This window comes from Trachypithecus francoisi, unplaced genomic scaffold, assembly GCF_009764315.1.
Source record: "Trachypithecus francoisi isolate TF-2019V2 unplaced genomic scaffold, Tfra_2.0 Lachesis_group5, whole genome shotgun sequence".
Taxonomy (NCBI): Eukaryota; Metazoa; Chordata; class Mammalia; order Primates; family Cercopithecidae; genus Trachypithecus; species Trachypithecus francoisi.
This window is the reverse complement of record NW_022681470.1, coordinates 136,286,682-137,410,943: the sequence shown is the minus strand read 5'-3', so window position 1 is coordinate 137,410,943 and position 1,124,262 is coordinate 136,286,682. Positions and strand designations below refer to the sequence as shown.

The window sequence follows — 1,124,262 nt, the reverse complement described above, 5'->3', positions numbered from 1 at the left end:
ATAATTCCTAAGAATTTAACTTAGGTGTCACCCTGGACAAGGGTGGTAGCTGCAGTGAAGATCTTGCCTATAGAGACTGTATACAAAGGCAAGGCCTTTGAGGGTCCCTGAAAGCAACCAGGTGAATTATATCATATCCCTTCAGAAGTGAAGGGAGAAATAAAAATTAATAAATAAACAAAAAAAAGTGAAGGGAGGTCAGCACCGTGGCTCACGCCTGTAACCCTAGCACTTTTGGAGGTGGTGGAGAGAGGATCACTTAAGCTCAGGAGTTGAAGACTAGCCTGGGCAACATAGTGAGATCTCGTCTCTAAAAAATAAAAAATTTATTTTATTTATTTATTTATTTATTTACTTACTTATTGAGACAGAGTCTTGCTCTGTTGCCCAGGCTAGAGTGCAGTGCCATGACCTTGGCTCACTGCAACCTCCGCCTCCTGGGTTCAAGCGATTCTCCTGCCTCAGCCTCCCAAGTAGCTGGAACTACAGGCATGCGCCACCACAACAGACTTTTTGTGTTTTTAGTAGAGACGGGGTTTCACCATGTTGGCCAGGCTGGTCTTGAACTCCTGACCTCAAGTGATCCGCCTGCCTTGGCCTCCCAAAGTGCAGGGATTACAGGCAGAAGCCACCACGACTGGCTTCTAAAAAAATAAAAGAAATTAAAAAGTAAAGATAATCATCAGGTAAGACACTGTTTAAAAGGGACTGATCAGGCCAGATGCATTGGCTCACGCCTGTAATCCCAACACTTTGGGAGGCCGAGGCAGGCGGATCACAAGGTCAGGAGATTGAGACCATCCTGGCTAATACAGTGAAACTCCGCCTCTACTAAAAATACACAAACAAAATTAGCCGGGCATGGTGGCAGGGGCCTGTAGTCCCAGCTACTCAGGAGGCTGAGGCAGGAGAATGGCATGAAACCAGGAGGCGGAGCTTGCATTGAGCTGAGATCATGCCACTGCACTCCAGCCTGGGTGACAGAGCAAGACTGCGTCTCAAAAAAAAAAAAAAAAAGGGACTGAGTATTTACCAATGCTGATTAGATGGAGCCAGTTATTGCCAGAATGTTGGAGATTGGGTACAGGGGCAGAATCACGTCATCAAGGTAGCAGTAACCCACCATGAGACACCATTTATTCTTTCCAGGTTTAAGAATAGGCCAAATTGGGCTATTAAGAAGCCCTGGGAATAATCTCTCTTCACTAAATAGGTCTTGTACAATGGGTTTCAATCCTTGAAGACTCTGTATAATTGACATTTGGTCATATTAAGGACTTTAACTGGGGAGTAGGGGGTGGTAAGGTCCCTAGCGTTCTATTTGTTAAGCCAATTTGTAACTGCCAAAGAGTTAATTTAAATTATAGGGTGTAGGCCAGGCATGGTGGCTCACACCTCTAATCCCAGTACTTTGGGAGTCTGAGGTGGGCAGATCACTTGAAGTCAGGAGTTCGAGACCAGCCTAGTCAACACAGTGACAGCCCATCTCTACTAAAAACTACAAAAAATTGCCGGGTGTGGCAGCAGGTGCCTGTAATCCCAGCTACTCAGGAGACTGACGCTTGAACTCGGTAGGCAGAGGTTGCATTGAGCTAAGATCACACCACTGCACTCCCACCTGGGTGACAGAGTGAGGGTCTGTCTTAGCACTCCCACCTGGGCAACAGAGCAAGAAGACTGTCAATCAATCAATCAATCAGTGTACCTTGCTTACATTTAGTGGGATCCCCAGATATAACTGATTCCTAGGATTGATTAATCCCATGAATGATTGTCAGTTAGTGCATTACAGAGATGTTAAAATTAATTCAGAATCAGGCTAGACCCGATGGCTTATTCCTGTAATCCCAGCACCTTGGGAGGCCAAGGCAGGAGGATTGCTGGAGCCCAGGAGTTTGAAACCAGAAATATATATGTATGATTTAAAAATAATAAAATTGATTCAGAACAAATGTCAGAGAGGCCTGAAAGCCATGCACGTGCAGTGTCCTTTTCTCTCTTTTTTGTGAGACCGAGTCTCGCTCTTGTTGTCCAGGCTGGAGTGCAAAGGCGCGATCTTGGCTCAATCACAACCTCCACCTCTCGGGTTCAAAAGATTCTCCTGCCTCAGGCTCTCTAGTAGCTGGGATTACAGCCATGCGCCACCACGCCCAGGTAATTTTGTATTTTTAGTAGAGAAGGGATTTCTCCATGTTGGTCAGGCTGGTCTCCAACTCCCGACCCGCCTGCCTTGGCCTCCCAAAGTGTTTGGATAACAGGTGTAAGCCACCACATCTGGCCCTTTATTTTTAGTTGTATTTTTTTTTTTTTTTTGAGACGGAGTCTTGCTCTGTCGCCCAGGCTGGAGTGCAGTGGCTCGATCTCGGCTCACTGCAAGCTCCGCCTCCCGGGTTCACGCCATTCTCCTGCCTCAGCCTCCCAAGTAGCTGGGACTATAGGCGCCCGCCAGCAGGCCCAGCTAATTTTCTTTGTAGTTTTAGTAGAGACAGGGTTTCACCGTGTTAGCCAGGATAGTCTCGATCTCCCGACCTCGTGATCCGCCCGCCTTGGCCTCCCAAAGTGCTGGGATTACAGGCATGAGCCACCGCGCCCGGCCATATAATTCTTTTACTATATATTGGAGTTCCAATGAGGTCAAAACCCGCAATCGAAAGGCAAATACATTCACAAAGGCCAGGTATGGTCACGCCTATAATACCAACATTTTGGGAGGCCACGGCAAGAGGATCCCTTAAAGCCAGGCGTTCAAGACTAGCATGAGGAACATAGCAAGACCCCGTATCTATAAATAAAAATTTGAAATTAGCCAGTAGTGGCAGATGCCTTTACTCCCAGCTACTCAGGAGGCTGAGGCGGGAGGATCGCTTGAGATGCAATGAGGTTCGATGGCGCTACTGCACTTCAGCCTGGGCAACATTGCGAGACCGTCTCAAAACAAACAAACAAATTCCCAAACGTGGGAGTGGTAACCCAGACAGTGGGTCAGTGCCTGGTGAAGACAGCAGGGGTATGAACGAACTCTGGGAGCTCCACGCGCCCTCCGCTCCCCCAGCTGCAAAAAAAAAAATGCTCCCTCCTCCAGGCTTCAGTTCTCACAGGTGGATTCACCTTAATGTTCTGACCCAGCTGGATTCTCAAAAGCACGAGAAGATCTTGGGAGATGCGGGGCTGCGGACGCCCTGCTGCCCGGAAAGGGTTCCGGGCCAGGACCCCAGTCGCAGAGACGGGACTAGACGCCTGAGGTCCCAGCTGCCGGCCCAGCCCCACCCTGCTGGGAGACCCTAGGGTCTCCTGGCCCCAGAGCTGCGCCAGGAGGACTCAGGTCTTCCCACAGTCGGTTCCGACAAGTCCCCTCCTCAGGTCTCGGGACTCCCGGTCCCGCAAACTCACCATTTCTCGGCCTAGGGAGGCTCCAGGAGTCCTCCCTACAGATCCCTCACTACCTGCAGGTCCCGGTGCGACAAAGCATGTGCAGAGCCCCAGACAGCCCTCAGCCCAGGGTGAGACTAGCGAACCGCTAGAATAAGGAGGCTCACGTGCGCATTCAAGGCTAGGAGCCAAGCGCCTTTTCAACACCGATGCTGATTGGACAGTTTGTGTGGCCCCGCCCCCTCACCCCTGAGTGACAGTCGTGCAGGAGAGCACGTGGCTGAGCCGAGCGAGCTTCCCAGAGTGGGTCGTCCTGGCTGGGATATTTCCATGTCGGCGGAATTTGTTCTTTGCCCGAGGTCCATTTTTAAGTGGCCTATTCAGTAGTGTTAAGTGTAGTTACATTGTGAAACCAATCTCTAGAACTGATTTAATCTTGCAAATTTGAAACTATCGATTGAATAACATCCCATTTACCGCTCCCCCTCAGTCCCTGACACCACTATTCGACTTTTTGATTGTATGAATTTCATTGGGTACCTTATATAAGTGGAATTATTCTGTATTTGTCCTTTTCCGACTGGCTTATTTCACTTAGCATAACGTCCTCAATCTTCATCATGTTGTAGCATGTGTCAGAATTTACTTCCTTTTAAGACAAAGGCCAGGCATGTTGGCTCAAGCCTGTAATCTCAGCACTTCGGGAGGATCCCTTGAGGCCAGGATTTTCACACCAGCCTGGGCAACATAGTAAGAACCTGCCTCTACAAAAATAAAATTTAAAAATTAAAAAATATAGATTCTGGTCGGGTGCGGTGGCTCACGCTTGTAATCCCGGCACTTTGGGAGGCCGAGGCAGGCGGATGACGAGGTCAGGAGATCGAGACCATCCTGGCCAACATGGTGAAACCCTGTCTCTATTAAAATTCAAAAAAATTAGCCATGTGTGGTGGCGGGCGCCTGTAGTCCCAGTTACTCCGGAGGCTGAGGCAGGAGAATGGCGTGAACCTGGGAGGTGAAGCTTGCAGTGAGCCAAGATTGCGCCACTGCACTGCAGCCTGGGCTAGAGTGAGACTCCATCTCAAAAGAAAAAAAAAGAATTGGGTTTGACATTAATAGTATACTAATGTAAAGGTGAAATTTGGCTTATTTGGTACAAAAATCATACAGGAAGCAATGTAAAATATAAAATGGGGTTTGGATTTCTTTAGACTATATCCATATATATATGTTATTGGTATGTGTTCCAAAATGAAGGAAAACTCCTGTAATTCTGATATATCTCAGTGTGTTATCAGTAATAATTATAATTGTTATGTTAAATTATTATATGCCACAGAGGTAACAGATTTCCTTGTCAAGTGTATCTTTAACTATGGCTACCCTAAAACTTTGTCATCCATAGACAATTGTTGTCTTTTCTTGGTCCTCTTTAGAAGGTGGTTTTATAATCAGCTATAAAGCTCTAACAGGTGCTCTTGAATGCAAGTTTTTGATAACTTTGGAGATTGTGACATCACAATACAGAAAAAATGTTCCGGACTCTTGTCCTAGCACTTTGGGAGGCTGAGGTGGGTGGATCACTTCAGCCCAGGAGTTCCAGACCAGCCTGGCCAACTTGACACAACCTGTCTCTCCAAAAAACACAAAGATTAGCCAGGTGTGGTGGTGCATGCCTGTAGCCCCAGCTACTTGGGAGGCTGAGGTGGGAGGATCGTCTGAGCCTGGAAGGCGGAGGCTGCAGTGAGCCAAGGCTCACAGCATTCCATTCAGGGAGACAGAGTGAGACCCTGTCTTAAAAGAAAAAAAAAAAAAAAGGCCAGGTGCAGTGGCTCACACCTGAAATGTCAGCACTTTGGGAGGCCGAGGTGGGCGGATCATGAGGTCAGGAGATCGAGACCATCCTGGTTAACACAGTGAAACCATGTCTCTACTGCAAATACAAAAAATTAGTCAGGCGTGGTGGTGGGTGCCTGTAGTCCCAGCTACTTGGGAGGCTGAGGCAGAAGAATGGCGTGAACCCAGGAGGCGGATGTTGCAGTGAGCCGATATCGCGTCACTGCACTCTAGCCTGGGCGACAGAGCAAGACTCCGTCTGAAAAAAAAAAAAGAATTGGGATCTCACTCTGTCATCCAGGCTAGCCTAGAGTGGTTAGCTCACTGCAGCCACAAACTGCCAGGCTCCAGTAATCCTCCCCCCTCAGCCACCGAGCAGCTGAGACTACAGGTGTGTGCCACAAACCTGGTTCATTTTTTTTTTTTTTTTTTTGAGACGGAGGAGTCTGGCTCTGTCGCCCAGCTGGAGTGCAGTGGCCGGATCTCAGCTCACTGCAAGCTCCGCCTCCCGGGTTCACGCCATTCTCCTGCCTCAGCCTCCCGAGTAGCTGGGACTACAGGCGCCCGCCACCTCGCCCGGCTAGTTTTTGTATTTTTAGTAGAGACGGGGTTTCACCGCGTTAGCCAGGATGGTCTCGATCTCCTGACCTCGTGATCCGCCCGTCTCGGCCTCCCAAAGTGCTGGGATTACAGGCTTGAGCCACCGCGCCCGGCCAATTTTTTTTTTTTTTATAAGATATGAGGTTGCACTATATTGCCCAGGCTGGTCTTGAACTCCAGGCCTCAAACGATCATGCCACTGTGCTCAGCCCAATTTTATTATTTTTTGTATGTCTATCCAATTGTCATAACACCAATTTATGAAAATAATATTCTTTCCTGATTCCTGGCACCATTTTTGAAACTCAGTTGACTCTCTCTCTCTATATATATATGGGCTTATTTCTGGAATTTCAATTTTATGGCATTGATCTCTACGTCTGAATTGCCTCATGCATTTGACATGAAAATTTTGCTGCTGCTGGAGTGGGTGACATAAATTGTACATCAGAAAACTTCTGGCTAGCGCAGTAGCTCCCGCCTGTAATCCCAGCACTGTGGGAGGCCGAGGCGGGAAGATTACCTGAGGTCAGGAGTTTGAGACCAGCCTGGCCAACATGGTGAAACCCCATTTCTACAAAAAAATAAAAATAATTAGCTGGGTGTGGTGGTGGGCACCTCCCAACTATGTGGGAAGCTGAGGCAGGAGAATCACTTAAACCCAGGAGACAGAGGTTGCAGTGAGCTGAAATCATGCCACTGGACTCCAACCTGGGCAATAGAGCAAGACTCTGTCTCAAAAAAAGAAAACCACTGAGGTCTTCCTAGAGGGTAATGATCATCTGCACAGTGCAGCCCATCATGTATTTTTTTTCTTTTTTTTTTTTTTTTGTCAAGACAAGGTGTCACTATGGTTACCCAGGTTGGAGTACAGCGGTGTGATCTCGGCCCGCCACAGCCTTGACCTCCCAGGCTCAGATGATTCTCTCACCTCAGCCTCCCAAGAAGCTGGGCCTATAGGTGCCTGCCACCACGCCCGGCTAGTTTTTGGTATTTTTAGTAGAGACAAGGTTTCGCCATGTTGGCCAGGCTGGTCTCGAACTCCTGGGCTCATGCAATCCACCTGCCTCAGCCTCCCAGAGTGCTGGGATTACAGGTGTGAGCCACTGCACCTGGCCCCATCATGGGTTTTTCTTATGTGCAGAGTACTTATTCAAATCCACAGTGATTTCCCAGGTGACACACAGACAAGAACTACGGATTTTTAGAGAATATCCAAGTTATGGCGGGGCATGGTGGCTCACGCCTGTAATCCCAGCACTTTAGGAGGCCGAGGCGGGTGGATCACGAGGTCAGGAGATCGAGACCATCCTGGCTAACACAGTGAAACCCTGTCTCTACTAAGAATACAAAAAATTAGCCGGACGTAGTGGCAAGTGCCTACAGTCCCAGCTACTCGGGAGGCTGAGGCAGGAGAATGGCATGAACCCAGGAGGTGGAGGTTGCAGTGAGCTGAGATTGCGCCACTGCACTCCAGCCTGGGCTACAGAGCAAGACTCCGTCTCAAAAAAAAAAAAAAAAAAAGAGAATATCCAAGTTATAATTGAGTCAAACTGCAGAGAGAGGGTATCATTTTGAGTACCACCTCCCAGTTTGGTGGAAAAGAAAGTTGTGATATTGTGAAATATATAATTTGGGTTTTATACAGGGTTCCTGGCTCCCAGTTGCTATAAACCTTGTAATTTCCCAAGTGACTAGAGCAATCGGAGTATCTTTTGTTAAAGTATTTGGCCTGCCTATAATCCCACCACGTTGGGAGGCTGAGGCAGGCAGGATGCTTGATCCCAGGAGTTCAACACCAGCCTGGGCAACACAGTGAGACCCCATCTCTACAAAAAATACAAAAATTAGCCAGGCATAGGGGTGCGTGCCTATAGTCTCAGCTACTCAAGAGGCTGAGGTGGGAGGATCACCTGAGCTCAGGGAAGTCAAGGCTGCAGTAAGCTGTGATGACACCACTGCACTCCAGCCTAGGTGACAGAGTAAGACTCTGTCTCAAAAAAATGAAAAAGGCTGGGCACTGGGGCTCACACCTATAATCCCAGTACTTTGGGAGGCCAAGGTAGGTGGATGGCTTGAGCTCAGGTGTTTGAGACCAGTGTGGGCAACATGGCGAAAATCCATCTCTACTAAAAATACAAAAAAATAGTCAGACGTGGTGGTGTGCACCTGTAGTCCCAGCTACTCAGGAGACTGAGGTGGGAGGATTGCTTGAACCCAGGGGTGGAAGCTGCACTGAGCCAAGACTGTGCCACTGCACTCCAGTCTGGGTGACAGAGTGAAGGAGACCCTATTTAAATAATAATTTTTAAAAATGGCCTTTTGTATTCAGTTCTTAAAAATAGCTCTAGAAGAGTTCCAGAGTAAAAGGTGAAAGAAATGTCTTTAGTTACAACCATCCCCTTCCCACTACAGCTAAGTTTATGTTAATGAGGTGATTTTTGGAAAGCTCCTACAAACCACAGGATGGGAGGCTAGTTACCAGGGGAACCAACCACGTGATTGGAGCTTTGAAACTTTCAGCTCTGTCCCCACCTCCAGGGAGGGAAGAGAAAACTGAAGGTTGAGTTGCTCACCAATAGTGAATGATGTGATTAATCATGTCACTATAATAAAGCCACCATAAAAACCCAAAAACAGGGCTCAGAGAGCCTTCCGGTTGGTAAATAAGAACATAACCATATGCCTGGAGGTATCTCTTCATCTGGCTGTTCATTTGTATCATTTAAAATATTCTTTGTAGGGCCAGGTGTGGTGGCTCACACCTGTAATCCCAGCACTTTGGGAGGCTGAGGCAGGTGGATTACTTGAGGTCAGGAGTTCAAGACCAGCCTGACCAACATGGTGAAACTCCATCACTACTTAAAATACAAAAATTAGGCCTGGTGCACTGGCTCATGCCTATAATCCTAGCACTTTGGGAGGACAATGTGGGCGGATCAGGAGGTCAGGAGTTCGAGACCAGCCTGGCCAGCATGGTGAAACCCCATCTCTACTAAAAATACAAAAACTAAAATAAAATTAGCTGGGCATGGTGGCGCGGGCCTGTAATCCAGCTACTTGGGAGGCTGAGGTAGGAGGATCGTTTGACCCCAGTAGGCGAGGGCTGCAGTGAGCCGAGATCGTACCACTGCACTCCAGCCTGGGCAAAAGAGACTCTATCTTAAAATAATAATAATAATAATTAGCCAGGCGTGGTGGTGGGTGCCTGTAATCCCAGCTACTTGGGAGGCTGAGGCAGGAGAATCGCTTGAACCTGGGAGGCAGAGGTTGCAGTGAGCTGAGATTGCACCATTGCACTCCAGCCTGGGTGACAAGAATGAAACTCCATCTCAAAAAATAATAATAATAATAAATAAAATAAAATATCCTTTGTAGGCTAGGCGCAGTGGTTCACACCTGTAATGCCAGCACTTTGGGAGGCCAAGGCGGACGGATCACTTGAGGTCAGGAGTTTGAGACCAGCTTGACCAACATGGTGAAACCACATCTCCACTAAAAATAAAAAAATAGCTGGGCTTGGTGGAGCATGCCTGTCATTCCAGCTACTTGGGAGGCTGAAACACAAGAATCATTTGAACCCAGGAGATGGAGGTTGCAGTGAGCCAAGATTGTGCCACTGCACTCCGGCCTGGCAACAGAATGAGACCTTCAAAATAAGAGTAAATAAATAAATAATAAAATATCCTTTGTAAGACTAGGCATGGTGACTCACTCCTATCATCTCAGTGCTTTGAGAGGAGCAAGGTGGGAGGATCTCTTGAGACCTGGAGGTTGAGACTAGCCTGGACAACAGATCGAGCCCCTAACTTTACAAAGAATAAATAATTAGTTGAGTGCAGTGGCACATGCCTGTATTCCTAGCTACTTGGACTGATGAGGGAGGATCTCTTGATCCCAAGAGTTGAAGGCTGCAATGAGCCATGATCCTGCCACTGCACTCCAGCCTGGAAGACAGAGTGAAACCCTGCTCTATTAAAAAAATAAATCCTCCCAACCGGGCTCCTGTAGTCCCAGCTTCTCGGGAGGCTGAGGCAGGAGAATGGCGTGAACCTGGGAGGTGGAGCTTGCAGTGAGCCGAGATCATGCCACTGCACTCCAGCCTGGGCGATAGAGCAAGAGACTCCGTTTCAAAAAAAAAATCCTTTGTAATAAGTGAGTAAATGTAACTAGTGTTTCTGTGAGTTCTTTAGGCTGCTATAGCAAATTAATCAAACCCAAAGAGTGGGTCATGAAAACCCTGATTTACAGCTGGTTGGTCAGAAGCATAGGTCACATCCTGGGACTTACAACTGACATTTGAAGTGAGGGACATTCTTGTGAGCTGTTAGCTTCTGGTATCGGACTCTGTCTCCAGGTAGATACTGTCACAATCAAATTGAAGTATATAGCAAACACAGCTGGTGTCTGCTTGAGAAGTGGTTATTGGTGGACCAGAAGTGAAGTATTCTGTTAAATATTTTGTTAATGGTTTTCCTATCTCTTTAAGAAAAGTGTATTTGAGACCCTCAAATAGGATTTTTTTAAATTAAATTAAATTAAATTAAATTTTTTTAGTTTTTTTGAGACAGAATTTCACTCTTGTTGCCCAAGCTGGAGTGCAATGGCACGATCTCAGCTCACCACAACCTCCACCTCCCGGGTTCAGGCAATTCTCCTGCCTCAGCCTCCCTAGTAGGTGGGATTATAGGCATGTGCCACCACGCCCGGCCAATTTTGTATTTTTAGTAAAGACAGGGTTTCTCCATGTCGGTCAGGCTGGTCTCGAACTCCCAACCTCAGGTGATCCACCTGCCTCGGCCTCCCAAAGTGCTGGGATTACGGGCATGAGCCACCACGCCTGGCCAGGAAGATTTTTATTTTAATGATCAGCAAAGGCCTAAAAGTCCATGACCATTCACAAGTGTCATTTCCATATGGTAGATTTCCAGCACATGTTAGGAAAGAAAAAAAAATGAACAGCTTTGTGTTTTACTAAAGAACAAGTAAAATCCTATTTTTATTCAATATTTCATTTTTTTTTTTTTTTTTTTTTTTTTTTTTTTTTTTTGAGACGGAGTCTCGCTCTGCCGCCCAGGCTGGAGTGCAGTGGCCGGATCTCGGCTCACTGCAAGCTCCGCCTCCCGGGTTCACGCCATTCTCCTGCCTCAGCCTCCCGAGTAGCTGGGACTACAGGTGCCCGCCACGTCGCCCGGCTAGTTTTTTGTATTTTTAGTAGAGACGGGGTTTCACCATGTTAGCCAGGATGGTCTCGATCTCCTGACCTCGTGATCCGCCCGTCTCGGCCTCCCAAAGTGCTGGGATTACAGGCTTGAGCCACCGCGCCCGGCCTATTCAATATTTCAATAGTTTATGTTTGCATATCACTGTGGTGACTAATGTGATTTCATAATCACTAGTATTTCATTTGATTAGCCCCGCCCAATCATACCTCCCATCCTGCAAATGAAAAAAGTTAAGTATGGAGAGCACAAACTCTTGTCTAAACTCATATGGCTCATAAGTAATAATGAAATTGGCCAGGTGCAGTAGCTCACGCCTATAATCCCAACACTTTGGGAGGCTGATGTGGGAGGATCACTTGAGTCCAGGAGTTCAAGATCAACCTAGGCAATATAGGGGGATCCTGTTTCTAAACTTTAAAAATTTTTAATTTTTTTTTTTTTTTTGAGATGGAGTCTCGTTCTGTCACCCAGGCTAGAGTGCAGTCGCACAATCTCGGCTCACTGCAACCTCCACCTTCCGGGTTCAAGCAATTTTCCTGTCTCAGCCTCCCCAAATAGCTGGGATTACAGATGTGCACCACCACGCCCAACTAAAAAAAAAAAAATTTTTTTTAAATTAGCCAAGCATGGTGGCGCACACCTAGTCCTAGTCCCAGCTACTAGTCCCAGCTACTAGGGAGACTGAGGCAGGGGGATTGCTTGAGCCTGTGAAGTTGAGTCTACAGTGAGCTGTGATCTTGCCACTGCACTCCAGCCTGGGCGACAGCACATAATAGTAATAGCAATACAATATAATAACAATAATAATAATAATGGAATTTCTCAGTATTAAAGTCCAAAGGCGTGCCACCACATATACTGAGAACTGTCAAAAACTGAAAACTTAGGCCAGGTGTGGTGACTCACACCTGTAATCCCTGCACTTTTGGAGGCTGAGGCAGGAGGATTGCTTGAAGCCAGGAGCTTGAGACCAGCCTGCGCAACACAGCAAGAACCCTGTGTCCAAAAAAAAAAAAAAGGAACGAACAAGAACAGGAACAGCATAGCATCTGCAGACAGAGAAGCAGCAGCAAATCAGTGGAGGCCAGGATTGAGACCTTCCCCGTTTGGGGTTTTGGTAGACAAGAAGGACGGTGACCCAGACACTGAAAAATACCAGCATGCTGAACTTAAGGATTGGATTGTTGAAAATGTTAGGCAAGCTCCTGGCCAGGAAAAGCCACACTGAAGCTCCTATGAGCCAAGGAACCCAGGATTCACAGAACGCTCAATAACCAAATGGTGGTTTTATGTGAAGATGACATATTCAGGCTCAGATTATGTATCTACATGCATGAAGGCTGTAGTCATTCCCCATGAAATTCCTCCCACTTCAGCCTCCCAAAGTGTTGGGATTACAGAGTCACTTAGATCAGGGAACTGACAGCAATGACGGAATTAGATACCCCTGATACCAACCAGTGCCTTATCTGTCTCTTGCATGGTTACCTGGAAGGTCAGAACTACAGTGATCGTTTTGTCCGAACTATGCAAACAAGTAAACATAACTCCAAATGTGTGGTTTTTGTGTTTTTTTGAGACAGGGTCTAGCTCTGTTGCCCAGGCTAGAGTGCAGTGGCACCATCACAGGTCACCGCAGTCTCAGGTTGAAGCCATCCTCCTGCCTCAGCCTCCCGAGAAGCTGGGACTATGTCACCATGTCCAGCTAATTTTTTATCTTTATTTATTTATTTATTTATTTATTTTTATTTTTATTTTATTTTTTATTTTTTTTTTTGAGACAGAGTCTCGCTCTGTCGCCCAGGCTGGAGTGCTGTGGCCGGATCTCAGCTCACTGCAAGCTCCGCCTCCCGGGTTTACGCCATTCTCCTGCCTCAGCCTCCCGAGTAGCTGGGACTACAGGCGCCAGCCACCTCGCCCGGCTAGATTTTTGTATTTTTTAGTAGAGACGGGGTTTCACCGTGTTAGCCGGGATGATCTCGATCTCCTGACCTCGTGATCCGCCCGTCTCGGCCTCCCAAAGTGCTGGGATTACAGGCTTGAGCCACCGCGCCAGGCCTATTTATTTATTTCTGAAACAGAGTTTCACTCTGTTGCCCAGGCTAGAGTACAGTGACGCAATCTCAGCTCACTGCAACCTCCTCCTCCCAGATTCAAGCGATTCTTGTGCCTCAGCCACCCAAGTAGCTGGGATTACAGGTGTGCCCCCTACCACGCCAGCTAATTTAAAAAATTTTTTTTTTTTTTTTTTTTTTTTGAGACGGAGTCTCGCTCTGTCGCCCGGGCTGGAGTGCAGTGGCCAGATCTCAGCTCACTGCAAGCTCCGCCTCCCGGGTTCCTGCCATTCTCCTGCCTCAGCCTCCCGAGTAGCTGGGACTACAGGCGCCCGCCACCTCGCCTGGCTAGTTTTTTTTGTATTTTTAGTAGAGACGGGGTTTCCCCATGTTAGCCAGGATGGTCTTGATCTCCTGACCTCGTGATCCGCCCGTCTCGGCCTCCCAAAGTGCTGGGATTACAGGCTTGAGCCAACGCGCCCGGCCTAAAAAAAATATTTTTAATAGAGATGAGGTTTCACCATGTTGGCCAGGTTAGTTTCCAACTCCTGGCCTCAAGTGATCCACCCACCTTACCTCCTAAAGTGCTGAGATTACGGGCATGAGCTACTGCACCCAGCCATTTTTTTTTTTATTTTTTGTAGAGACAGAGTCTCACTACATTGCCCACACTGGTCTCCAATTCCTGGACTCAAGCAATCCTCCCACCTCAGTCTCCCAAAGTGCCAGGATTACAGGCATGAGCCACTGCACCCAGCTCAAATGTGATATTCCAAAGGATGCAGGTGGCTGTGTTGGGATGACCAATGAAGGTAAGGGACGATGGAAGTACAGGGTGAGGGCAATGAACAGGACACACCTGAGAGCCTGGTTATTGGCCTTGACTATGGGAGTGTGTTGATGCTTCACAAAGACCCCAAAGACCCCCCACAAAGAGGTCACAGAAGCACAGGCCCAAATGGTCATTATAAACCAGGAAGGTGGCCACACTGACAGGTAGCAATCTCACTTACAGTTTGAGTCTTGATGCTTTGTCCATGGTGTTCACTGTTCTGCATCTAATTAGAAACAAGAGGATGCATTTTGTGAGTTTCAGCAATTTAGAACCAAACATCACATTTGACAACCTTGGAAGCATTGTTCCCCCTTCATCTACCTGTACACACAGAGCTACAAGAAGGGTGGATCATGAGAGTTTTCAAGATTACACTGTCTCCTCTATAATGAGAAAAAAGAAAATGTTTCTACTTTAAAAACAAATTTAGAGACAGTCTGTCTCTCTCCCAGGCTGGAATGCAGTGGCACAATCTTGGCTCACTGTAACCTCAAACTCTTAGCCTTGAGATCTTCCTGCCTCAGCCTCTGAAGCAGCTAGGACTACAGGTGAACACCATGCTTAGCTAATTTAAAAAAAATTTTTTAGGCCGGGCGCGGTGGCTCAACACTTTGGGAGGCCGAGACGGGCGGATCACGAGGTCAAGAGATCAACACCATCCTGGCTAACACGGTGAAACCCCGTCTCTACTAAAAAAAATATAAAAACTAGCCGGGCGAGGTGGCAGGCACCTGTAGTCCCAGCTCCTCGGGAGGCTGAGGCAGGAGAATGGCGTAAACCCGGGAGGCGGAGCTTGCAGTAAGCTGAGATCTGGCCACTGCACTCCAGTCCGGGCGACAGAGCAAGACTCCGCCTCAAAAAAAAAAAAATTTTTTTTTAGAAATGGGATCTCGCTATGTTGCCCAGGCTGGTCTTGGACTCTTGGCCTTTCAAAGTTCTGTAGGGACACTCTAGAAAACTTATTTGAGATAAATTTCCTTCCACTTTACAGCAACATGGATGGAACTGGAGGCCATTATCCTAAGTGCGATAACAAAAAGAGAAAGTCAAAAACTGCATCTTCTTACATATAAGTGGGAGCTAAACAATGGGTAAACATGGACATACAGAGTGGAATAATAGACACTGGAGATGCCAATAGGTTGGAGAGAGAGAGGGGATGAGGGATGAAATATTACCTATTGGATACAATATACACTCTGGGTGATGGGTGCACTAAAAGCCAGACTTCGCCACTATGAAATATATCCATGTAACACAAGTGCATTTGTAACCATAAATCTACAAAAATGAAAATGAAAAGCAATAAAAACATGCTTAAACTAAAAACAACCAACCAACCAACAAAAAGAAACCATTTCCTTCCACAGTAAAATGCAGTTTACTGAACACGTCTCATAGATCGTGATTGGTCTGAAAAGAGTCCCTGTGCCCAGGTTAGGGTTGCAATTTACCACCAGAGCCAAGTGCTCGGGTGTCCTACGGATTCTTTTTTCTTTCTTTCTTTCCTTTTTTTTTTTTTTTTTTTCTTGGGATGGGTTCTGGCCATGTTGCTCAGACTGAACTCAAACTCCTGGAGACACATGATCCACCCGCCTCAGCCCACCCACCCCCCAACTTCCCCCACCACCCCCACCACGCAGTTGCTGGGACTACAGGTGTGCGCCACCAAGCCCTGGCTTGGGGTTCCTTTTCTAAAGTGCCAAATGTGTGGAGGTGGGGAAAAGAAAGGTGGACGCCTCAACGCTGTTATAGTCAAAGATTAAAATACACCACACTTTTTATTACACATGATGGAGTAACCGTCTGTTTATAAACAAGGGTCACTATTCCACGAGAGGCCTTACAACATTATGCCAAGCCCCTGGTACCTGGAGGACATCAGACTCTCCCGTTCCTGTGAGGCCTTGACTAGACGACCACTTGCTCTGGACTTGCTCCTCGAGGGGTCGCTCCATCTGGAAACTGAGACTGGAATTCCTGCGCATCCCTGTCCCCGCATCCAGAAACACTGCAGGAAGACTTCCGTGTCCGACCCGAGATCCGGAACAATTTCTGCTTCAACACAATTGTCCACGGAGGGCACCAGTTCCGTCCCACCGGCGGAAGCGAGATCTGCCTAGCTACTAGACCAGCCGCCTAGCTGTCATTCGGACAAAAGGGGGCGGGGCTGTATTAACTGTCCAATCAGGGGCGCCGCCGGAAAGAGGGGTACGACTACCCTTCGACAATGCGTGTTACGTCACTATGCGATCGGGTTGTGCTCAGCTTTTGGTCTCCTGGCACCTTGACGCGTCAGGTTGCTGTCCCCCTGCATCGGATGCGCTGTACCGTGCGCTGGCTCCTTGAACCGTAGGGACAACACCGGGATACCCCCGAGGCCGGAAAATGGTGAGTGTGCAGGGCCGGCCTAGTTGGAACCGGCCGTGGTCGCGGGACCCGGGCCTCCCCACAGTCACCTCCGGCCGCAGTGTGGGGCTAGGCTGGCAGCTGGGACGCCAAGAGTCCGGTCTCATCCCTGCGCGGCGACTGCGGTCCCAGCCCCGGAGCCCTCTCTGGGCAGCTCCGCGCCCGCAGCCCCAAGTCTTTCCCAGATTGTGCAGGGACCACGGAAGGGTCATGGGGAGAATTCCGCCTTGTGTGTTTGGTTTGAGTGGGAGGAGCTGCAGTCTGTAGGGTCTGCAGTCCCTTCTTTATTCCCAAAGGTGGTTTCCCCCTGAGTCTTCCAAAGATGTTGGAAGCAGAGTCTCAAATCCACTACCCTGTCCCCCAGCCTAGCTCCTCCCACGGCGGGCCATTAATCCCTAGATTTCCAGATCCCTCCCCGTGTTCCCAAACGCCTACTTCTCTCTCCAGTGGAAAACATCGTCACCAACTCATTGTCCTGTGTGGTGCATTTCAAACACACGCAGTATTTTAATAATCTTTTTTCCAATTGATGCCTCTTTTAAAAGATTTCTTGTTTGTGGATATTTTACATCAGAGAAAAAAAATCAGAAAAATTATTCACTTGGAACTACTCTGCATAAAATGCTGTGCCCCTCATTCTGGTATCTTTCCAGGGCACAGACATCCTATGGGAACTCCTTTGGGTTGAGGTTCCTTTTTGTAAACTTTCCTGGGTGATCTATGTTTTCAGCACAGTTTCAGATTGGCACTGTCCTGCCTTGGGTTTATGACCTTGAAAAGATTTATTCATTTGAATGTCATTTTTCCAATAAATATAAAATATATGTTATCAGAAGAACTTGAGAGATAGTACCAGATATTTCCAAAGAGGCAAAAAGTGAATGAATCTCAGAAAACAAAAAAATCTCAGTGTTACATTTATTAAAAATTCTTTGTTCTTCCCCTGAGCACATGGAATATGTTTCTGAGGTCTGTTCTTTTAGTTTGATGATTTCAGATGGTATTCCAGGACTTAAACTTGCAACACCTAGAAGCATTCAGATATAAGTAATACTTTAGTAAACTATTTCTTGCCATGGAAATAATTGACTGATATTATCATTTTCTTTCTTTCTTTCTTTTTTAACAGATGGGGTCTGGCTGTTGCTCAGGCTGGTCTTGAACTCCTGGGCTCAAGCGATTCTCCAGCCTCAGCATCCCAAAGTGCTAGGATTCCAGGCATGAGCCACTATGCCCTGCCCGACATTCTCATTTTCTGAAAGCAGTAGTGGGTTTTCTTGTTAAATGCCTTAAATTTTCTTCCTTCCTTCCTTCCTTCCTTTATTTATTTGTTTATTTAGAGACAGAGTTTAGCTTTGTCACCAGGCTGGAGTGCAGTGACACGATCTCTGTTCACTGCAACCTCCACCTACCGGGTTCAAGTGATTCTCCTGCCTCAGCCTCCCTAGTAGCTGGGATTACAGGCACCCGCTACCACGCCCAGCTAATTTTTTTTTTTTTTTTTGTAGAGATGGCATTTCACTATGTTACCCAGGATGGTCTCGATCTTCTGACCTCATGATCCACCCGCCTCAGCCTCCCAAAGTGCTGGGATTACAGGCGTGAGCCACCACGCCTGGCCTCTTGCTTCCTTTATACATAAACACTGTGTTTAAGTAATTCTGCTGGATTTTTTTTTTTTTTAAAGCCCAAGTCTCTGTTGCCCAGGCTGGAGTGCAGTGGCACAATTTTGGCTTACTGCAACCTCTGTACTTGGAAGCTGAGGACCCACAGGCAGATGCTGTTAGGGGAAGAGGGGAGGATGTCAGAGGTTTTAATTGTGGTTTCCTTGGGTATGTTTTTAGACATTACATTTGAGTTTCACATCTGTAATGTAGGTGCACTGAGTGTAATTGGTGCATATTGACAGCGATTCTCCTGCCTCAGCCTCCCTAGTAGCTGGGATTACAGGCATATGCCACCATACCTGGCTAGTTTTTTTGTATTTTTAGTAGAGACGGGGTTTCACCATGTTGGCCAGTCTGGTCTCAAACTCCTGACCTCAGGTGATCCACCCACCTCGGCCTCCCAAAGTGCTGGGATTACAGGTGTGAGCCATTGTGCCAGGCCCTCTGCTAGATGTTTAAGGAACAATCCTTAAGAATTTAATTAAATTGTCTCATTTAAAATTACTAGTAGTGTTCCAGAGCCTTGCAACTGGGGACCAGAGGCCTGAGATAAGTGTTTCCAAGCTAAGTCCACCCTTGAGCCTGCAAAGAAAGATCATTGAAGGCCCAATTGGTTCTTCCTGGGGAGTCTCCCCTACAGGTCTGCCAGCTACTCATGCCCGCCATGGAAGGATCCCTTTGTACTGAGAGAAACTGCAGAGCACTTGGAAGTTGAGGATCCACAGGCAGATGCTGTTAGAGGAAGAGGGAAGGATGTCTGAGGTTTTAACTGTGGTTTCCTTGGGTGTGTTTTTAGACATTACGTTTGAGTTTCACATCTGTAATGTAGGTGTACTGAGTGTAATTGGTGCATATTGACAGTGTCTGTGAAGGTCAGGACTTATGTTTCTAGAGACAGGGTTAATGAATTGAGGAGCTCCTTTGCATCAGAACCTCAATCTCAATCTGGTTGAGAGTTTCCTCACTTGGGAAAATGGAAACCTGGGGAATCTAATGTTTCTTTGCTGCCATAGGAGAGAAAGAGTGATGGAGCTCCCCTAGTTCCTTGCTGATCAGGTGCTCCTATCCTCCATTATCAGGTACTGACACACTCTAGGGGTTACATTTTTCCTTTTTTTTTTTTTGAGACCGAGTCTCACTCTGTTGCCCAGGCTGGAGTGCAGTGGCACGATTTCAGCTCACTGCAACCTCTGCCTCCTGGGTTCAAGCAATTCTCCTGCTTCAGCCTCCCAAGTAGCTGGGATTACAGGTGTGTGCCACCATGCCTGGCCAATTTTTTTGTATTTTTAGTAGAGACAGGGTTTCACCATGTTGACCAGGCTGGTCTCGAACTCCTGACCTCAGGTGATCTGCCTGCCTCGGCCTCCCAAAGTGCTAGGATTACAGGTGTGAACCACCACGCCGGACCAAGGTTACATTTTTCAAGCTGGGAGAGTCTGGGTCCACGCTGGGGAATATGTTTAACTTTTTTGTTTTTTTTTTTTGAGACAGAGTTTTGCTCTTGTTGCGCAGGCTGGAATGCAGTGGCACAATCTTGGCTCACCACAACCTCTGCTTCCCGGGTTCAAGCGATTCTTCTGCCTCAGCCTCCGAGTAGCTGGGATTACAGGCATGCGCCACCACACCCAGCTAATTTTGTGTTTTTAGTAGAGATGGGGTTTCTCCATGTTGGTCAGGCCGGTCTTGAACTCCCAACCTAGGCAATCTGCCCACCTCGGCCTCCCAAAGTGCTGGGATTACAGGTGTGAGCCACTGCGCCTGGCTTTTTTTTTTTTGGATACAGTGTCTCACTCTATTGCCCAAGCTGGTCTGGAACTCCTGGCCTCAAGCCATCCTCCCACCTCAGTCTCCCATGTTTAACTTTTTTTTTTTTTGAGACAGGGTCTCACTCCATCGTCCAGGTTGGAGTGCAGTGGTGTGATCATGGCTCACTGCAACCTCCACCTCCTGGGCTCAAGTGATACTCCTGCCTCCTCTGAGTAGCTGGGACTACATGCGTGCACCACCATCCCCATCTAATTTTCATGTTTTCTGTAGAGGTGGGGTTTCGCCATAATACCCAGGCTGGTCTGGAACTCCTGGGCTCAAGCAGTTCTCCCACCCGGGCCTCCCACAATTTCTTGACATCCAAAGATACTTTTGCTGTCTTAAGGTTTTATATTTTCCTGAATGTAATATACTTGGAGTTATTCAGGATATAGCCTTCTCAGATTGGCTTCCTTCACTGAGCCATATACTTTTAAGGTTCTTCTGTGTCTTCATGGCTTGATACCTGATTTCTCTTATCAATGAACAATATTTCATCGTAAGATTGTACCAGCCAGGCGCGCTGGCTCATGCCTGTAATGCCAGCACTTTGGGAGGCCCAGGCAGGTGGATCATAAGGTAAGGAGTTTGAGACCAGCCTGGCCAACATGACGAAACCCCGTCTCTACTAAAAATACAAAAATTAGCCTGGCGTGGTGGCACACACATGTAATCTCAACTACTCAGGAGGCTGAGACAGGAGAATTGCTTGAACCTGTAAAGTGGAGGTTGCAGTGAGCCAAGATAGTGCCATTGCACTCCAGCCTGGACAACAAGAGCAAGACGCCATCTCAAAAAAAAAAAAAAAGATTGTATCACAGATTGTTTATCCATAAACCTGTTGCATGATGTCTTGGTTAAGTCTTTTTTTTTTTTTGAGATGGAGTCTCACTCTGTCACCCAGGCTGGAGTGCAGTGGCACGCTCTCAGCTCACTGCAACCTCCACCTCCCAAGTTCAAGCAATTCTCCTGCCTCAGCCTCCCAAGTAACTGGGATTACAGGCATGTGCCACCACGCCTGGCTAATTTTTTGTATTTTTAGTAGAGATGGGGTTTTACTGTGTTAGCCAGGATGGTCTCAATCTCCTGACCTCGTGATCCGCCCCCCTCAGCCTCCCAAAGTGCTGGGATTACAGGCGTGAGCCACCACGCCCAGTCGGTTAAGTCTTAAATTTGCAGTTATAAAGAAACCTCCCGTAAATATTCATGGGCAGGTTTTTGTGTGAACAATAGTTTTCAACTCACGTGAGTAAATAGCAAGGAATGTGATTGCATGGTCCACTGGTAAGAGGACGTTTTGTTAGAAACTGTCTATCTTCCAAAGTAGACATACCATTTTCCATTCCCATTGGCAAGGAATGAGGATTCCTGTTGTCTACATCTTTGCTATTCATTGCCGTTCTTAGCATTTTGAACTTTGTACATTCTAATCAGTGTAAACTGATATCTCTTCAGTTTTATTTGCAGCTCCCTAATGGCATATAATGTTGAGCATCTCTTCATATGTATATTTGCCATCTGTATATCTTTCATTGGTGAGGTGTGTGTTCAGGTCTTTTGCCCATTTTTCACTGGTTCGTTTGTCTTATTGTTGTTGAGATTTAAGAGTTGGAATTGGAGGCAGGCATGGTGGCACATGCTTGTCATCCTAGCTACTCCAGAGGCTAAAGCGGGAGGATTGCCTGCACCCAGGATTATAAGCCCAGCATGGGCAACATAATGGATCCTGTCTCAAAAAAACAAAAAGGATGCTAGGCATGGAGGCTCATGTGGGGCCACCCAGGCTACTGGGGAGCAGGGCTGAGGAGTGGTGGGGCCGAGGCTGGGGCTGGAGCTGCCATGGGATCGGGAAAATAAATTAGCCCAATGTGGTGGTACACCCCTATAGTCCCAGCTATTTGGGAGGCTGAGGCATGAGAATCCCTTGAGCCTAAGTGGTGGAGGTTGCAGTGAGCTGAGATCACACCACTGCACTCCAGCCTGGGCGACAGAGTAAGACTGTCTCGAAAAAGAAAAAAAAAGAGTTCTTTGGATATTTCAGATACTAGTCCTTAATCAGATAAGTGCTTTTGTGAAGATTTGCAAAAATCTGTCTGTGCCTTTTATTTTTATTCTTTTAACACTTTCTTTCACAGAGTAGGAGTTTTTCTTTTTTCTTTTTTTTTTTTTGGAGACAGAGTCTCGCTCTGTCACCCAGGCTGGAGTGCAGTGACGCGATCTCGGCCCACTGCACACTCCACCTCCTAAGTTCACACCATTCTCCTGCCTCAGCCTACAGAGTAGCCAGGACTATAGGCACCCAACACAACGCCCAGCTAATTTTTCTGTAATTTAGTAGAGACAGGGTTTCACCGTGTTAGCCAGGATGGTCTTGATCTCCTGACCTTGTGATCCGCCCACCTCGGCCTCCCAAAGTGCTGGGATTACAGGCATGAGCCACTGCACCCGACCAGGAGCTTTTCATTGTAATGAAGTGAAACTTATTTTTTCCTTTCATAGATTGTGCTTTTAGTGGTTTATCTAAAAATTCATCGCCAAAGCCAAGTGGATAGTTTTGCATGTTACATTTACATCTATGATTGATTTGGGCTTAATTTTTGTGAAAGGTGTAAGATTCGTGTATAAATTTTTTGTGGGTGTGTGAGAGTTTAATAGTATAAATTTCACTTAGGCACTGTTTTTGTTGCATTCCAATTTTGATAAGTTCTATTTTCATTTAATTCAAATTTAATTTTCTTTTTTCTTCTTCTTTTTTTTCTTTTTTGAGATGGAGTCTCATTGTGTCACTCAGGCTGGGGTGCAGTGGTGCAATCTCAGCTCACTGCATCCTCCTCCACCTGGGTTCAAACCATTCTCCTGCCTCGGCCTCCCAAGTAGCTGGAATTACAGGCATGTGCCACCATGCCTGGCTAATTTTTGTATTTTTAGTAGAGACGGGGTTTCACCATGTTGGCCAGGCTGGTCTCGAACTCCTGACCTTGTGATCCGCCCACTTCGGCCCCCCAAAGTGCTAGGATTACAGGCATGAGTCACTGCACCCGGCCCAAATTTAATTTTTCTTGAGACTTTTTTGATTCATGTTTAGAACTGTGTTGGGTTTTATTTCCAAATGTTTGATGGTTTTCTAACTATTTTTCTGTTATTGATTTCTAGATTAATACCATGGTGGTCTGAGAGCATGTTTTATATAATTTATATTCTTTGAAAATTGGTAAGGTGTGTTTTTGTCCACAACACGGTTTATCATGGTGAATGTTCCACATGAATTTGAGAAGAATGTGTGTTGTTCTGTTGGATGAAGCATTCCATAGATTTTAATTAAACCTAGTTGTTGCCTTTCAACTAAACTATGTCCTCTCTGACTTTCTACCTGCTGGAAGTCTTTTTTTTTTTTTTGAGACAGGGTATACCCTGTCACCCAGGCTGGAATGCAGTGGCATGATCTCAGCCTACTGCAACCACCACCTCAGCCTCCTGAATAGCTGGAACTACAGATGTGTGCCACAGGCAGGGCTGAATTCTGCCTTTTTTGTTTGTTTTTTGACACGGAGTTTCGCCCTTGTCGCCCAGGCGGGACTGCAGTGGCGAGATCTCAGCACACTGCAACCTCCACCCCCCAAGTTCAAGTGATTCTCCTGCCTTAGCTTCCCAAGTAGCTGGGATTACAGGTGCACACCACCATGCCCGGCTAATTTTTGTATTTTTAGTAGAGACGGGGTTTCACCATGTTGGCCAGGCTGGTCTCGAACTCCTGACCTTGTGATCCGCCCACTTCGGCCCCCCAAAGTGCTAGGATTACAGGCATGAGTCACTGCACCCGGCCCAAATTTAATTTTTCTTGAGACTTTTTTGATTCATGTTTAGAACTGTGTTGGGTTTTATTTCCAAATGTTTGATGGTTTTCTAACTATTTTTCTGTTATTGATTTCTAGATTAATACCATGGTGGTCTGAGAGCATGTTTTATATAATTTATATTCTTTGAAAATTGGTAAGGTGTGTTTTTGTCCACAACACGGTTTATCATGGTGAATGTTCCACATGAATTTGAGAAGAATGTGTGTTGTTCTGTTGGATGAAGCATTCCATAGATTTTAATTAAACCTAGTTGTTGCCTTTCAACTAAACTATGTCCTCTCTGACTTTCTACCTGCTGGAAGTCTTTTTTTTTTTTTGAGACAGGGTATACCCTGTCACCAGGCTGGAATGCAGTGGCATGATCTCAGCCTACTGCAACCACCACCTCAGCCTCCTGAATAGCTGGAACTACAGATGTGTGCCACAGGCAGGGCTGAATTCTGCCTTTTTTGTTTGTTTTTTGACACGGAGTTTCGCCCTTGTCGCCCAGGCGGGACTGCAGTGGCGAGATCTCAGCACACTGCAACCTCCACCCCCCAAGTTCAAGTGATTCTCCTGCCTTAGCTTCCCAAGTAGCTGGGATTACAGGTGCACACCACCATGCCCGGCTAATTTTTGTATTTTTAGTAGAGATGGGGTTTCACCGTGTTAGCCAGGATGGTCTTGATCTCCTGACCTTGTGATCCACCTGCCTTGGCCTCCCAAAGTGCTGGATTATAGGCGTGAGCCACTGTGCCTGGCCTTTTTTCTTTTTCTTTTTTTTTTTTTTGAGATGGAGTCTGCTCTGTTGCCAGGCTGGAGTGCAGGGGTGTGATCTCAGCTCACTGCCACCTCCGCCTCCCAGGTTCAAGCAATTCTCCTGCTTCAGCCTCCCAAGTAGCTGGGGCTACAGGCATGAGTCACTATGCCCAGCTAATTTTTGTATTTTTAGTAGCGACCAGGTTTCACCATGTTGATCAGGATGGTCTCAATCTCTTGACCTCGTGATCGATCCACCTAAATCTCCTAAAGTGCTGGGATTACAGGTTAAAGCCACCACGCCCAGCCACCTCTCAGTATATTTTTCACATGTTAGTATCTGAAGCTGCAAGCTACCCATTCCAAGGGTTGTGGTGTTTAGTCTTTTTCATGGTTTTGTTTTTGTTTGCTTTGTGGAAAATAATGCTCCTACTATTTTTGTTTCAGTCTCCAAGTGCAAACGTACAATAAATTCTCTGGTGGCTGGATAAAAATTACTGGATCTTGGTCAAGTTTAAATTTACAAACTTAAAAAAAGTGGTGGAGTGTATCAATTGATCCTTCATTTGTACATAATTGTTCTCTGTAGTCATCAACACTAATGTTATCTTAATCGATTAGTTTTGTCTTCCTATTCAGTTTGAAGTGGGAACTATTTGACATTTCCTAATTATCAAGGATATGATACTTTTTTTTCTGTTTTCTTTTTTATTTTTATTTTTTAGTAAAATGCTATACATGAAATCTTTAGTTATTTTTGGCTGGAGTGCAGTGGTATAGTTTTGGCTCACTGCACCCTTGACTTAGCGGGCTCAAGCAATCCTCCCACCTCAGCCTCCCAAGTAGCTGAGACCACAGGTATGCACCACCATGCCTGGCCAAGTTTTGTATATTTTGTAGAGACAGTGTTTCACCATGTTGCCCAGGCTGGTCTCAAACTCCTGGGCTCAAACGATCCGCCCACCTCAGCCTCCCAAAGTGCTGGGATTATAGACAGGAGCTATCACGCCTGGCCAAAATATTTATTTTCTATTATATGTAAATGTAAATAAACCTTACAGAGAGCACCCAGGCATGCAGATGAACTTGTCAAGAAGGGAGAGTTGCCTGGAGCCAAATTTCTTCCTGCTCAGACCCTAGTCCTGATGACTTAAGAAACCCCCTTCTAACTATGTGGATCTTTTCATGTATGGTGCACATGAGTGCATGGAAATGAAAGAACCTGGGACAACAGCCCCTAGAGTGTCTGTCTGGGAATCACTTTCTCCTGAAACTGGAGAAAGGAGATTTTATGTTCTCGTTTTTTTTGTTTTTTTTTTTTTTTTTGAGACGGAGTCTAGCTCTGTCACCCAGGCTGGAGTGCAGTGGCGCAATCTGGGCTCACTGCAAGCTCTGCCGCCCGGTTACATGCCATTCTCCTGCCTCAGCCTCCCAAGTAGCTGGGACTACAGGCATCCGCCACCACGCCCAGCTAATTTTTTGTGTGTGTGTTTTTTAGTAGAGACAGGGTTTCACCGTATAAGCCAGGATGGTCTCGATCTCCTGACCTTGTGATCTGCCCGCTTCAGCCTCCCAACGTGCTGGGATTACAGGCATGAGCCACCGTACTGAGCCCTTTTTTTTTTTTTTTGAGATGGAGTCTCGCTCTGTTGCCCAGGCTGGACTGCAGTGGTGCAATCTCAGCTCACTGCAACCTCTGCCTCCCAGGTGCAAGTGATTCTCCTGCCTCTGCCTCCCAAGTAGCTGGGATTACATGCATGCACCACCATGCCCAACTAATTTTTATATTTTTAGTAGAGACGGGGTTTCACCATGTTGATCAGGGTGGTCTCGAACTCCTGACCTCAGGTGATCCACCCGCCTCGGCCTCCCAAAGTGCTGGGATTACAGGCATGAGCCATCCCAACCCAGATTTTATGTTCCTTTGGAGGTATGAAATTACCTGTTAATTTTATATAATCATGGGCAAATTCACCATCAGACCATTGTGGATGTCAGTGAAGTCCCTTGAAAATTGATACTGTCAGCCGGGCGCAGTGGCTCAAGCCTATAATCCCAGCATTTTGGGAGGCCGAGATGGGCGGATCACGAGGTCAGGAGATCGAGACCATCCTGGCTAACCTGGTGAAACCCCGTCTCTACTAAAAAATACAAAAAACTAGCCGGGCGAGGTGGCAGGCACCTGTAGTCCCAGCTACTCAGGAGGCTGAGGCAGGAGAATGGCGTGAACCTGGGAGGCGGAGCTTGCAGTGAGCTGAAATCCAGCCACTGCACTCCAGCCTGGGCGGCAGAGCCAGACTCCGTCTCAAAAAAAAAAAAAAAAAAAAAAGAAAATTGATACTGTCAATCTATTCTTCAAAGTCAGCAAAGCCCAGATGACATGATTATGGATCTTCCAGAAAGTGATCTTCTGACATTTTATCTCCATGTGTATATGTATTTGTGCTACAAATTGGTTGGAAGCAGTTCTGAGGCTCATGGGTATAAGGATTTTGTGAAGGTCTCAGTTGTGAGGGCCCCTTCCTTGTGCCTGAGCTCTGTGTTCCCAGTAACTTCCTAGCCTCATGAAGTGGGACAGAAAGTAAAAGGAAAAACTGAGTCTATGATAAATATTACGCACACAGCCGGGCGCGGTGGCTCACGCCTGTAATGCCACCACATGGGGACATATATGTATCGGAAACAAGTTGAAATTAATATATCTCTAAAAGAGTATTTCCATTCAGTCAGCAGAATCTGAGTTCTAATGGCCTCAAATACTTCAGGACGATATGGGCAGCTAGACCTTGTTACAAGTTGGATTTCCACAAGCCTCCTGGCCTCTCATGTATAACAAAGTGGATAGAAGATTCTCAATGTGTATTTACTTATTAAAACCTCCACCTCATTTAATCCCACATCTTCAGGAACGCTGAATGATTTGGGTAATAAGAAATTACGCTGTGGGCTGGGTGTGGTTATTCATACCTGAAATCACAACACTTTGGGAGGCCGAGGCAGGAGGATCACTTGAGGCCGAGAGTTCAAGATCAACCCGGACAACATAACAAAACCCCATTTCTAACAAAAAAAAAAAAAAATTAAAAATTAGCTGGGTGTGGTGTTGCACATCTGTAGTCCTAACTACTCGTGAAGCTGAGGCAGAAGGATGTCTTGGGGGCCCAGGGATCTGAGGCTACAGTGAGTTATGATTGCTGTACTTGAGCCTGGGTGACAGAGCAAGACCCTGTCTCTTAGAAAACAACAAACACACAAGAAATAAGAATTTATCTCATAAAGTATTGAAGATCTTGCCTGTAATCCCAGCAATTTGAGAGACCAAGACTGGTGAATCGCTTAAGCTGAGGAGTTTGAGACCAGCCTGGGTAACATGGCAAAACCCCATCTCTACAAAAAATACACACAAAATACTTAGCCAGGTGTAGTGGTGTGCTCCTGTAGTCCCAGTTACTCAGGAGGCTGAGGTTGGAGGATTGCTTGAGCCTGAGAGGTCTAGGCTCCAATGAGCTGTGCTTGTACCACTGTACTCCAGCCTAGGTAGCAGAGCAAGACCATGTGTGTCTCAAAAAGGAAGGAAGAAAAAATTGATCTTAAAGTTTGTCTCATTTGTGTAGGATTTCTTTCATTTTTCCAAGTTGAACTAGATACTACCATTAGAGAGCTTATAGTGACCACAGTAAAGATGTAGCCGTAAGTTTATATGTTCAATGTGCTGTTAAATTTCTAACAATCGAGTCATACACTAAATGTCTGGAGACCACAAAATCATGTGTGAATTTCTTATGAATTGAGTATACCTCTCATCCTTATCAATCTCACCTATTCTCCTCTACTTATATTGGATGTTTCAGGACTCAGTGGCTTTTGAGGATGTGTCTGTGAGCTTCAGCCAGGAGGAGTGGGCTCTGCTGGCTCCTTCACAGAAGAAACTCTACAGAGATGTGATGCAGGAAACATTCAAGAACCTGGCATCTATAGGTAAGGATGACATCATTTTTTCTTTTTTTTTTTTTTTTTTTGAGACAGAGTTTCACTCTTGTGGCCCAGGCTGGAGAGCAATGACATTATCTCAGCTCACCACAACCTCCATCTCCCAGCTTCAGGCAATTCTCCTGTCTCAGCCTCCCAAGTAGCTGGGAACACAGGCATGTGCCACCACGCCTGGCTAATTTTTCTATTTTTAGTAGAGACGGGATTTCACCATGTTGGTCAGGCTGGTCTTGAACTCCTGACTGCAGGTAATCTGCCCGCCTCAGCCTCCCAAAGTGCTGGGATTACAGGCGTGAGCCACTGTGCCTGGCCTTTTTTTTTTTTTTTTTTTGAGATCAAGTCTCGTCCTGTTCCCCAGGGTGGAGTACAGTGGCGGGATCTTGGCTCACTGCAGCCTCTGCTTCCCGGGTTCAGGCGATTCTCCTGCCTCAGTCTCTCGAGTACCTGGGATTACAGGTGCCTACCACCATGCCCAGCTAATTTTTGTATTTTTAGTAGAGACAGGGTTTCACCGTGTTGGCCAGGCTGGTCTCTAACTGCTGACCTCAAGTGATCCTCCCACCTCAGCCTCCCAAAGTGTGGGGATTACAGTCATGAGCCACCGCACCCCAGTGACATCATTTCTTCTTTTTTTTTCTTTTTTCCGAGACAGAGCCTTGCTGTGTCACCCAGGCTGGAGTGCAGTGGCATGGTCTTGGCTCACTGCAAGCTCCACTTCCCAGGTTCACGCCATTCTCCTGCCTCAGCCTCCCAAGTAGCTGGGACTACAGGCGCCCGCCGCCAGGCCCGACTAATTTTTTGTATTTTTAGTAGAGACGGGGTTTCACTGTGTTAGCCAGGATGGTCTCAATCTCCTGACCTCGTGATCCGCCCGCCTTGGCCTCCCAAAGTGCTGGGATTACAGGCGTGAGCCACCATGCCTGGCCGACATCATTTTTTCATATAGTCAATTAGAGAACTAGCATTTCTTGCTCATAATCACTGTTACGAGATTTGGAATCTAAAAAGGGAATACTTCTGTAAATAAACAAAGCATGGTTACAGCTCATTGTGAACCTATAATAATATTTGTATCATTTTTAATACTTTATCATGATTATTCTTGATCTACATTTTAGGGGAAAAATGGGAAGACCAGAATGTTGAAGATCAACACAAAAACCAGGGGAGAAATCTAAGGTGAGTTGTACTCACAAGAAATAGCAGTGTTCCTTGAAAGAATCTTAAAAATATTATGGCCAGGCGCCGTGGCTCACACCTGTAATCTCAGCACTTTGAGAGGCTGCAGTGAGTAGATCACGAGGTCAGGAGTTCAAGACCAGCCTGGTCAACATGGTGAAACCCTGTCTCTACTAAAAATACAAAAAAGTTAGCCAGTTGTGGTGGTGGGCGCCTATAATCCCAGCTACTCGGGAGGCTGAGGCAGAGAATTACCTGAACCCAGGAGGTAGAGGTTGCAGCGAGCCGAGATCGTGCCACTGCACTCCAGCCTGGGCAACAGAGTGAGACTCCATCTCAAGGAAAAAAAAAAAGTTGTGACACTTTTAAAGCGAGAAACAAGTGCAGCTCCAAATTTATTTATTTATTTGTTTGTTTTTTTTTTTTTTAAATTTTTTTCTCAAGATGAGGTTTTGCTCTGTCACTCAGGCTGGAGTGCAGTGGCATGATCTTTGCTCACTGCAACCTCCGCCTCCCAGGATCAAGTGATTTTCCTGCCTCAGCCTCCTGAGTAGCTGGGATTACAAGCACGTGCCACCACACTCGGCTAATTTTTGTTTTTTTGTTTTGTTTTGTTTTGTTTTGTTTTGTTTGAGACAGAGTCTTGCTGTCTCCCAGGCTGGAGTGCAGTGGCGCAATTTCGGCTCACTGCAAGCTCCGCCTCCCAGGTTCACGCCATTCTCCTGCCTCAGCCTCCCAAGTAGCTGGGACTACAGGCACCCGCCACCATGCGCGGCTAATTTTTTGTATTTTTAATAGAGACAGGATTTCACCGTGTTAGCCGGGATGGTCTCAATCTCCTGACCTCATGATCCGCCCACTTCGGCCTCCCAAAGTGCTGGGATTACAGGCTTGAGCCACCGCGCCCGGCCTAATTTTTGTATTTTTAGTAGAGACAGGTTTTCACCATGTTTGCCAGGCTGGTCTCAAACTCCTGACCTCAGATGATCTACCCACCTCAGCCTTCCAAAGTGCTGGGATTACAGGCATGAGCCACTGGGCCCCAAATTTATTTATTATCAGAAAATGTTTACCAAAAATGTTTTCGCAAGTGACACAGATGTCCGCTGGTTGAAAAATATTATACTTGGGCCGGGCACTGTGCCTCACGCTTATAATCCCAGCACTTTGGGAAGCTAAGGTGGGCGGATCAGCAGAGGTGAGGAGATCAAGACCAGCCTGGCGAACATAGTGAAAATCTGTCTCTACTAGAAATACAAAAACTAGCCAGGCTTGGTGGTGCACACCTGTAATCCCAGCTACTCAGGAGGCTGAGGCAGGAGAATCACTTGAATCTGGGAGGCAGAGGTTGCAGTGAGCCCAGATCACACCACGCACTCCAGCCTGGGCAAGAGAGAGACTCCATCCTCCATCTCAAAGAAAAAAAAAAAAGAAGAAAGAAAGAAATAGGCCGGGCGCGGTGGCTCAAGCCTGTAATCCCAGCACTTTGGGAGGCCGAGACGGGCGGATCACGAGGTCAGGAGATCGAGACCATCCTGGCTAATACGGTGAAACCCCGTCTCTACTAAAAATACAAAAAAAACTAGCCGGGCGAGGTGGCGGGCGCCTGTAGTCCCAGCTACTTGGGAGGCTGAGGCAGGAGAATGGCGGAAACCCAGGAGGCGGAGCTTGCAGTGAGCTGAGATCTGGCCACTGCACTCCAGTCCGGGCGACAGAGCGAGACTCCGCCTCAAAAAAAAAAAAAAAAGAAAGAAATAAAAATATTGTACTTGGGAACAATTTTTTTTGTTTGTTTTGTGAGACAGTCTCTCACTCTGTCACCCAGGCTGGAGTGCAGTAGTATGATCTTGGCTCACTACTCCACCCCCTGGGTTCAAGCAGTTCTTCTGCCTCAGCCTCCCGAGTAGCTGGGATTATAGGCGTGTACCACCACACCGGGTGATTTTTGTATTTTTTAGTAGAGATGGGGTTTTACCGTGTTGGCCAGGCTGGTCTCAAACTCCTGACCCCAAGTGATCCACCCACCTCAGCCTCCCAAAGTGCTGGGATTACAGGCATAAGCCACCATGCCCAGCCTTGGAAACAGTATTTTATTTTATTTTATTTTATTTTATTTTATTTTATTTTTTTTTTTTGAGGCGGAGTCTCGCTCTGTCGCCCAGACTGGAGTGCAGTGGCCAGATCTCAGCTCACTGCAAGCTCCGCCTCCCGGGTTCCCGCCATTCTCCTGCCTCAGCCTCCCAAGTAGCTGGGACTACAGGCGCCGCCACCTCGCCCGGCTAGTTTTTTGTATTTTTAGTAGAGACGGGGTTTCACCGTGTTAGCCAGGATGGTCTCGATCTCCTGACCTCGTGATCCGCCCGTCTCGGCCTCCCAAAGTGCTGGGATTACAGGCTTGAGCCACCGTGCCCGCCGGAAACAGTATTTTAAAGCCTCACATATAACTTCAGGAAGCCAAGGTGAGCAGATCATTTGAACTCAGGAGTTTGAAACCAGCCTGGGCGACAAGACGAGACCCTATCTCTACAAGAAATAGAAAATTCAGTCAGTCGTGGGGGTGCACGCCTGTAGTTCCAGCTACATGGGAGGCTGAGGTGGGAGGATTGATTGAGCCCGGGAGTTCAAGGCTGCAGTAAGCCATGATTGCATTACTGTACTCCAGTCTGGGCAACAGTGAGACTCTGTCTCAAAACGAAACCAAAAAAAAAATCCCCATACATCAGTATTATTGTTCTGATAATAGCTATCAGTGACACAGGCCCTCTTGCTGAACATTGAGTATATTCATTTTTAAACAAGTCAGACAGGCAGAAAACTATTTCCCTGAAAATGATAAAAATTTAGTTCTGCTGCCAGGTGCAGTGGCTCACGCCTGTAATCCCAGCACTTTGGGAGGTCAAGGCGGGCAGATCACTTGAGGTCAGGAGTTCAAGACCAGCCTGACCAACATGGCAAAACTCTATCTCTACTAAAAATACAAAATTAGCAGGGTGTGATGGCGCATGCCTGTAATCCCAGCTACTTGGGAGGCCGAGGTAGGAGAATCGCTTAAAGCTGGGAGGTGGAGGTTGCAGTGAGCTGAGATCGCGCTATTGCACTCCAGCCTGGGGAACAAGAGCGAAACTCCATCTCAAAAAAAAAAAAAGAAATTTAGTTCTGCTACCTGATGACAAATATAAAATCATTAATACACAACCAGTATTACTGTGCTTCTAATTTTTTACAGAAGCCATATGGGAGAGAGACTCTGTGAAGGTAAAGAAGGTAGTCAACGTGCAGAAACCTTCAGTCCCAATCTCAGTGTGAGGAAGAACACTGCTGGAGTAAAACCATATGAATGTACTGTCTGTGGAAAAGTCTTCATGCGTCGTTCATCCCTTACTAGACACATGAGGTCTCACACTGGATATGAGCTATTTGAGAAGCCATATAAATGTAAGGAATGTGGGAAAGCCTTTAGTTATCTTAAATCCTTTCAAAGACATGAAAGGAGTCACACTGGAGAAAAACCCTATAAATGTAAACAATGTGGAAAAACCTTCATATATCACCAACCCTTTCAAACACATGAGCGGACGCACATTGGAGAAAAACCCTATGAATGTAAGCAATGTGGAAAAGCTCTTAGTTGTCCCAGTTCACTTCGAATTCATGAAAGGATTCACACTGGAGAAAAGCCCTATGAATGTAAAAAATGTGGGAAAGCCTTCAGTTGTCCCAGTTCTATTCGAATACACGAAAGAACTCACACTGGAGAGAAACCCTACGCGTGTAAGGAATGTGGGAAAGCCTTCATTTCCCACACAAGTGTTCTAACACACATGATAACACACAACGGCGATAGACCTTATAAATGCAAGGAATGTGGGAAGGCATTCATTTTTCCCAGTTTTTTACGAGTACACGAAAGAATTCACACTGGAGAGAAACCCTATAAATGTAAACAATGTGGTAAAGCCTTCAGATGTTCCACCTCCATTCAAATTCATGAAAGAACTCATACTGGAGAGAAGCCCTATAAATGTAAAGAATGTGGGAAGTCTTTCAGTGCACGCCCAGCCTTTCGCGTACACCTGAGAGTGCACACTGGAGAGAAACCCTATAAGTGTAAAGAATGTGGGAAAGCCTTCAGTCGGACCAGTTACTTTCGAATACATGAAAGGACTCACACTGGAGAAAAACCCTACGAATGTAAAAAATGTGGGAAAACCTTCAATTATCCTCTAGATTTGCAAATCCATGAGAGAAATCACACTGGAGAAAAACCCTATGAGTGTAAGGAATGTGCAAAAGCCTTCATTTCTCTCGAGAACTTTCGAAGACACATGATTACCCACACTGGAGACGGACCTTATAAATGTAGGGACTGTGGGAAGGCCTTCATTTTTCCTAGTGCGTTACGAACACACGAGCGGACTCACACTGGAGAGAAACCCTATGAATGTAAACAATGTGGAAAAGCCTTTAGTTGTTCTAGTTACATTCAGATACATGAAAGAACTCACACTGGGGAGAAACCTTATGAATGTAAGGAATGCGGGAAGGCCTTTATTTATCCCACAAGCTTTCAAGGACACATGAGAATGCATACTGGAGAGAAACCCTATAAATGTAAAGAATGTGGGAAGGCCTTTAGTCTTCACAGTTCCTTTCAAAGACATGAAAGAATTCACAGTTGTGAGAAACCTGTTGAATGTAAGCAATGTGGAAAAGCCTTCGGTTTGTCCACATCCTTACAAAAGCATATGAGAATGCACGCTCGATAGAAACTCTATAAATGGGAGAAATAGGGGAAAGTTTTCAATTCTAACAGATACTTTCAAAGTTGTGAAAATTCCCAGTGAAGAGAGAAATCCTACCAGTGTAATATAGAAAGCGAGATGCAAGATAATTCATGTATAGTCAGGTACCATGTAATCATGTTTCAGTGAGCAATGGACCATATACAGGTTGGTGGCCCCATAAGATTATATAATACCTAAAACATTTCTATCAACGGCAATTTAGTAGCGGTAGAAACACCATAGTGCAGCACATTATTTAAGTGTTCATGGTGCTGGTGTAAACCTATTGCACTTTCAGTTGCATAAAAGTACAACACAGCTGGGCATGTTGGCTCACACCTGTAATCCCAACACTGGGAGACTAAGGCGGTAGGATTGCTTGATGCCAGGAGTTTGTGACTGCGCTGGTCAACATAGTGAGACCCCGTCTCTACAAAAACTAAAAACATTTTCTAAGTGTGGAAGCGCACCCTGTAGTCCCATCTACTTGGGAGGCTGAGGCAGGAGGACTGCTTGAGCATGGGAGTTCAAGGCTACAGTGAACCAAGATCAAGCAATGGCAGCCCAGCATGGGTGACAGAGTGATACTCTGTATCAAAGATTAAAAAAAAGTAAATTGGCTGGGCACAGTGGCTCATACCTGTAATCCCAGCACTTTGGGAAGCTGAGGTGGGAGGATCAGTTGAGGTCAGGAGTTCAAGACCGGCCTGGTCAACATGATGAAACCCTGTCTCCATTAGAAATACAAAAATTAGCTGGGTGTGGTGGTGCACCTGTAGTCCCAACAACTTGAGAGGCTGAGACAGGAGAATCGCTTGAACCTGGGAGGTGGAGGTTGCAGTGAGCCAAGATCTGCCACTACAGTCCAGCCTGGGTGACAGAGTGAGAGACTGTCTCAAAAAAAAAAAAAAAATTACAGCACATATAATTATGTGCAATATATACTTGATAATAAATGGCTACATTACTGGTTTATATATCTACAATACTGTTTTAAAATGTATTCGTATTTATTTTTTTAACAGTAAGACAGTCTCAGGCAGGTCCTTCAGGAGATATTCCAGAAAAAAGGCACTGTTACGATAGGCGATGATGGCTCCATGTGAAGGACTGCCCCTGAACATATTCCAGCGGGACAAAACGTGAAGGCGGAAGACAATATTGATGATCCTCACCCCGGGTAGTCCTACACTAATGTGTGTTTGTGTCTTAGTCTTTAACAAAAATAATATTAAAAGTAAAAAAGAATAGAAAAAGCTTATAGAATATGGACATAAAATATTTTTGTACAGCTGTACAATGTGTTTTAAGCTAAATTATTACATCAAAGGTTTTAAAAATAAGTTTATAAAGAAAATAATGTACAGTAAGTTAAGGTTTATTATTGAGGAAAACACGTTTTTATGAATGTAGTGTAGTTAGTGTAGTCTATGTACAGTGTTTATAAATTCTCCATTAGTGTACAGTAACATCCTAGGCCTTCCCATTCACTCACCACTCGCTGACTCATCCAGGGCAACTTCTAGTCCTGCAAGCTGTGTTCATGGCAAGCGTCCTATGCAGGTGCATCTTTTTTTATCTTTTATACTGCATGTTTACTGTGTGTATTTTCTTTTCTTTTTTTTTTTTTTTTGAGACGGAGTCTTGCTCTGCCACCCAGGCTGGAGTGCAGTGGCCGGATCTCAGCTCACTGCAAGCTCCGCCTCCCGGGTTTACGCCATTCTCCTGCCTCAGCCTCCCGAGTAGCTGGGACTACAGGCGCCCGCCACCTCGCCCGGCTAGTTTTTTTGTATTTTTTAGTAGAGACGGGGTTTCACCGTGTTAGCCAGGATGGTCTCGATCTCCTGACCTCATGATCCACCCGTCTCGGCCTCCCAAAGTGCTGGGATTACAGGCTTGAGCCACCGCGCCCGGCCACTGTGTGTATTTTCTATGTTTAGACTCATAAATACTTAACATTTTGTTACAATTTTCTAAAGTGTTCAGTACAATAATACGCTGTATGGTTTATAGCCCAGTAGCAATAGACTGTACCATATAGTCTAGATGTGTTGTAGCTATACCATCTAGATTTGTGTAAGTTCACTTTGTGATGTTTGTACCATAAGGAAATCACCTAACAACACGTTTCTCAGAACATATACCCATGATTAAGCAACTTCTGACTGTATAATGCTCCAGAAAATTCACACCATGATATAAATTCATCACACATGATATAAAAGTTAAGGCTAGGCATGGTGGCTTATGCCTGTAATCCCAACACTTTGGGAGACAAGGCAGGCAGATCACCTGCGGTCAGGAGTTTGAGACCAGCCTGGCCAAGATGGTGAAACCCCATCTCTACTGAAAATACAAAAATTAGCTGGGTGTGGTGGCATGTGCCTGTAATTCCAGCTACTTGGGAGGCTGAGGCAGGAGAATGATTTGAACCTGGGAGGCGGAGACTACAGTAAGCTGAGATTGTGCCACTGCACTCCAGCCTTGGCAACAGAGCAAGACTCCATCCCACACACCAAAAACTTTAAAAAAATTTTTTTATCACTGGCTTATTCTTCAAGTACATCTCTGGACATCAATTACAACACTACTTTTCCAAGAAATCCTGGAAGTGAGATAATTCTGTAAGTACTCTTTAAGCAGTAGTCAAAAGTTTAAAAGGTTGTGTTTTCTCATTAAATCAGTTAGTAAAACTTTTCTCTTTTGATGTCTTGATTCATGAGTAAATTGAAGTTTTTTTTTTTTTTTTTTGAGACGGAGTCTTGCTCTGTCACCCAGGCTGGAGTGCAGTGGCGCGATCTCGGCTCACTGCAAGCTCCACCTCCCGGGTTCACACAATTCTCCTGCCTCAGCCTCCCATAGCTGGGACTACAGGTGCCCACCACCATGCCCGGCTTTCTTTGTATTTTTAGTAGAGACGGGGTTTCACCGTGTTAGCCAGGATGGTCTCGATCTGCTGACCTTGTGATCTGCCCGCCTCGTCCTCCCAAAGTGCTAGGACTACAGGCTTGAGCCACTGTGCGCAGCCTGAAGTGTATTTTTTTTTTCTTTTAAAGACCAGTGTTAGTAGAAGTGTATTTTTAATATACAATTAATTTTAATTTGTATATGGTTTTTCAGTTCTCTGAATAAAGAGATTGTTGAATACTGACACATTGGTAACTGTAGTACTTTTCCTACTGGCCTCATGTGGAAGGTGGTGTGTATATTACCCATTATGTATTTATTTCACCTTTCTTTTGCGAGAAACTACTTTTTAAATTTCTTGGCCAGACACGGTGGCTCACTCCTTTGTAATCCCAGCACTTTGGAAAACCAAGGCAAGCAGATCACTTGAGGTCCAGAGTTCAAGACCAGCCTGGCCAACATGGTGAAACCCCATTCTCTACTAAAAATAACCAAAGTTAGCCGGGCATGTTGGAGGGTGCCTGTAATCTCAGCTACTCGGGAGGCTGAGGCAGGAGAATTGCTTGAACCTGGAAGGCAGAGGTTGCAGTGAGCCGAGATCACGCCACTGGCCTCCAGCCTGGACAACAGAACGAGACTACATATCAAAAAAAAATAAAACATAATAAACTTCTTGCCGGACGCAGTGGCTTACGCCTGTAATCCCAGCACTTTGGGAGGCCGAGGTGAGTGGATCACGAGCTCAGGAGATTGAGACCATCCTGGCTAACACAGTGGAAACCCCATCTCAACTAAAAATACAAAAAAACTTAGCCAGGAGTGGTGGCGGGAGCCTGTAGTCCCAGCTACTCCGGAGGCTGAGGCAGGAGAATGGCGTGAACCCGGAGGCGGAGCTTGCAGTGAGCCGAGATCGCGCCGCGCCGCTGCACTCCAGTCTCGCTGCACTCCAGTCTCGGCAACAGAGCGAGACTCTGTCTCAAAAAAAAAAAAAAAAAAAAAAAGAACGAAAACTTATCCAGTGATGATGTGAACAAGCCGGCACCAGATGGGAAAGCGGCCGAGCCCAGGTTGCCCTACTCCATTCACCTGCGATGGCACCAGTAGGTCCCCAGGGGCAGAGGGGAACTTCATACACCAGTCATCTTCCACGATTCTCAAAGACCGCGGACCCCCATCCCACAGCAACCATCTCAGGAGAGTCCGTTATGCAGCACCGCATGTGGCGACCGAGAAGACCTTGCCATCTCCCTCGGTCTCCTGGAACACTGTTGGGCTCTCCGGCCGGATCTTGTCCCTCACATGCGACAACCAAGCTCAGGGGACGATATCAGAGTGATCACCAAGTGGGGCCCGACCACGGGTGCGACTGCACCGGACCTGGACCTTCCCCTACCCCACCAGATGCCACCTGATCAAGGTCTCACTCCAACCTGTATCTCGGCCCAAAGCAGTCAAAGAGGGTAGCCTGCTGGGCCCGGGCCACCCTCCACGGATTCCCTGAATGGCTAGGGCTGATTCTCAACCTCTACAGGCAGGCTTAGAAAAATTTGGGAGAGTCAGGCTGGGTGCAGTGGCTCATGCCTGTAATCCCAGCACTTTGGGAGGCTGAGGCAGGCAGATCGCCTGAGGTTGGGAGTTCGAGACCAGGCTGACCAACATGGAGAAACCCCATCTATACTACAAATACAAAATTAGCCGGGCGTGGTGGTACATGCCTGTAATCCCAGCTACTAGGAGGCTGAGGTAGGAGAATCGCTTGAAAGGCGGACGTTGCGGTGAGCTGAGATCACGCCATTGCACTCCAGCCTGGGCAATAGGAGCAAAACTCCGTCTCAAAAAAAAAAAAAAAAATTTGGGAGAGGCTGGGCATGGCAGCTCAAGCAAGTCATCCCAACACTTTGGGAGGCTGAGGCGGGAGGATCACTTTAGTCCAGGATTCTGAGGTTGCAGTGTGTTCTGATCAGGCCAGCACACTCCAGCGTGAGTGACAGAGGGAGACTCAGTCTCCAAAAAGATAACTCAGAAGAAATAAACAATTTTGAGGCCGGGCGCAGTGGCTCACACCTGTAATCCCAGCACTTTGGGAGGCTGAGGCAGGCGGATCACCTGAGATTGGGAGTTTGAGACCAGGCTGGCCAACATGGTGAAATCCCATCTCTACAAAGAAAAACAAAAGTTAGCCGAGTGTGGTGGCGGGCACCTGTAATCCCAGCTGTTCAGGTGGCTGAGGCAGGAGAATCGCTTTAACCTGGGAGGTGGAGGTTGCAGTGAGCCGAGATCGTGCCATTGCACGCTAGGTTGGGTGACACAGTGAGACTATGTCTCAAAAAATAAACAATTTTGGTTGGCACTTCCTACCACGGGGCCTCACGCAGAAGGGTAGACAGCCCTGGGGTGCTCTCCCCAGACTACCTTGGCACATTTCACTGCTTTCTCCTAGAAGACTTTATTTTTTTGTTTTTTTTGAGACAGTATCTTGCTCTGTCACCCAGGCTGGAATGCAGTGGCGCCATCTCGGCTCACTGCAACCTCCACCTCCTGGGTTCTAGTGATTCTGGTGCCTCAGCCTCCTGAGTAGCTGGGATTACACGCATGCACCATCACACCAAGTTAAATTTTTGTTTTTCGTTTTTTTTTTTTTTGTTTTTTTTTTTTTTAGTAGAGATGGGATTTCACCATGTTGCTCAAGCTTGTCTTGAACTCCTGGCCTTAAGTGATCAGCCAGCCTTGGCCTCCCAAAGCACTGAGATTACAGATGTGAGCTCTTGTGCCTGGCCCTAGAAGGAGACTTTTTTTTTTTTTTTCTAAGACAGAGTCTCGCTCTGTCGACCAGGTTGGGGTGCAGTGACACAATCTCGGCTCACTGCAACCTCCCTGTCCTGGGTTCATGCAATTCTCCTGCGTCAGCCTCCATAGTAGCTGGGACTACAGGCACCCACCACCATGCCCAGCTAATTTTTTTGTATTTTTAGTAGAGATGAGGTTTCACCATGTTAGCCAGGATAGTCTCAATCAGAAGGAGACTTTTTAAAGTTTTCAGGGGGTTCATCCTGTAGCCAGACTCTACGGAACAGGACAACTATGCCAGGGTGCCCTTCTCAGGCCTCTCTGGCTCACCTGTAATAATCCCTGTCTTTAGAGGGTGACTTAGACAAATTTTCAAGGAGCACATCCAGGAACCAGGCCCCACGTGTGACCAAAACTAGGCCTGGCGTGCTCTGTTGTAGGGTTCCTAGCTTGCCTAAGCTGTTTCCTTATCCCCACCCCATCCCCAAGGACCTACAAATATTTCCTGGAGGCACATCCCACAATCAGAGGCCTCTGCAGGATGGCAGCTCACCTGTGGTCCTTCTGCTGGCCTCTTTATTTGGCTGCGACCAGTCCCTACCACAGGCTGGGACACAGGAATCTTTGCACTCAGAGCCTCCTATGAAGAAGCCCACATGGGGCTATGGGCAAACTCAGGTCACCCTCTCCAGGTCTCTCGTGTTGACCAGTTCCAATCTCTCTTCCTGGAGGGGGACTTATAAAAGTTTGGGGCAGGAGGTCACATGTTAAAACAGGGACGCATGTGGGACCAGGGCTGAGCCTGGAAAGTACTCCACAGTCCTTACTCAACCCACGCCAGTCACTACCATAGGAGGGGGACTTAAGAAATATTTTTGGCCGGGTGCGGTGGCTCAAGCCTGTAATCCCAGCACTTTGGGAGGCCAAGACGGGCGGATCACGAGGTCAGGAGATCGAGACCATCCTGGCTAACACAGTGAAACCCCGTCTCTACTAAAAAATACAAAAAACTAGCTGGGCGAGGTGGTGGGTGCCTGTAGTCCCAGCTACTCGGGAGGCTGAGGCAGGAGAATAGTGTGAACCCGGGAGGTGGAGCTTGCAGTGAGCTGAGATCCGGCCACTGCACTCCAGCCTGGGCGACAGAGCGAGACTCCGTCTCAAGAAAAAAAAAAAAAGAAAAGAAATATTTTTGGTGGGTGTGATACCTCCAATAACAGGTCCAATATGGCAGATGGGTGCAGGGAGCCCTTTTCAGGCCTCACAAGCTGGCCCAGCCCTCCAGCAAGAAGGAAACTTGAAAAGCGCACATCTGGTGACCATGCCCCAAGTGGGACCACAGAAGAGTGTCCCCTGCCATCCCACCCTGGCATCCCTAGGTGGCCCATGCTAACTGGCCCATTGGAGGGGTTCTCAGAGGAAACATTAGAGGGCCAACATGGTACCACCCTCACTGGGCTTCCCTGTCCACCCTGGGCCAGTCCTTGTCATCAGAGGGGGCCTAAGAAACATACGCTGTTGGTGCTTGCAAACTGACCCCTAGAACACTTTTTTATAAATACAAATAAAAACTTTTTATTTGTATTTATTTATTTTTTTGAGACGGAGTCTCATTCTGTCACCAGGCTGGAGTGCAGTAGCACAATCTCGCCTCACTGCAATCTCCGCCTCCCGGATTCAAGTGATTCTCCTGCGTCAGCCTCCTAAGTAGCTGGGACTACAGGTGAGCGCCACCATGCCCAGCAAATTTTTGAATTTTTAGTAGAGAAGGGGTTTTACCATGTTGGCCAGGATGGTCTCGATCTCGACCTTGTGATCCACATGACTTGGCCTCCCAAAGTGCTGGGATACAGGTGTGAGCCACCGCACCCTGACTACTTTTTTTTTTTTTTTTCTAAAGACAGGATCCGCTCTATCACGCAGGCTGGAGTGCAGTGGAGCCATCATGGTTCACTGTAGCCTCAAACTTCTGGGCTCAAGCAATCCTTCCACCTCAGCCTCCCGAGTAGTAGCTGGGGATTATAACTGCATGCCATCCTACCTGGATAATTTTCTAATTTTTAATTTTTTTTTCAAGAGATAGGATCCAGGCTGGTCATGGTGGCTCATGCCTGTAATCCCAGCACCTTGGGAGGTCAAGGCAGGCGGATCACTTGAAGTCAGGAGTTTGAGGCCAGCCTGGCCAACATGGTGAAACCCCATCTCTACTAAAATTACAAAAATGAGCCAGGCATGGTGGGGGGCGCCTGTAGTCCCAGCTACTCGAAGGCTGAGGCAAGAGAATCACTAGAACCCGGGAGGCAGAGGTTGCAGTGAGCCAAGATCGGGCCACTGCACTCCAGCCTAGGCGACAGAGGAAGACTCCCGTCCCCCACCCCCACCACCACACACACACAAAGAGATAGGATCTGACTGTCTTCCCCAGGCTGGAGTGCAGCGGTGTGATTATCACTTACTGCAGCCTTGACCTCCTGTGCTCAAGCAATTCTCCCAAGTAGTTGGGAATACAGACACCTGTCACCACACCCGGCTAATTTTTTAAATTTTCTGTACAGACAGGGCCTCATTTTGTGGCCCAGGCTAGTCTAGATCTCCTGGGCTCAAGTGATTCTCCCTCCTCAGCCTCCAGAGTTGTTAGGATTACAGAAGCAAGCCACCACACCCAGCTGTGAGTTATAAATTCTGTCCCCCTCCAACAAGCAAATAACAAACAAACAAAAAAAACCCACACTCAGTCACAGAGTGACCTGAGTCTTAGTAGTAGCATTTTAATGGCAGCAGCCCCAAGAGGAGAGTGAGAGTCTGCTCTGCCCCCGAAGCAGGGGGCTTGGGCTTGGAGGGGCCATCCCAGCAGACCTAACCATCCACCTCCTTCCATTGAACTGAGGCCAGGAAAGTGCGGATTTCCATGGGTTCCAGCGTGATGTTGGCCGGGTCCAGCTGGTAGGGAGTTTGATGGGGTGTGGGGCCTGGAGAGGTGTAGGGGGAAGGAGGAGTGAGGGGGTGCAGACTTCCTCTGACTTACCCTACTATGCTTCCTCCCCTAGTTCTGGACACAGCTGCCCATGCCCGAATCTGTCTCCAGGGCCTCAATCCCAGACTCCTAACCTGCTTCCCCAGCCCTGAATACACTCCCAGGTCCAATGCCTGGCCACTGTCCTCATACCCTCAATCTGACCCTGGGGTGATAGACACCCTCCTAGAACTAGACACGAATGGAGATTTTCAAATCTTGTTCTAGGGACTAAACACCACCCACAAACCTCAAGACCCATTCCCGGTTTGCTGTACCCATTTCAGATCCGTTAAGCCCTAACCTGGATCTGGACTCTGCCCCCATCCCCTCATGACCTTTTTGGGTCCTGGCCAACATCCCATGCCTCACACATTGCCCCCACCTGCCGGCCCCAGGTAAGACTCCACCCTTTCCCTACCCTTGACCAGGGCCCCACCTGTGTTTGTTGTCCACTTGAGCCTGGAGGCTGCCTCACGGAGCTGGTTGGCCACCAGCGTGGTCTCCTGCAGGTAGGTGATGGTGAAGGTGGAGAACAGGTCCTGCGGGGAAGGGGATGGGCCCAGATGAGCTGGGGCAAAGCCAGGTTTCCCTTCTCTCTCTCTTTCTTGCCTCTCTCCGATCTCCTTCTCAATTCTGCCCTTCTCACCCTCAAGTTCAAGGTAACGGGGGCGCTCAGGTTACGTCCGGAATCCTCTCCCACGGCAAACTGGTGCTCCAAGCGCAGCAGCACCATCTCGGGGCCCCAGCTAGCCAGCGTGAGCAGGTGCACCGAGGGCGGCAGCTCCCTGCGCATCCCGGAGAACTGCGGGAGAGACGGCGGGGCTGATTGGAGGGGGCGGGGCCTGGCTGGAGAAGGGCGGGGCCGAGCCAGGTCAGGAGGCAGGGCTAGGTTGTAGGGGCGGGGTTTCGCCGGAGAGGGGCAGGCTCAGCTGAGAGGGGCGGCCAGGGCCGTGACAGGGAGGGCTGAGCCAATGGGGAGATGGTCCGTCCTAAGCTTAGGGTTCGAGTCCCGACGAAGTAGAACTGATGTGACTTGAGACTCTGGGAGTTATGGCGGGGCTGAAGCCGCGGGGCGGGGTGAGGCGGGACAGAGCCTGGGGCACGTGAGAAGGCGAGGACGAGGGCGGGGTTAAAGTGAAATGGGCGGGGCCGGAGGTGAGGAGGTGGTTTAGGGGCCTGAGCTACAGCTGTGCCTCTACACAGTCTAGGCGGATTGGGACTGGGCGGGCACTGGGCGGGGACTGCCCAGGGGATGGGGCTGGCCCGAGGGTTTGGGGCTAATTAGGAAAATCCGCAACCAAACCCGGCTCCCTGGTAGACTTCACTCCGGTCCTCTCTGCCCACCCTGCTGCCCCTCACCTGCGTGCGCGGAGGAGCCCCGAGATTGTAGGCGGCGCCGCCACCCGGGGCTAGCACCACCTGCGGGGCCAGGACCTCCTGCTCGACCAGGAGCCGGTGCCCGGCGGCTGCAGCCTGGGCTGTGTCCAGCAGCACCAGGTGGCGCCCTCGCACCCACGCCCCCGACCCGTTCTCCATTAGTGGCTCCGATACTCCGCGTCCATCGTCCTTCAGCAGCCTTCGGTGCACCTGGGGGGAGAGTGGCCAGGAGGGGGTGAGAGTCGTGGGTTTGTGGGTGTCCTTGGGCCAGAAACTGGGTAAGGACGTGTGGGAATGTCAAGAGAAATTAAAGGGTGGGAGGAACAGATGATGAAGGTGAGGGTCTGGTAGAGCAACCCCAGCAGAGGCAGGATCCAAGTAGGCATGGGAACCAGGCCGGAGAGAGGTAAGTGCCTAACAGGGGGCCCTGGATATGGCAAGTCAGAACCTGGAGGGAGCCTAGGTAGGAAATGGAGAAAAACGGAGAGGAAAAGTCGCACATAGAAATGGAGTCCTCGACGGGGCGCGGTGGTTCACGCCTGTAATCCCAGCACTTTGGGAAGCCGAGGTGGGTGGATCACCTGAGGTCAGGAGTTCGAGACCAGCCTGGCCAACATGGTGACACCCCATCTCTACTAAAAATACCAAAATTAGCCGGGCGTGATGGTGTGTGCCTGTAATCCCAGCTACTCAGAAGGCTGAGGCAGGAGAATCGCTTGAACCTGGGAGGCAGAGGTTGCAGTGAGCTGAGATAGCACCATTGCACTCCAGTTTGGACAACAAGAGCAAAACTCCATCTCAAAGAAAATAAAAGAAAAAAGAAAAGAAACGGAGTCCTCAGCATAGTGGGGCCTGAAAGCAGAGAGCTGGGCCAGAAACAGCCTTCAAGGTCCAGCAGGGGGCCAGGTTGGGAGGACCCTGACTTGGATGGGGCTCTGACCCACTCACCATGAGCTCCAGCGAGCCATCTCTCAGGCTGCTTCCCCCCTGGGAGCGATCAGTCAGCACAGTCAGCTGCATGTTTCCATCCTGGGGGTTGAAGGGTGAGAGTGGAGGGCTGTCAACCCCAACCCCAAGCAGCCTTGAGATGCTGCAGATAAGGGGTGATTCCCTTTCTATCGAGGTACGGAGGTGCAGGGTGGGGGAGAGCTACCGTGATGTAAATCCGGGTGTTGACTGGATAGTAGTTTCCTGCCACGGGCTCCGTCTGGTTCAGTTTCCAGGTGGGTCGATAATCCCGCCTGGGGTTGGGGGTGAGCTGGTCAGGCTTGGGGTCTGGCTCCCCCGCTCTTTTATTATTATTATTATTATTTTTGAGATGGAGTCTCGCTCTGTTGCCCAGGCTGGAGTGCAGTGGCGTGATCTCGGTTCACTGCAAGCTCTGCCTCCCGGGTTCACGCCATTCTCCTGCCTCAGCCTCCTGAGTAGCTGGGACTACAGGCACCCATCACCACACCTGGCTAACTTTTTGTATTTTTAGTAGAGATGGGGTTTCACCGTGTTAGCCAGGATGGTCTCGATCTCCTGACCTCGTGATCTGCCCACCTTAGCCTCCCAAAGTGTTGGGATTACAGGCATGAGCCACTGCACCCGGCCTGGTTCCCCCACTCTTCACTCTCCCTTCATCCTCTGTCTCCCATGTTCATGTAATCAGCAAATTCCCCCACCACCCCTGGGCCCCAACACACCACAAACGACCCCTCAGTGCTCTCAGTCACCCCCTACCTCCTCTCCAGGATCTCCCTGCCATTGCTGTCTGTGTAGAAGCGTCCCTTTGTCTCCAGCGGTGTGTCAAAACGGCTGATGACCTCCTTCCCCCAGGTGTCACTGTACCCAATGGGATGGCAAGGTTGTGAGCCTTGGATAAACCCCACTCTGCCCTTGCTTCCACACCCCTCTCCCAGTCTGTGCCACTCACCCCACAGGTATCGGCCCCACCGACCACTCCAACTCCAGGTGCTGCTGTCCTGGGTACAGGCGAACCACCTGGGAACACCAGGCTGAGAAGTTCTGGTGCACCTCCTGCACCACGGGCGTCTGCAGGCACACGGGTGAGGTGGGTGTCAGCCTGTACCTTAGCAGAGGTGAGTCCTACAAATGTCCCCTCACCCTGGCCATAAAACCCATTAAAGCCTACATCAGGGTCAACCTTTAGTCACTGCCACATAATTCTTTTTTCTTTTGAGACAGAGTTTTGCTCTGTTGCCCAGGATGGAGTGCAGTGGCACGATCTCAGCTCACTGCAACCTCCACCTCCTGGGTTCAAGCAATTCTTCCGCTTCAGCCTCCCAAGTAGAGGGATTACAGGCACTTGCCACCATCCCCGGCTAATTTTTGTATTTTTAGTAGAGATGGGGTTTCTATCCATGTTGGCCAGACTTGTCTCGAACTCCTGACCTCAGATGATCCACCTGCCTTGGCCTCACAAAGTGGTGGAATTACAGGCATGAGCCACCGCACCTGGCCTCTTTTTTTTTTTTTTTTTCTTTTTTTGAGACAGGGTATCACTATGTAGGCACCTGATCAGCAAATGCTCCCACCTGGTCTTGAACTCCTGCGCTCAAGTGATCCTCCTGCTTCAGTCTCCCAATGTGCTGGGATTACAGGCGTGAGCCACTGCACCTGGCTTGCCACATCACTCTTGAGTGTGGCATAAATGCCTCCTGTTCACCATTGCCCCATACAATAGGATTCTAGCGTGGCACATGGCTACCTAGGATAAAGACTACATTGTCCAGTCTTCCCTGAGGCTATCAGTAGCTGAGTGACCACAGTTTGCCCCATAGAAAGTGATCCAAGTGGTGTCAGCAATGTTCCTTGCCCCTGTCCCGCTGCTACTGACTCAAATACAGATGTGGCGGTTGGAGCTTTAGCAGCCATCTTGGACCATGAGGTGGAAACTGAATACTGGGGAAGGCAGAGCAATGAGATAGAAGAGGAAGTCCTGGGTGATTATGGAACTACCCCACCTTCTCTGGACTAACAGCTAGACTGTTTGTTAGAAGAAAAGTATCTTCTATCTTATTCTAGTCACAGTTAATTTGGGTAACTCTGTTAGAACAGGCACAACTGTATCATAATACAGTGACCGAGATATGCAGACATTCATCTAAAAGGGACTCACATGAAATACGAGGCTCTTGAATGTGAACAAATGTGAGTTTTGCCATCTATGAAAGTCAAACATCAATGAGAGGCCCTGGGAAACCCCTGTCCTTAGCCAGATGCACCCACCAGCATTCACCCTGAGACTCACGCAAACCCAATCAATCCAAGGGTGGACTCTCAAATATCCACTCCAGATATAAGCTCTTCTTACTACAGACTTTGGTGAATTCTTCAAGCAGTGATATTTGGCTCTCCTGATTCACAGGCCAAGTGGGAATGCCCCACCCCCAATTTCCAAAACTAAGTATGTAAATGTCCACAGCGGATGAGAATGGCTTTGTATGTGTCCTACGGGGAGACTCTCATACAACCAGCCATGAATATCCACTCTATGGGAGGACCGTCAAATATTCCCCCCGCTGATCTGTGGGTCTTAGCCCACTGATCTGAAGGAAAAGTAAATCCTCCCCTACCCTCACGCTACACATGGCCCACCACCCTCCTGGGCTCCATAACTCCCCCATTCGAACTGCCCACTCATCATTCCTAGTCCCTGACCTTCACCAGGCGGATCTGAGCCCAGCGGCTCACGGGCAGTGGTTTCTGTTGGTTGGGTCTGAAGATGTAGGCACCTGAGGCCTGGTCACTTTCGTTGTCACCTATACTGGCGTTGTACCTGGGGTTGGGGCAGGTGAGAGTCAGGTAAGGGGCCCTAGCTCCATGCGGAGCATCACCACCTCCCCCTCAGGCCTGGTGATCTTCCCTTACCAGAAGAAGGTCTGGCGAACAGGCAGTAGGAGTTGCTGATTCATGTTCATAATCTCCATCAACAGCCCTGTGTCAGGATCAAACGTTGCCCGGATGTGCTGGGCAGAAAAGGGTCCACAGATGGGTTTGTATGTGTGTGTTTGTGTATGTGTATGTTTTTTTATTTGTTTGTTTTTTGTTTTTTTTTGAGACTGAGTCTCACTCTGTCGCCCAGGCTAGAGTACAGTGGTGCAATCTTGGCTCACTGCAACCTCCACCTCCCGGGTTCAAGTGATTCTCGTGCCTCAGCTTCCTGAGGTGCCCGCCACCCTGCCTGGCTAATTTTTGGATTTTTAGCAGAGAATGGGTTTCACTATGTTGGCCAGGCTGGTCTCGAACCCCTGACCTCAAGTGATCTGCCCGCCTCGGCCTCCCAAAGTACTAGGATTACAGGCATAAGCCACCACGCCCAGCTGGAATTTTTTTTTTTTCTTTTTTAAGACAGAGACTTGCTCTGTCGCAATCTCAGCTCACTACAGCCTCTGCCCCCTGAGTTCCAGCAATTCTCCTGCCTCACCCGCCTGGGTGGCTGGCATTACAGGTGCACGCCACCACGCCTGGCTAATTTTTGTATTTTTGGTAGAGACGGGGGTCTCGCAATGTTGGTCAGGCTGGTCTCGAACTCCTGACCTCAGGTAATCCATCCGCCTTGGCCTCCCAAAGGGCTAGGGTTACAGGCATAAGCCACTGCACCCGGCCTGGGTTTGTTTTGTTTTGAGACTGAGTCTTGTTCTATCACCCAGGCTGGAGTGCAGTGGTGTGATCTTGGCTCACTGCAACCTCTGCTTCCCGGGTAGAAGCAATTCTCCTGCCTCAGCCTCCTGAATAGGTGGGACTACAAGCACATGCCACCATGCCTGGCTAATTTTTGTATTTTTACTAGAGACAGGGTTTCACCATATTGGCCAGGTTGGTCTCGAACTCCTGACCTTGTGATGCACCTGCCTCAGCCTCCCAAAGTGCTGTGATTACAGGCATGAGCCAACGCGCTGGCCCCTTTTGTTCAGTTTAAAAATTTTTGTATTTTTATTTTTATTTTTATTTTTTTTGAGACGGAGTCTTGCTCTGCCGCCCGGGCTGGAGTGCAGTGGCCGGATCTCAGCTCACTGCAAGCTCCGCCTCCCGGGTTTCCGCCATTATCCTGCCTCAGCCTCCGGAGTAGCTGGGACTACAGGCGCCCGCCACCTCGCCCAGCTAGTTTTTTTGTATTTTTAGTAGAGATGGGGTTTCACTGTGTTAGCCAGGATGGTCTCGATCTCCTGACCTCGTGATCCGCCCGTCTCGGCCTCCCAAAGTGCTGGGATTACAGGCTTGAGCCACCGCGCCCGGTGTCAGTTTAAAATTTTTTTTAGGGCCGAGCGCAGTGGTTCACTCCTGTAATCCCAGAACTTTGGGAGACCAAGTTGGGTGGATAACCTGAGGTCAGGAGTTTGATACCAGCCTGGCCAACATGGTGAAACTCCATCTCTACTAAGTTAAAAAAAAATTAAATTAAATTTGTTTTCTAGAGATGGGGTCCCACTATGTTGCCTGGGGCTAGTCTCCAAGTCCTGGGCTCAAGCAGCCCACCATACCCAGCCATTCAACCTGATTTTCTCTTTTTTGTTTGTTTTTGAGACAGAGTCTTGCTCTGTCCCCCAGGCTGGAGTGCAGTGGCATGATCTCAGCTCACTGCAACCTCCCCCTCCTGGGTTCAAGCGATTCTCCTGCCTCTCCTTCCAGAGTAGCTGGGACTAAAAACATATACCACCACGCCCAGCTAATTTTTGTATTTTTGGTAGAGACAAGGTTTCACTATGTTGGCCAGGCTGGTCTCAAACTCCTGACCTCAGGTGACCTGCCCACCTCAGCCTCCCAAAGTCCTGGGATTACAGGCATGAGCCACCATGCCCACCCCAACCTTATTTTCAATCTCACCACCTCTTACCATCTCCGTGGCCTTCCAGGGCTAGTGCAGTCAACCCCTTCCAGGTCCCTGCACTTCCATACTGGCTGCCTACAATCTGTTCCCCACAACAGCCAGAGCACACCTGTGATACCCTAAGTCCCATCAAAGCCCTCCTCTGCTGCAGACCAGGGCCAGCTTGGGCATCTGATGTGTGAACCACAATGCCAGAACTCACAAGACTTTTAGAGGCCTGTGGGAATGTTTTAACTTCTTTCCTTTTTTCTTTTTTCAGACGGGGTCTGGCTCTGTTGCCCAAGCTGTGGAGTGCAGTGGCGCGATCTCGGCTCACTGCAAGATCCGTCTCTCAGGTTCATGACATTTTCCTGCCTCAGCTTCCCGAGTAGCTGGGACTACAGGCGCCTGCCACCACGCCCAGCTAATCTTTTTGTATTTTTAGTAGAGACAGGGTTTCACCGTGTTCGCCAGGATGGTCTCGATCTCCTGACCTCGTGATCCACCCGCCTCGGCCTCCCAAAGTGTTGGGGATTACAGGCGTGAGCCACTGCGCCGGCCTCTTTTCTTTCATTTTAATAAAAATATAAAAAAGATGTTTTCTTCCTAACATGAACAGTCCAACTACAAAACTTCTTTTATTTTATTTTTTGAGACAGGGTCTCACTTTGTCACCCAGGCTGGAGTGCAGCGGCATGATCTTGGCTCACTGCAACTTCTGCCTCCTGGGCTCAAGCAATCCTCCTTCCTCAGCCCCCAAGTGGCTGGGATTACAGACATTACCACCACGCCCAGCTAATTTTTTGTATTTTTTGTAGAGAGTGGGTTTCACCATGTTGCCCAAGCTGGTCTCGAACTCCTGAGCTGAGTAGATCTACTCACCTTGGCCTCCCACGGTGCTAGAATTACAAGTATAAGCCACCATGCCCAGCCTATTTTATTATTATTCTTTACAGACAGGGTTTCGCTCTGTTGCCAGGATGGAGTACAGTGGGACAGTCACAGCTCACTGCAACCTCGAACTCCCCAGCTCAAACCTCCCATCTGGGTCTCCAAATTAGCTGGGACAACTCCTGGGCTCAAGTGATCCTCCTGCTTCAGCCTCCCAAAGAGCTAGGCTTAGACACATGAGCAACAATGACTGGCAAAAGCCAAAGTCTTCCTTTTGGTCTTCAAGGCCCTCAAGGTCTGACCTGTCACCCGTTCACCCTGCTTCAGCCACACTGGGTTCCTTGTGGCTCCTGGAATTCTCCACACTCTCCTGCCTGAGGGCTTTTGTGCCTGTTATTCTCTCCCCACCCGGATCTCTCTTCCTCCAAATAGCCACATGACTCCTTCCCTCAGGTCATATCTTAAATGTCACCTTTATCAGGAACACGTTCCCTGAAACGTGCCCACCAAAACTGCAAACCACCACCTGCCACCAGCTCTGACCTATCTGTCAAGTGTCACCCATGATCACGCTGGGTCCTCATAACAATCCCAGGAAAGGATACTGAGGCTCCGACAAAGGTCACTTGCTCAAGGACACACAAAGATTGGAGTGGTGACAGGAGGTCATGAGCCTAGGAACCTGCTGACCCAGAGTCCACACAGCTTACCATGACACTTCAAATTTGTCACAGGAGCAGGAAAGGGGATTGAAATGGGGTCTCACCTCATTTTCGATGGTTAAAGCAGGGGACCAGGATCTCCTGGGGATGGGCTGGGGTGCGCGGGCCTGGGGCTTCCAGCGAGGCACCTGGGCTACTGAATAGGTGCTGAAGCCCAGGGCAGGCAGTGAGGCTGAGAACAGCAGCTCCGGAGGGTGCGCCTGACTGTCTGAGCTGGGATATATCACCACCTCGGATAAAGGAGGAGAGAAACTGAGTCAAGAGTACCCACGGAAAGCCATACATGCATGGAAACAACAAACTCAAGGAAGGAAAAGAGTCCTGAGATGGGGAAAGGAAATGGAGGGGTGTGTGGTGGTGGGGGGACAGTCAGATTCCAAGGAAATGATTGCAGAGAAGATTCACCAGGTGGAAAAAAACCCACTGGGAGGGCGGAGAGACTATGGAGTGAAGGAGTGAAGTAGGGGAGTGAAGGAGGAAGTAGGGGAAGAAACCCTTGAGGCAGGTTCTCAGGAGAGGAAAACGTTTGGGGGAGGACGTTTTCTGGAATGAAGGAGAGGTCCATAAACAGCAATAAATTTTCCTGGGGGAGCAGGGTATTAAAATGGGGGACCAGCCAGGCACGGTGGCTCATGCCTGTAATCCCAGCACTTTGGGAGGCCGAGGCGGGTAGATCATGAGGTCAGGAGTTTGAGACCACCCTGACCAACATGGGGAAACCTCGTCTCTACTAAAAATACAAAAATTAGCCGGGCGTGGTGGCGAATGCCTGTAATCCCAGCTACTCGGGAGGCTGAGGCATGAGAATCACTTGAACCCGGGAGTCGGAGGCTGAAGTGAGACGAGATCGTGCCACTGCACTCCGGCCTGGGTGACAGAGCGAGACTCTGTCTCAAAAAAAAAAAGGGAGGACCACTCACAGGAGGCAGATGTTCCCAAGAGGAGACTGATATTAAGGGGCAGAGGGAGAAGATACAAGAGCAGGGAAGAGATATGCATGAGTGGGAGGTATTCATGGAGGCAGGAGGTATCCATGAGGGCGATGAGGAAATGCCCATGTGGGAGGGGTTCCAGCGGGGGAATATTCGTTGTCTGGACTCACATCGCTGGGCACTGTCCTGCCATTGGGGTCCTTCACAACGAAAACGCCTTCGCTGACCGGCAGCCGTACCATCCAATTCACCTTCCGCCCCAGGGGATTATAAACGATGACCTGGAACTGGGGGGGCGGTCAGAAAGGGCACGGGTCACAGCCGGCCTTCTCCAAACCCACCCACTTTGCACAGAAACGCCCCTGGGTGGTCCTGGTGCGGTCACGGCCCATCAGGCCAAGCCCCCTCGAGATGCGTTGGTCTCTGTCCTGACCCAGCGTTGCAGCCCACGTAATTTCACTCCAGTATAGTCCTCCAAAAACATTTTCCAACTACCTCCTCTAAAGCCCATCTGCCCGAGATCCACCCCTCCCGTCCCGGCTCACGCGCGCCGCCGTCTGGCTGAGCGGGCAGATGCTGATGTTTAGCTGTCGGCAGAAGGTTAAGTGATCTTTGAAGCCTCTGAGCCGCGCCAACGCGTTGCTCAGGAGAACCTGCGGAAGAGCACAAAGGGACCAGTGGGTTCTGGACGCCTGGCCTATCTGACTCCTTCCCTCTCCTCTCAGGCCCCGCCCCGTTCCGGTCTCTGTCCCGCCTCCCTCAAGACTCGCCCCACAAGCCCTTCTAGCCCAGCCCTGCTGCCCTTGGCTATGCCCCATAGCTGTCTCGACCTCCTCTTGCCCACGCCCCGCCTCCTTTTCCCCTCCAAGGCCCCGCCCCATTACTGAATCTTTTCCTGCCTCCTACAAGCCCCGCCCCCACGAGCTCTTGTAGCCGGCCACACTGCTCTCGGTTACACGTCACACCTGTCCCTGTCCCTTCTTTCCCAGGCCCCGGCCCCGCCCCCGCCCCGTCTCCACCCCCATGTCTCCCAAGTCCCGCCCCGCGCACCTCACAAGATCCCCAGCCTGCAGCAAGCTGGCGCGCGTAGTCGTCGGCCACGTGCTGGCGGGAGGTGCCGCTGACGGCGTCGTGATGCTGGAGCACGGCCATCGCCTTATCTGCTCATAGACAAGGAGTCCGGTGAGGTTCTGTGGGACTCAGCTCAGACCCCAAGGGGAAGCGAAAGGTCAGGTGCTGGCGGGCAGGGTTCTTAGAGGCTTTAAGAAGGAACTCGAGGACGGCCAGGCAAGGTGGCTCACGCCTGTAATCCCAGCACTTTGGGAGGCAGAGGTGGGCGGATCACGAGGTCAGGAGATCGAGACCATCCTGGCTAACACGGTGAAACCCCATCTCTACTGAAAATACAAAAAATTAGCCAGGCGTGGTGGCGGGCACTTGTAATCCCAGCTACTTGGGAGGCTGAGCCAGGAGAATGGCGTGAATCCGGGAGGCGGGACTTGCAGTGAGCCGAGATCGCGCCACTGCACCCCAGCCTGGGCGACAGAGCGAAACTCCATCTCAAAAAAAAAAAAAAAAGAAGAAGAAGGAACTCGAGAGGGGCGGCCTAGGGGTGGTTTCCAGCTTCAGCCGCAAACCTCTTCCTCTCTTGGGCCCGATGCTTACTGAGAGGTGCACTGTCTCCTGAGCCATAGGGTCCCACGTTGGCCGCCAGGCCCACCAGCGCCTCCAGCTGGTTGCACACCTGGAGGCAGAGGGGTATGTTGGGGCGCCCACCAGGTCGGGCCTCGGGGCTGCATGCCCCCTCTAGCCCGGCTCCTACCCACCTGCAAGAAGTTGTAGCTGAGGCGCTCATAGCGTTTGAGGGCCGGCCGACTGGAAAAGTAACCAGTCCAGAACTGGTGGGGGCCATCCGCGTAAGGGAAGAAGTCGTCATGTTTCACTGACCTACAGCGGCAAGGGCATTGAGGGCAGGGTCATGACCCACGGGGCATGCCAACCCCCCCCAAGCTCCCCAGTTTCCCCAAATACCAGGTGAGGTTGGCCTTGTTCAGCTCCCAGAGGTAACAAGCGGGGGTGGAGTAGAGAACATGGACACTGCTTCCTTTTGCCTGCTGCTGGGGGAGGCGATGGAGTGAGCCCTCGGGAGTCCGCACCTTCCCGGGGACCCACACTTCCACACATGTGTGCACATTCATGCATCCCGTAGGTTCAGTTTCTCTAAATACACATCTGGCGTGCAAGCCAATGGTCGGATGTGAAAATGGATTTTGGCTGAAGTCAAACATGACCACTAGCCTTTTTTAAAAGGATTTCAGAGATGCAAGAATAAACCTGAAATTTTACTAAACTTTTACAATAATTCCAACTTTACTATTAAAAACTTTTGTGGAAAAACTAAGTGTGACATTATAGGGCAGGAATAATCGTTTTGCAGGACCGTCAGATTGTTATCAAAAGACACAAATTTTTTTTTTTTTTTTTTTTTTGAGACGGAGTCTGGCTCTGTCGCCCAGGCTGGAGCACAGTAGCCGTATCTCAGCTCACTGCAAACTCCGCCTCCCAGGTTCACACCATTCTCCTGCCTCAGCCTCCCCAGTAGCTGGGATTACAGGCGCCCGCCACCTCGCCCGGCTAGTTTTTTGTATTTTTTAGTAGAGACGGGGTTTCACCGTGTTAGCCAGGATGGCCTCGATCTCCTGATCTCGTGATCCACCCATCTCGGCCTCCCAAAGTGCTGGGATTACAGGCTTGAGCCACCGCGCCCGGCCTTTTTTTTTTTTTTGAGACGGAGTCTGGCTCTGTCACCCAGGCTGGAGTGCAGTGGCACGATCTCAGCTCACTGCAACCTCTGCCTCCCAGGTTCCAGCGATTCTCCTGCTTCAGCCTGCCGAGTAGCTGGTCTTACAGATAAGTGCCACCACGCCCAGCTAATTTGTCATATTTTTAGTACAGACAAGGTTTCACCATGTTGGCCAGGCTGGTCTCGAACTCCTGTCCTCAAATGATCTGCCCATCTCAGATTACAATCCCAGCACTTTGGGAGACTGAGGTGGGCAGATCACTTGAGGACAGGAGTTTGAGACCAACCTGGCCAACATAGTGAAACCCTGCGTCTATTAAAAACACAAAAATTAGCCAGGGTTGGTGGCACATGCCTTTAGTCCCAACTACTTGGGAGGCTGAGGTAGGAGAATTGCTAGAACCCAGGAGGCAGAAGTTGCAGTGAGCCAAGATTGTGCCACTGCACTCCAGCCTGGGTGACAAAGCAAGACTCTGGCTCAATAAATAAATAAATAATAAATAAATAAATAAATAAATAATAAATAAATAAATAAAATTTTAAAAAGAAAAAATAAATAAAAATAAATGACATAAAAGAGCTCTTTTGGTGAAATAGCAGTGCAGGGAGTGAGTGGAAGATGGGGATGGAGATTGCACTGCAGTGAGGACAAGATTGATGGGAAGGGGTGCCTGAGATGGGAGAGGGGAGACAAGTTTCTCTGCTGATGAGAGTGACTGTGCACACAGCCACAGCCACAGGCCACTTAGTGCAAAACACTAACACATCTGTATTGGGTAAAATGATAACTGCCCAAAAGTGTCCATGTCTTGATCCCCAAAACCTATTACTACGTTAGATTACATGGCAAAAGGGGAATTAAGGTTGCAGATGAATTGAGGTTGTTCATCAGCTAAACTTAAAGTAGGGAAAGTAGGCCACACAGTGGCTCAAATCTGTAATCCCAGCACCTTGGGAGGCCAAGCAGGGTGGATCACGAGGTCAAGAGATCGAGACTGTTCTGGCCAACATGGTGAAACCCTGTCTACTAAAAATACAAAAATTAGCTATGAGTGGTGGCACGTGACTGTAGTCCCAGGTACTTGGGAGGCTGAGGCAGAAGAACCCTTGAACCCGGGAGGCAGAGGTTGCAGCGAGCTGAGAGCGTGCCACTGCACTCCAGCCTGGGCGACAGAGCAAGACTCCGCCTCTGAATAAATAAATAAATTAAAATGTGGAAGAGGGAGGCAGAAGAGGTGAGAATGAGAGAAAGGGATGTGATTACAGAAACAGGGTCAGAAAGATGCTATGTGGCTGGCTTTGAAGATGGAGCCAAGAAGAGACTTTGAATGTGGGCAACTTCTAGATGTTGGAAAAAGCAAGGAAATTATATTCTCTCCTAGAGACTGCAGAAAGAACACAGCCTTGCCAACACCTTGATTATAGCCTGGTGAGACTCAGGCTGGAATTTTTTTTTTTTTTTTTTGAGACAGAGTCTTTCTCTGTGGCCCAGGCTGGAGTGCAGGGGTGCGATCTCGGCTCACTGCAACATCCGCCTCCCGGATTCAAGCGATTCCCCTGCCTCAGGCTCCCGAGTAGCTGGGATTACATGCGTGCACCATCACAGCCGGCTAATTTTTGTATTTTTAGTAGAGACAGGGTTTCACCATGTTGGTCAGGCTGGTCTCGAACTCTTGACCTCGTGATCCGCCTGGCTCGGCCTCCCAAAGTGCTGGGATTACAGGCGTGAGCCAACGCGCCCAGCCTCATGCTGAACTTCTTACCTACAGAAAAACGATGTATTTCCGTTGTTTTGAGCTGCTAAGTGTGTGGTCATTTGTTATAGAATGACCACAATAGAACAATAGAAAACAAAGACAGCACTGAGAGCTATGCACATGACACAAGGCCCCGGATGCAAGTGCACATGTGCACAAGGGTACCACAGGGTAGGCACACTGACCTGCGCGTTTACCAGCCGGATGAGCTTGTCAAGGTTCTTGAACCACATGTTGGCATTCTCATATTGGAAGTCCGAGCCCATAGTCATCACAATGTGGTTGGTGCGGTAATGCCGGCCCTGCAGGCAAGAGGGGAGTCCTGAGGCCAGAGGATCCTGGGCCATCCCTGTGTATAGCTGTGTTTTGATGTATATGGGGTCAAGGATGTTGGGTGCACATACAGGCATGGGTGGATGTATGGCACATGGGAGCATGGGGACACAGATAAAAGTAGCCACCGGTTGTTGAGCAGCTCTCTTGGACCCACCACCTAGAAGAGGGTATCCAGGCACCATGCCATGTTATCTCTTGCCCAGCCTATGCTATCTCTTCTAATGAGGAATGCACATAAATCCAGGAGGGGGCATGGTGATGGTGAATAGAATAGCATCTTCCTCCAAGGGGCATGAGAACATAATTACAGGGGCTCACACTTGTAATCCCAGCTACTCAGGAGACTGAGGCAGGAGGATCGCTTGAGTCTAGGAATTTAAGACCAATCTGGGCCACATAGCAATACCCTGTCTCAAGAAAAAAAAAAAATCTGAAACAATTTGTTTTCTTTTTTTTGAGACAGAGTTTCACTCTGCTGCCCAAGCTAGAGTGCAGTGATGTGATCTTGGCTCACTGCAACCTCCACCTCCCAGGTTCAAGCGACTCTCTTGCCTCAGCCTCCCAAGTAGCTGAGATTACAGGCGTGTACCACCACACCTGGCTAATTTTTGTATTTTTAGTGGAGACAGGGTTTCGTCATGTTGGCTAGGCTGGTCTCGAACTCCTGACCAGATGATCTGCCCGTCTCGGCCTCCCAAAGTGCTGGGATTACAGGCATGAGCCACTGCACCTGGCCATCAATTTTTTAAAAAAGGGAAAAAAAATGTTTTAGGAGACCGTGTTATACCAGGCATGGTGGCTCACACCAATAATCCTAGCACTTTGGGAGGCCAAGGCAGGAGGATCACTTGAGCTCAGGAGTTTGAGACCAGCCTGGGCCACATGGTTAAGATGTTGTCTTCGTGAAAAAATAATTTTTTTTACTTATAAAAGTGTTAAAGGTTGGGCGCGATGGCTCATGCCTGTAATTCCAGAACTTTGGGAGGCTGAGGCAGGTGGATCACAAGGTTAGAAGTTTGAGGCCGGGCGCGGTGGCTCAAGCCTGTAATCCCAGCACTTTGGGAGGCCGAGACGGGCGGATCACGAGGTCAGGAAATTGAGACCATCCTGGCTAACACAGTGAAACCCCGTCTCTACTAAAAAAAAATACAAAAAATTAGCCGGGCGAGATGGCAGGCGCCTGTAGTCCCAGCTACTTGGGAGGCTGAGGCGAGAGAATGGCGTAAACTCGGGAGGCAGAGCTTGCAGTGAGCTGAGATCCGGCCACTGCACTCCAGCCTGGGCGACAGAGCGAGACTCCGTCTCAAAAAAAAAAAAAAGAAGAAGTTTGAGACCAGCCTGGCCAATATGGTGAAACCCCCTTTCTACTAAAAAGACATAAAACTTAGCCGGGCGTGGTGGTGGGCACCTGTAATCCCAACTACTTGGGAGGCTGAGGCAGGAGAATCGCTTGAACCCAGTAGGTGGAGGTTGCAGTGAGCTAAGATTGTGCCACTACACTCCAGCCTGGGCGACAGAGTGAGTCTCAAAAAAATAAAAAAGGAATTCTCAATAAAAATGTTAAAAATAGATTGGGCACAGTGGCTCACACCTATAATCCCAGCACTTCGGGAGGCTGAGGCGGGCAGATCACCTGAAGTCAGGAGTTCAAGACCAGCCTGGCCAACATGACGAAACCCTGTCTCTACTAAAAATACAAAAATTAGGCCGGGCGCGGTGGCTCAAGCCTGTAATCCCAGCACTTTGGGAGGCCGAGACGGGCGGATCACGAGGTCAGGAGATCGAGACCATCCTGGTTAACATGGTGAAACCTCGTCTCTACTAAAAAATACAAAAACTAGCCGGGCGAGGTGGCGGGCGCCTGTAGTCCCAGCTACTCAGGAGGCTGAGGCGAGAGAATGGCGTAAACCCGGGAGACGGAGCTTGCAGTGAGCTGAGATCCCGCCACTGCACTCCAGCCCGGGCGACAGAGCGAGACTCCGCCTCAAAAAAAAAAAAAAAAAAAAATTAGCTGGGCGTGGTGGCGGGTGCCTGTAATTCCAGCTTCTCAGGAGGCTGCGGCAGGAGAATTGCTTGAACCTGGGAGGCAGAGGTTGCAGTGAGCTGAGATCATGCCACTGCACTCCAGCCTGGGTGACAAGAGTGAGACTTTGTCTCAAAAAAATATAATAAATAATAAATAAATTAAAATGTTAAAAATAGAGGCCAGGTGTGGTGGCTCACGCCTGTAATCCCAGCACTTTGGGAGTCCGAGGCAGGCAGATCACTTGAGCTGAGGAGTTTGAGAGCCTGGACAACATGGTGAAACACTATCTCTACTAAAAATACAAAAAATTAGCTGGATGTGGTGGTGCGCGTCTGGAGTCCCAGCTACTCGGGAGGCTGAGGTGGGAGAATCGCTTGAATGTGGGAGGTGGAGGTTGCAGTGAGCCGAGATCATGCCACTGCTCTCCAGCCTGAGTGACAGAACAAGATTCCAGCTCAAAAAAAAATTAATTAATTAAAAATAAATTAAAAGTAAAGAGGCATGGTGGCTCACGCCTGTAATCCCAGCACTTTGGGAGGCCAAGGCAGGTGGATCACTTGAGGTCAGGAGTTCAAGACCAGTCTGGCCAACATGATGAGACCCCAGTGCAAAAATACAAAAATTAGCTGGATGTGCTTGTTTGAACCCAGGAGGCGGAGGTTGCAGTGAGCCGAGATCGCACCACCGCACTCCTTGAGACAGAGTAAGACTCTGTCTCAAAAAAATTAAAAATAAAGATAACGTGTTAGGGGGATGCCTATACCATGGGAAGAGCTCATTGCTTTGTATATACCGGACTCGAAGGTTCTGGACACCAGGATTACCTGGGCAGTGGCCACATTTAGGAAGTAATCGACCAGCTCCTTGGCGTTGTACTCAGGGCTGCGGGGGTCCTCTACCACTGGCTGATCGACACACAGCACATCCCAGCACAGATTCATTGGCGGGTTGTAACCATTGGGAAGCACACCTGCAGGTCACACCAGGTTCAAGGGGTGGCCCATCACCCAGACCTGCCCTGGTTTCAAAGCCTGCCATGTCCCACCCAGGATGGGCTTCAGAATTTGCATCCCGGTGCAAAAGGAAAGGCAGAGACTTTGTTCCCGGAATATAGAAATTCCAGGACAGTGACAGCAGAGCAGATATCAAGCCCAGGGCTCTTCTGAGTGTGTGGCACCATGGCTGGCCCTGCCCTCACCAAGCCCCCTCACCAGTGAAGAGGTCCGCAGTCGGGGGCTTCAGGCTGGCACTGGCCCGCCACACCTGCTCCATCTCTAGCTTCTGCATCCGTACCCACTTATCTTGATAATCGAGGCGCCCGAAGAAGAAGCCGTCAAAGCCCATCTGGGGATGGGGGAGGAAAAGGCAGTGTGAATTAGCGCCCAGCCCTCTCACCACCAAACTCCCCTGTGCTTGGGAGGGGCAGGTCAGAGCACAGGTGAAAAAGCAGAGCTAGGTCGGTGTGATGGCTCTTGCCTGTGATCCCAGCCTTCTGGGAGGCCAAAGCAGGAGGATCACTTATACCCAGGAGTTTTTGAGACCAGCCTGCACAAAAACTTAAAAATTAGCCAGGCGTGGTGGTGCGCTCTTGTAGTCTCATCTGCTAGGGAGGCTGAGACAGGAGAATCGCTTGAATCCGGAGATTGAGGCTACAGTGAGCTAGGATTGCACCACTGCACTCCAGCAGGGATGACAGAGCAAGACCCTGTATCAAAAAAACAAAACAAAACAAAAAAACAAAAAAACGTAGGGCTGAAACAGAGCGGCCACCAGCTTATTTCCAAGCCTGGGGAAGTTTCAGAACTCACCACCCTGGGCTAGCAGGGAGAGGGCGGGTCCAACATCAGAACCCAGGTTCACCTCCCCAGCGCTGTCAAAGCTCAGAGCAGGCCTGACTCCAGGAATGAGGTTCCCCCTTCCACAACCTGAGGATGGATGGGGTCTGAGCACAGGTAATGAAGCCGTTTTTAAGGCAGGCTAGGCATCCACTTGCCACCCAGTTTAGGGCGGAGCCATGATCCTAGCTAGGGGGTGGGGCCAGAACACGAAGGGGGGCCTATTAGGGAAGAGGGTGGAGTCAGCCGGAGCTGGGTCCGCCTGGGGCTAGGCTTAGCCGGCGGAGGCCAGAGCTCAAAAGTCACTGGCCTTACGGCTCACTCAAGGGGCGGGGCTTCAACAGGCCTGGGCCTGGTCCTTGTGAGATTGCAGGGAGAGGGCGGGGTTTGAGTGGGCGAGGGAGGAGCCAGAGTGAGTGAAGAGGTGGGCCCAAGAGAGGTCCCGGGGCGCACCTGTGCAAACAGCGAGGCTTGCTCCCGAGAGTGGCCGAAGGGGTCAATGTGCCAGGCCACACGGGGTCGCCCGTCACTGCCAAATGTGTCTTCCAGAAAGCGCAGCCCGAGTGTCATCTGGTCCACGATGGCACCGTAGTGGGTGGCTGCCTCATCGTTCATCACCCAGCCACCGTTGGCGAACTCCAGGCGCCCTGTGCCAGGACAGGCAAGGTCAGGGTCAGTGGTCACAGCCAGGAGTGGGACCAGGGTGGGTGATACTGGGAATGTGAAAGCCTGCCTGTGTACTCATTTCTGGCGGAAGGAGAAGAGGGGTCGCCCCCAGGCCGTAGTTCCCAGATAAAGGAAAGAGGCCCCCCTGCATGGCAGGCTTCCCAGAGGATACATGGCAGATGGGGCCTTGTGGGATGTATAAGAGTTCTCGGCCGGGCGTGGTGGCTCACGCCTGTAATCCCGGCACTTTGGGAGGCCGAGACGGGCGGATCACGAGGTCAGGAGATCGAAACCATCCTGGCCAACATGGTGAAACCCCGTCTCTACCAAAATACAAAAAATTAGCTAGGCGTGTTGGCGGGCGCCTATAGTCCCAGCTACTCGGGAGGCTGAGGCAGGAGAATGGCGTGAACCTGGGAGGCGGAGCTTGCAGTGAACGGAGATCGCACCACTGCACTCCAGCCTGGGAGACAGAGCGAGACTCCGTCTCAAAAAAAAAGAAAAAAGAGTTCTCCAAATGGAGAGTCCAGGCAGGTGGAGCGACATGCATGTTGCACAGCTTGCACATGGCATGATAAAATCTCAGAAACCAGAGATGCAGAAGCAGAAGCTGGCCTGGCTTCCTCTTTTCACTTCCTTGGGGCAGGCTCACCCTGGCGCACAAGGTCTCGCACGACTTCCTGCATGGCATTTGTCTGCTGGTGCCACCAACGGGAGAAGAAGGCAATCTCCACGTAAATGAAGCGACGGGTGGGATCTGCCAGCAAGGCAGAGATGACCGAGTCCAGGATGTACTGCACACCGGCGTGCTGGATGTCATTCTTGACTGTGGATAACAGGGATAAGGCTCTCAGGGCACAGCAGAGCCAAGGGGGTTATTCCTAGACACAGGAGCCCAAGTCTTGGATCTTAGGGTGACACTGGCCCCACCCTAATGTCCAGGACCCAGAAGGGATTACAGGGACCATGGGGATCCCAGGAACCAGTCCCCATCCTCTACTCACTTCCATAAAAGTACTGGTCCACGGTTTTGAGCCAGCCTACGTCATCGTGTGTGTGAGGCACCAGGTGCACGTTCAGCATGTTCGGCTGCACTGTGGGGCATGTCTGCACAGGGACCCCAAACACACATACCTTGTCAATAACCCCGGACGTCCGGGGCTGCAAAGTAAGTCTTGATCTAGAGGTGAGTGACTCAGAGAGGCCTGATCTCGCCTATGTGCAGAGGAGGCCAGGCCCTCCCAGGCAGGACACACACATACATAGTTGTGCTCATAGATACAACCTCCACTTTGCACAACCCCACAGGGCAGCTCTCATTCACACTCTGGGAAAATAATAATAGAAGTAGCTGATGTTTGTTCAACATTTGCCAACAGCAGACGGTCACCCTGGGAGGTGGGGTGATGTTATCCCCAGTTTCCAGATGAAAGCACTGAGGCTCAGAGAGGATAGGTGACTTGCCCAATGTCACACAGTCAGAAAGTGGAAGAACTAGGCTGGAATTTCAGGCAGACTCTAGAGTCCCAGCTCTCAGCCAGCACCTCCCCCCACACATACACTGCTCACCTCCTGCCACCTCCTGCCCCTCCAATCCCACAGTTAAGTGCAGGCAAAGTCCAGGCAAGCATCCCGGAGACACAGAGGCAGGTACAATCAGACACAGTCCCATACTCAGATGCGCACAGCCAGACCTCGCAGTGACACAAAGCATGCACTGAGACCACACTGTCATATCACCAGCCATTCACTAGACACCCACAGGACAGACCCACCCACACCTCTAGACTGTATTTGGGGTTTCACGCTGCCTCCTGGACGTTTCTGCTCGGAGGCCCCACTCACCTCATATCCCCCGGCCCGAGCACCGGGAGCCGCCAGCAACAACAAAAGGAAAAAGCAGAGAGGCGGGAGCGGTGGCTGCAGAGCGTAGGAGATGGTCCAGGGGCCTGCTGCATCCAGGCAGCCGCGAGCGCTGACCCCCGCAGTCCGCGCGTAGGCGCCCATGGCTCAGCAGCTTCCTCCTGGGGTTCCACGGCCTTGGAAAAGCCGAGCAAACGCCCCGCCCCGAGACCCGGCCGGGCCAATCGGGGGGCAGGGGCGGGGCCGGAGCGCGGTCTGGCGGCTCACGGGACAGAGGCTGTAGCACTCGGCAATCCCGGGGGTCGTTATAGGAAGGTAGGAAAATGCCACCCTCAGGGCACTGGTTGGACTAAAGGTGACTTTGACGTCTCACGGGCTATAGTCTTGGAATGCTTGGAATCCTGGAAGGACCTGCTTGCCTAAGAGGAGGATTTGATAAGAGTCCTATACTGTGGGGATTGGGACGTTGGGTAAGTACCCTTGGAGTACCGGGGATGGGATCCAGCCTGGTTGAGAAGGATCCCTGGGTATTCCGGAGAGGAAAGGGGGTCTGATAAGTGGGGAAAGACCCCGAGTCTTTCACGCCTTTCCCAATTCCTACCAGTTCATTCTCTGATAGAAAACAAAGCCCAGGCCAGGCGCAGTGGCTCAAGCCTGCAATTCCAGCACTTTGGGAGGTCCAGGCTGGTGGATCGCTTGGGCCTGGAAGTTTGAGACCAGCCTGGGCAACATGGGTTGTTTTGTAGAGACGGGTTTGAAAACACAGAATCTGTAATTTTACACAAAATGCAAAAATACAAAAATTAGCTGAGTATGGTGGCACATGCCTGTAATCCCAGCTACCTGGGAGACTGAGACAGGAGAATCGCTTGAACCTGGGAGACGGAGGTTGCAGTGAGCTGAGATCAAGATCATGCCATTGCACGCCAGCCTGGGCAACAAGAGGGAAACTCTGTCTCAAAAAAACAAAAATAACTGGGCATGGTAGCACGCATGTATGGTCCCAGTTATGTGGGAGGCTGAGATGGGAGGATTGCTTGAGCCCAGGAGTTTCAGGGTGCAGTAACCAGAGATTGTGCCACTGCACTCAGCCTGCATGGCACATCAAGGAAACCAAAGCCCAGATTATCTAGGTCATCAGGGCCATCTGGTGAGTTGCCAGAGGGCAGAAGTCATTGTCTTGTCCCTAGCACCTGACTTAAGACACAAGGTTTATAAAGTAAGCAAAAAAAAAAATAAAATAAAATAAAAAAAAAATAAAAATAAAAAAATAAAGTAAGCAAGCGAACAGCCAGAAGTCTCCAGACTGGGGCTCCACACCAGGCCTATGGAGCTAGAGCCCTTCCCCCCAGCTAGAAGGAACGCCCCAGTGAACAGAAGAGGCTGACAGCCAGAGTGAAAAACTTTATTATTAACAGGCGACAACAAGAAAGCAAATGAATACCCTTAGAACATGGACAGCATCTCCCCCAGCAGCAGGCAGGGGAAGGGAGGCAGGGGGGTAAGCCTAGGGTGTTCCCTAGGAAAGGGCCAGGTTCCCTCCATCCAGCTGGAGGCACTGATACGGCCTCATTCAGGGAAGTCCAGGATGGCAGCTGAGGGCAGCAGGTTGAGCAGCCAAAGCCCAGGCCTGGTGGATAAACAGGGTCCAAAATGTGACCTTTCTAGACTGATATCACCACGGGGGCGTCATGGGCTGAGGATTCTGCAGATAGGACATCACCACGGCAGAGATGGACAGCCTGAGACAGGAGAGAGGTGTCAGTCCAGGATGGGCAGGCTGGAGTCCCCCCACCCCTTACTCAAGAGTCACTCGTTCTCTAGGCCAAGTCTCACATGAAGCTACTCATCATTTGCTTCGTGTCCTCCGAGCTCCGAGAGTTGGCAAAGCTGATGAAAGAGCAGTAGACAGCGACCCAAGCACACCACTTCAGCTGGGGAAAGGTAGGTGGGTGGGCAGGTCAGTGAAAGGCACAACAATGAGTCCGGAAGCCACCTTTCCAGACACCAGTTCATGCCCACTGATTCCATCTGATGCAGCTGGGACCTTGCCCCCCGGAACTCCTCAGTCCCACCTGCTCATGGCATACTCCAGATACATGGTTTCTAGTCCTACTGCCTGGACTGCGTCTCTCAGGGCCAAGACTCTGACATCTCACATGCTTAAGACCCTGCCCTTTTTCCAGAGTCCCCTCCAAGTTGCTTCAAAGCCTGGCCCCACCCGCAGACAAATCTGCCACATCCCCGCCCTGACCCGAATCCTTGACTTCACCAAAGACTGGAGCTTTCTTGGCCCAGCGTCATCCCAGCCCCACTCCCGGCCGATCTCAGGTCCCGCCCCATCAGCAATGACAAGACGCCCCGCTTCATTCCAAACCCGCCCCCGGGCCTCGTTCTCAGGTCCAACTACACCCATAGAAGCTCAACCCCGCCCACCTTAAGCATGAGGCCGCACATGCTGAAGATCATGCCCAGCAGGTTCATGTAGTCCGGCGTCGGGTCGTCCAAGGCCGGGTTACATTCGCTCGGTGGGGGCTTGTACCTGCGACAGGCTCGAGGGTCAGGGGCGCTCAGGTCCTGCCTGCCCCCGGGATAGACAGACGCTTCCCAGGGCCCCGATCCACACCCGCAACCCGAACCCGTGGCCACGACGCTGGCGTCCTCACCTCAGCACTTTGTTCGGCCTCCGTGGGTCCGACATATTGTTAGTAGACATAGCGAGTCGAAGGCCAGGTCACGCCTCTTCCGCTGCAGAAATGGCAGCTTCCGGCGTGCAAGCTGAGGGCGGATTTTAGAGTAACACCCGAGGCCCTCACATTTCCGTTCCTCATGACAGAGGCTTGGACTCCTCTTACCCAGAGAACGGAGATTTAGGAGAAGCCAGAAGTCTTCCTTGCAAAGGGGAAATGAGGAAAAGAACCTGAAAGCGGGCTTCAATAGTTCCAACACGAGCACCCAAATGCCAAAATGATGAACCCGGAAGTGATAAACAGGAAGTAGGTCAGGAAGACTAATAATAAGGTTACACTCAAGCGTGGGTTTCGAAAGGCGCGGAATCTTCCATACAGACCGATTTAAGGCGGCGAGGAAGGGATCCTGGGACCATGGCTTTCCCTGAGCCAAAGCCGCGGCCTCCGGAGCTGCCGCAGAAACGGTTGAAGACGCTGGACTGCGGGCAAGGGGCGGTGCGAGCCGTACGATTTAATGGTGAGCGCCTTAGTCTTCATTCCGGGTCCTCCTCCCGCCTCCTGAGGTCGGCGGCCCAGTAACCCCCGCCTGGTGTTCCCCAGTGGATGGCAATTACTGCCTGACTTGCGGCAGTGACAAGACCCTGAAGCTGTGGAACCCGCTTCGGGGGACGCTGCTGCGGACGTACAGCGGCCACGGCTACGAGGTGCTGGATGCGGCCGGGTGAGCCGGGGGCCAGGCTGAGATGGGAGCGCTGAGGCTGGGATCCGAGGTCGATGCTGATCCTCCTCCTGTACTCCAGCTCTTTTGACAACAGCAGTCTCTGCTCTGGCGGCGGGGACAAGGCGGTGGTTCTGTGGGATGTGGCATCAGGGCAGGTCGTGCGCAAATTCCGGGGCCATGCAGGGGTGAGTGAAAGCCTGGAGACCCTCATTCGAGCGGAGGGGACTTGTATTAGCGCATAGGTGGTGATAAGGCCACCCCCATTACACTGTAAGGATCCCTTCCCCAGATGACGATCCCCCGCTCCGCATGCCAGGCTAGGCAGTCACCAACCCCTGTCCTTGCTGTTCCCCCAAAACCTTTCACCTCCCCTTCTAGCCTTTGCCCTTGCTTTAACCGACACTGGGAACCCTGCCTTTATCCCAGTCCTCCAAAGTCCAGCCTCCTCTGAGTGGCAATAACTTTCTCAGAAGGTGAACACGGTGCAGTTTAATGAAGAGGCCACAGTTATCCTGTCCGGTGAGTCTGGGGCCTCACAGGGGCTTCCAGGATACTGCCCTTCCCCTCCAAACCTGACCTCACCATCATGCTGGCCTCACAGGCTCTATTGATTCCAGTATCCGCTGTTGGGATTGCCGCTCACGGAGGCCTGAGCCAGTGCAGACGCTGGATGAGGCCAGAGATGGCGTGTCCAGTGTGAAGGTGTCAGACCACGAGGTCCTGGCAGGGTGAGTGGAGCCAGGACCTGGTCTCAGCCAAGGTGCTACTGGGAATCATAGTTGCCCCCATGCTCAGATTAAAACCTACTCTCAGCTGGGCACAGTGGCACACAGCTGTAGTCTCAGCTACTTGGGAGGCCGAGGTGGAAGGATCACTTGAGCCCAAGAGTTCGAGGGACCACTGCACTCCATGCTGGGTGAAAGTGAGACTGTCTAAAAAATAAAATAATAATCAAGCCGGGCATGGTGGCTCACACCTATAATTCCAGCACTTTGGGAGGCCGAGGAGGGCAGATCACTTGAGGTCAGGAGTTTGAGACCAGCCTGGCCAACATGGTGAAATCCCGTCTCTACTAAAAATAAAAAAATTAGCTGGGTGTGGTGATGGGAGCCTGTAATCCCAGCTACTTGGGAGACTGAGGCAGGAGAATCGCCTGAACTGGGGAGTTGGAGGTTGCAATGAGCCGAGATTGTGCCACCGCACTCCAGCCTGGGCGACAGAGTAAGACTCTGTCTCAAAAAAAAAAAAAAAAAAAAAAAAGGTAAAATGAAACGATTTTAAAAAATAAATAAAAATAGACTGGGTGCGGTGGCTCATGCCTGTAATCCCAACACTTTGGGAGGCTGAGGCGGGCGGATCCTGAGGTCAGGAGATAGAGACCATTCTGGCTAACACGGTGAAACCGTGTGTCTACTAAAAATTCAAAAAATTAGCTGGGCGTAGTGGCAGGTGCCTGTAATCCCAGCTACTTGGGAGGCTGAGGCAGGAGAATGGCGTGAACCCGGGAGGTAGAGCTTGCAGTGAGCCAAGATTGCACCACTACACTCCAGCCTGGGCATTAGAGCAAGACTTCGTCTCAAAAATAAATAAATAAATACATTAAAATAATCATAAAGAAGAATTTTTTTTTTTTTTTTTTTTTGAGATGGAGTCTCACTCTGTCGCCCAAGCTGGAGTGCAGTGGCCAGATCTCAGCTCACTGCAAGCTCCGCCTCCCGGGTTCACGCCATTCTCCTGCCTCAGCCTCCCGAGTAGCTGGGAATACAGGCGCCCGCCACCTCGCCCGGCTAGTTTTTTGTATTTTTTAGTAGAGACGGGGTTTCACTGTGTTAGCCAGGATGGTCTCGATCTCCTGACCTTGTGATACGCCCGCCTCGGCCTCCCAAAGTGCTGGGATTACAGGCTTGAGCCACTGCGCCCGGCCGAATTTTTTTTTTTTTAAAGACAGAGTCTCTGTTGCCAGGCTGGAGTGCAGCGACGTGATCTTGGCTCACTGCAACCTCCAACTCCCGGGTTCAGGCAATTCTCCTGCCTCAGCCTCCTGAGTAGCTGGGACTACAGGCATACGCCACCACACATGGCTAATTTTTGTATTTTTAGTAGAGACGGGGTTTCACCATGTTGGCCAGGAGGGTCTCCATCTCTTGACCTTGTGATCCGCCCGCCTCAGCCTCCCAAAGTGTTGGAATTACAGGCGTGAGCCACCGCGCCCGGCCGAAAAAATATATTTTCTATTCATTAAGTGGAAGTGAAGAGATCATCATAAAGATCTTCACATTGAGAAGGCGGAGGAGGAGGAAGAGGAGGGGTTGGTCTTGGTGTCTCAGGGCTGATAGAAGCAGAAGAAAATCCACATATAAGTGGACTTTCAGTTTAAACCGTGTTGTTCATGGATCAACTGTACTTTGAAAAGTACAGTGCTCCCTCTGGTGGCTGTGGGGGTGCAGGGAGACCAGAGCAGTCTAGATGGTGGTGCTGGGTAGTGGGGAAAGTGGTGGGACTCAGTACTGAGGAGGAGGAGCTGGAGAATACAGGAGAAGGGGGAATTGGGCCAGGTGGGGTGGCTCACGCCTGTAATCCCAGCACTTTGGGAGGCTAAGGCGGGTGGATCACCTGAGGTCGGGAGTTCAACACCAGCCTGACCAACATGGAGAAACCCTGTCTCTACTAAAAATACAAAATTAGCAGGGCATGGTGGCGCATGCCTGTAATCCCATCTACTCAGGAGGCTGAGGCAGGAGAATTGTTTGAACCTGGGAGACGGAGGTTGCGGTGAGCCAAGATCAGGCCATTGCACTCCAGCCTGGGCAACAAGAGTAAAACTCTCTCAAAAAAAAAAAAAAAAGAAAGAAAAGGGAGAATCGGAAGGACTCCAAGGGTTTGGAAAGGGGTTGTGGGTCTTCGAAACGATGGAGTAGGACCTGATTGGCCCTGGGCCTGAGTCTCAAGGCCAGAGCTTCAGAATTCCACTCCTGTGCACTGGAAGAGCAGGCCCAGAGGTCTGGGAAGGCACAGGGCTGCCTGGAGCCATGGAGCCTAGTCAAGGCTCCCGCTGGATCTATCCTCTCCTGCAGCTCCGTGGACGGCCGCATGAGACGCTATGACCTGAGGATGGGCCAGCTCTTCTCAGACTATGTCGGCAGTGAGTGTGGCCGGGGATGTGGGACAGGCAGGGAAGATGGGGGGCCAGCCAGGGGCACCCCAGCCTCACTCACCTATCCGTCCCTCCCCCAAGGCCCCATCACCTGCACCTGCTTCAGCCGGGACGGGCAGTGCACCCTGGTGTCCAGCCTGGACTCCACATTGCGACTCCTGGACAAAGACACAGGGGAGCTGCTGGGCGAGTGAGTCCTTGTGGTGGTGGGGATCCCTTCCCTCCTCTCCCACCTCTGGAGAGGACCAAGCCCCCCGATCCTGTCCACCCTTAGGTACAAGGGCCATAAGAACCAGGAGTACAAGCTGGACTGCTGCCTAAGCGAGCGTGACACACATGTGGTCAGCTGCTCTGAGGACGGGAAGGTGTTCTTCTGGGACCTGGTGGAGGTGAGGTGCCCCCAGCCCTACTTCATACCTAGCTTGCCCCGTCTCAGCCCTGTCCTTACCTCAGTCACTCCAGGGCCTAAAGGCTAGGATCTTCTTTTTTCTTTTTTGAGACAAGTCTTGCTCTGTCGCCCAGGCTAGAGTGCAGTGGTGCGATCTTGGCTCACTATAAACTCCGCCTCCCAAATTCAAGCGATTCTTCTGCCTCAGCCTTCTGAGTAGTTGGGATTGTAGGTGCATGCCACCATGCCCAGCTAATTTTTGCATTTTTAGTAGAGACGGGGTTTCATCGTGTTGGTCAGGCTGGTCTTGAACTCCTGATCTCATGATCCGCCCACTTTAGCCTCCCAAAGTGCTGGGATTACAGGCCTGAGCCACCACGCCTGGCCCTTTTTTCTTTTTTTGAGATGGAGTCTCATGCTGTTGCCCAGGCTGGAACATGGTGGCACCATCTCAGCTCACTGCAACCTCTGCCCCCCAGGGTTCAGGTGATTCTCATGTCTCAGCCTCCCGAGTAGCTGGGATTACAGGCCCCCACCACCACACCTGGCTAATTTTTGTATTTTTAGTACAGACAGGGTTTCACTATGTTGGCCAGGCTGGTCTCAAACTCCTGACCTCAAGTGATCCACCCGCCTTGGCCTCCCAAAGTGCTGGGATTACAGGCCTGAGCCACCGCGCCCAGCTTGGGCTAGATGAGAAGGTGAGGCAGGAAGGGCATTCCAGGCAAAGGGAACAGCGTATGTTATGGTGTAGAGGTGTGGCCAGTGCATGCGTCAGTCAGGAAACAAAGGCTTCAGGGTGGAGGCAGCTGTGGCAAGATCCAGGTCAGGCTGGGCCACAGGTGCCAGGCTGAGCAACTGGCACTGACCCCTGGGCAAGGGGGAGCCGACAGCCATGTCTAACCCTGGGTGAGATAGGGCTGTAGTCATTCAAGAAACTGGAGCGACATCTGTGCATCCCTGTGCATGTTTTCAAGCCCTGAGCCCTGTCCTTGACATGTCCCAGCCTGGTGGGGAGTTAGGCCAGAAATAGACCATCCTGGTGTAGTGGGGTCAGAACTGGGGAAATCTCGGCCAAGGAGACATCAGCGCTGGGCTTGGCCAGGGGAACTAAGGCCCATGAGGATGGAGGGAACCGGAGGCCCCTAGAGACTTGGCAGACAAGTTCTTGCTTTAGGAACTAAGATAACAAGAATGTTCCACCTATTTCTTGTGGGCCCAGTAGAACAGAAATTGCATTGGAGGGCAGGCACATCAAGGGACATTTTCAAGGTGGAAAGAGGAACCATGGCTTGCTTGAGGAACTGTTTGCATTGGTTGTGACCAGGGGAAGTGGGGATCATTGGCGCTGCCAAGTGGACAGGATGGAACCCAGCTTGTGGCAGGGAACACGCAAGCTGCGAGCAAGGCATGCTCCAAGCATGGTAGTGGCAGAACATTAGCGGTCTCTGGACACAGTCTAGAAGCAGAGCCAAGAGGAATGACTGATAGAGGAACGTGTGGTACAAGAAGAATGACTGATAGAGGAACGTGTGGTACAAGAAAAAGACTCCCGGCCAGGAGCAGTGGCTCACGCCTGTAATCCCAGCACTTTGGGAGGCCGAGGTGGGTGGATCACGAGGTCAGGAGATAGAGATCATCCTGGCTAACATGGTGAAACCCCGTCTGCACTAAAAATACAAAAACTAGCTGGGCATGGTTATGTGTGCCTGTAATCCCAGTTACTCGGGAGGCTGAGGCAGGAGAACCCCTTGAACCAGGGAGTTGGAGGTTGCAGTGAGCCAAGATCGCACCACTGCACTCCAGCCTGTCAACAGAGCGAGACTCTGTCTCAAAAAAAAAAAGAAAAGAAAAAGGCTCCCAAAGCCAGGCGTGGTGGCTCACACCTGTAATCCCAGCACTTTGGGAGGCCAAGGCAGGAGGATCCCTTGAGGCCAGGAGTTTGAGACCAGCCTGGTCAACATGGTAAGACCCCATCTCTGTTATTTTAAAAGATGAAAAGTCAATAAAAGAGGCTCCCAAGACATGCAGCCTGAACACCTGGTAGGACAGAGCTACTGAGGGGCTCAGTCTGGGGTAGGTTCATTTTGCAGTGTCCAGGAGGCAATTAGAGGCAGGTGGCTGAAGGTCAGGCGAGAGGTGACTGAGTTTCAGGCAGGACTGAGATGGGGGGGTGCCCAGGGACCTCAGGAACGAGGGGACAGCCCAGCCACAAATAACCACTCCCTACCCCTCGCTCCACAGGGTGTCCTGGCTCTGGCCCTGCCTGTGGGTCGTGGCGTGGTGCAGTCGCTGGCCTACCACCCCACGGAGCCCTGCCTGCTGACCGCCATGGGGGGCAGCATCCAGTGCTGGCGGGAAGAGGCCTATGAGGCAGAGGATGGAGCAGGCTGAAGCCAGGGGACCCACCAACAGGACCAAGGACCGAGACACGGATGCGGAAGGACTGCAGAGACCATTTTATTCTAGAGACGTGGCTGACCAAAAAGTAGGGGAGGGGCTGGGTCTGCGAATTAATAAATAGAGGAGGGGTAAGACCTTCCTGGGACAGCAGCTGCTCAGTCCTCGTTCTTCTCATGCATGAAGGCATCTATCTTCTGGGCAAAGGTTTCAGCCACGAGCAGGGGGAAGACCAGGGAAGCGTCGGCATAGACCTGGGTAGGGGGGAACCTGGGTAAGCCATGGGACCCACGCCCAAGGTCCCGAAGACCCTGTGCAGTCAGCCCTTACCTTGACAGGCTGTGCATCCACCCGGATCTTGCCCCAGGAGACAGCCTCGTCTGGTCGGGCACCCGAGTCGGAGCCATCAAACTCCTGGGCTGTGTTGATGTAGACAGCATAGTCGGCCCCGTTCCGCTGTGGGGAAAGGAGGGGCACGGCGGGCCCAGTCAGCCAGTCACAGGAGACAGACACAGAGGGAGGACACCACAGCCAAACAGGCTGAGAGGTGTGTCCCACATGAAGGAAGCCCTTTGCAGACCCTCGCTCCCAGACAGGGCCCCATCAATGTCTGGGGTCACTAGAGCTGCTGGGCAACAACGGCCCATGTTTCCCCAGACCCAGCAGCCAGGTGTCAACAACCCTGCCCCATCGGCAAGGCAGGAGCTGCCAGCAACTGTATCCTCAGAAGCCCTCCAAATCCAACCACGTTCCACCTCCACGGTGCCCATCCTGATCCCTGCATGGTCACCACCGTCCTAGACTGGAGTTCTCACTCACCTGCCACCATCTGTTCACCACATGGCCACCAGGGGGAGCATGGGAACCCGAGGCAAGTCCTCTCCCACCTCCCTCAGGGCAAAGACCTAAGCTGCGCCTCAGCCCTCAGGACCCAGCAGACTGCCTGTGGCACCTCGCTGCATCACCTCCTGGCCCTCACCACTCCACTTTCCCCTCACCAGGTTCCCAGCTGTTCCTGGATTACTTCAGGCACCCCAGAGCCTTTGCACTGGCTGTTCTCTCTCTTGGGAACTTTGCAATCCAGAAGCTCAATCCTACCACAGCAGCTGCAACTCCTGGCACAGGAGACAACTACATGGCTCCTGAGAGATGCCTCCCCAAACCCCTGCTCCCAGCTCATACTTCCAGAAGCCTCCTTCCAAAACCCCTTGTTGGACAGAACCCCTTTCTGTTATCCCATCATCTAGTATTCTCCGTAGCAATGACTGCCCTGACATGGATGCCACTTGTTTGCTATCTCCCCTACTAGAACATCAGTCCCAGGGGAGCAGGGATCCTAGTTTGTCTAGTTCATGCTGTCTCCCCAGCGCATGGCATAGGCCTAGCACACAGCACCCCCACTCACCATGAGGTTGGCATTGGCGATGTGGTGCTTGACCACGCCCCCGCCCAGAATGATCATCCCAGTGCCCTTGGCAAAGATGGCCTGCGTGTTGATGAGCCTCAGGTCTGGGGGAAGAGGGTCGAAGTCAGGCCTTGGACTCAGCCGGCCCTCCTCCCCGTCTCTGTGGCCCCAGCGCCTCACCCTCAACGATGTCCAGGACCAGGCCCGGGTTCTTGTAGGAATGGAAGAAGATCATGTCACCCAGCGAGCCGTCTGTAAGTGCGGGACTAAACACAGGGATGTGGTTCTGCAGAGAACGTGACAGGACAGTGGCTGGAGCTCAGAGCCTTGTCCCCATGCCAGCTGCATCACTATCTGACTGTGGGCGGGGTGCCTAATTTATCTAGGACTGTTTCCTCAATTATAAAATAAGTATAACAGTAACACCTCTCACAGATGAGGCCTATATGAGAAAACCCACAGAAAACACTTAGGATAGTGCCCGGCACATAAAGAACCGGCCTATTCTTAGCTTGCTGAGCTGTTTCTTTCTCTCTCTTTTTTTTTTTTTTTTTTTCCTGAGATGGAGTTTCACTCGTTGCCCTGGCTGGAGTGCAATAGCACAATCTTGGCTCACTGCAACCTCTGCCTCCTGGGTTCCAGGGATTCCCCTGCTTCAGCCTCCCGAGTAGCTCGGATTACAGGCATGTGCCACCACGCCCAGCTAATTTGCTTTTTTTTTTTTTTTTTAGTAGAGAAGGGGTTTCACCATGTTGGCCAGGCTGGTCTTGAACTCCTGACTTCAGGTGATCCATCCACTTCGGCCTCCCAAAGTACTGGGATTACAAGCATGAGCCACTGTGCCTGGCCCTCTATCTCTTTTTTAAAGAGCCAGCTTGTGGCCGGGCGCGATGACTTGCGCTTATAATCCCAGCACTTTGGGAGGCCGAGGCAGTTGGATCGCCTGAGGTTGGGAGCTCGAGACCAGCCTGACCAACATGGAGAAACCCTGTCTCTACAAAAAATACAAAATTTTCCAGGCGTGGTGGCACATGCCTGTAATCCCAGCTACTTGGGAACCTGGGAGGCTGAAGCAGGAGAATCGCTTGAACCCAGGAAGTAGAGGTTGCTGTGAGCCAAGATCGCACCATTGAACTCCAGCCTGGGTAACAAGAGTGAAACTGTCTCAAAAAAAAAAAAAAAAAAAAAAAAGAGCCAGCTTGTGCAACATGGTGAGTCCCCATCTCTACAAAAAAAATTAGCCAGGCATGGTGGCAAGCACCTGTAGTCCCAGCTACTCCAGAGGCTGAGGCAGGAGAATCAATTGAGCCCAGAAGCTCAAGACAGCAGTGAGTCATTATTGTGCCACTGCACTCCTGCCTGGGCAACAGAGTGAGACCCTGTCTCGTAAAAAAGAAAGAGTAGGGCCGGGCGCGGTGGCTCAAGCCTGTAATCCCAGCACTTTGGGAGGCCGAGACGGGCGGATCACGAGGTCAGGAGATTGAGACCATCCTGGCTAACACGGTGAAACCCCGTCTCTACTAAAAATACAAAAACTAGCCGGGCGAGGTGGCGGGCGCCTGTAGTCCCAGCTACTCGGGAGGCTGAGGCAGGAGAATGGCGTAAACCCGGGAGGCGGAGCTTGCAGTGAGCTGAGATCTGGCCACTGCACTCCAGTCCGGGCGACAGAGCAAGACTCCGCCTCAGGAAAAAAAAAAAAAAAAAAAAAGAAAGAGTAGGTAGGCTGGGTGTGGTGGCTCACACCTGTAATCCCAGCACTTTGGGAGGCCAAGGAGGGCGGATCACTTGAGGTCAGGAGTTCAAGACCAGCCTGGCCAACATGGTGAACCCCCCATCTGTACAAAAATACAAAAATTAGCTGGGCATGATGGTGGGCGCGTGTAATCCCAGCTACTCAGTAGACTGAGGTGGGAGAATCACTTGAACCTGGGAGGCGGAGGTTGCAGTGAGCTGAAATCATACCATTGCACTCCAGCTTGGGTGACAGAGTAAGACTGTCTCAAAAAAAAAAAGAGGGCTGGGCACAGTGACTCACGCCTTTAATCCCAGCACTTTGGGAGGCCGAGGTGGGCGGATCACGAGGTCAGCAGATCAAGACCAGCCTGGCTAACACAGTGAAACGCTGTCTCTACTGAAAATACAAAAGATTAGCTGGGCGTGTCGGCGGGCGCCTGTAGTCCCAGCTACTTGGGAGGCTGAGGCAGGAGAATGGCGTGAACCACGGAGGCGGAGCTTGCAGTGAGCCGAGATCGCCACTGCACTCCAGCCTGGGCAACAAAGCGAGACTCCGTCTCAAAAAAAAAAAAAGGGTAGGCAGCCTTTTTTTTTTTTTTTTTTTCCAGATTCTGATTCTGTAATTAAAGGGAGTGGGTAGCTCTTATTTTATAGCCTCTGGGAGTGTGGGACCCTGAGCCAGGCCCCAGGGGAGTTGCTAAGTCCTGCCCCTACTGTTCCAGAGATAGTCTGGGAGGAGCATAAGGATGCTGAGGCCTCACTAGTTATCTGTGTGACTTGGGACAAAATTACCTAGCCTGGCCAGGCACAGTGGCTCATGCCTCTAATCCCAGCACTTTGGGAGGCCAAGGTGGGAGGACTGCCTGAGGCCAGGAGTTCAAGACCAGCCTGGGCAACATAGGGAGACCCCCATCTCTACAAAACAATTTTAAAATTAGCTGGTCATGGTGGCATGTGCCTGTGGTCCCAGCTACTCGAGAGGCTGAGGTGGGAGGACTGCTTGGCCCCAGGTTGAGGCTACAGTGAGCTGTGATCACATCACTGCACTCCAGCCTAGGTGACAGAGCCAGATCCTGTCTCAAAAAAAAAAAAAAAAAAATTACCATGCCTATCTATGTTTGAGTCTCCTCATCTCAGCGTGAGGATGCTGAGAATAACAGTGGTGAATTTCCAGGTGGCTGGAAAGATGAAATAACACATGTCAAAGTCTGGCTACTTTGCCCCCGCTTAGGTCCTCACCTTCTGGGCCCAGTAATACACGGACTCTGGGTTGTTGATCTCCTTGCCCAGCCGGGCGATCATCTTAGAAGGCGTCCACTTTACACCCTAGGAGAGGATGTGAGCTTCAGGCCATGCCTCCCCTGACTCCCACTGGACTGGCCCCTCCAGGTTGCCCCAGCCCCACCTCTGTGTTTTGCTCCAGCACCATCTGGTCCAGAATGGGCATCAGCCAGTCCTCAAACTTGCAGTAATTGTCATTGGGCACCAGCAGGTTTCCGATCCTGAGGAAAGGAAGCATGTGGGCATCAGGCCCCAGGACCCTTGGTCCAGCTCCCCTGCCCAGCACCACTCAGGGTTCTCACCTATTGATCCCGTTCTCCCGGAGCTCCTTCCCCCTGAGGCTAAACTCGCCCAAGTATGTGGGCGCCAGGCACTTGATGAGGTCCTCCTCCACGCCGCCAGCTGTGGTCACCAATACGTCCACCTACAGCCACAGGGCAGTGAAGTTGGCCCGAGAAGGAAGCCCCAGCCCTCATTCTGGGCAGGACTTCTAACCTCATCCTTGTCCAGTGACTCCTACAAGGGAGCTCTGCTACAAAACAAAACTCGATTCTGTTCCTCTGCTTATAATAGACCCCTATCTCCCCATTTCACTTAAACGATCAATAACTGCATCGCCCATTGACCCAGGGGCCAAGGCCACGGCCCCACCAGGTCCCCACCATGTTGTGCTGCACAAGGTAGCGAATGGTCTCACGGATGCCTGAACTGATGAGGTTGGATGTATATCCCAGGAAAATAGTGCAGCCGGTAAGTGGGCGGCAGCTCTGGGTCAGGTCTGCATGCTGGTCTTCATCCTGTGACAGCGGTTCCAGCTTCTTCTCGATCTGGGAGTAAGGGCCAGGTCGAGTTAAGCACTGGCGTTAAATCCCAGACCCAGGACTCCAGGTGGGCTCCAGAAACAGATTTCACCCCAGGCCCTGCACACTCAGGGATACAGGACCAGTTCTACAGGGGACCAAGGTACATCTCCTGTGCAAACTCTGCCCCTTCCCAGACCAGATCTCAGGACACGCGTTAAGGATTTGCCCCTACCCTTTATTTTTTAGACAGAGTTTCACTCTTGTTGCCCAGGTTAGAGTGCAATGGCGCAATTTCGGCTCACCGCAACCTCCGTCTCCCAGGTTCAAGCAATTCTCCTGCCTCAGCCTCCCCAGTAGCTGAGATTACAAGTATGCACCACCATGCCCGGCTAGTTTTGTATTTTTAGTAGAGACGGGGTTTCTCCATGTTGGTCAGGCTGGTCTCGAACTCCCGACTTCAGGTGATCCGCCCGCCTCAGCCTCCCAAAATGCTGAGATTACAGGCGTGAGCCACCGTGCCTGGTCTTTTTTTTTTTTCTTTTGAGACAGAGTATCGCTCTGTCACCAGACTGGATTGCAGTGGCGCGATCTCGCTGCAACCTCCACCTCCCGGGTTCAAGCGATTCTCCTGCCTCAGCCTCAGGAGTAGCTGGGACTACAGGCGCGCATCACCATGCCCGGCTAAGTTTTTGAATTTTAGTAGAGACAGGGTTTCACTATGTTGGCCAGGCTGGTCTCGAACTCCTGATCTAGTGATCTACCCGCCTCAGCTTCCCAAAATGGGATTATAGGCATAAGCCACCGCGCTCGGCCAGCCCCCACCTTTTTAGGAATCAGAGAGCATCTCCTTTCAGATCCGGTCCCTTCCCCGCCGGGAAAAGCAAATCTAATTCAAGCACCGCCCAGACTTAGGCTCCTCCTCCCAAATCCTCCCTTAACTTGTCTAGCCCCAGGCTCCGCCTATTCCAGGAAGCTTTTTTTTTTTTTTTTTTTTTTTTTTTTTTTTTGAGGCGGAGTCTCGCTCTGCCGCCCAGGCTGGAGTGCAGTGGCCGGATCTCAGCTCACTGCAAGCTCCGCCTCCCGGGTTCACGCCATTCTCCTGCCTCAGCCTCCCAAGTAGCTGGGACTACAGGCGCCCGCCATCTCGCCCGGCTAGTTTTTTGTATTTTTTAGTAGAGACGGGGTTTCACCATGTTAGCCAGGATGGTCTCGATCTGCTGACCTCGTGATCCACCCGTCTCGGCCTCCCAAAGTGCTGGGATTACAGGCTTGAGCCACCGCGCCCGGCCCCAGGAAGCTTTAAATTTACCTGGAACCCGCTCCCACACCGAGAATCACTCCTTGCCTCCTCGGGCCACCTTACCAGCATGTAACTACTAGAGTGAAAAATCCCCTTCCCAGGACAAAAACTCCCGCCCAGAATAGGTCCCGCCTTCCTCCAACTATTGGGCCGCTCAAATAAAAGACATATCCCCTCCACTGGAAGCCCTGCCCCCGTCTAGTACCGCACTGGTTCTACAAGCCACGCCCCTCCGCGTCCCTAGAAGTCCCGCCCCCGTCCTCACCATGGCATTGACTTGCTGTACAGCGCGCCCGAAGTTGGTGGCCTGGAAGCCGGTGGTGCCGAAGGCTTTCAGCAGCGCGCGGTAATCCACACCGCGGGTGAAGTCGTAGCCCCGGACCTGGGTGCTTTCGGGCGGCAACGTCGAGCTGTGCTTTAGCACGGCGGCCAGCGCCGCCGCTGGCGCCTCCCGTTCCGGGGAACCTTCCATGCGCCTGTAGCCGGCTCTCGAGTCAGACCTGCCCCTAGGCCGGGCTTACGGCGGCCCAGAAACGCGTTAATCCCCGACGCGCGCGTCTCGCAGGAGCACAGGAAGTAGAGAAAGCGCTTTGGGAGAAAGACCGGAAGTTGGTTTATCACTTGACCATTTTTAGGTCGCCGCCATCTTTGCGCATGTGTTCCGTAATACGGAAGCCGCGAGGAGCCTTTAGGTCTTTTTTTTTCTCCCCTCCCCTCCCCTTCCCTCCTTTCTTTCCTCCTTTCCTTTCTTTCTTTTTTTTTTTTTTTTTTTTGATACAGGTTTCGCTCTTGTCGCTCTTGTGGATCTCAGCTCACCGCAACCTCCACCTTCCGGGTTCAAGCGATTCTCCTTCCTCAGCCTCCCGAGTAGCTGGGACTACAGGCAAACACCACCGCGCCCGGCTAATTTTGTATTTTTAGTAGAGACAGGGTTTCTCTTTGTTGGTCACGCTGGTCTCGAACTTCTGACCTCAGGTGATCCGTTCGCCTCGGCCTCCCAAAGTGCTGGGATTACAGACGTGAGCCACCGCGCCTGGCCTTTACGCCTTTTCATGTGTTCCCGACTTCGTATGAAGATTCTTTATTGTTTTTATTATTTAATTTATTTTTGAGACAGAGTTATGCTCTTGTTGCGCAGGCTGGAGTGCAGTGTTGCAATCTCGGCTCACTGCAAACTCTGCCCCCCTAGTTCAAGCGATTCTCCTGCCTCAGCCTCCCAAGTTGCTGGGATTATAGGCACCCACCACCACGCCTGGCTAATTTTTGTATTTTTAGTAGAGACGGCATTTCACCATGTTGGCCAGGCTGGTTCTGACCTCGCGTGATCCGCCCGCCTCGGTCTTCCAAAGTGCTGGGATTACAGGCCTGAGCCACTGCCCCCAGCCAAGATTCCTATTTTAATGCCGCCTGCTGGAGACCCACCGCTTTGCCGGCGCTCGCCCATTCGTTTCTGTTCTTTCCCCTCAGGAGGAGAGGTTGGTTTTGTTGTTACTTTTTTTTTTTTTTTTTTTTGAGATAGTCTTGCGCTGTCACCCAGGCTGGAGCGCAGTGGCATGATGTCAGCTCACTGCAACCTCTGCCTCCCGGGTTCACACCATTCTCCTGCCTCAGCCTCCCGAGTAACTGGTACTACAGGCGCCCGCCACCACGCCCGGCTAATTTTTTGTATTTTTAGTAGACACGGGGTTTCACCGTGTTAGCCAGGCTGGTCTCGATCTCCTGAACTCGTGATCCGCCCGCCTCGGCCTCCCAAAGTGCTGGGATTACAGGCGTGAGCAACCGCGCCCGGCCTGCTGTTGTTTGATAGGGTCTGTCTGTCGCCAGGCTGGAGTGCTGTGACGCGATCTCGGCCCACTGCAACCTCCGACTCCCGGACTCAGGTCATCTTCCCACCCCAGCATCCCGACAAGCTGGGACTACAGGTGTGTACCACCGTGCCCAGCTAATTTTTTTAATGAGGATCGCTTCTTAAGCGTCACCCATGGACAGGATTTCCGTCATCAGGCAGCGTTAGATACAGTTCCAGCCTTCCTCAGCCACTTTTGTCTAATGGGATAGTGAGCCCAGTTTGTGCCCTCACAAGTCTCCAAAGCCTTCACATGCTGCATAACGTTCTGTTCTTCCTTTATAGCTGCAGCTGTCACCTCCACCTCCTCTGGGAAGCCTTCCCTGAACTTCCACTGGGTCAGTGGCCTCTTCTGGGACCCAGGGCTGCCATCTCTTTCCCTCCAGCAAGACTGTGAGACCCTCAATGTCGTCTGCACCTCAAATGCACCCTCCTAACAGTGCATACGGTCAACAGGATTATTCACTCACTCTACAATTCATGTAGTCTATTCTTTATGGTGGACTCTGTGTTAGGCACTAAGGATTTAGTGGTGAACAAGACCAAGATGTGGACCCTGCCCTACTGGAGCCCACAATGTGATTGGGAAGATAGAAAGTTAACAACAATGGTGAGTACAATCAGGATTTTTTTTTTTTTTTTTTTTTTTTTTTGAGATGGAGTTTCACTCTTGTTGCCCAGGCTGGAGTGCAATGGCACGATCTCAACTCACTGTAACCTCTGCCTCCCAGTTTTTCAAGCGAATCTCTTGCCTCAGCCTCCCAAGTAGCTGGGATTACAGGCATGCACCATCACGCCCAGCTAATTCTTGTATTTTTAGTAGAGACAGGGTTTCACTATGTTGGTCAGGCTGGTCTCGAGCTCCTGACCTCAGGTGATCCACCTGCCTCGGCCTCCCAAAGTGCTAGGATTACAGGTGTGAGCCACCGCGCCCAGCGCAATCAGGATTTAAAGAGGATGATTTGAGTGTTTAGGTGGAGGAGTTGGGTATTTTAGTTGGAGTGATGGGTGAAGGACGCCAAGGAGGTGAGATTTGAGCCAAAGCCAGAAGGCTGAGAAAATCCCCGTATGTGAAGATGCAGGGAGGCCATTCCCTGCACGTGGGTAGATAGAACAGCAAAAGCCCTGAGGCTGGAATGAGCCTACCTTGTTGGAGGAGCCAGATATCCTCCTTGACATCCTCACTTGGATCTCAAAGTTGCCCCCTCAAGTTCCCTCTCTACCTATCCCTGGTCTTTCTGCATCTCAGCAAAGGGCCCCACCCTTCACTCATCCACTAGACTGAAAAATAGGGATTGGGGCTGGGCACAGTGGCTCACACCTACAATCCCAGCACTTTGGGAGGCCAAGGCGGGCGGATCACCTGAGGTCAGGAGTTAGAGACCAGCCTGGTCAACATGGCAAAACCCCGTCTCTACTAAAAAATACAAAAATTAGCCAGGTGTGGTGGCGCACACCTGTAATCCCAGCTACTCAGGAGGCTGAGGCAGGAGAATCACTTGAACCCGGGAGGTGGAGGTTGCAGTGAGTCGAGATGGTGCCACTGCACTCTAGTCTGGGTGACAGAGCAAAACTCCATCTCAAAAATAAATAAAAATTAAAAATGAGGAGTGGAGCTTGCTGTCTCCCCTTTTTGCACACCCCACATCCATCCTTCTCAGCATGTCTGCCAACCTCTACCTATAAAGTAGGTCCAAAATCCAGGTATTTTCTTTATCCCCATAGCCTACAAGCTGGCTTTGGTCTTCTTCAATCCATCTCCCACCTAACAGCTAAGATCAGAAAGCTTTTTTTTTTTTTTTTTTTTTTTTTGATGCAGGGTCTCACTCTATCACCAGTGCTAGAGTGCAATGGGACAATCACACTTCACCGCAGTTTTGACCTCCTGGCCTCAAGTCATCCTCCCACTTCAGTCTCCCCAGTAGCTGGGACTACAGGCGCATGCCACAGCTCTTTAATCATAAATCAAACACCTCAGGGTTAAAACCTCCTAATGGTAGCTTCCCCCTGGGAGTAAAATCCAAGATTTTCACAGTGGCCTTAAAGGGTGCCTCTCAACCTCCCTGCTTCCATCTCCTACCATGCTGGCCCTCTGTCCCTCTCTCCTCTCCAGCTACATTGACCTCTTTGCTGTTCCTGTAACCCACCAAGCTCTTTTTTGTCCAAGAAGTCATGTACTTCCTGCTCCCCCTGCCTAGAACACCCCATTTCTCAGTTTCTTCTCCTCCTTTGGGCCTAAGTTAAAATGTCACCTCCTCTTAGAGGCCTGCCCTGACCACTCCTCTCCCGTTTACTTTGATTTTATTCTTCTTGCATATTCTCTTTCAGATGTATACTCTTTCACTGAGTACATTTTCTGCTGTCCATCCCTGCCTGACTAGAAGGGCAGCTCCATGAGGACAGGGTTTTGTCTTGTTTCATTGCTCATTTTGGTTTTTTGCACAGTGCTGGGCACATATTAGAATCTCAGGTGGGGCAAGGCTCAGTGGCTTATGCCTATAATTCCTTTGGAAGGCCAAGGATCGTTTGAGGTCAGGAGTTCAAGACCAGCCTGGACAACATAGTAAGAACCATCTCTACAAAAAGTTAAAAACATAAATTAGCAGGGCACGGTGGCTCACGCCTATAATTCTAGCTAATCAGGAGGCTGAGGTGAGAGGATCACCTGAGCCCAGGAGTTTGAAGTTACAGTGAGCTATGATTGTACCATTGCACTCCAGCCTAGACAGAGCGAGAACCTGGGCTTAAAAAAAAAAAAAAGGCCAGGCACGATGGCTCACATCTGTAATCCCAGCACTTTGGGAGGCCAAAGCAGGTGGATCACTTGAGGTCAGGAGTTCGAGACCAGCCTGGCCAACATGGTGAAACCCCATGACTACTAAAATACAAAAATTAGCCAGGTGTGGCCGGACGCAGTGGCTCACGCCTGTAATCCCAGCACTTTGGGAGGCCAAGGCAAGCAGATCACCTGAGGTCGGGAGTTCAAGACCAGCCTGACCAACATGGTGAAACCTTGTCTCTACTAAAACTACTAAAAATCAGCCGAGCATGGTGGCACATGCCTGTAATCCCAGCTACTCGAGAGGCTGAGGCAGGAGAATCACTTGAACCCAGAAGGCGGAGGTTGCGGTGAGCCGAAATCGCACCATTGTACTCTAGCCTGGGCAACGAGCGAAATACCATCTCAAAAAAAAAAAAAAAAAAAATTAGCCGGGTGTGGTGGCACACGCCTGTAATCCCAGCTACTCAGGAGGCTGAGGCAGGAGAATCACTTGAGCCCGGGAGATGGAGGTTGAAAGTGAGCTGAGATCGCACCACTGCACTCCAGCCTGGGTAACAGAGCAAGACTCTCAAAAAAAAAAAAAAAAAAAAGAAAAAGAGAATGAAGGTATTGGAGATTTGGGCCTGAGCAGTGGTGAGAGCAGGAGAGGCAAGGCTGCATGTCGGAGATGGCAGAGTCTGACAAAGCAGATGTGTTGGGAACAGTTAGCAGGAGATCCAGCAGGTCAAGGGGAGGCCAGGGCCTCCTCACTCCCCCAGCCAAGGCACCCAGCCCACAGGGACCCAGGTGACACATGACACCAGGGCAGCCACAGGCCCTCCTGGGACAGGGACCCCCTCAGCCGAGACAGCTGCTGCTGCTGCTGCAGCTGGTGACATTTCACTCCATGAGAGTCCTGGCTTCAAAGTCTCTGCAGGGGTAGCAGAAGGAGAAAAGAGGTTTGGAGAGGATAGGCCGGATTGGGGAGGGAGCCAGAGCAGGGTGGCCGCCAGAGGACCTGGCAGCCAGAGGTGGCTTAGCCGAGGTGCATGGGCCTCACGGGTCCAGGAGCAGCCACCCTCATCCTGCAGTCCCCAAGGAACATAGGAGGAGGTGCGGGAACCCTCAGGCAGCCCTAGGCTCCCCCTAGGGGACTGAGGTTAGGCCTGCTGCCCACAGCCCTGCCCACTTTCCCCAGATGTCCAGCAAGGTGGCCATCAGTGGTGACATTGGGCAGGCCCGCCAGGCAGTGGAGCAGTTCCGGATGAAGGTGGGCATCGACCGAGTGAAGGTGAGGGTCGGGGCTAGTGCAGGAGGTGGGAAGAGGTGGAAACACATGGGCCAGGGGACAGGTACATGCCCGTGTCTGGTCTGACTGACCCAGTTGGTCTGCAGGTGTCCAAGGTGGCCGCCGATCTGCTGCAGTTCTGCACAGAGCAGGCCAAGAGCGACCCCTTCCTTGTAGGCATCCTGGCCGCCACCAACCCCTTCAAGGAAAAGAAGCCCTGTGCCATCCTATGAACCCAGGACAATGCCACCCTGTGGCCTGGGCAAACCAGGGGACCTCAATAAACATGAAGTGAATACTTCTCAGGGTATGGCTGAGCCCGGCTGAGATGGGAGACCAGAGGGACTTTGGGCTTGCAGGAGCCAGGTGCACACCTAGCCCAGCCTCCCTCCCTGGCCTGACCCTGGGGTCACAGCCACAGCAGCACACACAGACCCTAGAGCCCTAGACAGAGAACATGCCATCCCCCTTGCCCTCCCCAGCACCCATGGGATAGCCTGAGCAGTTACCCTTTCAAATGGCCAGGATTTGAGTCATAATCTACACACCACACACATCACACATCACACACACACAAGTGACATCATAGACACAGGTGACCATGATCCCCAGGAATCTCCTTCTTCAAATAAACACACAGCAACAGCTGACACGCACCCCCCAGCCCAGACTTTCTATCCCAGTCACTCGCACGAAGGCCCGCAGCCCCCCAACCCCAAGCAGGCGCAGGCAGAGCCGCAGCAGGCAAACCACACTCACACTCCAGGCCCAAGCACCAATATGTCAGGTTTATTTCTCCTTCGCTCTCACCTGAGAGCGGGGCATCCAAATCATAACAAAACCAGGGCCCAAGAGCGGGGAGTGGCCCCCTGGGTGGGCCTGAACCCCAACTTCACCCTTCCCCCAGGCATAGGACCCAGGCCAGGACCCTCACCCAAATGTGGCCAGGACTCCTTGTGCCCTAGGCCTGCGGGGCGGGGGCGGAGGCAGCACCAACATTGGGGATGGTCCCCCAAGAACAGAGGAGGAAGCCCAGCCTCCGGGAGGCAGTATCCACATCCACATCCACCTGCTCAGGCTGGCAGCCTCCAGACCTCTAGCGACACGTCCCCAGAACCAGCCACCACGAGGTTGCCCTCAGCACAGACCTGGGACCGGGGAAGGACATGAGGAGTCAGGGACGATGGCGCTCTGGCCAGCTGGGCAGGGCACATGGGGCAGGACCTTACCCTATTGAGTGTACTGTCATACTTTCGGGTGCAGATGGTCCTTGGTGGGTCTGTGGGCACGTGCACCTGGTGAGGGGCAATGGGCCAAGGTCAAGAGGTATGCCCCTGGCTGATGGAGGTCGGGGAGGGGCAGGGACTGTCCTAGGGCAGGGGCTGGGCAGGAGCCTCACCCGGATGGACTTGTCAGTGGATGTGGTGTACAAGGCTCCCACTGAGTACTGGATCCCAGTGATGGGAAAGCTGTGGCCCACGTCAAAGGACTGCGGGAAGGGGATCAGGAAACACTCAGGCGAGGCTCTCCCAAGGCCCACCCTCCCCCCCACCACCGGGGCTCAGGGGTAGGAAGGAGGCCCAGGGGGAGGAACAGGCAGGGGCAGGAGCTCCAGCAGACCCGGACAAGCTGTAAGCAGCCGTTGCGGTTGACGAAGACGTGCAGCAGGCCATGGTTGTCACCAGCCCAGAGCTGGGGTTCCTGGTAGGACATGCAGAGCAGGTAGGAGTCCAGCTATGAGAGGGACAAGGGACAGGACAGCTCAGGCCAGGCTGGGCCTGCGACAGTCCCCATCTTTCCAGGCCCCTGGGGAGGGCCCACCTGCAGGCGCTGCAGGACTCTGTTGGCTCGGCGGTCGACCACTACCAGGGTGCGGTCCTCGCTGCCTGAGATGATGTGCTGGCCATCCGCCATCAGGGCCAGCACGGGTCTGGAGTGTAGTTGCTGGCACTTCAACAGGGCTGGGCTGGCTTCATGGGTGATGGGCCGGGGAGGAGGGATATCAGAGCCCCTCGAAGGCCCCCTCTCCCAGCCCGTGGGAGCATCCCGTGTCTCCATCCTGTCTGGCAAAACCCTCGATCTGCTCATTCCCCTACCCCACAGAGTGACCCATCTCTCCTCTCCCACCTCAGCTAAACCCAGGCCTCCACAGGAGCCCCCAGGCTTCTGCCCATCCCCGTCCCCATGCCATATCCCTCCTCCGATCCCATCTATTGTTCTTAGCACAGAGCTGACCAAGGTGGTCTCAGTCTTGCATCCACCCTCAGGTTGGCATGAAACATGCCTCTATCCCGCAGCCCTGCTCCAGCTCTGCCTGGACAAGGTACACTGGCCATTCAATTAACAAAAGAAGAATGAATAAATAGGCCAGGCACAGTGGCTCACACCTGTAATCTCAGAACTTTGGGAGGCTGATACGGGCAAATCACCTGAGCTGAGGAGTTCAAGATCAGCCTGGGAAATGTGGAAAGACCCCGTCTCTATTTTAAAAAAAAGAAAAATGGCCGAGCGCAGTGGCTCACGCCTGTAATCCCTGTACTTTGGGAAGCCAAGGTGGGTGGATCACCTGAGGTCAGGAGTTCATGACCAGCCTGGCCAACATGGTGAAACCTCCTCTCTACTAAAAATTCAAAAATTAGCCAGGCATGGTGGCAGGCTCCTGTAATCCCAGCTACTCGGGAGGCTGAGGAAGGAGAGTCGCTTGAACCCAGGAGGTGGAGGTTGCGGTAAGCTGAGATCGCGCCGCTGCACTCCAGCCTGGGTGACAGTGAGACTCCGTCTCAAAAAAAAAAAAAAGAAAAGAAAAGAAAAAAAAGAAAAATGAATGGATAAATAAACAACAGAAAATACTTATATTCCAGGCAGTGTTCCTTCTAGGTGCTTATGTAAATGAATTTATTTATATATTTTTAATTACTTTTCATTTAGATATGGGGGTCTCACTATGTTGCCCAGGTTGAACTCAAATTCCTAGGCTGAAGCAATCCTCCTGCCTCAGCCTGCAGAGTAGCTGGGACTATAGGTGGGCACCACCACACCCAGCATAAAAAAACGTAGTTAATCCACCACTGTTGCTATTATCATCTTCCCACATTAACCCTATGGGGCTGGCATGGTATTATTATCTGGATTTCATAGATGGGGAAACCGAGCTTCAAGCTTGTCTGGGGGTCACACAGGTAGGAAGTGGGACAGCCAGGATTCTAACCGGCCCCCAGGGCTGCCCAAACTTCATCTGCACCCGCTGCCCAAGTTGCCTATATTGTACCAGCACAGCACAGCCACTCCGAGTGGTGAGTATGTGGTTATGTGACTATGACCCCAGCCAGGCTGTGAAGCCCCATTGTCTCCTTCCCCAACATGACATCTCCCAACCTGGGCCCCAGGACTCTTGGCCCACCTCTGGGGTCGTAGATGGCCACCTTCTTGTCATAGGTGCCAGTCACCAGGACGTCAGACAGGTAGGAGAGGCACAGCACGGCTGAGCTGGTCCTGGGGACACACAGACCACAGGGCTTTAGCTGTGGCCAGGCAGGGTCCTATCCCCCCAGATCCCCTGCCCAGGCCCCCTCACACTTTATCTCGCCGAACTGCTGCCCATCTGCTGCCAGGTCCCAGAGCTTCACTGTGCTGTCCCAGGAGCCAGAGCACACGCGGTGGTCCTGCGCTGCCAGTGACCACACCCAGCCCTGTGGGATGGGAGCAGCAGTCACACACCTGCCACAGCCCATGCGGGGTCCCAGACTGGGATTGTTGTGTTTTTGCAGGTAAGGCTCAGAGAGGTCAAGAGACTCACCCAAAGCCACACAGCTCTTCCTCCCCAATGCCCACTGTGATAGATGCTGCATTAAGTACAACACCCAACTCTGGCTCCAGGTGATCATCCCCATTGCACAGACAACAAGATCAAGGGTCAGAGGAAGGAAGGAGATAACCAAGACAAGAACCCAGAGCAAGTTCCAGTTGATTACAGATTCAAGTTTTTGCCCATGGGTCAGCCTGACTTCACACCCCACCTAGAAACTTTTTTCTTTTTTTTTTTTTTGGAGACAGAGTTTCACTGTTGTCATCCAGGCTGGAGTGCAGTGGCTTGATCTTGGCTCACTGCAACCTCCGCCTTCCGGGTTTAAGTGATTCTCCTGCCTTAGCCTCCCTAGCAGCTGGGATTACATGCTTGTGCCACCACGCCCGGCTAATTTTTGTATTATTAGTAGAGATGGGGTTTCACCATGTTGGCCAGGCTGGTCTCAAACTCCCGACCTTAGGTGATCCACCCGCCTCAGCCTCCCAAAGTGCTGGGATTACAGGTGTGAGCCACTGTGCTTGTCACAGAAACTTTTTTTTTTTTTTTTTGAGATGAGGTCTTGCTCTGTCACCCAGGCATGAATGCAGTGATGCGATCATGGCTCACTGCAGCCTCCACCTCCCAGGCTCAAGTGATCCTTGTACCACAGCTTCCCGAAGAGCTGGAACTACAGGCGCATGCCACTATGCTCTGCTAATTTTTTTTTTGTTTTGTTTTGAGACACAGTCTTGCTCTGTCTCCCAGGCTGGAGTGCAGTGACGTGATCCTGGCTCACAGCAAGCTCCGCCTCCCAGGGTCACACCGTTCTCCTGCCTCAGCCTCCCGAGTAGCTGGGACTACAGGTGCCTGCCACCACGCCCGGCTAGTTTTTTGGTACTTTTTGTAGAGTCATGTTGCCCAGGCTGGTCTCAAACTCCTGGGTTAAAGCAGTCCTCCTGCCTCGGCCTCTCAAAGTGTTAGGATTACAGGCCTGAGCAACTAACTGCACCCTGGCCCAATAACATTTCTAAGTCAAGTTCTACAGAGACTCAGCACCAGTGATGGTTTGAAGCCACATGACAAGTGTTTAAGAGTATGGCCTCTACTTTGTGACCTGGCAAACCGTATCACCTCCCTCAGTTCATTCATCAGCAAATTGGGCAGAAAACGTCCCTTCCCTCAGGAGCTGATATGCACAGGGTGGTGGATGCTGACTTACTGCCCACCAATCCCACAGAGGAGGGCACTATCATGTATCTCATTTTACAAATGGGGAAACTGGGCCCCAGAGAGGTTGAGTTTCTCACTCAAGGTCACACAGGAAGCAGCACAGTGTGAATTTGAACCCAGCAACCTGGCCCCAAGCCTGAGCTCTCAGCCACCGGCCTGACCACCTTAGCAACTGGTGGAGATGCTCCTCCACAGTCACTTCTCACGAGATGACAGTCATGCTCAGAGTCGGCTGATCTCCAAGGGCAGTCTCATAACTGCTCTGCACTGGGCCTCTCAAGGTGTACCTGACATCTATTGAGCACCTACTGTGTGTCAGAGCCTGAGCTTGGCCAGGCACCATGGCTCATGCCGGTAATCCTAGCACTCTGGGAGGCTGAGGCAGGCAGATAACTTGAGGCCAGGAGTTTGAGACCAACCTGGCCAACATGGCGAAACCTCATGTCCACTAAAGATAAAAAATATATACACACACACACACACACACACATATATATATACACACACACACACACATACAAAAAAAAAATTAGCTGGACATGGTGGCACATGCCTATAATTCCAGTTACTCAGGAGGCAAGGTTGCAGTAAGCTGAGATTGTGCCACTGCACTACAGCCTGAGCAACATAGTGAGATTCCATTAAAAAAAAAAAAATTAGCTGGGCGTGGTGGCAGGCACCTGTAATTCCAGCTACTTGGGAGGCTGAGGCAGGAGAATCACTTGAACCCTGGAGGCAGAGGTTGCAGTGGGCTGAGATCATGCCATTGCACTCCAGCTTGGATGACAGAGCGAGATTGTCTCAAAAGCTATATAAATAAAGGCCGGGTGGCTCATGCCTGTAATCCCAGCACTTTGGGAGGCTGAGGCGGGCAGATCACGAGGTCTGGAGATGGAGAACATCCTGGCCAACATGGTGAAACCCCGTCTCTACTGAAAATACAAACATTAGCTGGGCGTGATGGCGGGGCACCTGTAGTCCCAGCTACTCAGGAGGCTGAGGCAGGAGAATTGCTTGAACCTGGGAGGCGGAGGTTTCAGTGAGCCAAGATCGCACCACTACACTCCAGCCCAGCAACAAAGTGAGACTCCATCTCAAAAAAAAAAAAAAAATTAGCCAGGTGTGGTGGCATGCACCTGTAGTCCCAGCTACTTGGGAGGCTGAGGCAGGAGAATCACTTGAACCCGGGAGGCGGAGGTTGCAGTGAGCTGAGATCATACCACTGCACTCCAGCCTGGGTGACAAAGTGAGACTCCATCTCAAAAAAAAAAAAAAAAAAAAAGCCTGAGCTTAATGTATGTCCACATTAATGCATAATGCATCTCCTTCATCCTCACCCTAATCACCCACTGGACAGAAGTAGAAACTGAGGCATGGAGAAGACACACATCTCACCCAAAGTCACACCAAGGATAGAAAAGTCAGATTCAAATCTGTGTGATCCTGTACCAAAACCTGGGGCCTTAACCAAGATACCCTACTCAGGCCTCATACCTCCTATCCCCACCTGACCCCTCACCTCATGGGTACTATTCCGCTTAGTGCCCAAGGTCTTGACCAGAACCTGGCTGGGCTCCGTCCCCAGCTGCCGCAGGTCCCACAAGTTGACAGTGCGATCTCGGGAGCCCGACAGACAGAGTGACCCACCCTGGAAAGGGAGCAAGGTGATGTTGTCAGGGCCACCCTGGCTCACCCCTGCCTGGCCCCGCCCCAGACCCTGTCTCACCTGGAGCAGCAGCACTGAGTCAATGGCAGCCAGGTGCCCATTGGCCAAGCAGAAGTATTCGGCCCGGCGCCCATCCTCTGCCCAGCGGGACAGGTGCTCCTCCAGCGCAATACAGGCTGCCGGCCAGTCAAAGTTCTTCTCTGTGGGTTACCACGAGTAGGGTGCCCAGTGAGCAGGGACCCTAGCACCCACGCCAGCTGGCCAAGCCCAACCCTGGCTTCCAGGGAGCCCACCCTACACCAGACTTGGACAGAACCCCATGGAGATCCCTACTCCCGCTCCAAGCCAACCCAGGCTCAGGTCTTGGGACCAACTGCCTGCCCATTTCCCAGGCAGGTCTAGGACTACTCCTCACTCCAATTTCCAGAAATTGGGAATTGGGGTCTCAGAACTACCTCTCCAGGCTCCATCCCCCAACCCAAACTCAGGGGACAGCGGTCTCAGGATGTTGAGGTCTGACCTCAGGCTCAGCATAGAAGCTGGGGCCTCATGACTAACCCTTCCTGCCTCAGCCATCTGAACCAGACCAAGGGAGCTGTTCCTCAAAGAGTATCTGGAAACCGTCAATATGCAGAATGCAAGCCCCAGATGCAGATTCAGTGGTATGGACAGGGTCCAGGCATCTATGTTTATTAAGCTGTTTGGGAGAGTCTGACCTAGGGGGTTGAATGGCAACACCTTGAGAATCACTGATCCCGGAGTGATCCTGATTCCTCTCTAAGGTTGAGTGTTTGATTACCTTAACCTGGAAGCAGAATCAAAGCTTCCAGGTTAAGGGTATCAAACACCCAAGCTGTAATACATCTTGGCTTAAGGGCCTGAGGATCCAGCTGTATCAGGATCAACAATATCGATTCAAAGGTCACAAGCTGTTCTCCTCAGGAACCAATCAACTCAGGGCCAAGAGCCACTGTCTCACCCCTAACTGGGTCAAGGCTCTAGGGCTCAGAAGTTTTGACATCAACAGGTGCTGTCTCAGCTTCTAAGCTGGACTCAGAATCTGAGGATCCTTGCGCTCACTTTGAGCCCCAGCATAAACTCCAGAGCCTAAGGCTTCAAGTCCCTGTGTTAATCCCCAGTCAGGGGTCAGGGGCTTAGTACCACAAAATCCCAAGCCAGAGGATATTTGGATCCTGAGTCGTCCAGGGACCACAGTCTCAGGAAGCCAAGTGCCTGACTGCCTCGTGGTCCACCCAGAGGTCCTCAGGGGCTTCCGCACCACCAGTAACTACCTCAGCCTCCAGCCTGAGCCAGGACAGCCACGAAGCCTGCTCCAGGGGCTGTGTTCAGAACACCCCATGCACCTCTTCCCCGCCCCAAGCCTGACCTGGGCGGGAGCCCCCCAGTCCCGGGTGCGCGCACCTTCCACCACTGGGTAGGGCGCGCGTACGCGGTGTAGCGCGCGTAGCCTCCAGGTGACACGGTCATACACGAGGTCGCGCAGCGCGTGGCACACGCGCGACAGGACGTGGAGCACGAGGCGGGCGTCCAGGTAAGAGCAGATCTCGAGCAGCAGCTCCGGGGGAAGGCTCAGAAGGCCTGGCTCACGTACGGCCGAAACCTTGGACGCGGCCCGAGGCTCCGAAGCGCTCGGGGACGCGGCGGGCGTGGATAGCTGCGAGGGACGCGGGAACGCCAGCCCGGATTTTGGCGGACTGAGAACGCGGGCCACGTAGGCCTCGGCCTGCGCGTCTGGGTCTGTCTCTGACTCTGGGTCCGAGTCATCGTCCCAGGAGCGGGAATCATGGCACTGCCCTAGGGGAAGCTCCATGGCGACCGGGTGGGCGCTGCCGGTCTCGCGTCTTGTCTCCTAGGCAGCGCGAGGGCACTTCCGGCGCTGTCTGATGACGTTTCTGCGCCCACGGGAAGCGAGCGAGCGAAGTCGGACACTGGCTTAATACAGAACACCGGCTTAATACAGAACACCGACCGCTTACAGGGTCTTCTGCAACTGCGTTGGTCTTAGGCTGGAAAATACAGGTTCCTGTTTCTGCGCTTTTTAAACTAGCATCTCTTGTCTTGCCAATACGGAGAGCCAGCCAACTCTAGCTAAAAACGAAACTCAAGCCAGGCGGTGTGGCGCGCGCCTGTAGTTCCAGCTACTCAGGAAGGTGAGGGGGTAGGATCCCTTGAGTCCCAGGAGTTCGAGACTGCAGTGAGCCATGATTGCGCCACTGTACTCTAGCCTGCGCAACATAGTGAGACTCTGTCTCTTTAAATGAGACATAAATACTGTTCTGTAAAAAACACTGCTTTATCGAAGGCATCTGTTATATGTGACACTGAGCTCAGAAACCCAAAGGCCCCTTTCCAAGTTTAAGGAATAGCGATTGGAACTCTTGCCTCTTTTCCCACAGCCAGAAATATGCAGTTACACTGCAGAGGCCTCAGTGAAGTGACTTTTTTTTTTTTCAGAACTACCTCTCCAGACCCCATTCCCCAACCCAACCTTGGAGGACAGCAGTGCAGTCCTCCAGGTGGAGTGAGTGCTTGGCTCATTGCAACCTCCGCCTCCTGGGCACAAGTGATCCTCCGCCTCAGCCCCCCAAGTAAATGGGTCTACAGGAGCGCAACACCACACCCGGGTAATCTTTGTATACTTTTGTAAAGACAGGGTTTCACTACGTTGTCCAGGCTGGTCTCGAACTCCTGAGCTCAAGTCATCCGCCCCCTACTCGGTCTCCCAAAGTACCAGGATTACAGGCATGAACCACCGCGCCTAGTGGAAAATTACTTTTCTTTTTTTTGAGACGGAGTCTCACTCTGTCGCCCAGGCTGGAGTGCAGTGGCGCGATCTCGGCTCACCACCACCTCGGCCTTCCGAGTTCAAGCGATTCTCCTGCCCCTCAGCCTGCCGAGTAGCTGGGACTACAGGCGTATGCCACAACACGGAACTAATCTTTACGCCCTTTTTTGTCTTCTTCCTTTTTGTGGAGAACGGGGGTCTCGCTATATTGCCCAGGCAGGTCTCGAACTCCTGGGTTCAAGCTGTCCTCCCGCCTCTGCCTCCCTCAGAGCTGGGATTACAGGCTTGAGCCACCGCACCCGGCCGAACTAATTTTTGTATTTTTAGCAGGGACGGGTTTCACCATATTAGCCAGGATGGTCTCAATCTCCTGACTTCGTGATCCGCCCGCGTCGGTCTCGCAAAGTGCTGAGATTACAGGCGTGAGCCACTGCGCCCGGCAGAAAGTTACTTTTAACAGTAACATCACTTTTTTTTTTTTTTTTTTTGTAAGACAAAGTCTCACACTGTCGCTGTGGCTGGTGTGCAGTGGAACGATCTCGGCTGGCTGCAACCCCGCCTCCCAGGTTCAAGCGATTCTCCTGCCTCAGCCTCCCAAATACCTGGGATTACAGGTGCCCACTACTACACCCGGCTAATTTTTGTATTTTTTAAGTAGAGACGGGGTTTCACCATGTTGGCCAGGCTGGTCTCGAACTCCTGACCTCGTGATCCGCCCGCCTCAGCCTCCCGGTGTTGGGATTATAGGCATGAGCCACCGCGCCCAGCCTAACATCACACTTGTTAAAACAGCTGACCACACTTTTTAAAACAGCATGTTGGCTGGGAGCGGTGGCTCATGACTGTAATCCCACCACTTCAAGAGGCCAAGGTGGGTGAATCACCTGAGGTCAGGAGGTCAAGACCATCCTGGCCAACATGGTGAAACCCCATCTCTACTAAATTTACAAAGAATTGGCCGGGCGTGGTGGCAGGCACCTGTAATCTCAGCTGCTCAAGAGGCTGAGGCAGGAGAAAAACAAACAAAAACCCGCATGTCTTTATTTACTGAAAGGCTCTTTTGAGTCAGGAAGCTAACCAATCCACATAGATCATCTGAGCAGTCCCTGCTGTTTCCTCTACTTGACACTCTTCTCTACGTGGCTCTGTTCAAACATCATCTCAGTGTGGCCTTTCCAGGTCACCCTACATAAGATTTTAACCGTTTCCCCCATCATTCTCTGCCTTTCTGTTTTTCTCTATAGGACTTAGCACAGTTCCACTTTTTTTTTTTTTTTTTTTTGAGACGGAGTCTCGCCATGTCTCCCAGGCTGAAGTGCAGTGGTGCGATCTCGGCTCACTGCAAGCTCCGCCTCCCGGGTTTACGCCATTCTCCTGCCTCAGTCTCCCCAGTAGCTGGGACTACAGGCGCCCACCACCACGCCCGGCTAATTTTTTTGTATTTTTTACTAGAGACGGAGTTTCACCGTGTTAGCCAGGATGGTCTCGATCTCCTGACCTCGTGATCAGCCCGCCTCGGCCTCCCAAAGTGCTGGGATAACAGGCGTGAGCCACCGTGTCCGACCAGTGCTACTTTTTATAGTCTGTCCTCTCACTAGAATGCAGGCCTTATTTGTTGAATATTGGATGTGTGTCAGTATTTTTTAATTTTCTCACGTTGATCTTTGGGCCACACCAAGGTTGCAGTAAGATTTTATTCTGGCTGGGGGCAGTGGCCCACATCTGTAATCCCAGCACTTTGGGAGGCTAAAGCAGGTGGGTAGCTTGAGCCCAGGAGTTCAAGACCAGCCTTGGCAAGATAGCGAAAACCTCCTCTACAAAAAATACAAAAATTAGCCAGCACGGTGGCATGCGCCTGTGGTCCCAGCTACTTGAGTGGCTGAGGTGGGAGGATTGCTTGAGCCACTGCACTCCAGCCTGGGTGACACAGCAAGACCCGGTCTCAAAAAAAAAATTTTAAAGATTGTGGGGTTTTTTTTCCCCACAGCTGGAACTACTTCTCATTTGCCTGAGTAATTGTAACTAATATTAATAAATTTTCCTTAGGCCTGGGGCTGGGCTGAGCCTTGTACGAAAACCTTGACCCAGGGTTAGCTGATGATAAGAGTGCCGCAAGGCCTCACCCCTTACCACTCACTTTAGAGTACGGCAGAGGGGCGTCTTGAACCTGGGCTGTTATACTAATGGCTCACCCTTAGTGAGCTGAAGTCCCAGAGAATGAGCTGCACATTTCATATGTTACGAATTTAATCTTCCATCTTTCACATTCATCTATCTTCCCACTCTCAAGTATCCCGGGTGCCCCCCACATTTCTTTACTACCAAAGCCAAGGACACAGGAAGCCACAGACTAAGGAGTTCACAAGAAACTGATCTTTACTCAACAAAGTTCTACACAAGTGGAATCTCACGCCACCTCGGCGCCAATCCCCAGCACAGCACAGTAACAAATGGACAGACCCGGGAGCCCGCAGGGGGAAGAGGGTGAAGAGGGAAGGAGGGAAAGAGGGACTGTGGCTCAAGGCCAGTCTGGGTCCACAGCCCTGGTTAGGGGAGAAGGTTGAGAAGCTGAAACTTCATTGTGCAAAAAATAACCAAAAATAAATTAAAAAATTAAATAGTTTTTTTAAAAAAAAAAAAAAAAAAAGGAAAACGAGAAGAACCAGGCTCCCCTTCCCTGAAGGTGTTTGTATCCCCCCATCTTGAGTAGTGAGGGGTTACCAATCCCATCAGACAGCCAATCCATCCACACACCCCAAGACCCAGCAGAGGATGCTCCAAATAACTGGAATTACCAGAAAATTAAAGGTATTTTTTAAACTTTTTTTTTTTTTTTTTTTTTTTTTTTTTAAACAAATGGCTTCCAGAGACCTGCTCGAGTTTCATGGGGTGGGCGGGCAGGGACATCCAGCTAATTTATGGAATGTGTACTGAGTGCCCCTTGGAATAGAGGCAGGGCCTGACCCTGACTCTGGAAAGACACAGGGCTAGGATGGAGGGTCTGGGGCCCAGGAGGAATGGATGGAGCAGGCCCCAGGATGCCAGACTCCAGTCAAACTCCAAAACACAAGGGGCTCCCCAAAGAAGTAAAAAGCAAGGAAGGAAAAAAAAGGGAAAAAATGCTAAGGGGGTCTGCAGGGCCCAGTTTTCTGACCAACTGGGAAATAACTACACCCCCACCCTCTCTAGGGGAGCCCCTGCCACCTTGACCGTGTCCCCAGACTATTCCGGAAGGTTCTCTAGAATTGCTGACCCAGTCTAGTAGATCTCTGGGCTCACTGGGTACTATGATGAGCAGGAAGTCCCAGGGAGATGGAGTAGGGAACAGGGGACACACCACCTTTCCCTTCCGCCAAGCCTCGGTTTTCCTTCTTGCTGGCAAAGCATAAACCTGTGTCCTCTGTCATCATCAATCAAATGCCCCTGCCCTGGCCCTTGAGTTAAAACTTGGGCCTGAAATGTGAGAAGGGGGCTTTCAGAAGCACAGAGAAACGGACTGCCCCTGAAGCTGCTTACAGAGAGAGATGCTAGGGGTAGGTGCCAGAAGCTCTGGCTACACCCAGCTCTCTTCAGGAAAAAGGTCCCAGCCCAGTGTCTTCAAAAGCCACTGGAGCACACAGGAAGGAGAAAGGGTGACCTCTGGCCAGCCCCAGCCACTCCAGTGGTTCTCACCCTGCGAGCTAGGCTAGGACAAGGACGGAGACACACCAGCTGAGGCTGCAACAAAGCTGGCAGGGAGTGTGTGGAGCAGGTCCCAAGCATGTGCGTGCTGACAGGGCGACCCCCAAGGTCACCATCCTCCTCCCCCCGCCCCGAGATCCCGCCTGAGGCCCCCCACCCACCCAGCCCTCCCCAGTCACCGCCAATTCCGGCAAAACAGCAGAAGCTTCTTAAACTCTAGATGCAGGTTACACGGAAGGCCTTACGGGTTAACTCAGGGGTTCACTAATTCTACTGTCTCCATGCAGTCGGGGAAATGGTGGAGCGGCTGGCCCAGCCTCGCCGGTTATGGCACCCGCACACGCGTGTGGCCACGTGTGTCCGTGTGAGTGTACGCGTCCCTACAAGGGTCCCCTTCCTGACCTGCTCCTCCCTCACCTCATCCGAAGCTGGATTCGGTCAGCTGTGTAGATTCCTCCCTCCCATGTAGCTGGCCCAAGTGGGCTGCCAGAGATGACCCTATTAGAGCCCAGGGGCCCTTGCCCACCAGAAGTCCCCCCCACCTCCCCGTTTGTAGGATGAGCATGGTGGCCCCACCCACCTGCCAGGAGGGCAAGTGGACGGACGGACGGACGGACGGGGAAGGCATCTGGATTTGAGTCCCACTCACTCCTCCCTAACCCCCCTCAACCAGGGCACAGCGACTTCTGGATGCAGCGCACTCCCCAGTAATCCCTCTGACGACAACGCAGACAGAAACCTGCAGGGGGAGGAGGAAGGTCATGGTCTGGGACCCTTTGGCCCCCAAGACAGTGCTGGCTCACCAGCTGCAGCCTCCTCACCTGGCAGTCTCCATGATCACCTAGACCCCGTAGAAAGCCGCCAGCCTCTCCTTGAGCAGCGGCGGGAATTGCTCAGAGAACTGCTGCCAGTTATCTTCCCCAACTTGGTCTTTGAAGCCATGGAGAATCTGTGGGGAGGGTGGTGGTGAGGGGTAGGCAGGGGCAGAACAAGGGGAGTGCACCTCTTCCCCCATCCGCAGGCCCCGTTGTTACCAGATGGTCTCACCCCTGCCTGCTCCCAGAACTAGATCAGGGCCCAGAGCCTCACCTTATAAAACATGTCCCGAAGGTCATCCTTCGGGCTCACCCAGGAGGCTACAGCGTCGCAGAAGAAAATAAAGTCCTGAAACGTGACGGATCCCAGGTGAGGGGCCGCCCGAGCCCAGCGCCCGCGCCTGCCCTCAGAGCCCAGCTGCCCCAACCTGCACAACGCCCCCTGGGTTGACACCGATCATCATGCAGATGCCGCGGAAGGCTGAGTCCTTCTCCTCGTTGTCCCTGATGTTCCTGAGGGACGTGCACCTGTGGGAAGGTGAGCAGCTAGAAGTCAGAGGGCAGGCAGGGCATGCATCTGTGGAGGGCTGGGTCACTGGGGATCAGTGAGTGGGCCTGGGACATGCATCTGTGGGGGTGGGGCAGGGCAGGGAGTCAGTAGGTAGATGGGGCTGGAAGTGCACAGGCGAGGGAGGGAGTTGGGCCCGTCCCGCCCACCACACAGCAGGCTTGACACGTGGACACACACCAAGGCCGGATGAACTGCTGCAGCATGGGTGCCACCTCCTGGGGGCACACATAGCCCAAGCGGCCGATGGTGATGGCTGGAATGGCAGAGGGACTCGTCAGACGACCTGCAACCCCGAGCGGCCCCGGGACGGTACGTGGCGGGGCCTCTGGCACAAGGCACCAAGCCCCGTCCCATGAGCCCCAAGGGAATGGTTATTGCAGCCACCCTGGTCCCCCAAGCTTGGCCCAGCCAGGGGTCCTCCCCATCACACCTGAGTCTCTTCCCAGGTCTCTCTGCATCTATCTTTCTTTCTTTCCTTTCCCTTTCCTTTTCTTTCTTGTTTTTTTTTTGGTTGTTGTTTTGTTTTGTTTCTGAGATGCAGTCTTGCTCTGTTGCCCAGGCTGGAGTGCAGTGGCATGATCTTGGCTCACTACAACCTCCATTTCCCAGGTTCAAGAGATTCACCTGCCTCAGCCTCCTGAGTAGCTGGGACTGCAGGCACGCGCCACCACCCCCGGTTAATTTTTGTATTTTTTAATAGAGATGGGGTTTCACCACGTTGGCCAGGCTGGTCTTGAACTCCTGACCTCAGGTGATCTGCCTCCCAAAGTGCTGAGATTACAGGTGTGAGCCACTGCACTCAGCCTGAGGCTGCATCTTTCCTGGGGCTTCTCCCAGTGCCTCCTTCCAGTTACTTCCAGACACCCTCTTTGGTTCCTTGACAAGGCCCTTTCTGATGCCCTTCCCAGCCCAGAACCCCACCTCCAGAAGACAGATAGGGGTGCAGGCAGCAGCGGGGCCGGGTGCCCACCTGTGTTTTCCAGCAGTGTCTTGGGTGTGTTGGGTCGGTTAATGATCTCCACCAGGTTGTTGAGGACCATTTGCACATAAGGCTGCATCTCGGCCCCTGGTGGAGCACCCAATCAGAGAACTGCACAGCCCCCTTCACCCACAGGGGGCCTTGGGGCTGCCCCCGTCACTCACTCACCCCAGTTCTAACCAGAGACTGGCCAACCACTACCAGTAAGGAAACAAAAGACCTTCTCTGGCTAATCCCCACCCAGAATCCCTGGTCAACAGGGACAGACCCACACGCTCCAAACATCAGAGGCTTCTCTGGAGTCGCTAAGGTGAGAATACGCTGCCCAAGTCAAAGGAAAAGCAGCCAAAGTCACCCAATCAATTCGAGTGAGGGCCAAAGTCACCCAATCAATCCGAGTGAGTCTTTTAGCCTACACAAAACGGTCCAATCAGAACAGCCCTCCTATCGCTTCTCTTTGGCGAAGCCAATCACAAATGACCTTTCTGCTTGGCTCCACCCATGACGATCCCCCAGAGACTTCCCTTGACGGAAGCTGTCAGTCAGAGCTAGGCTCCCGCCCCCACGTTGAGAACAGCCTAATGGGGAGGGGCCTGTTGCCACTTGCAGGGCACTCACCCATCTGCATGCAGATTTCACCAATGGCCCAGGTGGCGTTGTTGCAGACCGAGATGAACTCTGGGTTCAGGTTGGTTCCCAGAATGGGCATGAACTCGGCTGGTGGGGAGAAACAGGAGTGCTGAGCACGAGGGCCAGCTGGGGTAAGCTGCAGACCTAGTCCAGCAGGCCCCATCAGACAGTACGAATACATCCCAATGTGGTCACAGTCATCCCTGGGTATTGCTCTCCATCACTTGAGGCCGGGGCTGGGGTCATGGGTTAGGGACAAGGCGCGTGTCGTACCAATACAGGGCTTGACATGGATGAAGCAGGCTTTGGTGAGGTCTCCCAGGAGGGCAAAGGAGCTCTGCCGGACCTCAGGCATCGAGTCCTGGGGATTCAAGAAATATCAGTTTGGCTAGGCTCCCCTCCTCCTAACCTAACGAGAGCTGAGGGGGCACAGTCCCTGGTGCATGTCCAGCCTCTGCCACTTTCCAGTTCTAGGGCTCCCAGCTGTTCCCTAACCTCCCTAGCCTCCAGTCCACATCTGCAAATGGGAGATGGCAGTGCCCCAACGGTCATCCCTCAGTGTCCGTGGGGGATTCTTTCCCAGGTCCCTGCAGCTATCAAAATCCACGAATGTGCAAGTCCTTGATATAAAGTGGCATAGTGTTAGGGCCGGGCGCAGTGGCTCATGCCTATAATCTCCAGGGCTTTGGGAGGCCGAGGAAGGCAGATCACTTGAGGTCAGGAGTTTGAGACCAGCCTGGCCAACATGGCAAAACCCTGTCTTTACTAAAAATACAAAAAAGTTAGCCAGGCATGGTGGGACATGCCTGTAGTCCCAGTTTCTTGAGAGGCTGAGGCAGGAGACCTGCTTGAACCCGGGAGGTGAGGTTGCAGTGAGCTGAGATCGCACCATTGCACTCCGGCCTGGGTGACAAAGTGAGACTCTGTCTCAAAAAAAAGGTAGGGGGCGGGCGGGGGGCATACTGTTTGCATATGCACCTATGCACATTCTCCTGTACACTTAGTATCATCTCTAAATCACTTATATCTAATACAATGTCAACAGTATGGGAATAGTTGTTATACTGTGTTGTTTAGGGAATAATAACAAGAACAAACGTCTGTATGTGTTCAGTACAGATATAATTTTTCCTCTGAGTTTTTTCAATCTGAGGTTGCTTGAATCTTGGGATGTAGAACCCACAGATATGGAGAGCCAACTGTGCCTTGGCAGGGACTTGGGCTTTCATGTTTTCTTTTTTTTTTTTTTTAAAGAGACAGAGGCTCACTCTATTGTCCAGTCTTGAGTGCAGTGGCATGATCTCAGCTCACTGCAACCTCTGCCTCCTGGGTTCAAGCAATTTTCCTGCCTCAGCCTCCCAAGTAGCTGGGATTAGAGGCACCCGCCACCACGCCTGGCTAATTTTTGTATGTTTAGTAGAGACAGGATTTCACCATGTTGGCCAGGCTAGTCTCAAACTCCTGACCTCAAGTGATTCACCTGCCATGGTCTCCCAAAGTGCTGGATTACAGGCTTGAGCGCCTGGCCTCATATTTTCTATTTCCAATACTGTTTGCTTTTTTAAATTTTTTTTTTTTTAATTTTAGAACTGGGGTCTCACTATGTTGCCCAGGCTGGTCTCAAACACCTGGGCTCAAGCCATCCTCCTGCCTCAGCCTCCAGGATTACTGTTTAAAATAATTAGAACAGTCCCTTTTCCCTGATTTTCTTTGCGCACAACCAAGCCCTGATTCCCCGCCAGGGGCAGCCCATGCAGGCTGCTGGGTGTCATCACTGTCCAGGTCCCCACCCACCTGCATGCACTGGAACAGCAATGTCATGATGTTGCTGCGGGCCACCAGCTGCTCCACGTGACCACCCAGGCCCTCAGCCAGGCCGCTGAGCAGATCCAGCGCTACGATCATGAAGTCCTTGTCGGGAGCCTCATACTGCTCAGGGTGCTGGGTGTACATCTAGACACAGATGGGGACAGGGGCAAGGGTGAGTGGAGAGCAGGCCCGAGGCAGGCCAATGCAGAAGCACAGGTGATGGGCGTGCGGGTGCTCACCATGGCCTGAGCCAGCGTCTTCTGCACCAGGGTGACGCAGCGCTGGTAGACAGGTTCACAGTAAGGCAGGAAGCCACTCTGCAGGGCGGTGGCCACTGATGACAGACACTGGCAGGGAGGAAAGCAGATGGAGAGAACTCAGGCGGAGTGGGCAGGATGGGCTTCGGGAGAGGGGCAGGAGCCCACTCACCTCCAGCAGGGGGAAGAGGTCCTTGTCTTCGTCCTTGAGCTCATTCCACTTCTGGATCAGTGGGGGCATCAACTTCTGGATGTATTCCTGGAGAGGGAGCATGAAATTGGCGCTCCCTGGGTCGGGGTGGCAGACTGTGACTCAGGCACCTGTTGCCCGAGTGATGAGGCCTGAGCACCTTGCTCATGGAATCCTGAAAGGCCTGCCATCTGGCCAGACCTTGAGGCCTTCATTCTTTTCACCTGTCCAAGCACTGTCCTCCCCACCCCACCCCCCTGGGAGCCTGGGTCACCGCCTCCTGGTTCCCGAAGCACAGCACTTACCATGCTGTCTCATAACTGTCTTTCTCCCCCACTAGACTGGGAGCAGGGCGAGGGCGGGGCCGGGTCTGTCTGTCTGCCTGTCGAGGTATGGCCAGGTCCCTGGCGTGCAACACGGGGTTGCCACCAGGTCACTGGATGCCCAGGGGCACAGGGATCGGGAGGCAGGAGCCGCTCTGGGGTCTCACCGGCTGGTTGAGGTGGTGGCCTACAGAGTCGGCCAGGGTGCCAATGGCATCGTAGAGGATGAGCAGGTTCTTGTGCTGGTATTTCCCAAAGGCAAAGACGAGTGTGTCCAGGATGTAGCTGAGGTAGGGCACCAGCTCCGTGCAGGCCTCTTCCTCCAGGGTGGCGAAAGCACTGGCAGAAGGGAGGATGAGGCGGGGGGCTCAGTGGACTATGGCAGGTGGCACTGGGCCATGGGCAGTGGGGGAGGACAACTCAGGATCAGCCAGTACGAATATGAGAGAAATCAGTGACACATCAACAGTCACAGGTGTCATCACTTCCCAGAGGGTGGCCAGGGGAGAGTGGGGGCTGTGGGATCAGGGGTCCAGGGTCACCTGCAGGCCGCCTCCTGCACCCTCTTGTTGCCATCCAGGATGCGCTTGAGCAGCTCTGTCATCAGGGGCTTGAGGTGCATGTCGGGCGGCTGGCTGACCACCCAGTGGGCATAGCGGCTCAGTGTCCAGCAGGCGATGGAGCGGACCAAGGCCTTCTTATCCGACAGGCACTGGATCAGGTGCGGGATCAGCTCGGGCAGGTAGGGCACCATGCCCTGCATGCAGCCTACAAGGAAAGGGAACCAGGAGGGGGCAGTTTGACTGGGCCCCAGAAGCAAGCTAGCCCCAGCCACCACCTACCCTATGGAGAGAAAGAGTCAGCCGCAAACAACATATAGGGAAACTGAGGCTTAGAGGTGAAATCACTGACCCAGAATCATTTCACAGAGCCAGGGAAAGGCAGGCGCAGGAGGGGAAACAGCAGAAGCCTCCCATCCCAAAGCCCCAGGTTATCTTTATTTTTTTTTTGAGGCAGAGTCTCACTCTGTCGCCCAGGCTGGAGTGCAGTGGTACGATCTTGACTCACCACAACCTTCACCTCATGGTTCAAACAATTCTCCTGCCTCAGCCTCCCGAGTAGCTGGGATTACAGTCCCCTGCCACCATGCCTGGGGAATTTTTTGTATTTTTAGTAGAGACGGGGTTTTACCATGTTGACCGGGATGGTCTCAGTCTCCTGACCTCGTGATCCACCCACCTTGGCCTTCCAAAGTGCTGGGATTACAGGCGTGAGCCACCAAGCCCAGCCAAAGAGCCCCGTGTTAGTTTATCTGGTCATGCATTAATTCAAAATTGGCTCCCTTACATAGTGAGTGGGGTTTTATGGGGCAGCAGTGACCCAAATGGAATAAAAGCACTTTGCATTTGAACCAGTTCTTAAGATGTTTGTGATTTTTTTTTTTTTTTTTTTGAGACGGAGTCTTGCTCTGTCGCCCAGGCTAGAGTGCAATGGCGTGATCTCGGCTCACTGCAGCCTCTGCCTCCCAAGTGATTTTCCTGCCTCAGCCTCCCAAGTAGCTGGGATTACAGGCACCTGCCACCATATCCACCTAATTTTTATATGTTTAGTAGAGACGGTTTAGTAGAGGGGATTCACTATGTTGGCCAGACTGGTCTCAAAATCCTGACCTCACGTGATCCCCCGGCCTCAGCCTCCCAGAGTGCTGTGATTATAGGTGCCCGGTCGTTTGTGATTTTTCTATTTCATGTTATTTTTGTTTAACTTTTTAATGTTTTTTTTTTTTTTTGAGACAGAGTCTTGCTCTGTTGCCCAAGCTGAAGTGTAGCTGCACAATCTTAGCTCACTGCAACCTCTGCCTCCCTCGTTCAAGCAATTCTCCTGCCTCAACCTCCCAAGTAGCTGGGACTACAGGCGCCGGCCACCATGCGTAGCTAATTTTTCGTATTTTTAGTATAGGGGTTTCACCGTGTTAGCCAGGCTGGTCTCGAACTCCTGACCTTAGTTGATTCACCCACCTTGGCCTCCCAAAGTGCTGAGATTACAAGCGTAAGCCACTGCCCAGCCCTTTTAAAAAATGTTTTGTTTTATTTGACATGGAGTCTCACTGTGTCCCCCAGGGAGGAGTGCAGTGGTGTGATCTCCACTCACTGCAACCTCTGCCTCCCAGGTTCAAGTGATTCTCGTGCCTCAGCCTCTCAATAGCTAGGACTACAGGTGTGTGCCACCACGCCTGGCTAATTTTTGTATTTTTAGTAGAGATGGGGTTTTACCATGTTGGTCATGCTGGTCTTGAAACCCTGACATCAGGTGATCCACCCACCTTGGCCTCCCAGAGTGCCAGGACTACAGGCTTGAGCCACTACACCCAGCCTTTTTTTTTTTTTTTTTTTTTAAGATCACAAACACTGCTCTTTTATTTAAAGAGAAAAAAGATAATAGCACATCCCCCAACAATCCAAGACACAACATCTATGTTTACCAGTTTGAGCTCAACTCCTATAGATCTTTTTACCATAAACATGTAATACAGGCTGGATGCAGTGGCTCACACCTGTAATCCCAGCACTCTGGGAAGCTGAGGTGGATGGATCACCTGAGATCAGGAGTTCGAAACCAGCTTGGTCAACATGGTGAAGGAAACCCTGTCTCTGTTAAAACTACAAAAAAATCAGCCGGGCATGGTGGTGGACACCTATAATTCCAACTACTCGGGAGGCTGAGGCAGGAGAATCTCTAGAACCCGGGAGGTGGAGGCTGCAGTGAGCCAAGACTGCGCCATTGCACTCCAGCCTGGACAGTAAGAGTGAAACTCTGTCTCAAAAAAAAAAAAAAAAAAAATTAGCCAGGCTTGGTAGAGGATTCCTGTAATCCCAAGCTACTCTGGAGGCGGTGGCAGGAGAACTGCTTGAACCCAGGAGCTCATGCAACACAAGGTCAGGAGTTCGATACCAGAGTGTTGTTGCAGTGAGCCGAGATCATGCCACTGCACTCCAGCCTGGGCGATAAGAGCAAGACTCTGTCTCAAAAAAGAAAAAAAAAGAGGCCAGGCACAGTGGCTGGCTGGGCAAGGTGGTTCAACCTGTAATCCCAGCACTTTGGGAGGCCAAGGCAGGTAGATCATGAGGTCAGGAGATCGAGACCATCCTGGCCAAGGTGGTGAAACCCTGTCTCTTTTTTTTTTTTTTTTTTTTTTTTTTGAGAGGGAGTCTGGCTGTTGCCCAGGCTGGAGTGCAGTGGCCGGATCTCAGCTCACTGCAAGCTCCGCCTCCCAGGTTTACGCCATTCTCCTGCCTCAGCCTCCCAAGTAGCTGGGACTACAGGTGCCCGCCACCTCGCCCGGCTAGCTTTTTTTTGTATTTTTTAGTAGAGACGGGGTTTCACCGTGTTAGCCAGGATGGTCTCGAACTCCTGACCTCGTGATCCACCCGTCTCGGCCTCCCAAAGTGCTGGGATTACAGGCTTGAGCCACCGCGCCCGGCCGTGAAACCCTGTCTCTACTAAAAATATAAAAAAAATAGCTGGGCATGGTGGCATGCACCTGTAGTCCCAGCTACTCGGGGAGGCTGAGGCAGGAGAATCACTTGAATCTGGGAGGCAGAGGTTGCAGTAAGCTGAGATCACGCGACTGAACCCCAGCCTGGCGAGAGAGCAAGACTCAGTCTCAAAAAAATAGATAGATAACACAGCTTATGTAATCTATTAACATATACAAGCGTATTGCGTGATATATTATATACCCTATTAACATGAGATATCAGATACATTAAACACATAATACATGTCGAAACATTTCCTTAGACAAATTTTTTTTTGGAGACAGGGTCTCACTCTGTTCCCCATGCTGGAATGCAGTGGCGCAATCATGGCTCACTGCAGCCTTGATCTCTCACCTCAGCCTCCCAATTGGTTGGGACTACAGGAACTTACCACCACGCTGGCTAATTTTATCAGGTTTTTTAGGGTTTTTTTTGGTAGATATGAGGTCTCACTATATATTGCCCAGGCTGGTCTTGAACACCTGGGCTCAAACGATCTGCCTGCCTCAGCCTCCCAAAGTTCTAGGATTACAGACATGAGCCACCACACCTGGCCTTTTTAAAAAAATTTTTGTAGAAAGAAGGTCTCCCTATGTTGCCCAGGCTGGTCTCAGACTCTTGGGCTAAAGCAATTGTCCTGCTTCAGCCTCCTGAGTAGCTGGGATTACAGGCGTGCACCACAGTAACTAGACAAATTTTAAACAAATGATGAAAGCTTACAAGGTTGAGGGTTTTTGCTGCCATGCGTGAAATATTTGGCACAGGTCTGGATGCTAAGGCAATGGCATATCATGCCTCCAACGGACTCACAAAGCCCTCCTGTAACAAGTTTTATGTCCCATCGGGACCATGGGAGCCTGAAAACCCCACCGATTACAGGACACCAGGTTCAATTTGATGGACACCACCTACCATGGTTTACTACTGACTCTGCAGGCCAGCCTGGCAGCCAGGAACAGGTTTAAGGCCCAGACACACCCTGGGTGACTGTAAGGAACTGGCATCAATCTTTCTGTACCTCAGTTTCCCCATCTTTGAAACTGGGATCCGGCACCCACCTCATCAGGTGGTGGTGAGGGCCAAGGATGTTTGTCTATGTAAGTGCACGGGGCAAGCATGCAGCTGTGCCTGCTGTTATTATCGTTGTTGCTGTAATTATGCTTACAACATGAAAGAACTGCCTGCCTCTGAGAATGAACAAGAGGCCTTGCGTTGTGGGGTTCCAGGGGTTCCTTTCAGGCCCAAAACCAAGGGGAGAATTGAGATCTCAGAGCTGTTTGGAGTGGGGTGAGTAGGCCTCCAGAGAGAATTGAGCCTTTGATGTGGCCAGTAATGTGGGCCAGCCCTACACAGTCTCATGCCAGCACGGGGCTCAGAGATTAGGTGCACTCACCCTCGGCAATGGCTCCCAACACCAGGATGCCCGACTCCTTGACCACCCACTCGGGGTGGAAGAGGAGGCCTTTGAGTAGCGGGAGTAGGTGGGGCAGCAGTTCCTCCCGAAAGACATTGGCGAGGACGTCCAGGGCCGCCGCTGAGCACTTCCCTGGGGAAGGGGAGACAACGGGAAGGCTCAGGGCGGCCCCTCAGGCAGGTGGTCGACCTCCTGGACTCCACTCCCAGGATCAGAAATCATGATCAGAATCTTCACGATCAGCTTCTAATCAGCTTCTGCCTCAGCTTCCAGTCACCTCCCAAGAGGGAGTACTGGGCTTGCCACCCCACCCCCACCCCCAGGTAGGGGCACACACTCAAATTCCAGTCGGAGAGAGCATCATCATCGTCGTCATCCTCCGCGTCCTCGGAGCCATCGGGCCGCTCAGCCTCGTGGGGCAGTGTCACCGTGCGTGACTTGTGGAAGCGTGGCTTGATGTCCTGCTCACTGTCAGGGACGGCCTCGTCCTCCTCCACATCCCCCTGGGGGACAGGCAGACTGTTAAGTTCTTTGGGGACCACAGCCACGACACCCATGACCATGCCCACCCATGCTGGGTGGGCCCTGCCTGACCTTGAGCAGGATGATGTCAATTTCCGAGTACTTCATCCCATTCACCAAGATGGGGATCAACCTGCACAGAGAGGGGCTGTTTATGGGGATGCAGGGGCCATGGCAAAAGTTGGGGGGAGACACAGCTTGGGGAGGAGGCAAACAGGTGCCAACAGGGTGACCAGCCCACCAATCAGCCACAGAGCAGACCCTGCAGAGCATGATGATACTGCTAGGTGCACATCGATCCATTTCCCTCTGGGGAATTATCAGAACCTAGTCTCTGTCTCTATGATTAAGACATAAATGATGCCACTCCTACCTCCACAGAAAGGCTTTTTTTTTTTTTTTTTTTTTAAAGAATTAGGGTCGGCCGGGGGCGGTGGTTCAAGCCTGTAATCCCAGCACTTTGGGAGGCTGAGATGGGTGGATCACGAGGTCAGGAGATCGAGACCATCCTGGCTAACACGGTGAAACCCCGTCTCTACTAAAAATACAAAAAACTAGCCGGGCGAGGTGGTGGGCGCCTGTAGTCCCAGCTACTCGGGAGGCTGAGGCAGGAGAATGGCGTAAACCCGGGAGGCGGAGCTTGCAGTGAGCTGAGATCCGGCCACTGCACTCCAGCCTGGGCAACAGAGCGAGACTCCGTCTCAAAAAAAAAAAAAAAAAAAAAAGAATTAGGGTCTAATCCTATCACCCAGGCTGGAGTACACTGGTGCAATCACAGCTCACCACAGCCTCACACTCCTGGGTTCATGCAATCCTCCTGCCTCGGCCTCCCAAAGTGCTAGGATTAGAGCGTGAGCCATGGCACTCAGCCTGCAGGAAAGCTCTTGACCCTGGCCTGGCCACTCAGTGAATTACAGACCCCTGAATACACTGAAAATCTTGGTGTGGTGCCCAGTCCCTAGCACAACATTAAGGCAGGGACGTGCACTCCTATTTCTGGCCACCTTCCTGAGACAGGGCAGAGACTAGCCAGGGTAGGGGAGCAAACAGACTAGGCAGCCAGCCCCTCAGCTGCAGCCCAGAGTTGGAAGTGATAGAGCCTTCATCACCTGCTGATCTAGGTCTCATCACTCCCCAGGAGCCGTCCGCCCAGCCCTAGACTGCTATCAATAATAATTTGGGGCCGGGCATGGGGGCTCATACCTGTCATTTTAGCACTTTGTGAGACCAATGCAGGAGAATTGCCTGAGACCATAAGTTTGAGACCAATCTGGGCAATATAGTGAGACCTCACCTTTAATGAATGATAAATAAATAAATAAATAAAAATACAAAAATACGCTGGGCGCAGTGACTCACGCCTGTAATCCTAGCACTGTGGGAGGCCGAAGTGGGCAGAACGCAAGGTCAGGAGTTCGAGACCAGCCTGGCCAACATAGTGAAAACCTGTCTCTACTAAAAATAAAAAAACTGGCCTGGCACAGTGACTAACGCCTGTAATCCCAGCACTTTGGGAGGCTGAGGCGGGCAAATCACAAGCTCAGGAGTTTGAGAACAGCCTGACCAACATGGTGAAACCCCATCTCTACTAAAAATACAAAAATTAGCTGAGCATGGTGGGAAGCACCTGTAATCCCAGCTACTCAGGAGGCTGAGGCAGGAGAATCGCTTAAACCTGGGAGGCGGAGGTTGCAGTGAGCCGAGATTATGCCCCTGCACTCCAGCCTGGGCAGCAGCGTAAGACTTCGTCTCAAAAACAAAAATTAAAAAATAGTAATAACAATGACTTGGGGGCTGGGTGCAGTGGCTCGCGCCTGTAATCTCAACACTTTAGGAGTTGAGACAGGATTGCTTGAGGCCAGGGGTTCGAGACCAGCCTGGGCAACTTAGCAAGACCTCATCTCTACTAAAACTTAGAAAAGATTAGCTGGGTGTGGTGGGATGTGCCTGTAATCCCAGCTACTTGGGAGGCTGAGGTAGGAGAATTGCTTCAGCTGGGAGATCAAGGCTGCAGTGAGCCATAATTATGCCACTCCACTCCAGCCTGGATGACAGAGCAAAACCTTGTCTCAAAATAAAAAGGAAAAAAAATGATTTGGAGAGAGGCAAGCAATCCAAGTTTGTCAAGGAGGGTTAGTTTTAGGACTTTTGTTGGAAACACTGGTCAAAAATTTCTTTACTCGGAAGTTCCTAAGCTGCAAGGGCACAGAAGGCTAGAGCACTACCCAGAGGGAAGGTTGTGCCTATGTGCCTAAGAATGAAGCCAACACAAGGGAAGCAGATCTGAGACCACATAGATGCCTTTCACATCCTTTGAGCTCCTGGATATAGCCACACCTGAAGACTTTGTTGATTTTTTTTTTTTTTTTTTTGAGACGGAGTCTTGCTCTATCACCCAGGCTGGAGTGCAGTGATGTGACCTTGGCTCACTGCAACCTCAGCCTCCCGAGTTCAAGCGATTCTCCTGCTTCACCCTCCTGAGTGGCTGGGACTACAGGCGCGGGCCACCACACCCAGCTAATTTTTCGTATTTTTAGTAGAAATGGCGTTTTACCATGTTAGCCAGGCTGGTCTCGATCTCCTGACCTCGTGACCTGCCTGCCTCAGCCTCCCAAAATGCTGGGATTACATGCGTCGGCCACCGTGCACGGCCATTGATTTTTCATTTCTTTCCACCTATCAGTTACCTAATTTTGAAGTCTTTAAAAAGTGGCATTCTTGCCACTTACACGTAAATATACACTGAATATAAACTGACAAGGATGTGGACTGAGAGAAGCATAGCAGGTGACCAGAAGGGAAGGCAGAGGCATAGAAAGGGGTCGAAGCTGGGGTGGGACAGTAGACAGCAGCAGTACTCACTGGACCAGATGGGAGGCCAGGACTTCCTTGCAGATGGGCTGCTCGGCCAGCGTCAGCCAGAACTCACAGGCCTCAAGGGCAACGTTCTCGTCATGGTCCTGGGTCCTCTGCAGCATGTACTGTGATAGCAGGGAGAAGCTGAGGTCTGGCCTGGCTAGGGGTGGCTCCCTGACCCCTGCCACCGGCCCCTTGCCTGCCCGCCTGGGCTGGCCTCGACCATGCACACCTGGATGATGCTGTGCATGTGGGGGATGAGCCTGTCGATCCGCACTTCCAGAAGCATCACCAGGGCGCGGCACACATTCTTCCGCACCTCGGGGTCATCATCCACGGCCAGGGCAAATAGGTGCTGCAGGGAGAAAAAGGGTCAGCTGTAGGGGCCCTTGGTCCTCACCCTGTCCACCCCCAGCCCAGCGTCCCACCTCAATGAAGGTGTCAATATTGTCCATGAGTGCCTGAGCCCGGTCCATGATGAACTGGTTCACACAGGCGATGGCGTGGGACCTGGCGGGGCGCAGACACATGGGTCACCCTGAACCTGCCCACTCCAGGTTCCCTGGAAGCCCCCAGAGAGCTGCACCCACCGGATCTTGGGACTGCAGTGCTTGAAGAACTGCAGGAACTTGGGGATCATGATGTTGAGGGGCCTGTTGAGCGCGTCACTGTCCAGAAGCTCTGATGAGTCTTCACAGATCTTCTGCAGGGCTCCAAAGGCTCCCTGAGTGCAGAGGGGCAGAGAGACAAAAGTGGGTGGTAGGTGGTGGTCCCAGCCCCCCATACCCGCTCTGGCCATCTGTGGCTTCTCGCCTACCTCACAAGTGTTGTAATCCTCCGAGTTGAGCAGGTTGCAGAGCTGGGGCAGCAGCTCGGGCCACATCTGCAGCTCACCCTTGGAAGCGATGGTGGTGATGAGAATGCCTGGGGCGGCCAGGAAAGGACGCTGCCTGAGGCCGGGCGGGGGCTGCCCAGCACCTCCCCTACCACTGGGCACCCCTAGTGCTGCCTTTTTGTCCCCTAGCCCATGTATGCCCTCCACATCCCCCCTCTTTTTTAGTTGTTGTTGTTGTTTTTTTTTAAGAGATAGAGTTTGCTCTGTTGCCCAGGCTGGATTGCTGTGGCACAATCATAGTTCCCAGCAGCCTCGAACTCCTGGCCTCAAGCCATCTTCCCGCCTCAGCCTCCTGAGTTACTGGGACTGCAGGCACATGCCACCATGCCCAACTAATTTTTTTTTTTTTTTTTTTTTTTTTGAGACGGAGTCTCGCTCTGTCGCCCAGGCTGGAATGCAGTGGCCGGATCTCAGCTCACTGCAAGCTCCGCCTCCTGGGTTTATGCCATTCTCCTGCCTCAGCCTCCCAAGTAGCTGGGACTACAGGCGCCCGCCAACTGGCCCGGCTAGTTTATTTTTGTATTTTTAGTAGAGACGGGGTTTCGCCGTGGTCTCGATCTCCTGACCTCGCGATCCACCCGTCTCGGCCTCCCAAAGTGCTGGGATTACAGGCTTGAGCCACCGCGCCCGGCCTCCCAACTAATTTTTAACATTTTTTGTAGAGATGGGATCTCACTATGTTGCCGAGGCTGGCCTAAAACTCGTGGCCTCAAGCAATCCTCCTGCCTCGGCCTCCAAAAGCACTGAGATTACAGGCGTGAGCCACCGCTCCTGGCCTTGACATAGGTAGAAGGGTACTCCTTGACTCAGTAACCACCCTGAACCTTACTGTGAGTCAACTCTGTTCCAGGCCCTAAAGCACAGCACAGAGCAAAACACAAAATCCTCACCCTTGGGAGCTGGAAGTAAGCTACGAAGTAAAGATAAATTAGCAAAAAAACTGGGAGGGGACGTGCATAGCTGGCTCATGCCTGTAATCCCAGCACTTTAGGAGACCTAGGTGGGTGGATCACTTGAGGTCAGGAGTTCGAGACCAGCCTGGCCAACATGGCAAAACCCCATCTCTACTAAAAATACAAAAATTAGCTGGCTGTGGTGGGGGGCACCAGTAATCCCAGCTACTCGGGAGGCTGAGGCAGGAGAATTGCTTGAACTTGGGAGGCGGAGGTTGCAGTGAGCGGAGATCACGCCATGGCACTCCAGCCTGGGATGGAGCAAGACTCCATTTCAAAAAAACAAAACAAAAACAAACAATTGGGAGGGGCCACATGCCAAGGACTAAGGGGAGAAATACAGCAGAAAAGATGGTGAGAAAGGGCTGTAGGTGAAGCTAGCAACTTTAAATTGGGTAGCCAGAGCAGGCCTCATTGAGGTGACATCTTGGTATCTGAGGCAAGACCTGAAGGAGGTGAAGGAGGCAAGGGAGGAATCATCCAGGTTTCTGGGAAAAGGGCATCTCAGGCAGAGGACTCTATGGTGCGAAGGCCTGGCATAAGGACAGGCATGATGTGCTAACAGATAGGTAAGAAGCCACTGGGGGCCGGGCGCGGTGGCTCAAGCCTGTAATCCCAGCACTTTGGGAGGCCGAGACGGGCGGATCACGAGGTCAGGAGATCGAGACCATCCTGGCTAACACGGTGAAACCCCGTCTCTACTAAAAATACAAAAAAAAACTAGCCGGGCGAGGTGGCGGGCGCCTGTAGTCCCAGCTACTCCGGAGGCTGAGGCAGGAGAATGGCGTAAACCCGGGAGGCAGAGCTTGCAGTGAGCTGAGATCCGGCCACTGCACTCCAGCCCGGGCGACAGAGCAAGACTCCGTCTCAAAAAAAAAGAAAAAAAAAAAAGCCACTGGGGCTGGGCAGAGAGTGGGAGGGGAGAGAGGGAAAGGAGGTAAGGGCAGGAAGGTGGCAGGGATGCTTGTACTGCCTATTAGACATCCAGGAGTCACATACAGCAGGCATCTGAGGTGCCAGGACAGTGCACGTATCTGGTGACAGAGCTGGATATGGGTTCTGTTAAGTGCAGAGATGGTTATTTACTGCCATGAGATGGCACTGTTTCCCAAGGGTGGAAAATGTCCATGAGAGAAAGGTGCTCCCTGCAGTGGGTAGGTACACAGTGAGGACTGTGGAACCTTAGCCACATCCCCTCACTCTCTGTGCCTCAGTGCTTCCAGCCCTCAGAAGAGATAAAGAAAACCAGCCTCTGCCAGGCGCGGTGGCTCACGCCTGTAATCCCAGCACTTTGGGAGGCCAAGACGGGCGGATCACAAGGTCAGGAGATCGAGACCATCCTGGCTAACACCGTGAAACCCCGTCTCTACTAAAAATACAAAAAATTAGCTGGGTGCGGTGGCGGGCACCTGTAGTCCCAGCTACTCAGGAGGTCGCGGCAGGAGAATGGCGTGAACCCGGGAGGCGGAGCTTGCAGTGAGCTGAGATCGCACCACTGCACTCCAGCCCAGGTGACAGAGCGAGACTCCGTCTCAAAAAAAAAAAAAAGAAAACCAGCCTCCTAACTAAGATTATCAGTAAGTTTATTTTTCTCTTTTTTTTTTTTGTTTTTTTTTTTTTTTGAGGCGGAGTCTCGCTCTGTCGCCCGGACTGGAGTGCAGTGGCCAGATCTCAGCTCACTGCAAGCTCCGCCTCCCGGTTTACGCCATTCTCCTGCCTCAGCCTCCCCAGTAGCTGGACTACAGGCGCCCGCCACCTCGCCCGGCTAGTTTTTGTATTTTTAGTAGAGACGGGGTTTCACCGTGTTAGCCAGGATGGTCTCGATCTCCTGACCTCGTGATCCGCCCGTCTCGGCCTCCCAAAGTGCTGGGATTACAGGCTTGAGCCACCGCGCCCGGCCTCTTTTTTTTTTTTTTTTTTTTTTTTTTTGAGATGGAGTCTCACTCTGTAGTCCAGGCTGGAGTGCAGTGGCACAATCTTAGCTCACTGCAGCCTCCACCTCCTGGGTTCATGTAATTCTCCTGCCTCAGCCTCTGAAGCAGTTGGGATTACAGGTGCCTGCTGCCACACCCAGCAAATTTTCATATTTTTAGTAGAGATAGAGTTTCGCCATGTTTGCCAGGCTGGTCCCAAACTCCTGACCTCAGGTGATCCACCTGAGGTGCTGGGATTAGAGGCGTGAGCCACCACGCTCAGCCTGGTTATCAGTAAGTTTCAATGACTTAGCGAAGAGCCTGGCATATAGAATGAGCTCAGGAAGTCCAGATCCTACTACTGGCCTGGGGGTTTTTGCGGGACTAAAAGTCACTTTTTATTTTTGAGATGGAATCTCACTCCATTGCCCAGGATAGAGTACAGTGGCGTTATCTCGGCTCACTGCAACCTCCACCTCCCGGGCTCACGCCATTCTCCTGCCTCAGCCTCCCAAGTAGCTGGGATTACGGGTACCCCACCAAGCTACAATTCCCAGCTAATTTTTTGTATTTTTAGTAGAAATGGAGTTTCACCATGTAGGCCAGGCTGGTCTCCAACTCCTGACCTCAAGTGATCCGCCTGCCTCGGCCTCCCAAAGTGCTAGGACTATAGGCGTGAATTACTGCGCCCAGCCAAAAGTCTTTTTTTTTTTTGAGACGGAGTCTCACTCTGTCGTCCAGGCTGGAGCGCAGTGGCTGGATCTCAGCTCACTGCAAGCTCCGCCTCCCAGGTTTAAGCCATTCTCCTGCCTCAGCCTCCCGAGTAGCTGGGACTACAAGCGTCCTGCACCTCGCCCAGCTAGATTTTTGTATTTTTTTTTAGTAGAGACAGGGTTTCGCCGTGTTAGCCAGGATGGTCTTGATCTCCTGACCTCGTGATCCGCCCGTCTCGGCCTCCCAAAGTGCTGGGATTACAGGCTTGAGCCACTGCGCTCGGCCTGTTTTTTTTCTGAGACGGAGTCTTGCTCCATCGCCCAGGCTGGAGTGTAGTGCCGTGATCTCGGCTCACTGCAACCTCTGCCTCCTGGGTTTAAGCGATTCTTCTGCCTCAGCCTCCTGAGTAGCTGGGATTGTAGATGCTCACCACCATGCCCAGCTAATTTTTTTTTTTTTTTTTGAGATGGAGTCTTGCTCTATTGCCAGGCGGGAGTGCAGTGGCACCATCTTGCCTCACTGTAACCTCCAACTCCTGGGTTCAAGCAATTCTCCTGCCTCAGCCTCCCGAGTAGCTGGGACTACAGGCGCCCACCACCATGCCCAGCTAATTTTTTGTATTTTTAGTAGAGACGGGGTTTCACCATCTTGGCCAGGATGGTCTCGATTTCCTGACCTCATGATCTGCCCACCTCGGCCTCCCAAAGTGCTGGGATTACAGGCGTGAGCCACTGTGCCTGGCCAGCTAATTTTTTTGTATTTTTAAGTAGAGACGGGGTTTCACCATGTTGGCCAGGCTGGTCTTGAACTCAACCTCAGGTGATTCGCCTACCCCAGCCTCCCAAAGGTGCTGGGATTACAGGCGTGAGCCACCACGCCCGTCCAGTTCTTAGTCATCTTTCTGTAACTTCCTCAGGCCACCTTCCAAGAGTCAGAAAAGGGTCTGCTGAAAACCTAGTTCACGTTGCACCTGAAACATGAATACCTGCGTGTTTTAACTGCTATACCCTTAGCACTCAGTCCAAGGCCTAATACAAAATTCTAGATGTTGCATGACTGTCTCAGAGGCAAGAAGGACTGTTTCAGGAGGGAGTGGTTCCAAAGCGTGGCCCTGCACTGCCTCAGCTGTTTCTGACTTTTGCTGCTTACTCAGACAGGTCTCTTAATAGCTCAGCGCCTCAGCTTCCTCATCTATCAAATGGCAATAGTAATAGTACTGCCACAGAGGGTGCTGGAGCATTCTGTGAAGCACTACACGTAATATGCTGAGAAGCCTCTTGTCTGAGAGTGAGAGTTCAGTGTGTTCTCAGAGGCCAACCCCCGCTGCCCCTCTCACCAATCGTGGCTCGGATGAGCGAGGAGGCGTCGCCAATGTTGTTGAGACACTCCTGTTTGATGAAGTCTGCCACAGGGGGTGGGAAGCTCTGATAGTGCGCCTTCACGTTGTTCTTGAGGATGAGGCCGCTGAGAGAGCGCGTTGGCTCATCTGGGAGGAGGAAGGCTGAGGTTCAGGGGCCCACGGGGGAGAAAGCAGGGTCCCGATCGCATGGAAGGGAGCAGAGGGCGTACCTTCTGACTTGAGTCTGGTCAGGACGAAAATCAGGTAGTTGTTGAAGTCAGGAAACTGATTGAGTTGTTTGAGTTTCTGCCAGGCTGTTAAGGGACTTGGAAGACAGAGGCCTTGCCTGGCCAGGCCCCCTCACTATGTACCTGACACTATCTCTGACCACTGGGACCAGGCTGCTAGCTCCTGGGGGATCCCGCTCCCTAATAAGCCCACAATGACACAGAGCACCTCAGACACATCAAATTCATACAAGGGGCCAGGTGCGGTGGCTCACACCTGTAATCCCAGCAGTTTCTGGGAGGCTGAGGCAGGCGGATCACAAGGTCAAGACTAGCCTGGCCAGCATGGTGAAACCCATCTCTACTAAATATACACAAAAATTAGCCGGGCATGATGTGTGCATGCCTCTATTCCCAGTTACTTGGGAGGCTGAGGCAGAAGAATCGCTTGAACCCAGCAGGGGAAGGTTGCAGTGAGCCGAGATCACGCCATTGCACTCCAGTCTGGGCGACAGAACAAGACTCCATCTCAAAAAAAAAAAAATCATACAAGGAGTTGGGTGGAAATGTCTTAGTTTCCCATCCACTCCTGAAGACCCAGCCACAGCAGGAGAGGAAAAGAGAATCCCACTCCTCTTAAAGTGGCAGCTACTAGTCAACTCTCCCCAGTAACAGGCCATGGTACCTTTTTAAAAAAAAAAAAAAAAAAAAGAGGGAATCCAAATTTTGGAATGAGTCATGCTCATGGTTTACACATTTATTTATTTATTTATTTATTTATTTATTTATTTATTTTGAGACAGAGTCTCACTCTTGTCACTTAGGCTGGAGTGCAGTGGCGCGATCTCGGCTCACTACAACCTCCGCCTCCCGGGTTCAAGCGATTCTCCTGCCTCAGCCTCCTGATTAGCTGAGATTACAGGCTTCTGCCACCACATCTGGCTTAATTTTTGTATTTTTAGTAGAGACAGGGTTTCTCCATGTTGGCCAGGCTGGTCTCAAAACTCCTGACCTCAGGCAATCCGTCCACCTCGGCCTCCCAAAGTGCTGGATTACAGGCGTGAGCCACCATGCCTGGCCTGTTATCTTTTTTTTGAGACGCGGTCCGGCTCTGTCGCCCAGGGTGGCTGGAGCACAGTGGCACAATCTCAACTCACCTCAACCTCTACCTCCTGGGCTCTAGCCATCCTCTCACTTCATCCTCCCAAGTAGCTGGGACTACATGTGCATGCCACCACACCCAGCTATTTTTTGTATTTTTTGTAGAGATGGGGGGGGTCTCCCTATATTGCCCAGGCTGGTCTCAAACTCCTGGGCTCAAGCCATCTACCTGCCTCGGCCTACCAAAGTGCTCTGATTACAGGCATGAGCCACCCTGTGAGGGCCACGGCCTACTTTAACAGTTAATGGAGTAGATGCTGGCGTTCAATGAACATTAGGAATTTTCATCATTTTCCGTAACAATCCCCGCAGCTCTGGAAATGGGACCCAGGAATTCGAATCCTTCTCTGTCCAGGGCAGATCCTCCTCACAGCAGAAAAAATCTGGGGACTGGGGGAGTCAGTCCCTCTCTTTCTCTCTCTGGCCTTTGGAAACTGCATACATCTACCCGGTTCCCCCAGCCCCAGAAGGAAGGAAGGATACATCCTGCACGATGCGCTGAGTGGCTGTGTTGGGCGACTGTGAGTCTTTGAGCAGCTGCAGGACCTGCTGCAGGCCCTGCTCGTCTGGCTGCCAGTCCATGGCGCAAGGCAAGCTGCGGGGGTAGGGGCCGGGGTCAGCGCTGGGTCTCTGGGGCTCTGTGTGAGACCCAGGTGGAGCCCCTGAGGCCGCGGTGGCCGCATGACGACGGGAACGCCCTCGACGGACAGGCGGAGGCCTCCGATCCACGCCCGCCCAAGTGCGGGGTCCCCGCCAGCTGCGCCATCCTCGGCCGCGCAGTCGCGGGCTCGGGAGCGCGGGAGGGGGGATGTGGAAGCGGGCCACAGGCGGCGGCGGCGGGGCCCGGCGGATCCTCACGGGACCCAGCGAAGAGCCCTCGTCCCAGGGTGGCCCATGCCGCCGACCCCGGCTCCGAGCCCGAAGGCTTCTACCTCCCTCGCAGCGGCTGGGCGAGGACCCAGCCGCCTCCACATCCAGGGGCCCCGCCCCAGACCGTGATAGCGCCCCGGCCCCCGTGGTCTCTTCCGTGCAGGCACAGTCCCTGAAGAGTCCCCTTCCCCCGACACTCGGCCCTTAACCTCTGCCAGATCCCAGAGGCCTCCTGCCCTAGTCCAATTTCTGAGCTTCCCCAGATGCACCGTCCCAAGACGATCGTCCTGATCTCGCCTGTCCCGTTCCTGCCCTTCAAGCTCAGCGGAAGCCAGATATCCCTCTCTGTGGCCTAGCCAAATTCTAAGAATTCCCCTTAATCAGGCCCAAAGCAGTCCCCAGATAGGTCTCTGTTGCCTCTTCAAATGAGAGCCAGCCAAGCCCGGCCAACCCACTACAGGAGCCCCCTGGACAGATCCCAGTCGCCTTCCCCAATCAGGTCTGGCCAAGGCTCTCCCTGAAATCCCCTCCGACCCAGTCAGCAGTAACCCCTGCTGACGGATCTCTGTTGCCTCTCCCAGTCAAGTTCGGCAGAGCCCCCCACCACCTCGTGTCAGTAACCCCCTGGCCCTATCCTTGCTGCCTCCCCCAGTTCGGCCTGGGTGAACACCCCCCGGGGCATTCCCCTCAACGGATCCCAGCGACGCCTCGAAGTCAGATCCAAGAAAACCCTCTAGGCCGAAGTCTGACGCCCCTCCCTGTCAGGGCCCAACAAGCTCCCCTCCCCCCTCCCCGCTCAACTTTTCAGTGCGGCCTCCCCCAATCAGACCCAACCAAGCCCCACCGAAACAGGCCCCTACACACACCCGATCCTCGCGACGTCCCCCAATCAGGCCCCAAGCAGTCCCCAGACGCTTCCCCCAATCAGATCCCCTCCAGCCCGACCCCAGCAGTCCCACTGGCCCTCTTCTTGCTGAGCCCCGACATGGCCAGGCTCCGAGGCCCCACCCCCTAAGCTCTGCTCGGTTCCCCCCTCCCCCGCCCGACCCGTTCTAGCAGCCAGGAGGATCGGGCCCAACCGGGTTCCCGGCCTTTCCCGGTCGGGCGCGGCCCCGACGCCCGGGCCGCGCGCGGCGCAGGCCCGGTGCCCGGCGGGGGTCGACGCAAGCCAGGGCCAAGAGGGTCGGGCTGAGTGAGGCCCACTTACCCGGCCCCGGGCAGCAGCGGCGGCAATTCGCGCTGCGGCTTCTCCAGAGACTCGCGCGGAAGGAGGGAGCCAAAGAGAGAGAATTTAAAAAAAAAAAAAAAAGAAAAAGAAAAAAAAGAAAAACGCGGCCGTAGGTGAGCCGCCGCGGCTCCCGTACTCCGTTTAAACTGGTCCTGCCGAGCCAATCGTAAGGTTCAACCTTCACACGTGCCCTGGCACTTGGGAAACCCGGGCTGAGACGAGGCCCGGTCACGTGACGAAAGAGTTGCCGTTTCTTTGGCCTCTCTAGCCGGCCGCTCCTCCCAGTGTCTCGTTTTCCTAGCATTTTACACTGACCTGACCGCAAGCTCTTTAGCTGCAACCAGGAGTTTGGTACCGCGTGGGGACTTTCTGTGTGTGATGGATCCAGGAACCCTTCGGCCAGAGCTAGCGACCTCCTTGTCACCTTCCTCCACTAAAAATTGAAATGTGCCTCCCTTCCCCCATCCAGAGGTACTTGGGAGGAGTACGCTGTGTGCGCGCAAGGAGAGTTGAGCATGGTCTTTACAGCCCAGAGACAAAGGAAAGAAAGCAGGACAAAGTAAGTGCCTGAGATAAGCCGGATTCCTACAGAAGCCTCCACCAATTTTTGCATTATTTTCCCGTACTGTTTTGACAGTTTTTACAAGGAGATAAAAAAGCCACAAGGATATAAATTTTTGAATAAAACGAAATGAAGTAATAAAATAAACTTTGAACCAGGCCTTATCCCTTTCCCTACCTGAAGTTGAATGAGGTGGAACAGCGCAGGAAATTCTGGCAAGAGCAGGGTCATGAAGAAAGAAATCTTCGCGATCCTTGCGACGTCTGAAGACAGTAGGGCACCGTTTTTCCTTCTCGAGAGAGGAGCAGATGGTAAAGAGCTGGAGACCCTGGAGCGTCCTGGTTTCCCCTCCCTGTCCTGCCGATAACAAAGTGGGAGACCTCCTGCCACTTGAAGCCTCAGTTTCCCCACTTGTCAAATGGGTAAAAGAGCAGTTCGCGCGATTAGAGATCATCCAAGTTAAGCATCACCTGGCCAGCTCTAACTTGTCCCTTAAAAACGTGGCTTTACCCTCCAAGGCTCAAGGCTGTTCTTTTACTGTATTCAGCCCCTCCCTAAGCCGATATTTAATGAATTCACCGGCTCTAATCCCAAATAACAACCCAGCCCTGATCTGAGGAACTTTTTGACCCTCGAGAGGCACAGGTCAATTTCTGCCCCTGCCTGAAGGAGGGGAACAGCTATCTCAACCCACTTGCCGTAGGCAAAGTCAGTCCCGGCTCCGTTCATTCATGAAAAGCAAGTACTGGGCCTCCAAGGTTAGGGAAGTGTCGGCAGGCGCCTAACTCCACTCGAAGAATCGCGGAAGACACCCTAAAGGAGCAGTTGGGATTCCGAGGTAGCTAGTTGCGCTGGACTGAAACCTGGGCTGAGAAACACGTGCAGAAAGCCGCCAAAAACGCATGCGTAAAGGCCTCCCTCTCCCCCCACCCTCCGATAAACCCTGGAACTACAAATCCCGTCCTGCCACGCGCCAGGGTCGCCGCGCTTTGGGGTTTTGGCTGAGAATCAAATTGGGAGGAGGGTCTCTAGACCAACCGAGGTGCATGGGGAACAGAAGAGTGAGACTGGGGAGCTGGGGCTGGATTGGGGGTTCCTGGGGCGGGTGTGAACGATAAGAGCTTTCTGGTCAAATCTGGGGGCTGCCCCAGATAAAGATCAGATGGGGAGCGAGTTTGGGATGCAGGAGACAATTTGTTAAGGTTCACCCCCTTCATATAATATGGCAAATTTCCAGCGGCCCTGCGCAAGCCTTGGGGCAGAAGAAAGTAGCCCCTGCTGCATGTGTGGTCCACATTGTTGGCCCTCGTGTGGTCACGGAATTTTTTCTTCCTCTCCAGCTGGTGAATTTGAGTGCTGAATCAGGACAAGGTTTTGGGTTTTTGTTTTTTTTTTTTGTTTTTGTTTTTCTGTCTCTTTTTGTTTGTTTTGTTTTGTTTTTGAGACGGAGTCTCGCTCTGTTACCAGGCTGAAGTGCAGTGGTGCGATCTCAGCTTATCGTAACCTCCGCCTCCCGGGTTCAAGCGATTCTCCTGCCTTAGCCTCCCGAGTAACTGGGATTACAGGCATGTGCCACCACGACCTGCTAATTAGCCACGCCCGGCTACTTTTTTTTTTTTTTTTTGGTATTTTTAGTAGAAATGGGCTTTCACAATGTTGACCAGGATGGTCTTGATTTCTTGACCTCACTCCGCCCGCCTCGGCCTCCCAAAGTGTTAGGATTACAAGCGGAAGCCACCGCACCTGGCGTTTTTTCTTTGAGACGGTGTCTCTTCCTCATTGTCCCCGCTGGAGTGCAGTGGCTCAATCTCGGCTCACTGCAACCTCCGCCTCCGGGTTCAAGCGATTCTTCTGCCTCAGCCTTCCGGGTAGCTGGAATTACAGGCGTCGGCCACCATGCCAGGCTAATTTTTTGCATATTTAGAAGAGAGGGGGTTTTGCTATGTTGGCCAGGCTGGTCTTGAACTCCTGACCTCCGGTGGTCCACCCGTCTCGACTCCCAAAGTGCTGGGATTACAGGTGTGAGCCACTGTGCCCAGCCCAGTGTTTTCCTATTTCTTTATTGCTGAGACAGAGTTGCGCTCTGTTGCCCAGGCTGGAGTGCAATGGTGGGATCTTAGCTCACTGCAACCTGTGCCTCTGGGGTTCAAGCTATTCTCCTGTCTCAGCCTCCCAAGTACCTGGGACTACAGGCGCCCACAACCACGCCCGGCTAATTTTTGTATTTTTAGTAGAGATACGGTTTCTCCATTTTGGTCAGGCTGGTCTCGAACTCCCGACCTCAGGTGATCCACCCGCCTTGGCCTCCCAAAGTGCTGGTATTACAGGCGTGAACCACCATGCCCGGCCTATTTTCCTATTTCTTAAGCACCTACTGCATATCAAGCAGTTTCCAAATGTTATCTCATTAACACCAGGTGCAGTGGCTCACACCTGTAATCCCAGCACTTCGAGAGGCCGAGGGCAGATCACGAGATCAGGAGATTGAGACCATCCTGGCTAACATGGTGAAACCCTGTCTCTATTAAAAATACAAAAAAATTAGCCAGGAGTGGTGGCCTGCGCTTATAATCCCAGCTACTCAGGAGGCTGAGGCAGGAGAATTGCTTGAACACGGGAGGCAGAGATTGCAGTGAGTCAAGATCATGCCACTTCACTCCAGCCTAGGCAACAGAGCGAGACTGTCTCCAAAAAAAAAAAAAAACAGAAAAAAGGCCAAATGTTATCTCATGCAAATCTCACAACAGCCCTATGCCTGGCAAACTTAGCTCAATTAGAAGCACTCCATGCCAAAAGAAACTCACAGAATTGATGTCCAACCAGCCGGGCACGGTGGCTCACACCTGTAATCCTAGCACTTTGGGAGGCCGAGGTGGGCAGATCACCAGGTCAGGAGATGGAGACCATCCTGGCTAACACGGTGAAACCCCGTCTCTACTAAAAATACAAAAAAAAATAGCCAGGCATGTGGCGGGCGCCTGTAATCCCAGCTGAGGCAAGAGAATGGCGTGAACCCTGGAGGCGCAGCTTGCAGTGAGCCGAGATCATGCCACTGCACTCCAGCCTGGGTGACAGAGCGAGACTCCATCTCAAAAAGAAAAGAAGAATTGGGGCCGGGCATGGTGGCTCACACCTGTAATCCCAGCACTTTGGGAGGCTGAAGCGGGCGGATCACGAGATCAGGAGATTGAGACCATCCTGGCGAACACGGTGAAACCCCGTCTTTACTAAAAATACAAAAAAATTAGCCGGGCGTGGTGGTGGGCGCCTGTAGTCCCAGTTTCTCGGGAGGCTGAGGCAGGAGAATGGTGTGAACCGGGGAGGCGGCAGAGCTTGCAGCGAGCCAAGATTGCGCCACTGCACTCCAGCCTGGGCGACAGAGCGAGACTCTGTCTCAAAAAAAAAAAAGAAAGAGGAATTGGTGTCCAACCACGAATCTGAAATGCGAGACAAACGCGTTCTCAATTTACAACAGCCTCCTTGCTCGAGCCTCTCATCACACTGTCCCCTGAGTTCAAATGTCAGCACTTACCTGACTTAACACAGTTACCAAACAACTTGTTCACCCTGGGAAGCACTAGCTGTTTTAAACAATGGCAGGGCAGGGTTAGATTCTATGAATATTGCCCTTACTTTAGAACTTGACTCTAGAGATGCTTCCCTATTTGATAGATGAAGAACCTGAAGTACAGAAAGTCTAAGTGACTTACCCAAGATCACACAGTCAACAGGCTCTAGAATAGTTTGAAGCCAGGGCTGTGTGACTCACCAAAACCTGGATTTCATTCTCCTCCCTCTTCAGACTTTTCTAAGGTCAAAGCGGGTAAGTACTGTAAAGGGATGTGCCTGGGCTTTCAGCCTCTCCTGCCTCTTGACACTAGAATAGAGGCTGAGATGCTGCAGGGCGACCTACTTCCCAGGCTTCTGTTGCTTTTTAAAGATCCAGTCTCTGCTGGTGGCTTTGGGGGAGGAGGAGGCAGGGATGGCTCCATTACCTTCCTGTGTTCCTTCCCCCCATAGTCCATCCCCAAGGCCAAAGTCACACCTGAGCTAGCTCCCCAAAGTAGGAGGGAGAGACCTTTCTTTTTTCTTTTTTTTTTTTTTTTTGAGACAGAATCTCTCTAGTCGCCCAGGCTGGAGTAAAGTAGCGCCATCTCAGCTCACTGCAAGCTCAGCCTCCCGGGTTCACGCCAGTCTCCTGCCTCAGCCTCCCAAGTAGCTGGGACTACAAGCGCCTGCCGCCACACCCGGCTAATTTTTTGTATTTTTATAGAGACGGGGTTTCACCATGTTAGCCAGGATGGTCTCAGATCTCCTGACCTCGTGATCTGCCCGCCTCGGCCTCCAAAAGTGCTGGGACTACAGGCGTGAGCCACAGCGCCCGGCCATGGGAGAGACCTTTCAGCCCACGTGCACTCTAAAGTAGAAAAACCTTATTGTGTGTTAGCAGGAAGTGAAATAGGAAAGGTATCCTATTCTTTTTTTTTTTTTAGACAGAGTCTCACTCTGTCGCCCAGGCTGGTATAGTCACTGTAACCTCCACGTCCCCGGTTCAAGCGATTCTCCTGCCTCAGCCTCCCAAGTAGCTGGGATTACAGGCGTGTGCCACCACCCCCAGCTAATTTTTGTATTTTTAGTAGAGATAGGGTTTCATCATGTTGGTCAGGCTTGTCTTAAACTCCTGACCTTGTGATCCGCCCACCTACCCACCTCAGCCTCCCAAAGTGCTGGGATTTTAGGTGTGAGCCACCATGACAGCTAGGTTGGTTTTTTTTTTTTTGAGACAGAATCTCACTTTGTTGCCCAGGCTGAAGTACAGTGGCACGATCCCGGCTCACTGCAAACTCTGCCTCCTGGGTTCCCGCCAGTCTCCTGCCTCAGCCTCCCGAGTAGCTGGGACTACAGGCACTCGCCACTACGCCTGGCTAATTTTTTTTTTTTTTTTTGTATTTTTAGTAGAAACGGGGTTTCACCGTGTTGGCCGGGATGGTCTGGATTTCCTGACCTCGTGATTCGCCTCCCAAAGTGCTGGGATTATAGGCGTGAGCTGCCGCGCCCTTTTTTTGTTTGTTTTTTGAGACGGAATCACTCTGTTGCCCAGGCTGAAGTACAGTAGCACGATCTTGGCTCACTGCAGCCTTTGCCTTCCCAGATTCAAGAGATTCTCCTGCCTCAGCCTCCCGAATAGCGAATAGCTGCTATTACAGGTGTGTGCCACCACACCCGGCTAATTTTTTGTAATTTTAGTAGAGACGGGGTTGTACCACGTTGGCCAGGCTGGTTTCAAACTCCTAGCCTCAAGTGATCTGCCCGCCTTGGCCTCCCAAAGTGCTGGGATTACAGGCATGAGCCACCGCGTCCAGCCAACTTTTACTTTTTCTAGCAAGAAAGTTCTTGCTATATGGCGGGGCGCGGTGGCTCAAGCCTGTAATCCCAGCACTTTGGGAGGCCGAGACGGGCGGATCACAAGGTCAGGAGATCGAGACCATCCTGGCTAATACGGCGAAACCCCGTCTCTACTAAAGAATACAAAAAACTAGCCGGGCGACGAGGTGGGCGCCTGTAGTCCCAGCTACTTGGGAGGTGGAGGCAGGAGAATGGCATGAACCTGGGAGGCGGAGCTTGCAGTGAGCTGAGATCGGGCCACCGCACTCCAGCCTGGGCGACAGAGCCAGACTCCGTCTCAAAAAAAAAAAAAAAAAGTTCTTGCTATATTGTCCAGACTGGTCTCGAACTCCTGGGCTCAAGTGATCCACCTGTGTCTCAGCCTCCCAGTCACTGGGATTACAGATGTGAGCCACCATTCTGGGCTGGGCGGATTTTTGTCTTTTTGGGTAAATGACTTCACATAACAGATGCGCATCATTTGTTACAAGAGTAAATGCCCCACCCCAACCTCCACAGACTGCATCTGGCAAATCTGAGAGCCTGTGGTGTGCCGGGATGGGCCTACCTCAGCCCACTTCCAGGACCACAGCCCTCTGCCTTCCACCCTCTACTTGCTGAGGCCGTGTTTCTCTGAGTCTTGGTCCTCTTTTGATTGAAAGTGGAAGGAGGGGCCGGGCATGGTGGCTCATACCAGTAATCCTTAAGGCGGCAGATCACTTGAAGTCAGGAAACCCTGGCTCTACCAAAAAGATAAAAATTGGTGGCTGGGCGCGGTGGCTCAAGCCTGTAATCCCAGCACTTTGGGAGGCCAAGACGGGTGGATCACAAGGTCAGGAGATCGAGACCATCCTGGTCTACACGGTGAAACCCCGTCTCTACTAAAAAATACAAAAAACTAGCCGGGCGAGGTGGCGGGCGCCTGTAGTCCCAGCTACTCAGGAGGCTGAGGGAGGAGAATGGCGGGAACCCGGGAGGCGGAGCTTGCAGTGAGCCGAGATCGCGCCACTGCACTCCAGCCTGGGCTACAGAGAGAGATTCCATCTCAAAAAAAAAAAAAAAAATTAGCCTGATGTGGTGGCACACTCACGTAGTCCCAGCTACTTGGGAAGCTGAGCCAGGAGGATTGCTTGAACCTGGGAGGCAGAGGTTGCAGTGAGCCGAAATCATGCCATTGCACTCCAGCCTGGGGGCAGAGTGAGCCTATCTCAAAAAAAAAAAAAGTGGAAGGAGGGGGCTGGGTGCAGTGGCTCACACCTGTAATCCCAGCACTTCGGGAGGCCAAGGCAGGAAGATGGTTTGAGCCCAGGAGTTCCCGACCAGCCTGAGCAACATGGCGAGACTTCGTCTCTACAAAAAAATACAAAAAAATGAGCCGTGTCTGATGGCACATGCCTGTAGACCTCACCCAGGAGGCTGAGGTGGGAGGATCACTTCGGCCCAGGAGGTTGAGGCTGCAGTGAGCTGTAATTTCACCACTGCACTCCAGCCTAGGTGACAGAGGGAGACCTTATCTCAAAAAAAGAAAAAAAAAGAAAGTGGAAAAGGGCTCAGCCCTAAGCTGGGTAGGAGTGCCAAGGCTGCTTAGCTGCTGCCATTCCTGCCTGGGAAGACTGGGGTGAACCTATAGCTAGGGGGCCCCCAGCATTGCTCCAGGTTCAGCAGGTTTGAGTTGGGAGGCAAAGGCATCTTAAAACCTGTGTGGGTTTGGAGAACAGGTGGAGCCAGGCAGCTTCTGGCTCCAACAGCATGCACAACGGAGCCAGGAGGAGGGCATGGAAGGGCTGGGAGGTCTGTGTCAATGATCATGTTCTGTAAGGTTGGACAGAGAACCCCCTCGCCCTCTTTCTCTTGAGGGTGTATGCATATGGGACAGACTCCAGCCTCCCTGGAAGGGCTTCAAGTAGCTAGAGGACTGAGTGGCCTTTCCCCCAGCAGAGCACACAGCCCCACGGAATTCAGCTCTCAGCGTTCGTCACCTCCTCTGCTACCAAGATACAGTCCCCTCCACTCCCCTCCCCAGTCTCCCAGGTTCTACCCTCAGCCCCCTTCAGTCTACTCCCCACAGGAGCCAGAAGGATCCCCTGAAGATATAAAACGTACGATGTTGCTACCTCAAATACCCGCCAAGCCTTCTCCTCACTTAAAATCCCGGGCATGACAATGGTGGCTCAGGCCTGTAATCCCAGCACTTTTGCTGAGGTGGATCACCTGAGGTCAGAAGTTCGAGACCAGCCTGGCCAACATGGTGAAACCCTGTCTCTAACAATAGAAAAATTAGCCAGGCATGGTGGCCGGCGCCTGTAATTCCAGCTACTCAGGAGGCTGAGGCAGGAGAATTGCTTGAACACAGGAGGCGGACGTTGCAGTGAGCTGAGATGGTGTCACTGCACTCCAGCCTGGGTGACAGAGACAAGACTCCGTCTCAAAAAAAAAAAAAAAAAAAGAATAAAATCCTGGGCCGAGAATGGCTCATACTGGTAATCCTTGTACTTTAGGAGGCTGAGGTGAGAGGGCTGCTTAAGCCCAGGAGTTGGAGACCAGCCTGGACAACATAGGGAGACCCCATCTCTACAAAAAAATTAAAAAACTAGCAGAGCGTGGTGGTGTGAACCTGTGGTCCCTGCTGCTTGCGGGGCTGAGGTGGGAGGAGGCCGGGAAGTCGAGGCTGCAGTGAGGCAGTGAGCTGTGATCGTTAGCACTGCACTCTAGCCTGGGCGACAGAGCAAGACCATCTCCCAAAAAAAAAAAAGAAAAAGAACAAAATCCTGAATTCTCCCCTTAGAATCCATCCGTCCTCCTCCTCACTTATGAGGCCTCCATCAGGCCCAAGCCCTCTCCGACCTGGCTATTCCTCTGCCTGGGACTCTGTCTTATCTCCCTCAGGACTCTAATCAAATGTCACCTAAAAGACATACCCCCTTCCTCCCTAGCTGCAAAAGGGCTTCCCCTTTTGGTTTGTGTCTGTCTGCTTCTGTAAGGGCAGGGAGGGTGTGGTCTGCTGTGTTCCCAGCTGTCGCCCCGGAGCCTTGCAGAACCCTGGCACATAACAGATGCTCCTAAATGTCTGCTGAATGCACAATGCAACAGCTTCGGCCCAGCCAAAATGGAACTGTGAAGAGAAAGTGAGCCTAAGGTGGCATGGTGGGGATGCAGCAGTGACGGGAGATGGGTCTTGGGGAAAGTCCAGGCCTATAGGAGGGGATGTGCCCCTGTCCTTCCTACCCCCTCCATATCCTGCTCCTTACCAGGCCAGACCCAGGCTTTGACAGGTACAATGCCAGCTACCAGGGGAAGGCTTAGGTCCAACAGCGCAAAGAAGACAAACCAAGCACACAGCTCCGGCACTAAGTCAAGTTCTTTACTTCCCAGAAGTGATGGCTAAGGGGAGGGAGGAGAGTGAGAAGAGGAAGAGAGAAAGAGCCAGAGAGAATGAGGAGGTGAGAAGGGGGACAGTAAACCACTGTTCTATGAAGTCTCACGAGGCAAGTGCTCAAGGTAAAAAAAAGAGTCCTGGAGAATCGTCCACGGCTGCGGGAAGCATCTCGGTTTGCTTCTGCTTTTAAGTCCTCTCGGGGAAGGCTGCCACCGCTGCCACTGCATTAAATAGTTATGTACATCGCAGAGAGTCCCAGGCCATGGGCAGGCGGGGGAGGGGCGTCATTTCACCAGGGGCCGAGTTTTATCATCGTCACCGCACTGGTGGGCTTTGTACTTTTTCACTTCTGCCATGTACTTGGCCCACGCGTCACCTTTACTTGTTAATACCTGTGGAGGGGATATGGGTTTGGGGGTGCCAGGAACCAGGGTCAGGACTGCCCTGAGACAGCTGACCCATTCCCAGTGTCACCCGGCGGAAGACTCTGGGTTGGAGCTCAAGATTGTAAGTCAAGTTATCTGGGGACCCTCCTATCCTGCCAGGCACACTCAGCAAAGGCCTGGATACCAGACAGGGAGGGAGAAGGCTGGGCACAAAAGCTGGAAGGGAAAGGCAATGTGGGTGGCCCTCCTGCACCCAGCCGGCTCACCTCATCCTCCGTCTTCTGCTTCTTGGCTACTATTCCCGTCTTGAGGGCTAGTTTGTTCCCGCCTCTGCGTTTGCCCACCTGGGTGAAGGGACAGAAGACTGCAACGGTTACAGGAGCCGGGACCGCCCTTGGCGGCGCTGAGGCCCACTACACCTTCCTAGCCCGGCCTGGTGGCCCGTCCTGACGCCGCGCCCAGCTCCGCCAGCCGGCCGACCTGCGCAGCAATCAGAGAGGAGCACACGCGACTCAGCGCCTGCCCTGGGCCCGCAGTGCCCTCCCAGGGAGCAAGAAGAGTGCCCACCTCAGTAGGGACCAGCTCTGTCCTCACTTTCCATGCCAAGGCCTCACCCTCCCTAGCAGGGACCACAAGAGGGGGCAATAGCTCCCTTTATTGAGCAAGTACTGTATGCCAAGCCCTGTGCCAAGTGCTGCGGATGTTATCATCTCCTTCCATTTTCACAGCTACCCTAAGATGAAAGTTAGAACCACCCCCTTTTCGACCAGGCACGGTGGCTCAGGCCTGTAATCCCAGCACTTTTGGAGGTGGAAAAGGGGGGATCACCTGAGGTCAAGAGTTTAAGACCAGCCTGGCCAACATGGTGAAACCCTATCTCTACTAAAAACACAAAAAATTAGCCAGGAGTGGTGGTAGGCGCCTGTAATCCCAGCTACTCGGGAGGCTGAGGCAGAATTGCTTGAACCCAGGAGGAGGAGGTTGCAGTGAGCCAAGGCTCCAACACTGCACTCCAGCCTGGGCAAGAGCAAGACTCTGTCTCCAAAAAAAAAAAAAAAACCACCCCCTTTTCCTAGATAAGGAAAGTCTTTCAGAAGGAGAAGTCATGCTAACAACAAACAATGCAGCTGATTCAGGGTCAGGTGGGTCAAAGCCTCTGGACAGCATCCTTAGACATCAAGCAACATTGCCTTCTCTGTGCCTAGCCTGGCATGGCCTCTTTGAGGGTGCAGCCAAAATGGACCCTCAATGAACAAATGAAACAGATGCAACAACTGCTACACCCATTCATGAAGGGATACTTAGCCTCCACTCACAGGTGTCACGCCAACCCTGGTCCTGACGTTTTTCCTTCCTTACCCTTTCCTCAAAGATAGTCTTCCTCTAGCCTTTCATCCTACATCCCACCTTCTCCCATTGATTGAGGGCTTCCTGCGCTCCAGGGGCTTCAACAGGCTTCACAGACAACCAGGCATTCAGTAACCTGTGCTGCTGGGACTATTTCCATTTCTTTTTGTTTGTTTGTTTTGTTTTGTTTGGAGACAGAGTCTCACTGTCCAGGCTGGAGTGCAGTGGCACGATCTCAGCTCACTGCAACCTCCACCTCCCAGGTTCAAGTGATTCTCCTGCCTCAGCCTCCCGAGTAGCTGGGATTACAGGTATGCACCACCATGCCTGGCTAAGTTTTGTATTTTCTTTAGTAGAGTTGGGGGGTTTCACCATGCTGGCCAGGCTGGTCTCGAACCCCTGACCTCAGGTGATCCGCCCGCCTCGGCCTCCCAAAGTGCTGGGATTACAGGCATGAGCCACAGAGCCTGTCCTGCTGGGACTATTTCACACTGATTTTTTTTTTTAAGATAGTCTCTTGTTCTGTCATCCAGGCTAGAGGGCAGTGGTGCAATCACGGCTCACTGCAGCCTGTATCTCCTAGGCTCAAGTGATCCTCCTGTCTCAGCCTCCTGGGGAGCTGGAGCTCCAGGCATTTGTGGCACCATGCCCAGCTAATTTTTAAATTTTTTTTGTAGAGATGGGTTTTTGCCATATTGTCCAGGCTGCTCTCCAACTCCTGGGCTTAAACGATCCACCCACCTCAACCTCCCAAAATGTTGGAATTACAGGTGTGAGCCACTGCACCCAATCCACGCTCATTTTTAACAAATGAAGAAACTGAGGCTTGGAGGGGTTACATCACTTGCCCAAAATCACACGCAGCATCCAGAACTAGAGCCCCCAATCTGTTAGTCTCAAGTCAACACTTTTTCCTCCAAGCTGCAGGGACTTGATCTTAACACTACAGACATGGCAAGCTCAGAGCCAAAAATCAATATATGCCCTATTAGCCCAGAGTTTCTCAACCTGGCACTAACATTTTGAGCTGGATTATTCTTTGTTTGGGGGTGGGAGGGCGCTGCCCCACGCATGGTAAGAAGTTGAGCAGCATCCCTGGCCTCTACCCATAGATGTCACTAGCACCCCCTCCCGCAGTTCTGACAACCAAAAATGTCTCCAGACTTTGCCAAATGTGGGGGTGGAGGGAACTGCCCCAATTGAGAACCACCAGTTTAGCCCTTCCTGGAAGACAGGCTCTGTGCTAACCACTTTTCCAGGATCACCTCATAAAACCCACACTACATCAAGAGATGCGATGATGTCTATTTTTGCAACTAGGGAAAATGAGGGTAGGCCAGCCCAGAGGCTCCAGGAAAGCAGCGATCTTGTCTGTAAGCTCACCACTGCATACCAGCATCTAGCACAATGCCTAGCACGAGGTAAAGTGCTCAATAAATGGAGGTTGGTCGAATAAGATACAAGGAAGTCAAGTAATTGTCCTAGGTAAGTAATTGTCCTTACACAGTACGTGGTCTGAGTCTAACGCATATAGCTCAGAGTCCAGACTCAATTTACCCCTTTTTCTCACAATTAGTGGTGGTCCCATGACCCAAGGTCCTGGTACCACTCAAACAGGAATCCCGATATCCACGTTTCCTCACTCTCCACAGTGCTGATTCCAAGGGAATTCCTCAGCTCCCAGTTCCCACGGGCAGGCTCCTGGAGTCCCCACTCCCGCCCCCAGACCCCAGCTGTCGGGAACCCAAGTTCCACATCCTCAGCGGGTGACCCAGACAGGCCCCTCATTCAGAACGGAAAGTGGACCTCGGTCCCGATCCCCCTTCACGGGCCCCTACTCCCGCTGCCAGGACAGGCCGTGGCGCCCGCCCCCACCCCCACGGCTCCTTACGAAGCTAAGTGTGGAGCCCGGACCGCCCTTCCTCTTCGGATCCCCGGGACCAGCGGCGGCGGCCGACTGGTCGGGTCGCTGCGGACCCGGGGGCGGCTCCTCCTGCCGCTGCCGCTGCTCCTCCTCCATCTTCCGCTTGAACAGCTCCAGGAAGCTGCCATCGTTGGCGAACAAGTTCACGCCGCCCGATACGGGGCTCGAACCCGCGCCCGACACCTCCTCGTCCCCGCTCTCGGGCGACGTCCCCGGTCCTGACTCAGCCCAACGGCTCCCGCCACCGCCACCGCCCGCGGGGCCCGGCGCCTCCCGGCCTGGAGGCTCCGCCCGTCTCCCTCGGGCAGCCATTTTGTCGCCAGGTGCCGCGCAAAGGACTCTGGGAAGGCGGCTCCGGCCCCGCGCTTGGCGCCCGACTCGCCTCGTCCGGAGTAATGCATGCCGGGAAGAGCGGTCCAGGCCTCTAGCGTCCGCAGCGGGGCGGGGTGAATAAGGGAATCAACCCGAAGGGGCGGGGCTAGGGGGAGGGGTCCCCTTCTCGCGGGTTTTTTTTGTTTGTTTTTTTCTTTTTTTTTGAGACGGAGTTTCGCTCTTGTTGCCCAGGCTGGAGTGCAATGGCGCCATCTCGGCTCACCCCAACCTCCACCTCCCAGGTTCAAGCGATTCTCCTGTCTCAGCCTCCCGAGTAGCTGGGATTACAGACATGCACCACCACGTCCGGCTAATTTAGTATTTTTAGTAGAGACAGGATTTCTCCATATTGGTCAGGCTGGTCTCGAACTCCGGACCTCAGGTGATCCGCCCGCCTCGGCCTCCCAAAGTGCTGGGAATACAGACGTGAGCCACCGCGCCCGGCCTTGTTTTTTAAAAATTAGAGACAGGCGCCTGGCTATATTACCCAGGCTGGTCTCGAACTCCTGGCCTCAAGCGATCCTCCTGCCTTGGCCTCCCCTCCCAAAGTGTTGGGATTACAGGCGTGAGCCATCGGGATCATCTTGATGTTTGTTTTTGTTTTTGTTTTTTTGTTTTGTTTTGTTTTGTTTTGGAGACAGAGTCACACTCCGTTTCCGAAGCCGTAGTGCAAAGGCGTGATCACGGCTCACTTCAGCCTCGACCTCTCAGGGCTGAGGTGAGCCTCCCACCAAAGCCTCCCGAGTAGCTGGGAAAACAGGCATGCGCCACTACGCCTGGCTTATTTATTTATTTACTTACTTATTTATTTTTGTGGAGACAGGGTTTTGTCATGTTGCCCAGGCTGTTCTCAAACTCCTAGGCTCCAACAATCACTCCTCTCACCTCAGCCTCCCAAAGTGCTGGGATTACAGGCGTGAGCCACCAAGCCCTGCCTCTCGGGTTCTCAAAATTCAGCGGTACTTGGGCTGGTGTTCCACAGACTGGGGCTCCGGGAGAATGAGACTGTCGTCTGAGACTGGGGCTGTAGCTTGCTCTCTGGAGTTGGTTTCACTTGGGGCTCGGAACAGATTCGTTTTCCAGGGCTAGGATCCCCAATAATAATCTCTGTGAGGGGAAGGACCTCATTGGGGTTGTGTACTCAGCTGACACCTGGGAACTTGAGTCCCTAACTAGGGAATAGAGCGCATGTCTAGCCTGGGCCCCCCAAGTAGAAATAGGGGTATCTTTGGGTTGGGTACTCATCTCTGGATAAAGCTCACATTTTGGGGGGACATAGGGGCTCTGTGGAGCTGAGGTCCCCGTCTGAGAATCAGCTTACTTTTTTTAAATTTTGTTATTGTTATTATTTTATTTTATTTTATTTTTTGAGACTGAGTCTCGCTCTGTCGCCGAGGCTGGAGTGCAGTGGTGTCATCTCAGCTCACTGCAGCTTCCGCCTCCCGAGTTCAAGCGATTCTTCTGCCTCAGCCTGGTCTTGAATTCCTGACCTCGTGATCTGCCCGCCTTGGCCTCCCAAAGTGCTGGGATTACAGGCATGAGCCAACGCGCCCGGCCTATTTTATTTATTTATTTATTTATTTATTTATTTATTTTTTTTTTTTTTTTTTTTTTTTGAGACGGAGTCTTGCTCTGCCGCCCAGGCTGGAGTGCAGTGGCCGGCTCTCAGCTCACTGCAAGCTCCGCCTCCCGGGTTCACGCCATTCTCCTGTCTCAGCCTCCCGAGTAGCTGGGACTACAGGCGCCCGCCTCGTCGCCCGGCTAGTTTTTTGTATTTTTTAGTAGAAACGGGGTTTCACCGTATTAGCCAGGATGGTCTCGATCTCCTGACCTCGTGATCCGCCCGTCTCGGCCTCCCAAAGTGCTGGGATTACAGGCTTGAGCCACCGCGCCCGGCCTTATTTATTTATTTTTAATTAATTTTTTTTTGAGACGGAGTTTCACTCTTTCACTGAGGCTGGAGTGAAATGGCGCAATCTCGGCTCGCTGCAACCTCTGCCCTCCGGATTCAAGCGATTCTCCTGCCTCAGCCTCCTGAGTAGCTGGATTACAGGCGCGTGCCACCAGGCCCGGCTAATTTTTGTATTTTCAGTAGAGACGGAGTTTCACCATCTTGGCCAGGCTGGTCCTGGACTCTTGACCTCAGGTGATCCACCCTCCTCGGCCTCCCAAAGTGGTAGGATTACAGGCGTGAGCCACTGCGCCCGGCCCGAGAATCAGATTATTTTATGAGCTGTATTATTCAGATGAAGTTGGGGTTATTTCTAGGCTCTAGTCTCCCTCTAAAGTTAAGAGTGTCATGGGCTGGGGTCTTCATCAAGGGCCTGGAACCCAGCTTGTGTTCCTGCTCCAGGACAGAGGTTCAAACATGAAATATGGTATACTGTAGTCTTCTCTTGAAATACAAGGAGGCTTTTAGGAATTAGGGTCCCTTCTACGAAACAGAGCGCAATTACAGCCATGGTGCCTGCTAGGCTTGGGAGATCAGAGCGTCCAGGACAAAACTCTGGACTCGCCCACTGTAACCCACTGTCAGCCCGGGGACCTATCGCCAGCCAACTGAGTCAATTTGTCTATGATTGGTTTGCGGCAAAAGCCAAGTGGCTCACAGCCTATTGAATAATAGAGGAGGCGGACCTGAGGCGAGGTTGGGACCTAACATGAAGAATAGAAGGAAAATGATGGACGTAAAGTTGAGCCTATGGAGGGCAAGGCGGACCGGGAATCTAACTTCACCGAAAGGGCATGGACTGGGTGTTTGGCTGGTTGCTAAGGAGAGGTTGGCGCTACCGGAGCATGAGAGTGATTGGTGGACGTAAGAAAAGATGTAACCAATGAAAGGAGAGCTGCGAGACTTAGGGCCCAATCAGTGAAGGGGAGTAGCCTGGACCGTACCGATGTGTTCATTAGGTAGGGGGAGCCCTTGGAAAATTATAGACCAGAGGTTGACATGGTGAACCCTGGAAGCAAAGAATAGTGAAAATGTAATTTGTATTTCTTCTAAAATGGAAGTAATGAGGAAATTAACTCATGCTTCTAGCTTCGATAGGAATGTGATAGAGAATTTCCCCTGTAGGTGCTTCGTATGGTGCGCTCCGCTGGATCACGTGAGCCAGTTCCAAGATGGCGGCAGGGGTGGCCGGGTGGGGGGTTGAGGCAGAGGAGTTCGAAGATGCGCCTGATGTGGAGCCGCTGGAGCCTACGCTTAGCAACATCATCGAGCAGCGCAGCCTGAAGTGGATCTTCGTCGGGGGCAAGGGTGGAGTGGGCAAGACCACCTGCAGGTAAGGAGGCTGCGGCGGGGTCCAGGAGGCGTGTAGAATATACCACTGGGCGAAGGGGAGGCCAAGGACCGGTTTTTCCACCACGACCGGGGCCAGGGGGCTGGCGGGAGTCTTTGGGTTTCACTCTCTGGAAGTTACCTGGAGCAGATGAGAAAGACCTCCTCAATGCAGCCCTAGCACCCTCTGAATTGGACCATCCATGTTGGGGCTCAAGTGCAGCGCCCGGGGGACGGGGAAGCGCTTAGATGTCCCCATCAACTGGACCGTACCTGAGTGAATCCAGAGTTGTGGGTAGGGGCGGCACCAGAACAAGCAATCCTAGTTTGGTAAACCTTGGTGTTTCATGCCCAAGGCGAGAGTGAGGGTAGAAAGCGAGGGAGAGGGCACATGATCAGACTGTCCCAGGCAGCTACAGGCAGGAGGTGTCCATGGGGCAGATTATCCTGGACAAATGGACTGAACCATCCTGTGCTTACCAGGGAGTGCAAGGGACCCCTTAGCTTATTAAAGAAGGGAGCACGGAGTCAAGCTATGCTGGCTGGACAGCTGGGCCATGCCACTGTGCCCAGCAAAGACGCAGCAGGCACTAGGCCAGACAGACTCAGTCATTTGAACCTTATTTCTCTAGTCCACATAGAAGGGTCAGTAGATAAATCAGAGAGGGTTCCTTTGTAGGGATTGAGGCTCAATGCCACCGTAACCCATACTCTCCTCTCAAGGCCCCTGCTTATCTGGGTCACCTGCTCCAGGGAAACTACCACTACCCTTGCAGACCCAGGCAACAGAGCCCAACCCCTCATCCCCTGTCTTTTGACTTTTCCTTTACCCAGCTGCAGTCTGGCAGTCCAGCTCTCCAAGGGGCGTGAGAGTGTGCTGATCATCTCCACAGACCCAGCTCACAACATCTCAGATGCTTTTGACCAGAAGTTCTCAAAGGTGCCTACTAAGGTCAAAGGCTATGACAACCTCTTTGCTATGGTGAGTGGAGCAGGGCTTAGCCCCCACTTCTGGGAAAGGCCTCTTCCAGCCTTTCTTGTGTGCACACACCAGCAGCCACCATGTCCTATCCACTCTTTATCCCGTGTTTCTCCTGTTTCACCCCTTCCTCAACATATTCACAAGGGAACCAATGAGGAATTGCAGAGCGGGAAGCACACAGAGTGCCTGAAGCTTATTGAGCCAGGGTAGGGGAAGGAGAAGTTGGAGAGACCAATCAGAGCCACATGGTGTGGTACCTTATGGGCCATGGTAAGAAGTTTGGTATTGACTCCAGGTTTAATGGGAAGCTGTTTGTTTTAAGCAGGTCAGTGTCATGGCCAAGTTCATGTTTGAAAAGTACCCTCTGACGGCCAGGTGGAGATTTAATTGTCAGTCAGCGCAGAAGCAGGGAAACTAACAAGGAGATTGGGGATGTAACCAGTTGAGAGATGACAACATCCTGGACTCTGGTGGAGGCAAAATGTTGAGGGAGAAATAGTCAGATTTGAGATTTTTTTTTTTTTTTTTTTTTGAGACGGAGTCTTGCTCTGCCACCCAGGCTGGAGTGCAGTGGCCGGATCTCAGCTCACTGCAAGCTCCGCCTCCCGGGTTTATGCCATTCTCCTGCCTCAGCCTCCCGAGTAGCTGGGACTACAGGCGCCCGCCTCGTCGCCCGGCTAGTTTTTTGTATTTTTAAGTAGAGACAGGGTTTCACCGTATTAGCCAGGATGGTCTCGATCTCCTGACCTCGTGATCCGCCCGTCTCGGCCTCCCAAAGTGCTGGGATTACAGGCTTGAGCCACCGCGCCCGGCCTTTTTTTTTTTTTTTAAACACTCAGGACTCCTGTGTCTCCCAGGCTGGAGTGCAGTGACCCGATCTAGGCTCACTGCAACCTCCACCTCCCAAGTTCAAGCAGTTCTCCTGCCTCAGCCTACCGAGTAGCTGGCATTACAGGCATGCACCACCACTGCCTGTTAGTTTTGTATTTTTAGTAAAGACAGGTTTTCACCATGTTGGCCAGGCTGGTCTCGAAGTCCTGACCTCAAGTGATCTGACCTCCTCGGCCTCCCACAGTGCTGAGATTACAGGCATGAGCCACCACATCGCACTAGGGATGTATTTTGGAAGTAAGCCAGTGAGATTACTTGGTTGTAATGGGTGAGAGAAAGAAGTGAATTGATTACATGTCTTTCTTGTCTCTCTAAGCAGCTAGGATGGGGAAAACTAGGAAAGGAGTAGGTGTAGAATGGACAAATCAAGAATTTCATTTTGTCCGCAGTGAATCGGAGGTGCCCACTGGAAATCCAAGTGGAAACATCATGACAATAACTTGTTTATGTGAGTCTGGAGCCCAGAGGAGGTTGGCATTCATTTGGAAGTCACTGTCCCAAGGTTGACATTTAAAGCTGTGTGAGGGCTGGGCATCGTGGCTCACGCCTGTAATCCTAGCACTTTGAGAAGCTAAGGTGGGCGGATCACTTGAGGTCAGGAGTTCGAGACCAGCCTGGCCAACATGGTGAAACCCTGTCTCTACTAAAAATATAAAACAGTTAGCTGGGCACGGTGGCATGTGCCTGTAATACCAGCTACCCATGAGGCTAAGGCAGGAAAATCGCTTGAACCCAGGAGACAGAGATTCTCCTGCCTCAGCCTCTAGAGTAGCTGGGATTACAAATGCCTACCACCATGCCCGGCTAATTTTTGTATTTTTGTATTTTTAGTAGAGATGAGGTTTTACCACGTCTAAAAAAAAAATATGCCAGGCATGGTGGCTCCTGTCATCCCAGCACTTTGGGAGTCCCAGGCGGGTGGATCATAAGGTCAGGATATCCAGACCATCCTGGCTAACACGGTGAAACCCTGTCTCTACTAAAAATACAAAAAAAATTACCTGGGCATGGTGGCAGGCGTCTAGAGTCCCAGCTGCTCCAGAGGCTGAGTCAGGAGAATGACATGAACCTGGGAGGCGGAGCTTGCAGTGAGCCGAAATCACGCCACTGTACTCCAGCCTGGGCGACAGAGCGAGAATCTGTCTGAAAACACAAAATAAAGACTGGACGCGGTGGCTCATGCCTGTAATCCCAGCACTTTGGGAGGCCGAGACGGGTGGATCACGAGGTCAGGAGATCAAGACCATCCTGGCTAACGCAGTGAAACCCCGTCCCTAGTAAAAATACAAAAACATAGCCGGGCGTGGTGGCAGGTGCCTGTAGTCCCAGCTACTTGGGAGGCTGAGGCAGGAGAATGGCGTGAACCCGGGAGGCAGAGCTTGCAGTGAGCCGAGATCGCACCACTGCACTCCAGCCTGGGCAGCAGAGCAAGAATCAGTCTCACACACAAAAAAAAAAAGTACAAAAATTAGCCAGGTGTTAGCCGGGCACAGTGGCAGGCACCTGTAATCCCAGCTACTTGGGAGGCTGAGGCAGGAGAATCGCTTGAACTTAGAGGGGCAGAGGTTGCAATGAGCCGAGATCGTGCCACTGCATTCCAGCCTGGGTGACAGAGTGAGACTCCATCTCAAAAAAAATAAATAAATACAGTAGCCAGGCGTGGTGGCGGGCACCTGTAGTCCCAGCTACTCGGGAGGCTGAGGCAGGAGAATGGCGTGAACCCGAGAGACAGAGCTTGCAGTGAGCTGAGATGGCACCACTGCATTACAGCCTGAACGACAGAGCAAGACTCCATCTCAAAAAAAATAAAGAAATAAAAAATAAAATAAAGAGATGCTGCAGAGTGAGGATGCTGGCAGAGGACAGTCCTCAGGTGGGATGAGCTCCATCCAGCATACAGACCCAGGACTTGGGCGCTGCCAGGGTCAGGGACTGGGAGAGAAACAGGAGGAACTGGGGCACTTCCTCAGCGGAGATGAGGGTGTTGGCAGCCAATGGCTTCTCTTTCTCACCAAGGAACGGGCAAGAGCCTCAGCAGTGAATGGGATAGAAGTTTGAGGAGGGAGAAAATGCCACATAAACACTTCTTAAGGTAGCAGAGGGAACCAGAATTCTCTGGATCACCAAGTGTCCATTGGAGATTTGTGTTCAGAAGAGAGGAGCAAGGGCCGGGTGTGGTGGCTCACGCCTGTAATCCCAGCACTTTGGGAGGCTGAGGAGGGTGGATCACGAGGTCAGGAGTTAAAGACCAGCCTGGCCAAGGTGGTGAAATTCTGTCTGTACTAAAAATACAAAAATTAGCCAGGCCTGGTGTCAGACGCTTGTAATCCCAGAAACTTGGGAGGCTGAGGCAAAGAATTGCTTGAACCCGGGAGTTGGAGGTTGCAGTGAGTTGAGATTGCGCCACTGCACTCCAGCCTGGGTGACAGAGTGAGACTCCATTTCCAAAAAAAGAAAAACAAAAGGGTGGGGAGCAAGATGGGAATACTCTTCAGGAGTGTTCAGACCCTCAAGTGCAGTGATACTAAAGAGCTAGAAAGCCACACTTATAATTTCAGTGCTTGCAGAGACTGAGACAGGATGATCACTTGAGGGAGGCCAGGAGTTAAAATTAGCTGGGCATGGTGGTATGTGCCTATAGTTCCAGTAAGTCGGTAGGTTGAGGCAGGAGGATCGTTTGAGCCTAGGAGTTTGAGGCTGCAATGAGCTATGTGTGAGATGCTATCTCTTTTTTTTTTTGAGACTGTTTCGCTCTGTCACCCAGGCTGGAGTGCAGTGGTGTGATCTCAGCTAACTGCAACTCCCACCTCCTGAGTTTAAGCGATTCTCCTGCCTCAGCCTCCCAAGTAGCTGTGATTACAGGTGCCTGCCACCACATCCAGCTAATTTTTTTATTGTTGTTGTTGTTTTGGTTTTTTTGGGGTTTTTTGTTTTGATTTTTGTTTTTTGAGACAGTCTTACTCTGTTGCCCAGGCTGCAAATGCAGTGGTGCAATCTCGGTTCACTGTAACCTCTCCCTCCTGATTTCAAGTGATTCTCCTGCCTCAGCCTCCTAAGTAGCTGGGACTACAGGCGCCCGCCACCACGCCCGGCTAATTTTTTGTATTTTTAGTAGAGACAGAGTTTCACCATGTTGGCCAAGCTGGTCTCGAACTCCCAACCTCAAGTGATCTGTCCGTCTCCACCTCCCAAAGGACTGGAATTACAGGCGTGAGCTACCATGCCTGGCCGGATTCTGCATACATGTTGACGACCTCTGTGCCAGGCACTGTTCATGTTTCACCGTATCAGCCAGGATGGTCTCGGTCTCCTGACCTCGTGATCCGCCCACCTCGGCCTCCCAAAGTGTTGGGATTACAGGCATGAACCACCGCACCTGGCCTGTATTTCTTTTTAATAGAGACAGGGTTTCACGATGTTGGCCGTGCTATTTTCAATTTCCTGACTTCAAGTGATCTGCCCAGCTTGGCCTCCTAATATGCTGGGATTACACATGTGAGCTACCACGCCCAGCCAAGACGCTATCTCTAAAAGAAAGAAAAAAAAAAAAGCTGCAAGTAACCAGAGTGGGGGATTTTGCCAACAGCAGCGGGAAAGGGAGTGTTTGCAGAGGGAACCTATGGAGGCTGGGCTGGATAAGGGTGCCAGCCAAGAGGAACACACAATTTACAGGGGCCAGGTGAGGGGATGAAGTGGCCCAAAGAGGCTTAGAATACGTGAGGCATAAGAGGAGGTTACGGTCAGAGAGTGGTACTAGGGTGTAGTGATGAGGGGGCAAGCTCCCCAAGAGGAAATGACCCCTAAGGCCAGCGAGTTGGGTACTTCCCCATGGGACCCATGAAGTCACCAAGAAGAGGTGACAAAGGAGGAGGATAAAGAGGGAGGCATTGGCCGGCCGTGGTGGCCCACACCTGTAATCCCAGCACTTTGGGAGGCTGAGGTGGGCGGATCACCTGAGGCTGGGTGTTCAAGACCAGCCTGACCAACATGGAAAAACCCCGTCTCTACTAAAAATACAAAATTAGCTGGGGTGGTGGCGCATGCCTGTAATCCCAGCTACTCAGGAGGCTGAGGCAGGAGAATTGCTTGAACCCAGAAGGCAGAGGTCGCCGTGAGCTGAGATTGTACCATTGTCCAGCCTGGACAACAAGAGCGAAACTCCATCTCAAAAAATATATATATGTACAAAAAATTAGCCAGGCATGGTGGGGCATGCCTGTAGTCTCAGCTACTTGGGAAGCTGAGGCAGGAGAATCGCTTGAATCCAGAAGGCGGAGGTTGCAGTGAGCCAAGATCATGCCACTGCACTCCAGCCTAGGCAACCAGAACAAAACTCCATCTCGGGCAAACAAAAAAACAGGGAGGCATTGAGTCTGAGACTGGCCAGGGACCCCAGCCGTGGCCATCCCTTCATAGATTCTACGTACATGTTTGTGTTTTGTTTTGTTGTTTTTTAACACAGAGTCTCACTCTGGCACCCAGGCTGGAGTGCAATGGTGTGACCTCGGCCCACTGTAACCTCCGCCTGCTGGGTTCAAGCGATTCCCCTGCCTCAACCTCCAGAGTAGCTAAGATTATAGGCATCTGCCACTATGCCTGGCTAATTTTTGTATTTTTAGTAGAGACAGGGTTTCACCATGTTGGCCAAGCTGGTCTCCAACTCCCGACCTCAGGTGATCTGCCCGTCTCCACCTCCCAAAGGACTGGAATTACAGGCGTGAGCTATCGTGCCTGGCCAGATTCTGCATATGTGTTGACGACCTCTGTGCCAGGCACTATTCATGCTAAGTGCTGAGGACACAGCAGTGAGCTAGATGGTAAAACCCTTGCCCTTGAGGGGATGCCCCTCCATCTGCTCTGGAGACAGATGATAAACATGATAAGGGAATCATGAGGGATGTGAGGAAGGGCTAATTTTTTTTTTGCAGATGTGTCTTGCTATATTGCCCAGGCTGGTGTCCAACTCCTGGGTTCAAGCGATCCTCCCATCTCATTATCCTGAGTGCCTGGGACTATAGGCGTGAGCTATCCTGCCCAGCTCCTAAGGACTAAACCTTAAGGAGAAAGGAAGGCAGGGCAGGGGATGTCGGTGGATCTGTGCTGTTATTTAGGGTGGTCAAGGAATCTCTCAGTGGAGGGATGGATGATCTGGAAGAGGTCATGGCCCATTCACGGGAGTATCTGGGGTTACAAGTGACCGGTTACTAGTGGGGAGTAGCAATGTAAATGGCCCGCAGTGGCTTTCGGCTTCCCTTTGAGGGCCCTGGCCACAGCTTGCAATTTTCCCTTTGTTTTTCACCCTTTATGCAACCATACAAAACCCTAAGTGCTACCTCAGGGTCGCCCCAGCCGTGACCTAATGAAACGCCTGTGGTCAGAGCCCGCCACAGGCTCCCTCTGGCCCTGTGCCCGGGTAGGAAGACTCCCCCAGCAGTAGCAGCAACCTCAGTCTCATCCCTTTGGCCCCCAGGAGATTGACCCCAGCCTGGGTGTGGCGGAGCTGCCTGACGAGTTCTTCGAGGAGGACAACATGCTGAGCATGGGCAAGAAGATGATGCAGGAGGCCATGAGCGCATTTCCCGGCATCGATGAGGCCATGAGCTATGCCGAGGTCATGAGGTCAGGCCCAGCCAGCAGGGGTGGGGGCTGCCTGGGGAAGGGGAAGAGTGGACACAGAGGGCCTGACCGCTGTCTCCCCTCAGGCTGGTGAAGGGCATGAACTTCTCGGTGGTGGTGTTTGACACGGCACCCACGGGCCACACACTGAGGCTGCTCAACTTCCCCACCATCGTGGAGCGGGGCCTGGGCCGGCTTATGCAGATCAAGAACCAGATCAGCCCTTTCATCTCACAGGCAGGCGGCGGGGGCCCCCACCTGCACCATCCAGGCAGCTGGGAGTGAGAATAGGCCCAGGCCCCTAGACCCTCAGACACGGACTACCAATTCCCTTTCCTTCCCACCCCTTCTCTCTCTGGAGTTCTCCCTGTAGGGCATGGGAGGGAGCTGTCTGTCCTTCCCCACAGGCAGGACTCAGTGTCCCTGCCCCTGCCCACTAAATACCCTAAACAGAGCCAGAAAGCACATTTCAGAACCAGGCAACCTGCCTTCAAACCCTCTGCACTCACCATGTGACCCAACTGCTGTGTGACCTCAAGCAAATCACTTCACCTCTCCGGGCCTCAACTTCCTTGTCTTGCAAATGGAGATCATGAGAGTGCCCCATGGGTTTTCTTGAACTCCTAGCCTCAAGCAGTACACTCACCTCGACCTCCCAAAGCGCTGGGATTACAGGCATGAGCCACTGTGCCCAGCCCCCGTGGGCTATCACGATGACAACCCCAAAGCCCCCACAGTGCTGCACACCACCAGCACCACCCACCATGGTGTATATGCATGTGTGGGGGTGTGTGTGTGCTCTGTGAGGACCTGTGCCTCAGGTGGTAACACTGGGCACTTACTGTGTGCCAGACACTGTTCTGAGCACATTATATGCATCAGCTCATCTGGTACAACAGGTCTGGGAGGTAAAGTTTAGAGATGGGAAAACTGAGGCTCCAGAAGGTCAAGCCCCTTAGCCATAGTTCCCTAGAAATGGCAAGGCTGAGGCTGGCCGCATTGGCTCACGCCTGTAATCCTAACACTTCGCAAGGCCAAGGCGGGTGGATCGCCTGTGGTCAGGAGTTCAAGACCAGCTTGGCCAAAAATTGTGAAACCCCACCTGTACTAAAAATACAAAAATTAGCCGGGCATGGTGGCGCATGCCTGTATTCCCAGCTACTTGGGAGGCTGAGGCAGGAGAATCGCTTGAACCCGGGAGGCGGAGGGTTGCAGTGAGCCAAGATCACACAACTGCACTCCAGCCTGGGCAACAGAGCGAGACTCCATTTCAAGAAAAGAAGAAAGAAATGGCAAAGCTAGTATTTGACCAACCCCAGGAATCTGCTCACGGGCCTGAGCCTTTAACCGCTGGGAGGTATCAGGAGTCATCCCTCCGGTGTTTAGTGAACCCCCAACCCAGGAGGTTTAATGAGCCCCAGGTAAGCTATGAGCCCTCCCACATCCCCCCTGCAGATGTGCAACATGCTGGGCCTGGGGGACATGAACGCAGACCAGCTGGCCTCCAAGCTAGAGGAGACTCTGCCCGTCATCCGCTCAGTCAGCGAGCAGTTCAAGGACCCTGTGAGTGGTGGTCTGGCTGGCAGTGAGAGGCCTGGGGGCTGAGGACCATGGGAGAACCAGCTCCTCACTGTCCTCTCTTGTGCCCTGTAGGAGCAGACAACTTTCATCTGTGTATGCATTGCTGAGTTCCTGTCCCTGTATGAGACAGAGAGGCTGATCCAGGAGCTGGCCAAGTGCAAGATCGACACGCACAATATCATTGTCAACCAGCTTGTCTTCCCTGATCCCGAGAAGCCCTGCAAGATGTGTGAGGCCCGCCACAAGATCCAGGCCAAGTATCTGGACCAGGTGTGCCCACCCACCCAGCACTGGCTCAGCAGAGGCACCTCTGCCCCTTTATTCTCTGACCTTTTGCTCCACCTTCTGGCCCTCTGGCCTAGCCTCCTGCCCTTTGCCCCCACATTTCAGATCCTTCACCCTTATTCCGGCCATAGAGGAGTGTGGCTGGCCTGGCCTAGGTCCCTGTGACCCTGGAGAGCAGGTGGTCTAGCCCAGTGATCTCTGGCCATACTGACCCGACTCCCACTTATGACACCTTAAGCTCCTGCCCTATATTCTCTCCCTGACCCTGGAAGTTTCCTAGCTCAACCCCTTCTATTGATCCACACTGTCTCTGCCTTCCTGCCCCCTGACCACTGCCTTCTACCCTCTGCCCTGGCTGCAGATGGAGGACCTGTATGAAGACTTCCACATCGTGAAGCTGCCGCTGTTACCCCATGAGGTGCGGGGGGCAGACAAGGTCAACACCTTCTCGGCCCTCCTCCTGGAGCCCTACAAGCCCCCCAGTGCCCAGTAGCACAGCTGCCAGCCCCAACCGCTGCCATTTCACACTCACCCTCCACCTTCCCCACCCCCTCGGGGCAGAGTTTGCACAAAGTCCCCCCCATAATACAGGGGGAGCCACTTGGGCAGGAGGCAGGGAGGGGTCCATTCCCCCTGGTGGGGCTGGTGGGGAGCTGTAGTTGCCTCCTACCTCTCCCACCTCTTGCTCTTTAATAAAATGATGTTAAACTGCTGTGTTTGTTGACACTGGGAGGTGAGGGTAAGCACCTTTATGTACAGTTGCACAGATTGTGCACTGCAAAGCAGCGTCACATCTGCAGGGGCCCATTCACAACAGACCTAAGAGAGACGCAAGTTCACTGTGGCAACTTTGGAAGGAGGGTGTCTTGGGTGAGAGATACCTTCGTCTCATTCTGTATGGGTTAAGGTATCCCTAGGTGTCCCTGCTGGGGCTGTGAAGCCTGGAATGGAAGGCAGAGGCATTTGCCCAGTTCCTTGGAGGTTCAGAGCGTGGGAACTGGGAGGCCCCTTGGCCAGCCCCAGGCTGGTGGGGAGCGGATTAGGCCGGCAGTGGGCCCGGCGCTGCCTGCTGTTTGGTTTGGGAATTAGTGGGCGCCCTGGGGAGAGGCCAGGCCTGCCAGACTGGGGATTAACAGTCTCCACCCCCCAATTCCTGCCCCCATGGGATGGCATCAGCCCCTCCCAGCAAAGGGCTGCAGCAAGGGGGCTGGTTAGTGGGCAGGATGACAGAGGACTTGGGCTGGAGGGGCTCCTGAAGTCTCATCCTGACTCCAGAGCGGTCTCAGGCTATGGACACACAAGCCTGGAAGGCACCTAGTGGACCCCCTTATCCCCTGCCCTTCGCTTCTCCCTCTGCCACTGCCTGCACTGCTATTGTCCCCACTTGGGAGACTCAGAATGGGGCATGACCTTGAGAGTTTGCAAGTTCCAAGCCAGAGCTGGCTAGGGGGGACAGAAAGGGGGTTCCTGAGGACACACACGAGTCAAAGTGGTGTTCAGGCTGGGCGCGGTGGCTCACACCTGTAATCCCAGCACTTTGGGAGGCTGAAGTGGGTGGATCACCTGACGCCAGAAGTTCAAGACCAGCCTGGCCAACATGGCGAAACTTCATCTCTACTTAAAATACAAAAATTAGTCGGGCATGATGTTCGGGTGCCTGTAGTCCCAGCTGCTCTGGATGCTGAGGTGGGAGAATCGCTTGAACCCCGGAGGCAGAGGTTGCAGTGAGCCGAGACAGAGTAAGACACTATCTCAAAAAAAAAAAGAAAGTGGTGTTCAGGTCGGGTCATGATGGCTCACGTATGTAATCCCAGCACTTTGGGAGGCCGAGGCAGGCGGATCACGAAGTCAGGAGTTGGAGGCCAGCCTCCAACTACTTTCTACTAAAAATACAAAAATTAGCCAGGCTTGGTGGTTCCCGCCTATAATCCCTGCTACTTGGGAGGCTGAGGCAAGAGAATCACTTGAACCTGGGAGGCGGAAGTTGCACTGAGCCAAGATTGCTCCATTGCACGCCGGTCTGGGCAACAGAGTGAGACTCTGTCTCAAAAAAAAACTGTTCAGACCGTGCACACCCAGAGTCTGGGTGTGCCAGGGTGTGTGTATAAGGGGAACCCCACCAGGAGCCTAGACTTGTCACTCCAACTCCCTGGGGTGTGCACAAACAGGTGTGGGCCTGTTGGGGTGGCGTGTGTAAACAAACACGATGGTACAGCCGGTTCCGCACCAAACTGCCAGGATCCAAATCCCAGCTGTGCTACGAACAAGATGAGATGTGACATCGGAGCCTCAGTTTCCCTACTTGGATAGTAAGTTCACCAACTTAGCATGCCTGTAAGGATTCCATGAGATGAAACGCACAAGGCATTTATACCAGCACCAGACAGGAAACCCCAAGAAATGTTTGTTATTTTTCGTTGTCACAATTAGTAAGCATATCAACTAGCCCAGGAAGCCTGCCCCCAGCCCCTGCGGGAATTCAGCAGTCGGAAGTGTGTGGGGATGCGGGTGAGCTGGGGGAGGGAGGATGAAAAGGAGGAGCCGGCTTCAGTGAGTGCAAGGACACTTCCTAGGGAGTGGGGGCTGCTGGTCGAGAACTGAGCTCGTCAGCACTGAGCCTGCCACCGCCTTGCCAGGTTCTGCAGCTGACGGCACCGCCCCAGCTGCCCCTCGCCCCCAATTTATGGGCTGTCCGGCAGCTGGACAGCGAAGGCATGGGTCACAGGGTGGCCAGCCCAGGCGGGTTCCTAATTACCCCGGGCAGGGTGAACATCTGCCATTCTGGGAACACAGTGTCCCAGCCTGCCGGGCTTGGAACCTCGGGCGGGGCTATGCAGAATGCACGAGGGGCTCCTGAGCCCTCTAGGATGCCCGTCCCAGGGTTTTACCCCTCCCACACCAATCTGTGTGTCTGCCCCTCCCACACCAATCTGTGTGTTAATGTCCTCCAAGCTGGACAATGGAGGGGGAGTGGGTACTGTTTGTACCAGGCTGGGAGTGTCCCCTTTACAGGTGTGTCTGTGAAGAATGAACATCTGCCCAGAATCCATGCCAAATGCAGGACAAGGTTTTGTGTCCCTAAGCTTGTGTGTCCGTGGCAACGCTGAGAGTATCTGAGACCTGTGTGTGTGGGTATGGGCATGCCGCCGGGAGGGAGCATTGGAAAGGGGGTTGCCTTCACATATTGGTGTGCAAATGGTGGTGAGTTTCAACAGCGGTGATAGCTAGGGTACCCTTGAGACAGGGGTGGCTGTTGTGTGTGTCTTTGCAAGATTGGTGAACCTAAGGCCCCTCTCTGAGCCTGGGATTGTGTGCCACCACACTGAGGAAAGGGTTTTTGCATTTGGTGTGTGATCATGGGTGTATCTTTGCACAGAGGAGATCAGGAATAAAACCTCCTTGCAGTGGTGTATGACTGTGTGTGTGAAGGCATTCTGAGGTCTGGGTGGGGTCTGTGCTTGGCTGGTTGTGTGGGTGTCTTTGTTACTCGGTATGATTATGAGGGAATCCAGACCGTTGGTAGCACTGTGTGTGTGTGAGGGGAGAGCCTAGTATGTCAGGGTCCACCTGCCTTATGTATGCATGATGGGGGCAGAGGGGTTGAGGTACGTGTACCTTGTATGACTCTGGAAGGTTCTGTGACAGTGTGTACTGCCCCTCTGGGTCACCATAGTTATGTGAGATTGTCTTTTTGTTTTTTCAATAGAGATGGGGATCTCACTATGTTGTCCAGGCTGGTCTTGAACTCCTGGCTCAAGTGATCCTCCCACCTAAGCCTCCCAAAGGGCTAAAATTACAAGCGTGAGCCATTATGCCTGGCTGAGGCTCTCTTAAGAGCAGCTGGATTTGTGTCTGGAACTATGTGTGTTTCTGCGTGCATCTCCGTGACACTGTGATTACAGGTGACTGTGGAGTGACCCAGGCTCACTAAGCAGTGTGTGTGTGTCCACCATCCCTGCCTCCTCCCCCAGCCTCTGGGTTCCAGATCCTTACGACCTGCCACTGAGTGACTGGGAGGGGAATAGGGAGGGGCAAAGGAGGACAAGGCGGATTTCTCCCCCAGTGCCAGGTAACAAACTTGTGGGACTCCAAACAAAGTTCTGAAGCTGCAGCCCAGCCGAGGGAGGAGGACCAGGAAAGGGGAGCACACCCACTCCCCAGCCCCACCCAACGCCAAAGCCACCCGCCCATTCCATCCCTGTCCCTGTGGGTCCCTGCACCGGCCATCTTCAACACAGGTGAGATGAGCCCAGGCTTGGGGAAATAGGGGGCCCTGAGGGAATAGGGAACCTGAGGGCAGGAATGCATCCGGAGTCCTCCCGGGGTGGGGAGTAGAGGGTTTGGAAGGCTGGAGGGGAATGGAGAGAGGAAAGGTCAAGGAGGATCTGGGAGGAAAAGGGAGTGGGGGGAGGAAAAGGGCCATTAAGCAGAAGGTGGACAGGCTGGGGCAGGGGAGCTAGGGGACCCGGAGGCTTAGGGACAGGGCTTCAGAGGGAGTGCAGGGAGTGGAGTGGGTCGAGACTTGGAGCTGGGGAAGTGGAGAAGGAGGAGACAGAAATAGGGGCTGAGGGAGAGAATTTGGGGGAGGTGGAGCCTTGAGAACCTAGAAACTCAGGCGCTGGGGACTCGCGGAGTGGGGGATGCTACAGGTGGCCTCTAAGTGAAGGGGATCGGGGCAAGGGTGACTCGGGAGGTGACTGCAGGGACTCAAGGGTCTTGGTGGTGAGGGACGGCAGGTACCAGAGCCTGGGGCCAGGAGTCTAGGGAAGGGGACGGCCTGAGACGGGTCAGGGAGTGGCACTGGGGGCTGGACTAGACTGAGTAAAGCTGGGAGGAGAAGGCAACTGAGGCAAGGGTCAGGACTGAAGGGGTGGCCGGCCGGAACATGGGTGGACTCCCTGTGCTCAGTTATCCCCGCACCTCTTCACCCCCACCCGCAGCCCCTACCTGGGCCACCTACTCTCCCTTGGCCACACCTGCCGGGTGCCACGATGACTGTCACCTACACAGCCCGAGTGGCGAATGCCCGCTTCGGTGGCTTCTCCCAGCTGCTGCTGCTGTGGCGTGGGAGCATCTACAAACTCCTGTGGCGAGAGCTGCTCTGTTTCCTCGGGTTCTACATGGCGCTGAGTGCTGCCTACCGGTGAGGCTGCCCTGGGGTGCTCATGTTCTAGGGGAGGGGGGCAGCTATTATATATATATTATATAGATATATACACACATATATATACACACACACATATGTATTATATACACACATATATTATATATACACACACACATATGTATTATATACACACATATATTATATATACACACATATATATACACACATATATTATATATACACACATATAATATATACATATATGTATATATCTATATATAATATATATATAATTTTTATATATTATATATACACACATACATATTTTTTAATTGAGATGGAGTCTCGCTCTGTCACCAAGGCTGGAGTGCAGTGGCATAATCTCGTCCCACTGCCACCTCCATCTCCCAGGTTCAAGCGATTCTCCTGCCTCGGCCTCCCTAGTAGCTATGATTACAGGTGCCAGCCACCACGCCTGGCTAATTTTTTTGTATTTTTGGTAGAGACGGGGTTTCACCACGTTGGCCAGGCTGGTCTCAAACTTCTGACCTCAAGTGATCCCCCTGCCTCGGCCTCCCAAAGTGCTGGAATTATAGGCGTGACCCACAGCACCCAGCCGGGGGCAGCTATTATAAAAGAAGCCAGGGCGAGGGGCACAGCAAGAGAGATCTGAAGCTGGGGATGGAGTGGCCCCTGTGACCTGTGACCCCTCATCTCTATCCCGCAGCTTTGTGCTGACCGAAGGGCAGAAGCGTTACTTCGAGAAGCTTGTCATTTACTGTGACCAGTATGCCAGCCTCATCCCTGTCTCCTTCGTGCTTGGTGCGGTCCAACCCCCAACTCCCCCGTTCCCATGTCCCTGAGAAGCCCATATCCATTCATGCCTTTTGAGGAGCCTCCATTCCTGCCCCTCTGAGACTCCTACCTCAAATCCAACCCCCACAATACCCCCCCATTTTTGGATCCATATAATGAAGATGCCAGATGTGGCCCTACACTCTGAGACCTGGGGTGTCACCTGAGGTCACAGTGCCTCCTGAGGTGCCCCCAAGAGAGCTCCATCTCACCCACAGGGCTTATTCCTGGTCACCCTGGGGATTCCCACCAGTGTCTGCTGTGTTACTAGGGGGGACAAGCCCCTAACCCTCCAGGGACCCCATAGGACTTCATCCTCTCAATTCCAGCCTGGGGGCATTTCTCTGACAAGTCCTGGGCCCCCAGGGACCACATGTGACCCGAGCCTGCCCAAGGCTCCCTGATGTAGACCCTGTCCCCAACCCCTTCAGAAGTTCCTGATTCAGGAGCTGGGTAGGGCTATTGCAACAAGCTTGACCAGGTGTCCCCGATGTACACCCCGACAAACCAGACCCCTCTCCCCTTGTTTTAGGTTCCTATGCATTCACAGCAAGCGACAGTCTGCCCATGTGCCCCTAACATGGGCTCTGTGCCTCTGTCCCCATACTGGGATCCCAATGTCACATCTGAGGTGACTCCCAAGTAGCCAGTGACCTAAAGGCTGCTCTGCCTTTCTCCCTTTTTTTTTTTTTTTTTTTTGAGATGGAGTCTCGCCCTGTTGCCCAGGCTGGAGTGCAATGGTGCGATCTCTGCTCACTGCAACCTCCACCTCCTGGGTTCAAGTGATTCTCCTGCCTCAGTCTCCCGAATAGCTGAGACTACAGGTGCGCCGCCATGCCCGGCTAATTTTTGTATTTTTAGTAGAGATGCAGTTTCACCATGCTGGCCAGGCTGGCCTCGAACTCCTGACCTTGTGATACGCCCCCCTCGGCCTCCCAAGGAGCTGGGATTACAGGCGTGAGCCACTGCACCCCGCAACTGGCCTTTCTGACCTCAGGGCTGGACCCCCAAGTTCCCAGCCCAAGCGTGGTGAGGTTGGCCAGCACGCTTGGGTTTCCCTGATGCAGACCTTATGTTGCCCCTTCTCCCACAACCTGGGCCCCCAAACCCCTGGCCCTGGTGTCCCCACTGAACCCCCATTCCGCTCCCCTGCAGGCTTCTATGTGACGCTGGTGGTGAACCGCTGGTGGAGCCAGTACCTATGCATGCCGCTGCCCGACGCGCTCATGTGCGTGGTGGCGGGCACCGTGCACGGACGCGACGACCGCGGCCGCCTCTACCGGCGCACACTCATGCGCTACGCAGGGCTCTCCGCCGTGCTCATCCTGCGCTCTGTCAGCACCGCGGTGTTCAAGCGCTTTCCCACCATAGATCACGTGGTGGAGGCTGGTGAGTACACAGCCAGAGGCAGGGCAGAGACCGGGCAAGGACCCGGTGGAGGGGGGCAAGGGGTTAGCTATCCCTGACCTCTTTCCTCCAGGGTTTATGACCCGCGAGGAGCGCAAGAAGTTCGAAAACCTGAACTCGTCCTACAACAAGTATTGGGTGCCCTGCGTCTGGTTCTCCAATCTGGCGGCGCAGGCCCGGCGCGAGGGCCGTATCCGCGACAACAGCGCCCTTAAGCTGCTGCTCGAGGTGGGCCCACCAGGAGGTCATTCATATAGAATACCAGGGAAATTGTACCCCTGGAGCTGTGTCAACGGCGGCCCGCCACGCACCCCTCACGAGACCGATTTCAAGCACCCTCACCAGGTGCACACTTACCTCCATGGGGCAGATTCCAACGCCCTTGAGGGACAACCCCTGTGTGCATGGTCCCTCATCCAGGTGCACACTCACCACCAAATACCCTCCCTGAAACCCCCAAAGCACACTCCCAATTCCCACCCACCTCCATCCCGGGTACCCCCACTTAATATCCCTGGGTGAGCTCACCATTCAGGCCTCCTCATGACCTGTCTCCACCCCCAGGAGCTGAACGTGTTTCGGGGCAAATGTGGAATGCTCTTTCACTACGACTGGATTAGCGTACCCCTCGTCTACACGCAGGTAACCCCATCGTGCCTCTGTTTATATTCGGTGTCAGTGGCCCTGATGCACGGTTTCCAAGGGGAAACCGAGAACTAGCTAAAACCCCCATCATAGCCTTGGCCCTCAATGACCCCCTTGAGCCCTGCCCTGCCCTACCAGGTGGTGACCATCGCACTGTACAGCTACTTCCTGGCTTGCCTCATTGGTCGCCAGTTCCTGGACCCGGCTCAGGGTTACAAAGACCATGACCTAGACCTGTGTGTGCCCATCTTCACCCTCTTGCAGTTCTTCTTCTACGCCGGCTGGCTCAAGGTAGGTGGGTGATCCAGGCTGGAATTTCGTGGGTGGGGCGGACATGGGGTTCTCAAGTTTCCACCTAACTCCTCCCTCTCCTCTCAGGTAGCTGAGCAGCTCATCAACCCCTTCGGAGAGGATGACGATGACTTTGAGACCAACTTTCTGATCGATCGAAACTTCCAGGTAAGACTCAGGTTCCAGGTGAGACTTCCAGGTGGCGACCATCCCGGAGTGCCCAACAGGGTTCTGGTCCCACCCCCGCCAAGTCTTGCTGGGTCTCGCCCCAAACCATACTTCTCTCTGTGGTCCTGGCGGATTGCCCTGCCCCCACTTTACCCTGTGTGTTTGCATCCGTAGGTGTCCATGCTGGCAGTGGACGAGATGTATGATGACCTGGCTGTGCTGGAGAAGGACTTGTACTGGGATGCGGCAGAGGCTCGTGCCCCCTACACAGCGGCTACTGTCTTCCAGCTGCGGCAACCTTCCTTCCAGGGCTCCACCTTCGACATCACGTGAGCCAGTTGGGTGGGCAGGGCTTATGGCCTGAAAAGGTTAAGGGGACTCAATTCTAGAGATGGGGATAAGATCGAAAGTCTCAGGACTGTGATAAGGGAAGAAGCTAAGATAGGAGTCAGGGGACAAGGTCAAGGTCTGAGACCAGGCCACTGACTGGGGACGGAGCTAAGGGCTGAGGTCAGTGAGGATCAGACAGGTCAGAGGTGATTCCAAAGGAGATGAGGGCTGAGGCCAGGAGCCACTGCTCACGCCTATAATCCCAGTACTTTGGGAGGCCGAGGCGGGAGGATCCTTTGAGCAAGCCCAGGAGTTCAGCCCAGCCTGGGCAACATAGTGAGACTCCTGTCTCTACTAAAAATAAAAAATTAGCCAAGCATGGTGGTTCATGTCTGTAGTCCCAGTTATTCAGGAGGCTGAGGTGGGAGGATCGCTTGAGTCCTGGAGTTCAAGGCTGCAGTGAGCCATAATGACACCACTGCACTCCAGCCTGGGGAACAGAGCAAGAGCTTGTCTCTAAAAAAATAAAAATAAAGGCCAGGCGTGGTGGCTAATGCCTTCAATCCCAGCACTTTGGGAGGCCAAGGCAGGTGGATCGCTTGAGGTCAGGAGTTTGAGACCAGCCTGGCCAACATGGTGAAACCCTGTCTTTACTAAAAATACAAAACTGGCCGGGCTTGGTGACTCACGCCTGTAATCCCAGCTACTCGGGAGAATGAGGCAGGAAAATCACTTGAACCCAGGAGGCAGAGGTTGCAGTGAGCCGAGATTGCACCATTGCTCTCTAGCCTGGGCAAAAAGAGTAAAACGCCATTTCAAAAAAATAAAAATAGGCTGGGTGCAGTGGCTCACGCCTCTAATCCCAGCATTTTAGAAGGCCAAGGTGGGCGGATCACGAAGTCAGGAGTTCAAGACTAGCCTGGCCAACATAGTCAAGTCCTGTCTGTACTAAAAATACAAAAATTAGCCGGTGTGGTGGCACGTGCCTGTGGTCTCAGGTACTTGGGAGGCTGAGGCAGGATCCCAGGAGGCGAAGGTTGTGGTGAGCTGAGATCTCGCCACTGCACTCCAGCCTGGGCAACAGAGCGAGACTCCATTTAAAAAAAAATTAAATTAAATTAAATTAAAATTTAAAAGGAAATGGGGCTGAGCCACAACTGAGGTTTGAGATCCAAGTTCAAGTGGCAACAGAGGGTGAGGCCAGGCTCTGGGTTTAGGAGCTAAGGTCTTTGGGGAAAAGGTCTTTGGGGATAAGTGGGACAAAAGGGTGGGTGGAGTCAGGGAAATGCCTGGGACCCCGCTCTGTCAACAAGAAGCGAGGCCGCAGCGCTGGCCCAATGTTGGTCCCGCAGGCTGGCCAAAGAAGACATGCAGTTCCAGCGGCTGGACGGCTTGGATGGGCCAATGGGCGAGGCGCCCGGCGACTTCCTGCAGCGCCTCCTGCCGGCGGGCGCGGGCATGGCCGCGGGAGGACCCCTGGGCCGTCGCCTGTCCTTTCTACTCCGCAAGAACAGCTGCGTGTCGGAGGCGTCTACCGGGGCCAGCTGCTCATGCGCGGTTGTCCCCGAAGGCGCGGCCCCAGAGTGCAGCTGCGGGGACCCGCTGCTCGATCCCGGCCTGCCGGAGCCCGAGCCCCCGCCCCCTGCGGGTCCTGAACCTCTTGCCCTCATCCCTGGGCCTGTCGACCCCTTCAGCATCGTGACCATGCCCGGACCTCGGGGTCCGGCGCCACCCTGGCTGCCCAGCCCTATTGGCGAGGAGGAGGAGAATCTGGCCTGAGATCTTAGAGCCCAGCCGCCTAAGGACAGGGAACCAGGTCCCTGCACGGCACACAGGCAGGTGTCCCGGTCTGCATAAGCCTCGTGTGCCTTTGTAAAGTCCACCTACACTTTTGACCAGCTCTCGCTGCCTGCCTGGGTTTGGCGCTGTGCTAGGGGCGAGAGTTCTTCCAGACTCTTGGACCAGCCCGCCCTTACCACCATCTTTACTTCCCAACCCCCACTGCCTGAGAGGTCTTCATCAATGTCCTGCCTGAATTCTTTCCTTCAAGTGAAGATGTGACTGACTATCTCATCGAGTTGTCATGAGGATGAAAGAATGGCATTAAAGCATTTGGTATATAGTAGGTGCTCAATAAATTGCTAGTGGTTTTTATTCAAACGTTGCTAGTCTGATTTCTCCTGCCAGGCATTATCCATTGTCCTAAGTAAAATGTGGGAGTTCTTGCAGGTTTCGTATTTATTTATTTATTATTTATTTTTATTTATTTATTTTTTTGAGACGCAGTCTCGCTCTGTCACCCGGGCTGGAGTGCGGTGGCCGGATCTCAGCTCACTGCAAGCTCCACCTCCCGAGTTTCTGCCATTCTCCTGCCTCAGCCTCCAAGTAGCTGGGACTACAGGCGCCTGCCACCTCGCCCGACTAATTTTTTTGTATTTTTTAGTAGAGAAGGGGTTTCACCGTGTTAGCCAGGATGGTCTCGATCTCCTGACCTCGTGATCTGCCCATCTCGGCCTCCCAAAGTGCTGGGATTACAGGCTTGAGCCACTGCGCCCGGCCTATTTCTTATTTTTGAGATGGAGTCTCCCTCTGTCACCCAGCCTGGAGTGCAATGGTGTGATCTCTGCTCACTGCAACCTCTGCCTCCTGGGCCCAAGCAATTCTCCTGCCTCGGCCTTCCAAGTATCTGGGATTACAGGCACGCACCACCATGCCCAGCTATTTTTTTGTATTTTTAGTAGAGAGGGGGTTTCACCATGTTGGCCAGGCTGGTCTTGAACTCTTGACATCAGGTGATCCACCCGCTTCTGCCTCCCAAAGTGCTGGGATTACAGGTGTGAGCCATCAAGCCCAGCTGCAGATTTCGTCTTCCTTCTCCTCCTTCTCCTCTTCCTCCTCCTCCTCCACCACAACCACCATGCCCAGCTTATTCCAGATTTGGTTGTTTTTTTCTTTGAGACAGAGTCTCACTTCATTACCCAGGCTGGAGTGCAGTGGCACGATCTTGGGTCAGTGCAACCTCCACCTCCCTGGTTCAAGGGAGTCTCGTGCCTCAGCCTCCCGAGTAACTGGGATTACAGGTGCACACCACCACACCTGGATAATTTTTTGTATTTTTAGTACAGACAGGGTTTCACCTCTTCCAGGTTTTATGATGGTGCCCTGCTTACTTCTTCCCAAACTCTGCTCTCTGAAATATCCACATCAGCGCCCTGGCATTACTCATTAATGAGCCAGCCACTGTCCCAGGATCATGGGTTCTTCTTCCCTCAAGCCTCTGCATTCTCAGGCCCTCTGGGCTTCAGGTTTTACTAATTTAATCACACGGACTCCTGATGAGTCCTGAATATAAAAGTCCAGCCAAGGCAGTGAGCTATGATCACGCCACTGCACTCCAGCCTGGGCAACACAGTGAGACCCTGTCTCAAAAAAAAAAAAAAAAGGCCTGGCATGGTGGGGGTCATGCCTGCACTTTCAGCTGGGAGGCAGAGGTAGGTGGATCATTTGAGGTCAGGAGCTCAAGACAGGCCTGGCCAGCATGGTAAAAGCCCGTCTCTACTAAAAACACAAAAATTAGGCCGGGCGCGGTGGCTCAAGCCTGTAATCCCAGCACTTTGGGAGGCAGAGACGGGCGGATCACGAGGTCAGAAGATCGAGACCATCCTGGCTAACACGGTGAAACCCCGTCTCTACTAAAAAATACAAAAAAATTAGTCGGGCGAGGTGGTGGGCGCCTGTAGTCCCAGCTACTCGGGAGGCTGAGGCAGGAGAATGGCGTGAACCCAGGAGGTGGAGCTTGCAGTGAGCTGAGATCCGGCCACAGCACTCCAGCCTGGGCGGCAGAGCGAGACTCCGTCTCAAAAAAAAAAAAAAAACACACAAAAATTAGCCAGGCGAGGTGGTGGGCACCAATAATCTCAGCTACTCAGAGGCTGAGGCAGGAGAATCGCTTGAACCTGAGAGACAGAGGTTGCAGTGAGATTGTGCCACTGCACTCAAGCCTGGGCGGCTACAGAGTGAGACCCCATCTAAAATAGAAAAGAAAGAAAAGGAAAGAAAAAGAAAGAAGAAAGAAAACAAGGCTGGGCGCGGTGGCGCAAGCCTGTAATCCCAGCACTTTGGGAGGCCGAGACGGGCGGATCACGAGGTCAGGAGATCGAGACCATCCTGGCTAATACGGTGAAACCCCGTCTCTACTAAAAAATACAAAAAACTAGCCGGGCGACGAGGCGGGCGCCTGTAGTCCCAGCTACTCGGGAGGCTGAGACAGGAGAATGGCGTGAATCCGGGAGGCGGAGCTTGCAGTGAGCTGAGAGCCGGCCACTGCACTCCAGCCTGGGTGGCAGAGCAAGACTCCGTCTCAAAAAAAAAAAAAAAAAAAAAAAAGAAAAGAAAACAGAAATTCAGCCAGGATCCCTTCTCTAACTGTAGACCCAGAAAGCCAACTGCCTCTCAGATGTCTCCTTGCAGAGATCTCACAGACACTTCAAACGTAACACACCTGAAATCCAGCTCCTAATCAGCCCCCCAATCTGCCCCACCCTGTGTGTTAGCTTTGTCTTTCCAGGTACTGAGGCCAAAAGAAGTCATGTGAATTCCTCTTCCCACCACAGGCCATCACACCAACCCAGCAGCAAATCTTACCAGCTTTGCCTTGATTTTTATTTTTATTTTTTGTTTTTGAGATGTAATTTCGCTCTTGTCACCAGGCTGTATTGCAATGGCACGATTTTTGCTCACTGAAACCTTCACCTCCCAGGTTCAAGTGATTCTCCTGCCTCAGCCTCCCAAGTAGCTTGGATTATAGGCGACCAGTACACTCAGCTAATTTTTGTATTTTTAGAGACAGGGTTTCACCATGTTGGCCAGCCAAAGTGCTGGGATCACAGGCGTGAGTCACCATGCCCTGCCAGCTTTGCCTGTAAATCGTATCTAGAATCTAACCATTTCTCACTCCTCCAGGGCCGCCAGCCTGGCCAGAGCCTCATTATCACCCACCCACCCGGACTACCAACCTGGTCTTCTAGCTCTGGCCCTGGCCTCCTAAGCCTGTTTCTCCCAGAGTGGCCACCAGAGGGCGCCTATGAACACCAGGGCCAGGTCACATCCCTCCTTTGCTTAGACTCTTCCATGGCTCCCACCTCACTTAGAATAAAAGTTAAAGTAGTCTCTGCAGCCCACAAGTCCCTGAATAATCTCCCCACCCTCATCTGCTTTCTTTCATTTTTACTTTTATATTTTTTTGAGACGGAGTCTTGCTTTGTCTCCCAGGCTGGAGTGCCAGTGGCGCCATCTTGGCTCACCGTGGCAAGCAAGCTCCGCCTCCGGGGTTCACGCCATTCTCCTGCCTCAGCCTCCCGAGTGGCTGGGACTACAGGCATCCGCCACCATGCCCGGCTAATTTTTTTGTATTTTTATTTTTATTTATTATTATTATTTTGAGACCTAGTTTTGCTCTTGTTGCCCAGGCTGGAGTGCAATGGCATGATCTCTGCTCACAACATCCGCCTGCCGGGTTCAAGCAATTCTCATGCCTCGGCCTCCTGAGTAGCTGGGATTACAGGCGTGTGCCACCACATCCGGCTAATTTTCTATGTTTTTTTTTTAGTAGAGACGGGGTTTCTCCATGTTGGTAAGGCTGGTCTCAAACTTCTGACCTCAGGTGATCCTCCCGTCTCAGCTTCCCAAAGTGCTGGGATTACAGGCGTGAGCCACCGCGCCCGGCCGCATTTTTTTGTATTTTTAGTAGTGACAGGGTTTCACCATGTTAGCCAGGATGGTCTCGATCTCCTGACCTCGTGATCCGCCTGCCTCGGCCTCCCAAAGTGTTGGGTGGGAGCCATCGTTCCTTGCCTTCTACTTTCTTTTTTTGTTTGAGACGGAGTCTCGCTCTGTCGCCAAGGTTGGAGTGCAGTGGCGCAATCTCCGCACTGCAAGCTCCACCTCCTGGGTTCCCGCCATTCTCCTGCCTCAGCCTCCCCAGTAGCTGGGACTATAGGTGCCCGCCACCACGCCCGACTAATTTTTTGTGTTTTTTAGAGACGGGGTTTCACTGTGTTAGCCAGGATGGTCTCGATCTCCTGACCTCATGATCCACCCACCCACCGCGTCCAGCCTTCTGCTTTCTTATTCACTCCACTCCAGCCACTCTGGTCCCCTTACTGTCCCTCCAGCACATCAAGCGAGGTGTCATCTCAGGGCCTTTGTGCGAACTGTTCTGCCTGGATCTTCCCCAGATACCTTCATGGCCTCTCCCTCACCTCCTTTAGGTCTCTGCTTCAATAATGTCACTTCCTTGGTGAGGCCTCCTTTCTGGGCCTTTTTTCTTTCTTTTCTTTTTTTTTTTTTTTGTAGATGGGATCTCACTCTGTTGCCCAGGCTGCAGCGAGCTGAGATCGTTCCACAGTGGTGGCTCACTCTGGTAACTCTGGGCACCAAGGTGAGGGAGAGAAAGTGGGCCAGGGGTTTACCCCATTGCTTTTAAGAAAAGCTTAGTGGCCATGCACGGTGGCTGACTCCTGTGACCCCAGCAGTTTAGGAGGCCAAGATGGGCAGATCATCTGAGGTCAGGAGTTCAAGAACACTCTGGCCAACATGGTGAAACCCCATCTCTACTAAAAATACAAAAATTAGCCCGGTGTGGTGGCATGTGCAAGTGGTTCCAGCTACTCAGGAGGCTGAGGCAAGAAAATCGCTTGAACCCGGGAGGCAGAGGTTGCAGTGAGCCAAGATCGTGCCACTGCACTCCAGCCTGGGCGACAGAGTGAGACTCCATCTCAAAAAAAAGAAAAAAAAAAGCAACAACCAAAAAACAAAACCACTACACATTCATAGACACACAAAGGTGATCCTCACCTACCTCTGGATGGTGCTATTCGTCACTCACACTTAGTAAGAATGCAAACCAAGCTTTTCTTTCTTTTTTTTTTTTTTTTTGAGATGGAGTCTCGCTCTGCCACCCGGGCTGGAGTGCAGTGGCCAGATCTCAGCTCACTTCAGCTCACTGCAAGCTCCGCCTCCCGGGTTCACGCCATTCTCCTGCCTCAGCCTCCCGAGTAGCTGGGACTACAGGCGCCCGTCACCACGCCCAGCTAGTTTTTTTGTATTTTTTAGTAGAGACGGGGTTTCACCGTGTTAGCCAGGATAGTCTCGATCTCCTCACCTCGTGATCCGCCCGTCTCGGCCTCCCAAAGTGCTAGGATTACAGGCTTGAGCCACCGCGCCTGGCCTTTTCTTTCTTTTCTTTTTTTTTTTTCTTTTTGAGATGGAGTCTTGCTCTGTTACCCAGGCTGGAGTGCAGTGGCTTAACCTCAGCTCACTGCAATCTCTGTTTCCCGGATTCAAGCAATCCTCCCACCTCAGCCTCCCGAGTAGCTGGGATTACAGGTATGTACTACCATGCCCTGCTAATTTTTCTATTTTTAGTAGAGGAGGGGTTTTGCCATGTTGGCCAGGCTGGTCTTGAACTCTTGACCTCGGGTGATCCACCCATCTAAACCTCCCAAAGTGCTGGGATTACAGGCATCAGCCACCATACCTGGCCACTAAGCTTTTCTTAAAAGCAATGGGCTAAACCTCTGGCCCATTTTCTCTCCCTCACCTTGGTGCCCAGAGCATAGCCAGGGCAGATTGAAAGTCTTTATTTTTCTCAAATATAAAATCAGAGTCTCCCCAGGCAGCACATGAACTCCAGAGAGAGAATCAACGATAAGAATCACATTGCTAAAAAGAACAGGCCTATACCTACCTTCCACCCTCCCTCCCCACCAATCTGGGAGAGGGAAGGGCAGAGATCATGGCCTCAAAGCTCTCGAGCAGCTGGCTGAAGCCCAATGCTGGGTGCCATGTGAGTTGGAGGAAGCCAGAGTGGGTGGAGCCCAGGCTGGCTGGATCCTGAGGTCAGTGCTTGTCAGTGGGGCGAAGGTTCAGAGATGCCAGGCGTCCCAGGGGTCCACGGCGAGCATTGGTTGCCAGCCGCTGCTGTGCCAGGAATGACTGGGCATGGGCAGGCGCCCGCTCTTCCCCAGCTCGCTGCTGCAAGGCCATGCCCTTCAGGAGGAGGTGTGGTTGGGGTCAGGTGAGCTCACAGGACCCCCTCCACCACTACTCTACCCATGATATCTTAGAGCCCAGACCCCACACTTACCATATTATACCAGGCTCTGATGAGCAGCTTTTCTTCCTGCTCCCTCTGACTTCGGCTTTTCTCAAAGTCCATCTGTCAAGAAGGCAAGTGTCAGAGGCCCAGATACGCTGGAGGCAGTGTAAAGGCATGAGGATACCCACCTCCAGGTGCTGGATGCGGACATCCCGTTCTCGGAGCTGTGTCCTTAGGGAATGGAGTTCTGGAGGTGCCCCTGCAGCTGGCCGCTGCTTGGGTTCCATGGTCTGCATGACCTACAGGTTGAGGAAGTCACAGCCAGGTGACTTTGGCCTTGAAACCCCCTGGGACATACTGAGGTGTGTGTATTCATTCATTCATTCATTATAGACTGTTGCCCAGGATGGTCTTGAACTCCTGGCATCAAGCAATTCTCCTGCCTTAGCCTCCCAAAGTGTTGAGATTATAGGCATGAGCCATTGTGCCCATCCATGCAGTACTTTTTATTTTTGTGATGGAGTCTGGCTCTATTGCCCAGGATGGAGTGAAGTGGCACAATCTCAGCTCACTTCAACTTTTGCCTCCCAGGTTCAAGTTATTCTCCTGCCTCAGCTTCCCAAATAGCTAGGATTACAGGTGTGTGCTACCACTCCCAGCTAATTTTTCTATTTTTAGTAGAGATGGGGTTTCGCCATGTTGGTCAGGCTGATCTCGAACTCCTGACCTCAGGGAATCAGCTGCCTCAGCCTCCCAAAGTGCTGGGATTACAGGCGTGAGCCACTGCGCCTGGCTGTGCAGTACTTTTTTTTTTTCAGATGGACTCTCGCCCTGTCATCTAGGCTGGGGTGCAATGACACAATCTTAGCTAACTGCAACCTCTACCTCCCAGGTTCAAACGATTCTCCTGCCTCAGCCTCCTGAGTAGCTGGGATTACAGGTGCCCACCACCATGCCCAGCTAATTTTTGTATTTTTAGTAGACACAGGGTTTCACCATGTTGACCAGGCTGATTTTGAACTCCTGACCTCGTGTTCTGCCTGCCTTGGCCTCCCAAAGTGTTGGAATTACAGGCGTGAGCCACGGCGCCCGGCCGGCTGTGCAGTACTTTAATGCAACAATCAGTAGCAGTGGGGAATCATTGCAGAAGTCTGTCACATGGTGGGGTATGACAGGTGTGAATTGGGGCACAGATGTGCAAGCAGGAGGTTTGGCTCAATAGGAGGCACAAAAAGGCAGGAGCCAGGGCAGGCAACTGGTGGGAACACCCAGTGTCCTCACCATGCGGGCCTTGTCCACGTAGCGGCGGTATCGCTCCTCCATGGCCCGCAAGTCCGCGTCCTTCTTCTGCAGGTTATGCTGCAGCTCCTCGATCCGTCGGGCTGCTGGTGGAAGAGGTGGCCCATCAGCTTCACGCTGCTGGGCTCTGGGATCTCCCCACCCCCTGGTCACCAGGTCCCACTTACTGCTGCTGTCAGTGGGTGGCTCCAGCTCCTCAATGTACTCCCGCTTCCTCTGCAACTCCAGATCTGCCTCATGAAGCTTCTGCCTGTGAGCAGGGATGAGCAGCAGTGGGCTGACCTCCGAGATGGCGTCTGTTTCATCCCAGTGGTAGCCACAGACCTCCCCGCCAGCCAGAAATGCCCCTACATGGCCACAGAGCCCTCTCTGCCTGCCCCTCATGCCTGGGGGCTGTGTGCCCTGGTCCCACCATCTCCTCAGCCATCAGTCACAACCCTTTGCACCCTTAGCAGGTATCCTGTGAAACAGCCCCCTGCTGTCCACTTCACCCATCCCAAAGCTCCCAAGTTGGTCCAGCCACCATTGTCCCTTGCTAGCTTCTTCTACTCTCAACCACTCCATCTAGCAGCCAGGGATCTTTCTAGAATACAAATCTCTTCAATAGCAGACAGGTAAAAGAAAAGAAAGAAGGCCAGGCGCAATGGCTCATGCCTGTAATCCCAGTACTTTGGGAGGCCAAAACGGGTGAATCATCTGGGGTCAGGAGTCCAAGACCAGCCTGGCCAACATGGTAAAACCCTATCTCTACTAAAAATATAAAAAATCAGCCAGGCATGGTGGCACACGCCTAAGAAACTCCCCACTAATGTCAAATCCATGCCCCCACCAAGAGTGCCCTCTTTCTGCGACTTACAAATGTTCCTCCAGCTTTCTTTTCAGCAAGATGGACTGGGGGAGAGAAGAGGCAAGGTGAGTGGAGGGTCCAGAGAGGACCTAATTCCTCCTTCCCAGGGTGAGGGTAGGTGGTGCCACCCTGGGCCCATGGTACTTACAATGGCCTGTATGGGGCATCGGGCAGCATGGGAGAGAGAGGAGGGTTACTTCGGGGCATGAGGGAGGGCCAGGCAGGGAGGTGGTGGATGACACTCACATCTTCAGTCTTGCCCCCCTGCTCTTGCAGGGCTTTCTGAAGGTCCTCCACCTGGGCCCGCAGCTCGGATAGCTGCTGCTGGTTCAGCCTGCAAGGGTGGGGGGCCGCTTAGTGCCTTCGCCCACTTTCGGCCCCCTCTGTCCCTGCTCTGCGCAGGTAGGTCCCCAGGCGCTCACCGGTGCTGCGTCTCCAACCCGTGGCGTGCGCGGTTCGCCTCCTCCAGGTGGCGCTGCAGCTCCTCCTGCCGCTCCCGGTCGGCCGCCTCCTGCCGGCACAGCCGCTTGTTCTCCAGCTGAAGCCGCAGTAGCGTCTCCCTGCAGACCCGGGAGGAGAAAGCAGGGCCAGGGTCGTCACCCCGCAGGCTCGCTGGGGCTCAGGGCGGGTGGAGCTAGGGGCGGGACAGAGCCCTGGGGAAGAGCTCAGCCAGACCGTGGGGTTGGAGCACTGAGGACCTACTAGGGGTTCAGGTTCCCGGCCCAGGGTTAAAGTGGACGGAGCTCTAAGCTGGGGTAGGGGGTGGAGCTAGGCAGGGTCGGAGCTAGGCAGAATGGATTCGAACAGCTGGGATGCGGCTGCTGGAAAGCGGGGAAGCAGAAATGGGAAGAATTAGGATGGGAGAGTTTTTTGTTTTTTGTTTTTTTGTTTGGTTAGTTTTGGTTTTTTTGTTTGTTTGAGATAGAGTTTCGCTCTGTCGCCCAGGCTGGAATACAGTGGCGCGATCTCGACTCACGGCAACCTCCACCTCCCGGGTTCAAGCAATTTTCCTGCCTCAACCTCCCGAGTAGCTGGAACTACAGGCGCATGCCAGCATGCCCGGCTATAATTTTTTGTATTTTTAGTAGAGACGAGGTTTCACCGTGTTAGCCAGGATAGTTTCGATCTCCTGACCTTGTGATCCGCCCGCCTTGGCCTCCCAAAGTGCTGGGATTACAGGCGTGAGCCACTGCGCCCGGCCGTTTTGGGGGTTTTAAAATCATTTTTATTTTGTAGAGAGGGCCACTATGTTGCCCAAGCTGCTCTCGAACTCCTGGGCTCAAGTGATCCTCCAGCTCCAGCCTTCCAAAGTGCTGGGATTTAGAGGTGTGATCCACTGTGCCTGGCCTGGGAGAGTTAACGCCGGCAGGGCACAGGGTACTGAAACTCACAAAGGCTACACTGACAGGGGTGGACCCTGGGGGAAAGGATCAATGTCGGCGGGGCTAGGGCACAGGATTTTTGTGCGGGAAGTGGAGCCAGGTGTTGGACATAATTTGTGTACTAAGGATAGACCCTGGAGAGGCAAAGTGATCTGGTAGGGTTGAACGGAGCCAAATCAGCAGTAAGTGGGCCTAGGAGCCCGGCTAGGACCTGGATCTGAGACCAAGCAACCGGTGCTAGTAGGTGGGAGGGCAGGGGTGGGGCTGACGGCCGGCCTTGGCAGGCCTGGGTGGGGCCAGAGTTTTGAGTGACCCCAGGATACCTGAGCTCCGCAGGCAGGATCTCCGCGGCTAAGTTATCCATGGGTGGGGAGGTGGGATCCAGTGAGGGGTCTGAAGAATGCAAGAAAAGTCTTCAGGTCTCTTCGCATTCCCTGTCCCCGCCCCTAGGGTCTTCTTCCCAAGGATCATCTTTTGGGGCTCAAGTTCAGCCAACAGCCTGGCTTGACACAAGCTCCATTCCCGGCTTGATAGAGAACCAGGAGGGTTGGCCTGGCTTTTTAGCCTTTGCTCCACCCTGAGACCCTGAGCCTCTCTCTTCAGTATGACTGTGTCACATCTTTCTGGTCACCTCCAGCCTGGCCTAGCTCTCTCCCCAGCCTAGACAATGCACTGGGACACAACCTGTTCTGCCCAAACAGTACACCAGGACAGGTAAGGCTCCAGGATGGGGCTTCATCTCACCGGCCTGGGTCAATCCCCGCGGCTGCAGCTGGGCGCAGCGCAGCTCCTCATTGGCCTCCCGCAAGGAGTCCCGCTCCGCCAATAGCCGCTGCAGGGACAGGGTACAAGATACCACACGGGTCAGGCTCGGCCCCCTGGGAAATGGGCTACCCCAGAATTGGCAGGGTGGGGCTTGGGCAGTGGGACCTCAGCCTCACCTCCTTCTCCTTTGTCACCGACTCATACTTTTCCTCCAGGTTGCGGCATTCAAATAGCCATTTCTCGGCCTTCATGGCCTCCTCCTGCCGCTGGCCCTGCAGTTCCTGCACCTGAACACAGAGAGGGGAAGAATAAGGACTACAGGGATGGAAGCAGGGGCAGGGGCTGATGGTTCCCAATCCAGGATGGTTTGACTTATGATTTTTTTGACTTTACTATGGTGCTTTCAGCTGTGTAGGTTTTTTGCTTGGCTTTTTAAGAGACAGGGTCTCACTGTGTTGCCCTGGCTGGTCTCAAACTCCTGGCCTCAAGAGATCCTCCCACTTCAGCCTCCCAAAGCACTGGGATTACAGGTGTGAGCCATTGCACCCAGCCAACTGTGAATGTTAATAGTAAGAACCCATATAACCATTCTGTTTTTCAATTTCAATGAAGTAGTCTTCAGTAAATTGCATGATATAGTCAATGCTTTATTATAAAATAGGCTTTATGGTAGATGATTTTGCCAAACTAGGCTAAGGAAAGCTTTCTGAGCATGATTAAGGTAGGCTAGACTAAGCTGTGATGTTCGATAGGTAAGGTATGATCAATGGATTTTCTTTCTTATTTTTTAAAAACAGATGGGATCTCGCTATGTTGACCAGACTGTTCTCGAAATGCTGGCCTCAAGCGATCTCCCATCTCAGCCTCCCAAAGTGCTGGGATTATAGGCATGAGTCACCACACCCACCCCTCTTTTTCTTTTTTCTTTTGAGACAGAGTCTCCCTTTCTCAACCAGGCTGGAGTGCAGTGAGGCGATCTTGGCTTACTGCAACTTCCACCTCCCAGGTTCAAGCGAAACTCGTGCCTCAGCTTCCTGAGTAGCTGGGATTACAGATGCGCGCCACCATGCCCGGCTAATTTTTGTATTTTTAGTAGAGACAGGGTTTCGTTATGTTGGCCAGGATGGTCTCAAACTCCTGTCTCAAGTGATGTGGGGTTACAGAAGGAGTTATGGGGTACCCGCCTTGGCCTCCCAAAGCACTGGGATTACAGGCGCGAGTCACCGCACCCAGCCTTTTTCTTTTGTTTGAGGCAGGATCTCGCCCTGTCACTCAGGCTGGAATGCAGTGATGCAGCCACAGCTCACTACAACCTCAAAATCCTGGACTCAAGTGGCCTTTAAACGCATTTTAGGATATTTTCAATTTACCACGAGTTTTGTTACATGGGTAGGTAGCCCCAAGTAAATCAAGCAGCATGGTGAAGGGGCAGGCATCAAAGAATTTAGAGGAGCGGTACTTAAGGGAAGGGCTGGGCTTACTAACCCAGACAGAGGAACAGCCTGGGTGGAGGGAAGAGGCCCGGAAGGCATGGCCTACGTGCAAGTAAGGCAGGGACTCAGGGGAGGGCGGGCCAACAGTAAGGGACCGGCTGCCAGGGGCGGGGCCCCGGCCCTAACCCCGCCCCCGCCGCACCTGCCTCCGCTGTGCCTCCAGCTGGGCGCGCAGGGAGCCAGCTCGGCGCAGCTCATCCTCCAGCTGCCGCGTGCGCTCGGCGTGGCTGGCGTTGCTTTCCTCCAGCTGCTGCACCTGCCGCTGCAGCTCCCTCAGCTCTCCCAAGCGGCGCCGGCAACTGGTCAGCGTGGCCTCCAGCTGCCCAGCACGCTCCGAGGACTGCCTAGGGGAGTGGGGAGGGAGAGGGGAGGGCTGAGAGCTCTGATCAGGGTTCAGCAGGGATGCGGAGTGGCCCTTGGAGCAGAGGAGGGTGTTGTTCAGCCTGAGGCTTTTGGGTTCAAGGTGAAGGGGTCATGAAAGTCGAGGGTCAAGGGTCAACCCGGGCCTGGTGCTGTTGAGAGTCATTACAGCAGTGGTTAGCCCAGGGTTATAATCAGGGATCCTCTGGGGTGGAATTGTGGGGACACAGAGGGTTGTGGGGTTATAGGGGGAGTGATGGGGGGCCTAGAGAGGTCTGAGCATCTGCCAAGGACACCTTGGGGTCATTGGGGGAGCTATGGGACAAGAGCACTGTGGGGTCCTTAGAAGTGCAATGGGGGGTGCACTAGTACTTTTGTATTACAGAGGGGCCATAGGGGCCCAGTGGAGCCCTTTGTGGTTACAGAAGGCACAGTAGAGTCAAAAGGGGTTGCAAAGTCCTAGAAGGTACCATGGGATCCAGGAGCATTATGAAGTCCAAAATGTGCAGTGGGATCTGCAGACCATTGTGGGGGAGGTTCTTGTGTGTTGTGGGGCCAAAGGGATCCTATGGGGTCTTGGAAGCATACTGTGGGGATACGAGGGGGCAGTGTGGGGTCCAGGGGATATGGTGGAGTTCAGGATAGCGCAGTGTGGCCTTGGGCGCTCTGTAGGGCTCAGGGTGGCACCGCGGAGTCCAGGGGCCATATTGGGGGTTCACTGGGCATATGGAAATGACAGAGTTGCTATGGCATCAGAGGGGAACTCTGGCAACAAGTTTACCCCCAGCCCCCTGTGATGGGGACCAGGAACCCACCACTCACCGCAGTTCATCCATCTCATCCTTCAGGGCCTGTGCCTCCTGGGCCAGGCTGGTCAGCGCCTGGTTCCGGTGCTGCAGCTCCGCCACCTCCCGCTCCAGCTCGGCACAGCGCAGGCGCTCATCCTCTCTGCCACTCTCCAACCTGGGGGTGGTGGGGAAAGGGCACATGAGGGGGTTGCCCTCCCCCCATCCCCTGGCTTGCCTGGCCCAGTCCTCAGATGACCGCACCTGAAGTTCTCCTCTTGCAACTGCTCCAGCTGGGATTGCAGCAGCAGCAGCTTCTTGGCAGTGAGACCTGGGGTCCCCTCGCCTTCAGGCCGGCCCACCCGCTCCCGCAGCACTGCATTCTCTTGTGCCAGGCTCTGCTTCTCCTCTGACAGGAGCATCAGCTGCAGGCAGGGTAGGAAGATGAGCTGGGGTTTGGAGAGGGGCTATTCAAATGTCCCTGCCCCACCTCGGGCCCTACCTGCCGCTCCAGGTCCAGACAGCGCTGCTTTAACTCGTCCCCCTCCTCAGCCTGCTCACTTAGGAAATAGTACCTGCGGGACTGCGGAGATGAGGGGGAAGAGGAACTCAGGAATTCAGGAGAAGGACAAGGGGAGGGAGGCTGAGATCTCTAGAGGCCAGTGGAGGGGGACAAGAAACCCTCAGGATTGAAAAGAGGGCTGGTGCTGGGTGCGGTGGCTCACGCCTGTAATCCCAGCACTTTGGGAGGCTGAGGCAAGTGGGTCACCTGAGATCAGGAGTTCCAGACCAGCCTGGCCAACGTGGCGAACCCCGTCTCTACTAAAAATACAAAAATTAGCTGGGTGTGGTGGTGCGCACCAGTAGTCCTGGCTGCTCAGGAGGCTGAGGCAGGAGAATCGCTTGAACCCAGGAGGCGGGGGTTGCAGTGAGCAGAGATTGCGCCACTGCACTCCAGCCTGGGTGACAGAGTGAGACTCCATCTCAAAAAAAAAGAAAAGAAAAGAAAAGGAAAAGAAAACAGGGCTGGGGTTGGAGACTGAAGGAAGAGCGACTCCAGAACACTGGAGACCTGGCACAGGAAGTGACTAGCACCCTGGGAGATGGGCGTGGCTTACAGGCTTAAGGACAAGCCCCTCCCCTTTAGGAAGCCCTAAGCATCTGTAATGGGGTCTGGAACTTTAACAAGGTTCAGTCCCAAGGTTAATCACAGCAAACTTATTCCCAACTCCGGGCCTTTGGATTTGCTGATCCCTGTGCCTAGAACACCTTTCCCCCAAAATCTCTTACCTGGCTATCAAAGTTGCCATATGTCTCTGGTGACAGGGAGTCAGGAGTGTCTTTGGTCATGAGCTGGGGAGTGGGAAGGGGTATTGTAATGAACTGGATATCTGAGGGCAGCCTTCAAAGCACCTACTATCCCAACTGAGAACCTCTCCATCTTCCCGTCGTCAAGGCCAGTTCTGCCCAATAACCCCAGCCCAGAAGCTGCCCTCCTGCCTCCAGCACAGAGGGAAGCCAGATCCCTTGAGCCTGATATATTGCGACTTAGAGCTGGGAGGAGCTGGCAGACACATGAGACAGAGATGTCTGGCCAGCTGAGTTCCAGGCAGAGTCCAGAGCTTACCAGGGCAGGGCCTGTGCCCAGTTGCCTCTGCCCTAGCGATGTCCCCTCTGCTGACATTTTTCAATTGCACACTGAGCACCCCCACCCACCTCCTGGATGGCTTCCATCACCACATGCTGAACCGATTCTTCCAACGTCATGATTCTCTGGATGTGCTCTGGGGATCAAGGTGGGGGAGGCTGAGACCCAGGGGTGAGGTGGGGATGAAGGAGGATTTCCTCAGGCCAGCCCCTGGGGACCCCCTAAGCTCCCCATACCCTGCTTTTTCTCGCAACTGATGGCACAGCCCAGCACCAGCTGAAGCAGCTTGCCGAGCTCTGCTGGGTCTGAGAACTCTCCAATGAGGCTCACATCTGGGAGGTGCTCTTCTGACACAGGATGTGCCAGGACCTGGGGAGAAGGGGGTGTCAGGGGCTCATGGGTCCACCTTCTCCCAACTCAACCCCCTGAATCCCTTTACAGTTACTCACATCCTGGGAGTACTCTACCAGGCTCCGTAAGACCGTCTTCAGATTGCTGACCTAGGGAGAAACAATGAGCTGTGGACAAGTTCAGAAGTCCCCGACTCTAAATCTGTACATCCCATCCTTTCTCCACCTCACTTCTCCTTTCCTGCTCATCTCATCCTATTCTATCTGCATGTGCCTTCCTCTAGGGGTGACCTGTCTGGCTGTCTGCCCCTTTTGTCTGCCTGACCATCTTTGTTTCGTTTTTATTATTTTTTTTTTTTTTGCTTTAGTTTTTTGAGACAGGGTCTTGCTCTGTCACCGAGGCTGGAGTGTAGTAGTGTAATCTTGGCTCACTGCAGCCTTGACCTCCTGGGGTCAAGCAATCCTCCTATCTCTGCCTCCCTAGTAGCTGGGACTACAGGCATATGCCACACCTGACTGCTTTTTTTTTATTTGTAGAGACGAGGTTTTGCTATGTAGCCGAGGCTGGTCTCAAGCTCCTGAGCTCAAGCAAGCCTCCCATCTCAGCCTCCAAAAGTGCTGGGAATACAGGCATGGGCCACAGTGCCCGGCCTACCTGACCGTTTTTCTTCATATGTCTCCAGAACCCAGTCACTTCTCACCACCTGCCCCACCATCCTTTAGCCCTACCCATCCATCCTCACCTCTCACCTGGATTAATGCACCAGCTGCCTCTCCTCTTCCACTTTTGCTGCCTACATTTTATTTCTCTCCATGCAGCCAGGGGGAGCTTTATAAAGCCTAAGCCAGGTTGCATCTTTGCTTTGCTAAAACCCTGCCTTGAATTTCCACAGCACTTAAACATAGAATTTACCCCCTCACCATGGCCTGCCAGGCCCCTGATGACCTCATCTCCTACAAATCTTGCCCTCTTGCTCTGTTCTGCTCTCTTTGCTATTCCTCCATCACACTAAGTTTATTCCCAACTCAGGGCCTTTGCATCTGCTATTTGCTTTGCCTGGAACACCGTTCCCCCAAATCTCACTTGGAGATTAACCCATCTGATGTAATCACCCACCCATGCCCTCATTGCTCTTTCTCAAAGCCCTGCTTTTTTCTTGTCTTCATAGAACTATTGGCATCAAAAGTTTTTTCTTTCTTTCTTTTTTATTTCTTCTTGAGACAGAGTCTAGCTCTGTTGCCCAGGCTGGAGTGCAATGGCTCGATCTCGGCTCACTGCAACCTCCACCTCCCAGGTTCAAGTGATTCTCATGTCTCAGCCTCCCAAGTAACTGGGATAACAGGTGCGCACCACCACACCCAGCTAATTTTTGTATTTTTAGTAGAGACGGGGTTTCACCATGCTGGCCAGGCTGGTCTCGAACTCCTGGCCCCAAGTGATCCACCCACTTTAGCCTCTCAAAATGTTGGGATTACAGGCACGAGCCACTGCGCCCAGCCTGGAAGTTAATTTTTATGGTTGTGTTTTATGTGTTGCTTGTCACTAGAATGATGGCTGTGTGGGGCAGGTTTTTGTCTGTGTTATTCCTTGCTGAATGCCCAGGCCTGGCACAGGATGAGTACTCAATAGATGAATGGATGAACAAATGGTTGATCACCAGACATCTGTCCCTCTTCCTGCCCATCACCCAGGACATGTGCCTAGCTGGTCCGTCCCTGGTCATCTCTTCACCAGTCTGTCCACTAATCAGAAGTCCAATTGTCACCTTCATCTTCCAGTTGGGACCTGGATCTTCTGAGATGCCCTGGAGCCATGCCTCGTTGAACCAGGAGGGGTCTCTGGGGGCGAGAAGGTGGGATGAGAAGACTGGGGGACACTTTTGGGATCCTCCCCCTCAGCTCCACTCACATCTGGTTCAGCACATAGGCTATGGCAAGGCCGCTGCTCAGGTCCTGAGGGCTGGCACAGGAAGACGGAACATGGAACGTCTGTAACTGACGGGTCAAGGAAAAGACAATGGAGAGAGTTAGGGCCTGGGAGAGCGGGACCACTCCCCTTTTGCAGACTTTGCCAGTCAGCGAACCTCATATGGTGGGGCGGGTGCTGCTCCACCACAGCAGCTCTGCGAGGGAGTGGCTTCTGCTCACCTGAGCCCAGAGGGGGCGTGGCCTCACTTCACCTCTGCCCAACAAACCCTGCGCGTCCAGGCCACGGCGGTATCACGAGTCACCTGGGCCCCACAGGCACCACGTGACCAGGCCAATTCACCTGCGCCCTCGCCCCACGTGAACCAGCCACAGAGGGGCGGGGCCTCACCTGTCCTTTCCACTCAGACTTGCCACGTGACGGGGGCGGGTGCTCGGGCCAGAGTCCAACGGTCCAGCAAGCCGACGACTCCTGCACCTCCCCGCCCCAGCACCAAGGGACTGACCGCACCAGGACCAGGGATCCCGGGCAAGAGGAGTGGGCGCTCACCTTCCCCTAGCCCCGCCCCACGACCTACCCAGGTGAGCAGAGACCCGCATAGCTCGGCCTTGTCCACGCTCATGGCTCCTGATAGGATTCAATCCAAGCCACCGAGCCCCGGGGCCGCAGCCGCCTCCGGGTCCGCCACCAGCGAGCGCCCGCAGCCCCGACCTCCCCCTCGGCCTAGAGCGCCGCCCCGCCCCGCCCCCTAGGCGCAGGCCCCGCCCCGCCCCCAAGCCCAGGCTCCACCTCGGTAACGTAATCTCCTCCCCACGCCCGCTCGTGCCTCCAGCCCCGCCATCTTGGATCCGGGCAGCGTTCGGGCGCCCACCCCGCCGCTAGGGGTCAGCCTGGCACAGCCTTGTGCATCCGAGGGTGGTCCCACCTTCCCTCCTCCCCCTGGTCCTTTTTGGGGTGGGAGGTCCTCAAGATCATTTTGAGACGAGGTGCTCCACCCTGTTACGCAAGCGCATTCATATATTTTCCCTGCAACTTAAATAAATTAATGCGTCTAACCACTTTATGATCGAAGCCTTTGTGCGGGGAGGGGCGAGCTCTGGCATTTTCTACGGACTCGGAGAGGGGATGCTAAAGGGGTTTTCCCGCCGGACGCCGTGGCTCTCGACTGTAATCCCAGTACTTTGGGAGGCCTAGGAGGGATAATTAGTTTGGCCAGAAGTTCGAGACCAGTCTCTCTTCAAAACATTTAAAAATTAGCCAGGTAGCAGTGGTTGACGCCCGTAACCCAGCACTTTGGGAGGCAGAGGCGGGCGGATCACAAAGTCAGGAATTCTAGACCAGCCTGGCCAATATGGTGAAACCCCCGTCTCTACTAAAAATACCTGGGTGTGGTGGCGCACGTCTGTAATCTCAGCTACTCCGGAGGCTGAGGCAGGAGAATCGCTTGAACCCAGGAGGCGGATGTTGCAGTCAGCCAAGCTCGTGCCACTGCACTCCAGTGGGGCAACAGTGCAAGACTCCTTCCCTCCCCCCCCCAAAAAAATTAACCAGGCATGTTGGCGTGTTTCTGTCGTCCTAGCTCTACAAAGGTTGAGGTGGGAGGATGGCTTGAGCCTAGGAGGTGGAGACTGCTGTGAGCCGTGATAGAGCCACTGCACTCCAGTCTGGATGACAGAGCAAGACCCTGTCTCAAAAATAAAAATAAAAATAAAAATAGATAAAAATTTAAAAATAGGACCAGGCGCGGTGGCTCACGCCTGTAATCCCAGCACTTTAGGAGGCCGAGGAGGGCGGATCACGAGGTCAGGAGATCGAGACCATCCTGGCAAACACGGTGAAACCCCGTCTCTACTAAAAATACAAAAAATTAGCCGGGCGTGGTGACACCTGTAGTCCCAGCTACTCGGGAGGCTGAGGCAGGAGAATAGCTTGAACCCGGGGGGCGGAACTTGCAGTGAGCCGAGATCGCGCCACTGCACTCCAGCCTGGGTGACAGAGCGAGACTTCGTCTCAAAAAAAAAAAAAAAAAAAGGCCGGGCGCGGTGGCTCACGCCTGTAATCCCAGCACTTTGGGAGGCCGAGGCGGGCGGATCACAAGGTCAGGAGATCGAGACATGGTGAAACCCCGTCTCTACTAAAAATACAAAAAATTAGCCGGGTGCGGTTGCGGGCGCCTGTAGTCCCAGCTACTCAGGAGCTGAGGCAGGAGAATGGCGTGAACCGGGAGGCGGAGCTTGCAGTGAGCCGAGATCCGGCCACAGCACTCCAGCCTGGGCGGCAGAGCGAGACTCCGCCTCAAAAAAAAAAAAAAAAAAAAAAAGGCCTGGCGCCATGGTTCACATCTGTAATCCCAGCACTTTGAGAGGTCGAGGAGGGAGGACTGCTTGAATCCAGGAGTTCGAGAATAGCCCTGGCAACACAGCAAGACTCCGTTTCTACAAAAATAAAATAAAAAATAAATGTAGCTGGGCGTGGTGGCATGCGCCTATTCCCAGCTACTCCAGAGGCTGAGGTGGGAGGATCGCTTGAGCCCGGAGGTCAACGCTGCAGTGAGCCGTGGTCGCGCCACTGCCCTCCAGCCTGGACGTCAGGAGGGGAGACTCTGTCTCGTTAAATAAATAAATGAAGGGATCCTCCCCGCATTATTGACCCCAGGAGTAGATAAGGGGACACGGGTATGGTCCTAGGTCGAGGAAAGGTCAGCTAGACACATATCCTGGCTGATGGACAGGCACCCTTGCCCAGCCTGGATCCGTCTTCCACGATATTCCCCCCACGCCTTCCCCTCCCCAGATACGCGCTCGGCATCCCCCCGCACCTCAGAACCCAGGATTTAGCTGAAGCTGCCGCGACGCCCGCGCCCACCAGGGGGCGCGGAGACCGCAGAACTAGGCCTAGGGGGAAGACTGTGTCCGCCTTGAGACCCCCGCTGGGGCGGTGGAGGGGGCTCAATGGAAAGTGATGGCAATTATAGTTAACAATAAAATTGCAGTCACCATGTATGGAGTGCTTACTGTATGCAGTCCCTGCGCTAAGCGATTTAAATACGTAGACTACTAGATGGCAAGTGCTGTTTTAAATCCCTGTTTTGCCGGCGAGAATACAGAGGTTCCGAGTGGACCCGGTTTTGAGGGGAAGGGTGAAGCCCAGGCTCGCGCCCTATGACCCCAGAGTCCCTGGGCAACCCCTTCCCCGTTGGCGGGAGGGGTAATGTGCACTAATTAGAGGTTATTAGCTGTACCCGGAGGGAGGGGCGGGCTCTGCATTGGGGGCGGGTCCAGATGAGAGGGGAGGGGCGCCGCTCCCATCCACCCAGAAGATCCTGGCGCCAGCTACCTTGCCCCGGAGCAGGGTGGGCAAAGTGACAGCTGCTCCCCGGGCGCATTGCACGAACGCAGTCACGCACCCCCAGACACCCGATTACAGCCTACTCATGCGCAGCCGTACGCACCCGGGGGCCTCGGATGCTCGTCCACGTCCCCACAACCTCCTCCCGCGTGGTTTTCCAGACTCCAGCCCCTGGGAGCGGGTGGAGAGGATAGTGGGGGATGGGGACAAGGGCCGGCAGCGCTGGCTTCCGGACTGGGCTGTCTTCCGGCGGTCGTGGGAACAGCTGCTGTTGGCTCCCCCACCTCGCATTCACCAGGGGCGAGGGTGCTGCCAATACAGGGAAACAGGGCCACCCCGTTCCCAGGTAGCAGTTGGAGGTGAGCCAGGAACCACAGCTGTTACAAGCATGGGTGACTGGACATGCTGAGATCACCACATTAGGGCTGGGGTCGCAGGGATTTTGATGTTCAGGAGAAATCTGGAAATCCAAATATTTAGGGAAATTGACTTAAATTGTCCTAATGTTGGCGTGATGTTGTGGGTGTCCCAGATGTTCCGGGAGCCAGGAGTCCCCAGACTTAAGGAAAAGTCTGGGTGTGCTCAATTTGGGGGAGGAGCACAACCCTCCATTTTGGGGCGGCAGGGAGTCCCACATTTGGGGAAAAGCAGTGAGCTTCTATGTCAGCAGGGAAGAGAGCAGCAATCTCTGTTTTGAAACACAGGGACCCTGCTGTGCGGAGATCCGGGCACCTTTAGTTCAGCAAGAGGGGCTGAAAACCTTCCACATTTTGGAAGAAGGATCCAAATCCGTTTTAGGTAAAGAGAGCCCCTAACATTTTAGGGGATGGTCTGAAGGCCGCCATTTGTAGGGACACAGAACCCTGGTGTGCAGGTCTGGGCCAGCAGCCCCCAGCTGGATTGGGAAGCCCACCCCCTCCTACTGGTTTCCAGGAACAGCTGGGCCCAGCCTGGGTTGTACTGCTGGGAAGTGGCTGACTCAACCCCTCCCTGTGGCCACAGCTGGACCCCGGCCTGCCCCCTCCAGCCTTCACATCTGGGCAGGGACCCAGTCTTCATCAGGGCTGGGAAGGGGACCCTCAGTCCCACAACTGGAGAACAGTGCCCCTCTGGCACTCCCCTGGCTGACCACAGCCACTGGGTGGACTCCATGCATCATTACCATGGAGGACTCTGGCAGGACCCCTACAGCCCAGATATTGACATCCTGCCAGGAACTCCTAGCTAGTCCCCCCTCCCTGTGTCTGTCTGCGCCTGAGTCTATGTGAAATGTGCTGGATTTTTTGTTTGTTTGTTTGTTGTTTTGGAGAGAAAGGGTTTTGCTATATTGCCCAGGATGGTCTCGACCTCCTGACTTCAAGTAATCCCTCTGCCTCTGCCTCCTAAAGTGCTGGGATTTCAGGTGTGAGCCACCGCACCTGGCCAGATGTGCTGGTCTTTGTAGGTTTGAGATGGAGGATCTGTGACTGTGTACACGGGCATGTGTCCTGCATCCATTGTGTCATAAGACCTTGGAGTTTGTGCAACAGGCTGTGCCTGATTTGATGTGGAGGGGCGGGGATTTGCTTTCAGGGACTGGGGGAGGGGAAATTTGTAACATCCTTGTCTGTAACATCCAGGTTGGGGCCTGGCTTGTTGGCTCATGGCAGTAATCCCAGCACTTTGGGAGGCCAAGGCAGGCAGATCACTTGAGGTCAGGAGTTCAAAACCAGCTTGGCCAACATAGTGAAACCCTGTCTCTACTAATAATACAATAATCAGCCAGGCGTGGTGGTGAGTGCCTGTAATCCCAGCTACTCGGGAGGCTGAGGCAAGAGAATCGCTTGAACCTGGGAGGTGGAGGTTGCAGTTAGCTGAGATCACGCCATTACACTCTAGCCTCGGTGACAAAGCAAGACTCCATTTCAAAAACAACTACTACCAGAAAAACCCATCCAGATTTTAGGGTGACTAGGGAACCTCTAGTGTGTGCCCCTGTGTTGTGTATCTCTGTCTACTGTATATGTCTATATGGGACCTCATTTTGGGTGTATATCTGTGTCATTCTTTGTGTGAGAAGTGAGGGCATTAAAATAAGACAATCAAAATAAGATAATCAGTGCCTCAACATAGCTTTACCTTGTGTGTCTGGGACCATGTCCTACTTTTGTCTTCATAGTCTGAGATAGTGTGACCCTGTCATGAGTGTCCTTGGTTTGTCCATGTCCACTTGACATTCTGAATGTCCCTGTACGTGGCCTTGTCTCTGTGACTGTATCCCATTTGGTGCCCCCTATTTGTGATAACAGGGGTCATGTGATGGCATGACCATCCTATGTGTCTATATGTATCTCTGTACCACCACAATCTCCATGGAAGAGATGTGGCCGTGTGACAAACCAACCCCCGGTGTCCAAGACTGTGTCCCTCCTTGTTCCTGTTTTTGTTTGTTTGTTTTTGAGACAGGGTCTCCTCTGTTGCCCAGGCTGGAGTGCAGTGGCACAATCATGGCTCAGTGCAGAGTTGAATTCCTGGCCTCAAGTGATCCTCTTACCTCAACCCCCACATACTTGGGACTATATACACGACTATAGGCATGCACCACCATGCCCAATTAGTTAAGAAAAAATCTTTTTGTGGAGACAGGGGTCTTGCTATGTTGCCCAGGCTGTTCTTGAACTCCTGGCCTCAAGCAATTCTCTGGCCTTGGCCTTCCAAAATGCTGAGATTACAGGCCTGAGCCACTGCACCCGTCCTACTTTGCTGGATGGGGTTGCTTTATCAGGATGTATCTGCCACCTACCTGTGTATGAATATGGCTCTGTTTGCGTCCCTATCACAAACGCTATGTGACTGACGTGCCTGCGTGATTGCCTGCGTCTCCATCCACGTGTGTCCGTGTTCGCTGAGAGGCTGGCTGGACTAGAGAGGGTTGGTGCCAAGATGTGGCAGGTGTATCCTGCGTCCGTGTGACACTGTGGGTCGGGGAGTTTGTTTGTGACCTTGTGTGTAGGGGGCGGGAAGTGGGAGTCAAAGTCACAGAGGACAGCAGGCTGCGCGGACGCAGTGATGTGCGCAGGGGGCCTCCCGCCCCACCGTTCTCCTCCGGGAGGGCGCCCTCCCCGCGTTGCGGGGGCGCGTGCGTCGTGCGTGACGTGAGACACGACAGGGGTCGCTGCGTGCGTGGAACCCGACGCGGTTGTGCGTGCGAGCACGGGGAGGGGGGAGGCTGGGAGCTCTGCACTGGCTGCGTGCGCGCGTGCGTGGGCGGTGGCGTGGGCTGGGCGAGCGGAGGCGCGCGGGGCAGCACCAGCCCCGCCCTGGCAGGGACTGTGGGGCGCCGGTGAAACTCGGGAGGCGGCCGCCGTTAACCCCTTCCTGCCCGATCCGAAACTTCTGGCCCCTCGACCAAGGGCGCGGGGGCTTCCCCAGCGCCCGACGGGAGGGCAGTCCCTGTTGGGGGAGGGACCCTTCCCATCGAGCTGAGACCCCCCCAGTTGCCATGGGAACCAGAGCTTCCCGCGCAGCCAGGCGCGTGTTTCCTCTCCCCGCCCAGCCATCCTGCTTTTCCTTCAGCTGCCTAGTCTACCGACAACTCGCTTCCCGCTCGTGATCCCGGGAGAAGGGGGCTGGGGTCAGCGTGGCCTGGGCGTGCGTGACTCAGGCCAGCCCGGGGGTCCCCTGGCCACATCTGGGCGCGCTCCCGCTTCTCCGCCCCCGTGACTCACCCCTCCCGGCTTTCCCCGTGTGTGACTCAGGCCCCTGGGGAGGGGGCTGCGGAGTCTGGGACCCCTCCAGACAGTGGGGCCAAGAACCAAGTTCTGGGGACTTCGCTCTCCGCGGGGAAGGCCTCCCCCACCAGCGATCATCCGAGTGATAGCTACTCTCTTTAGCAGGCCAGAGGCACTCCCCCCTCACCCCGCCTCTGAATTGGTAGACCCCCCACCCCCACCCCTGCAAACCTCCGGGAACCCAGCCCCCAACCCCTCCTCCCAGCCCACAGGAAGTTTTGGCAGAGCCCGTCGCGGCGATGAAACGGTTAAAAGCCGTTTTCTTATTCATTTCATCCAGGGGCCCATTTTGACTCAGAGCAAGCGGCGCCCCCCTCGAGCCTGGCCTCCTGGGGGCCTGGGTGCATACTCCACCCCACATGTACCATTTTAGAAAGGGGAGGAAGGTGCTTGGTGAGCTGGCTGGGGGTCTTGGGTAGCATATAGAGCTGGATTCAAATCCTGTCTCTGCTCTCGTTGCTGCCTGGACCTCAGTTTCCCCATCTGAAAATGAGGGATCATTATGTCCAGCTTATTGGGTTGTTGTGGGGATTAGGTGAACAATAGATGGGACACTCTGCATCCAGGGTTGGGCACGGGAGCCAGGAGAGGGCTCCTCCTGTTTCTCAGGTCTGGGTGTCAGGGTGCCCAGCAGATGCAAGTCCTTGCCGGGCAGGCCATGCCCCACCCAGGCACTCTAAGGCCATGGGGTTCATCTTGTCCACCCCCTGCCCGAGGCAGGCACCCAGGAAGTGAGAGGCGGGGCAGGAATGAGGCACAACCTGTTGGGCCCGTCACCTCCCCGCCCCCCACCCTCATTCCAGTGCCCTGACAGGGCCCCCCCACGCTGCAGCCCCACCCCTGCCGCCCTGGACGCCTGGGTCCTGACCCGCGGGTGGCCCGAGGGAGGGGACGTCGGATGGAGACTGTGTCTCGGGAACATCCTGTGGACTGCTGGCTGGACAGACGGAGGAGGGTCAGCCCCTCCCGGGGCAGGGCAGACATCGACTGGGGGCAGAGTAAACATAGCCCAGGGTTACCAGACAGGGGGCGGGTGGGGGGCTGTAGGAATGTACACAGACACAGTCACCCCGAGAGAGCCAGTCCAGACTCACAAACCCCTGTCACCTTGGCCACAGAGAGACTGCTAGCCAGGGACACACAGACAGGGTCAGACATACAGCTGGGCAAGATGATCCAGCAATGACTGTCACACACAGACACAGTGACAGACGAGACCCTCAAGCAAGAGACGCACACCGTCAAAACACGTGAACGCATCCACAGGTCAAAAATATGCAGGCAGGCCATGTGTGGTGGGGATAAATCAATCCAGCACATAAGGGTGATTGACACACACAGAGACTGACATTCAGGTGAGAGGCACACAGCAAGGCAGACACAATGGTGTGTAACACACGTGGAAACAAACACGACAGGCTAGAAACACGGGCAAGACAGGCACAGAGTGAAGTATATGTGAGACAAGCAGGCAACATGTGCATGCTGATCGGAGAGACAATCACCTTTGGCAGCAGCACCCCGAGAACCACACAAGAGAAGAATACAGACACAGGCATGCACTGTCAGATTCTGACATGCAAGAGAAAGCAACACACACACACACACACACCCCAGATCCCCAACTCAGAAGACAGAGACAAGACGAGAGACAAACAAACCTAGGGACAGAGAAGATGTGTTCGCAGTATGGCAGAGAGTCCCTGGCACCCTGGCCCACCACTGTTGCACACACATCAGAGATGCTCCTAGGGACACCAAGCCGAAGCCTTAGAGGTACACACCATCTCACCAGGAACACACACATGTGGAACCTGGCAACAGATTGGGCAGATTTGGGCAGACAGACTGACACATTCACAGACGTGGTCTGGCCAGACAGTCACACCCAGTGCAGAGAGGCACAGACAGGCCACAGTGGGACATTCATAAACACATCGGCACAGAGAGACTCTGACAAAACCTGCTTGCACACACACATGCGCACACATACGCATGGAGATCAGTAACAGACAAGATACAGATCAGCAATGGAACACACACATGGAAACAAGCCACAGACCTCACACACAGAGACCACACACGCACCAACCAAACACAAACCAACCACAGACCTCTTTTTCACACATACACACACACACATGCACATTACAGATCGTATACACACATACCAGCCATAGACATCTTTTTCACAGACACACACACACACCAGTTACAGGTCATATACACACATATATACAGACCAGCCACAGACCTCTTTTACACACACACACATACACACACTATAGATTGTATACACACAGACCAGCCACAGACCATACACACACACACACACGGACATAGGTTAGCCATAGGAACTCGGAAGCAATCTACACTTACATACATCTAGGCTACGTGCAACCCATCCCATAGCGTTCACACACACAGCAGAACAGAACTCTACACAGATAGGTCCCACATAGACCTTTGCATCCAGGGCTGGCACAGAAGTGGGCAGAGGGCTCCTCCTGTCTTTCAGGCCTGGGTGTCAAGGTTGGACCAGCACACACTCTCACACGCATCCTATAGGCCAGCCACATGCTTGCCCCCTGGACCTTGCCAAGGTTCTGTGGGGGCACTGGACACCCCAGTCTGTCTCTGCCCCACAGAGATCCTGGCACTTCCTCTCTCCAAACATCACCCCCACTTCCCTCCCTCTTTGCTTTTGCCACTTCCCCTAGGAGGCCTAGCTCAGCAGCCTCTGCTTCTGCTGGGGTGGGGGCCTGCTCTAAAGAGGTCACCCAGGGTCTTGGTGATGCCGAGGTCCCCCAGCAGTGGCAGGGACGCAAGCAGCTTCCTAGGAGACTCCCCTCATGCCCGACCATGTCAGCCTGGGAGAAAGAGAGAGAGAGAGACTCTCCTTCCTGCTTCCAAGAAAATCCAGCAGCTTCCTCTCCAGGAGAGGGGGCGAGGGAGCCCCCAAACCCCAGAGGTGGGAGAGGGAGACTGCTGGTAGGCCAGGAGTTCCTCGGGGAGGGCTCCTGCTGGGCCTCAGATCCACACCCAGGGGCAGGGACACGGGAAGGAGGCTGGGTGCTGTGTGCTGCGACTTGTGGGTTCTCGCCCTGGCCTGCCCACTGGCTGACTCACAGGCAGCCCCCAGCCCAGTTTCCTAGTGAGGGCCCTACTGGTCAGTGGGGCCAGCAGGGAGGGGGGTCACCAGGCTATTTATAAGAAGGAGAAGTCCCTCGTGCCAAGACCAAAAGCCCCGAAGACACTTGTGGGTGGGGGTGGGTGAACTTCCTCCTTATCCTGTGCCCTAGGCCCCAGGCCCTGGGGCATTGGGGAAGCCTGTGCACGGGCTTCTTAGCCAGGTGCTAGTCTGGAGCCCAGGGCCTGGGCAGTACCCAGCTGCCAGTCTGGGCGCTCAGGCCAGGCGGGGGAGGGGGCTGTCCTCCCACCCTCCTCATGGGGCCGGCCTGGCGCCAGTGGGGCGGCTTGAGGGGGTGGTGCCCAGGCCACAAGGCTGACACTGGCAGAGGTCTGGAACCGGCTGTACCAGCTTGGCTGGGCTCCCGCCCTCCTTGTCTGGTACAATCTCCACCCCCTGCTCAAACACCCATGCAGAATGCTTGGAGGGACCCTACTCCCACATGCTGGCCTGTCCACAGAGACCCATGCCCCTCTCTCTGTGCCCGACCACATTTCTCCCCCAATTAAAGGAGACCCTCAGCGGGGTGCGGTGGCTCACACCTGTAATCCCAGCACTTGGGAGGCCCAGGTGGGAGGATCCCTTGGGGCCAGGAGTTCCAGACCAGCCTAGGCAACAGAATGAGACACTGTCTCGATAAAATATATATATATATATATATATTTTTTTTTTTTTTTTTTTTTTTTGAGGCGGAGTCTCGCTCTGTCGCCCGGACTGGAGTGCAGTGGCCAGATCTCAGCTCACTGCAAGCTCCGCCTCCCGGTTTACGCCATTCTCCTGCCTCAGCCTCCCGAGGAGCTGGGACTACAGGCGCCCGCCACCTCGCCCGGCTAGTTTTTGTATTTTTAGTAGAGACGGGGTTTCACCGTGTTAGCCAGGATGGTCTCGATCTCCTGACCTCGTGATCCGCCCGTCTCGGCCTCCCAAAGTGCTGGGATTACAGGCTTGAGCCACCGCGCCCGGCCGATAAAATATATTAAAAAAAAAAAAAAAAACTTAGCCAGCTGTGGTGTGCTTGTAGTCCCAGTTACTCTGGAGGCTGAGGCAGGAGGATTGCTTTTGCCCAGGAGTTCAAGGCTGCAGTGAGCTATGATTATGTAGCTGAACTCTAGCCTGAGCAACAGAGTGAGATGGTCTTGCTTTGTTGCCTAGGCTGGAGTCCAGTGTCAAGATCGTGGCTCATGTGATCCTCCTGCCTCAGCCTTCATTCAGAATAGCTAGGACTACAGGCACACCCCACTGACCCCAGCTAATTTTTACATTTTTTTGTAGAGATGGGGGTCTTGCTGTGTTCCCCAGGCTGCTCTTAAAAATTTCTGGGCTAAGGCTGGGCGAGGTGGATCATGCCTGTAATCCTAGCACTTTGGGAGGCTGAGGTGGGCGGATAACTTCAGGTCAGGAGTTCGACACTGGCTTGGCCAACATGGTGAAACTCCATCTCTACTAAAAATACAAAATATTAGCTGGGCGTGGTGGCATGTGCCTGTAATCCCAGCTACTCTACTCAGGAGGCTGAGGCGGAAGAATCGCTTGAACCTGGGAGGTGGAAGTTGCAGTGAGCTGATATTGTGCCACTGCATTCCACCCTGGGCGACAGAGTGATATTCCGTCTCAAAAAACAAAACAAACAAGAAAAAACTCCTGGGCTCAAGTGATCCTCCAGCCTTGGCCTCCCAAAGTGCTGAGATTATAGACAAGAGCCACCGCGCTTGGCCAAAGTGACGTTCTCTTTAAAAAAAAAAAAAAAAAAGGGTCGGGCGTGGTGGCTCACACCTGTAATCTCAGCACTTTGGGAGGCTCAGGCCGGCAGATCACAAGATCAGGAGTTCGAGACCAGCCTGACTAATATGGTGAAACCCCCTCTGTATTAAAGATACAAAAATTAGCTGGGCATGGTGACATGCGCCTGTAATCCCAGCTACTCAGGAGGCTGAGGCAGGAGAATCGCTTGAACCCAGGAGGTGGAGGTTGCAGTGAGCCAAGATCACGCCATTGCACTCCCGCCTGGGTGACAGAGCAAGACTCTGTCTCAAAAAACAAACAAAACACCAAAAAAAAAAGAGACCTTTCATGAGATGGCCTGCAGCTGGTACTGCATACATGCTTCTCTTGTTGTCATTATCCACAATATAGTGGCTAATGCTCTGGAGCTAGACAGCTTGGATTGTATCTCAACTCTAGCGCTTATAGCTGTTGGACACCAGACAAGTTCCTTAATCTCCTGTGCTTCAGTTTCTCATCTGTTAAATGGGGATACAAATAACATGCATTTTGCTGGATTGTTGGAAGCAGTCGATGACTTATTTTATGTTAACCACTTAGAAGGGTGCCTAGCCCACAGTAAGAGCCTTATAAGTGTTGGCTATTAAAATAATAATTATTATTTTCAGCCTGTCTATCTTAAGTGTCTCTGAGTCTTACTGTCTGTCTGCATGACGCTAACCTTGAACCCATTTGTCTCTCTGGGCATCTCTCCCTGCCCTGACCCCCTGCCCCCATACACCCACTCTTACTTGCCCTCCTCCTGGGATGGACTCTCTCTGGGATGGCCTCACCTCTCTCTAGGACTCCCCTCTGGCATGGCCAGCCTCAGCCCTGGCCAGGGCTGAATTACCATGGCCTCCTGGCTTGTGGGACCTGCAGGTTAGCTTCCCAAGTTGCTGCCCTCTGGCCTGCCCTGCCCAACCCCCCAACGCTGCCCACTGTGCCCCCACAGGCCCAGCCAGATGTCAGCTGCAGTTATTAGCCTGGGCGGGAGACACAGGCCTGGCAGCGTGCCTGCCAGACTCACAGGCCTCCGGAATCTCCCTTGAGCCTAGGGCGGGGGAGGGGAGCCATTCAAGCAAGGGGAAGAAGGGAGGGGGCATTTAGGGGTCACAGGGACCCTCCAAGGACGGGACGCCCCCAGCTTCTGCTGGGACCTTCCTCCAGCAAGGCCACTGCACTGCTGGACTTCCCCCTGCCCCCACATAGCTCAGTTTCTTTTTCGCGTCTTTCGTTTTCCTTCTCTTTCCCACACTTGGTGAGATCTAGGCTGCCCCAGAAAGGCTGTTTAACCCCTATCCCTTAGCTTCTTTCTACCCTAAAGAAGAGACAGGCTCTTTTCATCCTCCAGAAGACAGAGGCCTGGAAGCTGAGAGAGAGAGAGACTAGGCTTCTCACCTCTTGGTCTAGTGGGTTCACACACAAACTGCTCGGAAGTCCCACCTTAAGTCTAACTGGAAGCCTCACCATCTGCACCTCGCCGCAGCCCTTCCCGGGGAAGGGGCTCTCGGTTCCCTCATATTATCCCCTTATTTTTTCAGGTCTTCTCTGACTGGGGGAGGGAAGCCCTCAGATGAAGGAGCCACTCTAGGGAAGGAGGGGGGGCTCCCTCTAGGTATTCTGGATGATGGATGGATGGGACCCACAGACTCAAACGAGAGTGGGGCCCCTGACCCACATGAGTAAGTGCGGGGTGTTGGGGAAGGAGACCCAGACCTCCGGGCAGAAGGGAAGGGCACCCCACCCGAGGGAGGAGGCAGCCGCCGTTCCAGCCCGCCCAGGCGCCGGGGGCGCCTCGAGGCATCGGCCCGCCCTCTCCGCGCCCCGTCGGGCCGGGGGCAAAGTCCGACCCAGGCCCGCGGGCAGGCGGGGACCTGCCGGGCTGGGTTGGGCCAGGCCGGGCCTGGCAGGACGCAGCCCCAGAGCGGCGAGGTGGGGCGGGGCCGGGCCAGGCGGCCGTGGGGGCCCCGGGGGCGGCGGTCGGGGCTGGTCGGGACTAGCAGTCCGGGGGCCCAGGCGCGCCCCGGGTCCTGGCAGATACTCGGACTCCTCACTTCTGGCTCTGGGCCCCAGGACAACGCTGGTCCCACCTCTTCCTGTGCCCTAATATGGGCGGCGGGGAGACACTCTGGGGGCCGCCCCGCCCTCAGTCCTGCCTGCGGACTCCCGCCTGTTGCCATGGCGACCAGGCCCCGCTCCTCGACTGCGTCCCCCGCCGTCGGGCCAATGGAACAGTCCCGTGTTGCCTGCCTCCGCGGTCCCCTGCAGGCGCCGCGGGCGGAACCATTGCTTGAGGGGAGAGGATGGTGGCTGGAGGCTTCCGCGGCTGGGCAGGCTCCATGCACCCGGGCCTCCGCGGGGGCTCGCACGCCCAGGTTCCTCTTCCGAGGCGCAGGATGCGGCGGGTCCCAGGGCGGGGCGCACGGTCCCGTAGGATCCAAGTGACGGAGACAGGGCCGGGCTCCTTCCCCCGGGGCTGTTGCCACACTTCCTGCCTCGGCGCTCTTTCCCCAGCCTGTTTCTAAGGAAGGGAGTGGGGTTGGGCGACCGCGCCCCAGCCGTCGGGCTGGGTCCAGGCTCCAGGAGCCGACACGGTGTCGGGCAAAGCCCAGGGTCAATAGGGGAGGGTTTTAGGATGGGGGACGGAGAATACAGATGCCCTAGGCGGTTACCCACGGGGGGAGCACCAGTCGTGGAAGATCCAGCAGTACTGGCGCGCGGGACCCTCAAAGCCCCCTCCTCGCTTGTCAACTGAGTACCCTCTTAGTGTCCGAACCCTTCTGACTGTCCTTCATCCGGGCTTCGCAGATGACCCCAGTGGTCCCCAGTTTCTGGCAGACATGTCTCCATCTTCTACCCTGCATATTTTACCTGCCTCAGTGTACCGCAGGACGCTTACTCGCTTTCTGCATATCTAGATTTCCCCTAATTCCTCCTTCCCAATTACGGGAGAGCCCTCAGACCCTCCCATGGGCTCCTGGACCCTACTCATTTCTTGCAATTTAATGGGTCGTGCAGCTCCGCCCACTCATCCCTTTTGATCTCTCCCCTCCTCCATCCTGTGAAAATTCCAGTCCTGCATCCTTCTGTGCCCCGGACCCCCAGTCAATTCCTGGGTCAGGTGTCTCCTTACCCCTCCCGATTTACCGTGCTTAACCCTCATTCCTGCTTTTTGGGGTCTCCCAATGAATTGTCAGTCCTCCTACCCCTCTCGTATTCTGGATACCTTAGGGGTTTCTTCGCACACCCTGAGATCCTCACCCTACTTGCTGCGTACCAGGTCCTGGTATTTGTCCCAGTGGACTTCAGTGAAATCATCCTCCTCCCTGAAACCCCTCACTCATGTGCCTGGGCCCCCCAGCACCTCCTTCCATGCGTACCCCGGGGTCCTTTGAGCCCCTCCCCCTGCAGGCCCGCCGAGCCACCCGGCCCGTGGCCGCTGTTTACAAGGACACGCGCTTCCTGACAGTGACGCCAGCCGCCTCCTCCCCTTCCCCACGCTCGAAGAGGGGGGCGCGGGGGCCCGGCTCCGGCGACGGCCAATCGGAGCGCACTTCCGTGGCTGACTAGCTCGGTATAAAGACGTGTGGCTCAGGCTGAGCGGCTGGGACCTTGAGAGCGGCCAGGCCGGACTCGGAGCCAGCAGGGAGCTGGGAGCTGGGGGAAACGACGCCAGGAAAGCTATCGCACCGGAGAGGGCGACGGGGGCTCGGGAAGCCTGACAGACCCTTTGCGCACAGCTGCCGGCTGGCTGCTCCCCGCCCGCGCCAGCCCCCGAGAACGCGCGACCAGGCACCCAGTCCGGCCACCGCAGCGGAGAGCGCGCCGCTCGCTGCAGCGAGGCCCGGGGCGGCCCCGCAGGGACCCTCCCCAGACCGCCTGGGCCGCCCGGATGTGCACTAAAATGGAACAGCCCTTCTACCACGACGACTCATACACAGCTACGGGATACGGCCGGGCCCCTGGTGGCCTCTCTCTACACGACTACAAACTCCTGAAACCGAGCCTGGCGGTCAACCTGGCCGACCCCTACCGGAGTCTCAAAGCGCCTGGGGCTCGGGGACCAGGCCCAGAGGGCGGCGGTGGCGGCAGCTACTTTTCTGGTCAGGGCTCGGACACCGGCGCGTCTCTCAAGCTCGCCTCTTCGGAGCTGGAACGCCTGATCGTCCCCAACAGCAACGGCGTGATCACAACGACGCCTACACCCCCGGGACAGTACTTTTACCCCCGCGGGGGTGGCAGCGGTGGAGGTGCGGGGGGCGCAGGGGGCGGCGTCACCGAGGAGCAGGAGGGCTTCGCTGACGGCTTTGTCAAAGCCCTGGACGATCTGCACAAGATGAACCACGTGACACCCCCCAACGTGTCCCTGGGCGCTAGCGGGGGGCCCCCGGCTGGGCCCGGGGGCGTCTACGCCGGCCCGGAGCCACCTCCCGTTTACACCAACCTCAGCAGCTACTCCCCAGCCTCTGCGTCCTCGGGAGGCGCCGGGGCTGCCGTCGGGACCGGGAGCTCATACCCGACGGCCACCATCAGCTACCTCCCACACGCGCCGCCCTTCGCCGGTGGCCACCCAGCGCAGCTGGGCTTGGGCCGCAGCGCCTCCACCTTCAAGGAGGAACCGCAGACCGTGCCGGAGGCGCGCAGCCGGGACGCCACGCCGCCGGTGTCCCCCATCAACATGGAAGACCAAGAGCGTATCAAAGTGGAGCGCAAGCGGCTGCGGAACCGGCTGGCGGCCACCAAGTGCCGGAAGCGGAAGCTGGAGCGCATCGCGCGCCTGGAGGACAAGGTGAAGACGCTCAAGGCCGAGAACGCGGGGCTGTCGAGTACCGCCGGCCTCCTCCGGGAGCAGGTGGCCCAGCTCAAACAGAAGGTCATGACCCATGTCAGCAACGGCTGTCAGCTGCTGCTTGGGGTCAAGGGACACGCCTTCTGAGCGCCCCCTGCCCCCTTACGGACACCCCCTCGCTTGGACGGCTGGGCGCATGTCTCCCACTGGGGTCCAGGGAGCAGGCGGTGGGCACCCACCCTGGGACCTGGGGGCGCCGCAAACCACACTGAACTCCGGCCCTCCCGCCCTGCGCCCAGTCCTTCCACCTCGACGTTTACAAGCCCCCCCTTCCACTTTTTTTGTATGTTTTTTTTCTGCTGGAAACAGACTCGATTCATATTGAATATAATATATTTGTGTATTTAACAGGGAGGGGAGGAGGGGGCGATCGCGGCGGAGCTGGCCCCGCCGCCCGGTACTCAAGCCCACGGGGACATTGGGAAGGGGACCCCCGCCCCCTGCCCTCCCCTCTCTGCAACGTACTGTGGAAAAGAAACACGCACTTAGTCTCTAAAGAGTTTATTTTAAGACGTGTTTGTGTTTGTGTGTGTGTTTGTTCTTTTTATTGAATCTATTTAAGTAAAAAAAAAAATTTGTTCTTTATTAATTTCTGTTGTCTTTTTTTCCAAGCTGGGAGGGCGGAGGGAAAAAAAAGCACTGGTTTGCCCCCAGCTCAGTGCTGTTGGTGGCTCGGTCCTGTATGTGTCCCCCTCGTCAGCTCTTTGCAGGCATCTTGTGGTCCCAACCCGGGAGTCCCACCCTTCCCGCGTCCCCAGATCTCCAGGGTTGGATGGTTGGGGTGCGGGACGCAGTCCAGGGACCCAGTAGCTGAAGGCAGGGTGCTCGGGGCGAGACGCGGAGCGCGCAGGCGCGGCCCCGCCCAGCAGCGCGCGCCGGGGCTTTCCCCGCTGACGCAGCGGAAGCGCTGTCCATACAAGGACCGATTCTGCCCAGTGACGCGACCGCGGTCTCTGGGCAGATTCCGGGAATCCCCTCCCCCGCTCTGCCGGGCAGGGCCGCAGCGCCGGGAAGGGGGCCGGGATTTTCCCGGGCAGGCGGCTGCCCGGGCACGGAAAGCCCCAGGCCTGGGTCCAGAGGGCCCGCGGTGGGCGGGCAGCGCTCCTGGGCCCCGGGAGCCACCTCTGTGCTACCTTCAAGACACTGGCGCCTGGGCCCCGCCGCGCCCACGCCCCCTCCGTCTGACCTGACCCGGGCGGAGGGTTGCTGCTGCTTCGGCTGCTTTGCCGACGCCGTCCCCTCTACCCCCACCCCCGCCAGGAAGGGCGGCGCCCGCCTGCCAGCTTCCCCTCCCGGGTGCCAGGCCAGGAGCGGGGCGACTGCCAGGTCTGGTCCTGCCGGGGCGGCTGCTCGGGCCGCTGGGCGCCGCCACCGCCCTCGCGCTGGGCTCCCTCCCGCGCAGCTGGGACACGTGGGGGTGGGGGTGCGGGTGCGGGTGCTGCTGGCACGCCTGGAGGGAGTCTGGCCGGCTTCGGGGCTGGAAGCCCCCAAAGCAGTGGAGAAAAACAGGTAGAGAAACCAGACAGGCAGTAGGGTGAGTGGAACAGACACTTCATCAATTCATTTGTGCAATACCTAGAACAACTAGACCCTGGAGACACAGCCTGGACCACTCCAGACAAGACAATAAATAAACAAGCAAGCATGGTTCTTCCGAGGTGGTGGTGAAGTGCTAGTAAGAGGAAAACACACACACACACCACACACACACACACACACAACACACACACAGGTCAAGGTGGCAGTGATGGGGCAGAGAGGAAAGTTGCTTTGCAAAATGGAGTGGGAACATGGACCTTTAATGGGGCAACTTTTTCTTTTTTATGTTTTAGAGACAGGTCTTGCCTTGTTGCTCAGGCTGGAGTGCAGTGGTGCAATCATAGCTAACTGCAGCCTAGACCTTCTGTGCTCAAGCAATCCTCCCACTTCAGCTTCCCAACTAGCTAGAACTACAGGCACACACCACTGTGCCTGGCTAATTTTGTTTACCTTTGTAGAGATGCAGTCTGCTATGTTGCCCTGGCTGGTCTGGAACTCCTGGGTCAAGCAGTCCTCCCGCCTTGGCCTTTCAAAGCACTGGGATTCCAGGTGTGAGCCACCGGGCTTGTCTCTCAGTGACTTTTTCTTTTTTTTTTTTTTGAGACAGATTCTTGCTGTGTCACCCAGACTGGAGTGCAGTGGTGCGATCTTGGCTTACTGCAACCTCTGCCTTTTGGGTTCAAGCGATTCTCCTGCCTTAGCCTCCCAAGTAGCTAGGATTATAGGTGCCTGCCACGACGCCCGGCTAATTTTGTATCGTTAGTAGAGATGGGTTTCAGCATGTTGGCCAGGCTGGTCTTGAAGTCTTGACCTGAGGTCATCTGCCAGCCTCGGCCTCCAAAGTGCTAGGATTACAGGTGTGAGCCATCGTGCGTGGCTGTGACTCAACAGATTTGAAGAAGTGGGGTGCTGAGAAAATCCTGGGTAACAACAGCATCAGAGGTAACAGTTTTTTTTTTTTTTTTTTTTGAGATGGAGTCTCCCTCTGTCACCCAGGCTGGAGTGCAGTGGCTCGATCTCAGTTTATTGCAACCTCCACCCACAGGATTCAAGCGATTCTCCTGCCTCAGCCTCCCAAGTAGCTGGGTCTACAGGCGTGCATCATCATGCCAGGCTAATTTTTATTTTTATATTTTTAGTAGAGAGGGTTTAATCATGTTGGCCAGGCTGGTCTCAAACTCCTGACCTCAGGTGATCTGCCTGCCTTGGCCTCCCAAAGTGCTGGGATTACAGGCGTGAGCCACCCTGCTCAGCTGAGAGCAGCTCTTAAATGGCAAAATTTTTGTAGCCAGGTGAGCCTGTGAAAGAACAGCGGGAAGCCAGCGTGTCTATAATTTGAGTGAACCACAACAGGGCAGATGTTAAGGGAGACTGAGCAGGGGCCTTGGGGAGGAGTGTAGATTAAATTCCAAGGGCGATGAGTGACCCTTAGAGGGTATTAGGTGGGTACCAGCATTAATAGTGGATCCATGGATTAAATGAGCATATTAGCCCTGTTCTGTAGGAGGAAATTGGGGCATAGAATAGCAAAACTACTTGCCTGAACGCACACAATATTAAACTGTACCCCTGGGAACCCTGCCTTGCTGCTAATACCTGCCTCCTAGCCTAACTGCCACCCTCCCACCCCACGGGCAGACAGGCAATCTTTCCAGCCTGGGGTGGGGCAGAGCTCACAGCAGGGACTCTGCACTCTGCAAGTAGCTCAGGCTTTCATTCTTGGTTCTGCTCTTAAGACTGGGTCCCCACCCTCTTCCCCATAAGACTAGACTGGGCTGGGTTCCTTCCAGCTCGAGGAAGCCATCTTAGGAACTAGGAACTGGGCCCCACAGAGGGGCCTCGGCCCCGAGCTTCACATAACTCATCACCTACAACTTTCACCACGTGCAGTGATCTGGGTTTGCAGTCCTATTTTACTGTTGAAGAGACCCAGAGACGATCACAGCTCTTAAATGGCATTTGAACCCAGGCTGGCTGGTGACAAAATGTGGGCGCTGCCTTGTATGGCCAGATTTCTGGATGTAGGGCATCCTGGAATTTGCAAGGGACAAAAGGCATGCCCTACTCCTCGGAAACCGCCTTGAGCGCAAGGAGGAAAAGAGCAGGCACTGAGCATGTGATAAGACCGCCACCGTGTGGCGAAGATGAGCAACCACAGGGTCAGTTTCCCAAGCCTGAGCCTGGAGAAGGGAGGGTGTTGCAGGGGAGGACGAAAGGAGAGAGCACACCAACACAGATTTACACCTATCCCTAATACTTTATTGGTCACCTCTAGGCCTGTGTGCGGCTAGGTGGGCTCGGGGGAGGGTGTCACTATTCAGCTCCTAGGTAGAGGCATGAGAAGGCCTTGGCCTAGCCCTCCAGGGTCCCAGACTATAGGGTTTGGAGGGGCAGGTCTGGCCTTTCCTGGGTCAGCACAGGGCACCCAGGTGGGGGCACAGGTGGACACCCAGCACAGGCACCTAGATAGAGGCACAAGCTTACTATCCGTTGGCTAGCCTAATTGTGTTTGGAGAAATATTCCTTGCTGTCATCCACGTTGGGCTTAATCGTGTCACTGCCAGGCTTCCAGCCAGCGGGACAAACTGTGGGAAGACACAAGGATGCACATGAAAGCTACAGCCCCAGGTTCAAGGTGAAGCAAACAAGGGCCTGTGTTGCAGAAGAAAATGCTGGAAGTGGTCCAAGCCCAGGAATGTGGATATTAAGAGAAGCCCTCCAGCCGGACGCTGTGGCTCATGCCTGTAATCCCAGCACTTTGGGAGGCCAAAGCAGGAGGATCGCGAGGTCAGGAGACCAAGACCATCCTAGCTAACACAGTGAAACCCTGTCTCTACTAAAAATACAAAAAAAATTAGCCGGGCGTGGCGGCGGGTGCATGTAGTCCCAGCTACTCAGGAGGCTGAGGCAGGAGAATGGCATGAACCCGGGAGACGGAGCTTGCAGTGAACCGAGGTGGTGCCACTGCACTCCAGCCCGGGCGACAGAGCAAGACTCTGTCTCAAAAAAAAAAAAAAAAAAAAAAGAGAAGCCCTCCAAGCCCAGTTTAGTATTTTTTCTTTCTCTTTTTTTTTTTTTGAGACAGAGTCTTGCTCTGTTGCCCAGGCTGAAGTACAGTGGCATGATCTCAGCTCATGCAACCTCTGCCTCCTGGGTTCAAGCGATTCTTGTGCCCCAGACTCCCAAGTAGCTGGAATTACAGGGGTGCACCACCATGCCTGGCTACTTTTTGTATTTTTGGTAGAGACGATGTTAGCCATGCTTGTCTTGAACTCCTGACCTCAAGTCATCTGCCCATCTTGGCCTCCCAAAGTGCTGGGATTACAGGTGTGAGCCACCATGCCCAGCCAAGTTCAGAATTTTATCTTTTTCTTTTTCTTTCTTTTGAGACAGAGTCCTGTTCTGTCGCCCAGGCTGGAGTGCAGTGGTGTGATCTTGGCTTACTACAACCTCTGCCTCCTGGGTTCAAGCGATTCTTCTGCCTCAGTCTCCTGAGTAGCTGGGACTACAAGTGCCCGCCACCACGCCCTGCTAATTTTTTGGTACTTTTAGTAGAGACGGGGTTTCACCATATTGGTCAGGCTGATCTCAAACTCCTGACCTCAGGTGAACCACCCCCCCTTGGCCTCCCAAAGTGCTAGGATTATAGGCGTGAGCCACTGCACCTAGCCAAGTTCAGTATTTTCTAGTTGGTGTGTTTCCTACTCTTAATTCTTCAATTTATTTTTGCCACCCACCTCTCCTTTTTCTTTTTTTTTGAGACAGAGTTTCACTTCACTCTTGTTGCCCAGGCTGGTGTACAATGGCACGATCTCGGCTCACTGCAACTTCTGCCTCTCAGCTTCAAGTGATTCTCCTGCCTCAGCCTCCCAAGTAGCTGGGATTACAGGCATGCACCACCATGCCCAGCTAATTTTGTATTTTTAGTAGAGACGGGGTTTCTCCATTTTGGTCAAGCTGGTCTCGAACTCCCAACCTCAGGTGATCCACCCTCCTAGGCCTCCCAAAGTGCTGGGATTACAGGTGTGAGCCATGACATCTGGCCTCTTTTTTCTTTTCTTTTCTTTTTTAAGAGATGGGGTATTGCTATGTTGCCTAGGCTGGACTCAAACTCCTAGGCTTAAGCAATCTTCTGCCTCACTCTCCAGAGTAGGTGGAACTACAAGCATGAGACACAGCATCTTCCTGTCTTTTCGGCCCCTTTAACCCCATCTTTGTCCCTCTGCCCCACCCCTACAGGTTTTGTTGTTGTTGTTGTTTTGGTTTTTTTTTTTCTTTGAGATGGAGTCTCACACTGGGCCTGGGCTGGAGTGCAGTGGTGCGATCTCGGCTCACTGCAACCCCCTCCCGGGTTCAAGCAATCCTCCTGCATCTGCCTCCCAAGTAGCTGGGATTACAGGCACCCACCACCACACCCAGTTAATTTTTTTGTATTTTTAGTAGAGACGGGGTTTCACTATGTTTACCAGGCTGGTCTCAAACTCCTGACCTTGAGATCCGCCCGCCTCGGCCTCCCAAAATGCTGCTGGGATTACAGGCGTGAGCCACCGTGCCCGGCCTGTTTGTTTTTTGAGACAGGGTCTTGCTGTGTCACCCAGGCTGGAGTGCAGTGGTGCAATCACAGCTCACTACAGCCTCGACCTCCCAGGCTCAAGCAATCCTCTGGCCTCAGCCTCCTGAGTAGCTGGGACTATAGGTACACTTCACAAGCCAGGCTAATTGTTGCCCAAGCTGGAGTACAATGGTACAATCTCGGCTCACTGTAACCTCCACCTCCCAGATTCAAGAGAACTCCTGCCTCAGTCTCTCAAGTAGCTGGGATTACAGGTGCATGCCACCACGCCCAGCTAATTTTTTTGTGTTTTTAGTAGAGACGGGGTTTCACCATGTTGGTCAGGCTGGTCTCGAACTCCTGACCTCAGGTGATCCACCCGTCACAGCCTCCCAAAGTGCTGGCATTACAGGCGTGAGCCAGTGAGCCCAGCTCCTTTGTCCACCTTGGTTGAATGTCAGGGGTATTTGTCTCCTACCACACTAGAAACTTCCTGCAGATAAACCCCTGAGCAGAATCTTCTTTGGGGCCCTAACACCCATCTAGACAGGTCAGAGGACAGGCAGTGAATGTTTGCATGAGTGACAGAGGCACTGAGTATGTACCCATGTGTCATGTGTGTTTCTGCTCACCTTCCCCATGCTCGTCTGTGTACTGGAAGGCCTGGACCAGCCGCAGAGCCTCATCCACGGAGCGTCCCACAGGCAAATCATTAACAGTGATCTGGCGAAGGACACCCTTGCCATCGATGATAAATAGGCCCCTGAAGACATCAGGGTTCCCAGTGAGGAGCTGGGAGCTCCCACTGCCAGAGACAAGGAAGGGACTACCAACCGCCCGCTACTAGCCACAGGGCTGGGGGCAGAGAAGACATTGTACAGGAGTGGTTCCAGCACCACAGGAATGGGGGGTCTCCATGAGCCGGGCTGAGGGCCCCACAGTACCTGTAGGCAATGCCTTCATCTGTTTTCAGCACGCCATAATCCTCAGACAAGCGTCTGGTCACGTCAGCAAGCAGAGGGATGTTCAGGGGGCCCAAGCCTCCCTCCTTCCGGGGGGTGTTGATCCTGGGAGTAGAGAAGACAGAGTTGGGGCCTCAGGATGCCTGGTACAGCCCGGTCCTCACCCTGTGGGCCCAATGTGATAAGCCCTGGAGGCCAAAGATAAGGGGCTTTAAAGTAGGCTGCTGGGAGCCTCACCCACCCCACCCTGGGTTGGGTACAAGGACTTCCCACAGATGGGAAGATTAAGCTTGAGAGGCTACGCTCCAGCTAAGTGGCTTCACATGTGCTTGTAACTTGCAGCATCACCCAGCAGAGAGCCCGTGTTAAGAGTCCCCCTCCTCCTCTAGCTGTGTCATGGGGTACAGCCCTTCACTTCGGTGAACCGGAGTTTCCATCTTTATGAAATAGGGCAGCACAGCCTCCCTCCTGGGAACTAGTAGATACAGCAGATAAAGTTGCATCTGAGTTGCATCTGCAACTCTATGTGTCAGGCAACTAGCTGCCAAATGCTAATTACTGCCATCCTTAAAAACTTGGGCGGCAATATTTCCATTATTTTCAAGATGGGGAAACGCAGGTTCCAGAGATTGAGCAATGGTCACGAAGCCACACAGCTTGGATCCGAGGGTGTGAGCTTAGCTGCAATCTCCCTCTCTGGCCTCTGCTCATACCAAGCCAGGTGGGTGAACTGAGAGTCCACCGAGACGCCCAGCACTTCGCAGCCCAGCTTGCGGAAGTCCTCGGCACGGTTGCTGAACGCGATGATCTCCGTGGGGCACACAAAAGTGAAGTCCAGAGGGTAGAAAAAGAGGACTACGTACTTCCCTGGGAAGGAGGGACAAAGAAGAGTTAGGGCCCAGCCTCTCTCATGCACGGCCCCGCTTCTGCTTCTACCTGGGTCCGCTCCGGGCTGCGCTCACCTTTGTAGTCCGACAGCTTCACCTCTTTGAAGGCGCCGTCAACCACTGCTGTGGCCTTGAAGTCAGGGGCTGGCTTTCCGATCCGCGCGTTACCGGAGGCCATGACTGAAAGCTGAGACCTCTGTCCAGTCAGTGCGCCCGGGAAGACCCTTTGTCCTCCCACCCCAAGGTCGCGCTGCGTGCTGGGCCCTGTGACTGAGTCAGCACGGCGGAGGCGACAGCACCAACCCTCACCCTCCCGGGTACCGGGTCTACGAAGCCCGGAGGCTGCCGGAGACCCGCCCTCCTGACCAGAGCACGAGTGACCCAGCCATTGCCACTAGCACCCCACGAGCGAGTCGGCCGGAGCGCGGTGTCGCAAGCCCCAAGTCCAGAAGGAGACAGTGAGGCCCCCTGGAGCTGGGGGCGGGGAACAGGGCGATCCGGCCTGCGCTGCAAGGCTGCGGCCTCGGTTTCCCCCGCAAGGACAAAGGACGCCACTACAGCGGATGGAAAATAAAGGCGGCCAGCACTGAGGTCAGGATCCGGGCAAAGCAGCTTGAAGGTGGTCCTCCCACCAGGTGCACTCCAGGTGTCCATACCTGCGTGGGCAAGGGCTAGACGCACGGACGATCACACGCGTGGACCCGCGTTCTCAGAGCCAAGTGAGCCCTGGGCCGCGAAGCCTTTTATGCCCGGCCCGAACCAAGACGTTCGCTGCGCAGGGGAGAGAGCGAACAAGCGGAGCGGTCGAGTCCACTGCACCCTCAGGTGCGGGGGAGCGTGCGGCCGGGTCCATGTGCCTGCGGGCGCCGGGGGGAGACGTGTTGCCTTCGGCCGGGACCACTGCACCGGCCCGCGGAGGTAATGCGGCCGCCGCAGACCCCGCGCACGACTCTGCCTGCGAGCGCGCTGGGTGCCGTTGGAGTCGGGGATGGCCCGGACCCCGGCGGCGCTGCTACTGGCGCCTCTGCTACTCCTGCCGCTGGCGACCCCTGCCCAGGTCTACCAGGACTATCAGTACTTCGGCCAGCAGGGCGAAGGTGACACCTGGGAGCAGCTGAGGCTGCAGCATCTAAAGGGTAACCTCAGGCGGCGGGGATGACGATGTCCATACGCTCCCCGTTGCCCTACTTCTGCTGGCTGCAAAGGGACCTTCTTCCGCGGGCTGCAAATCTCCACCCAGCTCTGCACTGGAGGCGTCCCCTTGGGCTGGTTACTGTTCTCTGAGGCTGGGTTTACTCTTGGATACGTTGAAATAGATACTGCTTTAAAGCAGCTCCCAGGGGAAGAGGGGGTGTGGGTAGGACATTGACGCTGTCACTCGGGGATAGGTGCCAGGAAGGGCAGAGGCAGAGAAAGAAGGGGGCGGGCAAGATTGGGAAGTCAGAGAGAGTCCGATTGCAGAAGACCCGTGACCAGTGCAGCGAGAACGACAAGCGAAAACCCCAAATGGAAAGATTTGGGGAAAGAATGTCCAAGAAAGAGGGAATAGCAAGTGCCAAGGTGAAAAGGCCTGAAGGAGAAATGGGAAGAGGTCGGTGAGGTGTGGTAGAGTGGGTGTGGGAGGGTAGCAGGTGTCAGACCTTGGTGAGCCGCGAGTTGGGATAAGATCGGAGTTGGAGGCCTGGCACGGTGGCTCAAGCCTGTAATCCCAGCACTTTGGGAGTCCGAGACGGGCGGATCACGAGGTCAGGAGACCGAGACCATCCTGGCTAACAGGGTGAAACCCCGTCTCTACTAAAAAACACAAAAAAACTAGCCGGGCGAGGTGGCAGGCGCCTGTAGTCCCAGCTACTCGGGAGGCTGAGGCAGGAGAATGGCGTAAACCCAGGAGGTGGAGCTTGCAGTGAGCTGAGATCCGGCCACTGCACTCCAGCCTGTGCCACAGAGCGAGACTCCGTCTCAAAAAAAAAAAAAAAAAAGATCGGAGTTGGAATAAGATCTGTCTCATAGGGGAAAGGGGCAGATTCAGTAAAGAGCCCTTTGAAGTGATCATAGTGGCCGGTGCGGTAGCTCACGCCTGTAACCCGAGCACTTTGGGAGGCTGAGGTGGGAGGATCCCTTGGTCTCAGAGACCAGACTAGCCTGGCCCACATAGCAAGACTCCATCTCCACAAAAAAGATTTTTAAATTAGCCTGATGTGATGGCCCAGCACTTTGGGAGGCCGAGGCGGAAGGACTGCTTGAGCCCAGGAGTTTAAGACCAGCCTGGGCAACATGGAGAGAGCCCCTTCTCTACAAAAATAAATAAATAAATAAAAACAAAAAATAAATTAGCCTGTCATGGTGGCATGCGCCTGTCTCAGCTACTCAAGAGGCTGATACAGGAGGACCATTTGTGCCAAGGAATTTGAGGCTGCAGTGAGCCATGATTATGCCCTTACATTCCAACCTGGGTAACAGAGCAAGATTCTGTCTCAAAAAATAAAAATGAAAATAAAAATAAAAATAAAAACCTGATCATAAAAATTTGGTTTGTATGTGCTAGCACAGCACCAGGAGATTTACTTACCTTCATTCTGTCAATTATGCCATTTATCACTTGATAGCCCTGCTGGTCAGTTGGCATTGTGCCTGCTTCAGGGCCATGGTCACACCCCTAAAGACAGAAATCAGCTTCACATGGCGGGCACCAAGGATGTTATAGGACACTCACAACTGTGCAGGCTGGCACAGCCTGAAAGTGTCAAGTTGTAGTTCCTCTGGGCCACTTACCCCGTGTATGAGCTTGGAAGGTTGGCTTGCTGTCTCTTGGTTTCCCCACCTGAGACTCATGGAAAGATTAATGAGGCGGGACATGGTGGCCAGCTCACACCTGTAATCCCAGCACTTTGGGAGGCTGAGATGGGAGTATTACTTGAGCCCAGGAGTTCCAGACCAGCCTGGGCAACATGGTGAAACACCATCTCTGCAAAAAATTAGCCAGGCATGGTGGCATGTGCCTGTAGTCCTAGCTACTTGGGAGGCTGAGGTAGGAGGACTGCTTGAGCCCAGGAAGTTGAGGCTGCAGTGAGCTGTGACTGTGCCACTGCACTCCCGCCTGGGCGACAGAGCGAGACCCTGTCTAAAAAAAAAAAAAAAATTAAATGAGATAATCTATGGCGGGATGTCTGGCATAGAGGCAGAGTCTAGCGAATATGCGCTTCTCTTATTTGTTAGTATCTTTATCTTTCTTCCTCTCTGGGGGAGGGGATTGGGAGTAGGCCCCCTCTACGTAGGTCTTCACCTCTGCCCTCCTTCTCTAGAAGTCGAGGACTCAATCCTCGGCCCTTGGGGAAAGTGGCGGTGTCTCTGCGACCTGGGCAAGCAGGAGCGCAGCCGCGAGGTAGTCGGCACAGCGCCAGGCCCAGTTTTCATGGATCCGGAGAACCTGATCCAGTTACGACCCTGCCGGCAACGGGATTGTCCATCCTGCAAGCTCTTCGACTGCGACTGGAGGCTCTGAGCCCGAGTGAGAGAGGGCCCCAGAGGACCCAGGGCCGGGGCAAGCCGTGGGTCTCAGGGTGGGCGCGGAGGGAGGACGTGCGGTGCGCGGCGGGTATGAAATGAGTTTGGGGAAGGGAGAACTGGGGCTCCAAGTCTTGAGTGACTTCAGGCTGATATGGTTAGGCGGAAGCTGAGTCAGGAGCCGAGAGCCCCGCTGATATCTAGGGAGAAAGACAAAGAAGTGGAGGGGGCGCCGGGTGCTAGGGCTCACGCCTGTAATTCCAGTATTTTAGGAGGCCGAGACAGGCGCATCTCTTGAGTCCAGGAGTTAAAGACCAGTCTGGGCAATATAGTTGAGATCATCGCTCCATAAAATTTTTTAAAATTAGACGAGCGTGGCGGCACATGCCTGTGGTCCCAGCTACTCGGTAGGATGGGGAGGGAGGATCGCTTGAGCCTGGGAGGCAAAGGTTACAGTGAGCCGAGATCGCTACACTGCTATCCAGCCTGGGCAACAGAGTAACACCCTGTCTTTAAAAAAAAAAAAAGGCCGGGCGCGGTGGCTCAAGCCTGTAATCCCAGCACTTTGGGAGGCCGAGACGGGCGGATCACGAGGTCAGGAGATCGAGACCATCCTGGCGAACACAGTGAAACCCCGTCTCTACTAAAAATACAAAAAACTAGCCGGGCGAGGTGGCGGGCGCCTGTAGTCCCAGCTACTCGGGAGGCTGAGGCAGGAGAATGGCGTGAACCCGGGAGGCGGAGCTTGCAGTGAGCTGAGATCCGGCCACTGCACTCCAGCCTGGGCGACAGAGCAAGACTCCGTCTCAACAAAAAAAAAAAAAAAAAAAAAAAAAAAAGTGGAGGGGGAGGCGCAGAGGAATAAAAGGAGATAAAAAGACAATGAACTAGGACCCTGAGGAAGGGGCATGAGCCTGGTAAGGGGCGGGAACCCACAGGCAGAGGACATGAGCCCCAGTGAGTCCAGGGAATAGAAGTGTGGAGGCCAGGCACTGTGGCTCAGGCTTGTAATCCCAACACTTTGGGAGGCGGAGGCGGCCAGATTACTTGAGCCCAGGAGTTTGAAGCCAGTTTGGTCAACATAGTGAGACTCCGTCTCTACAAAAAATACCAAAAATAGTTGGGCATGGTGGTGTGGTGTGCACCTGTAGTCCAGCTGCTTAGGAGACGGAGGTGGGAGGGTCGCGTCAGCCCAGGAGGTGGAGGTTGCAGTAAGCCAAGATCGCACCACTGCACTCCAGCCTGGGCAACAGAGAGAGACCGTATCTAAAAAAAAAAAAGGGGGGGTGTCGGGGTGGGGGTGGGAACATTCATTCTAAGTTGGGAGGAATGAGCTTCTATATAGTGGGCACAGACCCTGAGCAGGAGTCCATTGAGGTCTGTGATCTCCAATGGGGGTGGGGAAGGCTTGGCCTGAATGAGAGAGAGGGTAGGAAGCACAGATCTTGCAGGGAGTGGGGGTGGGCTGAAGGCAGCAACCAAGGGAGGGAGTTTGGGGACTCCAAATCCAAAAGCCTGAGTTTAGTGGAAGCGGAGCTACCTGGTTCAGGGGACTTAGAATGTGTGCAGAAGAAGGGACTGCGAGTACAGGGCCTGAATCCAGGTGGAAGTCGGGGACGCAGTGATGCGGGGACCCGTGTCCTGAGAGTGGGGTGATATTTGACCCTCTACTTCCCCATTAGGCTGGGTCTTCGAAGCTGCGTCTCAGTTTCCCTTTTATTTCCCCTTTTTCCCACCGGCCAACGCAGGCAGGGCCCCAGAGACCGTGAAGCAGAGCTTGCAAAGTGACCCGATCCACCGAATTCCCCACACTGAGTGTTCGGCCACAGTCCTTCGGGACTACAATTCCCAGAAGGGCGCACGGCAGCGGCGTCGGTGTCGGCTGCGTAAGCGTCCACGGCGGTGGGAGCGACAGGGGCGTGTTCTGCCCGCGGATTGGCCGGAAACAGGCGCCGTTGCAAGGCCCGCGGAAACGCGCGCCGAGACGCGCTCCAGGGGTGTTAGTTCTTGCAGCTGGTGGAGGCGGCCGAGGCAGCATGGATCTCAGCGAGCTGGAGAGAGACAATACGGGCCGCTGTCGCCTGAGTTCGCCTGTGCCCGCGGTGTGCCGCAAGGAGCCTTGCGTCCTGGGCGTCGATGAGGCGGGCAGGGGCCCCGTCCTGGGTGCGCCCCTAGGGCCAGGGAGGGGAGGGGCGTGGCACGGGGGATGCGGGAAACGGGAGTCGGGATTGCACCGCACCAGGGGACGGGATGTGGTCGTGCTGATGGCACCCAAAGAAGCAGTGATGGTAGAACAGGGATGGATGGTAACTTCCACGGGCTCGGTGAAAGTTACCATCCATCCCTGTTACCATCCGGCTTCCAGAAAACTGACACCCCTTCTCCCCAGGCCCCATGGTCTACGCCATCTGTTATTGTCCCCTGTCCCGCCTGGGAGATTTGGAGGCCCTGAAAGTGGCAGGTGAGCCCGAGGTGTGCGTCTGGGGAAGGGATTCCTGGGTATGTGCAGGGGCAGGTGAGAACTGAAAGGGGAGGGCAGGAACTGGGAAAAGCAGCTGTTCCCCTTCTCTTCCAAACCTCCTCCCAGACTCAAAGACCCTATTGGAGAGTGAGCGGGAAAGGCTCTTTGCGAAAATGGAGGAGAACAGGGACTTTGTCGGCTGGGCGCTGGACGTGCTATCTCCAAACCTCATCTCTACAAGCATGCTTGGGCGGTGAGGGGTACCCGGGAGGGGCTGTGGGAAAGGGGCAGCCAGCATGGGCTGACTGGGCTTTCTTCCTAGAATGAGATTAACTGGGCTCTGTTCCCCACCACAGAGTCAAATACAACCTGAACTCCCTGTCACATGATACAGCCACTGGGCTTATACAGTATGCATTGGACCAGGGCGTGAACGTCACCCAGGTGAGTTAAGTGTTGAGTTGTCCCCATTTGGTCATCTCAGGATAAACTGGGGACAAAACAGGAGTTCTAGACTGCAGTAAGCCATGATCATGCCATAGCACTCCATCTTGGGTGACAAAGGAAGACCCCCCAACCCAAAAATAAAAATGGAGGCCGGGCCCAGTGGCTCACGCCTATAATCGCAGCACTTTGGGAGGCCGCGGCGGGTAGTTCACCGGAGGTGAAGAGTTCGAGACCAGCCTGACCAACATGGTGAAACCCCGTCTCTACTAAAAATACAAAAATTAGCTGGACGTGGTGGCGGGCGCCTGCAATCCTAGCTACTCAGGAGGCTGAAGCAGGAGAATCGCTTGAACCCAGGAGGCAGAAGTTGCAGTGAGCCAAGATTGTGCCATTGCACTCCAACCTGGGCAACAGAGTGAGACTCTGTCTCAAAAAATAATAATAAATAAAAATAAACTAAAAATGGGAGGCCAGGCGCGGTGGCTCAAGGCTGTAATCCCAGTGCTTTGGGAGGCTGAGGTGGGCAGATCACCTAAGGTCAGGAGTTGAAGAGCATTCTGGCCAACATGATGAAACCCTGTCTCTACTGAAATCGCTTGAACCCGGGAGGCGGAGGTTGCAGTGAGCTGAGATCGCGCCATTGCACTGCAGCCTGGGGGACAGAGCAAAAAATAAAAATAAAATAAAAAGAAGTAAATGTGGGCAAAAATGTGCAGTGGGCAGATTCAGCATCAGATACGTCTGGAGTGCCTCAGGCATATTCATTGCTACTGTTGATTTCATGCTCCTGTTTCTGCCCTAAATGTGTGCCACACTGAGGACCCCAGTGTAGCCCCTAGTCCCATCTCCATCTAATCTCTCCCTCATCCTAAAGGCTCAGTCTGCAGAACAAATCCCACATGTGTCTCCCTGCCACCTCTGTCCTAGCCCAGGATACCCCCCCACACCCTAGACACCTGCTGGGCATCGTCTCTCATCCCCCACTCTCCTGTCCCCTCCAATCTGTTCCCCATGCAGCAACAGAAGGTAGTCTTTTTGAAATGCACATCTCCTGTGGCTCACACCTGTAATCCCAGCACTTTGGGAGGTCGAGGCGGGCAAATCACAAGGTCAGGAGATGGAGACCATCCTGGCTAACACGGTAAAACCCCGTCTCTACTAAGAATACAAAAAATTAGCTGGGCATGGTGGCAGGCGCCTGTAGTCCCAGCTACTTGGGAGGCTGAGGCAGGAGAATGGTGTGAACCTGGGAGGCGGAGTTTGCAGTGAGCCGAGATCGCGCCACTGCACTCCAGCCTGGGCAACAGAGCGAGGCTCCGTCTCAAAAAAAAAAAAGGCCGGGCGCGGTGGCTCAAGCCTGTAATCCCAGCACTTTGGGAGGCCGAGATGGGCGGATCACAAGGTCAGGAGATCGAGACCATCCTGGCTAACACGGTGAAACCCCGTCTCTACTAAAAAATACAAAAAACTAGCCGGGCGAGGTGGTGGGCGCCTGTAGTCCCAGCTACTCGGGAGGCTGAGGCAGGAGAATGGCGTGAATCCAGGAGGTGGAGCTTGCAGTGAGCTGAGATCCGGCCACTGCACTCTAGCCTGGGCGACAGAGCGAGACTCCGTCTCAAAAAAAAAAAAAGAAAGAAAAAAAGAAATGCACATCTCGACATTTAGTTTTCCGATCACAGTGGAAATTAAATCAGAAAAATTTACAGTCGAGTGGGGGAGAATTACATTAAATTACCAGAGAAAAACATAAATCAGCATTGCCTCGAATGCTGTCAGTGAAAGAACGGACCATTTTGAGGGAATAACAAGGCAAAATAACCTCAATGTAGGAATTGTATGCTGGCTGTGGTGGCTCATGCCTGTAATCCCAGCACTTTGGGAAGCTGAGGTGAGCAAATTGGTTGAGGCCAGGAGTTCCAGACTAGCCTGGGCAACATAGCAAGACCCCATCTCTACAAAAAGAAGAAGAAAGAAAGGAATTATAGCAAGGTAGGCCTTGCTGAGGAGGGACATGAGGATCAGGTCCAAATGCAGAGCTGGCGATGCAGTAACTGGCATAGACAGACAAGGGACCTGCCCGTGGGGGTTCAGGGCCTAGCCTGGGCAGAAAAATGTTGAGCTGGTAAACAAAAAATAAAGGTGGTTTCTGAAAACAGTATTGCTGTGGAGATACCACTTTCTCCCAGCCGCTCTTGACCCCTCTCTTCAGTGCTGTAGCCATAGACCCCCGTGCAAGGGCCCAGCATCATGGACTTGGTCCCAGCTCAGGGCCTTTGCACTGGCTGTTCTCACACCTAGAGCCCTCTTCCCCAGATCTCTGCACGGTTTAGTTCCTCACCTCCTTCAAGCCTTTATTTACCACTACACCTAGCTAATTTTTTATTTTTTGTAGAAACATGGTCTCCGTATGTTGTCCAGGTTGGTCTCGAACACCTGCCCTCAAGCGATCCGCTTTGGCTTCCTAAAGTGTTGGGATTACAGGCGTGTGCCAACACACTCTACCAATTTTTTTTTCTAGTGTTTTCTGCCACCTCAGTTCCTAGAACAGTATCTGGCATGCAGTAGGTGCTAAATAAGTGTAGAGCAGATGCAGCATGATCAGAGGAAGCCTCTTGCAGGAGGTGATTTTTTTTCTTTGTTTTATTTTATTTTATTTTACTTTATTTGAGACGGAGTCTCGCTCTGTCACCCAGGCTGGAGTGCAGTGGCCGGATCTCAGCTCACTGCAAGCTCCGCCTCCCGGGTTCACGCCATTCTCCTGCCTCAGCCTCCCAGGTAGCTGGGACTACAGGCGCCGCCACCTCGCCTGGCTAGTTTTTTTTTTTGTACTTTTTAGTAGAGACGGGGTTTCACCGTGTTAGCCAGGATGGTCTCGATCTCCTGACCTCGCGATCCGCCCGTCTCGGCCTCCCAAAGTGCTAGGATTACAGGCTTGAGCCACCGCGCCCAGCCTTTTTGTTTTATTTTATTGTATTTATTTTATGTTTTTGTAAAGATGGGGTCTCACTGTGTTGCCAAGCCTGGTCTCAAATTCCCAGGCTCAAGCGATCCTCCCGCCTCAACCTCCCAAAGTGCTGGGATCACAGGCGTGAACGACTTTGCCTGGCCTGGGGAGGAGATGTTTGAGTTGAAATCCCTGATTGTTCCAGCCTGGGGATGGGCTATGAGAAGAGGATTCTGGGTAGCAGCAAGAACGTGCCAGGGCTGTGAGGCTAGAGCATTGGTACAGTTGTTTGTTCAATTAATATGTGTCTGTTGCTGTGGCAGGTGTTCGTGGACACTGTAGGGATGCCAGAGACATACCAGGCACGGCTGCAGCAAAGTTTTCCCGGGATTGAGGTGACCGTCAAGGCCAAAGCAGATGCCCTCTACCCAGTGGTTAGTGCTGCCAGCATCTGTGCCAAGGTCAGTACCCTACTAGCCATGGCCGGCTTCCACCATCCCACTATATAGGGGCCAGGCACAGCCACCACGGGGGAGGAGGGAGATTCCAGGTGCCTGTCTTGCCCACAGGTGGCCCGGGACCAGGCCGTGAAGAAATGGAAGTTCGTGGAGAAACTGCAGGACTCAGATACTGATTATGGCTCAGGCTACCCCAATGGTGAGCAGACAGTGACCATGGTACTAATGTTGAAATGGCCAGAGCTGAGCACACTTCTGAGGTTTTCTTTTCTTCCTTTCTGTCATTTATCTTTTTATTTTGCTTATTTTTTGTTTCTTTTTTTTTTATTATTTTTTTTTTATTTTTTTTTTTGAGACGTAGTCTCGCTCTGTCGCCCAGGCTGGAGTGCAGTGGCCGGATCTCAGCTCACTGCAAGCTCCGCCTCCCGGGTTTACGCCATTCTCCTGCCTCAGCCTCCCGAGTAGCTGGGACTACAGGCGCCCGCCACCTCGCCTGGCTAGTTTTTTTTTTGTATTTTTCAGTAGAGACGGGGTTTCACCGTGTTAGCCAGGATGGTCTCGATCTCCTGACCTCGTGATCCGCCCGTCTCGGCCTCCCAAAGTGCTGGGATTACAGGCTTGAGCCACCGCGCCCGGCCTATTTTTTACTTTTTATTTTTTTTTTTATTTTTATTTTTTTTTATTTTATTTATTTTTTTTTGAGACGGAGTCTCGCTCTGCCGCCCAGGCTGGAGTGCAGTGGCCGGGTCTCAGCTCACTGCAAGCTCCGCCTCCTGGGTTTACGCCATTCTCCTGCCTCAGCCTCCCAAGCAGCTGGGACTACAGGCGCCCGCCATGTCGCCTGGCTAGTTTTTTGTATTTTTTAGTAGAGACGGGGTTTCACCATGTTAGCCAGGATGGTCTCGATCTCCTGACCTCGTGATCCGCCCGTCTCGGCCTCCCAAAGTGCTGGGATTACAGGCTTGAGCCACCGCGCCCGGCCTTATTTTTTATTTTTATTTATTTTTTGAGACAGAGTTTTGCTCTTGCTGCCCAGGCTGGAGTGCAATGGTGCGATCTCGGCTCACTGCAACCTCCACCTCCTGGCTTCAAGTGATTCTTCTGCCTCAGCCTCGCGAGTAGCTGGGATTACAGGCACGCGCCACCACACCCAGCTAATTTTGTATTTTTGGTAGAGACAAGGTTTCTCCATGTTGGTCAGGCTGGTCTTGAACTCCCAACCTCAGGTGATCTGCCCGACTCAGCCTCCCAATGTGCTGGGATTACAGGTGTGAGCCACCGCACCTGGCCTATTTTTGTTTTTATAAAGATGGGGTCTTGTCATGTTGCCCAGGCTGGTCTCAAACTCCTGGAGTCAGGCAGTCCTCCCACCTTGGTCTGTCAAAGTGCTGGGATTATAGCCATAAGCCACCACCCCTGGCCCTTTTTTCCTTATTTTTTTAAAGAGATGGGATCTCCCTATGTTGCCCAGCCTGGTCTTGAACTCCTGGGCTTAAGTGATCCTCCTGCCTTGGACTTGCAAACAGCTAGGATTACAGGTGTGAACTACTGTGCCTGGCTGGAGGTTTTCTAAATTGTTCTGGTCACCCTACTCCACAGTGAAAGAGGCCAAGTGTTAGACAGTGGTGCCATTTGTTCATGGCCACACAGCCAGTGAGTGACGAAGCTGGATTCCAGGCCATAGGATTGCTGCTGTCTTCCCCGCTTCCCACTTTACTGTCTCTCTGGAGCCGCAGTGATGGACTGAGACCCACGGTGGGCGTCTGCCCCTTTGTTAAGGGGAAGGGGACTAGGCGTGGTGGCTCATGCCTGTAATCCCAGCACTTTGGGAAACTGAGGTAGGAGAACCGCTTGAGTCCTTGAGTTCAAGACTAACCTGGGCAACACAGCAAGATCCCCATCTCTATAAAAAATTTAAAAAATTAGCCAGTTATAGTGGTGCCCACCTGCAGTCCCAGCTACGCAGGCTAAGGTGGGTGAGTTGCTTGAGCCCAGGAGTTTGAAGCTGCAGTGAGCTATGATTATGCCACTGCACTCCAGCCTGGGTGACAAGATGAGATCTTATGTCAAAAAAAAAATAATGTTAGCTGGGCGTGGTGGCTCACACCTGTAATCCCAGCACTTTGGGAGGCTGAGGCGGGTGGATCCCTTGAGTTCAGGAGTTCGAGACCAGCCTGACCAACATGGTGAAACCCCATCTCTACTAAAAATACAAAATTAGCTGGACATGGTGGCACATGCCCGTAATCCCAGCAACTCGGGAGGCTGAGGCAGGAGAATTGCTTGAACCTGAGAGGTGGAGGTTGCAGTGAGCTGAGATCACACGATTGCACTCCAACCTGGGAAACGAGTGAAACTCCGTCTCAAAATAATAACAATAATAATGTTTAATGACAGGCTGGGCGAGGTGGCTCATGCCTGTAATCCTAGCATTTTAAGAGACAGAGGCAGGTAGATCATGTGAACTCAGGAATTCAAGACCAGCCTGGGCAATATGGCAAAACCCCATCTCTACAAAAGACACAAAAATTAGCCAGGTGTGGTGGTGCACACCTGTAGTCCCAGCTACTTGGGAGGCTGAGGTGGGCGGATGGCTTGAGCCTGGGAGGCAGAGGTTGCATTGAGCTGTGATCATGCCACTACACTCCAGCCTAGGTAATAGAGCGAGACCCTATCTCAAAAAAAAATAAAAAGACTGGGCATGGTGGCTCACACCTGTAATCCGAGCACTTTGGGAGGTTGAAGTGGGTGGATCACCTGAGATCAGGAGTTTGAGACCAGCCTGACTGTCCAATACAGTGAAACCCCATCTCTACTAAAAATACAAAAATTAGCCAGGTATGGTGGTGGGTGGCTGTGGTCCCAGCTACTTGGGAGGCTGAGGCAGGAGAATCGCTAGAACCTGGGAGACGGAGGTTGCAGTGAGTCGATATCACACCACTGCACTCCAGCCTGGGCGACAGAGCAAGACTCCATCTCATACAATAAATAAATAAATAAAATAAAAATGTTTAATCACAGGCCGGGCGCGGTGGCTCAAGCCTGTAATCCCAGCACTTTGGGAGGCCGAGACGGGCGGATCACGAGGTCAGGAGATCGAGACCCTCCTGGCTAACACGGTGAAACCCCGTCTCTACTAAAAACTACAAAAAACTAGCCGGGCGACGTGGCGGCGCCTGTAGTCCCAGCTACCCAGGAGGCTCAGACAGGAGAATGGCGTGAACCCGGGAGGCGGAGCTTGCAGTGAGCTGAGATCCGGCCACAGCACTCCAGCCTGGGTGACAGAGCGAGACTCCGTCTCAAAAAAAAAAAAACAAAAGGTTAATCACTTGTTCTTGGAGGTCAAGGAGGTGTCTCAGAGGCAATCTCCCTGCACTGCCCTTTGAGCAGTTCTTGGCCAGGTAAAGGTCCTGTGGCAAGAAGGTGCCTCAGACAATAGGAGGTGCCCCAGGTACTCCGGAGGAAGCCTTAGAAGAGTGGCAAGGAGGCCGGGCGCGGTGACTCACGCCTGTGATCCCAGCACTTTGGGAGGCCGAGGTGGTTAGATCATGAGGTCAAGCGATTGAGACCATCCTGGCCAACATGGTGAAACCTCGTCACTACTAAAAATACAAAATTTTGCTGGGCACAGTGGCGTGTGCCTGTAGTCCCCAGCTACTTGGGAGGCTGAGGCAGGAGAATTGCTTGTACCCGGGAAGCAGAGGTTGCAGTGAGCTGAGATAGTGCCACTGCACTCCAGCCTGGGGACAGAGTGAGACTCCATCTCAAAGAAGAAAAAAAAAAAGAGTGGCAAGGAGCTTGAATGTTATGGACTGTCACCATTGCCCACCCTACCCCAGATCCCAAGACAAAAGCGTGGTTGAAGGAGCACGTGGAGCCTGTGTTCGGCTTCCCCCAGTTTGTCCGGTTCAGCTGGCGCACGGCTCAGACCATCCTGGAGAAAGAGGCGGAAGATGTTATATGGTGGGTGTCATGGATGTCCTGGGGGTGCTATAGGGAAGGAAGGAGGGAGGCCAGGGTTCAGCCCTGCCTGAGAGGGTTGCTCCCCATGGAAGTGGTCATTGTCATCACCTGTCTCCCACAGGGAGGACTCAGCACCCGAGGATCAGGAGGGACTCAGGAAGATCACATCCTACTTCCTCAATGAAGGGTCCCAAGCCCATCCCCGTACTTCCCACCGATACTTCCTGGAACGTGGCCTGGAGTCAGCAACCAGCCTCTAACGGCTGCCTCTACTCGCTCTACCTGCCTCCCCAACCCAGACATTAAAGTTGTTTAAGGAGAACCGCACGTAGAGGATGTACTTTTGAGACAGAGGCGAGGTGGGAGTGTGCTCTGCAGCCAGGTCCAGCTATTGCCTTTTGGAACCTTAAACAGAATGGGTGTTGGTTGATTGATTTTATTTGGTTTGATTTTTTTGTATTTTTAAATTTTATTTATTTATTTATTTTATTTATTTTTGTTTTGAGAGACGGGAGTGTCACTGTCACCAAGGCTGGAGTAGAATGGGGCAATCTTGGCTCACTGCAACCTCTGCCTTCCAGGTTCAAGCGGTTCTCCTGCCTCAGTTTCCCAAGTAGCTGGGACTACAGGGGTGTGCAATGCCCAACTAATTTCTTTTTTCTTGAGACAGAGTCTCCTGTTGCCCAGGCTGGAGTACCATGGCATGATCTCAGCTCACTGCAACCTCCACCTCCCTGGTTCAAGCAATTCCCCTGCCTCAGCCTCCCGAGTAGCTGGGATTACAGGCGCATGCCACCACACTCGGCTAATTTTCTTTTCTTTCTTTCTGTTTTTTTTTTTCAGACAGAGTCTCACTTTGTCACCAGGCTGGAGTGCAGTGATGCGATCTTGGCTCATTGCAACCTCTGCGTCCCGGGTTCAAGCAATTCTCCTCCCTCAGCCTCCCACGTAGCTGTGACCACAGGCACGTGCCACCATGCTCAGCTAATTTTTGTAGTTTTAGTAGAGACGGGATTTCACCATATTGGCCAGGATGGTCTTGATCTCTTGACCTTGTGATCCGCCCATCTCAGCCTCCCAAAGTGCTAGGATTACAGGCATGAGCCACCAAGCCCAGCCAGTTTTCTTGCATTTTTAGTAGAGACGGGGTTTCACCACGCTGGCCAGACTGGTCTTAAACTGCTGACCTCAGACAATCTGCCTTCCTCAGCCTCCCAAAGTGCTGGGATTATAGGTATGAGCCTTTGTGCCCCACCTAAATTTTGTATTTTTTAGTGGAGACAAGGTTTCACTATATGTTGGTCAGGCTGTTCTCTACCTCCTGACCTCAGGTAATCTGCCCGCCTCAGCCTCCCAAAGTGCTGGGATTACAGGCGTGAGCCACTGCACTGACTGTTTTTTAGTTATATGTTTAATTTTTTTATTGTTTTTTTATTTTTTTATTTTTAATTTATTTTTTTACATAAGAAAGCGGCAGCCTTTTATTGCAAATATGCACACACTCTTGGGCGAGGTTCCTCGGTCCTCAGATATGGGGCCAGGGAAGTTGCGCCAGTGCTCTCGGGTGAGGTTCTTCGGTCCACAAATGTGGGTGCCGAAGAAGTCACACCAGCTCCTGCCGGCAGCGGACTTTTATGCATTGGTACTGGAAGGGGGAGGGCAGTGGGTGGGATAAGGGCGTGATGGGGGGTCTCCATAGGCGTGGCCGGGTAAGTTTCGATCTCTTCCGGTTGACATCACCTGGCGCATGCTCAGTTGATCTGCATCTTCCCGGGCCCGGGCTGCATTTTCCTGCTACTTGTAGTTACCTTGGGCTCGGCAAGGGTGACCGGGGTCTCTGAGTGTGGGCACCATCAATCATCATCAAGGTGTAGGAGCTGGAAGGAGCTTTCTGACCTTTGAGGAGAGGCACCACGTTGAGGCGTGGCACCTGTCTTGATGGTGGGGCAATCAGACAGACTTCTAGTGTCCTTCCTCTAGGAGGCTTGGAGGTGTGGAAAGTAGCGTCTGGGTCCTGGTCCATCTGCGGTGTGAAAGGTGGAGGAGGCTCCCTGGACCTTGGGGGGCCCTGAGGAGGGGTCTCCTCCCGGGTTTTGGTACCACCTGTCTTAATTTAATTTAATGTAACTTAATTTAGGAGAGCTAAGTAATTAAACATGAGGCCAAAGTACATAAGAAAGCGGCAGCCCTTTATTGCAAATATGCACACACTCTCGGGTGAGGTTCCTCGGTCCTCAGGTATGGGGCCAGGGAAGTCACGCCGGCGCTCTTGGGTGAGGTTCTTCGGTCCACAAATGTGGGGGCCGAAGAAGTCACCTATATGTTTAATTTAAAATTTTTTTTTTTAATTTTCTTTCTTGAGACAGAGTCTTGGTCTGTCACCCAGGTTGCAGTGCATTGATGCAATCTTAGCTCACTGCAACCTCCGCCTCCCAGGTTCAAGTGATTGTCCTGCCTAGCCTCCCTAGTAGCTGGGACTACAGGTGCGTGCCACCATGCCTGGCTCAGTTTTTGTATTTTTAGTAGAGACAAGGTTTCACCGTGTTAGCCATGATGGTCTCAATCTTCTGACCTCGTGATCTGCCTGCTTCGGCCTCCCAAAGTGCTGGGATTACAGGTGTGAGCCACCACACATGGCCTATTTTTATGTTTTGAAAATTTTTTTGAGGAAGAATCTCACTCTGTCGCCCAAGCTGTAGTGCAGTGGTGCGATCTCAGCTCACTGCAACCTCGGCCCCCTGGGTTCAAGCAATTCTCCCACCTTAGCCTCCTGAGTAGCCCAGATTCCATGCACATGCCACAATGCCCAACTAATTTTTGTATTTTTTGTAGAGACGAGGTTTCACCATGTTGCCCAGGCTGGTCTTGTAGTCCTGGGTTCAAGTGATCTGCCTGCTGCGGCCCCTCAAGGTGTGAGCCACCATACTTGGCCGATTTATTCTAATATGTAAAATACATGATGTGACTGGTCGCAGGGGTTCATATTAGTGCCTTGGAAGGCCGAGTCAGGAGGATCTTGACCAGCCTGGACAACATAGGGTAACAAGAGTGAAACTCTGTCTCAAAAAAAAAAAAAAAAAAGAACTGGCTCGGCCGCATGGGGGAAGATAAGAAAAAATAAAGAAAGGTAACAAACCAAACAAAAATCTTGACGGGCAGGGTGGAGTATGGCTGCAGTCCCAGCTTTCCTGGAGGTTTAGGTAGGCTCCAGCATGGGCGACAGAGCAAGGCCATGTCTCAAAAAAAAAAAAAGCGTATCTGCACATAAATGTTTGAAACAAGCTGCATTCTCTCCAGAAGGACCTAGAAGGCACAGATAAGCCCACCAGTGATTTCAGGCAGGTTGAGATGGAAGCTTTTCAAATGTTCTCCTTTCTTTGGTTCTGTTTTTGTTCTGTTTTGTTTGAGACAGAGTCTCATTCTGTCACCCAGGCTGGAGTGCAGTGGCACAGTCTTAGGTCACTGCAATCCCCACCTCCCACGTTCAAGCGATTCTCCCACCTCAGCCTCCCAAACAGCTCCCGAACACCATGCCTGGCTAATTTTTGTATTTTTAGTAGTGACAGGGTTTCACCATGTTGGCCAGGCTGGTCTGAAACTCCTGACCTCAAGTGACCCGCTTGCCTCGGCCTCCCGATGTGCTGGGATTATAAGTGTAAGCCACTGCACCCAGTCTGTTTTTGTTTTCTGAGACAGGATCGCTGTCACCTAGTCCAAAGTGTTGTCATGTGATCTTGGCTCATTGAAGCCTCGAATGTCTGGGCACACACGATCTTCCCACCTCAGCCCTGTGAGTAAGTGGAACTACAGGTATGCCACCACGTGCAGCCAATTAAAAAAAAGGGCCGGGTGCGGTGGCTCACGCCTGTAATGCCAGCACTTTCGGAGGCTGAGGTGGGTGGATCACGAGGTTGGGAGGTAGAGACCATCCTGGCTAACACGGTCTCTACTAAAAATACAAAAAAATTAGCCTGGCATGGTGGCAGGTGCATGTAGTCCCAGCTACTCTGGAGGCTGAGGCAGGAGAATGGCGTGAACCCTGGAGATGGAACTTGCAGTGAGCCGAGATAGCCCCACTGCACTCCAGCCTGGGTGACCGTGCGGGACTCAGCCTCAAAAATAAATAAATAAATAAATAATTGGCAGAGACGGGATCGCCCTGTTGCCCAGACTGGTCTCAAATTCCTGGACTCAAGCGATCCTCCCATCTCAGCCTCCCAAAGTGCTTGGGATTACAGGTGTGGGCCACTGTGCCTGCCCTGCTCTCTTTTGAGACAGAGTCTTGCTTTGTTGCCCAGGATGGAGTGCAGTGTTGCAGTCTTTTTTTTTTTTTTTTTTTGAGGCGGAGTCTCGCTCTGCCGCCCAGGCTGGAGTGCAGTGGCCGGATCTCAGCTCACTGCAAGCTCCGCCTCCCGGGTTCACGCCATTCTCCTGCCTCAGCCTCCCAAGTAGCTGGGACTACAGGCGCCCGCCATCTCGCCCGGCTAGTTTTTTGTATTTTTTAGTAGAGACGGGGTTTCACCATGTTAGCCAGGATGGTCTCGATCTGCTGACCTCGTGATCCACCCGTCTCGGCCTCCCAAAGTGCTGGGATTACAGGCTTGAGCCACCGCGCCCGGCCTGCAGTCTTAACTTACTGCACCCTCAAACTCCTGAGGTCAAGTGACCCTCCTTTCTCAGCCTTCAAGTAGCTAGCACTGCAGGCATGTATCACTATGCTCAGCTAAGTTTTTTTCTTTCTTTCTTTCTTTTTTTTTTGAAACGGATTCTTACTCTGTAGCCCACGCTGGAGTGCAGTGGCGCAATCTCCACTTACTGCAAGCTCCTGGGTTCAGCCATTCTCCTGCCTCAGCCTCCCAAGTAGCTGGGACTACAGGTGCCTGCCACCATGCCCAGCTAACTTTTTTGTGTTTTTTTTAGTAGAGACGGGGTTTCTTTTTGTTTGTTTTTTTGAGATGGATTCTCACTCTGTAGCCCAGGCTGGAGTGCAGTGGCGCTATCTCGGCTCACTGTAAGCTCCGCCTCCCGGGTTCGCGCCATTCTCCTGCCTCAGCCTCCCGAGTAGCTGGGACTACAGGCGTCCACCACTGCGCCCGGCTAATTTTTTTTTTTGTATTTTCAATAGAGACGGGGTTTCACTGGGTTAACCAGGATGGTCTCGATCTCCTGGCCTCCTGATCCACCTGCCTCGGCCTCCCAAAGTGCTGGGATTACAGGCGTGAGCCACCGTGCCCGGCAGGTTTTTTATTTCGTAGAGATGGGGTCTCCCTATGTGACAGGAGGCCTAGCACTTTGGGAGGCTAACACTGTGTTGTGTTCTTTTTTTTTTTTTTTTTTTTTTTTGAGACGGAGTCTAGCTCTATCGCCCAGGCTGGAGTGCAGTGGCCAGATCTCAGCTCACTGCAAGCTCCGCCTCCGGGGTTCATGCCATTCTCCTGCCTCAGCCTCCCAGGTAGCTGGGACTACAGGCGCCGCCACCTCGCCCGGCTAGTTTTTTGTAGTTTTTAGTAGAGATGGGGTTTCACCGTGTTAGCCAGGATGGTCTCGATCTCCTGACCTCGCGATCCGCCCGTCTCGGCCTCCCAAAGTGCTAGGATTACAGGCTTGAGCCACCGCGCCCGGCCTGTGTTGTGTTCTTGAGACGGAGTCTCACTCTGTCACCCAGGCTGGAGTGCAGTGGCATGATCTTGGCTCACTGAAACATCCGCCTCCCAGGCTCTAGCGATTCTCCTGCCTCAGCCTCCCAAGTAGCTGGGATCACAGATGCGCACTTCCATGCCTGGCTAAGTTTTTGGCATTTGGCATTTTAGTAGAGATGAGGTTTCACCATGTTGCCCAGGGTGGTTTCGAACTCCTGAGCCCAGGTGTTCTGCCCACCTCGGCCTCCCAAGTGCTGGGATTATAAGCATCAGCCACACCTGGCCCCTACAGAGTTCTTTTTTTTTTTTTTTTTTTCTTGAGACGGAGGCTCACTCTGTCACCCAGGTCCCACATACTTGGGAGGCTGAGGCAGGAGAATAGCTTGAACTCGGGAGGTGGAGGTTGCAGTGAGCCAAGATCACGCCACTGCACTCCAGCCTGCACGATAGAGACTTAGTAAGAAAAAAAAAAAAAATTGGGGGGGCCGGGCATGGTGGCTCACACCTGTAATCCCAGCACTTTGGGAGGCCAAGGCAGGCAGAACATCTGAGGTCAGAAGTTTGAGATCAGCCTGGCCACCATGGCGAAACCCCATCTCTACTAAAAATAAATTAGCTGGGAGTAGTGGCAAACGCCTGTAATCCCAGCTACTCGGGAGGCTGAGGCAGAACTGCTTGAACCTGGGAGGCAGAGGTTGCAATGAGCCAAGATCGTGCCATTGCACTCCAACCTGGGCGACAGAGTGAGACTCCATCTCAAAAAAAAAATTTTTTTTTTATAGAGATGGAGGTCTTGCTCTGTTGCACAGTTTGGTCTCAAATCCGTGCTCAAAGGATCCTCCTGCCACAGCCTCCCAAAGTGTCAAATTGTTGAGATTACAGGCATGAGCCACAGTGCCCGGCCAAGTGTCCTAATTTCTTATAGTCATTGGATTAGAGCTCACAAATATGAACTCATTTTACTTTACCCCTTTCAACACGCTGTCTCCAAACAGTCACATTTTGATATCCTGGGGGTTAGGACTTGAACATATGAATTGGGGGAGACCATTCAACCCAAAACAGAGCATTTCTCCACTCCATGCAAATACTGTGTTGGACACAGAAGCCAGCACTGCCCCAGCCAGCCAGAATCCCAGAACTGCCCTTGGACGGTGGAGGCTAGAATGCCTGGGAATGCATGATGGGGGACCCAGCTCTGATCTGGGGGTCTCAGAGCCTGAGGAACCAACTGGCAGAGGTCTGCGGGGTGAATGCAGTGGAATAAGTGACTGGAGGATGGAGGGGGTTCCAGGCAGTGGGCACGTGTAGAGGCCTAGAAATGGGAGACCTAGCTTCAAGAAGGCCTAAGAGGCCAGGCGCCGTGGCTCGCGCCTGTAAAATAGCACTTTGGGAAGCTGAGGTGGGCGGATCATGAGGTCAAGAGATGGAGACTATCCTGGCCAACATGATGAAACCCCATCTCTACCAAAAATGTAAAAATTAGCTGGGTGTGGTGGTGGGCACCTGTAGTCACAGCTACTCTGGAGGCTGAGGCAGCAGGATCACTTGAACCTGGGAGGTGAAGGTTTCCGTGAGCTGAGATCGCGCCACTGCGCTCCAGCCAGCCTGGTAACAGAGCAAGACTCCGTCTCAAAAAAAAAAAAAAGAAGAAGGCCCAAGAGCAGGGCAGTGAGAGTAGGCATTCGGGAGGAGGTGTGGTCTCCACCCAAGAGACACCCTCTATCCAACCCTCATCCATCCTGTTGTTATTTTGTTATTTGACTTAAAAACTTTTTTTTTTTTTTTTTTTTTTTTTGAGACGGAGTCTTGCTCTGCCGCCCAGGCTGGAGTGCAGTGGCCGGATCTCAGCTCACTGCAAGCTCTGCCTCCCGGGTTTACGCCATTCTCCTGCCTCAGCCTCCCGAGTAGCTGGGACTATAGGCGCCCGCCTCGTCTCCCGGCTATTTTTTTTTTTTTTGTATTTTTTAGTAGAGACGGGGTTTCACCGTATTAGCCAGGATGGTCTTGATCTCCTGACCTCGTGATCCACCCGTCTCGGCCTCCCGAAGTGCTGGGATTACAGGCTTGAGCCACCGCGCCCGGCCAAAAACTTTATTTTTCTTTTGAGATAGAGACTTGCTCTGTTGCTCAGGCTGTGTTGCAGTGGCACCTCGGCTCACTGCAACCTCCGCCTCATGGGTTCAAGCGAGCACATCCGGCTAATTTTGTTTTTTTTTTTTTTTTTTTTTTTTTTTTTTGAGACGAGTCTTGCTCTGCCACCCAGGCTGGAGTGCAGTGGCCGGCTCTCAGCTCACTGCAAGCTCCGCCTCCCGGGTTCACGCCATTCTCCTGTCTCAGCCTCCCGAGTAGCTGGGACTACAGGCGCCCGCCTCGTCGCCCGGCTAGTTTTTTTTTGTATTTTTTAGTAGAGACGGGGTTTCACCGTATTAGCCAGGATGGTCTCGATCTCCTGACCTCGTGATCCGCCCATCTCGGCCTCCCAAAGTGCTGGGATTACAGGCTTGAGCCACCGCGCCCGGCTAATTTTGTATTTCTTTTCTATGTTGTTGTTTTTTTAAAAAAATTAATTATTTATTTTTTGAGACTGAGCCTTGCTCTATCGCCCAGGCTAGAGTTCAATGGCCCAATCTCGGCTCACTGCAACCTTTGCCTCCCTGGCTCAAGTGATTCTCCTGCCTCAGACTCCTGAGTAGCTGGGGTTACAGGCACCCGCCACCCTGCCCAGCTAATTTTTTTTTTTCTTTTTTTTTTGAGGCAGAATCTTGCTTTTTCTCCCAGGCTGGAGTGTGGTGGCGTGATCTTGGCTCCCTGCAACCTCTGCCTCCCGGGTTCAATAAATTCTTCTGCCGCCGGGCGCGGTGGCTCAAGCCTGTAATCCCAGCACTTTGGGAGGCCGAGACGGGCGGATCACAAGGTCAGGAGATCGAGACCATCCTGGCGAACACAGAGAAACCCCGTCTCTACTAAAAATACAAAAAACTAGCCGGGCGAGGTGGCAGGCGCCTGTAGTCCCAGCTACTCGGGAGGCTGAGGCAGGAGAATGGCGGGAACCCGGGAGGCGGAGCTTGCCGTGAGCTGAGATCTGGCCACTGCACTCCAGCCTGGGCGACAGAGCAAGACTCAGCCTCAAAAAAAAAAAAAAAAAAAAAAAAAAAAAAAAAAAAAAAAAAATTCTTCTGCCTTATCCTCCCAAGTATCTGGGACTACAGGCACGTTCCACCACGCCTGGCTAACTTTTTGTATGTTTAATAAAGACAGGGTTTCCCCGTGTTAGCCAGGATGGTCTCGATTTCCTGACCTCGTGATCCACCCGCCTTGTCCTCCCAAAGTGCTGGGTTTACAGGCGTGAGCCACTGCACTCCACCTTCTTTGACTTTTTATAGGGGGTCGGGAGAGGTGGGTCTGAAAGTCCTGAGCTCAAGTGGTCTCCTGCCTTGGCCTCCCCAAATGCTAGGATTATAGGTAAAAGCCACCAGTCACAACGTGTGGCCTGTAAATGTTATTTCTTTTCTTTTCTTTTTTTTTTTTTTCTGGAGATAGAGTCTCGCTCTGTCACCCAGGCTGGAGTGCAGTGGTATAATCTCGGCCCACTGCAACCTCTGCCTCCCAGGTTCAGGCAATTCTGCCTCAGCCTCCCGAGTAGTTGGAATTATAGGCATGTGCCACCACTCCCAGCTAATTTTTATATTTTTAGTAGAGACGAGGTTTCACCGAGTTGGCCAGGCTGGTCTTGAACTCCTGACCTCTGGTTATCCACCCACCTCAGCCTCCCAAAGTGCTGGGATTACAGGCATGAGCCACTGCGCCCAGCCTGCAAATGTTACTTCTGACAACAGTCTTTGAATTTGTGTGAACTCAGTGCTGGGTCCCCGTCCTAGCAGCATGAAGCTCATATGGGAGTTGGAGAGAGTCCAGGGTTCCACACTGACCTGCTCAAGATCCCCAGTGTCATGTTTTTGAGGGTTTTGTTAAGAAACAGGGTTGACCGGGCGCAGTGACTCACCCCTGTAATCCCAGCACTTTGGGAGGCCGAAGCAGATGGAACACCTGAGGTCAGGAGTTCTAGACCAGCCTGGCCAACATGGTAAAACCCCATCTCTACTAAAAATACAAAAATTAACTGGGCCTGGTGGCAGGCGCCTGTCATCCCAGCTACTCGAGAGGCTGAGGCACGAGAATCGCTTGAACCCGGGAGGCAGAGGTTGCAGTGAGCTGAGATCATATCTTCACACTCCAGCCTAGGGGACAAGAGTGAGACTTCGTCTCAAAACAACAAAAAAAGAGAGGGTCTTGGCCAGTCACAGTGGCTCCCGCCTGTAATTCCAGCACTTTGGGAGGCCAAGGTGGGCGGATCACGAGGTCAGGAGTTCAAGACCAGCCTGACCAAAATGGAGAAACCCCATACCTGTAATCCCAGCTACTCGGGAGGCTGAGGCAGAGGAATCGCTTGAACCCAGGAGGCAGAGGTTGCGGTGAGCCGAGATCGTGCCATTGCACTCCAGCCTGGGTAAAAAGAGCAAAAACTCCGTCTAACACACATACACATACACACAAAATGGCTGGGCGTGGTGGTGAGCCCCTATAGTCCCAGATACTTGGGGAGCTGAGGCGGGAGGATCATTTGAGCTTGGGAGGTTGAGGCTGCAGTGAGCCAAGACTGCACCACTGCACTTCAAAGCCTGAACAACAGAGTGAGACCCTGTTCAAAAAAAAAAAAAAAAAATCAAGGCTGGGCATGGTGGCTCATGCCTCTTATTCCAGCACTTTGAGAGGCTGAGGCAGGTGGATCACCTGAGGTGAGGAGTTCAAGACCAGCCTGGCCAACATAGCAAAAACCTGTCTCTACTAAAAGTACAAAAATTAGCCAGGCGTGGTGGGGGCGCCTGTAATCCCAGCTAATCAGGAGGCTGAGGCAGGAGAATCGCTTGAACCTGGGAGGCAGAGGTTGTAGTGAGCCAAGATCATGCCACCGCACTCCAGCCTGAGTGACAAGAGTGAGATTTCGTCTAAAAAAAACAAAACCTGTGGCTCTCACATGTTTCCTTTTCTAAATGAGGTCCTGAGTATCTGGGACTACAGGCACAAACTATAGCACCTCGCTAATTTTTTTGTTTGTGTGTGTGTGTTTTTTTGGTAGAGATGAGGTCTCACTATGTTGCCCAAGCTGATTTTGAACTTCTGGCTTCAAGCTATTCTCTTACTTCAGCCTCCCAAAGTCTTGGGATTACAGGTGTGAGCTATCCTGCCTAATTTTGTCCAGCCTAATTTCTTTTTGTATTTTGGAGATGAGGTCTGGCTATGGTGCCCATGCTGTTCCCGAACTCCTGGCCTCAAGCAATACTGTCACCTCAGCCTCCCAGGTAGCTGAGACTAGAACCACGAGCAGCCAAACCTTGCATCACACCTGTCGCTCTTTTTTTTTTTTTTTTTTGAGACACCGTCTCCCTCTGTTGCCCCGGCTGGAGGGCAGCAGTGCAATGACTGCTCACTGCAACCTCACCTCCTGGGCTCAAGCAATCCTCTCACCTCAGCCTCCCAAGTAGCTGGGACTACAGGTGTGTGCCACCATGCCTGGCTAATTTTTTTTTTTTTTTTTTTTTTTTTTGAGGCGGAGTCTCGCTCTGTCGCCGGACTGGAGTGCAGTGGCCAGATCTCAGCTCACTGCAAGCTCCGCCTCCCGGGTTTACGCCATTCTCCTGCCTCAGCCTCCCGAGTAGCTGGGACTACAGGCGCCCGCCACCTCGCCCGGCTAGTTTTTGTATTTTTTTTAGTAGAGACGGGGTTTCACCGTGTTAGCCAGGATGGTCTCGATCTCCTGACCTCGTGATCCGCCCGTCTCGGCCTCCCAAAGTGCTGGGATTACAGGCTTGAGCCACCGCGCCCGGCCGCCTGGCTAATTTTTTAAATTTTTAGTAGAGATGAGGTTTCACCATGTGGCCCAGGGTGGTCTGGAACTCCTGACCTCAAAGAATCCATCTGCCTCAGCCTCCCTAAATGCTAGAATTACAGATGTGAGCCACCGCCCCTGGTACATCACACTCTATCCTCAGATTCAAGTGCCTCTGCCTGGCATCCAGTGTCTTCCAGGACCAGACCCCATCTCCCATGGTCTATCCCAGGCTTCCTGTCCTCCACAGCTTGATTATCTGACGGGCAATCCTTTAAAGACTTGCTTTACTTGGGCTGGGCGCGGTGGCTCACGCCTGTAATTCCAGCACTTTGGGAGGCCGAGGTGGGTGGATCGTGAGGTCAGGAGATCGAGACCATCCTGGCTAACACGGTGAAACCCCGTCTCTACTAAAAATACAAAAAATTAGCCGGGCGTGGTGGTGGGCGCCTGTAATCCCAGCTACTCGGGAGGCTGAGCTTGCAAGTGAGCTGAGATTGCGCCACTGCACTCCAGCCTAGGCGACAGAGCGAGACTCCATCTCAAAAAAAAAAAAAAGACTTGCTTTACTTTTCTTCCTTCAATGCTTGTTCCTCCTCATTGTCACAATAACACAATATATAACATCAATAACCCAGTATGTAACATCATCCACAAGAAACAATCATAATAGACGGTGTCTACATTCATTGAGTGATAATTACGTGCCACACTTTCTAAGCATTTTATTTGACATCCCTCCTATTGGAGGTGGAGTCTATGATACCTCTCCTTGAATATGAGCTGGCTTCAGTGACTCCCTGTAGTGAATAGAAAGTGAGAGATGTCACACTGTGTTCATTCCAAGGTTAAGTCATCAAAATTGAACTCCCACTTGGCTTGCTCTCTTGAGACATTTCCCTTAGATCGTAGCTGCCATGTTGAGAGGAAGCCCAAGCCACAGAGAGGCCATGTGCAGATATTCTGGCCAATAGCCCCAGCAGAAGTTGAAGGCAACAGCCAACGCCAACTAGCAGATATGTGAGCGAGGAAGACTTCAACATGATTCCATCCCCAGCCACTGTCTGCAAGTACATGACAGAACTTCAGGAAGAACAGCCAGGCTGGACTGAGTCAAACCCCAGAACCATGAAAGACAGTGACTTTTTTTTTTTTTTTTGAGATGGAGTCTCGTTCTGTCACCCAGGAGGCTGGAGTGTTATGGTGTGATCTCGGCTCACTGCAACCTCTGCTTCCTGGGTTCAAGCAATTCTCCTGCCTCAGCCTCTTGAATATCTGGGATTACAGGCATGCACCACCACCACACCCGGCTAATTTTCTGTATTTTTAGTATAGGTGGTGTTTCACCATGTTGATCAGGCTGGTCTTGAACTCCTGACCTCGTGATTCACCTACCTCAGCCTCCCAAAGTGCTGATTTTTTTTTTTTTTTGAGACAGAGTCTGGCGCAGTTACCCAGGGTGGGGTGCAGTGGCATGATCTTGGCTCACTGCAACCTCTGCCTCCCGGGTTCAAGCGATTCTCCATCCTCAGCCTCCTGAGTAGCTGGGATTACAGGCGCACATCACCATGCCCGGCTAATTTTTGTATTTTTAGTAGAGACAGGGTTTCACCATGTTGGCCAGACTGGTCTTGAACCCCTGACCTCAGGTGATCTGCCTGCCTCGGCCTTCTAACGTATTGGGATTACAGGCATGAGCCACCGCACCCTGCCAATAATGACTTTTTTTTTTGAGATGGAGTCTCGCTTTGTCGCCCAGGCTGGCTAGAGTGCAGTAGTGTGATCTCAGCTGATTGCAAGCTCTGCCTCCCGGGTTTACTCCATTCTCCTGCCTCAGCCTCCCGAGTAGCTGGGACTACAGGCGCCCGCCACCACGCCCGGCTAATTTTTTGTATTTTTAGTAGAGATGGGGTTTCACCATGTTAACTAGGATGGTCTTGATCTCCTAGCCTTGTGATCCACCCGCCTTGGCCTCCCAAAGTGCTGGACTTACAGGCATGGCGACCGTGCCCAGGCTAGTGACTTTTTTTGTCATCACTATATTGGAGTTGCTTGGTACGCAGTGTTAGATAAGCAGAAAAACTTGCACTAACTCACTGAATTCTCCTTTCTCAATTCTGTGAAAGAACTCATTTCCATTTTATTTTATTTATTTTATTTTAATTTTTCTTTTTGAGACAAGGTCTCACTCTCTCACCCGGGCTGTAGTGCAGTGGTACTATCTCAAGTCTCCACAACCTCCATCTCCTGGGTTCAAGTGATTATCCCACCTCAGCCTCCCAAGAAACTGGGATTACAGGCATGTGCCACCACGCCTGGCTAATTTTTGTATCTTTGGTAGAGATGGAGTTTCGCTATGTTGGCCAGGCTGGTCTTGAACTCCTGACTCAAGTGAATGCACTGCCTGCCTCAGCCTCCCAAAGTGCTGGACTTACAGGCATGGCGACCGTGCCCAGGCTAGTGACTTTTTTTGTCATCACTATATTGGAGTTGCTTGGTACGCAGTGTTAGATAAGCAGAAAAACTTGCACTAACTCACTGAATTCTCCTTTCTCAATTCTGTGAAAGAACTCATTTCCATTTTATTTATTTTATTTATTTTAATTTTTCTTTTTTTTTTTTTTTTTTTTTTTTTAATTTTTTTTTTTTGAGATGGAGTCTCGCTCTGTCGCCCAGGCTGGAGTGCAGTGGCCAAATCTCAGCTCACTGCAAGCTCCGTCTCCTGGGTTACGCCATTCTCCTGCCTCAGCCTCCCGAGTAGCTGGGACTACAGGCGCCCGCCACCTCACCCGGCTAGTTTTTTGTATTTTTAGTAGAGACGGGGTTTCACCATGTTAGCCAGGATGGTCTCGATCTCCTGACCTCGTGATCCGCCCGCCTCGGCCTCCCAAAGTGCTGGGATTACAGGCTTGAGCCACCGCGCCCGGCCTAATTTTTCTTTTTGAGACAAGGTCTCACTCTCTCACCCGGGCTGTAGTGCAGTGGTACTATCTCAAGTCTCCACAACCTCCATCTCCTGGGTTCAAGTGATTATCCCACCTCAGCCTCCCAAGAAACTGGGATTACAGGCATGTGCCACCACGCCTGGCTAATTTTTGTATCTTTGGTAGAGATGGAGTTTCGCTATGTTGGCCAGGCTGGTCTTGAACTCCTGGACTCAAGTGAATGCACTGCCTGCCTCAGCCTCCCAAAGTGCTGGGATTACAGGCATGAGACACCATGCCCAGCCCACATTCCCATTTTAAAGATGAAGAAATTGAGGCTCAATCTGGGCAATGTGTGAAACTGAAGTTACAGCGTAAGTAAGTGGTAGAGCTGGGTTGTGAACACAGGTGGGCACTACACAGGGTCATTCTCACCAAACTCTCTGGTCTATATATGTATAATATGGGGTCTTGGACAGGCATGGTGACTCATGTCTGTAATCCCAGCACTTTGGGAGGCCGAGGTGGGTGGATCACCAAGGTCAGGAATTTGAGACCAGCCTGGCCAACATGGTGAAACCCCATCTGTACTAAAAATACAAAAATTAGCCATATGTGGTGGTGTGTGCCTGCAATCCCAGCTACTCTAGAGGCTGAGGTACGAGAATCACTTGAACCCAGGAGGCTGAGGTTGCAGTTTAACAAGATTGCACCACTACACTTCAGCTGGGAGACAAAGCTAGATTCTGTCTCAAAAAAAAAAAAAAAAAAAAAAAGGGCCTGGCATGGTGGCTCATGCATGTAGTCTTAGCACTTTGGGAGGCCGAGGTGGGTGGATCACCTGAAGTCAAGAGTTTGAGACCATCCTGACCAACATGGTGAAACCCGATCTCTACTAAAAATACAAAAAATTGGCCGGGCGCGGTGGCTCAAGCCTGTAATCCCAGGACTTTGGGAGGCCGAGATGGGTGGATCACGAGGTCAGGAGATCGAGACTATCCTGGCTAACACGGTGAAACCCCGTCTCTACTAAAAAATACAAAAAACTAGCCGGGCGTGGTGGCGGGCGCCTGTAGTCCCAGCTACTCGGGAGGCTGAGGCAGGAGAATGGCGTGAACCTGGGAGGCGGAGCTTGCAATGAGCTGAAGTGAGCTGAGATCCGGCCACTGCACTCCAGCCCGGGCGGCAGAGCGAGACTCCATCTCAAAAAAAAATAAAATAAAATAAAATACAAAAAATTAGCTGGGCTTGGTGGCAGGCACCTGTAATTCCAGCTACTAGAGAGGCTGAGGCAGGAGAATCACTGGAACCTGAGAGGTGGGGGTTGCAGTGAGCTGAGATCCTGCCATTCCACTCCAGCCTGGGCAACAAGAGCGAAACTCTGTCTCAAAAAAAAAAAAAAAAAAAAAAAAAAAAAAAAATTGAGGTCTGGCTTTTGCCCAGGCTGCAGTGCAGTGGCAGGATTATAGCTTACTGCAGCCTCGAATTCCTGGGATCAAGTGATCTTCTTACCTTAGCCTCCCAAGTAGTTGGGAGTTCAGCACATACTACCATGGCCAGTTTGGTATTCTGTGTCTGCATGTCTTATTATTTTTTATTTGAGACAGGCTCTCACTGTGTCACCCAGGCTGGAGTACAGTGGTGTGATCATGGCTCACTGCAGCCCTGAACTGAGCTCAAGCAATCTTCCTGCCTCAGCCTGCTGAGCAGGTAGGAATACAGGCACGCACCACTACACTGGGCCAATTTAAAATTTTATTTTTCTTTTTTTTTGTAGAGACAGGTGTTCACTGTATTGCCAAGCCTGGGCTTGAACCCCTGGGCTCAAGCAATGCAACCACCTTGGCCTGTGAAATTGCTGGGATTACAGGCACGAGCCTCTGCACCCGACCTTGAAGTGTGTCTTGAGACCTATACAAGTTAGGCAGCTTTTTGGGACCCTGGTGGCACACAGTGGGAAGGAACCCCTCCTGCCCTTGTCAGCCCCTGTTCTGACCCTCTCTCCATTTCCAACACCTGGGTGTTCCGAGTTATGTTGACTGCTCTAGGGCACAGGCTATCCATCATTTACACTGTAGTATGAATTAGTCACTACTTCTAGGATCTGAGGATTAGACGTGAGACATCTATTACTTTCTGGCAATTCTCCTTCCCACTTATTTCCCCAAGAAGCAGCCACACACATCACGTGCTCTAGCTGGCGACTTTATTCAAAGGGGAGAGGGAAAAGTGAGAGAGAGAGTTGGGTCATTTCTGGGATAACCTGGAGGGGGGTGAGTCTCTTGAGCTCCAGGGAGGAGGGACAGACATCTCAAAACTATTATAGAAGGCCCAGAGGGTGAGGGGTGGGGTTCTGGGTGTTCTGAGGGGCAGGGCTGGGGGAAGGGACCCTCCCCCAACTCAGGTCCACGCGTCCGCTAGGGGCCGCTGCCGCTTCCACTGCCACTCCCGCTGCCTGCAGCGTCCAGGATGGAGGTGCGAGGGCGGCGGGAACGCCAGGAGGGAGCTTCCCGGGCCCGCCGTCCTGGTCTGGGACGAGGTAGCGCGGAGATGGAGATATTGAAGCAGTGACGAGCTCCAGGAGCGGCCACCGGTAGGGCGTGGCCCAGAGCCGAGCGACAAAGGTCCGTCCCGTCTGCGAAGGTCTAGGAAAAAGTGGAGTTAGGGCCGTAGTGGGCGGAGTCCAGAGGGGGCATGGCTTTCTCCCAGGGGCGTGGCCGCGGGAAGGGAAAGTCTGTAAGTTCCTTTGGGAATGGGGTCAGAGGCGGAGTGTGCAGTTTGGGAGTCTGTGTGCGGGACCAGAGTGGTGGCAGGTCCTTGGGGAGTGTGAATGTTCTTACTGGGCCCTAGCGGGATGAATCAGGGTTGGGGCAGTCGGGGGGCGCGCAGAGAGGTCTGTATCAAGGCTGAGGTTTTGTAGAGGGTGACTGGGCTTCTGGGTCCTCCATGATGAACGGTGGATGGACCCAGAGCAGGGATGGTTTCTTGGGAAGGGCAAATCTGGACTTAGAGAGCTTTTGGGGTCAAAGGGCGCAACCCAATAGGAGTTTGGGCTAGGGAAGGGTTGGAGTAGGGACCTGAGGAGTGCCAATCCGGTCTCTGGGGTCTAGACACCGTAAGAAAGAACTTGGTGGGGGTCAGGGGCAGTGGCTCACGCCTGTAATCCCAGCACTTTGGGAGGCTGAGGCGGGCGGATCACCTGAGGTCAGGAGTTCGAGACCAGTATGGCCAACATGGTGAAACCCTGACTCTACTAAAAATACAAAAATTAGCTGGGCATGGTGGCAAATGCCTGTAATCCCAGCTACTCGGGAGGCTGAGGCAGGCGAATCACTTGAACCCGGGAGGCAGAGGTTGCAGCGAGCAGAGATCGTGCCACTGTACTCTAGCCTGGGCAACAAGAATGAAACTCCGTCTCAGAAAAAAAATAAAGAACTTGGTAGGGAAGATCTCAGTCTCTTCACCCTCTGCCTCACGCTCACCTGTCCATAGGTAAGGCAGCTAGGCTCACAGCCCCTTTTTTCTGAGAGTGGGAGCCAAGTCGGGCCACAGGTGATATCATCTTCGCAGTTGGTGAACCTGGAGATGGCGAGTGGAGAGGTGGGTAAAGCTTTTGTAGCTACATGCCAGCGGATTCCGGTTCTTCTAGACTGTGTTCAGTATATGTCCCCCGTTGGGATCCAGGCCCTGCCTCTTAGAACCACTCCCCTGCTAACTCCATCTCTCCAGATTTCATTCCACCCCATATTCTATCAGATCTTTCCATACTCTGGGCCACGTCACAACTGGCCTCGTCCCTGGAGACCTCAGACCATTTGTTACGGGCCAGTCCCTCATATTTTCCCACTTTTTCATTTTCCTTTTATTTATTTTTGAGACAGGGTCTTGTTCTGTGATTCAAGCTGGAGTGCAGTGGCGCAATCATGGCTTATGGCAGCTTTGACCTCCTGGGCTCGAGCAATCCTTCCACCTCAATGTCTCAAGTACCTGGTACTATAGGTACGCACCATCATGTCCGATTAATAATTTTATTTTAGGCCGGGCGCGGTGGCTCAAGCCTGTAATCCCAGCACTTTGGGAGGCCGAGACGGGCGGATCACGAGGTCAGGAGATCGAGACCATCCTGGCTAATACGGTGAAACCCCGTCTCTACTAAAAATACAAAAACTAGCCGGGCGAGGTGTCGGGCGCCTGTAGTCCCAGCTACTCGGGAGGCTGAGGCAGGAGAATGGTGGAAACCCGGGAGGCGGAGCTTGCAGTGAGCTGAGATCCGGCCACTGCACTCCAGTCCGGGCGACAGAGCGAGACTCCGCCTCAAAAAAAAAATAATAATAATTTTATTTTATTTTATTTTTTTGAGATGGAGTCCTGCTCTGTCTTCTGGGCTGGCGTGCAGTGGCCCAATCTCTGCACACTGCAACTTCTGCCTCCCAGGTTCAAACAATTCTCCTGCCTCAGCCTCCTGAGTAGCTGGGATTACAGGCCCACCACCATGCCTGGCTCTTTTTTGTGGTTTTAGTAGAGACAGTGTTTCGCCATGTTGGCCAGTCTTGTCTCAAACTCCTGACCTCAGGGGATCCACCCACCTTGGCCTCCCAAAGTGCTGGGATTACATGCATGAGCCACTGCATCTGGCCCATGTCTGATTAATTTTTAAATTTTTTGTTGAGACTGGGTCTTGCCATGTTGTCCAGGCTGATCTTGAACTCCTGGCCTCAACCAATCTCCTACCTTGACCTCTCAAATGACGGAGATTACAGGCGCCCTCCCTTTTACCTTCTCTTTTCTTTTTTTTTTTTTTTTTTTTTTTTTTTTTTTGAGACGGAGTCTCGCTCTGTCGCCCAGGCTGGAATGCAGTGGCCGGATCTCAGCTCACTGCAAACTCCGCCTCCTGGGTTTATGCCATTCTCCTGCCTCAGCCTCCCAAGTAGCTGGGACTACAGGCGCCCGCCAACTGGCCCGGCTAGTTTTTTGTATTTTTAGTAGAGACGGGGTTTCGCCGTGGTCTCGATCTCCTGACCTCGCGATCCACCCGTTTCGGCCTCCCAAAGTGCTGGGATTACAGGCTTGAGCCACCGCGCCCGGCCTACCTTCTCTTTTCAATCAGGAGGACTCACTCCTTAAGAAATCTCAGGGCCTGGCTGGGCATGGTGGCTCACCCCTGTAATCCTAGCACTTTGGGAGGCCAAGGCAGGCAGATCACCTGAGGTCAGGAGTTAGAGACCAGCTTGGCCAACATGGTGAAATACCGTCTCTACTAAAAATACAAAGCTTAGCCAGATGTGGTGACGGAAGCATGTAATCCCAGCTACTAGGGATGCTGAGGCAGGAGAATCACTTGAACCCAGGAGGCTGAGGTTGCAGTGAGCCGAGATCGTGTCACTGCACTCTAGCCTGGGCGACAAGAGCAAAACTGTATCTCAAAAAAAGAAAAAAAGGCCGGGTGAGGTGGCTCACACCTGTAATCCCAGCACTTTGGGAGGCCGAGGCGGGAGGATCACGAGGTCAGGAGTTCGAGACCAGCCTGACCAACATAGTGAAACACCGTCTCTACTAAAAATACAAAAATTAGCCAGGCGTGGTGGTGTGCGCCTGTAACCCCAGCTACTCAGGAGGCTGAGACAGGAGAATCGCTTGAACCCGGGAAGTGGAGGTTGCAGTGAGCTGAGATTGCACCACTACACTCCAGCCTAGCCTAGGGGACAGAGTGAGACTCCATCTCACAAAAAAAAGAAAAGAAAAAAAAAGAAATCTCAGGACTATGAAAAGCCACATCGCCATATGGCAGGTATCTTAAAAGCTGGGGGCTTCTACCTGGGCTCTAAACATTAAGCTGCATCTCTTAAACCTTGGCCCTGTTGGAGGCCACTCCCCTTTACACAGAAGGCCAAGCAAACTGCAGGCTCTGCCCTCTCCCCCGCCCAAGTCACAAGCCACGCCCCTTGCCCCCATGTATCCTACCAGGCCTGGCAGAGCTCCTCGCAGAGCGGCTGTGCTTGGCGTACCCCCAATAGCCGCAGGCGGAAGCGACTGCGAAGGGCACGTTGGAGGTGTTCCAGGAAGGATTCGCACCTAGACGTTGGGAGAGAGAGGACTGGATGGATTAGGACCCGACGGGAGTTCCAGGGCAATGGGCAAAGTACACGAGAAAACAGTGGAGGGTGCTGTACTCACTCGGGGCTCGGCACTCCACAGCGTTCTGGATGGTTCCCAGGGCCCGATATCTCTGTTGTGTCCATCTCTGAGGGACAACAAGTTCCCGGCAAAGGGGAACCCTGTGAGCCAGGGTCTTGGATCCTCAGATAAGGTTTGGGAACTGAGGGCTGGGGATCCCCTGGACAAGGGAGACCCCAATTACATCAATCCTCACAAACCCATAACTTAAGACCCTTCCTTTGGAATGCAAATGCAGCTTCAAGTAGTAATAATCATTTATTGTTTATTTCTTTCTTTTGAAATAGGGTCTTGCTCTGTTGCCCAGTCTGGAGTGCAGTGGCACGATCTTGGCTCACTGCAACCTCCACTTCCCAGGTTCAAGCAATTCTCATGCCTCAGCCTCCAAAGTAGCTGGGATTTCAAGTGCATGCCACCTTATCCAGCTAATTTTTGTATTGTTAGTAGAGACAGGGGTTTCACCATGTTGGCCAGGTTGGTCTCAAACTCCTGACCTCAAGTGATCTGCCCACCTCGGCCTCCCAAAGGAGGCTCACGCCTCCCTGGGATTACAGGCGTGAGCCACCGAGCCCCGCTCATATGCTCATGTTCTTAATCTTTTTTTTTTTTTTTTTTTTTTTTTTTGAGACGGAGTCTTGCTCTGTCGCCCGGGCTGGAGTGCAGTGGCCGGATCTCAGCTCACTGCAAGCTCCGCCTCCCGGGTTTACGCCATTCTCCTGCCTCAGCCTCCGGAGTAGCTGGGACTACAGGCGCCCGCCACTTCGCCCGGCTAGTTTTTTTGTATTTTTAATAGAGACGGGGTTTCTACTAAACCCATGTTAGCCAGGATGGTCTCGATCTCCTGACCTCGTGATCCGCCCGTCTCGGCCTCCCAAAGTGCTGGGATTACAGGCTTGAGCCACCGTGCCCGGCCCATGTTCTTAATCTTAACAACAGCTTTGTGAGGTATGTTTGTTATTTCTCTCTTTTTGGGGGTCCATGTGAGACCCAGAGAGGTTAGATGACTTCCTCAGGGTCACATAGTTACAAAGGGACAGAGTTGAATTTGAACCCAGGCAGTCTAATTCTTATCCACCATTCTTCAGCACTATCCCTGCCTCCCACCTTCGTGGCCCTGCTAGGCCCCTCTCATAAGGAAATTCTAACATTGCCATGGCAGGGTAGGTGTGGGTTTCTGGGTGTTGGTGGTAAGGCAGGGTCTGGGGTGCTCACCTGCCAAGTGCAGCTTGCCTTTGCCCAGATCAGCTGCCAGCCCATGGTGTCGCTGGGACCTGGCTTGGAGTGGGTGGCTCCCTCCACAGGCTTCTAGCAGGATCCATGCCAGAGTCAGTTGCAGGACCCAGGTCAGGCCGATGGGTCGCATGTGGACCCTGCAGGCCATGTCCACCTGAGATAAGAGCTAGCAGACATAGTCTGGGGTTCAGTCATTCCTTTCTGTGAGCTTAGGGTGGCACCCACCCAATGCATACCCAAGAAGCAGTGCCAGACAGAGTAGGGAAAGTGCAGCTGAGGAGGAGGCTGGGGCAGTGGCCAAGGACATTCAAATCCCAGGAGACCACCAGGGCCTGCCTCCGGCCTAGGAGCCCCCCTCCCATCAGAACCCTGTCCCCTCTGTCCCCCACCAAGTGCCACCCCCACCAAGCTTAGACCACAGTCGCCCTCCCCTATCCAGCAGGATCTCCCACCTTTTTAGTCCTCAAAGGACCCCTTTTTTTCTCAGAATGAAGGGGACCTCCCTAGCTCTTCCAATCCCCCTCTACTGTTCAGTAATTCCTCCTTCTCTTCTATGCGGCCTCCCTCCTCCCTCTCTCGCTCTCTGCCGGCCCTTCTCTGGGTCACCTTCTCTCGGCCCACAATCGGCTTAGGGGCCACCCAGAGCTGGGCCTTTGGGACCAAGCGTAGTGTGGCAGGGCTCAGGTTCTGTCACTGGGGCCCAAAGCCACAAGGCAGGGACAGCTGGAGGTCTGTGGAGAGAAGACTGTCCCCTTCCTGCCTCCCCGAGTTCAGCCCCTCACCTGTTAGCTGGATTGGGGTGTAGAGGCTGATAAGACACCTCAGGATCCACTCCAGGAAACTGGCCACTGAAAGGGGCGTGGCTTATTGCAGGGGCGGGACCTCCCACCATCCCGCCCACACTCCTGCTGACAGAAGGCTGGCCAACTTGGGGCTGGTGTGTATATATCCTTGTGTTTGCTTTTATGTTGAGCTTGTGGCTTAAGCTCTGGTATCTGTATATGTAGGGAGTGCATGTGTGTGTGTGTGAGGAAGGTGTGTTTGGCCTACAGCCTGTGTGTGTTCCTGACACCTGTGTCTTTTGTTTGTGTGACTGTGTGTGTGTTGAGCATGTATGTGTGTGTTTGTTGTGTGAGGTTATGTTTATGTGTGTTTCTTGGTGGAGTGGTTGTGTGTGTGTGTGTGTGTGTGTGTGTGTATATACGTTCGGAATTTGGGGAGGATTGTGTGTCCAAGCCATGACGTGTGTGCAGTTGAATAAAACAGGATCTTTTTTTTTTTTTTTTTTTTTTTTTTTTTGAGACGGAGTCTCGCTCTGTAGCCCAGGCTGGAGTGCAGTGGCCGGATCTCAGCTCACTGCAAGCTCCGCCTCCCGGGTTTACGCCGTTCTCCTGCCTCAGCCTCCCGAGTAGCTGGGACTACAGGCGCCCGCCACCTCGCCCGGCTAGTTTTTTGTATTTTTTAGTAGAGATGGGTTTCACAGTGTTAGCCAGGATGGTCTCGATCTCCTGACCTCGTGATCCGCCCGTCTCGGCCTCCCAAAGTGCTGGGATTACAGGCTTGAGCCACCGCGCCCGGCTAAAACAGGATCTTAATAAATGTGAGAAGGGGAAATGTAAGATCGGGCTAGTGTCCCTGCAAAAATGTTGGAAGTCAGTGGATAAAGGTTTTTGACTATGAATGTTGACCATGAATGAACGAAGAAATGCCATGTGCTGAACAGGATGTGTTTGCATGCACACATTCTATGTCCTTCTGAAGTTTCTGCGAATGTGTGTTGCTTGTGAACACTCCCTTAACTCATCCGTTCATTTGACAAACATTTATTGAGCACCTACCGTGTGCTAGATTCTGGGGATGCAGTAGTGAACAATACATGAAAATTTCAGCCAGGCATGGTGGTTCACACCTGTAATCCCAGCACATTGGGAAGCCGAAGTAGAAGGATCATTTGAGACCAGGAGTTTGAGACCAGCCTGGCCAACATGGTGAAACCCCATCTCTAGTAAAAATAATTTTAAAAAAAATTAGTTGGACATAGTGGCACATGCTTGTAATCTCAGCTGTTCAGAAGGCTGAGGTATGAAAATAGTTTGAACTTGGGAAGCAGAGGTTGCAGTGAATCAAGATTGTTCCACCACACTCAAGCCGAGGCAACACAGTGAGACTCTGTCTCAAAAAAAATACATAAACAAATAAAAATAAAAGACACACAAATTTCAACTTTCATAGAGCTGATATTCTAGGGGGAGAATCGGATGAGAAAAACATCCCTGCAGTGGGTACGGGTGTGTGTGTCTATGTGTTGTGTTGGGAGAATAATTTGCCTGTTTTAGATTATCATTTGTGTGCAACTGGACATCCCTTGGTTTTGGAACTATGTGACTGTGCTTCCACTGGTTCAGTGTTTATATGTGTTGTTTGTGTGTGTTTGCATTGGATGAGTGTGTGTCTGTCTGTGTTTCCTAAGTATGTGTTTGTATGGCTGCAGAGTGTGAGTTTGTGTGTATCTGTATTTGTGGATGTTTGCGTGTGTTTGCATTTGCTGAGTATGTGTTTGTATGTGTGTTAATTTGCAGAATGTGTGGGTCTGTGTTTGTGGAGTATATGTTTGCAGAGTGTGTTCAAATAAGTGTTTGCGTGTCTGTGTTTCCTGAATATGTGACTGTATGTAAGTGTTTGTGTGCCTCTCATCTCAGGGCAAGAGAGGCTTTTTGTCTGCCTCTTTTATTGCTCTATTCCCTCCCAGATCCCCAAATACTACGTTGCACATAGTAGGTGCTCAATATGTGGTAAGTGAACAAATCAGTAGATACCATCTCTGGGTCCCTCTGTGTGCACCCAGTGATGTGCTGGAGGCCTCAGTAAGCAAGACCTGCCGGACCTAGCCTTCTCCTGGTCCATCTTGAGGTGGTCCAGGATGCTTGTGGGTCAGATCTGTTCAGCCTCTGGGCCATGCCTCACGCCAGAGCCTCCGCACCCTTTGTCCTTCCCTAATCTCAGCCCCCGACCCTGCGCTTGGATTTCAGCACCGCGGACAGGAGCGCGCGAGACCAGCACCAAGGAGAGCTCCCGCGATCGTCGTCGTGAGCTAGGTCGCCAGGGGCGGAGTCTGGGCCATGGACGGAGAGATGTGCGAGCAAGGGACTCAACGGGACGGCGACACAAACATGCCGACAAACATATAAGAGAGACAGACAGATATAACCCAGGCAAAGGCGCGAACTTGAGGCGACAAACTCCTGGGGAAAACCCGGACCCAGCCTCGCCGTCGCCCCTGTCGTCCAGCAGGGGTCGCTCTTGCTCAGCAACCGCGCCCTCCAGGACCTTGGGGCCAGATAAAGGCCACCACCCCTTGGGAAGCCGTTCTGTCCCCCAGTGCCAAGACTTGGAGTTCGGAGGGCTCGGACACCCTCTTCTCCAACTTCGGGAAACATGGTGGATTTGGCCTCACCTGTGTGAACATGGAGGAGCGGCGAGGGAGCTGAAAAGCGCTTTAACTGCCTCCCTCTCCAACTACCAGCTAATCGCTCCTATAAATACAGACGGCCTGGCCTGGCTCCTTAATCTGGACCATGAGGGAGGGGTCGCTAGAGGGGCTGCAGGGTTCCCTGAGGAGGCTCTGATTGCGGGGGGCGGGGGGCGTAATATGCATGCACATGTTTTTCTGAGGTTGCCTCTCCTGTGAATATGGGTCTCCTCAGTGAAAATGTTTCTCTGTAAGCATGACATCTCTCCTGGGGCTGTAGAGGTCTCGTGGGTGGGGACAGTTTTCCACAGAGGATATGGCTTTTAGGGGTCTCTGATTGGAGGTATCCTCCTCAGGGTCTCCACGGGAATTGTTACTCCTGGAATCTTTCTCTTTGGGGAATGCCTCTTCCGTGGGGAGGGGGATGGCTTTTGAGACGAAAGTCACCTCTCAGGGACCATATCTCTTAGGAATGATTTTCAGGGTTGGGGGAGTTCTTGATTGGAGAGGGCGTCCATGTGGAAACTATCTCCCCCGGGAAATGTGTCTCACCAAGGGGATCTCTGGGGGATGAATGCGGGGGGAATGTATCTCAGGGAGAAGGCTTCCTTTGGGGTGTAACTTAAGTGGGGGTTCTACCCCTGAGAATGTCTCTCCCCTGGGGCGTGTCTTTTTATAGGGGTGTCTCGGCAGCTTGGCTCCCATGGGGACACCAGGAGGCTCCGCCTCCCCGGCCACCCCTTCCCCCCTAGCGCGGGCAGCGGTGGCTGAGCTCGGGCTCGGGTGCCCAGACGCAGTGACGGCGCCGGGCCCGCCCCACTTCGCTCCGCCCCCTCAACCCCCCCCCCACCAGCCGCCGCCGCCGCCGCGGTCCCCGCGGCTTCTCACTCCCTCCCTCCTCCCTCCTCCCGCCGCCGCTGCCTCCCTCCTCCCTCCCCGGGCCGAAGTCGCCGCCGCTGCCGCCATGGACGATTCGGGCCTCATCCGCCGCCGGAGGCTGCAGGTACGCGGCTGCCTGGGCCCCGGGTGGAGAGGAAGGGGTCAGCGCCCTGGGGCGGGGCCGGGCAGGAGGCGGGCGAACTTGCGCCAGGGTCGGCCGGGACGCCGCCACCCATGGGCTCGGGATGCTAACCGCAGGGAACGCTGTGGCCGCGCGTCCCGCCGCGCTGGGGACCCCGCCCCTCAGGCGCCGCCCGGCGATCCAGGGAGCTGCCGGAGGGGTGCAGCCTAGCGCTCCCCCTCGAGGATCGCCTGATGGGCGCTTGGTCCGCCCTAGGGGGAGGGGGCTGGGACCGAAGTCATCGCCCTGGCGCCTCGCCAGGCTGGGGGTGAGGGGGCGCAGAGCAAAGTTATTACCCTAGGGCTCGTGCCCCTCAGGGCCATCGGCGCCGCTGGAGGCGTAAACATGTTTGTGCAGCAGCCTCGCCCCTCACCAACCCAGGAGCCCCCTCCCGAGGCATAGGACGCCCTGCGTCCCCCACGCACCTGCCTGGCCACCAGGATTCTTCCTACTGCCCTAATTGGACAGGCACCTAGACAGCTTTCTCACTCTTCATTCCACCTCCTCCACTACAACATCCACCCCCCACCGCGATCCTCAAGTCCAGCCCAGCTTGTGGGTGGGCGGGAGCGATTTTTAGCTCCTTGCAGCCTTAGAAGATGCTGGTCTCGAGGCTGCGCAGGCGCAGGAGACGTGCGTCCACTGCACAGAGTGGGACACTGAGGATCACTGTGAAGTGTGGGGAAGGTGGGGACAAACTCAGGTGTCGGGAGCTCCTACCTCCAAGGTGGGGAGGGATTCTGTAGCCGAGAAGCGTCCTCTGCTCGTCTTCAGCTGCGTTTCTGAGGGGTTAGTAGGGAAGTTCAGGGTTAACACGGAGGTTCGGTCCCAAATATGCCAGAGGGGAAGGTGATGATATCTGTGCCCCAAGGCCCTGCCTGGGGTCTGGCCCTTCTGAGCCTCCTTGGAGCTCAGCCCCAGGCTTGGTAATCTGGAGTTTAGATAAAGCCAAGAATCGAACCAGACTCAGGTTCCATCCCCAGCCTGAATCTTGGGAAGAGAGGATTCAAACCCTCACCTAGGGCTTCGTCCATTTCTAGACTCCCCTAATCCATCATTCCCGAGGTTGAAGACCAATGGGAGTTGATCGGTCAGTGCAGCAGGAAAAATGGTGATCAGACTGCTGGAAGGACCTTCCAGGCGTCTGGATAACGCTGGAGCCAGACATGAGTTGGAAAACTAATTTGCTTTCAGAGCCCAGATGGCCCGCTCTCTGGAGCTTAGGCCTCTCTGAAGTGCTCCCCACATTCTCTCCCCCTCCCAGGGGTGGGTTAGGAGAGTGGGTTCCGGGAAAAGGGAGGCAGCTGCGGCAAAGTTAGAGCAAGTGCTGCAGCAGCCACGCTGGGTTCGCGCCGTCGGGTCTCCGAGAAAAGGGAGGAAAGAGGCGGGGCCTACACTGTGTGTCCCCGCCCTCCGGGCCGGCGTCAACTCTCATTGGCTCATCGCCACGCGGAACTTTAGACTCCCGCTCAAGACACCGCCCCCAACGCGGGATGCTTCCACTTACCCACCCACTCACTCAACCCGAGGCATGCTCTGGGTCTGGCGACCCATGTCGGAGTCCTGTCCCCACCGCTTCCCTTCTGGTGGAATTAACCACTTCGTTGCCTGGATACACTCACACACATTGGTGCAACCTCTTAGGAACTGTCGCATCACTGCTGAGCGCCCGAGGGTCCCCTGTGTGCATCTAGGCTCTAGTAGCTGGGATTACAGGCGCACGCCACCATGACCGGCTAGTTTTGTATTTTTAGTAGACAGCGAGTTTCGCCATGTTGGCCAGGCTGGTTTTGAACTTCTGACCTCAGGTGATCCGCCCGCCTCGGCCTCCCAAAGTGCTGGAATTACAGGCGTGAGCCACCACGCCCCGGGATCTTATATATAGACAGCATCCTGAGTTCGAATGCCCTGTCTGCAGTGTCAACTATTAATCCCGTGCAGGAGAAGCGGAATCCACTTGGCAGAGCGGCTCTGCAGCTGAGGTTGGAGGTGGCGTCTATCTACACTGACGTCAAAGATCCGAACTTTCGCCGCTCCAGTTTGACCCTTTCTTCGTCCCTAGAATGTTTGGGGGCGCTAGCAGATGGGGCTGGGTTCAAGGTTTTCTTCGTGTTGTGCTTAAAAGCCCTCCAGGGGCTTACCCTCCAAGGTTGGGTTATCTGGGTCTGGACCCCCTGGGCTCTGGGCCAGAAAATCCAGGTCTTGATTTCTCTTGGGCCATTGCAGACGCGCAGCCAGGTCAACTGGTACTGGCTGCGGCTCACTCACGCCGGTTGTGCAAAGACAGAGGGAAAACCTGGTTTGGATTACCGGTCACCCGTGGCTCGGGAGGGCAGGGCTGCCCTTTGGCACCGCTTATATGTTTGTCCATTGTACAAGGGGGTGGGAGGACCCTCTGGCCCATCCTCTGTCATGCAGCATGTCCCTCCTTAATAACGCCTGTTCTCCGAACTTAGTATTTATTGAGCATTTGCTATGTGCTAGGCACCATGCTAAGGGGCTAGGCATCTGCATCAACTCACAAAATCCTCAAGGAGACACGAGAGTATTGGAAGGTCATTTGCCAAGGTCATAAAAGGCAATACTGAGATTTGAACCTAGGCTTTTCTGCTTTTAGAGATCCTGGAAATAGTCTAGAACATCCCTCATTTTCCTCTTGTTGGAGGTTTTGAAACTCTCCCCCAAATCTTTCCACCTGCAGCCCCACTCAGTTTTCTTCCTTCCACCTCACCCTGTGGATAGAAAGCTGGCTGGAAGGTGCTGCCCCTTGTCCCCCATTCCTTTCCTCAGAAAAGGGCCAAGACCCCATATCTCCTGATCCCTACAGTGACTTCCTGAGAGCTTGATAAATGGAAGGCGACCTTCTTCAAATGCAGACACATAAAGTTAATACCCACTAATTATTATTATTATTGTCATTATAAAAAATGACTACGTGGCCATCACCTGAATTTCCATTTTTATTTTTTTATTTTTTAAATTTTTTGTTTTTGTTTTTCTTTTTAATTGAGACGGTGTTTCACTCCAGCAGTGGTGCAATCATAGTTCACTATAATCTCGACCTCCTGAGCTCAAGTGATTCTCCCACCTTAGCCTCCCTGGTTCCCATTTTAAATCTCAGTTGTGAGTCACTCTACTTACCTACCCCCCACCCCCTACCCCAACTCTGTGACTCTAGCTGGGAGTCAGATAGATCTGTTGAGGTGTAGATGAGTCATTCATTCTTTCAACCTTTCATTCATTCAACCTTTCATTCATTCACTGAGCACGCCAAGCTTATTCCCGCCTCCAGGCCTTTGCCCTTGAAGTTCCCTCCACCTGGAATTCTCTCTCCACAGATCCTCTCATGGCTGGCTCTTATCTTTCAGCAACCAGCTTAAAAGTCACCTCCACAGAGCAGCCCTCTCTGACAATGTGTCTCCATCCCAGCCATTGTCCATCATATCACCCTGTTTAATTTATTCATAAGACAAATTACTGTCTAAAATGATTTTGTTCACTTCTACACTAATCTTGTTTAGTGTCCCCTTTACCCTACAAATACTAGTCCCAAAAGGCCAGAAACTTTTTTTTTCTCCTTGAGACAGAGAGTCTTGCTGTGTTGCCCAGGCTGGTGTTGCCCTGGACTCAAGCGATTCTCCTGCCTCAACCTCCCAAGTATCTGGTACCAGAGGTGCACACCACCACACCGGGCTTGTAACTTATTCACTGCTGTGTCCCTGGTGCCTAGGATAGGGTCAGCATACAGTAGTGCTCAAGACAAATTTTTCAAATAAAGGTTCCTATTTCATTTGCACAAACACACACTGAGATGCCAACTCACTTGCCTTTATATGGGGCCCCGCCTGTGTATTTGGGCCTCTGTTAGTCTCTGAGGGTCAGGAGAGGAATCACCCGGGGATCCTCTCCCCCAAGAAACTTGGCCCGCAATGCACGGCCAAGGGTGAAAGTGACAATGCTGAAGAGGGGCCTGTCTTACCCTGCTTCTGCTCCTCCAGGGAGCTGAGAATGCTTGTGGGCAGCAACGGCAGGTCCACGCTGACCATCGTTTTGCTTGTTTGCCTTCCAGAAGGATTTGCCCCTGCCCCGGAAAAGCAGCAGGTGAGCCTTGGGGAGAGACGTGGCGGGGGCTGGCCGCCCCTTCTCCCGCCGGGGTGGGGGCGCCAGGCGCGTGCGCGGGCGGGGCCTGGCTCGCCCGCACACAGCAGCGCCCCCTCCCGGCCAGCTGCAGCCGCAGGGCCCTCCCCTTCCCTGCCCTCCCCTGCCCGCTGCGGCGGCTCCAGCCTCCGCCCCGCGCGCTTGCTCCCCGCGCTGCCGCCGCCGCCGCTGCCGCACCTGCCACCATGTCGCCGCCGCCGGGTCATGTCTGACTCTCTCTGGACCGCGCTTTCCAATTTCTCGATGCCCTCCTTCCCCGGCGGCAGTATGTTCCGCCGCACCAAGAGGTAGACCCCCGATCCCCTAGACACTGTCCCAGCCCTCCCCGCAAAAGCTCCGGGTGCTGCTGCAGGGCGGGGCCCGGGATGCTGCGCCCGGTACAGCTGCGCCAGAGGTGCCCGAGCTGCGCCTTCCCGCCGGGGATGGGGTTGAATGGGGGGTGGTGTGGGCCGAGTTTGGGGGGATTGCACGCTGGAGAGGACGGCCGCGGGGAGAGGGGGCTGCGCCACTGGGGGTTTGTGGCGCCTTTGTCTGCTGGCGCTGCGGGCTCCAACAGCCTGGTGGGGGTAGAGGAAGAAGGGGAGGCTGGGGGGCTTGGCACCCTCAGAACAATAGCCGCAGCCTGGCCTCCCCCCACCCCCATGCCGCGTGCTCCTGGACGCGCTAATATGCTCAGTCACTGCGGCTGTGGGTGAGGGGACGGACGGAGGGGCTTGGGGCTTCCTCTTCGGGAGTTGGGATGCTGAGGGGTAGAAAAAAGGGGGGGTTATCATAACACAACGCCCCCCCAGAACACAGCCTTACACTGAAAATAGTGACACACAGCGTCACACAGGACATGATGTCACACACACATACACACACAACAGCCCTAGTGGCCCAGATACACTGGGAGGTGCCACACATACCTAGCCTTGCAGCTGCCACAGGTCAGAACCATGCACAGACACACAGGGGCACCACATCGTGTACACCTAGTAAGACGTCACTTCCATGGTGATCCACACACAATTATGTCATCCAAGATGCACACATGTGTGGCAATATCCCATCCATGCATCCAACAATGTCACAACGCACGATGTCATATCTAGGAATCTCACATACTGTGTCACACTGATATCAGCATAAACAGATGTAGGGATCTTACAGAGAGAATCACGCAAAATCACACGTTATCACATGCAATACTCACCTAGAGAATGTCATACGTGGTGACATGTTTGGACATGGCCAGTGTCACAAGATGTTAAATTCACACAATAGATGTTAAATTCACACAATAGATGCTACATACACATGGACACACATGGTGAATGTCACACCCAGATGGAAGGACAGTATCAGACACAGACTCAGAATGCCACACAAAGACATAGATACATGTAGGGGGGATCATGCATCCTGGCCAGGCATGGCGGCAGGCGCCTATAGTCCCAGCTACTCAGGAGGGTGAGGCGGGAGGATAGCTTGAGCCCAGGAGTTTGAGGCTGCAGTGAGCCACTGCACACTGAACTCCATCCTGGGCGACAGAGTGAGACATTGACTTAAAAGAAAAAAAAAATACAGCCTCCCTGTGTTACAGCGCACATTATTATGGACAAGTGGCATTTCACACTGTGTCACATAGACACAAAAATGCTCAAATTGTGTCACACAAGATAAACCCACGTTGTGTCACACATACCACACTAGAATGCGTTCAGGGTCACACATTGTGGAATTCATACAGTGGATGCCACATGTGGATACCTACAGTGAATGTCACGCATAGACTGAAACACACTATCACCAATAGTGTCACCTAGACACAGTGACTATCACACCATGACAGACACTGCCGTACACATAATCCACACTGGGAGTTTCTCACACACATGTCACATGCAAATCCCCTGCCATACACAGTCCTGCCGAAGCCTCCACCGCCTTTTCCTTCGAGAAACCCTCCTAGGGAGCCTCCAAACACACACGGATGGGAGATAGGCGGGGATTTGAGACGGGAGGTCAGCTGGTGGGGCACAAGAACTCACTGGGCTGCGGCCCGGCCCGGCCCCCCTGCCTTGCCTTCCCCGCAGCTGCCGCACCAGTAACCGGAAAAGCCTCATCCTGACCAGCACTTCGCCCACGCTGCCGAGACCCCACTCCCCGCTGCCAGGTCACCTAGGTGAGACCAGTGGCAGAGACTTGGTGGGTGCGGAGTGGCCTACAGGAGGCGGGGCCTCAGGCGAGGAAGCGTGGTCATGCTACAGAAGGGGAGCAGTTTGAATGGAGGCGAACTGGTTTGGATAAGGGGCGGGGCCATGCTTGTGTGGGTGTGGTCAGTCGCAGAGGGACGGGCATTGGAGGGCGGAGACTCAGGTGGGACGGGACAGAAAGGAGGAGTCGTACCTGACGGGCGGGGCCATTCCAGATGAAGGCAGAATCTCCTTGGAAGGGGCCGGGCTGACTTGGCAACGAAAAAATTTAGAGAGGCTGGGCCACAGGCGAAGGGGCGTGGTCTCCCCATAATAGGCGGGACTAGACTAAAGACAGGACATGCTGCTGTTTGCACGCCGCTTTAGGGAATAAGAGGCCTGAAGGGATTTGCCCCCTCTTTCTCTCACAGGCAGCAGTCCCCTGGACAGCCCCCGAAACTTCTCCCCCAACACCCCCGCCCACTTCTCGTTTGCCTCCTCCCGAAGGTGAGTCCCTCCCCTCCAGGGCCCCAGAACCCCAGAACCCTGGGCAGACCCTCCCCACCCACCGTCTGGGCCGCCATCTGTTCTCTTCCTAATAGCACCCGTGCTAGGGCCTGAGGGGACCAGCGAGTGCCCCAAGGTCCCAGCGGGAAGGAGCGCCTAGCCTTCGGGATGGGGGCCGTAAGAAGGCGGGGCCCAATCACAGATCTGGAATGGGGAAGGGGGTGGGGCTCCCTTTGCGGCTGGTCGAAAGCGCGTGCGCCCTAGGCGCGGAGTCTGTCGCCCGGAGCCCGGCTCTCCTGGCCAGGTGTTTCCATAGCAACAGGACGGGGTAGCTAAGATGAGGTGCGCAAGCGCAGATTGCGCGATGCCTATCGAGGGCCTCTTGGTCCCCGAGGTGGGGGAGGACGACTAGGGCTGTTTCTCAAGGGGAGGAATCTCAGGTTTCTTTCCAAGAATCTCTGAGGGTTTCTGGGGTGTCCTTAAATGAATTTTCTATGGGCCTTTGGTGAAACTGGGGGAGGCAGAGAGGTTTCTCTGATGTTTTCTGGAGAAACTTTTCTGGGAGTTTAGGCCCGTCTCTTTTTCTTTGAAGTCTATTCATTCTAAAAATGGTGTCTAAACACCTGCTATGTTCTTAGGAGCTGGGCGTATGGGGTCAATGACGTTCTGTCTCTACCCTCTGAGTTGAATAGAGCAGGCAGGCCAGAGAATGGGGATCGTTGCAAAGGTTGATGAAGGCTGTGTTGTGAGAGTCAAGAGAGACTGTGGGGACAGAGGACAACTCCCTTGGGAAAGTGGGGGAAACCGCTTATTGACCATGGAATTTAGCTGAGGGCAATAGAAAGGCAGGGTAAGGCTCTGGGATTGGGTCTCACGTGTTTATCCGCAAGCGGGGAAGGCTGAGCGAGGGGACTGCTGGGAGGAAGGAGGAAGGGAGGAGTCCAATGAATGGGGTGTGCGTGTGTCCTTGTAACTGTGCAATCTGTGTGCTGGTGTACGTGTGTGATTGTGACTGTGTGAGAAATTACGTGCCTATGCAATGGCATGAGTCTCCAAATGTGAACGTGTGAACGTGTGTCTGTAGGATTGTAAGCATCTGTGAATATGCGAGGGGAGCAAGTCAGGTGTGTCTCCAGGTGAGCGTGCAATCTGTGTGTGGGTGTAAGCGTGTGTGAGTGTGTGGCTGTGAGATAGTAAATACAAAGTCACAGTGTTTACTCTCTCTCTCTCTCTCTTTTTCTTTTCTTGAGACAGAGTCTCACTCTGTTGCTCAGGCTGGAGTGCAATGGCAGGATCTCGGCTCACTGCAATCTCTGCCTCCCGGGTTCAAGCTATTCTTCTGCCTCAACTTCCCAAGTAGCTGGGATTACAGGCGCCTACCACCATACCCGGCTAATTTTTGTATTTTTAGTAGAGATGGGGTTTCACCAGTTTGGTCAGGCTGGTCTCGAACTTCTGACCTCAGGTGATCCACCTGCCTCGGCCTCCCAAAATGGTAGGATTACAGACATGAGCCACTGCTCCTGGCCAGTGTTTACAGTCTCACAGCCACACACTCACATGTGCACGTGCCAATGTGTGTTATGCACTCACATGAGCATGGGCCGATGTGTGTCCCTGTGAGTGTGCATCTGCGTGCGAGTGTGAACCAGTGTGTCACTGTGTGCAAGTTTCTTTTTTTTTTTTTTTTGAGGCGGAGTCTCGCTCTGTCGCCCGGACTGGAGTGCAGTGGCCAGATCTCAGCTCACTGCAAGCTCCGCCACCCGGGTTTACGCCATTCTCCTGCCTCAGCCTCCTGAGTAGCTGGGACTACAGGCGCCCGCCACCTCGCCCGGCTAGTTTTTGTATTTTTTTTTTTTTTTTTTTTGAGGCGGAGTCTCGCTCTGTCGCCCGGACTGGAGTGCAGTGGCCGGATCTCAGCTCACTGCAAGCTCCGCCTCCCGGGTTCACACCATTCTCCTGCCTCAGCCTCCCGAGTAGCTGGGACTACAGGCGCCCGCCACTTCGCCCGGCTAGTTTTTGTATTTTTAGTAGAGATGGGGTTTCACCGTGTTAGCCAGGATGGTCTCGATCTCCTGACCTCGTGATCCACCCGTCTCGGCCTCCCAAAGTGCTGGGATTACAGGCTTGAGCCACCGCGCCCGGCCCTAGTTTTTGTATTTTTAGTAGAGACGGGGTTTCACCGTGTTAGCCAGGATGGTCTCGATCTCCTGACCTCGTGATCCGCCCGTCTCGGCCTCCCAAAGTGCTGGGATTACAGGCTTGAGCCACCGCGCCCGGCCAACTGTGTGCAAGTTTCAATGTGTGGCAGTGAGCGCAGGTGTCTGGAACGTGAGTCTGTGTGAATGTGAAAGTGTAGAGTATGTGGGTGAGTCTGTGTGTCAGAGTGTGAGTACTGAGTCTCTGTAAGCACGTGTGTCTACAGGTGAGTGCATGTCTGGTCTTGCACGTGCGATTGTGCATTAGTGTGTGAGAGTGTGATATTTGGGTCCATGGATGGGAGAGTCAATACATGTGGCTGTCTGTGTTGAGGAGTCATGTGTGAGTGTGTGTCTTGGGGGTGTGTGAAGTGTAAATGTGTGCACTGCCAGTATGTGAACCTGACCTGATAGTCACACCAACATTAATGGGTTTGGCTACAACAGTGATTGTGTCTGTGTGCACGAGAGCATAAGGACACAAGATTCTATGTCAGTGTGTTGGGGGATGGGAGCGGTCTTTCTTCTCTAAGAAGATCCAAGGGTCCCTCTCTGAGAGCTTTCTCATGGAGTGTTCACTCGGGGAAAAATTCTAGAATCTCTCTGGAAAGACTTCTTTGGGTGGGGGCTTTTCCAATTCTCAGTGTCCACTCTGGATGATAAGAGAGGGGACTGTGGGGAGGAGAGCAGAGACGGATCTTCCCTCCAATTCCCGGTACCTGCCTGGAAGAGCCCCTCTTTACCCACTTGATTCTGAGGGCCTTGAGTAATCTTAGAGTGCAGACGTATTCCCCCAGCCCCCACCCTGGCCATGGCCAGTGGCTTCACCCACACCCTGAGGAGTAGGGGGACCTCTGGGGCCTTGTGGCCTCTGAGCACCTTGGCTGGGTTCCAGGGCGGACGGACGCCGGTGGTCTCTGGCCTCACTCCCTTCATCTGGCTATGGCACCAACACGCCCAGTTCCACCGTCTCGGTGAGTGTGGAAAGTGGGTGGGTGGGCCGGTGGGTAAGGAATTCAGGGGGCCCTCCAGCCTGAAGACCCACACCCAGGCCAGCAGTCCAGGCTGGGCTTGATGACAGTTTAGGGCCAGGCACAGTGACTCATGCCTGTAATCCCAGTACTTTGGAAGGCCAAGACAGGATTGCTTGAGCCCAGGAGTTCGAGACCAGTCTGGGCAATACAGGGAGACCCTTGTCCCTACAAAAATTAAAAATTATCTGGCCATGGTGGTGCACACCTGCGGTTCCTGCTATTTGGGAGGCTGAGATGGGAGGATCGCTTGAGTCTGGGAGGTATAGGCTACAGTGGAGCTGAGATTGCACCACTGCATTCCAGTCTGGATGACAGAGTGAGACCCTGTCTCAAAAGAAAAAAATAAAAAAAGACAGTTTGGGTTTCCCCATCCTTCAAGGGTGTTCACTTGTCCATCTATTAGAGAGTTATGAGTCTGCTCCACTCAAAGCCCTATGCTCTGCCCTCAACACATTTATGGGAGGGTCCTTCCTACTCATTTCTGACTCACTCATTTACAGCTGGTGACATAAGGCTCTGTGAGTTAAGCCATTTACCCTGATATCAGCAGCTGGGCTGGGCCAGGCCACAGCTTTCACCCAGAGCCCATTTGCTCACCCCTTGCAATACCCAAAGTCTCTCCATCTGCTCCCTTTTCTATCCATGCCCATGATTCCCTTATTGATCCATTGGCATGATGTTCAGCAGACATTTATCATGAGACTGTCATGTGGTAGGCGCGTTCTGCAAGCTGGGTCAGAGTGTAAAGATTCACACAGCCCTCATGGGGAAAGACAAGCCAGTAAGAAAGCATTCACAAAATAGAATGGTCAGAACTTTGATGCAAGCAGAACAAGGTGAGGTGATAGCAAAGGAGATGCATGTGATTCAGCTTGGGGGGTTGTCAAGGAAGGCTTCCTGGAGGAGGTGACATTGAATCCAAGACAAAGGACCAGCAGGAGTTTGGCAGGTGGAAGAGAAGGGAGAAGAGTGTTCCAGGAAGGGGAAGAGCATGTGCAAACCTATAGAGGCCACAGAACTTGCTGCATTTGAAAAGTTGAAAGTAGCTTTGTGGGGCTGAAACTTTGGGATGCGGGGGAGGAATAGAGATGATGCAGGCAGCGACCTTGATCAGACTGGAACCTTGTCAGCTGGGGCAGCAAGGGAAATTTTATTCTAAATCCAGTGGGGGAGCCATGGAATGGCTTTATTTCTTTATATTAAATTGTACTGAAATTTCAGTTTGAACCATTTGAAATTGTGATTCTGTAGGCCATAGATAATGTACACTAATTTAAAAAATAAAAGAGATGGATGGGGTGGGGAATTTTAACCAGGGGAGTGAGCAATGTGATGTTTAAAAATATCATTCTGGCCGGGCGCGGTGGCTCATACCTATAATCCCAGCATTTTGGGAGATTGAAGCACGTGAACCATTTGAGGTCAGGAGTTCAAGACCAACCTGGCCAACATGGTGAAACCCTATCTCTAGTAAAAATACAAAAATTAGCCAGGAGTGGTCATGGGTGCCTGCAATCCCAGCTACTCAGGAGGCTGAGGCAGGGAGAATTGCTTGAACCTGAGAAGTGGAGGTTGCAGTGAGCCAAGACTATACCACTGTACTCCAGCCTGGGTGACAGCTGTATGGCCGGGCACCGTGGCTCACACTTGTAATCCCAACACTACGGGAGGTTAAGGCAGGAGGATTGCTTGAGCCCAGGAGTTTGAGGCCAACCTGGGCAACATGATGAAACCCTGTTTCTGCAAAAAAAAAAAAAAAAAAAAAAAAAAAAATTAGCCAGGTGTGATGGCTTGTACCTCAAGTCCCAGCTACCCAGGAGGCTGAGATGGAAAGATTGCTTGAGCTCAGGAGGTGGAGGCTGCAGTGAGTGGAGGTTGAGCCACTGCATTCCAGCCTGGGAGACAGAGAAAAACCCTGTCTCGAAATAAAAATAAAATAAAATAAAATAAAATAAAGCAAGAGGAGGACCAGGCATAGTGGCTCATGCCTGTAATCCCAGCACTTTTTTTTTTTTTTTTTGAGACAGAGTCTCACTCTGCTGCCCAGGCCTGGAGTGCAATGGCAACGTGTCAGCTCACTGCAACCTCCCTCTCCTGAGTTCAAGCAATTCTCTTGCCTCAGCCTCCTGAGTAGCTGGGATTACGGGTGCCCACCACCATGCCTGGCTAATTTTTTTATTTTTACTTTTTTATTTTTTTATTTTATTTTATTTTATTTTATTATTTTTTTTTGAGACGGAGTCTCGCTGTGTCGCCCAGGCTGGAGTGCAGTGGCACGATCTCGGCTCACTGCAAGCTCCGCCTCCCGGGTTCCCGCCATTCTCCCGCCTCAGCCTCCGAGTAGCTGGGACTACAGGTGCCCGCCACCGCGCCTGGCTAGTTTTTTGTATTTTTAGTAGAGACGGGGTTTCACCGTGTTAGCCAGGAGGGTCTCGATCTCCTGACCTCGTGATCCGCCCTCCTCGGCCTCCCAAAGTGCTGGGATTACAGGCTTGAGCCACCGCGCCTGGCTATTTTTTTATATTTTTAGTAGAGATAGGGTTTCACCCTGTTGGCCAGGCTGGTCTGGAACTCCTGACCTCAGTTTTTCTGCCCACCTCAGCCTCCCAAAGTGCTGGGATTACAGGCGTGAGCCACCGTGCCCTGCCCTCAAGCCCAGCACTTTGAGAGGCCAAAGCAGGAGTATAGCTTGAAGCCAGGAGTTGGAAGCCAGCCTGGGCAACATAGCGAGACCCTGTCTCTACAAAAAAGAATTAGCCATACATGGTGTAGTCCCAGCTACACGGAAGGCAGAGGTGGACAGATTACTTTAGCCCAGGAGTTCAAGGCTTCTATGAGCAATGATTGCGTTACATCACTCTAGCCTGGGTAATATAACGAGACCTTGTCTCTCTCTCTCTCTCTTTTAAAAAATTTTAAGGCCGGGCGCGGTGGCTCAAGCCTGTAATCCCAGCACTTTGGGAGGCCGAGATGGGTGGATCACGAGGTCAGGAGATCGAGACCATCCTGGCTAACATGGTGAAACCCCATCTTTACTAAAAAATACAAAAAATTAGCTGGGCGAGATGGCGGGCACCTGTAGTCCCAGCTACTCGGGAGGCTGAGGTAGGAGAATGGCGTAAACCCGGCAGGTGGAGCTTGCAGAGAGCCGCGATCGCGCCACTGCACTCCAGCCTGGGTGACAGAGCGAGACTCTGTCTAAAAAAAAAAAAAAAATTTAAATAATTTTAATAAACAGAGATAAGGTTTCATTATGTTGCCAACTCCTGGGATCAAGTGATCCTCCCGCCTTCACCTCCCAAAATGCTGGGATTACAGATGTGAGTTACCATATTCAGTGGAGACCCTCTCTCTAAAATAATAATAATAAAGCAGGAGGAAACAAGATAGGGTAGGGATCGGGAAGAATGGGTGTGTGTTCAGAGGAGTCTTCCCAAGGGGTGACATTGAAGCAAAGATTTGAAGGATGAGAAGGAGGGATCCATAGTTGACGTGTTCCAAGCAGAAGGAATAGCTAGAGCGAAGGACCTGAGGAAGGATTTTGCCTGGCTTGTCCAAGGACTATCAATGAGGCCACTAGGCTGGGCATGGTGGCTTGTGCCTGTAATCCCAGCACTTTGGTGGATCACCTGAGGTCAGGAGTTCAAGACCAGCCTGGCCAACATGGTGTAACACTGTCTTTACTAAAAATACAAAAAATTAGCCGGGCGTGGTGACAGGCACCTATAATCCCAGCTACTCAGGAGGCTGAGTCAGGAGAATCGCTTAAATGCGGGAGGCGGCGGTTGCAGTAAGCTGAGATCACACTCCAACCTAGGCAACAAAAGCGAAACTGCATAAAAAAAAAAAAAAAAAAAAAAGGAGGCCACTGTAGCTGGAGCAAAGGAAGTAAACACGAGACTGATAAAAATCCATGGCAGGGACACAGGGCGGGATGAGGCAGGACCTTGTATAACTGGGGAAGGACTTGGGTGTTCACCCTGAGTAAGGTGGGAGCCTCAGAGGGTTCCGAACAGAGAAGGCTCATGAATTGACCCAAGCTTTACCAGAATCACTGTCTCCACCCCTGTCTGTCCCTGTCCACCTGTGTGTGGCCAAGAGTCCCAGTCAAGACCCTAGGATCCAAGGATGGTAAATCAGGTCCTGATCCTGGCCTTGCCCAGTGACCCCATCAGCCTTGGGAGTCCCAGCTCAAGATCCTGAGCTGTTGGGGGGCCCATGGTGGCTCTGACCCCGGCCCTGCCCCTCTCCCCAGTCCTCCTGCTCCTCCCAGGAGCGCCTGCACCAGCTGCCCTACCAGCCCACGGTGGACGAGCTCCACTTCCTCTCCAAACACTTCGGGAGCACCGAGAGCATCACAGACGAGGATGGTGGCCGTCGCTCCCCAGCCGTGCGTCCCCGCTCACGGAGCCTCAGGTGGGCAGGTCTTAGAACTTGTGCATAGAGAGACCCCTGTCCCCGCGAATAAAAGGGTTACATCTCGGGGCAAGGGCTCTCTGTGGGCTTGGAGGCAGAGGACTGGACAGAATGGGCTTCTCTCCCCGCAGCCCCGGGCGCTCCCCCTCCTCCTACGACAACGAGATCGTGATGATGAATCATGTCTACAAGGAGAGGTTCCCGAAGGTGAGGTGGGACCCGAGGCAATCGCCGGGTGACCTGGTGGCTTGCACTCTCGCTCGCCTTATCCCCGCGCGCCCCCTGGCGGCCTCGGTGCACAGCGCAGGCTCCTGGCGGCCACAGCCTCTGGGCACAGCCCCGCACCCCTCCTCCGTCCCTCCCGCAGGCCACTGCGCAGATGGAGGAGAAGCTGCGTGACTTCACCCGCGCCTACGAACCCGACAGCGTTCTGCCTCTGGCCGATGGCGTGCTCAGCTTCATCCACCACCAGATCATCGAGCTGGCCCGGGACTGCCTAACCAAGTCCCGTGACGGCCTCATCACCACGGTCTACTTCTATGAATTGCAGGAGAACCTGGAGAAGCTCCTTCAAGACGTGAGTGCACGCGGAGGCCGGGCTGATCTCAGGCTCAGCACGGCCAAGTTGTGCCCAATGCACCCCTTTCTTCACCCCACATCCATTTAGGGAGCTCCTACCAGGATCCAGGCACTGGCGTGGAGCTGAGGACTCAGGGGTGAAAGTGTCCCTTCACTAGGTCTGACTGACTGAAGAGGCAGGAATTTCACCTCGCTCATTTCCCTTAGGTCTTTACTCAAGTATCACCTTCTCAGGTGGCTTCTTAGGCAGTCCCCAGCCATTTAAAATATTAAACTTGGCTGGGTGCTGTGGCTCAGGCCTGTAATCCCAGCACTTTGGGAGGCTGAGGCAGGTGGATCACCTGAGGTCAGGAGTTCGAAACCAGCCTGGCCAACATGGCAAAACCCCGTCTCTACTAAAAATACAAAAATTAGCAGGGCGTGGTGGCTTGTACCTGTAATCCCAAGTACTTGGGAGGCAGAGGCGGGAGAATCGCTGGAACCTGGGAGTCGGAGGTTGCAGTGAGCCAAGATCATGCCATTGCACTCCAGCCTGGGCAACAAGAGTGAAACTCTGTCTCAAAAATAAATAAATAAATGAAATAAAATAAAACATCAAGCTCTACTCATATTTATCAGCCACTTTCTCTTTAGTTTCTCCTTGACACTCAGCAGTATCCATCACATTCTGTATTTTTGCTTATTTTATTTCATGTCTATCCTTCTCCAGTGTCAGTCCCATAGGTGGCAAGGATGGGGGGACGGGGTTGTCTGTTCTGTCCACTGCTGTGTCCCTGCTGTTTGGAACACTACCCAGCACACAGTAGGTACTCAATAAATGCTAGGTAAATTGATGCATGAATGTCCCTTTGCAGTGGCATGCACCTGTAGTCCCAGCTACTTAGGAAGCTGAGATGGGAGGATTGCTTGAGGTCAGGAGTTTGAGACCAGCTTGGGCAACATAGCAAGATCCCATCTCTAAAACAATAAAAAATATTTAAGCCAGGTGAGATGGCTCACAACTTTAATCCCAGCACTTTGGGAGGCTGAGGTGAGCGGATCACAAGGTCAGGAGTTTGAAACCAGCCTGGGCAATAAGGTGAAACTCTGTCTTGACTAAAAATACAAAAAAATTAGCCAGGTGTGGTGGCACGTGCCTGTAATCCCAGTTACTGGGGAGGCTGAAGCAGAAGAATCTCTTGAACCCGGGAGGCAGTGGTTGCAGTAAGCTGAGGTTGCACCACTGCACTCCAGCCTGGGCGACAGAGTGAGATTCTGTCACAAAAAAAAAAAAAAAATTGAATTAGCTAGGCATAGTGGCACACATCTGTAGTCCCAGCTACTTCAGAGGCTGAGGCAGGAGGATCACTTGATCATTCATTAAGTCCACCAATATTTATTTATTAAAATTTAAAAAAAATTTTTTGGAGACAGAGTCTCACTTTATCGCCCTGGGCTGGAGTGCAATGGTGCGATCTTGGCTCATTGCAACCTCCACCTCCCAGGTTCAAGCGATTCTCCTGCCTCAGCCCGAGTAGCTGGGATCATAGGCACCCACCATCATGCCTGGCTAATTTTTGTATTTTTAGTCCAAACAGGGTTGCACTATGTTGGCCAGGCTGGTCTCAAACGCCTGACCTTAGGTGATCCACCCGCCTCTGCCTCCCAAAGTGCTGGGATTACAGGTGTGAGCCACTATGCCCAGCCCCTACCAATATTTATGAAGCACCTACTGTGGGCCTGACACTAGCCTAGAAGCTGGGAAATCAACTGGAAATAAAACAAAAATTCTTGTCTTTGGGGAGCTGACATTCTGCTAATAGCAGGAAGAGACCGAGGATAAACAATAGGCATTAGAAGCTCACCCCTGGAATCCCAGCATTTTGGCAGCTGAGACAGGAGGCTTTCTGGAGCCCAGGAGTTGGAGACCAGCCTGGGTAACATAGCGAGACCCTGTCTCTACAGAAAAACAAGTCAAACAAACAAAAACCCAATAGACATTAAGGCTGCGACCAGGACCAAGGTGAAGCAAGTGATTATTTCTTCCCCCAGAACATTAGATTAATTTTTTTTTTTGAGACGGAGTCTTGCTCTATCGCCCAGGCTGGAGTGCAGTGGCCGGATCTCAGCTCACTGCAAGCTCTGCCTCCCGGGTTTATGCCATTCTCCTGCCTCAGCCTCCCGAGTAGCTGGGACTACAGGCGCCCACCACCTCGCCCGGCTAGTTTTTTGTATTTTTTAGTAGAGACGGGGTTTCACCATGTTAGCCAGGGTGGTCTCAATCTCCTGACCTCGTGATCTGCCCGTCTCGGTCTCCCAAAGTGCTGGGATTACAGGCGTGAGCCACCGCGCCTGGCCTGATTAATTTTTGAAAAACTTGAAAAGTAGATAAATGAAAACCCAACATTATTTTAAGTTTACATATTTTATGTATAACCAAGCCACAATCTGTTATAATCTTACTGTCCTGGTTTTAATGAAAGCAAACTCATCAATAATACTATTTTCATTGAAGCTATTAGACGTTTCCAAAGACACATTAAAACACATACAGGTTGGTGCACACTTTTTTTGGCTCAAGTTAAAATATGACTAGGCACAGCCTGTTGAATTCTGTCTTTATTTAATTTTCTTTTTCTTTCTTTCTTTCTTTCTTTTTTTTTTTTCATTTGAGATGGGGGACTCTCTATGTTGCCCAGGGTGGTCTTGAACTCCTGGGCTCAGGCAATCCTCCTGCCTTAGCCTCCTGAGTAGCTGGGATTATAGGCATGTACTACCACATCTGGCTTAAATTTTGATATTTTGCTTATGATAGATTTTTGGCATTAATTTTAGGCTTTTCAAGTATTACAATAAGATATTAGTTCTTTTTTTCTTTTTTTCTTTTCTTTTCTTTTTTTCTTTTTTGTTTTTTTTGAGACAAAGTCTCACCCTGTCACCCAGGCTGGAGTGTAGTGATGTGATCTTGGCTCACTGCAACCTCTACCTCCCAGGTTCAAGTGATTCTCCTGCTTCAGCCTCCTGAGTAGCTGGGATTACAAGTGTGTGGCACCATACCCAGCAAAGTTTTGTACTTTCAGCAGAGATGGGGTTTTGCCATGGTAGGCAGGCTGGTCTCAAATCCCTGACCTCAAGTGATTCGCCCTCCTCTGTCTCCCAAAATGCTGGGATGACAGGCATGAGCCACCGTCCCTGGCTTCTTTTTCTTTTCTTTTTTTTTTGAGACAGAGGATCTCTCTGTAACCCAGGCAGGAGTGCAGTGGTGCAATCAGCTCACTGCAGCCTTAGTCCCCCCGGGCTCAACTAATTCTCCTGTTTACTTCAGCTTCCCAGGTAGCTAGGACTACAGGCACGCACGACCACACCTGGCTAATTTTATTTTTTGTAGAGACAGGGTCTCACTATGGTTTTGTTGTTTGTTTGTTTGTTTGGTTGTTTGTTACTGCTTTTGTTTTGAGACAGAGTCTCACTCTGTCACACAGGCTGGAGTGCAGTGGCATGATCTTGGCTCACTGCAACTTCTGCCTCCCAGGTTCAAGTGATTCTCCGGCTTCAGCCTCCCAAGTAGCTGAGATTACAGGCATCTGTCACCACGCCTGGCTAATTTTGCATTTTTAGCGGAGATGGGGTTTCACCATGTTGGTCAGGCTGGTCTCAAACACTTGACCTCAAGTGATCCACCCACCTGGGCCTCCCAAAGTGCTGGGATTACAGGCCTGAGCCACTGTGCTCAGCCTCATTATTCTTACTGTGTAACTTGGGCCTCAGTCTCCTCACCTATAAGATGGAACAGTAGCAGCAGTATGTACTCCAAGGTGCTGAGAGAGGGGCCAGGATGAGGCAGGGTGCCTGTGAGCCCTGTCCCTCTGTGTCCCCTACCACAGGCCTATGAACGCTCTGAGAGCTTGGAGGTGGCCTTTGTTACTCAGCTGGTGAAGAAGTTGCTTATTATCATCTCACGTCCCGCGAGGCTGCTGGAGTGCCTGGTGAGGGGGCTGGGCATGGGTAGGGGCAGGGGGGTGGACCTGGGGAGCCTGTGGTGAGCCCACTCCTGCCCTGCCTCAGGAATTCAACCCTGAGGAGTTCTACCACCTGCTGGAGGCGGCCGAGGGACACGCCAAGGAGGGCCACCTTGTCAAGACAGACATCCCCCGCTACATCATCCGCCAGCTGGGCCTCACCCGTGACCCCTTTCCAGGTGCTGGCTGGTGGGCACAGGGGGACTGGGGGTGAGCGGGACCAGACCCCAGCTCGTGCTCACTCTCAGTCCCTCCCTAGATGTGGTGCACCTGGAGGAACAGGACAGTGGTGGCTCCAACACCCCTGAACAAGATGATCTCTCTGAGGTAAAGCTGGGTGGCCAAGCGGTCAGTACCCTGGTTCCTGGGAGGGCAGGGCTCAACTCCAGCTTCTTTGCCCTCAGGCTTTGTGGATCTCTTAGTCCTGCACTCTGAGCCTCAGTTTTCCCATCCATAAAATGGGGTTAATAATAGCTCTTTCTGGGCCTAGCGCGGTGGCTCATGCCTGTAATCCCAGCACTTTGGGAGGCCAAGGCAGGCGGATCACCTGAGGTCGGGAGTTCGAGACCAGCCTAACTAATATGGAGAAACCCCATCTCTACTAAAAACAAAAAAATACAAAAATTAGCTGGGTGTGGTGGCACATGCCTGTAATCCCAGCTACTTGGGAGGTTGAGGCAGGAGAATCACTTGAACCCAGGAGGCAGAGGTTGCTGTGAGCCGAGATCGTGCCACTGCACTCCAGCCTGGGCAACAAGAGTGAAACTCTGTCTCAAAAAATAAAATAAAATAAAATTGAATTAAATTAAATTAAATAATAGCTCTTCCCCTGTGACCTCTTTATTTGTCATGTTAAAATCCATGAAACATAAATTTTAATTTACCTTTTTAACCATTTTAAAATGAACAATTTGTGGCCAGGTGCAGTGGCTTAGGCCTGTAATACCATCACTTTGGGAGGCCGAGGCAGGAGGATTGTTCGTGCTTAGGCATTTGATACCAGCCTGGGCAGCATAAAAAATCAGCTGGGCGTGGTGGCACATGCCTGTAGTCCCAGCTACTGGGGAGGCTGAGGTGGGAGAATTGTATGAGCCCAGGAAGTCAAGGCTTCTATAAGCCATGATCACACCACTGCACTCCAGCCTGGGTAACAGTGAGACCCTGTCTCAAAAAATGAAATTAAAAATAATAAAGAATAGGCCTGGTGCAATGGCTCACGCCTGTAATCCTACTACTTTGGGAGGACAAGATGGGCGGATCACTTGAGGTCAGGAGTTCAAAACTAGCCTGGCCAACACGGTAAAACCCTGTCTCCACTAAAAATACAAAAAAATTAGCTGGGTGTGGTGGTACATGCCTGTAATCCCAGCTACTTGGGAGGCTGAGGCAGGAAAATTGCTTGAACCTGGGAGGTGGAGGTTGGTGTGAGCTGAGATCGCGCCACTGCACTCCAGCCTGGGCAACAGAGTGAGACTCCGTCTTAATAATAATAATAATAATAATAATAACTAATAGCAATAAATAAATAATTTAGCAGCATTTAGTAATTCACAATGCTGTATAGTCATTAGATCTATGTAGCTGCAGAACTTTTTTATCACCCCAAAGGGAAACCTCACACCCATTACACCCTTCCTCCTCATTCCTCCCTCCCCACAGTCCCTGGCAACCTCTAATCTATTTTCTCTCTCTGTGGAAATGCTTTTTCTGGATATTTCCTTTTTTTCTTTTCTTTTTTTTTTTTTTGAGACAGAATTTCGCTCTCGTTGCCCAGGCTGGAGTGCAATGGCATGATCTAGGCTCACCGCAACCTCCGCCTCCCGGGTTCAAGCGATTCTCCTGCCTCAGCCTCCCAAGTAACTGGGATTACAGGCACGTGACACCACACCCGGCTAATTTTGTATTTTTAGTAGAGACAGGGTTTCACCATGTTGGTCAGGCTGGTATTGAACTCCTGACCTCAGGTGATCCGCCCACCTTAGCCTCCCAAAGTGCTGGGATTACAGGCATGAGCCACATGCCTGGCCTTTTTCTGGATATTTCCTATAAATGGGATCATATGCTCTGTGGCCTCTTACGTCTGGCTTCTTTCACTTAGCATAACGTTTCTGAGGTTTATCCATGTTGCTGTAGCTTGTATCACTGCTTCATTCCTTTTTAAAGCTCAGTAATAGTCCATTGAATGGTAGATCCATTCATCCACTGGTGAACCTTGGGTTGTCCATCTTTCATCTGTTGTAAATAGTGCTCCTATGAACATGGGTGTACAAATATTTGGCTGGACAACTGTTTTGAGTTATTTAGGGTATATGTATAGAGGTGGAATTTTTGGGTCATATGGTAGCTCTATATTTAACTTATAGAGGAATCCTGCATGCGTTTTTGAGCAGGCTAACTGGCTGTATATGTTAATGGCAGCTCAGCATGGGGAAAATTGCCAATTCTATTTCCAGGCCAGCCACACTTTGGCAGATCTTCTAGATGTCTACTGGAGAATCCTACCCCAATAGCCACACATGTGTTTTCTCTGAACTGCCTAGTGTTTTTCAAAAATTTGGGCAGGATATGGTGGCTCACGGCCACCCAGCACTTTGGGAGGGTGAGGCGGGTGGATCACTTGAGGTCAGGAAGTCGAGACCAGCCTGGCTAACATGGTGAAACCCTGTTTCTACTAAGAAAATACATAAAATTAGCCAGGTGTGATGGTATCCACCCGTAATCCCAGCTACTTGGGAGGCTGAGGCAGGAGAACCGCTGGAACCAGGGAGACAAAGATTGCAGTGAGCCGATATCGAACCACCGCACTCCAACCTGGGTGAGAGAGTGAGACAGTGAGGCTCCATCTCGAAAAAAAAAAAATAAATAAAAACAAAAGAAGCAAAATATAAAATTGAAAGATTTTTGCTTCAAAATCTGGATTTGGGCCTTCTCTTGAAAAATCAAAACCTCTAGGGCTGGGTGTAGTGGCTCATGACTATAATCTCAGCACTTTCGGAAGCCAGGGTGGCAGGATTGCTTGAGCTCAGGAGTTCGAGATCAGCCCGGGCAACATAGCAAGACCCCGTCTCTACTTAAAAAAAAAAAAATAGATGAAGAAGAAGTTCTAATAAAACTGTGGTGGAACCAGCTGAGTGGGGGTGGTCCTGTGATATTGGGTACCTGCCCCTTTGTCACCCATGGCCTCCACCCTGGTCTACTGACCCCTGAAGATGCTTAAGTTTGTAATCTTTGTTTCAAATTGTATCTATACAGTCACACAAATATATACACACACCTTTCCTTCATGTATGTATTTAAAAGGAATCTCACGATACATGCCATTTGTTTAATGTTTTGAATAGGTAATGGGATGACATCACTCAAAAGTCTAAAACTCTAAAAAGGTATTTATCTCTCGTTTGTAGGATTCTGTTATTCCATTTAATCAAACTTGTTAATTGAGTGATTCAAATCTTCCGTCTCCCTATTCATTTATCTTGCCTGATTAATCTAATAGTTTCTGAGAGATATGTGAGACCTTATTTTAAGCAACTTCTCCTTGTAATTCTGTCAATTTTTATGTCAGATATTTTTAGGCTACATTCTTTGGAGCATATAAGTTCAATATTTTTATATATCATAGATCTTTTTATGTAATGTCTATGTACTATATCTCTTTGTCCCTAAGAAAAATCAAAATAATCTTCAAGAAAGATATACAGTGAAAAAATCTTACTCCTACCTTTGTTCCCCATTGCCCTATAACCCTGAAATATGATTATATAGTTTTACTTTGCCACTTGTTTTTTTGAGACAAAGTTCCACTCTTGTTGCCCAGGCTGGAGTGCAATGGTGTGATCTTGGCTCACTGCAACCTCTCTTTCCTGCGTTCCTCTCTCCTGCTTCAGCCTTCCAAGTAGCTGGGATTACAGGTGCCCACCACCACACCTGGCTAATTTTTTTGTATTTTTAGTAGAGACGGGGTTTCACCATGTTGGCCACGCTGGTCTCTAACTCCTGACCTTCAGGTGATCCACTCACCTTGGTCCCCCAAAGTACTGGGATTACAGGCGTGAGCCACCACACCCGGCCTTTGCCACATTTTTTAACACAAAAACATACAATACATATTGCCTATTGCATTTTTACACTTAATAAAATACTTTAGAGAACTTTCTAAATCCGTAGACAGTTTCCTCATTATTTTTTAACAGTGACACAATGTTTCTTTATATAACTACCCCACATGTATTTGTTTGGCTAATTTAACATATGGATTATTAGTTCCAATCTCACAATGAGCAAGATAGTAGATATACCATTTTTCACATGTGCAAGTATATCTGTAGCATAAATTCAAAAGTGAAATTGCTGAGTCAAAGGGAACATGTATTTGTAATTCTGATCTGTACCAAACAGTAATTTACACTCCCAGCAGCAAGATATGAAAGTACCTGTTCAGCCCGGCGCGGTGGCTCACGCCTGTAATCCCAGCACTTTCGGAGGCCAAGGCGGGTAGATCACGAGGTCAGGAAATCGAGACCATCCTGGCTAACATGGTGAAACCCCATCTGTACTAAAACTACAAAAAATTAGCCAGACGTAGTGGCAGGCACCTGTAGTCCCAGATACTCAGGAGGCTGAGGCAGGAAAATGGAGTGAACCCGGGAGGCGGAGCTTACAATGAGAGGAGATCGCAGCCGCTGCACTCCAGCCTGGGTGACAGAGTTAGACTCTGTCTCAAAAAAAAAAAGAAAGTACCTGTTCATCCACATATTTGCCCATAGAGGGTGTCAGGTTTTAGATTTTTTTTCTCCCAATCTACTAGGTGAAAAATGTATTTTGTGGTAGTTATAATTTGTCTTTCTGTTATTGTAAGTGAGATTGAGTTTTTTTTTTTTTTTTTTTTTTGAGATGGAATTTTGCTCTTGTTGCCCAGGCTGGAGTGCAATGCCGCGATCTCAGCTCACCACAACCTCTGCCTCCTTGGTTCAAGCAATTCTCCTGCTTCAGCTTCCCGAGTAGCTGGGATTATAGGCATGCACCACCATGCCCAGCTGATTATATATTTTTAGTGTAAACGGGGTTTCTCTATGTTGGCCAGGTTTGTCTCAAGCTCCTGACCTCAGGTGATCCACCCACCTTGGCCTCCCAAAGTGCTGGGATTACAAGTGTGAGCCACCACGCCCAGCTAAGATTCCTTTTTTATTTTTCATTTTTTTCTCTTTTGAGACGGACTCTTGTTCTGTCGCCCAGGCGGAAGTGCAGTGGTGTAATCTCTGTTCACTGCAAGCTCTGCCTCCCGGGTTCACACCATTCTCCTGCCTCAGCCTCCCGAGTAGCTGGGATTACAGGCACATGCCACCACACCCACCTGATTTTTAAAATTTTCAGTAGAGACGGGGTTTCACCATGTTAGCCAGGATGGTCTCGATCTCCTGACATCGTGATCCACCTGCCTCGGCCTCCCAAAGTGCTGGGATTACAGGCATGAGCCACTGCACCCGGCCTGAATCTTTTAATATGTTTAAGAGCTATAACTGGCTGGGTATAGTGGCTCGTGCCTATAGTCCCTACTCTTTGGGAGGCCAAGGCAGGCAGATTGCTTCAGTCTAGGAGTTCAAGAGCAGCCTGGGCAAGATGGCAAAACCAAATTACTAAAATTAGCCTGGCGTGGTGGCATGTGCCTGTTGTCCCAGCTACCTGGGAGGCTGAGGCAGGAGAATCACTTGAGACCTAGAGGTGGAGGCTGCAGTGAGCACCACTACACTCCAGCCTGAACATCAGAGTGAGAACCTATCTCAAAAAAAATAAAATAAAATAAAAGCTCTAACTGTAATTTGTAATTGATTTACCTCACCTACTTTTTTCTCTTCCATTGTTAGGCTTTTGTTATTGATTTTTGGAAACTCTTTATATATTTATATATTAGGGTGACTGTTTTGTAGGTTTCCTGCTGTCTTTTCTAAAGGAAGAAAATGAGAATATGTCTTCAGAGTTAGTCTTGGGTTCAATTCCTGACTTTCTCTTTCATTATGGCACTTGGATGACCGGCTCTCTCATCCTTTCTGTGCCTCAGTTTCCTCATGTGTAAAATGAAATTAAAAGCATCCTACTGTCATGATGATGATGATGGAGGTGTGGTCTTCATCTTTTCCCTGAAGGGCCGCAGCAGCAAAGCCAAGAAACCTCCCGGGGAGAATGACTTTGATACCATTAAGCTCATAAGCAACGGTGCCTACGGGTGAGCCACCCGGGGCTCTGGCGGGGGGAGGGTGGCGGAGGCCGGGTGTCTCGGAGGTGACGGCCGGTCCTCGCTCTCTCCCCCTGCAGGGCTGTTTACCTGGTGCGGCACCGTGACACACGGCAGCGCTTTGCCATGAAAAAGATCAACAAGCAGAACTTGATCCTCCGCAACCAGATCCAGCAGGCCTTCGTGGAGCGCGACATCCTCACCTTCGCCGAGAACCCGTTTGTGGTTGGCATGTTCTGCTCCTTCGAGACTCGGCGCCACCTCTGCATGGTCATGGAATATGTGGAAGGTGTGGCTGCCTGTGGGGCTGCAGGGAAGATGGGCCATGCTCACTGGTCAGGGCTGCCGGGTGGCCTGCCTGAGCCACATTCACCATATTGATTAGTTGGCCTGTATGTTTATCCATCTGTTTATTTCTCCAGTCATTGATTTGTCCATCCATTCTCCCTATATATTTATTCAGTCATCTATTGGTTTGTTTTTCGTGTCATTCAATATAGATACATTCAGTCTGACCCATTACCCTTCCATCTATCCTTCTATCTACTGATTTGCTAATCTATCTGTTTTTCCATCCATGCATCCATGAACCTGTTTCTTTTTATTTATTTATTTATGTATTCATGCATTTATTTATTTTTTGAGACGGAGTCTTGCTCTGTCACCCAGGCTTCAGTGCAGTGGTGCAATCTCGGTTCACTGCAACCTCCACCTCCCGGGCTCAAGCAATTCTTATGCCTCAGCCTCCCGAGTAGCTGGGATTACAGGCCTGTGCCACCATACATGGCTAATTTTTCTATTTCTAGCAGAGACAAGGTTTTGCCATGTTGGCCAGGCTGGTCTTCAACTCCTGACCTTAAGTGATCTGCCTGCCTGGGCCTCCCAGAGTGCTGAGATTACAGGCACGAGCCACTGTGTCAGGCCTTTTATTTATTTATTTATTTATTTATTTATTTATTTATGAGATGGAGTCTTGCTCTGTAGCCCAGGCTGGAGTGCAGTGGCGCAATTTCAGCTCACTGCAAGCTCCGCCTCCCTGGTTCACGCCATTTTCCTGCCTCAGCCTCCCGAGTAGCTGGGACTACAGGCGCCCTGCCACCACACCTGGCTAATTTTTTGTATTTTTAGTAGAGACGGGGTTTCACCGTGTTAGCCAGGATGATCTCAATCTCCTGACCTCGTGATCCGCCCACCTCGGCTTCCCAAAGTGCTGGGATTGCAGGCATGAGCCACCACGTCCGGCCCTATTTATTTATTTTTGAGACAAGATCTCACTCTGTTGCCTAGGCTGAATGTAGTGATGCTATCACAGCTCATTGCAGCCTCAAATGCCTGGGCTCAAGCAATCCTCCCACCTCAGCCTCCCAAATACCTGGGATTATAGGTGCAGACCACCACACTCGGCTAATTCTGGGGAGGCCAAGGCAGGCAGATCACGAGGTCAGGAGTTTGAGACCAGCCTGGCCAACATGGTGAAACCCTGACTCTACTAAAAATACAAAAATTAGCCAGATGGCACAGTCCTATAATCCCAGCTACTCGGTGGTTGAAGTGGGAGGGTTGTTTAAACATGGGAGGCAGAGGTTGCAGTGAGCCAAGATCGTGCCACTGCACTCCAGGCTAGGCTGAGATCGTGCCATTGCACTCCAGCCCTGGCGACTGAGCAAGACCCTGACCCTCAAAAAAAAAAAAAGTTTTTTGGGGTTTTTGTTTCTTTTGTTTGTTTTGTTTTTTATGCAGTCTCCCTGTATTGCCCAAGTTGGTCTCCAAGTCCTGGGCTCAGGCAACTGTCCTGCCTCAGCCTCCCAAAGTCCTGGGATTACAGGCACGAGTCACCGAACCCATCCCATATACCTGTTTATTAATCCACCTTTCTATCCATCCCTCAATTTGTCTATGTGTTTGTCCATCTGTTTATCCATCCGTATGTCTGTTTACCATTACACACTTATTTTTCTTGTTTCTTTCTTTCTTTTTTTTTTTTTTGAGACGGAGTCTTGCTCTGTCACCCAGGCTGGAGTGCAGTGGCCCAGTCTCGGCTCACTGCAAGCTCCGCCTCCCAGGTTCAAGCAATTCTCCTGCCTCAGCCTCCTGAGTCACTGGTATTACAGGTGTGTGCTACCACGCCTGGCTAACCTTTTGTATTTTTAGTAGAAAGGGGGTTTTCACCACGTTGGCCAGGCTGGTCTCGAACTCCTAACTTCAGGTGATCCTCTTGCCTCAGCCTCCCAAAGTGCTGAGATTACAGGCGTGAGCCATAGTTCTCAGCCCATATATTGTTTTTAATCCATCTGTGCATGTATTCACCCAAATGTTAATCCATCTATTGTCCAAAAACACACGCATGCTGTGGCTATTAGAACACATACATGATCCCTGGGGCCTCAGCTCTGCCTCTTCCAAGACTTCCAGTCAACTATCCAGTCACTCAACAAATGCCTCCTCATCATCTCTCTCATGTCACATGCTGTGCTAGGTGCCAGTGATACAGAGGGGGCCCAGGCAAAGACATCTCCCTCTCATGGAGGTTCCATTCTGGTCTGTATAGACAGACAATAAACAAGCAGAGCAAGCCAAAAGAGATAAGGACTATTTATTTATTTATTTATTTATTTATGGAATCTCACCCTTTCACCCAGGCTTGAGTGCCGTGGCGCGATCTTGGTGCACGGCAACCTCCATCTCCTAGGCTCAAGCGATTCTCATGCCTCAGCCTCTTGAGTAGCTGGGATACAGGTGTGCCACCACCATGTCCAGCTGGTTTTTGTAGTTTTAGTAGAGATGGGGGTTTCCCCATGTTGGCCAGGCTGGTCTTTAACTCCTGACCTCAGGTGATCAGCCCACCTTGGCCTCCCAAACTGCTGGGATTACAGGCATGAGCCGCCTCGCCCAGCCAGGACATTTCATAGTGAGGACATGAGGTCCCTGAAGCTGGAGGATGTGATGGGGAGGCAGGCAGGGAGTTTCTCAGAGGCCTAGAGTATGATGGGATAAGTGACCTGCTAGTACAAAGTCTCTTAGGTGACAATTTGGATTTGCAGGAGAGGAGGGGAGGGGAAGGGAAGGGAAGGGGGAAAAAAAAAACTACATTCCAGTGGCCTTCTCCTCCCCTCCTTCCCCTCTCCTCCCCTCCCCTCCCCTCCCCTCCTCTTCCTTCCCTTCCTTTCCCTGATGGAGTCTCGTTCTATTGCCCAGGCTGGAGTGCAGTGGTGCATCCTTGGCTCACTGCAACCTCTGCCTCCCGGGTTCAAGCGATTCTCCTGCCTCAGCCTCCTGAGTAGCTGGGACTACAGGCACGCGCCATCACACCCACCTAATTTTTGTATTTTTAGTAGAGATGGGGTTTCCCATGGGAACCTGGGAGGCGGAGCTTGCAGTGAGTCCAGATTGCACCACTGCACTCCAGCCTGAGCGAGAGAGCGAGATTCCGTATTGGAAAAAAAAAATCGCTTGAACCCGGGGGCGGTGGGTTGGGGGAGGTTGCAGTGAGCCAAGATGGAGCCACTGCATTCTAGCCTGGGTGACAAAGCCAGACTCTGACTCAAAAAAAAAAAAAAGAAAGAAAGAAAAGCAAAAGAAAAAATTAAGAAAAGGAAATCCGTTTAACTCCTGTGGACAGAGCAGGATCAGGAGAGTAGGAGGTAGGTGACTTCTGTAGTCCAGGCTCATTGCAGAGGAGGAGGAGAAAAGGGGGCTAAATCAGTATCTCTGTGGTGGGTTCTGAGTACACAATAAATGTGCTCACATGCAGATTCCTGGGCCCCACCCTCAGAGAGTTTCTGAAACCCAGCAAAATCTCGCAGAAAAAAGCATAGAAAAAAGAAAGAAATATATTAGCTTTCTTGGTCATTGGTGATTGAAAAACCAATATTACCTTCAGGAATGGCTGGATCTAGGCACTCAAAGCATTCCATCAGGAACCTCCCCATCTCTTGGCTCTGTACTCCAACATGTGGGCTTCCTTCTAGACAAGCCCTCATGTAGCAAGGTTGCCGTCTAGCAGATCTCAGCTTACATTCTATGAGTGTAGCAATTCTTTTTTTTTTTTTTTGACATGGAGTCTCGCTCTGTTGCCCAGGCTGGAGTGCAGTGGCACGATCTCGGCTCACTGCAAGCTACACCTCCCGGGTTCACGCCATTCTCCTGCCTCAGCCTCCGGAGTAGCTGGGACTACAGGTGCCTGCCACCACGCCCGGCTAAGTTTTTGTATTTTTAGTAGAGACGGGGTTTCACCGTGTTAGCCAGGATGGTCTCGATCTCCTGACCTCGTGATCCGCCCGCCTCTGCCTCCAAAAGGGCTGGGATTACAGGCGTGAGCCACTGCGCCTGGCCGAGTGTCGCCATTCTTATGGGAAAAGAGTGAAAATTCCAAGGGCTGAGTCACTGGAGCAACTTGGGTTACATACTGACCAGTTGCTGCACCTGGAAGGAAATCTAGCCTTTGTAAGAAAAAAAGGAAATAGATATTGAGAGACTGAAATAAATCTGGTGGAGGGGTGGGTGCAGTGGCCAACACTTTGGGAAGCTGAGGCAGGAGGATCCTTTGAACCCAGAAGTTGGAGACTAGCTTGGGCAACATAATGAAACTCTGTTTCCACAAAAAACTTTTTTTTTTTTTTTTGAGACGGAGTCTTGCTCTGTCACCCAGGCTGGAGTGCAGTGGCGTGATCTTGGATCCCTGCAACCTCTGCCTCCCAGGTTCAAGCGATTCTCCTGCCTCAGCCACCTGAGTAGCTGGGATTACAGTTGTCTGCCAACACACCAGGCTAACTTTAGTATTCTTTTTGTAGAGATGGAGTTTCACCATATTGACCAGGCTGGTCTTGAACTCCTGACCTCAAGTGATCCACCTGCCTTGGCCTCCCAAAGTGCTGGATTTCAGGCATGAGCTACCATACCCGGCCTTGAGCAATTTTTTTTTTTTTTTTTGAGACGGAGTCTCGCTCTCTCTCCCAGGCTGGAGTGCAGTGGCCGGATCTCAGCTCACTATAAGCTCCGACTCCCAGGTTTACGCCGTTCTCCTGCCTCAGCCTCCCGAGTAGCTGGGACTACAGGCGCCTGCCACGTCGCCCGGCTAGTTTTTTGTACTTTTTTTTAATAGAGACGGGGTTTCACCGTGTTAGCCAGGATGGTCTCGATCTCCTGACCTCGTGATCCGCCCATCTCGGCCTCCCAAAGTGCTGGGATTACAGGCTTGAGCCACCGCGCCCGGCCGACCTTGAGCAATTTTTTAAAAAATCAGCTGGGCATGGTGGCTCACATCTGTAGTCCCAGCTACTCAGGAGGCTGAAGCAGGAGGATTGCTTGAGCTAGGAGGTCGAGGACGCAGTGAGCTGTGATCTTGCCCCTGCACTCTAGCCTGGGCAATGGAGTAAGACTCTGTCTCAAAAAAATAAAAAATAAAAGATCCAATGAAGGCCAAGAATCTATCTTCATCTAAGGCTCCCAGCTCCAAGGTTCAGACACCAGGAGATAGAGGGCTGTGCTTCCAGATGCAGTTGATAAGTGGGCAGCCTTCCTTCCCCAACTAAATGTCACCTCCTCCAACAACTGCCTGTATGACCCATCCTCTCTTTGAATCTCCATCCCTTTGTGAATAAGATGAGCTGATGACATCAACTTTGGAGGACAGCTAAGAGGACAAGAAGAACCCAGTAGAGGGTCAGGTGCGGTGGCTCACACCTGTAATCCCAGCACTTTGGGAGGCCGAGGCAGGCAGATCACAAGGTCAGGATATCAAGACCATCCTGGCTAACACGGTGAAACCCCGTCTCTACTAAAAATACAAAAACTTAGCCGGGCGTGGTGGCAGGCACCTGTAGTCCCAGCTACTCCGGAGGCTGAGGCAGGAGAATGGCGTGAACCCGGGAGGTGTAGCTTGCAGTGAGCTGAGATCGCGCCTCTGCACTCCAGCCTGGGCAACAAAGAGCGAGAATCCATCTCAAAAAAAAAAAGAAAAAAAAGAAGAACCCAGTAGAGGACCTGGAGAGAGGGAGGCCCCTCTCAGAGCCTCAGTTTCCCTTATCTGTAAAATGGGTACAACATAACATGGGAAGTTGGTGCTATGGCGCATGCCCTCTTTACATGGGCCCATTTCCTGGCCTGCAGGCGGCGACTGTGCCACTCTGCTGAAGAATATCGGAGCGCTGCCGGTAGAGATGGCCCGCATGTACTTTGCCGAGACGGTGCTAGCCCTCGAGTATTTGCACAACTATGGCATCGTGCACCGCGACCTCAAGCCTGACAAGTGAGCTTTGATCTTTCCCATCACTCCCTCTCTGCCCCTTGGGAAGCCAGGAGGCAGAATGGACGGGCCTCATCCCTGAGACCCCCGCCTGTGCCTACAGCCTCCTTATCACCTCCATGGGTCACATCAAGCTCACAGATTTCGGCCTTTCCAAGATGGGGCTCATGAGCCTCACCACCAACTTATATGAAGGCCACATTGAGAAGGACGCCCGGGAGTTCCTGGACAAACAGGTGTGTGTGCGGGCATGGGGGTCGCTGCGGGTGGAGTGACCCGGCAGGACCTCGGGAACCCAGGGCCTGGTGGGGGGCACAGCTCTCCCTCGAGGGCCCTCCTGTGGCCAGGGCGTGGGCTGACAGCCTGCCCCCAGGTGTGTGGGACCCCAGAGTACATCGCACCCGAGGTCATCCTGCGTCAAGGCTACGGCAAGCCAGTGGACTGGTGGGCCATGGGGATCATCCTCTATGAGTTCCTGGTGGGCTGTGTGCCCTTCTTCGGAGACACGCCAGAGGAGCTATTTGGACAGGTCATCAGTGGTACGTGGCTTTGCAGTGCACAGGGGCAGGGCGTGGTGTGCACGGAGAGATGGACAGGCCCAGTGTTCCAGGGACTTCAAAAGTGACCCCCCAGAGGATTCCTTGTACCCAGGAGGTCAAGGCTGCAGTGAGCCATGATCGTGCCACTGCACTCCAGCTGGGTGACACAGTGAGATCCTGTCTCCAAACAACAACAACAACAACAACAACAACAAAAAACGCCCTTAAACTCCGTTTTGTTTTGCAGATGACATCCTGTGGCCCGAGGGGGATGAAGCCCTACCCACAGAGGCCCAACTCCTCATATCCAGCCTCCTGCAGACCAACCCTCTGGTCAGGCTTGGGGCAGGTAAGTCTGCCGTGCAGAGGAGCTGAGGTTCCACTGATGGAGAGCAGGACTCCAAAACCCCAGACCCAGCCTGTGCTGTGGCCCCGGGGCGGAAGACATGGGGGGCGGGGCTCGGCTGCTGGGTTGGCCATCAGCTGTGGCTGGAATTCCTTCCCTCCCAGGCGGCGCTTTTGAGGTGAAGCAGCACAGTTTCTTTAGAGACCTGGACTGGACAGGGCTGCTGAGGCAGAAGGCCGAGTTCATCCCCCACCTAGAGTCGGAAGATGACACTAGCTACTTTGACAGTGAGCTGGGACACCAGGCACGGCCTGGGTCGAGGGGTGGGATCCGGGAAGAGGGACCCTGGGGTAAGTAAAGCCTGGGATAGGGCCCGGCTAAGTACTTAGATGTGATGCCTAGGTACAAAGGTGGTATTTTGGTGGGGGCGGGCTTTATCAGGGGCGGGGCCAATGGGTCGGGGCTGACATGGGGTGGGGCTCAGGCTGAAATATAGGTAAGAACCTGAGATTGGGGTAGGTGTGGGGCGTGGACTAGGGTGAGTTGTGAGCGTGGGCCTGTAACTGAGCTAGAGAGAGGTACTAGCGCTCAGAATGGCCTGGGATGAGGCCAGGGTGCAGAGCACTGTAGGTGGAATCTGGGGGCGTGGCATCTTTGGAGGCTGGGCTAGACGATGCCACTGAGAATGGGGCAAGGACCTAGCCTGGGAGCAGAGACTAAATTAAATACACTAATGAGGCAGGGACGTGGCCTGACCTGAAGACTTGTAAACCGGGCTTGAACCAGGACGGGGCTCCTGTGGGGATGTGATATGAGGAGGAAACACGTACCCGCAGTCACAGCCCATACCCGCTCCCCAGCCCGCTCAGACAGGTATCACCACGTGAACTCCTATGACGAGGATGACACAACGGAGGAGGAGCCCGTGGAAATCCGCCAGTTCTCTTCCTGCTCTCCGCGCTTCAGCAAGGTGGGCCAAGGCTGAGTGTGGGACAGGGCGAGACCCCGGGAGGGATGGGACTTGGAGAGACAGTGAGAAACAGGTTCCCTGGTGCCCAAGGTTTCAGGAGCGGGAACCTCCTGATGGGATGGGAGTCTGGGAAGTGGTAAGACCACGCGACAGGCAGGTTCGGGAGTCTATGGGACGGGACTTTGGCATTGAGTGGAATCTAACAAGAATCAGGACAGTTGTGCAGATTGAGGCCATGGTGGGGCGGGGCTAGGTCTGGGTTGGGCGGGGTCAGGACGTGGGAATGAGGCCAGGAGCAAGGGCGGGGTAAAGCCCAACAAGGTCTTGCTTTTATTTCTTTATTTCTTTATTTATTTTCTGATAACAGGCAGAGAAGCCATAGGTTTCGCTTTGAGAAGCAACTTGTAGAGGGGTGCAGGGTCTAGCCTGGGCGAAGGAGACATAAACTAAGGGGGTTGCTGGGAAGATGGGGTGTGTAGAGAGCAGATTGGTCAGGGCATTCTAGGGACAGAGTCTAGAATAAAACGCAGGGCCTAACTTTGTGGGGTGGGGTCTGAACTGAAGAATTGTAGGTTGGCGGACCATGCACAATTGGTCGGAGCCAGGCCTCGGAGGGTGGAGTGCGCTTTGTGGGGATCCACTGCCAGGAAGATGATTAGCTCTGGAGTGAAGGTGGAACCCGGGCTGGACTTGCCTCCCACCACCTACAGGTGTATAGCAGCATGGAGCAGCTGTCGCAGCACGAGCCCAAGACCCCAGTAGCGGCTGCTGGGAGCAAGCGGGAGCCGAGCACCAAGGGCCCCGAGGAGAAGGTGGCCGGCAAGCGGGAGGGGCTGGGCGGCCTGACCCTGCGTGAGAAGACCTGGAGAGGGGGCTCTCCGGAGATGTGAGCAGGGGAATGGAGGATTTTGGGGGCGGGGTCGAAGGGGGCGTGTCTTCCCTGACCACGCCCCCTCCGTGCAGCAAGCGATTCTCTGCATCCGAGGCCAGTTTCCTGGAGGGAGAGGCCAGTCCCCCGTTGGGCGCCCGTCGCCGTTTCTCCGCGCTGCTGGAGCCCAGCCGCTTCAGCGCACCCCAAGAGGACGAGGATGAGGCCCGGCTGCGCAGGCCTCCCCGGCCCAGCTCCGACCCCCCGGGCTCCCTGGATGCACGGGCCCCCAAAGAGGAGACTCAAGGGGAAGGCACCTCCAGCACCGGGGACTCCGAGGCCAGTGAGTGCCCTATCGTGCTACCTTTCCCAATGCCCTACTGGTCATATAGTGAGCATCCCATGAGCCTGTTGCTGTTTGTGAAAGACTTCACGTACTATTCACATTCCAATTTAGGATTTTTTTTTTTTTTTTTTTTTTTTTGAGACAGAGTCTCACTCCCTCACCCAGGCTGAAGTGCAATGGCGTAATCTCGGCTCACTGCAACCTCCACCTCCTAAATTCAAGTGATTCTCGCATCTTAGCCTCCCGAGTAGCTGGGATTACAGGCGCGTGACGCCACCCCCGGCTAATTTTTGTATTTTTAGTAGAGACGGGGTTTCATCATGTTGGCCAGGCTGGTCGTGAATTCCTGACCTCAAGTTATCTGCCTTCCTTGGCCTATCAAAGTGCTGGGGTTACAGGCGTGAGCCACCGCGCCCAGCCCTATTTGAGATTCTTAACATTAGAAACACCCTAATGCCATGGTCAGTCAGTGATACAGTCTTATACAGACTATGTCTCTATATGAGCAGCAGTGCTGGATGCAGGTTACCTGCTCAGATGAAACTCACCATACATCAGGGGTAAAAAGTGGGAAGAGCATTCCAGGCAGGGAAACAGCATGTGGGAAATCCCCGGCCTTGGACTGATTCCTAACACATCTGCTTTCTGTTGCAGCTGACCGCCCACGCCCAGGTGACCTCTGCCCACCCTCGAAGGATGGGGATGCATCAGGCCCAAGGGCTACCAATGACCTGGTTCTGCGCCGGGCGCGGCACCAGCAGATGTCGGGGGACGCGGCAGTAGAGAAGAGGCCTTCTCGAACTGGGGGCAAAGTCATCAAGTCAGCCTCAGCCACTGCCTTATCTGTCATGATTCCTGCAGGTAATGCTGGGCCCCACCTGGCAGGGGAGGAGCTGCCCCCCCATCTGAGGCAGGACAGACCAATGAAAATGCTGCATATTCCCTGTCCACTGTGATTGGCTCCAGGCTGGACCAATGAGAGGCTGCTCTGCCACTTAGACTTGGGAGGAGGGAGGAGCAGATACAGGGAGATGTGTGTCTTCTTGGTTCTGATTTCTGACCACGGTTGTGTGTCTGTAGTGGACCCACATGGAAGCTCACCCCTTGCTAGTCCCATGTCTCCACGATCTCTGTCCTCCAACCCATCCTCACGGGACTCCTCACCCAGCCGGGACTACTCACCAGCTGTCAGTGGGCTCCGCTCCCCAATCACCATCCAGCGCTCGGGCAAGAAGTATGGCTTCACACTGCGTGCCATCCGTGTCTACATGGGTGACTCGGATGTCTATAGTGTCCACCACATTGTCTGGGTGAGTACTTATGGGTGGAGTCTCTATCACAGAGTGGAGGCTGGAGGGGAAAAGGCCCCTCCAGCTCAAACCAGTTAGCCTCGGTGAGACACCTCTGTGACCCTCTATGCCTCTTCCCGCTCTGAACCTGTTTATTTTTATTTTTATTTTTTATTTTAGGCGAAGTCTTGCTCTGCCACCAGGCTGGAGTGCAGTGGCACAATGTCGGCTCACTGCAACCTCCACCTCCTGGGTTCAAGCCATTCTGCCTCAATCTTCCGAGTAGCTGGGACTACAGATAGCCACGTACCACCACGCCCAGCTAATTTTTGTAATTTTAGTAGAGACGGGGTTTCACCATGTTGGCTAGGATGGTCTGGATCTCTTGACCTCGTGATCTGCCCACCTCGGCCTCCCAAAATGCTGGGATTACAGGCGTGAGCCACAGCACCTAGCCGAGTCTGTTTCTTCATCTGCAAAATGGGCAGTGTCCAGGCGCAGTGGCTCAGGCCTGTAATCCCAGCACTTTGGGAGGCTTAGGCGGGCAGATCACGAGGTCAGGAGTTCGAGACCAGCCTGACCAACATGGTGAAACCCCATCTCTACTAAAAATACAAAAACAAAACAAAACAAAAAAAAACACTAGCTGGGCGTGGTGGCAGGTGCCTATAATCCCAGCTACTCAGGAGGCTGAGATAGGAGAATCACTTGAACCCGGGAGGCAGAGATTGCAGTGAGCCGAGATTGTGCCATTGCACTCCAGCCTGGGTGACAGAGCAAGAGACTCCGTCTCAAAAAATAAAAATAAAAAAATAATTAGCCAGAGGTAGTGGCACATGCCTATAATCCCAGCTCTTGGGAGGCTGAGGCAGGAGAATCGCTTGAACCTGGGAGGTGGGTGTTGCAGTTAGCCAAGATCACACCACAGCACTCCAGCCTGGGTGACAGAGTGAGGCTCCGTCTTAAAAAAAAAATGGGTAGGAATAATTGCTATTTCACAAGGTGTTATGAGGATTCTAGTGCATGCAGAACTAAGTGTACTGCATATAAGTTTAGGAGCTTTCCTTGTTACCAATCCCACTAACCTTGCCCCTGTGGGGTGCTCTTTCCCCAGCACGTGGAGGAAGGAGGCCCAGCCCAGGAGGCAGGACTCTGTGCTGGGGACCTCATCACCCACGTGAATGGGGAGCCTGTGCATGGCATGGTGCATCCTGAGGTCGTGGAGCTGATCCTTAAGGTGAGTGCAGGGAAGGAAGCACCCTGGGTAGAGGGTGGGGGAGGCCTGAACAACCCCTAGCAGAGCATTTTCCCCTATTCTTCCCCCAGAGTGGCAACAAGGTAGCAGTGACCACAACGCCCTTCGAAAATACCTCTATCCGCATTGGTCCTGCAAGGCGCAGCAGCTACAAGGCCAAAATGGCTCGGAGGAACAAACGACCCTCCGCCAAGGAGGGCCAGGAGAGGTGGGCACAGCCGTAAACAGCTTGATCTTTGAGCAGTGGGTGGAACTCAGGCGGGAGGGGCACAGATGAGGATGGAGAAGGGAAGAGCACGGGAAAGGTGGCGGGAACAAGTGACCAACAAGCAAAGGGAAGAGGACAAACAATTAAGAAGGGCTGTGGGCTGGGCGCGGTAGCTCACACTTGTAATCTCAACACTTTGGGAGGCCGAGATGGGCAGATCACGAGATCAAGAGTTCGAGACCAGCCTGGCCAATATGGTGAAACCCTGTCCATACTAAAAATACAAAAATTAAGGCTGGGCGCGGTGGCTCACGCCTGTAATCCCAGCACTTTGGGAGGCCGAGGCGGGCGGATCATGAGGTCAGGAGATCAAGACCATCCTGGCTAACACGGTGAAACCCCGTCTCTACTAAAAATACAAAAAAATTAGCCCGGCGTGGTGGGGGGCGCCTGTAGTCCCAGCAACTCGGGAGGCTGAGGCAGGAAAATGGCATGAACCCGGGAGGTGGAGCTTGCAGTGAGCCGAGATCGGGCCAGTTTGGATGAGTGTTTGTAGCCAGGATTGGGAGTGGCCTAAAGTTGGGTGGGTCCTGAAGTAGGAGGAGCTAAAGGAAGTTCTATCTTGATAGGTGGGTTGTAGTGGAAGAGGGAGGAGCTAGAGGTGGGCGGGGCAGAATAGGTTGGTTTTGTTTGGATGCTTGTTTCTAGCTTGGACTAGGAATGGCCAAAGGGGGGGGGTGGGGACTGAAGTGGGAGGAGCCAAGCAGCACTGAGCTAAAGGAAGTTCTTTGTCTTGATAGGTGGGTTGTATCTGGAGAGGGAAGGGCCAGAAGGGGTGGGAGGTTACAGTGGTGAGACCATGAAGTGGGAGGATCCCTGAGCTCCGGCTTCCAGGTCAAGGACGCTTGGACCCCTCCTTGTCCCGCAGCAAGAAGCGCAGCTCCCTCTTCCGGAAGATCACGAAGCAGTCGAACTTGCTGCATACTAGCCGCTCGCTGTCGTCGCTGAACCGCTCGCTGTCATCCAGCGATAGTCTCCCGGGCTCGCCTACGCACGGGCTGCCGGCACGCTCGCCCACGCACAGCTACCGCTCCACGCCTGACTCCGCCTACCTAGGTATTACCTCTTGCATCTGCGCAGGGACCTGGCTGGTGCTCGGGCTGGTGCGCAGGGTGGCCTGGCTGGTGCTCGGGCTGTACTCACTTGCTTCACCTCCTGTCACCCGCAGGCGCCTCATCCCAGAGCAGCTCCCCAGCCTCGAGCACGCCCAACTCGCCTGCGTCGTCCGCGTCGCACCACATTCGGCCCAGCACGCTGCACGGACTGTCGCCAAAGCTCCACCGCCAGTACCGCTCTGCGCGATGCAAGTCGGCCGGCAACATCCCTCTGTCGCCGCTGGCACACACGCCGTCCCCCACGCAGGCGTCACCGCCGCCACTGCCGGGCCACACAGTGGGCAGCTCGCACACTACGCAGAGCTTCCCGGCCAAACTTCACTCATCGCCTCCAGTCGTGCGCCCGCGCCCCAAGAGTGCCGAGCCCCCTCGCTCGCCGCTCCTCAAGCGCGTGCAGTCGGCCGAGAAGCTGGGAGCCTCCTTGAGCGCGGACAAGAAGGGTGCACTGCGCAAACACAGCCTCGAGGTGGGCCACCCGGATTTCCGCAAGGACTTCCATGGCGAGCTGGCGCTGCATAGCCTTGCTGAGTCCGACGGCGAGACTCCCCCAGTCGAGGGCCCTGGCGCTCCCCGGCAGGTCGCCGTCCGCCGCCTGGGCCGACAGGAGTCACCTTTGAGCCTGGGCGCGGACCCATTGCTGCCCGAGGGTGCCTCCAGGCCACAAGCATCGAGCAAGGAGAAGGAATCCCCGGGGGGCGCCGAGGCGTGCACCCCGCCCCGTGCGACGACCCCTGGGGGCCGGACCCTGGAGCGGGACGTCAGCTGCACGCGGCATCAGAGCGTGCAGACAGAGGATGGCACTGGCGGGATGGCCAGGGCTGTGGCCAAGGCGGCGCTGAGCCCGGTGCAGGAACACGAGACGGGCCGGCGCAGCAGCTCTGGCGAGGCAGGCACGCCCCTGGTACCCATTGTCGTAGAGCCTGCGCGGCCCGGGGCTAAGGCTGTGGCGCCTCAGCCTCTGGGCGCGGACTCCAAGGGGCTGCAGGAACCCGCACCCCTGGCGCCTTCCGTGCCCGAGGCCCCCAGGGGCCGGGAGCGCTGGGTGTTGGAAGTGGTGGAGGAGCGCACCACGCTGAGCGGGCCTCGCTCCAAGCCTGCCTCCCCAAAGCTCTCCCCGGAGCCCCAGACACCCTCCCTAGCCCAGGCGAAGTGCAGTGCACCCAGCAGTGCAGTGACCCCAGCCCCACCGGCTTCCCTCTTGGGCTCGGGCACCAAGCCTGAAGTGGGGCTGACCTCCCGGTGCCCTGCTGAAGCTGTGCCCCCAGCAGGCCTGACCAAAAAAGGAGTGTCCAGTCCCGCACCCCCGGGACCATAGCTAAGGTGGGTGTTCGCCCCGCGCTGTACAGCTTCCTGTATACATATGTACACATATAAATAAAGTGCGTCCGTGCTGCGTGAGTTTTCTGGGGCTCACTCCAGGCAAGGCGAGACATCATCACACGACCCGACCCCACCCCACACCCAGGTGCTTTTTGGGAGGTGGGACTCCGGTTCTGGTTACCATGGAGCGTGGAGGGAATTCTGACTAGACACCTCCTGTGGCCCCACTTCTGGTCTCACCTCTGCACCAACTGTCCCCAAACCTTTAAGGGGAGAATTGATGCTGCAATGCTCTTGTGTCCCAGCGTCCACCTGAAGAAAAGGTTAACAGCCTCGTCCACCAATTTCCATTTATTTACTCCTCAACAATCCTGATGGCAGGTATCATGTTTCCATTTTGCAGACAGGTAGACTGTGTCACAGAGCAGTTAAGGCACACAATCAAGGTCATACAGCTAGGAAGGGGATGAACTGGGATTCAAAATCAAGTCCAAACTGGTTCCTGAGCACTTAGATTTTCTTTTCCTTTTTTTTTTTTTTTTGAGATGGAGTCTCATTCTGTCACCCAGGCTGAAGTGCCGTGGTGCTATCTCAGTTCATGGCAACCTCTGCCTCCTGGGTTCAAGCAATTCTCCTGCCTCAGCCTCCCGAGTAGCTGGGACCACAGACACATGCCACCATGCCTGGCTAATTTTAAAATCTTTTTAATGGATATGGGGTTTCACCATGTTGGCCAGGCTGGTCTTGAACTCCTGACCTCAAGTGATCCACCCATCTCAGCCTCCCCAAAGTGCTGGAGTTACAGATGTGAACCACTGCGCCCACCCCCTACCTTTTTTTTTTTTTTTTTGAAACAGGGTCTTGCTATGTGACCGAGGTTGGAGTAATCATAGTTCACCATGACCATGATCTCCCTGGTTCAGTCGTTCCTCTGGCTTCAGTAGCTGGGACTACAGGTGTTTATCACCATGCCCGACTAACTTTTTTTTAAGTTCTAGTAGAGTTGCAGTCTCACTCTGTTACCCAGGCTGGTCTCAAATTCCTGAGTTCAAGTGATCCTCCCTCCTTGGCTTCCCAAAGTGCTGGGATTACACGCGTGAGCCACTGCACCTGGCCATGAGGGTTAGATCTTATAATCTCTGCTGGGCTTCCTGGCCATGCCATTACAGGGCTGGTAGTTCTTCACCAGTGGCTGGAAGGCCTTCCACAGGGCTGGTAGCTGGGCACACAGCGTGCCCCCACCCCGTTGCTCCTCTCCCTGGTTCCGATTCATGTCACCCACGCAGGTCCAGGGCCCTTTTGGGGACACGCACCATTTGGAGTGGTCCTCTGTGCTGTTGAAGCTTGGACCACCTGGTCCAGGGAAAGCTATCTGGTTCACATTCAGAACCTGCCAGGTATCTGAGCAGTTAGAGGGCAGGACGCCTACAGTTTTGTGCCAGAACTGGACCTGCAGGTTGGTACCAAGGGCTGCTGCCAACCAGCCAGAGTACAGGTCTGCAAAGGATAGAGAGAGGGCACAGGTAAGATCAGGGCCACTGCTAGGGAGTCCCTAGGCTACTCACTTTCCCTCTCTCAGCTCAGTTTCCATATTTCTTTTTTCTTTTCTTTCTTTCTTTTTTTTTTTTCTTTTTTGACGTGGAGTCTTGCTCTGTCACCCAGGCTAGAGTGCATTGGTGCAATCTAGGCCCATTGCAACCTCTGCCTCCCAGGTTCCTGCCTCAGCCTCCTGAGTAGTTGGGACTACAGGCATGCACAACCACACCCGGCTAATTTTTTAATAAAGAGACAGGGGTTTCACCATGTTGTCCAGGCTGGTCTCAAACACCTGATCTCAAGCAACCTGCCCACCTCGGTCTCCCAAAGTGTTGGGACTACAGGCGTGTGTCACCGAGCCCTGCCATAGTTTCCATATTTCTGAGCTCGGCTGTCAATTCCCAGCCCTGGGAATGATGACATTAATATTAACTGCCCTTCCCACATTTTTTGAGATGGAGTCTCACTCTGTTGCCCAGGCTAGAGTGCAGTGGCGCAATCTTGGCTCACTGCAACCTCTGCCTCCTGGATTCAAGCGATTCTCCTGCCTCCAGCCTCCTCAGTAGCTGGGATTACAGGTGCCCGCCACCACGCCTGGCTAATTTTTGTATTTTTAGTAGAGATGAGATTTCACCATGTCGGCCAGGCTGCTCTCAAACTCCTGACCTCGTAATCTGCCAGCGCTTGCCACCACGCCCAGCTAATTTTTGTATTTTTAGTAGAGATGGAGTTTCACCATGTTGGCCAGACTGGTCTTGAACTCCTGAGCTCAAGTCATTCACCCGCCTCGGTCTCCCAAAATGTTGGGATTACAGGAGAGCCACTGCGTCCAGCCCTAAGTGTTTTTGATTAATTAATTAACTTATTTATTTTGAGACCAGGTCTTACTCTGACGCCCCGGCTGGAGTGCAGTGGCAGGATCACGACTCACTTGCAGCCTCGACCTCCTGGGCTCAAGCTATTCTCCCATCTCAGCCTGCTGAGTAGTAGGGACTACACATGTGTACCACTATGCCCCACTAATTAAAATTTTTCTTATAGAGATGGGGTCCCACAATGTTGCCCAGGCTAGTCTCAAACTCCTGAGCTCAAGTGATCCTCCTGCCTTGACTGGGATTACAGGTGTGAGCCACTGTGCCTAGCCTAATTATTTATTTTTATTTTATTTTTATTTTATTTTATTTTATTTTATTTTATTTTTTTTTTTGAGACGGAGTCTCGCTCTGTCGCCCAGGCTGGAGTGCAGTGGCCGGATCTCAGCTCACTGCAAGCTCCGCCTCCTGGGTTTACGCCATTCTCCTGCCTCAGCCTCCCGAGTTGCTGGGACTATAGGCGCCCGCCACCTCGCCCGGCTAGTTTTTTGTATTTTTTAGTAGAGACGGGGTTTCACCATGTTAGCCAGGATGGTCTCGATCTCCTGACCTCGTGATCCACCCGCCTCGGCCTCCCAAAGTGCTGGGATTACAGATGTGAGCCACCATGCCCAGCCTATTTATTTATTTATGTTTAAATAAAGACAGGGTCTTGCTCTGTCACCCAGGCTGGAGTGCAGTGGAGTCATCATAGCTCACTGCAGCCTGAAACTCTGAGCTCAATTTATCCTCCTGCCTCATCCTTCCAAGTTGCCTGGCTAATTTTTAATTTTGTAGAGATGGGGACTTGCTATGTCGCCCAGGCTTGTCTTGAACTCCTGTCTTCAAATGTCCCTCCTGCCTCAGCCTCCCAAGTAATGAATTGCAGGAGTGAGGCGCCGCCTCTGGTGCCAAATGTCTTATATGTACCACTTCATTCACAACAGTTTTTAAAGTAGATATCAGTATCCCCATTTTTCAGATGAGTAGACTGAGGCTCAGGTGAAATTATACATCACACAGCTAGAACCCAGGGTTTGAACCCAGGTCTGTTCACTGCTTATGTGATTATAGCTCCCAATCAGACCCGGTCTCTACCCCTTACTCGAACTCAGCCATGGCTGCACCAGTCACCCCTTGTGCAGAGAAGGAGCTCTCCAACCCTCAACCTTCAGACTCACCATCTCCAAATTTGCTGAACTTGGCAAAGCTCTGGAAAACAGTCCCGGCCTGGGATGTGAGTGTGACGCTGCTGTTCCAGGGTTCTTGGCTAACGTGGTGGCCCTTGATCACACTCTCCAAGTCGGGGAATTCCTGGGCAAAGATCCCTTTCAGGTGGTAGTCATAAACCTGGGGGTAGGTGTAGGTCAGCTGCTTGCCTGGAGGACAAGGGGAGGAGGAAATGCAAGATCATTCTAGGTTCTGGTCGGTAAACCCAGGACTCATCCTGTGTCCCTGACTCCACTCACCAATCTTCGAGAACTGAGCGAAGGGGAAAGACACACAGAGCAGGGTCTGCCCGTAGGTACAGGCGCTATGAGGCCAGCTGTATGCAGCAGAGGAGGCCAGTGGAGGGAAGTCAGGTACACTGTGGACCAGCCAGAAGCCTCCGTCGCGGTCGAGGAGCAGGACACCTGGACCAAAAGAAGGCATTAGAGGAGGTTGGGCGCGGTGGCTCATGCTTGTAATCCCAGCACTTTGGGAGACCGAGGCGGACAGATCACCTGAGGTCGGAGTTAGAAATCAGCCTGGCCAACATGGTGAAACCCCTTCTCTACTAAAAATACAAAAATTAGCTGGGCGTGGGCGGATGCCTGTAATCCCAGCTACTCAGGAGGCTGAGGCAGGAGAATTGCTTCAACCTGGGAGGCAGAGGTTGCGGTGAGCTGAGATCTGCCACTGCACTCCAGCCTAAGCGACGGAGCAAGATTTCATCTCAAAAACAAGTAAGTAAGTAAGTAAGTAAGTAATAAATAAATAAATAAATTTTTTAAAAAAGAAGGCAGGCCTTGTGCAGTGGCTCATGCCTGTAATCCCAGCACTTCAGGAAGCTGAGGCGGGTAGATCACCTGAGGTCGGGGGTTCGAGACCAGCCTGGTCAACATGAAGAAACCTCATCTCTTTTTTTTTTTTTTTGAGACGGAGTCTCACTCTGTTGCCGGGGCTGGAGTGCAGTGGCCGGATCTCAGCTCACTGCAAGCTCCGCCTCCCGGGTTCATGCCATTCTCCTGCCTCAGCCTCCGGAGTAGCTGGGACTACAGGCGCCCGCCACCTCGCCCGGCTAGTTTTTTTGTATTTTTTAGTAGAGACGGGGTTTCACAGTGTTAGCCAGGATGGTCTCGATCTCCTGACCTCGTGATCCGCCCGCCTCGGCCTCCCAAAGTGCTGGGATTACAGGCTTGAGCCACCGCGCTCGGCAAGAAACCTCATCTCTACTAAAAATACAACATTAGCTGGGCGTGGTGGCACAAGCCTGTAATCCCAGCTACTCGGGAGGCTGATGCAGGAGAATTGCTTGAACCCAGGAGGCGGAGGTTGCAGTGAGCCGAGATCGCACCATTGCCCTCTAGCCTGGGCAACAGAGCGAAACTCCTTCTCAAAAAAAAAAAAAAAAAGGCAATTAGAGGATATTGCTCCAGGCCTCCCAGCAAGGTCATCTGCAACCAGGAACACCCTCAGTTTGCAGCGGGGCTTAGAGAGGGTGCCAGCAGTGTTAGAACCATGGCTGAGCTCAGTTTTTGCAGGCGGAAACTCTTTTTTTTTTTTTGAGACGGAGTCTTGCTCTGTCGCCCGGGCTGGAGTGCAGTGGCTGGATCTCAGCTCACTGCAAGCTCCGCCTCCCGGGTTTTACACCATTCTCCTGCCTCAGCCTCCGGAGTAGCTGGGACTACAGGCGCCCGCCACCTCGCCCGGCTAGTTTTTTTGTATTTTTTAGTAGAGACGGGGTTTCACCATGTTAGCCAGGATGGTCTCGATCTCCTGACCTCGTAATCCGCCCGTCTCGGCCTCCCAAAGTGCTGGGATTACAGGCGTGAGCCACCGCACCCGGCTAGGGGTAAACTCTTACAGTCCAGAATAACGCCAAGATTAACATAAGGTAGGGAAACAAGCCAGGTATGGCGGCTCATGCCAGCAATCGCAGTACATTAAAAGGCCAAGGTGTGTGGATTGCTTGAACCAGGACTTCGAGACTAGCCTGGGCAACATGGCGAAACTCCACTCTACAAAAAATACAAAAAGTAGGCCAGGCGTGGTGGCTCACATCTGTAAATCCCAGCACTTTGGAAGGCCGAGGCAGGTGAATCACCTGAGGTCAGGAGTCCAAGACCAGCCTGGCCAACCTGGTGAAACCCCGTCTCTACTAAAAAATACAAAAATTAGCCGGCGCGGTGACGCACATCTGTAATCTCAGCTACTCCAGAGGCTGAGGCAGAAGAATCACTTGAACTGGGGAGACACAGATTGCAGTGGGCTGAGATTGCACTACCAAACTCCAGCCTGGGAGATAGAGAGTGTCGCAAAAAAAAAAAAAAAAAAAAAAAAAAAAAAAAAAAAAGCCAGGCATGGTGGTGGGTACCAGCAGGCCTGGTACTTGGGAGGCTGAGGTAGGAGGATCCCCTGAGCCCTGGGAGGTCAAGGCTGCAGTGAGCTGTGATACTGCACTCCAGCCTGGGTGACTCTAGGTGAGAACTTGTCTCAAAGAAAATAAAATGGGGGAAATAGATGCCCAAGGTCTGACAGGGGAGATCTCCCACCCCGCTATGGAGGTCAGGGGTTAGTTGGAAAAATGTATAGGAAGTCAGCTGGGCAGGGTGGCTCATTCCTGTAATCCCAGCACTTTGGGAGGCCAAGGTGGGTAGATCACTTGATGTAGATCACAGGAGTTCGAGACCAACCTGGTCAACATGAGGAAACCTCGTCTGTACCAAAAATACAAAAATTAGCCTGGTGTGACAGTGGGTGCCTTTAATCCCAGCTACTTGGGAGGCTGAGACAGGAGAATTGCTTGAACCCCAGAGGCACAGATTGCAGTGAGCCAAGATTGTGCCACTGCACCCCAGCTTGGGTGACAGAGTGAACTTCCTCCATCTTAAAAAAAAGAAAAAAAAAAATGTTGAGGGAATAGATGCCCAGGGTCTGACAGCGCAGATCTCCCCAACCACCCAGTGCAGTCAGGGGTTAGCCTGGAAAAATGTATAGGAAGTCAGCTGGGCAGGGTGGCTCATTCCTGTAATCCCAGCACTTTGGGAGGCCAAGGTGGGTAGATCACTTGATGTAGATCACAGGAGTTCGAGACCAACTGGTCAACATGAGGAAACCTCGTCTGTACCAAAAATACAAAAATTAGCCTGGTGTGACAGTGGGTGCCTTTAATCCCAGCTACTTGGGAGGCTGAGACAGGAGAATTGCTTGAACCCCAGAGGCACAGATTGCAGTGAGCCAAGATTGTGCCACTGCACCCCAGCTTGGGTGACAGAGTGAACTTCCTCCATCTTAAAAAAAAGAAAAAAAAAAATGTTGAGGGAATAGATGCCCAGGGTCTGACAGCGCAGATCTCCCCAACCACCCAGTGCAGTCAGGGGTTAGCCTGGAAAAATGTATAGGGACCCAAGTCTCTCCCCAGCCCCCAATTCAGTCCTCACCCTTCGTGTGCCCACGTTTGGAAGAGTCCTGAGCCTTGCTGGCCTGAGGCCGTTGGTCATTGTAGAGCAGGAAGGCGAGCTGGGGGCGAATAAACGGAGACAACGTGAAATTCCTCCCCGGCAGGGCGGCCCTAGAGTTTCACCCCTACTTGGCCCCGGGCCCCCTTCACCTGGCTGGTGTTGCTCCGGTACAGCGGCTGCAGGCTTCGGCCCACGGCCCCCTCCGGGCTGTCGATGAGTCCCCTGCCGTCCCGCCAGCCTCCGGAGCTCTCGTCCAGATACTTGTACTGCAGCCCTCTCTGCACCGCCTCCCCGGACCCTCTAAGAGCTGGCAGCTTGTAGACCACGAACCTGGAGGTCGCAGAATGTACAGAAATAGGGGAGAGGGAAGAGAAAGCACCCCAGTGTTCCCCGAGGAGGCAGCCATCCCGGTCGAGTGACCCCCGACGGACCCCGGGGCGATGGTAGGCCCCCCGCTGCACACTCACCAGTCTACAGGCTGCCCAGAGTCCCCGTAGCAGGTCAGGGCCCCGGCGGGGACGCACAGCAGCGCGGCCAGCAGCAGCGGGATCATCGCTGCTCTGGGGCTGAGATCCAGGAATCTCTGTCCGGGCTGCGGGGCGATGGGTTGCAACAGAGGCCAGGACTGGCACCTGGCACCTTTCATTTCCCTAAACTTGCCTGGGAACCCGGGCGGGGACATCACGAGGGTAGAGACTCCTCCCCCGAGACGCGACGCTGCGTTTTGGAGAGGCAAAAGGCAGCCCGGAGTCTGCTCAGACCACGCCCACGACGGGCCAGGCGCTCCAGCGTCTCTTGGAGCCTGGTCACCATTGCTTTTAGTGGTAGCTAATCCCAGCCCACGCACTTCTGTCCGACCCAACTCCTGCCCCGGTTTCTGGATCAGGCACAAGTTTGATTTTATTTTCAGCCCTACAACCTGGGTCCAACTCTTGTGACCTTTGTTATTATTCTTCTTTTTTGGAGATGGAGTTTCACTCTTGTCACCTAGGCTGGAGTGCAATGGCACGATCTCGGTTCACTGCAACCTTTGCCTTCCTGATTAAAGCGATTCTACTGCCTCAGCCTCCCGAGTAGCTGGGATTTCATGCTCCCGCCACCATGCCCGGCTAATTTTTGTATTTTTAGTAGAGATGGGATTTTTCCACGTTGACTAGGTTGTCTCGAACTCCTGACCTCGTAATCCAACCGCCTTGGCCCTCGAAAGTGCCAGGATTACAGGAGTGAGCCACCGTGCCCGGCCATGATCTTTGTTCTCTTAAGAAGCGTTTGTGCTCCAGTGGATCTTCCCCTTTTTCTTTCTAGTTTTTTTTTCTTCCTTCCTTCCTTCCTTACCCACCCCCCCCCCCAGACAATATCTCACTCTGTTGCCCAGGCCTGAGTGCAGTCGCGTGATCTTGGCTCACTGCAACCTCTGCCTCCCCAGCTCAAGTGATCCTCTCACCTCAGCCTCCCGAGTAGCTGGGATCACAGGCACATGCCACTATGCCCAGTTATTTTTTGTAGTTTTTTTGGAAACACGGCTTCACCATGTGGCTCAGGCTGAACTCCTGAGCTCAAGAGATCCACCTGCCTTGCCTCCTAAAGTGCTGGGATTACAGGCATGTAATCCACTCCACCCAGACTCTCCTTTTTCATTCTGCACGTTTTCCCCGGGACCCCCTGAGCTAGCAAATAGGTGACTTTATGTTTGTTTTTTGTTGTTTTGAGAAAGGATAATGGTTTCTCACCCAGGCTAGACTCCATCATGGTTCACTGCAGCCTCAACCTACTGGTCTCAAGTGATTCTCCCAGGTAGCTAGTACTACAGGCCTGTGCCACCACACCCAGATAATTGTTCATTGCAGAGATGAGGGTCTCATTATGTTGCTCAGGCTGCTCTGGAACTCCTGGGTTCAAGTGATTCTCCCACCTCAGCCTCAAGGGATTGTGGCAGGGCAAAGGGCTATGGGAATCTGAGTACTGGCTTGAAACTGCCTTTGCAAAAATTATAACAGAAAATTATGTCAGTGAAAGAGTTTTGACTTAACCAACTCCATCTTGCCTTTAATCTCCAAACTGCCCTTGCTTGGTCATTCCTGGGTGTGGAGCCAAGCTAACTTTTTTTTTTTTTTTTTTTGAGACAGAGTCTCACTCTGTCGCCCAGGCTGGAGTGCAGTGGTGTGATCTTGGATCACTGCAAACTCTGCCTTTCCGGTTCACACCATTCTCCTGCCTCAGCCTCCCGAGTAGCTGGGACTACAGGTGCCTGCTACCACGCCCGGTTAATTTTTTTGTATTTTTAGTAGAGACAGGGTTTCACCGTGTTAGCCAGGGTGGTCTCGAACTCCTGACCTTGTGATCCACCTAGCTTGGCCTCCCAAAGTGCTGGGATTACAGGCGTGAGCCACCACACCCAGCCAACATTTTTTTTTTTTTTTTGACACATTGCCTCGCTCTGTCACCCAGGCTGGAGTCCAGTGGCATGATCTCAGCTCACTGCAACATCTGCCTCCTAGGTTCAAGCAATCCTCCTGCCTCAGCTTCCTGAGTAGCTGGGATTATAGGCATGCACCACCATGCCCAGCTGATTTTTGTATTTTTGGTAGTGACTGGGTTTCACCGTTTTTGGTAGAGATGGGGTTTCGCCTCGGGGCTCAGGCTGGTGTGGAACTCCTGGGCTCGAGTGATCTGCCTGCCTTGGCCTGCCAAATTGCTGGGATTAAAGAGGGAGCCATCTATGCTCAGCCCCAAGTTAGTTTTGGGAGGAATTTACTTTATAGCTTAAATGATAATAGCCCTTCCCCAAACTAAACTGCCTTTGTAGAAATAATGATAGGGCACTAGGTTAGAAGGATGAGAAGAGCCTGAATTCCGCTAAAATGTAGTTGTAGTAGTTAAACTATGACCAGCCATTATTCTGGCCGGGTGCGGTGCCTCACGTCTGTAATCCCAGCACTTTGAGAGGCTGAGGCTGGTGGGTTATCTGAGGTCAGGATTTCAAAACCAGCCTGGCCAATATTTCGAAACCCCGTCTCTTCTAAAAATACAAAAATTAGCCAGGCGTGGTGGCATGTGCCTATAATCCCAGCTACTCAGTAGACTGACACAGGAGAATCACTTGAACCCAGGAGGCGGAGGTTGCAGTGAGTGGAGATGGCACCACTGCACTCCAGCCTGGGCGAGAGCAAGACTCCGTCTCAAAAACAAAAACAAAGATGGCCAGCCATTATTCTGGAGGTCACAAGGTTTGCAACTTCCCCAGTTATTTCTGAGTTATTTCTGCAAATAACATGACTATTGCAAAACCTTACACTGGCCTTTTTAGATGTCTTTTTAGGCTTTTTGCATATCTGACAACTGGATGACCCCACCCAGACTAGTGACTCTATGATCCCCACCCAAAAGCTGACTCAGCAACTGTTTTCCACAGTCCCATGATTGCATCAAGGCACCCATTCCCTAGCCCTTCTGCCCACCAAATTGTTCTTGAATAACCCTAGCGTCTGAATTTTCAGGAAGGCTGATTCAAATAATAAAACTCACATCTCCCATTTAGCTGGCTGTATGCAGATTAAACTCTTTCTCTATTGCAATCCGTCTGTCTGGATAAATTGGCTCTATCTGGGCAGTGGGCAAGACGAACCCCCTGGGCAGTCACAGGCTATGGATTCTCAAATGCAGGGAGATGTTTGCTGTCAATGTCCGCAGGGTTTGAGGCAGAAGACAAACATGGTGCAGCCTGAACTGGGCGGGAAAAGAGAGGACAGCAAGGCCTGCAGTGCCCAAGGAGGCTTGTTGGAGTTGAGGGGTGTCACTGTAGTTTAGGAGATGAGGTGTGTAAGGCCCTCTAATATGACCTCTAGGTTTACAGCCTCCTGCTATCTTCCAGCCTCCAAAACCCAAAAATTCAGGCCAACGCTGAAGCTTTATCTGGGAGGGGCATTTTTATAGGACCCATAACCATTGACAGTTAATATCAGCCACAATAAGGGACCTTCAGGAGCCCCTTTCTAGACCCAGGGTCTCTGGGAAGCCTCACCCCACACCCTCTCCTGCTGTCCAGGGCCATCTGGGAGCTGGTCTGAGTGTCCACTGAGTCCGTTTATTTGGTGGTCTGTCTCACTGGGTCTGCATGACAGTTTGGACATCTCTGTGTGGCTCCCTGTGGCTGAAGACTTGTCGGATTTCCGTGGGAGGCTCCCCCAGGGCTGTCTATGGGTCCGTTTTTGATATTTGGGTGGATCTTTGGGACAGCGAGTCCAGGAGAGGGTCCATTCGTGGGAACACCACCCGGCATTGTGTCACGCGCGTCTGTGTGAAGAGACCACCAAACAGGCTTCTTGTCCCATCCCCAATCCCCAGGACAGTCCAAGTGCCAGGGCAGGGCTCAAAGGTGGCGCTTCATGTGCAAAGCCAGGTGGTCTGAGCGCGAAAAAGCACGTGGGCAGAGCTGGCAGCGGAAGGGGCGTTGCCCCGTGTGTTTCCTGTAGTGGCGGGTCAGCTCGTCCGAGCGCGCGAATCTCCAGCCGCAGCCTTCCCACGTGCAGGCGTATGGCTTCTCCCCTAGGGGACGAGGAAGTCATAAGCGCTATTGTCAGCCCAGTCATGTCTCCGGGTCCCCTGCATCCGGCCACACCCCTTTACTCAGCCTGGGCTGGGACTAGGATGAACAAAGTGAGGCCCCTAGGGCACAAAATTTAAGGAGGCACTCTCAGAGCCAACCAAGTCCAAGTCCCGCCCTCTGCAACCCTTCTTTCCCCGCAACTACAGCGGGTGCCACGCCCTTTCTCATGTCCGGGTCCCGCCCCCTCACCTGTGTGCGTGCGCAGATGCGCCTTCAGGTGGGAGCTCTTGGTGTAGCTCTTGCCGCAACCCGGATGCGCGCACGTGTGCGCTGCCTGCCTCTTGCGCGCCCACGAACGTCGGCCGCGCCTGGATGGCGCGGCCTCGGCCATCACACCGGGATCCCCTGCAGTTCCCCCGAGTCCAGTGCCCACCGTCCCGGGTCCCAGGCAACTCAGGAAGGAGGGGGACGTGGCGGGACCGGGCGCAGGTCCCTGGAGCCCGCGGAAGAGCTGGAAGTGCCCTTGGTACTGAGGCGCCGGGTACACCGCGGGGTACCCGGACAGCAGCCCGTAGGGGGCGCCCGACGCCGCAGGCACTGAAAGCCCGGTCCGCTGGAAGTAGCCGCCGGAAGAGCCGGCGCCGGGCCCGGGGTACAGCGGTTGCAGCGCCATCGCCTTGGGCTCGGGGGCCGGGGCTGGAGCTAGGGCTGGGCTCACGAAGGCGTCGGGAGCCGGGGCTCGCAGGGCAGGGCGCACCCAACCCGAGTGATCCTCCGAACCCAAGAGCCCAGCCACCATCCCCGGGCCGCCCGCATAGGCGCCCAGAGTCTCGGGGGGCGGCGGGTATTGCACCCCGGGGGCCTCGCTGGGCGCCAGAGCGCAGATCTGGGGCGCGTCACCCTGCTCCGGGCCCGAGAAGTTGGTGAGGAAGAGATCCAGGTCCCAGGTGGCATCCGCGCCCCTCTCATCGTCCTCCTCCTCCCCGGGCTGGTCCTCAGACTTCACGTGGAGGGGCGGCTCCGTGGGGTCAGGAGGACCCGGACCCATGTCCTGCGTCTCTTCGGAGCGCCACCACTGCGGGAGGGAGCAGGCAGCTTGAGGTTCGGTGGACACTGGGGTGCCCTGCCCAGGGACATCGCAGGCTGGGCACTCTTACGGGGACAGGCTGGCCAGAGGCTTCCAGAGGCTTTGGAAAAGGGTCTTGTTTGCCTGTCTCTCTGTCCCACTTCCCCAACACTAGCCGCCCTCTAGCCGCCCCTCTCCCCCCTCTCCCCCAGCTCCAGGGACAGAAGCCGATCAGGTCTGGCTGGAGACCGGAGATAAGACTTCCACTATCTGGAACCACATTTGGGGATGGGGGAAGGGGTAGCAGAGCTGCTGGAGATGGAAAACTGGCGGGGGTTGGGGGAGAGGGTGCCAGCCTTGACTTAGTTTCCCCCCCAGAACGTCTCTCTCCTTCCCTGTCACCCAAAACAAGATTAATTCCGAAATTTTGGATGTCCCCCAGACACACTCATCATTTCCCTCTGATATCTGGAAGATTGTGAGCCTAGATCTTGTTCTCTTTTTTTTTTTTTTCTTGAGATAGGGTCTCACTCTTTTGCCCAGGCTGGAGTGCAGTGGTGCAGCTCACTGTATCCTTAATCTCTTGGGCTTTAATGATCCTCCTACATCAGCCTACAGAGTACCTGGGACTACAGGCACACGCCCCCACGCCTGACTAGTTTTTGGTATTTTTTGTAGAGATGGGGTTTCACCATGTTGTCCAGGCTACCTTCGTTTTCCATTACAGAAATAGATCACACCTAGAACCTCAGGCCCCTAGACCACCCTCCTCACCCTCTGCCAGACTAAGCTGAGATCCCCTCAACTGGACTGAGTGTACCTCAGTCCTGGTTAAGTCTCTTGATTGCAGGACAAGATGCAGGTCTGGACCCCAAGATCTGTGACTGTGGCCCTGGATCCCAGCCAGCCCACCTAGACCCCACCTTCTAGGCCCCACCTTGAGGAAGTCATCCTGTGTGTCCGGGAAGGGGCCCAGGGCGGTCAGTGTGCTGATGGAGGGCAAGGCGGTCTTGGCTGTGGCCATGGCTGGCTGATGCCCACCCTGGGCCTCAAGCCTCCTCTTCCTTGGCTGCCTCGTGAACTCTGAGGCTGTGATAGCCCGTTCGAGGGCTCCTCTCTGCCCTTAGCTGATTGGCTGCAGCCTCTGATAAGGGGAGGCAAGGCGGGGGGTCACTGTTTCTGGGGCACAAACTTCACATTGGCCTGTCTGGGGTTGGGACTTAAAGACTAACCCTGTGTCCAAAGCCAAGTCAAATATCAGGGATTGGGGGGTTCAGGGTTTAAGGGTCCAGGTGCTGGGTAAAAAGAGACATTGGGTCTCCAAAGAAGGAGAGACTTGGGGGTCTGCCCTCAGTTTACTCTCCTGGAAAAGGCAGAAAGGGTATTCTGGGAAGAAGCTATGGGACCCCCTGTCCCTCTGATTGAGGCTCTACAGCCCTCCCCCTCCCCAGTAAACAGCAAAAAACCGTGCCGATGGCGGGACTTGGCACAAACTCCCCGCCAAGCATTATCAGACACCCCAGACGTTGGAGGCTGCTATCAGGTGGGGGCCCAGGCCAGCTAGAGCTCTGTCCTCCAGTGAAGGGAAGGGCTGGGGGTTGGGTCTTCAAATTAGCCTGGCTTTCAATTTGCCTGGGTTGGGACCTCCCAGGGTCTGAGCCCTATAGCAGGAGGACGCCCCTGCCAACTGGCCCACCATTGTCTACTGGGGACCCTCGGGTGGCACTGCATGGGACTGCTTGGAGGCTGGTTCAGTGCCAGCTGCTTTAGTGCGACGGGGGCAGCCAAGGGAAAAGTGGCCCTGTCTCCTCCTGGGTGGGATAGGACCAAGCCATAGGCAGTATCTGACCTGCAGGAGACCAGTACCCTGGCTCTGGGCCTGGCTGCTCCTTGATTCTGCCCAAAATGAGGAGAGGATCTGAGTTGCTACAACAGGGACTTCAACTCTGGTATCCTGGGAGCCTGGGAAGGGGACATGGATACATATTACAGACACATAATTCATAGTCACTCATTGGAAGACTGAGGCAGGAGGATCACTTGATGCCAGGATTTCAAGACTAGCCTGGGCAACATAGAACCTATATTTCCAACAAAAAGTTGTGAGTGGTGGCGCATGTCCATAGTCCCAGATACTCAGGAGGCTGAGAGGGGAGGATCGCCTGAGTCCAGGAGGTTGGGGCTGCATTGAGCTATAATCACACGACTGCAATATGACCACACCACTGCAATATGACCACACCACTGCAGTCCAGCCTGGGGGACAGAGAGCAAGACTCCGTCACTGAAAAAAAAAAAAGAGAAAAGTTGGGTGGCCATCTTTATTCCTGGCAGATCAACCTGGGTGACACAAACAAAAACAAGACCAGGCGCAGTGGCTCACACTTGTAATCCCAGCACTTTGGGAAGCGGAGGTGGGGAGATTCGAGAACAGACTGGCCAACATGTTGAAGCCCTGTCTCTGCCAAAAGTACAAAAATTAGCCAGGCATGGTGGCATGTGCTTGTAATCCTAGCTACTTGGGAGGCTGAGGCTGGAGAATTGCTTGAAACTGGGAGGCAGGGGGCCAGGCACAATGACTCACACCAGTAATCCCAGTACTTTGGGAGGGCGAGGCTGGCAGATCACCTGAGGCCAGGAGTTCAAGATCAGCCTGGCCAACACAGTGAAACCCTGTCTCTACTAAAAATACAAAAATAGGCCAGAGATGGTGGCATACGCCTCTAATGCTAGGTACCTGGGAGGCTGAGGCACAAGAATCACTTAAGCCTGGGAGGTAGAGGTTGCAGTGAGCCAAGATCACAACACTGCACTCCAGCCTGGGCTACAGAGCGAGACTCTCTCTCTAAAAGACAAAAACAGAACAGACTGGGAGCAGTGGCTTATGCCTGAAGTCCCAGCAATTTGGGAGGCCAAGGTAGGAGGAATGCTTGAGCCCAGGAGTTCCAGACCAGCTTGGGCAACATAGCGAGATCCCATCTCTAAAAACAAAAACAAAAACACAGTTACTCACAGGACCATGCAATTGCATAATGACATGAGTTCCTGGTCCCTCAGTCACACTGATCAGATCATATAATTCCTGCACATATAATTGTGTGTCTGTCTGTGTATATGGACTATGCACAGACACACAATTCCCAGGCCCTAAAACACAACCCTATGTTATATTGGCTACACAATGTCATAGCCAAACAATCCCTAAAACACAGAAATCATAACCCACAGGCAGGCACACAGTTACACAATCCTACTGACACAATTTAGCTATAATTGAGCAGACACACAAGGGGAGTCAGATACATTGTCACAGAACTTTTTCTTTTTTAGACTGTGTCTCTCTCTCTCACCCATGCTGGAGTGCAGTGGCTTGATTTTGGCTCACTGCAACCTCCACCTACTGGGCTCAAGTGATTCCTCTGCCTCAGGCTCCCGAGTAGCTGGCATTACAGGTGCCTGCTACCACGCAAGGCTAATTTTTTTTTTTTTTTTTCTTGAGACAGAGTTTCACTCTTGTTGCCCAGGCTGGAGTGCAATGGCATGGTCTCGGCTCACTGCAACCTCTGCCTCCTGGGTTCAAGCGATTCTCCTGCCTCAGCCTCCCGAGTTGCTGGTATTACAGGCATCTACCACCACATCTGACTATTTTTTTTTTTTTTTTTTTTTGAGATGGAGTCTTGCTCTATCGCCTAGGCTAGAGTGCAGTGGCGCGATCTCAGCTCACTGCAAACTCCGCCTCCCGGGTTCACACCATTCTCCTGCCTCAGCCTCCTGAGTAGCTGGGACTACAAGCACGCACCACCACGCCCGGCTAATTTTTTGTATTTTTAGTAGAGACGGGGTTTCACCGTGTTAGCCAGGATGGTCTCGATCTCCTGACCTTGTGATCCACCTGGCTCAGCCTCCCAAAGTGCTGGGATTACAGGCGTGAGCCACCGCGCCTGGTGGTCTGGCTAATTTTTGTATTTTTAATAGAGATGGGGTTTCCCTATGTTGGCCAGGCTGGTGTCGAACTCCAGACCTCAGGTGATCCACCCGCCTTGGCCTCCCAAAGTGCTGGGATTACAGGCGTGAGCCACCTCACCCAGCCAAAACCTACACTTTATATAGTCACAGCACCCATCACTTTTGCAATATGTAAAGTAATTATTTAGTCACACAGTTGCATAGCCACCAGTGCCCAACCATAGGGGGTGCACCCAGGTAAACACAGACAACCACAAGGGCATGGCATCATAGGTCCAGAGAGACATACACATTTCTCAACGGATACACAATCAGAGTGGGTGCACCACAAACACACTACACAAAAGACAAAACAGGCAGAGTGCGGTGGCTCACGCCTGTAATCCCAGCACTTTGGGAGGCCAAGGCGGGTGGATCACTTGAGGTCAGGAGTTTGAGGCCAGCCTGACCAACATGGTGAAACCCTGTCTCGACTAAAAATAAGAAAAAAGGCCAGGCATCGTGGCTCACAAACCTGTAATACCAGCTACTCGGGAGGCTGAGGCAGGAGAATTGCTTGAACCTAGTAGACAGAGGTTGCAGTGAGCCAAGACTGTGCCACTGCACTCCAGCCTTGGCAACAGAGCGAGACTCTGTCTCAAAATGCATATATAAATAAATAAATTTAATTAAACAAAAAAAGAAATAACCATAAAAATGGGCAACGAGCAGCCCTTGGAGCTGTTCTGCCTATGGAGGTTGCAGTGAGAAGAGATGGCGTCACTGCACTCCAGCCTGGGCAACAGAGTGAGACTCCATCTCAAAAAAAAAAAAAAAAATTAGCCAGGCGTGAAGCCATGCTTCAGTGGTCCCAGCTACTTGGAGGCTGAGGTGGGAGAATCACTCAAGCCCAGGAAGTGGAAGCTGCAGTGAGCTATGATCGCGCCACTGCACTCCAGCCTGGGCAACAGAATGAGACCTTGTCTAAAAAGAAAAAATAAAAACGAAACAAAACAGCCCACATAGACTCACAGTATCACACAAGTTCACACACACACAGTCACAAGTATCTACGTGTGCTTCTTCTTCTTCTTTTTTTTTTTTTTTTGAGACGGAGTCTCGCTCTATTGCCCAGGCTGGAGTGCAGTGGCGCGATCTGGGCTCACTGCAAGCTCCGCCTCCTGGGTTCACGCCATTCTCCTGCCTCAGCCTCCCGAGTAGCTGGGACTACAGGCGCCCGCCACGACGCTCGGCTAATTTTTTTGTCTTTTTTTTTTTTTTTAGTATAGACGGGATTTCACTGTGTTAGCCAGGATGGTTTCGATCTCCTGACCTCGAGATCCGCCCGCCTCGGCCTCCCAAAGTGCTGGGATTACAGGCGTGAGCCACTGCGCCCGGCCTATATGTACTTCTTGGGACAGACTGGCAGACAGGTTTGCTAAGATCGCCCACTCGGAGCTCATCTTCCCCACAACCAGCCCCCAGAGAACTCGAGTCTGGCCTCCTGGATTCGGGAGAACGCCTAGTGCTCGCGCCAGAATTTCTTTGTTTAATTCTTGGCTCCCTCCGCACACACCCCCTGCAACTGACCAACCAGGAGTGGGCCGAGCACTTTTCTACGGCCAATAAGAGGAGAAACCCAGCTGGCCAATCGATTTCCCGCACTCGTCTTCCGCCCCTACCCCGTCCGCTTCTTAAAGGGGCTAACCTATCTCTGTCTGGGCCCTCCTATTTCCACAGGCAAGGCTCCTTAGTCCTTTTAAAAGGCAGAGCGCGGAGGGGGGCTGGATTCTACGAGGAACCAATGAAAAGCCCCACTCGGCCTCCGTTCCTCCCACTCGGCCTCCGTTCCTCCCACTTCTTGCTGAGGTCAAAGGCCTGCGTCAGTTGCACTGTAGCCTCGGCAGTGAGCTGGGAGGTACCTGGTAAGGAAGGTACGGTGGCCCCAGCCGTGGGTGAGAGAAGCTCCACTCTGACACCCCCGTTGCTGCAGGTCGCCGTCGTTGCTCCGCTCGCTCTGAGAGAGCATGGCCCTGAGAGGCGTCTCCGTGCGGCTGCTGAGCCGCGTTCCTGGCCTGCGCGTCTTTCGCACGTGGGTCTCGTCGGTGGCGCAGACCGGTCAGTGCGGGATCGGGAGTGTGGAGGGAAGGAGGGAGGAACTGGGGGCTTAGGGACTTTCCGGGGGTGACTTTCCCGTTCTGTGCTTGCAGAGAAAGGCGGGAGGACACAGAGCCAACTGGCCAAGTGTAAGGACCTCTGGTCGCGCCGTGTGTCTGCTGCCCCTGTTCAGCTGTCTGTCTGCCCCAGGTGGACTCTGTCCCCTAATCCGAGGGCTGCCCGAGCAGGGTGGCAGGGTCGTGGCCAGGGTCAGAGGCACTAAGGCAGTGAGTGCGCTGTGCCTGCGGGGCCGGAGAAAGCTCACCTGGTCAGTCTCGTTTGCAGCTCGCAGTAGCCGGGAGGCAACATGGGTGTGGAGCGGTAGGGCTGATGAGGGTCCGAGAAGGGAGGGCACAGTGATCAGGCGGACTGGACCGAGGCGAATTCCTGCTCCCCTTCCCAGCCTCGCGTCCCAAGTTTGACTGGCAGGACCCGCTGGTGCTGGAGGAACAGCTGACCACAGATGAGATCCTCATCAGGGACACCTTCCGCACCTACTGCCAGGAGAGACTCATGCCTCGCATCCTGTTGGCCAATCGCAACGAAGGTGGGCGGGCTGGTGGGTGCCCTGAGGCTGCTCCTCCCCCTGGAGCCACAGCCACCCCGCCTCAAGGCCCCCTTGTCCTTGGGGCTGGGGCTTCCTGTGGCCTAGGGCTGGGCCTGAATTTGGGCACTTGTCCCTTTGCAGTTTTTCATCGGGAGATCATTTCGGAGATGGGGGAGTTGGGTGTGCTGGGCCCCACCATCAAAGGTAGGAACAAGTGTCTGTCCACATACTGCAGACCCCTCTGTATTCTGAAAGCCTCTTCCTCCTTCCCTCCCTCCCGCCCTCCTGCCCTCTCTCCTCTCTCCCTCCCTCCCTTCTTTCTCTTTCCTTTCCTTTTTTTTCCTTTTTTTTTTTCCCTGGAGTCTCCCTCTGTTGCCAAGGCTGGAGTGCAGTGGCACTATCTTGGCTCACTGCAAACTCCGCCTCCCAGGCTCAAGCGATTCTCCTGCCTCAGCCCTTCTAGTAGCTGGGATTACAGGCACGTGCCACCATGCCTGGCTAATTTTTGTATTTTTAGTAGAGACAGAGTTTCACCATGTTGGCCAGGCTGGTCTCAAACTCCTGACCTCAGGTGATCTACCCACCTCAGCCTCCTAAAGTGCTGGGATTATAGACATGAGCCACCGCATTCAGCCTTTTTTTTTTGAGACAGAGTTTTGCTCTTGTTGCCCAGACTGGAGTGCAGTGGTGAGATTTTGGCTCACTGCAACCTCCGCCTCCTGAGTTTAAGTGATTCTCTTGCCTCAGGCTCCCGAGTAGCTGGGATTACAGGCGTCTGCCACGCCTGGCTAATTTTTGTTTTTTTTTTTTTGAGACTGAGTTTTGCTCTGTCGCCCAGGCTGGAGTGCAGTGGCCAGATCTCAGCTCACTGGAAGCTCTGCCTCCCGGGTTTACGCCATTCTCCTGCCTCAGCCTCCAGAGTAGCTGGGACTACAGGTACCCGCCACCTCGCCCGGCTAGTTTTTTGTATTTTTTTGTAGAGACGGGGTTTCACCGTGTTAGCCAGGATGGTCTCGATCTCCTGACCTCGTGATCCGCCCGTCTCGGCCTCCCAAAGTGCTGGGATTACAGGCTTGAGCCACCGCATCCGGCCAATTTTTGTATTTTTAGTAGAGACGAAGTTTCACCATGTTGGCCAGGCTAGTCTTGAACTCCTGACCTCAGGTGATCCACCTGCCTCGGCCTCCCAAAGTGCTGGGATTACAGGTGTGAGCCACCGTTGCCCAACCCTTCTGTTTTTCTTTTTTTTTTTTTTTTGAGACGGAGTGTCGCTGTGTCGCCCAGGCTGGAGTGCAGTGGCGCGATCTCGGCTCACTGCAAGCTCCGCCTCCCGGGTTCCCGCCATTCTCCCGTCTCAGCCTCCCGAGTAGCTGGGACTATAGGCGCCCGCAACCGCGCCCGGCTAGTTTTTTGTATTTTTAGTAGAGACGGGGTTTCACCGTGTTAGCCAGGAGGGTCTCGATCTCCTGACCTCGTGATCCGCCCGCCTCGGCCTCCCAAAGTGCTGGGATTACAGGCTTGAGCCACCGCGCCCGGCCTTTCTTTTTTTTTTTGAGATGGACTCTCGCTCTGTCACCCAGGCTGGATTACTGGATTACAGTGGTATGATCTTGGCTCACTGCAGTTTCCTCCTCCCAGGTTCAAGCACTTCTGCCACCTCAGCCTCCTAAGTAGCTGGGATTGCAGGGGCATACCCCCACGCCCAGCTAATTTTTAAATTTTTAATAGAAATGGGATTTCCCCATGTTGGCCAGGCTGGTCTTGAGCTCCTGACCTCAGGTGATCCACCCGCCTCGACCTCCCAAAGTGCTGAGATTACAGGCATGAGCCGCCGTGCCCGGCCCCTTTGTTTCTTTTTTTAGAGACAGGGTCTCACTATGTTGCCCAGGCTGGTCTCAAGCGATCCTCCTGCCTTACTGAAAGCCTCCTTCTTTCCCTAAGCCACAGTTTCCCAGTCTGTAAAGTGGGGCTGTTGTCCTACCCTCTGAAAGTGGCTATGGAGATGAAATGAATAAACCTCAGCTAGGGCCAGCTTGGTGCCTGCCTCCTTGTGTGTCCCTATCCCGCCCTGTCTCTTGGGTCCTAGCTGGGCAGGGCCATGTTCTCTATTGTCCTGCTTTCCCCTCCTACTACCACCAGGATATGGCTGTGCTGGGGTTTCATCTGTGGCCTATGGGCTCCTGGCCCGAGAGCTGGAGCGGGTGGACAGTGGCTACAGGTCGGCGTTGAGTGTCCAGTCTTCCCTCGTCATGCACCCCATCTATGCCTATGGCAGCGAGGAACAGCGTCAGAAGTACCTGCCCCGGCTGGGTGAGTGGCTCCCCATGGGGCCTGGTGGAAGGAAGATAGTCCCTGAGGTCTGGAACTCAAGGGTGGGGCTGTCCCCTGAATCTATTCTGTCCGTATCTCAAAGATAGCATAAGTGGCCACCTGGACCCCCTGCCAGACCCTGGGCTTCACCTGGAGATCTGATCCCTGGCCAGCCTGATTGTCCCCCTCTGTGACCACCATCATCTCCCTGTGCTTTCTGTGTTCCCCAGCCCAGCCCAAATTGTAAAGTCCACCAGGTCCCTGCTGGCCATGTGCAGTGGCTCACACCATAATCCCAGCACTTTGGGAGGGTGAAGTGAGAAAATCCCTTGAGCCCAAGAGTTTGAGACCAGCCTGGGCAATGTAAGGAGACCCCATGTCTATTAAAAAACAAAAAAAGGAAAGCGCCTATGTGGCCTGAGCTAAGCGGACGTTGACCCTCTTTCCCATGGCACCTCGGAGGCGTTCAGCTGCTTCATGATGAAGCTGAACATCGTCCCAGCCACTGGCTGCCAGAAACTCATTGAAGTGGACGATGAATGCAAACTTTGTACTTTTTATGAGAAGTGTATGGCCACAGAAGTTGCTGCTGACGCTCTGGGTGAAGAATGGAAGGGTTATGTGGTCCGAATCAGTGGTGGGAACAACAAAACAAGGTTTCTGCATGAAGCAGGGTGTCTTGACCCACGGCCATGTCCACCTGCTACTGAGTAAGGGGCATTCCTGTTACAGACCAAGGGGAACTGGAGAAAGAAAGAGAAAATCAGTTCGTGGTTGCATTGTGGATGCCAATCTGAGCGTTCGCAACTTGGTTATTTTAAAAAACAAAAAGGAGAGAAAGATATTCCTGGACTCATACTACAGTGCCTCATTGCCTGGGGCCCAGTAGAGCTAGCAGAATCCGTAAACTTTTCAATCTCTCTAAAGAAGATGATGTCTGCCAGTATGTTGTAAGAAAGCCTTTAAACAAAGAAGATAAGAAACCTAGGACCAAAGCACCCAAGATTCAGCGTCTCGTTACTCTACATGTCCTGCAGCACAGACAGCAGCGTATTGCTCGGAAGAAGCAGCGTACTAAGAAAAATAAAGAAGAGGCTGCAGAATATGCTAAACTTTTGGCCAAGAAGGAGGCTAAGGAGAAGCACCAGGGACAAATCGCAAAGAGACGCAGACTGTCCTCTCTGCGAGCTTCTACTTCTAAGTCTGAATCCAGTCAGAAATAAGATTTTTTGAGTAATAAATAAGATCAGATTCGCAAAAACAACAACAAAAAAAACCCACAAGGCCCTGTGTGACCAGGCCTCTGCTGACCTTCCCACCTCTTCTCTGGCCACTCATGTGCTCCTCTCAGCCAGACTTAGCTACTGGAAATTCTCAAGAAGTACCGCCAGTCCTTTACACATCTGTTCCCTCTCCTGGCACTGCTGTTCCCCACAGCCTCCTTCTGCTTAACTCCTCACGCCCTTCCAGTTTGGCCAACTCCTTCCTGACTCCCTGGGTTCCCCTCTTCATCTTGACATTGTGATCTTGACTTTGGGGTAACCTGTCTCCTGAAAGCAGGGCCAGATCTAACTTAGTTATGAGGCCTGACTCAGGGGCGAGGGTAATTTTTTTTCTTTTTTGAGACGGAGTCTTGCTCTGCCCCCCAGGCTGGAGTGCAGTAGTACCATCTTTGCTCATTGCCCCCTCCGGCTCCCCAGTTCAAGCAATTCCCATGCCTTAGCCTCCTGAGTAGCTGGGACAGGTGCTTGCTACTCATGCCTGGCTAATTTTTATATTTTTAGTAGAGATGGGGTTTCACCATGTTGGCCAGGCTGGTCTCAAACTCCTGACCTCAAGTGATCCACCCGCCTCGGCCTCCCAAATTGCTGAGGTTACGTGTGTGAGCCACCTCGCCTGGTTTAATTTTTTGTATTTTTAGTAGAGATGGGTTATCACCATGTTGGTCAGGCTGGATTTTTTTTCTTCTTTGAGATAGAGTCTTGCTCTGTTGCCCAGGCTGTAGTGCAGTGGCATGATCTTGGCTCACTGCAACCTCTCCTGCCCAGGTTCAAGTGATTCTCCTGCCTCAGTCTCCTGAATGCTGGGATTACAGGCACACGCCACCACATCTGCCTTTTTTTTTTTTTTTTGTACTTTTAGTAGAGATGGGGTTTCCCCATGGTAGCCAGGCTGGTCTCGAACTCCTGACCTCAATTGATCCACCCGCCTCGGCCTCCCAAAGTGCTGGGATTATAGGCGTGAGCCATTGCGTCCTGCCACAAGGATAATTTTTGAGTGAGGGGGTGTATTGGGGACCAGGCAGCCATGTGACCTTGTCTTGTGCCTGCAGCCAAGGGGGAGCTCCTGGGCTGCTTCGGGCTCACAGAGCCCAACAGCGGAAGTGATCCCAGCAGCATGGAGACTAGAGCCCGCTACAACTCATCCAACAAGAGCTACACCCTCAACGGGACCAAGACCTGGTAAGGGGTCTAGGCAGTGGGCAGGTGGTGAACAGGGGCAAAGGGACGCTGGTCAGACCCTTCACCAACTGTTCCATCCCCAGGATCACCAACTCGCCTGTGGCCGACCTGTTTGTAGTGTGGGCTCGGTGTGAAGATGGCTGCATTCGGGGCTTCCTGCTGGAGAAGGGGATGCGAGGTCTCTCGGCCCCCAGGATCCAGGGCAAGTTCTCGCTGCGGGCCTCAGCCACAGGCATGATCATCATGGATGGTGTGGAGGTGCCAGAGGAGAACGTGCTCCCTGGTGCATCCAGCCTGGGGGTGAGTGGCAGCCACTTTGGGAATGGGTGTTGGGTCACCTGCAGGTGCGGCTTTGTCAGGCAGGCTCCATGCTGGGGACACAGCTCCCTGTTCCTGTGGAACCCACACAGTGGTGATTCTTACTCAGCCGGACTCACTGATGTGCTGAAAACTGCCCCCGTTTGGTGACCGTCTCGCTCATCACGGCTCTGCCCGGGACACAAGGGCCTGAACCAGCTCAGTCATTTGACTCACAGTGCATCTTCTGCCATCCATCAGCCTTCTAGCTCTGAACATGGAACCTAGATCCCAGGCTGGGTGGGACTGTGTGCAAACCAAGTGAGCAGGCACCAAGCTTCGGTGCCAGGGCCGTCTGAGATGTGAACCCCCTGCGTGGGGTGGCTGGGGAGGAGGCTTTCCCTGCTTCAGAGTTGGTTCTGCATAGGCACTCTTGCTGTCTCTTGGGTGTGGCTGAGGTGCCATCTTAACTCTACAGGGTCCCTTTGGCTGCCTGAACAACGCCCGATACGGCATCGCGTGGGGTGTGCTTGGAGCTTCGGAGTTCTGCTTGCACACAGCACGGCAGTATGCCCTGGACAGGTGTGTGGGGGCTGCAGTGAGATCCCCTGGGGTTGTGGGGCGGCTTGGGTTTCATTCTCTACCCCATGTGTGACTCCCCAGCCCCCACCCACCAGGCCTGAGTTCCTTGCTCTGGAATGATCAGTGACGTCCTTCTGAGCAGCTGTGGGCTGAGTCAACAGCAGGGCCAGGGCGAGCTCCGGGGCACTGAGGCAGCCTGGGAGGCTTCCTAGAGCAGGGGGCCCCAGGACAGGGACGGGATGGGAGACGGGCCTCCCCTTGCCCTTACCCTGCTATTTGCCCCTGTAGGATGCAGTTTGGTGTCCCGCTGGCCAGGAACCAGCTGATTCAGAAGAAGCTGGCAGACATGCTCACTGAGATTACCCTGGGCCTTCACGCCTGCCTGCAGCTCGGCCGCTTAAAGGACCAGGACAAGTAGGGGTTGTGTGGCGGGGGCTGGGGGACAGCAGCTGTGGGTGGAGGACCTTGTGTCTTTCCTGGAGAGAAAGGTCCTTCCTGCCTGGTGGCCCCGGGGACCTGAACCTTCTGCTCTCCCTCTTCTCTTTGATGGGCTGGGCTGACAGCCCCACTGGTCCCTCACTGGGAGCTTGGCTGCCTCAGGGAATCCCCACCCCGGGCTAGGTTTGTTTGGGGCATCCGGATGCCAGGATCCCCAGTCCTTGTTACCCTCATGTGCCGCTCCCAGGGCTGCCCCCGAGATGGTCTCTCTGCTGAAGAGGAATAACTGTGGGAAAGCTCTGGACATCGCCCGCCAGGCCCGAGACATGCTGGGGGGAAATGGGATTTCTGACGAGTATCACGTGATCCGGCACGCCATGAACTTGGAGGCTGTGAACACCTACGAAGGTGGGAGCTGGACCTCAGAGGGCTCACTGCAGCCTCAGTGTCTGAGGAGGGGGTATAGCGAGGTGGTACGGGGACAGGCCTGAGTCTGACTCCACCTATCACTAAGTGACAGTGTGACCTGGGGCGAGCCTCACCCCCTGTCCCTCATCTGGAGTTGCTTACACGGGGACTGTGGAAGTGAAGTGCTTCATGCACCACATGGAGGCCCCATCATGCCTTGCAAGGGGCTCCCAGCTCTTTCTCCCACATGCTGGGGATGAGGAATGTTCCTAAGACAGGTAAGCTCCCAAGGCAGCCCAGGGGTGAGGCCCAACTCCTAGCAGGCTGGTTGATGTGAGCGAAGCTACCCGCAGGACTCAATGCTCCATTTATGGTTTTTTTTTTTTTTTTTTTTTTTTTTGAGACGGAGTCTTGCTCTGTCGCCCGGGCTGGAGTGCAGTGGCCAGATCTCAGCTCACTGCAAGCTCCGCCTCCCGGGTTTACGCCATTCTCCTGCCTCAGCCTCCGGAGTAGCTGGGACTACAGGCACCCGCCACCTCGCCCGGCTAGTTTTTTGTATTTTTAGTAGAGACGGGGTTTCACCATGTTAGCCAGGATGGTCTCGATCTCCTGACCTCGTGATCCGCCCGTCTCAGCCTCCCAAAGTGCTGGGATTACAGGCTTGAGCCACCGCGCCCGGCTCCATTTATGTTAAGAGACAAAAGTCATCTTCAGATGACGGTGTTTGCACCCTGCAACTGATGGTGATTTACATGGCGGCCCAGAACCCCTTGCTTGGTGGGAAGACAGATGTGGAAAAAGATACTTAAAAAAAAAAAAGTGCGGCCGGGCGCGGTGGCTCACGCCTGTAATCCCAGCACTTTGGGAGGCCGAGGTGGGCGGATCACGAGGTCAGGAGATCGAGACCATCCTGGCTAACATGGTGAAACCCCGTCTCTACTAAGAATACAAAAAAATTAGCCGGGTGAGGTGGCGGGCGCCTGTAGTCCCAGCTACTCAGGAGGCTGAGGCAGGAGAATGGCGTGAACCGGGGATGGCGGAGCTTGCAGTGAGCCGAGATCCGGCCACTGCACTCCAGCCTGGGCGACAGAGCGAGACTCCGTCTCAAAAAAAAAAAAAAAAAAGTGCAAACCCAGTGTGCACTATGCAGAAACAGAGGGAGGTATGAGGACCCCCCCAGCAGAGAGGCTTCCAGACAGAGAGGACAGCAAATGCAGGAGAGGTGCCTTCCCTGCGCCACAGCCCCAGATCTTGTCTCTATCTGGCAGCTGGCAGGTGGGGGGATCCTACAAGTGTGAGAATGACCCTGAGGACAAGCAGAGGGCGCCGTGAGACAGTTTTATGCAGAGATGGCATAAGTCAGATTTGCTGCTTTACAGGCTCGGCGCAGTGGCTCACACCTGTAATCCCAGCACTTTGGAGGCTAAGGTGGGAGGATTGCTTGAGCTCAGGAGTTAGAAGTTATAATGAGCAATGATTACTGTGCAACTGCACTCCAGCCTGGGTGACAGAGCGAGACTGTCTGAAAAAGAACAGAAACAATGGCCGGGCGCAGTGGCTCACGCCTGTAATCCCAGCACTTTGGGAGGCCGAGGCAGGCAGATCATGAGATCAGGAGATCAAGACCATCCTGGCTAACACGGTGAAACCCCGTCTGCTAAAAATACAAAAAATTAGCCGGCGTGGTGGTGGGCGCCTGTAGTCCCAGCTTCTCGGGAGGCTGAGGCAGGAGAAGGGCGTGAATCCGGGAGGCGGAGCTTGCAGTGAGCCAAGATCGCACCACTGCACTCCAGCCTGGGCAACAGAATGAGACTCCGTCTCAAAAACAAAACAAAAAAACATAGGTTTGTACTTTAGGAAGTAAACAGAATGGGCTCTAAAAAGGAGGCTACAATCTTGCCTTCTGCTCCATGGAGCTGGGGAGGAGCAAAGGATGAGACACCAGGGCGTGAGGTGTGGCAGAAGCTGCCTCTTCTCTGGGAGAGGTGGCTTCAGGTGGGCAGAGGTCAGCTGAGGCAAGTGACTGCTTTTCCGATGTGCTGTCCCTCCCAAGGGTAAGAAAGGGCCTGCTGTGTTTCCCTGGATCTCAGGGGTGCTTTTAGCCTCTGCAGCAAGGAAGCGTGGCCAGGTTGAAAATCAAACATTTAATAAACTGTGGGCCTGGGAGTGAGGAGAACTTGCCAAGGGTGGGGAGCATGAAGGCTGGGCCCGTGGCAGGGGCTGGACTTGCTACATTTTGGGAGTTCAGCACGAGGAGCTTTGGGTTTTTGTTTTTTTTTCTGCCAAGATGCATTATAGAACCATGAAAAACAATTTCTCAGTGTGGCCCAAATGGTGGCCTCACAGTCTTCTGGAGGCTGTCACTAAGGCGCGAGTCTCCCGGCAGCTGTCAGCATTCACCACCTCTGTGGGTCTGTTCTTCTGAAGCAGTGGCCTGGGGGGACATGAAAATTCATTTTAAGGCTGGGCGCGGTGGCTCAAGCCTGTAATCCCAGCACTTTGGGAGGCCGAGATGGGTGGATCACGAGGTCAGGAGATCGAGATCATCCTGGTTAACACGGTGAAACCCCGTCTCTACTAAAAAATACAAAAAACTAGCCGGGCGAGGTGGCGGGTGCCTGTACTCCCAGCTACTCGGGAGGCTGAGGCAGGAGAATGGTGTGAACTTGGGAGGCGGAGCTTGCAGTGAGCTGAGATCCGGCCACTGCACTCCAGCCTGGGCGACAGAGCGAGACTCCATCTCAAAAAAAAAAAAAAGAAAAAAAAAAAGAAAATTCATTTTAAAGGAAGTTGTGAGCCGTGAAGACTCCAAACCAACTCTGTATTAATCTTGTCCAGGTACACATGACATTCACGCCCTGATCCTAGGGAGAGCTATCACGGGAATCCAGGCATTCACGGCCAGCAAGTGAGCCTGCCCCATCAGGGGCCCAAAACTCTGAAGCCCCTTTCTGGAGAGATGCCTGGCTGGACCGCAGGAGCGCCGTGCTCTGAGCTTAGAAAGGGAGGTGGCGGATGGCGTGGGAAGTGAGAGACACTGATTTTTAAATATCAAAATTTCCCTTTGAAGTCGTTCGGATGTGTTCCTTAAAAAGAAGATGGAATTCTCTGTAGAGTGTCTCAATCCACTTTTAACCATGGATGAGAACAGACTCCATTTACCCTGAAATAGCAGCTTTTCTTGGGAGGAGAGTGACATTGAAGCAACTCCGTCTGCTCCAGCCAACCCCCTCACACCGAGTTCATAGTGTGCCCTCCGTCCCTCCCGTCTGGGGGTAGTGCCTTATGCTGGGTGTTGGAGCAGAGTGAGGGAGAGGAAAATAAAGAACTGCACATCTGACCCCACGGTGTCGGGCCGGTTTACTGGTAACCACCTGAGAAGTAGTTTCAGCCACGGAAGAAACGAACACGTCTGGGGGCTGTGAGTCGCTGGGACGTGGTGGGGACTTCCCCCTAGAGTGATCTGGCCCCCGTCTGAGTCTTAGGCTCTGGTGTGAAAAAGAAACCCAGGTTAGCAGTGACAGGCTGTGCCAGGGCTGCAGGGCTCAGGGCTGTGGGCAGAGGAGATGATTTCTGAGTGGCAGGGGTGCAGGGGACTTTGTCCTTTCTGTCACCACAGAGCTGCTCATACAACAGTGGGACATGACAAAGGTTTGGCTTCTCAGCTCAGACACACCATGTTATAGGGGACCACAAGCAAGATGGTAAGTGCACCAGGGGCTTTGCAGCGACTGTGGCCTGGTGGGGTCAGTGCTGGGTGCCTGGTTTCTGTTCACATTTACTCTTGGCTGGGCCATCCCTGTCCTCTTCCTCAGGCAGCGCCCCCCATGTGAGTTTCCTCATACCTCAGGCTGGAGATACAGGTCTTTGTACACAGTTTCCACGCTGTGGCAGACTTGTTTGAGCTCTGTCTCCAAATGGCTGATCTTTGCCATTTTCTGGGTGAACTCTTGGAGCTTTTCCTGGATGATCTTGTTGTGGTCATTATAAATCTGATAGATCCTCTCCTCTAATTTCTCTGTCAGATCCGAAACCTTTTAAAGAATAAGATGTGTTCTTAGAAAATCAAACAAGAGGTATCACAAGACATATGTGTTAAGTGGGTTTCTTAGATTTCTGTAATTTATCTTATGAAAATGGCAAAATAGGCTGGGCACGGTGGCTCACGCCTATAATCCCAGCACTTTGGGAGGCAGAGGCGGGTGGATCACTTGAGGTTAGGAGTTTAAGACCAGCCTGGCCAACATGGTGAAACCTCGTCTCTACTAAAAATACAAAAATTAGCTGGGCATGGTGGCACATGCCTGTAATCCCAGCTACTCGGGAGGCTGAGGCAGGAGAATCACTTCAACCCAGGAGGTGGAGGTTGCAGTGAGCCGAGATTCTACCACTGCACTCCAGCCTGGACGAGAGTGAAACTCCGTCTCAAAAAAAAAAAAAAGAAAGAAAATGGCAAAATAGGCCGGGCATGGTGGCTCATGCCTGTAATTCCAGCACTTTGGTAGGCCGAGGTGGGTGGATTGCTTGAGGCCAGGAGTTCAAAACCAGCCTGGCCAACATAGTGAAAACCCATCTCTATTAAAAATATAAAAACTAGGCCAGGCGCGGTGGCTCAAGCCTGTAATCCCAGCACTTTGGAAGGCCGAGACGGGCAGATCACAAGGTCAGGAGATCGAGACCATCCTGGCTAACATGGTGAAACCCCATCTCTACTAAAAATACAAAAAACTAGCCGGGTGAGGTGGTGGGCGCCTGTAGTCCCAGCTACTCAGGAGGCTGAGGCAGGAGAATGGCATAAACCCGGGAGGCGGAGCTTGCAGTGAGCTGAGATCCGGCCACTGCACTCCAGCCCGGGCGACAGAGCAAGACTCCGTCTCAAAAAAAAAATAAAAATAAAAATAAAAAAAATATAAAAACTAGTTGGGCATGGTAGCGTGACCCTGTAATTTCAGCTACTCGGGAGGCTGAGGCAGGAGAATTGCTTGAACTGGGGAGGTGGAGGTTGCAGTAAGACAAGATGATGCCATCACACTCCAACCTGGGCAACAAGAGTGAAACTCCATCTCAAAAAAAAAAAAAAATTAGCAAGGCATAGGTGACGCGCATCTGCAGTCCCAGCTACTCGGAAGGCTGAGGCAGGAGGATCAGTTGAGCCCAGGAGTTGGAGGCTACAGTGAGTCATGATCACACTAATGCACTCCAGCCTGAGTGACCCTACCTCAAAAAAAGAAAAGAAAAACACTAAAAACTAAAACCCAGTGCAGTGACTGGGGGTCAGATTGCCTATATGTTAAATTTTTTTGTTTTGTTTTGTTTTCTTGAGGCGGAGTTTTGCTCTTGTTGCCTAAGCTGGAGTTCAATGGCATGATCTCGGCTCACTGCAACCTCCGCCTCCTGGGTTCAAGCCATTCTGCTGCCTCAGCCTCCTGAGTAGCTGGGATTATAGGCAAGCGCCACCACGCCCTGTTAAGTTTTTGTATTTTTAGTAGAAATAGGGTTTCACCATGTTAGCCAGGCTGGTCTCGAACTCCTGACCTTAGGTGATCCACCCCCTCGGCCTCCCAAAGTGCTGAGATTACAGGCATGAGCCACTGCACCTGGCCTGTTAAATTTTTTTAACAGGCAAAAGTATATACAGTCGTGTGCTGCATATTGACATTTTGGTCAGTGTCAGACTGTATATACAATGATGGCCCATAAGAGTATAATGCCATATTTTTACTGTACCTTTTCTGTGATTAGATATATTTAGATACACAAATACTTACCATTGTGTTATAAGTGCCTACAGTATTCAGTATGGTAACAGGTAACATGCTGTGTGCAGGTTTGTAGCTTAGGAGCAATAGGCTCTTCCACGTAGCCTAGGTGTGTAGTAGACTATACCATCTAGGTTTGTGTAAATTCACTCTATGATGTTCAGACAATGACAGTGTCACCGAGGGATGCATGTCACAGAACTGTACAGGACAAGCTCAGCCAGGTTAGGAAGAAAGTACACAGAATAGAAGAGGCATCCAACAAAGTGGCCTCTGGGTGGTGTATCAAATAAATAAATAAATAAATAAATGTTTTTGTGTCTTTTCTACTAGAGGTCAAGGCAGCGGGCTGAGGAGTTCAAGACCAGCCTGGTAACATAGCAAGATTCCAACTCTACAAAAAATTTTTTTTTTTTTTTTTTTTTTTTTGAGACGGAGTCTCGCTCTGTCGCCCAGGCTGGAGTGCAGTGGCCGGATCTCAGCTCACTGCAAGCTCCGCCTCCCGGGTTTATGCCATTCTCCTGCCTCAGCCTCCCGAGTAGCTGGGACTACAGGCGCCCGCCACCTTGCCCGGCTAGTTTTTTTGTATTTTTTAGTAGAGACGGGGTTTCACCATGTTAGCCAGGATGGTCTCGATCTCCTGACCTCGTGATCCACCCATCTCGGCCTCCCAAAGTGCTGGGATTACAGGCTTGAGCCACCGCGCCCGGCCAAAAAAATTTTTAAAGAAAATTAGCTGGGCAAGGTGGGTGCACACCCAGCTACTTAAGAGGCAGAGATGGGAGGATCACTTGAGCCCAGGAGTTTGAGGCTCCAGTGAGCTATGATCGTGCCACTGCTCTCTAAGCCTGGGCGATAGAGTGAGACACCACCTCTAAAACTATAAATCAATACAACACAACACAACAATACAATACAACACAACACACACAACAATACAATACAATAAAACAAGTGAGCCGGGCTTGATGTTGCATGCCTATAGTCTCAAGCTACTCAAGAGGCTGAGGTGAGAGGATTGCTTGAGCCCAGGAGATCAAGATTGCAGTGACCTATGATTCCACCACTGCACTGCAGCCTGGACAACAGCAAGACTTGTCTCAAAAAAAAAAAAGAGGCCGGGCGCGGTGGCTCAAGCCTGTAATCCCAGCACTTTGGGAGGCCGAGACGGGCGGATCACGAGGTCAGGAGATCGAGACCATCCTGGCTAACACGGTGAAACCCCGTCTCTACTAAAAAATACAAAAAACTAGCCGGGCGAGGTGGCGGGCGCCTGTAGTTCCAGCTACTCGGGAGGCTGAGGCAGGAGAATGGCGTGAACCCGGGAGGCGGAGCTTGCAGTGAGCTGAGATCCGGCCACTGCACTCCAGCCCCGGGGACAGAGTGAGACTCCGTCTCAAAAAAAAAAAAAGAAAAAAGAAAATAAAGTCAATCTGTCATCAAGACACCTAGAATCAGCAAGCTCTCCCAGTCACATGACCCATTATGTATTTTTTTGTTTGTTTGCTGGAACTATAGGCATGTGCTACCATGCCTGGCTAATTTTTTTTTGAGACAGCGAGCCAAGATCGTGCCACTACTCCAGCTTGTGCAACAGAGCGAGACTGTCTCAAAAAAAAAGAAAGAGAAAACCAGAAGAAAGAAGCGGTCTCCTTTTTCTTTTCTTTTTTTTTTTTTTTTTTTGAGATGGAATCTCACTCTGTCACCAGGCTGGAGTGCAGTGGCGCAATCTCGGCTCACTTCAACCTCCACCTCCCATGTTCAAGCAATTCTCCTGCCTCATCCTCCCGAGTAGCTGGGACTACAGGCACGCACCACCAGGCCCAGCTAATTTTTGTATTTTTAGTAGAGACAGGGTTTCACCATGTTGGCCAGGATGGTCTCCATCTCCTGACCTTGTGATCCCCCCACCTCAGCTTCCCAAAGTGCTGGGATTACAGGCGTGAACCACCGTACCTGGCCCCTATTTATTTATTTTTGAGACAAAATCTTGCTCTCTGGCCCAGGCTGCAGTGCAGAGTGACTACACCGAGTCAATTTTTCTATTTTTAGTAGAGATGTGGTTTCACCATGTTGGCCAACCTGGTCTCTTAACTCCTGGCCTCAAGTAATCCACCTGCCTCGGCCTTCCAAAGTGCTGGGATTACAGTCATGAGCCACTGCGCCTGGTCCCCCCATTATTTATTCTGAAGAGGCATCAGGCGCAACCGTTCATGTAAGACCTGAACATCACACCAGCTTTTGCAAGACGTAAGCCCCAGGCATGTTAAAGAACCTCCACTCCCCCATCACAGACCATTCAATGGCTTCTGCTGGACATATGGTTGTGACAATGCAAGTTATGCCTTGACCCCCTACTCCCATGGCTGCTTGACCTTGTGTGAAGTAAGAGGGCTGGGTGTTGGAGACAGGAGGGTATCCAGTGCCCCGCTCCTTCAGCCTGGCTGTCTCATCAGGCAAATCATTCATTTCCAAGCCTTATCTATAAAATGGGTCCAATCTCTTCACTGTAGGACTATTCTAAGGGTAAACTGAGATACAGATGATCCCCAACTTACTACAGTTCAACTTACTACATTTTTCACGTATAGCATTTTCAGCTTGCAATGGGATTATTGGGATGTAGCCCCATCATATGTGGAGGAGTGCCTGTGTTGCGTATGAATGGTCTAGCACCGTGCCTGGTGTACAACAGACATTCATCGGTGGTTCATTCCCTCCCCTTTTGCATAAGGAATCCCCCCTCTCACTGGGTGAAGTCTGTCACCTTGGTCTTCAGGCTGTTCCTGAAGTTGGTCATGAGTGCATGGTCCTTTTGCCGGCTCTCATTGATGTTTTCGATCAGCTCCTGGGCTCTCTTCTGCAGGATGTCGATGCTTGAGTCCAGAGAGGAGAAGTAGAGTCCCGACTTCCCTTCCAGCACTGTCAGCTGGCAACTGGCACTGGAGATGGCGACACAAGGGCAAGAAACCTGACTTCACAGAGTACAGGATGCGGCCGGGTGTGGTCGCTCACGCCTGTAATCTCAGCACTTTGTAGGCCGAGGTGGGCGGATCACAAGGTCAGGAGTTCGAGACCAGCCTGGCAACATGGTGAAACCTCGTCTCTACTAAAAAAAAAACAACAAAAAATTAGCCAGGCACGGTGGCACATACCTGTAGTCCCAGCTACTTGGGAGGCTGAGGCAGGAGAATCGCTTGAAACCAGGAGGTGAAGTTGCAGTGAGCCAAGATCACGCCACTGCACTCCAGCCTGGGTGACAGAGTGAGACTCCATCTCAAAAAAAAAAAAAAAGTACAGGACGCTGAGATCAGCACCAAACTCTTCCAAGACCAGCTGATCTGAGAGAGCTACATGGTGGGAGAGGACCCACATTGTTGCCTTCCATGGGTGATACGAGGCATGCTTCCTAGGTTATTCCATTCACACACATGCCCTGAACGATGAGAATGGCACCGCATTTTATAGCTGAGAAAACAGATCAAGAGGCACGACTAAATATGCACAAGGTTCCAGACCAAGGAGGTCTGTCTGACTCCAAAGCCCACTGTTATTTTATGACACCAACTCGCTTCTTTCGAATACCAATAATAGTATCAATACTTTCTTTCTTTGTTTTATAGAGACAGGTCTTGCTCTGTTGCCCAGGCTGGAGTGCAGTGGCACAATCATAGCTCACTGCAGTGTCAACCTCCCAGGCTCCAGTGATCCTCCCACCTCAGCCTCCTGAATAGGTGGGACTACAAGCACGTGCTACCATGCAGAGCTAATTTTTAAAATTTTTAAATAGAGACTGGGCTTCACTATGTTGTTCAGGCTGCTTTCAAACTTCTGGCCTCCCAAAATGTTGGGATTACAGGCATGAGCCACTGTGCCTGACTGATGTAATCAGCAATCTCCTGCAACCTCCGCCTCCTGGGTTCAAGCGATTCTCCTGCCTCAGCCTCCCGAGTAGCTGGGACTACAGGTGCACACCATCACACCCAGCTAATTTTTGTACTTTTAGTAGAGACGGGGTTTCACCATGTTGGCCAGGCTGGTCTCAAACTCCTGACCTCAAGTGATCCTCCTGCCTCGGCCTCCCAAAGTGCTGGGATTACAGGCGTGAGCGACCACACCCAGCCTGATGCTTTCTTAAGTGACCTTCCTGTCACTAACCTGCTGCATCTCTTTCCCAACCTACTGGGTGATGTTCACCGCCTGGGGCTACAGTGTACCTGCACCTCCTTGCTCCCACCAGGTGAGGTAAATACCTGTTGAATTATATTTAAAGAGCATTTAAAGAAATGCTCACACATGCAAAAAGTTGTTGGTCCCATGCTGTACTTGTAACTAATGATGTAATTCAAATATTGTGTTAACCAGTGAAATAGTGGCAGAAGAGTGGCAGCTGTCTAAAAAGCTAAACAGAATGAAAAATGTTGAGTAATATGTAATGTTATGTAACTTCATAATATTCAATGTAATAAAATGGAACTTCGTTCGGTTGGGTATGGGGGAGATGACTAAAATTGAAGCAAAGATCATAAAAATCTAGAAAAATTCTGCATATAGATTGCTCTGCCAAGGTTTTGTTCTCTGCTTTAAAAACAGAACTGGGGCCAGGCGCGATGGCTCAAGCCTGTAATCCCAGCACTTTGGGAGGCCGAAGTGGGTGGATCACCATGTCAGGAGTTCGAGACCAGCCTGGCCAAATGGTAAAACCCCATCTCTACTAAAAATACAAAAAATTAGACGGGCACAGTGGTGGGCATCTGTAATCCCAGCTACTCGGGAGGCTGAGGTAGTTGAATCGCTTGAACCCTGGAGGCAGAGGCTGCCGTGAGCCAAGATCGTGCCACTGCACTCTAGCCTGGGCGACAGAGCAAGACTTCATCTCAAAAATAAATAAAATTAAATTAAAATAAATTAAAACAGAACTGAAAATTGTGGGTAATGCATTGTGAATGAAGTTTATACTGTGATCTGATAAGACAACCCATTGGTTTTTTTTTTTTTTTTTTTTTGAGACGGAGTCTCACTCTGTCGCCCAGGCTGGAGTGCAATGGCCGGATCTCAGCTCACTGCAAACTCCACCCCCCGGGTTTACACCATTCTCCTGCCTCAGCCTCCCAAGTAGCTGGGACTACAGGCGCCCGCCACCTTGCCCGGCTAGTTTTTTTGTATTTTTTAGTAGAGACGGGGTTTCACCGTGTTAGCCAGGATGGTCTCGATCTCCTGACCTCGTGATCCGCCCGCCTCGGCCTCCCAAAGTGCTGGGATTACAGGCGTGAGCCACTGCGCCCGGCCTTATTTTTATTTTTTTAATTTAATTTAATTTTTTTTTTCAGACGGAGTTTCACTCTTGTTGCCCAGGCTAGAGCGCAATGGCGCAATCTCAGCTCCCAGGTTCAAGCGATTCTCCTGCCTCAGTCTCCCAAGTAGCTGGGATTACAGGCATGCACCATCACACTCAGCTAATTTTGTATTTTTAGTGGAAATGGGGTTTCTCCATGTTGGTCAGGCTGGTCTTGAACTCCCGACCTCAGCTGATACGTCCGCCTTGGCCTCCCAAAGTGCTGGAATTACAGGCATGAATCACTGCGCCCAGACTTTTTGTTTATTTTTGAGACAGAGTCTTGCTTTGTCGCCCAGGATAGAGCGCAGTGGAGCGATCTCAGGTCACTGCAACCTCCAACTCCCGGGTTCAAGCAATTCTCCTGCCTCAGCCTCCCAAAGCGCTGAGATTACAAGCGTGAGCCGCGGGTCAGCCCCTAGTGACCTTCTACACTATAATCTGATTTCCTACTCCTGTTTGTCAGCCTAAAACTGTCCCCCTCCAGCCACAAGATCAAGTCTAAATTCCTTTGCACAGCATACAAGGCCTTCCAGGGCCCTGGCATCCACCCTCTCTTCCAGCCTTAATGGGTTTTTTTTCTTTTTCTTTCTTTCTTTCTTTCTTTTTTTTTTGAGAAGGGTCTCACTCTGTCGCTCAGGCTGGAGTGCAGTGGCATGATCTCGGCTTACTGCAGCCTCTGCCTCCTGGGTTCAAGCAATTCTCCCACCTCAGCCTCCCGTAGCTGGGATTACAGGTGCCTGACAACCATGCCTGGCTAATTTTTGCCTTTTGTTTTTTTTTTGAGACAAGTTCTTGTTCCGCTGCTCAGGCTGGAGTGCAGTGGCGGGATCTCAGCTCACTGCAACCACCATCTCCCAATTTCAAGCAGTTTTCCCATCTCAGCCTGATGAGTAGCTGGGATTACAGGCACCTGCCATCATGCCCATGGGGTTTCACCATGTTGGCCAGGCTGGTCTGGAATTCCTGACCTCAGTTGATCCGCCTGCCTTCGCTTCCCAAATTGCTGGGATTACAGGTGTGAGCCACCGTGCCCAGCACAGGCTTAGTTTTCTTTCTTTTTTTTTTCAAGACGGAGTCTTGCTCTGTCACCCAGGCTTAAGTACAGTGGCATGATCTCAGCTCACTGCAACCTCTGCCTCCTGGGTTCAAGCAATTCTCCTGCCTCAGCCTCCCAAGTAGCTAGGATTACAGGTACCTGCCGCTGCACCCGGCTAATTTTTGTATTTTTAGTAGAGACAGGGTTTCACCACGTTGGCCAGGCTGGTCTCGAACTCCTGACCTCGTGATCCGCCCGCCTTGGCCTCCCAAAGTGTTGGGATTACAGGCGTGAGCCACCAAGCACAATCTAGCCTTACTGTTTTCTACAGTCCCTCCATCTGCAGCAATTGGGGACCTTCCACAATTTCCCCAAACATGTCAGCCTTTGCCTGGAATGACTTTCCCTTCCTGCCTCCTTCAAAATGGAACATCTGGAATTTTGCTTCTCTACCCCCACTACACCTTGGCCTTGCTGGTCACAAAGCTGCCACAGTTTATGAACATCAGTCCCCTCTAGTGCATGACACCTTGAGGGTGCAGACTACACCCTACTCATTTGTTTTGCAGCACCCCAAAGGCTTCATCAGTTTGCTGAATATCTAAATGAATGCAGCACTGACACTGGGGCTCCCACACCTCCTCCTACGGAGTTTGCCTTGTTATCTCGACCTCTCCTGGATGCTCTCAACAGTTTCAGACCTTAAAATTAACATCAATGAGAGCACCAGGTGTTTATTTGTGTGTGATTGTTCACAACCTGCTTGAGCTGTTAATGGTTCAGAGCTGCTCCTTTCTAAGGCTCAAGGGATGAGGCTGGAACCGGTTTTCATGGCAGCTAAGCAAACAGTTAAAAAAAAAATCACTTGAATTCAGCTAATTCAAGTTTCATGGTAGGACAAAGGCCTGCATCAGACGTCTGCTGAGAGCTTCTTTATTTTTCCAACCTCTCCTTTGGGGATTTATCCCTTTCGATTTCATTTTTCTTAATACGCAGCAGCTGCATATTAATCAGGATGCTAATGAATCATAGGCTTCCCTGGGCCTGCATTCACCAATTAACTTTAATAAACAAAATGCGCGGTGTCCTCTCTGCTGGCTTTCCCGGTTCCTAGGCTGGCTTCTGTTGCCGAACCCTGGACCGAGGCCAGAAAATGCAAGTCAGCCCTACACAGCACGTTGGGTGTGCATGGCCTGCGCCCGCATTGGGCAGTGGGCTGGGGGCTGTGAACGCAGCGCTTCGTTCTTCTATTATGGTCTGTCCTTCTAAGAAGTCCCTAATTTGGCTGCGAGGATTAGGACATAGTTCCCAAGCAGGGCCCACGCTGGCAGGGGGCCCAGGAGCTGCGGAGGAAATGGGTCTAAGCGAAGAGACCATCTGTTCGCTCCAGGTAAAGCTGTGATTGGCAGGCGACTGAGCCAGAACCGCCCGCTGGCGGGGCCCTCCCTCCGTGGCCTCTAACAGATATACAAGTAAACAATCCGCCAGCCACTTATGACCACCGCGGGTGGCAGTCCCGGGAGAGGAGGCAAGCTAATCAAACATTCAAGGGGGAACACAACAGAATCTCTGGCGCTTAGGCAAAACAATGTTTTGCTGAAGTACAGCCAGGAAGGGGGAAGGTTTGAATGGGAGCTGATGAGCCAGTTCCTCAACCTCTCCTTTTCTCTCTGGAAACGTGTTAACATTTTAATCATGTTGCTGAGTATCTGCTGCTGGATCTATTAACTGGCCCCTGCACTGGTTTTAATCCATCTGTTTTTTGGCCCAGAGTTCCCGTGGAGCTCCTTGAAGTCTCTAAATGATTTGCAGCAGTCTGTCTTTTCACTACACAGATCCTGGTCTAAACATGCTATTCTGCAGTAAGGTATTAGCAAACAAACGACTTCAACCATTGCTTCCCTTTTTTTTGGTCTCCAATTGATAGCACACACTAGAAACCATTTCACACCCGTGGCCTGCTTTCCAGCAGAGGAATGTGCCAGGTGAGGGAAGCTGACTGCTTTCTGCCTAGAGTCCTAAGGGCCCTGTCCTGACTCTCCTCTCACTCCTTCCCCAGGTGAGCTCATTCATTCCACAGCAGCTGCTGAAACAGTGACTCCTGCAGCACCATCTCCAGCCCCTCGCCCCATCCCGAGTTCCGGGTCAGAAAGTTCAACTGTATCCTGGACAGGTGGATGTCCCTGGCCACCTAAAATGGCTCAGAAAAACAAGGACAACACGGAACTCGTGTTCTTGTCTCTGCCAGAGAAGCCACCACCTACTGGAAACCACCACAAGCTGGAAAGCAGGCAACAGTGATGTGCTGGTAAGCATTTAGCAACTGGCTGTGTGATGGGGGAAAGCCCTGATTCATAGCGTTTGCCAGTTTCCGTGGTGCAGAGCCTCCCACCATAACCAACTTCAGGCTACCAACATGAAGACAAGATGCTAAATGCCAAGTTGGGAAGAGATGTGTAGAATCGACTCTTGCAAGCCGGTAAGAGCTCGCTCCAGCACCTCATGGCCGGGAAACATCCTCCCTCATCCCCCTCCTGTGCCTCACGGTAGGAGGCACTCCCTCCACGTGCCCTGCTAAAGGCCATGCCCCCACAGAAGCCTCTCACTAGGCCTCCCTACATTCACACATTCTCCCTCCCAGCCATTCTCTACAAAGCAGCCATTTTTTAAATTAATATTATTTTTTGAGACAGAGTTTCGCTCTTGTTGCCCAGGCTGGAGTGCAGTGGCGCAATTTTGGCTCAGTGCAACCTCTGCCTCCCGGGTTCAAGTGATTCTCCTGCCTCACCCTCCCAAGCAGCTGAGATTACAGGCATGCACCACCACGCCTGGCTAATTTTGTATTTTTGGTAGAGACGGGGTTTTGCCATGTTGGCCAGGCTGGTCTTGAATTCCTGACCTCAGGTGATCCATCTACCTCGAACTCCCAAAGCGCTGGGACTACAGGTGTGAGCCACCGTGCCCGGCCTGCAGCTGTATCTTTTTATAACTGGAACCTGAGCATATCACTTCTGTGAGCCAGCAGTTCCCTTCCTAGGTATAAGTATGCCCAGGAGAAATGAAATCATCTGTCCATACGCAAACTTTTTTAAATAGATTTCATAGCAGTGCTGCTCATAACAGCCAAAAAGTGAAAACCACCTGAATGACTATCAGCAGATGAATGGATCAACAAAATGCGGTAGACTCATGTGGAATATTATTCAGCCATTGGAAAGATGGAAGTCCAGATGCAGTGGCTCATGCCTGTAATCCCAGCACTTTGGGAGGCCACCACACCCAGCCTGGAGTGATGAAGATGTTTTAAAGTTGACTATGAGAATGGTTGTCCAGCTCTGAATATACCAAAAGCAATCGAATCATACACTTCAAGGAGGTGAGTCGGGAGCGGTGGCTCATGCCTATAATCTCAGCACTTTGGGAGGCCAAGGTGGGCAGATCACGAGGTCAGGAGATTGAGACCATCCTGGCTAACATGGTGAAAGTCTGTCTCTACCAAAAAAAAAAAAAAAAAAAAAAAAGCCAGGCGTGGTGGTGCATGCCTGTAGTCCCAGCTACTCAGGAGGCTGAGGCAGAATTGCTTCAATCCAGGAGGGGGAGGTTTCAGTGAGCCAAGATCACACCACTGCACTCCAGCCTGTGCGACAGAGCAAGTCTCCGTCTCGGAAAAAAAAAAAAAAGAGGTGAACCGGATGGTATGTGAATTATATCTGAAAGCTGTTACCGAAAAACCCTCTAGGATAAAGTCTGTAGCCCACAAAATGCCTCATGACCTGGCCCCTTCTGCAGCCCTCACCTTGCCCTCACCCTTGTACCCCACTTGCTTGCCCAGCCACACTGGCCTTCCTTCAGCTCCCCGAATGCCACAAGCAGGGACTTTGCACAAGCTCTTCTCTCAACTCCTCCTTCCCCGCCCAGCCCACACCTTCTGCTTCAACATCTCTTTTACAAGGACACCTTCCCTGGCTCCACGTTCCAGTCTGGCTGCCCACAGGGGAAAGGTCTCCCAGCACCATGATCTGTTCCGTGTTGGTGCTTAGTCAGATGCAAACACCAGGAGGGTATGAGCATGTCTGTCTGGAGGACAGGGGTGTCCCTGCTGCCAATTATAATACCTGCCATATCAGCCTCTTTCCCCGAGACAGGGTCAGGCTCTGTTGCCCAGGCTACAGTGCAGTGGTGCGATCTTGGCTCACTGCAACCTCTGCCTCCCAGGTTCAAGCAATTCTCCTGCCTCAGCCTCCGGAGTAGCTGGGATTACAGGCACACGCCACCACACCCAGCTAATTTTTTGTATTTTTAGTAGAGATAGTGTTTCACCATGTTGGCCAGGCTGGTCTCAAACTCCTGACCTCGTGATCCACCCACCTCGGCATCCTAAAGTGCTGGGATTACAGGTGTGAGCCACCGCGCCCGGCCAACATCAGCCTTCTTGCTCTTTTGAGAACACATCAAGCTTATTCCTACCTTAGGGACTTCATACTTGGGGCCCCCTCTTCGTGGAAGTTTTGAGCCCAGAATGCCTCCTGGCTGGCCCCTTCTCATGTGACTTCTTCAGAGTTCTCTAACTTCTCTAAGGTTCCTGTAACTCTACTTGCTCCTTACTATATTTTGTTTCTTCATTCCACTTACTTGCCACCAGTTGAAATGACATTATTTACTTATTTATTTTTGAGACAGGGTCTTGCTTTTCCAGTGCAGTGAAGCAATCATGTCTCACTGCAGCCTTGACCTTCCAGGCTCAAGTGGTCCTCCCACCTCAGCCTTCCAAGTAGCTAGGACCACAGGTGTATGCAACCACACTGTGCTGATTTCTTTCTTTTATTTCTTTTTGGAGAGATGTGTCTCTCTCTGTTGCCCAGGTTGGTCTCAAACTCCTGGGCTCAAGGGATCCTCCTGTCTTGGCCTCCTGAGTAGCTAGGAATACATGTGTGCACCACTACGCCTGGCTGATTTTTGTATTTTCAGTAGAGACAGAATTTCACCATGTGGGTCAGGCTGGTCTCGAAATCCTGACCTCAAGTTATCTGCCAGCGCCAGCCTCCCAAAGTGCTGGGATTACAGGCATGAGCCACTGCGCCCAGCCTCTACTAAATATATATATATATATATATATATATTTTTTTTTTTTTTTTTCTTTTTTTTGAGACAAGTCTTGCTCTGTCACCCAGGCTGGAATGCAGTGGCACAATCTTGGCTCAGTGCAATCTCCGCCTCCTAGGTTAAAGCAATTCTCCTGCCTCAGCCTCCTGAGTAGCTGGGATTACAGGCATCTGTCACCATGCCTGGCTAATTTTTGTAGACACAAGGTTTCACCATATTGGCCAGGCTGGTCTTAAACTCCTGACCTCATGATCTGCCTGCCTCGGCCTCCCAAGTGCTGGGATTACAGGCATGAGCCACTGCGCCCAGCCTCTACTAAATATATATATATATATATATATATATATATATTTTTTTTTTTTTTTTTCTTTTTTTTGAGACAAGTCTTGCTCTGTCACCCAGGCTGGAATGCAGTGGCACAATCTTGGCTCAGTGCAATCTCCGCCTCCTAGGTTAAAGCAATTCTCCTGCCTCAGCCTCCTGAGTAGCTGGGATTACAGGCATCTGTCACCATGCCTGGCTAATTTTTGTAGACACAAGGTTTCACCATATTGGCCAGGCTGGTCTTAAACTCCTGACCTCATGATCTGCCTGCCTCGGCCTCCCAAGTGCTGGGATTACAGGCATGAGCCACCGTGACTGGCCTACTAAATTTTTTTTTTTTTTTTTTGAGATGAAGTCTCACTCTGTCGCCAGGCTGGAGTGCAATGGCATGATCTCGGCTCACTGCAACCTCTGCCTCCGGGATTCAAGCGATTCTCCTGCCTCAGCCTCCCGAGTAGCTGGGACTACAGGCGTGTGCCACCATACCCAGCTAATTTTTGTAGTTTTAGCAGAGGCGGGGTTTCATCATGTTGGCCAGGATGGTCTCCATCTCTTTTTTTTTTTTTTTTTTGAGATGGAGTCTCACACTGTTGCCCAGTATGGAGTGCAGTGGCACGATCTCGGCTCACTGCAACCTCTGCCTCCCGGGTTCACGCCATTCTCCTGCCTCAGTCTCCCGAGTAGCTGGGACTACAGGTGTCTGCCACCACGCCCAGCTAATTTTTCGTATTTTTAGTAGAGATGGGGTTTCACTGTGTTAGGATGGTCTCAACCACCTGACCTCTTGATCCACCCGCCTCGACCTCCCAAAATTCTGGGATTACAGGTGTGAGCCACCACTCCTGGCTTTTTTTTTTTTTTTTGAGACAGAGTTTCACTCTTTTTGTCCAGTGAGTGCAATGGCGCGATCTCAGCTCACCACAACCTCCACCTCCCAGGTTCAAGCAATTCTCCTGCCTCAGCCTTAGCTGGGATTACAGGCATGTGCCACCATGCCCGGCTAATTTTGTATTTTTAGTAGAGATGGGGTTTCTCCATGTTTGTCAGGCTGGTCTCAAACTCCTGACCTCAGGTGATCCACCCGCCTCGGCCTCCCAAATTGTCGGGATTACAGACGTGAACCACTGTGCCCAGCCAATATATTTTAATAAATTAGCCAGACATTCTGGCACGCCTCTATCACTATCTCTAGTCCCAGCTATTTCAGAGGCTGAGGTGGGAGGATCACTTGAGTCTGGGAGGTGGAGGTTGCAGTGAGCCGTGATCATGCCGCTGCACAGTGATGAAGCAAGATGCTGTGTTAGGAGGGAAAAAAAAAAAGCAGCAGACACTGGCAGAGCCTTGGGGAAGAAAATGGTGAATGAGAGGGACCCAGGGGCCCGTGTGGACCCATAGGGCTGGGATCTTCCTCACCTAGCTGGCCCTCCACCAGCTTCCTCCTTGCAGTTCTCTTCCCACTGTTGATGCTCCTTGCTCTCTCCCAAGGGCTGTGGCTCCTGGTCTTTGCACTTCACATGGGGCAGGTCCACCTGCGAGCACAGTCAGGAGGGAGGACAAGGAGGGACGATAAGGAGTGAACAGATCGTCCTCCTGCCGACCCTTCAACCCTGGGCACCTCTATGTGCCGCTACGGGATGGTGGGGACCCGCAGGAGAGACAGGCTGGGCTGGGCAGGTGCCATGAGGGCAGGGGCGTGGGGTGAAAGGACACTCTGTCCCTAGGGGACACCTGGACACCAGACCTAGAGCGGCTGGGTGAGGGCAGGGCTGTAGGAATGTAACTGGGGGACCTGGGCTCCTAACTGGTATGTGTGTTGGCTGGAGTCCTTCCAGAAAGAAGAGGTAGAAGAAAAGAAATGAGGCCGGGGGCGGTGGCTCACGCCTGTAATCCCAGCACTTTGGGAGGCCAAGGCGGGCGGATCACGAGGTCAGGAGTTCGAGAACAGCCTGGGCGATATGGTGAAACCCCGTCTCTACTAAAAATACAAAAATTAGCTGACGTGGTTGGGGCATGTCTATAATCCCAGCTACTTGGGAGAAAAGAAAGAAACGGGTGCGGTGCGTGGGTGTGTGTGCCTTTCTCTACTCCATTTCGGCCACGCGCCATGTGTGGAAATCAGACCGTCAGTGCGTCAGTCAGGGCCGGGTTCAGTCAGTCAGGAAATTTGGGGCCAGGCCTGATGAGAGGCAGCCCCAATAGCAAAGGACAAGGGGCCGGGTTCGGGTCCGCTGGAGAAGGCTGGGATCGCAGCCGTTCCCTGCCCATCTGTCCGCCCGCCCCACGCGCGCGAAGCAAACAAGCGCCGCGTACTCCCTGTCGCTCCATTACGTATTTTCCCGCCTTCCAGCTGGCACCGTGTGCGCATGCGCCGACCCGCCCCTTGTCTGCTCAGCTCCGGCGCGTGCTTGTTGTGCGACTCATGCTCCCGGCCCCGCCCCCTTTGAGAATTTGCACAGCCAATGGGGCGGGGCCGACCGTTAAGCAGCAGTTTCGTGGTCCCGGGGCTGCGCGCGCAATAGGCGCTGCTGGAGAACAGGAGGGTAAGCTCTGTGTGCGCGTGTGTGCCCCTGTGAGGCTCCAGGGTCACACGCAGCGCTCAGGTTATAGGGATTTCAAAGAGTCCTTTGTACATCTAACTTCATCCACTCTGCCTTGGAAAATATTCTCAATAACAATTTTTTTTTTTTTTGAGACAAGGTCTTGGTCTGTCGCCCAGGCTGGAGTGCAGTGCTGCGATCATAGCTCACTGCAGCCTCGACCTCCCAGGTAGCTGGGACTACCAGTGTCATCCACCACGCTCTTTTATTTATTTACTTATTTATTTTGAGACGGAGTCTCGCTCCATCACCCAGGCTGCAGTACAGTGGAGCAATCTCGGCTCACTGCAAGCTCCGCCTCCCGGGTTCACGCCATTCTCCTGCCTCAGCCTCTCAAGTAGCTGGGACCACAGGTGCCCGCCACCACGCCCGGCTAATTTTGTTTTTGTATTTTTAGTAAAGACAGGGTTAGCCAGGATGGCCTCTATCTTCTGACCTCGTGATCTGTCCGCCTTGGCCTCCCAAAGTGTTGGGATTACAGGCGTGAGCCACGGCGCCAGGCCATGCCCTTCTAATTTAAAAGTATTTTTCTGGCAGGGAGCGGTGGCTCACGTCTGTAATCCTAGTACTTTGGGAGGCTGCAGTGGGTGTATCACTTGAGGTCATGAGTTCAAGACCAGCCTGGCCAAAATGGCGAAACCCCGTCTCTACTAAAACTACAAAAATTAGCCGGGAGTGGTGGCAGGCACTCGTAGTCCTAGCTACTCGAGAGAGTGAGGCAGAATTGCTTGAATCCAGGAAGCGGACGTTGCAGTGAGCTGAGATCATGCCACTGCACTCCAGCCTGGGTGACAGAGTGAGGCTCCGTCTCAAAAATAAATAAATAAACAAAACACATATACACATAATTATATGTATTTTTTCCTGTAGAAATGAGAATTCTCTGTGCTGAGCCCAGGCTGATCTCCAACTCCTGGGCTCAACCATCTTCCTGTCTTGGTTTCCCAAAGTGCTATCTCAAAAAAATAAGAAACTATCTGACCTACCCTATTGACTGTAGGTCATAAGACCTCCATTTCAAAGAAGCTTCTGCCCCACACAAGGCCTATCTAGATTCTTCTTGGTCTCTCTGAGCATGCATTCCTGAGATTCCAAGAAGAATCTAGATAAACAGGCCTTGCTGGGTTTCCCGACGCAGCCTATTAGTATTAGACAACCCCCCACCTTTTTTTTTGAGTCTTGCTCTGTTGTCCTGGTGACACTGGAATGCAGTGGCGAGATCTCAACTCACTGCAACCTTGGCCTCCCGGGTTCAAACGATTCTCAGCCAACCGAGTAGCCGGGATTACAGATGCACCATGCCCGGCTAATTTTTGTATTTTTAGTAGAGATGGGGTTTTTCCATGTTGCCCAGGCTGGTCTCAAACTCCTGGCCTCAAGTGATCCACCTGCCTCAGCCTCCCAAAGTGTTGGGATTACAAGCGTGAACCATAACACACCCTTTTTGTCCAATTAGATTTCTACTTGGGTGTTCAAACTTTGTTGAACCTAAGCATAAGACACTTTTCATTAATCAGGCATGGTGGCAGGCATGTATAATCCCAGCTATTTAGGAAGCTGAGGCAGGAGAATCCCTTGAGGCTGCAGTGAGCCAAGATCGCCCGTACACTCCAGCCCGGGCAACAGAGCCAGACTCCATCTCAAAACAAAACAGTTTCCCCTATCTCTGGGTCTTCATTCTGAAGGCTTGTCAGGTAACACTATGATCAAATACATTCGTATTCCTTTTCTCTTATTAATCTGCCTTTTGTAATTTTTAGTGAAACTTCAGAGAGCAATAAGGAAGCTTTCTCTTCATCCCAACACAGCTGAGGTTCAGATTTGATGGAAATGGCAACAGATTTCAGGGTACTTGTGTTTATTTAGACACATAAATATGTATTTATTTAATGACAGGGTCTCACTCTGTTGCCCAGGCTGGAGTGCAGTGGTCGAGCTCATTGCAGCCTCGACCTCCAAGGCTAAAGTGATCTACCCGAGTCTCTGGAGTACCTGGGATTATAGGCATGAGCCACCATGCTGAGCTAATTTTTGTTTTTTGGAGACAGGTCTCTTTCCGGCCTACGCTGGAGTGCAGTGGTATGATCTTGGCTCCCTACAACCTCCACCTCCTGGGTTCAAGCGATTCTCCCACCTCAGCCTCCCAAGTAGCTGGGACTACAGGTGCCTGACACCATGCCTAATTTTTATTTTATTTTATTTTTGAAACAAGAGTCTTGTTCTGTCACCCAGGCTGTAGTGCAGTGGCACAATCTTGGCTCACTGCAACCTCTGCCTCTTGGTTCAAGTGATTCTCGTGCTTCAGCCTTCAGAGTAGCTGGAACTACAGGCACTCGCCACTATGCCAGCTGAGTTTTTTTTTTTTGTATTTTTAGTTGAGATGGGTTTTCACACTGTGTTGGCCAGGCTGGTCTTGAACTCCTGACCTCAAGTGATCTGCCTGCCTCGGCTTCCCCAAGTGTTGGGATTACAGGCGTGAGCCACCATGCCCGGCCTAATTTTTTTACTTTTAGTAGAGATGTGGTTTCACCTCTTTGGCCAGGGTGTTCCTGAACTTCTGACCTCAAGTGACCCACCCACCTTGGCCTCCCAAAAGTTCTGGGATTACAGAAGTGAGCCACTGTGCCTGGTCCAGTACCCAGATTTTTGACCATCAAGTGGCACACTGAGCTAGGGGGACCCAACAAGACATCTCACCCCTAAGGAAAGCCACCAGATGGGGGCAACTGCCCACTTTATTAGACAGTAGGTGGCCCACAGGTCTCCTCAGAACCCACCCTCACAGTGGACACACCACACAGGACAACAGAAGGAACCTGCTACCTGGTCCTCTGTCCCTGGGATTCTGGTTCTGGGACAGGTGGGAAAGAGGAAGGTGGGGGCTGGCCTCACAGAGGCCTCATAAATACAAGGTCACTGGCCAGGGATGCAAAGGAGTGCAGCAGCAGGGACTCGGGGAGGATGAGCTGTCCTAGACTGGCCCATGTCACGCAGCCTCCTGTGTGGGAGGGGGCCTTGGCTCAGCATCCAGGCGGCACAGGGGACTGTCGTACACCATCTGCAGGTTCACCTTGTGGCCCACCAGGTCCCGGATGTTGTTGATGCCATATTTGATCATTGTTGGGCTTGTAAGAGAGGGAACAGAGTTTACCATGAGGTCAGCACATGCACTCTTTGGCTTAGGATGGCTCCCATCTTCCTCAAGAGGAAAAGTTCAAGTTCTCCCCATGACCCATAGGGCCCTGCGCCAACTCCTCTATCACCTCTCACTCTCTGCCTTCAGCCACACCAGCCTACTCGCGCTTCTCCTAATACAAAAGGCACATTCCCACTTCTGGGCCTTTGAACTGACTGTGACCACTACCTAGAACACCCTTCCCCAGATACTCTCACAGTTTACCCCTTTATCTACCTCCAGATTTTGCTAAGATGGCACTTCTTCTTCCGTGATGCCTTCACTGACCACGTAGTTGCCTTAGCCCTCCTTATCCCACTTTACTGCCCTGGTACACACTTTTGTCTTTATTTGCTGAGTGCATTTGTGTTTTCAGAGTCTCACTCTGTAACCTAGGGTGGAGTGCGGTAGCACAATCTTGGCTCACTGCAACCTCCGCCTCCCAGGTTCAAGTGATTCTCATACCTCAGCCTCATGAGTACCTAGGACTAGGACTACAGACACACGCAACAGTGCCCGGCTAATTTTTGTAGTTTTAGTAGAGACAGGAGAGAGAGTCACACTCTGTTGCCCAGGCTAGAATAGAGTGCAGTGGCATGATCTTGGCTCACTGCAGCCTCTGCCTCCTGGGTTCAAACAATTCTCCTGCCTCAGCCTCCCAAGTAGCTGGGATTACAGGCACCTGCCACCACACCTGGCTAATTTTTATATTTTTAGTAGAGACGAGGTTTTGCCATGTTGGTCAGGCTGGCCTCAAACTCCTGACCTCAGGTATACACCTGCCTCAGCCACCCACAGTGCTGGGATTACACGCATGGGCCACCATGCCTGGCCTGTTTTTATTGTTTGTAGAGACGGAGACTTGCTCTATTGCCCAGGTTGATCTCGAACTCCTGGCTCAGGTGATCCTCCTGCCTTGGCCTCCCACAGCACTGGGAGCTACCACACCTGGCCTGATATGCTTGTTGGTCTTGCTAGTTATCATCCTTCTGGCTCCTCTGGGACCCCAGGTTCAGAGGCAGGGACATGAGCTGTCATGTTCACAGCACGGGGCCAGGCATTCAGTTTGTGCTTACTATGAAAGTTTTGTGCCGGCCGGGCGCGGTGGCTCAAGCCTGTAATCCCAGCACTTTGGGAGGCCGAGACGGGCGGATCACGAGGTCAGGAGATCGAGACCATCCTGGCTAATACGCTGAAACCCCGTCTCTACTAAAAATACAAAAACTAGCCGGGCGAGGTGGCGGGCGCCTGTAGTCCCAGCTACTCAGGAGGCTGAGGCAGGAGAATGGCGTAAACCCGGGAGGCGGAGCTTGCAGTGAGCTGAGATCTGGCCACTGCACTCCAGTCCGGGCAACAGAGCGAGACTCCGCCTCAAAAAAAAAAAAAAAAAAAAAAAAAAAAGAAAGTTTTGTCCATTGGATGAATGAATGGGTGGTGCTGAAACCACGCAGACCCCTACACCTGGAGAGTTGTTTGAGGCAGCTGGACACCCAGAGTTTCCACCTGGGCACTTACCGCTCCAGGGAGAGGCCCCAGGCAATGACCGACACATTCTCGGGAAGCCCCATGGGCAGCAGCATCTCCGGACGGAAGACCCCGGAGTTTCCGACCTCCACCCACTTCTTCAGGCCTGCAGGGGCAGGACAGAGAAGACAGGGGCAGTGCGTGTTGAGTTTCTGGGCACTGCTGGTACAGGTTCTGGGTCTGGTGGTGAGCTTGGGAGGTGGGGTACAAGTGTGGCAGTGGGAGGACCCAGGCTGAACCATGGTAGCCTGAGACCTCCCTCCCACCCCAGTACCAGGGCCCACCCTGACCTTGGTGGTAGCTGAACACCTCCATGCTGGGCTCTGTGTATGGGTTGTAGGCTGGCTTGAAGCGGAGTTGTGTGATACCTGCAGGGAGTAGGGGCGGGTAGGAGAGCAGGGGTTTGGAGGATAATGCTGGTGATCAACACACCCGCCTGCTGCCGCACCACCACCGCCCACCCCTGCCCCCCTGCTCACCCAGCTTGGTGAAGAATTCCCGCAGAACGCCCATGAGGTGGCCCAGGGTGAGGCCGTGATCCGCCACCACACCCTCGATCTGGTGGAACTCAGCCAGGTGCGTGGCATCCAGGGTCTCATTCCGGAATACACGGTCAATGGAGAAGTACTTGACTGGCGTGAAGGGCTTCTAGGGGTGACAACCGAGCCCGGCCCAAGTAAGGGTCAGAAGGTCCCTTTGACAACACCCTCTCCCCACTCTGGCCCCCACCTGGGCCAACCGCACCTTTTGGGCAAGGCGATAGAGTGCACGGGCGCTGGCTGATGTGGTGTGGGTACGCAGTAGGTTTTTCCGGGCCTCATCCAGCTTCCAGGTATACTTGTACCTTCAGGAGGGAAGGTGGGAAGTCCATGCAATGGCCCAGGGGTCCCCAGCTTCCTTCCCTTCCATACCAGGTGAGTCCTGCCTCACCCCTGTGAGCCATAGCCGCCCTGAGAGTGGGTCCGCTTGACCCGCTGGACGTAGTCCATTGGGAGCTGCAGGGCCTCAGCTGGATCTGGGCAGGACAGAGCAACATCAGGTCAGTCAACGAGCATTTCCCTTTTTTTTTTTTCAGACAGGGTCTCACTCTGTTGCCCAGGCTGGAGTGCAGTGGTGCAATCTGGGCTTACTGCAACCTCTGCCTCCCAGGTTCAAGCGATTCTCGTGCCTCAGTTTTCTCATTTGTGTGTATTTTTTTCGTTTTTTTTTTTTTTCTTTATGACCACGGAGTCTTGTTCAATCACCCCAGCTAAAGTGCAATGGCTCAATCTTGGCTCACTGCAACCTCCCAAGTAGCTGGTATTACAGGTGCCCGCCACCACACCCAGGTAACTTTTGTATTTTTAGTAGAGGTGGGGTTTCGCCATGTTGGTCAGGGTGGTCTCGAACTGCTGACCTCAGGTGATCCACACGCCTCAGCCTTCCAGAGTATTGGGATTATAGGCAAGAGCCACTGCACCTGGGCTTTATTTATGTACATATGTATGTATGCATTTATTTATTTATTTAGAGATGCAGTCTTGCTCCACCTCCCGGGTTCACGCCATTCTCCTGCCTCAGCCTCCCCAGTAGCTAGGGCTACAGGCACCCACCACCACACCCGGCTAATTTTTTGTATTTTTATAGTAGAGATGGGGTTTCATCATGTTAGCCAGGATGGTCTCGATCTCCTGACCTTGTGATCCGCCCACCTCAGCCTCCCAAAGTGCTAGGATTACAGGCATGAGCCATCACGCCTGGCCCTAAGATGGAATCTTGCTCCGCTGCCCAGGCTGGAGTGCAGTGGCACACTCTCGGCTCACTGCAACCTCCTCCTCCCAGGTTCAAGCAATTCTCCTGCCTCCGCCTCCCGAGTAGCTGGGATTACAGAAGTGTGCCACCACACCCAGCTAATTTTTTATATTTGGTAGACATGGGGTTTTACCATGTTGGCCAGGCTGGTCTCAAATTCCTGACTTCAAGTGATCTGCCTGCCTGGGCCTCCCAAAGTGCTGAGATTATGCCACTGCGCCCGGCCTTTTGTTTTCTTTTTTTTAAGGTACAGAGTTTTGCTCTGTTGCTTGGCCTGCAGTGCAGTGATGCAATCATAGCTCACTGCAGCCTCAAACTCCCAGGCTCAAGCAATCCTTCACCTCAGCCTCCTGAGTAGCTACAACTACAGGCATGCACCACCATGCCCAGCTAATTTTTTTTGTAAGATAGGGTCTTTCTATGTTGCTCAGGCTGATCTCAAACTCCTGGGCTCAAGCAATCCTCCTCCCTTGGCCTCCCAAACAGTGGGATTATACCCACTGAGCCTGGCCAAGTTTCCTTCTTTGTAAAAAGGGGTAATAGTAGTGCTTCCAGTAGTTGGCAGGAAGATTAGAATAGTGGCTAGCATGTGATGAGTGCTTAGTAAGTTTTGGGTGCTATGACAATGATGACAAGAATGATGTTGCTCCTCCTGGCCAGGTAAGCTGGCACCCAATGACCTCAACTGCCCTCTTGGTCAGGAAGGCCATCCCATTGTGGGAAGTCATTCCATTCCGGACAGTGCTAAGGGCAATGAAAGAAAGAAATGTGACAGAAGAATAAACACTAGGGGTGAAGGGCTTCTGTAGAACTGGGGGTGAACCTGGGAGTGTTAGGCTGGCCTGTCTCTGGTGATACGTGAGCAGAGGTTTGAGGCTGCAGCCTGCCTTGAAGATCTGGGAGAAAACAGCTCTCAGCTAAAGACAGAACATAAGCAAAGGCCCTGAGGTGTGCACAGCCTGGAATGCTCAAAGAAGACATGCAGGCAGGCAGGGTGTAGGGGCTCACACCTGTAATCCCAGCACTTTGGGTGGCTGAGGCAAGAGGATTGAGCTCAGGAGTTCGAGACCAGCCTGCGCAACATAGAACAAGACAAAACAATACAAAACTACACTAATTTTTAGCTAGGCGTGGTCACTCACGCCTGTAATCCTAACACTTTGGGAGGCCGAGGCAGGAGGAATACTTGAGGTCAGGAGTTCGAGACCAGCCTGGCCAACATGGCGAAACCCCGTAAAAACACAAAAATTAGCCAGGCATGGTGGTACACGCATGTAATCCCAGCTACGCAGGAGGCGGAGGCAGGAGAATCGCTTGAACCCGGGAGGCAGTTTGCAGTGAGCCAAGATCGTGCCACTGCCCTCCAGCTTGGGCGACAGAGTGAGACCCTGTCTCAAAAAAAAAAAAAAAAAAGAGGCCAGGCGCAGTGGCTCACGCCTGTAATTCCAGCACTTTGGGAGGCCGAGACAGGCAGATCACGAGGTCAGGAGATCGAGACCATCCTGGCTACCCCGTGAAACTCCATCTCTACTAAAAAATACAAAAAACTAGCTGGGCGAGGTGGCGGGCGCCTGTAGTCCCAGCTACTCGGGAGGCTGAGGCAGAAGAATGGCATAAACCCGGGAGGCGGAGCTTGCAGTGAGCTGAGATCTGGCCACTGCACTCCAGCCTGGGTGGCAGAGCGAGACTGTCTCAAAAAAAAAAAAAAAAAAGAAAAAGACTAGAGGTGACATAATGAGAACAGAGCTTGACACATTCAACAAGGATGGACTTTAATTAATTAATTAAATTTTTTTTTTTTGAGATGGAGTCTTGCTCTGTCGCCTGGGCTAGAGTGCAGTGGCCGGATCTCAGCTCACTGCAAGCTCCGCCTCCCGGATTTACGCCATTCTCCTGCCTCAGCCTCCTGAGTAGCTGGGACTACAGGCGCCTGCCACCTTGCCTGGCTAGTTTTTTTTTTTTGTATTTTTAGTAGAGACGGGGTTTCACTGTGTTAGCCAGGATGGTCTCGTTCTCCTGACCTCGTGATCCGCCCGTCTCGGCCTCCCAAAGTGCTGGGATTACAGGCTTGAGCCACCGCGCCTGGCCCTAATTAATTTTTTTTTTTTTTTTTGAGGCAGAGTCTCGCTCTGTCGCCCAGGCTGGAGTGCAGTGGCCGGATCTCAGCTCACTGCAAGCTCCACCTCCCGGGTTTACGCCATTCTCCTGCCTCAGCCTCCCGAGTAGCTGGGACTACAGGCGCCCGCCACCTCGCCCAGCTAGTTTTTGTATTTTTAGTAGAGACGGGGTTTCACCGTGTTAGCCAGGATGGTCTCGATCTCCTGACCTCGCGATCCGCCTGTCTCGGCCTCCCAAAGTGCTGGGATTACAGGCTTGAGCCACCGCGCCCGGCCTCCTAATTAATTTTTTTAGAGGTAGACTCTTCCCTAGGTTGCCTGAGCTGGATTTGAACTCTTGGGCTCAAGCAATCCTCCTGCATTGGCCTCCCAAATAGCTGCACTACAGGTGCACACCACCATGCCCAGTTCTAGACCTAATTTGATAAAATGGGATGCCCATCCTATAAAGGCTCTACCCTAGCCTGGTGTCTCTCATGTCTCAGGGAGGCCCTAGGGGCTGACCCACCTCGAAGGAAGAAGGTGTCATGTTGGTCACGGGCTGGGTGCTGCTGGGGCTGGAAGAGGGCGTCAAAGTTCCAGAAGGAGCTCTCAATGAAGTTATCGGTCGGCATCTCGGTGAACCTGGTGGGAGACGCGGCCTGACTGCCCTGCCTGTACCCAGCAGCAGCATCAGGCCCTGCCCCCAGCCCTGTGCTCACCCCATCTCCAGGAAGATCTGTCGGAACTGGGAGCGGACCTTGAGCAGGGGGTGAAGGTGGCCGCTGTCGGGGAGGACACCGTGGGCCAAGAAGTTGTAGGGCTTGAAGGGCCGGTCCCGCCAAGAGCCACTGGGGGAGGATGGAAGAGCCTTGTAAAGGCTGCCTGTCCCCGACCCCTGCCCCAGATCCCACCCACCCTGACCCTGGGGTTGCCCCCTACCTAGAGATCATCTCTGGGCTCAGCTCTGTCTCTTGCTTGGAGATGCTGGTACTAAAGGCACTGCCTTTGCTCACCCAGTAGGTCTTCAGGGTCCTGTGGCCAGGGGAACGAAGGAGATGCCACTGCTATCTCCTCCTAGAGGACTTCCTTGATCTCCCGCCTGATGAGGATCCCCACGCTACCTACCAAGTCACTCTGCTTTAGTTCCATCCTGACATTCATCACTACCTGAAATCCTCCTATGTGGCCATGTCCTATCTCCCGTATGCACTTACTTATTCATTCAAAAAATGCTTATTAAGAACCTAATGTGTGCCGTGCCAGAGTCCGTTCAAGGTGCTAAGTACACGACTGAGTGATGAAATTAGGGAAAGTCTAGCAGATTTATTTTGTGCCAGGCTCTGTTCTGCGAAAGTCTCCCCACAAGCCCCTGAAAGAGGGCAGTTTTTTTGGTTTTTTCCTTTTTATTTTTTGAGATGGAGTTTCACTCTTGTGTACTTCAATTATGCATCCCAGCTCTAGTCTCTTCAATTAGGCATCCCAGCTTTAGTCTCTTCTCTCTGCCACTCTGTGTCTGCTCAAAGGGGACATGTGTTCTGTGAGAGGACAGCCCCTAGCCCATCTAGGTTCCAGGAGCCTGTCCGGCGTGTGTTCATTAAACTTCGGACCACACTAAGGACAGTGAAAGAAATGAACAAGCACCAAAGATGAAGACTGGGGATGATGGGCTTCACGGAACTCAAGAGGAGAGGAGGGGTGGCAGGGTGGCCTCTTTAAGTGGATGCAGGATAGAGACTTGATGAGGAGCTGACCTTAAAGATCAGAGGGAAAACAGTTCTCAGCAGAAGGGTCCTCATGGACAAAGACCCCGAGGCACATAGGCTTGACAACTATGGCATTAAGTGAGCTGGGAGGAAACTGGCCACATCTGTGCCTGGTGTGGGCAAGGTGTCTCCCTCCCACCATGCCTCCACCATGCCACGCAGGTGGTGGGGACCTGAGTCTGCAGGGGGCACCCACTCACACTTCAGCCAACAGCTTCCTCTTCCTCAGCTCGCTCCTCTCCTTCTCCCCCAGCTTCTCAGCCTGTCCCCCCTGGACCAGCTGGAGCCGCCGCTGCACCTCATCCTCCATGCTGTCCACCTGCCGGGATAAGGGGTGTGAGGGCCAGGGGTCCACGTGCCCATCCACCTGCCCCCTGGCCAGCCCGCAGGAACACACCACTCGGAACACCCGGGGCCCGTCGGCTGCACTCTTGTCCACCCGGATCCACTTGTTGGACATGGCCTTGCTGAAGCCCACTTTGCCACTGGGCAGTCGCTGGAAAAGAGAGGCTGCAGTGAGTGGGGCACCAGGGCCACCTTCACCCCACCACTCACTCCCCGTTCACCCCACAGCTCCTACCATAAGCTCGCTCTGGGCCAGGCCCTCCGGGGGGATGCTTCGAAACACACGGGCCTCATGGCTGCCCTCCCGGGCAATCTCCTCACCCTCCGCAGTAAGCTCCCAGCGCTTGGTGGACCGAAGTTCAGCCTCGATGATCTAGAGGGAAATGGCGGGGCAGGCGGGGGGGTCCAGGCAGCGGTGAGGCTCAGAGTCAGGCACCCCCTTTCTGCAGCACTGGGTCCCAGGTTCAAAGCATAGCCTTTGAAGCTGGCTTCACATCCCAGCTATGCAACTTTACAGCCAAGTGGTCTCACGGGAAAGACCTTGTTGTGTCTCCATTTCCCTTATGTAACACAGGGGTAATAATAATGATAGTTTACACCTCCCTGGGTAAAGTATACCACTAAGGATGTTACCTGGTGGAGGACAAATTCTTACTGTCAGTTTTGAACCTGTGACAGATTTTAAGGTGAAAAATTAGGTGAACTGATTCATCTTCACATTTTTTTCTTTGTTTTTGTTTTCATTGAGAGGGGGCCTAACCCTGTCACTAGGCTGGGGTGCAGTCGTGTGATCACAGCTCACTGCAGCCTGGAACTCCTGGACTCAAGTGATCCTTCCGCCTCAGCCTCCTGAGTAGCTGGGACTACAGGCACGTGCCACCACACTTGGTTAATTTTTAAATTACCTTTTTTTTTTTTGAGATGGAGTCTCGCTTTGTCGCCCAGGCTGGAATGCAGTGACGCGATCTCGGCTCACTGCAACCTCCGCCTCCCGGTTCAAACAATTATCTGCCTCAGCCTCCGGAGTAGCTGGGATTGCAGGTGTGCGCCACCATGACCTGCTAATTTTTTATAGATTTCTTTTTTTTTTTTTTTTGAGACGGAGTCTTGCTCTGTCGCCCAGGCTGGAGTGCAGTGGCCGGATCTCAGCTCACTATAAGCTCCGACTCCCGGGTTTACGCCATTCTCCTGCCTCAGCCTCCCGCGTAGCTGGGACTACAGGCGCCCGCCACGTCGCCCGGCTAGTTTTTTTTTGTATTTTTTAGTAGAGACAGGGTTTCACCGTGTTAGCCAGGATGGTCTCGATCTCCGGACCTCGTGATCCGCCCGTCTCGGCCTCCCAAAGTGCTGGGATTACAGGCGTGAGCCACGCGCCCGGCCTTTTTTTTTTTTTTTTTTTTTGAGACGGAGTCTCCCTCTGCCGCCCAGGCCGGAGTGCAGTGGCGCGATCTCAGCTCACTGCAAGCTCCGCCTCCCGGGTTTACGCCATTCTCCTGCCTCAGCCTCCCGAGTAGCTGGGACTACAGGCGCCCGCCACCTCGCCCGGCTAATCTTTTGTATTTTTTAGTAGAGACGGGGTTTCACCGTGTTAGCCAGGATGGTCTCGATCTCCTGACCTCGTGATCCGCCCGTCTCGGCCTCCCAAAGTGCTGGGATTACAGGCTCCGCCTCCCGGGTTTACGCCATTCTCCTGCCTCAGCGTCCCAAGTAGCTGGGACCACAGGCGCCTGCCACCTCGCCCGGCTAGTTATTTGGTTCTTTTTAGTAGAGACGGGGTTTCACCATGTTAGCCAGGATGGTCTTGATCTCCTGACCTCGTGATCCGCCCGTCTGGGCCTCCCAAAGTGCTGGGATTACAGGCATGAGCCACCGCGCCCGGCAGACCTGCTAATTTTTGTATTTTCAGTAGAGATGGGGTTTTGCCATGTTGGCCAGGCTGATCTCAAATCCTGACCTTGTAATCCGCCAGCTCCGCCTCCCAAAGTGCTGGGATTACAGGCGTGAGCCACCGCACCCAGCCCTTTAAATTACTTTTTAAAGACAGGGTGTTGTTATGTTGTCCAGGCTGGTCTCAAACTCCTGGTCACAAGTGATTCTCCTTCCTCAGCCTCCCAAAGTGTTGGCATTATGGGCATGAGCCACCACGCCCAACCTGTCTCCATGTTTAAATGTTCACATGTCAGTGCCCAGAATGTCAGACAAGGGCCCTGGAGGTACACATTACAAACAAAAACTGAGGTTCCAGGTCCAGAGTCACGAAGAAAAGGACAAAAAGGGTAAGTAGAGTGCACAGGACCTGGCTCCCACTTCCTTCTAATCCCAACTCTGCCCTTAATTTCCTGTGTGACCTCGGGAAAGTTGCTTAACCTCTGGGCGACTCTTCTCATCCATAAGAGAAAGGTGTGATGGGTTCTACCTCCGATGATTTTAAGGAGTAGCTAAATTAATACTCAGAAAGAATATATAGTGCATACTATGTGACAACTGCTGCATAAATTCTTTTTTTTTTTTTTCGAGATGGAGTCTCGCTCTGTTGCCCAGGCTGGAGGGCAGTGGTGTGATCTTGGCTCACTGCAACCTCCACCTCCCGGGTTCAAACAATTATCTGTCTCAGCCTCCCAAGTAGCTGGGATTACAGGCGCCCACGACCATGCCTGGCTAAATTTTTTGTATTTTTAGTAGAGACGGGGTTTCACCATCTTGGCCAGGCTGGTCTTGAACTCCTGACCTTGTGATCCACCCGCCTCGGCCTCCCAAAGTGCTGGGATTACAGGGGTCAGCCACTGCACCCAGCATAAATTCTAACTACTATAATTATTTTTATGGCTATTACTGTCTGTCATTAGATTTAACCTCACCTCCTTAAATTATTTAACCCTCTGTGACGTATACAAATGTCAAATCATATTGATCAAAGCACTGTCACCCAACAGAACACAGCTGCCATCTCTCCTTTGCATTGAGGACTATGGGCTCTGCAGCCTGAGTGCCTAATTTCAAATCTGGGTTCATCGGCCTCTTCTATTCACACTGATTATGTTACTGACCATCAGTTGTCACATCTGCAAAATGGGAATAACATGGCCATCAGCCAGGATTATGGAATGAATTGGACAAACAAGCTGAGACCAAAGTGGGGGGCAGAACATGAGCTCTATGGATAAACAGCCCAGATCCTGGCCTCATGGATCTATCCTTCTGGGTGGCCCACGGGCCCCTCAGCATCCTCCTCCTGTGACTCTGTCACTGTCCACTTGCCCAAGTCACAAGGCTGGACTTCATCGGTGTGCCCCCTGCCTTGTCCTGAATCCCATGCCTTCCCCACCTCCCCCAAGCTGCCTTCCCATAGCCAGACATCATGCCATCCAGCTTGGTTAAGTGCCAGCTTCTGCTTTCATCCCTTCACCTCCTGTCCTGTCCCTGCCAGTTATTCCCAAAGGTGATGTGGATAGCACACTCATCTGACCGGGCTCTAGCTCCTGCTATCGCTCCCCAGTTCTCTCGTGAAGTAAAGACCTAAGAGGCCTCGCCGCCTGCCATCCCCGAAGATCTCGGCCACTGATCTCTAAAGTGGTATCACTTTCCTCTAAAGAGAACCGACTCAGTCATCAGCTGCACCAGGCCGCTCTCCCTGACCCCCAAGCCTGGGTCAGCTGTCACAGCTGTTCCCCCCATCACTCTAGTTATTGAAGCATCTTCCTATTAGGTCGCAACCTGCGTGAGGGCAGCAACCGCGTCCTCCTCGTCCGTTATCGTTCCCCCTACCCACGCTGACCGCGCCTCAATAAACGTTTATTGCATGAGGAACATCGGGCCCTCACTCGCCCCACTTCCCGTCCGCGCATCCTGGGGTGGACACATATACAGCTACCCCAAACTAGGCCTGAGGGAATTTGGTTTGGACGCAGAGCCCTCCTGGCAAGGGGACCGTAGGTACCAAGGGCAAGGCGGCCCGGCATCACGGGCCCGGCTTACCTCGCCCAGCGCCTGAAGGCTCTTCACGGCGCCCACCACCGCTTGGTGCTCCATGCCCAGCTCAGCCGCCAGCTCGGCGCTGTCCAGGCCGCCATCGGACGCCTCCAGCCGCCGGAGCAGCAGTTCCGCCACCGGACCATCCGCCATGGCTGCTTCCAGTGTGCTTAGCGTGTCCCGGCCGGGGCCTGAGCCACCGGAACCGGAATCCGGGGTGTGCATCGCCATCTTGAATGTGTCTAACCGCAGGGCAGGGCTCAATGTGTCGTCATCTTGAGTGTGGTGACGGAGCCTCAGAAGGTGCACTGGACTCAGTTCCCACCTCCACCCTTGCTCCATCAGTGGCATCTGGTTGACCAGAGAGGAAAATCGGTTATCTCAAGGTCAGAAGCACCGCCCTGTTTTGAGCTTTAGCCTCACTTCGAGCGGGTTGTGTGACCTTGGACTTAACCCTCTCTGGGTTACAGAAATCTCTGCCCTTCTGGTATTCTGTCTTGCCCTACGAGAGGCGGTGGGTAGTGGGCTCCAGAGATGGTCATTTTGGCGATGTCAGCTACTTTTAAAATTTCAGAGGAAGGCTGGGTAGGTACCATCCCTTTTTATAGAGGGGAAAGGGATTCATCTAGTAAGTCAAGGTGGCACCTAACCTGTGTGGACTACCTCCTATGTGGTGGTACTTAGCCCAGAACTAAGTACTTCACGTGTAGTATTTCATTTCTCCCCAAAACTTTATGATGTAGATACTGATATAACCGCATTACACAGATGAGAAAACTGAGGCTCAGAAGGTGGTATGACTTGCCCAAGGTTCTACAGAGAGTTGGTGGAAATTAAGTCATAAATTATAAACCTTCCAGATCCCCCACCCCTGTGCACTGAGAGCAACGTCGGTGCAAATACTGCATGGCCTAGATTAGCACTGTCCTATAGAAATACAGTGCAAAACATCTTTCTTTTTTGAGACAGGGTCTTGCTCTGTCACCCATGCTGGAGTGCAGTGGCGCAATTATGGCTTACTGCAGCTTTGACTTCCCAGGCTCTAATGATCCTCCAACCTTAGGCTCCTGAGTAGCTGGAACTACAGGTGCGTGCCACCACACCCAGCTTTTTCTTTTTTATCTTTTTTTTTTTTTTTTTGGTAAAGATGGGGTTTTGCCATGTTGTCCAGGCTGGTCTCAAACTCCTAGGCTCAGGTTATCCTCCTGCATCGGTCTCCCAAAGCGCTGGCATTACAGGCATGACCCACCGTGCCCAGCCAGCCAGACCCTGACTCTTAAGAAAAAAAAAAAAGATGACTAATAAAATATTTTGCACTCGGCTGGGCGCAGTGGCTCACACCTGTAATCCCAGCACTTTGGGAGGCCGAGGCGGGCGGATCACCTGAGGTTGGGAGTTTGAGACCAGCCTGACTAACATGGAGAAACCCCATCTCTACTAAAAATACAAAATTAGCAGGGCATGGTGGTGTATGCCTGTAATCTCAGCTCCTTGGGAGGCTGAGGCAGGAGAATCGCTTGAACTTGGGAGGCAGAGGTTGCGGTGAGCCGAGATCATGTCATTGCACTCCAGCCTGGACAACAAGGCGAAACTCCATCTCAAAAAAAAAAAAAATGCACTTTTTTTCATACTAAATCTTCAAAATCTGATGTGTATTTTACACGTACAATACATCTCAGTTCAGACCAACCACGTTTCAAATGGTCAGTAATCACATGTGGGCAGTGGTGATTTATGTCAGCACAGGTAGATTGGAATCCTAGATCTGCAGGCCAGGCACAGTGACTCATGCCTGTAATCCTAGCACTTTGGGAGGCTGAGGTGGGCGAATCACCTGGGTCAGGAGTTCAAGACCAGCTTGGCCAAGATGGCGAAACCCCATCTCTAAAATTACAAAAATTAGCTGGGTGCGGTGGGGATGCCTGTAATCCCAGCTACTCGGGAAGCTGAGGCAGGAGAATCACTTGAGCCTGGGAGGCGGAGCTTGCAGTGAGCAGAGATTGCACCACTGCACTCCAGCCTGGGTGACAGAGCAAGGCTCTGTCTCCAAAAAAAAAAAAAAAAAAAAAGAATTCTAGATCTGCCATTTATGTCATTCAACCAGAAGGTTTAATCTTTCTGTGCCTCAGTTTCTTGCCCACATGGAGATGATTGGAGCCCAGGTTATTGTGAGAATTAAATGCCCACACATATTCACACTGCTTACTAAATTAAGTGTGGCCCACGTTCAAACACTCTTATAAGCAGAACACATTTATTCCTTTTACATCACAATTATTACTTGAGTCTGCAAAATGGGATTACTCATATCCCCCAGTCCTGACCCTATATGAGGTTCTGTATTCAGGATACATTTCTCAAAGTCCCTTCTCTCCTCCCATTTTTTGTTGATTATTTATTTATTTATTTAGAGAGTGGGTCTCACTCTGTTGCCCAGGCTGTAGTGCAGTGGCATGATCTTGACTGACTGCAGCCTCCACCTCCTGGGCTCAAGTGATCCTCTCACCTCAGCCTCCCAAGTAGCTGGGACTACAGGTATGTGCCACCAGTCCAGGCTAATTTTTGTTTTATATATATATATATATGCCCGTTACATATATATATATGCCAGGTGTGTATATATATAAAACTATACATAACTATATATAAATATAATTAGCCAATTGTTATATGTATAATATGAGATAGGATATATATGTCATATATATCATATACAATTTATATATCATATATATTATATTTGACATATATATTACGTGTGTATATTTTTTTTTTGTAAGAACGAGGTTCCACCACGCTGCCCAGGCTGGTCTTGAACTGCTGGGCTAAAACAATCTGCCTGCCTCAGCTTCCCAAGGTGCTAGGATTACAAGTGTGAACTACCGTGTCCGGCTTATTTTTAATTATTTTTGAGACAGGGTCTTGCTCTGTCTGTCACCCAGGTTAGAGTGTGCAGTGGCAAGAACACAGCTCACGGCAGCGTCAACCTCCTGGTCTCAAGTGATCCTCCTGCCTCAGCCTTCTGAGTAGCTGGGAACACAGGCGGGCGCCACCATGCCTGGCAATTTAAAAAACTTTTTTTGGCTGGGTACGGTGGCTCATGCCTGTAATCCCAGCACTTTGGGAGGCCGAGGCGGGTGGATCACGAGGTCAGGAGATCGAGACCATCCTGGCTAACATGGTGAAACCCCGTCTCTACTAAAAATACAAAAGCAAAATTAGCTGGGCGTGGTCATGGGCGTCTGTAGTCCCAAATACTCAGGAGGCTGAGGCAGGAGAATGGCCTGAACCCGAGAGGTGGAGCTTGTAGCGAGCCGAGATCGAGATCGCGCCACTGCACTCCAGTCTAGGTGACAGAGCAAGACTCCGTCTCAAAAAAAAAAAAAAAAATTTTTTTTGATAAAGATGGCATCCTGCTCTGTTGCCCAGGCTGGTCTTGAACTCCTGGCCTCAAGCGATCCTCCCATCTTGGCCTGCCAAACTGTTGGGATTACAGGCATGAGTCACTGTGCCCAGCCTGTTTTTAGTTAATTTCTACAAGTCCTTCCTTCCTCTCTTCTGTCATGCAGCAAGTAGTTTTTAATCCTGTTCTGTGCCAGATGCTGCAGGTGACACTGGAGGATGCAAAGTGAACAAAACAGGCAGTGTTTAATCTCACGTAGGAAGTGCCAAGCCCACAGTGCCTGACACAGGAACAGGAGGAAGGGTCAGCCAGAGGCCTGGGATGGTCCTCAGGATCCTCATTGAAGGGACCAGACTAGGCAATACCGAATACTACCTAGAGGAAGGGGTAGAACCCCAACTTCCCAATTCATTCTCCCCCTTCTTTTTTTTTTTGGGATGGAGTCTTGCTCTATCACCTCGGCTGGTGGCCTGGAGTGGAGTGGTGTGATCTCGGCTCACTGCAATCTCTGGCTCCCAGGTTTCCAGTGATTCTCCCACCTCAGCCTCCTGAGTACCGGGATTACAGGCGCCCACCACCACGCCCAGCTAATTTTTTTTTTTTTTTTTTTTTAGTGGAGACAGGTTTTCACCTTGTTGGCCAGGCTGGTCTCGAACTCATGACCTCAAATGATCCACCTGCCTCGGCCTCCCCAAGTGCTGAGTTTACAGGTGTGAGCCACTGCGCCTGGCCACCATTTCTTTTTCTTTTCTTAACCAAAGACCTTTGCCAAGTCATTCCCCCACTCCACTTTGTTTTCCTTTCCATTTTTTCCTTTCTCCCTTTTCTGAGTCACAACCATTGGCCAGGAAGCACCCCCTCCCCACCCTCTTTCCTGGATACCCCTCATTCCCTCCTTCCACAGTCCACTCCCGTGTTCCCAGGTCTAGGGCTTATTTGCCCAGAGTTTGGAAAACCCCCAGCTCTCCTTCCTACAGCGTGGGGGCAGGGTACTGGTGCCAGTCACGTGCCTCTGGCTTCAGAAGACTCCAGACTTGGGTGGGGTGGGGGGGTCCTGCCCATCTCCCTAGCACCTTATCTTCCCTACCATCTGTGTCTTTTTTCCCTCCCCAAACGGAACCCCCTGCCCTCTCGCCTATAGCCGTTTAATTGCAAAAGCCAGGCCGTTTGTGGGAGACCACAGACAGCGACCTCCTTCATTTACCGGTTGAGAGGCGAGTAAAGGGGCTGCTGCAATCTGGGTAATAACCCTATCCCCACCCCAGGAGTCACAGTCACATCGTTAAGGCTTCCTCTCCTCTTGTCCCAGGACAGCTTTAAAAACCTTAACAGCATTTCTGCTGGGTAGCACCTGGCCAGGGTCGCCCCCTCTGTCTGCTCAGGAACGTTTGTCACTTCAGAGAGGTTAAGTAACTTGCCCCAGTCACACAGCAGCAGTCTGATAGGCTGTCAGGGCTCTAGGGGCAGAATGAGGGGAGGGCTGGCATTCTTCCCACTGGCCCGCGTGGCTGTAGCACCGGGGTGCAGCGAAGCCCCAGGGCCCCAACTCATGAGCTCTCTCCCATCCCGGGCGGGGGTGGGGGAGAAGCAGTGGGGTGCTGGTTCCCAAATGCAAGATAAGAACTGGCTAGGAAAGCCTTGCCCAGCCCCTCCACCTAGAGGGAATGGGAGGAAGAGAAGCTGAGGCGGGGTCCCGATCCCGCGTGGAAACACCTGCGCTCCCGCGTGTTCTTTAAACGCCCAGATGGGGAACGACGCGCACGAGCAAAGGCGGTGTTAGCGTCAGGTCTGGTCACATGACCTGGCCTGAGGTGCTCGCGGCCCCCACCCCACCAGTGGGCGTCCCCCACAACGCGTGGTCAACCATCATTGGTCAGTGGTGAGGCCAATAGAAATCGGCCATCTGGGAACCCAGCGTTCCGAGGCGCAGCCTAACCTAGTGAACCGACGAAGGTCCAATGGAAAGAGACGGCCGTGGGCACAGGCCAATGATAAAGTATCAGGGGCGGGCCCAAGGGCGGGTCAGGTTGGTTTGAGAGGCGTGTGGATATAAAAGTGCAAGGCGGGCGGCGGCGTCCGTCCGTACTGCAGAGCCGCCGCCGGAGGGTCGTTTTAAAGGGCCCGCGCGCCACCGCCCCCTCGGCCCGCCATGCTGCTATCCGTGCCGCTGCTGCTCGGCCTCCTCGGCTTGGCCACCGCCGAGCCCGCCGTCTACTTCAAGGAGCAGTTTCTGGACGGAGGTAACGCCTGGTCTCACCTCGAGGCCGTCCGAACGACGCGGCCGGCCCCCCATCCCGGATCTGCGTCGTCGGCCGTAATTACCGCTTAGAGGGCCAACGCAGTGGTCCCCGGGGACTTGAGCTGCGGGCGATCCCTCTTCTGCGTCCCTAAGGAGCGCGGAGGGCGTAGCGGCCTCCCGGGGCGGGAGTTAGGGTTCACCCGAGGATCGCCGAAGGCACCCGACGTGTCAACTAGAGGTTGGGGTGGGGAGAGTCGGGGATCTCCTTCCCTGTCCCCAGCAGCTTGTGGTTCTCCGCAGATGCTTGGTGTGGGGGGGATTAGCAGAGCCGCGCTGACCTAACTCTCTAACCCCCTATTTAGACGGGTGGACTTCCCGCTGGATCGAATCCAAACACAAGTCAGATTTTGGCAAATTCATCCTCAGTTCCGGCAAGTTCTACGGTGACGAGGAGAAAGATAAAGGTAAGAGCCTAGGAGTGGGTGCTCAGATCCGCGAGGACTTCCTGGCAGAAGTCCTTGTCCGCACACACACAGCCGGGACAGTCCCCTAGGAGCAGGGCAGGTGGAGGAAGTGGGGGAGTCGTCTGTATCGTCTAAATCGAGGGTCCTCGCGGGTCAGGACCCAACGGTGACCACACTACCGTCCCGTCTCAGGTTTGCAGACAAGCCAGGATGCACGCTTTTATGCTCTATCGGCCAGTTTCGAGCCTTTCAGCAACAAAGGCCAGACGCTGGTGGTGCAGTTCACGGTGAAACATGAGCAGAACATCGACTGTGGGGGCGGTTATGTGAAGCTGTTTCCTAATAGTTTGGACCAGACGGACATGCACGGAGACTCAGAATACAACATCATGTTTGGTGAGGGGCTGCTTCCTGGTGCTGACCTCTGTCCCATTAGTTGGAGGGAGACCCAGACCCCACTGACTTTCTTAATAGTTATGATTTTCTTTGGAAAGGGAGCTAAAAGAATAGGTCACAGCAACAATTTATTGCGTTATGATCGCAAATCTAGGCTGTTAACTTAATTCGTGTCATTGTATATAGTTATTTCCCAATCTTACAAATGAGGATGTTGAGTTCTAGAGCGCTGATTTTTTTTTTTTCTTTAAACTTAAGGCTTCACCCACAACCCATTCAGGACAGAATCAGGGTCTGAGTGTCTCTTTTCAGCCTTGACAGGCCCGAGTTTAGGAACCAGGTCTTCCTTTTGTAAAGAGGGGTGAGGGACTCGAAATGGTGGGTAGTCTCTGACTCTTAACTGGATCTGCTTCACACCTAGGTCCTGACATCTGTGGCCCTGGCACCAAGAAGGTTCATGTCATCTTCAACTACAAGGGCAAAAACGTGCTGATCAACAAGGACATCCGTTGCAAGGTGTGCCTGGGGGTGGTGGCAGATGGGTGTCATGGGGGAGGTTCAGAGGTCAGCCTGATTGAGGGGGGGTACTGCTCACCTTCTTCCTTCTTCAGGATGATGAGTTTACACACCTGTACACACTGATTGTGCGGCCAGACAACACCTATGAGGTGAAGATTGACAACAGCCAGGTGGAGTCCGGCTCCTTGGAAGATGATTGGGACTTCCTGCCACCCAAGAAGATAAAGGATCCTGATGCTTCAAAACCTGAAGACTGGGATGAGCGGGCCAAGATCGATGATCCCACAGACTCCAAGCCTGAGGTTGGTGTTTGGGCGGGGGCTCTGCTCTCCACATTGGAGGGTGTGAGGACATTTGGGCCAACTCTGACCTCTTCATCTACCCCCCAGGACTGGGACAAGCCCGAGCATATCCCTGACCCTGATGCTAAGAAACCCGAGGACTGGGATGAAGAGATGGATGGAGAGTGGGAACCCCCAGTGATTCAGAACCCTGAGTACAAGGTGAGTTTGGGGCTCTGAGCAGGGCTAGGGCTCACAGTGGAGAGTGCACCAACCTTACTCACCCTCTAGTTCCCTTCTTCCTTCTACAGGGTGAGTGGAAGCCCCGGCAGATCGACAACCCAGATTACAAGGGCACTTGGATCCACCCAGAAATTGACAATCCCGAGTACTCTCCTGATCCCAGTATCTATGCCTATGATAACTTTGGTGTGCTGGGCCTGGACCTCTGGCAGGTGAGACTTGGAGGAAAAAGGAGGATCCCTGGGGTACCTTAAGTGCATAAGATCACCCAAGGGGAAAGTGACAGGATAAGATCGCACCCCAGTCGGGTCTGACTCAAAAATGGTACTTTTTGTAAACAGTACTTCCTGGTCTATCCCTGTGGAGTCCTCAGCAACCCTTTTGAGGTTGTACTTCTTGTGAACTAAGTACTTCCCCAAGTACTTTTATGCAAATCAACTTCTTTAAATACCCCCAAAGAACTAGAAGGTGGTCAGGTAACCCAGTTAGTTAGCTGGGGCTGGGCACAGTGGCTCACCCTTATAATCACAGTACTTTGGGAGACTGAGGCAGGAGGATTGCTTGAGGCCAAGAGTTAGACAACTCAACCTTGCTTGGCAACGTAGTGAGGAGACCGTATCTCTACAATTTTTTTTTTTTTTTTTGAGACGCAGTTTCACTCTTGTTGCTGAGGCTCGAGTGTAGTGGCACGATCTCAGCTCACTGCAACCTTCACCTCCTGGGTTCAAGCGATTCACCTGCCTCAGCCTCCCGAGTAACTGGGATTACAGGCATGTGCCACTATGGATACCAGGCTAATTTTTTTGTTTGTTTTTTGTTTTTGAGATCGAGTCTTGCTCTGTCGCCCAGGCTGGAGTGCAGTGGTGCGATCTCATCTCACTGCAAGCTCCGCCTCCCAGGTTCACGGCATTCTCCTGTCTCAGCCTCCCGAGTAGCTGGGACTACAGGTGCCCGCCACCACGCCTGGCTGATTTTTTTTTAGTAGAGACGTGGTTTCGCCATGTTAGCCAGGATGGTCTCAATCTCCTGACCTCATAATCCACTGGCCTCAGCTTCCCAAAGTGCTGGGATTACAGCCATGAACCACCGTACCCAGGCTTTTTTTTGTTTGTTTTTTTTGGTAGAGTCAGGGCTTCACCATGTTGCCAAGATTGGTCTCGAACTCCTGGCTTCAGGTGATCTGGCCGCCTCGGCCTCCCAAAGTGCTGGGATTACAGGGGTTGAGCCACTGTGCCTAGCCTCTACAAAAACTTTATTTTTTTTATTTTTATTTTTTGAGACAGAGTCTTGCTCTGCCACCCAGGCTGGAGTGCAGTGGCCGGATCTCAGCTCACTGCAAGCTCCGCCTCCCGGGTTTACGCCATTCTCCTGCCTCAGCCTCCGAGTAGCTGGGACTACAGGCGCCCGCCTCGTCGCCCGGCTAGTTTTTGGTTTTTTTTTTTTTTTTTTTTTTTTTTTGAGGCGGAGTCTCGCTCTGTCGCCGGACTGGAGTGCAGTGGCCAGATCTCAGCTCACGGCAAGCTCCGCCTCCGGGTTACGCCATTCTCCTGCCTCAGCTCCCGAGTAGCTGGGGCTACAGGCGCCCGCCACGTCGCCCGCTAGTTTTTGTATTTTTAGTAGAGACGGGGTTTCACTGTGTTAGCCAGGATGGTCTCGATCTCCTGACCTCGTGATCCGCCCGTCTCGGCCTCCCAAAGTGCTGGGATTACAGCTTGAGCCACCGCGCCCGGCGTTTTTGGTATTTTTTAAGTAGAGACAGGGTTTCACCGTATTAGCCAGGATGGTCTCGATCTCCTGACCTCGTGATCCGCCCGTCTCGGCCTCCCAAAGTGCGGGATTACAGGCTTGAGCCACCGTGCCCGGCCAAAAACTTAAAAATTAGCCAGATGTCATGCATACCTGTAGTCCAAGCTACCAAGGAAGAAGGATGATACTTGAGTGTGGGGCCTCGAGGCTGCAGTGAGCCATGATCATGTCACTGCACTCCAGCCTGGGTGACAGAGTGAGACCCTGTTTCAAAAAAAGCTGGGACTGAATTTTTGTCTTTTTTGGTCACTGAAATACCTTCTGTGCCCAAGACATTTCCTGGCATTTAGTAGGTACCTGAAAAATACCTGAATAAGAGAGTGAGAAACAGGTGCAGAGAACTGAAGTCAGTAGCCCAAGGTCATGGGGCAGGAAACCACAAAGCTGGGGTTTGAACCTGCACAGTACAGCACCTGAGTCGCTCCATCTTTTTTTTTTTTTTTTTTTTTTTTTTTAAATTTAAAGAGAGTCTTGCTCTGTCACCCAGGTTGGAGTGCAGTGGCTTGATCTCGGCTTACTGCAGTCTCTGCCTTCCAGGTTCAAGTGATTCTCATACCTCAGCCTCTTGAACAGCTGGAATTACAGGCATGCGCCACAGCGCTGGGCTCTTTTTTTTTTTTTTTTGAGACGGAGTCTTGCTCTGTCGCCCGGGCTAGAGTGCAGTGGCCGATCTCAGCTCACTGCAAGCTCCGCCTCCGGGTTTACGCCATTCTCCTGCCTCAGCCTCCCGAGTAGCTGGGGCTACAGGCGCCCGCCACGTCGCCCGGCTAGTTTTTGTATTTTTAGTAGAGACGGGGTTTCACTGTGTTAGCCAGGATGGTCTCGATCTCCTGACCTCGTGATCCGCCCGTCTCGGCCTCCCAAAGTGCTGGGATTACAGGCTTGAGCCACCGCGCCCGGCGTTTTTGGTATTTTTTAAGTAGAGACAGGGTTTCACCGTATTAGCCAGGATGGTCTCGATCTCCTGACCTCGTGATCCGCCCGTCTCGGCCTCCCAAAGTGCTGGGATTACAGGCTTGAGCCACCGTGCCCGGCCAAAAACTTTAAAAATTAGCCAGATGTCATGCATACCTGTAGTCCAAGCTACCAAGGAAGAAGGATGATACTTGAGTGTGGGGCCTCGAGGCTGCAGTGAGCCATGATCATGTCACTGCACTCCAGCCTGGGTGACAGAGTGAGACCCTGTTTCAAAAAAAGCTGGGACTGATTTTTGTCTTTTTTGGTCACTGAAATACCTTCTGTGCCCAAGACATTTCCTGGCATTTAGTAGGTACCTGAAAAATACCTGAATAAGAGAGTGAGAAACAGGTGCAGAGAACTGAAGTCAGTAGCCCAAGGTCATGGGGCAGGAAACCACAAAGCTGGGGTTTGAACCTGCACAGTACAGCACCTGAGTCGCTCCATCTTTTTTTTTTTTTTTTTTTTTTTTTTTTTTTTTAAATTTAAAGAGAGTCTTGCTCTGTCACCCAGGTTGGAGTGCAGTGGCTTGATCTCGGCTTACTGCAGTCTCTGCCTTCCAGGTTCAAGTGATTCTCATACTCAGCCTCTTGAACAGCTGGAATTACAGGCATGCGCCACAGCGCTGGGCTCTTTTTTTTTTTTTTTTTGAGACGGAGTCTTGCTCTGTCGCCCGGGCTAGAGTGCAGTGGCCGGATCTCAGCTCACTGCAAGCTCCGCCTCCGGGTTTACGCCATTCTCCTGCCTCAGCCTCCGGAGTAGCTGGGATACAGGCGCCCGCCACCTTGCCCGGCTAGGTTTTTTTTTTGTATTTTTAGTAGAGACGGGGTTTCACTGTGTTAGCAGGATGGTCTCGATCTCCTGACCTCGTGATCCGCCCGTCTCGGCCCCCCAAAGTGCTGGGATTACAGGCTTGAGCCACCGCGCCCGGCCTGGGCTCTTTTTTTTTTTTTTTCCCGAGATGGAATTTCACTCTTCTTGCCCAGACCGGAGTGCAATGATGCAATCTTGACTCGCCACAACCTCCGCCTCCCAGGTTCAAGCGATTCTCCTGCCTCAGCCTCCTGAGTAGCTGGGATTACAGGCATACCAGGCATGTGTCACCACAGACACCGGGCTATTTTTTTTTGTTTTTTTTTTTAGTAGAGACAGGGTTTCACTATGTTGCCCAGGTTGGTCTTGAACTCCTGGCCTCAAGTGATCCGCTCGCCATGGCTTCCCAAAGTGCTGGGATTACAGGCGTGAGCCTGTGCCTGGCCATCTCTGCATCTGTTTTTGAGATGGAGTCTCTCTGTCGCCCAGGCTGGAGTGCAGTTGCGCGATCTCCGCTCACTGCAAACTCCGCCTCCCGGGTTCACGCCATTCTCCTCCCTCAGCCTCCCGAGTAGCTGGGACTACAGGCGCCCAGCACCACGCCCGGCTAATTTTTGTATTTTTAGTAGAGACGGGGTTTCACCGTGTTAGCCAGGATGGTCTCGATCTCCTGACCTTGTGATCCACCTGCCTCGCCCTCTGGGTGAGGATTACAGATGTGAGCCACCATGCCCAGACTCTCCATCTTTTTAACTGCAATGTCAGCAGCGTTCCTTGTCTTCTCTGCAGATGCAGGCAGCAGGGTATAGTGGTTATAGGAACACAGGTGGAAACCCTGTCCAAAGGAAGGGCTATTGGGTATCACCTCTGACCATCCTTCCCATTCATCCTCCAGGTCAAGTCTGGCACCATCTTTGACAACTTCCTTATCACCAACGATGAGGCATACGCCGAGGAGTTTGGCAACGAGACGTGGGGCGTAACAAAGGTGAGGCCTGGTCCTGGTCCTGGTCCTGATGGGGGCGGGCAGGGAAGGCAGGGTGCAAGGCCCTGAGGTGTGTGCTCTGCCTGCAGGCGGCAGAGAAACAAATGAAGGACAAACAGGACGAGGAGCAGAGGCTTAAGGAGGAGGAAGAAGACAAGAAGCGCAAAGAGGAGGAGGAGGCAGAGGACAAGGAGGATGATGAGGACAAAGATGAGGATGAGGAGGATGAGGAGGACAAGGAGGAAGATGAGGAGGAGGATGTCCCCGGCCAGGCCAAGGACGAGCTGTAGAGAGGCCTGCCTCTAGGGCTGGACTGAGGCCTGAGCGCTCCTGCCGCAGAGCTGGCCGCGCCAAATAATGTCTCTGTGAGACTCGAGAACTTTCATTTTTTTCCAGGCTGGTTCGGATTTGGGGTGGATTTTGGTTTTGTTCCCTCCTCCACTCCTCCCCCCCGCCCCCCCCGTCTTTTTTTTTTTTTTTTTTTTAACTGGTGTTTTATCTTTGATCCTCTTTCAGCCCTCACCCCTGGTTCTCATTTTTCTTGATCAACATCTTTTCTTGCCTCTGTCCTCTTCTCTCACCATATCTCTTAGCTCCCCTCCAACCTGCGGGGGGCAGTGGTGTGGAGAAGCTGCAGGCCTGAAATTTCATCTGCTCTCCTTCCTGGAGCCCAGAGGGGGGCAGGAGAAGGGGGTGGTGTCTCCAACCCCCCAGCACTGAGGAAGAATGGGGCTCTTCTCATTTCACCCCGCCCTTTCTCCCGTGCCCCCAGGACTGGGCCATTTCTGGGTGGGGCAGTGGGTCCCAGATTGGCTCACACTGAGAATGTAAGAACCACAAACAAAATTTCTATTAAATTAAGTTTTGTGTCTCCCTCCTGTGTCTCCTTTTGGGGAAAGATAGACTTCAGGAAACCCAGCAGTGGTCTTTTTGGGGGTGGGGAGGGTTTCCAGTATATCTCCTTTTTCAGCTGTTGCTAGAGAGGTTACTACTGACTTCCACAAGATTCCAGGGACCCGTATTTACCCCATAACCCTCAAAACCAACGGGGGAATGACTGTTGCTGCCGTAAATACTCCACATATTAATTTACTGAATCCTTGAACCTAACTGGTAAGTTTTGGTTCTGTTTGTTGGTTTTATTTATTTTTATTTTTATTTTATTTTTTTGAGACGGAGTCTCGCTCTCCCGCCAGGCTGGAGTGCAGTGGCCGGATCTCAGCTCACTGCAAGCTCCGCCTCCTGGGTTTAGGCCATTCTCCTGCCTCAGCCTCCCGAGTAGCTGGGACTACAGGCACCCGCCACATCGCCCGGCTAGTTTTTTGTATTTTTTAGTAGAGACGGGGTTTCACCGTGTTAGCCAGGATGGTCTCGATCTCCTGACCTCGTGATCCGCCCGTCTCGGCCTCCCAATGTGCTGGGATTACAGGCTTGAGCCACCGCGCCCGGCCGGTTTTATTTATTTTTAAGATAGACTGTTGCTCTGTTGCCCAGGCTGGCCTACAATGGCTTAATCTGGTTCACCCTGCCTCTTAAACTGGCCGCCTTCATGTTTCTATTCCTTTGGGGTCCTGTGGCTCAGCCCAACCCCCTCTGGGATGCCTCCAGAACTGGCAGATCCAAGGGAGAATTCTGTTTATAATGTCGTGAGGCTTTGAAAGTTAACATCTTTAAATACTTTGGGGGTCAGATTGGGGATAGTACAACAACGTACTCCTGGCGGGAGACCCAGGAATTAAAATAGTAGGTTCATTCCAAAAATCCAGATCCCTAAAGAATGAATGAGGCTACAAAATGGCACCTTGCCCCTGCTTCCAATTTAAGGTTTTTTTCCTCTGCTTGGTGGCCTTTCAGGTATTTCTAGTCTTGAGTAACTTCCACTTTGCCCTATCTGCCAGAATAAAACTCTGGGCTGGGTGCAGTGGCTCATGCCTGTAATCCCAGCACTTTGAGAGGCCGAGGCGGTCGGATCACCTGAAGTCAGGAGGTGGAAACCAGCCTGGCCAACATGGTGAAACCCTGACTCTACTAAGAATACAAAAATTATCAGGGCATGGTGGGGGTTCCCTGTAATCCCAGCTACTCGGGAAGCTGAGGCAGGAGAACTACACGAACCCGGGAGGCAGAGGTTGCAGTGAGCAGAAATCGCGCCATTGCACTCCCGTGACGTCACCGCTAACGGGCATGGCGTCACTTAGGAGAGCTCGTGTGCTGGCGGAATGAGAAGCCCCGTCCACGCCACGCCCACAACGCGGAGTTTAGTCTGCGCATGCCTCGCTCGACACCGCGCTCGTGCGCATGCCCATAAAGGCTAAGGAAGGTGCGCACAGGTCACATGCGCCGGCGGTCAGCGCGCGCATCGCCTGCCCCGGAAGTGGTCGGCGCGCGGCGCGGCGCGCCTGGGCGCTAAGATGGCGGCGGCGTGAGTTGCATGTTGTGTGAGGATCCAGGGGCCGCCGCGTAGCTCGGGCCCCGCCATGGCCGTCACCATCACGCTCAAAACGCTGCAGCAGCAGACCTTCAAGATCCGCATGGAGCCTGACGAGACGGTGCGGGCCGGGCCGGAGCCCGGGGGCGGGAGTGACGGGTGCCGGGGATGGGGTGGGGGCTGGGAGGCTAGGATCCCAACGGGAGGGGTAGGGAGGACGGCGCGGGTCGGCCCTGTCCAGACCCCCGACCTGCCCGACTTTCCTGGACCCCCCGATGGTCTTTAGCCCAGTCCCCAGCGGCGGGCGGCGCTCCTGGGCCGGTCTCCGGGCGACGCCCCACCCCCGGGCCTCTGGCCAGGTTCCGGCTCCAATGTCAGCGCTCTCGCGGGGCGCGGGCGTCACAGGCTCGGAGTCCTGGGCAGGCCAAGCTCTCCAGGACTGGGCTCCACGTTCTCAGCTTTGCAGGCTTCTCCTGGGGACACTGGTGGTGGAATCTAGGAGTAATGACCAGGAGATACTGAGTAGTGACGACAACAACGATGTTAATGATAATAAACGGGTCTCAGTCTTTATGATTTTGGTGGTCCGTGTTTGTTGGGCGTTTATTTTTTATCAGTCACCGAGTGTTTTAGTGTTGTTTTACTGTTCTGCATAACGGGCTTGTCATTGGGGATCTCTGACCATTTTACAGACGCGGAAACCTTGGGGTTAAGGAACTTTGTCACAGTCACACATGTAATGTCAGAGCTGGGATTCACATTCGGTTCTGCCTCGTGTGAGCGTCCACTATATAAATATTATGCTGCCTTTTTAGTCGAAAATAGAATTGGGACCTAATTCAAACATACTGAATGTCTATTGGGTACTTGTCACTTTTTGCACAGTGAGGGAGACATTGAAGTCCACTTTTCGTAGAAAAGGAAACACATTTTTTGATCAGCTCAACGGTTTGGCTTTGGGCAAGTTAACCTCTCTGTGCCTCCGTTTTCTCAAAATATCAAATGAACCTGTCGCCTGCTGGCTTCTGCCTGTAATCCCAGCACTTAGGGAGGCAGAGGCAAGAGGAGCGCTCGAGCCTGGGAATTCAAGATCATCCTGGCAACACAGTGAGATCCCATTCTCTACAAAAAGAAGAAACAAAAATAAATAAATAAAAGGAGGCCAATTAAATGTATTTCATAGGAAGCTTAAAAGGTATGCCACATACACACTTATAGTAGCACTATTGGCCAGGCATGGTGCCTCATGCCTCTGTAATCCTAATGATTTGGGAGATGGAGGCAGGAGGATTGCTTGAGGCCAGAAGTTTGAGACCAGCCAGCCTAACATAGGGAGACTCTTATCTACAAAAATGATTTTTTAAAAAATTAGCCTGGTGTGGTGGTGTGCACCTTTATTCCTAGCTACTCCCAAGGCTGGGTGAGAGTACCACTTGAGTCCAGGAGTTTGAGGCTGCAGTGAGCTATGGTCGTGCCACTTCAATCCAGTGTGGGCAGCAGTGAGATCTTGTCTTTTACAAAATATCACTATGAACTATTAGTCACTGTTATTGTCCAAGATACAGTATAGAGTGGGGGACTGTCCCCTTTATTCTGTTATCATACTTTATACCACCTGAAATTAACATTTTCTTCACATTAGTGTTTTCTCTTTGAGAGCAGGGACTTGTGTTATGTTCTGTGCTGTGGCCTCCATGTCTAAAACAGCACCTGGCATGTAACATGTGTTTAGTATAAATAAATACTGTGTTGAATGGCATGATGATTGAATTAATTCTTATCTAGCATGTTTTAGATGCTGAGAAAGCTTAAAAATTCCAGCATGCTTGCCTCTCTGCCATCAGGGCTTGCAGCTTCTCCGTCCTAAACTAGAAGGGAAGAGAGAATCTTGGGGTCTCCAGTGACTGTCTGTACTACTTTTTCTAGGTGAAGGTGCTAAAGGAGAAGATAGAAGCTGAGAAGGGTCGTGATGCTTTCCCCGTGGCTGGACAGAAACTCATCTATGCCGGCAAGATCTTGAGCGATGATGTCCCTATCAGGGACTATCGCATCGATGAGAAGAACTTTGTGGTCGTCATGGTGACCAAGGTGGGTGACGTGTGCTGGCTGGGAGGGACGAGCTAGGGAGCTGGCAAAGAGCCTGTGTGCCCAGGAGAGATTAGCCATGAACAGGGCGGGGCTGCAGCAGAGCGGGTTGTTGGGTCTGATAGGGTTGCTGATGCCAGCTCCCTTTTTCTTGCTGTTGCAGACCAAAGCCGGCCAGGGTACCTCAGCACCCCCAGAGGCCTCACCCACAGCTGCCCCAGAGTCCTCTACATCCTTCCCGCCTGCCCCCACCTCAGGCATGTCCCATCCCCAACCTGCCGCCAGAGAGGACAAGAGCCCATCAGAGGAATCCGCCCCTACGACGTCCCCAGAGTCTGTGTCAGGGTAAGGCGGGGCAGCAGTCCCAGCTTGGGCCCTGTCTTCCTAGCACATTCCAGCATCCACATAAGTGGTCCCACACACCTGGAGGGAGGGCAAGCCGCCAGAAGCCAGGGTCCGATTTCTCTCTCTTGAATTTGCAGCTCTGTTCCCTCTTCAGGTAGCAGCGGGCGAGAGGAAGACGCGGCCTCCACGCTAGGTGGGTGGGTGGTCCCCAGGGCAGAGGTGACTGGGTGCCCCAGCCATCAGCTGGGCTTTATCTGGGTGCGGGAGGCCTGGGAGCTGCCCTTTCCTCTTCCTGGTGATCCAGGCTTTTCTGCTCCCTCCACAGTGACGGGCTCTGAGTATGAGACGATGCTGACGGAGATCATGTCCATGGGCTATGAGCGGGAGCGGGTCGTGGCCGCCCTGAGAGCCAGCTACAACAACCCCCACCGAGCCGTGGAGTATCTGCTCACGGTGAGGTGGGGCTGCTGCCTCCTAGGAAGGCCTTGAGGGTGTATACGGCCTCACTGCCCTGATGGGCGGTTGGGAAGGCAAAACCTGCCCTGAAAAGCATTTGGGTAGTGATTCTAGCCACTAAAGGCTTCCCACAGGAGGCTGGATGTGAGTGGTGGGTGGGCCTCTGGAGGGCAGGGCCGAGGCCTCATCTGTGTCCTGGCCAGGGCATGGAGGAGGGTGGCAGCAGGAGGTCTGTGCTTTAGAACTAAACAGGACCCCTGACAGGGAATTCCTGGGAGCCCCGAGCCGGAACATGGTTCTGTCCAGGAGAGCCAAGTATCCGAGCAGCCGGCCACGGAAGCAGGTGGGTGTGCACGTGCTGCATCCGCTCTCCAGGTACCTGACTCACATCACACTCCACCCCGCAGTGCTCCTAGGAGCCTGGCATGGTGTCTGACTGCACCCCTTCCTACTACCAGCAGGAGAGAACCCCCTGGAGTTCCTGCGGGACCAGCCCCAGTTCCAGAACATGCGGCAGGTGATTCAGCAGAACCCTGCGCTGCTGCCCGCTCTGCTCCAGCAACTGGGCCAGGAGAACCCTCAGCTTTTGCAGGTGTGATCCCAAGGGCAGAGGGAGCCATGGCAGCCATCATTTCCGTTGCGTGTGGGCACCAGAGTCCGTAACATGTAGGAATTGTTCTAGGCCTGGAAAGTAGGACTAAGCACATGCATCCCCCACGCCCCCATGCTTCCTGTGACCTGTCGATCCCCACGGTTTCTCAGTCTTCCCAACCATCTTGTGAGGTGTGGGTGCTGTCAGCATCACCTCCCACAGAAGAAGACACCAGAAGCTTAGAGCAGCCTGTCATTCCCAGGGTCATACAATTGGTAGTGTGTGTGTCTGCCTGCTGCCTCAGGGACCTGGGCTGGGGCTCTGGCTCTGGCTTCACATACAGATGGTGCTGCGTAAATGTCTGTAAGGTGGCATGACATCACCCAGGACAGCTGTGCCCCAGTTGGCTCTGGGGTGACTCTGCTCAGTGAGGCTCCACCTTGCCCTTGAAGGTTCACAGGAAGAGTCGGGGAGTGACCCCCCGGCTGCAAGCAGGTTCCTCCGGGTCCTCGGTGAAGTGCCTACCGGTCTTGGCTCAGGACCCTGCTGTCTGCCCATTCTCCTCACTTCTCAGTCCTTTGCCGGCTCCTCCTGCTCGGTCCTGTTCTTCATCTGCACTTAGCCCTCCCTCATAGTGTCCTGGGGCCTTCAGTCTGTATGGGAACCCCCAAATCTATGTAGCCAGCCCAGGCCTCTCTGAATGCCACACTCCATGGCTGGCTTAATCTCCCCATCAAAGTGCTCTCTAGACTAGACTTCGAAGACTCAGAACAGACCTCCTCAGTCCTCCCCAATCTCTGCAAGGACTAGCCTGGGGTTGCTTCAGCCCCAGGCCCTGGGGACCTGCTGGGGTCCATCCCTCGTCCTGTCTGCTCTTCCCACTCAGCTCCTCCCTGCGCTCCAGCTCCCTGGCAGCCTCTTCCTGGGCCTCTGCCACTGCACAGTCCTGCAGTCCACTTTCCATCATGAGGCAGATAACTGAAAAGCACTTTCTTCTTTAATGCGAAAATGGTCAGATGTAGACAATAGTAGAGTTGCATGAGAGCTTCCAGATACCCAGGCAGGGCACAGTGGCTCATGCCTGTAATCCCAGCACTGTGGGAGGCTAAGGCAGGCGGACTACTTGGTCAGGAGTTTTAGATCAGCCTGGTCAACATGGCAAAAACTTGTCTCTACTATAAATACAAAAAGTAACTGAGCATCATGGCAGGCCACTGTAGTCCCAGCTACTCAGGAGGCGGAGGCACGAGACTTGCTTGAACCCAGGAGGCAGAAATTGCAGTAAACTGAGATTGCCCCACTGCACTCCAGCCTGGGTGACAGAGTGAGACTGTCTCAAAAAGAACAGAAACAGAGGCCGGGCACAGTGGCTCACGCCTGTAATCCCAGCACTTTGGGAGGCTGAGGCGGGCTGATCACGAGGTCAGGAGATTGAGACCATCCTGGCTAACATGGTAAAACCCCGTCTCTACTAAAAATACAAAAAATGAGCTGGGTGTGGTGGCGGGCGCCTGTAGTCCCAGCTACTGGAGAGGGTGAGGGAGGAGAACACCATCAACCTGGGAGGCGGAGCTTGCTGTGAGCCAAGATCGCGCCACTGCACTCCAACCTGGGCAGCAGAGCGAGACTCCGCCCAACACCCAGATGAGTTCACTTTTTTTGGTTTGGTGGCTGGTGGGTGGGAATAGAGACACGGTCTATGTTGCCCAGGCTGGTTTTGAACTCCTGGGCCCAAGCAGTCCCTCCTGCCTTGCCTCCCAAATTATTGAGGTTACAGGTGTGAGCCACCACACCCAGCCAAGTTTACCTTTCTAAAAGATGCGCAGACCATGTCTTTTCCCGTGTAACTGTCACCACCGTGGCTTCCCCCTGCTCTAGAAAATGGGTCTGACTTGGGCCTTCCTCTCTGGTGTCATTGTCTGCTTCCTCCCCCTTCCCTTGTTCGCTCTGTTTTTTTGTTGTTTGTTTTTGAGATAGAGTTTTGCTCTTGTTGCCCAGGCTGGAGTGCAGTGGCGCAGTCTCGGCTCACCGCAACCTCCGCCGCCTCGGTTCAAGAGATTCTGCTACCTCAGCCGCTGGAGTAGCTGGGATTACAGGCTTGTGGCACCACGCCCTGCTAATTTTGTATTTTTAGTAGAGATGGCGTTTCTCCATGTTGGTCAGGCTGCTCTCAAACTCCTGACCTCAGGTGATCCGCCTGCCTCAGCCTCCCAAAGTACTGGGATTGCAGGCGTGAGGCACTGTGCCCAGCCACATTCACTCTGTTCTTGCTTCTGTTTTTGAGACTTCCCAGATGCATCCACCCTGGGCCTTTGCACTTGCTGTTTGCTTTACGTGGAGGAAACCTTCTGCATCCCCTATACTGCAGGCCTGTCCTCCAGCCCTCATCTGCAGTTCCTTCCTAGCCAGACACCTACAGTTGTTTGGTTCATTTATTGGCTCACTTACTATTTTTGAGACTTTGTTGCCTAGGCTGGAGTGCAGTGGCGCTATCTCAGCTCCCTGCATCCTCTGCCTCCCAGGTTCAAGTGATTCTCCTACCTTAGCCTTCTTGAGTAGCTGGGATTACAGGCACGGGCATGTGCTATCACACCCAGCTGATTTTTGTATTTTTAGTAGAGATGGGATTTCACCATGTTGGCCAGGCTGGTCTCCAACTCCAGGCTGATCTCAAATCACCTCAAGTGATTACTGGTGTGAACTACTGCGCCCGGCCTATTTGTCTATTTATTTATTCAAGACAGGGTCTTGCTCTGTTGCCCAGGCTGGAGTTCAGTGGCTTACTGCAGCCTCCGCCTCCTGGGTTCAGTCTCATGCCTCAGCCTGCCAACTAGGTGGGATTACAGGCATCTGCCACCACACCTGGCTACTTTTTGTATTTTTAGTAGAGATGGGGGTTCACCATGTTGGCCAGACTGGTCTCGAACTCCTGACCTCAAGTGATCTTGACCTGCCCCCGCCTCTTAAAGTGCTAGGATTACAGGTGTGATCCACCACGCCTGGCTTATTTTTTGGCTCACTTAAAAGCCCATCATCAGCTCCTCCAGGGCAGGGCTTGTGTTGACTGCTATGTTGTGTTTGGCCAGAATAGGCTCCTCTGGATATTTGCCTGACTGAATGAAAAAGCAAGGGTTCTGATGACCTGGGGAGAGGAGGGGCTGTGAATTACCTTCCCTTCCCCACCCTCTCCCGCAGCAAATCAGCCGGCACCAGGAACAGTTCATCCAGATGCTGAACGAGCCCCCTGGGGAGCTGGCAGACATCTCAGATGTGGAGGGGGAGGTGGGCGCCATAGGAGAGGAGGCCCCGCAGATGAACTACATCCAGGTGACACCGCAGGAGAAAGAAGCTATAGAGAGGGTAAGAGGCCTGGCTGAGGTGTGACTGCGGGTGGGCAGGACCCCTACCCTCTGCTGCTCACACTTAACCCATCTTCCCACAGTTGAAGGCCCTGGGCTTCCCAGAGAGCCTGGTCATCCAGGCCTATTTCGCGTGTGAAAAAAATGAGAACTTGGCTGCCAACTTCCTCCTGAGTCAGAACTTTGATGATGAGTGATGCCAGGAGGCCAGGCCACCCAAGCCCTCACCCTACCCTATTCCATGAAAGTTTTATAAAAGAAAAATATATATATATTCATGTTTATTTAAGAAATGGGAAAAAAAAAATCAAAAACCTTAAAAAAAAAAAAAAGCAAACAGTCCAGCTTCCTGTCCTCCTAAAGTGGCCCCTGTTCCCATCTCGGTCTGAGAAGACCTGGGCCAGACAGCTGTCCCCCCATCCTCCTCCCCAACCCAGCCTGCTCAGAGAAGCTGGCAGGACTGGGAGGCGACAGATGGGCCCCTCTTGGCCTCTGTCCCAGCTCCCTGCAGCCAGATGGAAAGGCGGCTGCTTGCCTCTCCATCCTCCAAAGAACCCGAGGACCCCCCCCACCCCATCTTCTTCTTGGATGAGAGGAAGCTGGAGCCCCAAACTTTGATCCTCCATTGGAGTGGCCCAAATCTTTCCATCTGGGGCAAGCCCTAAAAGGCCCAAGGCCCCCTCCCGTCTGGCTTTGGCCTCCAGCCTGGAGAAGGGCTAACATCAGCTCAGTGTCAAGGCCACCCCCACCCCAGAACAGAACCGTGTCTCTGATAAAGGTTTTGAAGTGAATAAAAGTTTTAAAAACCAGCCCTATGGTCTGTACCTGCTGGGGCTCCCCGCGCCTGCCTGTCTGGGTCTGGGGGCTGGCTGGGCACAGGCAGGCATGGTGATGGGTGCCGGGAAGGGGGAGAGAGGAGTCTGTGAGTCCCTGCAGATTGAGGCTCCCAGTGTCTCCTCCCCCAGTGTGCCATTTCCAGGCAGTGGACCCCAGCCCAACCTTGCAAGGACTGCTGCTCCCCAGCCCCCACCATCATCACCACAGTCTGTTTTGGCTATACTTCCCCCCGCACCCACCGGCCCTGTAATTGGCTAATTACTGGAGATGAATGTTGGTAAACAGAAGCCGCTTTCTCTTCTGCCATCTGCTTCTCCATTATTTGCCCATTGCACCCCCCTTTTTCTCCCCTTGAAGCTCCAGTTAGTCAACAGGGCCTAGAGTCCCTGTCCCCTTTTGAGTAGAGCCAAGTGGGGGATCCCCCAGCCTTTAAGTGTTGAAGGAGGAACCAGGGCACCCAGAGAGGCACACCTTGAGAGGACACAGATCTCTTCAGGGGTACTGCCAAGTAGCAGGCTTTATTGGGAAGGGACAAAGCCTCAGGAGCTGGGTGCCCCAGAGGCTGCTGGGTCCTGAGCTGCAGCTGCAGCCAGTGCAGCAGCTCGCGCCTCCTGCTTCTGTCTTTGTTTTTCCTCCTTGAGGCGCTTGCGCTCCTTCTTCTCTAGGTCCTGGAGCACCTCCTGGAAGCGGGCACTCTTTGGGTTCACCTGGTAGCCCAGGAGCTCCTGGGCCTCAGCCTGCAGTCGGGCCCTCCTCTCCTTGTCAGCCTGGGCCTTCTCCCAGCGCTCCTGCTGCTGCTGCCGCCAGTTCGCAATCATCTGTGGCATCTTGGCCATGCACTCTGCGATATGCTGCTCCCTGCAGGGGAGGGAGAGTGGGCTGTGACACTGGCACTCAGCCAGGGCAGAGCCCACCCACCTATAGCTCACCCATAGGCCTCTGCCCACGGGCCTGCCTCCTCAACTCCCCCTGTCGATTAACTGTCAGGAAAAGCCCTTGACAAGTGAAGAACAGGAAGAGATGAGAAAGTTACTTGTGCATGAATTTGATCACAAGGGTGTGTCAAGCCCCAGTAAACCCCAGGTGCCAAAGCCAGATCAACATTTCACCGAGCTGCCTACTGAGCAAGCCAAGTGCCACTCCCATGGGTAATTTCACACCTTTATTCCACAGACATTGCTGAGCATCTCCTGTGCAGAGGCCAGGCCCAATTCTAGGCACAGGAGTGAAAGCAAGAAAGACATTTCCCACCAATCCTTGAGTTTGTAGCTACCAGTCACAGCCCCCTTTTTTTTAAGTTCAGGAGTACAAGTGCAGGTTTGTTACATAGGTAAACTTGTGCCATGGGGGTTTTTTGTACAGATTTACTTCATCACCCAGGTATTAAACCTAGTACCCAGAGGTCATTTTTCCTGATCCTCTCCCTCCACCCTCCAAAAAGCCCTAGTGTGTGGTGGTCCCTGTGTCCATGTGTTCTCATCATTTAGCTCCCACTTACAAGTGAGAACACGTTGTATTTGGTTTTCTGTTCCTGTGTTTGCTAAGGATGATAGTCTCAAGCTCCTGTCATGTCCCTACAAAGGACATGACCGTGTTCTTTTTTGTGACAGCCTCATTTAAGGATTCGAAAAGTGAAGAATTAAGCACTATAACAGTCATCTGGCTGAGGAGGGGCAGAAACAGGAGTCCCTGCTCCATGATTCCCTGCCTGGGTGATCAGACACATGGCTTCACCAAGCCTCAGTTTCCTCATCTCTAAAATTAGGGCAATCCCTTCTTCCTCTTAAGGCTGTTGGGAAAACAAGAAAGTTAAACACCGGGAACACACTCGACCTACCCCCTTCACCCTCCAGGATGTGGCATTATCTATAAGAGATGCCCCTGGCCTGATTGGATGCCGTAGCTCACGCCTGTAATCCCAGCACTTTGGGAGGCCGAGGTGGGTGGATCACCTGAGGTCAGGAGTTCAAGACCAGCCTGGCCAATATGGTGAAACCCCGTCTCTACTAAAAACACGAAAAATGAGCCGGGCGTCGTGGCAGGCGCCTGTAATCCCAGCTACTTGGGAGGCTGTAGCAGGAGAATCACTTGAGCCCGGGAGGCGGAGGTTGCAGTGAGCTGAGATGGCACTCCAGCCTGGGCAACAAGAGCAAAACTCTGCCTCAAAAAAAAAAAAAAAGATGCCCCTGGGTCCTTCAGACCTGCCTCTGTATTCGACCTCTGCCCTTGGTTCCAGGACCCATCACCTTCCTGCTGGCAACTTTTCCCCAGCCACACTGACCTCCTGGCTGTTCTTTAAGGCAATATCCTATCTCAGGGCATTTGCCCCAGCTGTTCCCTTTACCAGGAACTCTTTACCCAAGAGATCGCCCCATAGCTAAGTCTGGTTTTTCAGGGCTTTGCTTAAATACCACCTCAGAGAGGCCTGAGGCTTCCCAAACCAAAGCTGCCCTCAGGCACGCACTCTTCACTCTTTTTTTTTGTCTTTTTTTTTTTTTTTTTTTTTTTTTCCTTTTTGTGGAGAACGGGGTCTCGCTGTATTACCCAGGCAGGTCTCGAACTCCTGGGCTCAAGCTATCCTCCCGCCTCTGCCTCCCTGAGAGCTGGGATTACAGGCGTGAGCCACCGCGCCCGGCTGCACTCTTCACTCTTTTACCTTCCTAATAGTCCGCTGTCACCATCTGATATTAAAGGTCCTTTTGGGGCCTGCCTCAGCCTCCCAAATAGCTGGGATTACAGGCATGAGCCACCGCGCCCAGCCTGGGACAGGGTCTTGCACAAGGTATGCGCTGGGTAAATACTTGGTGATGATGGCCGGACGCGTTGGCTCCCACCTGTAATCCCAGCACTTTGGGAGTCTGAGGCGGGTGATCACTTGAAGTACGGAGTACGAGACCAGCCTGGCCAATACGGTGGAACCCCGTCTCTACTAAAATTACAAAAATCAGCCAGGCGTGGTGGTGCACGCCCGTAATCCTAGCTACACGGGAGGCTAAGGCTGGAGAATCGCTTGAACCTGGGAGGCGGAAGTTGCAGTGAGCCGAGATCTCGCGACTGCACTCCAGCCTGGGCAAGAGAGCGAGACAGTCTCAAAAAAAAAAAAAAAAAAAAAACTTGCTGATGAATGACTAAATAGACTGTTATTCTGAGTTTGTTTTGCGGCCAGGTGAGCGAATATATAAATCTGCAACATACAAATGCTACGACGTGACCCCGATGGGGTAGGCACGGCTTGGGGCCCAGTTCGCCCACGGGGCACAGAGGGCAGCCCCGCGCGTCTGCCTGCACGCACGCACCTCTCCCGACGCTTCTGCTCTTCGGCCAGATGCTTCACCCGCAGCGACTCCTGCATGGTCGCCAGGCTCGGGTACCATTCGCGTTCTTCGGCCTCCAGCTCCCGCAGCTGCTCCGGCGACGGCCACAACGAACCGGGAGCCACCCCGGAGGCGGCGCCGTAACGCGCGAACTGCTTAGCCGCGTAGCGCGGCCCCAGCTGCCACCGCGGAGTCAGGAGGTCCTCGGGGTCTGGCCACCAGGGTTCCGGCGCGCGGCGCGGGGGCGGCCGCGCCCGGTAGCCACGAGAACCCGGGGCCAGGGTCGCCGTCAGTCCTAGGAGGCTGCGTGCCTGTCGCACGGACGCCGCCATCTTGGCTGTGCGGGGTCCTCGCAGGCCCGCCGGGCTGTCCACGCCCGTTGCCTGAGCGCGAGGCCCGGTGTGGGCCAAGGCAGGGAGAGGGGCGTCCCGGTTGCTTCAGTTCGGGGGAGGGCGGCGAAGGGAGTAGTGTGGATTTTACATGTTTCCACGTACAGCTTTAAATTTTAGTTAAACAGTTACTTATAAGTCTTTTTTTATTTTCACTTTTTTTCTTCTCCTTTTTGCACACTGACACTTAAAAATATATATTTTTAGCTGGGCGCGGTGGCTCACGCCTGAAATCCCAGCACTGTGGGAGGCCAAGGCGGGCGGAACACCTGAGGTCGCGTGTTCGAGACCAGCCTCTTTTTTTTTTTTTTTTTTGAGACAGAGTCTCGCTCTGCCAATGGCGCGATCTCGGGTCACTGTCACCTCCGCCTCCCGGGAGGAGAGGAGAAACCCCATCCCTACTGAAAATGCAAAATTAGCCGGGTGTGGTGGCCCATGCCTGTAGTCCCAGCTACTCGGGAGGCTGAGGTTGCGGTGAGCCGAGATCACGCCATTGCATTCCAGCCTGGGTAACAGGAGCGAAACTCTGTCTAAAATAAATAATAAATAAATAAATAAATAAATATGTATATGCTCACCTGGTTGCAAATATATGCAGTGTTCAATGATGTTCTTTGGGTAAAAATCATATTTTTAATTTTACTTTTATACATTTAAACTAGCATTTATTAGGCTGGGCTCAGTGGCTCCCGCCTGTAATCCCAGCGCTTTGGGAGGCTGAGGTGGGCGGATCACTTGAGGTCAGGAGTTCAAGACCAGCCTGACCAACATGGCAAAACCTCGTCTCTACTAAAAATACAAAAGTTAGGTGGGCATGGTGGTAGACGCCTGTAATCCCAACTACTCAGGAGGCTGAGGCAGGAGAATTGCTTGAACCAGGGAGGTGGAGGTTGCAGTGAGCTGAGATCGTGCCATTGCATTCTAGCCTGGGTGACAGAGTGAGACTGTCTAAAACAAACAAACAACCCACTAGTATTTATTATTTTTTTAGTGTAAATGTACCTGGACGCGGTGGTTCACACCTGTAATCCCGGCACTTTGGGAGGCTGAGGCAGGCATCACTTGAGGTCAGAAGTTCGAGACCAGCCTGGCTATAACATGGTGAAACCCTGTCTCTACTAAAAATACAAAAATTATCTGGGCATGGTGGTGCACACCTGTAATCCCAGCTACTCGGAAGGCTGAGGCAGGAGAATTCCTTGAACCCGGGAGGCGGAGGTTGCAGTGAACTGAGATTACACCACTGCTCTCTAGCCTGGGCAACAGAGTGAGACTCTGTCTCATAATAAATAAATAAATAAATAAATAAATAAATAAATAATTCTGTCACGTGCTGTGACATGGATGAACCTTGAGGACATTAGGCTAAGTGAAAGAAGCCAGTCACAAAAGGATAAATATTGTATGATCCCACTTATATGAGGTAACTGGAGTAGTCAAATTCATAGAGACAGAAAGTAGATTAGGAGTTCCAGGGGTTGGGGGTGGAGGAGTGGGAGTTATTGCTTATAATGTATAATATATTTTATGTTGTAAAATATACAAAATAAAAAGAATTTGTGTTTTGTTTTGTTTTGAGTCAGAGTCTCGCTCTGTCTCCCACGTGAGAGTACAGTGGTGCAATGTTGGCTCACTGCAACCTCTGCCTCCCAGATTTAAGGGATTTTCGAGCCTCTGCCTGCTAAGTAGTTGGGACCACAGGCGCAAGCCACCAAGTCTGGCTGATTTTCGTATTTTACTAGAGACGAGGTTTCACCATGTTGGCCAGGCTGGTCTCAGACTCCTGACCTTAAGTGATCTGACCACTTCAGCCTCCCAAAGTGCTAGGATTACAGGTGTGAGCCACCATGCCCGGCCAAATGTTGTTATTGCTTTTGTTTTGTTTTTTTTGGAAACAGAATCTCGCTCTGTCGCCCAGGCTGGAGTGCAGTGGTGCGATCTCAGCTCACTGCAAGCTCCGCCTCCCAGGTTCACACCATTCTCCTGCCTCAGCCTCCCGAGTAGCTGGGACTACAGGCACCTGCTATCACGCCCGGCTAATTTTTTTTGTATTCTTAGTAGAGACGGGGTTTCACCGTGTTGCCAGGATGGTCTCGATCTCCTGACCTTGTGATCTGCCCGCCTTGGCCTCCGAAAGTGCTGGGATTACAGGCGTGAGCCACCACGCCCGGCCTGTTGTTGTTTTTAATCACACACATGCACACCTTCTCTGCCCCGGCAAAAAATAAATGCAATTTTCTCAAGACATGAATATTCATAACAATACCACGTATATATGTCATTCCCAAGCTGGAAATAGCTCACACCCAATGTCCATCTGAAGTAGAATAGACAGCTAAATTATGCTGTTTCAGCCAATGGAATACTACACAGGAATGAAAGAGCAGATATTACATCTCACAGCAAGATGGATGATTCTTTTTTTTGTTTCTTGTTTTGTTTTTTTTTTGAGAGGGAGTTTTGCTCTTGTTGCCCAGGCTGGAGTACAGTGGCGCAATCTCGGCTCACCGCAACCTCCGCCTACTGGGTTCTAGTGATTCTCCTGTCTCAGCCTCCTGAGTAGCTGGGATTCCAGGCGCCCAGCACTACGCCTGGCTAATTTTTGGTATTTTTAGTAGAGATGGGGTTTCACCATGTTGGCCAGGCTGGTCTCAAACCCCTGACCTCAGGTGATCCGCCTGCCTCGGCCTCCCAAAGTGCTGGGATTACAGGCGTGAGGCACCGTGCTTGGCCTGAATGATTCTCATAAGCATAATGTGCAACAAAGGGAGCAGGACCTATATGATTGCTTTTAAATTTTAATTTTATTTTTTTGAGACAGGGTCTTGCACTGTTGCCCAGGCTAGAGTGCCCTGGCTCAGTCATAGCTCACTGTAGTCTTGAATTCCTGGGCTCAAGCGATCCTCCCGCCTCAGTCTCTCAAGTAGCAAGACTACAGGCATGAAACACTACTCCCACCTACATGTTAACTTTTTTTTGTAGAGACGGGGTTTCTCTATGTTACCCAGGTTGGTCTTGAACTCCTGGGCTCCCCTCCTCTCTTCTCACCTCTCCTCCCCTCCTTTCTTGACAGGGTCTCACTGTCGTCCAGGCTGGAGTACACTGGCATGATCACTGCAGCCTCAATCTCCTGGTTATCAAGTGATCCTCCCACCTCAGGTTCCTGAGTAGCTGGAACTGCAGGCAGTCACCATCAAGCCTGGCTAATTTTTGTATTCTTTGTACAGATAGAGTCTCAATATGTTGCCCAGAGTGGTCCTGAATCCTGGGGCCCAAGTTATCCTCCCACCTTGGCCTCCCAAAGTGTTGGGATTACAGGTATGAGCTACTATGCCTGACCTCAGAATTTTTTCATCTTGCAAACCTGTAACACTGTATCCATCAAACACTCGCTCCCCAGTTTCCCTTTCGCCCAGTCCCTGGCAGTCACTATTCTCCTTTGTTTCTATGAATTTGACAACTCTAGGTGCCTCATATAAGTGGAATCATAGGTTACTTGTCCTTTTGTAACTGGCTTGTTTTTTGAGACAAGAGTCTTGCTCGTTTGCTTAGGCTGAAGTGCAGTGGCACGATCATAACTGGCTGCAGCATTGACCTCCTGGACTCAAGTGATCCTCCAACCTCAGCCTCTCAAGTAGCTGAAACTAGAGGTGCTCACCTGGCTAATTTTTTTTTTTTTTTTCCTTGAGACAGAGTACTTGCTCTGTTGCCCAGGCTGGAGTGCAGTGGCGTGATCTCAGCTCACTGCAACCTCCGCCTCCTAGGCTGAAGCAATTCTCATGCCTCAGCCACCTGACTAGCTGGTACTACAGGTGGGAGCCACCTGTGCCTGGCCTAATTTTTTTTTTTATTTTTAGTAGAGACAGGACCTTACTGTGTTGCCCAGGCTGGTCTTGAACTCCTGAGGTCAAGCGATCCACCCGCCTTTGTCTCCCAAAGTGTTGGGTAAGCCACTCCACCTGGGGCTGGCTTATTTTAGTTAGTATAGTATCCTAAAATTCCTTTCCTTCCTTCTTTCCTTCCCTCACTCCCTCCTTCCTTTTTCTTTCCTTTCTACTTTTTTTTTTTTTTTTTTTTTGAGACAGTCTGACTCTATCACCCAGGCTGGAGTGCAGTGGCGGCAGGATCTTGGCTTACTGCAAACTCCACCTCCCAGGTTCAAGCAATTCTTGTGCCTCAGCCTCCTGAGTAGCTGGGATTACAGGTGCCCGCCACCACACCTGGCTAATTTTTGTATTTTTAGTCGAGATGGGATTTCACCATGTTGGCAAGTCTGGTTGCAAACTCCTGACCTCAAGTGATCTGCATGCCTCAGCCTCCCAAAGCGCTGGGATTACAGGCGTGAGCCACCATGCCTGGCATATCCTAAAGTTTCATCCATGTTGTAGCACATGTCAAAATTTCTTTCCTAGCCTGGGCAACATTGTGAAACCCTGTGTCTCCAAAAAATACAAAAATTAGCCGGCTGTGGTGGCGCATGCCTGTAATCCCACCTACTTGGGAGGCTGAGGTGGGAGGACCACTTGAGCCTGGGGGAGGTAAAGGCTGCAGTGAGCTGTATGTCACTGCACTCTAACCTGGGTGACAGAGTGAGACTATCTCAAAAATTTTTTTCTTTCGTTTTTAAGGCTGAATGCTGTTCCATTGTATGGATGGACCACATTTTTTTTTTTTCCCCAATTGCAGATGTCAGGCTGAAAGAATGGACCACATTTTAGGCCGGGCACGATGGCTCATGGCTGTAATCCCAGCACTTTGGGAGGCCGAGGCAGGAGGATCATGAGGTCAGGAGTTCAAGACCAGCCTGATCAACATGGTGAAACCCTGTCTCGCTAAAAATACAAAAATTAGCCAAGCATGGTGGTGCCCGCCTGTAGTCCCAGCTACTCAGGAGGCTGAGGCAGCAGAATTGCCTGAACCCAGGAGGCGGAGGTTGCAGTGAGCCAAGATAGTGCTACCGCGCTCCAGCCTGGGAGACAGAGTGAGACTCCGTATCAAAAAAAAGAATGTACTGTGTTTTGTTTATCCATTCACCTGTATGTGGACATTTGGGCTGCCTCCAATTTTTGCCTATTGTGAATAATGATCCTGTGAACATGAGTGTGCAGCATTTCTTCTTCTTCTTCTTTTTTTTTTTTTTTGAGACAGAATCTCACTGTGTCATCCAGGCTGGAGTGCAGTGACATGATCTTGGCTCACAGCAACCTCTGCTAGGTTCAAGCGATTCTCCTGCCTCAGCTTCCCAAGTAACTGGGACTATGACTGGGCATGGTGGCTCACACCTGTAATCCCAGCAATTTGGGAGGCCGAGGTGGGTGGATCACCTGAGATCAGGAGTTCAAGACCAGCCTGGCCAACATGGTGAAACCCTATCTCTACTAAAAATGCAAAATAAGCCACGTGCTGTGGCGGGCGGCTGTAATCCCAGCTAATCAGGAGGCTGAGGCACAAGAATCACTTGAACCCAGGAGGCGGAGGTTGCAGTGAGCTAAGATTGTGCCCCTGCACTCCAGCCTGGGCGGATAGAGTGAGACTGTCTCAGGAAAAAAAAAAGGAAAAAGGAGGCCGGGCGCGGCGGCTCATGCCTGTAATCCCAACACTTTAGGAGACCGAGGCAGGAGGATCACAAGGTCAGGAGATCCAGACTATCCTGGCTAACACAGTGAAACCCCATCTCTACTAAAAATACAAAAAATTAGCTGGGCGTGGTGGCGGGCGCCTGTAGTCCCAGCTACTGGGGAGGCTGAGGCAGAATGGCATGAACACGGGAGGCGGAGATTGCAGTGAGATGAGATTGCGTCACTGCACTCCTGCCTGGGCGACAGAGCAAGACTCAGTCTCAAAAAAAAAAAAAAAGGAGGTGGGATTATAGGTGTGCACCACTACACCCAGCTGATTTTTTTTTTTTTTTTTTTTTTTTGTTGAGACGGAGTTTCGCTCTGTCGACCAGGCTGGAATGCAGTGGCCGGATCTCAGCTCACTGCAAGCTCCGCCTCCCGGGTTCACGCCATTCTCCTGCCTCAGCCTCCCGAGTAGCTGGGACTACAGGCGCCCACCACCTCGCCCGGCTAGTTTTCTGTATTTTTTAGTAGAGACGGGGTTTCACCGTGTTAGCCAGGGTGGTCTCGATCTCCTGACCTCGTGATCCGCCCGTCTCGGCCTCCCAAAGTGCTGGGATTACAGGCTTGAGCCACCGCGCCCGGCCTTTTTTTTTTGTATTTTTAGTAGAGATGAGATTTCACCATGTTGGCCAGGCTGGTCCCAATCTCCTGGCCTCAAGTGATCTGCCCGCCTCCACCTCCCAAGGTGCTGAGGCTTTTATTCTTTCCCCCCCCGCCCTGAGACGGAGTCTTGCTCTGACACCCAGGCTGGAGTGCAGTGGTGCGATCTCAACTCACTGCAACCTCTGCCTCCTAGGTTCAAGCAATTCTCCTGCCTCAGCCTCCCTAGTAACTGGGATTACAGGCACACCCACCATTCCCAGCTAATTTTTGTGCTGTTAGTAGAGACGGGGCTTTACCATGTTGGCTAGGCTGGTCTTGAACTCTTGACCTCGTGATCCATCCACCTCAGCCTTCTAGAGTGCTGGGATTACAGGTGTGAGCCACTGTGCCCGGCCAGGTTTTTATTTATTTCTTTTTTTTGAGACAGAGTCTCGCTCCGTCGCCCAGGCTGGAGTGCAGTGGCACAATCTCGGCTCACTGCAAGCTCCACCTCCCGGGTTCACGCCATTCTCCTGCCTCAGCCTCCCAAGTAGCTGGGACTACAGGCACCCACCACCATGACTGGCTAATTTTTGTATTTTTAGTAGAGATGGGGTTTCAGCGTGTTAGCCAGGATGGTCTCGATCTCCTGACCTTGTAATCGGCCCGCCTCAGCCTCCCAAAGTGCTGGGATTACAGGTGTGAGCCCGTGCCCGGCTAGACTAACTTTTTGTGTGTGTGTGTTTTTAGTAGAGAATGGGTTTCACCGTGTTAGCCAGGATGGTCTCGGTCTCCTGATGTCATGATCCACCCACCTCAGTCTCCCAAAGTGCTGGGATTACAGGCATGAGCCACCGCGCCTGGCCTCAGGTTTTTATTCTTAATGAAATAAAGTAGCATAGAATAAAATTACCAGATTGTTTCTGGTAATTACTATCACACTGTAGTAAGCATAAGTATTGTTTTACAAAACTTTCATTTCCGGCACGTATACATGTGTGTATATACTGGTGTTCTGGCTCCAGTTGCTGCCAACAAATGTTCCCATTTTATTAAGCCCATGGACTCCGTGGATCAGGATTTTCTGTAGGGCCCAGTGGGGATAGCTTGTCCCTGCTCACTGCTATCTGCAACCACAGCCAGGAAGATCTGAAGGTTGGGGTAACTTGACACCTGGCTGCTAGAATCATCAGGAAACATCATTCATTCATGTATAAGGACTGATGCTGGCTGGGGCCTCAGCGGGACTGTCAATTGGTGTATCTACACAGAGGTCTCTCTGCATGGGCCAGTTTAGGCTTTCTCACAGAATGGTGACTGAGTCTCAAGAAAACAAAACTGAAGTGTATAGCATCTTTTTCTTTGGTTTGTTTTCTTTTTTTTGAGATGGAGTCTGTTGCCCAGGCTGGAGTGCCTGGCCCTGAATTTTTATTTTTATTTTTAAATTAGTTAGCCATGGTGGTACATGCTTGTAATCCTAGCTACTTGGAGGCTGAGGAGGGAGGTTCACTCGAGTGTAGGAGGTCGAGGCTGCAATGAGCTATCATTGCACCACTGCATTGCAGCCTGGGCACATTTGTGTTAAAAAACAAGAGACTGGAAGAGATAAATAGATAAATATTTACAAGAAAGTAACAGTGGTTATTTCTAGGAGGACAGGGAGACTTTTTCTTAAGTTTCTTGTTGAATTGATAGTACACTGCACATAGTTAAAACAATTTAGGCCGGGCGCGGTGGCTCACGCCTGTAATCCCAGCACTTTGGGAGGCCGAGGCAGGCAGATCACAAGGTCAGGAGATCGAGACCATCCTGGCTAACACGGTGAAACCCCATCTCTACTAAAAATACAAAAATCAGCCAGGCGTGGTGGTGGGCACCTGTAGTCCCAGCTACTCGGGAGGCTGAGGCAGGAGAATGGCATGAACCTGGGAGGCGGAGCTTGCAGTGAGCCGAGATCGCACCACTGCACTCCAGCCTGGGCGACAGAGCGAGACTCCGTCTCAAAAACAAACAAACAAAAATAATCTGCTAGCCAGATGCGGTGGCTCACGCCTGTAATCCCAGAACTTTGGGAGGCCGAGGCAGGCGGATCACGAGGTCAGCAGATCGGGACCATCCTGGCTAACACGGTGAAACCCCGTCTCTACTAAAAATACAAAAAAAATTAGCTGGGAGTGGTGGCGGGCGCCTGTAGTCCCAGCTACTTGGAGGCTGAGGCAGGAGAATGGCGTAAACCCGGGAGGCGGAGCTTGCAGTGAGCTGAGATCCGGCCACTGCACTCTAGCCTGGGCAACAGAGCGAGACTCCGTCTCAAACAAAAAAAAAAAAAAGAAAGAAAGAGGCTGGGTGCAGTGGCTTATGCCTGTAATCCCAGCACTTTGGGAGGCTGAGGCGGGAGGATCACGAGGTCAGGAGATTGAGCCTATCCTGGCTAATACAGTGAAACCCGTCTCTACTAAAAATACAAAAATTAGCCGGGCGTGGTGGCACACGCCTGTAGTCCCAGCTACTCGGGAGGCTGAGGCAGGAGAATGGCATGAAGTGGGGAGGCAGAGCTTGCAGTGAGCCGAGATTGCCGAGATTTCACCACTGCACTCCAGCCTGGGCGACAGAGTGAGACTCCGTCTCAAAAAAAAAGAAAAAAAAGAAAAAAGAAAAAGAAAAAGAAAAAAAACTGCTGAGAATCATGAGATTAAAGCGTTTTTTGTTTGTTTGTTTGTTTCTCTTTTAAGATGGAGTCTTGCTATGTTGCCCAAACTGGAGTCCAGTGGCACAATCTCGGCTCACTGCAACCTCCACCTCCCGAGTTCAAGCCATCCTCCTGCCTCAGCCTCCTGAGTAGCTGAGATGGCATCTGGCTAGTTTTTTTGTATTTGTAGTAGACACGGGGTTTCACCATGTTGGCCATGCTGTTTTCCAACTCCTGACCTCAGGTGATCTGCCCACCTGGGCCTACCAAAGTACTGGGATTCTAGGCGTGAGCCACCGTGCCTGGCCTGATTAAAGCAATTGTTTTTTTTTTTTTTTTTTGGAGACGGAGTCTCACTCTGTCGCCAGGCTGGAGTGCAGTGGCATGATCTCAGCTCACTGCAACCTCCACCTCCTGGGTTCAAGCAATTCTCCTGCCTTAGTTTCCTGAGTAACTGGGACTAGATGCACGCAGCACCATGCCCAGCTAATTTTTTTTTTTTTTTTTTTTTGCGACGGAGTCTCGCTGTGTCACCCAGGTTGGAGTGCAGTGGTGTGATCTCAGCTCACTGCAAGCTCCGCCTCCCGGGTTCACGCCATTCTCTTGCCTCAGCCTCCTGCGTAGCTGGGACTACAGGTGCCCGCCACCACGCCTGGCTAATTTTTAAAATATTTTTAGTGGGACGGGGTTTCACCGTGTTAGCCAGGATGGTCTTGATCTCCTGACCTCATTATCTGCCCGCCTCGGCCTCCCAAAATGCTGGGATTACAGACGTGAGCCACCGCACCTGGCCACAATTTTTATAGTCTAGAGTGAGGCTCCCTCAGGCCATCTGTACATTTCCGTGCCCCTCCTCAGCAAGAAAACCTGGCTGCTTTTTGCAACATGCAAATACAAATAAACAATAGCTGTAAATTATTTTCTCTTTCCCCAAAAGGTTGGAATGATAGCCCGTTCTCAATGTTTTCCTTTTTACTTAAGTTTTGGGGGGATATCTTTCCACGCTGAAACTTAAAGAGCTTCTGCGTTCTTGTATAGCTGGCATAAATAGCATTATAGAGTGTGCCTGGTACGTTTGGAAAAATGGAATGAGCAAGTGTGGCTGGGGGGATAAAAGGGGGGCTTGTGGGGACAGGAGGGTGGGGAGGTGATGGAAGCACACCCTCGCGGGCCTCCTCCTGATGCTTTTTTCTGAGGGAGATGAGAGCCATGGAGGGTTTCTCATCAGAGGGACCAGTCTTGACTCAGGTGCTCACAGGCGCCCCCTGGCCGCTGTGGGCGGAATAGACTGGGGGGCACTGGTGGCCAGGGCGGGAACTGGGAGACCTGGAAGGAAGTGACTGCACTGATCCGGGTAGGAGGACAAGGAGTGGGTGAGAAGCGGGCGGATTCTGGATAGATTCTGGAGCTGACCGGAGTTACTGTCATATAAGATTGGTGGCGGGGATGGGTATTAAAGAGATTGGTCAAAGGTGCTCTCCAAAGTTTGGAGCCTTAGCACCTGGCAGGACAGAGCTGCCGTTAACTGGGTCTAGAGGACACCAGAAGGGCAGGTTGGGGGACAGTCAGGAGCTGGGATGTAGCAGAGCTAGGTGGGAAGCACTCCCGGCCCTCCAGGCTTGGCGTCTGGGAGGTGGGTGTCCTGGGCGCGGCCGCCGCTCAGTTCCGGGAGCCGCCGCCAGAGGGCGAGCACGCCGCATCACACTCGCAGCTCCTTGGAGGCGAGGGCGCGGGAAGGGCTGGCTTCGTCTCTTCCCACGACCCCCGCGGCCTCCAAGCTCCTCACCTGGGTGCGAGATAGAGGTGCCAGGATCCAGCCAGGACCCCCCAGACACCTCCGGGGCTCCAAAGCCTGGGATGCGACTCTCACCCTCTTTATCTGCTTCTAACACTCCCAACCTCCACCCCCACCCCCCCCACCAAGCTGTTCCCACCGCCTCCAGCGCCATCTCAGGTGTCTGTAAAAATGCCACCTACTTGGGGAGGCCTTCCTTGACCACCCTGGAGACAGAAGCCCCCGCCCTGACCGCTCTAAGGAACATCCCATTTTAACAGCTTTTTAATCAAGACTCTGAAATGATCTTTATTATTACTGTTATTATTAATACTAATATTTTTGAGACGGTCTCACTGTCACCCAGGCTGGAGTGCAGTGGCGTGATCTGGCTCACTGCAGCTTTCGCCTCCCGAGTTCAAGCAATTCTGGTGCCTCAGCCTCCAGAGGTAGCTGGGGTTACAGGCGCACGCTGCCACGCCCGGTTTTTCTTTTTCTTTTTTTTTTTTTTTTTGAGACTCAGTTTTACTCTTGTTGTCCAGGCTGGAGTGCAATGGTGCGATCTCGGCTCATTGCAAACTCCGCCTCCCGGGTTCAAGTGATTCTCCTGCCTCAGCCTCTGGAGTAGCTGGGATTATAGGCATGCGCCACCACGCCCGGCTAATTTTGTATTTTTAGTGCAGATGGGGTTTCTCCGTGTTGGTCAGGCTGGTCTCGAACTCCCGACATCAGGTGATCCACCCGCCTCAGCCTCCCAAAGTCCTGGGATTACAGGTGTGAGCCACCGCGCCTGGCCTTGCCCCGCTCATTTTTGTATTATTTAGTAGAGACGGGGTTTCGCCAAGTTGTCCAGGCTGGTCTCCTGGACCACAGCAATGAGCTGTGATTGTGGGACTGCATTCCAACCTGGGTGACAGCACAAGACCCTGTTAAAAAAAAAAAAAAAAAAGCCGGGTGCCGTGGCTTACACCTGTAATTCCAGCACTTTGGGAGGCCAAGACAGGCGGATTGCCTGAGCTCAGGAGTTCGAGACCACCCTGGGCAACATGGTGAAACCCCATCTCTACTAAAATACAAAAAAAAAAAAATTAGCTAGGTATGGTGGCAGGGGCCTGTAGTCCCAACTACTCAGGAGGCTGAGGCAGGAGAATTGCTTGAACCCAGAAGGCAGAGGTTGTGGTAAGCTGAGATCACGCCACTGCACTCCAGCCTGGGGGTGACAGAGGGAGACTGTCTCCAAAAAGAAAAAAGAAAAGAAAGAAAAAAGAAAAAGAGAAAAACAAATCAGGCAAGATAGCCTCCTGTGCCTGTATTCCCAGCATTTTGAGACTTGTACTTCAAGACCAGCCTGGGCAACATAGTGAGACCCTGTGTCAAATAAAACAACAACAATAATAATGAGACTCCATCTAAAAAAAAAAAAAAAGAACAAAAAACCCAGCAGCAATAATGTTATTCATAGCTGATTCATGGTGCTACTGTGTAGGAAACACTGTTTTAAGCTCCTTACATAAATTACCTCCTTGAGTCCTCAGAACAACCCAACGAGATAGGGACTGTTTTATCCTCATATTACAGAAGAAGAAGGTAAGGACCAGGATGGTTAAGGGATTTGCTCAAGGTTGCACAGCCAGGAAATTGCAATGCCTGGGCTGAACCCAAGAAACCTGGCTGCAAGGTATGCTATTTTTTTTTTTTTTGAGATGGAGTCTTGCTCTGTTGCCCAGTCTGGAGTGCAGTGGTGCGATCTTGGCTCACTGCAAGCTCTGTCTCCCAGGTTCAAGCGATTCTCCTGCCTCAGCCTCTTGAGTAGCTGGGATTACAGGCACCCGCCAACACGTCCGGCTAATTTTTTTTTGTATTTTTAGTAGAGACTGAGTTTCCCCATGTTGGTCAGGCTGGTCTCAAACTCCTGACCTCGTGGTCTGCCCACTTCGGCCTCCCAAAGTGCTGGGATTACAGGCGTGAGCCACCGCACCTGGCCAATTTTTGTAATTTTATTTTATTTTATTATTATTATTTTTTTGAGACGGAGTCTTGCTCTGCTGCCCAAACTGGAGTGCAGTGGCCGGATCTCAGCTCACTGCAAGCTCCGCCTTTCGGGATCACGCCATTCTCCTGCCTCAGCCTCCCTAGTAGCTGGGATTATAGGCGCCCACCACCTCGCCCGGCTGGTTTTTTGTATTTTTTAGTAGAGACGGGGTTTCACTGGGTTAGCCAGGATGGTCTCGATCTCCTGACCTCGTGATCTGCCCGTCTCGGCCTCCCAAAGTGCTGGGATTACAGGTTTGAGCCACCGCGCCCGGCCTCAATTTTTGTAATTTTAAAGTAGACATGAGATCTCACCATGTTGACCAGGCTGGTCTTGAATTCCTGACCTCAGGTGATCCGGCCTTCTCAGCCTCCCAAAGTGCTGGGATTACAGGTGTGAGCCATTGCGCCCAGGCAAAAGTGTGCTTTTGCTAATTGGAGAATCGGGGTCCCAGGACTGGAAAGTCAGCTGCCCAGGGGCTTCAGGCATTGTGTGTCTCGGCCCTTGGCCCCAGACCTGTCTTTCCTGGTCCCCATAGCTCGCACACAGCAGGACCAGCCCCCATGTCTCAGCAAGTTGGGAGGGAGTGTGGGAACCCAGCCGGTCTGAGTTTACTCTCCTCCCCCGCTGTGGGTCTATAGAAATGCCTCCCAGGCTATTCAGGAGGGGCCAAGATATTAAAAGGAGGTTCAGAGGGCTCAGATGCCACTCACCAGACAGCAGGGTCGACTGCTAGTGACCTTGAGCCCAGTCCTGGACGGACAGACAGACGGACGCACAGAGAAGCAGATGCTCCTTGGCCAGCTAACCACTCTTCTGTGCCTGCTTAGCGGGGCCCTGCCTACAGGCTCAGGGAGGCCTGAACCCCAGGCTCTCAGACCTCAGTCCTGGGCTGCAGCCAATCAGACCTGGGCTCTGGGCCCAGGGGCTCCGCCCCCACTGGTGCCAGCTCCTGCTCTTAGGAGCTGGAAGGCCTTCTTGGGCCTGCAGAAAGCCAGGCAGCTGGGGATGGGCAGGCTGCAGCGTGGGCAGGACGAGGTGGCTGCTGTGACTCTGCCACTGAACCCTCAGGAAGTGACCCAGGGGATGTGTAAGGCTGTGCCCTTTGTTCAGGTGAGTGTGTAGGTGTGGGGAGGAGAGGGCTGGGTCTCACCATTGGCAGAAGGCACAGGCCGTGGTCCCAGACAGATTTGGGTTCAAGTCCTGTATCCTCCACCTGAATGTCTCCGTGCCTCAGTTTCCTCCCTTATAAAATGGGACCCAAGCCTCTCCCACCTGGGCAGATGCAGTTGCCTCTATCCTGGTCTCCTTGATTCCACTATCGTGCCCCTCTCCACCCCCAAGCCTGGTTTTCCACTCAGCAGCCAGAGGGCGCCTGTGAACACCAGAGTCAGATCTGGTTCCTCCTTCGGCTAGAACCCATGGCTCCCACTTTACTCAGAACAAAAGGCCAAGTCCTTCCCACAGCCCACAAATTTCTGTACTGTCTGATCCTGTTACCTCTCTGATTTCACCTCCTCCCACTCTCTCCCTCACTTACTTTGCTTCTACACATCAGCCTCCTTTTCCTCAGACACCAACTTTCTGTTTTTTTAGACATGGGAGTCTCGCTATGTTGCGCAAGCTAGTCTTGAGCTTCTCGCCTCAAGCAATCCTTCCACCTCAGCCTCCTGAGTTCCAGGTGTGAGCCCCCGTCTCCTGCTTGATATACCAACTTTCTTTCTTTTTTTTTTCAAGACAGAGTCTCACTCTGTCACCCAGACTAGAGGGCAGTAGTATAATCTTGGCTCACTGTAACCTCCACCTCTTGGGCTCAAGTGATTCCTGTGCCTTAGCCGCCCAAGTAGCTGAGATTACAAATATGCATTACCATGTCCGGCTAATTTTTGTACTTTTAGTAGAGACGAGGTTTGGCCATGTTGGCCAGGCTAGTCTTGAACTCCTGACCTCAGGTGATCCGACTGCCTCGGCCCCCCAAAGTGCTGGGATTACAGGTGTGAGCCACCGCACGAGGCCGGTGAGAAGTCTCTTATGAGGAAGGTGGCTCAGGATTTAAGCAGAGAAGGACCAGGATTTGGGGGAGAGATGATAGATCCACTTGGAGGGGATCATAGGAGGAACTAACATGCATTGAGCACCTACTTTGTGCCAGGCAGTGGGCTAAGGGCTTTCTGTCGGATGCTTCCAGGCTCCTGTAATATTGCTGTCCCTTACACCTAGGGGTACTAGTTGGCTTCCTACTGGTACCATCACCAGGCCACCTTGTCATCATATCCTGCTTGGCTTTTCTTTACTCTTCTTTTCTTATTGTTTATTTATTTTTTTGAGATGGAGTCTCGCTCTGTTGCCCAGGCTGGAGTGCAATGGGGCGATCTTGGCTCACTGCAACCTCTGCCTCCCGTGTTCAAGTGATTCTCCTGCCTCAGCCTCCTGAGTAGCTGGTATTATAGGCACATGCCACCACGCCCAGCTAATTTCTGTATTTTTAGTAGAGATGGGGTTTCACCATGTTGGTCAGGCTGGTCTCAAACTCCTGACCTCATGATCCACCCGCCTCTGCCTCCCGAAGTGCTGGCATTACAGGCGTGAGCCACTGCACCCAGCCTTCTTTTCTTTTCATGTTTTTGTTTTTTTTGAGACAGAGTCTCACTCTGTCGCCTAGGCTGGAGTACGATGGTGCAGTCTTGGCTCACTACACCTCCATCTGCTGGATTCAAGCAATTCTCCTGCCTCGGCCTCCCGAGTAGCTGGGATCACAGGTGCCTGCCACCATGGTCAGCTAATTTCTGTATTTTTAGTAGAGGCGGGGTTTCACCATGTTGGCCAGGATGGTCTTGAATTCCTGACCTCAAATTATCCACTCACCTCGGCCTCCCAAAGTGCCAGGATTACAGGCATGAGCCACTGCACCCGGCATCTTCATGGTTTTTGTTAGAGACAGGGTCTTACTCTGTTGCCCAGGCTGGAGTACAGTGGTGTGATCATAGCTCACTGCAGACTTGAAATGCTAGGATCAAGCAATCCTGCTGCCTCAGCCTTCTGAGTAGCTAGGCCTACAGGTGCACAACATTAGCCTAGCTAATGTTTTTTTTTAATTTCCTTGTAGAGACAGGGTCTCACTATATTGCCCAGGCTGGCCTCAAGCCACTACATCCAGTCCTTGGCTTTCAAACCCCTAGGTAACTAATTCCCTGAATTAGTCCTCTTTGTTGAAAGGCCTAAAGTGATTTCTTCTTTTTCTCATTTAATTAATTTATTTGTTTATTTATTTTGGAGACAGAGTCTCGCTCTGTCACCCAAGCTAGAGTGTAATCGTGATCTCGGCTCGCTGCAACCTCCGCCTCCCAGGTTCAAGCAATTCTCCTGTCTCAGCCTCCCATGTAACTGGGATTACAGGTGTGCGCGCCCAAGCCCGGCTAAGTTTTGTATTTTCAGTAGACGGGGTTTTGCCATATTGGCCAGGCTGGTCTCAAACTCCTGGCCTGAAGTGATCCGCCCACTTCAGCTTCCCAAAATGCTGGGATTACAGGCGTGAGCCACCGCGCCTGGCTGTCCTTGTTGAATTTCAGTCATTTTACAGGTGAGGAAACAAAAGATCAGAGAGACTAAGTAATTTGCCCCTTGTCTCAGCCAAGAGATGGCAGAGTCAGGATTTGAACCCAGGCAACCTGGCTGCAGCATCCATACCTGTCAAGGTGGGGTGGAGGTGGACAGGTGATTATCCTCACCGCTCTGGCCCCAAACTCCACCCCCCTGACCGCCTCCATGCCTCCGGCCCCAGGTGTTCTCCCGGCCCGGCTGCTCAGCCACGCGCCTCCGAAATCGCTTCTGCTTTGGTCATTGCTCCTCTCTCTACATCCCTGGCTCGGACCCCACCCCACTAGTCCTGTGCAACAGCTGTATGCCTGCTCGCAAACATTCGGCACCTGTGGTGCTGTGGTGTCACACTGGCAGCTCAGCCTCCCGTCGACGGGTGAAGATAACCACCGTGCTGATTGAGGGGTGTCATTGCAGCCCGAAAGCATGAACTGAGCATCGTGGATGGCTGCACGGAGACACGCACCTTGGAGAGATGAGGGGAGACGGACCAAGAAAGACGTGGACCTGGATGATGTACTCTGGGTCAAGAGACCAGGGATGCAGGGTTAGGCAGACAGGTCCCCAGAGTCCTCACCCTGCTCCCCAGACACTAGACACCATGCCCGTCCTGGAGTTGCACCACTGATAGTCACAGCACACACTGACTGACAACTCACTTTTTTTTTTTTTTTTTTTTGAGACAGAGTCTTGCTCTGTCACCTAGGCTGGAGTGAAGTGGCTTGATCTCGGCTCACTGCAACCTCCACCTCCTGGGTTCCAGCAATTCTCCAGCCTCAGCCTCCCAAGTAGCTGGGATTAACAGGTGCTCACCATCACACCCGGCTAATTTTTGTATTTTTAGTAGAGATGGGATTTCCCCATGTTGGCCAGGCTGGTCTCAAACTCCTGACCTCAAGTGATCTGCCCCGCTTGGCCTCCCAAAGTGCTGGGATTACAGGCATAAGCCATCACGCCTGGCCAACCACTGACTGTTTACCAGGCCCCGTGCTAGGCATTTGACACATACTAACTCTTGTAATCCTTATAGCAGCTCAATGGGATAGTGGCTAACATCACCCCATTTTACAGATGAGACAACCAAGGCCCTGAGTGGCGAAGCCACTCACCCAGAGTCACACCACAGTAAGCGGCACAGCCAGGATTCAAATCCACTCTGTTTTTTTTTTTTTTTTTTTTTAGGACAGAGTCTCTCTCTGTCACCCAGGCTGGAGTGCAATGCCGCGATCTCGGCTCACTGCAACCTCCACTTCCGGGGCTCAAGCAATTTTCCTGCCTCAGCCTCCCAAGTAGCTGGGACTACAGGTACCCACCACCATGCCCAGCTAATTTTTGTATTTTTAGTAGAGACAAGGTTTCACCATATTGACCTGGCTGGTCTTAAACTCCTGGCCTCAGGTGATCTGCCTGCCTTGGCCTCCCAAAGTGCTGGGATCAAATCCACTGTTAATCACTAGGCTGAACCATCATCTCTTATACAATGAGGTCAAAGCCACTCCCAGCTGCAGGGAGGGCAGATGGCCCCGCCCAGACCAGGAGACACAGCGATGACCTTGTCCTCGGGACACCAAAAAAGAAAAACAACAAAAAACCCAAACCAAAAACGCAAACCAAAGCAGGCAGACAGCCAGCTGCTGGGGGAAATCCTGGGGTCTTTGAGACAGAGGCAGGACCCTCGTGTTCCCAGCTGCCTCTTGCCTTGATAGTGGTTGCTGTGCCCCTCTCAGACCCCCCACCTGAGTCTCCACACAGCCCCACGCCTGGCGTGGCATTCCACAGAAACCATAAAGGTTGGCTGAGTCCAGCTGTCTATATGTGCATCTGTTTGTTCCTCCAACTGGGGTTCCCTGTGAGTGGGTGGCCCCATGACAGGGTGTGGGCATCTGAGTGCTCCCTCCCCAGCTGGGGCTCAGGGTCTTCGGCGGGCGAGGGCGGCCTGGCTTTGGGCGGCTGGAACCAGGGCCCTGGCAGATGGGCCTGTCTGGCACAGACACAGGGACATGTGGCGTTGTCAGTGTTGCCTCCAAATGCCCCCCGGAGCGTGGGGCGGGGAGCCGGCCGGGCCCTTCTCAGCCCTCTTCCTGCCTCAGGAAGGAAGGCTCCAGGTGAGGGGAGCAGGAGGGGACCCGAGGAAACAGATGGACCAGTGGGGCGTGGGAGCCTGAGACCCCTGACCTCGCAGGCCTCACAGAGAGATGGGAACAGGCCAGGCAGGCAGCTCCCAAGGCCCCTTGCTTGAAGGGCCCTGTAGGGGAGGGTCATGAAGGGCTCTAAGGGGGCTGCCCCCTCCCTGTTCCCTCCAGAGTTCTGTGCCAAACCTCAGGCAGTGTCCGAGTGGGCAGCTCAGCTCTGGCACCATGGGCAAACACCCCTCCGGTGGGCATGAGGCGGTTGCCTTCCCTCCCTCTGCTGTGCCCACCTCCTGCCAGCCAGGGGAGCCAGCTGGGAACCTTGGTGCCAGGGGAGCCCCCAGAGTCCCTGCCCCCTCCCGGGCAGTGCCAGCCGGCCCCCACCCCGCCCCCCAGGCCCAGTAATGGGTGGGTAATGAGTGCTAGGGGAGCGGGGGAGGGGCAGGGGATGCAGGTGCCACAGGCGCTGGCACGGGGGCCGCTAATCAGGTTTGCCAACGCCATCTGTCACCGCACGAGCATCTGGGGCTCAAGGTGACCCTGTCACCCTCAGTTACAATTATGAGTTTGGCATCTGTATTAAAGCCCGCCAGCCGGCCAGGCGGGGGAGGGCTGGGGTGGGCATGGGGTTGTGCGTTGATCCCCATCCCTAGGGTCCCCTTCCCAGGGGCTGCGTGGCTGCCAAAGCGTGGGGCTTCTTAGGGGACTGTATCTGTGTGTGTGTGCACACCCATCCCAGTATCTACAATTCTTTAAGTGGGTCTGGGTGCAGGGCTGGAAATCATACGTTTGTGTATGTCTCCGTGGCGGCTGTGTGTCTAGTTTGGTGGGATGACTGGGGGCGGAGGACTGAGATTTTGTGGGTGCACAGATGTTCATGCATCTGCATGCTGGACAAGAATGTATGGAGGGAGGTGTGTCTGGTTGATGGTGTGTCTTTTTTTCTTTTATTGTTAGTATTAATTATTATTTGAGTCAGGGTCTTGCCCTGTCACCCAGGCTGGAGTGCAGTGGAGTGATCATGGCCCGATCCCTGCAGCCTCAAACTCCTGGGCTCAAGTGATCCTCCCTCCTCAGCCTCCCGAGTAGCTGGGGCTACAGGCTCAAGCCACCACACCCAGCTAATTTTATTTTTTTGTGGAGACAGGGTCTCACTATGTTGCCCAGGCTGGTCTCAAACTCCTGGGCTCAAGCCATCCTTCTGCTTTAGCCTCCCAAAGTGCTGCGATTATAGGCATGAGCCACCACACCCAGCCTGATGGTGTGTGAGCGTGTGTGTGTGTGTAAATACACAGGGGTAGGTTGGGAGTGGGGTATCAGCTGGGAGACGCTATGTGCGGTACTGCTGAGCTCCTCAGCTATCCCTTTGTTTCTATCTTCACAAACTCCTGCTACCTGTATGTGATCTGGAGGGCTCTGAGGACGGCTTAAGAATCTGGATTTTGGCCGGGCGAGGAGTCTCACGCCTGTAATCCCAGCACTTTGGGAGGCTGAGGCAGGTGGATTGATTGAGCTCACAGGTTCGTGACCACCCTGGCCAAAATGGCGAAACTATGTCTCCACAAAAATATATTAAAAATTAGCTGGGCTCCAGGCGCGGTGGCTCATGCCTGTAATCCCAGCACTTTGGGAGGCTGAGGTCGGTGGATGACCTGAGGTCAGGAGTTCAAGACCAGCCTGGCCAACATGGCAAAACCCCATCTCTACTAAAAATACAAAAATTAGCCAGGTGTGGTGGTGCATGCCTGTAATCCCAGCTACTTGGGAGGCTTGAACCCAGGAGGTGGAGGTTGCAGTGAGCTGAGAGTGCGACACTGCACTCCAGCCTGAGTGACAGAGAGCAAGACTCCATCTCAAAAAAAAAAAAAAAAAAAAAAATAGCTGGGCGTGGTGGTGTGTACCTGGAACCCCAGCTACTCAGGAGGCTGAGGTGGGAGAATGGCTTCAGTGTGGGAGGCAGAGGTTGCAGCGAGCCACTGCACACTCCAGCCTGCCTGGGCGATACAGCCAGATCTTGTCTCAAAGAAAAAAAAAAAAAAAAGCTCTCAAAGGCTTTTTTTGCCCCTGGGAGGAGGCAGGGATTCTGGGGGCCCCCCTGGCACCAAGGTTCCCAGCTGGCTTCCCTGGCTGGCAGGAGGTGGGCACAGAGTCTTTGGACTGTGCTTTTGGATTCTAAATTCTTGGAGCTAGATTCTGGGTCTGGTGGATTCTAGTTTTGAATAATAGAATCTAGATTTTTGGAATCTAAATCCTGGAGTATGGTTTCAGTGACACCATCATAGTTCCCTGCAGCCTCAGACATGTGCCACTACGACCAGCTAATTTTTATTTTTTTATTATTATTATTTTTTGAGACGGAGTCTTGCTCTGTCACCCAGGCTGGAGTGCAGTGGCGTGATCTCGGCTCACTGCAAGCTCCGCCTCCCGGGTTCACGCCATTCTCCTGCCTCGGCCTCCCGCGTAGCTGGGACTACAGGCGCCCGCCACCATGCCTGGCTAATTTTTTGTATTTTTAGTAGAGATGGGGTTTCACCGTGTTAGCCAGGATGGTCTCGATCTCCTGACCTCATGATCCGCCCACCTCGGCCTCCCAAAGTGCTGGGATTACAGGCATGAGCCACCACACCTGGCTTACACCCAGCTAATTTTTAAGTTTTTTGTAGAGACAAAGTCTTGCTATGTTGCCCATGGTGTCCCAAACTCCTGGCATGAAGTGCTCCTCACACCTTGGCCTCCCGAAATGCTGAGATTATAGCTGTGAGCCACCGTGCCTGGCTGAGTTCTTGGATCTGGAGTGTAGATCATGGTATGATTGGAATCTTTTTTTTTTTTTTAGATAGTCTTGCTCTTTTGCCCAAGCTGAAGGGCAGTGGTGCAATTTCAGCTCTCTGTTGCCCAGGCTGGAGAGCAGTGGCGCGATCTCAGCTCACTGCAAGCTCCACCTCCCAGGCTCAAGCGATTCTCCTGCCTCAGCCTCCTGAGTAGCTAGGATTACAGGCGCCCACTACCACACCTGGCTAATTTTTATATTTTCAGTAGAGACGGGGTTTCACCATGTTGGTCAGGCTGGTCTCGAACTCCTGACTTCAAATGATCTGCCTGCCTTCAAATGATCTCCCAAAGTGCTGGGATTACAGGCGGGAGCCACTGCGCCGGGTCTGGTATGATTGGACTCTAGATGCTGATCCTGTGTCCTGGCATCTGGATTACCAGCTCTTAGTTCTTTATCTGTGTTCCTGCTTCTGGACTCCAAGTCTCTGGGCCTGTGTGCTCTATGTCCGCTCTGTCCACAGTTTCAAGCTCAGCAACTGGGCGGCTACCTGTCGTCCCTCATGGATGGGTGCAGAGACCACCTATGGCCACCAGGGGACACCCTTGGCCTACATTTGGTCCAAGCTGCCCGACTGGAGGAGGAATCTGGGACCACTGTGGCCCAGTTGGACTCAACCTTTTCAGGGGGACCAGGGGCTGGACATCCCTTCCCTCCCCTTCCATCCCACTGGGACCTGAAATCTGTCAGCCCCCACTGACTCAAACGTGGAGAATTCGACTGAGCACCCCAACACCGTTCTGAACAGGACTGTGGGACAAGGTGCCTGCCCAGTGAGTAGGTCAGACCCAGGGTTGACGGCACGCGTGTCCATGAGGGTGACAATGAGTGTCTGAAAACATGTGTCCAGGTGTGAAGGCGAGGGGTGCACTGTTCATCAGGAGTGGCCACATATGATAGCATTGCTAAGAAGTGTGAGCCTAGGAGGCGCGGTGGCTCAGGCCTGTTGTCCTGGCACATAAGAAAGTGAGGCCCGAGGCCGGGCGCGGTGGCTCACGCCTGTAATCTCAGAACTTTGGGAGGCCAAGGCGGGCGGATCACAAGGTCAGGAGTTCGAGACCAGCCTGACCAACATGGTGAAACCCCATCTCTACTAAAAATGCAAAAATTAGCCTGTCGTGGTGGCTCGTGCCTGTAATCCCAGCTACCCGGGAGGCTGGGGTATGAGAATTGCTTGAACCCGGGAGGCAAAGGTTTCAGTGAGCCGAGATAGTGCCATTGCACTCCAGCCTGGGCAACAAGAGCAAGACTCCGTCTCAAAAAAAAAAGGCGAGACCAGGCGTTCGAGCCCTCATCTAAGGAACAACAACAAAAATGTCAACCTGTTTGTTGGATGGTGTGTGACCACCACTCATTGCATTCACGTGTCTGACAAGGTCCTCATGAGACAGTGCACCTACACGCTTGTGTCTGTAACTGGGAGATGTCACCAGGAGCCCCTGTATGAATCTGTGTCATATTCATGTATCTGCATCTATGATTGTGTCACTAGGCATCTATAGGTATCCATAGGTATGACTGGGACCATCTAGGGGAGGTGTCACTGGGTGACAGTGTCCTGGAGTGTCAGAAACAGTGTCCTGGCTGGATGCGGTTGCTCACACCTGTAATCCCAGCATTTTGGGAGGCTGAGGCGGGCAGATCACCTGAGGTCGGGGGTTCAAGACCAGCCTGGCCAACATGGTGAAACGGTGTTTCTAGTAAAAATACAAAAATTAGGCCGGGCGCGGTGGCTCAAGCCTGTAATCCCAGCACTTTGGGAGGCCGAGACGGGTGGATCACGAGGTCAGGAGATCGAGACCATCCTGGCTAACACGGTGAAACCCCGTCTCTACTAAAAATACAAAAACTAGCCGGGTGAGGTGGCGGGCGCCTGTAGTCCAGCTACTCAGGAGGCTGAGGCAGGAGAATGGCGTAAACCCGGGAGGCAGAGCTTGCAGTGAGCTGAGATCTGGCCACTGCACTCCAGTCCGGGCGACAGAGCGAGACTCCGCCTCAAAAAAAAAAAAAAAAAAAAAATTAGCCAGGTGTGGTGGTGTGTGCCTGTAATCCCAGCTACTAGGGAAGCTGAGGTGGGAGAATTGCTTGAACCTGGGAGGCAGAGGTTGCAGTGAGCTGAGATCATGCCATTGCACTCCAGCCTGGGTGACAGAGCGAGATTCTGTCTCAAAAGAAAAGAAAAGAAAAGAAAGAAGCAGTGTCCCAGTACTTTGGGAGGCCGAGGTGGGAGGATCATTTGAGCCTAGGAGTTCAAGACCAGCCTGGGCAACATAGCAAGACCTTGTCTCTACAAACAATTTTAAAAATTAGCTGGGCATGGTGGCGTGCACCTGTAGTCCCAGCTATTCAGGAGGCTGAAGTGGGAGGATCACTTGAGCCCAGGAGTTCGAGGCTGCAGCGAGCTGTGATTGTGCCACTGCACTCCAGGCTGGGTGCCAGAGAAATACTTTGTTTCAAAAATAAATAAATATGGCTGGACACGGTGGCTCATGCCTGTAATTCCAGCACTTTGGGAGGCTGAGATGGGCAGATCACCTGAGGTCAGGAGTTTGAGACCAGCCTGGCTAACATGGCAAAACCTGGTCTCTACCAAAAATACATAAATTAACCAGGTGTTGTGGCAGGTGCCTATAATTCCAGCTACTCGGGAGGCTGAGGCAGGACAATCGTTTGAACCCAGGAGGCAGAGGTTGCAGTGAGCCGAGATCACGCCACTGCACTCCAACTTGGGTGACAGAGCAAGACTCCATCTCAAAATAAATAAATAAATAAATAAATAAATAAATAAATAAAATAAAGAAGCAGCGTTCTTGAAGGCTGAGCCTCTGTGTCACTGGTGTCTTATCAGCGGCTATGTGAAGGTGTGTAGGACAGAGGGTATGTTTTCGGAGAGTATGAAACCAGGGTGAGTGGAAGGGGCAGGTGGGACCAGAGACTGTCAGAGCAGGGAGCTGGGCTTGTCTCCAAGTTTCTCTCCTTCATTCCTCACATCTGGGTATATCTCACCGTCCATCTTGCTATGTCTTTTTTTCTCCCTTGGGACAGGATCTGGCTCTGTCACCCAGGCTAGAGTGCAGTGGTGCGTTCACGTCTCACTGCAGCCTCAAACTCCTGGGCTCAAGTGATCCTCCCACTTCAGCTGTAGCTGGGGCTACAGGTGCAGGCCACCATGCTTGGCTAATTAAAAAAATTTTTTTCCCTCCCTCCCTCCCTCCCTTCCTTCCTGCCTTCTTTCCTTCCTTCCTTCCTTTCTTTTTTTGTGAGATAGCATCTCACTCTTATTGCCCTGGCTGGAGTGCAATGGTGCAATCTTGGCTCACTGCAACCTCCGACTCCAGGTTCAAGCGATTCTCCTGCCTCAGTCTTCCGAGTAGCTGGAATTACAGGCACATGCCACCACACCCGGCTAATGTTTTGTATTTTTAGTAGAGATGGGGTTTTGCCATGTTGGCCAGGCTGGTCTCGAACGCCTGACCTCAAGTGATCCACCTGCCTTGACCTCCCAAAGTGCTGGGATTACAGGCGTGAGCCACTGTGCCCAGCCCTTAGCATGTTTTTTTTTTTTTTTTTTTTTTTTTGGAGATGGAGTCTGGCTCTGTCGCCCAGGCTGGAGTGCGGTGGCCGGATCTCAGCTCACTGCAAGCTCCGCCTCCCGGGTTTACGCCATTCTCCTGCCTCCGCCTCCCAAGTAGCTGGGACTACAGGCGCCCGCCTTGTCGCCCGGCTAGTTTTTTGTATTCTTTAGTAGAGACGGGGTTTCACCGTATTAGCCAGGGTGGTCTCGATCTCCTGACCTTGTGATCCGCCCGTCTCGGCCTCCCAAAGTGCTAGGATTACAGGCTTGAGCCACCGCGCCCGGCAGTTTTTTGTATTCTTTAGTAGAGATGGGGTTTCACCGTATTAGCCAGGGTGGTCTCGATCTCCTGACCTTGTGATCCGCCCGTCTCGGCCTCCCAAAGTGCTGGGATTACAGGCTTGAGCCACCGCGCCCGGCCTTTTAGCATGTTTTTTATAGAGATGAGGTCTTACCATGTTGTCCAGGCTGGTCTTAAACTTCTAGGCTCAAGCATTCCACACATCTTGGCCTTTCAGAGTGGGGATTACAGGTGTGAGCCATCACACCTGGCTGCTATGTCTTTCTATGGCTGGGTGTCCTCCCAACTCTCAGCACTTCTTTGTCTGGGGATCCCCATTCCCCTTTTTTTTCTTTTTTTGAGACAGGGTCTCACTCTGTCGCCCAGGCTGGAGTGCAGTGATGTGATCTTAACTCACTGCAACTTTGCCTCCCAGGCTCAAACGATTCTCCTGCCTCAGCCTCCCGAGTAGCTTGGATCACAGGTGTCCACCACTACTGCCTGGCTAATTATTGCATTTTTAGTAGAGACAGGGTTTCACCATGTTGGCCAGGCTACTCTTGAACTCCTGACGTCAAATGATCCACCCGCCTCGGCCTCCCAAAGTGCTGGGATTACAGGCATCAGCCACCGTACCCTATCCCCCATCCCTTGATTTCTCCCATTGCCAGGCACAGCACACCAGGCAAGGAGGGTCCGGGGTATTGGCTGACTGGTCCTGTCCTGTCTGCCACCCAGCCCTTCCTCTCCCATCTTGCTCCCGGGCTCTGCTTCTCCATGGTCTTCTCCCTCCACCCATCCTTCCTCATTGGTGTGTTTCTCTCCACCTTTCAGGTCTCTCCCATCTGTTTCTGCCTGGATTCCCCATCTCTGTCTCTATTTCCCCACAATTTTTTTTTTTTTTTTTTTTTTTTGAGACAGAGTCTCACTCTGTCACCTAGGCTGGAGTGTAGTGGTGTGATCTTGGCTCACTGCAACCTCCACCTTCTGGGTTCAAGTGATTCTCCGGCCTCAGCGTCATGAGTAGCTGGGATTACAGGTGCGTGCCATCATGCCCATCTAATTTTTGTATTTTTAGTAGATACGGGGTTTCACCATATTGGTCAGGCTGGTCTTGAACTCCTGACCTCGTGATCCGCCTGCCTCGGCCTCCCAAAGTGCTGGGATTACAGGTGTGAGCCACCGTACCTGGCCAATCTTGTCCTGTTTATGTCTGTTTCCATCTCTCTCCTTTTCTCCCATTTTTTCCCTGTCTCTCTCATCTCCCTATCTCTCCTCCTTTTTTCTCGTTTATTTATTTATTTATTTATTTTTTGAGACGGAGTCTCATTCTGTCACCCAGGCTGGAGTGCAGTGGCGTCATCTCAGCTCACTGCAGCCTCCACCTCCCAGGTTCAAGCAATTCTCGTGCCCCAGCCTCCCGAGTACCTGGAATTACGGGCATGCACCACCACACCCAGCTAATTTTTGTATTTTTAGTAGAGATGGGGGTTTCTCCATGTTGGCCAGCCTGGTCTGAAACTCCTGACCACAAATGATCTGCCCACCTCGGCCTCCCAAAGTGCTGGGATTACAGGCATGAGCCCCCATGCTCGGCCTCCTCTCTCCCTTTGTCTTTGTCTCTTCCTGTCTTTTTTCTCTCCCAGTGTCTCTTTATCTGCCTCTCCCTGCCTAGTCTCCCTGTCTCTCTCCATCTCTCCGTCCTGGCATCTCTTCTCTCATCCTGTCTCTCCCACCTTTTTTCCCTCCATTTCTCTGTCTCTCAGTCTCTCCAGCTCTTCCCATGTCTCTGTCTCTCCCCATCTGTCTCTCCCCATCTCTGTCTCTCCCCATCTCTGTCTCTCCCCATCTCTGTCTCTCCCCATCTCTTCTCTCTCCCCATCTCTCTCATCTCTTTCTCTCTTTCTTTCCCTTCTTTCCTCTCTCTCTCTCTCTCTTTCTTTCTGACGCAGTCTCACTCTGTCACCAGGCTGGAGTGTAGTGGGGCGATGTTGGCTCACTGCAACCTCTGCCTCCCGGGTTCAACCGATTTTCCTGCTTCAGCCTCCGGAATAGTTGGGACTACAGGCGCACACCACCACCCCTGGCTAATTTTTTCTATTTTGGTAGAGACAGGGTTTCATCATGTTGGGCAGGATGGTCTCGATCTCCTGACCTCGTGATCCGCCCGTCTTGCCTTCCTAAAGTGCTGGGATTACAGTGCGCCTGGCCTCTCTCATCTGTTTTCCCATCTCTCTGTCTCTCAATCTCTCCAGCTTTCTCCGGCTCTCCCAGCGTCTTTTCATGTCTCCCCATCTCTGTCTCCCCATCAGGTCTCCCTATCTCTCTGGTTTCTCTGGGTCTCCCATCTCTGGTCTTTCCCTGTCTCTCTTTTTTCTCTCCCCATTTCTGTGTCTCTCCCCGTCTCCGTCTCTCTCATCTCTGGTCTCTCCCTGTCTCTCCTGGTTTTTTCTCTCCCCATTTCTCTGTCTCTCCCCATCCTGGTCTCCCCGTCTCTGTCGGCCCGGGTGGGTCCGGGTGGGTCCGGGACGGCCCGGGCGCCGCGGCGAACAATGCCCTATTCACGCGGGCCGCCAGCGCCATGGCAACGCGCCCGCCCCGCCCTCCCTGCGCGCGGGCCGCGCGTGCCAAGAGGATGCCATGGTTACGTCAGGCGCGTGCCCGTCGCGCGCGCCGCCATCCCGCGCGCTCTTGCAGGGAGGGGCCAGGCCAGCAGGGGGCGCGCGGCAGTAGCCTCTGCCCGGAGTCAGAAGGGGCGGTCCTCCTCGCTTCAAGGGGCCTTCAGTTGCTTAGTGCCTCAGTTTCCCCATCTGTAAAACGGGGGCGATGGTCAGAGCGATATCGGAGTGTGAAAGAGAGAGAAGGAGGAAGGGAGAAAGGGGAAGGAGAAGGCGGTGCTCCTTGGGGATGGTTGTGTGTCTGAGTTCGCGTGAGTCAGTGGGTATATGTGTGTGTGAATTTGTGGGTCCATGTTTGTGCGCTTGTGTGGGTGTTTTATGAGAAGTTGAGAAGTGGTTGGTTGTAATTTGGGGGTGACTTGGGGGCCCATGCGTTTGGAAGTGTGTGTGTATTTGCATACCTGTGTGTGATGGTGTTAGCCGGTGTCATTTGTGTGTGACAGTGTGTCCGTGTGTTTGTGGTCCTGTGATTGTGCACCCCATGTTTGCCTGTCTGGTGTGTGTTTATAGTGGGTGTCTGTGGTTTGGGTGTGGTTGTGGGTTCGGGGAACTGTGTCCCATGTTTGCATGCCTGGGGCGTCTGTGTGTATATGTGTGGTGGGTGTCTGTAATGTGAGTATGGTTGTGAGTTCATGTAACTGAGCCCCATGTTTGCATGTCTGTTGTGTGTGTGTGTGTGTGTATGATGGGTGTCTGTGGTTTGGGTGTGGTTGTATGGTTGTGAGTTCATGTGACTGTGTGTGTACCATGTTTGCATGTCTAGAGTGTGTGTGTATGTTGTGGGTGTCTATGGTTTGGATGTGGTGTGTGTGGCTGTGTTTGCATGCCTGGTGTGTGTGTGTGTATGGGTGTATGTGTGTCTGTGATGGTGGATGGTTGTGTTTTGGGTGTGATTGTAAGTTTGTGTGAATGTTGTTTGCGTGTCAGGGGGTCTGTGTTCACAAACTCACATGTGCTCGTGTGTGGAAATAGGTGTGAGTTCTGAGGACTTCGGGGGCCTGGCCGAGTCTCCCTCCCCCACCTGGGGGCCTCCTGGCATGGAAGGGGGTGACCAGCTGCCTGGGACCTCCGACTCCCCACAGGTTCAGGAGAGCCCCAGCTGATGAATATTCATGAGGTGGGGGGGCTGGCACCCACTGCCAACAGCTGCGCGTCCATTAGTCCCCCTCCCTGCTCTGCCTGTACTGACTGAAAAGGGGAGGGGGGTGTCGGCATGTGTCTGTCCCTGTTTCCAAGACTCGGGGGCGGGGGTGTCCTAGGGACAATCGTGGGGGCCCAGTCAGCATGCCTGACTGCTTGTGTGGACGGCTAAGGGGCTGTCTCAATGTTGTGACAGGCACTGGGAGAGTGACTGTTGTGTGACAGGTTGTCCTTGTAATCGTGGTGAGGCAGTCACCCACGGTTGCATTGTAGCTCCTCGGTCCGGGGACTGTGGGCGTTGTGTGGCAGTGTGAGTGAGATGTGTACCTGTCACCTGCAACAGGGAGACTGTGTGTGCTATTAGAGTGACTGTGACCAGTGGTCTGTACCTACTGGCTGCCTGCTCTGTGACACTGTGATGAGGGTGTGTTACTGTGCTATTGGAATAACTGGGTTGGTTCAAACTTTGATCAAGGGACAGCTGCAGTCTGCACCCTGGGGAGGCAGTGGTCAGTGCTGCTTTTCCTCCTTGTGACCGGGTGGGGCGGTGACTTCGTGTGGCCACGTGGCTAGCACAGCTGCAGGGACATGCGGACTGAGTATGTCAGTGTGCCTCTGCTGGCCAGTGTGACGTTAATGTGTTGTGAGGGTCAGAGTGTCAGGGTTCCTGTGAGGATGTATGAGACCGTGCAGCTGAGGTGTGTGTCACCAGAATTGTCAAGGGTGTGACCGTAGTTCTTCATGTGACAGAGTGGCCGAGGGTGTGATGGTGTTACTGTGCAGGTGACACTGTGGCAGTGACTGCATGGATCTTTGTGTGGTTGAAGGTGTGACAGTGATTGTGTTTGCTGATCTGAACCAAAGGGCTATGACTGTCGTACCCCCACTTCCAGGCTGCACAGGGAGCCGGGTGCTGGAGTGAGTGGGCTCCTAGCATGGGATTGGCAGCTGCCTCGCCAGGGGCCGCACGTCAGCCTGAGACAGGGACACCTGGAGATCCGACGCCAGCTGGGGCACAGAACCTAGTCCCTCCGTCTTCCCCTCCATAGGCTGGGTTTGGAGGAGTGGCCTCTAGATGCAGCTGGGACCAGCAGGGGCTGGGATGGGATGTGCTTCTCCGGTCTAGGGGACTCTGGCCTCTGGCTGGGTGGCCCTGGAGGCCCCAGGTTCCCAGCATACACGGCTTGGCCAGGAACTCAGTGTGGCCGACTCACCCGCTCTGATACCCACACCCCGGGACGGCTGAGCATTGCTGGCGGCCCCAGCGGCAGCGCACAGAGGCTCCATTCAGGAGCCAGGGCCAGGTTTCCAGGGCGGGTGGGTCTCTGGCTGGCCCGTTGCAAATGAAATGTTTCCCCAACTCCTTCCCTTTCGTCTCCAGATGAGCGACAGCTACAGGAGGCCCTGCCCAGGCTGTGCTGCCTGGGCAAGTGTGAGTGTGTGTCTGTGTTTCTCTGTGTGTGTGCATGATCTAGATATCTTTGTGTGACTTTTGTTTCTTTTTTCTTTTTATTCAAGATGGAGTCTCACTCTGTCACCCAGGCTGGAGTGCAGTGGTGCGATCTCGGTTCACTGCAACCTCCGCCTCCCGGGTTCAAGTGATTCTCCTGCCTCAGCCTCACGGGTAGCTGGGATTGCAGTGTATGCCACCATGCCCTGCTAGCTTTTGTATTTTTAGTAGAGATGGGGTTTTGCCATGTTGGCTAGGCTGGTCTCAAACTCCTGACCTCAGGTGATCTGCCCGTCTCAGCCTCCCAAAGTGCTGGGATTACAGGCGTGAGCCACTGCGCTCGGGCTGTTTCTTTTTTTGAAATAGGGTCTCACTCTGTTGCCCAGGCTGGAATGCTCACTGCAGCCTCAACCTCCCGGGCTCAGGTGACCCTCCCACCTGATTAGCTGGCACCACAGATGCACACTCCATGCCTGGAAAATTTATAAATTTTTTGTAGAGACAAGATCTCACTATGTTGCCCAGGCTAGTCTCAAACTCCTGGGCTCAAGCGATCCATCCGCCTCGGCCTCCCGAAGTGCTGCAATTATAGGTGTGAGCCACCGTGCCTGGCCTTTGAGTGACGTTTTGTGTGCTACATCTGTGGATGATTTTGAGAGCATCAACATGTGTGACCCATTGGGTATGTGCAGTCCTGTGTGAGATTTTTGTGAACCTGTGTGACTTAGGGTGGTCTGTGTACCTGTGGAACTGGGCTCAGCGTGAGATTCTGGGAGTCCATGTGACTGTGTGTGTCTGTGTGTGTCTTTGCAATTTGGTGTATTATCTGGGTCTCTATGGGGATCTGTGTGATGGTGAAGATCTTTGTGTGTATGACCTGGCTGTCACTCTGTGTGTGGCTATGGGAAGGTCGGAAGGTCTGTGTGGGATTGTTGGCGTGACCGTGTGTGTTTGTATGTCTGTGTGATATTCTAGACGGGTGTGTGACGGTATCTGAGTGACCCTGTGTCTGTGTGTCGTTGTGGATTTTATCTGTGGGAACAGAGGAGGAGAGGAAAAGAGGGGAGGGGAGAGGGAAGGAGAAGGGGTTGTATTTCTGTGTGTCTGAGTGTGCCTGTGTATGTTTGGGTGCCCCTGAGTGAGTGTTATAGTTAGAGTCTGGTGCCTGCATCCATGTGTGTGGTGTGGTTGTGGGTGCCCCTCGAGGTATACTTTAGGAGCAACGACCTGTAACTCCCCAGACTGAGTCCCTAATAGGGGCTTCTAGATCACCCTGGAAGGTGGACAGTGAGTTCAAGGCTAGGACCCCAGGCTCAGGGCACAGATCATGCCTACCATGCTAAGTACGGGGGCATCAGGCCCTCTTGGTGGGAGTGGAGATCCAGGTCCTACTGGGGGTGCCTAGAGCACCCTCTTCTCCCAGCTTGGCAGCACCCATGGCCTGGCTCCCTGCCTATGCTACATGCCAGATGTTTGCCCACCTCACCCAAGAGCCCTGCTCAGTTGCCAAGCAGCCCTGGAGCCTCACATTGCCCGGCCCCACCTTCTGTGCCCTGGAATGTGGCTGCCAGAGCCCAGATGTTTCAGCCCTTCCCCCACCCACACCCACACTGCCCGCAGCATCCTGGCCAGGTAGTGCCATGGGCCTGGCTCCCACTTCCCGCTCCTCCTCCTCCCCCAACGCACCTGCATGGTAGGAACACACCTGCTGCTAGCCACAGCCAGGTGGGCAGCCTGGCAGGGAGGAATGTGGGGGATTCCAGCTGTGGCACGCCAGCTGTGCCCAGCCCCCTGGCAGCACCCTCCTCCTGTGAGATTTCTTGAAGGCCAGGTGTACCCTAATACTTGGGCTCTGGGGGGGGGGGACAGGGAGGGGCAGCACTGCCCTCTCTGGCAGTCTCTCTGCTTTCCCATAAATTCTTCCCATTTGCAGTTGTGGAGGGGAGCAGAGCGAGGGAGTGTGTGTGTGTGTGTGTGTGTGTGTGTGTGTGAGTGCAGGAGGCTGCTGTCAGTGTAGAGGAGGGGTGCTGAGTGTGGGGAAAGAACTCTGAATGAGGATGTGTGTGTAAGTGAGAGAGTGAGTGTCTTGTCTGTGTGTGGATGTGGTGTGAGGGTTGTGTTTGAATACAAGAAAGAGTGTGGCGTGTACATGGGAGGGTATTATGGGAGGAGTATGTGTGTACAAATGGAAGTATGTGAGTTAAGTGTGTTTTTGTGTGAATGCAGGGATAAGTTGTGTGTGTGAATGAATAAGGAAATAGGTGTTTTGGCATGATATTGAGTGTGATAGAGTCTGTGACTGTGTGTGTGAAGGATGTGTATGTGTGCACCTTTGGAAGGCTGGTGTCCTGTGTGTATGAATGGAAGGACAAGTTTGTGTGTGTGAAGGATGAATGTTGTGTGGGTGTGAATGGTGTGTTGTGTGTGTAAAAATGAAGGAGAGATGGCCGGACGTAGTGGCTCACGCCTGTAATCCCTGTACTTTGGGAGGCTGAGGTGAGCGGATCACAAGGTCAGGAGATCGAGACCATCCTGGCTAACATGGTGAAACCCTGTCTCTACTAAAAATACAAAAACAAAATTAGCTGGGCGTGGTGGTGGGTGCCTGTAGTCCCAGCTGCTTGGGAGGCTGAGGCTGGAGAATGGCGTGAACCCAGGAGGCGGAGCTTGCAGTAAGCCAAGATCGCACCACTGCACTCCAGCCTGGGTGACAGAGCGAGACTCCGCCTCATAAAAAAAAAAAAAAAAAAAAAAAGGCCGGGCGCAGTGGCTCACGCCTGTAATCCCAGCACTTTGGGAGGCCGAGGCAGGCGGATCACGAGGTCAGTAGATTGAGACCATCCTGTCTAACATGGTGAAACCCCATCTCGGGCCAGGTGTGGTGGCTCACGCCTGTAATCCTAGCACTTTGGGAGGCCGAGTTGGGCGGATCACCTGAGGTGGGGAGCGAGACCAGCCTGACCAACATGGAGAAACCCTGTTGCTACTAAAAATACAAAATTAGCTGGGTATGGTGGTGCATCCCTGTAATCTCAGCTACTTGAAAGGCTGAGGCAGGAGAATCGTTTGAACCCAGGAGGCGGAGGTTGCGTTGAGCAGAGATCGTGCCATTGCACTCCAGTCTGGGCAACAACAGTGAAACTCTGTCTCAAAAAAAAAAAAAAAAGGAAACCCTGTCTCTACTAAAAATAAAAAAAATCAGCCAGGTGTGGTGGCACACGCCTGTAGTCCCAGCTACTCAGGAGGGTGAGATAGGAGAATAACTTGAACCCAGGAGGTGGGACTTGCAGTGAGCCAAGATCGCACCACTGCGCTCTAGCTTGGGTGACACAGTGAGACTCAGTCTCAAAAAAAAAAAAAAGTAGGAGAGATATGTGTGTGGATGAAGGCTGGGTGTTGTGTATGTGTGGATGAAGGCTGGGTGTTGTGTGTGTATGTATGGAAGGCTGGGGGTGTGTGTGTGCGTATGGAAGAATGGGTGTCATGTGTGCATATGGAAGACTGGGTGTCATGTGTATGTATGGAAGGCTGGGTGTCGTGTGTGCGCATATGGAAGGCTGGGTGTCGTGTGTGCGCGTATGGAAGGCTGGGTGTCGTGTGTGCGCGTATGGAAGGCTGGGTGTCGTGTGTGCGCGTATGGAAGGCTGGGTGTCGTGTGTGCGCGTATGGAAGGCTGGGTGTCGTGTGTGCGCGTATGGAAGGCTGGGTGTCGTGTGTGCGCGAAGGCTGGGTGTCATGTGTGTGCGTATGGAAGGCTGGGTGTTGTGTGTGTGCGTATGGAAGGCTGGGTGTCGTGTGTGCGTGATGAAGGATGGGTATTGTGTGTGTGCGTGATGAAGGATGGGTGTGTGTGTGCGTATGGAAGGATGGGTATTGTGTGTGTGTGTGAGATGAAGGATGGGTGTTGTGTGTGTGCATATGGAAGGATGGGCATTGTGTATGCATATGGAAGGCTGGGTGTTGTGTATGTGCTTATGGAAGGCTGAATGTTGCGTGTGTGGATGAAGGATGGGTGTTGTGCATGTGTGTCAGTGAAAGCTGAGTGTGTGCATGTGTGTCAATGAAGGATGTTGTGTGTGTGAAGAATGGGTGTTGTGCATACATGTCAGTGAAGGATGGGTGTTGTGCATGTGGATGAAGGATGAGTGTTGTGTATGTGAATTAAGGATAGGTGTATGTATGAACAAAGGATGGGTGCTGTGTGTGTGGATGAAGGCTGGGTGTTATTTGTGTGGGTGAAGGATAGGCATCGTGTGTGTGGATGAAGTATGAGTGTTTTGTGTGTGTGGATGAAGGCTGAGTGTTGTGTGTGTGTGAATGAAGGATGGGTGTTTTGTGTGTGGGTATGGAAGACTGAGTGTTGTGTGTGTGGATGAAGGATAGGCGTGTGGGGAGGCATGGAAGAGTGGATGTGTGTGTGGATGAAGACTGGGTGTTGTGTGTGTGAATGAAGGATAGGCGCTTTGTGTGTGGATGAAGGATGGGTGTTGTGTGTGTGTGTATGAAGGATGGGTGTTGTAGGTGTGTGTATGAAGGATGGGTGTTGTGTGTGTGTGAAGGATGGGTGTTGTGTATGTATGGAAGGCTGGGTGTTGTGTGTATGGAAGGACGGGTGTTGTGTGTGTGTATATGAAGGATGGGTGTTGTGTGTGGGGGTATGGAAGCCTGGATGTATGTGTGGATGAAGGCTTGGTGTTGTGTGTGTGAATGAATGATAAGCGCTTTGTGTGTGGATGAAAGATGGGCATTGCGCGTGTGGATGAAGGCTGGGCGTTGCGCGTATGGATGAAGGCTGGGCGTTGCGCGTGTGGATGAAGGCTGGGCATTGTGCGTGTGGATGAAGCCTGGGTGTTGTGCGTGTGGATGAAGGCTGGGCATGGTGTGTGCAGTGGGGCTGGGTTGATGGTTCAAGCAGAGCCTAGGTCTGGGTCAGGTGCAAGAACCAGGAAGGCCATGAGGGACCATCAGCCCAGGAGCCTGGGGCCTGGGGGCTGGTGGTCAGGGCTGGAGCACAGGCTGAAAGGTGGGGTAGGACAGCTGGAGTTGGGGATTTCTGAGCCGTGTGCCCCCTCACAGCCATTTGCAGGGGGTGGGCAGGGTCTGCCTAGCTCTCAAGATCCTCCAAGTCCCCAGCTCCATGAAGGGTCTCACACCTCCCTGGGCCTTTCCCACAGTTTCCCTCTCAATCCCCCCACAGACCCACATTAATCTGCTGTCCCCTTCACCCAGGCCCTCCAGATTCCCCAGACATTGCCTCTGCTCCTTTCTACAGTCACCCAAGCCCCCGCCCCGCCTCCATCCCCCATCACTCCCTGAAAGCCCACATGTCCCAACTCCTTCTCCCAGACATCCCAGCCTCTCTAGGGCCCCTCAAAGGCCCCAAGACCCTTTTCCGTTCATTCCCCCTGCCTCTTCCAGCTCCCCTACCCTCCCTACCCTTGGACCCCCAATCTGTCCTCTACCCCTTTCCAGAACCATTCATTCAGGGCCCCAGCCCCCTTGATCCCCAAATCCCTTCCTGGCCCTTCCCCCAGCCCCTTACCGCTCCCAGCCCCCCATGGGGCCCCGCCCCTTCCCCTCTGCGCCCCTGCTCCGCTTCCAACCCCTCCCCCACCCGCACCTCGGAGTCCCCTTCTCCGCCCGCCCCTCGGAGCCCCCTCCCCCTTCTGGGGCAGCGGTGGTGTGGAGGCAGGCAGCCGCAGCCGCAGCCGTCCTGAAACTTTAAACGGTGTTAAAAGTTTCTGTTTACGAGAAACCCTTGAATTTTTAAGGACGTATCGATTCCCTGCTCCACAGCCTTGCCTTGGTGGCGGTGTGGCGGCCTCAGGCACAGTGGGGAGGCCCAGACCGGTGGGAGCCCGGGGTCCCAGGCCCCCAAGCACGGAATAACAGACACACACATAGCCAACACATCCTTGGGCACACAGGGACACGATTCCTGATACACACACACACACACAGCTGGTCACACACAGACATGGCCTAACACACATATCAGGACACACAGAGACCACTCCCTGACACCGACACACACACCAGTCCCATACGCCGACACGGCCGGACATACAGACTCACATCTCTGACACAGGTTTATACTGAGCCCCCTCCCTGACACACCCACCCACACACACTCCTAGTTACACACACTGATACGGCCTCACAAAGACACACACATTGACATGGCCTGAGACCCACAGACTCCCACACATAGTTAACGCTTTGACATGGCCTGATTCACACACACACACGGACATGGTCTGATGCAGACACACAAGAGACCACCCCTGCCTGACAAATGAACACACACATCTAATCACACACACCAACATGGCCTGACAAACACAGACTCACATCTCTGACACAGGTTCACAGAGACTCCGCCTTCCCTGACACACACACATACACACACCTAGTCACATACACTAACATGGCCTCACATAGACACACATATGACCTGACACACAGACACACATATCTGGACACACAAAGACCTCCTCCTTCATACACAGACACACACACCGACATGGCCTCGCTGTCTCTCACACACAGACACACACACACGCATGGCTACACACACACTCTCTGGCATGGCCTGACACACAGGCTCACATCCTTGACACACAAAGCCCCCACGTCCTGACAGCCCTGATCGCTGACACTCCTGAGCACCTGTGTACACACCCTGGTACACAAAGATCCTCATCACTGTCCTAGACCCACACAGCAAAACACACACCTAGTGACACCCATTGCCACTTTCTGCCCCACAGACCCTGATCACGAACAGGGCTGGCTATGCCCCTTGGGCTCTAGCAAGCAGGTCCCAGACCCACTGGGACCCTTGCATGATCACTCACGTGATCACACGCCAAGACACACACACACAGAGACCCATATACACTGACACTGCACTGTCACTCAGGCTGGAGTGCAGCGGCGCGATCATGGCTCATTACAACCTCTGCTCCCTGGGCTCAAGCCATCCTCCCACCTCAGCTTTTGGAGTAGCGGAGATCACAGGCATGCACCACCACGCCTGGGTTTTTTTTTTTTTTTTTTTTTTTTGTAGTTTTAGTAGAGATGGAATCTCATCATGTTGTCCAGGCTGGTCTCGAACTCCTGACCTCAAGCAATCTGTTTTAGACTCCCAAAGTGCTGGGATTATAGGCGTGAGCTACCGCATCCAGCCTACACTGATGCTTTTTAATAAAAGCTGGCAACATACAGGGCTGGCACATACGGTTACCCAGGCACCCTGTCACCAGTGCGTTCCATCAGACCCAGACCCAGACCCTCATCGCCTGACCTCTATACCTCATACTCGCTGGGATGTCAGCCCCGAGGGTATGGTGTTTGTTTTCTTTTTCTTTCTTTCTTTCTTTCTTTTTTTTTTTTTTAAGACGGAGTCTCACTCTGTCGCCCAGGCTGGAGTGCAGTGGCTTGATCCTGGCTCATCGCAAGCTCCGCCTCCCGGGTTCACGCCATTCTCCTGCCTCAGCCTCTCAAGTAGCTGGGACTACAGGCGCCCGCCACCACGCCTGGCTAATTTTTTAATATTTTTAGTAGAGACGGGGTTTCACCGTGTTAGCCGGGATGGTCTCGATCTCCTGACCTCGTGATCCGCCCGTCTCGGCCTCCCAAAGTGCTGGGGTTACAGGCGTGAGCAACCGCGCCCAGCCTCTCTTTCTCTTTTTTTTTTTTTTTTTTTTTTTTTGAGACGGAGTCTCGCTCTGTCGCCAGGCTGGAGTGCAGTGGCCGGATCTCAGCTCACTGCAAGCTCCGCCTCCCGGGTTTATGCCATTCTCCTGCCTCAGCCTCCCGAGTAGCTGGGACTACAGGCGCCCGCCACCTCGCCCGGCTAGTTTTTTGTATTTTTTAGTAGAGACGGGGTTTCGCTGTGTTAGCCAGGATGGTCTTGATCTCCTGACCTCGCGATCCACCCGTCTCGGCCTCCCAAAGTGCTGGGATTACAGGCTTGAGCCACCGCGCCCGGCCTCTTTCTCTTTCTTTCTTTTCTTTTCTTTTCTTTTCTTTTTTTTCTTTTTCTTTTTTTTTTATGAGATGGAGCATCGCTCTGTTGCTCAGTCTGGAGTGCAGTGGTTCAATCTCAGCTCACCACAACCTCTGCCTCCTGGGTTCAAGCAATTCTGCCTCAGCCTCCTGAGTTTCTGGGATTATAGGCGCCTGCTAACACACTGAGCTAATTTTTATATTTTCAGTAGAGATGGGCATTCACCATGTTGGTCAGTCTGGTCTTGAACTCCTGACCTCAGGTGATATGCCTGCCTCAGCCTCCCAAGGTGCTGGGATTATGGGCGTGAGCCACTGCGCCTGGCCATGGTTTTTGTTTTCTTCCCCCACCATGTCTCCGGTGCTTGGTATAGGGCCAGGCAGGCACCTTCTCTGCCTCACGACACCCCAGGTACAAAGTCAGACCCAGTCTCTGCTGCACAACACACAGATCCACACAAAAAGATTCTCGCTTTTTTAAAATTTTTATTATTTATTTATTTATTTACAGACAGAGTGTCACTCTGTCGCCAGGCTGGAGTGCAGTGATGCAGTCTCGGCTCACTGCAACTTCCGCCTCCCGGGTTCAAGCAATTCTCTGGCCTCAGCCTCCTGAGTAGCTGGGACTACAGGTGCCCGCCACCACACCCAGGTAATTTTTGTATTTTTAGTAGAGATGGGGTTTCACCATGTTGGCCATGATGGTCTCGATCTCTTGACCTTGTGATCTGCCTGCCTTAGCCTCCCAAAGTGCTGTGATTACAGGTGTGAGTCACCACTCCTGGCGTTTTTTCTTTCTTTCTTTTTTTTTTTTTTTGAGACAGAGTCTTGCTCTGTTGCCCATGCTGGAGTGCAGTGGTATGGTCTTGGTTTGCTGCAGTCTCTGCCTCCTGGGTTCAAGGAATTCTCTTGCCTCGGCCTCCCTAGTAGCTGGGATTACAGGTACCCGCCACCATGCCTGGCTAAGTTTTGTATTTTTAGTAGAGACGGGGTTTCACCATGTTGGCCAGGCTGGTCTCAAACTCCTGACCTCAGGTGATCCACCCACTTCGGCCTCCCAAATTGCTGAGATCATAGGTATGAGCCACTGTGCCCGGCCAGACTCTTGGCACCTATCATGACCTGCATTTCTTTGGTGTCCCCAGAAGACACCAGACCCATCGAGACACCCACAGACACACTGCCTGCCACACAGCCTAATACAGTATTGTGACCAGGAGCATGTAATTTCTGGGACATGTACACATACTCACGCGCACATGCACACTTTTGTGCCTGCTTGCAAGAACTCAATGGGCACAGCCAACCCTGTGTGCATGTGCACCCCCTGCCCTGGGCACTGACATCCCCTTTAACAGACAATGCATAGCTGAGAATTGCCACAGCTTTTTGGCCCAAGAGAGCAAGAAGGTGCTGGTTGCTCCTGGCAGCAGGCAGGTGTTTTGTCTCAGCAGGCGCTGCCTGGGGGCTGTAGTCACTGCCTCCCCACCCACCCTGGGGGTTACCAGAGGGCTTCCTCTCCTCTTGCTCGAGGGTCCCCAGCACTACCTCTCCCCCCAGGCCTTTACGTTCTGAAAATGAGGAGTCAGGGCCTGCAAGAGGGGCTGGAACCTCACCAAAGTGTGTATGTGTGTACATGTACGGAGGCCCTCATGCCCAATTCTGTCCCTGACCGCTGAGCTGTGGGTCTCCTGCTGTATTTGCCTATGTCGATGATCAGGGCCACATTACAAGTGTGTGTGTATGTGGCATGTGAGGGACATGGGTGTATGTGTGTGATCCCTGTGTGCATGGCTAGATGATTCTCCCAGAGGGGTTGTCAGCCGCTTGGGCATCAGACAGTTGGTCAGTGTGTCCAAGGCCTGTGGGTACATCTGGGCAACCCAGTGTGGTGTGTGTGTCTGTGTGTTGTGTTGTGACAGCCAGTGTTGCTTTGTATCTGTGACACTGTGTATCTCTTTGTATTGGCATCCTTTGCATTCACTTCCAGGTGTTTGATGGTGTGTGTTTATGTGACATTGTGTGTCTTCCTTTCATTAGTGTCATTCTTATTTATTTTTTTTTCAGACAGGGTCTTGCTCTGTTACCCAGGCTGGAGTGTAATGGCATGATCATGACTCACTGCACCCTTGGCCTCCCTGGGCTCAAGGGATCCCCCGACCTCAGCCTCCTAAGTAGCTGGGACCACAGGCATCCACCACCACACCCAACTAAGTTTTGTATTTTTGGTAGAGAGGGGTTTTGCCATGTTGCCCAGGCTGGTCTCGAACTCCTGAGCTCAAGCAATCTGCTGGCCTCGGCCTCCCAATCATCAGTGTCATTCTGTACATTGGGGTGTATTGCCACAATTGCCAATATGTTCTGGCACTGCGATGTGTGTGTGTTGTGTATGTGTCTGCGTGTAGGAATTATGTGTCTGGAAGGTATCAGCGTGTGCCTGTGTGATCTTGCATGTGTCTGTGTTCTGCAGGAACATGCGTCAATGTGTGTGCATCAGTGTGCATCTCTATGTGTCATGCACTGGTGTGTCTTCGTGCATATCAGTGTGTGTCTACGTGACGCCTGCGTTGGTATATGTCTATATGCGGTTCCTTGTTGTGTGCCTGGATACCATGGTGGGATGGTACATGTCAGAGCGTGGGTCGTGGGTGTTTTCCCAGACTGGCGTGTGTGTTAGTGCCTGTGTGTAGGGGTTGTGTGTCCGTGCCTTGTGTGCATTGGTGTCCGAGTGTGCTTTGTTGTTCCAATGCGGAACGTGTGGCCAGGCTTTCTGGACGTGACATGTGTGGCGGGGTCCGAGTCCCGCTGTGTGTCAGCGTGTGTCTGCGCTGGAACGCGGGCCAGCACGTGTCGGGGCGGCCGCGTCGGTGTGCGCCCCCGCGCGCGTGTGCGTGTGTTCGTGTGTGTGTGTGCATGTGTGTGCGTGTGTGTGTGCGCCGGCCGCCGCTCCCCCGCCCTGCCCGCCCCTCCCCGCGCCCCTCCTCCCGCCCGCGCCGCCCGCCCGCTCCCTCTCCCCGGAGTGCGCCGCTTCCAAACTTTGTCTAAACTTTCACTTTCACAGCGCGGCGGCTGCGGCGGCGGCGGCGGGCGAGGGTGACCGGCCGAGCGGCGGCGGCATGGAGTAGACGCGCGGCGGCAGCGGCGGCGGCGGCGGACGCGAGAGGCAGCGGCGAGCGCGGCGGCGGCGGCGGCGGCGGCGGCCCCGGAGCCGGCGGGGCCGAGCCTGCGAGCGGCGAGCGCGGAGCGGCGCCGGGCCGAGCCGCGGGGCCGCGGGCCGGGCGGGCGCAGCGCGGCGGAGGCCGGAGGAGCCGAGCCGGAGCCCGAGCCCCAGTGCGGCCGCCGCCTGCCGGGCCTCCCCTCCCCTCGCCGCGGCCGGCCGCCGCGCTCCCGCCCGGGCGCCCAGCTATGTACTCCCCGTACTGCCTCACCCAGGTACCGGCCGCCGCCCCCGCGCGACCGGGGGAGGGGAGCGGGCGCGGGAGGCTGGCCGGCGGCGCGGGCGGGCGGAGGGGACGCGCGGCGGCCGGGAAGGCGGGGGCCGAGAGCCCGCGGGCCACCGAGGGGTGCAGGCTGTGCCGCGGTGAGCCCGGGCACGCGTGCGGGCGTCACCGTGCGCGTGCGACCCTGGCCACCGGGCGGACTCCGTTTGGGGGCTCCGGGGGTGGCCAGCTGCGTCGTGGCGCTGCCCTTGGAGCGCAGGCGGGAGTGTGTGTACGTATGTGTGTGTGTATGTGTGTGTGCGCGCTCGACTGGGGTGCGATGGGCAGCGGGACTCTGGCCGACCTGTGGGCTACTGTAGGCGCACCCGGGCAGTGTGGCCGCTGGCAGTGTTTGCGGGGGTGACAGAGTGGCAAGAGGGTGGTCCTGAGGGCGCAGAGGGGACATTGGGTCCCGCGACGCTTCCTGGGGCGGGCGCCTCGGTTCCCGAGGGTGGCAGTGGCCGGCGTGCGTGGCGGCGGCCCTTGCGTGTGGCTGGGGTGCCTGGGGCGGGCCGAGCGGCCCGGGCGTCTCCCCAAAGTCTTTGTTCAGGCCTCACATGGGAGCGGGGCTAAGAAAATGGCGGGGCTCCCAAATTTCGGAGGGGCAGGGGAGGGGAGAGAGGGGCGGGCGCGCTGCCAGCGGTGGCCGCGCCTCTCCGACCCTGGACGTCGCAGCCTCAGCCCCCCCACCCCCAAACTTTCCTCGGCGCAAACTTTCTGGCCCTAGCGACCCGCGCTGCTGCGGAGTGGACCCGGCAGGCCTGGGGAATCCCGTCCCGTCGCCTGGAGGCGGGAGGGGCGGGAGGCAGCCGTGGACACAGCCGCCAGTGCTGCGGCCACACCGTCGGGTCAGCCTTTGGCACAACAGCGCCGACCTTGGCGCGTTGCTAGAGCGCGTCCCGCCTGCAGCGAAGTTCCCTGCGCGGCGCACGGCTGCGGCAAAAGCTTCGAGGATGCCTGTCGGGCCACTCAACTCTCCCCGGGCTGTGGCCTGAGGCTCTAAGAGGGCACAGGAGCTGCCCAGAGTTCCACAGTGGCCCTGACAGCATTGCCTGCAGGGCCAGGCCACAGCTGGTAACAGTCTCTGAAGAGGGGACATCTGAGGCTGTTTAGCCCTGCTGCCACCCAGGCCTGCATGTGGGGGTTCTCTAGGCCAGGCCCTAATTGTCCCCTCTGCCCAGCCTGATCCCTGTCAGCCATGTGCCAAGTGTGTCCACAGCATACAGTGGCAATCCACATGGGTATGGCTGCTACTTTGGGTCATGCCGCGAGTGTGCAGTGGTGTCAAGGGGCAAGGGGTTTGTCGGGGTGCATGTCATTTGTGGCCACACCATGCTCCTGTATGCACAAGTGCAAGTGTATGTGAGTGTGAATCAATCTAGAGTCTGTGTGTGGCCCCTGTGGGCCGGCCGTGGGCAGGCCTGCGTGGCATGGCCGTGTATGGCCCAGGGAGCGGGTTTTCCTGTAGAAAGCAGGCCCAAGTATGTGTTGGCGAGGGCGCACGGGCATGCATACATGTTGCAGTGTGCATGCAGGTGTGAGCAGGCACCCTGAGCACCATGGCAGTGTGGGGAACCCCCACATCTGCACCTCCAGTTCCATGGCCACTCCATATTGGGTGCCCCTCACAACAACTGCCTACCCAGCGGTGTCTGAGCTGTGCCTTTTTGCTGTTACGCTTGGTTGGGCTGTGTGGCCGATGTTTGAGGCCTAGTGGGACCAAGACCCCACACTCAAGCAGCCCCTTGCCCACCAGGCTGCCAGCCCGGCCTCCCATGCCAAGCACACCAGACATCTGAGGCTGCTCCCCCGTGGCTTGGGTGAGACACCCGCCCCTCAGATTTCACAGCACCCTGGGAGAGAAAATGCCCGCAGATACGCCAGTGACACAGCTAGGAAGGGGCTGGGGCGGCTGCTAGACCCAGGGCAATGGCTGGTCCTTGGCTATGTGTGACTGAAGGCCCAGGTTACGACAGCTCCAGTGTGCCAGGATGGCTGGAGAGGGGAGTGGGCATGGTGTCACCAGGCTGCCAGCCCTTCATGGTGGGCAGGGAAACCCTTCAGCTCTAGGCAGGTGGCTGCTGTCGGCTGGTCAGTGGGGTCTGGCCTGCCCCTCCCTAACAATCACATCTCTGTTTTTACAAATCTTTCTGCTTCCATAGTTTGCCCTGCTGGTCTGTTTTTCTGACAACCTCTTTCGTTCGCTGTCTTTTTCTCGGTCTCTGTTTTTATCGGTCTCTGGTGTACTCTGCCCTTTTCCATCTCTCTTTCTCCAGCTCTGTCCTTTTGTATATCTCTGACTATCTCTGTCTCTGACTCCAGTTTTGGCCCCATCTCTGCTCCCCCCTCCACTGGCGTCTCGGACTCTCTCTCTGTCTCTCTGGCCTGCCTCTCTCTCTTTCCCTCTCTCTCTCTCTCTCCCTTTTCTTTTTTTCAAACCAGAATTGGCTTCGATTTTAAAGTCAATAAATGATTGAGCAGGAACGAGCTTGGAGCAGCGGGGCCCTGGCGGGGAAAGGTACTGTGGGCGAGGGGGAAGGGCGGGGGGGGAAATCTCCTTCTAGAAAAAGCATCGAAATTCAGGGCGGCCGGGCGGGGCGGTTGCTGGAGCTGCTGGAGTCCATGGCAGCCACAGGCCTGAGTCCCAGGCAGAGAGAGGGGTGGGAGGTGGATGGATGGACCCCCCTCCCCATCCTGACCCCGCCAAGAAACAGAGAGACACAACCAGGATGTGAACTCATGTACACCACCATCACCGCCAAGATGGAGATGTAAGTGTCCTGTTCACACCGATGTCCAGACACACGACCACTGATGAGCCTACAGACCTATGGACACAGGAAACCGAGGACTTGTGTTCACACTGTCACACACACCCATTAACACACATGCACCTCTTGAAATGGGACACGTGTATTGGTGTAGGCTTAGAGACATAGCAGTACCTCTTTGATGCACGTACAGACACAGGAAACTGTGGACTTGTGTTCACAACCACCCCCAGCGCACACATAAACACTCACAAACCCCTCGAGATGACACAGATAGCGACAAAGGCACATGGAGACCACGACACCTCCCAGACTCATGGAGCCCTCATCACAGGCTTGGATACAGGCAGACGCAAATGTGTGTTCGCCCCCACACATGCTCACATGGACCGAAGGACGGACAGGCGGATGGATGGCTACACATCTTTACACAGAGACATAATGCAGTTGGCTCACCTAGGTGTGTACACAAATACCTTTTTTTTTGAGATGGAGTCTTGCTCTGTTGCCGAGGCTGGAGTGCAGTGGCACAATCTTGGCTTACTGTAACCTCCACCTTCCTGGTTCAAGCAATTCTCTGCCTCAGCTTCCTGAGTAGCTGGGATTACAGGTGCCCGCCACCACACCTGGGTAATTTATGTATTTTTCAGTGGAGATGGGGTTTCACCATCTTGGCCAGGCTGGTCTTGAACTCCTGACCTCATGATCCACCCACCTTGGCCTCCCAAAGTGCTGGATTACAGGCATGAACCACTGCACCCGGCCACAAATACCTTTTCAGACACACACACACACACACACACACACACACACACACCAATGTGTGCTTCCCCCTCCTTGCCACAGGGATACACAGGCAAACATGCCAACATTTGCTGACACACACGAAGACATACATGGGCGCACACACGGATACACCCACTCTCAGACACGCAGCGACCTACGCCCATTTTCCTGGCCACACAAGCAGCCGAAGTTCCTGTACTTTTGTGTCTGCATAGCTCCCCTGACACTCCTTCCATGGGAGGGGGATGGCTGGGGCTTCCCTGATGCCCCCTTCCCTCAGCTTTCTCTCTGGGTCACTCTGGCCACCCCTCTGTCCCTGCAAAGCTATCGCTCTCTGTCCCTGCTCCGGCCTGGTGTCCTGTTTTCATGGCACTTGGCATTTTCTCTCCGGCTCTGGCCCTGCCCGATTCATGCCCACTGCTGGGGTGGGTGGTGTGCCCAGGTGTGGGCTGGGATGGGGTAGCTCATGAGAGGAGCTGGGGCTCTGTGAGATGTTTCAATGCTCTGCCGAGCTCAGAGCCAAGGGCTTTGCCGGGAACAGGGTGCTCCAGTCTCCCTAGGGCCTGGAATGTCTTGTATAGCCTTGAGAGCTCCCAGACGGAGGCTGTGGCAGCAGAGTCAAGGGCTAGGCTTTGCCATCAGACAGAAATGGGTTTGAGCTCCAGGTCCACATCTTCTAATCTTGTGACCTGAAGCACAGGATTCTCCTGGCCTGTAAAATGGGCGAAAACCAGTGTCTATCTCTTGGGCTGTACTTAGGCTCAGTGTGGTGCCTGAGTGTATGCTCCAGAAATGGTAATTGTTGCCAGTTGTTGGTTGTCAACCTCCCAGACCCTCCCAGCTGAGAAAGGGATGCCTCTGAGGAGTAGAAGACAGAGTCGAGCACCTGCCAACCATAGACATCCAAGTGGACTTCCTCGAGGAGGAGGAGGCAAGAAGAGAGTCTGGAAGGATGGGAGATTGCACATGGCCCAGCTCTTTTACCTTTGGATGGGGACCTGTAAGCCAAGCAGAGGGTGGCAGGACTTCAAGATAGGGGAGAGATGGTGGGGGAGGGTGGGGGGCAGGATGGGAGATACGAGACCTCCACTGTTCCATGAGGACCAGATGCCCTGGTTGGGGGCCCTGAATCCTGGTATAAGAGTATGTGTGCATGCGTTCATTCAAATATACGTGGGACAAAGAGACCTGGTGCATCTAGATGATGACTTCAGGGATGTCCCCAAGCTCTAGAACTGTTTCTGAGTCTGCACCTAGGCATTGTCACCTGGACCTGTCATGGACACAGGACACATGTGCAGGATCCTATGTGGGCAATGTGGGCACTTGGCTGGATCAGGGTGCATTGCGGGTGGGAGCAATGCTGGGCGTTTGGCCCTGGCGCCGTGGCTGTGGGCAAAATGCCCCCGTGGTCTGTGTCTTGACTGCTGGCCTCCCCATCTAACCCACAGGGAGCCTGGCCTTTTAAATCTGCTCAGATATTGTCTCCCCCACCCTCATGAAGCTGGAATCTGGGGACTTGCTGGACCAGAGAGGTAGGGGAGGCTGGGCATTTTCTCCAACGAGGTGCTGAGGATGGGCCTTCTGTCCCCTCCCTCCCAGCTGGGGTGGAGGAGAGGGGGGTGTCTTCATTTTCCTGCCCCCAAAGCCCTGGATGTGGGGGTGAGTGGGCCAGGGGGACAGCTGTGAGCCACTATCTGGGTTCTCCCAGATCAGCGTGCGTGTTAATCGGCATGTCAGGCCTCAGAGCCACCATTTTCCCGCAGATGTCTGTGTGGCAGTGTGTGCCTGCCCGGGTCCCTCTCCATGCCTCTCCATGTCTCCGAGTGTCCATCATTGGGTGCTACCTGCATGTGACTCCACGGATCATCGCACACCCTGTCTCTTGTGTATTCGGTAGCGGGGGGTCGGGAAGCATGCCACCATGCGTGTCAGTGTGCCGGATGTAGTCTTTGTGTCACGGTGGCGCTGCGCGCGTCAATGGGTATCGGTGTACCGGTCGCCATCTTTGTATCTGCGCTTTGTATCTGGGGTGACAGTGTCCCAGCGACATGCGTCACATCTACAGCAGTGTTTTACTGGGTGTCTGTGCGTCACGGCAAAGAGTGTATCCGTGTGTCTCACACACGTTGGCCTGTCCGTGTCAATTTGTGTCCACATACGTGTCAACACACGTGTCTCCAGTGTCACCACCCTCATATCACTGGGCCTCCTGGGCTTGTCCCTGGGACGATCACTGTGGGCCTCACCCCATGGGCACCTCTCCTGGGCATTCCCTTGGCCTCTGAGCACCATGTGAGATGCCTGCTATGGCGGCGGGCAAGCGGCTGGGAGCGGGCTGGCCGCTCAGTCCCTTCCCATGAGGTCGTGCGGCTGCAGTGGCCTTGCTGGGGGCCCCGCCCGTGCCCCTGGCCTGGCATGGACAGAAGCCTGTTGTGCGGCGGCGAGGTGCGGGCGTGTGTTCGGGCCGCCCACAGGCCTCCCTCTGTCTGCCCGGCGCACATTGATCTTGGCTTCTGCCTGTGTCCGTTCTAGCCTGGCCAGCTGGGTGTCCGGCTGTCTCCGTGGGCCTGAGCCCACTATCCTCGCTGCCCCCACAGCCAGGCAGGCCCTGGGCCCCACACCCCTGGGCCACCCGCCATCCCTCCGAGGCTCTGAGGGCGCGGATTTGGAAACTGAGGTCCCCCCTTCTTTCCCCCTTTCTCTCTCTCTTTCCTCCCTCTCTCCTCCCCTCCTCCCCTCCTCCCGCTCCCTCTCTCCCTCTCTCTCTCCTCCTGCCAAACGCGTCTTGGCTCCGTCTGAATATCTCTCCTCCTCGATTTTTGGCTCCAGCTCTGGGCGCGTTCACTAAAGGAAGAAGGGCTAGCTCCCAACCCCCCCTTCCTCACCGCCTCCCCCCTCCCGAGGAGCCCCTCTGAGGGCGGGAGTGGCCTCGTGCAGGGGCCTGGGCCCCCTGAGTGGGCTTGGCCAGGGGGGCACAGGCCTGGTGGGTGAGGGAGCAGGGTGGACAGGGCCTGGCAGCCGGAGGGAGGCAATGGGCAGGGTGACTGAGCTGCCCAGCGGGGCGGGCGGGCAGGGAGGGGTCGGGGGCACGGAGCTGGGGTGTCTGGCTTCTGGTGGGGCTGGCAGGCCTCTGTGAGGCGCAGCTGTGCCCAGAACTCCAAGTTGCGTTTGCCACCACTACCGATGTGGCTGCGCCAGCCAGGGAGGGGAGGCGGGTAGCGGGCACTGCGGCGCTCTGCAGCCAATCGGAAGCCGGGGTTGCACTGGGGAGCTCTCCCCCCCTGGGCCCCACCCTGAGGGGAGCTGGGGGTAGTGGCCAGCAGCAGGCAGGGGGCAGTACCCACCACCATCGCCAAGGACCCTGCCCCCTCAGCTGAAGCTCAGTGCCAGCCTTCCTGGCACAGATCGGGCAAGAGTGGGGATCTGTCTGTCCCCACCTGAATCTGTGTGAGCCAGGCTGGAGGGAGGGACAGCGTGGAGGTGCACCCGACCCCCCTGGGCCTTTTAGTCCAAGGCAGGCAGGAGCTAGGGATGGGGGCCAAATTATCCAGGTGGTTCCGTCCAAATATCGGCTTCGGTCGAATCATCTCAGGTGGGGGGGGTTTATTCTGGGTCCATCTCACACAAAGTCACACAGTCTCACTGGCACTTGCGGGCACAAAGAATCACGCTAACACACACTGGCATGCTGCACCTCCCTCAATCAAACAGACACAGGCGTCCCCATGCAAAGAAGCTTGCCCTCACTCACAGACACCTAGAGGTACCTGGACACACCTGAACACATCAATGCGGCATTACACACGCAGGGACGTGCACGTGGGTGCAGACACACGGGACACGCGCAGTCAAATGATCACATGCCATGAAGCACACAGCACAGACACAGGCTCTGCCACCATAAAACGCTCAGACCCACAGGCATAGCTAGAACCACACAGCACACGCACTCATAATGTCAGGCGCCGATACACCCGCATACACCACCAAGCACACAGGTACACGCACATGCATGCAATAACACGCTCTCAGACACACAAACACCCCACACACTCCCTAACACAGTGTCACCAGGAGTGATTTTGCCCATTTTGCCCATTGGGAAATGTCTGGAAACATTTTTTTTTTTTTTTTTTAAGAGACAGACTGTCATTTGCAGCCCAGGCTGGAGCACAGTGGTGCAATCTCGGCTCACTGCAGCCCTGACCTCCCAAGCTCAAGTGATCTACCCATCTCAGCCTCCTGAGTAGCAGGGACTACAGGCGCATGTCACCACACCTGGTTAATTTTTAAATTTTTTGTAGAGACAGTCTCGTTATGTTGCCCAGGCTGGTCTTGAACTTCTGGGCTCAAGCAGTTCTGCTTCACCCTCCCAAGTAGCTGGGACTACAGGCGAGCACCACCATACCCAGCTAATTTTTTAATTTGTAGTAAAGATGAGGTCTGGCTATGTTTTCCAGGCTGGCTTTGAATTCCTGGGCTCGGGTGATCCTCCTGCCTCGGCCTCCCAAGGTGCTGGGAGCCATGAGCCACCATGCCCGGCCTGGAATCATTTTTGGTTGTCACACTTGTAGAGGGGTGCTATTGGCATTTAGTGAGTGGAGACCCAGGACGCTGCTCAGTCCCCTACAATGGAACCTCCCAACCCTTGCCGACCACAAGGAACGATCCAGCCCCAAATGTCAGTAGTGCCAAGGTTGGAAACCCTGCCACGCGTCCCCAGATACACAGTAACACACACAGGCACAGCTAACCCTTGACACCCATTACACATGCACCCACATACACAGTCACACCCAAACAAGAAGCCAGCTGACAGTGTCACACACACACAGTCTCCCTCACCAGGACCCAGGCTTTGTCACATATATGCCCCTTTCCCCTGTCAAACCTAGGCACAATCGGCATGGCATGTACACAGTCTGGTGTTACCCCAGCACACAGGGACGAGAGTCACACTCCCACACACATTCGCACCTGGGCCACACCTGGCAGTGGTTGGAAATGGTGCCTGAGAGATGAGACCTGCTCTGGTGGCACCTCCCCTCTGTTTGTCAGCCACAACCAGCTGTCTTTGCGCAGCAGCTACAGCCACCCTGACTTCTCAGGATAGAATTGGGAGCCCCAAATCCCTGCCCTGGTTTGTAGAAACCTGGGGCAAGACAAAGCCTGGAAAACCATATGCCCACCCCTGCCCAGGATACCCGCAGTCTTCTAGACTCAGTGGCCGAGGGCTCCACCCTCACCTCCTTGCTCCTGGCAGCTACCGAGAGAAGGAACGGGGACGAAGCTAAGTTCTTTTTTTTTTTTTTTTTTTTTTTGAGACGGAGTCTCGCTCTGTCGCCCAGGCTGGAGTGCAGTGGCCGGATCTCAGCTCACTGCAAGCTCCGCCTCCTGAGTTCACGCCATTCTCCTGCCTCAGCCTCCCACATAGCTGGGACTACAGGCGCCCGCCACATCGCCCGGCTAGTTTTTTGTATTTTTTAGTAGAGACGGGGTTTCACCGTGTTAGCCAGGATGGACTCGATCTCCTGACCTCGTGATCCGCCCGTCTCGGCCTCCCAAAGTGCTGGGATTTACAGGCTTGAGCCACCGCGCTCAGCTTTTTTTTTTTTTTTTTTTTTTAAGACAGAGTCTCACTTTGTTGCCCAGGCTTGAGTACAGTGGTGCAATCTCGGCTCACTGCAACATTGGCCTCCCGGGCTCAAGCAATTCTCGTGCCTCAGCCTCCCAAGTAGCTGGGATTACAGACGTGCACTATCATGCCTGGCTAATTTTTGTATTTTTAATAGAGACAGGTTTTCTCTATGTTGGCCAGACTGGTCTCAAACTCCTGGCCTCAAATGATCTGCCTGCCTCGGCCTCCCAAAGTGCTAGGATTACAGGCATGAGCCATTGTGCCTGGCCAACAACGCTAAGTTCTGTCCTGTCCTCCATGGGGCTGTCTCACTAATCCTTTGGCCTTTGACTCCCCAGTTCTGACCCCTGAGAAAGACAGAAAAGATAGCGGTCGGCAGAATGGTAGAAGATAGGATAACAGCAAAATAAATGTTTATCCTGAAGATCGTAGCAACAGCTAATGTGAACTGTGTGCTTGTTGCATTGCGCCCTTGCTAAGTGCCTTCCCAGCTTGTCTTCTCAAATCCTGTGTTCAGCAGGTACTGTTATTAGGAGAGTGGGGCCTGCAGAGCCAGCTTCCTGGGTTTGACTCCTGGCTCTGCCACTCACTAGCTGTGTAACTTCGGGCAAGTTGCTTACCCTCTCTGGGTCTCAATTTCTGTATCTAGGAAGCAGGGTTGTGGTAAGGATCTGAGGAGCTAGTTCACAGCACACGCTTTAAAACTGTGCTTGATGTGAAAAAACTGCTTTGAACTTATGGATGAAAAACGGAGACTCAGAGTAGAGGTATCCAGTGCTAGGGTCAAGGGCAGGGAGCTCCTTCTCCAAGATCGTCATCACCCTAAATCCTGCCGATGGGACAGAATTGCGGCTTGTTCTCTGGCCTTTCCCAAATTTCAGAATGGACCTGCACACCCCCACGCTCCCATTTGAAACGTGCCCCTGTGGTTGACCCTTGAACCTTTCTTACCACTCTGACCTTCAGATCTTCTTCCATCCAGGGCTCAGAATAAAGGTGGATGGTGGTCTCATCCGCTCTGCACCCCTGCTGGCCAGGCTTGCCCTCACCCCCGCAGGTCCAAACGTCCTCTCCCACACTTTACTGGGCACCCAGCCGGAGCCCAAATGCTGGGGGTGCAGCCGGGGGCCTGTGCATTCCTTCAACAAATATTTACCAAGCACCTCCTGGGTGCCAGGCTCTGTTTTAGGCCCTGGAGGCTCGGCAGGGAGCAAAATCTGCAAAGATGCCAGCCCCAGTGGGAGGGCAGACTGTGAACCTGATAAACAAGGGAGTGTCCAGTCCTTGAGACAGCGCTAGGTGCTGTGGGGAGAACAGAGCCGGCTGGGCCCTCCGGAGTGCTGGGCAGCTGTGGTTTTAGCAGAGGTGGGCAGGGAGGCCTCATGGTGAGATGCTGATTTTGAACGCTGCCTTGCTATAGCTCAAGTGCAGCCCGCCAGGCCCCTTTCTCTCTCCAAGGGGCAGACTGGAGGTCAAGGATGTGTAGCTCAGCATGGCATGCCCATCATTTGCCCAGACCATGTTGCCTGTCGTTTCTTCAATCTGAGCTCATCTATTATCCATATTTGTGGATATGCCATACGGTGCCCGCCCAAAACCTGGGGACAAGATGGCCGAGGCCTTTCCTGTACAGAAACTGGGGCTTGATGGGCACTGGGTATTCGCAACCCTGCTGCTCTGAGCTGGGGGATGGGGCGGGGGCAGCTGGTGGCCCAGAGTGGCACTTCCACCTGGGCCCCTCAATTTAGCTCCCCCGGGGCGGGCTGGGTTTATTTTTACCCCAGCCTGTCACCCTGGCAGTACCAGGCTGCGCCATCTTTGCAGGGTCTTGGGGATCTGCCCACAGCTTGGGGGTATCTGGCTTTGTCTGTTGGGTTCCCCAACTCCCACCAGGACCCCAGACTCTCTCCACCCCCAAAGCTCCAGGCTTGAGAGCTCTGGGCTGGGGCCCGGCGGGGTCGGCACTGCAGGCTGGCAACCACCATGCCCAGCCTGGTGGCATTTGGTTTGGCGCCCTGCCTGCCTGCCACCCCCACCCCATGCCCGGGCAGAGCCGAGCGGCTGCTGCTGCCAGTCTCCATTTCGAAGCTGGGGGTGGGGGTGGGGAAGTGCTGGGTGCCTCTGGGCCCCTGCTTGTCCTGTGCCACCTGGGGATCATCCCCCATGCCTGTTCCCTGGAAGGGCCGGGCTGCCTCTTCCGCTGCCCCTTTGCAGCCTGGAGTTCAGCAAGGATGCCCGCCTGGCTTCCATCTTCCCCGTTCGCTCCCTCCCTTCCTCCCTCTCTCGCCTGCTCGCCTGTAATGGCTCACCATTTTTGGCATCTCTTCCCCCTCCCCCTCCCATAGGCGCCAACCTCACTTCCAAACCCGCCGCCATCGTTGGCTCTCCGGCCTTCTCTGCCGCCTGGGGCTGGGACCCAGGAATGGGAATTTGGGGGTGGGGGCCAGGCATGTGGACATCAGGGGCTTTCTGCGTGCTCGTGTGTATGTCTGGGGTTGGGGTGAACATGTTCTAAGCCAGCTCGCTCCATCCACCCCTTCATTTAGCCTCAAACTTGCAGAGCAGGACTGCAGCAAAAGTGGGGACCCTCCCATTTCTGATTGTCCCGCACCTGGTATTGGCATCTGGGCCACCAGGGGGCCAGGGTGGGCATCTCTGCCCAAGCCCAGGCCCTGGCATGGCAATGGCAAGGCTTCATCTGTAGTGTGCCCCAACCTCTCCCCTTCCCTAAGTTCTCCCCAAGGTTCCAAGATTCCTGCTTCTACTCCCCAGAGCTGGGGTGGGGGAACCAAGCCCTCACCTTGGGTACTTGTGTCCCTAGATGGGGTAAGGGACTTCGGAGGAACCGGTTTATTGCCCTCCCCCCCACCCCACACCCGCTGCCCGCGCCTCTCTCGGCACTAAACAAAGTTTGCTAAGTAACTTCAAATGTTATTTGAGGACGGCCTGGCCTCAACCCAAGGCGGCCCTGTGGAAACTTGTTTTTCGCTGCCGAGACTGCAAGTATCAAAGACACACTTTCGGGGGGGGGGTGCTCCAATACCGCTCCCCCCTCTGTGGCAGGGGCTGGCCCTGAACGGACACACAGACACACAGAGCAGACACACATAGGCCTGTGCCTACAGAGAGATGCAGACATCATCCTGTGGCCTAAACACCAGGGACAGCTGCAGGACAGCCCTGGAGCATGGCACACATAACATACAACAAACACACATGTTGACATGCTAAGGAGGTAGGAGGGGGTGACAGGGCACTACCCCCCAGCCCATGGAGTCCTGTGATTCTTCCAGCTGGTGGGGTTTTGCCATGTTGGGAAAAACGTACGGCTCCGATCCTTGGGGTCCTCTATTCTCATGACTCCAGGGCTTGAGGGGGTGCTGGGATGAGGCCCCCAGCCTTAGTTTCCCCGTCTGTAAAGGGCCACTATGGACTTTTCTTTTTTTTTTTTTTTTTTTTTTTTTTTTGAGACCGAGTCTCACTCTGTCGCCCAGGCTGGAGTGCAGTGGCCGGATCTCAGCTCACTGCAAGCTCCACCTCCCGGGTTTACGCCATTCTCCTGCCTCACCCTCCCGAGTAGCTGGGACTATAGGCGCCCGCCACCTCGCCCGCTAGTTTTTTGTATTTTTTAGTAGAGACGGGGTTTCACCGTGTTAGCCAGGATGGTCTCGATCTCCTGACCTCGTGATCCGCCCGTCTCGGCCTCCCAAAGTGCTGGGATTACAGGCTTGAGCCACCACGCCCGGCCCACTGTGGACTTTTCAGCCGAGCCTGGGTTTTTTCATCCCTCTGGCAGGGCTGCATCCCTAAAGGTGAGTCCCTAAAAGTAGGCTCTGAGCACAGGGCCTGGTATACAAGCAGTGCTCCAGTGTCAGCAGGCATTTCTGTCAGTCCTGACCCCATAAACCTGGTGTGTTTTCATCTTGATTGGTGGTCCTGACTCCAAGCAGCTTGGTGTTCTCCGGATCCCGGGGGGAGCCCATGCTGACGCTACTCGCTTGCTCCAATCTTCCTGTCTCTCTGATTTTCTCACTTTGTTCCTCCCTTTCTCTCCTAGCTTTTCTTGATCTTTCCCCAAGTCCCTCTGTTTTCTCCAGGTCTCTGCTGGCCCTGCCCAGGCCTGGAGCTCAGGGAAAACGTGGGAAACAGGCACAGGGTACACATTCCTCACTGAAGCCAGCCAGGCCTGCAGTCCTCCATGCTCTGAGCCCCCTGATTACCCTCCTGGGCCCCCCCAAACCCCAGCAAGAAGCTGGAGGCTGAGCACTTGAGCTGACACAATAGGTGAAGGAGAGGCTCTGTCACAGGGTCCTCTGAAACCTATCACCTCTAAGGTTTGCAGACAGGTGGAGTCCCACTGAATGTGATGGAAAAGCCAAGGCCCAGGAGGAAACTGGAGTGAGTTCCTCCTGCAGTTCCAGAGAGCCTCCCTATCCTCGCTGTAGCCAGGTCCTCACGGAGGTAGATTTGCGGGGGTCTCCCAGTCCCAGTCCCACACACCGCCTCATCCCCACTCACAGTCAACGCCCGCAACACCCCGCCACCCGCAGTCTGTCGCGCAGTGACAGCCTGTCACAAGCACTGCCGCACACCGGCACAATCTGTCGTCCACGCACAGTCTCACACACAACCTGTCACACACACGCACACACACACACACACAGCGGCACAGTCGCACACACAGCCAGCCTCACGCGATCACACCAAGCGTCACAGCTTGTCACAGCCATAGATTCCTCACAATAAAAATAACAGCTACCGACTCCAGAGCAATTATGCCTGGGCAGCGGGTGGGTGGGGGGGAAGGCGGGTGGGCATACATGACCTCCTGTGACCCTCCCAAGACGAGGCAGGTATGAGTCACCTGTTTTACAGATGAGGAAACAGAGGCCACAAGGTCAAGTGCCAAGGTCATGGGGCTAGAAGCAGGGTGGTGGGGATTACCCAGCCAGATTCCCAGGAGTGAGCAAAACTTAAACAGGTTCACTCCAGCTTTTCAACCCCCTCCTGGCCACCTGAGGCTCCTCCTTCTGGCCTTCCCATGGGAATTCCCTTCCTATTCCCCGGTTCTAAGAAGCCCAGAGCAAGAAGCAGGAGGAAGAGGCTTACTGGTTTCCTGCTTAAGGGTGTTCAAAACCGTCTGCCTTTGGCTGGGAAAACTGGGCCACACCCTCCCCACCAAATGCTACTTGGCTCCAAGTGGGGTACTGATGGGCACTGAGAAACCGCTGGGCAGTGTGGGGGCTATCAGAGGGGCAACTACAAGTACAGTGGCACTAGGCTTGAGTATCTGATGTGTGAGTGGCCATGTGGAGGACTGGAGTTGGTCCACAGTGGTGGCAGCTTGTGGTCCTTTGGGGGATTTGGTGGGTAGAATCGGGCAGAGGGTCTTCAAAGGCAGAGAAGTCTCAGGACTTCAAACCAACATCCTGACCCTGTCCACACAGGTGGAGTGACCCGCCTTGAGCCCGGGGGGCCTCCAGGAGCCCCCTGGCCCAGGCAGGCCCCAGCCTCCACCGCCCCTGGGACCCTCCGCAGTCCAGGGCGCTTCCTCCTCTGCAACCCACTTTTCCCTTGCTTTCCCCTTCTTTGTTCCTCCCCCGCCTGCTCCTGGGGCTTCCCCCATTGGAGTTGCCTCCGCCAAAACCAACAGGGCTCCAACGACATCCCGCCTTGGCCTGCCCGGCGGCCGGCCCTGCCCCATGGCCTGCTCAGGGGCCAGATCCGGGCTCGACTGGGTCCAGAGGGCAGCCCCCGCGCACGTGGCTACTCCCAAGGCGTGCGCGAGCACTCGCACACCCCCCTGCCCTGCCCTGCTCTGAAGGGCACCTAGGTGTGCTCTTGCACGTCCCTGTTTGACACCCCAGCCCAGCACTCGGACGTGTGCACGCACATAAGCATGCTCTCATACAGTTGCTCCCACCCGGGTCTGCAGCAGGCCCTTGCCCGCTGTCCCCAATCAGGAACTAAGGCATCGAAAGCTTATGTGCTCACCTAGGCCTGACATTCCCAATGATACTGGCTGGTGCACTCACACCCATAAACATGCCCCATCGGGCACCACGTGGGGGTCCTGAACGCAAGCATTCACTCCCCTGCTTTCCCTCCGATGGAGCTTCCAAGCACAGGTACTCGTGCCCAGGGCCCCCATGGGGAGCTCCAGGTGGGTCTGTGAGCCTGCTCTGATGCCCACACACGTGGCTCCAGGCCTATGCGGGTACACACCTCTCCAGCCTGGACACGCGTGTTTCACGAGTCACACACCTGCCAGGCCGCCCAGGGCATCTGGCTTCAAAGTGGCATTCAGGTTGTTGGGGGAGCTGGCAGGGAAGGGAGGCCTAATTCCCACCTCCCCCATCCCTCTCGGAACACCCGCCTCCCCGTATGTCCCTGGGGGCACAGGTGAGACATCCCAGAACTGCTGCTGCCCAGTGGCGCCCCTGCATGTGCTATATTTATATTTGAAATTTGTACCTTTATATATACTTTTTATATGTAAGAACGGCTCCCCCCTCTTCCCGCTCCACGTTTGTACTTGGATTTTACCACCCCCACTAGGCTTCGACCCAAACCTGCAAAAACCATTTCGCCAGGCAGGGATGTAGGGGGAGGCGGGAGCAGCCCTCCCCCTCTCCACTGCGGACGTCCCACGTTCTTAAAGACCGGGGACCCCCCTCCCCCAAGGGCCGGACTGCAGCGCCGAATCCCGCAGCCCCAGAAACACAATCGCGGGGGTGGGTGCTGGCGGCGAGACGTTGCTTTTTGGTGTGTGTTTGCAGTTACCGCTTAAATTAACCCTGAGTGACGACTTGCAATTCGCCACAAAGAGGCCATTTAATGCCCCCCACCACCCCACCTCGGGAGAAATTTCCACTTGCCCCCGAGTCCAGCTCGGGCGGCACGCTACCCGCCCTCCAGGCCTTCGCTCCAGGTGCGCCCGGGCAGTGGAGATGAGTTCCCTGCGTGAGCCATGGACTTCAGGAGTGAGGCTGGGTGGGTTTTAGAGGGGTGGGGGCAGAGGCAGGGGGTTGTGCCGGGACTCCCCAGACGCTCCACTGCCCAATCATAGCTCTTCGATGTCCCAGCCTGGGTGGAGAAAGTTAGATGGTACTCCAGCGTCTCCTCCGGGTCCCCCGAACAGAGAAGCTGGGCTGCACCCCATGTTGGCACGAACATCCCCTCCCCAGTGTCTCTGTGCATTAGGTCGCGTGCCAGTACGTACCCTACCTGAGATAGCCCCTCTGCCAAGTGCGCCCCTCGACGGGTGTCCCTCGTCCACGGGCTCCTTTCATTGTAGCCTTTCTGGAGGTTCTCAAGGCACGTGGCATTTCCCAGACTCGCTGCAACAGACTCAAGACTGGGGGGAGGGGGCTTATGGACGTAGAGGTGGTGGGGAGGTCTCTCCGGGGCCCAAGCAGGAGGAGGGAAGGTCGTGTGCTTTTCATGTGCCAGGCAAAATGGGTGCTGACGGTCACTGCCACTTGCACCGCACACTGCGGGGTGGGAGAGGACAGCAAGTGCCTAGACCGTGCAGAAGGCCCAGAACCTGGGCGCTAGGGGGCCGCGGGCCACTAGCGGGCTGTGCGCAAAGCCCGCCGTGCGCGTGCGCCGTGACGAAAAGGCGGGAAGCGGCGCTTCGAGGCCCCGGATGTAAGACGCGACTTGTGGCATGTACCAGGGTGGCTCCGACGACGGAACCGCCATGGGTGCTGAGTGGAGAGTGGGGACCGTGGACCCCAGGGGCAGGTGAGGGGAAACTGGGAGCCTAGGTCAGGCTTTCGACCGTTTGCACGGCCAGAGGCTCCTCAATGATCCCTCCCAGGCACCGTAGTCTCTCTAGTGGGTCCCGGTGGCGTCCTCCCGGCCCCTCGCTGCGCAAGCACGGCCCTCTCCTGCCTGGGCGCGGCCTGCCCCTCACAGTGAACTCCCCCCGGCCCACCCCCAAAAAGTGACCCTGCGCTGGTGGGCATGGAGGACTGTCCCGGTTCACCATTTGCTGCGTCAAAGGCCGCCGCCAAAAGGGGCTCCGATGTCGGCATTTTTGCCTTAAGGCTAGTTTGTACCCCAGGCGCGCGGGGTTTGGGGGCTCAGGGCCGCCTGTGCCTCAGTTTCTCTCCTCCTTCGCCCATCCTGACATCCGACGGAGGATAATGAGCGTTCGAGGGCTTTGGCTGTGAATGCGATGTTGATGATTGCTGTGATTCTTTGGGTGCTTGGGAGAGTTTGGGGTTTAACTGCCCCCAAATCCGAGGACAGCTTGGGGGCGTCCCTTCGGAGAGGGTCTCTCCGCGTCGCATAGTGAGTGACTACCCCGGTCTCTGAGGAACCTCACCTTCAATCCCCGAGCCTTCTCTTTTGGGGGAGTAAAGGCGGGGAAACGTACCAGGGGAGATTTTTGTTTGTTTCCAGGGTTGGCTGGATTTGGGGTAGTTTGGCCTCCAGCGAGCGCGGGGAAGAAATGGGACTAAGTGGCAGAAAATGCGCTTTCCCTTTCTCTCTTCTGCCTTCAGGCCGCAGGGAGTTGCGCAGCCTCTAAAAAAAATCTTTAAAAACCTAAAACCTCCCCTCCAAGTCCCTTTCGATCTACGCCACCTTCCCTCTCGGGCTGATTTCTTGAATTTGGGGCGGCGAGGCCTCCCCACCCATTGCTTCCAGCCCTTTTGCAGCACTTCCTGGGCAGGCCAGGGGAGAGGACGGAAAAGCGGAAAAAGAACGTGTGCGCCCTACGGACCCGACTTAACCTGTTGGAGGAGGAAGCTGGTGTCGGGCTGAAGTCCCCCGAGCCACCCCCGGAGCCAGAGCAGCCCCCAGGCATTCAGAGAAAGGCGCCGGTCTCCAGTCCCCTCGGAAGCCGGTCCTAAACCCGACTTCTCATCACCCGAATTACTTAAATGCGCTTTGATGGTGTTAGGTCCTTTTCCACGTGCGGATGACTCAGCCCGCTGCAGCTGCGCCGAGGGAGGTGACCCTGGGGCAGCGGCTGACCCTGCTGCGCCCTGCACCCTGGACCCAGACACGGCCCATCCCAGCAGCAACCCTGCCCCAAGCTCCCAGACCACACTTAGCTTTTTTTTTCCCCCTTACTCTTCGAGTCTTTTTCCTCTTCTCTAAAAACATTTTTTTTAATTTAAAGGAGTTTTATTACTTTATATATATATACATACATATATATAAAGCATATGAGACAGAGGCTGAATGGTAGAAACAGGCTGTTAAAAAAAGAAAACTACGTGCCGGTGGACGCTTCGTGGAGCTGGCCAGCCTCGCCTGCCCCGCCACTGAGCTTGCGGTCGCCCCGATTCTCTAGCAGACCCGGACGTGGGGCACCTGAGATCTCCGCCACTGAAAAGGCGCTATAGAAATGCAAGGAATTATTATGATTTTAATAAAATTGTCTCATTTAGGAGCGAGCTTCTGCGCTGCCTCTGTCGTCGGAGCCCGGGTTTGCCACGGCAAAGTCTGTAATCAGAGAAAAATACCAGCTTTGTTGAGGGTTAGAATATATCATTGGCTAATGTGTGTGGTTTTCTTTTTAAATAATGCTAAGCATTGGAATAATTAAAGAGTGAGAAATAACTCGTCTCTCCTCTCTCCTCTCCATTCAGCATTGTCTTATTTAAGGGCGGAAAGCGCGCTTTTCGGCAGAGCTGGTTAGTTTTTAATGCGGGCTTTTTTTTTTTCTCACCCGCCGTTCCCTCCGCTCCGGTCTGATTCGCAAATCCCCAAACTGGCACAAACCGGGAAACTTGCGGCCGGCCGTTCTTCTCCCCGAGTTGGAGACAGCCCTCTCCTCTTCCCTCCCCCGCCTCTGGGCCCTGACCCACTGCCTGGTTTGCGCTAGAGCCGTTTAAAAAAGAAAGAAAGGAAGAAAGGAGCCGGGCTCTGGTACCCCGATGCCAGCCGAGGGCGCGTTTCCCAGGCGGCGGGCTGGTGGGAGAGTCAAACCCGGGTGTGGGGAAGCAGCCTCGCTGCCTACTCTGCATCCTCTCCCCTAAAAAGAATCAAGTATTTCTAGAGATCGCCTGCTCATAGGGCTCAGATCCCTTGTCATATTTTAAATTAAATTGAATAGTTCTTTCTTTCCAGCCCTATATGCAATAGGAAGAGAAAATGCAGTCTTGGAGAGCCCGCCTTGGCAACCCTGTGCCCTTGATAGAGGAGAGAGCTGCCCACTTGGGCTGGGCCTGGCATCCAGCCCCAGAGGAGTGCTCTTGCCACTGGCCACAGGGCCTGGATTTGGGGAGGAAGAGCAGGGTCCAGGGCCAGTGGCTGGGCACGGCCTGGAGAGATGTGGGAGTTGGGGAAAGGACTTTTTTTTTTTTTTTTTTTTTTTATCAGAGCTGCAGAGGTTCTGGGCTGGTGGTAGGGGGCTGGTGGTAGGTGAGGTGGCTGCGGTGGCCCTTCCCCCAGGTGTGGGGTAGACCGCTTAGAAGGGAAAGGGGATCCTGAAGTGCCTGGGCAAGAAACAGCTCCCTGTGAGAAAGCAATGGGAAAAATGGGCAATAAATGGGCATAGGGGCTAGTGCCCACAGGCATTAGTGGCTGTGAAGTGCTTTTGAGTTGCAAAGGGAGCTTTTTATTTATTTGCTTCAGGTGTTTTTCATTACATGTGTTTCCCTTTTATTTTCCTTGTTATTTGGTCCTTAGACTTTTCAGCGATCCCTTGTATTCGTCTTTTTACATAAGCAGAAACTTTTTTTTTCCTCCTTAGAGAGATACTGTGGGAGGTATTTTGCCTTCAGTGCTTTCTCTTTCCTGCTTTTTTTAAAATTTAATTTTAAAATTATAAAGTAAATTTAGTGCTAGTGAAAGTGAGGGGGGGAACCAGCTGGGGCTGGAGCCAGGGAAGGGATAGGCAGAGGCAGGGTTCTCTGCCTCCCTTCTTGAGGCAGCCCCTCCCCAGGACCCTGGGCCCAGGCTGGTGCCGCTTGCTCACTCTCTCTGCTCTCTTCTCTTGATGCCGTTCTGCTCCCCTCACCTCCCTGCAGGGCTCTTGTGGACAGGGATGGGGACAGTGTATCCCAGTGGGTGCCCATTCTCCCTTTGGGAACCCCTGGCTCTGCAGAGTCACTTTCCCTCATGACCTACATACTGAGGTCCCCCATTCCCTGCCTGCCAGGCAAGCAGGGCGAGAGGAGGGGCCCTTGCTCCCCTCAGACACTAAGGCTGTTTGACTTTCAGCTGCGGGTCCTGTTCGTCCCCCATACATGCCCTGTTAGTCTGCTAAACCCGCTGCACAGTTGGTTGCCCTGTTGATGGGATCAGAGTTGGGCAGGCATAGAGAGAAGACACACACACACACACACACACACACACACACACACGCGCGCGCGCACGTACTCTGCAGCAGTGAGGATGAGAGGGGCTTCTATTTGCCACACATTTTTGTGGTCACATGAATAGCACACTCTGCTCTATAACACGTGTATGCACATAGGTGTTTGCATTTGACGATACTGGTGTGACAAGGAGGTATTTCTAAGCCATAGAAATTATGATAACTGTGTAGCTTAAAAATTTAAGGCCTGTTCAGCGGGCCTGAAAATGTTTATTTCTTAATCTGGGTGGGGTTACATGGGTGTGTTCACTTTGTGAAAGTGTATCAAGCGGCATAGCTTACAATGTGTGCAATTTTTATACATGCCTTGCTTCAGTTAAAAAGTTTACTTAAAAAAAAGAAGCCCCAGTCTCAAAAGTAAAGAAAAACCTGTGCATTACAAAATAATAATAAAAATTTAAATAAAAATTTATTCTAGCCTGCTTTGCTTAGTCCTTCCTGCTAGGAATGGTGGGAGGGCTTGCAAAAAATAGCGGGCTGATAAAAAAGCTAGCAGGCATGTGGTCCACGAGGCATCCTGACCGGTCCACATGTGTGGAGTGCCTGAAAACCGCCTACAGACAGGTATAGAGGTAGGATTTTAACATCTCAGGGCTAAAGGATAAGAAATGGTAAGGAGTAAGTTACGTGCCAATTACATTTTGCTGTCAACATCTGGAAAGCAAAATTGCAGCTGTTCTCTCTGCCCCTGCTCCCCTGCATTACCACCTCTTCTTTTTTTTTTTTTTTTGCACACTTACATTTTTTGTACGCTTGCCATTTATACTTCGGTTTTCTGCACTGTTAAAACAATTCCATGGCTCTGTTCAAATTGGGTTGTTGGGTTTGAGTTTTTTTTTTTTTTTTTTTATGGTTCTTGTAGTCTGACAGTATAATTTTTGGAGGGATTTATTTAAACAGGCCCAGAAGCCATTGATAATCCCCTCCCTTTTCTTTCACCCTCTCTGTCTTCCCAGAACTGCTCAGGCCAGCAGTGAGGGGGAGGACGCTCGGCAGCCCTTGCCGGGCTCCTTCCTTTCGCGTCTGCTCCTCTGGGCAGGTACTGACAGCTTCGCCCTCCATGGCCCTTCTGCGGTGTTTTTGTTTTCTCTTCGCCCCCCAAAAATATTTGAACCAAAAAGCCTCTTTTTTTTTTCCTCCACCCACAGCAAACTGAAAGGGCTAGTGAACCGTGATTCAACAGAGCGAGGGCGCCTCTTTTCTTCCTTAGCATTAATTAACTCAAGTTCGTTAGGACGTTGGGTCTGTCGCCCACAGTTTTCTCTTGTGTGTGCTGAATCGGGTCATAGAGGGAGACTTCCCGTGCAAACAGTTTGTGTTGGAGCTGAAGGACGCAGAGGGGGAGAGAGGGTGAGAAAGAAAGGGAGCCGGGGAGGGACGGAGTGTGGCCGAGGGGTGGGCATGGTCCGAGCTCCTCAAGGCACCCCCAGTGTCAGGCTCTACAGGGGCTAGACACCAGGGAAATGTGGATTTTTGGGTTTCCTGGGCAATGATCCTGATAATAAAATAGTTGGGGGAGCAATACATTTTGAGGAATTGAAAAATGACCTCTTTCTAACTCCTAAAATTGTACATTTTGGGGTTCTGGCCACTGCCTGTGGCTGAAGCAATTGCAAGAAAGAGGTTCCCTCAGGACTGAGGGTGCCAGGCCGATCTGAGGGCAGGTGGTGAGGAGAAATCCTTCCTTGCTCCTTGTCTCTCCTGTGGCAGGGGAAACAGAACTGGTAAAATGAAGGGGGGTGTCTGGACTGATCCTGATGGAGCTCTTACAGAGGGACTGGGAAGGCCCCTGCCTTTTGGGTTTTGTCACCTTGCCCTGACCCCCACTCCCCGGCTCCCACCCCAAGGAGGGGATTTGCTGTGGTGTTTGGGGGTGAGTTTTCAACATTTTGCCATTTGCTCTGGCCTTCTCTCTCGCCTTCCAGATATTTTCACAGTGTGCTGGGCCCAGACCTCATCTTCACGTGCTGGTCTCTCTTTGCCTTGCCTTTTGTCACTTTTTCAGTTCTTCAGAAAAAGTTGTGAAGCTAGCCTGTGCAGTTCTTCCCTCTTCCAGGGCCCTTGGCCACCATGAAGTGACACTTCCCAAGCCGATTAGGTATGTGAGGCTCTGCACTTCCCTTGCCCCCGGAAGCCCTTCGTTGTCATCCGTCCTTCACGCACTTTGGAGGGTTTTATCCCCATACAGCCTGCCGGCTGGAGAAGAGAGCTTCCCCAGCTTTTACTTCTATTTGGTGACACAAGGAAGTTTCAAGCTAAATAATGAATTAAAGACTACGGTTTTTGTTTCCCATTCCTTGTAGAGGATGAGATGAAAGTAAACAATTTCCAGTTGCCCTAGAGAGAATAGATTGTCTCCCCCAATATCCCCATTCCTACCCTATTTTATTCTGTGCCAAGAGGGTAAGGGAGATGTGCCTGGAGCAGAGGAGCATTTGGAGCCAGAACGAGGCTGCCTGTTGGCCCGATCCCAGGCCACCGCTCCGGGTTTGTAGTCTGGAGGAGAAAAGGAAGGGGGGGGGCGTTGGTTTACAGGAGAGAAGTGTGCGGCCTGGCTGTGAGGCAGACCCTGTCCTAGACCCAGCACCGGGGTGTGGGGTGAATCCATTCAGCCAGCATGAGGACACTAGAAAGAAACTGCGCAGAGCCGCCTTTCCTGAGCAGAGGAAAACAGGCCCAAGTCAGCCAAAAACCCGCTTTGTCCAAATTATCCGAGCTCCCTCGCAAAGTGCATTTTCCGGTTTCCATTCCTGGAGTTTCCAGACTCTTGGATGATTTTGTTCTGACTGCAGAGCCCCTTCTCGTTGGCCCCCAACCGAGGGGAGGCCCCACCCTCCTCTAGGATAAGCAGCAGGGCCCCTTCCCTGGCTGCCCGGTGCTGCCGCCGCGTCATGTCTGCAGTTCCCTTCCCATCTCTGGCCGCTGTCTGGCCACTGTCTTCTTGTGGCCTTCCACGAAGCAGCGGTAATCTTGGGACAAGGTGGGAGAGCTCAGGGTTACGAAGCCAGCTTCTTTTGGTTCAGACCAAGGCTGAATTATAAAATTCCAACCACTGGGCAAACTAATTGGGGCTCTGTTTATGGCCTTTTTAATTTTCCGTGTCCTTTCTTACCCAGGCTGCAGATATGCTTTAGTAAAATGGATATTGGAATATCTGGTCATTTCTGTGCAGTGTTGTCGGTTATTTGCTCTGATTGCCTGTAGTTACCCAGATCAACATGGGCCCAAGTGTCCAGGATCTGAAAGAATAAATCTGGGCCTTAAGGCCAGCAGGATGTGGACAAATAGGATTTTTTTTTTTTAAGATAAAGAAGCCTCCTGAAAGTGGCCCTGTCTTAAAATATACAACTTCTTATGCTTCTAGATGTTTCACTATAGGTAGATGTGGGCAGGTTGCAAAACCTATCTCAGTCTGGGAAGATTATTTTGTTTCCTTGAAGAATTTTTAACACTGTATATGTGAGTGAGGTACTGTACATATTTTCCTAAAATAATCCATAAGGCCTCAGTGGACAGGTCTGTTGTGTGGAGTTTTTGAAAACCATGCATTTCTTCTCATGGAGAAGCGGTCATTTTCCTTAACTGGTTTTTCTTTTTCTGCTGCGACGCAGAGCCCTTTTCTGTCTTATTTTTCCTCCTCTGCTGTTCTGTTTCCCTCCATCTTTGTCCTTCTTTCTTTGCAGTTGTGGGCCCAGCTTGGCACTCTCTCTCCAGGTTTGGCTTTTTTCTCTTTTTTCATTCTCCTTCTCTCTATTTCTCTTTCTCCGTGGCCCTTTCAGTCTTTTTCTGTTGGGGGCACATTTTTCCTAGTGATGGCTGAAACTGGCATGGGTATGTATTTTAGAAATGTTTCAGTGAAAACTGTTGCTTTTTTTTTTTTTTTTTTTTTTTTTTACCAAATAGTACTCAACAATAAAAGACAGAGGCTTTTCTTCCACAAAGGCAGCAAAATCCCTTTCCACAAACCAAAAGCCCATGTGAATTTTTAAAAAGTCTTATTTCTGGCGTCTCGATGATTATTCTCTCCAATGGGGGAAATACCTTTTCCCCCCAATGTTTCCTGCTTTTCCTTCCCCCCCCTTGTCTTTTTTTTTTTTTTCCTTTTCCTATTACCAGCATCACTGGCTTCCTTTCCCCGTTTCCCGCATCCTTCTACTCTGTGGCCTGCATATCCCCTCACTTCTTCCATCGCCTGAACTCTTACACTTGCCAGTGACTCAGACCTGGAGAAGCCTTGAATCATATGAGGGATTTTTTGTCTTGATTCTGGTCTTTGGTGCAGGATGTAAAGCGGTCTGATCTCCTGCCTGGGGCTGGAGGGGAGAAGGGAAGGAGTCTGGGCCAGGGACAGGTAATCTTCCAACAGGAGCCTCCACTCTCTTAACAAAAGGGGGACAGTTTCCTTTTGTCTGGGGCTCATGAGGGGCGTGTCTGGGCTGATGGCCGCCACCAGTGGCATGCAGGAGGAGGGGGCCTGCAGTGGAGGGTGCTTGAAATGTTTCTAATGGAACCTGAGCAATTCCTCTGTGTGTGCCGAAAGTAGGAGGGGAGGAAAGGAGGGAGGGAGCAGAGAGAAATAGAGAAAGAGACCTTCTCATCACCCTAAGCATCAGAATATCCTGGCCACTCCTCCAGAAAGGCCTTCCCCACTGGGAGCTAGCAGCCCATAGAGAGAAAGGGGTGAGGGGAAAGTATTTGCGTGAGAATCTTCTGCCCACCTGCAAGGTTATAGCCACTGGCAGGAGAAGGACAATTGACAATTGTTCTTCCTCCAACTTTCTGCCCTGGGAAAGGCCTGTTGCTCCTTCTGTTAAGAGAGCCTTGAGGGTGTGCTTGGGGCTCTTTGTGGGTCCCTGAGGCTCTATTGAGACACTCTTTTGCGGCCTCTCCTCTGATCTCTCCGCCATTCCATGGAGTTTTGACCCCCAACCCCTCTCCAGGAGCCAATCGTGCATCTTGTCCTGTTTCCCTAACTTATACATGGATCCTTCCATCTGTCATCTCCCAGCTGTGGGACTGTTGCTGCCCCCACCTCTATCCCTGACCCAGTTGTACCACCAGATTCAGATTCAACCCATATTAAGCACGTCTCTTCTACTGTGGCACTGTGGTCTGTGAAGCGGAACATGCCAGGATTCTCCAGGAGGCTCGTGTTGGCCATTTTCTGTTTGGTGTCTAATATTTAGTATAAATCAGAATACAAGAAAAACACCTCGATGCCAAATATAAACTCACTTGTAGTTTTTAATGACCTCACCTTGACTTTAGAAGGCAAAATTGCTTCCGCAAGTTGGAGAGGCAGGATTTGGTACCTTATGTCATGTCGCCAAGCTAACATCTTTGGCTGATTGAACTGAAGCTGGTTATTAACATGATGTGAATTACTGGACACCACCCTAAGAGGCCTGTCTCTGATAACACCTGCCTTCTGTACTCTCACTTCTAACCGTTTCTTTCAGGGGTCAGCCATGAGCTCAGTTCACTTGAGATGGATCATTCAGGGCACAGACTGGGGTCCCAGGTGTTGGGCAGCCCCTGTCCCATTGTCAGGGTTCAGCGCCAGCCCAGGGCTGGATGTTTTATTTTGGCACGCCCCAGGTGCTCTTCTGGGAACCTTTCTGCCAACATAAAGGCCACAAAGCACAGGGTTTCAGTTGGGGAAGAAAGGGGCCCGAGTGAGCAGTGACCTTTTTTCCGTTGCCAGCTGAGGACTGAGCCTCGCTGGGGGAGAGGGCGACTGTAGGGATGGAGTTCTGAGTGGAATTGGATCCCGTTCTCCCTGTCTGCAGCCACATCCTTCCTCCTCTGCTTTTCCTTTCATATCTATTTCCTTCTTACTGCATTTCAAAGGCCTCAAGCATGGCTGCTCCATAGCTCTTACTGGAGAGACCCCTTCAGAGGTGGGACTCCCCTCCCCAGTGCTCACCTTTTCTGCCTACTGTGATGAAGGTCCCAAGTGGAGGACCAGAGCAGGAACTCCCCGGTGGGTCTCTTCTCTGTGACTTGATTTCCCCCAGGTGGCCTGCTTTTGGTAGAGCCCTTTGCTGTTTTTTGTTGTGTCCTTTCTTAGCTCTTTGCTTTTCATTTGGGTTTCTCATTTTATACTTCTGCACTTTGCACTGCTAGGGTTTGGGCCCTTTAGTCTAAATTGATTTGGGAGACAGGTAAGAAAACTAATCTCAGGTCAACTGGAGAGGGCAGATCCTGAGGAAGCGAAGAATTAAATGCCTGTGCAGTGGTGAGGGGCGTTGGTCAGATTCCTTGCTTCTGCTCAGAGGTAGTGTCCGTCTTTTTGCCTTTGTCACTTCTCCCCGGGTCTGGCTGTTGTTTGTGGCTGCGTGTAGAGCTTGTCAGGCGGAGTGCTGTGACAGGAGGCTATTTTAATAAACTGTTGCAGTTTCTCGAGCCGAGCTGTGTTGCGTTGGCATCCCTCGTCACCGCTAATGGAGCGTGCGTGGCTGGGTGTGGGCCGAAGGAGGAGGCTAAGCTTGCTGGGGGCTGGGGGAGAAGAGAGGGACGTGTGGGGTGCTGGCCTACCCCTTGTCTGAGAGTGCTTTTTCAGCAGCCAGACCTGGGGGCATCACAAGGTGGCAGTACCCTGGGCACCAGATCCCTGCCCTGGAAGTACTGCTGGCATGGACACTTTCTGAGCTCTCTTTCTTCTTATTTCTATTCATAGCACCGCAGGCTCGTGTATATGTGGCCGGGGAGGAAAACTTCCACTCGCCCCTGTGTGCTCCATAGGAAGAAAAAAAGAAAGAAAGAAAGAAAGAGATAGAAACAGAAAAAGAGAGAGTATGCAGGCCCGAGAGAAAGACTGAAACCAAAACACAGAGAGAAGGCGCAGCTGCTTCCCCAAGGCCTTCTGGGGCTCCTGCCCGCCAGCCTGCCCGGAGTCAGGCCTTTATTTATTTATTTTTTCAGGCTTAAAAAAAATTTCGAGTCTTCCACAATCCCAGTACCCCCACACTGCCCCCCCCCCAGATTTGCTGGGTGGCTGCTGCCAAATGGACCCGAGTGGGAGCCTGGAATGAAAAATTCATAACTGCTGGACTTTGCTTGTTCATTAGACGTGAACTTGTCGATTGGGCAAATTGTTTTTGGTCTCCAACTGCCGGGGGCTCTCCCCACCCTCCCGGCTCGCCCGGTTCCCTCCTCCCCTTAGACGCAGCCATTGGCTGCTCGTGGATGTCTCTTTGCCAAATAGGTGGATCCTTCTCTCTCTCTCTCTCTCTCTCTCTCTGTCTCTTTCTCCCCCCCCCCCCCCTTTTTACTGGCTTGGCACAAGCAAATGGATGGGGATTGAGCCTGAAAGGAGAGAGAGAGAGAGGGAGTTTGAGAGAGAGAAAAGGAGCAAAAAAAAAAAAAAAAAAACACCCCAAAACCCAACCAGTGCGCACACACACGCGCACACTCACACACACGCCCCATCCCATCCACGTCCTCCCTCGATCCTCGATCTCTCCCTCCCCCCCTTCTTCCTTTCCTCCCTCCCTCGCTCCCTCTCTCTCTTTTGCACGCGTCTGCCAGCAACGGTCTGCAGCCGGTCAGAACTCGTCCTCTTCCCCGGGAATCTGCGAGCTCCCCCTTTTCCTCCGATCAGGCAGCTCGAAGTTTACACCCCTGTGCCGCTGCCAAAGCCGAAAGCCTTTTTCTTCAGCTGCCGCTTTTTCCCTCCTGGGTTTTGTTTTTGTTTTTGTTTTGCACGGGGGTGGGGTGGGGTGCGTTGTTGGTTGCGGGGAGATGGTGGGAGGCTGGTTTTGATTTTTAAATTTTGCATTTTTTTCTTTCTTTCTTTTTTTTTTTTTTTAACTGGAAGAGGATGCACAGGGAAGAAATTGAAAAAAAATTTGTTGGCTTTTGTTTACCTGGCGTGTGTGGCAACCGGCTCGCTCCCTCTCTCTGCTTGCTATCCCTGACCTTTCTTTCTTTTTGCTCCTTTTAAAAAAAAATATTAATTTCCCCCTTCTGTGCAATGGAGCATGGGGGGGGGAGGAGGGGGAAGGGTTTGAGAATCCACCCAAGCCCAGCCCCTATTCCCCAGAACACCAATAATAACCCCCTTTAAAACATTTACCTTCCTCCCCTGCTCCTCCTCCTCCCCCCTCCCCCCACCCGCCCCCAACTCACAACTCTGTTGAGTCCAGAATCTCAGAATCGGGCGTTGGGCTTTGCCGGGTGCTTCAGATCAATGGTAATTATTTAATTTTTTCCAGTTTTATTTTTGTAAACAGAAATCAATTATTATTTAAACTTCAAACAAGCAAACAACCAAAGAAAAAAAAAAAACAAACAAAACCGAGAGAGCCCATCCTTCTGTCACCTGACTGAGTGGGAAAGAGGGTGAAGGGGTTGTGGGAGGCTGGGGAAGGGGTCGCAGGAAGACCCATGTAGCTTTTAACCCTAATGTGGCCGAGACAAGCACCTTATTTGTGCTAACAAGAAGTGTTTTGTTCATTATTACTGTGATTAACATTAGTATTGGTGTCGATAACAAAGCTGAAATCACATATTTAGGATTTAGGTCTGATTAAAAAATGCTGGGGTGGATGTTCCAACTGGATCAGGAGAAAAGAAAATGAAAACAGCCTGGGGAGAGGGAAGCCTGATCTGTTTCCTCACTCGCTTGCTCGTGGATGTCATTTTCTCTCTTCTTGGGGGCGGCCAAAAATCGACCGGTGTCGGGGACCAGAGGCGGCCCCGCACGCCCCCGCGTGTGCGTCCACGGGCGTCTGTGCAGACGGACATTGCGCCGGGGCGAGCTGACAGGAGTTCACGGCTGCGATAGAACATGGAGATGTCATGGGCGCGACAGAGCCTGGCGGGGATACCAGCAGCGTGTGTGTGTGGACGGCAACGTTGTCTGTGCGCGTGTGTGTGAGTGAGTGAGGGAGAGAGAGAGAGAATAGGTGTGTGTACAGGCTCCCGGTGCCTCTGTCTGGCTGCTGAGGCTGAGATGGGAGCAAGTGGCTGGCGAAGCTGGTGGTGGCTTCAAACCACACTTTTGTAGAACAATTGCAAGAGAAAATTGTTGGGGGGAGGGAGGAGGAGGAGAAGGCGGTTTTCCTTGTGCCCCCCCTTCTAACGCTGCTTTTCTCCTTCTCTCTTTCCCCCTCATCCCGTCTTCCCCTCCTCCCGTCCTCCCTCGCCCCGCATGCTCCCGGCTTGCCGCCTGCAGGATGAGTTCCACCCGTTCATCGAGGCACTGCTGCCTCACGTCCGCGCTTTCTCCTACACCTGGTTCAACCTGCAGGCGCGGAAGCGCAAGTACTTCAAGAAGCATGAAAAGCGGATGTCGAAGGACGAGGAGCGGGCGGTGAAGGACGAGCTGCTGGGCGAGAAGCCCGAGATCAAGCAGAAGTGGGCATCCCGGCTGCTGGCCAAGCTGCGCAAGGACATCCGGCCCGAGTTCCGCGAGGACTTCGTGCTGACCATCACGGGCAAGAAGCCCCCCTGCTGCGTGCTCTCCAACCCCGACCAGAAGGGCAAGATTCGGCGGATTGACTGCCTGCGCCAGGCTGACAAGGTGTGGCGGCTGGACCTGGTCATGGTGATTTTGTTTAAGGGGATCCCCCTGGAAAGTACTGATGGGGAGCGGCTCTACAAGTCGCCTCAGTGCTCGAACCCCGGCCTGTGCGTCCAGCCACATCACATTGGAGTCACAATCAAAGAACTGGATCTTTATCTGGCTTACTTTGTCCACACTCCGGGTAGGTCGTTCTCAACCATTTTTCCCCCTCATTTTATTTTACTTGCTGGCATTTGTTCTGTTTATTGTTCTCTAATTTCCAAGCGATAACTCGCCGGAGGCCTAACTGGTCTATGCCCGTCCTGCCTGGCCTGCAACACGTTCTATGGGCCCTTTTCCTTTTTCCTATCTTCTGTCTCCCCCAGCCTGCTCCATTCTTCCTCCCCTGCTCCCTGGCCATGTTATTGACTTTGTGCATTTCCATCGTTGGAGGACTTATCTGATCAGAAAGATGCTGCAGGTCTTAGGATTGGGGACATGATGCCCCCAGAATTATCCATGATGGTGAGAGTTTGAGATGAACAACAATAACAGCACACCAATAGTTGCTCGTATTAAAATGAGTCAGAAGAAGTATTGAGGGGCAGGTACTAGTTTTCCTGCAGCTTCACCTCCAATCCCAGGAAAAACTGGGTTTGGTACAAGCGGGATGGGCAGGAGTTTGGTAGAGAGAAGGGGCATGTGAAACCCCGGGATATGAGACTGAATGAACAGAAAAGAGGAGAGAAGACAGTAGTGGGCAGATTCTGCAGCCTAAATACTCAGGCGGGAGCTGTTTGGCTGGGATTTGGCTGTCAGAGAGTATGAAAGTAATTTGATTTCATAGAGAGTGAAAACAAGCACGAGATTCCTTGAGCTCTTTCCCTTCTCCTTATTTCAGCTAAAGTGGCAAGGCCTCAGGATGGATGCCCACAGCCCTGGCACTCTGCTGGGGAGCAGAGAGGCTTTCTCGGGGCACAAGCATGGCAGGGAGCAGCGCTGCTGTGGAAGAGGTCTTAAGCAAACAAACAAACAAACAAACAAACAAAAAAACTCTGTAAAATCTCCTTTTCCTTTTGTGTTCCAAGTAGTTCTGCTTCTCCTCTTCGCTTTTCCAGTTTTACCCTGCATTTTGGGTTAGGGTGGTTTAGTTCTCCTCCTCTGTTCCTTTTTTTTCCCTTACCCTTTCCCTTTTTATAATTTCTTTCCGCTTTTGTTTTCTTACAAATTGAAACAGAGATGGCTGGTTAATTTTTAGCCTCCACTCAGCTACGCCCAATTTACTGCCGCCTTTGAAACCTAAACGGGCGGCACTCTGTGATTAAGCAAGGCAGAAGTGTGTTTACATTATGCCCAACCAACTTGTAATGAGAGGGCTACCAAACCTTTCTCTGTGTGTGTGTGTGTGTGTTTCCTTTCCACCATTCCAGTATTTTTTCCCCTTCATTTCCCTTTTTCCTCTCTTTATGCGAATGTGAGAGAATGTGGCTTAACTTCAACTCTCGCAAAGGTTGTTTCCCGCGAGTGTGTGTCTCTGTGTCTTCCTTCCTGTTCATTCACAAAAAAGAAAAGCAATTCACAATGGCTGTGGTCACCCCCTTGCCTGTTTGGGAAGTTGGGAGGAATGATATCACTGGATCCAGAAATAAAATTCAGGTTTGGGGGTGCTTTCAGCACTGTGTCAGGAATGTAATCTAGACTAGAGTGCCCTGAGTTTATATGTTGGAGAACTGTGGAGAGGAGAAGGTGATATTGGAATTCTTGTCCTGAGAGGTTGCTTTGGTAGCTGGTTAGAAGCAGGAGACACCACTCTCACCCCCCAAGTCCCTGCCTACTTCTGTAGATCTTTCTAGGCCTGCACCCGGCCCTGTGTGACCATCGTGACCCGTCATGCAGAAGGCCAGGTGCCAGTCATTCCACCTCCCTTCATCTTGAATTTTTTCTTTTGTCTTTTTTTTTTTTTTTGGAAAAGAGACTAAGAGGGAAAAAAAAAGTTATCCCCTCATTCTCTGTCTATACAGCAAGCCAGAGTGGGAGGGTGTGTGCCTGGTAGTATTGGAGGTGGCTGGTGGCTTGCAGAAGGCTCGGAGCCCCGAGCTTACCAGTGTGGCCATCAGATACTCCTGCACAAGGGGATTCTGCACCTTCCAATTTTAGAACCAGGGGCTCGAGAGCATCTAAGATGAAAATCAACACTCATCTTCCTCTGAGCTGGCTTCCTCCAACCCCGCTCTCTGACTGGATCCTTGTAGCCGAGTTGTTTCCCTGGCCTCTTTTATTTTAGGCCAAATTCTTGACTGCTGCCAGCGTGGGGCTAAGGTAGGATGAAAAGTATGTGAGGAAGGAGACCGTTTCCTGGCCAGAAGAAAGGCCCCCCATGCCTCCCTGCCAGCTTATGAGATCATTCGCCCAGGAATATGAGCAAATTCATACCCCATTCCATGTAGCCGAGGCCACTGCTCTGGGCTGGGGCTGAGGCCGAGTCTCCTCTCCAAAGCAGAGTAGGGAACTAAGGGTGTATTTTATATTATTCAGGCCCTAGACTCCAGATAATTTCAGTGAAGGTAGGATTTTTCTCACTGGAATTGCTTTAGTTTGAGCTTGCCTTCCTGAAGTGAGTTGGGGCGAGTTGGTGCAGCTCGAGCCACCAGTGGGCCGTTTCACTTGTTCCTCTTTGGAGTTGGGTTGGGTGGTCTTGAGATGGAGCAGAACAGGCATGACTTCCTCCTTGAGCTGGCCCACTTTGCTAGAAAATGTCTTCTGTGGCTGAGCCACCAAACAGCATCGATCTGTGGGTACCACTTTCTTCATGCCCATGCCTGCCAGACACACTCAGCAGAGCTGCCACTTGCTCCTTCCTTCCAGGATGATAAACTGGGGACAGGGGCTGGGATGGCACAGGCTTTGGACTCTGAAAGAAGTGTTTTTCCTTCTCTTAAGACAGGGCTGAAGAGCCAGATCTGGGCTGAGCTGGGGATCCTGGGTTTGATGACAGTAACATTGATGTGGTGGCAAATGTGGGGGTGTGGTTTTGCCCCCAGGTGCCATTGTCACCCATGGCCTTGCTGGGCCCTTGTTATGTCCCAGATGAAGCTTCAAGAGTTGACACATTTGAGAGGGATTAAAGGACGTGTGTTTGGCGTCAAAACTCCACTCCCAGAATACTGGGTCCAAATACAGAATACTAGGTCCAAAAGCCTGCCATGAGGCTGGCCTTCCTGCTGGGAAGAAGTCTCTCTGTGTGTTTGTCTGTGTTTAGGAAGGGAGGTTGAAGCAGGGCAGGGTCAGAAAGCACTGCCTTGGGAAGGAGGGTATCCATTTCCTGGTAATATCCTTCCATTCAAAGTGGGTATCCCAGAACAGGTGGCCGGGGACGGGTGAGCTAGAGCGGCCAGGAGAGAGACCTCTGCTTGTGTGAGAAAGGATGGCCGAGCTGGCCTAGAACTGCTGCTAGACCATTTCCAAAGTTTCTGCAGCACCCTGAAGGTGAACCAGTGCCTTCAGACCTTTCCTGACACCTAAACCTTGGTCCTAGGAAAGAAAAAAAAAATCCAAAACTAATAAAATACTTGAGCAAATGGAACTGTCAGCGTCTCCCTGTCAGATCCCTCCCGTGGGCCTGCAGCGGAATCCCCACAAAGTCCAGGTATTTGAGTGGTGGCTCTTTTCTTTATCTAAACTCTTTAATGATGGAGAGCTTCCCACACAGAAGGAACCCCTGTGCACACACCACTAGTGCCAGCAATTGCCAGATCACGGCCAATCTCAATTCAACCATCCTCCCAACTGCCCGCCCACACTGAGTTATTTAGAAGATCCAGGCATTATAGCTTTTCATCTGTAAATGTTTTTGTGCACATCTCTAAAGATAAGGACTCTTGAAAAACTGAACCACAATACCACTATTATACCCATTAAAAATTTAGCATTTTTTTTTTTTAGTATCATCAGAAACCTGGCTAATGTTCACATTTCCCTAATTATCACTTAATTATTTTTTTATAGTTTGTTTGAATCAGGATCCAGATAGGGTCGGTCCTGCATTGCGATGGGTTGATCAGTCTCTAAAGACTCATCATAATCTCTAGGTGGTCCTTCTCCTCTCCCTCTTCTTTAGTCTTTGTTTCTTTTCTGGCAGTTGTCATTGTTGTCATTGAAGGAACCAAGTTGTTTGTCCTGTGGGGTTTCCTCAGCTGGACCCTGTAGGCTGCGCTACTCCGGGTGATTCAGTGAGTGTGGTGCTCCGAGAGCAGATTCGGCCTCCCCACCCTTCCTTCAGGTCCCGGGACAGCTGAGCTTGGCCTTACCTGTCGCAGGAAATGGGTTAGACCCTGAAGATTTGTCTGAGTGAACTTTTTCACCTGTGGGGTTGCCTTCTCAGGTATCAGAGCTTCCTGGTTTTGGCACTTTAGTTTAGGGCTTGGGGCTTTGTAGCAAGCACTAATTTTCAGGTCTGAGGGAGGACTGCCCATCCACGTCCTTCCTTGGTGGTGAAAGGCATTGTTCAGCTGTGTCCATACTGCCAAAACAGGGCTGGTGCCAGCGAGGTCCCCTAAGCCTTTGCTGGATGCCCGACCCAACTGTTGGCTCTGGGGCTAGTATGTGGGAGGGTCCACAGGAGCACCCGCCACTTTCTCTGGGTCCACCCCCACCGTGGACCCTGTGCCGCCTCATCCATTGCCTCCTTTTTCGAGGCCCAGAAATGCCACTGGTCTGCATCTTTGAGGCAGCGCCATCTGGTGCCAGGGCTGACAAAGACCGTGGGGCCATGGAACTGATGCTTAAAATGAGCAGGATCTACAGATTATCTTTTAACCGAATGTAGGGTCCCCTTTAGAACATCCCGGAAGAGGTGTCACTGTCATTCAAAGGTCAGATTTGGTTGTAAAATTCTTCCATTCTTCCATGTCTAGCTTATAGGATGGTTCCAGGGATTAAACCAGCTAATATGTAAAGATACTGGCACATAGCAGGACGGCAGCTGCTGTGATTGGGAACAATTGTTATGATTTAGGGAGCCCAAGGCTGACTCTCTGTCATCTTTACTTATTGGTCTTTCTTTTCTCTTAAGGGAGGACCCAGGCGAAAGCTGATTTTTCTGTAACAGGACAGCATTTGAAATACCAAAGGCATTTATGTCTCCCTTCCACCCTTCTCCCCAGGAAGCTGTCTCCTCTCCGGCCTGAATATCACCAGTCCCTAATGCCTCCCACATTTCACATGGCTCCTAGTGCCCTTGCCATTTTGGTCACCACCTCCTGGAGGCCCTCTGGTTTGTTTTGGTCTCTCTGATTCATAAAATTTCTGAAACTGGAGTGTTCAGAATTGAACACAGAAACTCCAAGCATGATCAGATCCTAGCCAGCCATGGTGGCTACATGATTTTCAGGGCCTTCCAGCTACATACTGTGCAGGGCTCAGTGCAAAATGAAAATGTGGGGCTCCTTGTTCAAAATTTTTAGGAATTACAGCATGACATCAGAGCATTTAACCAAGCGTGGGGGGCATGCAGGTTGCACACCCGTGAAGCTGGCCCAGGCCGCCTTTGTTTCGGACATTCGTGTCTGTTAATACAACTTGGGGTGCTGGGTCTGGGTGGTGTGGAACAATGATGGGGCTCAGGCTGGCCTCAGAGGGGGGCATGACCCCAAAGAGGAGAACAGAAATGCACAGACCCAATCCTTACACTTGGGCTTGGTCTTATTCTCAGACTCCTTTGACCACCTGCTCTTGTCCCTTTTGTTCATAGTGCTGTCCAGCCAACCAGTCAAGAGCCCCCATTGCCTACAACATGCAGAGGGTGTCTCAGTAGAGCGCTTGCTCTGCTGGCTGAATTGGAGGCTGTGGCGCAGGGGAAAAAAGAGTCACCTTTGTCGGAGCTTGAGCGAGAAAGCACCGACTGTGAACGAGCCAGAGGGGACCTAGAGGCCTGATCTCATAATTATGGGCATGGTGACCAGTTGTGCTCTATTGCCGACCCAGAGGAAACAGGGCTACTCTGCAGCAGGAGGCCTGGGGTCCAGACGTGCAGAAGGACTTCCTGAGAACTTGGTTTACTTTTTGGCACTTCCAAAGCATGGTAGAATTCCCTTTATCCATGAAATGCACACTTAGTCAACTTACTGTGAGCAAGGCCCTGGCCTAGGGGTTCCTAGATCTCTAAGAATAAGACAATCTTGCATGTACCCGGCAGGCTTTGGGTAAAGGCCTGGTGATATCTTCTAGAAGGCTTCTTCCCGTAGGCATAGGCGTGAACCTGCAGTGACCCATGCTGGAGGGGAGGAAAGGCCCAAAGGACCTTATTTGTGGGATAGCTCACAGTGGGCTGTGAAGTGGGAGGCAAGGTCCTTCTTGGCCACCCTCTAGTGTTGCAGAGACCTGGGATGCCAGAGCAAGAGTGGGTTAGTAGGGGTAATGAGGTAAGCGCTACGTTCTCCCTCTGTTCTGGTGTCCTGTAGCAGCTGAGCAGAGAGGGGACAGCTGAATGTCCCCCTTTCTGCCTAGGGAAGAAGGTGACTCCCTCCTCACCCCTTTTTCTCTTTGCCCTGTCCGTCCTGCCCCCACCCCACCCCGCCCCTCTGTCTCAGGAGCTGCCACGCTTCAGTTATTTTATCCTTCAGTGTCCGATTCAGAAGTCTTTTCAAAGGCCCCAGCCGTGTCAGCGCGCGGTGCTCGCACAAAAGGCCTCTTTGATTTCTTGTTTGTTTTCATTTGCCAGTGGAGGGGGAGGAGGGCAGGAGAGAAAGAGCTTCTGGGTTTTAAAATTTTTATTTGGGTTGCTTCATTCTCAGAGGAGTTGGCTCCTTGGAACTCCTTTCTGAGTTGGGGGCTTGGAGTTGAGCGGCGGCCTTCTGAAGAGAGGGCTAGTGTAGGAGTGGGGGTTGGGTGGAGCTCCCAGGGTGATAGGAGGAGGTGTAGGGGTTTAAATATAGTTATTGATTCACCCTACAAACACTTTGGGCAGATCTTATGTGCTAGGCCTAAGCGTAGCCCTGCCTCTTGGGTAGAGGAAAGGTCTGAGGTGTCTGGCACATGACATTCCCCTGTGTGTTGCATCCTTCGAGGAGGACTCTTCACAGCTGTGGATTTGCACAGTTGTGAACTTTGACTTTGTTATTTTTCCTTTTTTGTCCCAGATTTCACCTTTGAAGGGGATTCTACTAGCATACATACTTCTTGGAGACTCAATACTTCAGAATACAGGTTGGGGTTTCCCACTCTACATCAGAGAATGGGGGAGAGGGAGTGAGAGGTTTATAGAGCAGCTAGGTGTCTTCCTGGGAATGGTGTGCAGAGGACCTGGGCCCACAGCTTGTTTTGGACTTTGAGGGCAGGTCAGTGCTGCTGAGACCCTGGTGAGTAGGGAGTTGAGGCTGAAGAGAGATGGAAGGCCACGCTTGTCCAAGGTTTGGAACAAGAGGCACCCAAACCAGTGCCTGTTGGGGTGCGTACCTTAACACATGTGGGCACGTCCCTACATCCCAGTAAGAAGAGGTGCAGCCTGCTGGTTTACATGCCCGTGTGGAGGCCTAATTGTCAGGGCTTGGGAAGAGAGCGCCACAGACCGAGACTTGGGCAGGTGGTCACGGGCATCAGCAACAGGGAAGTGTGCCCACTGGGTGAGGGGGGGCTCGCAGGGCCTGGTTGGCAGACGGGAGGAGGAGGCTGGGGGGCTGAGAGATAGATAAATATAGCTGATGGCATTTCTGATGATAGGTTTTTCTTGGCACCAAGGGCACCGTGGAAAACAGCACGACAAACGCCCGGCCCTGCAGGCCGCCGTCGCCATTTTAAACATGTTTGAGTTTAAGGGTTGTTGGCGTTAGAGTAGGGTCCCAGGAGGCGGAGGGCCTAGGGAGGGGAAGTTTGGCTGGACTGGACCTTACCCGCCAGGGGCCTGAGTTCCTTACTTTGTCTATAGTAGGTATCTCGTGCCTTGTTTCCTGGCTCTTTGGGGATTTAAAAAATATTCTGGGGCTGCCCTTTGTGGGTCTGTCTCCCAAGTGACTTGTTTCACCACCAGCTGCCATGGCCTATCAGTAGGGGCATCTCGGCTCTTCTCTCACTCCTGATGCCTTACTGATGACATGGCATGCCACCACCACCCCAGTACAGGGCACTTATTAGCTGTTATTTGGGGACACCCAGTAACTTAAGGGGCACCTGTTTGTCCAGGCTCCTAACAACTTCTTGTCCCCTGTGGGCAAGCCCTTGGTCTCTATCACCTGCTTTAATTCCATTTTTCCATTGAAGGCCCTCTTTGGCTTTACCACCAGACTAAGTCCTCTCTATGTGTTAATTGCCTGAATTCTCACCCTTATTCTAGTTTTAAACCTGTGCTCCTGGCTGGGTGTGTATGCACTCAGGTGACATGTATAATGTGTGTAGTGAGGAATCAGCAAACCAGACCTGGGGACCAGGGAGGCTTCCTAGAAGACGACCTGATTGACCTGCACCTTGAAAGACAGTGAGGAATTAGCTTGTTTTGTCAGCTGACTGAGCCTACTCAGTGTGCGTGGAGCTGATTTCCTCCTCACAATGGTTGAGTGATATAGACAGAGCAGGTATTATTATATCTACTTCACAGAGGAGGGACCCGAAATACAGAGATGTCGGGGGACTCCGGTCACATGATGGGTTTCCGGCAGAAGGGGCTGGGTTCTAGGTCACTGAGTACCTCAAGCTCATTTTGAGGGCATCGCTGCTCCTTGAATTTCATCAGGATTACTGGCTTTGGCAGAGTCTCAGAGGAGAAAACCTCATGGGTCCCCGTTGGAGCCAGTTTCATCGTTGTGGTCTCTGTCGCGCTCTAGAAGAGAGCCCAGCTTGCGGCTCAGCTCCAGGGCTCCCCCAGTGGCTGAGCACGTGGGGTGGAAACAGAGAATGGGCACCTGGCCCTGTCCTGACACTGGCCTCCCTCCCTCCTGACAGGCTATGGCTCCCTGGATTCCTGCCTCCAACCTCGAGAGGCAGCATGCTAGCATAGAGGGGCTGAGTCTAGCATAGACAGGGGCCAGGTTGGCTGAACACTCTCACCCTGCTGCAGCCAGCTTTGCTTCTTTTCATACCTCCCTGGAGCATGGGGGAGGGATCCCACCTGACCTTTGCAGGTAGAGGGGGCAGGAAGTCTAGGTGTGAGGCCAGGCAGGTTCTGCTAGACCTTGGGATTCCTGATCCTTGCACTGTCACACCCTTTCCTGGGAGTGTCCTTGGAGTCACAGTTTGAAATAAAAATGCATGTAATTATCATAATTAACCAGGTGATCGCTGGAAGTTTTACAGTAATCTGCTACTCATTGCCTTTTTCACTCCTTCACATTGACTTTCACCTTTACCCTTTTCTTAAAGTTGGAAAACTCTCAGGCTGTGTATATAAAAACTCTCCTAGCATGACTAGAGCTGGGAACAGGGAGAGGCTGGCTTACCACTCTAGATTTTCCTCTGTGTCCATGGCTAGTTAGAGGCTTACCTCTCACCGTTGATATCAGCTCCCCTCGAGCAGCATTTCCCAACTGCTGCACTATTGACATTCAAGTGAGATCATTCTGTGTCGTGGAGACTGTCCTGGACATTGTAGAGTTTTTTTTTTTTTTTTTTTTTTTTTTTTTTTTTTTGAGACGGAGTCTCGCTCTGTCGCCCGGACTGGAGTGCAGTGGCCAGATCTCAGCTCACTGCAAGCTCTGCCTCCTGGGTTTACGCCATTCTCCTGCCTCAGCCTCCCGAGTAGCTGGGACTACAGGTGCCAGCCACCTCGCCCGGCTAGTTTTTTTTGTATTTTTAGTAGAGACGGGGTTTCAGCGTATTAGCCAGGATGGTCTCGATCTCCTGACCTCGTGATCCGCCCGTCTCGGCCTCCCAAAGTGCTGGGATTACAGGCTTGAGCCACCGCGCCCGGCCCATTGTAGAGTTTTAGCAGAATCTCTGGCCTTGACCCACTAGAAATCAGTTGCACCTCCCTACCCAAGGTGTGACAACCAAAAATATCTCCAGACATTTCTAAGAGTTCCCTTGGAACAGAATCATGCACGGTTGAGGACCTCTGGTCTGGAAGAAACAGGGATTCAGACAGAATGCCACCTCCGTTCACCTCTTGCCTCACCGCCAGTTTAGGTCCTCATTTACCTTGTGTTGAATGTCGACTGAACCTCTGAGCATCATCTGCTCCTGTGTGTCCTGTGTTGTTTTCGTTTTTCCGGATAGCAGGGCTCTGGGCTGAAGCAGTTTGGGGGCTTTCCCCTTTCACTTCCCCCTGGCTGGAACTGTAAGCCTGCCTCCAAGTCCGCTACTGAGTGATTCCTCTCTGATTTTTTGCGTAGTGGTCTCTGTGTGCTGGGGCTGCTGATCTGGGGAACGGGACGGGATCTGCTACTGGGCTGAGCCAGGCATGTGCAGCAACTGGTGATCCTGTCAGGCTCATAGCGGACCCCAAAGAACAGCAGACGTTTGTTTCTACAGCATGAGACACGGAGACCAGAACTGTTGTCTGGGTCTTAGTACTACTCTTTTTAAATGATTTGATTTTTTTTTTAAATCGTAATAGTAAAACACATTCTTTGTAAAAATTTAAACAATAGAGAATGTGAGAGACAGACAAGTTCTCCAGACTATTGTCCTGTGCCTGAGACAGCTTCACTTCACAGATCCATGTCAGTTCTTCGAATTCTTTTCATCAATTCATATATCAAGTAACTTTTAAATATAGAGGTATCTATTTTAAGAGCAGATGGTATGTTTGGGCTAATTGAATTGGCTCCGTCAAGTGCCATTGTGGTCTTAACTCTTCCCACCCCCTGCCTTTTGTACCCTCGCCTGCATCATCCCAAGTGCAGAGCCAATGTCCCTGTCATCTTTTCCCTGAGGTGACAGTTTCGGTGTGTCATTCCTGGGAGGAGTGACCAGCAGGGCATGTACTGGTGTCTGAGTGGTTAGGATCCAACTCTCGGGGATTCCTGCTGGTAGTGTAACTCCGACCACAGAAGTCAGGGCCTAAGCCTCAGCCTGCCCAGAGACCCCCGCCAAGGGGGCTGCAGCTGGAGGGAGGGGCCCCTGGGAAGTATCCTGCTTGGCTGCACCTGGCTTGGCCTCTGGAGTCAACTTCCGAAGTCTTCTAGGAAGGCAAGGGCACTCCTTCGTATGGAGCAGACCCTTCGCCAACTGGCCTGGTGTCCGGGAGGCTTCCTTTCTTAAAATGAGGGGATGAAGCATCAGTCATGCTTCCAGGATTTATTTCATCATAATTGTTTGTTTCGGTCTTAACGACACAGCAGAGAGAAGAGTAGCAGAGGAAGAAGAGCGTCCTCTCCAGGCCAGGGGTGGGGCTGTGGAAATGAGAAACCGGACAAGATGGAGAAGGAATCCAGAGAGGGCTTTGTGGCTGGGTCTGTCAGTCTGGAGAAGGCTGCTCTCCAGACAGCCGAGAGTAGGGTGACACCTGGTGACTCTTCTGGACTGGGCGGAGCTGTGTGGACCGATCAGGAGATCCCCTGAGGCAACCTGCAGGAGGCCAGCCGAGTATAGCCCTTGGGGAGTGTGTCCTTATTATGCCTGCAGATTATATCCCCATTAGCGCATAATTATTATATAATGGGCGTTATTGCGTAATGGCAGTTATATAACAGGTGGCCCAGAATACAGACAGGGGGTGTAATAAGTGTATATCCTCTGGCTATAAATAGCCACCAGCCCCACACCAAATATGTGGTCACACCAGAGCCACCTTATAAATACCCGTGCTGGGCTATAAATTTCTGAGCAGTGACGTCAGCGGGCATGGTACCTAGTTAGGAGGTGGTAGGAGGGACCTGCGGCCCCACCCGGACACATGACATCATTGTTTCCTTAGTAACAGGAATGCTCCCGGGGGACCAAGTGAAGAAAGGCCTTTAAAGGGAGGAGGCAAATGGATAGGAAGCTTCAGTCGGGGGTGGGTGCTAAGCCTGGGGCTGAACAGGGTGGGGTCCCTGGGCAGAGTCCTTAATGGGTGAGACAGGCCGTCTGCCCTTGGGTATTTGACCCAACCGGAAGCAAGGCAGTAGACTCCGTTTTCTTTCATCTTTAGGGGGTCTCAAGTCCCCTTTCCTGTGTGTAGCAGATTCTGCCAGCCTTGGCTATGTGTCAGGGAGAAGAGGGGAGCTACAGGGTCTTCCCTGTCCTTCTCTCTCCCAGGTGACCTCTACAGGGCTCTGGAGCCACTTGCTTCTGTGCCTGGTCATATCCTCCCCAGGACATGACCGTTTCCTCTACCAGACATATTAGGCCAGTTTCAGCCTTAGTAATCTAAGAAATATGTGAGCAATTTGATGCGGATCTCAGAGAGCCTCGTGGAAGTAATGGCGCTGAGAGATGGCGCCTGGGGAAGAAAGAGGAGACAAGGATAGTATTCTGGCCCCAGAAGAAACTATGAGGTGGGATATAATCTTTTTAGGTGTGTGGGAGATTGCTTCATATAGGGTGGGGAAGAACTAGTCTTCAGAGCCCTGAGCATAGAGGAAATTTGCCTTTGGCAGATGAGGGGATCGGAAGAAGGCTGGATGACCAGCTCGTCCTGGTTTGCTCAGAGTTTCCCAGTCCCTCACCTTGGGAAACCCCTCAGTCTCCGGCAAACCAGGATTGTTGGTCACCCTAGAACAGTGGTTTTCAACCAAGGGCAATTTTGTCCCGCAGGGAACATTTGGCAATGTCTGTGAACACTTTTCGTTGTCACAGTTGTGGGGGGAGGGTGCTATTGGAATCTAGTGGGAAGAGTCTAGTGCATATGACAGTCCCCCAGGAACAAAGAATCATCTCGCCCCCAAACGTCACAAGTGCGGAGGTGGAGAAACCCAGCCTTAGAGGGAGAATAAGCAGACCCTGCTGTGCGTGGTCTCTCCTTAGGACGCCTCTTGCCTCTGCTAGCAGAGTGGGCTGCTTGGCTGCCTTCCTGAATTTCTTGCAGCTCTTGTTTTCTGTGCTTTGATTGGTTGCGTTTAGGGTTCTGTGGCCTGGAAACCTTTTCTAGGAAATCGTGTGGCTTCTGAGAGGGTCTTTCCCGTCTCAAAGTTCAGAGACCCTTTGAGACAGTGCCATTTCAAAGTGAGACAGTGCTGAGAGCAAGCCCTGCCAGGCAGTATGGTATTGGTGTGGATCCTTCATCTGTTATTTTAAGAAGAATGGAAAAATCATCAAATACCTATCCCTTATTGCCTACCAAAGAGTTTCTAAAAGGCAAAACCTGCCTGTTTTCCCTGCCTTTCAGGCCAACTCTTCCCATATAGACCTGAACAGGCCACTGCGGCTCCTGGGGCTTCCTGAGCGTATCAGTCCCAGGGTAAGAACTCACTTCCATAAAAGCCAGTTTCCCAGACCCAGTGATCAGGGCTGGACTCTGCCACCCAAAGAAGCTTCCCAAATGAAACAAATGAGGCAGGAGCAGAAGAGAGCCAAATCCTATTCTGGCACATGGAGTTTACAGAAATCTAGGTTCTAAGTGTTCTCATGTCATTTATAGAAGTTTCCGTTTAGCCCAACATATGTGAAATGTAATCATGAAAGCATAGCAGATACTGTTTTTCACCTGCCTTTATTGCCTGTTTAGTTTACTACCTGGCTGCAGTTGACTTGGCGCCCTCTGGCCTTGACCACATGCATAGCGTGGCCAACTGGATCATCGTTTCTGCTGGCCTCGGACAGGGCCCACAGATGAAGGCCAGGATGGTGGTGGTGGCGCAGTGGTCTGGTCTGCACCAGAGATTTGGCCAGAGAGAGGGGATCAGCTGGGCTGTGGGCTGCCCCTTGTGTGTGTCAGGCCCAACTTCTGAGTTTGGACTTGAGATTGAGGCAGTTAATAAGCATGGATGGGGAGGAAGAGCCCAAGGGTCTGCATGCAAGGTCCTGCCTGCTGTGCCAAAGGGGACTCTGTGGGGAACAGTGCTGGCTCCAAACACAAAGGCCATTGCTCCATGGAGCAATAATCCTCAGGATATTGCCAGCCCAAAAGATATGGCCAAGACAGAGGCCCCTGCCCTGAGGACAATGACCAGATTTCTCTCACTTATTTATGGTATCGTGGTTTACAAAGTGGGCCCAGCACACAGATCCCTGGGCATAGTTTCAAGTACATGCATTTCTTTTAAATTAAACACCACACACATACACACACAGACACACACATGCGTGCGTGTAGGGTCTGTTCAAGCCGTGCTGCTGCCCAGGAGTGTTCCCAGCCACGTGGGACAGTAACTGAGGATGATGGTACTGAAGCCACTGTCTAATATTAGATTTTGTAACTCAGAGATTCATTAATATAATTACTCAGATGCCAGCCTGGCTTGGCAAGGCCTCTTGAATTGTGTTCCTCTTCAACAAAGCGCTCCGGCTGCAGAAATGCCCCTGGGGAGCCTGAGCTCTGCTACCTTGCCTGTGAATGGGGCAGAAGGCATGTGTTAGCCTCCTCAGTGCACCCTGGGAGAGGCAGTGCATCCCCATGGTGGCAAGTCTTGCCTTTACGTGTCTTGTCAGGAAAACAGGGACCTTGGAGAGTCTGCTGCAGAAGGGAGCGATCTGCTGGGCGAGGCCCCGTTTCTATGCAAGTTGGCCCTGGGCTCAGCTGGGGGCCAGTTTATTTTGCTCCCCTGTGATACTTAGCATGCAGTTTTGTAGTTTCTCTTAGGTTGGAATCTTGGAGCTGGGACCGTGTTTTATCCGCCTTTGCATCTGTCTCTTGCCCAGCATATAGTTTTATAGGCTCCATAAACCCATTTTGAATACTGAATTACCTTCAGATGGGAAGCAGCCCATGGCCCATACTTGAGATGATGTAAAGGCTCACGGTGGTATAAAAATCAGAAAGGGGGGTGATGAAGGAAGAGAGCCAAGATGGAAGAGTGGCAGGTGTGTTCTCTGAGTGGGCATTATGAGGGGACAGTCCTGACAGAGGAGGGGCAGTGGAAGCTTCCAGAATGCTGGAAGGAGTGTGGCAGGCAAGTGAGAAGCTGTGGGTTAATGGGTTCAAAGAGACAGTTTTTCAAAATATTTATTTTTATTTTATGTGAATGAGCTCTCAGGAAAATGGGGAAGGAGCAGCCCTTAGCCCCTTCCTTCACCCCTGCCCCTGCTGGGTACCTTGTTACAGGGGCTACTGCTAGGTGGGCTCAGCCCAACCCCACCCTCTCATAGGCCTTTCCTTGGTCTCCTTGACTGTCCCTGCTAGACAGTCATCTTTGGGGACATCCTCCCTTTTGGCCACAAAGCATGTCCTCTCCAGACTCGGTCTGCGGAGCAGCCAAACTCACTCGTGACAGGGTCTCTTCCTGTGCCAGATCTTCCCTGCCACGCTAGCCTGGTGGATGCCCTGCGGCAGGGGTTGGCAGGGATCAGTCCTGGGCCCACTGGGATTGCTTGCCTTTTGCTCTAAGGCTCTTCCTCCCCTCCCTCCCTCCCTCTCCTCAGGAACCCTGGCCTCCAGGCTCCTTGTGTGTACAGACTCATGGCTGCTCTTCCTGCCCTCCCTCTCCTGGAGATCCCTCCAGTCTGGGCCTCTCAGGTCAGAGTTGACTGCCGTCCCCCAGCTGGTACATGTGCTTGCAGCTCTGGTGGCTGGGTTTGGTTATTAACAATGAATTATTAAAGGAATGTGAATAGGGAGAGAGGTTTGTCTCTCACACACTCGCGCACACACACAGCCACTTCTCGAAGCAGATCTTAAAGTTGATTCTGCTGCCGCTGCTGTACCTTTGCTTACCTCAGATCTTAGAACTGTTTCCAGTAGTTTTTGAGTGAATTCCCAGCTCTCCACTTTCCACCTTAAGGCTCTCTAGATAGCTCCTTCCTCCCCTCTCACCTGGTCCCAAACCTCTTTCCTCTGGCCCCATGTGCCAGTTCTTGACTTTCTCTGAGACCGGTTTTCCCCTCTGAAGTCCTCGTTCAGTGGAGGGGTAGCTAGAGGCCCACCAGGTACCCAGTCTTGGTAGTGTCACATGCCACAGCATGACAGTAACATGAGGACATCTCCCTCCTTGCCACCACTCTTTGGGCTGGAGTCCACTTGAGCATGAAAGTTCAGGAGGCCAAGCCTGCCTCTCACAAACTCTGGACGCACAGGGGCTTAGTTTCACGATCAGCTTATTATGTTGTTCTATGATTTGGAGAGTGTGCCTGGTACATACAGTCCCTCATCTGTCCACTGTTTTAAAAAGGTTATTTTTCTGATTATAAGACTCCTGCACATTCATAATAAAAATACAAAATTAGCATGAAGTCGGGGTGGAAATAAAAATTATTACAATTCTGCCACTGAAATAACTACCATTAACTTTTGTTGCATTTTCCCTTACTTATTCATGCACATATTTTATTTTTACTGGAATTTATGGTATAGACACTTAGGGATGCTGCTTTTAAAATTTAATACTGCAGGGTGCAGTGGCTCACACCTATAATCCCAGCACTTTGGGAGGCTGAGGCAGGCAGATCATGTGGTCAGGAGTTCAAGACCAACCTGACCAACATGGTGAAACCCCGTCTCTACTAAAAATACAAAATTAGCCGGGCGTGGAGGCGCACACCTGTAATCCCAGCTACTCAGGAGGCTGAAGCAGGAGAATCGCTTGAACCCAGGAGGCAGAGGTTGCAGTGAGTTGAGATTGTGCCTCTGCACTCCAGCCTGGGTGACAGAGCCAGACTCCGTCTCAAAAAAAAAAAAAAAAAAAAAAATCAGTACCATTGTGTATTCTACCACGTCACTATTTTTCAAAACCTAAGTTTTAGTGGTTTAGCATCTTTTCTTTTTGTTTTGTTTGTTTGTTTGTTTTTTGAGATGCAGTCTCACTCTGTCGCCCAGGCTGGAGTGCAGTGGCGGGCTCTCGGCTCACTGCAAGCTCCGCCTCCTGGGTTCATGCCATTCTTCTGCCTCAGCCTCCCGAGTAGCTGGGACTACAGGTGCCCACCGCCATGCCCGGCTAATTTTTTTTTTTTTTTTTGTATTTTTAGTAGAGACAAGGTTTCACCGTGTTAGCCAGGATGGTCTTGATCTCCTGACCTTATGATCTGGCTGCCTCGGCCTCCCAAAGTGCTGGGATTACAGGCGTGAGCCACCGCACCCGGCCTTAGCATCTTTTCTTATTAACTGCATTACCCCTAAATTGTCAACATTTCTAATGACTTCTGTCCCCTATTCCTTTTGAAAATAAGAAATTATCTCTTATTATAAATGTAATAGGTGCTTACTGAAAAGTCAAAAAATGCTTTTACATGCTTTTTTTTTTTTTTTTTTTTTGGGAGACAGTTGCTCTGTCACCCAGGCTGGAGTGCAGTGGCATGATCTCAGCTCACTGCAACTTCTGTCTCCAGGGTTCAAGCAATTCTTATGCCTCAGCTTCAGGAGACGCTGGGTTTACAGGTGTGCGCCACCAAGCCTGGCTAATTTTTTTGTATTTTTAGTAGAGACGGGGTTTTGCCATGTTGGCCAGGCTGGTCTCGAACTCCTGGCCTCAAGTGATCTTTCCGCCTCAGCTTTCCAAAGTGCTGATATTACAGGTGTGAGCCATCATGCCTGGCCTGAAAAAGAAAAACATGCTTTTAAACAGCTTCATGAGATTTCATCATGCCAGAGTTGATGTTAAACCCCACCCCACCCCCACTGAGGCCTTTGAGTTGTGTTGTGTTCATCCCCACTGTAAATTCTGCTAGGATGGACATCCTATTGCACCAAGCTTTTTAGCTCTATTTGTTACCTTCAGATAATGCTTCCTAGCGGTTGAATTACTAGGCAAAAGGCATGGACTCTCTTGAAGGCTCTTCGTCTATCCTGTTAAATTGCCATGTGGAAACTTGACACCCTCAGGCAGCACACAAGGATTCATCTCACTCTGTCCCTGTACCCTGTTCCTATTCCCCAGAGCCTCAGAAAGATGTTGCCGTCATTGTACATATCGTGTACATTTCACGTACATGGCATGTCAGGATGCACTTTTATGAGTCAAGTCTCCCATCCCTGTCATAGGTGTATGTCCCGTTCCCATATTTATTCTCTGCATCAGCTCACACATTCCTTGATGGACACATGGTGTTACCCACTGTAAAAGCTAGTCATGGACATCAACCCACATTCTCACACCCTCAAATCTATGTTTTTATGAATCTGAGGCGCCCCCTTCCAGGCCTCTGCAGCCACTTCCTGTTAGCACTGCTAGAAGGGGAGGGACCCTTGGGGGTCCCTGTGGCATGGCAGTTTCCTGTCAGCTCCTGGCCCTGGGACTGCAGAAGTGGCTCTTGGGGCTGTCTGGTGGTAAGCAGGTGCTGGCCATGGTATCTTAATGGCAGCAGCCCCCAGGTCCACTTCTGAGGTGCAAGCCCATGCTGGCCACCAGCACATGCCAGAGAGCTCCTGAGGAAGCAGCTGCTGCTGACACCTGAGGCCAGCCACACAGTCTGCCACCAGGCCCCTAGGGCTGCCAATGTCACACAGGTCCTCCCAGGACTTGAAGGGGGACGAGGGGAGGGCGAGCTGTTGCTGTGGGCTGTAGACTGACATCACCGGTGGACACGCCCTCTCTCACCCTTGCATCCCAGACAGTGTCCCCCACGGCCTGCAGGCAGGGACACACAGCCCCCTTGTGCCCTGCCCCAAGTCCCTGTGTGTAAGTGAGCATGTTCTCATCAGGCTTGGTCCCCACTGCCATGGCACTCTTTCGATGTGCCTGAATATGCATGCTTATTCACCTCGAAAACTGGGCCATAGGGCCAGGTGTGGTGGGTCATACCTGTAATTCTAGCACTTTGGGAGGCTGAGGTGGGAGGATCATTTGAGCCCACGAGTTCAAGCCTGGGCCACATAGCAAGACCCCCATCTCTATAAAATAAAATTTAAAAAAAAAAGAGAAAAGAGAAAATCAGGCCTTATATCATTTTCTACATCCTATTCTGCCCATGGAAGCTTAAGTGTCTGCAGCCTCTGTTGACCCTTGTCCCTCACTCTTTCTCTGTGGTATTCCATCTTACCCAGAACCTGACTGTCCTCAGGCCCTGGGTGGTGGGAGCTGCCTCAAGACTCCTGAGGCCCCAAAAAGAGGCTTTTGAATTGCAGCAGTGGAGGTGGGTAGTTGTGTAGGACAGAGAGAGGCGATAACATTGTCTCTCCCCTTTCTTCCTTCAGCTGGGGCTGTGGCATGGCAGTGTGGGCCATCCAGTGTCTGGAGGGCTTGTGGCCATGCAGTCGTGGGTGGGATGCATATGTTCATGAGGTTTGCTCTGTTCTTTCCTCTGCAGGGTGTTCAGGATGTGCTAACCTGCAGGTGTCTGTGTGGGTGTCTGAGTGTCAGGAGGTGGGTGTCTGTGTACAAGTATGGGTTGGGGTGTGTGTGTATAAATGTCAGCTTAATTCACACCCCAAGAACGTAAGAGGAAACTTCTCAGTCATGAGGTTCAAGTTCTTGTTGCTCCTATGACCTGTCGTAGGAGTGCAGTGAGTAGGGGGCACAGCAGGTATGTACCCCCTGGGCCCAACTCCGACCTGCCCCCTGTGGCCTGTAGCTTCTGAGTCAGAGGGCGTGCGTGCTTGCTGAGAAGTGTCAGGCCTTTCCCGTCCGCTCAGCAGCTAAGCAGTTCCTTTCTGGGGTTCTTTGTGAACCTGCCTCGCTATTAATCTACCTGTTAGTAAAAGAGATTACAATTGCGGTAATTACAGGGCACTGCGTCTCCATCGTCATGACTGAGCTGAGTGAGAGGCAAGGGGTGGGGGCAACCCAGCCCCCCAGGAAGCTGCTATTAAAAGCCCTCTGTTTGGATATGGTACAAGGACAACAACCATTCCTAATGATGAATTGATGGGTGCTGACGAGTTGATGGGTGCAGCACACCAACATGGCATAAGTATACATATGTAACAAACCTGCACGTTATGCACATGTACCCTAGAACTTAAAGTATAATAAAAATTTAAAAAAAAACAAAACAAAAAAAAACAACCATTCCTGGGGCCTAAGGAGATCTGGGACAAGAGGCAGGTCAGGTCCCGGGGGTGAGGAGTGGGCTAAGGTCCCACTGCAGGCTGTGGGATGACACGGGATGACTGCAGGACTGAGGATGGTGAGAACAGCGGTGGCCCCCTGGCAGCTCAGATACCTGGGAGCAGCACAGGGCTCAGCACCCTGACCACACGGGCTCCATGCTGAAGGCTGCTTTACTTCTGGACAGGCCTTCACCTGCATGGAATGGAAGAGACCTGGTGGCACATGTCAGGGTGAGACAGTGGCTCTCTTCTGAGGGAGCTCCACAGCCACCGTGGATTTAGGTGGACAAACAGAGGTATCCTGGTCTGTGCCTAGCATGGGCCCCAGAGCTGTGTGTGATGCGTGTGCTCCTGATAGCACAGGGGTTCTCAGTGAGGGTGGTTCTGCCCCCAGGGTATATTTGGTAGTGACTGAAAACAGTTTTAGTTGTCACTGCTTGGGATGGGGTTGCTACTGGCATCTCGTGGGTTGAGGCTGGGATGCTGCTAGCTGTCCTATACTGCACAAGATGACCCCCCACAGAAGACAGTATCTAGCCCCAGCATGAGGGGTAATGAGGTTGAGAAACCCTGACTAGCCAAGGAAACGAATGGCAGCAGGACAAGTCAGGCCCAAGGAGGGCTCTAAGAACTCCCTGGTGCTGAGCCTGGCGACCTTGGCCCACGGTGCTCAGCAGTCTGTTGCCAGGGAGGTAGGAGAGGGGGCAGCAGGCACACTGGGTTGACAGCTGCACTGTGTTGACCCCCATGGCGGGCATCAGAGGACCACAGGCTGTGGTTGCGCCTGTCTGTTCCCCCTCCCTTTTCTGGTAGGCTTCTTCCTCCTCCAGTGGCAAGAGCTGGACCCAGGATTGGAGAATTTGCTCTTGCCCACCTCTCCATGTCCTTGTTGCTGACTGAGGCACCTGGGAGTGAGGGGCTTGAATGTTCTTCCCCAGTTTGAGCCCCGTGGAGCCCTCCAGGTGGGAGGGGTCCAGAGGAGGGTATGCAGAAATGGGAAGGGCTGACACTCTACAGCTTCCATCCTGCAAGGACACAGTCCCCACTCTGGCTTTTCCCTAACACACATCTGGCCTGGTTTCTGCTCTGAGAAATAGAGCTGGGTGGGGCAGAGGCCTGGCAAGTAAACCCATTTGCTATTTTCTGGATGGAGTGTAGGAAGCCTCCTTCCACCATTCATTCCTGTTGACCAAAGGGGCATCCCTGCAGGCACTCCTGCCTCCTTTTCCACTTTTGTTTTCAACTTTGACTCCCATTACCAAGGTGCTCTTGGGAAAGAGGGTAGGCCTGTGGGTTAGGAGGGCACCTTGGAGGGTAGTCTGTGGGGCTGGGTGAGATGGGTGTGGGAACGCAGCCCTGTGTTTAAGGGTATGTGTGCTGCCTGCTTGCTGTGGGCAGGGCGTCTTCTGATGCCCTCCCAGCCCTCAGGCCACTATGTCTTGTGTTTTCTACAGACAAAGCATGGAGATTCTCAGCTGTTGCGAATTCTGCGTTTCACACTGAGTCCCTAATAGTGGAATCGCGTTGCCTTCCCCCCACCTTTTTTTTTGCCTTGACAGCTCCAGCCTTATAATTTTACCTTCTTTTTCCTTGCATACGCTCTTTTTCTTCCCTTTCCCGTTCCTGGGGCTTTTGCTGTTCATCGCTGGGGACCCCCTTTAGGACGGATTGCTCCTGACAAGAGGGGAGGGGCTTCCTGTCAAACATTGGGAGTTGATGTTTTGTTTGGTAAAATGTCTGTAAATAGGCTGTGAGGCAGTGATTCTGCATGGATCCCTGTGTATAATAGCGTCTTTTTGTATCTGAGCATGCCTCCAAGCATGTGAATGTCAGGAGCACAGAGAAAGGGAAGGGAAGAAGAAGGGAGGAGAGAGAAGAGGGATGGTGTTTGGGGGCATTGGGATGGCTCTCTTCCTTCTTGGCCTAAATCACAGAGCCTGATCAGGAGAGGGTCAGAGTTCCAGACTCTTGAAGAGTCAAGAAGAACATCAGAAGTGAAGCTACTGCCATCTGAGGTGGCTCTGGGTTGGCTATTTACAGAGGGCTGGAATGGGATGATGGGGCTGTACTCTCCACTAAGGCTGCCAGATCTGGAACTTGACCTTGAAGTCTAGTTATCCAGGGCTCTTAAGGCTCTGCGGGTAGGTCGTAATGGAGACTGTTTGTCCTGCCCAGCATCAACGATGAGCCTTGGATTCTCGGGATCAATATCAGTCTTCCACTATGAATGGGAAACCCATTTCTCCCTGGAGACAGATTCCTCTGCAAGACCTCTTCCTGATTCTTTTTTCTTTCTTTCTTTCTTTTTTAAAGTAGGACGCCTTGTTGCTTTAGATGGGCGCCTTTATTAAGCTTCAGGTGGCTTACCTATCCTATGATTTGATTTACAGCAGACTCATTAAAAACATTGGTCAATTTGATTTCAAAAACGTGGCCACATCTGTTTTCCTGCCGTCAGCTTTCCAGACCACAGAATGCTCTGCTTTTGAGCTGCTCCTCAGCTGACACCCTCCCTGAATCCATTTTGAGTTGCTCTTCCCTGGCCCCATTAGAAAATGTCGGCTCTGACTACACCATGCTTGCGAACAAAGGTGCAGAATGATTTTGGCTGCTTTGTCCAGGAAATAAATTCCTCTTCGGTGCCAGAAACCATTGAGTGGTGCCATGTGTTGAGCTCTAGGCCCTAGAACTGTGGGCAGGGTTATTGCTTAGGGTGAGGACTGTGGAAGCATAGGATGTGGAGGCCATTGGGAGGAGACCCTTGCTTTCCGGACATCCCCACGTACCTTGGGTCAAGAACCTGAGGACTTGCCATGTCCCCTGCTCGCTCTCTCCTGGCTTTCCATCTGCAGTTGCCTGTGGTATAGCTGGTCTGTAGACTTGGGGAAGACAGGCCTCTCTCTTTGTCCCATGGTGGCAGCATCCCACCCGGTTAATTGCATGCACCCTTCCCAGGTCCTCTTGTTCCGTCTGCTCGATGAAGTAAAAGCTGGTTTCCCTGGGGTCTGCCCATGCTCTGCTTCTCGACCTGTGTTTTCACCTGTAATCAGCAATGCCACTTGTCAGTGTCTCTGAACCCTATCTCATTTAAGTCCATAACAGTCCAGTGAACTCAGCACTTTTATAATCCTTGTGTTATGCCTAGAAGCTGGCAGATGGAAGAACCTTGCTCAAGGCCACCCGCTAGTGAGCAGCAGCCCCGGGGCCTGTCCCTGCCTTGCACATCTGCCCCTCACTGCTGATCACCCTGGCTTATCTCAGGGTCTAATTTCTCCTTGTGAACTCTAAACTCTTCTTTCCAGCTACAAGGCAGACGCCTTGTTGACAGCTTGCCCCCATATCCACAAGGTACCTCCCTGTACTCCTGGCTGCCCTCTGCTCTCTGCTCCATTCCTTGTCTTGGCTGTGGGCATCACCACCTAGCCAAGCACTTGAGCCCTCACAACCAAACTAACCACAGGCTCGGGAGAGGCCTGAAGCCTCCCTGCCTTTTCACCACCACTGTGTTTTCTGAACTCAGCGTCTTCTCCTCTCTCTTGTATTTTTTTTTTTTTAATTCCCCATCTCTTCAGGTTGGATTTGTATTTTATTAAGATATAATTCATATAATAAAATTCACTATTTTAAAGTGTACAGGGCCAGGCATGGTGGCTCATGCCTGTAATCCCAGCGTTTTGGGAAGTCGAGGCAGGAGGACTGCTTGAGGCTAGGAGTTCAAGACCAGCCTGGGCAACACAGGGAGACCTCATCTCTGCAAAAAATAAAAAATAAAAAAATTAGCAGCTAGGAGCAATGGCTCACGCCTGTAATCCCAACACTTTGGGAGGCCAAGGCAGGCGGATCACTTAAAGTCAGGAGTTCGAGACCAGCCTGGCCAGCATGGTGAAACCCCGTTTTTACTAAAAATACAAAAAAAAATGAGTCAAGTGTGGTGATGCAGCCTGTAATCCCAGCTACTCAGGAGGCTGAGGCAGGAGAATCACTTGAGCTCAGGAGTGAGAGGTTGCAGTGAGATGAGATCGCATCACTGCACCCCAGCCTGGGCAACAGAGCAAGACTCTGTCTAAAAAACAAAACAAAACAAAAATTAGCCATACATGGTGGTGGTGTGCATTTGTAGTCCTAGCTACTTGGGAGGCTGAAGCAGGAGGATTGTTTGAATCCGAGAGTTTAAGGTTGCTGCAAGCGATGATCACGCTACTGCACGCCAGCTTGGGCAGGCAACAGAGTAAGACTTGCCTCTAAAAAATATAAAAACACGGCTGGGCGCGGTGGCTCAAGCCTGTAATCCCAGCACTTTGGGAGGCCGAGACGGGCGGATCACGAGGTCAGGAGATCGAGACCATCCTGGTTAACACAGTGAAACCCCGTCTCTACTAAAAAAATACAAAAAATTAGCCGGGTGAGATGGCGGGCGCCTGTAGTCCCAGCTACTCGGGAGGCTGAGGCGAGAGAATGGCGTAAACCGGGAGGCGGAGCTTGCAGTGAGCTGAGATCCGGCCACTGCACTCCTGCCTGGGCGACAGAGTGAGACTCCGTCTCAACACAACAAAAAAAAAAAAAAAAAAAAAAAAAAATATATAAAAACACATAAAAATTAAGCATAGGATTCAGTGTCATTTAGTACCTTCACAATGTTGTATAACCATCACCACCATCTAATTCCAGAACAATTCCGTTGCCCCCAAAAGAAACCCCATACCTATTAGTAGTTAGTCCCGATTCCTCATTCCTCCTAGGCCCTGGCAACCGCTAATCTGCTTTGTTTCTATGGATTTGCCTGGTTTTGGATGTTTCATATAAATGAGATCATACACTATGTGGTCTTCATGTCGGGCTGCTTTCACAGAGCATAATGTTTTCAAGGTTCATGTATTTTGTAGCAGCAAGTATCAGTGGTTCCTTTTTTTTTTTTTTTGAGACAGAGTCTTATTCTGTTGCCCAGGCTGGAGTGCAGTGGCGCAGTCTCTGCTCACTGCAACCTCTGCCTCCCGGGTTCAAGCGATTCTTCTGCCTCAGCCTCCTAAGTAGCTGGGACTACAGGCGCCCGCCACCATGCCCGGCCAATTTTTGTGTTTTTAATAGAGGCAGGGTTTCACCATATTGGCCAGGCTGGTCTCGAACTCCTGACCTTGTGATCCGCCCACCTCAGCCTCCCAAAGTGTTGGGATTACAGGCATGAGCCACTGCACCCAGCCAGTTCCTTCTTTTTTTTTTTTTTCTCAGCTCACTGCAAGCTCCGCCTCCCGGGTTCACGCCATTCTCCCGCCTCAGCCTCCCGGGTAGCTGGGACTACAGGCGCCGCCACGTCGCCCGGCTAGTTTTTTGTAGTTTTTAGTAGAGACGGGGTTTCACCGTGTTAGCCAGGATGGTCTCGATCTCCTGACCTTGTGATCCGCCCGTCTCGGCCTCCCAAAGTGCTGGGATTACAGGCTTGAGCCACCGCGCCTGGCCCAGTTCCTTCTTTTTTAAGGCCAAATAATATTTCATCGTATGGCTGTGCCACATTTTGTTTATCCATTCATACATTGATGGACATTTGGGCTCTTTCCACTTTGTGGTGATTGTGAGTAATGTAGCAATAAACATGCATGTACAAGCATTTATGTGGATGTAGGTTTTGGATTCTCTAGGGTATATACTTAGAGAGGAATTGCCCTGTCCTAGAGTTTCGTAACTGCCTTCCTTGCCCATCTTGTGTGCCCAGCGGTGCTGTCCCCTTAGTGGACACCTAGGGTCTCTCTGGGTCAGGGCCCCTGCTGACCCTTCCATCACCACATTCCTTCACTTCCCCTATACTGCGTATTCCAGCATTTGGAGCTCTCTATAGCCCCTGAGTGTGCTGTGCTGTTCCTGCCTCTGGGCAGAATTCTGCTCTTGTGTATCTGGCGTAGCCCCTTCCCCTGTTGTCTGGCAGCCTTTTTTTACCCCCAGCCTGGCTGTCACCTCCTTGGTGCAGCCTTCTCCCATATCACTTCTCATCCTCTGAGGCCAATCCCTCCCTCTGATGGGGCCTCCATTTTGTCCATTACACACCAGCTTTCAGCTGCAGGGGGGTTTTACCCAGGCAGCTTCTCTGGCTCTGTATCTGTGTGGTACCTGGCATCTAGCAGGTAATTGGTGCTTAACAAACACATGTGGAATTAACTTTAGGCACTGCATGTGCTTTTCCAAGTGTGCATGTCACAGATCTGTGTGTGACCCACACAGATTTGTCTGCCCCTGCAGACATACAAATGAATATAGAATCAAGGTGTACCTACCATTACTCTGTGGACCCCTGGGTGTCGGTGGCCTCACAATTGCTTCTCTGTGACCCAGACAGGACTTGGAGAGCTCCAGAGTGATTCTGAGGAAACCCAGTCCCCTTTAACCCAAACAGGTGACCTACTGTTCCAGACTGCTGGGGAAGCTCTGGTCACAGGGGACATGTAACCTGTCTTTTGGCTCTTCCCCTTCACTCCTCTAAGCACGTGGCTGAGTAGTCTGCAGGCAGACAGCCTGTCCCTTCCGAGCATCCAGACCAGCTCCCTTGGAGATGGCCCTGGGCAGGGAGAAGGCAGGCCCCAAAGCAGCCTCCAGGTCCCGGGAGAAAAGCATAGTTGCTACCCTGGTGTTGTTGGTAATGACTTGGCAGTGGAGGGAAGAGGGTGCATACCTCCAGGAGGAAAGTAGCAGGGGAGCCACGAAGCAGCTGCCCCATGGCTTGGGTGCTGTGTTGCAGATCTCATCGCTGAAAGTGTGGCTAAGGCTGTCCCACCAGGTGTTTGGGATGCTGTCTGGCCCCTATACCAGCCCCACTCAGGGCCAGAGGGCTCTAAATGAGTCACTCAGCTCTGGCTTTGCCAGGTGGCCCAGGGTAGGCGGACGCCTCAGGTGGGCACATCATGGTGCTGCCAAAGACTCAAGGAGGAAGAGGGGTGTGTCTGGCCACTACCCAGGGCTCACTCAGGGTACTAGGGATGGGAGGGAAGAGGAGGGGAATGCTCTCTGACCTGATAGCATTGCACAAGTCAGCCGTCCTGCAAGGCGGCTCTTTGCTCCTTTTCTTCCCTCTGGTTCTCCCCTGTCCTTCTCTAGCTGGGATTCCAGCTGTAGTCAGCCAGTGACATCTCCTCCGCACCCAGGCCAGTGAGCCAGATTTTTTTCCAAGCCTCAAGTCAGGCAGGTTCGGGGAGGAGACAGCCTTTCAGGCAAGTGAACTCCGGAGGCCTTTCCTCGTAGAAGCCCAGCCCTCCTCCTCCTCCCTCCTTGGCCCTCTCCTCTCCCTGGGCCTCTTCCCCACGTGGCTCATTACAACTCCAGTTGTTCAGGTCTTGACCTCAAGAGCCTTCCCTATTGACCCCTGACCAGCGATACTAATCTGTGTCAACAGGCCCCAGGGGTTAAAGAAACACAACCCGCCGCTGCCGCCTTAGCAGGTGCCTGGAGGGGGCGGGGCGGTTCCCGGGAGCAGCCGGGCGGCGGCGGGAAGGCACTTCTTAGGCACCGCCTCCTCTTCACAGCGCCCGCCTTCTCTGCTCCGGCTTCGTGCTCTCCTGGTTTCTCCACTTCCTTTGCAGACCTCCCTCCTGCCGATTACCCACTCCTCTGTGCCACCATTTCCCTTCTGTCTTTCTTTCCTTTGCTGTCCACTCTGCTTGCAGGATTTGAGACCAAACACCCGCAGGCATCCAGGTGGTGCCCGGGTTGATATGCAGCTGCCTGCCCTTGCACCTCTGGGGATTTTGTTAAAACGCAGGTCCTGGGGCTTGTCCAAGTGGGTAGGTCTGGGCAGACTCATGAATCTGCATTTCCACCTAGTACCCAGCTGCTGTTGGTCGTCCAGGCTGTCCCCCAGCCTCTGCCAGCTGCTCCTTTGTCTCCAGGGATGGAGCCATCCTTAGGAGGCAGGGGCACACTGCTGGCCATCTAGGCTGGGGGTAGAGCCCAGATGGGAGCCCACCTGGATGGCACAAACCACCTGAGTGATCCCCCTGTTCTCAGAACACAGGTGGGTCACCTGAGGATGTCCTGGTGACGATGCAGGAGCTGCCAGGCAGGGCCACCGTGAGTCACTGGGGGTCATGCCAGTGAGCTTCCTGCGCCGTTGGCCCTGGCTCTGCTGAGAGCCATGTCAGGGTGAAGGGGGCACACTCCTGGCTTAGATAAGACAATCCAGATTCTCTCAGAGAAACAGTCGCATGTCAGACATGTGCCCTTTCTTGGGATGAACCTAGAGTTGTTCATAGCCTGGCCTTAACCCTGCCGATTGCATACATTGTGCTCATCTCGACCCAGCTGAGGCTGCACTTCTGTGCTTCTTGGGATGGCTCCAGGGCCATGAGGTTGGCACCCCCTGCACCCATCCACACACACAGACCAGAGGAGCGAGCATCATGGGGACAGGGACATTAATCACAGTTCCTGTTCTGCCTGGCACTGCAGCCCTAGTCCCCAGGAGTCTGTGTATTCCCATGTTCCCTTCATCCTGCTCACAGGGAGGTGGAAATCCAAACAGAAACCTGCCTTCTCCTCCATCCCCACTTGAAGCTGCTGGTACTGCTTCTGAGCATCCAGCCTTAAGATGTCCCTTCCTTCCGTGGGGCCCCACAGCCACAGGCTGGCCCTCCTGCAGAGTGCACACCTGTCTGGCAGGAGATGGCCCAGAGAAGGTGCTAAGCAGAATGCAGGGTAGGGCTCCAGCAAGGTCTGGTGTGCTGAGTGGGTTTAGACAGTGTTTTATGGGGGTCTTTCTTGTAGGTCCAGGAAACCTAGATGGCAGTCAGGCTGGCTGAGGGAGCAGCCTTGGGTGCTGCCCTCTTTCCGAGTGCTCTACTTCTCTTTGACTTTACTCTCTGTCCCTTAATCACCCCAACCCACCCCTTTTCCTTCTTCCTCTTGGCTGTAGCTCCCTCACAGGGCTGGGGAGCAATAGACAAACTCTCCAAAATTTTTTTTTTAAGTTTCCCAAACTTTTCCAGATGCCAAGAAGGGGCCAGGGAAACTGTAACTGCAGCGGGGGAAGGGGAGAGGAAATGTTCCAAGGCCTTCCCTCCCTTCCGCTTGGAGGCAAGGATAACTAGGGGAGCAGGGTGACTCTGGTGCCCTCAGACAGTCCACCTGGAAGGCAGAGAGGCCCCTAACCATCCCACTCTTGCTACCCCCCAGCCCATCCTCCATCCTTATTCCCAAAGGCCTAGCAGCATGTAGAGGTAGAGGCAGAGAAGGATGTCAGTGGGGCACCTAGGAACTTCTGGGGTTCAGAAGGGTGGATTTGGGACATATCCCCCCACCAGCCGACAGAGGTCAGGAGCTGAGCGAAGTGGGAGAACCTGTCCCCAAGGGCGCCCTCCCCTGGAGTCTGGGGCCTGATAGAAGAACCTGCCACTGCTGGGGTTGAGGTGTGGGGGAACAGACAGGAGGGGGTAGTGTGTGAAGACAGTGCAGGGATCACTGCCCTCCCCCAGTCCCACCCTCAAGGGGTGCTGCCCCCACCTCTACCGTTCTGTCCATCCACTCCCTGGACACCTCCTAAAACAAAGGCCTCTTTGTGGTCCTGGCCTACTGGCCTGCTGCCAACGGCATTCTTTGCGTGTTTCCTGAGCACGGATCCCAGCTTCGTGGTCAGCTCCTCCCCCACCCAGCCTCCTTCCCGGCCTGACTCCTGGTGGCTCAGAGCAGTCCCCTCTCCTGTCCTGCCCAGGGTCCTTCCCCAGCTCCCATCTCTACCGTGGACAGATCTGGACAGAGAAGAGAGACTCCCAGGAGCTTGGCCACTGGGCCTTCGGTGGGGTTGGGGGACAAGTGGAGGTTCAATTGCATCCCGGCTCCAGCTGACCTTGGTGGAGACCTCTGTTGATGAGATGTTCTCATCTGTAAAGATGGGGAAAATAACCACCCCTTGGGGCTATCAGGCAGATTCATTGTCTACAGAACACAGAGCTCCTGCTTACCGCAGAGTAGAAGAGGCAGTGTGTAACTCGAGCTCCCCATTTCAGCAATGCTCCTTGGGTTCCTAGGGGGCTGGAAGTGGGCTTGGTGGGCGGCTGAGGAGCTCAGAGGAGTCTCCAGAGTGTTGGGTGGGACGTTTCCCTGCACTTCTATGGGGCCCCCAAACCTATGGCCCACTCCTGGGAGTGCTGAGGCCAGTACCCCCAGGGAGTCCTACTCCACCAAGAGTTGGAGCTGGATCCCTAGCAAGTGACTTGCCTGTCCTAGGCCTGGTACTGCTCTGTGTGCCCCAGCCCGTCCTGGCATCCTTGTCAATGTAACAGCAGTGGGGTGTCCTCCCTGGGTTAGGCATAGCAGGGTGGTGCCTAGAGCCCTGAAAATAGCAGACCTGAGGAGGGCGGGGGTAGGGGGTCCAAGGAGGGATGGCCCAGCTTTTGGAGAACACTTTCAAATGTCAGCAGATGCACACCCCCTCAGTCACCAGCCACACTCACACACACAGACACACACGGTCCTAATGAAGTCCTAGATCACTGTTCTGGGGGGTTTTCCCCCCCCTTGTTAAAAAATGTTCATAATTTGGAAAGAAAAGGAGCTTTTTACAAGCTGGCGGCTCTAGGGAACTTTCCGTCGGTTCTTTCTGGCCTCGTGATGGGTGGGGCCCACTTTTCCCTTCCTTCTCTCTCTCCCCTGCTCTCCTAATAATCCCCCCTTTCCAGCCTCACCAAACACACACACCCTTTAGGAGACCTCCCGCCGGCTGTCACCCCAAGAAAACTGGAGGAAAGCCGAGGACCTGTCTGTGCCCTCCTGGGCCCCATCCAAGCACCAGGCACAACCCTCCCTCCCCCCCCCCAACTCCTCCCTCCCACTGAGAGGTTGGCCCCCACAGGCCTAGAGTCTTCAGATTGCTAAGCTTCCCAGAATCTGTGCCTGGACCCAGGCCCGGCAGCCTGCCTGCCCTTCCCCGAGGACCTGCCCCAGTCTCCCGCAGGGTGAGGGTCCCCTGAGTCCTTCTTGCATCCGGGGGCCCCGCCAGGGAGGGCGGTGCTGAGCTCACCGCCTCGGCATCTGCCCTCCCCCTGCCTCTGGTGCGAGGGCCGGCCACACTCCCGCCAGTGCCTTGCTCCCTAATAGCTTTTTAAGTCCAACCACATGTGTCTGCAGAGTGAGGAGCCGCCCCTCACGGGGCCTCGGCTCTCCTCCTCCCTCAGCCAAGACCACCCTCCACTTGGAAGAGCCTCAGGGCTGGGGGAGGGGGAGTCTGCCTCCTGAGAGCCCATCTGCTTGCCCCGGGCCCAGCTGATGAAGAAGGGGTGGGCTGAGTGCTTGGGGGTCTCTTTTGGGAGTGTTGCGTGAGGCCAGCCCTCAGGCTCTGCTGGACCCAGGTTCCCCAGCCTCTCCTCTGGGTCCTGCAGTCTAGGATCCTCACTCTGTAGGGCAGGCCAGGAGGCGCCGGCTTGTGGGTGTGGGAGCCTGGGTGAGGCGTCCTCATCTCACCTCGAGCCTCCCTGGCCGGCGACTTTGTGCCAGCAAATCTCTCCTTGCACCCAGCCCCACAGGGGTGACCCCCCAGTCGCCCCTCAACTCAATACACGTGTGGTTCCCTGTGCGTGTGAGTAGTCTGTGGGGAGGCCTGTGGGGTGCGGTTTCGCAGAAGGGGAGTGAGGGCTGAAAAGCAACGAGGAAGCAGGCTTGGGGTCCTAACGAGAAAATTGCTTCCAGCCAGGGAGTCCTGCTCTGCGGCTGAAATTGCATCCAGCCCCAGCCAACTTTGCCGCCGCAGTACCCGCCCTTCGGAAGGAGTTGGGGAAGCAGGCGGGCAGGGGGAGGAGCGGGCTTTGCACATGACTCAGGCGCCCCTGCCCCGCTCTATACGCACACACCTTGGAGAGTCTCTTCTGCCTCATGGGGAGGAGCTTGAGGGCCAGGCTTGGCTCCGGACCTGGACCCGACCGTTTGATCCTTGGGAGGCAGAGGAGGGAGTGGGGAGGGATTCCCTCTCTCTCTCTTGTTCAGTTCTGCTGCACTTACGAGGTGTTCACTGCATGCAGAGGGATTGGAGAGGTGAGCTTGCATAGGGTGGGCCCACCCACCCAGTAGCATTTACTCTTACAGTTAAAGGGCGTTAGGAGCACTTTGTTTTCATAAAGATCCTGCATGGAGTCCCACCTTCTAGGATGCTTCATTTGAAATTCGGCCTCCCTGGGGCAGGGTGGGACCCTCTTGCCTGTCCTTCCACTCAGGGGGGCCCAGGGGTGAAAAGCTGGCTTAGCTTACATTCTTTTTTCTGTTCCTCACTTTAAGGGCTCCTGAGCAGAATCAGCTGCAGAATTTGTGGGGCCCAGTGCAAAATGCAAACTTAGGGTGCCTTGTTCAAAAATTAAGACTTTCAAGACAACAACGGTGGAAGTCAAGGTTATGAAGCCAGCCCTGCTTCCAAGGAAAGTTGGTACCACCCAGCAGCCCACTGGTTCAGGGGCTGTGGCCTTTACCCTGATCTGAAACAGGAGGTTCCACCTGCTTGTTTCCTGGATCCTGGGGAATCTCTTCGCAACCTGGCACGGTCATCTCGCTGCTGCCGCATCCCTCAGAGACTCTTACTTAGAGATGTTGGTTAGGGAGGAGGGCTATGAGGGAAGGGAGCAGAATGAGAATGGATCACACCTTCAGTGCTTAAGAGAGTCTCAGGGCAAGGCCGCACTTGTCACCCTTAGGTGAACCTGACAGTGGAACCATATCCCTGGTGAGGTGGAACCTGCAGCCTGGGCCCAGCCAGTAGCGGGTCAGTGGGACCTACCCCTCCTCCGGGATGGAGCCTCCCCCACCAATGACAAGTTCTGATGGCTGTGCCTGTGCAGAGCGGGAAGCGAGCAGGAGTGCTTGGAGGGAGGGAAAAAGGCAGGAGGAAGGAAACAACCCCATTGTCATCCCCCAAATTACTGGCTGGGATGGCAGGGGAGGAGGCGGAAAGCCGACATTGTTTACTTAATTAAAAGTAAACAACAATTTGCCGCTGCCAGCCTCCCATTAGCTGTGTGAGAGGAGCCCTAGGAGCTGCAGACTCGGCTTTCGCTCCCACCAGGCCGGCTCCTGACACCACACCCCCAGCCTCGGCTCCCCAGGGCCCCGGGCCCTCCCCTGCTCCTGTCCTCTTCAGGCTGAGGAGAGGGGAACAAGCTATTAAAAGTAAATCAATACATAAAAAGAAAACCCACTAGTGTCTCAGAGTCCTGTGGGTCAGGATGAGAATGTGAGAAACTGTCATTTGGTAGGCCAGCATGGGGCCTAGAGGCCCCTGAGTGTGCACACTGAGGCCTGGTTGTGGTGGGCTGGGCAGGGCAGGGGGCACTTCTTTGTCCAGTCAGCCAGATGTTGGACTACCTGGGGAAGGCAGCCTCCCTTCCTCCCTCCCTCCCTCCCTCCCCACCGAGGCCCTAGTCTATACTACCTGGAAGCCTGGGCCTCTCTGCCCCGCCTCCCACTTTTTCCTTTTCCCTTTTAGCAGCTTATAAACATCCTTCTCCCATCTTTTTGGCTCTGCTCCCAGAAGGGGGCTGTTCAGGGATCCTGGAGGGCTGGGGAGAGAGGCAAGCTCTTTGGGGCCTAAGGGGAGAAAGACAGCTGGAACTGGCCCCACCCCCAGGACAGTACAGCTACAAGTGACCCTAGGAACAGGGGAGGGGGTTGCCCTAAGTTGGGGTGAGGTGGGAACCCTCCCAACTCCTGCTTCTCTGGAGCCTTCAATCAGGAGGGGTGGTTGGATGGCAAGAAGGGTTTTGCATGGGCTTCTGCCAGGCTCCAGGGGCTGAGCAGGACACCTTTCCAGGCATCTGTCCTCAGGAAAGCCCTCACCTCTCCTGTAGGCCCTGCCTGCAATTATGTAGAGCACAGGCTTCCATCTGGACCTTGGTAGGCATGACCTGAGGCTCATGACTTTAAAAGCTCAGGATGTGTGCTGGGCGCAGGAGCTCACACCCGTAATCAATGCCAGCACTAGAAGGCCCAGGCCAGAGGGTCGCTTGAGCCCAGGGGTTCGAGACCAGCCTGGGCAACATAGGGAGAACTTGCCTCTACTAATAATTTTTTAAAAAATTAGCCAGGGGTGGTAGCATGCAGCTGTGGTCCCAACTACTTAGCCTCCGCAGTAGCTGGGACCACAGGTGCATGCTGCCACCCTCGGCTAATTTTTTAAGAGAGCTAGGAGGATCCTTAAGCCCAGGAGATTGAGGCTGCAGTGAGCTATGATGGCACCACTGCATTCCAGCCTGGGCGACAGGAGCAAGACCCTGTCTCAAAAAAAAGCAAAAAAGAAAAGAAAAAAAAGCTCAGGGCCCGGATACTTGCAGGGAGAGAAGTACAGGAGCACGTGAAACGTACCCAGCTTTATGAAACCATTGCTGAGCCTCCTGGGGGTCAGACAGGCAAGGTGGGGAGGGGTAGGTCTGAGAAAAGAGCTAGACTGAGTGAATGAAACAGCCCCAATCCCCAGGGTGTGGGGGTTGAAAACCCTGGTCTGGAGTTTGTCCTTCCAAGGAAGATTCAGGTCCCCACTATTCCCCTGAGCCACCATCTCACCTTTCTCCTGTCCCCATCCCCCATCGTCATTTGCCTCTTCTCATCTTACTCCTCCACCATTAGGATTCACACATACACATGCACGTGCACACAAGCGCACACATCCCGGGATTCGTGCACATCAGGATTTTCACATGCACTCACACACATAGACAAATCTGGGAAGTCTGTCCCGTACTTAATTGAATTAAAGGACTGGGGTTTGGCAGGACATTGTGTATCTGAGCTGCAGCCTCTTGCAGTCGTTTCAGGGGCTGATGGTTCAGGCTCCCTGTAATTCCAGCTGCTGCCGCTCCCTGTGGGCAGGTAGCTGGGCCTGCGCCTGTCCTCTTTCCCCTTCCCCTTCTCTCTCCTTTTACTTCCCAGGCCAGAGCCCCCGGCACAAGGCCTGGGGAGGCTGGGGACACTCAATGTACTCCTCTTCTCTTTTCTCACTTGCATTTTGGAAGCTAGTGGGAGGCTAGGGCCTCCTGGGGAGGAGGTACCCCCAGCGTGAGGCCAGGGGACTGTCAGAACAGAACAGTCCAGGCAAATCCCTGCTTCCAGGTTTTCTGCTGACCATTCTTGGGTGGGAGCTGGAGGCTGCTTGCCACTGGTTGGAAAGTGGACACACTTCTTGGCCAAGCGTAAGCCACCTGGCTTTGACTGAAAGGTGGAGAGTCTGGTCTAAGGGCTTCGGGGAACCCTACTAAAGTGGCCAGGAACCATAATGGTTGGGGGAGTGGTGCCAGTGGATGGGGTGTGCTGCAGGGCAAGAGGGATGCTTTTTTTCTCTTCTTTCTAATTTGATTTAATTAGAATTCTTTTTTTTTTTGAGACGGAGTCTCACTCTGTAGCCCAAGCTGGAGTGCAGTGGTGGGATCTCGGCTCACTGTGCCCTTCCCCTCTGGGGCTCAAGCGATTCTCCTGCCTCAGACTCCCAAGTAGCTGGGACTAGAAGCATGCGCCACCACACCCAGTTAATTTTTTTTGTATTTTTAGTAGAGATGGGGTTTCACCATTGTTGCCCTGGGTGGTCTCGAACTCCTGAGCTCAGTTGATCCACCCGCCTCAGCCTCTCAAAGTGCTGGGATTACAGGCGTGAGCCACCGCACCCGGCCAAAAGGGATGTTTTTGACCTCCATTTCTTCCCTCCACTTCAGCCTCTGCTTTGGCAGGCTCTGGGGGTGGCAGTAAGTCTGTTTTCAGCTCCCCTTTACTAGGGACAGGTGATTCCACTCCGGCCGCTCCTTGGAGAACAGAGTGGTTGAGCTCAGGCCCCACCTCTCAGAGGGACCTATTACAGAGCCCAGCCCCCACTCTGAGGAAGCCTTGGATGGACCATTCCTGGTCCAGAGCCTGAGGCCATTGGAAAGGGCCTATATCCGGAACGGGTGAAGGAGAGAGCCCGGGAGCCTCACTGTGGGTGGGAGGGGCGTGGTCAACCAGCCTTGCCTCCTGGGGCATCAGCTCCCAGCCTGTGCTGCACTCTCTGACCACGCCTTTGTGGGGCACCTGCTGTGTGTAGAATTTACCCCGAAACCTATAGCTTAGGAGAAGCATGGGCAAGCTGCTAATGGCTGGTAGTATGGGTGTCCAGGGACCTGTTGGAGGAGCCCAGTCCAGCCCTACATGTGTGACCCTTGGTGCTTGGCAAGGCAGGGGGGTAGGGAGCAGTGCTCGCACAGCCAGCTAGACTGTTTTGCTCTGGGGCCTGAGGATTAGGGGGTCAGGGAAGCAACCAGGCCCAGCCCCGGGCCCTGTGAAGCGATCTGCACCGCCCAGGGTCAGAGGGATGGGGGGGGTAGGCCTCACCTCGGCTAACCTCCCAGCGGAACAAAGGGGCCTTTCTCCACGCCCGCCCGGGAGGGTGTGCCCGCCCGGCTGCTGCCGCCACTGCAGAGGGCGCTGATTTTTTTTTTTTTTCTTCCTGACTTTTCTCCATTTTTCTCTGTCTCTGGTTCCTGATCTCGGACTTTTAGTCTCAGTTTTTTCACTTTTTATGGGGGTGGGGTAGAGATCTTCCTTTTCAAGTGTTTACCAATTGCAGAGACAAGTCTGCACTGCCAAAAGGTAAGGACATCCTGGGTGCGTTAGGAATACTCCTGGGGTCACATGGCCTTAGACCCCCCCCCCCCAAATCGAGGGCAGCTCCGTTCTGAAAGAAGCAGGCAGGACTCAGAGCGGCAGCCAGGCAGGGTGGGACCGGGCCCACTGGATAACCCCCAGTCAAGCTATGTACCTGGCAGGTCCCCCGCCTTCTGTTCGCCCACACATTTCGCGGCCCCCTTTCCATCCGGCCCCCGCATCGCAAGCTGTTCCTAATCAATGCGAACGGGAAACTCGGCCCTCACATCACATCATATCACGGGATGTGTTTGGCAGCGACAGCAACAGGAGCCGCTGTCACGGGTAGCTCCTTCCTTGGTGCATAACCCAGGGTCCGAGTGGCCTGGGCCTGAGTGGGTTCTTCTCCTTCCTCTTGGGACCCCCTGGGTATGCAGAGGGGACCACATCCCCTGTAGCTCTGGGCCGGTAGCTGGCCACGCCCCGCCGCAGCCCTCGGAGGGCAGCTAGTGTTAACTCGCTGCGCCACCTAGCTACGGCATCGGGGAGAGCAGCGCTTCGCTGCCTGAACCGCGTCGCTTCCTGAGCCGCGCCTCTCCCTGAGCCCTGCTGCCCGGCAGTTTGGGGAAAGCCTCTTTTTGGTCCTTTAGGGAGTTATGAATGAGGAATTTGGCACCTGCCAGTCGGAGGATCAATGTCACTTTGTCCTTTCAGCAGCCTTTGCTGTCCTTATGCAAGCTTGATACTGTATAGTATATAAAACTGAAAGTTAAAATATGTTCAAAAGAAAAAACTCTGTAAAAATCCCCACTCACATCTCATGGTGCTGAGCAGGTCTTGGTTGTGTTGCACCAAGAAGCAGGAGAAACACACTGAAGGTCTAACAGCAGCAAGTCTAGGATTTGGAGCCTAGGCTTCTGATTCCAGGCCCAGGGCTCTATGCAGCAATCGGTGCCATCCATTCAGCCCAGCCCTGCCCAGGCTCTTAGGGCTCCAAGCTGGAAATTTGCAGTCAGAGGCCCAGATTCCTGGTATTTCCTCTGGACAGTGGCTGCTTTAGAGTCTCCAGGGCAAGGAGAGGAGCAGGCCTGCGAGAGAGTGCTCCGCTGCCTTTCCGTGCTGTGCTGTTCTCAGTAAGGCTCCAGTTCCTTCCTCTGGTCATTCCAGCCCTTGAGTATGGCGCAAATATGTCCAGTCCTGTGTCTGGAACCACCTCGGCTTTGCAGGAGGATTAGCGGCATCGGGGTTTCCACATTAATTCATTGGACATGAGTGTCGGTGGTTGGGCTGCAAGAAAGCTATTCTTTCTTCAGGAAGGGGAAGGTGTCAGCTAGTGCCTCTGTTCTCTGGGTGGTCAGTGTAGCCATGGTTTGAAGAAGGATCTAGAAGGGTCTCTTCGGAGTCTTACCATCCACTGCAGGTGTGCTTTGAGATGTGGGGGATGGCCGGGCGCGGTGGCTCAAGCCTGTAATCCCAGCACTTTGGGAGGCCGAGACGGGCGGATCACGAGGTCAGGAGATCGAGACCATCCTGGCTAATACGGTGAAACCCTGTCTCTACTTAAAAATACAAAAAACTAGCCGGGCGACGAGGCGGGCGCCTGTAGTCCCAGCTACTCGGGAGGCTGAGGCACGAGAATGGCGTAAACCCGGGAGGCGGAGCTTGCAGTGAGCTGAGATCCGGCCACTGCACTCCAGCCTGGGTGGCAGAGCAAGACTCCGTCTCAAAAAAAAAAAAAAAAAAAAGAGATGTGGGGGATGTAGCAGCAAACAAAATCAACAGAGAGGGCTTGTCCTCAAGGGGCTGATGGTCTAGTGGGGTGCTCCTGGTCAGGACCTCCTGGCCTGAGTGGCCTGGTGGCCAGGTCTCTGGGGCTGTCCTACCTTCCAGAGCAAGAGTCTCCCACTTCCCCAGCCATGGACCAGCCAGAGGTTCCCTATGTAGGTGGGATTTGGAGGAAAGGCTGTTTAGTTCCCAGCCTCCAGGTGGGAGAAGGGCCCCACTTAAACATCTGATTATGGTGGGCATTTGTGTTTGTTGCTTGTCCATGAGCCAGGCTCAGTCTCTGCCGCACCAAGGCAAGTCTCTGGGTGAAGGAGGCCCCATTGGAGTCACCAGCCTGGGTATTGAGTGCTCTCTCATAGGTCATAGGGGTTGAGGATGTTAGCACCTGAGGAGGGGAGGCAGGTGGCTTCGGCCTAACTCCCACTTCCCCACAGGGTGAATTGACGTAGGTGGGTTCTACAGTTCTAATCCCAGGCCCTGAGGCTTCCTGGATGGATTCTTCCAAGGAAAGGGAACAGTGGAGGGGAGGCAGGAGCAGAACTCTGCTTGGGGCCAGAAAGACAGCAGGGGGCAGAGAGAGGTGGTGGGAGAGGCTGATGCTCCCCAATCCTTGCCTATTCTCTGTCCCTTTTGATTTCCTCAGGCAAATAGGCAGAGAGCTTAGGGACCTTCCTCTGCCCTGGGCTAAAGTGAATTTCCTGCTCTATAGGGTCTCACTTCTTCCACCTTCCTTTTCTTGGCCACTTGTTCCTTCTCTGAGCCTCCTCCTTTTCCTTTTCCTTTTCCTCTTCCTTCCCTCCCTTCCCCAGAAGCATTCGGGGTGGGTGAGTAGGGGCTGCTTGTCCTGGGGTCTCCCCAGCTCCTCACTCTGCTGAGTGCCCACCAGACAGATGCTGGCAGCTACATGCAGCCCAGCAGTTGTGCACACAAAGCTACTCCTGAGTATCTTTAGGAAAGTTTTCCTCTTTCTGTTTTTTTTTTCTTCTCCCAAAGGAATAATTTCCTCTCTGCTCTTTTTGGTTTTGCCCTCTTTCCCTGCCTCTCTCAGAATCTTGTATTGTACTTCTCTGATTCTTTTTGCCCCAGTCTTCTTTCTTTGCTTTGACCCTGATTCTCTGCTGTGGCTCCTCCTTCTCTCTCTCCCTCTCTCTCTATCTTCTAGTTTTAGTTTTGTCCTTTGGTTGCTCTCTGGCCCTGGGGCTTCCTGCCTTCTCGCATCCCTCCTCTAAACTCCTGCTTGTCCCAGGCGCATCCCTTGAGTGGCCTGCAGAGCCTCTGCCTCCTGCTTCTTATACCAGGTTGGCATTAGGGTCTGGAGGACTCTGTCCCTTTATGAATAATTAGACCAAGGGCAAGTGTATATGGGGGTAGGAGGAGGGTGATGCCTAGCCCTGGGAGGTGGGGACACTATTAATAGCCCTAAGAGCAGCTGAGGGTGAGGGTGATTGTCTGGCCAGCCTGTCCTGTCCTGGGCAGCTCAAAGGGCCAGAAAGGGCAGTGCTGGAAACAGAGAAAGAGTGTGGGGGTGGAAGAGCAGCTCTGCTGGCCCCTAACTGGGATGGGACACCCCCTCCCCAGGGCCCCTCTCTTTTCTTGGCATGTGGGGTGTGGAGGACATTCTCCACTGTCAGTTTTTCTTCGTCAGGTTGGGCAGGGGATAGAAGCTTCAGGGACTGGGGGCCACTTGCCTGGACCCCACCATCACGTGACTCCTGGCCCCAGGCCCTCTCAGAAATGCTGGCTCCAGCTGCTGGCTGAATCGTGGCACCAGCCAGCACTGCCAGGAGAGGCGCCTGGCCTGGCTGCCCATGGGCCTGTGCCTGTGCTCCTGGTTTTCTCAGCTCTCTGTATTCTAAGGCTGGGCTGGGCTGGGCAGGCCTTGGGCCTAAGCACTCCCAGAGTCTGGGGGGACAAGCTCTATCCTCCCTGTGCCCTGTTGGCCCTCTCTCCCCCAACCCCATTTCTAGTATAGTGAGTATCTTGAGACCACTGGATGGCTACTGCACACCGATGTGGGGAGGGATATGTCTGTACGGGTGTCTGCCCAGGTTCTGCCATTATATTTACAGAGAAGCCTCCCCGTTGCTCTTTGTAGATGGTAGTAGGCCAGGCCCCAAGGGAGCCCCTCTGCTCACTGGCAGTGGTCTCTGGGGCAGGACACCAAAAACTGCAATCTAGGACACACTCACCATGTACTCAAGAGCATGAGCTCCTGGAGAGGGGAGCTGAGGGTCAGCCACAGCTTCCCCCCGAGGGTGGGAGGTGGCATTTGAATAGAGTTGAGAAGGAGGAATAAGCGTTCAGCAAATGGAGATAAAGGAAAATAGTAATCCAGGTGGAAGGACAGGCGACGTTTATGTAGCCCCAACTATGAGCCAGGCCCTGAGCTAAGCACCTTATTATACATATTTTCTCATTTATTCCTCACCCAGGAATGCTAATGGTAGATGTTATCTCCCTTTTACAGATGAGGAAACAGTTCATAACTTGGCCAAAGTCACGGGCTGGTAGGTTCTGGAGCATGGATGTGAATTTGGGGGAGCCCTGGTATGCCGTTGCTGGCCACCCACCTCCTTCCTCCTCCTACCCTCCACTTCAGCCTGCCCCCTTCGGCCCCTGTTTGCTAGGGCAAGGCCAGCTCACCCAGGACAGGGTATCTAAAGTGGTAGAGCACCGTGTTGTACCCCCTCAGTGGACACAGGCTCCAGACCAAGGGCACCTCCCTGGGTAGGCCAAGGGCAGGCTCAGAGGACAGGTGAAGCAGTGGCTCCTGCCTTTCTCCATCTCCCCAAGATGTTTTTCTTTGCCTTCTTCTTTGCCTGTTCTTTGCCTGTCATCTTCAATCTCTTCTGCTCTGATGGGAATTCCTGCCTCAGGTATCTCTGAAACACCCCAGACAGTGTTGCCGCCGTGCCCAGGGTCCACTTGTTCCCTCCATAGTCAGGTGTCTGAGGTGCCAGGTTTGGTGCTGGGTCACCTTGCCATGGGCAGACCTAGGGGGAGCCTGCAGGCCCACTCGCATGTCTCATTGCTGCTGTGACTGGGGGTCTCATTTATTAACTTGTTGGGCTGGTCCTGGAGTGGCCATTGGCAGATGGGCCTTTGTCCACCTGCTGGGTGCTCTGCTCTGCACCAGGGGCATATCCCTTCTCTCTCTCCTTTGCTAGCCACTGCCTGTCATCCCTTGGGGAAGAGCAACTGAGCATTCAGCTCCCTAGTGCCTCCTGGTTTCTCCCACTGTTCCATGCCTGGGCCCATCTCCAGGAGTTCTCCCTGGGCTGGGGACAGCTGCTAATGAACCAGAGCCGGGCAGAGAACGCTGAGCAGCTCACACCAAAAAAACTCCCTGGAGGGCTCCAGGGCCACTTGCTGGGGATGGAAGGGAGGTGGGAGTTCTGTTGTTTTCTTGGAGGAAAATTTTGAGCTTAGGAACACCTTTCTCATTTTATGAGGGAGGCAGTGATGGGCTGTGTGGCTGGAAGGCTTCTGGCTAGGAGTCCGTCTCCACATGGGGAGTGGAGGCAACCAAGGACTGTAGGAGACAGGCCTTCTTCACCTCGACACCGTGAGAGGCCTGAGGCTTTCAGATGAAGCGTGAGACTGCTCTGCTGGTCTCCTGGGTATAAGATAAGCTGACGGACTTGCTTTCTCCTCACTTCCCGAAGCCTCACTGCCGAGCCATGAGTCCTGCAGTAGTCAGGCCTGGCCCTTGCTCCAGGGGCACCCATAGAGGCCGGGTTGCATTGGAATGGAGAAAGTAGTTCTTCCTGGGGTCAGGAGATGGAGAGGGGAATGTCCCATCCAGATGCTGGCCCTTCATCTGCCAGGTTCCTGTGCCTTCCCTACCGCCCCCACCCCCACAATGGCTTTCCTTGAGCCTAGGCCCTAGCGGCAGCCAGAGCAGGCCTAGACCACATGTGAGTGTGACTCAGTTTCTTCCTCTTTCCTGTCACTTATCCCCTCTGCCATGTCCTCATCCCCCATCTCCAGCAGGTCAGTCAAATCAAAGGCGGAAGCCCCTTTGGACCTATGAGCAGGGAGGGAATGAGGAAAGGGGAGAGGACAATAATGGGGTGACATGTTCCCCTGTCCTTATCCCTACCCCCACCCACAGCTTGAGGGCTATGCTTCTTGCTGAGGCTCCTGCTTTAAACCATGTGAGACTCTAGGGATGACAGAGGAGGAAAAAACCTGCCACCTCAGGATGACTCCGGGATGTGTGTGTGCGTGTGTGTGTGTCTGTGCACATGTGTGTGTGCACATGCATGGTGGCTGGTGGGGCAGGTGAGGAATGGAGAGAAGGAGAGGAAGACCCTAGAAGCCCCGTGGGCCCAGGCCCTGGCCAAGCCTCCCCCCACCCCCTCCACCCCCCATCTGCCCTCTGGCTGCCCTGCATTCTCAAGGACTTCCTCGGTCCCCTGAGTCTCCTGTTTGCTGAGACGGGGAGAACCCCTCTGTGACCCGTCCCCTCAGCCCCCCATCTATCCACCATTCCCCTCCTCAGGGTGTCTCAGATTCTCAGACTTGGGTTTCAGGAGGCACAATAGTTACATTCTCCAGCTCTGATTGCTACAGGTGGGGCCTCTGGCTCCCCTTGAGATTGGGTTTCCCGTGCCCTGGACGCTCCGGAATCTCAGAGGAAAGGGGAGAGAAGTAGGAGGCGGGTGCAGTGCTGGGAGGGCCAGTGATTGGCCCCAGAATCACATCAGCCCTTCAGAGGATGCGGTGTTACAGCTGCCCAGAGGCACCCCAGAACAGAATGTACCCCCACTTGCTTCTGGAACGTCAGGCCTGGGAGGGCCAGGGGATAGGCAGGCACACCCCAAGGGCTGTTCTCCCCATTTCCAAAGGCCTGCGGTTCCTGCAGAGTTGAAGGGGGTTCCTCTCTGGTGGCTCCAGATGTACCATCTCACTCCACCCTTTCTTGACAGCGAGAAGTGGCTAGTGGCACCTCCGTGTGTGTGTGTGTGTGTGTGTCTGAGAATATGAGTGTGTGCATCCAAGTGTATGCACATGCCTGGGTATGCATATGTGGGTTCAGCTAAGGCCAAATCTGTGCACGCCCCTCATCCTCCCTAAAATTTGTTAGGCCAAAGTCCGTGGGGGCAATTGGCCAGCAAATTATACATGGCTCCTTTCACAGCACAAGTTTGTTTCGAGTGGGAGCTGAGGCCAGTGTTGGCTGTAGCCAGCAGGAATTCTTCCCTCACCCTAGTGGGAGCCATAACTATCTCTCCATCTGTAGCTGGAAAAATATTATACTAAAATCATGCAGTCGGGTGCAGTGGCTCACACCTGTAATCCCAGCACTTTGGGAGGCTGAGATGGGTGGATCACGAGGTCAGGAGATCGAGACCATCCTGGCTAACACAGTGAAACCCCGTCTCTTCTAAAAATACAAAAAATTAGCCGGGCCTGGTGGCGGGCGCCTGTAGTTCCCAGTACTCGGCAGGCTGAGGCAGGAGAATGGTGTGAACCCGGGAGGCGGAGCTTGCAGTGAGCTGAGATCGCACCACTGCACTCCAGCCTGGGCGACAGAGCGAGACTCCGTCTCAAAAAAAAAAAAAAAAATGCTGTCAGTTGGAGTTTATATGCAACCCCAGGCTCCTCCTGGCTGCTGGAGCTTCCCCTCCAGAACCCTACTGAAGAGGCAGAGTCCTCCTGGAAACAGGCACAAGCACACGCGCCTGCAAACAGCAGAAGGAAGAGAGGGAGGTGCTGAAGAGGTGAGGGGAAGGCAGAGGAAGGACAGAGGGAGGGGAGCCAAGGGAGACAGGGAAGTAAGATCACAAATGGGGATCCAAAGGGAAAGGCAAAGAGCTGCATAAAAGAAGTAAGGTGGCCGGGCGCGGTGGCTCAAGCCTGTAATCCCAGCACTTTGGGAGGCCGAGACGGGCGGATCACGAGGTCAGGAGATCGAGACCATCCTGGCTAACACGGTGAAACCCCGTCTCTACTAAAAATACAAAAACTAGCCGGGCGAGGTGGCGGGCGCCTGTCGTCCCAGCTACTCGGGAGCCTGAGGCAGGAGAATGGCGTAAACCCGGGAGGCGGAGCTTGCAGTGAGCTGAGATCCGGCCACTGCACTCCAGTCCGGGCGACAGAGCGAGACTCCGCCTCAAAAAAAAAAAAAAAAAAACAAAAAAAAGAAGTAAGGTGAGGACTTGTTCTGGGGGCTAAGAAGGGGAGCTGGTGTGGGTGTGAGAAGGGAAATTTTGCAGGGGAACTTTGTGGCTGTTCCAGGGGATACTGAAGGGCCCCCAAGGAAGAGAGGGGCCCAGAGTGGCCACTTGGCTGAGGCTGGCTCTGGGCTGGGCACTGCCAGAGGCCTCCAGCCCACAAGCTGTTGATGCTGGGGAATGACCCGTGGTGTGCAGATGAATACAGAGTGGCCCCAGAACCTGGAGCCAAATCCCGTTTCGAAGGCTTGTTCAACAGAGCCCACTTGGGCCCATGCGGAGACAGAGTCCAGTCTTATCGCCTGTCCCTTCATAGCCCTCCCTTCCAGATGTCTGCAAAGTGGCCAGAACCATGGGCAGGGGAAGCCTCTGCCTCAGAGACATGGATCTCATGAGTAGCGCAGGTCCCCAGAGAAGGACAACCAGCTGAGTTGCGTCTTTGTGTGACACGAGTCAGCCTGACACCCCCAAACAGCATCGAGAATGAGCTGTGGGCTCTGAGATACTCTCCCTCCCCTAGCCTGGCCCAGAAACCAGGGACTTCGAATGCTAGCCTGGCCAAGGCACCTGTCGGACACAGCGACTGGGCTCAGGTTTTAGGCAGCTGCATTTGATGGGCCGAGTGGAAAGCAGCTGAGAGCACAGAAAGATCTCTCCAGCTCCCAGCACCAGCATGGAGGGAAACTCTGAGTTGGTGTGGGGCGAGGGGAAGCAGCAGCACCCACTCTCTCCCATCTCCAACCAGTCTCTCCAGGAAGCACCGGGAGCCACAGTCCCTGAAGTGATTGGGAGGGTGGTTGGGTGGTCCTGAACTTGGAGGTATGCAGTTAATGTCCTCACTGGCTGGCAAGCAGGCTGGAGAGAAGCCTGAGGCCAGAAAGGCTTCCAGGGGACATGGCCCCAGAAGACTGAGGAATGAGAGACACAGCCCTCGGGGGCGTGGGCCGATGACAGGGGATAAAAGATAAAAGATGGAGCCCGGCACCTGCCTGCGTTGTGCCAGCCAACACTGTCCCTGCCCCTCCACTAGTCCATAGGCCACCAGCTGGCCCATTGTCCCCAGTGAGAGAGCACACTCTGGAGGGGGCTCCCTTGTGGGCAGGGGCTCACTCATGCACGCCTGCCTGGCAGGGACTGCCAGGGGAGAGCCACCCCGGGCTCAGGGGCAAGGAGGGAAGAAGGGGGGTGGCCAAGAGACGGAGCGTGGAGACTGAGTGGGAGGCCCGGCCAGAGTCTGGGAGGCCGCCCTCCACCTTCATAGTGGAGAACAGAGCCCTGCCGTGCTGCAGTCAGGTCCCCTCCTGTGTTGTTGGCAGTGGGCAGTGTGCGGGGCCTGTGAACAGGAGATAAAGAGTTCAGGCAGAGTGTTTTTCCTCACTAACCGTGGATTTGTGTATTTGTTCAGCTGGTGGCTGTGATAAGCCCCATTCTGCCAGATAAAAGCAGAGCAGCCACGAGGCAGGGCCTGGGGAGGGGCATCCTAAAGGGGCCTTCCTCCTCTCTGTCCCAAATCCCGGGGTTATCCCTTCCCCCGGGGAGCCCAGACAGGCAAGGCAGTCACGACATGGAGATGCTCTGTAGCTCCTGTCGCCCGGGGGGCTGTCCAGAGCAGGCCCAGACCTCAAGGCAAGACTCCCCAGAGAGCCCACCAGGTAAGATAGCTGGCCCACATTGCACTTCTGGTGGGCAGGACATGTCTTTGCCTCCCCAGGAGCCCTTCTACCATGGACCTAGTGGCCTCTCTGGGCCCTGCAGCCACTTGCTGGTTCTTGCCAGCCTCCTTCCTCCATCTATCCAAGGCACATCCCTGAGCTGACAGGGTGCTCAGAGACCTTCCCCTGTTACGTCCCTGGTGTCCCGAGGTACCTGCCGCCCTCTCGGGACAGGGGTCTACTCTTGTTGAGCTAGTTAAGGCCCTGGGCCTTGAGATGGCCTGTGAGGACTTCAGCCACCTTTGAGTAGAGCTGCGGTGTCCCCCGCTCCTGGCCTCAGCCTTCCCTGCTCCTTTCACTGTGCTGGCCAGAGGGGAGAAGGGGAACACCACTTGAGCAGATCAGTGGGGCCCTGGCTGCAGCTGCCCCGGCCGCAGGCCTGGCTCCTGTGCCTCTGAGCCTGGGTCCAGATTTCCCATGTCTCTGCCTTTTGTCCTGGAGCTGAGCTGAGCATGTCAGGGGCCGGCGGTGGCGGCATTGTGGGCCTCCGGCTGGGGCCGCCAGCCGTAAGATGGCTGCCAAGGTCTAAAATGGCTGCCAGCAGCGCCCGGAGCAGCGCCCGGAGGCGCGTGGCAGGGGCCTCGCTCGCACCGGATCCTCGCTCCCTCTTGTTCCTTTACACAGAGCTAATAGTAATAACAGCAATAACATTTTGGGGCTGTGTCCTGATTTAGAAGGATTTCCTGTCTGTCGCGCTCTCCTGGAGCCCCATTTGTCTCTGCCTCAGTCGCTGGCCCACCTCCATCTCTTTGTCGGGTTCCCTCTCGGCTGTCCCTGGGCTGGGTACACACGTGTGCATTCACACATGCGTGTGCACAGGCACATGGCTTACCATCTCCACTTGGCCTTTTGCAGTGGGTTGGGACCGCTCCCATGGGGTGAACTCTGAGGCTTCCTTCTTTTTCCCCTGACTCTACTGATCCATCTCTGGAGGGCTTGTTGGGGACCGAGTTGTCCCTAGGATGGGTGGGGTTCATAGCAGAGAGACCCCTGGGCAGCAGAGTGGGGACCATGTGCCCCTTGCTGACCTCTGCACGTGTTGTGAGGCTGTGCCCTTCCCAAGCCATGATTTAGAGCAGCCACAGAACTGGGGTCTGAGGAGGCCCTGGGGCGGGCTGCCTGCTCTGTAGACCCCTTGGCTGCCATTCCTGGACTGGCTGGGGCTCAAATCAGACCCAGAAACCCAGCAATGGGCCAAGGTGAGAGAGTGAGGTACTGTCAAGAAAGTTCACATTCATACCATGGTATGGCACAGAGAGGTTGCCCTTTCAGGGAACATGGGTGGGCTTCCTCCAGAGCAGAGAGTGCCACTAACAAAGAGATGGCTCAGGGTGGGAACCTCTTTTGCCAAACATATCACCAGGGCTGAGCAAAAGGGGAGGTATGGAAGGATACACCCCAAACCAGAGGTGGTGAAGTGTATCCTTCCATATTAAAAGCACTTGTTAGCACTTTCTGTATTAAAAAGAACTACTTTTTCTTGACTCGCTACAATAGGATTTATTTTTTGGAATTAAAAAATCAAAGTTAAGTGGGGATGGGGTGGGGGGGAGTGGGGCCTGAAACAGTCACCCTTTTTCACCCATTACATTAAGGCAGGTAGCCTGGAGCGTGCCAGTGCTTTCAGCCCCAGACGTGGTGGGGCCCTCATGCTGCAAGCAGGGGTGCCACCCGGGTGGGCTGCATCCTGTCATCCAGCCCCAGCACCTAGCTCTGTTCCTTGCCTCCTGAGTGACAGATGGGGTCCCTCACCCCAACCCTAGGGGTGATGTCACCTTTTGGGAACCACCTTTATGGTGGGGGCCAGCAGGTTGAATCAGGGTGGTGGCGAGACCCAGGAGGCAGGAATGCTCTTTAAAGTTGGGCAAAGCCCTGGCCAATACCAAGGCAAGGTTTTCAGATGCCACCCCCAAGTGGTCCCCCTGTGAGCAGCTGATTCTTCACCAAATGCCTGGCTTCCTCCTGCCCCACAACCTGCCTGGCCCCCCTCCACCACCCTCTCGCCAGCTGTCATGCCCAGGCAGGCATTCTGGAGGTCCCCGTTGCGCCCCTGGCACACAAAGCTTTGAGGACCAGGGGGACGGGGGTGGGGGGCTTTCCCAAGCTCAGCAAAATATTCACACACACACTCCACCCTGCCCCCAGTCCTCTGTGAGCTCCCACTGCACAATGAGCCCTTGTCTCGGGGCTCCCTCTGAGCAGCTGTGGCACCGGGGCATGAGACAGCCCAGACAGGCTGGCACAGAGCGGGCGACAGCGTCAGGGCAAACCTCCCCCCTCTGGGTTGCCAGGCACTGCCTGTGAGCATAAAGGTGAGGTGGGGGAGGCGCAGGCAGACAGGAGTGGCTTCAATTAACCAAGTTAGGGAAGGGGATGCTCCTCTGGGAGCTGGAGCTGGGTGGGGGATGGGGGACCCTTGGGTCTGTCCCCACTGTGGAGAGAGTGAGTCTCTGACTTCTCTCTTGGGACCCCTCCTTGCTCCTGACTCTTGGCCGGTGCTTCTTGCCTGAGGGTGGCTTTGCCCTTAAGGGCACAGTGGACAATGTCTCGGGACAGTTTGGGTTGTCACAACTGGGGTGCTACTGTCATCTAGTGGGTGGAGGCCAGGGATGCTGCTCAGATACCCTACAGTGTACAGGCTGTTCCCCACCACAGAGAGCAATCCAGCCCAAATGTCATCAGTGCTGAGGCTGAGAAACCTGCATTGAGCCTATCTTTCCTCCCCACTTTGGGTCTCCCTGAGCCTCCCTCGGCTGGTTTAGGGAGAGAGTGGGGTGAAGGTTTCTGTGGCCGGGGTGGGCCCTCCCTGCTCTTGCACCAGGCTGGAGGGGCCAATGCTTGGCTGGTGCTTATGGGGAACTTTGCTCCTGACACATCCTCCCCTTTGTGTCTCCTGCAGAATCCGGACAATCAGATAGTTCAAACCAGCAAGGAGATGCGGACATCAAACCACTGCCCAACGGTCAGTGCCCCCGACCTGCCCAGCTGCCCTTGTCCTTCATGCCCCTCCACTTCCTTCCCCTACCCTGGCTGCCCTGGCCACCCTCACTTCTTCCCCTTCATTCAGCTGTCCCTTGACTGAGCTTAGCCTGCTGTCCTGAGGGGATGGGGGCACACCTAGAGCATCTCAGTGTAGACCTGAAGGCCAGCCTGGAGCTGGAAACAGGACTTGGGAGGGACAGTCAACAGTGGGGAAGATCTTTGGAAATAGCCAGGCAGCCCCCTTCTGGCCTTGTCTTGACTCACTCATCCTTTCCCCTCTTCAGGGCACTTAAGTTTCCAGGACTGTTTTGTGACTTCCGGGGTCTGGAATGTGACGGAGCTGGTGAGAGTATCACAGAGTAAGTGAGTCCTTCCTTCCAGGCCAGGGATGGGGATTGAAAATGAGGAGGTGGGACCTCATGGGATGTCCTCCTAACGGGGTCTTAGGGCAGGTGGATGGGGACAGATGCTTTCTGGGACACTCTCGGCCCTACTGGTGCTGGGCTGGGTACAATAGAGTCTTCCAGAGAGGCCTGTCTCCAGTCTCCATTGCTTTGAAGGAAAAAGAAAAAGTCACAACCAAAGGCTCTTCTCCTGTGACCCCCTAGCTGGGAGGAGGTTCCTCAGCAGCCCAGATGGCCCTCTTTCTCCCATCTCCTGGCCCCACTCTGGGCTTCTGGGAAGCCGTTCATGACAACAAAACAGACCCCATCAGGCCTCCCTGCATCTCCAAACCTCATCACCCTCTCATTCTTCCTAGCTCCTGTTGCAACAGCATCAGGGCCCAACTTCTCGCTGGCGGACCTGGAGAGTCCCAGCTACTACAACATCAACCAGGTGACCCTGGGGCGGCGGTCCATCACCTCCCCTCCTTCCACCAGGTGAGCCCAGTGGCCCTGCCTTTCCATCTTCTCTCCACTTCCCCCAGGGCCAGGGCCCTCCCAGTGGCTATAGTCAGCTGTGTCACCGAGGCTGGGGTGCTTGAGAATGTCACCTCTCATTGAGGGCACTGGCTCTAACACTTTAGAGTCCACCATGCGCAGTCACCCCCTGAGCTCCTGCTTTTTGCTGTCATGAAGCACCCAGCCCTGGGGACACAAACTCGCACAAGACATAGCTCTGCCTGGAAGTGGGAGTCCGAGAAGGTCTCTGTCTTGGGAAGGTCACATTTGAGCCCAGACACAGAGGAGGTTGGGAGGTGTGGGGAAAATGTTCCAGAGAAGAGGGTAGCCTCTATCCCAGTTCAGCCCACATAGGCTGGTGGGACCACCCCGCAGAGGGCTTTGGAGGCCAGAAGAAGGCATTTAGACTTCATCCCTGGGTAGTGGGGACCCCTGAGGGGTTTTAAGCAGGGGATGCTGAGGGTGTGTGTTCCAGAAAGCTCTCTCCAGCAGCAGTGTGTGTGGGCGGGACTGATAGCCAGTTGGGAGGCCATTGGAAAGGCTGAGTGTGGGAGGGTCTGGAGGGTGGGGTGGCATGGAGAGGGAGGGAGCTGCTTTCGAGGCAGGGATGTGGGTTCTGGCCAGGGCAAGTTGTGCTGGGCATGGTCCACCCTGCCTTTTTTTTTTAAACATGGGTGTTTATATTAATTGTGAGATTTTTGGCATTCATTTTGATTTTTTAAAAATATGGGACTAGGCCAGGCACAGTGGCTCGCACCTGTAATCCCAGCACTTTGGGAGGCCGAATTGGGTGGATCACAAGGTCAGGAGATCAAGGCCATCCTGGCTAACACGGTGAAACCCCATCTCTACTAAAAAATACAAAAAATTAGCCGGGCGTGGTGGCGGGCACTTGTAGTCCCAGCTACTGGGGAGGCTGAGGCAGGAGAATGTTGTGAACCCGGGAGGTGGAGCTTGCAGTGAGCTTGCAGAGATCACACCACTGTGCTCCACTCTGGGCGACAGAGCGAGACTGCATCTCAAAAAAAAAAAAAAAAAAAAAAGGGACTAAAATATTATTTATATTGATAACTGAGTTTATGGCATTTTTGTCCCTGCAAGTACCTCATTTACCTCACCCTAGCCCTGGGGGCTGCTGGGAAATCATAGGTGGGATACAGGAGGAAGCTGAGGGTTTTGCCAACTTCTCTGATGTGGGCAGCTTGGAGGACCGTGGCATCACAGATGGGGAAGGGGCTTGAGGAAGAGGAGCAGGTTGGAGCTGATGGCTTGAGAGGCCCTAGGGCTGATCTTGGGGTTGGGCAAGCAGTGAGTGCCGAGAAATGCTGCTGTCAGCCAGCACCACTTCCCACCCAGAGGGCCATCCATGTGCAGTTCTTTAGCCTGGACAATTGGTCACTCCCTGGAGCCTCGGCCCATCCTTGGCCCATCTGGCCCTGTCTTCCTTCCCCAGCACCACCAAGCGCCCCAAGTCCATCGATGACAGCGAGATGGAGAGCCCAGTCGACGACGTGTTCTATCCCGGGACAGGCCGTTCCCCAGCAGCTGGCAGCAGCCAGTCTAGCGGGTGGCCCAACGATGTGGATGCAGGTATGGGTGCAGGGGATTCTGAGCAGAGCAAGGGAAGCCCAGAGCCTTTTTGTCCCCTTCTGAGTTTACCTGGTGAGCCTCCCACCAGTTGTCCCCCTGTCGGGGGGCATTGCCCATCTGTTTTCTTGCCTCCTGATCTTCCAGGGAGGGCAGAGCAGGCTGAAGGAAGGGAGTGGAGGCGTGGAGGGATGCTGTCAGAATCAGCAGTAGAGCCTGTGGTATGGCGGTGGGAAGCAGAGAGACTGCTAAGCCTCTGGTACCCCACAGTGGGATGGCCACAGCCCCTCCTGCTATTTCTCTAGAGAGGTTGCCCCACCCTGTGGCCTCATGGTTTAAAGCAGTTTGACACCCTGGGCACTCATGACATCTGGGGGCTCATGATTCTGTGTAGGGGGATTGTTCTGTGCATGGCAGGATGTTTAGCAGCATCCCTGGCCTCCACCTACAAGATGCCAGCAACAAAACCACCCCCAGTTTGGATGACCAAAAATGCCTGCAGACGTTGTCAAACGTCCCCTCGTGGGACAGAATCCTCCCAGGATGAGAACCACTGGTCTCAAGGGCCCAACTTTACAGAGAGAAGCTCAGAGTCTAGTGAAAAATGAGCAGAGTTCTTTTGAGGCCAGGCAGAGAAGCTAGCGAAGGGGAGAGAGTACAGAAGAAGCCAGCTCAGACCTTCCCAGTCCCCTCTAGGGCTCCTCTTCCTGTTGAACCCACCCCCCTTCACCTCTGTTCTTGACTGAGGGTGCAGACAGACCTGGAGAGGACTCTGGAAGAGAGCATGTAACACGTGCGTGTGTGTGTGCATGTGCATGAGCACACGTGTGTGAGGAGGCTGGCTGCTGGAGCCCCCCGCTGATGTGCCAGCGGTACAGCCTGTGTTTATCCTCACTGTGGGTGTGACAGGGCCTGGGAGTGCAGACTCACGCGTGTGGGTTGTGCACAGGGCATGTCTGCTCTGGACAGGCCTGGGCCCTGAGCATCATTCTTCTCCTCCAGAAGATGAGGGTCTGAGCTGGTAGTACTTTGTGTGATGGTTTCTAGATAGGCCCCTACTGGGAAGGGCCAAGTGAGCAGGCAGAGGCTGGGGTGGAGTGGGGTGGGGCTGGGAGGCACTCCTGCTTTTCTGCTGCCCCAGAGAAAATGCAAGTGCTGGCAGCTTCTCCTCCTCCTGGGAGGAGAAAAGGAGGGCTTGCCTCCAGGCCTCAGGCTGAGGGAGTAGGCTGGAGACCCTCTAGACGGCCAGCAGAGGCTGGCCTCTGTGAGAAAGCTTCCTTGTGTGACTCTGGGGTCCCTCCCAGGGTCTCCTCGTGGCAGGCAGGGACTTGGGCCAGCATGGGCCACATGCTTCCCTAGGGGAGCCTTGAGAGGCGGAGAGAGGAGTTGAGAAGGCCCGGGAGACTCTTGGGCTACATCCTGGGTCCCTGGCCAGGGCTTCAGTAGGTGATCCCTTCTGCAAGGACTGCCCCTGGGGTGCATAGATTGCTGTGTCTGCAGCTGGCTCCTGGGGCAAGGGCTCCTGGGCTCCTCTGCCCAGACCTAGTTCCTGAGGAGCCCCCCTCTTCCTGGCTCCTGCTCTCTCCTTGGCTGTTTGCTTTTGTGCCTGCCATTTCTGCATTTCTGCTCCTTCTGGCAGTCCTGCCACGCACGGCCCCCCAACATCCTTCTGCAGCACCCCCAGTTCCCTTTCCCCCTCACCCCGCTGTGTGGTGTTTCCCTGGGCTGCGACAAATCGCCAATTAAGCAGCCCAGCTGCAGGACAGGGAACAGCTGGGGAGGCACTGTGCGGCCGTGGGGACAGCTGTGCACAGCTGGTAGGATGCTCCCCCCTCCCCACCGTGCCAGCTATCAGGTGGCACACAGCTGCCGCCAGATAACACCTCTGCTGGTGGCTGGGAGTTTGCCCTTCCCCCCCCCGTCCCTTCCCTATGCAGTTAAGATGGCTCTTTATTTCTCTGTTCTGCAGCCCCTCCACCCCTCACCCAGACTGACTCAATTTGTCCCCCAAGGATGGTAGCTCTAGAGATCTGCCCCAACTCTACCTTATCCCCCCCAACCTGGGCACAACCTTAAAGCTCAGCCCAAGATGGAAGAACCTGGCCCCCTGGGGACCCTGCTTTGTCATTTGGATGCTGTGGCCACTGGGCAGAGATGAATTTCTAAAGACAGACTTCAAACAAGGTGTTCTCTGTGCCCTTGTTTCATGCTGAATGCCACCCACACCTCTGGCACCAGAAGCAGGGCAGAGCCCTGAAATTACCCATCTTGTGGTAGCTGAGTTTCTGGGTCCCCTGGCTGGGGGAGTCCTCTCCCCTCTGGCTCTGCCTTCACAGTCCGGCTAGGCCTGAGCAGCCCGAGGACTCTCCAGGTCCTCTGGCCCCTGTCCCTGCTGTCTTGTTGGGCATTGTGTCCCTCCTGAGGGCTCATGGCTGTGTGTTCCCTTCCCTAAACGGGGCCCTGGCTTCTTCCCACCAGAATCTCCCATGGCCCAGGGCACCATGGCATAGACCTCAGCCTGTCTCTCCCAAACTTACCCCTTCCCAGCTCTCAAGCTGGCACCCTGGGGTTCCTCCTGCACTCCTTTCCCGATGTCGGTCCTGCATCCCACCCTTTCACTTCATTACCTGCTTGTCAGGGCACAGGCTGGGCCCTTTGCTCACCCCCTGCCTGGCACACACCACCCCACATTACTCAGGGGCCTCGTTTTCCTCTCTGGTCAGAAGCACCCCTTGGCTGGCCTACACACAGGGCCTCGGAACCAGGCCCAGAACAAGGCCTGGGACTGGGCAAGGAGCAGCAGGAGGGAGCAGTACTGCAAGGAGCAGTAGAGGAAGGGGCGGTGGGGAGGGGCTGAGGAAAAAAGGAGTGAGCTGCTGGCTTCCCGCCTTCCCTGCGCCCACCCCAGCCCAGCTAAATCTGCCCTGTGTTGCTGCTTCCTCCCCCCAGGCCCGGCTTCTCTAAAGAAGTCAGGAAAGCTGGACTTCTGCAGTGCCCTCTCCTCTCAGGGCAGCTCCCCGCGCATGGCTTTCACCCACCACCCGCTGCCTGTGCTTGCTGGAGTCAGACCAGGTGAGAAATGGGGGGCCCCGAAGGGGGGCAGTTGGGGAGGTGACTGAGTGTCTAGGGGCAGCTGGCCAGGTGAAGGGGCCAGGGCTGACCCCGAGTGACAGCCCCAAGCTCTCCGAGTAGGATGTGGTCTGGCAGCACCATGTGGTGGGCATGGGAACCGGCCCCTACTTCACGTAGCACCCCGTGGAGGACCAGGCTGGGCCCCTGGGCTGTCCACATGGCTCCTGAGCAACCTCCCACTTCTTCTCATTCCTCGCGTGCGTGGGTGCTACATACAACACAAGCCTGTCCCAAGGCCTCCCCATCTCTGGCCCAGTTCTCCTTTTGTCCTGCCAGCTATGGGCGGGAAGTCATAGCCTTCTCCCCTGCCCTCCTGCTGGCTCCTCTCTCCTAGCTCCTGGCTGAGCCCGGGCTCTGGTTGTTTCCCAGCATGAGTCCCGGTTGGTGTGGGGCCTGGATGGAGAAGAGTACTCCTAAGGAGCCCAGGCTCCTGCGGCAAGTAGCTCCCTTGTCTGGGCCTCCCTGCCGCTTTCTAGAAAGGAAGGGCTGGGTCTAGGGAACAGGTGGTACCTGGGCTGCTCTTCAGGAAAAGGAACTGCCCACTGCCATGGGTCTGCAGTCTGACTTCAGTGTCCCAGCTGAGAAGGTGCTCAGGATGAGAACACCTAGGTCGCCCTGAGGAGATAGGATCAGGCAGGAGGCTATGGGAGCTGAGACCTCAGCCCTGTCACTCCTTCACTTTCTTCTTCCCTCTCTGGGCACCCACCTGGCAGCAAGAGGCCTGGACTTTTTCTGGACATGGCCCTGTGTCTGCCTGCCATCTCCTGGGCTTGTATGTAGGACACAGAAAACGAGGAGGTTTACCTCCTGGCTTCCTCCTTGGGGCCTCCTGGCTGGGAGCCCAGAGGCAACCGGTGCTGGGGCAGGGTGTGATGGCCGCAAGGTGGGGGCGGGGAGCCAAGGCCCTCTGCACAGGCAGCAGGAGGGCGCAGGCCTGGCTCCTCCGGCTCCAACTCAGCTTTTATGAACTCCAGAGAGAAGCCAAGTTTCCTCAGCCCCCTAATGAAACCGAGAGCAAGAGCGAGTTGATTGGAAACAGACGGGAGGGGGAAGAGCTGGGGCCTGGTCTGGGTTGGCAATTGCGCATGCAAGAACGCGTATGTGAGGACACGTGTGTGAGAGTGATGGGGCTGAGCACATGAGAACACCGCCTAGGTGGCGGTGGCTGGGTGCACACCAGCTCGCACTCAGGAGATGTGTGTGCATATGTCAGATGGCCATCCTGAGCAGACGCTGGCTTTGTCTTCATCCAGAGCCCCAGGGAACCCTCTGCCTCCTCTTATCCACCGCCCAGTTTCCCACCCAGAGCCTGAATTAGGCAGGACTAGTGAGGCACTCACCTTAGGTGCAGAGTGTCAGCAAGTATCAACTCAGTCATCAAGATAAATAATATTTTAATGGGATATGTTTTTAAAATCCAAACTTTGCAAACTTTGCAGAAAAAAGGGTATGATGAGCACATCAGTGTTTTTTGTTGTTCTTTTTGTTTTGTTTTGTTTTGTTTTGTTTAAGACAGTTTCCTGCTCTATTACTCAGGCTGAATGCAGTGGTACGATTATAGCTCACTGAAGCCTTGAACTCCCAGACTCAAGTGATCCCTCCTGTGTGCCACCTTGCCTGGCTAATTTTTCAACGTTTGTTGTAGAGACAGGGTCTTGTTATATTTCTCAGGCTGACCTCCAACTCCTGGATCAAGTGATCCTCCCACCTTGGCCTCCCAAAGCACTGGGATTACAAGTATGAGCCACAGCACTCAGCCATGTCTTTGTTTAAAATGGTTTAAAATGTTGAGGCTGGGCACAGTGGCTTATGCTTGTAATCCCTATGCTTTGGGAGGCCAAGCAGGAAGACTGCTTGAGGCCAGGAGTTCGAGGCTGCAGTGAGCTGTGATCACGCCACTGCACTCCAGCCTGGATGACAGGGCGAGATCCCGTTTCTATTTGAAAAATCTTGGCTGGGTGTGGTGGCTCACCCCTATAATCCCAGCACTTTGGGAGGCCGAGGTGGGCGGATCATGAGGCCAAGAGATCGAGACCATCCTGGCTAACACGGTGAAACCCCGTCTCTACTAAAAATACAAAAAATTAGCAGGACATAGTGGCAGGTGCCTGTAGTCCCAGCTACTCGGGAGGCTGAGGCAGGAGAATGGCATGAACCCGGGAGGTGGAGCTTGCAGTGAGCCGAGACCACGCCACTGCACTCCAGCCTGGATGACAAAGCAAGACTCCGTCTCAAAAAAAAAAAAAAAAAATTTAGACTAAGCACAGTGGCTCATGCCTGTAATCCCAGCATGTTGGTAGGCCAAGGCAGGCGAATCACTTGAGCCCAGGAGTTTGAGATTAGCCAGGGCAATATGGCAAAATCTCATCTCTAGAAAAAAAAATGCAAAAATCTGCCAGGCATGGTGGCATGCACCTGTAGTGCTGGTTACTTGGGGGGCTGAGGTGGGAGGATTGCATGAGCCCGGGAGGATCGCTTGCAGTGATCCGTGTTTGTGCCACTGTACTCCAGTCTGGATGACAGAGTGAGACCCTGTCTCAAATAATAATAATAATACTTTTTTAAAAAGCCAAATAAAATAAAGACAAGATCCTACCCTGCCTCATCTGCCTCATCCTAATCTCCCAGCGCTGGTTGTGATCAAACTTTATTTACAAAAACAAATGACTGGCCTTTGGACCCTAGTTTGCCGATTTTCTTATTTATTTATTTATATTGCATTGAAATATCATGGATTCTGATGACTGACTTTTTTTGTGCTGCCTTCACTTTTGTGCCTGTGGCGGCTGCCTCACCTGCTCAGGATCCTCAGGACCCTCAGCCCTCTGACCTGCAGCTCCCCTCCTCTCCTATCCCTCCCACTGGCTGCCTCCTTGGCCCTGACACCCTTTTTTCCCTGTCCACGTGCATGCAGGGAGCCCCCGGGCCACAGCGTCAGCCCTGCACTTCCCCTCCACGTCCATCATCCAGCAGTCGAGCCCGTATTTCACGCACCCGACCATCCGCTACCACCACCACCACGGGCAGGACTCACTGAAGGAGTTTGTGCAGTTTGTGTGCTCGGATGGCTCGGGCCAGGCCACCGGACAGGTGAGTCCAGAGGGCCCCAGGAGCCCAGCTACAGCCTCATCTCCACATCTATCTGTCTGTCTCAGGGCTCACAGGGAGAGGGCCCAAAAGCCAGGAGCCCGCCTGGGGCTGGAGCAGCAGGGAGCCAGTAATACCAAACGCCTCGATTTTCTGGGTCTGGGGGTGGGGGTCTCTGTATTATGCCAGGGCCTGTCTATCATGGTCCAGAGAGGTGGGGGCAGCATCTGGGCCCCTTTGCTCAGGCTCCTTGCCCTTCCCATGGTCCTTGCCCCCTCAGCAGGAGTGAACTCTTGATCCAACTCAGATCTGGGCTCCGACCTCCCAGCGCTCCTCTTAAACCTCGGAACTGCAATGACTTGCTAGATTCTAGACCAGGGTTTCCCCAGTATCAGCACTGTTGACATTTGGGGCTGTTTATTCACTATTGTGTGAGACCATCCTGTGCACTGTAGGATGTTGAGCAATATCCCTGGCCTCCACCTGCTAGATGCCAGGAACACCTCCTTCTCCCCAGTCTTGATAATAAAAAAAAAAAGTCTCCAGATTTCAATGTGCCCAGGAGGGCAAGACTATCCCTAGTGAGGAGCACTGTGTCAAGGGAAAGCCCCGATCCACATAGCTGCTACGGAGACCACTGTTGGCAAGACTTTTAACAAAGGTTTCCCAGGACTGTCCCGGTTCTAGAGTGAAACCCTGCTGCTCCTCAGCCCTGGGAGACACACTGGCTCCCCCCGGAGCCCTTCTCTGTCACTGAGGAGCAGAAACTCAGGGTTGCTCAGCGAAAGAATGATCCCAGGAGGTGGTGGGCCAGAGATGACCCTTCAGTGGGACAGTGGTCCCTGGTTGGAATGTGGAAGTTTCTAGACCTCTGGGAAAAGTCCAGAGCCTCAGCAGCATGCTGTAATAGGAGAAGCTCCAGCTCCTCTGTAGCCTGCCCTCCCAGCCTAGAAGCCTGCTGTGAGAGGCCAGGCAGGGAGGATGCTCAAAGGGCTGTGGTGGGGAAAGGCATCCCGGAAGTCCACACCAGTGGCTGCCTGCTGCCACCAGCCCCATGCTGCCTTGGTGTGCTCTGGCAGAGTGAGCATTTGCTAAGTGCTGGTGTATTGATTTGCGGCGGGGCTGTGGCTCCGCCTTCTCGCTCTGTCTGTAAGGGAAGCCAGTCCTCTTCCCTCACTCCTGTTCCCCTCCTGCTGCTTTCCTCCTCGTCTTCCTTCCCCCTTTGCCCATCGAGGATTTCTCTTGGCTGACCCTGCAGCTCCTTAGTGTACTGGTAGCTTCCTTCGCCCACCTCTCTGGACAAGCTCTGTCCACTTTTAGAGTCATGGAGGGAAGAGCAGACCTGACCTCTGACAGCTGCTGTGCTTGCATCAGAGATACCAGCAGAGTTCAAGGGGAGCTACCAGCCTATGCCCAGCCCCCAAGGGTCTGGGGTCTGGGATATGTGGCAGAGAGGCCTGGAACATTACCTTACCTGCTTTCTCAACTACCGAGGCAGCCAGGATTTAGAGTCAAATTGAGGCTGGCCTAGAGACCAGGTTAGGCCAAGTAGCCAAACCTAACCACAGAACCCTTGAGAAAGTGGGTCATTTAGTCCCCTGGCCATTCTGAGCCTCTGGTCCTGGGGGCTGGGTCCTGAGCCTTTCCCTTGACTTGACTGTTCAAGATTGAGGACTCTGATATAGAGTCATAGTTTTTAAAAAAGACAGAGGACTCATTTTGCCTAGAAGTTTCTCTTCCTGAGGCAGGCACTTGCCAAACACTGCAGACAGGAACTGCAAACAGGCACCTTGATTAAGCAAGGAGTGTGGCCCAGCTGGGGAGCAACCTCTGAGTTTCCTTGTGTGACCTGTCCTACTGAAGAGAGGGAGAGGGGGCTCAGCGAGGAGCCTGCTTGATGGGGCCCACCCCTGGCTTCTGGGAGGAGGCTAGAGACAGTACTGTGCTACACAAAAGGCTGATGCATAGCTGCAGAGAGCCAGAGGGCCCGGCTTCACCACTGATCCAGTGGGCAGGGAGTGGCAGTACCCAGCTGTGCTTACACTACAGCCACTGTTAAGCAGTGCTTCTCAGACTTGGCATGCGCGAGAGTCAACTAGAGCCCTGGCTAATGCACAGATGGCTGTGTCTCACCCCCAGAGCAACTGATTCAGCAGGTCTGGGGTGGGGACTGAGAATTAGCATTTTTCCCAACTTCATAGGTGATGTTGATGCTGTTTCTAACCTCCTTGAGAGTCAGAAGTCACAGATCAGTTTTGCAGGAAAATGTCTGCATGGAAGAATTTTAGGCTGGGTGTGGTGGCTCACACCTGTAATCCTAGCACTTTGGGAGGGTGAGGCAGGCAGATGATTGCCTGAGCTCAGGAGTTCGAGACCAGTCTGGGCAACATGGTAAAACCCCTCTCTACTAAAATACAAAAAATTAGCCGGATGTGACAGCGTGTGCCTGTAGTCCCAGCTACTTGGGAGGCTGAGGCAGGAGAATCGCTTGAACCCGGGAGGCGGAGATTGCAGGGAGCCAAGGTTACGCCACTGCACTCCAGCCTGGGCGACAGAGTAAGACTTCATCTCAAAAAAAAAAAAAAAAAAGTGAGGAGCTATACCAGCTTCCAGGCTCCTTCTAGCTTCTAACTCATGAGGTTTTAAGGCACTACACGGTCACAAGACCTTGAGATTTTTAAAACCTCAACCGTACCCCAATTAGAGCTGAGACGTGCCAGCCTGGTTGGAATTTACGTCTAGAAACTGAATATTGTAAATCAGCAGGTTTCAGTGTCTGGCCATATCAGGCAGGGATTAGCATTATCGGGTGGGATTAACAATTTAGATACTCCTGGGGGAGACAGGCTCTGAAGCTGAAGGAAGGCAGAGGCTGCCTTGGGGTTGCTTGGAAGGCCTCTGTGTCCCAGCCCCCCGGGGAGCCTGAGCTCAGGACACCTGGAGAGGAGGAGTGAGGCTGTGATCAGACCATCCCATTCCCTCCTTCTAGGCAGGCGTGGAGATGAGGGGAGGCGTCGCATCACCTTTCTCTGCAGAGCTGCAAACCTCCGCGCTCTGACCTGCACTGTTACCTGGAACTGAAGGTCCCTTTCCAAAACAATACCCACACAAAAGTTCTCCAGCCCAGGACACACATGGGGACCAGCAGCCACTGTTTGCTTTTGTCAGGGCCAGTGAGAGTTGTCACCCTTGGAGTGGGCAGGAATGGGTCAAAGGAACCATTTAGAGGGACAATATGTCAGACCTAGATGCTGGTCATAGTGGTAAAAAAAAACAATGGGCAGAGAAGCCAGAGTTCAGAAGGGTGCGCTGCATAGGCCAGCCTGGGCTTCCGTGACTTTAAAGTGCAACAGGAAGGACAAGTCGATCCCACGTGCTTTGTGATACTTGGGTGCTGCATGCTTCTGCCGACTCGTTCGGGAGCTGGCAGGGATTGAGGGGGTGGCCTGTTTTGAAGGTTCCAGTGAGATCAAGAATGTCCTAGAGGAACAGGGCAGAGAAAGATAGGTTGTGATTCAGGGGATCTGGCTGGTCCCCACAGAGGGGACAGGGTTCTTTGAGCAGGCCTCGAAGGGTGTGGGAAATAGTTTTTCATACAGAGAGCTCCACAGCAAGCCAGCGTGCAGTCCTGCCTGCTCGGCCTGTGTTCTGGAAACCCCGGTTAGTTTGGAATGGGAAGTGCAGAGGGGTGGTAGGGGGTGGACCGATAGAGGCATCCCCCATGGGGGCCTTGAATGCCCAACTGAGGAGATTGGACTTCATGTTGGGTGTAGCTGGGGCCGTGGAAGGTTCCAGAAGACTGGAGAAACCTGAGCTGATGTGGATTTTGGGGAGAGGATTGATGAGTCTGCTGTAAAGAATTCTAGCATCCCTGGAGTCAGACAGACATGGCTGTGAATTCCAGGTCTGGCCAGTTGCAGCTGGGTGACTTAGGATAAACCATTTAATGGCCCAGAGCCTCAGTTTCCTCAGTTGTGAAATAGGGAGAATAGAGCGTCCTTTGTGTCAAGGCTTTCCAGGGTGGGCCTATTAATGCTTGGATTGATGGTCCTTTGTTGTGGGGGCTGTCCTGTGCACCGCAGGATGTTGAGTAGCATCCTGGCCTCTACCCTGCCCCTCCAGCCTCTTTGTTGTGACAACTGAAAGTGTCTCCACACATTGCCAGTGTCTCCTTGAGGGGGACAGAATTACCCCTGGGTGAGAACGGATGCTTTCTGGGGTGGGTTGGGAGTTACACAACAGAACTAACGCACCTGGTCCAGGGCTGGACATTGAGGGTTCTGAGCTGATAACCACAGTTTCAGCACAGGGGAGCCCCACCTACCAGCTCATTGTCATCGTCCAGCTGAAATCAGTGAGGACAGAAGGAGGCACTGGCTGGAGACATCAAGGGGATGGGCTCCTCGGGGCTTGCTCACCGATAGGAGGAGGAGTACACAGGATCCTCTCTGGGTCTCGCATCTGGGTGCCCAGAAGGGCGGAACTCTATCCCACAGGAGAGTTGCCAGTTTAGGATGAAAAGCACAGGCCAGGCCTTCCTGAGCCCACGCCTCAGTGGTCATCAGGGTCCTGTTCAGAGCAGCGGGAGGTGTGTGCCCAAACCTCCAGGGAGGTCTCTCCAGGGAACCTGCCTGGGAGAGGCAGGGGCACCTCTGTCTGTCCTTTGGCACCTATGTGTCCTGAAGCCAGAAGGCCAACCCACGCAAGGCCATGCACGGGGCCTGGAGGGGAAAATCCAGTTAGAAGCAAATGAGGGCATAAAGGACAAGGAATGCATCCTGGCGGCCGGGCATCCATGGTGTCTGAGGGCGTCCTACAGGGAAGTCCTCCTGAAGAACCTCACGGGCAGTAGAGCTGGCAGCGACGGATTTTCTTCCCTGGCCATTCTTGAGAGAACAGGTCAGCGCCCTACCACCCACAGGCAGTGAGGACCCAGGCTGCTGGAGCCGAGGACGAGCTCCCCAACTTCTGGTGGCCTCCTGAGGACATGTTGTGGGGTGGGTGCTGGCAGGACTGCCGTCCTTGGTTGGGTGAACTGGCTCAGCCCGACAGCCCTCAGAGGGAGGCAGGCATGTGCTTTGGGGAACCGGGGGAGCAGGGTGAGCGCGCTCATCTTTCCTGCTGTAGGAGATGGTCTTCAGGAGTGTGAGAGTTCTAGCTGCAGCTGCACGTATTTGCTAGGTGGCATATTTTGGTACCTAAAACATTTTCCCTAAGAAGTAACAAACCACCCGTCGAACACCCCTCCCTCCCTCCCACAACTTCAAAAGAGGACCAAAAAAAAAAAAAAAAAGAGAACACCTGAGAGACCAAATAGAGGCCTTACACCCTCACCCATCCCGTGCCCTGGAGGAGAGGACCCAATTCTGGATCTTCCACCGGGAGCGCCCGCTCTCAGGAGCGAGCTGGCGCGGCCGCGCAGGGGAGCGTGTGTCTGTGTGTGATGTGCCTTCATGCGTCACTCTATTTATGTTGTTCACAGCCCAACGGTAGCGGCCAGGGCAAAGTCCCGGGGTCATTTTTGCTACCGCCGCCGCCTCCAGTGGCCAGACCTGTGCCCCTTCCTATGCCTGATTCCAAATCCACCAGCACTGCCCCAGACGGCGCCGCCTTGACTCCTCCATCACCTTGTAAGTGGACGATGAAACCGAAACCACAACGCCCAGCGTCCCCGGCCCGTCCAAACAGTCTCCACTGCAAAAAGAAAAGCCTTCCCCCTCCCCACCACCAAAGCCCCTCAACCCAGAGCACCATGGACAAGAGCAGAGCCGAGCCCCCCCAACCACAGCCTCCCTCCCGGGCCTCAGTTGCACCAGCCAGCACCCCACGAGCCCCCTGCCCGCTGCTCCCAGCCGGGGCCCCTGGCCCAGGCCCCTCTGGGGGGCGGGAGGGAGAGCACAGCGGGGGTGCGCAGGCCAGGGGTGCTGGCGGGGGTGGGAGGGGGCGGGGAGGCACAGCCATGCCATCTTCATGCCTGATTGCTGTTTTTTTTTTTTGTTTTTTGTTTTTGTTTTTTAATTTTTTTGTTGTTTCGTTGTTCCCCCCACACCAAGAAAATCAAATGTAACCACAAGGCGACGCCACCACCATCCCCTTTTTGCCTTGCCCCTCACCTCCATCCCTGGGCCCTTGGGCCTCAAAGACGCAGCAGGCCAGCCCCTGACCCCTTCCCCCTCAGTCTCACATTTGGTTTCTCGTTGTTCCTCTTTTTTTTTCCCCCCTCCCATCCCTCTGCCCTCCCTTCTCCTCAATTCCTTTCCCAGGTTAGATGTTCCAAGGACAAGGGAGGGCTGTGGGCTTTGGCTTACTTCATCTCTCTCTCTGTCTCTCTTTCTTTTCTTTTCTTTTTTTTTCCTCTTAAACCAATGACAAATTTTGTCAAAGGGAAAAGAAGAAAAATCAGTCGAGAGGTCCCAGGTAGACCCGGCGTGAAGGACAGAGGATGGGGCGGGTGCTGTCTGTGGGCCAGGGTGGGCAGCTCTGGGGGTGGGCAGGCCACAGGCCAGGGCAGTTCGGTGGCGGCGGGAGGGGTGGCCCATCTCACACTGCTCTCCGCTCGCTCTGTCTCTCCTCCTTTCTCGTGGTTTGAGTTCTTTTCCCCTCTCCATCCTCTTCATGCCATCTTCCCATCTGCATCCGCCATAAGACATGAAGTCACAGTCATTGGAGGTGGGCAGGGTGGGGGATGGGAGCTGGGCTACAGGGTTTGGGGGCCACTTCTGGAGAGAGGTGGGCAGAATCTGGTGAGCATGGAGTCCCTGGGTGTGTCTGGTGCAAGGCAGCGGTGGGCCTCCCAGGTAACCTGTGATATTCCTTGCCTCCTCTGGGGGCATCTTCCCTTCTGGGGGTACAGGGCTTGTTCCCTCTGGCAGAGCTCCATCTGGAAACCTGAGAGGAACTCAGGGCTGTTGGGATCATTTTGTCCTTGGGCCCCAGGATGGCTGCCCCCAGGCATCTGAGCCCTGGGGCTCTGCCAGGCTCTCCAGCCTCCTCCTCCTCTATTGCGTTGGTCCTGGAACCACAGACCTGTTGGACCTGGTGCATCAGTCAGAGGAGGAGAATGCCATGGGCCTGAGCCTTGCTACCCCTGGGCCCAAGCCAGGCAGCCAGCTCCTAGGCCCCTCTCTGACCCTGCCCTACCTGGCTCAGCCCTCCATTGGGTACCCTTTGGGTTCCCCAAGCCTGCCTGCCTGGTCCTTGGGCCTGCCCAGGGTGGTAAGAGGTGTAGCATCTAGCTAGGCCACCCAGGTTGGAGAGGTAGCCTGGCTGGGAAGGCCTTCCCGAAGCAGGGTGGGGCTGGGCTGCCAAAGCCTCCCCTCTCCCCTGGCCACCTCTCTTCAGTACCTGAGAGGGGCCAGTGGGAAAGCAGGGGTATCCACTGAGGGTACTTGCGGACCAGGACTATCCCCAGCCCTGCCCAGTGCCTCACTAGCAGGTGGAACTAGGTCCAAGAGACATTTGTCTCAGCCCCCAGGGCCTCTCCCTCATCCCAGCTGTGAAAAAGGATGCCTGGCTGAGACTGGCTTTGGAGTGGGGGTGTGTCGGGGGTGTAGTGTGTGTTCCTGGTCAGTGAGAAGATGACAGTATCCCTCTGTAGTCGGGGGGCAGGCTCGGAGCCTGGCCTCCAGCTTGGATGCCCCTCTGGCCCATCCTTCCCACTGCCAGCCTAAACCTGGGCAGCATGGTCTAACTCAGTCTCTCCCTCTCTCAGCAGCCCCGAGGGGCAGTGCCCAGGTGGGCCCCAAGGCCTGACAGGGTCTCTCCCTCTCTCCCCTGCTCCCCACAGCATTCGCAACGACAGGCGCCTCCTCTGCCAACCGGTTTGTCAGCATCGGACCCCGGGACGGCAACTTTCTGAACATCCCACAGCAGTCTCAGGTAGGAGACCCTGCCCACCACCTGGATGCAGGGACCAGGAGAGCAGGCAGGGTTGCAGGGCATCTTGGTATTAGGGAAGAGCCTGGAGTCCTTGGGGCTAACGGAGAGAGAGGTCTGAGGCGGGGCTGGAGGGCCCAGGCTTTTGCACGCCCAGCTGAGCCTGTCTCCCCAGGCAGCCCCCAGGCTCCCTGGCTAATCAGCTAATTGGATAATTAGCTCTGACAGCCCTGGCCCTGGGGAAGGCGGCCAAGGACCCAAGTCTAGAGACCCTCTGGGCCAGGCCTGGTGGAAGCAAAGATGGAAGCCTGAGGCCCATCAAGAGGAGAATAGAGTCTGCCTCACTGCTTTCACCCGCCCCGGCTGGAAGCCCTGGCCCCTACCCCTTCCCTTTCCCCTGGCTTTGGGTGGGCTGGGTGACGGGTAGAGGAGGGACAGAGGGGCTGGTGGGCTGCGTGCCCAGAGACTGGCACTGGGGGCAGGGCAGGGCAGGCCACTCCCCTAAAGGCCCCTCACCCAAGTCCTCAGGAGTCCTGTTAGGGAGAAGACCAGCATGCTAGAGACCCCATCCTTGCTCCTATCTCCTGCTGACACCACCCCTAGTTCTCACAAGGAGACAGATCCCTGTCACAAGCAAGAGATAAGACAACTCTTAGCTCTCCAGGTGGAGACCCTAGAGGCGAGTGCCCACAGAGCCCAGTGCCCTTGGGGGCACAGGGAAGACCCATCTCAGGAGGAGGGCAGAGGCAGCTTTAGGGGGCCTGAGGCTTTTACAGCCCAGGGTTTTGAAAAAGAACATGCAAATATCTTTCTTTTGCACATTTTACAAAAACACCTCCTTGGAGGTGTCCTCAGCCCTGGGAAATCCACCTCTGTCAAGAGCCCCTGGGGCCACCTCTCATCTCCTGCTCTGCCTCTTTCTGCTCTGGGGCCTGAGTCCAGAGAAAGTTAGTGGATGGAAGTTTTGTGTGTGGTTTGAGATTTTTTTTTTCTTTTTCTTTTTCTTTCCTTCCCTCAAAAAAAAAAAAAAAAAGCCAAAAAACTTTGTCAAACTTCAAACTTCAGAGCTCCCTAGTGGTAAGGAGGGGAGGGGAAGAGAACTTCAACCCCCTCCAGCTTCCCACCCCCTTTCCCCAGAGTCACGTCTGACCCGTCTGGTTTCCAGGAGCAACCAGACATGATGTAACACCCAGATGAACTTGAACTTGGGGGTGTTGAGAAGAAAAACAATGGCTCCGAGCAGGGGCTGGAGCCAGCCCCCTCTGCTCTGTGCCAGGGAGGCCAAGAGAGCCCTGCTGGCAGAGGCGGGAGGGGGTGCCAGAGGAAGGGACAGCAGGCGGGCCTCCCCTCCTGGCTCTGGGCTGGCACAAGGCTGCAGGGCTCCATTGCTCCCTCCCTCCTGCCGCCTGCCTGGGCTGCTCGCAGCTCTGCGGTCGGTTGTGCGCTCTGCTCCGGGGACCACTGCCATGAGCCCTCCCTGCTAACCCTGTTTCCACTGCCTCCTTTACTTTCTTTGCTCACTTTGCTTGGACGTTTGGGGGCCAAGTCAGAATTTGAGGCAAGTTTGGGAAAGTTTGTCTCCCCCGATGTTCCCTGTGTCTTGGGCTCCAGGAGGTAGGAGGAAGGAGTCGCAGCGGGGATCCAGGGCCCCTGAGCAGGCAGGTGTGTCTGGGAGTGGTGGGGGGAGCTGGAGCTGGACAAGCAGAGCTGGAGCCCTCGGGCCTGGGGGCAGGCAGGCGGCTGCAACGGGCGCAGGGGGTACAACCGGGGGTGGTTTCCACAGTAACCAGTGACTTTAGCTGATCTCTGGAGCACCAGATGGAGAGAGAACAATAGAATGAGGGAAGAAAAGAGAATTTTAGCAATTTTGTCATTCCCTGGGCAGCGCTTTTTACTTAGTTTTAATCAATTTTGGACCTGGCTCAGGAAGTAGGGAGGGGTGAGCAGAGAAAGCCACTCTGTGCTTGGCAGCAGATCCCCCATTCCTGGGACCTTTGGGGAGGTGCCGGGGAGCCCCCTTGGGGCAGCCTTTGTCCCTAACTCCAGACCTGGAACCAGAGTCTTCTCTCCCTGAGGAGGACCCCCCAGTCTGAGCATTGGCAATTGTCCTCAACTGTACAGCTCAGGAAACCCCAAAGGGGCCAGTGTGGGGCCCTGGCATGGTCTGCCAGGGGCAGATAGGGCAGGTGGGGCCCTCCCTGTCCTGTTGTCCACAAGCCTCATTTGCCTGGTGAGGAGAGGGGTGGGCTTACCACCATAGCCAGCCTCCCCCTCAACCTCGGAGCAATGGCACAGGGTTCCTCTATAGTCTCCCTTTGGGAAGGGGGTCCCAGGGAACAGGCCCAAGCCTGTGGCGGGTGGGGGTCACCCAGCCCAGGTGGTTCCCACCCCCGGGCCTGGGCCAGAAGCCCAGGAGCTGGCTGCGGGCCAGTTCTCCCTCATCCACTCTGGGGATGCCTCAGACCTGGGTTTCCGCCTTAGCCTCACCAGGCTCCAGTGAGCCTCTGTTTGGCCTGTAGTCAATTGACCGGTTGGACTCGGGGCAGGTGCTTGAGGGGCCCCGCTGAGAGAGGGCAGGTCTCTTGTGTGTACTGTCCAGCACATGCAGGAAGTTTAGCATTTCTGCCCACCCAGCAGTGCCTGGTCATTGTGGCAATCCCAAACCCCACACTTCCAGATGCTCTTGATCTGCACTGTCCATTGTGGTAGCCACGGGCCACGTGTGGCTGTTTACATTTAAATTAACTTATTAAGTAAAGAAAAATTTGGTTCCTCAGTTACAGTCGCCGCATTTCAAGTGCTTAGAAACCACTTGTGGCTAGTGGCTACTGCAATGGAAATGAGAACATTTCCATTGTCACAGAAAGTGCTAGATGATCTCCAAGGCCCTTTCTGAAACCCAGTGTCCTATCCTCAGTCCCAAACCAGAGCCTGAGAGCAGGTCTGGCCTGCAGGCAGAATGTTTGACCAAAGCAACGTTTTAAATATTGGAAATTTTCGCACGAAATTCTGTCTGGGCTTCTGGTTTCTTTTGAAAAGTTGGCAGATGAGCTGCCCTGGGCCCTCACCCTGACCTAGGCAGGGCACAGGCATTCCGGCCACCACAGAACCTGCATCCTCGTGCTCGCAGCACAGGCAGCAGTTAGGAGCACAGCCTGCACTGCCCGTTACATTTGAACCCTGGCTCTGTTGCCCGAGGGCTGTGTGGCCTCAGGCAGGTCACCCACCCCCTCTGTGCCTGGCTTCCCTGTGGGATCAGGGCAGGGGTGGAGTGAACCAGGACCTGTTGCATGCTCTGTAGTTGGCTCTGCCTGGCCTCTGCAGACCAGAGTCTGTGACAGCCTGGAAGAGGCCCCAAGATGCATTTTCAGGGACCCTCATTTTGCCCCAAGGGTACTACCAGGTGCACCTAGGCCCAGTAGACCACAGTAGACCCTGACCCACCATTTTGCCAGGAGGTGGGGCTGGAGCCTTGGATGGAGGGCACAGCCAAGCAGCTCAGTCCCTTGGGGTCTGCCCTGGGTGTGCTCTGAGCTGAGCCACCAGACACAGGCAGACAAGGCCCTGTCTGTGAGAAGGCAGCACCCCCTGCTGGCATTGTGAAGGAAGTGACACTCACCCCAGGGAGCTTCAGGTCCTTCCTCAGTGTCTAGTGTCCTGAGGGTAGAAGATCAAGCACCGTGGGCTATGTGGCCCCTCCCCTAGGCCTGGCGCTACTAGGGACTGAAGCCATGTGGTTCCTCTGCCCCCAGCTTTTCAGCCTGTGGGACCTTGGCTGGGGTATATAGATGGGAATTTCTGCTTTTAATCCAAAGAGACAGAAAGAAAACTCAGCAAGAAGCTGGGCCACCCCCACCCCATTCCTAAAACCCCTCTGGGTACAAAAGCCCCAGCCTGGCATCTTCCCCACCCTCCAGGACGCACACACAAACCTAAACAATTGGAAACATGGCCAGATCTCAGGCCTGTGCCAGCGCCAGCCATGGGGGTCCCGCCCGCTGGGCACAGTGCCCACGGGAAGGCCAGCTGGACTCTAGCACTAGGGGCAGAGTCTCTGAGGGGGCAGGGTTCTCGCAGGAGGGAGGGAGAGAATGGGGATACCCTTTCTTCTCCACCGGAACGAGGTGGGTGGTGGCTGCCCGGCACCCTGGCTCTTTGGGAGATGGGACCTGCCACAGCTGTTCTCAGTATCGCCTCTTTTTCATCCTGTTTCAGTCCTGGTTCCTCTGATAAGATCGACAAAAGAAACAACAAAATGAAAAGAAGAGGTTCCTCGAAAGGGGGGAGAAGAAATTTTGAGACATGGAAAAATCCCCCAGCCCAGCCCAGCCCCACCGAAAAGCAAAAATTACACGTCGTCAGCCACTCAGCCCTTCTCTCCTCCAGCCCGGGGACCCCTGTGGGCCCCAGAAGCAGCCCAGTTCTCGGAGAGCCCTTGGAAGGGGTCTCGGTGGAGCTGTGCACCAGCAGCCAAGCAGAAAGAAACATGCGACATGGACTCTGTCAAGTAGAGGACAGAAAGCAAGAAAGGATGCAGAACTGCCTTCCTCCCCACCACCCCGCCCCGGCCTTCTGGGGAAGGAACAAAGTCCCCAAGCAAAGCAACCAGCACAGTTCTGAAGGGGCCTGGCCTCCACCCTCACCCCTTCCTAGGGGAACCCCACCCTCCACATGGTCGGAGCTGTCCTAGGGAGCCTGGAGGACCAGCTTGTAAAGATGATGGGGTTTAGATCCCTCAGGCTCTGCCCTCCAGACTCCGCCCTTCCCTTCCTCCCTCCCTCCCTCCCTCCCTGCCAAGGCTCCAGCTTCTTCCCCCAGCTGTTCCGGACCAGGAGGGGGAGAGCAGCCTCCACTTACCCCACCCCACCCTCGGGCTAAAAGCCTCCAGGTGGGCCGGGGGTGACCCCTGGAGCTAGTTGCGTGTCCCAGAATGGAGGGTGTTCTGTCACCCCACCCTGAGCCGCAAGAGCAGTTCCTGGGGCCCTGGACCCCTCTGTACAGTCCATAGGAGAAAGTCGGAATGCTCTCGACGGCCTCATCCTAGCCTGGGACAGGCCCCTTCTCCCCTCTCTCTGCAGGCCAGGAGGGCCTCCTTCCTGCCACGAGGGAGGGGAGTCGGGCCCCAGGTCGCCCCCGCCCCCAGCCCTGCATGCAGGTGCCCTCGCTCCGCCCCATCAGTCCCTGCCCCTGCCCCTCACGCAGACTGCCCTGCTGGGGCCGGGCCGGAGGGTGGAGCAGAAAGGGGACCCCGGAGCCAAGCGAGGAGGACCAGGCAGCCGCCGCTGCCGCCGCTAAGTCACCACCTGCGCTTAGGTAGGCGTCCTGCTCGCCGACTTTCAGTTCCTTGGGAGGGTGTTGGGTGTCGTCCTTTTCAAAAGTGTTTTGGAGCTTTCTGTGCCCCCCACTTTCCCCCTGCCCCCCCGTGGCCACTTTTCTCTGGATTTTAGCTGTAATGTCTTTAATCTTTATTTAGGGGTGGGGCATTCATTGTTTGGGTCTTTTGCTGTTGGAATGGGAACTCCTCCATTTGAGCAACTTGGGAACAATTTGGTAACACACCACAGGAAGTAGCTCTCCCCCCCAGCCCCCTCCTCCCTCAAGGAGGGTTGGGGGGCCTGTCCAGAGGGTCTTCAGAAGCCCCCCTGGGAGGGAGGGGAGGATGAGCACGCCCAGCTCCCCTCCAGGGTGTGACTTGGCCCCTCTGGCTTGTCTTTCTGTGCCTTACTCCCTCCTCCTGCGTCTCCCGTCCCTGGCCCCTTCTCGAGTCCTTGTGCCTCTCTCTTTCTCTCTTTCTTCATTGTATGAAAACACAAAGCACAGGTCAGGATCCTCTGAAAGAAAATCCAACATTGCACCACGTAGGGGTGGGTTATGGGCTGTATTTATTGTGAATCTAGTTGGTGAGGCTGTGGCCCTGAGCATGCGGAGGGAGGGAAGAGAGGAGGGAGTGTCTGGGGAGGGGAGGAGGTCGGCGACCTGGGGCCGAAGGGGCAGGCAGGTGGTGCCTGCTACCCAGCTGGAAGCCACAAGGTGGCTGACCCCAGGGACAGCTTTTGTTGGAAGTTGAGTGAAGCCCTCCCCCTGTCCTCAGCGTGCAGCCCTAGAGGACCCCAGGGCTGAGGGGCAGTGGATCCTGCGGGAGTCTCCCGGGGCATGGGGAGTAAGGCCCCGGGGGGTGGGGGGCCGGGTGGGCCGGGCGTGACGCGCGGTCAAAGTGCAATGATTTTTCAGTTCGGTTGGCTAAACAGGGTCAGAGCTGAGAGCGAAGCAGAAGGGGCTCCCTGTCCGGCCGCACGCGCCCTTTCCCTCGACGACAGTCGGGGCCTCGGGCGCTGTGTGACTGTGGGAGCCAGGGTCTGCGGGGCGCCTGCCCGGGCGAGGTCGGAAGCTGCAGGCCAGCTGGGCCCGGGCCGGAGCGTGCCCGGCGGGGCTGCCCGGGCGGGCAGGGGGTGGGGGCTGCTCCTTTCCCAAGTGTTGTTGTGAGGGGCAATGAGGGCAACAGGAGATGTGGGGACGTGTTAGGAGAGAAAAAAAAAAAAAAAACAAAAATATATATGGGGGAAATGAACTTTTTTTTTTTCATTGAACCAAGTGCAATGCATCAGAGAGTTTTCCTATCTTTGTATGTTAAGAGATTAAGAAAAAAAATTCTATTTTTGTTGTAATGTCCTCGCGGCTCTGGGGACGCTAAAAGAACCGGGCCTGCCCCGCCCTGTGCGGGGATAACGAAAGCTGAGTGTTTTTCCCTTTTTTTTCGTTCGTTTTTAGTTTTTTTTTTCAAGTCGTTTTCCTGCGTTGACGAGGATGATCTGGGGTTTTTATTTGTTTCGTCGTTCGTTCTCAGTTTCGGTGGGAGGGCTGAAGGAAACGTTCACATTTTAGAGTTTAAAAAAAACACCTCGACATTTAAAAAATAACCAACACAAGATCAAAAAGGAAAAGGACGAGAGAAAAATTATTTTTAAGATAATTAAACATAAAACCCTGGTGCTTCTTACATTATAAAGTACGTTTTAAAGAACCCACAAACTATTATACATAAGTTTATGAATCAATTAAATATCCTGCACTTGTTAGGAATACGCATATCCCTTCTTTGTTGAGTTTAACGGAACGGGACAGCGGCGTGCCCCCGGCGGCTGGACTGCTCCGGTCGCGGGTCTCCCCGGGCGCCCCTCCCTGGGGCCCAGCACCCCCTCCTCGCCCCATCCCCATCTGGGTACAGGGGCGCGGCAGGGGTCCCCGGCCCCTCCCCCGCAGAGGTCAATGCCAACGAACAAACGTCCCCTCCCTCCCTCCCTCTCTGCCCCGAGCGCCCTTCTTTGAGCCAGACGCCAACTTGACCCTCACCAGCATTATCAGGAGCGCGCTCAGCAAGTTGGTAGTTTCCTCCCCACTTTCCCGGCGCCCCTCCCGCCCCCATTCAACATCTCTCATCCTATCCCTGATCCCCTCCGGGGAACACCGGGAAGGCTCGACGCTCCAGGACAGGACCAGCCACGCTGACAGGTCGATTTGCCCAGGCCCGCGCCCGCACGCACGCACGCACACGGCCCCGCACACAGCCCCGCCCCACCCCGCAACCAGCCCTGTCGACTGCCTTACACACCCGCCCCCCGCGCTGGCCGGCCGACCTAGTGCCTTGTTCTCACCCCCGTGCTGGCGGAGCGGACGCCGCGCTCTGGGTCCCAGAGGGGCCGGGTGGCTCAGACGACCCACCACTCCCCCACCCCGACCGTGCTGAACAGACCCCCCACACGAGAGAAAATAAAGGAGCAATAAAGTCACGAGAACTTTCGTCCCCCAATCGAGAGCCCGAGGGGCACCCCAGCCCCGCCTCTGCTCCCCCCCACCCCACCCACCCTCGGGGCGCCCCCCTCCCCCCCGCAAGCCAGCCTGGGCCAGCCCCGCTTCGGCCCCTCCCGGGAGATCCGTGCGCCCGACCAGCACCAGCATCGCGGACCGCAAAGGCCGCCCGTCCCGTCAAACAAGTTTCTTCTTAGGCTAAGAAACGCAGTATATACGAGTATCTATATATAGTACTAATGGATTTGGTGTGCTTCCCCTTTAGCGTCCCCCTCCCTCTGCTCCTCCTCCTTCAGCCTGGTCTCCCCCTCTTCTCTGCCCTCCACCCCCGTCTCTGCACTGAGATACATAAGAAACAAGGGTAGTTTACTGTCTGTTTTGTTTTCTGGGTTTTCAGTGTCCTAGCGGAATGCAAGTAGGCAGCCAGCCCGTCTGTTCCCTCTCCGCCCCGCCCCACCCCGCCCCCGTCACTGCGCTTCTGTTATACCATCTTTGCCTGACTCTCTCCGGCTTCTCCATTGAATGGCTAATGTGTATGTGAAATAAAGAAATAAAGAAAAACAAACGCAAGAGCACCTGACCCTTCGCTAACGCGACCGTGCGGGACTGGGTCGGGGTCGGCAGGGTGCGTCCCCAACTTGGATTCTGCGCCTCTCTCCAAGCGCCGGGAGCGCAGCAGACGGCGTCGACAAGCGTCTGTCCCTGGGTCTCCGGGAGGGGCCGACGGTGAGAAAAGCGAAGGCTCCCCAGCCCCTCCTGGCCTCCCCCCGCGACCCCAGCCCGGAAAAAAATGAGGCACCACTTGGGTTCTATGACTGCTCTGCCATGTTAGTTTGCCAACCGCGCCCCTGCGAAGGGGACCCAGGCAAGGCCACTTCCACAGGGTGCTGGGTGATTTTTTTTTAAGGGTCTGCAGGTCCCTTGGGGGGCGATGATCACCCTTCCGGACCCCCGAGACCTTGCCCCTGACGTTTTCACTGGTCCTTCTTCGGGGGAGTTCGCACCCGAAAACGCGCAGCACGTCCACTGCCCTTTCCTCGACGGCCCTGGGCCGAGTCCCTGGTGCCCTCCGGCTCAGAAATGCTGGCGCGTGCGGTCACCGCACCTCTGGGCTCAAGGCGGTTTGCTCCATCTTTATTGGCCGGGCCGCCGCACCTGGGCTGCCGTTGGGGTCGGCCGGGGGCGCGGGCTGCGAGCGCGCTGCCGCTTCGGCCCTGCGTCCGGATCCCCGGCGGGCGTCGTCGTCTGGGACCCGGTGCACCGGCCGTTTGCGGGGCCCGGGCGGGGTGGGGCCTGCGGCCAGAGCTGCCGCTTGGTCGCGCAGCAGCCGCACCAGGAAGCCAATGTACTTCATGGCTAGGCGGAGCACCTCGTTCTTGCTCAGCTTCCGGTCGGGTGGGTGCGTCGGCAGCAGCTTCCTCAGCTCGGCAAAGGCGCCGTTAACGTTCTGCTGCCGCCAGCGCTCCCGGCTGTTGGTGAACACGCGCCGGGCCACCTTCTGGGGCTGGTGCCCTGTGGACAAGGAAGGCTGGGTTGGCGCCATGGCCCAAAGGGCGGCCTCTCCTGCCCTCCTGCTAGGCACGCAGCACCCTCGTGAGAACTTAAACCCAGGCCATGGGCTGGGACTTTCTCCACCCAAAGGGTCCACGGGTAGCTCCACCCAGACAAGAATCATCACAGGCCCGGCCTACGGACAATGGCCTGCTGTGTCTGTGACTATGGGCTCCTTTATGTCAATAACTGAGATTCCCTAAGGAAAGATTTCCTTGTGGTTGTTTGGGAAGCTGTCCCTGGGGACCTCATTCAGAGCATGCCCAAGTGTGGCTGGCTGGGTGTGCTCGTGGGTCTGAGAGGTCCTCTCATTATGACTGACTGACTGTCCTGTGTCTCATAGGCTGTGTGAGACTCTTATGTCTCATGGCTGTGGTTATGTGTGATGTTGCCATGTGGCTGTTTCATGAGTGGCTGTGGTTGTGTGGCTGATTCTTGTGTGGCCATGGTCCTAAGTGGCTGTGGTCCTGTGGCTGTCTTGTGTGTGGTTGTGGTCCTGTGGCTGTCTCTTGCATGGCTGTGGTCTTGTGGCTGTCTTTTGCGTGGCTGCACATTCTAGTGGAGCTGTCATTTTGTGGCTCCTATACCTGGTGCAGCATGCTCTGTTTTGCCATGACTGCGGCTACAAGGCCTGGCCTGTTGGGTGGCGGTGGTTGTGTGGGGCTGGCTATGGGACTGCGGTTGTGCACATGGGTAGAACCTGTGTGGGCTGTTCTCTGTGTGTGCTGGAAGCACCTCTCCCCAAAGTGGGAGTAGAGGACAGACGTGAGCCCCACACAGAGACAGCCGGGCCTTCCATGCACCCACAAGTGCACACACAGGCACGCAAACCCACAAGGCACACAAACCCACACTCACCCTCAGCCAGGTCCAGCTCACAGTGGCTTGGTCTCCGCTTCAGCCGGCTGCTAGGGAAGACGCTAAAAGGTCCTGCTGGCCCAATGTAGACACTGTAAGGGGTCGTGGGTCACTAATGCCTTGTGGGCAAGGACCCTGGCCCCCAATCCCCACCCCACCCCACCCCGCCCCAGCTCCCCACTGACCTGTTGAGGAAGGGGTGAGGGTGGTAGTGCAGGGCCAAAGTGGGTGGGGCAGTTCCCAGGGTGGAGAGTTGCAGCAGCGGGGGCCGCAGGGTGCCCAGCTCTGTGGTGGGCATGGCTGCCCCTAGGGGCCTGCTGTGGCCCAGGCTGATCACTGGTACACCAGGTGGCAGCCTGGGGGGCGAGGAGCCTCCTCGGTGGCCCACCTCCTCCACCTGCGGGGGCCCAGGTGAGGCAGGCTTAGGGGGTGGGGCAGGCGCTGGGCTGGGGGCACACACCATCTCTGCCTTCTCAGTCATGGTGGGGCCCACCTCTGCCTGTGCCTGAGGCGGGCACATGGACCCCGACGTGGGGGTACTCACCTGTGGGAAAGAAGGCAGCCAGTGGGAAGGAGGACTAGGTGCCCTGCTCCCACCTTCTTAGCCCAAAAAAACCCTCAAATGGGAAGGAGGGAGGGGGAGGGGGAAAGGAGGAGGGGAGAGGTTTCAGTAGGCAAAGGCAGATGGCAGGGGCAGGCCCAGAAACTTCCAGGACATGGGAGGGGGTCCTGCGTTAGAGTAGGAGGCGCCCACCTAGGTGCTAGGCAGCGCACTGTCCCTGAGCTCTTTGTGACCCAGGAGGGGCGCTGTTGCCCAGGCTCTGAGCAAATATTCCTTCTTCCAGAATTCCCTCACCTCTGCAGCCTGGAGAGGGAACAAGGCAGGGAGCCCCTAACTGATCCTGGGATCCCCAGAAACCCCAAGATTAACCCTGTTACCCTCAGATCTGAAGATCCAATCCAGAGACTCCTCATTGACTCACTGATAACATGTGAGCTTGGAATCCCTCCAAGATGGACTCTGACCCTTCACAGATGCCCCCCACCCCCCACCCAGGCTGACCCTCTGCACCTCAGGAATGACTCTGCGGTTCTTCCCATTGCTGTCCCTGAAAGTGCTCTGTAATTGCTCTAGTGACCCCCATTCCCACTGCAAACGTCCCCCATAGGAACCCTGTGACCCCACTACTGACACTATGACCTCAAATGCTGACCCTAGACCCCCAAACACTGACCCCACTGCCCAGTTCAGTCATGTCCCAACCCTCCCTCTGGCTTGGAAGCCCCCACCCTCATCAGCATCCACACTTTTAAAAATTTGTTTATTTTTTAGATACAGGGACTCCCTCTGTTGCCCAGGCTGGAGTGCAGTGGTGCAGTCATAGCTCACTGCAGCCTCAAATTCCTGGACTCAAGCCATCCTCCTGTCTCAGCCTCCTGAGTAGCTGAGAGTATAGGCATGTGCCACCATGCCCAGCTAAATTTTTAAAAAAAATTAATTTTTCAATAGAGACAGGTTCTCACTCTGTTGTCTAGGGTGGTCTGGAACTCCTGGGCTCAAGTGATCCTCCTGCCTCAGTCTCCCAAAGTGCTGGGATTACAGGCATGCACCACCATGCCCCTCCATCATCCACACTTTTGCATAATGTTTTGACATCCCTGTTTGCTCTTGGTTCCAGAGTCCAGGATGTCCCAGCAAGGTGTGAGACTCTTGGCCCCTCTGCCCTGTCTTCCTCAGCTAGGCCCTGGGGAAGCAGGCCTGGCCCCTCACAAGTGGGTCCCTGCTGATTGATGAATGAATGAATGAATGAATGAATGAACGAACGAACAAAGGAATGCAGGCTGGGTCCCAGGCCTGGGATCCTCCACCTTTAGGCCGGTTCCCCTCTTACCCCAGCACTGTTCCTGCAGCCTGGTGAGTGCCCTGGCTCTGTCCCGTCAGGGTTGGCAGTCTGGGCCAGGGTGTGGTTTCCAGCGTCAGGCCAGGCTCTGCCGTCTCGCTCGGGTCCGGCCTCAATGCTCCAGGCTCCGGCGTTGGGCCGCGCCTCCTCGTGGGCCTCGGAGGGCCAGGATAGCCGAGGTCTCCGCTTAGGTCTCCCCCAGGGAAAGTGAGCGGCTCCCGGGCCGGCCTTCCCTCTCCCCGCCCCCGGCGGCCCGGTTTCCTCCCTCTCACCCCTGGCGGCGCAGCGGCCGGAGGATGCTGGCCCAGTGCAGATAAGGGCCGGGTTGCCTGGCCGCGCCTGATAAGGAGCCGGGCTGACCCCGGAGGAAACCAGCGGGCGGGGACCTAGTCGCGCGGGCCTCCCGGCCCCGCCCCCAGCCGGCGCTGGCAGGACTCGGTCCGCCACCCCTCAAGGCTTCGCCTTCCGCTCCCCCAGGCACTGGAGGGACCCCGGGCCTCTGGGGACCAGGGCCCGAGGGCAGCCGGGGAGGAAGGTGCCTGGATGCACACGGGGTAAACTGAGGCAAGGAAGCTGCCTCCTCTTATGTCCTCTGAGTCTGCCCTTTGGCTTTGAACACTCCCTGCCCGAATGTCTATGCTGATGGGGGTGAGGGAGAGCCCTTTCCGGCCTGTTGGGGCCGCGTGACCCTGGGCCCCCACCTTCTCCTCTCTTCACCCAGCCTGGTTCCTCTTTTTACAGAGGCCCTTCCCGCCTCTCCACCACCCCTACCCGGGAGTGGGGCACCCAAAGGGAAACAGTTCTAACAGTCTGGCCTTGGGTGTCCAGCCTGGGCAGGTGTCCCAAGCCTTCAGTACAGTATCCACACATTTCCAACCCCGGAAGGGTGAGAGGAAGTGCCATGGCTGTCAGGGGTGGGGTGGGAAGTTGGATTTCCGAGGGTGCCGAGGCTGGTGTGACCTTCCAGTAGATGCCCAACAGGTCCCCACAGTTCTAGGCCTCTTGGCTACAGCATCACATAACTCCAACTGGGTGGTCCGTGGCCCTCACCCCACAGCACCCGGCCCCTTCATGGGGGGCAGGTATCCTGGCTTGGTGGTAAACCTCAAGACCCCTCCACACAGGGAGAGCTCTGGGCACAGCCAGGCCGCAGCAGCTACAGGACTGCCGCCCACTTGTGATACTCATGTTTGGCCCGTGTGTGTGTCTGGGCAACTGCAAGAGCCCCCAGGCAGGCACCCAGCACCAGGACTACTACCACCCCCGGAAGAATGGGGGGGAGCACAGGACCTCACGATCAACACCTCCATTGCTTTCCTCCAAAGCAGCAGGAACTAAAGTTTTATGCAATAAAGGCCAGGCGTGGTGGCTCATGCCTGTCATCCCAGCACTTTGGGAGGCTGAGACTGGCGGATTGCTTGGGCTCATGAGTTTGAGACCAGCCTGGAAAACATGGGGAAACCCCATCTCTACAACAAATACAAAAATTAGCTGGTTGTGGTGGTGCGTGCCTGTAGTCCCTACTACTCTGGAGGCTGAGGTGGGAGCATGGCCTGAGCCTGGGAGGTGGAGGTTGCAGTGAGCCAATATCGTGCCACTGCACTCCAGCCTGGGCCATACATCTAGACCTTGCCTCAAAAAAAAAAAAAAAAAAAAAGTTTAACCACTGAAACTAACTCTGATATCCCTACAAAGAGGTCCTAAGATTAGCCTCATTACATATGGGGATGAAGGGTGCAGGAGCCAGAGAGGGGATCCTACCCCAGAACTCTTCCTTAACGTTACTAAAGCCCACTCTGGAGGGCAGGGAGGGAGGGGTACAGCTCCCCCTCACTGGGTGTCTGGGCAGCAGCCTGCCAGGTCCCTCTTTGTGTGCACGCCCCCTCGGGCCTCAGGGCAGGAAGCACCTGGTCTGGAGCGGATGCACAGGGCGCCTGGTTCCGGTCCAGCTTCCGCCACTGCGGCCCCTGGAGAGCTGGGCCAAAGAAACCAGGCGGCGAGGAGGCAGCGGCGCGAGGACACGTGGGGGTTACCGGGCAGGAGTGCCCCCCTATGCGCAAGCCCGCGGCCTGGAGCGCGCTGAAGGTGGGAGGGGGAAGAGGGACAGAACCCCCCGCGGGAGCCAGCGCACAGCTGCCGCACCGTGGCCGCTTCGGGAACCGCAGGCTCCGGCTCTGGGGTGGCTCAGTGACACTCGCTGCAGAGGGGCCAACCACTGTGCAGATGGTCAGCTCCTACCTCCCATACAGGCTCAACATTCCAGTCAGACAGGGGCAAACGACCCACAGAGGAACAGAGGAACAGATCCCAGTATGCAGCTGTATGGATCAATACACAAACCACAGGCAATCGAGAGAAGGTGACGTGACATCTCTTTATTGGTTCAGTCTATGCCTGGCCTAGCGACATCCCCAGGTCCACGGGGGCTCTGGTTGGAGGTCTCTGGACAGTCAGGGGCAGCCTCAGCAGAAACCCTGGGTGTCGGGGGGCTATGGGAGTAGCAGCACTGGTCCCCGCGTTGACAGGTGCCCTGGTGGGAAGATGGTGGGTGTGAACCCCTGCCTCGAGCTCAGCAGCCCCTGATGGGTTCCTTTTCTGGAATGGGAAGCCCACTCCCAAGCACTTGCCTGGCTCCAGCTCCCCCAGTTCTCTCCCTGTTGCCCAAAGGGGAGACTCACATGTCCTGCAGTGGGAGAAAGGGAGGAGGGACCTCACCTTCTTAAACCTCTTGCAAGGAAATGTCTTGAGCCGGGCAGCCCGCTGGGCCACATCTTCTGGCGGCTCCTTCCGCTTGTTCTGAAGCAGCCTGCGTCTCTCCTCCATAGCTTCGTCGGCCGCCTTGCCCCTGTGCCAGGGGAGGAGTAGGTGGGACCTCATCTGCCCTTTACCCCTGCTTTCTCTGGCTGAGCCCCACCCCCACTCTACCACCACTCACCCTGGCCGGGCACGAGGCCGGGGACCCCAGTTGGCCTCTGGGTTGGCCTGGAAGCGCTTGAGTCCTCGCTGGCGGGAGCTGGGGTTGGCATCTTCCCTGATGGTGAAGTTGGCCTGCAGCCTAGGGAAGCAGGGGTGGGGCGTCGGGGCTGGGGGCAGCTGCCACACGAGTGTGTCCCAGCTCCCCACAGGGCCTGTCTGCCTCCACCACACAGCACGAGGTGTCTGCTCATGTCAGAATTCTCTCATTCATCTAATAAACATTTTTGGTTTTTTTCAAAGAGATAGGGTCTCCGCCAGGCACGGTGGCTCATGCCTGTAACCCCAACACTTTGGGAGGCCAAGGCAGGCGGATCACCTGAGGTCAGGAGTTGGAAACCAGCCTGGCCAACATGGTGAAACCCTGTCTCCACCAAAAATACAAAAATTAGCCGGGTGTGGTGCCGGGTGCCTGTGATACCAGCGACTCGAGACGCTGAGGCAGGAGAATCACTTGAATCTGGGAGGCGGAGGTTGCAGTGAGCTGAAATCATTATCGCTGCACTCCAGCCTGGGCAAAAGAGTGAGCCTCCGTCTAAAAAAAATAATGAAATAAAGATATACGGTCTCACTCTATTGCCCAGGCTGGAGTGCAGTGGTGTGATTGCCATCAAAGCTGCAGTCTGGAACTCCTGGGCTCAGGCAATCCTCCTATCTCCTCCTCAAGCTCCTGAGTAGCTGGGACAGCAGGCAGGTACCACCATGCCCGGCTAATTTTTTGTTTTTTTGTAGAGATGGAGTCTTACTGTGTTGCCCAGGCTGGTTTCAAATTCCTAGGCTCAAGCGATCTTCCTGCCTTGGCCCCCAAAGCACTGGGATTACAGGAATGAGCCACCACGCCTGGCCCTAATAAACATTTTTATTTAACGACTGTGTGCCTGCATTGTTCTCAGTGTTGGGAATAGACAGTGAACAAAATGAACAAAAAGCTACCCCTGGTATGCTGATAATGCTAATTTTCTTTTCCCTTTTTTTTTTTTTTTTTGAGACGGAGTCTCACTCTGTCGCCCAGACTGCAATGCAGTGGTGCAATCTCGGCTCACTACAAACTGCCTCAGGTTCAAGCGATTCACCTGCCTCAGCCTCCCGAGTAGCTGGGACTACAGGCATGTGCCACCACGCCTAATTTTTTTGTATTTTTAGTAGAGACGGTTTTGCCATGTTGGCCAGGCTGGTCTTGAATTCCTGACCTCAGGTGATGTGCCTGTCTTGGCCTCCCAAAGTGCTGGGATTACAGGTGTGAGCCACTACTCCCAGCCCAGTCAGCAGATTTTGTTATTTTTATTTTTATTTATTTATTTATTTTATTTATTTTTTTGAGACAGAGTCTTGCTCTGTCGCCCAGGCTGGAGTGCAGTGGTGCGATCTTGGCTCACTGCAAGCTCCGCCCCCTGGGTTCACGCCATTCTCCTGCCTCAGCCACCCGAGTAGCTGGGACTATAGGCGCCTACCACCACACCCAGCTAATTTCTTTTTGTGTGTGTGTATTTTTAGTAGAGATGGGGTTTCACCATGTTAGCCAGGATGGTCTCAATCTCCTGACCTTGTGATCTGCCTGCCTCGGCCTCCCAAAGTGCTGGGATTACAGGCGCAAGCCACTGCGCCCGGCTATTTTTTTATTCTTTTTGAGATGGGAGTCTCGCTCTGTCACTCAAGCTGGAGTGCAATGGCGTGATCTAGACTTGCTGCAACCTCTGCCTCCCGGGTTCAAGTGATTCTCCTGTCTCAGCCTCCCGAGTAGCTGGGATTACAGGCACCCACCACCACACCACGCCCACCTAATTTTTGTATTTTTAGTAGAGATGGGGTTTCACCATGTTGGCCAGGCTGGTCTTGAACTCCTGACCTCAGGTGCCTCAGCCTCCCAAAGTGATGGGATTACAGGCGTGAGCCACCTACCCAGCCCCAGTCAGCAGATTTTGAATCTCATTTGAAGAATGGGCACAAGTCAACACAGATGGGGCAGCATCTGTGTTGTCTGCACACACGTGTGCTTCCCATGCCTATGGGCAGCCCGGGCCCCTCCCGCATGTGCTTGCCCCTACCTGGGTTCCACACTGAGAATGCGGAATGCTGGGCTGGTCTCTGATAGTCGTTCCCGTTTCACCGGACATTCCTTCTCCTGGGGGCAGAGGTCAGAGGTTAGGGAGGACTAGGCCCACGGGACCTCCAGGTGACCACCACCTGCCCTCCCACCTGCATGAGGTCAGCCCTGCCCTCACCCAGCAACGCATGATGTCCCAGAGGGCGGAGGCAGGGGCATCCGTCTTCACAGCGTTCTTACAGGCGTGGGAGAGCGAGACCCGGAAGTCAGCATGGAGGAGGGCTGACCTGGGGAACAGCAGGGATCGTGAGGGAGACGCCAGACCCCTTTACCCCAAAGCCTGAGCTGACCAGTGTGGGTCAGACTACCTTCGGCAAGGGCTCATGGCTACAGAGTTCATTTCTTTTCTTTCTTTTTCTTTTTTGAGATGGAGTCTTGTTCTGTCGCTCAGGCTGGAGTGCGATGGCGCAGTCTTGGCTCACTGCAGCCTCCCCCTCCTGGGTTTAAGCGATTCTCCTGCCTCAGCCTCCCGAGTAGCTGGGACTATAGGCACGTGCCACCACGCCCAGCTAATTTTTGTGTTTTTAGTATAGACGAGGTTTCACCACGTTGGCCAGGATGGTCTTGATCTCTTGACCTTGTGATCCGCCTGCCTCGGCCTCCCAAAGTGCTGGGATTACAGGCATGAGCCACCACGCCAGGCCTTCTTTTTCTTTACCTTTTTTTTTTTTTTGGAGGTGGAGTCTTACTCTGCCGCTCAGGCTGGAGTGCAATGGCGCAGTCTTGGCTCACTGCAGCCTCTGTCTCTCAGGTTCAAGCGATTCTCCTGCCTCAGCCTCCTGAGTAGCTGAGATTACAGGGGTGGGTCACAACACCCGGCTAATATTTTTGTATTTTTAGTAGAGACGGGGTTTCGCCATATTGGCCAGACTGGTCTCAAACTCCTGGCCTCAAGTGATTCACCGGCCTCAGCCTCCCAAAGTGCTGTGATTATAGGCATGAGCCAATAAGCCTAGCCTAATTTTTTTTTTTTTTTTAAGAGACAGGTTCTCACTCTATCACCCAGGCTAGAGTGGCACGATCACAGCTCACTTTAGCATCAAACTCCTAGCCCAAATGATCCTCCTGCCTCAGCCTCCTGAGTAGTTAGGACTATACGCATGTACCACCATGCCAGACTAATATATATATATATGTGTGTGAGTGTGTGTGTATGTGTGTATATACATATATATGTGTATATATGCATACGTATGTATATGTGTGTGTGTGTGTGTATATATATTTATTTATTTAATTTATTTTTTAGAGATAGGGACTTATTATGTTGCCCAGGTTGGTCTTGAGCACCTGGCTTCAAGTGATCTTCCTGCCTCAGCCTCCCAAGGTACTGGGATTACAGGCATGAGACACTGCACGGGGTTCTCCCTACCCCCTCACAAGTTCTATGCATGAGAATCCCTGGACTTGCCCCAGGCCACCCTGTGGTCAGGGACAGGCTCCTCCCGGCCCCAGGGGCTCTTACCGCAACTGGAGGAGGCTGGGCGTGTTGCAGTGAATGGTGCTGCTCAGCTGGTCCAGGGTGTAGTACAGAGGCACGTCCGGGAGCTCCTGCGATGGGGGACAGGATGGGCATGAGTAGAGATGGGTGGGCACAGGTGGAGCCCCCTCCCCCATCACAGCCCAGCCCTCACCTCAGTGATGACGCTCAGAACCCCTCGGATCCGCTCCGAGGTGTGGAAGCGGCCGGGGTTAGCGCTCACAGCCTCCAGGACACGGCCCACAAAATCCAGGTCATGGATGGGCTCTGCCCATACGGGGCCACCAAGCTGGGGGAGCACCGGGGACAGGTGAGCAGGTACCATGACCTCCGAGACCCTCTCGCTCCTCTGCCTCCCCTGGCCTCACCCTACCTGGTGTCGCTGCCCACAGTGCTCACACTCGGGGCTCACGGGGGGCCCACAGGCTGCAGAGAACTTGACCCTAAACAGAGAGGGGCGGTTGGTAGGGAGGGAGGAAAACCCTGGGACTCCCCTTCTCCTCCTTCCTCCCTGCTCACCGGCTGCCGGGGACTCCTGACGCTTTGCCGAGGCGCTGAAGGTGGTAGGCCCCGCAGCCCACACACTGGAACACCAGCGCCTGCTTGCTGTGGGGGGTATCAGTGGCCACGAGTTCCCAGCGTGACCACCACACCCCAATCCTCCCTTAGACTGGCTCTGTCCCTTAAAGAAGCCCCAGATCCCCCCAGGGCAAGTTCCCGTCTCCTCTCTCAATCCGCCACCTCCCCGCCCCCAGCCCCGGGGCTGACCTGGCTGAGGCCTTGACCTTGGCCTGGCCGGTGAAGACACGGACAAACACACGCACGTAGAAGTCAGCGCTGATGCTGAGCAGGGGCACCACAAAGCGCTGGTAGCAGTTGGCGCGGAGGTCCAGGCTGTGCAGGACGATTCTCAGGGCCTGGGGGTGGGGGCTGGGTGTCAGCCTCCCCTCCACTATCCACCCACCCCACCAGGAGCCCTATATGGTACTCACAAGTACAGGCTCAGGGCCAGCTCGCTGGTCTCCAACCCCACCCCCGAGAGTCCTGGCTGTGGGACCCGCAACAGGTAAGTATCCCCTCTCTGTGCATCAGTTTCCTCATCTGCAAAATCACAACAGTCCCTCTCTGTGGCACTGCTGGGAACACTAAATGACTGAGGAAAGCACAGACCCAGCCTATTCTGATTAGCATTATCGGTGTGCCCTGTAGCATTACTGAGGACCCACGTTCCCGCCCCCAAGGGCTCTGTGGGCATGAAGCAGGGATACTGGGTGCTGTAGAACTGCCAGGGCCTGGGCCAGGCACGGTGGCTCACGCCTGTAATCCCAGCACTTTGGGAGGCTGAGGCAGGTGGATCACCTGAGGTCAGGAGTTTGAGACCAGCCTGGCCAACATGACGAAACCCCCATCTCTACTAAAAATACAAAAAATTAGCCGGGTATGGTGGCGGGTGCCTGCTACTCAGGGGGCCGAGGCAGGAGAATCACTTGAACCTGTGAGGCGAAGGTTGCAGTGAGCCGAGATCTCACCAGCGCACTCCAGCCTGGGCAACAAGAGTGAAACTCCATCTCAAAAAAGAAAAAAGAAAACAGCCAGGGCCTTTCTGCTAGTGTGAGACTCTGATAGGGGAAAGGAGACAGCATTTCCCGGGCTGACTTGATGACTGGACCCTTTAGGAACAAGGATAAGAGCCCTCTCTGGCCCAGGCTGGAGTGCAGTGGCACTATCAAAGCTCACGATAACTTTGAACTCCTAGGCTCAAGTGATCCTCCTGCCTCAGTCTCCAGAGTAGCTGGGACCACAGGCATCCATCACCACACCTAGGTAATTTTTAGGGTTTTTTTTGTAGAGATGGGGTACTCACTATGTTGCCCAGGCTCCTAACCTCAAGTGATCCTCCTGCCTTGGCCTCCCAAAGTGCTAGGATTACAGGCATGAGCTGCTGCACGTGGACACTTAGTCTTCTTAAATCCTGATCGGACACTCGGCAGGGTCAGATCTTTTTTTTCTTTTTCTTTTTAGAGACGGACGGAGTTTTGCTCGTTGCCCAGGATGGAGTGCAATGATGTGAACTCGGCTCACTGCAACCTCCGCCTCCCAGGTTCAAGTGATTCTCCTACCTCAGCTTCCCAAGTAGCTGGGATTACAGGGGCCTGCCAATAAGCCCAGCTACTTTGTTTTTTTTGTACTTTTAGTAGAGACGGTATTTCACCATGTTGGCCAGGCTGGTCTTGAACACCTGACCTCAGGTGATCTGCCCACCTCGGCCTCCCAGAGTGCTGGGATTACAGGCATGAGCCACTGCGCCTGGCCTATTTCTTTTTCTTTCCTTTTTTTTTTTTTTTTTTTTTTTGAGACGTAGTCTCGCTCTGTCGCCCAGGCTGGAGTGCAGCAGTGGCGTACTTTCGGCTCACTGCAAGCTCCGCCTCCCAGGTTCAAGCCATTCTCCTGCCTCAGCCTCCGGAGTAGCTGGGATTGCAGGCGCCCGCCACCACGCCAGGCTAATTTTTTGTATTTTTAGCAGAAACTGGGTTTCACCGTGTTAGCCAGCATGGTCTCGATCTCCTGACCTCGAGATCCCCCCGCCTCAGCCTCCCAAAGTGCTGGGATTACAAGCGTGAGCCACCGCTCGTGGCCCTTTTTTTTTTTTTTTTTGAGACAGAGTCTCGCTCTGTCGCCCAGGCTGGAGTGCAGTGGCCTGATCTCCGCTCACTGCAACAAGCTCCGCCTCCCGGGTTCACGCCATTCTCCTGCCTCCGCCTCCGGAACAGCTGGGACTACAGGTGCCTGCTACCACGCCCGGCTTTTTTTTTTTTTTTTTTTTTTGAGACGGAGTCTGGCTCTGTCTCCCAGGCTGGAGTGCCGTGGCCGAATCTCAGCTCACTGCAAGCTTCACCTCCCGGGTTTACACCATTCTCCTGCCTCAGCCTCCGGAGTAGCTGGGACTACAGGCGCCCGCCACCTCACCCGGCTAGTTTTTGTATTTTTAGTAGAGACGGGGTTTCACCGTGTTAGCCAGAATGGTCTCGATCTCCTGACCTCATGATCCGCCCGTCTCGGCCTCGCAAAGTGCTGGGATTACAGGCTTGAGCCACCGCGCCCGGCCCCGGCTAATTTTTTGTGTGTTTAGTGGATACGGGGTTTCACCGTGTTAGCCAGGATCGTCTGGATCGCCCGGCCTCCTGATCCGCCCACCTCAACTTCCCAAAGTGCTGGGATTACAGGTGTGAGCCACTGCGCCCGGCCTATTTTTTTTTCTTTTCTGAGATGGGGTCTCCCTCTGCTGCCCAGGCTGGAGTGCAGTGGAGTGATCTTGACTCACTGCAACCTCCCTCTCCTGGGTTCAAGTGATTCTCCTGCCTCAGCCTCCTGAGTAGCTGGGATTACAGGTGCCTGCCACCACACCAGGCTAATTTTTCTATTTTTAGTAGAGACGGGGTTTTACCACGTTGGCCAGCTGATCTCAAACTCCTGACCTCAAGTGATCTGCCTTCCTTGGCCTCCCAAAGTGCTGGAATTACAGGCGTGAGGCACTGAGCCCGGCCTTCAGAATATCATTGTGCCCATTTTACAGATGCGAAAAAACTGAGGACCAGAAAGGTGAAGTCACTTGCCCAGAGCCACCATCAAAGCTAGGATTTAAACTCAGTCCTGGAAAAACCACCTTTAAAAAAAATATTTATTTTGAAAAGTTGTTTTAATACAGAAAACTAAAACAATGTGGCCATGCACTCTTATCCTGGCCAAAGCCACTGTCCCCAAATGACCACGATTATCAGCCCATGCTCTTAGGAACTATGTGGGTTGAAGACACGCCTGTCGTTAATAGCCTGGGATGCATCTGGCCATCTGCGTGGAGGAAGCTGAGCAGGTCTGAGGAGGGGGAAAGTGTATTGGGAAGGGACTCGGACAACCACCTGTCCCCCAGTCTCCCTGGCTGGCCGGCAGAGGGCCCCTCACCATCTCGTGGCAGGCCCGGCTCTTGAGGGCCATGGCCCCGTACTTGCTGTAGCATGTCTCCCCGCTGTTCCCTGCCAACACCGCCATGTCCGTGCAGGTCACACACAGCAACCCTGCAGAGAGGGGCTGGGCAGTGAGAACCCTCCAACACCCCAGGCCCTGCTCCCACCCCAGTGCCATCCCAGCCTCACCTCCTTCACTCACAGCCTGCACAGCTGCATCCAGGAAGGGAGTTGGGCTGCCATAGGGGTCCAGATCAATGACGTCAAACCTCTCCGACACCCTCTGGTGCTGGTACATCAGCATCCTGGGGGCAAAGAGGGCCAGGTCCTCAGCCTCCCGCGCCAGGTACCTTCTCTGTCCCCTACACATATTAACTCCTACAGCGCGGTGGTTTGGGTCTGAACTCCGGGGGCAGATTCCCAAGTTCAAGTCCTGGCTTATTTATTTATTTATTTTATTGTATATATTTTTGAGTCGGAGTCTTGCTTTGTCAGCCAGCTGGAGTGCAGTATCATGATCTCGGCTCCCTCCAACCTCCGCCTCCCCAGTTCAAGCAATTCTTGTGTCTCAGCCTCCCGAGTAGCTGGGACTACGAGCATGTGCCACCATGCCTGGCTAATTTTTCTATGTTTAGTAGAGACGGGGTTTCAACATGTTGGCCAGGCTGGTCTCAAACTCCTGACCTCATGTGATCCATCCGCCTCAGCCTCCCAAAGTGCTGAGATTACAAGTGTAAGCCACTGCACCCGGCCTTGGTCATTTATTAAACTGCACAATTTTCCTACTTAGGAAAAGAACCATGTGGACCTCAGTCCACACATCTAAAACAACAACAATACTGATATAAGACGTATCTGCCTGACACCATTTCAAGCAGTTTATAGACATATTAACACATTTTTTTTTCTTTCTTTGGAGACAGAGTCTCGCTCTGTCACCCAGGCTGGAGCGCAGTGGTGGGATCTTAGCTCACTTCAACTTCCACCTCCTGGGTTCAAGTGATTCTCCTATCTCAGCCTCCCAAGTAGCTGGGATTACAGGCACGTGCCACCATGCCTGGCTAATTTTTATATGTTTAGTAGAAACAGGGTTTTACCATGTTGGCCAGGCTGGTCTCAAACTCCCGACCTCGAGTGATCCACCCGCCTCGGTCTTCCAAATTGCTGGGATTACAGGGGTGAGCCACTGCGTCTGACCCCATTTTAAAATTTTTGTAGAGACAGGGATTTCACTGTGTTGCCTAGGCTGATCTTGAAATCCTGACCTCAAGCGATCCTCCTGCCTTGGCCTCTCAAAATGCTCGATTACAGGCATAAGTCACCATGCCCAGCTAATTAATTTTCATTGTCTGTGATTACTATTTGGATTCTAGTAGGGTCAGAAAAGTAAAAACTTTTTTCTCTGGAAAAGGTCAGATGGTATTTTAGGCTTTGTGAGTCATATATGGTACCTACTGCATATTCTTCTTTTTTAAGCTTTAAAAATGTAAAAAACATTCTTGGCTTGTGGGCCATTAATAAACCAGGCTAGGCCAGGCCAGGCGCAGTGGCTCACATCTGTAATACCAGCACTTTGGAAGGCCGAGGCGGGCAGATTACTTGAGGTCAGAAGTTCGAGACCAGCCTGGTCAACATGGTGAAACCCCATCTCTACTAAAAATATAAAAATTAGCCAGGCGTAGCCGGGTGCAGTGGCTCATGCCTGTAATCCCAGCACTTTGGGAGGCCAAGGCGGGCAGATCATGAGGTCAGGAGATCGAGACCATCCTGGCCAACATGGTGAAACTTCATCTCTACTATAAATACAAAAATTAGCCTGGTGTGGTGGCAGATGCCTATAGTTCCAGCTAGTTGGGAGGCTGAGGCAGGAGAATCACTTGAAACTGGGAGGCGGAGGTTGTGCTGAGCCAAGATCACGCCAGTGCACTCCAGCCTGGGCAACAGAACGAGACTCCATCTCAAAAAAAAAAATAAATAAATAAAAATTAGCCAGGTGTGGTGGCATGTGTCTGTAATCCCAGCTACTTGGGAGGCTGAGGCAGGGGAATCGCTTGAACCTGGGAGGCAGAAGTTGCAGTGAGCTGAGATCATGCCACTACACTCCAGCCTGGGCAACAAGGCTCAAAAAACAAACAAACAAGCAAACAAACAAACAAAAAAAAACAGGCTGTGAGCCCCATAGGCTATTGTTTGCCAACTCTTGCGAAGGTCACCAATTTTGCCTGTTTTGTTTCTTGATGCATTTCCAGCTCTGAAAACGGTGCCTGGCACATAGCAGACGCTGCATATACTGTGGCTCATTTGAATGAATAAAAGGAGTATAAGAAGTTAAAACAGAGACCAGAATGCTACTTATTTCTGGCACAGCGTATGGATCATACAATAATTATCTATTACTTACTCATCACAGCAACCCCTGGAAAACTAGTTTTCTCAGTTGACAGACAAGGAAACTGGGGGTCAAACAGGCTAAGTCACTCACTCAAGGTCATAGAGTGAGAATAGGACAGAGCCAGAATTTTGACCCCAGGCAGCCTTGTCCCATAGCTAGGCTGTGATGCCCAGAACCTACCGGGCATCGGCTTGGCTGGGCTGTACCAGGTGTGCCACGTCATTGAGCTGGACATTCCGGCGTATGAGATCCACAGCCCGGGCAGAGGCATCGTTTGCAACCACAGATCTGAGCCCAGGCACCTCTAGGGCAAATCGAATGGAACGTAGGCCTGAAGCTGCCAGGCCTTCCAGCACATGCAGGCCCTCCTGTTGGAGTAAGCAGAAAACCTCCCTCACATCTCCATCTCCTTCCTCTTCTGGGCCCCAAGGAGCCCCCACCACCCACCTCCTATAGCTCTCCCCCCTCCAGGAGCCCTCTGTCTCCCGCTAAATTCCAGGACTGCCAGCTGCTATGCTCAGGCCCCACCTCACAGATTTCCCCCACGGCCGCTGTGCGAGGTTGGTCTCCTGAGGCCAGGTTTTCATTCTCTTTCAGTTCAACCTTTTCCTCCTCTTGCTCTGACAAGTCCACGACCACCCTTTGCGTGTCCTTCTCTCCTGGCACCTTGACTGCAGCCACCCAGAGGCACAAGTCAGAGAGTAACGAAGTCCCCTCTGAGAAACCTCCCCTTAATCTCCAAAATATCTTCCCTGAAATCTCTGGGGAAAGGCTGAAGGAGCAGAACCCAGGGCCTGCTATGTGGCTGAAGCCTCTCTGGATTTGGGAGGCAGAAGGGCCCAGGCAGGGAGATAAGACTTGTGTGACCCCCGCCCGCCAGAAGCCTGGACCTCCACTCACTCTGGATTCCTTTGGCCCCAAGCTGAATGCGAGCAAACTCGGTGATCACAGCACATCTGGTGGGAGACAGAGGACTAGCTCATACCCCGCCCCCGCCATCCACACTGACCCACTAGCCTATGCCAGGTTGACCTCTGACCCCTGCTCACGTCAGGTCCCGATTGAATTCCTGCACCGGGTTATAAAAGACCTCGTTGGCGCTGGGAAAGGCGATTTTGGCAGCCCCCTCGGTGACTGTCGTCTCCTGGACTTCACGTGGGCATTCTTCTCCACAGGGCCCGGTGCCGTTCTCCATCGCTGCTTGATTCGGCAGCCCTGGGGACTGCCCCTCGAAAAACCGCGCTCTACAGAGCACACGGGTGGGGCGGAGAGTGAGGCTTAGCCACAGAACGATCCTTGCATGAGACATCCGCTGGTGCCTCTGTCCGCCAAGCCTGGTTCGGGGGGCGGGGAAAGACACAGAGAGGGTCAGAGAGCCGCATTCTGGGCCCAGGGGTGTTCTACATATCTATGAAGTAGAGACTAGGAAGATCTGCGGCCTCGGTAAGCTGATAACCCCTCGTTTTGGGGATGACTGGTCCCTGCGGAGCCGATGCCCTCGTGCAGCCCCGCCCTGAGTCCGAATCCCTTCCCGCGCTGCCCAGCCCCTCCTCACCTGGTCTCGTAGCCACAGAAAACCGAATTAGTCAAGGTGCACGTTTCTCGAATTAGGACCTGGGCGCCGCCATGTTGCCACAGTGGGTGGGGAAATCACATGATAGTGGTTGGCCAATCAATGAGGACATGGACGGTGGGCGGCCGGGATCAAAATGAATGCCATAAAGGAAGCGCGCTGATCATGCTGTTCCGGGGGTTTTAATCACAGTGGATCCCCTGGGAGAGGACACGTCACTAGTCCCATTTCACAGATGAGGAAGTTGTGGCTCAGAAAAGGGGCGGTAAGCGGAGAAACCCAACACCTGTTGGCCCTCTTCTGTGTTCTGGGTGCTATATACACATTATTTCAGAGCACTCTGCAGGGATAAATAACCTCAGGCTCTGGAGTTGGATTTACTGGGTTTGAATCTCAGTCCCACCACATGCTCTGGGCCGGTTACTCTCGGGCCTTCAGTTTTCTTATCTATTAAATAAGAATCGTGGTTTCTCAGATAGAACAAAGATTAAATGCAGATTCCTGGAAAGTGTGCAAAGAGCCACTCTGACCTTGTAAGCGCTCGGTAAAGTTCTAACCAGTGTACGAAGGCAGGACAGCGAAGTGGTTCCCGGGTACCTGGGTTCCAGTCTTAGTTCGCCCTGCGACTTGTTAACTCTGAACTTAAGTTACCGCTTTTGCAAAAGGGCAGAACTTTTTACCATTTGTTACTGGGTTGTAGTGAGAAGTAAACGAGTTAGTGCAGGTAAAATGCTAACAGAACCTAGCATCCGGTAAGCATCATAAAAGTCTTAGCTGTTATTGTCGCTTTTGAGCCTGCGTTTAAATCCTGGCACCCGCCATCACTTCCTTGCTGTGTGATGATTTTGACCAGCTTTCTTTGTGCCTCCTTTTCTTTCTTTCTTTCTTTTTTTTTTTTTTTTGAGACGGAGTCTCGCCCTGGATCATGCAGTGGCATGATCTCGGCTCACTGCAACCACCGCCTCCCGGGTGCAAGCGATTCTCCTGCCTCAGTCTCCCGAGTGGCTGGGATTACTAGCGCTTGCCATCACGCCCGGCTAAGTTTTGTATTTTTAGTAGAGACAGGGTTTCGCCATATTGGCCAGGCTGGTTTCGAACTCCTGACCTCAGGCGATCCACCCACCTCGGTCTCCCAAAGTGCTAGGAGTACAGGCGTGAGCCACCGTGCCCAGCCGCCTTTATTTTCTATAGTATGTAACAGTTCTCACTAAAAAATGTTACTGTATAGTTTAAACGAGCTAATTCCCATAAATAACCTAACACGGTGCCTGCCACAATAAACAGCAGTCATTATTGTTTTTGTTTTACAGGAAACTAAAGTTCGGAAAGGTAGAGCGACTTGCCCAAGGTCGCGGGACTAGAAGCTGGCGGGGTCGGGATTCGAACCACCGAGCTAAGCCGACGTACTGGCGAGGATTCTCCCAGGGGCATAGAGAGGAGACGGAGCCGGTTAGATGGGGCGCGCTCGGAGCTCGGCTGGCCTCGCCTGGAGGGCGGGGCCTGAGGGCGGTGCGCGGGCGGGGCCGGTGCCGCTCCTCCCTGGCCTGGCTGCGGCGGCGGCGCGGCTTGCGCTCGCTCGGCGCTCGGCTGGGGCGGCCTGGCCCACAATGAATGGCCGCCGCGGCTGCCGCTGCTGCTGAGGCGGAGGCCGCGGAGGCCGCGGAGGCGGAGGCCGAGGCCCCGGCGCAGGGGGGCGCGCCCCGGGCCCAGGCCCGGCCCCAGCCGCCGCTGCGGAGCCCGCCGGGAGCCCCCGGAGCGCGGCCACGGCGCAGGTGAGGCGGCCCGCCTCAGGCCCGGTTTCGGCCTTCTCCAGCCGGGGCGGCCCGAGGGCTGAGTGGGGAGGGCCTGGGTGCTTTCTCGGACTGAGGAGGAGCCGGGCCCGCAGCCTGTACTGTGCCCGGGCAGGCGAGTGTGTGTAGGCCCGGCTACCGCGGGCAGCCTTGAGCGTCCAGCCCGAGCCTCGGGGCTTGGGGGCGGCAGGATCGTACCTGGACCGCTCCCCCAGCTCCCAGCGAGGGAGGGGGCCAGGTCGGGCCGGGGCAGGTACCGGGGATCCAGGGAAGTTGGAGGGTCCGAAGCGGAAAAGTGAGGAGGCGCCCGTGGATGCCGGAGGGGGAGGGGGAGGGGGAGGAGGAGTCGGGCTCTGGCCAGGCCGAGTGGGGGAGGAGAGGAGAGCGGCGCGGCCGGAGGGGGGCGGGGAGGGGCCGGGCCTGCAGGTACCGCCTGGGCGCTGGAGGAGGTGGGTGGGTCAAGTTACAGGCCTGGGGGCGGCTGAGGAGAAGCCCAGGAAGTGGGGCACGGTGGGTGTGGGCGGAGTTAGTTCGGGTGGGGGCGGATAGGAGATCCCAGAGATGTTTTCCGGGGGTCACATGAGGTCAGGACTCAGATGTGGGGAGGGGGAGGCTAGATCTGGGGGCGATTAGGTAAGGTGAGGGACTGCTCTAGGAGCTTTGGGAGTCGGGGGAGCAGAGCCTTTGGGCTAGGCTGGGGGGATGTGGGGGCAGGTCAGGAAAAGCTAGTGTGACCAGCAGGTATATACTGAGATGCGCCCCCCATCGACCCCAACTCGAAGTGTTAATTCAGAGTCACATCTAAGGGGTTCCTCATTCCCACACCTCATCCCTGAAGCCTCTAGAGTCCTGACCCTACCCCTTGGGCAAGCCTCTGCCAACTGTTCAAAGGCGCTGGCCAGTGGGTGTTTGTGTGGGCAGCTGGAGACAGTCTGGAACACCTAGCTTAGGCATCTTGTTTATCACAAGGTGGCCCTCGCCCACCCCCACCTTATATATCTACAGGGAGGCAGCCCAGCAGACATTACCTGGGTATTTTAGGATCCTGCGTTCTTTCTCTACCTTTTGTGGCCAAAAGCTGGTGGTTCAAGCCTAGTGGATGGGACTTCATAGCCACCGTCATATATATTAGTACAATGGCCTTCCAGGCACCAACTCCTTGAGCCTGAGTTCTGTGTGCCACCTCCCTAGGGGTGAAGAATTAGAGGGAGTGAGCATGTAAAACTCTGCTAATGGTGGTTTGGAGGCTCCCGATGGGGGAAAGGCAGGGCACAGAGAATTAAGGGGATCAAATCAGGCACTCACACCCTGGCTCAGGGATCTGCCTCTGGGACACTAGTCCTGGCCAGGCCCTGTGCCGAGCTCGCTGGTCGGATGAGCTCATTGATGGCTCACCACCACTGGGTCAACTTAGGCCTTCCCTGTGGTCCAGACGAGGAAGCTGAGGCTCGGGTGGTGTAGCTTGTTTGAGGTCACATGAGCAGACAGTGGCTGAACTGGGATTGTCTGACCCTCAGCACAAATCCATAGTCACTCAAGTGGTCTTCCAGGAGGGTGACTGAAGGAGCTCCTCATTCTGCATTCCCTGGCGGGCATTCTCCTCCATCCAGGCCTTCCCTCCTGCCGACCTCGAGGGATGAGTCAATCCCCTTTGGGACAGACTGAGTTTCCATGGTGTCCCCGGGGACTGGAACAGTGGAGGTGGCTTTCTTGGAGGCCTGGTCACCCCTTCTTCCCCATTTCCCTCCTGGGAGCCAAGAGGTCAGGAGCCATGGAGCTGTGGGCTGGCCATGGGAAGCTGAGGAGGCCTGGCACCACCAGGGCTGGACTTGACTTTACTTGCCTAGACTGTTTTTGCCCCGCTTTGGCCCCCAGTCGGATGGCAGCAGTTTTTGTTCCTTTCTGGGCTAATTGCAAGGCTGTTACCAGGGTGTCCTCAGGACTTTGATTTGGGATCCTCAGCACCTGAGGCAGGAGCCACAAACTGCTGGGTCAAGTGGTGTCAGCCAGTTCTTCTGGGTTTAATGATGGGTTTGTCACCCTCATTCTCCCCAGTCTCCCTGTAGTTCCCAGGACACCCTCCAACCTGGGCCCTGCCCTTCCTCCCTGTCTGGCTAGCCACTTGGTTCTAGGAGGAATAGGAACTGGGCCAGCAGCCCCGCAAAAAGAGACCGAACCATCCTCCCTGCCTGGTTGGGCTAGGATCGCTGCAGGTCTGCTTCAGCACAGACTGGGTCCTCCTGGACCTAAGCTGGGTTGGATACCAGGGATAGGGGAATGGGGGTGCCATCCAGTCACTCAACTGAGACGGTTGGGAGTTGGCCCTGATGAGTGGAGGACAGGCAGCGCCTTGGGCAGCTCCGGTTTGTGCTTGGAGCTGGAGGAGAAGGCACTAATAATAACTGCTTTTCAGTGAGAACTTAGCATGCACAGACTGTGGGGGCAAGTGCAACAAGTAGGCAGCCCATTGAGACAGTTTCATTTCACTGCTGGTTGCCGACTCCCTGCTGAGGCCTGGGGAAGCATCCCGGAGTAACAGATCCGGAGCAACTAGCTCTCAAGCAACCAAACTTCCACAAGCAAAGGATCATGAGAATTTCACATACCTCTGTGTTTACAGAGATGGTGTAGCAATGTGAAGTCATCGTGAGCCATGAGGGGATGGAGAGGTTTTGATGGGTGGCCAGAGTATTCTGGGAGAGCTAAGATCTGAATAATAAAATTAGCTAAGGGGTGGGTGGTGCTGGGGTGCAAGGGAGGGGTCAGTGTTCTAGCCTCAGGGGACGACACATCCACAGCTTTTCTTGAGTATGTACCAGTCTCCTGAGTGCTCTAAACATTTTGTCTTCATGAGGGAAGGAGTGGGGGGAGGGGGTGACCCTACTGTGGAGACAGACTTTTAGTGCCATTCACAAGAAAGAGAAACCCTGTCTCTGGGTCTTCTGGATCTGCCCATTACCCCCAGATGGAAGTTCAGAACCCCTTGGCCTGCATCCAGGGTAATTAAAAAATCTGACCTCCTGCCTGGGCAACAGGGAGCCCCAGCAGGTTCTTGAGCTGGGCTTTGAGGAGATGTGAGTTTTGGTCAGCCTTACAGGATCTATCGAAGGAGTCTGCCTGGAGGCCCAGGGATTTGCAGAAAGTTGGAGGTTGACCCAACATTGACCCTAGAGTTCATCAGTGTCATTGCCAGAGCCTGTGTGGACAGAGGGATTCCCATCAGACTTAGTGGGGCACATTGCTTTTGGGATGGTGGTGAGCCACCGGGGCTGGAAAACATGAGTCAGTGTTCATGCCACTCTGCATCCTCTCTCAGGTCCTCCATGCCCCTCGTTTCTCCTCCTAGATTGCTCTCAGCACTTTTACGCACTTGAACTCATTTAAGCCCATGACTAGCAGGTCCTGCCTGTTGTCATCGTTTGACACACAAGGCAATTGAGGCACCAGAGTCCTTCCTTCACACAAGCTGCAAAGTGGTCTGGCTACCACCCCTGTGCCGCCTTCCAGCCACTTTCATGTTCCTTGTCTCTCTGCATTTGCCCCTCAGTCCCCTACGGCCGCTAATGCCTTCCCCTAGAGAACCCTCTGGGCTGCATGAGGTGGGGCTGGGGGGCGGGGGAGCTGTGGGACTGGGCCTGCTTGCACGTTAAGTGGGGTGAGGACCAGCTGAGCCGGCAGAGGTCACATGTCTGAGGTTGTGATCTCTGTGTGGTTGTGGTAATGTCTGTCCTTCCAGGCTTCTCATGTGCTGCCTCCTTGGTTCTTAGAGACCTGTGCGTTTTCTCTGAGGGCTTTGTGCCCAGTTGGTGTTTTCTAAATCTAGCAAAGGGAGAGGGTAGGTAAGGGTGAGCAGACATGGTCTAGTGGAGAGTGAAATTTCACACTTAATACCACCCGTCTCAGCCATGAGACTCTCAGCAAAGGTCTTGACTTCTGAGCCTCAGTGTCCTCCTCTGATAAGGAGTGGCAAGTGGACACGTCTACACTGCTGTGATTCGCAAACGGGGGCAGTCCTACCTCCTCCGGGGACACTTGGGGAGTGTCTGGGGACATTTTTGGTTGTCTCTGCCAGGGTGGGGATGCTGCTGGCATCTCGCGGGTCTATAGGCCAGGGATGTGGTTCAACATCAGACAGTGAGTGGTGGGCAGCCCCCACCACAAAGAATGATTGATGCAAATGCAGTGGCCAGGTGGGGAATCTCCACTGTCTAGTTACCGTGAGGTTTACGGGAGAGGTTGGCATCTGGGGTGTGATTGGACAGTGCTGTGAAGGCTCTGGGGAAAACCCCAGCGAGCACTGCCTGTTAATCCCATGAAATGTGCAAGGTCTGGGAGATGGTGAGAGGCATAAGATGTCTTCTACTCCCAGGGAGTTTGCGGCCCAGCATGGGGCCAGAGGATTCAACTAACAGCAGCTGGCATTCATGAGCACTGACTACGGGGCGAGTGCCGATCGGCCTGTGTTCTTTGGTTGTTTAATCCTTGAAATAGCCTTGTGAGGTGGTTGCTGCTGTCAGCCCATTTTCTAGATGGGAGACTGATACGGGGGGCTAGCACTATTGAGGGTAATTCTGAGTGACAAGCTCTATAAGGGATTTGAGCCTAGTACAATGGTAGGATTCAAAATCTTAGGCCCTGCGTGGTTTCCTAGCACAGCCCAGCAGGCCCCTCTCCCTGGATGATCCCCATCCCTCCAGCCCCACCAGCTTCCTTTGTGTTAGTGGCACCAGGGTCACCTCAGGGCCTTTGCACTTACTGTTGTTCCCTCCACCCTTGGTTGCCGCTGCTCTGTCTTTTGGGTATGATCTGATTGCACACAGGGAGTGGGATGTAACTCCAAAGGGTGGGCTTATGGTTAGAGTTGGTGGGGAGGGAGCGGGCAGGCTGCGAGCTCCATGAGGACGGAGGCAGAGCTTCTGCCAGGCTCTCCAAGGAGCTGGATCTGCTGCCTGCAAAGGGAGGCCAGATTGCCGAGGGTTGCGAGGAGGAGCGAGTGGGAGGAGGGAGGAGGGAGAGGCAGCACGCGGAGACTGCTCATTCCCGGAGATGGTGGTTGCAGGGAGGAAGGGCTAGAGAATAGCTGCAGATGGGAGGATTGGGAAAAGAAGAATGAAGAAGGCTTTCCTTGGGGATTAGAGAGAGGACACCCCAGACCCTGAGGTGGGGTCCTCAGACAGGCAGAAGACCCTGTTTCTGGAGAGTACACATCCAGTAGCTCAGGTAAAGAGCCCCAGCTCTGGCCTCAGCCTGTCCGGGGCTCCTGTCTGGTCTCTGTCTTGCTTCTCTGAACACCAGTTTTCCCACCTGTGAAATGGGTCTAGTCACGGCTGCCTCACAGCTTTGCCTGATTCGGGAGCCAGATGGCCTGGGTATAAACCTGTGCCTGCCATTCATCAGCCACATGGTCCCTGCCTCTGGCTTCATCTCTCTGGGCCTTGTTCCCATCCATGAAATGGCAGGCAGTCTCATTTCTTCCTCAGAAACCGTAAAGAAGAGTAAGTGAAATAAGCCTTTCTGAGCCCTGGCCAGGTATGGGCACACAGTCAATGAGGCTTGAGTTGGGGACACTGTTACTCATCCTATTGCCACCATGGATTTAACGACAGTCTTTCAGGGAAAAAACGAATTAAATCTATGCGTGTATAAGAAAAAAAATACAGGCCAGGTGTAGTGGCTCACGCCTGTAATCCCAGCACTTTGGGAGGCTGAGGTGGGCGGATCACTTGAGGCGAGGAGTTTGATACCAGCCTGACCAAGATGGAGAAACCCCGTCTCTACTAAAAATACAAAAATTAGCCAGGCGCAGTGGTGTGTGCCTGTAATCCCAGCTACTTGGGAGGCGGAGACATGAGAATTGCTTGAGCCCAGGAGGTGGAGGGTGCAGTGAGCCAAGATCACGCCACTGCACTCCAGCCTGGGTGACAGAGAAAGACTCTGTCTCAACAAAAAAGAAAAAAAATACTGATGCAAAATGAGGTCTTGCTATGTTGCTCAGGCTGGTCTCAAACTCCTGGCTTCAAGCGTCTTCCTGCCTCAGCCTCCCAAAGTTCTGGGATTACAGGTGTGAGTCACCGCCCCCCGCTGAACACTTTGTTCTTCACTAACCGTTTTCCTGGACTGCCTTCATATTCAGCCCCTACAGAGGGGTCTGCATGGTTCTGGGTCAGGCAGGCAACCTGAGCAGCTGCCAGGATCTAGCTGCATCCTGCTGAGCTGCATGAAGGACTGTGGGGCTCTCTGGGGCCTTTGTTCCTTGTTACACTTGGAGTTGCTGGTCTCCCTTAACTGGCTTATAGGTCTTAGCCCATCTGGGCTGCTGTAATAAAATACCTTAGACTGGAATCCACGCACATTGCTTATGCCTCTAACCTCAGCATTTAGGAGGCTGAGATGGAAGGATTGCTTGAGCCCAGGAGTTCGAGACCAGCCTGGGCAACATAGTGAGACCTCATCTTTACAAAAAAAAATTAATTTCAATTTGTTTTTCGCTTGTGACACAGCCCTCAGGAGATCCTGAGAACATAGGTCTCTCATCTTTACACAAAATTTTTTTAATTAGCCAGGTGTGGTGGCACGCATCCCTAGTCCCAGCTACCCAGGAGGCTGAGGTGAGAGGATAACTTGAGCCCAGGAGTTTGAGGATATAGTGATCCAAGATTGCACCACTACACTTCAGCCTGGGTGACAGAGCAAGACCCTGTCTCAAAAAAACAAAACAGACTGGGCCATTGATAAACAACAGAGATGAGCTGCTCATAGTTGTAGAGGGTGGGAAGTCCCATATCACAGTGCCAGCAGATTCCCTGTCTAGTGAGGGCCCGTCTCTCATAGAGAGCACCTTTGAGCTATCTGCATAGCGTGGCAAGGACAAACAAGCCCCACCTCTTTTATATGGGCACAGTTCCTAAGAATCACCTCCCAAAGGCCCCACTTTTTTTTTTTTCACTTTAAATTTTTATTTTGAGATGGAGTCTTGCTCTGTTGCCCAGACTAGAGTGCAGTGGTGTGATCTTGGCTTGCTGCAACTTCCACCTCCTAGGTTCAAGCAGTTGTTCTGCCTCAGCCTCCCAAATAGCTGGGATTTCAGGCATGCACCACTGCACCCAGCTAATTTTTGTATTTTTAGTAGAGATGGGGTTTCACCATACTGGCCAGGCTAGTCTCGATCTTGAACTCCTGACCTCAGGTGATGTGCCCACCTCGGCCTCCCAGAGTGTTGGGATTACAGGCGTGAACCACCATACCTGGCTGAAAGGCCTAACTTTTTTTTTTTTTAGACGATGCCTTGCTCTGTTGCCAGGCTGGAGTGCATAGGCATGATCTCGGCTCACTGCAACCTTTGCCTCCTGAGTTCAAGTGATTCTCCTGCCTCAGCCTCCCGAGTAGCTGGGATTACAGGCACGTGCCACCATGCCTGGCTGCTTTTTTGTATTTTTAGTAGAGATGGGGTTTCACCGTGTTAGCCAGGATGGTCTCCATCTCCTGACCTCGTGATCCGCCCTCTTTGGCCTCCTAAAGTGCTGGGGGTACAGGTATGAGTCACTGCGCCCAGCCAGCCCCACTTCTTAATACCACTACATTGGAGATAGGCTTCAGTGTGTGAATTTTGGGGAGATGCAAACATTCAGACCATAGCATCTGTCGACGGCCATGTCACAGCTTCCCTGGAAAGACATCAGGAAAGGACTGTGCCTTTGACAGTCTCTCATAGGCCACTGCTGGCTGGGGAATTCCGCGGCTCTCTTCCCTAAGAGCTGGCAGTTACTACTCCCAGGAATCATCCTGCCAGCGCCCTTCCCACAGATGGCAGGATCCACCGGTAGTGTGAGCAATTCGTCAGGTAACACTGAGGTCCCAATAGGCCCCTGACTGCTGGCTACCCACCTTGGCCACTGTCAGAGGAGGTCGTCTGTCTGCCCAGCCACAGATCATATTTCTGAGCCCTGTTCCTGTTTGAGCCACGTTAATGTGGAACAAAAAAAGGGAGTTAGATTAGGAGGAATGGAAATAATTCTTGTTCATTCTTTCCATAAAGGACTGTGAGCACCCACTGTGTACCTGGTCAGGTCCTAGGGGTAGAGGACACAACAGGGGTCTACACAGGCAAACTCCCTGCCCCAGGGAAACTGACATGAAGCTGAAGCCCAAAACAATGCCCAGTTTGGCGGGGGCGGTGGCTCGCATCTGTAATCCTAGCACTTTGGGAGACCAAGGCAGGAGGATCGCTTGAGCCCAGGAGTTTGAGACCAGCCTGGGCAATATTAGGGAGACCTCATCTCTATTACTAAAAAATGCACAAATAAAATAATTTTTTTTAGAAAAAGAAAAATACCCAGCTTGCTAAATCATAGGAATTCCCAAGAAGGATAAGTCAAGCAGGGAGAATCAAGCTTAGGAGTTGGTGTGGGGAAGGAGTTGGTTGGTCAGGCACAGTGGCTCATGCCTATAATCTCAGTGTTTTGTGAGGCTATGGCAGAAGGACCACTCGAGGCTGGGAGTTGGAGACCAGCCCAAGCAATATAGTGAGATCACATCTCTACCAAAAAATATATATTTTTTAAATTAACTGGATGGGTCGGGCGCCATGGCTCACACCTGTAATCCCAGCACTTTGTGGGGGGGGGGGTGGATCACTTGGGGTCAGGAGTTCGAGACCAGCCTGGCCAACATGGTGGAAGCCCATCTCTACTAAAAAATACAAAAATGAACTGGGCATGGTGGTGGTTACCTTCAATCCCAGCTACTCAGGAGACTGAGACAGGAGAATTGCTTGAACAATTCTTGCAGTGAGCTGAGATCCCACCACTGCACTCCAGCCTAGGTGACAGAGTGAGTCTCTGCCTCAAAAAGAAAAAAAAATTAGCTGGATGTAGCTTCTGTGGTCCCAGCTATTTGGGAAACTGAGGTGGAGGATTGCTTGAGCTCAGGAATTTGAGGTTGAAGTGAGCTATGATGGTGCCACTGTACTCCAGCCTGGGTGACAGAGCAAGGCCCTGTCTCCAAAAAAAAAAATGAGTAGAGAAAGGGCTTTATGTGACCCGGGGAGAGTAAGAAGAGCTATGGCTGTCCCATTCCCATTCTAGTAGGTCCAAGAGCAAGCAGGGCAGACTGCCAGGGGCCCCAATCAAGCATTGTAGGGGCCCAAGCAGTGTCACTTGGGGCCAAGGTGGTGCAAAGTGGTTTTGAAGGAGTTGAAGATGAATCCAAGGATCTGAGTGAGGATGGCCATAGCTAGTGAAGCTACGGCATTCACAGGTTTTGGGAAGGACTGGAGCCGGGTCCTGAAAGTGTTGAGTGGAGGCGTCTGGGGTGTGTGCGAGTCTGGCGTTCACAGGGAAGTCCGGGCCAAAGACTCCAGTGGGGGAGGCATCAGTGAATAGATGGTGCTTCAGGCCTGTCTTAGCTCAAGCTGCCACACAACAAAATATCATAGACTGGGTGACTTAAACAACAGACATTTATATTTCAGAGTGCTGGGGACTTTCAGTCTGAGATGAGAGTGCCAGTGTGGTTAGGTTCTGGTGAGGGCTGTCTTCGTGGCATATGGACAGCTGCCTTCTTAATACACTCTTATGACCTCAGTTAACCGTAATTAGCTCCCAAAGGTCTTATCTCCAGATACAGGCACACTGGGGCTTAGGGTTTCAATCTGTGAATTTGGAGGGACTTACTCCGTCCATAGCAGAGCCCTGAGACTGAGCCCAGTCCCCTGGAGGTGAAAACCCTTTCTGGAAGGGCCATACTCCCCATCCACTAGTGCTCTTCCTAGATCTCAGCTCCATTGTCACCGCTTCTGGGCAAGGTCAGTCACACTGATGTGCAGCACATTGATCTGTGTGACCAAGGATGAATGGCCCTGTCTCCTGCCAGACTGTGAGCTCCAGAGGCAGGGCTACTTGCCACCATTGTGGCCTGCCCAGGCAGGGACCTGGCAAATATTTATTGAGTAATTGTTGGGAAGTCATGGAAGCCGTGTGCTGTGCCCTTGGGTCTCACCAGAAGATCTGTTCACGTGCAGGGCCAGGACTAGGTACTGTCCTGGCCAGGAAGGTCCCAACTGCCCTGTGGCCTCCTGCCCTTGTCCCCCACACCCTCAGGGGTGCTGATATGCTGAATTTTAAGGAGAGATTATTCTGATAGGGTTTTCTGCCCTTGGGGAGTTTATAGTCAAGTGGGACTTAGTTTCCTCAGAGGTAAGCTTAAGGGCACTGTGGCTGGGGTAGGGCAGGAGAGGGACATCTTCTCTAGCCTGGAGAAGTGAGTAGCTGAGGGTGGAGGAAGAAGGTATTCCGGGCAGGGTGCACAGCTTGGGTAAAGGCCTCGCCGCAGTAGAGGGGGACTGGGCAGTGTGTTTGAGCCTGACCTAGGTGGGGATTTGGTGGGGACTAGAACCATTAGGTGGTTTAGAGGCCTCAATCCTCGACTCCATCCCACCCCTGCTTCAGCCAGCAGGTGACCCTGTCAGGGACCTGCCAGTGAGAGACCCGTTTCCTCTGAGAGTCCAGTCATGCTAGCTCCATTCCTGGGGCTGGCCTGGGTGAGGGCTTCTTGCAGGGCCCCACGTAGTTTTTCTCCTAAGTCCATTGGGCAGGATTGGGCCAATCACAGACGGATGGAGGGGTTCCCAGAGATGGGTCTGCTCTGGCCCACATTGCAGCTCACCCCATCCACTCTGTGCAGGGGCTACTGGGGAACCAGACGGAACAGCATTCAGGTCACTGTGGCTCACAGACCCATTGCACCACTCCGCTCGTCCCCAGCAGCATGGAGGGAGGGAGGGTTCCCGTGTGCTAATTGGCTGAGCTGTTTGGACCAATTGCTAATCAAAGGCTCCAAAGCCCTCGGTGCTGGGATGTTGGGCTCTGAAGCTGGGGTTCACAAGGTATAGGGGACCCCAGTCTGAGCATCAGGTTGGCTGTCATTCTCAGGAGGGCATCTGGGCCACCTTCCCAACCCCCCACATCTCTGTTGCCTCCTGTTATCCCCAAAACCTTTCAGTCTCCATTGCCAAATGGGGGAGTTCGAGACCAGCCTGTACAACATAGTGAGACCCTGTCTTTAAAAAAAAAAAAAAAAATTACCTGTGGCTGGTGCCGGGCGCTCGGTAAGGTCACCTTGAAGTAGTCCTTTGCCCGTTCTGCACTGTTTCTTTGGTTAGTTGGTTAGTTGGTTGGTTGGTTTTAGCGGGGTCGGGGGATGCAGTTTTTTTGTTTTTGCTTTTGTTTTTAGAGACAGGGTCTCGCTGTGTAACCCAGGCTGAAATATATGGCAAAGTCATCACTCTCTGCAGCCTCTAGCTATTTGGCTCAAGTGATCCTCCCACCTGAGCCTCCCAAGTAGCTAGGACTACAGGTGCAAGCCACCAAGCCCCAATAATTTTTAAATTTTTTGTAGAGATAGAGGTCTTGCTATGTTGCCCAGGCTGGTCTTGAACGCCTGGCTTCAAGGGATCCTCCTGCTTCTGCCTCCCAGAGTGCTATGATTACAGGTGTGAGCCACCATGCCCAGCCTCTCTGTACTGTTCTTTTTTTTTTTTTTTTGAGACGGAGTCTCGCTCTGTCACCCAAGCTGGAGTGCACTGGCCAGATCTCAGCTCACTGCAAGCTCCGCCTCCCGGGTTCACGCCATTCTCCTGCCTCAGCCTCCCGAGTAGCTGGGACTACAGGCGCCCGCCACCTCGCCCGGCTAGTTTTTTGTATTTTTTAGTAGAGACGGGGTTTCACCATGTTAGCCAGGATGGTCTCCATCTCCTGACCTTGTGATCCGCCCGCCTCGGCCTCCCAAAGTGCTGGGATTACAGGCTCGAGCCACCGCGCTCGGCCTGTACTGTTCTTTAACACATTTACAAATATTTATTGAGCATCTATTTCATTCTAAAGAACTAATGTTAAATAAAACAAGCCAGAATGTCTGCCTTCATTGAGCTGACAGTCCCCTTGGAGGGGTTAACTCTACATACAACTCTTTTTTCTTTTCTTTTCTTTTTTTTTTTTTTTTTTTTTTTGAGATGGTATTTCGCTCTGTTGCCCAGGCTGGAGTGAAGTGGCTTGATCTTGGCTCACTGCAAACTTCATCTCCCAGGTTCAAGCGATTCTCGTGCCTCAGCGTCCCAAGTTGCTGGAACTACAGATGTGCACACCACACCCAGCTAATTTTTGTATTTTTAGTAGAGATGGAGTTTCACCAAGTTGGCCAAGCTGGTCTTAACCTCCTGACCTCAGGTGATCCATCTGCCTTGGCCTCCCAATGTGCTGGGATTACAGGCGTGAGCCACCACACCTGGCCTATACATACAACTCTTAAAATGCTGCCCTGACCCTGGGACTCACTTTCAAAGATGTCCACACTCCGTCCACACTCCCTAGGCCAGGACCCCACCTGTCCCATACCCTTCCTGGCAGTCCTGTCCCTGCTGCATCGCCCTCCAGCTACACCAGCTTTCTTTGGGTCCCTGGACCACACCCGATCCCTTCCTGCCCAGGAGTGTTATCTCTGTCCTGGCTGTTGCTCAACCTTTAATGGTCCCTACCACCAAGGCCATCTGCTCAGTTGACATACCCACCCCAACTGTAATTAAATCATCCCGTGTCTCCTCACTAGACAGCTCCACATAAGCACAGCTGGTCCTTTTAGGACTGTGTCCCCAGCACCTCCCACAAAGGAGGATCTGGTTCATCAGGATGGGTTGGATGAACAGCCCATTTTACAGATGAACAAACTGGGGCACAGGGAGGTGAGGGGTTTTGGCTGCACTGCACACCTGTCCTGTCTTCATCCTCCTCCCTGGGGAATGAGCTTGGAGCACCCCTCTAGGAACTGGGATGCCAGCCTCTTCCCTTGACCATCTTGGTCCTTGTCATTTGGGCCCCAGTACCAGGGGTGGCTTTAATTTGGCTGCCTAGGGAGGTGGTTCAGGGCTGCCAGGACCCCGGAAGTAGGCTCTCTGGGCTCTGTCCTTTGCCCCCCAACATGGTGCTTGTTTCTCCTGCGTCTTCATGCAGAGGAGCCAGCTCCTGGCCCATTCAGCTCTGAGTTTGAGTTCCCAGGAGGAGATTTTTGCTGCCTTGTAACTGGGATTCCTAGATCCAGCCTCCACCCTCTGTCCTAAGGATGTTTTGGGATTTGGTTTTGTTTTGTTTTGTTTGTGTTTTTGTAGGATGGTGGCAGTGATTTTGAGGAAGGGAAGAGGAAGGAGGATACAAGCAAGGGAAGTCACAGGCTGTAGTGCCTAGACAGACCCTGGTTTGAATCTCGGCCTTACCACTTTCTGGCATGTAAGTGGTAGGGGGTAGCAGATACCTTAGGACATCTCTTGGGTTTTTTTGTTTGTTTTTGTTTTGAGACATAGTCTCACTCTGTTATCTAGGCTAGAGTGCAATGGCACGATCTTGGCTCACAACCTCCACCCTCCCAGGTTCAAGTGATTCTCCTGCCTCAGCCTCCCGAGTAGCTGGGTTTACAGGCACCTGCCACCATGCCCAGCTAATTTTTGTATTTTTAATAAAGACGGGTTTCACCGTGTTTGCCAGGCTGGTCTTGAACTCCCGACCTCAGGTCATCCGCCTGACTCGGCCTCCCAAAGTGCTGGGATTGGCCAGGTGTGGTGGCTCATGCCTGTAATCTTAGCACTTTGGGAGGCCAAGGCGGGAGGATCATTTGAGGTCAGTAGTTCAATATTAGCCTGACCTATATAGTGAAACCGCATCTCTACTAAAAGTACAAAAATTAGCCAGACGTGGTGGCACACGCCTATAGGCCCTGCTACTCAGGAGGCTGAGAATCACTTGAACACAGGAGGCAGAGGTTGCAGTGAGCCAAGATGGCACCATTGCACTCCAGTCTGGGCGACAGAGCAAGACTGTCTCAAAAAAAAAAAAAAAAGTACTGGGATTACAGGCTTGAGCCATCCCACCCTTCAGGACATATCTTTTGAATTTTGAACCTGGTGGATGAATTTTTAGATGACCTCAGGACAGTCCTTAATTTCCACATGACCTCAGTTTTTCTAGCTTTGCAAGGAGAGTATGAAACCAGCCCTGAAGTCTTGCTAAGAGGATTCAGGGAGTTCATAGAAGTTGTGAGTTGTTTCCTCCATTCGCCTGGGTGTTGCAAGGGGGCAGGGCCTGCATCTTGCCTGTGGCCTGCCGGGGTAGCAGCTCAGTGAGTGAGATGGTATCTCACTGTGGTTAGGATTCACATTTCCCTGATGACTAGTGACGTTTCCGTGTAATTTCTTGAATGATCATTCAGTAACAGTAAGTGTAGGCTGAGTTTGTAGAATCAGTTGGCCTCCTCAGCCTCGATTTCCAAATGGAGAAAGCAGAGATTTGGAGCTCCTGGTCGGAGGAGCAGGTCGGTGCTGGAGCCAGGACTCAACTTAGGTTGCACCTCTGAGCCTTTGAACACTTGCCACTTCTATTCCTCATAGCAGCCCTTTCAGACTGAACAGGTGTTACCAGATGAGAGCAGAGTGGCCACTGTATTCTCAGTGCCCAGCCCAGGGAGGCAGATCTGAGTGGAGTTGCTAATGAAACATGGAAGGTGCTTGAGAGCTAACTGGGAGGGAGGGAAGGTGTGCATTCCTGCGCCAGGGCCTTTGCACGTGACTAGTTAGTTTCTCCCACTGGCCAGCTGGAGTCTCTCTGGAAAGGTCTGTCTTAGGGAAGACTTCTCACTCGCACTCTACCCAGTTAGGACTCTAGAGACCCTATAGAATTACAGAGGAGGCTGGGCGTGATAGCTCACTCCTGGAACCCCAGCACTCCAGCCTGGGCGACAGAGTGAGACTCCATCTCAATTTAAAAAAAAAAAAAAAAGGCCAGGCGCGGTGGCTCATGCCTGTAATCCCAGCACTTTGGAAGGCCGAGGCAGGTGGGTCACCTGTGGTCAGGAGATCGAGATCATCCTGGCCAACATGGTGAAACCCCGTCTCTACTAAAAATACATAAAATTAGCCGGACGTGGTGGCGGGCTCCTGTAGTCCCAGCTACTCGGGAAGCTGAGGTAGGAGAATGGCGTGAACCTGGGAAGCGGAGCTTGCATTGAGCTGTGATTGTGCCACTGCACTCCAGCCTGGGTGACAGAGCAGGACTGCATCTCAAAAAAAAAAAACAAGAAAAGAATTCTCACTTTTACCAGTGGGGTGAGGTAGAAAGCCACACCTTCCTTTGAGGCCCTTTGATGACTGCCCCAGAGTGTGGCGGACAGCCTTCTCACGTCCCACACAGCCAGTTCTTCCTCCTGGAAGAGGCAGTACAGGGTCCGATGCAGAAGTTCACACATTGAGACTCCCACTTCTGCCACCTCCCCAAGCTGTTCAGTGTCGGGGGTGGGCTCTCTGAGCAGCATCAATTCCCATTTCCGGAGGCCAAGGTGGGGGATCACTTGAGGCCAGGAGTTCTTGACCAGCCTGGGCAACATAGAAAAACCCTGTCTCTACAGAAAGTTTAAAACTTAGCTAGGCGTGGTGATGTACACCTATAGTCTCAGCTACTCAGGAAGTTGAGGCAGGAGGATCCCCGGAGCCCAAGAGTTCAAGACCCGTAGTGAGCTATGATCTTGCCACAACACTCTAGACTGGATGGCAGAATGAGACCTTGTCTCTTAAAAAAAAAAAAAAAAAAAATTCCCATTTCTTCCTCCCCTTCCTGCCCTCGAGCACTTTTGAGCTAATTTGCTTGAATTAAATATGTATGGCATGATTTCACAGTTTTATTTCTTTTTAAATTTTATTTACTTCTGCAAATAGGCATTTCGTTCACCAGGTTTAAAATTCAAAAGACCTGAAAGTGTACTTTGCAAGTCTCCTCCCCACTTCTGCCCAGAGGAAATCAGTCTCACGGTTTCCTCCTTTCTTTCTTTTTTTAACAACTTTATTGAGATGCTCACACCATGCATTTCACCCATTTAAAGTGTACAGTTAATGGTCTTAGTATATTCACAGAGTTATGCAACCATCACCACAGTTTTAGAAGATTTTTCATTACATCAAGAATAAACCCCAGCCGGGCGTGATGGCTCATGCCTGTAATCCCAGCACTTTCGGAGGCTGAGGCAGGTGGATCACCTGAGGTCAGGAGTTCGAGACCAGTCTGGCTAACATGGTGAAACCCCATCTCTACTAAAAATACAAAAATTAGCTGGTGTGGTGGTGCGCACCTATAAGCCCAGCTACTCAGGGAGGCTGAGGCAGGATGAATCACTTGAACCTGGGAGGCAGAGGTTGCAGTGAGCCACGATCGCAGCAGTGCACTGCAGCCTGGGCAACAGAGTGAGACTCCATCTCAAAAAAAAAAAAAAAAAGAATAAACCCCACATACCTTTGCTTTCCCTCACCACACCCCCATTCTCCCTGCCTCCCAGCCCCTGGCAACCACTAATCTGCCTCCTGTCTGCATGGATTTGCCTGTCCTGGACATTTCCTATAAATGGATCATACAATCTGTGATCCTTTTGTTTGGCCTCTTTCACTTGGAATAATGTTTTCCAGGGACATCCATGTTGTAGCGTGTGTCAGAATTTCCTTCCTTTTTATAGCTGAATAATATCCCATTGTATGGACTGACCACATTTGGTTGGCCCATCCATCCGCAGATGGACGTTTGGATCGTTTCCACCTTTGGGCTATTGTGAATAATGCTGCCGTGAAAGTTTGTGTACAGGTTTTCAATGCGGGCAAATGTTTTTGTTTTTCCTGGGCATGAATTCCAGGAGTGGAATTGCTGGGTCATATGGTAACTTTCTTTAACCGTTTGAGGAACCGTCAGACTGTTCCCCATGGTGGCTGTGCCATTTGACATTCCCACAAGCAGTGGAAGAGGGTTCCGGATTTCTCATCCTCGCCAACTTTTTTGATTCTAGCCAGCCTAGTGGGTGTGAGATGGTGTCTCATTGTGGTTAGGATTTGCATTTCCCTGGTGACTAGTGATGTTTTCTTGTAATTTCCCTGATGACTAGAGATGTTTTCATGTAAGATGTTTTCATGTTTTCTTTCTTTCTTTCTTTATTTTTGAGACAGTGTCTGTCTGTTGGCCAGGCTGGAGTGTAGTGGCGCAATCACAGCTCACTGCAGCCTTGACCTCCTGGGCTCAACAGATCCACCCCCGCACACCCCCCTTAGTAGCTGGGACCACAGGTGTGCTCCACAACGCCGGGCTAATTTTTGTATTTTTCTTTTTTTTTTTTTTTTTTTTTTTTTTTGAGACGGAGTCTTGCTGTGTCGCCCAGGCTGGCCGGATCTCAGCTCACTGCAAGCTCCGCCTCCCAGGTTTATGCCATTCTCCTGCCTCAGCCTCCCGAGTAGCTGGGACTACAGGCGCCCGCCACCTCGCCCGGCTAGTTTTTTTGTATTTTTTAGTAGAGACGGGGTTTCACAGTGTTAGCCAGGATGGTCTCCATCTCCTGACCTCGTGATCCGCCCGTCTCGGCCTCCCAAAGTGCTGGGATTACAGGTTTGAGCCACCGCGCCCGGCCCTAATTTTTGTATTTTTCATAAGAGGCAGGGTTTCGCCATGTTGCCCAGGCTGGTCTCAGTCTCCTAGGCTCAAGTGATCCACATGCCTCAGTCTCCCAAAGTGCTGGGATTACAGGCATGAGCCACTGCACCCAGCCTCGTGTAATTTATTTTTCCTTTTTTTTTTTGAGACAGTCTTACTCTGTCTCCCAGGCTGGAGTACAGTGCCGTGATCTCGGCTCACTGCAACATCTGTCTCCTGGGTTCAAGCAATTCTCTGGCCTTAGCCTCCCTAGTAGCTGGGACTACAGGCCCACACCACCTCACCTGGCTAATTTTTGTATTTTTGGTAGACAGGGTTTTGCCATGTTGGCCAAGCTGCCAACTCTTGAACTCCTGGCCTCAAGTGATCTGCCTGCCTCAGCCTCCCAGAATGCTGGGATTACTTGAGTGAGCCACCACGCCCGACCTCATGTAATTTCTTGAGTGATCATTTAGTCATTCAACAAACTGATTGAGGGTCATGTGCTCAGCACTGCAGACTCTGGTGCACAGTCAGATGACCCTACCTTACTGGCATTTCCATGCCAGTACACTGCAGAGATACCATATATGTACCTGGTGCTAGCAATAGCTGGCACTCAGAGGTAGCACACTGTGTCCTAGCCACTCTTCTGAGCACTTAAGCAGATTCAATTACTCTTTAAGTACATATGGAATAAGTATGCGTTTGCCCCCTCCTCTTTGCAAGGGACAGCACGTGGCCACCCTGGTCTGCAACTAGGTTAGCAGATTTGACCACATATTGTAAAAGTGAGTCTGTACCAGGACAGATAGGGTAGAGGGCTCTGTGCGGTTTAGCATCATGGCAGATTCCATCATGTGGATGTCCCTCCAGCAGGGGAGGTCTTTGGGGCCAGGGCTAGGCCAGCACCCACATTTGCCGCCTGACCCTTTTCCTCCATCTCTGTCTCTCCATTCCTCCCTGCCCCCTGTGCAGCCGCCACCATGGCCCAGACACTGCAGATGGAGATCCCGAACTTCGGCAACAGCATCCTGGAGTGCCTCAATGAGCAGCGGCTACAGGGCCTGTACTGTGACGTGTCGGTGGTGGTCAAGGGCCATGCCTTCAAGGCCCACCGGGCCGTGCTGGCTGCCAGCAGCTCCTACTTCCGGGACCTGTTCAACAACAGCCGCAGCGCCGTGGTGGAGCTGCCGGCGGCCGTGCAACCCCAGTCTTTCCAGCAGATCCTCAGCTTCTGCTACACGGGCCGGCTGAGCATGAACGTGGGTGACCAGTTCCTGCTCATGTACACGGCTGGCTTCCTGCAGATCCAGGAGATCATGGAGAAGGGCACCGAGTTCTTCCTCAAGGTGAGCTCCCCGAGCTGCGACTCCCAGGGCCTGCACGCAGAGGAGGCCCCATCGTCGGAGCCCCAGAGCCCCGTGGCGCAGACGTCGGGCTGGCCAGCCTGTAGCACCCCACTGCCCCTCGTGTCGCGGGTGAAGACAGAGCAGCAGGAGTCGGACTCTGTGCAGTGCATGCCCGTGGCCAAGCGGCTGTGGGACAGTGGCCAGAAGGAGGCTGGGGGCAGCAGCAACGGCAGCCGCAAAATGGCCAAGTTCTCCACGCCGGACCTGGCTGCCAACCGGCCTCACCAGCCCCCGCCACCCCAACAGGCTCCGGTGGTGGCAGCAGCCCAGCCCGCCGTGGCCACGGGAGCAGGGCAGCCAGCCGGTGGGGTGGCGGCAGCAGGGGGCGTGGTCAGTGGGCCCAGCACGTCGGAGCGGACCAGCCCGGGCACCTCGAGCGCCTACACCAGCGACAGCCCTGGCTCCTACCACAATGAGGAGGACGAGGAGGAGGACGGCGGCGAGGAGGGCATGGATGAGCAGTACCGGCAGATCTGCAACATGTACACCATGTACAGCATGATGAACGTCGGCCAGACAGGTGAGGTGCTGCCCTGCCCCCCACCCCGCCAGCAACCCCTGCCTCTCCTGCCACTCGTGCTCCACTCTCTCCCTGCAGCCGAGAAGGTAGAGGCCCTCCCGGAGCAGGTGGCCCCCGAGTCCCGGAATCGCATCCGGGTTCGGCAAGACCTGGCGTCTCTCCCGGCTGAGCTTATCAACCAGATTGGGAACCGCTGCCACCCCAAGCTTTACGACGAGGGCGACCCCTCTGAGAAGCTGGAGCTGGTGACAGGTGGGCTGGCCTTGCCCCAGATCTCTCCCCTCCACAACTTTGGAGCCAGCTGGCCTGGGCTGGGCAGCTAGTTAGGAGCCCCCAGCACCTCAGTTTCCCTATCTGTGCTGTAGTGTTGGTAACAGCCACCCTCAGGGTGGGGGCGTTGGTGAGATGGAGGTGCTGATACAGCAAGCCCTGGCCTCTAGGTCTCTGACTTAAGGGTCGGGGTGAGCATGGGCAATTATTGTTTGGCCACATGGGTAGAAAAGCTACTCCTGGGCTCCTGTGAAGGTCAGTTACTACCTAGGTTAAGAATTTGGGCCGGGCGCGGTGGCTCAAGCCTGTAATCCCAGCATTTTGGGAGGCCGAGACGGGCGGATCACGAGGTCAGGAGATCGAGACCATCCTGGCTAACACGGTGAAACCCCGTCTCTACTAAAATACAAAAAACTAGCCGGGCGAGGTGGCGGGCGCCTGTAGTCTCAGCTACTCGGGAGGCTGAGGCAGGAGAATGGCGTGAACCCGGGAGGCGGAGCTTGCAGTGAGCTGAGATCCGGCCACTGCACTCTAGCCTGGGCGACAGAGTGAGACTCCGTCTCCAAAAAAAAAAAAAAAAGAATTTGGGCAAGCAGGGGTGTGAATGCCTGTAGTCCCAGCTACTCAGGAGGCTGAGATGGGAGGATCCCTTGAGCCCAGGAGGTCAAGGCTGCAGTGAGCTATGGTGGCCGCTGCACTCCAGCCTGGGCTACAGAGTGAGACTTCATCTCTTAAAAAAAAAAGAGAGGCCGGGCGTAGTGGCTTAGCACTTCGGGAGGCCAAGGCGGGCGGATCACGAGGTGAGGAGATCGAGACCATCCTGATTAACACGGTGAAACCCCGTCTCTACTAAAAATACAAACAATTAGCCGGGCGAGGTGGCGGGCGCCTGTAGTCCCAGCTCCTGGGGAGGCTGAGGCAGGAGAATGGCGTGAACCTGCGAGGCGGAGATTGCATTGAGCCAAGATCATGCCACTGCACTCCAGTCTGGGTGACAGAGCGAGACTGTCTCAAAAAAAAAAAAGAAGAAGACTGTGTTTGGCCCTTGGGTCAGAGTGCCTGGGTGTGAGCCTCCACTCCCTGTTGGTCCTGCCGAGCTTGGGCTCATCTCTAGCTGGTGACAGCCAGCGTGCCCACCTCACGCAGGCTTGTGGCATGACCGGCCACACAGCAGGCGCCCTGAGGATGGTGAAGCCACCCTTTCTGTCCTTTCCTGAGCACTGATGAGGTGGGGGGAGTCCCAAGGAGCCTCCCCTGACTGCCCTTGGTGGGTAGAGGTGTGGGGGAGAAGGTCCCTAGGTGAGTTTTTGGGACCCAGAGCCAGGGAGGGGCGGGGGTGTTCTGAGATGAGGCCTGGCATCATGGAGGCTGTGGCGGTTTGGGGGCACCCCAGGCCATCTTCTGGCTTCCCCTCACCAGGCACCAACGTATACATCACGAGGGCGCAGCTGATGAACTGCCACGTCAGCGCAGGCACACGGCACAAGGTTCTGCTGCGGCGGCTCCTGGCCTCCTTCTTTGACCGGTAAGGCCCTTGCCACAGCCACAGGGAGGGGGGGTGGGGTTGCCCCATGTCCCCACCATCACCAACTTGAGCGCTGACTCCCTCCATGTCCCCTGCCTCCAGGAACACACTGGCCAACAGCTGCGGCACCGGCATCCGATCTTCTACCAACGATCCCCGCCGGAAGCCCCTGGACAGCCGCGTGCTCCATGCCGTCAAGTGTGAGTGTCGGCCCAGCTGGACAGGGCATGGGCCCCAGGCATGCAGGTTGACGTTTTCTGTCAGCCTTGGCTCTCAGAGGGGGCTAGAGTTTGGTGTTGAGAAGCATTCCGGGACTCAGTCTAGCCTTGCTGGGAAACCAGCTGTGATTGCTTAGAGATTTATTCGTGGTTGGGGAATGCGGGTGCCGAAGGGAAGCCAGGGAGCCTGTGTCAGGCAGGAGGGTCTCGAACTCAGGGCAGTCTGGGAGGGATGAGGCAGCCAGACAGTGCTAGCCACTCCTCATGGGGGGCATCTAGATTTTCGGGTGGCCTCTCCTAGTTACTAAATTCTGGCAAATGATCCGAATTTTTCAAGAACACGGGGCCATCCCATCAAAACCCACACATCCCCATACATAGCTGAACTCAGTCCAGAGTAGGACTGGGTGCACATGGTGTGGTGTCCTGGCCACGTGGCCTCACTCATCTCCCCTTTGAAGGGGAGTCACAGATGCTGGCGGCGGGGGGGTGGCTGGTGAGTAGGCCTTGTGGGAGTCACCTGGCTCCCGTGCCAAGGCCACACCCACCCTGCCCCACAGACTACTGCCAGAACTTTGCCCCCAACTTCAAGGAGAGCGAGATGAATGCCATCGCGGCCGACATGTGCACCAATGCCCGCCGCGTCGTGCGCAAGAGCTGGATGCCCAAGGTCAAGGTGCTCAAGGCTGAGGATGACGCCTACACCACCTTCATCAGTGAAACGGGCAAGATCGAGCCGGACATGATGGGTGTGGAGCATGGCTTCGAGACCGCCAGCCACGAGGGAGAGGCGGGTCCCTCGGCCGAGGCCCTGCAGTAACCCGCCCGGCCTCCTGCGGGGCCTCACACTCCCCCTCCCAACACACACCCGCCATCTTGGTCATGAGCTACTGTCTGTCCCTCCCCAGGACCCGCGGTGGGTGCTGCATGTTCCCGGCCCTCTGCCCCTCCTGTCCCACCCCCTTCCCCCACCAAGAGCTGGGCCGGGAGAGGACTGCAGGACAGGTGGCGTGAGGTCCGTGTTGCCTTCTTTAACACACACTCGTGCAGTGGGGGAGTTCTGGCTCCCCAACCTAACCCCTAGCCGTCATCTCCACACTCACCAGGCCTGCCAGGGGAGGGGGCTGGCCTGGGGGTCTCGGGAAGGCCCCCTCCCCAGGCCCTGGGCCACCTCGCGGAAGCCTTCTTCAGCCTCCGCCCCTCACTGCAGCCCCTTGGGACTTGAGGGGGCCCCAGGGGTTCTCAGGACCCCTCCCACCACCTCCCAGTGCTTCCACGTCTCCAAAAGCGCCTTCCTGTCACCCTCGTCTGTCCCTGCGCCTGGGGGCTGGGGTAGGCGAGGCCATGGGGACTACCCATTTTACAGCTGGGGAAACTGAGGCTCCGAGAAATTGCACAACTGACCTAAGGTGGCCGGCAGTGGTGTGCCCGGTGCCCTTTCTCCTCTTTTCCACCTCTGTTGCCCCCATTGGTCCTCTGGGGCCTCAGAGAGGCAGGTCCTAAAGGAGGGGGGGTCTCTTGGGGGCAGACCAAGGGTCTCGGAGGATAGAATGAGAGGTTTCCAGGGCTGGCAGAGCGTGTGTGTGTGTGTGTGCGCGCGCAGAAGTTTTGCTTTCAAACAAATGAAGATTTACAAGAGGCAGTAGGATCTGGGTTGGAACCCAGGGGAGCAGACGGGGGGGCTGCTGCCCCTCCCTCCATCTCCCCACCCCACCCCACGGCAGGGCTCCTGGCCCCCACCCCCTGTACATAATTTTTAAAACATTTTTTTAGCGAATGAAATATTGAAGTATAAGATTCCTTTTATTTTTCAAACCAATGGGGCTGTTTCTGTTGTCCTCCTCGGTCCCCAGGGGTGGGGGGTGCCGTGGAAGGCAGGATGGTGTCGGGGGACTTGGGGGCAGCCTGAATGTGTGTGTGTGTGTGTGTGGGGTGTGTGTTTCCATGGTGGGACTCCAGTCCCAGCTGCTGCCTAGGCTCCTGTGGGTCCCACCGGGTTCCCCTCCCCTGTCCACCTTCCCCAACAGGGCTATAATTTAAGGGTGTCCCAGGCCTTGGCTGGTTGGCTGGGCCCAGCTCCTGGGGGCTGGGCTGGGCCGGGCAGGGCCGGGCCGGGCCGGGCCGGGTCCACTTCCATTGTTAGCAGTTGTTTGCAGAATTTTCTCTTTTACCATTCCTCTCTTTTTGTTCTCGCCCAGAGTGGGTGGTTTTTTGTTGTTGTTTTAGATTTTCATGTGAAGGCAGAGAGTTTTTTTTTTTTAACTTCCCATCCCCCTACATGGGGTGTCATTTCACCATCCACATCCACATCCTTGTTTGTGTTTCTGACCCTTGTCCTCCCTGCCTCTTCTCTGCCTCCCCAACCCCTGCCTACCCACTGCTCCCAGGGGTCTCTCCAGGGGCAGGGGGATTTCAGGAGATGGAGTGGGGGCCAGCCCCGACTGGACCCTTGGAATCTGATTCAGAGACCATCCCCCTGATGGGACCAGCAGCCCCGCCGGCCTACTGGGGGTCCCTCTTAACATCTGCTTGTTGCGGGGGTCAGTCATGAGTGCCAGGGTCTGGCTGGGGTCTTGGCACTGTCTTCCTGGCCGGGGCCTGGCATGTTAGCCCCCAGCCAGTCTGAGTGGGGGATGTTGACACCCCCAGCTAAAGCACAAGCACCTTAGTCGCCCCTCCTCTCCCCCCGCCTCCTGGCCTACCACCCCACCCCAGCGTTTACCCCAAAGCACAATGCCCTGGTCACTTGGCAAGCGGCTGGGCCTGACAGAGGCTGAGGGGCAGACCGGGGCTCCAGCCAGACCCCCGAAAGGAAGCAGGTGCTCCCCCACTTCCAGGCCTTAGTTGGGGTGGGGGGGCAGCTTCTGGGCCTGGGGTCTTCTCACCCCCACCCCCTTGTCCTGGGTAGGCCCCTGCCTGCCCCTCTCTGCCTTTTCCTTGGGTGTCCCTCCTCGAGCCCCTGTGGCACTGGCTTGGGTGGCAGAGCCCACTTGTTTCAGGGACCCCAGGAGGTGCCCCCTGGCTCCCGGGACTGTGTGTGGGTCTGGGGGATGTGGGGGAAGAAGGGTGGGGCAGGGGGTACAGGGGAGGAAACTCCTCACCAGGAGAGCCAAAGACAGGGTTGTGCCTTACCCCAGGAGCCACCCCTGTGCCCCCCTTGCCCTGCCGTTCACCCTCCACCCCTCCCCCCGGGCGGTCTGCTGCTTTTTCCTTCTCTTCCTCCCCTGCCCTGCCCTGAGCTGCATGGTTCCCCCACCCTGGGCAGCCAGGAAGGAATCCGAATGGAGAATCACCAACCACCAGAGAAAAAAAAAAGACTGTGGGGCCCTCCCCTGCCAACTCCCCTTCCCTGGCCGCCCACTCACCCACACCTCTTTCACGCAGGACAGGCTGCCCACCCTGTCCACGTGAAGTGCCAACGCCCTCCCCACCCTGGGCCGAGCCCCCATCCCTCCCTGGGCCCCCAAGTGAGATTGCACATTTAACTACTGTAAGGAGAGGAGCGGCGTTGGCAAATGTGAACCATGAGAATATCAGTGATACTGATGAGAATAAACTAAACGCCTTTGTAACAGCCTTGCCGCATGCTTGTTACTGGGGGACCCAGGGAGGAACACACACCCAGGTTGTGTCCAGCAGCCCCAGGTTGCTGACTGCAAACTGACAGCCTCCGATTGTAACACACATGCAAGTTACCCAAACAGATACAGATAACGCAACATATGAGCTGGCCCTGCACACTCAAGTCCCCAGCTTCAATGGGCCTCTTTAAACCTAGGAGAATCCTGGGCAACACGAGAAAAAAAAAATTTTTTTTTTTTTTTTGAGATGGAATATCACTCCGTCACCCAGGCTAGAGTGGCATGATCTTGGCTCACTGCAACCTCCACTTCCCGGGTTTAAGCCATTCTGCCTCAGTCCCCCCAGGTAGCTAGAATTATAGGCACCCACCACCATGCCCAGCTAATTTTTGTATTTTTCGTAGAGACAGGGTTTCACCATGTTGGTCAGGCTGGGCTTGAACTCCTGACCTCAGGTGATCCACCCGCCTTGGCCTTCCAAAGTGCTGGGATTATAGGCATGAGCCACAGCACCCGGCCTTTTGTTTTTTTGAGTCGGAGTTTCACTCTTTGTTACCCAGGCTGTAGTGCCATGGTGTGATCTCGGCTCACTGCAACCATCACCTCCCGGGTTCAAATGATTCTCCTGCCTCGGCCTCCTGAGTAGCTGGAATTACAGGCATGCGCCACCAGGCTCGGCTAATTTTATATTTTTAGTAGAGATGGGTTTCTCCATGTTGGTCAGGCTGCTGTCCCAAAGTGCTGGGATTACAGGTGTGAGCCACCACACCTAGCCCAAAAAAAATACTTTTCATTAGCTAGGTGTGGTGGCGTGCACCTGTACTCGCAGCTACTCGGGAGGCTGAGGCAGGAGTATCGTTTTAACTGGGAAGGTCAAGGCTGCAGTGAGCTATGATGGCACCACTGCACTCCAGCATGGGCAACAGAGAGATGCCATCTCAATAGAAAAAGGGAGCTGTGGCTCTTGTCAAGTTTACAGCATCACTGGCTCACTCAATGCCTGCCTGTGCCGTGGCTGATACCCCAAGCCCCAGAAACATCCCATACACACACACTCCACAACGCTTTCAGAAGAGCACTCATACATTGGAAGAAAGAGCATAAAAGATCCGCAGGGCGTGGTGGTTCATGCCTGTAATCCCAACACTTTGGGAGGCTGAAGCAGGTGGATCACCTGAGGTCAGGAGTTCAAGACTAGCCTGGCCAACATGGCAAAATCCCATCTCTACTAAAAATACAAAAATTATCTGGGTGTGGTGGCGGGCGCTTGTAATCCCAGCTACTCAGGAGGCTGAGACAGGAGAATCACTTGAATCCGGGAGGGGGAGGTTGCAGTGAGACAAGATTATGCCACTGCCCTCTAGCCTGGATGACAGAGCAAGACTCCATCTCTAAATAAATAAATTAATAATAACAGAAGCCAGGCACAGTGGCTCACACCTGTAATTCCAGTACACACACACACTGGGGCACTTGTGCAAGCAGTGGCTTAGAATGGGAGTCCCAATCAGGGCTCAGTCACGCATTTGCAGTCAACACACACCACACGACACAAATACGTATAAAAAAGGCTGACGTTTTATTTCCAGGTTGGCACATGTATAAGGCACAGGGGCGAATGGCTTTGGGGTCCCGGAACTGGAAATGGAGAGGGGTGTGTCTGAGGTGACCCTGCCTCCACCACCCCCTAAGTGCACTTGAGACAGGACCAGTGGTGGTGGTTTCGGCCCAGGGTCCTGAAGGGTACCACTGGCTCTGGGGGGAGCCGTGGGGACAGTTCCCCAGGCAGGAGGCTCTACTTTCCAGCTACCCAGGAGGGACCCTCTCCTCCTAGGGGGCTATGCCAGCTCCAAAGTGCTTGGTGGCTCCCCAGGCTTAACGGACCAGCCTGCAGGGGAGGGCTGGGGTCAGAGCGAGAAAAGTAAGATAAGAACGAGGAGAAGCAGCCCCGCCAGCACGGCGATGGCACACCACTGTCGGCGGTCTGGGAACAAGAAGATCAGAGGTCACAGGGGGAGAGGGTACCACCTACAACCTGCCCCCACCACGACTGACCCTGCCTCCAAGGGGACTCACCACTCGTCATGTGGGATACTTTGGCCAACTTCCTGAGGACCCCGTCCATGCGGGACTGGGTGTGGTCCATTTCTTGGGCGAAGGCATCCAGCATGCTGCCAAGAACAGGATGGCATCAGCCCCAGACGGCCCAGACACACCAGGGTGGCCAAGAGACCCTGGCCCACCCCCAGGGTCCTGGCCTCACATGCCCTGCTCATCCAGCTCTTCCCCAACGCGGCCGGACATGTGCTTCAGAACCTGGATGCTCCCAGACACCATCTCCAGCTGTTGATCCTGTTCGTCCATGATCAGCTGCAGAGCGAAGGGGTGGGAGGTGCTGTTGAAAAGGACCCCAGAAGGCCAGGCGCGGTGGCTCATGACTGTAATCCCAGCACTTTGGGAGGCCGAGGCAGGTGGATCACTTGAGGCCAGGAGTTCAAGACCAGCCTGGCCAACATGGTGAAACTCCAACTCTCCTAAAAATATAAAAATTAGCCAGGCATTGTGGTGGGCACGTGTAATCCCAGCTACTCAGGAGGCTGAGGCAGGAGAATCGCTTGAACCTGGGAGGTGGAGGTTGCAGGGAGCTGAGATCACGCCACTGCACTCCAGCCTTGGCGACAAAGCAAGACTCCATATCAACAACAACAACAACAAAAAGGGACCTCAGACCTCAGATCGGTCTGCAAGGCTCTCTCCCCTCCCAGGATCCACCCCATCGGCCCCAAAACCTGCTGTGTGGCCTGCTGCTCTTCGATGTAGCGAGACGCGGCCGAGACTGCACTGGCATCCAGCAGGTCGCTGAGTGACTTCTGGGGAGCTGGCTTGCCTGCCAGTATCTGCAGGGGCACACAACATAGGCTCAGGGAGGGACCCCAACTCACAGAGGGGCATGGGGGACAAATCCCCACAGTGGTGAGTCAGGGAGGCAGACTCTGGGGCAGGAAAGCCTGCATTCCCCACTCACCACTTCCTAGCAAGGTGACCCAGAGACCCCGTCATTTGACTTCCTTGTGCCTCAGTTTCCTCATCTGTAAACTGCAGAGAACAGGACGGGCATGGTAGCTCAGGCTTGTAATCCCAGCACTTTGGGAGGCAGAGGTGGGCAGATAACTTGAGGTCAGGAGCTTCAGACCAGCCTGGCCAACATGGGGAAACCCTGTCTCTACTAAAAGTGCAAAAATTGGGCCGGCCGCAGTGGCTCACGCCTGTAATCCCAGCTCTTTGAGAGGCCGAGGCAGATGGATTACAAAGTCAAGAGTTTGAGACTAGCCTGGCCAACATGGTGAAACCCCGTCTCTACTAAAAATAAAAAAATAGTCAGGTGTGGTGGCAGGTGCCTGTAATCCCAGCTACTCGGGAGGCTGAGGCAGGAGAATTACTTGAACCTGGGAGGCGGAGGCTGCAGTGAGCCAAGATCACACCACAACACTCCAGCCTGGGTGACAGATTAAGACCTTCTCTCAAAAAATAAAATAAAATAAAATAACATAAAATAACATAACATAACATAACATATAAAATAAAATAAAATAAAATAAAATAAATTACCAGGTGTGGTGGTGCACGCCTGTAATCCCAGCTACTTGTGAGGCTGAGGCAGAAGAATCACTTGAACCTGGAAGGCGGTAGTTGCAGTGAGCTGAGATTGTACCACCGCATTCCAGCCTGGGTGTCAGAGTGACCTTGCCTCAAAAAGAATAAATAAAATGGGAAGTTTCCTGGGTTGAAATGAGGATTTAAAGAATTAATTCAAAGGCCGGGCGCAGTGGCTCAAGCCTGTAATCCCAGCACTTTGGGAGGCCGAGGCGGGAGGATCACAAGGTCAGGAGATCGAGACCATCCTGGCTAACATGGTGAAACTCCGTCTCTACTACTAAAGAAATACAAAAAACTAGCTGGGCGAGGTGGCGGGTACCTGTAGTCCCAGCTACTTGGGAGGCTGAGGCAGGAGAAGGGCGTAAACCCGGGAGGCGGAGCTTGCAATGAGCTGAGATCTGTCCACTGCACTCCAGCCTGGGCGACAGAGCGAGACTCCGTATCAAAAAAAAAAAAGAATTAATTCATGGGGGACACTAAGAGCAGTGCCCAACACATAGTAATGCTAGCAAATGTCACATTTTACTATTTATTTATTTTGGGGGGGATTTTAGCTGGGATTACAAGCACCTGCCACCACATGTGCCTAATTTTTGTATTTTTAGTAGAGATGGGGTTTCCCCATGTTATCCAGGCTAGTCTCGAACTCCTGACCTGAAGTGATCCACCCGCCTCGGCCTCCCAAAGTGCTGGGATTATAGGCGTGAGCTACTGCACCTGGCCCAACAGATGTTTATTTCAGACACAGTCTTGCTCTGTCACCTAGGCTGGAGTGCAGTGGTGTGATCTTGGCTCACTGCAACCTCTACCTCCTGGGTTCAAGCAATTCTCCTGCCTCAGTTTCCCAAGTAACTGAGATTATGTGTGCTCACCACCACGCCTGGCTAAATTTTGTATTTTTTGTAGAGACAAGGTTTCATCATGTTGGCCAGGTTGGTCTTGAACTCCTGACCTCAGGTGATCCACCTGCCTCGGCCTCCCGAAGTGCTGAGCTTTTAGGTGTGAGCCACCGTGCCTGGCTTCAACAGATGTATTTTAGAGTGTGGACTTCAATTCCCCCAAGGCAGCACATCTGGAAGGCATGTGGGCACAGCTATGGGATGACAAACTCATAGGACCCTCCCTGACCCCATGTAGGCTTATGAGAGAGAGAGAAAGGCTGGTGGTTCTCAACATATGAAAAATATCAACAGAGAACACCAAGAGAAAAGGTAGACTGACAGAGGTGGTTGGGAGAAACACAGAAACACACACACACACACACACACACACACACGGCAGGCACATTACAGAGGAAATTGGTGGATATGAGGATATGACGGGGGGAAATGCAGATACACTCAGAGGCCAAGTGCACGCACCCAAATAAGTTAGGTGCATGCACAGATGAAAAGGTGGGGGCAGATCACCTGAGGTCGGGAATTCGAGACCAGCCTGGCCAACACGGGGAAACCCCGTCTCTACTAAAAACACAAAAATTAGCCGGGCATAGTGGCACACTCCTGTCATCCCAGCTACCCAGGAGGCTGAGGCAGGAGAACTGCTTGAACCTGGGAGGTGGAGGTTGCAGTGAGTCAAGATTGCACCACTGCACTCCAGCCTGGACAATAGGGCAAGACTCCGTTTAACAAAAAAAAAAAAAAAAGGAAGCTGGCCGGACGCAATGGCTCATGCCTGTAACCTCAGCACTTTGGGAGGCCAAAGCTGGTGGATCACAAGGTCAGGAGATCGAGACCAGCCTGGCCAAGATGTTGAAACCCCGTCTCTACTAGAAATACAAAATGTGGCCGGGCGCGGTGGCTTAAGCCTGTAATCCCAGCACTTTGGGAGGCGGAGACGGGCGGATCATGAGGTCAGGAGATCAAGACCATCCTGTCTTGTAGAGACATCCTTTAGTAGAGATGGTGAAACCCCGTCTCTACTAAACAAATACAAAAAACTAGCCGGGCGAGGTGGCGGGCACCTGTAGTCCCAGCTACTCGGGAGGCTGAGGCAGGAGAATGGCATAAACCCGGGAGGCGGAGTTTGCAGTGAGCTGAGATCCAGCCACTGCACTCCAGCCTGGGCGACAGAGCGAGACTCCATCTCAAAAAAAAAAAAAAAAAAAGAAAGAAAGAAATACAAAATTTGTCCAGGCATTCTGGTGGAAGCCTATAATCCCAGCTACTCGGGAGGCTGAGACAGAGAATGGCTTGAACCCGGGAAGCGGAGGTTGCAGTGAGCCGAGATCACATCACTGCACTCCAGCCTGGGCAACAGAGCAAGACTCCATCTCAAAAAAAAAAAAAAAATTAGCCGGGCATGGTGGCATGTGCCTGTATTCCAGCTACTCAGGAAGCTGAGGCTGGAGAATCACTTGAGCCCAGGAGGCGGAGGTTGCAGTGAGTCAAGATCGCGCCACTGCACTCCAGCCTGGCAACAGAGCGAGATTGCATCTCAGGAAAAAAAAAAAAAAAAAAAAAGGAAGCTATGCGCGATGGCTCATGTCTGTAATCCCAGCACTTTGGGAGGCTGAGGCGGGCAGATCACTTGATGTGAGATGTGAGGAGTTCGAGACCAGGCTGACCAGGATGATGAAACCCTACTAAAAATATAAAAATTACCTGGGCATGGTGATGGGCACCTCTAATCCCAACTACTAGGGAGGCTGAGGCAGTAGAATCGCTTGAACCCAGGAGGCGGAGGTTGCAGTGAGCTGAGATCGAGCCACTACACTCCAGCCTGGGCAACAGAGCAAGACTCCATCTCAAAAAAAAAAAGAGCAAAAGGCAGGCATGCATCCTGGAAACAGCTGCAAACAGGACAAATGGCATGGAAGCAGAAAGGCGATAGGCACACAGGCCCCCAGCCGTCCCCTGCAACAGGAAACCAGTATAGACCCAGAGGAGATAGTAGAGAGGAACTCAGGGACATACACACACAAAGAAGTTCAGGTGCACACACCGAGAAAGTGCAGGCAGGTAGACAGCAAGAAGACAACTGCACACAGAGAGGACGGGCACTGTCAACAGGTGAACACATGCAGAGGGATCTGGCTTGCACTCAAAGGTGCGGTCACCCCCAGGCGCTCAGGTGGACAGAGTGGGTCAGGAGGGCTTACCTCTCTGTTATTCCTCTCCAAAAATGCTACAGCTGTTGGGCTGACCATATGGTCCTTCATTTCCTGGAGGTGAGGACAGCATTAGGGAGGAAAGACACTCAGGCCGGGCGCGGTGGCTCAAACCTGTAATCCTAGCACTTTGAGAAAAAAGACACTCAAACCTTCCCCCACTCCCCGCCTGCAGGACCTTTCCTGACCTGGACTGCCTCTCGCATCCGCTCCACGAACACCTTTCTCTCCTGCAGGTCCCCGGCCGGGAGCTTGAACTTGCCTGGGTTGGCTTCCACTATACGTGGGCTGAGAGTCAAGGGTCAAGGCCAGAGCCAGATATCATCATCATCCCCCTCCCTAGGGGTCTAGCCCTCCCCAAGGGCGGGCTCCCAGGCCCCCTGCTACCGCAGTGAGCTCTCCCATGCCACCCCCCGCCACAAAGCCCCAGGATATCGATGGTCTCTTCCAGGTCCTCGAGGTCCCACTCGATGCTGCGCAGGCCATTCCGTAGCTCATTGGTCGTCCAGTCCAGCTCCTCGCGTCCGACCGCCGCGCTTTCCTGCAGGAGCTCGCACCAGCGCTGGTACAGCCCGCGGGCCGTGTTCACCGCCTTCTGCACCTCGCTGCGGGCAGGGGCACGGCGGGCGCAGCTGGGGGCAGGCGGTCCTTCCGCCTACCTCTGCCCCCGACTGCAAACCCAAACGCATGGGGGACTCAGGAGACTCCCACATACCGCTGCGTGCGCCTCCCACTTTGCACCCCGACGGCCTTGCCTAGCCCGCCGGGCACGCTGGGGCCAGCACCCGGGCACTAGCTGGATTGAGGACGGAGTACCCTCCGCCCTCCCCCGTCGTTATCACTCACCCTCGGACTACAAAAAAGGGGTCTTCGAGAGACATGTCAGTCCCCTTGCCCCCAGGCCGAAACCCACTCCCGGCCTGGGTTCGCGGGCCGGTTCTCTCCCAACCGAGGAGAACGCGCCACCACCCCCGCCCCCCGTCACGCCACCATCGAGAGCGGGACCGCCAGGGGAGAAAGAGAGGCCTCGAAGGCCGGACGTGCGGACACTTCCGTCCTCTTTGCCACCATCTTGGTTGTGGGCAGAGGCAGCTTCCGGTACGTATGCCCCGCCCCTTCGCCCTCTTGTGTCGCACCGTAGGGGGCGGTGTCGGAGTTCCGGCTGGGCCTGTTCGGGTCCGAGTTCGGAATCTCCGTTCAAGGCTCAGGTCCTCGGATTGTTCCTGCTCAACCTCAGTTTCCTTTCCAGGCACGGGCAATGTAAATAATGGTAGCCTCCCTTATCTCTGGCGGCTGGGGACTATGGCTGGGGAAGTGGCTCATTCGATTCGTTGAACGTTTTCATGGACTCCCTGAGCTGGCACCTGGGAGATCGTCCCAGTCCAGGGTCCCGAGTGTCAGGTTTGGGCAAGGTTTTGGGGAGAGGTGGTCCTTCCTTCTCCCTGCCGGGGCGGGGCGAGGAGCTGGCCTGCTCCTGCGGGGAGTTCTGCCGCATTCTCCAAATCTCTCTTTCCTGAGAAGTGGGCAAGTTGGGGGCACCTCGAGGTCGCCTTGGGGCGAGGTGGTCGTGAGTGGGGGGTCCCAGATATTCCAGGGGCCGGGGGAGGTCACCTTCGAGAGCGTGGAGGTGGGTGTCTTCAGAAGCACGGATTCTTTCTGGGTGCGAGCCTGGGGGTCGCGGGAGGTGTGGTGGCTTTGAGGATGGTCTCCAGGGGGGCCCTCTCTGTGTAGGGTCTCCGTCTGGGTACGGGCCAGGAATATCAGCGAAGGGACTCAGGGTCGTCCCTCTGTGTGACAGTGGCGCTCTGTGTGTTGGGGGGTGAGGGAAGCTTCGGGAAAGCACTTTTTTGAGTGGTAGGGGGGCCTGGTCTCCCCTGGACGGTGGGCGGGTTATCCGAGGGAGTCCTCGGAGGGTCGCCCCCTTGCGCGTCAGAGTTGCTGCTTGTGGTCTCAGAGATAGCGCCTGGGCCGGGTAAGTCATTGTGGGGTCTCCGTGGTAAGGTTAGCGGGGCGGGGACGGGGGCGTCTTCGGCAGGTCGTCGCAGTGTGGCACCATCGTTGAATGGGGACGAGTTTGGGAAGGGTCTTTTAGGGGGGAATAATTTTTTGAGTTCCCACCGTGCGGGGGGAGGGCAGGACGGGAGGGCGTCCCAAGGCCTGAGAAGATCAGTGTGGGGCAGGGGTCAGGGATAACCTGGGAGGGGGCCTTGTATGGGGGAAATAATTGGGAAGGGGAGAGATGGGATGAAGGGGGTCTCAGCGGGTCGTCTTTTGTGTATATAGGGTTGTTCTGTAGCGTCTCTGGGAGATGGCCTCCGTGGGAGCCCTCCAGTCGCCCCTACCCGCTGCGGGGTGCTTTCCTGGCGTCACGCCTTCCTGGCCCCTGGAGGGAAGGAAGTGAAACTCTTCTTCCCACCCACATAGCTGGAATGCGAGTCAGGAAGCCTGGGGCTCCAGCCTGCTCCGGCTGGCCAGACGGGGGATGGGGAGGGGCGTGTCCGGAGCGTAAAGCCCCGCCCCTCGTCCCCCCGGAAGCCCCGCCACCGCCTGGTAAGGCGATCACGGGCCCTTTCCTAATATGGGCAACCGGAAGCGGCCCGCGCGACTGTCCTACGTCACTCCGTCCAAATTTAGTTGTGGAAGTCAGCGGACGCTGGTGGCGGGAAGGCGCCGCGAGCCAGAGCGGGCGGAAACCGGAGGCGCACCACCCCTTAAAGGGCCCGCACCAGGAATGAATGGAGCCATTCGAACAAGTCTGCATCCTTGTTTTGGAGGAATTGCAGTTAGGATTTCTTGGAGAGACGGCGCGTAGCGTAGGGTAGGGCGGAGGTTTTCTATTTGCTGTGTCCCTGCATTGCTGGGTTTCCAGCTCCCAACCGAACCCCGCCTCCCGGAGCGCGGAGGCGGAACTCGGCCCCCTTGTCTGGGGGGCGGCAGCCACGTGTTCACGGGGACTGTCGTGCGCGCCGGGTTCGCAGCCGTGCGAGCTCTAAACCCACCCGTGGAGCTCCTGTCGCAGGAGACTGCGGGGGAATGGCTTGGTACGAATCACGGGAACCCGCAGCCCGGGGAGGCTCACCGCCTACAAGCAAGGGCTGTCGTACGCTAGAGACCGAAGAGCTGGAGGCCCCAGTGGCCCCCGTTCACAGCAGTAGCAAATATTGTTTACCAAATATTGGCCCGGTGACTGTGCCTTGGTTTCCCCATTTGAAAGAAGCAGATAGAACAGTATCCTCCGAGGAGTGAAGGCTGCGGTTCGGTGATAAAAGGAGAGCTCTTAACCTAGCCTGGCACGTAGTAAGCGCTGTTAGCATGATTATTGGTGCAGAAAACACTCACTAGACACACCTGGTAAATGCTAAGAACAGTGGCCACACGGGATGGTCAGGCTGGAACCCGGGTCTTTCTCTGTGTGAAGGGAAACTTGCCACCCACGACCCACTGGGGCCTCCAGACGCGAGCATGTGGGTAGGCCCTGAGCCCCACCCCCGGTCCCCCTTCCCTGGGCCAAGGCGCTGATGCATCGGCAAGGCTGAGAGAAAGAAGCCCACCCAGAGAGCTCAGCGTGGAGTGGGGGGAAGCTTCGCCAGGGTTCCCGTCCCCTTTCCCTGCTGGGTAAATCGCATTCTGTCGCTTTAAGGAGTGTTTGGCCGCGACGAGTTGGAAAGCCCGGATGCGTCCTTCGGTTGGGCGGGGTTTCTCAGTGACGTCACCGGGGGTATAAAAGGGCCTGGGTGGCGGGCGCCCGGGCAGAGCGTCCTAGCAGTGTCACTGCGTGGGTTGGTTCGTGGAGAGAGGCGTGAGCGAGCCCGTTGTCCGGAGTGCACCTGCTCCCTGTTCTGTCCGTCCCGGGAGCCCACGCCGCCGTCGCCGTCGAGTCGCCATGGAAGTGCAGAAGGAGGCACAGCGCATCATGACCCTGTCGGTGTGGAAGATGTATCACTCCCGCATGCAGCGCGGTGGCCTGCGCCTGCACCGGAGCCTGCAGCTGTCGCTGGTCATGCGCAGCGCCCGGGAGCTCTACCTCTCGGCCAAGGTAGAGGCCCTCGAGCCCGAGGTGTCCTTGCCGCCCGCCCTCCCCTCTGACCCTCGCCTGCACCCGCCCCGGGAAGCTGAGTCCACGGCCGAGACAGCGACCCCCGACGGTGAGCACCCGTCTCCGGAGCCCATGGACACGCAGGAGGCGCCGACAGCCGAGGAGACCTCCGCCTGCTGTGTCCCGCGCCCCGCCAAAGTCAGCCGCAAACGACGCAGCAGCAGCCTGAGTGACGGCGGGGACGCTGGACTGGTCCCGAGCAAGAAAGCCCGTCTGGAAGAAAAGGAGGAAGAGGAGGGGGCGTCATCCGAAGTCGCCGATCGCCTGCAACCCCCCCCGGCGCAAGCGGAGGGCGCCTTTCCCAACCTGGCCCGCGTCCTGCAGAGGCGCTTCTCCGGCCTCCTGAACTGCAGCCCCGCGGCCCCTCCGACGGCGCCGCCCGCTTGCGAGGCAAAGCCCGCCTGCCGCCCGGCGGACAGCATGCTCAACGTGCTCGTGCGGGCCGTGGTGGCCTTTTGAGGACCCCGAGCGGCGCTGCCGGAGCCCAGAGCGCGCCTCGAACCGTCGGCCGGAGGGCGCAGACCTGAGACGCGGCCACCCCTCCATCCCGGTGGGAGCGCCCGCGAAAACCGTGGAGAGAAGCCGCCGCCCGGGCTGCTGAGAGGCCCAGAGAGGGACTCTGTCCCCGGGGAGCCATCGCCTTCAGTGTGCAGCGACGGCACCGAGGAGTCTGAGCCGGGGGCGCGGGCGCCTTCCGCAGAGACCTGCGCCCACAGGTGCTGTCTTAGTGGACTGGGACGTGAACCTTTCGCTCTCCTTCTGGACTGGGAGAAGGGAGGCTTGGGTTTTTGTTTTGTATTTTTGTTTTGTTTTGTTTTTTAGATCTCCTCAGGGTCGAACTTGATTTTGTACTGGGGGCTGTGCTGGCCCTTTTCAAGGTTTTTCAAGAGTTGGTTTTGCGTTTCCAACCTCGGAGAATTCCAGGCACTCCCCTTCCCCCTCCGCTAACATACTTGTGTAAGCGGTCATCGTTGCGTCATGGGGCAGGCGTGGGGAGCTTCCTGTCGCCTTGCGTGGGTGTGGGGCCTGGGAGGAGGGTCTGGGGCGTGCACCCGCCCTGGGGAGTGGGGAGGAGAGTGGCCTGAGTCACTTCACCCCCGCGTGCTGCTGGTTAATGTCCCGCGCCTCTCCACCTTCGGGTGGGAGCGGGGGCTGATCTAGTTTCACATTGAAGTTTTTCTCATCTGTATTAGAGGTGCCCAGTAGGTTCCCAGGTTTCAGCGTGCCCCTCCCTCAAACACGGACACAATCATCCCAGAAGTTCCTGGTCTGAATCACCAGAATGTTGGAGGGGTGGGGGTGTCCGTGGAAAGGCATAAAGCTGAGCTGAGACCAGTTGCTGGTGAAACTGGGCCAATCTGGGGAGGGGAACATCCTTGCCAGGGAGTTCCTGAGGGTCCGTTTTGTTTACCTTTCGTGTGGTGAATTCTTTTTAACTCTGTCTACCTGGCGTTTTGTTAGAAATGTCAGATAGGAAAATAAAGACTATTTGAGTAAAAAAGCCGGTGCTGTCTGGTTTTCTGCTCTGGTGGGGGAGGGGCGGGGTTAAAGGGTCAGGGGCTGGCGGCGGCTCGCTGGGGCCCCAAGAACGGGTCTGACCGGTTACCACGTGGGCGGGAGAGGGCTGGGCCCTCTTTTCCATCCCCGGGCATTCCCTAACTGGAGCCCCGCCCCCTCCAGATTTGGGGGTTCCCTTGAAATTGTCCTACAACTCCGGGACAGGGAGGTCGGGGCTTTCTGAGTTGAGACGATAGTACTAAACACAGTGCCCCAAGCTGAGCTGGGGACTGATCGCCCTTTGAAGCCTTGAAAGGTGGTAGATCTCTTCCCCCGCCCCCACCCCCTAGACCAAACTGAATCAGCTGCGGCCGGGGCCCTACAGCCTCAGGTGGAGCTAAGCGGGTGAGCTTTGAAAGGCTATTTATTCCCTAATTCCCGTATCTTCCTGGAGAAATCGCTGTGTGGCTTAGGCAGGGACGTGCAGCCTCAGTTTCTTAATCTGTGAAATGGGCCTCTAAGCAGTTTCTCCACCCGGCTTTGGGGTTTTAAAAATGCCCATTAGAGCCCTAGTTACTTGCTTGGGTCACTCCCCAGCTCTAGAATAACCACCCTGAAAAGGAGAAAGCCCTTTCAATGTCCCCCACGTAGGTTTAGGAGTGGGGTTGTAGGCGTTGCCCCAGGGCGAAGGGAGGGAGCCTGTCGGGAAGACAAAGGAGTCGCAGGTGCTGGGAGTGGTGGCGGCGGGAGGCACCGGGAAAGCACTCGCCCCGCCCCCCCGACGGCTGGCTCTGGCGCCGCAGGCTTCCCATGACCCCAGGGGAACTGACCCCGTGGCCGGAGGGTAGAAGGAGGGGCAGACTGGCCTCAAAACGTCTGCTGGTGGAATCTGGGAGCTTTGGCTCCCCTTCCGCCCAACCCCACACCCCCTTTCCCCTCCTGTGTGGATTGTGAAGGAGAGCTTCTCACCGTTCTCCTCCAGCCAAGCTCGCCCCCACGGCTGCCTGATTCCTTCCTGGGAACACGTGGGGGGACTTTTAAAAGGCGCCACCTACTCCGATTCCTGACCCACCCAACTCCCCCAGGGGACGTGGGGGCATTGGAGCCCCACACCGCAGGCGGTAGCTCAATGCACCCACGTCGGAGTTACTCCCCCGCGAGCGTGGCACGGCTCGGGGAAGTCCCGGGCCCCTGGGGAGGGGGCCTCGCCGCGCATCCTGTCGCAGGAACCGCCGGGCCCTTCCTTCCGCGGGAAGCGGCTTGGCCGACCCCCGCCCCCGCCCGGGCCTTGGGGGTTTCCGGTGCCCGGCCACCGTGGGGCTGGGGACTGAAAGTGATGGGACCGAAGATGGGGCTGGAACAAACACCCTACAGACACATCCCCTTGAGACACACCCATCCCCAAGACCCCATTGGACCCATCAGAAAAGGCAGCATTGAACCTTGTCACAGCAAATGACATTGGTGAGGCCTGGACTAATTGATTGGACACTAGCTGTGAAAACTAAAAAGGTCACCCATCCTGTGACCAGCAGGTTCCAGCAGGGAACCCCAAGCCTGCAGCAGGAGACTCCAGAAAGGTGTTTGCTGCTGGCTTGTACTAAATTGGCACAAAGTGCATACAGCACAGCCTATATGCCCATCCTCCCAGATGGGTCCTCCCCAGAGGATAAAAGGCCCGAGCCAGACAGAACCACACACACAGGCCACACAGATAACTCGGAACCAGAAACATGATGCTGAGTGACAAAGGCCAGCTGCAGAAGTGGGGTAAGAAGCACCTATTCCGGGCCCCTCCGTGGCTCACACCTGTAATCTGAGCACTTTGGAAGGCTGAGGTGGGTGGATCCCCTGAGGTCAGGAGTTCGAGACCAGCCTGGTCAACGTGGTGAAACCCCATCTCTACCAAAAATTAGCCGGGCAAGGTGGCAGGCACCTGTAATCCCAGCTACTCCGGAGGCTGAGGCAGGAGAATCGTTTGAACCCGGGAAGCACAGGTTGCAGTGAGCTGAGATCACACCACTGCACTCTAGCCTGGGCTACAGAGGAAGACTGTCTCAAAAAAAAAAAAAAAAAAAGAAGAAGAAGAACATTCTGGAGGGAGACAACCAGGTCTACTTTCTTGCTATGCAGCCTTGAGCAAGTGAGCAAGTCACTTGACCGCCTCTGGGCCTGTTTCCCCAGCTAGGTATTGGGGACAGTAATAGTCCCTGCCTTTTAGGTTTGTTGTGAGGATTGAGATATTGCATGTAATCCTTACAACAAAACTAGCAGAGTGCCTAGCACATAGAAGATGCTAAATGTGCTGGATGCTGTGGTTCATGCCTGTAACCCCAAAAATTTAGGAGGCTGAGATCTGAGGATCACTTGAGGCCAAGAGTTTTCAGTGCAATCATGGCTCAAAGTAGCCGTGTAGCCTCGAACTCCCAGGCGCAAGCAATCCTCCCACCTCAGCCTCCCAAGCAGGTTGGACCACAGACTCAGGCACCATGAACAGCTAATTTTTTTTTTCTTTCTTTCTTTTTCTCTCTTCCTTCCTTCCTTTCTTTTTCTTTCTTTCCTTTCTTTTTCTTTCTTTCTCTTTCCCTCCTTCCTTCCTTTTCTCTCTCTTTCTTTCTTCCTTTCTTCCTTTTCTTCCTTTTCTTCCTTGCTTGTTTGCTTTCGACTAGAGTCGAAACTCTATCACCCAGGCTGGAGGGCAGTGGCTTGATCACAGTTCACTGCAGCCTTGAGTTCCTGGGCTCAAGCAGTGCTCCCACCTCAGCCTCCGGAGTAGCTGGGACTATGCCACCACACCCAGCTAATTTTTCTTTTTTTTCTTCTTCTCTCTCTTTTCTTCCTTCTTTCTTTTCTTCTTCTTCTTTTTTCTTTCTTTCTTTTTTTTTTTTTGATGGAGTCTCGCTCTGTTGCCAGGCTGGAGTACAGTGGCGCAATCTCCGCTCACTGCAACCCCCGCCTCCTGGATTCAAGCAATTCCCCTGCTTCAGCCTCCTGAGTAGCTGGGACTACAGGCGCATGCCACAACGCCTGGCTAATTTTTTTTTTTCCTCCAGTTGTGAAATGACCCTTTATTAAAATATTTTTCTTTGTGCTTCTTAACTGGCTGGGCATTCCACAGCACCACTGTTGATGTCATCTATGATGTCATGAGGGTGACGGCCATCAACATGACAGCCCACAGACTGGGCAGTCCGCAGGATCTCTTTGATGGTTCCAGAGAACTCTCTGGCTAAAGATCGGTGCCGCATCTGTCACGTAATGTTGATGATTTCATCAAAAGCGATATGCCCATTGTGTTTAATGTTTTTCTGTTTCTTTCTCTTGGTGGTTCCTTGAGGGCTCTGATGATCAGGGCAAAGGCAGAAGGCACCACCTGAATCTGGGCCTGTCTGTTCTGAATGGTCGGTTTCACTGTAATCCTCAGGTCCTTCCAGTCACCCGTTGCCTTGGCAATGTCATTTTTGGAGACAGACCCAGAGGACTAATCTTGGGGGCCAGTGCAGAAGTGGCACCCACTTCACCCCTGGTGTGCCTCAGGCATACAAATTTGATCTCGTTGGTGTTGAACTTTGGCAGCATGGTGGAGGTTGCTGGTGTCAGAAGAACCTGGATTCTGGATGACCGAAGAAAGTTGCACCTTGGTCTCCTCCAAGCCGAAAGCCCAGCTAATTTTTTTTTGACACGAAGTCTCACTCTGTCACCCAGGCTGGAGTGCAGTGGTGCAATCTTGGCTCACTGCAACCTCCACTTGCTGGGTTCAAGCAATTCTCCTGCCTCAGCCTCCTGAGTAGCCCGGATTACAGTCACCCGCTACCATGCCTGGCTAATTTTTGTATTTTTAGTAGAGACGAGGTTTCACCTTGTTGGCCAGGGAGGTTTCACCTTGTTGGCCAGGCTAGTTTCAAACTCCTGACTTCAGGTGATCCACCTGCCTCTGCCTCCCAAAGTCCTGGGATTACAGGCATGAGCCACTGCACCTGGCCGGAATTTTTTGTATTTTAGTAGAGACAGGGTTTCACCGTGTTGGCCAGGATGATCTCGATCTCGTCCTCATGATCTGCCCGCCTCAGCCTCCCAAAGTGTTGGGATTACAGGCATGAGCCACCGCGCCTGGCTCGCTCTTTTCTTTTTTTTTTTTTTTTTTTTTTTTTTTTTTTTGAGACGGAGTCTCGCTCTGTCACCCAGGCTGGAGTGCAGTGGCCAGATCTCAGCTCACTGCAAGCTCCGCCTCCCGGGTTCACGCCATTCTCCTGCCTCAGCCTCCCGAGTAGCTGGGACTACAGGCGCCGCCACCTCGCCCGGCTAGTTTTTTGTAGTTTTTAGTAGAGACGGGGTTTCACCGTGTTAGCCAGGATGGTCTCGATCTCCTGACCTTGTGATCCACCCGTCTCGGCCTCCCAAAGTGCTGGGATTACAGGCTTGAGCCACCGCGCCCGGCCCGCTCTTTTCTTTTAACAGGGTCTTGCTCTATTGCCTAGGCTGGGTGCAGTGGCACAATCTTGGCTCACTGCAACATCTTCCTAACATGTTCAAGAGATTCTCCCACCTCAGCCTCCTGAGTAGCTGGGAGTGCAGGTGCACACCACTGCACCTGGCTAATTTTCATATTTTTTGTAGACACAGGCTTTCACCATGTTGTCCAGGCTGGTCTGGAACTCCTGAACTCAGGTGATCTGCCTGCCTCAGCCTCCCAAAGTGCTGGGATTACAGGCATGAGCCACTGCACCTGCAGGTATTTATTTTTTACTTAGGATCTGTGCCCTAACTCAGAAGTTAATTCTGTTAATTTCACCAGTGTCCAGCCTGGGCCTGAATGAGTGAATGAGGTGGTTTTGGGTAAACAGGTGTTACATGCTTAATATTTATCATCTCATTAAATCAGTGGCTTCTACATTACTCTTAGAATTTCTCAAACCTCAGATGGTTGAGGGGTCAGGATTTTGTGATATTCTCATAACAACTGTACTATTATTATTATCATTTATAGACAGGGTCTTGCTATGTTGCCCAGGCTGGAGAACAGAGCACCATCATAGCTCACTGCAGCCTCCACCGCCTAGGCTCAAGTAGTCCTCCCACCTCAGCCTCTGGAGTAGTTGGAACTGCAGGCGTATGCCACCATGCCCAGCTAACTGTATTCATCTAATAGTTTTCTTTTCTTTTTTTTTTTTTTTGAGATGGAGTCTTGCTCTGCCACCCAGGCTGGAGTGCAGTGGCCGGATCTCAGCTCACTGCAAGCTCCGCCATTCTCCTGCCTCAGCCTCCTGAGTAGAGTAGCTGGGACTACAGGCGCCTGCCTCGTCGCCCGGCTAGTTTTTTGTATTTTTCAGTAGAGACAGGGTTTCACCGTACTAGCCAGGATGGTCTCGATCTCCTGACCTCGTGATCCGCCCGTCTCGGCCTCCCAAAGTGCTGGGATTACAGGCTTGAGCCACCGCGCCCGGCCCCTCATCTAATAGTTTTCTTTGAGTTAGCCCACTTATTAATCACTTTCCCTATTTAGAAAGTAACAGTTTTTTAAAAGGTTACAATGAAAATAAAACAATGTCAAAAGATCCTGCTGAAAGAGTAACAGGTTTAAGTTTCAAAGAGAGATTAGCCAGCCGTAAGGACACATTGTTTCCAAGGGAAGAAAACTATGCTTGGGCGGAGAAGGGGGATGCAAGTTGAAAAGGGAGAAATTTGGAGAGATTCAGTTTATGTTATTTAAATAATATTGAATTGGGCTGGGTGAAGTGGCTCATACCTGTAATCCCAGCACTTTGGGAGGCCGAGGTGGGCGGATCACCTGAGATCAGGAGTTTGAGATCAGCCTGGCCAACATGGTGAAACACCATCTCTATTCAAAATACAAAAATTAGCCAGGCACGGTGGTGAGTGCCTGTGGTCCCAGAGACTTGGGAGGCTGAGGCAGAATCGCTTGAGCCTGGGAGGCAGAGGATGCAGTGAGTCAAGATCGCACCACAGCACTCCAGCCTGCGCAACAGAGTGAGACTGTCTCAAAAAATAATAATAGGCCGGGTGCGGTGGCTCAAGCCTGTAATCCCAGCACTTTGGGAGGCCGAGACGGGCGGATCACGAGGTCAGGAGATTGAGATCATCCTGGCTAACACGGTGAAACCCCGTCTCTACTAAAAATACAAAAATCTAGCCGGGTGAGGTGGCGGGCGCCTGTAGTCCCAGCTACTTCAGAGGCTGAGGCAGGAGAATGGCGTAAACCCGGGAGTCGGAGCTTGCAGTGAGCTGCGATCCAGCCGCTGCACTCCAGCCTGGACGACAGAGCGAGACTCCGTCTCAAAAAAAAAAAATAATAATAATAATAGTAATAATAATATAAAAATAAATAAATAACCTTGAATTATTTTGCCACAGTGTCCCAGAATTTGGAAAATTCTGCTTCTGGAAGAGGGACAAACTCCTATGGTGATCCGCAAGGCCCTGCTTGATCTGGGGCCATCCCATCTCTGGCTGAATCGTGCATCACCATGATACGCCACGCCACATGGACCTGCTTTTTGTCCCTCAGACTTCCACAGTCTTCTCAGCCACATGGCCTTTGGCTATGCCTTGACCTCCTGGAGATCTTTCAGCTTCCTTGCTCACCTACTGAAGCCAGCTCAACTCAAAGGGCAAATCCTTAGGGAAGTGTTCCCTGTCTAACCCTCTTTCGGCCTAAGGATCCCTTTATTTTATTTTTATGTTTTATTTTTATTTTTTGAGATGGAGTATTTCTCTGTCACCCAGGCTGGAGTGCAGTGGCACGATCTTGTCTCACTGCAAGTTCCGCCTCTCAGGTTCAAGTGATTCTCCTGTCTCAGCCTCCCGAGTAGCTGGGATTACAGGCACCCACCACTACACCTAGCTAATTTTTGTATTTTTAGTAGAAACGGGGTTTCATCATATTGGCCAGGATGATCTCGATCTCCTGATCTCGTGATCCGCCCGCCTTGGCCTCCTAAAGTATTTTAATTAATTTATTAATTAATTATTTTATTTTTGAGACAGGGTCTTGCTTTGTCACCCAGGCTGGAGTGTAGTGGCGTGATCCAAGACTCATTGTAGCCTCAAAGTCGAGTGCTCAAGGCATCCTCCCATCTCAGCTTCCAGCATAGCTGAGACCCCAGGCACACGCCACGATGCCTGGCTAATTTTTTTTTTTTTTTTGTAGAGATGGACTTCCTATGTTGCCCAGACTGGTATTATTTTATTTATTTATTCAATCAGTCTCTGATGGGAGGCAAGACCCCTGTATTTGACACTCGGATCAAGAGCTACTTTATTTAAAACTTTTGGCCAGGCATGGTGGCTCACGCGTGTTATGCCAACACTTTGGGAGACAGAGGCAGGAGGATCACAAGGTCAGGAGTTTAAGACCAACTTGGCCAACATGGTGAAACCCCGTCTCTACTAAAAATACAAAAATTAGCTAGGCATGGTAACGCACGCCTGTAGTCCCAGATACTCCAGAGGCTGAGGCAGGAGAATCGCTGGAACCCTGGAAGTGAAGGTTTCAGTGAGCCGAGATTGCACCACTGCACTCCAGCTGGGCGACAGAGCTCTGTCTCAAAAAAAATGAGGCCAGGCGCGGTGGCTCACACCTGTAATCCCAGCACTTTGGGAGTCCAAGGTGGGCGGATCACGAGTTCAGGAGTTCGTTACCAGCCTGGCCAATATGGTGAAACCCCGTCTCTACTAAAAATACAAAAATTAGCCAGGCGTGGTGGTAGAAGCCTTTTTCCCACCTACTTGGGAGGCTGAGGCAAGAGAATTGCTTGAACCCAGGAGGCGGAGGTTGCAGTGAGCCGAGGTCACACCACTTCACTTTAGCCTGGGCAACAGAGCGAGACTTCATCTCAAAAGATAATAATAAAATAAATTTTTGCGGGGCTGGGAGCGGTGGTTCATGCCTGTAACCCCAGCATTTTTGGAGGCTGAGGCAGGCAGATCACTTGAGGTCAGGAGTTTGAGACCAGCCTGGCCAACATGGTGAAAGCCCATCTTTACTAAAAATACAAAAATTAGCCAGGCGTGATGGCGTGCACCTGTAGTTCCAGCTACTCCGGAGGCCGAGATGGGAGAATCGTTTGAATCCGGGGCTGGGGGACTGAGGTTGCAGTGAGCTGAGATTGCACCAATGCACTCCAGCCTGGGCGACAGAGCGAGACAGTCTCCAAAAATAAATAAATAAAATAAATTTTTTTTTCTTAATGCTTATCACAAGTGCAATTTTACCTTTGTAGAATTAAACCGTTGTTTCTGAGTTAGTCTCCTCTTGTAGCCTATGGCCTCCATGATGGCAGTGACCAAGTCTAGCAAATGGTTAACTAAGTGGTTTTTGTGAATGAATGATGCCTTTGCAACCTTCGTTTTGAGATCTGTCCTCTTAACGTCCACTGAGTACAGAGGAGGAAACAGGCCCAGAGTTTTGCTCTGCAAGACAGCAAATAAAGGACAGCTCTAGTCGGGTCCTCCATCCGGAAGTCTTCTCCCCACTCTGCTCTGCTCTGCCCTGCCGTGCAGGACTCATGGGAAGGGCGCTCCAGTTCAGCCTCTCTAGATCTGGGAAAGGGCCGGGCCACAGGTCGGGACCAACCCAGAAGCAGCACCTAGACCGGTTTACCCGGTTCCAGGACCTTGGGCGAAGTCCACCCGCCCGGGGGCAGGGACGACGCAGGCCACGCCGCGGCCCAGTTGCTAGCCAGGCAGGGCGGGGACTTGATCTTGCCAAGGAAATGTGAGCGGGAGGCCTAGCGTTGGAGGTGGGTAGGGCGTCACTATGCAGGGCAGAGCCGTCCTGTGTCTATCACGCCCAAGGGCGGGGAATGCAAATTGACTCCCGCCTTTGGCTTTTCCCCGGGCTTCGCCCCAGCGCGGTGCAATCCGCGACTTCCAAGAACTCCCCGCGTGGTCAGTTGCTGGGGCCACGCCCTCTTCCCGTACCCGCCCTGCCTGTCCCAAGGAGGCGGGGGCGGAGCTTGCGGCGCAGCGGGAAGGCGGAGGCGGAGGCCGCGCCCAGGGCTTGGGAGCGTCAGAGGGGTGGGGAAGTCGCGGCTTCTGCACCGCCCTCGGGGGTTCGGCTCCCAATCAGGGAAAAAGGGACGAGAGAATGAAAGAGTAATGGGACTTGTCAGAGTTTGAGTCTCACACTATTCTGTTTGGCTTGGGGGTTGCTGAAACCTCCACGTGTACTTAGGGAGCCCAGAGGACCTCAGAACCCGCTGTGCTCAGGAAAACCTACACCTTCCCCGGTTTTTTAGCGTTTAGGGGAGGCCACGACCCTCATAGCCGTGTCTAGTGGAGCTCAGATCCACACACCTGTGTTTGGGGGAGACCGGATCTTCTCCACCTGTGTCCAGATGAGTTCAGACCCCCACGTTTGTCCAGGGAAGCCCAGATCTCTTCCACCTGTGTCCAGAAGCGCTCTAGGACCTTTCCTGTTTCCTGAGGCTCAGCCTAGGGGGTCGTCCCACCTATGTCTGTGTTAAGGGCGCTTGTGTCTCCCCAAACTTGTGTCCAAGAGAGCTGAGGCCTCCCCACATCGTGCTCCCCGACTGGTCCTTTGGTGAATCCCTTTCTCAGAAGAAACCCTCAGGGGCCCCAGCCCTGCTGCCCTTCCCTGCCCTGTCTTCCAGCCTCCTGGTCCAATTGGCCCCTCCCCCAGTACATTGTTGAGTCTTAGTTAAGACATAATCCCAGCATTCACTGTCCCCCCATCCCCCAGCTCTCCCTCACCTCAGCGTCTGGCCAGGCCCCCTGCGGTGCCGTCCTCCCAGTCGGCTGGCCACCTGACTGGCACCAATTAATTTTCTCCTCGGCCTGTCCACCCAGGGCCTCGGCCTGTCTGGTTGCCAGCTGCTCACCCTCAGCCAGCCCGCCCCCATGGGCTCCCAGGGAATTGCCAACAGTTCTCCTTCCTGCAACCACCCCCACCCCATCCAGGCCACCCCACCCAGCACAGTTAATCAGAGAAAGCTGACAGTTAGGACCTGGAGGAGTGATCTGAAATCAGATGGAGGAGTGGTGGGATGTTAAACTTTCGGACCCAGGGATGCTTGGGGTGGGGTGGGGACGGGGGCATGGCTGGAGGGAGGCAGGGGATCCAGTTTTACCTAAGAACCCCAAATAAAAGGCTTTTGGCTTCCAGATGGGGACTGTAGGGAGGGCTGACCCCCTCCCACACCCAGGCGGGCAAGATGGAGCGCCCCTCCTCGGAAACTGCCCCCCGCCTAAGATGCGTCAGTGACAGCTGTGCCTCCCCAGCCCGCACCCAGCGGGTTTCCTTTTCCTGTGCACACTCTCCCGGTGGGCTGGCCTTCAGCCTAGAGAGACTCCAGGGCACTTGGAAGGGGCTCCCCGGAGGGTCTTCCTGGACGAGGGGGAGGGGACGGGCTGGAAAACAATGGGGCTTCTGTGGCTGCAGGACGCCAGACACTTCCTGTTAACCCTTTCCTGAGGTGCAGCTGCAGGGAGCACCTCCCAGGTCCCACCTTATGGGGAGGGGGAGAGGCAGCCCGAGGTGAAATCTTGTTGCGGGAATTAACTGTTGTGTTAATTGAGGCTTTTGTGAGTGTGATTAGCAGGGGTGAGGTGAATCACACCTTTTCTCACTTAATGGACTTACAGGGCTTTCTTTTCTATTGCTGAGGGCTGTGCAGTCAGGGACAGGGCAGGTCTAGCCTGGGAGAAGCGTGTGCACTGAGCTCTGAGATGTTCCAGGCTTTTCCCCAGATAGGTTACACCAGGATCTCCAGGGCATGGACAGGGATGGGGTCAGGGAACCCAGGCATCCTAGGTAAATCCAAGGAACAGCCATGTGTGCAAATCACTATTCTAGCTGCCTTGCTGGGCTTATTTAGGGGCCACGATCCCTGAACCAGTTCCCTTGGCATCCTGGGTCTCAGTTTCCCTTGGCTTGAGAAGTACTCCCAGGGGCCTACCAAGAGGACACAGGCAGTCTAGGAGCTCCCTAAGGGGCAGGAGTGAGCTGGGAGCCTTGGAAACAGTTTTTTTCCTCCTGGGAGCCCTGAGAAGTTATGTTGGGGGAATTAGCTGCTGTGTTAATTGAGGCTTCAAGCCAAATCCCCTCTGTTTACACAGAGAGTCTGAGAAATGCCCTCGGAAGATTCCGAGAGCCTCCAAAGGCCCCAGAGACTTTGCTTCTGCCCTGGAGCCTTCCGGTTTTTTACAACTAAGATAACCTCCCCCATAGTCATGAGAGAGATTCACTGATGCTTACGGCAGCCGCAGGCCCCGAAGCTATGCTGTACTTGGTCACTTCCATGCATTCACTTAACCCCCCCCATAAGCCTGGGTCAGGATAAAAAGTAGGCACTTCACTCGTTTTTTTAGGGGTCTTGCTATGTTGCCCAGGATGGTCTTTAACTCCTGAGCTCAAGTGATCCTCCCGCCTCGGCCTTCCAAAGTGCTGAGGTTCTCAGATAAGGAACCAGCTCCTTCTGGGAGCTGAGAGCCGCGCCCCAGGTCTCCTTGCCACTCCTAGGCTGCCTGTTTTTCCTCACATCCAGGGTTGATCACTCACCAGGTTACTTCATTTTCCTCTCTTCTCCCCTTTCTGCAGGATGAAAACTTCCCCAGGGGTCAATCTGTGCACCCTCAGTCCAGGGGCTGGATAAAGACAAAGTTGTTTGTTGTTCACTTGTTTATTTAAATTTATTTATTTATTTATTAATTTTTAGAGACGAAGTCTCACTCTGTCAACCAGACTAGGCACGATCTCGGCTCACTGCAACCTCCGCCTCCTGGGTTCAAGCAATTCTCTGCCTCAGCTTCCTGAGGAGTGGGATTACAAGTGCCTACCACCACGACCGGCTAATTTTTGTATTTTTAGTAGAGATGGGGTTTCACCATCTTGGCCAGGCTGATCTTGAACTTCTGACCTCGTGATCCACCTGCCTCAGCCTCCCAAAATGCTGGGATAACAGGCGTGAGCCGCCGTGCCCCACCCTGACTTATTTACTTGTTTTGTAAACATTATTTACTGAGCATGATCAAACTGCTTGACTAGAGAGGCTGCTGCAAGTCTCCCTCTGCCCCCAGCCACTCCGCACTACCCGTCCTTGCTGGTGTCTGGAATCAGCGGGGCCCTGGCCGAGTGCACAGGAAAGGAAATGGCTCATTGCTTCAGCCTTTAGACCCGAGGGCAGGGAGGGCCTGTCGGGCGGCCCGCCTAGTCAGGGGTGTGTCAGAGGCCACAGGGGCCGGGGCCCAGCAGCTGAGGCTTGGTAAGCTCTGAAGCCTGGGCTCCAGGCCAGCTTGCTGCTAACCTCCACCTGAGACCACCCCACCCCCAACCACCTTCCTTCTCTCCCCTGCTGCGGAGGCGCGCCCTTCCGGAGTGAAACTTGGTTTGGTTTCTCACGACCCAGAAGGCTTGAAGCAAACCTGCAATTACTCACCGCCTGGTCTGTGCCGGCTGCAGCTCTCAGACTCAGGACGAGGTGGCGGTAGGTGGGGTGGGGCTCCTGGGACCCTTTCACCCCTTCGTGCTGCTGGCTGGAGGAGGCCGCTGAAGTCAGCGCGCTGCCTTCCAAGCATTCTCCAGACACCTTCCAAATCCCTGCGGACACTACCTTATAAACAGATACTGGAATGTTTAAAGTGCTGTCATGCTGTTTGGGACCAGAAATTCCCTCCCATGAGGGTTAGATATGAAGCCAGTTTGGAGGGGGAAGCTGAGGGTGCATGCCCCTGGGGCTGCTTCTCTTCAGTCTGGGAGGTTTTCTTTCTTTTTCTAAGATGGAGTCTCACTCTGTCGCCCAGGCTGGAGTGCAGTGGCACAGTCTCAGCTCACTACAACCTCTGCCTCCCAGGTTTGAATGATTCTTCCTCCTCAGCCTCCCAAGTAGCTGGGACTACAGACGTGCGCCACCACACCTGGCTAATTTTTGTGTTTTTGGTAGAGACAAGGTTTCACAAAGTGCAGTGGCTCACGCCTGTAATCTCAACACTTTGGGAGGTTGAGGCAGGCAGATCACTTGAGGTCAGGAGTTCGAGACCAGCCTGGCCAACATGGTGAAATCCTGTCTCTACTAGAAATACAAAAATTAGGCTGGGCGCGGAGGCTCACGCCTGTAATCCCAGCACTTTGGGAGGCCGAGGCGGGCGGATCACGAGGTCAGGAGATCGAGACCATCCTGGCAAACACGGTGAAACCCCGTCTCTACTAAAAATACAAAAACAAAAATTAGCTGGGCGTGGTGGCAGGCACCTGTAGTCCCAGCTTCTCGGGAGGCTGAGGCAGGAGAATGGCATGAACCCAGGAGGCAGCGGAGCTTGCAGTGAGCGGAGATCGTGCCACTGCACTCTGGCCTGGGCGACAGAGCAAGACACCGTCTCAAAACAAACAAACAAAAAAAATTAGCTGGTGGTGGTGGGGTGCACCTGTAGTCCCAGCTGCTCAGGAGGCTGAATCAGGAGAATCACTGGAACCTGGGAGGATGAGGTTTCAGTGAGCCCGAGTTTGCTCCAGACTTTGAGACTCCATCTCAAAAAAAAAAAAAAAAGGCCGGGCGCCGTGGCTCACACCTGTAATCCCAGCACTTTGGGAGGCCGAGGTGGGCAGATCATGAGGGCAGGAGATCGAGACCATCCTGGCTAACACAGTGAAACCCCGTCTCTACTAAAAATACAAAAAATGAGCCAGGCATGGTGGCGGGTTCCTGTCGTCCCAGCTACTCGGGAGGCTGAGGCAGGAGAAAGGTGTGAACCGGGAGGTGGAGCTTGCAGTGAGAAAAGATCGCACCACTGCACTCCAGGCTGGGCAGCAGTGTGAGACTCTGTCTCAAAAAAAAAAAAAATTGAGCCAGGCAAAGTGGCTGATGCCTGTAATTCCAAAAGCTTTGAGTGGCCAAGGTGGGAGGATCACTTGAGGCTAGGAGATCGAGACCAACCTATGCAACATGGCGAGACCAACCCCCTCCCCTATCTCTGCAAAAAATTAGCCAGGCATGGGGGCGCACACCTGTAGTCCCAGCTACTCTAGAGGCCAAGGTGGGAGGGTGGTTTGAGCCCAGGAGTTTGAAGCTGCAGTGAGCTATGATCATGCCACTGCACTCCAGCCTGGGCAACAGAGCAAGTCCCTGTCTCAAGAAAATCGCTTATTTGTGCATGTACATGGCGTATATGAGAACATTTGTTACATGTATATAATGTAACCTCTCTCTGCTTTGCAGCTCTGGCAGGGGCAGGGTGGCAGGTGCTGTGATGAGGCCACTTGTATTGGGGGTGTTCATGGGAGGGTCTTTGTTCTCTGAGCACTGAGTGGGCACTGCTGTATCTTTGCACACAGCCTGGGATCCTCATTGGTTCTCCTCCTTTCTCCCAGGCTTGTGCCTCTTTTTCTTGACTTTTTTTTTTTTTTTTCCACCCAGGCTGCCGAGCAGTGGTGCCATCTCAGCTCACTGCAACCTCCACCTCCTGGGTTCAAGCAATTCTCCTGCCTCAGCCTCCCCAGTACAGGCATGTGTCACCACGCCTGGCTAATTTTTGTATTTTTTGTGAAGACAGGGTTTTACCATGTTGGCCAGGCTGATCTCAAACTCTTGGCCTCAAGTGATCCATTAGCCTAAGCCTCTCAAAATGCTGAGATTACAGGTGTGAGCCACTGTGCCTGGCCTTTCTTCTTTTTCTTTTTTCTTTTGTTTGTTTTTTTAGAGACAGGGTCTCACTCTGTTGCCCAAGCTGCTGTGCAGTGGCATGATCATAGCTCACTGAAGCCCTGAACTCCTATGCTCAAGTGATCCTCCCACCTCAGCCTCCCAAGTAGCTGGGCACTATAGGTGCACATCACCATGCCTGGCTAATTTTTAAATTTTTTTGCAGATACGGAGTCTTGCTATATTGCTGAGGCTGGTCTCCAATTCCTGGCTTCAAGTGAGCCTCCTGCCTCTGCCTCCCAAAGTGCTGTGAAACTCCGTCTCAAAAGAAAAAAAAAAAAAAAATTTTTTTTTTCAGAGACGGAGATCTCTCTGTGTTGCCCAGGCTGTCCTCAAGCAATCTTCCTGCCTCAGCCTCCCAAAGTGTTGGGATGACAAGCATAAGCCACTGCGTCCAGTCTGTGGTTTCTCCATGTGCGGCCAGATCATTCTTTGTGCAGGGAGTTACCCCGTGCATCTTAGATGTTGACTGGCAGCCCTGGCCTCAACCCTGTGCCAATGAAAGATGTCTCCAGATGTTGCCAAATGTTGGGGCGGGGTGGGGCACAGCCTTGCCGCCTGCTTCAACTGTTCTACCTGTCCACACTCACACCAACCTGCAAAGTAACTTGGAGCGTGTGTTTTCTTTTTCTTTTTTTTTTTTTTGAGACGGAGTCTTGCTCTGTCACCCAGGCTGGACTGCAGTGGCCGGATCTCGGCTTACTGCAAGCTCTGCCTCCTGGGTTTACGCCATTCTCCTGCCTCAGCCTCCTGAGTAGCTGGGACTACAGGCGCCCGCCACCTCACCCGGCTAGTTTTTTGTATTTTTTAGTAGAGACGGGGTTTCACCGGGTTAGCCAGGATGGTCTCGATCTCCTGACCTCGTGATCCGCCCGTCTCGGCCTCCCAAAGTGCTGGGATTACAGGCTTGAGCCACCGCGCCCGGCCAGTGTTTTATTTTTCTTTTTCTTTTTTTTTTTTTTTCTGAGACGAGGTCTTGCTTTCTCCCAGGTTAAAGTGCAGTGGCGTGATCTCGGCTCACTGCAAGCTCCGCCTCCCAGGTTCATGCCATTCTCCTACCTCAGCCTCCCAAGTAGGTGGGACTACAGGCGCCCGCCACCAGCCCCGGCTAATTTTTTGTATTTTTAGTAGAGACAGGGTTTCACCATTAGCCAGGATGGTCCCGATCTCCTGACCTCTAGATCTGCCCGCCTCGGCCTCCCGAAGTGCTGGGATTACAGGCACGAGCCATCGCGCCCGGCCAGGAACATGTGTTTTCTCATCTTGGGCCTGGATCGAGTCCTTGTGGTGGAGGTGATCTGCGGGTTCCAGAATCTTAGGAAGGGATTGGTGAGACCATAGCATGGCCCATTGCACTGTCCCTCGACCTGGAGCAAGGGGTGCCAGCCTCCCATTTCCTGTTGGGCGGGCTTGCTGGACAGCAGCCTGAGGTGGGTGGAGTCAGGCTGCCTTGTTGTATTTCCTGGTTCCCGGGGTGGGTGGTGGCAGTGGCGGCCCTGGAGCCAGAGGGCGTGGAGTGCCCTGACGCTGCCTCCGTATTTACTAGGTGGGTGCTAGGGTGTGTGCTCCAAGACCGATGGCCCCTGTGGGCGTGGAGGAGAAACTAGGGACTCAAGCGAATCTCCCTGCCTGCCTTCTGCCCTCATGTCCCACTCTGCCTTGGCTCCAGGCCAGGGGCTGCTGGAATGGTGACTCAGAGCAACTGAGAAGAGGAGAGAAACAGAATGGAGGTCCTCTTCATCCTACAATCTCTGCCATCCCAGCATCCCCATAAAGGCCAGGACCCTTCAGGCCACATCTCAAGACCGGCCACACTGCCCTCTCCTGCTTCCTCCTCCTCTACCCGCCCTCTTTCGGTGGGATTTTTTTTTCTGGTACCAAGCTAAGGGAGGAAGGCGGAACTGAGTGTGGGGCGTGGAATGTCTCTGAGGTTGGAATATATTTAGGACGGGAGGAGAGTGTGTGTGTGGTGCTGGCCAGGCCCTGGCGCCAGCCCGGCGGGCTTAAGGGGTGATGCTGGAGGGCCCTGAGCTAGTGTGGGGAGGCTCCTGACTTCTGCCTTCTCCCTTTTTTTTTTTTCTTTGAGATGGAGTCTCACTCCGTTTCCCAGGCTGGAGTGCAGTGGCACGGTCTCGGTTCACTGCAACCTCTGCCTTCTGGGTTCAAGCGATTCTCCTGCCTCAGCCTCTGGAGTAGCTGGGATTACAGGCATCTGCCACCAGGCCCAGCTAATTTTTTGTATTTTTAGTAGAGACAGGGTTTCACCATATTGGCCAAACTGGTTTCGAACTCCTGACCTCATGATCCGCCTGCCTCGGCCTCCCAAAGCACTGGGATTACAGGTGTGAGCCACTGTGCCCAGCCACCTTTTCCCTTTTAATGACAGCCTCTCAGCTTTGGGGAGGAGGAGTGGCAATCCCTAGGCCCCCACCAGGGCTGAGGCAGGGCCTGTGCGGGCCAGATACATTTAACATCTTCAAAACAAACCAGCAAGACTAACATCGGGATCACCTACAGCTGTAAACACGAGGCCCAGAGAGGTTAAGCGGCTTTCCCAAGGCTGCTCAGGAAAGAGGTGATGATGAAAGGGTTCTCTTGCTGGCCCGGCTGGCTGCCACCATTCACGCACGCAGTGTTCATTCATGCAACACCTTTGTGGGCAAAGCCTAGCCTGTGCCAGCCCCCAACAACGTGTGGGAGAACAAGAAGCCAACTAGACCCAGGTCTGCAAACCACAGCCCATAGGCGGCATTCTTCCCGTTGTTTCTGCACAGCCCTTGGGCCAAGAATAGTTTTTACATTTTTAAGTGGTTGAAAACAAAAGAAGAGTATTCCATGATACGTAACAATTATAAGAAATTGCAATTTCAGCCTTCATGAATTCAGGGTACACAGGTTACACCCATTTGAGTCCATATTATCTGTGGTTGCCTTTTTGCTGCTGTGGTAGATTGCAGCTGTTTTGACAGAGACCCTGCAAAGCTAAACAACTTTCCTATTTGTCCCCTCCTCCCCCTCACTTTTTTTTTTTTTTTTTTTGAGACGGAGTCTTGCTCTGTCGCCGGGGCTGGAGTGCAGTGGCCGGATCTCAGCTCACCGCAAGCTCCGCCTCCCGGGTTCACGCCATTCTCCTGCCTCAGCCTCCCGAGTAGCTGGGACTACAGACGCCCGCCACCTCGCCCGGCTAGTTTTTTGTATTTTTTAGTAGAGACGGGGTTTCACAGTGTTCGCCAGGATGGTCTCGATCTCCTGACCTCGTGATCCGCCCGTCTCGGCCTCCAAAGTGCTGGGATTACAGGCTTGAGCCACCGCGCCCGGCTTTTTTTTTTTTTTTTTGAGACAGAGTTTTGCTCTTGTTGCCCAGGCTGGAGTGCAGTGGCACAATCTCGGGTCACTGCAACCTCTGCCTCCTTGGATCAAGCGATTCTCCTGCCTCAGCCTCCTGAGTAGCTGGGATTACAGGCACCTGCAACTATGGCCAGCTAATTTTTATATTTTAAGTAGAGATGGGGCCGGGCGCGGTGGCTCAAGCCTGTAATCCCAGCACTTTGGGAGGCCGAGACGGGCGGATCACGAGGTCAGGAGATCGAGACCATCCTGGCTAACACGGTGAAACCCCGTCTCTACTAAAAATACAAAAAACTAGCCGGGCGAGGTGGCGGGCGCCTGTGGTCCCAGCTACTCGGGAGGCTGAGGCAGGAGAATGGCGTGAACCCGGGAGGCGGAGCTTGCAGTGAGCTGAGATCCGGCCACTGCACTCCAGACCGGGCGACAGAGCAAGACTCCGTCTCAAAAAAAAAAAAAAAAAAAAAAAAAAGTAGAGATGGGATTTCACCATGTTGGCCAGGCTAGACTGGAACTCCCGACCTGAGGTAATTGAGCCGCCTAAGCCTCCCAAAGTGCTAGGATTACAGGCATGAGCCACCACCACACCCGGCTTTTTTTTTTTTTTTTAGATGGTGTCTCACTGTTGCCCAGGCTGGAGTGCAGTGGCGCGATCTCGGCTCACTGCACCCTCTGCCTCCCAGGTTCAAGTGATTCTCCTGCCTCAGCCTCCTGAGTAGCTGGGATTATAGGCGCGTGCCACCACATCCGGCTAATTTTTTGTATTTTTAGTAGGGACAAGGTTTTGCCTTGTTGGTCACGCTGGTCTGGAACTCCCGATCTTAAGTGATCCGCCCGTCTCGGCCTCCCAAAGTGCTGGAATTACAGGTGTGCGCCACCACTCTGGGCCACACCTGGCTAATTTTTTTGTTTGTTTGAGACAGAGTTTCGCTCTTGTTGCACAGGCTGGAGTACAGCGGCATGACCTCGGCTCACTGCAACCTCCCCCTCCCAAATGTTGACAACATTTGTCCCAAATATTGACAAAGACTCTTTGTCAACATTTTTTTTTTTTTTTTTAAGGCCATGTGCAGTAGCTATTTCCAGCACTTTCGGAGGCCCAGGCATGAGGATCGCTTGAGCCCAGGAGTTTGAGACCAGCCTGGGCAACATGGAGAAACCCTGTCTCTAGAAAATATACAAAAAATTATCTGGGTGTGGTGGCAGGTGCTTGTGGTCCCAGCTACTTGGGAGGCTGAGGTGGGAGGATCTGCTGAGTCCAGGAGGTCAAGGCTACAGTGAGCTGTGATCACACCACTGCACTCCAGCTTGGGTGACAGAAGAAGACCTTGCCTCAAAAAAAAAAAAAAAAGTTTATTTTTATTTATTTATTTATTTTTGAGACGGAGTCTCACTCTGTCGCAGGCTGGAGTGCAGTGGCACAATCTCGGCTCACAGCAAGCTCCGCCTCCTGGGTTCACGTCATTCCTCTGTCTCAGCCTCCCGAGTAACTGGGACTACAGGCGCCCACCACCACGCCCGGCTAATTTTTTGTATTTTTAGTAGAGATGGGGTTTCACCATGTTAGCCAGAATGATCTCAATCTCTTGACCTTGTGATCTGCCCGCCTCGGCCTCCCAAAGTGCTGGGATTACAGGCGTGAGCCACTGCACCCGGCCTTAATTTTTAAAGATAGGGGTCTCACTATGTTGCCCAGACTGGACTCAAACTTCTGAGCTCAAGCAGTCCTCTAGTGTCAGCCTCCCAAGTAGCTGGACTCAGGTTTTTATTTTAACAATGTAAGACTCTATCATCCTTATAAGAAACTTCTTAAAAAATGGATAATCCTCCCAGACTCCCTGATATGGGAGTTGAAGGGGCAGATGTGGGGTGGAGGGAGAGAGGAGCTGGTGTTGGAACCATCTAAACCGGGGCTTGCTAAATCCAGCCTGCCACCTGTTTCTGCACAGCCTGTGAGTTAAGAATGGCTTTTTCATTTTTAAATGGTTGGGGGAAAAAAAATCAAAAGGGAAATTTCACGACATGGGGAAAAGTATATGCAATTCAAATTTTAGTGTCCATAAATAAAGTTTTATTGGCACGGAGCTGTGCTCATTCATTTACCCTGTATCCGTGGCTGCTTTTACGCTCCACCGCGGAATTGAGTCATTGAACAGACTGTCTGGCCCTCGAAGCTGAAAATATTTACTGTCTGGCTCATTGGAGAAGAAGCTTGTGGACCCCTCTTCTAAGGGGCCTGAGACCCTCATGTCAGTCTGACCCTGATTCAGGCTGTCCCAGGATCATTTCTTCATTGGCATGGCAAAGAGGTTGGTGTGATTTGGAGGCAGGAGGACTGGCTAAGGACTGATCCTTAACACTGGCTGCCCCCTGGGAAGGAGGGACATTGGGCTCTTCAAGGTGAAACAGGATTGAGGACTGAGGTGGGCAGGCTGGCTATGGGCACGGCAGGAGCAAAGGCCAGGAGGCCAGACTTCTGCCTCAACTCAAGCTCCCCCCTCTCAGTTTGAGTTCAACTTCAGCAACATAGCAAAACCCCATCTCTACAAAAAAAATTAGCCGTGCATGGTGGCACGTGCCTGTAGTCTCAGCTACTTGGGAAGCTGAGATGGGAGGAATTGTTTGAGACCAGGAGTTCCAGGCTGCAGTGAGCCATGATTGCGCCACCGCCCTCCAGACTGGGCAACAGAGTGAGACCTTGTCTCTCAAAAAAACAACAAAAAAAAAAACAAAGAGACTGGGCATGGTGGCTCACGAATGTAATCCCAGCACTTTGGGAGGCTGAGGCGGGTGGATCACAAGGTCAGGAGATCAAGACCATCCTGGCTAACACAGTGAAACCCCATCTCTACTAAAAATACAAAAAAATTGGCCGGGCGCGGTGGCTCAAGCCTGTAATCCCAGCACTTTGGGAGGCTGAGACGGGCAGATCACGAGGTCAGGAGATCGAGACCATCCTGGCTAACATGGTGAAACCCCCGTCTCTACTAAAAAATACAAAAAACTAGCCGGGCGAGGTGGCAGGCGCCTGTAGTCCCAGCTACTCGGGAGGCTGAGGCAGGAGAATGACGTAAACCCGGGAGGCGGAGCTTGCAGTGAGCAGAGATCCGGCCACTGCACTCCAGTCTGGGCGACAGAGCAAAACTCTGTCTCAAAAAAAAAAAAAAAAATACAAAAAAATTAGCCAGGCGTGGTGGCGGGTGCCTGTAGTCCCAGCTACTCAGGAGGCTGAGGAAGGAGAATGGCGTGAACCTGGGAGGCGGAGCTTGTAGTGAGCCGAGATCGTGCCACTGCACTCCAGCCTGGGCGACAGAGCGAGACTCTGTCTCAAAAAAAAAAAAAAAAGCCAGGCGCAGTGGCTCACACCTGTAATCCCAGCATTTTGGGAGGCTGGGGCAGGCAGATCACCTGAGGTCAGGAGTTCAAGACCAGCCTGGCTAACTTGGCAAAACTCTGTCTCTACTAAAAATAAAAAAATTTGCTGGGCATGGTGGCGCATGTCTATAATCCTAGCTACTCGGGAGGCTGAGGCACGAGAATCACTTGAACTCAGGAGGAGGAGGTTGCAGTGAGTCAAGATCATGCCATTGCACTCCAGCCTGGGCAACACAGGGAGACTCTGTCTCACAAAATAATTAATTAATTAATTAAAAATACATAAATGGAAAGAGAGAGAGAGAGAAAATAAAAAAGAAAGAGGCGGGGCGCAGTGACTCACGCCTGTAATCCCAGCACTTTGGGAGATCAAGGCGAGTGGATCACTTGAGGCCAGGAGTTCGAGACCAGCCTGGCCAACATGGTGAAACCGCATCTTTACTAAAAGTACCATAAAAATTAGCCGGGTGTGGTGGCGCTTGCCTGTAGTCTCAGCTGCTTGGGAGACTAAGGTAGGAGAATCACTTGAACCCAGGAGGCAGAGGTTGCAGTGGGCCGAGATCGTGCCACTGCACTCCAGCCTGGGCGACAGAGCGGGACTGTCTCAAAAAAAAAAAAAAAAGAGAAAAATCAGCAAGCAAGCTCCCCTGTCACATCTCCTGGCGGATGGGTCAGATCTATTCCATGGGTCACCTCTGCTAACCAGTCCCCCAGGCCCATCTGCTGTCTCTGTGTTTCTCTACCCCCATCTACTATCACTGTCTACACCAGGCTCCATCTCTTTCATTGTCTTGGATCTGGAGATGTGCCCTGAGCTCCCTTAGTTGGTCCCCAGCCTCTCTTATCTCCTCTTCTCAGCGCGACCAGTGCATTTTTCTTTCTTTTCCTTTTGTTTTTGTTCTTTATTTTTTGAGACGGAGTCTCGCTCTGTTGCCCAAGCTGGAGTGCAGTGGCGCAATCTCCACTCACTGCAAGCTGCACCTCCTGGGTTCAAGTGATTCTCCTGCCTCAGTCTCCTAAGTAGCTGAGACTACAGGAGCACACTACCATGCCCGGCTAATTTTTGTAGTTTTAGTAGAGACAAGGTTTCACTGTATTGACCAGGATGGTCTCGAACTCCTGACCTTGTGATCTACCCACCTCAGCCTCCCAAAGTGCTGGGATTACAGGCGTGAGCCACCGCGCTTGGCCGTTTGTTTGTTTGTTTGTTTTTTTTGAGACGGAGTCTCACTCTGTCGCCAGGCTGGAGTGCAGTGGCACAATCTTGGCTCACTGCAAACTCTGACTCCCAGATTCAAGCGATTCTCCTGCCTCAGCCTCCCGGGTATCTGGGACTACATGCGCCCACCACCACGCCCGGCTAATTTTTGTATGTTTAATAGAGATGGATTTCGCCATGTTGGCCAGGCTGGTCTCAAACTCCTGACTGCAGGTGATCATCTACCTCGACCTACCAAAGTGCTGGGATTACAGGCGTGAGCCACTGTGTTCGGCCTTTTTTTTTTTTAACTTTTTTAGAAAAACTTTTTTCGGCCAGGCGCGGTGGCTCAAGCCTGTAATCCCAGCACTTTGGGAGGCCGAGACGGGCGGATCACGAGGTCAGGAGATCGAGACCATCCTGGCTAACATGGTGAAACCCCGTCTCTACTAAAAAAATACAAAAAAAACTAGCCGGGCGAGGTGGCGGGCGCCTGTAGTCCCAGCTACTCGGGAGGCTGAGGCAGGAAAATGGCGTAAACCCGGGAGGCGGAGCTTGCAGTGAGCTGAGATCCGGCCACTGCACTCCAGCCCGGGTGACAGAGCGAGACTCCGTCTCAAAAAAAAAAAAAAAGAAAAACTTTTTTCCTCATTCCATACTTCATTTCAAAATAACCATTTTAAAGAGAACATTTCAGTGACATTTAGAACATTCACATTGTTGTGCAGCCGCCACCACCATCCATCTCCAGAACTCTTTTCGTTTTTTTTTTTTTTTTTTTTGAGACGGAGTCTCGCTCTGTCGCCCAGGCTGGAGTGCAGTGGCCGGATCTCAGCTCACTGCAAGCTCCGCCTCCCGGTTTACGCCATTCTCCTGCCTCAGCCTCCCGAGTAGCTGGGACTACAGGCGCCCGCCATCTCGCCCGGCTAATTTTTTGTATTTTTTTTTTAGTAGAGACGGGGTTTCACCGTGTTAGCCAGGATGGTCTCGATCTCCTGACCTCGTGATCCGCCCGTCTCGGCCTCCTAAAGTGCTGGGATTACAGGCTTGAGCCACCGCGCCCGGCCCAGAACTCTTTTCATCTTGGAAAACTGAAACACTGTCCTCATTAAATACTCCCCATTCCCCCTCCCAGCAGCCCCTGGCACCCACAAATCTGCTTCCTGTCTCTGTGGATTTGACTATTGTGAACATTTCATATCGATGGAATCATCTACTCTGTGGCCTTTTGTGTCTGGCTTCTTTCAGCATGATTTTTTTAAAATTTTATAATTTTTTTTTTTTTTTTTGAGACGGAGTCTCGCTCTGTCGCCCAGGCTGGAGTGCAGTGGCGCAATCTCGGCTCACTGCAAGCTCCACCTCCCGGGTTCAGGCCTTTCTCCTGCCTCAGCCTCCCGAGCAGCTGGGACTATAGGCGCCCGCCACCACGCCCGGCTAATTTTTTGTATTTTTAGTAGAGATGGGGTTTCACTGTGTTAGCCAGGATGGTATGGATCTCCTGACCTCGTGATCCGCCCGCCTCAGCCTCCCAAAGTGCTGGGATTACAGGCATGAGCCGCCAAGCCCAGCCTAAAAAATTTAGTTTTAGAAACAATCTCACTCTGTTGCCTGGGCTGGGGTGCAGTGGTGTGAAAATAGCTCAGTGCAGCCTCAACCTCCTGGGCTCAAGCAATCCTCCAGCCTCAGCCTCCTGAGTAGCTGGGACTATGGGTGTGTACCACAATGCTTGACTAATAAAACTTTTTTTTTTTTTTTTTTTTTGGCTGGGCTCGGTGGCTCATGCCTGTAATCCCAGCACTTTGGGAGGCCGAGGCAGGTGGATCACAAGGTCAGGAGTTCAAGACCAGCCTGACCAACCTGGTGAAACCCCGTCTGTACTAAAAATATGAAAATTAGTCGGGTGTGGTGGCGTGCACCTGCAATCTCAGCTCCTCAGGAGGCTGGGGAGACTCCTTCTGAAAAAAAAAAAAAAAAAATTCCGGCGCGGTAGGTCACGCCTGTAATCCCAGCACTTTGGGAGGCTGAGGCGGTGGAATCACAAGTTCAGGAGATCGAGACCATCCTGGCTAACACGGTGAAACTCTGTCTCTACTAAAAATACAAAAAATTAGTTGGCCGGGCGCAGTGGCTCGAGCCTGTAATCCCAGCACTTTGGGAGGCCAAGACGGGCGGATCACAAAGTCAGGAGATCGAGACCATCCTGGCTAACACAGTGAAACCCCGTCTCTACTAAAAATACAAAAAAAAAAAAAAACTAGCGGGCCGAGGTGGCGGGCGCCTGTAGTCCCAGCTACTCGGGAGGCTGAGGCAGGAGAATGGCGTAAACCCGGGAGGCGGAGCTTGCAGTGAGCTGAGATCCGGCCACCGCACTCCAGCCTGCGTGACAGAGCGAGACTCCGTCTCAAAAAAAAAAGACAGGGTCTTGCTTTGTTGCCCAGGCTGGTGTCGAACTGGCTTCAAGTCATTCTCCTACCTTGACTTCTCAAAGTGCTGTGATCACAGGCATGAGCCACTGTGCCCAGCCTAGCATCATTTTTTTTTTTTTTTTTTTTTTAGGTTCATGCATGTTGCAACATGGACCAGTGCTTTTTTATTATTATTATTATTATTATTATTATTATTATATATTTTTATGAGGTAGAGTTTTGTTCTATCTCCCGGGCTGGAGTGCCGTGATGCTATCTCGGCTCACTGAAACCTCTGCCTCCCGGGTTCAAGCGATGTTCGAGCCTCAGCCTCCCAAGTGGCTGGGATTACAGGCACCTACCACCATGCCTGGCTAATTTTTCTGTTTTTAGTAGAGACGAGGTTTCACCATGTTGGCCAGGATGGTCTTGAACTCCCAACCTCAGGTGATCTACCCGCCTCAGCCTTCCAAAGTGCTGGGATTACAGGTGTGAGCCACTGCACCTGGCCCAGAATACTTTCATCATCCCAAACTGAATACTCTGTCTCTGTTAAACATCAAATCAATATTCTCTACACCACCAGCCCCAGCCCCTTCTACCATTCTACTTCCTGTCTCTAAGCCAGTGAGCTTTCCTTTTTTTGTTTTGGAGACAGTTTTTCTCTGTTGTCCAGGCTGGAGTGCAGTGGTGTGGTCTTGGCTCACTCCAGCCTCTGCTTCTTGGGTTCAAGCGATTCTCCTGCCTCAGCCTCCCCAGCAGCTGGTATTACAGGCCCCTACCACCATGCCTGGTTCATTTTTGTATTTTTAGTAGAGATGGGGTTTCACCATGTTGGTCAGGCTGGTCTTGAACTCCTGACCTCAGGTGATCCACCCGCCTCGGCCTCCCAAAGTGCTGGGATTACAGATGGGAGCCACTGCGCCTGGCCTCCTTTTGGTTTGTTGATGTAGGCTGGGCTGATTGATCCTCCCGCATCTGATGGTGAGCCCTTGAGGGCTGGAACAGGATCCCTCTTCCTCAGCACTGTGCACTCCCGGCTCCCAGGCCTGTGCTTGATCCTCACCTGATGCTCAAAATGTAGTTGAAGGAACGGCAGAAAATTCCAGATGGGTGGGCAAAGGATACAGTCCGCTGCTGGGGAGGATAGATGGGCTGAGGCAGGAGATGAATGATTGTGGCACTGGGTGGGTTTAGGGAGCTCTCAGGCTGTAGGTGGGGTTGGGTACATGAGCAGAGATCTCAGGGGGCTGGCTGGGTAGGGGCTGCAGATGCCCAGAGAGAGGAAGAAGGGTCTTTGGAAGCAGAGAAGTGGGCACAGAGAGATGGGCTCCCCAGGCAGAAGTGCAGCCATGTGGCCAGGCGAAGGTGGGACCAAGGGACGGGAGGTGCGGAGGCTCCATGGTCACATTCTTAGTCATCCTCCATGTGCGTTCAAAGCCAGGGAAGGGAGTGGTGTGGTGGCTCATGCACTTTTGGAGGCTGAGGCAGGCAGATCACGTGAGGTCAGGGGTTCAAGACCAGCCTGGCCAACATGGTGAAACCCTGTCTCTACTAAAAATACAAAAATTAGCTGGGTGTGGCAGGTGCCTGTAATCCCAGCTACTTGGGAGGCTGAGGCAGCAGAATCGCTTGAACCCAGAAGGCAGAGGTTGCAGTGAGCTGAGATGGCGCCACTGTCTGTTTGGGAGACAGAAAGAGACTTAATAATAGGTCGGGCACAGTGGCTCATGCGTGTAATCCCAGCACTTTGGGAGGCCCAGGCGGGCAGATCATGAGGTCAGGAGATCGAGACCATCCTGGCTAACATGGTGAGACCCTGTCTCTACTAAAAAAAAAAAAAAAAAAAAAATACAAAAATCAGCCGGGCGTGGTGGCAGGCGCCTGTAGTCTCAGCCACTCGGGAGGCTGAGGCAGGAGAATGGCATGAACCTGGGAGGTGGAGCTTGCAGTGAGCGAGATTGCGCCACTGCACTACAGCCTGGGTCACAGAGTGAGACTCTGTCTCAAAAAAAAAAAAAAAGATAATAATAACAATAATAGGCCGGGCGCGGTGGCTCAAGCCTGTAATCCCAGCACTTTGGGAGGCCGAGACGGGCGGATCACGAGGTCAGGATATCGAGACCATCCTGGCTAACACGGTGAAACCCCGTCTCTACTAAAAACACAAAAAAAACTAGCCGGGCGAGATGGCGGGCGCCTGTAGTCCCAGCTACTCGGGAGGCTGAGGCAGGAGAATGGCGTAAACCCGGGAGGCGGAGCTTGCAGTGAGCTGAGATCCGGCCACTGCACTCCAGTCCGGGCAACAGAGCGAGACTCCGCCTCAAAAAAAAAAAAAAAAAAAAAAAAAAAAAAAACAATAATAAAATAAAAAATAACAAAACCTGGGAAGGCCCTGGGGGAGAGGACTCTAGCCCGTAATCCCAGCACTTTGGGAGGCCAAGACAGGAGGATCGCTTGATCCCAGGAGGTCGAGGCTGCAGTAAGCTATGATCGTGCCACTGCTCTCCAGCCTGGGTGACAGAGCAAGACCCTGTCTGTAAAAAAAAAAAAAAAAAAAAAAAAAAAGCCCTGAAGGCCAGTCTTGGGCTGAGTCCTGTCAAGGCCTGGCAGCCAGGGCCTGACAGTGTCCTTGTGTCCTTGCTGGGAGGTGAATTCCTAGTGTAGGCTTGACCCACTTTAGCTGAGGAAGCCACAGGATTTGCCATTTCCAGGGGCCAGCTCTGCCCGAGGAGAGAGGCCTTCCTCATAAAGTCAGGCTTGGCTTTCTCCCAGCTGGCTGGCCTCCTTCTCCCTGATTCTAAATGCGGGCTTGTCACCGTGTGTCTGCATGTAGGCGCACGAGCGCACATCTGTGTGTGTGGGGGTGTTTGCGATGCTGTGGGCAGCGTGGGGGTGGCATCTGTTAGCAAGCTGGGGGCCATTTCTACCCCACGGTTCTTTTTATATCTCACATTTACAGAAAGCCTGGACTTCTGAGCCTGGGCCTGTCAGTGGGCTGTCTGAGGCTTTGAAGGAAGGGACCGAGAGGCGGAGGCGTCTGAAACCCTGACAGGGAGGGAGGATAGTTGGGTCAGGGGCGGCTGTTAGCTTCCTTCCACTGGCACTGATGGCACGCAGCCCGGGGCCACAGCCCTGCGGTGTCAGATGGTGCAGAGCTATATTTTAAGACACTGGCACCATGGTTCACGCCTCTAATCTCAGCACTGAGGTTGGAGGAGGCTGAGGTTGGGAGGCTGAGGTGGGAGGGTCACTGGAGCTCAGGGATTTAAGACCAGCCTAGGCAACATAGTGAGACTCCATCTTTATATATATATAGCAATTATATATATATATAATCTCCTGCTTCAGCCTCCTGAGAAGCTGGGATTACAGGCTTGTGCCACCACGCCCAGCTAATTTTGTGTTTTTTTTTTTTTTTTTTGAGACGGAGTCTCGCTCTGTCGCCCAGGCTGGAGTGCAGTGGCTGGATCTCAGCTCACTGCAAGCTCCGCCTCCCGGGTTTACGCCATTCTCCTGCCTCAGCCTCCTGAGTAGCTGGGACTACAGGCACCCGCCACCTCGCCCGGCTAGTTTTTTTGTATTTTTTTAGTAGAGACGGGGTTTTACCGTATTAGCCAGGATGGTCTCGAACTCCTGACCTCGTGATCCGCCCGTCTCGGCCTCCCAAAGTGCTGGGATTACAGTCTTGAGCCACCGCGCCCGGCCGGATAATTTTGTATTTTTAGTAGAGATGGGGTTTCACCATGTTGGTCAGGCTAGTCTTGAACTCCTGACCTCAGGTGATCTGCCTGCCCTGGTCTCCCAAGGTGCTGGGATTACAGGTGGGAGCCACTGCTCCCGGCCCTATATATATATTACTTAGTTGAGTATGGTGGCTGAAACCTGTAGTCCCAGCTACTTGGGAGGCTGAGGTGGGAGAATCGCTTGAGCCCAGGAGATTGAGGCTGCAGTGAGCTATGATCGTGCCACTGCACTCCAGCCTGGGTGACAGAGATCCTGACTCAATAAATAAATAACACTGGGCATGGTGGCTCATGCTTGTAATCCCAGCACTTTGGGAGGCTGAGGAGGGCAGATCACTTGAGGTCAGGAGTTCAATATCAACCTGGCCAACATGGTGAAACCCTGTCTCTACTAAAAATACAAAAATTAGCTGGGCATGGTAGTGGGGGATCCCTGTAGTCCCAGCTACTCGGGAGGCTGAGGCAGGAGAATCACTGGAACTCGGGAGGCAGAGGTTGCAGTGAGCTAAGATCGCACCACTGCATTCCAGCCTGGGTGACAGAGTGAGACTCCACCTCCAAAAAAAAAAGTAAATATAATAAATAAAGGACACTCTCTCCGCCTCCACAGCTGGGTCCTCACCAGGATGAATGGTTCAGAGTGAGCCCTGAAGGGGTCCTCCCTGAGATGCTGGGAGTGTCTCCCTGAGAAGCCATGTTGGGCTGGTCCCTGTGTTCCCTGGGTGTCTCGTGGCCTAGGCTGCCCTCCCCGATCCCTGCCCAGCTCTGCACCCCATGAGAAGCCCTGTGGGTGGCCCCTGACTCAGGAGTTCCCATAGGGAGCTGAGGGCCAGTGATAGCCCCCTGGGCTTGTGCAGTGACCTCTGTAACAGCTGTTAACTCCTGCAGGATTCCAAGGCACCCACCTCCTCCCACAGGGGCACATTCATGGCCTTTTCCTATTTATTTATTAGAGATGGGGTCTTGCTCTGTCTCCCAGGCTGGAGGTCAGTGGCATGACTATCACTCAATACAGCCTCAAACTTCTGGGCTCAAGCAATCCTCCCACTTCAGCCTCCTGAGCAGCTGGGACTACGGGTATGCACCATGCTGGGCTAATTTATTTTTATGTGTGTTATTGTATTATTATTACTATTATTTTTAAGACAGAGTTTTGTTCTTCTTGCCCAGGCTGGAGTATGATGGCACAAGCTTGGCTCACCGCAACCTCTCCTGTGTTCAAGTGATTCTCCTGCCTCAGCCTCCAGAGTAGCTGGGATTACAGGTACCCGCCACCATGACCGGCTAATTTTTTTGTATTTTTCTAGAGACGGGGTTTCACCATGTTGTTGGTCAGACTGGTCTTGAACTCCCGACCTCAGGTGATTGGCCTGCCTCAGCCTCCCAAAGTGCTGGGATTACAGGCGTGAGCCACTGCGCTCGGCCTCGTATTAATTTTATTTTTAAAAATAAACACACTGCAGCCTTGAAATCCTGGGCTCAAGCAATTCTGACTCCACTTCCCAAAGCACTGGGACTGCAGAGGTGAGCCACTGTGTCCAGTTAATTAAAGTAAATATATATATATGTGCCAGATATGGTGGCTCACGCCTGTAATCCCAGCACTTTGGGAGGCTGAGGTGGCTGGATCACCTGAGGTCAGGAGTTTGAGACCACCCTGGCCAAAATGGCAAAACCCTGTCTCTACTAAAAATAAAAAAAAATTAGCTGGGTGTGGTGGTGGATGCCTGTAATCCCAGCTATTCGGGAGGCTGAGGCAGGAGAATTGTTTGAACCCGGGAGGCGGAGGTTGCAGTGAGCCGAGATTACGCCATTGCACTCCAGCCTGGGCAACAAGAGCGAAACTCCACCTCAGAAAAAAATATATATATATTTTTCTTTGAGACAGAGTCTTGCTCTGTTGCCCAGGCTGGAGTGCAGTGACACATCTCGGCTCTCTGCAACTTTCACTTCCTGGGTTCAAGCGATTCTCGTGCCTCAGCCTCCAGAGTAGCTGGGATTACAGGCACGTGCCACCATGCTCAGCTAATTTTTGTATTTTTAGTAGAGATGGGGTTTCGCCATATTGGCCAGGCTGGTCTCGAACTCCTGACCTCAAATGATTGGCCCGCTTTGTCCTCCCAAAGTGCTGGGATTACAGGTGTGAGCTACCACGTTTCACTATGTTGCCGAGGCTGGTCTCACTTCTGAGGGAAAGCAATTCTCTCACCTCAGCCTTCTGAGTACTTGTGATTACAGGTGGAGTCATGAAAATATTTTGAAACTAGATGGTTGTATTACACTGTGAATGTACTAAATACCTCAGAATTGTACATTTTAAACAACTAATTTTATGCTATGTAAATTTCACCTCAACTAAAAAAACTTAGTTTCACCTCTTTCTTTTCTTTCTTTCTCTTTCTTTCTTTCTCTCTCTCTCTCTCTTCTTTCTTCCCCTCCCTCCCTCTGTCCCTCCCTCCGTCCCTTCTTTCCTTCTTTCCTTCCTTTCTTCCTTCCTTCCTCTTTCTTTCTTTTCTTTCTTTTTCTTTCTTTCTTTCTGTCTTTCTTTCTGTCTTTCTGTCTTTCTTTCTCCTTCCTCCCTTCCTTCCTTCCTTCCTTCCTTCTTCCTTCCTTCCTCTTTCTTTTCTTTTCTTTTCTTTTCTTTTCTTTCTCTTTCTTTTCTTTCTTTCCCTCCTTCCTTCTTTCCCTCCCTCCCTCCCTCCCTCCCTCCTTCTTTTCTCCCCTCCCCTCCCCTCCCCTCCCCTCCCCTCCCCTCCCCTCCCTCTTTTCTTTTCTTTCTTTCCCTCCTTCCTTCTTTCCTCCCTCCCTCCCCTCCCCCCTCCCTCCTTCTTTTCTCCCCTCCCCTCCCCCCTCCCCTCCCCCCCCTCCCCTCCCCTCCCCTTTTCTCTTTTCTTTTTTTTCAGACACAGTCTCACTCTGTCGCCCAGGCTGGAAAGCAATGGCATGATCTTGGCTCACTGCAACCTCTGCCTCCCGGGTTCAAGCAATTCTCCTGCCTCAGCCTCCCAAGTAGCTGGGATTACAGGGGCCTGCCACCACACCTGGCTAATTTTTTGTATTTGCATTTATTTATTTATTTTTGAGATGGAGTCTTGCTCTGTCACCTAGGCTGGAGTGCAGTGGCACAATCTCGGCTCACTGCAACCTCCGCCTCCCAGGTTCAAGCAATTCTCCTGTCTCAGCCTCCTGAGTAGCTGGGACTGCAGGTGCCTGCCACCATGCCTGGCTAATTTTTGTATTTTTAGTAGAGAGGGGCTTTGTGCAGACTTTGTGGGAGCCGGCTCCGTTGTCCACAGCAAGTGAGGTACTTTTCTTTAGTAAAGAAACCCTTTAGTGGAGGGTTTCACCTTGTTGGTCAGGCTGGTCTTGAACTCCTGACCTCTGGTGATCCACCTGCCTCGGCCTCCCAAAGTGCTGGGATTACAGGCATGAACCAACACACAGGGCCAGGCTTTTTTTTGAGACGGAGTCTCGCTCTGTCGCCCAGGCTGGAGCGCACTGGCGCGATCTCAGCTCACTGCAAGCTCCACCTCCTGGGTTCACGCCATTCTCCTGCCTCAGCCTCCCCAGTAGCTGGGACTACAGGCGCCTGCCACTGCGCCCAGCTAATTTTTTGTATTTCTTTAGAGACAGGGTTTCACCTGTTAGCCAGGATGGTCTCAATCTCCTGACCTCATGATCCACCCGCCTCAGCCTCCCAAAGTGCTGGGATTACAGGCGTGAGCCACCGCGCCCGGCCGCTTTTTAAATTTTTTTTGAGAGGGAGTCTTGCTCTTCTCCCTGAGGCTGGAGTGCAATGGCATGATACTCGCCCACTGCAACCTCCGCCTCTCGGGTTTAAGCGACTCTCCTGCCTCAACCTCCAGCGTAGCTGGGATTACAGGCACCTGCCACCAAGCCTGGCTACTTTTTTTTTTTTTTTTTTTTTTTTGAGATGGAGTCTCCCTCTGTTGCCCAGGCTGGAGTGCAGTGGCGTGATCTCTGCTTACTGCAAGCTCCGCCCTCAGGGTTCACGCCATTCTCCTGCCTCAGCCTCCTGAGTAGCTGGGACTACAGGCGCCCGCCACCACGTCCAGCTAATTTCTTTTTGTATTTTTAGTAGAGACAGGATTTCACTGTGTTCTCCAGGATGGTCTCGATCTCCTGACCTTGTGATCCGCCCACCTTGGCCTCCGAAAGTGCTGGGATTGCAGGCGTGAGCCACCGTGCCCGGCCAATTTTCTATTTTTTACTAGAGGCGGGGTTTCACCATGTTGGCCAGGCTGGTCTCGAACTGCTGACCTCAGGTGATCTGCCTGCCTCAGCTTCCCAAAGTGCCTGGATTATAGGTGTGAGCCACTGGGCCCAGCCTCTTTTTACTTTCTTTAACATGGCTACCAGAACATTTTTGTTTGTTTATTTATTTATTTATTTAGACAGTGTCTGGCTCTGTTGCCCAGGCTAGAGTGCAGTGACACCGTCTCAGCTCACTGCAATCTCCTCCTCCCACACTCAAGCGATCCTCCCATCTCAGCCTCCTGAGAAGCTGGAACTAAAAGCACATACCACCACACCTGGCTAAATTTTGTATTTTTTGTAGAGATGAGGTTTTTTTTTTTTTTTTTTTTTTGAGATGGAGTCTCGCTCTGCCGCCCAGGCTGGAGTGCAGTGGCCGGATCTCAGCTCACTGCAAGCTCCGCCTCCTGGGTTTACACCATTCTCCTGCCTCAGCCTCCCGAGTAGCTGGGACTACAGGCGCCCGCCACGTCGCCCGGCTAGATTTTTGTATTTTTTAGTAGAGACGAGGTTTCACCGTGTTAGTCAGGATGGTCTCGATCTCCTGACCTTGTGATCCGCCCGTCTCGGCCTCCCAAAGTGCTGGGATTACAGGCTTGAGCCACCGTGCCCGGCCAGAGATGAGGTTTCTTTTTTTCCTTCTTTCTTCCTTTCCTTTCCTCCCCTTCCCTTTCCCTTCCCCTCCCCTCCCCTCCCCTCCCCTCCCCTCCCCTCCCCTCCCCTGCCCTCCCCTCCCCTCCCCTCCCCTCCCCTGCCCTCCCCTCCCCTCCCCTCCCCTCCCCTGCCCTCCCCTCCCCTCCCCTCCCCTGGGACTACAGGCGCCCGCCCCCTCGCCCGGCTAGTTTTTTGTATTTTTTAGTAGAGACGGGGTTTCACCGGTTAGCCAGGATGGTCTCAATCTCCTGACCTCGTGATCCGCCCGTCTCGGCCTCCCAAAGTGCTGGGATTACAGGCTTGAGCCACTGCGCCCGGCCTGGACTTTTCTTTTTAAGTAATTAGTTAATTATTTTTCTTTTAAATTAAATTAATTTTTTTTTTTTTTTTTTTTTTTTAAGATGGAGTTTCACTTTTGTTGTGCCGGCTGGAGTGCAGTGGTATGATCTTGGCTCACTGCAACCTCCACCTCCTGGTTTCAAGAGATTCTCCTGCCTTAGCCTCCTGAGTAGCTGGGACTACAGGCGCCTGCCACCACACTCAGCTAATTTTTGTGTATTTAGTAGAGGCGGGGTTTCACCATGTTGGCCAGGCTGGTCTTGAACTCCCGACCTCAAGTTATCCACCCACCTCGGCCTCCCAAAGTGTTGGGATTACAGGCGTGAGCCACCGTGTCTGGCCTTTATTTATTTATTTATTTATTTTAAGCCAGTCTTACTCTGTCACACAGGCTGGAATGCAGTGATGTGGTTATAGCTCACTGCAGCCTCCACCTCCTGGGCTCAAGTGATCCTCCTGCCTCAGCCTCCCAAGTAGCTGGGACTACAGGCATGAGGCACCATGCCTAGCTAATTTTGTAAAGATGGGGTCTTGCCATGTTGCCCAGGGTGGTCTTGAACTTCTGGCCTCAAGCAATCTGCCCTTCTCCGCCTCCCAAAGTGCTGGGATTACAAGCATGGGCCACTGACTGGACTTTGGATTCATGGTTTGGTTCCAGAGGTAGCAGGACCTAACTCTCCCTGGCTGGCTGGGAGGGGTAGGGGAAAGAGATAGTTTCAATATCTTGAACCACCCTAAACTTTGGACCATCTGAAGTTCAAGGACCTGGAGATTGTTGTTCTGGATCAAGATTTAGGAGGGGGCGGAGGCGGGGGTGGGATGGACGTGGCAGAAGTTAACTAGGTCTCAACCAGCAGGGGCGTGTCCTCACCTCAGGGAAATGGCAAGTGTGACTGGAGGGAAACCAGAAACCAACCGGTTACAGATTCAAGTCTCATTCTCTTTTTTTTTTTTTTAGACGGAGTCTCGCCCTGTCGCTATGCTGGAGTGCAATGGCGCGATCTCTGCTCACTGCAACCTCCACCTCCCGGGTTCAAGCAATTCTCCTGCCTCAGCCTCCTGAGGAGCTGGGACTACAGGCAAGCGCCACCACACCCAGCTAAATTTTGTACTTTTTTAGTAGAGATGGGGTTTCACCATGTTGGCCAGAATGGTCTCGATCTCTTGACCTCGTGATCCGCCCGCCTCAGCCTCCCAAAGTGCTGGGATTACAGGCATGAGCTACTGCGCCCGGCAAGTGTCATCCTTTTTATAATTGTGTGACACTGGACAAGTCATTGAGCCTTTTTGAGGCTTTCTGACTCTTTTCTTTTCTTTTGAGATGGAGTCTTGCTCTGTCGCCCAAATTGGAGTGCCAGGGTGGGATTTCGGCTCGACGCAACCTTCATCTCCTGAATTCAAGCAATTCTCCTGTCTCAGCCTCCTGAGTAAGCTGGGATTACAGGTGCACAGCACCATGTCCAGCCAATTTTTGTATTTTTAGTAGAGATGGGGTTTCACCATGTTGACCAGGCTGATCTTGAACCCATGACCTCAAGTGACCCACCTGCCTCGGCCTCCCAAAGTGCTGGGATTACAGGCATGAGCCACTGAGCCCAGCCTGACTCTTATTTTTCTGATCAGAAACTTTCTCTCTTGGGTCCTTTGAGGCCATGAGTTGAGACAAGGTTGGGCAACATAGCAAAACCCTGTCTCTCTCTTTTTTTTTTTTGAGACGGAGTTTCACTCTTGTTGCCCAGGCTGGAGTGCAATGGTGTGATCTCGGCTCACCACAACCTCCGCCTCCTGGGTTCAAGTGATTCTCCTGCCTCAGCCTCCCGAGTACCACCATGGCCGGCTAATTTTGTATGTATGTATGTATGTATGTATGTATGTACGTATTTATTTATTTATTGAGATAGTCTGGCTCTAGCCAAAACCCTGTCTCTTAAACAAACAAACAAAAAAGGTTAGGTGCAGTGGCTCACACCTGTAATCCCAGCACTTTTGGAGGCCAAGGTGGGCGGATCACTCGAGGTCAGGAGTTCAAGACCAGCCTGGCCAACTTGGTGAAACCCCCCTCTCTAGTAAAACACAAAAATTAGTGAGGCATGGTGGCAGGCGACTGTAGTCCCAGCTACTCGGGAGGCTGACACAAGAGAATTGCTTCAACCCGGGAGGTGGAGGTTGCAGTGAGGTAAGATCGTGCCACTGTACTCCCGCCTGGGCAACAGAGCAAGACTGTATCTCAAAACAAAACAAAACAGAACAAACTAAATAAATAAAGAATAAAAATTAGCTGGGCATGGTGGCATCCACCTGTAGTCCTAGCTGCTAAGTAGGCCCAGGTGGGAGATTTGCTTAGAGTCAGGACTTTAAGGCCAGCCTGGGCAACATAGTGAGATCCGTCTCTATTTTATTTATCTATTTATTTGAGAGAGGGTCTGGCTCTGTTGCCCAGGCTGGAGTACAGTAGTGTGTTCATAGCTCACTGCAGGCTCGACCTCCTGGGCTCAAGTGATCCTCCCATCCCAATGTCCCAAGTAGCTGAGACCACAGGAGTGTGGCAGGCCAGGCACGGTGGCTCATGTCTGTTATCCAGCACTTTGGGAGGCCAAGGCAGTGGATCGTTGGAGGTCAGGAGTTTGAGACCAGCCTGACCAACATGAAAAAAGCCCATCTCTACTAAAAATACAAAATTAGCCAGGCGTGGTGGCGTATGCCTGTAATCCCAGCTACCCAGGAGGCTGAGGCAGGAGAATCACTTGAATCCAGGAGGCAGAGGTTGCAGTGAGCCAAGATCACACCATTGCACAGAGCAAAACACTGTCTCAAAAAAAAAAAAAAAAGAAAGAAAAAAAGAAATGAGGTCTCACTGTGTTGCCCAGCCTCATCTCAAACTCCTGGAGTCAGGTGATCCTCCTGTCTTGGCCTCCCAAAGTGCTAGGATTAAAAACAAAGTAGCCAGGTGTGGTGGCACTCACCTGTGGTCCCAGCTACTTGGGAGGCTGAGGTGGGAGGATCAATCGAGCCTAGGAGGTCGAGGGTGCTGTGAGCTATAATGAGACCACTGCACTCCAGCCTGGGAAACAGAGTGAGATGCTGTCTCAACAACAACAGAAAAACAAAACCAAACAAAACAAGAAGAAGAAAAGAAAAAAAGAGACGGCCTCTGTCTTTCCAGTTTCGGTTTTCTTTCTTTTCTTTCTTTCCTTTCTTTTTCTTTCTTTTTTTTTTTTTTTTTGCAGATGGAGTTTCACTCTTGTTGCCCAGGCTGGAGTGCAATGGCACGATCTCAGCTCACTGCAACCTCCACCTCCTGGGTTCAAACGATTCTCCTGCCTCAGCCTCCCGAGTAGCTGGGATTACAGGCATGCACCACCACGCCTGGCTAATTTTGTATTTTTAGTAGAGACGGGGTTTTTCTATGTTGGTCAGGCTGGTCTCGAACTCCCGACCTCAGGTGATCCACCTGCCTCAGCCTCCCAAAGTGCTGGGATTACAGACGTGAGCCACCGTGCCCGGACTTCTTTCTTTCTTTCTTTTTCTTTCTTTTTTTTTTTTTTTTGCAGATGGAGTTTCACTCTTGTTGCCCAGGCTGGAGTGCAATGGCACGATCTCAGCTCACTGCAACCTCCACCTCCTGGGTTCAAACGATTCTCCTGCCTCAGCCTCCCGAGTAGCTGGGATTACAGGCATGCACCACCACGCCTGGCTAATTTTGTATTTTTAGTAGAGACGGGGTTTTTCTATGTTGGTCAGGCTGGTCTCGAACTCCCGACCTCAGGTGATCCACCTGCCTCAGCCTCCCAAAGTGCTGGGATTACAGACGTGAGCCACCGTGCCCGGACTTCTTTCTTTCTTTCTTTTCTTGTCTTTTTTTTTTTTTAAAGACAGTGTCTTGCTGTGTTGCTCAGGCTGGAGTGCAGTGGTGTGATCTTGGCTCACTGCAATCCCTGCCTCCTGGGTTCAAGCAATTCTCCTGCCTCAGTCTTCCGAGTAGCTGGGACTATAGGCATGCCCCGCCATGCCCGGCTAATTTTGTATTTTTAGTAGAAACGGGGTTTCACCATGTTGGCCAGCCTGGTCTCAAACTCCTGACCTCAAATGATCTACCTGCCTTGGCCTCAGGTGGGATTACAGGTGTGAGTCACTGTGCCTGGCCTGCCGCTTTCTGTACCTCTCCTAAGCAGCCACTCCTCTCACTGACATAAAGAAAATTGCTTCAACCCGGGAGGCAGAGGTTGCAGTGAGTTGAGATCGTGTCGCTGTACTCCAGCCTGGGCGACAGAGCAAGACTGTATCTCAAAAAACAAGCAAACAAACAAATAAGTAAATAAATACATTAGTTGGGTGCTGTGGCACCCACCTGTAGTGGCCCACGGCACCCGCTCATCCAGTTAGAATTAAGAGTGGTCTCTCCGGGCGTGGTGGCTGACGCCTGTAATCCCAGCACTTTGGGAGGCCGAGGCGGGTGGATCACCTGAGGCCGGGAGTTCGAGACCAGCCTGACCAACATGGTGAAACCCCCGTCTCCACAAAATATACAAAATTAGGCGGGCATGGTGGCGCATGTCTGTAATCCCAGCTACTCGGGAGGCTGAGGCAGGAGAATCGCTTGAATCTGGGAGGCAGAGGTTGCGGTGAGCCAAGTTCGCGGCACTGCCCTCCTGCCTGGGCAACAAGAGCAAAACTCCGTCTCAAAAAAAGAGTGGTCTCATGTTTGGCTGTTTGCCATCTGGCCTCTAGGTGGTGCTGTCGACCTGACTCCTTGGCTTGTTCAGGCTGTGCAACCGCAGGTAAACCAAGGCCCCCTGGAGCCTGGAGCTTGGGACACTACCTTGAGCAAGGCCCTGGACCTAACTTTGTGGAGTTCCGAATCTAATTTGATTGTCCAATTGATTTACTTTTTTTTTTCTTTTTTTTGAGACAGGGTCTCATTCTGTCACACAGGCTGGAGTGCAGTGGTGGTGCGATCTCGGCTCACTGCAACTTCCGCCTTCCCAGTTCAAGGAATTCTTGTTCCTCAGCGTCCCGAGTAGCTGGGGTTGCAGGCATGCACCACCACATCTGGCTAACTTTTGTATTTTTCCTACAGACAGGGTTTCACCATGTTGGCCAGGTTGGTGCTGAACTCCTGACCTCAAGTGATCCACCTGCCTCAAACTCCCAAAGTGCTGGGATTACAGGTATGAATCATGGCTCCTGGCCCTTTTTCAAAAATTTCAAAAATTATTATTTTTTTGAGACAGAGTTTCACTCTGTTGCCCAGGCTGGAGTGCAGTGGGGTGATCTCAGCTCACTGCAACCTCTGACCTGAGGGTTGAAGGGGTTCTCTAGCCTCTCAGGCTCCTAAGTAGCTGGCATTACAGGCGTCGAGCCACTGCACCTGGCCCAAGTTCTAGATTCTTTTTGTTTGTTTGTTTTGAGATGGAGTCTTGCTCTGTTGGGATCTTGGCTCACTGCAACCTCTGCCTCCCAGGTTCAAGCCATCCTGCCGCCTCAGCCTCCCAAATGGCTGGGACTACAGGCGTGCGCCACCACACCCAGTTAGTAGAGACAGGGCTTCACCATGTTGGCCAGGATGGTCTCGATCTCTTTTTTTTGTTGTTTTTTGAGACAGTGTCTTGCTCTGTGGCTCACTGCAAGCTCCGCCCAGGTTGAAGTGATTCTCCCAGTAGCTCAATTACTACAATGGTGGGGTTACTACAATGGTGGGGATTACAGGAACTCACCATTATGCTGGCTAATTTTTGTATTTTTGTAGAGACTGGGTTTCACCATTTTGGCCAGGCTGGTCGTGAACTCCTAACACCTCAAATGATCCGCCCTCCTCGGTCTCCCAAAGCGGTGGGATTACAGGCATGAGCCACCGTGCCCAGCCTCAAGTTTAAAACATTTTTCCGGCCGGGCGCGGTGGCTCACGCCTGTAATCCCAGCACTTTGGGAGGCCAAGGCGGGCGGATCACAAGGTCAGGAGATCGAGACCACAGTGAAACCCCGTCTCTACTAAAAATACAAAAAAAATCCGGGTGCCGTGGCGAGCGCCTGTAGTCCCAGCTACTCGGGAGGCTGAGGCAGGAGAATGGCGGGAACCCGGGAGGCAGAGCTTTCAGTGAGCCGAGATAGTGCCACTGCACTCCAGCCTGGTGGACAGAGCGAGACTCCGTCTCAAAAAAAAAAAAAAAAAAAACATTTTTCCAAGCTGGGCATGGTGGCATGTGCCTGTAGACCCAGCTACTTGGGAGTCTGAGGCAGGAGGATCCCTTGAGTCTACAAGTTTCAGGCCAGCCTGGGTAATATAGCAATACCCTGACTATAAAAAAAAAAAAAAAAGGTGCTTGATATAATCCCATTTGTTGATTTTTCCTTTTGTTGCCTGTGCTTTTAGGGCCTCGCACAAAAAATCTTTGCCCAGATCAGCATCTGAGCATTTTCCCAATGTTTTCTTATTTTCTTTCTTTCTTTTTTTGAAACGGAGTCTTGCTTTGTCGCCAGGCTGGAGTGCAGTGGCGTGATCTCGGCTCACTACAGCCTCTGCCTCCTGGGTTCAAGCATTTCCCCTGTTTCAGCCTCTGGAGTAGCTGGGACTACAGGTGCGTGCCACCACGCCTGGCCAATTTTTTTGTATTTTAATAGAGATGGGGTGTCACCATGTTGGCCAGGGTGGTCTCGAACTCCTGACCTCGTGACCTGCTCGCCTTGGCCTCCCAAAGTGTTGGGATTACAGGTATGAGCCACCTCGCCTGGCCTTCTTTGTTTTTTTTTGTTGTTGTTTTTTGGTTTTTTTTTGAGGCAGAGTCTCACTCTGTCACCCAGGCTGGAGTGCAGTGGCGCAATCTCGGCTCACTGCAGCCTCTGCCTCCCTGGCTCAAGCGATTCTCCTGCCTCAGCTTCCTCAGTAGCTGGAATTACAGGTACCCACCACTGTGCCTGGCTAATTTTTGTATTCTTTTTTTTTTTTTTTGAGACGTAGTTTCGCTCTTGTTGCCCAGGCTGGAGTGCAGTGGCGTGATATTGGCTCACTGCAACCTCTGCCTCCCAGGTTCAAGTAATTCTCCTGCCTCAGCCTCTCTAGTACCTGGCATGTGCCACCATGCCAGGCTAATTTTGTATTTTTAGTAGAGAAGAGGTTTCTCTATGTTTGTCAGGCTGTGCTCGAACTCCCGACTTCAGGTGATCCACCCACCTCGGCCTCCCAAAGTGCTGGGATTACTGACGTGAGCCACTGCACCCAGCCTAAATATTTATATTTAAGATGATGCATATCTCAAGTACACTGATTTGATCTTTACAAATTATATGAATGTATTAAATCATCACATGTACCCCCAAAACTGTGTACATCTATGATGCATCAATAAAAACAACTATTGAGTGTGGTGGCTCATGCTTGTAATTCCAACTACTCAGGAGGCTGAGGCGGAGGATCGTTTGAGGCCAGGAGTTGGAGACCAGCCTGGGCAACATCGCAAGATGCAATCTGCACACAAAATTGCTCGGTGTGGTCGTGTGCACCTGTAGTCCCGGCTACTCAGGAGACTGAGGAGGGAGGATTGGTTGAACCCAGGAGCTCCAGACTGTAGTGAGCCATGATTGCGCCACTGCACTGCAGCTTTGGTGACAGAGCAAGACCCTGTTCATATGTCGAGATATATATATATATATATATATCAGAGTGGGCAGGAGGGAGGTCGCCTTTTGCAGGACTGCAGGGGCAGGTATGAGAGAACCAAGGGTGGGTGAGAGGGGCTGGGCCTGATGTAAAAGTGTGCAGGGCTGGTAGGGGCCTGGGGCTGGGGGAAACTCACAGGGGGAGAGGTGGTGGGCGTGACGGGTGTGACAGGAGACTGCAGCGTGGGACCGGCCATCATTCCAGGCAGGGCAGGGGCGGCAGACACAGGAGTCCAGATGGAACGTAGGCACCCTGTATAGCGGACGTGGCTGTCATCGCCGATCCAGGATGTGGGTGGGATGACATTGGTTTCCGTGTCTGTCCCCTCTGCAGTCTTTCCTCCACGATGGCTGCCCTCATCTGCTCATCCTCACTTGGCCTTCAGCAGTGCTCAGCTGACATAGATGAGGGAATAGGAGTGACTCGTCATCACAGTCGCCGTGTACTCGAGACAAACGCTCAGGGGGATGCCAGTTCCCATAGGACTCAAAGCGGGAGACACAGCGGAGCATCCAGTGCTTCCTTGGCTAGCCGTGTCCCACGATGGCAGGTCATTTGCGGACACCGTCTGCACCTCCTTTATCAGTTGTGTTACTGCTCTGGGTTGAATAGCATCTGCCTTAATCCGTTTGGAGTGCTATAACAAAATATCCTAGACTGGGGGATTCATAAACGACAGAAACGTGTAGCTAACATTTCTGGAGGCAGGGAAGTCCAAGAATAGGACTTTTTTTTTGAGACGGAGGTTCACTCTTGTTGCCCAGGCTGGAGGGCCATGGTGTGATCTCGGCTCACTGCAGCCTCCGTCTCCCAGGTTCAAGCGTTTCTCCTGTCTCAGTCTCCTGAGTAGCTGGGACTACAGATGTCTGCCACCATGCCTGGTTATTTATTAATTTTTTTTTTTTTTTTTTGAGATGGAGTCTTGCTCTGTTGCCCGGGCTGGAGTGCAGTGGCCGGATCTCAGCTCACTGTAAGCTCTGCCTTCCGGGTTTACGCCATTCTCCTGCCTCAGCCTCCCGAGTAGCTGGGACTACAGGCGCCCGCCACCTCGCCCGGCTAGATTTTTGTATTTTTTAGTAGAGACGGGGTTTCACCGTGTTAGCCAGGATGGTCTCAATCTCCTGACCTCGTGATCCGCCTGTCTCGGCCTCCCAAAGTTCTGGGATTACAGGCTTGAGCCACCGTGCCCGGCCTTTATTTATTAATTTTTTGTATTTTTAGTGGAGAAGGGGTTTCACCATGTTGGCCAGGTTGGTCTTGAACTCCTGACCTCAGGTGATCTGTCTGCCTCGGCCTCCCAGAGTGCTGGGATAACATGTGTAAGCCACTGGGCACAGCCAAATGTTTGCTATTGTAAGGCACACAGCCTGTGATAATTTATTTTTTTATTTTATTTTATCTTTTTTTGAGATGGAGTCTCGCTCTGTCACCCAGACTGGAGTGCAGTGGCTGGATCTCAGCTCACTGCAAGCTCCGCCTCCCGGGTTCATGCCATTCTCCTGCCTCAGCCTCCCGAGTAGCTGGGACTACAGGCGCCCACCACCTCGCCCGGCTAGGTTTTTGTACTTTTTAGTAGAGATGGGGTTTCACCGTGTTAGCCAGGATGGTCTCTATCTCCTGACCTCGTGATCCGCCCGTCTCGGCCTCCCAAAATGCTGGGATTACAGGCGTGAGCCACTGCGCCTGGCCCTGGCCCAGTTTTTTAAATTTATTATTTTTTTTTGAGACAGAGCTTCTCTCCATCACCCAGGCTGGGGTGCAATGGTGTGATCTTGGCTCACTGCCACCTCCACGGTTCAAGTGATTCTCCTGCCTTGGCCTCCCGAGTAGCTGGGACTAAAGGTGCATGCCACCTCGCCTGGCTAATTTTTGTATAGTAGAGATGGGATTTTGCCATGTTGGCCAGGCTGGTCTCAAACTTCTGACCTCCAGTGATCTGCCTGCCTCAGACTTCCAAAGTGCTGGGATTACAGGCATGAGCCACCATGCCCTGCCCTGTTTTATCACTTTTATCACTGGTATCTGTAAGAAACTGGCTTTGCTGGGCTGGTGAGGCTTTTTCCAATGCACAGTAAAATAAATGTAGCTTCCTGGCTGGGTGTCCTGTCCCCATCCTCTCTGCTTCCGGGTATTTCCCTAAAGTTGGGCTTTCACCCCAGAGTTGCCCTGAGTTCCTGAGGAGCCAGCAGTCCTAGAAGCTGGGGTGCTCTGGCTGGGGCCCCCGCACAGTCCTGGCTCTCTCACAAGTCCTCCAGCCGGGTGATGTGACCCTTCCATGTCCCCACCCCAGTTCTCTGATGGCAGCTGAAGGGGATCAGGATACGTTACCCTTAAAAATATATCACTTAGAGGCCGGGCGCGGTGGCTCAAGCCTGTAATCCCAGCACTTTGGGAGGCCGAGACGAGCGGATCACGGGGTCAGGAGATCGAGACCATCCTGGCTAACACGGTGAAACCCCGTCTCTACTAAAAAAATACAAAAAATAGCCGGGCGAGATGGCGGGCGCCTGTAGTCCCAGCTACTTGGGAGGCTGAGGCAAGAGAATGGCGTAAACCCGGGAGGCGGAGCTTGCAGTGAGCTGAGATCCGCCACTGCACTCCAGCCTGGGCGACAGAGCGAGACTCTGTCTCAAAAAAAAAAAAAAAAAAAAAAAAAAAAAAAAAATATATATATATATATATCACTTAGAGACTGTGCACAGTGGCTCATGCTTGTAATCCAGCACTCTGGGAGGCCAAGGTGAGTGGATCGTTTGAGCTCAGGAGTTTGAGACCAGCCTGGGAAACGTGGCAAAACCCCATCTCTACCAAAAATACAAAAAATTCACCAGGCATATGGTGGCATCCACCTGTGGTCCCAGCTACTTGGGAGGCTGAGGTAGGAGGATGGCTTGAGGCTGCGAGGCTGAGGTTGCAGAGAACTGAGATTGCACCACTGCACTCCAGCCTGGGTGACAGAGCAAGACCCTGTCTCAAAAAAAAAAAAAAAAAATTGTATCTCTCTATCTCTCTCTCTCTCTCTCTCTCTCTCTCTCTCTCTCTCTCTCTCTATCTATCTATCATCTAGTTAGGTAGCTATCAACTTTAGCATAATAATTATTCTGAGCTGAATGCAATAGAAAGTAGATGGCCAGGCGCGGTGGCTCACACCTATAATCCAGCATTTTGGGAGGCCAAGGTGGATGGATCACCTGAGATCAGGAGTTTGAGACCAGCCTGGCCAATATGGTGAAACCTCGTCTCTACTAAAAATACAAAAGATTGGCCAGGTGTGGTGGCTCACACCTATAATCCCAGCACTTTAGGAGGCCAAGGTGGGCGGATCATGAGGTCAGGAGATCGAGACCATCCTGGCTAACACGGTGAAACTCTGTCTCTACTAAAAATACAAAAAATTAGCTGGGTGTGGTGGCGGCTGCCTGTAGTCCCAGCTACTCGGGAGGCTGAGGCAGGAGAATGGCGTGAACCCGGGAGATGGAGCTTGCGGTGAGTGGAGATTGTGCCACTGCACATTCCAGCCTGGGCGACAGAGTGAGAATCTGTCTCCAAAAAAAAAAAAAAAAAAATACAAAAACTTAGCTAGGTATGGTGGTGGGCACCTATAGTCCCAACTACTCGGGAGGCTGAGGCACAAGAATCCCTTGAACCTGGGAGGTGGAGGTTGAAGTGAGCCGAGATCCTTACACTGCAATCCAACCTGGGTGACAGAGCGAGACTCTGTTGCAAAAAAAAAAAATCAGTAGAGGCAGAAAGAATTCTCTGCTCTTTCCTTTTCTGCCTCAAAGCCAGGGAGAAAATTCTCTTTAAGAAGGTGACATAAATTTCCCTCTGTGGAGGTATCCCCCCGTCTCCTTACCAGGGAGAGCAGAGCGACTCCTCTCACTATAGATAGTCAGTCCGAAGATGAGTCTACAGAAACAACCTTTCTAAAATTCTAAAATAACTCTCTGTCTCCCTCTCTCTCTCTCTTTTTTTCTTTTTGAAACAGAGTTTTTCTCTGTCACCTAGGCTGGAGTGCAGTGGCGTGATCATAGGTCACTGCTGCCTTGATCTCCTGGGTTTATTTGATCCTCCCACCTCAGCCTCCCAAGTAGCTGAGACCACAGGCATGCACCGCAATGCCAGGCTAATTTTTATATTATGTATTTATTTATTTTTTGAGACGGAGTTTCGCTTTTGTTGCCCAGGCTGGAGTGAAATGGCATGATCTTGGCTCACTGCAACCTCCACCTCCTGGGTTCAAGTGATTCTCCTGCCTCAGCCTCCCAAGTAGCTGGGATTATAGGCATGCACCACTACACCTGGCTAATTTTTTATTTGTAGTAAAGACGGGGTTTTTCCATGTTGGTCAGGCTGGTCTCGAACTCCCAACCTCAGGTGATCTGCCCGCCTCAGCCTCCCGAAGTGCTAGGATTACAGGCATGAGCCACCACACCCAGTTAATTTTTGTATTTTTTGTAGAGATGGGGTTTCACCATGTTGCCCAGGCTAGTCTCGAACTCCTGGGCTCAAGTGATCCTCCAGCCTCAGCCTCTCCAGTAGCTGGGACCACAGGCATGTACCACCACACTCTGCTATTTTTCATTTTTAGTAGAGACAGGGTCTCGCCATGTTGCCCAGGTTGGTCTCGAACTCCTGAGCTCAAGCAATCCACCCACCTCAGCCTCCCAAAGTGCTGGGGTTACAGGCATAAGCCACCCAGCCCAGCCGATGCTTGGGCTTTTGAATCTCAGGGCATTTCTATGATAATCATGCCCTTTCAGCCTTCCAGGTGATGAGGCTCAAACAATGGCCTGAGGGGATGTGAGACCAGGGACTAGGCCAAGCTCCCCTCCTCTTCCTCATCCCCTGTGTCTCCTGTGAACCTGGGCAACTAACACTCTAGCCTGATGATGGGGACTGTGGAGGCCTTGGACCACCTCTTGGCACTTGGGCATAGACTTGGCCTTTGAGTTCAGGGCTCATGGCGGGCTTCGGTAGTGAACTTCATTCCTGGGGGGACAGATGACTGCAGCCTCATTGGCAGCTGAAGGAACTGCACAAACCCTGGCTTACTCCAGTGGCTCCTGGATACACTCAACCCCAACACCGTGGGAGGGGAACCAGAAGTCAACTCTGCCTTGGACAGGCAGCTTGTTTAGAAGCCTGTGTTGGTTGCAGGTTGCCAGGCTCCCTCCCTTCCATTAAAAAAAAATTTTTTTTTTTTTTTTTTTGAGACGGAGTCTCACTCTGTCACCCAGGCTGGAGTGCAGTGATGTAATCTCAGCTCACTACAACCTCTGCCTCCCAGGTTCAAGCGATTCTCCTGCCTCAGCCTCCCGAGTAGCTGGGAATATAGGCATGCACCACCACACTCAGCTAATTTTTGTATTTTTAGTAGAGATGGGGTTTCACTATGTTGGCCAGGCTGGTCTCAAACTCCTGACTTGGTGATTTGCCTGCCTTGGCCTGCCAAAGTGCTGGGATTACAGGTGTGAGCCACTGTGCCCAGCCTTAAAAAAAAAATCTTTTTGTTTTTAGTGACAGGGTCTTGCTATGTTGCCTCACTGGTCTTGAACTACTGGCCTCAAGCGATCCTCCCAAAGTGTTGAGATTACAAGAGTCAGCCACCGCACTCAGCCTCAAAACTTTGACTTCTTGTTGGACTGATCTTTTCCTAGATGTCATTATTTTATTTATTTATTTATTTTTACTTTTACTTTTTTTTAGAGATGGGATCTTTCTACGTCACCCAGGCTGGAGTGCAATGGTTATTCACAGGTGTGATCATAGCTGGTCTTGACCTCCGTGGGCTCAAGTGATCCTCCTGCCTCAGCCTCCTGAATAGTTGGAACTACAGGTGCGTGCCACCACACTTGGCTTACCATTATTTTAGAAGGACTTATACCTGTCTTGCAATCTGGAGTCTGCAGATTTCTTGCCTGAGGTAAGCTCAAGCAGGGCCTGTTGTCTGGAACAAGACCTGTTCAAAATGTTTGCCTTAATGCTACAGTAGTAATGGTGATAGTCAGTAGTAGCTTGCTGTGGGTCAGGTACTGTTCTGAGAACAGAAGTTCTCAAAGGAGTCTTGGACTCTGAGGATGGTTGAAACACTTTGGGGTGGGGGTGTCCACAAGACCAAATTATTATTATCTGAGACAGAGTCTTGCTCTGTCGCCCAGGTTGGAGTGCAATGGCACGATCTTGGCTCACTGCAACCTCCGCCTCTTGGGTTCAAGTGATTCTCCTGCCTCAGCCTCTCCAGTAGCTGGGATTACAGGCGCCCGCTACGCCTGGCTAATTTTTGTATTTTTAGTAGAGACGGGGTTTCACATGTTAGCCAGGCTGGTCTCTAACTCCTGGCTTCAAGCAATCTGCCCGCCTTGGACTCCCAAAGTGCTACATTACAGGCTTGAGCCACCTCGCCTGGCCCAGGATGGCTGCTCTCAGTTCAGACCTAAGCTTTGGGAGAACTGGGAACCTGTGCATGGAGGGCGGGGTGCACTGCCCTGCACCCCAGCGAGGACAGCTGCCAAGGACCTGGATAGGATCTTCGGTGTTTTACTTTCCTGAGCTTCCAACTCAGCCAGCTCATTCCACTGGGGCCCGTGACAGGAGAAGCTTGCATTGCTTTCTGTGTCATTGGGACAATTACCCAGACATTGCAAATAGCCAGGGACTGGAGAGCTACAGTTTCCTCCTTGAGCCACCGCGCCTGGCCTTTTTTTTTTTTCTTTTCTTTTTTTCTTTTTTTTAAGACAGAGTCTCACTCTGTCACTCAGGCTGGAGTGCAGTGGTGGGATCTTGGCTCACTGTTAACCTCCGCCTCTCAGGCTCAGGTGATTCTCGTGCCTCAGCCTCCAGAGTAGCTGGGATTACAGGTGTGTGCAAGCACGCGTGGCAATTTTTTTTTTTTTTCATTTTTAGTAGAGATGGGGTTTTGCCATGTTGGCCGGGCTGGTCTCGAACTCCTGACCTCAAGTGATCCATCTGCCTCGGCTTCCCAAAGTGCTGGGATTACAGGCGTGCACAACAATGCCTGGCCTCTTTGTCGCTTTTAAACACTGCTTCTAGGAGCTAACAAAGTGCCTCTTTGTATGATTCCCCAAGAGAGACCCACCCAGGCAGCACCTAGCCAAGGGATAAAGAGCACTCCCATCCAAAAACCCTTTGATTCAACTTTTTTTATTTTTTTTTTTTCTTTTTGAATGTCATGCAATAATTCACAGTCCCAAGCCCACGGTTTTCAAACAAGGTAGGAAAAAAGGAAAAAAAGAAGCAAAGGAATCGGTGGTCATGGTGGGTTTTTTTTTCTTCTTCTTTTGTTATTTCAAGCAGGACCAAATGTCAGAAAAAAATGCCTCTTTTCTCAATCATTAATTTTTTTGTCCTTTTTAAAATTGTTTATTGTTATTATTTTTTTTAAAATTGATTTCTGCAGGCAGTAATAGTAGGGTTTGGTATAACCGGCAAGCACTCCTGTGTGTGTCTGAGAACGTGTGTGGATATGAGTGTGTCTGGTGATGGGTGTTGGGCGCTGGGGTTCCGGTTCCTTCCGGCTTCTTTGCCGCACTCGGCCACCAGCTCTCGTTCATCAGGGAAAGGAAAGATTCAATTGAGATGATAAAACTCATCAATAGAAGCTATTTTTTTCTCCCCGTTTTTTCTTTTAAAAATGTTTTTTTTGTTGTTTTTTTTTGTTTTTTTTGTTTTTCCATGTTCCCCAAAGTTCTCCAAAAATGGCTGAGTTAATTCAAATCCCTTGGCTGTATGGTTTGTCTGTCCCCTGCCTCCCACCCCAGAGCCCGTCGTAGGTGGGGGGGATCAGGACTGGGTGGGGGGGCGCCGTGGCTGCCCAGGAGGGCCTCTTCTGGCCGAGGGTCTCTGCGGGACACCCTTGTGGCCCAGCCCTAGCCTCTCCAGAGTCTGGGGTCTCCTGGCTGGCCCTCTCCCGGGCCCTCTGTGCTGGGCCCCCGCGGCCTCTGCGCGGCTCCTCGGGTGGGGTGTGTGCGTGGGGTGCGTGGGGGGCCGGGCGGGCGCCACCTCGCCCGGGCTTAGCACCAATCGTCGTCGCTCTCGCTGTAGGGTTCGTGCAGGCCCTTCCTGGAGCCTGGCCCGCGGGGCCTGGCCAGTCCGTGCGCCGGGTAGTAGCCGTTGGGGAGTCGCCGGCCGTGCCGGGAAGGCGAGGCGCAGGCCGGGCCCGAGGCCCGGGGAGTCCTGGGCGAGCGCCCGGTGGCGCCCGAGGACGCGTGTCGTGCGGGGGGTGGCGCGTCGTAGGCCCCGGCCATGGCCTCCTCGCCGCCCCCGCTGCCCGGGCCATCGGCCTCGTCGTAGTCGGAGCCCCGATAGTAGCCGTGGTGCCGGGGACCCGGGGGCCCTTCGGACACGTGCGGGCCGGATGCCGGCCACCGGGCCCCACCGTGGCGACAGGCCCTGGGGGACTCGCTCCGGGCCGGGCCTGGGACCCGCCGCTCCATCCTGGGCGAGCGGCCGCTGCTGTGGCCCCCCGTGGGCGGCCGATCTCCCGCCAGAGGCTCGGCCGTGGGGCCTGGGTACCTCCGAGGGCCGCTGGTGGCCGCCCGGCCCGGCCTGGCCACCGCCTGCTGCTGCTGCTGCGGGGGACCCGAGCCGCCGGCCTTACGGATCACAGGGGAATAGGACACGTGTGGCCGGGGGGTGGAGGGGGTCTGGGGGAGCTGGCGGCGGCCCCGCCGCGGAGTGCTGGTACCAGATGTTGAGGGGGCTGGGCTTCCACTTACGGAACTACTGCCCTACACGAAAATTGAAACAAAGGAAATCAAAAAAAAAGATACAACAAAATCAAAGGAGACACAGGATTGGGAGGAAGAGAGGGGAGCCAAGGGAGGAGGAGGGGGAGGAGGAGGGGGGGAACACAGGACATTTGAATGGAAAAAAGCAACAGCCACAGGGAGGAGGGAGGGGAGGAGGGGGAGTGAGACAAGGAGGGAGGGGAGGAGTCGAAAACCAACACAACAAAGTGAAAAGAGAAATGAGAAATGGAGTTTTGTAAGTTTCGGGGTTAAAAATAGCAGAAGTTTCAAAAATTACTCACAGGCGTCCAGAAGACAAATCATAATCGAAACAAAAACGGAAGCCGGGTTAAAGGAAAGCGAAAGGTCGGGCGGCTGCGGCCCAGAACTCAAAATGTGATCCACAACCGAGGAGGAAGCAGCTGCGGGCGGCGGGGAGGGGGTGGCGGGTGGGCAGGGGTGTTGGGGGGACAGCATGGGCAGCCGATGTGGCGGGGAGCCGTGTCTGCTCCGGCCGCCGGGCACCCCTGTGGCTTGGGGGCAGGATGGGAGGTGGTCACAGCCGGGATCGGGGGACCTTTGCCCAGAGTGGCTGTCGGGTGGGGGGTACCCTTCTCTCCTCCCTGCCTCCCCGCCCGTGAGCCCAGTCTGGGGTCACTTGCAGCCGCACCCACCTGCCGGTGCGCCATGTGCTCTCGGCCCTCGCTGGGCGAGCGGGACCAGCGCTGGTCCCGGGCCCGCGCCCGGCCGTGGTCTGGCCGTTCCTGGGCATAGCGGTCCTTGTCAGGGGGCGGAGGGTGGTGGTGGTGGTGGTGGTGGTGGTGCTGTCGATGCTTCCGATCCTTGGGCCGGCCCCGCTCCTGGTCCCGCTCCTTCGACGGCAGGTCCCCGGATTGAGTGGTCATGCTCAGGTCCGTCCCCAAGCCTGGGCCGGGCGAGGGTCAGACAGACAGACAGGTGGTCGTGAGGGAGAGGTGGTGCAGATGCATACACAGGAGGCCACCGGGAGGGTGTAGGGCCCTAAGGATCCCCTAGACTGAGGCAGGTCAGTGGGTCGGGGGGAGGGGGCAGTACCTAGGTTCCTGCAGCCACTGCCTGGCCCCCTCTGTCCCCTCTGCATGGAGGACTTTCCCTTTCTTCTTCCTCAGTGTCTTCCCCGCCCTGCCTTCTCCTCCCCTCTCCTCTGTTCCGCTTGTCCCTGAGCCCCACGGGGCTGCCTATCTGTGTCCATGTCGGTGCCCACCTGTGTCCACGTCAGTGTAGCGGCCCAGGGAGCGCTCAGAGGTGCGGTGGCTGCGGTCGCGGCGCCGCTGGTGGTGCCGCTGGTTCTCCTCGGGTGGGACCCGCTCCAGTGAGTAGTCATCCAGGCGTCGGGCCTTGGGGCCCAGCACGGAGGCTGAACGCTTCATGGGGCTGGTGTCTGAGATGGTCTGGTGGGGGGGACAGGCCAGTGGGCTGGGGTCAGCAGCTAGCACCAAGTGGTCCCGGTCCTTCCTGCCCCATTGCGGCAGCCTGGCGGCAGCCTTTGGTGACTGGAGTGTGACCATCCTGGGGCAGGGGCCAGGGGGTGCCGTGGGGCCTTGGCTCCCCCGATCAATCAGGGCTCTGAGTGTGGCCAGGCCTCTGAGGGTGCAGCGTGAGGACTCCTCTGTCCCTCAGAGACAAGACTGCTCCTTTTGAGCCCATCCTGGGTTCTGACCAGAAAGATCTGACCCTCATCCTCCAGCCCCGGGGCCCAGCCAGGGTTGAGCAGCCTCAGGCTGGCCAGAGGGAAGCCCTACCCTCATACACCCAGGGTGCAAACCTGGGAGCGCCGACTGCTGCCCTCATCCCTGCCCCAGCTTTCTCTCCTGGGAAGGTGAGAAGCCTCCGACTCTGTGGCTGGCTGACCTATGGACTCAGGACCAGGTGCCTGGCAGGGCAGCTCCAGGCCCTCCTGGCTAACGGGGCTGTGCTCGCTGCCCCCACAAGTCTGAGTCCTTCTGGTGAGGCCCAAGCTAGGGAGCTCTGGGTGGGGGTGGGGGATACCCAGGCACCTGAGGCTCTGGGGGCCCACTCTTTTCCCCGGTGCTGCACCCCTGGGTCAAGCCCTGACACAGAGGTTTCTCTGCAGCAGGCAGAGGAGGGAAGGAGGGAGATGGGGCGGATGTCCGCCTCCCAAGGTCCAGCCCAGCTGAGCACTGGTGGCCCTGCTCCAGGTAGGAGCTGCAGGACCAGGGGTCGGTGGTGGTGGTGGTAGGGGAAGAAGCCCCCCAGAAAGAGGTGCAGGGTGGGCCAGGCTCTTGGAGAGCCGGTGTCCTCTGGCATGGGGGGCCCTGAAGAAAAGGGGGTAGGAGTGAGGATGGGGATGGCCCCACCCACCAGGGTGTATGGGTGGGGGGCACACACAGGACACCACACACAAGGATTGGGCTCCATGGGGGGAGAGGGTGAGATTGGCAAAGAAAGGGTGGGGTCTGGGATCGGTGAGAGATGACGGGACTCCCTGGAGGGGGGGTGGGGAGGAAGAGGGGGCCGGAGCCCTGCTGGGCGCTGGGCAGGCGCAGTACATACACTGAGGTTATTCCCACGTGGCCGGCCCCTTCTCCTCTGTCACAGCCCCATGGGATGGTGCACACAGAAAAAACAGAAAGAAGAAAATAAATATAAAAGGCAAGAGGGAGAGTGAGGAGGTGGTGCATGGAGAAGAAGCCAGGGAGGGGGGGTGGCACTGGCATCAAGAGAAATCGGAGGGAGAAGGCAGGAAGGAAAAGAAAAGTTAAAGTCCTGGCGGGTGGGTGTCCTGGGCCCCCAGGGCTGGATGTCCTCCATTCCCATGGGTACAGAGGAGACAGACAGGAGACACAGACAGATGGCAGAGGCACGGGACCGAAAGACGGGACGGTGCAGCCTCGAGCCCCTGGCCCTGGGCTCTTGCCTCATGCGATGCACACCCCAACCCCTGGCTCCAGCCGATGCTCAAAGCTTCCATGTGGTGGCTGTCAGCTGGGCTTGTCCCAACCCTCTCCTGGGGCCCAGCAGCTCGGTCCTGGGGGGGCAGCAGCATGCACACTGGGTGCTCTCCAACCCATGTTCCCAGCAGCCAGAGGCCAGGCCCTCAGGTGACCCTGGTCCAGCCAGGCACAGCACAGCCTCCTGCCCCGTGCAGACGCCGCACACAGCACACAGAAAGCTCGCCACAGCCACACATGCCACGCGCCCGGGCCAGGCTCTTGAAGCCACGCCCTGTTCTCCTCCAGAGGCGGGCTGTGTGCATGGGCCGCTGCTGCTCAGGACGGGGGGGCAGCCCTCTGTCCCATGAGTCCAGGGCAACTGGATCATCTGCAGGTAGGCCTGGCAGCTGGGTGAAGCGGCCACACACAGACACACATCAAGCACACACCCCTGTCCCCCCCAGTGACCCCCACAGAGACCAGACAGAAAATAAGAACCCAGCTGCCCCCAGACCCACCCCAGACTCTGCTACTTCATCCTAGGACCTGTCAAGTTCCTATATACAGACACGTGTGCACGTACATGTGTGCATGTGAGTACATGTGCAGTGTGTATATGCCCACGTGCACACGCATGTGTGTGTATGCAAGCATCTGAGTAGGCGCACACTGCACATGTGTGCATGCATGTTGAGCATGTGTGTGTTTGTGTAGGGGTGATCTTCGCGGCAGGTCTCACCTGGCCCTGTTGAACCCTGCTGCACCCACTAATCTTCCACAACCTCCCCTGTCTGCAACCTCCAACCAGGGCAGCCAGAGACCATTTTGCAGTGGCCACTGCCCTCTGCCCCAGGGGAGCACTTTCCTCTCTGTCCTCTGTGAGGGAGGAGGGTCTGCAGGTGCTCCAGGTGTGGCCAGGTGGTGGGTGGGGCCTGCAGACTGCTTCAGAGGCCCAAGGAGTCTCTACCCAGGCCTGAGTCCGGCAGGGAGGGGATGCACTGGGCTGCTTGTTGCGGGGGGCCTGGCCCCACCCGGTGCAGAGTTAGGGGTCCAGCCCCAGGGCAGTGGTGAAAGCCCTCACCTGGTTCTCTGCAGGGAGGCGGGGCATGGAGGCGGCCCGGCCCTGGCCTTCCATGGGGAGGTAGTGCTCGCTGTCGGAGTAGCCATCTCTGCCCATCTCTCGCATCTCCACGGACTGCGGAGCAGATGGCGAAGCTGGATGAGCCCTGGGGCCTGACCTCCAGATCCCTGGTGTCTGCAGATGGAGGGAGCTGCAGGTGTGTGTGTGGGGGGGCCCAGATCCCTTCCTCCTGAACCACCCGGGCCCTGGGAGCCATTGGGGAGTTGGGTGACAGAGGCACCTGAGAGTTAGGCTGGCTGTTGGGCATGTCGGTGGGGGGACCTCGTTCTGGGCTCCACGTGCCCGTCTTCTGGAACATCTCCTGGGCACGCTGGGTCACCCAGGACGGGCTCTCCTTGAGGCCGCTTTCGTGAGCCATCCTGCATGGGGGACAGAGGTCGGGGTAGCAGTGGGTGCTTAGGTGGCTTCCAGAATGTGGGGACCGCGACACCCCTGCACTCCACCTCCCTAGCAGGGGTGACACTCACAGGGCTCCTCCTGGGTCCAGTTGGGCAGAGGGGAGGGCGTTCTGGCCAGGTCCCCCTTCCTGCGTTGGGGACGGGGGCTCCATGCGCTGGAACATGAGGGGTGTCCGGTCCTGGGGAAGGGAGCAGAGAGTAGTGTGTGGACAAGGGCAGGGTGGTGGGATGGTGGTACACCGAAGGCATTGCGACATCCCCAATATATACACACGCGCGCGCGTGCACGCGCGCACACACGCACGCACACACACACACACACACACACGCACACTCAGGTCTCATCCATCTAGACCCTTCCTTCCAATTCCACACAGAACTGGACCACTTCTCACTCCTCCACCCAAGTCATAGTCCCAGCCTGGTCCCGCCTCCTCATCTCCCACTGCAGGCACCGTCTCCCGCTCCTACCTTCAACCCCACTGTTCCACAAGAGCCACCAGAGGGTACCCATGAGCACCTGAGTCAGGTCGGATCTTTCCTTTGCTTAGAACCCTCCATGGCTCCCACTTGGCGTAAAAGCCAGAGTCCTTCCTGCAGCTCCCATGGCCCTGAAGGATCTGCCCTGTCACCTCCTTGCCCTTGTCTCCTCCCTGCTCTTTTCCGTCACACTGGCCTCTTTGCTGTTCCCCAAACAACCCAGGCACAGTCCAGCCTTAGAGCCTTTGCACTGGCTGTTCCCTCTGCCTTGAACACCCTTCCAGGTATTGCTTAGCTCACTCTCTCTCCCCTTTTCCTTCAAGCCTTTGCTTACATTTCACCGTCTCAGGGAGGCTCCCCAACTACCCATTTCCCATTGCATCCCCTCCTCCCCTGGGTACTCCTATCTTCTGGATTCTTCTCCACTTTCCTCCATGACACTTCTTTCTCTTTGCTGGATGCTGCACGATTCAGTCATTTGCTACCATTGGCATTTCCCCCCTTGGAATGTCTGCTCCCTGAGGGCAGGGACTCTGGCCTGTTTTGCCCATGGGTGCACCCCTGAGGACTGAGAACAGCACCCTGCACACAGTAGGTATTCAGTAACTGTTGGTGGAGCAGCTGAATGAATCCATATTATGTGTCCTTGGCAAGAACTTTTTTTTTTTGAGATAGAGTCTTGCTCTATCACCTGGGCTGGAGTGCAGTGGTGTGATCTTAGCTTGCTGCAACCTCCACCTCCCACGTTCAAGTGATTCTCCTGCCTCAGCCTCCCAAGCAGCTGGGACCACAGGTGCATGCCGCCACATGCAGCTAATTTTGTTTGTTTTTTGTAGAGATATGGGTCTTTCTATGTTGCCCAGGCTGGTCTCCCACTCCTGGCCTCAAGTGATCCTCTCATCTTGGCCTCCTAAATAGCTGGGACTACAGGTGTGCACCACCATGCCTTGCTAATGTTTTATTTTGTAGAGATGGAGTCTCACTGTGTTGCCCAGAGTGGTCTCAAACTACTGGCCTCAAACGATCCCTCTGCCCTGGCCTTTCAAAGCACTGAGATTACAGGTGTGAGCCGCTGTGCCCAGCCTCTACTTTTTTTCTTTTTTTTGAGACAGAGTTTCGCTCTTGTTGCCCAGACTGGAGTGCAATGGTACGATCTTGGCTCACTGCAACCTCTGCCTCCCAGGTTCAAGCAATTCTCCTGCCTCAGCCTCCTGAGTACCTGGGATTACAGGCGCCCACTACCATTTCCGGCTAATTTTGTATTTTTAGTAGAGACAGGGTTTCTCTATGTTGAGGCTGATCTAGAACTCCTGACCTCAGGTGATCTGCCCGCCTCGGCCTCCCAAAATGCTGGGATTACAGGCCTGAGTCACCGGGCCCGGCCTAGTCCCTACTTTTCAGGGACCTGCCCTGGGGCTTTGCCACCCTCATATTCCAGTTGGTTCCCATGGTGACATGCAAGCCACTGTCCCTAGCCCATATGTCCCCAGAGCGGCGAACAGCGCACCTGCTCCTCGCGCATGGCCTGCAGCTTCTTGGCCTTGCTCTGCCGGTAGTACTCCATGATCATCATGGCCGCGTAGATCTTCCCCACGGTGAGGTCCGTGGCTGGGGGCACACACAAGGCGAGCTCACCATAGGCAGGCCTCCTTAGGGCCCTTGTCCTGAGTCCCTGTGTATACCAGCCGGGGCCGACACTCTCCCCAGGCCTCCTCTTTCCCTCCCCCTCCATCTGTCCTGATGGATCGGATCCCAGGGCTGGGCTCGGCTCTTACACTTGTGAGGTGTGACCAGCAGGTCTAGCGTCTTCTGGGACAGGTTGGGCCAAATCGCCATCATCTCCTTCCGCAGCTCAGCGTCCATTTGCTGTTTGTCGGCTCCTCCTGCAATGGGGGTGCAGACAGACCCTGACTGTCTGCCTGGGTGTCAGCTGGACTCTGGGTCAGCTGCAAAGCCAGAGGCTCCCGAGAACGAGACCCCAATCTTTCTTGTCTCTGTGGGGTCTCCAGTTCCCTGAGGGCCTGGCCCAGAGGAGGCCCTGGACAGTGCTGCTGCAATGACCTTGTGGGCTCTGGTTCTCGATGGAGCCAGGACCATGAAGCAGCTGCGCAGGAGACAGCCCAACATGGAGAACTGCTGGGCCACCTGGGTCCCAATCTTGTCTCCCAGTTATCAGCTGCATGACTTAGGTTACTCTACCACTTAGTGCCTCAGTTTCTCCATCTGTGAGATGGAGACAATAGCAAGAGTACTTGCCTCACCTAGTTTTTTTTTTTTTTTTTTGAGATGGAGTTTCACTCTTGTTGCCCAGGCTGGAGTGCAATGGCACGATCTCAGTTCACTGCAACCTCTGCCTCCTGGGTTCAAGCGATTCTCCTGCCTCAGCCTCCCGAGTAGCTGGGATTACAGGTGTGCGCCACCACGCCCGACTAATTTTGTATTTTTACTAGAGACAGGGTTTCACCATGTTGGCCAGGCTGGTCTTGAACTCCTGACCTCAGATGATCCACCCTCCTCAGCCTCCGAAAGTGCTGGGATTACAGGCATGAGCCACTGCGCCTGGTCTGTTTTTTCTTTTTCTTTTTTTTTTTTTTAAACAGAGTCTCTCTGTTAAAAAGATCACAGTGACGTGATCTCGGCTCACTGCACCCTCCGCCTCCCGGGTTCAAGAGATTATCCCGCTTCAGCCTCCCGAGTAGCTGGGACTACAGGCGCACACCACCATGCCCGGCTGTCACCTGGTTGTTTGATGATCAAAGTAATGTGCGTGCAGCCTTGGGACAGTGTCTGCTGTAGGATTATTGTTGCAGTGACCCATCTGTCCAAGGCTGGGACGGACGCCCTGGAGCATCCCCAAGAGAGGAGGTTTTGGTTTTGGTTTTGATTTTTGAGACAGGGTTTTGTTCTGTCGCCCAGGCTGAAGTGCTGTGGCACAATCATAGCTCACTGCAGTCTCGACCTCATGGGCTCAAGCGATCCTCCCACCTCAGCCTCCCAAAGTGCTGGAATTACAGATGAGAGCCACCGTGCGTGGCCCAGAGGGGGTCTTTTCCCAAGTCTCCAATGCCATGGACATGCCCTTGGCCTACAGCCAATCCCTGGTCCCTCACCCCAGTCATGGTGGTCATTAAAGCTCTCCCGGTGTTTCCTGGCCCTCCTACCTGAGTACAGGAGAGGGTTCCTCCTGTGGTTGGTAGGGCCATGTGATGAGTTCTTGCTAATGGAGTGTGCACCATGTAATGTGCCACTTTGGGGCCAGAGCATTTATTATTATTTTTGAGATGGACTCTCGCTCTATCACTCAGGCTGGAGTGCAATGGCACGATCTCGGTTCACTGCAACCTTCACCTCCCAGGTTCAAGAGATTCTCCCACCTCAGCCTCCCGAGTTGCTGGGATTACAGGCATCTTCCATCATGCCTGGCTATTTTTATATTTTTGTAGAGACAGGGTTTCACCATGTTGGCCAGGCTGGTCTCGAACTCCTGACCTCAGGTGATCTGCCTGCCTCAGCCTCCCAAAGTGCTGGGATTACAGGCATGAGCCACTGCACCCAGCTTATTATTAAAAAAAATTTTTTTTTAAATCTATCTATCTTATCTATTTATCTATCATCTATTGATCGATCGATCGATTGACAGGGTCTTGCGCTGTTGCCCAGGCTGTGGCACTATCCTTGTTCACCGAAGCCTCGAGCTCCTGGGCTCAGGCAATCCACCCACGTCAGCCTCTTGAGTAGCTGGTTCTATGGGTGCACACCACCACGCCTGGCTAATATTTTTTTGTTTTTGGTTTGTAGAGAGTGGGTCTCACTGTGTTACCCGGGGTGATCTCAAACTCCTGGACTCAAGTGATCCTCCTGCTTCAGCCTCCAAAGACACTGGGAATACAGGCGTGAGCCACTGCACCAGGGGCCAGGCTATTTAACTGTCACAGCGGGACCCTCCCAAGTTCTCTGTCTGTTGCATGGCTGGTGATGTTATGGACAGTGTCTGTCCCCTCAGGCCTGTCCCTAAGTGACTCTGAAGAAATGAGCTCCCTGTCAGTCCATGAAGGACATCTAACAAGAGTGCATGAATCTTAAATTCAGCTGAGAAAAAAAAAAGGAAATAAAAAAAAAAAAACCGAGTGGGAGAACCTTTATTGGTTTGTGCCAGCGAGATCCTGGGGCTGTTTCACAGCTCGGCCTCATCTGCCCTGATACATCAGACTGGCTCCCACTTCTACTCATGTTTCAGGGCCCCAAATCCTGGGCACAGGGGTGCTGTTCCAGACATTGGTCAGTAGGTTTGGAAGGAACATTAACCCACAGCCACGGTGGGATACATGCGGAGCATGAAGACTCTTTTGGGGCCAAACATTAACCCTGTAGTTGCTGGATTGTGAGGGGGTGTCCAGGAAGTCTGGGGAAGGGCAGGGGCTAGCTACCGGCTGCTAGAGAGGTATTTCAATAGTATTCTATTTTATTTTTATTTTTAAAATTTTATTATTTATTTATTTATTTTTTGAGACAGAGTCTCACTCTGTCACCCAGGCTGGAGTGCAACGGTGCGATCTCGGCTCACTGCAACCTCCGCCTCCCGGGTTCAAGTGATTCTCCTGCCTCAGCCTCCGGAGTAGCTGGGATTACAGGCGCCCGCCTCCATACCCGGCTAATTTTTTGTATTTTTATTAGAGATGGGGGTTTCACTATGTTGGCCAGGCTGGTCTCGAACTCCTGACCTCGTGATCCGCCCACCTCAGCCTCCCAAAGTGCTGGGATTACAAATGTGAGCCACCGCACCCGGCCTATTTTCATTTTTTTAAATAGGCTCTTACTGTGTCTCCCAGGCTGGGGTGAGGTGATGGGATCCTGGCTCACTGCAGCCTTGAACTCCTGGGCTCCAGATATCTGGCCTCAGCCTCTTTTTTTGTTTCTTTCTTTTTTTTTTTTTTTGAGACAGAGTCTTGCTCTGTCTTTCTCAGGCTGGGGTGCAGTGGCATGATCTTGGCTCACTGTAGCCTCTACCTCCCAGGTTCATGCGATTCTCCTGTGTCAGCCTCCCAAGTAGCTGGGATTACAGGCATGTGCCACCACACCCAGCTAATTTTGTATTTTTATTTATTTTTATTTATTTATTTATTTTTGAGACAGAGTCTCGCTCTGTTGCCCAGGCTGGAGTGCAGTGGCCGGATCTCAGCTCACTGCAAGCTCTGCCTCCCGGGTTCCTGCCATTCTCCTGCCTCAGCCTCCCGAGTAGCTGGGACTACAGGTGCCTGCCATCTCGCCCTGCTAATTTTTTTTTTTTTTTTTGCATTTTTAGTAGAGACAAGGTTTCACTGGGTTAGCCGGGATGGTCTCGATCTCCTGACCTCGTGATCCGCCCGTCTCGGCCTCCCAAAGTGCTGGGATTACAGGCGTGAGCCACCGCGCCCGGCCTAATTTTGTATTTTTAGTAGAGATGGGGTTTCACCATGTTGGCCAGGCTAGTCTCCAACTCCTGACCTCAGGTGATCCACCTGCCTCAGCCTTCCAAAGTTCTGGGATTACAGGAGTGATATACCACGCCTGGCCTCCTCAGCCTCTTGCATCGCTGAGACTACAAGAGTGTGCCACCACATTTGGCTAATCTTAATTTTTTTTTTTTTTTTGTCTTGCTGTGTTGCCCAAGCTGGTCTTAAATTCCTGACTTCAAATGATCCTTGTGCCTCAGCCTCCCAAACTTCTCGGATTACAGGCGTGAGCCACTGAATCTCTGTACCTGGCTCTTGACATCAACCTATAACAGTTTTTCTTCCCTCATGGGGAGCAGCTGGAATCTGTGGCTATGTTTATTGTCTACTATAGCCAAGTGAGGTGCCCTCAGTCTCTGTGGCCCCTTCTCAGAGACAGAGAAAGAAGAAAACATGACATTTCCTATTAAAAGTTACTTTATCAGCCTGAGCAACATAGGGAGACCCTGTCTTTAAGAAAAAAAAAAAAAATTAGCTGGGTGTGATGGTGTGCACCTGTAGTCCCAGCTGCTTGGGAGGCTGAGGAGGGAGGATCACTTAGTCTGGGAGGTGCAGGCTGTAGTGAGCTGTGATTGCGCCATTGTACTGTAGCCTGCGAGACAGAGTGAGACCCTGTCTCAAAAAAAAAAAGTTTCTCATGGAGAAAAAGAAAATGCCTGCTGTGGTAACTGAACTGAGTCCCACCCCAAATTCACATGTTGAAGCTTTAACCTACAGTGTGACTATATTTGGAGATAGAGCCTTGAAGGACATAATGAAGGTTAAATGAGGTCCCTAAGACCCTAATCCAATATGGCTGGTGTCTCCCCATTTTTGACAGACAGGGTTTGCTCTGTTGCCCAGGCTGGAGTGTGGTATGATCATAGCTCGCTGCAGCCTCCAACTCCTGGGCTCAAGTGATCCTCCTGCCTCAGTCTCCTGAGTAGCTGGGACTACAGGCACATACCATCATGCCTGAATAATGAAAATTAATTAATTAATTAATTAATTATTTTTGGGACAGAATCTCACTCTATTGCCCAGGCTGGAGTGCAATGGCACCATCTTGGCTCACGGCAACTTCCGCCTCCCAGGTTCAAGCGATTCTCCTGCCTCAGCCTCCCGAGTAGCTGGGATTACAGACACATGCCACTGTGCCCAGCTAATTTTTTGCATTTTTAGTAGAGATGGGGTTTCACCATGTTGGCCAGGCTAGTCTTGAACTCCTGACCTCAAGTGATCCGCCCACCTCGGCTTCCCAAAATGCTGGGATTACAGGCGTGAGCCATCCCGCCTGGCTGAAAATGTTTTTTTTTGTAGTCCTGGGGTCTCATTATGTTGCCCAGGCTGATCTCAAACTTGTGGCCTCAAGCAGTCCTCCTGCCTTGGCCTCCCAAAGCACTGGGATTACAGGTGTGAGCCACTGCACCCAGCCTCAAGTACAGAATTATTATATTAACACTGGGACTGTCAGGAATAGGAGGTGTCTCTGCAAGTGGGCAAGAGTCACCCACGAATGGTTCATGTTCCCAGGTGGGGCTGCCCAAGGCTGTCTTCCTTCCCGCTCTCATCCTCATGCCTTTGGTAAACATTCTCTGTGGCGGGGTCTGTCCTGTGAACTGTAGGGCATTCGGCACCATCCCCAACCTCCACACATAGTCTCTCTTCACCTTGCAATCCTGGAGTACTGTCCACGGATTAGTATGTGGGCCGCCCGCCCAGTGTAGAACGCCCTTGCTGTGAGCGCTCGGCAGAAGTCAGAACGTCACTGTGGGCTGCTATTTGGATATTGCTAACTGGGCTTACGTTTAGTATGCTAATTGATTCAGGCAGGTGGTTGGCTCTGCCCTCAATGCCTGGGGTCGGGGGCTTCCAAGAGGATAGGGACCAGCCTGGCCAACATGGTGACACCCTGTCTCTAGTAAAAACACAAAAATTAGCTGGGCGTGGTGGCGCATACCTGTAATCCCAACTACTCGGGAGGCTGAGGCAGGAGAATTGCTTGAACCCGGGAGGCGGAGGCTGCAGTGGTGAGCTGAGATTGAGCCACTGCACTCCAGCCTGGGAAACAGAAAGAGACTCCATCTCAAAAAACAAAAACAAAACAAAACAAAAACAAAAACAGATTCTTCTGGGCAGAGAGAACAGAGGGGTAGGTGGGAGAGAGAAACAGATGGACAGGGAAGAGAGAGAGAGAGACAGAGACAGAGAGAATGAGATGGACCTGCCCACTTTCTCCCAATCTCCAGCAATGAATGGTGGCACCACTTTCGAGAATCTGAAGAATGATTGAGGTTAATCTGTCCCCCCTTGAGGCCCCTTAACCTGCTAGAAAGGAAGCTCAGTGTGCTTAGAAAGTGAACTGAACTGTGAAAACAAAGCGTGTTATGCTCTCTTGAGACTCTCATCTGCTCAAAGGGCTGCCATTAGTACCACTCTTCCATTGTTCTCCCCACACCCTCCTGACCTTCTTTAACCCCGAGAGCCTGGCGCAGCTGTGGAATGCCAGGATGAGGCCTGGCACTCACTGAGGATAAGAGGTGGAGGGGCCCCTGGCTCAGAAACCTGGGGAATCGGCCGGGCATGGTGGCTCATGCCTGTAATCCCAGCACTTTGGGAGGCCAAGGCGGGAGGAACACGAGGTCAGGAAATTGAGACCATCCAGGCTAATACGGTGAAACCCCGTCTCTACTAAAAATACAAAAAACTAGCCGGGCGTGGTGGTGGACACCCGTAGTCCCAGCTACTCTGGCGGGTGAGGCAGGAGAATGGCGTAAACCCGGGAGGCAGAGGTTGCAGTGAGCTGAGATCGCACCACTGCACTCCAGCCTGGGCGACAGAGCGAGACTCCATCTCAAAAAAATAAAAAATAGGCCGGGCGCGGTGGCTCAAGCCTGTAATCCCAGCACTTTGGGAGGCCGAGATGGGCGGATCACGAGGTCAGGAGATCGAGACCATCCTGGCTAACACGGTGAAACCCTGTCTCGGCCCGGCGCGGTGGCTCAAGCCTGTAATCCCAGCACTTTGGGGGCCGAGACGGGCGGATCACGAGGTCAGGAGATCGAGACCATCCTGGCTAACACGGTGAAACCCCGCCTCTACTAAAAAAAAATACAAAAAAAACTAGCCGGGCGACGTGGCGGGCGCCTGTAGTCCCAGCTGCTCGGGAGGCTGAGGCAGGAGATGGCGTAAACCCGGGAGGCGGAGCTTGCAGTGAGCTGAGACCCGGCCACTGCACTCCAGCCTGGGCGGCAGAGCGAGACTCCGTCTCAAAAAAAAAAAAAAAAAAAAAAAAAAAAAAAAAAAAAAAAAAAAAAAAAAAAAAAAAAAAAAAAAAAAAAGAAACCTGTCTCTACTAAAAATACAAAAAACTAGCCGGGCGATGTGGCGGGCGCCTGTAGTCCCAGCTACGTGGGAGGCTGAGGCAGGAGAATGGCTTAAACCCGGGAGGCGGAGCTTGCAGTGAGCTGAGATCGGGCCACTGCACTCCAGCCTGGGCGACTGAGCGAGACTCCGTCTCAAAAAAAAAAATAAAAAAAAAAAATAAAAAAATAAAAAAATAAAAATAAAATAAAAAAAAGAAATCTGGGAAATCATTGTCTTCAGGGAACTCAGTGGCGTCTGGGGTATAAGTAACAACTGTGACAGCCAAACGCAGGGACATCTCCGGGAGTCTTTGAAGCCCTCAGGAAGGGAATCCAGTAGGTGTCATACAGGCTGGACTTCCTGGGGTTCTGAGCAGTAAGGACTAGCTCAGCAGACTGGTGTTGTCCAAACCCTGCACATTGCAGTGGAAGGATTGGTCCTTGACTTGCTCCTAGGAGGTGATCTTTAAGCCTTTGAAATGTCCTGCCTGAAAATAGTGTCTGTATTTAGCAAGGGGCCTGGGCCACACTGTATAGTTCATTCTTTTTTTTTTTTTTTTTTTTTTTTTTGAGTCTCGCTGTGTCTCCCAGGCTGGGGTGCAGTGGTGCGATCTTGGCTCACTGCAAGCTCCGCCTCCCGGTTCACACCATTCTCCTGCCATAGCCTCCCGAGTAACTGGGACTACAGGCGCCTGCCACCACGCCCAGCTAAGTTTTTGTATTTTTTAGTAGAGACGGGGTTTCACCGTGTTAGCCAGGATGGTCTCGATCTCCTGACCTCGTGATCCACCCACCTTGGCCTCCCAAGTGCTGGGATTACAAGCGTGAGCCACCACGCCAGCCTTTTTTTTTTTTTTTGAGACAGAGTCTCGCTGTCGCCCAGGCTGGAGTGCAGTGGCCAGATCTCAGCTCACGGCAAGCTCCGCCTCCCGGGTTTACGCCATTCTGCCTCAGCCTCCCGAGTACCTGGGACTACAGGCACCCGCCACCTCGCCCGGCTAGCTTTTTTTGTATTTTTTAGTAGAGACTGGGTTTCAACGGGTTAGCCAGGATGGTCTCGAACTCCTGACCTGGTGATCCGCTCGTCTCGGCCTCCCAAAGTGCTGGGATTACAGGCTTGAGCCACTGCGCCCGGCCATTTTTTTTTTTTTAATGGAGTCTCACTCTGTTACTCAGGCTGGACAGTGCTGTGGCGTGATCTCAGCTTACTGCAAACTGCAAGCTCTGCCTCCTGGGTTCACACCGTTCTCCTGCCTCAGCCTCCGAAGTAGCTGGGACTACAGGCTCCCACCACTACACCCAGCTAATTTTTTTTTTGTATTTTTTAGTAGAGATGGGGTTTCACCATGTTAGCCACGATGGTCTCAAGCTCCTGACCTCGTGATCCAACCGCCTTGGCCTCCCAAAGTGCTGGGGTAACAGGCGTGAGCCACCCCATGCCTGGCCTTTTTAAAAAAAAAAAAAAAAGAGATAGTGTCTCACTGTGTTGCCCAGGCTGATCTCAAACCCCTGGCCTCCTATGATTACAGGGTGAGTCACCGTACCTGGCCCATAGAGTTCATTCTATTTATTTATTTTGAGATGGAGTTTTTGCTCTGTTGCCCAAGGCTGGAGTGCAATAGTGTGATCTCGGCTCACTGCAACCTCTGCCTCCTGGGTTCAGGTGATTTTCCTGCCTCAGCTTTCTGAGTAGCTGGGATTACAGGCGCCCATCACCACGCCTGGTTAATTTTCCATACAGTTAATTCTAACAATGTGATTTATAGTTGGGGTCTTGAGCCACGTGGTATCAGTTTGACCTTTTGAGGGACTGGAGACTGAGTAACTATGGTCAGCCCTGCCTGCATGACAACCCTCAATAAAAACCCTGGGGCACCAAGGCTCAGGTGAGCTTCCCTGGTTGGCAGTACACAGTGCATGTTGTCACACATTGCAAGGAGAATTAAGTGTTGTCTGCACAACTTCACTGGGAGCAGACAACTGGAAGCTCATGCCTGGTGTCTCCTGGACCCTTCCCCAGATCCCCTTCCTTTGCACATTTTATGTTTTTGGATTTTGTTTGTTTGAGACAGAGTCTTGCTCTGTCACCCAGACTGGAGTGCAGTGGCACGATCTCGGCTTAATGTAGCTCTGTCTCCTGGGGTCAAGGATGCTCGTGCCTCAGACTCTGGAGTAGCTGGGACTACAGGCATGTGCCACCGCACCCGACTAATTTTTTTTTTTTTTTTTTTGGATACAGAGTTTTGCTCTTGTCGCCCAGGTTGGAGCGCAATGGCACGGTCTCAGCTCACTGCAACCTCCACCTCCCAGGTTCGTGTGATTCTCCTGCCTCAGCCTCCTGAGTAGCTGGGATTACAGGAGTCTGGCACCATGCCTAATTTTTGTATTTTTGGTAGAGATGGGGTTTTGCCATGTTGGCCAGGGTGGTCTCGAACTTATGACCTCAAGTGATCTGCCCAACTTGCCCTCCCAAAGTGCCGAGATTTTTTTTTTTTTTTTTTTTTTGAGACGGAGTCTCGCTCTGCCGCCCAGGCTGGAGTGCAGTGGCCGGGTCTCAGCTCACTGCAAGCTCCGCCTCCTGGTTTACGCCATTCTCCTGCCTCAGCCTCCCAAGCAGCTGGGACTACAGGCGCCCGCCATGTCGCCCGGCTAGTTTTTTGTATTTTTAGTAGAGACGGGGTTTCACCATGTTAGCCAGGATGGTCTCGATCTCCTGACCTCGTGATCCGCCCGTCTCGGCCTCCCAAAGTGCTGGGATTACAGGCTTGAGCCACCGCGCCCGGCCGAAAGTGCCGAGATTACAGGTGTGAACCACCACACCTGGCCCTTGCAGATTTTTTTTTTTTTTTTTCCTAATAGATTCTCACTCTATCCAGCTTGGAGTGCAGTGGCAGGATCTCGGCCCACTACAACCTCTGCCTCCCGGGTTCAAGTGATTCTCCTACCCTAGCCTTCCAAGTAGCTGGGATTACTGGCGCCAGCCACCACGCCTGGCTAATTTTTGTATTTTTAATAGAGACAGGGTTTCACCATGTTGGTCAGGCTGGTCTTGAACTGTGTGACCTTAAGCAATCCGCCCATTTCACCCTCTCAAAGTGCTGGGATTACAGGCGTAAGCCACCGCACCCGGCCCTTTGCAGATTTTTAATCTGTATTCTTTCACTGCAATCAACTGTGAGTATAAAAACTTTTCTTAGTTCTGAGTTCTTCCAGGAGATCACTGAACCTGTGGGTGGTTTTAGGACCCCTGAACACAGATTCTCAGAGTGCCACAGCAGCTGAGTTACGATGGCATTACATGCGAAGAGTGGGGGCATTGTTAGATGCGTTGTACAGATGAAGGAACTGTGGTAGGCAGAATTCAAACCTGCCCTTCCACCAAGATTCTGTTTATTCAAACACTAATGTAGGGATCACTGCCCAGGCTATGAAGGGACTTTGCAGATACAATTAAAATACCAGAGGCCCGGTGAGGTGGCTCATGCCTGTAATCCCAGCACTTTGGGAGGCTGAGGCAGGCAGATCATGAGGTCGGGAGATCGAGACTATCCTGCTAAAATGGTGAAACCCCGTCTCTACTAAAAATACAAAAAATTAGCCGGGCGTGGTGGCACATGCCTGTAATACCAGCGACTCGGGAGGCTGAGGCAGAAGAATCACTTGAACCTGGGAGGTGGAGGTTGCAGGGAGCCGAGATTGCACCACTGCACTCTAGCCTGGGTGACAGTATGAGATTCCGTTTCAAAAAAAAAAAAAAAAAATGCTGGGCACAGTGGCTCAAGCCTGTAATCCCAGCACTTTGGGAGGCTGAGGCGGGTGGATCACCTGAGGTCAGGAATTCAAAACCAGCCTGGCCAACCTCGTGAAACCCTGTCTCTACTACAAATACAAAATACAAAAGGAATTAGCTGGGCGTGGTGGCAGGCACTTGTAGTCTCAGCTACTCAGGAGGCTGAGGCAGGAGAATTGCTTGAACCTGGGAGGCAGAGGTTGCAGTGAACTGAGATCGTACCACTACACTCCAGCCTTGGCAACAAGAGCGAAACTCTGTCTCAAGAAAAAAAGTTAAAATATCAAGTCAGCTGACCTCAAAATACAGAGATGATCAGGGTAGGCCTGCCCCAATCAGGTGAGCCTTTGAAAAGCACAATATTCTCTCTGCTTGATGGCAGATGGGGAAGTCGGAGAGAATGGGAGCACATGGAGGATACATGCACTTCCAGGAGCAAAAAGCTAAAAAGCCAGTGATAAAACAAGACCTCAGTCCTACAGCCACAAGACTTGAATTCTGCCAACACCTGAATGAACCTGGAAGTACATTCTCCCCCAGATCCTCCAGAGAGGAGCCCAGCTTGGCTGACACCTTGACTTCAGCCTCGTGAGACCCTCAGCAGACAGCCCAGTACAGCTTCTTGGACTTCTGACCTACGGGACTGTGAACTGACAAATGGGTGTGTCTTAAGCCGCTATATCTGTGGTCATCACATAGCTCACTGCAGTCTTGACCTCCTGGTCCCCAGTGATCTTCCCACTGCAGCCTCCCAAGTAGCTGGACTACAGATGCCCATCACCACACCTGGCTCATTTTAAAATTTCTATAGAGATGGGGTCTCTCTGTGTTCGCCAGGCTGGTCTTGAACTCCTGGCCTCAAGTGATCCTCCTGCCTCGGCCTCCCAAAGTGCTGGGATTACAGGTGTGAGCCACCGTGCCCAGACTTTTTTTTTTTTTTTTTTTTTTTTTTTGAGACAGAGTCTTGCTCTGTCACCCAGGCTGAAGTGCAGTGGCGCAATCTTGCTCACTGCAACCTCCACCTCTCGGATTCAAGCAATTTCTCCTGCCTCGGCCTCCTGAGTAGTTGGGACTACCGGCATGTGCCACCATACCTGGCTAATTTTTTGTATTTTTAGTAGAGACGAGGTTTCACCATGTTAGTCAGGATGGTCTCGATCTCTTGACCTCGTGATCCGCCTGCCTTGGCTCCCAAGGTGCTTGGATTACCGGCATGAGCCACTGTGCCTGGCCTCAGCTTTTTTTTTTTTTTTTTTTTTGAGACAGAGTCTTGCTCTGTCACCCAGCTTGGAGTTCAGTGGTGCGATCTTGGCTCACTGCAACCTCTGTCTCCCGGGTTCAAGAGATTCTCCTGCCTCAGCCTCCAGAGTAGCTGGGGTTACAGGCGCCCACCATGACACCCGGAATTTTTATATTTTTGGTAGAGATGTGGTTTCACCATGTTGGCTAGGCTGGTCTTGAACTCCTGACCTCGTGATCCACCCACCTTGGCCTCCCAAAGTCCTGGGATTACAGGTGTAAGCCACCGCGCCCAGCCCCTTCTCAGCTTAAAAATTTTTTTTTTTCTTTTTCTTTTTGTTGTTTTGAGCCAGGATCTCGTTCTGTCGCCCAGGCTGGAGGGCAGTGGTGCAATCATGACTCACTGCAGCCTCAAACTCCTGGCTTCAAGCAATCCTCTCATCTCTGTCTCCTGAGTAGCTGGGACCACAGGCATATGCCACCATGTCCAGTTAATTAATTTAATTTTATTTTTAAGACAGTGTCTTGCTCTGTCTCCCAGGCTGTAGTGCAGTGGGGTGATCTCGGCTCACTGCAACCTCCACCTCCCAGGTTCAATCGATTATTCTGTCTCAGCCTCCCAAGTAGCTGGGACTACAGTACCCACCATCAGGTCTGGCTAAATTTTGTATTTTTAGTAGAGACGGGGGTTTCACCATATTGGCCAGGCTGGTGATTCTGACCTCAACTGATCCACCCACCTTGGCCTCCCAAAGTGCTGAGATTACAGGCTTGAGCCACCATGCCCGGCCTACCCCTAGTTCTAAGCTACTGTCCTGTCTCCACCCGGATGATATCAGCAGCCCCGACCCTGGCCTCCTTCCGGTCCCTCATCCCCTCAGTGGCCGGAGGGAACCTGTTCAAATGTGAGTTGGGTCAGGCTTCTCCTCTGTTCTGAACCTGCGTGGCACGCCCTTACTCAGAAGGTGAGTCAGCTCAATACCCCAGGTGTCCCCTGTTCACTCCCCTGTCAGGGCCTTTGCCAGTCCTTCTGCCTGGAGCACCTTCCCCCCAGGGATCCACCAGACACTGCCTCACCTCCTCAGTGGCGGCCTCCCCGTCCACCTAAAGTGTAAGCTGATGGGTTCCCCATGCTTGGACAGGTCTCTGGCACATTGAAGGGGTGCACTAAATATCTGCAAATGGGCCGGGTGTGGTGACTCACGCCTGTAATACCAGCATTTTAGGAGACCGAGGTGGGAGGACTGCTTGAGCCCAGGAGTTTGAGACCAGCCTGGGCAACCTGATGAAACCTCATCTTTATAAAAAATATAAAAGATTAGGCTGGGCACAGTGGCTCATGCCTGTCATCCAGCACTTTGCGAGGTCAAGACGGGTGGATCACGAGGTCAGGAGATCTAACATGGTGAAACGCTATCTCTACTAAAAATACAAAAAATTAGCCGGGCGTGGTGGCGGGCGCCTGTAGTCCCAGCTACTTGGGAGGCTGAGGCAGGAGAATGGTGTGAACCCAGGAGGCGGAGCTTGCAGTGAGCCGAGATCGCACCACTGCACTCCAGCCTGGGCAACAGAGCGAAACTCTGTCTCAAAAACAAACAAACAAACAAACAAAAAACAGGCTGGGCACAGTGGCTTACACCTGTCATCCAGCACTTTGGGAGGTCGAGGCAGGTGGATCACTTGAGGTCAGGAGTTCAAGACCAGCCTGGCCAACATGGTGAAATCCTGTCTCTACCCAAAATATAAAAAATTAGCTGGGTGTGGTGGTATGTACCTATAATTCCGGCTACTTGGGAGGCTGAGGCAGGAGAATCGCTTGAACCCAGGAGGTGGAGGTAGCAATGAGCCAAGATTGTACCATTGCACTTCAGCCTGAGTGACAGAGGGAAATCGTCACAAAAAAAAAAAAAAAAAAAAATCAGCTGAGTGTGGTGGTGTGTGCCTGTAGTCCCAGCTACTGGGGAGGCTGAGGTGGAAGGATCACTTGAGCCTGGGAGGTCAAGGTTGCAGTGACTTGCGATCATGTCACTGCATTGCAGCCTGGGCAACAGAGCAAGACTCTGTCTCAAAAACAAAACAAAAACAAAAACAAACAAACCAAAAAAAAAACCCAAACCAAAAACCCCAAAAAACGCTGTGGAACGATTGAATGGAAGCGTGAATGAAAATCCGGGTGGTGACAGCAGCTCCTCTAGTTTGGGGCAGGGAGGGAGATCTCCGGTTCTACCCTGTCCCACCTGTCTGCACCCACCCCTGTCCCTTCCTTACCCTTGGCAATCTTGATGTCCAGGGCTGTGCGGATCAGAGCCATGAGGGTGGAATTGAAGTGGACGGTGTTGTCATCTGCGACGGGCAGGTCCATCCGCAGAAGCCGCTACAGAAAACCGAAGGCAAGTCATTCCCAGGCATCTCTCCTGGGTCTCCCGTGAGCCACGCCCACCCCTACCCAGGGAGTCTCAGGAAGAACTCTGAAGGCTGCAGTGGCTGAGGTGTCCCTTACTCAGGTTACCTGTCCCAGTACTCTGTTTCTCTTGGTGGCCCGTAGGGAGGGCACAAAAGGCTCTCCCGTATTTCTGGTCCCCTGCCCTCTCCTTCTTCCCCCCACCTGCTTGACCTGAGAGCTGGCATTTCCAGGGTTAGCCTCAATCCTTGCCCCACCCCCGCCCCGCCCCAGAGTTCTTCTGGACGGCCCTGTTTCAGTCTGACCCCAAAGAAAAAGAGCACAAGCTGGATTTGAGCAGCGCGTGCAACAGCCAAGGCTGAGGGGGCCAGAACCACAGCCGCTGGTGGGGGGCGCCGCCGGCTCCCCACCCCCAACCCCTGGCTTGGCCCAGACCAGGACAGACCAGATGGGCCCAGACCACATCATTCCTCTGAGAAGCAGCAGGCAGGCAGCCCCCCACTGGTGGGGCAGGCCCCTCGCAGGCATGCAGCAAAGCTGTGACACAGAACAGCACAGACAGGGGTGCATGCAGACGGAATCTCGAGACTCATTCATAGCTCTGTGGGAAGTGTATCTCAGGGACATGTCCGGATCTTGGCTCTCTGTGCAATGGCAGGGGGAAGGGGTGAGGGGCATTCCCTTTCAGCCCAGGGAAGAAAAGATTCCCCATGTCCCAGGCAGGGGCTCTGTCCACCATGCTTGGTGGCATGGGAGAGGATGCTGGGCTGGTGTGCACCAGCCCAGGCTGAGGTGGCACAGAGAAGGGGGGGTGAGGGTGACTTGGGTGGTGATTCAGACACATGTGGGCAGGAAACACAGAGCTGAAAATGGGGAGGGGTATGGTAAATCCAGAGCAGGACCATAGATGGGACACTGGGGGCAGGGTCAGGAAGGAGGTGGGAAATAGAGAAACACACACAGACTGGGCCACTGTGCACAGTTGTGCAGGTTGTACACTGCACAAAGGGCTCCCGTCTTGGAAATGATAGATGTATGTACTTATTTATTTATTAAAATATTTTTTCTTTTTGTAGAGATGGGGTCTTGCTATGTTGCCCAGGCTAATCGCGAACTGGGCTCAAGTGACCCTCCCATCTCAGCCTCTCAAAGCACTAGGATTACAGGCATGAGCCACCACACCCAGCCCCTGATTTGTGTATTAAATATAACAGCTTCTCAGCTGATAGAAAAAAAGTGTCTTGTTCTCACCACATTGGTGAATTGCAACAATTTTCCAACAGACATGTTCTGTGGAAAGGGTGCCTTTTTCAAATTTGCACAAAGTTGTCTTATGGACCCATGGTGGCCTGCACAAAGACTGGGAGAGGAAGGGCTTTCTGTCCCTCTCTTGCACATGCGCACACATTCATCTAAGCAGAGACTGAGAGAAGTGACTTGAGGAAAACTGTGTGTTGGGGGGTGTGGGGGGCGGAGCGACAGGTGCCAGGAGAGGCTCACTGTCTGAGATGCTGGTGGGACAACCTTGTCCCTGGCTTTGATTGAGAAGTGAGGGGAGACATAGAGGTTAGGTGAGGAGGGGTACACAGAGGAAAGAAAGGAATGAGGTGGGGAGGCGGCAACATGGGGCGGGTACAAATAGCACTGATGGATGGGGACACAGGGAAGATCAAGGTGGATGGGAGAATAGGATGATGGGGTAATATTTTTTGGGCGGGGAGAATCTTTAGGGGTCATCCCTGAACTTCTTGTGGATGAGTGGAGGGAACAGAGCATCTGTCCTTGGGCGCCAAGGGAGATTCCAGGACGGGGATCTGGAGGGGTGGCCCGGCCCAGCCGCTTGGCGGCAGGACGCTTGCTCTCTCAGCCAGCATGCACCACCCCCCGTCGGCCATGGTGCCTGCCCGCCCCAGGCCCCGCCAAGGCAGCGTGCATGGCCTGCATCAGTGTGCCACCGTCCAGGGGTCCAGCTGCGGCCGCCTGCCCACTCTGGAACAATGGAGAGGCATGTTGGGGTGTCTTGGGGGTGGGATTAGGGACGGGGGCTGGGGACAAAACTCCAGGGGAGGGAAGGGAGGGGAAGAGAGGTTCTTGGTGCTTCTTGGAAGGTCTCGAATCCCCCAAGGCCCTAGGTCAGAGATCAGCTTCAGGTATGCGTGGCAGGGGCGGGGACCTGGGGGCGCGAGGCACAAAAGATGGGACCAGGACTTCCCCTGCTTTTGGGGGCTAAAGCCCCTCTCTGCAAGGCGCCTGCCCCAGCCTGGGCATGGGGGCCGCTCTGGGTGGGCAAAAGTGGGAGGCGTGGGTTTTGACTTCCCGAAGAAGCGTGTTTGTTTCCAATTTGGTACCTGGGAGACCAGGTGCAAGGGGACCTGGACGCTCCCCTCCCCCTCCCCCCAGCGTGTCGGCCATAATGGAGTCTCAAAACACGAAGACACTCATCAGAAAGGACGGACACAGTGTGCTGCTTAGAATCAAGGGATGATCATGATCAGTTTACTCGAGAAAAGAAAAAAAAGAATCAAAAACAAAAAAGAAGAGAAACGTTGGAAAAAGAGAGTCGGCCGGGTGTTTCTGGTCAGCACTAAAAAAAAAGAAGAAGAAGAAGAAAAAAAAACCCAGTGCCCGGACATCGGTGGTCGGCAAGGGTAGTCTACCTTGTAAGCCACTCTGGCCGGACACTTCTTCCCCAGACCCAGGGGCGGAGACATGTGTCTCAGCATCTGATACATGTCCAGGTAAGGCATGCGGCCCCTGGCAGCACCGAAAATGGAAAAAAAAAAAAAAAAAAAAAGGGGGAATGGGAACAGAGAACCAAAGGAAGAGGGGTGGGGAGGAACAGAAGAAAGAAAACAGAAATCCACACGAGCCGAAAAAATAGAGAGAGAAAGATGCAGAGAATGATAAAATAGATATTTCAAATCAATGGAAAAGAGGAGGAAAAAAAATGGAAGAAAAGGTCATTAAAAAAAGATTACTTCACTGCTCGGGAGCAGGGAGAGAGAGAGAAAAGAGAAAAGTCAGATTCAGCTTGGGCTCTGAGCTACAATTCTGGAGGGATGCAGAGGGGAGTGGGGGATTCTCACTTTGGAAGACTTAGAGCCATGCTTTTGTTCATTGCCTTTTTTTTTCTTTAAAGAGACAGGGTCTCTCTCTGTCGCCTGGGTTGGAGTGCAGTGATGTGATCATAGTTCACTGCAGCCTCCACTTCCTGGGCTCAAGCAATCCTTCTGCCTCAGCCTCCCAAGTAGCTGGGACTACAGGCATGTGCCACAATGCCCGGCTAATTTTTTATAGAGAAGGGGGTTCTTGCTATGTTGCCCAGGCTGGTCTCAAACTCCTGGGCTCAAGCGATCCTCCAGCTTTGGCCTCCCAAAGTGCTGAGATTACAGGCATGAGCCACCGCGCCCGGCCGTCACTGTCATTTCTAAAGTTGGATCACATTCTCTGGTTTGGCTGAGGCTGGTCTCTGAGGGGGCCTAGGTGGGGAGGAGGGGCCGGTGCCAGGGAGGGGAGGAGGGCTAGGGGCTTTGAGAGGTGAGGGGTGGAGGGGAAGAGAGTAGAGGTGATGGTTGGGGGAGAAATGCAAAGTTACAATCCCCCAGGGGATGTGTCTGATTTGGGGTGCCGTGGAGACCCCAGGATGGGCAGCTTCAGCTAAGAGCAAGCAAAGATGGCTGAAGGCTGAAGGGAAGGAGGAAATATGTTCCATGCTTTATCGAGTCTACATGACTGCATTCTGTTGGCTAAGAGAGTTTTCTAGTTTAATGCAAAAGAGAGAGATGGCTCTGTTTTTTAGAGATATATAGATTATATATATATATATATGAAATATATATATTGAAGAACCCCAAGCCACACTCATTCCATGGATGCTAGCAGGTTTTAGTGGAAGTCAAACCTTGCAAGCAACCCTATGAGGACATTTCTTGCCTAAGCCGAGAGGGGGAGATATTACTCGCAATAAACTGTACATATCCTTATAATGAATCCGACCGCTGAAAGGAGAAGAAAGGGGGTTAGTGCAGGCAGTGGGTTCACACGGGCTCCCTGGGCACACGGCGAGGTCATGATGCCCGAGGCTGGGGTCTCCCTGGCTTGAAGGAGTGGGAGAGACTTGGGACAAGTGAAGGTCTCCAGTACATTCCCCGACACTGGGGAGACCTAGGGGTGGAGGATTTCAGTCGGGGTGTGCCAGGAGTTCTGGACTGCAGGGCACCTCCCCCGGGATTCTCTCTGCATCTGCCTCCTCCACAATCTACATGGGCTACAGGGGTGGGGGGGCTTGTGGAATAGAGGACTTGGGGACAGCATCCAACTGCTGTGACCTAAAATCAAAAGAAGAAGAGTTAGGAACCAGCCAAAGCCCAGCCCCAGACCCATGGCTCTCCACAGCCTCTCGGTCTCATGGAAGACTTGTTTGAGGCTATGGGAACAGCCAAGACCACCTCCTGCCCACCTTCCTCGTGGGTGCCTCCTCTCTGGTGCCAAAGCCAGAGGAAGACGGGGCTTAGGCTGCTGAGGGCCCCCCAGTAATGCTTCTTCAGGCCCCAAGCCCAGGCTGAACTAAATCCTCAGTGGCTAGTGGGCTCCAGGTATTTGGATAAAGCCTGAGTGACCTTCAAGGCTTGGTGTTGGATGAGCACTCAAAACACATGCACAAGATGGAATCTATCCCCTGAAACCATTGCCCGTCCGTGGAGAGGGACCCCTCTGGTGTCTACCCAGTTGGGAGCACCCGCTCCCTCTGTGGCCACAAAGATTCAAGGGCCCCTGAGGTTCTATATCCTCCCCTGGCCTGTATGTCCTCTCACTCCAAGGTTCACAGGTCCCAGTGGGAGCTGAGTTCTGCTACTCTGATGTTGCTGCTAATCCTGTCCGCCAAGGGTAAGCCAGCCCTCCTCCCCACACTCTCAAGAGAACTGAGGCTGGGACGCTGTTGGTTTTCTCCCTGGAGCCTGGCTAATGCGTCCTCACCATCTGGAGACTTCACAGTGAGAGACAGGAGAGACTCGTAGGAGGAGAGGGCTCTTCAGGACACCTCATGGTTGACGTCCTCCCTCATTTCCCAGACAGTCCAGGGTCTGGGCAGGGTCGGCACCCTACACGTTTAATCTGGGGTATACAAGGGCGATGATTCTTATATCTTCTCTCCTGACTGAACCTGTGAGACTCTGCTAGGATCCCAGGAGCTCTGTGCTCCAGGGTCTGGGGCCTGACCTAGCCTGCGTTCCAGTTCCAGGGAGAGGCGAGTATTGTGGCTGGAGGATTCGGGATGAATTCTTACCAAGCTGCGGGGTCATACTCGGCCCAGACACGCACGTACTCATCCAGGTGGTGGGGACCCAGGATGGAGGAGTCTCGGGTGAGGTACTCGAAGTTGTCCATGATGACGGCGACAAAGAGATTCAGCATCTGTGGGAATCCCGGGGACCAAGAGAGAGTGGAGGCAGAGACCGAGGGAATGAAGGAGTGAGTGAGAAGGATACAGACAGACACACAGACCCAAAGACATGTACACAGAGACCCAGATGGAGAGAGGGATAGAGAGAAGATGGGGAAAGGAAATGAGACAGACAGAGATCGGGGGACAGAGAGGTGATGCTCACTCACACAAGGAAGTCCAGTGAGAGGGAGATCAAGTGGAGAGATGGGGGAGAGGAAGAGAGAGACACAGAGGGAGAGAGAGAGATACAAAGAGACAAAAACTGGCCTGGCGCAGTGGATCACACCTATAATCCCAGCACTTTGGGAGGCTGTGGTGGGCGGATCACTTAAGGTCAGGAGTTCGAGACCAGCCTGACCAACATGGTGAAACCTTGCCTCTACTACAAATACAAAAATTAGCTGGGTGTGGTGGCATGTGCACCTGTAATCCCAACTACTTGGGAGGTTGAAACTGAAGAATCACTTGAACCTGGGAGGTGGAGGCTGCAGTGAGCTGAGATCTCGCCACTGCACTTCAGCCTGGGCAACAGAGCGAGACTCCATTTCAAAGAAAAAAAAAAAAAAAAAAACAGAGACAAAGACCAAGAATGAGGGAAAGAGACAGAGTCAGTGAGAAGGAGGGGAGGCTTCTGAAATGGGGACTAACACCAAGAGAACCACCCTGATCCCAACTCCTCCCACATCTGCCCCCAACAAGGCCAAAGTGAGATATTTCTTCCCCATCCATCTTTTTTTTTTGAGACAGGATCTCATTCTGTTGCCCCGGCTGGAGTGCAGTGGTATGATCATGGCTCACTGTAGCCTCAACCTCTAGAGCTCAAGTGATCCTCCCACTTCAGCCTCCTGAGTAGCTGGGATTGCAGGTGTGCAGCACCACATGTGCAGCTAATTCAATTTTTTTTTTTTTTTAAGAGATGAGTTTCACACCACGCTGCCCAGGCTGGTCTTGTACTCCTGGGCTCAAGTGACCCTCCCACCTCAGCCTCCCAAAGTGTTGGGATTACAGGCGTCAGCCACTACACCCAGCTGAAATGTTTCAGTGGGTCTCAAATGGGGGAATTCTGTCCCCCACTCCCACTCTCACCCCTGGGGCATGTGGCAATGTCCGGAGACATTTTTGCTTGTCACAACAGGAGGAAGGGGTGGCGTGTGTTGCTAGCATCTGGTCGGGAGAGGACAGGTATGCTGCTATACACTACACTGCATGGCATGGCCCCACCCCAAAGAATCAGCCACCCCCAAATGTCAACAGTGTTGAGTGTGAGATGCTCAGGGTCACCTGATCCCAGGCTGGTTCAGAGAAGCCTTGGAGTGAACGAGCCTTCCACATAGCCACATTCTAGAGAAAGCCACTCCCCTGAAAGGAAGCCAGGCTTAGGGAGTCCAGCCAGCCCTTCACAGTGTCCACAGACTCACCAGAAATGAGCAGAGGAAGATGAAGGAAACGAAGTAAAAATAAGCGAATTCGTTGCCACACTCTCGAGACTGGATGCCAGAGTTCTTATCACACGGCTTCCCACTGAGGCAGGAAAGCATGATGTTGTGCCAAGCTTCCCCGGTGGCACTCCTGAGGACAGTGAGAAATCAGAGACTCGGGCACCCAGCCCTGACTGGGCACCAACGCCTCCCTGGGAGGTGGAGCACACACGTCAAGCACTTGGGCTCTGGAGCTGGCCAGGCAAGCCCCAGGTGGACCACCTCCTTTTACTGGGAGCTGAGGGATGCACATTCTTGGTTGTGCATTGAAGTCCACAGAGAGCTTTGAAAAAACATCAGTGCCCGTGCCCCTTTCCAGCAGACTTGGATTCAATTGGTCTATGGTGGGATTTGAGGACACTGGTATGTTTTTTTATTTTCTTTTCCTTCTCTCTCCCTCTCCCCCTCCTCCCATCCCCTGCCTGCCCCCCCTTTTGACAGGGTCTTGCTCTGTTAGCCAGGCTGGAGTGCAGTGGCACAATCACTGCTCACTGCAACCTCAACTTCCCAGGCTCAGGTGATCCTCCCCGCTCAGCCTCTTGAGTAGCTGGGACTACAGACACATGCCACCACTCCTGGCTGATTTTTAAACTTTTTTTTGTAGAGATGGGGTCTCACTGCGTTGCTCAGGCTGGTCACTGGTATGCTTTAAAAGCTCCCCTCTTGGCTGGGCATGGTGGCTCACACCTGTAATCCCAGCACTTTGGGAGGCCAAGGCAGGCGGATCACGAGGTCAGGAGATCGAGACCACCCTGGCTAACATGGTGAAAACCCCATCTCTATTAAAAATACAAAAAATTTGCTGGGCGTGGTGGCGCTCGCCTGTAGTCTCAGCTACTTGGGAGGCTGAGGCAGGAGAATCGCTTGAACCCGGGAGGCAGAGGTTGCAGTGAGCTGAGATTGCGCCACTGTGCTCCAGCCTGGGTGACAAAGAAGGAGATTCCATCTCAAAAAAAAAAAAAAAAAAAAAAAAGCTCCCCTCAGGCTGGGCGCAGTGGCTCATGCCTGTAATCCCAGCACTTTGGGAGGCTGGGGTGGGCGATTACCTGAGGTCAGGAGTTCAAGAACGGCCTGGCCAACATGGTGAAACCTCGTCTCTACTAAAAATACAAAAATTAGCCAGGTGTGGTGACGGGAACCTATAATCTCAGCTACTCAGAAGGCTGAGGCAGGAGAATCACTTGAACCCGGAAGGCACAGGTTGCGCTGAGCTGAGATCACACCACTGCACTCTAGCCTGGGCAATAAGAGTGAAACTGTCTCAGAGAAAAACGAAAACAAAAAAAGCTCCCCTCCATCCAGGTGACAGTCACCTCATACTATATTCTCCCTGGATCACTCTGTTCTAGGTATGCTGGGCTCCTCACAGTCCTCAAACATGCCAGCCACACTCCTGCCCCAGGGCCTTTACACAAGCAGTCCCCTCGGCTTGGACTGCCCTTCCCCATATACCCACTGGCTCCCTCCCTTGCCAATTTCTCTCAAATGTCACACTTTCAGAGAGGCATAACCTGCCAGCCCTCTATTCTTTCTCTGTTGTTAGATTAAAAACATTATTATTATTTATTATTAATATTTTTTACTGTGGCAAAATACACACAGCATGAAGTTTATCAACTTAACCATTTTGAAATGTACAATTCAGTGGCATTAAGTAAACTCACATTATCATGCAACTATCACCACTATAACTTTTTTTAAAAATTAAAAAGATATATTTTTGTTTTTAGAGACACAGTCTTGCTCTGTTGCCCAGGTTGGAGTGCAGTGGAACAATCATAGCTTACTGTAGCCTGGAACTCCTGGGCTCAAGCAATCCTCCCGCCTCAGCCCCCCAAGTAGCTGGGACTACAGGTGTGTGCCACTATGCCCAGTTAATTAAAAAAAATTTTTTTTGTAGATACGGGGTCTCATTATGTTGCTCAGGCTGGTCTCAAACTCCTGGGCTAAAGCGATCCTCCCACCTTGGCCTCTCAAAATGCTAGAATTGCAGGCATGAGTCACTGCACCTGGCCCTATTCCCCTTTATTCTTGAAATTTGTCTCTTCCCAGCATTCTCTATAATTTGTTTCCTGGTTATTCGTCTTCCCCATGGGGATGTTAGCTCCCAAAGTGCTTAAAATGTCTCTTTTCTCTATTTCCTGGTGATTCTCGTTTTTCAGCAGTGCCTGGCATGCTGTAGGTGCTCAATAAACCTCCACTGAACAAACGAAGGAACTTTGTGTGCAGCCAGGATGACGAACCAAATAATCAAGCCTCATGGTCTGTAAGCCTATTTTCTCATCGTCAGATAGGGGTGCCAAGAATCCCTTCCTCACAGGGTAATCAGGAAGATTCAGAGATAATGCCTGGAAAATGACCTTCATGATTGTGTCCCAGGGCCCTCCGCTTCTGCCCTGCTAGGATTCCTGGGCCCCCAAACGCCTATTTCCAGCCTCACGGGAAAAGAAGGATAAAAGCACATCTGGCCACCCCTACACCAGAAAAGGAGGGCACACCCCCTACCAGAAGAGAAGGAGGAGGGCACGCCCCCTACCAGAAAAGAAGGGTGAGGGCACGCCCCTGCCAGAAGAGAAGGAGGAGGGCACGTCTTCCATTGGAAAAGGAGGGCACATCCCCTATGGGAACAGAAGGATGAAGGACGCACCCCACCCCACGGGAACATAATTATCAGAGCAGGCCCCCTTCTTACCGGAAGAGAAGCATGAGGGCCTGGAAGAAGGTCCGGAAGTTATTGTGCTCAGTGATTTGGAACTCATCTTCATCACTGTCCTCGTCCTCCACGTCGATGCCGATGTTACCAAACACCTGCGGAATTGGAGGGTGACGACCAGGGGCTGCCATTCCTCCAGTGGCTTCTGGGAAACCCAGCTCAACCTCCATGGCTGCTTCTGTGGACCAGGCTCCTCTGACCCACCCCTTTCTAAGCGTGGCTGCCCTCCTTGGGCCTTGGGAGGCTCTGGGAACCTTAGGGGCGTGGCACTCACCTGCATCCCGATGATGGCATAGATGAAGAAGAGCATGGCGATCAGCAGACAGACATAAGGCAGGGCCTGGTGGGAAAAAAGGCAATGAAGTAGAGTGCTGGGGGTCCCTCAGCCACACTGTCTTCCTCCCTTGTGCCAGTGCTCTGCCCCACTGGGTTGGGTGGCCACATGCTGTGCCAGAGTCCTGCCAGGGCAGGTGGGCATCTCTGGAGGCTCTAGGATGAGGCCCTTACAGCTCTGAAGACACCAGGGGCAGGAAGTTAGACAAGAGCCTTGGAGATAACAGATTCTCTGCATGACTACATCACAGAGGAACTTCCAATCTGACTTCTACGTTCAGCCAGAGCAAGGGGGTCACCCCCGCAGCCCTGGGCCAGCAGTGGGGATGAGGACTCACCTTGAAGGACTGCACAAAAGTCCAGAGAAGAATGCGGATGGTGTAACCCTGACGGAGAAGTTTGATGAGCCGGGCAGCTCGGAAGAGGCGGAGAAAGCTCAGGTTGATGAAGTTATTCTGGGGAGATGGAGGAAAAGGGGTGACCATCCACCCACCCCAAAGGGCTCAGAGCTGTCACCACTCACAGAGGCCCCTACATGAAGCCAACCAACAGGAAAAAAGCAAGCCAGACCCCAAATAAGGAGGGAGAGAGAAAGCACTATTAATGCAATGATGCGGAGGAAAAACTCAAAAAAGGAATAATGTTGGGAGAGAGAGGGTGGGAGGGAGGAAAAGGCATCAACTCAAAAGCATAAGCCCTCCCTGCCAGCCCCACCCGCAACAGGGAAAAGGAACAAAAAAGGAAGGAGGAAAAAGGAACGGGGATGGGGAAGAAATAACAAAATAACAAGAAAAAGAAAATATATCCGAATCATCCAATCAGGAAAAAAATCGAGATGGTTTTTGTTTCTCCCAACAACCAAATGCACTGAGACGAAAGGACACAAGCCGGTCAAGTTGCGGAATCTATCACACGTGTACGATGCACAAACACCAGGGCGGGGGTGGGGGTGGAGGTCGCCAGCACGCTCAGGCCTGGTGGACATGTGCGGGTTCCGAGGGCATGTTACGCTCCGGGCCAGAAATGCATCTGTCACGGGACTCACCGGGCACCCTGCCCTGCCCTGCCCTGCCGAGCTGCCCACCCGCTCCTGCCCGCCCTGACCTCACCCCACGGCCAAGAGGAGCAGCGGCTCGAGCCAATTGGGAGAAGCGGAAGAGCATCTTTTCTTACCCCCTTGGCGAGCGGGAATGGGGAGGACGGGAGGGAGCTGGGACTGTTCGGCTGCAGGGTGAGTCCTCGCTGCCCGCTGAGTCGGAGAAGATGCATTTGGGGCCCTTTTCCCCCCTCTCAGGGATGGCTTCTCAGCTTCTGGGGCTGGGTGGAGTAGCACGGGACCAGGCCTGCAGGAAGCAGGAAGCACTCAGCTCCCATGGGTGGGTGAGCTCAGAAATCAGCCCGGGCCCACCAAGGGGCGGGTGCTGGGGGCTGGGAGGTGGGGCCATCCCTGCCCCCAGGACCTCCCTGGGTGGCCACTGCCTCTGCTCAAAAACCCCCTGTCTAGTCACTGCCTCTGCCTCCTCCCACCCAAGCTAGAAGAACCAGGGGGCCAGAGAGTCGGGGAGTCAGGGAGGAGACCAGCTGGAGATGGTGAACATGGACTACCAGTGTTAAGTGGCCATCGTGGGGCTTCAAGGGACCTTGGTGGGGTGGGGGTTGGAGTCTCAAAGTCACGAGTGGGTCAAATCTAGCTAGTAAAACTGTTTTGTTGGGCCTGAGCAGTGTTTTTTCATTTGTCCTCGTTTTTAATTAAAAATTATTGCCATTGTTTAAAAATCAAGAGATTTTGCCCACCAATCTGGCTTTCTGGCAACCCCAGGCCTGCTGCGATTGCTCCCTGAAAGCAGGCCACATGCTCTCCAGTTTTCTAAGGTCCGCAGGTTATAGAAATGGCACTTGCTTTCCTGGTTGACTGGTGTCTGCTTCGCCCCCAGAGGCATTTGAGTTTGAGACCCCAGCCTCAGGCAGACATGGAAACCCTCCTTCGCTGGCCAGTACCCAGCAGGGTAAAGGCAGGAGGAGCAGAGGGTCTCTCCACACTAAGGGAAGGGGCTTAATGAGACTCGTTCTATGGGATTTGTAGGATTTGCTACAGGCCACGTAGCAAGATTTAACTTGGTCTAACCTTCACCCTCCAAATGGCACAGGGTGACCATATAGTCACAGCCTCCCTCCTGGTTTCAAAAGTGTCCTAGTTTGGGTGATGAATTACATGGGCATCCTACTTGGTGGCTTCCAGAGGGCTTTCTGGCTGCCAGATCTGTGTCTTGTGCTAGCTTTGGCCTGGGAGCTGAGAGGCAAGGACTGGAGTTCCAGGAATTTCTGAGGCTGGCAAGAGGCCTCTGGGTTTGATGGCAATGTCTAGGATGCTCTCTGGGACACATCAGTGTGTCCTTAGGCCTCTAGGATGGAGAAGGGGGCGGGGGGATCCTACCCTGACCACACTGGGCTCAACTGCTGTGAGAATGTCTCCAGCGCCTCGAACAAGCCCCCAAACCCAGCTTGGCTAACAGAGTCACTCTCTGTGCCCTGCTGCCCTGACCCCCATCCCTGCCTGGCCACCCAGCTCCACCTGGGGATGGGGCCGATGGCTCAGGTATCCCCAGCCCCCTCCCTTTCAACCCCAGAGTACAAGCCATCCCTTTCATGGGGTGGATCATAACATGTGGACTCGGCCAGGCATGCGAAGGCAGGCGGACCCTGGAAGCAGCCTCAGGAGCGGGGTTTGGGGGAGAGCAGGGGAAGCTTGCAACCATGCCAAAAAGCCAGGGATCTGGCAGGGATATGCATGCAGAAAACATGCTCCCCTTCTTGGAGTCCAGTGGGGGAGGAGACACACGAGGGAGGTAGGGGTGGAGACGGGAAGGGTTTGGGGCAGTGGGGGAAGGGTACTAGTCTGCCCTCACCCACCCTCCACCTCTTCCTGCATCTGTACCAAGTCTTTCTACTGCCCCCAGAACTTCTGACAAGTTCCCTCTTCCTGCCTTCCACATTTCAGTCCACAGCCTGGGAGGTGCAGCCTCCTCTCCTCAACACCTCCCCTGAACTTCCTGGCTAGAATGTGACGGGGGTGGGACACAGCCCCTGGAAGGCATGAGGACGGCTCTTTTCTTTTCCAGTGCTGTGCTCAGGTGTCCCTCAAGTGCTCAGAAGGATATGGAGACCACCCACCTAAGGGCTCCAGAAAAGTCCTACTACTTGTAGACCTCAGCTCCAAGCTCCAGCCCCCACAACACCTGCCTGTCTGACTTATTTCAGGCTGTCCTAAAGGCACCTCAAACTTGCTATGCCCACACCTATTCTCTTCCCCCAACCTGGCCCTTTTCTGGCACTCGCTCACCTCTATCGCCCAGTTTTTTTTTTCCCCTAAAGACAGAGTCTCACTCTGTTGCCCAGGCTAGAGTGCAGTGGTACGACCTCGGGTCACTGCAACCTCTGCCTCCCGGGTTTAAGTGAATTCTCCTGCCTCAGCCTCCTGAGGAGCTGGGATTACAGGTGCCTGCCACCATGCATGGCTAATTTTTGTATTTTTTAGTAGAGATGGGGTTTCACCATGTTGGTCAGGCTGGTCTCGAACTCCTGAACTCAGGTGATCCTCCTGCCTCGGCCTCCCAAAGTGCTGGGATTAGAGGCTTGAGTCACGACGCCCAGCCTGTCTCCCAGTTTTAAGCCAGACCCGACTGCTCCCAGGCACCTCATCCCCTCAGTTCAGTTCTGATCTTTCCCTGGGTCCTGCAGAGATCCATCTGAGAGGGACACCCTCCCGCTGTATTCTCTCTTCCACTGTCATCTCTTGCTGTGATTCCCAGTGCCCACCTCCAGCCCAGCCTCCTGTCAAGCTGTTCCCTGCCCTGCAACCAGGGTGAGCTTGTCTAGTCACACGACCAGTCACACCTCCCCTGCTTCCTATCCTCCCAGGCCTTTCCTGGTGCTTAGGAAAAAGCCCAAATTCCACAATATAGCCCCACCCTCCCCAGCCCCAGGTCCTGTCCCCTGCTGTCTTCGTCGGCTATCTCCAGGCCAGTCTTTCTCTGCTGTCTTTGCATCAGCCACACTGCCTCGCTTGCAGATCCTGACCCCCCACAGGCTCCGTCCAGGCTGTCCTGGGCCTGGAATGCTCTGTGCATCTCTCTCTGCCTTGTTAATGCTGCTCATCCTTCAGCTCGCAGTGCAGGTATAATTTTAAATGGAGTCAAGGTGTTATTTGACCGATGCCTGCCCCCCCCACCTGACTGTATGTGGTGAGAGGGGACAGTAATGGTGTCTGCTTCTGCCCATAATTCCATCTGTGGCACCAAATAGGGGCTCATTAAATGTTTGGTGGGTGAGTGCCTGTGTACTGCCAGCAGGAAAGGGATCCCAAGGCAAAGATGCCATTGGGGCGTCCCTCTGAGGGCCTCATTGGTGAGTGGGAGGGGGCAGAGGCAGTTGAGATTTAACAGAACGAGGGGTGTGCAAGGGGCTGAGAAGTGGGGGAGGGAGAGAGATGTGTGCAGTATGTACTGGAGTGGGGGTACAGGGTGGGCAGATGTAGCAGAGAGGGCCAGTGTGTGTGTGTGCATGCATGTATGACTGTGTGTGGGAGACACAGAGACAGGGACGGTGAATGAGAATTAGAGGCCAGGTGCAGTGGCTCACACCTGTAATCCCAACACTTTGGGAGGCTGAGGCCGGTGGATCACTTGAGGTCAGGAGTTCGAGACCAGCCTGGCCAACATGGTGAAACCCTGTCTCTACTAAAAATACAAAAAGTGGCCTGAGTGCCTGTAATCTCAGGTACTCAGGAGGTGAGGGCATGATAATCGCTTGAAACTGGGAGGCGGAGGTTGCAGTTAGCTGAGATCATACCACTGCTTACCAGCCTGGGTGACAGAGTGAGACTCTGCCTAAAAAACAAAACAAAAAAAGGAGTGAGAGGGAGAGAATTAGAGAATGAGCGAGAAAAAGAAGAGGTCATGACTACGTGCGGTGTCTGTACACGCAGTGACTGTGTGCATAGTGACTGTGTGTTCAGTGTGTGGTTCAGAGTGCATAGACTGTGTGTGCAATGTATGGATACATAGTGACTGTGTGTGCATAGACTGCACAGTGACTGTGTGTGCAGTGACTGTGTGTGTGCACAGTGACTGTGTGCATAGTGACTGTATGCATAGTGACTGTGTGTGCATAGTGACTGTGTGTGCAGTGACTGTGTGTGTGTGCAGTGACTGTGTGCATAGTGACTGTATGCATAGTGACTGTGTGTGCATAGTGACTGTGCCTGCAGTGACTGTGTGCATAGCGACTGTGTGTTCAGTGTGTGGGTGCATAGACTGTGTGTGCAGTGTGACTGCAGTGACTGTGTGTGCAGTGACTGTGTGTGCATAGTGATTGTGTGCAGTGACTGCATAGTGACTGTGTGCACAGTGACTATGTGCATAGTGACTGTGTGTGTGCAGTGTCTGTGTGCAGTATCTGTGCCTGCACAGTGACTGTGCATAGTAACTGTGTGTGCAGTGACTGTGTGCAGTGACTGTGTGGTGTCTGTGTGCAGTGACTGCACAGTGACTATGAGTGCATAGTGACTGTGTGCGCAGTGACTGTGTGTGCATAGTGACTGTGTGTGCAGTGTCTGTGTGCGGTGACTGTGTGTGCAGTGACTGTGTGCACACAGAGACTGTGTGTGCACATAGTGACTGCACAGTGACTGTGTGCAGAGTGTGCACAGTGACTGTGTGTGCAGTGACTGTGCAGTGACTGTGTGTGCAGTGTCTGTGTGCAGTGATTGTGCACCCAGTGACTGTGTGTGCATAGTGACTGTGTTCGCAGTGACATGTGCACAGTGACTGTGTGTCCAGTGTCTGTGTGCAGTGATTGTGTGCAGTGTCTGTGTGCAGTTCTGTGTGCAGTGACTGTGAGTGTGCAGTGACTGTGTGGTGTCTGTGTGCAGTGACTGCACAGTGACTATGAGTGCATAGTGACTGTGTGCGCAGTGACTGTGTGTGCATAGTGACTGTGTGTGCAGTGTCTGTGTGCGGTGACTGTGTGTGCAGTGACTGTGTGCACACAGAGACTGTGTGTGCACATAGTGACTGCACAGTGACTGTGTGCAGAGTGTGCACAGTGACTGTGTGTGCAGTGACTGTGCAGTGACTGTGTGTGCAGTGTCTGTGTGCAGTGATTGTGCACACAGTGACTGTGTGTGCATAGTGACTGTGTTCGCAGTGACATGTGCACAGTGACTGTGTGTCCAGTGTCTGTGTGCAGTGATTGTGTGCAGTGACTGTGTGCAGTGTGTGTATAGTGACTGTGTGCAGTGACTATGTGTATGTGTGTCTGTGTGGTGACTGTGCGCAGTGACTGTGTGTACGCAGTGACTGTGTGTGCATAGTGACTTTGTGTGCAGTGACTGCATGTGCAGTGTCTGTGCAGTGACTGTGTGTGTGCATAGTGACTGTGTGCACAGTGACTGTGTGTGCAGTGTCTGTGTACAGTGACTGTGTGTGTGCAGTGATTGTGTGCAGTGTCTGTGTGCAGTGTCTGTGTGTGTACAGTGACTGTGTGCAGTGATTGTGTGCCCAGTGACTGTGTGCGCAGTGTCTGTGTGCATAGTGACTGTGTGTGCAGTGACTGTGTGCACAGTGTGCAGTGTCTGTGTGCAGTGTCTGTGTGCAGTGACTGTGTGCAGTGACTGTGTGCAGTGTGTGTGCATAGTGACTCTGTGCAGTGTCTGTGTGTGCGGTGACTGTGTGCAGTGACTGTGTGTACACAGTGACTGTGTGTGCAGTGTCTGTGTGTGCAGTTACTGTGTGCAGTGACTATGTGTGTGCAGTGACTGTGTGCAGTGACTGTGTGTGTGCAGTGTCTGTGTGCAGTGACTGTGTGTGCGCAGTGACTGTGTGACTGTGTGTGCACGTGCAGTTCAAGGCTCCAGGAGAGGGTCTCAGTGGGCCGGCCCCACATGAAGCTACCAGATCCGAGTCTGGCACTTCTGAGATCCTCTGCCTGAGAATCTTTGCCGGCACACTGCCTGGCCTTCACGTCTCCTTTATTAGCCTTGGAGAGTCAAGCCTCTGCTGGTCAAGGCCAAAGATCTTGTGGGCTTGAGATGGAGGTTTGGGGACAGCAGGATGGAGAGAGCTGGAGGGGCAAGGAGACAGTTGGCAGCTTTCCTGGGGCCTGGAGTCCATGGAGCTGAACGGGGGACAGGAGAGGTGAGAGGCGGCTGGGAGTGGATTTGCCTCCATTGTCTCTGAGTGTACGGGATGTGTGTGCCGGATGGGGCGAGAGACAGAGGTGCTGCGCTGGGAAAACCCATCCCTTTCTCTGCAAAAGATGCAAAACACCCCAAACAGAAAACCTCCATTCAGAACCTGATAAAAAAACAGCCAGAGTCTGCAGGAAGTGGGAGGCACAGGGGCTGGGGGCGGGAGGACAGACAGACAGAGGGGAGCGGAGGGGTGGGGAGAGCGTCAGGCATCCCACGTTGGAGAGGCAGGGTGTGGCATGCAATGCCGATGCGAGGAGATGCGTTCACAGTTAATGTAAGGCATTTAGACTTCAGAAAGAAGTAAGACCAACCGGATTCTAGATGCAGATGTTGAAGATGAGGGGGAGCGGGCGGGCGGGGGCAGTTGGGGAGGCGTGTTCAGCATTTTTTAGGTTGATTTGTAACCAGTGCCAAAAAACCAATGGGTTTTGGTTCCCGGGCGGGGAGTGGGGGTGGTGGTGGCGGTGGGTTGGGAGATAAGTCATTGGTGTATGAACACACAGACCATGTCATGGATGAACAAATGAATTTCATAGTGCATTTTGATTGGATGAGTTTTTCAGACGGCGTTGCGCCAATATACAGTTTTAAGAGCAGGCATGAAAAGAGACAAGACAAGAAACACAGTCATTATCCATTGCACACAGGGCAAACCCACGTCACCCCAGCCACTTGGGGGCGGCAGCTGAGGCAGCACTGGTTAGTACTGCCGCATGCCCTCTGCCCCCTAAACCCCAGGGACCTGCCCTCCCAAGAATCTGGCACTTCCTGTCTCAGCCTGGCCAAGCCCTGGCCTCAGAATTAGTGGGCTTACCTGGGAGGCAGAAAGGGGCAACTGAGACCTCCTTGCCCACCAGGACATGCCTCTCCCTACTCCAGGTTGGGACTTAATTGTCCTAGAAGCACCCAAACACCCACCCACTATCTTTCCCTCAAATTGATTATAATTCAGGGCTGGCTAACACAACTACACACCCATTCACAATAACAACAACAATAGCAGTAATAATGACAACCACCATTCTCAAACTCCTGGTTTCCTGGCAGGTTCTGTGCCAAGCACTTCACGTTGATTTATTTCTTTCTCTTTCTTTTCTTTTCTTTTCTTTTTCTTTCTTTCTTTCTTTCTCTTTCTTTCTTTCCTTTTTTCTTTCCCTTCCTTCCTTCCTTCCTTCCTTCCTTCCTTCCTTCCTTCCTTTCTTTTCTCTCTCTCCTCTCTCTCTCTCTTTCTCTTTCTTCTTTTTTTTTGTTTGAGACAGAGTTTCACTCTGTTGCTCAGGCTGGAGTGCAGTGGCACAATGTTGGCTCACTGCAACCTCTTGCCTCCTGAGAATCAAGTGATTCTCCTGCCTCACTCCTCCTGAGTAGCTGGGATTACAGGCACCTGCCACCACGCCCGGCTAATTTTTGTATTTTTAGTAGAGACAGGGTTTCACCATGTTGGCCAGGCTGGTCTTGAACTCCTGACCTCAAGTGATCCACCCGCTTTGGCCTCCCAAAGTGCTGAGATTACAGGCGTGAGCCACCGCACCCGGCCCGTTGATGCTTTTACTTGTAAAAACTTCCTATCCCCCTCCCTAGAATGTCAGCTCTATGGGAGCAGACATTCTGTATTCTTGGTCTGTTTTGTTTGGCACCCTTCCTTCTTGCTCTGTCTCCAGCACCTATAATCACACCTGGCACACAGTAGGTGCTCAATGAATGTCTTTTGAGTGCATTCATCAATGTGAGTCTTGCAAGTGTCTGAGGCTGGTTGCAATAGTTAGCCACTCTACATGAGAAGAGATAGCACAAGTTGTCCAAGATCAAACAGCTGGTAGGGAGGGCTGGGAGCTGTTTGGCTACTGCAATAGTCCTTATGTCCATGAACACCTCATGCCCCATCTTCCTGCCAGCCAGGAGAACAGGCCGTTGGAACCTATCCCTACAGCTATCTTACTGTAGTGAGAGTGAAGGTTTACTGAAGTGGTGATTGAAGGTTTCAGCTAACTTCCTCCACCCCAACTGCCCTTCTGGGGAGCGGAACCATCCCTCCAACCTCTTGATCCAAAGGGACATTGGTTCAAGGCTGTCTTGTGTGTAGCTGGGTGGCAAGATATTTTGACTGCCAGCTGGAGCTCCAGCCCTCTCTAGAAACTCAGGACAATGGCCAGGTGGGGGCGCCCCAGTGGAGAGAGATCCCAGGTGGGCAAGAACCCTCTAGAGGAAGGTTTCAGAGATAGAGTGAGGGGAAGGGGAAAATTCTGGCTCACTGGAGCTGAAGGCAAATAAGTGTGTATCACTTGGGTGCAGGTGCCGTGGGACACATCAAAGAATGGCCCCCTCTTTTGTGTAGTTCCCCAGCCCCTCCTGGCCTTCTAGGAGGGAAGAGAAGGCTAACGGATCCTTTTCTGTAGGGTGATCTGACTGGGACACCTCAGGAGCTGTCAGTGTACTCTCAGGAGTCACCCAGGCCTGGCTTTGTGACTTTGGGAGTGTCTCTCACTTCCCCAGGCATTGAAGATCAGTTTTCTTTCTTTTTATTTTTTTGAGACGGAGTTTCGCTCTTGTCACCCAGGCTGGAGTGCAATGGTGTGATCTCGGCTCACTGCAACCTCCGCCTTCCGGGTTCAAGGAATTCTCCTGCCTCAGCCTCCCGAGTAGCTGGGATTACAGGCATGTGCCACCACGTCTGGCTAATTTTTTTGTATTATCAGTAGAGACAGGGTTTCACCATGTTGGCCAGGCTGGTCTTGAACTCCTGGCCTCAGGTGATCCACCGGTTTCGGCCTCCCAAAGTGCTGGGATCACAGGCGTGAGCCACCGTGCCTGGCTGAGGGTCAGTTTTCCCATCTGTGAAACGGGGCAATACCCTCTTTCTCAGGCCTGACCACACTCAGTTCTATTCTCCTGACTTCTCTGCCTGCTCTGAGCATCATATTCAGCTTCCTTCTGGTTTACCTTGGCCAATGGGAGGCTCTGGCAGGAGATAAGGGACGAGGGGAGAGAAAGGTTGGGGTGTTTCTCTCTTATTGCACTCCACCTGCTTTGGCCCTGGTCTCTGTCCCTCCACATTGACAGGACAGGTCCCATTTGGTGGCATCTCCTGGCCTCCTGCTCAGGTTCCCTCCCCACTTCAGCACCTGGGCACGTAACGGCTCCCTATGGTAGCTAGTCACTGGGCACCTTGCCACCCTTGTGGGTCACCTTCCCTTCCCTTCCACCAGTGATCTCTGCATTTGGGTGCCTTCAGCTGAACCCTCCGAGGGAATTCTCTTACAAGCTGAGACCGAGACCTCTACCCTGAGTCAATCCACGTAAACCACTTAGCACAGTTCCCTGGCACACAGCAAGGCTGCGATTCTTGTGAGCTATTGTTATTTTTATTGTAATTAAGATGACATTGATATCACCCTTAACCCTTGGCTTTGATGCCCTTTGACCACTGCTTCCCCCTGCAAGGATCTTCTACCCTCCCCTCAATCTCCTGAGGGATCCCAAGCCTGGGCTCACTGGCAGATGGCCAAGGAGAGGGTCTGGGACTCTGGGGCCCTGAGTCTTCCAGAAAAGGAGAAGGGCAATGTGTCCTGTGGGGCCACTACAGAGAGGTCCAGAGACCCCCATGTTGAGAGTCTCCCAGGCCTGGGGCTAGAGGAGGGAAGACACCCTGGGGACCCCACTATGGCCCTGGGAGTCGTGTTCCCACTCTGGCCTGAGGGCTGTGGCTCTCTCCTGCCCATGAACCAGGAGCGGGTTGGTTTAAACAAAATTGACTTGAAACTCATTCTTGCTGGGCTCCTGACATGGGGTGGTGTTTGGGAGTCGGTTCCGCTTTAGGAGCTTTTAAGTGTCTCAGTTCCCTCAACGTACGCATCTGCATTATTCATTCCTAGGCCAGATTGCAGGGAGGCCCACCCCTCAGTGCTGGCCCTACAGCCAGGCTTTGGTCGCCCCCATCTCCCCACGATGCCCTCTTGAGGGGCTGCCCTTGTCCCCAGGGGCCCCAGTTCTCCCTCTCTGGTCATGGCCAAGTGCTGGCTCAAGCAGCTGTGGCTATCGGGACCCACTGCTTCTAGAAATGCTCCCCCGCCCCCCGCCACCTGCTTTGTCCAGCCCAGAGTCACCCAGAGAGAAGCTGGTGGGAGACTTACCCCAAACTCAGTCACGAGGATATCGGTGATGCTGCCCAGAACAGTCACAAAGTCGAAGATGTTCCAGGCATCGCGGAAATAATTCTAGAATGGGGACCCACAAGACAGAGATGCCAACAGAGGGCTTGGTTCCCGGCCCCCCTAGGCTGGCTGGGGGCATGTTAGAGGCACAGCTGCCAATCAGCGGAGTGCCCGGGACAGTTGTGGTTGTTCAAAGGGCTGCGGTAAAGGCTGTTCAACATCATCTGCGCTGAGTCTACCTCCCTGGGAACCCCTGGGGGCCTTCCCATGATTGGCCTGGCCCCAGAGGGGGCCTCCAGTCCCTGCTTCAGCTCCACGGGGCTGGGGCTGCTCTTCAGAGCTGTGGCTTATCTCTCCAGCATTTTTGAGGGCTCCTGAGACCCCAGGGGCTTTATAAATGACATCATTGAGATCCTCATGAAGATCCTGGAGGGAATGGTTATCACCCATTTTCTTCCTTTCTTTTTCTTTTTTGAGATGGAGTCTCACTCTGTCACCCAGGCTGGAGTGCAGTGGCGCGATCTTGGCTCACTGTAACCTCTGCCTCCTGGGTTCAAGCAATTCTCCTGCCTCAGCCTCCCAAGTAGCTGGGACCACAGGTGCATGCCACCACACCCAGCTAATTTTTGTATTTTCAGTAGAGACAGGGTTTCATCATGTTAGTCAGGCTGGTCTCGAACTCCTGACCTCAAGTGATCTGCCCACCTCGGCCTTCCAAAGTGTTGGGATTACAGACGTGAGCCACCGCTCCCAGCTATACCCATTTTCTAGGAGGTGACCAAGCCACTCATCTGCCTGAGGCTAGCAGCACAGAGATGTAAAGCCAGGATTTGAACCCAGGCCTCAGAGAGCCCATGGTCTGTTCAGGACCCCACTAGGTTGGCAGCATACTTGAGAAGAAAGGAGACTGGGTTCAAATCCCAACTCTGCAACCAGAGCTGTGTGGCTATGGGCAAGTGGCTTAACCTCTCTGGGTCTCCATTTCCTGATCTGGAGGAGGATAGTAACAGGGTACAGAACAGGAACTGGACAGGGGGCTTTGGGGCCTTTCAGGCACATGCACTTCCTGGCCCCCTTGTATTTAGACGGGGCCATGTGCGTCTAGGTGCAGTGATGTGCTGTGAGTGGAAGCAGTGTGGTCACTTTCTGGTCAGCATTGGCCTCTCTAGCCTCTCAACCCTGGGCTTGGTGACCAGTAACATTTCGAAAGGCAGCTACTCTGTGAGGCTGGGTCCCTGAGTAACTATGAGGCAAAAAGCTTCCCTGTTGAGTGTAAAAAAACCTTCCCATCAATTTAAGTCACTGAGATGTGGGGGCTGTTTGTTACTACAGCTTCACTTGATCTATCCTGACTGCTACATTCCTGGGCTGGGTGCTGGCTCAAGGGGAAACACCAGCATAGCCTTTCTGTTGCTAAAATATGGAAATACTCCACATTATTTGGAAAACAGTCACAGCCTCAAGTCCCACAAGGTCTCCTCCTATCTCTGACTCCCCTCAACCGGGTACTGACATGGTGATGGATGGCATCCTAGTCTGGACCCAAGAGTCTGGGTCAAAGAGATGGCCCTCCCCTTTGGGGTCAGTGGGACTCAAAACACAAAACACAGGGCCTTCTCAGCATCTTCACAGAAGCAGAGGCCAGTTCAGGGGTTGCGGTGGTCAGTGTGACCCTGAAGTAGCCCCTCTACCTCACAGAGAAGGAGCCTGACTTTAGAGCTGTGCTTCCCTCCTAGTTGAAGTGCCTGGGGCCTCTGCGCCCTTCTCTGGGAGGCAGCGGTAACACAGCAATCAGACAATGAATGTGGGTCGCTGAGCATGGAATATACAGTAGGTGCTCAACAGATGGGATATTGCTGTTTCGCAACTGCCTATAAAAGGAATTCAGGGGGCTGGGCGCGGTGGCTCACACCTATAATCCCAGAACTCTGGGAGGCTGAGGCAGGTGGATCACGAAGTCAGGAGATCAAGACCATCCTGGCTAACACAGTGAAACCCCATCTCTACTAAAAAATACAAAAAAAAAAAAAAATAGCCAAGCGTGGTGGCAGGCACCTGTAGTCCCAGCTACTTGGGAGGCTGAAGCAGGAGAATGGTGTGCACCTGGGAGGCAGAGCTTGCAGTGAGCAGAGATTGCACTACTGCACTCCAGCCTGGGCCACGGTGCGAGACTCCGTAAAAAAAAAAAAAAAAAGGGGGGGGCCAGGCGCGGTGGCTCAAGCCTGTAATCCCAGCACTTTGGGAGGCCGAGATGGGCGGATCACAAGGTCAGGAGATTGAGACCATCCTGGCTAACATGGTGAAACCCCGTCTCTACTAAAAAATACAAAAAACTAGCCGGGCGAGGTGGCGGGCGTCTGTAGTCCCAGCTACTCGGGAGGCTGAGGCAGGAGAATGGCATAAACCTGGGAGGCGGAGCTTGCAGTGAGCTGAGATCCGGCCACTGCACTCCAGCCTGGGCGACAGAGCGACACTCCGTCTCAAAAAACAAAAAAACAAAAAAACAAAAAAAAAAACAAAAACAAACAAAAAAGGAATTCAGGTCCTACTGGCACTTTTGGCATTTTGGTAGATGTTGTTGGGGCCCTGCCCATATTCATCTGCACACCTACAGTACATTACTTGGCCCAGGGTCTCTCTCTGGCTGCACATGTGTTAGGGAATTAATAGCTCCCCTGGGAATGGCCTTTGATTATGTCTGATGGGCACTGGAGGATAAACACCCCAACTCCCTCCTGGTGACGTGGGATGACTCTGTGCTATGTGCTCTCTGCTGCCTCCTGGAGGTCCCCACTGAAACTGAGCCCCATTTGTCCACAGCAAGAACTGGCTTAATAATACACTCTTTCCTGGTTGCCTTTCTGTCCCTGTCTCTTCCCCTGTCCCTTCCTGCCTTGCATCCCAGATAAATTCCTTGCACTCAATCCTTATCTCAGGCTCTGCTTCCGTGGGAGTCCAAACAAAGACAACTTTATAGGCGTTTGGTCACAGACCTCAACTCCTAGGCTACAGAGCTCCCCTCTAACTCCCAAATGTTACACGGGGAACTTGTGGCTTCATTTAAAACTGAAAGGGGAGACCAGACATGGTGGCTCATGCCTATAATTCCAGCACTTTGGAAGGCCAAGGAGGGACAACTGCTTGAGGCTATGAGTTCAAGACCAGCCTGGGCAACAGAGTGAGACCCCCATCTCAGAAACAAAAACAAAAACAAAAACACCGGAAAGCAGAGGGGAAGCTCAGTGCTGGCTCTTGCAGGATTGGCAGGGTGAGGGAGATGCAGCTCCAGGCCCCAGTGGAAGAATCACTTCACCAGCAGAAGACCAACTCAGAATAAAATAACTGCAGGCTGGGTGCAGTGGCTCACGCCTGTAATCCAACTGGAATATGAGGGTGGCAAAGCCCCAGGGCAGGTCCCTGAAAAGTAGGGGCTAGGCTGGGCCTGGTGGCTCACACCTGTAATCCCAGCACTTTGGGAGGCTGAGGCGGGCAGATCACCCGAGGTCAGGAGTTGGAGACCAACCTGGCTGACATGGTGAATCCTCGTCTCTGCTAAAAATACAAAAATTAGCTGGGCGTGATGGTGGCCACCTGTAATCCCAGCTAGTTGGGAGGCTGAGGCAGGACAATTGCTTGATCCTGTGAGGCAGCAGTTGCAGTGAGCCAAGATTGCACCGCTGCACTCCAGCCTGGGTGACAGAGTGAGTAGCCACCTCAAAAAAATAAAAAATAAAAATTACAGATTCAGTGACTCCCCCCGCTTCATCAAACCAAGTGAATCAGAACCTCTACGGGTAGGCTCAGGGTATCATTTAATTTTAAGAAATTTCCTGAAGTGCTTCTTTTTTATTTTTTAGAGTCTGGGTCTTGTGTTGTGTCCAGGCTGGAAGGCAGTGATGTGATCACAGCTCACTGCAGCCTTGAACTCCTGGGCTTAAGTAATCCTCCTGCCTTAGCCTAAGTAGTTAGGACAACAGTCATGTGCCACTATGCTGGCTAATTTTTCATTTTTTAGTAGAGATGAGGTCTTGCTATGTTGCCCAGGCTGGTCTAAAACCAAGTAATTCTCCTGCCTTGGCAGGAGTCCCAAAGTGCTGGGACTATAGGCATAAGCCACCACACCTGGCCTCAAGTGCTTCTAATAAGTAGCATCTCTACCAAAGCAAAGCCACTGTTTTGGAAGAAAAAGGTCCATTATTAGGACCCCTTTCCTAGCATTTATTTATTTATTTTGATACAGGGTCTTGCTCTGTCACCCAGGGTGGGGTGCAGTGGCTCAATCACGACTCACTGCAGCCTTGACCTCCTGGGCTGAATCCATCCTCCAACCTCAGCCTCCTGAGTAGATGGGACTGCAGGTGCACGCCACCACACCAGGCTGATTTTTGTACTTTTTGTAGAGACAGAATCTCACTGTGTTGTCCAGGTTGGTCTCAGACTCCTGGGCTCAAGCGATCCACCCTCCTCAGCCTCCCAAAATGCTGAGATTACAGGTGTCAGCCACCATGCCTGGCCCCTAGCATTTACTGAGTGCTCACTCCAGGCCAGGTTTTATCCTCAGTCCTCTACGTGCATATTAGTGCATTTGCTGCTTACCAGGGCCCTGCTGAGGTGGAGGGGGAAGATGGCTCCTTTTAATGATGGGGAGGTGACAAAGCCTGTATAGGACCAGGCAAGATCTGAACCTAGAACTCTGGTGCTAAAGCTGATGCCCCTAACCACCTCCGTAAGCCAAGGTGGGAACTTGGTTTCCTGAGACCCTGGCTGAGACCCAGGCTGTAGGTCATTCTCTTCAAAGGGATGGACTAAGCTGGTGGTCAAGAGAACAGATGTCCTGGTTCAAGTCTCGCCTTGGCCACACACTGGGGCCCTGCAATAGGTCACTTTACTTCAAGTCCCAGCCCATTAGCATAAGCCTTCCTCACCTTAATTTTTTTTTTTTTTTTTTGAGACAATGTCTCGCTCTGTCACCCAGGCTGGAGTGCAATGCCTGATCTTGGCTCACTGCAACCTCCGCCTCCCAGGTTCAAGAGCTTCTCGTGCCTCAACCTCCCGAGTAGCTGGGATTATAGGCACGCACCATCACGCTCTGCTAATTTTTGTATTTTTAGTAGAGATGGGGTTTCACCATGTTGTCCAGGCTGGTCCTGAACTCCTGACCTCAAGGGATCTGCCTGCCTCAGGCTCCCAAAGTGCCAGGATTATAGGTATGAGCCATCACACCCAGCCCTCCAATTTTTTAAAAATAATTTTCATTTTCTTATTATTTATTTATGTACTTTTTGAGATGGAATCTCACTCTGTCGCCCAGGTTGGAGTGCAGTGGCACGACCTTGGCTCACTGCAACCTCCACCTCCTGGGTTCAAGCGATTCTCCTGCCTCAGCCTCCTGAATAGCTGAGACTACAGGCGCGTACCACCACAAAAAATATTTTTTGTATTTTTAGTAGAGATGGGGTTTCACCATGTTAGACAAGATGGTCTCAATCTCCTGACCTTGTGATCTACCTGCCTCGGCCTCCCAAAGTGCTGGGATTATAGGCGTGAGCCACCACGCCCGGCCAATTTTTATTCTTTTAGGGATGGGGTCTCACTCTGTCACTTAGGCTGAAGTGCAATGGTGCAACTGTAGCTCATTGCAACTCTGACTAACTGGGTTCAAGCAATATTCTTGCTTCAGTCTCCTGAGTAGCTAGGACTATAGATGTATGCACTATGCCTGTTTAATTTTTAATTTTTAATTAAAAAAAAAATTTTTTTTGAGACAGTCTTGCTCTGTCACCCAGGCTGGAGTGCAGTGGTGTGATCTCGGCTCACTGCAACCTCCACCTCCCACGTTCAAATGATTCTCCTGCCTCAGCCTCCCAAGTAGCTGAGACTACAGGCATGCGCCATCATGCCCAGCTAATTTTTGTAGTTTTTAGTAGAGATGGGGTTTCTCCATGTTGGCCAGGGTAGTCTGGATCTCTTGACCTCGTGATCTGCCCGCCTCTGCCTCCCAAAGTGCTGGGATTACAGGTGTGAGCCACTGTGCCCAGCCAACTATAATACTTTTGTATGTATTCTGTGAACCCCCTTGGCCACGTGAGACTAGCCCTGGCTATTTTATTTTATGTGTAAAGACTTGTAAATGCATAACAAAACAGCCAGGACTGCAAGGTTACCTTTTATAATAGCTATCAAAATATTTTTTAAGGCTGGGCATGGTGTCTCATGCCTGTAATCCCAGCATTTTGGGAGGCCGAGGCAGGCAGATTGCTTGAGGCCAGGAGTTTGAGACTAGCTTGGCCAACATGGTAAAACCCCGTGTCTACTAAAAATACAAAAATTAGCTGGGCCTGCTTGTATGCGTCTGTAGTCCCAGCTACTCAGAAGGCTGAGATGGGAGAATCACCTGAATCCAGGAGGTGGAGGTTTTGGTGAGCCAAGATTGTGCCACTGCACTCCAATTTAGACAACACAGTAAGACTCTGTCTCAAAAAAAAAAAAAAAAAAAAAGTTTTAAAAATGGTGATCTAGGCCGGGCGTGGTGGCTCACACCTGTAATCCCAGCACTTTGGGAGGCCGAGGCAGGTGGATCACAAGGTCAGGAGATCGAGACTACGGTGAAACCCTGTCGAGACGGGGCAGGAGAATGGCGTGATCCCGGGAGGCGGAGCTTGCAGTGAGCTGAGATCACGCTACTGCACTCCAGCCAGGGGGACAGAGCGAGACTCCATCTCAAAAAAAAAAAAAAAAAAAATGGCGATCTAACAATGAATATACTTCATTAACATACTGAATAAAAAGGTTTAATCACAAGCAGCATTTTAAAGCAATGATGAATGCAAATTAAATGTTAAGGTATCTGCAGCCCTTATAATGCAGTATGAAAATATCTGATGTTTGTAAGTGACACAGGTCATGCTGCTAATATTAAGGGTTGATAATACTAATAACCCTTGTTATTTCCCTTTAAGATGGAAGGAAATGTTAAAATTTAGTTATTGGCTGGTGAAAAATAAAGACGTATTTATTTTTAGTATCATTATTCTTTTTGAGACTCGCTTTGTTGCTCAGGCTGGAGTGCAGTGGTGTGATCTCAGCTCACTGTGGCCTCCACTTCCTGGGTACAAGCGATTCTCCTGCTTCAGCCTCCTGAAAAGGTGGGATTACAGGCACCCACAAACACGCCAGGCTAATTTTTTGTGTTTTTAGTAGAGATAGGGTTTTGCCATGTTGGCCAGGGTGGTCTCGAACTCCTGGGCTCAAGTGATTTGCCTGCCTCTGCCTCCCAAAGTGCTGGGATTACAGGTGTGAGTCACTGTGTCCGACCTTTGTGTTTCTTTTTTAAACGTGGAGTCTTGCTGTTGCCCAGGCTGGGGTGCAGTGGCATGATCATAGCTCACTGCAACCTCCACCTCCAGGGCTCAAAATATCTTCCCACCTCAGGCTCCCGAGTAGCTGGGACTACAGGCACGAGTTACCATGCCTGGCTAATTATATATATATATATTATTTTTTTTTTTTTAGAGGGACAGGGGCTTGCTTTGCTGCCCAGGCTGGTTGAGAACTCCCAGCTTCAAGTGATCCTTCTGTCTTGGCCTCCTGAAGTGCTAGGATTACACGCATGAGCCACTGTGCTCAGCCTGATTTCAGTTTTCTTTCTTTCTTTTTTTTTTTTGCGACAGAGTTTCACTCTTGTTGCCCAGGCTGGAGTGCAGTGGTGTGATCTCGGCTCACTGCAACCTCTGCCTCCCAGGTTTAAGCAATTCTCCTGCCTCAGCCTCCCAAGTAGCTGGGATGACAGGCATGCGCCACCACACCAGGCTAATTTTGTATTTTTAGTAGAGACAGAGTTTCTCCATGTCGGTCAGGCTGGTCTCCAACTCCCAACCTCAGGTGATCCGCCCACCTCGGCCTCCCAAAGTGTTGGAATTACAGCCATGAGCCACCTCGCCCAGACTGATTTCAGTCTTCTTATCTCTAAAATGGATGCTAACAACTCCCAGTATGATGACTCCTATCATTTTGAGGAACTGAATACATAAGCAGCCATATAGTAACACTCATGTGTTGGGGTCTCCCTGGGACTCCTTGGCAAACACAAGAATGCCTAAGTAGGATCTGTGGCCACTGGCAGGATGCCGAAGCCACCCTGGAGGTTGGGGGTCATGGGGCCATGTGGGAAGACCATCGTCCAGCACCCATTGCTCCCCCTTGGGCTTCTCCCAAGCCCATAGCTGTAGCCCCAAGGTGGTACTTACCAGAATCCCAAAAGCCATGACTTTCAGCACACATTCCAGAGAGAAGAGGGAGGTGAAGACGATGTTGAACACCCTCAGGGCGTTTTCATAAGCAACAGAAGCCCCATAGAACTAGAGGGAAAGAAGCAGGAGTGGCAGGGGTCAGTGAGCAGGGGTGGGGAGTGGGAAGTGGGGAGGCAGCTTCATAGCTGTTCTCCAGGCAACACTCCGGCCGCAGGCAAGGCTGAGCAATCTCACTGTTGGGAGGCATAGTTCAGGATTCACATCACAAAAACAAAAAGTTGGCCGGGCGCCGTGGCTCAAGCCTGTAATCCCAGCACTTTGGGAGGCCGAGACGGGCGGATCACGAGGTCAGGAGATCGAGACCATCCTGGCTAACATGGTGAAACCCCGTCTCTACTAAAAAAATACAAAAAACTAGCCAGGCGAGGTGGCAGGCGCCTGTAGTCCCAGCTACTCGGGAGGCTGAGGCAGGAGAATGGCATAAACCCGGGAGGCGGAGCTTGCGATGAGCTGAGATCCGGCCACTGCACTCCAGCCTGGGCGACAGAGCAAGACTCCGTCTCCAAAAAAAAAAAAAAACTTTCCCCCGTCTCTTTTTTTTTGGTAGACGGGGTCTTCCTGTTTTGCCCATGCTGGGCTCGAACTCACAATCCTCCTACCTTAGCCTCCTGATAGTTGGGACTATAGGCATACACCATTGTGCCTGGCTGATTATACTTTTTTTTTTTCCTTTTTTTTTTTTTTTTGAGAACGAGTCTCACTCTGTCGCCCAGGCTGGAGTGCAGTGACACGATCTCGGCTCACTGCAGGCTCCGCCTCCCGGGTTCACGTCATTCTCCTGCCTCAGCCTCCCAAATAGCTGGGACTACAGGTGCCCGCCATCACGCCCAGCTAACTTTTTGTATTTTTAGTAGAGACGGGGTTTCTCCGTGTTAGCCAGGATAGTCTCGATCTCCTGACCTCGTGATCTGCCTGCCTTGACCTCCCAAAGTGCTGGGATTACAGGTGTGAGCCACTGTGCCCGTCCTCCTTATTTTTTTTGAAATGGAGTCTCACTCTGTCACCCAGGCTGGAGTGCAGTGGTGTGATCTCAGCTCACTGCAACTTCTGCCTCCTGGGTTCAAGCCATTCTCATGCCTCAGCCTCTCAAGCAGCTGGGATTGTAGGTGTGTGCCATCATGCCCAGCTAATTTTTGTATTTTTAGTAGAGACAGGATTTCATCATGTTGGCCAGGATGGTCTTAAACACCTGATCTCAAGTGATCTGCCTGCCTCGATCTCCCAAAGGGCTGGGATTACAGGTGTGAGCCACCACGCCTGGCCACTATGATTGTTTTTGAAGTGCCAAGAAGGCGCTAAGGTCCCTGCATCAACTTTCTCATTCAATCCTCTCACCTCCTCTGGAGGGGGCAAAGGTGCTATTATTATCCTTCCCATTTTATTGACAGGGAAACCGAGTCCCCAGAAAGTCATTGGTTGCTTGCGCAAAGTTAAATGAATGAAATGGCAGAGCTGGGCTTGAATCCACACTTTGGAGTCCAAAGCACAGGGTGAAAGGTTTTCAGTTTTTTTTTGGAAGCAGCTCCTTGTCCCTGGGGATTTCAGGGCCCTTGCCTACCCCTCCTCCCTCATTTCTATTTCTTTTTTTTTTTTTTTTGAGACGGAGTCTCACTCTGTCGCCCAGGCTGGAGTGCAGTGGCCGGATCTCAGCTCACTGCAAGCTCCGTCTCCCGGGTTTACGCCATTCTCCTGCCTCAGCCTCCCGAGTAGCTGGGAGTACAGGTGCCTGCCACCACACCCGGCTAGTTTTTTGTATTTTTTAGTAGAGACGGGGTTTCACTGTGTTAGCCAGGATGGTCTCGATCTCCTGACCCCGTGATCCGCCTGTCTCGGCCTCCCAAAGTGCTGGGATTACAGGCTTGAGCCACTGCGCCCGGCCTCTTTTCTTTTCTTTCTTTTTTTTTTTTTTTTTGAGATAGAGTCTCGCTTTTGTTGCCCAGGCTGGAGTGCAATGGTGCGATCTCAGCTCACAGCAACCTCCGCCTCCCGGGTTCAAGCGATTCTCCTGCCTCAGCCTCCTGAGTAGCTGGGATTACAGATGCGCACCACTATGCTTGACTGATTTTGTATTTTTAGTAGAGATGGAGTTTCTCCATGTTGGTCAGGCTGGTCTCAAACTCACGACCTCAGGTGATCTGCCCACCTTGGCCTCCCAAAGTTCTGGGATTACAGGCGTGGGCCACCGCGCCCGGCTCCCTCATTTCATTAATCAAACATTTATAGAGAGCTTCTTGTTCCGTCCGAACCAGATCCTTGTTGGACTCTAGGAATTCAGGGGTGAGGTCCTCACAAGTGGGTGGGGGACACTGTCATGCAACCTGACGCTGATTTTTGTGGCAGGTGACATAAAGATAGGATGCCTGCTAAGACGGGCACCTCAAGCAGTCTTGGGTGGTCAGGGAAGGTTTTCTGGAGGAAGACATCTGCAGGTACAGCTGGGAAGAAGCAGTTGGCCGGGGGAGTGGTGGGAACCGTGTGTCAGGTAGAGGGAACAGCAGGAACAAAATCACAGCAGGTGATCCAGAATGTGGTCTGTCTGGGAAACTGCAGATGGTTTCATTTCACGAGGGTAGAGGCAGGAACGAGGTGGGGCTTAAGCAGTGCTGGGGGTTGGTGTAAGGCGCTTACCTTCATCATAAGCACGATGGTGTTGAGGGCAATCATGGCCATGATCGTGTACTCGAAAGGCGGAGACACCACGAACTGCCACATGCGGTACTGGAAGCTCTGCTTGTTCTGCGGCATGTGTCGGGTCAGCGGCTTGGCGCTGATGGCGAAATCGATGCAGGCCCTCTGCGGGAGAGAGGCCAGTGGTGAGAGTGGCAGAGGCAGGAGGAAGGTGGCTGTATACCAGGCACCCTCTGTCTAACTCGTCGTGGTTCTCAAGTGCTTCTGCTTGAGTCTCTGCCTCTCTTGCCCCCAGCCAGGATTCCTGGGCTCCCTCCTCCTTCTCACCATTGCTTTCTTTCTTTTGAGACGGAGTCTCGCTGTGTCACCCAGGCTAGAGTGCAGTGGCACGACCTTGGCTCACTAACATCCACCTCCCAGGTTCACGCCATTCTCCTGCCTCAGCCTCCCGAGCAGCTGGGACTACAGGCGCCCGCCACCACTAAAAAGCTAACTTTTTGTATTTTTAGTAGAGATGGGGTTTCACCGTGTTAGCCAGGATGGTCTGGATCTCCTGACCTCGTGATCTGCCCGTCTCAGCCTCCCAAAGTGCTGGGATTACAGGCGTGAGCCACCGTGCCCGGCCCTCACCATTGCTTTCTTATCCTAACAGCTACAGTTGCTTGAAACGTCACCATTTGCCAAAACTTGCACTGACATTTCCCCATTATTGCATGGCTAATGCAAACATGGGAAGTGGGTACTATCAATGACCTCACTTTGCAGATGACGAAAATAGAGGCTTAGAGAGGTTAAACCACTTGCCTGAGGTGACACAGCTACCAAGTGTGCCAAATCAAATTGAAGCCTAATCCTTCTTTCCCTTCCTCCTTCCCTCCTTCATTCCCTTTTTCCTTCCTTCCCTTCATTCCTTCCTCCCTTTCCCCTTTCCTTTCCCTCTTCTTTCCTTCCTTCCCTTTCTTTCTCCTTCCTTCCTTCTTCCCTCCCTCCTCTCTCCTTCCCTCCCTCCCTCCCTCTCCTTCCCTCCCTCCCTCCCTCCCTCCCTCTCCTTCCCTCCCTCCCTCCCTCTCTCCTTCCCTCCCTCCCCCCTTTCTCTCTCTCTCCTTCCTTCCTTCCTTCCTTCCTTCTTCCTTCCCTCTCTCCCTCCCTCCCTCCTTCCTTCTTTTCTTTTTTCTTTTTTCTTTGACGGGGGCTTGCTTTGTCACCTAGGCTGGAGTGCAGTGCAATCACAGCTCACTGCAGCCTTGACCTCCTGGGCTCAAGTGATCCTCCCACTTCAGCCTCCTGAGTAGCTGGGACTACAGGCATGCACCACCACACCCAGCTAATTAAAACTTTTTTTTTTTTAATCATAGAGATGGGGTATCACTATGTTGCTCAGGCTGTTCTTGAACTCCTGGGCTCAAGCAATCCTCCTGCCTTGGCCTCCTAAAGTGTTAAGATTATAGGCGTGAGCCACTGTGCCCAGCCCACTCTTTCTTACTGAATACTTTGCTGCTGCTTCTCCTTCTCTTCGAGGGAGAGAGAGGGAAGAATAGTGGTTATTAAGTCTTAAGGGTCAAGGGAGCAGAGGATATATACTAGGTCCTCTATTTAGCTTGAATGATGCCAGAGAGGCAAAGAGTCATGTCTATACTCTCTGGTAGACTGGGGATTGGATTTTCTTTCCTTTTCTTTTTTTGAGACAGGGTCTTGCTCTGTTGCCCAGGCTGGAGTGCAGTGGCATGATGATAGCTCATTGCAGCCTCGAACTCCCCAGCTCAAGCATCCTCCCACCTCAGCCTCCCATGTTACTGGGACTAAAGGTGTGCACCATCATGCCTGGCTATTTTTTTTTATTTGTAGTAGAGATGGGGTCTTGCTGTGTTGGCCAGGTTGGTCTCAAACTCCTAAGCTCAAGTGATCCTCCCACCTCAGTTTCCCAAATGTTGGGATTACAGGTGTGAGCCACCACACCTGGCTTGGCTTTTCATTCATAAATATTCACCATCCTTCACTAGGGGCGATTGTATTTCCCCACTCCACTGACATCAGAATGGATGTGTGACTTGCTTTGGCTGATGAAATGTGAGCAGAAGTGACATGTGTCATTTTTGAGTACAAGCATGAAGAGCTGAGCCTCAGTCTGACATACTCTCTTTTTCATCTGGAGCATCTCAGAGGGAGGCTGCTCTGCCGCTCTGCCAGCCTGGGAACCAGAATAAAGATGACAAGCAGAAGATCCACAACTGATCTCGACATGCAGTGTGAGCAAAAAATAAGTCCCTTTGTGGATATTTGGCAATGAAATCTGGGGTTGCTTGTTACTGCAGCACAACCCAGACTAAACTGACTGATACATACACTATTTCCTCTGGAACTCCATGAAAGACTGCCCTGAAGCCCTGAATTCGGTTTGGAGGATGCTTCTGTTCTCTCCCCAAGGTACCCCTAGAAACGGGTTCCTGGGTGTTGTGTGTGTGTGTTTTAAAGTTTGTATCCCCAATTTTTAAAGGACAGATAGAACTGGAAGTGGCACCTCATTTTTCTCCAGGCTGTATTCCTCCATCATCTTGTCCCCTTGCTCCTGGAAGGTGATGATGATCAAGGCCACAAAGATATTGACAAAGAAGAAGGGGAACACCACAAAGTAGACGACGTAGAAAATGGACATCTCCATGCGGTACCCGGGGCTAGGGCCCTGGTTCTCAAAGGTGGCATCCACTGAGTGCTTGAGGACCCTGAAAGGAATGGGGCAGGGAGAGGGAAGGAACAGGAAGGAGAGAGACAAGGACCCAAGGGGTGATAAGGAAGGTGGAGAGAGGGTGGAAGTAAGATGGCGGAAAGGGAACACAGGGAAATGAAAAAGAAATTTAAGTAGTCACTGTTTCTTGAAAGCTTGACAATAATGTCAGTTATTTCTTAAATTTAATTTTTTTTTTTTTTGTATTTTTAGTAGAGATGGGGTTTCACCATGTTAGCCAGGATGGTTTTGATCTCCTGACCTCGTGATCCACCCGCCTCGGCCTCCCAAAGTGCTGGGATTACAGGCATGAGCCACTGTGCCCGGTCCAATTTTAATTTTTTGAGATGGAGTTTTGCTCTCGTTGCCGGGCTGGAGTGCAATGGCGTGATCTCAACTCACTACAACCTCCACCTCCTGGGTTCAAGCGATTCTCCTGCCTCAGCCTCCTAAGTAGCTGGGATTACAGACATGTGCCACCATGCCTGGCTAATTTTTTTGTATTTTTTTTTTTTTTTTTTGAGACGGAGTCTCGTTCTGTCGCCCAGGCTGGAGTGCAGTGACCAGATCTCAGCTCACTGCAAGCTCTGCCTCCCGGGTTTATGCCATACTCCTGCCTCAGCCTCCTGAGTAGCTGGGACTATAGGCGCCCACCACCTTGCCCGACTAGTTTTTTGTATTTTTTAAATAGAGACGGGATTTCACCGTGTTAGCCAGGATGGTCTCGATCTCCTGACCTCGTGATCCACCCGTCTCGGCCTCCCAAAGTGCTGGGATTACAGGCTTGAGCCACAGCACCCGGCATTTTTTTTGTATTTTTAGTAGAGACGGGGTTTCACCATGTTGGTCAGGCTGGTCTTGAACTCCTGACCTCAGGTGATCCACCCACTTTGGCCTCCCAAACTGCTGAGATTACAGGTGTGAGCCACCACGCCCAGCCAATGTCAGTTATTTCTACTGCTGTGCATGAAGGGCTTGCTGTGTGCTGGAAACAATATTCAACGTTTCATTCCCACCTGCTCAGCAACCCTCTCAGGGAGGTTATTACTGGCTCCAGTTTGCATACGAGGAAACTGAAGTTTGGCAATTTAAAGGGACGTGCTGAAGATCACCCACTTAGAAGTGGCCAAGTTAGGATTTAAAGACAGGTTGTGGCAATGGAGGGAGTGGAGGTGGGTGTATGTATGTGGAATGGGTATTTGAGCACAGGTGGTGGTGGGTGCTGAGGAGGTGCAATGAGGATATGTATGAGAGTAGGTTAAGTGCATAGCAGCTCTGTACAGTTGTGCAGGTTGTGCACTGCTCAAAGGCTGTGTCTAAGTGTTACCTTCACATGATAGGCATGATAGATTTGTGTATTCATGATGACAATTTTTTGGCAGGTGGCCCTCCAGTGCCTTGTTTGAACAAAATCATCTAAGTCTATTGCAATGATTTTCAGACAGATGGAAGTGAAGCCTGTTGAGAAAGGGGTGTTTTAAAAAACTTTGCTCAAAGGGGCCTTGTGGGTTAGCACTATTCTCACGTGTGTGAGTACTGGATGTGTGTGAGGGTGGGCAGAAGGGCATGTTCAGGTTGGCATATTTGCTGAGAGAGGGAGGGAGGGAGGTGAGGATAATGAGGGTACATGCTGGAATCTACCAAGCTTCTGGCCTGGCATTTCCAGACCTCTGAGAGGAAGACTACGACTTGGACAAGGTGAGGGAGGGAGGCATTTGTTTTGGGTGCGAATTAAGGGGGTACTGAAAATCTCAGTAATCAAGATAATCTTTTGCTCCAATATTTTTAAAAATCAAAGTTAATGCAAAAAGTCCATGATGAAAAAATACCAATTTCTTCTTCTTTTTGTTTTTTGAGATGGGGTCTCCTTTTGTTGTCCAGGCTGGAGTACAATGGCACAATCACAGCTCACTGCAGCCTTGAACTCCTAGGCTCAAGCAATCCTCCCACCTCAGCCTCCTGAGTAGCTGGGATAACAGGTATGAGCCACTGCAAATGGCTCAAAATTTTAAATAAAGATGAAGTCCATGATTCAGCCTCACCGGTTTTTTTTTTTCACGGGGTGGGGAGGAGGCCATAGTTTTGCTCTGTCACCCAGGATGAAGTGCAGTGGTGCAATCTCGGCTCACTGCAACCTCTGCCTCCTGGGTTCAAGAGATTCTTGTGTCTCAGCCTCCTGAGTAGCTGAGACCACAGGTGTAAGCCACCATGCCTGGATGTTTTTTTTTTTTTTTTTGTATTTTTAGTATTTTTAGAGTTTTGCCATGATGGTCAGGCTGATCTCAAACTCCTGGCCTCAAGCAATACACCTGCCTTGGCCTCCTAAAGTGTTGGGATTACAGGCATGAGCCACTATGCCCGGCTTCCAAGACCTTCCTTATCGCTAAGCTCTCAGGCCCTTTATCCTCCTGCTCCCTGGGGTTCCTCCTGGGTAGGTTTCTAGTCGGGCCACTTACTGTGGCCAGCCTTCTCCTGTGGACACGGTGAAGAGGGTCAGCAGAGCCCACAGCACGTTGTCATAATGGAATTCATACTTCTTCCACTCCCGATCTCGCGCCTTCACCTCATTCTTCTCGTAGAGGAGGTATTTGCCTCTGCCACAGAGAGTGGGGACTGTTAGCAAACGGGCAAGAGGGGCTGTCTTGCACTTGCCTTTGGTTATCAGAGACGGGGGAGGGAAAAGAAGAGGGGTCCACCAGCCTAGGCTGCGTCCCTCAGCCTGGGAAGCAGTGCCTCCCCACCCTGCCACCATGTGTCCCCGTGCTTCACAGGGGATTATGTGTGCAGCTACTTCCAGATAAATCCATGGCTGATGGCACAACCTTACTCCTGGTGGGAGAGCTGACCCAGGGTCCAACACTTCCAACATGATAACTTCTAGTCCTCGGGGTGAGAGCCTCAGGCTTGCTGGGGGTGGGGTGGGGGGAGTTTAGGAGGAGGCAGAGAGACACAGCGGACATTTACAGGTTCATCAGGCTAAGGGAGGTTGCTACTCCTTTTCAAGGCAGGAAACAAGGGTTAGTTCCAGACTTCTATCCAGACATCTGGCATCCTCCTAATTTCAATAAATAGCCATCAAGATACCAACAGGCTATCACGTGTTGCAAAATGCCACTTTACACTGTTAACAATATCACTATATATACACATACATACATATACACACACACATATATATGTATTTTGTGTGTGTGTATATATGTGTGTGTGTGTGTGTGTGTGTGTATATATATATATATATTTTTTTGAGATGGAGTCTTGCTCTGTTGCCCAGGCTGGAGTACAGTGGCCCAATTTGGGCTCACTGCAAGGTCTGCCTCCCGGGTTCACGCCATTCTCCTGCCTCAGCCTCCCGAGTAGCTGGGACTACAGTCATCTGCCACCATGCCCAGCTAGTTTTTTGTATTTTTAGTAGAGACGGGGTTTCACCATGTTAGCCAGGATGATCTCGATCTCCTGACCTCGTGATCCGCCCACCTCGGCCTCCCAAAGTGCTGGGATTACAGGTGTGAGCCTCCGCGCCCAGCCTATATGTATATAGTTTTGAGAGGCAGGGTCTCACTCTGTCACGCAGGCTGGAGTGCAGTGGTACCATCATAGTGCATTGCAGCCTTGAACTCCTATGTTTAAACAATCCTCCCGCTTCAGCCTCCCAAGTAGCTGGGACTACAGGTGTGTGCTACCATGCCCTGCTAACTTTAAAATTTATTTTGTAGGCATGGGCTCTCATTATGTTGCCCAATCTGGTCTCCAACTCCTGGCCTCAAGTAATCCTTCCACCTCAGCCTCCCAAAGTGTTGGAATTACAGGTGTGAGCCACTGCACCTGGCCTCTTACCTAACTTATCTGGCAATGAAACCTGATCTGATTGGACATGAAGCTCTTTATACTTGTTATTTACCCATTTGGTGTGAATACACATTTTATGGCAGAAATATTGTGTTTGATTATAGGGCTGCCTTAGACCCAGCTGAGGATGTCATGTCCGACATAGGATGTACCCAGTCCAACCTTTCTAAAACCTCAAAATATTCTCAACTTTGAAACACATCTGCCTATAAAGATTTCAAGTAAGGAACTGTGGACGTGTATTAATATCCCTCACATGACAAGGGCAGTGACTGAAAGGTCAAGCAATTTGCTTATGACTCATCCTGTGGCTATGGGTGGTGACTCAAATTCTAAAATCGGTTTTCTTTCTACCCAAGATCCAAGCTGGTTGCAACTGAGTCACTCCCAAGGCTCACCACTTCTCCAGTCTCTAAGCCCAAGTGGCCGATGCCTTTAGCCACTTCCCCCCTGCCAACCTGCTAGTTCCAATGGGAATGTGCCAGAAAGCTGAGACCCACCGACAATCTTTCTCAAACTCCTTGGACTCGTCGGTGCAGTGGAAGAACTTCCCCTTGAAGAGCTGCACGGCCACCACGGCGAAGATGAACATGAATAGCATGTAGACGATGAGGATGTTGAAGACGTTTTTAAGCGAGTTCACCACACAGTCAAACACAGCCTGTGGGGTGGGGTTGACAGAGAGCATGAGGGGCTGGGGACCTGCCCAACCTTCTGCCTCCAGTGGCCCATAATACCAGAATACTGCCATTATCATTTCCATTTTTTTTTTTTTGGAGATGGAGTCGTGCTCTGTCGCCCAGGCTGGAGGGCAGTGGTGCAATCTCGGCACTCACTGCAAGCTCCGTCTCCCGGGTTCACGCCATTCTCCTGCCTCAGCCTCCCAAGTAGCTGGGACTACAGGTGCCCACCACCGCGCCCGGCTAATTTTTTATATTTTTAGTAGAGACAGGGTTTCACCGTGGTCTCGATCTCCCGACCTCGTGATCTGCCTGCCTTGGACTCCCAAAGTGCTGGGATTACAGGCATGAGCCACCACGCCCAGCCACTATCATTCCCATTTTACAGGCAAGGTAATAAGTCAAGTCCCTAGGGTAAGGCCCCCCAGCTTTCAGAAATAAATGTTGGAGAAGTTGGACTCAATCCTGGCATTCTATGGATCTAAAACTCTCAAATGGGATACCAGAGATGCTTTTAAGTGATACAAAGTGAGCCCAACACAGAAAAACAACGTAACAAAGTTACTTCCTCTCCAACTCTCTCAGTCCTTTTGAGTGGAGAAATTGCTACTATGTTAACACCTACCATTGACACTTTCCCTCTTTAATCAAGAAAGAGCAGTTGTCAATGTTCAAAGCCTTGGGCAGGCACCATATTTGGTTAGATTTCAATAACAGTATCTGTTTTCTGTCTTTAATGTTTAATAGAGACAGAGTCTAACTATGTTGCCCAGGCTGGTCTCATTCTCCTGGGCTCAAGCAATAAATACTCCTGCCATGGTCTTCCAAAATGCAGGGATTACAGGTGTAATTTGATTTAAAGAAACGTATTACATAAGAGATAATACTGGGGACCCTCAGGTGAAGCATACACTGAAAGTGGGTGCTGTAATGACTGGATTTTATTTCCTTTAATTTTTTTTTTTTTCAATGACAGGCTTTTGGGAAATGCTGGTTCATGCTGTTTTGGAATGGGAGATATTAGAGCCTAGAACAGGTAGATGAAGTCAAAATTTTATGGAACAAGAAATCTAGTTCCTGCTTCCCAGATCACGATTATACCCTTTTTAAATCCATATGATGCTTTCATGCGAATTAGGAAAAGGGATCTTAACTATGAGACATTTCATCTAAAGAAAAATTGTCATAATACACAGAATTATTTTAGATCAACTCACTTTACTGCCATCTGCTGGGAAGTTGTAATAATACAAATATCCATATACAATGGCTAGGATGTTCTCAGCACCTCCTTTAATGTGTTGTCCTTGAGCAGTGTACAACCTGCTCAACTGTACATGATAACCCTGACAGTCCCCCCACCCCACCTCACCATCTCTCAATCTCACCTTGAGCTTTGGCAACCGCTTGATGGTTTTAAGAGGTCGTAGCACCCGGAGGACTCGGAGGGATTTAATCGTGTTGATGTCTTTTCCTTTGCTATTGCCACTGTGGAGGAATGTTAGCATGGGGAGAAGGGAAGAGAGGAAGCAGAGGTCAGGTTGGGTAGGGGGCAGCCCACAGCTCCATGGGACCCTACCCTCCCAGGCCTAGAAGTCTGGGGTGAGCTTGGCATAGTCCTGCCCTTCCTGGTGAAGAGTGGTCCGTTTCGCCTGTTAAGCTTAGGCCCAGGAGCCAGTAAGTAGGTGGCTTTTTGTGGTTCTGGTCCCAGGGTTGGTTGAGGGCCCTTTGCCATCTGGCTGGGCCTAAGCAGCTGCATGGAGTGCCCCTGAGAACCAGCACAAAAGGGTTGGCTGATTCCCCACCCCCCATTTCTGCATAGCTTTTCTTCTTTTTTTTTTTTGAGACAGGGTTTGGCTCTGTCACCAAGGCTGGAGTGCAGTGGCACGATCTCGACTCACTGCAACCTCCGCCTCCTGGGCTAAAGCCATCCTCCCACCTCAGCCTCCCAAGTAGCTGGGACTACAGGCACATGCCACTGCATCTGGCTAATTGTTTTGTCTTTTTTGTACAGATGGGGTTTCACCACGTTGCCAATGCTGGTTTCAAACTCCTCAGCTCAAGCAGTCTGCCCTCCTCACTACAGGCGCCCGCCAACCATGCCCAGCTCCCAAAGTGCTGGGAAGACAGGTGTGAGCCAGTGTGCCTGGTCACAGCTATTTTCTTTTTTTTTGAGACGGAGGCTTGCTCTGTTACCTGGGCTGAACTGCAGTGGCGCATCTCGGCTCACTGCAAGCTCTGCCTCCCAGGTTCACGCTGTTCTCCTGCCTCAGCCTCCCAAGTAGCTGGGACTACAGGCGCCTGCCACCACGCCTGGCTAATTGTTTTGTATTTTTAGTAGAGATGGGGTTTCACCGTGTTAGCCAGGATGGCCTCCCAAAATGCTGGGATTACAGGCGTGAGCCACCGCACCCGGCCAATCACAGCTATTTTCAAAAAAGCCCTTGGTCTAGAAGTTTAGCAGTTCCCTACGTATTTCTTTTTTGTTTTTTTTTTAGATGGAGTTTCACTCTTGTTGCCCAGGCTGGAGGGCAATGGTGCGATCTCGGCTCACTGCAACCTCCACCTCCCAGGTTCAAGTGATTCTCTTGCCTCAGCCTCTCCAAGTAGCTAGGACTACAGGTGCCTTCCACCACCACGCCCAGCTAATTTTTGTATTTTTAGTAGAGACGGGGTTTCACCATGTTAGCCAGGATGGTCTCGATCTCCTGACCTCGTGATCCACCCGCCTCGGCCTCCCAAAGTGCTGGGATTACAGGCGTGAGCCACTGCACCTGGCCCCCCGTGTATTCTTTTTAAAGGTGGTATCAGTGGGCTCTTCAAAAAATGGGATTTTCTCCCCCTTCCAATGGGATTCTGGAAGATGCTTAAAGTGGCCCTTATACTAAATCTCTCCTCTCCCACCATAGTCCCTGAGCCCGCAGTGGGGAAAATAACCGCGTTCTGCTCCCTTCAGATGCTGATGTGGCTGCTGCCATGGTCTCTGCTGCATTGCTCCAAGGGGCTCTGAGCCCATCTTTGCCAGAGAGGACCGCACAGAAGTTCAGTCCAAGATCTATTGGAACTGAGCTTAGCAATGCAGACCCCAGAGATGCCATGACACCCTTGGCCAACCATGACTCAGGCGCCCCAAAAGGAGGGTATTGAGTGGGACCATGAATAGCTTGTGGTTCATGGCACTCATGACCCATCCAGTTGTCCACACCGGAAACCTGAGAGTCATGTTCAACTGCCTGCCCTCTATCCCCATCCCCAGTGGGTCACCTTCCTTAACATACCACCATCCGTTCCAGGGTGACATCCCCCATCACCCGTCTCCCAACTTGCTCCTCATTCCCTTGTCTCTCTCTTCTTCCATGTTTTATGCACACAGTGGCCAAAGCCAATGACCATGTCACTCTTTCTCTTGCTCAGAATTCTTCTGGAGCACCTGAATTCTTAGAAGAGCAAGCACGAACTTCTGGACATGGTATTAAAGGTTCTCGGAAATCTAGCCCAACTTACCTTCATCTTTGCATTCCCATTTATTGCTACATATCTCAAGCTCCAGCCACGTTCTTTTGCCTCTGTCTGCTTATGCATATACTGTTCCCGCTGCTAGAAATACCCTTCCTCCACTTCTCCAGTCACAGAACTACCCGGTCCTCAAAGCCCAATTACATGTTCCTCCCTCCGACAGCATTTCCTGACTGCCCACCTCTCGCTCCTGTCAGCTCCCATGTACTGTTTCGGAGTTAATCTTGTTTCTTCGGTCTCTGGTTTTAGAAAACTCTTCAAAGGCTTACAGTGTAACAGTGCAAGTTATTCTTCTCTGTGTTCATTTTCCCTTTAATCTTTTTTTTTTTTTTTTTTTGAGATGGAGTCTTGCTCTATTGCCCAGGTTGGAGCGCAGTGGCATGATCTCGGCTCACTGCAACCTCTGCCTCCCAAGTTCAAGTGATTCTCCCGCCTCAGGCTCCCGAAGAGCTGGTACTACAGGCATGAGTCACCACATCCGGCTAATTTTTGTATTTTTAGTAGAGACGGGGTTTCACTGTGTTGGCCAGGCTGATCTCGAACTCCTGACCTCAAGTGATCCACCCGCCTTGGCCTCCCAAAGTGCTGGGATTACAGGCGTGAGCCACTGAGCCCGGCCATTTCCCCTTTAATCTTGATTCTTGTCCCAGCCCCTAGTCTGCACCTGGCGTGTGGTCTCACACGTGAATGCCTCCAGGTTGCAGTCTTTGGGTAGGGGGGTCACCTAGAAAACAACTCCCTACAGTGACCTCCTGGGTCATGAGCAGAGCTGCCCCCAGAGACCCCCATCACAATGTGTCTCAGTATCCAGTGTAAAAACATCACTCTTCACACCATTTGCTTTTTTAAGGACTCCATTCTTTCGTTTTCAGGGAAGAAAGAAGAGAATTGTATTTTAGCCTGCTAGGCAGAGACATACTCCAGGATTCAGCAGTCTGAACGTTTTTTTTCTTTTTAAAACCAACATCATCATTATCATCTCAAGGCTGTGCCCCCAGGTGTGAGATACACGTTGGACAGTCACTGAGATAATTTTGGGCCGAACAGGGGCACAGATTAAATAATTGGATCTCAGAGGGACATAATCATTTCTTTTTCTTTCTTTCTTTTTTTTTTTTTTATTATACTTTAAGTTTCTTTTCCACATATCTTTCAGACGTTCTGTTTTTGCTAGAAAGGAAGCCGCAGGTAGATGTTAATAGGCCTTTAACACCTCCCTAACACTTAGTAATTTTCCTTGTAACAAAGAGCACAGCTTGAAGGCACCAACATTCTCTGATTTCTGTTCGATTTACCTTTTTTTTTTTTTTTTGAGACAGAGTTTCGCTCTTGTTGCCCAGGCTGAAGTGAATGGCATGATCTCAGCTCACGGCAGCCTCTGCCTCCCGGGTTCAAGTGATTATTTTGCCTTAGTCTCCTGAGTAGCTGGGATTACAGGCATGCGCCACCACGCCTGGCTAATTTCGTATTTTTAGTAGAGATGGGGTTTCTCCATGTTGTTCAGGCTGGTCTGGAATTCCCGATCTCAAGTGATCCGCCCGCCTCGGCCTCCCAAAGTGCTGGGATTATAGGCATGAGCCACCATACCTGGCCTGGATTTACTTTTGCAGTTGCAGATTTATCTAAGGTTAGCAATGCTGGTTGTAAGTGGATAATATAGTTTCATTTTTTTTTTTTTTTAAATTAAAGTAATGGAGTCTCAGGGTGGAATGCAGTGGTGCAATCATAGCTCACCACAGCCTCCAACTCCTGGGCTCAAGTGATCCTCCAGCCTCAGCCTCCCAAATGGCTGGGACTGCAGACATGCACCAGTGCACCTGGCTAAAGTTTCCTTTTGAAACTGAAGTTTACAATACGTGTTGATAGAAAAAAAAAGTCAAGGAACTGTACATCCAGGTTGCACATGGAACTGGCTAAAATCTTGATGTCCCAAACAAGTGACATTTGGGAGCACGTCTCCATGGGTGTTTTGCATCTCCTCACCTGAAAACCATTCCATGGTGATTTTATTTTTTTTAATTTTTAAATTTTTAATTTTTTTTTTTTGAGACAGAGTCTTACTCTGTCGCCCAGGCTGGAGTGACGTGGCATGATCTTAGCTCACTGCAACCTCCGCCTCCCAGGTTTAAGTGATTCTCCTGCCTCAGCCTCCTAGGTAGCTGGGATTACAGGTGTGCACCACCACGTCCAGCTAATTTTTTGTATTTTTAGTAGAGATGGGGTTTCACCACATTGGCCGGGCTGGTCTCAAACTCCTGATCTTCAGTGATCTACCTGCCTCGGCCTCCCAAAATGTTGGGATTAGACATGTGAGCCAGCCCACTTTCATTGCTTCTGATAACTGCTCCACCCAGCTTGCCTATTGAAACTGAACCTCTGCCCCTTCTGTTCTCTGCAGGAACTGGTGGGGCATGGGCGGAGGCATTGGCAACACCCTTTGGGATGACTCTTTCCCAGGGAGTGAGTTCTGGTCATTCGAAGTGACAGGACGGCGGCGGCAAAGGACACAAGGCCACGGAAACAGGCCCAGCACTAACGAGGCTACACCAGGGGACAGATCACGAGACAGAATATGAAAGAGAGAGAGAGAGAGAGAGAGAGAGAGAGACTTTACCGTGTACTGCTCCTGGTGATGTGGCATCGGAGGGAGAGACAGATCGTAAGCGGCCTCAGAAGAAAGAACACAGAACACGCACGTACACACACGCACCCCTGAGCACCCCCAAGTCCCGCCCGGGCACCAGTTGTGGGAGCCTCAGGCTCATGGCGCTGGCTGATGTCCATCCTTCCATCTGGAAGCTGCCCCCACCTCCGTTCAGTCCCCTGCCCTTGGCAGGCCCCTGGCACTGCCCAAGAAAGCACCTAGGAAAGCCGAATTTCCAGGTAGCAGGACAGCTGCAAAGCTGTCAGTTACTGAAGGCGAATTCACCACGGAAAGTCACTGCCAAGAGCCGGAGAAACCCCTCTTCTCCAGGCATTGTGGAGCTGCAACGTTTCAGAATGTCTTAAAGGTTGTGAACTTTGAAGTTGAGGGGACCTGGGTTTGAATCCTGATTCTGCCTCTCATTATCCTCGTCTGCAAAACAGGCTCAGACTGGGCGCCGTGGCTCACAGCTGTAATCCCAGTACTTTGGGAGGCCGAACTGGGAAGATTGCTTGAGGCCAGAAGTTTGAGACCAGCCTGGGCAACATAGGGAGACCCTGTCTCTTCTTTTTTTTTTTTTGAGGTGGGGTCTCCCTCTGTCACCTAGGCTGGAGTGCAGTAGTGGGATCTTGGCTCACTGTAGCCTCAACCTCCAGGGCTCAGGTGGTTCTCTCACCTTAGCCTCCCAAGTAGCTGGAAATACAGGCAAATTTTTCCATGTTTTTTGTAGAGACAGGGGTCTCGTTATGTTGTCCAGCCTGGTCTCAAACTCCTGGGCTCAAGTGATCTTCCTGCTTAGGCCTCCCAGAGTGCTGGGATTACAAGTGTGAGCCACTGAGGCCTGGGCAAGACTCTGCCTCTTAAAACAACCAACCAACCAACCAACCAACCAACCCACCCACCCACCCAGGTCTGTGGAATTCTGATGTTTGATTAACAATAGCTATGGCTTTAGGCTTTGCTCTTTATGGAGAGGTCAGCAAAGAGTTCTGACGTGGGATGGGATTGGAAGCAACTCTGAAGTCCTTTGAGCAAATGCAGGCCTGGAGAAAGCTGTCAGCACCTGGCAGCTGGTCCTCTCATGACTCATTGTTGCAATCAGGCTTGGGGATCATTAGGAACCTTCAACAATGACTGGAGATCCAGGTTAGAAAGACTTGACCAGCATCAGAATGGCAGAAACCCTGTCGCCAAGCAGACTCTATGGAATTTTCCATCCACGATCCCTTTGGAAGTTAGTGATTTTTTTTTCTTTTATTTTTTTTTGTGAGACGGAGTCTCGCTCTGTTGCCCAGGCTGGAGTGCAGTGGTGCAATCTCAGCACCCACTGCAAGCTCCACCTCCAGGGTTCAGGCCATTCTCCTGCCTCAGCCTCCCAAGTAGCTGGGACTACAGGCGCCCGCCAACCATGCCCAGCTAATTTTTTTGTATTTTTAGTAGAGATGGGGTTTCACCGTGTTAGCCAGGATGGTCTCGATCTCTTGACCTCGTGATCCACCCACCTGGGCCTCCCAAAGTACTGGGATTACAGGTGTGATCCACTGCTTCCAGCCGTGATATTTTTAAAAACACAGAATGGTTTAAATGTCTACAAATATTCCCAGTGGATTCTCCTCCACACCCCCTCATCTCCTTTTCCTGTAGTCTGACTTGGGATTCTCAAACTCAGTATATCCAGGAATTATTGCATACATAGAATCACATAGATTCTACTTTTTTTTTTTTTTGATGGAGTCTCACTCTGTTGCCAGTCTGGAGTGCAGTGGTGTAATCTCGGCTCACTGCAACCTCCACCTCCCAGGTTCAAGTGATTCTCCTGCCTCAGCCTCCCAAGTAGCTGGGACTACAGGCATGTGCCACCACGCCTAGCTAATTTTTGTATTTTTAGTAAAGATGGGGTTTCACCATGTTGGCCAGGATGGTCTCGATCTCTTGACCTTGTGATCCACCTGCCTTGGCCTTCCAAAGTGCTGGGATTACAGGTGTGAGCCACTGCACCCGGCCTTATTTTATATTTTTAGAGACGGGGTCTTGTTGTGTCGCCCAGGCTGGAGTACAGTGGCATGATCATAGCTTACTGCATGCAGCCTTGAACTCCCTGGTTCAAGTGATTCTCCCACCTCAGCCTCCCAAGTAGCTGGGACTACAGGCGAGAGCCACCACACCCAGATTCTTTATGGATGATCCAGGGAGTTTTCAATGATAGTGATTTTTGCCTAATCTGCTGACTTTAGGTTTAATACGGGAGTCTTCTGAACATCACTGCATTTGCCTGTGGGAAGACAGCACCATTTTGCCTATTTTCCAGATGAGGAAGCTGAGGCCTAGAGAAAAAGAGTGAGTTGCCCAAGGGCAGGCACACAGCTGGGAAGGCAGACTGAGATTCAAACCCAGGTGTGGGTACCTTTCACTCTAAGCTTCTTTCCATTTCATCATACTCAAGAAAAATAATGCCTTCAGGGGTTGGGGGCTGTTTTGAAGATGCGGATCAAAAGACAGCAGCCCGAGGGCTCCATCTTTGGCTTCCTGACCTTTTGGCTCCTGGGTATGCACAAGCAGCTTGATCAAGGCGCTCTGCCAGCTGCAGTCCTGCCTTTGGGGGAGGAGCAGCCACGCCAGATGGACTCTTGGCAGTGAGGGCAGGATCATGATCCGCCAGCTGCTGAGAAATGTCAGTTGGCTGCCCCGATGCATGGGCACAGAGCGTGATACCATGTGTGATGGCTCATGAAATGGGGCGTTTATGGTGGACGCATGGACACAAGGGTACACAGTCAGTGAATTGAGCAGGACACACACACACAGAGATATTTGGGTGAGGGGCAGGAGGGGTGGACATCTTCAGGAGAGCTTCCACACATCCCTTGGTGGGACCACAGGGATAGCTTTTTCCCATATCAGAGACAGGGCCACAATCACAGCACTGGGGGAGGAATCCTTGCTTTGACCTCAACAGGCCAGAACAGCAAGATTCCTTTCAACAAGGAAGGGAATAACCTTCTGCTCCCTTCCCCTACTCCCTTCTCCTGGATCTTGCAGCCCTGCCAGGCCTCAAAGAACCCAGGCAGGCCGGGCAGCTGCGTATCATTCTGCGCACCGTGATCCTCCGTATTCAGGGTTGGGAGATGGGCAGCATCTGACAGCTGAACCCAACCTCAGTGATCTTGTCGGACTTACTTCCCTCCACAGTCCCTCTGGGCCACAGTTTCCTCATCTAGACGGGAAAAACTGAGGCACAGAGAGGCTAAAGGACTTGCACATCTATAGAGAAATCAAACAGACCTGGAGGGACCATTTCCTAAAACAATAAGGTCAATCTAAAACTTGTTGGGACTCTCAGCCTTGTCTATGAGGGGATATGCACACAGGACAGACAAAGCAAGTTAAAAGACCAGAAAGGAAACAAGCAGAGGACCTGGGGTGGGGGGCGGGGAAGTTCAGTACTCAGGCTGAGAACCTCAGAGCATCCCATGCTCCTTCCAATGTGCCAACTATCTGATACAAGGAAAGACAATAAGCAAAGTTCTCATAGGGTGAGAGACCTTCTCAGGCAAAAGAGGCCAGAAACCTGTAACCGGGCGAAGATTCCAAAACTTTTCTTGGGGAAAAAAGCAGTAGCTCGAGTAGTAGCTCCTATTCTGGCTTTACAGCAGTTTGGCTCTTAGGTGTGCAGGAATGGCTTGATCAAGGTACCTGGCCAGCTGTGCTGGGCCTGCAGCCCTGCCCTGGGGGAGGAAAGGCAGCACCAGATGGACTGTTGACAGTGGGGTGGGGAGGATGTGGTAGGGGTGAGGTTTGAGGGTCTCCTCTCTCATCCCTTTGGCCATCATATAAAGATGCTCCCTGTTGGACTCATGTCTGTCAGCTCTTTCAAAACCCTGGGAGAGTCCTAGGCACTTGCCAGGATCTCACTGGCAAAATCTCACACTTCCCAGTTTCTGCATGATCTACAAGCCTGCCAGGCTTGACAGCATGGCCTGAAATTCCTATTCAGATCCTTTTCTTGCATAAGAATTAAAACAACAATAACAACATTCAAAATGAATTTTCAAGAGTGCAGGGTGGCTTTATGCCTGTACCCATTTCACAAGAACAATGTAAAAGCTTGACTCTGCAAACAGGCTGCCAAATTCATATGAGTTGTAGGCCAATTTTGAATGCCCTTGTATAACTTGATATTTAAAAAGAAAACTCAGAAATTAAAAAAAAAAAATCAACTCCTCATGGCAGATTATTTTGTAACACAAAGAATCACTCTGCTATTTTTTTTTTTTTTTTTTTGAGATGGAGTCTCGCTCTGTCACCCAGGTTGGAGTGCAGTGGCACAATCTTGGCTCACTGCAACCTCTACCTCCTGGGTTCAAGTGATTCTCCTGCCTCAGCCTCCCGAGTAGCTGGGATTACAGGCGCTCCCCACCACACCCAACTAGCTTTTGTATATTTAGTAGAGATGGGGTTTCACAATGTTGGCCATAGTGGTCTTGAACCCCTGACCTCAAGTGATCCACTCGGCCTCCCTCAGTGCTGGGATTACAGGTGTGAGCCACCACACCCAGCTCATTCTGCTAATTGATCTCTGGTGGAAAAGAATTTTTGGTTCATTTTTGCAGATTAGCTTTGTTTAAAAGAGGAGGCTAATTGTACCTCCAGGGAACCTAGAAATAGCATGTTGTAAACAATGGCCCATAATGGCAAAAGCTCAACGATGGAAAGACTTGCTCCAGGGACCTTTGAAGGTCATTCCCCTCCCTAAATTGTGATGGTCAGCTTGCAGGATGTGGGTGGGACAGTCACTTCCTCAGCATTTTTTTTTTTTTTTTTTGAGACAGAGTCTTGCTCTGTTGCCCAGGCTGGAGTGCAGTGGTACAATCTCAGCTCACTGCAACCTCCACTTCCCAGGTTCAAGCAATTCTTCTGCCTCAGCCTCCCGAGTAGCTGGAATTACAGGCGCCTGCTATCACACTTGGCTAATGTTTGTATTTTTAGTAGAGATGGGGTTTCACCATGTTGCCCAGGCTGGTCTTGAACTCCTGACCCCAGGTGATCCACCTACCTCAGCCTCCCAAAGTGGTGGGATTACAGGCATGAGCCAGTGTGCCCAGCCCTCCTCAGCATTAAAGTAAGTCAGCTACAACAGAGGTCTGAGAGGAAAGTGACATTGGTGACCTGAATGGCTTGGGCTTGGTACCACTTATCTGTGCCACACTCAGTGGTGGTCACTGGGAGGATTCACAGGATAAAACCCACTCCCCTGGGCACAGGTGGCCAAGGTAAGCATTGTTTGTGGACAGGTGGATATGACAGACATATTCATCCCACTGCCTGTCCTGGTCCCCTGAGCTGTCTGCCACCTCTTGAGCCCTAGGAATCTTGGAGGCTGCTGGGCAGACCCTGCCCCAGAGGAAAGGGGTGGGGGTGCCTGCCTGAGCATGTCTTCCTGTGTCCTGGGCTCTGCCTGTGTCTGAATACCACTCCTCATCAGGATGCAGCGGGGGCCAAGTCCCTGATTCCAGACCAATGACAGAGGGTCAGCTTTCTCCAAGCTACATGATCCAGGTGAGGCTCACATCACCCAAGGACATAGGCCAGGGTCATCAGCAGTGTGGGGAGTGAGAGAGAAAGAGAGGAAGAGAGAGAGAGAGAAAGAGGAAAATAAAAAGATAGAAACTGAGAGGGGGTAAAAGGAGAAAGAAAGCGGAGGGAAAAAGGAGAGAGACACACAGAAAGAGACAGAGAGAGGGAAGAAGAGAGAGGGAAGAGAGGAGAAAGGAGGAAGAGAAAGAGGGAGAAAGAAAAGCAGGGGAGAGGGAGGGAAGCGGGTGAGAGGCAGAGAGGGGTCGAGAAACCCTTAGGTTATTTCCGTAGGAGAAGGATTCATTCCAGGCTGAGGGTGGTAAAACATTTTGGCTTTTCAGGATTTAAATTTTCTCAGAGTCTAGCATGATGTCTACCTTGCACATTGAAGGACTTGCTTAAATAGGTGATGGAGGGAGAGAAAAGTATATTTTATTATAATACATTCTTTTTTTTTTTTTTTTTTTTTTGGAGACAAAGTCTCACTCTCTCACCCAGGTTGGAGTGCAGTGGCATGATCTCGGCTCAGTGCAGTCTTTGTCTCCTGGGTCCAAGCAATTCTCTTGCTTCAGCCTCCTGAGTAGCTGGGATTGCAGATGTGCGCCACCATGCCTGGCTAATTTTTGCATTTTTAGTAGAGACAGGGTTTTGTCATGTTGGCCAGGCCACTCTTGAACTCCTGACCTCAGGTGATCCCCCTCCCTCGGCCTCCCAAAGTGCTAGGGTTACAGGCATGAGCCACCGTGCTCAGCCTATTATAATACATTCTTATGTATGCTGTTTATTAGCTTAAAAAATCATTTTTTTGGGTAGGGGGCAGCAACAGTGCTAACTTGATAGGGAACAAATTGTATCTCATTTTTATTTTACATTTCTCTGAATTCCAAGGGTTGATTTACCTCAATTTTTACTAGTTGCCAGCATTCTATCAGATTTCTGTTTATGTCCTTTGCCCATTTATCTATTGAGGAGGACTGTTTCTTATTGACTTCTAACTGCTTTTCATATTTTAAGGACATGGACTCCTTGTCTTATTTGTCACAATCTTTGTCCCCTAATTTTATGTGCATTGTATTTTGTTTTATTTATTTATTTATTTATTTATTTATTTACTTTTTAACCTACAGAACAGCTTGCTAAACCTGTTTTTTTGTACTCATCACTATTAAAATTATTTAGTAACCATGTAAAGCGTAATACTCTAAATAGCGAATTCATTGATTTTTAACTTTTAAAAAGTTTTATTTTTTTGAGACAGCATCTTCCTGTGTTCCCCAGACTCGGGTGCAGCAGCATGATTTCAGCTCACTGCAGCCTCGACCTCCTGGGCTCAAGCAATTCTGCCACCTCAGCCTCCCATGTAGCTGCTACTACAGGCATACCACTATGCCTGGCTAATTGTTTTTTTTTAGGAGATGGGTTCTCCCTGTTACCCAGGCTGGTCTTGGCCTCCTGGGCTCAAGCAGTCTGCCTGTCTCAGCCTCCCAAAGCGCCGGGATTACAGGTGTACGCCACCATGCATTGCTCTAGTAGTTAAATAGATACTAGAGGGTAGTAGTCAAAAACTTTGAGGAGAGGGAAGGAGGTGGGGAGGGAGAGGAGGAGAGAGAAAAAGAAAAGAAGAATAAGTGAACAAAAAGAGAGAAGAGAGAAAGAGGAGGAGAGAGAAAAAGAAAAGAAGAATAAGTGAACAAAAAGAGAGAAGAGAGAAAGAGGAGGAAGGAGTGAAAGAGAAAGAAATACAATCAGCCTCCCAACCTTCATGACCCATCTCTAGCTCTGAAGCATCCAGAAACTCTGGAGATTTTTTGTTCTAACACGACTTGACCTCATTGTGTTCCCAGAGAAGAATCTAAGTGTGGCCTACTTTATAGCCCTTCACCTGGAAACGGGCCACCATTTTGGTCCTCCTGACAAACCAAGTCCTCATTGTTTGGTGAGGGAGACCATTCAAGGGCCCCTCCAGATTGGCTGAGGAGGGAGCCTGGAAGCAGAGGCACAGGAAGAAGCCCCTGATTTTCTCACTATGGGAGTGAGTGGGTCAAGATCCTTTCAAAACCTTTCAGGGAATGATTCACCATGATGGGCACAGCCAGGGTCTCCAAGATTTGTTTCTAGATTGAAGACTTATTAGATGTTTCTCATCCTGCTCCAAATGTCTACAACTTCAAGAATGTACTGCTAAGTCTGCTATCAGGGCCTTAATGGCTAATGGCCACTCAGCTGTTGGGTACCATCTTGAAATAGTCACCCAGAACTTGGGGGCCATTTTGAAATGCTTGCCCCACAACTTGGGTGCCATTTTGGAATGGTTACCCAGAACTAGGGTACCACCTTGAAATGGCTGCCCAGAACTTGGGGGTCATCTTGGAATAGCCACCCAAAGCTTGGGGACCATCTTGGAATGGCTACCCAGAACTTGAAGGCCACCTTGGAACTCACGGACCATGTAAGAATGGCCACCAAGAATTTAGAGGTCATCTTATCATGGTAGCCCAGAAGTCAGAGGCCATCCTGGAATAGCCACCCAGAACTTGGATGCCACCTTGGAATGGTTGCCCAGAACTTGGGGGCCACCCTGGAACTCAGGGGCCATCTTGCAATGGCTGTCTAGAACTTGGGGCCATCTTGGAATAGCCACCCAGAGCTTGGTGGCCATCCTGGAATGGATACCCAGAACTTGAAGGTCCACCTTGGAACTCAGGGACCATCTAAGAATAACCACCCCAAATTCAAAGGCCATCTTGAAATGATAGCCCAGAACTCAGGGGCCATCTTGGAATGGCCACCCAGAACTTGGATGCCATCTTGGGATGACTACTAAGTGCTTGGGTGCCATCCTGAAATGGCTGCCTACAACTGGGGTGCCATCTTGGAGCTGCATGACGACACATGACCTTTCAGAGGGCAGAGACTCCTAGGACTGCCAGGAGAAGTGAAAGACACACAAGGGGAGTCACCGGGTCTACAACTACGGGGCCTTCAGGCACAAGGAGGGGGTCAGAATTCTCATGCACATTCATTTCCTGATTGTCTCTTTAGGGACTTTCCAAAGAGACAGCGGTTTAGGTTGCACTTGCGGAGCAGTAGGGGGATGAGATGTTCCGGCGAGGCTAGTCTACGGAAAGCAGCACAGCAAGGGGCCCGTGATGTGGCTGAGGACCGTTGCTGTGTGAGGAGGTAGAAGGTTGGGCAGGAGGCGGGTCCCTTCTTCCTCCACGGACGTCATGCAAAAAGCCAATCGAAGCTCGTCCTGGTGGCATGCTGATATCTCACAGGTCCCCAGAGCCCACACACCCATTCCCTAGACCCCGAGAACATGTCCTGTAATCCGATGGGCGGCCCCAGGCTGGGGGTTGGGGGAAAAGAGGCAAGTGGAGGCCTCGAGAGGAGACTTACGTGAAGGCAAAGGCTACCAGGGCCCCACTGACCACTATGAAGTCGAGAATATTCCAGAGGTCACGGAAGTAGGCACCCTGATGCAGGACGAGCCCCAGGTCGATCATCTGTGGGGGAGAAGAGAGGGTGCTCAGAACCCCCACCTGATCCCCACCCTGGGGTGCTGCCACCCACTCTCTAGCCTCTCGGGGACAGGCAGGGAAGCCAATGAGGCCACCTCATCTTGCAGGGATGGGCAGTGGCCAGAGGACTCCGGGGAGGAGTGGGGAGCTCCTGCCCCATGAGGCGGCCCCTCTTTGCCTAACGGAAGCCAGCTCTGGCTTGCCGGCTCTTAGATCCAAACTTTGGGGTCCTCTTTGAAGCCTCTTTGTCCCAAATCCCTCATGGGTGGCTCTATCAGCAAAGCTCACTGGCTGTATTTCCAGAACCTTCCAAGAATCTGTCCACTTCTCACCTCTTCTTTGGTCACCAGCCTGATCCTCTCTCATCATCGCCCATGGGATGGGGACCAGTGTGATCACCTGCTCACAGGTTCTCTGGCTTCCCACAGATGCCCGAGGGCAAGGGTCAAGTCCCTCCTCTGCTCAGAACCCTCTATGGCTCTCACCTCACTCAAAGTAAAAGCCAAAGAGCTGTCTCTGTGATCCTCTGCACAAGCTGCCCCTCACCTCCCCGTTCTCATCTCTCTGTCCTTCGCTTCCCCACTCTTCTCTCGCTCTGCCCAGCCACACCAGCTTCCTTGATGCTCTTCAAACACACCAGGCATTTCTAATCCTCCGGGAGACTCATCCTCTCTAGGTGGGGCATTCTTGAAGGCTCAGAATCTCTTGGAACCCCAGTTCTTTTTTTTTTTTTTGACAGGATCTCACTCTATCACCCAGGCTGGAATGCATTGGCATGATCTTGGGTCACTGCAGCCTCCGCATCAGCTCATTGCAGCCTAGGCTTCAAGTGATTCTCCTGCCTCAGCCTCCCGAGTAGCTGGGACTACAGACATGAGCCACCACGCCTGGCTAATTTTTGTATTTTTGGCAGAGACGGGATTTCACCATGTTGGCCAGGCTGGCCTAAAACTCCTGATCTCAAGTGATCTGCCCACCTCGGCCTCCCAAAGTGCTGGGATTACAGGCATGATACACTGTGCCCAGCCCTGCACTTGCTTAAAAAAAAAGAAATTACCACATGTTCTCACTTATAATCTGCACTCACCTTGATCACCATCTCAAAGGTAAAGACACCTGTAAAAACGTAGTCAAAATATCGCAGCACCTGTTGGGGATAAAAACAAGAAGGCAGTGGATCACTGGCCTGTTCCAGCAGCGCCCCGGTAAAACTAACGATTGCCTGCCGGGGAGCAGTCTCTACCCAGAAGAGGAAACACAGCTGCTATATACAGTTGGGCAGGGCGTGCACTGCACAAGGGCCCCTCCCATCTCTTCATACTGCAGATTTGTATGTTGTGAATGAAATTGTCCAGCAGATGGCAGCAAATCCTAACAAACAAAATCACTATACTAGACCGGTTCGCTAACCCGCGGGAAGGGTGCCTTTTAAAATTTGTCCCAAGCCCTATAATGGATTAGAAGCGGCCCCAGAGAAGTTTAGGGCTGACTGCATCCCTCTTGGTGATGGATCTAATCCCCCAGTACCCTTGCCTTCCTGGGCATCCTGGGCGAGAAACAGTTGCTACGTGGTTTCTTAAACACTGGGGCCAACCTCCCGCCACGGCATCTCTTCTTGCCTCAAGGCCAGGCCCCTGCCAGGGTAGGTTGATTGTTCCTGTTCCCCTCTCCAGGCCCGATGTTTCTGCCTGGATGAGCAGAAACATCCTCTGACCCAGCCCCTCTCCAGGACACACCATAGCACACCTCTGGTGTCACTCAGGCATGAAGATGAGGGTGTGCTGGCACAGTGTCTGTCTGGTGCTAGGTACAGGGGGTGGACACTGGCTGGGCGCGGTGGCTCAAGCCTGTAATCCCACACTTTGGGAGGCTGAGGCAGGCAGATCGCTTGAGGTCAGGAGTTCGAGACCAGCCTGACCAAATGGCAAAACCCCGTCTCTACTAAAAATACAAAAAATTAGCTGGGCATGGTGGCGTGTGCCTGTAATTCCAGCTACTTGGGAGGTCGAGGTGTGATAATCGCTTGAACCTGGGAGGCGGAGGTTGCAGTGAGCCAAGATTGCGCCACTGCACTCCAACCTGGGAGACAGAGACTCTGTCTAAAAACAAAACAAAACAACAACAAAACAAACAAAACAAAAACAAAAACAAAAAAACCCCCAAATCAGATCCACCTGGAAGCTGCAAGGGCTGAGCACTACTGAACATGGCCACCAGAGGGCGCTGTGAACCCGAGTCAGGCACATCCTTCCTCTGCTTACAACCCTCCGTGGCTCCCACCTCATTCAGGGATAAAAGTCAAAGTCCTCCTCAAGGCCTTCACGATCTGACCAGTCAGCTCCCTGCCCTCGCTTCCTCTCTGTCTCTCCCTTGCTCACTTCCTCTTGTCCCCCAAGATGCTCCCATCTCAGGGCCTTTGCACAGGCTGTTGTCTCTCTGGAATGCTTTTCCCTACATCCCATTTGATTCCCTCTTTCTCCTCCTTTATGACTTAGCTCAAATAACACTTTTCCAGTGAGGACTTCCCTGACTGACTGTTTAAATTCCATCTCCTGGTCCTTGAGATCCTCTTTACGAAGTCTCTCTTTCTCTCTGCCCACCACAATCTCGGTCACTTATCACTCCTTGAACATCTGTTAGAGTTACCGATAATCTCATCGTCCATCTCCCCCACCCAAATATCAGTCCCACAAGGACAGGAATGTCTGTCTGCCACTATGGCATGTCCAGCTTATAATACAGGGTCAGGAATACAGTAGGTGCTCAAGAAATGTTTGTTGAGTGAATGCATAAACAGTTGGGGCTGTACTGGGTCCTGGAGGAGCTGGGCTCTGTGATCTGTGTGGTTATAACTGATATTCCTGTTATGTGTGGTGATTGAAGAGGAATCAGAGACCCGAGTGCCTGGGGTCAGGGCGAGGGACTTCCTGGAGGGAGGGGCTGGTGCAAGGGGATTGGCTTGAAGGACCTGGGTGGGCAGAGGGGATGGTGGTGGGAGAGTATTTCAGGTGCACGAGGCAGTGGGCACAGCCTGGTCAAAGGCCTGGTGCTCTGTGGGCTCTGCGAGTGCAGGGACCGTCTCACACCCTGTCAATCCTCCCTGGCTAGCTCAGTACCTGGCACACAGTAGTTGCTTATTAAATACTTACTAAAGGAATGAATGGAAGGAAAGAAGGAAGAGAGGGAGTTGGGAAAGAGCAGGCCAGGGGGTCAGGCGAATCTAATTCTGGAGCGCTTAATAAGGTGTGCAGGAGGAAATCAAAAGACCAATAAATTAGGTTCAAGTATGCCTAATATTTTGATCTTTTTGATCTATTTGCACATGTCATTTTCTGTGGCTCAGTCTAATCCAAAAAAGTGCTTGATCTCATTCCTTACAGAGAAATGTCAAGCAAAACCCCAATAAGATCTCAGCCCACACCCAGCAGATCGGCCAAATGAAACAGCCAACAGCACCAAGTGTTGACAAGGATATGGAAGAACAGGAGTTCCCATGAGCTACTGGAGGAAGGGCCACTGCATTCATTTATTTTTTAATTTTTCTTTTTGAGATGGTGTCTCGCTGTCACCCAGGCTGGAGTGCAGTGGCACAATCTTGGCTCACTGGAACCTCTGCCTCCTGGGTTCAAGCGATTCTTCTGCCTCAGCCTCCCAAGTATCTGGGATTACAAGCACACACTACCATGCCCGGCTAATTTTTGTAATTTTAGTAGAGACCAGGTTTTACCATATTGACCAGTCTGGTCTCTAACTCCTGACCTCAGGTGATCTACCTGCCTTGGCCTCCCAAAGTGGTGGGATTACAGGTGTGAGCCACGGCACATGGCCCACTGTGTTTATTTTTATTTATTTATATACATTTTTGAGACAGGGTCTTGCTCTGTTGCCAAGGCTGAGTGCAGTGACGCCATCTTGGCTCACTGCAACCTCTGCCTCCTGGGTTCAAGCGATTCTTGTGCCTCAGCCTCCCGAGTAGCTGGGATTACAGTTGTGTGTCACCACACCCGGCTAATTTTTGTATTTTTGGTAGAGACGGGGTTTCACCATGTTGGCCAGGCTGGTGTCAAACTCCTGACATCAGGTGATCCACCTGCCTCAGCCTCCCAAAGGGTCACTGTGTTTATTGTCTAGTAAACATTCAAGCTGCATTTACTGAGGCCAACCACTTGCAAATTCTATGCTCTGGAAACTTCGCTTTTGGCTTATACCCTGGAGGAATTCTTATTTATTGAGACAGGGTCTCGCTCTGTCACCCAGGTTGGAGTGCAGCGGTACGAACATGGATCACTATAGCCTCGACCTTCCAGACCCTAAGTGATCCTCCCACCTCAGCCTCCCAAGTGGCTGGGACCATAGGTGTGCACCACCATGCTCGGTTAATTTAATTTTTTTTTTTTTTTTTTGGAGACGGAGTCTCGCTCTGTCACCCAGGCTGGAGGGCAGTGGTGAGATCTCAGCTCACTGCAGGCTCTGCCCCCTGGGTTCACGCCATTCTCCTACCTCAGCCTCCCGAGTAGCTGGGACTACAGGCACCTGCCACCTATCCTGGCTAATCTTTTGTGTTTATTTTTTAGTAGAGATGGGGTTTCACCGTGTTAGCCAGAATGGTCTTGATCTCCTGACCTCGTGATCTACCTGCCTCAGCCTTCCAAAGTGCTGGGATTATAGGCGTTAGCCACTGCACCTGACCAAAAATAAAAAAATTTTTTTTTGGTAGGGGTTGCGGGGGGGTTCTCACTATGTTGCCCAAGCTAGTCTCGAACTCCTGGCCTCAAGCAATGCTCCCACCTTGGTCTCTCAAAGTGCTGGGATTATAGGCTTGAGCCACCGCATCCAGCCTCCTGGAGAAATTCTTGTCCAGGTGACTCAGGAAACATGTTGAGGGGTGTGGCATGGGGACAGTATTCACACTTAGAAACAACCCAAACATCTGTCAACAGGGTATGGATAACACATCTCGTGCCACCCAGTACATCTGAAAACAGCCTCATAAAGAATGCCCATCGGCCAGGCATGGTGGCTCACGCCTGTAATCCCAGCACTTTGGGAAGCCAAGGTGGGCGGACCACTTGAGGTCAGGAGTTTGAGACTGGCCTGGCCAACATAGTGAAACCCTGTCTCTACTAAAAATACAAAAATTAGCTGGGCGTGGTGGCGCACACCTGTAGTCTCAGCTACTCCGGAGGCTGAGGCAGGAGAATCACTTAAACCCGGGAGGCGGAGGTTGTGGTGAGCCAAGATTGCACCACCGTACACTGGCCTGGGTGATACAGCAAGACTCCATCTCAAAAAAAAAAAAAAAAAAAAAAAAGAATGCCCATCAATCCTGCAACAGCAACATATACTCACTTAGTGTGAATACAATGTTGTGTGACAAAGGGAAGCATAGGTGTCTCATTTATTGAATGTTACAGAAGAGCAAACATAAATTCTAGTTTTTAAGAATTGGCCAGTGCGGTTGCTCATGCCTGTAATTCCAGGGCTCTGGAAGTCTGAGGAGGGACGATTACTTGAGGTCAAGAGTTCGAGGCCAGCGTGGCAACACAGCGAGGCCCCATTTCTACAAGAATTTTCAAAATTAGCTGGGTGTGGTGGTGCATGCCTGTGGTCCTAGCTTCTTGAGGGGCTGAGCTGGGAGGCTCGCTTGAGCCCAGGAGGTTGAGGCTGCAGTGAGCCATGATCATGTTACTGCACCCCAACCTGGGCAACAGAGAGAGACACTGTTTCTTAGAAAAAAAAAAAAAAAAGTCTGTGCAGGTAGAAGAAAAGAGAGAGGCTGAGAAACGCTCATTCCAGAAGCTGGGGTCGTGGTCACCTGTAAGGCAGGGTTTCTCAGGCTGGGCTCTGGACATTTGGGGAAGGATCGTTCTCTAGAGTGGGGGCCGTCCTGTGCATCGGTGGGTGCTGAGCAGCGTCCCTGGCCTCCACCCACCAGATGCCAGGAGCACCTCCCCCCTCCTGTCGTGACAACCAAAAATGTCTCCAGACAGTGTCCCCAGCAGCTCTAAAGGGAAGGCAGGCAGTGGGGGTGGGGGATCGAGGAGGCACATGCCGCGTGGGGCGTTTTTGTTCTATTTCTTGCCCTGGATGGTGGTTACGTGGTGTGAACGTTATGGGGCCACAGTGTTCTTGTGGAGAAGTTTCGACTGCGAGATGGACGAAGGAGGGGGCCCGGGAGCTGAACGCTCTTTGTAAGCCCTCCCTGGGGCCCAGTCTGAGCGCTGCCTTGATTCCCTTCAGCCTTGGGAGCTGCCGTGCCCCCTGCATCATCCATGCCTGTGCCCTCCCTGCCGCAGGCAATGCCTTCTCTAGCCTCCTCCAGCCAGCAGGGGGTTTGTGGACCCCTCCTGGGACACCCCCTCCCCATGCCTGGCTCCTGGAGGCCTCTGGGGGAAACCAGGCTGCAGGAAGCAACTGAGCCGGCTGTGAGGAGGCTGGGCACTGGCTCTGGCTTCCTCCGGGAGCTGTGTTCTAATTATTTCCTTCCATCTCCCCCATTGGGTCCCCAGGGGGCCTGCCAGGCCTGGGAAGGAAGGGAAAGTGCATGGTAAGCTGTGGGCGGGCTTGAGGGATGGGGCTTGCCAGCCTTGCCTGGGTCCTAACCTACTTAGCCAGGGCAGCAGAGCCTCAGACCAGCAGAAAACACACTTCTTTGGCTCTGGGCTGGGAGGGAAGGGATGGGGGAGGGAGCTGGGGAGGGAAACAGGAGCCACCAGTCCACCCTCTACCAGGCCCTGGGGTCAAGCCTCTGCCCGCAGCCCATGGGTGAGGCACGCCCTTGCCTGTTGGTGCCTCCGTTTCCCCATCTCAACTACAAGCATGCACTCATTCCTGCTTGTCAGGACTCAAAGGGGCTATGCACACCCATCCGTGGCATACAGTAGGTGATGAGTAAATGCAGACAGCTGGGGGAAGCAGTGGGAGCTTTGGGGGATGCAGAGTTGGAATTCTGCTGTGTGACCCTGGACAGGTCACTTACCACTCCTTCATTCCCCTGAGCCTCAGTTTTCCCATCTGTCAAGTGGGGATGCCTGGGCAAGGAGCGGGGAGGGGGGGTGTGCATTGTGAGGATTAAACGGGATAGTTCATGCTGAGTTTCTTCCTGGGACTCAGCAAGTGCTCAATTAACAGGGATTGTCAAGAGACCCACCACCTGCAAAGGGGCTTGCTTTCATAAAAATCGAAAGCATAGGCTCTCTTTCTGAATCAAATAGTTGTTTCTTTCAGAGCTTCCTGTCCAAAGGGAAATGTCTACTGCGGAGGGGACCACGTCGGAGCACCGCCCCTGCACCAGTAACCCCGCTATTCCATGTAGAGAGTGTGCAACATCCATATCCTGTTAGTCTCACGCCTCCATTAAAGAATCCAGCAAGTTTCAGCCCCAGCCACTCTGGGCCACCTTCTCCCCACCAGGCTCACACAGCCACTGCCTCAAGGAATGTCTTGCTTCCAAGAGCATCCCCAAGGAATCGGAGCTTCCCCTCTCAACCAACAGCCATAAGGGCTATGCCTAGGGGTGCCCCCAACATCCCACCCTACCTATAGCATTTTGGATGCAGGAGAAAGTGGCCTGAGGCAGAAGAGCCAGGCTAGGAAGGGGCGTGCTCTGTGGGACTCACATTGTTCCGAGGTGCGTTGGGCTGCACAGGGTCCTCGGCGGCCAGGGCAATGCTGCTCATGGCAATGACCATGAGGATGCACATCTCAAAGTAGCGCAGGTTCAGGATGTAATGGCACAGGCGGCGAAGGCTGTTGGAGACAGATGGGCGTGCAGAGGTCCACTCAGACCACAGGCTCACAAACCCTTTTCTTCCATCATCTCATGTTACCTACCACTACCTGAGATCTCCAACCTCCAAGGCCTCACACACAACAAACTATTAAGCTCCTCCAGGTGGGGGCCCTCTCTGGGTCCTGGAACCCCAAGAAGGCAGAGGGGACCTTGGTGAGAGAAGACATTCACATGCCCTGTTTAGCAAAGTGCCTATCACTCTCAAACGACCCTCTTGAAATATCTTGATCCCCAAGCTAGCTTGAAGAAATACGGTCCTTAATTCTGTAGGAGATAAAAAGCGTTTTCAATATTAAATGTCCCAGGGTCAAACAATATTGTGAATCTATGGGTTAAGCAGGTTTCTTTCTTTTTTAAAAATTAGCTGTGTGACCTTGGGCAAGTTGCTTGTCCCCTCTGTGCCTTGGTGCCCTCATCTGTAAAATGGCCATAATATTAATGCTTACTTCACAAAATCGTGAGACCCAAGAGTTAATTTATACCTGGCTCATGATAGGGGCTCCAAAAAGTTAGTTATTGAAATTATGAACTGCAGGCCTTATAAGAGCCTTGAAGGTACCAATGTGATGTGCCAGTTCACCTCTTAATAAGTGGAGCCAATAACAAATAGTCCATAAGGTTGTACGAATGGCAGCAGAGCTGAGTGATTAAGAACAAGGAGGCTAGAGCCAGTGTTTGGGCTCAAACTCCAGCTCTCCCACTGGCTTGCTGTGTGACCTTGGGCAGATGAATTCATGTCTCTGGACCTCAGTTTTTCATCTGTCAAATGGAGCTAAGCATAATAACAACCTCAGAGAAATTTAAAAAAAATTTTAAGGCACTCAGAACAGTGCCTGGCACTGAGTAAATACCACATAAGTGTTTTCTTAGTAAAATCGATAAGTCAATGAAATAAAAAAGTATTTTAAAAGTACTTTTATTTATTACTACTCAGAGTGAGTTGCCAAGAGGCAGATTACAGAAAGCAGCTTCCTCCCATCTTATCTGACATAATCCTTCATTGTCAAGAAGCATTTGAGGGGTCAGGCTTTCAAGAAATAGCCTTGGGAGACATTCAGTTCTGCAACAAACTCCGAGCCACCACGACATTCACGGGATAAATTTCTCCCCTAAATAATCTATCTGTTTCAAAGATGTCCAAGATAGAAGGCCATGGAACTCAGAGACTGTCCGCCCAGAATCTAAACCCTTACAGAGTCTAGGTTAGGACGGAGTTCGGGTCCTAGGGCTGCCATGTGCAGTTGTTCAGGCAGCCATTTCTAAGGGGGTGCCTCTTACCTCACAGACGGCATAGATCTGGATATTTATGACAATGATTTTCTAGCGGAGGGCAGGAAGGAGGTCTCTTCCAACAAAGTCAGTATATTGTGACAAATCATCTTAACGTGACTTAAGGAAGGAGCATCCGTTTTCAGTTTGTTCAAAGGTACCCTTGGACTCATGGTGGTCAACACTCACTCACTGCCCTCTATCTGGCCTGACTTCCGCTACCCTGGTGGGAGCCCCAGGCCCCCCTGCCCTTGCTGGGGGCCATACTCACGGGTTGGTCGTGGACAGGATGAACATGGAGCTATAGGGAGGCATTGGCTTAGGGCCGTCTTCCCCACGGTCGTCTTCCTCCTCCTCCTTCTTCTCGTCCTCTTTTTTTGGCAGTGGGTCTGGGTTGGCGTTTTTGTTCACTGTTGGGACAAGAACCAACACAGGGCTCCCTCCACAATTTCCCACAAGTCTCTGGGAACTCCTGTGTACTCCCAGGGCAGGCAAGAAACGGCTGACATTTATAAAGTGCCTGCTGTATATACCAGGCATCCTGTGACATCACTGAACCCTCGTATGGCCCTGAGGTTGATATATTCTGATCCCCCATTTACAGATGAGGAAATTGAGGCACAGAGAAGTAAAGTGACTTGTCTAAGGTCACACAGCAGGAAGTGGAAGAGCTGGCATTTGGAACCCAGGAGGCCTGGCCCCCGAGAGCCTGCTCTCAACCACTCCATAGCCTTGAGTGTGGTGGGGCCCTCACGGGACATTCACACAGACCTGCCCCTATCCTTGTTGGACCTTCACGTCCTCACTTGCAGGCAGGTAGGGACAGTGCCAAGAGACCCATTGAACAGATGGAAATACTGAGACCTCCCATAAACCGCACGGCGTGCCCCCATTAGCACCCCTCTTGACTCGGGGGGAGGAGCTATCAGCCTCTGGAGCTTCCATTCTGCAGCCCAGCCAGATTATGTGCCCACGGGCAGGCTGAGCCTCTCTGAGCCTCAGTCCCTACATCTATAAAATGGGCACAGTGACAAGATCTTAGGATCTTAGGTCTCAGGACCATGGAAAGCCTTTATCCAGCAGACCCATGAACATTTCTCACACAGAACTGACACTAGAAACACTTAAGACATCATCCACTCAGCAGTTCACCATTTTTTCTTTTCTTTTTTTTTTTTTGAGACGGAGTCTCGCTTTGCCACCCAGGCTGCAGCGCAGTGGTCCCCTCTTGGCTCACTTCACCTTGGCCTCCTGAAGTGCTGGGATTACAGGCATGAGCCAGTACATCTGGCCCCTTTTTTAATGTGGCGACTAGAAAGTTGAAACTGACATTTGCATGTGGCCTGTGTTACATTTCTTTTGAACAATGCTGGGCTGAGACAATCAATCATCTGATCCCCTCAAGCTTCCATCAGAGGACCCTATTGCTCCTCAAATGGGGTGGCTTCCTGGCTCCCCTAGGGAAGGAAGGACGTAGGAGATATTGCTAACCTGATTGAACAAGTCCCCGTGCCAGGCACTGTGCACAAATTATCTTACTGAATGTTCCACAGCCCTGCAGGGTAGGAAACTACGTCTATGCCCATTTTCCAGGGGCGAAACTGAGGCCAGAGAGATGGGGTCACAGTCCAGGGTCACTCAGCAGAGCCTCTGGCTCCAGGGGCGCCGGGTCCCCTGCCCAGCAATGTGAGGGCGGAGGGTCTCACCTTGCACAACAGTGTGGTTGAGTGGGGGTGGGCAGGCCGGGGGGATGTCCACCGTGGTGTGGTCGGGTTTCCTGGCAGTCTTAGCTGAATTGGTCTGGGTGCCGCTGGGGTTGGTGACGATAAGGCTGTTCTCGGGGGTCTTGGGAGGGCCGGGATTGGATGGGTTCCCCGGGTTGTTGGGCATCCGGCGGCTGGCGGCGTTCTGGGGATTGGTGGCCATGGCAGGGACGGCCGGCGTGGGGCCGGGGTCGGTACTGTTTCCCATCTTGGCTGGGCTCTGGGGCAGGCCGGCGTGGCCGAGGCTGTCGTGGGGACCGGCCGACTCCGCGGTGGCCAGTTTGTTGTTCTTCATGTTGTCAATGTCCTCTGCCAGGGGTGGGTCTTGGCGGCCCAGGTCCTGCTGGATTGGCCGGGTGGTTGACAGGTTGGGGCCTGACACAGGGACCCCAGAGCCCTGGTTCTCTCTGAGGAAGGCAAGTGAATGAAAAAGAATGAACAACTGAGTTAGGATAAAAGGCAACAGTTCAGGATCCTAGCTAAGATTCCATCTTTCAAGAGTACAACTTGGGCTGGGCGCAGTGGCTCACGCCTGTAATCCCAGCACTTTGAGAAGCCGAGGCAGGAGGATTCCTTAAGGCCAGGAGTTCAAGACCAGCTTGGGCAACATAGTGAGACCCCATTTCTACAAAAAATGTATAAACTGACAGGCATGGTGGTGTGTGCCTGTAGTTCTAGCTACTTGGGAGGCTGAAGTGGGAGCACTGCTTGAGCCTGGGAGGTTGAGGCTGCAGAGAGCTGTGATCGTCCCACTGCACTTCAGCCTGGGTGACAGAGTGAGACCCTGTCATCAAAAAAACAAACAAACAAAAAAAACAAAAAAAGAAAAGGAAAGAGTACAATTTGGTCATGGGGAAGTTGTGTCCCAGATCCCTGTAGCGCCTGGAATTGGGAGGGGGCTGTTCAATGCTTGGTCAGAGGTCAAGACTTTCACATGCCCACTGACAGGTTTCCACAACTCCCCATCATCTTACTTCTTTTCCTTCTTTCTTTCTTTTTTCTTTTTTCCAAGATGGAATCTTGCTCTGTCATACAGCGGCATGATCTTGGCTCACTACAACCTCTGGCTCCCGGGTTCAAGCGATTCTCTTGCCTCAGCCTCCCAAGTAGCTGTGATTACAGGTACCCACTACCACGACTGGCTAATTTTTTGTATTTCAGTAGAGACGGGGTTTCACCATTTTGGCCAGGCTGGTCTCAAATTCTTGACCTTAAGTGATCCACCCACCTCAGCCTCCCAAAGTGCTGAGATTACAAGTGTAAGCCACCACACCTGGCCTCTTTTTTTTTTTTTTTCAGACAGAGTCTCACTCTGTTGTCCAGGCTGGAGTGCAGTGGCAGGATCATAGCTTACTGCAGCCTTGAACTTCTGGGCTCCAGTGATCCTCCCATCTCAGCCTCTGGGTAGCTGAGGCTACAGGCTCACGCCAACGCGCCTGGCTAATTTTAAAATTTTTTGTAGAGACTGGCATCTCACTGTGTTGCCCAGGCTGGTCTCAAACTCCTGGGTTCAAGTGATTCTTCCTCCTCAGCCTCCTAAAATGTTGGGATTACAGGCGTAAACCACAATGCCCAGCTTGTTTTTAATTTTCTTATTCATAGCTGAGTTTTCACTGCCTAGTACAGGGCCTCTCACACAGTCAATGCTGGGTAACTTACTGTCAAATGATAAGCGAATAAATGAATACCCCCATTTTCTTTTTTTTTTTTTTTAAGTGAGACGGAATCTCACTCTGTTGCACAGGCTGGAGTGCAGTGGCGGGATCTCGGCTCACTGAAACCTCTGCCTCCTGGATTCAAGTGATCCTCATGCCTCAGCCTCCCGAATAGCTGGGATTACAGCGTGCACCACCATGCCCAGCTAGTTTTTCTATTTTCAGTAGAGACAGGGCTTCGCCATGTTGCCCAGGCTGCTTGAACTCCTGGCCTCAAGTGATTCACCCGCCTCGGCCTCCCAAAGTGCTGGGATTACAGGAGTGAACCACCGCACCTGGCCAGAATGTCCCCATTATCTAGATGAGGATACTGAGGCTACAGGAGAGATCCCACAGCCTCAGACCTCCCATCAACCCTTGCATCTCCAAGCCACGGACACCTGGGCCCTGCCTCCTGCCATCTGCAGGTTGACAAAGACTCACTTAGTAGCCCATCTGATGCCTTCCGGACTACAGGCCCCCTGGACAACACAGCTCTGGTTTCCCACAAATCTACCTAGAAATAATAAATAAATAAATAATAAATCAAAGGCTGGCTTTCCCCAGAGGGCTTCCCACTGGCGAAACTACCAGCACCATTCTCCTCATTTTATTTTTGCATTTGAACGTGCAAAAACCCAGGGTGTTTTTAGTAAGCGGAAGAGAGACAAGCTAATTTATTTTCAGACCAAAGTAGGTAAGTGGGATGCTTCTATTAATACTTCCCGGAAGGAGAAACCGAGGCAGTTCCACTGTTTCTCTGAGACCGCACAGGGGAAATGGGCAGGTCCAAGCAACTTTCTGCCTTCTCAGTTTCGTGAGTGGGTCATAGAGTGACATTTCAGAAGACAGGCTGAACCTGGGTTCGAATCTCGGCAATGCCTTTTTAAAAAAATTTTTTTTGACAGGGTCTCACTCTGTCACCCAGGTTGTAGTGCACTGGCGTGATCTCAGCTCACTGCAATCTCCACCTCCCAGGCTCAGGCAATCCTCCCACCTCAGCCTCCCGAGTAGCTGGGACAATAGGTGCATGCCACCATGCCTAGCTAACTGTTTAATTATTCTTTTTGTAGAGATGAGGTCTCACTATATTTCCCAGGCTGGTCTCAAACTCCTGGGCTCAAGTGATCCTTTTGCCTCAGTCTCTCAAAATGCTGGGATTATAGGCATGAGCCAGTACACCCGGGGAAATCTCAGCAACATCACTAGCTGTGTGACCCTGTGTGGTTTGCTTAACCTCTCTGAGCCTTAGTTCCCACATTTTAAAATTTGGGATAACAGGAGTAGAACCTTCTCCATATCCCGGAGACTGAAGCAATGATCCTGGACCTTCTTTTTTTTTTTTTTTTTTTGAGATGGAATCTCGCTCTGTCGTCCAGGCTGGAGTGCAGTGGCGCTATCTCGGCTCACTGCAAGCTCTGCCTCCCGGGTTCATGCCATTCTCCTGCCTCAGCCTCCCACAGGTGCCAGCCACCACGCCCGGCTAATTGTTTGTATTTTTAGTAGAGACGGGGTTTCACGGTATTAGCCAGGATGGTCTCGATCTCCTGACCTCGTGATCCGCCTGCCTTGGCCTCCCAAAGTGCTGGGATTACAGGCGTGAGCCACCGTACCTGGCCGATCCTGGACCTTCTTTACCACATAATCTCCAGTGAGTTACTTAGCCTCAGTTCCTGATCCATAACATGGGGGCCGTAACCTCATTGAGTCTGGCTCTGAGAACTAAGTATGTTAATGAGCTGAGAGTCACCAAGGATTATTCTCAGGCCTTGAAACCTAATGGGATTTGTCTTGCTGGATTTAGCACTTGCTTAGGACTGGTGACCTCTTTATCCCTTCCAATTTCTCCCTTTTACAATAGGAATGTCTATCCTATGCCTGTCCCGCTGTTATATTTTGGAAACATACAAAGATCACTTGTTTTGTAGTTTCTATTATATATATATAAAATATACATTATATATATTTATCTTATCTGTCTTATTTTTTTGAGATGGAGTCTTGCTCTGTCACCCAGGCTGAAGTGTAATGTGCGATCTCGGTGATCTCGGCTCACTGCAACCTCTGCCTTCCAGGTTCAAGTGATTCTCTTGCCTCAGCCTCCAGAGTAGCTGGGACTACAGGCGTGTGCCACCACACCCAGCTAATTTTTTTTTTTCGGTATTTTTAGTAAAGACAAGATTTTGCCATGTTGGCCGGGCTAAAACTCCTGGCTTCAAGAGATCTGCTGGCCTTAGCCTCCCAAAGTGCTAGGATTACAGGTGTGAGCCACCGTACCTGGCCTAAATGAGGTAAATTCTAAACCAATATTTCCTCAACATCTTGGACAGTCCACAAAGAAAGTTCTAAGCTGCTTGTGATGCTTTTTGAGAAGTTGTGTATCACGTGAAAACCTGGCTGAGAGTATTTTCTCATCATCTGTAATGTGTGTGTGTGGGTATGTGTGTGTATAATAATAATAATAATATATTTTTAAGAGACAGGGTCTTGCTCTGTTGCCCAGGCTGAAATGCAGTGGTGTGATCATAGCTCACGGCAACCTTTAAATCCTGGGCTCAAGCAATCCTCCCACCCCAGGTAGCTGGGATTGCAGGCACACACTGCTGTGCCTGGTTACTTTTTTTTTTTTTTTTTTTTTTTTGAGGCGGAGTCTCGCTCTGTTGCCCGGACTGGAGTGCAGTGGCCGGATCTCAGCTCACTGCAAGCTCCGCCTCCCGGGTTCACGCCATTCTCCTGCCTCAGCCTCCCAAGTAGCTGGGACTACAGGCGCCCGCCATCTCGCCCGGCTAGTTTTTGTATTTTTAGTAGAGACGGGGTTTCACCGTGTTAGCCAGGATGGTCTCGATCTCCTGACCTCGCGATCCGCCCGTCTCGGCCTCCCAAAGTGCTGGGATTACAGGCTTGAGCCACCGCGCCCGGCATGCCTGGTTACTTTTATTAATTTTTGTAGAGAGAGGGTCTCACTATGTTATTCAGGCTGGTATTGAACTCCTGGGGCTCAAGTGATCCACTTGCCTTGGCCTCCCAAAGTGCTAGGATTACAGGTGTGAGCCACCACGCCTGGCCCTGTATATATATACACACATTTAAGAGAGAGATATCCCTACCATAAAGCAGGCCCAGTTAAGTTATAATTTCAAAGAGAACCTAAATCCTTTGGCCACCAGCTCAAGAGGCCATGGAGAAACTCGTGGGGGCATTTTCTTAGAGGAATACCATCTACCGAGAGCGGATGGAAAAGGGTCTGCCAATGTTTGTCTTGTTTTTGCTTCCTCATAGAGTTTCTGTTGGTTGTTTGTTGGGAAATTTTAACCAGCTCAGCCTGCAGAGGCCTAATATCAATTTCCAGGAGGTTTCATTTCCAAAGTGTCTCCAAGGAGAACTCAAAAGGGGCAGAAAACTTTGAAACTGGGCCCCTTCCCCCTTCCCCCTGGGGATCTGGCATCCTCTGCCTGGAATAGGCGGCCAGTTGCATAACACCTGCTCTGCATGGCATTCTCGTGCCAGCTAATCACTTTGGCATCCTTCTGCGGAGGACTGCGGACACCTTGCCTGGGGCACACTCAGACCCCGAGATCAGATTATGTGGGGGTGATAATAACAGCAGTCCCTGTTTATTGCTCACCTCCTTGTGTCCCCATCCCCCTGTCCTAAGGACCTCACGTATTAACTCATTTCATCCCTGCAACCACCAGCATCTGAGATGGGTATAGTGATTGGCCCCATTTCAGAGGAAGAGACTGAGGTTCAGAGAGGAAAAGTCATTTGCCCAGTGTTACCCAGCTGGAAAACAGCTGAGCTGGGCTCTCTGGTGTTCAATGCTTTAATCGGGAAGCTTGGTACTGTGGCTCACGCCTGTAATCCTAGCACTTTGGGAGGCTGAGGAAGGAAGATTGCTTGAGCCCAGGAGTTTGAGATCAGTCTGGGCAACACAGTGAGACCCCCATCTCTAAAAAAAAAAAAAAAAAAAATTAGCTGGGCGTGGTTGCATGAGGCTGCAGTTCCAGCTACCTGGGAGGCTGAGGTGGGAAGACCAATTGAGTCCAGGAGTTCGGGGCTATGGTGAGCTACGATTGTGCCACTGCACTCCAGCCTGGGTAACAGCAAGACTCTGTTTCTAAACAAACAAACAAACAAATAAACAAAAAACTAGGGCCCATTGGGGGTGCCGTAAGAATTAGAGTGCTAAAGAATTAACCACCCCAGGCCGGGCGCGGTGGCTCAAGCCTGTAATCCCAGCACTTTGGGAGGCCGAGACGGGCGGATCACGAGGTCAGGAGATCGAGACCATCCTGGCTAACACGGTGAAACCCCGTCTCTACTAAAAATACAAAAAAAACTAGCCGGGCGAGGTGGCGGGCGCCTGTAGTCCCAGCTACTCCGGAGGCTGAGGCAGGAGAATGGCGTAAAACCCGGGAGGCGGAGCTTGCAGTGAGCTGAGATCCGGCCACTGCACTCCAGCCCGGGCGAAAGAGCAAGACTCCGTCTCAAAAAAAAAAAAAAAAAAAAAAAAAAAAAAAAAAAAAAAAGAATTAACCACCCCCTGCCCCCATGCAGGATAAACTGTGGAGGTCAAAAGTCCAGCATCTCTCTTCCTGTTCCTTTTGGGGAGTGGGTTGTCATGGTGACAGATGCAGGTGGAATAGGATGCGAACAGTAGAGATAAGAATTCTAGAGTGGAGCAGGTCTTGGCAAAAGTTCCCTTTGCACCCAGACAGGCCTGGGAGGAGGCACTGCCTGGCTTCAAGGGAGAGGCAGATGCTCTGTCCTCCACAGATTTTTACTGAGAGTCTGGGAAAGTTCCACCCTCATTTTGTTCACCCTGCAGGGCCACCGGGCTCGGCCACCTGGTATGGAGGATCTGCGGCCAGCAGCCATTGAATTATATGAAATAGAATGTGCGTCAGTCCACTTTTCACTGGAGTGGGCCACTGAAAGACAGATGAAGGTAGGAATGAGGAGAAGACAAAGTGAATAAAAAGGAAAAAAAATATGATCGGCCTGGCAAAGTAGCTCACTCCTATAATCCCAGCACTTTGGGAGGCTGAGGTGGAAGGATCGCTTGAACCCAGGAGTTGGAGACCAGCCTTGGCAACATGGCAAAACCCTGTGTCTACAAAAAATACAAAAGATTAGCCAGGCATGGTCGTGCATGCCTGTAGTTCCCAACTACTCGGGAGGCTGAGGTGGGAGAATCACCTGAGTCCAGGAAGTCGAGGCTGCAGTGAGCCATGATTGCACCACTGTACTCTGGGACTTGGGTGACAAAGCAAGACTGTATCTCAAAAAAAAAAAAAAAAAATTTATCAATATGCAGCCAGGCACGGTGGCTCACGCCTGTAATCCCAGCACTTTGGGAGACAGAAGCGGGTGGATCACGAGGTCAGGAGATGGAGACCATCCTGGCTAACACAGTGAAACCCAGTCTCTACTAAAAAAAATTCAAAAAAAAAAAAAAAGAAAATTTGCTGGGCGTGGTGGCGGGTGCCTGTAGTCCCAGCTACTCGGGAGGCTGAGGCAGGAGAATGGAGTGAACCTGGGAGGCAGAACTTGCAGTGAGCAGAGATCGCGCCACTGCACTCCAGCCTGGGTGACAGAGCGAGACTCTATCTCAAAAAAAAAAAAAAAAAGATTATCAATATGCTGAAGAATGAAAAGCACAGGGTACGTTTGCAAAAAGCCTCAAGGAATGGCTGAAGAAGAGGAAACATACACAAGGCAGACCTCGGAAGGCCACCGGCTTTGCCACAACAGAGAACTAAAATGTCTTTTTATTATTTTATATTCTCAAAGAAGGTTTTATCTTTGCCACTTTTTTTTAAAGCAGATGAATGACTGATCTTGGATTTTTTTTTTTTCCTCTTAAAGTGCATGAATCTTCACGAAGTTTTATTTCCAAAGAGCCTTAGAACCTCTTTATCAGCCAAATGAATAATGCCTCTCCCGGCCAGGTTGTTTGACGTGTCTATTCATAATGGAGTTAGCAGTGCTCTCCTGGTTCAGAATGGGGGTCTGGCTAGCTGAGGCTCTGGGGGTGAAAGTGGGGAGATATTTTCTTCCTCTGAAGAAGAGAAGGAGCAGGAACCATCTGTGGGATTTGGGCAAGCTGGGTCCTTATTTTTTTTTATGTTTATTGATGAGAGTATTAATAACAGTATTAGCTGACACTTATTGAGTGCTTACTACTACTGTTAAAAATAGCATTCACTGAGTACTTAATAATATTCATATTAATAATAGCTAACGTGGTCAGGCACAGTATCTCATGCCTGTAAATCCAGCACTTTTGGAGGCCAAAGTGGGAGAATTTCTTGAGGCCAGGAGTTTGACACCAGCCAGGGCAACGTAGTGAGACCCCAAAATTCTACAAAACAATTGCTAACATTTATTGAGCTCTTGTTATAAGCCAGGACCTACTCAAAGCATTTTACATGTAGTAACTCAGTTAAATCTTGTACCCAGAATAGGAGGTAGCTACTATTCTTATCCCCATTTTATAGATGAGGAAATGGAGGCCCAGAGAGGAGGAGTGAAATTCTGAAAGTCACACAGCCTGGAAGTGATAGGGCAGGAATGTGACTGCCTGCCCCAAAGTCCTTGCCTTTCACAACTAGGCTTTGTTGCTTTTGTAATTTCCAATGTTTACTGTCGTCTTTCTTTTTTTTGAGACGGAGTCTCGCTTTGTCACCCAGGCTGGAGTGCAGTAGCGCGATCTCGGCTCACTGCAAGCTCCGCCTCCTGGGTTCACGCCATTCTCCTGCCTCAGCCTCCCATATAGCTGGGACTACAGGCGCCCGCCAGCACACCTGGCTAATTTTTTGTATTTTTAGTAGAGACAGGGTCTCACCATGTTAGCCAGGATGGTCTCGATCTCCTGACCTCGTGATCCGCCTGTCTCGGCCTCCCAAAGTGCTGGGATTACAGGCGTGAGCCACCGTGCCCGGCCCTACTATTGTTTTTCAAAAACTCTTCCTGGCATATCGTTAGGGAGAGACATTCTGTCCCTGTCACTCTGCCTCCTTCAATAATACTGGATCTGGGCCGGGCGCGGTGGCTCAAGCCTGTAATCCCAGCACTTTGGGAGGCCGAGTCGGGTGGATCACGAGGTCAGGAGATCGAGACCATCCTGGCTAACACGGTGAAACCCCGTCTCTACTAAAAAATACAAAAAACTAGCCGGGCGAGGTGGTGGGCGCCTGTAGTCCCAGCTGCTCGGGAGGCTGAGGCAGGAGAATGGCGTGAACCCGGGAGGCGGAGCTTGCAGTGAGCCGAGATCCGGCCACAGCACTCCAGCCTGGGCGACAGAGCGAGACTCCGACTCAAAAAAAAAAAAAAAAAAAAATACTGGATCTGTTAATAAGGCTGATAATAATAGTAATATTAGTAACAATAGTAAGAGTAATTAATAATCAGTGGTCTTTTTTTTTCAGAAATGAGGTCTTGCTCATCTCTAAAATGAGCAATGCCACTGCAATCCAACCTGATCTTGGATTTTTTTTTTTTCCTCTTAAAGTGCATGAATCTTCATGAAGTTTTATTTTGGGCAACAGAGCAAGACCCTGACTCACAAAAAACAACAACAACAAAAAAACCCCCTAAATAAACCAACAAACTAAAGGCACAAATAATTACAAGCAAGATTTTTCACTTGTGTGAGGAGCATTAGAAAGTCATGAAGAGGAAAGGATAATTCGTTTCCATATGAGATTGTCCTGTACATGGTAGGGTATTTAATATACCAGCCTCCCATTCTCTAAATGCCCAGGTTGGTCTCGAACTCCTGGGCTCAAGCAATCCTTTGCTTTAGCCTCCTGAGTAGCTGGGATTACAGGTGCACACCACTGTACCTGGCTTTTTTTTTTTTGAGACAGAGTCTTGTACTGTTGCCCAGGCTGGAGTGCAGTGGTGTGATCTCAGCTTACTATAACCTCCACCTCCTGGGACGATTCTTGTGCCTTAGCCTCCCGAGTAGCTGGGATTACAGGAGTCCACCACCACGCCTGGCTAATTTTTTGTGTTTTTAGTAGAGGCAGGGTTTCGCCACGTTGGCCAGGCTCGTCCTGAACCCCTGACCTCAGGTGATCCACCTGCTTCGGCCTCCCAAAGTGCTGGGATTACAGGCACGAACCATCACACTGGCCTGTACCGGGCTCTTCGTTTACTATATATAGACTGCTGTGGTAAACACTTTATTCCACCTAAACTCCCTTTTTGACCTCTCATTCCCCTGAGTGACTGAAGGCCTCAGAGTCTCATCAATGCACCTTCAATTTCTTTGTCCGTCACTTTCTTGTCACTATTCGTGTCCTGCAAACTGGCTTCCTTCTGGTCCACCCCAGAGCCTCTGCACATGCTGTTGTTAGACTGAAACACTCTACTCCCTTCTCGGATTGCTCCTCTGAAAACCTGCTGAGACCCTGGGAGCAGTTTCTTGGTCGTATTTCTCAGAATGCCTCAGACCACTTCACCTGTAGTTACATGACTGAACTCACAGCAAGAGCTTAGAATATAATAGGCACTTAGTAAATACTAACTGACTGAATGCATAAACCCATAGGAGAAGACTGAAGTGAAAGAATGACCTAGAACAACGGCATTCAGGAAGGTGTTATAGAACTATGTGGAAACCCAATAACATAATGATTGAGGGGCACCATAGGCACTTAGAGAATGGTAGGCAGTCATACTAAATACCCTACCATGTACAGGACAGTCCCATACGGGAAAGGCTTATCTTTTCCCCTTCGTGACTTTCTAATGTCCCTCAAAGAGTTGAAAAATCTTGCTTGTAATTACCTGTGCTTTTAGTTTGTTTGGGCTTCTTTCTTTTTCTGTTTATTTATTTAGAGACAGAGTCTTGATCGCCCAGGCTGGAGTGCACTGGCGCAATCTCGGCTCACTGCAAGCTGCGCCTCCCGGGTTTACGCCATTCTCCTGCCTCAGCCTCCCCAGCAGCTGGGACTACAGGCACCTGCGACCACACCCGGCTAATTTTTTTGTATTTTTAGTAGAGACGGGGTTTCACTGTGTTAGCCAGGATGGTCTCGATCTTCCGACCCTGTGATCCACCCGCCTCGGCCTCCCAAAGTGCTGGGATTACAGGTGTGAGCCACCGCGCCCGGCCCATTGTGGAACATCTTGACACTGTTGGCAACTCCCCTCATGTGGTTTGAATTGTCCACACAACCCAGAGTCAGTGATCATTTGTGCCTGTCACTTCATGGTGATTTTGTGTGTGGGTGTACATATCAAAATTACTTCACTATGTCCTCCAGAGTCTCATTACTCAAAATGCAGTCCCTGGACCAGTAGTATCAGCCTCACCTGGGAGCTCGTTACAAATGCAGAATCTCAGGCTCCACTGAGTCCTCAGCCCTACAGAATTACAATTGGTGTTTTAACAAGATCCCTGGGGATTCACATACACATTAGATTTTGTGAAGTGTTGGCCTAGTTCATATGTCATCCAACAAGATCACTTAAACCCATCATTAAAAAAATCGATATTATGCCCTGATGGTAATATAAAAGAGGACTAAGAGCAGGTTATTTGTAATAGGACAATTACGTAGTGTAGACAGTGTAGACTAAATGTCTACACTGTCTATTTTAATGGGTAAGTTGTTGAGTCCCTATATGCAGAATCACTATAGCATCTTCTAGAAAGTATTACAAAATATTGTTATGAAAAAGAGGATGCTGGTTCTGAATGGATATGGTGCTGGCCTGGAAGATGCCTCAAAAGCTTTCTAACGTTATTTATTTATTTATTTATTTATTGAGACAGAGTCTGGCTCTGCTGCCCAGGCTGCAGTGCAGTGGCTCACTGCAAGCTCCGCCGCCCAGGTTCACACCATTCTCCTGCCTCAGCCTCCCGAGTAGCTGGGATTACAGGTGCCCGCCACCACGCCTGGCTAATTTTTTGTATTTTTATAGAGACGGGGTTTCACTGTGTTAGCCAGGATGGTCTCGATCTCCTGACCTTGTGATCTGCCCGCCTTGGCCTCCCAAAGTGCTGGGATTACAGGTGTGAGCCACTGTGCCTGGCTCATTTTTATTTATTTATTTATTTTTTTTGAGACGGAGTCTGGCTCTGTCTCCCAGGCTGGAGTGCAGTGGCCGGATCTCAGCTCACTGCAAGCTCCGCCTCCTGGGTTTACACCATTCTCCTGCCTCAGCCTCCAGAGTAGCTGGGACTACAGGCGCCCGCCACCTCGCCCGGCTAGTTTTTTATATTTTTAGTAGAGACGGGGTTTCACCGTGTTAGCCAGGATGGTCTTGATCTCCTGACCTCGTGATCCGCCCGTCTTGGCCTCCCAAAGTGCTGGGATTACAGGCTTGAGCCACCGCGCCCGGCCTTTATTTATTTTTAAAAGATGAGGTCTCATTATGTTGTGCAGGCTGGTCTTGAACTCCTGGGCTCAAGCAGATCCTCCCACCTTGGCCTCCCAAAGTGCTGGGACTACAGGCGTGAGCCACCACATCCTGCTGCATCCAAAACTTTGAAACTCTGCTCCCCCTTTAATTCTTAGGGCCCAGAGTGACTTTTCTTTTTCTTTCTTTTTTAGTTTTTTTTGAGACAAGGCCTTGCTCTGTCGCCCAGGCTGGACTGCAGTGGTGCGATCGTAACTCATCACAGCCCAGAAATCCTGGGTCCAGTGACCCTCCTGCCTCAGCTTCCCAAGTAGCTGGGACTACAGGTGCATGCCACCACATCTGTTTAATTTTTTATATTTTACAGACATGGGGTCTGCCTCTATTGCCCAGACTGGTCTCCAACTCCTGGTATCAAGTGATCCTCCTGCCTTGACCTCTCAACAGAGTGGCTTTTCAAACTTCTGAAGAATAACATTAGGTAAAGACAGTTGGCTGAAAATGGCAAAAAATGGTCTAAATTTACTGAGCACTTATTATGTGTCAACTGTTCTTCCAGGCCCTTTGCATACATTACTTCATTCAATCCTGGCAATGACCCAATTAGATCCCACTATTTCCATTATGTGAGGCCCAGAGATATGAAGTCACTTTCCAAAAGTCACACAGCAAGGACATGGAAGACTATATCATTCTGGACGACAGTGGGGCTTCTCTTAATAGTTTCCCTGCAATGTTTAAGGCCTCTGGTGCCAGATAGCCTGGGTTCAAGGACACTGGTTAGATGCATGACCTTGAGGAGCTCACTCAATCTCTGTTTCCCCATCTGTGAAGCCTCTAATCCGAACACTTTGGGAGACTGAGGTGGGAGGATTGCTTGAGGCCAGGAGTTGGAGACCAGCCTGGGCAACATAGCCGGATCTCGTTTCTACTAAAGGTAAAAAAATTAGGCTGGGTGTGGTGGCTCAAACCTGTAGTCCCAGCACTTTAAGGAGGCTAAGGCAGGCAGAATGCTTGAGTTCAGGAGTTTGAGACCAGCCTGGGAAACACAGTGAAACTCTGTCTCTACAAAAATTAGCCAGGCATGGTGGCACATTCCTGTGGTTCTCGCTACTTGTGAGGCTGAGGCAGGAGAATTGCTTGAGCCTGGGAGGTAGAGGCTGCAGTGAGCTATGACTGTGTCACTGCACTCCAGTCTGGGCAACAAGGTGAGACCTTGTGTCAAAAAAACAAAAAACTACAGCATTTTTTTTTTTTTTTAGACAGGGTTTTGCTCTGTTGCCCAGGCTAGAATGTGATGACACGATCTCAGCTCACTGCAACCTCCATCTCCCAGGTTCAAGCAATTCTCCCGCCTCAGCCTTCTACGAGTAGTGGGAATACAGGCGGGCACCACCGATTTTTGTATTTTTAGTAGAGACGGGGTTTCACCATGTTGGCCAGCCTGTTCTCCAACTCCTGACCTCAAGTGCTCAAGGGATCTGCCAGCCTCAGCCTCTCAAAGTGCTGGGATTACAGGTGTGAGCCACTGCACCTGGCCAAATATAGCATTTTTTTTTTTTTTTTTTTGAGACGGAGTCTCACTCTTATCTCCCAGGCTGGAGTGCAGTGGTGTGATCTCGGCTCATTGCAACCTCTGCCCCCCCGGATTCAAGCAATTCTCCTGCCTCAGCCTCCCGAGTAGCTGGGACTACAGGCGTCCACCACCATGCCCGGCTAATTTTTGTATTTTTAGTAGAGATGGGGTTTCACCATCTTGGCCAGGCGGGTCTTGAACTCCTGACCTCAAGTGATCCACCCGCCTCAGCCTCCCAAAGTGCTGGGATTACAGGCCTGAGCCACTGCACCTGGCCAAATACAGCATTTTACAATATACTTTTATAAAAAAAATACACAGCACGTGCTACTTTGGCTGTTGTCATTGTTACTGTCATTCTCCGGATTCCAGGTCGCCTCCACTTACTTCCTCCTCCGATGCCTCCTCTCCTTGTCCTCCCTCCGCGCGTCCCCCTCGTACGTGGCCAGAGCGCCGTGCCGGTGCCGCCTCCTGCGCTCGCCGCCGTCGGGGCCCTCGCCCTCGCCCTCGCCGCTCCGGGCCGGCCGGCTGCCCTCGCGGTGCCGCGCCCTCCGCTCCGCCTTGTCCTCCGGGCCCTCCTCCCCGGGCCTGCGGTGCGTGCGATGCCGCCGGGGCTCCCCGTCCGCGCCCGTGCGCGGGGACCCGCTGCGGCTCTCCCTGCTGCCCCCCTGCCGGTGCACGTGCCTCCGGTGGGGGTCCCCGGCCTTGCCTCGCTCGACCTCGCCCTCCCAGAACCCGGGCTGCTCCAGGCTGCCCTCCCGGGCGTGGTGGTCCGACTCGCGGCCGTAGGGTCCCTCCCGGCTCAACTCGGCCTCCTGGCTGCCCGCCCAGGGCCTCCGTGCGTCCAGGCCCGCCGAGCCGCTAGGGTCCCGGGCCCGATCGTGGTAGCGGGCCTGTTTCCTGAGGAAGTCCTCAGCGCGCTGCTGGCCGAGGCGCTGGTCCACGGTGGGCTCAGCCGCCCGGCTCTTGTTGGTGTTGTTGTTGCGGTTCTCCTGCGGGTCCACCACCAGCGGCCGATCCAAGTGCGTCTTCATGTCAGGCCGCAGGTGCCGGGTGTAGGCAGCCTTCCAGCGCTCGTCCGGGTCCATTTCGTTGTACAGGGCCTCCCGGCTGGCCAGCAAGTTCTGCTTTCGCATCTCACTGGTCCGCTGCTCCCACACGGACTTGGCTGGCTTTTGATTCTTCTGTTGCTCTTTCCTGCAGTGGGGTGATCACAGGACTTAGAGCATTGGTAGGCGCTGTAGCTTGGACGGATGGCCCAGGCTAACCAACCCACATCTCAGCCTCCTACTCCTGCTCTCCACCCTCTACTCCCCACTGGATGCTAGAAGGAGCCTGTGAGCATCTGAATCAGGGCCCAGACTCCTCTGCTCAAGAACCCTCCATGGCTCCCACCTGACTAGGAGCAAAAGCCCAAGTCCTCCCCCTGACCCAGAAGGCCCTGTGTAATCTGCCTGTCACCTCCTTGCCCTCACCTCCTCACACTTACTATTCGATTCCAGTCACACAGGCCTCCTTCACATCAGGCATGTTCCTGACTCAGGGCCGTTGCCCATGCTGTTCCCTCTGCCTGGGATACTCTTCCCCAGGCCCCCCAATGGCTCCTCTGTGTTCACCTCCTTCAGGCCATGTAACCTTCTAGGTGAATAGTCCCCAACCTTTTTGGCACCGGGGGCCAGTTTTGTGGAAGACAGTTTTTCCACAGACCCAGGTGTGGGGGGTGGTTTTGGGATGAAACTGTTTCACCTGAGATCCTCAGGCATTAGATTCTTAGATCTTAAAACCTAGATCCCTCAGATGCACAGTTCTCAACAGTGTTTGTGTTCCTATGAGAATCTAATGCCGCCTACTGATCTGACAGCAGGTGGAGCTCAGGCGGTAATGCTTGCTTGCCCACTGTTCACCTCCTGCTGTGCGGCCCCATTCCTAATAGGTCTCGGACTGGTACCAGTCCACAGCCCAGGGACTGGTGACCCCTATTCTAGGTGATGCCTTCCCTGACAACTTTGTTTAAAATCACAACTGTCTTCACTTCCATCATTTTCTTTTTTTTTTTTTTTTTGAGACGGAGTCTCGCTCTGTTGCCAAGGCTGGAGCGCAGTGGCCAGATCTCAGCTCACTGCAAGCTCCGCCTCCTGGGTTTACGCCATTCTCCTGCCTCAGCCTCCCGAGTAGCTGGGACTACAGGCACCTGCCACCTCGCCTGGCTAGTTTTTTGTATTTTTTTAGTAGAGACGGGGTTTCACCGTGTTAGCCAGGATGGTCTCGATCTCTTGACCTCGTGATCCGCCCGTCTCGGCCTCCCAAAGTGCTAGGATTACAGGCTTGAGCCACCGCCCCCGGCCACTTCCAGCATTTTCTATTTTCCTCCCCTACTTTCTCTGTAGTTCCATCACCGTCTAACACAATATATAATTTACTTATTTATCTAGTTTATTGACTCCTTCCCTTGCTAGAATGGCTACACTCAGGTGGGATTTTTTTTCTCCTTGTTAATGCTGTATACCCAGAAGTTAGAACAGTGCTGGGTACATAATAGCTGCTAACTAAATATTTATTGAGTAAAAGTGGGTGGAAGGACAAGAAGTGTCTCTTCCTAAAGCTCAATTCAGTCAAGGACCACCCCTAATGCTTCCCAAATCTATGCCTGGGATAGCGTGGAGGTTGAGGAGCCGGGGTAGCATCCCAGGGATTAGGGGCACTTACACAGCTATGGACATGTTGGCCGCGGACAGAGGACTCACTTCTGCCACCTCCTTGGCTTTCTGTAGGGCAAGTTTCTGGTTGGCTGCTTCTTCTTCCTCTTGCTCGTCCTAAAAGGCACATGGAATCTTTGTTCACAAAACAGGAACTAGGCCTTGGGGACTCACTTCTGACCCTGTTGCTGACCAGGGGCAACATTTGAAATATTTAAAAATAGGTTTGGCTTGAGTATCGACCAATCGGAACCAAGGCTCCCCAATCGGAATGGGTACCTGCTATTGGTTAAGTGTACTGCTATCCCCTCTGTGTATAAGCTTGACATCTAACTCATTATGAAGCCTATCTTAACACACAGCCAGATGACAAAAAATAAAAATGTCCCTTCTCTTCCTACAATGAAGACTTTCCTGCAGTCTGGTTTTTTGTTTTTTTTTTTTTCTTTTTTCTTTTGCTTGTTTTCAGAGACAGAGTTTCCCTTGGTTGCCCATCCTGGAGTGCAATGGCACAATCATAGCTCACTGTAGCCTTGAACTCCTGGACTCAAGCAATCCTCCCACCTTAGCCTCCCAAGCAACTGGGACTACAGGTGCATGCTACTATGCCCAGATACATTTAATTTTTTTTTTTTTTTTGGTAGAGACAGGGTCTCGCTATGTTGCCCAGGCTGGTCTTGAACTTCTAGCCTCAAATGATCCTCCCGCTTCAGCCTCCCAAAGTGCTGGGATTACAGGCATGAGCCACTGTGCCTGGCCCCTGCATCCTGTCTTAATGAGCTGGAAAGCAACACAAAGATTTTCCTCTCACTAGGCTTTCTGAGCCATGTGAACTCTCTGAACCAATGTTCAAAAAACACCAACTAGCCTCACACACAGAAGAGCCTGGCATCCGATGGCCCATGCCATGCACTGTCAACAGCCCCCAGAAAGAGAATCAGGAGAGGAATTTATATTCCCAGCCCCCACGACAGGAAGGCGGTGGGGAGAGGAGAGCAGGGCACTTGGGCTACAGCCAACTGCCCAGGGTGCGGCTGCTCACTGGTGGTTAGGTTCAGAGAGGAGGAGAATGGGGGAAGATGTTTTAAAAATACATACAGAAAAAGACGTTTTTGGACTTTAAATCCTTCTTCAGCCTTCATGCAGGGCCTCATTCGTAAAACAGAAAAGCCAACAAAGAAAAAGCAAAGAAAAAGCAACGAGAAAGAAATGGCCAGAAATGAACCCACCCATAAGAAAAGTCATGGCATTGCAGGACAGCTCTCCCCCTGTGCTCCGAATTACTAGAACGGGGAGCAACCTTACCACCTTGGAAATGGTCAGATCAGGACACTGTCAGAGACAACATGGAGATGGGATCTGGCTGGCCACCCTGCTCTCACAGGGCCACCCCCACCCCTCCTGGCACCATTCCCAGCATTTTTCAGAGCCAGGTCTCTGGACCATCTGCCTCAGAAACACCTAAAATGCAGATCCCCAGGCTCCCCCAAAGAATCTATAGAACCAGGGCTGGACTCTGGAATCTGCATGTCCCACAGGTTCCCAAGTGAGCAGGAAACATGCTCAAATTCAAGCAACTGGTACACAGCAGTTAAGAGCACAAGCTGCAGACCCAGACAGCCTGGGTTCAAATCCCAGCTCCACAACTTACTGCTGTGTGGCCTTGGGCAAGTCTCTCAACCTCTCTGTGCGACACATATCTCATCTAAAATTCCAACTCTCCCCGACTTTCCCTACTGAGTTTTTCTCTGTCGCATTTATCACCAACTGACAAGCTACATATGTTTACAAATTTATCTTGTTTCTTGTGTGTCTCCCCTCTTGAATCCCTGCTCCATGAAGACAGAGATTTTTGCCTTTTTTGGTTCACTACTTAATCCCTAAGTCCTAGACTAGGGTCTTGGTCACACAGTAGGTGCTCATTAAGTGCTTACTGAATGACGAAATCTATAAAATGGGGCTCAGAGAGCTTGCTTCCTAAGATTTCCATGATGATTGAATAGGATTAAAAATACATATTAAATGACCAAGAAACGCTTGTAGGATCAATGAAAGAAAGAATGTGGGTCTGGAGAAGAATGTCCACACCTCCCAGGAGATAAACGAGCTGGCCTTTCTCCCTCCCCGTCTCCTACCCTCCTGCACCAGCCCCTGAGGATGGACTCTTGGAACTTGGATGAGCTCATGGCTGGATCAGCCCTCGGCTCAGCCATGCCAGCCGGCTCCACAGTGGCCAGGCTCGTGGCCGTGTGCTTGGGATGGCAGAGACTTCCGCTGCCCTCCAGTGGGAGCTGGGGCCGGGAAACTCTCTCTCCCTCCTGCCAGGGCCGGCAGATGGAGCGTTGGCAACCGTCTGCTTAGTTTGGTTCAATTTCACAAACATGTCCTGAACACCTCGAGGCACTGGAGGTGGGACTGCAATGCTGAGGGCGACCTCGGGGCTGAGAGGAAGACCCTGTATCTGTTACATGTAATCTTAACTTAATAGGGTCCTTGGGGAGGGGCTTAGGCTGGACCGAGGCTAGCTCTTAACATGCTAGGTTTGGCTAAGGGGAGGCTCCAGCGGGAAGCCAGAGGAAGAGAGAAGGTGGGGACATTTATTGGCCATTCCATCTGTGCCTTGCCATGGTTCTGGGTCCTCTAAGGTCCCAGGGCTGGTGGCAGCCCTTTTTCCTTGGCCCCAACTCTTATTGGGTCCCCATAACAGCACTCCCTCTCCCATCCACTAGCTGGGGGCGACATCATTCCTTGGAAACCCTGCTTACTCCCTGTAAACGGCCTTTTGGTTGAGTTTGCCATCTGTTTCCTGCAGCGACCTCACTGCCTTCCCCCTACCCACCCTCTTGGCTATACAATTTGCTTGAGGAGGGACAGTCTGTTTCTGGGAGTGGGGGGAGAGGCGCCTTCTCTTTGCACAGTGCATCCCCGGCAAAAGTTGTGACCCCGTTCCTGAGCCCCCACCCCTACTCCCGTCCTGATCTGCCATGGGTAGGTGGTAACTTTGCCAGAGAAACATTCTCCCACCGCCTCCACCTTGGTGAGCTCCTGGGCGTTGGCCAGATTGTCCACAGCGATGGCCAAGAACACATTCAGGAGGGTGTCTGCAAATGTCTGAGTCAGGAAAAGCAACCATTGGTGGGACACCACTTGGGCCCTGGGTATCTGGGTCTCTCCGTACCCGCCCTTGAGCCCCTGCCACCTCTCCTCTGCCAGAGGTCCAGGCCTGTCCCCATCTCTCCCTCCATGAAGGATACAGTTCCCAAAGAGTGTCAGTACAATGAAATAGATGGAGAACACCATGCCGCCCTGCACGCCCCCCTGAGACTTGATCCCGTCGTACATGACCTCGTTCCAGTCTTCGCCCGTCAGGATCTGAAAGGGGAGGAAGAAATACACAGCCAATCCCCTCTCAGCCACGGGCCCCTTGGAGACGCGGTTGTGGAGCCGGCATCCACCCACTCCACCCCCAAGCCCAGGAGGTCTTTAACAATCCTGCCTGGTTTGCGGAACTAGACTCTGTGTTGGCTTCTCCTTGGCTTTTCTCTTTCTTTGAGAGTAGAAAGGGCTGTTCCTGCATTGAGTGGCTCTTAGCCTGGCTTCTAGGAAAATGGAACCCTGGAGGAGTCACAAACCCTCCTGTCACTCTGTCTTACCTGATGTGATTAAGGGGATTTGCTATGGACTAAATTGTGTTCCCTTCCAAATTTATGTGTTGAAGCCCTAACCTATAATGGGATGGTATTCGGAGATGGGGCCTTTAAGAGGTAACTAGGGTTAGACGAGGTCATGGGGGACTTCATGATGGTATTAGTGCCCTTATAAGAACAGGAAGAGACCGCATGCCATGACGCATGCCTGCAATCCCAGTACTTCGGGAGGCCGAGGTGGGAGGATCACTTGAGCCCAGGAGTTCAAGATTAGCCTGGGCAATATAGCAAGACCCCTTCTTTACAAATAATAATAATAATAATAATAATAAATAGCTGGTGCACATCTGTAGTCCCAGCTACTCAACGGGTTGAAGTGGGAGGATCATTTGAACCTAGGAGTTTGAGGCTGCTGTGAGCTACGATTGCGCCACTGCACTTCAGCCTGGGCGACAAAAAAAAAATGTGATTTGCCTAAAAAAAAAATTTTTTTTTTGAGATTTTTGTCTCAAAAAAAGAAAAGAAAAAAAAGAACAGGAAGAAACACCAGAACTCACTCTCTCTCTGACATATGAGGACACAGCAAGAAGGTGGCTATCTGCAAGCTAGGAAGATAGACCCCACCAGGAACTAACCCTGCTAACACTTCGATCTTGGACTTCCCGGCCTCTAGAACTGTGAGAGAATAAATGTTTCCTGTATAAGCCACCCAGTCTGTGGTATTTTGTTATGGCAGCCTGAGCAGACTAAGACAGGATTTTAATATTTACCTGTGTTCCTCATGTAGTCATGGTGATGATTAAATAAACTACTATGTGGATAGCACAAACGTAGCACAAGGACATGTTTGGGGTCCCCCTGCCTGAGGCAGACCCTGGAACAAGGGTTCAGGTGTAAGTGGTTTATCTGGGAGGTGATCTCAGGAACCACCAGTAGGGGAGAGGAGAAGTGAGAAAGGGAAGAAAGGGTGGAATATAAACAATAGGTTATCAAGCGAGTTTCCACTGTAGGTAACCAGGGCTCGGTCTTGCTAGGGAGCTCTGGAGGTCATCCCGCCTGAGGGTGAGGGAGCTGGGGTATTTATCCACCAACGCTGCTCCTTTTAGGGTGTGGTGCAAAAAATTCACAGTACTACTGGACTGCAGTTCCTTGGGGGCAGAGCAGGGGACCAGAGAAAGACTAAGGTAAAGGACTAGGTGTTGACAGATAGAAGTTTTGCTGATGCATATTGAAAGAACCAAGGGGATATTCAAACAGCACCTACATGCTCCTTTAAAAAAAATCCAACTTCCTTCCTTCTATCCGTATTTCCATGAGGATAAAGTAATAGTTAAAGAACTCCCAAAACATTAATCTGCTAAAAGAGGGTTTCTAAGCCTCAGCGCTGCTGATATTTGGGGCCAGATTATTCTATTTGGGGCTGTCCTGTGCATTGTAGGATGTTGAGTAGCATTCCTAGTCTCCACCCACCAGATGCCTGTAGCACCCCCTCCCTAGCTATGACAACCAACAATGCTTGCAGACATTGCTACATGTCCTTGCAGGACAGACGTGCCCTTGGGTGAGAACCTCTGAGCTAAAGATACATGACTAGTAATCAGTGCTATTAATAATTGCTTATGGGCCGGGTGCGGTGGCTCATGCCTATAATTCCAGCACTTTGGGAGGCCAAGGCAGGCAGATCACGAGATCAGGAGTTTGAGACCAGCCTGGCCAACATAGTTAAACCCTGTCTCTATTAAAAATACAAAAATTAGCCAGGCATGGTGGTGCACACCTGTAGACCCAGCTGCTGGGGAGGCTGAGGCAGGAGAATGGCTTGAATCCAGGAGGCAGAGGTTTTGGTGAGCTGAGATCACGCCACTGCACTCCAGCCTTGGCAACAGAGAGAGACTCCATCTCAAAAAAAAAAAAAAAAAATTGCTTATGTGGGGGCTCAGAACTTCCCTTCATGGAAGATTTCCTCTTCAACTCCCTGTCTAGGGGTCTCATTTAGAAGCTACCTCCCCAGGAGAAGGAGAGAGTGAAGTCACATTTTCTATACACCCTCAGTCCCCCAAAGAGAAAGAATCCACCAGAGATGCTCTGAAGGTCCTGGCTGGGCCAGTTCCAAGCCTCAGGGAATGTGCCCACATGGGCGCAGAAGTTGCTTTGAGTTGATCACCCTGGAATATGAGACCAAGGTATCTTCAGATTTGGTGGGTGTATTAGCCATTTTTTTTTTTTTTTTTTGTTTCTCTGCCTTTTTTTTGTGAAGAGACAGGGTCTTGCTCTGTGGCCCAGGCTGGAGCTCACTGCAGCCTCAAACTCCTGGGCTCAAGCAATCCTCCCGCCTTGGTCTTCCAAAGTGCTGAGACTACAGGCATGAATCACCTCACTGGCCTGGCCATGCATTTTATTTTCTTTATTCTGATGCATCTGGGGTCTTGCTGACTCTGGAGGGACTGCCCTGTCCAGCACTAGCCAGTCCCTGGCGGTAGTAAACAATTTAGCCCTGAGCAGGCTTTTCAAATGCAAACCAAACAATATCCTAACCAGCCCATATCCCAACCACTTCCTTTACCTTCCCAACACTATCCACCTGCCCTAACACCCCAAGGTCAGGTCCTAGACAAGTAGGAACATTTCCTCTGCCCCAGGGCCCACTGAAATGAACCAAACTAGCCATTCTCGAGCTGTTTACTCTGCCTCACCCATTCCTTCCCATGGAAACCACAGTCAAGGCTCTTGCCCAGATTTTCCTTCTCTTCCTGCTTGACCCTGTTGCTTCCCTGCTTGGTCCTGCATGGTGTGTTCCTTCTTTGAGGATCTGCGAGTATAGCAAACTTTCTTTTTGTTTTTGAGATAGGGCTTTGCTCTCTTGCCCAGGCTGGAGTACAGTAGTATGATTGTAGCTCACTGCAGCCTCAACCTCCTGGGCTCAAGCGATCCTTCCACTTTAGCTGCCCCAGTAGCTAGGGAGTATGCATCACCATGCCCAGCTAATTATTATTATTTTTTTTGTAGAGATGGAGTCTCACTATGTTGCCTAGACTGGTCTCAAACTCCTGGCCTCAAGTAGCCCTCCCACCTTGACCTCCCAAAGTGTATTTATTTATTTATTTATATATCTATTTATTTTTAAAGATGGAGTCTCACTCTGTGGCCCAGGCTGAAGTGCAATGGCACGATCTTGGTTCACTGCAACCTCCGTCTCCCAGGTTCAAGCAATTCTCCTGCCTCAGCCTCCCAAGTAGCTGGGATTACAGGCATGTGACACCACGCCTGGCTAATTTTTGTATTTTTAGTAGAGATGGGGTTTCACCATGTTGGCCAGGCTGGTCTCGAATTCCTGATCTCAAGTGATCTGCCTACATGGGCTTCCCAAAGTGTTGGGATTACAGGTGTGAGCCACCACACCTGGCCAAAGTGCTGGGATTATAGGTGTGAGCCACCATGCCCAGCCACGAACTCTTTCCAGTGACATTCATCTTCTGATCTGTTGGCCTCACCATATTTGAATAATGATAACCATAAAATCTGTACGTTAAAGTGGTATGAAAAGGCAAGGTAGAGAAGGAGGAGTTCAGGGAAGCCCCTTGGATATGGAGTAGGCACTTTCACCTGTGACACTGAGAGGCGTTGGCCCATGGGGCCAGGTGGAGGCCGTACCTGAAACACCGTCATTATTGCTGCTGGAAAAGTATCGAAGTTGGTAGGAGGAGTCCCTTCATCGAAATTAAACCTGCAGGGAGGACACGGACATTTCACGTTGGCCCCACCCCAGGTGCTCTGAGGGCGTGGCTCAGTATCTCATCTCCAAGGAAACGAATGCCTCCATCATCTCTGTCCCCAGGAAACCCTGAGTGGTACCCAGGGCCCTGCTCATCTGGGTGACCGCAATAGGTGTCTGGGCTACAAGGAAGGCAGCCTGCATGGTGGAGGGGAATGTGGGCCTCTGGATGCCCTGAGCCTGACCCCAGGGAACCAGGGGTTGGAATTCCTGTGAAGGACTTACTGGCCGCCGAAGAGTTGCATTCCCAAAAGGGCGAAGACGACAATGAATAGGAAAAGGAGAAACAACAGGCTGATGATGGACTTCATGGAGTTGAGGAGGGAGACGACCAGGTTTCTGAGAGATGCCCAGTACCTGCCGACAGAGGCCGGGCGAGGACTCAGGCCAGGCGGGGGAGGCAGGGCCCCGGAGTTAGCCCTCGAAGCACGAGGCTCACTTTCCCAACTTTCTGGAGGCGGCCCCACCATGTCCCCCATCCCCACCCGTTGTACAAATGTCCAGGAACCCCAAAGACTTACTTTGTGACTTTGAAAATACGCAATAACCTGAGGGCTCGTAACACGCTGATTCCAAAGGATGTGCCAGGTTTTATGACAGCCCAGATAACCTCGAAGATGCTCCCAATGATAACCTAAGGCAGAGGACCTGGTCTCATGTCCAGGGACAGTGTCTGGGCTCCAGAACTGGCAAGCATTTCCTAGGCACCAACCTTGTAAGAACCCAACCAAACTCCTCCCTCCAAATGGAAGCCGGGTGAGGATCCTTGACCGCCTCATTCATCCATTCATTTATCTATAGAGACCAGGTCTCACTGTGTCACCCAGGCTGGAGTGCAGTGGCGCAATCATAGCTCACTGCAGCACTGTCCTCCTGGGCTCATGTGATCCTCCCACCTCAGCCTCTTGAGTAGCTGGGATTACAGGTGTGCACCACCACACCTGGCTAATTTTAAAGCATTTTTATAGAGATGGTGTCTTGCTAGTATTGCTCAGGCTGATCTCAAACTTCCGGGCTGAAGCCATTCTCCTGCTTTGGTCTCTTCAAGTGTTGGCCTCTACTTTCCAAAGCATTGAGCCACTGCACCTGGCCTCTTATTTACTTTTCTGTATGTATGTATGTATGTATGTATGTATGTATGTATGTATGTATTTAGAGATGGAGTCTTGCTCTTGTCACCCAGGCTGGAGTGCAGTGGCGTGATCTCGGCTTATGGCAACCTCCGCCTCCCAGGTTCAAGAGATTCTCCTGCCTTAGCCTCCCGAGCAGCTGGGATTACAGGCACCCGTCACCACGCCCAGCTAATTTTTTGTATTTTTAGTAGAGACGGGGTTTCACTATGTTGGCTAGGCTAGTCTTGAACTCCTGACTTCGTGATCCTCCTGCCTCGGCCTCCCAAAGTGCCGGGATTATAGGCGTGAGCCACGACACCCGGTCTCTTTTTTATTTATTGAGAGCACACACAGGCCTGAGAATCCCTGAAACACATAATTACAAAGTGAATGTTCATGCAACCACTACCTATGTCAACAGTTAGGAGAAGGCTAGGGGCAGTGGCTTATGCTTGTAATTCCAGAACTTTGGGAGGCTGAGGTGGGCAGATCACTTGAGCCCAGAAGTTCAAGACCAGCCTGGGTAACAGAGAAATCCTGACTTTACAAAAAAAAAAAAAAAAATTAGTCAAACATGGTGGCACGTGCCTGTAGTCCCAGTTACTTAGGAGGCTGAGAAGGGAGGACAGCTTGAGCCCAGGAATTTGAGACAGCAGAGAGCCGCGATCCTGCCACTGCACTCCAGCCTGGGCAACAGAGCAAGACCCTATCTCAAATAAAATAAAAAATAAAATAAAAAGGGACATGTGGATACCCTGGAAGTTTCCAGAGACACTGTGATATAACTACCATCCTGAATTTTGTAATAATCATTTTCTTACCTTAAAAAAAAATTGAGGTAAAATTCACATAGCATAAAATTCACACTTTGAATTGCGCAATTCAGTGCGTTTAGGTACATGCATGATATTCTGCAACTATCACCTCTATCAAGTTCCAAAACATTTTCATCACCCCCAAAAGAGGCCCTGGCCCCATTAGCAGTCACTCCCTACTCTCTCTCACCAGACCCTAGCAACCACTAATCTTACTTTCTGTCTCTATGGATTTGCCTGCTCTGGACATTTCATACAAATGGAATTATGCAATACTTGACCTTTTGTGTTTGGTTTCTTTTACTGAGCATTGTGTTTTCGAGGTCCTTGACTTTTTAAAGTATTCAAGTATCATCCTCAAAAAATATAATTTAAGGTGGGGCGTGGTGGCTCACGCCTGTAATCCCAGCACTTTGGGAGGCTAAGGCGGGTGGATCACCTGAGGTCAGGAGTTCGAGACCAGCCTGGGAAAATTGCTGAAACCCCGTCTCTATGAAAAATACAAAATTAGCCGGGGATGGTGATGCATGCCTGTAATCCCAGCTACTTGGGAGGCTGAGGTGGGAGAATGGCTTGAACCCGGGAGGTGGAGGTTGTGGTGAGCCAAGATTGCGCCACTGCACTCCAGCCTGAGAAACAGAGTGAGATCCTGTCTCAAAAAAAAAGAAAAAAAGAAAAAAAAGAAAAAAATATATACAGTTTAATTTTGTCCACTTGAACTGTGCATGAACTGTATGGACTTACGTTGCTAGCTCCTGCCTCCTTCTGTGCCATGTTATGTGGGTGAGATTCATTCCTGTTGTTGGGCATGTGGCTGTTGTTGGTGGACTTTCATTGTTGCAGAGTATTTCATTATATAGATATGCCACAAAATATTTATCTGTTCTACAGCAAAGGGATACATGGATATTGGGACTTGGAACTATTACAAACAAGGCTGCTCAGGACATTTTAAAATTTTTCTTTCTTTTTTTTTTTTTTTTTTTTGAGATGGAGTCTCGTTCTGTCGCCCAGGCTGGAGTACAGTGGTGCTATTGCAGCTTACTGCAACCTCTGCCTCCCCGGTTCAAGCGATTCTCCTTCCTCAGCCTCCCAAGTAGCTGGGATTACAGGCAGGCGCCACAACGCCTGGCTAATTTTTGTATTTTTTTTAGTATAGACGGGGTTTCGCCGAGTTGGCCAGGCTGGTCTCGAACTCCTGACTTCAGGAGATCCACCTGCCTCTGCCTCTCAAAGTGCTGAGATTACAGGTATGAGCCACTGCGTCTGGTCTACTTTCATTTCTTAGAGATGGGGTCTCAGTCTCTTGTCCAGGCTGGAGTTCAGTGGTGTGATCATAGCTCACTGCAGCCTCAAGCCTCAAACTGCTGGGCTCAAGCAATCCTCCCACCCCAGCCTTCTGAGTAGCTGGGGCTACAGGTATGCACACCACACCTGGCTTTTTTTTTTTTTTTTTTTGTAGACACAGGGTTTTGCTATGGTTCCTGGCTGGTTTTCAACTCCTGGGCTCAAGCAGTTCTGCCGCCTCAGCCTCCCGAATAGCTGAGGTTACAGGCATGAGGCATCACACCCGGCTTTCTTTCCTTTTCTTTTTTTTTTTTTGAGACGTTGTCTTGCTCTGTCGCCCGGGCTGGAGTGGAGTGGCCGGATCTCAGCTCACTGCAAGCTCCGCCTCCCGAGTTCACGCCATTCTCCTGCCTCCGCCTCCGGAACAGCTGGGACTACAGGTGCCTGCTACCACGCCCGGCTAATTTTTTTTTTTTTTTTGAGACGGAGTCTGGCTCTGTCGCCCAGGCTGGGGTGCAGTGGCCGGATCTCAGCTCACTGCAAGCTCCGCCTCCCGGGTTTACGCCATTCTCCTGCCTCAGCCTCCCGAGTAGCTGGGACTACAGGCGCCTGCCACCTCGCCCGGCTAGTTTTTGTATTTTTAGTAGAGACGGGGTTTCACCGTGTTAGCCAGGATGGTCTCGATCTCCTGACCTCGTGATCCTCCCGCCTCGGCCTCCCAAAGTGCTCTTTTCTTTCTAATGGAAAGAAATTGGTTTTATTCTTTAAACATTTGGTTCATTTATGTAGGGAAGGTTTGTTTGTATGTATTTTGTTTTCTCCAACAACATTATTTTCTATAATGGCAGAAAACAGTACAACATTCAGTTATTATAAATTATTAAGCCTTCCTGAGACCAACAGGACTGTGCTAAATTATTAGGGCTGCCCTGAGCCAGGCAATCTCCACTTATTTGCGAACAACCTTAATTTCACTTTCAGCTGCAGAGACATTCTGGCCTGTGTCTCCTAGGTATCTGGGTGAGATTTTCTAGGATGAATTCCTAGCAATGGAATGCCGGCTCATATCTCCATCTTGTAGTTTCTGCCCTGGTTTGATGAGAAGGATTGGATGTAGATTATTCTCAAGGACTTGGGTTTTCTGTTGACTAGTGGGTTCCTGGGTGTTCATCACATTTAAAAGTAAACTAACTGAGCAATTCACAAAATAACAATGGACCATAATGGCTCCATAATGCCAGAGTGTTGTAATCTAACAATTATACTTCATCTACTCCACATGACTGAGCTCCAAAGGAAAAAAAGAAACAGAAATCATGATGATGTCCTATTTGTAATCCTAAAGTTAGGTACTTAGTTGGAGCGACACAGGCAACCCACCTAAGGCATGGCTTTTCTCCCAACTTAGAAAACTTGTCTTATGTCCCCTACTTAGCTTTCCAACGGGGGTCTATACATTTTCCTCCCACTGGCAGTGGTTGAGGGTTCTGGGTACCCTGGATCCTTGCCAGTGTTTGGGATTGTTTTCTCATTCCTTCTGCATCCATCTGAGTCTCTCATATTCAGGGGTGACTTTACCTTTCTCCCTTTAATGTGTCCAAGTATCTGTCATTCCAGGCCAGAGCTGGAGAAATGAACTTTTTAGAAACAAGAGCACTTACCCCACAGTCAAAGCAGTTGAAGGAAGAGTGGAAGTAAGGCCGCGTCCCAAGCCCGTACATTTTTATAAACATTTCGGACATAAAGAGTCCTAAGAAAATGAATTCTGCATAGTCTAGAAGGGAGAAGGAGGAAACAGAGAGGAGGTTAGGCTTGCTGAGGGTAGGGGTTCCAGGTGGCTCTGACTTTTCTTTTATTATCATTTTTTAACTTTTTATTTTTTGTAGAGATGAGGTCTTGCTATGCTGTTAGGCTGGTTTCAAACTCCTGGCCTCAAACAGTTTCCCCAATTTGGCCTCCAACATGCTAGAACTACAGGTATGTGTCACCATACCCAACTTCTGACTTATCTTTTTTCTTTTAAAAATTTTTATGTGGAGATGGGGGGTCTCACTATGTTGCCCAGGCTAGTCTTGAACTCCTGGCCTCATGTGATCCTCCCAGCTCAGTCTCCCAAAGCGCTGGGATTATAGACATGAACCACTATGCCCACGCCCTGTCCAAGGTGTCCTTCCCATGGGCCTCAGTTTCCGCTGTTAAAAAGGAAGAGCTGGCTGGGCATGGTGGCTCACGTCTGTAATCCCAGCACTTTGGGAGGCCTAGGTAGGCAGATCAACTGAGATCAGGAGTTTGAGACCAGCCTGGCTAACATGGCAAACCCCATCTCTACTAAAAAGATAAAAATTAGCCAGTGTGGTGACACATGCCTGTAAACCCAGCTACTTGGGAGGCTGAGGCATGAGAATCACTTGAACCTGGGAGGTGGAGGTTGCAGTGAGCCAAGATTGGGCCACGGTACTATAGCCTGGGTGACAGAGCAAGACCCTGTCTAAAAAAAAAAAAAAAAAGAAGAGCAACAATTGTGCCCTCCTACCCTCCAACCAACAAGCCAACCAACCTTAGGCCAATTTTAAAAGGAATGAGAAAAAGTTCTGTGGGTCTCCATCTTGTAGCTTTTGCCCTAGTTCGATGAGAAGGATTGGATGTAGATTATTGCCAAGGACTTAGCTTTTGTGTTGACTGGTGGGTTCCTGGGTGTTTATCATATTTAAAAAATAAACTAATTAACTGAATAATTCACATAATAACAATGGACCATAACGGCCCCATAATGCCAGGGTGCTGTGATCTGACAATTATACTTATTCTACTTCTACGTGACTGGGCTCCAAAGGAAAAAGGGAAATAGAAATCATAATGATATCCTATTTGTAATCCTGAAGTTAAGTACTTAGTTGGAGCGACACAGGCAACCCACCTAAGGCATGGCTTTTCTCCCAACTTGGAAAACTTGTCTTATATCCCCTAGAAATCCTGTGTTGTGAGTGATCTAAAAGTCTTGAGTAAGACAAAGTCTTTTGTTCTTTGATGAGCAAGCATAAAAGTGCAAATGCCTCAGGGAGGGGTAAAACATGGATATGTATTTGCTCCAGCAAATAAATGGCTGACATCAGATCCTTTTCTGAGAGGGCTTTCTTGGTGGGGTAGGAAGATGAGGAGTTAGGAAGGGCATGGGTACTTACTTAATGGATAGAAAGGAGAGATGAGGAGGGTTTCTGAGGAGCAGAAAGCATACAGAAAGGAAAGAGACAGAGGATTGAAACTAACTTCCATGAATTTCATATAGCTAATTAAGGCCACGAAACTAATTGTGTTTGGTGGTTGTGATGGTTTAAATGTTTGTGTCCCCTCCAACATTTATGTTGAAACTTAACTGCCAATGTAACAGTATTAAGAGGTGGGGCCTTCAGGAGGTGATTAGGTCATGATGGTAGAGCTCTCATGAATGGGATTAGGTGCCCTTATAAAAGAGCTTGACAGAGGAAGTTTGTTCCTCTTGCTCCTCCACCTTCTGCCATGTGAGGACCCAGTGTTCCTCCCTTCCAGAGGATACAGTGTTCAAGGTACAATCTTGGAAGCAGACAGCAGCCTTCACCAGACAAGGAAACCTGCCAGTGCCTTGATCTTGGACTTCCCAGCCTCCAGAACTGTAAGAAAATAAATTTCTGTTCTTATCAAATTACCCAGTCTCAGGTAATTTGTTACAGCAGCACAAATGAACTAAGACATTTGTCAAGGGTGTTTCCTATATCACGCTTTTAAGAGGTGTTTTGAACTAACCGTCAAAGTCCTTCACACTTATTTATCACCAAAATTTCTCCTTATTTATAGGACACTAAGGAGATCCTAGTGTCTGAGGGGAACTCTAAGGTTCCTAGGACAAAAATATCAGCAAAGGAAGTCTGTTTGTAATATCTGATACATTCCAAGACCCACCAGAAGTAACTCTGGGAGGACTGAAGAGTTTCTGAGATCTTGTTCCTCGGTTACCATGGAAACATGATAGCAAGTGATGCACAAGACTTGAAAGAATTACTTATCCTTAGCATTGTTGGATCTGGAAGAACTTTCAGGACCATCAAATCTAGTTTCCACCACATAGTTGTGGAGTCTGAGACCCAGAGAAACAACTACACCGCATTGATCCCAAGACATACATTTTTGTTCACATTTTGACATCTCTGAAATTAACGTGTATCTTTTTTTTTTTTTCCGAGATGGTGTCTAGCTCTGTTGCCCAGGCTGGAGTGCAGTGGCGCGATCTCAGCTCACTGCAACCTCTGCCTCTCGGGTTCAAGCGATTCTCCTGCTTCAGCCTTCCAAGTAGCTGGGATTACAGGTACCTGCCATCATGCCCAGCTAATGTGTGACCCTGGGCAATCTACTTAACCTCTCTGTGTCTCAGTTTTCTCAAATGGAAAGTGGGAATGAGTAAAGGACCTTATAGATACTGAGGGCCCAGGCAGGAAGTCTCAGTCCCTTGTTCCTGAACCAGGACAGACTGTACAAGATCATTAGTGGAGAGAATATAGGAGATTAAAAATAGAGTATTAGAGGAAGTTAAAACAAGAAGTAGAGTCCTCATTTATGAGAGACTCCAGAGGGACTAAAAACAATTACTAAGTTTGAAACTAGGTCAGGGCCCTGGGAAGGAGAACTGGTTCCTGAGGGGTGTCCTGGGGGGTCAGCCAATGTGACTGGGAACAAGGAGGGTTATAAGAAGACAATGGCCTGGACTAGGCTCATGGGCCTTTCTAGGTCAAAGACTAGACTGTCTCTTCTTGCTGTCCTAAGTCAATTCTAAACCAGGTCAGAAGGGCAGTGAATAAATTAGAAAGCCAGTAGGCAAAAGATGTTTTGGGAAGTCCTTACTTGGGACCTGCAAGCCAAAGCCAGAGCATCCACCTGCCCCCCTCACTGCCCAATCACTACTCTTTTAATTTAATTTAATTTAATTTTTTGAGACAGAGTCTCTCTCTGCTGCTCAGGCTGGAGTACAGTGGCATGATCTTGGCTCATTGCAACCTCCACCTCCTGGGTTCAACCAATTCTAGTGCCTCAGCCTCCCGAGTAGCTGGGATTACAGGTGTGCACCATCATGTCTGGCTAATTTTTGTATTTTTTGTAAAGACAGGGCTTCACCATATTGGCCAGGCTGGTCTTGAACTCCTGGCCTCAAGTGATCCACCCACCTCAGCCTCCCAAAATGCTGGAATTATAGGTGTGAGCCACTGTGCCTAGCCCCAGTCACTGCGCTTGTTGATTCCTCAGAGCTCTTTACTTTCTAAATCCTGCTCAGACATCTCCCCATCTTTTGCTGCTTTTCCTCACTCTCACTTGGCCCTCAATTTTGATACTATCTCATGCTAACTCATATAGAATCTGGGAATAGGCCCAGAGGGCAAAGCCTTGGTGGTCCTTGTACCCTGAGGGAGCAAGATGCTCTCACAGATACTGGAGGGGATGTTCTATGAATGAATAAGAAAGCCAAAAAGGGCAGGGGAGGAAGTGTTAGGTTGGTGCAAAAGTAATTGTGGTTAAAAAAAAAAAAAAATGGCAAAAAACGCAATTAATTTTGCACCAACCTAACAGGAAAGAAGCAGAAGGTTTGAAAGAAGAGAGAAGCAGTCAGAAACAAGCAGAGAAAATGAGGGCAACATATAAGCCACTCCTTATTTCTAAGGCATCCTCTATCTCTTAACCATAAGTTATGAACATTTCCAGAGATGTACATAAAAATTATTAATACATGTTTCTGTTTCTGTCTATCTTATGAGCTCTGTCTTTCTCTGTCTCTCTTCCAACATCCCCTTCACCAGCACCCCTCTGTCTCACTCTCTTAGAAAGGAGCATTTGTTGGCCTGAATTCCAGCTTCTAGCTCTCAGGCCTAAGGGAGATGGGTTCCATTGTCATAGCAACAGCAACATTGGCCCCAGTGACAGTTATAGAAATGGCTAAAGGAAAGGGCAGATTCAAGGAGGACCAAAGAAGACACACATACTACCAGAAAAAGTGAAGTGGAAAAAGGCTGTGAGGGAGGGATCACGGAGTTGGCAGGGGTGGGGCTGGGCAATACTCACAAAGGAAGTCGGAGAGCCACTCGGGCTGGTTGTAGTGAACAATAGCAACACACAGCGTGTTGAGAGCTACCAAACTGAGTACAGTCCAGTAGAAGGCCTGAGTTTTGACCATGCGGCGGATGTAGAAACGCATCCTCCTCTCTTTTTTGTGAAAAAAGGTCGAGTTCTCCAGCTTGGCACTTTTAATGCTGGCTCGGGCGAAGGGAGAACCTGCCAGGGAAAAGATGGAGAATGTCAGGCTTAGGCTGTTCCTGCGGAAGAAATTAACCAGTGTGCAGCCCAAGCACAGATCTTAGCCAGGGGATCCATTAGTCTCTCCAGCAAGCCCTCTGGCCTGAGGGAACCATCATGACCCATGGGCTTAGTTTTGCATAGATGGAGCTTATGAGAAGACAATGTCCCTGAAAATAACAGAATCAGAAATAACCAATGAGTAAGCAGGATGTTGATGGGGAGGCTGATAGCTCTCTGTTGCAGGAGCCAATTTTCCATGACTCCCACTCCCAGGCACATCTGATACCTCTGGGAGTCACACTACAGGGCAGGATAAAGCAGGGCCTCCATTCCCTGATACAGGGGCAGGCAACAGAGCTGCACGGAGCATGTTGGAAGGCCTCCAGAAAGAGATGTGGATAAGACTCTAGTTTTCCATGGACATTTCACTTTAGAAGTGATCACTGAGGAATGAGCTGGGTGTGTCCTCTGCCTGCATATAGTTTTGCTCTTATGCATTTATTGAGTACCTATTTTGTGCCAGCCTCTGTTCCAGGGGCTCAGGATACATTAGGCAACAGAGCCTGGACTTCCTGGGTCTGACTTTCCAACGGGAGGAGACAGACAGTGGACATAATAAGTAAATTAACGGTGGGATGGAAAATGAAAAGTGCTATGGAAAAAAAAAAGTTGGGATGGGTGCAGTGGCACATGCCTGTAATCCCAGTATTTTGGGAAGCTGGAGTGGGAGGACTGTTTGAGGCCAGGAGTTTGACACCAGCCTGGGCAACATAGCAAGACATGCTTTTTAAATAACAATTTTTTTTTAAAGAGAAAAAGTAAAGCATCACAGAGGGACGGGGAGCCCTAGGAGAGTCCACGGGGTAGGCTACAGCATTAAATTGCAAGGTCAAGGTGAGTGTGCTGACTTGTCACTTTAGTATCTTAGGTAGAGGAAACAGCAAATTTAAGGTCCTGAAGCGTGAATGTGTCTGCCCAACAGTTTTGGGGAATAGCACAAGGAAATCAGTGTGGTTGGAGTGGAGTGGTTGAGGGGAAAAGAGAAGGAGGTGAAGGCAGAGAGGTGATAGGCAGATCATGCAGGACCTGGTGGACCACAAGGAGGACTTTGGCTTTTACCTTGAGTGAGGTGGGAGCCATGGAGGGTTCTGAGTACAGGAGGGATGGAACCTGACTTGGGTGTTCACAGGCACCCTCTGGCTGCCGTGGGGGACAGTAGACAGTGAGAGGTGAGGACAGGAGCTGGGAGACCAGGCTGGAGGTGACTGATCCATCCAGGCAAGTGATGATGATGATGGAAGGGAGCTGGAGTTGGGTGGTAGTCAAGCGGGGAGAATTTGGGATGAATCACTTAAGATAGATTCAACATTTGCGGATGGGATGGTGTGGGTATAAGAGAGAGGGATGAGCCAAGGTTTTTGGTGAACCCCTTGAGGGATGGAGCTCTCATCCACTGAGTGGGCACAGGTTTAGGGGAAGGTCAGAGCTCAGTTTTGGACAGATTGAATTTACCTTCTAAAATACCTCTATCTTTTTTTTTTTTTGAGACAGGATCTTGCTTTGTTGCTTAGGCTGGAATGCAGTGGCTTGATCATAGCTCACTGCAGCCTTGAACTCCTGGGTTTAAGCGATCCTTCCACCTCAGCCTCCCGAGTAGCTACAACTACAGGCACGTACCACCATGCCCACTTAATTAAAACGATTTTGTTTTTGGTAGCAATGAGGTCTCCCTATGTTGCCCAGGCTGGTCTTGAATTCCTGGGTTCAAGCGATCCTCCCGCCTCAGCCTCCCTAAGCATTGGGATTACAGCATGAACCACCATGCCCAGCCTTAAGATTCCTTTTCTTATAAACCCTCAGTTGCATTCATTTTTAAGTGGTTCTTCATTGGTTCATTCATTCATTAGTACATTCTTTCTTTCATCCATCCACTTGTTCATTTATTCATTCATTCTTTCACCATTCTTAAATTCATTAGCACATTCATCATTCATCCATTCCTTTGTGTGTACATCATTCATTTGCTCATCCATTCATCCATCCATTCATTATTCATTTGCTCATTTGCTTCTCCATTCATTCCTCCACTTATCCATTCACCCATTCATCCATCCAGCACGCTTATCAAAACCACCCCACTTGCCAGACACAGGACACAGCAAACACCTCCGAGGAGGCCACTTCCTATTGGCAAAATTCTCAATGGAGATTTTGAGTTGGCACCCTAGGGGCCATACCGACTCATACTGGGTTTGTGAAAGCTGAAATTATTGGTCCACATTTAAAAACTGGGAGATTTTCCATGAAAATATGGATTTCAGCTTCCCCTGAAGGAAAATAACAGCTGACGTTTATGGAACATTTAGCAGGCACCAGGCACTGCAGGGAACATGTTTTACACGACAAGCTACTTGCTCCTCCTCAGAGTCCTGGGAAGTAGGGACCAGTGTTATCCCCATTTTACAGCCAAGGAAACAGGCTGAGAGGGGTCTAGTAACTGGTGAAGATGTGTCAAGATAGTTCAGGGGGTGTGCTCTGGGCCACCACCTTGCACACCTGGGGCATGTGGCCATGAGGCAGGGGCACATTCCACTAGGCTGCAGTTGGCCAGGCCCGGTGGCTGTGACCTCCTTACAGGGACGCCTCTCCTTTCTGCAAAGACCATTCCCCTCATGTTCATCACCTTCTTGAGCCCAGGGGCAGCTCCTCATGACCCTGCCCAGCATTTCTGGCCCTAGTCCCTGAAACTCTCAAAGATGTGTCCAGATCTGCAGGTCTCCAAAGGGCTTGGCCAAAAGAAATAAGACCCTTGGGACCTTGGGGGTCAGAGGGGATATTCCACAGATCGAGAGAGAGAGAGAGAGAGAGAGGAGAGAGAGAGAGAGCGAGCAAGAGAGGGAAAGAGAGAGAGAGACCAATCACAACACGCAGAAGGTCCCCAGCCCCCACTCCTGCTGGAGCCACACTGAAAACCTGGCTTAATCACCAACCAGCAGATGACCTTGGGCAAGCCACTTTGGTAAATTGGAGACAACCACAGTTCCTACCTCAGAGGGCCATCCAAAGGCATAAATGAATTAGTACATCTTAGCATGATGCCTGGTACCTTATGATTACTGGATATAAATCTTCTAGTATAACCTCAAGAGCTGAAATAATGACTAGGTTCACGTGCCAGCCATTGAGAAAGTCTTTCCTGATCACTCAGCCTGGAGACACATCCCCACAACAGGTGTACCCTTCACTGGGAAGGGAGAGGGAAATGAATATTAATTGAACACCTACTAAGTGCTAGACCCCATGCTAGGTACTGTCACTTCTATAGTTGAATTTCATGCTCACTTTGACCCATGTTCCCTTTTTCTATACATTCCTGTCTCTCATTTTTCTCTGTGGTCTGGAATTATAATTGCAGACAGCTTCTGGATTTTTAAAAATCATTTTCAAGAGATATTTTATTCAACTCAATATATCCAAAATATTATCATTTCAACATGGAATCAATATTAAGATGGATTCAAAAGATATTTTAGGCCGGGTGCGGTGGCTCAAGCCTGTAATCCCAGCACTTTGGGAGGCCGAGACGGGCGGATCACGAGGTCAGGAGATCGAGACCATCCTGGCTAACACGGTGAAACCCTGTCTCTACTAAAACACACAAAAAACTAGCTGGGCAAGGTGGCGGGCGCCTGTAGTCCCAGCTACTCAGGAGGCTGAGGCAGGAGAATGGCATAAACCCGGGAGGCGGAGCTTGCAGTGAGCTGAGATCCGGCCACTGCACTCCAGGCTGGGCGACAGAGTGAGACTCCATCTCAAAAAAAAAAAAAAAAGATATTTTATACTCTTTCTTTTTGTACTAAGTCTGATGTGTTATTATGAAGTATATCTTAGTTCATATTCAGCCACATTCAAGGGATCAAGAACCAGTATAACTGGTACCAGTCCAAAATATTCTTTTCCTTTCTTTTTGTTTTTGAGATAGAGTCTCATTCTGTCACCCAGGCTGGAGTGCAGTGGCATGATCCTGGCTCACTGCAACCTCCACCTCCCAAGTTCAAGTGATTCTCCTGCCTCAGCCTCCCAAGTGGCTGGAACTATAGGTGCCCACCACCACGCCCGGCTAATTTTTGTATTTTTAGTAAAGATGGTGTTTTGCCATGTTGGCCAGGCTGGTCTCGAACTCCTAACCTCAAGTGATCTGCCCACTGCAGCCTCCCAAAGTGCTGGGATTACAGGCATGAGCTACTGGACGTCCGGGCCAGTCTGCAATGTTTTATGGTGAGGGGAGGGGTATGTCACTGCCAAGGATTTATCTGGCGATTTCTGGCAATTTGTATACCCTTAAAATTATATGTAAATTATAATACAGCCATGTGTGGCTTAATGAGGGAGACATGTTCTGAGAAATGCAGTGTTAGGCAATTTTGTCCTTGTGTGACCATCCTAAAGTGAATTTACACAAACTAGATGTTGTAGCCTACTCCACACCCAGGCTATGTGGTTTGTAGCTCCTCGGCTACAAACCTGCCCGGCATGTTACTGTACTTAATACTATAGGCAACTATAACATCATAGTATTTGTGTGTCTGAACATATCTAAACACAGAAAAGGTGCAGTAGGCCGGGTGTGGTGGCTCACGCCTGTAATCCCAGCACTTTGGGAGGCCGAGACAGGTGGATCACGAGGTCAGGAGATCGAGACCATCCTAGCTAACACGGTGAAACCCCGTCTCTACTAAAAAATACAAAAAACTAGCCAGGCGAGGTGGCGGGTGCCTGTAGTCCCAGCTACTCGGGAGGCTGAGGCAGGAGGATGGCGTAAACCCAGGAGGCGGAGCTTGCAGTGAGCTGAGATCCGGCCCCTGCATTCCAGCCTGGGCGACAGAGCGAGACTCCGTCTCAAAAAAAAAAAAAAAAAAAACAGAAAACGTACAGTAAAAACAGTATAAAAGAGAAAAGATGTTCAGCTGCACAGGGTACTTAGCATGAATGGAGCTTGCAGGACTGGAAGTTACTCTTGGTGAGGGAGTGAGTGAGTGGTGAGTGAATGTGAAGACCTAGGACATTATTGTACACTCCTGTATATATTATAAACACTGTACACTCAGGCTACATGACATTTACAAAAAAATAAAGTAATTAGGGCCAGGCAGGGTGGCTCATGCCTGTAATCCCAGCACTTTGGGAGGCTGAGGAGGGCAGATCATGAGGTCAGGAGTTCGAGACCAGCCTGGCCAACATGGTGAAACCCCATCTCTACTAAAAACACAAAAATTAGCCAGGCGTGGTGACGCACACCTGTAATCCCAGCTACTCGGGAAGCTGAGGCATGAGAATCGCTTGAACCCGGGGGGCAGAGGTTGCAGTGAGCTGAGATCGTGCCACTGCATTCCCGCCTGGGCCACAGAGCAAGACACTGTCTTGGAAAAAAAAAAAGTAACTAGGCCGGGCGCGGTGGCTCAAGCCTGTAATCCCAGCACTTTGGGAGGCCGAGACGGGCGGATCACGAGGTCAGGAGATCGAGACCATCCTGGCTAATACGGTGAAACCCTGTCTCTACTTAAAAATACAAAAAACTAGCCGGGCGACGAGGCGGGCGCCTGTAGTCCCAGCTACTCGGGAGGCTGAGGCAGGAGAATGGCGTAAACCCAGGAGGCGGAGCTTGCAGTGAGCTGAGATCCGGCCACTGCACTCCAGCCTGGGTGGCAGAGCAAGACTCCGTCTCAAAAAAAAAAAAAAAAAAAAAAAAAAAAAAAAAAAGTAACTGTACTCACGCTACAACATTATGACAGCTATGATGTCACTAAGTTATAGGAATTTTCAGCTCCATCATATTATCTTATGGGTTCACAATTATATATATCCTCTGTCATTGACCAAAATGTCATTATGCAGCATATGACTGTAGCTGCTGCCCATATTGTGGGCTGAACTGTGTCCCCCAGAAAGGTTTGTTGAAGCCCTAATCCCTGGTACCAGCAAAAGTGGCCTTATTTGAAAATAGGGTCTTTGCAGGTGGTAATCAAGTTAAGATGAGGTCAAACTTAATTAGAGTGGGTCGTAAATCCAACAACTGGTGTCTTTAGAAGACGAGAAGCAGGCTGGGCACTGCGGTTCACGCCTGTAATCCCAGCACTTTGGGAGGCCAAGGCAGGTGGATCTCTTGAGGTCAGGAGTTCAAGATCAGTCTGGCCAACCTGGCAAAACCCTGTCTCTACTAAAAATACAAAAATTAGCTGGGCGTGGTGGTGCACGCCTGTAATCCCAGCTACTCAGGAGGCTGAGGTGGGAGGACTGCATGAGCCTGGGAGGTTGAGGTTACAGTGAGCCGTGATCGTGCCATTGCACTCCAGCCTGGGTGATAGAGTGAGACTTGTCTCAGAGAAAAAAAAAAAAAAAAAAAAAAAAAAAAAAAGAAATGGCATAGAGACACACAGAAAGAAGACCATATGACAACAGAGGCAGAGATTGGAATTACGCATCTATGAACTGAGGAACACCAAGGATTGCTGGCAGCACCAGAAACTAAGAAAATGGCATGGAACAGATTCTCCCCTAAAACCTTCTGAGGGAACATGGTGGCTCTGCTGACACCTTGATTTCAGTTTGGACTTCTGGCCCCCAGAACTGTGAGAGAAGAAATTTCTGTTGTTTTAAGCCACTGGGTTTGTGACACTTTGTAATGGCAACTCTGGGAACTCGATACCACCCATATGGAGCCTGTATTATTAAAACCACGTAAATGGATCCCCTTTCCCCCACATCCTCGCCAGCACTTGTTAGGATTTGTCTTTTTTTTTTGTTTTTTGAGATGGAGTCTCACTCTGTCACCCAGGCTGTAGTGCAGTGGCGTGACCTCTGCAAACTGCAACCTCTGCCTCCTGATTTAAGCAATTCTCCTGCCTCAGCCTCCTGAGTAGCTGGGACTACAGGTGTGCACTACTGCACCTGGCTAATTTTTGTATTTTTAGTAGAGATGGGGTTTCACCATGTTGGTCAGCCTGCTTCTCCTCTTATAAAGACAGCAGTCGTTGGATTTAGGACCCACCCTAATTACGTTTGACCTCATCTTAACTTGATTACCACCAGCAAAGACCCTATTTTCATGTAAGGCCACATTCACAGGTATCAGAGGTTAGGACTTCAACAAACCTCAGTTGTCTTTTTGATGATAGCTACTCTAGGCTGGGCATGGTGTCTCACACCTGTAATCCTGGCACTTTGGGATGCCAAGGAGGGCAGCTCATTTGAGGTCAGGAGTTCAAGACCAGCCTGACCAACATAGTGAAACCCTATCTCTACTAAAATACAAAAGTTAGCTGGGCATGGTGGCATGTGCCTGTAATTTCAGCTACTCAGGAGGCTGAGGCAGGAGAATCCCTTGAACCCAGGAGGGACAGGTTGCAGTGAGCTGAAATCACGCCACTGCACTCCAGCTTGGGCGACAGAGCGAGACTCTCTCTCAACAAACAAACAAACAAACAAAAAATAAAATATACAGCTACTCTAACAGGTGTGAGGTGATAGCTGATGGTGATTTTGATTTGCATTTCTCTGATGATGAGTGATGTTCAGCATTTTATTCATATACCTGTTGGCCACTTGTATGTTTTTTCTTTTGGGATACGTATGTTCAGATCCTTTGCACATTTTTATTTATTTATTTATATTTATTTTATGATTTTTTATTTTTTATTTTTTTTGAGACGGAGTCTCGCTCTGTCGCCCAGGCTGGAGTGCAGTGCCACGATCTCGGCTCACTGCAAGCTCCGCCTCCTGGGTTTACGCCATTCTCCTGCCTCAGCCTCCCGAGTAGCTGGGACTACAGGCGCCTGCCATCTCGCCCGGCTAGTTTTTTGTATTTTTTTTAGTAGAGATGCAGTTTCACCGTGTAGACCAGGATGGTCTCGATCTCCTGACCTCGTGATCCACCCGTCTCGGCCTCCCAAAGTGCTGGGATTACAGGCTTGAGCCACCACACCCGGCCACATTTTTATTTTTTATTTCGAGACAGGGTTTCATTCTGTCGCCCAGGGTGGAGTGCAGTGATGCAATGTCAGCTCACTGCAACCTCCTCCTCCTGGGCTCAAGGGATCCTCACATCTTAGCCTCCCGAGTAGCTGTCTTTGCTCTTTTTTAATTGGATTATTTGTTTTCTTGCTGTTGAGTTGTTTGAGTTCCTTATGGATTTTGGATATTAGCTCCTTATCACAAGTATTGTTTGCAAACATTTTCTCACTTTCCTTAGGTTGTCTCTTCCCTCTGCTGAATGTTTCCTTTGCTGTGCACAAAATTTTTAGTTTGATATGATCCCATTTGTCCATTTTTGCTTCTGAGCAAAATGACTTGAGGCCAGGAGTTCAAGAGCAGCCTGGCCAAAATGGTGAAACTTTGTCTCTAATAAATATACAAAAATCGTCTGGGCGTGGAGGTGGGCACCTGTAATCCCAGCTACTCGAGAGGCAGAGGTATCACTTAACCTGGGAAATGGAGGTTGCAGAAAGCATTTTGCTTTCTGAGCTTTTGAGGTCCTGTCCAAAAAAATCATTCCCGAGACCAATGCCGTGCAGCTTTCTCCCTATGTTTTCTCAGAGCATCTTTACCATTTCAGATGTGACATTTAAGTATTTTCAGAACATCTGCACTCCCACGTTCGCTTCAGCATTATTCACAATAGCCAAAATACGGAAGCAAACTAAGTGTCTCACAATGGATGAATGGATAAAGAAAATGTGGTATATATACAAATAGAATATTATACAGCCCTAAAAAGGAGGAAATCCTGTAATGTGTGACAACATGGATAGAAATGGAGGAGTAAAATAAGCTGGCACAGAAAGACAATTACGGTATGATCTCACATGTGGGAGCTTAAAACTAAAAAAAATCGATCTCATAGAAAGAGCAGGAAGGTGGTTCCTGGAGGCTACAGGGGAGGAGGAGGGATTGAGAAAGAGAAGATGTTGATCAAAGGGTGTAAGTTAGAGTTAGACTGGAGGAGTAAGTTTTAGTGATCTATTACATTGCATTGCATTGCATTTAGTGATGCATTGATACATTACTGTGTATTTATATTGCATTATTAATGTGTTGTGTATTTCAAAATTGCTAAGAGATTTTTAATGCCTTCCCTACACACAAAAAAATGGTGAGATGGTGAGGTGATAGATGTGTTAACTAGCATGACTGAATCATTCTATATATATACATATATTAAAACATCACACTGTACCCCATAAATATACACAATTACCATTTGTCAGCTGCAAATAAATTAATTTAAAAATCATGCCTGTAATCCCAGCACTTTGGGAAGCCAGGGCAGGAGGATCACTTGAGGCCAGGAGTTTGAGACCAGCCTGGGCAACACAGCCAGACCCCATCTCAACAACAACAACAACAACAACAAATTAGCTGGGTGTGGTGGCACCTGTAGTCCCAGCTATTTGAGAGGCTAAGCTGGGAGGATCGCTTGAGCCCAGGAGCTCCAGGCCGCAGAGAGCTATGATCATACCACTGCACTCCAGCCTGAGTGACAGAGCAAGAACCTACCTCTAAAACCAAATTTAAAAAATCATCTAAATGGGATCTGGTTTTCCTAAAAAAGCAGAGTTACGATGGCAGCTTCCATTCATAATGGCTCAACTTTTTTTGTTTTGTTTTCATATGTTCCACATTTTACTTATTTATAATTGTTTTTTTCCTCCTCCTCCTCTTCCTCTTCTTCTTTCCTCCTCCTCCTCTTCTTCTCCTTCTCCTTCTTCTTTTTCTTCTTCTTCCTTCCTCTTCCTCCTCCTCTTTCTCCTCTTCCTCCTCCTCCTCCTCTTCCTCTTCCTCTTCTTCCTCTTCCTCTTCTTCTTCTAAATACAGGCTAGGTACATTGGCTCACACCTGCAATCCTAACACTTTGGGAGGCCAACGCAAGAGGCTTGTTTGAAGCCAGGGGTTTGAGACCAGCCTGGGCAATGTAGCGAGACCCTGTCTCTGTCAAGTATTAGCTGGGCATTGTGGCATGCGTCTGTAGCCTCAAATGATCCTCTCACCTTGGCCTTCCAAAACGTTGGGATTACAGGTGTGAACCACCACACCTGGCCTATATTGTTGCATTCTTTACAGAAATAAATAAAGGCTCACTCTATTACCCAGGCTGGAGTGCAGATCTTGACTCACTGCAACCTCCATTTCCCAGGTTAAGTGATACCTCTGCCTCTCAAGTAGCTGGGATTACAGGTGCCCACCTCCACGCCCAGACGATTTTTGTATATTTATTAGAGACAAAGTTTCACCATTTTGGCCAGGCTGCTCTTGAACTCCTGGCCTCAAGTCATCTGCCCGTCTTGGCATCCCAAAGTGCTGGGATTACAGGTGTGAGCCACTATGCCCAGCCATACTGTTATTTTTCTTTTTAAAATTATTATTCATTTATTATTATTCATAAAATTTGCCAGATACAGGCTGTATCTATTTATAGTGCACAGCATGATATTTTGGCCATATGTATATACTATGGAATGGCTCAGTTGAGCTCGTTAACGTATGCATTACCACATATGCTTATCACTTTTCTCATGGTGAGAACGCTTAAAATCTACTCTCTGAGCAATTTTCAAGTATACATTACATTGTTATTAATACAGTCACCATGCTGTACAATAGATCCCTTGAATGTATTCCTCCAGTCTAAATGAAATTTGATATCCTGCCAGGTGCAGTGGCTCACACCTGTAATCCCAGCACTTTCGGAGGCTGAGGTGGGCAGATCACTTGAGGTCAGGAGTTTGAGACCAGCCTGGCCAACATGGTGAAACCCCATCTCTACTAAAAATACAAAAATTGGCCAGGCCTGGTGGTGTGCACCTGTAGTCCCAGCTACTTGGGAGGCTGAGGTGGGAGAATCACTTGAACCTGGAAGGCACAGGTCACAGTGAGCCGAGATCACGCCACTGCACTCCCACCTGGGCGACAGAGTAAGACTCCATCTCAAAAAAAAAAGAAAAAAAATTGATATCCTTTCAGCAACATGGCTCAACTTTCCATGTAAATGATTCAAGTTCCTTATTTCAGCAGTAAGTTCATCAATTAGAAATGAACCTGCTTTACATTGCGTTTATCAACTGATTCAACAACACAGTAGAATCATCAATTATATAAGACCCCGTGTGGGTCAGGTGTGGTGGCTCACGCCTGTTATCCCACTGCTTTGGGAGGTGGAGGTAGGAGTATCGTTTGAGACCAGGAGTTTGAGACCAGCCTAGGCAATATATCGAGAGCCCATCTCTATTAAAAAATATAAAAAACTTAGCTGAGTGTAGCAGCCTACACCTGTCGTCCCAGCTACTAGGGAGGCTGAGGTGGGAGGATCACTTGAGTCCAAGGGTTTGAGGCTGCAGTGAGGTATGACTGCACCACTGCACTCTAGCCTGGGCAACAGGGCAAGACACTGTCTCAAAAGAAAAAGTGTGTGTATTGTGGTACAATGTGAATGTGAATGCAAACACCACAAAGCTCTCACCTTACTTTGAAATATGCATTACTGTATTATTACATTCTTTTTTTTTTTTTTTTGAGATGAGGTCTCTGCCACACAGGCTAGAGTGCAGGGGCATGCCGCGGCTCACTGCAGCTTTGACCTTCTGGGCTCAGGTGATCCTCCCACCTCAGCCTCACGAGCAGCTGGGACTACAGGCGTGTGCCACAATGCCCAGCTAACATTTGATAGAGACAAGGTCTCACTATGTTGCCCAGGCTGGTCTGAAACTCCTGGCCTCAAACGATCCTCCCACCTCGGCCTCCCAAAATGTTGGGATTACAGGTGTGAGCCACCACACCCTGCCTGTATTATTGCATTCTTTACATAAATAAATAAAGGTAAATGTGATTCCTTGCCAGAATCCTGGAATTCCAGAGATCTCTTTTGGGGTGGTCTAGAAAACCACTGGCTAGATTGGGGATTCTTTTCTTTGTCTTTTTGAGTAATCAGGCTGATGAGGTGGGTTTTGGTGGATTTGCCTGTAGCAAACGTGGCTATGAAATAACAAGCCACTGGCCTGGGTTTTGGGTCTGTTCAGAAAGCTGCAAGGTCACCTGCCTTGTTAACGGAGGTAGAGGCTGCAGTGGCAGCCAGCTGAGATGGCGCCATTGTCCTCCAGGCTGGGTGCTACAGCAAGGCTCCATCTCAAAAAAAAAAAAAAAAATGTATACACACACACACACACACACACACACACACATACATACACATGCAGATTTTTTTTTTTTTGATGGAGTTTCACTCTTGTTGCCCAGGCTGTAGGGCAGTGGCGTCATCTCAGCTCACTGCAGCCTCCGCCTCCCAGTTTCAAGCGATTCTCATGCCTCAGCCTCGCGAGTAGCTGGGATTTCAGGCACACGCCACCACACCCACTTAATTTTTGAATTTTTAGTACAGATAGGGTTTCACCATGTTGGCCAGGCTGGTCTCCTACTCCTGACCTTAAGCAATCCGCCTGCTCGGCCTCCCAAAGTGCTGGGATTACAGGCGTGAGCCACCACGCCCGGCCAACAAAGCAGATTTTTAAGAATTAATGTTACTTATTTTTTTTAGAGACAGGTCCTCACTCTGTTGCCCAGGCTGCAGTGAAGTGGCACAATCATAGCTCACTGCAACGTTGAACTCCTAGGTTCAAGAAATCCTCCTGCCTCAGCTTCCCAGTAGGTGGGACTATAGGCGTGTGTGCCATAATGCCTGGTTAAGTTTTTAAACATTCTGTTTTTCAGAGATGGAGTCTTGTTATGTTGCCCAGGCTGGTCTTGAACTCCTGGCCTCAGGAGATCCTTCTTCACTGGCCTCCCAAAGCAGTGGGATTACAGGCGTGAGCCACTGTGCCTGGCCATAAAACAGATTTTAAAATAATGGAAGTAACCTAACACGTGAGACAGACATAATTGATCAAATACACCAGACACCACTGAGCGCTCCAATTCTTGACATTTGCTTATAGGAGATTAAACAGATGCACACACAAGTGGAAGTAGAACGAGTTCTCCATTACAAGAAAAAGCGTGTTTTGGCTGGAAATTAAAAATGCAAATGAAAACAAGCTTTAAGGTTTCATTACAAACCCACTTAACTGGGAAAGGAAATTAAATTGGTAATATTCGATGGCCTGGGTGGGGAATCCACAAACATATGCATACTTGGCAGGGTTTATAAATGGGCTCCATGTTTTTGAAACTCAGAATGGCTCTTTGAATAATGAGTTGAAAAGCTGTTAATATCTTTGATCCTATAATTATCTCCAAGGAAATACGCCCAAAGGATGGCGGGGAGTCATTGTACATAAATGTGCACAGCAGTGCTCTTCGTAAGAGAAATGACTGGAAACAACTCAAACACCCTATAAAAGAGCTATGGCTAAACAAGCCATAGTGTATCCACCCTACGAGATATGTGATCGCAATGGAAATTATGCCTAAACTCAGCAATAAGGCTATAAACTAGGGGTGAGCGAAGAAAAGGGAATATGAAATAGACCAGAAACTATGGATCAGAAACACATGGATGTGCTAACTTCTCTCCTTCCTCCACTTCTTTCTCTCCCTCTCTTCCTCCCTTCCTCTTTCTCTTGCCATCCTTTCTTCCTCTAAATTGCGGCCACACAGTTTTCCAAGCAGCCTAAATTCCTTATCTCCTCAATCTTATTCCAGTCTTATTTCCTCTGCCTGGATGCTCTTCTTTCCATTAAAAACAAAAATCCATTAAAGAACAACAACAACAATACATTCTCACTTTAGAAGGTCACGATCAACATAGTCACAGTTAATGAATCAACAGGACAGAGGAGTGAGAAGGGAAAGAATAAATGTTCCCTCTTTCCTCAAACTCTGGCTCTTGTGGTGGCAAAAGTCTGAGCCCTGCCTCTCACACTGTTCGTTCTGCTATTACCACCACGGTGATCTCCTACCCATCCTTCAGTTTCCAGCTTAAACATCACTTCCTCCGGGTAGCCTTCCCTGACTGTTCCCCATCCTTCCAGAGCAAACTAAGCTCAGAGCCTCTCCCTGATGTGCCATTACCATTACAGGTTTATTTGTGTAATTCTCTGTTTAATTTCTATTTCCTGCACTGGACTGTGAGCTCCACGTAGGTAGTGATTTGGTTTATGTCTTCTTCTTCTTCTTTTTTTTTTTTTTGAGACAGGATCTTGCTCTGTTGCCCAGGCTAGAGGGCAGTGATGAGATCTCAGCTCACTGCAACCTCTGCTTCCCAGGTTCAAGTGATGCTCCCGCCTCAGCCTCCCGAGTGGCTGGGACTACAGGCTAAGTTTTTGTATTTTTAGTAGAGCCAGGGTTTCACCATGTTGGCCAGGCTGGTCTCGAACTCCAGACATCAGGTGATCCGCTCATCTCAGCTTCCCAAAGTGTTGGGATTACAGGCGTGAGCCACCGTGCCCAGCCCAGTTTGTGTCTTTTTTTTTTTTTTTTCTGTGCCCAGGCTGGAGTGTAGTAACACAATAATGGCTCATTGCAGCCTCCACTTCCCAGGCTCAAGTGATCCTCCCAGTTCAGCCTCCCAAATGCCTGTGTCTTATTTGCAATCAGGCACCTAATATAAGCAGGTCCCCCATGAATACTTCTCGAGTGAGTCACAAACATTCACCAACATGAATGGGAGCTTGGTCCCTGCCAGGTGAAGTTCGCCATGCTTTAGGGGGATCATTTAGTAGAATTCCCACCAAATAATGAGAAGCTAGGCACAGATGTTATTTCCATAATGATGTAATCTGCCCCAGGACACATGCACAGGCGGGAAGGGGTGGAGCTGAGACCCAAATCCAGGCAGCACAGTTTGCAAGCCCTCTGCCCCCACCCCACTCCATCTCTACGACGATAGGTGATGAACAACTGATAGGTGGCAGAGAAAGGGACTCACCCACAGAGGCTATATCAGCCAGCTGATCCTCAGCCTCTTCGGGGTTGAGCAAATCTGTCTTGCTTTTCTTTATGGTGGTTCTCCGCAGAGCTCCAACAATGGAAACATGGCAAGAGAAAAAGACGTTACCCTTTTTGCAACACAGACCACACGGACACAGTGTGTCCTTGGATTTAACTCTCATGGCAACTGTTCTCACAGGAACTAATAGTATACCCATTTTTCAGATGTGTAAACTGAGGTTCAAGGTGGCACTATCACTTTGCTTAAAGGGGTAAAGACAAGAATCTAGTCGGGTTCAGTCCGACTCCAGGTCTGGGCCCTCAGCCACTATTTTCCCTCTGGTTTATTTATTTATTTATTTACTTATTTTTGAGACAGAATCTCGCTCTGTCACCCAGGCTGGAGTGCAGTGGTGTGATCTTGGCTCACTGCAACCTCCGCCTCCTGAGTCCAAGCAATTCTCCTGCCTCAGCCTCCTGAGTAGCTGAGACTACAGGCGTGCACCACTATGCCAGGCTAATTTTTGTATTATTAGTAGAGATGCGATTTTGCCGTGTTGGCCAGGGCTGGTCAAACTCTTGACCTCGAGTGATTTGCCTGCTTTGGCCTCCGAAAGTGCTAGGATTACAGGCGTGAGCTGCCACACTCAGCCTCTATTTTTAAATTCCAAGAAACCTAACTTTCTTATGAAAACAGTCCACCCCTTGACCAGTAGCATACTTGCTAGGCAGGCTGCAATTTTGGGATTCTACCCTAGGATTCAAGCTATATACCCCTAGGGGCTCCACAGCAGACAGTAAGTTCAGGTGTAGACTTCCAATAAAGAGATTTAGGCAACCCATGGGTAATCTCCCCTCCCCAGATAAAACAGTAAAATTCATTTTATAATCTTCTGGGACAGAGTGCCAGTTCTTTTATCCCTAAAATCCCTGGGATTTTAAATCAAAAGTCATCACCCCATCTAATCAGTTTTCTTTCTTTTTTTTTGAGACAGAGTCTTACTCTGTCGCCCAGGCTGGAGTGCAGTGGTGTGATCTCGGCTCACTGCAACTTCTGTCTCCCAGGTTCAAGCAATTCTCGTGGCTTAGCCTCCCGAGTAGCTGGGATTACAGGCGTGTGCCATGACACCTAGCTAATTTTTGTATTTTTAGTAGAGATGTGTTTCACCATGATGGTCAGGCTGGTCTTGAACTCCTGGCCTCAAGTGATCCACCCGTCTTGGCCTCCCAAAGTGCTGAGATTACAGGCGTGAGCCACCACACCCAGCCCCTGTCTAACCAGCTTTCTAAAGTGTGAGAAGATAAATCTCAAGCAACAAGTTGCGCTTTTCAGGGAGTACTATTATTTTTCTTATTGTTGTTATTATTATATTGCAGGCATATCCTTCTGGCCTATCTCTAAATTCTTTTTTTTCTTTTGAAACAGGGTCTCACTCTGTCACCCAGGCTGGAGTGGAGTGATGCCCACTGCAACCTTGACCTCTTAGGCTCAAGTGATCCTCTTGCCTCAGCCTCCTGAGTAGCTGGGACCATAGGTGCGTGAGTCACCACATCCGGCTACGTTTTTATTTTTTGTAGAGATGGAATCTCACTATGTTGCCCAAGCTGGTCTTGAACTCCCAGGCTCAAGTGTTCCTCCTGTCATGGCCTCCCAAAGTGTTGGGATTACAGGTGTGAGCCACGGACAGACCACATCCAGCCCTATCTCTAAATTCTAGTAAACTTTACTTTCATGAAGCCCCAGGTTGGATACACAGTGACTCTTACAGTCTGTCCCCTGACTCCCAGCTATGCTGGGCAGGTTGGGTTTTTGGACCCGTTTTTAATGGTCCCTCCTTTCATATTCAGGTTTCCAGGGGACCATGAATTGACGTCTATACTCCTAGCACTTTGGGAGGCCGAGGTGGGCAGATCACTTGAGGCAAGGAGTTCGAGACCAGCCTGGCCAACATGGCGAAACCCCATCTCTACCAACAATATAAAAATTAGCCATGCATGGTGGCACATGCCTGTAATCTCAGCTACTCATGAGGCCGAGGCAGGAGAATTGCTTGAACCTGAGAGGCAGAGGTTGCAGTGAGGTGAGATCATGCCACTGCACTCCAGCCTGGGTGACACAGCGAGACTCTGTCTCAATTTAAAAAAGAAAAAGAAAAAAAAAGAAAGTAAGTCATGGTTCTGTCTGGTTAAGTTTCTAACATGGGAGACAGCAGCCTTTCACAGTAAACTGGATTTTTGGTGGGATTATTATTTATTTAGCAAGCAGAAACGTTCTGACCCTATCCTAGGTGTTACATTTGCCATAATGAATATCATTCTGAGAAACAATCTCATGATCTAGGGTATTGTTTGTATCATACCCATTTTGCAGGTGAGAAAAACCAAGACACAAAGCAGAAAAAACCAGGTCCATGGTTAAAACAAAAAAGTGAAGGCCAGAATAGGGAAACTCTGCATGGAAGTCCTAAAATTCCTCCAGGAGGAACGTCCACCCCCCCGGAGGATCCTTAGAGCCAGTCACCTGCTCTCCCCCGACTCCCCACCACAGCTTCTCCCTTCTCCCCTGGGACCCACCCCCGAGGTGGGTTCAGAGCGGTTACCATCAAAGGGATGCCTCTGCTCCCCGTCAGTTTCATCCTCGGCAAGGATCACCTCTTCTGAAGAGGAAGAGCACAGAGTTAAGCTCCCGCATTTGGAGGATGAGTTCTCTCTTGGACCGGGAAGGAGAAAGGTCTGCCCGGCCACCCCCATTCTCCCCTGGCTGATGATGACAGCTCAACCGGCCAAAAGACATGCTGCTGGGTGGTTTCTGACCTCAAGCTCCACCTCTGCAACAGTGGCAAAAGCCAACATTCTCCCCACCTCACGCAAAATAAAAACCAATATCCACACCACAGCTTATAAGCCCCTCCTTGATCTGATCTCCATCACCTTCCTGTCTTCCTCTCCTCCGACTCTTCCCACCTCTCACTCCATTTCACCTGCACTGGCTTCCTTGTTGTGTCTCAAATACGCTCCTAGCTCAGGGCCTTTGCACTTGCTGCCTCTGCCTGGAATGCCCCTTCCCTTGACGTCCCCTCAGCTTCCTTCTTCATGTCCTTCAGGTCTCTCTACTCAGAGGTACTTTCTTAGAGGAGCCTTCCCTGACCACCCTGCCTCCAACTTCCTACTCTTTTTTATTCTCTGACACGGAGTCTTGCTCTGTCGCCCAGGCTGGAGTGCAGCGGTGTGATCTCGGCTCACTGTAACCTCTGCCTCCTGGGTTCAAGTAATTCTCCTGCCTCAGCCTTCCGAGTAGCTGGGATTACAGGCATGCGCCACCATGACCAGCTAATTTTTGAATTTTTAGTAGAGACTGGGTGTCACCATGTTGGCCAGGCTCATCTCGAATGCCTGACCTCAGGAAATCTGCCCGCCTTAGCCTCCCAAAGTGCTGGGATGACAGGCATGAGCCACTGCACCCGGCCAACTTCCTACTCTGTTTTATCTTCCTAGTCTTTTATCTTCCTTCTCTGAATTTGGGAATTCCCAATATGAAATGTATTTGTTTGTTTTATCTCTCTCACTAGAATATCTGAGCTCTGAGGGCAGGGATTTGGTGTGTATTGTTTACTCCCATATCCTCAGTACTTAGATCAGTGCCTGGCACATAGCAGGTACTCCCTAAATGTTTATTAAATTGCTGAACAAATAAATATGTGTCTACCGTGTATCAGGCACTGCTCTCCCCAAGTGACTTAGCTGAGATTATTTTACTAAATACTCCAATAGTACTATGACGTAGGCACTGTCATTGCCTCCATGTAACAGCTGAGGAAATGGAGGTACAGGGATGTGTAGAGCACAGGTAAAAAGTGGCAGGGCCGGGATGTAAACCAACATCTGATTTCAGAATTCAAGCAATGTGATGTCAGATCCTGGCTTCATCCTAGACTTTTTCATATCAGACCCTGGATTCTTGTTGATAAAATTTGGGACTACCAATTCAGGTTCTGTTTCTCCTCCCATCACGACCCTCCCAGCTTAGCCTTCTCCAAACTGTATGATTCTCTTTGTGCTCCGTGGCCTGGGATCTCCATCCCTGGGCCCCAGGATGAAAGGGCCTCACCTGCTTTTGAGATCCACTCCATGTACCCATTGAGCTCACGTTCAATCTGTTGTTGCCGCCTCAGCTTCAGAAAAGCCCGCCGGTTCTCCACCCGTTCCCTTTCTTTGGCAAACTCCCTGCAGAAGCATAGAAAAGCCAGAGTATGGCTGTTTTGAAAATGTTAGGAAATGTGTGTGTGTGCATGTGTGTGTGTGAGTGTTTGGGGATTCAGAAGTCTCTGGAGGTTAGGAGTTTTCAACAGGAGGAGTCAGGTCTTCTGGGAAAAGACTGGGATATTATAGCGATGGGTGCTTCTGCCAGCTTCACACATTTCCCAACAACTGTGCCTAGGTAAAGAAAAAGGCCAGGCACAGTGGCTCATGTCTGTAATCCCAGCCCTTTGTGAGGCCGAGATGGGAGTATCATTTAAGGCCAGGAATTTGAGACCAGCCTGGACAACACAGTGGGCCCCATCTCTATGAAAAATAAAAAATTTAGCTGGGCATGGTGCATACACCTGTTGCCCTAGCTACTCAGGAGGCTGAGGCAGGAGGATTGCTTGTGCCTAGGAGTTCTAGGTTACAGTGAGCTATGGTCGCCCCACTACACTCCAGTCTGGGTAATAAAGCTAGACACTGTCTCTAAAAAAAAAAAAAAAAAAAAAAAAAAATTAAAGGATAAAACCATGCCATGCCAATCACCACTGGCTGCATACTTCATTCTCATTCTCTTCATACTCTTGGCTAATAATTATTTCCGCCCTCTTTTAAGTTAGACCAATAAGCCCTAGAGCAGGTTGGCTTCTCTGCCATAGGCCCCACCTCTTCCTGTTTCCCTTCTTCCTTTTCCTGTTTGGAACATGAAGTGGCCATCTTGAGGGCATGAGGCAGCCATCTTAGGACCATGAGGTATCCATGAGATTGGAAGCCTCTGGTAAAGATGTCAAAATGGAAAGTTGGAAGAATCTGGGGTTGCTGATGGTGCTATGGAACCACCATACAAGTGCCCAGACTTCTTATGGTAAGAAAAATGAAGCCCATTTATGATTAAGCCAAAATAATCTTGGGGATAGAGGATAATATGGGTCAGGAAAATACACTGTTAGAGCATATGCTATGATTTTATATTTGGAAAATGGGGGAGAAGTAAATCCAAACCACTGGTTTTTTAAAAAAAATGTAAAGAAAGTAAAGCCCATATGAACTCCCTCACTGGGTACCCCTAGCAGTACACAACCTCTGCACCTGTACATGGCTTGCTAATAACAGTCTGGTAACCCAAACAAGGGGAGAAGCCTTTTCTCTGTCTAGTGAATGAAAACAAAGCTTCAGTGGCCTGTCCTTGGAAGAAGTTGGCAAAGAGGAGTGAGTGGGATGGGGTGGGGAGTAGCAGAGACTTACCCTGACAGCACACCCAGCACAAGGTTCAGCATAAAAAAGGAGCCGATGATGATGAGGGGGATGAAGTACAACCAGTTCCAAGTGTTCCCTGAGGCATCGTTGCTCTGTAGGGTGTGAGGAGGGAAAGCAGGTGAGAGTTGACTGGGACTCAGATAGAACCTGACAGGTGAGGGATGGGGAAGCTCTTGTTCTCTTATGGCTCTGTCTTAAATGTTCTTGGCTTGTGGAGTTCTGGGGCTGTGGCATCCCAGAGGGGGAAATGGAGGAACATTTTCTGGAGAAAACATCCAAAGGGAAAAGCTCTCTCTTAATTATGTTGTCCTCACATAACATAATTGACCTGGGAATGAGTAAGAAACACAAGAGGACTTCCCAGACCAGAGTCCAGGAGGAGAAGGAAAAAGAAAACAAAACAAAACATAAAACCTACTGAAATGGATTAATTAATCCCTGGTTCCTTCCCTTCTCCCAACACAGTCACAGACTCCCCTTAGAGGAGATGCATGATCACAGGGTCTGATGGCCTGGTGAAATCACCAAGCCAGACAGATGGGCCATGAGCCTTTTCCTCAAATGTCTCCCTGCTGCATTCCTTGTAGCCTTAATGTCAATCACAAAAAATTCTCAGAAGTTTCAGTTCAATTTTCAAGGGGAAAAAAGTCCACAAATAGAATACTCTCTGAAACAGAAAACAGAACACTATAGCAAGAAGGAAGTAATGTGAGGGGAAGAAAATCAAGGAGAGGAGGTGTGTGTGTGTGTGTGTGACACACACAGAGAGGGAGACAGAGAAGAATGATAAAAACCAGCACACACACACAGAGAGAGAGAAGAGAGAGAGAGAGAGAGAGAGAGAGAGAGAAAAGAATGATAAAACCCAGCACTTACAGAGTATTTATGGTGTGCTGGCACCCTCCTAAGCACATTATGTATGTTAGCTCACTTAGTCATTTAATCCTCATGATGCCTCTATGTTATAATGTCCATGTTACCATTGAGGAAACTGAGGCTCAGAAAGACAAAATCATCAGCCCAAGGTCACAGAGCTATTCAGTAATAGACATGCGATTTGAACTAGCCAGCTGGGCCCCAGAGTCCATGGGCTTAATCTCTGTGCTGGGAAGCCTTGCCTCCAGCTGTCAGGGCAGGGGTAGCCTTTCAATGGTTGATCACCCTGTGACACCTGCAGAATGCAGGCTCTCAAGAGTGGCTTTAAAAGCCCATCTTTAAAAGCATATATGACACTGCTGCTGCCTAGGAGAAAGGCTAAAATGAGAAAGAAGTTAAGATGAGGTCATTAGTACCAGGTGTCTGTGAAACTGTAGAGCAACTAGAACCCTCATAACCTGCCAATCGGAGGGTACCATGCTGTATTCATCTCCTGTGGCTGCTGTAACAAGGAACCACAACCTAGGTGGCTTAAACAACAAAGATTTATTGTCTTACAGTTATAGAGGCCAGAAATCCAAGATCAAGGTGTCAGAAGGGCTGGTTCCTTCTGAGGGCTGTGAGAGAGAATCTGTTTTATCCTTCTATCCTAGCTTCTGGTGGTTTGCTGGCAATCTTTGCTGATTCTTGGCTTGTAGAGGCATCATCCTGATCTCTGCCTTTGTTTAAGCATGGTATTCTTCCTCTGTGTGTGCCTGTCTCTGTGCCAAAATCTCCCCTTTTTATATGGACACCATCATATTGGATTATGGCCCACCCTAATGATCTCATTTTGGCTATTATGCAGTTTTAAAACTGCAATTACTTTTGCACCAACCTAACAATTACATGTGCAATGAATCCATTTCCAGATAAGGTCACATTCCAAGGTGCTGGGGGTTAGGACTTCAACATATGAATTTTGGGGTGAGACAATAAAACTCATAACACATGGCACAACTACTTGAAAAATTGGTGTTGAGAGTTTCTATACTAAAAGTAATTAGGTCATGCTTAACAATGGGCATACGTTCTGAGAAATGTGTCATTAGGTCATTTTGTTGTGCAAACATCATGGAGTGTACTTACACAAGCCTAGACGGTATAGCCTACTACACACCTAGGCTGCATGGTCCAGCCTATTGATCCTAGGCTATAAACCTGTACAGCATGTTATTCTATGGAATACTGTAGGCAATTGTAACTCAATGGTGTATCTAAAAATATCTAAAAACAGAAAAGCTATAGTAAAAATACTGTATGATAATCACTGTTATATATTCGGTCCATTATGGGACCACTGTTATATATTTGATCTGTTGTTCACCAAAATGCCATTATGCAGTGTATGACCATATGTACCTTTGCCAAGACCCAATAATTCTTGGATGGTTACCTATCCAAGATCATTACAATTAGATAGTAATTCTGAATAGTTACCCAACAGAAAGCACACACAAGGACATTCATAGCAGTGGTATTCATCATAGCCCCAAACTGCAAACAATCCACATTGTTATCAATAGGAGACAGAGGATACATGCAATGAACAATGTCACAGGTCACATGAGATCTTAAAAAGTTAATGTCAAGCAAAAGAAGCCAGACAGAAAACAGCATACATGTAAGATTTCACTTATGCAAAATACAAAAACAGGCTAAACTAGTGAATGATGCTCAAAGTCCTGGTAGGGGTACCCTTGCGGGGAGGTAGTGACTAGGAACTGGATATGATGGGAGGTTCTGGGGCTGAGAAGGTTCTGTTTCCTCATTTGTGGGCTGGTTACATGGGTGTGTTTAGTTTGTGACAATTAATCAAACTCTTCACTTATACTCTGTGGATTTTTCTGTATGTTTATTCTACTTCAATTTTAAAACTTTTTTTTTTTTTTTTTTTTTTGAGATGGAGCCTCGCTCTGTCACCCAAGCTGGAGTGCAGTGGCGTGATCTCAGATCACTGCAAACTCTGCCTCCCGAGTTCAAGTAATTCTGCTGCCTCAGCATCCTGAGTAGTTGGGATTACAGGCGCCCACCACTACACCTGGCTAATTTTTGTATTTTTAGTAGCGACAGGGTTTCACCACGTTGGTCAGGCTGGTCTTGAACTCCTGACCTCCTGAGCCGCCTGCTCTAGCCTCCCAAAGTGCTGGGATTACAGGCGTGAGCCACTGAGCTCGGCAAAAAAAATTTTTTTTAATAGTCAACTTTACCTTAAAAAGAAACAAAATGCTGATACGTGCTGCAACAGGGGTGAACCTTGAGGGCATCATGCTGTGTGAAATAAACCAGTCATAAAAGGGAAAATCCTGTATGATTCCATTTATAGGAGGTCCCTAGAGTCGTCAGAATCATAAAAACAGAAAGTAGCATGGTGGGTGCCAAGGGCTGGGGGAGGGGGAACAGGAAGTTGGTGTTTAGTGGAGACAGAGTTACATTTGGAAGATGGAAACGTTTGGGAGATGGATGGTGGTGATAGTTGCACAGCAATGTGAATGTATTATACTTAATGTCACAGAACTGTATCCTTTTTTTTTTTTTTTTTTTTGAGGCGGAGTCTTGCTCTGTCGCCCAGGCTGGAGTGCAGTGGCCGGATCTCAGCTCACTGCAAGCTCCGCCTCCCGGGTTTATGCCATTCTCCTGCCTCAGCCTCCCAAGTAGCTGGGACTACAGGCGCCCGCCACCTCACCCGGCTAGTTTTTTGTATTTTTAGTAGAGACGGGGTTTCACTGTGTTCGCCAGGATGGTCTTGATCTCCTGACCTTGTGATCTGCCCGTCTCGGCCTCCCAAAGTGCTGGGATTACAGGCTTGAGCCACCGCGCCCGGCCAGAACTGTATCCTTAATAATGGTTAGGATGGCAACAATATATTAATGGTTTCAAATAGCTAGAAGGAGGAGCTTGAATGTTCCTAACAGAAAAAAACAATAAAGGTCTGAGAAGATGAATACGCTAATTACCCCAATCTGAGCACTGTACATTATATGTATTGAAACATCACTATGTACCCCATGAATAAGCACAATTATGACTTGTCAATTAAAAAATATTAAAAAGTTAAAAAAAATAATTAGGATGGTAAATTTTATGTCGTGTGGGTTTGCCACGGATACCGGAAAAAAAAAAAAGCCCTGAAAATAAAACTAACCAAGCCAACTTTAATCATGGACACAGACAGGTTCCAGGGACAATGAATGTGCCAGCCACTAGCCCATATCCTTGTTTTAACAGGCCCAGAAATGCCAGTGCTTCGCTTCTGGAAGGTTCTGGGAGAAACAACCGAGTCAGCAGAACCATGGCTGGACAGAAGGCAGCACTGGCTTTGTGCTTCTCTCTCTGTCACTGTGGCGGCTGAGGGCTTCTCGTTCCCATTTCTCAGGGCTAAATATAGCCCAGGGAATGAAACTCTGCACCGGCCACCAGTAGGGAGACTGTGAGCCGTCACGAGGAGCAGGCTCAGATGACAGGGACAGGGTGGAGGATGGGGGAGAGGGACAGGACTGAACAGGGAAAAGCAACTGAGGCCCTTCCATGCCAAGACAGCCCGTCCATCTCAGATGCTGCCAACAGGACCCGAATCTGCCCTTGCCCGGGTCCCCGACAGGCTTGGGGACCTCTGGGCACAGGACATGCTACCCAGCAACACAACAGACACACATGGAGGTTTGGGCTGTTTGAGCTCATTTAATCCTCTCATGAACCCCAGGAGTGGGTACATAATCACCCGTACCCTCCCGGGTGAGAAAACTGAGGCATAGAGAGGTCTTTTTTTTTTTTTTTTTTTTGAGATGGAGTCTCACTCTGTCACCCAGGCTGGAATGCAATGGTGCTATCTTGGCTCACTGCAACCTGCACATTTTGGGTTCAAGCAGTTCTCCTGACTCACCCTCCCAAGTAGCTGGGATTATAGGTGCTTGCCACCATGCCCAGCTAATTTTTCTATTTTTAGTAGAGGCAGGGTTGCACCATGTTGACCAGGCTGGTCTCGAACTCCCGACCTCAGGCGATCCACCCACCTTGGCCTCCCAAAGTGCTGGGATTACAGGTGTGAGCCACCGCGCCTGGCTGAGAGGTCAAATTACATGCCCACAGTTCCGTTGTGGGTTGCAGTTGGTCCCTGCAGAAAGATGCATTGAAGAAGTCCTAACCCCCGGTACCTATGAATTGGAAACAGGGTTTTTGCAGATGGAATCAAGTCAAGATCAGGTCATTAGGGTGGACCCTTATCCTACCTGATGGGTTTCTTTATAAAAAGGGGACATCTGGGCAGAGTGCAGTGGCTCACATATGCAGTCCCAGCTACTCAGGAGGCTGAGGTAGGAGGATTGCTTGAGGTCAGGAGTTTGAGGCTGCAGCGAGCTATGATTGCGCCACTGCACTCCAGCCTGGGAGACAGAGCAAGACCCTGTCTCTAAAGTAAATAAATAAACAAATAAATAAATAATAAGAAAAGGAGAAACTTGGGCACAGAGACAGCCTTGCACAGAGGTAGAGGGTCATGTGAAATGGAGATGAAGGCGGAATTAGGGCGATGTGTCTACAAGACAAGGAACACCAAGGATTATTGGGAAACCACCAGAAGCTACGAGAGAGGCAAGAAGGGACTTCAGACCAGGTCTCAGAGGCACCATGGCCCATCTGACCTTGATGATCTGTGGACTCCTGGCCTCCCGAACTGCGAGAGAATAAATAAATTTGTTGTTTTCAGCTACTGTATTTGTGGTTCTTTGTTATGCAAGCTACAGGAAATAAATGAAGTCACTCAGCTACTAAATGGCAGAGGGGGCCTCCAACCCTCCCACCTCTCTGCTTTTATCTCCTCCCCTTTTCCCTTGCTCACTCCGTTCCAGCCACCTGGCTTCCTTGCAGTTCCTCAGCCACGCCAAGCACAGTCCTACCTCAGGGCCCTTGCACAGGCTGTTCCCCCTGCCTGGAATGCTCTTCCCTGAGACTGCTACATGGTTCCCCCTTACCTCCTTCAGGTTTTTTACTCAAATGCCACCTTCTGAGGGAGGCCTCCCCTGATGGCCCTTTACAATTGCATTCCTCATTTCTGGTCCCCACTTCCTGTTTCTTTTTTCCCTTTTGCATTTCACCACTTATACACTTTACTTATTTCTCTTGTTCTCTCGTCTTCCTGGCTGGAATGTCCATTCAACAAGGGCAAGGGGCTTTGTCCTTTTTGTTCCCTCCTGTATTCCTGTATTCCCAGCCCCCTAGGACAACATCTGGCACAGAGTTGGTGCTCAATAAGTGGTGTCTGTTGAATGACTGATTGAGAGTTGGGTCCAAGTTCCCTGCATAGCTCAGATCGTCAACCCCAAGCCAAGTTTCCTCCTGAATTTTCATCTGCACCATCCTCTCTGGGGAGTGGGCTTCTGCTGCCTGATTTTAGAGACACTTTTTCTCTTCCAGACTCATTCAATTATTCAGTTCCATATTCTGCATTCAACAATTCACAGGGAAGAAGTTGGTGGAAGGCTGGGTGCAGTTTTGGATTAGAAGATGGGCTTTCCCTGGTTTGGGGGTGGGGGTGGGTGGATTTTGTTCAGGAGCAAAATGAAAAGTACATTTTACAAGCACAAAGACTGGAGATGCCATGGCTGTTCTACGATAATTCATCAGCAAAGATGGGGTCACAGATCTCCCCTCCTCGTTCTCATCTCCTCTTTGGCAGTTCAAGTTAAGGGAGGGATATGCACAAGTCTGGATTCAGGGAGGAGAGTGGAGGAGGCTGGCTTGCTCATTTGTTGAGTTCATTAAAAATACTGGGAAGGATGTGCTCAAGAGATCGCCTTGTCTTTCTTCCAAGGGCTCAAAGAGTTTTGCTGCCTGGAACACTGTTTCCCATTAATGCTGCCATCAAATATTTCCAGCAGTATGGTGGGATGGTCCTTCCTGGTCCCTTTGGGGTTGGCTGAGGACATGCTAAGTGCTGGTCAATGAGGAGTGAGTGGAAATAACCATCACTTTGGAGCCAGAGCAGTGAATTTTTAGTGTAGGACCTTCTGGCATTCCTTTTTCCCTTCTGGAAGAGCAAATGGCAATGTTCTAGGTGATTAGCTAGGTCCCAAGTGACTACACTGAACAGAGCCCCCCTTCTTCCCCACTGCCAACCTGCACTGGAAATGTAGCACGAGCAGGAAATACATCTGTTGTTAAAAGTCATGGAGGTTTTGGGGATGTTTGTTACTGCAGCATAACTTGGCTGCCCTGACCAATACATCTTTCTAATTAATTTTTTATATTTTGTAGAGAGGGGTCTCTGTGTTGCCCAGGCTGATCTTGAACTCCTGGAGTAAAGTGATCCTCCTGCCTCAGCCTCCCAAAGTGCTGGGATTACAGGCATGAACCACTACACCCAGCCAGATTGATACAGTTTGATATCTCCATAGTTTGCTCCTTCACCTCTTTTTTTTTTTTTTTTTTTTTCAGATGGAGTCTTGCTCTGTTGCCCAGCCTGGAGTGCAATGGTGTGATCTCAGCACACTGCAGCCTCTACCTCCTGGGTCCAAGCGATTCTCTGCCTCAGCCTCCTGAGTAGCTGGGATTACAGGCACCCACCACCATGTCCAGCTAATTTTTGTATTTTTTAAAATAGAGACGAGATTTCACCATGTTGATCAGGCTGGTCTCGAACTCCTGACCTCAGGTGATCCACCTGCTTCGGCCTCCCAAACTGCTGGGATTACAGGCATGAGCCCCTGCACCCAGCCTCCTTCTGGTCTTTCTTAAATGCCAACTTCTGATTGACTCTTTTATGGATCCCATGAGGCAGGTGAGAAAGTGTCTGTCTCCTGCATGTCTGATGGAGAACATACATTCTTCTCATCAGCACCTGGACATTTTCCAAGATAGACCGCATGTTAGGCCACAAAACAAGTCTCAACAAATTCTAAAATACTGGAATTCTGTCAAGTATCTTCTTGGACTACCCTGGGGTAAAACTAGAAATCAATACCAAGAAAAATTCAGAAACGATGGAAATATATGGCTATTAAACAACATGCTCCTGAATGACCATTGGGTCAGTGAAGAAATTAAGATGGAAATTTAAAAACTTTTTGAAACGAATGAAAATACAGACACAACACATCAACACCTGTGAGATGCAGCAGAAGCAGTGCTGAGGGAAGTTTACACTTGATCTTAGCTAAAGGGCCAAGAAGCAATTAAGAGGGAAGTGTATAGCATCAGATATCTACATCACAAAAAATAGAGGCTGGATGTGGTGGCTCACGCCTGTCATCCCAGCACTTTAGGGGGCTGAGGCAGGAGGATCTCTTGAGCTAGGGGTTTGAGACCAGCCTGGGCAACACAGTGAGACCCCGTCTCTAAAAAATAAAAATAAAAAAAATTAGCTGGGTGTGGTGCTGTGCACCAGTCGTCCCAGCTACTGAGGATGCTGAAGTGAGAGGTTCGCTTGAGCCCAGGAGGCAGAGGTTGCAGTGAACCAAGATCACGCCACTGTACTCCAACCTGGGCACCACAGTGAGACTGTCTCAAAAAAGTAAAAAAACCAAACAAACAAAAAACTACAAATTAAGAACCCAACACGTACCTCAAGGAGCCAGAAAAGCAAGAACAAACCAAACCCAGGCAGAAGAAAGGTCAAGTTCAAGATCACAATCAGTCAATTATTTCCGTTCTCTGAACCTCTGCCTGGAGCAACTCTGCCTTTAGGTCTTTGCTTGGCCAATTTCTTCTTATCACTCAACCCTTAGATCCACTGTGGCCCCGTCAGAGAAGCCTTCTTGGACCTCTCAATCAAAAGGACTTGCCCCTTCCTGCAGCTCAGCCAGACATCTCATTCTCTTCCCAGCACGTTCCACTGTCTGAATCATCTTGTCAACTTATGCACTTCAAGATTGTCATCTTGAACATCAGCTCCTCGACGGTAGAGATTTTCCTGTCTTAATCTCAGTGTCCAGATCAGCACCAGGCACATAGTAGGTGCTTGCTAAGCATTAGTTGCATAGTCAATACAAATGCTCCTGGGGTTCCTGTTGGTGGATCATTTTATTTATTTATTCATTTTTTTGAGACAGAGTCTCACTCTATCACCCAGGCTGGAGTGTGGTGGCACAATCTAGGCTCACTGCAACCTCTGCCTCCCGGGTTCAAGTGATTCTCGTACCTCAGCCTTCCAAGTAGCTGGGATTATAGGCATGCACCACCACGCCTAGCTAATTGTTTCATATTTTTTTTTTTTTTTTTTAGTAAATATGGGGTTTCTCCATGTTGGCCAGGCTGATCTTGAACTCCTGGGCTCAAGTGATCTGCCCTCCTCAGCCTCCCAAAGTGTTGGGATTACAGTGGTGAGCCACCACGCCCAGTTTGGTGAATCATTTAAATAATAAACACAGACAGGAAATGTGTTTATCCCAAATCCAAATAATTAAGCTATTTTTCTGGGAAAGGAGAGGCAGAAGGCAGAATTATGGTCACATTAGCCAAGTCTTTTTGGGCTGATGAAACACTCCCCACATTTGCCTCGATTCCTGCCACTTCCGTGCCTTGGTGGATGGAGAAACTGAGGCTGAGAGAGGCAATGTGATGTGCCTGGATCTCATAGGGTGCAGATGGCATGGGTGGGATTAGACCCGTCATTCTGGCTTACAACCGACTGATTTTTTCCCACTTCACCCCTTCTCTGTACTCGCATAGTATTTTAAGTATATAACAATGGGCCCAAGAGAGCTTCAAGGGTAAGGGATGTTACTGATTCATCCCAGTATTGCTGGTGGAGCCTGGTGCTTAGAAAGCGCTCCATAAATACTCATCAAACAAATTAATGGCTGAGTCCCAGCAAAATCCTTAAGTGCCTTCTGTTTTATGGTTTATTTTCCTATAATTTTTTTGAGCATGGTTCAGGCAGAAAAAGCATACAGGATGTTAAAACAAACAAACGAACAAAGACACAAAAAACTCAGCTCAGGAGAACACCCAATTCTCCAGTATACGGGATAAACACGGGGGTGGATTTGACTGTGAAAAAGCGGAAGTCTGACAGTGACCATGAGGGAGGCCGTGTGTCCCACTTTACATCCGTTTTAGATCATGCCAGGCCTGTGAATTATTTTTTCAGTCCTCTTTTTCCCCTTTCACTCTCAAAACGGTCCTGGTCTGGATCATACATTACATAGGCTGTCTGTTCATGAAGTCTTTTTTTTTTTTTTTTTTTTGAGACAGAGTCTTACTCTGTCACCCAGGCTGGAGTGCAGTGGGGTGATCTCAGCTCACCGCAACCTCCACCTCCTGGGTTCAAGCGATTCTCGAGTCTCAGTCTCCCAAGTAGCTGGGATTACAGGTGTGCACGACCACTCCTGGCTAACTTTTTTGTATTTTTTATTAGAGACGGGGTTTCGCCATGTCGGCCAGGCTGGTCTGGAACTCCTGACCTCGTGATCCACCTGCTTTGGTCTCCCAAAGTGCGGAGATTACAGGTGGGAGCCACCATGCCTGGCCAATCCATGAAGTATTTTATCACCTTCCTTCATCAGCTCCTTCCTTCATCCTCACTCACTCCCCTCTGGACACCTGGGCAGCCACGTATCCTCACAAATGCCAGGAACATCCTGCCTGAGGGCTTTTGCACTGGCTCTTCCATCTACCTGGGCTGCTCTTCCCTGAGATACCTCCATGGCTCCCCTCATCTCTTCATGTCTTTTAAAAAAGCCTCAAGCAATTGCTGGCCTCAAGCTATGGTCTCCTGCCTCAGCCTCCCAAAGTGATGGGATTACAAGTGTGAGCCACCACACCCAGCCAGGGACATGCATTTATGATCACTAACTAAACATAGTTTTGCTGCTTTATTATTTGGCATTCACCAAAGGAGAAAAGGAGAGAAATGTTTATTTATTAAGGAAAATTTTAAATTGATTATTTATATATATATATATATATAATTTTTTTTTTTTTTTTTGAGACAGAGTCTTGCTCTGTTGTCCAGGCTGGAGTGCAGTGGTACAATCTCGGCTCACTGCAACCTCTGTCTCCTGGGTTCAAGCAATTCTCGTGCCTCAGCCTCCCAAGTAGCTGGGACTACAGGCCTGCCACCATGCCCAGCTAATTTTTTATATTTTAGTAGAGATGGGGATTCACCATGTTGCCCAGGGTGGTCTCGAACTCCTGAGCTCAGGCAATCTGCCTGCCTTGGCCTCCCGAAGTGCTAGGATTACAGGCACGAGCCACCATACCAGGCTGATGGATGTATACATTTTTTGGATCCATATGATATTTTAATGCATTCATATGATTCGTTCCTTCAGATCTTTCTTTTTTCTTTTTTTTTTTTTTTGAGACAGTTCTTGCTCTGTCATCCAGGCTGGAGTGCAGTGGCAAGATCAGCTCATCGCAGCCCTAACCTCCCAGGCTCAAGCAGTCCTCCCATCTCAGCCTCCCAAGTAGCTGGGACTACAGGCATGCTCCACCATGTCCAGCTAATTTTTAATTTTTTTTTTTTTGTAGAGATGGGGTCTCACTATGAGCCTAGGCTGATCTTAAATTCGGGCTCAAGGGATGCTCCTGCCTCAGCCTCCCAAAATGTTGGAATTATAGATCATAATGGCCACAGTGCCTGGCCATTCAGGGTGTATAAGAATAGCAACCTTTCATCTTGACAACGCACAAACTCTCTACTGTTTTATTCTATTCCTGACCTCTCACCACCCTCTAATGCTATTTCTAAGGCAGCGATCCGCAAACTACAGCCCACGGGCCAGCCACCTGTTTTTATAGGTTAAAGTTTAATTGGTCAACAGCCATGCTCATTCACTTATGTGTTTTATCTGTGGTTACTTTTATGCTACAGAAGCAGACTGAATCGTTGCGATGGAGACTGTCTGGTCCACAAAGCCTAAACTATTTAATGTCTGCTCTCTGCCCTTTTTATCTCAATTGATCACTGACTTTCCCCACTAACATGTCAACTCCTCTGTGTCCAGAAGAGTGTCTCCATACAGTAGGCATTCAATGGTGGTTGTTGAATGAACCAGTGATTTACAGCCCAAAGTCTAACGCTTTGATTTTGGTCAAGACAAACATCTATGAGAAAAAGGGCTTGGGTCAAAGGTGATTCCAACCATTAGCAACGACTTGCCAAGGGACATGCATTTCTTTATTTATTTTTAATTATTAGTTTTTTTTTTTTTTTTTGAGACGGAGTCTCGCTCTGTTGCCCAGGCTGGAGTGCAGTGGTGCGATCTCCACTCACTGCAAGCTCCGCCTCCCGGGTTTATGCCATTCTCCTGCCTCAGCCTCCTGTGTAGCTGGGACTACAGGCGCCCGCCACCGCGCCCGGCTAATTTTTGTATTTTTAGTAGAGATGGGATTTCACCGTGTTAGCCAGGATGGTCTCGATCTCCTGACCTCATGATCTGCCCGTCTCGGCCTCCCAAAGTGCTGGGATTACAGGTGTGAGCCACTGCGCCTGGCCCCTAATTATTAGTTTTTTTTGAGACAGGGTCAGTTCTGTCACCCAGGCTGGAGTACAGTGGTGCAATCACAGCTCACTGCAGCTTCAAACCCTTGGGCTCAGGCAATTCTCCTGCCTCAGCCTCCCGAGTAGCTGGGACTACAGGTGCACACCACCATGCCCAGCTAACTAATTTTTTTCTTTTTTAAAGACAGGGTCTTGCTTTTTGACCAGGCTGGTTTTGAACTCCTGGTCTCAAGCAATCTTCCTGCCTCAGCCTCTCAAAGTACTGGGATTCCAGGCGTGAGCCACGATGCCTGGCCAGGGACATGCATTTATGATCACAAATTAAACACGGTTTTTCTGCTTTCCTAATTGACATTCACCAAGGGAGAGAAATAGAGAAGAGACACTCACAGAGAAAAGCACAAGGAAGGGTGAAGAAAAGGGAGAGAAGGAGAAGGAGGTGGAGAAAGAGAAGGGAGGGAGAGAGAGAGAGAGCCAGAGAGAGAGAGAGCCAGAGAGAGAGAGAGCCAGAGAGAGAGAGCACAAGAATAAAAGAGACAAAGGCTGCGCGTGGTGGCTCATGCCTGTAATCCCAGCACTTTGGGAGGCCAAGGCAGGCAGATCACTTGAGGTCAGGAGATTGAGATCAGCCTGGCCAACATGGTAAAACCCTGTCTTTACTAAAATACAAAAAATTAGCTGGCCATGGTGGTACGCAGCTATAGTCCCAGCTACTCAGGAGGCTGAGGCAGGGGAATCACTTGAACCCAGGAGGCAGAGGCTGCAGTGAGCTGAGATCGTGCCACTGCACTTCAGCCTGGTGACAGAGCAAGACTCCATCTCAAAACAAAACAAAGCCCCCAAAATTAGCTGAGTGTGGTGGCACATGCCTGTAATCCCAGCTACTTGGGAGGTTGAGGCACAAGAATCGCTTGAACCTAGGAGGTGGAGGTTGTAGTGAGTTGAGATTGCGCCACTGCACTCTAGCCTGGGTGACAGAGTGAGACTCTGTCTCAAAAAAAAAAAAAAAAAAAGAAAGAGAGAGAGACAAAGAGAGGGAAAAAGAAAGAGTTAGAGAGAGACGGATAAAGGGTAATGAATTGTGTCCAGAGCTGTGTGTGAACCCTGGCTTTGTCACTCTTGGCTAGGGGACCTTGGCAGGTCACACCACCCCTGTGGGCCTCCGTTTCCTCATCTGGAAGATGGGGATAAAAATATCTTTCCTCACAGGACTGTTTTACAGATCAAGACACAATACAAAGCTGATGCCAGGCACACAGAAGCCCTCAGCTAAAGGCAGCCCCAAATTAACTCAAGACACCCTGGTCCTGCCAGGTCCCCAGCCCCTCCACATCCCCTCCCTGGGGCCAACCAAGAGAGGGCAGGTCCTGTCCCTCATGAGGTGACCCCAATTTGCCTTGGCCCAGCTGGCAAAGAGGGTGTTGGGAACCTTCCCCTGTGAGGGCAGAGACAATTTCTGGCTTTTCTGAGCCACATGGGGCACATATGGTGAGGGGGTCCCTGTGAAATGAGGCCACCTGTCGCTGGAGCAACACAGAGCCACCAGCTCTTGTCTCCAGCAAACAGTTTTGTTGCAGTACTCATGGGGTTCCCCGTTCCATCCCCTTGAGCTCAGAGAAATAGCCCTCAATCCTGTTTGCTGTGGGAGGCTGTAAATGGCAGAATCTGAGGATGCTGACACTGAGTGAGACAGAGCTAAGTTCTGACTCTCAATCGCTGTGCACAGCTCTGGGACTCAGTTTCTTCATCTGTAAAATGGGGATATTAAAGGCCCTAGCTCAGAGGGTTTTATATTTTTACCATCAAGGAATCCCAGGCTGATGTCTAGGGAAGCAGCCAGAACAGGGTGGCACAGAGGAAGTGGCCAGTCACCCATCTTGATTCCACCAGGCTATCCAGAGCCTGCTCTGGCCCAGAAAGGTCCAGGGAAGAGGCTCGTCTAGTGGGCATGGGAGTCATGTGGATCCTTTGGAGCCTCCAGGTGAAGAGCAGAGATGGGCTGTGTTGATGGAGATTTGTTCTGTAGCAGTTAGAAGTGAGTTGGATCTCACTTTTAGCACAGAATCTCCAGTAAACCTGCATGTGTAGTTCTTGGGTATGGACAGAAACTCACACCATTCCAAAGCTCTTAGGGGGTAGGTTCACCTTGATGCCCAGCCAGTACCCCAATCCTCCTTCCTCCAAGAGGCTTGGCCTCCTAGAGCAGAGTCTCTCAACCTCAGTACTACTGACATTTTGGGCTGGGTAACTGGGTGTGATGGGGGCTGAGCCAGACACGGACGGTGAGAACTCCAGTTACCTGCTAAACTATCACCTCTTCTGAGGGGTTTTCCAGTCACAGTGACTGCAGAAGCCACTGGCAAGATTCTTTCAGTCTCAGCTTGGGGAGGAAATGCTTAGGGGTCTGTGGATAGAACTGAGGAGTCCCTGAATTCATAATTACCCCTTTACTTCCTCTCACTTTCACTGGAAGTGGAGCATTTTCTTCCAGGATGATCGGAGGTGGCAAACCGCAAAATCAGTGACCCCCATCACCAACAGAAATCATATATAGTTCACAGATACCATGCAAAGTCTTTTAAGCTTAATACTCTCATGAAATCACAAGACTTATCCAACCCATCACTGGGACTTGTTGATGTGTCATAAAGAATCACATCTCTTAAACGACATCACAAATCCTTACAAAAAAAAAATTCTGGGCTGGTCTCAGTGGCTCATGCCTGTAATCCCAGTGACTCTGGAGGCTGGGGTGGGAGGAACACTAGAGGCCAGAAGCTTGAGGCCAGCCTGGGCAACGTACTGAGACCATTTCTCTACCAAAAAAATCCAACTAGCTGGGCGTGATGGTGTATGCCTATAGCCCTAGCTACTCAGGAGGTTGAGGTGGGAGGATCGCTTGAGACCAGGAGTTTGAGGCTGCAGTGAGCTATGATTGCATCATTATACTCCAGCTTAGGAGACAGAGCAAAACCTCAAAAAACTGGGATTACGAGTTTTTGGGAAGAACACTATATAGGCATAAAATCAAAGGTTACATAATATCCACATCCCCGGGAGGTACTAATCTTCATCATTTGGTTAAAGTGGTATCTATCTGTTCCTCTACTATAAAACTTCTATTTTCCCCTTTACCTACTCTATTCTTTGGAAATGAGCCATTAAGTCCAGCCTACCCTCAAAGAAGGGGAGATTAGTCTCCACCTCCTGGGGCAGTGGGGATGAAGTCTACATACTTTATTTTATTTTATTTTATTTTTTTGAGACGGAGTCTTGCTCTGTCGCCCAGGCTGGAGTGCAGTGGCACGATCTCAGCTCACTGCAAGCTCCGCCTCCCAGGTTCATGCCATTCTCCCGCCTCAGCCTCCCGAGTAGCTGGGACTACAGGCGCCCGCCACCTCGCCCGGCTAGTTTCTTGTATTTTTTAGTAGAGACGGGGTTTCACCGTGTTAGCCAGGATGGTCTCGATCTCCTGACCTCGTGATCTGCCCGTCTTGGCCTCCCAAAGTGCTGGGATTACAGGCTTGAGCCACCGCGCCCGGCCAAGTCTACATACTTTAAATGGAATTCTTTTATAAGAAAGATTTGCCTGTTTTTCATTTATCTTGTGTATTTAGTAACAAAATAAAAATGATCATTTATTTATTTATGTGTTTATTTAAGAGATAGGGTCTTGATATTGCCCAGGCTGGAGTGCAGTGGCGGGATCATAGCTCACTGCAGCCTTGATCTGCTGGGCTCAAGCAATCCTCCTGCCTCAGCCTCCCAAGTAGCTGGGACTATAGGCATGTGCCACCACACCTGGTTAATTAAAAAACATTTTTTTTGAGACGTGGTTTTGCTCTTGTTGCCCAGGCTGGAGTGCAATGGCCTGATCTCAGCTCACTACAACCTCTGTCCCCCAGGTTCAAGTGATTCTTCTGCCTCAGCCTCCTGAGTAGCTGGTACTACAGGCGCGTGCCACCATGCTCGGCTAAGTTTTGTATTTTTAGTAGAGACGGGGTTTCACCATGTTGGCCAGGCTGGTCTCGAACTCCTGACCTCGTGATCCACCTGCCTCAGCCTCCCAAAGTGCTGGGATTATAGGCGTGAGCCACCGTACCCAGCTAATTAAAAAAATTTTTTTTTTTTAAAGATGAATCTTGCTACGTTTCCTAGGCTGGTCTCAAACTCCTTGTCTCAAACAATCCTCCCACCTCGGCTTCCTAAGTAGTTGGGATTACAGATGTGAGCCACTGGGCCTGGCCACTTAGTATTGATGTATCAATCAATCAATCATTTATTTTAGTGTGGACTCTCTGGACAGATTATATAAGATAAGGATACCCAGGACACTGTTTGCCCAAGAAAGGTTCGTTCTCCTCCCTTTCTCCCCGGTCTAGGAATGATCCCAGACCTTCTTTTTCCTCCCCCCTCACTATTTAGCAAGACAAGTTTAATTGGCTCACGCCAACTTGGGAGGCTGAGGTTGGTGGATCACTTGAGCTTATGAGTTTGAGATCAGCCTGGCCAACATGACGAAACCCCATTTTTACCAAAAATACAAAAAATTAGCTGGCCATGGTGGTGCATGCCTGTAGTCCCAGCTACTTGGGAGGATGAGGCAGGAGAATCACTTGAACCCGAGAGGTTAGCCAAGTGAGCCGAGATCATGCCACTGTACTCCAGCCTGGGCAACAGAGTGAGACTTCATCTCAAAAAAAAAAAAAAAAAAAAAAAAAAAGGAAATTGTGATCATCATAGAGAAATTTGAATTTGAAGATACAAAGAAGTATTGAGAAAATCAAGACTCCCAAATCCCACCACCCGAAGGTCAACCTGGTAGAGTGTCTTCCAGTTTTTCTTTACTTATGTTTTCATATTTGTACATTTGAGATCATAAGGTTTAGCTCATCTTGATTCCCTTTTAAAAACTCATTTTCCCTTCTCATCATTTTTTCTTTTCTAGTCAGGGTGAGCTGCCACTGTTCTCCATGCTGGGAATGATCTTTCCAAAACATATGCCTGGCTCCCTCCTTCTCTGCTCAAACATTGCCTCCTCTGAGGAGTCCTCCCTGATTGCCTGACCTAGACTAGGGAACCACGCATCACTTGTTCTCTTGTGCAGCTTTCGCTCTGTTGCCCAGGCTGGAGTGCAGTGGTGTGGTCACAGCTCACTGCAACCTCCACCTCCTGGGCTCAATCAATTTTCCTGCCTCAGCCTCCCAAGTAGCTGGGATTACAGGCGCCCGCCACCATGCCTGGCTAATTTTTGTATTTTTAGTAGAGATGGGGTTTCGCTGTGTTAGCCAGGCTGGTCTCAAACTCCTGACCTCAGGTGATCTGCCCACCACGGCCTCCCAAAGTGCTGAGATTACAGGTGTGAAACACCATGCCTGGCCTCCTTGATCCCTGTTTAAAAACTTGTTTCTCCCACTCATCATTTTTTCGTTTGTTTGTTTTTTGACAGGGTCTTACTCTGTTGCCCAAGCTGGAGTGCAGTGGCATGATCACAGCTTATTGCCACCTCTGACTTCAGGGCTCAAGTAATCCTCCTGTCTCAGCCTCCTGAGTAGCTGGGACTACAGATGTATGCCACTATGCCTGGCTAATTTTTGTATTTTTGTATTTTTTTTTTTTTTGTAGAAATTGGGTTTCACTATGTTACCCAGACTGGCCTCAAACTCTTGGGTTCAAGTGATCCACCCTCCTCAGACTCCCAAATTGCTGGGATTACAGGCATGAACCACTGTGCCCAGCACCCCCCACTCATCATTATATGGTGAGCCTTTCCCCTGTATCCTTAATATTCTCCCAGCAGACGATTTTTAATGATGACATAATATGCCATCATACGGAAGGATCATACGGTATTTAATCGATCCATTGTCAGGCTTTCAATTGCTTCCAGTTCTGTTCTAATTTTGTAAATAACTCTGGGATGCATATCCTGATATAAACCTTCGACAGCATCGCTGATGAGTTGAGCTTAGATTTCTTCAAAAGGCATTTAAACCAGGAAGCCAAGGGAGAAAAACAAGAAACGAACACAAAATCTGGAAGGGAATCAAACACGTCCCGTAGGTGAACTGCCACTGTTCTCCATGCTGGGGATGCTCTTTCCAAAACATCTGCCTGGCTCCCTCCTTCTCTGCTCAGACATCGCCTCCTCTGAGGAGCCCTCCCTGATTGCCTGACCTAGACTAGGGAATCACCCATCACTTGTTCTCTTGTACAGCTTTCATTCCTACTGGGTTTCCCATAGTACACACACATTTGCTTAGTGTCTCCTGTTTTCTGGGTGGTTTATTATTTATCATGTTTACTGTTTGCATCTGTCTCCTACCAGAGTGGAGATTTTAGTCTATCTTCTACATTGCAGCGTCTCCAATCACCTAATCATTACCCGGCACTCAATAAATAATTACTGGATAAGTGAAAGGATGTTAAGAGAATAAATATGGTGCTAGGATCTTACAAAAGGCTGCCTACCCAGGTGGGCGGCCTCAGCGGTACATCTGTGTCCGTGGATTCCAAGACGCTTGGAGCGACTGTCTCTGGACTCTCTGTTGATCTCAACTACTAGCTTGTTCAGAGCTGGGTAAAGGGAGTTGGCTGGCAAGGCCACACCCATTGGCTTCGGCTCCAGCACCAGTCATGGAGGACAAAGATTCCAGACACTCTGCTTGCCTACGGCCAAACAGAGCGAGGTGTGCCCAGGACACACCAGGGCAGGGCTAGCCCAAGGGACACGGCTGGGCACGAGGGCAGAACCCAAGAGTGCCCCAACGCAGCAGCTGTGCCCTCCTCAGCAGAAACTCAAAGATGGGCACCTCAGCCCCTGCGCCCTGGCATTGACAGACGCTACTGGTTGTTTTAGGGGTGGAGAGGGGTTATCTCACTTCGGGAAGCCCCAGACAAGAATCTACATGCAATTCGTTTATTTAGGAGGTGTTATAAATGGAATTGTGTCCTCCTGCTACACACACAAAAATGCTTAAGTCCTAACCCCCTGGCACCTCAGAATGTGATCTTATTTGGAAATAGGGTAATTGCAGACGTAATTCGTTAAAATTAGGTTGGACTGGAGTAGGGTAGGTTCTGATCCAATACAACTGATGTCCTTCTAAGAACAGGAGAAGAGACACACACACATCAAGGGAGGATGCTCCTTTTTTTTTTTTTGAGAAGGAGTCTCATTCTGTCGCCCAGGCCGGAGTGCCATGGCATGATCTCGGCTCACTGCAACCTCCACCTCCCGGGTTTAAGTGATTCTCCTGCCTCAGCCTCCCAAGTGGCTGGGATTACAGGCACCCACCCATCACGCCTGGCTCATTTTTGTATATTTAGTAGAGACCGGGTTTCACCATGTTGGCCAGGCTGGTCTCAAACTCCCGATCTCAAGTGATCTCCCTACCTTGGCCTCCCAAAGTGCTGAGATTACAGGCATAAACCACTGCAGCCAGCCTGGGAGGGTGCTATTAGATGACAGAAGACTGGAATGGAGAATGAAGGCTCTAGAAGCCAAGGAATCCCAAAGATTGTGGGAAATCAGCAAAAGCCAGGAAGAGGTAAAGAAGGATCCTCCCCCGGAGGCTTTTGAGGGGCGTGTTGTCAGCTCTGCTAACATCTTGAGGTTGGACTTCTGGCTTCCAGAACTGTCAGACCATAAATTCCTGTTGTTTTAAGCTACCCAGTCTGTGGTGCTTCATTATAGCAGCCCCAGGAAATAAATCTAAAAGTTCATCCCAGGAAATACCAGGCAAGGAAGGGAAGGTGGTAACTGAAGGATGTGTAAGTGACCAGGTTAACCCTGCAGGAAACCAGAGCCTGATCCCACTGGAGAGATGCAGGGCAGAGCAAAACGCCTGACGGGGAGGGAGCTGGGGTATTTATCCACTGACTTCTCCAGGCACTGGCTGGAGGCTGCTCCTAGGGGTTGTCCATGCAGGCCAGGGGATCACAGCAGCCCCAGAGAGGCAGAGAGTGACAGGTGATTGCAATATAAGGCATCCCTGCCCTCAAGGAACCTCGGTCCTCTGGCCAACGGTTTCCTGACAGAAACCTTACTGACATTTGGGCTTGGATCATTCTCTATGGTGGGGCAGAGGTGGGGGATGCTGTGCATTGCAGAATGTTGAGTAGCACCCATGACCTTCACCCACTTGATACCAATAGCATCCTCCTTCCCATCCAGTTGTGGCAATCAAAAATGTTTGCAGACACTGCCAAGTGTTCCCTGGCGGCAGAAATCATCCCCGGGCGAGAAGCTGTGTTCTAGGTTCACATTAGGGCCAAATCATTGCATGGGCTGCTAACCAAAGGACGAGGGTGGGATGTAAATGCGTGGAAAGTGCTAGAAAGCTACTCTGAGTTAGTGGTTAATAGCAGGGCCAGGGAGGGGAATAAAGTAAGACCTCTCACACCTCACTCCACTTCCTCAGGCGCTGCTGGAGCTGTTATGATGAAAAATTCATGCACATTTCTAAAAGGAACACCATTCAGGGTGAGGAATTTGATTTACACGGAGGTCACCCTGGGCCAGGATCAGTTCTAAATACTTCATGCGAATCCACCTTACTCAGTCCTCATGCCTCGTGAGGTGGGACTATGCTTCTCTTCGTTTTGCACATGTGGAAATAGGGGCACAGAGAGGCCAAGCACCTTGTCGAAGGCTGCACAGCAAGGAAGTGGAAGAATCGGGAGGAACCCAGGCAGGCTGACACCCGAGTCTCTGCTCTTAACCACTCAGTTTGTGTCCCCAGAGGTGGCTTAGCTCTAAGCTTAGAGGCTTCCAGGGCAAACACCCTTTGGACAACGATACTTATAACTGAGCCCTCTGGAAATTCACGCTTCCTGTCCCACCACTGGGCACACCCCCAGCATCTTAATCTGAACCCCCAGATGCTTTCTCTGGTCATCCAACCCTGTGACAGATCCCTTTTTTATGCTCACAATTTTTTTCAGCTCCCAATCCCCACTCCCATTCTCTCCCTGAGTTCTCTAGCCTTCAGGAGGGATCATTTCCTGCTGGAGCCTCCTCTCACACCAGCCTTGCAAAGTAAAAACCTAGAACCCATAAAAATTCCCCAGTGAGTTCTGGCCAATTGGGTCTGACCCTTTGCCTAAGCTGTTCGCAGGTGAGGGCCAAGAGAGGGCCTGAGCTCAGATCTGCCACCTGTTCCCAGAGATGCTACACTCAGACGAGGTTTTCATGCAAATTAGAACACCATGTCCCTTCCCCACATCCTCTTTTCTGTCAATAAATTATCATGATAACAGCAGAAATCGTACGTTGTCTATGATATGAATGACATTCTTGTGCAGTGCGTGACAGGCGCAACTGTTCATGGAGCTCCTTTTGCTGCCTACTCCCAACTAAAACGGGCCTTTGTTGATCAGGATTACAAGGATGAGTTTTTGCAAATCTCCCTCCACCCACAAGTGGGGAAATTCCTTAACCCATTTATGCTGGAGGTTGCAATTTTTTTGTGTGTGAAAAATCAGACCTTAGTGATGACCTTGAGCAGCAGGATGTAAATAACTCCCACAAAACTAGCATTCCAATAATGGAACACTAGGCATAAATGGGTTGTTAAGGAACATACACTAGAGCCAAGAGGAAAGTTCAGCTTCTCTATGCACAGGAGGAAGCCAGGTATTGCTCGCTAGGAAGGCCAACCCCTGGCCTAAACTTAAATGGTAATTTTGGCCCTTACGGCTGGTGAAGATAAGATCTCTACAGGTCAACAGAGCTGTGTTGTGTGGAGAAGCCCCAGGGTGCTCTACAGGGTCACTACACTTACGGCATCCTTGTGTTTGATCCTGAATCCTTGGCTCTGCCCCACTCCAGCTGCTGACACGTGACCTGCCTGGGGACTGCTTACCTGCATAGTAGGTGAGGGAAGGTGAACTGTGGTGAGGACAGAGTGGGGTTTAAAACTTGCACACCTAAATATCTATCAGAATTATAAATGCATTTAGGCTGGGTGTGGTGGCTCACACCTGTAATCCTTGCACTTTGGGAGGCCGAGGCAGGAGGATTGCTTGAGGCCAGGAGTCTGAGAGCAGCCTGGGAAACATAGTGAGACCCCATCTCTATAATTTTTTTTTTTTTTTAATTAGCTAGGCATGGTGGTGTGTGCCTGTGGTCCTAGCTACTCAGGAGGCTGGGGTGGGAGGATCACCTGAGCCCAGGAGTTCAAGGCTGCAGTGACCTATGATTGCACCACTGCGCTACAGCCTGGGTGACAGAGGGAGACCTCTTCTCTAAAAAAAACAAAACAAAAATCTTTCCCCAAACTAAAATTATAAATGAATGTAGTCTTTGATCCTGCAGTCCCGCTTCTGGGAATGGACACCCTCCACCCCCCTAGCTATATCTGCAAAAGTATGACGAGGTACATGCAACATTGCTCCTGGCACAGCAGCATCATGTTCGATGTCAGTGGACAGGAAGCCAGTCAAGCATTTCTCTTCATGGCAAACAAATAAATTATGGGCAGCGACACAATAGAATGCTATGCAGCTGTGCAAAAGAGTAAAGAAGGCCAGGCGTGGTGGCTCACGCCTATAATCCCAGCACTTAGGGAGGCTGAGGCGGGAGGATCGCTTGAGCCCAGGAGTTCCAGACTAGCCTGGGCGACATGGTAGAACCCTGTCTCTACAAAAATTAGCTGGGCATACTAGTGTGTACCCATGAAGAGACCGTCCATGTCCTGCAATGGAAAGATCTCTAGAACGTGTGGTTATGAGAAAAAAAAAATCACAGACTTGAACAGCACGTATAGAATGCTATTCCTTGGGGTAAGAAAGAGGGGGAGGATATAGATTTGATTATGTTTATAATTGCATAAATAAACACTGGAAGGATATTCTGAGGAACTAAAGGGGTTGCATACTGGGGGAAGAGGAAATAGAATGCAGGGATACATCTTTCCAGAAACATCCCTAACATTTTTAAGATCTAGGGCAAGAGTACAAAAAAAAGACCACATACTACGGGGAAATATTTAAAAGGTAACTAGATAAAACATGCTTTATGCTTCTACTTTGCAAATATACCTTCCTTTACACTTTGGAAGGTCACAGTGGAATTTAGAATCCAGATATCTGCACTGGGTTAAGGTGTGGGGAGAGCCAGCCCTGTTCCTTTCTCTTCCTAGTCATGGCTCTGTCCTGCCAGAGGGGCTCCACACACGTGTGGGCATTCCAGCTTGTACATCCAAGCTGGCCACATTTGTGCCAACAGCCACCCCTCAGATATCCTTGGCCCTCAGGTGGGTTACTAACAAATCCATATGAGAATCACATGCAAGTTCATGGAATCTGGGCATGAACAGGAATTCTGGGATCCTGGTAACTCCAAACATGGTCTAGAAAGTGAGGCATAAGCTCTCGGTAGACATGTCCCCTTGGCTCCAGGAACTTCTCATCCCACGGGGAGTGGTATGGCCGGAGGAGGGCCAGGTGAACCTCAGTGCAGGGGCCCCTTGCCTACGTCCAAAGATATTACTCTATCTTTTATCTGTGTTGATTTTGGATCACATAACCTTTCCCTATTCAAAAATCTAAAATTTTACCTAAACACTTGCACAATGAAAAATGATGTTGCATCTGGGGGCCCTCCAGACTTCTACGCCCTATAGTTAGAGTTCTGCTCGTGAGTCACGGTAATCTTCCAAAGCCTGAGCCTCAGGCCAGCTTCACTGGGGCTGTGTTATCCTTGGGCTGCCTCCCCCAGCTCAGGGTCCCTCCATTGCAGCCTTAGAGTCTCACTGGTCCCAGGAGGTCACCTCCCTGAGACTCTGATTGTCCACACACACCGTCCCAGCATCACTTACATTGTAGAGGAGATCAGTCCACCCTTCCATGGTTATGCACTGGAAAACAGTCAGCACTGCAAACAGGATGTTGTCGAACTGAGTGATCCCGTTGTTGGGCCCTTCCCAGTAGGGCTGACATTTGGTCCCATTGGGGCAGGTGCGGGCGGGCTCTTCTGTCCCACATGGAGCCGGAGACTCACCCTGAATGTCATCTACAAAAGGGAAGGGGAGAAAAGTCAGGGGAAGGAGCAGGGAAAACCAGCTCTGAGAAATAGGGACCCAAGTGACTCCATAATGCTGTTGGAACAAATAACTATTGGGACAAATGTGATCAGTCTTCAAATAAATCAATGTTTGGCTTTGTGGGTCTATTAATTGTTTTGTATTGATTAATTTCTTCTCTGAGTTTTACTACTCTTCTCTTTGTTTTCCATGACTTTTTTTGTTTTGTTTTGTTTTGTTTTTGCTATTCTTTTCCTAAACTTTGGAGATGGATGGATTAACTGCCTTTAAGGCTATAAATTGCCTTTAAGTGTGGCTTTACCTGCATCTCAAAAGTTTGTCATGCATTATCATTATTGTTCAAGTAAAATATTTTCCAATTTCCATTCATATTTCTTTTTTGACCCACAGGTAATTTAGATGTATTTGTTTTTTTAAAAAAACTTATTAGATATATATACCTAATATATATATATATAAGACAGAGCAGGAGAGGGAGGGAGAGAGAGAGAAGGAAAGGCAGGGGGGAGGAGAGAGAGAGAGAGAGAGAATAGTATAGAACAGTATAATGATTCACCATCTACCTATCACCAATTTAGACACTTACCTACTTACTTCTGGCCAGTCTTTTTTCATCTATATCCCCTCCAAACACTCTGCCTTGCCACTAGAACTTTTTTTTTTTTTTTTTGAAACGGAGTCTCATTCTGTCATCCAGGCTGGAGTGCAGTGGTGCGATCTCGGCTCACTGCAATCTCCGACTTCTGGGTTCAAGGGATTCTCCTGCCTCAGTCTCCCAAGAAGCTGGGATTACAGGTGCCCCCCAACACAACCGGCTAATTTTTGTATTTTTAGTAGAGACGGTATTTCACCATGTTGGCCAGGCTGGTCTCAAACTCCTGACCTCAAGTGATCCGCCTGCCTCGGCCTCCCAAAGTGCTGGGATTACAGGCATGAGGTACTGCGCCTAGCCTAGAATATTTTTAAAGCAAAGCTCAGACATCATATCATTTCATCTGTAAATGAGAGGTGTGTCTCTTAATCTGCAAACACTTTCAGAGTTCTCTTTTTGTTACTGATTTCCAGCTTAATTGCATTATGGTCAGAAAATATGTTTTGTATTTTTTCAGCTTTTTGACCTCCGTTGAGACAAACGTTATGGTCCATAATACAGTCAGTTTTTGTAAATGTGCCGTGTGCATAGTGCAGCTGGTAAGTGCAGCCTTCTTCCGACATCCATTAGGACAAATTTGTCAAGCGTGTTGTGTTATTCTCCTATAAGCCTTGCTAATTTTTTTCTTCTTGGGATGTACTGGGCTCAGGGAGCTGTTCTGGGGGTGAGGGACACCAGTACACACAGTTCCTACCCTTGCCTAAGAGTAAGGAACAGGAGCTGAGTTTTCTCCCCAAATAGCAGGAGGCAGGCTGTGAAAATGCCACAAGGAGAGAGAAACGTGCCAATAGACACCCCTTTAGCTGGAAACCAAAGACAGCTTCCTGGGGAGGTGGCAGTCGGGCTGAACGCTAAAGGTCACTCCAAATCTTAAGGTATTGATGGGGTAAGGGAGGCAGGAAAACTCACATCCTGGGAGTGTCCTCATTTTACCAGCGCAGCGGGTCTGAGAAGACCTTATTCTGTGAGTGATGCTCTTGAAGGTTTTCAAAGACTACCGTGGCATTGTCGGACAAGAAAACAAACAGCTGAGTGTGTGTAAACTCAAGCTTCCTACTCAACAAAAATATCTCTCAATGTATGTGCTATAGACTTTGCAGCACCAATTCTCTGCTCCCTTGACTGAGTATACAGCAGAGGGAAATAAACCAATGCTGAATGAATGAATCTTGTTGGCCTTTCAAGCTGTGGCTAAATAGAAACTCCAAGTCTAGCCTCGCCATGGACTTAAGTTGTTGGAAACGCCTTCCTCACTTATGCTGGACTTGGTACATGAACTATTATTCGATAAATACAGGTTGGAAGGCAAAAATCTTTGAAACATAAGGCTCAGGGCAGAGAATAAAATAAATCCATGGGCTCCTATAATAAATGAGAACTATCATTTGGGATGGCACCTGTGCCTGGAATCTTCTCTGTCTCCACCCCATGTCCAAGTATGGCTCAATTCCCACCCTCCATGTAGCCTCTTCGTGTAGCCCAGTCAACACGGCCCCAGCCCCTCCCTCCCTCCCTCCCTCCCTCCCTTCCCTCCTTCCTTCCTTCCTCTCCTTCCTCTCTCTTTCTCTGTCTCTCTCTTTTTTTTTTTTGAGACAGGGTCTCACTTGTCACCCAGGCTGGAGTGCAGGCACCATCATAGCTTACTGCAGCCTCGCAGCCTCCAATTCCTGGGCTCAAGTGATCCTTCTTCCTCAGCCTCCTGAGTAGCTGGGACTACAGACATGTACCACCACGCATGGCTAATTTTTAAATTTTTTTTTTTTTTTTTGAGATGAAGTCTCACTCTGTTGCCCAAGCTAGAGTGCAGCGGCGTGATCTCAGCTCACTGTAACCTCCACCTCCCAGGTTCCAGTGATTCTCCTGCCTCAGTCTCCCAAGTATCTGGGACTACAGGCACACGCCACCATGCCTGGCTAATTTTTTTGTATTTTTAGTAGAGACGGGTTTTCACTATGTTTGCCAGGCTGGTCTTGAACTCCACCTGCCTTGGCCTCCCAAAGTGTTGGGATTACAGGCGTGAGCCACAGCAGCCGGCCAATTTTTGATTTTTATTTTAGTAGAGACAGGGTCTTGCTATGTTGCTTAGGCTGGTCTCAAACTAATGGCCTCAAGGGATACTCCCACCTCAGCCTCTCAAAGTGCTGGGATTACAGGTGTGAGTCACTGCACCTGGCTCCTTTCAGGCATACAATAGCTACTGAATTTTCATATTTAGGGGGGCGTGGGTATAATCACACATTAGCCTTCACTGTTAAAAATGGCTGCAAATGAGGGGTCTTGTTTCTTCCAACTATTTTGGAAGCTCTTAGAAAGCAGGAAGCCTTCCACTTTATCTTTGCTTCCTTCTAAGCGATTGGCACGGTGCTGGGCGCACAGGAACTGGGCTCCCGACACTGAAGAATGCTACTGAAAACGGGTCTATCTTTAGCAGCTTTGCAATCCCCCTCAACCCCCCAACCATCGACATGAAACACTCTGAGCGTTGCTTCTAGAAAAACAACCGTCCAGAGTGTCTGAGGAATTCGGTTATAAATACATTTTAAAATTAACCCACTGCCTGGGTGTCTGTATATATCTGTCTCTTACTCACACGTCTTATATTTTTAATCGTGAGCTAGCTTTTCAGTCTTTCTCCTAAATCAAGGCTTCCTCCCCTCTGGTGGTACCACCCACATCTGTCCCCTCAAAACCCCACTCGGACCCAAGCCAACCCCGTGGCCTCTTCTCCTTTAACTAGTCTAGGGTAGAAAAAAATAAAATAAAACCTCACAGAAACCTAGGATCCAGGAGTCCTGGTTTCTCTGCTCAAGGCTGATTTTCCCAAGAGGCCCTACCCCATATTCATATGCTCTCTCTCTCTCTCTCTCTCTGTCTCTCTCTCTCTCTCTTTTTCTCTCTTGCATTTCCGCCTGGGTGACGAGGCCAGGAGCAGAAATAGCTCTGCCTCAATTAACACCTTCTTCATCGGGGAAAGAAATAATTAGGACATTCCATATTGAGCAAACTTCACAAGCCCAGGAGAGAAGGAGACAGGAGGAGCAAGAGAAAAAGAGGGAAAAAAAAAAAAAAACCCACAGAAAACCAAAACCTCCAACCACCGCAAATAAACCTTCCCCAATGGGTGTTCCCTCCCCCTGGGGAGGAGTGGGGAAGGAGGGCTCAGGGGCTGCCTCTGCGAATCCACTTGGGGGTCACTGGGCGGAGAAGGTGGGTGGAAATCCACTCCTGGACAGAATCTTCTGTGGCTGCCTTTCCCAAATAAGGGGCCTGAAACCTCTTTCTGTGCCCACCTGGGTTCCCCTTTGGGCTTCTTAATTCATTCTATCCACTCCTTCCATTCTCAGCTCCCTTGACCCAAATCATCAGAACTAGCGTTGCCATTCAGTCTGTCTGCATCCAGACGGCCAGTGGTCTAAATATTGAAATACTGAAGGCATCCCTTCCTACTTGGTTCCATTTCATTCTGGAGCTTTACAGAGCAAGCAGCTAGAGTTTGGACAGGCAAAGATTTAACTGAAAACATATCCAAGGGCGATGTGGTTCCTGAGTGTGGATCGTGGCGGACACACTGCTTCCACACTGCTGGTTCAGAGCTGAGCCCTGGGAGTGTGTCTCTGGGCTGCCTGGCTTTTCCCCTGCTCACCCCACCCCTGGACCCAGCCACTGAAGGGTTAATGTGGGCACAGTCAGGGAGGGGCAGGACGCTGCTGAGTGCTAGGTTCTGACTGGTTGGTGCCAGGACTTCCAATTGGGATATCTCTGACACTTCCTGGGGGTTGGGGGAGACCAGGAGGACTCATCTAGTACTCTCACCTTCTGTAAGGTACCACTCACAATGCATTTAGGCAATAACCCTTTTCTGGCCCAACTCTCCCCACTTCTTGCTTGCTTTAGAAGTCAGGACTGGCTGAGGTCTGAAAGCACCCAGAATACCTGTTCCACTGAGTCGGATGTGCCAGGCATTAATTCCCACTCTAGGAGCAGTCCTCACCAATGTCAGAAAGAAGCCACTGTATAAATACCCCAGCTCCCTTGCCCCTTGGCTGGGACGGCTCTGAGGTGTGTGTTCTTTACTGACTTACTTACTTACTTATTTATTTATGATGGAGTCTCGCTTTTTCACCAGGCTAGAGTGCAGTAGTGCAATCTTGGCTCACTGCAACATCTGCCTTCCAGGTTCAAGTGATTCTCCTGCCTCAGCCTCCCGAGTGACTGGGATTACAGGTGCCTGCCACCACACCCAGCTAATTTTTGTATTTTTAGTAGAGATGTGGTTTCACCATGTTGGCCAGGATGGTCTCCGACTCCTGACCTCAGATGATCTGCCCACCTCAGCCTCCCAAAGTGCTGGGATTACAGGCGTGAGCCACCGCACCCAGCTGAGTTGTGTGTTCTTTGCTGTCTCCTGAAGGTGCCTAGGGGGATCCAGTCCCAGTTGTAACTGATAACCCACTTGATAGCACACCCTTTAACAGATCCCTTCCTTTCTCTGTCTCGCTTCCTCATTCTCCTGATGGTGCTTCCTGGGATCATTCCCAGATAAACTCTTTCTCTGCTGGGTCACCTTCTATGGAACCCCAACCCTTTCAACAGCAAAGATCTCAGAGGCTACTGAACCTGCTGCCTCTCCTGCAGCGCTCTCTGAAGGAGACGATCCTCTCAGCTGCCAGCAGAAAGAAGCACACCCCTGCCTAACCCTCCCAAGAGCTTTTCCCTGAAGGAGAAAACTGGAAAGACGCATCATGCTCTGCTGACCTACCTGTCCCCTCTTCAAAGCAGGTGGTATGAAATTTTCCCATATAAAATTCTAACCCTATGATTGCAAAAATAAGGATTGCAAAAAATAGGAGGAGGCCGATCTGCAGCAAAGGGATCATCGCCTTCATGATCGACTTCAGGACGACTTGTAAACCTGGGGGGACACAGAGAGAGGCCCCATAAGCCCATGAGCAAGCACCCCCAAACCCCGCCACCAAGATGCCAAGGTCTCTTCCAAACAAAGCAGGTGTGTTCCCGAGGGAACCTCAAGCACACAGGAGCCTGGGGATTGGGCAATGGTAAAGGAAGCACCACACAGAGGCTGGTCCTTATCATAGGAACAACCCTTCCTAGGTTTTTTTTCTTTCTTTGAGACAGGGTCTTGCTCTGCTGCCCAGGCTGGAGTGCAGTGGCCCAATCATAGCTCCCTGCAGCCTTAACTTCCTGGGCTCAGGCGATCCTCCTGCCTCAGTCCCCGGAATAGCTAGGACTACAGGTGTGCACCACCATGCCTGGCTAAGTTTTACAACTTGTTTGTAGAGATAGGGTCTTGCTATGTTGCCCAGGCTGGTCTGAAACCCCTGGCCTCCAAGCGCTCAAACCCCTCCGCCTCCTAAAGTGCTAGGATTATAGGTGTGAGCCACCATACCTGGCCCCTATTATTATTATTTTTCACTTTTTATATTTTTATTTTTTTGAGACGGAGTCTTGTTCTGTCGTCCAGGCTGGAGTGCAGTGGCGCCATCTTGGCTCACTGCAAGCTCCACCTCCCAGGTTCATGCCATTCTCCTGCCTCAGCCTCCCAAGTAACTGGGACTACAGGCGCCTGCCACCACGCCCGGCTAATTTTTCATACTTTTAGTGGAGACAGGGTTTCACCATGTTAGCCAGGATAGTCTCAATCTCCTGACCTCGTGATCCGTCTGCCTCGGTCTCCCAAAGTGCTGGGATTACAGGTGTGAGCCACCGCGCCCGGCCTTATTATTTTTTAAAAAGCACTTTTAACTTTAAAGTATTTATTCATGTATTTTAATTAGCCAGGCATGATGGTGCATGCCTGTAGTCCTAGCTACTCTGGGGACTGAGGCAGGAGGATCACTTGAGCCCAAGAGGTTAAGGCTGCAGGGAGCTATGACTGTGCCACTGCACTCCAGCCTGGGGAGCAGAGCAAGACGCTGTCTCAAAGAAACATATATATGTATTTTATAGAGACAGGGTCTCATTATGTTATTCAGGCAGGTCTCGAACTCCTGACCTCAAGCAATATTCCCGCCTCTGCCTCCCAAAGTTCTGGGATTACAGGCGCGAGCCACCGAGCCCAGCCAACTTTAAAGTATTTAATAAAGGTATTTGGCTGGGCGCGGTGGCTCAAGCCTGTAATCCCAGCACTTTGGGAGGCTGAGACGGGCGGATCACGAGGTCAGGAGATCGAGACCATCCTGGCTAACACGGTGAAACCCCGTCTCTACTAAAAAATACAAAAAACTAGCCGGGCGAGGTGGCGGGCGCCTGTAGTCCCAGCTACACAGGAGGCTGAGGCAGGAGAATGGCATGAACCCGGGAGGTGGAGCTTGCAGTGAGCTGAGAACCGTCCACTGCACTCCAGCCTGGGCGACAGAGCGAGACTCCGTCTCAAAAAAAAAAAAAGGTATGACATGCTGTTCCATTTGATGATCTTTTGGGTAAGAAAGGGGTGGGAATCCTTTACTTTTGGAGCCGTATTCCTGGGTGTTGGGCAACTTGCACCCAGAAGAGGGAGCCATTTTCTTATTTTTTTTTCTGCCAACAGGGGGCGTCTTTTCCTAATTCATAAAAGGGCGCCCATATAGGCTGGTTGCTGCTCTGGGTAGGGAAAGCGGTTGGCGGTCCCAATTTCAACCCCAGGGAACCAGACTCAACATTATTTCACTGGCTTCTAGCAACAAACCCCTGAGGTGGCCATATATGTAAAGTCACTCCCATTTTACAGAAGTGGGAAGCAAGGCTGACAGAGATGCTATGATTCACCCGAGAGAATGCGTGAGAAATGGCAGAACTAGGCAGGGTGTGGCGACGCACGCCTGTAATCCCAGTACTTTGGGAAGCCGAGGCCAGCAGATCACCTGAGTTCAGGAGTTCAAGACCAGCCTGGCTAACGTGGTGAAACCCCATCTCTACTAAAAATACAAAAAAGTATCTGGGCACCGTGGCCAGCGCCTGTAATCCCAGCTACTTGGGAGGCTAAGGCAGGAGAATCGCTTGAATTTGGGAGGCAGAGGTAGAAGTAGCCAAGATTGTGCCACTGCACTCCAGCCTGGGTCACAGAACCAGACTCTGTCTCAAAAAAAAAAAAAAAAAAAAGACCGGGTGTGGTGGCTCACGCCTGTAATCCCCAGCACTTTGGGAGGCCCAGACGGGCAGATCACGAGGTCAGGAGATCGAGACCATCCTGGCTAACACGGTGAAACCCTGTCTCTACTAAAAAAAATACAAAAATTAGCCAGGCGCAGTGGCAGGCGTCTGTAGTCCCAGCTACACGGGAGGCTGAGGGAGGAGAATGGCGTGAACCTGGGAGGCGGAGCTTGCAGTGAGTGGAGATGGCACCACTGCACTCCAGCCTGGGCGACAGAGCGAGACTCCGTCTCAAAAAAAAAAAAAAGAGCAGAACTAGGATTTGAACCCAGGTCTATCTGATGTGAAGCCCCATGTTCGCCCATGTGCTGATGTTGCTTTCTCTGTTCTGAGCAACCCAATTCAGAAAGATGGTGGTGGATAAGAAGGCAGGGGGCCAGGGGCGGTGGCTCATGCCTGCAATCCCAGCACTTTGGGACGCTGAGGCGGGTGGACCATGAGGTCAGGAGATCGAGACCATCCTGGCTAACACAGTGAAATCCCATCTCTACTAAAAATACAAAAAATTAGTCAGGCGTGGTGGTGGCGGGCACCTGTAGTCCCGGCTACTTGGGAGGCCGAGGCAGGAGAATGGCATGAACCCGGGAGGCACAGCTTGAAATGAGCCAAGATGGCGCCACTGCACTCCAGCCTGGGCAACAGTGCAAGACTCTGTCTGAAAAAATAAAAAGAAGGCAGGGAACAGTCCCCGAAGGGACACAGTGGAACAGAAGGCACACCCAAGTGGGCATCTGAAGACCTGAATCTGGGGGTATTGTCATCAATCAGGCACCCCATGCAAGCTCGCATCCTACCAAGCTCAGCCTCCAGTAGCCTCTCATCTAACAAATGGTTCATTCATGGTGGTTGAATGACTCTGGGCTTCAAATCCTTTTGGGAGAGGAAGGGGTTAATACTGAAATTCCCATCCTACACTAGACGTTCCACTGTTGTAAGACTCAAAGAATGTTCATAATAATAATAGCTGGCCAGGAGTGATGGCTCACACCTATAATCCCAGCACTTTGGGAGGCTGAGGCGGTTGGATCCCTTGAGCCCAGGAGTTTGAGACCGGCCTGAGCAGCATGGCGAAACCCTGTCTTTACAAAACACACAAAAAAATTAATTGGGCATGGTGCTGTGTGCCTGGAGTCCCAGCTATTTGGGAGGCTGAGATGGTAGGATTGCTTGAACCTGGGGAGGCTGAGGCTGTACTGAGCTGTGATTGCGCCACTGCACTCCAGCCTGCCCACAGAGCAAGAGCCTTAGTATTTCTTTGCCCATCATTGGCTTTTGTTTATTTTTTTTGAGATGGGCTTTGTCACCCAGATTGGAATACAGTGGGATGATCACTGCTCACTGCAGCCTCGACCTCCTGGGCACATGCGAGCCTCCTGCCTCAGCCTCCCGAGTAGGTGGGACTACAGGCACACTTCACCATGCCTGGCTCCACTACCATTGTTTTTTTTTTTTTTTGAAGCTATTAACGCAGGTCTGAACGATGTCAACATCCTATGTATGTAACCACTGTGCTATCTATTAGGAAAGTCTATGGTCAAAATGAAGGTTCAAACATATAGCCTGGGGCTTTGCTTCTTGATTGGAGAAACTTCCCATGGCTCTTGATGGGTGGAGACCACAGTAAGAGAGGGAAACTGTCAGGGAAGCTTGAGGGGCCATGCCACTCCAAGGGCTTAAAAATGTAATGCAGGCCAGGAGCAGTGGCTCAAGCCTGCAATCCCAGCACTTTGGGAGGCCGAGACGGGCGGATCATGAGGTCAGGAGATCGAGACCATCCTGGCTAACACGGTGAAACCTCGTCTCTACTAAAAAATACAAAAAAAAAAAAAAAACTAGCCGGGCGAGGTGGCGGGCGCCTGTAGTCCCAGCTACTCAGGAGGCTGAGGCAGGAGAATGGTATAAACCCAGGAGGCGGAGCTTGCAGTGAGCTGAGATCGCGCCACTGCACTCCAGCCTGGGCGATAGAGCGAGACTCCATTTCAAAAAAAAAAAAAAAAAAGTAATGTGGGTGCTAACAGACGCAGTGTGGTGCAGTGGTTAAGGTGCTGGACACTCTTGGTGTCTGGCTAAGATCCCATTTTCTTTCTGGTGTACCCGCCCTCCAGCTGCTATGGATGTTGGTTGCCAATGCCTCCCAGCTGCCCCTCCTCTTAGTAGAATTGCCCTTGGTGATCAAAAGCTATCTCACCTGGGAGCTACTGCGTCTCTGCCTCCCATCCACAGTGACTGACCATAGAAGTACAAAAGGCCAGCATCCTTGTCACACACGTTGGAGGACAACTCTGGTGTCACACACATTCCAGCTGAAATTGCATCCCTGCTGTATCCATTCCCCTGCCCCACCCCTGCTGACCTTGTGCTGTTTCTCCCAAGAGCCATCCCCGAATAAAGCAGGTGCGTCTGAACACCCACCTAAGTATCCGCTTCAAGGGAACTTGATATAGTCATCCACTTACTAGTGAATTCCAAACCTCAGCTTCTCCATCTGTAAATGGGGACTGGAATAGTATCTCCCTCACAGGATTAAATGAGAGTTCATACACAGTGAAGTACCTGGTAAGTCATAGGTGGTCATTAAACAGAGACTCTTGTTACTATTGCTATTATAATATATATATATATATTTTTTTTTTTTTTGAGACAGGATCTCTCACTTTGTTGCCCAGGCTGAGTGCAGTGGCACCGTCACAGCTCACTGCAGCTTCAAACTCCCAGGCTCAAGCGATCCTCCCATCTCAGTCTCCCTCCTGTAGCTGAGGCTACTGGTACACACCACCATACCTGGCTAGTTTTTGTATTTTTTTTAGAGACAGCGTCTTGCTTTGTTGCCCAGGCTGGTCTTGAACTCCTGGCCTTAGGCAGTCGTCCCACCTTGGCCTCCCAAAGTGCTGGGATTACAGGTGTGAGCCACTGCACCTGGCTCTTTTGACTATTAGATTTGGGATAGCCCTAAATTTAATATGATGCAAGCATCTGCTGGGATCTTGCAGAGACCTTGGATAGAAGTGTCTTCTTTCTACAAAAAGACCCTGCTGGTGATCCTCTGGGAAATCTTACTCTTCAAACCTGGGTAGCAATGAGCCTGAAGAACGAAGCCAGTAAAATGTAAAATGGTGATAATAAGAGAGACTACCTCACAGGTTTGTTGGGAGGATACATGACTTTAAAAAAATGGAAATACTTAGAATAATGTCTGGCACATAGTAAGTGCTTTTCTTTCTTTTTTTGAGATGGAGTTTCACTGTTTCATCCAGGCTGGAGTGCAGTGGCGTGATCTCAGCTCACTGCAACCTCTGCCCTCCGGGTTCAAATGATTCTCCTGCCTCAGCCTCCCAAGTAGCTGGGATTATAGGTGCCCACCACCACACACAGCAAATTTTTGTATTTTTAGTAAAGATGGGGTTTCGCCATTTTGACCAGGCAGGTCTCCAACTCCTGACCTCAGGTGATCCGCTCACCCACCTTGGCCTCCCAAAGTATTAGGATTACAGGCGTGAGCCACTGCACCCAGCCTATAAATTGTTTGTTTGTTTTCAAACTTTTTGCTGTATGGTTTTTTGAGACAAGGTCTCACTCTGTTGCCCAGGCTGGAGTGCAGTGGTGCTGTCACAGCTCATTGCAGTCTTGACCTCCTGGGCTCAAGTGATCCTCTTGCCTCAGCCTTTAAAGTAGCTGGGACTATGGGTGTGCACCACCATGCCTGCTTTTTTTTTTTTTTTCCTGTAGAGACGAGGTTTTGCCATGTTGCCCAGGCTGCTCTTAAACTCCTGAGCTCAAGCTATCTGCCCACTTCAGTCTCCCAAAGTGCTGGGATTTCAGGTGTGAGCCACTGTGCCCAGCCAACCTGGCTAATTTAAAAAAATAAAAAATTGTAGATATGGGGGTCTCGCAATGTTCCCCAGGCTGGTCTTGAACTTGTGGCCTCAAGTGATCCTCCCAAAGTTCTCGGATTACAGGCGTGAGCCACCATGCCTGGCTAAATTATTATTATTAACCAAGACAAGAAGATAGAAAAAGGACAGCCCTGTTTTATTTTTGCTTTTTACATTTTTTTCGGCTCAACCTATACTTAATCTTGACCCTGCGTATGGCAGCCACCCCTAAAGGGGGAGGAGATGCATCTGTGGAGCATGAGAAAGCAGCAAGGAATGGGTATGAATTTTAGGGCTCGTTAGTGTCCACTGTAAGAATTCAGGTGACTAATTTAACGTCCTTGAGCCTCAACCTTCTCATCTGTAAAATGGGTGTTCACTGGGTGACTGTGAAGATGAAATAAGGTAATCCATGTAAAGTCCTCCTGCGGTGCCCTGTATACAGCAGGCACTCAGTAAATGGGAATGGTCATTGCCCCGGCTTGGAGTCACACTTGCTCCTAGTTCTGCCACTTCTCAGCCACAAAACCCTGCTCCAATTTTTCCGCCACTCTGAGCCTCAGTCTCCCCCTCCATAAAATAGAGACATCAGTCCTATCGACTTCATAGGGCTGTGAGCATTGAATGAGATCACATGTGGTGCTTAGCATGGCTCCTGATAGACAGCAGGTGCTCAATAAATGGGTGTGGCTCCTGGCTTGCTTTCAGGAGCTCATGGGGAGCTACAGTCACGTTCCTCGGGGTCCCCTACAGGGAGTCCCGAAGAGGAGACTGCCCTCACACAGGCTGGTGGTGGGATGTGGCCTCCTGAGATGCTCTGCATAGGGGAAACTGAGGGCTCCTGGGGCCCCTGAGCAAACCCCTTGTCAGGGTCGGAAACTCACGCACTTGGGATTCCGGACACCAGCTTGAGCGGCCGCAGCACTCGAACTGCCCTCAGCGTCCGTAGGTCAAACTCCGTCCCAACTGTCGCCAAGATGCTGAAAGAAAGAAGCCAGAATGGAGAACAGAGGGTGGATTTCGGGTGTCAGACAGCAGGGCGGGGGTGCTTGGGATTCCAAGTTGTCCTGTATTGGCTGGGTGACCACAGGCAGGTGACTCGACACCACTGGCCTCAGTTTTGTCACCTGTAAAATGGTCTTAACAGTACCTGCCTCATGGGATAAAAGGTGATTTATGAAGACCCTCAACAGATGGTTCACCTTCCACAAATGTTGCAGTGAGAGAAATGGAAACTTCCCGAAGGCTCATGGTTAGGGTGACATTCAGTATATTTCACAACCTACAATGACAATAGGTTGTGGGGTGGCCTGGGGCCCTGGGGGAATGGCAGACCTTTCGGGGTTTGTGGCTCTTTATTTTATTTATTTATTTTTTTGAGACAGAGTCTCGCTCTGTTGCCCAGGCTGGAGTGCAGTGGCACGATCTCAGCTCACTGCAACCTCTGCCCCCGGGTTCAAGGGATTCTCCTGCCTCAGCCTCCCAAGTAGCTGGAATTACTAGGCACCTACCATCATGCCCGGGTACCTTTTTTTGCATTTTTGTAGAAACGGGGTTTCACCATGTTGGCCAGGCTGGTCGTGAACTCCTGACCTCAGGTGATCCACCTGCCTCAGCCTCCCAAAGTGCTGGGATTACAGGCGTGTGTCTGGCCTGGTTTGTGGCTCTTTAACAAATGGCAGGAAAGCAGTTCAGTGTTAAGAGCCCAGCCTGCATGGGTTCAAACCCCAGCTCTGCCACTTTCCAGTTGGGTGACCTTGGGCAAGGGACATCCCTGCTCTGTGCCTCAGTGTCCCCTTTTTGTATAACCTAGATAACAATAGTATCAATACCTCTAAGGGCTGTGAGGATTCAGTAAGTTGATAAAAAGTGGTCAGCACAATGCCAGGCACACAGATGGTATGCTAAGCTACTCAGAAATAAATAAGAAAACAAAAAAATGGGTGTGATCTTGCCTGTGTGGACCAGCCGGCAACAGCCGGCTAGAAGGCAGCTACAGACCCCAAGCCTCTGGTCAAAAAGAGTCCCTTTTGTAAATGCAAGTTAGTAAGGATGATAGTGGTAGGTGGGCTGAGGCTTCTGCAGAAACCCTCCGGGCAAGACCCTGTCATGAGACCTCATTTGTAAAAGTATTGCTGTTGAAACACAGGGTCCCTCCTGGCCCTGTTTCCTGAACATGTCCATTTCAGAGCTAAGTGATGTACCGTGCGTGGTCAAGGCACAATACAATAAAAGAGATTGTCATCAGAACTTCATATAATAGACAAGAAATGCCAAATACCAGAGGGTCTGTAGTTAATGGAAGGTTGGCAAATAACTTGGGAATTCTTCAGTTTATTTTTATTTTAGACATGGGGTCTTGCTCTGATGCCCAGGCTGGAATGCAGTGGTGCAATCATAGCTCGATACAGCCTTGAACTCCTGGGCTCAAGCAATCCTCCTTTCTTAGCCTACTGAGTATCTGGGATTACAGGTGGGAACCACCACACCTAGCTTGATTTTTCAGTTTTATCCAGGGGCTTGGGTCTTAACACTTCAGTCTGTGGCCAACTGGTATCTGTGCCTCTTGCCTCAGGGCTTTCTCCAAAGCTGAGGCAGGCCCAGGGAATGAACTTGAAGGGAGCAGCCCTCAACCAAAGATTGCTGGGAGCTGGTGGATCAATACCCCAGCTCCCTCCCCCTCATTCTAGATCACTTAAGATGTAAGTTCCATATGGGCTCCCAATGGGACTGAGCTCAAATGCCCACGGGACAACTCATCCTTCATTGCCCCACCTCCCCTCTTCCTCTCCAACCCTTTCTGGGGTCACCTCTCAGATGAACTACTTGCACAAGGATTGCCCTAAATTCTTGTTTCAGGGTCTATTCTGGGTCATCCTAAACTAACACGAAGCATGTGCTCAACTTTTTGTTCTCAAGATTACTCCTAGAGGAGAGATGGGCATATTAGGTTGGACTGATCTACTTTTCCACCATCCACAAGTGGGCGTCTGAGCACATCCTATATGCTGGGTAGAGTGACACACGAGACTATCCCTGCCCCACGGAGCTGACGCAGAAGAGAAGCGCTTAAGAAAAACATGCATACAATGAATGAATCTGTTGCAGGTGTGATGCCTTCTCAGCTAAGAAGACAATGGCTTTGAGGGGCACACAGCAGGTTGTGTTAACTAGTCCGGGGCCTGGGGATACCCCCTACTTCAAGTCAAGTTCCCATAGATGAGGAGAAATCTGGCCAGTGGGGAAAGAACTTTCCAGGCTGAGACAGCAGCCATGACAGAGAGCTTGGGACTGAAAGAGGCTTGGCAAATTCAAGAAATGACATGGTGTCACCACTGGGATTTGGATGGTGAGGTTCAAGCAGCAAGTCATGAAGCCAGAGTAGGCAGGGGCCATGACATACAACTTTACAAATAATGAATTTATTTATTTTTATTTTTAGAGACAGGGACTTATTGTCACCCAGGCTTGAGTACAGTGGTGCAATAACAGCTCACTGCAGCCTCAATCTCCTGGGATCAAGTGATCCTCCCACCTCTGCCTCCTAAGCAGCTGGGACTACAGGTGTACAACAACACGTTGAGAAAATTTAAAAAATTTTTTGTAGAGATGGGGTCTTGCTATATTGCCCAGGCTGGTCTTGAACTCTTGGCCTCAAGTGATCCTCTCACCTCGGCCTCCCAAAGTGCTGGGATTATAGGTATGAGCTACTGCACCTGGCCCATTCAACTTTTAATTTGATTTACTTTATTTTTCTCTTCTCCTACCAGCTTTCTGATACTAACTTGGGTTCCTCAAATTCTGACTTAGAGATCATTATTCTTTTCTTGCACCTTGTTTTCTTCTGTGCTGGCAGATAAAAGCTATCAGGCGTGCACAGCAAAGAACAGGCAGTGGCTAAGTCCTTACTTTTTCACTTCACAAACATTAACTGAGCACTAATAACAAGCCAGGCCCTGTCTCTGTGTAGGGGGAGACTGAGAGTAAACCCAATACATACAAGCAGGCTTTGTTTTGTTTAGTTTTGTTTTGTTTTACAGATGGAGTCTCCCTGTGTTGCCCAGGCTGGCCTCCAACTGCTGGGCTCAAGGGATCCTCTTGCCTTGGCCTCTCAAAGTGCTGGGATTATGGGCATGAGCCACCACACCAGCCGAGGCAGACTTCATTTCATGGTACTTTGCTTTATTGCAATTTGCAGATACTGTGTTTCTTACAAATTGAAGATTTGTGGCAACCCTGCGTCAAGGAAGTCTATCAGGGCATTTTTTTCCCTAACAGTGTGTGCTCACTTTGCGTCTCTGCGTCACACTCTGGTAATTCTTACGGTATTTCAAACTTTTACATAATTATTACATCTGTTATGGTGATCTGTGATCAGTGATCTTTGATGTGACTATTGGAATTGTTTGGGGTGCCACGAACCACATCCATAGAAGATGGCAAACTTGATCGATAAATGTTGGGTGTGTTCTGACTATTCTGCCAACTGGTTATTCCCCCATCTCTCCTGCTTTCCTTGGGCCTTCCTATTCCCTGAGACATAACAATATCGAAATTAGGTCAGTGTATAACCATACAATGGCCTTTAAGTGCTCAAGTGAAAGGAAGAGTCTCACACCTCTCACTTTAAATTAAAAGCTAGAAATGATTAAACACAGTGAGGAAGGCATGTCAAAAGCTGAGACAGGGCCAGGGATGGTGGCTCATGCCTGTAATCCCGGCACTTTGGGAGGCTGAGGTTAGAGGACGGCTTGAGCCTGGGAGTTTGAGACCAGCCTGGGCAAAATAGGGAGACCTCATCTCTACAGAAAATTTAAAAATTAGCTGGGTGTGGTGGTACACACCTGTGGTCTCAGTTACTTAGGAGGCTAAGGTGGGAGGATCACTTGGTCCTAGGAAGTTGAGGCTGCAGTGAGCGGTAATCGCACCACTGCACTCCAGCCTAGACAACAGAGTGAAACCCTGTCTCAAAAAAAAAAAAGGCCATAAACTAGAGGTTAGCCAAGTTGTGAATGCAAAGGAAAAGTTACTGAAGGAAATTAAAAGGGCTACTCCAGTAAACACATGAATGATAAGAAAGTGAGACAGGCTTGTTGCTGACATGGAGAAAGTTTTAACGGTCTAGGTAGAAGATCAAACCAGCCACAACATTCCCTTAAGCCAAAGCCTAATCCACAGCAAGTCCCTAACTCTCTTCAATTCTGTGAAGACTGAGAGAGGTGGGGAAGCTTCAGAAGAAAAATCTGAAGCTAGAAGGTCTTGGTTCATGAGGTTTAAGGAAAGAAGCTGTCCCCATAATCTAAAAGTGCAAGGTGAAGTGGCAAGTGCTGATGGAGAAGTTGCAGTAAGTTATCCAGAAGATCTAGCTGAGATTATTAATGAAGCTGGTGACACTAAACAACAGATTTTTAATGTAGACAAAATGCCCTATTGGAAAAAGATGCCATCTAGGACTTTCATAGCTAGAGAGAAGTCAATGCCTGGCTTCAAAGCTTCAAAGGACAGGCTGACTCTCTTGTTAGTGGCTAGTGCTCCTGGTGACTTTAAGTTGAACCCAATGCTCATTTACCATTCCAAAAGTCCTAGGGTCTTAAGAATTATGCTAAATCTACTTTGCCTGTGCTGTATACACGGAACAATGAAGACTGAATGACAGCCCGTCTGTTTATACGTGGATGACTGATATTTTAAGTCCACTGTTGAGATCTACTCAGAAAAAATATATATATAATATAATATATATATTTTGGATGAAGTTGCACTCTTGTTGCCCAGGCTGGAGTGCAATGGCACGACCTTGGCTCATTGCAACCTCCACCTCCCAGGTTCAAGCAATTCTCCTGCCTCAGCCTCCGGGGTAGCTGGGATTACAGGCACCTGCTACCATGCCTGGCTAATTTTTTTTGTATTTTTAGTAGACTTGGGGATTCACCATGTTGGCCAGGCTGGTCTTGAACTCCTGACCTCAGGTGATCCACCTGCATCAGCCTCCCAAGGTGGTGGGATTCCAGGTGCGAGCCACTGTACCCAGCCAGAAAAAACATTTCTTTCAAAAACATTACTGCTGACAATGCACTGGTTATCCAGGACCTCTGATGGACGTGTACAAGAAGATGAATGTTGTTTTTATGCCTTCTAACAAAACATTCTCTTTTTTTTTTTTTTTTTTTGAGGCAGAATCTCACTCTGTCGCTGCAGTGGTGTGATCTTGGCTCACTGCAATCTCCGTCTTCTAGGGGGTTCAAGCGATTCTCCTGCCTCAGCCTCCCAAGTAGCTGGGATTACAGTCACACACCACCATGCCCAGCTAATTTTTGTATTTTTAGTAGTGATGGGGTTTCACCATGTTGACCAGGCTGGTCTTGAACTCCTGATCTCAAGTGACCCACCTGCCTTAGCCTCCCAAAGTGCTGGGATTACAGGTGTGAGCCACCATGCTCAGCCACAACATTCATTCTGTAGCCCATGAATCAAGAAGTAATTTTGTATTTCAAGTCTTATTATTTAAGGGATACGTTTCATAAGGCTATAGCTGCCATAGACAAATTCCTTTGATGCGTCTGGGCAAAGGAAATTGAAAACTTTCTGGAAAGGATTCACCATTCTAGATACCATTAGGAACATTTGTGGCTGGTTCCAGTGGCTCATGCCTGTAATCCCAGCACTTAGGGAGACCAAGGCAGGAAGATCACTTGAGGCCAGGAGTTCAAGACCAGACTAGGCAACATAGTGAGACCTCAACTCAATTAAAAAAAAAAAAATCCACAACGAACAACAAAAAGAACATCTGTGATTCATGGGAACAGGTCACAATATCAACGTTAATAGGAATTTTGAGGAAGTCAACTCCAATTCTCATGGATGACTTTGAGGAGTTCAAGACTTCACTGGAGGAAGTCACTGCAGATGTGATGGAATAGCAAGAGAACTAGAATTAGAAGTGGAGCCTGAAGATGTGACTGAATTGCTGCAGCCTCATGATCAAACTTCAATGCATGAGGAGTTACTTGTTATGGAAGAGCAAAGGAAGTGATTTCTTGAGATGGAGTCTACTCCTGGTGAAAACTCTGTGAACACCGTTAAAATGACAACATGGGATTTAGAATATGACATAAACTTAGTTGGCAAAGCAGTGGCAGGGTTTGAGAGGACTGACTCCAATTTTGAAAAAAAGTTCTACTGTGGGTAAAATGCTGTGAACAAGCATCACATGCTAGAGAAATCTTTCATAAAAGGAAGAGTCGACGGATGCAGAAAACTTCCTCGATGTCACAGACACCCCTGTCTTCAGCAACCACCACCCCGATCAGTCAGCACCCATCGACATTGAGCCAGTGACCCTTCACCAGCAAGACGAGGACTCACTGACGGCTCAGATGATTGTTAACTTTTTTTTAGTAATAAAACATTTTATTTATTTATTTATTTATATTTTTAATTTTTTTTTTTTTTTTTTGAGACAGAGTCTCACTCTGTCACCCAGGCTGGAGTGCAGTGGTGCAATTTCGGCTCACTGCACCCTCCCTCCGCCTCCCAGGTTCAAGCAATTCTCATGCCTCAGCCTCCCAAGTAGCTGGGCTTACAGTGTGCGCCACCACACCCGGCTATTTTTTGTATTTTTTAGTAGAGACGGGGTTTCACCATGTTGGCTGGGATGGTTTTGAACTCTTGACCTCAAGTGATCCACCCACCTTGGCCTCACAAACTGTTGGGATTACAGACGTGAGCCACTGTGCCAGCCTTTTTTTTTTTTTTTTAAATTTGTAATTTTTGTTGAGAGATACGGTCTCACTCTGTCTCCCAGGCAAGAAGAGTGCAGTGGTGTGATCATAGCTCGCTGCAGCCTCAATCTCTCAGTCTCAAGCGAGCCTCCCACCTCAGCCTCTCATGTAGCTGGACTCACAGGCATGTGCCACCATAACCAGCTATTTTTAAAAATAATTTTTTGTGTAGAAACAGGGTCTCACTTTGTTGCTTGGTTTCAAACCCTTGGGCTCAAGCAGTTCTCCTGCCTTGGCTCCCAAAGTATTGGGATTGCAAGCGTGAGCCACTGTGCCCAGCGTTGATGCATTTTAAAATTAAGGTATGTACTTTTTTTTTTAGACATAACGCTGTCATGCACTTAATAGACTATAGTGTAAGCATAACTTTTATGTGCACCGGGAAACCAAAAAAAGGCACATGACTCATTTTATTGCAACATTCCCTTTTTATGGTGACCTGGAACCAAACCAGCAGTGTCTCTGAGGTATACCTGTACGACAGATGTTAGAGTGATGAATACTTAGGAGAAAGTCACCAAAGAGCAACGGGAAAGGACGTGTCAGTGACATTGGTCTGGGGGGGTAAGGGGAGTGGTGACATTTCTATCAGTAAAGGCACCTGTTCTTTACCACCTGGAAGGGAACCACTTCAGTGTTAAAAGTGTTCAGGGCTGGGCGTGGTGGCTCATGCCTGTAATCCCAGCTACTTGGAGGCTGAGGCAGGAGAAAAGCTTGAACCCAGGAGGCAGAGGTTGCGGTGAGCTGAGATCATGCCATTGCACTCCAGCCTGGACAGCAAGAGTGAAACTCACTTTCAGAAAAAAACAAAAACAAAAACAAAAAAAAGAAGCCAGGCGCAGTGGCTCACGCCTATAATCCCAGCACTTTGGGAGGCTGGGGCAAGCGGATTGCAAGGCCAGGTGTTCGAGACCAGCCTGGCAAATACGGTGAAACCCTGTCTCTACTAAAAATACAAAAATTAGCTGGGTGTGGTAGTGGGCCCCTGCAGTCCCAGGCTACTTGGGAGGCTAAGGCAGGAGAATCACTTGAACCTGGGAGGCAGAGGATGCAATGAGTTGAGATTGAGCCATTGTACTCCAGCCTGGCAACAGAGCGAAACTCCGTCCAAAAAAAAAGTGTTCAGACTAGCACTGCCCAGGAGAAATCTATTAAGAGCTATTTATGAAATTTTATGGCCAGGCGTGGTGGCTCGTGCCTCTAATCCCAGCACTTTGTGAGGCCAAGGCAGGCAGATAACCTGAGGTCAGGAGTTAGAGACCAGCCTGGCCAATATGGTGAAACCCCATCTCAACTAAAAATGCAAAAAATTAGCTGGGCGTGGTAGTGGGCGCCTGTAATCCCAGCTACTCGGAGGCTGAGGCAGGATAACTACTTGAACCTGGGAGGTGAAGGTTGCAGTGAGCCGAGATCATGCCACTGTCCTCCAGCCTAGGTGACAGAACATGACTTTGTCTCAAAAAAAAAAAAAAAGAAAAGAAATTTTAAATTTTCTATTAGCCACATTAAAAACGTAAAAAGAAACAGGTAAAGTTAGTTTATTAGTTTGTTTGTTTGTTTGTTTATTGAGACAGGGTCTCCTTTTCGCCTAGGCTGGAGTGCAGTGGCTCGATCTCAGCTCATTGCAACCTCCGCCTCCTGGGCTCAGGTGATCCTCCTGCCTCAGCCTTCTAAGTAGCTGGGACTACAGGCACGAGCCACCACGCCCAGCTAATTTTTGCATTTTTTTGAGAGATGGGGTTTCACCATATTGGTCAGGCTGGTCTCGAACTCCTGAGCTCAAGCAATCCACCTACCTTGACCTCCCAAAATGCTGGTATTTGAAGCATAAGCCACTGTGCCCAGACTGAATCATTCTAATAAAACTGTAGACCTGCTGGGCACAAAAGCTCCTGCCTATAATCTCAGCTACTCAGGAGGCTGAGGCAGGAGGATCGCTTGAGGCCAGGAGTTCCAGACCAGCCTGGGCAACATGGCAAGACCTTGGCACTAATAATAAAAAAAAAATAATTTAAAAAACTGGCATGGCGTTGTGGTGTGTGCCTGTAACCCCAGCTACTTGGGTGGCTGTTGGTGGGAAGATCACTTGAGTTTGGGAGTTTGAGGCTGCAGTGAGCTTTGATCGTGCCACTGCATTCCAGGCTGGGAGACAGAGCGAGATCCTGTATCTTAAGAAAGAAAAGACATTTTGCACATTATCTCCCTTGGATTCTGGTCAGTATTCTATACTTTCATGTGTTTCAACTGAAGGGCTTGAAGGCCACATGTGGCCAGCAGTGACTGTATCAGACAGCACAAGTGCAGAGAAATAGACATTTGAATAAAGACTGGGAGAAAGCAAGGGAGGCAAGAAAGTGAGCCATACAAATATGGAAATATGTCGGGGAAAACTCTAGGCAAAGGGAACAGCTGGTACAAAGGTCCAGCTGGTGCAAAGGTCCTCCTCCGCTCTCCCCCTCACTCACTCTGTTTCAGCCACACCAATTCATCCCTATTCTTCAAATGCACCAAGTTGGACCATGCATTAAATAGCTAGACCATGCCTGGTGTATGTGAGAAACAGGGATGAGTTGGTGTGGCTGGAGCAGAGCGAGCGAGGGGGAGAGTGCGAGGGGAGGAAGGCAGGGAGGTGATAGATGGTGCAGGGCTTTGTGTGTTGTGGAGAGGACTTTGGCTTTTGCTCTGAGTAAGGTGTGAACCATGGAGGGTTCTGTGGGGAAAAGAGATGTAATCTGACTTGTGTTAAAATACGATCCCTCTTGGGTGCAAGGCCGGAAGCTGGGAGATTGAGGAGGAGGCAACTGCGTTGATGCGGGTGAACATTGATGAGCCTGGACCAGGGAGGTTGCACTGGATGCAGCGATAACACTGAGACAAACTCCACCCTGCTTTAGGGAGAGACCACGCCAATGAGTGAGTGAGAGATTCAACTACAAGTCGTCTGACCCCAGGGATAGAGGAGGCAGGGATGAAGAGGAAATGATTACAGCCTGGGGACAGCATGATCGCAGAGCTCATGTCCGGGGAGGCAGCATAGCACAGTCAGAACATCTCAGACGGGTTAAATCCTGGCCCTGCATTTTCTCATTGTGTGACCTTTCCCACTGCCTTAACTTGTTCAAGCCTTGGAAATGCAGATAATCTCACCTCCCTGTGCAATCACAGCTGGCTCCCAAGACGCATTACCTCACAGCCTCCTCCCGGGAAGGATAAGAAGGAATTAGGAGGGGAACAGGAAGATAAGGCTTCTCTGGCTAAGAACGCCCTATGGAGGCAGAAGGCTTCACTCACTGTACGTGGTAGGGGAGAGGCTGGGTGAGCTGGACAGTGGAGGCTGTCAGCTAGAGGCTGGGTCTTGTCCTGTGGACAGTGAGAGTCATGTAAGGTTTTGGAGCAGGAAGGGATGTGATTAGGGTTGGCGTTCGGAAGACAAGCCTGACAGCTGAAAGGACAGATTGGTGGTGATGGAGCAGAAGTTAGGAGGGAGCCGCAAGAGCAGGCTGGTGTAATGAGGGCTGGAACTAGGACAAAGGCAGTGGGAGTACAAAAGAGGCCCCGGGTTATATATAGCTGCCATTGATTGCTGTGCTCCAGGGAGCCTGCCTGGGCTCATCAAATCCTCCCTGCATCCCAGTGGTTGGCAGTTTGAGGCCCATTTTACAGAGGAGGAAACTAAAGCCCAGAGAAGTTAATCCCACGTGGAGGTTCCTACTGCTGAGTAAGAACTCGAACCCCAGACCAGCCACAAGACTCCAGAATCCCAGTTCTCCACTGTGTCGTCCTCTAACTCCTGTGACTAGTTGGGCAGGGTGAGGGGAAAGGGTGGTGAAGAAAGGGAAGAATGGCTCTGGTTCTGAAGGGACCATGGAGCGATGTTCATTCATGTATTCAACAAGGATTTAGTGAGCACCTACTATGTGCCAGATACTCAGAGTTCCTAAAGATGCTGCCAAGAACAAAACAATAATGGGAAAATATATAGTATGTCAGATGGTGTGAAGTGCTATGGAGAACAACATCGCAGCCCCTAGGGCTTCCAATGGAAAGATTGAGTGTGGAGCAGGAGGGAGAAGTGTCAAGGGCGATTCCAGGGTTTTGGCCTGAGCTACGTGAAGGATGGAGTTGCTGTCAATGGAGATGGGGAAGATGGAGGAAGAAGGTTTCGAGGAAGATCAAGAACTGGGTTGTAGACACGTTGAGTTTGAGATGCCAGTTTTCTGTCACTTGTCAGTTAAAATCTTCCAATGGCTTCCATCAGGCATGGAGTAAAATTTAAACTCTACCATGACCACATGATTTTGCGTGATGTGACTCCTGCTGACCACCTTGTCCCACAACACCCTGGCCACTCCGACTTCCTTTCTGTTCTGCCAGCAGGAAAAGCTCATTTTCTGCTTTATTGAGAATTACTATATTGGCTGTCTCCTCTGCCATTCCCATTCCTTCAACTCTCATCTTTTACCTAGCTGGCCTCTTCGAATTCTTCAGGTTGAAACTCAGATTGTCTTCTCAGAGAGAACATCCCTCAACTTCCTAGCTAAAGAGATCCTGCCCCTTCACTACCTGGAATTATACTGTTGGCTTGTTTATTTATTTATTTTTAAGACAGGATCTCCCTCTGTCACCCAGGCTGGTGTGCAGTGGCACAGTCACAGCTCACTGCGGCCTTGACCTCTTGGGCTCAAGCAATCCTTCCACCGTGTCTGCCCAAGTAGCTGGAACTACAGGCATGCACCACCCTACCCACCTAATTTTTTTTTATATGTATTTTTTGTAGAGACAGGGTCCCACTACATTGCCCAAGCTGGTCTCAAACTCCTGGATTCAACTGATCCTCTCATCTTGGCCTCCCAGTGTTTGGATTACAGGGGTAAGCCACCATGCCTGGCCATACTGTTTATTAAGTCGTATTTATTACTCATGCCCTCTTCTAGAATGTCAGCTCCAAGAGGACAGGGGCTTTTTTTGGTAGCATCTTTCATGGCCTAGTGGGTACTCAATAAATATTGGGGTGGGTGAATAAGTGAGGTGTGGCAGAGGACAGGGTTATGGTAGACCAGATAACCCAGGGTAGATGAGTAAAGTGGAAAAAGCTAAGTGTCCCCAGTGGAGCATTGCAGGAGAGCAACATTTTAAGAGACAAGTAGAGGAAAGAGATTTGTGAGAAAGAGGGAGAAGACACAGACATGGGAGGAGACTCGGTAGAGAATGGCGTACCTGACAGTCAAGTTCAAAAGCATTTTGAGGCTGGGCACAGTGGCCCATGCCTGTAATCCCAGCACTTTGAGAGACTGAGGCAGGTGGATCACCTGAGGTTAGGAGTTCGAGATCAGCCTGGCCAACGTGGTGAAACTTCATCTGTACCAAAAATACAAAAAATTAGCCAGCCGTGGTGGCAGGCACCTGTAATCCCAGCTACTTGGGAGGCTGAGGCAGGAGAATCGCTTGAACTCGGGAGGCAGAGGTTGCAGTGAGCCGAGATCTCACTATTGCACCCAGCCTGGGTGATGAGAGCGAAACTCCATCTCAATAAAACCCAAAAAACAATAGCAACAACAAAAACACACAAAAATAGAAAAGCATTTTGAGAAAGGAACAGTCATTGGTCTCCAGGACCGCACAGAGACGAGTAAGAGTAAAGGATGAAGAAATGCATTTCATGTGGCATCAGGGTCGTATCAGTCTTGCTGGGGCTGATGGTTGAGGGAGAACAAGAGGAGAAGAATTGGAAATGTGAGCCTGGGCAGGACAGGAGATTTTCAGGGTGGCAGAGAACTGAATATGGGTCAAGGGAGAGAAGTTGATGATGTATCTCTTGGCCTTTAGAGAGCTGCACTGCCCAATAAAGTAACCACTAGCCACACACAGCTATTTAAATATAGATTTAAATTCATTTAAATTAAATGAAAAATTCACTTGTACCAGTCACGTTTTAAGTGCTCCCAAGCCACATGTGGACGGTGCATACATAGAACACTTTCATCACTGCAGAAAGTTCCACTGGACTGTGATGTTCTAGCATGTCCATCCCCGCAGGGCAGGATTTTTCTTTTCTCTTTTCTTTCCTTTTCTTTTTTCTTTTGTTTTTCTTTTCTTTTCCTTTTACTTTCTTTTTCTTTTCCCTTTCCCTTTTCTTCATTTTTTTGAGACAGGGTCTCACTCTGTTGCCCAGGCTGGAGTGTAGTGGCATGATCTTGGCTCACTGCAACCTCTGCCTCCCAGGTTCAAGCAATTCTCCTGCCTCAGCCTCCCAAGTAGCTGGGATTACAGGCACTTGCCACCATGCCCGGCTAATTTTTACATTTTTAGTAGAGGCGGGGTTTCACCATGTTGGTCAGGCTAATCTCGAACTCCTGACCTTGTGATTCACCCGCTTCGGCCTCCCAAAGTGCTAGGATTACAGGTGTGAGCCACCACGCCTGACCTTCTTTTCTTTTTTAGAGACAGGGTCTTACTCTGTTGCCCAGGCTGGATTCAAACTCCCAGTCTCACGAGATCCTACTGCCTCAGCCTCCTGAGTAGCTGGAACTATAGGCATAAGTCACTGTGCCTGGCTTTGCAAAATTTATTTTTATTTTTTATTTTATTTTTTAGAAATTTTCATCTATTTTGTTCATAGCATCTCCAGCACCTAATGCTGTGCCTGGCATACAGTAGGTACTCAATAAATGTTTACTGAATGGCTAATGAAACAAAAATGTAGAAAAGTGTGGCTGATAACTAACAAAGTATATTCTAGAAGAGGTGGAAGGCACAGTATTTAAAGAAAAGAGTCCAGGCGTGGTGGCTCATGCCTGTAATCCCAGCACTTTGGGAGGCTGAGGCAGGAGGATTGTTTGAGCTCAGGAGTTCAAGACCAGCCTGGGCAACATAAGGAGACCCTATCTCTACAAAAAATATAAAAATTAGCCAGCCATGGTGGTGCACTCCTCCAGCTACTCGTGAGGCTGAGGCAGGAGGATCACCTGAGTCTGGCAGGTTGAGGCAGCAGTGAGCTGTGATTGTGCCACTGCACTTCTGCCTGGGCATCAGAGTGAGACTTTGTCTCTTTAAAAAAAAAAAAAAAAGAATAGTGGAAGACACAGTTGTCCATCCAAGAGCCACCACCCACCCCCTTCCTTGCTGGCAGAGCCCACCTCCCATCAAAGAGGCAGAAAATGCCTAATATTCTCTTTTTCCCAAGATTCCTTGCAATGAGAGCACTTGTCACATGACCCAGTTGTAGGTCTAACAGGATCTGGGTGAAAAATCTGCTGGGTGCTTCTGGAAAAGGATTTATTCCCCTTGAGATGAGTTGCATGGTAAGAGATAGCCCTTCCTCTCCCTCTTCTTTGGCCAGATGGTTTGTGTCTGTCTACGTGGATGACTGGGTAAATATCTTTTTATTTTTATTATTTTTTTTTATTTTATGTATTTTTTTGAGACGGAGTCTGGCTCTGTTGCCCAGGCTGGAGTGAGTGGCGCCATCTCGGCTCACTGCAAGCTCCACCTCCCGGGTTCCTGCCATTCTCCTGCCTCCGCCTCCCGAGTAGCTGGGACTACAGGCACCGCCACTTCGTCTGGCTAGTTTTTTGTATTGTTTAGTAGAGACGGGGTTTCACCGTGTTAGCCAGGATGGTCTCTATCTCCTGACCTCGTGATCCGCCCGTCTCGGCCTCCCAAACTGCTAGGATTACAGGCTTGAGCCACTGTGCCCAGCCGGCTGGGTAAATATCTTAGAACTGAGGCAGTCATTGGCCGGGCGTAGTGGCTCACCCCTGTAATCCCAGCACTGTGGGAGGCCAAGGCAGGTGAATCACCTGAGGTCAGGAGTTCAAGACCAGCCTGACCAATATGGTGAAACCCCATCTCTACTAAAAACAAAATACAAAAATTAGCCAGGTGCGGTGGTGGGCACCTGTAATCCCAGCTACTCAGGAGGCTGAGACAGGAGAATCACTTGAACCCGGGAGGCAGAGGTTGCAGTGAGCCAAGATCGTGCCACTGCACTCCAGCCTGGGCAACAGAGTGAGACTCCATCTGAAGGAAAAAAAAAAAAAAAAAGAACCGAGGCAGTCATCTTGGGGCTGTGAGTGGTAAATGTTAAAGAAAGTCCTTACAGTGATGATGTTAGAGTGGAAAGATGAAAAGGACTCTTTGGAGGCATTGTTGAGCCATGGAACCAACCGTGCAACCAACCTCCTGGCCTCCAGACTTCTTTTGCTTTTGAGACAAATCTCACTCTGTCGACCAGACAGGAGTGCAGTGGCGCAATATTGGCTCACTGCAACTTCTACCTCCCAGGTTCAAGTGATTCTCCTGCCTCAGCCTCCCAAGTAGCTGGGACTACAGGCATGTGCCACCATGCCTGGCTAATTTTTTGTATTTTTAGTAGAGATGGGGTTTCACCATGTTGGCCAGCCTGGTCTCGAACTCCTGACCTCAGGTGATCCACCTGTCTTAGCACCCCCCAAAGTGCTGGGATTACAGGTGTGAGCCATCGTGCCTGGCCTCTATTTTTATTTTCTTAATTGTAGCTAGGTTATATCAGAACTTGCTGATATAAGGAGCCAATATTCATTAAATTTATTCTCTGCCAGGTTGTGTGCTTGTTACTTTATAGTCTGCGAACTCATTTTATGCTGCTTACCAGGGACTTGTTCTATTCTCCCTTTCATTGATAGGGAAATTGAGACCCATGGGGTTAAATGACTTGTCCAGCCAACATGTGGTGCCTGGGTGCTGTATCTTGCTTCACCCATTCCACCATGCTGCTCCTGGTGTGCTCTGCCACACCACTCACCTTCCCCACTGGGGCCTCAGCCAAGCTCATGCCTTCACTAGCCTGAGCATGGGAAGGAGCTCAATTTTTCTCTGCTGGTTGGAAGTCAGGATGTCAATAGATATTTATGGAGGAACAACTACCATGTGCCACTCAGAAGAGAGGGGAACGTGTGCAAAGGCCCTGGGGCTGGAGAGACCTCATGGAGAGAAGTGAGGTTACCAATTGAGAACTGGAGGCAGAGGGCAGGAGTTTGAGCCCAAGAGTTTGAGGCTGCAGTGAGCTACGTCACTAGAGCCAGTACAACAGAATGACATCCTGTCTCTAAAATTAAAACAAATTAAAAAGATGACATAGAGGAATGTCTGCAAATCAGCAAGAATAACACAGCAACCCCAATAGGAAAACAGGCCCAAAATGTAAATAGGCAGATTAGGGGAGTGAGAAGGAGGAGAAACAAGAGAGTGAGAAGGAGACATTAGCATGGTTAGAAAGCAGGGGAGGAGATGAGGATGTAGTGACTCCCTAACCTCAGGTTAAAGTACCTGCCTCTGACAGACTCAGGCCAAATATTTCTGAGATGGGTACCAAGGAGCAGAACTGCTTCCCATACAGTCTATATTCTTGCCACTCCTAAATTGAGGACTGAGTGATCCCCTTCAAGTTCATTCTTAAATCACCCAGCTTTCTTCTTCTTCTTCTTCTTTTTTTTTTTTTTTTTTTGAGGCAAAGTCTTGCTCTGTTGCCAAGGCTGGAGTACAATGGCATGATCTCGGCTCAATGCAACCTCTGCCTCCTGGGTTCAGGTGATTCTCCTGCCTCAGCCTCCTGAGTAGCTGGGATTACAGGCACATGCCACCATGCTTGGCTAATTTCTGTATTTTCAGCAGAGACCAGGTTTCACATGCTGGTCTCGAACTCCTGACCTTAAGTGATCCACCTGCCTCGCCCTCCCAAAGTGTTGGAGTTACAGGAGTGAGCCACCCCCCGGCGAGAAAACTATTTCTGAAATTCATTTTCTGAATCTTCAAATGCAGAGTCAAGTTCTTTGCTCTTCTCAGGTTATGAGATATCTTCACCTTTAGTCTGTGCAATGCCTCTCTCTTGTTTATACCTTCCTTCATTCATGCATGAATTCCCCTTCATCTCTACACCCTACTTTCCTTCTTCTCCCTCCGAGACAACTGAGAGAATGTTTAATTTGGCCTTATAGGAGTGCATTCTCGCAAAAACACGTGCGATATTTTGAGTGTGTCTATTTTTAACTGACATAAGCAGGATGAAGTTAGACACATTCCGTTGTTTCCTGTTTTCACCCAGAACCATATTTTTATTTTTTGTTTTTTAAATTTTTTGAGACAGAGTTTTGCTCTTGTCACCCAGGCTGGAGTGCAGTGGCACGATCTCGGCTCACTGCAACCTCCGCCTCCCGGGTTCAAGCGATTCTCTTGCCTCAGCCTCCGCGTAGTTGGGATTACAGGCGCCCGCCACCATATCCAGCTAATTTTTGTATCTTTAGTAGAGACAGGGTTTTGCCATGTTGGCCAGGCTGGTCTCGAACTCCTGACCTCAGGTGATTCACCTGCCTAGGCCTCCCAAAGTGCTGGGATTACAGGCATGAGCCACCGTGCCCGGCAACAACCATATTTTTAAAAGCCCTATCCCATAGTATCTGTTGGATATGCGGTCTGTAGCTCTCATTCATTCTGGTGCTCCATGGCTGCCTCTGTCACATGCTGCCTCCTGGTCCCCAGGAGGGACACCAGATGACCTTCAGCTCCCCCTATATAGATGGTGCTGGAGTAAGCATTCTAGTACCTGCCCCTAACAAACCTGGTAAGAATGTGCCTGAGATGGGTGCCTGGGGACATAACTGCTGACGGTGCTGGACTTCATTGGACTGAGTACTACTGATATGTCTCCAGAGTGGCCTCCCTGGGCCACACCCCTTTGAGTGGTGCAAGACTTTCCTCCGTTCCCACATCCCTAGAAACCCTTGGCTTATTCACCTATTTTTTCCCCCAGTATTAAAGGCGTACAGAGATACTGCTTGCATTTCCATCTTTCTGATTACAAATGACTTCGAGTACCATGTCATAGGCTGATTAGCTTTTCAGACTTCACTTTCCTGATCTGTGTGTTCACATTTTCGGCCTGTTTTCCTGTTTTCCTATTGGGGTTGCTGTGTTATTCTGGTTGACTTGCAGACATTCCCTCAGGTAGTCTTTGCATATTTATTTATTTATTTATTTAGAGACAGAGTCTCATTCTGTCGCCCAGGCCGGACTGCAGTGGCACAATCTCGGCTCACTGCAACCTCCTGGGTTCAAGCAATTCTTGAAGCCTCCCAGGTTCAAGCAATTCTCCTGCCTCAGCCTCCCAAGTAGCTGGGACTACAGGCATGTGCCACCATGCCTGGCTAATTTTTTTGTATTTTTAGTAGAGACAGGGTTTCACCATGTTAGCCAGGATGGCTGACTTTGTGATCTGCCCACCTTGGCCTCTCAAAGTGCTGGGATTACAGGCGGGAGCCACTATGACCTATCTAAATTTTTATTTTTTATTTTTATTTTTTTAAATTTTTTAAAATTTTTTTGAGGCGGAGTCTCGCTCTGTCGCCCGGACTGGAGTGCAGTGGCCGGATCTCAGCTCCCTGCAAGCTCCGCCTCCCGGGTTTACGCCATTCTCCTGCCTCAGCCTCCTGAGGAGCTGGGACTACAGGCGCCCGCCACCTCGCCCGGCTAGTTTTTGTATTTTTTTTAGTAGAGACGGGGTTTCACCGTGTTAGCCAGGATGGTCTCGATCTCCTGACCTCGTGATCCACCCGTCTCAGCCTCCCAAAGTGCTGGGATTACAGGCTTGAGCCACTGCGCCTGGCCTAAATTTTTATTTTTTATGTTTAGAGACAGGTCTCACTCTGTCACCCAAACTGGAGTGCAGCGGTACCATCATAGCTCACTGCAGCCTCAAATTCCTGGGCTCAAGCAATCCTCCTGTTTCAGCCTCCTGAGTAGCTGGGACTACAGGCATGCAACACTTTGCCTGGCTAATTCTTAAAATGTTGGTAGAGATGGGGTCTCTCTGTTTCCCAGGCTGGTGTCAAACCTCTGGCCTTCAGTGGTCCTCCTACCTTGGCCTTCCAAAGTACTGGGATTACAGGTGTGAGCCACTGCACCCAGACCCTCATGTGGCCTTGATCAACACTGTCTGACAGAACTTTCTGGATGATAAATCTGTTCTCAATCTGTGCTGCCAAGTATGGTAGCCACCAGTCACCTGTGGGTTTTGAGCACTTAAAATGTGGCTAGTGTGAATGAGGAACTGAGTTTTAAATTTCATTTAATTCTGAATCATTTAAATTTAAAATGACCACACAGTGCTAGGGAGGACCTCTGTAACAAACAGTGGTTAGAAATTAACCCCCAATCAGTTTTTTTTCTACAATTCTATCCACTATTTACCATGTGCTAGTTCCTATTCTAAATGATTTATAAATATTAACTCATTCAACACTCACAACAATTCCATAGGTATACTATTTTCTCCATTTTATTCATGAGGAAACTGAGACCCAGAGAGGTTGATAACTCAGCGAAGGATTCACAGGAAATGGGACAACCAGCACCCGGATGTAAGGTTTGGTTCCCGAACCACCCCCAATTGCTTATTTATTTATTTATTTTTTGAGACGGAGTCTCGCTCCGTCACCAGACTGGAGTGCAGTGGCGCAATCTCAGCTCACTGCAGACTCCACCTCCCGGATTCAAGCGATTCCCCTGCCTCAGCCTCCCAAGTAGCTGGGACTACAAGTACACGCCATCATGCCCGGTTAATTTTTTGTATTTTAGTAGAGGTGGGATTTCACCATGTTGACCAAGATGGTCTCGATCTCCAGACCTCGTGATCCGCCTGCCTCGGCCTCCCAAAGTGCTGGGATTACAGGCCTGAGCCATCGCACCTGGCCCCGACTGCATCTTTATTTGAACAAATATCTTAGTTTTCGTGTAATCGAGTCTTTTTTGCCTCAGAGTTTGTGCTTTAAAAGTTCAGTGGAGGAAGTCCTCCTCCCTTCCTGGGTTCACAGCTATTCTCCAGCATTTTTTTTCCTTTAATGTAAAGTTCTCCCCACTCACAGAAGGTCCTCTCAAGCTCCTTAACCTTCTGCACAGAGAGCAATTCTTCATTTTATTTGTCTTTTAAAGTAAAGGATTGAACAAAAGGACAAGTTTCTATTTTGGGTGGTTTCTGAAGCCTCTTAAACTGCAGTGTTTTCTTAAATAAAGAGGAGTAGGAACAGAGGCAAAAACCCCAGAAAGTGGTGAGGTAAGTGATTCTAGAACAGACAGGAGTTCGAGAGGGATGTGTGCTCTGGAGAAGTCAAGAAGGGGAAGCTGCCGGGTGCAGTGGTTCACATCTGTAGTCCTAGCACTTTGGGAGGCTGAGGCAGGAGGAATGCTTGAGTTCAGGAGTTCAAGACCAGCCTAGGCAATAAAGTGAGACCTTGTCTTTACAAAAAATGAAGAAATTAGCCATGGCTGGGCATGGTGGCTCACACCTGTAATCTGAGCACTTTGGGAGGCTGAGGTAGGAGGACTGCTTGAGCCCAGGAGGTCAAGACCAGCCTGGGTAACATGGTGAAACCTGGTCTCTATAAGAAGTACAAAAATTAGCCAGATATGGTGGCTTGCGCCTGTAGCCCCAGCTACTCGGGAGGCTGAGGTGGGAGAATCACATGAGCCCGGGAGGTCAAAGCTGCAGTGAGCTGCAGCCAAGTACAGACATGCCACTGTACTTGGTTGACAGGGTGAGACCATGTCTCCAAAAAAAAAAAAGAAAAAAAATCAGCTGGGCACAGTGGCGCATGTCTGTGGTCCCAGCTACTCAGAAGGCTGAGGCAGGAAGATCCCCTAAGCTCAGGAGGTTGAGGCTACAGTGAGCTGTGTTTGTGCCACTGCACTCCAGCCCGGTCAACAAGAGTAAAACTCCACTCAAAAAAAAAAAAAAAAAAAAAAAAGAAAAGAAAAAAGAAAGAAAGAGAAAGAATGGGAAGTAGTGAAGGCCAGTGGATTCAGAGTCATGAGTGTTTTGAAGGGTACTGCTACATGACCTTGCCAATCACCAGGGATAGAGGAGGTGGTGAAAGAGAAACCTCTCCTTGAGAGGCTGGAAGGAGAAGATAATGTGATTTGGGCGAGTGGAGGCAGGATGTCTTCCAAATAGAGGTGAGAACATAGTGTCAGTGGAGATGGGAGAGTCAATGGATGAATCCAACTGATGGAGTGAAAGCTCTTGAGGAAATGAACAAGTGCATTTGCATTTGAATTCCCAGACATTCGGTGGGAATCAGCTACAGGAGAGGCACTCCAGGAGCAAAATAAAAACAAACTCTCATTCACAGGTGGTGGGAGTTTAAACTGGTCCAACCACTTGGGAACATTGTTAGGCAGTTTCCCCTCCCTCCCTCCCTCCTTCCTTCCTTCTTGTGGAGTCTCATGTATTCTGCTGCCCAGGTTGGAGTGCAGTGGTGCAATCTCTGCTCACTGCAACCTCTGTCTCCCAGGTTCAAGTGATTCTCCTGCCTCTGCTTGTTGAGTAGCTGAGATTACAGGCATGCGCCACCACGCTCAGCTAATTTTTGTACTTTTTTGTGGAAATGGGGTTTTGCCATATTGGCCAGGGGTTTCACCACATTGGCCAGGCTGGTCTAGAACTCCTGAGCTCAAGTGATTTGCCCGCCTCAGCCTCCCAAAGTGCTGGGATTACAGGAGTGAACTGCTGTGCCTGGCCAATTGTTAGGCAGTTCCTACCAAAGCTAAACCAATTCCTCCCTCCGACTCAGACGTTCCAGTCCTAGGAATATCTCCCATAGAAATGTGAAGAGTGGAACACACAGACATATCTGAGTGTGTTCAAAGTAGCTTTCTCTGGAATAGCCCCAAAGTAGAAAGCACCCAAATGCCCACCATTAGTAGAATGAATGAACACACGGTTCAGCACACACAGCGATGAGAACGAATGAACAGCAACAGCACGGATGAATCTCACACATACAACGTCAAGGGAAAGAAGCCAATGCATGCATGCTGTATGACCCCATGTGCTGAAAGTTCAAAACCAAGCAAAACTAATCTACACTGTTTGAAGTCAGGATGAGGTTACTGGTGACTGCAGAGGCACAAGGGGGTTTCTAAAGGTTGGTGCTCTTCTGTTTTTTTTCTTCCTTCCTCTTCCTTCCTTCCTTCCTTCCTTCCTTCCCTCTCTCCTTCCTTCTCCCTCCCTCTCTCTCTTTCTTGAAGCTGCAGCTGTTTCCTTCCTTCCTTCCTCCCTCCCTCCCTTACCTTCCTTCCTTCCTTCCTTGAAGTTGTAGTTGTTCCCTCCCTCCCTCTTCCCTCCCTCTCTCCTCCTTCTTCTTCTTCCTCCTCCTCCCTCCCTCTTTTCCTTCCTCTTTCTTGCTTTTTTCCTTCTTTATCTTTCTCTCTCTCTTTCTTCCTTTTTCTTTCCTTCTCTTTGTTTTCTTTCTTTCTCTTTTTCTTTATCTTTCTTTCTCTCTGTTTCTGTCTTCCTCTTTTCTTTCCTTCCTTTTCTCTCTTTTCCTCTCTCTCTTTCTCTCTCTCTCTCTCTCTCTCTCTCTATCTCTCGCTCATGCTGGAGTGCGGTGACATGATCTCTGCTCACTGTAACCTCTGCCTCACGGGTTCAAGCGAGTCTCCTGCCTCAGCCTCACTCAGCTATGTTCTGTTTCTAGAACTTGGCGCTGGTTACATGACTGGGCTCAGTTTCTGAAAATCACTCAAGCTCTTCTTGTATGATACGTGTGCTTTTCTGTATGTATGTTATATCCAATAAAATGTTAAAAATATATTTAGGAAGTAGCTAACATTTATTGAGTGCTTGCTGTGGGCCAAGTCTTATGTATTATTTTATTCAATCCCCACAATGACCCTACAGGTGTGGTGGGTCCTATCATTCCCTCTACTTTCCAGGTCAGAGAGGTGGAGTCACTGCTTCGCGTTCACACAGCTAGCACATGGCTGAGCTGGGTCGTAAGCCCATGTCCCGCTTACTTGTAACTTCCCTGCAATGCTTTCAGGTTTGGAAAAGTAAAAGGACAAGGATTTCTCAAAGTCAGAGCGTAAAAACAAAACAAAACAAAACATGAGATGATGATCTCGCCATACAGTTGCCTACTAACTTCATCAGAAAAAGCTGGCAAGATCCCAAGGAGCAGGTGAAGGTTTGAAGCAGGGTTGGGGTGAATTTAATGAAGTGTTGATTAGCGATGAAGAAAATGTTGTCGGAGGATCCTGAAGACTCAGCTTAAGGGGATACCTGCAGGAAAGAAAGGACACTTCCTGCTTCTTCTCTTGAACGATTTTGGCTTTAGCGACCATTTCCCCACATGGCAACAACAAATATTTCATAGTTCTACTCTTCCAAAGCCCTATTCACAGCGTCGTCACTGTGGGAGGTGGGTGCCTACACCCACTTCACTGCTAAGCAAACTGTTGGGGCTCAGAAAACAATACCCCAAAATGAAGTTCTCCGAAGCAGCCACTGAAGCTTTCTGACTCTACTCTTCCCCGTGAGGGAAGCCTCCATCCCAGCAAAGCAGCTCACTCAACTTTCTTGCTTCTCAACTGCTCCTTTACCTAGAGAGTCTCCTCCCTACTGATCCACAGCTCTCTGTCTCCCTTCAAAACTGCCTCTTGTGCTGTTTTCTCTCTCCTCCAGTCCGTAACCTGCATGGGCTCAGGTTACACCACAGCTGCGCTGGCCCCTAGAACTTTCTGGGATGATGGAAATGTTCTATTCTGATCTGTCCAATATGGTAGCCAAGAGCCACGTGTGGCTAATGAGCATTTGAAATGGAGCTGAGCGCCTAAAATTTTCATTTGGTTAAATTTTAATGAATGTACATTTATATTTAAATAGCCTCGTGTGGCTAGTGGCTATCCTGCTGTACCATGCAGCTCTGCAGTTGAATTATAGAGTGGATTACATAATCCAGGGCGTGCAGTCCGTCACATGCTGGTGCAAACTAGTTATTCCCTGTGTGCCCTCTAGGTCAATGCTCCAGCGGGCTCTGTGCCCTCGAGGCGGACCCTTGAAGACTACAACTCCCACAGTGCTTTGTTCCGGTTTCCGGTTGGGTTTGGCTGGGGGGAAGCGCTGGCAGAAGATGAGGGGAGGGAAAGAGGTTGGAATATTGCTTCCCTGTTCCCTCTCTGGTTCTGACAGTAGTCCCTTCTGCACAGCTCTGCCTCCACTGGGTTCCAGGAATGTAGGGCTCACGATGGCTTCTCTCTGAGGACTTCAAACAGCCGTTATCTATTTCTCTCACCTGCTTCCATCTCTTTAAGGCGTCTCTTCATGACATGGTCTTCATTTGAACCATCTAGAAGTTATTCTTTTTCCTGTTAGGGCCCTGATTGGTACGAGGTGGGAGGAATTAATGGTCCATGAAAGCTGCCCACTTGAAGACCTTGAAGTCCCCCCAGTTTCTGAGGTCAAAGTGTGGAGAAGCAGGATTTGATTCTAGGCTTCCCCACCTCAAGGGGCAGGGATGCTCTACTGCTTTTTTTCAAATAAGACTTCAAATTGTGGGGAGGGACATTATTTCAGATTCTTGCTTCACCCCATTGTAAGGCAAAGGCAAATCCTGAGAGCAGGAAGCCCAAGAAACAGAGGAGGTGGGTGGAAGAACACAGGAGTGTCCCTTAAAACTGTCCTAAGGGTGGAAGAAGATAGGAGTGTCCCTTAAAATTGTCCTAAGGTAGGCCTTGCAAGGAGGTGACATAGATCAAAATGTGGAGCTTGATTCTCAGTGAGGACCCATGCAGAGACTGATGTCTGTCTCCCCTCCTGGATGCAAGTGGCTGCCACCATGTAAGCTCTAGCCAGTGGGAAGTAGATGAAAGTCATATGGATTACTTCTGGGTCTGTCCCAGAAACATTTCTCCTGTGCCCTCCTCACGCTCTTTTCCCTTCTGTGGCTTGATATCAAGAAGCATGGAGACTTTAGAAGCCATGGGTTGAAGATGAGGAGCCACTATATGGAACAAGCCTGGGTCCCTGACTTACTGCTTAGAGGAGAGGTGCCTGCTATTTAAGAATACACCTTTTGGCCGGGCACGGTGGCTCATGCCTGTAATCTCAGCATTTTGGGAGGCCGAGACAGGTGAGTCACCTGAGGTCAGGAGTTTAAGACCAGCCTGACCAACATGGTGAAACCCCATCTCTACTAAAAATAGAAAAAATTAGCCAGATGTGGTGGTGGGCACCTGTAATCCCAGCTACTAGGGAGGCTGAGGCAGGAGAATTGCTTGAACCCAGGAGGTGGAGGTTGCAGTGAGCTGAGATTGCGCCATCACATTCCAGCCTGGAGGACAAGAGCAAAACTCCGTCGCAAAGGAGAAAAAAAAAAGAGTACACCTTTTGAACTTTATCCATGCAAGAACTAAATTTTTATTGTTTTGAGCCCTTATGCATGTTGGGATTCTTTGTTACAGCTGCAAGCATATCTAATACACTTAATAGGAACTTATACACAGTAACTAATACACTTGGGCAGCTAAAATGTCAGTTTCATGAGACCATGGATTGGTCTCTGGTTCACCGTTGGATCTCTGGTGCCTAGAACAGGGCTGAGCAGATGGAAAGGCTCAATAAGTGTTTGTTGAATGAGTTATCAGCTTCCAATTTTTCTTTGCAGCTGACTGGAAGGCAGAGAAGTATAGTGGATGCAAGCTCTGGCTCACAGGTGGGAAAGGGTTGGGTTCATATCCTGCCCGATTCTTTACTCATTGTCTACATTGGGCAATTGCCAAGCCTCGGTTTCCTCCTAGGGAGGACAGAGAATTATATAAAAGCTCTTTCTTTTTGTGGACGGAGTGAGGATTCAATGTGATCATTCATGAAAAGTGCTGAGCACGCCACCTGATGCATAGTAAGTGCTCAGGAAGTAGCGGTCATGATGATGTGGACTCTTCTCATTCTCTGGGCAAACAAAAAGCACAGAAGCTGCCCCTGCAATCGCCTCTGACAAATTTCAGGCCCCGAGGGGAGGGAGGCCAGGCTTGAGCCTGGGATTATAGCCAAAGACCAACTCAGGAAACGATATTACATTCCCATGATCCTCCTGCGATCCCAGGAGGGCTTGAGCCTCTGTTTCTTGCCCTGACCTCAGACTAACTCTGCAGAAATTGCTGTTTGGGGCTTGGACTAGCTGCTCTGGTTCAGGGAGACCCACTGGAGACCTGGAACTTAGACGGCCTGGTGGAGTCCTCAAGACTAATGTGGGGAATGAGCCATAGTTTAATTCAGGACATCCCACTTTTCTCAGGTATTATTATCACCAGCCTGGAGTTATGCGTGATGGGGCAGATGCCTTAGGACTGATCAGGTTTTTTCTCCTCCATTAATTAAAATGTGAATCACAGCTGAGTCACTAAAGAAAGAAAACGGTCAATGAGCAATTCTGACTTCCTCCCTCCTTCCTTGCTCAGAGAGATGAGTTAGCAGAAGTCCAGATCCAAAAATGAGAAGAAGAAGAAGAAGGAGAAAAAAAGAAAAAAAGCTCAGAAGAGATGTAGGGCTTGGGAAAGCAGGAGCAAAATGAACCTGAACCATATTATTCTTTGTCTGAGCAGAAAAAAGTCCCGAAATTGCTATCCCAGGGCCTAACGGTCATCATCCTCTAATGAGCACGACCATTTCTCATTTTTACAGACAGACCCGCAGGCACCCCGAGATGGATCCAAGCCCCAGCAATCTCCTTTCTTGCTTTCTTCAAGCAATGACAGGCTCCTCATCATGCCAAAAACCACCAATCTCCACCTTTCTTTTTCTGCTTCATTTTCCCCACAAAGCTCAGTCTCTCCTTTGGATTCACACATCATGGTCATGTTTCATAAGATAACGGACGAGTGAGGAGCTGGGGTGCCTCTGGTCAATAGGAAAGCGCCATGGGGAGTGAGATTAGAAGATTTCAGAAGTGGGGGGTCCCTCAGAATCAGGGAAGCTACGTAACTCAAAACATGATTCCTGGAGCCAGGCTGAGCCTGAATCCTGGCTTCGTGTAGAGCTAATCAATCTTTCTGAGCCTCAGTTTTCTCATCTGTAAAACGGGGAGAGTGAAAAAAATCTACGCACAGTGTTGCAAAGATGAAAAAGTCAGCACCCATCACAAGTTAGCAATTATAACATTCATTAGAAAAGTATGATCCAAGAATTTCTGCCTCACCCATTGGGTTACCCCAAAGCAAGATGAACAGACAGGCTGGGGAAATGGTCCTCACTGAGCACTGGCACACACACACTTGAACAGGTGTGTTTGTGTGTGTGTGTGTGCAAGCTCTCGTGTGTGCATGCAATTTCCCCTCCCAAATTGACTGGTCACGCCTAACACTGCACATTTGACTTTTGACCTCTGCGGGATGAATTTTCAAGATGCCTATTTATACTTTCAAATTATGAGCAAGGGCTTTCACCAATTACCCCTGTCTTGACCCCTTATTATTCAGATGATTCTCTTTTGAAGAGCCTACAGTGTTGCAGTCCTTGTCAATTTTTAACTAGATGAATACTGTCCAGATCCCATCTGTTAGTGTCTGGGGGTGTGATTTCAGCAGCTTGCCACCATCATGCTCACTGACTTTATGAAATCTTCTATTTTTTGCAAGGTTGGTAATTTCTAAGTCAGTTTGCCTTGGACTTGTGCTACAGTGTAAGATAATATTTAACAATCTAGAACAGTGACTTTCAACCAGGGGTGATTTCACCTCCCAGGGGACATTTGGCAATATGTGGAGACATTTTTGGTTCTCACAACTGGGGCGCGGGTGCTACTGGCATCAAGTGAGTTGAGGCAGTGCGCAGGACAGCTCCCATTTTGGAACCGAGAATAATGCAGCCCCCAAAGCCATCAGTGCTGTGGCAGAGAAACTCTGACCTAGAACTCAGGGGGCCATGGTGGTCCTGATGCAGAGTCTCGCTCTGTCATTCAAGTTGGAGTGCAGTGGTGTGATCTGAGCTCACTGCAACCTCCACCTCCCAGGTTCAAGCGATTCGCCTGCCTCAGCCTCCTGAGTAGCTGGAATTACAGGTGCCCACCGCCACACCCGGCTAATTTTTGTATTTTTGTAGAGATGGGGTTTTGCCATGTTGGCTAGGCTGGTCTTGAACTCCTGACCTCAGGTGATCTGCCCGCCTCAGCCTCCCAAAGTCCTGGAATTACGGACCTGAGCCACTGTGCCTGTCCAGGACTCACTTTTACAAGCAGTCAATTTAGTTAGTTCCTTAGTGACCAAAAAATGGATTATGTCAACTTCTAGGGCCCTTCTGCCTCTTTCTAAACTACAATGAATTTATACTAAGCATGGGGCTCTGCAGGCAGATTTCCTGGATTCAAATTCCAACTCTGCCACTTCCTAGCTCTGTGACCTTGGGCAAGATATTTAACAGCTCTGGGTTTCCATTTTCTCACTAATAAATGTGACTAATAAAGCACCCACTGAGTAAAGTTGTTTGCGTTAGGGAGACTGATATGTAAAGTACTTAAGACAGTGCCTGATACATAGTTGAGGCATGAGTGGGAGGTAGACTGAATCCCTGGTGCAAACATGGTGAGCTTCCCACTAAAGATTCACAAGTGGGACTGGGAAATGGCAGCCTAATCAGGGACTACATTTCCCAGCCTCCCATGCAGCTAGCCTGGGCCACATGACTAAATTCCACCCAATAGAATGCAGGCAGAGTTCTGTTCACTACTTCCAGGAACCCTCATAACCTCCCACTCCACTTTCCCTTTCCCCCAACTGCTGTCTCAATGTAGGCTCTTAGAACAACCTTGGAAACCACATGTTTAAGCAGGGAGAGCCTCCAACAGCCTGGATCCCTAAGTGACTGCATGGAGTCGAACCATATTTGAGTCACCCACCACTCCACCTCATTGTAGCCCTCACCAGTTGTACTTTATTATTTTCTATTTTTAGTAGAGATGGTGTCTCACTATGTTGCCCAGGTTGGTGTTGAACTACTGGGCTCAAGCGACCCTCCCACCACAGCCTCCCAAAGTGCTAGAATTATAGGCATGAGCCACCACATCCGGCCACCAGTTTAGAAGTTGATTTCTCACTCTTGTATACTCTTAGCCAGAGATTTTTGGTTTTATTGGTTATTGCAGCTGGTGTTAACCAACACAGCCTCTTCCTCCAGCATTGCTTTGTTTCTCTTGATCAGCAAATATTATCATCTCTTCAACATCTGACCAGCTTCAAGACGACTACAATCCTCTCCTTCATACCTTTCCTGTGAGCTGGTAAATAAGCTGGGGAGGAAGCCCCTTCTCCCACTGGGGATGGGGAAAGGCAATGGGTTCCCTAGGCCAGGATGTTAGTAAAGATTTTTGATAGAGAAACAAGAAGGGATCTGGGAGTCATGACCACTCAGCATCTCAAGCCAAAGAATGTAGGTGAGTAAAATAATGGTACAATGGACTTTAGAGACTTGGGGGGAAGAGTAGGAGGGGAACATGGGATAACAGACAACAAATATGGTGCAGTGTATACTGCCCAGGTGATGGGTGCACCAGGTTCTCACAAATCTCCACTGAAGAACTTAGGCATGCAACCAAATACCACCTGTACCCCAATAACTGTGGAAAAATAAAATTAAAAAAAAAGAAAAAAATTAAGCAAATAAAAAATAATCAAAATCTAAAGAAAACCCCCAAACCTAACAATTCCTGGAAAAATAGTATGTGGGTATCCGTTTATTAATAAAACATTCAATTATAATTTCAACATCAATTAATTTATCAGCATAAATAAATGGACCAAATTTCATATATAGATAGATAGATAGACAAGACTTACAAATGAAACTCAAACTCATACTAGTGTCATCAAAGGGTAGCAACATGTGCTGACATCTAGATCGTCTGCTCAAATATCACTTTCCCAATAAGGCCTGTTCTGACCACCCTATTCAGTGCTGTATCTTGCACCCTAGAAAGTGGCAGGGCCAGGACTTGAACGCAGCACTCCCAAACTCCCTTTACCCAACTTTATTGTTTTTCCCACCTGCTAACACACCATCGTCAATGTTTAGGTTCCCACCCTCCCCCACCTCACTGCCTCATAAGAACCAGAGGGTCTCCTCATCACCTTGAATAGTCATGGGTACTCAGTAGATGCTAAATAAATGTTGATCGGAATGAAGTGCTTGTTCTTTGCCTGGGACATTCTAAGAGGTTTATACATATGAACTCATTTGCATGCTCAAAGCAGTTTGACCAAGTGATGAGTTTTACAAAATTATCTCCCTTTTATAGAAAAAGAAAGACAGGTTCAGAGAGAGCACTCAGGCAGAAGTGGAAGAGCCAGGATTTGAATCCAGTCTGTCTGGTCCCTGGGTCTAGGACCTCCAGACGTTGCTTTGTCTAGGCCCACAACATAGAGTCAATAAACCCAGAACAAGTGTAAGGGGAACCCAAACCAGAGGTGTTTGTTCAGTTTTTGTTTGAAAAATACACACCATGTTGTGTATGGGTGTGGATAGGGCCAGGCTCACAAGATTGTGCTTGGCGACCTTTGTAAGGACGGAGGACCTGGATGCAGTGGCTCATGCCTGTAATCCCAGCATGTTGGGAGGCTGAGGTGGGGGAATTGCTTGAACCTAGGAGTTCTAGACCAGCCTGGGTAACATAGGGAAACCCCATCTCTGCAAAAAAAAAAAAAAAAGTAAAAATTAGCTGGGCATGGTGGTGTGCACCTGTGGTCCTAGCTACTCGGGAGGCTGAGGCGGGAGAATAGCTTGAACCTGGAGGTTGAGGTTGTAGTGAGCCGTGATCATGCCACTGCACTCCAGCCTGCATGACAGAGCAACAGTGTATCCCAAAAAGAAAATTAAAAAGTTGGTACATATGGTACAAAGGTACATATGTTCAAATCTTGGCCTTGCCACTCTCCAGATGTGTGATCTTGGGGCAGTAACTTAACCTCTCTGTGCCTCAGTCTTATCTGTAAAATGGGTTGTTGGGAGGATAAAATACATTGATATTTGTAAAGTGCTCAGAACAGGTTCATAGGCACACGTATGCACATACGTGCACATACAAATGTGCACATATATATACACACACACACACACACACTAATAAGGCTCATAGTTAATGCTGCTATATATGTGTCTGTTGAAGAAATAATGATCACAGCTTCCACCTGGAGCTCAGGAGCGTGGAGCAGGCCACCTGAGAGCAGAGCCAATCCCTGCACTGTATTCAGTCGCATGCCACCTGGGGAACGGTGTGTTCCAGTCAAAAGAGCTAACAGCGATCTTCCAGTGGCACCTGCTAATTTTAAGGTCAAGCCTCTCAGTGCTGGCGCTGGAGTCAATTGTTGCCTTTTCAACAACAGCACCAGGTGTGTGTTAAGAGGTGTGCCATCGGGAGGACGTCCTCGCCCGAGAAAGCTGAAAGTGGCAAATGGCCCAGGCTGCCCTGAACAGGACAGAAAATGGCTCAGAGCAAAGCTGAGGTAGGCAGAGAGAAAAGACCAGGGCCGTATCCTCTGTGTCCTCCCCGTGCCAGGCAGAAGAATCTGGCATTGCTTAAATATGGTACAAGTCCCGTGATGCCTCCAGCCTGCAATGCACCTATAGTTCCAAAGTGCTTTCCAGAAATGAGCTAACTCATCCCCAGGGATGGGTCATGATGCTAAACGTGACCATCCCTGAGGGGAAAGGTGTGGAAGAGTGTTATTCCAAGAAAACAGGCAAAACTGCAGGGCAAGGAGTGAGAGACCGTTAGTAAGAATGATGATAAAAATGATACTATTATTATTACTAATACTATTATTTGAGACGGAGTCTCCCTCTGTCGCCCATGCTGGAGTGCAGTGGTATGATCTCGGCTCACTGCAACTTCCGCCTCCCAGGTTCAAGCGATTCTCCTGCCTCAGCCTCCTGAGTAGCTGGGATTACAGGCACCCCGCCACCACAACTGGCTAATTTTTGTGTTTTTAGTAGATGGGGTTTCACCATGTTGGCTACGCTGGTCTCAAACTCTTGACCTCAAGTGATCTGCCCACCTTGGCCTTGCAATGTGCTGGGATCACAGGCGTGAGCACTTACAAGGAGTCAGGTACTGTTCTAAGAGCTGTATGTCAATTATTTCAAAAAATCCTCCATAACTCTACGAAATAAGAGTGCTATTATCCCCATCGAACAGATGAAACAAATGAGGCCCAGAAAGATTTGAGCATCAGCCCCAAGTCACACAGCTTTCAACAAGGGGAGCTGGTTCAAGCCCAGGTGTTCTGATAACATAGCACCTTCATCATCCTCACCATTCGGATGATGTTCTGCATATTTCACAGTATTTGCTGGGGTTGGCTACTGTTGGTGCCATTTTACAGATGAGGAAAGTGAGCTATAGAGGGACTTGCTGACTGGCCCTGGGTCACATAGCTGAGAGGTGGCAGAGTCAGAATGCATCCATTCATGTGGTCTTAGCACCCACATCAGCACCAATGGGACTCTGATATTGCCTGGATGGACTTCCCTCTTTCTATATGCCTGCTTTATGGAGAAGGGAATCTGGACAGATGCAAGTGGCTCACGCCTGTAATCCCAGCATTTTGGGAGGCTGAGGAGGGAGGATCGCTTGAGGCCAGAAGTTTTAGACCTGCCTGGGCAACACAGTGAAACCCCATCTCTATATAAATAATAATAATAATAAAGGGTGGGCATGATGGCTCACGCCTGTAATCCTAGCACTTTGGGAGGCTGAGGCAGGCTGACTTCCTGAGCCCAGGAGTTCAAGACCAGCCTGGCCAACATAGGTTAAACCCTATCTCTACTAAAAATACAGAAATTATCCAGACATGGTGGTGGGTGCCTGTAATCCCAGCTACTCGGGAGGCTGACATACAAAAGTTGCTTGAACCTGGGAGGTGGAGGTTGCAGTGAGCCAAGATCGCGATACTGCACTTCAGCCTGGGTGACAGAGTAAGACTCTGTCTCAAAAAAAAAAAAAATATATATATATATATATATATACACACACATATATGTAAAATGTACATATATATGTAAAATGTACATATACCTATAAAAAGAAGGGAATCTGATCCCTAACATTAGTGGAACAGCTTCAGTTCAGGGTTTGAGCAGTAGGAGAGGCTGGTGCACTCAATGTCCACTCCCCAGTGTTGGAGTGGGTTCTACACAGCTTGGTGAGAATCCTCTGTACGCAATCTGCCCTTTGATACTATGCTGGGCAGAGAGGGTGGGCGGGCATCCTCCTACTAGGGCAGGAGGAGTCCTTCACATAGGCCTGTATTCTGGGCCACCACCCTTCAGCCAGAGTCATCCTTCTAAATAAAAATGTAAGCACAACCACTCCTTGTCTAAATCCTTCCATGGCTCCCTTGTGCCTTCAGAATCAAGTCCAAACCCCTCAGAACATGGGTTGGTTCCTGCTGACCTTTTGTAGGTTTATTCTCTTGCCATTTCCCTCTCCCAACACACAAGCACATTCACACACACGCAAACGCACGCACGCACACGCACACGCACGCACGCGCACGCACACGCACGCACACGTACGCACACGCACACACGCACACGCACACACGCACGCACACGCACGCACACGCACGCACACGCACACACACACACAGAGGCATGCACACATGTAAGCATGTGTACACACATACCCACGCACACAGCTCTGTTTACCTGTTTCCTGTATAAACCCTATTCTGTGGAATCCCAGCTCTGCCACCTAGGCAAGTCACTTAACTTCTCCATGCCTCATTTTTCTTGTCAATAAAGTATTTTGCTCTCCTGTGCTTCTCTAGACTAGAAGAATGCCTGGCACACAAAATGCACCAAGTGGCCATTTTCTGTTTGGTTTTGTGGAAGAAAAAATGCGTAGACAGTTACAAAATTCAGAGGGACACAGGAAAGTAAGTTTCCTTTCCACACCTACCTCCAAATCTTTCAGGGTGCCACTACAGAGGCAAACACAATGATTAATTTCTTATGGAATCTTCCAGACTTGCTCTTACAAGAAAATGGTGGCACCATTCAAAAATTGCTTTTGTCACCTGATAACGTATCTTGGATATAGAGATTCCTGTTTCCTTTTCTGTAAAATGGAGATATGAAAGAATCCACCTCACAGGCTTGTTACAAGAATTAAATGAGATAATACTCATTTTTTTAATAGTACCTTGTATGCAGTAGACACTCTATAAGTATTGGCTCTTATTGACACCCAGAGATCTGCTTCTTCCTTTTGTAATGTCTCCATAACACATCAGGGGATGGGTGTACCATAGTTTATCCGACGGTTCTTGTTGACGGAGACTTCCGTCAATGGAGACTTCCAATTATTATGCTGTAATGATGCTTCCCTTTGCTGTAACAATGCTTAATAACTATGGTTCACGTCTGTAATCCTAGCACTTTGGGAGGCCAAGGCCGGCAGATTGCTTGAGCTCAGCAGTTAGAGACCAGCTTGGATGATATGGTTTGGCTTTTTGTCCCCACCCAAATCTTTCATGTTGAATTGTAATCCCCAGTGTTGGGGGAGGGACCTGGTGGGAGGTGATTGGATCATGGGGGCGGATTTCCCCCTTGCTGTCCTCATGACAGTCAGTGAGTTCTCATGAGACCTGGTTTGGTAACACTTTCCCCCTCACTCTCCCTCATGCCACCATGTGAAGACGTGCTTGTTTCCCCTTCATTTTCTGCCATGATTGCAAGTTTCCTGAGGCCTCCCCAGCCATGCCTTCCGCACAGCCTGTGGAGCTGTGAGTCAATTAAACCTCTTTTATTTATAAACTACCCAGTCTCAGATAGTTCTTTATAGCAATATGAGAACAAACTAATACACTGGGCAACATGGCGAAACCCTGTCTCTACAAAAATTACAAGAATTAGCCTGGTGTGGTGGCTTGTGCCTGTGGTCCCAGCTACTCAGGAAGCTGAGGTGGGAGGATTGCTTGAGATGGGGAGGTTGAAGCTGCAGTGAGCCACGATCGTGCCACTGCACTCTAGCCTGGGCAACAGAGTGAGACCCTGTTTCAAAAATATATATATGATAAAGGAACTAATAAATGAAGAAATAAATGTAGGAATACTTTGAGCAGGATGTAAGGAACCTGGGTACATATCAGAGATTCCAAGATCTTCAAAGGTATCCTTCTAGACACTAAGTCCTTTTACAAATTCCTTCTGTGTGGCACTAACGTTATATGTTCAACACACCAGCATGATCAGATTATACCACTGTGTGTGGGGTGCTATGGCCATTCTTTGATGGAGAACTGGTCTACTCATTGCGATCATTCTCACAGGTGCAAGCTGAGCTGGTCCACAGGTGAGCAACTGTTCCTGCCCACAAAGAACGTAGTTAATGTTCTTCCCATAAGCTCATGGCTTTTAAGAATACTGTTGGTGCCAAAGGGGAGATGGTAGTTGGTCAAAGGAATACCATTTCAGCCCAGGGACGGGACTGTGTACTGAAGGAACAGTCCCCAAGGTGTCCTTGAGGGGTTCGAAGGATTCCTGGTGAGGCTCGATTGTGTTGTAGGATGAAGGCTGAAGAGTGGGGTGGGAGGCAGGCATGAGGAAAGAGATGGGTCATGAGCTCTATTAAAATGTATTTTTGTAATTCCGAGTTGAAAATAGACATACCGACTTCATGCTGACTGTTTCAGCTTCATGACGTAGCCCGGCTCGTGGGGGCCTTCCCATTCAGCACGTCTCCGTGGCAACAGGCCACTTTCTCATTCACGCCATCTCCAGGGTTACCTTGCTTGGCTCATTCATGACTGTTGCCATAGAGACAGGTCCATTGATACAATCTTGACTCTTTGGAACTTTGCTTTCCCAAATGATGGAGTACTGGCCGTGGGGTAGGGATGACATTGTGATAGGGTGTGAGGCGAAGAGAGTTCTGGGAGTTGAGGTATAAAGATTTAAATTGCGGCAAGAGGAAGATGAAGTCATGGTAGGAGACATGGTAAGGCAGTAGACAAATATCATTCCTGATCTTGACATGTGAAATGGCTGATCCTTTAACAATCCTGTGTGTGTGTGTTGTGTGTCTGTGTGATGTCTTTTATTAAACTCAAAATACAAATACAGCAGGCACTTAGCCTTGTCATTGTTGATGTCTGTATCTCCAGCATCTAGCACAGCACCTGGTACAAAGTAAATGTCTCCTCAAATAATAAGCATAAGACTTTTTTTTTTTTTTTTTTGAGGCAGGGTCTCATTCTATCACCCAGGCTGGAGTGCAGTGGCTCCATCTTGGCTCACTACAGCCTCTGCCTTTGGGGCTCAAATGATCCTCCTGTTTTGGCCTCCCGAATAGCTGGGACTATGTGCATGCCACGATGCCTGGCTAGTTTTTGTACTTTGTGTGGAGACAGTGTTTTGCATGTTGCTTATGTTGCTTGGGCTGACCTCGAACTCCTGATTCAAGCTCAGAAGTGAATCAGGACTTCAAGCGATCCTCCCGCCTTGGCTTCCCAAAGTGCTAGGATTACAGGCATGCACCACTGCACCCGGCCTACCCACAAATAATTACTGAATAAATTAGAACTTGTTGTTTGTGGTAAACCGTAAAAACATACATTGTCCTTGATAAACCATAAAAATAGAAAAACATTAGAAGAGAATTTCCACAAGCATCCACCACTATTATTTACTCTCTACCTCCCAGCACGTATGCCCATATAGTGCATTTTCTCCTGTTTCTATAGACAACGGTGTGTGCTCTCCTCTAAAGTCAAACCGGCCGGGCGCGGTGGCTCACGCCTGTAATCCCAGCACTTTGGGAGGCTGAGACGGGCGGATCACGAGGTCAGGAGATCGAGATCATCCTGGCTAACACGGTGAAACCCCGTCTCTACTAAAAAATACAAAAACAATCTAGCCCGGCGAGGTGGCGGGCGCCTGTGGTCCCAGCTACTTGGGAGGCTGAGGCAGGAGAATGGCGTAAACCCGGGAGGCGGAGCTTGCAGTGAGCTGAGATCCGGCCACTGCACTCCAGCCTGAGCGACAGAGTGAGACCCTGTCTCAAAAAAATAAATAAATAAATAAATAAATAAAAAATAAATAAAATAAAAATAAATAAAATAAAAATAAAGTGAAACCTTCCACCTGTACACCAAATGCCATCCCCTCTCATCCACCAAGAGATGTCCCTCCTGACACTTCTACTTCCTCTGGCATCCTCATGTTTTTCTCCCCAATAGGTTATTCCTATCAGCACAAAATCTGATGTTAGCTCTCCCATCTTTTTTTTTTTTTTGAGACAGGGTCTTAATCTGTTGACCAGCCTGGAGTGCAGTGGCGTGATCATAGCTCACTGCAGCCTCGACCTCCCAGGCTCAAGAGATCCTCCCACCTCAGCCTCCCTAGTAGCTGGGACCACAGGCATGCACCACCATGCCCAGCTAATTAATTTTTTTTTTTTGGTAGAGATGGGGTCTCACTATGTTGTCCAGGCTAGTCTCAAACTCCTGACCTCAACCTCCCAAAATGCTGGGATTACAGGCGTGAGTCACCGTGCCTGGCCTTTTTCTTCTTTATTCTTTTTTCTTTTTTTTTCAGGGAAACAAACCTCTGAAATCCACTTCCCCCACCAGCTAACACATGCCCCATCTCTCCTCCTCTACCCTTCACAGCAGAATTCTTTAAAAGAGCTAGTAGTAATCCTTCCAGTAGCCTCTTGTCTTTACCTCTTCACCTAAGCAGCTCTGGCTCGGGTCGCGAAAGATCTCCACGCCACTACATCCAATGGTCAATTCTCATTTTTCATTTGGGTCAACTCATCGGCATCAGTGGACATCATTGATCATTCCCTCATACTTGAAATGGCTTAGCACTTTCCTTGCACAGCAGCCAGCACCTGCATTCTTCTGATTTGCTCCAATTCAGTCTTCTCTGCTGGCTCCTCCTCATCTTCCCCAACCTCTTTAATGATGGAGAGTAAACCCTGGGCTCGGTCCTAGGTGCTCTTCTGCATCCATGCCCTTATTCAGTTCCTTAAACAGCTTCCACAGGAGGCTGACTCCTGCCTTCGGATCTCTAGCTCTGACTTACCTTTTTTGAATTTTAGACTCCAATTCCTATTAGGTTGGTGCAAAAGTTATTTACTTTGCCATTACTTTTAATGGCAAAACCACGATTACTTTTGCACCAACCTAATAGATGGCCAACACAATATCTCTATCCATTAGTAGGCACTTCATAGAAAGCTGAGTTCCTAATCTGCCCACCTAGTCAGTCTCCTTCCCCATTTTATTTGATGGCAAACCCATCCTTTCAGTTGCCCATGTGATAGGGTTTGGCTGTGTCCCCACTCAAATCTCACCTTGAATTGTAATAATCCCCACGTGTCAAGGGCGGTGCCAGGAGGAGATAATTGAATCATGGGGGGCAGTTTCCCCCATACTGTTCTTGTGGTAGTGAATAAGTCTCATGAAATCTGATGGTTTTATAAATGACACAAGCTCTCTTGCCTGCCGCCATGTAAGACATGCCTTTGCTTCTCCTTTGCCATGATTGTGAGGCCTCCCCAACCATGTGGAACTGTGAGTCCATTAACCCTCTTTCCTTTATAAATTACCCAGTCTCAGGTAAGTCTTTATTAGCAGTGTGAGAAGAGACTAATACACTATGTCAAAAAATGTGAGGTCCTCCTTGACTTCTCTCTCTCTCTTTTTGAGACAGGGTCTCACTTTGTCTCCCAGACTAGAGGGCAATGGCGCAACCACAGCACACTACAGCCTCAACTTTCTGGGCTCAAGTGATCCTCCTGCTTCACTGTCCCGAGTAGCTGGGATTACAGGCACACATCACCATGCCTGGGTAATTTAAAACTTTTTTTTAGTAGAGACAAGGGTCTCACTATGTTGCCCAGGCTGGTGTCGAACTCCTAGGCTCAAGTGGCCCTCCCCGCTGGGCCTCCTAAAGTGCTGGGATTACAAGTGTGACCCACCGTGCCTGGCCACTCTCTTTCTCTTAAAGTTCATACTCAACTGAGTCTGCAAATCTAAAATTAAGTCAACACAGACAGTGAAACCAACCACCCCTGCCCACCTCCATGACCACAGCCCTGACTTGAGGCCTCCATCACTGCTTGCTCAGAACATTGCAGACTCCCAAATGAGGTCCTTGTTTCCATGCTGCCTCCAGTGCATTCTTTTTTAAATGTTTTATTTGTTTTATTTCTTTTGCAGAAAAGGGGTCTCACTGTGTTGCCCAGGCTAGACTTGAATTCCTGGGCTCAAGCGATATCCTCTTGCCTCGGTCTCCTGAGTATCTGGGACTGCAGCCATGTGCCACTCTGCACTCAGCAATTCCTTAGCACTGACAAGTATATGGTGAAAATATAAGATACAAACCACAGGAGAAACTGGGTGAAGGGTATGTGGGAACTATTTGTACTATCTTTACAACCTTTCTTTTCTTTTCTTTTTCATTTTGAGATGGAATCTCACTCTGTCACCCAGGCTGGAGTGCAGTGGCACAAACTCAGCTCACTGCAACCTTCGCCTCCTGGGTTCAAGCAATTCTCCTGCCTCAGCCTCCCGGGTAGCTGGGACTACAGGTGTGTGCCACCATACCTGGCTAATTTTGTATTTTTAGTAGAGACAAGGTTTCGCTATGTTGCCCAGGCTGGTCTCAAACACCTGACCTCAGGTGATCCACCTGCCTCAGCCTCCCAAAGTACTGGGATTACAGGCGTGAGCCACTGCACCCAGCTACAACCTTTCTAAAAGTCTATATTACTCTAAAATAAATATTTAAAAAATAACATTTGTTTGGTAGAAAGGGTCCACTGATTTGGTAGGCATTTCTGAAGTGGGACGTGTCATGATGTGACTTAAATATTAGTCAGGAGAAAATGGCGTGGTTGCAAGTTCAGAAAATGGGTTAGGACCAGGTGTGGAGGCTCTTGCCTGTAATCCCAGTGCTTTGGGAGGCACAGGCAAGAGGATTGCTTGAACCTAGAAGCTTGAGACCAGCCTGGGCAACCTAGCAAGACTCCATCTCTACAAAAAGTTTTAAAAATTAGCCAGTGTGGTGGTGCATGCCTGTAGTCCCAGCTACTGGGGAGGCCAAGGCAAGAGGATCCCTTGCGCCTAGGAGGTCAAGGAGGCAGTAAGGAATTATGGTGCTACTGCACTCCTGCCTGAGTGACAGAGCAAGGTCCTGTCTTTTAAAAAAAAAAAAAAAAAAAAAAAAAAAAAAAAAACCTGGGCGTGGTGGCTCATGCCTGTAATCCCAACACTGTGGGAGGCTGAGGTGGGAGGATCACCTGAGATCAGGAGTTTGAGACCAGCCTGGCCAACATGGTGAAACCCTGTCTCTACTGAAAAAAAAAAAAAAACAAAACCAAAAATAGCTGGACGTGGTGGCAGCCACCTGTAATTTCAGCTACTCAGGAGGCTGAGGCAGGAGAATTGCTTGAACCCAGGAGGTGGAGGTTGCAATGAGCTGAGATTTTGCCATTATACTCCAGCCTGGGTGACACAGCGAGACTTCGTCTCGAAAGAAAGAAAAGGAAGGCAAGGGAAGGGAGGGGAAATAAAAGGAAAGAAAGGAAGGATGGAAGAGTAGAACGTGAGATAAAAGCAGGTAGAAGCCTGAGCAACATAGTGGGACCCCATCTCTACAAAAAATACAAAAATTAGCCAGGTGTGGTGGTGCACATCTGTAGTGCCAGGTACTCAGGAGGCTGAGGTGGGAGGATCCTTGAGCCAGGGAAAAAGTTGAAACTGCAGTGAGCTTTGAGTCCGGGAGTTTGAGACCAGCCTGGGCAACAAAGGGAGACTCCTTCTCTGTAAAAATAAATAAAAATAAATTAGCCAAGCATGATGGTGCATGCCTGTGGTCCCAGCTACTAGGGAAGCTGAGGCAGGAGGATTGCTTGAGCCCAAGAAGTCGAGGCTGTAGTAAGCAGTGATTGTGCCATTGCACTCCAGCCTGGGCAACAGAGAGAGACTCTGTCTCAAAAAAAAAAAAAAAAAAAAAAGCAGGCAGATAGCAGTGAAGGACAATATGCCACAATAAGGCGTTTGGATGGTATTTTGAAAGCAATAAGGGTTTAAAAACCAGGGACTGTCAGAGATATGTGGCACAAGAAAGGTATCATCTAGACGGACAGAAGACCCTCATGATCCCACGACAGCGACGGGGAAGTCGTAATTAAAAACAAAGAAACACAAGCCAAAAGCATCATCAGGCTGAGAAGAGAAAATGTCTCAGCATGGCTGAGAACACACTCAAGAAACAGAAGCTCTGCTGGGTGCGGTGGCTCACGTCTGTAGTCTCAGCACTTTGAGAGACCAAGGTGGGCGGGATCGCTTGAGCCCAGGAGTTACAGACCAGCCTGGGCAACACGGTGAAACCCCATTTCTACCAAAAGTCCTAAAAAAAAATGTAGCAGGGTGTGGTGGCGTGTACCTGTAGTCCCAGCTACTCCAGAGGCCGAGGTGGGGGGATCGCCTGAGCCTGAGAGGTCCAGGGTACAGTGAGCTGAGATCACACCACTGCACTAGAGCCTGGGCACAAAAGAGAGATCCTGTCTCAAAACAAAAGCAAAACAAACAACAACAACAAAAGAGAAGTTCTGAGATGCCCACGTAGGACAGCTGGTTACTCACTGGGGGACTTTTCCCAAAGCGATTTTGGGGAATGTGGGAACTACTGGGATGAGGAGGGCATAGGAGATGGGTTGCATTCCCAGGGAGCTTCAGAGAGTCAGGGCAGAGGCTTCAGAGTAGGAATCAGGGCAGGATTTGGGGGATGGAAGATCCTGTCTTCCTCTGAGACAGAGAGAAGGCGGGTGTGTGTGTGGCGCGGAATAGAGGCAGGTGGTGCCGACAAGGAAACGTGTGGAAGGAAGGGAGATAGACGCAATCCCTGCATATTTCTCTCAGCCCATTCTGTGCTCCTCACAACACGCCTGCCTTTATGACCTGGGGGATAGGGTGAGAGGCTCCCGCACGTTAGAGCTGGACTGAGAGGATGCTCCTCCCTTGTCTTCAGAGCTGAGTGGGTCATAACACTTAGAAGTAGATGGGGCCAGGCGTAGTCGCTCAGGCCTGTAATTCCAGCACTTTGGGAGGCCAAGGCGGGAGGATCACTCAAGGTTGGGAGTTTGGGACCAGCCTGGCCAACATGGCAAAACCCCGTCTCTATTAAAAACACAAAACTTAGCCAGGCATGGTGGTGCATGCCTGTAGTCCCAGCTACTGGGGAGGCTGAGGAGGAGAATCGCTTGAACCTGGGAGGTGGAGGTTGCAGTGAGCCAAGATCACGCCACTGCACTCCAGCCTGGGTGACAGAGCGAGATTCTGTCTCAAAAACAACAACAAAACAAAACAAAACAAAACAAAAACAGGGCCTCAGAATTCATTGAGGCCAATTTCCTGATTTTACAATGAAGAGAAAATTCCAGAGGGACCAAGGGAGCTGTCCAAGGTCACCCAGCAAGTGAGGGACAGATCTGGGATCAGAAGACCAGTCTCTCACCAGCTGGCCTGTGTCTTTCTACCGCACTATGCTGGTCCCCACAGGCCTCTGAGCGGTCTTCTCTGATGAAGCTTCCTACACTGATAAAAATATTCTCTATCCGTGCTGTCCAAAATGATAGCCACCACCCACAAGGGATGATTAAGCACTTGAAGTGCAGCCTGTGTGAGTGAGAAACAGAATTTTAAATTTCGCTTAATTTTTTTGAAACAGGGTCTTGCTCTGTCACCCAGGCTGGAGTACAGTGGCACAATCACAGCTCACTGCAGCCTTGACCTCTTGGGCTCAAGTGATCCTCCTGCCTCAGCCTCCCAAGTAGCTGGGACCACTGGCCGGCACCACCACGCCTGGCTAATTCATTTTTATTTTTTATAGAGTTGGGGTCTCCCTATGTTGCCCAGGCTGGTCTCAAACTCCTGGGCTCAAGCAATCCTCTGGCCTCAGCTTCCCAAAGTGTTGGAATTATAGATGTGAGCCACAGCATTTAGACTGTGTGTGGTGGCTCATGCCTGTAATCCTAGCACTTTGGGAGGCTGAGGTGGTGGATCTCCTGAGATCAGGAGTTTGAAACCAGCCTGGCCAACATGGTGAAACCCTGTCTCTACTAAAAATACAAAAATTGGCCAAGACTGGTGGGTCACGCCTATAATCCCAGCACATTGGGAGGCTGAGGCAGGTGGATCACCTGAGGTCAGGAGTTTGAGACCAGCCTAGCCAACATGGTGAAATCCTGTCTCTACTAAAAATACAAAAATTGGCCAGGTGTGGTGGCTCACACCTGTAATCCCAGCACTTTGGGAGGCCAAGGCAGGAGGATCACAAGGTCAGGGGTTCGAGACAAGCCTGGCCAACATGGTAAAACCCTGTCTCTACTAAAAATAAAAAAAAAAATCAGCTGGGCGTGGTGGGGGCGCCTGTAATCCCAGCTACTGAGGAGGCTGAAGCAAGAGAATCGCTTGAATCCGGGAGGCAGAGGTTGCAGTGAGCCAAGATCACGCCACTGCACTCCAGCCCGGGCAACAGTGCTACATTCCATCTCAAGAAACAAAAACAAACAAACAAATTTAAAAGTCCAAAAATTAGCCGGGTGTGGTGTGCATGCCTGTAATCCCAGCTACTTGGGAGGCTGAGGCAGGAGAATTATTGTGTATATTTTGCCACAATCCAAACAAAACAAAACAAAACCCAAGACCAATTTAATATCCACATACGGATATTCTAGTGACCAAATTGCACAGTACAACTCAAAGAATGTTTCCAAGAATGGATTTTGATGACCACCTCAAAGCTCACAGTCTTTCCAAAGAGATCATCACCCTCTCCCCAAGGGGGCAGCCTGATGTTCCAGGAGGTGGCAGCCACTTGTCCAGGTCAGAAAGCGACTGCCAAGAACTCACTGGACCTTGGAAGTCAGCCAGCTGCCAATCTGTCAGCTCGCATCCGGAGGGCTGGAGGAGAAGCACCGCGTTAACTATGCAGCTCTGTGCTACTGTGCACGCTTGGAATGCGGGTCCCGAGGGGTTTCCACTCCGCTGGGCAGGAACAGGGAGGGAAGGCTGTCATGTCTCAGTTTCTCAATGTCCACCTGCTGTGACAGCAGGACAGAGTCGCCAAGGGCTGAGACTGGTGGGTGGGCTGGCTCCCCAAATAGAACAATCCACCCAGAGCCCACTCTGTAGGCAGTGAGGCAGCCTCCATCCAACCAGTCATGGATTCTCTGCTCCTGTACAGCTCTGCATGTGAATGTCTCACTTCCTGGGGATGAACTGGCCCAGGCTTCTGCAATAATTCCAGCAGAAGGAGTTGAAAGAGAACCATAGTGGCCGGGTGTGGTGGCTCACACCTGTAATCCCAGCACTTTGGGAGACCGAGGCAGGCGGATCACGAGGTCAGGAGTTCGAGACCAGCCTGGCCTACAGGGTGAAACTCCGTCTCTACTAAAAATACAAAAACTAGCTGTGGTGGCCTGTGCCTGTAATCCCAGATATTTGGGAGGCTGAGGCAGGAGAATCGCTTGAACTTGGGAGGCGGAGGTTGCTGTGAGACAATCGTCACTGTACTCCAGCCTGGGTGACAGAGTGAGACTCTGAATGGCTGAGTCAGACACTAACAGAGTCTCAGGAAAAAAAAAAGAAAAAGAGAACCATAGCATCTTCCACCAAGGTGCAAACCCCCATGGCCAGCCCTGTCCCCTGTCATGAGCTCTCCTGGCCCCATGTTCTTTTCCTTCCTGGCAGTTTTAGCACAGTAGATGCTCAAAAAGGTATCTGTGACAATATTTGTGTTGCAAATGATGTCAAAACCGTGCAAAACCATGTTGGCTTGAATCCTGGCTCTGCCACTTACTGCTCCTCCTCAGGTGCGTTATTTAACCCTCCTCTATCTTGATTTCTCTGTGGTTTTCCCCGTAGAGAGAAGACATTTGTTAATGTATGAAAAGTCCTTAGAACAGTGGAATGAAGCTTCCATGAAGTCAGCTTTCTCAGGTCCACAGCAAATATTTGGGGGAGTGGAGGAGGGAGCAGAACCCTTCAGGTATTCAGTACAAGGTAATGGTGCGTGTATGTGGGAGGCAGTCCCAGATGTCAGAACCTGAATTCCAAAGCGCGTTCTGGGTGTAGTGGGCTGAACAGTGAACCCTCCAGAAGTTATGTTGAAGTCCCAATCCCTGGAATGTTACCTTATTTACAAAAAATAAGGTATGCAGATATGATTTGCAGGTATGATTTAGCTAAGAACATGAGGGCAGGCCGGGCGCGGTGGCTCACACCTGTAATCCCAGCACTTTGGGAGGCTGAGACGGGCGGATCACAAGGTCAGGAGATCGAGACCATCCTGGTGAAACCCCGTCTCTACTAAAAATACAAAAAATTAGCCCAGCGTGGTGGCGGGCGCCTGTAGTCCCGGCTACTCGGGAGGCTGAGGCAGGAGAATGGCGTGAACCCGGGAGGTGGAGCTTGCAGTGAGCGGAGATCACGCCACTGCACTCCAGCCTGGGTAACGAGCGAGACTCTATCTCATAAAGAAAAAAAAAAAAAAGAATATGAGGGCAAGAGTTTATCCCCGGATTTTCTGAGCACGGCCTAAATGCAGTCATATGTATCCTTATGACAGAGGGGAAGAGGGAACTTTGAGAGGGAAGAGGAGAAGGCCCTGTGACCACAGAGGCAGAGACTGGCGTGAAGCAACTCTAAACCCAATGGAAGGATCCTCCGCTGGAGCCTTTGGAGTGACCCTGGTGACACCCTGATTTCAGACCTATGTCCTCCAAAACAGTGCGAGAATAAATTTCCCTTGTTTGAAGCTGTGCAGTTTATGGTACAGTCATACACTACATAATGATGTTTTGCTTAACAACGGACTACCTATACAATGGTGGTCTCATATGGTTATAATACTGTATTTTTACTGTACCTTTTTTGTTTAGATATGTTATTTATTTATTTATTTATTTTGAGATAGAGTCTCGTTCTGTCACCCAGGCTGGAGTGCAGTGGCATGATCTCAGCTCACTGCAACCTCCGCCTCCCAGGTTCCAGCAATTCTCCTGCCTCAGCCTCCCGAATAGCTGGGATTACAGGTGCCTGCCACCACGCCTGGCTAATTTTGGTATTTTTTAGGAAAGATGGAGTTTTGCCATGTTAGCCAGGCTGGTCTCGAACTCCTGACCTCAGGTGATCTGGAATTACAGGCATGAGCCACCGTGCCCAGCCTAGATATGTTTAGATACACAAATACCACTGTGTTACAATTGCCTACAGTATTCAGGACAGTAACCTACTGTGCGGTTTGCAGCTTAGGAGCAATAGGGTATACCCCATAACTGAGGTGTGCAGTAGTTTATACCATCTAGGTTTGTGTAAGTTCACTACATGATGTCCACACAATGACAAAATCGCCTAATGACTCAGTTCTTAGACTATATTCCCGGGGCTGGAAACAGTGGCTCATACCTGTAATCCCAGCACTTTGGGAGGTCAAGGTAGGAGGCTCTTTTGAGCCCAGGAGTTTGAGGCCAGCCTTTGGTAACATAGGGAGACCCCACCTCTGCAAGAAATGTATAAATTAGCCGGGTGTGGTAGCATTCATCTGTGGTACCAGCTACTCTGGAGGCTGAGGTGGGAGGATCACTTAAGCCCAGGAGGTCGAGGCTGCAGTGAGCTGTTATCAGGCCACTGCACTCCAGCCTGGGCAACTTTGTCTCAAAAGATTAAAAAATATCCCCCAGGACAATGTCAGCTAAACAAGATCTGTAGATTCTTTTATCTAACTAGACCCAGGGTGGAGTGGATGTGGGACAAGTAAGAATGCTGTTAAAATGAAGAGAATCCTGGCTGGGCATAGTGGCTCCTGCCTGTAATTCCAGCACTTTGGGAGGCCGAGGTGGGTGGATCACTTGAGGTCTGCAGTTCGAGACCAGCCTGGCCAACATGGTGAAACTCTGTCTCTACTAAAAATACAAAAATTAGCTGGGCATGGTGGCGAACACCTGTAGTCCCAGCCACTCAGGAGGCTGAGGCAGGAGAATCACTTGTATCTGGAAGGTAGAGGTTGTAGTGAGCTGCGACCACTGCACTCCAGCCTGGGCGACAGAGTGGGATTCTGTCTCAACATAAAAATAAAAATAAATTTAAAAATATTTTTAAAAAGATAAAAAAAAAAGACTGCTGTTGACTTTGGAATTTTGGGGCAGGGGTCAGCAAACCCCATAGGCTGGCCATCTATTTTTATAAAGTTATGTGGAATATGGCCGCACCCATTCATTGACCTATTGCACAGAAAGGCTCTCTCTCTCTCAAGCAGAAGAAGGCTCACTTCATAGTCTCTTTTCTTAAGTAAAGCAGTGAATTGAGTTGAATACTATCTCCCTGCAATTCGTCTACTGAAACCTCAGAATGCAATCTTGTTTTGAAATAAGCTCTTTGCAGATGTAATTAATTAAGGCTCTTGAGGTGAGATCATCCTGGATTTAGAGTAAGCCCTAAATTCAATGACTGGTATCCTTTTAAGAAGAGGAAAGGACATAGACACACAGAGAAAAAAGGCAAATGAAGATGGAGGCAGAGATTGAAGTGGAGGCCAGACAAAGAATACCAAGGGTTGCCAGGAGCTACCAGAAGAGGCAAGGAGGAATTCTTCCCTAGAGCAGTTATCCAGGTGGCTTTGCTGACACCTTGATTTTAGGCTTCTAGCCTCCAGAACTGTGAGAAAATAAATTTCTGTTGTTTTAAGCCACCAAGTTCATGGTACTCTGTTACAGCAGCCCTAGAAAGCCAATATAGGCAGAGAAAGATAAGGTGACATGCCTTTGCCCCTGATTTAATCATTCAATTAATTCTAGAAAAGAACCCCTTATCAGATGGGTCCTGTTTGACAATTTGATTCAATAAATATGGTAGCAACCACTGGATGTCCACCACTTCTCCATCCCCTACCATCTTCTACAGGAATGGAAATTTAGCCAAGTCCTGGATTTCCCAAGAAAACTACATTTCCCAGCATCCCTAGCAGTTTGGTATGATCACATGATTAAGTTTCCATCAATGATATGTCAGTGGAAGTGACAGCTGCCACTTTTGGGTCTGAGACTTAAGAAATTGGAAAAGATCCCCCTCTTCTGCCTATTCAAGACCAGTTGTTTTGATTGTGCAAATGATGCTGAAGATCATTTGGTGGTAGATAAAGAAGAGGGCAGCAGCAGCCTGAATCCCTGAGTGACTTTGTGGAAGTGAGCTTCCCTGCCAACCTGCATGGCTAACCTTGTAGTTATTATAGGAGAGAAATTATTTTTTCTTTAAGGTTTTAATCCCGTGGTCTTTTGGGTCTCTTAGTGTGGCAGCATATCTTTGCTACATAACATAATAAATATTAATTATGTACCCAGGAAGTTGTAGTCACTGGGGATAGGACAATGATTGGATGGGTAGGGCCCTGCTCTCATGGAGTGTACAATCTAAGGGAAGGAAAGCAGATTATTTAAACCTCAATTATAATACAGTGGGATTAAAAAAACCTGGTGGAAGAGCACTGCCATGGTCTGAATGTCTGTATCTTTCTCAAATTCATATGTTGAAACCTAGCCACCAATGTGAAGATATTAGGAAGTCGGGCCTTTGGGAGGTGATTAGATCATGAAGACAGAGGGATTTATGCTTTCATAAAAGAGGTTTCAGAGAGCTGCCTTGACTCTTTTCACCATGTAAGGATGCAGTAGGAAGACACCTTCTATGAAACAAGAAATGGCCCCTCATCAGACACCAAATCTGTCAGTGCCTTGATCTTCCCAGCCTCCAGAACTGTGGAAAATAAATTTCTGAGGTGTATAAGACACCCAGTTTAAGGTATTTTATTATAGCCACCTGAGAGGACTAAAATAGGCACTCTCTGGGCAAAGGAAGTGTCCTCATCCAGACTTGGAGGGTCAGGAGAGGGTTTTTGGAGGAAATAATGCCTATTCTGAGACTTGACAGCAAAGGGAGGAAAGAAGAAGAGTATTTCAACAAGAAGGAAAAATAATTCCAAGGCTATCCAGTGACAGAAAGTATAGGATGCTAGGGGATCGTTAAAAAGTTAAGTGGGCTGGATGTAGTGGCTCACTCCCGTAATGCCAACACTTTGGGAGGCCAAGATGGGAGGACTGCTGGAGCCCAGGAATTTGAGACCACCCTGGGAAACATAGTGAGACCCCATCTTTACTAAAAATAAAAATATTAGCTGGGTGTAATGGCACGCGCCTGTGGTTCCAGCTACTCAGGAGGCTGAGGTGGGAGGATCACTTGAGCCCAGGAGTTTGAGGCTGCAGTGAGCTGTGACTGTACCACTGTACTTCAGCCTCAGTGACAGTGAGACTGCATCTCAAAAAAGCAGAGTTCAATGTAGCTAGAGTGGAGAGATAACACAGGTGATATGGGTCAAGGCCAGAAGATACAGGGTCTCAAAGACACTGCTAAGAGCAATGGGTCACCTTGAAAGGACTTGACAAGAAGAAAGACTTGGTGATATTTATATTCTGTGTAGTAAAAAGTTAACTCCTGTAATCCCGGCACTTTGGGAGGCCGAGGCGGGTGGATCATGAGGTCAGGAGATCGAGACCATCCTAGCTAACATGGTGAAACCCCGTCTCTACTAAAAATACAAAAAAATTAGCCGGGTGTGGTGGCGGGCACCTGTAGTCCCAGCTGCTGGGGAGGCTGAGGCAGGAGAATGGTGTGAACCCGGGAGATGGAGCTTGCAGTGAGCCAAGATTGCGTCACTGCACTCCAGCCTGGGAGACAGAGCAAGACTCTGTCTCAAAAAAAAAAAAAAAGAAAGAAAAGAAAAGAGTTAACTCCTTGGGGTTGGGGAGTTCAAACTCCACATATTCCAAAGGAAGGACTGGCCCTTGGCTGGCTCTTGGAAGGAATATCTGTATATCTAGGGCCTTGGGCCATGCCTCGTAGTTTATGCTCACAGTGGGATCTATGGTGACTGCCTGTTTGTGTTCAGCTGGGGCCCTGGGTCACACTGTATCAGTTTGATCTTGGAGTGTGCCAGAGACCCAGCAGTTCAAGTCAGTCACATGGGTGCTCCATGTCAATGTAACTGAGCCCCAATAAGAACCCTGGACACCAAGGCTCAAGTGAGCTTCTCTGCTTAGCAGTACACTGTGCATTGTCACACACCATTGCTGGGAGAATTGAATACTGTTTGCATAACTGCATTGGGAGTGGACAGCTGGAAGCTCATGCCTGATCTCCCCTGGACATTGCCTTGTACATCTTTTGCTTGCAGATTTTAATCTCTATCCGTCCACTCTAATAAACCATAACTGAATTTCACAGCTTTTCTGGGTCCTGTGAGCCCTTTTAGCAAACTTCAAACTTGAGAGAGGTCTTGGAGAACCCTGACACATACTCTTCCAACCTTGAAGCTACTCCAGGTCAATAAGATTCCTGTTCCAGTTGCATCTCAAGAGAAAAGCAATTCCCTCTCTGATAAACTTTCAGATGTCCTACCTGCTTGCTGGCCACAGGACTTTAGGGGATTTGGAGATGGACAAAACTGGTCTCTAGTCTCCAAGCAGCTCAGAGTCTAGAGGGCAAGGCAGAAAGGAGATCAAAAATAGCAATCAGCACGTGGTGTGCTTTTATGGCAGAGTGCGTGATGGAGGGCTAGTGGGTTCATCCATACCTCAAATTCTGGCCAGGAATGGGGACAAGTCACAGCACCCAGATCAGAGATAAAGTTGATGAAGCTTGGGGGAGTGGTGCTGTGTATCTCAGGGGAGAAGGAGGTGAAGTGAAGCCAGTATTGTGTGGGCCAGGATTGAATCCCAGAGATAATTTTCTTTTCTTTTCTTTTCTTTTTTTTTTTTTGAGGCAGGGTCTTGGTCTGTCACTCAAATGGGAGTGCAGTGGTGCAATCTTGGTTCACTACCACCTCCACCTCCCCAGGTTCAAGCAATCCTCCCACCTCAGCCTCCCGAGTAGCTGGGATACAGGCATGCACCACCACACCTGGCTAATTTTTGTACATTTTTTTGTAGAGATGAGGTTTTGCCACGTTGCCCAGTCTGGTCTCAAATTCTTCAGCTCAAGTGTTCCACCTGCCTCAGCCTCCCAAAGTGATTTATAGGTGTGAGCCTCTGCACCTGGTCAAGAATTTTCTTCTAGAAAGTCCACCTTAAGTTGTGTAGCATTTCCAGTAGCCAGAGCTACTCTGAGAAATAAATGAGGCTCTTTGCCAATGTTGGCTAAAATCTAAAACATCACCCAAGGCAACCTGTATTATACTCTCTGACTTTTCTCCTCCACAGCCCCCTTGCCCTGCCCTCCAGGGAGTGTCCCTTGCGAATGTCACTGTTCTTCCTTCCCTTTCATACCATCTTCATTTAACAATCAAAACAGCCAGGTGGGTGCGGTGGCTCACGCCTGTAATTCCAGCACTTTGGGAGGCCGAGGCGGGTGGATCACCTGAGGTTGGCAATTTGAGACCAGCCTGACCAAAATGGAGAAACCCCGTCTCTACTAAAAATAGGAAAAAACAGCTGGGAGTGGTGGCGCATGCCTGTAATCCCAGCTACTCGGGAGGCTGAAGTAGGAGAATCACTTGAACTCAGGAGGTGGAGGTTGCAGTGAGCTGAGATCACACCATTGTACTCCAGCCTGGGCAACAAGAGTGAGACTTCGTCTCAAAAAACAAAACAAAACAAAACAAAATAAACAAACAAAAAATAGCCAATGCATGCCAAGAACTGTGTCGGATGTTCTATTACTTATTTTTTTTTAACTTAATTTGTATTTATTTTTATGTTTTAGAGGCAGGGTCTTGATCTGTCACCCAGGCTGGAGTGCAATGGCATGATCATAGATCACTGTAGCCTCAAATTCCTAGGTTCAAGTGATCCTCCTGCCTCAGCCTCCTGAGTAGCTAGGACTAGAACCATGTCTGCACCACCATGCACACTAATTTATTTTACTTTATTTTTGCAGAGATGGGGGTCTTGCTATGTTTCCCATGCTGGTCTCTAACTCCTGGCTTCAAGTGATCCCCCCACCTTAGCCACTCAAAGTGCTGGGATTATAGGCATGAGTCATAGTTCTTGACCATCTGCTGTTTTAAATAATCCACACAACAGATATTTATTTCTTTTTTTGAGACAGAGTCTCACCCCGTCACCCAGGCTGGAGTGCAATGGTGCAATCTTGGCTCATTGCAACCTCCCCCTCCCAGGTTCAAGCAATTCTCCTGCCTCAGCCTCCCGAGTAGCTGGGATTACAGGTGTGCACTAGCACACCCAGCTAATTTTTTTCATCTTTAGTATCGATGGGGTTTCACCATGTTGGCCAGGCTGGTCTCGAACTCCTGACCTCATGTTCCATGCATCTTAGCCTCCCAAAGTGCTGGCATTACAGGTGTGAGCCACTGCGCCTGACCTAGACATCTATTTCTAATACAGTAAGCTGGGTAATAAGGCTGACACTCTTGCTGAAAACAATGACAAATCCTGCATAAAATCTGAAGGCCATGTTGTTGAAACAAGAAAGACCTGACAATTAGTAGTTACCAGTCCTAAATAAATAAGTGAAGTAAAGAATTTCCTGGAGGTAACCTGAGCATCTATCAAAGCATTAAAATCACTTTTGCACCAAGGGCATCTGTCTAACCCACGGAACCGCACTTCAAGTTTTATGGCCTCCTGGGGAGCAGAGGTGGGGCAAACTCCAGGGTACACACGTGTTAGAAAGTCTCAAAGGAGACACACCACTCCCCAAGTAGGATGGGGCCCAATAGGCTATCACTTTCAGGTAAGAAACCTGAAGTTAATGTACTTCTGTCTTTCCATCCCCAGAAATTTCTGAGGAAGTTCCTTTGGCACTTTGCAGAAAAGGAGACAAAGAAAAGTCTTTGAGAAATTATAACCACAGCTGGCTTTTGCAGACACTGGTGACCTAAATTCTCAACACATTGTTGGTCTAAAAGTCTACGATGGTCCTAGACTGGGAGTGTCCCAGGCACCCGGAAAAAGTAAATGCAAATTGTCCATGGAGGGTACACCTTCATTGTAGGCCTCAATGAACTCCCTTCAACAGTGTCTGATGGAGGCCAGGCAAGGTGGCTCACACCTGTAATCCCAGCACTTTGGGAGGCCAAGGCAGGTTGATCACTTGAGGTCAGGAGTTCAAAACCAGCCTGGCCAATGTGGTGAAACCCTGTCTCTACTAAAAATACAAAAAAACTAGTGGGTGTGGTGGCACACGCCTGTAATCCCAGCTACTCAGGAGGCTGAGGCAGGAGAATCATTTGGGCCTGGGAGGCTGAGGTTGCAGTGAGCTGAGATTGCACCACTGCACTCCAACCTGGGTGACTGAGCGTGACTCTGTCTCAAAACAAAACAAAAATAGCGTCCCATGGAAAATGAGCTTCACACAACCAAAGATAACAAGACATTCAAGAAAACAAGGCACTGGAATGAGGAATCATGGGAAACAAGAGACAGCAGAAAAAATGCCATAACACTTTTAGATACTTAAGTTACTGGACACTGATTATAAAAATTCTTTGCACATTATGAGTTTCTGTAGATTTAGCTTTTTCTTTTGCATATTATACTTAAGGAAACGTAAGACATGCTTGAAAATACCTACAGAACAATTCTCAAGCGGGGGCAACTCTACCCTCCATGGGACATTTCATTTGGCAATATCTGAGCCATTTTTGGCTATCACAACTGGAGGGGCTGCCACTGGCATTTAGTGGGGTGAGAGGCCAGGGATGTTCAGTGTCTTAGAGTGCATAGGGTGGGGGCTCACGTCCAAGGATTATCTAGCCCAAAATGTCAACTGTGCCAAGGTTGAGAAATCCTGCTGCAGGGAAACAATACTACAAAAGATGAAGCAGGATTTAAAAAGATCAGACAGAGCCTGTAGGAAGAAAACCATTCTAATACTTGGAATTAAAAACATAGTGGGCGTGGTTAACAGCAGATTAGACATAGCTAGAGAGGCAACTGGTAAGCTGGTGAGAGACAGGTACCATTATTTTCCTCATTTGACAAACAAGTAAACTGAGGTACACAGAGAGCCAGCATCTTGCTTGCTGGGAAATAAATCACAAATTGGCATCCACCTAACTCAAGATCTGTGCTGTTAACCACTCTGCTATTCTGTTCAAACCCAAGGGAATGGTTTCCTCTCTCTGCCTGAGTCTCTGAATGTCTTTCCCACTTGCTATTTTCTTTGGCAAAATATTTTAGGGAAAATAGAATTTGTCTAAAAACGCCTGACAGAAGAAAGGCACGTTGTGCTGCATTAGCATGCAGGCAACAATGCCTAGGGGGAAAAAAAAGCACAGCAATTTCCATCTCTAAAACATTTACCTTCCATTAACTAATTATGGCCCACGGTTCATAGCCAAGGGGCTTGGGGTGTTTATCTTTACACAGACACAGAGAAAATGGAAGAAATGCACCAATAAAAGTGGCCCCCCACCAGGCCACGCGGTGGCTCACGCCTGTATTCCTAGCACTTTGGGAGGCCGAGATGGGCGGATCACCTAAGGTCAGGATTTAGAGACCAGCCTGACCAACATGGAGAAACCCCATCTCTACTAAAAAATACAAAATTAGCCAGGCGTGGTGACGCAGGCCTGTAATCTCAGCTACTCAGGAGGCTGAGGCAGGAGAATTGCTTGAACCCAGGAGGCAGAGGTTGCAGTGAGCCGAGATCGTGCCATTGCACTCCAGTCCGGGCAAGAAGAGTGAAACTCTGTCTCAAGAAAAAAAAAAAAGCATTCCCCCTGTTAGCAGCTAGAAGCTGGAATGCAGGGTCCAGGGCCATCCCGAATTTGCAACCCCAGAGTCTTCAGCTGCAGGATCTTGGGCAAGTTACTTCCTCTCACTATGCTTTGATCTCTCTCTCCATAAAATGTAGATCATGAACAACCACCCTTGTTAGGATTCTTTGCAAAGATCCAAGGAGATGTGTGTTAAGGGCCTGGCACATAACAACTGCTCAATGTGACTGGTGATTACTTCTATCAGAGAGGCAGGAAAGCACAGCGGTAAAAAAAACAAAACAAAACAAAAAACAAACCAACAAACAAACAAAAAAACAAACACACACACACACTCTGGGACCACACTCCTGGGTCTGAATCCCAGCTCTACCACTCAGTAGCTGTGTGACCTCTGGAAAGTTACTCAATGTCTCTGGGCATCGGTTTCCTCATAGGTAAAATGTGGATAATAACAGCTCTTACTTTATTTATTTTTTTGAGACGGAATTTCACTCTTGTCCTCCAGGTTGGAGTGCAGTGGAGCGATCTTGGCTCACTGCAACCTCCGCCTCCTGGGTTCAAGTGATTCTCCTACCTCAGCCAAGAGGCTGAGATTACAGGCAACTGCCACCACGCCTGGCTAATTTTTGTATTTTTAGTAGAGACAGTGTTTCACCATATTGGTCAGGCTGGTCTTGAACTCCTGACCTCAGGTGATCCACCTGCCTTGGCCTCCCAAAGTGCTGGGATTACAGGAATAAGCCACTGTGCCTGGCAACAGCTCTTATAGGCTCTTTAGAAGATTACATGGGTTAATATTTGTAAAAGGCTCATAGTAAATGCTAGTTGTTATTGTCATCACAATTTACCTGCATTATTAGGCTGATGAGTGCAATGCAGTTGAACTAAAGTTTTACAAGGGCAGAAAGCAGGCCTGTCTTGTTACCACTGTGTCACCAGGGCCTAGCACACAGTAGAAACTCAGTGAGCAATTTTGGAATGAATGAAGTATTTCCTTTTTACCTGCCAATATCCCCAAATGTAACAAAAACCATGACTACCATTTGCTGAGAATCTACCCTGGAGCGAGCCCCCTAGTGGGCATTTTACATGGATCATCTCCTTGCATCCTCACAGCAACGCTGAGACAGGTGGCATCGTTCCATTTCACAGATCAGGAAACTGCAGGTCAGAGTGGTCCCACAGCCCATGAAGGGAAAAGCCAGAATTTTTGCCACGTCCACCAGGATTCCCGAATCCAAATGTTCAGCTACTTTCTGCCACCTGAGTCTTTCCTTCAACCTGAGATCCACTCTCATGGATGTCACAGCCAATCACATAGACCCTGAGAGCCTTCATGTTTGTATTTCTTTGCTTCTACCGTATGTTCTCCCTGCTTCTCACCAAAGAATGGACGCAGTTCAATGCCTCAGTTTCCCTACTCATAAAAGGAGGACAACAACAGTGGTGTTCTCAGAATGGCCTTGAGGGCAGCACAGGTGGATCGTGCCTCACATAGAGCGAGCCTCCGTAAATGGAATAGCTCTCTACGACTTGCCTGCGAATTCTCCCCACCACCCTGATCCTCGGGCACACATCTTTAGATTTGCTGACCACCTTCTGGGCTGAGTCTCACTCTTCTGCCTGTTAGCTTTACTTTGCCCAAGCTGATTTATCCGTCATTTCTCCCCCTCCAGCCTCTATCACTGTGCGTATACACACACACACACACACACACACACATGCACATACACACACACCCCTCTTTCTCTCTCTTCTTGCAGCCTCTTCAGCCACTAAAATTAGCTCCATCTCTAGTCCACATCCCCAGCACGCCTGTCCTGGTTTCTCTGGGCTCCCAGCCACTTGCGATATTGTGTCTCAGATGCCACACGCTGCCTGCCTGATGTCACAGCCGCTTCCTAAAACAAGGGGTATTTTGAGATCCTGGAGGGGGTGGGAGCGGGGGGAAGGGAGGGATTTCACACATCTTCCTCCTGGGGCGTTTTTTAAAAACGCTGACACAAGAGATGTGTGCTCCCCCCCCCACTGTGCCCCTCACTCCTATTTTTAGTTTCAAAGTGTTCAAAAAAAAAAAAGTTTCAGAGTCAATGAGAACTCCAAGGGCCCCAGTGGGTCAAATCTTGATTTTAAAAAAATTCCACTTCTGGGTCTATATCCAAAAGAATTGAAAGCAGGGACTCAGCTATTCGTACACACAGGTTCACAGCAGCATTATTTACAATAGCCAAAAGGTGGAAGCCAAGTGCCCACCGATGGATGAACGGATAAACAAAGTGTGGTCCATCCACACAATGGAATACGATTTGGCCTGGAAAAGAAGGAAATTCTGACTCATGCTACAACATGGATGAAACTGGAGGACATTATGCTCCGTGAAACAAACCAGTCAGAAAAAGACAAATACTGTATGATTCCACTCACAGGGGAGGCCCAAAGTAGCCAAATTCACAGAGACAGAAAGTAAACTGGTGGGTGTCAGGGGCTGGGGCAGTGGGGAGGCGGGAGTGGGGAGGGGGAGTGGAGAGTGGGGAGGGGGAGGGGGAGGGGGAGGGGGGAGTGGAGAGGAGGGAGTGGGGAGTATGGAGGGGGTGGGGGGAGTGGGGTGTGAGGAGGGGGGAGTGGGGAGGGGGAGTGGGAAGGGGGAGGGGGGAGGGGAGTACAGAATGGGGAGGGGGAGGGGGAGTATGAAGTAGGGAGGGGGGAGTGGGGAGGGGGAGTGGGGAGGGGGAGTGGGGAGGGGGAAGGGGAGCAGGGAGTGAGGATTGAGTTTCCTGGGGGCAGAGTTTCAGTTTTGCAAGATGCAAAAGTTCTGGAGATAGATGGCAGCGCTTGTTGTACGACAATGTGAGTGTACTTAATGCTGCTGAACTATACACTTAAAAACGATATATTTTAGGTTACGCATATGTAACCACAAATATATATATATATATAAATATATATTTGCAACCCCAGAGTCCTCAACTGCAGGATCTTAGGGAAGTTACTTCCTCTCTCTATGCTTTGATCTCTCTCTTAGGCCGGGTACAGTGGTTCAACGCCTGTAATCTCAGCACTTTGGGAGGCCGAGGTGGGTGGATCACTTGAGGTCAGGAGTTCCAGACTAGCCTGGCCAACACGGTGAAACCTCGTCTCCACTAAAAGTACAAAAATTAGCTGGGCCTGCTGGCATGATCTCAGCTTACTGCAACCTCTGCCTCCTGGGTTCAGGCGATTCTCCTGCCTCAGCCTCCCGAGTAGCTGGGACTACAGGCACATAGCACCATGCCCAGCTAATTTTTGTATTTTTAGTACAGACAGGATTTCATCATGTTGGGCAGGCTGGTCTCGAACCCCTGACCTCGGGTGATCTGCCCACTCGGCCTCCCAAAGTGCTGGGATTACAAGCGTGAGCCACTGTTAGAACACTGAGACGAACAGGTCAGGAGGAGAAAGCATGTGGACAGGGGGTGGGGATGTTATCACCTAGTCACGGCAGGGACTTGATTCCCCTGGAAGATTTTACTGGGACAATTCATACTACAAATTTAGTGAACATCTACTATGTGCCAGGCTGTGTTCTAGGCTCTGGGGGTATAGCAGTGAACAACAGACAGAAGTCCCTGCCCTCATGGAACTGGCATTCTAGTGGGGATGGGGGATTGGCAATAACCAATAAACAAGTAAATATAGCTTGGTAGATGCTCTTCAGGGGTATAGAGGGAAACTAAGCCTAGCGGTGGGGAGTAGGGTGGCACGGTGCAGGTGGGGCAGTTACATGTTAGAAGGACATTTGAGCAAAGACCCAAAGGAAGTGAGATGGGGGAGCCAAGCAGAGGGAACAGCCTGTGCAAAGGCCCTGAGGCTGGAGAGTGCTTGGTGTGTAAGGGACAGCAGGGAATCTGTGTAGCTGAAGCCGAGTGAGTGGAGAGGAGAGTGGGTATAGAGGGGGACAGGAGGGAGGTTTTGTGGGTCCCCGTGAGGAGAATTTGGGCTTTTTCTCCAAGTGAGGTGGTGAGCAAAAAGGAGCCAGGTCCTGACTCAGTTTCTCACAGGCGCCCTCTGGCTGCTGTGTGGGGAACAGTCCTGGGGGTGGGGCAAGGGCAGAAGTTGAGAGACCAGATGGGAGTGGAGGTGGGGGGCAACTGGTTTAGTCCAGGCCAGGAATGATGGCAGCTGGACTGGGGTGGGGCTGTGAAGGTGGTGAGAGGTGGGTGGTGGATTCTGGGTAGATTTTGAAGGTAGAGCCAATAAGATGTGCTAACAGATTGGATGCAGGGGGTGGAGAAAAAGAGGCATAGAGGCAGAGAGGAAGATCTGGAGGTCTGAGGCCAGAGCACTGCAGGGGGTTGAAGTCGCCTTTATCTAAATAGAAAATACAGCAGGATGAGCAGGTTTGGGTGATGGTGGTCTTTTGGAGAAACTGGAATCCATATAACACCTCAGAGTCAGCTGCATACCCGTGTTCATGACAGCACTCTTCACAACAGCCAAGATATGGGTACAACCTAAATGTCCATCAGTAAAGGAACGGACAAAGAAAATGTGGTGTATATTTACACAATGAAATACTATTCAGTCTTGAAAAAGGAGGAAATTCCATCTTTTGCGACAACGTGCATGAACCTGGAGGACATTATACTAAGTTGAAACAAGCCAGACACAGAAACACAAATAGCGCACAATCTCGCTTATAAGTGAGATCTAAAAAATTTGAGGCCGGGCACGGTGGCCCGTAATCCCAGTACTTTGGGAGGCTGGGGCGGGCGGGTCACGAGGTCAAGAGATCGACACCATCCTGGCCAACATGGTGAAACCCTGTCTCTACTAAAAATACAAAAATTAGCTGGGCTTGGTGGTGCACACCTCTAGTCTCAGCTACTTGGGAGGCTGAGGCAGGAGAATTGCTTGAACCCCAGGAGGCAGAGGTTGCAGTGAGCCAAGATCATGCCACTGCAGTCCAGACAAGCAACAGAGTGAGACTGTCTCAAAAAAAAAAAAAAAAAAAAAAAAAATTAGGCTGGGTGCAGTGGCTCAACGCTTGTAATCTCAGCACTTTGAGAGGCCGAGGTGGGTGGATCACTTGAGGTCAGGAGTTCAAGACTGGCCTTGCCAACATGGTGAAACCCCGTCCCTACTAAAAATACAAAAATTAGACAGGCCTAGTGGCGAGCACCTGTAATCCCAGCTACTCAGGAGGCTGAGGCTGGAGAATCGCTTGAACCCAGGAGGCGGAGGTTGCAGTGAGCTGAGCTGAGATGGCACCACTGCACTCCAGACTGGGTGACAGAGTGAGACTCCATCTCAAAAATAAATAAATAAAATAAATAAAAATAAAAAATTAAAAAAATAAAAAATTTGAACCCATGGAAGCAGAGAGAATGGTGGCTACCAGGGGTTGGTGGTGGAGGGATTGGGGAGATATTAGGTAAAGGATACAAAATTTCAGTGAGATAGGAGGAATAAGTTTTACAGATCTTTTGCACAGCATGGTGACCACAATTAATGATAACTTATTGTAGTGTATGTTTCAACATAATGTAATATACAACATATGGCATTGTATATTTCAAAACTGCTAAAAGAGATTTTAAGTGTTCTCACCACAAAAAATAAGTATGTGATGTAGTGGATATATTAATTGGCTTGATTTAATCATTCAAAAATGTAAACATACATAGCAAAACATCACATTGTGCCCCATGAATATATACAATTACTTTTTCAGTTAGAAAAAAAATCAGGCTGGGTGCAGTGGCTCATGTCTGCAATCCCAGTACTTTGGGAGGCTGAGGCAGGAAGATTGCTTGAGGCCAGGAGTTTGAGACCAGCTTGGGCAACATAGCAAGACCCTAACTCTATAAAAAAATTTTAAAACTAGCCAGGCATCTGGTTAACACAGTGAAACCCCATCTCTATTAAAAATACAAAAAATTAGCCGGGCATGGTGGTGGGCGCCTGTAGTCCCAGCTACTCGGGAGGCTGAGGTAGGAGAATGGCGTGAACCCAGGAAGCGAGCCAAGATCGCGCCACTGCACTCCAGCCTGGGCGAGAGAGTGAGACCCTGTCTCCAAAAAAAAAGAAAAAAAAAAAGTCAGCTGAAGAAGATGGACCCCCAGAGACATGGAAACTGTTTGTACCCAGAGCCTTGGATCAGGGCCTACATTGTGGGGAAGTGACCTTGGGCTGGCCAGTGGGCGGGGGATGCAGGTCAGTTTATTGACCTGGGCTTTGGTGTCTCATCTGCAAATAAGGGATGCAAAAAGCCCCAACCCCCAACCTCAGAATCACTGGGAGGCACCCATGGGAGAATTCTTGCAAAGGGCTCAGACAGCCCTTCGCTGCATACCATCCAGCAGAACAAGAGCAAGTATAAGTATTAGCAATGGAATAGCTGCAGTGTGTCTAGCTAACCTCTCCTGGGCAACACTGCACCCTCCAGTGGCCATCCCCTGGGAACCAAGTCAAGCAGCAAATGTCTGGAAACAGGGTCTTTACTTTCCTGAATCAGATAATCACAGAATCAGCCACCTGTACTCCATATATTGAGCGTGGCCGTTAAGAGCTTCAACACTGAACTCAAGCTTCCTCATTTAAACCCCAATTCTACCACTTCCCAGCCGTGTGGCTTGGGAAAAGTCCTCTAGCTTTTCTGAATGTCAATTTTCTCATCTGTAAAATGGGGAGACTGGAACTGAATGAAATAATCCCTGCAAAGTCCTTAGGGCACAGCCTGGCCACACACATTATATCTGTGTTCACTATTGTTGTTATTGTTACTATTTTTAGAGAGAAGGTTTCGCCCTGTCACCCAGGGTGCAGTGCAGTGGCATGATCATAGCTCACTGCAGCCTTGACCTCCTGGATTCAAGTGATCCTCCTGTCTCAGCCTCCTGAATAGCTGGGACTACAGGCTACTGTTATTACTGATACCTTTATTTGCCCTGTGAAATAGGTACAATGAGCCCTGAGATATTAGGCTGGTGCAAAAGTAATTGTGGTTTTTGCCATTACTTTTAATGTATTTTGGATCTGTGTCTGTCCCCACCCAAATGTTATGGTGAATTGTAATCCCCAGTGTTGGAGGTGGGGCCTGGTGGAAGGTGATTGGATCACGAGGGCATATTTCCTCCTTGGTGCTATTCTCAAGATAGTGAGTGAGTTCTTGTGAGATCTGGCCATTTAAAGGTGTGTAGCACCTCCTCACTCTCTTCCTCCTGTTCTGGCCATGTGAGGACGCCTGCTCCAGCTTTACCTTCTGCCATGATTGTAAGTTTCCTGAGGCCTCCCCAGAAGCTAAGCAGATGCTGCCATGCTTTCTGTAGAGCCTGCAGAATCATGAGTCAATTAAACCTCTTTTCTTTATAAATTACCCCAGTCTCAGGTGTTTTTTTTTTTGACAAAGTCTCACTCTGTTTTTTTTTTTTTTTTTTTTTTTTTTGAGACGGAGTCTTGCTCTGTTGCCCAGGCTGGAGTGCAGTGGCGCAATCTCGGCTCACTGCAAGCTCCACCTCCTGGGTTCACGCCATTCTCCTGCCTCAGCCTCCTGAGTAGCTGGGACTACAGGTGCCCCCTACCAGGCCCGGCTAATTTTTTGTATTTTTAGTAGAGACAGGGTTTCACTGTGTTAGCCAGGATGGTCTCGATCTCCTGACCTCGTGATCTGCCTGCCTCGGCCTCCCAAAGTGCTGGGATTACACGCGTGAGCCACCGTGCCCAGCCTACAAGCTCTCACTCTGTCACCCAGGCTAGAGTACAGTGGCACAATCACAGCTCACTGCAGCATTAGCCTCCCGGGCTCAAGCGATCCTCCCACCTCACCCTCCTGAGTAGCCGGGAAGACAGACGCATGCCAGCACACCTGGCTAATTTTTGTGCTTTCAGTAGAGCCAGGATTTCACTGTGTTGCCCAGGTTGATCTGGAACTCCTGGGTTCAAGCAATCCTCCCACCGTGGCCTCCCAAAGTGCTGGGATTATGGGTGTGAGCCACTGTGCCCAGTCAGGCATTTAAAAAAAAATTTTTTTTTAATTATTATTATTATTTTTTGAGATGGAGTCTCACTCTGTCTCCCAGGCTGGAGTGCAGTGGCTCAGTCTTGGCTCACTGTAACCTCTGCCTCCCTAGTTCAAGTGATTCTCCTGCCTCAGCCTCCCGAGAGCTGGAATTACAGGTGCATATCACCAGGCCTGGCCAATTTTTTTTGTTTTTTGTTTTTTTTGTATTTTTAGAAGAGATGGGGTCTCGCTATATTGCCCAAGCTTGTCTCACACTCCTGACCTCAAGTGATCTGCCCACCTCAACCTCCCAAAGTGCTGGGATTACAAGCACGATCCATCACGCCCAGCCCCAGCCAGGCATTTCTTTATAGCAATGTGCAAACAGACCAATACAAGCCCCAATTTTCAGATGGGGAAACTGAGGCTCAGAGAGACAACAGGCTTGCCAGAGGTCAGCAGAGCAGCAGAGGTGAGCAGGAAGGGTGCTATGCCAGCCTGCCCTCGTTTTCCCAGATGTACACTGGGGACAACGACAGCACCTACCAAGAAAGATGTGCCTAGAGGATTAAATGAGATAATTTACTCAAGATGTTGAGAACAGCACTAGGTACAAATCGTGGATGAATGTTGTTTATCTTAACTCCCTCGGGTCACGCAGCTGGGCACTGGGGAAGCCCATGATTGTCTGACTGCAGGGTCCAGTTCCTTATTACAGAGCTTTGCTGTTGAACCAACAATTTAAAAACATACAAGGTTTTGCCTGTTTTTATTTTGTTTTGTTTTAAGATGGAGTCTCACTCTGTCATCCAGGCTAGAGTGCAGTGGCGTGGTCTCAGCTCACTAAAACCTCTACCTACTCAGTTCAAGTGATTCTCGTGCCTCAGCCTCCTGAGTAGCTGAGATTACAGGGATGCACCACCACACCCAACTAATTTTTGTATTTTTAGTAGACATGGGGTTTCATCATGTTGGCCGAGGCTAGTCTTGAACTCCTGACCTCAAGTGGTCCGCCCGCCTTGGCCTCTAGCCTAAAGTGTTGGGATTACAGGCGTGAGCCACCGCGCCCGGCCTGCCTTTGCCTGTTTCTTCAGAAGGGACAAGGGAATGGAAAATCAGGGATTGTTCCCTGAGCCTTCTGCTTTTTCGAGGCACTCAGCATTCCTGGTGCCCAAGGCTTCCCACATTGTCCCCTTGGCTGGCACAGCTGCTGGGGTGAGTGTGATTCTGAGGTTGGGGCTTTTTGAATTCCATTTGCAAATGAGAACGGAACCTCAGCTGCTCCTGAATCCACCCAGATCAGGCTGGGCAGTTCCTGTTTTTCTCCTCCTGCTACAGAATAACAGGACTGGAATTAAGCATAGCTCTTCTTCCTTCTGTCCGTCCCCTAGCAATGTCTGGGCAAGCCTAACAAAAGCCATGAAGCCTGTACCATCAGCTATGAATTCAGTCATACATTCACTCAGTCATTCATTCACTCAGTCATTCATTCACTTACTCATTCACTCATTCATTCATTCACTCGCTCACCCATTTATGCATTCAACAGATTTTTACTGAACCCCATTCTCAGGTTCTGTATGAGGCTCTGTGGATTCGTCTTTACCCCCCAGAGGAAGGAGACACATGATTAACCAAATAGACAACATTAAGAGGATTCACACTGATGCCACAGATGGCCATAAAGAGGGGACCTAAACTGGTATCACAGTGGGCATGCAGTGGGGAGATCAGGGAAGGCTTCCTTCCTGGAGGAAGAGACAGTATCATGTCAGTAAACATGTACTTCCTTGAGGCCTGAGAGTGCCCCTTTGGCACCTTGGTCCCTCTTCAAGGCCCCTAGACTGCCCCTACAATGCAGCAAACAATGAGTACACACGTGGCACAACAGGGGAACCTCCTTTCAGGTTGGCTGGTGCCCCTGCCACCCGGATGTTAAATACTTTAAGTATCATGTCTGAGTAAGAATTAAGCAGATACAGAGGAGGGAGCATATTTCAGACACAGGCACAGAGCATGTGCAAAGTCCCTGGGGTGAGCGGGCAGAAGCTGCTGGTGGAGAAGGCTGGTGTCCCTTTCCCTATTTTCTCCCTCTAAAATTTGACAGTGGTCAGAAAGAAGCTTGGTTCTGCAGTAGGGACAGAGCTGTGTCCAAATCCTGGCTCTAGCTACATGGAACGGTGGGGAGGCTTGAATATGATAAGCTATGTAAAGGATCTAAGACCCAGCAGATGCTCAGTTCATGCTCTCTGAAGTTGATCTCTGCGCTGACCTCAGTTTCCATAAACCTGGCACTGCAGAAGGGAAGAGAGGTGGAGGCAGCTAACAAAAGAAAAGGGCCGGGTGTGGTGCGTTACACCCCTAATCCCAGCACTTTGGGAGGCTGAGGCAGGTGGATCACCTGAGGTCAGGAGTTTGAGACCAGCCTGGCCAACATGGCAAAACTCTGACTCTACTAAAAATACAAAAATTAGCCAGGCAGGGTGGCATACTCCTGTAATCCCAGTTACTCAGGAGGCTGAGGCGGGAGAATTGCTTGAACCTAGGAGGCAGAGGTTGCAGTGAGCTGAGATCACGCCATTGCACTGCAGCCCGGGCGACAAGAGCAAAACATCACCTAAAAAAAAAGAAAAAGAAAAAGAAATAAAAAGAGTTGGGGCGGGAGGGAGAAGAGTTAAGGTCTCCACATAGATACCCACAAATCTGGCCTCTGCCCCTACCTGAGCCAATGGAATCAGAGCCAGCTCTCCATCCAGCTCTGATCAGGAGTGGGTGACATTTCAACAAACAAAATCCAAAGCCCCAGTGGACAGAGGGAGCCAGGCTGCATGGCTGTGCATGTCAGCATGGCAGACAAGAAATCTCTTCCCTTGCACTCCAACCACCTGTGAGGGTTCAGAACACAGATATCACAGTGAGATTTGATAAAAGCTGAGAAGGCTGTTAATCATTCCCACTTTTCATGCCAGCTTGCTGTATGATGGGCCCTATGCTCTCGGCGGAGTTTTTGCTGACATTTTTTCCTCCTTTTCACTGTGCAAGTGACACAGTAATGACACGTCATCTACATTGATTGGTGAGGGATGGAAAGGAAGAGGAAAATGTGCTCTGAAGGCCCACAGAAGTCAGAGCAGAAGGCTTCAGGGTACAGGAATGGGGACCCAGTGGCCCCAGGTAAATACCAGATGGGGTCTGTTACCCCATTCCTTGAATCTGGACCAGCCTCGTTGCTTGCTTTGGACAACAGTGGCCAACATGATGTTAGGCCATTCCTGGGACTAGCCCTTAAGAAGGCTGAACACTTCCCCTTTCTCTTAGAGTCCCACTGCTGCCATGTGAACTAGCTCAGGCTAACCTGCCGGAGGATGAAAAGCTTCCATGCGAACTAGCTCAGGCTAGTCTGCTGGAGGGTGAAAGACCACAGGGAGTGGAGCCGAGGGCATCCTGGACCAGTCTGCAGCCAGCCAACAGCCAAACAGAAGAGCCACCCAGCTGACTTGCAGCTGACCAAAGATGCATGAATGAGCTCAACTGAGACCAGATAAAGCACCCAACTGGGCCCAGCCTAAACTGCCACCCTTCAGAATCATGAGCTAAATAAATGCTTGTCATTATAAGCCACTGGGTCTTGGGGATTGTTTGTTACACAGCAGTATAATGGCAATATATAACTGATGCAAAGGAGCATACAGAAGAGGTAAATATAAGGTACACTAAGACAGAGTTTCAAAATAAAAGGTCCTGATTTTATTTTATTTTGATTACAGGTGCACACCACTACGTCCGACTAATTTTTATATTTTTAGAAGAGACGGGGTTTCACCATGTTGGCCAGGCTGGTCTTGAACTCCTGACCTCAGGTGATCCACCTGCCTTGGCCTCCCAAAGTGCTGAGATTATAGGAGTGAGCCACCATGCCTGGCTTTCTCTTTCCTTTCTTACTATCCTGTTCCCTTTTCCTGGTATTGCCAAACAAACCACTTGCCCTCAATTTGTTTTTGAGATGGAGTCTTGCTCTGTTGCTCAGGCTGGAGTGCAATGGTGCGATCTCGGCTCACTGCAAGCTCTGCCTCCCAGGTTCACGTCATTCTCCTGTCTCAGCCTCCTGAGTAGCTGGGACTACAGGCACCCGCCACCATGCCCAGCTAATTTTTTTGTATTTTCAATAGAGATGGGGTTTCACTGTGTTAGCCAGGATGGTCTCAATCTCCTGACCTCGTGATCCATTGCCCTCAAATCTTTGTCTCAGGATCAGTCTGGGTTCTTTTTTTTTTTTTTTTTTTGAGACAGAGTCTTGCTCTGTCGCCCAGGCTGGAGTGCAGTGGTACTATCACGGCTCACTGCAAGCTCTGCCTCCCAGGTTCACGCCATTCTCCTGCCTCAGCCTCCTAAGTAGCTGGGACTACAGGCAACTGCCATCATGCCCAGCTAATTTTTTTTTAAATTTTTTTTGTATTTTTAGTAGAGATGGGGTTTCACCACGTTAGCCAGGATGGTCTTGATCTCCTGACCTCATGATCCACCCGCCTCAGCCTCCCAAACTGCTGGGATTACAGGCGTGAGCCACTGCGCCTGGCCCAGTCTGGGTTCTTGATTGCAAAACCACACACTGACTGGCTGTCTTAGGCATAAAACGAATTTTTAGGAAACTCAGATAATCAACAGGTGGCCAGAAGAGGGGATTTGGGAAGTGAGCAAGAACAACGTAGCCAGCCTGACCTCCTCCTGCAGCAGGCGGCCATGAAAGAATCTGAACCACCATGTTTGGATCACTTGGTCCATTTTCAAATTCCTGGGTAGGAAAACATGTGACTGGTTGAGTTTTTTGTTGGTTTGTTTTTTGAGACAGGGTCTTGCCCTGTTACCCAAGCTGGGCTGGAATGTAGTGGCACTATCACGGCTCACTGCAGCCTTGATCTCCTGGGCTCAAGCAATCCTCCTGCCTCAGCCTCCTGAGTAGCTGGGACTACAAGTCTGTGCTACCACCCCCAGCTAATTAAAAAAAATTTTTAAGAGATAGGGGTCTCACTATATTGCCCAGTCTGGTCTCAAACTCCTGGGCTTGGCTCAAGCTATCCTCCTGCCTTGGCATCCCAAAGCGCTGGGATCACAGGCATGAGCCACTGCGCCTGGCCCTGGTTGTTTAAATTACATGCCCTGACTAACAGGTGATGGGGAGAGAACGAATCCCTTTCACCTTCAACTTATAAGTGAGCGTGGGATTGGAAAGGGAGGTCAGATATTGGGAACCCAACTAATAATAGCAAACGTTCTCTACGGTTAACTAACTGGTCTATGGAACTAGGCCTGGAGAAGTAGTAATAATTATTATCATCATTATAATGATAGTTATTAGCACTTACTCTGTGCCAGTTTTTGTTCTAAATCCCTTATATGTATCTCACTGACTTTTACCTTTTGAGGTAAGTGCAGTTATTATTCCCATTCCACAGATGAGGAAGCTGAAGCCCAATGGACTATATCATTTTCTCTTTCTTCGGACTGTCCATGGGCAAATAACATCCATAAACCCAGCCCAGCATGTGTCAGACATTAACTCATTGAACCTTGAAAACAACTCCATAAGGTGGGAGTATTTTGTTATTTTGTTGTTGTTTTATTTTGTTTGTTTGTTTGAGACAGGGTCTCACTCTGTTGGACTGCAGTGGTGCAAGCATGGCTCACTGCAGCTTCAACCTCCTGGGCTCAAGTGATTCTCCCACCTCAGCCTCCTGAGTAGCTGGGATTACAGGCACACACTATCACACCCAGATAATTTTTGCTTTGTTTTGTTTTTGTAGAGATGGAGTTTCACCATGTTGCCCAGAATGGCCTCGAACTCACAAGTTTAAGCGATCCACCCACCTCGGCTGATCCACCCACCTCGGCTTCCCAAAGTGTTTGGATTACAAGCGTGAGCCACCATGCCCCATCAAGTCAGGGAATGTTACTACTCTCATTTTCCAGATTAAGAAATGGAAGATTCAGGGAGGTACAGTAACTTGCCCAAGGTCACACAGCTTGGAAACAGTGGAGTCAGGTTGGGAATCTACTCTAACCCCAAAGACCAGGTCTTAACCACTATGCTTCCTTACATGTCCGTGTAGACTGGATGCCCTCATTTAGAGATGCCTGCACAAGAAGCAGCTGGGCTGCAAAGCAAAGTTAAAAAATTTTTATTTTTTGAGACAGAGTGCCATTCTGTTGGCCAGGCGTGGTGGCTCACGGCTGTAATCCCAGCACTTCGAGAAGCCAAGGCAAGTGGATCACCTGAGGTCAGGAGTTCATCAGCCTGGCCAACATGGTGAAACCCCCTCTCTACTAAAAATGCAAAAATTAGCCAGGCGTGGTGGCGTGCACCTGTAATCCCAGCTACTTGGGAGGTTGAGGTGAGAGTGCTTGAACCTGGGAGGTAGATGCTGCAGTGAGCCAAGATCGCACCATCGCACTCTAGCCTGGGTGACAGAACGAGACCCTGTCTCGAGGAAAAAAAAAAGAGTCTCGGTTTGTTGCGAGTCCAGTGGCACGATCTTGGCCTCCCGGCTTCAAGCGGCTCACCACGCAGCCATCTCTCTGCCCTGGTGAGAGGAGAGGAGTCATTAGGCATGCAAACTGTAGAGGCAGTGGGACAGATGCCCCTTGGAGGCAGGCTGGCATTTGTCATAGCAATTCGAGAGAACAAGACCTCAGTCGGCCCCCAAACCCGCAGAGAGATGGATGGCAAGGTCTTCTCCAGTCCCACAGGGAAAATGGCCAAGAAGCTCAGTATGGAACAAGGTCACCTGGCCATCTGGCCTTCACTCAGTCCCTCTCCACCCCAGCTGGAGGCAGAGGGAGGGAAGAGAACATTTTAGCACAATACGGTGCACTGGGAGCTGTCCAGGGTGCTGAAACCTGTAACCCACTAAGCTTCCAACTTTCGCTCCTTGAGTTAGTGCCGTGTAAACCCCAAGGCAAGTACTAGGGTCCAGTGGTTAATTTGGGAGGTGATCCAAGGAATTACAAGTGAGGAATGAAGAAGAGAGAGATTGGTAAAGGGTACACTAGTGAATGGGCTTTATGGTGAAAAACTAGGATTCAATTATACTGAGGAGCCTCTATGATGCTGTATAACACATTTCAAAGTTTTCCCACAGAGCAATGGGGAAGCCAGGGTATTTATACACCGACTCCCTAGCTCACTGGTGGAGGGATGCCACCAAGGTTATTAAGCATCTGGCGTAGGGGCTCAGCAAACTGTGTGATGCCAGAGATTGCCCTCCAACAGAGATGTAGAGAGATGGGAGTGTACCAAGAGGAAGCTGCAAGTGAACTTAGAGGTATGCTATGTAAATAAGGCATGGAGAATTTACAGCATCTACCACATGCCCCCCCACAAGAATTTAACTTTTTTTCCTTCAGTTCACCAACTTTCATGTGTGATGCAAACCCTAGGAGGTAGACACTAGTTTTACTCCCTTTTTCCAGGTGAGAAAACTGAGGTTCAGTGAGTTCAACCCACATTCTCACTGTCACAGAGGGAAGAGCTTCCTCTGACTCTGAAATCCAGGGCTTAACCATGGTGCTAGGCCAACCTCTCGTTTCTTGAAATCTCTTCTGCTCCTGTTTTCCCCCAGCCATAGTGGAACCCAAGATCAAGGAGGGGAAGGATGGATCACCCTGACTTTCCATGCCAGAGAGCTCTATTCAAATTCTCAAGTTTATTTTCCTTGGCAAACTTGACCTTAGGGAAATAGCGTAGGATTCAAGAAAATGGGTTCTAGATCCAGATCTGCCTTAGTTCAAATCCTGCGTCCACCATGTATGAGACAGATGCTCTGGTCTGAATATTTCAAACCTTCCAAAACTCATGTTGAAATTTGTTTTATTTATTTTATATGATTATTTATTAACACAGAGTCTCCCTCTGTCACCCAGCCTGGAATGCAGTAGTGTGTGTGCATTATAGCTCAAGCAGCCTTGACCTTAAACTTTCCAGTCTCTATAACTGTAAGAAATAAATTGTTTTTTCTTTATAAATTACTCAGTTTCAGGTATTCTATTATAAGCAACAGAAAACAGACTAAGACAGTAAGCATTTAATGTCTTTGAGCCTCAGGTGCTCCATCTGTAAATGGGGATAATAATAGTATTTATCTAACCTTGAGAGTTGAAATAATTTTATTTCTATTTTTATTTTTAGAGACAGTCTTGCTCTGTCACCCAGGCTGGAGTGCAGTGGTGTGATCATAGTTCACTGCAGCCTCAAATTCCTGGGCTCAAGCAATCCTCCTGCCTCAGCCTCCTCATTAGCTGGGACTATAGGCATGTACCAACATACCTGGTCAACTTAAAAAATAAACTTTTTACAAAGACAGGATCTTGCTATGCTGCCCAGACTGGTCTCAAACTCCTGGGCTCAAGTGATCCTCCTGACTTGGCCTCCTAAAGTGGTGGGATTATACGAGGATGCCTATGTATGTATATAAAATATAGTATGTCATACTGTAAACACCTTGTAAGTTTCAGCTTATCAATGTTGCCACTGTTGTTAATAACAGGCATTACATTCCTAAGGACACTGGGTTGAATATAGCTCTTTGCTGAACTTAACATAGACCCAGTGTTATTCTAGGTTTAGAGACATGTCCTAGAGACAGGCTGAGATCCTGATCCACCCCTTACCAGCTGTGTGACTCCCTTGCGAGCAGCTTAACCTCTCTGAGCCTCAGATTCATCTGTACAAAGGCTAGTGAGGCTAACTGTGATAATGCACATAAAACTCTTAATGTAGTCCCTGGCACATAGTAAGTACTCATTAAATGATAAGAATAACAACCATGGCAGCTAACATCATTATTATCACTGTCACTGCTGGTGTTGTTAGAAGATGGAAGAAAATAGCTCCTGCTGCTAGGAAGTGATGTGGTTCCTGGTGAAACATGGTCCAGCAAATATCATGACAACCAAATGCTTTGAACAATAAAAAGATCGATGCTCTCTCAATGGTATAACTCACTGAGAATGACAAAAAGCATTTGTGTCACAGTGGGGAATCCTTTTGGTACCAAGGATGACTGATCCATGGAGGGGAGAAATTACTGCAGAGAGACATTAAAATAAAAGGCTGCTGGTATTTATAGGAACTGTTGCTGGTCTCATGAGTTAGAATGCTGGTTGTGTTTCATTGTTGTTGTTGGAATGCTGTTTACATGTGATGGCAACTCAGAGCAGTTGCATGGGGTAGGGGTGAAGAAAGAAAGGAGGTAAGCAGCAACTACATGTATTTATTCAATTAATCAAAAAGGAGAGAGGACGTGAGAGGTGTATGGTCAAGACACTGACCTCTCTGAGAGACTTGGTTTCCTCAACTATATAATAAAAAGCAAGGGAACTGGGATTATTCTCTGGGAATCCCTTTCTTCTTCTCTGAAAAGAGGCCACAGTCTAGTCAGGGGGCAAGAGGAAGGAAGAGAGAGCTGGGCTCTACTGGCAGAACCTGAGGGGTGATATTAAACATTTATACCACTCCCATTGCCCACAAAGCCAGGGTTCCTGGCTCCGTGACATGAAGATACCTTCTTATTCTAGAAGATCTCTTGCCACCATCTCTGTGTGACTTTGGAAAACTACTTCACTTCTTTGTGAGTAAAATAGAAGGGCTGGACCTGCCAGAGTCCATGGAGCCTTAAAATACAATGATGTGGCCAGGTGCAGTGGCTCATGCTTGCAATCCCAGTACTTTAGGAGACAGAGGTGGGTGGATCACCTGAAGTCAGGAGTTTGAGACCAGCCTGATCAACATGGAGCTCCGTCTCTACTAAAAATACAAAAAATTAGCCGGTCGTGGTGGTGCATGGCTGTAATCCCAGCTGCTCGGAAGGCTGAGGCAGGAGAATCATTTGAACCTGGGAGGCGGAGGTTGCAGTGAGCCAAGATCATGCCATTGCACTCCAGCCTGGGCAATAAGAGCAAAACTCCATCTCAAAAAATAAATAAATAATTCAATGATGCTACAAGACCAAAAACATCTTTCCCTGATGGTCCCTGTGCAGTTGCATCTTTTCCTTGCCTCTGATCTTCAACAAAATGGCCCAAAGCCTGAGGCAGTATATAGTCCCTTCTAAAAAGGAACCTTCGTTTTCACAGAGTCACAAAATGTCAGAGCTGGCAAAGACCCGAGCTTCTCTGTCTTATATCTCATCTGATGTTCAGGGCATCTGCCACAGACTTCTGGACTATCTGACTATCTCTATCAGTGTGTTGGTCCCATCTTCTAAACAGCTTAGTAAATTTCCCAGGACACTCAGCAGAAGTGTTACCCTTTTCCAGCTTAACAACCATTTATTTTACTGAGAATTTATTATGTGCCAGGTACAGTGCTAACCCTGTGAATAAAAAAAGAAAAAAAATTGTGCTCACCCCTTCTCTGGTGAGGTTCACAGTCTCTTTTCTTAACATGCATAATTTGTGTTATTTGGGCTCTTCAATATTTATATATATTTGCGAATGACAGTAAAAGAACTATCATCTCAGACATACAGCCAAGCTTCTGAAATCTTCCTCTTACACATTTTCAGTTTCATGATCAGAACACAAATACAATAAAAAGATGCCTTACAAAGGTTTGACAAAATTACAAAGTTAGGATTTCTCTGAGGCTCTGAGCTACAAAGAACAAACAGATATCTAGGGTAAGATCTTTTCCACCAAACTTCACCTAAGAAGAAGGCAAACACCTAGGTAGTCCACAAAAAATGAACGATGTTTTAACGCTGTGGTTTGCTTCAGGAATCTGAGAGGACAACAGGTTAATCAGAAAGTACTCATTAGGCTGGGCACGGTGGCTCACGCCTGTAATCCCAGCGCTTTGGGAGGCCGAGGTGGGCAGATCACCTGAAGTCCAGAGTTCGAGACCAGTCTGGCCAATACAGTGAAACCCCGTCTCTACTAAAAATACGAAAATTAGCCAGGCATGGCAGCACGTGCCTGTAGTCCCAGCTACTTGGGAGGCTGAGGCAAGAGAACTGCTGGAACCCAGGAGGTGGGGGCTGCAGTGAGCTGAGATACCGCCACTGCATTCTGTCTCAAACAAAAAAAAAAAGAAAGAAATTACTCATTGTGCTCATTAAAGTCATCACTGTCTCAATGTCAAATTAATATATTTGAGTCCCCTCCTCTCTGAAACATAGAATTAAGTGTCTACTGTGTTTCTCCACCATTGACATTGGCAGAAGGCTAAGTCTGCAGGATGTTTGTGTGTGTGTGTGTGTGTGTGTGTGTGTGTGTGTGTCTTTTTTATATCTTTTTCCTTTTTTCTTTTTTGAGACAGAGTCTCACTCTGTCGTCCAGGATGGAGTGCAGTGTCACAATCTCAGCTCACTGCAACCTCTGCCTCCTGGATTCAAGTGATTCTGCTGCCTCAGCCTCCCGAATAACTGGAATTACCAGCGCACACCACACCACCATGCCAGGCTAATTTTTTTCTTTTTTTTGTATTTTTAGTAGAGATGGGGTTTCACCATGTTGGCCAGGCTTGTCTCGAACTCCTGACCTCAAGCGATCTGCCTGCCTCTGCCTCCCAAAGTGCTGGGATTACAGGCATGAGCCACAGTGCCCAGCCTGAATTTTCTTTTTTTTTTTTTAGACAAAATCTCACTTTGTTGCCCAGACTGGCCTTAAACCCCTGGGCTCAGGGAATCCTCCCACCTCAGCTTCCAAAAGCTGGAATTCCAGGTGCTTGCCACTGCACCCAGCTCATGCAGAACGTTTTACTTTCCCCTCCCTGTTCCTAGCTTCCAACCCAACAGGACACTAAACAGCACCTTGGAATTTGGAGTAATAAAATTTAAGCAATGTGCCTGATTTGAAGGAGATGGAACTACCAGACAATAAGGATAATTGACTACCAGAGAAATAAGAGCAAGAAAAGCAAGTGAAAGAAATGCATGACGAATTCAAAAAGAACGGAGAAGGGGATGCGAAAGGAACCCAATCTAGAAGAGAAGCTCTTCATGATAGGGTCAGGATTCCCTGAGAATCTAATTAAAACTACAGACCAGATTGGCCGGGTGCAGTGGCTCAAGCCTGTAATCCCAGCACTTTGGGAGGCCAAGATGGGCGGATCACAAGGTCAGGAGATCGAGACCATCCTGGCTAACACGGTGAAACCCCGTCTCTACTACAAAATACAAAAAACTAGCCGGGAGAGGTGGCGGGCGCCTGTGGTCCCAGCTGCTCGGGAGGCTGAGGCAGGAGAATGGCGTAAACCCGAGAGACGGAGCTTGCAGTGAGCTGAGATCCGGCCACTGCACTCCAGCCTGGGTGACAGAGCGAGACTCTGTCTCAAAAACAAACAAACAAACAAACTACAGACCAGAAAAAAATATACATATACACAACTTTTTTCTTGCATAAAATTTCAGCGGGTTCATTCATCCCAACGATGAGCTCTCACCCTTAGGATCTATCTGTTCTAGATGAAGAATTTCTCCTCTAGAGGAACGAATCTAGAATCTCCTTCATCAGATGACAGGAAGCTAGAAGAAAGGCCACCTTGTTGTAAGCAGGTGGATACGAACACTTACAAGTGACAAAGTGACCTATTGAATGACTGCCTTCAGTTTAATGATCACTTATTCGGACCCACTAGGTACCTGTATTAGTCAGGGTTCTTTAGTGGGACAAAACTAATAGGATAGATGTATATATGAAAGGGAGTTTATTAAGGAGAATTGACTCACACAATCACAAGGTAAAGTCCCACAATAGCCCATCTGCAGGCTGAAGAGCAAGGAAACCAGTGGTGGATCCGTCCGAGTCCTCAAACCTCAAAAGTAGGGAAGCTGACAATGCAGCCTTCAGCCTGTGGCCAAAGGTCCGAGAGCTCCTAGCTAACCACCGGTGTAAGTCCATGAGTCCAAAAGCTGAAGAACTTGGAGTCTGATTTTAGAGGACGGGAAGCATCCAGCACAGGACAAAGATGAAGGCCAGAAGACTCAGCAAGTCTGCTCTTTCCAACTTCTTCTGCCTGCTTTTATTCTGGCTGCACTTGTAGCTGATTAGATGGTGCCCACACAGATTGAGGGTGGGTCTGCCTCTCCCAGTTCACTGACTCAAATGTTAATCTCCTTTGGCAACACCCTCACAGACACACCCAGGAACAATACTTTGCATCCTTCGAGCTGATCAAGTTGACACTCAATATTAACCATCACACTGCTCAGTAGTATATGAGCTTCCCTAAGTGTTTCCATAATCATGTTATTATCAAAAAAAAAAAAAAAAAAAAAAAAAAAACCAGGGCTGCAAAAGCCCATCAATGATAGACTGGATAAAGAAAATGTGGTACATATACACCATGGAATACTATGCAGCCATAAAAAAGAACAAGCTCATGTCTTTGCAGGAACATGGATGGAGCTGGAGGCCATTATCCTTAGCAAACTAATGCAGGAACAGAAAACCAAATACTGCGTGTTCTAAGTGGGAGCTGAATGATGATAACGCATGGACACACAGAGGTGAACAACACACACTGGGGCCTTTTAGAGGGTGGGAGGAGAGATAGGATCAAGAAAAATAACTAATGGGTACTAGGCTTAATACCTGGGTGATGAAATAACCTGTACAACAAACCCCCATGACACAAGTTTACCCACGTAACAGATCTGCACTTGTACCCCTAAACTTAAAATAAAAGTAAAACAAAACAAAACAAAAAACACCACACAGGGATTTTTAAGGGATTTTTAAGGCTCCTTCCTGTCAGCAAGGTCAAGCCAGCCCCAGCCAGCAGAAGCCAGCCCCAGCCAGCAGAAGCCAGCCCCCAGGGAGCCTGAATTGGCACAACCACTTTGCAGAGTAATTTGGCAATACCTGCTGGGGCTGAGGATGCACACAGTATACAACTCAGCAGTTCCACTCCTGGGTGTGTGCCCTAGAGAAATTCACTTGGGAGAAAGCAGGGACACTTTGCTCCAAAACGGCCCAAAGCTGGAAACAATCCAAATAGATAAATACACGGCAGCATACTCCTACCACAGAATACTATGCAGTCGTGAAAATGGATGCATGAAAACTATTCTTGTTAATCAGATTTATCTCATGTTGAACACAAAAGTCAGGTTAGAGAAATGTGAAGTTTGAAAAACAGTACCATGTATTTCTTTTTTTTTCTTTCTTTTCTTTTTTACATTTTTATTTGTTTATTTTTTGAGACAAGGTCTTACTCTGTCACCCAGGCTGGAGTGTAGTGGTGCAATCACAGCTCACTGCAGCCTTGACCTTCTGGGCTCAGGTGATCCTCCCACCTCAGCCTTCTGAGTAGCTGGGACTACAGGCATGCATCATCATGCATGCTTGTTTTCGCATTTTTTGTATACATGGGGTTTCACCATGTTGCCCAGGCTGGTCTTAAACTCCTGGACTCAAGCAGTCTTCCTGCCTTGGCCTCTCAAAGTGCTAGGATTACAAGTGTGAGCCACCTGGCCTTTATTTCAAACAAAAACAAAAACAAAACATTATTTGTTAGGGACAGGGTCTTGCTCTGTTGCCCAAGCTGGAGTGCAGTCATAGCTCACTACAATGACAACCTTCTGGGCTCAAGTGATCCTCCCGCCTTGGCCTCCTGAGTAGCTGGGACTACAGGAGCATACCACCATGCCCAGCTGATTATCTTATTACATTTTATTTCATTTTGTAGAGACAAGGTTTCACTACATTGGTCAGGGTCTCAAACTTCTGGCTTCAAGTAATCCTTCCATCTCTGCCTCCAAAATTGCTAGGATTACAGGTGTGAGCCACCATTCCCAGCCCACATATTTCTTATCCACATATGTAGCCAAAGTGTAAACTATTCTCACTCTGATGCTATTTAAAAAACATTTTTAAGTGTAAAAATAGGTAGCATCTATTTCTTATATACTTAGGCAGTCAAAGTGTAAATACATAAAGGGAAATAATAAACATAAAATTCAGGAAAGTGCCCCTGGATGGGGGAGAGAAAGGAATGGGTCTAGGGAGGGAGAAAACAGGGATTAGAAAAGTTAGAAAGGTTTTGTTTTGCTGGGTACAGTGGCTTATGCCTGTAATCCCAGCATTTTGGGAGGCTGAGCCAGGTGGATCACTTGAGGTCAGGAGTTCGAGACCAGCCTGGCCAACATGGCGTAAACCCGTCTCTACTAAAAATACAAAAATTAGCTAGGTGTTGTGGTACATGCCTGTAATTCAAGCTACTTGGGAGGCTGAGGCAGGAGAATCACTTGAACCTATGAGGCAGAGGTTGCAGTGAGCCGAGATCGCACCACTGCACTCCAGCCTGGGAGACAGAGGGAGATTCTGTCAAAAAAAAAAAAGAGAAAGGTTTTGTTTTGATGGCAGGTTACTCCATTACTTCTCTATCCTCAGTTCCCCCCATTCTTCTGGTCACCTTCTCTAGCCACATGGGCCTTCTTATTGTTGACCAAACACGTCAGATACAGTCCAGCCTCAGAGCCTTTGCACTGGCTGTTCCCTTTGTCTGACACTCTGTTCCAGCTCTCCTCATGGCTCACTCACTCACCTCCCCTTAGGTTTTCATTCAGATGTCACATTCCCAGTGAAGCCTTCCCTGGCTTCCAGCACCCCTCACCCTTGCCTGCCACACATCCCATCCCTCCCCTGCTTTATTTTTCCTCTGTACCCCTCACCGCCATCTGACACACTTGATTCATCCATCAATTGTGTCCATCCCCATCAGCAGACTCTCAGCTCCATGAGAATAGGGGATTTTTCTACTGTGTTTACTGCTGTCCCAGAGCCTAGAACAGGACCTGGCACATAGAAGTGTTCAATAAATAGTCATTGAATAAATGAATGTATACACAGGTGTTTGCTCTATTATTCTGTACTTATTTTTGCATGGGATCTTGCTAGCTTGCCCAAGCTGGTCTCAAACTAGTTAGGCTCAAGCAATCCTCCCTCTTCAGCCTCCTGAGTAATTGGGGCTACAGGCATGTGCCATTGTACCCAGCTTTACACATTTTTAATTTTTATTTTGTGGAGATGCGGTCTTGCTATTTTGCCCAGGCTGGTCTCAAACTCCTGGGCTCAGGCAATCCTGCCACCTTGTCCTCCCAATGTGCTGGGATACAGGCATGAGCCACTCTGCCCAGCTTTACATTTTGTATACAATAAAAAAGTTAGCCACTAGGCTGTTTCCAGATGAGCTTCCTAGCAGGGTAAGAGAAAAGTGCCCAGCACCATAATATGTCCTTGGAACTCACCAAGGTCCCAAGTCACTGAACTGTGAGCACAACCAACAAAGATCTCTCTGTGACCACTAAGCCCATGAGAGCTAGCCCAGAGTCCTTACAACAGACCATTGACATCTGAAGGCCTCTACAGAAACAGCCCAATAGGCCACAGCTCCTTCTGTGAGAGGCAACATTGCTCTGAAACAAATCTGCATTCTGAGAGTCCAGCCAGCACAGCGTGGGTGCTGCAACCCATCACATCCACCAAGAGAGACAGAACATGGAGCAGCAACAGCAACAAAACATGGAGAGCTACGATCCTGTAAACGATTACTATGAAAAAGTGTCCCAGTGAAGAAGGATCTTAGAATAGAAGAGCCCAGACTTAGCTCAGAGGAGAGCAGAGAGTGGGAAGAGGAGGAACCAGCCACTGGTAACAGATAGTAATGTCCCTACTGGAATCTAATAAAAGTCTTTAAGGTCCCTGACAGACTAGTGGATCATTCTCCAAATCCATTTCCCTTTTCTTCTAAGCACAATCTGATACTTCCCAGCTTCCCTTGCAGTGATGTGTGGTCATGTGACCCAGTTCTAGCCAACAGGATATGAATGGAACAGGTATGGGTCACACCCCTTCCAAACTCATAAACCTTCCCAAGTATCACCTTCTATGCTCATTTCTCCTTCCTGGTTTGATATAGACAAGCATGGAGTTATTGGATGCTGTGGGCTGACAATAAAGATCCACAATACGGCAAGGGTTAGGGTCCGTCAGTCATTGGAGCAGATGAACTTGCCAACTATTTTGGACTTTTTTTTTTTGAGATAGGGTCTTGCTCTGTTGCCCAGGCTAGAGTGTGGTGGTATGATCATAGCTCACTGCTCCCTCCAACTCCTGGGCTCAAGCAATTCTCCCAGGCATGTACCACCATGCTTGGCTAATTTTTATTTTATTTTATGTTTTAGTGACGGTGGGGGGTTCTCACTATGTTGCCCAGGCTGGTCTTGAACTCCTGAGCTCAAGTGATCCTCCCATCTCAGCCTCCCAAAGTGCTGAGATTACAGGCATGCACCACCACATCCAGCTCACTTTTGAATTTTCTATGAGTGACAAATAAACTTCTGCTGTGTTTAAGTCATTTCCTATCTTTGGATCTTTTATTATACCAGCAAGTGCTACCTCATACAGGGTGCTTAAAGGAAAGCATACACACATTTCAACCACGATTCATCATATATAGATCTGAAAACTCCTTGAAGACAGTGACTGTATCTTATTTAGCTTGCTTTTCTCCTTTGTCATAATCACAATCCCTTGCACCCAGACATTCTCAAAAAACATTCACCAAGTTGAAATAAAAGCAAGATATCCTCAAGCAAATCAAGAGACCCATGCACGTACAACACTTAAAACCTTGAGTTCTGGAATGCATAATCCTCTGTTCATATCCCAGTTTCATCACTTACTTGCTTGGTGGCCTTAAGCAAGTTACGCTCTGAGTTTCCGATTCCTCAGTGGTCAGATGGGAATATTAATATTTCCTAATTCAGTGAGTTGTTGCAAGGATTAAATTAGAGAATGCGCATAAAGCACTCTGGAAGCAGCCAATGATAATGAGCTATTATTTTAATTGTAACAGAAAGCATCTGCTGTAATATACAGCTGAGATATGGATGTGCGGTGTTGGCAGAAAGGAGGCAGGTGCATAATGAGGGGACGGAGAACACAAGGGCTCAGCCTTCCTGAGCCTGGCGCAAACCACACCAACCAAAAGCCTCGTAATCCTCCAGCTAGTTAAATCCAAAGAGTATAGCACGTGCCACTTACCCTGTTAGCACCACCACAAAGTCCATGACGTTCCAGCCATTCCTCAAGTAGGAGCCTTTGTGGAAGGCAAACCCAAGGGCAATGATTTTAATTCCAGCCTCGAAACAAAAAATTCCAATGAAGTATGGTTCTGTGTCATCCTGGAAGGGAGAGAAGGCAAGGTCAGTGTCTTGGGCTGGGCAGATGTTGGCAAGACCAGGGAACCAGCCCACCTAGAAATCAGTATCCACCACCCTCTCACTTCCCTCGACCCTCCTGCACTCACCACCCCTCACTGCCTCTTGCAGAGTTCTCTTGTCCAAAGCCTTTTGCAAGCAAAGCCAATGCTCAGAGAAGGCAACTTCCTCCTTCATTCCTTTTGGGCCAACCTCACATATCACTTGGCCAAACAGAATTGCTTGTCTGCACCTGCTTTATTCAATACGACAGTCACAGGCCACATGTGGCTATTTCAATTAACATTAATTTAAATGAAATAAAATTTAAAAACGCAATTCTGCAGTCACACTGGCTACATTTCAAGTGACAATCCTACTGGACAGGGCAGATGGAGATCATTTCTGTGACTACAGAAAGTTCTAATGGAAAGCATTGGTTTAGAGGATTTACTTGTCACACGCAGCGTTCAAGGCATTTGAGGCTGGAGCTTGTGCATTGACCTCACTCCTAAATCTGACCCCTTAGGATGGTTCTCAGCTGGTAGATTGTTAAAGGTTTGGAATAGGACTTCTGTACTGGCTGATAAGTGACCAGTATCCTCACCTCCAGTTCCTCTGCAGAACCTCCAGCTGGTTCTGGCTTCCAGCTGATAATCTATCATATTTGAAATTAAGCTATAAGCTCTTCTCCATCAGAGCCCCTATGTGAACGTCTTCCCATCTGTTACAGCAATGTTTCTTAAGCTTCAATCATTTCATTCTGTCTGAATGATTTTTTTTCCATATCAGCTTGCCACTGGTACTTCTATTTGCTTACTAGTCTTTCAACGGACTCTTTTTATTTAGCATTATTTTAAGTGAAAATGCAAAGATCTAGAAATCATAGGTTTGCTAGGCTAGTTACAGTTTTTAGAAGACAGTGACCTTGTGAAATGTACGTTTGGTCTTTGACATTGTTTCCTGGCGTACAACTCCTAAAATCCTTGGGATCTCCAAAGGGATGTCTTTTTGTAGGCTAAGGATTGACTGACGGCTGGCAGCTTCTAGGTCGCTTCAGGATGGGGGCTGGTCACCGGGAAAACCAAGGCATGATTAGAGGGTTGGATTTAAATCATTGACCATTGGTGATCAACTTGATTTTCAGCTCCTCTGCCCTTCCAGAGGTTGGGGGGTGGGGCTGAAAGTCCTAACCCTCGAATCATGCCTTGGTCTTTCTGGTGACCAGTCCCCCTCCTGAAGCTACCTGGAAGCTGCCAGCCACACCCCTCTCCTATATCTCACCCTATGCATCGCTTCATCTATATCCTTTGTAATATTCTTTTTTCTTTCTTTCCTTTTTTTTTTTTTCCTGAGACACAGTTTCACTCCTGTTGCCCAGACTGGAGCGCAATGATGTGATCTTGGCTCACTGTAACCTCCGCCTCCCACGTTCAAGCGATTCTCCTGCCTCAGCCTCCCAAGTAGCTGGGATTACAGGTGTGTGCCACCATATCCAGCTAATTTTATATATTTTTTTAGTAGAGACGGGCTCTTACCATGTTGGTCAGGCTGATCTCGAACTCCTGACCTCAAGTGATCTACCTGCCTTGGCCTCCCAAAGTACTGGGATTACAGGTGTGAGCTACTGTGCCTGGTCAAGACATAATTATTAACATTAATAATGTTCATTTGAGTATACTGCCTGAAATTATGTCACATGCCAAAGTAGGCAGTTTGAGACCAGTCTAAGCAACCTAGTGAGACCCCCATCTCTACAAAAAAGATAAAAATAAGAAAATTAGCTGGACATGGTGGTGCCTGTAGTCCCTGTTACTCAGAAGGCTGCAGTGGGAGGATGGCTTGAGCCCAGGAGGTGGAGGCTGCAGTGAGCTATGATTAAACCACTGCACTCCAGCCTGGGTGACAGAGCGAGATGCTGTTTCAAGAAAAAATAAAAAAGAAATTTAGGTTTCCCATGATCTGGCTCTGGGCTCCAGGACTGTGAGCCTCCTGTGTGCCCTGCTCCACTCCCCCAAAAATCAAAGTCCTGCTAAAGCCAAGGAGAAGCCCCCGAGAAAAGACACCACTCACCAGCCGTTCAGACATCGGGGTCTTGTCATCATCAGGCAGATGCTGCTCCAGTGCGAGGACGATGCAATTCGCTATGATGGTGGCTAAAATCATATATTCAAAGGGAGTATTGGGGAATTAAGGAAAAATCTTGTTCAAAGAAAAGAAGGGTGTTTGGAGGGGCACCCACGCCCAGGGACCCCAACAGAAAGATCTCAAGCCCTCCAGATCCTCCCAGCTCATCAGTACAGGTGGAATTATTCGTTCTCTCTGGAGTAGATCCCTGCAGATCGCAAACCCAGAGCAGGTGAATTCTAAAGGGAAATGCGGATATTCACCTTCTATCTCACCAGCAATATTCACTGAACACATATTCATTCAGTACCTGCTGTGTGCCAGATTCTGTTCTGGGCTAGGGACACAGCTGAGAGCAAAGCAGACAAGAGGAGAAGCTTCCTCCTGCTTCCTAGAGGAGGAGCAAACAATTGAGATAACTACATCATGTATACTACGTTATACAGTACACTGCACGTACCATGTTATATAGTACATCATATATTCTATGTTATGTAGTAAGATGGTAAAGGCTATAGACAGTGGAAAGGGTCAGGGCTGCAATTTCAAATATAGTGGCAGAGCCCAGCATGATGGCCAGCACCTGTGGTCCCAGCTACTTGGGAGGCCGAAGTGAGAGAATCGCTTCAGCCAAAGAGGTGGAGGCTGCAGTGAGCGATGACTGTACCGCTGCACAGCAGCCTGGGTGGCAGAAAGAGGCTCTGTCTCAAAAAAAAAAAAAAGATAAATTAAAAATAGATAAATATAGGCCGAGGTGGGTGGATCACTTGAGGTCAGGACTTCAAGACCAGCCTGGCCAACACGGTGAAACCCTGTCACTACCAAAAATACAAAAATTAGCCAGGCGTGGTGGCACACACCTGTAGTCCCAGCTACTTGGGAGGCTGGGGCAGGAGAATTGCTTGAACATGGGAGGTGGAGGTTGCAGTGAGCCGAGATTAAGCCACTGCAGTCCAGCCTGGGCAACAGAGCAAGACTCCATCTCAAAACTAAATAAAATAATAAATAAACAAACAAATAAATAAATAAAACATTGTGATCAGATTTGACACCTAACGCATGAGCCACAGAAGAAAAACTAGATACACTGGGCTTCATAAAAATTTAAACCTTTTGTGCATCAGAGGACATTATCAAGAAAGTTAAAAGACAAGTAACAGAATGGGAGAAGCTATTTGCAAATCATGTATCTGATAAGGGTCTAGTACCAGGAATATATAAAGAACATTTACAACAACAAGATAACCCAACTGAAAAATGGACAGGAGGCTGGAATAGATATTTCTCCAAAGAAGACAGTCAAATGGCCAATAAGTACATGAGGGTATTAGTGATCAGGGAAGTGCAAATCAAACCCCAATGGGATACAGCTTCACACCCACAAGGATAGCTAAAATTAAAAACAAACAGAAAACAAGTGTTGGTGAAGATGTGAAGAAATTGAAACCCTCGTGCTGGTGGGAATATAAAATGGTGTAGCTGGCCAGGTGCGGTGGCTCACGCCTGTAATCCCAGCACTATGGGAGGCTGAGGTAGGAGGATTACTTGAGCACAGGTGCCTGAGACCAGCCTAGGCAATAAAGTGAGACTCTATCTCTACAAAAAATATAAAACATTAGCCGGGCACGGTGGCGCAGGCCTGTAGTGCCAGCTACTTGGGAGGCTGAGGAGAGAGGATTGCTTGAGCCCCAGGAGGTTGAGGCTGCAGTGAACCGTGACTGCACCACTGCACTCCAGCCTGGGCAATGGGAGTGAGACCCTGTCTCAAAACAAAAACAAAAACAAAAACAACAACAACAACAAAACAACACCGGTGCAACTTCCATAGAAAACCATTTGTTGATTCCTCAAAACGTTAAACACAGAGTTACCACGTGACACAGTAACTCCACTCCAAGGTGTAAACAGGAAAGGATCGTAAGACAGGTACTCCAACAAACACTCATACACAAATGTTCACAGCAGCGCTATTCACAATAGCCAAAAGATGGAAACAACCTAAATGTCATCAATGGATGAATGGATAAACAGATGTGGTCTACCCATAGAAGTGAATAGTATTCAGCCAGAAAAAGGAATGAAGTAGGCCGGGCATGGTGGCTCATGCCTGTAATCCCAGTACTTTGGGACGCCAAGGCAGGCAGATCACCTGAGGTTGGGAGTTCAAGACCAGCCTGACCAAAATGGGGAAACCCCGTCTCTACTGAAAAAAATACAAAATTAGCTGAATGTGGTGGCGCATGCCTGTAATCCCAGCTACTCAGGAGGCTGAGGCAGGAGGATCGCTTGAACCCGGGAGGTGGAGGTTGTGGTGAGCCGAGATTGTGCCATTGCATTCCAGCCTGGCCAACAAAAGCAAAACTCTGTCTCAAAGAAAAAAAAGAAAGAAAGAAAGAAAAAAAAGGAATGAAATACTTGATACGTTAGAACAGGAATGAACCTCGAAAACATTACGCCAAGCGAAAGAAGCAGATATAAAATACCCCATATTGTATGATTCCATGTATATAAATGTCCCAAATAGGCAAATCCAGAGACAGACAGCAGATTTGTTGTTCCTGGGGAATGGGAAGGGAAATGGGAGTGACTGCTTAATGTTTTTGAACTAGATGAAGGTGATAGGTACACAACATTGTGAATGTACTAAACGCCTCTCCCTCCCCTCTTCTTTTTTATTTTTATTTTTTTAAAGAAACATGATTTTGCTCCATCACCCAGGCTGGGGTGCAGTGGCATGATCACAGCTCACTGCAGCCTTGAATTCCTAGGCTCAAACAATCCTCCTGCCTCAGCCTCCTGAGTAGCTGGGACTATAGGTGCACGCCACCGTGAGTACCTAATTTTTTTTTTTTTTTTAAGAGACGGAGTCTTACTTTGTTGCCCAGGGTGGTCTTGAACTCCTGGGCAACCTTCGTTCCTCAGCCTCCCAAAGTGCTGGGATTACAGCCATGAGCCACTGTGCCCAGCTCTAAATGCCACTTTAAAATGGTTAATTGTGTTATATTAATTTTACCTCAATTAAAAAAAATTACAGTGATCAGGGCAGACCTCTGAGAATCTGCTCTTCCAAGACCCGAGGCAGGGGAGGGGTCGTCCATGTCCAGATCTCTATGTGCCCCATTTGCATTCTCTCCAGTTTGCACAGGTAAACTCCTCCCTGCATCCTGGGAACTGTCATCTGGGTCGAGGAGGCCTCCCTCCCAAGTGTCCCACCAGAGGATCTGCAGGGCAGGTAGGGAGAGTCTATCTTGTTCATTTCATATTAGCTCCTGACCTGCTGATCAGCCGGTGAATGGGAATATCCGCTGTCCCCCTGCCACACCCCTCAGAAGTGCGCCACTCCAACAAGCGTATGGATCTGGCAATCTCTGAGAAGGAGCGTAGGCATTGGAGAAGTGGCTGCTTGAGTGAAAAAGCCATAGGGTGTTGGTTACTCTGGAGCACCTCAGCACTTGGTGGGGCTGTCTGGGCACTGCAGTACGTTCAACAGTATCCCTGGCCTCTGTGGGCTAGATGCCAGTAGCATCCCCTCCTGTCCAGTGATGACAACCTCAAGTGGTCTCTAAACATTGCTGAGTGTCCCCTGGGGGCACTGAAATCCCGTGTTCTGTAGAGGGATCAATTAGTGCGTCTTGCGGAACTTGACCATGTTAAACCTCTCCCCTCCTCCTAGCTCTATCCTTTGGAAAATTAATTGGTTTCAGTCTCCTCTTCTGCCCTGGAGTTAGGTTTGGCATTTTGGAAGCACCATAAAACCATCCCTTCCAGGCAGGAGGGAGAGTGGAACCCACTTTCCAGGTGGGAAAACGGAGTGTGAAACAGAAACCCCCTCAGTAAAACTCTCGGAAAGCCAGGAAAACCAGGCTTCCTTTTGTCACCAGCTTCAGCTTTTGCCTCCAGCTGAAAGCAGCTGAAGGCGAGCTCCACGCACACTCTGAAAAGCAAAATCTGAGACTCAGGGCAATTTGGGGAGCCAACAAAAGCTGGCCTTGCCGACGATCATCTCTGATTGGCTTTCTGCCTCCGAGCTGACAGGCATTAGGAGCCCAGAGAACAAAGCTGGGCTGTGTTGCACAAATACTCCACTCTGCCTCACCCTGCAGCCCGGAAAATAAGAGACAATATTTGTACACAGAGCAGCAACGCCAAGCCCTTCCCTGGTCTCCTCTCACTATGATTTGAAGCTGACTTCGCTTCCTCTCCCTGCCAACTCAGTCTCCTTACACGCACTTCTACCATCCCACTCCTCCGGTTCCCTGGCCTCCTGCCCCTCAATGGCAGGGATGTGACTTCCTTTGGATCGGCTCCGGCACTGAAGGTTCCAGGAAGAGTCCCAGAAGGCCGCCATGCAGCATGCAGCACTTTCATGGGCTGCAATATCAGGGTTTCAACCAGCCAGTGTCACCTGGATTTCAGACCCAGGGCTCTCTGGGTATGGCAATGAAACCTGAGCACACAGGCAAAAAGAAAGAGGTTCTTATCTCCCACCTTGCTTCATTTTCTTACTTCTTGTAAAACACAGATACTCACACTGCTTCTCCAACATCATCCCCTCTCCCTCTGCTCACCCACACACCAGCAAGTGTCCACAGATATGCCCCAGATGGACATCTGCAAAAAAGACTTTAGACCCTTGCTACTCAAAGTGTGGTCCCAGAACCAGCACCTGTTAGGAATGCAGCCTCAGGCCCCGTATCCACCTGCTGAGTCAGAATCTGCATTTAAAAAGATCACCAGGGGATTTGTGCGCACCGGGAAGTTTAGGAAGTGCTAAGTGCCTCTATTTCAGGGGTAGAAGGAGGAGCTCAGGTAATTGCGGTTTTGAGTCATCCAGAAAGAGGTGGGGGTTCCTCTTTCTCCTCCAAGCTTTCTCCTCCACATTCTGACCCCAGGGGGAGAACTGAAGAGCCCTGGGTACCAGCCTTCTGCTCCCACTTGGGTAAAGAGACTGAGAAGAAACCCAAGATTTTGAAGAAATAAGAGCAATGTTGGAATGAGACAAAAGCAGAAAAGAAAATTTCAGCCTAACGCATGTGGAAGTACTCAAAGCCTTCCCATGGATCCCATCTCACTCAAAAGCAAAAACAAAGTCCTCCCAGCACCAGCAAGGTGCATGACCTGCTCCCATTACCTCCCTCCCCTCATCTCCTCTATTGTCTCCCTTAGTCACTCAGCGCCAGCAACATCGGCCTCCTCTTTATTCCCCAAACTCCCCAGGCACATTTCTACCCAGGGACCTTTGCACCTGCTGCTCATTCTCCTGGTATAGTCTTTCCCCAGACATCCACATGACTCCCTCCCTCACTTCCTTTAGGCCTTTAGTCAAAGGTCATATCCATCAACCCCCTTTGCCTGCTTATTTTTTTCTTTCTTTATTTCCCGTCCCCAGACAAGCATCTGCTATTTTTTTCCTTCTTTATCTTGTTCCCTGTCTCTCCCACGAGACTGCACGCTCTATGCACGTGGGGACTTTTTGTCTACTTTGTTCATTGCTTCATTCTCTGTGCCCAGGAGAGCATTCAGGAGAATGCTCTGTGCCCAGGAGAGTAGATGTTCAAAAAAAACACCGATGGAAGGGCCTGGTGCGGTGGCTCACACCTGTAATCCCAGTACTTTGGGAGGCCAAGGCGGGTGGACCACCCGGAGGTCAGGAGTTTGAGACCAGCGTGGCCAACATGGTGAAACCCCATCTCTACTAAAAATACAAAAATTAGCTGGGCATAGTGGCAGATGCTACTATGAGATTACAAATCTCAGCTACTCGGGAGGCTGAGCCAGGAGAATCACTTGAACCTGGGAAGCGGAGTTTGCAGTGAGCCGAGATCACGCCACTGCACTCCAGCCTGGAAAACAGAACGAGACTCCGTCTCAAAAACAAAGCAAAACAAAACAAAAATCACCAGTGGAGGAAATGAAGGAAGGGAGTATGGGTCGTCCTGCCTGTAAACCCTGACCTCATCTCAAGCCAAGTCTCCATGAGCATGTTAAGGACACAGTGAAACCCCCTGAAATATGCAATGAGGTACTTGGTGCCCAGATGAAAGAAAGATGAGCTGCTGAGTTCTTGGTGTGGTAAGAGATGCCTCGCCCTAGGCAGAAGTCAAAGGTTGCACTGGGTAGTCGAGCTGGGGGGGTGGCGAGGCTTTCTCAGCCCGACCTCAAGTCATGCCTGATCCTCCCGATTTAGAAAGCCTGAGTTCTAACTCACAGCTGCGGTGAGCAATGCTTCTGTTAGCTGAGCTGAGCCTTTCTGCTTCCTGATTGGCTCAGAGAGAAAGCACCTGTGTCAGCGGGATCCAGAAAAATCAGCTATCCTAGGAGGCCAAAGGGGGGCAGGGGCTGAAAGAAGAGAAGCATCCCTGATGGAAGGAAAAGCTGGCCCCGGAAATGGCTCTCGGAAGTCAGGATAGCAGACAGCCCTGCAGGCAAGTGAGGAGATACAGAGCTCGATACACAATGGAATTGATCGGGACCTGCAGAGGCCCGGGAGAGAGGCTGATGTGACCCTGGAAAAGACCAAGAAATTTTGCGTAGGGAAGAAGGAGGGCTTGCATCTGTGAACAGGACCTTGCTCTTGGGATTCAGGACATCAAGGAAAATTCTCAAAGTGGGCATGGCTGATGGCTCCCATCCCTTAGCAAGACATTGCAGTGTCCAAGTAATCCTTGCAGCCCTCTGTGGTACACTTCACCCTCATCTCATTTCAAACCTCCTGTGGTTGGTGTGAAAATCAAATCAGGTTTGTCAACTCTTTGTGACTTGTCTCCACTATGGGGGCTGCTGATGGGTGGGTTGTAAGAAAACAGATACTTGTAGCAGTCAACCAGGTCACTGAGCTTGTGGGAAGAATCCAAACAGACCTTATTTTCATGTTAGTTCCATGCTCATCACAATCACCAGGAAAAGAGCAGGAGGTACCGGGACCCTAGATATATGGGTTTAAGACATATTCCCTGGCCACTAAACACATGCCCCAATTTCACTCTGTAATATGATCAACTATTATGGGGTCATTAACAAGCACAGCAACCATAATTACAGCTGCCTTGTTTCCAAGTGCTTCTTTGGGCAGATACCGTGGTAAGCATCTTGTTTCAGTTAATTCCTTGCAACAAGGTGGGTTCTGTGGCAAGCCCCACTTTCCACATAAGAAAACCCAGGCTCAGAGAGATTAAACAAATTGCTCAAGGTCACATAGGAGGTACTGGCAGAATTTGGGCTCACACCCAGGTATGCCCAACTCCATAGTCTATGCCTTTTTTTTTTTTTCAGGGTCTTGCTCTATTGCCCAGGGTGAAATGCAGTGGCATGATCACAACTCACTGTGGCCTTGATCTCCCAGGCTCAAGCGATCCACCCACTTCAGCCTCCTGAGTAGCTGGGACTACAGGTGTATGCCAACACATCTAGCTAATTTTTAACATTTTTGTAGAGATGAGGGTCTCATCATGTTGCCCAGGCTGGTCTTGAACTCCTGGGCTCAAGCGATCCTCTCACCTCGGCCTTTCAAAGTGCTGAGATTACAGGTATGAGCCACTGTGTCCAGCCCACAGTCTATGCTTTTAAGCTGGTGGTCCCCAGAGACTACTCAGGAGCTATCTGGTTAGAAGATGAATGATTTTGCCTTTATTTAAAAAAATAGAATGCAAGTGCACTTGGGGCCCTAACCATACGGATTAGACCAAATAGGTTACACCTCACCCAAGTCCCAATCAACTGCCACAAGTTAGTCAAGGCCAACCATTGCATGCTAGTCCACACCCTCATAAGCCCAACTCAAGTAGGAATTATTAATGACTATTTCAACTTCCAATAATCCAAACAGTCTCCAGTTCCCAGACGTGGGCTTCAAACTCTTCAACACACAGTTCTAACCAAAACGAAGCCTGGGAAAGATCTCTCCTCTCGCTGATCAGCCCAAGCCTCTTAGCAGGGATGGCGTGCAAGCAAGGGCAACCCTACCGCTGCCCGGGATGTTTTCAGCACCACGGCCAGCGGCAAAGAGGCACAAGTTTAATTTCACTTTCACCCAGGGATGGGAAGCCCCAGGGAGAGAAAACAAACCCAGCAGCAAGTAGTAACACTCTCTGAGACATCTGCAAAGACCTACATTTCACTTACAGGGTATAGGCGAAAAAGATTAATCATGTCATCAGGAGAATCAAATGAAGAGAAAAGTAAAAACTGAGTATCAAATAGGTTTGTGTGTCATTTGTTTTTTCATATTATCCAAGAATGTCCAACACTTTGGTTCTGAAATGAGAAGTCTACTCATGCTAAGTCATGCTTCTGCTTAGAACACTGGCAATATCTGCATTAAAAAGTAGTAGCGTAGAGGAGTTGAAAGGATTTGGGAATCAGATGTGGCTTTGACCTTGGGCAAGGCAGTTTCCTTCTCTGAGCCTCAGTTTCCTCATATATAAAAGGTAGGAAATAGCACCAACCTCATAGGTTGTGTGAGAATGGAATGAGTTGATATATACCGTAATCTAATACAGGGCCCTGCATACAGTCAGTAAATGAGTTGCTCAATAAATGAGTGTTTTATATTGTTTACTTTAGTTCCTGTGATGACTAGAAAATTTACTGTGGGCCAGATGCCTATCATCTCAACCCTTTGGGAGGTCAAGGCAGAGGATCACTTGAGGTCAGGAGTTTGAGGCCAACCTGGGCAACATAGCAAGATCCTGTCTCTACAAAAATACTAAAACTAGCTAGGCATGTTGGCACATGCCTGTAGTCCTAGCTACTTAAGAGACTGAGGCAGGAAGATTGCTTGAACCCAGGAGTTTGAAGCTGCATTGAGCTATGATCAGACCATGGCACTCCAGTCTGGGCAACAGAGCAAGACCCTATCTCTTAAAATAAATAAATAAATACATTTTTTTAAAAAAGAAAACTTAATGTGCTTATAAAAACAGGATACAATTCATCTCATTGTAATCATGCAATAAATGTTCATTATTTTATGACAATTGCTGCTAATAGTAAATAACCTTTCCTATTTTTGCCTTTCTAGATCTTGGTTCCTTTTCTTTTCTTTCTTTTTCTTTTGGTTTCTTTACTTTTCTTTTCTTTTTTTTTTTTCTTTTCGAGACAGAGTCTTGCTCTGCCACCCAGGCTAGAGTGCAATGGTGCGATCTCGGTTGACTGCGGCCTCCACCTCCTGGGTGCAAGCAATTCTCCTGCCTCAGTCTCCCGAGTAGCTGGGATTACAGGTGTGCAGCACCATATCTGGCTGATTTTTTGTAATTTTTGGTAGAGACAGGGTTTCACCATGTTGGCCAGGCTAGTCTTGAACTCCTGACCTCAAGTGATCCACCCACCTTGGCCTCCCAAAGTGCTGGGATTACAGGTGTGAGCCACTGCGCCCAGGCTTAGTTCCTTTTCTTCAAGGAGGGAGGAAAGCGACAACAGCTACCACCATCACAACTGAACAGACCTTCTCTCAAATCTGAAATGTTTCCAAGAATATACTGCAGTGGACGTGTGTGGTCCACTCACTGAATATTAGACTCAAAATACATGTTGCCAAAAAAAAATCTTCATTGGACATTTCATGTAAATGGAATTATACACGATGTTGCCTTTTGTGTCCGGCTTCTTTCACTCAGCATCAACTCTTTTGTTTTGTTTTGTTTTTTGAGATAGGGTCTCACTCTGTTGCCTAGGCTGGAGTGCAGTGGCATGATTATTGGCTCACTGTAGCCTCAGCCTCCTGGACTCAATCAATCCTCTTGCTTCAGTCTCCTGAATAGCTGGGACTACAGGGACATGTCATCACACCTGGCTAGTTTTTTGCAAATTTTTTTGTAGAGATGGGGTTTTGCTATGTTAGCCAGGGTGGTCTTGAATACCTGGACTCAAGCAATCCGCCCACCCCAGCCTCCCAAAGTGCTGGGATTACAGGCGTAAGCCACCGTGCCCGGCCACATCATATTTTTGAGGTTCATCTGTGTTGTAGAAAGGATTGGTATTTCATTCCTTTTTAAGGCAGACTAATGTCTGAGGAAGATATACCACACTTTGCTTATCTGTTCATCCATGGATGGACTTTTGGGCTATCTCATCCTGTTGACTACCTAGAATAGGCAAATCCATAGAGACAGAATGCAGATGGGTGGCTGCCAGAGGTTGGAGGAAGGTGGGGGGGGGAGGGGAGAAGGGGAGAGACTGCTTAATGGGTACAAGGTCTCCTTTAGGAGTGGTGAAAATGTTCTGGAGCTAGACAGAGGTGGTGGTTACATAACAGCTGAAGTGCACTAAACGCCACTGAGCTGTTCACTTTAAAATGGTTAATTTTATGTTATGTGAATTGCTCCTGATTTTTTTTAAAATCCCATTTTGGTTTTGCTTTTTTTTTTCTTTTCTTTCCCTTTGACTCTCTCCTCAGGGTTCCCATCGTGGGCCTTTACTCATTGCACTTTACCCTGGGCGACAGAGTGAGGCTCTGTTTTTTTTTTTTTTTTTTTTTTTTTAATGGAGTCTTGCACCCAACCTGGGTCAGCACCCAGGCTGGAGTGCATGGAGTGCAGTGGCACAATCTTGGCTCACTGCAGCCTCCACTTCCTGGGTTCAAGCTATTCTCGTGCCTCAGCCTCCCTAGTAGCTGGGATTATAGTCACCAAAGACCATACCTGGCTAATTTTTGCATTTTTAGTGGAGTTGGGGTTTCACTATGTTGGCCAGACTGGTCTCGAACTCCTGACCTCAAGTGATCTGCCCACCTCAACCTCCCAAAGTGCTGGGATTACAGGCGTGGGCCACCGTGCCCGGCTGAGACTGTCTTTTAAAATACTGCTGCTGCTGCTACTACTACAACTACTTTCATCAATAATCATCATCATCATCTGACCACACATCCTTGTGCACTTGTGAGAATTTTTCTGCAGAACAAATTCCATGATGTGAAATTGCTGATTTTTTTCCTCTGAGCCCTCAACCACTTAGAGAAGCATGATATGGATGGTTTTCAAGAGTCCCTCCCTCTCCCTTTTAAATTTCCATTTTATATTAATTAATTAATTATTATTTATAGAGATGGGGTCTCGCTATGTTGCCCAGGCTAGTCTCAAACTCCTGGGCTCAAGCGATGCTCCTGCCTCCCCACCTCCCAAAACACTGGGATTACAGGCGTGAGCCACTGCGTCCAGCTAGAGAGAAGATAATGTTTTAATAAAAGCTGAAGGAGGCAAGGGAATGAGCCCTGTTTCTATCTGGGAGAAGAGTAACCCAGGAGGGGAAGCAGCCAGTACAAAGAATGTGTGTAGAAAACAATTTGAAAGACAAACACGAAATTGCTAGCAAAGGTTATCTCTGGGAGGTGGGATGGGGTAAGAGCTTTTCACCTTCTAAATGACACACTACACATTTTAAAAACGTTTTAAAAGCCACACAAAACAATGAGCCCATATTCTTTTCTTAATTAAAACTTTTTTTTTAAAGGGGGATGCCAGGAATGGTGGCTCACACCCGTAATCCCACCTACTGGGGAGGCGGAGGCACAAGGATCACTCAAGTCCAGGAGGTCGAGGCTGCAGCAAGCTGTGATCACTTCACTGCACTCCAGGCTGGGTGACACGGTGAGACCCTATCTTTCAAAATGATAATAATAATCTCACCATACATCCTTGTGCACTTGTGATAATTTTCCTGCAGCATAAATTCCAAGATGTGAAGTTGCTGGGTGTCAGAGGGGATGCACACTGACTTTTTTTTTTTTTGGAGACAGAGTCTCACTCTGTCGCCCAGGCTGGAGTGCCGTGGGGTGATCTCGGCTTACTGCAGCCTCTGCCTCCTGGGTTCAAGTGATTCTCCTGTCTCAGCATCCCGAGTAGTTGGGATTACAGGCACCTGCCACCACACCCTGGTAATTTTTTTATTTTTAGTGAGGATAGGCTTTTACCACATTGGCCAGGCTGGTCTCGAACTCCTGACCTCAGGTGATCCACCCACCTCGGCCTCCCAAAGTGCTGAGATTACAGGCGTGAGCCACCGTACACGGCCCACATTAGATATTTTCTGGAGATTCACAGGGCTATATTTTCCAGTTTTTAAAAAGTGAGATGAGTGTGTGTGTGTGTGTGTCTGTGTGTGTACCTTCCGAAATTAAATCCATAATTTAAATGTATAAATTCCTCTGGGCCAAAAAGTTTAAACATGGAAGAATTAACATGACTCCTGGAAAACACAAATACACAAAAGTAAAATAAAGATCTCTTGATGAAAACAAAGAAAAAAAAAAAAACAGCAACAACAAGCCAAGTTTTAAACAAAAAGTATTCATCAATTTCAGACTCTTGGGTTCTGGGAAGAGAGTGAGGAGTAAGGATGCTTTGGAGTCAGTTTCCAAACAAGAACTGAAGACTTTCTCCCTGTTTCTCTTTTTTTCCAGGTCAGTAAAGTTCTCTAGGGACCTCTGAGTGGTGTGAGGTCTCTGTCTCCTGATTCAATTTTCAACCACTTTCCTTTACATGTTTACTCCACCAAGGGGAAGTCCTTTTCCTCTCTGGCAGTAGTGACATCCCTGTTCAGTGGTCAGTAAAATCCTCCATTTCCCTGGCCTCTCTCTACACAGTTCATCTACTTTATGGTTTAAACTTAAACCTGGAGGTCAGGCGCGGTGGCTCACACCTGTAATCCCAGCTCTTTGGGAGGCTGAGGTGGCCGGATCACTTCAGATCAGGAGTTTGAGACCAGCCTGGCCAACATGGTGAAACCCTGTTTCTACTAAAAATACAAAAGTTAGCTGGGCATGGTGGTGTGTGCTTGTAATCCCAGCTACTTAGGAGGCTGAGGCAGGAAAATTGCTTGAACCCAGGAGGCGGAGGCTGCAGTGAGCCGAGATCATGCCACTGCACTCCAGTCTGGGTGACAGAGCGAGACTGTCTTAAAATTAAACAAAACAAACAAAAAAACCCTTTAACCTGGAAATTCCCTGCAGACCATCAACTCTAAGACCAAGGTGGGGCCACTGGCAGCCTTAAATTTGTTCCCAAGAACAAAAGGAAAACCCAGCTCTGGAAGATGTCCACCATCACGGCCCCCAGAAAATCCAGTGAGAAGGGCCCCAAGAAAGCAAGAGACTCAAAGAAAGACCTTCCCAACTCAGATAAGGTGGAAAAGGTGCCCCCAAGAAGTTAGGAGAGGTGAGGAGGGCTCCCTCAAAAGCAGCTGTAGCCAAGAAGGCTCCCAAGAAAGTCAGCAAAGCCAAGAAGGTCTTCCTTAAACCAGCCAATGCCATGAAGGTCCCTCCCAGTGCTGCTGGGCTCAATGGGAAGTCAAAGTCAGAGGTAGCACCAGCAGCCAAGATCCTGAGATCCACAGGAAAACAGAAGGTGGGAGCTAAGACTCCGATGGAACCTGTTAACATTTCCAATTTCCCTGTGGAGAGACCACGGTCCATGCTTGTCCCCTGCTTCCTTGATCACTGGAGGATGTCCCTACCTCTTCATCAATAACCAATGTCTCCTCCAAGCCACTCCAGCTATGCATGCTCAGAAGCTACACCAGCCACCTCCAAAACACCTGTTTCCAGCATCCTTGTCTTGAACCACCTTCTTTTTTTTTTTTTGAGACAGAGTCTCGCTCTGTCACCCAGGCTGGAGTGCAGTGGCGCAATCTTGGCTCACTGCAAGCTCTGCCTCCCGGGTTCACGCCATTCTCCTGCCTCAGCTTCCAAAATAGCTGGGACTACAGGTGCCCACCATCACTCCTGGCTAATTTTTTTTTTTGTATTTCTAGTAGAGATATGGTTTCACTGTATTAGCCAGAATGGTCTCAATCTCCTGACCTTGTGATCCGCCCACCTCAGCCTCCCAAAATGCTGGGATTACAGGCGTGAGCCACAGCACCCGGCTGAACCACCTCCTCTTCAACCACCTTCCACAGCTCACTAACTCCCTTAAATGCAAACCAACGTCCATCCCGAGTCCTGCAACCCACTGACCCCGCCATTTCTTAGAACCCTCTCCTGCCTTGTCAACCTTACATAGGTTGATTACATCGCACTTTCTTGCCTGTTTCCCTCCTGGAAAAAATCCATCCCTGCATGAAGTCAACTAGTTGCCTTCCCCATACCTGGGGGGTGGAGCATTCCTGAATGAGATCAACTATCTGGGCAGGTGACATTAAATTCATGATGCTAAACCTCAAATGGGCATTTGAGAATCCCAACATCCTATATAGGAGCAGACACCCGTGCATATTGGTATAATGGATGGGAATGACCCAATTTACAGAAATCAATATTTTTCCATCATTAAAACTTCCACCCTTGACTCCAAATTTCCCTTCAGCCACCAAACAATTTCTCTACTCCCCTTCATAAAAAGTTGCCTTCACGGCCGGGCGCAGTGGCTCAAGCCTGCAATCCCAGCACTTTGGGAGGCCAAGACAGGCGGATCACGAGGTCAGGAGATCGAGACCATCCTGGCTAACACCGTGAAACCCCGTCTCTACTAAAAAATACAAAAAGCTAGCCGGGCGAGGTGGCAGGCGCCTGTAGTCCCAGCTACTCGGGAGGCTGAGGCAGGAGAATGGCGTAAACCCGGGAGGTGGAACTTGCAGTGAGCTGAGATCCAGCCACTGCACTCCAGCCTGGGCGAGAGAGCGAGACTCCGTCTCAAAAAAAAAAAAAAAAAAGTTGCCTTCACATGTTCCCGCCACTTCCTCACTGCACATCCTTCTCCTACCCTCCCCAGGCTGGTTTCTAGCCCCCATCACTCAACCAAAACTCTTCCAAGAGGATGGCCAAAGATCCCCAGGCTGCCAAATCATATGGCCATTTTTCTGTGCCCAGATTACTTGACCATGCCCTTCTTAATGTTGTTCTCGTTTTCCTCCTATCCTCCTGGTCTCTACTTCTCAATCTTCCCTTTTTGCTCCTCTTTTTCTATCCAATCTCTAAATGTTGGTCTTCGCTGGGGCTTAATCCTAGGTAATCACCCTTTCTCTATCTCTACCCTCTTTCTAGAGCTTGCACGCATTTCGATGTATTTTGCCATTTTCTTGTTGCCCTTTCTCCCTAAAATATCCACTCATTGCCCTGTTTGGTGTCCTGGTAGAGGCAGGGATGACTTCTGTGACTGCATCATCCAAGCCCCACAACTCTGCCCTCCACCACATCTTCTGCCTTCTGGGTTGGCTTGGCCAATGGGAGGCACCAGCAAGAGATCAGAGAGGAGGGGGAGTTGGAGCATCTCTCCATTTGATTTCCTCCCTGCTACAGACTGTGGTCTTAGCAATAGCTATATCATTCTGTGTCTTCTTAGAGCATCTCATAGGAGTGTCTATATTAGTCTCCTAGGGCAGTCATGACAAATAGTCACAGATTGGGTGGCTTAAAACAACAGAAATTTATTCTCTCGTCATCCTGGAGGCAAGGTTCTGAAATTAGGGGGTTTCCCTTCAAAGGCTCTAGGGGAGGATCCTTGCCTCTTCCCACTTTTGGTGGCTCTACGTGTCTTTTGGCTTGTGGCTGCAGCACTCCATTCTCTGCTTCTATTGCCACATGACTTTCTCCCCTGTACCTTCTCATATAAAGGCACTTACCATGCAATCTCGAGTCCACTGTAATACAGGATGACCTCATCTCAATCCCTGACTCAGTGACATCTGCAAAGATCCTACTTTCAAATGAGGTCTCAGGTTCTGAGGTTCCAAATACATTTGAATTTTTGGTAGACAGGATTCAAACCACTACAGTGTCCAAGGTCCAAACTCTTCCATTCCCTCCCTAATCCCATGTCTCTTCCTCTATTAACCTTTGTCATGAATTGGACCACCAGCTGCCTAGTAAGAAGCTCAGTCAGATAAGGTTACCCTAAGAGACCTTCCTGATTCCCACATCTTCCTCCCCCTGCAGCGATGTATCATCAGACCCCACCAATTCTACTTCCAAAATTAGATTTTGAATCCTCCTGCTCAGCATTGCCTCTTCAGCACCACCCAAGGTCAAGCTACCGTCCCTTCCCACAGAAACATCTACAATTCAGTAGACTCCAAAGTGGTCTATTGCCTGTCTTTCCGACCTCCATTTCATTCTCCAGACAGAAGCCACGGCATTACGCTAAGTGAAAGAAGCCAGACACAAAAGGTCACATAGTGCCTGAATTTATTTATATGAAAGAGCCAGTATAGGTAAATCCATAGAAACAGAAAACAAATTTGTAGTTACCAGGAGTGGGGGGGGGGGTCAGGGGGATATGGGGAGGGGAGGATGAGGAGCAACTGCCTCAATGGATACAGGATTTTCTGGAGGGGTGGTGATGAAAATATTTTGGCACCAGAAAGAGATGGAGGTTGTACAATATTGTGAATGCGCTGAATGCTACTGAATTGCTTATTTTAAAATGGTTAACTTATGTTGCATGAATTTCACCTCAATACAAAAATTATTTTATTGAGACAGCATCTCACTCTGTTGCCCAGGCTAGAGTGCATGGGCACAATAACAGCTTACTGGAGCCTTGACCTTTGGGGCTCCAGTAATCCTCCCACCTCAGCCTCCTGAGTAGCTGGGACTACAGGTGCACACTACCACACCCAGCTAATTTTTAATTTTTATTTTTATTTGTAGAGATGGGGTCTCCCTATGTTGCGCCCAGGCTGGTCTTGAACTCCTGGGCTCAAGTAATCCTCCCACCTCAGCCTCCCAAAGTGCTAGGATCACAGGTGTGAGCCACCATGCCCAGCTAAAAAATATACAGATAGATGGATATGTATATATGTATACATATATATGCTTTATATATGTAATATATGTATGTATATATGCATATATATTTAAAGTAAAGCAGTTCTGTCCCATCCCACCTAAACTTGTCTGAAGACTTCCCATTTCATGTAGAATAAAGTTCACCTTCAGAACTTGTCCTAGAAGGTCTTGTGTGACCTGTCTCTGCCAACTTCTTGGGTGTCTTCCTACCTGTGAGGCCCTTTGCTCATCGGGCTCTAGCTACACTGGCTGTTTTTTAACATGATGAACTTGTTCCTTCCCCAGGGCCTTTGCACATGCTGTTCCCTCTGCCTGGGATTCTCTTCCTCCCTCTCTCTCATTCTTTTCACACTCTGCTCTGTGCTTAACGACCTTCAGGTCTTCACTTACATGGTACCTCTGTACTTCTAATTATCCTCTACCCAGAGGACCTGTAGTAGGTTTCTTATTTTATTTTATTTTTCAGAGATGGGGCCTTGCTCTGTCACCCAGCTTAAAGTGCAGTGGTACAATCAAACCCATGCTTTAGTCTCTGGAGCCTGTGGCCATGACCTTATTTAGTAAAACGGCCTCTGCAAGCATAATTAAATTAGAGATCTCAAGATGAGATTGTCCTGGATTATGTGATGGGCTCAAAATCCAGTGACAAAGATCCTTATAAGAGACAGAAGAGGCCAGGTGCAGTGGCTCACACCTGTAATCCCAGCACTTCGGGAGGCTGAGGTGGGAGGATCACTTGAGCCCAGAAGTTCAAGATCAGTCTGGGCAGCATAGTAAGATCCCATCTCTACCAAAAATTTAAAAAAGTAGCTGAGTATGGTGGTGCATGCCTGTAAGTCTCAGGTGATCAGGAGACTGAGGTGGGAGGACTGTTTGATGCTGGGAGGCAGAAGTTGCAGTGAGCTACGACTGCACTGCTGTACTCCAGCCTGGGTGACAGAGTGAGGCCCTGTCTCAAAAAAAAAAAAAAAAAAAAAGAGACAGAGAGAGAGAGAGAGAGAAGAGGAAGAGCAGACAGACATGGAGGAGAAGGCCACGTGAAGACAGAGGCAGAGATTGGAGTGATGCAGCCACAAACCTATCAGGCCAATGTATGCCAACAACTACCAGAAACTGGAAGAATCAAGGAAGCGTTCTTCTCTAGAGCCATCCAAGGGAGCTCAGCCCTGCTGATGCCTTGATTTTGGTTTTCCAGCCTTCAGAACTGGGCGACAATATATTTCTATTGTTTGAAGCCATGTAGTTCATGGCAATTTGTCCTGGCAGCCCTAGTAAACAAACACAGGACCCTGCTGGTTTTCTCCCTAACGCCACAATTAGTAATTATGTCCGTATTTGCTTATTTCCTATTTTATGCCTTCTTTTCCTATTACAAGTTCCAGGAGGGCCAGGAGGGACCACATCTGTCCTGCCCACTGTCATGTCCCCACCATGTACATCCCAGTGCCGGGCACATGGCAGGCCCCCCTGTCAAAATGTTTATTGAAGGAGCAAATGGATCCACCTCTCCTTCATTTCTCTTTACATCTCAGCAGCAGTCCTTCTTGCATCTTCCACCTTCACTTCTAACTCTGAGCCATTGCACTAGCAACTCCAGTTAAACAGATTTTCTGGAAAGCCCCAGCCTCCTAATGAAACCTCCCTTACTTGCTCCCCACCGTGCTTCCCCAAATATTTGGGTCTGCCTCGCCTTTTCCATCACTGGCTCTGCCATCCATGAAGATTCTCCTTGAAGCTTTATCATTAAAAAATAAACCCACATATTCTGTGTCTCCAAAAGAACCTTTTACTTTTGCAAACTCTATTGATTTAATCCTAGAGGCTACTGGCAGCAGTCCCAGGAGCTTAATCAATATGACAACACCCAGCACAGCCAGAACATCAAGGAGCCTCGGCCAAGATCTCCTACTCGGGTCTTCACTGACCCCGACTGAATCTCTCACAACCATGAAGACAGATTTATTGTAGGGGGCAGGATATTTGCAACAGCTCCAGGATCTTGCTTAGGTGAGCAAAAGGAAATGCCTCCAAGCTTGAGGCACTTCAGAGCTATTTGTTAATTTGCTACTATGGCCAATTCCCGTAAGACTCAAGAAAGATGGAAGACAACAACAGAAAAACATTGCAGGTTCTAGAACCTGATTATAAACTCCCTGGTGGGGTGAGCAGGGGAGGAACAGGCAAAGGGGAGGTGGGAAAAAGAAGATGAAGATGTCAAGAGTTAAAAATGCAATAAGTTGGCCAGGTGTGGTGGCTCACACCTGTAATCCCAGCACTTTGGGAGACCAAGGCGGGCAGATCACAAGGTCAGGAGTTCGAGACCAGCCTGGCCAATATAGTGAAACCCCGTCTCTACTAAAAATACAAAAACTAGCTGGGAATGGTGGCAGGCGTGTGTAGTCCCAGCTACTTGGGACGCTGAGGCAGGAGAATCACTTGTACCTGGGAGGTGGAGGTTGCAGTGAGCCAAGATCATGCCACTGCACTCCAGCCTGGGCAACAGAGCAAGACTCCATCTCAAAAAAACAATGCTATGAGTTAAAACAGAGATTCCTTCACGCCTTAGGAGACACTAAGTGACCAGAGAAGGAGAAAAAAAGGTCACAGAAACAAGGAGGTTGAGAATGACTAAATCAATGTCCAAGCTTTAGAAACTATTAATCTCCTCGAAGGAAAAGTCAAACAATTCTTTTTCATGTTTCATTCAAGATTGAAAAACAGGAAAATTAGAAGCACTACAGGAAGAAAGTGGAAGGGAAGAAATATTTGTTAATCAGAAGTTTACATGCATGTGACATTTCCGAACCTATTGAGCCCTTATAAGAAAATATGAATATCCAGCCCTAAAATATACATCTACATAATCCTCCTGGAGACACTGTGATTAGATATTAGCCCCAAAATGCAGATAATGAGGTATACAGTCAGCCTAGTCAAGTCAGCTGCAGTAACAAACAATCCCCAGATCTCAGTGGATGAACACACCCTAGATCTATTTTTCCACTCATGCTATGAAGTGGGATGGGGACTGATCTAAGTCATCCTCTCTCCAGCACTTACTTTGAGAGAGGGTCCATCTTTGTGCATCCATGACAGTGGAGGTAGGAAAAAGGAAACATGGTGAATCCTATGCTCACCCTTAAGGCTTCTGTCCAGAATGACTCATGTCATTTCCCCTCACATCTCATTGATGAAACCAAATCATGCAGCCATACCTAACTTCAGGGAGGTGGGGAAAGTGACACTCTACTCTGTGCCCAGAGAAAAACAAGAAATATTAGCTGAACAAGGTAAACGATACCCCCTCAGGAAGATCATACGACTTGCCCAAAGTAAAGCAGCTTTCAAGGTGTCAGAAGTGGGACCTGAATTCAAGACTAAATGGTCCATGTCTTTTTAGCTCTACCACCCTGAACTTGGCAGGAGTTGAGAATAAAACCTAGATATCCGTGAAGAGAAGTATCAACAGAGGCAGAGGGCAGAAGGAACAAGGGAAAATAATACATCAAGTAAGGGAGAAATAAAAGGAGCCAGAAAATTACAACCAGAACATAATCAAAGGAGTTTCATCTTTAGAAACCAAAACACACTGTGAGCAACAGGGAAAAACTGGGGTAGTTTTACACTCTTTTCAGGGAGAGGCAAACAGTAATGGGATAGTGCAGGGATTTATATGAGGCTATATAAGGAGGTGGGGACACAACCATGAAAGAAACTTGTGCACTTCTTGTTCTTCCTCTGAAGCTGCCATCTTGGCTCAGATTGAAGGTTCAACAAACGCTAGTTGGTGCAACAGCAGCCCAGGAAGCTGGGGCCAGGGCTTGCCAGGACTTCCATCAGCTGCACTGTCCCTCCCTGGATGTTTTCCTGCTCAGTTCTGGGAAATATGGACAAGAGTTGGATGATGTTCCAGAACGGATGGTGCTGGCTTGGTCCTTCTGATCATTCCTCCCCCATCCCTAACCCAGGCCAGACTGGAAGTAAGAACAGATCCTGGTTCTGCCACCCTCCTGGCCAGCAGCTGGGAATTCTACACAGCCAGGTAGGTCAGTTTAGCACTAGAGCAGGGATTCTGGAAGGACTCACCATCACTGCCAACTCATCATCACCATTTCAGTTTTGAGCACCTATTATATGCCACCTGAGTGCTTTCCATGCATGAATGCATTGAGCCCTCACCACCTGTCCACCTAGAAATCTTACTGGTCAACTTTCAACTTATATCCAGAATTAGTAGTTTCCAGAAGCTGGGGGAAGGGAGAAACTGGAAGTAACTACTAATGGGTGCAGGGTTTCCTTTAGCGGGGATGAGATGTTCTGAGACTAATCAGAGGTGACTGTCATACAATATGGTGACTGTAGTAAGTGCCATGGAATTGCACACCTCACAATGGTAAATTTCATTTTATCACAATAAAAAAATTTAAAAATTATAGCCAGAATCCAGCTACTCATTATTATCTTCATAGCCAACAACCTGGTCCCACCCCCACTATTACCTGCCTGGACCAATACTGTTGCCTCCTCCTTAATTCCCCAGCTGCCGCCCCCACCCTCCCCTCCCCCCAGCCTCCAACCTTCAAAGTCTGTTCTTTTCACAGCAGCCAGAGGAGCCTATGAATATCTGAGTCAGGTCTTGTCCCTCCTCTGCTCAAAAGCCCTCCATGGCTCCCACCTCCCTCAGAGCAAAAGCCAAAGTCCTCCCCACAGCCCATAAGACCCTCCACAATCTCTCCCATCACCTCTCTGTCTTCACCCTTGCACCTTCCCTCTCTCCCTCTTGCTCACTGCCTTCAGCCACACCCGCCTCCTCACTGTCACACATGTCACACACACCGCTATCTCAGGGCCTTTGCACGAGCTGTTTCTTCTTTCTCCAGACATCCTCACAGCTTCCTCAAGTCTTGGCTGCAATGACACCACCTCAATAAAGCTCTATCTAATACAGCAACTGGCCGCCTCAGCCCTTTCTCTGCTGCTCTTTTCCCATTACCCTTATAATCTTCTAAAGTACTATGCAATTTACCTATTATTTTTGTTTCTTATCATACATCTCTCCCAATGAGCATGTAAGCTCCCAGAGGGCAGGGACTTTTGTCTACTTCCTGTGTCTCGAACAGTGCCTTGGCCACCGTGTATACTTCTTCAGTGTTTGCTAAACAAATGCACAGCTCTGTGAGGCCCGGACTCTCTTCTGCCCATTTTATGGAGGAGGAAAATTGAGACTCATAATCAGGTATGCAGCCAGTAGTGGCTGCACAGCAACCAAACTCAGTCTGAATTCACAGCCCAAACTCTCAACACAGCGATCTTCCCTTATTATTATTCACACAGCAAAGATGGACCAGGCAGTATTCTAAGGGCTGGGGATGCAACAGAAGACAAAATAGATAAAGCTGAGCCCTCATGGAGGTGATGTTGTACCTGGTTCAGTTGTTTCCTGCCCAAACTCTCATCCACTCTCACTTTTGGCTCTGACAGTGGCCACTGGGTAACAGAGTGTGACATGCCTTCAGATACGATCTGAACGTTCTAGAGAAGCCGTCTTCCCGTTGTGCACCTGTGGTGGCTTTTCTTTTGTTATACAATGATGATTTGTCAGCCCCACTATCTTTGCACTCAGCCATGGGCCCGCTGGGCTCAGAGACCTTGTGACAGTCATCTTTCCATCAGCACATTTGCAAATGTGTGGGTGGATGGGACACCAACAGTCCACCTCCTCCAAGAAGCAGCTCCTGATTTTTCCTCCTCAGACAAATCTTCATCTCTCTGTTCTTGGAAACTCAGAGAACTAAGCACCTCTCTCAAGTTGTTGTGCAAATGTGTGTATTGTGTTTTATTTGGTTTTTCCATATTTTCACTCTGGAAGTCGAGAGTTCTGGCCAGAATGCCAACTGCCCCCACAAAATAAATATGTCATTGTGATAAATGTTATGAAAGAAATAGGGTGAAGTCTAATTCAGACTTGGGGTGAGTTGCTGGGTCAGGAAAGGCTCTGAGGATGTACCATTTAAGAGGAAACCTAAAGGCTTTATTATTGTCATTGCTGTCATTTTTTAGAGACAGGGTCTCACTCCATCTCCCAGGCTGGATTGCAGGACGCCAATCACTCACTGCAGCCTTGAACTCCTGGGCTCAGGCAATCTTCCCACCTCAGCCTCCTAAGTAGCTGGAACTATAGGCATGCATCACCATGTCCAGCTAAATTTTTATTTTTTGTAGAGATGGGTCTTGCTATGTTACCCAGGCTGGTTTTGAACTCCTGGCCTCCAACGATCCTCCTGCCTCAGCTTCCCAAAGTGTTGGGGTTACAAGCGTGAGCTATCACACCTGGCCTAAAGGATTTATAAGGATTCACCAAGTGAAGAATTGGGCAAAGGTACAAGTATTTCACAGCAGCTTTGTTCATAATGGCCCAAACGAGAATCAACAGAAATGCCAATCAACAGGTAAATGGATAAACAAACTGTGGTTATTTCCAGATGAATGCTATTCAGCAACATGAATGACAGAAGCCACAGTGCTCACTCATCCAACACACATTTATCAACTGCTTACTGCATGCCACCTGCTGATCTAGGCTGTTCTAGTCCACATTGCTGGGTAAAACCAATAAAAGGTCGGGCGCGGTGGCTCACGGTAATCCCAGCACTTTGGGAGGCCAAGGTGGGTGGATCACCTGAGGTCAGGAGTTCTTGACTAGCCTGGCCAACATGGTGAAACCCTGTCTCTACTAAAAACACAAAAATTAGCCAGGCGTAGTGGTGGGTACCTGTAATCCCAGCTACTTGGGAGGCTCAGGCAGGAGAACTGCTTGAACCCAGAGGCAGAAGTTGCAGTGAGCCCAGATCACGCCATTGCACTCCAGTGTGAGTAACAAGAGCGAAACCTCATCTCAAACAAAACAAAACAAAAAACTAATAAAATCACATTCCCTTGTGGAGATCATAGTGATGTAGGGTGACAGACAGCAGACAGATAAATAAGAAAGTGAAAAGTGCCAAAGGGGAAAATAAGGCAGAAGGGTGGGAGGCAAATGCTGAGAAGGTGGCCTTTGAGTGAAGTCCTGAAGGAGAGGAGGGAGAAGCCATGAGGTCACCTGAGAGAAGAATAATGCAGACAGAGGAAATAGCCAGTGCAAAAGCCCTGGGGTAGGACTATGCCTGGTGTGTTTGAGGAAGAGTAAAGAGAATGGCAGGAGCTGGGTGAGTGAGGCCAGAGATGCTTGTGGGCTTCCCCAAGTGATCTTCTTGGGCTTTCTCCCAAGGCAGAGAAAATCAGCAATGGGCAAGGAAAATGGCAACTTCTGGAGCTTGGGAAGAAAAGAGGGAAGAGGAAAGAAACAAGAAAGAGAGGGAAGAGGAGGAGGACAGGCCTGAGCTCAGAGTCCCGCCACCCTCACTCCTCATGTCTTATCAGACAAACAAGCCTGGAGTCAGGAGAGCCCATGTCCCAGTGGCCTGCCATGCTGTCCTAAAAGACAGACCAACAGAGAGAAAGAAAGGTTGGCCTTTAAGAAAGGAAGGGCAAAGAAGAACATAAAGCAACAGAAAAAGTAAAGCTAATATGTAATAACACATACTATACCAGCCCTTGGCAACTCTGGCCCGTGGCTTGTTTGTGTAAATAAAGTTTTATTGGCAAATGGCCATGCCCATTCATTTACATATTGCCTGTAGCTGCCTTTGCTATAACGGCAGAGCAGAGTGGTCCCAAAGAGACAGTATTTACTAGAAATTTACTCTCTAATCCTTTGCAGAAAACATTTTCTGACCCTTGTACTGTAACAATAACATACAACTATATTAGTATATTATGTACTTGTAGCATATATAGTTGACCCCTGAACAACTCAGGTTTGAATTTTATGGGTCCACTTATGTAGATTTGTTTTCAATAACAGTTACACCAAGTGTGCTTGTCTTTCCTCCCTCCCCTTCCACCTCCACCTCTGCCACCCCTGAGACAATAAGACCAACTCCTCCTCTTCCTCAGCCTACTTAATATGAGGATGACGAGGATGAAGATCTTTATAATGATCCCCTTGCAATAAATGAATAGTAAATATATTTTCTCTTTTTTATGATTTTCTTAATAATACTTTCTTCTCCCTAGCTTTATTGTAAGAATACAGTATATAATGCATATAACATATACAAATCTGTCTTCATCAACTGTTTATGTTATTGGTAAGGCTTCTGGTCAAGAGTAGACTATTAGTAGTTAAGTTTTGGGGGAGTCAAAAGTTATACACAGGCCAGGTGCGGGGGCTCACACCTGTAATCCTAGCACTTTGGGAGGCTGAGGCAGAAGGATCACTTGAGCCCAGGAGTTCAAGACCAACCTCAACAACAAAAGCGAGACCCTGCCTCTAATTTTAAAAACTCTAAAAAATAGAGAAAAAAACTTATCCACGTATTTTTGACTGCACAGGAGGTCACTGCCCCAACCCCTATGTTGTTCAAGAGTCAACTATATTTATCTATGAATATATAATTATGTAATTACATAACATAAAATGGTATATTACTATTATCAATAACATTTTGAGTTCTTACCATGTGCTGGGCACTGGGCTAAGCTTTTCCGCTTATGCTCTTGTATTGAATCTAATCAAAAACTCATTGGATTAGGACATTACTATTATTGTTGTTATTGTTGATTGAGAGCACAGACTCTGAATCTAGATAGCCTAGGTTGAAATCCCACTTTTGTCATTTGAGGGGTGCAAGACCTCAAATAATGAGCCTCGCTCTGTTTCAGTTTTCTCTTTTGTCACACGGGATGACAACAGTACCCACCCTCAGGGCATTGAAAGGATGAGCTAAATTGATGCAAGTGAGGTGCTTGGCATATTGACCAGAACTCTCATTACCATGGTTGTCCTTATTTTACAGATGAGGAAATTGAGGCACGGGAAGGTGAAGTCATGGGCAGCCATCACTGCCAGAAGTGGAGAGCTGGCAAAGTTGGGGAGAGGGTGATAAAAACTAGGAATCATGGCTCTCATGACAGGTGGACCTAGAAGACAGCGCTGGGGAACTTGGTTCTGTCCACTTCTCACCTGATTGTTCTGGACCTGGGAGTGGCAGAAGGCAGGGACTTGCTGGCCAGCTGCCAGAGGCAATGAGGGGTTGCTCTTCCGTTCTCTATGGAGGGGAAGTCGGTTAAGCTTGAATAGGGGAAGCTGAGACAGTGACAACCCTATCATCACAGATCTTTGGAGGAGTTCAAAGAAGTGGGTGGGGCGAGGAGGGGACAGACCATTGTTACAGCCGCTGGGCTGACCCTGGGGGCTGGAGACAAGGATGTGCGGCCAGTACAGCTGGACCAGATTGGAGTCAGGTGGGCTCACACCATTGTTAACATGTCCAGCTTCAATGTCACTTGTATACCTACTTCTGGTTGCCAAGATAGGCTACAGAGAGGTAGAAGCAGGTGAGGGGAAGGTTGCTTTCTGTCCCTGGGACCCAAGTACACCTCCCTGGACCCAGCCTGAGGGACCTTTTCTTGGTTTCACCTCCAGGAAAGTGACTGCTTGATTCATGCAGCGATCACTTGCTTTCTAATCTGACTCCATCAAGGCACCTTTCCCTACACAGCCTCCGGTGAAGGTGAGGGGCTTGCCAGGGGCACAGACTGCCTGCAGAGACCCCAACTATCTCAGTTCCACCTTGATTATCTCCTGCAGAAGACAGCTATCCAAGCAGAGGGCCCCATACTCAAGCTTGGCATAGAATTTACCTCCCTTGGAGAACACGGAAAGATTTTCACTTAAAGGGAAAGAATTTGCAGAACAAAGAAAGAAGTAAGGGAGAAAAAAAGAAGAGAGTAGATATTGGCATGTACAGGGAACCAAGAACCAATAACCATCACCACCACTGCTACCACCAATAATAAGAATAGCAGAAAGGCAAACCTTCTTTTTTTTTTCCACCTGAGAACCTAATTTCACTTTGTGGAAAAGACAAAGTGATGTGTCCACTAAACCTTCTTCTCCACGGACTAAATTTCTCAGTTCCTCCTGCAGTCAGATGGACCACAGGTACTGGCTGTCTTCCGTTACAACAAATCCACTCTCCTTCCTTCTTTACCCTTCTAGGACTGTCACATGGGGGGTTGACCTGTGTGGATGGGCTCATTGGGCTCCCGGTCCTCTGGCTTTGGACAACGGGGAACATTTATTCTGCCAGCTTCCTGTTAGGAAATGTTCCCTCTCTCTCTCTCCCCACCTCTTTCTCTCAGCTTGTGTGTGTGTGTGCGTGTGTCTTTGTGAGTCTCAGTCTCTCTCTCTCTGCCTCCTTCCTCTCTTCCCCTCTCTCTGTTTCAGTAAGGATCCACACCTTTGTAAGCTATCTCTTAGATTCTTAAGCTATCTCTTAATTTGATTCTTGGTGTGTGTCTTCCGTTTTCCTACTGGGACCCTCTCTCATCCACCATGGGATGAAATTCCAGTCCACAGAATGCAGGCAGAAGTGACATTCATTACTTCTATATGTGGCCTCCCAAAATCTCCTGTGTGAGCCTTCATACTCTTTTCCTACAGGCCGGAAGTGAAGGACTTTCTGTTCTTAGGGGACACGGAGCCACAGATGGAAAGAGCCTGGGTCCTGAAATCACCACATGGAATGCCACTTGCTGATTATCTGATTGGATTTAGGGTGAGTGAGAAGTACATTCTTATTGCCTTAAGCTACTGCAGCCTTGGGACTTATTTGTTATAGCAGCAAGCATATCCTAAATCACCTTTAACCAACCGCTCTTCCCCACTCGGAGAAGTTGGCTCCACCTCAACTCCATAAAATCATGTGACCCAAGCCTAAGCCAATCAGAGCACCCCTTTCTCCACCTCCCATTTCCCCACAGTGATTGGTTCTGGCATGAGCACATGACCTCAGCAAGAGCCAATCAAAAGCAAGAAAGCATTTGCTGAGAATTCTGGGAAGATGGCTGAAAAAGAGAGAAGAATCTCTTTTTGAATATGATCTCGGGCAAACTGGAGGGCTGGAAGTGCAGCTAAGTCATGGATAATGGAGCCAAGTGCAAAAAGTAGCGCCAAGAAACAGAAACAGAGGCCTAATGGTGTTATCTGATCCCTAGATCTAAACAAGCCTGAAGCTGGACAGCCCTGAGACTTTTCAGTCTCATGAGCCAATACAACCCCCACTTCTTGTTTAAGCCCCTTTGAGTTTTCCACCTCTTGCAAGTAAAGGGAACTAAGAGAGTCACATAGGTAAATATAATGACTCTGCACCATGTGTCAGGCCCACTGACCTCACAGCAAGTCAACAGGTAGATACTTCTACTTTAATACCCATTTTATAGGCAAGGAAATGGTGACCTTTTAAATTGGCCAGGAGCACCTCAGTAGGGAAATTATTTGCAAAACGGTATGTTTGGGAGTTGGGCATGTGAGCTTGAGTAATTGGATTGGACTGAAAGTCCAGAAACTGAATTCCAATCCCCAAACCAACATCTTTTGTGTGATTTCAAGAGTGCCCATTAACTTCCCCATTCTATAAAAAGTAGAGATAAAAACCCTTCCACTTCTGCCCCACCAATTTCATAGTGTTGGTTTGGGTAACAAAGTAAGGTAACAGTTAAAAGGTGCTCTGAAGGAAAGGCTAGCAACTCATCCTTGCTGTTGTTAATAAACAGTCATTGTTGAATTGGTTCCAGAAACCCTGGGGGCCAGGGGCTGTCCAGTGACTCTCTTGGCCAGAATTCCAAAGACCATCTGTGGCAAATACATCCTCCGGAGCACATACCCTTGGCAGGATCACAAACTGCTTTTCTCACCCAGAAAACACAACCAGAAAAGAAACAGAGATAGAGAGAGGGGAGAGGGGGAGAGAGGGGAAAAATCATGCCAGCTCAAAGTATCTTTCAATCTGATCAATGATTTCCATCTCCACAGCCACCATGCCAGCCCAAGCAAGGCACACTGTGTCTTCCCTGAATGAGTGAAATCATTTCCTAATTGGTCTCATGGCTTTTTATTCTTGCTCTGTTCCAATACATTCTCCATGCAGCAACCAGTGGAACCATTCACAGACATAAAATCATTGTATTACTGCTTCAGTAGCCTGATAGTGCCTTTAGGATAAATATCAAATTCCTAAGCACCTTCCACAGGACCTTTGCACATGCTGTTCCCTGTGGCCAAAACATCTTTTCCACCATTCCCACTCCTACAATAGCAGAGGCCCGCTAAAGACTCAGTTTATCACCACTTCCCTGGAATATGTTGTTTTACATGTTTCTTTTAGAGCAAGCCAGACTTGTCCCTTTTTGAAAGGCCCATAGCATTTTAAATTATAAGTAGTAATAGCTATTTACATGTCATCCTTGCCAGACTGTAAACGCTATGAAAGCCATGATTGCATCTGTCATGTCCATCACTGTAACTCAGTGCCTAGCACATAGTTGGCACTCAATAAATATTTGTGGCTTCAAAGGTTGAGTATAAAAACAGACCAGATGAAAGAAGGTAAAAGTTAAACAGTCAAGAGGTTGTCCTACAGATTATTTGGGCAATAATGGGCTTTTTAATAAATGATGCTGGGACAATTCTTATGGAATAAAAAGGAAATTGGACCCCTACCTAACACCACACATAAAAGTCAATCCCAAGCCAATTAAAGACATATAGTGAACACAACTGTAAAACTTTCAGAAATAACATAAAATATATCCATGGCCTCAGGGTAGAAATGATTTTCTTAAATAAGATACAAAGCCCACAGACTATAAAGGAAAATATTTCTAAAATCAACCACATCAAAATTTAGAACTGTTGGTCATCAAAAGACATTATAAAAAAGAAATCAAAAGCCAAGCCAAGAGAAAATATTGCACAACATATAATGATGAAGAACCAGTTTCCAGGCTATATAAGGATCACCTACAAATCAATACTTTTTTTAAAAAAGTGACCTAATCAAAAATGGACAGAGCATGTAGAGGCACTTCACAAAAAAGCAAGCTTGAATAGTCAATAAATATTTTAAAATATGTTCACTCTAATTTGTAATCGGGGGAATGCAAACTAAAATCACAATGAGAAATCACCATGAGAAAGGCTATAACTTAAAAATCTGACAATACCAAGTGTTGACAAGGTTGTGAAGCATCTTGAATGCTCACCCTGCTCACTGGCAGGAGTGTAAACTAGCACAAGCACTTTGGAAAATTGTTTGGCAGTATTTAGTCAAGGTGAAAATGTACAAATCTTAGGATCCAACAATTTCACACAGAGCGACGTGCTCCAGAGAAACTCCTGCACGCATGCAGTAGAATCCATAAACAATCAACAAAGCTGCTCATGCCAGTGCCCGAAAGAGAACAAAGTCACCTGCTCATCATCAATGAATAAACATGATCATGAACGAGCTGCAGTGACGACAATGAGGATGAAATCTCACAAAGGTCACTACAAACCAATGAAGCAAAATACAAAACAACTCCTCTCACATAATTTTATTCTTTAAAACTCAACATCGACCAGGTGCAGTAGCTCACGCCTGTAATCCCAGCACTTTGGGAGGCCCAGGTGGGCGGATCACGAGGTCAGGAGATCGAGACCATCCTGGCTAACATGGTGAAACTCCATCTCTACTAAAAATACAAAACAATTAGCCGGGCATGACGGCGGGCACCTATAGTCCCAGCTGCTGGGGAGGCTGAGGCAGGAGAATGGTGTGAACGCAGCAGGTGGAGTTTGCAGTGAGTGGAGATCATGCCACTGCACTCCAGCCTGGGTGACAGACCAAGATTCCATCTCAAAAAAAAAAGAAAAGGAAGAAAGAAAAACAAAAAAACAAAACAACTCAAAACCACACATTATCTGACTATATTGCTTCAGGATGCGTACTTAGGTGGTTCAACCACAAAGGAAAGCAGGTGAATGGTCCCCATACAATCTCCAATAGTGGTTCCTTCAGGAGGGAAGGAGTGGTTGTGATTGAGGATGAGCATAAGGGAGAATCTGATGGCGGCCCTGTGGCTCTTGACCTGGGTAAAATGGGTGTATGCTTCGTGGTTTGGCCTTTAAAATGTTCATCTATGTTCCTACACTCTTCTCTAGGTTTGTTCTGTCTCTGTCTCTCTCTGTCTGTCTCTCTCTCTCTCTCTCACAGACACAGACACACAGACACACACACACACAGACACACACACACACACATCAGCTAAAGACAAAAAAAAAAAAAAAAGACGACACATACACCAAGCAACAGTTTATGCTGAGAAAGAGAAAGGGGGAAAATACCCAGACAGAAAATTAAAAGATAACATAGACACAGGAAATGAAAAGAGATGACGAGTTGGCAAGACGGCGAGGGTAAGGAAATGAGAACTGGAGAGACAGAAAAAAGAAAAAAAATAAGATGGTCGAGGATAACAGGAGAAGGGGAAGATACAAGAAGCAATATTCTCTCTCTTATTTCTGTCTCTCTTTCTCTTTCTCTGTATTTCCCCTCTTCCTCCATCTCTCTCTTTCTCCTTCCTCTCCCTCTGTCCCTTCCATCTTTGTCTCTCTGTTTTCCCTCACCATTGCCTTCCTTGTACTTTCTCCATCCAGCTCTTTCTCTCCCCTTCTATCTCTGTCTCTCTCTCACCTTCCACTTTTCTTTCTCATCTCCCTTTCTCTCTGTGTGTCTCTTCTTCATCTCCTCTGTCTCTTCTTTCTTCCCTACATAAGCAATCTCTCTTTCTTTTAACACACATTTATCAAGCGGCTACCCTGTGCTGGACACAGTGCTAAAAAAGAAAAAAAAAGAGGCCCGGACTGGGGAAAATGGGATGGTGCGGCCCACCGTGGTTCCCAAGCATCAGTGGCATGGACGCCTGCCAGGGTGCTTCATCCCAGCTCCGGCACGGACCTGTGGGCCGCCTGCCACTCTCTCCCCATCATTAATTTCACTATCAAACACTCCCAGCATCACAAGTTGTAGGTCTTATTTATTAAATATTTAACTAGGTGAAACCCAGCTGAGATGAAACCTCTCATTTGTGGCAGCCACAGGAGAACAGAACATGGACCTGCTGCTGGGATTAAGCCAGGCTGATGAGTAGAACCAGGGTGCCTCCAGAGGGGGAAACAGGTGGGGGCAGCCCCCAGAGCGGAGAGGAAGATCCAGAAATGCAGGGAGCTGGGCTTTTACACAGTCTCACCTGGATGGTGAGAGGTTGTCTGCCAGGAAAGGCGAGTTCAAAAAACCCCAAAACCAGAATAGGCCAATCTGTACAGACAGAAGATTAGTGGTTGCCAGAGGCTGGGGGGAGTGGGGAGAGACGAGGAGTGAATGTTCAGTGAGTACAGGGTCTCCTTTTTGGGGTCTTGGAACTAGAAAGAGGTGATGGTTGCACAACACTGAGTGTATTACATGCCACTGAACCGTACACTTTAAAATGGTTAATGGTCAGTTTTATGTTATGGGAATTTTATCTCAATGGTTTAAAAATTTTTTAAAAATTCACACACCCAAACCCATTAACCATTAGCTCTAAGGCTGCTGACCTCATTTTTAAAAATTCATGCTTATTACACAGGCACTGCTTACTATCAATCTGAGGCATCGGCTCAGCATTTTGGGTTTCTTTCTTTCTTTCTTTTTTAGAAACAGGATCTCACTCTTGTCCCCCAGGCTGGAGTGCAGTGGCATCATCACAGTTCACTGTGGCTTTGAACTCCTGGGCTCAAGGGATTCCCCCACCTCGGCCTCCCAAGCAGCTAGGACTACAGGCATGCAACACTACACCTGGGTAATGTTTAAATGTTGCCCAGGCTGGTCTCAAAACTCCTGGCTTCAAGAAATCCTCCCACTTCAGCCTCCCAAAGTGCTGGGATTATAGGTGTGAGCCACTGCCTCTGACCCTACTCAGCACTTTGAATCATCTCATCATTTACTTCTCACAGCCCTGGGAGGGAGGTGCCAGCAGGTCTCTAGTTTTAGAGAGAAGGGAGCTTGTGGTTCAGAGAAGGTAAGTGGCTTGCCCAAGTTCACACAGCTCCAACTTCAGTCTACCTGCTTAGCTCCCCCGGTGGGCTCTCTGCTAACTCTGGCTGAACTTTAGAAACCCTTGGGGAGTTTTCAAACATTCCCCACTCCAGGGGAAGCCCTGGACAAATCTCTCCAGCATCTGTGGGGGTAGAGCTTGGGGCATCAGCATTTTCTTTCTTCTTTTTTCTTTTTTTCTCTTTTGAGACAGAGTCCCACTCTGTCACCCAGGCTGGAGCGCAGTGGTGCCATCTCAGCTTACTGTAACCTCTGCCTCCCAGATTCAAGCAATTCTCCTGCCTCAGCCTCCCAAGTAGCTGGGACTACAGGCGTGTGCCACCACACCTGGGTAATTTTTGTAATTTTTAGTAGAGATGGAGTTTCGCTACGTTGGCCAGGCTGGTCTCGAACTCCTGACCTCAGGTGATTCAGCTGCCTTGGCCTCCTAAAGTGCTGGGATTACATGCATGAGCTACCATGCCCAGCCCCAGCATTTTTAAAGCTTCCGAGTGATTACCAGGTGCAGCCAAGATCACCTGAGGAATCTTGTTGAAGAGCAGATTGGGATTGAGCAGGTCTGAGGTAGGGGATGAGATTTTGCATTTCCAACAAGCTCCCAGGAGATGCTGATACTGTTGGTTCAGGGACCCTGGCAACATGTCCCTGACTATCTGCACTATTCAGTACAGTGGGCACTAAGGGTCATTGGGTACTTCAAATGTGGCCAGTGAAACTCAGGGGTTGTTTTTATCATAATTAATTTCTTTTTTTTTGGACAGAGTCTCGCTCTGTTGCCAGGCTGCAGTGCGGTGGCACAATTTCAGCTCACTGCAACCTCCGCCTCCTGGGTTCAAACAGTTCTCCTCTCTCAGCCTCCCGAGTAGCTGGGACTATGGGTGTGCGCCACCACGCCCAGCTAATTTTTGTATTTTTAGTAGAGATGGGGGTTTCACCATGTTGGTCAGGATGGTCTTGATCTCCTGACCTCGTGATCTGCCCCCCTCGGCCTCTCGAAGTGCTGGGATTACAGGCGTGAGCCACCACGCATGGCCTGTAATTAATTTCTAAAATTGCAATAGCCATGTGTGGCTACTGGCTACCTTATGTGGCAGCATAGGTCTCCTGGGCTCAGGAGATACTCCTGCCTCAGCCTTCCAAATAGCTGGGACTACATGCATGCACCAACACCCTCAGCCAATTTTTGGAATTTTTTGTAGAGATGGGGTTTCACCATGTTGCTCAGGCTGGTCTCAAACTCCTGGGTTCATCCTCCCAAAGTGCTGGGATTACAGGCACGAGCCACTGAGCCTGGCCCGGTCTGCATCTGTAAGTGACCCAAGACCTATGGCCAAGGGTGAGACAAACACCTTAGGGGAGCGACGAAGAAATTAGGAACTCACTTGGGTCCTCCACCTTTCCTTTCTCAGCACTTGCCACCTGCTCAGGGGCCTTCGCCTGTCCCCTTGGGTCTCCCCAACCAATCCCTGCTTCACTCCCCAGACAGAACCATCAGAGCCTCCCCACACCAGCCCCTGACCTCTCCTACTCCTCAGATCACCCTAAATCAAGCCCACATCTCCCCTTGGGTCTCCTCCTATCTCAGTTTCTCAGTTGTATCTCCTGTCACCTCCAAATGCAGCCAAGATCACCTGGGGGATCTTTATTTTTGAGCCTTAGAACTTACCACACTCAAACTATCCTCTACCTGTTTATCTGGTCCTTGGACTCTCTCTCTCGCCATCCAGAACATCAGCCACACCAGGGCAGGGATTTTTGTCCATGTGTTTATTTCTCTCTGTTTTGTCCATCTACGTCCCAGTGCCCATGTCAAGGCGGAAATTAAGAGCTTGCTGGTCATTAGAGAAAAGTAAATGAACAGCAATGACAGCCTGCTGAGAATTTACTATGTGCCACGCACGATGTTTTATAGTCACCATCCATTTAATCCTTGCAACATTCCTGGAAGAAAATGCTACACTGCTCATTTTATAGATGACAAAACAGAGTGGTTAAGGTTAGGTAGCTTCCCAAAGGCCACACCACCGATAGAAACCTAGTCCTAGGCCAGGCGTGGTAGCTCATGCCTGTAATGCCAGCATTTTGGGAGGCTGAGGCAGGTGGATCACGAGGCAATGAGATCGAGACCAGCCTGGCCAACATGGTGAAACCCCACCTCTACTAAAAATGCAAACATTAGCTGGGCTTGGTGGTGCGTGCCTGTAGTCCCAGCCATTTGGGAGACTGAGGCAGGAAAATCGCTTGAACCGGGAGGCAGAGGTTGCAGGGAGCTGAGATCACGCCATTGCATTCCAGCCTGGGCAACAGTGCAAAACTCCATCTCAAAAGAAAAGAAAAGAGAAGAGAAGAGAAGAAAGGGAAGGGAGAGAGGACGGAAGGAAGGAAGGAGAAAGAAAGAAAGAAAGAAAGAAAGAAAGAAGAAAGAAAGAAAGAAAGAGAGAAAGAGAGAAGAGAGAAAGAGAGAGAGAGAGGCGGGGGGAGGGAAGGAGGGAGAGGAAGGAAGGAAAGAGAAAGGAAGGAAGGAAGGAAGAAGGAAGGAAGGAGGAAGGAAGGAAGGAAGGAAGGAAGGAAGGAAGGAGGAAGGAAGGAAGGAGGAAGGAAGGAAGGAGGAAGGGAGGGAGGGAGGAAGGAAGGAAGGAAGGAAGGAAGGAAGGAAGGAAGGAAGGAAGGAAGGAAGGAAGGAAGAAGGAAGGAAGGAAAGGAAGGAAGGAAGGAAGGAAGGAAGGAAGAAACCTAGTCCTGGTTGAGCTCAGACTCTGTTCCTTAACCATCGTCCCATGACATCTCTTGCCCACTGGCACACCAACCTCTCTGGAATGCAAATGGTTTCCCAGAGAAAACTTGAGTATTTTTCCCTCTGGGGTTTTATCCCTGCTGTGCCTTCACCTGTCTCATAAAGTTCCTCCATTTGCTAGATGTGTGACCTTGGCAAGCAGTGTTAGCTCTCTGACTCTCAGTGTGCACATCTGCAATCTGGGGGCAAAAATAAATGCCATGAGCTCTGGGGGCTGGGATGAAGTTCCCATAAACTGCCAGGGCAGTTCTCGTAAAGTTTAGCGGCTCATGAGCTCCCCACAGAGAGGAGCTACTGTTATTATAACTATTCACCACAAAGCAGAGAGTTTCCATGTCCTCCTGAGACATGGTGCTTCCCCTTCATCAGGGATGGAGTGAAATCTTGCCATGAGTAGGGCAGGGGCCAAGAGAAGGGCCTTCCCGTCATGAGTGTGGGAAATGGTCTGCTTGCTTCTCATCAGGTTTTGGGGGTTGGGGACATGGGGAATCCTGTTTGGTCAGTTAGAGGAGTTGCAGCTGGTCCTAAAGCTTGAAGAGCTTGCACTAAATCATGTGGCTGCCATTTTGCTTTGAAATAAAGGGGCTGTCAAAGGGCCAGGTGTGGTGGTGCACACCTATAGTCCCAGCTACTCAGGAGGCTGAGCTGGGAGGACTGCTTGAGCCCGGGCGCTCAAGGCTGCAGTGAACCATGATTGGATTGCACCACTGTGCTCCTGCCTAGGCGACAGAGTGAGACCTCACGTCTAAAAGTAAATTTTATAAAGGGCTTGTCAGCACCAACAGAGGTACACAGAGGCACACACACACTATTGCATTGGGGAGGGAGGAGGCTGATGCCTATAACACTAATACATCAGACTCTTATTTGGCACCCACTGTGTGTCAGCACCCACTGAGTACTGCTTGAATCCTCACAACCACCCCACAAGGCAGGCACTAATGTTATACCGCTTTTACCGATGAGGAAAGGGAGGCCCAGGGGGCTAAGCAATGTGCCAAAAATGGTAGGAATGGAAATAAGCAAAGTTGGTATTTGAACCTAGGCAGCCAGGCTCCACAGCCTCCCTCCCTCCACTAAGCTGAACTGTCTCAAGCCCCATACAGAGCCATGGTACGCCTCCATTTTGACAGAACCTTACTCAATCCTCCAAAGACATTGGTGAAGAACGTCCCTGAGAAAACAAAGGAAAGGATACCCAAACAACCACAGGGATCTGGAAAATGCTCTACGTCTTAAGTCACCAAAGAAATGCACATGATACCACAACAGGATTCCACTTGCACTTATCTGATTGGTGAAGAAGTAAAATCAAGGGAGGGTAAGCCTGATTGGGCCACGTGGTCAGGGAAAGGAGACCTTGGAATTCGAAAGGGCACAGACTTCCTGTTTCTTGCAACCTGGCCCAAAAGCCTGACCTATGACCCTGCCATACCATTTCCAGGAATCTGTCCTAGGGAAACAGTGACAGACGCGTGCAAAGACTTCTCTACCACGACGCTCACTGCAGTGTGATCAGTATTGGTAGAAAAACAGCTGGTCTCAAAGCAAATACACAAAAGGAAGCCCATCTTTGTTATGAAAATCAAAAAGTTTAGGTATATTGGGGGGGAAAAGGAGTGGCTGTTCCATTTCCTTTGGAAAAAAAACAAAATCCTCACCATAGTTCACAAAGCCCAGAACAAGCCACCCTTGTCACCTCCCTGCCCTCACCTCCTCCCATTCGCCTGGCATACAGTAGGTGCTCAGTCAACATTTATGAATGAATGAACACACTCCTCCCCATTCCCCTCCATCTCTAAGCTGATATACTCCAAGGTCTCTCTCCTGTACCTTCCTAAGGGTGTGGGGACCAAGGGAACACAGTCCATACCACCAGCATTCACCATGCCAGGAGACCAAAGAAAGTAAGGCACGATTTTCAAACTGGGCAACAGAAGGAGAAGGAGAGAGAAGGGGAGGCCGCCGCAGTTTTCATTCCAACATTTTCCAACTCTGGGTGAGATTTCCTTCTATATACTCATCTATATTTACATCAACGAATCTGTCGGTAGCAAGCCTGTTGCTTCTTGTGTGGGATCTAAAGTTCACAGAAAGCTGGCTTAGACACCCAGCTAGGAAGACAAACTGTAAATTAAATTTAAGTCACCCAAAAACCCTAAATCCACCCACTCCCCTTGAAGAAACCCATGACATCTATTACATCAAGATTTCTCAACCTTGGTATTACTGACATTTGGAGCTGGATAATTCTTTACTGAGAAAGGCTGTCCTGTGCATTTTAAGATGCTGAACTGCATCCCTGGTTTCTACCAGCCAGATGCCAGTAGCATCTTGCCCCCTCCCCCTACATTCGTGACAACCAAAAATGTCTCCAAACATTGCCAAAAGTCCCCTTGGGGAAAAAAATTGCTCCCAGTTCAAAAGCACTGCTTTACATGCAGCCCAGGAAAAATTCCAAACCATTTAACTGTTCTTTCTCTGTTCCTTGTCATCAACATCCTGAATATACCAGTCACCTGTTCTCAAAATTCCTTCAACAGATTCAAAGAAAGTGGTAACAACAGAGTTTCAATTATGGGCTTGGAGTGCCATACACAGACAAGAATTTCATTCTAAAAACTATCAGAACCTTGGAGATTCACACACAAAGATGTTTACTGCACTGCTATTTATAATGGCAAAACAAACAGCTAGAGATGGTTACATGAATATAATACAGGTATAAAGTGGAACATTATCAGATTTAACAACGGTGTTTTCTGGGGTTGCCGCCAACCCATACAGCACCACTGCATGAATTTAAACAAGACACCCTTTTCTCTGATTGTGAAATTAAACAAGCCACCCCTTTCTCTGATTGTGAACTTAAACAAGACACCCCTTTCTCTGTCAAAAATTATCATAATAGCTTCATCTTGCTAGAACAAGATACTTAAGCTTTTATCAGCTGGGGTACTGAAATAATAGACATACAAACTCCATGATACTTACGATATGTGACATGCTATCTTTGTGCAGTGTACAACCTGTGCAACTATACATGGTGGCCCTTATTTTTTCAAGGATACCTAGTGACATAGAAATGTGTTCATAAAAGTTTACATCCGTAAAAAGGTATGGGATGAAATACATTAAAATGCCTTCAGAGATTTTTTTGTGGATGAGAGAGTATATGTATATTTTATATTCTTTTTTGTACATTAGATGTTCAGTAAATGAAGAGGACAGGCCTCTTGGAGGAGGTGACTTTTGGGCTGAGACCTAAATGAAGAGAAGGAGTTAGCCATGGGGAGACCTGGAGAAACCGTGATGCAGGCAGAGGAAATACCTTAAGCTGAACAGAAGGAATGTCACATAATGCAAATGACGTGTGTGTGAGTAAAAATGGTCAGCAGGGCTGAGACAGAGTAGACAATGAAAGGAAGGTAGACAATGAAAGAGATGAGATCAAAGACAAAACAGGGACCAGATCACATGGGACCTTAAAGGACCCTGCTACATTAGTGTGTTCGTCCGTTTTCACACTGCTATAAAAGTACTTTATAAAGAAAAGAGGTTCATATGGTATATCTAGTTCTAGATCCTTGAGGAATTGCCATACTGTTTTCCATAATGGTTGAACTAGTTTACAATCCCACCAACAGTGTAAAAGTGTTCCTATTTCTCCACATCCTCTCCAATTCTTAGCAAACTATCACAAGAAGAGAAAACCAAACACCGCATGTTCTCACTCATAGGTGGGAACTGAACAATGAGATCACTTGGACTTGGGAAGGGGAACATCACACACTGGGGCCTATCATGGGGAGGGGGGAGGGGGGAGGGATTGCATTGGGGAGTTATACATGATATAAATGATGAATTGATGGGTGCTGACGAGTTGATGGGTGCAGCACACCAACATGGCACAAGTATACATATGTAACAAACCCGCACGTTATGCACATGTACCCTAGAACTTGAAGAAATAAAAGAGGTTCAATTGACTCACAGTTCTATATGGCTGGGGAGGCCTCAGGAAACTTACAAATCATGGCAGAAGGCAAGGGGAAAGCAAGGCACGTCTTACATGGCAGCAGGAGAGGAGAGAGAGGGAAGAAGCCCACACAGTTTAAAACCATCAGATCTCATGAGAACTCACTCACTATCACAAGAACAGCATGGGGAAAATCACCCCCATGATCCAATCACCTCCACCAGGTCCCTCCCATGACATGTGGGTATTACAATATGAGATGAGATTTGGGTGAGGACACAGAGAAAAACCATATCAATCAGTAATCTGTAATCTCTGGCTAGTGGGTAAGAATCTGGGGCATTTACCCAATCTGCTTGGAAGAGAAATAGTCTACCAGTCCACCACTACATACTATCCTATCCACCAGTGGAACAAAATCCAAGGAATTCCACTTTCAGTCCCAGTGCTGAAACAAAACTAGGTGTTTCCAGAATGTTAATAATCTTTGTTCAATAACACTGTTTACTTTCCTCACCATTACTCAGTTAAATACTTATGCATGATATAGTGCAGGAACTTTTGGGGGATGTGAGGAAGGCAAATCACTGTCCCCTACCCTCAAGGAGCTTTCTAATTACGTAGGTAAAACCTAAGCATGCAATCTTTATTTTTATTTTTATTTTTACATTTTTCTGAGAGAGAGTCTCGCTCTGTCACCCAGGCTGGAGTGCAGTGGCGTGATCTCAGCTCACTGCAAGCTCCACCTCCGGGGTTCACGCCATTCTCCTGCCTCAGCCTCCCAAGCAGCTGGGACTACAGGCGCCTGCCACCACGCCTGGCTAATTTTTTGTATTTTTAGTAGAGATGGGGTTTCACCATGTTAGCCAGGATGGTCTCAATCTCCTGACCTTGTGATCCACCCACCTCGGCCTCCCAAAGTCCTAAGCATACAATCTTACTGATTTTTACAAAAGCATGCAAAATTCACTTGATACTGGAAAAGGTACAAATAAGGTGGTAAGCAGAGAGACTTGGTCATTCCCAAGTCAAACAGAACACCAAATATCAGAGAGACCCACACACAGACCACCACCCTTCCATACACCCTTATATCCAACATCCACCCATCCACCTACCCATTCAACCATCTGTCTTCCACTCATCCACCCATCCATTCAGTCATCCATATTTTCACCCCTCAATCCAGTCTAGTCATCTGCCTATTTATTCATCCAGCCATATATTCACTCATACACCAACCCATCCTGTCATCCATCCATCCAATCATCCATCCATCTATCCATCCATCCACCCACTCATCCATCCATCCAGTTGTCCATTCACCCATCCATTTGTCCACCCACCCATCAAGTCATCTAGCAATCTACTTATCCACCCACCTACTCATTCAATTCACCCTTCCTTCCTTCCTTCCTTCCTTCCTTCCTTCCTTCCTCCCATCCATCCACTCATCCATGCATCTGTTCAACCATCCATCCATCCATTCACCCAGCCATCCAACACAAACTGCAGGGGATGCCTCCATCCCCCCTAAACCACAAACATCCAGCTATGATCCATAATTTAAAAGACTGCATTGTGATCAGAAACAGGCCACAAGTCAAAAATTTGCATTCTGACAACTCTTTCGGAGACAACTCAAGTCTCTAAACATTTCTGATAATTTCAATCTGTGTAAGACCCAAACACTCCAAGTCTTTGTAACACCCTCACAGAAACTAACCTATATTTGCTGCTCTGAAGTATCTGATGTCTTCAAAGATGGGGCCCTTAGGGAGAAGACAAGGCTAGAGACAGTATGGTTAGAGGAAGGGGAAGCTGTGGGGAGATTGGAGAGTCTGGCATTGGGGCATAGCAAATGAGAGAAAAAGGAGATTAGAAACATGGAAGAAGGATCCACTCTTCCATATGTAAACACATGTAGTGATTACTAAGTGTCAGGCACCATTCTAAACATCAGATATATTAAATCATCTAATCCTCCCAGATAGGAGCTATTAGGATCCCCATTGGGACAGACTGGGAAACTGAAGCACAGAACATTTAAGTGACTTGCCCAAGGTCACACAGTCAGTGACTAGCAGAGCTGGGATTTGAACCCTAGCCACCTAGCTCCAGAATCAATACTCTCAACTCAACCACGCTGCTTCTCTACAACCATATCAATTGCCAGTGTCTAAACCACAGGTTCTAACTTTCAGAATACAAGAAGGACCAAGAGCTAACTGGTTGACCCAGCCTCTGAGAGAAAATGATAAGTAAACTTTGAAATGGCTTAGCTCCTGCCATAAATGTGGATGAATCTCAGCTGATTGTAAGTGAAGTTAGATTTCCAAGTACACAGACTAAAATTAACACCTTGAATTCATTCATTCAAAATTATTGATTCCTTACAGCAGCATTGTTCATAACAGCAAACAAATGAACAATCCCCCACCCCAAACTGGAAACATCCCAAATGCCCATCACCCAGGAAAATGAATGAATAAATTATTTGTATTATCACAGAATGAAATATTATACAGCAGAGAAAAGTAAAAGACCAGAGACGAAACAGAGAAAACAACAGAGACGAATCTTAAAAATATACAGTTGAGGGTCGGGCGCAGTGGCTCACGCCTGTAATCCTAGCACTTTGGGAAGCCGAGGCAGGCAGACCTGAGGTCAGGAGTTCAAGACCAGTCTGGCCAACACAGTGAAACCCTGTCTCTACTAAAAATACAAAAATTAGCTGGGCATGGTGTCAGGCGCCTGTAATCCCAGCTACTGGGGAGGCTGAGGCAGGAGAATCACTTGAACCCAGGAGGCGGAGGTAGCAGCGAGCCAAGATCGTGCCATTGCACTCCAGCCTGGGCAACAAGAGCAAAACTCCGTCTCAAGAAATATATATATATATACAGTTGAGTGGGGGGAAAAAAGTGCAAGTCCCAAAAGATGAAAAAGCTCAGAAACAAGGAAGGTTAAATTTATACTGTTAAAGCTAGGTATGGTGGTACATACCTACAGTCCCAGCTTCTTGGGAGGCTAAGGCAGGAGGATTGCTTGAGCCTAGGAGGTTGAGACTGTAGTGAGCCATGATCATGCCACTGCAGTCCAGCCTGGGTGACAGAGTGAGACTCTGACTCTAAATAAATAAATAAATAAAATTCACTGAGTTGGCTACTTTACAGGACGATTATACATGCCATGTGCTTTCTGGGTACAGAATCTTTTAATCTTCTTACAATTCCTTGGACATAGGACTACTGTCCCCATTTTACAGAGTAGAAGACTGAGGCTCCACAACTGTGAGCTGGAGCTGAGATTTGCAGCCAGGGTGGCCTGTTCCCAAGCTCTATATGCTTCCCCCTCCATCCAATATCACCTTCCCTCCTCTTTTCCTGCTTACAGCCTCCACTCCTTGTGCTATTAATCAAACAGACACATTCCTATGCAGACGCCACAGCACGCCACACACACATTTCATTGCAGTGATGGCCAGCATAGCCCTCCCACCCACACACACCATGCCCATCATTCTCAATAAAGAAGATAATAAAGATCATGGAGATAAAAGAACGTGACAGACTCTGGAAGATCAGAATCCATGTAATCCCACTGCAGGCCAAGTTTTAAGTCTGCCCCAGAGTCTCATTGAAGACAAATCCATCCACTTTTACGAAAAGGTAACAACATCCAGACTTCGCCCTCCTGCAAATGCTGCCTGTATGAAAATACTTTAAAAATCAGTTTAAAATTACATATATTTTTTACACATAGGCCTAAAATGAGAACAGAACTTAACAGCGTGAATATTATTTACTGGCAAGTGGGTGACTAAGTTGGGTTTCCCTCATGACTCCAGAAAGGGGACTCCTGAATACTGTTATTTGGGGGCTGGGGGTGGGAGGCTGCTAATTTCTAGCTGCAGGTGCAGCCTGATCAACAGGCACCTTCAAGGAAGTCTCAGAGCTGCTCCCAGTCTGAATGGCAGATAAAGCCATGTCTGACCGAAGCGAGATGTCAAAACTTGATCCGGACTTAACTCAGGCATTTCCCTTCATAGCGGGAATCTCTCTTGTATTAGCTGCCTTAAAGACGGCTTCTACAAGCTGCATTCATTCCAATAAAAAGTCTTGGCTTTTCAGAGGGAATAAGTAACGGACTCTCTTTCTTGGTCAATGGCACCAACTCTTGCACCACTCTTCTCTCTCAGGTGTTAAGAACTCACCATTAGGGTGATCAGCGTCCCAGTTTGCCTAGGACTGTGAGTTTCCAGAGATGCTAAACCCAGGATAGTCCCAGGCAACCCTGGCTGAAGGGTCACCCTACTCAGATAAGAACTGAGGCCCAGTGGTTTTTGAAACCCAAGCTGCTGTGCCCACCCATCTGGTTCCCTCGCCAGGAATGTTCCTTGTTTTTCCTATTTTTTTAGGGAGTGAGGAGAAGGAAGACCAAAGTTTGTAAGGGGAGGGGAGGTACCTAAATTCTAACCCAAAAGTTGACCGAAGTTCTTCTGTCAAGTTTGCAGTGGACACCTGGGGTGGCCATCCCGGGCTGGACTCTCAACCGGCCCCAGAGGAAGAGACAGGGTGTGGAAGAGGTGAAAAGGGAAGCTAATTATATACTTTAAAACTCCCTCATCTTGTCACCCACAGAGGGAGGGAGGGACCAAAGGAGGAAAGAGAATTAATTTTATCTTAGACCCAAGGGAAAAGAAAAATGGGTCAAGTGGCCATGAATTTTTTTTCCTCTGAAAGCTTCCAAAGAGAACGGAGAATGCAAAATGTCCAAAGGTGGCTTTAAAGAGTGCCACACTCAGGTTAATCAATGCACACTGGCCAGTCGCTGGTGGTGGTGGGGGGGGAGGGGTGGTGCTTCGCTCCCATTCCTACCCAGAAAGACTCGTTTCTAGCCAAAGTTTCCAAAAAAAGAACACTGGAAACAAAATGACTCCCTGGTATTACGGCTCTTGCGTTTTGGGGTTTTTCTCTATGCTGGAGACTGTGCTGGCCATTTTTCACGCACGACCCCATTTAATCTCCTGAGAGCCCTCCAAGGGAGATGCTATTAGAAGGAATATCCTCATCATGCATGTCAAGAAACTGAGGCTCTGGTGCCCAAGATAACATGGCTGGTGAATAATATGAACCTAGGCCAGTCTGACCCAGAGTCTGGAGTGTTTTCCCTCTCCTCTCTGCCCTCTTTCAGGGCAGGCACCATCCGGCCCTTTTCTCAGGAGCTGAGCTGGCATTCTCGGAAATGCGTTACTGCACGGCTCTTAGGCTCTGATCATCTCTGGATGGCATCCACCTTCCCAGCGGTGCTTTTTATTGCTGAGAAAGTGTATATGTGTGCTTGCTACTGGGGGGGAAACAGGGAGGGGGAAACACAAGCCCTATGCACCCAACAGATGCCTCCCACTCCAAGTCCCTGAAAAAAGACTTCATTCTCAAGGGGCCACTGCATCCAATCTACTCAAGCACTAACATTTCAGAAACCTCCATTGGTCTGATAATCTCATGGACAGTCTCTCAAACCCCTGCACCTAAAACCCACCAAAATCCTAAAACGTTGGCACAAGAGTAGATCAGATGTTGTATGATTTAGTTAATGGATGAAGACAGGCACTTTTTCTCATTCACTCAGCAAACGTTTATGGGGTGCCTGCTTTGTCCCACACAGTGGGGTTGCAGTGGTGAAGAACAGGGTAAAGATCATGGGTCTCACAGCCTCAGAGCTTGACCTTTTCTGGGGAATGGTAGAACTACCAGGGAGGGGTGGAACCCCACCCAAGAGACCCCCTTCTCTCTCTCTCTCTCTAGTACAGGCACATAGCTTTGAATGACATCCTTAACCTTTCTTATTTCTCTGACTGGGATTTAACACTATGACTTCCACTCCTTTCCATAGATCCACATCCTTAATCCTAAGCCATCAAGGCCAGATGTGCTTTGGAGTTCAGAACCCAGGGCTTTTAGAGGCATTGCAAAGTCGGGAATGTAAAATGGTACAACCACTTAGGAAAACAGTTTGAGAGCCTTTTATAAAATTAAACATACACCTACCACACAACTCAGCAATCTCACTCCTGGGTTAATTTACCCAAGAGAAATGAAATGTATGAAATGAAATGTTCCCACTAAAACCCGTACGCCAATGTTTATAGCAGCTCTATTCATAATCATCGAAACTGGAAGCATCCCAATGTCCTTCGGCTGGGAAGCAAACTCTGGTCCATCCATATCATGGAATCCTGCTCAACACCAAAAAGGAAGGCGCTACTGTCACAGGCAACAGCATGAATGAATCTCAAAGTCTGAGTAAAAGAAGCCACACTCAAAAGGCTACATACTGTGAGATTCTATTTCTACGACCTTCGGCAAAAGGCAAAGCTGTAGGGATGGAGAACAGATCAGAGCTTGAAGGGGCTGGGGAAGTGGGATGCTGACTCAAGCAGGACACTGTGGGGGTATTTTAGGGTTGATGAAACTGTTCCATATCTTGATTTGGGTGGTGGCTACAACTACATCCATTTGTCAAAACTTGCAGACCAGTATGTCAAAAGGGTGAATTTTGCTACAAATAAATTATACCTCAATAAACTTTTTTTTTTTTGAGACAGAGTCTCACTCTATTGACCAGGCTGGAGTGCAATGGTGCGATCTCGGCTCACTGCAACCTCCGCCTCCCAGGTTCAAGCAATTCTCCCACCTCAGCCTCCTGAGTAGCTGGGATTATAGACGCACACCACCACGCCCGACTAATTTTTGTATTTTTAGTAGAGACAGGGTTTCACCGTGTTGGCCAGGCTGGTCTCGAACTCCTGACCTCCTGATCCACTGGCCTCAGCCTCCCAAAGGGCTGGGATTATAGGTGTGAACCACCAGACCTGGCCCCTATAAACCTGATTTTTAAGGAAAAGAAAAATGATAACAAGATGTCTCTATGATCTAACCTGGATACTCCAACCCTAGCCCATGAACTTGCCACATGGGGAATCCTAGAAGCTAAGTTAGAAAAGTGGAATCCCAGACCCCACCCAAACCCAGCTGGACCAGAACCATCCTGTTAACGAGACGATCTTCATGCATCTGAAAGTTTGACAGGACTACAATGCAGACCTAACAGTCAGGAGCTGAAGCAGCACCTCATCATCAAGCACATCTAACATTTCTGCTGCAAAACATACTCAAATGCACACCAAGTGGAATGAATGAAAACTGTAAATTAAGACTTCAAACTGAAGTCAGTTCAGGTTAGGTTTTATCTCTATATGAGTTCGTCTTTTGGTTTTTGGAGCTTTTTGGATTGGGGAATTGTGGATGAGAAACTGCACCCTTTTTGAAAATACTCCCAGTGGAAAAACCATGCTAAATTTTACTTTGCAGAATTTTGCTCCTCTGGAAATACCAGCCAAGCCGGTCTAGTACAAGGATCACGTAAGTGACACCATCCTGCCCTCTACAACAGTACCTTCTAGAACATTCTATCTCTCAGGACAGACCAAGAGTCTGATAACCTGCTCCCATGTATCCCAGCGCTTCTCATGCAGAAAGTTTATCTTTAGAGAGCTTTTCTTTAAAAAAAAAAAGAGAGAGAGAGAGAGGAGTGCCAATCAGCCAATGTCCACAGATGTCAAAGTGATGTCACCTGATGTCAATGTGACTTTAGGTGTCTTGTTAAGATTTCTGCAAACCGGATGAAAAGCTGGAATTCTACATGTAATTCAGGAGACTGTGCGTGATAAAACACAGACCTGCTTCCAGTGTTCCTGCAATGGCCTGAGTTTCTACATCATGTTCAGTGGGAGACCTGGTGGCACAGGGAGGGCTGGAAAGATGACATTCACCTTGGCACTTGGTAGAAGGAGTGAGTGGCATTAAGTGCGAGGGGAACTCTAGGAAGGTTGACAGATGCTCCTTTTTGAGCTGACAGATCTGAGCTCTTCAGCAATCATCAGAGACCCTCATGGCCCTATTTGAATCACAATTCCAATCAATGAAAACATGAAACTAAGGTATGTGGTCAAGACGGCTTGCTGCCTGGCATGCGAAAAACACAGTAATGTAAATCTGAACATCAAAGACTTCCATTTGAGTTTTCTCACTTAGGAAAAGGGGAAAAATGAAATAAATGAGGATTCTTAATTCTCATTGATGGCTTCAAGTTTGACTCACTGAGGGATGAAAGAGGAAGAAATCATACTGACAAATTGCCCTGAGTGTGGAGAAAGCAAGATTGCATCCTTCGCCAGTGTATCATGCCGGAATTTGCATTCGGAAGTACCACTCTTAGGCCCTGTGAGCATACAGCCAAGTTCATGGATCATTCACTCACTTCTCTTCCACAAGACAGGGAGGAACCTGCTTTCCATATGGACCTGCAACCCTTAGTCAACACCATTTCCAAATACGCATCCCACGACACACGCATCAAAAAGTAGCAGGGATGATTTCACTCCTATCCAAGAGGACTGTGGAAAAAAAATAATAAAAGACACAAGAATGTTCCCAATGACACAAACAGAAAAGACACAGATGCCCATCAACAGTAGAATGGATAGACTGTGGCAGAGTCACACACACAGATGTGAGCAAAAGAAGACAGCGGCAAAAGAACGTACTGTGTGACTCCATTTACATGATGTTTAAAACAGGCAAAATGAATCTTAGAAGTCAGGTGAGCAGTACCCTTGTTGGGGGAGCAACTAGGAGACGGTATGGGGAAGGGGACTTCCAGGGCACTGATCAGGACCTGGCTGCTGGATGCGTGGGTGTGTTCATTTTGTAAAAATCTATGAATCTGAATATATGTACTTGCTTGTACGTATATTACTTTATTCTAGAAGTTCAGAATAAGTACCTACACACATTTTTTTTTTCCACTCTCAGGATATGCTTAAACGTCTTTTTTAATGGTAGAAATATTTGGATAAAAACGTAAAATGTTCTGCCCTGGTATCGTGACTCTGACATTCCACGTGGTGTTTCTCTTCACACTGGCCTGAATTCTTTTATTCACTACCTCCCCGCCCCAGGTCTCTGTCCATCCCCTCTCATCTCCAACCCTCCCACCCACCCCGCCGCCGCCCTCCGCTCCATCCAGGACAGAGAAAGCTCAGTCCTGGACGCCCCGGCTCGATGACAGATTGTGGGGTGGGCAGTTTTCTCTTCCAGAGTAGGGCTGTATAATGTGTTTGTTACCTCGGGCCAAAGAGAACAAAAACAGTCTACAGAGAACAAAATGCACAAACTCATCATAAGAGCAAGAAAGCCCTGGGCGAGCTGGCCAAAGAATAGATGAAGTGGCAAGCAAAACTCGCAATTCACCTGCCTCCCTCTCCCACGACTCCCCCTTCCGAGGGGCCGCTGCAATCCCCTTCTCCCCCTACAGCCCTCCAATCTGCAGGATTCAGGCTGGACAGAGGTAAGCTAAGGACACAGCAGAAGGGCTCCCCACCTCCTTCCTTTCCTCTTAGAAGTCTCCAAATCCAGGCTCCAGAAGGCGATCTAAAGCCATTTTCAATGAGGAAACCTGTGAGCCGAGCAAAGCCCTCTCACTCCTGGAGCTAACTGGGTGTGCATGCATGAATACCCTGCCCTCCTGCAAGGCACTCCCACCCCTCACTCTGTTGATGGGCAGAGTAATCACACAACCCCTGAGCACTTCAGCGGGCCTGGGATGGGGAGGAATTGCTAATCTTAAGAACCAGGCTCCTCAACCAGGCTGAAACTTAGGAAGCAAAGATCTGGCCCCTGCCTTGGGCACCAACGGAGACGGCATCCTAGTTAGAGGTATGCTTCCCTCAAAAGCACCTCTGCTGAACTTCTTCATTTTCCCCACCCTCCAAGTAGACCACTCACATACTCCAAAACCTCAGTGCCCTCTGTTGCAATCCCAGCACCCAGGGTCCAAGAGCCAGGCTCAACTTTGAACTCCCCTGAAGTGAGTTCCCCTACCACCCACCATGCTCCTCAAACAGCAACCCCCGGGGACCACACAGGGCCCAGCCCCATTGAGTCTGTAACTGCAAAAACACACACAAAAGGGATGGGGGACTCCTCACTGAGCCCCAGGGACCCATTCGGCCCGTTCATTTTTACACGGAGGGCAGTTGGTTGGAACCGAATGGAGAAGAGGCACATCTGGACATGGCATGGTGGCCAGCGAGCCTGGGCAGCAGGGTGTGTCCCCCCTCCTGGAATCTGGGTCATGCTTAGATAACTGCTAGAAAGCCCGACTAATTACCCACCCTTGCCTGCCTACATCTCAATAGATGTTAAGCCCTCCTCAAGGTTTATTTCAAGCAGGCAGGGATTTAAAGAAACACAGATCTGCATTTTGATAGCATCTCCACAGACGAAAATGTGGACTTCACCTTTTTCCTCTGGACCTTTGATTTAAAAAAAAAAAAAATGTTAAAGGCATTTACCTACCTAAGATGTCCACATGGGTGTTGATTCTCCTGGTATTCCCTCTTGGCTACTTGGGGTAGGAAAAGCTGGACATGGTGCTCTAGAATAGACCCACCACCTCATTTGCTCTGGCTCTGTCTTTCTTATCGAAAGTGTCCAGACCAGGTCTCCCCAGACGAGGGGCCCAGATAAAGCAAATGGGCTCTCTTTCTCTACACCCCCAAAGATGATGAGCTTCCCCAATCAGCGGTTAAAGGCAATGGGACCTACACACATGAGAGAGACATAAGCGGCCCCCAGCCCATCACTAGCGTCTCCAGATCGGACCAGCGGCCCACCCTGGGGTATTCACTCCGGCCAGTGCTGGCTTCTCAGTGTGAAGGCCACATGGACTCCCTCTTGCTCTTAGCCCTGGGAGCCCCCAAGCGCCCTGCCCTAAAAGTGCGGCGGCCCCCCACCTTGGGGAAAGCAGGAGTGGAGAGGCTGTCCAGCTTCCCCTGCGTGGACTCCAGTGAGGGACGGCCAAGAAAACCCAACCAAGGCCCCCATAGTTCCCCTGCCCTGGCCAGAAGCGCCCAGGCCCGAGCCCGCTCCAAGCTCATTCCGTAGAACTCCGAACCCTCCGGACCTGGCTCGAAAGCCCCCACCAAGGCCCCTGCATGACCCCAGGCCCCAGCTCTCATTCTAGAGTCGGTCCTTGGGAAGGATCCACTCTCCGCTGGCCCCCCCAAGCCCCCCACAAACCCATTCCCAAGCCTCCAGGATAGCTCAACCCAGCTCGAGGTGGAGAGATTCTTTCACACTCCTCCCAGTGCCCCCTCTCCCAGCCCCTGGAAGACCCCCTCCTCCTCCCCACCTCCCATCAACCCCCGGGTCTCTCTCCCAGCCTGGAAGAGGGGAGGCGGAGGGAGGAGGGGGAGGCGCAGCCGCTGCCGGGGTTCGGGCAAAAGGATATGGCCATTCGGTGATCTTTTTGGCGTATTTTCTCACCACGTTGTCTTCGCTGAAGAGGAAGAGAGACCGGTTAACCGTGAGGCAGTTCTGTCGGACGGGGATGGGGTTGTAGAGTGCCATGGTCCGCGCTCTCTGCGCCATTGACTGCTTGTACATCCTTTGCGCCCCGGGCTGCCCGCCCTGCCGGCTGCCCCCGGCTCCTCGCCCGCCTCCGGCGCCCACGACCACCCCGGCGGCTGCCCCGGAGCCTCCTCCCCCGTAGCGGGCCGGCATCTCGTCTCCGAAGCGGGCCATTCTGCAAAGAGCAAAGGGCTCCGTGTTACGCTGCGGCGAACGATGCGGAAGACGCCGCCGCCGCCGCCGCCGCTGATGCTGAGGCTGCCGGGGCTGGGAGCGCGGCGGCTGGAGCTACGACTGCGGAGACGCTCCACGGCCCAGCCCATCGGGCGGCGGCGGCTCGGCGCCTCGGGTCGGGGGCTCAGAAGGCGGCTGCCCGGGCCGAGCCGGGGATAGCAGCTCGGGACATCTTCCTGGCTGACCCCGGAGAAGGAGGGGCGGGAGGAGGGTGCGGGGGCGGGGCGCGGGGGCCCAGGGAGGAGGGGGGAGGGGAGAGAGAAGCGAGGCAAAAAATACCGAGGAAGGAATCCAGGCAATCCCCAGTCCACCCACTCCGGAAAAAAAAAAAAAAAAAAAAAGACAGTTAAAAAAAAAAACACCCAACGCACACCCCCTTTAAGGAGCGAATGGTTTGCAAAGGACGCCCCCCCGGGACGCAGTGGAAGCTTCAAATTCCTCCGAGGTCCAGGTCAGGCTGGCATCTTGCAAAAGGAGTGCGCTCGGCCCATTAAAAATATATATGTATGTATTTATTTATTTATTTTAAAATAAAGAAAGAAAAAATCAGGTCTTTGCTGGGTGGGGAGGGCAGCAAAAAAAAAAAAAAAAAATTAACTCCCCTTCTGTTTTGCTGGAGTTCCTAGACCTTAAAAATGCTGAAAGATCGGTAGCTCCAAAAATAAAATAAAAATAAAGAAGATGAAAGGGAAGGGTAAGAGGGGGGAGGGGGAGTGAGACGCTCCAGAGGGTTCCTAAGGAGTCTTCACACCGCAGGGTCCAGGTTTAAAAAAAAAAAAAAAAAAAATTTCTTCCTGAATCACCAGCGGCTGCCTCTTCTGCTCCCGGAGGAAGTGTGTGTGTGTGTGTGTGGGCACAGCGTTTCGCTCAATGGTGCCTCATCTTGGGGTTAAATTGCAGCAGTGAAATCCTGAAAATTCCCAACAGGGGGAAAAAAGAGAGAGAGAGAGAGAGAGGTATGCGCCCTCCGCTTAGCCACTCAATAGCTGCCCCTGGATGCTGCAATGCCCCTCCACCCTCCAAATCCCTCCACCTCCTCCTTCTCTAGGTTTTGCTAAAATAAGACTGGTGTGGAGGGTTGCGGGTGGAAGAAGGTAAAGAGGAAAAAAAAAATGGGCGCAAAGGTCTGAACCACTGGCCGGCAAGCGGAAAAGGGGAGCAGTTGATGAGTTTAACAGCAGAAGGACCCACCCAGAGTGTCGACACATGAGGGCCCGCGACCAATCGTGGAGGCGCGGGGGGACCGGGCTCAGCGGAGTTTGTTGGGGAGAGAGGGGAGCGCCGCATGGTTGGGAGGCAGGAAGGGGGAATTGGGGTGCTTCCTCCTCCCCTGGGAGGAAAGCCTGTTTTCCACCCGCTTCCATTTCGGTTGCAGACAACCGGACGCTCCCCAGCATCTTGCAAGGAGAAGGCAGGATGGAGGCAGGAAAAAAACTTAAAAGACAGAAAAGAGAAGGGGATTTGTGTCTAGAGGTGCGATTCGTCAGTCTCTAAACAAATTTGCTCTGTTTAGCAAAAGATCATTTTTGAAAGCGGAGAGAGTGGTTTGGGGTTACTTCTGTGAACGTTTCAAAATCACAGAGACTCCTGCAAATTGGAATTAAGGGTTTATTCTACCTTGGAGACCCCAGAGGTGACAAGTCTGAACTCCCGGGAGGAAATAATTAACCAGGTCCTCGCTGGCTGGATAGGGGTTCTGGGTGGTATAGTTTGCTTGGTACCTCACGTCTCTCCAGAACCGCTGTGATTAGTTCCCATTCTGCTTTTTCATGTGGTGAAATTCAATAAGCACACAGAAAAATGCATAAAACATAAAGGTACGGGGTTAAGAAATTGAACTGAAATGAACACTCATGAAACCAAGTCTAGGGGTAGAAACGGAACATCATCACCTCTGCAGAACCCCCTTCTCCAACACGCTTACACAGCCCCTTATTCCAGCAATAATTTCTACCTGACTTTATAGTATTCATATCTTGCTTTAAAAAAAAAAAAAGTTTGACTACCTTATTATGCATTCCTAACCAATACAATTTTACTTTGCTTCTTTTGGGCTTTTATATAAATGGAATAATCATATAGTATGTATTCTACAGTTTCTTGTTTCTTTGGTTCAACATTATGTCTTTAAGATTCATCTGGCAGGGCACGGTGTCTACGTCTGTAATCCCAGCACTTTGGAAGGCAGAGGCATATGAGGATTGCTTGATGCCAGGGGTTTGAAACAAACCTGGGCAATATAGCAAGACCCTATCTCTCCAAAAGCCTTTTTAAAAATACAAATTAACCAGGCATGGTGATGGGAACCTGCAGACCCAGCTACTTAGGAGGCTGAGATGGGAAGATCCCTTGAGTCCAGGAGGTCTGAGGTTGCAGTGAACCAAGATCAAACCACTGCCCTCCAGGCTGGGCAGCAAAGTGAGACTCTGTCAAACACACACACACACACACACACACACACACACGATTCATACATCCTAATCTGGTTTGAATTTTAGAAAAATTCACCTGTTTGTTGTCACACGTGGCTGTGAGTTATTCACTTTCACTGCTGTATAGTATTTCATCGAGAGACTATGCCACAATTTGTTTATCCATCATCTTGTTGATGGGAATCTGTTTTTTTTTTTTTTTTTTTCCAGTTGGGGCTATTAAACATTACTGCCTCAAATACCTTTGGTGCAGATAAGAATGCATGTCTCTAGGAATAGCCTTAGGTGTGGAATTTCTGGATCCACAGGGTATTCGTGTCTTCGAGCTTATGTCACCAAACTGTCTTCCAAATTGAACGTACCAAGAAACCATTGAATTTTCATGGAGCTTGTATAGGCAGAAAGGCCAAATGGAGAGGAAGGGGGAAGGATGAAAAAGGCAAATATTCTTTCAAGCCTTAGCTAGTTGAATCCTAGTTAATTCCCTTCCCCCCTCGCCCCCACACGCACACATATCAGTATTCAGGTTCTTTTGGAACACTCTGGAAAGATGATATGTCTTTATATAAAGTCCCTGTTCTGTGCCAATGCACCAACTTTTACACATTGCCCCATAACACTTTCAAGATTTTCTAACTTGTCAAGATATGGATAAAATGATTAAACCAAGAGTGACTGGAATTGCAAGGAGATAGAATTGTGTGGGATTCAGGGAGAAGGAGGGGCTGTTAAGGTGCTCACCAAGTATCAGTGATTTTTGTACTTGACATTGCTTCAGATATCAAAGGTGAACAGCAACTAATACGAAACCAGAAGCAAGCCCATGTGCTCAGATGGTAAGAGCCAGTCATACGAGAGGGCTGCACTGTCTGAGTTGAACTTACAACTTGTTTTGATGGACCTCTCTGAGAAGAGTATTCAGTTTTAGAGCAGGAGCATTACCTGCATAGATCTGTGAAGACCCCAGAGTTTTTCAGGAAAGAGTGACAGCTCCCTGATGGAATTCCTGCCAGGGTAAAGTTTCCACTGAGTCTTCGCAGCAGCCCCATGGAAGAGATGCAAACACTGAGCGTGAGAGAGACTTAAAAACTTTCCCAAGGTCACTAACGTGGATCTGAAACCATTTCTGACTCTTGTATTCTGTTCGACAGAGGGGAATTGGTACAACCATTTTGGAAAACTGTTGGCTGGATGTGGTGGCTCACATCTGTAATCCTAGTATTTTGGGGGGCAGAGGCAGGAGGATCACTTGAGCCCAGGAGTTCCAGAGCAGCCTGGGCAACAGTGAGACCCTGCCTCTACAGAAGGAAGGAGGAAGGAAGGAAGGAAGGAAGGAAGGAAGGAGGAGGGAGGGAGGGAGGGAGGGAGGGAGGGAGGGAAGGAGGGAGGGAGGGAAGAGGGAGGAGGAGTAAGGAGGAAGGAGGGAGGGAGGGAGGGAGGAGGGAGGGAGGGAGGGAGGGGGGAGGGAAAGAGAGAGAGAGAGAGAAAGAAAGAAAGAAAGAAAGAAAGAAAGAAAGAAAGAAAGAAAAAGAAAGAGAAAGAAAGAGAGAAAGAAAGAAAAAGAGAGAGAAAGAAAGAAAGTCAGGAAAGAAATATATTAATTGAGCATGGTGGTGCATGCCTGTAGTCCTAGCTACCGAGGACGCCAAAGTGGGAGGATTGTGTGAGCTCAGGAGGTTAGGCTGCAATGAGCCAAGATCATTTACTCCAGTCTGGGAGACAGCCAAGTCTCAAAAAACAAACAACAACAACAACAACAACAAAAACACATTAAAAGAAAAACTTTTTGGTCATTTCTATTAACGTGGCCATTTGAACATCCTATGACCCAACAATGTCACTCCTGGGTATATATCCAGGAGGAATGAGGATATATGGATATATGCACTAGAATGTGCAGCACTATTCACACTTGCTAAAAGTTGGAAATTTCCCAAATACCATAATGGATAAATACACTGTAGAACATGGAGTTTTATGCAGCAATAAGAAAGGACAATATGGAGCTACACACAAGTGCATGGATGAATTTTATAAACTCCATATTGAACCAAAGAAGCCAGACACAGAATAGAACATGGTGTATAATTCCTGTTATATAAAGATTTTTTAAAAAATGGTGCACACCTGCAGTCCCAGCTATCCTGATTCCCAGCTACTCTGGAGGCCAAGGCGAGGAGGATGGCTTGAGCCCAGGAATTCGAGGCTTGCAGTGAGCTACATGATCTGTGCTCCAGCCTGGGTGACAGAGCGAGACCCAATCTCTACTTTTAAAAAATTAAATAAATAATAACATTCAAAAATGGGCAACACTGATCGCCTTTAGAAGTCAAAGGAGTAGTCACTTTGAGGGTAACGGGATACCTTCTGGAAGCATCTCCATCTGGGTGACAGTGGCATGGGTTTGCTCACTTTGTAAGTTTTGTTCATATTGTACCTTTTCACTGAGCTACACGCGATTGATTTGTGCAGTTTTGTGTGTGCTGCATACTTTCATAAAAAATATTTGTAGGCTGGGCATGGTTGCTGAAGCCTATAATCCCAGCAGTTTGGGAGGCCGAGGTGAGCGGATCACCTGAGAACCAGGAGTTTGAGACCAGCCTGGCCAACATGGTAAAACCCTGACTCGACTAAAAATACAAAAATTAGCTGGGCGTGGTGGTGCATGCCTGTAATCCCAGCTACTCGGGAGGCTGAAGCAAGAGAATCACTTGAATCTGGGAGGCGGAGGTTGCAGTGAGCTGAGATCATACCACTGTACTCCAGCCTGGGAGACAGAGCAAGACTCCATCTCAAAAAAAAACAAAAACAAACAAACAAAAAAAACAAATTCATGATGTTTCTGAAATACAGCCCACGCAGCACCACTTGTCATGGTGATTTGTGATCATTCTCTTTGCACACTTTGACCATGAAGCCCCTATACAACAAAATCAGGCATCTTTACTGGAGGACAAAGAACAGTCCTCCAGGATGCCCCAAACCATGCCTAGACAGCAGAGAAGCCAGCTGCGTACAGAACCACCTGCAAAATGTTGTAAACATTCATATTCCTGAGCCATCCCCCACTCTCTCTTATTTATTCAGCATTTCCCTGGGGTATAGCCAGTGTTGGCAACCACGGCTCTGGAAGGGGGCAAACTCACCATCTCTTTCTTGGCATTCTCTGGGGTTATCAATGGAGGTGCTGTTGGCATTTTCGGTGCAACATTTGTTGCTCTTCAGGGCTGTTCTGTGCATTGCGGATTGTTTAGCCTTCTTGGCAAATGCCCATTAAATGTCAGTAGCATCCCTAGTCATGTGATAACCAGACATACCCATATACATTTCCAAATGCCTCCTCTCACCTGCCATCAAGGTGACAGAAGAGTCTACACTTTCCTCTCACCAAATGACATTTCCAAAGTTTGCCTGACTACAAAGTTTGGAATGCTGCGTTTCCCCTCTCCTTCCTAGGAATCTTCTCAAGTCCTTCAACCCCCAATTGCTCAATAACTCTTTTCCAGAAAGAACTTAACTCATTTACTATAAAGTGTGGCAGGGCTCCATGTGCATTATCTTTATAGATTCACTTTGCAGAGATAACATTTCTGTAGCCAAAGGAATGAATCTCTAATACCAGAATCTTACCTATCACCTAGCAAATGGGAATGGATGGGCAAGAAATCATCACAGCCCCCTCAAATGACTACAGTAGGTAGTTCCCGGACTCCCACTAATACAAATTAGTAACGTTGACCAGGTAGAGAGATTTAGAATGTTGTTAGCATTGCAGACAGAAGCAGTTTAACAGCAGGCAGCCAGAAACCAGCCCCAACCATTGGTTCTAATCTTTAACACCTCTACCAGCTGGAGGTTTAATTTATCAATCAGCAGCAGCATTACCATACCGGCTTTGAGAATGTTATTCAATTGAACAGGGCTAGCATCTTGGAAATAAATGCCCCAAATAAATAACGGCAAATCGCATTCATCTGACTGCTAAAACAATTATCAGCAAATCTAGTCACGTTGAGTTGCAAAAATGGATCGGCCAAAAGACATTTGGTCTCTGCCTTCTGGTCCGGATACCCGTAGGGAATGAGTATCGAGATCTTTGGGAGGTGGAGGATAAAAATGACAAAGCCAAATTTGATCATCCAGACGTCTGCAGGTCATGAGGTAGGCACCCAAGAGTGAATTCAGAGATGGAATGTGGCTGTCACTTTGGGCATCACATCGCATAGTGGCATGTGCCCTGCAAGCTTCCAAAAACGAATGAGGCAAAGACTAATTCTGGACACAGACCTGGGTTCAAATCCTAGCTCTTGAAATTCCTAGTAGTGTGCATTTGGAAAGGCGCTTCCCCTCTCTCAACTTCAGCTTCCTCAATAACATGAAGACAAGACTCCTTACCCTACAGGTTCCTGTAGGGATGAATTAAGATCAAGCAGAGGCCAGGTGTGGTGGCTCATGACCATAATCCTGGCACTTTGGGAGGCTGAGGTGGGTGCATCGCTTGAGCCTAGGAGTTCGAGACCAGCCTGGGCAGCATGGTGAAACCCCATGTCTACTAAAAAATACAAAAATTATCCAGGCATGGAAGCACACGCCTATAGTCCCAGCTACTCAGCTACTCAGGAGGCTGAGGTGGGAGGATCACCTGAGCCTGGAAGGTTGAGGCTGCAGTGAGCTGTGATCATATCACTGCATTCTAGCCTAGGTGATGGGGTGAGACCCTGTCTCAAAAAGAAAATAAACAAACAAACAAAAATCAAGCAGATAAGCCCTCAGCATAATGACTAGCATACATATTATTATTATTATTTCTTTCTTTTTTTTTTTTTTTTGAGACGGAGTCTTGCTCTGTCGCCCAGGCTAGAGTGCAGTGGCGCGATCTCAGCTTATTGCCAGCTCCGCCTCCCGGGTTCATGCCATTCCCTGCCTCAGCCTTCCGAGTAGCTGGGACTACAGGCGCCCGCCACCACGCCCGGCTAATTTTTTTTGTATTTTTAGTAGAGCCAGGGTTTCACCGTGTTAGCCAGGATGGTCTCGATCTCCTGAACTCATGATCCGCCCGCCTCAGCCTCCCAAAGTGCTGGGATTACAGGCGTGAGCCACCGCGCCCGGCCTGCATACATATTATATAAGCAGTCAAGAACTAGTGGTAAGTAGATTTTTAAAAAATCACCATAGTCAATCTTCCAGACCTGAAATCTGTGACTATCACTGACCAAGACTGATTAAATATTACATTATTTTTCATTTCTTAAACATTTGATATTGGCATAATTTTAGATTTACAGAAAGTTTGAAAACATAGTACCAGAGAGTTATCATTATACCCTTCACCCAGCTTCCTCTAATATTAACTTTTTTTTTTTTTTTTGAGACAGGCTCTCACTCTGTTGTAGAGGCTGAAGTGCAGTGGCACAATCATGGCTCACTGCAGTCTCGACCTCCTGGGTTCAAGCGATCCTCCCACTTCAGCCTCCTGAGTAGCTGAGTAGCTGAAACTACAGGCGTGTGCTACCATGTCCCGGTAATTTTTGTATTTTTAGTAGATACGGGGTTTCACCATATTGCCCAGGCTGGTCTAGAACTTCTGGGCTCAAGTGATGCACCCACCTCGCCCTCCCAAAGTGCCGGGATTATGGTCATGAACCATCACACCTGGCCTCTGCTTGACCTTAATTCACACCTACAGCAACCTGTAGGGTAAGAAGGCTTGTCTTCATCCCTAGTAGCTGAGACCACAGGCACAAAACACCACATCAAACTAATTTTTAAATTTTTTGTAGAGACAGGATCTCACTCTGTTGTCCAGGCTGGTCTCAAACTCCTGGGCTCAAGCACTCCTTCCACCTTGGCCTCCCAAAGTGTTGGAATTGCAGGTGGGAGCCACTGTGCCCAGCCTCATTCTGTCTCCTTAGGCTCCTGTGATCTGTTTGTTTCTCACAACCTTAATAATGTCTAGGAGGACTGACCAAGTGCTTTGTAGAACGTCCCTCACCTTGGGTTTGTCCGTTTTCATGATTAGACTGGAATAATGGATTTGAGAGAAGACCATTGCACAGGGGTGCAATGCCGTTCTCTTTGCTTCAGATCAGGGTATACGCTAGTTACATGACTTATCATTAGTGATGTTAACCTTGATCCTTCGGTTAAGGTGGTGTCTGCCAGGTTTCTCCACCATCGAGCTACTATTTTTCCCATTCCCTACTCTACCCTCTGGAACAGTCACTAAGACCTACCCACATGAAGTTGAGGAAGAGGGGTAAGTACCCCCTTCTGGATTGGGGAGTATCTGTAAGTATTCTTTAGAATTCTTTCATAAGGAGGCCGGGCACAGTAGCTCACGCCTGTAATTCCAGAACTTTGGGAGGCTGAAGCGGGCGGATCACTTGAGCTGAGGAGTTCGAGACCAGCCTGAGCAACATAGTAAAACCCCATCTCTACAAAAACTAACAAAAATTAGCCGGGCGTGTTGGCACTTGCCTGTAGTCCCAGCTATTCTGGAGGCTGAGATAGGAGGATTCAGCCCAGGAGTTCAAGGCTGTAGTGGACTATGGTCTTGCCACTGTACTCCAGCCTCAGTGACAGAATAAGACCTTATTTCTCAAAAAGAAAAAAAAAAGTTATATATGTAGGCAATTTGGCAACTACCATACAGGAACTATCAGGGGATAATGAAATTCACAGGTGAAAGTTTGAGGGATAACAGATCATTTACATAGTGTCAGAGTATCTTCCCAAAGACAATTATTAGTTTTGTTTTGTTTTTTTTTTTTTTTTGCTATTTATTTTTTTATTAGACTTTAAGTTCTAGGGTACATGTGCACAACGTGCAGGTTTGTTACATATGTATACATGAGCCATGTTGGTGTGCTGTACCCATTAACTCGTCATTTACATTAGGTATATCTCCTAATGCTATCCCCCCACCTCCCCACAATAGGAACAGGTGTGTGATGTTCCCCTTCCTGTGTCCAAGTGATCTCATTGTTCAGTTCCCACCTATGAGTGAGAACATGCAGTATTTGGTTTTCTGTTTTTGCGGTAGTTTGCTGAGAATGATGGTTTCCAGCTGCATCCATGTCCCTACAAAGGACACGAACTCATCCTTTTTTATGGCTGCATAGTATTCCATGGTGTATATGCGCCACATTTTCTTAATCCAGTCTGTCACTGATGGACTTTTGGGTTGATTCCAAGTCTTTGCTATTGTGAATAGTGCCGCAATAAACATACATGTGCATGTGTCTTTATAGCAGCATGACTTATAATCCTTTGGGTATATCCCCAGTAATGGGATGGCTGGGTCGAATGGTATTTCCAATTCGAGACAACTGTTAGTTTTAATGGTCAAAACAGTAACTTGATAGTGGAGGACCCTGGCAGACAAGCAAGTGACTGGCAAATCACGTGCCTCCTAGAATGACGTATCAAGAAGGCTGCAACGTCGCTTCTAGGAACTTCTGCCAAAAATGAGTGATTTGAATAATTGGTAAACAACCATGTTCAGATTAAGGGGCACTTTATATAATAAGTATTCTTTGGAAGTGTTAATGTCACAAAGCTCAAATAAAGACAGAACAACTTGTCCAGATTAAAGGAAATGTGACTGACCAAATTCAACAAGTGAGCCAGGACCTCCTTTTGCTACAAAGAACACTATTAGAACCATTGATGACATGTGAATAAGATCTGTGGATTACATAATAACAGTGTGTCCATGCTCATTTCCTAATTTTGATCATTGTGCTGTGCTTATGTAAGAGAATGCCCTGTTTTGGGAAACACACTGAATTAGATAGTGTTAAAGGGCCATCATATCTACAAATTACTCTCAGTGGTTGGTCAACGGTTGGGGTGGAGAGAGAGAGAGAGAAAAAGGATAGAGTGTAAGTGGTAAAATGTTAGCATTTGAGAAACCTGGATAAGTGATACACGCAACTTCTTTGTACCAGTCTTACAACTTTTTGGTAAATGTGAAATTTCAACAAAATAAAAAGTTAAAATAAATGAGTGGCTACAAAAATTGCAGAGGCGTAAGGTTCATTCATTCTCCTGACTATATGGAACATCTGCCATGTGTCCAGTAATTTTGCAAGCACAGAACAAGGCAGACAGAATTTCCCGTGGTCGTGGAGTTGAATTGAGATGAGGAATAAATAGAGTAAATAATAAGGAAAATACATAGTATGTCAGATGGGGCTAAGTGCTAAGGAGCAAGAAAGGGAATAGAGGGTGCTGCCATTGGGAATTAGAGTCAAATGCGTCTCTGAAACAACTTTTGTTATGCAAAATAGCAGTCCCCTGCCTCCCTCCATGCTTCATATCCTCCTCCTAAAAGACACCCACTATCACCCCTTTTCGCTGATTTTTTTTTTCTTTTTTGAGACAGAGTCTTGCTCTGTCACCCAGGCTGCAGTGCAGTGGCACAATCTTGGCTCACTGCAACCTCCGCCTTCCAGGTTCAAGTGATTCTCCTGCCTCAGCCTCCTGAGTAGCTGTGATTATAGGCACCCACCACCACACTCGGTTGATTTTTTATATTTTTGGTAGAGACAGGGTTTCGCCATGTTGCCAGACTGGTCTCAAATTCCTGACCTCAAGTGATCTGCCCTCCTTGGCCTCTCAAAGTGCTGGGGTTACAGGCATGAGCCACTGCACCTGGCCACCTTTTGGCTGATTTAAAAAATCATTATGGATATATAATAGTTGTGCCTGTCTATGGGGTATATGTGACATTTTGATACAAGCATACAACGTGTAATGACCAAATATGGGTGATTGGGATATCTACCACCTCAAGCATTTACCATTTCTTGGCCATGACTAAAAAGTCAAAAAATAACAGATGCTGATGAGCTTGCGGAGAAAAAGGAATGCTTATACACTCTTGTTGGGAGTGTAAATTAGTTCAACCATTGTGGAAGACAGTGTGGTGATTCCTCAAAGACCTAAAAACAAAAATACCATCGCACTCAGCAATCCCATTACTGGGTATATACCCAAAGGAATATAAATTGTTCTACTACAAAGACACATGCACGCATTATTCATTGCAGCACTATTCACAATAGCAAAGACATGGAATCAACCAAAATAAAATGCCCATCAATGGTAGACTGAATAATAATCTGTACAACAAATCCTATGACACAAGGTAACCTATATAACAATCTTACACATATACCCCTTGAACTTAAAAGTATTTTTTAAGAAAGGATTTACCATTTCTTTGTGATGGGAACATAAATTATTGTTAACTGTAGTCACCCTATTGTGCTACCAAGCACTAGATTTTATTCTTTCCATCTAACTCTATTTTTGTACCCATTAATCATTTCGTCTTTATTCCACCCTCCCCACTACCCTTCCCATCTTTTGGTAACTATTGCTCTACTCTCTACCTCCATGAGTTTTGGTTTTTTTGTTTTTTTTTGTTTAGCTCCTACATATGAATGGGAGCATGCGATATTTGTCTTTCTGTGCCTGGTTCCCTTTAGCTGATTATTTTGCTATTTACTACCATATTATTTATATTGGGTTTTTGTTTGTTTGTTTGTTTGTTTCAGAGATGAAGGTCTCACTCTATTACCCAGGCTGGGGTGCAGTGGTACAATGTTAGCTCACTGCAGCCTCAAACTCCTGGGCTCAAGTAATCCTCCCACCTCATCTTCCTGAGCAGTTAGGACTACTGATGCACACCTCCACACCTGGCTAATTATATATATATATATATTTTTTTTTTTGTAGAGATAGTGTCTTGCTGTGTTGCCCAGACTGGTCTCGAACTCCTAGTCTCAAGCGACCCTCCTGCCTCAGCCTCCCAAAGCACTGGGATTACAAGTATGAGCCACCACACCAAGCCCCATATCATTCATTCACTTACTTCTTTCTACTTTAAAAATTTTCAGTTTTAGGTATTATTTATTTGTTCCAACATTATTATTTTATTCAACTAATATTTCTCAAACTGACCATGTAGTATGTGTAGCACACTATGTCAGCCACTACAGATAATATAGAGAAGCATTAACTATCAAAGAGATTATAGTTAGGTTGGGAAAACAAGATGTACACTTGTGAATATTTAATTAGTATTCAGAAATAGCCAACAGCAATACCCAAGGATATTATAATGTAAGCAACAAAGAAGTATCCTGTATGGGTGTTGTAACACTTTATAGGTATTAGTTATAGAAAAGGAGGATTTTGCTAATTTCTCCCTCCATCCCCCTACATATGGAACCTTCCAAAACCTGTGCATTTGCCCAATATTGTTCTTTCACAAAGTCAGGAAGATTCGGTGTATATATTGTCATGTACAAGGCAAGTTACAGTTACGTCATGAATAAACTATAGCTACTTTTTCTTTACAACATATTGTTTCCCTTGGGACTCGTCATTTTTTTTTTTTTTTTTTTTTTGAGACGGAGTCTCGCTCTATCGCCCGGGCTGGAGTACAGTGGCTGGATCTCAGCTCACTGCAAGCTCCGCCTCCCGGGTTTAGGCCATTCTCCTGCCTCAGCCTCCCGAGTAGCTGGGACTACAGGCGCCCGCCACCTCGCCCGGCTAGTTTTTTGTATTTTTTAGTAGAGACGGGGTTTCACCGTGTTAGCCAGGATGGTCTCGATCTCCTGACCTCGTGATCCGCCCGTCTCGGCCTCCCAAAGTGCTGGGATTACAGGCTTGAGCCACCGCGCCTGGCCCATTTTTTAAATTCTTCTTTGCTTGGTACTTATTACAAATTTGACCCCCAAGTCTTTAACAGGTATTCAGTTCATTTTATCATCCAGAAGCAGTCTTTCCTGAAGACTTGTCACATGGTCTAATCACGACTTTCCCTGGCATACAGCTTTCATCCTGGGCTCTCTCTTTATCATCATCCAGGAGATTCCCTTTGCTTCTCATTGTTGGATTTCTTAAGTCCAGTGTTCTATGTTTCCCTCTTTCTTGGTTTACTCCCTTGTTTGGATGAAGCACATCCTCTAGTAGCTTCCTGAGAAAGGATGCATGAGAAGTTTTCCAGTTACCTTACTGCTGCATAAAAAGCAGCCCAAACTTAGTAGCATAAAACAGCAACATTCATCTATATTATTACATTTTGTGATTTGGGTGGTCAACTGGGATCATCTGGGTGGTTTTCACTTGGGATCTTTCATGCAAATACAGTCAAACGGTGAGAGGGACTAGAGTCATCTCCAAGGCTTCCTCGGTCACAGGGCTGGCACTTAGGCTGGAAAGACTCAAACAGCTGAGGCTTCTCAAGCATCTCTCTCCATCTCTATGTGGTATCTCCACATGGTGTCTCCAGTATGGCAACTGCAGGGTAGCTGAACTTCTCTTATGCCAGCTCAGGACTCCAAAGGCACATGGGAGAGAGCACAAGGGAGAGAGCCAGGTAGAAGCTGCATCTCCTTTTATGACCTAACCTTGGAAGTCACAAAGCATCACTCCCTCCCTACTCTATTAGTTGAATCAGTCACAAAGATTCACCCAGGTTCAAGGGGAGAGAATATAGATTCCAGTCCTTTATGGGGAAGTGGTAAAATTCTAAGCAAATGTAAAATGGGAGCCATGGTGTAGCCACTTTTGAACAGTCTAATCTGTCTCAGGAAGTAAATATTGGAGCCTTCTATGTATGAAATGCCATTGTTTTAGCTTTATACCTCATTGGTAGTTTGGCTGGGTATAGAATTCTGGTTTGGAGATCATTTTACTTCAAAAATGTGGAGTATTGCTCCAATGTATTCTAATTCCAGTATTGCCGTTGGGAAGCTTGAAGCATTCTTACTCCTAATTTCTTGTATAAGACCTCGTTTTTTTCCTCTAGTAGCTTTTAGAATCTTTTTCCATTGTGTTCTAAAATTTTATTATGATGTAAGTTTAGGTCTATTTTCAGTCATTATACTGGGCACTTAGTATGATTCTTACCCCCCTCCCCTTCTTTTAGAGACAAGGTCTTGCTTTGTCACATAGGCTGGAGTGCAGTGGTGTGATCCTAGCTCATTACAGCCTCGCACTCCTGGGCTCAAAGCAATCCTCCTACCTCAGCCTCCTGAGGACTACAGGAGTGTGCCACCACACCCAGCTAAGATTCCCACCCTTTTTTCTTGATTCTCTTTAAAACTTATTATTCAGATGTTGGACTTTCTGGACTGATTCTCTTCTTATCTGTTCCCTTCCTTCTATTTTGTATTTTCATTGTGTCTTAATCTTCTTTTTGAGAGATTTCTCTAATTTTATCTTTCCACCTTTTATTCAGTTTTTTATTTATGCTTTTATACTTTTTAATTTCAAGAGCCTTTTGGTATTGCTATAATTGTTCTCTGAGTGTTCCTTTTCCATAGTATTCTGCCAACAGCCACAGGTTTAAGCTTGAAAGCACATCTTTCCCCAGTCAAGCCTTAAGATGAGAATGAAGCCCCAATTGATACCTTGATTGCAGCCTCATGAGAGATTCTGAAACCGCCGCATCTGGTTCCTGACTCACATAAACTGTGAAATAAATGTTGTTTAAAGCAGCCAAGGCTTTGGTAAATTGTTACACAACAATAGATAAATAATACATTAAGTCTCCACATTTCTTATCTTCTCTTCCTGAAATAAAATAGCCAATTTTTCTCCTTTCTGGATCTCAAAAAGACTTATTCTGAGACAGGCATTAGAGCTGTTCACCAAATATTTCCAGTTCTCCATATACAGGCATGTGTAAGATGTAAGACCACCCCTGTGGTCTGCTGGGGTCATGTGACTAATTCTGACCAACGAGTTCTCAGTGGAAATGAAACGTGTCACTCCTAGGTTGAAGCATTTAATAACCAATACAAATCTCTCTAATGTTGCAGTGTCCAAGGCAGTAGCCACATGTGGCTTTCAAAATTAAACAACATTTAAAATCCTGTTGCTCAGTCCTACAAGCCTTATTTTTAGTCCTCAAAAGCTACATGTATCTAGTAGCTACTTTATTAAACATTGGAGATAGAGAACATTTTTGGAAAGTTCTATTGAACTTTTGAAAGTGGTCCACAGCAGTGCTCTGGACCACTTTTTTCTTCTGCACAGGTGGCAAATGCTCCTTAAGACTAGCTCCAGAGTGAGGACAACATGCAACATAAGTGACTCTTTAGCTTTTTCTTTTATTGTGGAAAAATACGCATCATGGCCGGGCACAGTGTCTCACGCCTGTTATCCCAGCATTTTGGGAGGCCAAGGTGGGCAGATAACCTGAGATCAGGAGTTCAAGATCAGCCTGGCCAACATGGTGAAACACCATCTCTACTAAAAATAAAAAAAATTAGCTGGGAGTGGTGGCAGGCACCTGTAAGCCCAGTTACTAGGGAGGCTGAGGCAGGAGAATCACTTGAACCAGGGAGGCGGAGGGTGCAGTGAGCCAAGGTTGCTCCGTTGCACTCCAGCCTGGGCAATAAAAGTGAAACTCTGTCTCAAAAACTATATATGCATAATAAAAAATTGATCATTTTAACCATATTTAAGGTGTACATTTCAGTGGTATTAAGTACATTCACATAGATGTGTAACCATCACCACGATTCGTCTCCAGAATATTTTCATCTTCCCAAACTGAAACTGTCCCCATTAAACACTAACTTCCCATTCCCTCTCCCCCAGTCCCTGGCAACCACTATTCTACTTACTGTCCCTATGTATGTGACCACTCTAGGGACCCCACATAAACAGAATCATACAGTATTTGTCTTCCTGTGAGTGGCTGATTTTTTTTTTTTTTTTTTTTTTTTTTTTTTTTTTTTTTTGAGACGGAGTCTCACTCTGTCTCCCAGGCTGGAGTGCAGTGGCCGGATCTCGGCTCACTGCAAGCTCCGCCTCCCAGGTTTACGCCATTCTCCTGCCTCAGCCTCCCTAGCTGGGACTACAGGCGCCCGCCACCTCGCCCGGCCATTTTTTTTGTATTTTTTAGTAGAGACGGGGTTTCATCGTGTTAGCCAGGATGGTCTCGATCTCCTGACCTCGTGATCCGCCCGTCTCGGCCTCCCAAAGTGCTGGGATTACAGGCTTGAGCCACCGCGCCCAGCTGAGTGGCTGATTTCACTTAGCATTATGTACTCAAGATTCATTCATGTTGTAGCGTGTGTCATAATCTCATTCCTTTTTTAAGGCTGAATAATATTCCTTCATATGGATATACAACACGATGTTTATCCATTCACCTGTTGCCACACACTTGTGTTGCTTCCACCTTTTGGTTATTGTGAATACTGCTGTTACGAAATGGATGTACAAAGGAACATCTGTTTGACTCCCTGCTTTCATTTAGTGTACACCCAGAAGTAAAATTGCTGGATTATATATTAACTTTATATTTGATTTTTTGAGGAATCACCATACCATTTTCCACAGCAGCTGCAGAGTCCTTAGCTTTGAGAAGTACATATTAAAATATTTACGGATGAAATCATACGACGTCTGAGATTTGCTTTAAGAGGGTTGAGCAGGGTTGTATGTTAAGGCAAATTAAAGGTTTGCTTCAATTTGCAAATTAAGGTTATGTTTAAGTTTGGGCTAGAGAAACACAAGATGTGTTATGAGTTGATAATTATTGAAGATGGGTCATAGGAATCGGGTGGGATATCATGCTATTTTCTCTTCGTTCATATATGTTTGAACTTTTCCAAAAGAAAATAAATTTACTTTTCATATACAGTGCTTGAAGTATTCTTAATTCACAATGAGACAAGGGCCTCACACTTAATTATGGAAACAAAAGTACTCAAGCTTACTATATTCTTAGGCAATTACAAATTATATTCAGGATCTAACCCCTCTGGTAAGTCAGGAGTTTGATTAAATGCTGAGTTATATATTCATGTGTATCCTAAGAAGTTAGCAAGGGAAATTTAATCAAATGAGCTACACCTGCTTATGGAAATGCAGACCTTGGTTTTTCTTTTTTCTTTTCTTTTCTTTCTTTCTTTTTTTTTCTTTTTTTGAGACAGAGTCTCGCTCTGTCACCCAGGCAGGAGTGCAATGGCACGGTTTCGGCTCACTGCAACCTCCACCTCCTGGGTTCAAGCGATTCTCCTGTCTCAGCCTCCTGAGTAGCTGGGATTACAGACGCCCACCACCACGCCCAGCCAGTTTCTGTGTTTTTAGTAGAGACAGGGTTTCTCCATGTTGCTCAGGCTGGTCTCAAACTCCTGACCTTGTGATCCTCCCACCTCAGCCTCCCAAAGTGCTGGGATTACAGGTGTGTGCCACCGCACCCAGCTGGTTTTTCTTAAGAACTGAGCAAGGTCTTCCCAAGTTTCAAAATAACAAGTTTTACCAGAGCTGGAGATAAAGTCACCAACGATAAGATCAAGTGCACTATTTCACCTGGAAAGCTGGAGAAAAATTATCAGGTTCATTTGTTCTTCATTCATTTGACATATGTTGATTATGCATTTATTCTATACTAGATCCTATCCCACGCACAGCCATTAATAGAGCAAATAATTTCCTGTTCTTAGGAAACTCACTGTTTAGGGCAGAGAAATCAGACAAATAAACTCAGGCAGATTTATCATCTGTCAGGTAAAGATAGTTTTTATAAGAAAAATGGAGGCCAGGTGTGGTGGTTCACGCCTGTAATCCCAGCACTTTGGGAGGCCACGGCGGGTGGATCACTTGAGGCCAGGGGTTAGAAATCAGCCTGGCCAACATGGAGAAACTCTGTCTCTACTAAAAATACAAAAATTAGCTGGGGATGGTGGTGCATGCCTGTAATCCCAGCGATTTGGGTGACTGAGGCATGAGAATTGCTTGAACCCAGGAGGCGGGGGTTGTAGTGACCCGAGATCACACCATTGCACTCCAGCCTGGGCAAGAGAGCAAGACCTGTTGAAGGAAGGAAGGAAGGAAGGAAGGAAGGAAGGAAGGAGAGAAGGAAGGAAGGGGAGAGAGAGAAGGAAGGAAGGGGAGAGAGAGAAGGAAGGAAGGAAGGAAAGAAGGAAGGGAGGGAGGTGAGAGAGAGAGAAAGAAAGAAAAAGAAAGAAAGAAAGAAAGAAAGAAAGAAAGATGAAAAGAAAAAAGAAAAGAGAAATAAGGAAGGAAGGAAGGAGAGAGGGAGGGAAGGAAGGAGAGAGGGAGGGAAGGAAGGAAGGAGACAGAGAAGGAAGGAAAGAATGACAGAGAGAAGGAAGGAAGGAAGGAAGGAAAGAAGGAAGGAAGGGAGGGAGGGAGGGAGGGGAGAGAGAGAAGAAAGAAAAGAGAAAGAAAGAAAGAAGGAAGGAAGGAAGGAAGGAGAAAGAAAGAAAAAGCAGCAGCAGGTACGGGTCAAATAGAGTGGGAGCTATTTTGCAAAAGACTGCTCTAAGAAGGTGATATTTGAGCAGAGACATGAAGGCAGGAAAAGACTGATATCTGGAGGAAGAGCATCAAAGCACAGGGAACAGCACAGACAGAGGCCTACGTGGAAGATGCCTGGCATGCTTGAAGAACATTAAGGAGGCTTGTGTGGCTGGAGTGGAGAGAATAGAAGGACATGAGAGCAGGGAGGTGATGAGGACGACGGGGCTGGCATCCCATGTTGGGCCTTCATTGTTTTAAAATGTAGGTTTTATTATTATTGTTATCTTTTTGACACAGGTTTTTGCTCTATGGCCCAGGTTGGATGCCATGGCATGATCATGGGGGAGATTCGCTGCAGCCTCAATCCCCTGGGCTCAAGCAAACCTCACACCCCAGCCTCCTGAGTTGCTGGGACTACAGGCGTGTGCCACCATGCCTGGCTAATTTTTCTGGGTTTCTTTTGTAGAAATAGGGATCTTGTTATGTTGCCAGGGCTGGTCTTGAACTCCTGGTCTCAAGCAATCTTCCCACTTCAGCCTCCCAAATTGCTGGGATTACAGGCATGAGCCACTGCACCCAGCCCAGTTTTATCATTCAGGTATGGCAAGGCCACTAGATCAGGTGACGGCTGCCATTGAAAATATAGTTACTCACAGGTCCCAAGAAGAAAGGGCACACCATGCTATGCAGGGCCACACAGGGCTGGGCCGGGGGGCAAAGGGAGTGAAGAAAACATGTGGGCAAGAGCCTTTATTGTGGTTTCCATGGGAAGGAATGAGCCAGGCAGGGTAAGGGCTTCAGGGCATAGGAGCTGCCCCTCGTTGTTTGGTACTTGGCTCTGAGATGATTAGAGCAGGGGGATAGTGTCCCAGCGCGTGAGAGCCCAAGAAAGGAGATGGTTGAGGGTGTAGATCTGGATTGGTTGGTTTGCATATAAAAGGCCCTTTACTATCTAGAAATTGGCTAGCTCTGGGAGGGGCCATTCTTGTAGGGTCAGCAAAGCCCCACATATCAGAGAATCAGAAATACATGGTTAAGACCAGGTGCAGTGGCTCATGCCTGTAATTCCAGCACATTGGGAGGCCGAGGGGAGTGGATCACTCAAGGTCAGGAGATCAAGACCAGCCTGGCCAACATGGTGAAACTTTGTCTCTACAAAAAATACAAAAATTAGCCAGGCATGGTGGCGGGTGCCTGTGGTCCCAGCTACTTGGGAGGCTGAGGCAGGAGAATCTCTTGAACCTGGGAGGCAGAGGTTGCAGTGAGCTGAGATTATGCCACTGCACTCCAGCCTGGGTGAGAGCAAGACTCCATCTCAAAAAACAAACAAACGAGCAAAAAAACATGTTTAATACATTGATTTTATGAAACATGCCTCAAAGATGTTTCCTCTTGTTAAGTCACATTGGGGCTCTTAAAATGTTTTGAGTTATAGAACTTCAAAACTCCTGTCTGTCTTGTTCACTGCCTCAGTCTCAGCCATGAAGAGAGGTCAAAATAGAAACCCAACACCTCCAGAAGTGAAAAGGGCAAGTTGCAGAGAAGTGCAGGTGTTGAGCTATCTTTATGAAAGAAAGAGACAGAAATACATGAAAAAAGAAAAAGCATTTTGCTCATATTCTCAAGAAGAAACAAAAGATTAGCCAGAAACCAATACAAATTATTTTCTAATAGGGAGAGAGAGAGAGAATGAAGCTGGGGACACAGGTAGGGGACATTTGATTCTGATGCCTCCTTAGAAGGAGAACAGCATCATTTCCCCGGAAAATGGAGACTTGGTCCTTTTATTTTCTTCTGTTTTGCCCAATGACTAAAAAAGAGCTTGTATGTTCATGGGGAAGACAGCAGAGAATGTGGTAAGAGAATCAGGCTTGGTGACAACAAGAATGTGAGCACACGCACATGTTTGCAAGGTTATACATAAATATATGCATACATCTGCGATCTCCTTCCATAGCTGTTCTGCCTTTTCTGTCACTGAGATGACAACAACTAAATCATCTCGTGTCCCATATGGCAGCCAGACTGTCACAAAGTTAATGGACATAAAGTTCACAAGGGCTTATGGTACAAAAAGTAAACTTTTTTAATTATAAGGAAGTAGGTACGTCACCAGTGTGGCAAACACTGTCCAGCCATGCCCTGACCACTTGAGTGTATGCAGGTCTGACTTCCCCCTGCCAGCCCCCAGGGCATTTTCTCTGGCTATCAAAGTGTCCACTCAGCAGTCTGTGGTGTTAGAGAATTATTACTACCAAGGAGCATCCTTTAACTTGTGATGGATGGGAGCTGATGGATCAATACCCCAGCTCCCTCACCACTAGCGTGCAATAACGCTGAGGAATGTGCTCTCTGCTGCCTCCCAGAGGTCCCCACTGGTAACTGAGACCCAGTTGCTCATGGTGGTAACTTGCCTGATGGTTCACTTATTACTGGGTCTTCCCTTTCCTACTTTTCTGCCAGTGTGCTTTGGGATCTCCACCAGTAGCATTCAAATCTCTGCTTCTGGATCTGCTTCTTGGGGGTTGGGGGCAGGGATTCAAATTAAGATAATGAAGTTGGATAGATTCTGTTAGCTACTTCAAAATATTTAGGCAGAAGGGAGGAACTTCAGGGCCTTCAGGGCAGTTTTCCTGGATCCTCCACTGAACTTCCTTCCTTTCGTTTTCTTTCTTTCCTTCCTTCCTTCCTTCCTCCCTCCCTCCCTTCATTTCTTCCTCCTGTTTCTTCCTCTTATTCTCCTTTCTTTCTCTCTTTCCTTCCTTCCTTCAAGCTCAAGACATGGGGCTGCTTCTGCTGGGGCAATACTTAATGGTGTTACATAAAAAGGATTTTTTTCCATATTGGGGAAAATATTTTTAGGAAGGACTTCCTTTTTTCCTTCCTTCCTTCCTCCCTTCCTTCCTTTCTCCTTCCTTCCCTCCTTCCTTCATCAAAAAAGAGTATGAAAGATGTGATAGTCCATTAGTGTTGCTATAAAGGAATACCTGAGGCTGGGCAATTTTTAAAGAAAAGAGGTTTGTTTGGCTGACAGTCCTGCAGACTGTCCGGTATAGCACGGTACAGGCATCTGCATCTGGTGAGGGCCTCAAGCTGCTTCCAGTCATAGTGGAAGGTGAAAGGGAGCTGGCACGTGCAGAGACCACAGAGGAAGCAAGAGAGAGCAGAGGGAAGTGCCAGGGTCTTTCTAACAACCAGCTCTTCAGGGAACTAATAGAGCAAGAACTTACGCATTACTGAGAGGACAATACCAAGCCCTTCATGAGTGATCTGCCCCCATGACCCAAACACCTCCCACTAGACCCCATCTCCAACACTGAGAATCAAATTTCAACGTGAGATTTGGAGGGGTCAAATATCCAGACCAAAAGCAAAGGGTCTAGTATGACCAAACAAGTATATATCAGGTACCCCCGGTATGTTTACTACCTGAGCCTTATTGTGCCACCAAAAAATACCAGAAATACTTGTCAAAGATTTAGACCCACATACGCTATCAAAAATGTACCCATAAGCCACATGTGGCCACTGAGTGCTTGAAATGGGACTCATCGAAATTGAGATCGAGTAAAGCATAAAATACACACCAGATACTGAAGACTTTTGTTTCTGTTTGTTTTTGTTTGCTGAGACAGGGTCTCACTCTGTCGCCCAGGCTGGAGTGCAGTGGCGTGATCATGGCTCACTGCAGCGTTGATCTCCCGGATTTAGGGGATCCTCCTGCCTCAGCCTCCCTAGTAGCTGGGACTACAGGTACATGCCACTATGCCCAGCTAACTTTTTGTAGGGATGGGGTTTTTCATGTTGCCCAGGCTGGTCTGGAACTCCTGAAATCAAGCAATCTGCCTGTCTTGGCCTTCCAAAGTGCTAGGATTACAGACACAAGCCACTGTGCCCAGCCTGAAGACTCAATATTTTTAGAAGTGTGAAATATCTCAGTAATTTCTATGTTCATCGCATGTGGAAGTAACATTTTCAATATATTGGGTTAAAAATACATTATTAAAACTAACTTCACCTGTTTCTTATTACCATTTCTAATGAGGCTACTTGAAAATTTAAAATTACATATGAGATCTTTGTATTTCTTTTCTTTTTTTTTTTTTTTAAAGACAGGGTCTCACTCTGTTGCCCAGGCTGGAAAACAATGGCACAATCATAGCTCACTGCAGCCTTGAATTCCTGGCCTGAAGCAATCCTCCTGCCTCAGCCTCCCAAAGAGTTGGGATTACAGGGATGAACCACAGCACCCTGACCCCTTGTTGTATTTCTGTTGGACAGTGCTTATCGGGATGACTACCAAGCCCTGCACTTATTTTTGTTTGTTTGTTTGAGATGGAGTCTTGCTCTGTCACCCAGGCTGGAGTACAGCAGTACGCTCTCGGCTCACTGCAACCACTGCCTCCTGGGTTCAAGCAATTCTCCTGCCTCAGCCTCCCCAGTAGCTGGGATTACAGGCACCTGCCACCACACTGGGCTAATTTTTGTATTTTTAGTAGAGTTGGGGTTTCACCATGTTGGCCAGGCTGATATCGAACTCCTGGCCTCAAGTGATCCACCCCCCTCGGCCTACCAAAGTGCTGGGATTACAGGCACAAGCCAATGCGCCTGGCCTCTTTTCTCTTTTTTCTTTAGAGACAGGGTCTCACTGTGTTGCTCAGGCTGGAACACAGCGGTGCCATCATAGCTCACAGCAGCCTCAAATTCCTGGCCTCAAGCAATCCTCCCATCTCAGCCTCCCAAAGAGCTGGGATTATAGGCATGAGCCACAGCACCCTGCTCCCTTGTTGTATTTCTGTTGGACAGTGCTTGTCTGAATGACTACCCCAGCCCCGCGCTTCTGAGCCCCGTGACCCCTCAGAAATGGTTTCCTCATCTAGGAACAACGCAACAGCAACAAAGAATAATAATAGCATGCTAACATCCAAGCTGGGCCCTACTTATGTGAGTTTGAACTATCATTTCAACTCTTTAAGTCTCAGTTTCCTCATCTGCAAAATAAGGATGCGGGCAGGACACACCTCATAGGATCACAAAAGGATGGAACAATGCCCTCCCTCTATATGTGACAGGCCAAGCACAGGGTAGTGGAAAATAAGCACTGGCCGGGCGCGGTGGCTCAAGCCTGTAATCCCAGCACTTTGGGAGGCCGAGACGGGTGGATCACGAGGTCAGGAGATCGAGACCATCCTGGCTAACACTGTGAAACCCCGTCTCTACTAAAAAATACAAAAAAACTAGCCGGGCGAGGTGGTGGGCGCCTGTAGTCCCAGCTACTCGGGAGGCTGAGGCAGGAGAATGGCGTGAACCCAGGAGGCGGAGCTTGCAGTGAGCTGAGATCCGGCCGCTGCACTCCAGCCCGGGCGACAGAGTGAGACTCCGTCTCAGAAAAAGAAAAAAAAAGAAAAAAGAAAATAAGCACTGACTGCAATTGCGATCCTCTTTACTGAGTGCAGTTGAAATTGCCTTACAATGCAAATCAAAACCACAATGAGATACCATCTCACACCAGTCAGAATGGCAATTATTAAAAAGTCAGGAAGCAATAGATGCTGGCGAGGCTGTGGAGAAACAGGAACGCTTTTACACAGTTGATGGGAGTGTAAATTAGCTTAACCATTGTGGAAGACAGTGTGACGATTCCTCAGGGATCTAGAACCAGAACTATCATTTGACGCAGCAATCCCATTATTGGCTATATACCCAAAGGATTATAAATCATTCTACTATAAAGACACATGCACACATATGTTTATCGCAGCACTATTTACAATAGCAAAGACTTGGAACCTATGTAATATAAGGATCACAAATGCCCACCAATGATAGACTAGATAAAGAAAATGTCGCACATATATACCATGGAATACTATACAGCCATAAAAAAAGAATGAGATCATGTCCTTTGCGGGGACATGGATGAAGCTGGAAGCCATCATTCTCAGCAAACTAACACAGGAACAGAAAACCAAACATTGCATGTTCTCACTTATAAGTGGGAGTTGAACAATGAGAACACGTGGACACAGGGAAGGGAACATCACACACCGGGGCCTGTCAGGCAGTGGTGGGGAAGGGGAGGGAGAGCATTAGGACAAATACCTAGTGCATGTGGGGCTTAAAACCTAGATGGTGGGTTGATAGGTGCAGCAAACCACCATGGCACAAGTACACCTATGTAACAAACCTGCACGTTCTGCACATGTATCCTGGAACTTACCGTAAAATAAAAAAAATAATAATACAATTAAAAATAAAATAAAAAGAAAGAAATGGCCTCTCATGTCCAGGGAAGCACCTGGTGCTCCAGAAACAGAGAAGGCAAAAACAGAAAAAGACCCACTGGAAGCCAGGCGTGGTGGCTCACGCCTGTAATCCCAGCACTTTGGGAGTCCAAGGCAGGTGGATCATGAGGTCAGGAGTTCGAGACCAGCCTGGCCAACATAGTGAAACCCTGTCTATACTAAAAATACAAAAATTACAGCTAGTCATAGTGGCACGCACCTGTAGTCCCAGATACTCAGGAGGCTGAGGCAGGAGAATCATTTGAACCCAGGAGGCAAAGGTTACAGTGAGCCGAGACCTTGCCACTGCACTCCAGCCTGAATGACAGAGCAAGACTCTGTCTCAAAAAAAAAAAAAAAAACCCACTGGAGGCACAATCAAATAAAGGTAATAGAAAAAGAGACCCCAGCATCACTTATTGGTGGGAATAAAAATTTCACCTAAGAATTACATGTGGAGAGAAACATGAACCCATTCGTGTTCAGACTGTTCAAATGCATGTTGTCCCACAGAGAGCACTTAATGGGTTGACTTGACAGACCATTAAACCTCGCTTCTGTGTCTCTTGCCTTCCCTTCCTTGGCGGCATCTGTGTCTTTTGTTGTGGAAAGGGTTTTCATCCCATGCCGACAGAAATCACTCAACTCTCACCTGAGGCATCATTTAAGAGCACGCCTCAGAGGATTATGTGTTCCTTGGACGCATGTGTCAAAATATCATGTGCATCCCATAAATATGTACCTTATGTATCCACAGGAAAAAGGAAATTAAGAGGAACAAGTATAGAGATTAATACTATTTGCAGATTAAATGACGATCTAATTATAAAACATAGGAAGTTAAATAAAAATATTAGAAACAATGAGATAATTCCATAAGGTGGCTAGTTATACAAATTAATATAAAAATTGGATCGGGCTCGGCCGGGCGCGGTGGCTCAAGCCTGTAATCCCAGCACTTTGGGAGGCCGAGACGGGCGGATCACAAGGTCAGGAGATCGAGACCATCCTGGCTAACCCGGTGAAACCCTGTCTCTACTAAAAAATATAAAAAACTAGCCGGGCGAGGTGGCGGGCGCTTGTAGTCCCAGCTACTCAGGAGGCTGAGGCAGGAGAATGGCGTAAACCCGGGAGGCGGAGCTTGCAGTGAGCTGAGATCCGGCCACTGCACTCCAGCCTGGGAGACAGAGTGAGACTCCGTCTCAAAAAAAAAAAAAAAAAAAAAAAATGGATCGGGCTCAGTGGCTCTTCTTTGTAATCCCAGTGCTTTGGGAGGCCAAGGTGGGAGAATTGCTTGAGACCAGGAGTTCAAGACCAGCCTGGACAACATAGCAGAGACCTGTTTCTGAAAAAAAAAAAAAAAAAGAAAAAAGAAAAGTATATCACAAGGGCATGGTGGTGCAAACTCATAGTCCCAGCTACACAGGAGGATGAGGCAGGAGGATGAGGCTGCAGTGAGCTATGATCACAACTCTGCATTCCAGCCTGGCCAACAGGGCAAGACCTTGTCTCAAAAGCAAACAAACAAAAACTTATCATAAAAGTCAATGCTGCCCGGGTGCAGTGGCTCATGCCTGTAATCCCAGCACTTTGGGAGGCCGAGGTGAGTGGATCACCTAAGGTCAGGAGTTCAAGACAGGCCTGACCAACATGGCAAAACCCTGTCTCTACTAAAAATACAAAAATTAGCCGGGTGTGGTGGTGCCTGCCTATAATCCCAGCTACTTGGGACGCTGAGTCAGGAGAAAGCTTGAATCCAGGAGGTGGAGGTTGCAGTGAGCCAAGATCACACCATTGCACTCCAGCCTGGGCGACAGAGTGAGACTCTGTCTCAAAAATAATAATAATAATACTAACTATGCATGATGACTAATTCCTGAATAAAATAGGGAGAAAAAGTCTCATTTAAAAAAGCAAAGCAAGATGAAGTATTGTATTGAAAATAAACTTGGCCAGGCTCAGTGGCTCACACCTGTAATCCCAGCACGCCGAGGCAGGTAGATCACCTGAGGTCAGGAGTTCAGGACCAGCCTGGCCAACATGGCGAAACCCCATCTCTACTAAAAATACAAAAAATTAGCCAGTAGCGGTGGTGCGTGCCTGTAGTCCCAGCTACTCTGGAGGCAGAGGCTGGAGAATCTCTTGAATGCGGGAAGTGGAGGTTGCAGTGAGCCGAGATTGTGCCACTGCACTCCAGCCTGGGCCACAGAGCGAGACTCCATCTCAAAAATAATAAAATAATAATAATGCTAACTATATATGACGACTGCTCAGTGAATAAAATGGGGGGGGAATCTCATTTACAAAAGCAAACCAGGATAAAGTACTGTATTGAAAATAAACTTACGGGCGCATGAGCCAACTTCCTCTTTTTTCCGGTTGGAACCATGGAGGGTGCAGAAGAGAAGAAGAAGAAGGTTCCTGCTGTGCCAGAAACCCTTAAGAAAAAGCGAAGGAATTTCGCAGAGCTGAAGGTCAAGCGCCTGAGAAAGAAGTTTGCCCAAAAGATGCTTCGAAAGGCAAGGAGGAAGCTTATCTATGAAAAAGCGAAGCACTATCATAAGGAATATAGGCAGATGTACAGAACTGAAATTCGAATGGCGAGGATGGCAAGAAAAGCTGGCAACTTCTATGTACCTGCTGAACCCAAATTGGCGTTTGTCATCAGGATCAGAGGTATCAATGGCGTGAGCCCAAAGGTCCGAAAGGTATTGCAGCTTCTTCGCCTCCGTCAAATCTTCAATGGAACCTTTGTGAAGCTCAACAAGGCTTCGATTAACATGCTGAGGATTGTAGAACCATATATTGCATGGGGGTACCCCAATCTGAAGTCAGTAAATGAGCTAATCTACAAGCGTGGTTATGGCAAAATCAATAAGAAGCGAATTGCTTTGACAGATAACGCTTTGATTGCTCGATCTCTTGGTAAATATGGCATCATCTGCATGGAGGATCTGATTCATGAGATCTATACTGTTGGAAAATGCTTCAAAGAGGCAAATAACTTCCTGTGGCCCTTCAAATTATCTTCTCCACGAGGTGGAATGAAGAAAAAGACCACCCATTTTGTAGAAGGTGGAGATGCTGGCAACAGGGAGGACCAGATCAACAGGCTTATTAGAAGAATGAACTAAGGTGTCTACCATGATTATTTTTCGAGTCTCCTCAGCTTAATAAACAGTACCTGCTCTCAAAATGAAAAAAAAAAAAAAAAAAAAAAAAAAAGAAAATGAACTTACGGAATGGGAAGAACCCTTGTGAAAAGAACTTTAAAATTCTACTGAAGAGTGTGGTATAATCCTCCAATACATGAAAATAAACGCAGTTATTGAGAGGAAAACAATACTGCACAAAAATAAATTCTGTCCAAGTTACTCTATGAATAAAAGTGTGATTTGTTCCCAAATCAAGAAAAAACCAAGTCACCTTGGGGGACCAGAATCAGGGGAAAGAGATTTAACTGGACTCAAAGATGTGTCACAAGGCGGCACGGCATATGTTGGAATTGTATGACCTTAGGCAAGCTGTTCAACCTCTCTGGCCTCAGCGTGCTCCTTAGTAAAACAGGGAAATTGCAGTGTTCTTATGATTGGTGATTGCGTGGGTTAAAGTCATGTTAGATAGGCTCAGAGCCTGGGTGGCGGTGTTGGTAATTTTCACTGCCTCCGACTTACAGTCATTTGTTATCACCAAAGTGACTCCCCTCCTCTCACAATCTGAGAGGGCTCCTGGTATATCAAAAGCATGTGAAAAGCAATCGTGTCTTTTGGACATTTTAGTACATTAGCTCCCACTGAATGTAACAATTGTGGCCAGTGTGGTGGCTGTCACCAGTAAACTCAGAGATCTGGGAGGGAAAGGCAGGAGGATTGCTTGTGTCCAGGAGTTCAAAACCAGACTGGGCAACATAGCAAGACCTTACCTGAAAAAAAAAAAAGCCAGACATGGTGGCACATGCCTGTGGCCTCAGCTACTTTGGAGACTGAGGTGGGAGGACTGTTTGAGGCCAGGAGGTTGAGGCTGCAGTGAGTCATGATCGTACCACTGTACTTCAGCCTGGGTGACAGAGCAAGACCCCATCTCAAACAAACAAACAAAGAAACAAACAAAGTGAGTCTGAAAGTTTTCTTTAAATTTCTTTCTTTCTTTTTATATTTTTAAGAGACAGGGTCTCACTTTGTTACCCAGGCTAGAGTGCAGTGGTACGATCATAGCTCACTGCAGCCTTGAATTCCTGGGTTCAAGCCTTAGTGTCCCAAAGCACTGGGACTAAGGTGTCAGCCACTGCATCCAGCCATAAATCAAATTTCTTTCACTTGTTTTAAAAATTTTTGCAAAAGTAAAGTAATTTTTATTTTAAAACATTTTAGGCTGGGCACGGTGGCTCACGCCCATAATACCAGCACTTTGGGAGGCTGAGGCAGGCAGATCACCTGAGTCAGGAGTTCGAGACCAGCCTGGCCAACATAGTAAAACACCATCTCTACTAAAAATACAAAAATTAGCTGGCATGGTGGCACACACCTGTAATCCCAGCTACTCGGGAGACTGAGACATGAGAATCACTTGAACTCAGGAGGCGGAGGTTGCAGTGAGCCGAGATCGCACCACTCCAGCCAGGACGACAGAGTGAGACAGTCTCAAAAGAAGAAAAAAATACAACATTTTAAAGACACTCTCCCATGACTTCTCCAATACAAACACTGGGTATTTTATCATATTTCTGTTTGATTCTCCCCGCTAAGGTTTTTATTTCTCATACAAATGTAATTACAGTTTAAAGATTTTATATATAATAGTTTTCCATCATCTGAGTATTCACTATATGGCTCATTATCCAAGTATTTACACCGTTATGTGTTTAGGGAAGCAAAAGTCATCCTAACATAAAAATTGTCACTAATGAACTGACAACTTCACAATTATCCCCCTCCACCATCCATTTTGGAGTAACACAAACATTGCTTTGGAAGCCATCAGATCAGTGTGTTTGTCAATGTTTATCTCTGATTGTTGATGGTTGTTTGAAATTCAATGACACAATTCAAAACTATGTGAAATAACTGCAGAGTGAACATTGAAAATCTTTGCAAGGGGCAGCAGGATTTCATGAAGTCAATGAAAGTGATGTTGGAGAGCTACTTGCAAGGCAGAGAATGCCATCATTAAGTGAGGAACTTGCAATGAGGCTGGTAAACAATCGAGAAGAAGCTGACAAGTGGATGATAGTGACGAATGCTTTGAAATAAAATGAATGGGCTGGGAGCAGTGGCTCACGCCTGTAATCCTAGCACTTTGGGAGGCTGAGGCAGGCAGATCACCTGAGGTCAGGAGTTTGAGACCAGCCTGGCCAACATGGTGAAACCCCATCTCTACTAAAAATACAAGAAAAGTAGCCAGTCATGATGGTAGGTGCCTGTAATCCCAGCTACTCGGGAGGCTGAGGCAGGAGAATTGCTGGAACCTGGGAGACAGAGGTTGCAGTAAGCCGAGATCACACCACTGCACTCCAGCCTGGGCGGCAGAGCAAGACTCCGTCTCAAATAAATAAATAAATAAATAAATTGAATGAATGAATGGATGATCAAACGGTTTAAAAGGCCCTCTGAGGCACCTTATTTCAGCCCACAAAATGATTCCCACCAAAGTCCAAGATTACATAACTGCCTCTAGGTTTTTGAGGAATCGCCACACTGTCTTCCACAATAGTTGAACTAATTTACATTCCCACCAAAAGTGTAAAAGCATTCCTTTTTCTCCAACTACCAGGTCCATGCCCAAAGGAATATAAATTGTTCTGTTATAAAGACACATGCATGTGTATGTTTATTGCAGTACTATTCACAATAGCAAAGACATGGAACCAACCCAAATGCCCATCAATGATAGACTGGATAAAGAAAATGTGGTACATATACACCATGGAATACTATGCAACCATAAAAAGGAATGAGATCATGTCCATTGCAGGGATGTGGATGGAGCTGGAAGCCATTATCCTCAGCAAACTAACTCAGGAACAGAAAACCAAATACCGCATGTTCTCACTTATAAGCGGGAGCTGAATAATGAGAACACATGGACACATAGAGGGGAACAACACATGATGGGGCCTTTTTGAAGGTAGGGGGTGGAAGGGAGAGCATCAGGAAGAAGAGCTAATGGGTGCTGGGCTTAATATCTAGATGATGGTATGATCTGTGCAGCAAATCACCGTGGCACATGTTTACCTATGTAACAAACCTGCACATGTACCCTGGAACTTAAAAGTTGGGGGAAAAAATTACACCACTGAAGTCAAAGATGAAATGAAAGGTATTCTGTTGTTCTACCATATAATTTTGTTGGGAAATAAGGCACACTTGAATACAGTCATCCCTAGGTATCCATGAGGGATTGGTTCTAGGAATCCTGGATGGATACCAAAATCTACAGATGCTCAAGTCCCCAAAGTAAGATGGCGCCGTGTTTGCAAATAGCCTGTGCACGTCCTCCAGCACATTTTAATTAATTAATTATTCATTTATGTTTTGAGACAGGGTCTCACTCTGTTGCCTAGGCTGGAGTGCAGTGGCGCCATCTCGGCTCTCTGCAGCCTCAACCTCCCAGGCTCAAGTGATCCTCCCACCTCAGCCTCCCCAGTAACTGGGACTAAAAGTGTACACCACCACGCTCAGCTAATTTAAAAAACAAAACAAAACAAACAAACAAATATATATATATACACACACACATACGTATTTTGTAGAGACAATCTTGCTATGTTGCCCAGGCAGGTCTTAAACTCCTGGCCTCAAGCAATCCTCCTGTCTCAGCCTCCCAAAGTGCTAGGGTTAAAGGCATGAGCCACTGCGCCTAGCCCAGTATGCTTTAAGTCATTTCTAGATTAATTATAATACCCAAGATCATGTAAATGTTATGTAAACAGTTATTGTATTGCTTAGGGAATAAAGACAAGAAAAAAGTCTGTACATGTTCAGTACAGACGCAATCATTGCAGGCCTAATTACATTTTACATCTGCAACTTGTTGAACCCACGGTTGGTTGAACCTGTGGATTCAGTATGTAGGGCTGACTGTATCAACTTTTGATTGTTTGTTAATTCTAAGAAGCTGATCATGTTTGGAATTGCTATTTAAACTTTGTTGAACACAATTAAAAAATTAACTGAGGCTTAGAAAGTGTGGCTTCATTTCACAGGACAAAGTCCCAATTGCATCTCTCTCATCACCCCCAAACTGCTGCTCCCTGTGAAATTCGGATTCCTGTATTCAGTGGATTCAGTTTAAGCAGCTTTTTCCAGTACTTAGTACTCTGAAATGAATAGGTTTCCTCTAGCACTTTCTTACTTAAAATCATATTACAACCACCATTATCTTTGATGGCTACATTCATTTAATTTATTTACTTATTCCTTTTTTATGAACTTTTAATAATGTTTCTGATGAGATGCTTTTAAGAGCAATAAGGAAATGAGTAATGATATGTATTTGTGCGTTTAGCTATGAGGATTTTATCCCACATGTGGAATTACTGGATTAGATGCGAAATTGCAACATTTGTATGACTCTTGATACATATTTCTCAGTGTTTTTCCAAACTGGCTGTACAAATGTACCCTGCCATCAGAAACATTTGGGAAGATATTTCTACTCCTCACAGATTACATATATTTGTTGAACACCACTGTAGGCCAGGTGCTATTCTAGGCACCTGGGATACAGCCCGGAATGAGATGACCTCCAATAGCTGCCCTCATGGAGCTGACACTCAAATTCAGAAAAATAAACAACAAATAATTGTTCGATGTGGTAGACATGATGTATTATGGAAACGTAAGGTGGTGATATAGGAGCTAAGAAGAATTTATTTAGGCAGATAGTGAGGATATGCGAGTCCTCAATAAGGTTTTCCTTTTCATGAAAAGCAGCCCCCAAATCATTTCTTTTCTAACAAAGAGCAGCCTGTAAAATCGAGCTGCAGACATAAGTCAAGCCAACTGGAAACTTGCCAGGTGAATGCGGGCAGCTGTGCCAATAGGAAAAGGCTACCTGGGACTAGGCATGTTCAAAATGGCAGCCTCATCTTCCCTTCTCTTTGTCAGCCACGTGTACGGTAAGGAGCAGCTAACATGGCACCAGCAAGGCAAAGACCCCATTTGCATAAGATTAGGGCGAGGCAGCCAGCTTCCCCACGTGCTATGTCAATGTCACACCTGGTCCAACCAATCTTTGGGCCCTATGCAAATCAGACACCACCCCCTCAAGCCTGTCTATAAAACCTGGTGCACTCTGCCGTGGGTGGGAAGTCCCATTCGGAAGCCCCTTTCACACAAGAGAAAGAGCTATTCTCCTTTCTCTTTCTTTTGCCTATTACACCTCTGCTGCTAAACCCACTTCTTGTGTCTGTGTCCTTGATTCCCTTGGTATGCGAGGAGAAACTTCGTGTATTTACCCCAGACAACAACGCTGCTTCAGTGGGATCCAGAGAGGATGATCAGGGAAGCCTCCTTGGTAAGATAAAAATCGAGCAGACACTTGAAGGCGGCAAGGAAGGATACCATCGGAAATCCGTGGGAAGAGCACTCTAGGACAAGGGAACAGCCTATGCAAAGGCCCTGGGGCAGGAATGTGCTTGGTGTGTACCGAAAAGTAGATGGGGGCAGATCATGCAGGGTCTTGTGGACCACAGGTGGGACTTTGGCTCCTATGGTGAGTGAGGTAGGAGCTGTGGAGGATTCTGAGCAGAGGAGGGGCGTTAGCCTGGCTCAGGTGTTCACAGGTGCCCTCTGGTGAGGAGAGCAGATAGGAAAGAAAGCAGAAGCAGGAGGGGAGGAAGAGGAAACCACACGGGTTAGGTGGGGGGTGGGGGGAGGGCGTGACCAGGTGGATACCACGGTGAATTAATTCTGGACGTATTGAGATGGTAAAGCAGACACGTGTTGCTTATGGATCGGAAGTGGAGGATGCCTGGAGAAGAGAAGTCAAGAATGCCTCAGGGATTTTGACATGAGCAGCCTGAGGACACAGCTCTGCCATTGGCTGAGGGGAAGAAAACTGGGGCAGGGAGGTGGGAGGGAGAGGGTAGTGTTGGGGGAAGATAACAATTCACTCACCACTTCTCCCTTGAATTATAGAATCACCCCACAGCAGTATTCATAGAGAATGAAAATGCAAACATCTATTAATAATTATTCGCAAATGCTGCATATTAGCCAGTTTAGATAAACCCTGCTCTCTGGGAATTTTGCCAGAAAAAAAATCCCCAAATAAGCTTCTACAGCTATCAAAGCCAATAAAATGCCATCAGGGAGTAGACGGAGAATGGCAAAGTCCCTTCCTCATGTAAGAATCTGTTTAATCTAACATTACTATGCTTTCATCAACCCTTCTGTAAGACCCAGGATTGTCTGAACACAAAGATAAACATAACGGAGCTAAAGAAAGACGTGAAGTGAGAAAACAAAATAATCGTGGGGGATAGGATGTTTGGCAAGACTAGATGAGGACTTCTCAAGCTAGAAGGAGACGATTACACCTAACTAGCTCCCACTAAGGGCAGTTCCACTCTTCTTTCTCTCTTTGCTGCCTAGCCCTCACCAATGCCAGATGGATTAGAGTCTGTGTCTCTGCTTCCATTGTTGTTTGCAGCCACCTTGATCATACAAACTGCCCTGCTGTAGTCTATTGTTTATTTATTCATGTAACAAACAATTATTAAGCTGCTACTATGTTGCAGGCACTGCACTAGATGCCTGAGATAGAGTGTTTCAGAGACCACTGGTTACCCACCCACCCATTATCCCCTCATAACTTCCCTAGCTTTCAGAACCCAGCAATAAAACAGAACTACATTTCCTAGACACCTTTGCAGAGATATGCGGCCACGTGAACAATTCTGACCAATCAAACATAAGGGTGCTGATCTCAACTGACCTTTGTCCTTTGATCTTCTTCCTTCTTTCTGTCTGAAGCACTGATGTGATGGCTGGGGCAGCAGCAGCCATCCTGAGACTGACCATGAGGAAAAGACCAAGCCAACCTTGGTCCTGGCTGAACATCCTTGGGCCACTGCAGTATTTTTGTTTTATATACCACCAAATAAAAATTTTGACTGGTACACATGTATGTTCTGAAAAAGTCTTTTTACCAGCCTGTTTCTCCACATAAGACTTCTTGAGGCTGGGTGCAGTGGCTCTTACCTACCTGGAATCTCAGCACTTTGGGAGGCCAAGGCAGGAGGAACACTTGAGCCCAGGAATTCGAGACCAGCCTGGACAACACAGCAAGACACTGCCTCTACTAAAAATACAAAAATGAGCTGGGTGTGGTGGTGCACACCTGTAGTCCCAGCTTCTCAGGAGGCTGAGGTGGGAGGATCAATTGAGCCCAGGAGATTGAAGCTGCAGTGAGCTATGATCATGTCACGGCATTTTGTCCTGGGCAACAGCACGAGACCCTGTCTCAAGCGATAAATAAATAATAAAAGTAATGTTAAAAAGGAAGACTTCATGAAGGCAGAAATCAATTTTATTTAGCTTCATAAGCCCTCAAGAACTGTCGGATGAACTCACGAGTGAGTAAGGTAGCACGACTTTTATAATTTAAAATGCAGTGGGCCCAGGAAGGGCACTTCCTCCCCTATTCGCTCCCTGCTTTGGTGCCACTTCCCTGGCAGTGGCTGATCCCTTCCACGATGACAGCTCCTGCCAGCAACTCCTCCCTCATCATTCCAGCTCCCACTGGCTCCAACACTGCAATTTCACCAGTCCAGGGATGGTAGGGGCTTCCTGCTATTGCTAGCCTCTGGGTGGCCAATGTCCCACGTGGGTTAACTCTGTCCACACCTCCGTAAGGAAGCCCTTCCTTTTCTTTTCTTTGTTTTTTTTCTTTTCTTATTTTTTTTTAATTTTTTATTTTTTGACAGGGTCTCTCTTTGTTGCCCTGGCTGGAGTGCATTGACATGATCACAGCACACTACAGCCTCAACCTCCCAGGCTCAGGTGATCCTCCTGCCTCAGCCCCCTGAGTAGCTGGGACTACAGGCATGTGCCACCACGCCTGGCTAATTTTGGAATTTTTTGTAGAGATGGGGTCTCACTATGTTGCCCAGGTTGGTCTCAAACTCTTGGGCTCAAGTGATCTGCCCACCTCAGCCTCCCAAAGTGCTGGGATCACAGGCGTGAGCCATATGCCAGCAAAGCTCCTCCTTAATGCCTCTTCCTTTCAAATATCTGGGGGCTGGAGAGTGAATTCTGTTTCCTCTGTGGACTCGGAGAGACACTCCCCACCAGGTGGTAAGTTCAAGAGCACAGAACACATATCTGCTTTACTCACTAGTACCCCAGACCCAGCACAAGTTCTGCCACGGAGAAGTTGCTCAATGAATATTTATAGAATAACTAACCTCACTTCCTATTAAATAAATTGGAATAAAAATAATAAGGTGATGCCATTTTTGTCTATTAAATTAACAACAAAAAATGTTTTTTGAGACAGGATCTTGCTCTATTGCACAGGCTGGAGTACAGTGGTGCACTCATGGCTAACTGCAGCCTCGACTTCCCAGGCTCAAGCAATCCTCCCATCTCAGCCTCCATAGAAGCTGGGACTATAGGTGCGCGCCACCACGTCTGGCTAATTTTTGAATTTTTAGTAGAGATGGAGTTTCCCCACATGGCCCAGGCTGGGCTCCAACTCCTGGGGTCAGGCAGTTTTCCCACCTTGGCCTCCCAAAGTGTGGGATTACAGGCATGAGCCACTGTGCCTGGCCCCAAAAATGTTTTTAAAACAATAAAACCCAATGCTGGTCTGTGTGCATTGAAATGAATAGACTCAAGCATTGCTGTTAGATGTGTAAATTGATACAACCCTTTGGAAAAACCATACGTATAAGACACCATTAAAATAGTACTCATTTTTGACTCAGTAAAACTACTCCTGGAAATCTAATACAAAGAAACGAATCCCAATGAAGGGAAAACGTATGTAAAGATTTGATTGTAGCATTATGTATAATGTCAAAATATACCCAACAGTAGGTTATAAGGAAAAGACCCTTCTATAGCCATTAAAATTACAGTATGAAAATGTGGTGTCCTCCCAAATATGGGTGACTTTCCCCCTCTGGTTTCTGTGCTTTCACAAAATATATATATATTTTTCTAATAAATAATTTTAAAAGATATTATCAGGGAAATAAATTAAATGTTTTAATTTAAAAACCTGCTACTCCTGGAGTCCTTTTTCTCAATCTCGGATTTTCTTTGCACTCCATAGACTGGTAACCCATAGGATAGAGAAAGTTTCTTCTCCAATATCTGACCTATTTTGTGGGGATGATGGGAACAGAGTCTCACCCTGTCACCCAGGCTGCAGTGCAGTAGCACAGTCATAGCTCACTGCAGCCTCAACTTCCTGGGCTCAAGCGATCCGCCTGCCTCAGCCTCCCAAGTAGCTGGGACCACAGGTGTGCACCACCATGCCCGGCTATTTTTTTTTTTTTTTTAGAGATGGGGTCTTGCTTTGTTGCCAAGGCTGGTCTCAAACCCCTGGCCTCAAGCGATCCTCTCACCTCAGCCTCCCAAAGTGTTGGGATTATAAGCGTGAGCCACTGCAGTTGGCCAATCTGACCTATTTTACTGGAAGTTCCTTAACTGGCTTGATAATTTGACAAGAATCAACTGCTACTTGCAGGGAATATGGGAGTGAACACGATTAACAGGAATCTTGCCCTCAGAGCATTGACATTCTAAAGGGAAAACAGGTACAAACAAGATAAGTGAAATTTATAGTGTGTTACATGGTGATGATTGCTTAGGATAAAGATGAAACATTTATATAAAGTTCAGAACAAGCACAACTACCTATGGCTATGAATAAATTGCAGAGTATTTGTCCAGTGGAATACTACACAGCAACAAAAAAGAACAAACTACTGGTCGGGCACAATGGCTCATGCCTGTAATCCCAGCACTTTGGGAAGCTGAAGTGGGTGAATCACTTGAGGTCAGGAGTTGAGATCAGCCTGGCCAACATGGTGAAACCCTGTCTCTACTAAAAATACAAAAATTAGCCAGTGTGGTGTTGGGCACCTGTAATCCCAGCTGAGACAGGAGAAGCACTTGAACCCGGGAGGCGGAGGTTGCAGTGAGCCAAGATGACACCATTGCACTCCAGCGTGGGTGACAGAGGGAGACTTCATCAAAAAAAAAAAAAAAAAAAAAAGCAAAGAACAAACTATTATTTCACTCAATGACTAGGACAGATCTCAGAAACATTCTATTGAGTAAAAGAAGCCAGATACAAAAGGGTGCATGTGGTATGATTCCATTTATAAGAAGTTCAAAATCAGGCAAAACCAATCCACAGTGACAGATAATCAGAGTGGCAGTTGTCTCGGGTGGGGTAGTGGCCTGGGAAGGGATGTTAAAGATAATGGAAAAGTTCGTTCTCTTGAACTAATGGTGGTTACGCAGCTGTCTACACATGTAAAAATGTATTGCGCCATACACTTAAAATTTGTAAACTTTGCTGTGTGATAGTCCCATCACAGAAAAAAAAAAAAAAAAAAGGAAGGAAAGGCAGAAAGGAAAGGGAGGGAGTTGAGGAAAAGGAAGGAAGGATGGGAGGGAGGGAGGAAGGGAGGGAGGGAGGGAGGGAAGGAAAAGAAAAAAGAAAGAAAAGGAAGGAAGGAAGAGAAGGAAAGAAAGAAAAAGGGAGGAGGGTGGGAGGGAGAAAAGGAGGGGAGAAAGGGAAGAAAAAGAAAGAGAGAAAAAAGAGAAATAAACAAGGAAGGAAGGAAGGAAACAGGTGAAAGGAGGGAAGGAAGGGAGGAAGAAAGAAAAAAATGAACAAAGGAAGGAAAGAAGGAACAGGAGCAGGAAAAAGTTAATGGTGGTGCAGTAGTTTCAATTTTACATAGTTGAGGTCAAGAAGGTGACTGTGAGCAGAGACCTGAAGGAGGTGAGACAGAAATTAGTCACAATAAAAAGAAAAAAAAAAATTTAAGAAAGAGATGTTAACAGTTAGGTATTAACAACTGTGTGTAGACTCATTAATAAATATCTTTGAGCCTCTGATCCATGCTAAGGATGCATTAAAGATTAGAGGCAAAACTGGACATAGTCTTTTTTTTTTTTTTGAGACAGCATCTTGCTCTGTTGCCCAGACTGGAGTGCAGTGGCACTATTTCAGCTCAGTGCAACCTCCACCTCCTGGGTTCAAGTGATCCTCATGCCTCAGCCTCCCAAGTAGCTGGGACTACAGCCATGTACCGTCATGCCTGGCTAATTTTTGTATTTTTTGTAGAGACAGGGTTTCACCATGTTGGCCAGACTGGTCTCGAACTCCTAACCTCAGGTAATCCACCTGCCTCGGCCTCCCAAAGTTCTGGGACTACAGGCATGCACCACCATGCCTGGCTAATTTTTGTAGAGACAGGGGTCTCACTATTGTTGCCCAGGTGGGTCTCGAACTCCTGAGCTCAAGCACTCTGCCGGCCTCGGCCTCCCAAAGTGCTGGGATTACAGGCATGAGCCACCACAAGTGACCAGTCCTTATCTTTATACTAACTAAATGAGAAAATCAATAAAAGTGAATTAGAATGTTGATGTGGGTAGAGGCCGGGCGCAGTGGCTCAAGCCAGTAATCCCAGCACTTTGGGAGGCCGAGACGGACGGATCACGAGGTCAGGAGATCGAGACCATCCTGGCTAACACGGTGAAACCCCGTCTCTACTAAAAATACAAAAACTAGCCGGGCGAGGTGGCGGGCGCCTGTAGTCCCAGCTACTCGGGAGGCTGAGGCAGGAGAATGGCGTAAACCCGGGAGGCGGAGCTTGCAGTGAGCTGAGATCTGGCCACTGCACTCCGGTCCGGGCGACAGAGCGAGACTCCGCCTCAAAAAAAAAAAAAAAAAATAGAATGTTGATGTGGGTAATGAAAGAAAGGCATATGATGCTAGAAAAATATATACTTAGAGGTACTGGGGAGAGAGACAGCTACATAAAGAGAGGTAGAGGGATATAGAGAAAGAAAAAAAAACAGAGATGGAGAGAGAGGGAAAGAGAGAATGTGGGCAGGAGGGGACACAAACAAGGAGAGTCATAGACAGAGATGTCAATGAGGTGGATTATATTTGGGACTCTCTGAATTCTCTTTTCCACAGCTGAATAACAACAGTAATAGTCTAGTAATTAGTATACAACTGCTCAACCTCTCTCTCTTGCCTGGGGCTGGCAAGAAAAATAACCAATCGTACTGAAGAAAGGACCAAGGACTCAGGGAGACATTGAAAGAAACAAACCAACCTACAAATCACGTATTGGAGAAAAACAGAGTCTAAAGGTTGTGGCAAAGCAAAGGGACCCTGAGGTGAGGAGGGAAAGTGGATATGCTTTTTCTTAAAAAAAAAAAAAAAAAAAAAAAGATATTTCTAAAGGAGGTTCTGATGTTAAATTGGATCTTGGCAGAATGAAATCACAAAGCTCTTAACTCGAAAGCCCTATCCATCTTCCCAGAGAATGTTCCTGACCCTTCGGCACCAAAAGCAAACCCTTTGTACCTGTGCTTTTCCCTCCAGTTTTGGTAAATCATGGAGATAGGTGTTTGTTTATCCAATCACCCTCTCTGACTGGTCCCATTTGTAGCAGAGATAATGTTACAGATCTGGCAAATCCCATTTTCTTTTTCTCCCAGGGATACGTACAGCAAAGGGACATGTTCCAGCTCTCACTGAAGTTAGTTGGGCCCTGGGACTACATTCTGGCTAATGGTATTTAGGTAGAAGTGATGTGAACCACTTCTAAGCCTAACCCATACAAAATGTGCAGCATAATTATCTGTGTACAAATTCAGAAGCAATTGGGGGAATGCTGAGGCCCTTCCTGGACAATGGCAAAGCCACAAGATGGAAGGACCCTGGATCCCTGCGTCACTGCCTGGAGAAAAGTCTCCCAGGAAGTACAACCACTATGGAGAACAGTTCGGAGTTTCCTCAAAAAACTAAAAGTAGAACCACCATATGATCCAGCAATCCCACCGCTGGGTATATACCCAAAAGAAAGGAAATAGTATATTGAAGAGATATCTGCACTCCTGTGTTTATTGCAGCGCTATTCACAATAGCCAAAATTTGAAAACAACCCAAGTATCCATCAACAGATGAATACATAAAGAAAATGTGGTACATATACACAGTGGAGTACTGCTCAGCTGTAAAAAAGAATGAGATCCTGTCATTTGCAACAACGTGGATGGAACTGGAAGTCATTGTGTTAAGGAAAATAAGCCAGGGACAGAAAGACAAACTTAGCATGTTCTCACTTATTTGTGGGAGTTAAAAATTAAAACAATTGCACTCATGGAGATAGAGAGTAGAATGATGGTTAACAGAAGCTAAGAAGGGTAGTGGAGGGGGGTGGAGGGGAGGGGGAACGGTTAATAAGTACACAAAAATAGAAAGAATGAATAAGATGTAGTATTTGATAGTACAACAGGGTGACTATAGTCAATAATTTAATTGTATATTTAAAAATAAGTAAAAGAGCATAATTGGATTGTTCATAACACAAAGGATAAGTGCTTGAGGTGATAAATACCTCATTTTTCCATATGTAATTATTACACATTGCATGCCTATATCAAAATATCCCATATACCCTATAAATATATATATATACACACAATGTACCTATAAAAATACAAAAAAAAGAAAAGCCTACTAGGAGAAAACATCCACCTTGGACAGTTGAGTGAACAAAAAGGACACTTTCACCCTGTTCAACCTCTGAGAATTCAGGGTTTATTTGTTATAGCAGCTAATATTCCTTATCCTATCTGATACGCCATGCATCTCAGACAGTTGAGTAAGCAAGAAGGAAGTGCTCACTGTGTTCAGTCACTGAGAGTTCAGGGCTTAGCTGTCACAGCAGCTAACATCCCTTATCCTGTATAATATGCCCTTTCCATAACAGTGTGTGTAGATTTAGGTTTTGAGAAGAGTTTACATTCCCTCCAATTCTGCTTCTAAACATTTATTTTCCTGCCTTTGAGAAAGAACTCATACTCCTTCAAGACTTGGACCACCCATCTAGCATCTTCACCACCTCCCAGGCATCCCCATCTCTGCCATTGTCCTCTCTAAGCTGTTTCTTGCCTCTGTCTCTTTGCCTTTGCACTCATCTCCACCTGGAATGCCAAAGCGGCACTGCAGACAAGGTGTGTTTCAACCAGAATGGACAGAGATGCTGTTCGCTGCTGCAGGACAGATTTAAAACTATTTGGAAGCCCCATACCCATGACTTTGGCCTTGGAGATACTGCTCTCCAGCCACTAGGCAAACCAAGCACACAAGCTGTTAAAACAACCCCGTTACTGAGGCAGAGAGCTGAGAATTATTTTTGACTCCTCCCTCATCCCACTATTCTATCAGTCACTAAGATGTATTGATGCTACATCCAGATACCTCTCAAATCCATCCATTTTCATCACCATTGCTTCCATCAAATTCCAGGCCACCATCATTTCTTAGGATACATTCCAATTCTGTTAATGTGACCCAGAGGTCCTGCGTGATCTGGCCCCTGCCCCAACCCCAGCCTCTTCCCTCTCAGATTCTACATTCTAACTGACTTGGACTCCTTTCAATTCTTTAAATGTACCATATTCTTTTCCTGCCTTTGGACCTTTGAGATATCGCTCCCATAGCCAAAAGCACTCCTCTTCTTCTTCCCCAGCTAAACTTCTACTCGTTCTCTAGGTTTCAGCTTAAATGCTCCTTTATCCAAGAAGCCTTCTTTAAGTTTGTTAAATGACATTCGACTCTGCAATTATAAACCATGTTCTACATTTAGAGCACTCCATTTACCTGCTAGACTAGTAAGCTGGCCAGTAGGGACAACATCTGCATTGTTCATTATTGTGATTTCAGGGTCAAGCATGGGGCATGACATATAGTAGGTGCTTGCTAAAATATTGTTGAATAAATTTAAAAAATGGATGGATGGACAGATGATTTGATGGATGGATGGATGGATGGATGGATGATTTGATAGATGAGTGGATGAATGAGTGAATGGATGATTTAATGGATGAATGAATGGATGACTGGGATAGATAATTTGATGAATGGATGGGTGGGTTAATGAGTGAATGGATGAATGAATGGATGGATAAATGAGTGAATGATTGATGGAAGGATGAATGGAAGAACAGATGGCTGAATAAATTTCTCTTTCAAGATGCTGAGTGTGAATCTGTGACTCCAAAGGAAAACCAAAGATAACTGTCATCTGGACGACCCTAAAACCAGAAGTTCCATGAGACCACATTCTTGCTCATCCTTGCTTTTGTAGACCTTGGATTCTCTTTGGGAGTGAGTAGATAATGGCAAGGAAGCAAAGACAATAGAAAACATACAAATAAACCAGGTGGCACCAGAAGATGACACACACCACATGCTCTAAAGGGGCTGCATTTGATCCCAGACCCCAGGCACTTAAAATTAAAATTAAACAAGTGAGAATGCCAATTCCATGCCAAAAATCAAGCCAAACGATCCCCAGAATGTGTGAACTGGCAATGATAGCTGGGATTTAAAAATACACCCGTCAACCTATTTTGCATGTCCTGCCTTTTGCTTCAGTAATCACTTTCCCCAGGTCCCAAGGAAATACAAATGGTCCTTAAACAGATGACAAGGGGCCCATTTTCACTCATAATAAGAGAAGACCAATTAAAATTGTATTGAGATGCCATTTTTCACCCACCTTATGGGCAAAAGCATGATAACACACGCTGTCGGCAGGGCTGAGGGGCACCAGTCACATCTATTGCTGATGGGAGTGGAAACCGGTACAATCTCCAAGGAGAGTCATTTGGCAAAATTCACCAAGATTACCCATGTCTTTACCCTCTGGCCCAGCAATGCAGTTTCTCCAAATTTATCCCATTGTCTATGATACGTTGATATATTTTTATCTATTTTTTTAATTCATTTTTGAGGCAGTCTTGCTTTGTCACCCAGGCTGGAGTGCAGTGGCACGATCATGGCTCACTGCAGCCTTGAATCCCTGGGCTCAAGATGATCTGCCTACCTTAGCCTCCTGAGGAGCTAGGATTACAGGTGCCCAAAGGCACCTAAAGGCGCCTGGCAGCTAATTTAAAAAGAATTTTTTTTAGAGACAGAGTCTTGCTATTACTCAGCCTCCTGAGTAGCTGGGATTGTGGGCATGAGCCACCACACCCAGCAACTGACATGTTTTTAAAAAGTGATATATGCGTGGCCCATACCTGTGATTTCAGCACTTTGGGAGGCTGAGGCGGGAGGATTGCTTGAGACCCGGAGTTTGAGACCAGCTTGGGCAACATAGCAAGACCCCACCTCTAGGAAAAACAAATTTTGCATTGGTAGCCCCAGCTACTTGGGAGGCTGAGGCAGGAGGATCACCTGAGCCCAGGTGGCCACGGTTTTAGAAGCTCTGATTGCATCACTGCACTCCTGCCTAAGTGACAGAGTGAGATCCTGTCTCAAAAGGAAAGGAGAGGAGAGGAGAGGAGGACATATGTATAATGTTACCCATTATTAGACTGTATGTAATGGCAGGATATTGCAAACAACCCATGAATCTATCAATAGAGCCTGGTTTAATAAATTATGGACCGCTACATAAAAAATAATAATCATAGCCTAGACACATCACTTACTTCATTCATGCCTAGCATGATTCTAAATGTGTTATATGTAATAATTCATAATAACCATAGCAGGTGCACTCTAACCACTTTTCTATGTTAAAGGTGAAGAAACTGAAGCCCAGAGAGGATCAGTGACTTGCCCAAGATCACACAGCCTGAAAGCAGCAAATCAGGTCAGTGAGGGGAGCTGGTCGCTTGAGGGGCTGGAAGGAGGCACAATGATGTAGCTCTAAAAGGAAGAAGCCCAAGAGAGCTGTTTGGGCCAGGCACGGTGACTCATACCTGTAATCTCAGCACTTTGGGAGGCCAAGGTGGGCAAATTGCTTGAAGTCAGGAGTTCGAGACTAGCCTGACCAACATGGTGAAAGCTTGTCTCTACCAAAAATGCAAAAATTAGCTGGGGGATGGGTGGTGGTGTGCGCCTGTAGTCCCAGCTACTCGGGAGGCTGAGGCAGGAGGATCTCTTGAACTCAGGAGGTGGAGGTTGCAATGAGCCGAGATGGCACCACTACATTCCAGCCTGGGGGACAGAGGGAGACTCTGTCTCCAAAAAAGAAAAAAAACCCAGCTGTTTGATGTACAGGGATGATAAATGACAGTGGGCAGGGACACGGGATGCTGCAGGGATCACCTTCTGCTCACACCCAGGTTCCCAGGAAGATACTGGTGGGTGGGATGGAAGAGGGAGCCTCAGTTTCTCTGTCTCCCTCAGCTGTCTCTGCACTCTCAACCACACAGTTGTAATACTGCCTCTCTGAAAATAAGGAAGCTTCTGCCAAACTAATCTGGAAAGATCTCCAAGAACATATTGTTAGGTGAAAAAAAGCAAGACGCTGAACTGCATGTAGAGTATACGCTCCCTTATGTAAGAAGAGAGGGGAAAGTAAAATAAATATTTTACATTTGCACACATTTCATGTGTTTGCATGAAGTAACTCTGGGAAGACATACAAGAAAGCAATAAATGTTTCAGGGAAAGGAGATGAAAGTGGGGAGGGGGATGGGGCAGACTGGGGAATGGTAGGAGATATAAACGGATTAACTATTGAAACATTAGCATTTAATTTTGAAATTGCCAGAGAAGCTTATGGGTACTTGAGAAAAGCATCACTCATCTTTTTTTTTTTTTTTTCTTTTTTCCTCACTCTCGTCGCCTTGGCTGGAGTGCAGTGGCACGATCTCGGCTCACTGCAACCTTCATCTCCCAGGTTCAAGCAATTCTCCTCCTGCTTCAGCCTTCCAAGTAGCTGGAACTACAGGTGCGTGCCACCACGCCCAGCTAATTTGTGTACTTTTAGTAGAGACGGGGTTTCACCATGTTGGCCAGGCTGGTCTCAAACTCCTAACTTCAAATTATCCACCTGCCTTGGCCTCCCAAAGTGCTGGGATTACAGGTGTGAGCCACCACACCCAGCCTCTCATCTAATTATTGACATGGCACATGCCTTGCAGTTTTCTTGAGTCCCCACCACTCCCTATTGTCTGCCTGATGTTGAATTCTCATCTCATCTAAAGCTGAGTTACTCTCAGCTCCAGCTCCTTATGGCTACCCCTGAATGTGGGTCCAAAGTGGCTAGCTTCTCTTATTTTTCAAGGGGAGTGGAAAACCATATTTTTATAAGAAACCTTCCAGATTTTAAATGTTGGCAACGAATTAATTTTTTAGAAAATGAGAATGTATGTGGCCTGTATACAACCTCTGATCCAGATGAATCCAGAATCTGTGTGTCCTCAGGAAATCCCCTGGAGGTTGTTTTGCTTGACTGAGTGGCAGAGTTTATAGCACTCTAAGGACCTGTAGGGCAACTGTTCCATATACTGTTTGAAAACAGAGAAGTCAAGAACCAATAAAAAAGGCTGGGGAGGGGCATCCATGTATGGTTGCTCAAGGCGTGCACTGCGCAAGTACCACAGGAGAGAGAGGAGTGCTGAAATACAACCCACTGATGGAGACCTTCACGATGGATGGATCAAGCTGGTGACATCTGAACCCTTGTCAAATTCAACATCACTAAAGGAGAGGCAGCCAGACGTGATGTGCCATCCAATGAAGCAAGACATATCGGTCATCACCAAAGAATTACCCTTGCAAAAACAACCAAGCATAAAACAAAAACATTGAAACTGAATCGGATTCATCCTCTAGATCAGGGATCATCAAACTATGGCCCCCTGGTCAAATCCAGCCTACTGCCTGATCTTGTAAATAAAGTTTCACCGAGACTACAGCCATACTCATTTATTTAAGTATTGTCTGTGACTTGCTTTCACACTGCAAAGGCAGAGTTGAAACCATATGAACTGCAATACCTAGAAGATGTATTATCCAGATTTTTACAGAGAAGTTCACCAACCCCAGGTCTAGATCTAGTCCCCCATTCACAGGAAATACAGGGGAGAGAGGAGCACGCTAAACCAACACCACAAGGCTCACAATCAGCAGAATCCCAAGTGTGGAACAGCCTCCAAGACAAATGATCCAGTTTCTTCCATAAATAAGTGGCAAGCAAACAAACGAAGGATGCAAAACTGTTCAAGATTCCAAGAGTCTTATAAGATACATCAGCCAATCAGGGAAACGGGGAAATGACTGGCTGTTCAGTGAGTCTTAAGGAAATACAGCCATTTTGGGTAGATGTGAAAATGACATAGTGCTAAATGCAATATAATATTTGGGTTTGGATCATGGAACAGAAAAAACGGCATTAATGGAAAAAAGGGTAAAATCTGAATAGAGTCTGTGATGTAGTAAATGGTGACAAATCATAGTAAGGTAAGATGGTAACAATAGATGAGTTGTATGTAGAAACTCTCTATTATCTTGGTAATTTTTCTATAAATCTAAAATTATTCCAAAATATAAAGTTTGTTTTAAGACAATGGTATTGTGATTGTAGTTTTGTTTTGTCTTTGTTGTTTGAGACAGGATTTTGCTCTGTCGCCAGGTTGGAGGGCAGTGGCACGATCATAGCTTACTGCAGCCTCCAACTACTGGCCTCAAGCAATCATCTTGCTCCAGCTTCCTGAGTAGCTAGGACCACAGGTGCACACCACCACTCCTGGTAAATTAAAAAAATAATAATGACTGTGGAGATGGGATCTTCCTATGTTGCCTAGGCTGGTTTCAAACTCCTGGCCTCAAGTGATCCACCCACCTCAGCTTCCCAAAGCACCAAGATTATAGGATAATCCACTGTACCTGGCTAGACTGTACTTTATGATAGACAGTGTCTTTTACAGTCTATTAGATTAGACTCTAATTGTCTGTAACCTTAATAGATACAATGATGCAATGACTAGACTTTGCTTTAAAATAATCCAACAAAGTGCAGATAATAGGTGAGAGCATAAAGAAACCAGATTTGCCAAATAATGATATTTTTTGAAGTCAGGAAATAGATTCCTGAAGGTTGTCTTTACATTTCTCTCCATTTTCGGGTGAGTTCAAAAATGTTTGTAATAAAAAGTGGTTTTGAAAATTGTTTTAAATTAGGCCTACATGCATTTAAACATGCTCCCTAGGATGGGCTGTGGCTGCCTGGAAGAAGAGGCACCTTTATCTCACCAGAAGGCAATTTCCACCAACCAGGCAACGTGTCTTGGCTTGTAGATACCCTCTGCATGTCCACCACGGTGCCGGGTGCTGGCATCCCTCTTTGTGGAATGATGGGATGACAGGGGTGCCTCACCCTTGGAGCTCCTATATTTACCCCCAACCTAACTCAACCAACTTCATGTGACATTGTAGAATCTGCCTCAAGTCCTGTTGCATGGCTGGCTGTGATCACAAAGGGACCCAACTTTCCAACACACTTTAATTTGGGTAATGAACAGCCTGCAAAAAAATTACTGGAGACATCTGCAAAGAATTCTTATCTGTCACAAAGGTCATGGGAAACTACCCTTTTCAACCATTCCACTGGGTATAAACAGGAAAACAGGTAGCTTCAACTGCAGTGGCAGCTATCTTAAGATTTTGGCTCCTTGAGAGGTGAAAATCGTGCTGGATCAACCCCATCCTGAAGCCCACACCACCACTGGACTTACAGTCATGAAAACCAGTGCCTTCCCTTGCTGTTTAATCTGCTTCAGTTTGCTGTGACTTGCAGCCCAACACCCTTTCCTGGTGGGACCACATGAAACTGTATCAGTTCAAGCAAATCTGTATAGATTTGCCAAGTGGCCCATGAGCCCAACGATGCATTTGAGATGGTCAAACCGAGAGTCCCAGTTTAGGTCCTGCTGGGAGCCCTAGTCCAAATACAGGTTTTGAAAAGCATTAATAACCAGGTCTAAACAGATTCGAAGCCCTTTTCACAACCCAATTAAGCAGCCAGTCACTTGTCAAATACTTCTGTAGCCTTTTCCCTCCTTTCTGCCCCTGTGACCACTCAATTCCAGCCTCCACCATCATTTGCTTGGACTGTAGCAGTATCTTCCCTCCTGGTTCTCCTCCTCTAGCATCATTTTTCTCCAACCATCCCTTACACTGCTCCCAGATGGCCTTTTCTGACTTACACATCTGATCAAGGAGATGGTAAAACTTTTTTTGTTTTTTTAAAGAGATGGGGTCTTTATTTTTTGCCCAGGCTGAGTACAATGGCATAATCATAGCTCACTATAGCCTCCAACTCCTGGTCTCAAGTGATCCTCCTATCACAGCCTCCTGAGTAATAGAATTACAGGTGAGTGTCATCTCAGGCACCTAATTTTTATTTTTTAAATTTTTTTTGTAGAGATGAGGTCTTGCTATGTTGCCTAGGCTGGTCTCGAATTCCTGGCCTCAAGCGATTCTCCTGCCTTGGCCTCCCAAAGTGCTGGGATCACGGACATGAGCCACCACGCTGGCAAAACTCTTTTTAAGTGCACAGTTTAGTAGATTAAGTGAAGTCATGTGGTTGTAGAACCATCAGCATCATCAATCTGCAAAACTTTCTCATCTTCCCAAACTGCAACTCCGTCACCATTAAACTGTAACTCTCCGTTCCCTCTTCCCTACCTGCTGGCACCCCCATTCTACTTTCTGTCTCTATGAATTTGACCACTCTAGGAACCTTATATAAGTGGAATTATATATAGTATTTGTCCTTTTGGGTCAGGTTTATTTCACTGAGCATAATGTCCTCTAGGTTCATCCATGTTATGTCATGCATCAGAATTCCCTCATTGAGAATCTCATTGTTTACGAATTTTTACGGCAGCTTCATTTTGTAGGGCATGATTCATTAAATCACTGACCATTGGGGATCAAAGAGATGAAAGAGCTCAATCTCCAGCTTCTCTCCACTCCCTGGAGGCTGAAGAGGAGGATTGAAAATTTCAACCCTGGCCGGGCACGGTGGCTCACGCCCATAATCCCAGCATTTTGGGAGGCCAAGGTGGGTGGATCACTTGAGGTCAGGAGTTCGAGACCAGCCTGATCAACATGGTGAAACCCCATCTCTACTAAAAATAAAAAATTAGCCGAGTGTGATGGTGCATGACTATAATCTCAGCTACCTGGAAGGCTGAGGGAGGAGAATGGCTTGAACCCGGGAGGCGGAAGTTGCAGTGAGCCAAGATTGCACCATTGCATTCCAGTCTGGGCAACAAGAGCGAAACTCCATCTCAAAAAAAAAAAAAGAAAATCTCAACCCTTTAATCATATCTTGGTTTTTCTGGTGACCAGTCCCCATCCTGAAACCATCTAGGCACCCCTGAACCAATCATTAGCATACCCAAGACACTCTTATCATTCAGGAGATTCTAAGGGTCTTAGAAGCTTTTGTGTTAGGAACCCTAGACTAAGACTGAACATAACAAAAGATGCTCCTATCATCTTTATTACTCAGGAAATTACAAGAGTTTTAAGAGCGCTGTACCAGGAATCAGGGAATGAAGATCAAATATGTATTTTTTATTATATCATAATAACACCAGAGGACACTATTTAACCTACTGAAGTAATACAAGCAGTAAAGTAGCTGTGGAAAAACTGAAATGGTGCCTGGAATCAACAAAGTGTGGGACACAACCAGACAAGAAATCATTTGACCCCTAACTCTGTCACCCACTGTGTGTCCTACAAGAGTTGGCTTCACCTTGAGCATGTCACAGGAACTAGGGACAGAGACCAAATATTTTTTATTATACCGCAGGTTGATGATCTCATTCCAGCCCTTGAATAGGCCATTTCGGAAACTGGACATTACTTTAGCCCCTGGATACAGCCATTCCTGAAACCGAACAGTAGTTCACCCCCTGGATACAACCATTCCTGAAAGCTGACCTTATTTCAGCCCCCTGTTACAGCCATTCCTGAAAACTGACATTATTTCAGCCCCTGGATACGATTATTCCTGAAAGTTGACATTTATCCAGCCCCTGGATACAACCATTTCTGAAAGCTGAAATAAGATCAGCTACCTTATTTCAGGCCCTGGATATAGCCATTCCGGAAACCTGACATTATTTTAGCACCTGGATACAGCTGTTTCTGAAAAATGATCTTATTTCAGCCGCTAGATACAGCCATTCCTGAAGCCTATATTTAAATGACTTGAGTCAATAAATTCCCCTTACCCCAGTTTTTAATCAAAGTCTGTTTGCATTGTGTTTCTGACTCTTGCAATTTAAAGAATTCTAATGGATACCCCTGGGCTATCCCGTCCATCTGGAATGGCCTCCCCAGCCCACCACATTCATCAGCCTGACACACTCTGGTTCACCTCCCACCTTGACCCAATGCTTCCTCCTCTGGAAAGGCTTCTGTGATTCCATGGAGCAAACCTAGGGGTGCCTACTTCACTCCGAACCTTCCTCCCTGCAGCATTCATCTGGCACCGTGACAATTGTTGATTTGTGTGTTGGTTGCCCTAGATTGTTCGTTTCTGAGGGGTGAGCACTGTGGTCTCTTCGTGTTTGTGTTCCCAGCCCTGACCCCAGCAGCACCCAGTAAATAGCTGTTGTGTTGAATGAACCAGTAAGTGAATGATTAAATAGTAAAAAGTGTCGCTTTCCTCTGACAATGGATTTATTTTTTAAAAGGGTAAGAAAAACAAAAGGCTGTACCACTGATGGTGGCTGCAGGGCTCATGCATGCATTCTCTCCTCTGGTTAAATAGCAGGCAAGGTGTGTGGGAAGGGAACAGAGGGACCTCAGAGACAGGCAGATAAACGAGTGGGTGGCTCTTGCCAGCAGTAAGCCCTTCCTTCATCTGCTGTGTGGCCAACCCCTGCCCCCAGTGCCCACTTGCCAGGCTAATCTCCTCTGGATCCCCAGAAACAATAAGAAATAATTTGTCTGAGGGGGGAATTGGATGGGAAAGGGGGAGGCAGATATGTCCATTCCATTCCAGCTGGCTCTGGCTCTCCCCCACTGCTCCCTGAGCTAGCCAAATGCATCTTCTAATTTAGTTCATTCTTCTCTTCCTAGCCATTGGTAATAGACCCACACAGAACACTTGGAATTTAACCATCCTTCCTCCCATAAGAGAAAAAGAGAGTGAGAAGATATGCAAAAGAGAAATAGAAGGGGAAAGAAAAGAAGGGAAAAGATAAAAGAAGAATGATCACAGTAATGGCTAAGAAATATCATTCTTACTATGTGCCAAGCACTTAGCTGACAACCTGACATGTATTAACTCAATTCATTCTCCTTGAAACTGTATGGGATGGGTTCCAGTATTATCCTTATTTTACAAATGAGAAAGAGGAGCAAAAATAAAGTAGAAAACAAGGTACGGAATTTTTTTTTTTTGGAGACAGGGTCTTGCTCTGTCGCTCAGGCAGGAGTGTAATGGCATGAATGTAGCTTGCTGCAGTCTCCAACTCCTGGCAAGTGATCCTTCTGCTTCAGCCTCCCCAGTAGCTGGAACTACAGGCATGCACCACCATGCCAGTCTAAGGTTTGTTTGTTTGTTTGTTTGTTTGGTAGAGATAGGGTCTGCCTTTGTTGCCCAGGCTGGTCTTGAACTCCTGGCTTCAAGAAATCATCCCACCTCAGCATCCCAAAGTGCTGGGGTTATAGGTATGAGCCACTGAGCCCAGCCAACAAGGCAGGAATTTTAAAAATCTTTCTAAATGAAGGTACTGGTGGATCCCCAGCTCTGGAGTGCAACACAGAGTAGGTGCTCACTGAACAATACTGAATGAAGATTTGAAAGAAATCCCAGCCCATGCTGTGAAGACATTATCATCAACATCATCACCCATCATTAAGTGGAAAAGAACATGTTGTAAAGCAACAGATAGGTAGGACATGAATTTTGCTTATCTTTGTACATGGATGAGAAAAACTCCACAGGACCGTTCACCATTAGTGGGGGTCATCTTGTGGGGGAAATCAGAGATCAACTCAAACATGTCAAAAACATTGATTTAGGCCTGGCGTGGTGGCTCACACCTGCAATCCCAGCACTTTGGGAAGCCGACGTTTTTATCCACACTTAAAACTAGGAAAATGTCAATTGTCCATGGCCAAGAATTGTACGGGGAGTGGGGAGGCAGGAGAGTTCCATTTATTGGAAGTTCAAAAATAAGAATAAGTTAGACATCAGAATAATGGGGTATAGACTCAGAAGGGGCACCAAGACACCTTGTTGGGGGTCAGGGTTGTTCTCCGTCCAGATGTGGGTGATGTTCACTAGTGGTATACAGCTGTAAAAATTTATGGTGCTCTGAACTTAAAGTATATGCATTTTTATACATTTCATCAAATGCATCTTGACATCCCAATTTTAAAAAACTTTTAAAATGCAAAAACTTTTTGAATTATTGACGAACACAATGGCTTGGCTGGTAGAAGGCTGCTGCTAGAGACTGCAAAAGGCTAACGCCCCAGGTTGTACCGTGGGCCTAGGTTGCTGGTCGTCCCTGAGGACGAAGGAGTTACCTCATCTGCGCCAGCTCCCTTCCCATGACAACAGGAGAGCGCAGCACTTAGAGACACTGGTCTCAGCACTTTTTAATCTGAGAGCTTTGGAAAAGCCTCCGAGGCGGGGGAGGAAGAGGAGAGCTCTCAGAAGAACTGGCTGGCAAGATGCTGGGGTGGTGGAAAAAAAAATGCTTCCAAGGCAAAAAAAAAAAAAAAGAAGAAGAAGAAAAAAAAAGATTAAGAACCAGCTCTGATGGGATCTGAATACACTGCCTTGGAGGCTGGAGAGATTTCCACATTCCTGCCTCCTCTAGAGAAAAGGCAAAAAAAACCAAGAAAAAACCAACTCCAGAAATGCAACATTTAAGCTTCACTAACAACCCCCCCCCCCACCACCACCACCCAAATGAAAATAGAGCTCACTTAAAAAAATTACTTTTTGGCTGGGGGCGGTGGCTCACTCCTGTAATCCTAGCGCTTTGGGAGGCCGAAGTGGGCGGATCGCTTGAGGCCAGGAGTTTGAGACCAGGTTGGGCAACAATGTGAGACCCCGTCTCTACTAAAAATACAAAAATCAGCCGGGTGTGGTGGGGCTCGCCTGTAATCCCCACTCCTCGGGCGTGCTGAGGCGGGAGAATCACTTGAACCTGGAAGGAAGAGATTGCAGTAAGCCGAGATCGGACCACTGCACTCCAGCCTGGGTAACAGAGTGAGGCTGTCTCAAAAAAAAAAAAAAATTAACCCTCTAAAGAATATTTATCCAGAAAGTGTTCCCAAGAAAACTGGGTACAAATACGAGGTCAGTCTAGCAAAGGAAACACACATATATTTTTGTGTTCCATGACTGTCTAGTTGGCTGGCTTGGGTGCGGGCAGGTATCCCAGGGTCCAGACACTACACCTATAGAAGTGTCATCTAACCAGAAACACAAAAATAGAGGCAAATTTCTCTGTTCTTCAGCGCTCAAGTGCTACACCACTAAGATTTCAAGACTGGGAACTGACTTTGCTCCTGGAAATGCACAGAAAAGGAACTTTTAGGTTAACCCAGGGAGAAAGACAGTTATGATTGTGAGCGTGAAGTTATCTGCAAGTGAATTACGCACTTTATGAGTAAAGGTTTTTAAGTTTTTGTCCTTGATCAGTCACCTTTGCTACTCCTGGATGAGAAGAGAAAGCGGGTGTCTACCGGTGTCCTGGGCACAGCATGGACTACATTTCCCAGATGCCCTTGCAATTCTATGTGGTCATGTGACCAGGGAAATGGGAGAGGTTGCACTTGCCTGTTCCAGATCTGGATCAGGTAGATACTTACCACAATGGAAAGTATTTGTGTATTTAAACATATCTAACCATAGAAAAAATATAGTAAAGACACGATACAAAAGATAAGAAATGGTACATCGATATAGGACATTCATCAGAAATGGAGCTTAAAGGACAAGTTAAATCAGTGAAGGGTGAGTGAATGTGAAAGTATAGGACATTACCATACACTACTATAGAATTTACAAACACTCCACACTTAGGCCACATTACGTTTATAAAAAACAACATTTTCTTTCTTCGATAACAAATTACCCTAGTTTACTATAACTTTTTTACTTTATGAACTTTTTAATTAAAAATTTTTGTTTGTTTGTTTTTTTGTTTATGGAGTTTCGCTCTTGTCACCCAGGCTGGAGTGCAGTGACGCAATCTCGGCTCACTGCAACTTCCGACTTCCGGGTTCAAGTGATTCTCCTGCCTCAGCCCCCCGAGTAGCTGGGATTACAGGCATGTGCCACCATGCCCAGCTAATTTTTATATTTTTAGTAGAAACGGGGTTTCACCATGTTGGCCAGGCTGATCTTGAACTCCTGACCTCAGGTGATCCACCCACCTCAGCCTCCCAAAGTTCTGGAATTACAGGCGTGAGCTACTGCGCCAGCCTTAAAAACTTTTTGTAATAACACTTCAGTAATTGAAGATTACTGAATCTAGATGCCATTGCCGTTTGTAATAACACTGGAGTAACACTGATAAACTTTATAACAACACTTAGCATAAAACACAAACACATTATACATCTGTAAAAAATATTTTCTTTGTTTATATCCTTATTCTATATACTTTTTTCTATATTTAATTTAAAAATAGTTTTATTTTTTAAGCATTTTTGTTAAAGTTTAATACACAAACACACACATTAGCCTAGTACTACACAGGGTCAGGATCATTAAGATGTCACTAGACAATATAAATGTTTTAGCTCCATCAGGTTTTTTTTTTTTTTTTTTTATGAGACAGAGTCTCACTCTGTTGCTCAGGCTGGAGTGCAGTGGCGTGATCTTGGCTCACTACAACCTCTGCCTCCTGGGTTCAAGCGATTCTTCTGCCTAAGCCTTCTGAGTAGCTGGGATTACAGGCACACACCACCACACCTGGCTAATTTTTTTGTATTTTTAGTAGAGATGGGGTTTCACCATGTTGGCCAGGCTGGTCTCAAACTCCTGACCTCAAGTGATCGCCCACCTCAGCCTACCAAAGTGCTGGGAATACAGGCATGACCCACCGTGCCTGGCCTTCCATTATAATCTTATGGGGCCACTTTCACACATGTGGTCTGTCATTGACCAAGACATCATTATGTGGCATATGGCTGCATTTATTTATGAAGTGACCCAAGAAAACACCAGTAGGGCAGAAAGGAAGTGAGACAGGGAATGGAAGGCAGCCAGTGAGTGGTGTGTTGTTGAACAAGGTACCACTGTGGGCACCTGGGACTGAATAGCACTGGGGAGTTCTGGGAAGCAGAGTGGAACACAGACCTTGGAGGGATCCACCCAAGCAGGAGGGAACTGGGGTATTTATACACCAACCCTCAGTAGTCATTGTTGGGCCTGCTCCCCAGCACTTCAGGCTTGCCTTGGTTGCACACATAGAGAACTTTGGCTGCCAGGACATAAAGATGCAGTTGCTGTCAGCTGAGCATTGGACTGGAAGGTATAGATATGGGAAGTGCCAGAAGGATGGCACTTGGAACATCTATAGTATCAGCAGTGGCAGAACCACGCAACAGAAAGAACTCGGGCTCCTGAATGACTGCCTGGAGGAGAACCACTCTCATCAACCTAGAATGTAACAATTTGAACTGTAACAATTGAGAGGAAAATACTCCCACCCTCTTTAAGGCATTGAAATATTAACAGTATTGGACTTGTTAACAGCAGCCTAGCCTTAGCCTAACAGATATATCAGCCTTTTTTCTACTGAGCCTGAAAGCTGCAATTTCAGAGAGAACAGCACCCAACATTGAATACCTGCAGTTTTGATGCATTATTTCACTGAATATTCCTGAAAAGCCTATGCCAATTGATTTGGTAGCCCACCAGTAATAACCCCTCAGTAAATTTTGAGGGAGGGAGTACACCCAGAAATGCTGGGAGTTAACACCCCTGGAAACAATTAATGTCCTCAACCCATGAATAATGAGAATTGGTGGATAAATACCACAGATCCCTCACCTCTAAAATAGGATGAGGTCTGTGCTATCCTCCAGTGCTTCCTGATGGGGCTGAGCCCCGATTGCCCACAGTGATGACTTAACATACCATTCACTAGCTCCCTTCCATTCCCTCTTTCACTTCCCCTCTCACCTCTGGGTGTTTCCTGGAATAACCTCCCAAATGACTATTTGCACTTGAATTGTTTTCTCCGAGTCTGCCTCAGGAGACCCCAGACGAAGTCTGGGGATAAATTATTATCACCTTTAATGCACAGACCAGGACACATAGAAAGTCCAAAGTCATCCCAGGTTATGCGGCAAGGAGGTAACATAGCTGAGACCCAAATTCCCATCTTGACTCCAGGATTCAACCTCTTAACTCCATTGCTGTCCAGTAAGCTGGACTTCTCCACAAGGGAATCCTCTCCTCTCAAGCACATTTATGAGTAAAGCCACCCTCACCATCTCTTTCCCACAGGCTTGTGACTATCCAGGCTTTAAATATAAATTTGGCAAACATTTATTAAGCACCCACAGTATACCAAGTACTAACACCACATTGATTCATTGACCCTGCTCTCAAATAGCTGAAGGTCAAATCAGGGAGAACATATTTAAAGGGAGAAACACCAAACCAACTGGGAGGTTGTAATCATGGCTGCTGCTCACTGCTCAGGCTGTTACAATGGTGAAATATTCCATATAAGTTCATAGATAGCCACTGTCCTGAGTTATGATGGTTAATTTTGTATGTGAACGTGACTGGGCTATGGGATGCCCAGATATTTGCTTAAATATGATTTCTGGGTGTGTCTGTGAGGGTGTGTCTTAGCCCGTTTTCATGTTGCTGATAAAGACATTCTAGAGATCGGGTAATTTATAAAGAAAAAGAGGTTTAATGGACTCACAGTTCCATATGGCTGGAGAGGCCTCACAATCATGGCAAAAGGCACATCTTACTTGACGGCAGACAAGAGAAGAACCAAGTGAGAGAGGTTTCCCCTTATAAAACCATCAGATCTCACGAGACTTATTCACTACCACAAGAACAGTACAGGTGAAACCACCCCCGTGATTCAATTATCTGCCGCTGGGTTCCTCCCACAGCACGTGAGAATTATGGGAGCTACAATTCAAGATGAGATTTGGGTGGGGACACAGCTAAACCGTATCAGGGTGTTTCTGAAAGAGATTAGCATTTGCACTGGGGGACTCAGTAAAGCAGATGGCCCTCCCCAGTGTAGGTGGGCATTTTCCCATCTGTTGAGGGCCTGAATAGAACAAAAAAGTGGAGGAAGGTTGAATTAACTCTGCTGGACTGCAGAGCTGGGATCAATTTTCTCCTGCCCTTAGTGCTCCTTGTTCTCAGCCCTTCAGATCTGGACTGGAATCAGCCCTCTGGTTCTCAGGCCTTCAAACTACACCACCAGCTTTCTTGGGTCTCCAGCTTGCAGATGGCAAATCAGGGGACTTCTTAGTCTCTATAATTACATGAACCAATATCTTATAGTAAACCCTCTCCTACATATACACATGTAGAGCCAACAGGATAAATAGAGACAGAGACGTAGATATACATGTGGATATGAAGACATACATGAAGATGGACATAGGGATAGATGGAGATGGAGTTAGAGATATAGGCTTCATCCTATTGTTTCTGCTACTCTGGAGAACTTTGATTAATACATGAGTCACCCTGAAAGCCCCCCACCTGCTCTCTGGGTCGTTCCTCCAAGCCACCCCAGACCTCCTTTTGACCCATCAAATAAAGGAATAGGGCCAGTCGTGGTGGCTCACACCTGTAATCCCAGCACTTTGGGAGGCTGAGGCGGGCGGATCACCTGAGGTCAGGAGTTCGAGACCAGCCTGGCCAACATAGCGAAACCCCGTCTCTACTAGAAATACAAAAATTAGCCTGGCGTAGTGGTTCATGCCTGTAACCCCAGCTAGTAGGGAGGTTGAGGCAGGAGAATCACTTGAACCTGGGAGGTGGGGGTTGCAGTGAGCTGAGAATTCTGGAATTCTAGAATTCAGTTCTGGAATATGGAATTCCTAGATCAAGGTTTCAACACGCCACTGCACTCCAGCCTGGGCTACAGAGCAAGACTCCATCTCAAAAATAATAATAATGATAATAAAATAAAAATAAATAAATAAAGGGATAGTTCGGGCACTCAGGGAAACCCTAGGCTACCAGTCCCGAGCTATGGGCCAACTGCACGCTGATTGGCTGATGCCTGTGCCAGGTCTCTCACTATCATAGAGATGCGTCCTCAGTGGGGAGGACAAGGAAGGCATCATCCGCTTTACCTGAGCTGGTCAGGTAAGGCCCAGAACAGGTTTTTTTTATTAACCCAGAAAATAGCAGCCTATGGTGAGTATAAGGTTCTTTGGGGGGTGATAAAAATGTTACAAAATTAGATGGTGTTGTTGATTATACAACCTATGAACGTGCTAAAAAAACACTGAATTGTACACTTTAAAGGGGTGAATTTTATGGCGTGTGAGTTATAGCCCAATAGTTATTTATTTATTTATATATTTATTGATGCAGAGCCTCACTCTGTTGCCCTGGTTGGGATGCAGTGGCACAATCACAGCACTCTGTAGCCTGGAACTCCTGGGCTCAAGCCATCCTCCTGCCTCAGCTCCCTGAATAGCTGGGACTACAGGTGCACCATCATGCCTGGATAATTTTTAATTTTTTTTTTCTGGTATAAACAAGGTCTTGCTATGATGCCCAGGCTGGTCTCGAAGTCCTGGCTTCAAGAGATCCTCCCACCTCAGCCTCTCAAAGCACTAGAATTACAGGCGTGAGCCACTGTGCCTTGCCAAAGTTCTGTTTTATTTAAAGGAGAGAAAACAACAGCCTAAACCCCATTTCCTGACACCTCTGAGCATTGAGATTGGGACCAGAGTGAGGAGAATAAGCACCGGCTTTGAACACAAAATTAAACACTTACATGCTGGGCTATTTGAGTGTGCTACGGCTGCCGTGACAAGGCACCACACTGAGTGGCTTCAACAACAAAAACAGACTGTCTTTCAGTTCTGGAATCTAGAATTCATAGATCAAGGTGTCAACGGGGCTGAGGGAGGATTTGTTCCAGACCTCTCTCCTGGCTGGTAGTCTCTCAGCATATGGCAGCACAACTCCAATCTTTTTATTTTATTTTATTTTATTTATTTATTTGAGACATAGTCTCACTCTGTCACCAGGCTGGAGTGCAGTGGCGTGATCTTGGCTCACTGCAACCTCCGCTTCCCGGATTCAAGCAATTCTCCTGCCTCAGCCTCCTGAGTAGCTGGGACTACAGGCGCACACCACCACACCCAGCTAATTTTTGTATTTTTAGTAGAGATGGGGTTTCAGCAAGGATGGTCTCCATCTCTTGACCTTGTGATCCACCACCCTTGGCCTCCCAAAGTGCTGGGATTACAGGCATGAGCCACCGCCCCCAGACCCACAACTCCAATCGTTACACAACATTCTCCCTAGTGTACATGGCCTTGTCCAATTTTCCCCTTTCTATATGGACAACCCAGTCACATTGGATTAGGGGCCCACCTCATCTTAGCTAATTATGTCTGCAACTATGTCTGCAATTTCCAAAAAAGGTCATACTCTAGGGTACTCAAGATGCTATAGTCTTAATGTTGGGTTCCTGCAAAATGTGTATTTTTTTTGTTGTCGTTTTTGGGTTTTGTGTTTGTTTTTGTTTTAGATGAAGTCTTGCTCTGTTGTCCAGGCTGGAGTGCAATGGTGCAATCTAAGCTCACTGCAACCTCCACCTCCTGTGTTCAAGTGATTCTCCCACCTCAGCCTCCCGAATAGTTGGGATTATAGGCACCTGCCACCACGCTCAGCTAATTTTTGTATTTTTAGTAGAGACAAGGTTTCACCATGTTGGCCAGGCTGGTCTTGAACTCCTGACCTCAAGTGATCTGCCCACCTCAGCCTCCCAAAGTGCTGGATTACAGGCATGAGCCACCGCCCCCAGACCCACAACTCCAATCGTTACACAACATTCTCCCTAGTGTACATGGCCTTGTCCAATTTTCCCCTTTCTATATGGACAACCCAGTCACATTGGATTAGGGGCCCACCTCATCTTAGCTAATTATGTCTGCAACTATGTCTGCAATTTCCAAAAAAGGTCATACTCTAGGGTACTCAAGATGCTATAGTCTTAATGTTGGGTTCCTGCAAAATGTGTATTTTTTTTGTTGTCGTTTTTGGGTTTTGTGTTTGTTTTTGTTTTAGATGAAGTCTTGCTCTGTTGTCCAGGCTGGAGTGCAATGGTGCAATCTAAGCTCACTGCAACCTCCACCTCCTGTGTTCAAGTGATTCTCCCACCTCAGCCTCCCGAATAGTTGGGATTATAGGCACCTGCCACCACGCTCAGCTAATTTTTGTATTTTTAGTAGAGACAAGGTTTCACCATGTTGGCCAGGCTGGTCTTGAACTCCTGACCTCAAGTGATCTGCCCACCTCAGCCTCCCAAAGTGCTGGGATTACAGATATGAGCCACCACGCCAGCCCACTATTTGTATGTTGATATTTAGTCCACAGTGCAATAGTATTAAGAGGGAGGACTTTGAGAGGTGATTAGGTCATGAGTACTGCACCTTCATGAACGGGAATGGTGCCTTTATCAAAGAGGCTCAAGGGTGGTTCATGCCGGTAATCTCAGCACATTGCAAAGTCAAGACAAAAGAATTGCTTGAGCCCAGGAGTTTGAGACCAGTCTGAGCAACATAGGAATATCCCGTCTCTACAAAAAAAAATTTTTTTTAACTTAGCCAGGTGTGGTTGGTGTGCCCTTGTGGTCTCAGCTACTTGGGAGGCTGAGTTGGGAGGATTGCTTGAGTCTGGGAGGTCGAGGCTGCAGTGAGCCATGATTGCACCACTGCACTCCAGCCTGGGCAACCTGTCTCAAAAACAAACAAACAAAAACAAACCATGTCCACTATTTGAAGACACATAGAATGTGCTGTCTATGAGGAAGGGCCCTCACCAGACACCAAATCTACTGGTGCCTCGATCTTGGACTTCCCAGCCTCCAGAACTGTGAGCAATACATTTCAATTGTTTGTAAATTACACAGTCTAGCACATTTTGTTACAGCAGCCCAAACAGATTAAGGCAGGATGTCAGGACCTTAACATATGAGTGTGAGGGGTGGGAGAGGGAAACACTTCACACATGCCAAGCCATATTGCATCCCAAGGCCAAAGGAAAAATCTGAAATACTGATCTCGCTTTTATTGAGAAAGTTGATATTTTTACTCATCGTGGATTTTTGCATTGATTTTTATTTTTAAAATTATTGTACTAAAATGTTATTTATCTTGATCCCTGAATTTGTTGGTACTCTTAGAGTTTGTGCCTAAAATAAGCACCTCCCCTACCTCACCCTAGTCCTGGTCCAGTCTGGCTTGCTTCAAAATTTTCAGTCTGCAACCAGTGGCTCCCCGACCAGATGTGCAAATTCTCTCTCCAACCTTGGATGGGATTTGTTTAGGCCCAGGAAGTTTAAAGGAGGTGGGGTGCTTTTTTATCTGCCTCTGCCTGCATCACTGGCTTCATTTCCTCCTTCGTCGAGGCTGTTCTTCCTGCCCTCTTTGAAGACTTTTGCTTTTTTCTCCAGCTTTGTTGAGATATAATTGACAAATAAAAAAAATGGTGTACATTTGCTATAGTTTGGATATTTGTGTCCCCAAACCTCATGTTAAAAATTTTATTATTATCATTATTCGTTTACAGACAGGATTTTGCTCTGTTCCGCCGGCTACAGTGCAGTGATGCAGTCATAGCTCACTACAGCCTCAAACTCCTGGTCAGAAGTGATGCTCCTGCTTCAGCCTCCTGAATAGCTGGGACTACTGACATGCACTACCATACCTGGCTAGTTGTTTGTTTGTGTGTGTGTGTGTTTTGTTTGTTTGTTTTTGTATAAACGAGGTCTCGCTCTGTTGTCCAGGCTGGTCTTGAACTCCTGGCCCCAAGTGATCTTCCCACCTCACTTTCCAGAGTGCGGGGATTACAGGCATAAGCCACCGCACCTGGCCTCATGTTGAAATTTTATCCCCAGTATTGGAGGTGGGGTCTGACAGGAGGTATTTTGGTCATGGGAGCAGAGTGGATCCCTTGTGAATGGCTTGGTGGCTTTCTCGCAGTAACGAGTGAGTGAGTTCTCACTCTATTAGCTCCAGCAAGAACTGGTTATTAAAAAGAGCCCTGGCCGGGTGTGTGGCTCAAACCTGTAATCCCAGCACTTTGAGAGGCCAACACTGGTGGATCACCTGAGATCAGGAGCTCGAGACCAGCCTGACCAATATGGTGAAATTCCATCTCTACTAAAAATACAAAAATTAGCCAGGCATGGTGTTGGGTGCCTGTAATCCCAGCTACTAGAGGGGCTGAGGCAGGAGAATCACTTGAACCCAGGAGGCAGAGGTTGCACTGAGCTGAGATTGCATCACTGCACTCCAGCCTGGGAGACACAGCAAGACTCCGTCTCAAAAAAAAAAAAAAAAAAAAAGGGCTGGGCGTGGTGGCGGGCGCATGTAATCCCAGCTACTCAGGAGGCTGAGGCAGGAGAACTGTTTGAACACAGGAGGCGGAGGTTGCAGTGAGCCAAGGTCGTACCACTGCACTCCAGCCTGGGTGACAGAGCAAGACTCCATCTCAAAACAAAACAAAATCAAGTAGACAATACAGTATTGTTAGCTATAGTCATCATGCTGTACATTAACTGCCCAGAACTTACTCATCTTGCCTAACTCAAAGCTGGCACTGCTTGACTGACATTTCTGCATTTCTTCCCTGCCTCCAGTCCCTGGTAACCATCATTCTACTCTCTGCCTCTGTGAGTTTGACTTTTTTAGATTCCGCATGTAAGTGAGATCCTGCAGTATTTGTCTTTCTATGTCTGGTTTATTTCACTTAACATAATGTCATTCAGGTTCATTCATGTTGTTGCAAATAACAAGATTTTCTTCTTTTTTTTTTTTTTTTTTGAGATAGGATCTCACCCTGTCACCCAGGCTGGAGTGCAGTGGCGCAATCATAGCTCACTATATGAATTCCTGGGCTCAAGCACTCAAGCAATCCTTCTGCTTCCGACTCCTGAGTAGCTGGAATTACAGGCGGGAGCCATTATTCCCGGCTATTCTATGATTCTACTTGAATGATTCAGGCTAGGTGCAATGGTACACGCCTGTAATTTGGGTGGCCGAGGCAGGAGGATCACTTGAAAACCAGGAGTTTGAGACCATCCTGGGCAGCAACACAGTGAGACTCTGTCTCTACAAAAAATTTTTAAAATAGCCAGGCATGGTGGTGTGCATCTGTAGTACCAGTTACCTGGAAGACTGAGGCTGAAGGATCGCTTGAGCAGAAGTTTGAGGTTACAGTAAGCTATGATCACACCACTGCACTCCAGCCTAGGTGACAGAGTGGGAACCTGTCTCTAAATGATGATAATAATGGCCCAGGTGCGGTGACTCACGCCTGTAATCCTAGCACTTTGGGAAGCTGAGACAGGTGGATCACTTGAGGCCAGGAGTTGGAGACCAGTCTGGTCAACATGATGAAACCCCATCTCTATTAAAAATACAAAAATTAGGTGGGTGTGGTGACACATGCCTGTAATCCCAGCTACTCAGGAGGCTGAGGCATGAGAATCACTTGAGCCGGGGAAGCTAAGGTTGCAGTGAGCCAAGATCGTGCCACTGCACTCCAGTCTGGGCAACAGAATGAGACTCTGCCTCAAAAAAAAATAAAAATAAATAATAATAAAAGAAAAGAGGCCAGGCGCGGTGGCTCATGCCTGCAATCCCAGCACTTTGGGAGGCCAAGGCTGGCAGATCACAAGGTCAGGAGATCGAGACCATCCCGGCTAACACGGTGAAACCCCGTCTCTACTAAAAATACAAAAAATTAGCGGGGCATGGTGGTCGGTGCCTGTAGTCCCAGCTACTTGGGAGGCTGAGGCAGGAGAATGGCATGAACCCGGGAGGCAGAGCTTGCAGTGAGTCGAGATTGCGCCACTGCACTCCAGCCTGGGTAACAGAGCAAGACTCCGCCGGGAAGGGAAGCGGAGGGGAGGGGAGGGGAGGGAAGGGGAGGGAAGGGGGAGGGGAGAGGAGGGGAGGGAAGAGGAGAAGGAAAGGAAGGGAAGGATTCAGTCCTGCCTGGATCTATTCTGCTCACCTTCCGTGGGCTTCCTATCCCATGTAGATGGCCACCATCTTGCTAAGAACTAGGAAAGGTAGAGGGAGAGCTGGAGAAGAGGGAAGCGATTCAGGATTAGAAGAACCATCTAATGAGGTTATTTTGGAAACAGCTATTTTAACCTGCTACCCACTTTGATACACATGAAAAATATCTCAAACTCCGGAAGATTTGAACGTGACAGATCTCATAGTAGCAAGAAGGATAAATGGGAGGTACTTTCACAGTACTCGCTACATACCTGGCACCTCACATGTATCAGCTAACCTCATGAAATAGGTATGACTGTGATCCCAGTTTTTCCGTTTTTTTTCTTTTTTTTTTTGTTTTTTTTTTTTGTTTTTTTTCGTTTTGTTTTGTTTTGTTTTGAGATGGACTCTCACTCTGTCACCCAGGCTGAAGTGTGGTGACGTGATCTCGGTTCACTGCAACCTCTGCTTCCCAGGTTCAAGTGATTCTTCTGCCTCAGCCTTCCAAGTAGCTGGGACTACAGGTGCATGCCACCACGCCCAACTAATTTTTGTATTTTTAGTAGAGACAGGGTTTCACCATATTGGCCAGGCTGGTCTCAAACTCCTGACCTCAGGTGATCTGCCCGCCTCGGCCTCCCAAAGTGCTGGGGATTACAGGCGTGAGCCACTGCACCTGGCCGATTGCTCTCCCATTTTACAGGTAAGGAAACGGAGGCCCAAAGAGGTGAAGTGACTCTTCCAAGACCACACAGCTAGTGAGTGTGGCAGAGCCAGGATTTGAACCCAGGCCATTTGGACCCGCTCTCCCTTCTTTGACTTGCTCTGCTATCGCTGCCTCTATTACTAGTATTGCTATGATAACATTATTTATTATTCCAATAATCATAATAAAATGAACCACCGTGGCTATTGAACACACATCATTATTTGATTGCAGCAGCTATCCAACCCTGCATGATCCAGAGAGACTTTGTTTACTGCGCATCAGACACTGGTCTGATTTCCATTTGGGGTGATGAAACTGTTTTGGAACTAGAGGTGATGGTTGCACAACATCATAAATATACTAAATGCCACTAAATTGTTTGCTTTAATATGGCTAATTGCATGTTATGTGAATTTTACATCTTTTAAAAAATTCTAAATCAATAGCCAGGCATGGGGGTGAGGGCCTATAAATCCCAGGTACTTGGGAGGCAGAGGTGGAAGGATCACTTGAGCCCAGGGTTTTGAGGCTGCAGTGAGCTATGATTGTACCACTGCACTCCAGCTTGGGCAACATAGAGAGACCCCATCTCTACAAAAAAATTTTTTTTTCTTTTTTTTTTTTTTTGAGATGGAGTCTTGCTCTGTCGCCCAGGCTGGAGTGCAGTGGCGCAATCTTGGCTCACTGCAAGCTCCACCTCCCGGGTTCACGCCATTCTCCTGCCTCAGCCTCCCAAGTGGCTGGGACCACAGGCGCCTGCCACCATGCCTGGCTAATTTTTTTTGTATTTTTAGTAGAGACGGGGTTTCACCGTGTTAGCCAGGATGGTCTCAATCTCCTGACCTCGTGATCTGCCCGCCTCGACCCCCACAAAGTGCTGGGATTACAGGTGTGAGCCACCGCGCCCAGCCAAAAAAATTTTTTTAATTAGCTAGGCATGGCGGTATACACCTGTATTCCCAGCTACTTAGAAGGCTGAGGCAGGACGATTCCTTGAGCCCAGGAGTTCAAGGCTGCCGTGAGCTATGATGGCACCACTACACTCCAACCTGGGTGTCAAAGCAAGACCATCTTTAAAAAAAAAAAAATCAAATCAAATCAAATCTTGTTACTCCCCTGCTTCAAACCTCCTATGACTCCCCATTGCACTTAGAAAAAACAAGCACGTGCATGTTCATTGCGTCTCTATTCACGATAGCAAAGATATGGAATCAACCCAAATGTTCATCAATGACAGACTGGATAAAGAAAATGTGGTACATACATACCATAGAATACTATGCAGCCATAAAAAGGAATGAGATCATGTCCTTTGCAGGGACATGGATGGAGCTGGAAGCCATTATCATTATCCTCAGCAGACTAAAACAGGAACAGAAAACCAAATACCACATATTCTCACTTATAAGTGGGAGTTGAACAATGAGAACACATGGACACAGAAAGGGGAACAGCATACGCTGGAGCCTGTCATCGAGGGGGAGGAGGAGAGAGAGCATCAGGATAAATAGCTAATGCATGCTGGGCCTAATACCTAGGTGATGGGTTGATAGGTGCTGCAAACCACCATGGCACACATTTACCTATGTAACAAACCTGCATGTCCTGCACATGTATCCCAGAACTTAAAATAAAATTAAATTTAAAAGAAAAAGAAAAAATGACCCAGCCTCTTCATGCTGGTCTACAGGAGTCTACATAATCTGACTCCTACCAACCTCATCTTCTACTTCTCTCCCCCAACTCATCCCATTCCATCCTCACCAGCCTCCCTTCTGCTCCTAAAACATACCAGACTCATCGCTGCCTCAGGGCCTTTGCACTTTCTGTTCCCTCAGCCTGCAACGCCTATCCTTGCATCCTCAGTGGCTGCCTCCTTCTCCCCAATTCCAGCCTCAATGCCATCTCTTGAGAGGCCTTCTCTACCCAACTGCTCACCCCTCCTTAGCCCATCTCATCATCACTCCTGAAAACATATCTCTTCAAAACCCTAATCTGAAATGACATGCTTCCTTTGGGGTTTAATCGTTTATTATCTGTCTTGCCCATGAAAATGTAAACTCCGGTCAGGGGTGTTGGCTCACACCTGTAATCCCAGCGCTTTGGGAGGCTGATGTGGGCAGATTACTTGAACTCAGAAGTTCGAGACCAGTCTGGGCAATATGGCGAAACCTCATCTCTACTAAAAATACAAAAATTAGCCAGGTGCGATGGCATGTGCCTGTAGTCCCAGCTACTTGGAAGGGTGAGGTGGGAGGATCGCTTGAGGCTGGGAGGTTGAGGCTGCAGTGAACTGTGATTGTGCCACTGCACTCCAGCCTGGGGGACAGAGCGAGACTCTGTCTCAAAAAAAAGAAAAACAAAAACAAAGCAAATGTAAATTCCACATTGATATTATCCACCACCAGACTCCAGGCCTTAGCATGTTATAGGAATTCAATAAATGTATCAACTCCACCTCATTAGCACCTTCAGTTTCTCTTGGTTCAAGGACCAGTGGCTCCCAGGAGTAAAGGCATGGGATTCCAAAAAGAAATGTAAACATGTTAATATTACGGGTACCATATTATCCAGCTGTTTCTACATCCTGATAGGAAGCTACTGGTCCACCGGCCAGATCCCTCTGACCCAGCTGGGGGTCTGTCTCAGGCTACTGTGAGTTGGCTGTTTTTTTTTTGTTGTTTTTTTTTTTTGTTTTTTTTTTTTTTGTTTTTTTTTTTTTTTTGGTTTTGGAGTTTTGTTTTGCTTTTGTTTTTAAGAGATAGGATCTTGCTCTGTTGCCCAGGCTGGAGTGCAATGGCACAAACATAGCTCACTCTGCCTTGACCTCCTGGACTCAAGTGATCCTCCTGCCTCAGCCTCCTAATTAGCTGGGATTGCAGGTGCACACCTCCACACCCGGCTAAATTTTTAAATTTAATTTTTTGTAGAAATCGGGGGTCTTGCTATGTTGCTCTGGCTGGTCTCAAACTCCTGGGGTCAAGTGATCCTCCTGCCTCGGCCTCGCAAATTGCTGGGATTACAGGCATGAGCCACAGTGCCCAGCTGAGTTCTTAGTGGCTCCCAGACACCCCCTTAGCTGATGCAAGTTGCTTTACCATGAGATGCCTGAGACCCATGCCCCTCTTCTGGGAGGCAGCCACTGCCCATAGCTGGCTGAGGTTGGGGTTTAAGAGCCCAGACCTGGACAGGCATGGTGGCTAACACCTGTAATCCCAGCAGTCTGGGAGGCTGAGGCAGGCGGATCACCAGGTCAGGAGATTGAGACCATCCTGGCCAGCATGGTGAAATCCCATCTCTACTAAAAATACAAAAATTGACTTGGCGTGGTGGTGCGTGCCTGTAGTTCCAGCTACTCTGGAGGCTGAGGCAGGAGAATCGCTTGAACCAGGGAGGCAGAGGTTGCAGTGAGCCAAGATTGCACCATTGCATTCCAGCCTGGGTGACAGAGTTAGACTCTGTCTCAAAAAAAAAAAAAAAAAAAAAAAGCCCAGACCCCTTGCTTGTATACGCTGGTGGGTAGATCCACCCTGAGGTGGCGAATCAATGAGCTCTTCACCATCCAGAACCTCCCCCAGGATCAGGTGGAGGCTGAACTTGGTCTGAACCGCATTCTCTTCCTCTGCTGTGTGCTGCTTTTCTCATTCTCCTCAGACCACCGGTTCTCCAACTGGAAGCACCCCCAGAGGTCCTGACTTAATTGGTAAGGTGTGAGGTCCAGCCACACGGATTTTTAACAATCTCCCCAGGCAATTATAAAGTGCGCTGACTTAGAGAAGCACTGCCTTTGAGGTCTCTCCTGAGAACACCCGCTTTGTAAGCTCCTTACCCAAGAATCGCCAGCTTAGGCTCCACTTCCAGGGAATCTGACCTCATGCGCTTGCTGTCCACCGAAAGCGCCTACTAGCAGCTAGGACCCAATGCTGGGGGTGCAGGAATTCCTCTTCCAGGCCCAGAGCCCAGCCCACAGCCAGGGTAGGGTAGCCTTCTGGTCATGCAGATGGAGCAGCAAGAACCGGGATAGGCGAAAGGGGGCAATGAGAGAAAGCATGTGTGAGAGAGAAAGGCGGGGGCAGGAGGGAGAGAGAGACAGAGGGACAGACAGAGACTCAAAGACATAGAGACACACAGAGGGAGACCCAAAGCCATATAGAGAGATACAAAGAGAATGGCTGGGCGCATTGGCTCATGTAATTCCTGCATTTTGGGAGGCCGAGGCAGGCAGATCACTTGAGGTCAGGAGGTCGAGACCAGCCTGACCAACATGACGAAACCCCGTCTCCACTAAAAATACAAAAATTGTCCAGGCGTGGTGGCGCACGCCTGTAATCACAGCTACTCAGGGGGGTGAGGCAGGAGAATTGCTTGAACCCGGGAGGCAGAGGTTGCAGTGAGCGGAGATCGTGCCACTGCACTCCAGCCTGGCTGACAAAGCAAGACCTTGTCTCAAAAAAAAAGAGAAAGAAAGAAAGATACAGAGAGAGACCCAAAGACAGAGACAGAGAGACCCAGAGACAGACAGAGACAGAGAAAATAAGAGAAAGAGACAGAGAGATCCAGAGACAAAGAAAGAGCAACACACACACACACACAAACACACACACACACAAACACACACACACAAAAACACACACACAAACACACACACATAGGTGCAGGGAGGCTGTTGGAGGAAGAGAGAACACGAGAGAGAGGGTGATGCAAAGACAGAGATAGAGAGAGACCCAAAGGGGGAGAGAGAAAGGGACAGAAATAAAAAGAAAAAGACAGAGACACAAAGAAAGAGAGAGAAAGACCCAGAGAGAAAGACAGACCGAGGGAAGAAAACAGAATTCAGATAGAGAGAAACAGAGACAGACAAGAGAGGAATAGGAAGACCCTCTCTCTCTCTCTCTCTCTCTCTCTCTCTCTCTCTCTCTCTCTCTCTCTCTCTGTGTGTGTGTGTGTGTGTGTGTCTGTCTGTCTGTCTCTCTCTCTCTCTCTGTCTCTCTCTGTCTCTCTCTCAGATGGAGTCTCACTCTGACGCCCAGGCTGGAGTGCGGTGACTTGATCTGTAGTTCCAGCTACTTGGAAGGATCGATCTTGGCTCACTGCAACCTCTATCTCCTGGGTTCAAGTGATTCTCGTGCCTCAGCTTCCTGAGTAGCTGTGGTGGCAGGCACCTGGCGAATTTTTTGTATTTTAGTAGAGGCAGATCACCAAGTTGCCCAGGCTGGTCTCGAACTCCTGACCTCAAATGACCGGCCCGCCTTGGCCTCCCAAAGTGCTGGGATTACAGGCATGAGCCACCGCTCCCAGCCCTGGGCAGCCCCTTCTATTCAGTCCTTCGCCCTCGATTGGCATGGCGTCTCTGCTCCTCGCCCTGCTTGGAATACCCACAGACCACTGGCCGGGGAGAGGGAGATGAGCATCCAGGAAGGCCCTCGGCCACCTTATCTGACACTGCCAAGGTAGTTCCTCCCCAGGGCTCCTTGAGCTGTTCACCAGCTTCAGTTTGTTCAATTTAGCTTGAATTCCTTTGCTCTGAGTAAATTGCCTCTTTGCAAAGGAGCGGAAGAGGACTAAACCTATTTACAGTGTTTGAAACCCACTCACTAAAATATTTTGCAACGATCACAATAATGACTCTGATTTCCATGCCGGCCGCCTCTCAGGAGCTAGGGTTGGTGCAGGGACCAAGGGTGCCACCTGGCGTGGGATGTGAACAGCTGCACGCTGAGCTCAGGCAGACCTGGGTTCAATCCCAGCTCTCCAACTGACCTGCAAGGGGGCCTTTACACGTGGTTTTTAATGCATCCCATGAATGGTAAATCGGTGATTCCCCATCTCACTGGCTTTCTGTAAAAAGATTAAATGAAATGCCGGAGGCTGAACCACTACAGCTGGCAAACTTCAAGAGGACAATAGGCTGGTGGTTACAGGGCACAAGATCCAGAGTCAAGCTGCCTGGGTTCAAGTGCCACTTGTACCCTATATGACCTAGGACAGGTTACCTAGCCCCTCTGTGCCTGAGTTTCCTCATCTTCTAAATGGGGATAATGCTAATGCGTAACTCACAGGCTTCTTGTTCATTCTTGATTATTTTCCTACTTTTGGTTTCAGCTCATGAGTTCCTTAGAAAGGAACTAGGCTAGGCTGGGAGCGGTGGCTCATTCCTGTGATCCCAGCACTTTGGGAGGCCAAGGTGGGCAGATCACTTGTGGTCAGGAGTTCGAGACTAGCCTGGCCAACATGGTGAAACCCCTCTCTACCAAAAATACAAAAATTAGCTGGGCATGGTGGCGCACACCTATAATCCCAGCTACTTGAGAGGCTGAGGCAGGAGAATTGTTTGAACCTGGCGGGAGGTGGAGTTTGCAATGAGCCAAATTTTCGCCACTGCACTCCAATCTGGGTGACAAAATGAGACTCCATCTCAAAAAAGAAAAAGAAAAGGAAAGAGAGTGGGAGGGAGGGAAGGAAGGAAGGAAGGAGAGAGAGAGAGAAAGAAAGAAAGAAAGAAAGGAAGGAAAGAAAAGGAAAAAAAGAAAGAAAAGAAAGAAAAAGAAAGAAAGAAAGGAAAGAAAGAAAGAGGAAGGAAGGAAGCTGTTGCTAATCCATCAGTTATACCTCTCTTAAAGCATTTACTTCACTGGGACAGTCTATGGCAATGATTTTGAATTCATTGAGGGCACTGACTATAATGTATTCATCCATATATGCCTGATGGATAACACAGGAGCTGATCCACATCAACCCCTCTGACTTCATTTCCCATCACTCCCCACCTCACTCACCTTGTCCCAACCAACATCAGCTGTCTTGCTGATACTGAAAACACACCAGGCACTTTCCTGCCTTAGGGCCTTTGCACTTGCTGTTCTCTCTGCTTGGAACTTCCTTTCCCAAGAACTTTGCATGACTGGCTCATCCTCTTCATTAAGTCCTCAATTCAAATATCAATTCACCAGATGAACCACCCCTAACCACCTTGTCTTAGGTTCTCCTGTTTCAGTCACATTTTACCCCATCGTAGTGTTATTGCCACTCTCACTGCCTCAAATTATTTTATTATTTACTAGTATATTATGTGTTTTCCCCTATAAAATTTAAACTCCATGAGAGTAAAGTCATTGTCTGATTTGTTCTTGCCTCCAAAGTGTTCAGTGATAAGTTGGTGAGGTGATGGATATGTTAATTAGCTTGATCGAATCTTTCCATAATGTACACATAGATTGAAACATCACCTTGTACCCCATAAATATACACAATTGTTATTTGTCAATTAAAATCATTTTTAAAACTGTTTGATGGATCTCTGTTGAGTGAATGATTAATGAATGAACCTCATCCACTTCCATCCCTTCTATAACTATGTCTGTGTAGCACTTACTGTGAGCCAAGCACTGTTCTAAGTAATTTGCATGTATTAATTAATTTGATGCTAACAATCTCTCTGAGAGGTAGGTGATGCAATTATCATCCCTATTTCATAGCTGAAAAGACTGAGGCACAGGATGTTGGTCCAGTAACTGGTATACAAGCCAGTGAAATCTGGATTTGGTACCAAAAGTGGGGTGCTGTTAAATGCGCTAAGATTACAAAGCTGGTAAGAAGTTGGGCCAGGATTTGAAGCCAGGCACTCTAGCTCCTGAGCCTACAGGCTTAACCACTCTGTTCAATTTCTCACAGTTCCCCAAACACTATTTCCACCCACTTTTAGTCTCTTCTGTGCTATCCCCTAATTTCTTATAGCCTCCTAGCCTCCACTTTGACTCTCCCCAAACTAGAAATCTCAGATTTCCCTTTGAACTCACCTGTTCTTTCACTTCCTAGATGAAGTGGTACTTAACTTGTTTATAATTCAGGGAGCCTGTACATTTGGTTGGGAGCATTCGCATATTCATTTTCACTGCCTCTAGCTGTAATTATGCATGGAGGCAACAAATTGCAGCAATATTAGCAGTGTTCATGGCACCTGTGACTTTGTCATCAACAGAAACCACATCTCAGCTGGGTGCAGTAGCTCACGCCTATAATCCCAGCACTTCGGAAGGCCAAGGCAGGTGGATCACTTGAGCTCAGGAGTTCAAGACTAGCCTGGGGAACGTGGTGAAACCCCAGCTCTACAAAAAATACAAAAATTAGCTGGGCATGGTAGTGCACACCTGTAGACCCAGCTACTCAGGGGGCTGAGGTTGGAGGATCACTTGCACCTGGGAGATAGAGGCTGCCATAAGCTGTGATCTCACCGCCGCATTCCAGCCTGGGCAACAGAGTGAGACTCTATCTCAAAACAACCAACCAGGCCGGGCGCAGTGGCTCAAGCCTGTAATCCCAGCACTTTGGGAGGCCGAGACGGGTGGATCACAAGGTCAGGAGATAGAGACCATCCTGGCTAACACGGTGAAACCCCGTCTCTACTAAAAATACAAAAAACTAGCCAGGCGAGGTGGCGGCGCCTGTAGTCCCAGCTACTCGGGAGGCTGAGGCAGGAGCATGGCGTGAACCCGGGAGGCGGAGCTTGCAGTGAGCTGAGATCTGGCCACTGCACTCCAGCCTGGGTGACATGAGCGAGACTCCGTCTCAAAAAAAAAAAAAAAAAAAAACAACCAACGCAGAAAAACAGAAATTACATTTTTATTATGTCACATTGTAATTATTGCAGGTATCTTGAAATTCACTTACTCTCACGACTACCTTGAAGTTGTTAGGTCACTGGCTCTTGTTTTTACACATTATGAAAGAAACACATTAGTGATGGTATGACAAATCTGTTCTTTCAAATATTTTTATAACTATGTTCAATGTAATTGGTTTCTTCTGCATTTGATATTATGCATTTAAAAAGCACAATTCTGAGAAGAGATCCCTTGGCTTTTGTCGAACTGAAGAGGGCTCCATGGCTCAGAAAATGTTAAGAATCTTCACCCCAGCCAATTAGCAAGTGAATCCTATTGATTCTCCTTCTAAAGTGTTTCTGAGATCCTCTCCCCACCTTTATTCCCAACACGGCTGTCCTAGTTCAGCTATCTCCTGACTCACTGGCATCGCCTCCCTCCACATCTCCCTCTTGCTCATCTTCCCTTCCCAGTTTTAAAAATCTATGGCAAAATTAATAACTAGTATTTACATTGAGTTTTAGGGTTTACAGCAGATGTTACAAACTCAGAGCTCACAAATTACTTCCTTGATCTATCCACATCTTAAGATAAAAATATGTTCAGAACAAGTCAGGAGATTACACATAAAAGTGAAATTTTTGCTTTTTCTCAAAAACTCAGACGATTTACCCAAGCTGAGCCTACATTCCTGCACGACAGCAATCAGCTTCTATTGAATAATGGTCATATCCTTCAGATAAGCCTGGAGCTATCCGGTTTGCCAAAGACCTCACCACTCCCTAATGTCTCCCTGACATGGAAGCTGCCCCAGTCACCATTACCCACTTGGCCCCTGTAGACAATTGAGTTTGGCAACCCTAGATTTCAAAGTACTTTATGAATACTTCCTTATTTGATCCTTATAAAAGCCCTGCAGAGTGTGTATGGTACAGATTCTTATTCTGTTTCACAGAGGATGCAACTGAAAACTCAGGAAAGTTAAATAAAATGTAGGGTCACATAAGAGTAGAAAGATCTGGCATTTTTCTCTCCAGACTCTGTCCTTCCCACTGACCTGGACTCTTTTCTGAAATTACTTTCTAAAATACCACTATGATGTGTTGAAATGCATGGTCTCCCATCAGAAGACCTCCAATGCTACTCAGAAGGCTGAGGTGGGAGGATCTCTTGAGTCTAGGAGGTCAAGAACAGCCTGGGCAACATGGTGACATCCCGTCACTCAAAAAATAAAATAAAATAATTAGCCAGGCATAGTGGCGTGCACCTGTAGTCCCAGCTACTTGGGAGGCTGAGGTGGGAGGATTACTTGAGCCCAGGAGTTCCAAGCTGCAATAAGCCATACACGATTGCATCACTGCACTCCAGCCAATGGTGGACAGAGTGAGACCCTATCTCTAAGAAGAAAAAAAGATCTCCAATAGCCTGGTCAATGATAATGGGATAAATCCCAAGCTTCCCAAGGTGATATCTGAGTTCCTTCAAACCTGGCAGCCTCCCTCGCAGCTTCTGCTTTCAAATTTGACATGCCCCTTCTTGAAAGCCAGACTCTTGAATGTCCAATTATCCAAAGCCACCATGCTATAAGGAAGCTCAACTAGCCACATGGAGAGAAAGAATATACTGAAAAAGCTCATATTTGGTGCAAACATTTGAGTGAAACCTCATGGACTGTCTAGCCCTGTCAGCCATCAACATATTGCAGCTAAATGAGAGACTGCATTATGTTGAGATTACCACAGAACCATCCAGCTGAGTTCCAGAGAATCCTTGACTTAAATAATTGCAAGAAACAATAATTAATTCTTGATGCGTTAAATGACCACGGAGCTGGGTGCAGTGGCTCACGCCTGTAATCCCAACACTTTGGGAGGCCAAGGAGGGAGAATCACTTGAGCTCAGGACTTCGAGACCAGCCTGGGCAACTGAGTGAGACTCCATTTCTTAAAAAAAAAAAAAAAAAAAATCAGCCAGGTGTGGTGGTGCATGCCTACAGTCCCAGCTACTCAGGAGGCTGAGGTGAGAGGACTGCTTGAGTTTAGGAGGTTGAGGCTACAGTGAGCCATGATCACACCACTGCACTCCAGCCTGGGTGACAGAGGGAGACTCTGTCCCCCTGACCACCCACAGAAAGAAAACAAAACAAGAACATGGCCAGCCTATTCTCTCACCATAACTTCAACCCACTTGATTCTCTCTTGGTCAACGGCTCCAGTGTGTCATCTCCCACCTTTGGGGATGTGCTCTTGCTGTTCCTCCCCGGTATAATACTATTCTTCTCAAATCTTGCCCTAGAAAACCTTCCTCACTGTCTCAATGACACACCTCTGACTCCCCAGACCCTCTCTCACATGTGTGTCCCCAGTCCTTCGCTTGTCCCTCTCCTTTAACTCTCTATTATAGGAAGTTATGGTCTCCTGCCTCAGAGGAAATAAATATTTCTGGAAGTCGACACCTCTCTTGTCTCTTAAGAATTCCTGAACTCAGTGAAGAAATTATATCACGTGTTCCCAAGGATAGAAGGGAGGAAGATGCCTTTGTGGGGAGCAACTGAGAAGACATGCAGACTGGAGCCCACTCCCTAGGTGCTCCCCAAGAGTGGAAGGATGACCCTAAGGACAGAATTCTGGGCTGCCCCAAAGATTTCTGAGCCCCAAAACTCAGCCCAGAAGCAGTTGAGCCTCCAACTTGAGTGGACCTTGCTTGATGGGGCAACAGAGGGTCCCAAAGGTAACTAATGTGGATTATGAGCCAAGGAGCCGCCAGATGTTTTAACACTTCATAAAAGTCATGCCCTAAGAACAAGCAATGATGACCTAGATTAAATCATCTACATCCAAGAAGTGAAAAAAGTAGCAACACTGTAGCAGGCAACTTCTAAGATGGTCCCCAGAGGTCTCCACCTCCTGGTACTCATCACCTTGCATGATTCCCTCTCCTGAGGAACTCGCTTCTAACCAATGGAATACGTCAGTGTTGGGGGATGTCACTTCCACAATTAGATTACCAAATATTCTGACTTCCGTCTTGCTACTAGATACCTCTCTATGCTGACTTTGACAAAGCAAGCTGCCACGTTGGGGAGGAACTGAGGATGTCCTCTGGCCAACAGACAGCTGGAACTTAGGCCTTTAGTCCAACAGTTTGCAAGGAACTGAATATTGCCAACAACCAGGTGAGCCTGGAAGCAAATCCTTCCCCAGTCAAGCCATTGGATGAGACCCAATTCTTGACAACACATTATAAGGACCTTATAAGGGACCATAAAACAGAGAACCCAGTTAAGCCACATCAAGATTCCTGACTCACAGAAACTGCAAGAAAATAAATGCATGTTGTTTAAAACCACTAAGTTTGTGGCCATTTTCCACACAATTTTTGGTCATTTTGTTACACAGTAATTGCTAGTTAATACAAATACTATTACTTATAAGATGTTAACTACATACCAGGCCCCGTTATAAGGCCTGTCCATGCATTCATTCACTTAAACCTCACCCTGCACCTTTCTGGAAGATATTATTAGCATTTTACCCATGAGGAAACAGAGAGATTAGATTACTTGCCTAGCTGGTCAATATCAGGACCAGGATTAGAATTAGTACCCACTCTCCAAACACAGAGGAGTTTTCTCACACTCCTGAGTTTGCAAACTGACATTCTTATCTATTTGAGATACTCACGTGCTCAGCCACAAAAACTAAAGATAAAGACATGAGTAAGCAGATCAAACACACTGCAAGGAAGGTTAAAGTATGTAGTTACCAGTAGGAGGCACTAACCCTGGAGTACTGGTTGTCAGGAGGCATGGGAGGACCCAGGAAAGGACTTGGGTGGGTGGGGGAGCTCACTCGGGGGCCTCCAGGCAATAGCTATTTACTAACTGATATGGAAATATTTTAATATTTTAACAATCAGTTGTACCAATGTGTTTCAGATGAATATCTGCTCTGAATACACACAAAGGAGATTATTGAAGCCAAAAGAATAAGAATCCAAGCCGTGAATCATACCGCAATCATTCTGCCTTGGCTTACAAATGGATTAGACACCATCATTTTTTTTTTCATTCCCCAGTGGATTTTAAATTTTCAACTTGGGTATAAACCTGGGGGCCTCTGCTGAGTGTATCATAAGTAAAGTGGAACGTGATGACTCGCACACTGGCTAGAATCGCCTGGGAACTTTATTTTATTTTTACAGCAGCAGAGTCTTGCTCTGTTGCTCAGGCTGGAGGGCAGTGGTGTGATCATAATTCACTGCAGTCTTGACCTCCTGAGCTCAAGCGATCCTCTTGCCTCAACCTCCTGAGTAGCTGGGACTACAGGTGCATGCCACCATGCCTGGCTAAATTTAAAAAAAAAAACAAAAAATTGTAGAGATGGGATCTTGCTATATTGCCCAGGCTGGTCTCAAACTCCTGGCCTAAAGCCAGGAGCCAGGCCTCCCAAAAGCACTGGGATTACAGGCATGAGCTACTATGCCCAGCCCACCAGGCAACTTGAAAAGTGCTAATGCCAGGACCCTACATCCAGAGTTGGATTTAATGGGGTGGGGCCTGGACATCACGCTTTTTAAAACGGCCCAGGTGACTGTACAGCCCAGCTTGGGAACCACTGATGTAAAGCCATGCTTCTTAAAATGTGGTCCACAAACCAGCAGCAGCAGCATCACCTAGGAGCTTGGAGAAATGCAGATTCTTAGGCTGTGCTGGGACTTACTGAACCAGCAACCCTAAGGTGAGCCCAGAAATAACTGTGTTTTAACAAGCCCTCCAAGGGGGGTGCTGATGTGTGCTCAAGGACCAGAAAGCTGGCAGCATGAAAGATCCACTACCTGTTTCTCTCGCAAGACCGCCATGCCACGTGGACGCAAGGTCAATGAAAACTCTCCAAAACTCCACTGTGTCATGAACATCCTGGGGTCTCCAAGTCCAGCACACAGGCTAATCTAGGGCTGGAGACGTTGTTTTTTGTTTTTGTTTTGAGATGGGGATATCACTCTGTCACGCAGGCTGAGTGCAGTGCTACGATCACAGCTCACTGCAGCCTCGAACTCACAGGCTCAAGCGATCCTCCCACCTCAGCCTCCTGAGTAGCTGGGACCACAGGCATGCACCACCGTGCCTGTCTAATTTTTTTGGTTTTTATTTTCTGTGGAGATAGGAGTCTCACTATGTTGCCCAGGCTGGTCTCAAACTCCTGGCCTCAAGCAATCCTCCCACCTCAGCCTCCCAGAGTGCTGAGATTACAGGCGTGAGCCACTGTGCCTGGCCATGGGCTGGAGATTTTGGACACAGATCTCAAGAGACTGAACCAGACTCCAGAAAATTGGCTGTGCTTGTGGGAGCCAACCAAGGGAACATTTACGGTAAGCCTGAGAGATCCTACCAAGGGGAGAAAGAAAATGCATGAAAATGAGTCCTATCCTCCACACTTGAGAAGCCCAGGGGGCTCTCCAATGGGCTTTACGTGCTCCTGCTTTAGGGAGCCTCTTTTTTTTTTTTTTTTTTTTTCCTCGCTCTGTTGCCCAGGTTGGAGTGCAATGGCACGATCTCGGCTCACTGCAACTTCAGCCTCCCGGGTTCAAGCAATTCTCTGCCTCAGCCTCCCAAGTAGCTGGGATTACAGGTGCCTGCCACCATGCCTGGCCAATTTTTTGTATTTTTAGTAGAGACAGGATTTCACTGTGTTAGCCAGGGATCACCCAAGCCCAGGAGTTCAAGGCTGCAGTGAGCTATGATTACACCACTGCACTCCAGTCTGGGCAACAGAGCAAGATCCTGTCCCTTTATTTATTTGGCTTTTGTTTTTTTTTTTTTTTTTGAGACAGAGTCTCCCTCTGTTGCCCAAGCTGGAGGGCAGTGGCACAATCTCGGCTCACTGCAACCTCTGTCTCCTGGGTTCAAGCCATTCTCCTGCTTTAGCCTCCAAAGTAGCTGGAATTACAGGTGGGCACCACCATGCCCAGCTAATTTTTGTTTTCTTTTTAGTAGAGATGGGGTTTCACCATGCTGGCCAGTCGGGTCTCAAACTCCTGACCCCAAGTGATCCACCCACCTCGGCCTCCCAAAGTGCTGGGATTACAGGTGTCAGCCACCATGTCCGGCCCCCTGTCTCTTAAAAAAAAAAAAAGGAAGGAATTTGCACATATATCCTATATATTTGTCCAAATAAAAAAATTAAAAGGAGAGAGGAGTAATTAAAGATACGATTTTCCAAGATTGTCCTAAAGATAAAAAAGAGAGTATGAATGCCTATTACAATGATTGGCATGTGGACAGGATAACGTGCTTCATAAATGTTAATAAGTAACAAGACTTAAGACTTAAGGGCCTTTGATATCACCATCTCTCCAGAAAGCACCATCCGAAACATCCTCTCTTAGTTCCCATTAACCTCTCACTGTGATTTATAGCAGAAGTTAGCAGTCAACGTCCCGCAGGCCAGATACAGCCCACTATCTGGCTTTTTACAGAAGTTTGCAAATCCCAGATTTAGAGGTTAGATTTTCATCTCTCAGCCACAAACACATTCCAACCTCACATCTTGCTTTCACCCAGCCTTTACTAACCATCTGCTATACGCTAGGCTCTGGTGAAACATAACCAATAAGATAAAGTCCATGCCCTTTTGGAGGTCACACCTTGGGGTGTGGGTGGAAATTTGTTCATTTCACTTAATTTAACAGGTCTGGCCGGGCGCAGTGGCTCACGCCTGTAATCTCAGCACTCTGGGGGGCCAAAGGCAGGCAGATTGCTTGAGGTCAGGAGTTTGAGATCAACCTGGCCAATATGGTGAAACCCTGTCTCTACTAAAAATACAAAAATTAGCCAGGCATGGTGGCAGATGCCTGTAATCCCAGCTACTCTGGAGGCTGAGGCAGGAGAATGGCTTCAACCCGAGAGTGGAGGTTGCAGTGAGCCAGGATCGTACAACTGCACTCCAGCCTGGGCAATACAGTGAGACTCTTCTCAAAATAATAATAATAACAATAATTTAACAGGCCATTCCTGCTTATGAGATGCACTGTCCTAAGCATTTTTCAAAGGCTTACTTCTTGTAATAACCCTATGAAGTGAGTGCTATTCTTTTCCTGCATTTTGTAGGCAAGGAAATAGAGGCTCAGAGAGGTGAAGTCACTTGTCCAAGGTCACACAGCAAATAGTTAGAACCAGGTATGAATCCAGCCAGACTAACTCCAGAGCTAATAAGCTCCACAGTCTCCTTATTCAGAAGCCCTTGACCTAGCATACAGATTGGAGGCACTACACATAAATACTAACCACGCCGTACCCAGACCACAGGAGTGAAAAAATGAAAGTGACTTATCCTTCAAGACACTGTTATTTGAACCTGGCCTTGTCAGTGCTCTCTCCCAGACTTTCTGCACTAGGAACTGTTGTTATCTTCCTTCAGTGCTCAGAGAGGCTGTAGCAGTTACCCGGGGTCACCCAGCTCTAATAGGATGAGCTGGGATTTTCAAGGTGGCTCCTTTTGTCCCCGAATCTGTCTTTTGCAACATATGTGGGGCCCTCCAGAGGAATTTCACCAGGCAAGAATGGCCTTCTTGGATGGCAAAGGAATACATTTGATTTGCAACGTGGCATTTCAGAGAGATAGTGGATTGGGGGTTTTGTTGTTGTTGTGTTTTGTGGTTTTTTGTTTTGTTTTGTTTTGTTTGCTTTTTGGTGTTTTTCAAGCCCAGGCTGGAGTGCAGTGGTATGATCTTGGCTCACTGCCAACCTCTGCCTTCTGGGTTCAAGCAATTCTCCTGACTTAGCCTCCTGAGTAGCTGGGACTACAGATGTGTGCCACCACCACACCTAGCTAATTGTTGTTTGTTGGTTGGTTGGTTGTATTTTTTAGTAGAGATGAGGTTTCACCAAGTTGGCCAGGCTGGTCTCAAACTCCTGACCTCAGATGATCTGCCCACCTCGGCCTCCCAAAATTCTGGGGATAGTGGGATTGTTTTTTAACTTCATTGTCACCATTAGATTTTGACCCAGGACTCATCTCTATGTGTACTTGGTCTTCATTTCTTCAATTGCGATCTGGGGATTACAAGACCTGCCCTCCCAAATGTCGTTTCATTGGTTGCAAGAGACAGAGGAGGTGAAAGGACTGTGAGAATTTGGAAATATCAGAAGGTGAGGTCTTATTTTATTTTAATCCCAGTTCGGTCTCTTTCAAGCTGGTTCTAGTGGCCAGGACTTAGAGAATGGGTGGTATGTGCCATGCTGGCCCTCAGGATTGTATAGATTTTATCCTAAGTTGGAGACTTCACACAACCAAGTTTGACAGACATTGCGTGCTTTCTATCTGCAAAGCTCTATGCAGAGCACTCCCATAGATTCAAGGGTCAAATAAGAAAAGGGACTCCCCGCTGGGTGCAGTGGCTCACGCCTGTAATCCCAGCACTTTGGGAGGCCGAGGCTGGTGGATCACAAGGTCACGAGATCGAGACCATTCTGGCGAACGTGGTGAAATCCCATCTCTACTAAAAAAAAAAAAAAAAAAAAATAGCTGGGCGTGGTGGCGGTCGCCTGTAGTCCCAGCTACCTGGGAGGCTGAGGCAGGTGTATGGTGTGAACCCAGGAGGCGGAGCTTGCAGTGAGCTGAGATTGTGCCACTGCACTCCAGCCTGGGTGACAGAGTGAGACTCCATCTCCAAAAAAAAGAAAAGAAAAGGGATTCGCCTTTGTAGAGTTCAGTACTTGAAGGGCGGGGAAAAGGTTAATGATCACAATTTCATTCATTCACACTTTCATTCATTCACTCATTCACTCATTCATTCAACTCTATGCCAGGCATTTCCAAGTTCAAGACTTTGAAAAGGCAGGAGTCAAGAACATGGGCTCTGGATTCAGACAGACCTGGTTTCCAAAGCTGGTTCTAACTTATTGGCTTCGTTATTTAACCTCTCTGTGCCTCAGTTGCCTTCTCCATGAAATGGGTACTGGGGTGAGTAACCCATGAGCTCATATCCAAAGCCCCTTGGCCTAGAGCTGGGCCCATGGTGTGTGTGGAATAAATGGGGACTGGTCTCTGTGTAGTTCATAGACATTGTACAGCTGCTGTTTACATGTCCGCCTCCTCCTCCAGGCAGGTCCCCTTGAGTACAGTGCATAAATTTGGAACCAGAAGATCACCTGGGCAGAGAATGGAAGAGAAAATGGGGTTCACTTGCTCTAAGAGGCTTGCAGGTCTCAAAGCCAGAGCCATGAAGAGGTGATCCACATAGATGTTCAAGTTCACAAGGGTCCATTAGTTATTCACTCAACAAACATTGGTATCTATCATGCACTAGGCCCTTTTCTAAGCACTAGAGACACAGTAGCAGAAAAGACAGACCAGAAACAAACAGACAAACCTGCCCTCGTGGAGCTGACAATCCAATTTAGAAAGAAACACATAGGGCCGGGCGCGGTGGCTCACATCTGTAATCCCAGCACTTTGGGAGGCCGAGGTGGGTGGATCATGAGGTCAGGCATTCGAGATCAACCTGACCAACATGGTGAAACCCCGTTTCTACTAAAAATACAAAAATTAGCTGGGCGTGGTGGCAGGCGCCTGTAATCCCAGTTACTTAGGAGGCTGAGGCAGGAGAATTGCTTGAACCTGGGAGGCAGAGGTCGCAGTGAGCCAAGAAACATGTAATTTTATATAATGAGCAGAATGGCTCTGCAAAATGAGCAGTGGCCCCAGGGGAGGGGTCTCTACATGAGAAGGTGACATTTGTGCTGAAACCACAGTGTGTGAAGGAGCCAGCCACGGGAAGAGCATTCCAGGGAGGAGGAACAGCAAGTGCAGAGGCCTTGAAAATGCAGGGGACAGAAGGAAGGCCAGCGGGACTCAACCAAAATGAGGGCAATAATGATGGAATCATGGACAGAGAGTCATGGGCAGAGGCCTGCACCAAGGCTCAAGCGGTTAAGGGAGCCTGGAGTGTGGACAGATGCGGTCAAAAGAACCCTGAGGTCTGGGCGCAGTGGCTCACGCCTGTAATCCCAGCATTTGGGAGGCCAAGGCAGATGGATCATTTGAGGTCAGGAGTTCGAGACCAGCCTGGCCAACATGGTGAAACCTCGTCTCTACCAAAAATATAAAAATTAGCCAGGCGTGATGACGTGTGCCTGTAATCCCAGCTACCTGGGAGGCCGAGGCAGGAGAACCACTTGAACTTGGGAGGCGAAGGTGCAGTGAGCCGAGATCGCCCCACTGCACTCTAGCTTAGGTGATTGAGTGAGACTCTATCTCAACAACAACAACAAAAAGAACGCTGGGGTGTCAAAAGGATAGAATTGTGGAGTGATGGTAGCAGAATAAAAGACAAGGATCAGGTTGGGCACAATGGCTTGTGCTTGTAATCCCAGGGACACTAAAAGCTGAGGGAGGGGCATCACCTGAGCTTAAGAGTTTGAGACCAGCCTGGGCAACATAGCAAGATTCAATTCTATGAAAAGTAAAGTAAAATAAAATAGCCAGGTGTGGTGCCACACGCCTGTAGTCTTAGTTACTTGGGAGACTGAGTTGGGAGGACTGCTTGAACCTGAGAGTTTAAGAATGCAGTGAGCTATGATTGTACCACTGCACTCCAGCATGGGTGACAGAGAGAGACCCTGTCAAAGAAGAAGAGAAACAGAAAGAGGAAGAAGAAGAGGAAGTGGTAGAGGAGGAAAGACAGAGATCAACAGTAGGCAAGTGGGAGTATGCAGACCCCACAAGAAGAAAAGAGGGCTGGGCACAGTGGCTCACACCTGTAATCCCAGCACTTTGGGAGGCCGAGGTGGGTGGATCATCTGAGGTCAGGAGTTCGAGACCAGCCTGACCAACATGGAGAAACCCCATCTCTACTGAAAATACAAAATTAGCCAGGTGTGGTAGTGTATGCCTATAATCCCAGCTACTCAGGAGGCTGAGGCAGGAGAATCGCTTGAACCTGGGAAGCAGAGATTGCAGTGAGCCGAGATCGCACCATTGCCCTCCAGCCTGGGCAACAAGAGTGAAACTCCATCTCAAAAAAAAAAAAAAAAAAAAAAGGAAGAATAAAAATAAGAGAAGAGGCTGGGTCTAGTGGCTCACACCTGTAACCCCAGCACTTTGGGAAGCTGAGGTGGGTGGATCACCTGAGGTCAGGAGTTCGAGATCAGCCTGGCCAACATGATGAAACCCCATCTCTACTAAAAATACAAAAATTAGCCAGGTGTGGTGGCACGCACCTGTAATCCCAGCTACTCAGGAGGCTGAGGCAGAAGAATCGTTTGAACCTGGGAGGTGGAGGTTGTAGTGAGCTGAGATCATGCCACCGCACTCCAGCCTGGGTGACAGAGTGACATTCTGTCTCAAAAATAAATAAATAAATAAATAAGGCATAGTTGTTCCCAGAATTGGAAACCCAAGGTACAGATAAATTCTAGATAGAAAAGTCACATTGAACAGAGAGGATCACTTGGCAGTGGGGGTAGTGAGGGGATGTTTGTTCATAAGCTGCTTGGTTTCAAGGACCAGCATGGAGAATCTGATAGACCAAAAGACATAGGGGAGCCCCATCTCTGGGGGGCCCTACCCAGACCTTCCATGGCTGCCAAAGCTGCTAATTCAAAGAACAAAAGAAGGGTCTCTCTGCACCAAAAGTCAGTCAGCTGCACTGAAAAAGAAGCTCCCTGGGACCAGACCTATTTTTTTTAAATATCAACTAGGCTAGCATTGGCCAGCCTGCCTCCCTTAAGAAAAGAAAGAAAGAGGCCGGGCACGGCGGCTCATGCCTGTAATACCAGCACTTTGGGAGGCTGAGGCAGGTGGATCATTTGAGGTCAGGAGTTTGAGACAAGCCTGGCCAACATGCTAAAGCCCCGTCTCTACTAAAAATGCAAAAATTAGCCAGGCATGGCAGCTAATCACAGTGGGTCTCTGTAATCCCAGCTACTTGGGAGGCTGAGGTGAGAATCACTTGAACCTGGGAGGTGGAGGTTGTAGTGAGCTGAGATCATGCCACTGCACTCTAGCCTGGGCAACAGAGCGAGGCTCCATCTCAAAAATAAATAAATAAATAATTAATTAAAAAGAAGAAGGAGAAAAAAAAAGAAGAGAAAGAGAGCTCTGATTTCTAGGCAGGTTCTTTTTAAAAGATTAGGTTGCAGTTTAATTGTGATTTCTAAACAAAACAACCTGCTTTTCTTTTCTTTTTTTCTTTTTTTTCCAAAACAAGGTCTCACTCTGTCACCCAGGCTGGAGTGCAACGGTGTGATCATCATTCACTGCAGCCTGGAACTCCTGGGCTCAAGCGATCCTTCCATCTCACCCTCTCGAGTAGCTGGGACTACAGGTGTGCACCACCACACCTGGCTAATTTTTTTTTTTTTTAATTTTTCATAGAGACAAGGTCTCCCTATGTTGCCCAGGCTGATCTTGAATACCTGGGCTCAACCAATCCTCCCACCTCAGCCTCCCAAAGTGCTGGGATTACAGGCATGAGCTACCATGCCCAGCCCTTTTTTTTTTTTTTTAACTGTGTAAACTGAGGCCTCAAATGCTTAATGGCATACCCACTGCAGAAACAGAAAACTATTGTATGTGCTATGTGGCTGCATTGTTCTAAATGCTTTCTATGTAATAATGCAGCGAACTTAATCTTTGTAAGAGCCCCAGAGACGGGTGCTGTTGTTTTCCCCATTTGACGGATAGGGAAACTGAGGCACAGAAAGGGACAGGAACCCTCCTCCCTAGAATCAGTCAGCAAGTGGCAGAGTTGGGATGTGAACCCTGGCCGGGCCACTCAACCACACCCCAGACTGAAGCCAGGCAAGCCTCACACTTGACCTCAGGACCTGCTTGTAACCCATCAGACCTCAGGGAGCCCTGCAAGGCCCCGAGTCCGCCCCTGCCACCCCAGTTGGTCTTTACCAAGCCCTTTGTGCATGAAAAAGGCAATAGCCATATATGTAACGATTAGTTATCACATGTTGGGAATTCAATTACTGATTTGGGCCTGCCTTCCATTTCTCAGAACAAGCAGGAAGGATGCGGCAGGGAGGTGGGTACCCAGGAGAGCGAGCTGAGTGCTCTGCTGCCCGGCGCCTGCCCGGCTGGGGAGCCATGGCGCCACCTGGTGGCCAGTCGTAACAGCGGCGGGCGACACGGGGTGAACGCGGGGGAGACCCGCGCAGACTGCTTTTTGAGCATAGTGTGTCAGGCGCTGTTCCAGCTTAGGGGTCCAAAAACTTCTTCGATAAAGGACCTCAGATGAAATGCTTCTGGCTCTGAGGGCTAGACAGTCTCTGCCCCAGAGACAGCTCTGCTGTTGTAACAGAAAAGGAGCCACAGACAACATCCGCACAAATGGACAAGGCTGTGTTCCAAAAAAACTTTATGGACACCAAATTTTGAACGTCATAGAACTTTCACCTATCAAGAATTATCCTTCTTTTTATTATACGACAACAGAAATTAATGAACGGGCCGGGTGCGGTGGCTCACGCCTGTAATCCCAGCACTTTGGGAGGCCGAGGTGGGCGCATCACCTGAGGTCAGGAGTTCGAGACCAACTTGGCCAACATGGTAAATGAAACCCCGTCTCTTCTAAAAAATACAAAAATTAGCTGGGCGTGGTGGCACACACCTGTAGTCCCAGCTACTCAGGAGGTTGAGGCAGGAGAATCGCTTGTACCCGGGGAAGTTGCAGTGAGCCGAGATCTCACCCCTGCACACCAGCCTGGGCGACAGGGCAAGACTCTGTCTCAAAAATAAAAATAAAAATCTGGCCCACGTGGAGCTTGCAGAGCAAATATGACAATCGACAAGGGAGAAAGCCGATGCCTAACACATATGAGCTGGTCATGAGTGCTAGTGGGGAATATTAAGCAGGGCGGGGAACCAACATAGGTAGGGGTTGCATTCTATTTTCTTTCAATTATATTTATTTATTTAGAGATAGGATCTCGCTCTGTTGCCCAGGCTGGAGTGCAGTGGTGCAATTACAGTTCATTGCAACCTTCAACTCCTAGGCTCAAGCAGTCTTCCAACCTCAGCACCCTGAGTAGTTGGGACTACAGGTATGCATCACCACGCCTAGCTAATTTTTGTAAAGATAGGGTCTTGCCATGTTGCCCAGGCTGGTCTCAAACTCCTGGGCTCCCAGGATCCTCCTGCCTTGGCCTCCTGAGTAGCTAGGACTGCAGGTCCCAGTACAGTGAACAAGGGAGAAAGCTCCATGTGTAACACATAGGATCTGGTTATCAGTGCTAGTGGGAGAAATTAAGGGGGGCAGGGAATCAGCACAAGTAGGGCTGCATTTTATTTTATTTTTATCTTATTTACTTATTTATGAGACAGGGTCTTGCTCTGTTGCCCAGGCTGGAGTGCAGTGGCATGATCATGGCTCACTACAGCCTTGGCCTCCCAGGATCAAAGGATCCTCCCACCTCAGTCTCCCAAGTAGCTGGGACCACAGGCACATACCACCATGCCTGGCTAATTTTTTTGTGTGTGTGTGGAGATGCCTTGCTATGTTGCCCAGGCTGGTCTCAAACTCCTGGCCTCAAGTGATCCTCCTGTCTTGGCCTCCAAAGTGCTAGGATTATAGGCATGAGCCACTGCACCCAGCCAGGGCTGCATTTTAAATAGGGTGATGAGAAAAATTTCAATGAGGAGGAAATCTTTAATCAAAGGCTGGAAGAAGGCAAGGAAGGAGCCGTGTGGGTGCCGAGGAGAAGAGTATTCCTAGCAGAGGAAACAGCCAGTGCAAAGGCCCTGAGGCTGGACCACCCTAGTGCATTGGAGGAACAGTGATAAGGCTGGTACAGCTGGAGCAGAGTGCACAAGGGGGACAGAGGGAGGAGGTGAGAGCAGGGAGGTGACAGGGTAGATGGGGCAGGGCCTTATGGGTCTTCGTGAGGAGTTTGGCTTTTGCTATGATTCAGGTGGGAGCCATATAGGGTTCTGAGCAGAGGAGGGATATAATGTGACTTGTGTTAAAATACAATCTCTCTGGGAGCTGAGCATGGTTGCTCACACCTATGATTTCAATGTTTTGGGAGGCCGAGGCAGGAGGATCACTTGAGGCCAGGAGTCTGAGACCAGCCTGGGCAACATAGCAAGACCCCGCCTCTACAAAAAAATTTTAAAATTTTCCAGGAGTGATGGCATGCACCTGTGGTCCTAGCTGCTCAGGTGGACGAGGTGGAAGGATCACTTGAGTCCAGGAGGTCAAGGCTGCAGTCAGCCATCATGGCACCACTGCACTCCAGCCTGGGTGACAGAGACCCTGTCTCTAAAAATAAAATAAAAGTCTCACTTTGTGTGGCTTATTCTCTCAGCTCAGGCCTTGGGGACCAGGACAATTCAGGCCAGCCATCCGATCCCTAGCTGGGAAAGTCACCCAGTCCTAGCTAGTGATCTGCAGTTTGGCTGAGCCTGGGTCCCCATATCCTATACACGGCCAGTTCTGCCCTGGAATTCAAGGTTAGGTCATCTCTGTCTTGGGTTGACTCTCGGATGCCTCAGTAACCTGGAGTTCACCTCTCAGGATCTGTTCACCCATCTATATAAGGGGCAAAATAATAAGGGTACTACTGGTCATAATAAGTAACCATGGCTGGGCATGGTGGCTCACTCCTATAATCCCAGCACTTTGGGAGGCTGAGGTGGGTGGATCACCTGAGGTCAGGAGTTCAAGACCAGCTTGGCCAACATGGTGAAACCCCTTCTCTACTAAAAATACAAAAAAAGTTAGCTAGGCATGGTAGTACATGCCTGTCATCCCAGCTACTTGGGAGGCTGAGGCAGGAGAATTGCCTGAACCTGGGAGGTGGAGGTTGCAGTGAGCCGAGATCGTGCCACTGCACTCCAGCCTGGATGACAGAACAAGACTCGGTCTCAAAAAAAAAAAAAAACCAACAACCAAGTAATCATAATAAGATAATAAGTAACCACAATAACAATAGCAACAACAGCTGCCCTAGCTGTTTCAGGAGATCATTGTGTGCATTTGATAAGATGTGCTGCACAGAAACACTTTGGAAAACAATGACATGCGCCACAATCTATTTGTAACAATGGTGATGAGGATTAAATGAGTTAATGCATATAAAGGTCTTGGAGCCGTGCCCCACAGATAGTATGTGCTCCATCGACACTGGATTTTTGTTTTGAGACAGAGTCTCACTCTGTCGCCCACGCTGGAGTGCAGTAGCGCGGTCTCGGCTCACGGCAACCTCCACCTCTCGGGTTCAAGCGATTCTCCTGCCTCAGCCTCTGGAATAGCTGGGACTACAGGCGCCCGCCACCACACCCGGCTGATTTTTTTGTGTTTTTAGTAGAGACAGGGTTTCACCACGCTGGCCAGGCTAGTCTCTAACTCCTGACCTCAAGCAATCCACCTGCCTTGGCCTCCCAAAGTGCTTGGTTTACAGGTGTGAGCCACTACGCCCAGCCAATACTGGTTATTGCAGGGCACAGTGGTTCATGCCTATAATCTCAGATAGTCTGGAGGCTGAAGTGGAAGGATCGCTTGAGCCTGGGAGTTTGAGATCAGCCTGGGCAACATAGTGAGACCCCATCTCAAAAAAAAAAAAAACCTGATTGGGCTGGACACGGTGGCTCACGCCTGTAATCCCAGCACGTTGGGAGGCTGAGGCGGGAGGATCATGAGGTCAGGAGATCAAGACTATCCTGGCTAACACAGTGAAACCCCGTCTCTATTAAAAACACAAAAAATTTAGCCAGACACAGTGGCGGGTGCCTGTAGTCCCAGCTACTCGGGAGGCTGAGGCAGGAGAATGGCGTGAACCCGGGAGGCAGAGCTTGCAGTGAGCTGAGATCCGGCCACTGCTTTCCAGCCTGGGCGTCAGAGCGTGTCTCAAAACAAACAAAAAAACAAAAAAACAAACAAACATAAAACCTGATTGTTATTATTATTATTATGGCCTAATAAGTATTATTTATGATACTCATGGTAGTTCCCTTAACTCTCCTCTCTCTGCTCCCCATTCACATCAATGTTCTCTCTATTCTCTGATGAAGATGACGGTTTAGCCACTTGCTGCTTAGACCTAGGCAGCGTCAGCCTCACCCGGCAACCTGTTAGAAAGAAATGCAGAATCCCAAGTCTTAGCCTTGACCTGTTGAAACAGAATCTGCATTTAAGAAGACCCTATAGGCCAGATGCGGTGGCTCACACCTGTAATCCCAAGATTTTGGGAGGCCGAGGCAGGAGGATTGCTTGAGCCCAGGAGGTTGAGGCTACAGTGAGCCATGATCGAGCCATTGCACTCCAGCGTGAGTGACAGAACGTGACTCTGTCTCAAAAATAAAAATAAGACAAGTGTTGAGTTTTATTAGTCCTTAACCGATGGTTGACCCAAATCCACTTGGCTGGCTGGCAGTAGCTCTCATTCATTGTCAGTCAATGCTTTTACTCAAGACATATTTTATGAGCACCTAGTGGGTGCTGGCCTCAGTCTCTGGGGACACAGCTGTGAACAAGACAGACAAGCAACCCCACTGGGGATATTCCAGTGGGCAAGACAGACCACTAGAAATGAGATAAATAACAATTCCAGTGAATGGCAATGTATTGCAGTCTGCTTAGACCTGCATGAGTGGATTGATGGACTGAGATGTTGGCTGATAAAGTGGACACATGGCTTTAAAAGATTCCTGCCTAGAAAGCAAATATTGAGACCGGGCGCAGTGGCTCATGCCTGTAATCCCAACATTTTGGGAGGCCAAGGTGGGCGGATGACTTGAGGCCAGGAGTTCAAGACCAGCCTAGCCAACATAGTGAAACCCCGTCTCCACTAAAAATACAAAATTAGCTGGGCGTGCTGGTGGGTGCCTGTAATCCCAGCTATGTGGGAGGCTGAGGCAGAAGGATCACATGAACCCAGGAGGCAGAGGTTGCAGTGAGCTGAGATCACACCACTGCACTCCAGTCTGGGTGACAAAGCAAGACTCTGTCTCAAAAAAAAAGAAAGAAAGAAAGAGAGAGAAAAAAAGAAGATTGAAGAAGATAGTAATGCAAGCAGACAGGAGCAAAGAGACCAAAGTCTGTCAGTCACGAGAAGTAATCACGGTGGTGATCTAATTCAATTGCTATCAAAAGGTGGCCAGAAAACATTCAGAATTCTCAATGAAGACAATCGGCGAGGTGAAATCTTGTGAGCTTCACTGTGACATGTACTGTGCCTAGGTGGGGTTCCTACTGATGGACAAAACCACTACAGTTATAAAACTAAAGCTTCCAAACAGTGATGAAGAATGGAAGACACTTAGGATATGCAGTAGCCTACATCTATAATCCCAGTGATTTGGGAGGCTGAGATAGGAGGATCACTTGAGGCCAGGAGTTTGAGACCAGCCTGGGCAACATATTGAGACCTTGTCTCTACAAAAAAAAAAAAAAATTAAAAAAATAGCCAGATGTGGTGGTGCACACCTGCAGTCCTAGCTACTGGGGAGGCTAAAGGAGGATCACATGAGCCCAGGAGTTCAAGCCTTCAGTGAGCTATGATTGCTCCACTGGACTCCAGCCTGGTAACAAGGAAGATCTTGTCTCTAAATAATAATCATAATAATAACAATAATAATAACAATGGGAGACATTCTACAGGATGATTTATCTGGTTTCTTCTCAGAGTCAATAGGATAGAAAATAGGGGATCAGGAAGAGACTGCTATAGACTAAGACACTGAAGACATAACTACCAGAAAATTAAATATAGAATTACCATATGATCCAGCAACCCCACTTCTAGGAATATATCTCTAAGAATGGAAAGCAGGGTCTCCAAGAGTTATTTGTACACCTGTGTTCATAGTAGCATTATTCTCAATAGCCCGGAAATAGAAGCAACCCAAGTGTTCATGGATGGATGGATGGATGGATGAATGGATGGGTAGATGGATGGATGGATGGATGGGTGGGTGGGTAGATGGATGGATAGATGGGTGGATAGATGGATGGATGGGTGGATGGATGGGTGGATGGATGGGTGGGTGGATGGATGGATGGATGGATGGATGGATGGATGAATGAATGGATGGATGGATGGGTGGATGGATGGGTGGATGGATGGATGGGTGGATGGATGGATGGTTGGATGGATAGATGGATGGGTAGATGGATGGGTAGATGGATGGGTAGATGGATGGACGGGTGGGTGGATGGATGGATGGGTGGGTGGGTGGGTGGATGGATGGATGGGTGGGTGGATGGATGGGGGATGGATGGGTGGATGGTGGGTGGATGGATGGATGGATGGGTAGATGGATGGGTAGATGGATGGGTAGATGGATGGACGGGTGGGTGGATGGATGGATGGGTGGGTGGGTGGGTGGATGATGGATGGGTGGGTGGATGGATGGGTGGGTGGATGGATGGATGGGTGGATGGATGAGTGGATGAATGCGTGGATGGATGGGTGGATGGATGAGTGGATGAATGGGTGGATGGATGAGTGTATGGATGGTGGATGGTGGGTGGATGGATGGATGGATGGACGGGGGGGGGATGGATGGATGGGTGGTGGGTGGGTGGATGGATGGATGGGTGGGTGGATGGATGGGTGGGTGGATGGATGGATGGGTGGATGGATGAGTGGATGAATGCGTGGATGGATGGGTGGATGGATGAGTGGATGAATGGGTGGATGGATGAGTGTATGGATGGGTGGATGGTGGGTGGATGGATGGATGGATGGACGGGTGGGTGGATGGATGGATGGACAGGTGGGTGGGTGGGTGGGTGGATGGATGGATGGATGGGTGGATGGGTGGACAGGTGGGTGGGTGGATGGATGGATGGGTGGATAGATGGATGGATGGATGGGTGGATGGATGGATGGATGGATGGGTGGATGGATGGATAGACGGATGGATGGATGGATGGATGGGTGGGTGGATGGATGGATGGTGGGTGGGTGGGTGGATGGATGGATGGATGAATGGATGGATGGATGGATGGGTAGATGGATGGATAGATGGATGGATGAGTAGATGGATGGATGGATGGATGGATGGATGGATGGGTAGATGGATGGATGGATAGATGGGTGGATGGGTGGATGGATGGATGGGTGGATGGATGGATGGGTGGATGGATGGATGGATGGATGGGTGGATGGGTGGGTAGATGGATGGATAGATGGGTGGATAGATGGGTGGACGGATGGATGGATGGATGGATGGGTGGATGGATGGATGGATGGATGGATGGATAGATGGATGGGTGGGTGGGTGGATGGATGGATGGATGGATGGATGGACAAAATGTGGTGTATTCATACAATGGAATATTATTCAGTCTTAAAAAGTAAGAAAATTCTGACACATGCTACAACATGGATAAACCTCGAGGACATTATGCTTAGTGAAATAAGCCAGACACGAGAGGACAAATACTATATGTTTCTACTTATATGAGGTCCCTAGAGTCATCAGATTCATAGAGACAGAAAGTGGAATGGTGGGTGTCAGGGGCTGGGGGATAGTGTCTGGGGAGTGAGTGTTTCATGGAGACAGAGCTGCAGTTTGGAGTGATGAAAACGTTCTGGAGATCAGCCAGGCATTGTGGCTCATGCCTGTAATCTTGGCACTTTGGGAGCTGAGCGGGGCTGACCACTTGAGGTCAGGAGTTCAATACCAGCCCGTCCAAGATGGCGAAATCCCATCTCTACTAAAAATACAAAAATTAGCTGGGCATGGTGGCAGTCGCCTGTAATCCCAGCTACTCAGGAGGCTGAGACAGGAGAATCCCTTGAACCCGTGAGATGGAGGCTGCAGTGAGCCAAGGTCATGCCACTGCACTCCAGCCTGGACGACAGAGTGAGACTCTGTCTCAAAACAAACAAAATGTTCTGGAGATGGATGGTGGTGACGGTTGCACAACAATGCGAATGTACTTAATGCCACTGAACTGTATGCTTAAAAATGGTTAAAATGGTCAATTTTATGTTATGTATATTTTACCACAATAAAAAGAGATAGAAATGATGAAATGCAACATACAGGCCTTCTTGATTCAAAAAACTCAACTGTAAAAAGACGAGCAAGGGAATCTGAATGTGGACCGGAAATCAGATATAAAAATCATGATTAATGTTGTCAGTGTGATATTACTAACCCGTGAGATGGAGGCTGCAGTGAGCCAAGGTCATGCCACTGCACTCCAGCCTGGACGACAGAGTGAGACTCTGTCTCAAAACAAACAAAATGTTCTGGAGATGGATGGTGGTGACGGTTGCACAACAATGCGAATGTACTTAATGCCACTGAACTGTATGCTTAAAAATGGTTAAAATGGTCAATTTTATGTTATGTATATTTTACCACAATAAAAAGAGATAGAAATGATGAAATGCAACATACAGGCCTTCTTGATTCAAAAAACTCAACTGTAAAAAGACGAGCAAGGGAATCTGAATGTGGACCGGAAATCAGATATAAAAATCATGATTAATGTTGTCAGTGTGATATTACTAAGATGTGTCTGTGTGCTTTAGAGATGTAGTCTGAAGTTTGCAAAAAATCACATAAGGTCAGGGATTTACTTTTAAATATCTCAGAAAGAGGATATGGATTTATGATGTGAAGTCTGGCACAATCCTGATAATTATTAAATTTTGATGGATAAGAAAGTTTCACTGAGCTCTTCTTCCTACTTTTAGCGTATTGGAACATTTTCAGAATAAAACGCTCTTACAGAACATGGTATTCAAAAAGCAAAGGCAAACTTCTAAAACATAAGGGCAAAAGCATGTTGGACTATTAAATCAAACTCTTAAAGCCATTTGGAAATATGATATATCTCGTTGAGGTCTCATCCTTTTCACTTTTTTATTTTTGTGTATATTTTATGTGCATATAACACATTTAGCAAAATAAATTATGTGTAAATAAAAATGCCTGCACTGTGGCTATGCATTTCAGCTATGAGTGTGCTGAAAAATTGTTTTGCTGGTTGGGGTAGGAGTTCAGAAATTTGGAAATCATGGCTATAAGGACACTTTGGGCCAGGCATGGTGACTCATGCCTGTAATCCCAGAAATTTGGGAGGCCAAGGCAAGAGGGTCGTTTGAGCCCACAAGTTCGAGACCAAACTGGGCAACATAGCAAGATCCCATCTTTACAAAAGAAAAAATTATTTAATTTGCTGGGCATGGTGTGGTGCACCTAGTCCCAGCTACTTGTGAGGCTGAGGGAAGATCATTTGAACCCAGGAGGCAGAGGTTGCAGTGAGCTGTGATAGGGCCACTGTACCCCAGCCTGGGTGACAGAGCAAGACCCTGCCTCCAAAATTAATTAATTAGTCAAAATTTGTAAAAATGAAAATAAATTAAAGAAACTTTTGGCCGGGCATGGTGGCTCACGCCTGCAATCCCAGCACTTTGGGAGGCCAAGAAGGGCGGATCACGAGGTCAGGAGATCGAGACCATCCTGGCTAACACGGTGAAACCCCGTCTCTACTAAAAATACAAAAAAAAAAAAAATAAGCCGGGCATGGTGGCGGGCACCTGTAGTCCCAGCTACATGGGAGGCTGAGGCAGGAGAATGGCGTGAACCCGGGGGGGCGGAGCTTGCAGTGAGCCGAGATCGCGCCACTGCACTCCAGCCTGGGAGACAGAGCGAGACTCCATCTCAAAAAAAAAGAGAAACTTTTATGGGTTCTAAAAACCAAAGCAGACGTTAAAGGGAATGGGTGCATTTCCTGGTTATTTATGGAATGATGGGTGGGTAGATGGATAGATTGGTATATAAGATGATAGGTGGGTGGATGGACAGAAGAATGAATGGAAGAATGGATGGATGAATGGGTGAATGGAAGAATGGGTGAGTTGGTGGGTGGGTTGAGTGGATGGATAGATGTGTGGACAGGTGGGTGAATGGGAAAGTGGTTGGATGGCTGGAAAGTGGATGAATGGGAGAAAGAATAGGGAGATGGATGAATGGATTGATGGGTAGAAGGATGGATGGGTGATGGACGGATGGATGGATGCATGCACAATTAGAAGTTTAAATGGGTGGGTGGTGGGTGGGTGAGTGGACGGATGAGTGGATGGAGGGGAAGGAAAGTTAAGAGGAACCCAGTTTTGCGGCGGGTGGCGGGGAAGTCACAACATGCCTTCCTAAACGATGCTCAAACACGCCAGTAGATGTCAGACTAACCTCAGGAAACCACCTGGGGGCCAAGCTTGCACCACTCTGAGCTCCATCCTGAAGCTCTTTGATTCAAAATGAGCAATGGCTTGTTTTAATAAAACAGTTTGCATTGCACCCTGTATTTACACACCCCCTCACCAGCACCCTCCCAACCCAAATGGCATTTGTAACCCCACTTCCCCTCCTGCAAATGGGAAAATGGGGCCAGGGCGGGTGTCTGGTGAAATGTGCTTCCCACAGGGTCAGGTCTGGAGCATCAAGAGGGTAAGAGAGTAAATGTTGGGGTCCCCTAAATTGATTAGTGTCCATATCAGCCTCAGCTCCAATCAAAATAATATTTATGTTCTCATCCCACACTCCTGATGTCTGCTCAGGAATCCACCCTAGGCCTGTGCCTTTGCCAAAAAAAAAAAAAAAACACTCTTGAGGAAAAGGAAAGGAAAGGGGAAGGGGAAAGGGAAAGAGAAAAGGAGAGAGGGAAGGGAAGGGAAGGAAGGAAAGGGAAGGAAGGGACCCTGTCTCAAAAGGAAAGAAAGAAAAGAGAAAGGAAAGGAAAGGAAAGGAAAGGAAGGAAGGAAGAAAGAAAGAAAGAAGAAAGAGAGATAAAGAAAGAAAGAAAGAAGAAAGAAAAGAAGGAAGGAAGGAGAGACCTTGTCAAAAAGGAAGGAAGGAGGAAAAAAGGAAGGAAGGAGAAAAGGAAGGAAGGAGGAGAGAGAGAAGGAAAGAAAAGAGAAAGGAGAGAGGGAGGGAAAGAAAGAAAGAGGAAGGAAGGAAGGAAGGAAGGAGAGAGGGAGGGAGGGAGGGAGGGAGGGAAGGAGGGAGGGAGGAGAAAAAACCCACTAGCTCCCCCACTGTGTGGAAAAACGATGCATAGGGGCTGGCCTGAGACTGAACCTTCACACAAACCACCTTCAACCCTCCAACAGCCAAGACCCCAAGTTCTTAGGAGCTGCCCGGCAACAGCTCAGGAAAGCCATTCATCCAATATTGCCCAGCAGCAACTACATGACAGAGCCAGTTCCACCCCCAGTGTCTCCCACCAGAAGACCCACTGCTGGGGTCACTGACAAAGAAAAAGGGGAACCCAGGACCAGACTCAACTGAAGCCACTGCGTACTCCCAGCCCTATCTAGGTCCCTCTCTGCCTTCACACACTTCTGTCTCCAGCCCTTAAACCCTCAGATTTCAACTCAACACTGGAAGTAGAAATGGGATTCCCACGTTTTTCCCCAGAAAGCAGCATTTCTAAGCCATCTCAACAGAAATATTTGCTGGCTGAGTGCGGTGGCTCACGCCTGTCATTCTAGCACTTTGGGAGGCCAAGGTGGGTGGATCACTTGGGGTCAGGAGTTCGAGACCAGCCTGACCAATATGGTGAAACACTGTCTTTACTAAAAATACAAAAATTAGCCGGGCATGGTGGCATGTGCCTGTGGTCCCAGCTACTTGGGAGGCTGAGGCAGGAGGATCTCTTCAACCCAGGAGGTGGAGGTTGCGGTGAGCCAAGATCGTGCCACTGCACTCCAGCCTGGGAGATAGAGCAAGATTCCATCCCAACAAAAAGAAAGAAAGGGAGGGACGGAGGGAGGGAGGGAGGAAGGAAGGAAGGAAGGAAGGAAGGAAGGAAGGAAGGAATATTTGCCAACCCATCAGAGCGGACATTCACAATCCTGGGAGCTGGGTCCTGGCTGCCACATCCATGGTTAATCTCTTTGTTGCCCCAGGGTGAGGCAGCTCAGGGATTCACAGAGCGGGATGGGGGTGTCCGGGACCTTAAGGCAACCATTATTGATCAATTAGCAGGGAAAGATTTTGAGATTTCAGAAGCCAGCACAGCCTTATCAATGTGTTCCAGCGGCATGAATTTGCTCCCCGAAAAAGCCTGCCAAAAACATCCTAACCCCTAAGGGATCCCCAGTACAGCCGCACCGCCCCCACCCCCGCCCCCCAACACCACCACCCGGGCATACTCACTCCCATTCTTTCCTCCTGGCCTGGGGGGTGCTGTGGATTTTGTGGGCCTGGTGGGCCAAAATGACATCTCGGTGATCCACCACGCCACCCCGCCGCCTCAGAGGGGGCCCCTCGAAGCAGATGCTGAGCCGGGGAGGCCGAGTGTCCTGCAGGGCGCTGGGCGTGCCCCGAGCTGCGGTTGTGCAGGGTGTCATAGTAACTGGGGTGCGAGGGCATGGAGTCGGGGACCCCGGCAGACTTCAACATCCATGGGCCTCACTCAGAAATCCCAGGGTCTTCTCCCTCCAGCACCGTGAGGGGGAAACTAGAGGAAGAAAGAGGAGAGAGAGAGGGCCAGCGTGAGGGAGAGGCAGAGTTCATAGAGGGCAAGGAAAAGGGAACTCAGAAGACAGGAGAGGCCACCCCACCCTCCTTCACAAAAAGTCAAAATACACACCAGCCCCGGCTGGCCGGGATTTAGTAGTTCCTTGGCAACTCAGGGCCCAGAAAGCCAGCTCTTAAGAGCTGCCCGGCAACAGATGCGCCCCATGGAGCAAAAGACTACGAGGCTGTGCTGTGGGCACTCGCTCCACCTCCCAGGTGCCGGCCACAGAGGGCGGGATGCTGGATTTGTCAGCATCTCTACCTCCCCTTCTGCAAAATGAGCCACCATGAGCCTGGGGGTTCGCTCTCCCTTAGTCCCTGGGTCCTGTGAGCTCTGGAAAGCTGAAAGGGTGAGTGAGTTCAAGAGGCAGTTTTAAATGCACATGGGAGGCCGGGTGCAGTGGCTCAGGCCTGTAATCCTAGCACTTTGGGAGGCAGAGACGGGCGGATCACCTGAGGTCAGGGGTTTGAGATCAGCCTGGCCAACATGGTGAAACCCTGTCTCTACTAAAATACAAAAATTAGCCGAGCGTGATGGCCCATGCCTGTAATCCGCATGCGTGTAATCCCAGCTGCTTGGGGGGCTGAGGCAGGAGAACTGCTTGAACCCAGGAGGTGGAGGTTGCAGTGAGCCAAGGTCCTACCACTGCACTCCAGCCTAGGCGACAGTGAGACTCTGTCTCTAAAAATAAATAAATAAATCCACATGGGAGTGGCCACCTGTCCAGCCACACTGCTTCTCACCAGGTTCCCTGTTTTTTTAACTTCATTTTTATTTTTTTTAGAGATGCGATCTTGCTATATTGCCCAGGCTGGTCTGGAACTGCTGGACTCTAGTGATCCTCCTGCCTTGGCCTCCCTCCTGAGTAGCTGGGATGACAGGTGCACACCACCACACCAGGTCACAGCTGTTTCTTTGTTTGTTTGTTTGTTTGTTTGAGATGGAGTCTTACTCTGTTGCCCAGGCTGGAGTGTGGCGTGGTCTTGTCTCACTGCAACCTCTGCCTCCCAGGTTCAAGCGATTCTCCTGAGTAGCTGGGACTACAGGTGTCTGCCACCATGCCCAGCTAACTTTTCAATTTTTAGTAGAGACAGGGTTTCACCATGTTTCATGTTTCACTATGTTGGCCAGGCTGGTCTCGAACTCCTGGTCTCGAGTGATCCGCCCGCCTCTGCCTCTCAAAGTGCTGGGATTACAGGCATGAGCCACCATGCCCGGCCAACAGCTGGTTTTTGAAAAGAGAAAAGAGACAGGGTTTCCTACACTCACACACTTATCAGTGGACACTCAACACACCAAAGGACATTGTAGCCCCAGGATCTTTACCTCCAGTCACTTAATCATTCAACAAACTCTGAGCGACCACCCAATTTGTGCCTGGCCCTGTGCTAGATCCTGGGGACGCAACCATGAATAAGACTGGCATATGTCCCTCATGGAGAAGACATTCTAGGAGGGAGACAGACAAGGAACAAAATAAGTGGGTACATTATATAGAGATTAGGAGTTGAAAAGTGCTGGGAAGGGTCGCTGGGTGTGATGACTCACACCTGTAATCCCAGCACTTTGGGAGGCTGAGGCTGGAGGATCACGAGGTCAGGAGATCGAGACCATCCTGACTAACACAGTGAAACCCCATCTCTACTAAAAATACAAAAAATTAGCCGGGCGTGGTGGCAGGCGCCTGTAGTCCCAGCTACTTGGGAGGCTGAGCAGGAGGGTGTGAACCCGGGAGGCGGAGCTTGCAGTAAGCCGAGATAGCGTGACCATACTCCAGCTTGGGGGACAGAGCAAGACTCCATCTCAAAAAAAAAAAAAGAAAAGTGCTGGGAAGGGCCAAAAGACCAGGCTCGTGCCTGTAATCCTAGCACTTTGGCGGGCAGATTTTCTGAGCCTAGGAGTTTGAGACCAGCCTGCGCAATGTAGCTGAACCCCATCTCTACTAAAAATACAAAAATTAGCCAGGCATGGTGGCATATGACTGTAGTTCCAGCTACTTAGGAGGCTGAGGTGGGAGGAACACTTGAGCCTGGGAGGCAGAGGTTGCAGTGAGTCAAGATTGTGCCACTGCACTCTAGCCTGGGTGACAAAGCCAGACCATGTCTCAACAAAAACAAGTTTTTAAATTGACAAATAAAAATTGTACACACACACACACACACACATATATATATATATATTTTTTGAGACGAAGTTTCACTCTTGTTGCCCAGGCTGGGGTGCAGTGGCACGATCTCAGCTCACTGCAACCTCCACCTCTTAGTTTCAAGCAATTCTCCCGCCTCAGCCTCCCGAGTACCTGGGATTACAAAATTGCATATATTTATGATGTCCAACATGATGTTCTTGAACACGTATGCATTGTGGAATGGCTAACTTGAGCTAATTAACATATGTATTACCTCACACACTTACTGAGGTCTTTTTGTGGCTACTCTCTTCTTATAAGAACACCAGTAACATTGAATTAGGGCCACTCACCTGACCTCCTTTTACCTTAATTACCTTTGTAAAGGTCCTGTCTCCATATACAGCCACATTCTGAGATACTGGAGTTTAGACTTCAACATACGAATTTGGGAAGACACCATTGAGTCCTTAACAAAGAGGGGTAAGGTGTGTAGGCTGGGTGCAGTAGCTCATGCCTGTAATCCCAGCACTTGGGAGGCCAAGGCAGGAGGATCACTTGAGGCCAGGAGTTCAAGACCAGCCTGGGCAATGTACTAAGACCCTGTCTCTACAAATAATTTTTAAAAAATTAGCCAGGCGTGGTGGCACGTGTCTGTAGTCCCAGCTACTCAGGAGGCTGAGGCAGGAGGATTGTCTGAGCCTGAGATGTTGAAATTGCAGTGAGCCGTGATCGTCCCACTGAACTCCTGTCTGAGCAATGGAGTGAGACCCTGTGTCAAAAAAAAAAAAAGAAGAAGAAGAGGAGGAAGAAGTGTTGGGTAGACTGGTTACTTTATTAAATAGGGACGCAGAGACAGCCTCACTGAGGAGGTGACATCTTAGAGAGGCCTGAGGGACGTGAGCAGCCATGTGGGTATCTGAGGGAAGAGCTTTCCAGGCAGAAGGAACAGCACGTGCAAGGGTCTTGAGACAGGACTGTGTGTCTCAAGGAACAAAGAGGCCCATGTGGCTGTGGGTGACGTGGTCAATGGCTTTTGGAATCCACACCTCACCCAAAAGCATATTTCCAGTCCCATAGTGATGTTTCCTACCTGAGTTACCCCTACGACTAGCCTCTCAGTATCTGTCCAAGAAAAGCGTACCTACTGGGAGGCTGGCATGAATGAAATAGAATTAGGCCATGCCCGGTGGCTCATGCCTGTAATCACAACAGTTCGGGTGGCCGAGGGAGGAGGATTACTTCAGCCCAGAAGTTTGAGACCAGCCTGAGCAATATAGCAAGACTCTGTCTCTAAAAACAGAAATAAAAAAACGAAAAAAAAAGAATTTTTTTAAACTAGCCAGGTGGCATGGACCTGTAGTCCTAGACACTCAAAAAGCATAGATGGGAGGAAACCTTGAGCCCAGGAGCTCGAGGCTGCAGTGAACTATGACTGCACCGCTGCATTCCAGCCTGGGCTACAGATAGGCTACCTTGTTAGAAAGAAAGAGAAGGAAGAAGGGAAGAGAGAGAAGAGAAGAGAAGATAAAAGAAAAGAGAAAGAGAAAAAAGAAAGAAAGGGAGAGAAAGAAGAGAGGACAGAAAGAAAAGAGAGAGAAAGAGAGGAGAGAAAGAAAGAAAGAAAAGGAAAGAGGCCAGGCACAGTGGCTCATGTCTGTAATCCCAGAACTTTGGGAGGTCAAGGCAGGAGGATCACTTGAGGTCAGGAGTTCAAGACCAGCCTGGCCAAAATGGTGAAACCCTGTCTCTACTAAAACTACAAAAATTAGCCAGGCATGGTGGCGAGCACCTATAATCCCAGCTACTCGGGAGGCTGAGGCAGGAGAATTGCTTGAACCCAGGAGGCAGAGGTTGCAGTGAGCCAAGATCACGCCATTGCACTCCAGCCCTGGGTGACAGAGTGAGACTCCATCAAGAAGAAAGGAAGAAAGGAAGGAAGGAAGGAAGGAAGGAAGAGAGAGAGAGAGAGGAAGAAAGAAAAAGAAAGAAAGAAAGAAAGAAAGAAAGAAAGGGAGAAAGAAAAGGAGAAAGAAAGAGGAAGGAGAAGGGGAAGGGAAGGGAGACCCTGTCTCAAAAGGAAAGAAAGAAAGAAAGAGGAAAAAGAGAAAGAGGAAAGGAAGAAAGAAAGAAAGAAAGAAAGAAAGAACCTATCAAAGAGGAAGGAAGGAGAAAGAAGAGAAAGAGAAGAGAGAGAAAGAAATGAGAGAGAAAAAAGAAAGAGGGGAGAGAAAGAAAGAAGAGAAAGACAAAGGAGAATGAGAAAAACAAAGAAAAGAAAAAGAAAAGAAAGGAGAGAGAAGGTGAAAAAGAAAAGGAAAAGAGAGAAAAGAGAGAAAGTGAAAGAAAAAAGGGGAGAGGAAGAAGAGAGAGAAAGAGAAAGAAAAGAGAGAAAGGAGAGAGAGGAAGAGAAAGAAAGAAAAGAAAAGAAAGAAAAGAAAGAAAGAGAGAGAAGAGAAAGAAAGATAAGAGAAAAAGAAAGAAGAGAAAAGGGGTCCTTTTTCTAGAGAAAAAGGACGAAAGGAGAGAGAGAAAGAAAAGAAAAGAAAGGAGGAATAAAAGAGAAGAGAGAGAAAGAAAGGAGAGAGAAAAAGGAAAAAGAAACAAAGAAAACAAATTAAGAAGCTCAACCCCATACAGAAACATTTCATAAGTCACTCCAACACCCACAGGTATAAGTAGGTGGTGCACAGGATGAGGCTGTCCCCAGACTGCAAAGAACCAACTGAAGGAAGGAAGGAGGGAAGAATTATCTCCATTCCATTTCCTCTCACCCTGCTTTAAGCATGCAAAGAAAGGAGAACTCTCCCAGCCTCTCCTAAGCAGATCAGCTCCGTATCAGCTTAACAACTGCAGGTACCTTCTGGTTTCTTTCCTTATCCTATAATTAATGGAGTTTAATAGATCTATCCTTCATGACGTCTTTAAGCTTCAATTTACTCCCGTGAAACCTCACTCTTAATTGCCCACGATTGTGCATTTGTAAAGTCTTTTGTGTTTTGCCAAATACTTTCCCATTGTGCTGAAAAAGAAATCTGCTTTCCTTTTATAACCACTTCTGCACGGATGCCATTTTTCTTCCCATTTCACAGAAATAAAACTGAAAACAGGAGGTAGATTCAAGGGTGCTCCAGGTACAAGGGTTTATTTCACCCCTCCCCTAAAATATTCTTACTGCACATATAAATTTTTCTTTTTCTTTTTTTCTTTTTAAGAGGCAGGGTCTTGCTCTGTCGCCCAGGTTGGAGCACAGTGGCACCATCATAACTCACCGCACCCCTGAATTCCTGTGCTCAAATGATCTTCCCAAGTAGCTGGGACCACAGGCCCGTGCCACCATAGCAGGCTAATTTTTAAAATTTTTAAATTTTTCGTAGAGACGGGATCTCCCAGCTGGTCTCAAGCTCCTGACCTCAAGTGATCCTCCTGTCTCGGTCTTCCAAAGCTGCGGGATGGTAAGTGTAAGCCACTGCACCCAGCCACATCAATATTAAAGAAAGAAAGAATCGGCCGGGTACGGTGGTTCACGCCTGTTATCCAGCACTCTGGGAGGCCAAGGCGGGCGGATCACTTGAGGTCAGCAGTTTGAGACCAGTCTGACCAACATGGTGAAACCCCATCACTACTAAAAATACAAAGATTAGCCGGGTGTGGTGGTGCACATCTGTAGTCCCAGCTACGCAGGAGGCTGAGTCAGGAGAATCGCTTGAACCTGGGAGGCGGAGGTTGCGGTGAGCGAAGATTGCGCCACTGCACTTCAGCCTGGGCGACAGAGTAGGACTCCTTCTCAGAAAAAAGAGAAAGAATCCAGTTTACAGGTTGGGTGGGCTGTGTAGTACCTACACATTAACTAAAATCCCAGAAACCAGACACAGTGTAAGCACTTGGATGGCAAAAATTCTGAACAAGCCGGGCTCTGTGGTTCTCACTTGTGGTCCCAGCTACTCAGGAGGCTGAGACGAGAGGATCAGCCCAGGAGGTCAAGGCTGCAGTGAGCAATGATCATGCTACTGTACTCCAGCCTGGGTGACAGAATGAGGCCCCATCTCTGAAGATTAATTAAGTTCTGAAAGAAGGAGTGTTTCTACCTGAGAAGGTAGGAAGAGAAGCAGGAAGTCAAAACCTAAGGCGCATATCCCAGGTGACATCTTTGGAGATGTGCACATGCTTATCCCACAGCCTGACATGGGATGCTCAATTTCCCTCTCTGGTGCTATAGCATGTAGCTCCCAGTCTCCCCCATCTCATTATAGGCCCCCAAATTCACCCTGATACCCAAGCCAGAAATTGAGTTGTCAATCATGGTTCCTCACTTCCCTTAACTCCAGGCATCAAATCCATCTGCAGGTACCATCATCGACTCACTTCCAAAATATATCCTGAGAGCTGGGCGTGGGGGCTATGCCTATAATCTCAACACTTTGGGAGCCTAAGGCAGGAGCATCTTTTAAGCCCAGGAGTTCAAGATCAGACTGAACAACATAGCGAGACTCTGTCTGTGCAAAAAAAAAAAAAATTAATTAGCAAAGCGTGGTGGCACGCAATGGCAATGGTAATCCCAGCTACTCAGAAGGCTGAGGCGGGAGGATCACCCAAGCCCAGGAAGTTGAGGCTGCAGTGAGCTATTAACAAGCCACTGCACTGCAGCCTGGACGACAAAGTGAAACCCTGTCTCAAAAAATAAAAATGGAGGCTCATGCCTGTAATCCCAGCACTTTGGGAGGCCAAGGCAAGAGGATCACCTGAGGTCAGGAGTTCAAGACCAGCCTGGACAACATGGTGAAACCCCATCTCTACTAAAAATACAAAACTTAGCCAGGCATGACGCTGGGCACCATAATTTCAGCTACTTGGGAGGCTGAGGCAGGAGAATCACTTTCAGCCATGAGGAGGAGTTTGCAGTGAGCCAAGATTGCATCATTGCACTCAAGCCTGGGTGACAGAGCGAGACTCTGTCTCAAAAAAATAAAAAGTAAAAATAAAAACAAGGCTGAGCGCAGTGGCTCACCCCTATAATCCCAGCACTTTGGAAGGCCGAGGTGGGCGGATCACCTGAAGTCAGGGGTTCAAGACCAGCCTGGCCAACATGGTAGAACCCCGTCTCTACTAAAAACACAAAACTTAGCTGGGCATGGTGGCACGTGCCTGTAACCCCAGCGAGAGGCTAAGACAGGAGAGTTGCTTAAATCCAGGAGGCAGAGGTTGCAGTGAGCCAAGATCGCGCCACTACACTCCAGCCTGAGCAACAGAGTGAGACTCTATCTCAAAAAATAATAATAACAATAAATAAAAATAAAAATAAAAAATGTCAATCAGCACATTTGCTTTTGCTGGAACACAAGCCGCGTCCTCCCAGGCTGCCTCATCCCTCTGACTTTGTCCCCTCCCCTTCTCCCTGCTGCCCTTTTAGCCCCAGAATCACTGTCCTCCTCCCTGTTTCTGGGCTGTGCCAGGCTCATTCCACCTTCGCACCTGCTGTTCCCTCTTCCTGGAATGCTTTTCCCCTAGTCTCGGACAGGCCAGCTTCCTGTCTTCATGCAAGGCTGTGATCAGATGCCGGCTTGCAGAACCATCCGCCCAAAGCACCACTCCCAGCAGGTGCTCTCATCACACTCGCCTGTGAGGTCTTCCTTATGGTGTTTGTTGCTCCCTGAGACCAGCACGTACACAAGGGCTTCTATAACATCCACCTCCCTGATAGGATCTCAGCTGAATTTGAACAAGGATCTTGGCCTGCCTCGTTTGCCATTAAGTCCCCAGTACCTTCACTATTTCTTGCCTGAATGAATGAATAATTTTAGGAATGAGTCTACCCATGAAAATGTTATTAAGCCCCTTCCAAACCACCACCAGCAGTCCGGGACTTTTCAATTTTATGTATTTATTTTTAATTTTATTATTATTATTATTGAGACAGAGTCTCCCTTTGTCGCCCAGGCTGCAGTGCAGTGGCGTGATCTCAGCTCACTGCAACCTCTGCCTCCTGGGTTCAAGCGATTCTCCTGCCTCAGCCTCCTGAGTAGCTGGGACTACAGGTGCCCACCACCATGCCCAGCTAATTTTTGTATTTTTAGTAGAGACGGGGTTTCACCATGTTGGCCAGCCTGGTCTCCAACTCCTGACCTCAGGTGATCCTCCGCCTCGGCCTCCCAAAGTGTTGGGATTACAGGCGTGAGCCACCGTGCCCAGCCATTTTATTATTATTTTTGAGATAGGGTCTCACTCTGCCACCCAGGCTGGAGTGCAGAGGCGTGATCCTACCTCACTGCAGCCTCGAACTCCTGAAATCAATCAATCATCCTACCTCAGCCTCTCGAGTAGCTGGGACCACCGGTGCACACCACTATGCCTAGCTAATTATTTTATTTTATTTTTTGAGAGACGGGGTCTCACTATATTGCCCAGGCTGATCTCTAACTCTTGGCCTCAAATGGTCCTCCCGCCTCAGCCTCCCAATGTGCTGGGATTACAGGCATGAGCCACTGTGCCCAGCCTGGGATGTTTTTCTAAGTAGGGAAGGGATAAAGTATGCCAGGAAATAAGGCATATTCTGGAGCAAGGTCCAACCTCTTCACACAACAATGAACTGTTGGGTTCCAGGAAAATTGCCTAAGCCTCTGAGTCTCTGCTTTCTCCTCCACAACGTGGGGATCATGGCAAGTACTTCAGAGAGCCATTGTCGTGAAGGATTATTAGGCTCCGCCATGAGAAGTCAATGCAATGAGTACAGTGCTGGGCCACGGAAAGGGCTAGGTCCACACCTGGTCTAGTGTTAACCTGGGGCAGGTGGGCAGAGCAGGGCATCTGCAGGAAAGGGGGTCAGCCGCTCCAGCTACACCACCAAGGATGCTTTGCAGAGCACTCGTGAGCGGTTCCAACAGAGCCCCAGCTGTCCTGTGTACACACGAGAAACAAACACATTTCCAGCCAGCGGTCGCTCCCTCCCCAGCTGGGTGCCTGCGCCTGGCACCTGTGGGGACCCCATGACCAAATGTGCTGTTCTCTCTCTCTCTCTCTCTCTTCTCTCTCTCTCTCTCTCTCTGTTTGCCTAACCTCAGCAGGAAGGAAGTGGCAAAGTGCACGGGCATGGCTTCACGGAGAATCAGCCGGGTTCCACCAACAGACAGCGCCAAAGAGAAGACAATGGAAAAAGTAAATAGAAGAAAATAAACAACACGAAGCCTGAGGCCACAGAAGGCTCATTGTTAATGGAATAACAATCAGAGCACCTGTCCGGTATGCCAGGTATCAGTGGTACCCACCACTTTCCCACACCGGAAATGGGAGTTGACCCCTCTGTCAGCAAGCCTGGACTGGCCTGAATTGCCATGGCAACCAGATGGTAGCTGGAGATGCTCCTGATTTCACACAGCCTGGTCCAGGAGCTCTAGGGGAAGAGACAGAGAGGCAGGGACCACAGGGAAGTCTGGGGTGCTTTCTGTCACCCTGTCACCATGTGGACAGAAACATTTACATGGCTGAGGCAGACACCAGGCTTCACCACCCACAAATGAAAGAAGTAGTCACAACTGGTAAAAATGAGTAAAAGATACAGCACTTAATTTTTAAAAAGTAGAGGAAAAACATTCTCTGAAACTTTGCAGGTTCATCATACACACTGGAAAAGCACGTGATGCTGGAGCCAGGCATCATGGCGTGTGCCTGTAGTCCTAGCTACTCGGGAGGCTGAGGCCAGAGGACCACTTGAGCCCAGGAGGTCAAGGCTGCAGTGAGCTATGATTGCACCACTGCGCTCTTGCTGGGGTGACAGAGTGAGACCCTGACTCACAAAAAAAAAAAAAAAAGGAAGGGGAAAGATGTTCCTTGGAAGGGGGTGGGAGCTCAGGAAGCCCCAATATGTCCTTTATCTAAGGAATTCAACATAGAGCCAGGCAGGGGCTGGACTGTAACCTTACAAGCTCTCCTTTTATTCTCTGGAATGGGAAAATATCTTTTTCCTCCCATCTTGGAGGAAAATTTAAAAACTAAAAATGAGAGGCCAAGGTAGGAGAATCACTTGAGCCAGGGAAGTTGAGGCTGCAGTGAGCTATGATCGCACCACTGCACTCCAACCTGGCGACAGAGCAAGGCCCTGTCTCCTAAAAGAAAGTACAAGAGATGGACTCAAACCACTATTGCTGGCTCTGAGATGAAGGAGGCCACGAGCCGGGGAATGCAGGCCACCCCTGGAAGCTGAGAATGACCTCCTGCTGACAGCCAGCAAGGAAACAGGACTCCAGTCCTACACAGCATGAAACTGGATTCTGCCAACAACTTAAATGAACAACAAAACAGGACTGGGTACAGTGGCTCATGCCTGTAATCCCAGCACTTTGGGAGACCCAGGTGGGCGGATCACGAGGTCAGGAGATTGAGACCATCCTGGCTAACACGGTGAAACCCCATCTCTACTAAAAATACAAAAAATTAGCCGGGGGTGGTGGCGGGTGCCTGTAGTCCCAGCTACTCGGGAGGCTGAGGGAGGAGAATGGTGTGAACCTGGGAGGCGGAGCTTGCAGTGAGCCGAGATTGTGCCACTGTACTCCAGCCTGGGCGACAGAGCGAGACTCCATCAATAAAAAAAGAAAAAGAGGCCGAGCGCGGTGGCTCAAGCCTGTAATCCCAGCACTTTGGGAGGCCGAGACAGGCGGATCACGAGGTCAGGAGATCGAGACCATCCTGGCTAACATGGTGAAACCCTGTCTCTACTAAAAATACAAAAAAAAAACTAGCCGGGCGAGGTGGCGGGCACCTGTAGTCCCAGCTACTCCGGAGGCTGAGGCAGGAGAATGGCGGGAACCCGGGAGGCGGAGCTTGCAGTGAGCTGAGATCTGGCCACTGCACTCCAGCCCGGGGGACAGAGCGAGACTCCGCCTCAAAAAAAAGAAAAAGAAAAAGAAAACAGGTTCTTCCCTAGAGCCTCTGGAAGGAAGCACAGCCAAGCAACACTTTGATTTCAGCCCAGCCAGGCCTGTTGGATTTCTGACCTACAGAAACTGTGAGATATTAAGTGAGTGGTTTCTTTGGTTTGGTTTGGTTTGGTTTGAGATGGAGTCTCACTCTGTTGTCCAGGCTAGAGTGCAGCGGTGCGATCTCAGCTCACTGCAACCTCTACTTCCTGGGTTCAAGCGATTCTCATGCCTCAGCCTCCAGAGTAGCTGGAAGTACAGGCACCTGCCACCATGCCTGGTTAATTCTGGTATTTTTAGTAGAGATGGAGTTCCACCATGTTGGCCAGGCCAGTCTTGAACTCCTGACGTCAGGTGACTCGCCCACCTTGGCCTCCCAAAGTGCTGGGATTACAGGTGTGAGCCACCGCCCCCGGCCCACTGAGTGTGGTTAAGGCATTTATTTTGTGGTAATTTGGAATGGCAGCAATAGAAAAATTAATAGGCAGTTACATGTAGAATAATTTTTTACAAACATGGAATTTGTGAGATTATATATGTGTATATACATACATACGTATATATTGAAAGTCTACAACTTTTTTATACTTAGTAAGATATCTTAGGTAACATTCCAAATCAGTTCCTATAGGAATGTTTCTTACAAACATTCCACATCAGTTCCTATAGTTTATTTTTATGTTGTTGTTTTTTGAGACGGGGTCTTACTACATCACCCAGGCTGGGGTACAGTGGCACGATCATAGCTCACTGCAGCCTCAACCTCCTAGGCTCAAGCAGTCCTACTGCCTCAGCCTCCCGAGTGGCTGAGATTACAGGCACACACCACCATAGCCAGTTTCCGATAGTATTTTTCAATGACTCCATCAACTTTATCTGGTCTGGACCTCTGGGTCTTTCTGATTTCTTGCTATTCCCAAGAATGTTGCAGTCAATGTCCTGCGTTGTAGACCTTCAGGTTCTGCTACAAGTATCTCTGTAGACTAAATCCCTGGAGGTGGAACTGCTCTGTTGAAGAGTGTAAGGCTGGGTGAGGTGGCTCACACCTGTAATCCCAGCACTTCGGGGGGTTCGCATTCGAGTGGAATATACACAGGTGTGAAGTCCTGGTTGAGAGCACAGAAGTGTTCCTTTAAAAGCAGCTTAAACACTTTGGGAGGCCGAGGCAGGCGGATCACTTGGGATCAGGAGTTCAAGACCAGCCTGGCCATCAGGGTGAAACTCCGTCTCTACTAAAAATACAAAATACAAAAATTAGCCAGGTGTGGTGGCAGGCACCTATAATCCCAGCTACTCAAGAGGCCGAAGCAGGAGAATCGCTTGAGCCTGGGAGGCAGAGGTTACAGTGAGTAGAGACTGCACCCCTGTATTGCAGCCTGGGCAACAGAACAAGACTGTCTTAAAAAAAATTTTTTTAACAAATAAATAAAAGAAAAGCAGTTTAAAAACAACATCTATGTTTGAAATCACATCTCCTCCCCTCCTCTCTCTTGTTCTCTCTCTCTCTCTCTCTCTCTCTCTCTCTCTCTTTCTCTGGCCTTGATCCTCTCTCTTCCACTTGTCATTTGATCCTGCCTTTCTCTGTGTGCTAACAGCTCCACCAATAAAACATCTTAATCCAGCCCTGGACAAAACCGGGGTTGCTAAGACCCAGGGAAATGGTCTCCCCTCCCAAGTTCTAGGCTGCAGAGTGTGAAATTCAGCAGACCGTGGATTCCAACGGCTCCTAAGGAGGCGCCGGGATGAAGATCATCTAAATGTCATTTGTAATCGACCTTCAGATGCATTTGTCACCTTCCGGATGATGTTTTATTTGGCTGAGAGTAAAAGCGATTTCCAGGCCCTGAACAAACACTCTCCATGGTAGGGAGCCAGGTGTGGAGCAACTGATAAGGATCTTCCTAGAATTGAAAACTCAGAACCAGGAAACAACCCAAATGTGCATTGACAGAGGGATGGATAAACAAAAACATGTGGTGCAGCTGGGTGTGGGGGCTCACGCCTGCAATCCCAGCACGTTGGGAGGCCAAAGGGGGTGGATCACCTGAGGTCAGGAGTTCGAGACCAGCCTGGCCAACATGGAGAAACCCCATCTCTACTAAAAACATAAAAATTAGCCGGGCATGGTGGTGCACACCTGTAATCCCAGCTACTCGGGAGGCTAAGGCAGGAGAATCGCTTGAACCGGGGAGGCAGAGGTTGCAGTGAGCCAAGATCGCGCCATTGCACTCCAGCCTGGGGGACAAAAGCGAGATTTCATCTCAAAAAAAAAAAAAAAAAAAAAATGATGTGGGTGGTGCACACACACAATGAGAGGTTATTCAGGCTGAGAGGGAGGAAATTCTGGCTGGGCGTGATGGCTCACGCCTGTAATCCCAGCACTTTGGGAGGCCAAGGTGGGCAGATCACTTGAGGTCAGAAGTTCGAGACCAGTCTGGCCAATGTGGTGAAACCCCATCTCTACTAAAAATACAAAAATTAGCCGGGTGTGGTGGCGCATGCCTGTAATCTCAGCTACTCAGGAGGCTGATCCAGGAGAATCGCTTGAACCTGGGAGATGGAGGTTGCAGTGAGCCAAAATCATGCCATTGCACTTGAGCTTGGGTGACAGAGTGAGACTCTGTCTCAAAAAAAAAAAAAGAATTAATAAGTGAATACAGGTATCAATAAGTGGTTATAGGCACCAATAATTGAATATAAATACCAATAAGTAGATATAGGCATCAATAAGTGGGTATAAGTACCAGTAAGTGAATATAGGCATGAATCAATAGATGTAGGCACGGCCAGGCACGGTGGCTTATACCTGTAATCCCAGCACTTTAGGAGGCCAAGGCAGGCGGATTGCCTGAGTTCAGGAGTTTGAGACCAGCTCGGGCAATATGGTGGAATCCCATCTCTACTAAAAATGCAAACAGGCCGGGCGCGGTGGCTCAAGCCTGTAATCCCAGCACTTTGGGAGGCCGAGATGGGCGGATCACGAGGTCAGGAGATCGAGACCATCCTGGCTAACACGGTGAAACCCCATCTCTACTAAAAATACAAAAACGAGCCGGGCGAGGTGGCGGGCGCCTGTAGTCCCAGCTACTCGGGAGGCTGAGGCAGGAGAATGGTGTAAACCCGGGAGGCGGAGCTTGCAGTGAGCTGAGATCTGGCCACTGCACTCCAGTCCGGGCGACAGAGCGAGACTCTGCCTCAAAAAAATAAAAAAATAAAAATGCAAACAAAAAAAATTAGCCAGGTATGGTGGCACACACCTGTAGTCCCAGCTACTTAGGAGGCTGAGGCAGGAGAATCACTTGAACCCAGGAGGTGGAGGTTGCAGTGAGCAGGGATCACACCACTGCACTGCAGCCTGGGTGACACAGTGAGACTGTGTCTCAAAAAAAAAAAAAAAGATGTAGGCCCCAATAAATAGATATAGACACCAATAAGTGGATATAGGCACCAATACATGGACATAGGCACCATTAAGTCGATGTAGACACCAATAAGTAGGCATAAGCATCAATAAGTAGCTACAGACACCAATAAGTGGATATAGGAATCAGTAAATAGATACAGGCATCAATAAGTGGATATAGGCATCAGTAAATAGATACAGGCATCAATAAGTGGATATAGGCATCAGTAAGTCGATATAGGCACCAACAAGTGGTTAGAGACATCATTAAGTAGCTACAAGCACCAATAAGAGGATATAAATATCAATAAATGGATATAGGCACCAATACATGGATACAGGAACCAATAAGTAGACATAGGCACCAATAAACAGATATAGGCCTCAATAAATAAACATAGGCACCAGTAACTAGATATAGGCATGAATAAGTGGATACAGGCCTCAATAAGTAGGCATAAGCATCAATAAGTAGTTGCAGGTACCAATAAGTAGATACAGGCATCAATAAGTGAATATAGGCATCAATAAGTGGATATAGGCATCAATAAGTGGATATAGGCATCAACAAGTGATTATAGGCATCAATAAGTGGATATAGGCATCAATAAGTAGATACAGGCATCAATAAGTGGATATAGGCATCACTAAGTGGATATAGGCACCAATAAGTAGATATAGGCCTCAATAAATAGACATAGGCACCAGTAACTAGATATAGGCATGAATAAGTGGATATAGGGCTCAATAAGTAGGCATAAGCATCAATAAGTAGCCACAGGCACTAATAAGTAGATATAGGCATCAATAAGTAGACGTAGCATCAGTAACTGAATATAGGCACCAATAGGTGGGTATAGGTATCAATAAGTAGCTACAGGCCCAATAAGAGGATATAGACATCAATAAATGGATATAGCCGCCAATAAGTGGATATAGGCATCAATAGGTAGATACAGGTATCAATAAATGGATATAGGCACCAACAAGTAGAGAGAGCATCAATAGTTAGATACAAGGGATTTTATGCTTATTCTGGCCACAACCCGGAGCTTCCCCATCTCGCACAGGGTGGAACCCCTCCCGCCCCAACTTTGCATAGACAAGCAACCGGCAAGATGAAAGGAAAAGTAAAGCTGGGGCCAAGAAGAGCTCTCATCACTTGGGGCAAAACTCCAGAACTGCCCCACATACATGAGAACAGAGCTATATAAAGTGCCAGGCCAGATGGCCAAGGTTGAAGGGAAGCTGAGACCAGCAAGCCAGCATAGCCTTGAGTGTGGCTGGAAGTGTTCATTCCCTGGTGAGAATAAACCATGTCACAGCTGGTCTCGTGTTCCACCCACTTTCTTCTTCACTAGCTGGACGGTGTGATTACGGTGCGGTGAGACAAACACGCACCCTCCCACCGAGATGAACAGATCGCCCAGGATTGCTGGATGGTTGCACAGCCCCAGGACACTGAGTGAGGTTGCAGGACGGGGGAAGGAGGGGAGGAGATCCCCGGGGGCGCAGGCTGTTGGGCTGAATCTCAGGCTGAATTCTTCCTCCCAACTTCACTTCATGGCTCTGCTGTCCTCCCCATCACTCCTGCATCCATTCATCATTCATTCATTCATCCGGCAATATTTATCGAGCACCTACTGTATGCCAGGCACTGTTCTCAACACTGGGGACTAAGACATGAATAACAGAGACAAAAGTCCCTCCTGGAGCTGGCGTTCTAATGAAGGAGATGAACAAGAAAGAGGAAAAACTCGTGAAATAGACAGAATGTCAGACAGAGAAAAGAAAACGGTAGAAGAGGAGGGGGAAGGGGAAGCTGACTGTCATTTAGGTAAAGTGGCCAGAATGGCCTCACTGAGAAAGAAATATTTGAGTAAAGACCTGAAGGGAGATGAGGATGAGGGAGGATGCATGAGGGTGTCTGTGGGAAGAGCGTTCCACAGCAGAGGAAAAGGCCTCTGCAAAGGCGCTATGGCTGACCGCGTGACTGATGTGTTCAAGGAAGGGCGCAGAGGCCGGTGTGGCTGGAGCAGAGTGAGTGAGGGGGCAGGAGGTGAGGGCAGGAAGGTGAGGGGCACAGATGGTGCAGGGTCTTGTGGGCCATAGGGAGAACTTTGGCTTTTGCTCTGCGTGAAGTGGGAGCCACGGAAGGCTCTAAGGAAATGAGGGATGTGGCCTGACTCAGGTATTCACAGGAGCCCTCTGGAGATCACATTTGCAAGAAACCCCAAATGCAGTGGAATCGATCACCCCAGATATTGTGGGGTTCCTTCCTTCTCTCTTTCCTTCACTTCCACATTCTACTCATCACCAGAGCTGATGTCCTGTTGTCCTTCCCCCCCACTTGCCGTAGGCCACACTCATCCATCCCTGAATCTTGTCTCCTCCAATTCATCATAAACAGTCAGCTCATTCATTAGCCAGTCAGTCCCCTGAAGACTCCCCACAGCCAGTTGAATAAAGTGTGCGTCCTGGCCAGGTGCGGTGGCTCATGCCTGTAATCCCAGCACTCTGGGAGGCCAAGGTGGGTGGATCATTTGAGGTCAAGAGTTCAAGATCAGCCTGACCAACATGGTGAAACCCCATCTCTACTAAAAATACAAAATTAGCTGGGCATGGTGGCGGACGCCTGTAATCCCAGCTACTTGGGAGGCAGAGGCAGGAGAATCACTTGAACCCGGGAGGCGGAGTTTGCAGTGAGCTGAGATCACGCCATTGCACTCCAGCCTGGGCGACAAGAGCAAAACTTCATCGCAAAAAAAAAACAAACAAACAAAAGCAAGCAAACAAACAGTCAACAACAACAACATAAAAGCAAACAGCTCATCCATCAGTCAATCCTGTAAAGACTCTCTCCACAGCCAGCTGAATAAAGTGTGAGTCCTTTCGCCAGCCCCGTATATGTGCGACGATGTGGCCCCAGAATTCCTTCCACCCTCACTTCCCACTACATGAAGCTGATGCTCTGAGACAATCCTGACCACACCCCTGACTTTCACCGCCCTGAATATCCTTCCCTCTCCCCATTCCAAGGTCCAGCTCAAAAGACATTTCTGCTTCACAAGCCTCTTCTAGAAAATCCTACCAGTGCCCACACCTCCTGTCTGCCCATGGCTCCCTGCCTCTAGCACCTGCTGCTCCCGACCTGCGGTTCCTCTGGCTGCAGGAGTGAGGCCCATCTGCAGGGGACAGACAGGTCACAGGTGCTACCCCTGGAATATTCCTCAACCAATGGTTGCTGCCAGGAGTTGGTAGAGAAATATCCCCGTCTTTGCAACCAGCCTGCTTGGGCTCGGATTCGGGATCAGTCACCTCCTGCTGTGTGACCTTGGGTAAATCACTTCACCTCTCTGGACCAGTTTCCTCATCTGTAAAATGGGGACAATAAAAGCACATCCTTCACAGTGTCATTGTGAGGATGAAATAACTTAATTCTCTGCAGCATGCCCAGGACAGTGTCCCACACATGTAAGCCCCAATATGAGTGTTTGTTATTGTTATTACTGTGTTTATGATGATAGTTTCATTCTCTGTTAAATCCTCTAAGCCTAGCATAGCACAGTGCCTGGCCAACAGGAAGAACTCAACAAATAATTGCTGAAAGGCAGATTGCCAGGTGCGGTGGCTCACCTCTGTAATCCCAGCAATTTGGGAGGCTCAGGCGAGAGGATTGTTTGAGGCCAGGAGTTTAAGACCAGCCTGGGCGACATAGGGAGACCCCCTATCTCAACAAAAAAATAATAAATTAGCCAGGTACAGTGGTGCACACCTGTAGTCCCAGCTACGAGGAGGACCAAAGTAGAAGGTTCACTTGAGCCCTAGAGGTTGAAGCTGCAGTGAGCTATGATCAAGCCATTGCATTCCAACTTAGGTGACAGAGCAAGACAAAGAAAAGAGAGAGACACAGAGAGAGAAGGAAGGAGGGAAGATAAAAGAAAGATGGAAGAAAGAGAGAGAGGAAGGAAGGAAGGAAGGAAGGAAGGAAGGAAGGAAGGAAGGAAGGAAGGATGAAGGGAGGGAGGAAGAAAGAAAGGAAAAGAGAAAAAAGAAAGAAAGAAAGAGAAAGGGAGGGAGGGAGGGAAGGAAGGAAGGAAGGAAGGAAAAGGGAGAGAAGGAAGGAAGGAAAAGGGAGAGAAGGAAGGAAGGAAGAAGGAAAAGGGAGAGAGGGAAGGAAGGAAGGAAGGAAGGAAGGAAGGAAGGAAGGAAGGAAGGAAGGAAGGAAGGAAGGAAGGTGGATCAATTATTCCTCTTGTCCAAGCAGGGCAAAACCAGTGGCATCAGGTCAATACTGAAACTGAACCAAGTACCTGGACACTTAACACCATGTGTCATCCCCTGTCTGTCCTCTCTCTCTCTCTCTCTCTCTCTCTCTCTCTCTCTCTCTCTGTCTCTCTCTCTCTCTCTCTGTCTCTCTCTCACAAACTTGCTTGACTTCATTAGCACTGGAGAGCTAAAAGGAAACAGTACAGAGTACCAGGAGAAAAATAAAACTTCTCCCACGGGGACTGTATTTCTCTAATGTATCTCCCACAAACTAAACCATGCATCTGTTCTCTTAAGTCTTTCTTGGGCAGGAGTGGGTGGGTAATGTTGCTTATATTCTATCTCCTTGAATTTTTTTCCTGATTAGGTATTCTTGACTCCTCAATATTGAGCAACTGGTAGGTGTTTCACCATCTCCCTCTTTTATCCCGCCTCTTTGGCGAGACAGTGTCTGTGTGTGTCATCAACATATTAACATGTTAAAGCAATAATTCATTATGGAGGTCATTTTTTGTTTTTTGTTTTTTGTTTTTTTTAGATACAGGGTCTTGCTCTGTTGCCCAGGCTGGGACGCAGTGACATGATCAGAACTCCCTGCAACCTTTAACTCCTGGGCTTAAGCGATCCTCCCACCTCAGCCTCCCGAGACCTGGGACCACAGGCATTGGCCACTGCGCTTGGCTAATTTTAAAATGTTTTATAGAAACGAGATCTTGCTCTGTTGCCCAGGCTGGTTTTAAACTCCTGAACTCAAGCAATCCTCCCACCTTGGCCTCCCAAAGCTCTAGGATTACAGGCGTGAGCCACTGCGCCCAGCCTGCAGTGGTCATTTTGAATTCTGATTTGCTTTGTTTGTTCAACAAATATTTATTAACTACCAACTGTGTACCACTGTGATCCAATTATCATTCACCTTGAGATCTTAAGACTCTAGAGAAATCACCTAAAAACTGCCTCCCAGCCAGGCCCTATAACTCAGCCTGTAATCCCAGCATTTTGGGAGGCCAAGGCAGGCGGATCACCTGAGGTCAGGAGTTCGAGACCAGCCTGGCCAACATGATGAAACCCCATCTCTACCAAAAATATAAAAAATTAGCTGGGTGTGGTGGCATGCACCCTGTAATCCCAGCTGCTCAGGAGGCTGAGGCAGGAGAATCACTTGAACTCAGGAGGCGGAGGTTGCAGTGAGCAAAGATCGTGCCACTGTACTCCAGCCTGGGCAACAGAGTGAGACTCTGTCTCAAAAACAAAACAAAACAAAGCAAAAACAAAACCTGCCTCCCCTTGTGGGGGTCAAAAGAAAATGTAGTGATGGTTTTCCTGGAGAAAAAAATAATTGGACACCAAAATTTGTAGTCCCTTTGGGGAAAAAAAGTGAGTGGGCCTTGAGTTGAGTCCAGAAAAAAGATGTTTGAAGATGGTGTCTGCCTACCGTCTTCAAGATTTTGGTGTTGTTCGCCAAGAATTCATGTATGAGTTAGTAGGGTCCATAATATGGTTCTGTTACTCATATCTGACCAGGACGATTTCATGGAGGGTAACACAAGTGGTAGAGGAGAAGAAAGAAGTGTGAATTAAAAAAGAAATCAGAGGCCAGGTGTGGTGGCTCATGCCTGTAATTCCAGCACTTGGGGACGCTGAGGCAGGTGGATCACCTGAGGTCAGGAGTTGGAGACCAGCCTGGCCAACATGGTGAATCCCTGACTCTACTAAAAATACAAAAATTTGCCAGGTGTGCTGGTGTGTGCCTTTAGTTCCAGCTACTTGGGAGGTTGAGGCAGGAGAATTGCTTGACCCCAGGAAGCAGAGGTTGCAGTGAGCCGAGATGGCACCACTGCACTCCAGCCTGGGCAACAGAGCAAGACTCTGTCTCAAAAATAAAATAAAATAAAATAAAGGAAATCAGAAGTGAAAGAAGTCAGACCCACAGTCTGAAAGAAGTCAGACCCATCTATTGTATGATTCATTTATATGAAATATGAAGAGCAGAAAAAGTCTGGAGAGACAGACAGTAGATTAGTGGTCACCGAGGGGCTGCAGAAGACGGAAATGCAGAGTGACTTCGAATGGGGACAGGGTTTCCCTTTGGGGTGATGAAAAATTTCTGGAACTAGATAGAGGTGGTGGTACAACATTGTGACCGAAGTACATTGCCGTTTAATTGTTTGCTTTAAAATGGTTAAAATGAAGGCCAGGCACAGCGGCTCACTCCTGTAATCCCAGCACTTCGGGAGGCTTCGGTGGGTGGATCACTTGAGCCCAGGAGCCCAAGACCAACCTGGGCAACATGGCGAAACCGCATCTCTACAAAAATATACAAACAATTAGCTGGGCGTGGTGGCGCACGCCTGCAGTACCAGCTACTTGGAAAGCTGAAGCAGGAGAACGGCTTGAACCCAGGAGGTGGAGGTGAGCCAGGATTGTACCACTGCACTCCAGCCTGGGCGACAGAGTGAGACTCTGTCTCAAAATAAATAAATATATAAAAAATAAAAAGAAATTAAACACACGCTCTGGAGAGTAATTTGAAATTAGCCAACATTTAGTGAGCACGTACTAGGTGCCTGGCACTGGGTATCACCTGGCTGGGCCTCCCAGCAATGCTAAGACACAGATGCCGTTGTCATCCTTGCTGTCAGCAGGGGACACTGAGGCACAGAGGGCTGACTGGCTCCCCTGGGTCACACGCCAATGAGTGTGCAGCCTCCGGGGCTTCTCAGACGCCGACTGGCTCATGACTCATCCAGCCTCAAGTTCAAACGTAGATTCTAACTCAGCAGGGATGAGTGGAGCCCCAGACTGGCCAAGACCTGCACCTTTTTTTTTTTTTTTTTTTTTTTTTGAGACGGAATCTAGCTCGGTGACCCAGTCTGGAGTGCAATGGCACAATCTCGGCTCACTGCAACCTCCACCTCCCAGGTTCAAGCAATTCTTCTGCCTCAGCCTGCCGAGTAGCTGGGATTACAGGCGCCTGCCACCGTGCCTGGCTAATTTTTGTATTTTTAGTTGAGACGAGGTTTCACTATGTTGGCCAGGCTGGTCTTGAACTCCTGACCTCAGGTGATCCACCCACCTTGGCCTACAAAAGTGCTGGGATTATAGGCATGAGCTACCATGCCCTGCCAAGACCTGCACTTTGAGGGGAGGATGTCTTCCCCGGAGGCTAAGTCAGTCCTCCCTCATCCACTGGACAAGCTTGGCCTTGCCTGAGGGGGTCGGAAAATGCTTACCCAGAGCTCTCGCCTGTCTGTCGCTGTGGAGACAGCTAGGGTTGAAAGATCCTGGAATAGAAGCTCCCTCATTCGCCCTGGGCCCAGATGGTCCTCTAGTCCTATGCACTAACATTTTAAATAATAATAATAATAAATGAAACCCTCTGCCAGAGCTTTTGATGTCCACGAGTTTTACAGGTCATTTGCCCAGTAATTTCACTCAGTGTCAAATCCACCCTCTCCCTCCTGACCCCTGTAATGATCTTCTGTTTTCTTTCAGGGGAGGCTGCATTGAATTGAACACATCTTACGTGGAGGGAAAGTGTCATTTGCACCTAGTGACATCTTTTTTTTTTGAGATGGAGTCCCACTCTGTCACCCAGGCTGGAGTGCAGCGGCACGATCTCGGCTCACTGCCACCTCCGTCTCCCAGGTTCAAGTAATTCTCCTGCCTCAGCCTCCTGAGTAGCTGGGACTACAGGTGCCCGCCACCGCTCCCGGCTAATGTTTTGTATTTTTAGTAGAGACAGGGTTTCACTGTGTTGGCCAGGATGGTCTCAATCTCCTGACCTCAAGTGATCCGCCCACCTCAGCCTCCCAAAGTGTTGGGATTACGGGCATGAGTCACCACACCTGGCCACCAAGTGACATCTTGATACATCTCCTGAGATCTCTGTGTCTTGGAGGAAAACGGAGTATCCACACAGGGATAAACTCAGCCTCTTAGACTTCTAGAGTTGGGGGGCCTTCCTGCAGCCTGGTACTGGGGTGTTGAGGGGGGACTAGGGGTCACATGGGTAAGGAGAGGTCGGGGTCAGCTGTAGGCACCTGAGATCCCTGCAAGCAACCGAAGGCTATCCCCGAAAGAGCAGGTGCGGGACATGGCGAGGCTGCCCTAGAGTCACTGTCCCTGAACAGGACAGGAGCCCTGAGCCAGGTACCTACAGAATATTCCTCCATAGCACCTAGGGCTTTGAGGAGAAGGAGAGATAGAAGCTTCCCTCTTGTTGGTTCAGCCTCTGGGAAGGTGCTCTGACCTCCTGTTGACATTCTCAAGTGGCCCCTTCGCCTGGGTCAATCTCTCAGGGGCCTCTAAGGAAGGAGCCTGGAGCAATCAACATGCCCCGCCGTCCATGTCCTGCCGTCCCCAGCAGCCTCTGTTGTATGAAGCTGTTAGGTTCAAAGGAAGGAGAGGGGAGAAGAGGAATTCTGCCAGTTTTTCCCACTTCTTGAGAAACAAAAGCCACCCAGAGAGACAACTCGGTCCAAAATTAAAGAAAAGGCGGGGAGGGGCAAGAGGGATGGCTTAGAGGGGGTGTCCAGCTCTTTCTCTGCTTTTCCTTCCAGTGGGGCAAGGGAGGGAAGAATATTAAATATTAAAAGGAAGCAGTGGTTTCCTAAGACGATGTAATTATTTTCAACAGCCTAAACTCCATCTGCCATTTATCTCTCTTTTCCCAACACATTTACGCTGCGTTGATCACAGCAAACAAGGCCCAGGCACGTGGGCGTCGGGAACTTTTATTCGGGGTCCCCAAAGCCATGGGCAATTGGGGGGTTGGGGACGGTGAGGGGATATTGCATAATTCTAAATGTTGTCACTTGTTCAAAGCAGCACGAGACTTAAAATGTGGACTTGAATTTGGGGGGTGGGGGAGATATTAAAAAGTAGAATTTGACTTAGGTCAGAAATTCTCATTCTTGGGAAAACGTCACATGTTCAGGGCAGATGGCAAAGACATTGGTTGCTGGGAGGGGGGTTGCCAAGGGCAATTGAATGAAAATGGATTTTTAAGAAAGAAACAGGAATACGCTGGAAATGAAGAGTCTGCCTCCCTTCTTCCCAGCAAGAGAAACTGTTCGGAAACGGGAAGAGGTTCTTAAGACAGAAGCAAGTGAAATCTGGAAATAAGCTGCCCACCCGCAAAGAAAAACTCTTCATAGAGGGAGCAGGGGAAGATCTTTGTATTTCTACCTTTGCAGATGGAGGTAATTTGCAGCAAGGAAAGAAAGATTAAACTGCCTGCAGGACTTTTTCTCCAGCGTCCCCCACTCTCAGAAGCCCCACTCACCTGTCTCGCATCAGCGCTGGGGCTCAGGCGACGTGGCTAGTGGTCAGCACTGCGAGTCCTCCAGGGGGTCCAGAGGGTCCCACCTCGTCAGCACCCAGGGGTCTGAGCCATCTGAAGTCCATGCATCCATGGCCCATCCAGTGGAAAGAAGGGTGGCCCAGAGAGAGGAGGGAGGAAAGTGGGTGCCAAGAAAAGCAGTTCTCTGAGCAGAGGGCTCCCCACAAAAGCAGACACTGAACGGGGATGCTGTACCAGCTGCCAAGGGGAAAAAAAAAAAAAAAAAAAAGGAGGAGGAGGAGGAGGTTTCCCTGATGCTGGGAGGAGGGAAAGGAGGACCGATCGTTCTCAGCTCCTGATCGTTTTAGCAAAGTGCTACATGGGGACCCAACCTGGGGAAATCAATCCAGGCAGAAGCTGAGAGCAAGTCAGCCCACCGCTCCTCAGGGGGAAAAATAATTTACGATTTCTTGCTCTCTTCTTCACGCCCCTTAACACTGCACCGTGACCTCCCGGCACAGGGCAGAACTGTCGTCTCAGAAAGGAGCCTTTTTTGTTCCCCCCCGTTCGGGCTTCCCTTAAAGAGCAGAGGAACGGTGTTAAGAAGAGAATTCTCTCTCTTCCACTGGTTCCTGTCGGGGGTCCGGGGAGGGGGCGTGTAGAACAGGCATCAGGCAGCAGGGATATGGAATCGTGTTATAATTTAACCATCTCCACTCCGCCACATTGCAACCTAAATTATTTATGCTCTTAGAAAAATGATAATTAGAGGACAGCTGCTAGCCTCCTCTCTGAGTCTGTTGTGTTCATTCTGGAAACAGCTTCCCCGTGGCTGATCTCCTCCCTTAGGCAGAGGGGTTGTGTTGTTAAAAAAGAAAAGCAGGGAAAAGGGAAGTTGAGTCTTTTCATGCAAAACAGCGACCGATTGCAATTTGGTAAGTTTGTTTGCAATCTGTGTAGACTTATGCTCCCAAACCTAGCGTAATCCCGTGTCTCTTTTCAAAGGGGCCTCCTGTTAAAGATGGGGGTTGTGTTTTTCCTATAGGAAGCATCAAGGGGCCAGGTGCGGTGGCTCACGTCTGTAATCCCAGCACTTTGGGAGGCCGAGGTGGGTGGATCACCTGAGGTCAGGAGTTTGAGACAAGCCGGACCACCACGGATTAACCCCGTCTCCACTAAAAATACAAAAATTAGCCGGGTGTGGTGGGCGCATGCCTGTAATCCCAGCTACTCAGGAGGCTGAGGCAGGAGAATGGCTCAAACCCGGGAGGCGGAGGTTGCAGTGAGCTGAGATTGTGCCGTTGCACTTCAGCCTGGGCAACAAGAGAGAAACTCTGTCTCATTAAAAAAAAAAAAAAAAAAAAAAGCAGCAGCAGCATCAAGGGTACAGAGAGTCTCTGTATTTTTCCCAAGGCTGAGCCAAAATGGGGAGAATCTACCTCATTAAGAACAAAGCAGCATTTAGACAGGTGGGGAAAATCGAACCTGGCTGGGTGTTAGGAGATTTTAAGGAATTCATGTGAGTTCTGTAAGGACTGTTGGTGGTATTTTGTTATGATGTTATTTAAAAGTATTTGTCTGCTAGAGATGCATATGGAAGTACTTACGGATAAGGTGATATGATACTTGGATTTGCTTTTTTAAAAACTCCAGGAAACAGCACCGGATAAATAAAACATGGTATAGCTATGCAATGGAATATTATTCAGCCATGAAAAGGAATGAAGCACTGATCCATGCTGCAATGTGGATGAACTTCAAAAACACGATGTTGAGTGAAAGAAGGCAGACACAAAAGACCACATGGTGTATGATTCCATTTATGCAAAATGTCCAGAATAGGCAGATCCATAGAGATGGAAAGCAGGTTAGTGATTGTCAGGGGCAAGGGGAGAGGAAATTTGGAGTGATTGCTGTCAGGGATGGGGTTTCCTTTCGGGGACATGAAAATGTTCTAGAACTAGATAAAGGTGGTGGTTTTCACAACATTGTGAATGTACTATGGAATTGCATTTTATTTTTGTATTTTTATTAGTTTGTTTGTTTATTTATTTATTTTTGAGACAGACTCTTGCTCTTTTGCCCAGGCTGGAGTGCAGTGGCATGATCATAGCTCACTGCAGCCTCAATTTCCCAGGCTCAGGTGATTCTCCCACCTCAACCTCTCAGGTAGCTGGGACCTCAGGCATGCATTTTTGTATTTTTTTGTAGAGACAGGGTTTTGCTATGTTGCCAAGGCTAGTCTCTAACTCCTGGGCTCAAGCAATTCTCTTGCCTCAACCTCCCAAAGTGCTGGGATTACAGGTGTGAGCCACCCTCGCACGTGGCCATTGGCAGTTTTTTGCTCTTCGGGTGTATCTTTTCCCTTCTTTTCTGGTAGGATTTTTTTTTTTTTTTTTTTTTTTAATAGAGGTGAAATTCACATACCATAAACTTAACTATTCTAAAATGCAATTCTGGCCAGGTGCGGTGGCTCACGCCTGTAATCCCAGTACTTTGGGAGGCCGAGGCAGGGGATTACTTGAGGTCAGGAGCTTGAGACCAGCCTGGCCAACACAGTGAAACCTCATCTCTACTAAAAATATGAAAATTAGCTGGGCGTGGTGGCAGGGAAGGGAATGGGGAAGGGAAGGGGGAAGGGAAGGGGGACGGGAAGAGGGAAGGGAAGGGGGAAGGGAAGGGGGAAGGGAAGGGGGAAGGAAGGGGGAAGGGGGAAGGGAAGGGAATTGCTAATTGGAGAAGCTGGGTGATAGGGCCCTGGTGATTTGCAATATTTTTCATTGTATTCTTCTCTCTACTTCTCTACTTTGTGTATTTTTGAAGTTTTGTTTTTGTTTTTGTGACAAGATCTCATTCTGATGCCCGGGATGGAGTGCAGTGGTGCAGTCATGGCTCACTGCAGCCCAGACCTCCTGGGCTCAAGCAATCCCCCCGCCTCAGCCTCCTGAGTAGCTGGGACTACAGGCTCACGACACCATGCCCAGCTAATTTTTTTGATTTTTGTGTAGAGATGGGGCCTCGCTATATTGCCCAGGCTGGACATTTTCTATTTTATTTTTAATTTTTTTTTGTTTTGTTTCCTTTTCTTTTCTTTTATTGAAATTTTCTATTTTAAAGAGATGTTTGGGAAGTGTGGATTAAGAAGGATGCAGCCCATGTCAATGGGCTTGGACCAACAGACAGAGATTGGGGATTTTGGCTGGGTGCAGTGGTTCACACCTGTAATCCCAGCACTTTGGGAGGCCAAGGAGAGCGGATCATCTGAGGTCAGGGGTTTGAGACCAGCTTGACCAACATGGTGAAACCTGGTCCCTACTAAACACAAAAAAAACTAGCCAGGTGATGCATGCCTGTAATTCCAGCTACTTGGGAAGCTGAAGCAGGAGAATCACCTGAACCTGGGAAGCGGAGGTTGCAGTGAGCCAAGATTGCACCATTGGGTGAGTCCAGCCCCTAGTTCAGCAGCCAAGGGAGCCACTAGGATGTGAAGCAACTCAAAGCAAAGCTGGTGGGATTTTCCCTAGGCCAGGAGGCCTCCAGGTCCGTCACCTACACTGGAGTGTGGATAAGAAGTCAGCCCTGGGGTCCCTGGGCCTGGAGAACAAAAGGACCCGATCCACCCTGCCAGCCTGGGACACTGCCCAAGCTTCATCTCCACATCAGTAAGACCAGGCTAATCCTTCATACCTGGTGGGCATTTTGTGAGCATTAAATGAGAGCTTGTTGGCCAGGTGCGGTGGCTCACGCCTGTAATCCCAGCACTTTGGGAGGCCGAGGCGGGCAGATCACGAGGTCAGGAGATCGAGACCATCCTGGCTAACACTGTGAAACCCCGTCTCTACTAAAAATACAAAAAATTACCTGGGCGTGGTGGCGGGCGCCTGTAGTCCCAGCTACTCGGGAGGCTGAGGCAGGAGAATGGCGTGAACCCAGGAGGCGGAGCTTGCAGTGAGCGGAGATGGCACCACTGCACTCCAGCCTGGGTGACAGAGCAAGACTGTCTCAAAAAAAAAAAAAAAAAATTGAGAGCGTGTTAAAAACGAACAATGAGAAAATAATATTTGCTTCTAAAACTATTGTGGTTTGGCTGTTTGTCCCCCCTAAAATTCATGTTGAAATTGAATCCCCAATATGGCAGTACTGGGAGGTGGGACCTTTGAAAAGTGACTGGGTCATAAGAGCCCTCATGAATGGACTGATTTCATGAATGGACTGATTTCGTGAATGGAGTGATTCATTTAGGATTAATGAATTAATGGACTAATGGATTAAGGGGTTGTTATGGGAGTGGAACTGGTGGCCTTATAAAAAGAGAACAATGAGCTGGGGGTAGTGACTCATGCTTGTAATCCCAGCATTTTTGGAAGCCAAGGCAGGAGGATTTCTTGAGACCAAAAGTTTGAGACCAGCCTGGGCAACATAGTGAGACCCCTGTCTCTATTTTAAAAAGGAAAGGAGATGGCCAGGCACGGTGGTTCACACCTGTAATCCACGCACTTTGGGAGGCTGAGGTGGGCGGATCATGAGGTCAGGAGAGCGAGACCATCCTGGCTAACACGGTGAAACCCTGTCTCTACTAAAAATACAAAAAATTAGCCGGGCGTGGTGGTGGGTGCCTGTAGTCCCAGCTACTCGGGAGGCTGAGGCAGGAGAATGGCATGAACCTGGAAGGCAGAGCTTGCAGTGAGCGGAGATTGTGCCACTGCACTCCAGCCTGGGCAACAAGCGAGATTCCATCTCAAAAATAAAATAAAATAAAATAAAATAAATAAAAAGGAGAGGAGAGAAGAGGGGAGGGGAGGGGAGGAGAGGGAAGGGGAAGAGAAAGAGAGACCTGAAATTGAGACCAGCCTGGGTAACATAGTGAGACCCCTGTCTCTATTTTAAAAAGGAGAGGAGAGGAGAGGACAGGGGAGGGGAGGGGAGAGGAGGGTAAGGGAGGGGAGGGGAAGGGAAGGGAGGAGAGGAGAGGGAAGGGGAAGAGGAAGAGAGACTTGAAGTTTGAGACCAGCCTGGGCAACATAGTGAGACCCCTGTCTCTATTTTAAAAAGAAAGAGAAAGAAGACAAGAAAGGAGAAAGAGGAGAGGAGAGGAGAGAAGAGAAGAGAAGAGGGAAGAGGAAGAGAGACCTGAGCTTGCACACTCAGCTCCTCACCATGCCATCCCCTGCACCGACTTGGGACTGCAGAATCCCCACCAGCAAGGAGGTCCTCCTCAGATTTGGCCTCTTGACCTTGAACTTCTCAGCCTCCGTAACTGGAAGAAATTAATTCCTATTCTTTATAAATTACCCAGTTTCAGGTATACTTTTTTCTTTTTTTTTTCTATTAGAGACAGAGTCTCACTCTGTTACCCAGGCTGGAGTGCAGTGGCGCAATCATAGCTCACTGTGGCCTCAACATCTCTGGCTCAAGTGATCCTCCCACTTCAACCTCCCGTGTAGCTGGGACTACAGGCGTGTGCCACCCTACCCAACTAATTTTTTAAATGTTTTATAGAGATAGGGTTTTGCCATGTTGCCAAGGCTGGTCTCAAACTCCTAGGCTCAAGCAGTTCTCCCACCTTGGCCTCCCAAAGTGCTGGGATTACAGGCGTCAACCACTAAGCCCAGCCCAGTTTCAGGTATTCTGTTATAAGCAACAGAAAAAGGGCTAAGACAAAAACCATCTCTGAAAGACACATGAAAATCAATCATAGGGGTTCACTGTGGAGGTGGAGGGGATATTTCTCTGCTTATTCTTTTTATATTTAGGGAATTTTAAACCATGTGAGTACAATACGGATTATATGAGTTAATGTATATGTTAAATAGCTTGATTTAGCCATTCTACAATGTATGTATATATATCAAAACATTCGTGAGTATAGATACCACTTTTACTTGTCGATTAAAAATTTTATTTAATTAAAATGTGAGATCATGCATGTCAAGAGCATGTCAAGAGACAGCATACTTTTTTTTTTTTTTTGGTCAAAGGCCAGATAATAAAAATACTAGACTTGGCCAGGTGCACTGGCTCATGCCTGTAATCCTAGCACTTTGGGACGCCAAGACAGGTGGATCACCTGAAGTCAGGAATTTGAGACCAGCCTGGCTAACATGGTGAAACCCTGTCTTTACTAAAACTACAAAAAATTAGCCAGGCATGGTGGCGCATGACTGTAATCCCAGCTACTCAGGAGGCTGAGACAGGAGAATCGCTTGAACCTGGGAGGCGGAGGGAGGTTACAGTGAGACAAGATCAAGCCACTGCACTCCAGCCTGGATGACAGAGTGAGACTCTGTCTCAAAAAAAAAAAAAAAAAGGAGAAAGGTTGTTTCTAGTATAACATAAGACATGGTTATTACAGTGCCTTGTGAACCCAAAAATGCTATGTCATATAAGCTGTTATTGTTATGCAGGGAGTCATAAGTCTATGCAATTAGCATTGAATTTTCCTGTTTTTAAATTACATGACTTGTATGAGCCACTCCATGATCAACATAAATAGTCATCCTGGTTTCCTTAGAAGTCCTTTGAAAATGTCAAAAAGTTCTACGTTTCCTCTTATGCAAGTGAGACCATCCTGAGTCAACCATCTTTTAAACTCTTGTGTTTTTTGCCAGAGTTGGTGACCATAAATAGATTGAACTATTGGCCCTGATGAGTCACTCTGTCCTGTGTGCCTATCTTTGCAATGGTCTCATCGTAGGTGGTGGGTACTTCTCCACTGCTTGGCCTTAGGTTTGGCCACATAGCTTGCTTCAGTCAATGGCATGTGGGCAGAAATGGCAAGGAGTGAGTTCCAAACCAAGATTCAGAAGCCACATGTGTTTCTGTGTGCCTTCTTGCACCTCTGCTCTTACCACAGAAACAACTGTCCCAGAAGGAAGAGGAGGGACATGTGGAGCAGAGGAGTCACCCAGCTGAGCCCTAGCCAGATCAGCCAAACCTAGCTGGTGCACATGTTCATGGGGAATAAATGACTATTGCTTTAAGCCACTAAGTTTTGGAGTCATGTATAATGCAGCTGTGATGGTTAATTTGGGCTAAGAGATGCCCAGATAGCTAGTTACACCTTATACCTGGGTGTGTCTGTGTTTTTAGAAGAGATTCGCATTTGAATCTGTAGACTGAGTAAAGAAGATTTAGCCTCCTTGATGCAGCAGGCATCTTCCAATCCTTTGAGGGCAAGGATAGAACAAAAAAGCAGAAGAAGGGGAAATATCTCCATTTCATGCCTCAGCCTCCTGAGTAGCTGGAATTACACGCTAGTGCCACCACACCCAGCTCATTATTTTTTGTATTTTTAGTAGAGATGGGGTTTCACCATGTTCATTCATGCCTGTAATCCCAGCACTTGGGAAGTCAGGAGCTAGAGACCAGCCTGGCCAATGTGGTGAAACCCCATCTGTACTAAAAACACAAAAAATTAGCCAAGTGTGGTGGCACACACCTGTAATCCAGCTACTTGGGAGGCTGAGGCTGGAGAATCACTCAAACCCGGGAGGCAGAGGTTGCAGTGAGCCAAGATTGCCCCACTGCACTCCAGCCTGGGTGACAGAAGGAGACCCTGTCTAAAAAAAAAAAAAAAAAAAAAGGAGGAACTTCTGTCCAATAGCCAAAGTCTGGGCACCTTCTCTATGATTCCATTTGGTTTTTCAACTCTGCCTTCAAAAAAAAAAAAAAAAAAAAACAGCCAGACACAGTGACTCATGCCTGTAATCCCAGCGCTTTGAGAGGCCAAGGTGGGTGGATCACAAGGTCAGGAGATGGAGACCATCCTGGCTAATATGGTGAAACCCTGTCTTTACTAAAAATACAAAAAATTAGCCGGGTGTGGTGGCAGGCGCCTGTAGTTCCAGCTACTTAGAAGGCTGAGGCAGGAGAATCACTTGAACCCAGGAGGCGGAGGTTTCAGTGAGCCGAGATTGTGCCACTGCACTCCAGCCTAGGCGACAGAGCAAGACTCCATCTAAAAAATAAAAATTAAAAAAATAAAAGAAAGGAAGAAAAGAAAAGAAAAGATGCTGGAAGCAAAACCATTTAGAAAGTAATGTCAAATGTTGATCCAGTTAGAAAACTGGGAGGGCCTTGGTCAGCCACTCCAGGAGCGGGGCAGAGAGTACTACCTCACTTACCCCGAAGGGCCCATGCAAAAAACAGAGGGCACATTCAAACTGGGTAACCTGAGAAGCATTTAATAAAATATATTTACAGCAAAGGCTGGATCGGTTGGATAATGCAACAGCAGGAAGCTGTTACCATCCAAACCTGAAGGGGAGAAGAGGAGAAGGTTCTAGGCTCCACAGACACAGGGAGAATTGTGCAGAGAAGGCAGCCTGAAAGAGGGACGCACACAACCCATAGCAACCTGAAACAGAGGAAGTCAAGGAAATAAATTTAAATTCCCTCAACCGGCCGGGTGCGGTGGCTCACGCCTGTAATCCCAACACTTTAGGAGACTGAGGGGTGTGGATCTCTGGAGGTCAGGAGTTCAAGACCAGCCTGGCCACCATGATGAAACCCCGTCTCTACAAAAAATACAAAACTTATCCAGGTGTGGTGTCAGGCACCTGTAATCCCAGCTACTCAGGAGGCTGAGGCAGGGAGACTCACTTGAACCCAGGAGGTGGAGGTTGCAGTGAGCCGAGATCGTGCCACTGCACTCCAGCCTGGGTGACAAAGTGAGACTCTGTCTCAAAAAATAAATAAATAGATAAGATAAAATAAAATAAAATAAAATAAATTCCCTCAACCTCATCCTTCTCGCACTTTTTTTTTTTTCTTCTGCTCTGTCACCCAGGCTGGAGTGCAGTGATGGGATCATAGCTCACTGCAGCTTCGACCTCCTGGGCTCAAGCAATCCTCCTGCTTCAGCCTCCCAAGTAACTGGCACTACAAGTAGGTGCCACCACACTCAGCTAATTCCTTTCTTCCTTCCTTCCTTCCTTCCTTCCTTCCTCCTTCCTTCCTTCCTCCCTCCCTCTTTCCTTCCTTCCTTCCTACCTTCCTTCTTTCCTTCCTTCCTTCCTTCCTTCTTTCTTTTTTTCTCTTTCTTTTCCTTTCTTTTTCTTGCTTTGGAGAGATGGGGTCTCCCTATGCTGCCCAGGCTGGTCATGAACTCCCAGCCTCAAGCAATACTCCCCGCTCAGCCTCCCAAAGTGCTGGGATTACAGGCATGAGCCATCGCACCCGGCCCCTTCTCCCACTTTTCATCTGTGAGTAACTCCCATTGGCTGAGCCAACCAAAAGCCAGTGGGTGACAGAGCCTAATGATGTTGTCTTTTGGGGTCAGCCTCAGGAACAGAGAAGGGTAGACGGTGAGGAAGAGTAGAGCTGGAAGGAAAAATGGGCTTTAACCACTTTCCCTTAACCAATTCTCAGCTGACAAAGCATCTTTAGCACTTTCTACATCCCTGCAATTCAGGTCATCTTTCTCAGCAGCCGACTTGGCTGATCTGATTCTTTTTTCCTTCTCTGGCTACCAAAGGAAACAGATATAAAAGGGAAAACTGATTCTCCAGGGAAGCCTGCAGTAAGCCTCAAGGACAATCCCATTTATGCATTTATGTTCCTCGTGACATCTGGTTTTTGAGCCAGCCCCACTGTGAGTGGAGTGCTGTTACTATACTGTTTATGTTCTGATCGTATTTCTCTTGGCCCAAAGAGCAGGCAGCTGGCCAAACATATAATGCCCTCCACGAGGGCAGAGGTCTCTTTCTGAGCCCAACAGCTGAGCCCCGCACACAGAGAGCTACTGGGAAATTTGATACCATCTACCATCAGCAGAGTGAATGCCTTTGCCATTGGCCCAGGCGAGAAAATCGCTGCTTGCATATCCTGGGCAAAGTCCAGTCATGCATTAACAGTGAGGGAAGGACAATTAGGATACAGGAAACCAAGAAATAATATGTGACATAAAGTGTACACTCTCCTTGCCTGTGTGAGCCAATTATTTAAACTGTAAGAAGACACACAGTCTCTGAAATCGAATCCTTCTGTGCTCAGACCCCAACTTTATCACTTCCTGGAGCTGTGGTTTCTCTTCCTTTCCTTTCTTCCTTTCTACCCTCCTTCTTTCCTTCTTTCTTCTCTGTCTCTCTCTCTTTTCCTTCCTTCCTTCCTTCCTCTCTCTCTTTTCCTTCCTTCTTGCCTTCTTTCCTTCCCTCCTTCCTCTCTCTCTTTTTCCTTCCTTCCTTCCTCCTTCCTTCCTTCCTTCCTTCCTTCTCTCTCTCTCTCTCTGTGTTTGTGTGTGTGTGTGTCCACCGCCTATGTTCAAAATTCTCCTCCTTCTACGAGGATACCAGTCATATTGGATTAGGGATTGCTAGGGTTTGAATGTATGCGTGCACCCAAATTGAAATGTTGGACCCTAAAACCCATGTGATAGTGTTAAGCAGTGGGGCCTTTAGAGGTGATTAAGTCAGGAGGACTCTGCCCCTCCGAATGGGATTAGTGCCTTAAAAAGGGGCTTGAGGGAACTAGCTAGGGCCTTTGCCCATCTGTTCTTTTAGAAAACAAAAAACAAAAAAAACTTTTTTTGAGACAGGGTATTGCTATGTTGTCCGGGCTGGTCTTGAACTCCTAGGCTCAAGTGATCCTCCTGCCTCAGCCTCCCAAAGTGCTGGGATTAAAGGCACAAGCCACCATGCCTGGCTGCCCATTTGTTCTTCTGCCATGTAAAAACACAGCAACAAGATACCATCTCAAAGGCAGATGACAAGCCCTCACCGGATACTGAATCTGCTGGTGCCCTGATCTTGGATTTCCCAGCCTCTAGGACCATAAGCAATAAATATCTGTTGTTTACAAATTACCCATTCTGCGGTATTTTATTATAGCAGCAGGAACGAACTAAGACTAGGCCCACCCCAATGACCTCATCTTAATGAATTATGTCTCTAATGACCCAAGTTCCAAATAAAGTCACACTGTAGGGTACTAGAAGTTAAGACTTCAACTTAGGAACTTTTTTCTTTTTTAAGACACACAGCCTGGCTCTGTCACCCAGGCTAGAGTGCAGTGGAGTGATCATAGCTCACTTCAGCCTCAAATTCCTGGACTCAAGCAGTCCTCCCACCTCAGCCTCCCGAGTGCTGGGATTACAGGTGCGTGCTGCCATGCCCAGCTCAATTTATGAACTTTCAAAGACATAATTCAACCCAAAATGGTAACTTAATCTGAGTCTCAGTCTCCTTGTAAAACAGCCTAAGAACCTTGAATGAACAAATAATCTTGATGAAATGATTGTGAAAAAGGGAGGCATTTAAAACAGTTTCTGGCACAGAATGGGTCCTCAAAATACCATTAGGCTAGCAAAAGATGTACTAAAGACTTCCGGGGCCAGGGTGGTCCAGGGCTGTAGGAAACACAGAGAAAAGCCTGCAGATAAATCAGTAAGTGACACTAGGTATCATGTAACACTGTCGTCAATTTTACTGAGATATAAATTACAAGCTGGGCACGGTGGCTCATGCCAGTAATCTCAGCACTTTGGGAGGCCAAGGCGGGCGGATCACCTGAGGTCAGGAGTTCAAGACCAGCCTGGCCAACATGGCACCCCATTTCTACTAAAAATACAAACATTAGCTGGGAGTGGTGGTGCTATCCTGTAATCCCAGCTACTCGGGAGGCTGAGGCAGGAGAATCACTTGAACCCAGGAGGCAGAGGTTGCAGTGAGCCGAGATCACACGACTGCACTCCAGCCTGGGTGACACAGCAAGACTCCATCTCAAAAAAAAAAAAAAAAAAAAGTTATCAATTACCACAATAAAATGTACCTGAGCTGGGTGCAGTGGCTCACATCTGTAATCCCAAGACTCAGGAGGCTGAGGCAGGAGGACTGCTTAAGCCCAGAAGTTGAAAACTACAGTAAGCTGCAATCCTGCCACTGCACTCCAGCCTGGGTGACAGAGTAAGACTCTGTCTCTTAAAAAATGTCTGAGCACAGTGGCTTATGCCTGTAATCCCAGCACTTTGGAAGGCTGAGGCAGGGGGATCACTTGAAGTCAGGAGTTCGAGACCAGCCTGGCCAACATAGTGAAACCCTGTCTCGACTAAAAATACAAAAATTAGCCAGGCAAGGTGGCGGGCGCCTGTAGTCTCAGCTACTCAGGAGGCTGAGGCAGGAGAATCACTTGAACCTGGGAGGCAGAGGTTGCAGTGAGCCAAGATCATGCCACTGCACTCTAGCCTGGGTGACAGAGCAAGACCTTGTCTCAAGAAAAGAAAAGAAAAGAAAGGAGAAGAGAAGAGAAAAGAAGAGAAGAGAGAAAAGAGAAAAGAAAAGAAAAAAAGAAAAGAAAAGGAATCATACAATCTACAGTCTGTCCTCGTTTGTGATTGGCTTCTTTTACTTAACACTTGTGAGATGCATCCTTCTGATCTTTTTTTTTTTTTTTTTGAGACGGAGTCTTGCTCTGTTGCCCAGGCTGGCGTGCAGTGGCCGGATCTCAGCTCACTGCAAGCTCCGCCTCCCGGGTTTACGCCATTCTCCTGCCTCAGCCTCCCAAGTAGCTGGGACTACAAGCGCCCGCCACCTCGCCCGGCTAGTTTTTTGTATTTTTTTTTAGTAGAGACGGGGTTTCACCGTCTTAGCCAGGATGGTCTCGATCTCCTGACCTCGTGATCCGCCCATCTCGGCCTCCCAAAGTGCTGGGATTACAGGCTTGAGCCACCGCGCCCGGCCCCTTCTGATCTTTTTATCAGAATCTGTTCCTATCTATCATACTCCAGTGTATGGGTGGACCACTGTTTGTCCTCTATCTTGTGAATGGGCCTATGGTTTGTTTCCACTGTTTGGTTAGCATGAATAAAGCTGCTATGAACATCCACGTAGAAAAGTCTTTGTGGGGGTCGGGCTCGGTGGCTCACGCCTATAATCTCAGCACTTTGGGAGGCCGAGGTGGGAGGATCACCTGAGGTCAGAAGTTCAAGACCAGCCAGGCCAACATGGTGAAACTCCGTCTCTACAAAAAATACAAAAATGAGCCAGGCAGGGTGATGCATGCCTGTAATTCCAACTACTCAGGAGGCTGAGGTGGGAGAATTGCTTGAACCTGGGAGGTGAAGGTTGCAGTGTGCTGAGATTGCACCACTGTACTCCAGCCTGGGCTACAGAGTGAGGCTCTGTCTCAAAAAAAACAAGCAAACAAAAACATCTTTGTGGGGATCCTGGGTAAATACCAGAGAGCGGAATTGTTGAGTCACCTGGGGAGTGTCCATTTAACCCCATAAGAAGCTACCAGACTGTCATCCACCAACAGTGTGTGCATCACTCCACATCCTGGCCAGCACTTGGTATCACCCGTCTTTTTGATTATGATTATTCTAGTGGATGTGTGGTGACATCTGCCTGGGGTTTTAATTTGCATTTCCCTAATGACTAAGGATGTCGTATGCATACACATGCATGAGTAAGCTTCAAAGAGATGAAGGGAAAGCCCGAGGGTCAGAGAAGACATTGCTGAGAGTCAGGAGGTGGGCATGTGAGATGGCACTGCAGAGATTTTTAGGGTGTGGGAGTGAGGGGGTGGATTGGAGGGGCATACTGGGCATACCACAAGGTGGGAGATGAGGCCTCAGGTCTTTGCAAGATGGTGACTAGGAACTGAGGCTCCCTGTATAAAGCAGGGATCCTGGTAGGACCACATCTAGGGACAGGGTACCAGGAAGACTCTCCGTTAGCCCAAGGTGAGCACAGGGGAGCTCATATATATATATATACTTTTTTTTTTTTTTTGAGACGGAGTCTCGCTCTGTCGCCAAGCTGGAGTGCAGTGGCACAATCTGGGCTCATTGCAAACTCTGACTCCTGGGTTCAAGCGATTCTCCTGCCTCAGCCTCCCGAGTAGCTGGGACTACAGACATGTGCCACTACATCTGGCTCATTTTTTTGTATTTTTAGTAGAGATGGGGTTTCACCATGTTGGCCAGGATGGTCTCCAACTCCAGACTTCGTGATTCGCCCGCCTCAGCCTCCCAAAGTGCTGGAATTACAGGCGTGCACCACTGTACCCAGCCATCTCTTTTCTGAACATTGAAAACACATACATATAGGTAATAGCCAGCATGCTCTAGGACATGGGAAACAGACGTTAATTTACACTGTTGGGCCAGGTGCAGTGGCTCACACCTACAATCCCAATACTTTAGGAGGCCAAGACAGGCAGATTGCTCGAGCCCAGCAGTTCAAGACCAGCCTGGGCAACTTGGCAAAATCCCATTTCTGCCGGGCGTGGTGGCTCACTCCTGTAATCCCAGCACTTTGGGAGGTTGAGGCAGGTGAATCACTTGAGGTCAGGAGTTTTAGACCAGCCTGGGCAACATGGTAAAATCCCGCCTATGCTAAAAATACAAAAATTAGCCGGGAGGCTGAGGCAGGAGGATCGCTTGAACCTGAGAGGCAGAAGTTGCAGTGAGCTGAGATCATGCCACTGCAGTCCAGCCTGGGTGACAGAGCGAGACTCTGTCTCAAAAAAAAAAAAAAAAATCTGCCAAAAATACAAATATTAGCCAAGTGTGGTGGCAGGTGCCTATAGTCACAGCTACTCGGGAGGCTGAGACAGGTAGGAGGATCATTTGAGCCTAGAAGGTTGAGGCCGTAGTGAGCTATGATTGCACCACTGTACTCCAGCCTGGGTGATGGAGCAAGACCCTGCCTCAAAAAAACCCAAAATTTACTCTGTTGTGGGTATACACATTGTTAAAAAATGTGGGGAGGCCAAAATTATATGAATCTTTTTTTTTTTTTTTTTGAGACGGAGTCTCGCTCTGCCGCCCAGGCTGGAGTGCAGTGGCCGGATCTCAGCTCACTGCAAGCTCCGCCTCCCGGTTTCACGCCATTCTCCTGCCTCAGCCTCCCGAGTAGCTGGGACTACAGGCGCCCGCCACGTCGCCCGGCTAGTTTTTTTGTATTTTTAGTAGAGACGGGGTTTCACCATGTTAGCCAGGATGGTCTTGATCTTCTGACCTCGTGATCCGCCCGTCTCGGCCTCCCAAAGTGCTGGGATTACAGGCTTGAGCCACCGCGCCCGGCCTATATGAATCTTTTAATATTATCATTTTAATATTATATACTAATACTTTAATATATGTGATTACTTGTATATTAATTAGGAATGTAGTATTAATATGAAATCTAATATGCACTTGTTAAATCATATTTAATATTACTAATATTCATATTCATTTTTATTTTTATTTTATATTTTGTAGAGACGGAATCTCCCTATGCAGCCCAGGCTGGTCTTGAGCTCTTGGACTCAAGCAATCCTCCTGCCTCAGCCTCCCAAAAGGCTGGGATTAAATATTCGTATCATTAACTTTGTTAAAATAAATAAAAAATAAAATAAATAAAAGTATTAGTTTTATTATTTCACATTAGTAATAAAATAATTCATTTTATTTTAAATTTAAATTTATTTAAAATAAAATTCATTTACTTTTTTGTTGTTGTTGCTTTTTAGAGACGAGGTCTCACGTTGTGGCTTAGGCTGGTCTTGAACTCTTGAGCTCAAGTGATCTGCCTCAGCCTCCCAAAGTGCTAGGATTACAGGCATGAGCCACTATGCCCCGCCTAAAATTATTTTTAAATCAACATGCATACTTATATTTATTTGGATTTTTTTGGAAGTATGTAGCAGAAACTAAAGGTAGTCTATGCAAAATGATGCTGATGCTGATGATAAGAAGGAAAGAATGGGCCGTAGCTCTGATGATACAAGGTCAAGCATCAAATGGGCTTCTCATCAGAAAACCAGGCATCATAAAAGCATTTGAATGCAGTAGCTCCTCCATGTCTATGTGTCGATCTTTAATCCTCTCACTCTGCATCCATCCCTTTATTCATCCTCAAATATTCATTGAGCTCCTACCACGTGATGGCAGAATATATAGCACTGTGGTTAACCATGTGAGAGGCAGACCTGGGTTCAAGTCTCGTTTGTGCTTCTTCCTGACTCTGTGCCCTTGTACAAGGTCTTTATTTATTCTTCTTCTTATTATTATCATTATTATTATTTGATACAAGGTCTTGCTCTGCTGCCCAGCCTGGAGTGCAGTGGCATGATCACAGCTTACTGCAGCCTCGAACTCCTGAGTTCAAGTATTCCCCCTATGTCAGCCCCTGAAAGTAACTGGGAGTACAGGCCTGCGCTGGCATACCTGACTAATGTTTAAAATTTTCTGGCCGGGCGCAGTGGCTCACGCCTGTAATCCCAGCACTTTGGGAGGCTGAGGCAGCTGGATCACCTGAGGTCAGGAGTTTGAGACCAGCCTGGCCAACATGGTGAAACTCCTGTCTCTACTAAAAATACAAAAATTCAGCCAGATGTGGTGGCGGGTGCCTGTAATCCCAGCTACTCGGGAGGCTGAGACAGGAGAATCGCTTGAACCCGGAAGGTGGAGGTTGCAGTGAGCCCAGATCGCACCACTGCACTCCAGCCTGACAGAGCGAGACTCTGTCTCAAAAAAAAAAAAATTCTTAGATATGGCATCTCACCCCATTGCTGAGGGTGAAGTTCTTTGGCATGGTCATAGCTCACATGCAGCTGGGGTCAAGTGATCCTCCCACCTCTGTCTCCGGAGTGGCTGGGACTATAGAAGCATGCCACCACACCTGGCCCTGTACAAGGTCTTTAATCTCTCTGAGTCCCAGTTTTCTTATCTGTAAAATGAGGATAATCATGGGACTTGAATTCTAGGGCTGGTGTAAGGAAATGAGATAATACATGCCTAGTGCCTGGCACAGCTAAACACTCAATATGTGTTTGTTATTATTTTCTTGAACAGTGCCGGGCACTCAGAATGTTGGGAATGAAATGAAAACAATCCCTCCCATGGTGCTTTCAATCAAGAAACCAATCTGGGAGAAACCAAAGAAGCTTTTCGTGCCAATTCCAAAGAAAGTAAAGGTTCTGAAATAGCTGGTTTGGGTGAGATGCCCTCCCCAGTCCAATCAATTCTGCTGGGAAGAGGGTGAGAGGAGGGGAGGAGTGATGGCATTGTACCAACATAGCTTCCAAAACCTTTCCTTTGGATGGAGAATAAGTCCCAAGGAGAGGGGTGAAGGTAATTGTGAGTTCGGTTAGATAGGGTGGTCATATCCTCCCTTAAAGGGAAACAAACTTGCTAAATATAGGAAGAGCAAACTACCCGACAGTGCACAAAACTCATCCTGGGCTCGTGGTTAGAGCATCCTGCAACAAGGAGATAGAAAAACAGAAGGGGCCGGGTGTGGTGGTTCACGCCTGTAATCCCAGCATTCTGGGAGGCTGAGGCAGTCAGATCACCTGAGGTCAGGAGTTTGAGACCGGCCTGGCTAACATGGTGAAACCCCGTCTCTAACAAAGATACAAAAATTAGCGGGGCGTGGTGGTGCACACCTGTAATCCCAGCTACTCAAGAGGCTGAGGTGAGAGAATGGCTTGAACCCAGGAGGCAGAGGTTGTAGTGAGCTGAGAACGCATCACTGCACTTCAGCCTGGGCAACAGCAAGGCTCCCTCTCAAGAGAGAAGGGAAGGGAAGGGAAGAGAAGGGAAGTGGAAGGGAAGGGGAAAGGAGGGGGAGGGAGAGAAAGGGAGGGGAAGGCGGGGAGGGGAGGGGAGGGGAGGGACAAAGAGTTGCCAAATTCGCACAAGCTCAGAAACCCATAATTAGTACCCTTGGACTGACCTATGCTCATTATGATAATAAAAGAAAATCACCCCTGGGTAGAGATTTAAGATGCTAATGAGGCATGCAATATACACATTAGCATGTATGACAATAGTGCATAAAACACGCTTAACACCAACACCCCTTCCCACTCTTTCATGAATAATCATGTAAGGCTCCCATAAAGGGAGTTTCCCCAGTGTCAGTCAGCACTGTCTCACTTTTGAGCAGCCCACCCTACTCAGCTGTCACAGTGTACGTTCACGCTGCAATAAACTTTCTTGCTAACTTTTTTTTTTCAAGATGGGGTCTCACTCTATCACCCAGGCTGGAGTGCAGTGGCACCATCTCAGTTCACTGCAGCTCAGACCTCTCCAGGCTCAGGTGATCCTCTCACCTCAGCTTCCCAAGTAGCTGAGACCGCAGGCACGCACCACCGCACCTGACTAATTTTTGTATTTTTTTGTAGAGGCAGGGATCTCGCTATGTTGCCCAGGCTGTTCTCAAATTCCTGGACTAAAGTGATCTACCCGACTCAGCCTCCCAAAGTGCTGGCATTACAGGCATGAGCCACCATGCCTGGCCTCTTGCTTACATTTACTTTGGACTTGCTCTCAGATTCTTTTGTGTGGCAAAATGTAAAACCTGGACTGACTCACCAGCCACAATTGGATTTTAGACAAGTAAACACTCCAAAAGATGCTCACTACAATAACAATTATCTCAGCACTTCGTTTCTAACCTTAACTCTAACCTAGACAGACAATTGCACAAATGTTCAGAACAGCCTGTATCAGTTACCTAATGCCATGGTAATGCTGCCTAACAAATGGATACAACAACATCAGTGGTGTGCAACATTAAGTTGATTGCTCATATACCTGGGGCACCCTCACTAATGGGGTGGAAAGGAGGTGATGAAAACATCCAGCCAGTTGGCCGGGCGCGGTGGCTCAAGCCTGTAATCCCAGCACTTTGGGAGGCCGAGACGGGCGGATCACGAGGTCAGGAGATCGAGACCATCCTGGCTAACACGGTGAAACCCCGTCTCTACTAAAAAATACAAAAAACTAGCCGGGCGAGGTGGCGGGCGCCTGTAGTCCCAGCTACTTGGGAGGCTGAGGCAGGAGAATGGCATAAACCCGGGAGGCGGAGCTTGCAGTGAGCTGAGATCCGGCCACTGCACTCCAGCCTGGGCGACAGAGCGAGACTCCGTCTCAAAAAAAAAAAAAGAAAACATCCAGCCAGAACATCTGCTTCTCTTCCTCCTCCTTCCCTTTCCATTCTTCCTTTATCAACTCTAGCATTTACTGAACAATTCTTATGTTCTGGACACTGCTCAAAAAGCTTCACAGGTAACGAGATAAGTATCACTAATATATCCACTTAGCAAACGAGAAAACTAAGGCACAAAGAAGTTAAATAACTGGCCTGAAAGCCCATAGCTGGTGAGGGGTAGAATCAAAGAGTCCTTGCTTCTAAACCCTGAGTCCAGAGGGCAACAAACTTTTTACATAAAGGATCAGAAAATAAATATTTTAGGCTCTGTAGGCCATGTGGATTTGGCCCATGGGCTGTAGTTTGCTGACCCTTGCCTTAATCCAACAGCCTGAGAACTTTCAAAGTAAAGCTGACCGCGCTTTACCTTTCCATGAGATTTCCAACAAATCCCTAAATCCACTAAATTAGTAATTCACCGTGAATGAATTAGGCTGATCGCTGCATAATTCATGATTATCAAAATGATGTTTTAATGTCAGTCATCGTCTTAAGATACTTTTTAAGACTTCTAGGCACTGTCCTATTGCAGGGTAAAATTTTTTTATACTTTTTTTTTTTTTTTGAGACAGGGTCTCCCTCCGTCACCTAGGCTGGAGTGCAGTGGCACAGTCACAGTTCACTGCAACCTCAGCCTCCCAAGCTCTTCCAATCCTCCCACCTCAGCCTCCCTAGTAGCTGGGACTACAGGAGTGCACCACTGTGCCTGGCTAATTTTTTATTTATTTTTTGTAGAGATGGGGTCTCACTATGTTGTTCAGGCAGGTCTTGTACGCCTGGGCTAAAGTGATCCTCCTGACTTGGCCTCCCAAAGTGCTGGGATTAGAGGCAGGAGCCACCACACCTGGCCACAGGAAAAATTCTGCTTCAGTGGAAATTAGACATGGTCTAGAGGAGGGATTGGCAAATCACAGCCCAGAAACCAAATCCAACCACTCCTATTTGCTTATATTTTCTACAGCTGTTTTCATGATACAACGGAAGAGTGGGGTAGTTGCCACGTAGACCATATGTCTAGCAAAGTTAAAGATATTTACTACCTGGCCCTTTACAGAAAAAGCCTGGCAACCCATGGGGTAAAGAACACTCTTCTGAGTTATCTGATTCTAGCCTTTCCTTGCCTTTGACCTATTTACAATTCTGTAAGTTCTCGATAACTGATAGCAATGCAAAATAATCCTCCTTTTGTAGACAAGAAAAAGCTGTAATGTCCACCGGAAGTTCAACCTACTTCCCTCCACCGCTATGGAAGAGCTCAATTTGCACAATCATTTCCATGCTTCTGATCCATAACTGTGTCTTTCATTTGGATGCTCCTTTGAATGAGTTGTAACATTGGTTCCATCACTCACGAGGAAGATAAAATCTTTAACACATATTCACTTCACACATGTATGAAAGTCATGATTTTTCTTCTTTCTTTAATTATTCTCACAATATGGTTTTGTAAGAGTTCAGAGAGCTGCTCTCCAGTGGACGTTACAAAATAGCTACATCATTCTACTAGATCTTGTAATAGTAGCCCTGAGCTATAGATTTTGTCCCAGAAACTTTAGAAAAAGTTTGCCTGACTTAATGGCATTTTGGGAGGCTGAAAAATCAACTGTTGTGTATTAAACTAGAAATCCAAAACCAGGTGTGGTGGTTCACATCTGTAATCCCAGTGTTTTGGGAGGCAGGAAGATCTCTTAAGGCCAGGAGTTCAAGACCAGCCTGAGCAACATAGCAAGACCCCATCTCTACAAAAGCAAATTAAAAATTATCAGTCATGGTGGTGTACACCTGTAGTTCTAGCTACTTGGGAGGATCTCTTGAGCCTAGTAATTCAAGGCTGCAGTGAGTGAAGATCGTGCCTCTTCACTCTAGCCTGGGTGACAGTCACACCCTCTCTCTAAAAAATAAACTGGAAATCCAAATAACTAGATAATGAGGAGATAAAATATAAAACACTCTTAGAAGTTATGAGTATATGATATGGCTTGAATGTGTCCCCAAATTTTATGTATTTGAAACTTAATCCCCAAATGTATATGTTAATTCAAAACAGGGCTTTGGGAAGGTATATAGGATCAGATAAGGTCATCAGAGTGAAGCCCTCGTGATGGGACTGGTGGCTTTACAAGAAAAGGAAGAGAGATCTGAGCTTACATGAACTCTCTTGCCCCCTCACTACAGGATGCCCTCTGCCATGTTATGACACAGCAAGAAGGCCCTCACCAGATGTCAGTTCTTCAGTCTTGGCCTTCCCAGCCTCCAGAACTGTAAGAAATACATTTCTTTTCTTTCTTTCTTTTCTTTTCTTTTTTGGCAGAGTCTTGCTGTGTTGCCCAGGCTGGAGTGCAATGGCACAATCTCAACTCACTGCAGCTTCTACTTCCCGAGTTTAAGTGATTCTCATGTCTCAGCCTCCCACGTAACTGGACTTATAAGCATGTGCCAACATGTCCAGCTATTTGTGTGTGTGTGTGTGTGTGTGTGTGTGTGTGTGTGTGTTTTAAGTAGAGACAGATTTTGCCATGTTGGCCAGGCTGGTCTCAAACTCCTGGCCTCAAGCGATTCACCTGCCTCAGCCTCCCAAAGTGCTGGGATTACAGGCATGAGCCACTGTGCCCCACCACATTTATTTTCTTTATAAACTACCCAGTTTGTGATATTTGCTTATAGTAATGCAAAATAGACTAAGTATATAAGTGATCGTTGATGCCAAAAGGATGGTTGAGATCCCCCAGGGAATGTGGGGGGAAATATGAGAAGAGGAAAAGGGGGATAAATGGGGAGGGACAGGATAGAGGAGCAACTGAGGACAGCTAAAGTTAGACTGGACAGAGCAGTATTGTGGGCTGCAACAGCCTGGGCCAAAGAGCTCCAAGGCAGATGTATCAACACCACCAAGTTGTTCATAAAGGTCAAGGAAGGGCTGAAAAGTGGCCATTGGCTTGAGCAAATAACAGGTCATTAGTGGCCTTGGCAAGAACAATTTGATAGGAATGGTGGATTGAAAGGCAAACAGCAGGGGTTTGGAGTGAATGGAGAGAAGGAAGTGGAATTACAGTTGGCTGAATAAATGAAGAATAATGCCTGATTGCTGCAGGGTTGTTATGACAACCAAATAAGATAATGATGGTGAATGCTCTTTAAGGAATTTTTTATTGAGGTATAATTTATATACAGTAAAATCTACCTTTTATTAGTATACAGTTCTGTAGGTTTAGACAAACCTACACAGTCGTGTAGCCACTGCAAAAATCAAGATATAGTACAGTTCTATCACCCACAGACAGTTCTCTTTTGGTCCTTTGTAATTAATCTCTTCCTGCAGCCTTAGCCCATAGCAATCATTGATCTATTTTCTGTCCCTATAGCCTTGCCTTTTCTAGAAGGTCACATAAATGAAAGCGTACACTACATAGACACTTGAGTCTGGCTTCTTTCACTCAGAGTAATACACTTGATATTCACCTACTGATGTTTTTTTATTGCTGAATAATATTCCATTGTATGTGAATATTCCATCACTTTTTTTTTATAAAAGTGAAATGTTGTATAAAATTGTAAGGATTTATTATTCTTGGAAAATATATATACATGCAGGAAGGAAAGTCTGCCTTAGTTTGGGCTCCCTCAGAAGCTGACCTTGAGACATGATTCAAGTGAAAAGTGTTTATTTTAGAGTCAGTTCCAGGAGACCCAGTATGGGAAAAGAAAGTGACACAGGGAAGGAAAACAACAAGCGTCAAGCAAGTTACCACTGTGGGCAAGTGACGCTCAATCTGCTGGGGACTTTTAGGAGACAACATAGAATACAGATCTCAGAATTGCCCAGTTGAGGAGTGAGGGAGCTGGGATATTTATCCTCCACCTTCCTACCAGTCACTGTTTGACAGCTACTCATGGAGGACATTAAATCTCTACCATTTCTGGCCCAACTGTGTAGATCATAATGTGTACCCCAAAGACCAGAGACGGTCCTCAAACAAAGGAATGCAGGTGCTGGCCACTGGAAATTAGGCCAGGGTGTGCTGACCGAGGATGAGCAGGGAAGGCCAGGAGCTGACCATTCCTTCTATAGAGTGGATACATAATCAGATCATAAACTATCTCCTAATTTTCATCTCTTTCTTAAGCTGTAAACATCAAGTATTTTTACAGCTCTTCAGGATGCACTGCATGGAGACCTTCTAAATCATCTCTATGTCCTCTAATTGGGCTTGTCACTCACAGCTAATATTGCTCTATTTATAGTTAATCTCTCCATATAGCGCCTTATGACTTATTTTTGGATTTGTGAGTCAGGCATGCATACTCCAATATGCATGCTCACGCTGCTGTTTATCTGTCTCTACAGAAAAACAGGATGTCGTGTTCCTTTTTTCTCTGCCTCACCATACCCACTCCTGACCCTTGTCTGACAGCCTTTTGCATATATTAACTTTCATAAATACCTTCTGTTGACTTCATAGTTTTCCAAATATTCAAAAATACTTTATTTCACTTAATCTGCAGGATAACACTAGGAGGCAAGCAGAGATCTCTTGCCTCTAATGCATTTTACACATGAGAAAACTGAGGCTTATGTCAATTAAAAATTAATTTAAGCTATTTCATTTAAGTTAAAAATTAGTTTCCACTGCATCATATGGGATGCTTCTAATTGTGAATAACTAAAATCCCAAACGGAATTAAACATTAAAGAAAATTATCGGCTCACATGAAAAATATAATAAATAAAAAGTAGCGTGTGCTTTCAAAAGAGGTTTGATGTGTTGGCTCACAAGATGGCTGCCAGGAGAGGCTCCTACAACTTCATGCCCCATGTTCACAACTGGAGATGGATATAGATTACCTCCATTCTGAGATTCACTCTGATTGGCCCAATCCACATCACATGACCATCTCTGAGCCAATGACTATAGCCAGGTAGATGGGGTATGCTGATTGGCTAAACTGGGTCACGTGGTCTACCCAGAAGCTAAGGAAAAACTCACTTCCCTAGAAATAGATGGAGTCCTAAGTGAAAAGCAGCAAGAAAGGGAAAATATTGGAAGACATGCATGGAAAGTGGGTTATTTAGGAATGTTGTCATCTGTAGGTTACCAATAAACTGAGGAAGAGTGGCTTAAATAAATAGGACTTTATTTTTGGCACAAAGCAAACGTATGGAGGTAGATGATAGCCATTTTTTTAAAAGCCATTCTCAGGCCTTTGTCTGTGGCTTGCCTGTAATCCCAGCACTTTGGGAGGCCAAGGCGGTTGGATCACTTGAGGTCAGGAGTTCGAAGGCAGCCTGGCCAACATGGTGAAACCCTGTCTCCACCAAAAATACACAAATTAGCCAAGCATGGTGGTGGGTGCCTATAATCCCAGCTACTCAGGAGGCTGAGGCAGGAGAATCACTTGAACCCGGGAGGCGGAGGTTGCAGTGAGCCAAGATCATGCCACTGCACTCCAGCCTGGGCGACAGAGCCAGACTGTCTCAAAAAAATAAATAAATGAATTAAAAAGCCATTCTTCTCTCCTTTCACCCACCATCCTCACTATATTGCTTTTCCTCCTTAAATTTAATCCCTTCATAGTCTCAAAGGTGGCTGCTACAGCTGAATAGGAGGAGTAAGTTCTAGTGTTCTATACCACTGTAGGATGACTATAGCTAACAATAGTATACAGTTTCCAATAGCTAGAAGGAGGATAGTGACCGTTCCCAACACAAAGAAATGATAAATATTTGAAATGATCAATATACTGATTATCCCTGATCTAATCACTATACATTGTATGTATCATGTACAATTATTTGTCAATTAAAAATAAAAATTTTTTTAAATTTTTATTTTTATTTATTTATTTTTATTATTATTATTATTATTTTGAGACAGTCTCGCTGTGTCACCCAGGCTGGAGTGCAGTGGCTGGATCTCAGCTCACTGCAAGCTCCGCCTCTCAGGTTTATGCCATTCTCCTGCCTCAGCCTCCCGAGTAGCTGGGACTACAGGAGCCCACCACCTAGCCCGGCTAGTTTTTTGTATTTTTTGGTAGAGACAGGGTTTCACCGTGTTAGCCAGGATGGTCTCGATCTCCTGACCTCGTGATCCGCCCGTCTCGGCCTCCCAAAGTGCTGGGATTACAGGCTTGAGCCACCGCGCCCGGCTGTTATTTTTATTTTTTGAGACGCAGTCTCACTCTGTCACCCAGACTGGAGTGCAGTGGCGCAATCTCGGCTCACTGCAACCTCTGCCTCCTGGGTTCATGTGATCCTCCTGCCTCAGACTCCTGAGTAGCTGGGATTACAGGTGTGCACCACCACAGTCGTCTAATTTTTTGTATTTTTAGTAGAGACAGGGTTTTACCATGTTGGCCAGACTGGTCTCGAGCTCCTGACCTCAAGTGATCTGCCCACCTCCGCCTCCCAAAGTGCTGGGATTACAGGCGGGCTGCCCGTCCAATTTTGTATTATTTATTTACTTTTTTTCTTCTTTTTTTTTTTTTTAATGAGACAAGGTCTCACTCTGTCACCTAGGCTGGAGTGAAGTGGCATGATCTCAGCTCACTGCAGCCTCGACCTCCTCGGCTCAGGTGATTCTCCACCTCCGGCTCCTGAGTAGCTGGCACTACAAGTACCCCTCATCAGGCCTGGCAAATTTTTTTTTTTTTTTTTTAGTAGAGATGGGGGTTTCGCCATGTTGGTCAGGCTGGTACGGAACTCCTGGGCTCAAGCAATCCACCTGCCTTGGCATCCCAAAATGCTGGGATTACAGGCTGAGCCACTGCATCCAGCCTGCTCTTGCCTTTTAACAAGGAATAAATCTGCGTCTTCAAAAGCCCTCCAGCGGACTTCCTCATCACAGGCCAAATTCTCCCAGTGTAGAGTCTGAAATAAGCATCCTGATGCAAAGGGTTTATTGAGAAGGTTTGCTCCAGGAGAAACCAGGAAGGGAAGAAAGGAAGCAGAACAAGGAAAGGGAAGAAGCCAAGACATGGAGGGGACGTCCCCGCCGAACCCCTCCCCCACAAAGAGCTCCAGAGCCTAAATTCCATCTTGGAGACTGTCCCATTGTGTCTCGCAATCGGAGAAGCGGAACCACTATGAGTGTGATCTAGAACAGGGAATTTATTACGGGATTTGACCTTGTGCAGTAGTGAGTGAGTGGAACAGACTGTGGCCCTTTGTCTGGTACTGGGTCTGCAATCACTCTAGGTCAGCCAGCCCATCCTTCAGGAGAGAACACTAGCTGTGCACAAGAGCAGGGAGGAGCAGAATCCACGAGGGACTTGCATCTGTCTCGCACCACCTGCAACCTCAATGTCATGAGTGACCTGCAAGTGAAGTTGTCATCCTTCACATTGGAACTGTGTGTTCACTTGGCCCAGTTCTCAGGGAAGATGAAAGAGATTTGGCAAGAGCTGGAGAAGAGCCAACAGACCTGCAGCAATGTGTGCGTGTGTGTTGCCGCTATGCCTGGCACCTCCGGGGAGACAAAAATTAGGGTCATTGCTTTATATCCATCTTTCAAATCTTATGCAGGTTATTCTTCTAGCCAACTCTAACCCAGAACTTTACAAGGAAGAGAGTAGGGGAAAATGTTCTTCCAGCTTAGCTAAATTGACATTATCCAAAGCCAAATGTCCCACCTGGGGAAAAAGGAGTTAGCTACTGGCTATAGGTGCCCCCAGGGAAGATGCAAATACATAGTCATTCCCCAGTCTCTGTGCAGGCAAGAAGATCCCCGTGTCCAAAGGCAACCCTGTGATGGCCACAGAAGCTGGACATCAGCAGCAAAACACACAAAACTGGTAAAGGGATCAGAGGGGATCTGGGCAGGGCATGACAATGGCCACTACGTTTACTCTACATCTCAGTGGCCAGAGTCAATATCACGTCCCTGCCCTGACTCATACAGGTCAAGGTTCCCGTCTACCCCAGAAGGTAACCAACCCACATCCACCAGTAGCATGAGAGCCAGGGCAAGGACAAAGTCATGTAATCCCCTTCCAGTGTCCTTTTCAGTATTGACTGTTTTCAGAACATAATTAATCAAGATTAGATGTCTAGAAACCCTTGTTTAAAATGTGTTGGCCAGGCACAGTGGCTCACACCTGTAATCCCAGCACTTTGGGAGGCCAAGGCGGGCTAGTCACCTGAGGTCGGGAGTTCGAGACCAGCCTGGCCAACATAGTGAAACCCCATCTCTACTAAAAATACAAAAATTAGCCAGGCATGGTGTTGCTTGCTTGTAATCTCAGCTGCTTGAGAAGCTGAGGCAGGGGAATCACTTGAACCCAGGAGGCAGAGGTAGCATTGAGGGCAGGAGAAAGCTTTCGAAAGAAAAAAAGAGCCAAGTGCGGTAGCTCAGGCCTTCAATCACAACGACTAGGGAGGCTGAGGTGGGAGGTGGGAGGATCGCTTAAGCCCGGGAGGTCGAGACTGCAGAGAGCTATGATCATGCCATGCACTCCAGTCAAGGTGACAGAAACCCTGTCTCTTTAAAAAATAAAAATAAAATTTAATTTAATTTAAAAGAAAGAAAAATAGGAAAGGCCCACATAAGCTGTTTTGAAACAAAGACCATTGGTTACAGGAGTTTGTTGCGGGAGTTTTGTTAGTTCATTGGTGGACACGGAAACACTTGTCACTCAGGCAGGTGTCCTTGCACAAGTAGCTTATCTGGGCTGGGCGCGGTGGCTCACGCCTGTAATCCCAGCACTTTGGTAGGTCAAGGCGGGCAGATCACGAGGTCAGGAGTTCAAGACCAGCCTAGCCAATACGGCGAAACCCCGTCTCTACTAAAAATACAAAAATTAGCCGGGCATGGTGGCGTGCACCTACAGTCCCAGCTACTCAGGAGGCTGAGGCAGGCAAATCGTTTGAACCCAAGAGGCGGAGGTTGCAGTGAGCCAAAATTGTACGTCTGCCCTCCAACCTGGGTGACAGAGTGAGACTCCATCTCAAAATTTTATTTATTTATTTATTTAGAAAAGCAAGTAGCTTATCTGGAATACTACAGCTCTGAAAAATTCTTTGGATAATCCTTAGCCTGGGCATACGTGCTCCAGGCTGCCTCTTCATGGCCTCCTGGCTCCATTGTATTAGGATTTGATGTAAGTAACGCCATTTTGATGCTGATCACTTCTGCAAAACCACACTCAGCCAATGGTTCTGCAACTTGTACATTTTCCCATAGTAATATATAGTGGGGATCTTTCCAGAATATTACACTCTACGCAGGTCTACATCTTTCCACTTTTTTTTTTTTTTTTTGAGATGGAGTCTTGCTCTGTCGCCCAGGCTGGAGTGCAGTGGCCGGGTCTCAGCTCACTGCAAGCTCCGCCTCCCAGGTTTACGTCATTCTCCTGCCTCAGCCTCCCGAGTAGCTGGGACTACAGGCGCCCGCCACCTCGCCCGGCTAGTTTTTTGTATTTTTTAGTAGAGATGGGGTTTCATCACGTTAGCCAGGATGGTCTCAATCTCCTGACCCCGTGATCCACCCGTCTTGGCCTCCCAAAGTGCTGGGATTATAAGCTTGAGCCACTGCGCCCAGCCGTTTCTTCTTAATAACTGCATTAGTGTTGCAATACTAACACTGTGCATTAATTTGTTCAAATCAAACCCCAAATGAGGGACACTTTCCAGTTTGGGGCTATTTCAAATAAGGCTACAGAAAATATCTTCAACCTGGCCAGGTGTGGTGGCACACGCCTGTAATTCCAGCACTTTGGGAGGCCAGGGCAGATGATCACCTGAGGTCAGGAGTTCAAGACCAGCCTAGCCAACATAACGAAAGCCTGTCTCTACTAAAAAGACAAAAATTAGCCAGGCACATTGGCACACACCTGTGTAATGTAATCCCAGCTACTCGGGAGGCTGAGGCAGGAGGACCGCTTGAACCCAGGAGGTGGAGGTTGCAGTGAGCCAAGACCATGCCAATGCACTCCAGCCTGGGTGACAGAGGAAGACTCCATCTCAAAAAAAAGAAAAGAAAAGAAAAAAGAAAATATCTTCAACCCTGTATCTTGGCAAACTCTATCTGGAGAGTAAATACTTAGCAATAAGATTTCCAGGCCAAAGCTTATTAGTAGCTATCTCCAATTTGCCTCCAGGAAGACTGCATTAATTTATACTACCATGAATAATGTAGGAGCGCGTACATTTCTATATATGCTCAGTGAAGTAAGTCACAAAAAGACAAATGTTGTATTATTCCATGAGGTCTTAAAGTAGTCAAATTCATTGAGACAGGAAGTGGGATGGTGGTTGCCAGGGGCTGGGAATAAGAGGGATACAGGCATGAGTATTTAACGGGGACAGAATTTCAGTTTTGCAAGAAGAAATGAGTTGTTTCAGTTTGTTGTTTGTTTGGGTTTTTTTCTTTTTTTCTTTTTTTTCTTTTTGAGATGGAGTCTCTCTCTGTCGCCAGGCTGGAGTGCAGTGTCACAATCACAGCTCACTGCAACCTCCACCTCCCGGGTTCAAGCAATTCTCCTGCCTCAGCCTCCCGAGTAGCTGGGACTACAGGCGCCCGCCACCATGCCCAGCTAATTTTTGTATTTTCAGTAGAGACGGGGTTTCACCATGTTGGCCAGGCTGGTCTCGAACTCCTGACCTCAGGTGATCCACTCGCCTCAACCTCCCAAAGTGCTGGGATTACAGGCATGAGCCACCGTGCCTGGTGAGTTGTTTTAGTTTTACAAGAAGAAAAGAGCTCTGGAGACAGATAGCGTTGATGATTGCACAACAATGGGAATGTACTTTTTTTTTTTTTTTTTTTTTTGAGACGGAGTCTCGCTCTGTCTCCCAGGCTGGAGTGCAGTGACCGGATCTCAGCTCACTGCAAGCTCCGCCTCCCGGGTTCCCGCCATTCTCCTGCCTCAGCCTCCCGAGTAGCTGGGACTACAGGCGCCCGCCACCTCGCCCAGCTAATTTTTGTATTTTTTTAGTAGAGACGGGGTTTCACCGTGTTAGCCAGGATGGTCTCGATCTCCTGACCTCGTGATCCGCCCATCTCGGCCTCCCAAAGTGCTGGGATTACAGGCTTGAACCACCGCCCCAGCCGGGAATGTACTTAATGCCACTGAACTGTCCACTTTAAAATGGTGAGGGTGGTAAATTTTATTTATGTGTATTTTTACCATATTTTTTTTTTTTTTTTTTTTTTCCCTAAATGGGTAGGCCGGGCATGGTTGCTTGCACCTGTAGTCTCAGGCTACTCAGGAGGATGAGGCCAGGAGTTGCCTGGGCAACACAGTGAGACACTATCTTTATAAATGGATTTAAAAACAAAAATTAGCCAGGCATGGTGGCTTGTGTCTGTAGTCTCAGCTACTAGGGAAGCTGTAGCAGGAGGATTCCTTGAGACCAGGGGTTTGAAGCTGCAGTGAGCTCTGATTGCACCACTGCATCCAACCTGGATGAAAGAGAAAGACCCTGTCTCTAAAACAATATTAAACAAAATTTTAAAATTTTTTAATTGGGGAAAAAAAAACCCGGGTGCCTGTAATCCCAGCGCTTTGGGAAGCCAAGGCAGGTGGATCACCTAAGGTCGGGAGTTGGAGACCAGCCTGGCCAACAGAGTGAAACCCCATCTCTACAAAAATACAAAAATTAGCCAGCATGGTGGCGGGTGCCTGTAATCTCAGCTACTCGGGAGGCTGAGGTGGGAGAATCGCTTGAACCTGGGAGACAGAGGTTGCAGTGAGTCAAGATCGTGCCACTGTACTCCAGCCTAGGCAACAGAGCGAGACTCCATCTTAAAAAATAATAATAATAAAATAAATAGGAAAAAATAAATTCAAGCATCTCTAATGACTACCTCTGTAGAGCCCTTTGCCCTAAACACATTGCTTTCTTAATGTTTCCTGGGTAATTTCAGCATTGGGTTAGCCATTCGGAAAGTTATTAATAGACTCCATCCTGATGCCCTGCACTCCCTCCTAACTCCATCAGGACAGTCGTCTCCTAATTCTAGCGCCTAGTAGTCTTTTCTGCCTGGAGAGGTCCCACAGCACCCACAGGGCATCACTGAGAATCATAGAGTTAGGGATCTTTCCAACAGCAGATCACCACAGAATTTTGGCATCACACATATTAAGAAATTAAAGAGCAAAAGTGCCTGGTTTGGAAACCTGTGATCCGCACAGAAACACATGTTTCCTCTAAAAGGCCCTTAATTCAGCCAGGCACAGTGGCTCACACCTGTAATCCCAGCACTTTGGGAGGCCGGGTGGGTGGATCACCTGAGGTCAGGAGTTCGAGACCAGCCCAGCCAACATGGTGAAACCCCGTCTGCATTAAAAATACAAAAATTAGCTAGGCGTGGTGGCGCATGCCTGTTATCCTAGCTACTCAGGAGGGTGAGTTAGGAGGATCGCTTGAATCTGGGAAGCAGAGGTTGCAGTGAGCCGAGATGGTGCCACTGTACTCCAGCCTGGGCAGAAGAGTGAGACTGTGTCTCAAAAAACAAAACCAACAAAAGGCCCATAATTCAAACATCTGGTATCCATTTAGGAAGCCAGTTGGTCATAGCCAGGAAGGTTTTCTCTCATTCGATTGTAGGGTCTCTCCAAGTGCACATCCCCCACAAGGACACAGCCATAAAGAATACACGAGCAAAGTAAAAGAGAATCCTGGGAAAATCTTTCATTTTTAACAATATTTATTTCATTATAGAAGTAACACATACTCATCGGTTAAAAACTTGAAGATGGGCAGGGCTTGGTGGCTCACGCCTGTAATCCCAGCACTTCAGGAGGCCGAGGCAGGTGGAACACATGAGGTCAGGAGTTCAAGACCAGCCTGGCCAGCAGTGAAACCCCATCTCTACTAAAAATACAAATATTAGCCCAGTATGGTGGCACACACCTGTAGTCCCAGCTACTCAGGAGGCTGAGGCGGGAGAATCGCTTGAACCCAGGAGGCAGAGGTTGCAGTGAGCCGAGATCGGGCCATTGCATTCCAACCTGGGCAACAGAGCAACCAAGACTCCATCTTAAAAAAAAGAACAACTTGAAGATGTAGACAAATAAAATCACCCATTGTGGTAAATAGATAGTTTGGGGGTTTTTTGGTTTTGTTGTTGTTGTTGTTGTTTCAGAGACAGGGTCTTGCTCTGTCACCCAGGCTGGAGTTCAATGGTGCAATCTTGGCTCACTGCAACCCCCCACCTCCCGGGCTCAAGCAATCATCCCACCTCAGCCCCCCAAGTAGCTGGGATTACAGGCACACGCCACCATGCCTGGCAGATTTTTTTTTTTTTTTTTTTTTTGAGACAGAGTTTCACTCTGTGGCCCAGGCTGGAGTGCAGTGCCGCGATCTCGGCTCACTGCAAGCTCCGCCTCCTGGGTTCACACCATTCTCCTGCCTCAGCCTCCCGAGTAGCTGGGACTACAGGCGCCCGCCACCACGTCCAGCTAATTTTTTGTATTTTTAGTAGAGACGGAGTTTCACTGTGTTAGTCAGGATGGTCTCCATCTCCTGATCTCATGATCTACCCGCCTCCACCTCCCAAAGTGCTGGAATTACAGGCGTGAGCCACCGCGCCCCGGCCAATGCCTGGCTAATTTTTATATTTTTAGTAGAGATGGGGTTTCACCACACTGCCCAGGCTGGTCTTGAACTCAAGACTGCTCAAGCAATCTTCTCGACTCAACTTCCCAAAGTGCTGGGATTACAGGCGTGAGTGAGCCACTGTGTCCAGCCTAGATAATGTTTTCAATTGTGTAGCATCCGTATTTCCTTTTTTTCCCGACAACAATGGCCTGATTCTTGGAAAACCAACCACCCCCCTCGACTTTACCTTCCTCCTCCCATGTGGCTGGACAAGCTCCTGGAAGCTCTTTCCCCTTGGAAGAGTCCCATCCCCCGGCCCCTGAGATTGGTTGAAGGGTACACGACCCACACTGAGCCAATCAGATAGTGCCAGGATTTTGAATGAAGCTGGCAGGAAAGGGATGAGCTTTTTCCATCGGTGTGGATAAACTTGAAAAAAGTAAGCCTGGAATGATCGGGGTCTATGATGCCACAATGAGGGTTCCACCTGCCTGGGAATGAAACCTGAGTGGAGAGATACAGTGTCCTGACAATGTCCTTCAGTCATCCGAATCCAACTATGCTGGAAGCTAAATCTACCCCTGAACTTTTCAGCAATGGGAGCCCATTGATTCTACTGTTGTTATTTTTGTTGAAGGCAATATGATTTCTATTTCTTTTTTTTTTTTTTTTTTTGAGACGGACTCTCGCTCTGTCGCCCAGGGCTGGAGTGCAGCGGCCGGATCTCAGCTCACTGCAAGCTCCGCCTCCCGGGTTTACGCCATTCTCCTGCCTCTGCCTCCCGAGTAGCTGGGACTACAGGCGCCCGCCACCTCGCCCGGCTAGTTTTTTGTATTTTTTAGTAGAGACGGGTTTCACCGTGTTAGCCAGGATGGTCTCCATCTCCTGACCTCGTGATCCGCCCATCTCGGCCTCCCAAAGTGCTGGGATTACAGGCTTGAGCCACCACCCGGCCTATGATTTCTATTTCTGATCTGGGCAACCAATCCATCCATCTTCCAAACCCAACCAAGGCATTTTTCTCTGAAGTCTTTTTTTTTTTTTCTTTGCACTGATATTTGAACTTTTTATATATTTGAGATCACAGTATTTCTATATCTATGTATAGCTATAGATTATATTAATTGGTCTTTGCATAATTCTACAGAATAGACTATCTCAAAACTTCTTTTTCTTGTTTACAGGTCTGGAAGCCAGCAGATTTTGTAGCAGGTTCAGATTTGCCATCAGCACTACCATGCTCTGTGATCAAAATCAATGGAAAAAGAACCCAGCTCAGGCAGGACTACTAATGTATTCGGTTGGTGCAAAAATAATTGTGGTGTTTGCCATTGAAAGTAACAGCCCAGGCTCTTCAGGAGTGAAGGTTGGGTCACCCTGTTACTGGAAAGGGGTCCCAATCCAGACCCCAAGAGAGGGTTCTTGGATCTCACACAAGAGAATTCAGGGTGAATCCACAGAGCCAAGTGAAAGCAAGTTTATTAAGAAAGTGAAGGAATAGGCTGGGTGAGGTGGCTCACAACTGTAATCCCAGCACTTTGGGAGGCCAAGGTTGGCGGATCGCCTGAGGTCGGGAGTTCGAGACCAGCCTGACCAACATGGAGAAACCCCATCTCTACTAAATATACAAACATTAGAGACAGGGTTTCACTATGTTGCCAAGGCTGGTCTTGAACTCCTGATCTCAAGCAATCCTGCCACCTTGACCTCCGAAGCCACCATGCGCAGTCTCTGGGGAGTTTTATAATCCCACACACACAAAGATGCTCCATTCTGCATGAGACTGCCCTGATTCCTGTTCAAAACCACTAGTCTACAGATACAGTGTTTCTTTTTTTATTTTATTTTATTTTATTTATTTATTGAGATGGAGTCTTCCTCTGTCACCCAGGCTGCAGTACAGTGGCACTATATCTGCTCACTGCAACCTCCACCTCCCAGGGTTCAAGCCATTATCATGCCTCAGCCTCCTGAGTAGCTGGGACTACAAGCATGTGCCACCACACCCAGCAAATTTTTGTATTTTCAGTAGAAATAGGATTTTGCCATGTTGGCCAGTCTGGTCTTGAACTCCTGACTTCAAGTAATCTGCCTGCCTTGGCCTCCCAAAGTGCTGGGATTACAGGCATGAGCCATGGCGCCCAGCCCAGATACATACAGTGTTTCTTTTTTTTTTTTTTTTTTTTTTTTGAGACGGAGTCTCGCTCTGTCGCCCAGGCTGGAGTGCAGTGGCCGGATCTCAGCTCACTCCAAGCTCGGCCTCCCGGGTTCCCGCCATTCTCCTGCCTCTGCCTCCCGAGTAGCTGGGACTACAGGCGCCCACCACCTTGCCCGGCTAGTTTTTTGTATTTTTTAGTAGAGACGCGGTTTCACAGTGTTAGCCAGGATGGTCTCGATCTCCTGACCTCGTGATCCGCCCGTTTCGGCCTCCCAAAGTGCTGGGATTACAGGCTTGAGCCACCGCGCCCGGCCCAGATACAGTGTTTCTAACAGGGTGTATCATCACCCTTAGATGTGCTGGGTGGTGGGAAGGCAGAGAAGGAAGGGCAAATGCCACTGCTCATTTCAATTGCTTACCTTTCACCCCATTGGTGAGGGGGGAAATTCTTGCCCTAGTGTTATGCAGATGGCCAAACACACACCTGACACGGGACAGATGAGATTGACAGCCATTTATTAGTCATTTACACTCACAACCTGGAGAAAGGAAGACACTGTTGAAACTGCCTTTGCAAAATTATGACTGAGACAGTGAAAGAAATCTAACTTATTCGAACCCATCTTGCTTCTAACCTCCAAGGTGTCCTTGTTCATTCCTGGGCGTAGGCTGGACTAACTAAACTATAATTTGGTTTATAGTTTATAGTTTAAAACAAAGATAATAGGCCAGGCACGGTGGCTCACGCCTGTAATCCCAGCATTTTGGGAGGCCGAGGCGGGAAGATTACCTGAGGTCAGGAGTTCGAGACCACCCTGGCCAACATGGTGAAACCCTGTCTGTACTAAAAATGTGTTAAATTTAAAAAATTAGCTGGGTGTGGTGGCGGGCACCTATAGTCCCAGCTACTCGGGAGGCTGAGGCAGGAGAATGGCGTGAACTCGGGAGGCGGAGATTGCAGTGAGTGGAGATCATGCCACTGCACTCCAGCCTGGGGGACAGGAGCGAAACTCTCTCAAAAAGAAAAAAAACCCCAAAGACCAAACAGCCCTTTCCCAAAGTAGACCTCCCTCTTGCCTGGGGACTAGACTGCCTCTGTAGGACTAACATTAGCCATGAGATTAGAAATTATGGTTTAGGAGTCATGCAGCTGGAGGCTACAAGGTTCTGACCCTCCCTAAACTGCTCCTAAGATCAGTGCTTGAGATATTTTGCAGACTCTGCACTTGATGGATCCGCTGGCACCACCCAGATGGATAAACTAGTTCATCTGATCTTGTGGTCTCCACCCAGGAACTGACTCACCACAAGAAGACAGCTCTGACTCCTTATCATTTCATCTCTGACCAATCAGCAATGGTCAGAGGCTTCCCCCCGCCCACCAAGTTGTCCTTAAAAACTCTGCTCCCCACCGGGCATGGGGGCTCATGCCTGTAATCCCAGACCTTTGGGAGGCCGAGGCAGTTGCATCACCTGAGTTCGGGAGTTCAAGGCCAGCCTGACCAACATGGAGAAACCCCATCCCACTAAAAATACAAAAAATTAGCTGGAGGTGGTGACACATGCCTGTAGTCCCAGCTACTCTGGAGTTTGAGGCAGGAGAATCGCTTGAACCTGGGAGGCGGAGGTTGCAGTGAGCCAAGATCACGCCACTGCACTCCAGCCTGGCGACAGAGTGAGACTCCATCTCAAAAACATAAATAAAATAAAATTAAAAACTCTGCTTCCTCACTGCACTCCAGCCTGGATGACAGAGAAAGACTCGATCTCTGAAAAAAGAAGAAAAAAAAAAAAAAAACTCTGCTCCTTGAATACTTAGGGAGACTGATTTTAGTAATAATAAAACTCTGGTCTTCCACACAGCCAGCTCTGTGTGAATTACTCTTTCTCTATTACGATTCCCCTGTCTTGATAAATCAGATGGCAGGGAACTGAAACCCACTGCTCAGAGATAAACAGGAATTGTACCTGGTCCATTTAATAGAGTTGTGGCCGGGTGCGGTGGCTCACGCCTGTAATCCCAGCACTTTGGGAGGCCGAGGCAGGTGGATCATGAGGTCAGGAGATCGAGACTATCCTCACTAACATGGTGAAATCCCATCTTTACTAAAAATACAAAAAAAGTAGCCGGGTGTGGTGGCGGGCGCCTGTAGTCCCAGCTACTCGGGAAGCTGAGACAGGAGAATGGCGTGAACCTGGGAGGTAGAGCTTGCAGTGAGCCGAGATCATGCCACTACACTCCACCCTGGGTGACATAGCGAGACTCCGTCTCAAAAATAAATAAATAAAAATAAAAATAATAAAAAATAAAGAGAGTTGTTTGGCTTTGGGGCAGGGATGGTACCTTCTCCATCAGGGCAGAGTAGGGAGGGGACTTTGGGATCAGTCATTTGAAGCCCTCCTGGTTTCACCAGGTGTCAAAGCAGCATATAACACTGAGCCTTAATTTTAGGCTTTGCACCACATTGCTTCTGGGCATTATTTTTTTAGCAAGTATTATGGAGTGACAGAAAGAAAAGATAAAATATTCTCCCAGAGGGAGGTTAGTCATAATCACTCTGAGTTATACAGAAATCAGTATACGGTGTTTTGTGGGTTTTTTTTTTTTTTTTCCTTGTCCTACGGAACTAAACTCCAAATGAAGTGAAATAAAGTTGGAGCGGAACTAAACTCCAAACGAAGTGAAATAAAGTTGGAGAGAACTTTAACCTCGCTGCCGTGGAAACCACATTTCTCACTCATGGGGCAAGGAGGCTTTATGTGAGGATTTCCTGAGTTGATAAGGTATCTGGACATTGGCAGTTCCAGGTATTTGATGGACAAGCAGGAAATCATAAGGATTGACTAGCCGAGGAAGGGAAGCTTGGGATAAAAAAATTGCTTCTTTGAGGACAGGCATTTTCTACCCCTTCGTTCTAAACCAGGGCTCCTGGCTGGGCCCAGTGGCTCATGCCTGTAGTCCCAGCACTTTGGGAGGCTGAGGCAGATGGACTACCTGGGGTCAGGAGTTTAAGACCACCCTGGCCAACATGGCAAAACCCTGTCTCTACTAAAAATACAAAAAATTAGCCAGGCGTGGTGGCAGGTGCCTGTAATTTCAGCTACTTGGGAGGCTGAGGCAGGAAAATTGCTTGAACCCAGGAGGCAGAGGTTGTAGTGTGCCGAGATTGAGTCATTGCGCTCCAGCCTGGACAACAGAGTGAGACTCCATCTCAAAAAATGAAGAAACAAACAAACAAAAAAAGTTTCTCATAAGGAGCACGCATCCTAGATCCCTCGCATGTGAAGTTCACAATAGGATTCATGCTCCTATGAGAATCTAATGCTGCCGCTGATCTGACAGGAGGCGGAGCTCAGGCAGTGATGTAAGCAATGGGGAGCAGCTGTAAATACAGATGACGCTTCACTCATTCTCCGGCCCCTCACCTCCTGCTGTGTGGCCCGGTTTCCAACAGGCCACTGGTACTGGCTTGGGAACCCCTGGTGTACAGGTGGCAGTGACCATCTCTCAGCCACAGTGTGACCCCACAGAATTTGTGCTGCTTCCTCTAAACACAACAATTAGAACTCCCCAGGGGAAACGTTCTTGGGTAATGCCCTGAACCCCAACAAGGGCCTTGGCCTCCAGGTCCCCCCACCTCACACTTCCCCATCTTCTGGTTGATCTGGCATGTCCCAAATGGTTCCTCTCTTCCGATCGCCCTGCAAGGCACTCTGTCCTCCTCTCTCTGGGATTTGTGAGTAAATAAAATTGCTTCTGTTATCTGTTATTTCATGTGTTTTGTTGAATTGCCTTTTTTTTTTTTTTTTTTTTTTTTTTTTTTGAGACTGAATCTCACTCCGTCATCCAGGCTGGAGTGCAGTGGCCCGATCTCGGCTCAAGGCAACCTCCGCCTCCTGAGTTCAAGCGATTCTCGTGCTTCAGCCTCCTGAGTAGCTGGGATTATAGGTGCACACCACCACGACGCCTGGGGGGCAAGATCATTCGAGAAACTTTACATCTTGTACGACTGGCCATGACTGCAGGAGGGTTTTCTTCCGCCAGTTTAGTTACGCAGTAGGAGGTACTTGGTGTGTCTCCCCAGTGTAGTCTTACCCTATGTCATCTGAGCCCCAAAGCAATGTGCCCTGGGCCTTTAGTCTCTCAAAGTCTTAAGAAGGCAGCTTTCTTGGCCGGGCGCGGTGGCTCACACCTGTAATCCCAGTACTTTGGGAGGCTGAGGCGGGCGGATCACAAGGTCAGGAGATCGAGACCATCCTGGCTAACACAGTGAAACCCTGTCTCTACTAAAAATGCAAAAAATTAGCTGGGCATGGTGGCGGGCACCTGTAGTCCCAGCTACTTGGGATGCTGAGGCAGGAGAATGGCGGGAACCCGGGAGGTGGAGCTTGCAGTGAGCCGAGATTGCGCCACTGCACTCCAGCCTGGGTGACTGAGTGAGACTCCGTCTCAAAAAAAAAAAAGAAAGCAGCTTTCTCTTCATCTCTATGTAGTCTCCAAACCCGTTCAAAAATGCTGCTGGGCTACTTGGGAGGCTGAGTCAGGAGAATCACTTGAACCCGGGAGGCGGAGGTTGCAGTGAGCTGAGACGGGGCCATTGCACTGCAGCCTGGGTGACAGAGTAAGACTCTTTCTCAAAAAAAAAAAAAAAAAATGCGCTGGCACAAGCATCCAAACCAACCCTCCCTTTTCTCCATAGCCTACAGGATACAAGTACAAAATAACATCTCCCTCCACCTTCAAACGAAACCCAAAAGCCCTCATGGGAAGATGCACAGCACGCGGGATTCCCACCACCAGGCGCCTAGCATCTGAGATCGATGAATGCTAAGGACAGGAATCACACTCATGTCAGGAGGCACCAACAAGTCTTGACGCAGCCTTTAGTAAAACCTGGGGATAAGAACTTTCATTTTGCGAGTTTTCCTTTTTTCTGTGGATTGCATTGTCTTTACTGCCTTGTTTGCTTTCTCTCTACATCCTTGTGAAGCGAAGTTTCTTTAGAAAAATTCCAGCTGGCCGGGCATGGTGGTTCATGCCTATAATCCCAGCACTTTGGGAGACCGAGGCGGGTGGATCGTTTGAGGTCAGGAGTTTGAGACCACCCTGGCCAACATGGTGAAATCTGTCTCAATAAAAATACAAAAATTAGCAGGCGTGGTAATCCCACCTACTCGGGAGGCTGAGGTGTGAGGATCGCTTGAGTCTGGGAGGTTGAGGCTGCCGTGAGCCAGATCACACCACTGCACTCCAGCCTGGGAAACAGAGGGAGACACTGTTCAAGGCCTACCTTTTTTTTTTCTTTTTTTTGAGATGGAGTCTTGCTCTATCACCCTGGCTGGAGTTCAGTGGCAACCTCTGCCTACCAGGTTCAAGCCATCTTCCCATCTCAGTCTCCCAAGTAGCTGGGACTACAGGTGACACCACCATGCCCCACTAATTTTTTTTTTTTTTAATTTGTAGAGACAAGGTCTCACTATGTTACCCAGGCTGGTCTCAAACTCCTGGATTCAAGTGATTCAGCCTGCCTTGGCCCCCCAAAGTGCTGGATTGCAGGCGTGAGCCAGCACACCCTCCCCTCCCCTGCTTTAGTTCTTAAAAGAGACTCTCACACATTGGCTTCAGGCTCAGCTGGATCCAGGTCCTTGAACAGTCTCAGGAATCTAGAACCTGTCTCTTTCATTTATATATTTATTAGAGACAGGGTCTCACTCTGTCACCCAGGCTGGAGTGCAGTGGCACAATCATGGTTCACTGCAACCTCAGTCTCCTGGGCTCAAGTGATCCTCCTACTTCAGCCTCCCAAGTAGCTGGGACCACAGGTGTGTGCCATCATGCCTGGCTTAATTTTTTATTTACTTATTTATTTACTCATTGTGAGACAGTCTCACTCTGTCGTTGCCCAGACTGGAATGCAGTGGCGTGATCTCGGCTGACTGCAACCTCTACCTCCCGGATGCAAGCGATTCTCCAGCCTCAGCCTCCCGAGTAGCTGGAATTACAGGTGCGCACCACCACACCTGGCTAATTTTTGTATATTTTTAGTAGAGACGGAGTTTCACCATGTTGGCCAGGCTGGTCTGGAACTCCTGACCTCAGGTGATCCACCCACCTCGGCCTCAAAAACTGCTGGGATTACAGGTAGCAGCCATCACGCCCAGCCTATTTTTTAATTTTTCAGACAGTCTCACTCTGTCACCCAGGCTGGAGTGCAGTGGCACAATCTTGGCTCACTGCAACCTCCATCTCCCAGGTTCAAGTGATTGTCCTGCCTCAGGCTCCCAAGTAGCTAAGACTACAGGCATATGCCACCATGCCCAGCTAATTTTTTTATATTTTTAGGGAGACAGGGTTTCACCATGTTGATTAGGCTGGTCTCAAACTCCTGACCTCAAACGATCCACCCACTTCAGTCTCCCAAAGTGCTGGGATTACAGGCATGAACCACTGTGCCCGGACAATTTTTTATTTTTTGGAGAGACACAGTCTCACTATGTTGTCCACTAATCTCGAACTCCTGGCCTCAGGCGATCCTCCCACCTTGGCTTCCCAAAGTGCTGGGATTACAGGCATAAAACACTCCGCCCAACCCCTGGTCTCCTTTGTGTCAGCTCCATCAACTGTCAATTCCATTCTCCAAGGTTAGCAATTCTAACAGAAGTCCTGGGATGGCGTGTCATTGGCTTGTCTTGAGATATGTGCTTATGATGGAACTATAAGCAGAGGGATGAGATTGGCCAGTCTGGGTCATGTGCTCCATTTTCTTTTTTTCTTTCTTTCTTTTTTTTTTTTTGCAACAGAGTCTTCCTCTGTTGCCCAGGCTGGTGTACAAAGGCGTGATCTCAGCTCAGTGCAACCTCTGCCTCCTGGGTTCAAGAGATTCTCCTGCCTCAGCCTCCTGAGTAGCAGGGATTACAGGTATATGCCATCACGCCCGACTAGTTTTTTGGTTGTTGTTTTTTTTTTTTTGTTTGTTTGTTTTTTTGAGACAGAGTCTCACTCTGTTGCCCAGGTTGAAGTGCAGTGGTGCAACCTCAGCTCACTGCAACCTTTACCTCCCAGGTTCAAGCGATTCTCCCACCTCAGCCTCCCGAGTAGCTGGGACTACAGGCACGCACCACCACACCTAGCTAATTTTTGTATTTTTAGTAGAGACAGGGTTTCACCATGTTGGCCAGGATGATATCGATCTATTGACATCATGATCCGCCTGCCTCGGCCTCAAGTGCTGGGATTACAGGCTTGAGCCACTGCACCCAGCCCACGCCCAGCTGATTTTTGTATTTTTGGTAGAGACAGGGTTTCACCACGTTGCCCAGACTGGCCTCGAACTCCCGACCTCAGGTGATCTGCCCACCTCAGCCTCCCAAAGTGCTGGGATTCAGGCATGAGCCACCACGCCTGGCCCTACGTGCCCCATTCTAAAGCTGGTCCCTTTCCAAGCACAGGGATGCAAATGGGACAATAGCTCCCCCAGGGAAAATCAGAACAAAGAGGCATGGATACTGCACCCGCAAATGCAGCTGATACCCAGTCCACCTACACTAAGCATAGTCATTAAGGCTTACTGAAACATAGTGTTCGTACATTAAGAATAGAAAGTTACTGTAATTTATTGAGCATTCTATTTTGGTATTCCACCTAGAAGCCTGGCAGACACACAATACCTCACAGCATTGCACACAAGTGTACACTGATAGTATAAATTTCCATAATTTCCTGGAGGAACATTTTGTCTTTGTGTTATCTTGAATTGGCCACGGTTTTCAACCGCTGTTCTTTTTGCCTAGCTAATGATAAATCACTGGTTAGCTTGTTATTAGCAATTTAATTTGTTGTGGGTTGTTTGGCAAATTCTACAGTGTTTAATAATACTCATTTTCATCAGCAGTATTTTTGGCCTATAATTGTTCAATAAATAGACTTTAAGTCATGTATGCATTGAGCAGAAATAGAAATCATCTGTACTCTTATTGCTTAAGCAGATGTACCCACAATTCCTCAACTTTTAGAGAGCTTTTAGGATGACATTCCATTTTTATCACCTACTTGTTTTTCTGCTGGAAAGTGGGAATGGGGATGAAAGCTTAATTCCCTCCTAATTGGGCTGTGGGAAAAAATTTAGAGCTGATAACTTAGAGAACTTTGCATACACTGGTTTTAGTACCTTGGAAAGTTTATGTGGTAGAGTGGCAGAGTATATGTTTTAAAAACTTGTCTGAGGCCGGGTGCGGTGGTTCATGCCTGGCACTTTGGGAGGCCGAGGCAGGTGGATCATGAGGTCAGGAGTTTGAGACCAGCCTGGCCAACATGGTGAAACCCCATTTCTACTAAAAATATAAAAAATTAGCCAGATGTGGTGGTGTGTACCTGCAATCCCAGCTACACAGGAGGCCGAGGCAGGAGAATTGCTTGAACCTGGGAGGCGGAGGTTGCAGTGAGCCGAGATCGTGCCATTGCACTCCAGCCTGGACAACAAGAACAAGACTCCGTCTCAAAAAAAAAAAAAAAAAAAAGATCTTGAATTGTGGACAGTCTTGAAAACTTGATCTAGGACAAAGGTTGGCAAATTTCTTCTAAAATGGACCAGATAATAAATCTTTTTGATTTTGCAGGCTGTACTGTCTCTGTGACAATAACTCAACCCTGATGCTGCAGTACAAAAATATCCAGAGGCAATACATACGCAAGTGGGCACGGCAGTATTCCAAAACATCTTTAATAACAAAAACAGGCAGCCAGCCAAATTTGGCCCGTGGGCCATAATTTGTCCAACCCTGGTCAAGGAGTTTGGACTTCCTTCCATTGGATCATTGAAGATGTTGCAGATATCAATTTCAGTTGCCAATTTAGAGACTTAAGAGATGGAATCTTATTTTTGTTTTGTGTGGGTGGTTTTTTTTTGTTTGTTTGTTTTTTTCAGAGCCTCGTACTGTGGCCCAGGCTGGAGTGCAGTGGCACAATCTCGGCTCACTGCAACCTCCGCCTCCGGGGTTCAAGCGATTCTCCTGCCTCAGCCTCCCAAGCAACTGGGATTATAGGCGCTCGCCACCATGCCCAGCTAATTTTTTTTGTATTTTTACTAGAGACGGGGTTTCACCATGTTGGCCAGGCTGGTCTCAAACTCCTGACCTCGTGATCCACCCACCTCGGTCTCCCAAAGTGTTGGGAGTACAGGCGTGAGCCACCTCGCCTGGCCACCTTATTTTTCAAGAACTGAAAGTGATCACTAGTTCAAGTCCTCATTCTTCAAGGGTGGTGAACTCGGAGTGCTTTTATCCTTTTCCTTGGTACCTTGGTGCTGCATCTTATTTCCCTGGGGCTTGGATGGTACCTAGATGTGGGAGACAGAGGGGTGTAATAAATTGCCAAGTCATTGCCTCCTTACAATGGCCTCATGGAAGGGTTCCTCAGAATTGTGATGCTTGATTATTGTCTGCCATGAGTTGAACTGCATCCCCCAAAAAAGTATGTTTAACTCTTAACCCCTAGTACCTCAGAATAAGACCTGATTAGGGTTATTACAGATGGATTTAGTTAAGATGAGGTTATATCGGAGTATGGCAGGCCCTTAATCCAATATAACTAATGTCCTTTTAAGAAAAGGAGGCTGGGTGCAGTGGCTCACGCCTATAATCCCAGCACTGTGGGAGGCCGAGGAGGGTGGATCACCTGAGGTCAGGAGTTCAAGACCAGCCTGGCCAACATGGTGAAACTCCGTCTCTACTAAAATAAAAACATTAGCTGGGCTCGGTGGCATGCACCTATAGTCCCAGCTACTAGGGGCTGAGGCAGGAGAATCACTTGAACTAGGGAGGCAGAAGTTGCAGTAAGCTGAGATCACATCACTACACTCCAGCTTGGGTGATAGCACGAGACTCTGTCTCAAAAAATAGAAAAAGAGAAGAGACATAGAGACACAAGGGAGGAACACCATGTAACAAGGCAGAGATCCACATGCTGCAGCTGAAAGCCAAGGAATGCCAAGGTGAACTGGTGGCAAACCACCAGAAACCAGGAAGTGGCAAAGAAGCTATCTCCCCTACAGGTTTTAGAGAATGTAGCCCTACAACACCTTGATGTCAGACTTCTAGCCTCCAGAAGTGTGAGGTGATATATTTTGTTGTTTTAAGCACCCAGTTTGTGCTACTTAGTTACAGCAGTCCTTGGAAATGAACACATTGCCCAGTGGTATTCACGGCTAGATCCACTCTTGTTCTCACCACTTCAGATCTCCTAGATGTCTGAGCCACATCCCTCGTCTTAAGTCCATTTTCTTCTTTCAAAGTAATAGAATGGTGACCGGGAACATGGCTGCCTAGATTGACATTTCCCAACCTTCTCTGCAGTCATATGGAGTCACATGACTGAGTTCTCACCAATGGGGTGTGAGAAGAAGTAACACGTTCCACTTCCTGGTTTGAGTCTTAGGACATCATAAGCACTTTCTTCATAGGCCCTTCCTCCTTCCTGTTGGTTGGAATTGAGACTTAGTGAGGATCCAGCATTGACCAGGCAGACAAAGCAATGCCACACGACAGGGGATTGTAAACATGGCTACACATTAGAATCTCCTGGGAACTTTTTTAAAAAAAGAAAAGAAAAAAGATAAAAACCATGTCCAGACAAAATAAATCAAAATCCTACCCCAGACAAAATAAATCAAAATCTCTGAAGGTGGGGCCCAGGTAACAGTGTTTTTTTATAGCTTCCAGAGTGATTTCAAAATGTAGCTACATTGAAAACAATTGCCTTAGAGAAGAATAAATTGAGAACAGGAGACTGGAAACCTGAGTGACTTCCAGGAGCTGACTTGCTAACATGGACCATTTGTACCAGGTGAGGGACTCTGGCTTCCCCAGAAAACAGACCACTCACATTTATAACATTAACTTCCCGCCGGGCGGGGTGGCTCAAGCCTGTAATCCCAGCACTTTGGGAGGCCGAGACGGGCGGATCACGAGGTCAGGAGATCGAGACCATCCTGGCTAACACGGTGAAACCCCGTCTCTACTAAAAAAATACAAAAAACTAGCCGGGCGAGGTGGCGGGCGCCTGTAGTCCCAGCTACTTGGGAGGCTGAGGCAGGAGAATGGCGTAAACCCGGGAGGCGGAGCTTGCAGTGAGCTGAGATCCGGCCACTGCACTCCAGCCTGGGCGACAGAGCGAAACTCCGTCTCAAAAAAAAAAAAAAAAAAAATTAACTTCCAAAACAAAAGCAACTTTGATAAACTCAAAAACTGCATATTAGTTTATCTACAACTAAGATGGGGAAGATTTCTTTCTTTTTTTTTTTCTTTTTGAAACAGAGTCTTGCTCTGTGGCACAGGCTGGAGTGCAGTGGCACAATCTCGGCTCACTGCAACCTGCACCTCCCGGATTCAAGTGATTCTCCTGCCTTAGCCTCCTGAGTAGCTGGGATTACAGGCACACACTGCCACGCCTGGTTAATTTTTCCATTTTTTGCAGAGACAGGGTTTTACCATGTTGACCAGGGTGGTCTCGAACTCCTGACCTCAGGTGATCCACCTGCCTCTGCCTCCCAAAGTGCTGAGATGGGGAAGATTTCTGATAGAACAGGGTTTTATTTCAGGGACTTGGAAGAACTTTTTTTTTTTTTTTTTTGAGACAGTTTCACTCTTGTTGCCCAGGACGGAGTGCAATGGTGCGATCTCGGATCACCGCAGCCTCCGCCTTCCGGGTTCAAATGATTCTCCTGCCTCAGCCTCCTGAGTGGCTGAGATTATAGGTATCCGCCACCACGCCTGCCTAATTTTTTGTATTTTTAATAAATTGGCCAGGCTGGTCTCCAACTGCTGACCTTCGGTGATTCAACTGCCTCGGCCTCCCAAAGTGCTGGGATTACAGGCATGAGCCATCGCACCCAGCCGGAAGAATTCTTAATCCCACCCCGACCATTCCATTCCTCTTACAGTTCATAGAATCTCTGCTCCTCTGTCCTATCTACTTCCATTGCATTTCCAAACAAGTCATTCAATTTTCATTCTTTCTTTTTTTGTTTTTGTTTTGTTTTGTTTTGAAACAGAGTTTCGCTCTGTTGCCCAGGCTGGAGTGCAGTGGTGGGATCTTGGCTCACTACAACCTCTGCCTCCTGGGTTCAAGTGATTCTCCTGCCTCAGCCTCCCGAGTAGCTGGGATTACAGGCGCCCGCCACCACGTTCAGCTAATTTTTTGTATCTGTAGTAGAGATGGAGTTTCACCATGTTGGCCAGGCTGGTCTCGAACTCCTAACCTCATGATTCATCTGCCTTGGCCTCCCAAAGTGCTGGGATTATAGGCATGAGCTACCACGCCCAGCCTCAATTTTCATTATTTCAAATAACATTTATTGAGTGTTTACTGTGTACCAGGCATTGTACTGAGCATTTTCTTTGTAATAGCGGATTTAATCCTCACATACTGCAGTGCAGTGGGCATTGTCATTACTACATTCTACAGATAAGAAACTGTGGTTCAGAGGTACAATTTCCCAAGTTCTATCTAGGTCATGGTCTATGCTTTTTAATGAAGCATATTGTCCTATATTCCTACTGAATGTTATTAACAAATTTTGTTAATAAAATGTCACATTTTTTTCCTTAGAGGCAAGGTCTCGATCTGTTACCCAGGCTGGAGTACAGTGGTGTGATCATAGCTCACTGCCACCGCAAACTCCCAGGATCCCTCCCACTTCAGCATCCCAAGTAGCTGAGGTTACAGGCATGCACCACCATGCCAAGCTCATTTTTAAATTTTCTGTAGAGATGGGGTCTCACTGTCTTGCCCAGGTTGGTCTTAAACTCCTGGGCTCAAGCGATCCTCCAGCCTCAGCCTCCCAAAGTGCTGGGATTACTGGCATGAACCACCACACCCAGCCAAAATGTCATGTCACATTTTATGTCCCCAATATGCTTTCAGCAATGTTAGCTGCAGGACACATTAAGTATGGAAATCAGTGAATTTAAGACTTTAAAAGACTGTATAGGTAATTTTTAATTTGGCTCCCTTTTTTTGTCTTTTTGAAACAGAGTCTGGCTCTGTCACCCAGGCTGGAGTACAGTAGCATGATCTCAACTCACTGCCACCTACGCCTCCTGGGTTCAAGCGATTCTCTTGCCTCAGCCTCCTGAGTAGCTGGGATTACAGGCATGTGCCACCACGCCTGGCTAATGTTTGTATTTCTAGTACAGACAGGGTTTTACTATGTTGGCCAGGCTGGTCTCGAACTCCTGACCTCGTGATCTGCCCGCCTTGGCCTCCCAAAGTGCTGGGGTTACAGGCCTGAGCTACTGCACCTGGCCAATTTGTCTCCTTTCTTAAAGGTGAGAAAACTGAGACTGCATTCACCTATTTGTCATTCATACAACAAATGCTTACTGGATGTTGACAAGGGCTCGCCGTTATTGAGAGCTAATGATGTGTCAGGCACTGTTCTGGACCGTTTTTCAGATATTTATTCTTGAAACCCTCAAACACCCTTATGACGTAGCCAACTAATGGGTAACGTCACTCGTTACCCTATTTCATGGATGAGGAATCCAAGATACAGAAAAGTAAAGTCCACACTAATAGTGGGTGGCAGAGAAAGAATTCAAACACAGGAATCTGATACCACAGGCACAATGCTAGATTAGTTCATAACTTAGAAGTCACCAAACACATGAGAAGCTGCTTTGATTGAAAGACAGAAGAAATAATCAAAAGGAGATGTAAATCCTCTTCCAGTGTCTGCAGATACTGGGATTGTCAGATATAGATGAAGAGTAGCCACAGGAGGAATGACTGAAGAAATGAAAGGTGGCTGGGAATGGTGGCTCATGCCTGTAATCCCAGCAGGTGGGTCACCTGAGATCAGGAATTCGAGACCAGCCTGGCCAACATGATGAAACCCTGTCCCTACTAAAATTACAAAAATTAGCCAGGTGTGGTGGTGCATGCCTGTAATCCCAGCTACTCAGGAAGCTGAGGCAGGAGAATTGCTTGAACCCGGAGGCAGAGGTTGCAGTGAGCCGAGATCATGCCACTGCACTTCAGCCTGGGCAACAGAGCGAGACTCTGTCTCAAAAAAGAAAAAGGAAAAAAAAAGGAAAGAAAGAAAGAAATGAAAGATGCAGTCATAAAGGTGATCAAACAACAAGACACTTTGGGGAACAAATAGATGCTTTTCAATATAACTTATACAAATGAAAAATATAATCACTGAAATAAAAACTCGACTGACAAAAATCAGCTTAAACACAACCCAAGAGGAAATGAATGAACTCAAAGATGTAGCTGAAGAAATAACCTCTAATGTAACACAAAGAGACAAGAGATATAAAATATGAAACAGGCTGGGCGTAGTGGCCCATGCCTATAATCTCAGCACTTTGGGAGGCTGAGACAGGAGGATTGCTTGAGCCCAGGAGTTTGAGACCAGCCTGGGCAAAAAAGTAAGACCTCATTTCTACAAAAACTAAAAAACAAAAAAAAAGTTTGGGCATGGTTGCATGCACCTATGGTCTCAGCTACACAGGAGGCTGAGGCAGGAGGATTACTTGAGCCCAGGAGGTCAAGGCTGCAGTGGGCCGTGATCGCACCACTGCACTCCAGCCTGGGTAACAGCATGAGACCCTGTCTCAAAAAAAGAAATAAGTAAATAAAAATAAAAAATAAAATAAAATATGAAACAGTAAGAGAGATGAAGGATAAGAGTATTAAATTTGGCTGGGTATGGTGGCTCACACCTGTAATGCCAGCACTCTGGAAAGCAGGCTGAGGTGGGTAGATCACATGAGGCGAGGAGTTAGAGACCAGCCTGGCCAACATGGCGAAACCCCTGTCTCTACTAAAAATACAAAAATTAACTGGGCGTGGTGGCACATGCCCATAATCTCAGCTACTAAGGAGGCTGAAGCAGGAGAATCACTTAAACCCAGGAGGCAGAGATTACAGTGAGCCTAGAGCATGCCGCTGCGCGCCAGCCTGGGTAACAGAGCGAGACTCTATCAAAAAAAAAAAAAAAATTAAATTAAAGATGCACCTAATCAAACATCCCAAAGGATCAAATAGAGAAAATGGAGGCGAGACAAGATTTAAAGAGATAAGACCTACAAATTTTCTAAAATTGATGACAAACTGAAGTCCACAGACTGAAGATGAACAGATTGAAGATCCAACCAGGATAAATAAAAAGAAATATATGCCTAGGCCCATCTTGGTGAAACGAAACACCAAAGATAGAGAGAAGATCTAAACAGCAGCCAGGAAGAAAGTTTACATCATCTGCAAAGCCTGGCCATTTCAATCCAGCTGACTTTCCATCAGTAATAGTGGAAGATGGGAGGCACTGGAATGATACCTTGACATAACTGGAACAAAAGCCATTCTCCCTTCAAGACCCTTGACAGCTTTGGTGCCATGAGGGATGAGGAAGGTCACCAGTGAGGACCCCTGGGCTCTGGCATCCAAAAAAGCAGGTCACTCATGGAAAGCACTAGAAGCAGAGACGATAGCAAGGAGACTGCCGTTGAGACTTTTTTTTTTTTATGTATTTATTTTTTGAGACAAGATCTCACTGTGTCACCCAGGCTGGAGTGCGGTGGCACAATCTCGGCTCACTGCAATCTCCGCCTCCCAGGTTCAAGCGATTCTCCTGCCTCAGCCTCCCCAGTAGTGGGATTACAGGTGCCTGCCACCATGCCAGGTTAATTTTTGGTTTTTGGGGTTTTGTTTGTTTGTTTGTTTTTTGAGATGCAGTCTTGCTTTGTCACCCAGGCTGGACTACAATGGCACGATCTCAGCTCACTGCAGCCTCCGCCTCACAGGTTCAAGCAATTCTCCTGCCTCAGCCTCCCCAGTAGTGGGATTACAGGTGCCTGCCACCATGCCGGATTAATTTTTGGTTTTTTTTGGGTTTTGTTTGTTTGTTTGTTTGTGTTTGTTTGTTTTTTGAGATGGAGTCTTGCTTTGTCACCCAGGCTGGACTACAATGACATGATCTCAGCTCACTGCAGCCTCCGCCTCACAGGTTCAAGTGATTCTCCCCACTCAGCCTCCCAAGTAACTGGGATTACAGGCACCTGCAATCATGCCTGGCTAATTTTTGTATTTTTAGTAGAGACAGGGTTTCACCATGTTGGCCGGGCTGATCTCCAACTCCTGACCTCAAGTGATTTGCCTGCCTCGGCCTCCCACTGTGCTGGGATTACAGGCGTGAGTCACCATGCCCAGTCTTGCCATTGGGACTTTAAGAGCAGCAAATCTGTTATGAGTAAAGTTTTTCCTGGACACAAATGAAATATCCCCCCGAGAACCCTGCAACCTAGTGTGAGAAGCTTGTAGAGAGGAGATGCTGAGGTCCTCCATGTGGAAAATAATGAGTTATTGAAATTCAGGCATTAATGTTAATGTGACCCCATTTGTATTCAGTCTAATTGGGACTGGATTTTTTTGCTTTTAGGGTCGACTAACTGACCAATAAATTCTAAATTTTGTTGACAAACTTTGGCTCATGTTAAGCACTGAATCCATTTGTCTCAGATACACTCTATTGCCCAGATAGTAAGTGAATGTATTAGTATATAAATGAGATTCTGAAGCAAAGACGTCAAGATATTGAAGAAGCTGGGTGCAGTGGTGCATTCCTGTAGTTTCAGCTACTCAGAAGGCTGAGGTGGGAGGATCACTTGAGCCCAAGAGGTGGACGCTACAGTGGGCCGTGACTGTACAACTGCACTTCAGCCTGGGCAACAGAGCCAGACCCTGTCTCAAAAAAAAAAAAAAACTAAACAAAGAGATTCAAGAAAACAATGGCTGAAATAAGAAACAAGTTTAATAATCTCTCTCACCTAAGAATCCAGAAGGAGGCAGATGGTCTGACACAAGCAGGGGGCTCCACTGCACAAAGTCACCCAGAAACCCAGTTCTTTCTATCTTGCTGATCCATTATCTCCAGGATATGTCTTCATCCATATGCCAACCTGGCTCACCACAGTGTCCTTATTCGAGTCATCATGAAAGGGGTAAAGAGAAGTAGACAGCAAGCATTTCTTTGTAAGGAAGCAACACAGAAGTTACATTGTTTTTCCACTCATACTCTATTGCTGGGACCTTGTTCACATGGCCTTATATAGCTGCAAGAGAAGCTGGGAAATGTAGTCTCTAACTGGGCAACCATGGGCCCTGCTGCTACTCAAGGGAGTTCCATTCCCAAAAGTAGGAAGCAGAGAGGGATTTCTGGGACAGATGGACAATGTCTGCCATGAAGGGACAGGAGCTCAAAAAGAGGATGCTACAGTTAACCCACAATTATTTTTAAGAAATAGTAATAATAGCTACCACTTATGTACAATGTACCGGGCACTATTCTAAGCATTTGTATCAACTCCTTTAATCTTCAACTCTCTGAGGTAGTTACTATTATTAATCCCATTTTGTAAATGAGAAAAAGACATAGACTAAATAGTGTGACATATGTCTAGTAAGTCGTACAACTAGAGTATTAAAACTCTTTAGTCAAAGCCTTAAGAAAATTCATTTTCAAACAGTGATTTTGGTCAGTGCAGTGCTTTGCACCTGTAATCCCAGCTGTTCAGGAGGCTGAGGTGGGAGGATCACTTGAGGCCAGGAGTTTAAAACCATCCTGGGCAACTTAGCAAGACCCCATCTCTAAAAATAATCTTAAAAATTAGCTGGGCATGGTGACTTGCACTTGTTAGTCCTAGCTACTCAGTAGGCTGAGGCAAGAGGATCACTTTAGTGTAGGAGTTGGATGCTGCAATGAGTTATGATCATGTCACTGCACTCCAGCCTAGGCAATGGACCAAGACCTCATCTCTTAAAAAAAGAAAAGTGACTTTGCATTCACCTATAAAGTAATTATCTGAGGAAATGCAAAGAACATTTCTAGGACTATGAAAAAGAAAGCTAGCAAAGTGACTGGTTTCTAGTTTAGTGCAAGGAAGGCAAACCATTTACCAAATAGAGAAAAAAAAAATTTTCTCTCTAGTTATCTCTGAAAGTAAATGCTTTGAGAACATAATCTATTTGCCCTTAGGATGAAGTCAGAGCAATTTCAATCTCAGGATCCAATCTTTCTGCCAAATATGGTCTCTATTACTAACTCCTTCAGCTAGAAATCTTTGGGAGCCAAAGAATATTCCTTTCCTTTCCCTAATATACAGATGCTGAGAGCAAACATCTGTCTCCTGGGCATCTTGGCAGGAAAAAAATCTAAGATTTTTTTTTTTTTTTTTTTTGTCACCAAGCTACTTTGGGAATTAAGGTCATTAAAGACTAATAGCAGCTGCTACTTACTTAGCAAATGGAGCTAATCAGCCTTCCACACATGGGAAATATCTAAATACACCACTGCTGCTAAATCCCAGTCTTGACTGCGGTGATATCCATTCCCCTCCTGACCAGGTAATTAGAAAGAACTGATAATCATTTTAGCCAAATAGCAGATGCAGTGATATATCACACCTGTCCACAAGCTGTGTAGCAGGATAAGCGGTGGAAAGTGCCTCTGGGCTGAGAAATATCATGGTACAAATGATGCATCATAGAAGCTGAAATTCACAGAGCCAGCCCCTGTGAGAAGTACCTGACACAGGAGCAGTGGAGACTCATAGAGTGGGCATGTTACAGACCCACCAGCTTTGTATGCCTGCTGTGCAGTAACATACTAATCCATCGAGACAACAGGGTTTGCAGCAAAGAGTTTAACGATCACAGGGCAGCTGAGTGAGGAGAGAGGAGGAATCCCCAAATCTGTCTCCCCAAGGAGTTCTGAGCTGGGGTTTTAAGAGGATCATGGAGGGCAAGGACTGGAAAATTGGAGTCTGATTGGTTGAGTAAGGAGGATGAAATCATCAAGATATGGAAACTCCATTCTTTGGTAAGTCAGCTCTTTGTGGGGTCCTTCAGACAAGTTGACATCAGTAGTTTCACTGGCCAGGCGCGGTGGCTCACACCTGTAATCCCAGCACTTTGGGAGGCCAAGGCAGGCAGATCACCTGAGGTCAGGAGTTCGAGACCAGCCTGACCAACATGGAGAAACCCCATCTCTACTAAAAACACAAAATTAGCCAGGTGTGGTGGTGTGTACCTGTAGTCCCAGCTACTCAGGAGGCTGAGGCAGGAGAATCACTTGAACCCGGGAGGCAGAGGTTGTGGTGAGCCGAGATCATGCCATTGCACTCCAGCCAGGGCAACAAGAGCAAAACTCCATCTCAAAAAAATTAAAAAAAAGAGGTAGTAGTTTCACCAATATGCAGGGTCTGAAAGAACATCTCAAATGGAAAATTTAATGCCTCACAATGCTTAGGATGACATCTATAGAGCAGTTAAGGGAAACTATAATCTCGTAACAGGGTCTACATGATTCTGATGCAATAGGAAGCAAACAGCTATAAGGAAGCAGGCCAGAGAGCAAGCTGACTTAATGGTTAGCACTTAATGTGCTACAAGCTTGGCTTATTTTCACTTCTCCCCCTCCCTTTCTCCCTGATTAATTTTATAAAGTTTATAGGACGATTTCAGGCACAGGGATGCCTGATTGGAAACTACGTCTCCCAGCCTCTCTTGGGGCTGGGTGTAACCAGATGAGTAAGGTCTTGCTGATGCAGGGCAGGTTCTTGGCTTTGCTCAAGAAGGAATTCAAGATTGAGCTGGTGGTTGGAGAAAGCAGCTTTACTGAAGTAGCAGCAGTGTTGCAGCTCTGTGACTACTCCTGCTTCCCATAGGCATCGCACCAAGAGTAGTAATGATTTGTGGTCATACGTATACACACTTTTAATACATGCTAGTTAAGAGCCAGATTATTCAGAAATAGCTAGGAAATGGACGGTAACTTTGGGTGTTGCTATGGCAAGGCGCGGTAGTTTGGGGTGTTGCCATGGCGATGGTAAACTCTCATGGTGCTGGTGGAGGTGTCTTATGGTGATGGGCAACAAAGAGGTGCTTTTGGTGCCTTTAATCTGGTCCAGAGATGAGTCCTGCCTGTCTCCTTTCTTATTGCCAATGAAACGTGAGCCAAAGTGATGAGTTGCTTGCCCAAGTACTGGGACATAGCATCAATCTGTTAGATGAGGACAATGCCCTAAGTAACGACCTAGCAACAAGATGAGAGGAAGCAGGATCCCCAAATGACTGTGTGTAAAACAGCTCCTCCCTGCCAACCTGGACGGCTCATGGCCAAATACTGTGTGAAAAGAGAAGTAATCATCTGTCCTCCATAAGCCACTGTATCCGGGAGTCCTTTTCGGGTTTTTTTGCTTGTTTGTTTGCTTGGGGTTTTTTTTGTTTGTTTGTTTGTTTGTTTTTGAGACAGAGTCTCACTCTGTTGCCCAGGCTGGAGTGCAGCAGCGCGATCTCAGCTCACTGCAACCTCTGCCTCCCGAGCTCAAGCGATTGTCCTGCCTCAGCCTCCCAAGTAGCTGAGATTACAGGCCTGCACCACCACACTCAGCTAATTGTTGTATTTTCAGTAGAGACAAGGTTTCACCACATTGGCCAGGCTGGTCTCGAACTCCTGACCTCAGGTGATCCACCTGCCTCAGCCTCCCAAAGTGCTGGGATTACAGGCCTGAGCCACCGCGCCCAGGCTTGTTCTAGCTTCTTAACCTTTGCCCTAACACAGTAGACTAGTTCATTTAATCTTCACAACAACCCAGTGAGCTGGTTACTATTATTATGCCCATTTCACAAATAAGGTAACTGAGACTCAGAGGACGTTAAATATTTCACCCCCCACCCCCATCCCAAAACCAACAAAGAATGCAGACAGAATTGGAAGCCGAGTTTTAAGCCCATGGAAAAGGTTCTGATTCAGTAGGTCCTAGACAGAGGCTGAAATTCTCCATTTCTGGAAAGCTCCCAGCTGAGGCTGATGCTATTGGGCCATGCATTTGAGGAGCAAGGATTTAAACCAGTCCACTCCCTTGTCTCCCCTAAGAGTTAGAAACTGACTGTCCAACCCTGAGCAACATAGTGAGACCCCTTCTCACCAATTTTTTTTTAATTAGCTGTACATGATGATGCACTCCTGTAATCTCAGCTACTTAGGAGGCTGAGGTGGGAGGATCACTTGAGCCCAGGAAGTCGAGGCTACAGTGAGCCATGATCGTACCACTGCACTCCAGCCTAGCTAACAGAGTGAGACCTTACCTCAAACCAAAATATAAAGAAAAAGAAAGAAACTGGTTGGGCACGGTAGCTCACGCCTGTAATTCCAGCACTTTGGGAGACCAAGGTGGGTGGATCACCTGAGGTCAGGAGTTCGAGACCAGCCTGACCAACATGGTGAAACCCCATCTCTACTAAAAATTCAAAAATTAGCTGGGCGTGGTGGTGCACGCCTGCAGTCCCAGCTGCTCGGGAGGCTAAGGCAGGAGTACTGCTGGAACCTGGGAGGCAGCAGTTGCAGTGAGCCAAGATCGTGCCACTGTACTCCAGCCTGGGTGACAGAGCAAGACTCTGTCTCAGAAAAAAAAAGAAACTGTCCAGATTCCCAAATTCTAATCTCAGATATCTAAATGACAACCAATAATAGCTTCCTGAAAGTGTTTTACCCTTTCTGTACTGTTCCCCGCTGGAAATCAGTTGGATTCATATATTCAGTTTTCTTAATAGGCAAATTCTCTTTCAAGCTTTGAATTTCTCCTAGGCAGGTGTCACGCTTCCAAGGAGCAGTTATCATGATAATTATGAAATATGATGCCACTTTCTGGAGACCTTGTGACAGCTGTGTCACCCTCTGTCTTTTCTTACTCTGGCTCTGTAACCCAAAATAACATTCAGTGAGGCTGCTTGGGAAAGGCAACATGTCATTCTGTGCGTTTCAACAGGAAACATCGACTACAATAAGACAGAAGCACCCTCAGCCTGGAGGGAAATTATAATCAACAGCAAAAAACCATTTCAGCACCCAAAACACTTGGGAAATGTCTCCTTGTTGCAAACCCAACTTCAGCCTGAAAAATCATCACATTCTAAAAGTAAACCAAAGGCTGGTTCCGGTGGTTCATGCCTGTAATCCCAGCAGTTTGGGAGGCCAAGGCAGGAAGATCACTTGAGGCCAGGAGTTTGAGACAACCCTAGGCAACACAGAAAGACCCCGTCTCTGCAAAAAAAAAAAAAAAAATTAAGGCCGAGCGCGGTGGCCCATGCCTGTAATCTGAGCACTTGGGAGGCAGAGGCAGGCAGACCACTTGAGGCCAGGAATTCGAGACCAGCCTGGCCAACATGGGGAAACTCTGTCTCTACTAAAAATACAAAAATTAGTCGGCATGGTAGTGCACACCTGTAGCCTGAGCTACTCCGGAGGCTGAGGCAGAAGAATCGCTTGAGCCTGAGAAGCAGAGGTTGCAGTGAGTTGAGATTGTGCCACTGCACTCCAGCCTGGGTGACAAAAAAAAAAAAATTAAAACAATTAGCCTGGTATGGTGGCATGTGCCTGTAGTCCTAACTATTCAAGGCAAGAGGATTGCTGGAGCCCAGGAGTTCAAAGTTACAGTGGGCTAGGATCAAGCCACTGCACTCCAGCCTGGGCTGCAGAACAAGACCCTGTCTCAAAAAAAAAAAAAAAAAAAAAAAAAGGAAAGTGCCAGGGGAGCTTATTGGTGACTCTGGGACGTCCAAAGCTAAATCTGGCTTCAAACATGGCTAGATCCAGGGCTGCCAAAGATAATATTAGGAGTCACACTCTCTCTCCATCTGTCAGTTCTGCCACCCACAGGATCTCCCCCTCTCCCGTAACCACCATGAGAGCTATGGTGGATAGGATTGCATTTTTATTTATGTATTTATGAGACAGAGACAGAGTCTCGCTCTGTCGCCCAGGCTGGAGTGCAGTGGCACTATCTCGGCTCACTGTAACCTCCGCCTCCCGAATTTAAGCGATTCTCCTGCCTCAGCCTCCCGGGTAGCTGGGATTACAGGCACCCGCCACCATTCCTGGCTAATTTTTGTATTTTTAGTAGAGACGGGGTTTCACCATGTTGGCCAGGCTGGTCTTGAACTCCTAACCTCAAGTGATCCCCACCCGCCTTGGCCTCCCAAAGTGCTGAGATTACAGGTGTGAGCCACCAGCCTGGCCGGATTGCATTTTCAGAAATGCAGTACCGGCCGGGCGCGGTGGCTCAAGCCTGTAATCCCAGCACTTTGGGAGGCCGAGACGGGCGGATCACGAGGTCAGGAGATCGAGACCATCCTGGCTAACATGGTGAAACCCCGTCTCTACTAAAAATACAAAAAAAAACTAGCCGGGCGACATGGCGGGCGCCTGTAGTCCCAGCTGCTTGGGAGGCTGAAGCAGGAGAATGGTGTAAACCCAGGAGGCGGAGCTTGCAGTGAGCTGAGACCCGGCCACTGCACTCCAGCCTGGGCGGCAGAGCGAGACTCCGTCTCAAAAAAAAAAAAAAAAAAAGAAATGCAGTACCTCTGCACTCTACACATGACTGTGCCCTCTCACTGTGGGTAGAGTACATTTCCTCACCACACTGATGCTGGGCTTGGTCATGTGACTTCCTCTGGCATATGGGATGTCAGCAGATGTGAACAACAGATGTAAACGTGCCCGCAGGACTTAGCTGAGCTCTTTCGATCAAGTATTCTGCCAGGAGAAGAGCATGCCCCAGTGAATTGCTTACCCTTATCCTGAGAATTATCAAATGTGGAGCAGAGTAAACGCAGCCTTGGACTTGGCACCGACAGAACCCAACCAATCCAACAGCCTGAGGCAGAGTCATTTATCCAAGTCTTGAATGGAGGATCGGCTAAGCCAAACTGGACATTTAGACCCATGAGCATAAGAATAAAGGCTTATTGTGAGTAAGCAAGCCTCTGAGTTTTGGGTGGTTTGTTACATGGCATTATTATAGTAACAACTGTAATAATCCCAGCACTTTGGGAGGCCAAGGCAGGAAGATCACTTGAGGCCAGGAGTTTGAGACAGGCCTAGGCAACACAGGAAGACCCCATCTCTGAAAGAAAAAAAAAAAATTAAGGCCGGGCAGCCCATGCCTGTAATCCTAGCACTTGGGAGGCCGAGGCAGGCGGGTCACTTGAGGCCAGGAATTCCAGACCAGCCTGATCAACATGGGGAAACCCCGTCTCTACTAAAAATACAAAAATTAGCCAGCGTGGTAGTGTGCATCTATAGTCTCAGCTGCTCCGGAGGCTGAGGCAGAAGAATCGAGATTGTGCCACTGCACTCCAGCCTGAGTGACAGAGCAAGACTGACTCAAAAAAAAAAAAAAAAAAAATTAAAGCAATTAGCCTGGCATGGTGGCATGTACCTGTACTCCTGAGTCATTATCCACACACCACTCAACATTCACATGCAAGAGTGTCATTCATCACCTGCACCCAGAACCAACACCAGCAAAAGAAATAAAATCTCATACGAAAATGCACCTAAAGGGCTGGGCACGGTGGCTCATGTCTGTAATCCCAGAACTTTGGGAGGCCGAGGTGGGCGGATCACCTGAGGTTGGGAGTTTGAGACCAGCCTGACCAACATGGAGAAACCCTGTCTCTACTAAAAATACAAAATTAGTCGGGTGTGGTGGTGCATGCCTGTAATCCCAGCTACTTGGGAAGGTGAGGCAGGAGAATTGCTTGAACGCAGGAGGCAGAGGTTGCAGTGAGCCGAGATCGTGCCCTTGCACTCCAGCCCAGGCAACAAGAGTGAAACTCTGTCTCAAAAAAGAAAGAAAGAAAGAGAGAGAGAGAGAGAGAGAGGGAGGGAGGGAGGAAGGAAGGAAGGAAGGAAGGAAGGAGAGAGAAAAGAAAAGAAAAGAAAAGAAAAAGAAAAAGAAAAAGAAAAAGCACCTAAAAGCCGGGTGTGGTGGCACATGCCTATGGTCCCGGCTACTCAGGAGGCTGAGGCAGGAGGATTGCTTGAGCCCAGGAGGTTGAGGCTGCAGTGAGCCATGTTCGTGCCACTGCACTCCAGCCTGGGGAACAGAGTGAGACCCTGTTTCCAAAAAAAATTATTATCCTACTATTGATAGATATTTGAGTTTCAAGTTTTGGCTAAAAAGCCTGCCATAAACATTCTTCTACATGTGTTTTGGTGCATACAACCACCCATTTCTATTGACATACACCTAGCTGTAGAATCTCTAGATTGTAAGATAAATGTATATTTAGCTTTAGTGGATCCTTCCAGTTTTCCAAAGTGGCTGTACTAATTTGCACTCCTATCAGTAATGTATGAGCATTCCTTCCCGTCACCTCACAGCTTCACCCACCCTTAGTATTTATTGTCAGTCCTTTTATTTATTTGTTTATTTACTTATTTATTTATTTGTTTTGAGACAGAGTCTCACTCTTGTCACCCAGGCTGGAGTGCAACGGTGCGATCTCAGCTCACTGCAACCTCCACCTCCCGGATTCAAGCAATTCTCATGCCTCAGCCTCCCCAGTAGCTGGGATTACAGGTGCAAGTCACCACGGCCGGCTAATTTTTGTATTTTTAGTAGAGACAGGGTTTCACCATTTTGGTCAGGCTGGTCTCGAACTCCTGACCTCAGGTGATCCTCCCATCTCGGCCTCCCAAAGTGCTGGGATTATAGGCATGAGCCACCGGGTCTGGCCTGGTCAGTCCTTCAAATATTAGCCATTCTGATGGAGATACAGTTAATTTGTATTTCTCTACTCTGCAAGGGTGTTGAGTACCTTATTGTCTATTGGCCGCTTTTTCTTTTTTCTTTTTTTTTTCGAGGTGGACTCTTGCTTTGTCACCCGGGCTGGATTACAGTGGCACGATCTCAGCTCACTAAAACCTCTGTCTCCTGGGTTCACGTGATTCTTGTGCCTGAGCCTCCCAAGTAGCTGGGATTACAGGCACGCACCACCATGCCCAGCTAAATTTTGTATTTTTCGTAGAGACAGTTTTGACATGTTGGCCACGCTGGTCTAGAACTCCTGACCTCAAGTGATCACCTGCCTTGACTTCCCAAAGGGCTAGGATTACAGGTGTGAGCCACCGTGCCCAGCCTCACTTTTTCATCTTTGTTTTGTGAAGTGCCTGTTTAAGTCTTCACCCACTTTGTTATTCACTCACCTGACTTACTGATTTGTGGGAGTTCTTTATATATTCCGAATATGAGTCCTTTGAGATAAGACATAATGCAAATGTCTTCTCCCAGTTCGTGATTTGACTTTTCACTCTCTTCATGGGATCTCTGATGAATAAAATTCTTCATTTTAATGAAGTCTAATTAATCAGTATTTTACTTTATGATTAGTGCTTTTTGGGATCTGATTCAGCTTATCCAAGCCAAATAATATACCTTCTCCTTGAAATTCACAAAAGTCCACTCAAATGTTAGGTGTTTTTATTAGCAAAATTTCAAAAATGTTGAAGTATTTATTACTCTTTATTCAAAAAAAGAGGAAGATATTTTTCTGTTATTATTTCTCTGTAATAAAAGACTATATAAGAGTCTACAATTCTTATTGTTTGTCTGCTTGCTTGTTTGTTTGTTTGTTTTTGAGACAGAGTTTTGCTCTATTACCCAGGCTGCAGTGCAGTGGCATGATCTCGGCTCACTGCAACCTCCGCCTCTTGGGTTCAAGCGATTCTCCTGCCTCAGCCTCCTGAGTAGCTGGGATTACAGGTACATGCCACCACATCCAGCTAATTTTTTATATTTTTAGTAGAGACAGGGTTTCTCCATGTTGGCCAGGCTGGTCTCGAACTCCTGATCTCAAGTGATCCACCCACCTCAGCCTCACAAAGTGCTGGGATTACAGATGTGAGCCACCATGCCCCACCTGTTTGTTTGTTTGTTTGTTTGTTTTGAAATGATCTCACTCTGTCACCAAGGCTGGAGGGAAGTGGCGCCATCATAGCTCACTGCAGCCTCAACCTCCCAGGCTCAAGCAATCCTCCCAACTCAGCCTCCCGAGCTGCTGGGACTACAGACAGACACTACTATGCCTGGCTATTTTTTTTTTTTTTTTTTTTGAAATGATCTCACTCTGTCACCAAGGCTGGAGGGGAGTGGTGCCATCATAGCTCACTGCAGCCTCAACCTCCCACACTCAAACAATCCTCCCAACTCAGCCTCCCGAGCAGCTGGGACTACAGACAGACACTACTATGCCTGGCTAATTTTTTTTATTTTTTGTGCATACGGGGTCTCACTATGTTGCCTAGGCTGGCCCTGAACTTCTCGGCTCATGCAATTCTCCCACCTCAGCCACCCAAAGTGTTGGAATTACAGTCTTGAGCACAGCAGCCAGCCTACAATTCTTGTATTAATGTTGCTTTCAAAGGCAGTTTGGGCCACGTGCAATTTTTGCCTCTGTCCCTGCCTTCCTAACCTACACCCTGTAGAAGGTGCAACTCCACTGTAAAAACAACTGCAGCTCCTCAAATATCCCATGTGCTGCCTACGTTTCCCAGTATCCCTTGTGCTTTGATTAGCATCATGTGATTAGTTTTGGCCAATGGGCTGTGAGCATAAATGATGCATGCCATTTCCAGACTGAGGCAGTGAAAAACTGGCATTCCTCCTCTCTCCCTCTTCCCCCTGCCCAATAACCTTGGAAACCATATGTTCTAGATGGGAGAAGAGGGCTGGCCAACCTGTCTCAGACTGTGCATGAGTGAGAAATAAGCCTTTGTTTTACTAGGCCACTAGATTTCAGGACTTAACTATTGCAACAGCTGGCATTCCTTAGTCTAACTAATACCCAGAGAGAAGCAGAACAGCCATTAATAGGAACTACCAAGGCTCTGCAAGTTGCATGCATGTCCTGACAGTTCCTTTGTCCTCAGCTCAGTACTGAGGTTATCTTTGGCAAAGTTCTCCATCACTGACTTTCTTAGGTCAGATTCTCCCAAAAGCAGTCCTTGAGACAAGGATCTAGGTGCAAATAATTTATTAAGAAGTGTTCCCGGCCGGGCACGGTGGCTCACGCCTGTAATCCTAGCACTTTGAGAGGCCAAGGCGGGCGGATCACCTGAGGTCAGGAGTTCAAGACCAGCCTGGCCAACATGGCGAAACCTCGTATCTACTAAAAATACAAAAATTAGCCCGGTGTGGTGGTGGGTGCCTGTAATCCCAGCTACTTAGAAGGCTGAGGCAGGAGAATCACTTGAACCCATAAGGCGGAGATTACAGTTAGCCAAGATCACACCACTGCACTCCAGCCTGGGTTTTCCGCCTCCTGGGTTCCCACAGACAGGCTGTGACTCAGGAGGGCAGGTGGCACTCCACGATCCCCCAAAGCAGCCAAGCCAGGTGGGATGCCAGAGTGAGACGTGGTCTCAAAAAAAAAAAAAAAAGAAAAAAGAAGTGTTCCCAGGGTAATCAATAAGGGGGTGGTGGGGAAAGCAGGAGGACAGGGAAAACAAAGAAGCAAAACAAATATTCAATGCCAGTTCAAGTCTCACACCCAGACTCTTCTAGCCAGGGACCCCTAGGGCACAAATTATACCTCAAAGCTGGTCCCACCTAGAGACAAAGGAGAAACGCTTTGGACCCTGTATTCATCAGCTTGGGCTGCTACAACAAAATGCCACAGACTTAGTGACTTAAGAGAAATTTGTTTTTTCACAGTTTTGGAGGCTGAGAAGTTCAAGTCCAAGGTGCCAGCAAAGTCAATGTCTGCAGAAGGCTCTCCCCTTGGGCTATAGACAACTACCTTCTCATGTGTCCCCACGTGGCCTTTCTCTCATGCATGAAGAGAGAGACAGAAACAGAAAGAACTCTCTGGTGTCTCTCTCTCTCTCTATTTTTGTTTGTTTGTTTGTTTGTTTATTTTGAGACAGAGTCTCACTCTGTCGCCCGGGTTGGAGTGCAATAGCGCAATCTCAGTTCACTGCAACCTCTGCCTCCCAAGTTCAAGAGATTCTCCTGCCTCAGCCTCCCAAGTAGCTGGGATTACAAGCATGCACCACCGCGCCTGGCTAGTTCTTCTATTTTTAGTGGAGATGGGGTTTCACCATCTTGGCCAGGCTGGTCTCAAACTCCTGACCTCAAGTGATCCACCCCCCTCAGCCCCTCAAAGTGCTGGGATTACAGGCATGAGCCACTGCACCCGGCCTCTCTCTCTCTTTTTAAGAGACAGGGTCTTGCTCTATTGCCCAAGCTGGAGTGAAGTGGCAGAATCATAGCTCACTGCAGCCTTTCATTCCTGGACTCAAGGAATTCTCCCACCTCAGCATCTCCAGTAGCTATGATTACAGATGTACACTACCACACCTGGATAATTATTTTTTCATGTATTTTTGTTTTGTGGAGATGGTCTCACTATGTTGCCCAGGATGGGTCTCAAACTCCTGGGCTCAAGCAATCCTTCCACCTCAGCCTCCCAAAGCACTGGGATTACATGTGCCAGCCACGGCACCTTGGCCTGCTGCCTCTTTTTATAAGGACGCTAATGCTATTGGGCCCCACCCTGAATACTTCATTTAACTTTAATTGCCTCCTAAAGGTCTTATCTCTGAATACAGTCACATCGCGGGGCACAGGGATTTGGAAGGCACACAAACATTTAGTCCATAACTGACCCCTAAACCTATTGATGACTGGCTGCCCAGGAAGGTTGAACGAGGTAGCTCCAAGGCACTCTGACCCTCCATACGGGCAGGGCAGCTCCAGGCCCAAGAATAACTTCTGAAGGTCACAGGTGTGAGCAGGTAGCAGGTAAGCATTAAGAAACCAGGGGATGGGCGTGCCGAGGTGGGGTGAGGTGTGGGTGTGGCTACCCACACTGCCTGCTACTCTAATGCTGTATCAGCAAGAAACAGCTTATAAATTCCTGTTGTAATGGGGAAAGCAAACTTTCATCATACATCTGCAGATTTCTCTCACTCTCCGCCAGCCTGCAGATGTCTTCTGCTAGAGTTAAAAATGTCCACGGAATTATCTCCAGTCTCCTCTCACAGTCTGGTAATTTGGCCAAAAGAAATCCCAGATGTTTCAAAAAATCCCGAATAGTGACTGCAGGGCTTTGATTTCTCCTCATCCAGTTGGCCCCAGGGCAATGCCAAGCCCTGGTTGGTGTCCTTGTCAAATTGCTCCGAGAGTGAGCAAAAAAACGGGGAAACTTGTGCCCAAAGCCCAATCAAGCATTTGTCTTAAAAAGCACACTTGCCTTGAAAGCCAGCCAACTTCTGTGAAATAGAAAAGATTCCATTTTCTGCTTCTATTTCTTGGCCCTTGAACAGGCAGTGACTCAAGACTCAAGTCAGTGGTTGGTGCAGCTGCAATGAGACATCCGTCAGTGAGCTGGCATCTCTAACAATGGCGTGTGCCCACAGAGAGGCTGTGACTCAGGAGGGCAGGTGGCACTCCACGATCCCCCAAAGCAGCCAAGCCAGGTGGGGTGCCAAGCATCCCAGGTGCTCCTGAGCTGGAAGACCGACAGTTTTCTACCAGTTGAAGTCGTGTTTGGCAAAGAAACCATTCAGCCCTTTAACAGATATTGACAGCCTGCTAGTTTCCAAAATGGGGTCAAAAGATGGAGATTCTCCTTTGACGGTGTCAGCGGGTGCATAATGGATGTGTGGATGTTCTTTGTGCTCAGAAACGTCTGCAGTTCTATCCAGTTGCATGCTGAAGGGAGGTGGGGAGTTGCCAACTCCTCCACGACCCATTTCAAAATATTAAAAGAATTGTTAGCAATTCTAGGTTGCTGGCAAAAATGTCTCCTTGGTTTTCTTCCCCCCACTTCAAATCACAAACCAACCCAACCATTTCTAGGATACACAGCTCTGCTGGGATCCTATTCCATGTGCTATAGGAGACTGCAAAAACAAAGTCTTCTCTTTTTTTCTTTTTTTCTTTTTTCTTTTCTTTTTTTTTTGAGTCAGGATCTCACTCTGTCCCCCAGACGGGAGTGCGACGGTGCAAACATGGTTCACTGCAGCCTTGACTTCCTGGGCTCAAGCAATCCTCCCACCTCAGCCTCTCCTGAGTAAGACAAAATTTTACTGGGGCAATTTGAACTCTTTGTAAGGTTTTACCTTTTCAACTTGTGCTTTCTTTCTTTTCTTTTCTTTTTTTTTGTTTGTTTTTTGTTTTTTGTTTTGAGACGGAGTTTCACTCTTGTTGCCCAGGCTGGAGTGCAGTAGCACAATCTCGACTCACTGCAACCTCCACCTCCCTGCTTCAAGCGATTCTCCTGCCTCAGCCTCCCGAGTAGCTGGGATTACAGGCATCCACCACCAAGCCTGGCTAATTTTTGTATTTTTAGTAGAGACGGGGTTTCACCATATTGACCAGGCTGGTCTTAAACTCCTGACCTCAAATGATCCACCCACCTCGACCTCCCAAAGTGCTGGGATACAGGCGTGAGCCACCGTGCCCAGCCTTACGCCACCGCGCCCAGCCTGCTTTCTTTTTTATTGTTGTTGTTGTTGTTGTTATTATTATTATTATTATTATTATTATTATTATTTTTAGAGACAAGGTCCCACTCTGTTGCCCAGGCTAGAGTGCAGTGGCACAATCATAGCTCATTGTAACCTCAAACTCCTGGGCTCAAGTGATCCTCCCACCTCAGCCTCCAGAGGAGCTGGGACTACAAGCACATGCTACCTCACTGGGCTAATTTATTTTTTATTTTTTAGAGATAGGGTCTTGCTATGTTGCCCAGGCTGGTCTTGGACTCCTGACCTCAAGCAATCCTCCTGCCTTGACCTCTAAAAGTGCTGGGATTACAGGCATGAGTCACTGCACCCAGCTTAAATTATACTTTCTACACACACAAATAATCAAGTTCGAGTTGCATAGACTTAAGATTCTCAATCTACTTATCTACTTTAAGAATGTCTTAATTTGAATTCCCCCAGGAGCCAAGCCTGAGACAAGGATTTGAGGATAAGCAGACTATTTAGGAAATAGCCCCCAGGAAGCATTGGTAGAGAATAAGTAAGAAAGATGGGGAAGAGAAGGCAGCCAGCAAAGGATATATCCTTAGTGAGTTACTGCTGTGGGCAATAAGGGGTTAATCCCCTGGGAAATGGGAGGTGAAAATGCACTTGACAGTTATCCCACTAGAGGGGCAAGGGAGCCGGGGAATGGATCTGTGACTTCTGTCAGTCATTAGCAGAAGATGGCTCCTGGGGGACTTAGATTCCCCAGCACTTCTGGCTGCCACAGTGAAGACAAAACAGACCCTGGCTGCAAGAGAAAGCCCCCAGGGAAAGAAAGGCAGGTGCTCAGAGCAGGTCTTGGGAGCTGGAAATGAAGCCACTGTCTGCTAAAGTGATGAGGGTGAGGGGATAGGTGTGACTTTGAGTTGCTGGGGAGCAGAATCTTGCTACATCAGCAGTACTAGGTTTTTGTGACACAATAGAGAAATAGAAACCAAAAGGCTCCACGGATCGGGTAGAGTTAACTTACAGAGAAAAAAAAAAGCCTTTTTTTTCTTTTTGAGACGGAGTTTCGCTCTCTGTTTTTGCCCAGGCTGGAGTGCAATGGCGCCATCTTGGCTCACTGCAACCTCCGCCTCCCGGGTTCAAGCAATTCTCCTGCTTCAGCCTCCCAAGTAGCTGGGATTACAGGCATGCACCACCACCCCAGCTAATTTTGTATTTTTAGTAGAGACGGGGTTTCTCCATGTTGGTCAGGCTGGTCTTGAACTCCCGACCTCAGGTGATCCACCTGCCTCAGCCTCCCAAAGTGCTGGAATTACAGGCGTGAGTCACCGCACCCACCTTTTTTTCTTTGTTTCTTTTTTTTTTTTATGAGACAGAATTTCACTCTTGTTGCCTGGCCTGGAGTGCAGCATCGAGATCTCGACTCACTGCAAGCTCCGCCTCCCGGGTTCAAGAAACTCTCCTGCCTCAGCCTCCCAAGTAA

General features: G+C 50.6%; 35 protein-coding genes, 3 long non-coding RNA genes, 1 other non-coding gene and 2 pseudogenes across 104 annotated transcripts in view; 20 read left to right on the top strand and 21 right to left on the bottom strand.

Moving 5' to 3' along the window:
• ZNF490 (zinc finger protein 490) overlaps positions 1-16,050 on the bottom strand; it is a 33,649-nt gene extending 17,599 nt beyond the window's left edge. For both annotated transcript variants that reach the window (XM_033196215.1, XM_033196214.1), the window contains exons 1-2: positions 15,791-16,050; positions 14,098-14,142 (exon numbers count right to left, since the gene is read on the bottom strand). In XM_033196215.1, the coding sequence (XP_033052106.1) occupies positions 14,098-14,142; positions 15,791-15,907 (162 nt within the window). In that variant the 5' untranslated portion in view covers positions 15,908-16,050. The remainder of the gene's footprint in view (positions 1-14,097; positions 14,143-15,790) is intronic.
• Positions 16,051-16,139: 89 nt separating this feature from the next.
• On the top strand, positions 16,140-34,906 carry ZNF791 (zinc finger protein 791). Its single transcript, XM_033196213.1, has 4 exons — positions 16,140-16,310; positions 28,248-28,374; positions 29,505-29,565; positions 32,792-34,906. The coding sequence occupies exons 1-4, from the start codon at positions 16,308-16,310 to the stop codon at positions 34,329-34,331; spliced, it is 1,731 nt and encodes a 576-aa protein (XP_033052104.1). The 5' UTR covers positions 16,140-16,307; the 3' UTR covers positions 34,332-34,906.
• Positions 34,907-42,786: 7,880 nt separating this feature from the next.
• Positions 42,787-64,294, bottom strand: MAN2B1 (mannosidase alpha class 2B member 1). 2 transcript variants are annotated; one of them, XM_033198217.1, is made up of 24 exons: positions 64,062-64,294; positions 63,221-63,323; positions 62,869-63,042; positions 62,004-62,197; positions 60,927-61,059; positions 60,540-60,685; positions 57,539-57,655; positions 54,825-54,910; positions 54,620-54,740; positions 54,459-54,537; positions 53,844-53,953; positions 53,339-53,446; positions 52,964-53,080; positions 51,906-52,091; positions 48,310-48,407; positions 48,100-48,217; positions 46,352-46,470; positions 46,159-46,260; positions 45,587-45,674; positions 45,382-45,462; positions 44,416-44,643; positions 43,703-43,858; positions 43,493-43,595; positions 42,787-43,009 (listed from the first exon to the last, which is right to left on the bottom strand). In XM_033198217.1, the coding sequence occupies exons 1-24, from the start codon at positions 64,221-64,223 to the stop codon at positions 42,897-42,899; spliced, it is 3,042 nt and encodes a 1,013-aa protein (XP_033054108.1). In that variant the 5' UTR covers positions 64,224-64,294; the 3' UTR covers positions 42,787-42,896. The 2 variants fall into 2 exon arrangements, with proteins under 2 accessions (XP_033054108.1, XP_033054109.1); XM_033198218.1 differs by having other exon boundaries at positions 42,789-43,009; positions 54,825-54,907; positions 64,062-64,263.
• Positions 64,295-65,468: 1,174 nt separating this feature from the next.
• Positions 65,469-67,045, bottom strand: WDR83OS (WD repeat domain 83 opposite strand). The gene is made up of 4 exons (XM_033198227.1): positions 66,746-67,045; positions 66,516-66,621; positions 65,916-66,013; positions 65,469-65,821 (listed from the first exon to the last, which is right to left on the bottom strand). The coding sequence occupies exons 1-4, from the start codon at positions 66,793-66,795 to the stop codon at positions 65,755-65,757; spliced, it is 321 nt and encodes a 106-aa protein (XP_033054118.1). The 5' UTR covers positions 66,796-67,045; the 3' UTR covers positions 65,469-65,754.
• A 55-nt stretch (positions 67,046-67,100) lies between these two features.
• WDR83 (WD repeat domain 83) lies at positions 67,101-73,585 on the top strand. The gene is made up of 9 exons (XM_033198224.1): positions 67,101-67,286; positions 67,370-67,490; positions 67,570-67,675; positions 67,961-68,009; positions 68,092-68,218; positions 70,565-70,632; positions 70,726-70,834; positions 70,919-71,033; positions 73,277-73,585. Exons 1-9 carry the CDS (start codon positions 67,184-67,186, stop codon positions 73,424-73,426), a joined length of 948 nt encoding a protein of 315 aa, XP_033054115.1. The 5' UTR covers positions 67,101-67,183; the 3' UTR covers positions 73,427-73,585.
• On the bottom strand, positions 73,472-80,560 carry DHPS (deoxyhypusine synthase). 2 transcript variants are annotated; one of them, XM_033198222.1, is made up of 9 exons: positions 80,221-80,560; positions 78,515-78,679; positions 78,155-78,276; positions 77,977-78,073; positions 77,811-77,897; positions 75,018-75,123; positions 74,838-74,941; positions 73,763-73,888; positions 73,472-73,686 (listed from the first exon to the last, which is right to left on the bottom strand). In XM_033198222.1, the coding sequence occupies exons 1-9, from the start codon at positions 80,425-80,427 to the stop codon at positions 73,591-73,593; spliced, it is 1,110 nt and encodes a 369-aa protein (XP_033054113.1). In that variant the 5' UTR covers positions 80,428-80,560; the 3' UTR covers positions 73,472-73,590. The 2 variants fall into 2 exon arrangements, with proteins under 2 accessions (XP_033054113.1, XP_033054114.1); XM_033198223.1 differs by having other exon boundaries at positions 78,550-78,679; positions 80,221-80,551.
• A 53-nt stretch (positions 80,561-80,613) lies between these two features.
• On the top strand, positions 80,614-86,151 carry GNG14 (G protein subunit gamma 14). The gene is given in 5 exon segments (XM_033198226.1): positions 80,614-80,647; positions 81,780-81,877; positions 82,087-82,411; positions 85,761-85,965; positions 85,968-86,151. Coding segments are annotated over 3 exon segments (435 nt in total). The 5' UTR covers positions 80,614-80,647; positions 81,780-81,877; positions 82,087-82,297; the 3' UTR covers positions 86,084-86,151.
• Positions 86,152-86,617: 466 nt separating this feature from the next.
• FBXW9 (F-box and WD repeat domain containing 9) lies at positions 86,618-94,626 on the bottom strand. Of its 3 annotated transcripts, none has more exons than XM_033198219.1 (10): positions 93,953-94,623; positions 92,591-92,730; positions 92,384-92,512; positions 89,427-89,539; positions 89,251-89,342; positions 87,672-87,913; positions 87,471-87,584; positions 87,250-87,339; positions 87,080-87,145; positions 86,618-86,998 (listed from the first exon to the last, which is right to left on the bottom strand). In XM_033198219.1, exons 1-10 carry the CDS (start codon positions 94,359-94,361, stop codon positions 86,924-86,926), a joined length of 1,470 nt encoding a protein of 489 aa, XP_033054110.1. In that variant the 5' UTR covers positions 94,362-94,623; the 3' UTR covers positions 86,618-86,923. The 3 variants fall into 3 exon arrangements, with proteins under 3 accessions (XP_033054110.1, XP_033054112.1, XP_033054111.1); XM_033198221.1 differs by having other exon boundaries at positions 87,672-87,820; positions 93,953-94,618; XM_033198220.1 differs by lacking the exon at positions 87,250-87,339 and having other exon boundaries at positions 93,953-94,626.
• Positions 94,627-97,687: 3,061 nt separating this feature from the next.
• Positions 97,688-123,678, bottom strand: TNPO2 (transportin 2). 7 transcript variants are annotated; one of them, XM_033200473.1, is made up of 26 exons: positions 123,479-123,678; positions 122,962-123,073; positions 120,608-120,719; positions 118,967-119,042; positions 118,734-118,883; positions 113,740-113,846; positions 113,513-113,646; positions 113,351-113,432; positions 113,155-113,277; positions 112,929-113,047; positions 110,139-110,199; positions 109,882-110,047; positions 109,524-109,676; positions 105,134-105,359; positions 104,759-104,930; positions 104,251-104,337; positions 104,061-104,168; positions 103,807-103,965; positions 102,286-102,373; positions 102,001-102,099; positions 101,374-101,469; positions 100,581-100,686; positions 100,261-100,360; positions 100,107-100,181; positions 99,839-99,966; positions 97,688-99,756 (listed from the first exon to the last, which is right to left on the bottom strand). In XM_033200473.1, exons 3-25 carry the CDS (start codon positions 120,704-120,706, stop codon positions 99,859-99,861), a joined length of 2,694 nt encoding a protein of 897 aa, XP_033056364.1. In that variant the 5' UTR covers positions 120,707-120,719; positions 122,962-123,073; positions 123,479-123,678; the 3' UTR covers positions 97,688-99,756; positions 99,839-99,858. The 7 variants fall into 7 exon arrangements, with proteins under 7 accessions (XP_033056364.1, XP_033056363.1, XP_033056369.1 ...); XM_033200472.1 differs by lacking the exons at positions 122,962-123,073; positions 123,479-123,678 and adding an exon at positions 122,202-122,433; XM_033200478.1 differs by lacking the exons at positions 122,962-123,073; positions 123,479-123,678 and adding an exon at positions 122,202-122,433 and having other exon boundaries at positions 99,865-99,966; positions 100,581-100,656.
• On the bottom strand, positions 105,013-105,082 carry LOC117077069. The gene has a single exon (XR_004434655.1). It is a non-coding gene; the product is annotated as a small nucleolar RNA SNORD41 (small nucleolar RNA).
• Positions 123,679-131,509: 7,831 nt separating the features above from the next.
• On the bottom strand, positions 131,510-135,627 carry TRIR (telomerase RNA component interacting RNase). The gene is made up of 3 exons (XM_033200471.1): positions 135,170-135,627; positions 132,198-132,275; positions 131,510-131,937 (listed from the first exon to the last, which is right to left on the bottom strand). The coding sequence occupies exons 1-3, from the start codon at positions 135,512-135,514 to the stop codon at positions 131,830-131,832; spliced, it is 531 nt and encodes a 176-aa protein (XP_033056362.1). The 5' UTR covers positions 135,515-135,627; the 3' UTR covers positions 131,510-131,829.
• A 2,822-nt stretch (positions 135,628-138,449) lies between these two features.
• On the top strand, positions 138,450-148,921 carry GET3 (guided entry of tail-anchored proteins factor 3, ATPase). Its single transcript, XM_033200470.1, has 7 exons — positions 138,450-138,858; positions 139,689-139,836; positions 146,198-146,346; positions 146,430-146,580; positions 147,799-147,906; positions 147,997-148,194; positions 148,571-148,921. The coding sequence occupies exons 1-7, from the start codon at positions 138,698-138,700 to the stop codon at positions 148,700-148,702; spliced, it is 1,047 nt and encodes a 348-aa protein (XP_033056361.1). The 5' UTR covers positions 138,450-138,697; the 3' UTR covers positions 148,703-148,921.
• Positions 148,922-152,282: 3,361 nt separating this feature from the next.
• BEST2 (bestrophin 2) lies at positions 152,283-159,172 on the top strand. The gene is made up of 10 exons (XM_033200469.1): positions 152,283-152,447; positions 153,150-153,352; positions 154,044-154,138; positions 155,327-155,560; positions 155,652-155,806; positions 156,143-156,220; positions 156,362-156,514; positions 156,602-156,682; positions 156,857-157,011; positions 158,365-159,172. Exons 2-10 carry the CDS (start codon positions 153,201-153,203, stop codon positions 158,789-158,791), a joined length of 1,530 nt encoding a protein of 509 aa, XP_033056360.1. The 5' UTR covers positions 152,283-152,447; positions 153,150-153,200; the 3' UTR covers positions 158,792-159,172.
• A 5,464-nt stretch (positions 159,173-164,636) lies between these two features.
• Positions 164,637-179,523, bottom strand: HOOK2 (hook microtubule tethering protein 2). Of its 3 annotated transcripts, none has more exons than XM_033200464.1 (22): positions 179,373-179,523; positions 175,949-176,034; positions 175,806-175,878; positions 174,139-174,189; positions 173,926-174,058; positions 173,758-173,825; positions 173,332-173,394; positions 172,544-172,624; positions 172,306-172,466; positions 172,079-172,219; positions 171,039-171,240; positions 169,580-169,690; positions 169,383-169,470; positions 168,962-169,031; positions 167,679-167,816; positions 167,503-167,590; positions 167,266-167,300; positions 166,577-166,659; positions 166,392-166,495; positions 165,299-165,409; positions 165,159-165,230; positions 164,637-165,061 (listed from the first exon to the last, which is right to left on the bottom strand). In XM_033200464.1, the coding sequence occupies exons 3-22, from the start codon at positions 175,809-175,811 to the stop codon at positions 164,912-164,914; spliced, it is 1,956 nt and encodes a 651-aa protein (XP_033056355.1). In that variant the 5' UTR covers positions 175,812-175,878; positions 175,949-176,034; positions 179,373-179,523; the 3' UTR covers positions 164,637-164,911. The 3 variants fall into 3 exon arrangements, with proteins under 3 accessions (XP_033056355.1, XP_033056356.1, XP_033056354.1); XM_033200465.1 differs by lacking the exon at positions 179,373-179,523 and adding an exon at positions 178,981-179,185; XM_033200463.1 differs by lacking the exon at positions 179,373-179,523 and adding an exon at positions 176,544-177,123.
• Positions 179,524-191,623: 12,100 nt separating this feature from the next.
• Positions 191,624-193,476, top strand: JUNB (JunB proto-oncogene, AP-1 transcription factor subunit). The gene has a single exon (XM_033200466.1). It carries the CDS (start codon positions 191,931-191,933, stop codon positions 192,972-192,974), a length of 1,044 nt encoding a protein of 347 aa, XP_033056357.1. The 5' UTR covers positions 191,624-191,930; the 3' UTR covers positions 192,975-193,476.
• Positions 193,477-196,663: 3,187 nt separating this feature from the next.
• Positions 196,664-201,639, bottom strand: PRDX2 (peroxiredoxin 2). Its single transcript, XM_033200468.1, has 6 exons — positions 201,484-201,639; positions 200,903-201,014; positions 200,654-200,807; positions 199,923-200,045; positions 199,611-199,741; positions 196,664-197,011 (listed from the first exon to the last, which is right to left on the bottom strand). The coding sequence occupies exons 2-6, from the start codon at positions 201,003-201,005 to the stop codon at positions 196,926-196,928; spliced, it is 597 nt and encodes a 198-aa protein (XP_033056359.1). The 5' UTR covers positions 201,006-201,014; positions 201,484-201,639; the 3' UTR covers positions 196,664-196,925.
• A 97-nt stretch (positions 201,640-201,736) lies between these two features.
• RNASEH2A (ribonuclease H2 subunit A) lies at positions 201,737-215,042 on the top strand. Its single transcript, XM_033200467.1, has 10 exons — positions 201,737-201,963; positions 204,130-204,335; positions 206,080-206,494; positions 206,721-206,792; positions 206,919-207,045; positions 207,149-207,236; positions 210,507-210,644; positions 210,753-210,840; positions 214,481-214,604; positions 214,726-215,042. Exons 3-10 carry the CDS (start codon positions 206,368-206,370, stop codon positions 214,862-214,864), a joined length of 903 nt encoding a protein of 300 aa, XP_033056358.1. The 5' UTR covers positions 201,737-201,963; positions 204,130-204,335; positions 206,080-206,367; the 3' UTR covers positions 214,865-215,042.
• A 16,199-nt stretch (positions 215,043-231,241) lies between these two features.
• On the bottom strand, positions 231,242-242,440 carry RTBDN (retbindin). 5 transcript variants are annotated; one of them, XM_033200458.1, is made up of 7 exons: positions 242,012-242,440; positions 241,714-241,775; positions 236,444-236,630; positions 235,232-235,391; positions 235,019-235,129; positions 232,540-232,636; positions 231,242-231,702 (listed from the first exon to the last, which is right to left on the bottom strand). In XM_033200458.1, exons 1-7 carry the CDS (start codon positions 242,025-242,027, stop codon positions 231,475-231,477), a joined length of 861 nt encoding a protein of 286 aa, XP_033056349.1. In that variant the 5' UTR covers positions 242,028-242,440; the 3' UTR covers positions 231,242-231,474. The 5 variants fall into 5 exon arrangements, with proteins under 5 accessions (XP_033056349.1, XP_033056350.1, XP_033056351.1 ...); XM_033200459.1 differs by having other exon boundaries at positions 235,232-235,298; XM_033200460.1 differs by lacking the exons at positions 241,714-241,775; positions 242,012-242,440 and adding an exon at positions 241,419-241,674.
• MAST1 (microtubule associated serine/threonine kinase 1) lies at positions 240,854-280,930 on the top strand. Of its 2 annotated transcripts, XM_033200456.1 has the most exons (27): positions 240,854-240,936; positions 245,063-245,094; positions 247,230-247,318; positions 247,760-247,835; positions 250,929-251,007; positions 255,323-255,483; positions 255,615-255,690; positions 255,851-256,060; positions 259,926-260,027; positions 260,107-260,239; positions 260,320-260,387; positions 266,204-266,283; positions 266,373-266,581; positions 272,401-272,539; positions 272,640-272,772; positions 272,910-273,075; positions 273,323-273,424; positions 273,586-273,708; positions 274,282-274,391; positions 275,102-275,277; positions 275,355-275,602; positions 276,260-276,466; positions 276,686-276,915; positions 278,009-278,131; positions 278,221-278,357; positions 279,286-279,473; positions 279,586-280,930. In XM_033200456.1, exons 1-27 carry the CDS (start codon positions 240,898-240,900, stop codon positions 280,845-280,847), a joined length of 4,698 nt encoding a protein of 1,565 aa, XP_033056347.1. In that variant the 5' UTR covers positions 240,854-240,897; the 3' UTR covers positions 280,848-280,930. The 2 variants fall into 2 exon arrangements, with proteins under 2 accessions (XP_033056347.1, XP_033056346.1); XM_033200455.1 differs by lacking the exons at positions 240,854-240,936; positions 245,063-245,094 and adding an exon at positions 245,109-245,438.
• A 258-nt stretch (positions 280,931-281,188) lies between these two features.
• DNASE2 (deoxyribonuclease 2, lysosomal) lies at positions 281,189-288,671 on the bottom strand. The gene is made up of 6 exons (XM_033200457.1): positions 288,371-288,671; positions 288,053-288,233; positions 287,883-287,961; positions 284,709-284,873; positions 284,421-284,618; positions 281,189-282,349 (listed from the first exon to the last, which is right to left on the bottom strand). Exons 1-6 carry the CDS (start codon positions 288,583-288,585, stop codon positions 281,976-281,978), a joined length of 1,212 nt encoding a protein of 403 aa, XP_033056348.1. The 5' UTR covers positions 288,586-288,671; the 3' UTR covers positions 281,189-281,975.
• A 3,139-nt stretch (positions 288,672-291,810) lies between these two features.
• KLF1 (Kruppel like factor 1) lies at positions 291,811-294,621 on the bottom strand. Its single transcript, XM_033195935.1, has 3 exons — positions 294,453-294,621; positions 292,699-293,524; positions 291,811-292,448 (listed from the first exon to the last, which is right to left on the bottom strand). Exons 1-3 carry the CDS (start codon positions 294,537-294,539, stop codon positions 292,273-292,275), a joined length of 1,089 nt encoding a protein of 362 aa, XP_033051826.1. The 5' UTR covers positions 294,540-294,621; the 3' UTR covers positions 291,811-292,272.
• Positions 294,622-299,255: 4,634 nt separating this feature from the next.
• GCDH (glutaryl-CoA dehydrogenase) lies at positions 299,256-310,001 on the top strand. Of its 5 annotated transcripts, XM_033195930.1 has the most exons (12): positions 299,256-299,385; positions 299,454-299,578; positions 299,671-299,706; positions 300,021-300,164; positions 300,306-300,368; positions 302,304-302,474; positions 304,807-304,936; positions 305,020-305,236; positions 305,712-305,815; positions 306,104-306,229; positions 306,501-306,661; positions 309,500-310,001. In XM_033195930.1, exons 2-12 carry the CDS (start codon positions 299,488-299,490, stop codon positions 309,571-309,573), a joined length of 1,317 nt encoding a protein of 438 aa, XP_033051821.1. In that variant the 5' UTR covers positions 299,256-299,385; positions 299,454-299,487; the 3' UTR covers positions 309,574-310,001. The 5 variants fall into 5 exon arrangements, with proteins under 5 accessions (XP_033051821.1, XP_033051823.1, XP_033051822.1 ...); XM_033195932.1 differs by lacking the exon at positions 299,671-299,706; XM_033195931.1 differs by lacking the exon at positions 299,256-299,385 and having other exon boundaries at positions 299,392-299,578.
• LOC117074473 lies at positions 302,487-303,725 on the top strand (annotated as a pseudogene).
• SYCE2 (synaptonemal complex central element protein 2) lies at positions 308,787-326,964 on the bottom strand. 2 transcript variants are annotated; one of them, XM_033195938.1, is made up of 6 exons: positions 326,532-326,964; positions 325,635-325,750; positions 315,188-315,362; positions 310,507-310,695; positions 310,036-310,149; positions 308,787-309,095 (listed from the first exon to the last, which is right to left on the bottom strand). In XM_033195938.1, the coding sequence occupies exons 1-6, from the start codon at positions 326,544-326,546 to the stop codon at positions 309,051-309,053; spliced, it is 654 nt and encodes a 217-aa protein (XP_033051829.1). In that variant the 5' UTR covers positions 326,547-326,964; the 3' UTR covers positions 308,787-309,050. The 2 variants fall into 2 exon arrangements, with proteins under 2 accessions (XP_033051829.1, XP_033051828.1); XM_033195937.1 differs by lacking the exon at positions 308,787-309,095 and having other exon boundaries at positions 309,876-310,149.
• Positions 326,965-329,522: 2,558 nt separating this feature from the next.
• Positions 329,523-341,701, bottom strand: FARSA (phenylalanyl-tRNA synthetase subunit alpha). Of its 2 annotated transcripts, none has more exons than XM_033195927.1 (13): positions 341,491-341,699; positions 337,751-337,888; positions 337,568-337,666; positions 337,371-337,489; positions 336,347-336,439; positions 336,127-336,255; positions 335,934-336,049; positions 332,448-332,532; positions 332,262-332,361; positions 331,997-332,165; positions 331,808-331,885; positions 331,509-331,623; positions 329,523-329,943 (listed from the first exon to the last, which is right to left on the bottom strand). In XM_033195927.1, exons 1-13 carry the CDS (start codon positions 341,635-341,637, stop codon positions 329,805-329,807), a joined length of 1,527 nt encoding a protein of 508 aa, XP_033051818.1. In that variant the 5' UTR covers positions 341,638-341,699; the 3' UTR covers positions 329,523-329,804. The 2 variants fall into 2 exon arrangements, 1 of the variants encoding a protein (XP_033051818.1); XR_004433592.1 differs by lacking the exon at positions 329,523-329,943 and adding an exon at positions 330,885-331,083 and having other exon boundaries at positions 331,406-331,623; positions 341,491-341,701.
• A 5,227-nt stretch (positions 341,702-346,928) lies between these two features.
• Positions 346,929-354,464, top strand: CALR (calreticulin). The gene is made up of 9 exons (XM_033195929.1): positions 346,929-347,127; positions 347,489-347,590; positions 347,783-347,986; positions 348,408-348,502; positions 348,598-348,807; positions 348,895-349,008; positions 349,098-349,241; positions 353,501-353,593; positions 353,680-354,464. Exons 1-9 carry the CDS (start codon positions 347,037-347,039, stop codon positions 353,878-353,880), a joined length of 1,254 nt encoding a protein of 417 aa, XP_033051820.1. The 5' UTR covers positions 346,929-347,036; the 3' UTR covers positions 353,881-354,464.
• Positions 354,465-355,748: 1,284 nt separating this feature from the next.
• Positions 355,749-363,664, top strand: RAD23A (RAD23 homolog A, nucleotide excision repair protein). Of its 2 annotated transcripts, none has more exons than XM_033195925.1 (9): positions 355,749-356,139; positions 357,945-358,106; positions 358,267-358,448; positions 358,586-358,641; positions 358,774-358,901; positions 359,169-359,247; positions 359,366-359,496; positions 362,692-362,856; positions 362,939-363,664. In XM_033195925.1, the coding sequence occupies exons 1-9, from the start codon at positions 356,068-356,070 to the stop codon at positions 363,050-363,052; spliced, it is 1,089 nt and encodes a 362-aa protein (XP_033051816.1). In that variant the 5' UTR covers positions 355,749-356,067; the 3' UTR covers positions 363,053-363,664. The 2 variants fall into 2 exon arrangements, with proteins under 2 accessions (XP_033051816.1, XP_033051815.1); XM_033195924.1 differs by having other exon boundaries at positions 359,363-359,496.
• Positions 363,665-364,179: 515 nt separating this feature from the next.
• GADD45GIP1 (GADD45G interacting protein 1) lies at positions 364,180-367,377 on the bottom strand. Its single transcript, XM_033195926.1, has 2 exons — positions 366,989-367,377; positions 364,180-364,550 (listed from the first exon to the last, which is right to left on the bottom strand). Exons 1-2 carry the CDS (start codon positions 367,336-367,338, stop codon positions 364,232-364,234), a joined length of 669 nt encoding a protein of 222 aa, XP_033051817.1. The 5' UTR covers positions 367,339-367,377; the 3' UTR covers positions 364,180-364,231.
• Positions 367,378-380,480: 13,103 nt separating this feature from the next.
• Positions 380,481-384,281, top strand: DAND5 (DAN domain BMP antagonist family member 5). Its single transcript, XM_033195923.1, has 2 exons — positions 380,481-381,206; positions 383,875-384,281. The coding sequence occupies exons 1-2, from the start codon at positions 380,796-380,798 to the stop codon at positions 384,118-384,120; spliced, it is 657 nt and encodes a 218-aa protein (XP_033051814.1). The 5' UTR covers positions 380,481-380,795; the 3' UTR covers positions 384,121-384,281.
• Positions 384,282-408,825: 24,544 nt separating this feature from the next.
• On the top strand, positions 408,826-513,460 carry NFIX (nuclear factor I X). Of its 13 annotated transcripts, none has more exons than XM_033198124.1 (11): positions 408,826-409,213; positions 438,975-439,506; positions 488,421-488,483; positions 488,788-488,862; positions 489,264-489,384; positions 490,859-490,995; positions 493,942-494,064; positions 497,039-497,214; positions 502,694-502,841; positions 504,998-505,089; positions 509,302-513,460. In XM_033198124.1, exons 1-11 carry the CDS (start codon positions 409,187-409,189, stop codon positions 509,314-509,316), a joined length of 1,509 nt encoding a protein of 502 aa, XP_033054015.1. In that variant the 5' UTR covers positions 408,826-409,186; the 3' UTR covers positions 509,317-513,460. The 13 variants fall into 13 exon arrangements, with proteins under 13 accessions (XP_033054015.1, XP_033054019.1, XP_033054023.1 ...); XM_033198126.1 differs by lacking the exon at positions 408,826-409,213 and adding an exon at positions 437,804-437,990; XM_033198123.1 differs by lacking the exon at positions 408,826-409,213 and adding an exon at positions 438,289-438,638.
• Positions 513,461-513,701: 241 nt separating this feature from the next.
• Positions 513,702-517,828, bottom strand: LYL1 (LYL1 basic helix-loop-helix family member). Of its 4 annotated transcripts, none has more exons than XM_033198134.1 (5): positions 517,194-517,828; positions 516,826-517,085; positions 515,487-515,845; positions 515,302-515,393; positions 513,702-514,404 (listed from the first exon to the last, which is right to left on the bottom strand). In XM_033198134.1, exons 3-5 carry the CDS (start codon positions 515,819-515,821, stop codon positions 513,989-513,991), a joined length of 843 nt encoding a protein of 280 aa, XP_033054025.1. In that variant the 5' UTR covers positions 515,822-515,845; positions 516,826-517,085; positions 517,194-517,828; the 3' UTR covers positions 513,702-513,988. The 4 variants fall into 4 exon arrangements, with proteins under 4 accessions (XP_033054025.1, XP_033054026.1, XP_033054027.1 ...); XM_033198135.1 differs by having other exon boundaries at positions 516,826-517,082; XM_033198136.1 differs by lacking the exon at positions 516,826-517,085 and adding an exon at positions 516,056-516,166.
• A 1,725-nt stretch (positions 517,829-519,553) lies between these two features.
• On the bottom strand, positions 519,554-531,810 carry TRMT1 (tRNA methyltransferase 1). 5 transcript variants are annotated; one of them, XM_033198112.1, is made up of 17 exons: positions 531,669-531,810; positions 531,163-531,447; positions 531,014-531,069; positions 530,642-530,784; positions 530,294-530,481; positions 527,911-528,026; positions 527,720-527,832; positions 524,528-524,676; positions 524,279-524,365; positions 524,133-524,202; positions 523,914-524,048; positions 523,745-523,830; positions 522,398-522,506; positions 522,221-522,297; positions 520,138-520,257; positions 519,918-520,047; positions 519,554-519,732 (listed from the first exon to the last, which is right to left on the bottom strand). In XM_033198112.1, the coding sequence occupies exons 2-17, from the start codon at positions 531,420-531,422 to the stop codon at positions 519,586-519,588; spliced, it is 1,986 nt and encodes a 661-aa protein (XP_033054003.1). In that variant the 5' UTR covers positions 531,423-531,447; positions 531,669-531,810; the 3' UTR covers positions 519,554-519,585. The 5 variants fall into 5 exon arrangements, with proteins under 5 accessions (XP_033054003.1, XP_033054002.1, XP_033054005.1 ...); XM_033198113.1 differs by lacking the exon at positions 519,918-520,047 and adding an exon at positions 519,830-519,885 and having other exon boundaries at positions 519,563-519,732; XM_033198111.1 differs by lacking the exon at positions 524,279-524,365 and having other exon boundaries at positions 519,558-519,732.
• A 2-nt stretch (positions 531,811-531,812) lies between these two features.
• NACC1 (nucleus accumbens associated 1) lies at positions 531,813-558,471 on the top strand. Of its 2 annotated transcripts, XM_033198116.1 has the most exons (7): positions 531,813-531,951; positions 532,997-533,135; positions 551,929-552,882; positions 552,961-553,134; positions 554,572-554,677; positions 554,780-554,877; positions 555,456-558,471. In XM_033198116.1, the coding sequence occupies exons 3-7, from the start codon at positions 551,937-551,939 to the stop codon at positions 555,713-555,715; spliced, it is 1,584 nt and encodes a 527-aa protein (XP_033054007.1). In that variant the 5' UTR covers positions 531,813-531,951; positions 532,997-533,135; positions 551,929-551,936; the 3' UTR covers positions 555,716-558,471. The 2 variants fall into 2 exon arrangements, with proteins under 2 accessions (XP_033054007.1, XP_033054008.1); XM_033198117.1 differs by lacking the exons at positions 531,813-531,951; positions 532,997-533,135 and adding an exon at positions 533,252-533,458.
• Positions 558,472-560,032: 1,561 nt separating this feature from the next.
• On the bottom strand, positions 560,033-567,724 carry STX10 (syntaxin 10). 2 transcript variants are annotated; one of them, XM_033198106.1, is made up of 8 exons: positions 566,089-567,724; positions 565,678-565,847; positions 565,431-565,525; positions 565,234-565,296; positions 561,266-561,373; positions 560,740-560,846; positions 560,553-560,647; positions 560,033-560,460 (listed from the first exon to the last, which is right to left on the bottom strand). In XM_033198106.1, the coding sequence occupies exons 1-8, from the start codon at positions 566,121-566,123 to the stop codon at positions 560,384-560,386; spliced, it is 750 nt and encodes a 249-aa protein (XP_033053997.1). In that variant the 5' UTR covers positions 566,124-567,724; the 3' UTR covers positions 560,033-560,383. The 2 variants fall into 2 exon arrangements, with proteins under 2 accessions (XP_033053997.1, XP_033053998.1); XM_033198107.1 differs by lacking the exon at positions 560,033-560,460 and having other exon boundaries at positions 560,559-560,647; positions 560,744-560,846.
• On the top strand, positions 567,724-570,839 carry IER2 (immediate early response 2). Its single transcript, XM_033198108.1, has one exon. The coding sequence runs from the start codon at positions 569,126-569,128 to the stop codon at positions 569,795-569,797; it is 672 nt and encodes a 223-aa protein (XP_033053999.1). The 5' UTR covers positions 567,724-569,125; the 3' UTR covers positions 569,798-570,839.
• A 2,999-nt stretch (positions 570,840-573,838) lies between these two features.
• LOC117075611 lies at positions 573,839-579,940 on the bottom strand (annotated as a pseudogene).
• A 2,833-nt stretch (positions 579,941-582,773) lies between these two features.
• On the top strand, positions 582,774-618,265 carry LOC117075612. Of its 3 annotated transcripts, XR_004434062.1 has the most exons (4): positions 582,774-583,299; positions 587,057-587,366; positions 612,835-613,051; positions 618,211-618,265. It is a non-coding gene; the product is annotated as an uncharacterized LOC117075612 (long non-coding RNA). The 3 variants fall into 3 exon arrangements; XR_004434061.1 differs by lacking the exon at positions 587,057-587,366 and having other exon boundaries at positions 582,792-583,299; XR_004434063.1 differs by lacking the exons at positions 582,774-583,299; positions 587,057-587,366 and adding an exon at positions 609,958-610,015.
• A 1,134-nt stretch (positions 618,266-619,399) lies between these two features.
• Positions 619,400-933,946, bottom strand: CACNA1A (calcium voltage-gated channel subunit alpha1 A). Of its 16 annotated transcripts, XM_033198089.1 has the most exons (50): positions 933,584-933,944; positions 932,428-932,721; positions 881,510-881,615; positions 879,282-879,421; positions 798,770-798,861; positions 791,620-791,772; positions 785,984-786,177; positions 761,795-761,898; positions 760,416-760,531; positions 758,908-758,964; positions 756,306-756,398; positions 741,161-741,370; positions 736,741-736,853; positions 732,387-732,499; positions 732,091-732,222; positions 731,745-731,817; positions 727,701-727,818; positions 727,480-727,547; positions 724,457-724,563; positions 722,138-722,947; positions 708,050-708,513; positions 706,615-706,753; positions 704,902-705,031; positions 698,370-698,429; positions 697,161-697,267; positions 688,158-688,169; positions 683,416-683,515; positions 681,848-682,008; positions 679,955-680,092; positions 677,295-677,496; positions 674,777-674,941; positions 672,086-672,196; positions 663,819-663,902; positions 660,000-660,005; positions 652,778-652,894; positions 652,381-652,446; positions 652,086-652,201; positions 649,334-649,484; positions 647,757-647,884; positions 646,371-646,467; positions 642,337-642,442; positions 627,979-628,086; positions 627,711-627,811; positions 625,793-625,902; positions 625,546-625,684; positions 625,266-625,379; positions 623,805-623,840; positions 622,495-622,681; positions 621,926-622,176; positions 619,400-621,251 (listed from the first exon to the last, which is right to left on the bottom strand). In XM_033198089.1, the coding sequence occupies exons 2-50, from the start codon at positions 932,718-932,720 to the stop codon at positions 620,535-620,537; spliced, it is 7,515 nt and encodes a 2,504-aa protein (XP_033053980.1). In that variant the 5' UTR covers position 932,721; positions 933,584-933,944; the 3' UTR covers positions 619,400-620,534. The 16 variants fall into 16 exon arrangements, with proteins under 16 accessions (XP_033053980.1, XP_033053979.1, XP_033053982.1 ...); XM_033198088.1 differs by having other exon boundaries at positions 932,428-933,944; XM_033198091.1 differs by lacking the exon at positions 646,371-646,467 and adding an exon at positions 645,127-645,223 and having other exon boundaries at positions 932,428-933,944.
• Positions 622,680-642,491, top strand: LOC117075614. Of its 3 annotated transcripts, XR_004434066.1 has the most exons (5): positions 622,680-623,236; positions 623,365-623,449; positions 625,280-625,461; positions 639,212-639,490; positions 642,359-642,491. It is a non-coding gene; the product is annotated as an uncharacterized LOC117075614 (long non-coding RNA). The 3 variants fall into 3 exon arrangements; XR_004434065.1 differs by having other exon boundaries at positions 622,680-623,449; XR_004434067.1 differs by lacking the exon at positions 639,212-639,490 and having other exon boundaries at positions 622,680-623,449; positions 642,359-642,474.
• On the top strand, positions 649,478-653,234 carry LOC117075613. The gene is made up of 2 exons (XR_004434064.1): positions 649,478-649,910; positions 651,556-653,234. It is a non-coding gene; the product is annotated as an uncharacterized LOC117075613 (long non-coding RNA).
• Positions 933,947-960,152: 26,206 nt separating the features above from the next.
• On the top strand, positions 960,153-961,015 carry LOC117075606 (60S ribosomal protein L7-like). Its single transcript, XM_033198087.1, has one exon. It carries the CDS (start codon positions 960,183-960,185, stop codon positions 960,927-960,929), a length of 747 nt encoding a protein of 248 aa, XP_033053978.1. The 5' UTR covers positions 960,153-960,182; the 3' UTR covers positions 960,930-961,015.
• The last annotated feature ends 163,247 nt before the right edge of the window (positions 961,016-1,124,262 follow it).

Excerpts from the sequence above, each read along its gene's own strand:
- ZNF791 (XM_033196213.1), top strand. Across the intron at positions 28,375-29,504 it reads CAAGAACCTGGCATCTATAG|GGGAAAAATGGGAAGACCAG; the intron begins GTAAGGATGACA and ends TCTACATTTTAG. Across the intron at positions 29,566-32,791 it reads AACCAGGGGAGAAATCTAAG|AAGCCATATGGGAGAGAGAC; the intron begins GTGAGTTGTACT and ends AATTTTTTACAG.
- MAN2B1 (XM_033198217.1), bottom strand. The coding sequence starts at position 64,223 with ATGGGCGCCTACGCGCGGACTGCGGGGGTCAGCGCTCGCGGCTGCCTG. Across the intron at positions 54,911-57,538 it reads TCCGGCTGGTAAACGCGCAG|CAGCAGGCAAAAGGAAGCAG; the intron begins GTCAGTGTGCCT and ends CGCCTCCCCCAG. Across the intron at positions 53,081-53,338 it reads TCAGCCAGACGGCGGCGCGC|TTCCAGGTCATCGTTTATAA; the intron begins GTGAGCCGGGAC and ends CCGCCCCCCCAG.
- WDR83OS (XM_033198227.1), bottom strand. The coding sequence starts at position 66,795 with ATGTCTACTAACAATATGTCGGACCCACGGAGGCCGAACAAAGTGCTG. Across the intron at positions 66,014-66,515 it reads TGTGCGGCCTCATGCTTAAG|CTGAAGTGGTGTGCTTGGGT; the intron begins GTGGGCGGGGTT and ends ACCTTTCCCCAG. Across the intron at positions 65,822-65,915 it reads CAAATGATGAGTAGCTTCAT|GCTGTCCATCTCTGCCGTGG; the intron begins GTGAGACTTGGC and ends CTCCTGTCTCAG.
- WDR83 (XM_033198224.1), top strand. The coding sequence starts at position 67,184 with ATGGCTTTCCCTGAGCCAAAGCCGCGGCCTCCGGAGCTGCCGCAGAAA. Across the intron at positions 68,219-70,564 it reads GACCACGAGGTCCTGGCAGG|CTCCGTGGACGGCCGCATGA; the intron begins GTGAGTGGAGCC and ends CCTCTCCTGCAG. Across the intron at positions 70,835-70,918 it reads ACAGGGGAGCTGCTGGGCGA|GTACAAGGGCCATAAGAACC; the intron begins GTGAGTCCTTGT and ends GTCCACCCTTAG.
- DHPS (XM_033198222.1), bottom strand. The coding sequence starts at position 80,427 with ATGGAAGGTTCCCCGGAACGGGAGGCGCCAGCGGCGGCGCTGGCCGCC. Across the intron at positions 78,277-78,514 it reads ACCTTGTGCAGCACAACATG|GTGGACGTATTGGTGACCAC; the intron begins GTGGGGACCTGG and ends CTGTGGCTGTAG. Across the intron at positions 73,687-73,762 it reads TGGATGCACAGCCTGTCAAG|GTCTATGCCGACGCTTCCCT; the intron begins GTAAGGGCTGAC and ends CCCCCTACCCAG.
- FBXW9 (XM_033198219.1), bottom strand. The coding sequence starts at position 94,361 with ATGGAGCTTCCCCTAGGGCAGTGCCATGATTCCCGCTCCTGGGACGAT. Across the intron at positions 87,585-87,671 it reads GAGTCCTGCAGCGCCTGCAG|CTGGACTCCTACCTGCTCTG; the intron begins GTGGGCCCTCCC and ends TCCCTCTCATAG. Across the intron at positions 87,340-87,470 it reads GCTGCTTACAGCTTGTCCGG|TCCTTTGACGTGGGCCACAG; the intron begins GTCTGCTGGAGC and ends CCCTTCCCGCAG.
- TNPO2 (XM_033200478.1), bottom strand. The coding sequence starts at position 120,706 with ATGGACTGGCAGCCAGACGAGCAGGGCCTGCAGCAGGTCCTGCAGCTG. Across the intron at positions 113,048-113,154 it reads ACATGCACAGCATCATCCAG|TACATGCTGCAGAGGACCCA; the intron begins GTGTGCATGGTC and ends CTGCTATCACAG. Across the intron at positions 110,048-110,138 it reads TTGACATCATCCTGCTCAAG|GGGGATGTGGAGGAGGACGA; the intron begins GTCAGGCAGGGC and ends CCTGTCCCCCAG.
- TRIR (XM_033200471.1), bottom strand. The coding sequence starts at position 135,514 with ATGGCTGCCCGAGGGAGACGGGCGGAGCCTCCAGGCCGGGAGGCGCCG. Across the intron at positions 132,276-135,169 it reads CGGGCTCCACACTTAGCTTC|GTGGGCAAACGCAGAGGCGG; the intron begins GTAAGGAGCCGT and ends CCCTTCACCCAG. Across the intron at positions 131,938-132,197 it reads AGCAGAAGACGGAGGATGAG|GTATTAACAAGTAAAGGTGA; the intron begins GTGAGCCGGCTG and ends TCCCCTCCACAG.
- GET3 (XM_033200470.1), top strand. The coding sequence starts at position 138,698 with ATGGCGGCAGGGGTGGCCGGGTGGGGGGTTGAGGCAGAGGAGTTCGAA. Across the intron at positions 139,837-146,197 it reads ATGACAACCTCTTTGCTATG|GAGATTGACCCCAGCCTGGG; the intron begins GTGAGTGGAGCA and ends TTTGGCCCCCAG. Across the intron at positions 146,581-147,798 it reads TCAGCCCTTTCATCTCACAG|ATGTGCAACATGCTGGGCCT; the intron begins GCAGGCGGCGGG and ends TCCCCCCTGCAG.
- BEST2 (XM_033200469.1), top strand. The coding sequence starts at position 153,201 with ATGACTGTCACCTACACAGCCCGAGTGGCGAATGCCCGCTTCGGTGGC. Across the intron at positions 155,561-155,651 it reads AGATCACGTGGTGGAGGCTG|GGTTTATGACCCGCGAGGAG; the intron begins GTGAGTACACAG and ends TCTTTCCTCCAG. Across the intron at positions 156,683-156,856 it reads TGATCGATCGAAACTTCCAG|GTGTCCATGCTGGCAGTGGA; the intron begins GTAAGACTCAGG and ends TTGCATCCGTAG.
- HOOK2 (XM_033200463.1), bottom strand. The coding sequence starts at position 176,588 with ATGAGCGTGGACAAGGCCGAGCTATGCGGGTCTCTGCTCACCTGG. Across the intron at positions 174,059-174,138 it reads TGGTAGAGTACTCCCAGGAT|GTCCTGGCACATCCTGTGTC; the intron begins GTGAGTAACTGT and ends CCTTCTCCCCAG. Across the intron at positions 169,691-171,038 it reads TGGAGGCACAGCGGAGGCAG|GTGCAGGAACTGCAGGGCCA; the intron begins GTGCGGCGGGGG and ends CTCTGTGTTCAG.
- JUNB (XM_033200466.1), top strand. The coding sequence starts at position 191,931 with ATGTGCACTAAAATGGAACAGCCCTTCTACCACGACGACTCATACACA.
- PRDX2 (XM_033200468.1), bottom strand. The coding sequence starts at position 201,005 with ATGGCCTCCGGTAACGCGCGGATCGGAAAGCCAGCCCCTGACTTCAAG. Across the intron at positions 200,808-200,902 it reads GAAGCTGTCGGACTACAAAG|GGAAGTACGTAGTCCTCTTT; the intron begins GTGAGCGCAGCC and ends CCTCCTTCCCAG. Across the intron at positions 199,742-199,922 it reads GATGAAGGCATTGCCTACAG|GGGCCTATTTATCATCGATG; the intron begins GTACTGTGGGGC and ends TGATGTCTTCAG.
- RNASEH2A (XM_033200467.1), top strand. The coding sequence starts at position 206,368 with ATGGATCTCAGCGAGCTGGAGAGAGACAATACGGGCCGCTGTCGCCTG. Across the intron at positions 206,495-206,720 it reads GGGCAGGGGCCCCGTCCTGG|GCCCCATGGTCTACGCCATC; the intron begins GTGCGCCCCTAG and ends CCTTCTCCCCAG. Across the intron at positions 214,605-214,725 it reads GAGGCGGAAGATGTTATATG|GGAGGACTCAGCACCCGAGG; the intron begins GTGGGTGTCATG and ends TGTCTCCCACAG.
- RTBDN (XM_033200458.1), bottom strand. Across the intron at positions 235,130-235,231 it reads TGTGGAGTGCCGAGCCCCGA|GTGCGAATCCTTCCTGGAAC; the intron begins GTGAGTACAGCA and ends CCCAACGTCTAG. Across the intron at positions 232,637-235,018 it reads GAGGAGCTCTGCCAGGCCTG|GTTCACCAACTGCGAAGATG; the intron begins GTAGGATACATG and ends CGCCATCTCCAG.
- MAST1 (XM_033200455.1), top strand. The coding sequence starts at position 245,356 with ATGTCTGACTCTCTCTGGACCGCGCTTTCCAATTTCTCGATGCCCTCC. Across the intron at positions 260,388-266,203 it reads AACAAGATGATCTCTCTGAG|GGCCGCAGCAGCAAAGCCAA; the intron begins GTAAAGCTGGGT and ends TTTTCCCTGAAG. Across the intron at positions 274,392-275,101 it reads GCTCTCCGCGCTTCAGCAAG|GTGTATAGCAGCATGGAGCA; the intron begins GTGGGCCAAGGC and ends CACCACCTACAG.
- DNASE2 (XM_033200457.1), bottom strand. The coding sequence starts at position 288,585 with ATGTCCCCGCCCGGGTTCCCAGGCAAGTTTAGGGAAATGAAAGGTGCC. Across the intron at positions 287,962-288,052 it reads ACCGGAGCAACACCAGCCAG|CTCGCCTTCCTGCTCTACAA; the intron begins GTGAAGGGGGCC and ends ATTCGCCCCCAG. Across the intron at positions 284,874-287,882 it reads CAAACGTGGGCACACGAAGG|GTGTCCTGCTCCTCGACCGC; the intron begins GTGAGGACTGAA and ends CTTTTGGTCCAG.
- KLF1 (XM_033195935.1), bottom strand. The coding sequence starts at position 294,539 with ATGGCCACAGCCAAGACCGCCTTGCCCTCCATCAGCACACTGACCGCC. Across the intron at positions 293,525-294,452 it reads CACAGGATGACTTCCTCAAG|TGGTGGCGCTCCGAAGAGAC; the intron begins GTGGGGCCTAGA and ends TCCCTCCCGCAG. Across the intron at positions 292,449-292,698 it reads GCATCTGCGCACGCACACAG|GGGAGAAGCCATACGCCTGC; the intron begins GTGAGGGGGCGG and ends CTCGTCCCCTAG.
- GCDH (XM_033195930.1), top strand. The coding sequence starts at position 299,488 with ATGGCCCTGAGAGGCGTCTCCGTGCGGCTGCTGAGCCGCGTTCCTGGC. Across the intron at positions 299,579-299,670 it reads CTCGTCGGTGGCGCAGACCG|AGAAAGGCGGGAGGACACAG; the intron begins GTCAGTGCGGGA and ends CTGTGCTTGCAG. Across the intron at positions 299,707-300,020 it reads ACAGAGCCAACTGGCCAAGT|CCTCGCGTCCCAAGTTTGAC; the intron begins GTAAGGACCTCT and ends TCCCCTTCCCAG.
- SYCE2 (XM_033195937.1), bottom strand. Across the intron at positions 310,696-315,187 it reads GGAACAGCCTGAAGACCAAG|GTTTCGGATCTGACAGAGAA; the intron begins GTGACAGACTTC and ends ATTCTTTAAAAG. Across the intron at positions 310,150-310,506 it reads ACCTGTATCTCCAGCCTGAG|AGCCTAAGACTCAGACGGGG; the intron begins GTATGAGGAAAC and ends TTTTCACACCAG.
- FARSA (XM_033195927.1), bottom strand. The coding sequence starts at position 341,637 with ATGGCGGATGGTCCGGTGGCGGAACTGCTGCTCCGGCGGCTGGAGGCG. Across the intron at positions 336,440-337,370 it reads AGGAAGCTGTTGGCTGAAGT|GACCCTGAAGACCTACTGGG; the intron begins GTGAGTGGGTGC and ends CCCTGGCCACAG. Across the intron at positions 329,944-331,508 it reads TGGGGCCTCTCCCTGGAGCG|CCCAACAATGATCAAATATG; the intron begins GTAAGTGCCCAG and ends CTCTCTTACAAG.
- CALR (XM_033195929.1), top strand. The coding sequence starts at position 347,037 with ATGCTGCTATCCGTGCCGCTGCTGCTCGGCCTCCTCGGCTTGGCCACC. Across the intron at positions 347,591-347,782 it reads TGACGAGGAGAAAGATAAAG|GTTTGCAGACAAGCCAGGAT; the intron begins GTAAGAGCCTAG and ends GTCCCGTCTCAG. Across the intron at positions 349,242-353,500 it reads TGGGCCTGGACCTCTGGCAG|GTCAAGTCTGGCACCATCTT; the intron begins GTGAGACTTGGA and ends TTCATCCTCCAG.
- RAD23A (XM_033195924.1), top strand. The coding sequence starts at position 356,068 with ATGGCCGTCACCATCACGCTCAAAACGCTGCAGCAGCAGACCTTCAAG. Across the intron at positions 358,107-358,266 it reads TGGTCGTCATGGTGACCAAG|ACCAAAGCCGGCCAGGGTAC; the intron begins GTGGGTGACGTG and ends TTGCTGTTGCAG. Across the intron at positions 359,248-359,362 it reads GCAGCCGGCCACGGAAGCAG|CAGGAGAGAACCCCCTGGAG; the intron begins GTGGGTGTGCAC and ends TCCTACTACCAG.
- GADD45GIP1 (XM_033195926.1), bottom strand. The coding sequence starts at position 367,338 with ATGGCGGCGTCCGTGCGACAGGCACGCAGCCTCCTAGGACTGACGGCG. Across the intron at positions 364,551-366,988 it reads GAGCAGAAGCGTCGGGAGAG|GGAGCAGCATATCGCAGAGT; the intron begins GTGCGTGCGTGC and ends CCTCCCCTGCAG.
- DAND5 (XM_033195923.1), top strand. The coding sequence starts at position 380,796 with ATGCCACTCACCAGACAGCAGGGTCGACTGCTAGTGACCTTGAGCCCA. Across the intron at positions 381,207-383,874 it reads AGGCTGTGCCCTTTGTTCAG|GTGTTCTCCCGGCCCGGCTG; the intron begins GTGAGTGTGTAG and ends CTCCGGCCCCAG.
- NFIX (XM_033198118.1), top strand. The coding sequence starts at position 438,433 with ATGTCATTTTCTCTCTTCTTGGGGGCGGCCAAAAATCGACCGGTGTCG. Across the intron at positions 488,484-488,787 it reads CATCAAACCACTGCCCAACG|GGCACTTAAGTTTCCAGGAC; the intron begins GTCAGTGCCCCC and ends TCCCCTCTTCAG. Across the intron at positions 494,065-497,038 it reads GCTTGCTGGAGTCAGACCAG|GGAGCCCCCGGGCCACAGCG; the intron begins GTGAGAAATGGG and ends ACGTGCATGCAG.
- LYL1 (XM_033198134.1), bottom strand. The coding sequence starts at position 515,821 with ATGTGCCCGCCTCAGGCACAGGCAGAGGTGGGCCCCACCATGACTGAG. Across the intron at positions 515,394-515,486 it reads CCTCACCCCTTCCTCAACAG|TGTCTACATTGGGCCAGCAG; the intron begins GTCAGTGGGGAG and ends GACCCCTTACAG. Across the intron at positions 514,405-515,301 it reads TGAGCTGGACCTGGCTGAGG|GGCACCAGCCCCAGAAGGTG; the intron begins GTGAGTGTGGGT and ends CCTTGTCCACAG.
- TRMT1 (XM_033198112.1), bottom strand. The coding sequence starts at position 531,422 with ATGTCTCATGCAAGGATCGTTCTGTGGCTAAGCCTCACTCTCCGCCCC. Across the intron at positions 531,070-531,162 it reads GAATTCAATCGGGACCTGAC|ATGTGCTGTGATCACCGAGT; the intron begins GTGAGCAGGGGT and ends GTCTCCCACCAG. Across the intron at positions 520,258-522,220 it reads ATTCTCAGTGTGGAACCCAG|GCTGCAGGCCAACTTCACCA; the intron begins GTAGGGGCAAGC and ends CTGCTTCCCTAG.
- NACC1 (XM_033198116.1), top strand. The coding sequence starts at position 551,937 with ATGGCCCAGACACTGCAGATGGAGATCCCGAACTTCGGCAACAGCATC. Across the intron at positions 552,883-552,960 it reads GATGAACGTCGGCCAGACAG|CCGAGAAGGTAGAGGCCCTC; the intron begins GTGAGGTGCTGC and ends CTCTCCCTGCAG. Across the intron at positions 553,135-554,571 it reads GAAGCTGGAGCTGGTGACAG|GCACCAACGTATACATCACG; the intron begins GTGGGCTGGCCT and ends TCCCCTCACCAG.
- STX10 (XM_033198106.1), bottom strand. The coding sequence starts at position 566,123 with ATGTCTCTCGAAGACCCCTTTTTTGTAGTCCGAGG. Across the intron at positions 565,848-566,088 it reads CCCTTTTTTGTAGTCCGAGG|CGAGGTGCAGAAGGCGGTGA; the intron begins GTGAGTGATAAC and ends CCCTGCCCGCAG. Across the intron at positions 560,461-560,552 it reads AGTATCCCACATGACGAGTG|ACCGCCGACAGTGGTGTGCC; the intron begins GTGAGTCCCCTT and ends TCTTGTTCCCAG.
- IER2 (XM_033198108.1), top strand. The coding sequence starts at position 569,126 with ATGGAAGTGCAGAAGGAGGCACAGCGCATCATGACCCTGTCGGTGTGG.
- CACNA1A (XM_033198088.1), bottom strand. The coding sequence starts at position 932,720 with ATGGCCCGCTTCGGAGACGAGATGCCGGCCCGCTACGGGGGAGGAGGC. Across the intron at positions 732,223-732,386 it reads CGTATTTTCAAAGTCACAAA|GTACTGGGCATCTCTCAGAA; the intron begins GTAAGTCTTTGG and ends CTCTGTCGGCAG. Across the intron at positions 722,948-724,456 it reads GCCAACATGTCCATAGCTGT|GAAAGAGCAACAGAAGAATC; the intron begins GTAAGTGCCCCT and ends ACCCCACTGCAG.
- LOC117075606 (XM_033198087.1), top strand. The coding sequence starts at position 960,183 with ATGGAGGGTGCAGAAGAGAAGAAGAAGAAGGTTCCTGCTGTGCCAGAA.